We start from the raw sequence: 1,057,549 nt of genomic DNA on the forward strand, positions 1-1,057,549 counted from the left end.
GTAGACTTCATGAGGTCATAGGACCTTGCATCTTCCTCATTCAGTGTCAGGAGTCTATCCCTGCACTTTCCTGAGAAAAGGTTCCCACAGAAGACAGTCTCAATGCTGTTTAGCAGGTTTTCTGTCTACACAGGCCCTCTCATAGGCTGTGAGCCATTTGGTGATATCATCACCTTCCTAATATTTGGGGACAATCCCTTTGGGGATTTGAGGATCACAGTGCTCGACTCTGTCCCTAACTATAAATTTCTGCCACCATCCATGGGTACAAAACCCATTTCTCTTCTCTCTTTTTCTATTGCTAGAATCCTGCATTCCAGTGCAAGTCTCCTAGCTAATCTCTCTAAAAGCATTTCCTTTTCAGAGAATCTCTCTTTGGACCTGGAGGAACCCGAGTCCTCCTCACTATGGGGAGGTGTGCTAGACCCTTGTGATAGAGGTTCAATTCTTTTGGGGTGGAGAGTCTAGATCTCCCTCAAATGCACTGCTCTGATCTACAAGGTTAGTTGCCTCATCTGCAGGATTGGCTTGCTCATATTCTGCCTGTAGCTCCTGGAGCCTGGCACTGGTAGTGTTTTAACCTGTTTTTTATTTTGTACCCTTTAGAGAGGGCCCTCAATTGCTTGTGGGAAAGCTGAAGGTAAAGGGTGATCCAGTGGATCCCCAATTGTTATTGCAGTGGCAAAAACAGATGTGACTAAGGCTTTATATGTGGTAGTGTGGGCGAGCATTTAGGCTTATCAGTGTGTAGTGCTAAGCATTTGCAGTAAATGAGGCACACACACAATGAATAAATCTGAGACCAATTTAGAAAAATAATTATTTTGATATGTGTTTCAAACCCAAGAACTTCATAATCAGGTAAGTAGACTTTTAAGCATAAATACTTTGCAGTTTTGAAAACAGACAGTGACATTTTCAGAGTTCTCTCATTGTTATCCTATTGAGGAAAAACAATGTTCAGCAAACACAAGGTTTACAACGACTTACAAAGCCAATCTCAAGGAGTTATAAGTACTGGGCACTGATCAGAACCACACCAACAGGTCACACCGGGCGGCACTGGGGCGGCTGGGTGCAGAGGTATAGAGAGGCATTGGGTGCCCAGTGGTTTCCTATGGGAGTTGGACCCTGTGACAAACAGGCTGCAGGCTCTGGTGAGGAAGCCAGTCAGGGACAACAAACAGGTAGATAGTAGACTTTTGGTGCTCAGGTATGTAGGTGCACCTTTGGTCCTCTTCTCCTGTACCCAGGGGCGACGGATGCAGAGGTGTCTTTAGGCATCAGGTTTTCACATCCGGAGCACTTGTCAGGGGGTCCTGTGTGTTATGGCTGCAGGTGTTATAGGGGAGTTGGGCAAGGGTGGACTCAAGCTCTTGGGAGCCAGGGGATGTCATTGGCACTGATGACCCACCTTAGCTGGGGTCATGGGTCCTGGATGCAGTGTTTGCTGTAGCTATCAGATTTTCTTTCTACACAAACCTGTGGGAGAGGGGCCCTGCATGAAGAGGCTGCAGGAGTCCTAGATGGGACAGACCACACTGGGCTCGGTCTCTGGGCAGCTGGGAACTCGCGCTGACACCATGGGTTGGCTTCACCTCAGGCCATGGACGTTGGGTGCAGTGGTCACTTCCGATGTTTGGTTTCCGGGGCTCCAGCAGCTGCAGAGTCTTTTCTTTGGAGTTTCTTGTTGCAGGGCAAGTCAGATGCCCATGGGAGACTTGAGTCTTTATTGAAGGCTGGACGAGTTGACTTCTTGTGCAGGATCCTTCGAGGTCAGCAGGCAGGCCGAAGGGGCTGTGTCCAGGTCAGCTGTTTATTCTTTTCTTCTTCTGCGTGTGCAACTCTTCTTTGACCGCGTCTTCTTAAGGTGTCGAAATCTGAGTTCTAGGGTTCAGAGGTGCCACCTAAATACTCAATTTAGCAGCATTATAGGGGGTGGTAGGCAGTAGCCAATGTGCTGACCACCTTGAAGGTCACTACACCCATCTTTTGACGACTTCCGGTGGGAAGTGGGCATAACCCTAACCCTTACCCTAGTGTCCTAAATCCCTACAAGCAAGCCGGAGGAATTTGAAAAGTTGTGTCCACTTCAGCTCGTCCACCTTAGGGGTGAGACTGGCATGAAGTGGGCACTCCTCCTAATTTAACAAATTTTCGCGCCCCTGCTACTGCCATAAGCAGGGTCAGGAGGGGGGGAGGGTGATCATCTCCACCATCTGGAGAGACCTGGGTCGCATTACAAAGGCAGCAAGGCCTTTGAAGCTCCCCGCCCTGGAATATCCATCCTGCCTGGGAGCAGGCCTTTGTCTCAGGCCCTCGAGGGCCCTGGCTCTCACCTTGGAGGGCCAGAAATGCATCTGTGGTGCCTGAACTGGTCAAGACCAGTCAGTCAGCACACTAGTAGCTGGTAGGTTTTCTCTTAGGTGCCCTGTGCATTTTTTAGTACATCCATCACTTGAGTCAGTGAGGGTTTATTATCCTGAGATGTTTGATATCAAACATCCCAGGATTCAGAGAAGGCATTATGTAGCTGGAGAAAACGTAATGACCAGCTTCCCTGTGTGTAGGAAGGTAGCCTCTTTCTAGCCTTGTTACCCCCACTTTTGGCCTGTTTGTGAGTATATGTCACGGTGTTTTTACTGTCTCACTGGGATCCTGCTAGCCAGGGCCCAGTGCTCATAGTGAAAACCCTATGTTGTCAGTGTGTTTGATATGTGTCACTGGGATCTTGCTAGCCAGGACCACAGTGCTCATAGGTTGTGGCCTATATGTGTTCCCTGTGTGGTGCCTGACTGTATTACTGAGGCTCTGCTAACCAGAACCTCAGTGTTTAGGCTCTCTCTGCTTTCTAAAATTGTCACAGCAGGCTAGTGACTAATTTTACCAATTCTCATTGGCACACTGGAGCACCCTTATAATTCCCTTGTATATGGTACCTAGGTACCCAGGGTATTGGTGTTCCAGGAGAGCCCTGTGGGCTTCAGCATTTCTTTTGCCACCCATAGGGAGCTCAGACAATTCTCACACATGACTGCCATTGCAGCCTGAGTGAAATAACGTCCACGATATTTCACAGCCATTTTCACTGCACATAAGTAACTTATAAGTCACCTATATGTCTAACCCTCGCTTGCTGAAGGTTAGGGGCCAAGTTCCTTAGTGTGTGGGCACCCTGGCACTAGCCAAGGTGCCCCCACATTGTTCAGGGCAAATTCCCCAGACTTTGTGAGTGCGGGGACACCATTACACGCGTGCACTACATATAGGTCACTACCTATATGTAGCGTCACAATGGTAACTCTGAACATGGCCATGTAACATGTCTAGGATCATGGAAGTGTCCCCCCAATACCATTCTGGTATTGGAGGGACAATTCCATGCATCCCCGGGTCTCTAGCACAGAACCTGGGTGCTGTTAAACTGCCTTTCCGGGGTATCCACTGCAGCTGCTGCTGCTGCCAACCCCTCAGACCGGTTTCTGCCCCCCTGGGGCCTGGGCAGCCCAGTCCCAGGAAGGCAGAACAAAGGATTTCCTCTGAGAGAGGGTTTTACACCCTCTCCCTTTGGAAATAGGTGTGAAGGGCTGGGGAGGAGTAGCCTCCCCCAGCCTCTGGAAATGCTTTGATGAGCAGAGATGGTGCCCATCTCTACATAAGCCAGTCTACACCCGTTCAGGGATCCCCCAGCCCTGCTCTGGCGCGAAACTGGACAAAGGAAAGGGGAGTGACTACTCCCCTGACCAGTACCTCCCAGGGGAGGTGCCCAGAGCTCCTCCCGTGTGTCCCAGACCTCTGCCATCTTGGAGTCGGAGGTGTTGGGGCACAACGGACAGCTCTGAGTGGCCAGTGCCAGCAGGTGACGTCAGAGACCCCTCCTGATAGGAGCTTACCCCTTTCAGTAGCCAAGCCTCCTTTCTCAGTAGCCAATCCTCCTTTTTTGGCTATTTAGGGTCTCTCCTCTGGGCTATTCCTCAGATAAGGAATGCAAGAGCTCACCAGAGTTCGTCTGCACGTCCCTCTTCGACTTCTGCCAAGGATCGACGGCTGACTGCTCCAGGACGCCTGTAAAACCGCAATAAAGTAGCAAGACGACTACCAGCAACATTGTAGCGCCTCATCCTGTCGGCTTTCTCGACTGTTTCCTGGTGTTGCATGCTCTGAGGGCTGTCTGTCTTCATCCTGCACTGGACGCCAAGAAGAAATCTCCTGTGGGTCGACGGAATCTTCCCCTGCCAACGCAGGCACCAAACTTCTGCATCACCAGTCCTCTGGGTCCCCTCTCATCCTGACGAGTGTGGTCCCTGGAACACAGGAGCTGGGCCCAAGTGTCTCCTACAGTCCAGTGGCCCTTCTGTCCAAATTTAGTGGAGGTACGTCCTTGCCTCCCCACGCCAGACAGTAATCCTGTGTACTGCGTAATCTGCAGCTGCTCCGGCTTCTGTGCACTTTTCCAAGGATTCCTTTGTGCACAGCCTAGCCTGGGTCCCCGGCACTCCGTCCTGCATTGCCCAACCCGCTGAGTTGGACTCTGACGTCGTGGGACCCTCCTTTGTGACTCTGAGTTGACCGCTGTCCTCAGATCTTCTAAGTGCCTGTTCCAGTACTTCTGCGGGTGCTGCTTGCTTCTGCGGGGGCTCTCTGAGTTGCTGAGCGCCCCCACTGTCTCCTCCTCCAAGGGGCGACATCCTGGTCCTTCCTGGTCCCCAGCAGCACCCAAAATCCTCAACGTGACTCTTGCGGCAGGCAAGGCTTATTTGCTGTATTTCTGTGTGGGAACACTTCTGCATCCTCCAGCACGCTGTGGGACATCTAACCAAAAGAGAAGTTCCTGGCACCTTCCGTTGTTGCAGAATATTTGGCTTCTTCCACCCAGAGGCATCCCTTTTGCACCTTCATCCGGGGTTTGGAGGGCTCCTGCCCCCCCCGGACACTTGCGTGACTCTTCGACTTGGTCCCCTTCCTTTACAGGTCCTCAGGTCCAGGAATCCGTCTTCAGTGTTTTGCTGGTGGTTGTGGTTCTTGCAGCATCCCCTATCTCGACTATACTGTCTTTCTGTGGTGGTAGGATAACTTTACTCCTACTTTTCAGGGTCTTGGGGTTGGTATCTTGGACACCCTTAGTGTTTTCTAACAGTCCCAGCGACCCTCTACAACCTACACTAGGCCTGGGGTCCATTTGTGGTTTGCATTCCACTTTTGGAGTATATGGTTTGTGTTGCCCCTAGGCCTATTTCTACCTATTGCATCCTATTGTGATTCTACATTGTTTGCACTACTTTTCTAACTGTTACTCACCTGATTTTGGGTTTGTGTACATATAATTTGTGTATATTACTTACCTCCTAAGTGAGGGTATCCTCTGAGATACTTTTGGCATATTGTCACTAAAATAAAGTACCTTTATTTTTAGTAACTCGGAGTATTGTGTTTTCTTGTGATATTGTGCTATATGATATAAGTGGTATAGTAGGAGCTTTGCATGTCTTCTAGTTCAGCCTAAGCTGCTTTGCCATAGCTACCTCTATCAGCCCAAGCTGCTAGAAACACCTCTATTCTACTAATAAGGGATAACTGGACCTGGCACAAGGTGTAAGTACCACAAGGTACCCACTATAAGCCAGGCCAGCCTCCTACACTGTGCACTTATTATGCCTCCGAATCAACAGATCCAGAGGGGGGCCCTGCCGACTTTGCATGGCCTGAAGGCGCTCCAGAGGAGTTGTACTGCCCAGATATGAGGCGCATGGCCTCATAGAACTCGCAGTGTTGGGCAGGAGCTACCCAGCTCCTCGGATGACCCAGACACAGGCTACAAGGATGGAGGCCTGGAACAACAACACTCCTTTTCCCTCGTTGCGTCGGCCAACTGATAGGGTGAAGTCGAAGAAAGTGTGTACTTCTTTGACGACTTCTTGTGCTTCGACTTACTCAATCGTCCTAAGGACTTGGAGTGGGACGAGGAAGAATGGGGGCTCCAATACCGTTCTCAGGAAATTCCTCTTGACCAGGACTGGGAGTAACTCGGAGCACGAATTTAGGTCGTGGTCACGCTCGAAACACCACAAGCACACGAGGCACGGACATCATCCGATGACAGGATCCGCAAGACTTCAACTGCGTGATGACATATTGAAGCACCGGGAGTGAAACACTCAAAAATCTTTGACAAAATGTTGAAAAAGATCAGTCAGAAAGTGAATGGAGGTAGCTCTTTTTCAGGTCTGTGCTTGGCTCTCGTCAAAAGAAAAGAACTGATGCAGCGCACTGGGGTGGCACCTATATACACTCAGGGGTACTGCTTGAGAAAAATCGCTGGATCCAGACTGACACCTGGGGAAATTCCAAGGTAAGAAAATTTACAGCTAGAAGTCTCTATCAGACAGATATTTCAAGGCAATACCCACGTTACCCTATGTGAGAGACAGGCCTTGCAATAGTGAAAAACAAATTTAGCAGTGTTTCACTATCAGGACATGTGAAACACACCAGTACATGCCCTGCCTTTTAAATACACGGCACCCTGCCCATGAGGATGCCTTGGGCCTACCTTAGAGGTGACTTACATGTAGTAAAAGGGAAGGCTTGTGCCTCACAAGTGGGTGCAATTGCCATGTAGAAATGGCACTTTAGAAAAACACAGACATGCAGTGGCGGGTCTGACATGTTTACAGGGCTACTCATGTGGGTGGCACAATCAGTGTCGTAGGCCCACTAGTAACATTTGATTCACCGACCCTGGGTACACAGGGTGCACTATATTAGGGACCTACTGGTAAATCAAATATGCCAGTCATGGATAAACCAATCACCAATACCATTTAGACAGGGAGCACTTGCACTTTAGCACTGGTCAGCAGTGGTAAAATGCCCAGAGGCCTAAAGCCAACAAAAACGAAATTCAGCACAGGATCAAAAATAGGTCAGAAGCCAAAACCACAGGGGAAGCCACGGCAAAACCTGACAGGTCTAACAATCAGATATACTTCTGCAGCAAATGTGTTAACCACCAGAGTTATCTTACCATTATTATTACTTCCTGAGATTTACGGGGCATACAAAGCTCTCTTTATCAGGTGCCTTAACCCCATAAGATTTTTAAGTCGCGCTCAAACGCTCTGACATATTGTAATCTGTCTGGGCTTTTAACCACACCCACTGCACGCCCATCACTCTCCCTCGTTCGTGTGCTTGCCTTGAAAAAATCCTTTACTACTGGTAAACGCTTTATGTTTGTCCCTCTTTGGGGAGGTTTTGTTACTGCATCGGACACTGGCCCTGTTACATAGATAGTTGCACAATTGCCATAGGTTTGACTGCGAGCAAACTTCTTTTTCTTTTGTGTCTTTCCTTAGAGCTCAAGGCGGCCATGGTGTTTGAATCGGCTCACTTCTGTCAACAGTTTTACTTTTCATTTTCAATTATGTGGCAAGAAAATTCCAGTTAGGACTATACAACACTAATAGCTCTAACTCGAGCAAACGCTTGTTTAAAATGCAGTCTTTGCAACCAATTAAGCAGAATATATTTATTTCCAAGTTTCACTTGTGTCAGTTTCTTTAGAGATTTAAAAAAATAAATGTTGAAACTGAGGCCAAGATTTTGCGTCCCGGTTGTCACTTTTTTGACACAACACGGACACAAAATCGCATTTGTTAAATCTGGTAATTCGCTCAAAGGTCTCCTTATAGACCTGCTAAACGTGTGAGAGGTTTTGTGATTAGATGTCACTTCTCGTAATGTCACTTCCTGAGGTTAAGGTTTTTAATGTCACTTCCTGTGACGCCACTTGCGATATCACGCGCTATGATGTCACATGCTGTGATATCACTTGCCAAGATGTCACATATATACTAACTTCGTTAGTGACCCGACTTCTTTTTTTTTTAGGACTTGTGCCCTACCCTGACGAGCCGCAGAACCGCTCTACGATGAGTAACACCTAACGCGAGTCCACTTCTCTGCTCAAGAGAAACAATGCTCCTTTATTTGGCGGCGCATTGTGAAATAAAAAAAAAAATCACGACTTAGCCTCTTATAGTTGTTGTTTTTTCCAATTTGTTTTATTACTTTTTTCATCACGGATGTACCGTGTTCTTCACAATGCCTCGGTATATTTGACTTATATTAAATAAGTAACACTCCAGCATGCATTAGACAAGTGTCTCTTGTCGATTTTTCCATATAATACGACAGTCTTTTCGTATTGCTATTATTATTACAAAATGAGCTTGTGTGATGGAACTCGCACCAAGTTCCCCTAGGGGCGTGTAATCCATGTTAAGACATGGGGCTAGTTGCCACTTTCCGGGGCGGCTTTTGATTTCCCTTCGCTCCAGGTACACACCGGTTAGTTGTTAATCTTTGCCACTTCCCTGACGTGCTTCGTTGGTGTGCACGGCCCTCCAGCACAAACGCACGTTTGCCTGCAGGCCTACATTAAAACCAAGGCATGCTTTTTTGATGACTGCACCCAGAGAACATTGTGTTCTCCTTTGACCTCAGACCGGTTCTTCAGGAGGTCTGGTTCAGCTGCCGGGGATGCACTTATCTTTCTTTCAAACAGCACTAATGATTTATGAGGCCGAGGTGCCAAACAATCACACATCGCTGACACATTAAACAACGCTTGTAGGTAAACAGCAGCGAGCGGAACTCGAACAAACCAGTCGGGTCTGGACAAGGTCCCGGCAGCAAGCACCCCGCAAATCTCCGAAACGACCCAATGAGCAGGTCAGGCGAGTGGTGGTCTGAGGGGGTTGCACAATGCGAGTTTGTGCTGTGAGCAGCAGGCAGCGGCTGTTGTGTCGGATAAATGTGTGTACACCGAGAGGCTTCGTTTCCACGTGGGAATGCCAGTGCTATGTTAGAAACAGATAAGCTGAAGACCTTAAGTCAAATAAATTCACTAACTTACCTCGCTTAGGGCTTGATGTAGCAAAGGTTTTTACCCATTCTGTGTCTATAGGAAAAAGTGTTCGTACATATGGCCCTTAGTCACTAGCCGTGCAGTCATCACTTGCTTTTAAATGCACTTTCTCCAACCTATTCTCTGCATGCCTTGGCAGGGGTACTATATTAAACAAGCATTGGCAAAGACAATAGGTCGCGGCAATCCGAGAACTGTTGGCGTTGTCAACGTCAGTGTCTTTTAGCCATGTTGAATAGCATCACAGCGCTACATTTTAGTCTGAAAGTAGCTGTGAAGTACAGAACAACTACATGCGCCTAAACTTTTGTCACGAACCAGTCTGGCGGGAACCCAGCATACCTCAAGCAACTAGATGGTCATCAATGCCAAACAATGACCCAATCTAGGTTTGATTGGGAGGGTGAGGGGGGAGCTACATCTGGCACTCCGGATAAAAAATGGCATGAACAAGTGGGGTTTTGAGGTAAATAACAAGTATTTTAACCATCGCATTTCTAGTTTACTATTGTGAAATCAAGCATGAATCCCAATGGGAAATAACTGTTTACATCCCTCTCTAATGTTACTAAACCAGGGACACTAAAACGGCTTCTTTTTGACTCGAAATAACCTAGATAGGAGGTGCTCTTTCAAGCACATCACAGCTGCTTCCTCTTGATGTACAAAGGAAGTCACTGACAGTTTGCCATCAGATATGGCCAGTGTTGTGTAAAACATTGGACTTTGTGCCTGGTTTGTTCATCAATGCTATGTTTTGAGTGTTTGCATCTTTGTTATGTATACATCTGCGTGGTCTATGTCTGTAGGTGTCTCTGCGGTGTAAGCTGATGCATTTCTAGTCTGTATACCTGTTTCGTGGGTACCGCTTTTCTTTGAAGCCACTTTGTGTCGGGTACTGTCTTTGCATCTTTGTTGAGTGTGTATCTATAGAATGTGCACGTGCCTGTGTCTGTATGCCCCCGTCTCTGTTCTGTGCATTTCTACCTCGTCTTCACTGTGTCACTGTGCTGTCCTTGTATGTCGCGTAAACATAATACATATTAATGTGTCTGTTGTGTGAGCCCTTGTGTAATGTGCTGCATGGGCGTCTGTACTGCTTGTACTTTGTATGTCTGTGATGAGCTTGTGTTTGTGTCATATACAGACGGCTATACTGTTGTCAGCTCTCTGCCAATGTTGAGTGTCTTTTTCTCTTCTATGGTGGCTGTCCACGGCATGGGTCACTCCTCATGAGAGCTGCCCATCAGGATTTTTCTATATATAAAAACCTAGCCGGAGGATCTATGTGATTCAACTGCATCAGTGTTGAAGAACACCAGTGAAGGCAACTCAAGGAATGTGTTCCTGCTCTGCAGTTAAAAGCAGTACTGAGCAAACTCATTATCTTTTTTTGTTTTTTTTTTAAATGAAAAATGTACAATGCTACATCAAAAATCTGTAATCGAATTACGAGATTAGACATTTTTTTTAAATATACCATTGGGCAACGTACACCCTATCCAATGTGAGCCTGGGCTTGAATGGAAGGTGCTGTGAGAAGAGTACTAGGTTTTGTAACACTCATCTGCATGACCATACAGAAATTGCATTGTTTGTATTCTAGGTTGAAGTTATTTCTGACCTGCAGTATGCAGATTAGATCAAATGTGCTTATATTAACCACAACACAAGCCTCACATTACTCACATTCTAAATATCTGTTTTCTGTGACTCTGTTTATGAAAAAACACATTTACTGTTTATTTATTATATGCAGATTTATCAAGTTTGACATGTGGGCGTGCTTTATATCTCGGACACGCGAGGCAGCCCATTCCTGTGGGATTTATATCAACTCTCTAAGGGCCAGATGTAGGCAAGGATTTGCGCCTCGCAAACGGCGAAAAACGCCGTTTGCGAGGCGCAAAAGCCTCTCCGCGATGCAGAAATGCATTTTGCGAGTCGGATCCGACTCGCAAAATGCATTTCCGACTCGCAAATAGGAAGGGGTGTTCCCTTCCTATTTGCGACTCGCAATGCTATGCAATTTCATTTGCGACCATGAAAGCGGTCGCAAATGAAATCACAGTTACCATCCACTTGAAGTGGATGGTAACTCAGTTGCAAACGGGAAGGGGTCCCCATGAGACCCCTTCCCGTTTGTGAATGGAAACAAAAATATTTTTTCAGAGCAGGCAGTGGTCCAGTGGACCAGTGCCTGCTCTGAAAAAAACCGAAACTAAAGGTTTCGGTATTTTTTTCCAAGTGCAGCTCGTTTTCCTTTAAGGAAAACTGGCTGCAGATGGAAAAAAAAACCTGCTTTATTAGTAAGCAGTCACGGACATGGTGGTCTGCTGTCTCCAGCAGGCCACCATCCCTGAGAGTGCCCATACTCGCAATGGGGTCGCAAACTGCGACCCACCTCATTAATATTAATGAGGTGGTTCTTTGCGACCCCATTGCGAGTCGCAGAAGGTGTCTGAGACACCTTTCTGCATAGCAAATTGCGACTTGCAATTTGCGAGTCGCATGGACTTGCAAACTGCAAGTCGCAATTTGCTTCTTTCCTACAAGATGTAGGAGAGATGCCCTCCGTGTTTTATCATAAGTGGTTTAACAGTAATCTTTTGTTCACCGCCCTTTTAATACTGTTTATGATTAGTTGTCGTTTTTTTTTTTATTTGTGGTCTATTACTGTGATCCATTAAAACATTTTTTGGGAGTGAATGTTCTCATCTAACGTGCTCCGTAGGAAAAGTACAAACCTGAATTATGGAAAATGGAGATGTATTTATGTACACACGTTTTCTGAACTACTTTTCAGATTTGGTGATTTTACCAACTCCGTGCATATGTTGGCACCACATACGAATGTCCCTCTAGGTTTGCTCTTTCCTGGTGAAAGACAGCGTGTCAAAACACCAGAAAGGAAGAGAGAATGGATGAAGCCAAGAAAAAGTTGCAGCAGCAGTCTCTATCAACATAGGTAGGTGATGTACAAGTTACTTACCGTCGGTAACAAAATATCTGGTAGAGACATATTAGAGTTGCAGATTCCTTACCTTACCTTAGAAGTTTTCCCCAGGCATCAGACTGGATCCAGAGATTTTTCTTCGAGCAATACCCTTACGCGTCGGTAAGTGGTGTCGGTCGACTCCGCAGGTGTTGTGGTCGCCGTGATGACTTAGGGAGTAGTACATAGACGCCGTCCTCGCGCAGTGACGTCAGTTTCTTTTAACAACCTTCCACGCCAGAGCACAGAGCCGCTAAGAACACTGACATTGGTGCGCTAGAGCTAAGGACCTGAAAAGGGGGAATCCCTGTCCCTAGAAATCAGTTCGCAAGCAGGGAGGATGAGTGGGTGGTAAGGAATCTGCAACTAGATTATGGGGGTGATTATGACCTTGGCGGACGGCGGAGGCCGTCCGCCAAGGTACCGCCGCCAAATGACCGCACCGGCCATTCAGACATTTCCTCTGGGCCGGCGGACGCTCTCCAAAAGAGCGCCCGCCGGCCCAGAGGAAATGCCCCTGCAACGAGGACGCCGGCTCAGAATTGAGCCGGCGTAGTTGCAGGGGTGCGACGGGTGCAGTTTGCACCCGTCGCGTATTTCAGTGTCTGCATTGCAGACACTGAAATACACAGTGGGGCCCTCTTACGGGGGCCCCTGCAGTGCCCATGCCATTGGCATGGGCACTGCAGGGGCCCCCAGGGGCCCCGCGGCACCCCCTACCGCCATCCTGTTCCTGGCGGGAGACCTGCCAGGAACAGGATGGCGGTAGGGGGTGTCAGAATCCCCATGGCGGCGGAGCGCGCTCCGCCGCCATGGAGGATTCCCCCGAGCAGCGGGAAGTCGGCGGGAGACCGCCGATTTTCCGCTTCTGACCGCGGCTGAACCGCCGCGGTCAGAATGCTCGTGGGAGCACCGCCAGCCTGTTGGCGGTGCTCCCGTGGTCGGTGGCCCTGGCGGCCACCGGCCGCCAGGGTCAGAATGACCCCCTATGTCTCTACCAGATATTTTGTTACCGAAAGTAAGTAAATTGTACATCTGATAGAGACTTTTAATTGCAGATTCCTTACCTTAGAATAGATACCCAAGCAATGCCATCCTCGGTGGTGGGCTGCGAACCAAAATCATACTAGAAAGTCCTGCAAGACCAAATGACCAAAATAGCCGTCTTGACGGACCCGACTATCCAGGCAATAATGCTTAGCAAACGTGTGCACGGATGCCCACGTAGCTGCCTGGCAGATGTCCAGGACAGGAACTCCTGTGTGCTAACGCAGTGAAAGCAGCAGTTGCTCTGGTGGAATGAGCATGCAAGCCTTCAGGAGATTGCTTCTTGGCCAAAGCGTAGCACATTTTAATGCATAGAAGCACCCATCGAGAGATGGTACGCTTTTGCACCGCCTTCCCTTTTTTCACACTCACATACCCAACGAAGAGTTGATCGTCCACCCAGGAATCTTTAGTATGGTTGAAATAGAACGCCAATGCTCTTTTTGGGTCCAGACAGTGGAGTCTCTCCTCCTCATGAGAAGGATGTGCAGGTGCGTAAAAAGTAGGCAAGGTGTTGGACTGGCCTCCTGTAGGAGGCTGGACTGGCTTGTAGTGAGTACCTAGGGGTACTTGCACCAGGCCCAGTTATCCCTTATTAGTGTATAGGGTGTCTAGCAGCATAGGCTGATAGATAATGGTAGCTTAGCAGAGCAGCTTAGGCTGAACTAGGAGACGAGTGAAGCTCCTACAGTACCACTTAGTGTCATATGCACAATATCATAAGAAAACACAATACACAGATATACTAAAAATAAAGGTACTTTATTTTTATGACAATATGCCAAAGTATCTCAGAGTGTACCCTCAGTATGAGGATAGCAAATATACACAAGATATATGTACACAATACCAAAATATGCAGTAATAGTATTAGAAAACAGTGCAAACAATGTATAGTTACAATAGGATGCAATGGGGACACATAGGGATAGGGGCAACACAAACCATATACTCCAAAAGTGGAATGCGAACCACGAATGGACCCCAAACCTATGTGACCTTGTAGAGGGTCGCTGGGACTATTAGAAAATAGTAAGGGTTAGAAAAATAGCCCACCCCAAGACCCTGAAAAGTGAGTGCAAAGTGCACCAAAGTTCGCCAAAGGACATAGAAGTCGTGATAGGGGAATTCTGCAGGAAAGACACAAACCAGCAATGCAACAACGATGGATTTCCAGTCGAGGGTACCTGTGGAACAAGGGGACCAAGTCCAAAAGTCACAAGCAAGTCTTAGATGGGCAGATGCCCAGGAAATGCCAGCTGTGGGTGCAAAGAAGCTGCTACTGGACAGTAGAAGCTGAGGTTTCTGCAGGAACGACAAGGGCTAGAGACTTCCCCTTTGGAGGACGGATCCCTCACGCCGTGGAGAGTCGTGCAGAAGTGTTTTCCCGCCGAAAGACCGCCAACAAGCCTTGCTAGCTGCAAATCGTGCGGTAAGGTTTTTGGATGCTGCTGTGGCCCAGGAGGGACCAGAATGTCGCCAATTGCGTCAGGGGACAGAGGGGGCGTCGAGCAAGACAAGGAGCCCTCTCAGCAGCAGGCAGCACCCGCAGAAGTGCCAGAAACAGGCACTACGAGGATGCGTGAAACAGTGCTCACCCGAAGTCGCACAAAGGAGTCCCACGTCGCCGGAGAACAACTTAGGAGGTCGTGCAATGCAGGTTAGAGTGCCGTGGACCCAGGCTGGACTGTGCACAAATGATTTCCGCCGGAAGTGCACGGAGGCCGGAGTAGCTGCAAAAGTCGCGGTTCCCAGCAATGCAGTCTGGCGGGGGGAGGCAAGGACTTACCTCCACCAAACTTGGACTGAAGAGTCACTGGACTGTGGGAGTCACTTGGACAGAGTTGCTGGATTCAAGGGACCTCGCTCGTCGTGCTGAGAGGAGACCCAGGGGACCGGTGATGCAGTTCTTTGGTGCCTGCGGTTGCAGGGGGACGATTCCGTCGACCCACGGGAGATTTCTTCGGAGCTTCTAGTGCAGAGAGGAGGCAGAATACCCCCACAGCATGCACCACCAGGAAAACAGTTGAGAAGGCGGCAGGATCAGCGTTACAGAGTTGCAGTAGTCGTCTTTGCTACTATGTTGCCGTTTTGCAGGCTTCCAGCGCGGTCAGCAGTCGATTCCTTGGCAGAAGGTGAAGAGAGAGATGCAGAGGAACTCGGATGAGCTCTTGCATTCGTTATCTAAGGAATCCCCAGAGACAGAGACCCTAAATAGCCAGAAAAGAGGGTTTGGCTACCTAGGAGAGAGGATAGGCTAACAACACCTGAAGGAGCCTATCAGAAGGAGTCTCTGACGTCACCTGGTGGCACTGGCCACTCAGAGCAGTCCAGTGTGCCAGCAGCACCTCTGTTTCCAAGATGGCAGAGGTCTGGAGCACACTGGAGGAGCTCTGGACACCTCCCAGGGGAGGTGCAGGTCAGGGGAGTGGTCACTCCCCTTTCCTTTGTCCAGTTTCGCGCCAGAGCAGGGCTAAGGGGTCCCTGAACCGGTGTAGACTGGCTTATGCAGAAATGGGCACCATCTGTGCCCATGAAAGCATTTCCAGAGGCTGGGGGAGGCTACTCCTCCCCTGCCTTCACACCATTTTCCAAAGGGAGAGGGTGTAACACCCTCTCTCAGAGGAAGTCCTTTGTTCTGCCATCCTGGGACAAGCCTGGCTTGCCCCCAGGAGGGCAGAAACCTGTCTGAGGGGTTGGCAGCAGCAGCAGCTGCAGTGAAACCCCAGGAAAGGCAGTTTGGAAGTACCAGGGTCTGTGCTACAGACCACTGGGATCATGGGATTGTGCCAACTATGCCAGGATGGCATAGAGGGGGCAATTCCATGATCATAGACATGTTACATGGCCATATTCGGAGTTACCATTGTGAAGCTACATATAGGTAGTGACCTATATGTAGTGCACGCGTGTAATGGTGTCCCCGCACTCACAAAGTCCGGGGAATTGGCCCTGAACAATGTGGGGGCACCTTGGCTAGTGCCAGGGTGCCCTCACACTAAGTAACTTTGCACCTAACCTTTACCAGGTAAAGGTTAGACATATAGGTGACTTATAAGTTACTTAAGTGCAGTGTAAAATAGCTGTGAAATAACGTGGACGTTATTTCACTCAGGCTGCAATGGCAGGCCTGTGTAAGAATTGTCAGAGCTCCCTATGGGTGGCAAAAGAAATGCTGCAGCCCATAGGGATCTCCTGGAACCCCAATACCCTGGGTACCTCAGTACCATATACTAGGGAATTATAAGGGTGTTCCAGTAAGCCAATATAAATTGGTAAAATTGGTCACCAGCCTGTTAGTGACAATTTGAAAGAAATGAGAGAGCATAACCACTGAGGTTCTGATTAGCAGAGCCTCAGTGAGACAGTTAGTCACTACACAGGTAACACATTCAGGCACACTTATGAGCACTGGGGCCCTGGCTGACAGGGTCCCAGTGACACATACAACTAAAACAACATATATACAGTGAAAAATGGGGGTAACATGCCAGGCAAGATGGTACTTTCCTACACAACCCCCCCCCACCCCCAAACGAAGGACAATAAGACTAGCCATGACCTGATGAGTCTTCATTGTCTAAGTGGAAATATCTGGAGAGTCCATCTGCATTGGAGTGGCTACTCCCAGGTCTATGTTCCACTGTATAGTCCATTCCCTGTAGGGATATGGACCAGCTCAACAATTTAGGATTTTCACCTTTCATTTGTTTTAGCCAAAGTAGAGGTTTGTGGTCTGTCTGAACAATGAAGTGAGTGCCAAACAGGTATGGCCTCAACTTCTTCAGTGCCCAGACCACAGCAAAGGCCTCCCTCTCAATGGCAGACCAACGCTTTTCTCTAGGGGTCAACCTCCTACTAATAAAAGCAACAGGTTGATCCTGGCCCTCATAATTAAGTTGTGATAGGACTGCCCCTACTCCTAATTCAGATGCATCAGTTTGGACATAGAATTTTTTAGAGTAACAAGGGCTTTTCAGGACAGGTGCAGAGCACATGGCCTGCTTCAGCTCCTCAAAAGCTTTCTGACAGCTTGCTGTCCATAATACCTTTTTAGGCATTTTCTTGGATGTGAGGTCATTAAGAGGGGCTGCAATGGAGCCATAGTTCTTAATGAACCTCCTGTAATACCCAGTGAGGCCTAGGAAGGCTCTCACCTGAGTCTGAGTAGTAGGGGGAACCCAATCTATAATTGTTTGGATTTTCCCCTGTAGTGGTGCAATCTGTTCCCCACCAACAAGGTGTCCCAGATAAACCAACTTCCCCTGCCCTATCTGGCACTTTGAAGCCTTGATAGTAAGGCCTGCCTTTTGCAGGGCCTCTAAAACTTTCCATAGGTGGACCAGGTGATCATCCCAGCTGGAGCTAAAGACAGCTATATCGTCCAAATATGCTGCACTGAAAGCTTCCAGCCCTTGCAGGACTGTGTTCACCAACCTCTGAAAAGTGGCAGGTGCATTTTTCAATCCAAAAGGCATTACTGTGAACTGGTAATGTCCTCCAATGGTTGAAAATGCAGTTTTAGGTTTAGCATCTTCTGATAATTTGATCTGCCAATACCCTGCAGTCAAATCAAAAGTGCTTAGATACTTGGCAGATGCCAGTGTATCTATGAGCTCATCTGCCCTGGGTATAGGGTGAGCATCAGTTTTGGTTACCTGGTTGAGACCTCTGTAGTCTACACAAAACCACATTTCCTTCTTTCCATCTTTGGAATGGGGTTTTGGTACAAGTACCACAGGAGAAGCCCATGGACTTTCAGAGTGCTCAACCACTCCCAGTTCTAACATTTTCTGCACCTCTTGCTTGATGCAGTCTCTGACATGGTCAGGCTGCCTATAGATCTTACTTTTGACAGGCAAGCTGTCTCCAGTATCTATAGTGTGCTCACACCAAGAAGTGGTACCTGGCACAGTAGAGAAGAGTTCAGAAAACTGACCCAGGAGATTTATGCAATGGTCTTTCTGCTCAGCAGTAAGACAATCAGCCAAAACTACCCCTTCCACTAGAGCATCTTGTTCTGTGGAAGAGAAGAGATCAGGTAGAGGATCACTGTCTTCTTCCTGTCCCTCATCAGTTGCCATGAGCAGGGTGAGATCAGCCCTGTCATAGTAGGGTTTCAGGCGATTGACATGGAGTACCCTAAGGGGACTTCTGGCAGTGCCTAAGTCAACTTAGTAGGTGACTTCACCCTTTTTCTCAATAATTGTGTGGGGTCCACTCCATTTATCTTGGAGTGCTCTTGGGGCCACAGGCTCCAAGACCCACACTTCATGCCCTGGTTGGTACTGAACCAAAACAGCCTTCTGATCATGCCATTGCTTCTGGAGCTCTTGGCTGGCCTGAAGGTTTTTACTGGCCTTTTTCATATACTCAGCCATCCTTGATCTGAGACCAAGTACATAATCCATAATATCTTGCTTTGGAGCTTTTAAAGGTTGCTCCCAACCCTCCTTGACAAGTGTTAGTGGACCCCTAACAGGGTGTCCAAAGAGGAGTTCAAAGGGGCTGAAGCCCACTCCTTTCTGGGGTACCTCCCTGTAGGCAAAAAGGAGGCATGGTAAAAAGGGTATCCCATCTCCTGCGGAGTTTTTCAGGGAGACCCATAATCATGCCTTTGAGAGTTTTGTTAAATCTCTCCACCAGTCCATTTGTTTGTGGATGATAGGGTGTAGTGAACTTGTAAGTCACACCACACTCCTTCCACATGGCCTTTAAGTAAGCAGACATGAAATTGCTTCCCCTGTCTGATACTACTTCCTTTGGGAAGCCCACCCTAGAAAATATTCCCAGGAGGGCCTTTGCCACTGCAGGTGCTGTAGTGGTCCTTAAAGGAATTGCTTCAGGATATCTTGTGGCATGGTCCACTACCACTAAGATAAACCTATTGCCTGAAGCAGTAGGAGGGTCAAGGGGGCCAACTATGTCAACCCCTACCCTTTCAAAGGGAACCCCAACCACAGGCAGTGGAATAAGGGGTGCCTTTGGGGTGCCACCTGTCTTGCCACTGGCTTGACAGGTTTCACAGGACTTACAAAATTCCTTTGTGTCCTCAGACATTCTAGGGCAATGAAACAAGGGAAAAAGCCTGTCCCAAGTTTTCATTTGTCCCAGATGTCCAGCTAGGGGAATGTCGTGGGCTAGAGTTAGGAGGAACTTTCTGTACTCCTGAGGAATCACTAACCTCCTGGCAGTTCCAGGTTTAGGATCCCTTGCTTCAGTGTACAAGAGGTTGTCCTCCCAGTAAACTCTGTGAGAGTCACTGACATCCCCATTAGCCTGTTTGACAGCTTGCGGTCTTAGACCCTCTAGTGTGGGACAGGTTTGCTGTGCCACACTCAGCTCCTCCCTGGCAGGCCCCCCTTCACCCAAAAGCTCAGCAGTGTCTGCTTCCAGCTCCTCTGGTGTAGGTTCTGCACAGGGTCGAAATTCTTCTTCCTCAGAATTAGAATCCACTGTAGAGGGAGGGATAGTAGGAAGTGCTTTACTTCTACTAGCCCTAGCTTTAGGGAGCACTTGGTCCATTGTTCCAGGATCCAAGCTTCCCTGTCCTTTTTGGCCTGAGCCCTGGTTAAAGCAAAAATATGCCCTGGGATGCCCAGCATTGCTGCATGGGCCTCCAACTCCACATCTGACCAAGCTGATGTCTCCAAATCATTTCCTAGTAGACAGTCTACAGGTAAATCTGTGGCTACCACAACTTTCTTTGGACCAGTAACCCCCCCCCCAGTTGAGATTTACAACAGCCATGGGGTGGCTAAGTGTGTTGTTGTGAGCATCAGTTACTTGGTACTGGTGACCAAGTAGGTGTTGTTCAGGGTGGACCAGTTTCTCTATCACCATTGTGACACTGGCACCTGTGTCCCTGTAGGCCTGAACCTCAACACCATTTATTAGGGGTAGCTGCTTGTACTTATCCATATTAAGGGGACAAGCAACTAAGGTGGCTAAATCAATAGCCACCTCAGAGACTAACACAGCCTCTGTGGTCTCCCTAACAAGACCAACCCCAACTAAGTTACCAAAAGTGAGCCCAGCTACTCCCTTGGATTGGCTATTAGTAGGTTTGCTCCCACCACCACTGCTATTAGTAGGGACACTAGGTGTAGCAGTAGGGGTTGTAGTGGTAGGAGGCTTGGTGCTTTTCTTTAGACAACTGGGATCTGTTGTCCAATGGCCTTTTATTTTACATAAATAGCACCATGGTTTCTTTTCTTTGTTTTGATTAGAAGAGGATTTGGGCCCACCACCCCCACCAGAGTGTTTTTGTGGGCCTGATGAAGACTCATTTTTTGGTTTGTCCCCACCCTTGTCAGAAGACTTACCATCCTTCTTCTTGTTGCCATCTTTGTCACCCCCTGTATGAACTTTTCTGTTCACCCTTGTTCTGACCCATTTGTCTGCCTTCTTTCCCAATTCTTGGGGAGAGGTCAGATCAGAGTCCACCAAGTACTGGTGCAACAAATCAGACACACAATTATTAAGAATATGCTCTCTCAGGATCAAGTTATACAGGCTGTCATAATCAGTAACTTTACTGCCATGTAACCACCCCTCCAAGGCCTTCACTGAATGGTCAATGAAATCAACCCAGTCTTGTGAAGACTCCTTTTTGGTCTCTCTGAACTTTATCCTGTATTGTTCAGTGGTTAAGCCATAACCATCCAGGAGTGCATTCTTAAGAACTTTGTAATCATTGGCTTCATTTTCTTTCACAGTAAGGAGCCTATCCCTACCTTTTCCACTAAATGATAGCCATAGGATAGCAGCCCACTGCCTTTGAGGGACATCCTGTACAGCACAGGCCCTCTCAAGTGCAGCAAACCACTTGTTAATGTCATCCCCCTCCTTACAAGGGGGAACTATCTTGTGCAGATTCCTCGAATCATGCTCTTTTACAGGATGACTATGGGGAATACTGCTGCTGCCACCATGGGTTTCTAAACCCAACTTCTGTCTTTCCTTCTCTACTTCTAAGGTCTGTCTCTCCAAATCCAGCTGTTGCTTCTTGAGCTTCAGTCTGGTTTGTTCCACTCTCAATCTATTGAGCTCCCTTTCTAACAATCTGTCATCAGGGTGGGTGGGAGGGACATGTCTTGAAACAGAAGTATGGTGAGAATGGACAGAAGGAGACCTGTCCCTTACAGAAGGCACCCTAACAGCTTGGTTAACAGAAACATCACTTCTACTGTGGTGAGAATGAATGCTCTTGCTATGATGTGAGACAACACTATCTGTATGGTGTGACTCTACATCAGTACCAACTATGCTAGACTGTCTAGTAATGGGCAGGCTCTGAAGTTTCTTTCCTGAATCTTTTCCTAGGGGTGTCCCTGGATCAGATTGGGAACCATTAGCTACTTTTTCAACAGATGGGGCCCTTTTGGCCTTATCTTGTTCTCTAAGCATGTTAAGCAATAATTCCAAGGAAGGATTCTTCCCTACACTTAAACCTCTTTCTATACAGAGACTCCTTGCTCCTTTCCAGCTAAGGTGGTCATATGCAAGTTTGGACAGATCAACATGTTGGCCTGTGCCAGACATTTTTAGAGAGAGTTAAAGTGATAGAAAAAGTGAAAAAAGTTTTCAGAACTTTTAGAAAGATAGAAAAAAACTTTAAAAACTTTAAAGAACTTTTTAGAAAGTTTAGAAGTACTTTTCAGCACTTAGAAAAGAGTGAAAAGAGGAAATGCAAAACTTTTTAGTTATGTGTACACACACTGAACTTGTTTTGTATATTTTTCTCTTATGAAAAGTACAATGACAAGAGTGGTAAGTAGTCTCAAAGCACTTATCCCACCGCTGCACAACCAATGTAGGAGGCTGGACTGGCTTGTAGTGAGTACCTAGGGGTACTTGCACCTTGCACCAGGCCCAGTTATCCCTTATTAGTGTATAGGGTGTCTAGCAGCATAGGCTGATAGATAATGGTAGCTTAGCAGAGCAACTTAGGCTGAACTAGGGGACGAGTGAAGCTCCTACAGTACCACTTAGTGTCATATGCACAATATCATAAGAAAACACAATACACAGATATACTAAAAATAAAGGTACTTTATTTTTATGACAATATGCCAAAGTATCTCAGAGTGTACCCTCAGTATGAGGATAGCAAATATACACAAGGTATATGTACACAATACCAAAATATGCAGTAATAGTATTAGAAAACAGTGCAAACAATGTATAGTTACAATAGGATGCAATGGGGACACATAGGGATAGGGGCAACACAAACCATATACTCCAAAAGTGGAATGCGAACCACGAATGGACCCCAAACCTATGTGACCTTGTAGAGGGTCGCTGGGACTATTAGAAAATAGTAAGGGTTAGAAAAATTGCCCACCCCAAGACCCTGAAAAGTGAGTGCAAAGTGCACTAAAGTTCCCCAAAGGACATAGAAGTCGTGATAGGGGAATTCTGCAGGAAAGACACAAACCAGCAATGCAAGAAAGATGGATTTCCAGTCGAGTGTACCTGTGGAACAAGGGGACCAAGTCCAAAAGTCACAAGCAAGTCGGAGATGGGCAGATGCCCAGGAAATGCCAGCTGTGGGTGCAAAGAAGCTGCTACTGGACAGTAGAAGCTGAGGTTTCTGCAGGAACGACAAGGGCTAGAGACTTCCCCTTTGGAGGACGGATCCCTCACGTCGTGGAGAGTCGTGCAGAAGTGTTTTCCCGCCGAAAGACCGCCAACAAGCCTTGCTAGCTGCAAATCGTGCGGTAAGGGTTTTTGGATGCTGCTGTGGCCCAGGAGGGACCAGGATGTCGCCAATTGCGTCAGGGGACAGAGGGGGCGTCGAGCAAGACAAGGAGCCCTCTCAGCAGCAGGCAGCACCCGCAGAAGTGCCAGAAACAGGCACTACGAGGATGCGTGAAACGGTGCTCACCCGAAGTCGCACAAAGGAGTCCCACGTCGCCGGAGAACAACTTAGGAGGTCGTGCAATGCAGGTTAGAGTGCCGTGGACCCAGGCTGGACTGTGCACAAAGGATTTCCGCCGGAAGTGCATGGAGGCCGGAGTAGCTGCAAAAGTCGCGGTTCCCAGCAATGCAGTCTGGCGTGGGGAGGCAAGGACTTACCTCCACCAAACTTGGACTGAAGAGTCACTGGACTGTGGGAGTCACTTGGACAGAGTTGCTGGATTCAAGGGAACTCGCTCGTCGTGCTGAGAGGAGACCCAGGGGACCGGTGATGCAGTTCTTTGGTGCCTGCGGTTGCAGGGGGACGATTCCGTCGACCCACGGGAGATTTCTTCGGAGCTTCTAGTGCAGAGAGGAGGCAGACTACCCCCACAGCATGCACCACCAGGAAAACAGTCGAGAAGGCGGCAGGATCAGCGTTAGAGTTGCAGTAGTCGTCTTTGCTACTATGTTGCAGTTTTGCAGGCTTCCAGCGCGGTCAGCAGTCGATTCCTTGGCAGAAGGTGAAGAGAGAGATGCAGAGGAACTCGGATGAGCTCTTGCATTCGTTATCTAAGGAATCCCCAGAGACAGAGACCCTAAATAGCCAGAAAAGAGGGTTTGGCTACCTAGGAGAGAGGATAGGCTAGCAACACCTGAAGGAACCTATCAGAAGGAGTCTCTGACGTCACCTGGTGGCACTGGCCACTCAGAGCAGTCCAGTGTGCCAGCAGCACCTCTGTTTCCAAGATGGCAGAGGTCTGGAGCACACTGGAGGAGCTCTGGACACCTCCCAGGGGAGGTGCAGGTCAGGGGAGTGGTCACTCCCCTTTCCTTTGTCCAGTTTTGCGCCAGAGCAGGGCTAAGGGGTCCCTGAACCGGTGTAGACTGGCTTATGCAGAAATGGGCACCATCTGTGCCCATGAAAGCATTTCCAGAGGCTGGGGGAGGCTACTCCTCCCCTGCCTTCACATCATTTTCCAAAGGGAGAGGGTGTAACACCCTCTCTCAGAGGAAGTCCTTTGTTCTGCCATCCTGGGACAAGCCTGGCTTGCCCCCAGGAGGGCAGAAACCTGTCTGAGGGGTTGGCAGCAGCAGCAGCTGCAGTGAAACCCCAGGAAAGGCAGTTTGGCAGTACCAGGGTCTGTGCTACAGACCACTGGGATCATGGGATTGTGCCAACTATGCCAGGATGGCATAGAGGGGGCAATTCCATGATCATAGACATGTTACATGGCCATATTCAGAGTTACCATTGTGAAGCTACATATAGGTAGTGACCTATATGTAGTGCACGCGTGTAATGGTGTCCCCGCACTCACAAAGTCCGGGGAATTGGCCCTGAACAATGTGGGGGCACCTTGGCTAGTGCCAGGGTGCCCTCACACTAAGTAACTTTGCACCTAACCTTTACCAGGTAAAGGTTAGACATATAGGTGACTTATAAGTTACTTAAGTGCAGTGTAAAATGGCTGTGAAATAACGTGGACGTTATTTCACTCAGGCTGCAGTGGCAGGCCTGTGTAAGAATTGTCAGAGCTCCCTATGGGTGGCAAAAGAAATGCTGCAGCCCATAGGGATCTCCTGGAACCCCAATACCCTGGGTACCTCAGTACCATATACTAGGGAATTATAAGGGTGTTCCAGTAAGCCAATATAAATTGGTAAAATTGGTCACTAGCCTGTTAGTGACAATTTGAAAGAAATGAGAGAGTATAACCACTGAGGTTCTGATTAGCAGAGCCTCAGTGAGACAGTTAGTCACTACACAGGTAACACATTCAGGCACACTTATGAGCACTGGGGCCCTGGCTGACAGGGTCCCAGTGACACATACAACTAAAACAACATATATACAGTGAAAAATGGGGGTAACATGCCAGGCAAGATGGTACTTTCCTACACCTACATGAAAAGGTGCAACAAACGTGGGAAGAAAGGTAGCCTTAGTGCTTAACACCACTTTGTCAGGGTGCACAGACAAGTATGGGGGCTTTGAAGGAAGGGCATGAAGCTCACTCAAGCTGCGAGAAGAAGTGATGGCGACAAGAAAAACAGTCTTGAAAGAAAGGAGGCATAATGGACAATTGTGCATCGGCTCAAAAGGAGTACACATTAAGAAAGAAAGTACAAGATTGAGGTTCCACTGAGGCATGATAAATGGAGTGGGAGGAAACAAATGGGTGAGACCCTTAAGGAATCCACTGACAATAGGAGACTTAAAGAGTGAATGCTGATCTGGCATCCTAATAAGGACTGAAATAGCAGATAAATAACCTTTAAGGGTGCCCAAAGCAGAGCCCTGCTGGGTTAAAGAAAGAATGAACAAAAGAACCTCAGAAAGAGGAGCAGAGAGAGGGGTCAACAGATTTTTTGATACACCATGCCACAAATTTATGCCAACGACAGGCGTATACTGAGTTGGTGGAGGGATGCGTGGCTGCCAAGATAAAGTCACAGATTTCGGGTGGAAGTTCTAAAGCCATCAACTGCCGCTGCTCAATCTCCACGCATGAAGGCGGAGATTGGACAGGTTCAGGTGGAGAACCATCCCCTGCTGCTGCGACAGAAGATCCTCCCAAAGAGGCAGTTTGAGTGGAGGATCAGTGGCCATGCTCAATAGCTCTGGATACCATACTCTCTGTGGCCAGTCTGTAGCCATCAAGATAACTTGGGCCCGGTTGTTCCTAATCTTCTTGAGAACTCTAGGCAGAAGTAGTATATGCAGAAAGGAGGAAAGGAGGCCAGAGGTCCACTAGAGACGAAAATCGCCTCCAAGCAAGTGCCGCCTTGGAAACTCCAACGTGCAAAACAGCTGACACTGCACGTTCTCTGCGGAGGCAAACAGATCTAACCAAGGCTCTCCCCACTGCTGAAAGAGACCTTGCGCCACCTCTGGATGGAGACGCCATTCGTAATCGGGTATGCATCGACAGCTGAGTTTGTCTGCTCTAGCATTCAGAGAGCCTGCCAGGTGTTGAACCACCAGGGTAATGTCCTGATGTGGCAGCCATGTCCAGAGGCACAGTGCCTCCTGACAAAGAGTCCAGGAATCTACTCCGCCCTGATTGTTGCAGTACTACATGGTGGTAGTGTTGTCCGTGAATTCTTGCACTACTTTCTCTTTGAGAGAGGGAAGAAATGCTTTCAATGCACACCAGATCGCCGGGAGCTCCAGAAGATTGATATGGAGCCCAGACTCTGCTGGAGGCCTCTGATCTCCGCCTCTCCCATGTGGCCAACCCATCCCAAAAGTGATGCATCCGTCACTATGGACAGATTTGCCTAGGGAAGGGAGCGGGATCTGCCGTTGACCCAATGCGGATTCGAAAGCCACCACTGCAGGTCTTTCGCAGTCCCCTCTGAGATCTGGACCATGTCGGGGACATTTCCCTGATGCTGAGCCCACTGGAATTTAAACTCCCACTGCAGAGCTCACATGCAAAATGGCATGTGTTACTAGCAGGATGCAGGAGGCCATGAGGCCTAGCAGCCTCAGAGTCTGTCTCACCGAAACCCAAGACAGAGGCTGAAAGATCGGAATCATAGCCTGAATATCTTGGGCTCGCTTTTCGGGAGGATAGGCCGAAACTGCATTGTGTCCAGAACAGCTCTGATGAAACAAGCCGTCTGAGAGGGAGTCAGGCGGGACTTTGGCTGTTCATAGTGAAACCCCGCGTGTGCAGGAGGTTCACCGTAGTCTGAAGGTGGGAGACGACTTTCTGAGGAGAGTCTGCCTTCAACAGCCAGTCGTCGAGATAGGGAGAAGCCTGAAACCCCCAACCTGCAAAGATGAGCTGCAACCACAGCCATCACTTTCATGAACACACAAGGGGCGCTAGTAAGGCCAATGGGGAGCACGGTAAATTGAAAGTGCTCATGACCTACCACGAATCGTAGATAACGTCTGTGGGCAGGCAGAATGGGAATAAGGAAATAAGCGTCCTGCAAGTCCAACACTACCATTCAGACTCCAAGGTTCCAAGGCAGACAGGACCTGAGCCAGGTTGAGCGTTTTTAATTTCTCCTTCTTGAGGAACAGATTGAGGTCCCGAAGGTCTAGGATAGGACGGAAGCCCTTGTCTTTTTTTGGGCACCAGAAAGTAGAGGGAATAACAAAAATGACTTACTTCTGGCACAGGGACCCTCTCTATGGCCAAGAGAGCCACAACGTCCTGGAGGAGAAGTGCCAAATAATCCTCCAGAATATGGCTGACTGATGGAGGCATGGCTGGTGGGGCAGATTCGAATGGGAGGGAGTAGCCCCTTCGAACGATCTGCAAAACCCACTTGTCCCTAGTGATGGATTCCCTGTGGGGCAGGTGATGGCGAATCTTACCTCCAACTGGACCGGAGTGAGGGGATGGACTAGGAGGGTTTGGGGGCTGCAGCAGGGGCAGGGGTGGACTGGGCAGACCTCTGGTTCCCTGTCTGACGCCCACATGGGATTCTGCATCCCTAGCCACACATCGGTTGTTCCACGGTCAGACCGCCAGCTCTACCACTTCTCTTCCACCTGTCCTAGTCAGACAGGGCGGCACTGCAATCAAGGATGCTTTGGAGATTACGAGACCCTACTCTGCCAGCGATTACATGGTGGTAACACCGCCTTGTAAAGGCTGGCGGAGACGGATTGCACCTGCACTGTCCATGCACTACGCATGGGCAGTGCAGGGGCCCCCATGGCAAGCCCCGTCATGCTTTTTATTGTCTGCCTTGCAGCACCGCAACATTGCCGCCGGCTCTATTATGAAACTCTGTTTCTGCCCGCAGACCCAGGGGGAATCTCTTAATAGGGGCCCATGGGAAGGGGACCGCACTGGGGGTAACCAGACTGCAGGGCTTCAGCAGACGGTCTTTTCCATCTGCCGAAGTCGTAGTGAAAGGCTAAGTCTCCACCCATCCACATTGCAAACCATACCGTGAATCAGATATTTGGGTTTTACATCACATCTCTCTTGAGACAGACAGCATCACAGCTCCATCGTTTTTCTGGCTTTCCTTCAAAAGAAGAGAGTTTCAAAGTTAAGATGTTTTCTGCTTGATAAAAGAAGAGACGAGGAAGAGCAGGCTGAAGAAGAAGAGGACGTACCACCTCCAAAGAAGTTCTTCAACATTTGACAATATTTCTCCATTCCTTCAGGAAAAAAATAAAGTTCTTTCTAAAATTTGTCCAGTGCAATCTATGCAGCACAAAACTGTCAAGAGGTATGTTGAATAAGTATTCACATGGCATGGCACATGTGAGTCGGTGTAAATTATATACTATAAAATTACATGCTATAAGCAAGCATCAACATCTAATTTTAAACACATTAATTTATACTGACTTCATAAAACAATTAGATCAATGAATAAGTGGCTCCCACTTTCTGTAGTGAACATTTGACAGGCAAAAATTCCTGCTGCGCAGCCTGCACCACTAGGATGAAGTCAAAAGGAGATGGTGAGGGTAAACATGATATCTGGCTGAAGGTAAATATGATAATTTTAATTAAATAAGCTCATTACAATTCGAACTCAGGAAAAGAAACCTTTAATTTTTGGGGCAGACAGTCCAATGTGCCTGAGTGTGAGATTCAGAAACGTTTGAAGACTCAATTCCCTATGCATTGTGGTGCTCGACTGTACACTATAATTCATGATCCAAATACAACTGGTATCATTCATGTGTTTCAAACCCTGGGCACTGGCATGTTGACTAGCTTTAAGACTATTTTTTAATTAATTCCTTCCTTCTCCCGTTTTTTTGTCAAATATGTTTGGGGGCATATCAACTGCATTCCGTATAGTTGGTTGTGCATTTGTTTTCTAGTAAATAAAAGTTAAGGTGAATGGCAACATAAATGAAGATGAAGCCTACCAGCCTGAATGTCAATGCCACAACGTTATTGTATTCTATTTTGGCGGAGACCTGCTTGTTTAGTTGAATGGGAACTGGACTCTCTCTTTCCAGAAATTCCAAGTTCTTCAAGTGAGACCTGTATCTTGGAGCTTGACCTTCTATGAAAAGGTTTTCAAGGGCATTCCATTGGAACAACCAGCAAGACTGTCCTTTGACATCTGGGAAGTCATTCAACCATCTAGAGTACATCAGGCATTCTAACTAATACAGTTACCCATTCTGTAGAGTGCTATGTATGACATATCTGCACTCATCTGTGGTAAACCTGATAAACACCGGGGCAGCAACAATTCCACCATTTTCAGACACAATCAGTATCACTTACCAACATGCTTCAACACCTTTAAGTACACCTTCAACTCCACCTTTGACACAAGATTCACCTGCATTTCCAGTATCTTCGTTCTTTGATAGGATCATGGCTTTATCATCCTCAACGAATGGAAACAACAGTGTTTTTCCACTGGAGTTCAATTTTCCTGATTCCTTTCGAGATATATGTAAATACTTTTCACCAGGCTTCTCTTCACGCTCTCCCAGTACTTGGAGCAGGTTGCACTACACAAGCGTGCTGTAAGGCTTTGTCCCTTTATTTATTGCAAATTTATTAAGTGCAAAATAAGTTATGCCTGAAGCGTTCGGCTTCCCCACCTTCCACTGGACCATATAAATATTTGTAACAATATAAAAAAAAAAAAAACATTTATAAACAAAACAATCACTAAAACTCACATGGCATACTTTACTGACCTAACTGTAACTTGCGTCCCACCATGCACTGCTTATAATCCTCAAGTATTACGTCACACATGACATGTTAAATAACACCGCAAATTAGTTTCTATTAAGAAAAAAAACAAAAAAAAACATAAACTAAGACCTAACAACTATAAATGACTTTAACCATTGTTTTTTTTTTTTACTAATTCATTTCTGAAGATTTCCATTTTTTAACCATACAGTAAATAAAGGTAATAAAAAGAAACCCTCCCAGTCAGTGTTTTTTTTTTTGTGGTACTGTTGTAGTACCGCCGAACCACCTGTCCTGATATACATATCATCTGATATTTAATTTCTCAAAAGTGGCTGAATGGGTTTACATTGAATCACAAAAAGCACACTTTCTTAGTAAACATCCTTTTTGCCAAATTTGGTGCACTTATGTTCAGTTTTTTCTCCTGCTCAGCTTGAAGGCATATTTTGTTTGACATTTTGACAATTGTTTTTTCAAATATTCAACAGTTTCAATATTTGCTTTAGGCTTCAGTACTCGTTGATAATAGTAATTCAAATGGTCACCCATCTTTCACAGAAGCTTAAGTAGGTGAAAATGCATTGACCTTTGTACTGATTATGCTAACATTCAACAAGCTGAAAGAAGTCTTTAAGCTGCATGTAGACAAATGTTAGGCAGAGAGAAATCTTAGCTTCCAGGGAGCTGAGAGGGCACGCAGACGAAAGCTGTAAACACCTTTTCCGTTTGCTTGTCTGGGGACACCATTGCAGTTGAACACAGAAAGAGCGGCGACAACAGCTGTCTTCATAAGGAACAGTAACTTTGCTGTTCTGGTAGGGTATGTGAGTGAAAGGAGAGGCCACCTAAGAAACTCACATAGGCTCCTTTTGGTGCTAAAATTAACTTGGTTAGAGGCAAGGTGCAAGGGTTTGCGGAAAAACGCTGGGACACTCTAAAATCCCATCATAACGTTGCAGCTGCAAATGTTCCCATTGTTGCCATTATTCTTTATGTTTTTATAGTCACAAGTATATTTTAGTGTGCATTTTTTGTGTTTATTAATGGTAGAAAGAGGCTTGGAACCTACCAACAAGCACCCCATGTGAATCTCACCGGACTGAATGTAATGCTCAGGTGGTTCTTAGGTTAAAGTCTGCCTGGTTCTTGGTCTCATGCTGTCTAAGTCTGCGATGTCAGAGTGTCTAGAGATCCCAAAGCTCGGGCCATATTCTGGATAAGTTTCAGAAATAATAGCACTGTTAAAGTTATCCTCTGATCAGGATCTTAAGGTACTTTCTCTAATCCTTTTGGGTAGTCACCTGAAAGTAAAGGCCTAATAGTTGCTCAGTACCGCTGCCAACAAGTGGGTTAAAATCAGAATCTTGACCTTCAGCAGCAGGAGGAGCTAGTTTTGATCTAAAAATCAAGAATGGTGCTGAACTCATCTCCCATATTCCCTACTTACAGAAGTGGAGTTACTTCAGTTACTCTTAAGGACCTCCTGCAAAGGTTCATGGCTGAAATATGTGCACAGGTGGCCCAGATCTTGGAGGTTATGTTTGTGTAAAACATAGCCTTTCCCTAATCACTGTAATGACCCCTGTATCAGCATTCACCTGGTTTCCAAGCTCGTAGTACAGAGAAAGCCTTCTTGTAAGTGGGATGGAGTAGGCCTCGTGAGATGAAACAAAGTGAAGTGGCTTTTCCACGAAGGACTGCTTGGCCTCATTTGAGACCAGGGTAACATGCTTGGTGTTCCCCCCAAGGTGTTTCCTATTTGCCTCCCTGCCGGAAACAATGTGATGTTGGGGTAAAACAACTCATGGAGGACAGGCTAGCACCGCTTTATTGGCACTTACTATTCAGCTGCACTTATCTTGTACTACTGGAAGACATCCTCCTAGATGGATAAAAAAAAATATTCTCATCGGAAGGAGGATTGCAGACTTTATCCTGGACCATGAGATTCTGGTCTGAGGACTTGAACCGCGATGCCTGCTACATGGAAAGAATGGTGCGTAGGACCTTGGTGACCTTATCAATGAGGTCCCTGTTGATCAGCAGTTTCTGTTCTGTAGATGTTTTGCCTGCAATAAGCATGAACTGGGAGTCTTTATGGGCAACACAGGATGCAGGGAGACACATCAAGCAAATTTAGGTCACAGGTGGAGAGTGTAGAGGTTATAATAACACTGGCTGGAAGAGTATTTTTACATCCATCTCCAAACACTTCCCAAGACACCATCATTAAGAGACATTAGGGTTCGGGGTTTCAAGATTATACAGCGTGTACTGTTCTTGTGGTCCGGCATTCAGTTATCTGACAATCACAGGCTCTCCTTGGCCTCTTTGAGGACGTGGGGCTCTAGAATCTTTGCTAGTTATATTGGGGGAAGAAACTAAGGCCTCAAAGTTATAAATATGGGGTGTGACAAGAGGGTCTGGAAGGTGGATCTATAGAGAAATCATCCATCTCTCAATGACCATCAAGCTGGAGCTGGGATTGACATCGGAGTTGGTACCTTAATCAGAGAGGGCAGGGATGGCTGAGTCCGGGGAACGGTCTTTAGGATCATCCTCAGCCCTCGGGAGCTGCAGCTTGCAAATTTAGCACCCAGATGGGGATTTGGACTTGAGGGTTTAACAAAGCGGAGTTTATTGAGCCTGAATGTTATGCTATTCCGGGGCGCTTCATGCCTTCTAATGAACTTTGGTAAGTCATTAAGCATTTTGGGGGCGGAAGGGATAGATGGCCTCGCAACCTGGTGCTTTAATCTATCCTGGGGTTACTCGCATCTCGCATTTACTTCTTAGTAAAGATCCTGCTTTTTGCCAAATTTGCTACAATTATGTTCAGTTGTTTCTCCTGCTCAGCTTGAAGACATATATTGTTTGACATTTTGACAGTTTGACAATTTTTTTTTCAAATATTCAACAGTTTCATTATTTGCTTCAGCGCTTCAGTACTAGTTGCAACAAGTACAGCAAGTAATTGTGACCTCCAAGGGATTGCCACTTTACCTCATTGATGCAGGGGTAAAGGGGCACTGTGTACCATGCCTGGTAACGTGTACTTACCTCATATCTCTTCTTCCTAGTGATCAACTTCCACTATAGGCGCACCCTTGCGCTGCATGGAAGCCGGGCAATTCTAGAGGGCTCCCCATACTGATGGTAGCACAAAGAGGGGAGGCGCCCGTGTCTTTTTTGTAGACTAAAGGTTAAGAGATTAAGCAGGTTCACTGTTACTATCAGAAAGTGCAAGCATGGCATCAAGTCAGAATGTTGCAGCATAAGCCAGACAAACGAAGGAGAAGATAGAAGGAAGGAAAGTGCAGAAATAAACCATATAAAAGACCCAATACCTGTTTCAGAAACCATAAATCCAGGGCAAGGTCCTGCTAGAAATTTGTTGAGTGCAAAAGAAGCAGTTTTAGGAACCAAAATAGAAGTGGAGAGGTTGTGCACACAGAAACAGAGTATCCTAGGTGTGGCACAAGCTTTTTATGTGGTACCACTTTGCATTCTGAATTTTAAAGAGCTACAGATGCAGTTTCTGGTCCTCTTGTGAGGGAGCATGGAAACTCACAACCTGAACATGGGAAACAGCCAGGACGTATGAAATATAGGGCAATCCCAATTACTTATGTCTTACATGTTCTACATGTACAATTAACATACAAATCGTGACATATAAAGACAAAGAAATGTAGATACAAAAAATATTTAATAAACAAGTTTCATGAATGCAACAACTAAAACATTGCACTATCAGAGTAAAATTCGTCTAATACCACAATAGAGATGTTTTATTAATGTTTTTTCTGAACAGTACAACAAGGTTATGAACACAAATCACAGGTAGAAAAATAAAGAAAATTGCATCTCAACAGCGCTTTCGGAAAGAGTTTTATACAAAACAAACTACTAAAATAAAAAGTATCAGCCTTTTGGTATGCATTATTCATTCACCATCACACAACTGCAAACAAAAAACATTTTTAACGAGGAGATAAAATCAGCGCAAATGTTTAAATAGCACTCAATAATACAAGTAAAAAATATTTAATGTAAAAAAAAAAAAAAGAATTTTAACAAGTCAGTGGCAACGTCTTACAAAACCAATGTTAATGTCGAACACTGTTGTTAAAAGTGTGTGAAGTAAGCACAGTTGTCATACAACACTTACAATTTCAAAGACCTTTGGACTGAAGAAAAACAAATGGACTCTCTCAGTAAACCGAGCAATGATTTTATCCAAAGGCAGTGTTAGACTGCACACCATCTAAGTAAAGATTCTCGCAATCTGAATTTAACCTGAGTATCATTCAAATATAAAACAGGACTGCTTACATCATTCATTTTCATTGTGTAATACGTGGATGCAGTTGAAAAATACACCATTTCCTCAGTTTCTAAACACACGTTATTGTATGTTGAAGGTTTTAAAGAGAAATCGTAATCTAATGAATTTCTACATTACTGCAAAACCATTAATGGTGCATAGAAGTATATCTTTAGTGAAAAAAAATGTCCATAATTTAAAAACGTTTCAAGAAAACTCTTTGCTGATTTATGACTTGCGTGGCAAAAATAATGGTAAAAACAAAAAAAAGAATCGCAGAAGATCTTCATCTTCTCCTAACGTTGATGATGCAACCAGTTCTGCAGAGTGGACGTTCTGAGAGCTGTCAAAGTACATTTGAGTCTGGCACCATGGATGCCTCAACAGTCGGCTGTTCTGCACATCCGCCCGGTCCCCGAAGAGCTGTCTGCCAACCATCCAAAATGAAAGGGTGACGAAGAGGACGCCGCCGAGCGGAGCAGAGCTATTACCGAAACACAAGCGAATGATAATGCCTGACAACAAGAAGAATGCAGAAACCCTTTCTAAAGTACTGTCTGAGTTTCCAGGAATACTTTCCTCAGGACACCCACTCGAGCCCTTCCCTGAGCAGCGGTGGGTTCTCCTCAGTCTGACAGCGATGGCGAGCGGATTGAACGCCCGCTGGCGGGACTGTTGGAGAAGGTGAAAGGCTCCCGCTCCTTCTCCTTGCTTTCGTGCTTGTGCTTGTGTTTATGTTTGTGCTTGTGCTTCTTCTTCTTCTTCTTGTGCTCGTGGTGGTGGTGATGGTGGTGGTGGTGGTCACTGTGCTTGGATGAGTTTAGTTCCTTGCCAAACAGCGGGTGGGGACTGAAGGGTACTGGAAGCATGTGCAGATCCAGGGAGGACTGATCTTTTCCTGGGAGGAAAAAAGAAACTGTTATTAGAAAGGTAAAGTGTTATACCTTGGGCCATACAGACATCACATGTTCCAAATTTCTCTCTTATAAACTAAAGCCAGGTATTCTGCTGTACCAAGCTTGTTGCTTCAATATGAATTGTTACTGTAGGTTTGTGTGTTTGGGTTCACGGTATGTCTATGGAAACATTCAACAAATAAAAAGCATACAGATGATAAACACTAATGGTAAAGAAAAAAAATGTTTGCGTAGGCATCTATAGCTGGTTTAAAAAAATCCATCTCCTCCAAAATAGTGTAAATCTGCTACCTGGTCTTACGAAACACCTGCAGGAGAGCTAGTATAGTCTCGTAGGAACACCAGCAAGTATAGATGAAAAACACCAGTTATGTCACATCCTACAAGCTCTACCTCTATCCCGCTAAAACGCCACTAAGCTCTACTCATGAAAGCGCAAGGTAGTGGGTGACCAGCACACAGACACCGTGCTCCCGCCATACACACACCACATGGTCTTCTTCTGAAGAGGTTGATGAAGGCCAGTTGAGGTGTGCAGATCCAGCGACTGGTGTCCACCTGCAGCTGCACCAGTGTACACTAATACAGGCACACAATGACTGACCAATCGCTGTGCGATTACACCTCTTGCTTCACATCAGTTTTATTTAGCCTCCTTGACTGTCATGCAAAAGGACCTGGTCAACATCATCAATCCTGGTCAAGTGGCAGTTAAAGACCAAGTGCGACAATGTGGTAAATACATTATGTTTTTCACCCTGTTTTCTTATCTTATCATCGCTATTACATCAGCATTCGTGCATTAGCTTATGTACTTGTGTACGTTTTAATGATTTTATACTGATACATTTTTGCAAAATTGTCTAAATGCACAAGACATGCGAGGCAGGCTAGCAAGATGAAAACAGGCAGATTTTTAATAGTTTTCTGAAATGCAACTCATTGCCAGTATGACAGAGTGCCGGAGGAAGATGGCTCCAAGGCTTGGCTGTCAAGAAAGAAAAAGATCGCCCTCCCTTTCTGGAACGTCACATCCTAGGAAAGTGAATAAATGTGTATCAGAGCTCAAAGTTCTAGATGGAGTTTAAGGCTGGAGTTGGTCAGCCGAAAATTAGGACCAGAAATGTAGAATAATTAAAATACAAAAAACTCTTTGCTTCTAAGGCGCTTTCCTTGTGCCCAACAAATGAAGCATCTGGTTTTGCCAAGGCATAATGGCCACCTAACATGCACTAAAAGCCTTTAACAGTTTAGAAATAATGTCAGAGTTGCTGTAAAGAGTTAGCTACCCCACTGTGTACTATTAGTGACAGAGGGTTGGTCCTCCGTGCTTAATGGGTGAAAATGTCGGCACTGAATGCTTCCCAATGGTTTTGTAGACTTAAACATAACCATGTGCCCAGGTAGGTGTTATCGCCAAAGTAGAAGCATTCCATGACTGACCCTTTTTCCTTAGTGTACAGACTCTCTAGGGATCATATGCACAGACAGCTGTCTTGGAAATCTCCACCATGATCTCCCCACCCTTGTTTCCCAATAGGGCCGCATTTCTCAAAGATTGTAAAATGACCCTCTATGGGACAACACTGCAGTTGTTGTCCCATGTAGAAACGTGTTCCACACATCCTTGGCTATATGCATAAAGTAAGTTGTTCAGCCGCAACCCACCTGATGAATGTCCAAAGTGGTGAATAGGATGCAACTGATGGTGAACGTGTCATTGCCTATAACTGAAATAATGCAGCCAGCACTAGGCAAAAGAAGGCCACTTTCTAATACAAACTGAGCTGTGGCATATGTCTGTAACACAAGGATAATGTCAAATGAGCTTGAGCTTCTTTTGAAAGAGAAAAGGGACACATGCCAGTCATTCCTGGTTCCCTTCAGGATATTCCAGTGTTTAGTAATTATATTTTTACCATGTTTGATATTGGAGTGCATGTAGTAAGTTAGGGTAAGGTGCAGTTCATTAGTTTAGGACGCCTACTAGTTCATGAACCACTATCACACAATTTTTCAATGTATGTAGTTTCTTTGAGATTCCAGGCATAGGCCACGAGCCAGGACCCCAAATTTCACACATTGGTTCTACTCAGGAGGGATGGGTTATAAAATGATTTTTTTGGAAGGTATGAATGTCTAGAAATGGAAAATATGTAATAGCAAGCCATCACTCTTTGCCTTTTGTCGGATATTATTGGATTAGCATCCATAGCAGAAGAAAATAATGGTTTTCATATGTTTGATAAATAGCATACAAATTCTTCATAACATGTGAAAAAAGAAATCTAATTCCTCAAGATTAGTTAAATTCAATATAATTTTAAAATAATTATGATCATGAACTCTAATAATGACAATATAGCCCTTAAAATAATAACAATAAAACTTAATCGTATTCCTCATATATTGATATAAATTACATGCATAATTTTCACTTAAAATGTAAATAATTATAGTTGCCACATCTTACATAGGTAATCTGTATCATGAGTGAACATAAACACAGCTTTATCATTCACATTTGTCGCCATCATCATCTTCTGACTAGGTGTCATCATTCTCTGACTCTGTTTGATTTTCACAGGCGGGAAGTCTGCATGTTAGTGCACTTAAGGTAATTTAGACAGCAGACACATGTTGGCAGTTTGCAGCTCCTAATGCAGTTGCAAGATAGTAGATCTAACACAGCCTCAGATGCTGGCTGCCCTTCCACCCAGTCCACTACCAGTTGTCTGCTCTCTTGTGTTTTTCCAACTTCCACCCTGTCACAATTGGACTACGTGTCTGTGGATCATTCAGAAGACATCTCTTGCTTATAGCGGCTTGATAATTTGCACGTTCAGCATGTTTCTTCAGACAGTCTCTGCAAGGTGGAAGTTGATGACTGTCTATCTCACCCTTCTTTGAGCAGAATAGCCGATATCTCAAGTCATTTACATGATGAACCGAAGATTTTGGTGCATACAGCAAGCACAAGAATTTCTCCAATTTGACACATTAGTTCTTCCGAGAGATCCCATTCTCCGAGCTGCGAAAATGTTTCCTGTGTATGTCTGTTGGCAGACAGGATTTTGAATGCACTTAATTTTTCTTTTCCCGCAAATGCGCTTACTGTGTCACATATGGTAAACGTATGAAGACCTAACATAGCTCGACAAACATTTTCACCCAGAGTTGTAGCTATATTTTGCATGTTTTAGTACCACATTTTAGAAACAATTTAGCCATTATTCTGTCACGGAATCCCAAACACATGATAAACACATCAATGTTATCTGAGCTTATCATTACTGCCTCATAACCCTCATTAGCAGCATGTGCAGCATATAGCAACAAACAACCATCTGCTTCTTCGTGTGTACTGTTGAGATCGGGCACTTCATGGCCTCCTTCAGATGTGATTTTATACCATTTATTTTCACAGTTTGCGAACAGTGTTTTATTCTCAAGTTTTACAAAATTCACTAGTTTCCTCCATTCGTTAACAAGAAATGCGATGAGAGTTGTTTTATTCCTTACGTGGCTTAGAAATTTCCTTCAATGTCTGACAATCTGGGAAGGTGAGATGCTCTATAACTGATGCCCAAATTCTTCCCCTCTGATTGTCTTTTCACTGTTCTTAATAGATGTCTCATTGTATGTATCAAATATAACATCAACTTTATGACTCCAAAGTGTAAAGTTTGTGTGGTGCACTTCTCTCTTCCTGGAGGATGTCCAGTTATCTTACATGTTGTGGGTTATGAAAAGAGGGGTGTGGACCAGTTTGCCCCAGGTTGGTAACATAAGGTAATAGAAGACTTAAAACCCACTTTGTTATAAAATATCGAATTGGCAGTTATGATGTGATTTATCGTCCGAAAATAAGACATTGTTGAATCCAAGTGCATTTATTAGTGCTCGGATGGTCTGGAGATCAAAAACACTGGTTGGATGTTTTTTCTTGAATAAGGAGTTTTAGACTTGTAGACGGACAGCCGACACATGTTTTGTCCCCTAATGGTGGTGGGTTCACCTGGGGCTTTTTCAAGGCTAGTATTGTTCTTCAAAGGAAATCTATTGTATAGATCAGTGAGAATATTCACATCTGTGATTGAAGGGTGTTACGGCGTTCTAGTCCAGCGCCATATTGAGTGTAATTTCCTTCCTGCAAAGCCATGGACAAGCCGCACTGCCATCTCACTAAAACTTGATCCCTCTCCTTTTACTCTCTGAATAAAAACCATACCATCAATCAGCGTGGCTGGATTTCCAGGTATATCTACAGCAGAGGTAATGTTTTTCTGCAAGTATTTTGCTAAAACAGCTTTGTGTGATTTCACAACAGACCTTCTAGAGTTGTTAAAGCCAATGGAAAATGTCCTAAGGGATGAGAGAGTACATCCACCATTTGAAGGTTCTGATTCTGTGCTGTCACAATGAATCAATCAAATGGTGCTTTGTCTGCTTTCATGATGATTGTCCTGCCATTGCTGTTCATTGCCTTTTTCTTGGGCATGTTAGTGAAGGTTTTTAGTTTGTTCATTTTCATTGGCTCATAAAACTTTTTAATAGGTGGATTAGTCTCAAGTCGCTTAAGTTTGAAGTCTGTATAGCACTGTTCACCTATTGCATGCGCCTTCAATCTGTCGGATATTGTCTTGAGATGCCTTTTTTGCAGTGAAGAGACTAATGAGATCATATGGCCCAACAAATGGGTTTATCCAGCTTTGAACCAGACTAACAGCTCTAATAAGATTATCTTCCTCTTTTTCAATCTGTGAGTTATGAAGGTCTGCATGGGTAAGATTTGATCTATTGTTACAAACCATTTTCTTTATCTGACCCCAAAAAGGCACATGTGTGTTCAGCCGTCATATGATGTCGTTTCACAGCACCCGCCTTGAGGTTGAACCTTGTTGTACCACGGAGTCTGTGTGTCTTTGTTGACTGTTACAGCTATCGCTTGAGTGACCAGAATTCGTCCAAACGGATTAACATCTGGCAGCTGAACTGAAAAGCATCAGTTGATGAAGTTGTGGTCTATCTCTGGATGTTTTACTGCAAGTAATGTCATTTTGGCATAGTATACAGGACGATATCTAGCGTAGTTTATCCGGTCATATGTGAAACACCATGAGATCACAGAGCATATGGCAGTAAGATGTAAATGCCAATTTTCTTCTTGAGCAGCACGCAGCAGAGCCAGCAAGACATTTTCAAGAATATCCACATATGACATCCAAAATGGAAAGAGATCTCCATTGTCACGACGAAGACGTTCCAGGAATACATCCCAAAGTGGCAAAGGCGGCATTCTGCAAGAGTTCGTCTAATCTCTGTTGGCATAGGTCTTCTGCAAAATCATTAACATTCTCAATGAAGGAGTAGGCTACCTGAATATTTTCTTTGTAATTCTTCTCCACCCACTGGATAAATTCCAACCAAGCCAGCCTCAATTTAGTTTCATACATGCACTTGTGTACTCAAACTGCACTATTGTACATACACAACCTTCTAGTACTGATGATATTGATCCTTCTGCTATCATGTCTGCTTCAATGCAAAGTTCACGAAGGCCAACCGCTTGAAAGCGTTTTCCAAGAATGGAAATGACACTGCAAATGGTGTAAAAGGTGCCCATTCGAAGAATGGTCCTGTTGTATGCTGCTTTATGCTTCCACATTATCTCAACTGCTTTTGCGTAGAGAGTTTGATCCATGACCACAACAATTTTCGCAAATGCAGTGATTCCATTATCAGCTCTCAGTTTTAAAATTTCAGAAAAAACTGTCAACTTAGTTGCAGGGGCATTAATGGTGGGCAAGTAGCCAATGCAATCCTGTGATACACTAACTAGGTCTCAAGTACTGATGTTAAATCCTGTCCATCTTGGTATTATCTGTGCGATGCTCGCTTCTTGTCTTGTAACAACCCAGATTATGTTCTTATTTTGTGCAACCTTCAATTGGGCAACAGATTCCGGCATGACTTCGGTACTTGTCATCAATGGCTGAGGCCCAACTTGTTCACCAGAAACATACATGAACAATTATTAGGTATCTGTGGTGGTCAATGTTCTTTGCTTTTGTTTCTCAATGCTTGGGAGAGGAGGTTTAAAAGGTTGTGGCCCTAACAACTTGGGCTGCACAGCTATACCGTTGACTCAATGAGTTGTCCCCTTAACAGTAAGAGTGGCTTCCAGCCTAACAATGTTATCCCATGCTAAGTTAGTGAAGACATGAGGTGGAATGTCGGCTGGAAGAACAACTTACTCATTTAAGGTAGCAGCAAGTTTCTGAAGACACAAGGCAGTATCATTTTCTTCCAGTTTTGAGTATGAAATCCCATGACCAAGTCTGTTTAGAGTGCAAATGATTTCAACATTGCTGGTCAGATTTATCACAGCGTATGGGAGCTACACTTGCTTGGGGGGTTTCTGCTGGCTATTTGTGACTGCATATATAATGTCCTTACTGAATGATTGCATAAGTAAGGTGACCATTTTGCATGGCTTTTTATTTTTTGGATCTCCAGTCAGAAGTCCTAATAGAAACCGTTTAAGGTAATCAGGCACTGTAAATTAATCTTTAGCAACGTCTGATGGATGATGTGGCCATGGTGTTGATGTCAAGTTTGTTATCATTGTTCTTATCGGAGATGATGTTTGATCAATGATCTTGTTCATGTCTGTTGTCTTAACATTTAAAACTGATAATTCTCTTTTCAAACTCTGGTTTTCTCTTTACAACGTCCTGTAGCATGACACTATTAGGTTGGACCAATAATTTTCCTTGGTTGTCCGGGAATTTGTGGAGGTTGTCACCGAACACGGAGTCCAATTTTCTTCTCATGTGCTTCTTGGTTGATTTATCTATTCCCTGTATTCCTCTGCATGGCATGAGCATTTCAAGCCTTTCAGCGAGAGTTGTCACACGTATTACCTTGTTGATAGGAATAATCACAGTTCTAATGTATTGAAATAGTTCATCATATGTTTCATCGCTCATATTTTTGTAGTGATCATCGGTTTGAATGCTAGATGCATGATCTTCCTCCTTTGATTTAGCCCTTGTATACTTCCTTTAACAAGATGCATGATAACGGGCTTCTGCAGCCACTATTTCCCTACTACAAACTGCTAAGATCTTTGAATCACAATTAATGGTTACACACTCTTGAAGCCTTTTGTCAGCTCTAGGCTCTGTGGCCTTAATTAATTTCTCACGCATTGATGTTTCCTTGTAGCATTTTATCTTTCCATAAAATATACATTCTTCAGCATACATGTTTGACTTTAATGATGCTCTTCTGTTTAAGAGATTACTCATGCACTCACTCGTTCCAGCATCATCACTGACATTTGCTTCAGCGTTTTGCTTAATAGTCTATAAATCTCTCTTCGAAGTAAACAGACTCCTGCACTTCGTTTGGTAAAATTCTAGGGGAACAGTGTTGCTTTCCACATTTCTCATAATGTCTAACAGTAGAATGAGATTCCTTAAATAAGCTGCCTCTAACAAAGTTTTCCACGATGAGTAGCCTTGCAGGCTTGTCAGCCTAACTCCATGTTGGACATATGACCTCAAATAAATTATACACTGAGGATAAGAGAGACAGGATGGGCTTGTTTCAGTCTACTTGTCTTCTTCATTATGCTGTACGTTCATTCACCACCAGCTCTGGGAAAATACACTAATTAATTTTTTTTATAAATATTACTTGGTGTACTTAATATAATCATATTCACTATCATAATCATCAGCAATTTATATAATCACATCTACTGTAATTGTAATTTTTAATAATAAAATTCACAATAATAAAAATTATGAAAAAACTTCAATTTACATCAGGTATCTTGGGAGTGGTGTGGTAACTCACAAAAGGTAAAGAGTTATGACTTGCTATCACATTTTCCATCTCTAGACATCCATATCTTGCCAATAAATCCTATTAGAACCCATCCCCCCAAGTGGTACCGATAACATGGTTGGCTCAAGGCCTTGTACACAGTGTGAACTGTTTGCAGTGACCTCAGATACTTGCAATGGACACATGAGTGATGCAGCATGCAATTAAATGCCCAAATCTGCTTTCTGGCCTTCAATATGACACGCCCCATTTTCATTTTTTTTTATATGTGGTTCATGTCTGGTTTATTGTATTTTAATTTGATTTCAATTATGTGCTTCTATGTCTTTTCAGGACCATATCAGTGAATAAGAGCAATATTTTTGCTGCTACCAGGAGTTAGGAACTGGTATGTCTGTATGGACAACGTATGTGTGGGACTTCAGGATCATCCTAGATTGGTTCATTACCCCACAGTAGGGTAAGGTGTTCTTGCATATGAGAACCTATAAAAGGGGCATGTTGTTTTTTGTGTTTCTTGATTCGGCAGGGGAAAGGGCAAACGTGTACCCCTATAGTTACTTTCTCCTTCCCGGAGTCTTTTATTGTACAGGGCCTCGTGTGTTGCAGAATTGCTATATAGCCTAGCTTTATGATACATCTTGAATTTTTGTTTCTTGATGAATTTTGGTAGGTAAAGCAACTCCAGTTCCAACATACATCCATTCCCTTCCACTCCCTTGCCAAGAGTTTTCACATTGTGCACCTTCCAAATGCAATTAAAGAAGCTGTAAAGTTGTGAAAGATGATATGACTTATGTATTGGCTGTCTCAAGAACACCCTTCAGTTTGTCAAAAACAATGCTGCTGTCCAGAAAGGTTTCCTGAAGGGTGGTCAACATGTGGTTACTGAGCATACTATAACTCTAATTTGCAGTATTGATGACTTGACTTGTAGACAACACCATGAGACTGCTTTGTTTAAAACCTCCTAATAGCTATTAGCCATTACAGCTCATATCAATTTAGTTTTCCTATACATCTGTAGGAAACCTGCTTACTCATCAAGAAGAGGCATCTTACAATGAAACCTGTGCACATGGAGGTGACATATGAGCCCACTGTACCATATTCAGTGCAGCAAATACGTTTAAAGGCAGGGTTCCATCCTTCACCAACTACATCTAGGAATTATACACTTATTCTGGTAGGTTGTACGTAATCACGAACAATTGGATAACAAATAAGATGACTTGTTCACAGGGGTGTTAGGAAATTAATCTTATTTATATTGACATTGCTAGGACTACAAAGCTGGCTTGAGCTAAATGAGAAGAAAGATATTTGTTATCGAGGTAGCAGGTCCCTGTCTCGTTTCCAATTGATCTGGACAGCAGATGCAGAAAAGGTTTTTTTTGATACCGCAGGAGTGGGGCGTATTAACTCTTCAGTGAACAAAAACAGAAGTTTTGCTACATGAGCTCATATTACAAAATTTCTATAACAAGATTAGAATTTACTTCTGTGGTGGACAACTGTTGATCCAAGACTTCAGCATGTTTGGCAACTATTGTTGAACAAGACAGCTGCTTGCTGAAGGCAACAGTGATGAAGAACGAAAACTCCCTTTAAGAGATGCATCCAACAAACTGGTACTTTACATTTCTAAATACCATCTCCTGTCTGGGGCTATTCTGAGTAAATATTTGTCTCCTTCACTGTCAACATCGTCTTCATGCTTGTGCCAAGGTTCCTAAAATTAGAGGGCCCCCGAAGTGGAGTCAATAAAATACCCAAAACTGCTCTATATCTGAGGAGAACATTTTTCTGCTAAGGATAATTTTTCAACTCTTGTGTTCATAGTTTAAAGGAGCTTTAAGCATAAGCTGGTTCCAAACCTCATGCGCTGATACTATGCAACTACTTTCTGTTTAGCTGAATGAAAACTCTGTAATATCACACTGAAGCTTGACCAAAGGTAAACATCTTGTTCTTCTGATAGATATTTTAACTGTAGACTCCTGACGTTTAGAGTAGATACCAGAGCTGTACTCCCCACCCTCCTCCCTGGTGGGTCTATGGAATAACTCAAATGAAAAATTCCTGTAGAACTGTATGGTCAAAATGCCCTTCCTGTCAGACCTGGCTGTGAAGGTAGTAGTATTATAGGTGTATATACAAGATGCTCGCATTGCAGCCTGGCAGATATCCGGGACAGATACTCCATGTGCTAACACAGTGGTAGTAGCCTTGCCCTGCTGGAACAAGCTCTCAACCCTTCTGAAGGCTACTTCTTGGCCAAAATGCAGCAGATCTTAATACAGAGGAATATCCATCTGGACAAAGTCAATTTCTGCATTGCCTTTCATCGCTCCAGAGAATCCCAAAAAGAGCTGGCCATCCACACAATTGTCTTCGGTGTGATTAGTGTTAAAGTTGAACACCCTCTTGAGGCCAAAGGATAGAGTCTCTCCAACTCTTCGAGGGATGAGGTGGGGCAAATACCATCAGGAAAGTAAGACTGTCTGACATGGAACGAAGTTACAACTTTCAGAAGAAAGACTGCTTTAGTCCAGTTTGTTTGGAAAGAAGGTGGAGTAGGGCAGCTGGACTGACAGCATGATGCTTACTTATGTGATATTCTGAAGTTATCCTGATTAAAAAAAGACCATCTTCAGGGGCAAGAGATGTAGCAAACAGCTGTGCAACTGCTCAAAAGAAGAACATATAAGGAAAGTAAGGACCAAATTAGGGCCCCACCGTGGCATCACAAAAGGTTTAAAAGGAAACATTTAGACCAATCCTTGGATAAAATGCCTCACAACAGGTGATTTAAAAAAGAACAGTTGGTAGGTAAACACAAAACTCAGAAAGGGGTAAGCTTAAACAGTACCCAATGCAAGTGTTTGCTGAGCAAGAGACAGAACAAATAGTAATGCATCTGACAGTGTGACTTGTCATGGATTTGTGTTACATGAGTTAAACCAAAATGCAAATTTGTCCCATTCGGCAAAAACAAATTTTGTAGAGGGCCACCTGGCCACCGGAATGCCATCCACTACTTTAGGAATTAAACTGAATGGGGTCAATTGCCACTGCTTAATCTCCATGCATAGAGGTGTAGATTATGCAGGCCCGGGTATAGAAATCTGCCCTGCTTCTGCTGCAAAAAACTATGCTCATGGGCAAAAGTTCCAGGTACCACTCTCTCCCGGCCCAACTTGGAGCCACTAAGAGGACTTAGTCCCATACATTTGTGATTATTTTCAGAACTTGGGATAGGAGAGTTAGCAGAGGGAAGACTATAGGAGTCCCATCCTCCATTCTAGGCATACTGCTTCTTTGAAACTCCAACATGCAAAAGTGTTGACACTGCGTGTTCTCTGCAGTGTCTAAGAGATTAAGCCAGGGCTCTACCCACTGCTGGAAAAAGCACTCCTTCACCTCCAGGTGTAGTTGCCATTTGTGATCTTTCAAGCATCGGAAGCTGAGTTCGTCCACCTTGGCATTTACAGATCCCACTAGGTGGTGTAAGGTTAAGAAGATGCCCTGATGATTCCGCCGGGTTCAGATGGGCAGGGTCTTGGCACAGAGACAAGGACTCCTCCTCTTCTTGCCTATTATAATACAGCAGGGTGGTCTGGTTGATCATGAGGCCCTGAACCAGTTTCCTCTCGATGGAGAGTAAGAAGGCTTTCAATGTGAAGCAAACTACCCTCTACTCCAGCAAGTCAATGTGGAAGCAGGTCTCTGCAGGTGACCAGAGTCCTCTGATCTCCACCTCTCCAAGGTGGCCTTTCCATTCCAGCAGTGATGGAGCTGTCACCTCCAGGTAGTGTGACTGGTCTGCTGCCGGTCCAATTGCGGTTGAGCAGCCACCACTGCAAGTCTTTTGTAGTCTCCTCCGAAACTTGGATGGAATCCAATATGTTTCCCCGGTGCTGAGCCGATTGAGACCACAGATCCCACTGAAAAGTCTGCATGTGCCATCTGGGGTAGTCCACAAGCAGGTTGCATTAGACCAAGAAGTCTCATAGCCACTTTCATTGAGAACTAGAACAGAGGATGAATCATTGGGATCATCGTAAGACTGTCCTGAACTCGCTGAATCAGAAGGAAGGCTCTAAATTGCACTGTATCCAGAATGGCTCCAATGAACTTGAGCCTCTTTACTAGGGAGTCTGATTTCAGCACATTAATCGAAATCCCCAAAGATGTCAAGAGGTCTGCCATCATCTGAAGGTAGTTCATGACCGACTGTGGCAAGCCTGCCTTTGACAACCAGTTGTTGAGATAGGGGGAGACTAGCATATTCAATCTCCGAAGGTGTACTACGATCAGCGGCATCACTTTCATGAGCACCTCCGGGGAGCTGGTGAGAAAGAAAAGGGGCATGGTAAACTGAAAATACTCAAAGTTCACCTTGAACTACAGGTAACACCTGTGCGTCTCCAGTAGAGGGATCTCCTGGATCCAGGGCAGAGAGAACCTGAGCATCTTGAATTTGTCCTTTTTCGGGTCAGGAACAAATTGAGAGAGAAAAGGTCTAAAATAGGACAAAGACCTCAAACTTTCTTCAGCACAAGGAGGTAACTGGAGTAACATTGACTCCCTATTACCAGTGCTGGCACCCTCTCGATGGCTCTGCTTTCCAAAAGAGCCTGAAATGTTTGTCACAAAATTAACAAATGGTCTTCTGAAAGCTACTCTGATGTGGGTGGAATATGTAGTGGATGGGACAGGAATGCAAGCCGTATTCTTTTATCTTTTTAGAAGGATTTGGAACACCCGTTTGTCAGATGTGATGCTTTGTCACTCTTTAGAGGTAACATCTTATCCTGTCTCCTACTCCGTGGCCATGTGCAGCTGAGGCAAAACTACTTCAGTGGATTGGAAGCTAAAGAGTGTGAGTGAGGTGGCTGGACAAGAGACTGGGCAGGATGCTGGCCTGGACATTGTCTAATAGAGCCTCAACCTCGGGCTTCAAAAATCTGGGGTGTATACTGCAGCGGAGGAGGGCCATGGCATTGTCTTAGCACCAAACCCCTTCCTAATTCACAAAAGTAGTTAAATTGCTGTGGATACTGCTGCATTGACTCAGTGAGCGTTGTGGCCCTGCATTTTTTAAAGTGCTTCAGTGATGGCATTGCCTTATTTTTGAAGAAATAGGTACACTCACATTGCATATCCACAAATGATGTTTGGACATCACTGAAAAACCTGTGGCTCTCATCCATGTATGGCACTGAAGCACTATGCTGGTACCGTCTGCCATACAAGAGTCACCAGTATCCATTCCACAAGACATAACATACTTGGCTGCATTCTCGCCCTCCAGAATAATCTGTGATAAATTGCCGAGAAAATCTTCAAGTCCTGTTGGCAAAAGTTTGCTGACCATATCCCACACAGCATACGAGTACCTCCCTCAGTGAAGAGCAAGACTGTCAGAAGAAAACAGTTCTTTACTGAATGCTTCCATACATTTAGATTCCCTGACAAGGGAAGCCGTAAGGAAATGAGTTCATGTTGAGCCTGGGCATCCGGACTCTCAGATGTGAGATCCTGTGTAAGGAAGATAGGGTCTCCGAGAGCTGATTTGTGATGTCTATCCATTTGCCTATTTAGAGGAGGACAAGAGAAAGGTTTGGCCTATGTGCCCATCAATGTGCCAGTAAGAGCTTGATCAAAAGGGAGAAGAAGCAGCTTTGTGGATGCCTGTCCAGGCTGCAAAACATCCACCAGCACATTAGTCTTAACTTCAATGGAAGGTAGCAGAAGGTCCAAGACTTTGGCTGCATGCCGGACACATAAAAAGAAGATAATTACTTTGTTGAGAGACTGCGAGGGGAATAATTTGGGGGTGAGAGAGAAATCAACCCAATGCCAGAGGTGGTGTCCAAATCACTGGCCAATCCAGGTATAAATTGACATAATCACAATTTTGGGCATCACTCCCATCATCTCCATTGTCATTTCCAAGATTATGCCGGCTTTGGTCTGCACCAAACAAGTTTCAGAAGGCATGTGGCTGAATGCTGGTAGGGGAAGTGTTCTGCCTGAGTAAGAATTTTATGCTATCAGATTTGTAACATGTGTGAAAGGAAATTAGCTTGTTGCAGGCTTACTTCCCCACACATTTTGCCCCCATTTTGACTACTAGATACTGGTGTAGTGGCTCTGAAATTCCTGGAGCTGTGCTAAACAAGACACAGTGCATGTGCTCTGACCCTTTAAATTGTGTATGTTTAATTTAATTGGCTTGCCCCAAATTGGCAGAACTTGACTTACTTGTAAGTCCCTAGTATATGGTACTAGGTGTACCTTGGATCTGTAGGTTAAGTTGTCTCTCATGATCTGCAGCACTAGTTGTGCCACCACGAGTACAAGAAGATAACAAATGGCTCACAGCCTGCCACTGCAGACTAGAAGGTCAGTTTAAAATTGCTAACTCAACTGTCATTTAAAGTGAAGGCAATGTCCAAACCTCCCTTTTTAATGTATTTAAGACACCCCTATGGCAGGCCTAATAAATCCTAAGGCAGGGTGCTGTATATTATAAAGTGGAACCTGCGTTTTACATGTTCCAGCAGTAAAAAATGTAAATTGTCATCTTTACTGTGGAAAGGCAAGTAGCCCCATTGGCAAGTACAGAGTTACAGGTTGGCACCCCAGCCCTGATAAATTTTGAATGGGACTACTAAGGTTGGTACTGTGTTAAATCTGATTTATAGTTCAATCAAACTTAATGTTACTGGTGGGCAAAGTGCAACTTTAGAAGTTGCCACTTTAGTAGCCCAAGGTTTCCAGCTCGTTTACTGATGTACATGGGGCTTGTCCTGCAGACAGCTTACAGCCCTCCTGGGGAGATGTGCTAATGACTTCCAGGAAGGAGCACAACAGGGGCCTTCATGGAAGAGAGGTGTTAACCCCCTCCTGCAGAAAGCCACACAGGTGTTAGCCCAAAAGGCGAGCTTCAAAGGTAAGTTGCCTTTGAAAGGCAAATGGGTAACATGTAGGAGATGGGCACTCTATTGTTTAGGCAGGAAGCCTGGCACTGGGGACAGGAAAGGAGAAGCCAGTCGTCAAACCTGTTTTTCAAGGGGCGTGTAGCCCCTTGGTAGCTAGACCTCTCGGGGTGGGCTAGGGAGCTCTGAGTGTCGAGAGAAGTCTCGCCATGTTGCAAGTGGGCAGAATGGTGCATTATGGGATAGCCAGATGCCATACCTTCCAGGAAGTGGTAATCAGGAGGGAGGGAATCTGGTAGGCCACTGGTTACCAACCACATCCTACCATAGGGGCATAGATAAGATAAGATAGGGCACCCTTGGCACCCAAAACTCAGATCTCGACTGACTTGTAAAAAGAAGGACTGCTCTGCTGCACCGAGGGACCGGCAAAGAGAAGCTGAACTGTTGAAGATTGTACCTGCTGCCCCTGGCAGCTAGAGAACAGAATGATTGTGCCCGTCATGTCCTGCTCAAGGAGAAGCTGTCTCCAGAGCCCAGACAAACCAAAGGAACTCCAAGGGGCAGCTGACTGGCCTCCTGTTTGCAGCAAAGGGACACAATAGCTGAAGAAGCTTGCTGGGGCATGTTGGTACCCCAAAGTCTTCATGTCGCTATCATTGCTGCTGTGCAGCACCCAAGGACAAAGACCCAAAACACAGAGTTGCACTTGAGTTCACTGAGCCCACAAGTGCTGTTGGAGAGTTGCTGGGACCCTCAGAAGGTGAGTTATCGACCCCCGAAGGATCTGGCCTGTGATTGTGACTGGTAGCCCAGTGGCGACTGGACTTTGGCCAGATTGGAGAGGACACTGAGGAACGTCGACCCTGCAACCATTTCCCCCTGACTAACTTTGTGGACCAAGTAGTCCTTGCCGGAGTTGGTCCCCCCAAGCACTTCTACCCAACCTCATTGACACTTATATAGGTTTTCACTGAAAAAGTTTCTAGGTGTCCAATTTGTTAACTTTGCCAAAGCTTGTTCGTGGTTGAAAGAAATTGCTTTGATTTATTATTGCTTGTAAAATTCATATCTCTGGAACCCTAAGGTAGATCCTTTTTGTTCTAGAGTCTGAATTATTTTAAAAACTGTCTATTTTTTTAAATTGGTGTCAGATGTTGACCTTGGTAAGGAAGAGTCACATCGTAAGGGAACTGGTGGCTCATATTCCAGACCTCTGCCACCCTCAATGATGGCTTTTTCACATAAACGAGCCCCTTTAAATCTGGGCACTGCCAGCAGTTATGCTCCAGAGGTGTACAGATAGCATGATGGTGGACAACTGCAAAGTTTCTGGATCAAGTACTCAGGGCATTGTAATGAACTGCTTTAAAATGGACTTAAAATTACCCTCTTTTTCCACTGGTAGCCAATTCAGAGATTTAAGGGCCACAGAGGTTTGAAAACCTTCATCGAGACCCATGAATAAAGAATTACAGTGGTCCAGGCACAGTGAGTTGATTTAGGGAGAAAGGCTAAGATCTTCCTGAGCAGTTTAAGGAGGAAAAAAGGTGATGCAGCATGTTTTATTTAGCTTGCCAGGGAAAGTTCAGGTTCCAAATAAGTCCATAGATTTTTTTACCGTTTTACCATGAGGTGGAACTACTGGGCTACTGGACCAAACATCAAGTGGCAGTGATTCTGGTACCTGGAAATGTCTAAGCCACAGTACCCCAGTCATGCCTGAGCTGAACTGAGCCAGTCAGACACCGCTACCATACAGCTATAAAATGGTTCCATAGGATTCGCACCTGACCCATCCACCGAGATAATCTGAGTGTCATCTGTGTAATTCACACACCAGAAACCAAAGGATTTTATGAGTCTCAACAGTAGACAGGTGTAGATATTAAAGAACATGGGGCTAAGTACTGAACCCAGAGAAACTCCTTGGCTTAAGCTCTTAAACTCAGATATGTATGGCAGTAGGAAAACTGTCTGAGCCCTTTAAACTCATACATACTGCTGTTAGAAAACTGATTCCTATCGGTCATGTAGAATCCGCACCACTTCAACACCTTTCTTTCCCATGATGCCCATTTCTTGTAGCCTGGTCAGAAGGAGAGAATGAAATCCCGTTTCGAATGCTGCAGCCGGACCTAATAATATAAAGGCAAACATTCTATCTGGTCTGTAGGCATTCAAAGGTCAACCACCCAAGTTAACAGGGTGGTTTCTGTGCAAAGTAGAAGCAGGAACACGGACTGAACTAGGTCAAGAATTATTCACTGGCCAGCCACTTAGGCAGAGGATGATTGATGTGCTTCTCCACTATCTTTCCAGTAAATAACAACAGACAGATCAGTCGATAATTTGTAAAAAAATAAAATAAAAACAAAAAAAATGGCAGGCTCAGCATTCGCCTTTTTTAATAGCTGCACACCAGAGATTTTCTTTCCATTTGCCCATAACACACCCACTCTGCAGCAAGATATTACACATCTCCAGAAGTAACAGACCAAGTGCTTGAGCCCCCGCTTAGCAATGGAATGGGGCAGAGGATCCAGTAGGTACCCGGCTGAAGTCAAGGTGGCAGAAACCGGCATGGGTCTTGGTGCCGGAATCAGAGTTAGGTTACCATAAAGATGCCAGAAGGTTTGCTGTATATGGAGGTGGTCTACAACCAACTATGGTGAGCCTGTCTTTACCAGACAGTCATCAAGGTAGGGTAAAACTGATATGCCCAACCTCCAAAGATCTCCGGTGTCCATTTCCTTCACTTTTATGAACACTTGAAGGGACCTGGTAAGACTGGTAAGGGCAGCACAGCAAACTGAAAATGCTCCTGGCTGGCCCTGAACTGCAAGTAACGTCTGTGGACCGAGGAAAGGCACATGAAAGTATGTGTCTTGCATGTCCAAGGCAAACACCCTATTGCCTGGATCCAGACAGACAGAACGTAGGCCAGAGTGAGCATTTTGATGAATTTGGCCCTCGGTAGGAAGGTAGTTTGAGACAAAAATAGGACTAGGGCCTTTGTCCTTCTTCCGCACAAGAATATAGTGGGAGTAACAATCCACCTCTAATTCCAAGGCCTGCATCCTCTCCATGATCCCCATGGCCAGTAGAGTTTGCACCTCTTGTAGCAAGATGGAGAGATACTCCTTTGAAAACTGCTCTGATGTGGGAGGAAGTTGAGGTAGGTTGAATGGTAGGGCACTGCCCAGCTGGATTATCTGGAAGATCCATCTGTTGGATGTAATGACCTGCCACCCAGGAAAATAAATTTCTGAACCTGCCTCCAACAGGCTTGTTGTGTGCTGCTAAGAGCAAACTAAAGCAACTTGGGGGCTGATGTGGGATGACAGGAACATTGTCCCTTGTGCCCTGCACAATGTCTACAAGTAACCCAAAAGAACTGGGGTGTGGATGCAAAGCCTGGCAGTGTCCTGATGTCAGCCTTCTGGAGTAGCATCGAAAAGGTTAGAGCTGCTGAGGAAACTGCCAAACAGGGGTGGAAAGGCCCAAAGAACACACTCTGGTTCTGCTTTCCTCAAAGAGAGAAGTATCAGCCTTTCGCCAAAGAGGTGGAACCCCTCAAAAGGCATATTCATCAAAGACGCCTGCGTGTCCACAGAAAAGCCAGTGTATCACATCCATGCAGCAGCGGAGCACCACACTGGTACCCATCACAAACCCTAAGCAGACGGCAGTATAAAGGCCAGCCATAATGAAATTTTGCTGCACCCTGGGCATGCTGAATGGTTTGAGATATGGCGCCCCAAAAATCTTCCAGGACCACTAGAAAAATCCAGCTGCCCATGTCCCAGAGAACATGCATAAAACTGCATAAGAGACAGACTGCACTGGCTGACTTTAATGCCAAGCTGGAGGAAACATTTGTTTCCCCGAATACCTCAATCTCTCCCCCTCATCTGGAAGGGTTGTAGTGAATGCATTAGGTGGAACCTTGCACCAATAAACTCTCAGGAGTTGGGTGTTGGTTAAGATAGTCTGAGATACCCTGTGCTGGTCTATGACACCTGGCCACATGCCTGTTCACAGTTGGGAAGAGCAAGGCTTTGCCCCAGTGCCCCTGGGGTTGTCATTCAAGGCTTCATTCAATGGAAGTAAAGGTTCAGATGAGGCTGATTGCAAAGCCTCAAAAAGGACATTTCTCTGGACTTCAACTGAAGACAGCTAGAGGTGTAGGACCTCAGCTGCACATCTAATCAAGACAGCAAATAATGTGCTCTTCTATGTTCGGGGTCCAGGAGTAAGGGGAGGTATCCAGTCAACTGACCTCCTGGACATCCATCTAAATGTTGTCACCATAGTGTGGGAGTAAAGAATCCCGATCATAACCATATGGTTGATCAGAAACCAAGCCAAAATATGGATGAAGCCCTCGCAAAAGACTTTGAGGAGGAGGGAGCGTTTTGCCTGAATCAGAGTGTACTAGAACTGGGTGTGCTGGGCTGGAGTCAAGGAACAGCCTCGGTCAGGCTGGACCTCTTAACTCAATGGAGAAGGGACCAGTGCAGATCTTGGAAGTAGGAGTGGAAGTCATTACTCGAGTCACTGCGGAACCCTGAGGCTGGTCCTAGGAGCACAGATGATGAATCTGCTAGTGGTAAGGCGACTGCAGGCTTCTGTAGATTTTTGGGACTCGAAGGCGCACCAGAGGGAACCGGAAGAGTGCCAAAAATAAGCAACATGGCCTACTTAAAGGCTTTGACCTGCTGCACCATTGCTGATGGCCCAGAAAAGTGGGAACAAGATGGGACCAGCTGTGGAATCAGCTCTGTGATTGGGAGCAAGATCAATTGGCATCTTGAGTCCCTCCTGACTTCTCTGTGGACAGAGAGCAGAGGGATGGGGTTTGGTCCTGTTTTGACTTCTTCCGTTTCTTAGATCTGGACTTACTGGACGACTTTGACTGCAACCAGGATCTGGTGCATGCTCAAGAACTACCGCCCCATCTCACTCCTCCCGTTCCCCGCCAAGGTCTTGGAAAAGATAATTAATCACCAACTCATGGAGGACCTCGAACATAACCTGCTTGACATTTCCCATTTCGGATTATGGTCCAATCACAGTACAAAAACCATGTTGATTGCAGCTACAGACGACATCAAGTGCCTCCACGACCAAGGAACCACAGCGGCCCTCATCCTCCTCGACTTATCCGCAGTCTTAGACATCATCTCACACCACACCCTCATCTACAGACTCCACAACATATGCATCCAAAACAACACACTGGATTGCCTCCTTCCTCTCTGGCTGAACCCAGAGGATCCTTCTCTCTTCCTAAGGCTCCGCACCCAAAGATGTCATCTGATGCGTCCCCAGGGCTCCTCCCTCATCCCTCACCTCTTCAATATGTACACGACTCCACTGGCAGACAACATACGCACCCACAGACTTGGCATCACTGCCGACGACACCCAGCTCATCCGCTCCCTTTCAGACAGTACTGCACACTCCAACTTCCAGAACACCCTGACCTCCTAGATGAGGACCAACTGCCTAAAGCTAAACTCTGACAAAATGGAGATCTACATCTTCGAGAACAAGCCCTCCCCCTGGAACAACACGTGGGGGCCCACCAACCTCGGTCCCTCACCCACACCTACCAACCATGCATGCAACCTTGGAATCATCCTACACACCCAACTGACAATGAAGCAACAGATTAACGCCGTCTCCTCTGCTGCTTCTACATCCTCCACATGCTCCGCAGGATTTTCAAGAGGATCCCCATCTCCAAGAGGAAGACCGTCATCCAGGCCATTGCCTCTAGCTGACGGGACTATGGAAACGCACTCTATGTCAGAACCACTAAACAGATCATGAGCCGCCTTCAGACCATCCAGAACACAGCAGCAAGACTTGTCCTTGGCCTGCCCAGAAGAACCAGCATCTCTTCAAGCTTCTCATGCACGTGTACAAGGCCCTCCACAACCCCCGGTCCCACGTACATCAACTACCGCTCCTCTTTCCACCAGCCAACCATAGACTTCCGCTCAGCCACTCTCACCCAGGCCCATGTTCCCCGTATCTGCTGCGAACGCTACGGTGGGTTCCCTTTCTCCCATCTCACTGCCAGATCCTGGAACAACCTCCCCTCCACCTACGCACCTTCCCTTCCCTGAAGGTTTTCAGAAAGCAGCTCAAAACTTGGTTCTTTGACCGCCAGCACCGGCATAATGAGGCCTGGCAACACTCCCCTCAATTCCCCCCTTGGAGGAGGAAGCTCGCATTATACTAGGAAGCACTCCTTGATTAATTGAGGTGGATGCCATTTAATCACTAGCTGGTACAATTCAAGATGGCGGTCAATTATACTAACCTGCTGTCCTACACTTGTGTTAGTAGCACCAGTGAAGTTTGCGGACTGATGCCATGCTCTCCATGTGTACACAGTGGGACATAAGGGAGATCACAACATGGTGCCCAAGTTCCATAATTTTATTTACCAGCAGGATGGCAGTCAAGGCAGGGAGCAATCTTCCAGGTATGTTTTGAGCTTACCCGTAAGAGACTGCCTTGCATTGAGGTTCAGTTGGTGGCAGATATACAGACTAAGTGCGGTTGGATACAGGTCTTTATGAGTTTGCTTTGAAGGTTTTGATTGTACAGCGGTACAGTAAAAATATTGGTTCATGACCATTGTTGTGTAAATGGCAGTTATATAGGCAAGTGCGGTTGGATGCGGGTCTTTAAGACTACGTTACAAGGGTTTGCCTGTATCATATTGTACATTATACACAAGGTCCATGAGCTAATTTTAGTAAATGACAGTTATATATGTGGGTATTTTTGATTTTGCATTCACATCAATATTTGATGTTGGCGCCAAACATGATATGCTGGGGTATCTAGAAAGATATTGGAAGAATACAAAGCAACGAATACAGATGTTTACTTGGTATATATTTCACATATTCTGGCACTAAAAGGCCTGTAGCAAATGCATTATACACTAGCGGGACCAATAGTATGTATAGTTCCTTTTGTTAACTATTACATTTGTGAGTGTTAGTAAGCATACTGAGCCCATACAACTTCTATTATTAGATTACTTGTTGGTGTCTCACAATGAGGATGTCTTTTCCTTTGGTTTTGGTTTGATTAATTAGATGTAGTCTACCCAGGAACATAGCAGCAGCTAAAATACTGACATTTACCTAGCAATGTACTAGTGATGGAGAATGTGATTCACTTTATTATTTGTATTTCGATACAATACTAGATGATGGTTTGATATTAGTTTTTGGAGGCAAAATGGTTATATTTGTGTTTTCTTACTGACCTGAACAGACTGGATTGACAGCATCTGATACAAGTATACATATCTTATGTGCTTGAAATACAGTGATAATAAGGTAAGAAGAAAATTGGGGGCTGATATACTTTGGTGATGACTGTGCATAGGCAATACGTGAGTGGCTATTGATCCTTTGTTTCAGGATTATAACAACTAACATATTTGAATCAACATTGGACATCTCATAATTTAATGTTAGGTAGGAAGATTTATACATACACCTGCATTACTTATAAATATAGGGTGTTGGGTGAATATCTTTACTTGGGAAAACACTCTTTTTTTCCATGACCCATATTTGCTAGACGCATGGGGATTATTTGTACTCCTTTTTTCTACTCCTTTTTTTACGCTCTTGGGTTTACTATTTATCACTCTTAGCCTTAATTTTATTCCACCAGTGGCTTGGATTTTCCTTGGTGGTGGTATCTATTATTGGATCAACTGAAATGCCTGCGTACTAAATGGGGGAACTCATTAGCACACAGTGAGGTGTTGAAAGGAAAGGAAGAACATAGTCCGCGTGGACAATCAGAGAATCCACTTGATGATGGCTTGCCACCCTTGGAGGAAACATCAGATCCTGCCTCTGACAGGATGGTTTTATCCAGGCAATTACAAGCTAAAGCTTTTTGCAAGTGCAGCAGCTGGAGGGCCACTGGACTGAGATGAACTTTGCCCCTACTGTCTTCGGCCTTGGCCACAAAAAAGCTGAAAAGCCTGCTGTGCTGGATGAGCGGTCTGGTGCTGACAAAAGGGAAGGCCTGTGAAGGAGAAACTTGTCTTGCCAAATGTCTCTATTTGTTGGGACTCAAACTCATGAGGAGTGGTAGGAAAAGCACTGTAATTAATCCTGCTGGTGGCACCTCTACCACCAGACCTTTGGGAGTTGGATGCTGTGTTAGAAAAGTAGGATCGCCAGGTGCAAAGTGACAGTGACATGCAACATATTTATTAAAGGGCACAGATGGCACCGAGGTCAGACCAGCCGGTGGAAGTTCAAATGAATGCCCCTCCAGTTCCTTGGGTCCAGAAGGTACCACAGAGGCAACCAGTAAATGCAAAAAATCTGCAGTATAGCCTCCCTGAAGGATTTTACTTGTTGCAACACTGCCAACAGACCTGGAAACTCAGGGTGCGCCGGGCTAGACTTGGAAACGGCTCCAATGGACACTGGGTGCAAGACCTGGAGGCACATTGGAAAAGAAGGGTTTTAGTTTCTTCCAGAGGTAAAGAATGGGGCAGACCACTCTGATGTGGCAGAGGAGTTTGTTCCAGGCTTTGAGGGCAAGGTAAGAGAAATTTAGACCTCTGGCTCTGGCCCAGCAGATGTAGGGGATGGGAGAAAGAAGGAGGCTGACTTAGCGGAGGTCTCTTGCCAGGCTGTAAAAGAGGCTGCAGCTCTTGAAGCAAGTGTGCCTTGTTTGTGTAGTGCTGTGTGTGTGTGTGTGAGGAGTTTGAAAAAAGCTCATTTGTGAACTGGGAGCCAGTGGAGGGCTTTGAGGTGCTTGGATATGTGTGTGTGTTGTGGGAGTATGAATGTGAATCATGTGGCTGTGTTCTGTTTAACTTGGAGCATTTTTTCCAACACAGTGAAGCCTGCCGGTGACAAAACCAGGCATGACAGGTCTGGGGTGTGCAAAAGGAGCCATTTGAAGATTTTCCTGAGTAGTTTGAGGGTGTGGAAGCAGGTGGAGGCGACCATGTTGACTCGATTCATCATGGAAATTCTGCTGTTGATCACAATACCCAGGTTTAAGGCAGCGCTGGATGAGTGGGGAGTTGGTCCTAGTTTGGCGTGTTACCAATCCGGGGACCAAAGTGAGGTGTCTTTGCCAAAGATAATCATTTCTGTAGTGTAACTGTTGAGCTTGAGGCAGTTCCTTTTCATCCAGTCTGCTACTGAGGACCTTGTATCTGACAAAGTTGACTTGAATGCAGGAGGAGTCTTCTGATAGTCAGAGGATGAGACGAGTATTGTCAGCATATTAGATGATGATGAATCCATAGGAGATGGGTAATTTAGATATTGAAGACTATGGGGCGGTAGGAATTTGGGTTATTGGTTGGGGGTGGAAATCCTACTCGAGCAAAAACCAAAATCCTTGTCAGGGTGAACCACAAAAGTCACTAAGCTAACCTGAGATTAAACCCCTGGTAGCTTGGCACAAAAGCAGTCAGGCTTAACGTAGCAGCACTGTGCAGCACACAAACAGTAATAAAGTGAAAACAAGTGAAAACACAACACAAGAAAATAATCCAAACCAATTTAGAAAAGCAGAGTAAAATTTAGTTACTAAAATGAGCTCAAAACGACAAAAATCTAATCAGTAGAAGAGGAGATATGCAATTTTAAAGTTCCAGGCAGGAATAGCGCCTAAAAGCACAAAGCGCCACTTGCGGTCATCTGTTCGTGCTAGACCTGTGGAAAGTCACAAGTTCAGGTTGACCGCATTGGAGTGCAGGCCGGATACAAGGGACCAGGTTAGTCCAGCTGAAAAAAGTTACCTTCTCAAAGTCTGGCCCAAAGAGTGCAGTTTGTGGTGGAGGAGGCTGCGCGGAGCAGGGAGAGACTCGCAGAGGGTCGTCGATGTACTACAAAAAGCACACCTGGCGTCGTGGACTGTCGTTGGTCTAGCGCAAAGATCTGGTGAGGGGTTGCAGATACCCATTGCAAGAGCATTATGTTGGTGGTTACCTTCTGTTGACGTTGCTGTAGCACGAAGTGCAGATCTTGTGTTGCTGGTCGTCACTGGCGGTCGCTGTTGTGTCAAGAGAAGGGTTCACCAGAGGTTTACGTTGCCAATTGTTGCATGCAGCCAAGTCTCAGCACGAATAGACCCGTTTGTGGAAGAGAAAAGCCCAAAACTTTAGGATTTCTCCCTTGCTTTTAGAGGAGTGTTATCTGATGTCAGCCAAGGGTCCAGGACCTGGGACGCACCTCTTGTGGATCAGGGACTCACTGTAGCAGAGGCCCAGGCAAGTACACTTGCAGTAGGGTAGTTGCAGGGAGCCCTCTGGAGCTTGTTGTGTCCCTATAAATCAGAACAGAAGGTCAGCCAACTGACCCTTGGAGTCAATCAGGTCTTCCTGGGAACAAGGAGATGGTCCAGTTCTCCTTCAGCAAGTCATGCCTCAAATAGGACAGTCCTCTAAAGGTTTTGGCAGGCCCCTAGTAGAAAGGCAGTATCTTGTAGCAGTAGGGCACTCCCCTGGGGAACAAGACAGTCCTGGATTCTTCTACAGTTCTAGGAGTGTACTGAAGAGTTGTTCTCAAGGTTCAATATTGATGCCTGGGGGCCAGCCTTTCAAGTGGGGAAAATTTATAGACCACCCCACATCTGGTTTTGGAAACATCCTTCCTCCCATGAGCTAGGCTCCTCATAGTCTAGGACGACAAAAAGATGTGTTCAAGTTCCTTTGTGAGTGTGCCTGAGGCAGGTCTTTGAAATGTTAGTGGAGCAGGGAACAGCTCCGATTTACCCATTCTGGCAGGATGACCTAGTCTTTCAAGTCTTAATCCTCCTTGGTCTCATTTTCTGGGAGGCATACACAAAGGCCAACTGCCAACTGATCACAGTGATATGACACAGGCTGCAGGCAACAAACGGTTAGGACAAGAAAATAAGACAAAAGGTTATGGGAGGAATGCTTGCAATTTGTCTAACCACTGGTAATCGCTTGGGGTAGCACCCCAACCCATTGTTCTTTTGCTCAGCATGCTCCTTTTGGACTCAGCCACATGCAAAATAATCTTGAACCTGCTCCTCAAGGGAACAGTCCAGCCCAAACTGCCAAGTCAGGTCCTCAATGAACCAGAACACAAGCAACTCAGGACCAGTTTTGCCCTAGTTATGGGCTCTTCAGCCGGGTACAGCTTGGTTCCAGAGACACAGTGAGCATGGAACGCATGTCTGGGCATACCCATGCCACATGGTACATAAAACACACAAATTGTGATGGGAGGAATGCTTGCAGTTTGTCAAACCATTGGCAATCGTTCATGGTAGCATCCCAACCCACTGTTCTTTTGCTCACCATGCCACCTCTGTTTGGACCCAGCCATGTTTGACATTGTTCACTATCCTGTTCATCATTTGTTCTTTTTGCATTTGTCACCCTAAGGGGGAAGGAGATGCCCAGATGGGGGTCCAGTGCTCACCACTTAATTCAAGCTAGCCTGGCAACGAGGGGGGTGATACCCTGAAATTCGTCCCAGGATGCTTCTTTGTGGCCCAGGGAGGACCTGGCTTGGAAGTTTGGACTGGACTGTTCTCATGGGAAGCATGACCAAGAATGATTTGCATATGGCTAGGTCCAAACTGGAATGGCGTAGCAACCAAAAGAAACAAGGGATTTAGGCCTAGATCTGTGACTGGGAGTGACTGTTTGACATTGTTCAGCAGTCCACCCATCATTTGTTCTTTTTTCATTTGTCCCCTATGTGGGAAAGGTATGCCCAGGCGTGGGTCCCATGTTCGCTATACCACTGGATTCAAGCTAGTCTAGCGGATGAAGGGTGATACCCCAAAACTGGTCTCAGAATGCTTGTTTTCAGTCCAGGGAGGACATGGCCTGGCAGTTCGGGAGGGACTGTTCCCATGGGGAGCAGGCTCAAGATTGATTTGCATATGGCTGGGTCCTAACTAGAGTGGCGCAGCAAGCAAAAAAACTATGGAGTTAGGCCCAGATCTGTGAATGGGGGAACATTTTGACATTGTCCAGCATTTTGTTAACTATTTGTTCTTTTTGCATAGGACAAGAAAATGCAATCTTTCTAAAAGTGGCATTTTTAGAAATATGCCTTAACATCCGACTTTACCATTAAATAGGGTTTTAAATTACTATTCATCAGACACCAAACATGACTTTCCTACCTGATCCCAATCAAAAGTTATCACTTCTTAAATATAATAAGGTAACCCAAATGTTATCCGATGGGACAGGTGGGCTTCACAGCAGTGAAAAACGAATTTGGGAGTTTTCCACTACCAGGACATGCAAAACGTAAAAACATTTCCTGCTTTTTAAATACAATGCACCCTGACCTATGGCTGTTCAGAGCCTACCTTTGGGGTGACAACGGTATTAAAAAGAGAGGTATGGGCATGGCAAAAGGTTTATTTTGTCATGTAGAATTGGCAGTTTAAAGTGGCATAGAGGCTGCAATGGCAGTCCTGAGAAATGTTTTAAAGGGCTACTTAAATGGGTGGCACAATAAGTGCTGCAAGCCTACTAGTCACATTCAATTTATATGCCCTGGTTATATGTAGTACCAGTTTACTAAGGACATATAAATGAATTAAATGTATCAATAGGGCGTACATCAATTTTATTATGTTTAAAAGAGGGAGCACAGTAGCAAGGATTAGCAGTCCCAATACCAACAAAAAAGAATTTCAACAACAAACAGGAGGAGCAAAAACAAAAGGCTTGGGGGAAAGACCACACCAAGGCTATCAGGTCTAAAAAAGTTTCATTGAAAAGCCTCGTGGGATGCCAGAGATCAGGCTGGAAGCATTGGGTGAGTATGAGGCGAGGCTGAATCCAGACTGGGAAAGTTCCAGGAGGTGGTTCACATTGAGGAATTGACAAGCCGGGGGCTGATGAGTTTATCTAGGACTTAGGCTGGGTAGGGGAGGAGGGAGGTGGGCCTGTAGTTGGCAAGGTTAGTTGGTCCGCTGAGGGTCCTGGTTCTGGAGGAGCTGTAGGATGCTGGCATGTTTCCAAGAGTCTGAGAATGTAGCAGTGGACAGGGATGAGATGAGAATGGGTGCAGGGACTATGCACATGGAGTGACCTTTTTAGCCAAGATGTAGAGTTGGCACGGCTCCGATGGAGCTCGTAAGTGGATTGGGTGCATAGGGTTGGCTGGCCAGCAGGCCAGTGCAGTTTCAGAGGTGTAACTGTAATTGGAATCTAGGACTTCAAGAGGGGAAATGTCCAGCGGGTTGGGGGTAGGCAAGTTTTTCTAGATGAAGTTGATTTTGTTTTTAGGTCGTGCAATAGTTGTGTGCAGAGCTACTGGAATGGAGTGATGGCCATGTAGCTGACGGGTAGGGACATGAATTGCTTCATTATGGTGAAGATTTTGTTGGAGGTGTTGGAGCTATTCTAGATGCTTTCGGTGAGGGCTTGGAGGTTTTGAGGAACTAGTGGTAGATCAGGAGAGCTGATTTGTAGGAGTCTCTGTCAGTGTTGTCTTGGGAATGGCCCCACCATCATTCTCGAAGCGTGCTTCGAAGCTTTGTGAGCTGGAGATCCTGGCTGTGCCAGCTTGCTTGCAGCTTGGATTGGAGTGGGGGCGGTTCTCAGAGGAGCCAGGGAATCCATTGAAGCAGTGATCCACATGTTGAAGTTCATGACAAAACATACTAGGATGTAGTGGTTGGGGGAGTGGGTGTCGGGACCAGAGCTCAGAGAGGCAGGACTGGGGCAGAGTCTGGCATTTTGTTGTAGTGGCATTGGGTGGTCTGGATGTAGGTGGTTATAAGCTGCCTTGCCGGATGCAGGGTGAAGCGAATGAGGAAATGGTCATCTAGTTGAGAAGAGTGGGCTTGTCTACCTTGATGTTAGGAAAATTGCTTAAGTTGGGGACGAGGAGAGGCACGACCATGTTTGTGTGGTCATTTACTTACTGAGTAAGTCTCAAGATGCTGCAGTCTTTCAGGACAGAGGTGGAGTTGGGGATCAATCTGGTCCTCTAGGTGGATGGTGAGGTCACAGCGTAAGATGAAGGAGTTGGATGTAAGGGCAAGAGGGAAGATGGGACCAGTGAGAGTGGAGCTGAAGTTAGATCTGGGACAGGGGCTCACCCAGGGCTGCGGTGGTCAAAGGCCATATTTTAAAAGCCATGTGTTCTATGTGATCACTGGTGTGAGCAGAGGTGGTGGAGCAATTCAATTCCTTTCGGTAGATAATGGCGAGTTCTTCTACTGGTTTGTTGGATCTGTCTTGTCTGGCGATCTTGTAACCAGGGTGTCTGCCACTGCATTCGGAGCAGATCTTGTGTTAAGCCTGGTGTCCGTGAGAAATAGTAGCTCCAGGGAGAAGTTGAACAGGTGGTCCCAGACTTCTTGTGTGTTTGGTGAGTGAGCAGGTGTTGAGGAGTATGCAAGTGAGGGTCTTCTGCGAGGTAGCGGTGGGCTTGTGTGGTTATGTGTGCAGTGTGCTGAGGTGCGGGATGGTGGTGGGTGTGGGTCAGAGTGGAGCACGAAAAGCTGCAGATGGGGCAGGAGAAAGCACCTTCTGGTTGAGTGGGGGAGGCCTGAGGCGCAGCTAGGGGATGGACGTCCGGGGTTGAGGGCACATAGGGTTCCAGATGCAGTGGATGGGTAGTCAGTAGACCAAGGGTGCTGGTGCTGAGCAAGGACAAGTGCAGCCAGGCTTGCCTCTGATGAACTTTCAGTGCACCAGCGTTAAGTCTACTGTGCCTGCCATTAAGAAGGCTTCTATGAGGGAGAATGAGAGGGCAGTGGGTGGACTCTCAGCACCGCAGCAGAAAAGGTAGGATGGAAATTAGGGAAGGCAGAGCAGGGCATGCACAAGGAGTAGAGACTAAAAGGCTAGGAGAACAAGAAAGAAGAGAGGGAAAGAGTAAAAAACTGAGTGGCACAAAAGGAGTGACAATATGAGGCGCAAAAGAGGGGCAGAGAAAGAGGTGCAAAGAAAGAGATGTTAAGTGTGAAAATGCAGAGTTGTAGATGAGGGGAGGCATAAGAAAGAGTCAGTGAGAAGAGGGACAAGAGAATAGCATTAGGATAGGAAAACTAGGCACAACGAAAGGGACAAAAAAGGCGGAAAGAGGAGGAAAAAGGGCACAAACTGAGAAACAACTGGAGTCAAAGCCTGGCACGGAAGACAGGCAGAAGGGGCAGGGGCAGAAACTTCACAGGTCTGAAAGGGTAAGGAGACTTGGTTGAGGAACCGACAATGGGGGGGGGGAGGCTTGAAAGGGGGGCCAGTGTGCGGAAGCACCACCCAAAAGCCGGATCAAGCAAGGGCTGTCAACCTCCTTCAATGAACAGATAAATTGATTTTTAAATCCTAGCAGACACTTCCTAATATCTGTCTTGCAAAAGAAGCCGCACAGAATAACCCAGAAGATACTGAGGGCCCCCAAAAACAAAAGAGGAATGGGATACCCAGTCATTATAAAGAGTTACATGGTAGCTTAGCTTCAGATCATGGCTGAGTGGTCTCTGAAAATCTCAGCTCTTCAGTGTATTCACAGACAGGGTAATAGCGGAATGTTTGCTGTAGGACATGCTTTGGCTGCCCAAGAAAGTCACAACCCCAGCACCTACAATAAAGCCAAATTACAAGCAAAGTATTAGACATTTGGGATTCTATGACCCTCATCTTGAACCTCATGACTTAAGTCCCCACTGATGCCCATTCACAACAAGAAAGATTTTACACCAGGTAGCAAAAGGGTTTAAGGATTGGTGTGATGGAATCTGTAGGATATTAGCAGAACTTAACAAAGGAGGCTAAATCAGGTCTTTTGATGCTGCAAAAGGGCTTTTGGGGTACCAGAAATAGATTGAGAGATTCCAACACCAACAACTGCTCTAGTGAGCATTGCACCTAGTTAACAGAGCTGTGGGAACACAACAGATGACAGACTCAGAAATGTGTGATGTTGTCAGAAGGGCTTAAAGAGCTTGACTCAAAAATATACAAACTGCTCCCAAACTTCACACAACAACTGAGTTGGAATTACATGAAATACTCAGAATCCTTATTTATAACAACATAGAGCAAGTCGATCTCAAGCTACCAGTAGCTCACTGCCTGTAAATTGGATTCAAGGCTTATCAGAATCCCCGCCTAATAAGGCTGTTCTTTAATACACGTTCTGTAAAACTGTTTGTGCGAGGCCCGGAAAATGACAGTGAAAGAGCAGCAGGCATGACACTCTTGAGGAAAAAAGCCATGTTTTTGCCTAATAAGTATTAAAATAGTAAAAGGCATCACTTAGGCAAGCTGTTTGAAAACATTCACCTCCATGAACTTAACTGCATATAGTTGCATTATGTTTAAATATATTTTTCCTATCTCTCATTCACTCCTTAATTTCATTCTCTTTCTGCCTTTCTTTCCGGCTTTGTATTTTCCTTCTTATGCCCCTTGACCTCATCTCATTCTTGCTCTCCTTTCCTTATGTCATATCTTCTTTCATTTCCTTTCTTTAGCTTATTTCCTTTCCTTACTCCTCTACTTTTGTTCATTCTTCCAATTTTTCTCTCTTTTGTCTTTCTTTCTTATTTTCTGTTTCTTCCTTCACAAATAGTATTTTTGTACCAGTTTCAGACTTTCTTCTTTTTTTCCTTCTCAGTTTGTCTTTCTTGCTCCTTTTTCTTTCTATATTTCTCTCTTTTTCTTTCTTTCTTCCTACAAATCTTCCTTTGTCTCCTTTATTCTTTCCTCCCATCATTCCTCAATTCCTTGTTGACTCCATTCGACCATTCCTTCCTCTAAGCCTTCATCCTTCTATCCCTTCATCCCTTTTTTTAATTTTCCTTTTTTCTCAACCTCCCTCCCATTATCAGTTGCTTCCGGGTTTCAGGGCACATCATCACACTAAGTATATTCATACTCATATGTATTTTAGAAAAAGTAAAAACAATAAGCAAATGGATTTGTTTTGAAGGGTGGGATAAAAAACAAATCACTGACATCAGCTTTGCACAGTAGCGTCTTTTATGGCTCCATGATAACATATCACAAGATGGTTCTATAACTATAGACGGAGCCCTGTGGTGCCTCCTATTGATACTGGGGAGCACCTGCAAGTTTCCCCAATCTACTTTGATGCCTGAGAAGGATTCATTAGGCAAGTAATCTGCTAGTAGAAGTGTCCACCGGAAAAGATTTTTACCAAAACAATGTTGGAATAAATGCCAAAAAGAGTTTTGATGTAAAATTGCACCTGTTTCAGAGACCATGACTCCCTGTGCGGATGATTCCCTCAATCAGCCAGATGTACAACAAAACATGATTCTACTCACCCACTATGTGACAGGAGGGACATATCAATAGACTTAGAGCTTTCCATTACTGAACAACCTCCTCCTGCACATAGTCATGTGGATACATGGGCCTCTAGTATTCCACGGCTAAAGAGACTTTTTCTCAGCCTGTGCTAGTACTGCAACCTGTTTTATCAGCTTCTCTCATCCCAGGACAACACTCTGGTCAACAGGAAATGGACTGTACCACACACTAACTTTATATCACAATGTATATATTTTCTGCACATAACGCTTTCTACTGCTCTTCGTAACCCAGTTCTCCTTAAGGCCATCTCTCTCCAAAGCACTTACAAGCAACAGTTATCCAGTGCATGCTTTACAAATAAAGAACATTAGGATCCACATGTAAGGAGAATAGTTCCTGCCACCTCTAGCACAACACTCCTGAAGTTAAACAATGATAAATACCATTGCAGAGGAAAGACACCTAGAGAGAGACAATGATCGATGTTTCTAACTGTTGCCATTCCAGAGCCCACTGGTGGTTTTTGTTTGTTCAGTGATGAGCAAAGCACAAAAAGAAAAAATGACTCCAGAAGGTGTTGAATATCTTGTCAAGACAACAGAAGTAGTAGAATGAATCACTGTCTTGGTACTCTGTCATTCACATTCGTAAAGATGTTTTTGGGGGGATTTTAAGACTTCTACAACTAACCGATTTTCTTCTGGGTTTGAGTGATATCACAATCAAATTCTTATCAAGTTGTGCAAATTCAATTGCCCACATGCATTCCTTTCACGGATATCAGTAGGATTGTCTTCAAGCTACGCAGGTAGTCCTGGATCTCTACTATGAATCTCATGTAACAACTGTATTAAAAATATCAGCAAGAGAGCATAGCATCTTGTTATCCTATTGTAGAAAGAAAATCTCTTTCCTGTAAGGAGACACCTACCAAGTGAAGTACCAGCATCCTAATTATTCTTTCTCTGTGTAACTTAAGAATGTCCTGGTTGGGTATGCCTTTTGTGTTCAATACAAAAAATGACTGAGTATAATCAGATAACCATGGGATTGCCAGGGTCAGTTCTGTGGTCCACGTGGGTCAAAGGTAGGAGGGAGGAAATACTGCTTCACTTAACCTGAACCTTTTGCAGAACTGAATATGGCTTTGTTGTTAACAGCAGGTTGTAGCCCTTTTGTTAGTGTGCTGTGCAATCTACCTCTACTGGCAGATGGCAGCGATTACCACTGAATCACCCCCAAAGACAGTGACGCGCTTGGCAGTGATGACCGGTGGGCAGGGGCGTACGTGCGGCGCACCAGACAAAGCTCAACAAATTCACCCTCCCCGTGACTGGCTCAATAAAACAGGGATGGAGGAAGTGCAACAGCCAGAGGAGAAACTCCTGCAAGAAGAAGAATTGCTCAAATTAAAGGACATTCTGACTGCCATTCAAGGGATGTGAAGGTCCCTGGAAACCAAAATAGACATGGTCTCGACAAAGGTGACACTAGTCAGAGCTGACCTACGAAATATGAACGCGAGGGTGAAGGAAGCTGAGGATTTGAGCATGTCCATCAAGACCGAGACAGCGACCCTGAAGAAGCAGGTCAAGGAGCTGTGCACCACCACCAAGGTCATGGGGCAAAGCTGGAAGACTTTGAGGTAACTCCAGGCGAAATAACATACGTTAAGTTGGGGTCCCCGAGAAGGTGGAGGGGCCCGTGGTGGACTTATTCGTGGAAGACTTATCCTGGACATATTCCACCCCACGGCCAATTGTGGAAGACCTTATCCTGAAGATGCTTCAGCCACAAGTCCTATTGAACTACTTCTCGTTTGAACGAGCCCATAAGGTTCCAGGTACCCCTGCCAAGCCGGGGTCACCATCCCCAACGATAATTGCTCGAGGATTCAACTGTTGAGACCAAGATGTGATTCTTCAAGCAGCCCGCCCTGCCCAAATTCGAGAACACAGTTATGAGTTTTTCCTGGAATTCACACTCAGAGTCCAACAACTTTGTTGCAACTATGTTGTGGTGAAATGAATCCAGCAGGAAAGAGACCTGAAGTACTCAATGATGTTCTCTGCGCAATTCAGAGTCGTATCAGAAAGGAAAACTTGCCATTTTGCAACCCTAGAGTTGACATGAGAATGGTTGGACGGATGGAGTAAAACCGAGGGGCACGACCGAGGAATTAGCCCCACCAAGAATAGCTCAAACAAGACAACCAAGAACACAGACAGAACACTGAAGAAACAGGAGACTATCAACTGTTGACACAACAACGAGCCTCTCAGGAGGCAACACCACAAGACTGGTTCAATGGAGTGGGCTGAGGCTAACTGCAATATGAATGTTTCCAGACACAGAGTACCAGCCCCACGAACAGTAAATTATGGGGTGCTACTGATGTATCTATGCTGCTAAAGACGAACCTATGCTGATGCCCCAGCCTAAGGACTCTTGGTAACAGTAGAATGCTGGGGGATGGGGGATTGAGAGGGTAACAGTTGGTAGTCTCAACTGCCACCTACTATTTGAGGTAAGGTTAAAGGTGATGGCACTCTGCAATTTTGGGGGAGTTTGAGGGGCAGGCAGTTTAAGTCCGCTATGCAGGGAAGAAGGGAGGGGGGTTCCATTCATGGGCTTTGTTGCTTATCACGGTTTGTTTTGGGGGGTGGGGTTGTTATTGTTGTTTTTTAAATAGCTGACATTGCTCTCTGACACGATCATACATTCACTCTCCCACCCTGAACCCCCGAAGGGCGGGCTAGCCTGCTGAGCCGCAGCAACATCTTGGCTAACCACACACATGGACGGGTGAGCTTATAGGATGACTATACAATCACTCTCTTGGAATGTAAATGGACTGGGAGACAAAATTAAACTAGGAGTCATTCTGCAGTATATCAAACGTCAGCCTCCCGATGTTGTCCTGCTACAGGAGACCCACATAAAGGGAACAAAAGTAGGCACTGGACAGATTGGGCTACAAATTAGTGGTGCATGCTGGATATACCACAGGCTCGAGAGGGGTGGAGATCTTAATAAAAAAATTGCTCCCGCTTACGATTCATCAGGTCTGGGAGTTGGGATGGGGTGACAATCAATGTCTGCTCGATCTATGTCCCACCGCGCTAAAAAACAATGTTACGCTACCTGAAGTGAGTGCCCTGCTACTTCGACTGCTGGACAAAATACTTCTCATGGGGGAGACTTTAACCTGACACCTCATGGGGACCAAGATCATTGGACCCTTAGACAGGTGAGTTCCTTCCAACGTCTGTTTTTTGATGTCCTTACAGCCCTTGGGTTAACTGACATTTGGCGAGCACATAATCCCAGGGAAAGGCACTTCACGTTTCACTCTGAAGCTTATGTCTGTCTTTCTCAAACTAACTATCTACTCACCCTCTCACACCAAATCAATCACTTCTCAGAGGTCCATCAGCTGGCTAGGGGTATCACCGTTCACTCCCCCACATGGGCCATGTTTGGTCTTGGGGGAAGCCCAGAGTGTGTGCCATATCAATGACACTTGGTATCTTAAGTTACCACATGTGAGAGAGTGACTAACAGATGCAACGGAAGAGTCCACTGAAGTCTCATCCTCAGCAGACACTTTGGGAGGCATACATGTAGTAATTAAGGGTCAAGCACTTTACCTTATTGCAGGACATAAGAAAGATGCCAGGACCAAGCTTTAGAACCTGGAACAGGAAATCCAGACAAGGGAAAAGGAACTGCTAGAGAGGGACAACACTGAGCCTAGAGATGGGCTCCTACTGCGAAAGAAGGAATATAGGGATATAGGGATGTGGCAACAAATGTAAATGTAAATGTAAATGTGAATGTAAATTCGTACTTGTAAAGCGCACTCCGACCCAGAGGTATCGAGGCGCTGAACGCATACCGCTGTGGAACCCCTCCTGGCTTTCCCTGTAAGATGCCCAGTCCTGGGCAACCCCCAAGGTGAAGCCAGGCATCCCAGCGCTGTTGGGGCCGTTGTGGAGATTAAGCAAGCTATTGCCCAGAGTTGCAGAGTGAGACCCATGAGTTAGTTTAGGCACCGAGGCGAGAAATATCCTGTCCAGGATGCCACCCGGATCAGCCCTGGGGCCACGCAACATTGCCTGTATAAAGTTGGCAACAAGCCAGGCAAACTACTGCCCTGGTTGGATAAGAGGGAGCAGGCTGGTCGCTGGGTGCTAGAGGTGAAGATGAGTGAGAGACCAGGGGAGAAACGGGTGAGAGACCAGCAGGGAGCGGCAAACACATTTGTCATCTTCTACGCCCAACTGTACTCCCCGACCATAACAGCCACTGCAAATGAATTCCAGGAATTTGTATCCCATATTCGCCTGCCAACTCTCCTGCAAACAGACTGTGATCTTCTCGATGAGATCACAGAGGACGAGATACTGAGAGCAATATGGGATCTTTACTCAGGCAAAGCGGATGGCCTGAATGGGATACCAATTAACTGCACCTCCTACAGGGCAATAGCACTACTCAATCCTGAGGTCAAGATCTTGGCCAAGATTTTGGCCTCTCACTTGACCAAGGTGATAACAGCCCTAATTCATCCAGACCAGTCGGACTTTATGCCCTACCGTACGACCATTCCTAACTTGCGACGCCTTTACAGCATGTTATTCCAAGCGTGCAATATGCAGGAGCTCGCAGTAGTGCTCTCATTGGACGCTAAAATGGCCTTTGACTCGTAGAGTGGCCCTATATGTTTGCGGTATTGGCAAAAATTTACTTTGTCCTGCACTTCATGCCTTGGGTGCCGCTTTTCTACTCTGTTCCATTGGCACAGGTGAAAGTAAAAGGTGGGGGGGACTTACTGTGAATTCAATCTCCAGCATGGTACTCGGCAGGGGTGCCCTCTGTTGCCTTTGATCATTGCCCTAGCTTTGGAGCTTTTGGAGGCCGGGATTAGGCAACACCCGTTAGTCCATGGTCTATGGTGGTCTGAGCATTGGGAGGATAACATTTTTATATGCGGACGATGTCCTGCTTTGTGTGACAGACCTGAGACCACCTTGAACAGATTAATGCAGATCCTTACCATCTCTGGCCGCTGCTCCGTCTATATGAACAACTGAGGAAAATCTCAAATATATAATCTACAGGGACAACTACCACAAATATCCCGTGACTGTTGGGCGGAGACAGCTTGAGAGGGATTCCGATATCTCTGGCTTTATGTAACGGTGGACCCTAAATTGTTCTTTGGCAAGAATCTGTTGCCACCGCTGGAGAGGGTAAAGCAAGACATCCAACACTGGAGAGCCCTGCAATTATCGCTCTGAGGTAGAACTGCCCAGTTTAAAATGATGTCCCTGGCGCACTGATGTCCTGAAAAACTATCCATATCAGGTACACAACTCATATTTTGAGAAAATAGAGAGTGAGATTAGGGCACTGCTTTGGGATGGGAGCCTGGCGAGGACTGCGCAACACAAATTGACAAGGGGATGGTATGACAGGGAGGATCGTCAAATACTATTAATGGCTGGGGCTTCCACTCCCCAGAGGAACACGCCTTCTGGATGGATTGACTGATGTTATATCCGTGGGGACCCAAGATGCATCAACATTCCTGGACCGACAGGGACTGGAATAGACCTCTGGCACATAGTCTCGCTGGCTCAGGGCTGGAAAGGTAGGATCACATTGGGCAACCCCCCTTTGGGACAAAGAAGCATTGGGTACCCTAGGAAAGTTACTGAGATTTAACAAATGGGACCTTATTGGTATCTCAAGGGTAGGTGAATTAAGGATGCAGGGAGATGTCATCCCCTTGGCTGACCTACAACTATATCATTTGGCAACAGCCAAAACATATCACAACATACAAGTTCACCATGCACTGAGGGCAGTACTGCCATGGGGAGCAGAGCGTCTAGAGTCCTCGCCCCTGGAAGACCTGCTGCTCGACTAATACATGCCACATAAAGCCATGTCCTTAGCATTCAGTAAGCTACTCAATAACACACCCGACCCCCGAAGGCAATTAAAAGAGAGCTGCAACCATGACTTTGCCTGGAAGAGGACGAGTGGGTAGAGGCCCTGGTGTACCCCAAAAAGGTAGCCATTAGAGCGGGTTTCCACTTAGTTGGATTGAAGATCCTATTACGCTCAGACCACAGTGGTTAAGGCGTATAGAGCAATGAGTGAGAGCTGTTGTCGAGGCTGAGGTCGTACTGGTACCTTCTATCAATGATATGGGACTGTCCACTACTTCAAAGTTTTTGGGCTGCAGTGGTTGCATGTATGGGTGGAGTGTGTGGGGAACCCCTTACTGCTTCGGCAAAGTGGTGTCTTCTGAGCATCTTGGAGGAAACTGATATGCTCCATAAGGACCTCATATGGATCACTCTAGAGTTTGCAGTAGCTAAACGGAATGTGGCATGAATGTGGGGCACAGATCGAGTGCCCCTATTGGAGAACTGGAAGTGTGATATGGACTGGTGTATGTTGGCCTAGAGGGCAGCATATGAAGGTCTTGGATATCCCCAAAAGTGGGCAAAGATTTGGGGGTGCTGGAATGGTTACAGAGGTAATGTATGTGATGACCTGGCCCCTGTGATGTGGGGGAATAGCTGCCTACTGTGGACACAACTACATTTGCTGTTGGCTGTTTTGGGGAAGGCTACAAAGGGGGAGACAGACAGGTCTGACGCCGGGATGGCTAGAATGTCAGAGGAATTACCAGTGCACAGCTTGATGCTTGTAATTGTCTATTTTAAAAGGTCAATAAAAAGAGATGTAAAACAAAATCCACCAACTTTCTGTCTCTGGAGGAAACGAAGATTCAAAATGTAAAGATTGCATCATCAACGATGGGGTCAGTGTTAAATTATAATCTTGTCAAAGTTATCTTTTGGTGTCAAGCAGTAACCACACAAGTGGACGCTTGCCCATCAGTTTCAGTTGTTGAGTATCTGTTAAAAACAGAAATCCAGGAAGTGGCTAATATTGCCTTCGGTGTCAAGAATTTTAAAAAAGTATCGAGCCATAAATGAGAAGATTTTGAGGCTGGCCGCACTAGATTTTTTTAGGTTTTACCTTGCACTTATTGGAAGAATATATTCCTACCAGCAAACAGTGTAATGCCTTGCTGCTTGAAGAGCCATTCAATTCAACTCTGTCTATGCTAAGTTAACATATTATGTTCTTTGAGTACATTAATCCAATTAAGTGGTAGAATAAGCACATCCCCTATCAGAAGTAAAGACAACTTTCTGAATTAGAAGAAGTAAGCCTATTTTGATCCTATAGCTATTCATTTCAGATCAGAAGGGGAGAAGATCACACACAAGCTCTTCTTATTTTCTCAGCCATAGTATCTGTTCTCTGTAACCCAATATTAATGTAATGTCTTTATGTTTTGCAAACATTGTTAGTGCTTCTTGCATGGTTCCTGAAGTACATAAAAAGAAAGAAAATCTAAAAATTTAGCAGTTTCCTGAGATTTTCCTGCAGAAGCAGAAAATTGTGCTGAAAGTATTCTGAGCTAGTGCCAAAGGAAAGGAGCATATTGACAGTGTCAATGCTGAAAACCAAAAAGATCTCTCTTTTTCACTTTGGGAAGCAATTAAAGTGAAATGTACTTCTAAATGCTGCAGGATCCTCTGCCTGCAACCAGGAGATTTTGAAACAGCATGAAACTAATTTATAACCCAACATGTAACAATTCATTTGTGACGCTGGAAGTGGGGAATACGTTTTTTTTTTTATCACATCCTGTTTCCTCAGATCAACCTGACAGAATAGTTATAGGTCTCTTAGAGCAGAATTAAAAAGAGAAATAATTCGGACTTGTATATTTCACTGATATTACATATTTAACTTCTCTGACTCTTACCACGTTCACCATGCGGTGTAGACTTTCCAGTCCTGTTTAGAAGGTTCATGTGAGCAGATTCAGATGCACCTTGAATTTGACATGAAAGTAAAGGCAGATCTCGGCATAGCAGTTTCTTTTGGAAATCTGAAGATGCGAGGGTGGAGCTATTCCGTTGGTCTAGATAAGTTAGGGCAAATAAAAAGAGATAGTGTTTTTTATGTGTGAGACCTAAATGTACATGATTTCAGGGGCTGAAATGTGTTTTCCAGACTTGCTTAAAAATGAATAGCGAACCTGTAAGATGTATTATTTTTCATGTGTAATTGTACACTTGATTACAAGAAAGAATACATACTATGCACATGCAGGTAGCAGCTATGTGGGACTTTGAAAATGTGTTTTGGACTGCCAGAATTTATTTGATGAGGACAAAGAAAAGGACATACATAGCACTATACGCCTGTCATGTATTTATTGCAGCACAATGTGCACGTTTACAAATCAACACAGACTTGTTTCTAGCACTTGCCAGATGTCTTTAAGCTACTTAACCCATTTTCATACATTTCAAAATTATATTTTCTTACTATGAAGCTTGTTGTTTTCAACCTCACCTATTTAAGATGTTAGTTCTTCTGAATAACTGCCCAGCATGTGTGCTAAAATTAGGTCTACAGTTGCAGTTGTAACAAAGAAAAAGGTGTGATTTCATCATTACTCTCATTTGCCTACTGAAATTTTGAATGATCTCCCTCTGACACTAGACGAGCTGGGGTAATATGGTAAAGTAAGTAAACTAGCTGCAGTTTGACTAGTGCTACTATCGTTATTGAGCTTCAACCTGCAAGTCATTGATCAGAGACGTTATAAACTGAAGTAATTGGAGAAGAGAACATTTTGTGATTTTTTAAAAAAAAGAAATAAAATATTAGTTCAGTCAGTTCGAACATACATTGTCATGTTTGAGTTTGACTTGAATTAAAGTACCATATCAATGAGCGTTCATAAAGCATCTTGCCATGTTCAATATGGGCCATTAATTTTAATTGGCAGAATGCTCCATCTGCAACTAGCTCTGTCTGCTTCCCCCGGGAGTCCTTGAGTACCAGATTGCAGTAGAAACTCCTGGAAGTTGTTTCCCTTCTCCCTGGCCGAGTATAGAGGACGTGAGGCATCTGCCTGACGCTGATAGCCCGCCTAGTGAAAATTAAGTCTACAAAAACAGCAACTGCGCATTTCCAGATACTATGGTTCCCTTCTGCATACAGAAATGTTGCTGGCGCTCCCCAAAGAGAATCTCCACGTGCTTAAGTACAAGCCATGGAAAAAGCCATCAATTCCATTAATCAACCACTGATCGTACAACCACACCTTCAAAAGTGTATAGTTTTTAATATTTTCTTTACCAGGTTGCTAAATCCATTTTTTCTAGCTTCAGTTTACCTTCGATTTTTAAAAGATATTTAACTGTATTTTTATTTAATATACTCAGTTTGATCTACATTTTTAATTTAGAAAACGTGCTGCTGATTTGAATAGTTGATCTTTACACCCGTACTATCTCAGCCTCAGCTTTCGCTGCTAAGAGGCGACACAACTATATAAAGTACTTCAGATTATCACGGCATGTAAAGGTTTTTCGACCCTTCTCTTCCATGAGCTTGACAACTTCGTACACTTACCGCACGGTGGCCTAAAATGTCAACAGGTTAATGCAATTATTTCACTGGGCACTTTCACTGCATTAGAACTATGTGATCATGCATATATTTTTGTGGAACTGTCAAGCGTTGAAAACCTAAAGATCTTCAAACGGCTGCAACATAAACATGGCGATGAGGAGGCGGAAACTCATCTCCTCCCACTGTATTTCTTGCAATAGCACCTCTTTGTAGAGGAACAAAATACACACACTGCAAAGAAAGCGAGGACGCTTCAGTAGATGTTTCAATACATCAAAATGCTTAATGGAGCAGTTCACCCAAAGTAAGCATGTGATTAATACTAAGAACATTTACATGGAAGTTGCCTACAAGAGTTTGGTGCACATAACATCTGCCTCTCTAAAACTGATCGCTAAAGAACCTCCCATTTGAGGTATTATAGTTTTGAATACTATGTGACTAGGATTTGCCGAGTGCTGTGCAATAAAGAAGTTAACATTTGAAGACTACAATTTTGAGTATTTTGAGACTGCTAATGTAGTTTATAACTGTTACACACTTGTTGCTGCTGCTGGTTAGTTGTTTCAGCACAGATAAGTAGGAGCAAGAAAAGGTGTGTGTAAAAAGAGAGCAACAAGATTGCTTGCCTCTGTATGTCAATTACCTTTGCCACTATAATATGATCCCTTGACTTAGAAGGGCGTCAAAACACTCAAAGACCTAATTGTCAAAACATTCATAGTATGAAATAAAACTGCCCAATGTGATGGGGACCATTTTCAAATAAGATAACAAGAACATAGGAAATTGTATGCGTCCACATTTACAAATAAAACAATTTGCAGTCACACGTCCTGCGAGCTCAGAATTACTATGAGCTAGTATTTTGTAAGGCCCATAATCTATTAAATAATTTAGAATATGTCAGAAACCAGCAAGGATTGTACACTTCTGATGTTCTTTTGTATACCTAAAGTTTTATGCAATTGTAAAAAACAGTTAGCTTACCTGATGATGTTTTGAGAACCCTAGGCTAGAAGATGCTGGGCCAGCTGAAGAAGATGTGCATTTCTAAACATCACTTTTCTGAAACACAAGCTTTCTGAAGACTACATTTCTGTATTTACTTTACAGTTAGGTTGTACTAACAAAGAATGATTTGTATTTCCAGCAGTAGAGCCAGAAGGAATGAGTAATGAGTAAAACATTTTCAAAGAGCACATAGGCCATTTCACGAATGTGTATTGAGTAGAAATGACCAGTTAATTGCTCAACTTTCTAAAGTGAGATACAAATCAAAGATGATGCACGGAGGTAGGGCAGCCAATCAAAAATCTTCAGGAACAGTGAGGTAAGATCACTCTTTTTTCCAATGCACCATTCTGTGTGAACTGTTGTCCTTGTAGAGTTTTCTTTAGGAGTGTAGGCAATAGGCAGCTGAAAATTCTACTGAAAGAGAAATATTCTGTGGACAACTGAAGGAGAAATATTCTGTGGACCACAGAGTGAAGGAGGTAATAAGCTAACAGAAGTTCCATGTTTCTCAATTGCTAGATGACAGAGCCACGTTGTATACATCTGTAGAGTCTGTGCCCTCGTTGTACAGAAATGGGCTATAATTAAAATCAGGCCCTTAACTTGGTGACTGTGCTTGTCTTAGGCACACGTTCGCCTTAAACGAGGAGGACATCTTTTCTGTTTATATTAAGTTATTTGTGCCCTGGTGTTGAATTAGTTGTTAGGTGTGTGGCAAGGATGCGTTGCCTGTTTTCTTTTTTCTTTTTGGAAACTCTCAGGATATGATCTTCCTCCTGGCTTGAATATCTCCAGGACGAACATGACAGTGTTACAACAGTAAGGTTCGATAGATCTGATGCAATAGGAAGGTTTGATGGACCAAATCGTAGAACTCATTGGAAAACCAAGTTTACTAGTAAATGAAGAAAAATCTTTGGCAGCATTAAACGTGGAGCTACAGTTCCTGTTTTCAGAGCCACTTGTCAAGTATGGAAATTATACGAAGTATGTGGTAGCTACATGTAAATTACACAATCCAGTTTTGTTAAGGACACCACTTTACAATCCTGTTATTCATTTAAATAGGGAGATAAATAGACTAGTGAGGAGTCAGTTCGTTTTTTTTCTCTGCAGACGAAGTATATAATAATTAATCTCCTAAAAAGAAGGTAGAGATTGAAACTGTCCCTCAAGAAGGATGCCTATAACTGGTTTCAGTTAAAAGAAGCCACTTCTTGTAAAGATATTAACACATTTTGAGAAATGATCTATAATTGTGGCGGGTGTAGAATAAAAACTATCAGTTCCAGTAAAGGAAGATGAATGGAGCTCTTACTTAGATGACTTGTAATGATATAATGCAGGTGCATAGTTGTCTTCATTTCTTTTGCCTGATCTTTGTTCCTCTCCATCAGTATGAGGCGCTCCTTCTACGAAAGAGACTGAGGTTATAGATAAGGGTATGAGATCTTCTGGGGCATGGGGCCCAGTGAGATTCCCACCATTCCTGGTCTGGCAGTATCCTAATACAATTACACAAACAAAATGGTACTAGGAATCTCCCCTGCAATTACCACTAAATTGCCCTGCTTGGTGCGGCAGGACGAATATTTGCTAAAAACATCTAGGAACACCTTCCTGGATGGGTTGAAGAGGAAAAGATTCTTCCCGTAGAACAAGCGGGCTTTCAGAATACACATTGTACTCTTGACAATATTTTCATGCTGAAGCATACAGCAAAAAAGTATGTCTCTAATTGTGCCGAAATGTGTATGCTGCATTTAAAGATTTCGCCACAGCTTTGATAGAATGAATCGCCAAACTTTATGGAAAAATATGAAGAAATTAGGTATGTCCAAAACCCTTCTCACATTAATTATTGCCCTCCTTTCTTTCACTTAGTGTCAGGTGTTATTAGGTGGGGATCAGGACTGTCCTCTATAATTCCAACTAAAATAATGGACTGAAACAGGTTGCTTGTTGACTCCTCTTCTCTTTTCACTTTATGTTTCAGACTTTGCCGATAATTTAGTTAACAGTAAGGGGGAATGTTCCTTGTTTTGGTGACTGTAGTCTTCCATGCCCGATATATGCGGTAGCCAATTATCTGGTAGAGGCAATAAAAAACCCACAGATTCCTTACCTTTGAATTTCCCCAGGAGTCAGACTGAATCCGGAAGAATTTTTTGTGAGCAGTACCCATGCATGCCCGTAGGTGGCGGCGTTGGTCGTGCCGGAAGTGACGTCCACATGACCTATATAGCTGCCACCACAGCACGTTGATGTCTGTTACGTTTCATGATTTTCCACACCAGGACCCATGAAGTGCACCGACACTGGTTTGTCCAAACTAGGGCCCTGAAAGGGATCATCCCTTACCCTAGAAATTTGTCTGCAGAGTGGGGAGGATTGGTAGGTCGGTAAGGAATCTGTGGTTAGATATTGTCTCTACCAGATAAAGCGTTAATGAAGGTAAGTACCTTGTTAATCTGATAGAACGTTCTAGCCACAAATTCCTTACCTTTCAACAGACACCCAAGCAATACTATCCCTGGAGATGGGTCAGCGGACACATTTTAAACTAGGAAGTCCTGCAGGATCGAACGGACGAAAGGCCCATCCCCGCTGACTTGGCTGTCCAGGCAGTAGTGTTTGGTAAACGAGTGCAGGGAAGCCCGCGTTGTTGCCTGGCAGATATCAAGGACTAGGACTTCATGTGCTAACACAGTTGTCACAGCCTGGGCTCTGGTTGAATTAGTGTGTAAGCCCTCAGGGGTTGATTCCTGGCCAATGCGTAGATGCAGAGAATGACCCATCGACGGAGGGCCTGTTTCTTGACCGCCTGACCTTTCCTCGCTCCAACATATGTAACGAAGAGTTGGTTGTCCACCCAAAACTTTCATGAGTGGTCAAGGTAGAACAACAACACTCTTTTTGGGTCCAGGTGGTGGAGTCACTCCACTTCTTTTGAAGGATGTGGATGAGCGTCCAAAACGGGCATGGTGACAGATTGGCTCACATGAAATGGTAATACAGCTTTCGGTAGGAAAGAGGCCCTAGTGCGTAGCACTAGTTTGTCTGGAAAGATGGATAAAAATGGAGGCTTGGATGATAAAGCCTGCAGCTGACTTACCCTCTGAGAAGTTGTGGTAGCCACAAGAAAGATTGCTTTGATGGTGAGCAGCCTAAGGGGACAATTGTGAAGAGGCTTGAAAAGAGCACACATCAAGAATGTGAGGACCAGATTAGGTTCTTATTGAGGCATAATAAAAGGAGAAGGGGGACACCGGCAGAAAAAAAACACAGATGATGGGCAGAATGCTGAACAATGCAAACACCCCAAAACTGGTCCCAGGATGCTTGTTTCTGCTCCAGCGAGGACCTGGCCTGGCAGTTCAGGCTGGACTGTTATCAGGAACAGGGTCAAAACTGATTTGCGTAGTGCTGGGTCCAAACTGGAGTCGCATGGTGGGCAAAAAACACAATGGATTAAACCCAGATCTTTGTGACTGGAGGTGAATGTTTGCACTGTTCAGCACTCCGTCCATCATCTGTGTTTCTTTTTGCCTTTGTCACCCTAAGAGGGAAGGGTATGACCACACGTGGGTCTTGTGCTCACTGCTCCACTGGATTCAATCTAGCCTGGCTGATGAGGGGTGATACCCTGAAACCGGTCCCAGGATGCTTGTTTCCGGGCCAGGGAGGACCTGGCCTGGCAGTTTGGGCTTGACTGTTCCCAGGGGGGGGGCAGAGTCAAGACTGATTTGCATACGGCTGGGTCCAAACTGGAGTGGCGTGGTGGGCAAAAAAACAATGGATTAAACCCAGATCTTTGTGACTGGAGGTGAATGTCTGCATTTTCAGCATTCTGTCCATTATCTGTGTTTTTTTTTTTTTGCCCTGGAAACTCGAGTGTGCAACACCGCTGACATTGCACGTTCTTGGCGGAGGTGGACAGATGTAACCCCGGCTCTCCCTACTGCTGAAAGAAACCTTGCGCCACCTCTGGATGGAGATGCCATTCATGATTGCTAGGCATCGACGGTTGAGTTTGTCCACTCTGGCGTTCAGAGAACCTGCCAGATGTTGAACCATCAGGGACATGCTCTTCTGTTCCAGTCATGTTCAGAGATGCAGGACCTCTTGATAATGGGTCCATGACTCCACCCACCCAGTTTGTTGCAGTACTACATGGCAGTGGTGTTGTTTGTGACCACCTCCACCAGCCTTCACTTGATAGAGGGTAGAACGGCTTTCAAAGCTGGCCAGATTGCACAGAGTACCATGTTTAAGTGAAGTCCGGATTCTGCCGGAGACCAAAGTTCTCTGACAGTCACCTCTCCCAAGTGGCTGCCCGATCCCAGGAGTGAAGCATCTGTCATTACTGTGAGATATGGTTGGGGAAAGGAGAGGGGTCTGCCTCTGACCCAATCGCAGTTTGTCAGCCACCACTGCAGGTCTTTTGCAGTTCCCTCCGAGATCTGGACCATGTCGGAGAGATTCTCCTGATGCTGCACCCACTGGAACTTCAGGTCCCACTGCAGAGCCCGCATATGACCTCTGGCATGTGTCAGTAGCAGGTTGCAGAAGGCCATGAGGCCCAGCAGCCTCAGAGTCGTTCTCTCCAAAATCCAGCCTAGAGGCTGAAACATTGGTATCATAGCCTGGATATCGTGGACTCACTGCTTGGGAGGACAAGCCCGAAACTGCACTGTGTCCAGAACAGCTCAGATAAAAGGGAGCGTCTGAGTGGGAGTCAGGTGTGACTTCGGCACGTCTATAGTGAACCCCAGTGAATGCAGGAGGTTCGCCATAGTCTTGAGGTGGGAGACGACATCCTGGGGATAGCCCACCTTCAACAGCCAGACGTCGAGCTAGGGGAAGATTGGCCCCCTCATTTCCGCATATTAGCTGTGACCACTGCCATCACCTTGGTGAACACCAGAGGGGCGCTGGTAAGGCCAAAGGGAAGCACGGTGAACTGAAAGTGCTCGTGGTCTACCGTAAAGTCCAGGTTGCGCCGATGGGCAGGCTGCACGGGGATGTGAAAATTGGCTTCCTGAAAGTCCAGCGCTACCTTCCAGTCTCCTGGGTCCAGGGCAGACAGAACCTGAGCCAGAGTGAGCATTCTGAATTTCTCCTTTTTGAGGAAAAGGTTGAGGGTTTTTAGATATATGATAGGGCGAAGACCCTAGTTCTTTTTGGATGTCAGAAAGTAGTGGGAATGACAACCATTGCCTACTTCTGACACTGGAACCCTCTCTATGGGTTCCCTGGCCACGAGAGCAACACTTCCTTGTGGAGCAAGAACAAATGATTCTTCATCAGCCAGTCGTGAGATGGAAGGATGCGGGGGAGGGGTAGAATCAAACGGGAGAGTGTAGCCCCTCTGAATGATCTGCAGAACTCGCCTGTCCACACCTGACAGATTATGCCGCCCACTGGACGCCCATGATCTAGTAGGGAATAAGTACCAGGGTTTGGAGGCTGCAGCTGCCAGGGTGGTGGTGGCTGGAGCCGACTGCTGGACACTCAACCCACAGGGTTGGTAGGAACCGGGCCCTTTCTAAGGCTGTTAAACCTGCACGTAACGGTGACTGGGATAGGGTTGAAGCAGCTGAACGCCCCTTCCGTAGCCACGAAAGAAGCAAAAGGCTCACTGGGGACGGTGGGCAGCCGAGAGGCCCAAGGACTGGTTATAGTCCGCGCGTCCATGAAAAGCTCCAGTGACAAGTCTGCCTTTTATCCGAAGAGACAGTTGCCATCAAAGGGCATTCCATAAGGGAAGTCTGGACATCCCCTGAAAAGCCAGACGTTCTCAGCCAGGCATGCAGCTAAGTGCCACCATCATTAAAATCACTCTGCCCAGCAAGTAGGTTGTGTCCAAACCACATCTAATGGTGAACTTCGCTGGGTCTCTCCCGTCCTTGACTGCTTGGGAGAGACCAGCCCAGGCCTCCTCCGGGACCTGTGGCAGCACTTGCGCAACCGTGTCCCACAATGTGTGGGTGTAGCAGTCCAATACCTATGCGATGTTCAGTGACCGCAGGACTGGCAGAAGAAATAATTTCTTGCCAAAGGTTTTAAGCCTCTTTGATTCTATGTCCTGGGGAGAGGCAGGAAATGCACCATGGGAAGCTTGGACAATAAGCTATCCGGGACAGGGTGAGGAAGTTTGGGTCCCCAGGTGCAGGGCGATGGGAGGTGGGCAATAGTCCTGTTCACAGGAACCCCTGTGCTGGGTTTGGACCAGGTACCCAGTAGGACGTAAGTGAAGGCTTCCTTAAAGGGGAACAGTGGTTCGGAGGAAGAAGCTCTCGGTTGCAGCACCTCTGTCAAGATGTTAGTCTTCACTGCCACAAAGATCAACTCGAGGTCCAGGACCTCAGCCGCCCTCTTCACCACCACAGCATAAGTAGCTCCACCCTCCAAAGCCATGGTAAAGGGTGAAAGCATGCCAGTATCTGGGGATGTGTCCGGGGCACTGGCATCACCCAGTTCCTCACACCAGTCCATGTTTTCCTGACCTTTTAACTGGTATTCTAAATGGGCCAGTGGCCCCGCCCTTTCTTCCCCAAAGCCTAGCCTTTTGGAATAAGGCTCAGCTGCTGACTTAGGACACACGGGTCCTGCCAGCGCCGGAATTGGTCAACTCTGTTCCGGCTTCGTGTCAGATTCGGGGATCCAAATGGGCCCGGCGCCAGGAGCATAGACGTTGGGACTAGTGTTGGGAAAGGTTGCAGTGGCACGACCAGCGCCGATCTGGATGATGATTGGATCCATGGGGGCCCATCAGAGCCAGGGCCGAAACTGCTGGCGTGGAACCAGATGGGGCCCCTCCAGCCCCACGGGGCCTGAAGGTGCACCGGAGCGGTTGACCTGCTAAAAAACACGGCGCATGGCCTTGTAAAATTCTTTAATTTGAGCAGGAGTCACTCTGGCTCCCAGAAAACCGGGGAGTCGCAGAGTTGGCCCTGGCAGCGGTTCCGAAGAATCATGCCTCGAAAGACCAGGTTTCTTTATCGAGACGGCCAACAGTCCAGGAAAAGTCAAAGCATGCTTCGACTACTTGTGCCTCTTAACCAAATGTCCTGATGACTTCAAGTGGGACGAAGAGGACTTCGGGCTCCTGGAGCGGTCCTGTGACCTTCCCTGGGACCGAGACCTCAGAGGATGAGGCAACACCGAGTTGCCTGCTGGGCTGCTAGCAGCTTTAGAGACTGCTCCCGCAAAGCCTTGGGTGCCATGGCCCGGCAGTCAGAGCATGAGTAAGAGCCATGATCGGGCTCTAGAAACCACAGACACAAGGTGTGGGTCCGTAACTGACATGACCTGGTGACAGGTGCCATACAGTTTGAAACATGTCTTCCTCTAAGACATCCTCAACACACTAGGAGGAAACCTAAAAAAAACTCAACAAACTGGTGAAGAAATCCTGTCGAAAATCAACAACTTCTCCGGATCAGCGCTAACTGGCGCAGAAAGAAAAGAACTGACATCAGCACGCCCAGGTGGTGCATATATAGTTGACGTGGATGTCACTTTCGGCGTGCACGCCGTGTGGAGCTGACCAACACTCCCTACTGGCACACAGGGGTACTGCTCATGAAAAATCTTCCGGATCCAGTCTGATGCATGGGAAAATTCAAAGGTAAGGAATCTGTAGCTAGAAGTCTCTATCAGATATCCTGGATTTAACTCCTAAGGGTTCAAACAGTAGATTGGCCTCTTTGCAGCAGTTGTTACCCGTCATTCCTTGAATATTAATGTCTCAAGTAGTAAGGTGATGATTTTTAAAGGTAGAACATTTAGGAAGGCCTGTAATTTGGATCTTGGGTTCAGAGTAGCTGGAGGTTCTAAAATCATATCCCTATTTGGGGAAAATTATGACAGGCAGTATGATCGAAAAAGGATCACATTAATTACTGTTTCTATAAGGCTTCATGGCATGCCAATGGGCTAAGAGCTTTTTATAACCCTATGGGTCGGAGACACTTTTGCACTTGCTATGTGTATATAAAGTAGAAGTTCTCCCAACGCTAATGTATGCTACTGAATAAATCAACTTATTAAAGTGAGATTTTTTTTTTCTTGTAAAAAATGGAAGGACAAATTCTGGAGTAAACTGTGTAATTTCAAATAGCCTGTTCTGGTTCCTGCTATAAGACTGGAATTTGGCTTAACAACTTGTCATGTGCACGGATTGGCTAGTGTGATCCGGTGGGGTTTTCAGCTAATGAAGACCAAAGAGGATTCCTTTGAGGGGCTTTTCGCACCCAAAAATGTTTGGCTCTGAACTAATAAAATAAACATTCTCTAAAGATCTTCATCATGCGCTAAACCAATTTGATTTGAAGCAGACTTCACTGGTATGGTTTTCTCATTCTTAACTTAAAAGCTTTTTAAAGCATTCATCCAGTATTATTAGTCAACAGTTGGATATAAAATATTGTGAATTAAAGAACAAATTGAGGTGTTGACCTCCTTCTGTTGGTTACAGGAAGCCCAGTGGTATCTCTCTTTCAATCTAGAGCACAGTTTTTGTAATTTATTTGACTATGTATGAATTTATATGTGTTAGCAGTGAATTGGTCTAACTCCAAAGACAAAGAGAAAGTTTGCAATTTATGTAATATAGGTACTTAGGATTTTAAGCATGTACGACTTGTCTGATTCAGACTGAACGTTCTGCGTTATTACTTTTTAAGACCAAAGTCTTTAAAGGGCAATATTAAGACAGTAGCGGCAGCTCGACAATTTCAATGTTTCCCAAAAATGAAGCAATTTGTCTAAAAGGTTTTAAATGTTTTAAATGCTCATTAATGTGAATAATGTAATTTGTTATATCATTTGTTTTTTACTTGGACATCATTTGAGTTCCAGATCATGAATAACATTGAATTGAATTGACAGTGCTACATTACATGCTTATGCATAAAGAGGGACAATAATTAACAACAAATGCTAAATGCACGGCATGCAGGATCCACAGCCTGGGGTCAACAATGGGATCCTAAAAATTGCACTGGTTGGTAAACCCAAGATAAGGAATTGACTTAGAAAATGTCAAAGATTGGAAAGCTTGTATTACCTATGAATAACCTTTTGCACCCAAGTATTCCTTTTTCCATAAAACATAGAAGAGCTCCTTCTAAAACCTCTGCTGGGACTGAACAATAGTGCACAAAGTACAAGTATACAAAGCATTTCTGTTTAGAACTCTATTGCTAGATTCTCTTCAATGTGAAGAGTACACATTCAATCTGAGAAACAGAATTAGATTATCAAACATACCTTACTTGATCTCTTGTATGCTTTATGAAATATAGCATATCGTCACATTTATAGTACTTAAAATATTGTAGGGATTTTAACTGCAGGAGGGCTGCTGAAATGTAGATATGACAGGTATAACACTTCTAAAAAAAAAAAAAAAAAAAAACTACGAATCCCATCCCCTACAAATTGTAGATCAAAGAATAAATTGTGAAAACACACAAACATTACAAATTAGAGGTGAAAGTAAAAAAACTGTTCAAAGGATCACAAAATGAAAGCTAAAACAAATAGTTTGTAAAGTTTGCATAACCCACAACAAGTGTTACCCTTTGTATGATACAGCAGTATATATTTATTACAAAAATGTTAACACGGATACAGTGCCACAAACTAACATTCTGCAATGGTTGAACAATGTGCTATATTCCTTTCTATTCATTCTAGCCTAGTCTACTTTGCAATGCTACTCTGGTGGCAGTTTACATCGATAAAGGAGACATTTAATTTACAAAATACATATTGGCAGGCTATCAAAGTTAAATAACTACATAAGGGTACCTGGGGTCTGCGGTCTTTCAGGAATATTCAGATGATGGTAGATAAAAGCTTGACTATCATGAACAGTATCCATGTCAATCTCCTCTTCTTCTTGAGAGTTTGAAAACTAAGAAAAACAAGTTAGAACAGTGAATTTGTAAATAAAAAAAAAACAGACTGTCACCGACAAGCACTGTGCCTTGACTTTCTACTCCAGATGACGAGATTATTTTTCAGCCAAAAATATGTGCAAAACTGAAATATCTCCCATACTTTCTCTGCACATCTTGCTATTGTCCTTGTCAATTTCCAACAAAAAGCTATGTAACTGAAGAAAAAAACTGCCATCTCCAACAGACCTTCTTGTGGGGAATTTGAGTAAGTGTGCTGATGAAAGGGAGAGGAGGAGATACAATGGAGGTACAACTAAAACAATTAAGTTATCTGAAAGGCGTTTCTTGAATGATCGAATAAACACACAGGTAACGTACATGGCTTGTTAAGGCCATGTCTAGGATGACAAACTTATGTCTTGCTCATCCAATGCAACACAATGTTAAAACTGGGCACCAGCTCTTGAGAGGCACGAAGAGCTGCACTTTGTGTCCATTTGCCTCATTAATGAGGAAAACAAAGGCAAAAATATAAAAAAGATAGCCATGCTTTAAATATGTGTCAGGGCCACATGTATCTTCCGTGAGGGATCAGTGAAGTGCTCCACGGAAGACAATTAGCCAACAATCAGCATGCATTATGTTACGTCAGGCAAACCAACATGGCCTTTTTAAGTCCTGGCAAGTTACTGCAAGAAATTAAGAGGGGAGAGCAGGAAAGGTGAGTGTTTGAATGATGAAATAACAGCTTAAGTAACTAGAAACAAGTTTTGATAAACTTGAGGTGAAACTTTATTTCTTTGCAGATGGTGGCATGGGTGGAAGATGAGATGGTATCCAATCACACAGAACCAAAGAGATGCAGTTCTTTTACTTATAGCTGAGAAGGCTACAGAGGCTCTCCTGTCAGTAGCCAAAAAGATTATATGTAGAGAGGGTAGCTGGATCTTCTGGCACAACTCTGTATGACTGAAAGAAGTAAGAAATCTTGTTATTGTCATGTTTTCAAAAGGTTGTGGACTGGCTCACTAACAATCCAGAAAAAAAGTTGATGTAAGTTAACTAATATACAAACCTAGCCGACAACATAAGAAATATGGAAAGGGAGGAAGGGACACTGACCAGGAAAATGTCATAACTCACTAAACAGAAGACGTGTTGTAAGAAAAAAAGTTTGAACTAGAGTGCAAGACCTTGCAGAATAGCAGAATACAAATATAAAAGTTAAAAATGTAGCATTCCAAGAAATAATCACATTTAAAATAGTAATATAGAAATTAAACTAATGTGCCGGACAAGCTGTATGGGCTCCCTTTGACAGCAGTACATTGTATTGAGTCTTTTGTATGGATAAGTAATTGAGTAAAGCTAGACTAATGGAAAAGGTGAGAACATCTGGACAGTAGTCTAAACACGACCTTCTAAAAGAAATACAAACATGAAAAGTGAAATAATTTAAATATTGTGCTTCAGTGTTCCTCAGACAAAACAAGAAATGTTGATTTGAAATTAAACGGGCAATCTTTTATTGCCCTTCAATGTATGCTCAGTGGTAAATCATGATAAACGTAACATAAAATTGTTAAGAACCATCATTACAGAAGAGCCTTATAGCGCTTAAGTGGGTTCAGGTGAGGCATTCAGACCTTTTTTTTGCTGTACCAAGAGCTGGCATTGTGCAATGATAGGGAAGTGTGCTACACTCCTGCAACAGTGGTCAACTTTAGATTACACATTGAAGATACTATGGGCAACAGGAAACAGCTCAATCAGGGAATGAGCGTGTTCATCGAAGAAGTGATCTCAGTCATGATGAAGCTGAAGAGGCAGGCTTCAAACGCAATCAGGAGTAAGCAGTTCCTTCCACTCACACCCCTTGAAACAGAAGATGCATGATGCTCTTACTAAAGAGAGATAAACAGAAGTATGTAGGATGAAATGAGATGCCACATAATCTTGGTGTAATGGGAGAAGCTGTGAGTTCATGGCAGTTCAGTTTTGTTATCATATCTGAACTAATGTGATGTCAAGCACAGAGTAACACAAATGTTTGTTTTGTCTGAACCTTTAATAAGGATGTTTGAGAAAAAAAGTAGAACATTAAGGATGCTGTATAAATGATATTCCACAAACAACCCAGAATATAACCGACTGCAATGTCACCTAAAGAAATTATTGAGTTGTGTTAATTCTCAATGACAAAAACTACAACGTTCCCATGCTTGTTATATTTTATCAGTTTTATCAGTTTAATGAACTTCGTCCACAAATGTGTTATATTTTCTTGTCTACATTCATTTTTGCTGAGTTTCAAAACTGGTTGTATTAAAACGAAAAAATAACAGTGATTCTGTTATATTACGCACCAGTCTAAAGTATGTAAATAGAGAAGTATGCAAGTTGATTCAATTGTGTAAAACACATTGACAAAAGGATTCCTGTGCCAGTTTGTAGCAGTAATAAACAGAATGTAATGTAAGGTTGGTGTAGGAAAGGAGCAGGCTTGTGTCTGAAAAAATATAATCTTCCCAGAAAAGATCAGGCTTGTCTGGATTCTGGAAAAATGTCAACTTAAACAAATAATTGTATGCAGTCTAAAGTCTAATACTGTATAAGAAACACTGATTTTAGGTTTGAATTTACTGTTGTCATTATTTTTTCCACTACCTGGCCAGGTTCCACTGGGGATCCAAGTGGAGACTCAGCTTTTCTTTTCACTCCTTGTTGATGTATGGGTAAAGCTGATGGTGCATCTTTGCCAAATGGATCATCATCCTTAAACAGAAAAAACATGGTAAGAATCTTACCTAAATTACAATCACACTGCACCTTTCATATAATAAAAATGACCACTACTTTTCCATTCCTGGAGTAATGTTTATCAAATATAGAACACAGAATGCTTGGCCATCTTCAGCATTGTATGTGAAGTATAGAGAACATTTGATTTGACTTTCCTTTGCATAATACATTTAACAAATTTACTGAAATGGCTACCCCAAATTTGACACGATCACAAATCATGATATGAACTGGTGCATCCTTGGAAACAGAGAGAAAAGAGTTAGCAACTTTAGAAAAAACTGCTTCTGAAACAATCTATTCAGTTGTGAGAAGTTTCTGTTTTCGTTAAGGACGTACATTTTTTTTAAACCAATGTGAGGTGCCCTAAACACAAACACACATGGCACAATGTTTATTACTGCACTCTGGGTTATAAACAGATTTAGCTGCAGACATTACTCCATACTAACTGAATACATATTTAACAAGGTACAAACATAGGTATATTACTGAACTAAACTCAAATGTAAGCAATTTTATTTGTGATGTTTATTAGGCAAAATGCAAAAAAAAGTGTAGGGAAACCCAAAATGAAGTCGGTGTAGTGATTTTCTTTAAAAAGGTAAGTGTTTCCTATGTTTTTTCCAGATAGATTCAACCTTCTGCAGATTGTTCATCTTTTGATACTCTTGCAAACTGTATACTAGATCCAGAAATCTGCAGCTACAAGGGGCACCAGAGTTTCTGCACCTCCATGATAAAGGTGGTACTTGACAGTGGAAAAAAACATTTTCACCATAAATCTAAATGATATCACACTTAGCCCCTTAATTAGGTCTCCAATAATTTCCCCACATCACAGACACTGGAGATCGGTGGAAATATATAATGAAACAGCATCCCAGGGGCATGGGAGGTGAGTGGAAATATGCATGAGTGGGATGTTTCAATTAGAAAACAATACTTCTGATGTTTATTCTACTTTAAATACCTTCCCACAAACTTTTAGAATGTGAAATATTTAGGCTATATCTGTGACTCATGAGTGTGTCAATATAAGGCAGTTTTATGCACATACACTTTGAAATTATGATTCCCAAAGGTCATGAAATGCCAACTTCCCAGTGGGGGATCATGAATTTACAAATCACAGATATTTTGTTTGTGATATGTAATGCTATCTATGATGTTATTGCTAATGGTATGTGTGGGACACGATTAGGCTGCCTACTGGAACTGGAAAATTTCATAGGGTTTGGGGTTTTAAATTCTAATCATATCATTCCTTTGAAGTGAACATTTCCCAGTGGTATTTTAAGGTCTCACAATAACGGAGGCTGGTATATGGCTTTAGAGAACCATTGCATTACTGAAGCTTTTTTCTACAAATTCTATCTGGTTTGCAATTTTATTGTTGCCACCTGATGCCGTGCCCTGCATGTTGCCTCAACTGCTAATATAATTTTGGCATGTGTTATGGTCACTAAATTCAAAGCTAGCCATTGTATTTGCTGCATAAGGGTTCTGCTGGCTGCATGTTACATCCACAAATTGTAGAGAAAAGCTACAGCATACTGAAGAAAAACATAATTCTCTAGCTCTAGATACCCATCCAGTTATAGACTTGAATTCCTGGTGGGAATTAGGAGCGCCTTCAAGCCAAAGGAAAGGTTGTGAATCGTCAGTGTAATTATGGACTCTGTAGCAAGACAGAGAATACCTAGAATTAAAGGTTGAATGTTAACATTAAATAGCAATGGCAAAAGGAACGCATCCTGAGGCACACTGCAGGTTAAGTTGAGAACTAGAAGAGGTGAACGGGCTGAGTTAGACTTCCTGCATGCCACCCAGTTCAGAGCCAGACCTGAAAGGCCGGCTGACTGCAGATAGTCCACCAAAAACTACATGGTCAATCCCAAGTCGACCTCTAGCCTTAATCATCAATTAGCAACAGCATCACAATTTCAGTATGGTGGCCTGAGCGAAAACCAGCTTGAAGTAGGTGTATGAAGTTAGAGGCATAAAAATAATTACGCAGATGCTGAGCGGTAGATGTTTCCAGAATTTGACCAAGCAAGGAAGGAAAGAAATGTGACACAAATTCTTCAACAACTTAAGATCATCTCTTGGCTTCTTCAACAATGGGAAAAACACTGATCTTTGAAATGTGGTTGGGACAACTCCTTTTTACTTGTTCAGTAGTTTTAGTAATGGTCCAACAACAACTTCAGACAACTGGAGTTAAGGGATCCTTAGGGGATCCTGAATTTACCTTATGTATAAAGATGAGGGCGTCTTTCTGCAATGGTGAGATGCAGACCAGAAGGTGAATATTCCAGTCCCTACTTCCCTCTATTACATCCGTTTGAGAAAAGAAATAATTAACAGAAGTACTTTCCTTAATTAGCTTGACTTTACCAATGAAGAAAGTATTTAAGGAGTCACACAATTCCTGTGATGGTTTCAGCTCCTGAGTGACCTTCTTAGAGCTGGATAGTTCTTTAGGACTTTAAACGTCTTCTTTGGTTTGTTAGTGGTTTTCTTTATACAGCTACTAAAAATGGTAGACTTCACATTAAGTAACAGTTATTATAATCTCTCATGCCCTCTTTAAATAAATGTATATTTGTAATGTGATGAAATCTATATATTCATTTGTGACCCCAGAATGCAATCAAGGGCCAGGTTGTTGAGGTATAAATATAACACAATTTACACCAACTGCTACAGTTTGCATTTTACCATTATCTGTATATAACAAAATACACCATTAATGCAAGATTTTAAGTAAAACATAAGGGTTTGAAGGGCACCTTTCTTCATTCCCTGTGGGCACTACATACAGAAAAGGCCAAGTATCACATTGCCTATCCCATGCAATCAATGGAAAATGCAGACAGGATGCCCTGTGCACACAGTGTACAAAATGTGACAACCACACTTGAAGTTTTATGGCCATTTTATATGGGCATGTACAAAGGGAATGATCTGCGGCCATGCTCTATGTATTTACTAATATGAAGTCAGTTACATTTACTAATGTTTACAGCACAGAAAAGACTGGTGGCAAAGAGAAAATAAATGGACATTTTCAGCTTCTGGGCTAGACCTTGATTGTTCATCAGGGTACAAATGGCTGGAGTACTACAATCATTTTCACCAGGATGTTGTTGGCTTAAATTTCCCAAAAACTGTTGGTGCTAAATTACTATTTCTCAACTTCTCAATTGTGGACTAGGGGGCTTTGTGGAAGTGCAAAGGAAGATGACCCCATAATGGAGATACATTAGGTCTAAGCAACTTACAGCAGACTAGGTTCAAAGCCGAAAACATGTAGGTTTATTTAAATTTTAGAACCAATACATAAGGCAAAAATAGTAAATTCAAATCAAAATGCAAATAAAAAGGGAATTTGCATACTGCTTTCAGTCTGTATTCTAATTATAAAGTCAGAACCAAATACGGTATAGCATAGGGCAGTGGTTCCCAACCTTTTGACTTCTGTGGACCCCCACTTTACCATTACTGGAGCCTGGGGACCCCCACTGAATCTTTATAGGACTCTGGGGACCCCCTACTGAGACATTACTGAAAGGTGAGGGCCTAATCTGTTGATGTTATTTAGTTTTCTAAGCAGTCACGGACCCCCTGAGGAGGCTTTGCGGACCCCCAGGGGACCCCGGACCACAGGTTGGGAACTACTGGCATAGGGCAAAATAATGCATTGGCAAGCAGTCAGAAATAGGTCTACTCAGTTTAAAGGCAAGGGGAAATCCTAAAAAACCTCTAACTACTGAGTAAGTAAACAGACTAATGTGGTGTGTGCTTTCTAGGGAAAGCCAGGAAGGTCTCAGGAAATATTCAAAAAACAGCATGTTATATAGTTTTTCAGACAGAGAAATTGCACTGTTGGCATGGTGTGGAGAACAAGTTACTTACCTTAAGTAACACCTAATCTGGTAGAGTCACATTCTAGTTGCAGATTCCTTACCTTATGAATATTCCCCAGGAGGCAGACTGGTTCTGGAGATTTTTCTTGAGCAGTACCCCTGCTCGCAGTTAGGTAGCGTCGATCAGCCCTGCGTACATTATCGGCATCATCCACGGTGTTGCAGGTCCTATATAGGTGTCACCCCGGCACGCTGATGTCAATTTCTCTTCACACCTTTCCATGCCAGAAGCGCAGAGCCATGAAGGACACTGCCCACTGGTGCTGCAAAACTAAGGCCCTAAAAGGGGAGTCCCTGTCCCTAGAAATCAGTTCGCAGAGCGGGGAAGATGGGTTGGTTGGTAAGGAATATGCAACTAGAATATTTCTCTATCCGATAAGGCATTACAGAAGGTAAGTAACTTGTTCATCCGATAGAGACTTCTAGTTGCAGATTCCTTACCTAGTAAATAGATACCCAAGCAATATCATCCCCGGAGGTGGGACTGAAAACCAAGATCAAGCTAGAAAGTCCTGCAGGACCGAATGGGCCAAGTACCTGTCCCTACTGACCTGACTGTCCAGGCAGTGGTGTTTGGTGAATGTGTGCACGGATGCCCACGTTGCTGCCTGACAGATATTAGGGACTGATACTCTGCGTGCTAAAGCAGTGGTCGAAGCTGTAGCTTTAGTAGAATGAGCATGCAAACCTTCAGGTGGGTGCTTCTTGGCCAGAGTCTAGCAGATTTTAATATAGAGTATGACCCATCGGGAGTTAGTCCGTTTCTGCACTGCCTGACCTTTCTTCGCACCCACATAACCGACAAAGAGTTGATCATCCACCTGGAACTCTTTCTTATGATCAAGGTAGAACGCCAATGCTCTCTTTGGGCCCTAGTGGCAGAGTTTCTCCTCTTCCTTAGAAGGATGTGGGGCTGCATAAAAAGTAGACAAGGTGATGGATTGGCCTACATGAAAGGGCATGATCACTTTTGGCAAAAGGAAGCCCTAGTGTGAAGCACCACTTTGTCAGGATAGATGGAAAGGTAGAGTGGCTTAGATGACAACGCCTGCAGCTCACTCAACTTGCAGGCAGACGTAATGGCCACAAGGGAGGCTGTTTCCAAAGTGAGAAGCCTGAGAGGACAATTGTGAAAAGGCTTGAAAGGAGCGCATGTCAGAAATGTCAAAACTAAATTCAAATGCCATTGGGGCATGATGAATGGTGATTGAGGAAGCATATGAGTAAGGCCTTTAAAGAACCTATTACAATTGGAGACTTAAACAAGGAAGGATGATCAGGCAACCTCAAAAACGCAGCAATAGCAGGTAAGGAACCTTCGAGAGTGCCCATAGCAGACCCCGCTGGGGCAATAAAAATATAAACAAAAGAACCTCAGAAAGAGGGGCAGAAACGGGGGTCACCAGACTTTTTTGTGCACCATGCCACAAATTTTAACTAACGACAGGCGTATAGTATACTGTTTTGGTGGAGGGACGCCTGACTGCCAAGGTAATATTACAGACTTCGGGCGGAATGTCAAAAGCTGTCACCTGCCGCCAGTCAATTTCCACACAAGAAGGCAGAGACTGGACAGGTTCAGGTGGATAACCCTCCCCTGCTGCTGGGACAGAAAATACCCAGAAGGGGCAGTCTCATCAGAGGATTGATGGCCATGCTCAATAACTCGAGATACCAAACTCTTCGTGCCCAGTACAGAGCCACAAGGATTACTTGGGCCCAGTCGTTCTTGATCTTCTTGAGAACTCTGGGAAAAAGTGGTAGGGGCGAAAAGGCATACAGGAGGCCTGAGTTCCACTCAAGATGAAAAGCGGCGCTGAGCGATCGCCCATGAACACTCCAACATGCAATACTGCTGACAATGCTTGTTCTCTGCGGAGGCGAGCAGATCTAACCACTGCTGAAAGAAGCCTTGAGCCACCTTCGGATGAAGATGCCATTCGTGATCGACTAAGCATCGAAGGATGAGTTTGTCCGCTCTGAGGTTCAGAGAGCACGCCAGATGTTGAACCATCAGGAAATGCCCTGATGTTCCAGTCATGTCCAGAGGCCTCTTGACAAAGGGTCCACAACCCCACCCTGCCTTGCTTGTTGCAGTACCACATGGCAGTGGTGTTGTCCGTGAACACCTGCACTATTTTCCCCTTTGAGAGAGAGGGAAGAAAGGCTTTCAAATCTAGTCTGATTGCCCGGAGCTCCAACAAGTTGATGTGGAGTCCGGACTCTGCCAGAGACCAGATGCCTCTGATCTCCGCCTCTCCGATGTGACCGCCCCATCCCAGAATAGACACACCAGTCACTACTGTCAGACCTGGTTGGGGAAGAGAGAGGGATCTGCCTTAAACAATTATGGTTGGTTAACCACCACATCAGTTCTTGCGCAGTTTCCTCCGAGATCTGGACCACGTCAGAGAGATTCCCCTGATGCTGCGCCCACTGAATTTCAGGTCCCACTTGCAGAACCCACATATGCCATCCGGCATGTGGTACCAACAGGATGCAGGAGGCCATGAGGCCCAGCAGCCTCAGAGTCATTCTCACTGAAATCCAGGATAGAGGCTGAAACATCGGTATCATAGCCTAAGTATCATGGATTCGCAGCTCAGGGGGATAAGCCAGAAACTGCACTGTATCCAGAACTGCTCAGATGAAAGGGAGTACCTGAGAGGGAGTCAGGTATGACTTTGGCACGTTTATAGTAAACTCCAGCAAATGCAGAAGGTCCCTGGTTGTCTGGAGGTGATAGATGACAGCCTGGGGTGAGCCCGCTTTCAACAGCCAGTAGGTGAGGTAGGGGAAGACTGAAATCACTGACCTGTGCAGATGAGCTGCGACCACCACCATCACTCTGGTGAACACCTGAGAGGTGCTGGTAAGGCCAAAAAAGAACAGGGTGTACTGAGAGTGATTACGGCCAACCGTGAACTGCAAGTAACGTCTGTGGGCAGGCAGGACGGGGATATGGAAATAAGCATCCTGCAATTCCAAAGCTACCATCCGGTCTCCTGGGTCCAGGGCAGATAAAATCCAGGGCAGAGTGAGCAATTGGCCCAAAGGTCTAGGATAGGATGGACCCCTTGTCGTTTTTGGGTATCAGAAAGTTGTGAGCATAACAACCAAACCTACTTAAGAAACAGGAACCCTCTCTATGACTCCCTTGGCCAAGAGAGCAATAACTTCCTCTTGGAGAAGTGCCTAGTGATTCTCCTTCATCCAATCATAGGATGGTGGCATGAATTGAGGAGTAGTCTCGAAGGGGAGGGAGCAGTCCCTCTGGGCTACCTGCAAAACTCACCTGTCTGATGGACTGCCAGTGGAGCAGGTGATGGCAGATCCTGGATTCGACTAGCCCCTGATGGGGAAGTGTCAGAATAGGAATATGTGGAGGCAGCTGCAGGGAAGGAGACAAATGGGATCGGAGCAGTGGACTGACCAGACTGCTGGCTTCCTGATCAACGAGGACAGTGGATCCCACACCGTGCCACCATGCTAAGTAGCATGCGTGGCATGTTGGATGGCCCCTTCAGTAGCCACTGAAGGGGGGAAAAGCAGACTGAGGGGAATGAGAGGCGGCCGCCAGGCCCAAGGACCTGGCCGTAGCACAAGAATCCTTGAAGCGCTCTAGAGCCGAGTCTGCTTTCTCTCCAAAGAGAGGGGTGACACCAAGAGACATGTCCATAAGATTAACTAGGACATCCCCCAAAAAGCCAGACATCCTCAACCAGGTGTTGCGCCTCAAGGCCTTTGTTGAAGCAACTGCTCTGCCCAGTGAGTTGGCCGTGTCCACACAATGGGAGTTTGGAGCTGGTATTCTAAGGGGTCAAGAGACCTCTCTGCTTCCTTATCGTAACCTAGCCCACAGTCATAAGGTGCATGATTCGACACAGAAGGCAAGGCTGCTGCCGGCGTTGGAGTATGCGTTGTACAACGCTCATCTGGCTCAGTTTTGGAGTTTGCAATGAGGATGGGGACAGTGCCGCTTGGGGGCACAGGCGGTACGAGGAGTGTCTATGTTGGAGCCGGGGAAGGTTGGAGTGGTACGACCAGCTCCAATTTTGATCCAGGGATGGATCTGTGGGTGCCCCTCGGAGCAGAGGCTGAAGTCGATGGGTTGGAGCCTGAAGAGGCCCCTTCCGACTTCCCGGGGCCTGAAGGCGCTCCAGCAGAGTCAGACAGCCCAAAAATGAGGCGCATAGCCAAATAAAATGCTTTAACCGGGGCAGGGGTCGCTCTGGCTCCTAGAAACACAGGGAACCGTGAAGCTGGCCCAGACATAGGCTCTGCAGATGGAAGCCTCAATAGACGGTGCTCCAGCTCCTTCGTCTCGTGGCCCGACCTACAGGGTGATTTCGAAGAACATTTCACCTTCTTTAACTTCTTCTAATGCCTCAACTTACCTGAACGTCTGAGGACTTAGAGTGGGGCGACAAAGAGGGGTGCACTCTCAGACCAATCCCAACGCCTTCCTCTCGACAGAAATCAGGACTTACACGGAGCCGAGCACTGGGCCACCATCAGCTTTAGCCGTCGCTCCCTCAAAACCTTCGGATACATGGCCCGGCACTTGGAGCACGACTTTGGGTCATGGTCGCACTCCAGGCACCGAAGGCACACGAGGTGCGGATCACCCGATGACCGGACCCGCAGGGCTTGAACCTGATTTTTCTAGAGTACATCCTTGACACACTGGGAGTTATGCAACTTGAAAAAACTTTGGCAAAAGTCAAAAAAAGCCAGTCAAAAATTGACTGAGGGGTAGCTCTTCGGATCAATGCTGGCTGGCAAGGAAATAAAAGAACTGATGTTAGCATGTCGGGGTGGTGCCTATATAGGGCCTGACACCTGGAGAAAATTCACAAGGTAAGGAATCTGCAACTAGAAGTGTCTATTAGATACAAATAATATATCACAATATCCAATGGTGAAATGGAAACATACCACATGGAATTTACTTTTGCTCTACTACTAAGGAATAATCCTGTATTGTGAAAACAAAGGCTCATTCAAAACTACATACACAACCTCTGCTAGCCAAAGGAAATGGCTTTGTAAAGACACAGTCACCTCTGCTCCTTCCTCCAAAAGAATTAGAAACACGAAGAATATGTGTAAGAGATACAAGTGAACACATTAGAGTAGAACTGCTTGAATTAAGAGTATTTTACAAAATGCTGAAGGACACATTTTCAGTTCAAGCTGCACAGAGAGAAATAGGAAACCTAGCTAACGTGCAGTGTATAACAAATGTAAATATATTTGAGGCATGACTAGGCCTGTCAGCTTTAAAAACATTATTACGTCAAACAGTTCTGAATTAAATTATTTTCAACCTGTTCATGTTGAGCACATTTTATTTGTTTATTCTAAATTCACTTCTATAGTTTTCTTAGATCATGGTTTGGATCCACCGACCCAAAAAGGCTGCCAGAACAAAAGCAGCCAACTTACGGCATTCACAGCAGAAGTCACCTTTCAACAATTTTGGGACTGAGGTCATCAGTCATGAGTCAATCCTCCATTGACCTACACAACTGTTAGCATTTTTCTTCTGCAAATACGTCAAAATCAAGGGAACACATACATATAAAATAAAAAAGGATCGCAAAGTTCTGCAAGTGCCGCATTTAGTTTAATTGTGATGTCAATCTGTTTTTGTGCAGTCTTTGACAACAAATTCTATACTTTTCTGAACGAGAGGTAACATTTTAGGACCCCTCAGAACTCCCCGTGTGACCAATTAAGATCTAACTTAACAGGCTTAAACTCAAATTCAGAATCACCCCCACAGGCGCCAAACCAGATTGGAACTTTCGGAGCACTTCCCTCATGTGTCAGCTGGTGGCGTTGTGCAGCTCCACGTCAGGTGCATCCTGTAGGAAGCTTGCCTGGTGTGTGGTGGACATCTATCCTATATTGTTGGCACCTTATACCAGGTCCAGGCAACCCCTATTAGTGAATGGAGGCAGTGTCAAGGAAGCCAGGGCTGTCTAGAGGTAGCTGTGGATGAGATGCCAAGACTTATCTAGGAGACATGCAAAGCTTATGCAATATCACAATAGCCACACAGTAACTTATCACACATGAAAGAACCACAGTGCTACAAAAATAAAGGTACTTTATTACAGTAACACTACACTAGATTACTTATGGACAGTACCCCCAACCGGAGGTGAGTATATTTTATTTATATATATATATATATATATATATATACACACACAAAGCTATCAGAAATTAGCATAGAAACAACAAGTATTGGCAAGAATTGTAGAAAATAGCTAGGACCCTAGGGGAGGGCAAAACCATATACTAAAATAAAATAGTGGAATGTAAAGTCCCCCACCCAAAGGTATGGAGTAGTTAGAGGGGAGCTGGGAGAACCCCAAGAGGTAAGTACCTTAGTGACCTCCAGTGACCAGAAGGGCAGAGGTAATTACCTGGTTTTACCAAGGACTAACAAAAGGACTTAGAAAATGGATTGTGCAAGAACAGGACCAGGCCAGAGGATACCAAAGGTGGATTTTGAAAAAAAGAGGCTCTGCAAAAGAAGGGGACAGAGTCCACTCCACGGTGGAGTGTCCAGTTGGGTCAGGAGCCACTACCCACGCTTCTGTGGATGAAGATCCTGTTCGACGGGGGAAGAAGATGATCAGCTATGGAGTCCAGGAGCAGCAGAGAAGTCCTTGGAGCAGCGCAGATGATGTCCCACGTCAGTCGTCGGGTTGCAGATGGTCAGTGGTTAGGAGAACCATCAATAAGCCTTGGCAAATGCAAGAGGAGGCAAAAGAAGAGTTGCAAGACTGAAGAGGACCAGCAGTGTCCAGGGGACTCAATCCTTGAAGGGGAGTCCAGGTGACCCTCAGCAGTCGAGAGAGTCAGTAGAAGCAGTAGCAGTCCCCACAGGCAACCCACTGGCAGCAGGTGCATTAAGTTGCAGTGAGGCCCAACTAGAACACCTGGAGAGGCGTCCCGCGTAGCTGGAGCAGCAGAGGAGAGACTGTCCTTGCAAGGATGAAGTGCGGGGGCCAGGGGCTACTCAGAACCTGAAGTTCCGTTGGAGCAGGAGACCACAAGCCTTGGTTGCTGCAAGAGTCACAGTGCACAGGGGTACTGTCCTGCAAGGACAGGCAAGGGGCTCACAGTCTCCAAAGTTGGACAGAAGGCAGAGAGGACCAAGGAGACCACTCCAGATTACCACCTGTGATGCAGGATCCACAGTTCCAGCGGAGAGCCGATCCACGCAGCCGGATGTCGTTGCTGTAGGTGCCTGCAGATGCAGGGGAGTGACTCCATTGTTCCAAGGGAGATTCCTTCATGCTGCTTAGTACGGATGAGGTCTTCACAACCCCAAAGGATGCACCGACGGGGAAATTTGGCAGTTGCTGGAAGGAGCCGGGAAAACAATGTTGCAAGGCGAGGTCTTCTTAGGAGTTGCAGTCTTGTCGGTTCTTGAAGTATCCAGTTGAGGTTCCGGTGGCCAGGAGCAGGAGTAAACAATGCAGAGGAGTCCTGGTAGAGTCTTGTATGTCGAATCTGGGGACCCATCCACAGGGGAATTCCTAAATAGACCTAAAAGGGGGGTTGGTCACCTAGCGAGGTGACCACATATCAGAAGGTGCAGAAAAGTGCCCCTTTTTGCAACGTTACCCCGCCCTCACACTTTTTGCCTGATATTGATGCTGACTTGATTGAGAGTGTGCTAGGATCCTGCTAACCAAGCCCTAGCATCAGCGTTCTTTCCCAAAATCTCTACCATTGCTTCCACAATTGGCACACTCTTGGCACACAGTTAAGTCTCTTGTAAAAGGCACCCATGGTACCCAGGGCCCTGAGGCCAGGGAAGGTCCCCAAGGGCTGCAGCATGTATTATGCCACCCTAGGGGACCCCTCACCAAGCACATGCACACTACCTTTGCAGCTTGTGTGTGCTGGTGGGGAGTATAAAGTATATGGGCTGGGAGTTGTCATTATGAACTCCACAGCCCCATAATGGTTTCACTTTAGTCTGGGAAGTTTGGTATTCTACTTCCCAGCACCATAAACCTACACTGATGCCAGTGTTGGATTCATTGAAAAATGCACCCAGAGGGCATATTAAAGATGCCCCCTGTATTTTAGCCAAGCTTCTAGTGCAGGACTGAAAGGTCTGTGCCAGCCTGCCACTTGCAGACAAGTTTATGAGTACGTGGGGTCAAAGCCTTTATGCTCTCTGTGGCCAGAAACAAAGACTGCACTGGGTGGAGGTACTTCACACCTGCCCCCTGCAGGAACTCTAACACCTGGTGGTGAGCCTCAAAGCTAGTGGAGATGCCTGGCCCCCAGCCAAAGCCCCACTTGTGGCAGCAAGCCTGGAGGGAAAATTCAGGAAAACCAGGAATGACCACTTCAGCTGGGACCACCCCTAAAGTGTCCAGAGCTGAAGTGACCCTTCCTCGCAAAATATTCCATCTTGGTTTGAAGGGCAGGGACCCATAGGGTTAGGTCTGTATCTCCCACCTCGAAGGGAGTGGACACCGGAAGGGTGTAGTCACCCTCAGGGTGAGTAGCCATTGGCTACTGCCCTCTAATCATTGTAATGTCCCTAAATTCAGGATTTAGGAGCTCCCCTGAACTTACCTCAAAAGATTCCTGGCGACCTCAAGAAGGAGACAAGAAGAAGTACTGCTAAGCTGACCCCCAGCAGAGAAAACTGCAGATACCAACTAGTGGCCTGTCTCCAGCTTCTGAAAACCTGTTACAAGGCGGCGACACATCCTGCAGGACCAGCCTCAAGAGGGCTGCCTGCACCCCAGAGAACCAAGATCTCCCGTGGACAGAGGCCCGGTCTAGAAGGAAACACCAGCAAAAGACTCCAGAATCGCCCCGGATCTGGGAGTCCTGTCCAGTCTGCACCCGACGCCCACGGCCAGTGCCCAGGTGGCCCAACCAACTAGTGCTGGTTCCCAGGTGATTTTGACCTAGTGTCTACCCTGGGTTGACCCCTCCTGTCCAACACGACACTGCCTGCAGCCTAAATCCAGAAGACCCCCCTGACTGCCACAGAACCGGAAGAACATTCCTGACGGCAAAAGGTACCCCTGAATTCACAGCCCCCTGGCCTTGGGGATTCCGATCTTCGGTGCAGGAACATCAAGTAGGTGACCCATCCAGCTTTTGGTTTTCCGGAACCGACCCCCTGAACTTCGTCTGCAGCATCTTTTTGACCTCCGGGATCCTCCTATAGGAAAGCATTGGGAGCCCAACGCTGTGTTTGCACCCTGCTCACAGCCGCCCCTTCGCTGCTGAGTGTGTGTGTTTGGTGCCGACCTGTGCCCCCGCCCGGTGCTCCTCTAAACCCCATCCAAGTCTGTCCTACGAAGACGGGGGTACTTACCTGCAAGCAGGCCTGATTCTGAGTGCCCCCAGTCTTCATAGGAACCCTTGTTAAATCGACCTCAACTGTGACCGCTGCACCCGGCCAGCCCCGTGCTGCAGGTGATGGGTGTTTGGGGTTAACTTGAATCCCAACCTGTGGACATTCTAGCCCCCAGAGACTGGAACTGTAAGTCTGGTACCTCAAAACTGTGCTAAAATTTCTTCCCCCTAGAAATGTTTCTGAAAATTGCACTGTCAACTTTTAAAACAGATTATTGCAATTATTTAAAAAAACGTATAACTTGCCAAACCGAAAAAAGTGGTATTGATACATATATTGGATACTTACTTGCAAATGTACTTACCTGCAACTTGAATTTTGTGGTTCTAGAAAGAAAATAACAAAATAACAAAATATATTTTTGCTATATAAAAACAACTGGCCTGGAGTTAGTCATTGATTGTCTGCTTCATTTATTGCCTGCGTGTGTACAACAAATGCTTTGCACTATCCTCTGATAAGCCTAACTGGTCAACCACACTAACACAAAAGAGAGTATTAGTGTTATCTACTTTAGCCTCTGTTAAACCCACAGACTCTGAGCACACTATATCTCATTTTGATATTGTATATACAGAGCCAGCCTCTTACAGGAGGAGTCTCTGACGTCACCTGCCTGACCTGGCCTCTCAGATGCTCCCAGGGGCCTCTGCCCATCTTGGTTTCAAGATGGGAGAATCGAATGGCCACCTGGAGTAGCTCTGGGCACCACCCCTACGTTGATGATGGAGAGGAGAGTGGTCACTCCCCTTTCCTTTGTCCAGTTTGGCGCCAGAGCAGGGACCGGGGATCCCTGAGCTGGTGCAAACCGGTTCATGAAAAGAGGGCACCAAATGTGCACTTCAAAGCAAACTGGTGGGGTGGTGAGGCTACCCCTCCCAAGTCTTGTAACACCTAATTCCAAGGAAGATGGTGTTGCCTCCCCTCTTTCACAGGAAATCCTTAGTTCTGCTTTCCCCTGCCTGAGCTGGTCAAGCAGCAGGAGGGGAGAAACTTGTCTGAGGGGCTGCTGCAGCGTGGGCTGCCAGAAAAACCCTGGAAAATGGGTAGGAACAATACTGGGAGGTCCTTTAAGGAGACCCATAGTGCATGGAATCATACCGCCAATACTGGCATTAGTATTGGGGTTTGATTCCAACATGTTTGACACCAAACATGCCCAGGTTCGGTGTTACCATTATGTAGATGGACACAGCTGTCCAGTATTCATTACACAGGTAAAATGGCTTCCCAGCACTTACAAAGTCAAGTGCAATGGAACTAGAGCTCGTAGGGGCACCTCAGCTCATGCAGAGGTGCCCTCACTCACAGGGACCTGCACCCTGCCCTTTGAGCTGGAAGGGCCTACCATAGGTGTAGTGACCTATGATGAAAGGGCGCTCACACCTTTTCAAGCAGGCTGCAATGGCAGGCCAGCAGACAGATTTTGCATGGGCTCCCATGGGCGGCATAATACATGCTGTAGCCCATGGGGGAATCCTGGTGTCCTAATGCCCTGGGCACCCTAAGTACCATATACTAGGGAACACCAGTATGCCAAGTGTGGTGTGCACAAAGGTCCTAAGTAACCACATTTGGAGGGAGAGAGCACAGTCACTGGGGTCCTTGTTAGCAGTATCCCAGTGAAGACAGTCTAACCACACTGATAGCAGACAAAAAGTGGGGGGTAACCATGCCAAAATGAGGGTACTTTCCTACATATCCCAAATATGATGTTGGGGGCCAGATTATTTGTGCCACCTCTGTGCGCAGACATCAGTTTCTTTTTAATCTCTACTGCACTGACAGATGCTGAGCCAATGAAATCAGAATATGGCAGTGTGCAGACTTGCAGGCTGGGATCTTGTTAATGGACTGTATTTGTCAATTTTACAGAACGGGACAATGATGGGTGGGTGAGGAATCTAGTTAGCCTTTGTCAGGAAAGGTTTCTTGTTCTTCTGACAGACTTCTAATCGCAGACTCCTCACATTGTGAATAGGTATTAAAGCAGTACACCTCTACCGGTGGTGGGCATGTGGAATGGCTTAAACCAGGAATTCTGATTGGGTGAAGTGCCCATCCAGTAATGTTTCGAGAACATGTTGACAGATACCCAAATTACGGCCTGGCAAATGTCCGGAACTGGCACACCCCTTCTTGCCAGCACAGTAGTAGCTGCATTCACTCAGGAGGAAGGAGCGCACAAGCCTTCTAGGGGCTGCTTCTTAGCTAGCAGATACCCCATATCACAATCAATTTGGAGATTGTCCTCCTTTGCACCACTTTGCCGTTCTTAGCCCTACAGAAACCCATGAAAAGTTGGTTGTCTTGTTGGTAGTCTATGGTTCGGTCCAGGTAGAAGTTAAGCGCTGTGTAAGGGTTAAGGCGATGAAGCTGTTCCTCTTCCTTGGAGAGATGAGGAGGGGCATAGAAAGGTGTCAAGGTAAGAGACTGCCCTATGTGGAAAGGCGTGACTACCTTGGGCAGGAATATTGCTTTTGTTCAGAGGACCAATTTATTCAGAAAGAAGGATGTGCATGGTGGAACTACTGACAAAGCCTAAGCAGACCCTGGAGAGAAGACGACTTTGGTGTTACAAATCAGCCTTCATCCTCTTCCTTAATGTTTCCCCAAACCTTCATCCTCTCTCACCTTGTCATAACCCAGCCCTACACGTTTTCACCAACCAAACTGTATGACATTCTCGTGTCAATCAAGATGGACAAATGACACTAGAGTGAAATGTTTCTATTTAAGCATCCTTGAGAAGGTTATTGTTTCATGTCTCTTTTTAGTGACTACATTGCTAAATGTTTATTTATTAACATGTGCAGTTAATTAAAACCATTACATGTACCATAACTCAAATAACATACATCATAATTCCGCTCATTGCTAAGTGTACATAACAAGCACCGAATTCTCAAATGCGGAAAGATTTGACAGGGCATTTTTTCAGTCTAACTGGAAAAAATATTGTCCTTCAAGCAGGGTGTAGTATATTTTTAAAGGTCTTGGAGAAAGATCCCCTGATGTTTGGGAGTCTGGAACTCAAGAACAAATCGGGCCATGTCCATTGGGATACAATGAGGGGAGGGCAAAAACAGTCCTGTATCTTCACAGTTCAACGTGAGATGTTTACTAATACTACAGGTCACAACGTAACTACAAGGTAAATCCGATTTCAAAACACTGAAAAATTACAGACTCCTGAGTTGGGGTGGTAATGGATTCGCAAAAGGTAAGAGGTCCCAATGGAACCCCTTCCACTTTGTGAATTACAACAAAAAAATGCAACCCTGTTTGTTTTAAGGAAAAACGGGGTGCGTTAAAAAAAAAAAAAAAAAAAGGTTACTTTATTTAAAGGCGCTCACAGACATGTTGGCCTGATGACCACAGCAGGCAACCATCAATGTGACTGCATCCAATTGGAGTAAGCCACAACTTGCGACTTACCTCAATAAAATTCATGAGGCAGATTGGAATGTGACCCACTCCGAATGGGAATTTGCGATCTGACCTATTGGTACATAAATTGGTCTACAAAATTCAACACTGGTGACAATCTGCGACAAGTGTTTTCTACATGAGGCTGTTAGACTTGGCATCCTTGGCGTGGTCTCCCCTAACTGTCTGCCTCTGTTTCCCAGGTTGGTGATGTGTGCTGGACTCTGTTTTTGCTATTTTTGTTACTCTAGGCACTTTACCACTGCTATCCAGTGCTAAAGTGCAAGTGCTCCTATATAAAATGTTTATGTAATTGGCTTCCCATGATTGGCATATTTGATTTAATGGTAAATCCCTGGTACAGTGCACTAGAGGTGCCCAGGGCCTGTAAAGAAAATGCTAATAGTGGGCCTGCCGCACTGGTTGTGCCACCCACATGAGTAGCCCTGTAAACATGGCTCAGACCTGCCACTGCGGCGTATGTGTGTGCAGTTTTAAACCGCCAATTCGACTTGCCAAGTGTACCCACTTCCCAGGCCTAAACCTTACCTTTTCCTACATGTAAGACACATGGTAGCCCCATGGGCAGGGTGCAGTGTATGTTAAAGGTAGGACATATACTAATGTGGTTTATATGTATTTTCACTGTTGCAAGGCCTATCTCTCTCATAGGTTAACATGGGGGATGCCTTTAAAAATGATTTAAGTGTAGATTCCCCTTGGGAGCAGATAGATATGTAGAGTTTGGGGTCTCTGAGCTCACAATTTAAAAATACATCTTTTAGTAAAGTTGGTTTTGAGATTGTGTGTTTGAAAATGCCACTTTTAGAAAGTGGCATTTTCTTGCTTAAACCATTCTGCGAGTCTGCCCGTTTGTGGATTCCCTGTCTGGGTTAGTTTGACAGTTGAGCTGTTTGCACCTCTCTGTAGACAGTGACACAAAGGGAGCTGGGGTGTAGCCTGCATATCCTGATGAGCCATCTGTGCTAGGAGGAGGGGGAAGAGTGGTCACTAACACCTGAAAGGGCTGTGCCTGCCCTCACATAATGGAGTCAACCCCCTGGTGTGTTTCTGGGGCCTGGCCTGGGCAAAGCAGGATTTCACAAACAAGAGAGACTTTCCTTTGAAGTAGGCCTACTTCAAAGGCAGAACTGGGTATAAGAAGGGCACCCAAACCCCTGGAAATTAGATCAGTTCTGGACATCAAGAGGAACCTCTGCCTGGAGAAGAGCTGAGGAGAAGTGCTGCCCTGCCAGTGACTGTGCTTTGTGGAGCTATCCTCCAGTTGAAGCTTCTGCCTGTGCAAGAGGACAAAGACTGGACTTTCTTATGCATTCCTGCTTGTGAAGAAATCTCCAAGGGTTTGTCCTAAGCTTGCCTCCTGTTGTCGAAGTCTCAGGGCCATCAAAGACTTCTCCTGCCAGCACCTGGACTCTCTGCGGAGACTCCTGCCAGGTGGTGCCCAATCCAGTTCCTGGGGCCTTGGAAGGTGAAGCTGGCAGACCAAGACTAAAAATCCACGCACAGACTGCCATGCAGGGAAAATTTCGATGCACCTTCTGAGACGCAGGTGAGAAACTACGCAAAGCCGGCTTCGTGGATGAAATCTATGCTCCACCTGCATCGTGGCTGGAAGTTCGACGCACACGGCTGGAGATATGACGTGCAACACCCGCTGACTGAGGCTGATAACGCCGAAACCTACATAGCGCGGTTTTGCGATTACCGTGTGGCAGGATTTTCAACGCAAACATCGCTGGGCGTGGAAAAATGACACAAAGCCTGCCTGGACCCGAGGTGCCTGTCCGGATCGATGCACTGCTCTCCTGCAGAGAGGAAAAATGACATACGCCGACCCGACCAGAGAAGGAATGACGCATGATCTTGCTTACGAGTGAGAAATCGACGCATTGCTGGCCTTTTCCGATGCACACTGCACACTCGCCCGTGCGGTGTTATTTTGACGCAACCCAGGTACTTTTTCACGCTAACAGCGTTAGCACTGTTTTCTAAAGGATTTAAGACTCTTTTGCTTTTTAATTCCTAACTTGACTTGTGTATGTTGGAGTTTTGTCGTTTTGGTCTTGTTTTGTTTAGATAAATATTACCTATTTTTCTAATCCTGTGTCGTGCCATTTTGTAGTGTTTTCACTGAGTTACTGTGTGTATTTGTGCAGATACTTTACACCCAGGCTCTGAAGTTAAGCCTGCCTGCTTGTGCCAAGCTACCAAGGGGATGAGCAGGGTTAACTGAGGGTGATTCTCCTTTACCCTGACTAGAGTTAGGGTCCTCGCTTGGACGAGGGTAACCTGACTGCCAGCCAAAGATCCATTTCTAACAGAGGCCCTTAGCAGTATAACTGGATTCATATGTCTCATTAATAACAGTGAGGTTAATTGAGCCAACTCAACGAACGAGTGAACTTCCACGCTCCTACTCGACTCCTCCGCTCTGCTGCCCTCGTCTTCGCCACAGTCCCCGCATCCAACGCACCACCTCCGGAGGCAGATCCTTCTCCTACCTCGCCTCCAAGACCTGGAACTCCCTCCCCACCAACCTACGCAAGACCCAGGACCTCCTGACTTTCAGAAAGCACCTCAAGACATGGCTTTTTGAGCAGCAAAACGGCATCCCCCCTACCACCCCACCAGCAGCGCCTTGAGACCCTTTCAGGTGAGTAGTGCGCTTAACAGATTTTTTTTATTGATTGACTGATTGATTTAATTGTCATATGCGGTATGACCCAGAAAGATTAACAGAATTAGTGTTTTAGTGCACCCAGTATTAATGGTGTCCAAAATGACAGTGAAGGCAACATTAATCACAGGTCAATGTACATCCGTAATAGCCTTAAAACAATAACACAGTATGATTGTAACCATTAAATACATTTTTCACCGATGTGGGACACACCATTACATCAGTATATGTGCAAGAACATACACTGGAAAATCAGTATTTCTGTAACACCTCATGGAGCAAGGCTCTTGTATGTCAATAATGACATTTTAAACTAATGCACTCTGACTTCTCCAATAACTTCAAGTGCACTATTTGAATACTCCTCTAATAAACAGAAGCCAATAAAGAAGCCTAATGCATCCGCAATATCTTCAACTGGGCACCCTTGCAAGTAAACGTTATTTTCCACTGCAGTATAAAAGTAAGACAACAGTACCACAGGAAGCCTAAATACCTCTTGGGTTACTGTGGCCTTGTATCTAGTCAGACCCTGAAAGCACTGCTGCTGCAGGAGTGCAATTTGGCCTAGAAAATGCTTACATATATTTTGTAGTATCTTAGGGCCTGGTTTATCGTTTGGAGGATAGATATTCGTTTACAAACGTGACAGATATCCCGCTCACCTTATTACAAGTACATTTTTATCCTAATGCATTAGTAACGAGGTGGACAGTGCCCGTCCGCCACTAAACCAGGCCCTTAGTTTGAGACTAATAAATTATACAGCAACAACCTCGATCTGTGCATAAACATTCTCAGAACACTATCCTTGCATGTGTTGAAGAGCTACCTAATTAATGTATCATCAAGTGTAACAAACAACACAAATCACTCTCTTAAGAACACAAACGAGTTTTGGAAAAAATATTTAGATCAATTAAAATGTAAAAGATCCTTACAATGATTTGAAATCCCGATATTTGTCCAAGATTTGTAGGAGTAGGCATTATTTCTTGACCACTCATTTGCTCCGGGATGATGGTAGGGTTGAGTACAGCCTTCCTTTCTTTTAGATTAACAACCAATCCAAGCTCAGGTAAGGGCAAACACGAAGGCCTACTGAGGCCAAAAAGTATGTGATACAAGTCAACGGCTCCGCATCTTAATCTCCAGTCATGGGAAGTACCTACAACCAATAACACAAAATTTTGTTTTAAGCAGCTTTCTGTAAAGTAGCTTATTGTTTAAGAAGATGACGCAAAATAGTAGGTTATCTGGAAATAGAAAGTTCGTGTTAAGTAAATAAAAACAAGAGGTCCCGCTTTCTGCTAAATTTGTAATGGTGATCTAAATGTACATTGAATGAACCATAAGCCCCATCTTAACTGGGGCAACTATGTTTTTTGAGAGCCAGAAATAATATGCTACATAACGATATGAGGGTGAAGCTCACACTTTATATTTCTTTAGAAGCTATTGCACGGAGTTGTGCAACATTTTTTGGCATATTTTATAAAATGACAATGGACCAGTTCACAAAACATTTGAGAAAAAAATGGACATTTGTCGCACTGGGTAACTCCTATGGTTGAAGCAAATTCCTTATACTTTAGGCATTCACAAATAGTTCCTGGATTTCTCCAGGGGATTTGTGAAACACACAAACTTCTATTATGATCCCATGAACAACTATTTAATCTTGTGGCAATGTATTGGTAAAGTGCACCTGTAAACTGTTTTTTTTAAAATCATTTATCCTCTAGGAAAATAGATGTTCCTGTGTTAAATTCATGTTCTGTGTCCCCTTCAATTTTGCTGTGCCTTCTCCCCAATCCTTTAATGAAAATACAATTTCTCCAGGCCTTACCACAAGTACAATTTCGAGCATTTTAAGTTTGATAAGCTGTCTACAAATGTTTGCTAACACTGGCCACATCGATCCCACATGTTAAAGATGTTCAACAACTGTTGCTGATGGGTCTAACCAGGAATACTCGCAAAACTGCTGCTAGTAGTACAAGTGGCCACATGAAAATTCCATCTTACTGGTAGAATTTATATTTAAGGAGCAGGGGCAAAATCCCACCTTTGCTGATTCTGTGTATAAGGGATGAAATGCTTCCCTCGCAGATGCAATTTTCTTGTATACCACAGATGTCCTGGGGTAGGCAAAAACGTTAGATAACTGGTTTCACTGACAGCAATTGAAAACACTAACAGAAACAATGGTCCCCAAAAGTCTCTGAAGCAAGACGCTCCTAAAAAAACAAGTCACTTGCCTTGGGTAACGATCTTTCTAGCAGCTACTCCATGCAACTGCAGATTCCTCAACTTGGTAATAGTACCGTGGTGTATCTGGAAACTTCAAAGCAATACTCCTGCGTGCTGATAGGTGGCATTGTGTAGCTGTGTGTGAACTTGTTCCACTCTGGAAGTGACAAACAGAGGCGCACTTAGCGCTACTCAGTTGCTTTCTCAGGCTCTCTACATCCTCAGACTCGAGTCGATCGGCAAATTGGCATCACCAGTGTGCAGATCTCTGAACTGCGATCTTTTTAGATGGAAAAAGAGTCTAGTTCACAGAACAGGGAAGTGGAAGTGTTGGCGAGAAATCTGCGGTTGGAGTATCCACCAGAAAGATTGTTACAGAAAGTAACTTGCTCTTCTGATGGGTGATTCTAACTGCAGATTACTCATGTTGTGAATAGATACTGTAACAGCACCTACTAAGGTGGTGGGTCTGTAAACTGATGAACATCAAAAAACCCTGCAAGACTGGACAAAATGCCACTCAACAGAGACGACTGTTGAGCAGTAGTGCAATTTGATCACATGTCACTGTCCACATAACTGCTTGACTAGTCTCTGGCAGGTACTCTGCATGCCAGTGCAGTCATAGTATCTTTGAATCTGGTGGAATAAGCTCATAAGACTTCTGGAGACTGCTTCTTAGCTAGTGTGCAGAAGATATTAATACAGAGAACAATCCATCAGAAGATGGTTTGTTTTTGCATTGTCTTGCTCTTCTTCACCCTGGAAAATCCCACAAATTGTTGATTGTTCACTTGATGTTCTTGGGTGTGATCTATATAAAAACTTAGTGCTGTCTTGGGGACCAAACGCTGTAGTTGGTCTTCTTCCTTAAAGGGATGAGAAGGAGAAAAGAATGCCGAAAGGATAGCTTGTCCGGCATCCAATGATGTGGCCACTTTCAGCAGAGGGGAACCTCAGGCCATCAACAACAACTTATCTGGGAAGAAGGTTGTATACGATGGGTTGATAAAGTCTGCAGCTTGCTTACACGTATAACATTGGCAAAACTGTTTTCAAAGTCAGAAGCCTTAATGTACAATTGTACAGCGGCTCAAAAGGGGTGAACATCAAAAAAGTAAGAACTAAACTCAAGTCCCACTGTGACATGACAAAGGGATTTGGCAAAAACAAGTGTTGCAAACCTTTCACAAATATCATCACAACAGGTGATTTAAACTAAGAATGCTGATCTGCCAATGCAAAAAGGCTTCAAGAGCTGGCAAACAGAAATTAACAGTGCCCAAAGCAAGTCCTTGTTGGGCCAGGGAAACAACAAATAACAGAAACGATGTATTAATCACCACTGTCAAATCTGGGTGGGGAAAGGAGAAGGGTCTGCCACCAACCCAATCATGGTCCACCAGCCAATCCCAGCAGGTTTTTTCCATTCTCCTACAAGCTGACCTATTCCCCTGCTGTTTTGCTCACTAGTACTTTGGGTCCCACACCAGAGCCCGTATATTGCATATGGCATGTTTCACCAGCAGGATGCAAGAGTCCAGCAATGCAGTACCCTTAGAGCCAGGAAAGGCACAAAACTGAACCATATCCAGAATGGCTAAAATGAAAGGGAGTGTCTGCAAAGGAGTCAGGTGAGACTTTGGCATGTTGATAATACACCCCAAAGATGTCTGAAAGTAGCTGATGACTGCTTGGGGTGCTGACCTTCAACAGCCATTTGTGGAGGTAGGGGAATATTAATACTACCTACCTCTGAAAGTGTGCTGCACCCACAGCCATCACTTTTGTGAACACCCGAGGATCCTGACGTCCTGTATGGCCTTTAGGTTCATCTGGGCGCAGTTGGAGTTCGAAAGGTGGCAAGAGTCTGAGTCCTGCATGGATTTCTATTATTGCTTCTTATATTTACCCAATGATGTGGGCTATGACATAGATCTGCCATGGGAATGGAACCTTCCTTTTGACTTCGACCAATCAAGGCGTGGAGACTTTTAGTGCTTGGCGAGGTAAAGTTTTGCCTCCCTGTCTCGTCTGGCCATCCAGTTCATATGGGTGCAGTTGTCACAGGTCCTGGAGTCATGCTCCAATTCCAGGTACCACAAGCATACCCTGTAGGAATCTGTCACAGATATCTGTTTGAGATAGTCCCTGCAAGGCTTAGACCCTATTGTTCTCGAAAGGGCCCTCCCTTCTTGTTATTTATATTTGTGTAATCCTCCTGTTAAAGACCTTGACAAAGCGCATCGATGTGGGTGGAACGCTTGCAATAGATGGATGGTTGTCTCATCCTTCTTTTACACTTTGGAACATGAATATAAAATAAAGTAACTGTACCTTTTATCGTCCTGCAACTTGTGGTCTTTGACACAGTAAGGAATTTCAAGCGTCTTTGGCATTTCTTTTTTCCTTATGTGTGGGGCTATGTCCATACAATTCTTGTATGTATAGGCCTATGTCGGGTACCATTGGTCAGTTATAGCGGTCTATTATGACAAATGAATTTGCAGATCTGATAGATCTGATAGACGTGACAGATATTAAAGACGTCCAATCAGTGACCTGCTGGGGCTGCATGCAGTAATGCTATATTTTTAGGTCGAGCACGCAAGCACTTTGACCTGTTGTAAGTATTGTGGGCTTTTAACCACGTCCATGTCACGCCCATCACTTTCACTCGTTTGTGGGCTTGCCTTTCAAAAATCACTTGATGTCATTAGTAAAAGCCCGTCTTAAGGCTGTTTTTGTCACACCTTGCAGCTTGCCCTCTGTTACATAGATTATTGCAGGATTGCCGATATACTTCAGTGTGGGTGAACTATTTCTTTTGTCTCTCCCCTTCATGATGCATGGCGGCCATGGCGCTCACCGCTCGAACAGGCATAACATCGTGAACTTGAACAGTGGTATTGGAACGCTGGTCACATTATTACCAGTTACCTAATCAGAGTAGTTTCTTGTGTCTCTCCCCCAAAAACACTTGAAATTAGTGAATGCTTTACATAAAACAGAAATCCTCAAAGCAAAAGGGATTCTCCCGGCACAGTGAGAGCTGATACTACAATATTCACTGCACTGTGGAAAACTCGACCCATAATGCTTTGCAGGACATTACTTTTACAAACATTTTTTGCTCATAACTTAGCCTGTGGTGGCCCTAGGACAATGAAACCACCACCAAAACGTTCACGACAATGTACTCTTTCTGTGTACATCATCTTTGTATCCTCACACTAGGTTAGTGGGGTCCCCATAAAAATAACCCCTCCCACCGTTCAATGTCTGTTTAATCTCTCTTATGACTGGGACTTTTGTTTTATAATTGGGAGTAGCTTGTGTTTTGAGAGCCTTGCTTGTAATAAAAATTGCTATAGACCTGCTACCCCTGAATATATGTAATGCACTATGCATGCAAGGGGATAGATATATGGTTATACTATTTTCCTTTTGTGTGGTTATGCCCTTTCGGGGCTAACTCTATAGTTACATGACCATGTTTCTTAGAAATGCTATTTTATTTTGGTGTCCTCTTGGGGCTGTTCTAAGCATTACAGTCATATAAACATATAAAAATATTCATGGCATGGCAACTTGTCCCACCCGTAACGCTTTGCAGGGCATTACTTTGACAAAACATTTTTGCTCATAACTCAGCGTGTGGTGGTCCCAGGACAATGGGGCCACCGTAAAAACAAAACTGAACACAATGTGCTATTTCTGTCTACACCATCTCTGGGTTCCCACACTATGTTAGAGGGGACGCTAAATAAAAGCCCCTACCTCTATGCATTATATTTTTAAGCTTTCTCATGGCTGGAACTTTTGTTTTACAGTTGTCTGAAGTTATGTTATATGGGCCTTGTTTGTAATATCATTGCAATAGCTTTGCTAGCCTTGAAAATGTGTAATACACAATACTCTCTGGGGGCTTAATATATGGTTACGCTGCATTACTTTCTCCCATTCTTTTTTCATGTGGTTATGTTCTCTAAGGGCTGACTTTATGGTTGCATGACCATGTTTCTTACAAATGCTATTTTTATTGTGGTGCCCTCTAGGGGCTGTTCTGAGCATTGCAGTCGAAATACTGTAATATATGCGGCACAAAAACTCTCCCCATATTGCTTTGCAGAGCACTGCTTTTACAAAACATTTTTGCTCATCGCTCAGCCTCTGGTGATCCTGGGACAATGGGACCACCTTCAAAATGTTCTGTCTACATCATCCTGAGTCCCCACACTAGGTTAGTAGGGAACCCAAAATAATAATCCCTACCACTATTCAGTGTCTTTTAAGCTTTCTCACGGCTACAACTTTTGTTTTACAGCTAGAAGTTTTGTTTTACAGGCCTTGTTTGTAACATCACTGCAGTAGCGTGCTAGTCCTAAAACACCCTCTAGGGGCTAAGTATATGGTTACACTGCATTACCTTCTCCTGTTTCTTTAGGGGGTTATCCCCTCTAGGGGCTAACAATATGGTTACATGACCATGTTTCTTACAAATGATACTTTTGTTATGGTGCCCCATAGGGGGTTATTTCTGATCAAGGGCCATATGATAATTATGTATGTTTTAATACTCTCTCCTTATTACAATTATGACCATAATTCAGGCCAACTTAACATCCTTATTACACTATGACTGTTTGAACACTCTTGATATGTTTGGGTGACCCTTCTTAGTTTATTTCTCCTCTGTGGCTGTCTAGTGTCTGTTTTTGGGGGAATTGTGTTAGCCAGCCAGCAACTCTGATGGTGGGGTGGTGAAAGTGGTATTCTAGTGAAATTAACATGGCAGATTTAAATAAGTATGCTAAATGGCAACATTTTCACTTTTTTGCTGCAGATAGAGGAAGAAGGCTGATAGAAGTGCCTTAGTTTTATGCAGCGCCAGTGGGATTATTTATCATGAAAAGATGAAATTATGAGGCAGGGATGACCAATTTATGTGGCAAGAAAAGTCCAGTTATGAACTGGCAATGCCAATAGCTCTAACTCAAGCACATGTGAGACCTACTGCATTGAAAATGCTTGTTTAAGCTTATCTAGGCTGCCTGCTTTACCACAGAGTTTGCCTCGGGTGCCTTCTAGGGCAGACTGGGAAATGTGCTGGTACTTTATATTTCTTATCCATGCATGGCACCACAGACAGGATGCAGCCGCTGTCTGTATCAGTTTAGACCGTTTATGACAGATATAATCAATGGCTGGAATTGAGCTATTAGTTTTCCTTAATGGTTTGCAGAAATCAGAGATGATGAAGTCTGTATCATTGGATAGAACTGTAAACTTCAAAGCACTTCAAAGCCTTCAAACTAAATACATTACATTTCACTATGTCATCAGGTGGTGAACCCACAGCTAGTGAAGAAAGCAATGGTGTTGTCACTGCTACAGCATCATCCAATTAATCTCTGACCTAATGGGACAGCAAGGAATTACACAATGGAGTTTGCCTTCATCATCTTGATTTTCCCTTGTCACCAGTTGTATCTGTTCCTGTTATGAGATGATGCCCCAAAGGCAGCAGCAAATGTTGTGGAAACAGTGGCTGCTGTTACAGCAGCAATGATGGAGGACGTGGAGCCAGTGCAGGCGCTGTTTGCCGAATGTGCGGACATGGTGGCACAGGCCTTCGAGACACCATAGAAGACATATTGCATAATAATCTATGATCTGCTGAGGTCTCACCCCAGATCCATGGTACCTGGAGCACAGGAGGTGCAAGGTATTCACTTGGACCTAGGAATTTGTAATCTTTCTCTCATGGATTATAATACTGATCATAGTGTAGACAGTTGGTTTGCCAGCCTGTACCCTTAAAGTGTCCCTAGTCTCCTTCAGTGAATTGAATCAGGTGCTGCTCCCCTTGCTCCTACTGCACATGCCTTGGGGCAGCATCCTCTTCCTGATCGTCAGGCTGAGACTTGCAACTGAAATTTGTGCTGCATGATGACTCAAATGGGCCTTCTACCGCAGACTCTTCGGGGTATTCACAAAAGTAATTTACACATGTGAGAAATGTAAACCTGCAATTTACTTTTACACTTTTGAGTAACTTTACTACTTTGTGATATTCACAAGTTCGAGTGGAAAGTAAGCCTAAATGTCTCCAGTTTCTAAGTGTAAGTTACTACTACCAAAAAACAGTAGTAAGTCCAGCACCACACATGGCCAATGTAGGAGGCTGGCCTGGCTTATAGTGGGTACCTTATGGTACTTACACCCTGTGCCAGGTCCAGTTATCCCTTATTAGTAGAATAGAGGTGTTTCTAGCAGCTTAGGCTGATATAAGGTAGCTATGGCAAAGCTTAGGCTGAACTAGGAGACATGCAAAGCTCCTACTATACCACTTATATTATGTAGCACAATATCATAAGAAAACACAATACACAGAGTTACTAAAAATAAAGGTACTTTATTTTTATGACAATATGCCACAAGTATCTCAGTGAGTACCCTCAGTAAGAAGGTAAGTAATTTACACAGGTTATATGTACACAAACCCAAAACAGGTAAGTAATAGTAAGAAAAGTAATGCAAACAGTGTAGAATTACAATAGGATGCAATAGGTGAACATAGGTCTAGAGGCAACACAAACCATATACTCGCAAAGTGAAATGCAAATCACGAATGGACCCCAGACCTATGGGAGCTTGTAGATGGTCGCTGGGACTGTAAGAAAACAGTCATGGTGTCCAAGATACCCCCACCCCAAGACCCGGAAAAGTAGGAGTAAAGTACACCTACTATCCCAAAAGGACACAATAGTCGTGATAGGGGGATTCTGCAAGAACCACAAACACCAGCAAAGCACTGAAGACGGATTCCTGGACCTGAGGACCTGCAAGGGGACCAAGTCCAAGAGTCGCGATAGTGTCCAGGGGGGTCAGGAGCCCAGGAAACCTCGGAAGAAGGTGCAAGGATGCTGCCTCCGGGTGGAAGAAGCTTAGGATTCTGCAACAACGAAGAGAGCTAGGAACTTCTCCTTTGGATGGAAGATGTCCCACGGCGTGCTGAAGGTTTCAGAAGTGTTCCCATGAAGAAATACTGAAAACAAGCCTTGCTAGCTGCAAGGGTCGCAGTAAGAGATTTTTGGGTGTTGCTGGGGACCAGGAAGGACCAGAATGTCGCCCCTTGGAGGAGGAGGAGACAGAGGGGGCGCTCAGCAACTCAGATAGCCCCCACAGAAGCAGGCAGCACCCGCAGAAGTACCGGAGCAGGCACTTAGAAGATCTGTGAACCGGAGCTGGCTCAGAGTCACAATGCAGGGTCCCACGACGTCGGAGTCCAACTCAGAGGGTTGAGCACTGCAGGACGGAGTGCTGGGGACCCAGGCTAGGCTGTGCACAAAGGAATCCTAGGAGAAGTGCACAGAAGCCGGAGCAGCTGCAAATCATGCAGTACACAGGTTTGCAGTCTAGCCTGGGGAGGCAAGGACTTACCTCCACCAAACTTGGACTGAAGGATCACTGGACTGTGGGAGTCACTTGGATAGAGTTCCTGTGTTCTAGGGACCACGCTCGTCAGGATGAGAGGGGACCCAGAGGACCAGTGATGCAGTCTTTTGGTGCCTGCGTTAGCAGGGGGAAGATTCCGTCGACCCACAGGAGATTTCTTCTTGGCTTCCAGTGCAGGGTGAAGGCAGACAAGCCCCCAGAGCATGCACCACCAGGAAACAGTCGAGAAAACTGGCAGGATGAGGCGCTACAATGTTGCCGGTAGTCGTCTTGCTACTTTGTTGCGGTTTTGCGGGCGTCCTGGAGCAGTCAGCGATCGATCCTTGGCAGAAGTTGAAGAGGGAAGTGCAGAGGAACTCTGGTGAGCTCTTGCATTCGTTATCTGAAGAATACCCCAGAGGAGAGACCCTAAATAGCCAGAAAAGGAGGTTTGGCTACCAAGAAAGGAGGATTGGCTACCAAGAAAGGTAAGAGCCTATCAGAGGGGGTCTCTGATGTCACCTGCTGGCACTGGCCAATCAGAACAGTCCAGTGTGCCCCCAACACCCTTGTTTCCAAGATGGCAGAGGTCTGGGACACACTGGAGGAGCACTGGGCACCTCCCCTGGGAGGTACTGGTCAGGGGAGTGGTCACTCCCCTTTGTCCAGTTTCGCGCCAGAGCAGGGCTGGGGGATCCCTGAACCGGTGTAGACTGGCTTATGCAGAGATGGGCACCATCTGTGCCCATCAAAGCATTTCCAGAGGCTGGGGGAGGCTACTCCTCCCCAGCCCTTCACACCTATTTCCAAAGGGAGAGGGTATAACACCCTATCTCAGAGGAAATCCTTTGTTCTGCCTTCCTGGGCCGGGGCTGCTCAGACATGTTACATGGCCATGTTCGAAAGGACGAAAGGCAGACTGTGGGTGAGGGGCTTCCAAAAGGCCTAAGGACTTGGCCATAGCCAGAGAGTACTTAAAGCACTCCAGCGCTAAGTCTACCTTTTTGCCAAAAAGGTGGGACTCGTTGAAGGGCATGTACCTAGGGTTTGCCTGGACATCCCCCGAAAAGCCAGATGTAAGTAGCCAGGTATGGCGGTGAAGGGCCACTGTCGATGAAATCGCTCTATCCAGCGAGTCAGTCGTGCCCTAACCACACCTTATGGTAAATTTTGCTGCATCTCTCCAGTCCTTAAATGCTTGAGAGAGAATGGCCAGCGCATCCTCTGGGACCTGACCGGAGGAAGCACCTGCGCCACAGCATCCCACAAGTGTGGGGAAAACAACCCTATAAGCAAGAGGTGCTTACGGACCTCAGTGCCTGGCTGTTGGAAGAAGAAAACATTTTCTTCACAAGCTGGTCCAGCCTCTTGGATTCCCGATCTGGAGAGGGGGATGGGAAGGTGCCCTGAAAAGTGGATGCTTGGACTACTAAGCTCTCTTGGGTGAGGAAACCAAGGTCGCCCAGAGCCGGGTGATGGCGGCGGCCAACAGTCCTATTTACAGGAGCCCCCTGAGCTGTGTTTAGCCCACATCCCCAGCAGGTCATCAGTGAGGGCTTCATTAAAGGGCAACATCGTTTCCGACGTGGAAGCCCCCGGATGGAGCACCTTTGTCAGGATGTTAGTCCTGACCTGCACCAAGGGCAGTTCGAGGTCAAGGGCCTCCGCTGCCCTACACACCCCCATTGCATATGATGAACCCTCCTCCATAGCCAGAATAGGAGGGGAGAGCAAGCCAGTATCTGGAGAGGTATCCAGTCCACCTGCCTCCCCTAGTTCCTCATACCAGCCCAAAGGCTCCACATATGTTTCTAGAGGGTCCAAAGACCCCTTCCATTCCTCCCAAGTGCCTGGCTGATTGAGCAAAGGCTCAGACAAAGAGCTGCACCAGTGGCAGCAAAATCATGAGATGCCATTCCGGCTTATCGTGATGAGAATGGGGCTTGTGTCACCAGTGGGTGCCGGTGATGCCGGGAGCGGTGCCGGAAAAGGTCGACTGTGTGCAGCCGACACCGTTGCCTGGATCAACGACATTCCGGAGTCGCAGTCAAAGTCCCTTTGGACTTTTTTTTGTGCCACTTCCTCAAGTGCACGAAGGACCTCACATGGGACGAGGAGAACTTGGGGCTCCTGGACCAATCCTGCGACCTTCTCCTCTACTGGGACCGTGACCTTTGAGGAGTCACGCCGACTGCCAGACCGCCATTAGTTTTAAGGACCACTCCCTCAAAGCTTTGGAGCTATGGTCTGGCAGTCCGAGCACTACTTCGAGTTGTGGTCGTACTTGAGACACCAAAGGCATACCTGATGGGGATCAGTCACTGACATGGCACGATGGCAGGCGCCACTCGGCTTGAATCCCGTCTTCCTCGAAGTCATCCTTCGCACAGACGAAAACACTCAACAAAAAGGTTGAAAAAAGCCTGTTAAAAAAGACAGAGGGGTATCTTCATTCCAGATCTGTGCTTAACTGGCGTGGAAGGAAAAGAACTGACGTATGCGCGCCTGGGTGGGGCCTTTGTAGGCAACCGTGATGTCACAGACAGCTCCAACGATGCCACACAGATCTGAACGACACCAAACAACGGCGCATGGAGGGGTATTGCACAGCAAAAGTTCCAGATTCCAAGCTGACGCCAAGACATTCTAAAGGTAAGGAATGAGCAGCTAGAAGTCTCTATCAGATAAAGCCCATTGATGGTGCGCCCAAACCCACAGTATCAACGCCTCTCGACGGAGCAGATGAGACCCTACTCCCCTTCCCCTATATAGTTATGTACCAACTTGCTGTCATGTTTATCTGTCACAATCTGAACACAATGATAATGAAATGACAGGAGAAAGGCCTTGAGTGTCAGTTAACTGGTTGATGTGCAGAACATGTTTCTCTGGAGACTAGAGAGTTTTGATCTCTATTCCCTTCAGATGTCTACCAAACACGAGGGGGGAACATCCCTCTCCGACATAGCCAAGGTTGGCAGAGGGGCTGATTGTCACATAGCTGAAGGAGTCCCATCTGATTTAAAAAGAGGTGGCTGATCAGGAAATGTGAAAAGGCAACAAATAAACCTTTAATTGTTGCCACATCAAAGCCATTTGTGGCTAAAGACAAACAAAACAACAGTATATAATGTTACCTGTGCCGCCAAATGTTGAATGTTGTGGGAAGAACACCGTACAACAAGCTTCTCCCAGAAGTCCACATAAATAGTTTTAGCAGAGAGGCACCTGGCTGCCAGTATAACAGTAACTACTTTGGGAAGAAGATCAAAACCAACGGTTGCCTCTCAATCTTCATGCATGGAGGTGTAGGCTGTGCATGCTCAGGTGCAGGACTCTGTCCTCCCAAAGGGCAGCCAGATCAGAAGAGAGATGATCATTGCCATAAGTTCTGGGTACCATACTCCTCTCGCCCAGTCTGAAGCCATGAGAGTGGCTTGGGCTTTGTCATTCCTGATCTTCAAGAGTCTTGGCAGGAGAGGCAGGAACGTGAAGGTGTATAGGAGTTCTGAGCCTCAATGCAGGCAAAAGGCATCTCAGAGCAAGGACTAGCTTGGGAATTCCAATGCGCAAAAACATAGACACTGGGCATTCTCTGTGGTAACGAAAAGTTTGAGTCAGGGATCCCCTCCATTGGTGGAAGGCTCCCTGAGCCCCCTCTGAACATAGCTGCTATTCCTCATCCGTTAGACAATATCGGCCAAGTTTGTCTGCCCAGGTGCTTAAAGATCATGCTATGTGTGTGATCAAGGAGATGCCCTGAACCTTCAAGTGCACAAGGCCTCCTAGCGCAAGTCCTTCTAGCACAAGACCCACTAACCCACTCTGCATAGTTTGCTGGAGTACCACATGGTGGTGGTATTGTCTGTGAGAAGTTGTATCCATTCCACCTTGAAAGTCGGAAGGAACATTTTCAGTGCCACCCAAATCAGCTGTAACCCCAACAAATCGATGTGGAGACAAACTTCCACTTGAGACCAAACTTCCTTGATCTCTACCTTTCCTAGATGATCTCTCCAACCCAGATATCAAGCATCTGTCACAACTGTTTGCTCTGGGTGGGGTAGGGAGAGGAGTCTACTCTCCACACACACTGGTCCAACAGTTGCATAACAGCCACCACTACAGGTGTTTCGCAGACTCCTCCACCATCTGAATGGAAACCAAAAGGTTCCCTTGGTGCTGAGTTCACTGAGATGTCAGCCAACATGTGCCTCCTAGTGTGGTCCACCAGCAGGATGCAGAAGGCCCAGATGCCAAAAAGCCTAAAAACTGCTGTAACTGAGACCCAGGTCAAGGGTTGAAACTTTGGGATCATAGCCTGAATGCCCTATGTTCAGTAGAGCACGGTGTCCAGGATGGCTCCAATGAAGGAGAGCAGTTGTGTGGAAGTCAGATCTGACTTTAGCATGTTAATGTAAAAGCCCAACAATGTTAACAGGTCGGCCATCGTCTGGAGGTGGTTTATGACTGTTTGAGGAGAGCCGTCCTTCAGTCGCCAGTTATTGAGGTATGGAAAGATTGATATTCCCATCCTCCGCAGATGTGCAGTGACCACCACCAACTCCTTTGTGAACGCACATGGTGCACTGGTGAGACCGAAATGGAGCCCAGAGAACTGAAACTGCATGTGGCTCCCTGAAATCACAGGTAGTGTCTATGGGTCTGCATGATGGTAATGTCAAAGTATGTTTCCTGCAGAGCCAGTGCCACCATCCCGTCTCCTGGATAAAGGGCAGACAAAACATGGGCCATGGTGAGCACTTTGAACTAAGCTTGTCCTGAAGGAATACGTTCAGAGGACAAAGATCTAGAATGGCGTGAGGGCCTCCATCATTTTTCAGCACTGGAAAATAACAAGAATATCAACCAGTCCTGAGCTCTGATGCTGGGACCGTTTTGCGGTGGCTCCCTTGGCCAAGAGTACTTGAAGTTCTCTGCAGATTATGTGCAAGTGGCCCTCTGGGAGGCTTTGTGATGTAGGAAGCTTGTCGGAGGGGTGTGTCAGGAAAGCAAGGGAGTAACCATTCTGTACGATCTGGAACCCACTGGTTGGATGTGATGCTCTTCCATCCGGGAAGGTAAAAAATGTATGTGGCTTTCCACTGGACAATCGTGCTGGTGATCTAAAGCAGTTTCACAGCAGCTGCTGGGATGGTAGCCTGACACAAAAATGGATTAAAGCTGACAGGGTATCAGAAGGTCTCAGGATTCAGATCTTTTCACCAGTGGAAACCACAACCTAGAACAAATTAAAAAATGGGAAACTAACTTGAAAGAAGATTTGAATAACATGAATAAATGCAAACTGGTCTGAGATCACAAACAAAAACTTTGAAATCATAAACAAGGTAATAGACGAATACAAAGAGGATCTAATCAAAATGAGAAACAGAACATTCCAAAGAGATCAGTTGGATTACCAATTGGGATGAATCTATACCTTTGCCAAATGCTAGGATAACATCAGCAGACCCACAAGTGAATCAGGACCCACCAAATTCAACTAAAAAAGAAACAAGTTCCCATCTAGACAGGGAGTAAAGTAGAAGCCTCAACCTTCAAAGTGGCCTTGAATAACACTGACTTGGTATACAGAACCAAAACACCCAAGATACCAGAATCACATTAGAAGACTCAAAACAATCAACCCAATCAACCACTGCATGAGTGACTATGTGAGTTTGGGGGACAAAAACAAGATAAAGAGATCACCAACCACACCAACTGATGATTAATTTCTCTGGTAGCAACCTTTTCTGAACACCAGGATTATCATTGTGTCCCATTGTCTACTGAGACAAAATCAGGACTCAAAATTATCATTTCAACTTTAGAAGAAAACTCAACTAATACAACACTTCAGTGACAAACAAAGGACCAACTAAGGACACGCAAATCATCACAAGCACATTCTCAAAGCAAGATGTAAAAGATATATATCCCATTTCCACTCTGAAACTACAGAGTATACAAACTCAACTCATCTAACTTTACCACAAAAAATTGGAATTGACACTAGCCATACAATGACTACCATGATAACCACAAAATCAGGTTTTTGTCTTCAATTAACTCCACAGATTCTAACAGACCTGTTCTATACAGCAGAATATAAGGGCCTGGAGGTTGACCTAAAGAAATGGACAACGAAACCAAGATTTCTAACCAAAAACACGAGTCATAGGAAGAGAGCAGCTACTGTTTACTTTACTAAACAATGCCAAAATAATTTTCAAAGAAGCAGGCAGAGGAGCAAATGTTGTCCTAATGCATTCAAAATAATATATTTGTGACGCAGTTAAACAACTATTAGATAGCAACTGCTATAGGTAACTGAAGGAAAACCCTAGCAAGGCTATCCAAATGAAACTCAAAATAAAACTAGACACACAGTATAATCGAAAGCTCCTAACACTGGAGGAAAAAATAACATGTTCATTTAACACCACACCCTGACCACCTTTTACTTACTTTCTCAAATACACATAAAAAAATCCCACGCCCTGAACACCCCACCCTAGTAGAAGTTAATTCTATTTAGTCTCACATGGGTGAATACACTGATGATCACTTACAGCCATTCAAAAAGGGCCTTCCATCCAACGGACAGGGCACCAAGGATATTCTAGTAAAATTGGACAGCATTCTATTAGAAGATGGCTACATCTTGACCACTTTTGATATGGTAATTCTTTATGCCTCCATTAAGACACACAGATGGTAACAACATAGTGTATAAAACATTAGGAACCAAATCAGCATATTTCATGGAATCCCACCAAATGACACTGGATATTTTACATTTCTGCCTCTCAAACAATGCCTTTAATTTCAACTCAGATTTCTACCTCAAAACAGAGAAAACAATGGGAGCCAAATTTGACTTGCCATACTCTTGTATTCTGATGGAAGAGGTAAAAAATCTCTGCCTCTGCGATGACTAATTGCAGAATATACACTCTACAATTTTTTTTAGGGGCGATACATTGAAGTCATACTTTGCATTTGACAAGGACCACAAAACACACTAGAAAGATATCTTCATGAAAACAATAACAAATAGAACATCCACATTACATCACATCCATCCATCAGGGAAATCGATTTCCTGGACCTCACTGTTTACATCAAGGACAGAAAAAACAGACTAAACTACATAGAAAAGCACAATAGCTAACTCAAGTCTATGCACAGACTTGTGCAACCCACAAAGTAATATTAGGAACATCCCAAAGGAGAACTACAAGACATCATACACAACTGCAGAAAAAGTAAGACCTTTATAACAAAACCAAAAGAACAGGTAAATTGCTTTACACATAGGGGATACCAAAAAAGAAAATTAGTTACTTACCTGTAACTGTAGTTCTCCAGTATTGGTATCTTTCATAGATTCACATGCTTGAATATTCCCTGTCGTCGAAGTGGGAGTCCCACGGTAACCTTATAAAGCAATACATGTTAGTGTCATAGGCTATAATGGCAATTCACATTCTGTTTAATAGCCTATCTACTTCCTTTTTTTTTTTTTTTTTAATTAAACAAAAAGGAATGAACTTGACATATGACCAATCAGCTACCAGCACCCTCTAGAACACTCCCAACAGAGGCAGTTTCCCTCAGAGCACTAGTTACCCTTAACCTATAGCATGAATGAGAGGAGCTTCTAAGGGTAGGAGAGTGGGTCGCATGTGAATCTATGAAAGATACCAATACTGGAGAACTACAGTTACAGGTAAGTAACTAATTTTCTTCTCCAGTAATTTTCTTTCATAGATTCACATGCTTGAATCAGAATATCAAGAAATATAGTAAAATTAAATATACACTAGCTTTTGAGAAACAGAATTAGCAGAGGGTGGGAGAACAATAAAAGAGGCTCACCTTAATGAAAGGTGTGTCACAACACTGCCTCTGCCACAGCCGTATCCGTCTTATAGGTTTTGTCTAGGCAGTAATGTCTTGTAAATGTGTGCCAACCGGCTCTAGTTGCCACTCTGCAGATGTGCATAATTGGAACTGCAGCAAAGAGGGCCATAGATGTGGCCATGGCTCTTGTCGAATGGGCTGTTACTGAACAGTGTAACTTTTTACTGGCCTGTGCATGACAATACTGAATAATGGCAGCAATCCATCTTGCAATAGTCTGCTTAGTTTCTGAGAGACCTTTCCTGATACCTCCGTATGCCAGGAACAACTGGTCTGATCTCCGTATGTGATGAGTTCTGGGTAAATAGAATTTGAGACACCTTTTTACATCTAGTGAGAGGAGGGACTTTTCTGCTGGTGTCTGTGGATTTAGAAAAAACGGTTTGAGAACAACTGGTTTATTCAAATGGAAATCCGATGGCACTTTCCGAATGAATGTACGGTTTGTCCTGAGGATAACACTGTCTGCAGTTAACTGCAGGAAAGGATGTTTGATGGTGAAAGCCTGTATATCGCAGAAGTAAGAGCCAAAAGTATTGCAGTTTTTCAGGTAAGATAATTTAGTTCTGATCTGTGTACTGGTTTGAATAGTGGTTTTATTAGTTGCCTCACAACTACGTTCAGATACCACACTGGCGGGGATTTCTTTACTGGTGGAAAGGCCCTGAAAAGAGACCCTTGATGAACTGTTTGATTATGCGAGAAGATCTCAGAGATAGTGTGTTATTGGTGCGTCTAAAGCACGCACTTGCAGCCAAGTGTACTTTTATGGAAGAATGCTAAAGTTTAGATATTGCCAGGTGGAATAAGTACTGAAGAATCTGTTCTGGTGGTGCTTCAAGTGGGTAGATGTTCGAAGACTTGCACCAAAGACAGAAGCGCTTCAATCTGAGCTTATGCCTTTGTCAGTATTTATCTGTAATCTGCTGGAATGACTAGCAATGTAAACTCATTGTATTCAGGATCCAGGCTGATAAGTGTAACAATGCTGGGTCCGGGTGCCGTATCTGGCCCCTATTCATTGTCAACAGGTCCGCTGTCACCCTGAGTTGCCAGTGAGGTTGCTCTGAGAGGAGAAGGAGTTCAGTGAACCAGCACTGCCTGGGCCACCTGGGGGCTACCAGGAGGAGTCTGCAAGGTTCTCTCTTCATTTTGTTTACTACACTTAGGTCAATGGAATTGTCGGAAAGGCGTAGGCATATACTCCTGAGCACTGCATCGAAAATGCATTCCCCATGATCTCTCTTGGGGATGCCAGCTTGCAAAGTGCAGGCATTTCTTGTTCTCTTTCGTTGCAAACAGGTTGAGCTTTGGTCTTCCCCAGCGCTGAGACAGTTCCTTTTTCCTGCATTGATTTAATTCCCATTTGTGGTATGGAATGGTTATTCTGCCTAATGAATTGGCAAGAAGATTGTGTACTCCTGGTACAAGTTCCACTTTTAAGACTATGCAATGTTGAAGCACCCAGTTCCTGATGTCTTGAGCTTGAGTCGATAGCGTCTGGGAACGTGTTCCTCCCTGTTTGTTGACATACAGCATACTGTTTGTATTGTCTGTTCGAATGAGGAACAACAAGCCTGTGATGCTAGAAAGAAAGGCCTATAATGTTAAGGCAATAGCCCTGAGTTCCAGGTGGTTGATATGGAGTTTTCTCTCTACTGTGGACCATTTTCCACATATCATCAATTTGTGGAGGTGTGCTCTCCAACCTTCTAGCGATGCATACATTGTTATTATGAAATCTGGTAGAATTTGTAAGTATCCGAGACCATCTGTTAGGTTCAGGGGTTGTGCCCGCCATAATATCTCCAATTTCGTTGTTGGGGTAATGTGAATAGGGTCGTCGAACGAGCCCTGGTATCTGGATCCATTGCTCGCTTGAGTTTTTGTTGAAGGGTCCTCATTCGCAAGCAACAGTTTGGAACCAAGGGAATGCATGAGGAAAGTTGGAGAATGTTTGCTTGTCTGTTCTCGGAGGGAAAGGTTTTGTCCTGTACGGTGTACAGAATGGCTCCCAAGAAAGTCAAACTTGTTGTTGGTTTCAGCTGTGACTTTTGATAATTTGTTGCGAGGCCCAGTCTGTTGAATAACGCAAGGGAGGTGGCTTTTGCGTCAGCTCTCTGTTTTGAAGTAAGGGCTTTTATCAGCCAATCGTCCAAGTACGGGAATACTTGGATCCCCTGTTGCCTGATATGATCTGCCACCTGGGCCAACATCTTTGTGAAAGTTCTAGGGGCAGATTTTAGCCCGAAAGGCAATACTCGGAACTGAAGGTGTATTCCTGCTATCTGGAAATGTAGGAATCTGTGATGAACCGGGTGTATTGGTACATGGAAATACGCACCCTGGAGATCTAATGACGCCACGTAATTCCTGTGGTTCAGGAGTTGTAATATGTCCTGTAGCGTAACCATACAAAGTTTGTTTAATTAGAAAACTGCTTAACTTCCAACGGTCAAGTAATGGACGCCATTCTCCTGAGGGTTTCCTGACAAGAAAGACACCCGAGTAGAATGCTATTCCTCTCTGATGTTTTGGAACGGTCTCTATCGTGCCTTTCTTTATCATGCTGGATAATTCCTTTAAAAGTTGTTTCAATCGAGGAAGTGGTGGGCCCGAAGGTGGGGTGTTTGGGGGTTTCTGAAGAAATTCTAGTGAGTGTCCTCTCCAAATTACATCCAGAACCCACCTGTCGGAAGTTATACTGAACGACTGCTGGAGATGATGTATAATGCGTCCTCCGATCCGATACTGTGCGAAGGCGGTTGGTATATATTGGAGGTCATAATTTTCTACTGTCTCTGCTCCTTGCAGGTAACTTTCTTCTGGGAGGCTGTTTATAGGCCACAGCTGGAGGTTGTCTATACTGCTGCTGTTGTCCGTATTGATGACAGTACTGTGGAGACTGGAACTGGCTGTATTGTTAGCCTGCTCAAAATGAATAATTTCCCCTTCCTCTAGCTCCCCGAAAGGGCTGTTAAAGGAACTGAAGGGTACCTAGGGATCTGGCTGTGTCAATATCTGCTTTTAAAATATCTGCGGCGAAAAGATGTGGATTTAAACCATCCCTGCCTTCGCAATACTGCAGATCCTGCCAATTGTCTGAAACCTGTAGTGTAGATGTCTATGGTGCAGTCAGTCATCTCTGCTGAGACCCGCTCCCCCTCCTGCAAGATCTTATGTGCTTCCACCTTAGCATCTTCGGTGTAAGTCGATGTACGGTGCTACATCTGACCACATTTGGCAGTCGTAGCGGGCTAGCATGGGCAGCAAATTTGCCTGCTTGACTGTAGTGGCTTCCATCGTGGAAAATCTCTTTCCAATGCTATCCAGTCTACGATCATCTTTGTCCGGAGGCAATGTAATCGGCGTAGAAGGGTTTTTTGAGCCCCGCTGTGCAGCTTGCGACACAACCGAATCCGGTTTTGGCTGACTTACGAGGCAAGAAGTGAACTGTCAGAGGCCTTATATTTTTACTGAAGGCATGGAATGAGCAGAGGCACAGTGGCTGGGTTTTTCATGGCTTTTTAGACCCTCCTGCCAGATAAAATCAACTATGGGTATGGCCCTTACAGACTTTCTTGCTTGTTCTTTAAAGTCATAAAGAAAACAGTCTGTTTCTTTTGTTAACAATGGCAGCTCAAATCTTTTAGCTGAGCGATCCATCAAATTGTGGAAGCCCCCAATATCCACGGGTGGAGAATCCACTGGTGTTGTCTGTGGTGGGGAGGGAACAGGGTAGTCATCCCACCCGTCCTGATCAGATGTTCTTTCTCTGATTTTGCAGTCTTCTGTGTCGTCATCTGATTTCAAGCAAATTTCCCACTATGGGCTGCGTCAAGTTAGAAGCGGCGTCATGCACAGAGGTAGTCGGTGTGGAAACCAATGGAGTTGGACCTTGGAAATGGAAAATGTGTTTGAAAGAGTTGCAGCACTAGTGGAACTTGCGTTATAGGTGCTGCAGGAAGCAAAGATGGGAATCTTTGGTAATAGCCTCAAAGTATTTTTTCTGTTTGGTTAGCTGAACCATAATAGTCCTGGTAATGATCATTCTTGTCCTCATCAAAGTCCTGGCATTTCACCCTCAGTTGCGATGGGCTACTAGCTGTGCCAAAAGGTCTGACATTATCAGAGTAGCCATCATCATCAAGCAGGTGAATAGCGGGGTAAGGCAGGACCTTTCTTGGAGATTTATGGATAGGCAGAATTGTCTTATATGATGATCTGCTTTTTGATGGTATGAGAGATAATGGTGGGAATGTGGTATGAGAGATAGCGGTGGAAATGATATTTCATATTGTGAAAAGGTGGAAAGATGTAGTGTGATCTACGATTTTTCTGACGATTGTTGATTTACCGACAGTAAAACTGATGTAGACTATGGTGTTGTTGTAATTTCTGTATGCGTAATGGAGACAGCTACAGTCGATGGAATTTTTGATAATGAGCTCGACGTCCATGAGGGTAGAGCACATTTCACTCTGTGCCATCAACGGTGTGTGTGCCAACGAGGCACTGACGTAGGTCGTCGTTGATGGTACCTCCGACGAGCGGCATTTGATAGCCTTCACTGTTACTATTGTCATCGAGGACAGCAGAAACAATGACATAATCATAGGCGAACTTGGTGAAGTAAAGGTAGGAGTTACCCGTCGTTACCATCAACAATGCCGTTGACAAGCGTGTCAACGATGATTTGTTCGTCGTCTTTTCATCAACGCTGAATATGATTTCTTTACTTTCAACGTCAACGTTGGCATCTTTACGAACAGTCTCCTTCAGAGAAGGAGTAGTGGGCAGAGAATTAGGTAAGAGCTGTTTGGAGGTTGAAGGCTGATCTCTGTACCACCTCTCCCTGCCAATGTCAGTATGTTTGGATTTTTTACTGACCTTAGCTGTTGGCTCTGAAGAATGGGTTTTTTCAGTCCTCTGCCTCTTACTTGAAGAGGTGACCAGAGAGGAATTATCACTATCATCCTCAGATAAAGGATAGGCCCGAAAAGGCTTTTCTTTGAAATATGGGACATATACAGTCCAGTCTGAGAAATAATTCACATAGAAGTATATTCTTGTGAGGAAAGGGAGGTAATTGAGCAGAGCTCAAGGAGACTCCCTTCACACAACGTGCGGTTGAAAATCTGAGGGAAACAGCCTCTGTTGGGAGTGTCCTAGAGGGCGCTGGCGTCTGATTGGTCATAGGTTAAGTTTAGTCCTTTAAAAAAAAAAAAGGAAGTATATAGACTATTAAACAAAATGTGCATTGCCATTATAGTCTATGACACTAACATGTATTACTTTATAAGGGTACCGTGGGTCTCCCACTTCGACGACGGGAAATATTCAATCATGTGAATCTATGAAAGATTCAATACTGGAGAACAATCTTAAACTCGGCACAGGAAAACATCCAAAAACACCCGCAAAACATCAACAAATACAACATAAAACTAATGGACCTGACCACCGAAAACCAAATAATGCACGCTTTGACAGATTTTCACAATGGACGTTCACAAATCAGAAAACATCTCAAATGTCACTGGTACTTCAACCCATCCATCAACACCAGTAGTTCTGTCATGTTATAAATGGGATTTCGCAAAGCAAAAAACCTAAAACACCTACTGTGCAAAATTCATTGACAAAAGACCCCCTACAAACCTGAATAGAAGAACACTTTAGAAAAATCACCAAACTGGATATAGGTTTTCCTCTGACAGAACACTTTGAACATGATCACCCTCATAACAAAAACGTAACTTCCTTTGGCCTGGAACACATCAAACAACACTCCAGAAGTGGCAACTTTGTTTAAGGTATGAGAAAACGTGAAAGTGAGCTAATTCGTAGGCTAGGCACTCCCATAAAAGGACTCCATTAGGATGCAGGGATACACTACTGGCTACAGGAAACATAAAATCACTCTAATGACCTTCTGATTACTTGTCCATCTCCCTGCCACCCCTGTACACATAAATACGCCTTATTCATCCCACTGCTTATGACCAACTGATAAAGCAGATCAGGACAAGAATATCTGTATCCTGTACAACGCCACTTATAAATTGACCTATGATCATGCACCGGGACCGGGAGTCAGAATAACTCTTCTTTTATCTTTGAATCGAGTATACCCTTGTGACCTGACAGGTCACAGGTGCTACCTTAAATTACTTCACTATCATACAATACATTACTGATCGAAAAATACACTGTACATTCTTGTGTTACCTATCTTTTACCTGACAATTTACTGAAACTGATACAGATAACTGTGCAATAACATTACCATTTTATAACTCCTTTCTTTACGTACTCACACCTGACATTTGATTACAAACCAAATATGACAAAAGGTGCTGAATGAACCTCCAAATAATATATGCAAAGCATACCAATAACTCATTAGTACATTTCTATTAATAGCAGTACACGAACCTCTAATCACATCACCTAGTCCCACCTTCTTTCACCTCTGACACACTCCCTTGCTTAACAATACAATAAGCACTTTACCATCACCTGTATTAGCTGGCACTCTTCATACCCTGTATCATTACAGAGTCTATAAGCTAACCATTCAAAGTTGGTTGCTGTATATTTTTTTTATTAATACGTCGGTTATTATCAGCTGCACGAACTTCGTATCACATCACCTAGCCCTAACTTAATTTACCTCTAACAACTTCCTGTCTTAAAAAAACTACGCACTTTACAATCCCATACATTGGCAGACGTACTTCCTATATCGCATCTTTACTGTTTCAACCCTCAATCAGTTCACCAATCCAAAATGGCTGCACTGCCAGACTCCCACTTGGTCCTTCTCCTCTTGACCTTTACCCTTGAACCAAACTCCATCGTAAGCCCTCTATGACAACCAGCAGTACATATCCGGACTATCCTTTGATTGTAGTGATCGCGACTGACCAATTTCTACCTTACAAAATTAGCTTCACCCATCTAAAACGTAGTGTCTGTGGCTGCCATCCACATGACTGAGCCTCCTACTAACCGCAACCTATTACCATCTGTAAAGACAAATTAAAGTGGCATAGCTGCAGCAGGTAAGGAAGAGCTAGGGGAAAGTTGTCGCTGCTGGTGTGGACGGCCTTGGCCACTGTCACAACCTTGACCCTGAAAGGACTGGGCTTGCTGCTGCTACATGTTGGAAGGGCTGGCCTTGTCTGTACTGTTGGTGGTACTTTTTGGTGGGAAACAAAAGTCCCAAGAATTGTGTTGTAGCTCTATTGTCCTTAAATGTTTCTAGAACTGAATCAGCCTTTTCTCAAAGCAGTCTGGAGCCATTAAACGGCATGTCCATCAAGAATGCTTGGATATTTCCTAAAAACCAGGTTGATCTCATCAAGTGTGGCTTCTGTGCAAAAACACTGTCCGTGGTTTCCTAAGAAGCACGCACGACATACTCTATTACGTTCTGGCCATCAATTATTTCAGACAAGATCTCACCTGCCATATCTCATAAAGCATGACTGCCTATGTATCGAAAGCAATCATTATTCAAGGTTATTAACGGTGAACTGGTGAAAAAAACATTATCTTTCCAAAGGCATCAATACATTTCAACACTTTATCCGGGGGTTAGTCAGCAATTCATTTGGAGTGATGTTTTACTTGTTGATGGCTGTTCCACCAGGCTTTCAGGTGTACGAAGCCCTTTCAAAAAAATCTGGATCACCAGGTCTGGCCTATATCGCCAGGCAATAGGTTAATGGACTGAAGAGCCAGAGCACGACTTGCACCAAGCAGCCTTAAGGGTCTTTTTAAGAGTCTTGTTGAATGACACAAGTGGCTCCAAATAAGTGGAACTTGTTTAAAGGAATCTCAGTTAACAAGTTTGCTTAGATTCAACAGTAGGAAATCAAGTAATTCTGCTGTCCTCTGCGCAATGTCTATGAAAGAGGCACTTTCATCAATGGGTGGTCCAGGGAACAAGTTTAGCTCAGTCTCTGCGGATGTATCACGGCAACTGGCACTTTGTACATCCAGCTATAGTCCGTCACAGTACAGCGAGGGGAGAGCAGGATGTCTGCCCCCTCATCATCATCAGATAGAACATTTAGCTAACCCTGAACTGCATCTGAGTAAGTAAGTAGACTTTGATAATTCTGGCATAAAGGCAGAGGTGATGAATGGAACTATGTGAAAAATTCACTGGTTGCGCCTTTTTGATTTCACAGAGCAACCAACAGTGGTTGGAACCGGTTCATAAGCTGGCTCCAGGCGAGTCAGTGGTAGAACAGAAGGGACTGGCATGAACCCTGAGGCTGGAGTGGAAGTATGAGCCAGAGTCGGAACAGGTTCCACTGCGCCATAGGAGGTCTCGCTGACGGATTTCCGACACAAGTGCATCGCAGTTCCATGGGACAAGAAAGTGGCGGGGGCAGATGTTTTTGTCCTCCTTTTTTTCTTATGCATGGGGAGTATCTGTTTGGGTGGTCCCAAGGGTCCCCTTTACCCATGTGTACAGCGAGATGGATGTGTAGGGTCGCTATGACTTGGTGGAGGGCATGTTGGATGGTCTACCCATTGTGATCCTTAATGTATGTGTGCCCAACGCGATGATTCCTCCTTTTACTCCAGAGTACCTGAGTTTTTGGGGGACAGAGTGGATAACCCCTTGGTCTGGGTGGGGGATTATAATTGTGTGATAAATGGGGAGTTGGATTGCCACACGCCGAAGTTGGGAACCAAACCATTAATGGTACAATTTCTTAGAGATGTGATGGTGCACTTGGGTCTCTGGGATAGTTGGAGGGAACAGCACCATGACGGTAAGAAATATACCTGTCATTCTAGAACACATGATAATTACTCTCGACTGGACAGGTTTCTGTTGGGTGGTCTCGACAGCTCGCAGGTCCTGGAGGTTACTCATCTGGGTCGGTTTCTGTCAGATCATGCACCAGTTCGGCTCCAGTTGCAGTGGGGAGAGACAGCTCCACGTTCGGCTCGAGGTGGCGTACGCCCTCTGATCTGTTGACTGATCAGGGATGTCGGGAAAGAGTAGGTGCTGCCATAAAACAGTATCTGGATATAAATTGGAACACGACTGCGTCTCACGGCTTGGAATGGGAGGCTATGAAGTCATTCGGGGAGAGTGCATAAGCATGGTGGGTGGGGTGCGCAGACAGCTGGAGCAGGATCTTACGGCCCTAGAGGTGACATTGGGGGAGGTACAGCGGCAGCCTCCCGACTTGAGCACGTCTAACCGGGATGAGCTTAGGTTGCACAGGGAGGTGAACACTTGTTGGGACACACTAAGCAGAACAACTCTTAGAGGCTATATGCAGCGTTTGCATCGAGAAGGCGACAAAACAGGCAAACTCCTAGCGTGGATCCTGAAACGAGAGGTGGAGGCTCCGCCAATACTGGGCATAAGGGATACTGAGGGTGTACTGCTCATGGGGCATGGGGACCCTTTACGGGAATTGGCGTCCCACTTTCAAAAGGTATCTAGAGCTGGCACTATGTCATCAGAAGGGGGTGCGTAGCAGTTTCTGCTGCAGTTGCGGTTGTCAAGGATGGACCCGGAGAGTAGGGATGCAATTGAACTCCCGATCACTGTAGAGGCGGTGGGAGAGGCAGTGATGGCATTGGCAAAACCCAAATCCCCTGGTGGTGATGGTTTTCCTGTGGAGCTGTATCAGGCTTTTTCCTCCCCACTTGGGGAGAGACTGTTGGAAGTATTTGCGGAGGTGGGGGGTGTGGTAGGTTACCGGAAACCATGCAACAAGGTATAGTGTGTTTATTGCTCAAGCCGGGGTGGGGGGATGCTGCGGGTCCCTCTTTGTATCGGCCGCTGACCATGTTGAAATGTGATGTTAAGATACTCTGTAAGATCTTGGCCACTCGACTCAGAGGAGTGATTCAGGGTCTGGTGCATGAAGACCAATGTGGGTTTATGCTGGGTTGAAGTACGTCTTTTAATCTGCGTCGATTAGCGCTTGTTCTGCATGAGACTAAGGGAATGGAGAAGGAATTGGCGCTGGTGTCTCTCGACCTGAAGAAAGCGTTTGACACAGTGAAGTGGGACTATTTATTGGAGGTGTTGCGGGGCATGGGCTTTGGCTCCGGCTTTTGCGCCTGGGTTCGACTATTGTACACTGACCCGACAGCGTGTGTGCGTGTAGGGGGAGAGACATCGTCTGTCTGGGAGATTGGTATGGGTACACGACAGGGGTGCCCGCTCTCGCTTCTGTTTGCCCTGGCAGTGGAGCCCTTGGAGATTTGGCTTTGTGAAGAGATGGTGCATTGGGGGATCCCGGTGGGTCAGACAGTACACGTAATTTCCATTTATGCTGATGATGCATTGGTCTATGTGCGGGATCCTCATGTGTCGGTGCCGGAGCTGTTACAGAGGATGACGGTATTTGGGGATGTTTACGGTCTCAAGATCAATATGAAAAAATCACTTCTGTTCCCTCTTGGGTCTCTTGTTGGAGTTCCTCTGGTCGGGCTCCCTGAGGTGGAGTTGCGCTGGGAGGTAGAGTGTTTTCGGTACCTGGGTATTTGGGTCGCTAACTCGGTGGATGTGTATAACACTCACAGTACTGAGCAAGTAGTGACAGGTCTGGATCGCTCGGTTACTTTTTGGAATAAGTTGCCCCTCTCTGTTATGGGTCTAGCCGCAGTAGCAAAGATTTTGATTTTGCCCCGGTGCCTTTATCTGGTACAGAACTCCTTGTATCCACTGCCTGCTCGGCTTTTTCAACGCTTGGATAGCCTGTTGATTTCCCTAGTATGGGTGGGCAGGCGAAGCAGGGTGGCACTGTCTGTGCTGCAGTGTGACCGGGGGTGGGGGGTCTGGCGATCCCCAACATCAGATATTATGATTATGCAGCGCAGCTACAATGTGCAGCGAAATGGTTGTCAGAGGTTGATAACTGGGAAAAGAGATTGTATGCTGGTGTGTGCAATGGGCAGTCTTTGACGCACATTCTCATGTCTGGGGGAAGATCAGACCCCGCTGCGCCTTATCTGGTAAGGACTACTGCTGGGATTTGGGAACAGGTGGTGAAGCAGGTGCTGCGACAGACTCCCTCTGATAGAGAATTAAGGATATAGGATCGGTCTCCGTTTCGGGATATGGCAAGGAAAATGTCGATGAAGGCCTGGCGATTGGGTGGTTCTGAAGTGGTCGGTGATCTGTACCCTAATGGTGAATTTCTTTCATTTTCTAAGGCTCAGGATTTGTTTGAGTTGGGCCCTGGCCAGTTCCTGCAATATGCAAAACTTGAGTGTAGCCCGTGAGATCTGGGATGGTTTCCTGTTGGCCTCCAGGGCCTACTCGATTTTGAACGGTCTTCTTAATTTGGGCGAGGATCCGCACTTGATTGATCGGTTCTACAGGGCACTACGGGAGGATCAACCGGCCGTGATTAGCACAGGACGTAAGGCATGGGAAGCTGATTTGGGGCTGCCTATTGAGAATGCTGACTGGGATGCGGCCTTATCATTGGTCCGAACTGTCTCGTGTAATCATAGGTTTAAATTGCTGCATTTCAACTTTTTGCACAGGACATATATCACTCCCAGGAAACTAAATAAAATAGACCCAGGTATAGGGGCCTGTTGTCCTCGATGTGGTGAGCTTGTTGCTTCATTCCTGCATATGGCATGGTCCTGTAGAGCTGTACATGTGTTCTGGCAGGAGGTGACGGTGGTGATCACTGAGGATACTGAGCTTGAATTGGAGGCCACTCCGTTGTTGTGTCTCCTGGGTGTGGTGCGCAGGCGGCAGGGTAAAGGGGTTGTCTACAGGATGGTACAGTTAGTGTTAGTACTGGCCAAGCGTAGTGTAGCAATTGGCTGGATGAGCATGCGGACCCCTGTGATTTCTGACTGGCTGCGGGATCTGCTGGAGTGGGAGCGGCGGAGGAGCAGCGCATGCCCATAACACGTAGCGATGATAGGGCGCTTACTGATGTGGCTGCTTGGGGTGCACTTCTAGAATGGTTTGCTGATGAGGAGGACGCCTGCTCTGTGAGTTGCAATATGGCAGTGGGGGATGGGGAAACACACTCTCCCTCTTAGCACTTGTGACGACCGAATGTGGAATTGATCTATCTTGACTTGTTTATGTTATCAACGGCCTGGTCTCATTAGGATTTGGAAAAATAAAAACAGATTTAAAAAAAAAAAGTTCTACATTTGTTCAACAGCTTTCACACCATATTTCCCACTTCATAAAACCAATGCTTCATTTGAAACATGGGGAAATCTGCCCTTAACAGTTTCAAGGTATTAAAGTGTGACCCACCCCTAGGACCTTTCTTCAATTCTTTTGAGACAACGTGAATTGACTTTCTCTATAAATGGTTCTAAAGCCCATTCATGTTTTGACTGATGCCCTCATTTCATTTAAGATGTATAATTCTGCAATAAATTGGCCTCTGAGCAAGCTTCTGTTAATACCTTATGTCATTTTGGTTATGAACGGTTTTATACATTGAGCGACATCTGCCACTACTCGCCAGATGGGTTAGTGTTCATTTTCTACCTGGTGACCAGGAAGCAGAGAAGTCAACCTCCAGGTCTATGAGGTCGTGATCTGAAATAGTGATATTCATCAGGTTTGCACTCGCTGACATTGCTCAAAGAGAACTACTGATAAGAGAATGGTCCACTCTAGTATACAACACCAATCTCACACAGTGAGCTCTTACAATTGTTCACTGCCTGAGACCTGGAACCCCTCGTCAACAGAAAGAGTTAGCCAACCAGTAGTGGCCTCACAAGCTCACTGTAATGAGCCTAATTCACTTTTTATGGAAAAAGAAGATCTGTTTGATTAAAGATGCTATCAGAGACAGCCAAGGGGTAGACTGGATAGAACTTGAAGAAAAAGCGAATGTGGAAACTGCCCTTCATAATGTCACTTGTTTGAGGAATAGCACCCTATTGAGGTTAATGCACAAATTAAATCTACTTCCCCCAATGACCCGTGTCCTCCTAGAATTATGCAAAGTATAGCTCCTGACATTATAGACCCAGTCATAATATCTCTTTGCAGACAGGAGTGGTCCTGGGTGTTTTAAAAAAAAAAAACACAAAGTTGTTCCTCTGCTGAAAAAAGTGAATGATGAGCTGCAGTTACCCAAAAAACATAGGCCTATTTTGTTGCTGCCTTATTGCACACAAAGTTTGCAATCCCATGTAGCTCAGGCACTATGTACCTTTCTGCAAACTTTGATGTTCCTGGACCCTCAACAAGTAGTTTTTCGACCAAAGCATAATACTGAAACAATTTTAGTGTCCGTAATTGACCACATGAGGAATCTATTTGCAGCTTTCGATATGACTGATCATGGCATTCTGCTTCATTGTGCAAAAGCTGTGGGTGTCTTATAAACTGCTCATAAACGATTAAGTGCTTTCCTTAACAACAAAAAAACAACAAGCAGTATATCTAATGCAATTCAAAGCATCTGAAGTCAAAATTGATTGTGGAGTCCCTCAAGGACCTGCCCTTTCACCTCGTTTAGCTAACATCTACATGCAACTATTGATAAAGTAGATGATTAAAAAAGGTTGTTACATTTTCAGTTATGTAGACTTCCAGATTTTACTTTACTTGGCGGACCAGAGTATGCCCCAATTACTGTTTCAAGAACTTTATTTATGGGTAGATGAAGGCCAGTTTATTTAAGCTAAATGCATGGAAGACTACAATTGTAGTCTTCAATGGTAATCCTAGATTTTGGACCAACCATTACTGGTCTTGTGAATTAGGCCCGCTCCCTACACCTAAAACTACTGTGAAAAATGTAGAAATTATAATGGAATGGCAGGTATCCCTGAAAACACAAATTAATAGTGTGGTTTTGAAAGGGGTCTTCATTCTTCGGTCAGTGAGGAAACAATCTCAATCTCTCATATGGAGCAATGAAAACTATCACGGCAGCAATTATTGGTGGCAGATTAGATTATGCCCCAAATTTTTTGCCTTTTGGTTGACCCTATATTTGCTTAGAACTCAGTGCACTTTACCCCTGCCAACCAATAAAAGTGGCTGTGCTCCCCCTTTAAACATGATTGAAATGTGATGCTCCAAACTGGCGTATTTAACTCGCCTATTCAGAACTCAATTATTGCGTGGCCCTAGTTACTTATTTTGATACTCTGCTAAACTGATGTGTGGATACTTCACTGTAGCACAAAGAAAATGGATGCCCACGTTGCAGCAGTTGCAGGGAGGATGTCGGTCTTGGGGCTGAGTGATGCTGGAGGCTGGTGCTTTTTGGAGCTAGGAGGCCTTCGGATGGAAGAGCCAGCAAACCATGGCAATGGCAGACAGATGTGGTGCACAGGGGTTCTGTTCCAGCTGCTCCAACGAGGGACCACTGACTTCTCAGTTGTAAGGAAGAGAGGTCATACTTCTGGAGAGCCACAGAACCACCACCTTTGTTGCAGAGCCTTAAAGAGTCCATGGGGCAGCAGGATCTACAAACCGGTCATCGACGTTGAGGTGCCTGCGTTTGCAGGGGAGTGACTCCTTCACTCCAGGGGAGATTCCTTCTTGCTGCCCTACGTGCAGAAAGAGTTGTCGTGACTGTGGAGGATGATGGCCACGGAAGTTGCAGAGTCCTTGCAATGTCCGGGGACAAAGTTGTGGTAGGAACCCTCCTACCGGATAAAGTCTTATCTTTGGTCCCGTTAAAGTCCAGCAGCAGAATTCAGTGTCCATGTTGCTGAAGTGTCCTGAAGAATCTTGCAGACGATTCGAAGATGAATGTAGAGACCTACCCTCAGGGGAGCCCTTAAGTAACCCAGGAAGGGTGTTGGACATCTGCAGTGACCCCTAGTTTCCAAGATGAAAGAATCAAGTGATCAGCTGGCAGAGCTCTGGGCACCTCCCTAGGGGAGGAGCAGGACAGGCGGGTGGTCACTCCCCTGTCCTTTGTGTGGTTTCACGTCAGAGTGGGAGCAGGGGGCTCCTGCACTGGAGAAAACTGGTTTGCAAGGAGGGCACCAAATGTGCCCTTCAAAGCAGTCTGTTGGCGCTCAGTAGCAACCCCACCCTAGCCCAGAGACACCTTTTTCTAAAGAAGAAGTGGTAACACCTTTCCTCTACAGGAAATCCTTTGTTCTGCCTTTCCCTGCCCGAGTTAAGCTCAGCAACAGGAGGGCAGAACAATGTCTACGGTTTTCGGCAGCAGCAATGGATCACATGCAGACCCTGGAAGGCTGTACAGGCAGATATGGTGGATTCTCTAAGGAACCCTCCAAAGTACATGGTATCACGCTGCTAACACTGAAACTGGTGTAGCTGCAAGATTCCAATATGTATGATACCAAACATGACAGGTTTGGTGAAGTCATTATGTAGTTGGACATCTCGTGATGACCAGTGTCCACGACATATCTTAAAATGGCTTCCCCACACTTACAAAGCCCAGTAAATGGAGTCTGGAGTTTGTAGGGGCACCTTTGCTAATCCAGGGGTACCCTCACACTTAGAACCATGCACCCTGCCCTTAGGCTGAAGCCCCTACTTTAGGGGTGTCTTATAGGGTCAGAAGTGCAGTGACCGCAACATAAAGGAAACCTTATGTCTGGGATGAAAGAAGCATGCACCATTTCACACAGGCTGCAATGGCAGGCCTGTAGTCACAGTTTGCATGGGCCCCCATGGGCAGCATAATACGTGCTGCAGTCCCTGGAGGACCCCTGGTGTACTCATGCCCTGTGTACCGAAATACCATAAACTAGGAACTTACAGGGGAAACCAGTATGGCAATTGTGTGTAAACAGCACTATCTCTGGGGTCCTGGTTAGCAGGATCCCAGTGTACTACAGTCCAAACATACTGACACCAGGCAAAAAAATGGGGGCAACCATGCAGAACGATTCTACGTTCCTACACCATGCACCAAAGCACCTATGCAGCAGTTCTGTACAGGGTTGATCAGCGTCAAGGAAGGAGTCACCAAGAGATTTTTTGTACGACCTGAAGATTCCATGAGCTATAAATGCCTGCCAAAAAGGATGGGCTATATCATATTAGGAGCATGGCCTCATTAAAGCTTGTCACCCACTGTAGGCCAGCAGGCAGCATTAGAAACTACGAGTGCAGTTCAAGGCAGTTGTTGGTACCTTAAGGACACTTAGTGACATCCCTTATCCAAAATAAACGAGGGGATAGTATTACTACAGTGAGTATGAATGTAGTAGTATAAAATGTTAGTTCGGATTCCTCAGAATGCAATCTTATCTTTTGGAACCTCAACGAGTGCTAATGAAACAAATGAAAAATACACTGTGGTAGTAAAAAACATATATTTTGGACACAAAAAAAACATACATACGCATTTGGTAATAGGTGGTGCTTGTGAAGGCGCAGTGCAAGTCAAATAGTGCAAAATGTGAAAAGTGCACAAAGAATCATATACAATAGTTACATAGAGAAATTAATCCAGAGCCTAGACATACATGAGTTCAGGGATATGGCCTTCCCTACCTATGAGTGACCAAGTACTACCTATGAGGGTCCAAGTACTAATTTGTTGATGTTTCGACCTACAGTATGACTATTTTTTTTAACTTGTCTTTATTAAATGATGTCATATCAATTCACAAGGTTAATGACACAGTAATTGCAGATTAATACCAATAGGATCAATGCCCCTTGCTTGGAGACCAATGATTTTCAACCAGGGAATTAAAACAATAACAATCAACTTAGATAAATTTGGCAGCAGGCGGATAAACAGTGTACATCTAGAATCAGTTTATACGGGGAGAGGGGTGTAGGCACTGGTCAAAGACGGGGTGTTGGCTACTACCATAAATGCATCTCTGCCTCGAGAAAGAGGGAGGGAATTTATTCGGTGTTGTCACTCTTACGTCTCCGGGGGACTGCAGTTTCTTCATTCCCCTTCTGGCCGCTGACGGTGGGGGAAACAGGGGGGGCAGGGCCACCCGTGATAGGTATATGGTGCGTCAGGCATGCTGTGTGTGGGAAGCTTTGATGGGGCATGCTTTACCAGTCGCCCCTAGTGTTCTTCTTCTCTAATTTGTCATGCTAGACCGATCCTGTGCATTGGCATAAGGCTCCATCTACGCTAATCCCCCATGCATGCTTCCAGCAGGCGAGGTGACTCTCCCATCCATGCTCGGGTCCCCCCAGTGTCCGCATTTGGCGAGTGTCCTGTGAGTGCGGCTAGCTGGGGTTCCCTCGACTCCAGACTATCTAGCTTCACACTCCACACCTCTAGATCACGTTCTGCGTTTTCATCAGTGCGGATCAGTTTAAGTACCCTCTCGGCTATTCACCACTCATGTACTTTTTCAATATAGGGGGGCGGAAGTGTGGGGGGGGGGGGGTCGTGGGTCCAGTGGATTGTGAAACAGTTTTGCCAGCTACAAACATAACAGAGCAAATTTATACCTCATTTGTGAGGTTTCTATCTGTACACCTGTAACTTCATGTAGCACGTTCACAGCATCAGTCCAGTAATCTTTTAATCTTGCGCATTCCCACGTCAAGACTCCGCATTTAGGGCACCCAGACGGTCGTGTTAGGTAATAAATATTTTGTAAGTCTCTGGGGAGTGAGGGGTGCGCGGTGTAGGTAATGAAAGTGGAAAAGTTTAAACGCCCGACGCCACTGGGCGTCTGTGAGGGGGAGAGGAAGGCAACCCCAACCTGTCCCGACTAGGTGCCAAGTCAACTCTGCGATCCAGTTTCAGTCCTTTGTTTATTCGGGAGATCATCGCACTAGTGAAGCCAGGGTCTAATTGAAGCTGTAGTGATTCCTCTCGCTCCCTGGGAAAGGCGGGCCACATCGCGCGAACCGTGCAAGAGATGTTGGCATACTGGAGGAATCGGTCTGGTGGCAGCTGAAACCAGTCCCGGGCCTCATCTGCGCTGAGAAAAAAACCCATTAAGGTATAGGTCTCCAGCTGTGGAGCAACCCCCAGTGCACCAGTGTAATCGATCCATCACTGCCTGTATCTGCTTAAACCCTGACAACCACGTTAGTGTCTGCGGATAGGGGGCTCTTCGAAGCACTAGTGTGACCGCCCGTTTCCAAACTTCACTAACCTGGTGTACTATAAAGGGGCATCGATCGGTATTCCACTCCCTCTCCAAGTATTTGAGGAGATCTGCTACAATGTCCCAGTTTGCCTGAGGTTTTTTCTCCTGCCCGGCCTTCTGTACACCATCGAGTGGCATATTGCAAGATTCCCGCGAAAAAGTACATCTGTGGGTCTGTTATGCCCAGACCTCCGAACTCCATATCTAATTTGGGCATGTCTAATTTCACCCTGCTCTGTGGCCTGCCCATATCACAAAGGCAGCAAGAGAGGAGTACCATTCTACTTAGCGCTGCCCCTTCCATGTGGGAGTCTGTTCCAAAATTGAATTGAGGCCTCAAGGTGTGTGAGCACAGCTCCCAGATTTAAAGTATAGCTATCAAAATCAGTATGCACCACTTGTATGCCCAAATAGCGACAATGGTTGTGCTCGCAGTAAAGTCCCATCTGCGGCAGATCAGAGGCATCGGTCTCCATCAAGCTCGCCAGGGAGACCAGAACCAATTTCCGCTGGTTGAGGCGCAGGCTGTAGATCTCACCAAATGCTGACATGATTTCCATCAATGCAGGTACTGCTTGTTCTGGGTGGCCAATATAAATTAGCATATCATCCGCATACAGGGAGACTACCTGTGTAAGGTCATCTACATCAGCACCCCAACCGGCCATGTCGCCTACAATCTGTGCACGAGGGGCTCTACAGCAAAAGCAAAAAGAAGTGGAGACAGATGGCAGCCCTGTCTCCTTGCTCTTGCAAAAGATAGGAGTTCGGAAACCATGGTGCGTTGCCATCGGGTGGGCATAGAATAGTCGGACTCATGAAATAATTACTGGGCCCAGTCCCATCCTCTCCAAACGACCCATAGGTACTCCCACCCCAGAGTGTCAAAGTTTTTTTTTTTTATATCGAGTGCAATCACTGCTGCCCGAGCCCCCATGCCTGATGCCGAGTGGAGTATGGGACAGAGTCTGAGCAGATTCATGTGTGTCCCTCTACCTGGCATGAAACCACATTGGTCCTTGTGCACAAGATGGGTCATAATGCATCCTAGTCGCATTGAGATGACCTTAGCTAATATTTTGGCATCCACCCTGAGCACAGATAGAGGTCTGTGCGAGCTAGGTTCTTCCGGATCTTTAGTGGTTTTGGAAGCATCACTATCTGGGCTTCTGGCATGGAGTGCGGCAGGAGGCCCACGTGTCTGGATTCTTCATAAGTTTCTATTAGGTGAGGCAGTGAGAGGTCCGCGTATGGTTGCCCTGCAACAGGCCATAGACCAGATCACCTCCTGGAGTTTCTCCAGCTGAGGGTCTTCATAGAGACCTTTGCTCTGTGCCTCAGAGAAGTGTGGGAGGTCTAAGTCTGTCAGAAATTCCTGCAGCGCTGTCTGAGATATGTTGGAGTCGGCACAATAGATGCCCGCCAAATGGTTGTGCAGCAGTGTATTAATCCCGGCCTTAGTGGTCACTATCGATCCGTCAGGGCATCGCAATGACAGAATAAGTGGGTGGGTTTTGTTCCTGCTGCGGCAGCCATGCCAGCAGCCTCCCACATTTATCCCCCTCGCGATGCAATAATGGACAGTATTCGAGAATGGTCAGGCAGTCCAGTTTTTCCCCAGATGTCTCAGACTCAGCGATGAGCCTGTGTCAGGGAGTCATTGTACTCGTCTAGCCCAGTGTGTGCCTGCTTTAGTTTCGCCAGAGTTTCCTCTGCATAAATGAGATCCTTTACCACCCATCATCGTGTGCCCCTAACTCCAGAGATGCGTTCCCCGCAGGCGACCACTTTAAGGCATTCCATTCCAGTCCCCTCTCCCCGTGGACAACCAATTAGGGTAAAAAAACGGAGTTGTCACCTGGAATAGCGTATCTCTAAGGGTCTCTGGTCGCAGCTGCCACAAAGGAACTCGCGGTCACACCCCACCCAGTCCCCATTCCACCATCACCAGGGCATGGTCCGAGAGAAATCCGTCCATGGTCTGGACATCTGTAATCCTCAGTGCCATTTCTGCTGATAGCAGGAATTTGTCCAGGTGACTAAATGTCCCGTGGGGTGCAGTGACAGGTGTAGTCTTGCCTCCATGGATGCATCGCCCACCACATGTCGATGCAGCGTAAGTGGTCCATCGCTGTACGTAGAGCACTTGTCATATATGGTTTGGTGTGTAATCCTGGGGCGGTGTCTATCTACCACTACCATCTAGAACACAATTAAAATCACCAGTCCACATTAGGTGACTGCCTATATATGGAATTGAATCTTCCTCTAGGTCTAGTAAGAAATCACCATTGTCTATATTGGGGGCATATACATTCAGGAGGCATATTTCCGTACCATCCAGTAGGCTGTGTACCAGTAGGTACCTGCCATTGGCATCGGCCTGATCCGGAAATGGGACTTGTGGTGCAACCCAAATAAGAACAACCCTCCAGCGCATGCTGAATATGTGGCAGAATACAGTTGTAATTTGTGCACCTCATTTTCTGCGTTTCTTGGAGCATCGCCACCTGAACTCCGTGTCGGCGAAGGTAGGCCTGTACTCTATAATATTTGACATAGGAGTTCAGCCCCTTTTATTCCATATTATACATTTATATGAGGTCCTCATTGAGTGGCATACCCTCCATCTCTCCCGTTGGCTCCCGTCTGAAAATTCTCCTCCACTGCCACTGCCACTGCCATACGTATAAACAAAAAACATAACTGGAAGCCACTCACCGGGTAAACACAAAAGAATCAACAAGTGCATTCCCAAACATTGAATACTACCTCCCTTTCCACCCCACAATATAACAAGAACCCATACAGTTTCAGTTTACAGTCCTAAATAAGAAAATTATCAACGGTACAGGAACAAACCATGTTAATTTTTCATCTACTTACTCATGCAACAGTCGTCCCTTAGCATTCAATCTCATACAGCCTAAACTAATCTTTTCCCAGTCACCCCAATTAATAAGTACCAGCGTGGAGGGGTGGGGGTGTTGGCCTCCGTCACATATAGCTAGGCCCCACCGAGATTCCCAACCTCAGGTCACTCATACACGGCTGACACACATCACTCAGTACTCTAAATTGGCCACGCAGTTAATTTCAGTTGCTCAGTAGCTTAGCACTCTCCACCATGCGTCATCTGCCAAGGCCATGGGTCGCTGTGGGGGAGGGGTGCTCACCCATTCAGTACACATCCATCCCCGGCATACCACCCGCAACACTGTCCTTAAATGGATCTGAGAGTTCCTCTAGTAAGGCAAGGAGGTCTAATCTGTGTATCTGACATTGTAGTGGAAGAAAGAGAGAGATTCCCCTCCCCCACCCCAAGCCCAGAGTGGGTGTAGTCTGTAATGGCGTGTGACACTTATTTAAGTTTTCAGGATTCATCCGCTGCTGGAGTGTCCCCCACAGCAACCTGTATGCTGCTGCCTGAGTTAGAACAGGTCACAGCCTCCATCAGCACCCTTGCCTCCTCACACTCAGATCGCAGTCTTCCCAAGTCGAGGGTGCCATCTTCTAGGACCTCCAGCCTCTGGGAGGATAGGGAGGCCGTTCCTCCTCGCCGGTCTCTCCTGTGAGCTGGACCCAGTCGATGAGGCTTCAGAAGATTGGTTTCCGGTGTCCTGGAGAGATTGAGCAGGTATACTGTCAGTCCTGTGTATTTCCAACTAGTCCCATACTTCCTCGGGGCTAGTAAAACTAAATGTGTGGCGTGAGCATTGAGCACTTTCAATCTGTCCGGATAGAGGAGAATGTAGTAAATGCCCATTGTTCTGAGTTTCTGCTTTACTCCCCCAAATGTCATCCGCAGTTGTTGCACTTGGTTGGTGTACTCCGGTATTATTCGAATTACATGGTTCTTATATGTGGAATCTCCTGTTTGATAGATCGCTTGAAGGATAGTGTCTCTATCTCTGTAATTTAACAGTTTTATGATCACTGTGCGCTGAGGTGCCCCCTCAGGTGGCTCTGGGACAAGGGCACGGTGGTCTCTCTCTCAACAACAATCACCGAAAATAGGGTTGCCACCGGGAGGGTCTCCCTAATCCACCATTCCAAAAACATTTCACTGTCATGGCCCTCAGCCCCCTCCGGGAAGCCTACAAAATGTAGACTGTATCTCCTGGAGTGGCCCTCTGCGTCCTCTGAGTGGCATTCCAGCTCTATTATTTGGGCGGTGAGACCAGATAGTGCCTTCTTCAATGTGGAGACTTCCCCCTGTAGGTCAGCTACATGTTCGGTTGACAGCGATATCAGTGATACCCTACAGAGGTCTGACCTCAGAAGGCCAAAATCTAGTGAGAAGGTGTCCATCTTAGCTTGGACCGCAGTGCTGGATGCTTCAATTGCCGTTGGGTATCCAACCAGGTTGCCATCAGGGGCCCCTCCCCTTAATGTCAACCCCGGGGCTGTGAACTGATCCATCTTCGTCTGCTGGGACCCCTTCTGTTATCTGTCTGTTCCCATTATAAGGTCTGGCCCAGCTGGAGGAGAGGTAAAGAGGGTAACCAGAGTCACAACTGCAGGACTGCAAAAAGGCCCCCTCTGTACTGCCAGTTGCCTGACCCAGGAGAGGGGGGGCAGACACATTCCCCAGCAGTCTATTCAAAACAAAATGGGGGGCCTGGAGGACGCAAGGGACCAGTCACCCAAGCAGGAACCTAGCTGGCGTCCGTCGTCCCATGTATCAGAGAAAGTCTTAGGTGAATATATGGGCCATGGTGGTGTCCGGCACTTTGGGTGTCTGGGCCAGTGGTGTCCATTGGCCCTCAATCCAACAGGGCGGGAGGGAAACGGAATAAGACCCAGGCTATTCAGAACAGGGACCACTTTGGCTTTCAATTTCTCAATCCCATCCAGGACTGCATTCCTCCAACAGGGCAGATCAGGGTGGTTTTAGGCAGCGGGCATGCCACAGTGCACGAGGGAACCTGCTAGGGCAGGATGTCAGGCCCTCAATTAGACACATTATATTTGCAGGATCTATCGCATTGTGCTGAGCTGCCCATTATCAGTAGTGTTCAACATGGCAGGGCAGCTTATTCCCAGCGTAGATTCGCTTAATGTCTTGGAGCTCGCAAAGGGGCCTACTCACCAGATGTGGTATGTGCAGCAATTGCACTCCAATAACGATTACCCTCTTTGGCTTTGGCCTTCTCGCTCCGGGCCGAATTGTCAACTGCACCATCAAAGCTAGAGACGGCTGAAGAAGTGAGCCCAGACCGACGCAGCAGCCACTGCAGCGCGGCAATGCTCAGTCCAGGTCAGTCACTGCCTTCTCCGAGGGTCGCCCCACACCCAACCATCTCGGTCTCTATGATATCCTGTCATGGGCAGCTCTGTCCCAACAACGCGTCTCCCAGCCACTGCAGTCCACCACATGGCACCAGGCTCTAATGTCAGGAGGGGATGGCTTCCCCTCCGCAGCCTCCACAGATTGGCTCCCCGATCCAGGAAGCATGTGGTACAACCAGGCTAGGTCTGTGGCAGCCAGGAATGGGCAGAATATTTGGCGGAGTGCATCGGGTTGGCCGCAGAGCTCTCTAAAGCTTGACCATCGCAGCAGCCATCTTGGCAAAGCGCTCACAGTATGACTTTAAATAGGCCTTCCTTAGGATAATAGAATAGATAGCACATAACTATGACAATGGATTTGTTATTGTCTAATGACTGCTGCTTTGCCTTCAGAATAAAGAGATGCGCTGATGAGCCAAAAAAGATGCCACATTTTTGATACAGGCTCTCAGGAAATATCGGACAAAATGATCTTTAGATAAGTGGCAATACATGCATTGTTTGCCTGCTTTTCTTGTTCAATCAGTCACTTGTCTCCTCAAGCCACATAACAAGATAGTGAAACCTGAGCACCTCAGTGTTCCTCTAGGGGCCCTTTCTGGGCTGAGATTCGTTTGGGCAACAAATTTAACCATGGCATTTACAGTTTGCTCTCTGCACCAAGTGCCTTCACAGGCAACACACCCCACTGGGTTTCCTTAGATTTAGGCCCTCATTATGTCCCTGGTGGTGAGTGATAAAGTGGCGGTAATACTGCCAACAGGCTAGCGGTAATTACTGCCAAATTATGACCATGGCGGTGATAACTCCCATAGACAGCCAATGTACCACACCAACCGCCATGGCGGAAACAACACTCACCACGGCGGTAGCCGTCAACACCCAGGCGGAAGACAAAGTACCGCCCACCATATTTTGACACATCAATCTGCCACGTTTGCCTGGCAGAAACGCATCACAGAAGAGAAAGGACTCACCATCGGAGACACAGGGAAGAACAATGCCACCATGGAACCGGAACTCTAAGTCTTCCTGATACTCATCTACGTCATGCTCCACCTGGAACACCAATGCTGACGAAGACGACAACGGTGAGTACAGACGCCTAGCACACAAGGGAAGGAGGAAAACGAGAGTGACACACACACACACACACCATACACACAACCAGCTGCACATGAAAAACAATGGCACGCAATACATGGCAGATTAATGCAAGGACAACAAGAATGCACTAATGAGAATGTATTGATATAAACACCTAATAACGAATCCAATAGTACGTGAAACAGATATGCACAAATGTACACAAAGGGCCACTGTTCAGTCCAATGTACTAAGGGTCACATGGCCACAGTCCAAAGCCCAACTCGAATCCTGACTTCATCCGGATAGAACTCTGCAGGGGCATCAGTTTGCAAGTGGGCAGGCACCTCAGGGGGATGAGGGATGCGGGGGCACCTCAGCCGAATACAGGAACAAGCCCACTGGTTCTGGAGGGGACTCCATGCCCACATCTCTGTCATGGGGAGTGCAAGGCCACTGTCTCTCAGGTGGGTGACTTTCCCACTGGTTCTGGAGGGGGCTCCATGCCAATTTCTCTGTGCTGGGGAGTGCAAGGCCACAGTCTCTGGAGTGAGGAACATGCCTACTGCTCTTGGAGGGGGGCCCTCGTACAGCAGCCCCTGTAAGGTGGCCTACATGGCTTCCCCTGGTGGTGATGGCTGCACTGTGTCGTCTGGAGGTGAGGGCTGAACTGTGGTGGCAGTTGGAGGTGCCGCCTGCGCAGCCTCTGCTGGTGGCGAGGGATGCACTTCCTCAGCTGGCTGTGGGAGCCCCGTGACCACTGGTGGTGGTGGAGGTGTCACCCGGACAGCCTCTGCTGGAGTCGAGGGCTTCTTCCCCTTCATGGCATGAGGCGTGGGATCTTTACCCTTCCTGGCAGGTTGTGTGTGTTCATTAGCCTTCCGGGCAGGAATCAAGGGCTTCTTCCCCTTCAAGGCATGAGATGCAGGCTCCTTCCCCTTCATGGCAAGAGGTGTGGGATCCTTCACCTTCTTGGCTGGTGGAGTGGGATCCTTTACTGACTTGCCACCACGACTAGGTGGTGCCACCAATGTCCGCGTGGACTGTTTAACTCCCTGCTCTTGCTGGCAGGACAGGGTGGGGGGGGGTCTAGAGGGAGGGAAGAGGTCAAGTTGGACAAGGAAAAGCTTCTTAGGGACGGGAGGAGGGATGGAAGTGGAAGTTGGAGGGGGTGGTTTAAGGAGGTGTATGTCTGTGGGATTTAGGTGCAGGTGCATGGGAAGTATGCTGATGTGAGGTGGATGGCTGTTGGGTTTGTGAGTGCTTGCATTTGTGTCCTTTAGGAGGGTGTGGACATGACTGTGAGGGAGGCGGAGAAGGAGACAGTGGAGGCAGTGGATGTGGTTGTGTCTGCAAATGTATGTTGTTTGAGTGAGTGCTTGTGTGATGAAGTGTGGTGCTTGGGTTTGCCTGTGACACTCTTAGGTGTTGTCTTGTGTGCATGCTCGTTTATATGTGTGCATGGGATGGGCAGGGGTTGAGGAGAATGGGTCTGGGCAGTGGAAGTTGGAGGGGGGACAGTAGGAACAGGGACAATGGCTGCTGTGAGAGAGGAGGCCAGAGCCTGAATTGATCTCTGTTGGGCGTCCAATCCACCATGGATACCCTCCAGGAATACACTGCATTGCTGCATCTGAAATGCCAGCCCCTGGATGGCTCCCACAATGGTTGACTGCCATACAGAGATGGATCTCAGGAGGTCAATAGCCTCCTCACTCAGGGCAGCGGGGCTCACTGGGGCAGGGCGTGAAGTGCCTGGGACGAAGGAGATGCCCACCCTCCTGGGTGAGCGGGCACGGGCAAATCGCTGAGGGGCTACTGGGAGGGCAGTGCTGGCACGGGGGGGAAGGGGGGCAGCTGTACCTGCAGCTGGCTGGTCACAGAGGTGTCTGCCACCACCAGGGAGCTTCCAATGGAGGAGGTATCTGAGTCTGTGTTGTCACCTCCTGTCTCTGCCGTGAGGCTTCCCTTGCCCTCCGTCCCACTGGTTCCCTTGGCATCGATGGACTCTGCCTCCTGGGTTCTGTGGGATGCAGCTCCCTCTGTCACCAGAGCCCCTATTCCTCCGTCAGATGATGCTAATGCACACATGGACAGGATGACAGAAGAAAAAAGGGGGGGGTGGGGGGGGCAGAAAAATGAAACACTGGGCCAATTACTGCACCAACACCACAGTTGGCATACACAGCACCGTCACACACAGGGATCAGGCTTGAGCACTATGCACTGCACTGCCAGTGATTTGGCTAGATGCGATGGCAAGATGAGGACCAAACACCGCCAACTGCACCCCTCCTGGGACCCACAAAGCCCTGACTGACATGGAATGCTAACAAGCTAGGTTACCTGCATTGCAATACACCCATTACCCTAGAGTTGGCTCACGCTGCTATGTCTGGCCTGGCCTTAGGGGCACCCACTAACTCACATCCACTACCCAGATCCCATGCCACCTGCCAAATTTTGTAATAATGCCCACTGTACTCACCCCCTTGTGGCTGCTGTGATTACCTCAAGCGCCCATCCAGCTCTGGGTAGGCCACTGCCAGTATGTGGGACATCAGGGGGGTCAGGTTCCTACGGGCACCCCTTCCTCCTTGGGAGGCCATCCCCAGTTGGCCACAGTGAAGGCCGGATTCTATGCAATGGGACATAGCCCCAATATTATTGGTGCGATTGACAGAACACATATTGCATTAGTTCCCCCCACCAGAATGAACAGGTGTTTAGGATTCGGAAGAGTTTCCACTCACTGAATGTGCAGATAGTGTGCCTGGTGGACTGGTACATCTCCCACGTCAATGCTAAGTGTCCTGGGTCGGTGCATGATGCCTTCGTTCTATAGTAGCATCCTAAATGTGATGGCCCAACTACAGAGGCACAGGGTGTGGCTAATAGGTGAGCCTTGGTCTCCACCCACTGTATGTTAGTATATGCCTTCAGGTGTCATCCCTATTGCATTGTGTGAGGCTAAATGTTATCCCTCAATACTGGCTACCCAAACCCATCGTGGCTGCTGACCCCTGTGAGAAATGCCAGGACAGGGGCAGAGGAACGTTATAATGAGGCACATGGGAGAACCAGAAGGATCATCGAGCGGACCTTCGGCCTCCTGAAGGCCAGGTTCAAGTGCCTCCATCTGACAGGTGGATCCCTGTGCTACTCACCCAGGAAGGTCTGCCAGATAGTAGTGGCATGCTGCATCATGCACAACCTGGCCCTCAGATGGCATGTACCCTTTCTGCAGGAGGAAGAGACTGGAGATGCCCCTGTGGCAGCAGTAGACCCTGAGGATAGTGAGGATGAAGACAACAGAACATCAGTTATCCGTTAATACTTCCAAAGACACAGAGGTGAGACAGAGAAACTGATCATTCCTCTGACTATTGGTGTATTCCGTGTGGCTATGGCATTATGCAAATTTTATGGCATTAAATTCTCCTTCCAGGAGACTCTCATTTCTTGGCGGTGGTCTTGGCAAGTGCCCCTGGCTTCTGTCTGGTTTGCAGGGAATGTTTGCGGGTGGTTCATCTTCTGCATGGGGAGGGGTGCTGGTGGCCTGTGGGTCCTGTGGCAGGGCCTCCTGGCCACTAGCTGCAGCGGAGGTGGAGAGCTGGTCAATGGACTGGCTAGTGAAAGGGGCCCGCTGCTGTGCTGTTGCCTCCCTCATGATGTTGGCCATGTCTGCCAGCGCCCCTACTATGGAGATCAAGATGGTGTTAATGGCCTGAAAGTCCTCCCTGATCCTCTTGGAGAGTCGGTTCCCTGGACCTGTCCTCCCCAGGCGCACAGCAGTCCTCCCAGTGTCCCTGTTGGCCTGTGCCTCTGTCCCCTGAACGGTGTGTCCACTGCCACTCACCCCAGGTCTCTGCTTGTCTTGGGTGCGAGGTGTGGCCTGGGGTCCCTGTACAGGTGGGCACACTACTGATTGACGTGACCTGGGGAAAGAGGTGTGGGTACACTGGGTGGGTGCTGTGGTGTTGGATACTGATGGGGGAGGCTCTGTGGTGGACTGTGAGTGGGCTTGGGTGACTGACTGTCCAGTGGTCCCTGATGGGCCAGGTTGTTGGCCCAGATCCTGAAGTCCAGAGTTACTGTCATCACTGGGGACATCTTCTGTTGGGGGACTGGTTTGTCGTGGCACCTCCTCTCCGCTGACATTGGCTGGGGCACCTGTGGGGATTTAAGTGATGTATTATGCTTCATGTCTGTGACCTATTGTACATCCCTGGCTTCCCCCCATCATTGTTGTTGCCCTGCTAACTTTTGCTTATATATTGTGATATACTGTGTGAGTGTTAGTTTCCCTATGCTGTGCATGCTTTCGTTATGGGTGTCCATGCAGGGTTGGGAGATGTGTCCATGCATTGGTATGGCTTGCAGGGTTTGGCATTGTGGTTAGTCATATGTGTAGGTGCAGTGTGTGGGATGGAGTGGAGTGATGGGAGTGAGGGTGCGGGTGTGAGATGGCATGCAGGTATAGGGGGTGATAAGTAGTAAATGCTGACTTACCAGTGTCCAGTCCTCCGGCTACTCTAGAAAATCACTCTGGATGCAGTAATGCCAAAACTTGCTCCTCCCATGCTATGAGCTGTGGGGGAGGAGGTGGGGCTCCACCGCCAGTCCTCTGTATGGCGAGCTGGTGCCTTGCTGCTATGGAACGTACCTTCCCCCGTAGGTCGTTTCACCTCCTCCTGACGTCATCCCTTGTTCTTGGGTGCTGTCGCACGGCATTCACCCAGTCCACGATTCTCCGCCATAGATTCATCTTCCTGGCAATGGATATCTGCTGTACCTGAGCTCCAAACAGCTGTGGCTCTACCCTGAGAATTTCCTCCACCATGACCCTTAACTCCTCATCAGTGAAAAGTGGGTGCCTTTGACATGGGTGTTGTGTGGTGTGTGTTGGTGAGAGTGTGTTGAGTAATGTGGTGGGGTGTGTGATGTGGGGTGCATGAGGGATGTATGGTGTAAGTGGTGTGTGTCTAGTTGTCTCTGTGCTGTTCGCGTCAATTTCCTGGCAGTAACTGTTGTTTGTAAAGGGTTGTGGGTACTGTGGGTGTGTGTTTTATAGTGATGTTGGGCGTGGTGTGTGTATAAATGTGTGGTGTGTGTATAAATGCCAGGTGTGTGTTTTTCATATTGGCCAATGTAGTGTTGTTTTGTATGTGGGTGTCCATTCTGAGCGCAGCGGTGAGTACCGCCAATAGTTTATTGCCGTTGAATGAACAGTATGGGTGTTCGTACCGCCACTTTACCACTGACCTTTGGGCTGGCAGATTTGTGTATGTGGCTGTATTCTGTCGGAATGGTGTGTGCGTGTCTCATAATATGGCGAACTGATTTTCGCCACCGTGGCAGTATGTTGGCGGCCATCACCGCTGCGGTAAGCCGGATTGCCGCCAATGTCATACTGAGGGCCTTTGTCCAGTTCTCCTGACTCAATGGCCTTTACCCAAGCAGGTGCAGGAGTTCTTTAATACCTCATTTCCAGTTACTAGTTTTCTTTGCAGGTGCTCTTGGTCCCCGCTGGCCCAAGCAGCATCTTTAACAATCCACCCAAGGAGGTGATCCCAACTGCCTTCACCACCTGCTGGATGAAAGGTGTTGAAGCTAGTGTCCTTGTACTGTGTCTCTGGAGTGAACACACCGACCGCTCTCATTTCTCTGGCTGAGTTTTCCCCTGGCCGATTGGAAACTCACTGTCCCTATTGATAGAACACACAGGGGCTGCCATGGAGCACAGCCACCCCTCACCTATTCCACCTGAGCGCCAGCTTACTTCATAAACATCCAGTTTGTAGGCCACATATCATTCAGAATCTAGCCTCAACTCACGACTGCTAAGCCTCCTAACTGAATCTGTGTAAGTCTAGTCTTCCTCCTCACCTTGGCTGAAGCACACTCCAGTTTCTGACCAGGCCCCAGTTGTATAGTTGTCTATCTGGGGTATTGGGAGGCTGCTGAGCACAGCTTTTGTTACAGGCTGAAAGTGCAGTACCACTGCCATATTTAATCTGCCAAATGAACAGCTAATAATACTCTTCACCAGACTGCTTATATCCAGTGTCCTGATGGGCCTCTACTAGGGATCGAGCCACAGACTTTTTGGCAGCTCTATGCAGTCTCAAGCTGTGTAGCTGGATACAACTCTTGTGATAGGAGCAGCACTGATATTTTCCTCATACAGATAAAATGGCACAGATTCCCTGTTCTGCTACCCTACTAATTTCCTCCTCACTTTACAGCTGAAGTTGGGCTCTGGAAAGGTATGCCTTATGCTTGAGTAGCCTCTCTAGGTTTTCCAAAATCTACTCTGGCATGTTTTGTGGCAACAGGGTTGGTGTCCAGGCTAACAAATGATGGTGTACATGCCACTTGCGAGCAGAACCCAGACCTCACTCTATGCCCTTCCCAGTATAGCTCTAAATGTATACACAGGCCTTTAACATGCATGAGCCTACAACAATAAACAACACAATCCATCATACTTAACTATATTTGACTCTTGCATGCAAACATAATTTAAGCAATGTTCTCGACCAAATAAACAGCAACTCAAATACAACAGTGCCAATATTAAGGAAAGCATTACGATATTAGGAAGGCAGTCCACTGTGACTCGCACATCTGGCTGATATCATTGAAACTTAAGTTTCCGCTTACCCCCAACTACAACAGCTGAAAACATTCATAGCACTAAGAAGAGTGCTGTAAAAATAGAACAAACAGGCTATAAGACTATCTGTAAAGCATTCAAAAACACATTGGGGGACACAAGCAGCGTGGTGTAGATTGGGCACATGCAAAGGCAAACAGGCTATGATGTTAACTGCATTTTCAAGAGACTGTAGCAGAAGTAGGCTAGTTTTAAAGGGCAACAGTAATCGTTCTACGGACAAAGATATGCTGTTTTTTTTCCAACAGCAGTTATTATTCATATCAATGTGCAGCGCTTCAGGAATTTAATCTGTTAACAGAGAAAAAAGTAATGGGGTGGGTGTCAGTGTGTTTCACAGAACTTCCAATTCCATCTCTAAAACCTCACTACCTTGAAACAGGCTTACGCGACAAACATCTCCACTCCCAGACTTTCCCCACCTTTTCACATCTCAGTATCTTGATCTATTTGCAACATAGGACTCAGATGAATGACACTACCTGGAAAACAAGCCCATTGCAGCCGTAAGGGTAGCAAATACATACCACTGTGCAAACCATCTCGTAAAAAGACAGGAGATATGTCACCATTTCACCCAATCCCTCCATATCTTTAGAACAACAAACTGGGTGCACAGAAAAATAGGTCACAACTTACTGTATTCATTAAATATTCTCAAACTGTCTAGAGCAGTGGTTCTTAACAGTTTGACTTCTGTGGACCCCCAATTAAGCATTACTTGAACCTGGGGACCCCAACTGAATCATTATTGGATTACGGGGATCTACACTGAGTCAGTACTGAAAGCCGGGAACACCAGGCTCAGGATTTTCGATGATTTGAACAGCAAGAAAATACAGAAAAGAGCATTCATCAAAGAAATACACCAATAATTCAATATTTAATTCACAAATATACAAAAAAAGAAAACATTTTGATTTTAATAGTGAAGAATGAGCTTTTGATGCACTTGCACTGCTCCCATGAATCAATTTGAGGATACTAATTTAATTTATAGCCTTAAATTTCAAATTCCTCCACATTTACAAAACATTTTACAATTTTCAGTTGTACATTTGATTTGTTATTTATACACTCTTTTTTAATCTGTTATTTACTTTTGTAAGCAGTCACAGACTCCCTAAAGTAGGCTTTTTTTTAGTATGGCCTCGAAGGGTCCCTGGACCACAGGTTTAGAACCACAGGTGTAGAGCATTGACAACATGGTCCAAATATGTACATGCATTGGATGGAAATCTGGGAAAACAGACCTTTTTCATCAAGTATTAACTAATCTAATATGCTTGCACAACAAACCGTAAACTTCCCCCCCCCAACAAAAAAAAAAGGAAAAAACTAGAAGAACTCTAACCTGAATTCATAAGATTCCACAGCTGATCGACTAAAGCTTCATTGCACAATGGGGTATCAGTATTCTTTGTAAACGGTGGGTTCTTCGTTAATTTGCTCAAGATTTTATGCCTGAAAAAATGGTTGGATTCCAAAATAAACGTCATTATAAATTATGGTCTCTCTGCTACTGCCCATTTATTTATACTATTAAATATATTATTGTTTAGTTTAAACAACAGAAGTTGCTCGCTAGTGCAAAAGAGAATAGGTGCTTATGTTACAAATAACAGTGATGGAAGGACAATTTCCTTACCTTGGGATACACCTTATCTGGCAGAGACTATATTTAGCTGCAGATTACATACCTTTGAATTCTCCAGAGGCATCAGACTAGCTCTGGAAAAATTTAGGGAGCAGTACCTCTAATCGCTGACAGGTGGCATTGATCGGCTCCGTGTTTGTCATCAGTTGCGCTGGAAATGATGTTTCGGTCCCTATATAGCTGCCACCAGGCACGCTGACTTCTTTTTACGATTTTCCACACCAGAAGCTCAGAGTCATGAAGAACACTGACTACTGATGTATAACAATTAAGGCACTGAAGGTGAATCCCTGCCCCTAGAAATCAGTTTTCAGTGCAAGGAGGATGAGTGGGCTGGTAAAGAATCTGCAGCTAGAAATAGTCTCTACCAGATAAGGCGTTAGTGAAGGTAAGTAACTTTTTAATATGATGGAGACTTCTAGCTGCAAATTCCTTACCTTTGAAAAAGATACCCAAGCAAAACCATCACCAGAGGTGGGTTGGCGAACCAAGTTCAAACAAGAAAGTCCTGCAGGACTGAACGGGCAAAGTGCCCGTCCCTATGGACCTGACTGTCCAGACAGTAGTGTTTGGTAAACTTGTGCAGAGATGCCCATGTCACAGCCTGACAGATGTTCAGGATTGGGACTCCATATGCTAACGCAGTGGTCCAGCTTTACCTCTGGTAAAATGAGCATGCAAACCTTTGGGAGTTGCTTTTTGGTCAGTGCGTAGCAGATCTTAATGCAGAGCACGACCCATCTGGAGATGGTTTGCTTCTGCACTGCCCAACCTTTCTTCGCACTCACGTACCCTACAAAGAGTTAGTCATTCATCCAGAACTCTTGTACGATCAAGGTAGAACACCAACGCTCTTTTTAGGGTCCTGATGGTGGCGTCTCTCCTCTTCCTCAGAAGGGTGTGGGGGTGCTTAAAAAAGGTGATGGATTGGCCTGCACGAAAGGGTTTGACCACTTTTGGCAGAAAAGAGGCCCTTGTGCGAAGCTCCACTTTGTGAGGATATAAAGATAGGTAGGGCGATTTAGATGAGGCCTGCTACTTACTCACTCTGCGGGCAGATGTAAATGCCACAAGGAAGGCTGTTTTCAATGGGAGAAGCCTGAGAGGACAAGTCTCTAGGGGTTCGAAAGGAGAAAACATCAAGAAAGTCAGAACCAAATTAAGATCCCCCTGGGGCATAATGGAAGGAAAGGGAGAGAACAAATGAGCAAGACCGTTGAAAAACCTATGTACAATAGAATATTCAAACAAGGAAATTTGATCAGGCAACCACAAAAAATCTGAAATAGCAGACAAATATCTCTTAAGAGTGTCCAAAGCAGAAACCTACTGGGCAAAGAAAAGAATGAACTGTAGGACCTCAGAAAAAGGGGAAGAAAGGGGGTCAATAGACTTGTCTGTGCACCATGCCACAAATTTCTTCCAATGACAGGCATATACTGTTTCAGTGGAGGGACCCCTGGCTGCCAAGATTACATTACAGATTTCAGGTGGAAGGTCAAAAGCTGTCCAATGCCACCACTCAATCCCCACGTAAGAAGGCGGAGAGTGGACAGGTTAGGGTGAAGAACCCTCCCCTACTGCTGAGACAGAAGATCCTCCTGAAGGGGCAGTCTGAATGGAGGATTAATGGACATGCTCAGCTTCTAGGGATACTAGACTCTCAATGCACAGTCTGGAGCCACAAGAATAACGTTGACCCTGTCGTTCCTGATCTTCTTGAGAATGCTGGGCATGAGTGGTATAGGCAGAAAGGCGTATAGGAGGCCTGAGCTACACTCGAGATGAAAAGGGTCTCCAAGCGAGAGCAGTCTTGGAAACTCCAGCACACAAAACTGCTGACAATGCATGTTTTCGTCAGAGGTAAACAGAAACAAGCAAGGCTCTCCCCACGGTGGAGACTTCATTCGTGATCCACTAGGAACTGACAGCTGAGTTTGTCTGCCCTAGTGTTCAGAGAGCCTGCTAGGTGGTGAATCACCAGGGATATGCCCTGATGTTACAGCCAGGTACAGAGCTGTAGGGCCTCTTGACAAAGTCTACAACCCCACCCTGTTTGTTGCAATACCATGTCGTGGTGGCGTTGTCGTTGAACCCCTGCACCAGCCTTCCCTTGATGAAGGGTAGAAAGGCATTCAATGCCATTTGGACTGCACGGAGCGCCAGCATGTTGAAATGGAGTCTGGATTCTGCAGACCAGAGTCCTCTAATCTCCAACTCTCCCAGATGGCCACCCATCTCAGGAGTGATGAGTCACTTTTGGCAGATCTGTTTGGGGAAGGAAGAGGGGTCATCCTCTGATACAATCACAGGGTGTTACCCACAACTGCATATCTTGCACAGTTCCCTCCAAGCTCTAGACTGAGTTGGAGAGATTCCCTTGATGCTGTGCCCACTGGAACTTAAGGTCCAAATGCAGAGCCTGCATATGCCAGCAGACATGTCACTAGCAGGATGCAGGAGGCCATGAGGCCCAGCAGCCCCAGAGTCTGTCTCACTGAAACCCTAGATAGAGGCTGAAACATCAGTATCATAGCCTGAATATCCTGGACTCGCTGTTTGGGAGGATAAGCCTAAAACTGCATTGTGTCCAGAACAGCTCAGATGAAAGGGAGCATCTGAGAGGGATTCAGATGTGACTTCGGCACACTGATAGTAAGACCCAGCGAGTACAGAAGGTCCGCTGTAGTCTGGAGGTGGGAGACAAGAGCCTGGGGCGAGCTTGTCTTTAACAGCCAGTCATCGAGATAGGGGAAGACTGGCAACCCTGATCTCTGCAGATGAGCTGCAACCACCGCCATCAACTTGGTGAACACTTGAGGTGCGCTGCAAAGGCCAAAGGGGAGCATGGTGAACTGAGAGTACTCGTGGCCTACAGTAAACCATAGACAGCACCAGCAGGCAGGCAGGATGGGAATGTGGAATGTGTCCTGCAATTACAACACTACCATCCAGACAAGACCTGAGCCAATGTGAGCTTTTTGAATTTCTCTTTCCTGAGGATGTAGTTGAGGGCTAGGAGAGCAAGAGTAGGACGATGGTCTTTACACTTTTTGGGGAACAGAAAATTAGTGGGAATAGCATTCACACACTGCTTCTGGCACTGGAACCTTCTCTATGTCTCCCCTGCCCAAGAGAGCTACGACTTCCTTGTGCAGAAGGACAGATGATCAGCCAGTCGTGATATGGTGGCAGTCTCGAAGGGGAGGGAGTAGCCCCTTCTGACAATCTGCAAGACCAACTTATCCGATGTTATGGACTGCCAGCAGGGCAGGTAATAGCGAACATGCCACCAACTGGATGCCCATGACAGTAAAGGGGTGGATTAGGAAGTCTTGGAGGATGCAACTGCTTTGTGTGTGTGTGTGTGTGGGGTGGGGGGAGATTATTACCTGACCAATGAGGCCTGTGGGTACTGTTTTCTTGGCCATGCTGAGGTTGGTGAGCCGTTGCTGCTGTTGGTATCCTTGCAGCAACTGAGGGGTTTGAACCCTGTGAGGAAAGACATGCCTTTTGTAAGGTTTGTAAGGATGCTTTAGTTCCTCCACACGTTCTTCCAGGCCATCCACCTTCAATGTTTTCATCATGGTTTTCATGCAAGTCATTTCATCATCTGCATGACTCCCAATCAGAGTGTTACCAGAGAAGGGAAGGTGGAGAATTCTATGCTGAGATTTCTGCTTGAATTGAGCAAGATGAAGCCAAGAATTTCATCTGAGAGCCAATTCATGACAGTAACCCGGGGCTGCTAGCAAAGATGAATCGGCAGCAGTGTTGATCACTTGGAGACCATTATGCCTTCATTTATGATTTAAACATAAGACCTCCCTGCGGTCTCTTGGGAGGTGTTCTACAAACTGCTGCAGAGAGCCCAGTGAGGATCTGTCATACCTGCCTAGCAGGGCAGATGCACTCGCAGCTTTCATAGTTTTAGCAGCTGTGCCACATACCTTACATCCCACTGAATCTAGTTTCCTGCTTTCTTTGTCTGGTGGAACCATGTATGAAGGAGTAGTAGAATTAATTATCTTTGCAGCCAAGATAACAACTAAATCAGGAGGACAATCTGACTGAAGGAATAATGGGGCCTGATCCAGAGGCTCATATTTTTTCTGAAACCTCGACAGAGCTCCTTTGGCTGAAGCTGGTATACAGAAAAGTTCCATCATTGGTTCTAATAAACGTGGAAGTAGAGGTAGAAGAGGTTTTTAAAAGTCTTAAATATTACTGGTGTAGCTGTTGACGAAGCAGGCACTGAAATATTCAGTTTTTAAGCTCTTCATACAGGCACCTCCTGAAACATGTCTATGTTATCAACTGGCGAGACCCCTGGCTAGGGAGAATCAGTCAGCATTGGTGAGTATCTTCCAGTATTAGCGGAAGAGGAGGAATTAAATGACCTTTCTCTGGATTGTGTAGTAGTTCTGGATCTGGACCCAGGATGATATCTATGTCTGTGCCTAGAGGAGTGCCTCGGTGAGTGCTGAGAATGACAATGATATTTAGAAGTCGCACTTGTTCGAGACCTTTGGCGAGAGCTGGGCTGAGGAGACCTTGATCTCCGAGGGGAAGCTGAAGGCCTCGCTGGTGAAGGAGCGCCCAAAAGTGCCTCTGTCTGAAGGGGAGGTGGAGGCGAAGTACATGGTGTAGGCGCCGAAGGAGCCAGTGGAGGTGGAGGAGGTGGTGGAGAAGGGTGAGGAGAGTCCGGAATAAGGACTGGTAATGATGACGAGTATGACCTGGAATATGCTGAGTCAGAAGTTGATAGCAACCTTCTTTGTCTCGATTTCCTGAAACGTTCTGCAGATCTCGCATGCATTGGTGTTGACAGGCTTCTTGACTGTAATAGACTGACGACGAGTGTCCCCTGTGTCTCAACATCGACCTCCTGTGTCAAAACATCAAACATCATTTCCTCCGCCACATTGACCCAGCTCCTGCCAGGAAGCATGTAGACATTGTATCTCGTCACAAAGTCGATATGAAATTATGTTTTTTTGGATTTCTTCTCTTATTGGAGTTCCCTGTCCTGGTGTCCTGAGAGGAAGGTGGAAGAGCCCTGTTAGAGAACTGACACTCTCCTCACTTATGTGACATTCCACCTTCAGACCGTGCCTCCTGCTGTCTGTGTCGCTCTTCAGCTCCACAAAGGTGAATCTTATTCCACGGGGTACGCCGGGAAAAGGTCATGCAGAGCTGACATCTGTCAGGAATGTGACTATTAGGAAGGTAGATAATATGCACCCATCATCAGATCTGATTTGGCCATCATTCTGCCACAGGCATTTGTCAAATAACAATAGCATTTTATTTTAATAGAAAAATATTTTTTTGCGTCAGAAAATGACAGAAAAAAGCTGGAAAAGTCTGAGTGAAATGTTTGAAGGAAGCTGCGCTCCAAGATACTAACACCAAGAGCAGGAAAAAATAATGTAGGGTATTGCAGGCTACTGGACATAACAGGATACTGGTGGGCTGTGAGCCAATAAAGCTATTAAGTCTCTTTTCATATCTGCAGTGCTTAAGCCTATAGGTCTATATTGTTCACTTCCTCCTTCTTCATTTTCCTTCAAAAAATGTTTGTGAATGAGATTTAAAAGGACAAATTACACAGCTCCTGCTAATTTTCCTGGCTTTTTAATTATATATTAACCCTTTTTCAAATGCAAATTAAAGCAATTGGCCACCATGGTCTCATATGGGCTACAAAACATTTTATTACATTACGTGCCTATCCTGGCCTTCGTGGAGAAAGACTAACATCCAAACGTACAAATATATATTATAATGAAGTGTTCCGGGATCCCTGCACATGGACGGGGCTATTCAGTGTTTATGATTATCAACAGATACACCCTGGGACAGAACCTCTTTCTTCCTTATCATACCTAATTTGGAATTTGCCCGGAGCATCCAAAGGCACGAGGCCATGACATATTGCAGTAGAGGTAAAAACCCTATCTTTTGCTTGGCTAAGGCTGTATGTCCCCACCTTGAGAGAAATGGCAAAATTGGCTTCCATGCGAGGAGACCTTTCGTGGACTTTTCAGGGATGGTTTTGATGTTTCCAAACAGATCGTGAAATATGATCTGAATTCAGCTACCTCTATGGTAGTTTCTTTGGCGACTCCAGTGACTTTGGGCAGGCATGCCTTACTGCGGGCAGTAGGATTATTTGGAGACATCTAGACTGTATTGATGATATGCTATTCAAGGATGAGACACCCTTGGAAAATAAAGAAGACTCCTCCTTGGGAAAGTTTATGGACAATATCACCACAATGCGCTCTCTCTATTGTGAGCCACGCTGACAATATAATTTCACCAACAACACCAATACTGAATGTCTGGGCAGATGAGCTCATCTGTCGACGCCTAGCCGATCATGAGTGGCAGTTGTATCCAGAGGTGCCACAAGGTCCCTTATAAAAAAGAGGAGACCATTGGCTCTATCTGTTTGCCACTGTTAAGAATACGTAACATTTTCCAGTTGTGGGCTAGAGCTTCCAAGGCGTCTCTATCTAGGAAACGCATTCCTCCTCGTGTGGAATTGGGACAGCTATCTGCCTTTCTGTCACTACCTGTTCTGCTCTAAGTTTTGAAGTCATTCAAGACTGACCAGACCACAGTCATCCGGGAGGCCCTGGGTTGCGCATGTAGGGTATGGTATCCAGAGCTCCTAGGCAGGAGCATATGTCCTCCGACTAGGCTGCCCATCAGGGAAGATCCGCTGCAGCAGCTGGGCAGGGTTCTGCATCCAGGCCTCGGCAATACCCATCTTCATGCTTGGAGATTGCACGTCAAGTGTGGTTGTGGTGGTGGATGATGAAACCTCTGCCGGGGCTACACGGAACCTGAAGATCTCTCTGAAGAAGAGTCAACAAGCCTTGGAAGCTGCAAGAGTTGCGGTGCACAGGGGTACCGTCTTGCAAGGAGAGGCAAAGACTCACCACCTCCAAAGACAGAGAGCTGGTAGAGGGGACCACAGGGACCACTCAGCTCCACCACTTGTGTTGCAGGATCCATGCAGTGTTGCAAGAGAAAGGATCCACATGACTGCATGACTGGTCATTGTTGCAGCTGGTGACTGCATATGCAGGGGAGTGGCTCCTTCATTCCAAGGGAGATTCCTTCTTGCTTCTTGGTGCAGACTGGAGACTTGCTGTCCTCAGAGGATGCACACCATTGGAAATGTTGCAGTTGCTGGAAGGAGCCAGAGAAGAACAAGTTACTTATCTTCGTAACGAGGTATCTGGTAGAGACTCTATCTAGCTGCAGATTCCTTACCTTAGAATTCCCTGGCATCAGCTTCGAATCCGGAGTTTTTTCTGAGCTGTACCCTGCGTGCGCGCTGTCGGACGGCGTCGTTCGGATATGCGTGCGTCCACCAGCTCCGCGTGCGTCGTTGGAGTCGTCTATGACATCACGGTTGTCTATATAGACGCCGTCTCGGTGCGTGTACGTCAGTTCTTTTCCACAACTTCCCGCGCCAGAAGCACAGAGTCATGGAAGAACTGACCAATACACTTTTAACCTCTTTGAATGTTTGGAGAAAAAACACTATCATGCCTGTAAAAAAGGCAAAAGTTGCCAAAATTAAACATATACATATGTTCACATAGAAACATATATAGATATATATATACACATATGCACATGAGAAAAAACTTCCCCAGAGCGGGGAGGCTTGGGTGGGTGTAAGGAATCTGCAGCTAGATAGAGTCTCTACCAGATACCTCGTTACCAAAGGGAAGTAACTTGTTCATCTGATAGAGACTTCTAGCTGCAGCTTCCTTACCTTAGAATAGATACCCAAGCTATAACCCATGGTGGTGGGTCTGAAGGAGATTTTTTTTGTTTTTTGTTTTTTTAAACTAGGAAGTCCTGCAAGACAGAATGGGCAAAATGCCCCTCTCTTCTCACCTGGCTATCCAGGCAGTAGTGCTTCACAAAGGTGTGTTAAGAAGCCCACGTGGCGGTGACATATGTCCACCACCTGTACGCCACGTGCTAACGCAGTGGTAGCAGCTTTGCCCCTAGTGGAATGAGCTCTCAAGCCCTCGGGAGGCTGCTTCTTCGCCAAAGCGTAGCATATTTTTATACAGAGAACGACCCATCGCGAAATGGATCGTTTCTGTACCGCCCGACCCTTCTTTGCACCAACGTACCCCACAAAGAGTTGGTCGTCCACCCGGAACTTTTTAGTGCGGTCAAGGTAGAACGATACCGCTCTTTTTGGGTCCAGTCGATGGAGACGCTCCTCTTCCTTAGAGGGATGCGGTGGTGCAAAGAAGGTGGGCAGGGTGATATTTTGACCCAGATGGAAAGGGGTCACCACCATGGGGAGAAAAGAGGCACAAGTTCTTAACACCACCTTGTCAGGATATATCATTAGATAAGGAGGTTTAGAAGATAAAGCCTGCAGCTCACTCACTCTCCTAGCAGATGTAATTGCCACCAACAAGGCTGTCTTAATAGTGAGCAGCCGGAGAGGACAGTTATGCAAGGGCTCGAAAGGAGCACACATAAGGAAGGTAAGAACCAGATTAAGATCCCACTGAGGCATAACGAAAGGCACATACGGGAACAGATGTACAAGCCCTTTCAAAAACCTCTATACTATAGGTGATTTAAACAGAGATGGTTGATCAGGCAACTGAAGAAAAGCAGATAAGGCCACAAGATAGCCCTTGAGAGTCCCCAAGGAGGAACCCTGCTGGGCGAGAGACAAAATGAACAAAAGGATGTTAGATAGAGAAGAAGAAAGAGGATAAATAGACCTCTCTGAACAATAAGAAACAAAACGTTTCCAACGGCAGGTGTAGATCGACTTAGTTGAGGGACGCCTGGCTGCCAGAATGACATTGCATACCTCGGGAGGGAGGTCATAAACGATCAACTGTCGCCGCTCAATCTCCACGCATGAAGGCACAGAGTTGACAAGTTCGGGTGGAGAACCTTCCCCTGCTGCTGCGACAGAAGATCCTCCCGAAGAGGCAGGCTGATTGGAGGACTGATGCTCATTTTGAGAAGCTCTGGATACCAAACTCTCCGTGCCCAATACGGAGCCACAAGGATTACTTGGGCCCGGTTGTTCTTGATTTTCTTGAGAACTCTGGGCAGAAGTGGTATAGGCAGAAAAGCGTACAGGAGGCCTGAACTCCACTCGCAACGAAAAGCGTCGCCTAGCGATAGCCCCCTTGGAAACTCCAACATGCAAAACTGCTGACATTGCGCGTTCTCTGCAGAGGTGAACAGATCTAACCAAGGCTCTCCCCACTGCTGAAAGAGTCCTTGCGCCACCTCCGGATGGAGACACCATTCGGGATCCTCTAAGCATTTTCGGCTGAGTTCGTCTGCTCTGGCGTTCAGAGAACCTGCCAGGTGTTGAACCACCAGGGTCATGCCCTGCTGTTCCAGCCATGTCCAGAGGCATAAAGCCTCTTGACAAAGGGTCCACGACCCCACACCGCCCTGCTTGTTGCAGTACCACATTGCGGTAGTGTTGTCCGTGAACACCTGCACCACCTTCCCTTTCACAACAGGAAGAAATGCTTTTAATGCTAGTCGGATCGCCCAAAGCTCCAACAAGTTGATGTGGAGCCCAGATTCCGCCAGAGACCAGTGACCTCTGATCTCCACCTCCCACAGATGGCCGCCCCATCCCAGAAGTGATGCATCTGTCACTACCATTAGATCTGGTTGGGGAAGGGAGAGGGGTCTGCCCTTGACCCACTCGCAGTTCACTAACCACCACTGCAGATCTTCTGCAGTCCTCTCCGAGATCTGAACCACGTCGGTAAGATTTCCCTGATGCTGTGCCCATTGGAACTTCAGGTCCCACTGCAGAGCCCTCATGCGCCTTCTGGCATGCTTGACCAACAGGATGCAGGAAGCCATGAGTCCCAGCAGCCTCAGAGTCTGTCTCACCGAGATCCAGGATAGAAGCCGAAACATCGGAATCATAACCTGAATATCCTGAACCCGCTGATCGGGAGGATAAGCCCGATACTGCACTGTGTCCAGAACAGCTCCGATGAAAAAGAGCTTCTGAGAGGGAGTCAGGTGTGACTTCGACACATTTATAGTGAACCCCAGCGAATGCAAGAGGTTCGCCATCGTCTGGAGGTGGGTGACGAGAGCCTGGGGCGTAGGAGCCTTCAACAGCCAATCGTCCAGGTAGGGGAAGACTGATATCCCTGACCTGCGCAAATGAGCTGCCACCACCGCCATCACCTTTGTGAACACCCGAGGGACACTGGTGAGACCGAAAGGAATCACGGTAAACTGAAAGTGCTCGTGGCCCACCTTGAACCACAGGTAACGCCTGTGGCTTGGCAGGATAGGAATATGGAAATACGCATCTTGTAAATCCAACGCTACCATCCAGTCTCCTTGGTCTAGGGCAGACAAAACCTGAGCAAGAGTGAGCATCTTGAATTTCTCCTTCTTGAGGAAGAGATTGACGTCCCTTAAATCCAAAATAGGGCGAAGGCCTTTTTTCTTTTTGGGAATCAGAAAGTAGCGGGAATAACGACCACTGTCTACTTCTGATATCGGGACTCTTTCTATGGCTCCCTTGGCCAAAAGAGCCGTAACTTCCTCGCAGAGCAAAGCTAAATGGTCCTCCATAAGCCATTCCTTTGTTTCAGGGATAGAAGGAGGAAAAGACTGGAAGGGAAGGGAGTAGCCCTTCCGTATGATCTGCAGGACCCACTTGTCCGTGGTGATGGAAAGCCAGTGAGGGAGATGAAAACGAATCCTCCCTCCAACTGGACGGACGTGATCCCGCAGAACCACACTAGGAGGGCTTGGGCGCAGTGGAGGGGGGCTGTGCGGCGACCGACCTCTGGCCAGACCCTCTGGGTCTGATGGTACCACGACCACGTCCTCTTCCGGGATGCTGTGAAGCCTGAGGACGGTGGCTAAACTGTGGCTGGCGTGGTACCATGCCCCTCCCGAAGCCTCGGAAGGGGCGAAAGACAGACTGCTGTCGTGCCGGCGTTGAAAGGCCCAAGGATATGGCCGTGGCTCGAGAATCCTTGAACCGCTCAAGCGCGGAGTCTGCCTTTTTGCCAAAAAGGCGAGAGCCATCAAAGGGCATGTCCATCAAGCTGGACTTGACATCCCCTGAGAAACCAGTAGAACGTAGCCAGGCGTGGAGACGAAGGGCCACTGACAATGAAATCGCTCTGCCCAGTGAGTCGGTCGTGTCCAAGCCACACCGGATTGTAAACTTGGCTGCATCTCTCCCATCTTTTACAGCCTGGGTGAGAGTGTCCCGTACGCCCTCCGGGACCTGGGGCAGCACTTGCGCCACCGTATCCCATAAAGTATGGGAATAACGGCCCAATAGGCAAGAGGTGTTTACAGAGCTCAATGCCAGGCTGGAGGAAGAAAACATCTTCTTTCCAAGCTGATCCAGCCTCTTGGATTCCCTATCCGGGGGAGCGGAAGGGAAGGCACCACGTGAAGTAGAGGCTTGGACAACCAAGCTCTCAGGAGTGGGGTGTTGTGTCAGGAAACTAGGGTCGCTGGGAGCGGGTCTATGGCGGCGGCCGACCGTCCTATTCACAGGAGCCCCTGTGCTGGGTTTGGACCACGTACCCAGAAGGACGTCTGTAAGAGCCTCATTGAAGGGCAACAACGGTTCCGATGTTGAAACCCCCGGCTGAAGCACTTCTGTCAGGATATTTGTCCTGACTGGCACCGTAGGCAAATCTAGGTCCAAGACCTCAGCTGCCCTACGCACCACCATAGCGAAAGAAGCCCCCTCCTCCGTAGCCACATTAGGAGGAGAGAGCATACCAGTATCTGGAGATGTGTCCAGTCCACTGGCCTCCCCTAGATCCTCATACCAGTCCTGCTGAAAAACTGATTCTAGAGGGTCCTCAGACCCCCCCCCCCCCATTCCTCTCCTGCATCTGGTTGTTCCAAATAATGCTCAGACAATGATCTGGGCCGAATCGGCTCCGTCGGATCATCCGGAATGAGGATGGGGCTGCCACCGGTGGGCGCCGGTGGCGGAATCGTCGACGTCGGACTCGGCGCCGAAGGAGGTCGACTGTGAGAGACCGGCGCCGGTCCAGATCCGTTATCAGATCCTGAGGTCCCCAACAGCGCTGAGGCCGAAGCTGCCGGCGTCAAATCCGAAGGGATATACAGAACACCGAACATTCACACAATTGACTGGATGGACGGCAAATGGCCGGGCCCGCCTGCACTTTTGGCTACCAGCCTCTGTTACTACTTGGATTGCCGCATAGCAACAATTCGTTACACTTCCCTTCAGGTAAGGCTGTGACAACCTTTTTATATGAGCGCGGCTAACTCAGAACCTTCGAACTTACTGTTGTGGGTGCCGTTGACTCTACAATGCAATATTCTTGGTTCATTTTCAATGTAGCTAGTGACCTTTGCCCCTGACTACATACATCGTCATGGGTCTCCTTTTTCCTCTTCTTCGTTTTTCTCTTTTATTAGAATCTCCATATGCCTCTGTGTATGCGCACATCGCGAACTACAATTTCGCTTCATCCGGAGAACTACCTTTGGTATGTGTGCCTTTTTGACCTGAAACAACTTTTGTTATCTTATGTTATTCTTTTGTCACTAATGGGATTTCATACTTACTGGCAGAGGGATACTTCTTTTCCGAGTTTCCACTATCATTATACGCAATGGCTCTTTAGAAGGAATTCACTTTATTATGTTCCTGTGCACATTTTATCACAGTGCATCTCTTGAACTTCATTTCTGACCCCTACTCTTGATTGTTTCTCCTTGCTGGTTCTGTCAATTACACTTGACTTGCCATTAGTCTAGACTATGACTGTGTTTATATATTTTCGCTTTTTTATAATATTGTTGTACCTTCACAAAGTAACTTTGTTGCTTATCACATGTATGTAAAGTAACACTTTGTATGTCAATATGTCTTTTTTTTTTTGTTACTTCACGTATGTCATTATATTACCTTACCATTATATGTTACTTTGCAGCCCTGAAGAAGCCCATTTGTATACGGCGAAACACGTTGGCTGCTTCTTTTCATGAAATTTATGTTGTAACAAGCTTCCTTCACCAATTAAAGCCTTCGGGAAGAAACTAATAGAAGCTTTGCACCATTATTTATTTAATAGCATTGGACTTTTTTGTACTCATCATGTTTCACTGAGTGTTTTGGAGTGGTGCACCCCCTAATTGTTGTTGTATTGTTGGGGTGTTCTCTTGCCCCTCTGGCCTTCTCTTGCAGCAGAGGCAGTAGTGGAGTTGCACACCATAACAGTCTAAATAAGTCATCATTGCACATATTGAGATCTACTGGGCACGAATAGGGATTGATGCGTTCTCTTTGGGCTTGCTGCATCCTGTCCTGTTAGTACAGTATACAAGATGATCTGATGAAGGGAAGCCTCCAGGAAGGAGTGAGGTGCGACACTGGCAGGTTGATTGAGAATTCCGAAGATGTAAGGAGACTTGCCATTGTCTGGAGGTGGTCCACAACTAACTGGCAAGCTTTCCTTCAATAGTCATACGGCAAATTAGGGGAAGACTGGTATCCCTACCTTTTAAAATGAGCAGTGACCACTGCTATCACCTTTGTGAACACCCAATGGGCACTGATGAGGCTGAAAAGGAGCACGGCAAACAGAAAGTGCTTGCGGCTCACTGTGAATCGCAGGTAGCATCTGTAGGCCAACAAGAAGGGGATGTGAAAATACCCCTCCTGCAGGTCGAACACCTCCAACCAGTCTCCGAGGTCAGGGCGGAGGCAGCCTGGGCCAGGGTGGGCATTTCAAATTTGTCTTTGAGAAAATAGGCAACAAGAGGGTGAAAATCTAGGATAGGACAGAGGCCTCTGTCCTTCTTTAGCACAAGAAAGTAGCAGGAGTAACACCCATTGCCTACTCCCAAAGCCAGAACTCTATCCGTAGCTCCTTTGGCCAAAAGTGAACTTCCTGGCATAAAACTCATCTGTAGTCCTCCAAGCAGTGGTCTAAAGCAGTCAGCAGGTACAGTGGATCAAAAAGAAATGGCAGGACATATCCTTGTGGGAGAATTTGCAAGACGCATTTGTCAGATATAATTTGGTGTCACCCCTGCAGGAGCTGACTAATCCTGCCTCCTACCTAGTAGCGGTGTGCTGGTAAGGATGCACTAAAGAGGTGTTGTGTTTGTGGCTGTAAAGACAGAAGATTGGAATTAACACCTCTGGTGGCCAGGCATTTGTCTGTAGGACCCATAGCCCTGACCTCACAAGGTCTGGTTGTCCTGTTTTGCAGGCAGTGGAGCTCAACACTGTCAATATGCCAGGCCCCTGCCATATCCCTGAAAAGGATGAAACTGTTGGGGGGGATTGTCTAATGGGAGGTCAAAGACCCAAGGAGTGCCCCATGGCCCGGCTCTCCGTAAGGCATGTTAGGGCTGAGTTTAACTTCCCACTAAACAGGCACTGAAAAGCATGTCCATCAAAGATGTCTGGATTTCTCCCCAAAAGCAAGTGGGTCTCATTCAGGCGTGGGGTTGAAGTACCATACCAGTTACCATAGTCCTACCTAGACAGTACTTGGTGTCCAGGCCCAAATGGATGACAAATATGGCCACATCCCAATCATCCTGAATAACTTGAGCTAGAGTACTTCTTTGGGGACCAACGGGAAAAATCTCACCCACCATGCCCCACAGTGCATGGGTGTAGCAGCCTAACAAAGAGCTAGTGTTGGCCAATCTCAAGGTGAGACTGGCTGAGGAGAATAAATGCTTAACAATTGTGTCCACTCGTTTTTACTCTTTGTCAGGGGGTGTGGTTGGAAGCGGGTTAGGGTTGACTCTGTTGGTGGATGCTTGTACAACCAGATTTTAATGGTTTGGATGCTGTGTTAACAAGCATGGATCTCCTAGAACAGATCTATAGTGGCGGGCGACCTGTCCCACCGAGTCTCCTTCCACACCCCAGCCAGATTCCTCCACTCTGCCCAGATGGCCCTGGCCACTGTCCCTCGCATCTGTAAAACCACCGCCGGAGGATGATCTTTCACCTACACTCCAGCAAAGAGCTGGAACAACCTCCCCCTGCACCTCAGACAAAGCCCATCAATCACGATCTTCAGGAAGAACCTCAAGGCATGGCTCTTCACCTTGAGACCCTTACACGGGTGAGTAGCCTTGCTTTACAAATACTGATTGATAGTCTGTTGACTGGAAGATCAGAACATGGTTTAGACTGGGTGCATAGTCAGTGAGGGTTTCATTGAAGGGCAAAAGAGGTTGGCTGGTGCCCGGCCAGGCTGTAGGACCACTGTCGATACATGTACCTTTATCTCCATAGTGGGGAGGTGGCCTCAACATTATAGCAAAAGAAGTGCTTTTGTCAGGTAGTGGCCCAGAGAAGGCGACGCTAGCTTGGAGTCAAACAGCACAGTGGCTTGCGGTTCTTCCTTTGGCACTGGTGGCAGATTTCTGCATTGGTCACTACTGGCATGGAACTCTAAACAAGTTCAAGGGGCCAGGATGACACGGGGATTAACCTGGCAGTGGTAGCCCAACTGGGAGACCCTTTGATACTTGGTGTTCTAAGGCTTAGCAGGGGAAGCCAGAAGCGTGCCAAAGATAAGCAGCATGGTCTCACAAAAGACCACTACCTGCTGCACAGTTGCTGATGGACCTAGGAACCTGGGATACATAGGGGCAAGAAATGTAATCTGCTCCTCCGTGGATATATGGAGAAAGAGTGACACCCTGATGCCTTCTCTAGAGATCGAGAGTGGGGGACTTTTTCTTTGAATTACTCAGAGTTTGACAGCAAGGAAGATCTATCTCGGGAATTACTTTGGTTATCAGTTCCTCACCTTCGACTTGGAGTGGGACTGACAGGGAGCCTTTTGGTGTTTCACCACATAGAACTTTCCCTTACCCTTTTTGAAAGCCTTAGGGTTCCATGTGGATGCAGTTAATGCAGGGCTTGGAGTTGTGTGAAGAATCCAAACACCAGAGTACACCTCGTGAGGATCTGTCACAGACATCTGTACAAGTTTTGAATTCTGTCATTTTAGGGGGTGACATCCCTTGCATACTGGAAAGTTTTCTAAGGAAAAATCTTTTCACAAAGTGAAGAAAAAAGAAGGCGGAGCAGAGCTCTGGATCTGCATTTGAAGGCACAGAACGAAAGGAACTGACAAACAAGTTACTTTCCTTCGGTAATGCCCGATCTGGCAGAGACCCAATCTAGCCGCAGATTCCTTACCTTAAAATTATCCCCAGGCATCAGACTGGATCTGGAAATTCTGGAGCTACCCTTGAGAGATGACATTGTTCAGCTCTTCATCGTCCATTCCAGACGTGAGATGTGCAGTGCTTATATGTGCGCCACCCCAGCGCGCTGACATCAGTTTCTTTTTGCGACATGTACACACTAGATTCACACAGCCATGAGGGATGTAGATGTACTGGTGTGGAGCACTCAGGACCTCAGAAGGATGATTCTATGAAGATATCCGACTGCAGAGCATGGAGGATCGGTATGCAATCTGTGGCTAGATAGAGCCTCTTTCAGATAAGGTGTTACCAAAGGTAACCTGTTCATTTGCTAGAGATGTCTATCTGCAGATTCCTTACCTTAGAATAGATACCCAAACAATATCACCCCAGAGGTGGGCCTGTGAACAGAATAAACCAAATATTCTTTAATGGGAAAACTGTCCGTAATGATGGACCTGACTATCCAGGCTGTAATGCTTAGTGAACATGTGCAGAGATGGCCACATACCTCCCTGACAGACGCCCAGGTCAGTGAGATAGTCTCCCTTCTTAGACCCCGACTTAGCCAACAAACAGTCGATAATCCACCCGGAAATCTTTAGTACGATTAATGAAGAATGACAATGCACTTTTTGGGTCCAGGCAGTGGAGTCTCTCCTCTTCTTCAGAAAGGTGAGGAGGAGAAAAGAAAGGTAGAAAAGGTGATTTTGACACACATAAAAAAGGTGTTACTACTTTTGGGAAAAAGGAGGTACGAATTCTCAGAACCAGTTTGTCTCACAAGAATTTCGTGTATGGAGGGTGCACAGTGTGCTTTCAGTTCGCTGACCCTCCTGGCCAATTTTATGGCCACCAGCAAAGTTGTTTTGATTATGCGTAAATGTAGTGCACAGTTGTGTAGTGACTTGAAGGGCGCCCACATTAGAAAACTCAAGACCAGATTGGGATCCCATTGTGGCATGATGAATGGCTTTAGAGGGAATAGATGTTGAAGTCCATATAGGAAACAACTTAACAGGTCACTTGAACAAAGAAAGTTGGTCGGGCAACTGCAAGAAAGACAAAATGGCTGATTTTAAACTTTTTACAGTGCCCAGAACAGAGCCCCATTGGGCCAGGGAAAGAATAAACAACAGAATTTGGCATAAGGATGCAGAAAGAGGGTCAACATTCTGCATGGCATACCATGTCACAAATTTGTACCAAAAGCAATTTCTGTAGTGAGACGCATGGCTGCTGGAATAACATTAGAGGCCTTGGGGGAGAAGGTCAAAAGCTGTCAAATGACCCAGCTCAATCTCCAAGCATGAAGGCGGAGCACCCTGTCCTGCTGCTGCAACAGAAGATACAACGTTCCTCAGTGGAGGACCAAAGCTTATGCTCAGGAGTTCAGGATACTAAACTCTCCGTGCCCAATCCGGAGTCATAATAATGACTTTGGCCCAGTCAAACCTGATCTTCATGAGAACTCTGGGCAGGAGTGGTATCTGCGGAAAGGCATACAGGACGCCTGAGCTCCACTCGAGAAAAGGCATTTCAGAGTGAGAGCTGCCTGGGAAACTCCAGCATGCAGAATGAACATTGTGAGATCTAGGCAGTGGCAAACTGATCTAACCGAGGTTTTCCCCAATTTCGGAAGAGACCTTGTGCCACCTCTTGATGGAGACACCACTCATGATCCGCAAGGCATCGACAGCTGAGTTTGTCCGCTCTGGTGTTCAGAGAGCCCACCAGTTGTTGAACCACCAGGGAAATACCTTGACATTCTAATCATGTCCAGAGACGCAGGGCTTCTTGACAAAGAGTTGCTTCCCTTAATCAATGGAAAAAAGGCTTTCAATGTGGCCGGATCTCAAGCAAGTTGATGTGTAGACCAGAGTCCTCTGATCTCCACCTCTCCCAGATGGCAACTCAGCCAATGAATGATGGAACTGTCACTACAGTTAGTTCTGGGTAGGAAGGAGGGTCTGCCGCTGACCCAACTGTGGTTTGTAAGCCATCACTGCAGGTCTTTTGCAGTTCCCTTCAAGAGCTGGACTAGGCCGGAGACATTTCCCTGATGCTGTGCCCACTGGAACTTAAGGCCCCACTGCAGAGCCTGCATATGCCAAAGTGTATGCATCACTAGCAGGATGCAGGAAGCCATGAGGCCCAACAGACTCAGGGTCAGTCTCACCAAAAACCAGGATAGAGGGCGAAACATCAGAATCATTGCCCTAATAGCCTAAACTAGCCGTTCAACAGGATAGGCACCAACTGCATTGTGTCAAGAACAGCTCCAATGAAAGAGAGCACATGAAAGCGAGTCAGGTGTGACTTAAGACCATTGAAAGTGAACCTCAGCAATTGCAGAAGGTTAGAGACAACAGCATGGGGCGAGTCCGCCTTCCACAGCCAGTCGTCGAGGTAGGGGAGGACTGGAACCCCTGACCTCCGCAGGTGTGCTGCAACCACTGCTATCACCGGGGCAAACACCCAAGAGATGCTGGTAATACTACAGGGGAGCACAGTGACATGATAATGCTTGTGGCCCTCTGTGAACTACCTGTGGGCAGACAAGACAGGGATGTAGAATTAGGTGTCCTGCAAGACCAGCAGTACCATCAAGGCTCTAGGGTTGAAGGCAGACAGAACTTGAGCCAATGAAAGCATCTTGAACTTTTCCTTTTTCAGGAAGAAGTTCAGACAACGCAGGTCTAGAATAGGGTGGAGGCCTCCATCTTTTTTGGGCACCAGACCTACTTCTGATACTGGTACCCTTTTGACTGCTCCTTTGGACAAAAGTAAGCAGAGACTGGTCGTGAGAAGGCGACATGGGTGGCGGGGTTTCAGCAAGGGGATAGAATAACCTCACTGGACAACTTGGAGTACCCACTTGTCTGACGTTATGGACTGCCAGTGGGACAGGTGATGGTGAGTACTGCCTCCTAATGGGTGCAGGTGCTGGTATCGGGGCAATAAGGGTTTGGAAGCTCCAGCTGCCTTAGATGACGTGAGGGAGAGGTGGAAGTTGGGTCGACCTCTGGCTGGTGGTCACACGTGATCTGTGGGAACCACTTCCATGACCATGAAAAGGCTGGGAAGCCTATTGGCCTTGGTGGTTGTGCGAAAAAGGGCAAGGTTGGTAGCCCCTACTGTAATTACAGAAGGAACGAAAGGCAGACTGGAGTTGGCGGGGGCAATGGATACACCCAAAGATGCGGACATAGCCTGACTGTCTTTAAAGCGCTGACTGTCTTTAAAGAGCTCCAGCCCAGAGTCTGCCTTTTCGCCAAAGAGGTGAGAGCCATCAAAGGACATGTTCATGACGGAAGCCTGGACATCATCTGAAAAACCAGTAGTTCTCAATGAGGCATGACGTCTAAGTGACACTGCAATCGCTCTGCCTAGTGATTTGGTTAACAATACCTCAGAACAGTATAGCTCTGGCTTCCTCTGAAACCATGGCAGCGCTTGCGCAACTGAATTCCATACAATGTGGGTGTATCTGTCTAAAAGACATGCTGTCTTCACCAACCGCAGTACTAAGCTGGTGGAAGACAACATCCTCTTGCCAAAGGAGTCCAGCCTTTTGGATTCCTTATCCAGAGGAGTGGTATGGAATGCGCCAGAGTTAATTTGGGAGGTGACGACTTGAACCACCAAGCTCTTGGAGATGGGGTGCCGGATGAGGAACCTAGGATCTCCAGAAGCAGGACGATGGCAGTGGGCAACTGTCCTGTGCACAGGAGCCTCTGTACAGGGCTTGCACCAGGCCCCAAGTAGGAAGTCCGTAAGAGGGTCATGAAGCGGGAGTAAAGGATCAGAGGGGGCAGTTCCTGGCTGAAGCACCTCCTTCAAGACGTCCATCTTGACTGCCACGAAGGGCAGCAGAAGGTACATGGCCTCACCTGCCCTTCACACCATCAATACAAAAGAGGCTCCCACCTCCCTAGCCATGTAGGAGTAAAGACCAAGCCAGTGTTTGGTGAGGTGTCCCGACCACTGGCCTACACCAGTTCCTCATACCAGTCATTCTCTGGTTCGTCAAGAAGGTTGTGGTATCCATAAGGGTCCGCATACCCCTCCCAATCATTTCCTTCTCCAAGCCTATCAAAAGTAAAGCGCACTGGATTGGTGCTGGCATGCACCGGACTCTGTATCGGAGTTGGGGAAGACAATGGGGGTCGGTGCTGCCACAGGGTGTCAGTAGGACCAGGAATGACAGCACGGGAATGGGCTACGTGCAGGTCATGAACTCGGGGTGAGGGTCGCTCCAGATCCAGCACAGATCCACGGGGCCCGACCAATGCTGAGGAAGAACCTGCCAGCGGAAATCCAGTAGGAGGCTCTTCTGAACTCATGGGGCCTAAAGGCACTACAGAAGGGTCTGCTGCCTAAGTACGAGGTGCATAAACTCCTAAAACTCCTAGAGTGGGGCAAGGTTGTTCCGGCTCCATGAAACGCTGGGAGGCGTGGAGCTGATCCAAGCACAGACTCAGCGGTGGAAGTGAGGCCTCAAGCGATGTTGTTGTTCCAGGGTCTCGCCTGAAGACTAGGACCGGCACAGGAAAGTCGAAGAACGATTCAATTTCTTGGACCTCTTCCATTTTTGGGACTTGAATATCGCAGGGTTGTCCGGCGGCGAGAAGCTTCAGAGAGCGATCCTGCAGCACCATAGGGTACATGGTGTGGCAGTCCTTGGAGTAGTGGTCCTGCTCCAAGCACCACAGATGAGCCAAGTGTGGGTCTGTCACAGACAAAGGCCTTTAAGTGGGCCGAGTCCCTCCAAGTCTGAGACCCAAAAGTAATTAAAATAGGACACTGAAATAGGTCCCTGTCAGGCTCTATGTTCATGTCCTTAACTTTTTTGCCTTCAAAAACAATGATCGGTTTCTGAACAAAGAATGTTAGAAATGTTAAGGTAATCCACATCAACCCCCCAGTTGATATTTTACATGTTTTACTTAGTTTTGCATTCCCTAAGAATGTCAGCTATGTACGGGATGTTGTATTTCTGCATGTTTTCTCGTGCAGCACACTACTCTCAAATTGGGGATACTTTGAACAAATGGGCCACAATTCAGTGCTCTGGAGATGAGGCTAATGGCAGTGTGAGGTTTTCAGAGTGCCTGTCAGTGGGTCAGAAAGTTCAGAATGTGTGACCATTCAATCCTTGGCCTCTCTGCAGAGCGCACAAAACAATGGTCTCTATTCCGGTTGCAATTGTGATTCTGTGCAAATGGGTGTGAAGCAGGTACACAGTTGGCAAAACAATCACAAAGTAAAAGAAAATGCAGTGCCCACAGGTGAATGGGTGTGTGTGTGTGTTAGCAGGTGGTAAAATGAAGGAGATTTCAAGTGCATTCATCAGAGTGAAAAGAGGGTGCTGAATGGGAAAGAGGTGCGGTGTACAAGTTACTTACCTTCAGTAACGAAACATCTGGTAGAGACATTATCTAGTTCCAGATTCCTTACCTTAGAATTTCCCACAGGGGTCAGACTGGATCGGGAGATTTTTCTTCAAGCAATACCCTTGCGCGTCAGTAGGTGGCGTCGGTCAACTCCGCAGGCATCGTAGTCGTCGTGATGACATCGAGAATAGTACACAGACGCCGCCTCAGCACAGTGATGTCAGTTTCTTTTATCGACTTTCCACGCCAAAGCGCAGAGCCGCTAAGAACACTGACATTGGTGCACCAGAGCTAAGGACCTGAAGGGGGTATTCGTATCCCTAGAAATCAGTTCGCATGCGGCAGGATGGGTGGGTCCGTAAGGAATCTGCAACTAGAATATGTTTCTACCAGATATTTTGTTACCGAAGGTAAGTAACTTGTATATCTGATAAGAGACTTCTAGTTGCAGATTCCTTACCTTAGAATAGATACCCAAGCAATGCCATCCTCGGAGGTGGGGTGAGAACCAAGATCATACTAGAAAGTCCTGCAGAACCGAATGACCAAAGTAGGCGTCCCGACGAATCTGACTGCCCCGGCAGTGGTGTTTAGCAAACGTGTGCAGGGACACCCATGTAGCTGCCTGGCAGATAACCAGGACAGGAACTCCGGAGCAGCAGTCGCTCTGGTGGAATGATCGTGCAGGCCCTCAGGGGGTTGCTTCTTGGCCAAAGCGTAGCACATCTTGATGCAAAGAAGTACCCATCGAGAGATGGTAAGTTTTTGCACCACCTTCCCTTTCTTCGCACGCACATACCCGACAAAGAGTTGATCGTCCACCTGGAAATCTTTAGTGCGATTATGATAGAATGCCAACACTCTTTTTGGGTCCAGATGGTGGAGTCTCTCCTCCTCATGGGAAAGATGTGGGGGTGCGTAAAAAGTAGGCAGGGTGATCGACTGGCCTACATGAAAAAGCGTAACGACCTTGGGAAGGAAGGAAGCCTTAGTGCGCAACACCACTTTGTCAGGGAACACAGACAAGAATGGAGGTTTGGACGAAAGGGCCTGAAGCTCACTCACCCTGAGAGCTGGAGGTTTGGACGAAAGGGCCTGAAGCTCACTCACCCTGAGAGCTGAAGTGATGGCAACAAAAAAGACAGTCTTGAAGGTGAGGAGCCGTAAGGGACAATTACACATCAGCTCAAAGGGAGTACACATTAAATACATAAGGACAAGATTGAGGTCCACTGAGGCATGATAAATGGAGTGGGAGGAAAGACATGGGTGAAACCTTTTAGGAATCTACTCACAATAGGAGATTTAAAGAGTGAGGGCTGATCAGGTAACCTAAGAAAGGCTGCAATGGCAGATATATACCTTTTTGGGGTGCCCAAAGCAGAGCCCTGCTGGGCCAAAGAAAGAATGAACAAAAGAACCTCAGATAGAGGGCAAAGAGGGGATCAACAGATTTGTTGGTGCACCATGCCACAAATGTATGCCAATGACAGGCGTATACCGTTTTGGTGGAGGGACGCCTGGCTGCCAAGATAACATCACAGACTTTGGGTGGAAGATCAAAAGTCGTCAACTGTCGCTGCTCAATCTCCACGCATGAAGGCGGAGATGGGACAGGATCGGGTGGAGAACCATCCCCTGTTGCTGCGACAGAAGATCCACCCAAAGAGGCAGTCTGAGTGGAGGATCGATGGCCATACTCAATAGCTCTGGATACCATACTCTCTGTGCCCAGTCCGGAGCAACCAAGATGACTTGGGCCCAGATGTTCCTGATCTTCTTGAAAACTCTGGGCAGAAGTGATATAGGCGTAAAGGAGGCCGGAGTTCCATTCGAGACAAAAAGTGTCTGTGAGCGGGTGCTGCTTGGAAACTCCAATGCGCAAAACAGCTGACATTGTGTGTTTTCTGTGGAGGCGAACAGATCTAACGAAGGCTCTCCCCACTGGTGAAAGAGAACTTGCGCCACCTCCGGATGGAGACTCCATTCGTGATCGGCTGTGCATGGACGGCTGAGTTTGTCCGCTCTGGCGCTAAAAGAACCTGCCAGATGCTGAACCACCAGGGTAATGCTCTGATGTTCCAACCATGTCCAGAGATGTAGTGCCTCCTGACAAAGGGTTCAGGACCCTACTCTGCCCTGTTTGTTGCAGTACCACATGGCGGGAGTATTGTCCGTGAACACCTGCACTACCTTCCCTTTGTGAGAGGGAAGAAATGCTTTCAATACAAGCCTGATCGCCCGGAGCTCCAGAAGACTGATATGGAGCCCAGACTCCACCCGTAGACCAGAGGTCTCTGATCCCCGCCTCTCACATGTGGCCGCCCCAACCCAAGAGCAACGCATCTGTCGCTATAGGTAGAGCTGGTTGGGGAAGGGAGAGCGATCTGCCATGGACCCAATGCAGATTCGAAAGCCACCACTGCAGGTCTTTCGCAGTCCCCTCCGAGATCTGGACCATGTCGGAGAGATTCCCCTGATGCTGAGCCCACTGGAGCTCCAAGTCCCTCTGCAGAGGTTGCAAATGCCATCTGGAATGTGTCACTAACAGGATGCAGGAGGCCCAGCAGCCTCAGAGTCAGTCTCACCGAAACCCAAGACAGAGGCTGAAAGATCAGAATCATAGCCTGAATATCTAGGACTCGCTTTTTGGGAGGATAAGCTCGAAACTGCACTGTGTTCAGAACAGCTACGATGAAAGGGAGCGTCTGAGAGGGAGTCAGGTGTGGCTTTGGCACATTTATAGTGAACCGCAGTGAGTGCAGGAGGCTCGCACTTCGACCCGTTGCTCGGCTGATGCGACGCGGGAGGAGAGTCGACCTTCAAGGCCCCCTCAGAGCCTGCTTCTGGGTTGGGCTCTGCGCTTCCCCGATTTTCCAGGAGCCGGAGCAACCCCCGCCCAACTTTAAGAGTTCTATGAGGCCATGCGCCTTATTTTTGGGCAGACTGACCCCGAGAGGTTTGGTTGAGGGGGTCTTCTGGTTCCGTGCTGGCAGCTTTGGCTCCGGCCACCGAGGTCCCCTCTGGATCCGCTCGCAGATCTGCACCGATGCCGGTCACACCACTGAGACCTTCCCCGGCGCCAGTTCGATTGTCGATGCTCCTGACATCGGTAGTGCTCACTATCAGCGTTGACCTGATCCTTATCCCCAACGACTCAGAGAGGTGCGGTATATCAGAAAGCAGATGGAGGAGTTGTGGGGAGAAAAAGGACATTCATGTCCAACACAGGGTGAACATAACAGGAGTGAATGAGACACTCTGAAGACCACTACCCTTTCGACAGTGTGGTGATTAGATTGTTATTGGGTCATAGTGGAAACCGAATGGGAATAGAATGTTTGGGGGAAGTTTGGTGACAGTTGCAGTGGGCGGTTGCTGGTGCATGTTGTGCCGGCATTGCTCCTTATTCCGAACCGCATATCTTAATAAAGAAAAATACATTAACCTTACTACTTGCGGTCTTGTGATTAACACAATGGCGACGAGGCGGGCAGGAGCAGTGTCAGCGTGATCTCCAGTTGGTGGTGAAGTGCCGTTCATTTTTCAGTCGGCAATCGGTGGTGCATTCTTTAGTTGGCAGTGTCTTTCGTGGCTTTCTTCTTGAGGCTTCTTCCAGTCCTTGCTTCCTGGGTGCAGAGTGGGGCAGAGCAGACAATGTGGGCTGTGCACTTTCTGTGGAGGCGTTTCCGCGCACAGAGGGCTGCGTACTGGAAGCGCCAAAGTGCACACATATAGTTGAGAGTGTGCTGTAAGGGTAGGAGTGTGCCCAAATTTCCACTGAAAGCATGTTGGGCTGTGTGCTGGCAGCCATTTTGACTGTTTGGGAAGCTTTCTATGCTTCCCAAATACTTTCATGGTGATAGACACACCTCTATGCCTGTTGAATGAATTTTGAATCGATTAATTTGCTTTCACGGTGATTGGCACACCTTTATGCTGATTGCGTGCATATGTGGAAAACTATGCATCCAAGGTGGAGAATCTTCGAGCGTTACTGAAGAAAAAAGCAACATTTGGCTGGAAACAAGTACATCCAGAGGAATTTGCAGCTATAAAAGAAAAAATTGTGAATGCATCCTGTTTAAGATTATTTGATGAAGTTGCTGATAGTATTGTATCTGCGGATGCTTGTGGGTATGGTATTGGTGCGGTATTATCCCAACAGAAGAAAGGAAGTTCATGCGTAGTTGCATATACTTCTCGTATATTGTCCCACGCAGAAAGAACTATACTGTGATCGAAAGGGAGTTGTTACCTGCTACTTGGGCGGTGCAACGATTTAGAATGTATATATGGGGGCGTAAATTCAAGATTTGCATGGACCATAAACGTTTGGTTAACATCTTGAGTTTGGGAGGTGGAAAAAACCTTACCCTGAGGTTAGCAAGACTTTCTTCGAAATTACAAATGTATCATTTTGACATTTTGCATCTTTCGGGGAAAAATAACTGTTCGGTGGATGGGTTGTCTCAATTACCTCTGGACACTGGAAGCGTTGAGGAGGTTGATGATGGTGAATGTAATGTGGCATTTACTCATGATGATGTGATGTTTCTACAAAATGAGAAAATGGAATTGGAGATATCTGAAGATGTGTGGATGGAGGAAATGCAGAAGGGTGAGATTTTGTTTAAAGTGAGATAGTTCATCATGAAGGGGTGGCCGTCAGAACGGCAACTGCAAGATGAATGTAGTACATATTGGAAAGTTAAGGATGAATTGTCAGTGTCTAATGAGATCATTTTGAGGGGTGACAAAATAGCACCTCCCTATGGAACGCGAGGAACCATTGTTAGGTTGGGGCATGAAGGTCATAGGGGTATGGCAAGTACATAGGCCAAGCCCATTTTATGGACCCCCTACTTTTTTCATCCCACTTAAGGCCCTGCACAGACATCTGTCTATGACAGGCACCAAAGGGTTTGAAACCCACTGGTTTCTTAGGGGATATCCCTAGAACAGCAATAGAAACATTTTCAAAAAGATCTTGGACAAAATGTTGAAAAAAGTCAGTCAAAAAGTGACCTGTGTAGCTCTCTCTGAATCAGGGCTAACTGGTGGGCAAAGAAAAGATCTGATGTCAGCGCACTGGGGTGGCACCTATATAGGCATTGCACTGTCACTTCCAGCGTGGATGACGCAGACGATGAATCGAATGATGCCACTTATCGGTGTGCAGGGGTACTGCTCAAGAATTTCTGGATACAGTCTGAGGAAAGGAATCTGCAGCTAGAAATCGCTATTAGATATCAGTGTTCATGGGTGGTACTTACATGCCCCTCTGTCAGTTTTGGAGCAGAATGGTGTCAACGCAGAGTCACACGGTGCCACCTACTGATAAGCAGGACCACTGCTTTTAAAGTTCCTAGATTCAGTCCGGTGTCTCAGGAAAATTCACAAGGTAAGGAACCTGAGTAGCAATCCGAAAGCTATTGGCATTGTCAATGTCAATGCCTTTTGGCCATGTGCTATGGAGTATAATGGATGTATGTGGTGTGGAGTGGATATATGTGGGTTGGAATTGTGTAGTGTTGAGGGAAGACGTGTAGTGGAATGATGTAGCATGGTATGCAGTGGAATTATGTTGGATGAGTGTACTGGAATTATGTGGAGTGAGATTTTGTGACTGAGTGTAATTATATGTAGTGGTATTATGCGTCATGGAGTGGTATGTAGTGGAGTGGAATTATTTGATGCAGTGTTTTTATGTGGCATGACCAGGAATTCTGTGTTGTGGATTGGATATATGTGGTGTGTAGTGGAATTGTGTTGTGTAGTTGAATTATGTGGTGTGCTTGGAATTATATGTTGTGCAATTGAATTGTGTGGCATGGAACTGTGTTGCATTCAGTGAAATTATGCGGCATAGTGTGGACTGTATGTGGTTTGTTATGTGACTGAGTGGATTTATGTAGGGTGCATATGTGGTATTGAGTAGAGTGTAGTTATGTGGAGTTGAATTATGTGGTGCTGAGTGGGATTATGGGGAGTGTAAATATGTTGTGAGGTATGGAATTGTGTGGGGCTGAACTGTGTGGTGTGGAAATGTGTGAAATTGTGTGGCATGGTGTGGATTGGGACTATATGTCAAATGTTAATGCGTTAGTGTACGGCGCTATAGTTAGGAGCAGTCTACAAAATAAGAGTCAAGTCACAAAAATGTCAAGAGCACACTTCCTTTCTGTTTCACACAAATTATGGGTAGGAATAAGATTAGAGTCAATAATGCACATACATTGCACTGAATTGTGCTTTATGTTTGACACTGTCAATGGCGGTTATAATATTTTGAACACGCACAAGATGGGTGCTTTGGGTTTAGATCTCAACAGGCGACTACTATACGTTTCATATTGTTGTGCAAAACTGCCTACATCAGTGGTGGTATTGTACATCTCCATCTGTGATGTCTCACATTTTTAGTCAATGTCTGTGTCAAATATTGTAAGCTGAGCAATTGTTAAATAAAAAGATGTTTAAAAAAAAAAAAAAAAAAGATAGCATGGGTTTTTACTAAACTGCTCCCGGGTTTGTAAATAACCATTATAGAGCTGTTGACAAATAGTAGGCTAATAAAGCCGTATTTAAGTGCAAAATAATTATCCCTGTTCGATTGCGCAGTTTATTTTAAATAGAAAATAACATTTTAAGACAAAATAAGATTAAAAGGGTACAGTAGCGACATGAAGTGCTGAGGTGAAAATCAGTAATTGGAAAATGATATGATGCCAGAGTGAACTACTGGACATATAGAACTGGTTATGAAATGAATGAACTATTGAGAGGAAAAAAAACTGAAGTGAAAATACAGCAGTAATAGACTCCAAGTAGAAACATTTAAAGACGATATAAACTTGGCCTTGGAAGATGCTCTCCGTAATTGCCATTTTGGGACCACCGCTCTTTAGGCTTTATGACCAGTTACTAGCCTCAGAATACGAACTCTTAAACAGCGGTCAAAGTGCAATAAAAAAACATATGGGAACTGTGATGCTGCATGCATTGGGGCATGGTCAGTGAGTGTGCGTGTGGAGTCAAAGGTGGGGCTAACAAACACGCAATATTATGTACGTTTTTTTTATGTTTCACCTTCAGATAGCTATATATGTAATAATGCGCAGCTTAAATGAAAAATACATTAAAAAAAAGTTGTTATAGGGGAAAATGCATTATAGTACATTATAAAATCTCTATTAGCGAATGCCCCTTAGACGTCTGTTAGTAACCAGAGAGCCACAGAATTAAATCTTGGTTGGAGAAGTAGAGAACCGCGACTTGTGCATTTTGTAGTGCTACGAGGTTTCAGCCTGTGACAAAAAGCTCTGAGAACATGTAAGTCATTATTTTAAATTTGCATTACACATAGTATAGGATAGACTGCTACAAAATGCGCATAAAGGTTTATGATAAATGCTGTGTACAAAATATAGATTTTAGTAATACACAGACTGTACATAATGCAATTTTATTTTTACATAACTGTCCCTTCAACCCCTCAGGGGTAGGAAGCACTATATAAATACAATTATTAAAAGCATGCACTTCACAGTTCAGTTGTTAACTCTGTACTACCACTCAAAAAGAATACATTTTTGTCCTCAAAGTTTCGAGCGATTCAATCAATTAAAGCCAGTACCGGCTCCCAAGCAGATTACCCTTTACATTTACATAATAACTAGTTGCGCACATTTAATTTCTTTAGGACAAGCAGGCAACTTGGCGGGAAGGCTTGTTTAGCTGAATGTCCTGCTTTGGGTTCACAGCACAAGAGCCTCCCTGAATGACACTTTAGCTGAAGCACTGAAACTATCGGAATTAATCATCCCAGGACGTTCATTTCTAAAAATAAAAAGTAGGGCAACAATTTTTCCTAAATCCAAAAAGTCCCAATGAATAAATACATATTAAGAAGCAGTGTCTCACATTGGTCATAGTAAATTTGACAAAGAGAGCGGAGATCAACACAGTTGCCCTCATCTCTGCTTTGAGCATGCTGTTAAAAATAAAACGCAGACACTGCACGCTGTGCAAAAAGCAGAACCATGTGCACAGCAGCATATGCAAAGCAACATCTAGGTGTGGGACTGATGACGAAGCTGTCTGGAGAGAAGAACAACAGGAGGTAGAAGGGGGATGGAGGAGAGGTAAAAAACAAAGAAAACGGGGAGGGGAACAAACAACAAAGGGAGGCAGCTTGTAAATTAGTTGGAGTGAGGACAGGGAGTCTTGTTGGGCAAAGGGGCTTATTTGTATGCAAGGCAGCTTCTCTCTGGGCAGTCGGTAAGTCTGTGCTTTTGAAAGGCAACAGAAAAGCAACAAAACCAAACCACTTAATATTTCATTGAATCGATGGAACAGCATCATGTGCATATTTTAGCGGTGGGCGAGCAGATTATGCCGTAAACACAGCAGAATTAGCCCACCTCACCAAGTTCCCAGTTCTGTATTTTGGTACTCACCATGCACCTCTGTACACATCCATGGAAGCAACTCTTGCATCAGTGGTGGGGATAATAAAAACAATACTGCTGTCTCAAATCAACAGACAATAAAGTTGATAATGCACTATTAAAAAGTACTCAAGTTTGCTTTTCAAGTTAGCAATTCTGGGCCTCTGCCCTCTAATGAACAGAAACTGAAATTGTCCTGAAGTAGGGTAAACCCAGGAACAAAGCACTACACGAAAACAATGACATGTTTATATGAGAAAGGGAGGTGGAAGGACATTTCCGGGCTACTGGAAGAATGTAAGCTAAGCAGCCATGCACCCCGAGGGCTGGTGGCAGTAACATTTAAGCAATCACTTTCAAGTCAGAGAAAGAAAAGGTGCACACAGGAAACAGCGTCTGACATTTGATCTTGGTCTTTGAATGCTCAGCAAATGTGATGAGATAAGAAGAATATTTACAGGCCTGTTTCTAGGAACACAGCAGAGTTCAAAGGGAATGAAAACAGGACAGATCAAGAGAATTTCTTTTCAACAAAAAGAAGTTCCTGAAACAGATGTTAAAATGGTGACCTGTGGATTGATGTAGTACTTGGTCCCTGCTCTCAGGGAGGGTTAAACACAGCAAGAGGATTGACAAATGCATGTCATGAACAAATAGGGAGAAAGAATAGGAAAACAATGATTGAGTCAGCAAATAGGAAGTCCACAAAGTACATACAACATGTCTCGAAGAGAGCGCAAGCACTGTCTAGCCGAAGCCTAAAAAGCATATTTTGTTTTAACACACACTAGCCTTTTACCTTAGTACAGCAGATTATATCACTGTATTGAGATGTATTCATGTTCCTGCCCTGATGATAATGGTATTAGTAAACTAAGAGCAGGGCCCACTGAAATAATGTGGAGGGAATGGATCAAATTAGGTGATATGGTTTACTAATTTATGCAGAAAGAAAAAGCAAATTATGGAGCATAATACAGCACATTTTGTGATAGTATTTTTGGCGCCAAACTCTAATAATCATGTAAACCCCAATATTTTGAGACACACCGGATTTTACTTGGAGATTTAGCACCACGTTTCCGGTTGTTCTAACAGCTAGAGAATCCACCCACTTTCCAAATTTATCAAACTAGCAAAGTACAAAAACAACAATTATAATGACTGGGATCGCTCAATAATGAAGTTTTAGATCAAGAAGTATATTTAAGGTTTTATTACAGACAAATATTATAGACGTTACAGAAACTGTAGTAAAAATGTCATGAAGATACAGATACAGAGTACAAAATCAGACTTGGAATATAATTCCTAGTTAAGTAGCTAAAAAAAACAAATTAAAGTGTCAAACTCATAAAGACAACTGGCAGATTTTTAAGTAAGAAAAATCTCAATCAGACTGGACAGAGTTTAGGGAGGAAACTACAAGTTACTTACCTTCGGTAACGATATATCTGGTAGAGACATATTCTAGTTGCAGATTCCTTACCTTTTGAATTCCTCCAGCCGTCAGACTGGATCCGGAGACTTTTTCTTCAAGCAGTAACTCTGCGTGCCGTCAGGTGGCGTTGGTTGACTTCACGGGCGTCAGTGGAGTTGTGTTGGCCGTGATGATGTCGCGGTCATATATAGGTGCCATCCTGGCGGGCTGACGTCAGGTTCTTTTCACAACTTTCCACTCCAGATGCGCAGAGCCATGAAGAACACTGAGAGTGGTGCGCCAAAGCTAGGGCCATTTAAGGACAGTTCCCGCCCCTAGAAATCAGTTCGCAGAGCGGGGAGGATGGTTGGGTCAGTAAGGAGTCTGCAACTAGAATATGTTTCTACCAGATATATTGTTACCGAAGGTAAGTAACCTGTACATATGATAGAAACTTCTAGTTGCAAATTCCTTACCTTTTGAATAGATACCCAAGGAATACCATCCCTGGAGGTGGGCTGCAAACCAAGATCACACCAGGAAGTCCTATAGGACTGAACAACCAAATTAGAGGTCCCTACGGACCTGACTATCCAGGAAGTAGTGCTTGGTGAACGTGTGCAGAGATGCCCACGTGGCTGCCTGACAGATATCCAGCACTGGAACGCCTTGTGCTAACGCTGTGGTAGCTGCAGTTGCTCTAGTTGAGTGAGCTCGCAAACCCTCAGGGGGTTGCTTCTTTGCCAAAGCGTAGCACATTTTGATGCACAGGAGGACCCATCCTGAAATGGTTCTCTTTTGCAACGTCTTTCCTTTCTTCACCCCTACATATCCCACAAAGAGTTGATCGTCCTCCAGGAAGTCTTTAGTACGATCAAGGTAGAACACCAACGCTCTTTTTGGGTCCAGGCATTGGAGTCTCTCCTCCTCATGTCAGGGATGTGGGGAAGGGTCAAAAGTAGGCAAGGTGATGGATTGACCTACATTGAAGGGTGTTACTACTTTAGGGAGAAAAGAAGCCCTAGCGCGGAGTACCACTTTGTCAGGATGTATTGCCAGAAAAGGTGGTTAAGATGACAGAGCTTGGAGCTCACTTACCCTGCGAGCAGAGGTAATGGCAACCAAGAAGGCAGTCTTGATGGTTAGGAGCCGTAAAGGGCCGCTATGAAGCGGCTTGAATGGAGAGCACATCAGATATGCGAGTATTACATTTAAATCCCATTGAGGCATGATAAATGGGATAGGTGGGAAGAGATGTGTGAGGCCTTTGAGAAACCTCCCTACAATGGGAGATTTGAATAAAGAAGGTTGGTCAGGTAGCCTCAGGAAGGCAGAGATAGCAGAAAGATAGCCCTTGAGGGTGCCCAAGGAAGAGCCCTGTTAGGCAAGAGAGAGAACAAAGAGCAGAACTTCAGAAAGAGGTGCAGATAGGGGGTCGACAGATTTGTCGATACACCATGCCACAAATTCTTTCCGTTTTGGTGGAGGGACGCCCGGCTGCCAATATGACGTTACAGACTTCGGGTGGAAGGTCAAAAGCCGCCAACTGTCGCCGCTCAATCTCCATGCAAGGAGGCAGAGAGTGGACAGGCTTGGGTGGATGACCCTCCCCTGCTGCTGCGACAGAAGATCCTCTTGAAAGGGCAGTCTGGTCAGAGGAGCTATGACCATGCTCTAGAGCTCAGGATACCAGACTCTTCGTACCCAGTCCGGAGCCACCAGAATAACTTGGGCCTGGTCTTGCCTGATCTTCTTCAGAACTCTGGGCAGAAGTGGTATGGGCGGAAATGCGTACAGAAGGCCTGAGCTCCACTCAAGATGAAAGGAGTCGCCGAGCGAGTGGCGCCTTGGAAACTACAACGTGCAAAACAGCTGACATTGCACATTCTCTGCAGGGGCGAAGAGATCTAACCAAGGCTCTCCCCACTGCTGAAAGAGAGCTTGCATCACCTCCGGATGGGGACGCCATTCGTGATCAACTATGCATCGTCTGCTTTGGGGCCTTTGATCTCTGCCTCTCCCATGTGGCCACCCCATCCCAGGTGTGACGCATCAGTCACTACAGTGAGGTCTGGTTGGGAAAAGGAGAGGGATCTGCCCATGACCCAATCTTGGTTCGTTAGCCACCACTGAAGATCTTTCACAGTTCCTTCCGAGATCTGGACTTTGTCGGAGAGTCTCCCCTGATGCTGCGCCCACTGAAACTTCAGGTCCCACTGCAGAGCCGGCATACGACATCCATCCTTTTGAACCAGCAAGATGGAGGAGGCCATGAGGCCCAGCAGCCTCAAAGTAATTCTCACCGAAATCCAGGACAGAGGCTGAAACATCGGTATAATAGCCTGAATATCCTGGACTCGCTTTGCGGGAGGATAAGCCCTAAACTGCAGTGTGTCCATAACAGGTCCTATGAAAGGGAGCGTCTGAGAAGGAGTCAGGTGTGACTTCAGCATGTTTATAGTGAACCCCAGCGAATGCAATAGGTTAGCTGTAGTCTGGAGGTGGGAGACGACTTTTTGGGGCGTATCTGCCTTCACCAGCCAGTCGTTGAGGTAGGGGAAGACTGGGAATCCTAACCTGCGCAGATGAGCTGCAACCACTACCATCACCTTCGTGAACACCCAAGAGTGCTGATAAGGCCAAAGGGGAGCAAAGTGAACTGAAAGTGCTTGTGGCCTACCACAAATCTTAGGTAGCATCTGTGGGCCATCAAGACGGGGATGTGGAAGTATCCATCCTGCAAGTTCAATGATACCATCCAGTCTCCCGGGTCCAGGGCAGATAAGACCTGAGCCAATGTCAGCATCTTGAACTTCTTTTTTTGAGAAACAGATTGAGGCACCGAAGATCTAAGATAGGATGAAGGCTCTTGTCCTTCTTTGGCACCAGAAAATAGCGGGAATAACAACCACGGTCCACTTCTGACCCAGGGACCCTCTCTATAGCTCCTTTGGCCAAAAGAGCTTTGACCTCCTCAAGGAAAAGTGCCATGTGATCCTCAGATATGTGGTCGAATAAAGGTGGCATGGCAGGAGGACAAGACTCGAAAGGGAGGGAGTAGCCCTTCCGAACAATCTGGAGGACCCACCTGTCCGTGGTAATGGACTTCCAGTGGGGCAGATAATGGCAAATCCTGCCTCCAACTGGTTCCAGATGTTCCAATGGACTAGGAAGGTTTGGAGACCAAGGAGGGGGTTAGGGGTGGACTGGGCGACCCGCTGGCTCCCTGACCCCCGAGATCGTGGGGTCCTGCGTCCGCGCAGGGGCTGTACAGCATGCACGAGTCAATGGCTTGGTGGAAAAGGACACGGTTGGGTGTCCCTTCCAAAGCTACAAAAGGGGCGAGAGGTGGAATGGTGGGGTTTAGGGGCAGGTGCGAAGCAAAGGGACCGGGCCGTGGCTCAGGAATCTTTAAAGCGCTTGAGTACCAAGTTCGCCTTGTCTCCGAAGAGACAGGTGCCATCAAAGGGTATGTCCATCAACGTTTGCTGGACATTCCCTGAGAAGCCAGATGTTCTCAGCCAGGTGCGATGTCTTAGTGCCACCGCCGACGCAACTGATCTGCCTAGAGAGTCGGTATCCAGTCCACAGCGGATGATGAACTTGGCTGCATCTCTCCCATCTGAGGGCACTTGGTAGAGGACAGTCTGGGTCTCCTCCGGAACTGTATAGGCCGCACTGATGTGACCGTATCTCATAGAGTACGGGAACAGCAGCCCAAAAGGCTTGCAGTGCTTACCGACCGCAGTGTTAGACTGGCAGAAGAGAACAGTTTCTTCCCCAAATTATCCAGTCTTTTTGATTCCCTATCCGGGGAGTGGTAGGGAATGTGCCAGAGGAAGAAAAGAAAGCCTGGATCACAAGGCTCTCAGGGGTGTGGTATTCACAGGAGCCCCTGTGCTGGGTCTGGACCAAGCACCCAAAAGGACGTCGGTCAGTGCCTCATTAAAGGGGACAAGGGGGTTCTGATGTGGAAGACCCCGGCTAAAGCACCTCGGTTGGGATATTAGGCCTAACCTCCACAGAAGGTAGCTCAAGGTTCTCACCACCATGGAGTATTTGGCACCCTCCTCCGTAGCCATGGTAGGGGGAGAGCATACCATTGTCAGGGGAGGTGTCTAGACCACTGGCATCACCCAAATCCTGCACCCAGTCCATTTGAGGGTCAAGCTGGTATTCTAAAGGGTCCAGCAGCCCCTCTAAACTCTCCCCGTATCCATACCCATAAGTATAAGGGTCTGGATCAACCCTGGGCCTAGGAGAGCCCATAGAGGGCGTTGGGCGGCGGCGTTCCGGCTCCGGGTCGTTGGGTATGAGAATAGTATTGACGCTGATTGTTGGTCCAACCGACATCGAGTGCGTCAACGTCTGACCCGACACCGGGAAAGGTCACTGTGGCATGACTGTATTTGGAGGAGCCCTCCGGAGCCTTGGCTGAAGCAGACAACTTCGAACCCCGGGGGCCTTCACCGACTCACCTGTGCCCGAGGGTGCTCAAGGTGGGTCGGTCTGCCCAAAAATGAGGCACATTGCCTCATAAAACTCTTAGCTGGGCAGTCTCCTGGGAAGTCAGGGAAGCACGGGGCAGATCCAGATGGAGGCTTAGTGGACGGAGGCCTAGAGCGCCGACGCTCTTCCCTCGCCGCATCATCCATTTGTTCTTCTTCGACTTCCTTTTCTTAGGCCCCGAATGTCCCGTTGACTTAGAGGACGAAGAGTGGTGATGACTCCGCGGCTGGTCTCAAGACCTTCCTCCCGAACAAGGCTGTGAGCTCCAACTTCAGGTCGTGATCGTGCTTCAGGCACCAAAGACACACGAGGTGTGGATCCGTCACCGACATAATTTAGTGTCAGGAGTTGCAGGGCTTAGAACCGGTCTTGTGGGACATCCCTCGACGCATCCACGACCTCGTCAAAATCGTTCGACAAAAATGTTGTCACAATCAAAAAGTGAATGAGGTAGCTCCTCTCCGGATCTGCGCATGGCCTGGTGTGGAAAGAAAAGAACCGACGGCAGCACACCGGGGTGGCACCTATGTATGACTGAGATGTCATCAAGTCGACCACGACGCAGCGGAGTCGACCAACGCCACCTCACATCGCACAGAGGTACAGCTCGAAGAAAAAGTCTCCGGATCCAGTCTGACGGCTGGGGGAATCAAAAGGTAAGGAATCTGCAACTAGAAGTCTCCATCAGATATGCAAAGTCACCTCTGATCTTTCAAAACCAGGAGTTTTTATAAACATTTTATGCATAAACAAGTAGCAAAACTGCAAATTCAGCACATATTGATTATGGTTAGCTAACATTGGCCAAATCAGAAAAAAGCATCACAAAATATAATTTTAACGCTAACCCACTCTTCCCCCTCGCTCCCCAGCAACGGAAGTCCGGAGATGTGGAACTACAATGTGAAATATTTTCTATACAAACACCTTTACCAAATGATGTCTTCTGCAGCTCACATTGGAACTTCCAGTGAAAGTCCTTCAAAATGATACATAAGGAACACAAGGAAAGTTTCATTCACAATACAAGCTTTCTAAACAGTAACACTACTGACGTCACACCTGCTGTGGTCCACAGAAACTGTGACGAGAGAGGATTTTTAGTGGGTCTATGATTGGGAGGGGCACTGAGGAGAAGCAGGGCAGATAGGAAATAGGTTCCATTTCAAATAAAATGGTGTTTCACTGGAAAATGTGAAATAACTAAATCATGTTTACACACACACACACACCTACCCACTTCTCAACTTTCTGTTTTTCAAAGTGCAGTATCATCAGTTTACCTCTTATGACTATATGCAACTTAAAATTACAGATTCACACACACAATTTGTCATGCCAAACTGCACATCAGACAAAGCTTTAACAACCTCCCCCCCCGGTTAATTTTTAAAAACATTACTAAAAACACCATTAATAAACGTTTTAAATCAGCCAGTAAGTAATTAATCAACAGATGTCGTCATCTTCTTAGGTATTCAAACTCTCTTTTCCATCATCTTTAATTGTGGATAAACTAACCTTATTATCTTCCATCTCCAAATTCACAGATCTTCTATTTTTTTAGTTGACTTTATACCATCTCTTAGTTGTTACTACTCATACACCCTAGCAATTCAAAGAGAAGACATAGAACAATTGACTTAAGAACGCCTCCACCAATATCACTTAACCATTCACCAATCCTACCAAAACCCTTCCTTATCTCACCAAACCAAATTCCTACAACCTCCTATAATCCTGGTTCTTCCAATTACTTAATGTTTGACGTCTAATTAGTAAAATTTACAATGCAAGACCCAATAGTTCCACTTAAATCAGGTATGTACGTACAGATCGTCCTAGCTTAATCAATCTGCAGGCATCTCCTTCCTTCGCCAAGAGAATACCTAAAGCAAGAAGATTTCTAATAGTCATCACTATTGTTGCCAACATTTCCTCATTCACCAACTTCATAGATCCTGTTGTATCCAAAGCAAATCTATTCACTATTGTGGACAATCGCCTAACTGTAATATGATTTACTGCTATTCCTACAGAAGGAAGAATAGCTCCTAAAATATCAAAAATTATTTGTCCAAAGCTGTCTCACTCTTCCTCAAGCCAGTCTCCTCTTCTAAATCATCTACACAATAAATCCTAGGAAACAATGATAAAATGATCCTACTCCATTTCAAGGAGAATTAAATAAGCAGTCTTCCCATAGACATAGTAAATTACTCTCATAATAGGTTCTTCTCCAGTTAAAATATTTCCACTCACAACATAAGATCTATCACAGACACTCTGCCCATAAATTCTACCTTGTCTCTTGCAATTGAAATCTGCCTTATTATACACAATTCACCTCTCATTTCATGCTCCAGTCTTAATCTTATTCTTAATCTAGGATGTAAACCTAGTAACCTATATTTCTCCTCTTCTTTCATGTCTTCCAAAACAACCTTCTGTTCTTTTAAAATATTTGCAACTCTTAATACAATCATGCTTCTCTTCATTCAAGAGACACAATTAATCCTTAGCCATGCTCCGCAATTACTCTCAAATAGTCCCCATATTTAATTTCACTATGATCTTCTCTTATACTCAAATGTTCGAGCGACACATTGAAATAAATTAGATAAGGGGGAAAGATTTTTTTCATGGTTAACAATAGCTACTAAAATATTGTAAGATGATGCTAACGAAATCGATAGTTGTGTGTAAACTGAGCCCTCCCTGGCTGACTCTGGGAAGTAACCACACACTATAACCCACTCACCCTCAATCTCTAAATACTTCTTAATTATCCTAGTATGCACATTATCTTTAAAACTAATTGAATGCTCTTTACTTGCTGCTAAAGGTTTATGTTCATTATGAGCTGTCAAAAAATCAACAATTTTATTATTTATGGTCTAATTATAAGTTTGGTGGTCCCACTGCGGGTCTGCCAAGGTCGCGGGGAGGAAGCCACCGTCATGGTGGTGCCGCCCCCGAGCATATTACAGTATTCCCGCCGGGCTGACCGGCGGGACCATTGTCATACGTGTTCCCATTAGGCTGCCAGGCAGGAACAGTGCTACGATATTGGCCTCGGCTCCATTAAGGGAGCCGAGGCCAATACCGTAGCACACAGCACCTTGGAATGGGCACTATCTGCTATGTAGACAGTGCCCATTCCAAAGGTGCTGGGCAGAGGGGCCTGTGCACTGCCCATGCAAATGGGCAGTGCAGCAGCCCCCAGCACACCCTTACCGCCAGCCTTTTCGAGGCAGGGTGACCGCCATGAAAAGGCTGGCAGTAAGGGAAGCTGTAATCAGCCAGGCGGCACTGAGTTCAGCGCAGCCCTGGCCGAGAATAACTCAGACCACCATCACCCCATCGGGAACAATGTTCCCAGTGGGAACGGTGGTCTTTTGGCGGGTCCGCCCGGCAGGGTTGGAATGTGACGGTCAGACTGCTACTTCGGTCGGTCTGACAGTTACTGCACGGCTGGCGGTCCTTGGACTGCCGGCCTCGTAATGAGGCCCTTAGCATTGAAACATATCCCACAGGAGTCAGTAAGCACAATGACAGTTCATCTAATACTAACTAATACTTACTAATATTAACATTATCACCCCTACAGTGATCCAGCACTTGTTTTTACACACTTACATTGAAGCAACAAAAAAAAAAAAAAAACCTTTGCAGTAAAAAAATAAAATAAAAGGAAAAGTTTTTTTCTCAAAGAAAATCTAATTTCCTTTATTTTTCTCTCAAACTGTCTTTCTGTCCAAAATGAATTCTGATCCCATTTAGTCTTCTCAAAAGTTCATGTTTAGTCTCTGAAAAACGATTTCCTCCACAAAAGTATTAAAACCAGCATCCTCTTTCTCTTCTACAGGTCTAATTCTCTTTTTCTTTGATGCATTCTCTTTTCAAGGTGGTACTTCCTCAGTTTCATTTTCAGTCCCTGATTCACTTTCAAACCGGTGTCGGCACTCTGTCAATAAGAAGTAATGTTTCTCAATTTTGTCCTCTTCATTGGATACTGCAGCTAGATATACCCCTTCAGGTGAAACATACTTTCGATACGGAACTCTCCTTCTGTTTGATCTTTTAGTAACTCGAGACTCACTCCCACTAGTCTCACAAACTATCTCAATTGCTCTTTTTCTCTGGTTCACAATGATTCTCTTTTCTCTCTCAGAATATCTTCAACATGTTCCTTTCCAGCTACAGTCTTGTCTTTCTTTACTTCTCCTGGACTTTGATTTGAGCTCAAATCGGAACTTTGGCTTGAGCTTGAACTTGCTTATCGATCAGTCTTTTCTCCAACTGCTCTGTTAACAGAAACTTTCCCTTTCCAAGAGAGGCCTTCATAACTTTGATTCTAAACTGTAACCTGTCATTTTTCTGATCACAGGCTACTACTTCTTGCTGCCACTGAGGCTTTGATCTTTTTCATTTTAACAGCTCTTCACAACGATCACTCTGAAATTGGACTTCTGAAGCTTCAGGTTTGTCATCAGAACTCCTGCTCACCTGAAACTTTACTTCTCTTTTTCGGTTTTGTGATTTGTCTTCGCCTTCAGCAGTTTCAGAAAAATCATCACCTCCCTCTGGATACACACTGCAAACTCCAGCTTGATTCCGATTCTCACTCTCAGTCACTTAAGTGTGCTGTGCAACTTGATCATTCGTCTCATCCACTGCTTCAACTACTCCCACTCTTTTTGTGTGATCAGTGTGGATACACTGAGGCAGCTGTACTTGTCAATACAACCTGGAAAGGGCCCTTCCACCTCTCGTCCAGGCACCCATTTCGAACATGCTGGTGAATCATTACCCAACTGGTAGCGTTTAGTCCATGACAGGGTCTGTTTGTGTAGTCTTCTGTAGATACATTCACCTGTCAAGAGACAGATTTCACCTTCTCAGCTAGACTTTTACAATAGTCCAACATCAGCTATTGAAACAAGTGCAGCTAAAGATACAAATGCAACTCTCATTGCTCTGCTATCACTATCTCATATGTAGAAAACCCTGCTTTTCTGTCAGGGGTACTTCACATGTTCAAACAAGAGGGAGAGCATCAGGCCATCTGAAACCAGTTGAATCACACACTTTCACCAAGGTTTTCTTAAGAGTTCTATTCACACTTTCCATTAAACCAGAGGACTGAAGATGATAACTACAATGGAAATGTTGCTTAATAAAAGCTGTGCTGATTTTTTGCAGCGCCTCATTCTAGAAGTGTCTACCACAATGTGTTTCAATAGAAGTGGATAGGCCAAACCTAGCTATCAAGTCTCTCAACAGCAATGCGGTAACAGTAAGGCTAACTGCACTCCTTGTGAAAAATGCTTCTACCCATTTGGAGAACAGACAGATACTTGCTAAGAGGTACATCAAGCAATTAGAATGTGGCATCTCATTAAAATCCACCTACAATCTTGTAAATGGGCCTTCTGATTTGCCATTGTGATTCAGGAAAGTGATAGTTCTCTTACCCTGATTGCTTAGGTGACAAATCATACAACGACAACACACATTCTCAGGAACAAGTTGAAATCCAGTATTTTCCAAATATTTCCTAAAGAGTTTAACCAAGCTACCTCTTCCTGCATGAGCCTGATTAGGTAAATATTTACACATGGGTTGTAGCATTGCATTTGGCAAAATGTGTTGTTAGCCTGCATTGACATACAAATCCTGACGATCCTTTTTAGAGCCCAATTTCTTCAACTTTCTCTTCTCATCTTCCAGAGCATCCTCCTGCATACCAAGCAATTCACTTGCAGAAGTCTGCATCAAATCCATAAAGAAAATTTTCATTGTTCAAGTCTTGTACTATATCATTTTCAGAGTCATTACTTTCACCTTGTTGTACCACTGACTATCCTTGCAGGGCACAGTACTTCGCGATCTGGTCAGCATATCTATTTCCAAGAGTGAGCATCCTTGCCAACCTTGTGAGCAGTGCATTTAACCATGACTATTTTCTTTGGCTTTTCTATTGCTTCTAACAAATCCAATATGAACATACTTTATTTTATTGGAGCTCCTTAATATGTCATGACCCCAATCGTCCATAGTCATAAACAACACCAAAACCGTACTGGCTATTGGTATAGATTATTACACTCAGAATCCCAAATACGCAACAAGCTCTCGTTAAGGCAACCATTTCTGCCACTTGTGCTGAAGTCACATTTGGTAAAGGAGATGCTTCTAGAGCATAGGCAGCCTTCAATGCTCCATATTAGTCCCTTCAACAGGATTCATCCACAAACCGTCCCAAATCAACCATCATTTCTTTAATATCTGGTCTTGGTTTTGTGCATAACATTGTCATCTCCAGGCAATAATGATGTAAATCATCATCTATTTCATTTTACTGTCCTTGTTAGTTTTGTCTAGTTTTGGAAACTGTGGATATAGAATATTACATCTCCGAATTGATATATTCTCTGCTGCAAGTACGGTCTGGTCATAGCGAGTCAGCCTACTTGTGCTGATTCCTTGTCCTTGTTAAAAGAATCTCAACTGAGTGTGGGACATAGACAATTAAAGTATCACCCATCACAATCCCTTCACTTTGTTCAATGACCAGACAAACAGCTGCAACTGACTGCAAACAACCTGGGAGACTTAGTTAATAGATCCAATACAGCAGGATAAATACGCCACCGGGTGCATTAGTTCTCCCTGTTTTTTAGAAAGTGCACATCCATCTTTTTCATGACAAACAAAAAAGAAAATCATATTGTAGTCAGGCATCCTGAGTGCCTGTTTTCCTTCAATATAATCACTACTATTTTTCACCAGCATCAAAATCTCATCAGTGCACTTTGTCTGCCAATACAATTCACTTTGCTGAATGTGAATATTGGTTTCTGATCTCAACTCATTCACAAACGTGAAAACAAAACCACTAGACAGCATCTTTCTTGGGGTTTTAGACTCCACAGTTCTTCTTGTAAATGTGCATAAGTCTTCCATAATATGAATGCACTGACTCTTTAGGCTCACGTGTGGCTCCTTGTTCCAACTTCTATTTCTTTCAGGAATTCACTTTTAAAAAATGCTCATTGACAGCCCTCTATGTGTCTGCTACTACAGCAGCTGGTGCATTATCCGGGTCAATCCTCGCCAGTTCTTGCATCGGTTACCCGACAACCACTTTACTTACACTCGAACCACATGTCTCGAGTAACCACAATATCAAATAACGAGTTCAAATCTGTCCACAAAATTGAAGAAATGCTTGTCGGCTAATTCATTTCATAATACCACTTTGTTGAGGCCTCTTGAAGCTTTGGAAAATTATTCGTCAAGTATACAAATCAGCCGTCGTCCACAGCACATGCACCAAATTATCGGCATGAACCTCTCCCAAGGGACACTCCAGTACTGAACACATTGTCACTTCAGAATCACTTGCAATATTCCTCTTTTTTTTCTTCAGCCCCTTTCATTTTTTCTTTGTTAACTGTGCTTTTCTTTCATCTCAGTCTATGTTTTTGTCATATCACTCTAATCCCATTTTCTCAATTAAATCTTTAATATGGGCCCTTAGAGTTATGAAGAACAAGTTACTTACCCTTGGTAACAAATTATCTGGCAGAGACATATTCTAGTTGCAGATTTCTCACCTTAGAATTGCACCAAGGTGTCAGTCTGAACTGGAGATTTTTCTTCGAGCAGTACCCCTGCGTGCCGTTAGGTGGCGCGGGTTTACTCTGCATCCGCTGTGGTTGCCGGATGTGATGTCATGGGTCGTAAATAGGCGGCACCCCTGAGTCAGTTTCTTCTCACGACTTTTGACACCAGAAGCGCAGAGCCATGAAGAAAGCTGACGCTGGTGCGCCAGAACTAGGGCCCTGAAAGAGAAGTCTCTGTCCCCAGAAATCACTTCGCAGAGCGGAGACAATGGGTGGGTCGGTAAGAAATCTGCAAATAGAATATGTCTCTACCAGATAATGTGTTACCAAAAGTAAGTAACTTGTTCATCTGATAGAGACTTCTAGTTGCAGATTCCTTACCTTAGAATAGATACCCAAGCTATACCATCACCGGAGGAGGGTCTAAGAACCCAGATCATACAAGGAAGTCTTGTAAGCAGGACCGAACAGGCAAAGTACCTGTTCCTTCCTAACTCGCTATCCAGGTAGTAGTGTTTGGTAAACGTGTGCAATGAGACCCATCTTGTTTCCTGGCAGATTTCCAGGTCAGAAACTCTGCATGCTAACCCAGTAATTGCCACTGTTGCTTGAGTAGAATGATCATGCTAGCCCGCCAGGGGTTGCTTTTTAGCCAATACGCAGCACATTTTAATGTGGAGAATAACCCATCTGATGATGGTTCTTTTCTGCACAGCCAAACTTTATTTGCACCCACATAACCCACAAAGAGTTTATCATCCACTTGCAACTCTTTGGTACGATCAAGATAGAACGCCAATGCTCTTTTTGGGTCCATGCATTGGAGTCTCTCCTCTTCCTTTGAAGGATGTGGGGGTGCGTAAAGAGTAGGCAAGGTGAAGGATTGGCCTACATGAAAAGGCGTGACCACCTTAGGTAGAAAGGAGTCCCTGGTACAAATCATCACCTTGTCAGGGTCAATGGAGATGAAAGGTGGCTTTGAAGCAAGAGCCTGCAGCTCGCTCACTCTGCGAGCAGAGGTGATAGCAACAAGAAAGACTGTTTTCAGAGTAAGCAGGTGAAGTGGACAGTTGTGAAGTGGCTCTAAAGGGGCACACATCAGAAAAGTAAAAAATAAGTTCAAATCCCATTAGGGCATTATGAACGGGGAAGGAGGAAAGAGATGGGTAAGTCCCTTAAGAAATATTCCAACGACAAGAGATTTAAACATAGAGGGTTGGTCAGGCAATCTAAGGAAAGCCGAGATTGCAGACAAATAACCATTGAGGGTGCCTAGAGCAGGGCCCTGCTGGGTCAGAGGAAGAACAAATAAAAGAAACTCAGAAAGAGGGGCAGAGAGGGCATCAACAGACTTGTCTGTACACCATCCCACAAATTTGTTACATCAACAGGTGCATACAGTTTTGGTGCAGGGATGCCTGGCTGCCAAGATAACATTACATACTTTGAGTGGAAGGTCAAAAACTGTCAACTGCTGCCGCTCAATCTCCAGGCCGGAAGGTGGAGACTGGACAGGTTCGGATGGAGAACCGTCCTCGCTGCTATGACAGAAGATCCTCCCGAAGGGGCAGTCTGATCAGAGGATGGATGGCCATGCTCAAGACCTCAAGAACATACTCTTCGTACCCAATCGGGAGCCACAAGAATGACTTAGGCCCGGTTGTTCATGATCTTCTTGAGAACTCTGGGCAGAAGTGGGATTGGTGGAAAGGCAAAAAGGAGGCCTGAGTTCCACAGCTGAGGTAGTCTGCTCTGGTGTTCAGAGAACCCACCAGATGTTGAAGCATCAGGGATATGCCCTGATGTTCCAGCCATGTTCAGAGGTGCAGAGGCACATGACAAAGAGTCCACAACCCCACCTCACCATTCTTGTTGCAGTACCACATGGTGGTGATGTTATCCGTGAACACCTGCACCACTTGAGAGAGGGAAGGAATGCTTTCAATGCTAGCCTGATCGCCCGGCGGTCCAAAAGATTGATATGGAGCTCAGACTCCACTGTAGACCAGACACCTCTGATCTCCGCCTATCCCATGTGCCTGCCCCATCCCAGGAGTGACGCATCTGTCACTGTGGTCAGATCTGGTTGAGGAAGGGAGCGGGATCTGCCTCAGGCTGAATCGCGGTTTGAAAGCCACCACTGCAGATCTTGCGCAGTCCCCTCCGAGATCCGGACCATCAGAGAGATTCTCCCGATGCTGCACCTACTGGAACTTCAGGTCCCACTGCAGAGCCTGCATATACCATCTGGTGTGACATCAGCACGGTGCAGCAGGCCCAGCAGTCTCAGATTCATTCTCAATTAAATCTACGACAGAGGCTGAAACAGCAGTATTATAACCTGAATATCCTGGACTTGCCGCTCATGAGGATAGGGCCAAAACTGCACTGTGACCAGACCAGCTCTGATGAAAGGGAGTGTCTGAGGAGGAGTCAGGTGTGACTTTGACACATTTATAGTGAACCCTAGTGAATGCAGGAGGTCCGCTGTAGTCTTGGGGGGAGACGACAGCCTGGGGCAAGCCTCCCTTCAACAACCAGTCATCGAGGTAGGGGAAGACTGAAACCCCCAACCTGCACAGATGAACTGCACCCGAGGGGTGTTAGTAAGGCCAACGGCTAGCACAGTAAACTGAAAATGCTCGTGACCTACCACGAACCGCAAGTAACGTCTGTGGGCAGGCAGGACGGGAATATGTAACCATGCATCCTCCAAGTCCAAGGCCACCATCCAGTCTCCTGGGTCCGCGGCAGACAGGACCTGAGCCAGAGTGAGCATTTTGAAATTCAAATTTTTTGAGGAAGAGATTGAGAGACCGAAGGTCTAGGAAAGGGCGTAGGCCCTTGTCCTTCTAGGGCACCAGAAAGTAGAGAGAATAACCAAGATCTACTTCTGGCAAAGGCAACCTCTCTATAGCTCCTTTGGCCAAGACTGCAATAACCTCCTCACGGAGAAGCGCCAGGTGATCCTCCATCATCTGATCTTAGGATGGTGGCATGTATGAAGGGGTAGTCTCGAAGGGGAGTGAGTAGCCACTTCGGACAATTTGCAAAACCCACCCATCTAACATGATGGACTGCTAGAGGGGAAGGTGATGGCGAATTCTGCCTCCGATTGGTCCGTGGTAGGGGAAGCGCCAGACTAGAAAGGTTTGGAGGCTGCAAGGGGGGCGGGAAGGCTGTGGACTGGCTAGACCGCTGGCTTCCCGATCCACTAGGACGTTTGATCCCACATGTAGAAAAGTATTATCTTTCTGGCATGCTTACCCCCAATTGTTGCCTGGTGTCAGTATGTTTGGACTGTAGTACAGTGGGATTCTGCTAACCAGGACCCCAGTGTCAGTGTTCTCTCCCCTGAAATTTAGTTGTATGGTAACTTTTACAACCCACAATTAGCATACTGGTGCAAGTCCCTAGTATACGGTACTTAGGTACCCAAGGCATTGGTACACCAGGCGTCCCCCATGGGCTGCAGCATGTATTATGCCACCCCTAGGGGCCAATCCAAACAGCCTGCCATTGCAGCCCATATGAAATGGTGCTTGCACTTTTCATTACAGACATAAAGCTTACCTTATATCATGATCACTGCACTCTGGCCCTGTAAGTCACCACTAAGGTAGGCCCTTCAGCCCAAGGGCAGGGTGTATGGTTCTAAGTGTGAGGGCTCCCCTGCATGAGCAGAGGCGATACTACAAATCCCAAACTCCATTTTCTTGGCTTTTGAAAGGCAGGGAAGCCATCTTAAAGAATGTAGTTGTCACTGATCAACACAAGATGTCCAACTACATAATGGCTTCACTGAACCTAAGCATGTTTTCTATCAAACATGTTGGAATCATGCAGCTACGCCTATTCCAGTGTTAGTTGCATAATACCATGTACTCTGGGGGTTCCCTAGGAGATCCCTCATGTCTGCCTGTACAGCCTTGCAGGGTCTGCATGCCAGCCACGCTGCTGCAGACCCCAGAAACTCTTCTGCCCTCCTGCTGCTGAGCATAACTTGGGCAGGGGAGGAAGACAAAGGATTTTCTGTAAGATAGATGTGTGCCCTCCTCTTCTTTAGAAATAGGTGTCTCTGGGCTGGGGCAGGGGTGCCTCTGAGCACCAGCAGACTACTTTGAAGGGCACATTTGGTGCCTTCCTTGCATAAACTGGTATGCACCAGTACAGGAACCCCCGGTTCCCACTCTGGCACAAAACCACACAAAGAACAGGGGAGTGACCAACCCTGGTCCAGGTCCTCCCCTCGGGAGGTGCACAGAGCTCTGCCAAGTAGCCATTTGATTCTGCCATCTTGAAAATAAGATGAGTAGAGGCCCCCTGGGAGCATCTGACTGGTTAGTCCAGCTGTGTGACATCCCTCTCCCCCTCTGCCCCCCCTCTGATAGGTGGGTCACTGTAGCAAGCATCCAACCCCCTTCCTGGGTTACTTAAGGTTTCCCCTGAGGTTGGGACCACAGATCTGTCTGCACAAATTTAGGAAGGGTATGCAAAGTCTCCTCTGCCAGACACTTCTGCAACCTGGACACTAGAACCACTGCTGTTCTTCACTGGAACCAAGAACAAGACTGTAACCAGTAGGAGGGCTCCTACTGCAACTTTGTTACCAAGTTCTGCAAAGACTTGTGCAACCCTGTGGCCGTACGTCCTCCAGAATCACAAGGACTATGCCTGCACTTAGGAAAGCAAGAACGAATCTCCCTTGGAGTGAAGGAGTCACTCCCCTGCATCCGCAGGCACCTCAACGACGACGACTGGCTTGTGGATCCTGCTGTCCCACTGACTCTTCGAGGGTCTACAACACAGGTGGTGGTAGCGTGGCTCTCCAGAGGTCTGACCTAGCATCCTTACAACTTGGAAGACTGTGGTCCCTGGCTGGAGCTGCTTGGCTGGAACTCCTGCTCACCATGTCTGTTTGTCGTTGCCAAGGCTTGTTGGCCCTTCAGTCCGAATACCTCCAAGTTCCAAAATGCCCCGCCTCTAGCACTCTCCAGCTCCAAGAACGGCATCCTCTCTGCAACTCTTGTGACACGTGCATCCCTCTTTGCTGTGCTGTTGAGGCCTCCCTGTGACTCCCTGAGCCTGCTACCACAGGGTCCTGCTGGGGGCGCCACAGATTCCTGTTGGCTCTCCTGCATACTGAGTGCTGATCCTGACCAAATTGGCAAGGTTAGGTCACCTAGACCTTGCTGGTCCCCGCCAATCCTGCAAGCTCTGTGCAACGCTCTCCTGCAATTCCCAAGGCTTGTTGGTGGTCCCGCTGACCTCTCTGCAATTCGACGACCAGCATGGGGACAGCTTGTGGATGACTCCTGGGATTTTCTTGCATCCCCTGGACTCCACAGCTGCAATTCTACGTCCACTGTCCTAAAGGAAAGCATCTCCAAGAAGGGTGGGCATTGCCCTCCTGCACCGCCTGGGCACCTCAGAGTGGTCTTCTCTGTACACTCTTTCTTTAGGTCCTCTTCTTCAGGAATCCATGCCTGGGTTCCACCGACTTGGTCCACTGGTCACAACAGCAGCTGGACAACCGAGGTGCCCAATGATGTCAACAGGAGGTTCCGACACAACTTCACCCATATGTACCTGGGCTCCCCGGTGCAGGTACTCTCCACTGTTCTGGTTATGCACGGGCAGGGGCACTATCCAACCACCCTTGTCCCAATGGGTTTCTTCAGGGTCCTCTGGGAAGGGTCCTAAAATGCAAAAATTCACCCATGTTATTCTACTGACACTGAACAGAAATTACTTCTCTTCACTTGGGCGCTTGGGGAACCCTACCTACTTACCTTTGGGGTTTTAGTACTTCCCCAATCCTAAGGGTCCTTGGGTGGTAGTGTGGTTTGAGCGTGTTTTATTCCTTTTTTTAGTATATGGTTTGCCACCCCCCAAGACCTATAGGGGCCCATGTTATTTTATGCCTTTACTTACCTTGCTAAGTACATTTTTGTATGTCCATATCTCCAGTTAGGAGATATGCCAAAGTTAGTTCTATAGTGTGTGTTCTGATAAATATTACATATTTTTCTAACACTGGTGTGGTTCTTTCCTGTGTGTACTACACTGACTGACGTGTGTGGTATTTGCAAACGCCTTACACCCTTCCTGGATAAGCCTCGGCTGCTCTCCACAGCAACCCTTATGAGAGCTTTGGTTATCTAGAGCCACCTACAAAATCACTAAGGGTTGCCTGGACTCAGTACAGGGTGCCCCACCTATTGGTGTACACCATATACTGGGACAGCCTCCTACACCACATCCCCGGCCACGCAGAGGCTGGGAAGCATGCACGGCACGTGGCTGGAGGAGAATGGACGTGGCAGGATGTTCCTTCCGTAGCCCTGAAAGAGGCGAAGAGCAGACTGAGGGGTGCGAGGGGCAGCTGCGAGGTCCAAGTACCTGGCTGGAACCCCGGGCTCCTAAAAGTGCTGGAACACCGAGTCTGCTTTGTCTTCGAAAAGACAGGTGCCATTAAAGGGCATGTCCATAAAAGTAGATTGGACATCCCCCGAAAATCTAGATGTCCTCAACCAAGCGTGGCACCTAAAGGCCACCGCTGATGCAACCGATTTGCCTAGTGAGTCGGTCGTATCCATCCCAAATTGTACTGCAAACTTATCTGTGCCTCTCAAGTCAACAACAGATTGGTGAAAAAAGGTCCTAGGGGACGGGTGTTGCGTCAGGAACACTGGGTCATTTAGAGCAGGTCTATGGCAGCGGGAGATTGCCCTATTCACACGGGCCCCTGTGTTGGGTTTGGACCAAGTCCCCAGCAGGACATCAGTGAGGGCTTCATTAAAGATCAAAAGAGGCTCATAAGAAGAATCTCCAGGCTGAAGCGAACCTGTAAGAAGGTTAGTCCTGACTATCACTGAAGGCAGCTCGAGGCCCAATACCTTGGCTGCTCTCCTTACCACCATGGAGTAGGACGCTCCCTCCTCCGTAGCCATGGTATGGGGAGAAAGAATGCCAGCGTCAGGAGAAGTGTCCAGACCACTAGCCTCAACCATGTCTGTCCACTAATCCATGGGCTTTTCAAGCTGCTTTTCCAAAGGGTCCAAAGACCTCCCAATCCTCACAATAACCCAACCCAAGGGAATAAGGGTCAGGATCTGATCAAGGGAGCAAGGTCCCTGTTGAAGTTGGCATTGCGTGACGCTGGTCCGGCTCAATGTCGGAGTCGGCATTGAGGATGGGGCTGACGCTGATCGTGGACACGGGCTGCGTCAGGTGCATCAACGGTGCAACCGTCATCAGGGAAGGTCGAGGTAGCACGACTGACGCTGGTTCGGATCAAGGGGTGCCATCTAGATCCAAGGCTGATACCGCCTGCACAGACCCTGCCGACTCAGAGGGGGCCGAAGGTGCTCCAGCAGAGTCAGACTGCCCAAATATGAGGCCCATGGCTTCACAGAACTCACGGAGTTGAGCAGGGGTCACTCCGGCTCCTGGAAACTTGGGAAGGTAAAGAGCAGACTCAGATGCGGGCTCCGAGGACAGAGGCGTGGAGCAACAACGTTTCTTTGCCTTTGTTGCGTCAGCCGACGGATGTGTGAAGTCAAAGAACATGTGCTCTTCTTTGACGTCTTCTTGTGCCTTAACTTACCCTATCGCCCGAGGTCTTGGAATGGGACGACTAAGAATGGGGTCTCCGCAAACGTTCTCGGGACCTTCCTCTTGACAGAGATCGGGAGCTACATGAACTGGAGCTCTGGGCCGCAAGTAGCTTAAGGGACCGTTACCTCAAAGCTTTCGGATTCGTGGTCCGGCACTCAGAGCACGACTTCAGGTCATGGTCGCACTCCAAACACCACAAGCACACGAGGTGTGCCTCAGTCACTGACATAATCTGATGATAGGATTCGGAAGGCTTGAACCCGGTCTTCGTGATGACATCTCAACACACCAAGAGTGGAAACACTAAAAAAAAAAACTTCGACAAAATGTTGGAAAAGATTAGTCAAAAAGTGACTGTGGGTTAGTTTGTCTTCAGATCTGCACTCGGCTGGTGCAGAAAGATAAGAACGGATGTCAGTACACCGGGATAGCGCCTATGTAGGTGTCGCGATTTCATATCTGGCGCGCACATTGCAGATGGATGCGGAGCCGACTGACACCACCTAACAGCGTGCAGTTACTGCTTGAGAAAAATCTCTGGATCCATACTGATGCCTAGGGAAAATTCTATGGTAACGAATCTGCAACTAGGAGTCTCTACCAGATAGATCTTGCATTGGCGGTTGGAAGGCCAAATGTGTTTGATAAGTTACCTAGGGAGCGTCCGGAGTGACTTACGGATGATGGTAAAGGTTGCGCATTCAATTATCTCTTTACCTAAGATCCAATGGATTTACCCAAGGGCACGCACAATTTGGTTATTATTTCTTAAGTTAAATGTGGGTTGCCGTGCATGGTTCTGGTCCCTTTGCACTCTGCAAGTGTCTTCTCAGATATTAGGGACATGTGACAATGTTTTAAACTGTAAGTCTCTGATGTTACTTTAGAGTTATTTTGCAAGTCAAGCACCACCTCCACCAACTTACCTATTCCATGCTGTTACATTTCCTTTTCATATAGCTGTAAACTCACATAGCCTACTATAGTTAGCCCTTTTTGTTTTAATTTGTAAATGGATCTCTTTAGTTACTGGCTACCTTTATAGCTTTGGTAGGCTTTTTTTCCCTGGTCTCAAACTAGTTTCCCCTTGACCATTTTTCTTTGTACATCTTTAAGTTAGTTCAGCTCTTGGCATCTTTTAAAAATTAATTTTCAGAATAATTGCTGAGTTTAAGAGCTCAGTGTGCAGGTGTGGTCCAGTATTTGTGCTTCTGCCTGTCAATATATTAGCCAACTCACCTGCATATGAAGTTTGTGAGGTCACCTCTTTGTATCTTTTGGAATATGTGCTTTGTGTTTTTTGCTGCAGCTCTTGAGGGCCACTCACCCAATCTAGCATGCATATGTTTGTATTATTCCGCCATGCCTGCTGAAAACCAAATGCCTTATCTTCAACTTCATTAGTTTAGTTTAGTTTAGTTTGGTGGATTTATAGAGTGCATGGCTACCCGGAGGCATCCCAGCACTAACATAAAAAAGGAGGGCTGGGGAATCATTTGAAGTCCCGCTGGATGGTTTTAGGACAATCAGGCTTGCAATTTTAATGATGCCCTAATCTGGAAACAATTAGTGAACAGCATAGTAATCATGTCAATTTTGGAGAGACCTAGGCCTACCTTTTTCAGTTAGTTCGAATAATTTAATATATTTCCATGTAATACAGCTTTAAGATATAGTTACTTATTTTGTTAGTATTATTATTTACATTTTTAGAATTTTTGGGGCCTATGCCCACTAGGTATATAGTTTCTTGCAAAGCTGCTTTAACAATGGCAGAATATAAAATTTATGTCACTTCCTCTAATGTCACTCGTATGTTCCTATTTTGTCTGGGGCCCCACAAACCCTACAACTGACCCTATATGGATGGTAAAGTGGAGACACTTGAATGACAGTTTAGAAGATGAGGGAGGCTGCAGATGGTATCACCAATCTGATTTGATAATCTTCACCACACCCCTCGTCCTTCTCTGAGCCAGTCCTCTTGCCCCTGTGGGAGTAAAGTTCTGCACTCCTCCAGAAGCAGTTTGCCACACTGCTGAAGTTAAATGGAGACATCCGCACTGACACAGAACGTCGGACAAAGACTGCAACACCCAGATTGCATTAAGTTATTACTTGGAATTCCATGACTGGATAAGTATCTGTAATGACCTGGAAGGTGGTAGTCACCTTAGATATAGATTCGTTTTTTTTATTTTTAATATAGCATTTCCTGCACAAACAATAAAATAAAAACATTATATTCTGGAAAATATCTCCTGACAAATATTATACAGCACATACACATACTTAACTACATCAAATTACAATTAGTTAATTAGCATATTGCATGCATTTCTGTTAAAGGCAGAACTCTTTTTCTCAAGTTGACTTCCACATTTAAGCAAACACTCCTGACAATTAAACAATTCACCTCATAAATTACAATGGAAGTTATGCTTAGAGGCGGAGTAACACATCTAATTGCCAATAGCATAAAGGCCACAGAGAGATATTCCCCCGAGCTGATCCGAGGTGCAACTGCAAGAGTGTGGAATTTATATAGCCAGGCTCCCAGGACATATTGTTTGGGGTAAAGGACAACAAGTTTTCATGTTAAGTCTGTCCTTGGAAGAAGTAGGCCCAACCCCCTGCAGCACACACCGTTTGTCTGCCGGTTTACAGTTTCACATTATCTCAGGGAAGGGCATACCTTCAATTAAGGATATATTTGTGCCCATACGTTAATGATGTTAGAACTTGTATTTATGGTTCATTAATACAAAATCTTTATTATTAGGGTGAGTGCTCTAAGGGAATGTTTTAAGATTGGACTGCACTGCTGACAATGCAGTGGCACCAGTATAAAAAAGTGTACACACATTTGCAAAGTTTAACAATATGATGCTATGTATAATGCTCCTACAAAGTTCTTTGATTAGATGCAAATATTTGCAGAAGCTTGAAAGCAAGATTGATGAGTCTTTGCTTTCCAATTAAATGTTCACAAAAAAAATAAGCTCGCAAAAAAAATGTTTTGCTAAACTGTGGAAGTTTGGGTACCATTCCTTTGAAGCATCATCAAGTAAAATGTGTTGATACATGCTAGTTTTCCCAAAAAATATTCGTAATGGAAAATCAGTGAAACCAGTTTCAACAGGATTATGGGAAACATGAAAACAAACAATACTTGACAAAGACAACTGGGCTGACACTGGTAGTCAGCCGTTTGGTTTTGTCAACAGGTGTCATGTTTTTGTAAAACTTTATAGTTGTGGGAGTTGATGGGCCCTCAACATTATAACAAACATTGGCAAGTAGCAATAATATTATTTGGCCTCAAAAAGTACACCTTGCCACATTAGTCCCTGGCTAATGAACACAACTAATTAATGTGCCAATATGCTCCTTGTGGAAGAGAAGAACACTGTCACTCACAGTGAAACCAATCTATACATAGATGGAGACAGAAGTGTAATAAAAACAAGAGGTCTTGATTAATGCAAGTCCTAACAAGGGCCCCAATGCTTAAATAAAGTCATAAAAGTGCACCCAGGGTATATGCCCATACATTAGTGGAGATTTACAGCTTTCAGGAAATAACAATAATTTACAGAAGTAGACTAGGAAATTGCACTTCTAGAAAATATTAGTAAACTGTATTTTTGCACAAGCAAATATGCATGTGTAGATCTGTGCATGTGAAAATCTGTTGAGTGTTTACTAGTTCACTTTCCCTCTAACCACTTTTTATCTAACCCTGAAGATGTTTTAATTCTCCCCTCAGCAGGAGTAATTTTCAACCTTCATCATCAATGGATAAGATTAGATAAGAGCTGCTGAAAACCCCTAAAACCTGAAAGTTAGTAGGTAAGCACAGACTCTGGTACTATTACTAAATGCTACCTTTCGCCCCAGTATGCAGGTCTGTGAAAAGGTGTCAAAATGTGGTATCAGAGCTCTGATATAATGAGATCGCTGCCATAATTTATCGCCACACTATGTGGCACTAAAAGGGACAAAAGGATTTTTTATCAGGACAAGTAGATTTATGAAGCAAACTGTCCAATTGAAAAGTAGATATTTTATAAAATTCCACACCGCTGTGACTGCCACAGTCTTAAAGCAAGGGCGGAAAAGAGCTGAGACTAACAAGCAAAGGTCGAAGTGGCAATAAACATAAACCACTCTATTTGTACGAGTAGAAAAAGATGGTTTTCCCAGATCTAAAATTAGTGTCTTTTACTAGGAAACAAATAGGTGAAATATTCATTCCTTGCAATAAATATTTTGGCATAATTTATAAAGGTAATGTTCATGGTATATCCACTTATCACAGTCAATCCAGAGGGCTTGTGGAATGTGCTATAAATAACAGCAATTATTTATGCAATCCAAGTCTGGGCACATCCTTTGCAAAAACTGAAAAATGTATGCAATATCCTAATTCACAGTGCTGGAGGAAACCAACAGTGCTAAACATGTTTTATTCTAATGTCTCTGACCAAAACAAATTTCAATAATGTGCATATTCAAATGAATACATTAACAATACAGTTCACATTGCTTTTCTTACCCTGTTCTATCAAGCTATATGGCAGAATATAAAAATCTAAAGATCCGTTTTAGCTGGTGAACTTATTTAGTCAACTGACCCCCCTGCAAACCAAAGCCTTCTGCTTCACCGGCTGTGAAATACACTTGAGTACTCCAGTCTGAACTCAAAAGCTAGCACTCCCTCTATTGTTCACCCCTCTGTTGTCTTCTCGCTTCTTAGACCTCCCTCTTGCGTGCCATAGCTTTTGCTACAAAGAATCCCACAATGTACCCTACTGCCTTCAGATATTCATGCTGTATGAAACAATGAGAAAATAAGATTGCCAAAGAGCTCTTCTTTCTGAATACAGACAATCAAGGTGTAATGTCTCTAGAGGATGGTACAGTTTTTCACCTCCAAGGTTTATTCTTTTACATCGAATTAAACATCATGTGTGTCATTTGTGACTATCTGAATCCAGTGTTTACCTTATATACGGAACTCTTCTTTAACAAAAACAAAATGAATACAACTTAATATTGATGCTTAGAGGGCTTTACACACCCTAACCTTTTTGCAATTAATCAATTTTATTGTTGCATGAAATCTTAAACTCACTGAACGATACCAAGAGGTATTCAACTGTAAGTAATATATTTTGAGGCTGCATGACTTCATTTTTTTAAAGCAATTAGAGGGGACTATGCAAATAATGAATATGAAGTTACATTTCAAAAGCATTTGGAAATCCATAGAGATGGAGGCATCATAAAATGTTACAAAATAATGTAATTGATTGCAGGGACAATGCTTGACACACTGACCTTATGTAGGGAACAGGGTCATTTTGAGCCATGTCCAGCAGCCACTGTAGCTCCTCATAGCTTCTGTCAACTACAAAACAAAATTTAATAAAGAACAAGTTACTTACCTTCGGTAACAAATTATCTGGTGGAGACAAATTCTAGTGGCAGATTCCTTACCTTCGAATTTCCCACGGGCGTCATTCTGGATTGGAAGATTTTTCTTCAAGCAGTACCCCAAGCGTGCCTTTACGTGGCGTCAGTCGACTCTGCGTCCGCAATAGGCATCGTAGTCGCTTGATATGATGTAATAGGTCGTATAGAGGCGCCACCATGGCACGCTGATGTCAGTTTCTTTTCACGACTTTCCACGCCAGTAGCACGGAGCCATGAAGAACACTGACTCTTCTGCGTCAGGACTAGGGCACTGAAAGGGAGGCTCTGATCATAGAAATCGGTTCAGAGAACGGGGAGGATGGGTGGGTCCGTAAGGAATCTGCAACTAGAATATCTCTCTACCAGATAATTAGTTACCAAAGGTAATTAACTTGTTCATCTGACAAAGACTTCAAGTTGCAGATTCCTTACCTTAGTATAGCTACCCAAGCAATATCAATCCCAGCGGTGGGTCTGTGAACCAAGATTGTAGGAAAGTCCCCTCCTCCTGGCATGGTTATGTCCACTTTTGTGCCTGATATCAGTGTGCTTAGACTGTTTTCACTGGGATCGTGCTAACCAGGAACCCAGTGATGGTGCTCTCTCCTGCAAATGTAGTTGCTTTGGTACTTCTTACACCCACAATTAGCATTCTTGTGTACCCCTGTAAGTCCCTAGTATATAGTACTTAGGTATCCAGGGCATTAGTACACCAGGGGTCCCCCATAGGCTGCAGCATGTATTATGCCACCCATGGGAGCCCATGTAAACTGTATCTGCAGGCCTGCAATTTGCAGCCTACGTGAAAAGGTGCATGCACCCTTTCACTACAAATCACTACACAAGGTCAATAAAAATCACCCCTAAGGTAGGCCCTCTCAGCCCAAAGGGTGCAGATATGTGTGTGTGTGTGTGTGTGTGTGTGGGAGCCCCTACGTAATCCGTACTCCAGTTCCAAATCTCTGGACTTTGTAAGTGCCGGGAAGCCATTTTAGCTAGGTACTGGCTGCTAATCACTACCTGTGGTCCAGCTACATAATGGTAACTCTAAACCTGGGCATGTTTGGTATCAAACATGTCGGAATCATACCCCAATACTGATTCCAGTATTGGTGGCATGATACCATGCACTCCTTAGTGGATCCCCCAGTTCTGCTCATGCCAGTCTTCCACAGTCGGCGGGCAGCCCACGCTTCCACAGCCTCTCAAACATGATTGTGCCCTCCTGCTGCTTGACCAGCTCGAGCAGGGAACAGCATAACAAAGGATTTCCGGTAGGAGAGGGGTGCAACGTCCCCTTCTTTGGAAATAGGTGTTACTGGGGTGCGGAGGGGTAGCAGACTGCTTTCAAGGTCACATTTGGTGCCCTCCTTGCAAGGACCGCCTCCTCTCTGCTGCTCCAGCAATGTGGGACTCCTCTTCAGGTGTGTTGACAGGGCCTCACCGCAACATACTGCGTCTGCTGCCAGTGGGTTGCTTGTGGGCACTTCAACTGCTTCTGCTGGCTCCCCTGTCTTCTGAGGGTCAGCTCGGAGTCCCCTCCAAGGGTCGAGACTCCAGGACATTGCTGGTCATCCACGCCCTGTAAAACTCCTCTTGCATTTGCTTGTTTTGTTTTTTGGCCATCCTGACCACTGACCCGTCTGCAATCGGGAGACCGTCGAGGGACAGCTCGTAGGCGACTTCAGAGACTCCTCTGCAGCTCCCAGATCCCACAGCTGGACTTCATACATCGCCGTCGACCAGAATCTTCAGCAACAGAAGGGTAGGCATTGGCCCTGCCCCACCTGGACATTCCTGCGTGGACTGGACTCTTTCCCCTTCTTTTGCAGGCCATCGTCTCCCGGAATCTGCCCTTGGGTTCCACTAGTCCTGTCCTGCTTCTGCATTTTCCAACCAAGACATCCCCATGTTAGTCTATGGGAAACCTGGGTAACGTACCTCTCTGCACCTGGGTGCTGGGGATCTTCTAGATACTTACCTTTTGGGGTTACACTGTCTCCCAGCTTTTGTCTAAGCACTCCATACACTCTGGTGGGGGACTGCTGCTCGCATCCCATTTTTGTGTGCGTAAATGTTCCCTCCCCTGCCCCCACCCCCCCAATAGGGCCCTTGCTGATATATGCTTTTTCTAATGACTTACCTGTATATTTTGTGTGCTCATACTTCCAGAGGGGAATATGCCAATGATCGTTTAGTCTATTGTGCCTATAATAAAGTACCTTTATTTTTGCAACACTGTGTGGTTCCTTTCATGTGTGGTAAGTGACTGTGTGACTACTGTGGTATTGTAAGTGCTTCACATGCCTTCTAGATAAGTCTTGGCTGCCCACCACAGCTACCATAGAGAGCCCTGGCTGTTTAGGCACTGTAACACTCAATAATAGGGGTTTACGTGGACCCAGTATAACGTGTCACACCATAGGTGTCCACCACACATTGGGCCAGCTTCCTACAAAGATCATACTAGGAAGCCCTGCAGGACCGAATGGGCAAAGTACCCATCCCTGCGGATCCGACTGTCCAGGCAGTAGTGTTTGGTGAACCTATGCAAAGACACCCACGTTGCTGCCTAATAGACGTCCAGGACTTAAACTCTGTGTGCCAATGTGGTGGTGGCAGCTGTTGCCCTGGTGGAGGGAGCCCACAAACCATCTGAGGGATGCTTCTTAGCCCATGCGTAGCACATTTTAATGCAAAGAATGATTCATCTAGAGATAGTTCTCTTCTGTACTGCCCGACCTTTCTTTGCACCCACATAACCCACAAAGAGTTGATCATCCACCTGGAATTCTTATAGTACGATCAATATGGAATAGCAATGTTCTTTTTGGGTTCAGGAGGTGGAGTCTCTCCTCTTCCTCAGAAGGATGTAGGTGCGTGTAGAAAGTAGGCAACGTGATGGATTGGCCTACATGGAAGGGTGTGAACACTTCAGTTAAAAAGGAAGTCCTGGTACGAAGCACCACCTTGTCAGTATGGATGGATCTGAAAGGTGGCTTTGAGGAAAGAGGCTGCAGCTCACTGACTCTACAGGGAGTGCAGAATTATTAGGCAAATTAGTATTTTGACCACATCATCCTCTTTATGCATGTTGTCTTACTCCAAGCTGTATAGGCTCGAAAGCCTACTACCAATTAAGCATATTAGGTGATGTGCATCTCTGTAATGAGAAGGGGTGTGGTCTAATGACATCAACACCCTATATCAGGTGTGCATAATTATTAGGCAACTTCCTTTCCTTTGGCAAAATGGGTCAAAAGAAGGACTTGACAGGCTCAGAAAAGTAAAAAATAGTGAGATATCTTGCAGAGGGATGCAGCACTCTTAAAATTGAAAAGCTTCTGAAGCGTGATCATCGAACAATCAAGCGTTTCATTCAAAATAGTCAACAGGGTCGCAAGAAGCGTGTGGAAAAACCAAGGCGCAAAATAACTGCCCATGAACTGAGAAAAGTCAAGCGTGCAGCTGCCACGATGCCACTTGCCACCAGTTTGGCCATATTTCAGAGCTGCAACATCACTGGAGTGCCCAAAAGCACAAGGTGTGCAATACTCAGAGACATGGCCAAGGTAAGAAAGGCTGAAAGACGACCACCACTGAACAAGACACACAAGCTGAAACGTCAAGACTGGGCCAAGAAATATCTCAAGACTGATTTTTCTAAGGTTTTATGGACTGATGAAATGAGAGTGAGTCTTGATGGGCCAGATGAATGGGCCCGTGGCTGGATTGGTAAAGGGCAGAGAGCTCCAGTCCGACTCAGACGCCAGCAAGGTGGAGGTGGAGTACTGGTTTGGGCTGGTATCATCAAAGATGAGCTTGTGGGGCCTTTTCGGGTTGAGGATGGAGTCAAGCTCAACTCCCAGTCCTACTGCCAGTTCCTGGAAGACACCTTCTTCAAGCAGTGGTACAGGAAGAAGTCTGCATCCTTCAAGAAAAACATGATTTTCATGCAGGACAATGCTCCATCACACGCGTCCAAGTACTCCACAGCGTGGCTGGCAAGAAAGGGTATAAAAGAAGGAAATCTAATGACATGGCCTCCTTGTTCACCTGATCTGAACCCCATTGAGAACCTGTGGTCCATCATCAAATGTGAGATTTACAAGGAGGGAAAACAGTACACCTCTCTGAACAGTGTCTGGGAGGCTGTGGTTGCTGGTGCACGCAATGTTGATGGTGAACAGATCAAAACACTGACAGAATCCATGGATGGCAGGCTTTTGAGTGTCCTTGCAAAGAAAGGTGGCTATATTGGTCACTGATTTGTTTTTGTTTTGTTTTTGAATGTCAGAAATGTATATTTGTGAATGTTGAGATGTTATATTGGTTTCACTGGTAATGAAAAATAATTGAAATGGGTATATATTTTTTTGGGTTAAGTTGCCTAATAATTATGCACAGTGATAGTCACCTGCACACACAGATATCCCCCTAACATAGCTAAAACTAAAAACAAACTAAAAACTACTTCCAAAAATATTCAGTTTTGATATTAATGAGTTTTTTGGGTTCATTGAGAACATGGTTGTTGTTCAATAATAAAATTAATCCTCAAAAATACAACTTGCCTAATAATTCTGCACTCCCTGTATGAGCAGAAGTGATGGCAACCAGAAAAGCTGTCTTTAAGGTAAAAAGTCAAAGTCGACAGTTGTGAAGAGGCTCAAAAGGAGCACATTTCAAGAAGGTAAGAACCTAGTTCAAATCCCATTGATGTTTTATGACCTAAGAAGGAGGAAACATATGGGTAAGACCCTTCAGAAATCTGCCAACAATGGGAGATTTAAACAAAGAGGGTTGGTCAGGCAATCTGAGAAAAGCTGAGATGGCAGACAAATAACCCTTGAGAGTCCCTAGAGCAGAGCCCTGCTGGGGGAAACAAAGAACAAACAAAAGGACCTCAGAAAGAGGAGCAGAGAGGTGGTCAACAGACTTGTCTGTACACCATGCCACATATTTGTTCCAACGACAGGCCTATACCGTTTGGGTGGAGGGATGCCTGGCTGCCAAGATAACATTACAGACTTCGGGCGGGAGGTCAAAATCTGTCAAGTGCTGCTGATCAATCTCCACACAAGAACCTGCAGGCTGGACAGGTTCAGGTGTAGAACCGTCCCCTGCTACTGTGGCAAAAGATCCTTCAGAAGAGGCACTCTGATTGGAAGACCGATGGCCATGCTCAAGAGCTCTGGATACCAGACTCTTCTTGCCCAGTCTGGAGCCACAATAATTACTTGGGCCCAGTCGTTCTTGACCTTCTTGAGAATTCTGGGCAGAAATTGTACTGGCGGAAAGGAGGCCTGAGTTCCACTCAAGATGAAAAGCGTCAGTGACTGCTGCCTTGGAAACTCCAACGTGCAAAACAGCTGACACTGCAAATTCTCTGTGGAGGCGAACAGATCTAACAAAGGTTCTCCCCACGGTGAAAGGGACTTTGTGCCACCTCCGGATGGAGACGCCATTCATAATCGACTAGACATTGATGACTGAGTTTGTTCTCTCTGGCGTTCAGAGAGCCCGGCAGACAATGTACCATTGGGGATATGCCCTGATGTTCCAGCCATGTTCAAAGACGCAGAGCCTCCTGACAGAGGTTCTACTACTCCATCCCGGCCTGCTTGTCACAGTACCACATGGCGGTGTTGTCTGTAAACACCTGCACCACTTTCCCTGTGAGAGAGAGGGCAGGAATGCTTTCAATGCTAGCTTGATCTCCCTGAGCTTGGAAGACTGATGAGGAGCCTGGACTCAGCCGGAGACCAGACGCCACTGATCTTTGCCTCTCCCATGTGTCAGCCCCATCCCAGGAATAAAGCATCTGTCACTAACGTCAGATCTAGTTGGTGAAGCAAGGGAGATCTGCCTCTGACTCAATCGTGGTTCACAAGCCACCACTGCAGATCTTGCATAGTTCCCACTGACATCTGGACCATGTCTGAGAGATTACCCTAATGCTGCTCTCACTGGAACTTCAGGTCCCACTGCCGGGCCCACATATGTCATCTAGCATGTGTTACCAGCAGGATGCATGAGGCCCAGCAGCCAGAGAATCATCCTCACAGAAATCCAGGATGGAGGCTTAAACATCGCAATCATACCTGGACTCGCCACTAGCGAGGATAGGCTTGAAACTGCACTGTGTCTAAAAAGTCTGAGAGGGAGTCAAGTGTGACTTTGAAAACATTTATAGTGAATCCCAGAGAATACATGAGATCCGCCATAGTCTAGAGGTTGGAGACAATAGTCTGGGGCAGGCCCGTCTTCAACAGCCAGTCGTTGAGGTAAGGGAAGGCTGAAACCCCTAACCTGTGCGGATGAGCTGCGACCACCACCATCACTTTAGTGAACAGCCAAGAAGTGCTGGTAAGGCCAAAGGTGAGCAAGGTAAACTGAAAATGCCTGTGGCCTACCGTGAACCACAAGTAATGTCTGTGGGCAGGCAGGATGGGAATATGGAAATATACGTCCTGCAAGTTCAACGCTATCATGCAGTCTCCTGGGTCCAGGGCAGATAGGACCTGAGCCAGAATAAGCATTTATAACTTCTACTCTTTGAGAAAGAGGGTAGGGTCTAGGGTAGGGTGTAGGCCCTTATCCATTTTTGGTACCAGAAAGTAGCGGGAATAACAACCATGACCTACTTCTGGCACAGGGGACCCTTTCTATGGCTCCCTTGCTCAAGAGAGCCTTATTCTCTTCGTGGAGAAGCCGCTTTCATAGGATGGTGGCATGGATGAAGGGGTAGTCTCAAAAGGGAGGTAGTAGGCCCTTCGGACTAGTTGTAAAACCCACCTGTCTGATGCAATGGATTCCCAGCGGGGCAGGTGATGGGAAATCCTGCCTATGCCTGGCCCCTGGTGGGAAAGCGTCAGACTAGGAAGGTTTGGAAGTTGCAGTGGAAGCAGTGATGGACCTGGTCGACCGCTGTAACACAAATCCACGAGGAAGTTTGATCCCACGTCCTTGGCCATGCAGAGGGTGGGCAGCATACATGGCACAGTAGCTGGAGGGAATGAGTAGTGGTTGGGTGCCACTTCCGTAGCCACAAATGGGGGAAAAGCAGACTGGGGTTGGGGGGGGGGGGGGGAAGGGAGAGGCAGCTCGAATGCCCAAGGACCGATGGGTGCCATCAAAGGGCATGTCAAGAAGCGCAGCTTGGACATCCCCGGAAAAGCCATATGTCCTCAACCGAACGTGGCACCTCAAGGCCACCGTCGATGCAAACAATCTTCCCAGTGAGTCGGTCAAATCCAGTTCACATCCTATCATGAGCTTGGATTTGTCTCTCCCATCAGCAACAGCTTGAGAAAGAGTGGCCTGGGCCTCCTCCGGAACCTGTGGCAGCACCTGTACAACTGTGTCCCTTAAAGTATAGGTGTAATGGCACAAACAGCATGTGGTGTTCACAGACCACAAAGCCCGACTGAAAGAAGAGAACAGTTTCTTCCCAATCTGATCCAGTCTTTTGGACTGCCTATCCAGGGGTGTGGAAGGGAATGAGCCATGGGAGGTTGAGGCCTGTATAACCCAGTTCTCAGGAGCGGGATGTTGGGTCAGGGAAGCTGGGTCGTTAGGCGCAGGCCAATGGCGGTGAGTGTTTGTCCTGTTAACAGGAGACACTGCGCTGGGTATGGACCAAGTCCCCAGCAGGACATCAGTAAGGGCCTCATTAAAGGGCAAGAAGTTCTGAAGAAGACGACCCAGGCTGAAGCACCTCAGTCAGTAAGTTAGATATGATGGACACAGAAAGTAGCTTGAGGTCCAGGACCTCGGCCGCTCTCCTCACCACCAATGAATACGAAGCTCCCTCCTCTGTAGCCAAGTAGGGGGAGAAAGCATGCCAGCATCAGAGGAAGTGTCTAGACCCCTGGCTTCACCCAGGTCCTGAGCCCAGTCCATGGAGTCATCAAGCTGGTATTCTAAAGGGTCCAGCAACCCCTCCATACTTTCACCATACCCATACAAATAAGAGTCAGGATCTGTCTGAGGAAGCAAGGTCCACACTGAAGTCAGAAGGCATTGATCAACGTCGGTCCGGCTTTGTGCCTGAGTCGCCGATAAGTATGGGGTCCACGCCACCTGAGGGCCAACGGGAGCGTCGACGTCTGAACGCCTAGAGCGACAATGCTCCTTTTCCTGTGTCATGTCGTCCGACCGAGGGGGTGAAGTTGAAGAATGTTTACTCTTCTTCAACTTCTTCTAATGCTTACCCAGGTGTCCTGAAGATTTTCAATGGGACAACGAACAGTATGTGTTTCTAGAGTGGTCTCAGGGCCAGCCTCTCGACGGAGACCGTGAGCAACACGGAGCTGAGCACCGGGCCGCAAGAAGCTTTAGAGACCGATCCCTCAAAGACTTCCGTTCATGGCCCAGCACTTGGAGCATGACTTCGGGTGGTGATTGTGCTCCAAACACCAGAGACACACGAGGTGTGGATCCGCCACGCATATCATCTGATGACAGGAGTCGTAGGGCTTGAACCTGGTCTTCCGTGACAACATTGATGCAGAAAGTCAAAAATCTTCGATAAAAAGCTGAAAAGACCTGTCAAAAAGTGACTGTGGGGTAGCTCTTATTCGGATATGCACGTAGGCTGGCGCTGAAAAAAAAGAACTGAATTCAGCTCACTGGGGTGGTACCTATAGACAACCCGCAACGTTATAGCCGGCGACCACGATGCCAACGACAGACACAGAGCCGACTGACGCCACCTAACAGCCCACAGGGGTACTGATCGAAGAAAAATCTCCAGACCCAGACTGATGCCTGGGGGAACTCACAAATCTTTGATAAAAAGTAGAAAAAGACCAGTCAAAAAGTGACTGAGAGGTAGCTCTTTTTTGGGTCACCGCTGGCTGGCACAGAAAGAAAAGAAATGATGTCTGCGTGCCTGAGTGGTGCCTATATAGATCCCACAATATCATATCCAGTGTGCACGACACAGACGACGGACGTGGAGCCGACCAACGCCACCTGACGGGTACTGCTCGAGAAACTTCTCTGGATCCAGACTGATGCCTGGGGAAACTCTAAGGCAAGGAATCTGCAACTAGAAGTCTCTATCAGATATACATATTACTTAACAATGAAAACAGATCTAAAGAACAACATTTATAATTAGCAAGCACCATGTAACAAGTATATTTTTTTACATCAAAATGCCCACAGGCAGACTTTCATACTATTATTATATGATACAAACAAACATCTAATTGTTTTAGGTACCTATTTATCAAGATAAAAACTGATAATATGGACAAAATGAAAACGTTACATACACTGTAAGCATGGGTCCGTAGAATGTAGTGCTGTAGATTCACATGCTGTGCATGCTCCTACCATCAAGTTTTGGGCTCAGACACGTGCACATTTTATTTTCGTTAAAGAAGTAATTTGGAGGTACTAGGACTCCACCTATTACTGGTAATGAGCATGGACATCAGCTCCATTGTTGGACTGTTTTTTTTGCACAAAGGGTGAGGACATAAATGGAGCGGATAGATACAGAAAAGATTACCATGCGTAGGATAGATTAAAGATGAAACCTAAAAACTTCTGCAACACCTGAAAGTATTCGGGGAGGTGGGTGAACGCATGTGAATCTACAGCACCACAAGCAGATGCTTACAGGGTAAGTAACATTTTCAATTTGTTTCATGTGTAGCTGTAGACACACCAGCTCTGCGCAGACTAAAAAGTAGTCCTCCCAGAAGCAGTGGCTAGCCTGAGGATGCTGCAGAAGCTTGGGAAAGTGTACAAAGGGCTGCCTGACCAACATTGGCTTGTTGACATGATAAACTATCCATATGCGACTGTTTTGCGAACATGTGGAGGTAGCTTCTTTGCAAATGCCAAGTATAGAAATATTACCCAAGAAAGCCATAGAAGATCCTTTTTAGTGGGTTGAATGGGGTTTGGGAAGGACCGGTATAGGGAGTTTGGCTTTAGCTTAACTAGTCTGTAAATATCTGACCAGCCAGTGTGCAATACCTGCTTTAGACAGTGTACACCCCTTGTGTGGCATGAAAGAAGAGGCAAAAAGTTTCTGTCTTGCGGAAGTGCTTTGTTCTGTCAATGTAATACATGAGAGCTCTCGACATTTAATGTTGGAGACCTCGTTCTGCTACTGATTCTAGATGTGAAAAGAACACTGGGAGATAAATGCTTTGATTGAGGTGGAAGGTACAGACAACCTTAGATAAGAATTTAGGGTTTGTTCCGAGTGTCGGAAAGTAGGATCTTTGTGACATAGTTACCCCCACTTTTTGCCTGGTGTGAATTTGTGTAGACTGTAGTACACTGGAATCCTGATAAACAGCACCCAAGTGTTGGTGCTCTCTCCCCTAAAATTGACTTGGTAAGTAATTCCTTCATCCACCATTGGCATACTGGGGTCCCACTGTAAGTCCCTCGTAAATGGTACTTAGGTACCCAGGGCACTGGTACCCAAGGGGTATCCCATGGGCTGCAGTACGTATTATGCAACCAATGGGAGCCCATGCAAGCTGTGTCTGCAGGCCTGCCAGTGCAGCCTGTGTGAAACGGTGCATTCACTTCAGATACAAGGCTTGCCTTATATCGAGGTCACTGCACTTGGGCACTGTAAGTCACCCCTCTGGTAGGCCTTCAGTCCAAGGACAGGGTGCATGGTTATGAGTGTGAGGGTACCCCTGCACGAGCAGTGTTACTCCTACAAACCCTAGATTCCATTCTCTGGGCTTTGTAAGTGCGGGGAAGCCATCTTAAGGTATATAGTGGACAGTTGTCAACATAAGATGTTCACCTACATAATGGCTTCCACAAATCTAGGCATGGTTGTTATCAAACGTTGGAATCATGCAAATACACTGATTCCAGTGTTAGTTGCATGATACCATGTACTATGAGGGCTTGTTAGAGGATCCCTCATATCCAGCTGTAGAGCCTTGCAGGGTCTGCACACCAGCTAGCGCTGCTGCCGAACCTAGGGAGATTCCTTCTTGCTTCCTTGATGCAGGGAGAATACTTATGATGCTAGAGGGTGCTCAGCCACAGATGTTGCAGAATTCTTGCAGGAGCTGGAGAAACAATGTTGCAGCAGGAGCCCTCCTACTGGATACAGTCTTGATTCAGTTCCTAAGGCAGACCAGCAGCGTCTCTTGAGGCCAGGTTGCAGAAGTGTCTTGCATAGAGTTCCTTGTAGAGTCCTACTTGACGAATCTAGGGTCCCACCCTCAGGGGAGCCTTTAAGTAACCCAGAAAGGGGGGTTGGACACTGCAGTGACCTGCCTATCAGAGGGGGTCAGGGACGTCACTTAGCTGGTCTCACCAGTCGGATGCACCGAGGGCCCTCTGCCCACCTTGGTCCCAAGATGGCAGAATCAAGCGGCCACCTGGCAGAGTTCTGTGCACCTTCCTAGGGGAGGGGCTGGACAGATAGGTGGTCACTCCCCTGTCCTTTTGAGCCAGAGCAGGAACCAAGGGTTTGTCTACTGGTGCAAACCAGTTTATGGAAGGAGGGCATCAACTGTGGTCTTCAAAGCATTCCGGTGGCGCTCAGAGGACACCCCAGCCTTGAGACACCCATTTCAAAGAGAGAGGTAGTCACCCTCTCCCCTACAGGAAATCCTTTCCCTGCTTGAGTTACGCTCATCAGCAGGAGCGCAGATCAGTGCTTAGGGTCGGCAGCAGCGCAGGCTGGCATGGAGACCCTGCCAAGATGTGTAGTCAGATATGAGGGATCCTCTAAGGAAGCCCCACAGTACATGGTATTCCAACATGCTTAATACCAAACATGCCTAGGTTCGGAGAAGCAATTATGTAGTTGGACATCTTGTGTTGACCAGTGTCCACTACATACCCTTCCCCAGCACATACAAAGCCCAGAGAATGGAGTCTAGGGTTTGTAGGGGTACTACTGCTCAGGCAGGGGTACCCTCACAGTCAGTGCCATGCACCCTACCCTTGGGATGAAGGGGCTACCATTGGGGTGACTTACAGGGTCCAAACGCAGTGACCGCATGTAGGATAGTGCCCTTTTTGGCATGGCTACTCCTCCACTTTTTGCCTGATATTGATGCTGACATGACTGAGAGCATGCTGGGATACTGCTATCCAGGACCAAGCACCAGTGTTCTTTCGCTAAAACTGTACCGTTGTTCCCACAATTGGCACACCCCTGGCACACAGATAAGTCCCTTGCAAAGGGTACCCACGGTAGCAAGGGCCTTGTGGCCAGGGAAGGTCACCAAGTGCTGCAGCGTGTATTATGTCACCCCAGGGGACCCGTCACTAAGCCCATGCACACTGCCCTTAAAGCTTGTGTGTGCTAGTTGGGAGAAAAAGAAATAGCTGACATGGCACCCCTCTCAGGGTGCCATGCCAACAAACCACTGCCTGTGGCATTGATAAGTCACCCCTCTAGCAGGCCTTACAGCCCGAAGGCAGGGTGCACTATGCCACAGATGAGGGCATAGCTGCATGAGCAATATGCCCCTACGGTGTCTAAGTCAATTTTTCGACATTAGTGCAGTGTGACCATATGAAGTACATGGGCTGGGAGTTTGTCATTATGAACTCCACGGCTCCATGATGGCTCCACTTAAGTCTGGGAAATTTGGTATCAAACTTCTCAGCACAATAAACCCAGACTGAAGCCAGTGTTGGATTTATACAAGAATGCACTCAGAGGGCATCTTAGAAATGCCCCCTGCATTTCAGCCAAACGTCTAGCGCAGGACTGAAGTTCCCTTGAACTTGAAGTTGAACTTAAAGTTAACTTGAACCTCCAACGACGGACGGACTACGTAAACCCCGGAGATAAGAACTGTAAGTTGTATATTTACCCTCAAAACTGTACTATATTTTCTACCCCCAAGAACTGTTGAAAAATGCAGTGTCCACTTTTAAAATAGCTTTTTGCCATTTTAAGGAAAACTGTATACATTGTTGATTCTATTTAAAGTCCTGATCATATACATGCAAAGTACCTTTTATTTTAAGTACTTACCTGCAAAATGAATCTTGTGGTTCTAGAAATAAATTAACAAAATATATTGTTCTATATGAAATCCTATTGGTCTGAACTTAAGTCACTTAGTGTGTGTTTCTTCTATTGCTTGTGTGTGTACACCAAATGCTGAACACTACCCTCTGATAAGCCTAACTGCTTGACCCACACTACCACAAATATAGCATTAGTATTATCTATTTCAGGCTCTGGGGAACCCCTGGACTCTATGCACACTATATCTCATTTTGATATAGTATATACAGAGCCAGATTCCTACACTGCCACTTCCAGACAAGTGTATGACCACATGGGGTGAGAACCTTTGTGCTCTCGGTCGCCAGAAACAAAGCCTGCACTGGGTGGAGGTGCTTCACACCTCCCTCCTGCAGTAACTAACATCTAGCGGTGAGCCTCAAATGCTCAGGCTTCTTGTTACAGTGCCCAAGGGCACTCCAGCTAGTCGAGATAGCCGCCACCCCCGGAAAAAAGTCCCACTTCTGGCTGTAAATCCGGTGGAAAAGTTAAAAAAAAAAAACAAGCAGCAATGACTACTTCAGCTAGGACCACCCCTAAGGTATCCAGAGCTGAAGTGACCCCCTCCTTGCATCTTAGGTTGGAGGACAGGTGTAGGAGGCTGGACTGGCTTGTAGTGAGTACCAAGGGGTACTTGCACCTTGCACCAGGCCCAGTTATCCCTTATTAGTGTATAGGGTGTCTAGCAGCTTAGGCTGATAGATAATGGTAGCTTAGCAGAGCAGCTTAGGCTGAACTAGGAGACGTGTGAAGCTACTACAGTACCACCTAGTGTCATATGCACAATATCATAAGAAAACACAATACACAGTTATACTAAAAATAAAGGTACTTTATTTTTATGACAATATGCCAAAGTATCTTAGAGTGTACCCTCAGTGAGAGGATAGGAAATATACACAAGATATATATACACAATAGCAAAAATATGCAGTATAGTCTTAGAAAACAGTTCAAACAATGTATAGTTACAATAGGATGCAATGGGGAACCATAGGGATAGGGGCAACACAAACCATATACTCCAAAAGTGGAATGCGAACCACGAATGGACCCCAAACCTATGTGACCTTGTAGAGGGTCGCTGGGTCTATTAGAAAATAGTGAGAGTTAGAAAAATAACCCTCCCCAAGACCCTGAAAAGTGAGTGCAAAGTGCACTAAAGTTCCCCTAAGGACAAAGAAGTCGTGTTAGAGGAATAATGCAGGAAAGACACAAACCAGCAATGCAACAACTGTGGATTTCCAATCTAGGGTACCTGTGGAACAAGGGGACCAAGTCCAAAAGTCACAAGCAAGTCGGAGATGGGCAGATGCCCAGGAAATGCCAGCTGCGGGTGCAAAGAAGCTTCTACTGGACAGAAGAAGCTGAGGTTTCTGCAGGAACGAAAAGGGCTAAAGACTTCCCCTTTGGTGGACGGATCCCTCTCGCCTTGGAGAGTCGTGCAGAAGTGTTTTCCCGCCGAAAGGACGCCAACAAGCCTTGCTAGTCGCAAATCGTGCGTTTGGCGTTTTTGGACGCTGCTGGGGCCCAGGAGGGACCAGGAGGTCGCAAATTGGACCTGAAGAGAGAGGGGACGTCGAGCAAGACAAAGAGCCCTCACTGAAGCAGGTAGCACCCGGAGAAGTGCCAGAAACAGGCACTACGAGGATGCGTGAAACGGTGCTCGCCGAAGTTGCACAAAGGAGTCCCACGTCGCCGGAGACCAACTTAGAAAGTCGTGCAATGCAGGTTAGAGTGCCGTGGACCCAGGCTTGGCTGTGCACAAAGGATTTCCGCCGGAAGTGCACAGGGGCCGGAGTAGCTGCAAAGTCGCGGTTCCCAGCAATGCAGCCCAGCGAGGTGAGGCAAGGACTTACCTCCACCAAACTTGGACTGAAGAGTCACTGGACTGTGGGGGTCACTTGGACAGAGTCGCTGGATTCGAGGGACCTCGCTCGTCGTGCTGAGAGGAGACCCAAGGGACCGGTAATGCAGCTTTTTGGTGCCTGCGGTTGCAGGGGGAAGATTCCGTCGACCCACGGGAGATTTCTTCGGAGCTTCTGGTGCAGAGAGGAGGCAGACTACCCCCACAGCATGCACAAGCAGGAAAACAGTCGAGAAGGCGGCAGGATCAGCGTTACAGAGTTGCAGTAGTCGTCTTTGCTACTATGTTGCAGGTTTGCAGGCTTCCAGCGCGGTCAGCAGTCGATTCCTTATCAGAAGGTGAAGAGAGAGATGCAGAGGAACTCGGATGAGCTCTTGCATTCGTTATCTGTAGTTTCCCCAGAGACAGAGACCCTAAATAGCCAGAAAAGAGGGTTTGGCTACCTAGGAGAGAGGATAGGCTAGCAACACCTGAAGGAGCCTATCACAAGGAGTCTCTGACGTCACCTGGTGGCACAGGCCACTCAGAGCAGTCCAGTGTGCCAGCAGCACCTCTGTTTCCAAGATGGCAGAGGTCTGGAGCACACTGGAGGAGCTCTGGACACCTCCCAGGGGAGGTGCAGGTCAGGGGAGTGGTCACTCCCCTTTCCTTTGTCCAGTTTCGCGCCAGAGCAGGGCTAAGGGGTCCCCTGAACCGGTGTAGACTGGCTTATGCAGAATTGGGCACCTCTGTGCCCAACAAAGCATTTCCAGAGGCTGGGGGAGGCTACTCCTCCCCTGCCTTCACACCATTTCCAAAGGGAGAGGGTGTCACACCCTCTCTCAGAGGAAGTTCTTTGTTCTGCCATTCTGGGCCAGGCCTGGCTGGACCCCAGGAGGGCAGCTGCCTGTCTGAGGGGTTGGCAGCAGCAGCAGCTGCAGTGAAACCCCAGGAAGGGCAGTTTGGCAGTACCAGGGTCTGTGCTACAGACCACTGGGATCATGGGATTGTGCCAACTATGCCAGGATGGCATAGAGGGGGCAATTCCATGATCATAGACATGTTACATGGCCATATTTGGAGTTACCATTGTGAAGCTACATATAGGTAGTGACCTATATGTAGTGCACGCGTGTAATGGTGTCCCCGCACTCACAAAGTTCAGGGAATTGGCTCTGAACAATGTGGGGGCACCTTGGCTAGTGCCAGGGTGCCCTCACACTAAGTAACTTTGCACCTAACCTTTACCAGGTAAAGGTTAGACATATAGGTGACTTATAAGTTACTTAAGTGCAGTGTAAAATGGCTGTGAAATAACGTGGACGTTATTTCACTCAGGCTGCAGTGGCAGGCCTGTGTAAGAATTGTCAGAGCTCCCTATGGGTGGCAAAAGAAATGCTGCAGCCCATAGGGATCTCCTGGAACCCCAATACCCTGGGTACCTCAGTACCATATACTAGGGAATTATAAGGGTGTTCCAGTAAGCCAATGTAAATTGGTAAAAATGGTCACTAGCCTGTCAGTGACAATTTGGAAAGAAATGAGAGAGCATAACCACTGAGGTTCTGGTTAGCAGAGCCTCAGTGAGACAGTTAGTCACTACACAGGTAACACATTCAGGCACACTTATGAGCACTGGGGCCCTGGGTTACCAGGGTCCCAGTGACACATACAACTAAAACAACATATATACAGTGAAAAATGGGGGTAACATGCCAGGCAAGATGGTACTTTCCTACAACAGGGACCACTAAGGTTAAGTCTGTGTCCCCCTCCCCAAAGTGAGTAGACCTCGGAAGGGTGTAGTCACCCTCAAGGACAGTAGCCATTGGCTACTACTCTAACGCCCCTATATCCAGGATTTAAGGGCTCCCTTGAACCTACCTTATCAGATTTCTGGCGATCTCATAAAGGCAACAAAAAGAAAGAAGAAGACTGCTAAGCTGACCCCCAGCAGAGAAGACTGAAGACACCAACTGACTTGGCCCCAGCCCTGCAGGCCTGTCTCCAGCTTCTGAAGCCCTGCTACAAAAAGGTGAAGCATCCTGCAGGACCAGCAAACTCTTAAAAGCCTCTAGAGGACTGCCTGCATCCCAGAGGACAAAGAGGTCCCGTGGACAGCGGTCCTGTCCAGAAAGAAACCCCACCCATGGATTCCAGAACTGCCCCAGATCCGCAAGTCCTGCCCACTCTGCACCTGACGCGCACGGTCCGTGTCCAGGTGACCCAACAGACTGGAGTTGGTCCCCAAGCAATTCTTATCTATTGACCACCCTGGGTTGACCCCTCCTGTCCAACACGGCGACGCCTGCTGCATAAATCCAGAGGACCCCCCTTACCGTGAGAGAACCATAAAAGATTTCCAACGCCTAAAGGTACCCCTGCACCCGCAGCTCCCTGGCCTTCGGGAATCTGACTACCAGCACCGCAACGTTCAGCAGGCGGCCCTTCTCATTGTCCAGCCTGTGGTTTTCAGGAACCGACCCCCTGGAACTAGCCTGCAGCATCTTTGTGATTCCCGGGCTCCCCCTACTGAAAGGGACTGGGAGCCAGACGCTGTGTATGCACCCTGCACCCAGCCACCCCTGCGCCGCTGAGGGTGTGTGTTTGGTGCTGCCCTTTGCCCCCCTAACCCCCAGTTTTCACCTAAACACTCCAAGGTCTGCCCTCCAAAGATGCAGGTACTTATCTGCAAGCAGGCCTGATACCGAGTGCCCATGGTCTCCAATATAAGCCCTTTTTAAATCTACCTCAACTCTGACCTCTGCACGCGGCCGGCCCAATGTTGCTGGTGCTGGTTGTTTGGGGTCAACTTGAACCCCAACCTGGGACATCCTAACCCCCGGAGACTGGAACTGTAAGTCTTGCACTTACCTCAAAACTGTACTAAGTTTACTTCCCCCCTAGAACTGTTCCTGAAAATTGCATTGTGTCAAATTTTAATACAGATATTTTCTAGAAAACCATTTAACTTGCCTTATTGTAACAAAGTGGTATTGATACATATGTTGGATATTTACTTGCAAATATACTTACCTGCAAACTGAATCTTGTGGTTCTAGAAGTAAAGTAACAAAATATATTTTTGCTATATAAGAATAATTGGCCTGGAATTTGTCATTGAGTGTGCTTCATTTATTGCCAGTGTGTGTACAACAAATGCTTTGCACAACCCCCTGGCAAGCCTAACTGCCCGACCACAATACCACAAAAGAGAGCATTAGAATTATCTACATTAGCCTCTGTTAATCCTCTGGGGAACCCCTGGACTCTGTGCACGCTATATCGCATGTTGATATAGTATATACAGAGCCAGATTCCTACACCGTGATATAAGGCAAGTCTTATATATACAGTGAAAGGTGCATGCACCATTTCACGCAGGCTGCAATGGCAGGCCTGCAGACATAGTTTGCACAGGCTCCCATGGGTGGCACAGTACATGCTGCAGCCCACAGGAGACCCCTGGTGCATCAATGCCTGGGTACCTAAATACCATTTACAGGGACTTACAGGGGTGCACCAGTATGCCAATTGTGGGTGAAAGGATCACGTATCAAGTCACCTTTAGGAGAGAAAGCACTGACACTGGGGTCCTGGTTAGCATGATCCCAGTATACTACAGTCTAAACACACTGAAACCAGGCAAAAAGTGGGATTAACTATGTCAGAAAGATCCTACTTTCTTTCAACTCTTCCCCCTGAAGACCTCAAGCTCCAAGAAGCCCCAGCCTCCCACGGCTTCTGTCCAACTTGGGAGACGGTGGGCCTTTGCTGTAGCTACCGAGACGGAACCCCTGTGCACCCCTGTTGTTGTTACCAGGGCTTGGTGACTCTTCCTCCTAAAGATCTTCGAGCTCCAAGAAGCCCCAGCCTCCAGCACCCTGTAACTCTAAGAGCAGTGACCTCCCTTCAACTCCAGTGGTGTGGGACCCCATCTTTGTTGTGCTGCTGAGGCCTCCTTGGAACTTCTGGTGCCTGCAGCCAGTGGGTAATCGCAGGGTCTCCAAGGATTCCTGCTGGCTCTTCTTGTTGCTGAGGACCAACCCCGACTCCCCTCCAAGGATAGATTCGTTTGGACCTCACTGGTCCCCAAAATCCTGCAATCCTCCCTGCAGCTTGTTCCTGCTTTTACCAAGGCTTGTTGGTGGCTCTGCTGACCATGACCCCTCTGCAATCCGATAACCGACGTGGACAGCTCATGGGTGAGACCAAGGATCTCCTGCATCAGCTGGACTCCGCAGCTGTGCTTCTTACATGACCATCCTGCAGGAGCTTCTCCCCAAGTAGGGTGGGCATTGCCCACTTGCACCGTTTGGACATCTCCGAGTGGTCTGGACTCTGTCCCCTTCTTTTTTAGGTTCTTCATGTCAAGAATCCACCCTTGGGTTCCTCCAATCTGGTTCATGGGTCGCAACAGCAGCTGGGCAACAGAGACTCTCATTGACTCCAATGAAGGCTTCCGATGTCACTTCACCCCGATGCACACGGGCTCCGTGGTGTAGGTACTCCACTTTCCTGGGTATCCACGGGTGGGGGCACTATCAAACCTTCCTTGTGCCAACTGGTTCCATTGGGGTCCTCTGAGAAGGGTCATGAATCCTAAAAATTCCAACTTCAATGGTTCTGTGCTAGTCTGTGGGACAACCAGCAAGGTAACACCTCTGCACATGGGCACCTGGGGGATTTCTACTACTTACCTTGGGTATTTCTGCACTTCATCAGCACCTGGGATCCTAACACACTTACCGTGGTTGGACACCTCCATTCTTTATCACTTTCTTAGTATATGGTTTGCCCCCTCCCACCTATAGGACCCTATACATTTCTCTGCTTTTTCTGCTTGTTACTGAGTATATCTATTGTGTGTAGATATCTCCAAGTGGAGATATACCAGAGGGAGAATAGTACTAGTGTTCTAATAAAGACTGCTTTGTTTTCATAACACTTGGTGTGGTCCTTTCATGTGTGAACATCACTGACTGGCTATTGGGGCACTGAAAGTGCTTTACACTGCTCCCTGATAAGCCTGATCTGCTCTCCACAGCTACCCCTAAAGAGCTTTGGGTACCTAGGGACCACAAAACTATCACTAAGGGTGGCTTGGACTCAGTATAGGGAGACACACCATAAGTGTACACCATAAGTGTACACCATAAGTGTACACCATAAACTGAGCCAGCCTCCTACACAGAGGACCACCCTATTGTGCTTTACGTGGAAAAAAGGTTCTTCCTGGGTAAGTGCCTGTATCTCACTAACCTGCCAGAGGGAAGTTATGACTACCATAAAAACTACTTCCCAGGAATTAAACTGCAAAGGACTGAGTGGAGTGGTTCAAAAGGAGGGCCCAAGAGCTTAAGGTAAGGTTCCACATAGGAGCAGCTTGAAGGCTCTGATAACAGGTGCCCTAAAGTGAAGTGCCTGTTTTGGAGATAAGTAGTGACACCAGCCAAATGATGTCTAATAGAGGTAAAAGCGAGGCTGCAAATGCAGCAGGTAAACAATATCTTGAATTGCTGCTTACAGAGGATCCGTGTTTCAGGGAGAAAGTAGTATACAAACGTTTCTACTTGGCTGCAAAGCCTGCTCTTGTGTTAGGCCAGCAGAATGGTCATGCATTCTGCCGGTAGATTCATGTAGCCAAATTCCAAGTCTTCTGGAGTCAAATTGCAATATTGAGCTATTTGGGGCTGGGAGTGTTTTGATTTTGGGAGAAAAGATCCATTCTGTTTGTCAGCTTTTAATGCAGCAGCAGAGAGAGGTCGAGAAGTGTGGTGAACCAGGGCTGTCTGGCCCACATTGGGGCTACTAGAATGAGGGATGTTCGCCAGAGCCTACAAACCACAAATAGAGGACATGGGAGAGGTGGAAAAGTGTAGGCAAATATCCCTGAACAGCTCATCCATAATCCATTGCCCTCGGACTGTGGGTGTGGAAACCTGGAGGCAAAGGTTTGGCATTTTGTGTTATAGGCTGTGGCGAACAGGTCTATGCGGGGGAACCCCCGATGGAGGAAGTATGGGACTAGGACGTGGGGTGGAGTTACCACTCGTGCACATGTTGATGCATCTTGTTAAGCAGCTCTGCAAAGTTGCTGTCCACCCTGGGTATGTACTGAGGAGATGGATCTTGTGATGAATTGTCCACTGCCAAATGCCCAGGGCTGTGGCCGACAACTGAGTGGGATGTGTAATGTTTCTGCAGGTAAAACATGGTAGTTGTGTTGTCCATCCAGGCAAAAATTACCTTGTGTTGAATGAGGGGGAGGAAGATCTTGAGGCCTAACTGGATCTCCAAAAACTCCAGGTAGAGATCCCATTGACTGGGTGACCACATACCTTGTACAGGCAGGTCTTGAAAGTGTTCGCTACAACGATCAGTGAGGTTTCCATGGTGATGGACATTTGCATAATTGGATCCAGGAAGGGCTGTCTCCGCAACTGATTGCTGGCATTCCACTACTGCAGAGAGCAATGAGTACGGCCTCAAATTAACATTAGATCTTCCCATTGAACATCCACTTGAGACTACTGTGCTGCTAGGCACTCCTGCAACTGATGAATGCGTACCCTAGTGTGTGGCACTGTGGCTTTACAAGAGGCCATCATGCCTAGGACGCGCACGATCATCCTGACTTTTACCTTGCAACCAAGCTGAAAAAAGAGGTGGCATTGTTGGAAATGCTTGCATCCTTCGTGGGTGGAGGAATGCTTTCCCCCACTCAAGAATCAAGTATGGCCCTGACGAAAGGCTAGAGCTGTAGGGGCTGGATATGGGATCTGGTTGAAATTACGGTGAAGCCTAGGCTGTGCAAGAGATGCCAGTCATCCAGATAAGGGAAGAAGTGGATGCTGCTCCTTCTCTGAACGTCAGCACTTTGAATGAATAATGATGACCACTTACCACAAACCAGATGAACCTTCAATGTGCAAGGCAGACAGGGATGTAGAAGTAGGCATCACTTAAGTTAAGGAAGGTGATTAAGTCGACTTGCTGTAGCAGTGAAATGACGATACAACAGACTCAATGGTTCCGAAGGACCGTTTTTTAATTATGGAAAGCGAGACAAGCTGAGCACGAGTATTCTCGATGGTCGGGAGACAAACATAGGTTACAGACTAGATGTTTGTCCTCAGGTACTTCAAGTGACACTTGGGGCAAAAATTGAATGGAGTCCTTTACAACACAAGAACATTTTCTTGGGTCGAAGATGATGTCGAAGGCCCATGAGGCAAAGCCCGGATCAGGGTGTCAAAAATGGCTGATCTGCAGACAAAACTGAGTCAAATGGAGTACGCAATAGGTGATTGCAGACTCTTCCAGCGAGAAACGGATTAGAGAGGCTCCCGTGAGAACATTACACAGTGTCGAATCAAAGCTCATGGGACAAGTCTGAACCCAACAGCAGAGAAAAACCAATCTAACAATGGAGCTGATGCCCATATGTATTACCAGTAATAGGTGGAGTCAGAGTACCACATGATGTACCACATGACTCAAGAAGACCTCTTCAAAGAAAAACAACTTGCACACATCCAAGCCCAACACTAGACGGCAGGATTATGAACAGCATGTGCATCTGCAGCGACACGTGCCACAAACATCCATTTACAAAATAACAATATAGAATATGAAATTACTTTTGGGGACTACTCTGCTTCATGCAACTGTGCAATGTGGGTACCAACTAATAGAAAAAAAATGTTTTCTTTTGGAATAAGACTGTGTATGTAATAAAGTAAGCACAAGAAAATAATTTAATACACAAGAAACTTTTAATTATCACAGGAAATCAGATTCTTCTGCATGTCGTACATATACATTTACAAATGTCACTTAATTCAATAATTCTAAAGGTTCCTCTTGTCAGCCCCACTGTTGGTGACTCTCTAGGTTTATAGCTTTTCTGCAGCCTCATAAATTTAGAAATACGCCCATGAGAAATAGGCACCCAGAAAAAACTTGACATAGCATAGACATTACACTGTGACCAAACTCTATAGTGCAGAGCATTTCTGATGACTTCAGAAGACGTGACGCACATGGCCCATTAAATGGCGTCTCATCAATTCTACCATTTCTGTGGTCCAGAGAGATCAAATATATCATACATACCAATACTGCGATGCAAAACTACAAAGATAGAGCTTTTGGAGAATAAATTGGGGGATTTTATTTTCCCCACTGAAGTACATTGCAACACATGTTATTTTCGGCGGGAGTGTCCTGCCTGAATCGGGTCTGTTGTCACGTATGAGCAGAGTATAGATGAAAACAGGTTAACGCAATAGAAATCACCAGGATGTCAGACCACAGTGTAGACAACGATATATCTGCTGAAAGAGGGCTACTGACTAAACATGGGACTTGCTAAGTAGTGAAGCACCTGACCTCCTCTATCACTGAAATCAGGCTCAATCCCTCATCGGCTCCAACATCATCATGGCAATCCCAGCGGGCTACAAGATCGCTCAACAGTTCTGCCTTCATAAGCCAAGAGGAGGACTCACTATCATCAACAAGGAATCCATCAAATACACAACATCCACAGAAAACGCCACCCTATTCATGGAACACCTACAGTTCAAACTGCAGATCTCTGAAAATTTCACAGTGAATGGAACCCTCGCCTACATTACATGAGCTACCTTTACCAACCTCATCTCCAACTTCGTTGCTCCGCTCACCATTGACTCAAGAGCCTACATTCTCCTCAGTGACCTAAATTATCATCTGGAAGACCAAAACGACATCTGCAACCACGTGGCCGTGCATTCTTCAGAATCACCGGGACTCTGCCTGCACTTAGGAAAGCAAAAAGGAATCTTCCTTGAAGTGAAGGAGTCACTCCCTTGCAACCGCAGGCACCTCAACGGTGATGACTGGCTTGTGGATCCTGCTGTCCCACTGACTCTGCAAGGCTCTGCGAACACAGGTGGTGGTTCTGTGGCTCTCTAGAGGTCTGACCTATCTTCCTTACAACTGGGAAGTTTGCGCTCCCTTGCTGGAGCAACTTGGCTGGAAACTCTGTGCACTTGGTCTGCTTGCCGTTGCCAAGGTTTGCTGGCTCTTCAGTCCGAAGACATCTTAGCTCCAAGAAGCCCCAGCCTTCAGCATTCTCCAACTTTAAAAGCGAAACAACCCCTGCTCCACAGAACTCCTTGAAAGCTTGAGCAATATCAGACTCACTCAGCTCTTCTCAGAACCAACAGACACCGCACAACACACATTGGACCCCATTTACACCACAAGCAAAGCATCTAATACAATTTCACCACACCACTCACATGGGCCAACCACTCCATCATCCACTTCCAATTCAACACACCTCATGTCAACACCCTAACTAGGTTGCAGACTGGCTAATCACCCTCAGCATGGATCAACCTAGCCCCACAGACAACCTCAACAAGGATATCAACAACTGGATCAAAAACTGCACGGATGCCCTCACACCTATCAAACCCAACAAGCATAGGACATCACACAAGCAGGCCAGCTTGTACGCAGAAGACCTCCTAGACACCAAAGAAAAAAGAACACTGTAAACAGCTAGAAAGGAAATGGAGAGCTAAGCACAAGACCACCAACAGAACTACCTACAAGGCTGCACTCTGACTCTATCACCAGTGAATAAGAGAAACCAAGAAGAAAGCACTAGTGGAATGCATCAAAGGAAGTTCCATCAGCTGCAAGGAGATATTCTCGATTGTCAAGGATTTCACTTCGTCCTCAGCCATAGTCACCAACATGGCTGCCTCCCAGCAACTCTGTGACAACGTATCCAATTTCTTCCGCAGCAAAATCGCAAACACCTAGAGCAACTTCGCAAATCCTATCAACCCCAGGGAACTCATTGCTAACCTCTCACCAGGCACCTGACCGAGTAGACAATTCTCACCAGAACCTACACAGCAGCAATCATGAGGACCATCAAATTAGGGGCTCCAATGAACCCAGGCCCCACCACATCTACAACCTGGAAACCACCAATCAGCACCACCCTGATTCAAATCATTAACACCTCCATTATATCCACCACTTTCCCAGATGAATGGAAACTTGATGAAGATGAATGGAAATCAACGCCCTTCTCAATAAGCCACCAGCAGACCCTAATCAACCAAGCAACTTCCGACCCATCTTACTGCTTCCCTATCCAGACAAAGTGACTGAGAAGGCCATCAAAAAGAAGACTCCAGGAGGCTGGAATATAAGGATTCCTATCAAATGTGTCTGTTCCTTCCTCACAGGAAGAACCCAAAAGGATCAGGCTGCCGCCCTTCATATCAGAAACCAAGAAATTGATATGCAGGGTCCCACAGGGATCATCCCTCTGCCACATCCTTTTCATAAACATGACACCACTCACCAACATCATCATATCACAAACATCACTGTCACCTCCTACGCCACTGTCACCCAATTCATCCTCTCCCTGATGGACAAAACAACCACCACTAGAACCAACTTCAGCAACTCTAGGACCAAGATAGCAGGCTGGATGAGAACCAACTGCCTGCAGCTCATCTCCCACAAGACTGAAGTTTTGGTCTTTGGCAACAAGGCTGGGCAGTTGGAGGTGGGACCAACAACCACAGATCACTCATAAAATCTCAAGATCATCCTAGACCACAAGCTCAACATAACGGCTCAAGTCAATGCAGTGTGACCTCCGGCTTTGCTATCCTACCTATGGTGCGAAAAATCTTCACATGGTTGCCTCAGAACACCAGACAGGCCGTCATGCAAACACTCTCACCAGCAGGCTGGACTACGACAACACTTTTTATATCAGAATCACCAAGCAACTCCCACACAGACTCCAGACCATCCAGAACACTGTTGCAAGACTTGTACTTAAATTCCCACATCACACCACACATCAGAAAGCTTCACTAGCTCCCTATTCACATGTGCAGTCAATTAAAACTTTGTATGCATACATACACAACAAAGGACCAGATTACCTGAACAGCCCACCAGACACCTACGCTCTGCCTCATTCGCACACATCGCACACATCCCCCACATCCGCAAAAGCAAAACTGCAGATCGTTCATTCTCCTACACTGCACCCAAAATATTGAACAACCTCCCTCAACACATCAGAGCCTCCTCCTGACATCCTGAGTTCCACAAGAAGCTGAAGGTGATCGTCTTGGGTGATTAGTGTGCTATACAAATCAATATAACATAACATATCAAGGCAACAACATACAAATGATAAGGTGACATGACACTTTAAATCCTTCTCCGAACTCTCGCATTAGAAGCATCTGTCTACACTATGAAGGGCTGGCTGTAGTTTGGTGCTCTCAGTACATTTGCTTGGTACAATGCCTGTTTCAGGTCTTTAAAGAGTGATAACTTCCATTAATGCTTCTTGTATGTTAGGGCTGTCAAGTTGCAACTATGGTCCAATTGTTAGCCATAAACTACCCAAGAGCCTAGAATTTGGCTTCAAGTACCGAACAATAGTTAACCACCTGGAACTTGGCCTCCAGCAAATGAAACCTACCCAATTTCATCCTGATGATAAGGGTACAAAATAGAAGCCTAACTAATGTGACATTTGGTTACTCTTATGATCAGTTCAGCTAGCTGCAGCTCAACCATTGTCTTTTGTAGGTAGGTGCCCAAAGCGCTGTTTCCAACTGTCAGTGACAACAGATATGCCATTTAAGGCAACAACAGAGGATCCCTCCTAGCTACCAAAAACTCAGTCCATCGTTCTCTGCAATGTGGTTTAGACATTCAACCTAAAGGCAAAGCTCACTAATGGCCTACGGATACTTCAGAGAACATTTATTGCATATTTTGAAGTTGTGCTTAGACCCCACAGGGGGGGTACCACAGGGAGACACTGTGTGGATCCGTGACTGACATCTGCTTCCTGTAGTCCAGGCATGGTTTAAAGTTTATGGTTTTCAGGGAAGATATTTCCTTTTGCACAATATCTAAAAAATAAAATTACAAAAAAAAACATTTTTTTTTAGTCGATAAACACGGAGAAAAACCTGGGAGCAGAGATCCAGATCATAGAAGGGTGAGTAAAGAAAGGAACTGATCTCTGCAAGCAAGGGTGGTGCCTTTTTATGGCTGTCTCATCACTTCATGGGACTGCACAAAGTCACCGCAAAACCAGTGGTACCACCTATTGACATGCGGCAAAAGTCCCAGATCAAGTCTGGCACCTGGGGGAAATTCAAAAGGTGCCAAATCTGCTGTTTAAAGTATACCTCAGAAAATGGAGATGTCAATTTGAAGCAGTGACCTAGATGGAAAAGTCTATTTCTTTTTCTAGGAAGTGAGTGTCTATATGCTCCTAGATAATCTTAGCAGAGTCTTGAGTGTCTTCATGTTGCAACTCGTGTTTTTTCCTTATCTATATGTAATAAAGGACCGTGTGTATGTATGGCTGGCTCTGGAGCAGTTGTGTCTATAGCTTCCCACTACTTTGCTGCCACTTTATCTAATCTATGCCTGGTCTTTGTCAGAAGTATACAAGAATCAGTTACAGTATCAAATTATTTATTCTTTTGCAAAAGTCTGTGCATTTGTTTTTCCAACGTTGAATCTGCTTTTGTTGACAATAGTTTTTAGGTCCTTCTTTTAGTATTGCCATGTATCAGACTTTTTGTCCCCTGGTCTGGATTCTTTTTTTTTTTTTTTTTAAGGCTGAGCCAGAGGAGTTTAGGCTTCTTCGGTACACTGGTATTTTTTGTTTTCGATTTGGGTGTCAGCAACCTTACGACTGTAGATGCTTTCCAAGCTAATGGTGTTCGTTTGGCCTCGGAGTTTGATATTTTCAGCTCCAGAGACTAGTGCTCACTCTTGGCTTTAGCTTTTAGTGTTGAATGTCTTCTAATAACTTTTCAGGTTCCTTCATCTCTACTGGAGTTGTGTCATCCACATACAACTCATGGATTTGTTCTCTATGTGCCTCATCTACTGTCCAATGTGTCTGAGCCTTCTTTTTTGGACTGGCAGTATTCAGCCAAACTCTGTTCCTTTGCCTCTCAAAAGAGCAATACACCCACTGCTTTTTTGTCTCTTATTTCTAAAATATTTTACCTAAAGTGAGAACAGACTTAACATGAATCAGACGTATGGCTGATAGGTAAGCACATATTACAGAGCACGAGACCTTGAATTTGAGTGAATTTCAACAGCACTTCGGACAAAATTTAGAAGCCTTTTTCCATATCTGTTAGAGTGAAGGCACTGAATGGACTCAAAGATCAACATTACCCCTGAGAAGTATCCCTGCCCCCTTGTAGGGGAGATGCAGAAGGGTACAGGGTACTGTGTACTTACGCTCTATGTCACAGAGTCTGAGTACATTTGACACCCTAAAGAAAAAGCTTAGCTCACTTGGGATATTTACAGACCTAACACCTTGATGACGTAATAATGTACAGCATGTGAATCTAAAGAGTGTTCTCGCTGCCTAGCATGATTTAATCTTAAAATTGCTAGTCTACTACATACTGCAAAGACTCAGAGTTTGGGAATTCTGGTTTGGCCTGTTGCCAATTAGAACAAATAATACTAGTAAAATACTTTTAAGCGAAGTTTATGCACTGCATAGAAAACCTGTATCACTTAATGATTTATGTAATCATTAATAAACACTATACATTGCAATAACACCAAACATTAACTTTAACCAGCAATAAAGCCAACTAGACATTACACACCTAAAAATACTTGCTGATTAAACACTCTTGCTTGCTTTGGTTCACGGAAGTCGGGAAGGAAAACACAGAACATACTATGGGGACAGGCTAAGAAAGACAATGATACAGGACATCTCATTTTAAACTATTATAAGGCAACACTGCAAATGACCAAAGTATAGGTCTTACACAAGACCTAGAAGGGATGCGAAAATGAGCAAATCCGACAACGATTGAAATTGAGACCTGGTTTTCAGCTAAGGAAACAGGTTCTCCCTAGAGGAAGGAATTTCAATAACTTATAATATGTTTTTTGGGTCCAAGTCCCAGTGAAACACTGGTAAGGTAACAAAACTTAAAGTGATAGTGGGGATGTAGTTAGACTTGAGTCCCTTGAGTATATCCATGGTCCTGCCCAAAACTGCAAAGATTGCGCCCTATAAAACACTAGGAAGTCAACAAAATTCTGACCTGTAAAACCGTCCCTTTCGTTTCTTCACTGGGTCTAAGACAATAAATTAGCTGAATTATAATGAAAAATAACTTTCTGCAAAGTTCTATTGTTGCAGCAAACAAGTGGATCACATCAAACCAGTCGCCACCACAGTTAGACAATGAAAGTGGAAGGATATTAGAAGAATGAAGAAAATAACACACAAAACAAGTGAAGTCACCGCTTTTCATAGAAAGTTGGTATTTGTGGGACTACTCAATGGAAAAGAAATGAGAGGCATTTGCCAATAGGGATTCTGACTGAGCAGGCCAGAAGGAAAACAGCCCCAATGTCTGGCTCATGGACCCTATAGAAAAGACAACAGATTTTTCACCCAGGGAAAACACTTTCATATCACTAACTGCAACTTTCACCTAACCTTATAATTACTGGAATTTAGACACCAGAAAAAACACAGAAAAAAACACATGGAATGCCTCCTCATCTCTTAACTTGCCATAACATCAGTTATTCTGTATGCTGTACGCAAACTAAATATTGCCTTCTCACATCACCAATTGGATTGAAAGAAAAACATATCTGAAAAGAAATATGAAATATGAAAGAAATAAAAGGGACCTTTGAGTGGATGGTTTAGTATTTAGGTAGGTTTGGATTGATAAATTTGATTACTGTACGAGCAATGGCTATGATGGGTGCTTTAAAGAGACATTTTAGGTTTCGCCTGAACAGCATACATTTTTAGGTTTTGCCTGTCAGCCAAATCTATTGTTCACAAAAAAAAAAAGCTTACAACAGGCTTAGAGCCTGCCCGTTACTACCATCAGTTGGCTTCCACACCATTCTAATTTAATTGCTTCCGATTGGTCACCACATACTGATCCTTCCTCCTGCCTCTAGGTGCTTCCAGTGTGTACCTCTGTTGTGGAGCATTGGCCTAGTACAGCTTCCTGCATGCGACCAGTGTCCTTACACTAGTCACGGGGCCCTGCAGGAACTTTTTTTTTTTTTTTACTTGCACCCTCTAAAAGTGCATGTGTTTCCAATCACTCTCTCCTTCCATCGTCCATGCTCTTGCCCCCCCAGCAACTCCCTCTCTCCTCCCCCGCATCTCCCTCATTTTTCTTTCCCCATCCCCCTTCCTCCACCTGTTCTCTTATTGCTGCTCCTTCTCTCTCACCTCCCTCTTGTTGCTTTCCCCCCCCTCCAGTTATATATTTATATACTTACACACATGTATATATACACACACTTTTTTAAATCTTTATTGTCTGCTCCTATTTCAATAAGATTTGTTTACAATGTCATAGCCTTTCATTATCAAAGCCAATTAGCATAGCTTCATAACTTGCTACAGGTTTCAATGTTCCTTCTCAAATACTTTTTGGTGACATTACCCTGAATGTTTTTGAGCCAGTCGATTATATTCGTCAATTCAAAATATCAAAAACAAACAAAGATAATTACCTCTTGTATAATCTACAACTGCATCCAAGGCAGCCACACGAACATCCACAAAGTGTCCAAACTCTGCATACGACTTGAAAAGAGTAGGGTCACTGGGGACATGGCCATTTTTCTGTAAGACACGAATGGCTCTCAGGCAGCTGCAAAAGAGTAAAGACCGCACCCCTCACTGCACAGTTCACAATGATCACACAAACATGTGCATTTTAACTTCTGAGCAATAACCTTTAACACATTTCTGTAGCTATTACTTTACAGGTTTGTGACCTAAAACTAAACAGATCCAAATCCAATCAGACTTCAGTGAAAGTATGTTGCTTTCTTCTTTCATTTCTATATTGACCATCTTTAGAGCAGAGGTGGCAAGTGTTCACGCTGTAGCAATGTTGATAATGATAAGTCAAAAGCTGGGATCAACTAAAGGCTCAGAACACTCAGGCCCTCATTACGAGTGTGGCGGTCTTAAGACCGCCGCACCCGCGGTGACAGTCTTACCGCTGCAGACTTGGCGGTAAAGACAGCTGCATTATAAGTAGGACAGTTTGTCCAAAGCCAAACCGCCACAACGCAGCCCAGCCTGCCGGTGCAGTCGCACTGAAGCAGCCGGCAGTGAGCTCCTCTGGGCTGGCGGCAGGCCTCAGACCGCCGGCCGTATTAGGAGGCAGCATACCATCAAACTCGTCCTGCCACGAAAAGCCTAGCGGTAACACACCCGGCGACAGGAATCCCCATTCCCCATTCCTGTTGCCGGCACATGCCCTCCACACACATCCAATCCCCACCCCACCCAAACGCACACATCCATACTAACACCCCACCCGCTCTCACACTGACATACACACACCCCACTAACACATAACCACCCCCTCTGCAATCATTCACACCCCACCCCCTCCGCATTCATACACACCCCCTCTGCATTCATACATACCCCCACCCCTCCACACAAGCATACATTTACACCCCCCTCATCCGAACACATCCATACAAACATCCCATCATCCGCACACTTCCATACAAACACCCCCTCATCCGCACACACTTCCATACAAACACCCCTATAGCAGCACATATTTCCATACAAACACCCCCACATCCGCACAGTTCCATACAAACACCCCCAGCTGACTGCACGCATACACAAAGACACCCCTACTCACTCGCATAGACACACCCACTCAGACTAGCACATATGCACCCCTTCATCCGCACGCATACACAAAGACACCCCCACTCACTCGCAGACTTACACTTGCATGCATCCTAATACACACACCTACTCACTTGAACCCCGACACACACTCTCCCCTCTGCATACATGCAGACACACACACCCTGCATGCACACACACACAGGCACACCCATTCCACTACACATACATGCACACACCACACACATGCAAGCCTATGCCCCCTCGGTCCACTAACCTGTTTCAGCGAGGTGGTCGTCCGGGAGGGGATGGGTCCTGCCATCTTCCACCGCAAGCACCGCACCGCTAAACAGGACACCGCCGCGCTGTATTGAGCATCGTAATACAGCAGGCGGAGTCCTGTTGGCGTGGTGGTGCTGGTAGTGGAACCGCCTCTCTTCCTCCATCAGTCAGGCCGACGGGATTGGATTTTCTCCCGTAAACGGGCAGAAATACAAACCAACTTAAAAAATGGAGGTGTTCTGGCCGCCAACACTGGCAGTCTATTGGCAGCAGCAGCTTCTGAGGTCTTGCATAAAGACCGCCAAAATCATGCTGATGGCCTCAGTTTTAGAAAACAGACAGTGATATCCTCCCTTCTGTGCACTGCTACTCCATCCTGCAATGGCCAGCTGGGGACCCAGGAATTCAGTTGAACAATGGTAATTGTAATTGTATTTATATAGCTCTCATTACCCGTGACAAGGCACTGAAGTGCTTTTTGGTGAGAAGCACGATACCCCAGAACTCAAAACGTATTAGTGGTGGATTAGTATAGGGAAATATACGCTATTCATCTGAACGGTGGACATGAAAGTCTGTTAGTTAGACTGAATATGAAAAAGGAGCGATAGAGGAGGGAAGAGTCTAGAAAGAGCTATTTAGGATGGTATAGTAGTAAAATTAGGTTTGGGATGAGTCAAAGGAGGTATAGAGGGGAAAGAGTTGAGAAATGGTTAATAGGGAAATCATAGTAGTTCAAGGATATTAGAGGATATTTTGAGAGAGCTACAGGATGTGAAAATAGTGTATTGGAGAAAGTTGAAGGGTTTGTTTCTACAGTAGGAGTAAGGTAAAAAATATATGGATATATAACTACATACAAAGGTATACATGTATTAGAAAAATAATAAATATATATAAAGCTGTTTCATATAAAGTCCCATATGTGCATTTATGGTTATGTAGTTAGAAACTCAGAGTTTCACGTGTTGTTGTACATAAAGCTAATTTATCTGAGTGTTTTTTATATATTTTTTTTAATATTTTTTTTATGTTTTCACTTATTTATATTTATGTAGTTTTATTTTGTGTTTACCCTACTATTTCAATAGTCAAGCGTCTATAGTTATAATTATGATCATATTTACACATTGTGATGTATAAAACAGAATATAGACCCATAAGGATAAAATCAAATAACATATGTGAAGTACACAGTGACCTATATACATGTAAGCATATAAATATATATGTATATATACACACCATATGTAATAATATATACATTTATTAAGCAGAACTATAAGAATATCACTACATTTTCAAAAAACATAAATTGTGTGTGTGTGTGTATGGAAAATGTCACTTACCCAGTGTGCATCTGTTCGTGGCATGTTGTGCTGCAGATTCACATGCTATGCATATCGATTCCGACATCTAGTGTTAGGCTCGGAGTGTTACAAGTTCTTTTTCTTCAAAGAAGTCTTTTAGAGTCACAGGATCGAGTCGTGACTCCTCTCGGTTCCATTGCGCATGGTCATCGACTCCATTGTTAGATTCTTTTCCCGCAGAGGGTAAAGAAAGGAGTGATAAAGTGTGTAAGAGAAAAGAGATGTCCATGTAAATGTATATATATATATATATATATATATATATATGTACAAATGTGCTAACTTAAACCACTACAGGCTTCCGGGGAGGAGGGAGGGTGCATGTGAATCTGCAGCACGACAAGCCACGAACAGATGTACACTAGGTAAGTGACATTTTCCGTTCGATGGCATCTGTAGCTGCAGATACACATGCTATGCATAGACTACAAAGCAGTTAGTCCTCCCAAAAAAAGCCAGCGGTGGCTAGCCTGTAGGAGTTGAAGTTGTTTGAAATAATGTTCTTAGGACAGCTTGTCCTACAGTGGCTTGTTGTTGTGATAAAACATCAACACAATAGTGTTAAGTAAATGTATGAGGTGTTGACCATGTAGCTGCTTCATATATATATATCAGCCATTGGTATGTTTCCTAAAAAAAAAGCCATTGTTGCACCTTTCTTTCTTGTAGAATGTGCTTTAGGAGTGACTAAACGTTGTCTTTTTGCTTTGATATAACATGTTTGTATACATCTAACAATCCATCTTGCTAAACCTTGTTTTGATATAGGATTGCCTGTATGTGGTTGTTGAAAAGCTACAAAAAGTTGCTTTATTTTTCTAAGCTGTTTAGTTCTGTCTATGTAATACATTAGAGCTCTTTTAAGATCTAGTGTATGCAGAGCTATTTCTGCCACAGAATCTGGCTGGAGAAAGAAGACTGGCAATTCCACAGTTTGACTGATGTGAAATGGGGAGACTACTTTTGGTAGGAATTTTGGATTTGTTCTTAGTTCAACCTTCTGTCTGTGTACTTAGAAAAATGGTTCTTCAAGAATGAAAGCTTGTATTTCACTTACTCTTCTTAAAGAAGTAATTGCCACCAGGAAGGCAACTTTCCATGTTAGAAACTGAATTTGTCAAGAGTGTGTGGGTTCCAGAGGTGGTCCCATAAGTCTTGTAAGCACTATATTTCAATTCCAAGATGGAACTGGTGGTGTTCTTGGTGGAATGATGTGTTTTAACCCTTCCATGAAAGCTTTAATACCAGGAACTCTAAATAAAGAACTATGTTGAATAGTTTGTAAGTATGCAGATATTGCAGTAAGGGGTATTTTTATGGAAGAAAAAGCTAAATTTGATTTTTGCAAATTAAGTAAGCAAAATACAATGTCTTGTATTGATACTTTAAGAGGATCTATGGTTTTAGATCGACAATAATAGACAAATCTTTTCCACTTGTTTGCGTAACACTGTCTAGTAGTGGGTTTTCGTGCTTGTTTAATGACATCCATACATTCGGATGGGAGTTTTAAATATCCAAATTCTATGACCTCAGGAGCCAAATCGCTAGATGGAGAGCATTGGGGTCTGGATGTCTGATTTGACCGTTGTTTTGTGTTAACAAATCTGGTCTGCGTGGGATTTGGAGTGAGGTACTACAGATAGATCTAGTAGTGTTGTGTACCACAGTTGACGTGCCCATGTTGGTGTTGTGAGTATCATGTTTAGCAAAGTTTGACGCAACTTGTTGACTAGAAATGGAAGGATTGGGAGAGGAGAAAAAGCGTAAGCAAATATCCCTAACCAACTGATCCATAGAGCATTGCCTCTGGATAGAGGATGTGGTTGTCTGGAGGCGAAGTTTTGGCATTTTGTATTTTCGCTTGTTGCGAATAGATCTATGTCTGGTGTTCCCCACTTTAAAAAGTACTTTTGAAGTACTTGAGGGTGAATCTCCCATTCGTGGGTTTGTTGGTGATTTCTGCTGAGGACATCTGCCAACTGATTGTCTATCCCTGGAATGTACTGTGCTAATAGATGAATTTGATTGTGAATTGCCCATTTCCAAATTGTTTGGGCTAGAATGGACAGTTGAGATGAATGTGTCCCTCCCTGTTTGTTGAGATAATACATGGTTGTCATGCTGTCTGTCTTTATAAGAACATTCTTCTGTTTGAGAAGAGGTTGAAATGCCTGTAAGGCAAGAAACACAGCTAATAATTCTAAAAGGTTTATGTGTAGCTGTTTCTGTTTGACATCCCATGGCCCTTGAATATTGTGATCGTTTAGGAGAGCTCCCCAACCAATCATTGATGCATCTGTCCTAATTATGGTCTGAAGCACAGGGTCTTGAAATGAACGCCCCTTTATTAAGTTGCTGCAATTCCACCACTGAAGGGACATATGTGTCTGGCGGTCTACCAACACTAGATCTTGAAGTTGACTGTGTGCCTGTGACCATTATTGTGCAAGGCACTGTTGTAAGGGCCTCATGTTTAATCTTGCATGTGGAACTATTGCTATGCAAGATGCCATCATTTCTAAGATTTTCATGACAAATATTACAGTGTACTGTTGATTTGGTTGTATAAGTGGAATTAGATTTTGAAAAGCTTGTATCCTTTGTGTATTTGGATACGCTAGAGCTGTTGAGTATTTAAGATAGCACCTAAATACGGTTGTACTTGTGCTGGTTGAAGGTGTGACTTTTGGTAGTTTATAGAAAAACCTAGCCTGTGCAGAGTTTCTATGATGTAACGTGTATGATTTTTGCATTGTGTACGATTGCTTGATTTTATTAGCCAATCATCTAGATATAGAAAGATATGGATGTGTTGTCTTCTTAGGTAAGCTGCTACTACTGCTAAGCACTTTGTGAACATCCTTGGAGCTGTTGTTATGCCGAAAGGTAACACCGTGAATTGGTAGTGTTTTCCTTGTATGACAAACCTGAGGTATTTTCTGTGCGCTAGATGGATGGGTATGTGGAAATATGCATCCTTGAGATCTAGGGCTGTCAAAGTCTTGTTTTTGTAGCAATGGGATAACATCTTGCAGAGTTACCATGTGCAAATGTTCTGATAGGATGTACAACTTTAGAGGCCTGAGGTCTAATATTGGCCTGAGGGTGCCATCTTTTTTGGGAATTAGAAAGTATAATGAGTTAACTCATGTTCCTAGTTGAGACTGTGGAACTAATTATATTGCTTGTTTGAGTAGTAGAGACTGAACCTCTTGTTGTAACAGAACTGTGTGTTCTGGGGTTAATTTGTGATATCTTGGTGGAATAGTTGGAGGAGTGTTTATCAATTCTAGGCAATAGCCATTGCAGATAATTGATAACACCCAGTTGTCTGTGGTGATATTTTGCAAATGTGCATGGAACTGCTGTAGTCTTCCCCCCACAGGAGATACGTGGAGTGGAAGGAAGTGAGGAAAGTAACTTTTTTTGGTTGTGTTGCTGGTTGTTTCGAGGTTTGGATTTTACCTCTATTTCTAGAGTATTATCCTCTGTATGTTCCTCTAAACCCACCTTGCTGGTACTGGGTTTGATAAGTTGGTTTTACTTGTGAAGTTGATGCCTCGAAGGATTGTGGTCTAAAACCTCCTTGAAAGTGAGGCTTACGAAATGACCCCCTATATGGTGTAGTATAGAGAGCACCCATTGCCTTGGCTGTATCGGAGCCTTTTCGCAATTTTACTATCGTAGAGTCCACCTGTGGCCCAAAAAGATGTTTCTTGTCAAAAGGCATGTTTAACACAGCCTGTTGGATTTCTGGTTTAAAACCAGAGGAGCGCAGCCATGCATGTCTTCGAATGGTAATTGCTGTGTTCACGCTCCTTGCACCTGTATCAGCCCCATCAAGGGCAGACTTTATCTGGTTGTTACTGATAGCTTGCCCTTCCTCTACTACCTGCTGTGCCATCTTTTGGTGCTTTTTTGGAGATGCTGTATGATACCCTGCATCTCATCCCAATGGGCTATATCATAACGGGCTAGTAGTGCCTGGGAATCAGCTATCCTCCATTGATTTGCTGCTTGGGATGCAACTCTCTTTCCTGCAGTGTCAAATTTCTTGCTCTCTTTATCAGGAGGGGGTGCATCTCCTGAAGACTGGCTATTTGCCTTCTTTCGTGCAGCACTAACCACTACTGAATCAGGAGGCACCTGATTGGTGATGTAATCAGGGTCAGAGGGTGCAGGCTTATACTTCTTCTCTATTCTAGGTGCGATTATTCTTGCTTTCACAGGCTCATTAAAAATTTGGTCTGCATGCTTTACCATGCCTGGTAGCATTGGGAGGCATTGGTACCTAGAATGTGTTGAGGATAACATGTTAAACAAAAAATCTTCCTCTAATGGTTCTGAGTGCATTGTTACCCCCATGGTAGGCTGCAGCACTGGCTATGACCTGATTGTATACCGTACTATCTTCAGGTGGAGATGGTTTAGAGGGGTAGGTGTCTGGGTCATTATCTGGGATGGGATCAGGATCATAATGGTCCCATGGATATACAATGTCTTCTTGAGAATCAAAAGAATGTGTTGGAGAAGGTATTGGAGGATGGCTAGTGTGAGGAGAGGTAGGTAGGTGCTGAGAATGAGAAGACTGAGGAGGTACTGGCTTCTCTTTTTGCTTTGGCACTTTAGCTGGGGGCTGTGCAGTGTCCAGTTCTTCTTGGAATGCCAGCTTTCTCTTAGTCTTTAGAGGAAGTGCTGTAATAATTCTCTCCGTTTCTTTACGGATGTGTATCCTAGATTGCCTCTCATCCATAATTTGTAGAATAGGCTCAATGTCCGACTCTTCCTCAGAGGTTTTAAGGCTTTCTTGTAGTTTTCTGGAAAGTCCTTGCTCCTCTGTATAACCGGTCTTTTTCGGTTCCGAAGTTTGATGTTTTTTCGGTATCGAAAATGTTGTGGAAGGTCCCAGCTCCGAAACTGTCATTCTAATTTTCGACTCTGAAAATTGCTGTTTTTTGCTGGAGTCCGAAATGGAGCTCCGAAGTAGTCGGGGTGTGGCCTTTTTCGGTGCCGAACCCGAAGGTCGGCCACCGACAGTCTTTTTTTGGGCCAAACCATAGCCTTCCGGCAGTGGTGTACCCAAGGCCTTTTGATGTTTCTTGTGTGGGGGTGCAGGGCCAGACTTACTCACATGCTGGCCAGCTGTGGCAGGCCTGTCGTCCTCGGACTCCTGCTGAGACTCCGGATACAGACTGCTGTTTGCGTCTGCTCCTCTTCGGTGACGTTGAGATGTTCACTGCTCTTCTACGCCAATTCTAGCCTTCTTGGTCTTCAGTCTCTAAGAGTCTTTTTTGATCAAAATGATCGACAGGCTTCACAGTTCTCCTCCTGATGGTCTGGAAAAAGGCACAGGTTGCAAACCTAATGCTGGTCTGTGTATTGGTACTTGACGTGGCACCGAGGTCAGAATTGGAATGGAGTCCGATACATCAGGCTCTCCATGCGGTCGGCCCGAATAGGCCTGAGTTGGGAAAGCGCACCCCGACAGGCAAACAAAGTGGTTTCCCGACAGTACTACTGGTTCGATGCTAGTTAGATAATGCGAGTGAGACAATACCAACTAAAAGAAAGGTTTTCTAAAGTTTTTCGAATCGAAATCTCAGAGCGAGAGGAAACACGTCCAACAAAAAGAAAGGTTTTCTAAAGTTTTTCAAATCGAAATCTCGGAGCGAGAGGAAAAACTTCTGAACCAGACGGCGGAAAGAAAACAATCTAACAATGGAATCGATGACCATGCGCAATGGAACCGAGAGGAGGAGTCACTCGATCCCGTGGCTCTAAAAGACTTCTTAGAAGAAAAACAACTTGTAACACTCCGAGCCCAACAGTAGATGTCAGAATTGAGAAATACACATATCTAAATACACACATATAATCAAATTATACATGTTTACCTGCACAGGCATATGTTGCACATTTGTGTTTGTGTATGGTGGTCATGTAGGAAACAGACAGCCAACTCTTTAGTAGCCTTCTGAAGATAAGACAGTTGTCCGGGGATAATGAATTCCAGAGTTTGGCTGCGTGAACAGAGAAAAATGTACCACCCCTGTTGTTTTTAATTGCATGCTGGGGTTTTGAGGTTGGGTACCAATGTGGAGGGAGGTTCCTTTATTGTATGTATTTAGTGATTGTATTCCTGATGAAAAGTGTCCCTGTTCCATGTATAGCAGGGGAAATGTAGACTTTATATGTAGAAGTAGTCTGGCAGCAGAGTTTTGAATCTGTTGTAGCCTTTTCGTAGTTGATAAAGATGATCCATGGTAGGGGCCATTGGCATAATCAAGATTAGACAGCACAAGAGAGATAGTAGCTTGGACTTTGTGTGGAAATCCTACATGGGGTAAAACTCCATAGTAATGAAGCTTGATCTTGTTAACTTATTCACTTGGACATTCATTGATAGCTTGGAGTCCCCACAGTAATTTCAAGGTTTCTTAATGCCTTGGATAATTGAAGATGTGGCCCCAGATATTCAAGCCAGGTGCAGAGCGGGTCATAATTTTTCCAGTCGCCACATGTGAGTATTTCAGTTTTGGACACAGTCAATCTGAGATGGTTCCATGTCATCCATTGATCAACAATTCAGGGTCAACTTAAGATTTTTGAGCTTTCAATGTCTTTGGGGCTTTCCATTTCAAGATGTATTTGTGATCCATTTGGATTGTTATAGCATGTGAGCTGAAAATGATTTATCATTGCTGGTAATGACTTCATGTAGTTGTTGAGAAGAATGGGTGAGATGAAGAACCACTGCTTTTGTGAAGTGTGGTTTATATGAGAAAGGGGTGTATGGATTACAGTTGTTCTTCTATGAAGGTAGGATGTGATCCAGTCAAGAACAGTCCCTTCTATACTGGCTTTGTAGAGTCTTTGGATTAGAGTGTCATGGTCAACTGTTCCCAAGGCAGCTGAAAAGTCCGAGGAAGTATTACAGTGACTCAGTTCTCGTCTACTGTGTTTTTGAGATCATCCCAGATGGCAACAAAGACAGATTCTGTGCCTCTTCCTGGATGGAATCCTGTTTAGAAGTTGGAAAACGAAGTTGTTTTCAATAAATTGTGACATCTGGGTGAATGCTGCACTTTCTATCAGTTGCCCAGGAAAGGTCCATTTGTAATCCCCCTGTAACTGTTTAGGTCATGCGGGTTCAGGTTTTTTTCCTTTAATAATGGGTGTATTTATACCTTTTCTAAGTCTTCTGGAAAGATTCCTGTAGTTAAAGAATTATTGATGACTGTTCTGACTGGTGTGGCATTAGAGGTAGTTAAAAGAATGTCCTGGACGATTTGTGGTGGTGAAGGGTGAGAAGGGCAGCCGGCTGGGCTGTTTGAAGAAATGTATAGGCTGGGTTAGCCTTCCTTTGGAGGGGATTGTTGGAAATGGGTTGGTGCTGGTGGTGTCCCTTTGTAGTAAATGGCTTGGTCATCATCTTGTTATCACCAGGTGGTGCAACCATGGCCCCAGTGCACTCATTGTGACCCATATACTTGCTTGTTAACTGCTTCTGTGACTATATGTATTCATTAGTTTTACATATAAAGTAAGGTCCTTTATCTTCATGCGATATTATGAAGAGTAAAATGGTATGCAGCGTCCTTTTAGCTACTCTTGTGGCAATGGCAAAAAGGAGAGTAAGCTGTTCTGCACACATCTTCTAACTAATTTGCTATCAAGACTCTAATATCGTAATACAATGCTGCTTAACTGAAAACATCTAATATTCAAAAATTCCTTTCCAGGAAGGTACCACTTAGCAATACAATTACAGACTGAAAACATGTCGATGCATCTGTGAAATGAGCCTATTGAAGGAGTTCAAGGTACATTAAATTCAGTACAACTATAAATCTTGTTTTGCTTTTCATACCTGACTGTTATGGTGTGCCGATAGCTTGGCAGGAGTTTTTCCATATTTAAAAAGCGAGTGATTTCCTCCAGAATGAGACGCACATCAGAGTTTAAGTTATCCAGCGTCCGACTCTCATTGTTCACACTCACTGCAGGAGTTACAGAGTTTGAGAGGGCATCAATCAATTCGGCACGATAGTAATTATCTGAAAACTGAAGTAAAATAATGAGTTCAAGCAGCCTTAATAAAAATAAAAAAACAATAAGCTTTAACCACGTATGCATTTCCTTCATTAGATTCAACTAAAAAATATGTGTTCGATAAGAAAATCTACTTCTTTGGGAAAAGATTAAGGAAACAATTATCTCGATGGTGACTGAGTGACCTTAATTCATGGCCATTAGAATTATGCAACATATTATGTTGCACGTTAGAGTAAATTATGTGGCAAGAAAAGGCAGATTAAAAATGGAGCACATTTTCTGATAAAATTGCTTCACTATCTTGTCTAATTATATATGTGTCAACACAGCCTGGGTAAGGATTTCTTGCCGTTACCACCAGTTTAACACACACTTACAGTAATAAGCAATTGAAAGGTGAGCAGGTAATCATGGCAAAGGTCCTTCTACTTTGCTGCAATATGTCCTGCTGAGTTTTTAGCAACTTTGATCTGTTTGAGCTAGGAACAAATTATTTATTAAAACCTGCAAATTATACAGCAGACGATGGATCTTGTATCTTGTGTATCAAATCTTCAATAATGTGGAAAATGCAGGGGTCACAGATTCTCATTATTCCAGAGTCTGTAGACCCATCCCCATTAACTTGTACTACAGTCACATAGTGGTGGACACCAAATTTCTTCTCTAGGTGTTTAATGCAAAAGTGTGTGCTGGTACCAGACAAACATGCATATCTCATGTGTGGCACACTCCAACATTGCACGAGTGAGCTCCCACCAGTTCTATCCTATTTAACCCGTTACGTGCTGATGACGGACTGGAGCCGTCCTCACCCATTCCCCTGTGTGCCCCCCACCAGGGATGGCAGCGGTAGCGCTTCTGCTGCCACTCCTGACCCCTCCCCTGGAGATCTGATGACATCAGCATGCAAATCAACATCAAAACACATCAGCGACCATGCTGGAAGCCATTTGCTTCCAGCTCAGTTCAGGAAGACCCAAGCTTTTCCTCCAGGGAGGGATTGGGGAGGGTAGAGAGGCACCAGGAAACAGGAAAGTTTCTCCTCTTCCCCGGTGTCTCTCTGCAGAGCATTCCTGCTACAGGATCGCGGGTGGGACAGCGATCACGCAGCAGGAATTCACCCAATAGCCACCAGGGATTTTATTTTCTTGCGGGGAGCGGCCCCCTGGCCAAAGGTCCCTCCCCATTTTTGGGGCATTATTTTGGCCGTTATTGGTCCCTCCTTGGAGCACATCGGCCATATTTTTAGCCTGATCTGCCCCCAAGGGAGGGCAGAAAGTCACTAGACACCAGTGATATAATTATAGTACATGTCCTGGAGAGGCCCAATTTTTGGGGCATTATTTTGACTATTTTCTGACCCACCCCAACCCACGCCCAGGGGGCAGATCAGCCAAGGGAGGTAGACTACTTCTGGATACCAGGAGTTAATTGCTTTAGATGTCAGAGAGCAGCCCCTTGCACAACGGGCACTCCCCATTGTATTTTGTCCGTTTACCGCACACCAGGGGCAGACCAACCACATCTTTGGGCCCATCTGCCCCCCAGGGGGCAGAAAACCACAAGACACCAGAGATTATATTATTTAGATGTCGGGGAGTGGGCCCTGGGCAATGGCACTTCCCATTGTTTGGGCAAATATTTCAGCCATGTTCTTTATCAGCCATTATTTTGTCTGATCTGCCCCCATGAGGGTGGAAAATCACTAGACACCAGGGAATAAGTTTCTGCGTACGTGTGAACCGGAGTTTGGCTGGCAATGTATGTGGACTGGAATTTGGCTGATGGTGTGTTTGAACTAAGGATTTTGTTGGCAGTGTGTGAAGGCTGGCTTCTGGGTGGTGATGTGTGTGGCTGGTGTTCAGATGGTGTGTGAACTGGTTTTGGCTGGGGTAAGGGTCACTCCCCTGTACGGTGTCAATTTCTTGCCTTTGCTTTGTGTCCCCAAAGGGTGCAGATAGGACGTTTGTGATGCTGATCTGCCCCAAGGGCAGACTTCATAGGGTTTTATAACATTAATTGTTTTATTTCTTGTCATCATTTGCAATCTTAATCTTTTATTTCTCCTTTTTATTCCAGTGCTAAGCTTTGGCACTGGTGGATCTGCAGTTTCTGTAGCTGCAGGTGCTTGGTAAGAAACTGTCTTTTCCATTGTTTACTTCAAATGAGTATCATTGCCCTGCTTGACTGTGTGTGTGTTTTATTTTTAAATGGTATAATAATTGCAGCATATTTAGCTTCCGTTTTATTATGTGTCAAATTGTCTTTGTATTTGTGCAAGATGTGTTATTGTGTAGTCTTATGTGTAATTTTCATTCTTCTGCATTTCTAGAGGAATACTGTTGCTGCTTGCTTTTTCTGTGCAGACCAGGTGCAGGTGATCCTCAGCCTAGCTGTCTCTGCAAGTGAGTGGTATAATTATATGGGGCTGTATGAGTTTAGCACTGATTGATTTTGCCTTCCAGATTAATATATGACGGTAGTTTTATTTTGTGTTTGATAAAGCCTCATCCTGTTTATTACTCCTTTTACACAGTGTCGGTTATTGTCGATTTATTTGTTATGCCACTTTTATTAGCAAGGATTACGGCTAATTGCAAGTTGACAGCTAATCAGGTTGTTGGTTTGCTTTTCCAATCTTCCTCTGATCATGGTTCTGAGACTGCTTTTGCATCTGAGGCATTGGACAAAATCCAAGTTCCTTGTAGTGAATTTTCTGTCAAAGAGGAATCATCTGATGATGAAGGTGACTCTTTTAGAGGAGGACACTGATATGCTGATAGTGCAGTAAGAGGAATCTGGATTGCAGCCTGGCACTGGAAGGCTTCCCATTGAAAGTGCTGAGCTCTGGGTTGCCCCAAACAAGGTGCAGCCTGTGTTGCCTGACTTTAGTGGTGCATGAGGTTGTAGGGTCAATATTGAAAAAGTTTTTTCTATAAATTTCTTTCAGTTGTTTATGGACGATGTAGGTTTGGTTGACCAGACTAAGTTGTATGCTGAACAGTGTTTGAGGGACAATAGTGCCAGACTTAAGCCCCACTTTAGAGTAAGCCAGTGGACATCCCTAAATCTGGGTGAGGTGGAGAGGTTTTGGGGTTTAACCTTGTTGAAGGTATTTAATAAAGAAGCTGTTGCTATATTCATATTGGTCTACAAGTCAATTAATGGCAACAGCTATATTTCCTGCAACCATGAGTCTCGATCTGCATTAGCTTCTGATGCATAGTTCATTGATAATGCTTCAGCATAGCCACATGATCACCCTGATACTTTATCTGTCTATAATTTCAGTTAGTACCTCCCCACACCCCCCCCACAGTTGTCTGTCCACTTTTGGAATCAGTGAGAAAATTGTGTGAGCATTCGGCAGAGGACTTTTTAACAAAGGTCAAAATGTATACTTAGATGACTTCTATACTGGTGTGCCATTGTTCAAGGAATTGTTCAAAGTGGACACTGCTGCCTATGGTATAATCCGCTCAAACCATAAAGGTAACCCTAAAAAACATTTATTTAAAAAACTTCAGAGGAAACAGTGCAGTCTCTTGCGTAGTGATGAACTTCTAGCTATGAAATTGTCCAGACAGGAGAGATGTCCACATGCGGACAAGCACTGTTTGGGGTCAGGCTGCTGAAGTGCGCAAACCTGCGTGCATTTTAGAATATAATAATCACATGGGTGGTGTAAGTGAAGTAGATCAGAGATTGGAGCCTTACAGCGCTTTCAAAAGTCATACATTTAGTATAACAAGTTGGCTGCCCATTTGATTAATTTGGCAACCTTCAATGCTTTTGTTGTATTCAAGGATTGTTCTCCAGAATCAAAGATGACTTTTGTTTAGTTTTAGCAGTCTGTAATAGGCAACCTTGTTGTAGTGCAGCAGGCAAGTGTTCCTAGAGCTGGAGTGGTGGAGGATGTGGAACCTTTCCTGTAGGAAACGTAGAGTCTGTGTCTGACAAGGTGTGCAAAAGGAAAGTCATACGTACTGCCTACTTCTAATCCCAAGCTATGTGTGCCCACATGTTTTAAATCGTACCACACACAACCCAAGTACTGGGAACAACCGTGAGAGTAAAAGTGAACTGACTGGCCTTTAACATTTTATATTTTTTTTGTCTAGCTTCACGTTTGGCAGTAGTTTTATGTATTTAGTTAGACCTGTTGTGTTTGTAGTCATAGTTATGTTTTCATATATTTCAAACTGGTTTGTGTTTTCTTTTCTGTATAAAAAAAATTTGATGACTGCATGGACTAGTGCTTGGCTGGCACTGTGTGGGGATTGGCGCTTGGCTGGCGGTGTGCGTGGGCTGGCACTTGGCTGGCGGTATGCGTGGGCTGGCACTTGGCTGGCGGTGTACGTGGACTGGCGCTTGGCTGGCGGTGTACGTGGACTGGCACTTGGCTGGCGGTGTACGTGGACTGGCACTTGGCTGGCGGTGTACGTGGACTGGCGCTTGGCTGGCAGTGTGTTTGAGCTAGCAACTAGCTGGCGGTGTGTGTGTAGTGACTTGCAGCTGGTCACTCAACATACATTGCCAGCCAAAGACTGTCCACATACTCTGTCAACTTCCAGGCAGTGTGACTGCAGCGTCAGTCCTGTGGGCGTATGAAAATCATGGACCCTTAAATGGCGCTCTTTGTTGACCTGAGTGTTGTAATGTGCTGGGCTAGCGGCTGGCGGTGTGAATGTGTTTGTGTGTCTCACGCATGAAAGCTGTGTGACTGGCCTGTAGAGCAGTTGTTGCCTTGCCATGGCTTTACAGCTCACGAGCTGTGAGTCACTGGTTCAGCATTCTGAACTTCCAGTTATTAACGGTGAAATACATTTTTGTGGAACCTCTTGTTAATAAAAATTTACATTTGGAACTTTTCACTCACCCTTGTGCCAAATCCAACCGGTGTGTATGTGTACTTGAGGAGGAGATGGTTGTACAGCAATATTTGTTGTATCGGTCTTTACTCTACCAGGGTGTACATTGTCTCTAGGGATAATCTACCAACTCTAAACATTTTCATAAACTAGACACCAAGGGGACTCCAGAGTGACTCATGCTGGGAGCCTCAAACTTCCTGCCACCCAGAGTTCCCACATATCTCCTTATAAAAATGGTACCATACCTGTGTGAGTTGGCCTAGTGCCCAGAGAAATGCAGGGTTCATGACACAATGTGGCAACATCAACAAAAAGAATAGCAACAGTTTTTGGGCCTGGGTTTGGCATTTTGGGCCCAGCCAATTCTGAAAACTAGACACCCAAGGGAGCATAGGGTGGTATGCTTCTCGTGGATCCAATAACGTTTTCTTCCCCACAATGCCCAACAAACCTCACAATTTGACCAAAACCATACATTTTTCGTGCATTTCCGGGATGTATTCTTCCAGAATCAGAAGGAATCCACAAAATTCCTACCACCCAGAATTTCCCCACTTGTCCTAAACCAAATGCTGTCTGCCCCACTCCTGTGGCTGGGCCCTAGTGCCTACAACAGGAATGGATCAAACTAACATCTATGGGAGTCCTCACAAAGAAAAACTAATTGACTTTGGTTTGTACTGTTCCTGTTGTGGGCACACAAGTTGGGCAGCATTTTTATTGGGGTAAGTGGGAGAATGCTGAAAGAAAGGAATTCTGCTGATTTCAGAACATTCCATCCAGAAATGTGAGTAAATGTGTTTTTTAGTCAACATTTGAGGTTTATAAAAGCTTCTGGGTAGGAAGACTAGATGGCTTAGGAATCCAAGTTAAAGAGCTGGCCTGGATAGACTCTTTCTTTAAAGGTTGTTCTTTAAGGTCCACTTAAACCAATGGAGATCAAAAGCACATGCTCTAAAGTCCGGGGTGCAGCAGGGCTCTATTTTGAGCCCCTTACTCTTCAACCTTTATGTGCGACCACTGGTCAATATTGTTGAGAGTTTCAGCTTTACTATCTTTTCCTATGCGGAAGATACACAAATAGTGGTCTCTCTGCCGTCTAACTACCAGGCAACTATGGCAGCACTTACCCTTTGTCTTCAGCAGGTTGCAGGCTGGATGTCAGCTAACTCCTTAAAACTTAATGGGGATGAGACTGAATTATTATTGGTTGGCAAATCCTCTACATCTGGAGTACACATCTTTGGCCGACTTCACTGGGAACTTCCCCTCTCCCAGCCGTGGCGGTAAAGAGTCCAGGGTATGGCTGGATCAGAAGTTGTCCATGAGGACACAGATAACTAAAGTAGCCACCACTTGCTTTGGCATTTTAAAATGGCTAGGCAAAATTATTTACTGTATTCCTTTGACAGCTCAGCGCGGTTGTCCAGGCCTTGATTATATCAGGGCTGGACTACGTAAATGTCCTCTATCTTGGTGTGGCAAAAACAGTGTTAAATCGTTTGCAAACAGTTCAGAACACAGCGGCTCATCTCTTGTTTCGCCATATTCAGTTCTCTAGCCCGGCCACTCTACTGAATTCCCTACACTGGCTGCCTGTGGAAAATTGAGTGCATTTTAAAGCATTGTGCTTTATTTTTAAATTCCTCCACAATACTACCCCCCATACTTATGTTTGGGATTTACCTACTATATACCCCAACGTACTCTGCGATCTAGTCAACAGAGCTTAGCTGTTGTCCCCAGAGTGACGAGGGCTCGCCGGGGGGATGCTCCTTTCAAGTCCTCGGACCTAAACTATGGAACAACCTCCCGCTTGGTTTGAAAGAATGCAAAACTTTTATGGCATTCCATAAGCTGATAAAAACCTAGTTGTTCCCAATGCTATAATCTGGGTAGTTGATCAGGGACGTCCGTCCGGCTGGGTGAACGCTGAGAAACCCCATGGGTAGCTACGCGCTTTACAAATTATGGAATCAATCAATAGTCACTCCATCCTGGCTATCCCAGGTGTCTAGTTTTCATAAATGTGCAGGTTTACCAGGTTTCCATAGGTACCGACTGAGCTAGAGCCCAAAATCCACAGCTAGGCTCATTGCAAAAAAGGGCCAGTTTTCAATGGAAAAATGTGATGTGTCCTTGTTGGGCTTTGGAGCATTTTGTGTCGTGGCCACTAGTCCTACCCACACAAGTGAGGTACCATTTTTATCAGGAGACTTGAAGGGATGGTAAGTGACAGAAAATTAGTTGCTCCCTGCAGATTCTAGAACTTTCCATCACAGAAATAAGAGGAAAATGTGTTTTCAGTCAAAGTTTGCAATGAAAACCTGGTGGGAGACACACATCGCCCCACCATGGATTATATTAGGTGTCTAGTTTTAAAATATTATGCAGGTTTACTAGGTTTCCCTAGGTGTCGGCTGAGCAAGGCCCCAAAATCAACTGTGAAGCACCTTAAAAAAAAGGGTCAGTTTTCAATGAAAAAATGTGGAGTGTCCATGTTGTATTTTGGAGCCTTTCGAGTTGTGGCCACTTGCACTACCCACACAAGTGAGGTACCATTTTTATTGGGATACTTAGGGGGAACACAGAGTAGTAGAACAAGTATTATTACCAAATGTATTTCTCTCTATTTGTGCCTTCCAAATGTAAGCCAGTGTGTAAGAAAGAAGACATTTTGAGAAATGCCCTCTATTTCACATGCTAGTACGGGCATCCACAAATTCAGAAATGTGCAAATAACCACTGCTTCTAAACTCCATATATTCTACCCTTTTCAGAAAAACATAGGTTTCCATGATACCTATTTATCACTCCATATATTTTACCACATGAACTGCTCTATACCAGGTACACAATGAAAAACCATTGCACTGTGCAGCTTGGTTATTGCTCTGGGTACCTCGAGTTCTTGGAAAACCTACAAAACCTATAAATCCCTACAAACTGAAGGGTCTACCAGAAGTAATGATATATTGCTTTTGTAAATCGGGAATTGTGAAGAAAAGTTACAAATGGAAACTTTGTCACAAATGGGTGTTTTTTCCTACTAATTGTCAATATTATTTATTTCAACACTTAGGCCCTGATTTAGAAGTTTCCGGACCAGTTAGATGACGGATATGCCATCTGCTGAAATATAAATCCCATAAGATATAATGAGATTTATATTTCGGTTGATAAAAAATCTGTCACTGCTGTGACAGAGTAACACATCCGTCAAGTTCTAAATCAGGCCCCTAGTTTCTTTGAAAAATCTTGTAGAATCTACACCAATGACCCCTTGCTGAGTTCAGAGTTTTGTCTAATTTCCAGAAATGTCTAAATGTCCGGAATCCACCATGGGTTTCACACTCATTTCCACCACAAACTGGAAGGAGATGAAAGCACATAAAATAGGCAAAATAGCCTAACCCCCAGTAAAATGCCAGAACTGTGGAAAAAAAAAAAACCTGTTTTTCGAATCAAGCCTGCCTGTTTCTGAAAGCTGGAAAGAAACATTTAGTTGATGACATTTGCAGGAAAAAACAGACACTTTATTCTGCAGCACCCCCCGCAACAACAACAAAAAATTCAATTTAGCTATATTTTGGATAATTTTTTAGTCTCCTCCCAGGGAACCCACAAACCCCGGGTACCTTTAGAATCCTCAGGGTTGTGGAAAAAACAGACACACATTTGGAGTGGGTAGCTTATGATTAAAAAATGTATGGAGGCCTAAGCAAAAACAAGCCCAAATCGCCATAAAAATAAGCTGAGAGAACGAACTAGCACCAAGAGGATTAAGGGGGAAAATTAGGCAGAGTGGTCTGACTGGTAGCACAGGGAGCACTGATAATGGCAAAAAGCCTACGGAGAACTTTTTGTTCCCCTGAGCTGTTCTACTGACCTAAGCCGCCCTAGGGGTGTTCCCAGTCTGGAAGTGTGACACTCCCCCTGCACAGCTAATGTTCCCAGGTGCCAGCTAATGTTCCCAGATGCCAGATGGGCCCTGAAGCAGGGGGGTTGGCATTTTCCTCTGAAGAGGACCAATTCTGCATATCAAAGTTGTGGGCTTCCTTGAAGTTCCTGCCTTGGAATACAGGTCATCCTGTGGGGAGGGATTGGTAATATGCCAGCCTCTGACCTCTTGAGATTAGAGGGTCTCACCTGGGGAGGGCAGATTTGTCTCTGTTGGTGGCAGCTGGCCAGAACTGGTCAATGAGCTCACCAGCAGTTTGGTATGTTTTTCAGGGGGTACCTTCAAGGTGCCCTCTGGGTGCATTTATTAATAAAACCACCACTGGAATCAGTGAAGGTTTAATAATATGAGATGTTTCATACCAAACATCCCTAGGTTCAGAGAAGCCATTATGTTGCTGGAAAACTCGTAGTGACCAGTGTCCAGCACATGTATTTAAAATGGCTTCCCTGTACACTTACTATGTCTAAGAAACAACAAAGACATAGTAGGGGCATATATGCTCACACATGTATGCCCCCTGTAGGAGGCTGGCTCAGTATATGGTGTACACCTATAAGTGAGGCACTTTGTACTGAGTCTAGGCAGCCCTTAGTGATAGTATAAGCAGTTCTAGATAGCCAGAGCTCTCATAAGAGTAGCTGTGAAGAGCAGTTAAGGTTTATCCAGAAGGGTGTAAAGTGGCTGCAAATACCACACAGGTCAGTCAGTGAACTACAGAAAAGAAAGAACCACATAAGTGTGAGAAAAATAGGTTATATTTATTATAACACACACTCCAGAACTAACTTTGGTATATCTCCTAACCAGAGATATGAACATATAAAAATATACTTTTTAAACAGGTAATTAAAGGAGTAGGAGGCTGGCTCAGTTTATGGTGTACACCTATCGTGTGGCACCCTATAGTGAGTCCAAGCAACCCTTAGTGATAGTGAACAGGTGTCCAGATAACAAAAGCTCTCTAGGGGTAGCTGAGGCGAGCAGCTGAAGCTTATCTAGGAGGAATGTAAAGCACTTCCAATACCACAGCAGTCAGACAGTAACTCACTCACAGGAAAGAACTACGCAGTGTTACAAAAATAAAGGATTCTTTATTACAGCATTAACTACTAGACTAGCATTGGTATATCTCCCTTTGGCAATATCTACACAAATATATACACAAAACAACAAGCAGAAATAGCATAAAATATATAGGGCCCTATAGGGGTGGGGAGGCTTACAAACCATGTACCAAGTAGTGCGAAATAGTGAACCCAACCAAGGTAAGTGTGGTAGTTAGCTAGGGGGCTGGTGGTAGATTAAAATACCAGAGGTAAGTATGTTAAGTGCCCGAGCTACCAGATGGAGAGTGGTTACACACCCAGTCCTCCCATGGACTAACATAGGGAAGTAGTGGTTGGAGTTTGTGGTTGGAGTTCTTGTGTTTCAGGAACCTTCCTAGCGGACCCAGAGGAAACCAACAGACAAGAGGAAGGTTGGAGAGTGCTCCCACCCGAGGATTTCCGCAAGACAGGAGTACCTACACCAGGGGACCTGGATGCAGAGGGGAGAAGGGACTCTCACTGAAGTCAGTGGAAGCCTCTGACTGTCCAGCTGCTGTCGCGACCCGTGGACCAGGCCGTTGGAACCCAGGGACGTATTATGGACATGGAGGACCTGAAAAGGAAGGGAACAGAATCCAGCACCCTTGTACGTGTCCATGTCGTGTAGGTGGCATTTCTGCAAGTCGGTGGAGGAAGAAGTCCAGCTGCAGAAGATCCGAGGAGTCAGGAGGGGGAGTCAAGGCTGGCCCTCAGCACACAGGAAGACCAGCAGAAGTCCTGGGGCAACCCCCACGATTGACCCACAGTCGATGGACACAGGGAGTCCCAAGGAGGCCTCAGCAGTACAACAAAACAGAAGTTCCATGTCACAGGAGATGCAGGGCAGGAGTTGATCATCAAGTTCCAGAGTGCTGGAGGCCGGGGTTTCTTGTCACCTGAAGATTTCCTGGAGGAAGAGTCAACAGGCCTTGGCAAGAGCAACAGTTGCAGTGAAAAGGGGTTCCGGTCCAGTGGCAGGAGCAGGGGCCCACCGGCTCCGAAGTTGGTCAAAAGACAAAAAGGACCCAGAGGAGGACACGGACCCACCACCTGTGATGCCCAACCTTTCAATGTCTGTGGTACAGCAGACCGCACCAACCGGTTGACGTTCTCCTGAGGTGCCTGCAGAAGCAGGGGAGTGACTCCTTCACCCCAAAGGAGATTCCTTCATGCTTCCAGGTGCAAAGAGAGTCCTTCTGACCCTGAAGGATGCACAGCCTTGGATGTTGTAGATTTCTTGCAGGATCCGGAGAAACAATGTTGCAATGGGAGCCTTCCCACCAGAAGCAGACGTGTTTCGGTTCCAAAGCAGACCAGCAACAGTTCCAGAGGCCAGGAGCAGAAGATGTCTTGCAGAGAGTTCCTTGTAGAGTTTTGCGCGATGTATCTGAGAACCCATCCTCGGGGGAGCCCTTAAGTAACACTAAAAGGGGGTTGCTTCCTCTCTGAGGTGACCCACCTATCAGAGGGGGTCAGGGACGTAATCTACCTGGTGTAACCAGTCAGATGCTCCCTAACACTTCTGACCATCTTATTTCCAAAATGGCAGAATCAACCGGCCACCTGGCAGAGCTCTGTGCACCTCCCTAGTGGGGGAGCTGGACTGTTGAGCAGGTCAGTGGACCCCAGGCATGGATTCCTGAAGAAGAGAACCTAAGGAAAGACGGGACACAGTCCAGACCACCCAGAGGTGCCCAGACAGTGCAGGAGGGCAATGCCCACCCTTCTTGGAGATATTTTCCTATTGGATGGTGGACAAAGAAGTGCAGCTTTGGGACTAAGGCGATGCAGGAAGATCCGTGGATTTGTCCACGAGTTGCAGAGGGGTAAGTGGTCAGCGAGACCACCAACAAGCCTTGGCAAATGCAGGGAAGTGTTGCACGGAGTTTGCAGGATTTGTCGGAGCCCCCAAGCAGGACCCTCTGGCAGCAAGGCATAGGGTGTCACAGGGAGGCCTCAACATCACAGCAAAGAGGGATGCCCACGTTGCAAGAGTTGCAGAAAGAAAGTCGCTCTTGGAGCTGAAGAGTGCTTGAGGCTGCAGCTTCATGCAGCTCGGAGGTCTCCAGACTAAAGAGCCAACAAGCCTTGGCAACAACAAGTAGATGCAGTGAACTGTAGTTTAAACCAAGTAGCTCCAGTGAGGGACCACAGACTTCCCAGACGCAAGGAAGATAGGTCAGACCTCTTGAGAGCCACAGAACCACCACCTGTATTGTAGAGCCTTAGAGTCCATGGGACAGCAGAATCCACAAGCCGGTCGTCATCACTGAGGTGCCTGCAGATGCAGGGGAGCGCTCTTTCATTCCAAGGGAGATTCCCTCTTGCTTTCGCAAGTGCAGGCAGTGTCCAGTTGACTCTTGAGGCTACACTGCCACAGAGTTGCAGAAGTCTCTGCAGAACTTGGATAAAAAGTTGCAGTAGGAGCCCTCCTACTGGTTACAGTCTTGCTCTTGATTCCAGCAAAGAACAGTAGCGGTTCCAGTGTCCAGGTTTCAGAAGTGTCTTGCAGACAGATCTAATGTCCCACCCTCATGGGAGCCCTTAAGGAACCCAGGAAGGGGGTTGGAGGCTTCTACACCCCAGGCTCTGGTCATCCACCTTCAGACTACTGCGGACCTCCTTCATTCGCTGGGGTTCACTATAAACGTACCAAAGTCTCACTCTCAGAATCTCCATTTCATTTGAGCTGTTCTGGACACAGTGCAGTTTCGGGTTTTTCCTCCCAAGCAGCGAGTCCAGAATATTCAGGTTCTGATACTGATGTTTCGGCCTCTATCCTGGATTTCAGTAAGACAGACTCTAAGGTTGTTGGGAATCATGGCTTCCTGCATCCTGTTAGTCAAGCATGCCAGATGGCATATGAGGGCTCTGCAATGGGACCTGAAGTTCCAGTGGGCGCAGCATGAGAGAAATCTTTCCGACACGGTTCAGATTTCGGAGGGAACTGCAAAAGACCTGCAGTGGTGGACTGCCCAGAGGACCTCAAGTGGGACAAAGAGGATTTGGGGTTCCTGGAGCAGTTATGCGACCTCCTCCTTGAGCGTGACCATGAACTCAGAGGAGTCGCACCAACTGAAGTCGACTGCTGGGACGCTATGAGCTTTAGGAACCGCTCCCTCAAAGCTTTCGGGGCCATGGCCTGGCAGTCGGAGCACGACTTCGAGTTGTGGTCCCTATCAAGGCTCCAGAGACATACCTGATGGGGGTCTGTCACCGACATGGGGCGATGAGAAGCGCCACACGGCTTGAACCCCATCTGCATAGACGACATATTCCTCACAAAGATGTCAAAAATCTCCAACAAAATGTCAAAAATAAGGCTTGCCAAAAAAAGGCAAAGGGTAGCTCGATCCCAGACCTGCGCTCAACCGGCACAGAAGGAAAAGAACTGATGCATGCACACTGGGGTGGTGCCTTTATAGGTGATCGTAACATCATAGACAGCTCCAATGACGCTGACAAAGTCACATAAAGCCGGACAACAGACGTGGATTCGAACTACGCCACCCCACAGTGTGAGCAGGGTATTGCTCAGCAAACAAATTCCAGATTCAAAGTTGATGCCAGGGAATTCAAAGGTAAGGAATCTGCAGCTAGAAGTCTCTATCAGATGCTAAAGGCTATTAGGAAATCCTCATTGAGTAATCATACACTATGGCTACACTGGCAACCCCTAGGGATTTACTAATGGGTTTGTTTTCAAGACAGGCAGTGTCCTTCGTTCGATGTCCTTTCTGTTTACAATCAAAGAACCATGCCTTAGCGGCATCCCGATTTTTGACCTTGTTCCCACTTCTGTGCAGTGCCTTGAGACCCACCCTCCTGAACTGATTTTTGGGGGCCTGCAGAGGACTCATTTTGTTTACTTTCAGGGTTGTCCACCTTTTTCTCTGGGGAGCTTCCCTGACTTTCGTTTGGTCACCCCACTCCATGTCTTGTCTTGGATGCCCTAACTCTTACCCAATGATCACACTTCCTCCCCAGCTCTTGGGGACAAACTGGCCCCAGGTCCACTAGGTATTGATGCAACTTCTCAGATGTACAGTTACTTAACAGCTGTTCCTTCATAATCAAATTATAAAGCCCACCATAATCTTGCACACTACTTCCCTTTAACCAACCACTGTGTTTTCACTGAAAAGTCCACAAAATAAACCCAGGATTGACTCAGGGTTTTGTGAATCTCCGTGATTCTATATTCTTCAATGCAAAGTCCAAAGCCCTCAATCAGGGTGTTCTTCATGAGGTCATAGGACCTAGCATCTGCCTCATTCAGTGTCAGGAGTTTATTCTTGCACATTCCTGAGAACATTACCTAAAGGAGAGAACCCCAATGCGGTTTGTGAAGCTTTCTGGCAACACAGGCCCTCTCATAAGCTCTGAACCATTTGGTGATGTCATCACCATCCTCATACTTGGAGACAATCCCTTTGGGGATTTTAGGGGTGAAAGCTACCTCCTTCTCCCTGTTTAAGATATTGCTGCCACCAGAAATGGGACCTAGGCCCATCTCAATTCTTTAATTTTCTAGTTCTAAGATTCTGACTTCAAGGGCCGCCCTCTTGGCTAGTAGGTGCAGTTCCCTGTCTGGATCCTCTAGTTTTTCTCTGAACCTGGAGGAGCCTGGCTAACCTCTAAGTACAGTCTTGGGGTAGAGGTTTCTACTGTTACCCTTTCCCTTAGGGGTACTCGAAGGTGAACCCTCCCTTATAAGCACTGCTAGCCAGCTCCCTATCACTGACTAGGTAATCCTCTTGGTCCTCCTCAGTGTTTCTTTGGGGTACCTGACCCTATCAAACTCAGCCAGTAACTCCTCATGGTGTTCTTTGGTACGGTTCAAGCCTATTTTCATTTTGCTGGCCTTAAAGAGGTTAATTAGCTGCTGCATTGACAGCTGCAGGTAAGGGGTGACGGTGAGTTCCACAACACTGTCATCTGAGGCTGACATTATTTTGAGATAAGTTGGAACCTTTTTAGAATCTAAAACAAATCTAAACAGTCTTTAAGGCCTAACTATCTACTGCTTTTTAAACTTCTAAACACTTGGGACTGGAGGACTTTAACCAAGGCCCTAACAGACCACATTAGAAATTTGGAAAAATGCAAAAAGTTGCAAATCGAAAGATGTTTTTGGTAACTAAAGTCAACTGTGGATCCTTTAGTGGAATCACAATATTGACAGAGTGATTCAGTACATGCGAAGACTTCTTTCCACCGCTGTACCACCAATGTTGGAAGCTGGCTCCTTATACAGTAAACAAAAATGAGGTACACTGTGCAAAGTGCCCAAGCAATCCCCAAAGGTATCACAGAGGCACATATGACATCCCAAATGGTCTCTTTTTGGGTACTGTGGTCGAGCAGTTAGGCATACCAGAGGGTGGTGCTAAGCATGTAAGGCACAGACTCGTGCAGTAGAGAGACACACACTTGATACAAAAAAATCAGACAATTTACAAAAATAACATACTTTTATATAAACTTTGATAACAAGATCAGCAGAATCAGGTGAGTACTTTTTGAGTTATGAATTTTTATAGTCAGGCCCAAACGTTCCCTTTTACTACATGGAAGTCACCCCTAAGGTAGGCCCAAGGCAGCCCCAGGTGCAATGCATTTAAAAGGTAGGACATGTACTGATGTGTTTTACATGTCGTGATAGTGAAATGCTGCTAAATTTGTTTTTCACTATTGCAAGGCCTATCTCTACCATAGGATAACATGAGGATTGCCTTGAAATATATTTTAAGTGAAGTTTCCCAATGGGAGCAGATAGAGATATGGAGTTTGGGGTCTCTGAACTCACAATTTAAAAATACATTTTTTGGTAGAGTTGTCTTTTAGAATGTAAGTTTAACAATGCCAGTTTATAAAGTAGGCATTTTCTTGCTTAATCATTCTGTGCCTTGGCCTGGCTGCTGGAACAGACGTCTGGGCCAGAGTGTCAGCTGGGCTGTTTGTTAATTGACTCTATGACAGTCACACAAAGGGAGCTGAGGTGTGTCTTGCATATCCTGATGGGTCTTCCTAGGCTAGAGTGGAGGGAGGAGCGGACACTTGTACCTGAATAGGGCTGTGTCTGTCCTTACACAAAGCAGTCTCCAAAGCCCTTAGAGTGTATCTGGGGCCAGGACAGGGAGAGGCAGTGTCTTGTGCACTACAAAGACTTTCCTTTAAAGTTTACCTACTTCAAAGACAGAAATTAGTATTGGCCTGCTGATTCCACAACTTCAGAACGCTTCTAGACTGACTACATTCTACCAGAGAGAAGAGCTGGATGATTGAAGAGGACCTGCTACTCTGCCTCTTACTTTGCTGTGCTGGCCTGCTGCTGCTACATCTGCCCTGGGAGTGAAAGGACTGGACTTTTCTTTCTAAATCCTGCTTTCCAGGGTTCTCAAAAGGCTTGAACTGAGCTTGCCTCCTGTTGTGAAGTCTCAGGTACATCAAAGACTTCATCTGGTAGTGCCTGGGCTCTTCTGCTGAGAGTCCCGACTTGCCAAGTGGTGCCAATCGACAGCGCCTGCACCACAGCTGAAAAAAATCAACGCAGTGCCTACAAAATTGACACCTCGCCTGCTTCAGCGTGGATCCATCGTTGCTGAGTGGCAGGATACTCCACACATCGTCCTTGGTCGTCAACTCTGCAACATCACTGCAAGGAACCAGGGCTGCATGTCTGGAAATTGATGCATCGTTTTCCTGTGGGGAAAAGAATTGACGCGTCGCCTATCAGGCGCGGAAAGACTCAACGCACTGCTTCACTTGTGAGTAAGGACTCAACGCATTGCTTGCTTTTCTGGCGCATCACCCTTCTTGCTTTATTTTTTACGCCTACTAGGTACTTTGTGCTAAAATAGCGCATCCATTGATTTCTATGGATTAAGCCTCTTACATTTGAAAAGTGATATCTTTATTTGTGTATGTTATATTGTTGTTTCGGTCTTGTTTTACTCAGATAAATATTGGTTATTTTCTCTAAACTGGTGTGGAGTACTTTTGTGGTGTGAGTGCGTGTGTGTGTGTGTGTAAATACTATACACATTGCCTCTGAGCTAAGCTTAACTGCACGTGTCAAGCTACCAAGGGGCTGAAGCAGGAGTTATCTAATGTGTGTGATTCCCTGACTAGATTGAGGGTCCTTACTTGGACAGGGTGTAGATTGACTGCCAACTAGAAACCCCATTTCTAACAGGGGTGTACTGCAACCAGAACCCCGCTCCCTACAGTCCAGAAGAGCTCTGATGAAAGGGAGCACCTGAGAGGGAGTCAGGTGTGACTTCAGCATATTTATAGAGAAGCCCAGCGAACGCAGGAGGTCCGCTGTAGTCTGGAGTTGGGAGACGACAGCCTGGGGCAAGCCTGCCTTCAACAGCCAGTAGTTGAGGTAGGGGAAGACTGAAACCCCTGACCTGCGCAGTTGAGATGCAGCCAGTGCAATTACTTTGATGAATACCTGAGGAGTGCTGGTAAGGCCAAAGGGAAGCACAGTAAACTGAAAATGCGTGTAGCCTATTGTCAACTCCAAGTAACATTTGTAGACAGGCAGGACGGGAATATGGAAGTATGCGCACACCACCACCCAGGCTGCTGGATCCAGGGCAGATAGGCCCTGAGCCTGAGTGAGCATTTTGAACTTCTCCTTCCTGAGGAAGAGATTGAGACACCGAAGGTCTAGGATAGGGCAGAGGCACTTGTCCATTTGGGCACCAGAAAGTAGAGGGAATTACGATCAAGACCTACTTCTGGCACAGGGACCCTCTCTATGGCTCCCTTGGCCAATAGAGGCGTAACCTCCTTGCGAAGGGACAGATGATCTTCTGTTATCCAGTCATGAGATGATGGCAACAGATGGAGGGATTGTCTTGAAGGGGAGGGAGTAGTCCCTTCGGACCATCTGCTAAATCCAACTGTCCAATGTTATGTACTGTCAGTGGTGGATCTAGCAGTCAACTGGGCGCCCATGGTTGTACTGAGGCAGACTAGACGGGTTTAGAGGATGCTGCATGCAGGGGGCGAAGTGGACTGACCAGACGGCTGGTCTCCTTACCCATGAGACTGGTGGATACCGCATGGTTGTCTACTCAGAGGCTGGGCTGCATGCGCATCATGGCGGCTGGGCAGAAATTGGCACAGCAGGAGGCCTTTCTGTAGCCGCGAAAGGTTGTTTAGGGGGGACGGAGGACCGCTGAGATTACCAAGGACCTGGCAATAGCACAAGAGTTTTTAAAGCACTTGAGCACCAAATCTGTCTCATCTCCGAAGAGCTGGGTGCCATCGAAGAGCATGTCCATAAGGGAAGCTTGGACATCCCCCGCAAAGACATGCGGGGGATGTCTCCCCCTCAGGGCCACGGTCACGGAAACCACTATCTAGTGAGTCAGTCGTATCAAGTCCAAAACAAACTGTGAAATTTGCTACGTCTCTCAAATCTGCAACAGTCTAAGAGAGTCCAGCTTGGGCCTTCTCCGGGACCTGTGGCAGCACTTGTGAAACTGTGTCTCACAGTGTGTGAGAATAACGGTCCAAAAGGCATGTAGTGATCACGGACTGCAATGCCCGGCTGGCAAAAAAAACCTCTTCTTCCTTAATTAGTCTAGCCTCTTGGATTCCCTATCCAGGGTAGCAGTAGGGAAAGCACAATGAGAAGTTGAAGTCTGCAACACCAAGCTCTCACGGGTAGGGTGTAGCTTGAGGAAGCATGGGTCCCCAGGAGTGGGGCAATGGGGGTGAGAAATCATCCTATTCAAGGGAGCCCCTGTGTTGGGTTTGGACGAGGTACCCAAAAGGACGTCCATGAAAGCATCATTAAACGGCAGTAGAGGTTCGGATGTGGAGACTCCCAGTTGTAGCACTAATGCCAAAAGATTAGTCTTGACGGCCATTGAGGGTAGTTGATGGTTTAGGACCACCACCATTTTGTAGGAAGATCCAGTACCTGGAGAAGTATCCAGTCCACTGGCTTCGCCCAGATCCTTATGCAAGTCTATTTGTTCCTCATAAGGCTGGTATACTAAAGGGTCCAGAGACCCCTCCCCAGTCTTATCAGAGGCCTAACGCAAGGAAATATGGTTCAGGCTCTAATTTAGGAGGCAAGGCTCTGGACAGCATTGGAGTAGCCATCGCGCAACACCGATCCGACTCTCTGTCGGGGACGACACTGGGGATGCCACCTTCCAGTGGCGGTCGGCACTGCTGGGAGCGTCGGCATCAGTGCTGGGGAAAGTCAGGATGGTAAGACCAGCACAGGTCCGGATCCAAATCCAGATGCTTGGGGGCCCCCCGGCGCCAAGGCCAAAGCCACCGGCACAGAACCTGATGTAGAGTGTGGGTACATTATTGCCTGTCTACTCTACGTTATTTTCAATCTTGTCCAGGTTCCTGCTGCATTCAATAAACCAGGGTTTGGAGGTCCCTGAGGCAATTTTAACTTTTCTGCTTTTTCTCTCCTGTATGTGTTTTGGTCTTTGCCAGTAGGTTTGAATCTATTACTATGTGCTTTTCATCGTGCACATACCATCAGTTAAGATCTCTGGCAAAGAGCACCCCCAGTGGGGCCCGTCAGATATTGCAGTGCCTTTCTAACGAGGAGCTACCCTATGATGAAGCATGACATCTGATATGTGTGAGGGTTGCAGCTCCTATATATAGAAGTGCCTGATTATGTTTTTTCTACCTTTATATTTACTGGAACAGTGTACTTTTGTTTAAAATAGAGTTTCTGAGGGAGAGTGTACACTGGACCATTGATTCTCCCTGTCCCTCTTTCGTGAAATGACCATAACAAAGGCCACTGACAAGTCAAGGAGACTAAATGCTGCAGCTCCTCCACTATCCAGCCCAGCACTTATCTCCTCCATGGCATTAACTAAGGCAGTCTCAGAACTGTATCCAGGTCAACTGCGTTGGGTTCAGAAGATGGTTCGAAAGAATGAACTGCGCAAAGTGTTGGTTCATTACTTTTGCCACAGTTTTTACAGGAAATGGGAGGTGGGAGATTGGGCCATAGTTATTGGAGTCTTCTGTGCTCAAGCTACGCTTCTTTATGAGGAGAAGATTAGAGGCTATTTTTAAATAAGAAGGAAAAGCTCTGGTCTTAAACAATTAGTTAAAGAAATGTGTGGGTTTCGTGGCTATCAGATCAGGGACCAGCTTCAGCACTGAGGGAGGACAGGGATCTCTAAAGGAGAACCGGATTTTGTGGAGTGAATCATTTTTTACCACCAGATCTGAGATGACTGGGGAAAATTCAATGAAGGTCTCCTATACAGGATTTACCTGAATCATTTTCCAATGGGGTCTGATTTGTTTGAAGCCTCGAATATGAGTAGATTTGATCAACTTTATCCCTGAAGCATTGAGCAAGTGTGTCACAGAAAGACTGGCTACAGTTTGCTTCTTTCCTGCCTGGAAGTGTAGTTAGTTTAGTGACTAGTTGGAAAAGATAATTGGTTGAATTCTTTGCTACTTCAATTTGTTGCATGAAGTAGTTACTCTTTTCTTTCTTCAATAAGGATTTAAATTTGGGCAAAGCAAGTTTATATGAGTCTTTCTCAAGCTTGCCAAAATGCAAACCCCATAATATTTCTTGTCTCCTGCAATTTTGTTTTTCTGTTCTAAACGCCTCAGTTAACCAGGGCACAGGGGGTTTATTCCTATGGGCAGAGGAGGTTTTATACGGAACTAACCTGGTAAAGACTAGAGCACAGCCTTAGAAGCTTGCTTAGTATCTTGATGAAGTCTAAGCTATAACTGTGTAAGTTGCAGGGGGAGTTGGTCAATGTCAATTTTGTTCCAAGCATGAAAAGTGGGATGGTCCACCAGAAGCAGTGCTCAGTTGGAAATTCTGTAGAATATTAGTTTAAAAAATGATTGCGTGATGGTCCGACCAAACCAGCGGAAAGACATCCTTTACAATAATATGGGGATTGTTTGAGAAAATTCCGCCTAGTGCGTCCCAACGGATGCGTGGGCTTGTTAATTAATTTCGTTAGACCTAGTGTGCTCATAGTGTGTGGAAAACACCAGTGTCTCTATCCGAGAAGGCTTCAAGACGAAAATTAAAATCATCTAGGATGGTGAAGTAGCTAGAACAAGAGCCAGCTTCCATCAGTGAGCCAACAGACTTTAAAAAGCTGCTCCTAGGACCGGGTGGGAAGTATAATAGTATGCCCTAATATTACTGTTTTTTATGAGTTCCCAATTGAAAGCAGGTGCTTCTCAATCAAGGGACTGGACTATATAAAATTTAGCCATAAAGTATTCACGATAAATTACAGCTAGGCTACTGCCTTCTTTCAGAGGTCTGTCCAACCTGGGGATTGAAAATCAAGTGAGGACTACAACTGCCATGTCTGGCCTGGACTATATGTCCATCCATGTTTCAGTTCTAAAAAAACAAATCGGGTTGCTGACTGTGTATAAAGTCAGCTAGTTCAAACTTGTGTTTAGGTAAAGAACGTGCATTTATGTGCGAACAGTGCATCTTAGGGGTTAGGTCATTAGAGAAAATTCGGGTACAGATGGCCGATTAGTAAGCCGTGATCTATTAGTGAGCGAGTCGGGGTCCGTTAAGTGGAAGCCCCAGTTGTGGCAAATTAGGTTTTTTAGAGGGGCGTGTGCCGCTAACTTGAAACATACACAAGCCAAGCGTTAGGCAGCGGGGGCAGGTTGTGTTCACACCGTAAAATTATGGATTAATCCTCTCTGGGGTTAGGTAGACTTGTGGAGTGTGAATAATTGCAAAAGCTTAAATCTGGCATTTCTTGATACAGTCACAAGGTAGACTAGGATTCAAGCCCATTCTTTTTCAAGAAGTGGTCTCTCCAGGTCTGCCTCCCACCTAATGCCATGCTAGGTCCATGAGGGACACCTGACTGAGGTCTCCCAGCAACCCAGGTAACCAAGTGATAAGGCAGTTACCGGTTCCTAATGTATGAAAGTATTAGAGGATGGTGTAAGACGCGGGTTTGGCATCAGTAATGTGCCATGTAGCATGAAGCCCACTGGATACAGCATGATGTACAAGAATGTGTTCCAACTGGGCATCGCAGCGTTCTGCAAGGATGGCACAGGATATGAGAATGCCATCCTCAAAAAGGTCATTCATGGTTGTGTTACCTTCCGTCTGCCAGTCCCTGAGCACCAATGTCAGCAAGGCTCTCCAGCTATTCAGGGATCCCCACATCGGGATGGCCAAGGAATATGCCATTTATTTGGTAATCCACAGATAATGGTCTTCCCTGATAATAATAAACTTGCACAGAAACGGCGAAAGACCTTAGACTCTGTTAAAAAAAAAACTTAAGAGCATTGGGAATACAATACATGTTTTTCTTTCCCGCCAAGCAAAGAATTCGGCCACTTCCGAGAAGCCTACGTCACACCTGAGATAAGGGACAGTATAGACGCATTTGCAGTACAAGAGGAGGAGTCAACGGCAAACGCTTCGTGCCCGGGGGTGACATTTGGACAAAGATGGCATTTCCCCATTCAAATCAATTGATCGGGTCTATGCAGCTGTGTGATGCTGGGATTTGGCACTCACAATGGGGGGGGCTCTGCCACCCCCCCCCACATACACACAAAACTACCCGATCGGACTTCGCTCTAACTCTCGGTCCGATAAGGAACGGAAAATTAAGCTCAGGGTAGCTTGGCAGCACTGATGACCTGCACTGGACTTTGCAGAAGAGATGCCACGTACATGGGTATCTATGCCTCGACCCATTCTGCATCCCACTCTCTAGGGTGCATCTATTCTCATGGTCCTTTGCATTGGGCATACTCCCCTCAACCCTCAATTTTGTCAAATGGGCCGTGACCCAAGATTGCGTATACTTTCTTTTTTATCTTTCTTGTGTTCCTCTTTTTTGTTGGAAACCTGCATTATCGGGGACCTGTTTTAGGGATCCACTCAATGGTGCACTTACCATCATGACCGCATGGATGGAGGACGCGAGTCAGGGATGAATGTGATACGTACTTCACTGTTTAAAGTATGGGGTAGGGGAGTAGAACTCGTTCCACACCATCGCTCACAGTGCACCTCCTCATTGCAATATACATGCCACCTTCATCTCAGCGTGTCTCTCTCTCTCTCTCTCTCTCTCTCTCTCTCTCTCTCTCTCTCTCTCTCTCTCTCTCTCTCTCTCTCTCTCTCTCTCTCTCTCTCACACACACACACACACACACACACACACACACACACAACCACACGCAGCACCACAAAACCACTCAAGTGCCTCACCTGGCCCACCATGGGTCTCCTTAACTAGATCAAACATGGAGACATTCACAGGAGGGCTACGCAACTTGCAGTGCACATACAATTACTACAAGAAACCCAAACAACTGTAGATGTTTGCACCACTATGGGTTCTCTAGGTCCTATCACGATGGTTTCCATCAGAGAGCTAGGAGGATAGCAATACTTCTCAATGCACACTTGCCTTTATACGTGGACCAGGTTAAATCCAAAAGACTGGGGCACTACATATGGTTGCCAGATATGTCTTGGGGGCTTCCAATCGTGATCTTCTTGGTATATGCTCTGACCCCACTTAACCATATATTCCTTTTTCAAATGGGCACATCGCATCTATCAGCTTCCTCAGGGTTTATCCTCATTTGAGGCAACTTTAATGGCCTGATAGACGTGACACTGGACAGTGCTGGGTCCGCGTTGGTGACTGTTTCATCTAACACTCAGCTTGGGTCTTTTTAGCACAGCCCTGGGCATGTGCGATGCATGGCGAGCGCATAACCCGGAAGCCAGGGGTACACTTTGTTTTCTGGAGCACATAGGTCCTTTTTTAGATCAACTTTTTCTTTCCCCCACATGTTTAGTCGAACCAGATTGTCAACATGACACTACAAGCATGGGGACTGCCTGACCATGCCCTTTTGGAAATTCAAATGCGAAGCACCCACTCCTGCTCTCTTTCATTGTGGAGGCTTAACTTAACTTATAGTGGTTTAGAAAGAGTGACTTTAGGAAATGCTTTAGGGATGCCTCTACACGCTACTTTCAGATTAACAGATGCGCTGTTAACTCTCCAGGTACACAATAGAGAGCACATGGGGCAGTACTCAGGAAACGGGTAATTTCAAAGATGGCCTCACAAAAAAAAAAAAAGGGGGACAAAAGAGGAATATCCCTATTCTGGAAGTTGCCGTTCATGAGGCAGAACTTACTTACTGATTGATATATGGACATAGTTCTCCACAACTTTAACAGGGCCACGCATTAACTCAAAACAAAATCAGTTTGGCAAAGCCAAAGAAGAACACTGCCAAAAAACTGAGAAACTGTTACACTGGTTGAGCCAAAGCAATGAAAACCTAAACTATATGGTCAAAACAGAAGACAAATTTGGCATTCTTCACCAGAGAATAATATGATTAGTGAAGGCCGTCGCTCATTATTATTAAACAATATATATGATTTTGTCATCTACATTGACGGGGGCTTGCACAATTATATACATGCACTCCAGTGTCCAATACTTCCACCTGGCCAAATCACTACATCTGACAAAGGGGTGTAAGCCATCTCCTAGTTGTCAACGTGGAAATCCCCTGACTCCAATGGCCTCTCCATGGAGTTTTTTAAAAGTCAGACTGACATATTGAAACAGCCTCTTCTGGACCTCTATGAGAAGGCCAGGAGGCTGCCCCATCTCCCTCAACACTTGGAGGAAACTTGCATAAGTATATTGAAACCTGATAAGTCAGCTCAAGCCTGTTCTCAATTAATGGTGAAACCAAAATACTTGATAAGGTTTTAGCTCTACAACTTGCGACAGTAAGCATTCACCCTTAGTTCATAAAGATCTGAGTGGCTTCATGCCAAACCGCTCCACCCAGCATAATATAATCAGACTGTACAATGTCATTACAATGGCTAAACAGCTGTATGAACCCCTCCACATTCTTCAAATAGAAAATAAAAAATCATTTGATAGTCTTTTTTTGGACTTACTTGGTTTCCCTGCTGCAACACCTAGGGCTTGAACTTACATACTTTGCATATGTTAAGCTCATATAAAACAAACGGACAACCAGGGTCAAAGTTGGGGGGACACTTTTCCCTTTCTTTCCACTCTAGAGGGAGCAAAAGGCAGTGTTTTCCTTGATTAGGCTCCTCAGCAATCCTGGAGCAGCTTTCATGCAAAACCTTGCATGAATGGAGCGCCAGGATTGGACTGAGCAGCAGTGACTGTGGCTCAGACACAGCCCTGGGGTCTGTGCAGTTTCTCCAGCCAGGCTGGAGAAACCTAAGTGTGCATGTGTGTTTGGCCAGCCTCAGAAGGCCGGCCAAACAAACATGCACACTCAAGTTCACTCTCCGCTCCTCCTCCCTCCCGTAGCCCAGCCCCACTCCTCCTTGCAGTGCTGGCTGTGCCAGAAAAAGAAAAGTCAGTGGGGGCGACACTCCTTTGCCATAGATGCCCCTGAAAGTGCTCCTGAAGTAAAAAATCATTGTTTAACTTCCTTTGCTTTATCTATTTTCAGCTTTAGAAAACAAACCCCTATTCTCATTATCAACCATTATTAGTGTTCAAAAGTTTATTTAGGCATTAATCTATTTGTGCCCCTTCATTCTTTTGGACTATGCGCCATTTTAACTTCGTTTGCTTTCTGACTGGTTGCCACATTGTCTGGTCCCAGTATTCGCTTTAGATGTTTGATTCTGTGATATTTATAGGGGTCAGATTTAAATGCTTTCCTTATTTAGAACTGGAAAGATGAGCTGTAATTCTGGGAAGATGAGCTGTCAGATGATACAGCAAGACTCTAGATCCTCTTCCGCGGTTCCCCTGGGGTTCACCAAGTAATGGATGATCTTGTTTGACTAATTTCACCAGCATTTACATTTCGGTTTACAGTTCAGTCATATCCACCTGTTCATACATACATGCGTTTTGTTAAGAAAACATGTTTTCATATCACAAATACCGATAGCAAATATGTCATTAGATAAATATTTAAATCCATTCCAAGTAAATGTCATCATTTCTACCTGTGATGTTGCTTAGAGTTCAACACGTGGGAATACTGACAGTGCCTGGGGAGTTCAAACAATACAAAAATGTAGTCAACTCATTCAAGGACTAACCTTATGAGTAGAAAGCTATGGTTGTTTATGTGTAAAGCTGTTGTGATGTTATAGGACAGCTTCTTCTCCTTCATCCAGAGCCAAAAATGAAGTCCTTTTCATTATTTATCAGATATTTCAGAGTCTCTTTCGACATTAACTCCAATTATTAATCCAGTAATTACTTTTTCTTTATTGAACACTCTTTACTATTATTCTTACCATTATTGTTGCAAAGAAAGACATCTGTGATATGGCCCGAGTTATTTACATATTTTCTGAGCTGGCCTTTGGCTTCTTATGAGCAATTCTTCAAAATGTTAACTCCTTAAACAAAATTGTGGATGTCACATTCGCACTGGCTCTTTGAGCCCTCCCTCATTTAGAGTGCAGAGGAATGCAGTGCTTTAGGTCAAGGTGCCCCAGCCAGATCAGAAATACCCCTTTGCAGAGCTGATGCCCTAATGGGACAATAACTCGGACCCCATCATGCACAGTTTTCTCATCAATGACAACATCACTGTAACATTTGAAATGACATCAATGATGATATAGAACATGTCATGAGTGTTGTAGTATATGTTGTAATTAGCTGTACATGGCAAGGGCACGAGTTCTAGTTAGTTTAGGGCAGTAGTACTAGAGTTAACTATCACTGCTGCATTTAAATGTTTTGTAAAGCCAACGCCACGCACAACCTTTGGCCATGCGAGGCGTGGGGTTTGACTGCAGGGCCTGCCCCTACCCGCCTCCATGTGCAGCATTGAGTTGGGGACAAGGCAAGGCACTGCAAGCTCTCTTTGTAGGAGCCAGCAACTTGTTAAATTACAGGAGGGGGCCCTGGTGCCCATTTGGGACAGACATTATGCGCACTAGTTGGAGGGGGCACAGGGGTGCCCAAAGGCCACTGTGGCCCCCGTTGGCTCACCACCCAGCAGAATATTGGGTGATAGGAGAAGCCGGGTACCTTTTCTTTGGCCCACACACACGAGAGCAGCATTTTATTAAGTGCCTTTCGGGTGGGAGCATACTTCTGTTCCCTGTCCAGGAGAGTGCAGGCAGGGAACAACAGTGTCCCGGGGTGGGCTCCCCGAGACACTATAAAGTATCAGGCCCTCGGAGATGGAGGTCCCTGGGGCCGTTATAGATGTTATAAATTATGTCACAGAGCATGTCATGAGTGATGTAATATGTGAGGTTATAAGCAGTGCATTGCGGCAATGCAATTCATGGTTAGCTCTGCTTACTATAGCTGGTGAATTTCTGTGTTTTTATTTATTTTTTTTAGCTCAAAACGTTAATGTTATTACTGACATATTCACCTAATTATGGTACTTTGACCTTTGGCTTTTTCAGTGAATATTTACGTTTTGTTTTTTTATAAACAAAAACACTTTTTATTTTACCTAACTATGGTACTTTAACCTTTGTTTTTTTCCAGTGAATATATATATATATATATATATATATATATATATATATATATATATATATATATATATATATATATATATATATATATCGAAAATGTCACTTACCCAGTGTACATCTGTTCGTGGCATTAGTCGCTGCAGATTCACATGCTGTGCACAGTCTGCCATCTGGTGTTGGGCTCGGAGTGTTACAAGTTGTTTTTCTTCGAAGAAGTCTTTTCGAGTCACGAGACTGAGGGACTCCTCCCATTTCGATTCCATTGCGCATGGGCGTCGACTCCATCTTAGATTGTTTTCCCCGCAGAGGGTGAGGTAGGAGTTGTGTATGTTAGTAATAGTGCCCATGCAATGGAATGAATACGTATGTACATAATAAAGGTTAAAGTAATATGTTCACAAATGTACAAATGTTCAAGATCTACTTCTAAACGGCTACAGGCTCCCGGGGAGGCGGGTGGGCGCATGTGAATCTGCAGCGACTAATGCCACGAACAGATGTACACTGGGTAAGTGACATTTTCCGTTCGATGGCATGTGTAGCTGCAGATACACATGCTGTGCATAGACTAGTAAGCAGTTATCCCCCCAAAAGCGGTGGTTCAGCCTGTAGGAGTTGAAGTAGTTTGAAATAATGTTCTTAGTACAGCTTGACCTACTGTGGCTTGTTGTGCAGTTAACACATCTACACAGTAGTGCTTGGTAAATGTATGAGGCGTAGACCATGTTGCTGCCTTACATATTTCGTTCATTGGAATATTTCCTAGAAAGGCCATGGTAGCACCTTTCTTTCTGGTTGAGTGTGCCTTTGGTGTAATAGGCAGCTCTCTCTTTGCTTTAAGATAGCAGGTTTGAATACACTTAACTATCCACCTAGCAATGCCTTGTTTTGAAATTGGATTTCCTGTATGAGGTTTTTGAAAGGCAATAAATAGTTGTTTTGTTTTTCTAATTAGTTTTGTTCTGTCAATGTAGTACATTAGTGCTCTTTTGATGTCTAATGTATGTAGTGCTCTTTCAGCTACAGAATTTGGCTGTGGGAAGAACACTGGTAATTCTACTGTTTGATTTAAGTGGAACAGTGAGATAACCTTTGGTAAAAATTTTGGATTTGTCCTTAGAACTATTTTATTTTTATGTATTTGAATAAATGGTTCTTGTATGGTAAATGCTTGAATCTCACTCACTCTTCTTAGAGATGTGATGGCAATCAAAAATGCAACTTTCCACGTTAAGTATTGCATCTCACAAGAATGCATGGGCTCGAAAGGTGGACCCATGAGTCTTGTTAAGACAATGTTGAGGTTCCATGAAGGAACAGGTGGTGTTCTTGGTGGTATAATTCTCTTTAGGCCTTTCATAAACGCTTTAATGACTGGTATTCTAAATAGTGAAGTTGAATGAGTAATTTGCAGGTAAGCTGATATTGCGGTGAGATGTATCTTTATGGAAGAGAAAGCTAGATTTGATTTTTGCAAATGTAGTAAATATCCCACTATATTTTTTGGAGATGCGTGTAATGGCTGAATTTGATTATTATGGCAGTAATACACAAATCTTTTCCACTTATTTGCATAGCAGTGTCTAGTGGTAGGTTTCCTAGCTTGTCTTATGACCTCCATACATTCTTGTGTGAGGTCTAAGTGTCCGAATTCTAGGATTTCAGGAGCCAAATTGCTAGATTCAAAGATGCTGGATTTGGATGTCTGATCTGTTGTTTGTGTTGTGTTAACAGATCTGGTCTGTTGGGTAGTTTGACATGAGGTACTACTGAAAGGTCTAGTAGTGTTGTGTACCAAGGTTGCCTTGCCCACGTTGGTGCTATTAGTATGAGTTTGAGTTTGTTTTGACTCAACCTGTTTACTAGATATGGAAGGAGAGGGAGAGGGGGAAAAGCGTACGCAAATATCCCTGACTAGTTCATCGCCTTGGGATTGATCTTGTGGGTACCTGGATGCGAAGTTTTAGCATTTTGAGTTTTCCTTTGTTGCAAATAGATCTATTTGAGGTGTTCCCCAAATTTGAAAGTAATTGTTTAGTATTTGGGGGTGAATTTCCCATTCGTGGGTTTGTTGGTGATCTCGAGAGAGATTGTCTGCCAACTGGTTCTGAATCCCTGGAATAAATTGTGCTATTAGGCGAATGTGGTTGTGAATCGCCCAATGCCATATTTTTTGTATTAGGAGGCACAACTGTGTCGAGTGTGTCCCTCCTTGTTTGTTTAGATAATACATTGTTGTCATGTTGTCTGTTTTGACAAGAATGTATTTTTGGGTTATTATGGGTTGAAATGCTTTCAGCGCTAGAAATACTGCTAACAGTTCTAAGTGATTTATGTGAAACTGCCTCTGATGTATGTCCCATTGTCCTTGGATGCTGTGTTGATTGAGGTGTGCTCCCCACCCTGTCATGGAAGCATCCGTCGTTATGACGTATTGTGGCACTGGGTCTTGGAAAGGCCGCCCTCGGTTTAAATTTGTACTGTTCCACCATAGAAGCGAGATGTATGTTTGGCGGTCTATCAACACCAGATCTAGAAGTTGACCCTGTGCTTGTGACCATTGTGATGCTAGGCACTGTTGTTAGGGCCGCATGTGCAATCTTGCGTTTGGGACAATGGCTATGCATGAAGACATCATGCCCAGGAGTTCCATTACCATTTTGACTTGTATCTTTTGTGTTGGATACATGGCCTGTATTACCTTGTGAAATGTTTGAACCCTTTGTGGACTTGGAGTGGCAATCCCTTTTGCTGTGTTGATTGTCGCTCCTAAGTATTGCTGTGTTTGACACGGCAAAAGGTGTGATTTCGCGTAGTTGATGGAGAAACCTAGCCAGTGAAGGGTCTGTATGACATATTTTGTGTGCTGTGAACACTGTCTTAGCGTGTTGGTTTTGATTAACCAGTCGTCTAAGTACGGGAACACATGTATTTGCTGCCTTCTGATATGTGCAGCTACTACTGCCAGGCATTTTGTAAAAACTCTTGGCGCAGTTGTTATTCCGAATGGCAGCACTTTGAATTGGTAATGTATTCCTTGGAATACGAACCTTAGGTATTTCCTGTGTGAAGGATGTATTGGTATATGGAAATACGAATCTTTTAGGTCTAATGTTGTCATGTAGTCTTGCTGTTTGAGCAGTGGGATTACGTCTTGTAACGTGACCATGTGAAAGTGGTCTGATTTGATGTAGGTATTTAGTGTTCTGAGATCTAGTATTGGTCTTAGAGTTTTGTCCTTTTTGGGTATTAGAAAGTACAGTGAGTAAACTCCTGTGTTTTTTTGTAGATTTGGTACTAATTCTATTGCGTCCTTTTGTAGCAATGCTTGAACTTCTAGTCCTAGAAGATCTATATGTTGTTTTGACATATTGTGTGTTTTCGGTGGGACGTTTGGAGGGAATTGGAGAAATTCTATGCAATAACCATGCTGGATAATTGCTAAGACCCAAGTGTCTGTTGTTATTTCCTCCCAAAGTTTGTAAAATTGGCTTAGTCTTCCCCCCACAGGTGTTATGTGATGGGGTTGTGTGACTTGTGAGTCACTGTTTATTTTGAGGAGTTTTGGGGCCTTGGAATTTTCCTCGATTTCTTGGGAATTGGCCCCCTCTATATTGCCCCCAAAAACCTCCCCTTTGATATTGACCCTGGTAAGTAGGCCTTGTTTGTGAGGTTGTGGTTTCTGTGGGTTGACCTCGAAACCCTCCCCGAAAAGGTGTTTTCCGAAATGTGCCTCTGCTCTGCGGGGAGTAGAGTGCGCCCATGGCTTTGGCTGTATCGGTGTCTTTTTTGAGTTTCTCAATGGCAGTGTCTACCTCCGGCCCAAACAATTGCTGTTCATTAAATGGCATATTGAGCACAGCTTGTTGGATTTCCGGCTTGAACCCTGAAGTGCGCAGCCATGCGTGCCTTCGTATTGTGATTGCAGTGTTTATTGTCCTTGCAGCTGTATCTGCTGCATCCATGGAAGACCGTATCTGATTATTTGAGATACTTTGTCCCTCTTCCACCACTTGTTGCGCTCTTTTTTGGAACTCCTTGGGTAAATGTTCGATGAAATGTTGCATTTCATCCCAATGAGCTCTGTCGTATCATGCCAAAAGTGCTTGTGAATTGGCAATACGCCATTGATTTGCTGCTTGTGCTGCAACCCTTTTTCCCGCAGCATAAAATTTGCGGCTCTCCTTGTCTGGAGGTGGTGCGTCTCCTGAGGTATGAGAGTTGGCTCTCTTACGAGCTGCCCCGACAACTACTGAGTCTGGTGTTAGTTGTGTTGTAATATAGATTGGATCTGTTGGCGGTGGCTTGTACTTTTTCTCCGCCCTTGGAGTTATGGCTCTGCCTTTAACTGGATCCTGAAATATTTGTTTTGAATGTCTTAGCATTCCTGGGAGCATGGGAAGGCTTTGGTACTGGCTATGGGTGGAGGATAGGGTGTTAAAGAGAAAGTCATCCTCAATTGGTTCAGAATGTAAGGTGACGTTGTGAAATTCGGCAGCCCTTGCGACCACCTGTGTGTAGGATGTACTGTCCTCAGGTGGTGAGGGTTTTGTAGGATAGGAGTCTGGGCTGTTGTCAGACACCGGAGCATCGTAAAGGTCCCATGCATCGGGATCATCCTGACTCATTGTGGTATGAGCTGGTGAGTGCATCAGTGGTGGAGTTGTTGCTGGTGATGCATGTGTTGATGGTGGTGGGGTTGTTTTCTTTGCCACCTTTGCTTGTGGTTGCTTGTCCCCTTGTTGAAAGGCAAATTTCCTTTTTATCCTGATTGGGTGAAGAGTGGTTATCTTCCCTGTGTCCTCATGAATATGAAGCCTTCTTTGCGTGTAGTCAGGCTCTACAGCTTGAAGCTCCTCTCCAAATCTATGCAATTGGGAGGTTAATCCTTGTTCCTCTGTATAGGAACTAGTTTTCGGCTCCGAGGCTGGATGTTTCGGAACCGAAACCTTTTCGGAAGTCTTTTTAGGCTCCGAAGAAACCTTCTTTGTTTTCGGCGTGGTGTCTCAGTGCCGAAATTCTTTGGTGCCGCTGTCTCTGTGCCGAAGTTTCTCGGAGCCGCTGTCTCGGCTCCGAGGTTGCTGTGTGGCGGTATCTCGACCGGAGTCGGATGACTTTGACACCAGCATGCCCTTTTTAGGTGCCTTGGATCGGTCACCTTGTTTTCGGGTTAAGCCATGGCCTGTTGGCGGTGGCGTCCCCTGGGCTTTTGTGGACTTCTCGTGAGTCTTGATTTTCGACGTCTTACTCACGGTTTTGGTTGTTTCTTCGGCGTCGAGTTCTTCAGAATCCGACTTGTGGATGGAGAAAGCTTCTTCTTCCTCCTCGAAACGTTCTTGACCTGTCGGCGTGGACGCCATTTGTAGTCTCCTGGCTCTTCGGTCTCTCAGCGTCTTCCTCGACCGAAACGCTCAACAGGCTTCACAAGTATCCTCCTTGTGCTCGGGGGACAAGCACAAGTTACAGACCAGATGCTGATCCGTATACGGATACTTGTTATGGCATTTTGGGCAGAAGCGGAATGGGGTCCGTTCCATCAGCCTTGAAGTTGCACGTGGCCGGGCCGGCCAGGCCCCAACGGGGGAATCGAAAAAACCCCGAAGGGCCACCGGAGCTCTTCAAAATTCGGTGTCGATTTGTTCCAACTAACCCGATAGCGAACGCAAACAATACCGACGCTTTTTTCCGAGATTCTAACTAACTTTCCGACCCGAAACACGGAGCGAAAACGAACACGTCCGAACCCGATGGCGGAAAAAAAACAATCTAAGATGGAGTCGACGCCCATGCGCAATGGAACCGAAATGGGAGTAGTCCCTCGGTCTCGTGACTCGAAAAGACTTCTTCGAAGAAAAACAACTTGTAACACTCCGAGCCCAACACCAGATGGCGGACTGTGCACAGCATGTGTATCTGCAGCTACACATGCCATCGAACATATATATATAGCTATATATATATATATCTTTTTTTTAGGTCAACGCTCTTCTGCCACTGCATGGTTTGAAATGTGAACAACACAATCGCATTCCACAAAAGTCAACTGGTGGTGAGATTGCCAGTCAAAGACAAATATAATTTTGCCCATTCACATTATTAGCATAATTTTGCCTAGGGAAGATCGCTAGAAGAACTTGAACGGGATGACAGAGCCACTAACTAAGATGAAGTTATTCCCTTCACAACCGAACAAGGCTCTCCGGCCAGCATCTTGGTGAGGGGTATCTGCAAGAGTAAACTTCTTATGAGCAGTGACATGGGAGTTTTATTGGGCCCCCAGTGATCTGTATCTCTGCTTTAAAGTGCTATTACAACCTGGGCCACTACAGGTGGCCATGGAGTCCTTGGATGGACTGCAGCAGAGAACAGTAACAGTAGCACCGCATGAGGAATCACTGGGTCCAGGAGATTGTCAGCCCAGCAGGGTACACACACAGCTGTCACCAGCTGGCAGACTTCAACCTATAGGCCATGATCATTAGCTCTTATGGGGAGAACACAAACAGACTGATGGGGCGTTACACCAACAACATTTTAGAGGAGGGCAATAAATACACAGTGGGTTAGTGCAGCCTACCCTAATCATGTTACAACATCAGCATGATTCTTAGAGCAGTCTGAAACCCTTACATGACAGGGAAATGCTGTTTTAATTTCACATTTCTATTGGCATACATTAAGCTGGGTGTATATTTCTGAGATCTAGCAGTGCACTGTGTGCCTGTTTTTAGGAACTGTTCAAATGAGGGCTAGTGAAGACTTACACAGATACCTCCAAGTGTTCAATGGATGCCTTTATCCGTTCCTGTAGTTTACTTAGCATTCTATGACTTTTCATTTGATCTTAGCCCTTAATATACAAAAAGCTAGGTAACAGGATGCAAATCAAACCGCAAGGATTGATTAGCTGTCCACACCTGACCTGGGAAATGTTCGTTCTGATTATTTTAAGTGCTGCAAGAGGTATTGCTTTTGGTAAGAATAAATGAAGTATTTCATCAAATGCATAGCTATATGATCTTTTTCCTAGGAGATGGACCTTCCCAGTGTACTTGCTCTTTTGAGTTACAATCATTTTCTTTTTATCAACAAACATTTGAAATGCAATAGGTCTCACATTTGCTTGAGTTACAGCTATTGGCAATGTAAATTCATAACTGGACTTTTCTTGCCACATTAACTGGTCAACCCTGACTCATAATTTTGTCTTTTCCTGTCACATAATTCCAGTGGCCCTGCACATAACTAAAGCACTTCCATTTACTTTCTTCCTCTATCTGCAGTAAAAAAAATGAAAATGTTGCCATTTAGCTTCATAATTTAAATCTGCCATGCTTATTCCAAAATAATACCACTTTCACCATCCCATCATCAGAAGAGTTGCTGGCTAGCTAACACAATTCCCTAAAAAAACAGACACAAGGCAGCCACATAGGAGAAATAAACTAGAAGGGCCACCCAAACATATCAAGAGTGCTCAAACAGTAATAGTGTAATAAGGATATTAAGTTGGCCTGAATCATAGTCATAACTGTGATAAGGAGAGATTATTAAAACATATACAATTATCATATAAACCTTTATCAGAAATAAACGTTTGGCATTAGACTGTAGGGCTCAAAACAGCCCCTAGAGGGCACCATAACAAAAATATCATTTGTAAGAAACATGGTCATGTAACCCTATTTTGAGCCTGTGGAGGGCATAAACCAATGAAAAAAACAGGGTTAAGTAATGCAGTGTAACTATATACTTAGCCCCTAGAGGACGTTTTCAGGGCTAGCAAGCCTACTGCAATTATGTTACAAACAAAGTTTTAAAACAAAACTTCTCCCAGCTGTAAAACATTTCTAGTTATGGGAAAGCTTCAAAGACACTGAAAGGCGTGGGGATCCAGAGATGATGTAGACAGAAATAGTGTTTTGAAGGTAGTCTAATTGTCCTAGGACCACTATGAACAAAACTGTTTTGTAAAAGTAATGCCCTGTAAAGCATTTTGGGGTTGAGTTTTCGTGCCACAAATATCATAGCATGTTGACTGCAATTCTCAGAACAGCCCCTAGGGAACACCACAGTAAAAATAGCATTTGTAAGAAACATAGTCAGCTCTTTGAGAGCATAACCGCATGAAAATAAATGGGAAAAAGTAATGCAGTGTAACCACATATGTAGCCCATAGCAGGCCTACTGCAATGATATTACAAACAAGGCCCATAAAACATTACTTCATCCAGCTGTAAAACAAAAGTTCCAGCAATGAGAAAATTAAAAAAGATAATGAATAGTGGTAGGGGTTATTATTTTGGATTTCCAACTAACATAGTGTTGGGGCCCAGAGTTGATGTAGAGAGAAAGAACATGTAGTGGTGAATGTTTTGAGGGTGGCCCCTTTGTCCTAAGACCACTACAGGCTGAGTTATGAACAAATGTTTTGTAAAAGTAATGCCCTGCAAAGCATTATGGGGCAAGTTTCTGTGCCACAAATATTTCATTATGTCGATATGACTCTAATGCTTAGAGTGCCCCCTAGAGGACACTACAATGAAAATAGCATTTGTAAGGAACATGGTTATGTAACTATATAATAATTAGCCCCTAGAGGACGTAACTACAGAGAAAAATAGCACTAAATAATGCAGTGTAACCATATATTTAGCCACTAGAGGGTGTAGTGCATTGCACATTTTCATGGGTAACAGGCCCATAGCAGTAGTATTACAAACAAATCCCTTAAAACGCAATCTATTTCCAGCTGTAAAACATAAGTTCCAGCCATGAGAAAACTTAAAAAGATATTAAATGGTGGGATGGGTTATTATTTTGGGGTCCCCACTAATCAACTGGTAACTTAGACAGAAAGAATGCATCATGCTGAACGTTTTGGTGGGGGTCCCATTGTCCTAGGACCACCACAGGCTGAATTATGATACAAAATGTTTTGCAAAAGTAATGTCCTGCAAAGTATTATGGGGGCAATTTTCCCTGAGTGCAGTGAATATTGTAGTATCGGCTTTCCCGCTGTGGCGAGAGAACCGTTTTAGATTTGAGGATTTCTGTTTTACATAAAGTATTTACCTATTTCAAGTGTTTTAAGGGGAAAGCCAAACGAAATGACTTTGATTAGGTAAATGTGAACAGTGTGATCACCCCTGTTGTTCCTGCTGGTGCTGTGAGCGCCATGGCTGCCATTCAGCTAATCCATGTAACAGAGGCAGTCTGCAAGACGTGACAAAAACAGACTCAAAGGCGGGACAAACGTAAAGCATTTCCCAATGACATCAAGTGATTTTTGAAAGGCAAGCCCAGGAGGGAATGAAAGTGATGGGTGTGAGATGGGCGTGGTTAAAACCCCACAATACTTACAACAGTTCAAAGCACTTGCACGCTCGACCTAAAAAGTAGTCTTTTTGCCCACCAAAACATAAATTTTCATACTGACCTGGAAAAAAGATAAACGCACTTGTTTTTCAGTGCTAGGCAACTTAATACACTGCGTTTCCCTCAGCCATCTCTACTTTCTTCACATACTCACCAAAGTGGATTCATGAAAAAAGTTAACCTCTTGCATTGCTGTCCGTGTAGACTGCAAATGTGCACACAATGCATGATGATTACACAAGACGATGAGGTCGTGAAACGTGTTTTATGCGGAAGGGGAGGCAAGCTTCGTGGGTGCCACATGTGCAGATATTGAGAAGTGGACGCATAATACTGTGACAGAAACTTGCTAATCTTGAGGGTCATCTTTACTCATCTCCATAAAATGTTTTCAGTACTGTGCACGGATTAGTAAAAGAAACTCGAGTGTTGACAATAGGAAAAAATGCATTTTCATTAATTGTTTTATTTTCAAGCTAGACAAAAACGTACATCGGACGGTGCACATCACCAAGTTGCTACATATTGACAAATGGCACCCACGCAATATAAGATGTTTCATCGCTGTTTAAGCAGCACAATCTCAAGGTATTAAGTGGCTCTTGCAGCGTTGTGCTGCTATATTGAGGAGTGGAAGTAACCTTTAGGGTAGGCACAGCAGGTCAACCCACTAGGTTTGTCAGTTAATAATACACAGTTCAGCCTGTCTAAATCTTAATTCACTATTACCCCCATATGGGTGAGATCTCTTAGTACATGCCCCTGGTAAACTGAATCAACATGTGATCCAAATTATGGTGTGCCTTGAAATGCTGGGCCACAGGATGTCTCAAATCCCTTTTTCTGATTGACCAAATATGCTTCTCAATACATAAAGGAGCTGTCTGATGGTGTCCCTATAGATAACAGACCTCAAGGACATCTGAACATACACAATACAAAAACACTAATCACTGGGAAAAACTCTTTATACTCTAAAGAAAGAGTAAAATGTGTGTGTATTATGCACAGTGCATGCGAGGAAAATAACGTAATATATAGGGAGACAAGAACAAGCTAATTAATTAACATAGCTATTTGTCTCATTTTTAGGATACTCTTACCAAACGTGACACTTCAAAATTGCACACAAAAAACTATCTGATCAAGTAGGCTTTTGAGCCACAAAAAAATGGACTTTAAAACATTCAAGGCCACATTTAAAAAACCCATTTGCAAGCCCATTTAACTAGGCGGTAAAAAAAAAAACACTTCATATGTGAATTAATGGAAAAAGGAAAACTGAGAAACCAAATTGGAGGAAACCAAATCATTGAAAACCAATTTTAAGAAAAGACAATTTAAAAAAAATACAAATAAATCTAGAATAAAAAGGAACATTTTAAAGAAAAGATAATTTGAAGGAAAAATCCAAAGTAACATTAAATGTGGATTGCGTTTAGGGGTAGTGAAGGGTATCTCAGAGTTCAGGGGTGGATAATGTTTAGGAGTGTTGAGTGTTTTTTAGGAGTCAGGGATAGGTGGAGGTTAGGCATAGCAAAGTGTTTTTAGGGTTATGGGATGGCAACAGTTTAGGGGTGGTGAGGGTTTTTTTAGGGTTCAGGGACAGGTGGAGTGGAGTGAAGTTTTTTTTTTGGGAATCATGGATTTAGTGAAGTTCACAGCGGGTAAGGGTTTTTAAGGTTTGATGATTAACAGAGTTTAGGAATGGTGAAGGGATTTTAGATTTGAGGATTACATGGAATTTATGGTTGTTAAGGGTTTAGGGGTCAGTGGTGGGTGGAGTTTATGGACAGAGAGGTTTAGGATTCAAGAACAGGTTAAATTTAAGGTTGGAAACTGTTTTTTAGCATTCAGGGATAGGTGGAGTTTAGGGTTGGTGCACAGTTTCTAGAGGCCAGGGATGAGTGGAGCTTAGTCAGAAAAAGGGTGTTTAGGGTAAAGGGATGGGTGGTGCTTAGGGTTCAGGGATGTGGGACTTTAGGTGTGAGGGTTTTTTTCTTTTTTTTTTAGCATTCAGGGATGGGTGTAGTTTAGATGTGGTAAGGTAATTTTAAGGCACAGGGATGGATGGTGTTTAGGGGCCATGAGGTAGTCAGGGATGGATGGTGTATAGTTGTGGTGAGGAGGTCAGCAACTTAACAGCAACCAAAGTAATCATTTGACAATGTGAAAGACATAAATCTGAAATAATGTCCCGAGACGAAACGCACTGATACAAATACTTCAGACAAACATTTCTGAAATTAAGACCTGCAAGCATTGCATATACACTTTAAAAAATAAACATGAAAACCCCAATTTTGAAAAAAAGACTTTCTATTAATTGGTTTCTATGAAACAGTAAGTGCCATTCATCCTGCTGGAAGGCCATAAGAACCACAAAGGTCCCCTGATACAACAGCAGTAGTAAATCAAAATGTCAAGTATAGCTCTCATTGGCTCTATAGGACTATGTTAATCTATGTTCACTGGTGTCACCATTGTTAATATGAGCTGGTGACTTTTGAAATTGTTGTCCTGATGGGGAATGGTTCACCATATAAAATGCCCACAGAATGCAGAAACTGTGCCATTAGTAGGCTCTCATAAGCTAGTCTCAACAAAGAATAAGACCACATCTCCTGGAGCTCCTGGTGATGCAATTAGTTTGCAATAGCTATCTTGGTAAACAAAGTTTGCTGAATTAAGGACAAACTTGAGAATTCATCACCTGTAATTTTGAATTTGCGACTACAAAGTGTAGAATGTTGAATGAACTTTCGTGTCCCTGCCGTGGAAGTATCAGTTGTTGTTAAAAGTCAATTTAGTCACAGTCTAAATCCCTCTTGTATGGAAACTAGGACTGAACTAGTATACATCTCTTAAAGTTTCAGAAAAATCATTTTTTGTTTAGCCTTTAACATACTTATGTAGTGAAATCCTTGAAAAGACCATGCCTGGTATCTGAATTTCCATAGGACTAATCTGACAACTTAAAGGTCTTCAGAAATTTCTATAAGGAGTTCTCGTTTTTTTAGCAATTGATGTTGGGGTGATGAGTCATGCTGACTTTACATTGAAAGTTTGAAACTATAATCTAGTGAAATAAAGCATGATACTTCAGATGCTGAGTCCAGAAATGTACACATTTCGTGACCATAAAGGCACAGCTTTTCAAGATGGTGCTAGTGGGGCTTTTGATCCTACTGAGAAGGTGCAAATGGTGGCAAAACCGACACCTTTAGATTTCTTCCACAACTTAGCTACATGAAACATTGAACTTGGATTGGAGGCAGTGTGGACACAGAGGCTAATTTATTAACTGTTTTTCCTGGAACTCTTGGGCACCTATCTGACCTTTTCTATGTGTGCCTGATCAAATCCATGGTATACCCTTCGATTCAATGCAATAATTGTCCAGTCTAGGAGGTCAAGAAACATTTTTAAGCCTTGAAAATCTCTACAGAAATGTAGTTAATTTAATTCACTGAATAAATTATAAACTGAAGAATGGAGAAATGCCAGGAGAGTGTCCATACTTCACGCTTTGTGGTACAGGAACAACTAATTGAAAGTTGTACCATGGACAACCACTTCCTTAGCTGTAACTGTAAACCCTTGATTTATGACATTCCTGATAAAATTAAATTAAAGTCACAAAATAATTGCAAATCTAATGCAATTTACAAATTGGTAGCTTTTAACCACTTCAGTTTAGTATGACAAACTGGAATGTCATTATATCAGGCCTTGACTGCGCAAAACAGAAGAATAAAGGAGATAATCATTTTAGGATTCCAGTTTCAATTGTATTTGCTATTATGTAAACACATTTAAAGGTTTTAATTATTTTAATAACTAGGTCGAAGGCAAAAAAATAAGCAAACAATCTCTATAACCTTAACCGAGTCTATTCGAGTTACAAGATGCTATGCAGCCATAGAAAAGGCAATACAACCAGAAGGTATTGAAAGAAATATCTTTACCACAAACAAGCTGTCCTGATCAGTGACTACTGGGCCTCTCAAATACAAAAACGCCTTGCTTTATCCACGGGGAACTCCCAGAGTTAAGCAGGCTGCAATGAATCTTTCAGTAGACCTGCTGCTAGCAATATCTGCATCATCAATCACCCGTAAAAGGTTTGCACAGTGTACATGAAGCCTGTTTATGGTGTTCATGTCATTGTGGAAGCATGCCAGCTGTGCACAAAAGCACCAAACCTCCTGAGGGTCCTACATTTCCATATTTATTCTTTTATTCAGAGTTGTTGGGCCGGTAGAATCATTTTACCCAGAGAAAAGTTTAAATATGCTTCACTGAAATGTTAGCCATTTATGAACACTCGTTCACAAATAAGAGGTATGTCCCATAGGCACAATGTAACTCTCAGTTTCGCAAGTCACTGTAGTGTTATGGCAATATCATACTTTTCTTACTATTTCCTTTGGCAACAAACCTAGATGAGTATGTTTTTTCCTGACAGAAGACTCCATACGGCTCTCGATGCCTAAGCCTAAATACAAGATCAATATGAGATTCTTCCTTATGGCACTGCAAGAAGGAACATAGGCCCTCATTACAACTTTGGTGGGCGTCAACCGCCTCCCGTCAAGTTGTAACCGCTGCGCGGCCGCCACTTCAGCGGTGGCCATCACAACATCCCCGCTGGGCGGAAACTGAGTTTCTGGCCACCAGCCCAGCGGGGATGTCAGCTGCAACACGGGAGCCAGAACCAAATGGAGCCGGCAGAGTTGCGGTGGTGCGACGGGTGCAGTTGCACCCATCGCGCTTTTTACTGTCTGAAAAGCTCCATGGGGCTGTGGCAGGGGGCCCCGCGACTCCCCTTTCGCCCAGCCAGGGTTGTAATGAGGGCCATAGTCTTTGTGGGCCTGGCCACTCAAGGATTCTGCAGTTTTCCAATTAGCAGGGAACCAAGGGCCTAGGCCTGGATGGGCAGTCATGATATAGCTCTGAAAGTGCTTAATGAATATATTTGAAAAAACTGTGCTGTCATTTGCACCTTTTGGATGCAATTTTCGTAATGGGTCGTGCTTGACCCATTGGAGAAGGTCAAGTACACTCTACTCGCACTATACCAAGGGCTGTGTGAGGCTTCTCTTATTGTACCTTGCACTGACCCCTAAAATTACAGGGATTAATTAACACTACTTTATGGGCACACATCTTTTCCTTAGGATCAATTAACCTAATATCAATTTAAAGCTCAAAATTCAAGAAATCGTCAATTTCAGAAGGTTTTCAGTGCAAAAAGAGCAAGTAACTTACCTTTAGTAACGCAGTATCTGGTGGAGGCTCTATCTAGCAGCAGATTCCTTACCCTAGAATAATCCCGAGGAAATTGACAGGATCTAGAATTTTTTTTTGTAAGCAGTATCTCTGCGCACCGATAGCTGGCGGTGTTCAGCTCTGCTGGTGTCGTCCACACCGGAAGTGAAGAGCAATGACATCACTTTCTTTTCGGGACTTTCGATGCTAGCAGAGCCACAAAGAACACTGGCCACTGGGAAAGAGAACTGCCCTGTAGAAAAAAATCTGTTTCCAGGAGGATGGGTGGTCGTTAAGGAATCTGCAGCTAGATAGTCTCTACCAGATAAGACATTACCAAAGGTAAGTAGCTTGTTCATATGCCAGAGACTTCTCTGCACAGATTCCTTACCTTAGAATAGATACCCAAACAAGACCTCCCTGGGGTTATATCTGCAAACCTGATTTAGAATAGAAAGCCCTGCAGGACTGAACAGTCAAAGTGCACATCCCAACTGACTCGACAGTCAAGGGAGTAGTGCTTGGTGAACATGTGCAATGAGATGTAACTGCCACCAGAAAGGCAGTCTTGATGATGTGGAGCCTCAGAGGGCAGTTATAAAGTAGCTCAAAGGGAGCGCACATTAGTAAAGTAAGAACACGAATTGAGGTCCTATTGAGGCATAATGAAGGGAGCTGGAGGAAACACTTGCTGAAGACCTTTAGGGAACCCCTTTACAATAGGGGACTTGAAAAGGGAGGGCTGTTCTGGCAGCCTCAAAAAAGATGAGATAGTAGACAAATAACCTTTCAATGTGCCCAAAGCAAAGCCCTGCTGGGTGAGGGTAAGAATAAACAAAAGAACGTGAGAAAGGGGTACAGATAAAGGATATTTTAATTCATTGGTTTTTTGTACATCTCCGATATAAACCACGTGTTCCATGTGCGCAAAACATCCTTCAAATGAAAATACAGCCGACACGTGTTTCATCAAAAAGACTTTTGCAAGGCTGGAACACAAATACATATAAGGAAAAAATGCATATCATTGTACCAACACTGGTATATAACATGGGTACAAGATGAAAATAAGTTGACTAACGTAAAGAACCATGCAGGTATAGAATTGGACTTTAGTAATGATAGCCAAAACACAAAGGGGTCTCCCTCGTGAGAGCGCGACAAAAGAGAAAAAGAAGATATAATTATCGGATACAATTGTGGTTTATATCGGAGATGTACAAAAAAACAATGAATTAAAATCTTCTTGATGAACTATACTACGGTGCCATACGATTCTTTACAACGATATAAAGGACTGACCTATGGACTTTTTGGTGGTGTGCCGCAATACATCATGTTATGAAATTGGGTTGTTTCTCAACCAGGATTTATGCACCTGAAGTGGCTGGGTGTGGTATTGCTTGGCACCCACGTGATAATGTATTAGAACTATATTAACTAAGCTGGTATATCAAGGAAGCGCGAACCTTTGAGCACAGCCACTGCCAATTGTTATGTTACATAGGTACAGGTAAAGGGTTAACCTGTTTGTTGGTACACAATTTCACAAATTTGCTCTAACAGCCGGCGTATATTGTCCTAGTAGAAGGACGCTGAGCTGCCAAAATAACATTACACATTTCGGGCAGAAGGTCAGAAGCTGTCAACTATTGCCACTCAGCCTCCACGCATGAAGGCAGAGAACGTTTACAGGATCAGGTTGAGAACATTCTTCTGCTGCTGCGATAGGAGATCCTCCCAAGGGGGTAGCCTGATCGGAGGATCGATGAACATGCTCAACAGATCGGAATATCAGACTCTCTGAGCCCAGTCCGGAGCCACAATGATGACTTGGGCCCTGTCGTTCCTGAACTTTTTGATAACTGTGAGCAGGAGTGGTATTGGCGGAAAGGCGTACAGGAGGCCGGAGCTCAAGACCAAAAGCATCTCCAAGCAAGAGCCACCCTCGAAGTGCTGACATTGTGCGTTCTCTGCAGTGGGGAACATATCTAACTAAGGCTCTCCTCACTGCTGAAAGAGATCTTCCAACACCTACAGTTGGAGACGCCACTCGTGATCCGTTAAGCATCTTTTGCTGAGTTTGTCTGTTATGTCGTTTAGAGAGTGTGCCAGTGTTGAACCACCAGGGAAATTCCTTTATGTTCCAACCATGTCCAGAGACATGACAGAGGGGCATGACTCTTGACAGAGGGTACACACTCCATCCTTTTTGTTGCAGTAGCACATGGTGGTGGTGCTGTCCATGAAAACCTGCAATAGCCTTCCTTTGATGGAAGTTGATGTGGAGTCCAGATTCTGCCGGAGACCAGAGGCCTCTGTTATCCACCTATGCCAGACGGCTGCCCCAGCCCAGGAGTGATGCGTCTGTTGCTACCATCAGATCTAGTTGAGGAAGGGAGAGGTGTATGCTGCTGCCCTAATTGCGGTTTGTCAGCCACAACTGCAGATCTTTGCAGTGCCCTCCAAGATCTGGACCATGTCAGATTCCCTGATGCTGTGCCCACCTGAACTTCAGATCTCACTGCAGAGCCCGCATATGCCAATGGGCATGCAACACAAGCAGCATACAGGAGGCCATGAGGCCAAGCAGCCTCAAAGTCAGGCTCACCGAAATCCAGGACAAAATCTGAACAATCGGTAACAAAGCCTAAATAGCCTGAACTTTCCGCACAGGATTATAAGTCTGACACCGCACTGTGTCCAGACTAGCTCAGCTAAAAAGGAGCGCCTAAAAAGGGATCAGGTGTGACTTTGGGACATTAATAGTGAAAACCAGCGAGTTCAGGAGGTTTTCAGTAGTCTGGACATGGGAGGTGACTGCCCGGGGCGAGCCCGCCTTTAACAGCCAGTCGTCGCGGTAGGGTAAGACTGGCACCCCTGATCTCCACAGATGGCCCACAACCACCGCCATCACCTTGGTGAACACCCAATGTGTGCTGGTAAGGCCAAAAGGGAGCATGGCAAATTGAAAATGCTCATAGTCTACAGTAAACTGCAAGCAACATCTGGGTAGACAGGACAGGGATATGGAAGTATGCATCCTGCAAGTCAAATGCTACCATCTAGTTTGCCGGGTCCAAAACAGATGGGAGTTGAGCAAGTGTGAGCATTTTCAATTTCTCCTTTTTGAGGAAGAAATTAAGAGGGCAAAGTTCTAGGATAGGACAAAGGCCTCTGTCCTTTTTGGGCACCAGAAAGTAGCAGGAATAACAACAACAACCTACTTATGATGCCGGCACCCTCTCTATAGCTCCCTTGGCCAACAGGACTGCAGCTTCCTGACGGAGTAATGAGATGTGAGTCTGTCACAAGTAGGTGACATGGGTGGAGGGGTAGTCACAAAGTAGAGGGGGTAGTCACAAAGTAGAGGGGATAGCCCCTTTGGACAATCTAGAGACTCAAGCGGTCTGATGTTATCGAACTCCAATGGTGCAAGTGATGGCATATCCTGCCTCCGACTGGGTGCCTATGATGGTCGGTGAGCAAACTACAGGGGGCTGGAGGCTCTGGCTGCTGGGGGGAGGATGGACAGCCTCGATCTCTGGTTACCCGACCCAAGAGGCTTGTGGGTGCTGCGTCCTCGGCCACTCAAAGGCTGAGAAATCTATGAGCCGTGGTAGCTTGGTGATTGGAGACATGGCTGGAAACATCTTATATGGCCATGAAAGGAGCTGAAGGACAGTGGTTGGCGAGGGGCCATGGAAAGGCCAAAGGACCTGGCCAAAGCCCTCCTGTCCTTGAAACGCTCCAGTGTTCAGTCTACCTTGTCTCTGAAAAGACAGTAGCCATCAAAGGTCATGTCAGCAAAGCCTGGACATTCCCAGAAAAGCCAGTCGTCCTCAGTCAGGTGCAGTGCCGCAAGTAAACCCATGATGAAACCTCTCTGCCTAGAGAGTTGGTCAAATCCAGCCCGCAGCATATGGCAAACTTAGTTGTGTCTCCCCCGTCAGCAACAGCTTAAGAGAGTATGACTCGGGCCTCCTCCGAGACAACAGGCATTACCTGTGCAACCAAGTCCCAGAGCGAGTGGTAGTAAAGGCCCAAAAGGCATGCAGTGTCCACCAACCGCAGTGCCGGGCTGGCAGAAGAAAACCACATCTTCCCAAAAGAATTCAGCCTCTTGGATTCCCTGTCCGGGGGGGTGGTAGGGAACGCACCAGGATTTACTGTGGAAGTGGAGGCTTGGACCACCAAGCTCTCCAGGGTACGGTGTGTTGTGAGGAAACTGTGGTCCTGTGGGGCAGGATGATGGAGGCGGGCAATCAAACCTATTCATATGAGGCCCTGTGCAGGGCTTGGACCAGGCCCTGGAGTAGGATGTTAACGAGTGCTTAGTTAAATAGGAGAAGCGTTTCAGATGCAGTGACTCCCAGCCAAGCAACTACATCAAGACATGCGTCTTGACAGCTACAGTGGGCAGCTGAAAGTATAGGACCGCAGTCGTTCTTCTCACCACCATAGCGAATGTGGCTCCCTTCTCCGTAGCCACGGTAGGAGGAGAAACCAAGCCAGTATCTGAGGAGGTGCCAAGTCCATTTGCATCTGCTGCTTCTCAAACTAGGCGTTCTCAGTGTCATCTAGTGGCTGTTATTAATCAAATGGCCCCTCCCAATCTCAAAGGAATAGGGCACAGGCTCTGACATGGATGGTTTTCTCCCAGACAGAGCCGGATGGCACCCATCTAGCTGTGTTGTCAGAGCTGGGGAGGAGTATGGGGACTACACCACTGGGGACGTCAGCAGTAGAGCCAGGGAAGGTCAAGGTGGCACGACCGGAGCCGCTCCGGAGCCATTCAAGGTACCCAACTGGCTTCAGGGGTGAACCCGCTGTAGGACACCCAGTAAGGGGCTCCACACACCCCTGAGCCTGCAGGGCTCCAAGGTGTTCCAGTGGGGAAGGGCCACACAAATACAAGGTGCATGGCCTAAAAGTTCACTATGTTGAACAGGGGTGGTCTTGGGGGGTGGGGGGCCTTCGGCTCCAGGAAACTAAGGTAAGCACAAAGATGGTTGCAGCACAGAATTAATTGAGGAGCCAGGCCTCGGATACTAACCCTCAGTCTTGTTGGATGACTTCAATGGATGGAGTGAAGTCGAATGTTGGGCGGCAAGGAGCCTGAAGGACCGCTCCCTTAAGGCCATGGGGTGCATGGCATGACAATCGGTACAGGTCTTGGCGTCATGGTCACACTTGACGTACCAAAGTCAGACAAGGTGTGGGTTCATCACTGGCATTGGTCATTAACAGGTGCCTCTGGGCTTCAAACCAGCCTTTCTTGTGGACATCCCTACCACACTAGGAGATCAAGTCTAAAAAATGTGTCAACAAAAAGTCAAGAAAGAGTCAGTCAAAAAAGACAGGGGTAGCTCTTCTCCGAACCTGCGCAGACTGGTGTGGAAAGAAAAGAACTGATGTCAGAGTGCTGGGGTGGCACCTATACAGGCAAAGTGCTCATAACTTCCGGCACAGTTGACGATGCCACAAAGAGCCAAATGCCACGAATGGCACGCAGCAATACTGCACACAAAAAAAAATCCGGATCCAGTCTGGACCTGGGGATTATTCTATTGTAAGCTATACCTTCATTCTTATATTGTTGCACGACCAAAAGTTGCTCTCTCAACAGTTTTTTTCTAGCATGAATGCTTAATGGGGAAGTAAAATAATTTTTAAACTTCAGGCTGCATGTTAAAAAAAATATATAATTGATTTTAAATGTTGGCTATTTACAGCATCCACCATTTGATTTTGAACAGAAACGGTCACACTTACCTTATTTTTCCTGTTGTCGTTGTACTTGATTAAATCCAATATAAACGACAAAACCTCTTTGGGGCAGAGATTATGAACATCCCTCAGCAGCGCCATAGCGACAGGCATGGTCTATGAGGAAAATGAAGATTCCACAGATGTCAAAGAACAGCTATAGTTACTGAAAAGCTTTTTTCTTATCAAAGGAGCAGTTTTCCACTACAGGACACAATACTTAAAATTAAGGCTCAGACTAAACTGGTTGATTTTGAAAAAAAAAAGAATAAATAGAATTTATAAAATATAATTCGAAATTTCTGCCAGGAAAATCGATCTGCTCCAGTACAAGGATTCAAAATGGCTCTGATCATCTCGGTAGATAGGCTATTCCTGTTATTGAGCATTTCTGTGATTACTTTTTGTTTCCAAACAATTTCTAATATTCCCTTCACAACTGTGATTGTCTACACAAACAAGAAAGTGTCAAACAAGCCTACATGTATGTAGAATTCCAAATAATCTGTAAATCCATTAACTCCTAACAGGGCCAGGGTAGACTATTGGACTTTTCCTCCCCTTAGCTTCTGAAGCTTTTCCTACCTAGTGATGGCCCTTTTTTGATGTTTGTGGCACTTTGCACTCAAGACTAATAATACCTTTTCTGAAACACACAAAAAAAGTTAAGACCACCTTTGCATGAATTCTCCCATATGTTGGAGATTATGGTGATACATAGGGTTTTTTTGGAATCCCCTAGAAGGAACCAAGAAAATAACCTAAATGTAGACTTAAAAAAACAAATTGGGAAAAATGCTGTGGAAGAAAGCATGCTTTTGTTTTCTAAAAATTGCCTCAACAAGCGGGTTGTTCCCACAGTTTTTTCGTTTTTCTAAGTGAAAGCAATTTTTTCCTATTCTATCTTACTCAAAATGCATTCAAACCTCGGCCAAAATGGAGCATTTTGCTCACACGTCTATGAGGGAAATTTCCTGACTCTGTGGGGATCCACCCAACATTCCCACACTAGTTGTGATAAAAATGGCATCTCACTTGTATGGCTGGGCTTGCCACCCGCAAACAGAAAGGATGAAAATTAAGTATATAAAGTCAATGTGGTTGTCACATGGTTCCTGGTTTGCCCATTTCTAATGTACACTAATCACAAATGATTATAAGAGCAACACTAGGTATGGAAATGTTACATGATACAATTAATACAGTGTTATCCACCACAATTAGTTGTTTCCATGTCTCTAAAAATGAATCCCTAGTAACATTTAAAAAACTGTTGGATATATCAAATGTACATCCACCTGACACTCACTTTTAAGAACTTAGAAAGTAATGAATTCCTTCATCAGAGGTCAACCCACTAGGTTTGTCAGTTAATAATACACAGTTCAGCCTGTCTAAATCTTAATTCACTATTACCCCCATATGGGTGAGTTCTCTTAGTACATGCCCCTGGTAAACTGAATCAACATGTGATCCAAATTATGGTGTGCCTTGAAATGCTGGGCCACAGGATGTCTCAAATCCCTTTTTCTGATTGACCAAATATGCTTCTCAATACATAAAGGAGCTGTCTGAGGGTGTCCCTATAGATAACAGACCTCAAGGACATTTGAACATACACAATACAAAAGCCTTCCAAGTGTTAATGAAAGATTTGATGCTAAATATTTTGCCATTAGAGCCTATTATTTCATGTTTAATTAAGGGAAGTTCTACAATCCAAGCATTTATAACATCATATAACAGATAATCAGGGAAGGATACTTGTTTACAAGGGAAACTGAGGCTTCTAATTACCTTTAATAATGTTTTTATCTCTGTAAAACAACAATTTAATATAGGTAGAGAGTATGTTCTTTAAAATTAGTTCCGCTAACAATGGATGTTAATGTTTATGAACAATTCATCTCAATTTAGAACTTTGATCTAAATATCGAGTAAGCAAGTACATTTCAAACTCTTTTTGATTAACTGTCTCTTTACTTTTATTCTCTTTAACAGTAAAGAAACCTGTTCTGTCATTTGAGTCTACTTTTTTCCCTGGCTTTCTCCAGTATCCCTCTGGAAATACCACAATTCTGAATCTAGTAGTCAATTTGTTTGCTACTTCCCCATATGTCTGTGGCAGTACAGTTGCGTTTAGAACTGAGGTATTTACCATATCATACTAGATTCTCATGATATTCAAAACATGGCAAGTATCTGAATTGAATCAGGAGCTACTTCTGTAAAAATGACAGAGAAAGAGTATTTAAAAGAATATATAAATCTAGGAGTTCAATAATTTCTCTAGCTACAGTTTTTTTTTAAATGAAGACACTTTAAGTTATGGTTTAATATATTGTGCTTGAAAGCCCTATGTCCCACTCTAGACAATGAATAGCTTGTCAATATATTGAATCCAGATTTGGGCACAAGTATGATATTCATTTAGTAAGGCATTGGAAACACAAGTTTGTTCAAATTAGCCATTTACAAGAATGGCATACAAAAGTGTGAATGGCATGCCATTGCATCAACCTTTCTTTATACATAATATTCTCCCTCCAAAAGAAAATCATCACCAGTGGATTAAACAAAAGAAGCCATGATAGGTAAATTCTGAATCAAAAATGTATCCAAATATTTCAAGACATTTTCTGCAGGGTTACCAGTACTGCTATTAAATGTCCTTTCTGGTGGTAACCTTGATGATTTATGAATCACCAGTAAAGAAAGGGCCAGAACAACTGGATGTTTGCATAGCAATCATTTGCTTTCTTCAATATCAACGGCTTCCTCATTGACCTAGTAACTAATCAACATATGAAATTTGTTTTTGAACAGAATACTCGGATTGTGAATAAATCCTAAATAACAGTCCTCGTTGTTAGGTTGCCTACAGGCCTCCTGGAGATGTAAATCTTTAGTAAGTGCCACTACATTACCACCCTTACCTCAGGCTTTTATGACAATGGTATTATCTGCCTAGAAAAAGTTCAGAACTTCAATTTAATGGGCTGGCAAGTTCACTTTAGCTAGACAGGACTCTTTAAATGTCCTTATATCTTCGTCCCATAGTAGATGTTCAGATGTAATAATCAAAGAGTCTTCAACCCGGACCTAGGGACAAATATAGGTTTTTTCAATTCCCTAATTGTCATTGGTGTAACCGCCATGTAAAAGCTGTCGGAGAGGGGGTTCGTACTTCCCAGGGTGGCACTGCATGCAGTGCTGCCCTGGTGGATTAGTACCACCAGCACTGCCAGTCCCTCCAGTGGAGGGAAACTGGCGGTCTGACCATGGCCCAACCACCACACTCATATTGTGGTGGTCGGACCACATCTTTGGAGGCGGTCAGACCTCCACCATGGCCCTGGCGGTCTGAAGACTACCAGGGTCATAATTAGGGCCTAAATGTGAGCTTCCAATCCACTAAAAAAAAGTCTACAGGGACTGTATATGAGCAGTCCTGAAGCACGTATAATTGCCTGGAAAGGAAAATCTTATTAAACAGAGCAACCATGCTCATGATTTAGGTGGGAAGAGCTTGGAATTTTTCGAAATTACTTTTAGTTAATTCAAGCACTGAGATCATGTTACTTGCTAAGCTCACCAATTTACATCTGTCAATGAATATGTCTAGCTATCTGAAGCTAATGAGTTATAAACAGTGACTAACATTCTCAGCATCCCTGATGTATCCTGGACTCTCAAAATGTGTCTAGGCTATCTATTCCCTTCTGCTCAACCGCTACAATAAAATCCTTGATTTGTCCCCACTTTCAGGAATGTATCTTGGAGTCTGCAGCCAACAGAATGTGGCATTGTCAAGTATTGTCTGTTTCAAAGAAAGATTATTACACTCCAGTTCCTATAGGGTGCCCACTGACCCGTGGCAAGGTAACACTATCTGAGCTTTAATGCAACTTTTTAAGTTGCACCATGCCCCATAACTCTGTTTCTTCTTGTCCATGTTTTTAAGACGAACTAAAACCTTTCATCTCTGCACTAGCTAGAAGATTATGTCATAAACTGACCACAGTTTTTTTTAACCTGGAAACAGAAATCTGCCTTTGTGCAGATTTGTCAAAAGGTGGCAAAGCTATAAAGAAAACAAAAAAAGTTTTTTCAATGTAAAGTCGACATAACCATAAGTCCACTTAACCATAACTACAGGGGTGTCATAGGTATATATAACTAAAAATATCGGTGGAGATGATATCCTCTGTAGTCACACAATTGTCGAGAGGCATATAATTTGAAACACCTAAATTCCTCATGTAACCTAGCCGTTCATGCTCTCCATTCCTATAGTTAGAGAAACATATCCCGGGGTGTCAAAGTAGGAAACAAAGACAGCTGTTTTCTTCATTCTCACTGACTTATCATAAGTTATTGTGACACAAATCCCCACTGGACCTGAAAATAGCACCCAACCAGTACTGGCAAACATAAGGGAAGAAACATGTTCGCTTATGAGGGATGGTGGGGCCATTGTATCTGTATCCCATCCTCTTACTGTTTTTAGATATACTAGAGGTATTATTCTGGGTTTTACATTTAGGTATTTTTAGTTTATCCGGATCACGTCTTAGCCAGTTCGTTTTATCTAGGAACTCCCTCTTTATTGAGGTTGAATCCGCCCTGGTAATTTTATCTTACAAGGCTGGGACAAGGTTGCCGATGGTGCAGCATGCATAAAGAGTGGGTGATGCCTCCTCTTCTAATATAATTTGTAGCTCTTGGTAGTAGTTACTTTGGAACCAGATTTGGAAATACCCATGATATAAACCAAATTGGCCTTACACCCCTCAGCCATCGCACTAGTTTGTGATATTTGATTAGTGACCGTGGAGGGAGTGCTTTGCCATACCTCCTCTCTAGCTGTGTTATGTGGGAATCCAGTTTACTTTCTATTCTGGTATCCCCTTTTCCTCACTCGCTTGACTAGTAGATAAGTTGGGGTTAGTAAATGCTCCTCTATATGGGGAAGAGTCCACATCAATTAGAAAACTCTAGCGTATGTGAGGAGTGAATTTTTTGATGAAGTATGGCACCAACCGGTGGGTGAGACCCTTTTGTTGGGACTTTATGTCTTAGTCAGTGTTTTGATCGCCAACCAAAAAGTAGTTTGTGTGTGTGCATAGTGTGTTTGGAGGGCGAACTCATGAGTTTTTTCTACTCCCTTCCCCTTCAGTGGTATATTTAATTTATTTTCGCCAAGAAGGCAAGGATCACGCAGCCTTTCTCAGCCCTCTCCTTAACATGAAAGAATTTGATTCACAACTCTGCAAAACTCATGTAACGTGCTATATAAAAAAAAATATCATCAGAAAGTCCTAGAATTTCATAGGCATTTTCTAAAGGGCAATACATGATAGCTGATGCAGATACTGAATATTGTTATATTACCTACTCCTGTAAAACCTTTAGTTTGGAGGGAAGAAGTGTTTACAATTCTTCTCTTGGTTGAATTTTTCTCCAAAGTTTCTTAGAGAGAGAGGCCTAAAATTCCTATGGGAGGGTTAGGCAATTTAGGATGAATTAAAATTAAAATTAAATTAAATTAAATTAAATTAATTTCAATTTAAATGAATGTATCTCTTCGAACGTGCACCCACAACAAAATACAATGTTGTCTAGTTTCCAGGCAATATGAGAACATATGCTAGAAATGTAGCATTTTGCCCAAATATTTTTTTTTTAATCCTTGGGATGAAAGCCTGCCAAAGATTCGTAAAAGCGGTCGGGCACTGTGCAGTTGGAAAAATTGATATCCACAAACTTGTGCATCTATGTGTTTGCATCCGTTAGCACACACAACCCAGACCAATTTACTTCGCCAATGCTCTTTATTGATGGCTGTAAAAGAACATTTTATTTTTGGCAGCATTAAGTCTATTTGTAAACGTTCAGAACAAAATGTAAGGCATTCAAATCAGCTTCTTCTTTTGCGCATCATTAAACAAGGTCAGCAAAGGTGGTGGACGTGATGCTTCAGTAACCTTAACCAGTCCTGTACGAGAGCAGGCCGGCTGGAAGCGAACCGCACAGAGCTCAGGTCAGAAAGCGAGCAGTGGGTTCGGCCCAGGACCCGCCTGCCGGGGCTGGTTCTGCCACAGGCCGCGCACAGCGAGGTTTTATTATGGAAAGCGGTGTGCCCGGGTGAAGTATTAACTGGACGTGCCAGTGACTTATCGCTGAACTTTAATGAATTCACCGGGTGGCCGTAAGCAGCTAAAAAGATGAAGGTAATGCACTTTTAATACACACTAGTCATTTTCAACTGTAATCCACTTATCTAGAACGGGAACGTTTGACCGATATTGTGATCATGCACACATCTATAAAGTGCTGGTTATTAAGACACAAAGGGGGTTTAGGGTATAAACGATAATGACAAGTGACATAAGTGGTTTCCAACATTGATAAAAAATGTTTGGAGATTTAAACTGTAACTTTGGTCAAATAGTGCTAGATAATAGCCAAAATGAATTAAAGAGGCACTTTTATGTGATATGGATATATTTAGACAAAAATTATACCAAGCAGCACATCATTTCAACGTGCCTTAGTAACCTAGTATTCAATTTAATTGATTTAGCTCTCAAGAGAGATCAACAATGTATACACACATTAAAAATAATGAAATCATGAACAACACTTTCCATATAAATAAACTGCTAATACATTACTAAAAATGATTTTTAAAAAGTGTACAAATTAAGGCACACAAATTCGTTCCGGGGTGATTTTACTAAAACAATCAAGTCATCGGTTTTAATAACACTGTATTTAAAACATAATTACGAATACTGATTTATAGAGACAAACAAACAATACATGCCTAACATCTTGAATCCCACCTTTACACAAATCACAAATTCCCAACTTATCTCCTTTATCTGACTAGTGCTTCCTAAAATTATTTAGTGGTAAAATACCCAATCATAGCCTGATTATAAAACACCCGGGGCTGTGATTCAGCGTAAGCTTCAAATATCCTTGGTTCATCTTAGAGGAAGGCTACCTGAATAGAATTTGTAAGTTTCCAACTGGGCACACCGTTCTATGTTCTGTGAGTAGCTTAATCTAGCAGTCACATTTTTCAAGAACAGTTTTAGCTGAGCTGGAGTCCACCGTTGCAAGTGATCTATATATGACACTGAAAGTTCTCTAGTATGTTACATGCAAGTACTGAGAGCTGAAGAACCCCAGTCTTCCGGATGCTGAGGTCACATTATTAGGCGCCTCTCTATTCACATGGAAGGTATAGTACCTTACTACCGTTTTCCAATGAAGGCTTCCGCTCGCACTAGTAAAAACTGCCGCAGCTGAGCCAGAGTCGGGCTCGTGATACAGTCCTGTGGGACAAGTACCCCCAGGAAGCTGCTTTCTACCACATTTTTAATCAATGTCTCAGCCGGATGAAAGACATCCACTGATAAATTCAACGGTTGTGAGTTTTTTTAATGTTAAATTCTGTATTTTGCATACTATTGGAAAGTTTTGCAGAGTTACAAACAAGTCACTTCAATTTGCATAGCGATTGCTGGTTGTGTAATAGACAATGCAGAATATATATATATATATATTTTTTACTGCAGTCCAAACAATTCAGAAAAATGTTTGCACCAGGCCAAATCGATCCACCTTTGCCAATGCCTTTCGATGGCTGATACTGGCTTTGAGTATTTCATATATTTCTATTACCTTCGAAAATGTCAAGCAACATGGCAGGTTAACATTTTTATACTTTCGAGATTGTTGCTGCTTTGGATTACACCACACTACATTGAATAACGTGCTAGACATCTAACAAGCATAGAAGAACAAGTTACTTACCTTTGGAAATGCTTCTTGTGGTAGAAACCGCAGATCCCTTACCTTAGAATATTCCGCAGGCATCAGACTGGATCTGGAAAATCCTGAGCCGTACCTCTGTGCACCAGTAGATAGCGTCTATTGGCTCTATGTCCAAAGTAACATGTGAGGTACCTCTAAAGGCACCACCTCAGTGTTCTGACATCAATTACTTTCGTAACTATTTCTGTGCCAAAAATGCGAAGCCATGACCGAACAATGTGTGACTAATATGCAGAAATATATCAGGCTTTAGGGTGAAGAGCCTATATCGTAAAGCAGGGAGGTTAAGTGAGGAATCCACAATTGAATAAGAGTCTCTTCCAGAAAAAGCATTACCAAAGGTAAGTAACTTGGTCTTCTGACCCCTGCCATCACCTTGGTGAACACCCAAAGGGAGCTGGGTCAGGCTAAAGGGAAGCTCAGCAAACTGCAAATGTTTGTGGCCGACTACGAATCGCAGGTTAACACCTGTGGGCAGGCAGGACAGGGATTTGAAAATATGCATCCTGTAAGTCCAACGCTACCATCCAGTCTCTTGGGTCCGGGGCAGACAGAACCTGAACCAATGTGAGTATCTTGAATTTCTCCTTCTTGAGGACGTAGTTGAGGGACCACAGGTCTAGGATAGGACAAAAGCCTCTGTCCTTCTTCAGCACCATAAAGTAGTGGGAATAGCAACCATGATCTACTTCTGGTGTCAGGGCCCTCTCTTTAGCTCCCTTGGCAAAGACCGCTGCAACTTCCTTGCAAAGAAGAGAAAGATAATCCTCAGTCAGCCTGTCTTGAGATGGTGGCATGGGAGGGAGTGGTAGTCAGGAAGGAAGTAGCCCCTTCGGACTATCTGCAAAACCGATCTGATGTTATTGACTGCCAGTGGAGCAGGTGATGGCATATACTGCCTCTAAAATGGATGTCCATGATGGTATAAGCAAATTGGGAGTGTTTGGAGGCTGCATAGGGTTGTGGGGGTTGGGATAGTGGACTGACAAGACATCTGGCTGGCAGATCCATGAGGCCTGCAGATACCTCCCCTATGCAGGGGTTGTGGAGCATGCACAGCACCGTGATTGGGTGGGTATTAGCATGGTTGGTGGTTCCTTCTTTAGCCATGAGAAGGGTGAAAAATGGACTGGGCGGCGCTGGGTTGAAGATAAACCAAGAGCAGGCCTGTAGCCCAACTGTCCTTAAAATGTTCGAACCCGAGTCCGCTTTGTCTCTGAAGAGAAAGGAGCCATCGAAGGGCATATCCATCAAAGAAGACATGACATCTCCAGAAAAGCCAGTAGTTCGAAGCCAGGCATGGCACTTATGGGTCACCACAGTCAAAACCGCTCTACTCAGCAAGTCAGTCACATTGAGTACACAGCAAATTGTTATCTTTGCTGCATCTCTTCAGTCTACCACAGATTGGGTGCGCATGGCCTGGACCTCCTCAGGGACGGCAGGCAGCACTTGTGCAACCGTATCCCACAGAGCATGCGAGTAGCGGCCTACAAGCATGCAGTGTTCACAGACTGGAATGACAGACTGACAGAAGAAAACGTCTTCCAAAGGGTCTCCAGCTTCTTGAGAGCCCCTATGCGGTAGAGCACGGGGGAACGTGCCAGGGTTAACATTGGAGGTAGAAGCCTGGACCACCAACTCTCAGGGGTCGGGTAGTGAGTGAGGAAACTTGGGTCCTCTAGGGTGGTGTGGTGTCGACAGGCGATTGTCCTCTTCACAGGAGCCCTTGTGTTGGGCTTATAGCAAGTACCCAAAAGGACATCTGTAAGGGTCTCATTAAATGGGCTGAGTGGCTCAGATGGGAAGACTCATGGCTGAAGCACCTATGTCAAGACATTGGCCTTGACCGCCACCGAGGGCAACTGAAGGTCGAGGACCTCTGCAGCCCTCCGCACCTCCACTGCGAAAGACGTTCCCCTCCTCCTTAGCCATGGTAGGGGGAGAAAGCATGACAACATCTGGGGAAGTGCCCAGACCACTGGTTTCTCTCAGGTCCTCATACCACTCGATATCTTGATCATAAGGCTTGACTTCCTCCCCAAGCCCTAGACCATGCAAATAGGGCTTAGGTTCTGACCTGGGAGGCAAGCCTCCTGAAGGCGCCAGAAACAGCATTGAGAGACGACCCTCCTGCTCCGTATTGGAGTTGGGGATTAAAATGGGGATGGTGCTGCCAGTGGGCGCTGGAATTGTCAGAATCAGGACCAGCGCCGGGAAAGATTGAGGTGGTACGTCTGGCATCAGTCTAGATCCAGGAACAGATACTTAGGGCCCCCCTGGCATCGGGCCAGAGCTACCGGTGCAGAAACAGAAGTGGTCCCTGCCAAACCACAGGGCCCAAAGGCACACCGGAGGGGGCAGCACACCCAAATATGAGGCACATAGCCTCATAAAATTCTTTAAGTTGGGCAGGGGTTGCTCCAGCTCCCGGAAACGTGGAGTCGGCCCAGGCAGAGGCTCAACTGTGGACTGAGGCCTAGAATACTGATGGTCCTGTGTCTCGTCAGCCGATGGACGTGGAGAAGTCAAGGCACACTTCGACTTCTCCTCCTTCTTACCCAAATGTCCTGAAGATTTGCGATGAGATGACGACTTTGGACTCTGCGACCGGTCCCGTGACGTCCCTCTTCACTGGGTCATCAGCCAGTGCTGTGTCGCATGACTGGCCGCCATCAGCTTGAGGGAGTGCTTCCACAAAAGCCTTGGGATTCATGGTGCAGCAGTCCGAGCACAACTGTGGGGCATATATATCTAGATGGATGACTTTACCACTTCATAAAAGGAGTCAGTATAATGCATTAACTATCTAAATGTTGTTGACTTACCTACACCTCATCACTCCAAACCAATGAAAAAGTATAAATGGGGGGGGTCCAACATCTAAATGGCTAGAATCAGACTAAAGACCAATTTCAGAGAAAAGCAGGTTGTAGAAGAACATAAATTTTGCAGTGTTTTCAGTAGACTGGACACCCCTGGAATTTGGAAACATCAGGCATATTCCAGAGTGCACATGAAAGCAGAAAGCGCTGTGCGCTGTACTTTGGTCATTCCTTTCCTGAGCCCCTCTTTGGCTAAAGTTAGAGAAAAATACAACATTGTAGGCAAGTCTGCCAAAAGCAGATCTTTTTCATTTTCATGGTACCAATGCACAGTACCAATTTATACAACACCTAACTGCTCACACCTCTATTTTATACTCAGCATTTGCATCTCAATGTACATGCTGTGTGGCAAGTAGCATGAGAGAGACTGGAAGGAGAGTGAGAGAGTTGGCTAGAACCAGATGTCAATTATAGAGGTATACATCTAGTCTACGAGGGGCTCCAAGGTCAAAGGTTACCTCAATCATAAATTAAGGAAAGTTTCTGGGTTGCAGAAAAGCAGACCTGGGAGATAAACTGTACTTAAATTCAAGAAACAGATTGCATCAGAATCACACGTACACTAGGTGAACTCAAACACCTAAGCGATGGACACTTTGCACCTCCCGTAGCAGCTCAATGTTATTAATAGATCACAGTTAAACTAATATCATGCAACATATGAGGGGGTCTAATGGCTAAAATCAAAAAGAACGTATTCTCTTATCTGTCTGAAAAATGACAACTGACAGAAACATGTTGCTGGACATTGATATGTTAACAAAAGACACACAGACTAATTAGGACATTTTTCACTACTGCAATTTTCAACTGAGAAACATATGACCTATGGCACTAGGTGCAGATCTACCTCAGCGATATGAAAGCCAGGTGGATGTTTTTGAATTGTCATCTTGGAGGAAAACCTAGACCTCAAGCAGTGATCACAAGGCAGGAAAACTCTGAGACATCTGCTCTGCATAAAAGTTTTGGTTTTACCACTTATCTTTTAGTGATGAATGGGCATAAAGGTAATTCGAGTGAGTGGTTTTGAGGACAGCTGTTTTACCCTCCGACATTTAAAGCATGGATTGAAGACACAAAGTTTGTAGATGGTTGGATGGGTAAACTCCAAACAGATAGAAGTTATGATAATTACTTTGCAACCCTCAAAATGTCCCTTAGATAAACTAATACTGGACAGCAGATTGGTGGTATTAATAAATGAGATGGAACTAGGTCCTATGAACCTGACGACAGGCGAGTCCAATGTTTTATTAATAAAAGGTACAAGGGGATTTGGGGGGGCAAACGATTTGCTACTGAATGATCGTATTGTCAAGGACAATACTGAGCAACAAATCCAAAACTTTCCCCAAAACCAAAAAAGGTCTGTGGCTTGGGATATATTGGAAGTTGTTGATAAAGGATGTTTCATAGCTGAACCAGACTGAGAAGGACTATGGAAGGGGTGTACAAAAAACTGAAGGCCAGGCAAAAAGATGCTTCATCATCTGAAAAAAACGATCACCAAAGTAATGGCAAAAGGTCTTGGGCATTAGGGGCCAGATAAGATCACTCAAACAAAACAAAATCAAGTGTGCTCTGGCTAAACCAAAATGAAAGTACTTTTAAGTGGGTAATAAGGCTTACAGTGGGTCCTACGAGTTTCCACACACTAGGAGTGAAAGATAATTCTGGTACAACACATGCCACTGAGATAGGGAAACTAAACCAATTTCACCATTTCTACCAAGACTTGTAAAAGGGAGTCCAGACAATGTGGAGTAAAATAACCACACCAATGGAAAACATTTTTCTAAGAAAAAGTTACAAGAACAAGCATAAATCCATAGTGAAAAAGGTCAGCTGTCAATCAGTCAATGAGGCACAACACTTTGCCCACGATGTTGGAGCCAGGAATTAGCATGAAGCAGTACAGCAGTTATCCAGATCCATAGATCTTCTAAATGAAGTATTATTTGTGCCGTGTTAGAAATTGGATCTCTAGTTGGCAGAGGCATGCACCCTGTCCAAGTAGGGACCGCAATCTTAGTCAGGGTAAGTCATAACACAATATAAATTATCCTATGCTCACCCTCGGGAAGCTTTGCACAGAGCAGGAGGGCTTAAGTTAGAAGGCAAAGGTATTTGTGCAATAGCTCATACAGTAACATAGTAAAAACACCATAAAAAGTGTCAATCCAATCTTTCCAGCGCGGTGGAGGTGATGTGTCAATTCTTTCCTCGCAGGAAAAGTGATGCATCGATTTCCGGGTGCGCAGCCTTAGCTCCTTACTGCGATGTGGGGATATTTTGAAGCCCAGGAACGATGTTCTGAAAATCCAAATCGCACTGCAGTGATGAAACAGGTGCTGCGTCAATTTGGGAGGCGCTGAGGTGATTTTTCGGCCGCAAGACAGGTGCAGTGTCGACTCTGCAGGCGATGCGATGATTTTTCCAGGTGTTGTGCCGATTTTCCGGCGCAGAGGATTTTCTCCCTCTGGTGAATTTTTTGATGGCCCTGAGACTTCTTAACAGGATGTAAGCTCAGTCCAAGCCCTTGGAGACCACTTGTGGGGGAAGGAAAAGTCCTTCCAGCAGAGTCAGGGAGCAGCAGGCAGCAGGGCAACAAGTAAGGGACCAGTCCTTCCAAAAAAGCAGTCCAGATGAGTCCTCTGACAGAGCCCAGTTGTAAGTACAGAAGTTCCCTTTGCAGAAGCTTTTCAATTGGTTAGCTGTTTACTCCTCCAGCTTAGCCAGCTCAAACTCCAAGGCTCTACTTGTAGAATCAGCCAGAGACTTGATGCATAGGATGTATTAAAAATGCAAAGCAGGAAAAATTGTGGAAAAAAAAAAAAAACATCGAAATGGTCTTTTAATGTGGGTAGGTAGTGTACACATAGCTATTGTATGGCACTGCAAAAACACAAGTCCAATCCTCACTGCTGATCACCAACGTTAGAAACTGGGTCTCTAGTTGGCAGAAGTATGCACCCTGTCCAAGTAGGGACCACAATCCCAGTCAGGGCAAGTCACAACACAACCTAAATTATCCTCTGCTCACCCTAGGGTAGCTTGGCACAGAGCAGCCAGGCTTAACTTAGAAGGGTATGTGTAAAGTATTTGTGCAATAACACAGTGAATACACCACAAAAAGTACTGCACACCAGCTTAGGAAAATATATGTGATTTAATTGACTAAATTAAGACCAAAAATGACAAGAATCCAATATACACAATTCAAGAAATCCCTTTTAAGAAGTTTAGGTAAGTCTTAATCCATAGGAATCAATGGATGCATCTTTTTAGCACAAAGTACCTGGGATGCATAGAAAATAACGACGCAGAGGGCTACAGAGGAGGTGATGCGCCGGAAAGTACAGTGCTGCGTCAATTTTTCCGGTGCAGGTGAGGTGATGTGCCTTTGGCGCCGGAGTTCTCAGCCAGCTTGCCACCTTCAGAGCCAGAGTTCTCAGCCGACCTGCTGCCTTCAAAGCCACAGATCTCAGTCGGCCTGCCGCCTTCAGAGCCAGGGTTCTCAGCCAGCCTGCCACCTTCAGAGCCAGAGTCCTCAGCCGGCCTGCCATCTGTGCTCAACCTGCAGCCAGCCTGCCATCTTTGCCCGAGCCTGCCGCCAGCCTGTCATCTGTACCCGAGCCTGCCGCCAGCCTGTCATCTGTACCCGAGCCTGCAGCCAGCCGCCATCTGTACCCTAGCCTGCAGCCTGTCTGCCGTCTGTGCCCGAGCCTACAGCCTGCCTGCTGTCTGTGCCTGAGCCTACAGCCTGCCTGTCATCTGTGCCTCAAGCCTAACTGTCCTCTGTACACGAGCCTGCAGCCTGTCTGCCGTCTATGCCCGTGCCCCTGGACAGTATGCCATCTGCGCCCGAGCCTCTGGACTGTCTGCCATCTATGCCCGAGCCTCTGGACTGTCTGCCATCTGTGCCTGACCCACTGCACGGTCTGCCTTCACAGTCTGACCCCTCAGCTCACCTAAGTACAAAGCCAGAGCCTCTAGACTGCCTTCATAGCCTGAGCCCTCAAGCTCACCTACGTACATAGCCAGAGCCTCCATAGAGCCTGCCCTGCTTACTGAGCCTCCATAGAGCCTGCCCTGCTTACTGAGCCTCCAAAGAGCCTGCTTACAAAGCCAGAGCATCTAGATAGTCTGCTTACAGAGCCAGAACCTCCAGAGTCTGCTTACAGAGCTAGAGACGCCAGAAGGCCTGCTTACACAGCCAGTCTCCAGAAGGTCTACCTTCAGAGCCTCCAGACTGTCTGATTTCTGATCCAGAGTATCCAGGTTGCCTGCCTTCGGGATCCTGAGTTTCAAGTGTGCCTGCCTTCTGACCCGAGCTTTCAGCCTGTCTGCCTATAGAGCCAGAGTCTCTAGCTTGCCATTTTCCAACCCTTTGCTTCCAGTCTGCCAGCCTTCAGAGGTTTCAGCACGTATACTTCTAGAGACTGAGTTTCCAGCCTCAGAGACAAGTCTCTCAGCATGTAAGCCTCCAGGGCGTGGTTCTCTTATATATCTGCTTCCAGAGTCTCCTGCATCTGAGTCTTCTGTATATTTTCCTCCAGGGGAAAAGCTTCAAGTCTGCTTCCTGTTATCTCATTTGTCTTCCATCAGCTTGTCTTTGATGTCTGTGCCTCCTGCCAATCTGCTTCTGACCCTACAGTCTACCTATCTTCATTTTCAGAATGTTACTCCAGCCGGCCATCTGAACTTTAAACACCTTTGATTCAGGCTCCTAAAACCCTGTTACTGGATTAGGACTCTTCAAGTCTGCATTCAATTCAGCCTCCTGCATCAGGGTGCTTCCCTCTTCAGAGTTCTGCCTCTAATACTGCTGCTAATTTACTATCTATTATTCTACCTTCCAGAACATCACATGTTTCCAGCCACCCCCTTGTATCTTGCGCTACAACTTTGATGAAATTGACTTATTACAAAGGTGCAAAGTCTCTTAAGGTCTCAGATCCTGGGACCCACTAGTGGGGAGGGGTATTCTGTCACGATTCACTCTTGTGCCGATCACTGGGGGGCCTGATTGTGGGGCTTTCCAATGCTCTAATAAGCTTCCGGTCCTTTCCCTGCATGCATATCCTGACTTCCAGCAGTTCGGACGCTTTTTGCAAAATACCATCCATCCTCAAGCCATGCCAGGTTTTGTGGAAGCCAGTCTGGTCATGCTTGGAACATTACCTAGCATCCCCTGTCCACTGCTTCGTCCCCACCTCTGCAGGCCAAGAATGGGTGGAGGAATTCAGAACACCTGCAGCTGGCTGTTGCTAGCCATCATTGGTCATTGTAGCTGTTTTCTGGAGAGACCGACCCTTGTTTCCTGAAGTTCCTGAGTCATAGATCTTCCTTGTTCCTATTCCAGAGTCTTAGCTACTCCTCCCTTGTTTCCTGAGCTTTTGTTATTCTTTCTTCATTGTTCCTGAACTAGCACTCCTCACAGTGCTACCTTGGCTTCTTTGCCTTAGCAGTTCCTGAACTAGCACGCCCTGCAGTGCTACTTGACTTCTGAGCCTCAGATATTCCTTGTACTGTTCCTGCCTGCAGTGTTTCTTGGCAATAAAGCTTCCAAGATCAGATCATATAATCCTTCAATCTCCTGAGATGGAACAGATGCAGACATCAACAAGGCAGTCTTGCCAAGTGTCCCATAACTAGTTCAAATACTCACTATCCGAATGAAAGAAAAGCTAGGAAAAATGCACACATGTTCATTCAGCAGGAATGGTGGGTATGATGCACTCCAGGTGCAGATAAGGGGTTCCAGATGCCGGGTATGCCCGGACGTAGGTCCCGGGCTCACTGTACCACTGGATTCAAGCTAGCATTAACTGAGCCATTACTGTATTTAACTCCATGGAATCAGTAGCTTTTTTCTCGTAAATTTACCTTATTAGTCTGTCACACCTGAAGGACCTCTGATTCTAGTATCTTCGAGATATCACTGCGAGCTGAACCTTAATTGAGTTATACAAGAGGGCAGAGTGAGTTAAACTGAGTAAATATGATACTTGTTTTGAGGTTGAAGAAAGAAGATTGCAATAGTTCGAGGAACACCAATTGCAGAATGTTAGCCATTTTCAGTATACAATCTATTTGCAGAGTCAGCTCTTGTTTTAGTGAAAGGACCCCGTTACCAGTTTCCATTTATTGTTGACTTGTCCCTAAAGTGGATTCATGAATTGGCGACATCTTTAAATTAATGGAATGTAAGTCTACATCATTTCCAGGATTGGTTTGTACTGTCTGACTGAAATGGTGAAACTGACTTTTTTCCTGAAAGCATGGAAGCCCTAGTTACCACCTTGGTAATTCTCTCCTTTGTAGGAAAAGCTTTTCATACTTCTGTATCCAGAATTGTCCAAGGGAATGTAATTCGTCTGCTCTGAACAAGTTAGGAATTTTCTTTGTTTAATTCAAGCCTAATTTCTCGAATATTTGGAGACAGGCTTTTGCTGATAAGACTGCATCCTGGTAAGATGGTGCTTTTATCACCCAGTCTTTCCAAATATGGGAATATCTGGTGTCCTTTTCTTCTCAGGTACGCTGCTCCCACAGCGTGCATTTGGTAAATATTCTTGGGACACATTTTAATCCGAAATGGAGGACTTTAAATTGGTAGTGACATCCGGCCATCCTAAATGTGAGATACCTCATGTGTTTGACATGGATGGGAATATGGAAGAAAGCATCTAGTAGATCTAGTGATGCCATTAAATGCCCTGGCTGAGGAACTGCAGTTTATCCTAAAGCATAACCATCCTGAATTACTGCTTTTAGAAGTATTTGTGGAGCTGTTGCAGATCAAACACTTACCTCCACTTTCCAGTTTTTTGCTAGGAGAAAAAAGTTGGAGTAGAAACCTGTGTTTCAGTGCACATGTGGAACCACGTCTATTGCTCCCTACAATTTAAAAGACAATTTCTTCCTTTAACAGGCAAAGGTGTTGATGTGACTTCCTGCAAGGTGGATTTGCAGACGTTTCTGAATAAATTCCAAGGTGTGACCCTGATGGATGATGTAAAACATAACATTCTGAAGGGATATTCCTCTAAATTTTTGGAAAGAGTGTTGCTTACGTTTGAGGGAGCTGTCCATAAAGGGGAGACAAGTGTCATAAAACTTGCTTATGAAAGTTACGGCAAGAGGGTCAATGGAAATTACAGACCTGCCTAATGCCCCTCAAATATATTCCACAGTTTGGATATTTTGTTCCTAAGGAGATCTACCATGGGAAAACGTGCAACACAACTAAAACAACTAATCATATAATACAATTTTCTATTAAAGTTTGCTATCTGGCAAAGTAAGTGAGTGAAAGTTTAAAACCAGAGTTAAATAAATCTGGTGACTATTCCTGTGTTGTGCCAGACTTTTGTCACAACTTTGGGCATTTTAGCACTTTGGGGATATTTGACTTAATATGCATTTCACTTCCATTCTTTGTCATCACTGTTCAGAAATGTGTTTATGAATTTAGTTATTCACTTACATTCTTTTGAACTGCATGGAAATGGCTTATTCTGAGTAACTGTCAGACTTCCTGGGTAGCATAACAAGACTTCAAAGATTTCAGTACAACATTCTGAGTGGGCTTGTTCTTTTAACAAGGGGCAGGTCTCTGTGAAAGTGGCATGGCTGTAAAATGTCTCCTTGAGTAGATGTTTTTGAGACTAAAGGTTTGGGAGAGTTTGCAGAAATAATTAAACTAGTTCCAGGTTCTCAGTTCCAGCACTTTGTTGATTTCTTTCCATGTTTTATACCAATTAGTGTGGTTTTGAATCCGGGAGTTTATTCAGTGTCTAACACATACATGTATTCCAGGCCTGTACATTAAAAGGCTCGAAGTCTATGCATTGGAGTCTAAACTTTGTTTTTTGTTCCACCAGAAGCAAGTGGATATATTTTACGAATGGGTTGACTTGGAATGTTTGTGGCAACATTGTGGTGCATCACCTGGAGTATTTATATCTCTCTCAAAGAATGCTGTGATATTCTGAAAAAAGATAGGAATCAAGAAAGATCTCCACATGTGTTGGCTTCTATCCTAAAGTGATAATGCATCTACTTCTTGGAAGCACTGCACTGGAAGAGGGGTATCAGAAGGGCTACTGATATATAACAATCTCTGTTTCAGCGCCATTTATGTGAGGAGGTTGACTCTTATTCTGGATTAGGTAGTCTGTTGGCAGACAGTGATTTTAACTCTGCTCCCTGGGTTGTCTCCTACTCAGATGTAGACAATCTGGAATTGCAACTGCGAGACTATCTCTGCCAGGAGCCACATATAGATATTTAAGGTGAAAATAGGGTCTCCTGGGAAAACGCATGTTACCCATTTGATTAATGATGTTGATTTGCCAATTCTAACTCATTGATTATATCCTGACAAGACGACAGAGGAACAACTGAAGAGCGGTGCCAAAGATCTCACATGAATTAGAGCTCTTCCAGGAGGCTGCTGTGATCAAGTGTCATGTGCCAACAAGGGATGAGAGACAGGTGAGGATACTATGCTCTCCTACACTGAATAATAAGGTAGTTCTCCTGTTCTCCTGTGTACAAGAGTAGATTTGGTACCTCTAAACAGATTTATTCATCAGTTATCGTCAAAGGGTGCAATTCAACATGGGTTTGAGTTGTGGTGTAAATTCACCCGCTGACCTTGCTTTAAGGATAGTTTGATATGGGCAGTAGTTGTTAAGGTTATAATTAGCTTTCAATACAACGATATCCTTTAACCGAAAACACAATGACAAACATAAGTAAAGTGGAAAATAATTAGGGAATACGATCATAAACAAGGCAGCAAAGGGTTAATGGTAGGAAATTCAGAAACAACAAAAGGTGATCATGTTGTGCTTTCAATAAATACCTTTTCAAGAAAATAGCTTTGAAAGTTCATAAAATTGTTGGTTTTCACAATGTTTGGACAACTCTTGCAGCAAAACATTCGGGTGAAGAGGGACTTCATTGCTGGTGGTCCGGTCCAAGTGCTAACCATTGAATTTGCAATCTATATGATAAAGGAGAAGACATAGGAGCAGTTACAATCAATGAAACTATATCTTTATCATGATATAAACCACAGATCTGTTTTCAGGATGAAGAGCCACTTAAAAAAACATTTTCCCAATGTGAGGGTTTGTATTATTGTTTTATTACGTTTACCTTTATCTAACAGAGTGGTCTTCAAAGTCTGCGGTGCGCGCCCTGTGGCAGTATTCCTAGAGGAGCACCAACTTGTAAATGTTGATAGCCTGGAAGCACAACTAGTTGCCGCATTTCCAGGCTGTTTTCATTTACATGCAGCGATTGACGTGCTTAACAAAACTATGGGAACTATGATACTGAGTGCCATACTGGCGGGTTCAAAAACGTGGTCGAAAAGAATAAAATGTTCTGTAGGTGTCTCATTTGTGTTTTCACCTTCAGGTAACTGCATAGGAAATAAGCACAGTCCTTAAATGAAAAAGAAATGCAAATTAAACCAATAACTGGGAATGAAAATGTCACTTACCCAGTGTACATCTGTTCGTGGCATCAGTCGCAGTAGATTCGCATGTTCTGCAATAGCTCGCCATCTGGTGTTGGGCCGGAGTGTTACAAGTTGTTTTTCTTCGAAGAAGTCTTTCGAGTCACGGGACCGAGTGACTCCTCCTTTTGTCTCCATTGCGCATGGGCGTCGACTCCATCTTCGATTGTTTTTCCCCGCAGAGGGTGAGGTAGGAGTTGAATTGTAGTAATAGTGCCCATGCAATGGAGTGACTAAGTATGCACCTATTTAAGGTTGAGATGATACATATATAAATAATTGAAGGTAACTTCCAAACTGCTACAGGCTCCCGGGGAGGCGGGTGGGCACATGCGAATCTACTGCGACTGATGCCACGAACAGATGTACACTGGGTAAGTGACATTTTCAGTTCGATGGCATCTGTCGCTGTAGATACACATGTTCTGCATAGACTAGTAAGCAGCTATTTCCCCAAAAAGCGGTGGATCAGCCTGTAGGAGTGGAAGTAGTCTGAAATAATGTTCTTAATACGGCTTGACCTACTGTGGCTTGTTGTGCGGATAACACGTCTACACAGTAGTGCTTGGTGAATGTGTGAGGCGTAGACCATGTGGCTGCCTTACATATTTCTTGCATTGGGATGTTTCCTAGAAAGGCCATGGTAGCACCTTTCTTTCTGGTTGAGTGTGCCCTTGGTGTAATGGGCAGCTGTCGTTTAGCTTTAAGGTAGCAGATTTGGATGCATTTAACTATCCATCTGGCTATACCTTGTTTTGAAATTGGGTTTCCTGCATGAGGTTTTTGAAATGCAATAAAGAGTTGTTTAGTCTTTCTGATGTTTTTTGTTCTGTCAATGTAATACATCAATGCTCTTTTGACATCTAATGTATGTAGTGCCCTTTCAGCTACGGTATCTGGCTGTGGAAAGAACACTGGAAGTTCCACTGTTTGATTTAGATGGAACGGTGAAATAACCTTTGGCAAAAATTTAGGATTGGTCCTTAGGACGACTTTATTTTTGTGTAGTTGTATAAAAGGTTCCTGTATTGTAAACGCCTGAATCTCGCTTACTCTTCTTAGGGAAGTAATGGCGATGAGAAATGCCACCTTCCAGGTTAGGAACTGTATGTCGCAGGAGTGCATGGGTTCAAAAGGTGGACCCATAAGTCTAGTTAGGACAACATTTAGGTTCCATGAAGGAACAGGTGGTGTTCTTGGTGGTATAATTCTCCTAAGGCCCTCCATGAATGCTTTAATGACTGGTATCTTATATAGGGAAGTTGAATAGGTAGTCTGCAGGTATGCAGATATTGCTGCAAGGTGTATTTTAATGGAAGAGAAAGCTAGGTTAGATTTTTGTAAGTGAAGCAAGTAACCCACTACATGTTCTGGAGTTGTGTGTAATGGTTGTATTTGATTAATATGGCAGTAGCAAACAAACCGCTTCCATTTACTTGCATAGCAGTGCCTGGTGGATGGCCTTCTGGCTTGTTTTATGACTTCCATACATTCTTGGGTAAGTTGTAAGTGCCCGAATTCTAGGATTTCAGGAGCCAGATTGCTAGATTCAGCGATGCTGGATCTGGGTGTCTGATATTTTGGTTGTGCTGTGTCAACAGATTTGGCCTGTTGGGCAATTTGATGCAGGGTACCACTGATAGGTCTAGCAGCGTTGTGTACCAGGGTTGCCTTGCCCAAGTTGGTGCTATCAATATGAGTTTGAGTTTGCTTTGACTGAGTTTGTTTACCAGGTAAGGAAGGAGAGGGAGAGGAGGAAAAGCGTAAGCAAATATCCCTGACCAGTTCATCCATAGGGCATTGCCTTGGGATTGTTCGTGTGGGTATCTGGATGCGAAGTTTTGGCATTTTGCGTTCTCCCTTGTCGCAAACAAGTCTATCTGAGGTGTTCCCCAGAGTTTGAAATAAGTGTTCAGAATTTGGGGGTGAATTCCCCATTCGTGGACCTGTTGGTGATCTCGAGAGAGATTGTCTGCGAGTTGATTTTGGATTCCTGGTATAAACTGTGCTATTAGGCGAATTTGGTTGTGAATTGCCCAATGCCAAATCTTTTGTGCTAGCAGGCTTAACTGCGTGGAGTGCGTCCCCCCCTGCTTGTTTAGATAATACATTGTTGTCATGTTGTCTGTTTTGACGAGAATGTATTTGTGAACTATTATTGGTTGGAAAGCTTTTAGTGCTTGAAAAACTGCTAGAAGTTCTAGGTGATTGATATGCAGTTTTGTTTGATGTACGTTCCATTGTCCTTGTATGCTGTGTTGATCGAGGTGTGCTCCCCACCCTGTCATGGAAGCATCTGTTGTTATTACGTATTGTGGCACTGGGTCTTGGAAAGGCCGCCCCTTGTTTAAATTTATGTTGTTCCACCACAGAAGCGAGAGGTAAGTTTGGCGGTCTATTAACACCAGATCTAGAAGGTGACCCTGTGCTTGAGACCACTGTGATGCTAGGCATTGTTGTAAGGGCCTCATGTGCAGTCTTGCGTTTGGGACAATGGCTATGCATGAAGACATCATGCCTAGGAGTTGTAATACCAGCTTTGCCTGTATCTTTTGTGTTGGATACATGCGTTGTATGATGGTGTTGAAATTTAGAATTCTTTGTGGACTTGGAGTGGCTACTCCCTTTGATGTGTCTATTATGGCTCCTAGGTATTGTTGTACCTTGCGCGGCAGAATGTTGGATTTTGTAAAGTTGACGGTGAACCCGAGTTTGAAGAGGGTTTGTATGATCTGATTTGTGTGATTTGAGCACTGTATGAACGAATGGGCCTTGATTAGCCAGTCGTCCAAATATGGGAACACATGTATTTGCTGCCTTCTTATGTGTGCAGCGACTACCGCTAGACATTTGGTAAAGACTCTTGGTGCGGTTGTTAATCCGAAAGGCAGTACCTTGAATTGGTAATGTATTCCTTTGAATACAAACCTTAGGTATTTCCTGTGCGATGGGTGTATTGGTATATGGAAATAAGCATCCTTGAGGTCTAAAGTTGCCATGTAGTCGTGTAGTTTTAGCAATGGCAATACTTCTTGTAGTGTGACCATGTGGAAGTGGTCTGATTTGATGAAAGTGTTCACTACTCTGAGGTCTAGGATTGGTCTCAGCGTTTTGTCCTTCTTTGGTATCAGAAAGTACAGTGAGTAAACTCCTGTGTTTATTTGTGTGTTTGGCACTAATTCGATTGCATTCTTTTGCAATAGTGCCTGCACTTCTATCTCAGGAGATTGGAATGGTGTGTTGTTAAATTTTGTGCTTTTGGTGGTATGTTTGGAGGGAATTGTAGAAATTCTATGCAATAACCATGTTGGATAATTGCTAGAACCCAAGTGTCTGTAGTGATTTCCTCCCATGCTTTGTAATAATGACCTATTCTTCCCCCCACTGGTGTTGTGTGGAGGGGGTGAGTGACATGTGAGTCACTGTTTAGTAGTAGGGGTTTTGGGGCTTTGAAATCTTCCTCTATTTCTAGGGAATTGCCCTCCTCTATATTGTCCCCGAAAACCTCCTCTATACTGTCCTTGGTAACTGGACGGTGTGGCTTGTGAGGTGCTGGCTTGTGTGCTTTGACCCCGAAACCCCCCTCGAAAGGGCGTTTTACGGAATGTGCTGTAATTCCCTCTGCTCTGCGGGGAGTAGAGTGCGCCCATGGCTTTGGCAGTGTCCGTATCTTTTTTGAGTTTCTCAATCGCTGTGTCCACTTCTGGACCGAACAGTTCTTTTTCATTAAAAGGCATATTGAGAACTGCTTGTTGAATCTCTGGTTTAAATCCAGACGTTCGGAGCCATGCATGCCTTCTGATAGTTACAGATGTATTAATTGTCCGTGCAGCTGTATCTGCAGCGTCCATGGAGGAGCGGATCTGGTTGTTGGAAATGGTCTGTCCCTCCTCAACCACTTGTTTTGCCCTATTTTGTAAGTCCTTGGGCAGATGTTCAATGAGATGTTGCATCTCGTCCCAGTGGGCTCTGTCATAGCGCGCAAGTAGTGCCTGGGAGTTCGCGATGCGCCACTGGTTTGCAGCTTGTGCTGCGACTCTTTTACCAGCTGCATCGAACTTGCGGCTTTCTTTATCTGGGGGTGGTGCATCTCCAGATGTGTGAGAGTTGGCCCTTTTCCTAGCTGCTCCTACAACGACAGAGTCTGGTGGCAGCTGTGTAGTGATGAAAACCGGGTCTGTAGGAGGCACCTTATACTTTTTTTCCACCCTTGGTGTGATTGCCCTACTTTTGACCGGCTCCTTAAAGATGTCTTTTGCGTGCCGGAGCATACCAGGGAGCATAGGCAGGCTTTGGTATGAACTGTGGGTGGAGGAGAGTGTGTTGAATAAAAAATCATCCTCGACCTGTTCTGAGTGGAGGCTTACGTTGTGAAATTGTGCTGCTCTAGCCACCACTTGAGAATACGCGGTGCTGTCTTCTGGTGGAGATGGCTTCGTAGGGTATGCCTCCGGACTGTTATCTGACACTGGGGCGTCGTATAGGTCCCATGCGTCCTGATCTTGGTCACCCTGGCTCATGGTGGTGTGAGCTGGGGAGTGTGATGGAGTTTGTGCTGGTGAGACGTTAATCACGGGCGGAGGAGAGGGTGGTGGGGTAACTCTTTTCACCACTTTTGGTTGTGGTGTCTGTTCAGTCTGGAACTCCAACCTTCTCTTTCTCCTAATGGGGGGAAGGGTGCTTATTTTTCCTGTCCCCTGCTGTATGAAGATACGCTTTTGCGTATGGTCCACATCAGTTGCTTGTAGCTCTTCCTCAAACCTATGCTTCTGCATTTGGGAGGTTAGCGAGTGCTCTTCTGTATAAGAGCCTGAAGCTGGGTCGCTTGCAGTTTGTTTCGGCATCGAAACCCTGTCTGCGTGTTTTTTCGGCTCCGAGGTGACTTTTTTCTTTTTCGGGGCCGAAACCTCTCGGCGTCGATCTGTTTCGGTGCCGCTGTCTCGGCGTCGAGCCGTGTCCACACCGGCATCTCGGTGTCGAGGCTTATCTCCAGCACTTTCTCGGTCCCGAGAAGGCTGCGTGCCGGTGTCTCGACCGGAGTCGGACGATCTCGGCACTGTTTGGGCCTTTTTCGGTGCCGACGGTCGGTCACCGAATTTATGGGTGGAGCCATGGCCGGATGGCAGTGGCGTCCCCTGGGCCTTGTAAATGTTTCTCTGTGTGGTTTTCGACGTCTTACTCACGGTTTGTGTATCGTCGAATCCTTCGGAGTCTGAGTCTTGGATCGAGAAGGTACCTTCCTCTTCCTGTTCCTCGAACTCCCGTTGGGCTGTCGGTGCGGACGCCATCTGAAGTCTTCTGGCTCGACGGTCTCGGAGTGTTTTTCGGGACCGGAACGCACGACAGGCCTCGCAGGTGTCTTCGCTGTGCTCAGGTGACAGGCACAGGTTGCAGACCAAGTGTTGGTCTGTGTACGGGTATTTATTGTGGCTTTTGGGGCAGAAACGGAACGGGGTCCGTTCCATCGGCGTTCTTCAGCACGCGGTCGGGCCGACCAGGCCCCGACGGAGGATCGAAAAAACTACCCCGAAGGGCACCGGAGCTCTTCGATCTTCGATGCGGTGTGGAATCTAAGTACGCCGATCCCGAACGCAACAATACCGACGAAAATCTTCCGAAATTAGCTAATTTTCCGTTCCGAAACTCGGAGCGACAGGAACACGTCCGAACCCGATGGCGGGAAAAAAAACAATCGAAGATGGAGTCGACGCCCATGCGCAATGGAGACAAAAGGAGGAGTCACTCGGTCCCGTGACTCGAAAGACTTCTTCGAAGAAAAACAACTTGTAACACTCCGGCCCAACACCAGATGGCGAGCTATTGCAGAACATGCGTATCTACAGCGACAGATGCCATCGAACTAAATATTTCGGAAAGATGACTTTTAGAAATTTACCTTTGTCCTTGCTGAAGGCCCTGAAAGCTAAATCTGCTTTTTGTTCTCCCCCCTTCTGCCAGCCAGTAATTAGTTTTCCAATAGGCACATATGAGCAGTGAACTTGCTACAAGGACAGGGATAAAATGCCTTGGTGGGGGAGGTGGTGTTGTGCCCTTAACAGAATGGCCTGTAGGCTGCACCCAAGGACTTAGTTAACTTTAAAAAAGCCTATTCAGTCACAATCCGATGCAGCTAACATCCAGGCCTACGCCCTTCCTTTATCTACTCAGCCAGACCAGCCCCATCATAGTGGGCTTCTTGTTGACATCACAGTCTCATATCCTGCTGGCGTGTCAAGACCTACTTGACGGGAGCGCTGGAGTTTTTCATATCATACTTGGGGTACACTTCAAAGAGGACCTTTCTTTTGTCCCATTCCAGTCAGTCAGGTCCTAAATAAAGTGGGCCTCGTTTGACATTACAGTGTCACAGGCTTTTAACAGCACTGCTGGGTTTACATACAACATTCGAGGTGCACTTCAAAGTGCAAAGTCCAGAGGCCAAAACAATTCTTGTGTATCCCATGTCTGGATGCTCAAAAAAACGTCAAACTTTATTTTAGCAGACTTCGGTCTTTGACATTGTTGTGGATGCAGGCACTGCCTAAAACTGGGTTTTAGTGTTAGTGATGGGGCACCCTAAGGATTAGGATTACCATAGTATACTCCCCACGCACAAAAGATTTTGTCTGTCTTCAAAATGCCCAAAGTGGGTAGGCTCAGCCCCGGAAACCTTTATCCCATTGGTGAGAGCATCTCCAGTGGTAATTCCCTCCCATTAGCTTGTCCCAGGCATAAATGTGGCATATTTTAGGCACCCACTTCAGAACATTCCTGGACAGGTTGAAGATCAGAAGAGGAACCTGTTGTAGGAAGACCTGAGAAGAGAATTTAAGGAGTGGACTTGCCCACCCTCTTGTACCCAGGACAGCTACACGGACATAACAAGCTACAAGAGGACCTTTCTTGCAACTGCCCAGCCGATCAGTAGTTATTGGCATTGGACTCGACTCTGCTTGCCTCTTTTGAGTCCTTAAGTGTCTTTCCTGAGACCCTGGGAAGCTTTAGAAGTGTATTCCTGTGGTGAATTAGGATTTAAAGGACTAAAGTCAGAAGGTGAAATCTTTGACCTGGGCAAATGTGGTCACCATAGTCCATCATAGTCAGTGTCAAATTGCACCTAGGTCCTGTTCTACCACAGCCACTGACTACCATTAGCACTTTGTGCTTTTTGGTGCTATTAAAAAAAACATTGTGGGTCCAGTTCCCTTTATTAGATTTTAGTCTTTTTCATGACAATTTGTTTATTCATTTTTACTCTATTCTTTTTATTTTGCTTTGGGATTGCAATTGTTTTGCATTTCAACCTTATTTCTGTTTTAAAACTGCATGAATACTTTACATCCTGCTTACAAGTTAAGCCTGTTTATTAAGCCATAGCTACCCGGGTGTTGAGCTCAGGTTTATTTAGTGACTTTGGTGGTGTACTCTGTTGTTCACTCTTACAAGGATTGTAACTATTACTTAAGGTGGGTACTTATCTCATTCAACTAAGTCCTCAAATTCCTTCCATATATAGAAGAGTACTGTATGTATCTGTGCCTTCTCCTTACACATACATTAAACGAAATAGGATTATCTTCCCCTTTTCAGCAATTCACATAGAGCTTGTGGTATAGATTGTGCAGCAGGTGTGAATGGCAAAATGCCTTAATTTGCTGAGAGGTATTTGGATGAATAGAGAGGAACTTGACCTAGGTCTCTGACCCTTGATCTTAGTAAATAATAAAGCACAACTTTTCAAAAAGGTTATTGCTTTTAAATTCCGTAGGCCCTGGGTGTCCAGAAGTTTGAATTCAGACCATGTTTGAAGGCTAGTGACATACGAGTATTTAAATATAATAAAGCTAGAAACAAATTTCAGACAACCCACTTTTTCAAATAATTCTTCTTCTGGTCCTCAAGACACTGCTGTTATTTTGACCCTTTGCATTGAGAAATCACTTCATGGTTTATCAGTCTATGTATTCCCTTCAAAATTAAATTGTAAGACACACTATATGAATACTAGACAATGCATGTAAAGGTGCTGTATTCAGTTTCTCATCCACAGTAACACAAATCTGCTCTCTGCAGGCGAGAGTTGCGGGTTACCCTGAAATGACCTCTCAGGGGTTTTCAGTGCTCAAAAGTGGAGGGGTGGCAGCCATGTTCCCGGGAGGCCGAAATAGGAGATACATGTGTAATGTGAGTGTTAACCCCCTCCTACAGTGAAACGCCAAATATTTAGAAAGGATGAGATTTGTGCATTTTGAAGATGTATGTTCTCAGCCTGTCTTTCACTGGAGCTTAAGATCAGGGAGCACCAAACCAGTTTAGGCGAAACTAGCCTTGTCATTCAAATGGGAGGGAATCAATGTGAATGGGCTAAACAAGGGCGGCCTCATTGTTCAGTGTAACCTTTTGAAAGCTTGGAACTGATCACTCACTTAAAGTTTTCATTGTAATTTAGACACTGTCACATTGTGTCTGGGGAATAAGAATACGGGAATCACCATCTCCCCCACCCCAAAACCTCTGCTAGGTGATACACATGAAGGTGTTTCACATCAAAGCAGGAAACTGGATTTCAGACAGTCATATTTCTACAGCCTTTAGCTTGCTTGTGAGGCTCGGACACAAACCCTCTGAAGTGTTAGCCAAGGAACCTCGGTTTCTGAAGTCCCAAGGACAAAAAGCATAGCTGGGAGTCTCAGAAGACAGATAAAGAGACCTAGGCAAGTTTGTGAAGTGCAGGACTTTGAAGCTGACCAAGAGTGCAGAACTGTAGCTGGGAGTGAGTCAGCCTAGTATGGCCACTCAATCACATCAGAGAATTATTCTTGTGATGCAGACCAGCCGTAACTGGTTTGGCATTGGACTTGGTAAAGATTAGTTTTTCAGGCATGTCTTCGACAGCAGACAAGATGGCTTCATAAAGCAGAGCTCTGTGTCCTCGCTTACTATCATGTACCTGTGTGGTGGACAGCAGCCCCAGTGGGGAGGAAGATGGGGTAATGAGTGCAGAGTTATGCTAGGCCTGGGGGAGAGGGTGATACAAGAACACTTGTTGGGAAACCATGCAGCGGAGATACCTTGTTACATCATTACAGCCTGCACATGGAGAACAGCCCTGGAGACCCAGCCGAAACTGGGGCTGTCGGTGAGCCCGAGGCCATATCCACAGCCCGCCAGCCAAGTTGGCGGGCACAGCTGACAATTCCAGGGTTGCCTCCCATCCCGCTACACACCCTTGGGCCTAGCACCAGGGCCTCCTTGGCAAGCCCCCTAGGCTTAGATGTAGAGGCAAAAACTAATGCTACTGGGTGCAATAGGGTGTACACAGAGGTACTTTTCCATGAAGGTGGATTGGGTTCTCTCCACTTGAGCAGTTCTACTGGGCCCTCTTGTTATGACCTGTTGATAGGTACTGGTGGATGGCATACTTTGGTAATGGCTCCAACGACCTGTGCTGCTCGACTAGGACTCTGACTGGCTGGGCTACGTGGGAGTTGACACATTTTTCCCCCTTGCTGATGGGATTTGAAGATATGGATTTTGGGATGCTGGACCTGAGGATTGTGATTCGGGCCTAGATGTGAAGCTTTTATAAAAAGTTGGCTGATCTGTCAGCTGCATAGGGGCACAGTGAGGGCCTCTACTTCGCCTAGCAATTAAACAAGAGATTGTTGTGTCACAGTTTTGGAGTTAACATAAATAAACCCAAAAATAGCCAGTTGCATGAAGGCACCTATCCTTGTCCAAGTGGTTGATTGGCAAATTGTAATTTACCCTACACTCTAGGGGACGGACAAAGGTGACCAGAAACAATGTAAATTTGTATTTCACCAGTGCAGACCAACTAGATGCACATCTGCCATGCAGTACCTAACAGGGGAAAGCAGACTGTGCAGCAGAGCTGAAGGAGGGACACTATGACTATCTTGTTGGATCTCAAAGCCAGCCTCAAATCTACAGACTGCAATATTGATAGCAACATCCCATCTAGACAGCCTTACAGAAAGGATAGATGGCCAATATATTAGACTAAATGGAGCCGAACAATGGATAGTCCATCTGGAAGATGACTCCACAGAGATCGCAGCTAAACTAGAGAAAATGGGGATACTGGTCAATGCTGTTGGACCTAAGAATTAAGATTTTGAAGAGTGATCATGCTTTAATAATATAAAGATTACAGGCACTGCCCAGTCAATATGATGGGACCAGACTCCTTTGTTGAAACTCTCCTGTCCGAATTGTGTTGACTGGGCCAGCTTCTCTGAGGGATATCATCTTGAGCAAGCCGACCAGTCTCTTGGCCCACGACTGCCATCAGGGACACCCCCTCAACCAATTACTACTAGGGCACTCAACTTTAGAGACCAAGACAGGGCCATTTAGATGGTTAAGGAACAGGGGCCATTACAATTCCAAAGCACAACACTCGCTATTTACACAGACTTTACTGTGACAGGCCTGGGGAGAGATGCAAGTCTGCAGAGGTAAAACATACTATCTAGCTAATAACATTATAAATACAGTGATGTGCTCTACGAAGCTGAAGACTGAACTGAACAAAAAAAGCACATTTCTTTTCAAGTGCTACAAAGGCGGACACATTTTTTTAAGAAACAGTCAATATAAAAAAGCTGTCACCTATACTGAAGCAGTCAACATCCTTTGGGAGAAAGCCGGATCCCACAGCGAGAATGGAATAAGCAAGTCTGTTGGTGTCACTGTGCAGAAATCTTGGCTAGAGCGGAGAGATGACAGTCCAGTGTTAAAAATGACCCGTTGCATTTGCTTTTATTTCTTTTTGCTGGAAGGTATAAGGGAATACTGAGTGGGCAATTGTTATGCTATTAATTGTGTTTGACTAATGACTTTGTGTTGCACCACTGAGCATATTAGTTGCTCAATGTTCACCAGTAGCACATTACATGTTGTATACAGTTTAGCTGCCTATTGGCTTTAACGTGGCATTAGATATTACATTCTGTATTCAGTTTAGCTGCCTATTGGCTTAACGTGGCATTAGCCATTACATTCGGTATTCAGTTTAGCTGCCTATTGGCTTTAACGTGGAGTTAGATATTGCAATTGAGACATTGCAGATGAGCTGTTTTTTTTCCACATGGTAGATCAAGCTATGTTTTTCGTATTGAATTCACACCAAACCCTAGCTGATAAGAGAGCATAGATTTTGTGTTTGCCTCTCAATCCAGCCTGGGAACGAGTGAAGTTTGGAGACTTGGCCACTCTCCAAACTTGTTCGGTTCCCACACTGAGCCAGCAGTTTTGCTTTTAATGGTGGCCCTGGGCAGCAGCAAGGGGAAATTCTCCAGGAATTCAGTCAGTAGCGGACGTCAGCTGCCTGGCCTCCCGTTTGGGTGGAAAATCTCCTTTTCGCAGTTGAACAGGAGTCATCAACTGGCAGGCATGAGAAGGATGACGAGCAGTGATAAGGCCCTACGGTGATGACATTTTGACTTTTATTCTTTGCTTTGAAGTTATGCTATAATATAATCACATGTATTTGCTGTGTACATTGCAATTGAGAAGTACTTTGATATATTTTGCTTTCATTGCTGCGACTACTTTTAAACGTGTGCTTCCAACCTACTAATCTTGTCTCTCAGGAGCCTGGTGGTGAAGTAATAATGATAAATGTCTTCTTTAAACTAAGAAGTGCATTGCAGAGAAGTTTTGTCAGCTCGGTCATAAGATAAGGAAAGCAAAACAGCAATATAGCAACTTTAGTGATACTACAGCGTGATTACTCTGCCACCCATCAAGTGATGCAAATCTATCTTTCATGGAGTTGGTGTGTTAATCACACACTTAGATGTGGATATTTGTCACTGATACTTGTGGTGATCAGTGTGAGTGGTGAGAGGGGGGAAGCACTTAAGTTGCAGGGTACAGTATGAGTCACACACAGTTGTTTATACCAGAGCATGGAGATGACAGGACAGCTTTAGATTGCAGAAATTATATATTAAGAATCTGAATGCATGACCCCTTCTAAAATGAAACTGCCTTTGCTACCATGGAAGTTAAGGGCCTAAATAATCCACAGAAAGTGAGGAAAGTGCTAACAAACTTAGAAAGGCACGGTACTGACATGTCCATTCTTCAGGAGACACATTTAGCCCTGCTGAGTCCAGCAAGCTTTGCTATAAGATGGGGTCAACAAAGATAATTCTCAGCTTACAGCACTTATTTCAGAGTGTCTCTCTTGATATTCAATTGTCAGATTTCAAACTGACCCAGAAACATGAGGGCTAGGAGGGCATCTATCTTATCTTGGTGGCGTCCCCTTGACAACAGTAAGCTGGTACTAGTGTATACACATGTCCAAACAAGAACAGAATGTTTCAATACCATTTTCAATACACTTAGAAGTACTGAAGTGGAAAACGTTGTGTAACTTGGGGGCAACTTCATTTTAGTGCTGAACTGTGAGTTAGACGGATCCTGGAGAAGGGGCTTTCAAAACATACAGTCTGCAGAGGCGCTAGATGCTAAACCTGACAAATACACTGACACAACAACACAGAGATGACAGGGACAATTTGTTTTACTCCTCCCTTCACAACCTGCTATCGGGAAAAAATTCATGGCTGATGTCACAAGCGACAATACCTTGAGTGCTGAAGGCAACATATCTCCTCGGACACTTTAAGATAATTTCCCTCTTAAACTAGTACTACTTGTGCCATGCTTCAGATGAAACTTCCCCGTTGGATAGAGGCATAATAATTGCTAAACATGGCAGAATACATGGCACGCTAGTTGACGAAGGCCCCCGAAATAGCTCAGTACTTGGAGACGGTGGACTTGCCTGTAGAGGCCTCAGCAGACTGCATGACACTTGATGATGACATCACCCTGGAGTAGGTCACGGCAGCCTTCGCAAAGCTGAAAATGGGTAAGGCGCTGGGGCCCAATGTCCTTCCAGCGGAATTCCTCGAAAAGTACTCTGGTTTGCTAATCGGGTATATACTTGACTCCAGATCTATAATGTGCAACCATTGCTTTGATCCATAAACATGGTAAGCCCAAGATGGACTGCGGTTCTTAATGCCCCCATCTTCCTGTTAAACATAGAGATGAAAGTACTGGCTCCCATTTTGGCCTCGAGACTCCTGATGGTAGTTGTCCCTCTCATCCAGAGAGGGACCAGTCTGGCTTGATGCCAGGCAAATCTACGGGACTCAACATTCGGCATCTCCATAACTGGACGCCAGAGGCTGCCCACTGAGAGGGCCCCTACATTTTTATGCCGCTAGATGCGGAAAATGAATATGAAGCCATCCACTGGCCCTTCCTCCATGAAATGCTCTGTATATCTGGTTTTGGTCCCCACTTTCGCCAGTGGATCTCTCTACTGTACCAGGCCCCCATAGCAGCAGTCAGAGTAAATGGGGTTCTCTCATCAACATTTTCCATTGAGTGAGGCACCCGCAGGGCTGCCCTCTATCCCCTTTGTTATTTGCCCTCACCATTGAACCATTGGCAGCTGTGATTCGTTCCCACGAAGACTTTCGAGGGTTCAGAATCTCAGACTTGGCAAGGGAGGAGGAAAAAATCTCTCTCTATGCGAATGACATTCTACTCTATGTCACAGGACCTGAGACCACTATTTCTGTGATCCTTTGTACTTTTGAGTCCTACAGAGCTCACTTGGGCTACCATATCAACTGGACTAAGTCTGTGCCCTTTCGTACATACACCCCACTGGACACCAACAATCTCCTTTGGATGCTGCAGGTGGTGACTTAAGGCATCCAATACTTGGGTATATATGTAACACCTCACCAAGAGCAATGTTTCACTAGAAACCTGGGAATGGTGATGCAGTTTTTTTGTAATGATGTGGAAAGGTGGCTTATGTTGCCGTTGCCCCTCACCTTGTTGGGGAGGACAGCCATGTTTAAAATGATTACTCTCCCAGAACTACTGTACAGCATGCAGAACACCTATTATCTGCTCCCTGGGGCTACGTTTGTTAAACTAGAGCAATCTGTGCTCACTGCCATTGGGTGGTGGGCATCCCAGAATACTCCTATCCAAGCTTCAATGTAACCCCTATAACAGGAGGGGGATAACCCTCCCAGACAATAGGACCTACTACTGGGCACTGTATCTGGTGAGAGCAAATGTCTGGGTGTTTTTCCCGCAGGACCACTCCACCTACCGGTTGGAACACAGCCAGTATCCTCATCACTCCTGCCTCCATATCCTGTATGAGGGTGAGGGAGTTCGATATCTGCTGCTGGGTACACAGGTGGCAGTTGAGACCTGGCGGAGAGCCAATGGCTGTATAGTTTCAGCAGGCTGATACCATTTGCATCGTTCTGGTGCGATTACTCCATTCATCGTAACCATCTCCTGAAGTATGTACAGCAGAGAGAGGCCTGGCTGGCGGAGGACTCAGAGAGGCTGGACTTACCTGAATTCACCCCACTAGAGGAATGGCTGTTGTTAGAGGAGCTGTACTCAAAAGTTTTCTCCCTCAAATATAAGACACTCAATAATCATATGCTGGATAGACTGGCCAAACCAAGGCAAAGGTGGTGCCAGGAAGTGGGAGACCTGGAAGATGTATATTGGGAGGCAACCCTGATGCCCCAGAGAAGGGTGGCAATAAAATCCCGCCGGCATCTGATACAGCTCAAAATTCTCCACTGGGTATATTATGATAGAGACCGCTTACATCGTATGTGACCCAAAGTATATCCTGTTGGGAATACCGGGTGATGTTGATCGACGCAGGGCACAGCCTCTCTTGGAATTTGGGACTGGTGGTGGCCAAGCGTGATGTGGCACGATATTGGGGGTAATCAAAAGACTGTCACTGCAGGAATGGAGGTGAGGGATGGATCTATATATGATAGCTGAGAAAGTTACGTATAAGGCCAGGGGATGCCCGTGCAAGTTTCAGGAGGTGGTGTGCGGGGGGACTGAGGGAGGAGTGTATCAAGCACTATGGCCTAACTCTTCCATCGGGAACTCAGACTCCTTAGACATGAAAGTATTGTTGTACTTCATGTGGGGGCATCGCTGTAATTGTTATAGGGTTTCCTACTGGCTATGGAACTGTCAAGATACCGCCTGTTATATTCAAATGGGTGTGTTCTGGCCTCCTTCAAAGTGCACTGATTCCTGTTGAGTGTATGTTAGCACCTTTATATATTGTTTGTTGCATTATCCATGAAGTCGAAAAACCAAATAAAGATATTTTTTTAAAACACAGAGGAAATAATTAAAGATACACGAAGACAGCTAAAGTACATGGAATGCAACCTTAGAGGCTAAAGTCGCAATGGTGGGCCCAGGTGCCTACCTCAGAGAAATGAATAACTCATTACAGAAATACTGCAAGGTAGCTGAAAAGAAGCATTCCTGGGAAAATGTGCACTCACTAGACAATATAGCAAGGGCAAGAGACCTGGCAAAACATTAGCTTGGCTTCTGAGGAAAGATAGATGCTGTAACCACACACTGCAAATCAGAGGAGACGTGGAGATTTGTTAGGTGTAAGGAAATGCCTCTTTTTGTATGGTCACTACCAGCGTTTTGGACTGATTCTGTTGGTTTTTGACTCAGAGTGCATTGAAGCCTGCTAACTAGACCTCAGTCTCCTGACTTTAAAATGAGTATGTTGGATCAGCTTATACCTAATTGGCATAAGCTAACTTGCCTGTAAGTCCCTAGCATAAGGTGCCCTGAGCCTGAAACGTAGATGGTCACCCCAGGAAATTCCACATTGGTTGTGCCACCCTGGGTGTGACAAAGGTAAAACAAGGATCTTAAGTTGCCACTGGAAGGGCCAGATCAAACTGCCAACATGACGTTGCCATTTAAAGTAATGGCAAAGTCAAGTCTTCCCTTTTTAATATATGTAACAGTAAAACACACACAATTGCCGTTTTCACTTTGGAAAAAGTTAGTAGCCCTTTGGCTTCTGACTGAGGCTACCAAAGTTAATACTGTAAGAAAATTAATTTAACAGGTTGCAGTGTGCAACTTCTAAAAAGTTGCCATTTGTTGCCTGAAGTCTCCTGTATCTGTTTATGGTTGCACACGGGGTCTGTGGCGGAGACAGCTGTCTGCCCTCCTGGGAAGGCATGCAAACAACTCCCAGGAAAAGACATAGTAGGGTAAGGGACAGGTGTTACCTTTGCCAAGCACGAAGTGACGCAGGTCTTGGCCAAAATGCAGTCTTAAACGGAAAAGCCTCTTTTGAAGGTAAATGGGAAACACTTGGGAGAGGCGTTGCTCTATTCTTTAAGCAGTCAGGCCGGCACTGGGGACAGAGAGCCAAAACCAGTTGTCAAATCGTTTTTTCAGGGGTGTGTAGCCCCCTTCATAGCCACACCTTTGGGTTGGGCTACGGAGATCTACACACCGACAGAGGGGTTCTGCCATATTGAAAGTGAGCAGACTGGAGAATTCTGGGATAGCCAGATGCCATACTTCGCAGGAAGTGGTCTTTAAGAGGGAACGTAGTAGTCCATTGACTATGGCCCTTGTCCTACCCGGAGGACATTTTCTTAGCGTAAAAAGGGCACTCGGATCTCACTAGATTGGAGAAGAGGGCCAAAGAAGGACTACTGTACTGCACCAATGACCTACAAAGAGAGGCTGCACCGATGTGGACTACACCTGCTGACCATAGTGGCTAGCAAAGGAGAAGGGAATGTGCCTGCTGTGCCCGGCTCATGGAGAAGTCAACTCTTGAGTTCAGCCGAATTAAAGAGACTTCAAGGGTCAACTGGCTGACCTCCTGTTCACAGCACAGGGCCACAACAACTGAAGAAGCCTGCTGGGGCGAGTTAGTGGCCCAGATTTTCAAACTGCCGCTCCTCCTCGCCATGCAGCACTATGGGCCAGGACCCGACACTCAAACGTTGCCCTCCCTCTCTCGGAGTGTGCTGGACTCAGGAGAGTTGTGGGAGTGCAGGTTTCTCACTCAGACGGCAAGTAATTGGCAAAGGAAGGAATCCACGGTGACCAGGAAAACAGGTGACTTGTAGCCCAGTGGACTCCTGCCAGGCTCCTGAGGACTTTGAGGGAGGTCGATGACTGTGGCAAGGACGGCCTCACCAAGCCTATGGATGAGGAGTAGCTGCAACAATACCACCATAGACTGCATCACATCCACAGCATCCTTGAGCATCTTCAGCTTCCTGAATCCCGTGCATACCAGGACCACTTCTATACCAACCTATTCCAAGGGGATACAATACCCGGAACTGACTGAAGACTGCTTCTTTTCAGGAGGCAACTGTTTCTGAGGGCCTTGATGGTCCCCATGACTGCCTCCCTACCACAATTGGTCTGACAAACTACATGAAAGAAATACATTGATACTTACCCAAGATTTTCTCCAAAATGTTTCTAAGTGTCAGGTTCACTGAATTTGGCAATGCTTGTTCACAGTTAAGTAAAATGTTCATATTCACTGTCCCTTGTATCTGCTGTTTCTCCGGGAGGAACATTTTCATTTTGGTCTAAGGACTTCTAGTAAATGTGTGACATACTGCCCCTGTCACTACTTAACCTGGAAAATTAGCTCTTGGCAGTGCTTCCAAAATTGCTTTACCTGTTCATGAACATTTCCATCACTCCTTCCACTCATCAAAGTGTGCAAGATGTTGCAAACTCTGACCATGGCACAGGACCAAAGATGAACTAATCAATCAGAGTTTGTAAAGCGCGGCTACTCACCCGTTAGGGTCTCAACTGAAATGGCCCACCTCTACGTTCAAGGTAAATTTCTCACGTTGGAACAATAAAAGACAAGATGTGACCCAACTCGTCTGGATATATTCACTTATCTTTGAATAAGACAGACCGCAAAGGAAATGATCTGGCCTCTGACCAGCTTAATCAGACCCCCAGGTTTCACAACATGGGTATATAAAATGTGAATATTGCTATATGTAGACCAAGTTGATCTCCATGAATTTTAGGCATAAGGTACTTACGTTTTTAATTCCTACACTGAGCATATTTCACACTTGAAAAGCAACAAAGGATAAACTCTGCAAGACCAAACCACTGCCTGTGTTGTTAGGCAGCTCATGCAGTTTTTCAACCCAGCCTGTTCTTGCTCCCCACTTTTTGAATAGTGACGTGAGATTACTAGTGCTGTCTCCAGCATAATTGGAGGCCGGGTGGATCCACAAACAATAATAGCTTTGCAGACCTATTTCAAGCTGATCACGCACGGGACCAAACTGTTCACAGCAATTGTGCTAGTGCTGGCGAAGAGCAGAGTTACAATGAATCGATATAGAAGTACTGTTCTGAAAAGAGATAACTGGTTGAAGGACCTAGGTATGCACAATGGCAGAATGGAGGTGTGTGCAGCACTTTAACCCACACACTGCTAAGCCCATGGGATGTATGGCGCTACTCGGGGCTTATCTGATACAAGATGGCCCTGAAGATTCACCTTATCACGGGGGGAGACAATACTAGTGCTACAGGAACTTCCGTACTGGAACTGCGATTACAACACACTACACAGAATTACCTAAGTACAGGCACCCTGCAACGCAAGGCAAAAGCAAAGCAGCTGGGCTGATTACAAGCTGTTACGCTAAACATTTATAGGGGATAATGTTTGTTTCTCCGCTTGCACAATTCTCCTTCATTCTTTGTTAGAGATGTAAGAAGGGAAAAACGCTCTATAGTTGTGAATGCAGGGTATGTTGCATAATATAACATATATTTGAAGCATGTGTACCAGTCACTGTTAGGTTCATTTGTAAGTTACTAAACAAAAATAAAAAATGATTTGCTTTTCAAACTGGAAAATGATTAACAACGCTAACTTACACTTACTGAGAATTGGTATTCAGAAAGAAGACCCTCCAGCGGAGGGCGAGGTCTTCAGAGACAAGAGCGACAGAAGCTGTGACGGTGGGGGACTGGGGACTGGCAACTGCTCTGTTAAGCAGACTCAGAAAGGCAGGAGGACTATCTGCTATGCAATGCAAGCTAGAAACACCCACACAGTAATTATGAAGTTTGGAAGCTGTGAATTGTGCCTGCCCGCACTAAAACTCTGAAACTCTCCAGCCTCTATTATCTGAAGGCAGCCTAGACGTGGTAGTCCTGCCGTGTGTTTAGAAGAAAAAGTCTCCCATGACCACTTGTGACTGCTGAACAAGACTTTCACTGAATGTCCATACCGAATGGAGAAGCCATCTGGAATGGAATGTTCACTTTAAAAGCTATAACTCTCTAGTGACCGGTCTATTTTTTTGTCATTTTAGATTAATTTTACTCGTGAAATATATGCTGACTTTATCAAATTTGTCTAAGAGTTTTACTAAGTGGTTTATTTATCCAAGTGTTTTCCATATACTGTTAACCCTTAACACCCATTCTCTGAACTTGGCTTCCGTAACACTCCTTCATCAATAAGGATAGTCAAAGAAACCGTGTTTGCCCAACTAAGAGGTAGCTTTGCAGAGTGGTCGGAGAATTTGCCCCAATGGACAACCCAGCTTCCTACGGAACCCGTTTGTAGTGTACAGAAAGAAAACTGGGGTATTTCCCTTTCATATAATCAATGCTACAATAGAAGTAGAAAATAAATTAAAGACCGGTTCCATTCTAGGGGAGCTTTTACAACAACGGCTATCCAGCTATTCAGCGATAAAGGTTGCCTTTGTCTCTCCTGTCAGTACCTCGTGCTCAAGCTTAAACCTGCAGCAGAATGTTGAGGAAAAAACGCACAATACAATACAGGGAGAAATGACTTAGGGTACACAAAAAAAGTAGATATGAAAACACTAAAAACATATGTAAACACTAAAATGGTTCACACTGAAAAGAGGAGCAACATGGATAATAAAAACGTAAACTAACTGCTCAGTAAGGGTTAGGTACATTCATGGCGATGCAATATAGGGTCTCATTACAGTTTTTTTGTCATAAGAAAAATTCTAAATGGCTCTATGGGTTGTTTTAGCATAGCCAAGATAAAAGCTGTGTACAGCTACGATTGCGCCATGTTGTTTGTAGTGGAGATCTGCGTCAATGAGTAATGTTACTCTGGGACTTGTGAAACAGTTTGCTTAATCAGGAGTAGGCAATGTTTGTAGAAGTATCATCTTACTTTTATTAGCAGAAAAAGTAAGGCAAATACAAAAGGGACTGCCTTTTTCCAAAGAAATTTAATGTGCCATTTCCAGTGTGTCCCGAATGAGTCACTCTGGCATCTAGAGTAGAGCTTCAAATTTTAATGTGTCTACTAAAATAAGTTTCTTAACAGATAGCACTAGGATGTGCCTCTTTGTAAAAAAACAAATCCTGAACCTCCTTGGCGAATGCAGAGCGTGGGGGACAGTTTGCACTTGAAAAACAAAATATAAGGCAAATGAGTAAACATGGCAGTTTCTCTGGGAAAATATATAATCATTCAAACATCAAAAGATGCTTTCATAGCTCACTTAAGAAAAACTAAATGAAGGTGAGCCACAACAAATGAATGACTCCAAGATTTCTTATCGTCTAAGATGTTAGGCAGCAGGCACATTGTATTTTTAACCATCTGATACACTGACTTGCCAAATCGTTTATTTGAATCGTCTTACAAGTTTTACATTTTCAGTGAAGCTGCAAAAAATAAAAGCGGGTCCCTAAAAGGCAATTGTGAATTGTTCTCTCATGAGGCAATGGAAAGTTCAGTGTGACACGTCTCTTTTCCATCTCCTCAAATAGTGAAGGTCTAAGTAGTCCTTACTCGTAGTAACACATTGAAGTCCCCCCAACTGCAATTTCCTGTCACACCACATAAATATCCAGTAGTAAGATGAACGACTGAATGAATGAATGAGAAGTAGTTTTGCATTGCACACCTACTCAAAAGTGTGTCCCAGAGGTTTAGGCCAATGGAGAAGGAAGAGAAACATGAACGGTAAAAAGGACTCAATCACTCATGTTTGAATACAAATGTTTTCAGAGCTTTCTTAAAATTAGATTCCTCCTTAATAGAGCTCAAAGGCCCAGGCAGCTGGTTCCACATACCTGCTGCTTTAACTGTGTAAGAGAAGCCTCCTCTGTATTGTCTTTTAAATCAGGGAACCATCTTTATACCAGCACTACTGGAACGCAAGGACCTTCCTCGTCTATACTCCTTCGTCCTCTCATTTAGGTACCTAGGTCCTTTGTTGTGAAGGGCCTGATGTGTCAATGTCAGTGCCTTACACATGATGCGTTGCCGAACCAGCAGCCAATGCAGTCTCTCCTGAAATAGAGATACTGGTGTGTGTTTAGGCAATTGAAACAGTAGGCAGACTAGGCAGACCGCCACTTTCCGAATTACTTGGAGACACTGGACAAGATCATCAGGGAGGCCTAAGTACAGAAGCGTGGCATAGACCAGTCTAGATAGTATAAAAGCTCTCACCACCGTGACTCGTACCTCCTGCGGAAGTAAGTTGAGAAACTTCCCCCATCAAGCGACAGATCCAAAAGCAATACTTCACATCTGCGGACACCTTAATGATAATAATTGAGAACCAAAAATAACACCCAGATTTCTGGCCACCGCCGATGAAGGGGGCGGTTGGGGGACACTGTTAAGGCCAAGCTCCTGCCCCTCCAGGCAGAGGATTCAACCCAAACAATTAGATCTCAGTTTTGTGTTGTTTACAATGCAGTTTACTGGCTCTCAACCATTCAAGCAGCGCTTTCATGCAAAAGCATCTTTTGTACTCACCGAAACCACCTCATACATGAGCAGGAACTTTGTATCATCTGCATATGAAATGAGCTTGATGTTGAATGATTCCAGAAAATGTGCCAAGGGGGTCATATAAATGTTAAAGAGTGTAGGACTTGGGGAGGAGCGCTGTGGCAACCCCACTTGAGCTTTTTTGCCCCAGCGGCATACGGTTTCATCCACACTACCTGTTCTCGTCTCTCCAGGAAAGAATCCAGCCAGCTTAAGGCTGAAGCTATCACCCCTAGATGTTCTAGCTTGTGCAGCAGAATATTATGGTCTACTGTATCAAATGCGCCTGAGAGACCCAACAGCACCGAAGGGACATTAAGAACAGAGTACAAACTTAACCTAATATATTCTGAGTCTTCCTGTAATGCCTTCTCAGCACCATGGTGGGCTCCAAAACCCTACTGAGAAGGGTGTGACAGATTCCTCTTAGCCACAAAGTAGTAAGCTGTAGGTTCACCACTTTTACCAAGAATTTTGAGGCTGCAGGGAGAAAAGAGACTGGCCTAAAATCAGCCAATATTTCAGGGACACCATTAGCTTTTTTTTTTTAGCCACGAGATCACATTCACTCTCTTCCAGTTATCCGGAATAGCCCCAGAGTGGAGGGAGATGGCAAATAGCTCCTGATAGGTAGGAGCTATAATACCCGCAACAGACCTCAGGATATGAGAAAGCATAGGGTCATGTGGAGATCCTGACCCGCAGTTTGCAATTAAAGCCATTACATCCTTCAAAGAAGGGGCAGTAAAAGATGAACATTTTGACTCCACTAATGGACCTGCTATGTCCTCTGGCCCTGATCCATGAGTCAGATAATTTAACCCCACTAAGTTGGACTGAATAGTGCGGATGTTTTTACCCCCAAAAAAGCCACCAAGTTGTGAACATACCGTTTGGCTAGGCTCTAGTGGGTGGGAGCATAGCCTTGGGGTCCATGATGCTCGCAATCATTTTGAAGATTTCCTTCCCATCATTGTCCGCTTTCTTGATACACTGATAGTAAAGGCACCTCGAGCCCTCCTAAGATTCTGATGTTAGACTTAGTTTGTAACTCTCCTTATCTGTTCCTAGATAGTTTCGATGCCAAGCTCTTTCGAATTTTTTGCACGTAGCTTTTTCTGAGCTAATTCCTGCGAGAACCATTGTGCTGAGCGGGCTGAAGTTACTTTCCTCCCTGCCGTCATAAGGGCCACCAGATCGGCCACCTTCAAGAGCCAGGAAGTAATTACTATATCCCCTAAAGAACAAAGTCTGGGATGGTTGGCGTCAGTTCAATCAAAGTCCTCCTGATGTCTGCTGTTGACACCTTACTCCAACATCTAGGTCCAACCTGTGAGAGAAGACTAGCTTCCTTCAGACTGTCAAAGTGCCAGGAGAATCGGAGTAAAAAACGATCAGACCAGGGCACCTAGCAAGGCATCTCCCACTGCAATTGTGCATTAGGATGTAATAGGGGTAGAGGGCTGTGAAGAGGGTCATCTCAAGGCCCACACCCATCCGTAAGTCACTTATCGGGTGAAAGAGAGCCGCTAACCTTGCCATAGCGAAGATTCCATGGCAGGAATGGGTGCGGCCCAACTAAAATTGCTGTGCTGCCTGTTACAGTGATTGGGAGATCACAAGAATAATAATGAGCTCAGAATGTCTTTATTCAAGCTAGACCATGTGGCGCCTGTAGGAGATGACATACCTCATTTAAGTAAGGACTGGGACAATTTTGGTTGAGGAGATAATGTGCGGTCGCATTCGTACCTGATTTCCTCCAATGCAGGTATCCCATACAGGATTTCAATAAGCCCCATGCAGATGTCATTATAACTTAGGTTACCCCTATTTGATTTCAATGCTTCTTATCTTTAGAATTCAAGTCATTTAAAAATATAATTCTTTCTTTTTTGCTGTGATACACAATCTTACCTTGGCCAGACAGAAGCATGCCATCATTCTTACTCGATAGAAACATTGTTCTTGCTCAAGTATATCAGTCAGAGCAAGCCTGGATGCAGGGGTCGGAAACGTTTCCAATGCTAAAATGGATTCTTCTTGTGCAACTACGTCACGCTCATAGCGTAACTGGTACTGCCACATGAAGTCAGCTTGCTCGAACTCTACTTTCCTCAACACAGACATGTCGGGGTCTATTCTTATCCAGAGCAGGGGCGAGTCCGCACTAAAAAGAAAAAAATATTGCTTGTGAGAAATCTCTGTGGAGAAAACTGTATTAGAAGAAGTATGCCCAATCACACTTAGAGTGACAGGTCGAACGTACCACATTCTATAATGCTTGGTCATGAAATCTCAAGCCTAAATCAAAACAGTATCTTGCATTGAATCGCACTACATTACATTATCTAGTATCTTCATCTGATTAAATGTTAGTGGAGTCTTGATTCAGGGAGACTACACAGGCATCAAAGATTCATTCGAGATTGAATCCCTCCTTCCAATTTGTATTCACTGCTGGTGAGGTACAACCTGGGTTTGAATTCTAATAACTCCTGTCCCACCTGCTGTGGGCCAGCATGTATTTCAGAGATTCGATAAAACCAAACCTGGCTTTCTCATACACAGACTGTAGGTGCATGGAGTATCTACACATCTAAACATCTAAACAATGACAAAAGCCAGTTGAGGCCATGGTTAGAGTTATACGGACCCTGCTCCCCATGGGAGCAGTCCTACCCGAACTGCCAAGCCATGTCCTCCCGGGACCAGAACAAGCATTCTGGGACTGGTTTCAGGGTATTACCCCTCATAAGCCAAGCTAGCTTGAATCCCGAGGCGCAGCGAGCCAGGGGCCCACATCTGGGCATACCCTGATCACTTATGACGCACATAGCAACACCACAAAATAAAGTGATGGGCGCAGTGTTGAAACTTTTCAAGCATTCACCCCCAGTCACAGATCTGGGTTTAATCAATGGCCTGGCAGCTCGGGCAGGACTGTCCCCCCTGGGGAGAAGGGTCAAGACTGATGTCCAAAGTGGGGTAACGTGGTAAGCAAAATAAAGATGGATTAAACCCAGATCTGTGACTGAAGGGGGGGTGTGAGTTTTTTAAAAGTTTCAACACTCCGTCCATCACTTTATTTTGTAGTGTTGCTGTGTAGGGTCAGACACCTTTGCCTATGTAAGTAGTTATTTATTAATACAACTCCAAATACATCCGTCTCAACCGACACCTCCTCAGCAACTGACAATTAAGGGTAGACAGAACTCTATTACAGCAAACTGAATCACAAGGAACATGCATATACTAATAGGTAACCAAAAGTGATTGAGCAGAGCCATATATAAGGTGCCACCCATACACGCTGGCATCACTTTCTTTCATAAACTTGTCCATGTCCTCAGACGCTTAAGCCCATCAGTGAACTGGAAGAACCAGTGTGCATATACCTAAGCTGGGACCTTGCTAGCTGGGAAGGAGACCATTCCACAGCACAGGTATGCAGTGAGGAATCTGTGATTAGGCAGATTATCCACCAGAAAGAATGTTAACAAAAGTAAGTAACATGTTCTTCTGATGGATACGTTTACTACAAATTCCTCACTTCATAAATAGCTACAAAAGTAGTACAGTCCATGGTGGTGGGTCTGTAGAATGGCTTATACTAAGAAGCATTTGCAATGCAATGGGTCTCGCATTTGCTCGAGTTTGAGCTATTAGCGTTGTAAACTCCTAACCAGACTTTTCTTGCCACATAAATTAAAAATGAAAAGAAAAACAGTTTCACATAAGTAAGCCAATTCAAAGCGCCACGGCATGAGCGTGAAGGAGATACACCAAAGGAAAAATAAGTTTGCTTGCAGTCAAACGTATGGGCAAAAGTGCAGTTAGGCATGCAACAGGGTCTAAGTCCAAAGCAGTAACCAAACCGCCCCAAGGAGGGACAAACGTAAAGCATTTACCAATGATAACAAAGGAATTTTGAAGGGTAAGCCTATGAACAAGCAGTAGTGACGGGCGTCAGGTGGGTGTGGTTGAAAGCCCAAATAGATAACAACAAGTCAGAAAAACAGTGCTTGCACGCTCCTATGCTTAACCTAAAAAGTACTGAAGAACTGACTGGGCAAAATGCTCATTCCAGTTGACCTCACTGTCAAGTCAGTAGTGTTGAGTGAAAGTGTCACTGATACTCATAGCTGCCTGACAGCTATCCAAGACAGGCACTCCGAATGCCAATGCAGTGGTAGCATCCTTAGCTCTGGTGTAATAAGCCCTCAGACCAGACAGGCTGCTTCTTAGCTAAAGTGCAGCACATTTTAATACAGAGGACTATTTACTGTCAGTTGGTCTGCTTATGCACCACTTTGCCCCACAGAACCTAAAAAGACCTGATCATCCACCTGATATTCCTTTGTGTGATCAATGTAAAAGCAGAGCGTTTTTTTGGGCTCCAAACAATGGAGTCTTTCTCTTCATCTTATACGGGATGAGATGCTGCAAAGAAGGTCAGAAGAGAGATGGCGTGTCCAACGTAAAAAGGCATCAACATCTTCGGAAAGAGAGCAGGTTAAGTCCTTAACACCAGTTCGTCTGGGAAAAATAGTGACATACGGAGGGTCTGACATAAATAGGGCTTGACGTAATGAGGGCCTGAAGCTCACTCACATATCATGGTCAGGATATCGCAACCAGAACGACTGCCTTTAAGACGAGTAGGCTCAATGGACAACTGTGCAATGGGTCAAAAGGCGTACACCTGAGGAAAGTGGAAACTAAGTTGAATTCTCTACGTGGCATCACAAAGGGCTTTGGCCAAAACATATGTTGCAAACCTTTACGAAAATGCATCACAATGGGTGATTTGAACAAGGATGGCTAGTACATCAAATTTAAAAAGGCTGATAAGGGCAACAAGTAACCTTAAACAGTCCCCACAGCAGACACGTGCTGGACCAAAGACTAAAACAAACAATACATCTGACAGTTTAGCCTACAACAGTTTCAACTGGCGGGTACCCCACCAAACCACAAACTTATCCCAGTGCCGCCCTAACACAGATTTTGTGGAAGGACATCTGGCTGCAGGGATGCTATCAACAACCTTAAGAGGGCGGTCAAAGGAAAATAACCGTCGTAGCACAATCTCCATGCATGGAGGTGCAGGTTGTGCAGGCCTGGGTCCAAGACTCTGTCCTACGACTGCAAAAGATGATTCTCCCAAAGTGGCAGCCTGATCAAAGGACATATGCAAAGGCCCAGAAGTTCCAGGTACCACCTTCTCCTGGCCCAATTTGAAGCTAATAGGGTTACTTAGACTTGGTTGTTTCTGAGCTTCATCTGAACTAAGAGCAGGAGAAGTAGTGTCAGAAAAGTATACAGGAGTCTCCAGGTAGTGCCTTTTTGGGAACTCCAGTACATGAAAGCATTGACACTGCACATTCTCAAGCCAAGATTCTCCCTGTTGCTGAAAGACATCCGGCCCCAGCTCAGAGGACGCAGACCGGGGATGTGGCAAAGACCTCTGTCCTTTTTCAGCACCAGGAAATGATGAGATTAGCAACTATTCCTGATCTCAGATACTGGGACCCTTTCTGTTACTCCCTCAACCAAAAGAGCTTGAAATGTTCCACCTAGTACGGCCAAGTGATCCTCTGGGAGGCGTTCTGGTGCGGATGGAATGTCCATGTGGATAGTACAGAAATGGCAGGGAGTATCTATGTTCTATGATCTGGAGCACTCACTGATTGAACATGATGTTCCTCCAGCCAAAGAGACGAAAGGTGATGCAACCTCCTACAGGCTATTGCGTGCTGCCATGGACAAATTAAAGTGGTTCTGTGATGGTTGCAGGGTGATGTTTGGATAGCTTGTTGCAGCTGGAGGCCTGGATGCTGCTGGCCTGATCCTCTGACTCTACCTCGAAAGGACCTGAAAGCTTGTTGTTGCTGAAGTGCACACTGTCTGCTGGTAACCTCGACCGAAGCCTCGAAAGAGGTGCTGGTGGTGGAACTGTCAAATTGGCAGAGGTAAACCCAGGGAACGGGCAGTGACTTTACTCTGCCAGAGTCTTTCAAGGACCGAGTCTACCTTCGCTTTGAACAGTCTGGAGTCATTGAAAGGTATGTCAATGAGGGACTGTTGGACATCGCGATGAGAAGCGTGTGAAGCAAATACAGAAGTGGTGCCTAAGCACTACGCATGTACCGACTTCCCTATCCAGACAATCGGTAGTGTCCAGACTAGACATTTAGTATTTTGCAATATCCTGTCCTCCAAAATTAGCCCTTGTAAGGTTGCACAGAGTTCCTCGGGGACAGCTGGCGAGGTGTATGCCACTCTATATGATATTGCATGTGAATAACTGTGCAACAGGCATGTTATGATAAAGAGCATAAGAGTGAGTCTGGCAGAGGAGAACATTAATTTCACGAATGTCTCAATCCTTTTGGATTCCCTATCAGGTGGAGTGGTAGGGAAAGAACTGGGGTTCAGGTGAGTGGTAGAGACTTTCACCACAAAGATCCCTGGAGTAGGGTGCTGCAGAAGAAAGTCTGGGTCTCCAACAGCAGGCCAGTGCTGCCTATTGACTAAGGAGCAAGAGTTCTGCCTGGTTTTGCCAACTCAGCCACCAAAACATCGGTCAGGCCCTTGTTAAAGGGAAGCAAAGGTTCCTGGTTGGATTAGGCTGGGTTGAGGCCCTCTGTAAGCACGCCACGTACCTCAGCCGCTCTCTGAATAACTGTTGAAAAGGAGGTGGACTCCTCAGTATCCATAGTGGGATTAAGGAAAAAGAGGCCAATGTTTGGCCCGACTATTGTTATCCTGGAGGATATTAAAAATATTGCCATCATCATACTGGTCATCATCGTCATTGTGACTGTCCCCAGTTTCATACTGTGGGACACAGACTGGATACCTTAATGTCTACAACTCGCCGGTGGAGCATCAGTCTCAAAGTGCAATAAAACTATTGGCTCAGTTTCTGTGATCAGTCACTCTGGTATCGGCATCATCACTTGAACCAGCAGGACGTAGTCTGTGGAGCTGTAGCCAGGGAAGGGGTCAGCCTCTGAGCGAACTTCAGGGGCAGTCAGCATCAAGGATGGATCCACCACCAGCAAACCGACTGGACACCCTCTTGGATCCATGGGGTCCGAAGGCGCTCCAAAGAGATCCGCTGTGGAACAGGAAATCTGGAGCTTGGCTACTGCCATTCAAAGTAGGACTGAAATGGGACTAGCGTTGGAATTGGATCTGCTGTGGAAGAACATCTCCTTGGCTTAGCAGTGCCTGAAGCATCACACATCATTGAACGGTGGAACTGATAAAACCCAGAAAAAACATGCTTTGATTTCTTATGTTTTTGTGGGGCTTCCTTGATTTAGTTGACCCTCGTGACTTAAATGACAATCATTAACGGGAGCATATTCACGCCCTTGACTATGATTGGGTCCACAGCAACTTTAACTTTAACCATAGGCACTTTTTCAATCCAGGCACTTTGGTCATGGCAAGTTTTGCCTCGTGCTTACAAATGGTCTTCGTGTTCATCTTGGTGCAGCATGGACACAGCGCTCACTAGTCTTTGGAGCTGAGGCAACATAGACAGATGCTGTGGATGTCCATAACAGACAGCTGGCCATTACAGTCACAACCTGGTTTAAATCTTGTAGGCTAAGGGAGTAACCTTGTCTGCACACTAGTTGAAAATTTTGAGAGGAAAATTTCTGTCAGAAGTGACAGGATTCGAGAAGCCTCAGATTCGCATTGGAAGACACAAAAAGTAAGGAACCGACATAAGCAAGCAGAGGTGGTACATATGTAGAGGACCCAATGTCAAATCTGATGGGGGACTGATCTGACATGGAACTGCATGTAGTCACCTGTCAATGTGTAGAGGAACTGCTACAAATGTTTCCAGATAGTCTGCCGCCTGGTTAAATTCCCGAAGGTAAGGAATCTGAAGTTAGAAGTTTCTATCAGAAGCTGTCAAAAATCCAATCACCTAGCATATCCACAAACAGGGTGCCAAAACGCCCAAAGAATATGCTCTCCTTAAAACACTCCCGGGCAAAGAGGAACAAACCGTCAAAGCGTTGTCCATTAAGAACACGCGGATGTGCGTGGAGAAGCATGTGAAACTCATCCATGCGTAATGCCAGAGAACAATGTCTGTTCCAATAGCACTTCCTATACAATTGCAGGTGTCTAGGCCCAAGAAGATGACAAATGTTGCTGCATTCCGGTCATCAGGAATGGCTTGAGCCAATGAAACCAGTAAGTCTTCAGGGACTCCCGGTAAGATCTCACAAACAATGTCCCAGAGTGCATGGCTGTAAAAACCAAGGAGGCATCTGGCTTTGACTTGCTTCAAGGAAAGGCTAGCCAAGGAGGACATGCTTTAGCCAAACATTTCCATGCGTTTAGACTTTTTGTCAGGCAGAGTGGTTGGAAAGGAGATAGGGTTGACTCTGCTGTAGGATACCTCCACTACCAAACTCTCAAGAGTTCAACACTGAATTAAGAAATCACAGGCAAACTATTAAAACTATTCCAGATACACTCACAGGAGGAGGAATGTGCACCTGTAAAACCATGGATTAATGAATAAGTTACTTACCTTCGGTAACGCATTATCTGGTAGAGACTCATTTCCTTTGAATTCCCTGGCATCAGTTTCGAATCTGGAATCCCTTTGCTGATCAATTCCTTGTGTGCGCCGTCAGGTGGCATCGTTCGGATCTGCGTGCGTCGTCTGGCTCCACGTGGCTTCGTCAGCATCATTGGAACCATCTTTGACATCACGGTCACCTATAAGGGCAACTCCCTGGCACACGTTCTTCAGTTCTTTTGTCCACAAAACTTCCACACCAGAAGCGCAGAGTCCTGGATCAAACCAACAATTTGTCTGTGCAAAATTATGGTAGGGCCCTGAAAGGGATAAGCCCTAACTCTACTAGATATATCTGCGGAGTGGGGAGGCATGGGTGGGTGTAAGGAATCTACCGTTAGATAGAGTCTCTACCAGATAATGAGTTACCGAAGGTAAGTAAGTTGTTCATCTGATAGAGACTTCTAGCTGCAGATTTCTTACCTTTGAATAGATACCCAAGCCATAACCTCTTGGCAGTGGGCTACTCCTTACACTATTAAGTCCTGTAGGACTGAACAGGCAAAGTGCCTGTCTCTTCGTACCTGACTGTCCAGGAAGTAATGTTTTGCAAACATGTGCAAAGATGCCCACGTTGCCACCTGACAGATCTCCAGGACTGGTGGTACGCCTCGAGTAGCACAGTGGTAGCAGCTTTGCCTCTGGTACAAAGAGCTCGCAAGCCCTCAGGAGGCTGATCCTTCTCCAATGCATAGCAGATCTTGATGCAGAGAACGACCCAGCGCAAAATGTTTTGCTTCGGCACTGACCGACCCTTCTTTGTTCCAACGTACCCCACAAAGAGTTGGTCATCCACCCGGAACTCCTTTGTTCAGTCAAGGTAGAATGACAACGCTCTTTTTAGCTCCAGTCGATGGAGTCGTTCCTCTTTCTTAGAGGGATGTGGTGGAGCAAAGAAAGTGGGCAGGGTGATGTTCTGACCCAGATGAAATGGGGTCACCACCTTGTGGAGGAAAGAGGCATGAGTTCTGAGTACCACCTTGTCTGGATTGATAGTGAGATGCGGTGGCTTTGATGACAGGGCTTAGATCTCACTAACCCTCCCGGCAGATGTTATTGTCACTAAGAAGGCTGTCTTGATGGTGAACTGCTGGAGCGGACAGTTGTGCAAAGGCTCGCAGTGAGCACACATCAAAAATGGGAGGACCAGATTTAAATCCCACTGGGGCAAAACAAAGGGCGTAGGGGGAAACATACAGGGAGTGAAGAATTATTAGGCAAATGATTATTTTGACCACATCATCCTCTTTATGCATGTTGTCTTACTCCAAGCTGTATAGGCTCGAAAGCCTACTACCAATTAAGCATATTAGGTGATGTGCATCTCTGTAATGAGAAGGGGTGTGGTCTAATGACATCAACACCCTATATCAGGTGTGCATAATTATTAGGCAACTTCCTTTCCTTTGGCAAAATGGGTCAAAAGAAGGACTTGACAGGCTCAGAAAAGTCAAAAATAGTGAGATATCTTGCAGAGGGATGCAGCACTCTTAAAATTGCAAAGCTTCTGAAGCGTGATCATCGAACAATCAAAATAGTCAACAGGGTCGCAAGAAGCGTGTGGAAAAACCAAGGCGCAAAATAACTGCCCATGAACTGAGAAAAGTCAAGCGTGCAGCTGCCACGATGCCACTTGCCACCAGTTTGGCCATATTTCAGAGCTGCAACATCACTGGAGTGCCCAAAAGCACAAGGTGTGCAATACTCAGAGACATGGCCAAGGTAAGAAAGGCTGAAAGACGACCACCACTGAACAAGACACACAAGCTGAAACGTCAAGACTGGGCCAAGAAATATCTCAAGACTGATTTTTCTAAGGTTTTATGGACTGATGAAATGAGAGTGAGTCTTGATGGGCCAGATGGATGGGCCCGTGGCTGGATTGGTAAAGGGCAGAGAGCTCCAGTCCGACTCAGACGCCAGCAAGGTGGAGGTGGAGTACTGGTTTGGGCTGGTATCATCAAAGATGAGCTTGTGGGGCCTTTTCGGGTTGAGGATGGAGTCAAGCTCAACTCCCAGTCCTACTGCCAGTTCCTGGAAGACACCTTCTTCAAGCAGTGGTACAGGAAGAAGTCTGCATCCTTCAAGAAAAACATGATTCTCATGCAGGACAATGCTCCATCACACGCGTCCAAGTACTCCACAGCGTGGCTGGCAAGAAAGGGTATAAAAGAAGGAAATCTAATGACATGGCCTCCTTGTTCACCTGATCTGAACCCCATTGAGAACCTGTGGTCCATCATCAAATGTGAGATTTACAAGGAGGGAAAACAGTACACCTCTCTGAACAGTGTCTGGGAGGCTGTGGTTGCTGCTGCACGCAATGTTGATGGTGAACAGATCAAAACACTGACAGAATCCATGGATGGCAGGCTTTTGAGTGTCCTTGCAAAGAAAGGTGGCTATATTGGTCACTGATTTGTTTTTGTTTTGTTTTTGAATGTCAGAAATGTATATTTGTGAATGTTGAGATGTTATATTGGTTTCACTGGTAATAATAAATAATTGAAATGGGTATATATATTTTTTTGTTAAGTTGCCTAATAATTATGCACAGTAATAGTCACCTGCACACACAGATATCCCCCTAACATAGCTAAAACTAAAAACAAACTAAAAACTACTTCCAAAAATATTCAGCTTTGATATTAATGAGTTTTTTGGGTTCATTGAGAACATGGTTGTTGTTCAATAATAAAATTAATCCTCAAAAATACAACTTGCCTAATAATTCTGCACTCCCTGTATGTACATGCCCTTTGAGGAATCTATGTACAATGGTGGATTTAAACAGAGAAGGCTGATCAGGGAGCCAAAGAAATGCCAATAAGGCAGAAAGATAGCCCTTTAGAGTCCCCAGCAGAACCCTGCTGGGGAAGAGAAAGAATGAAGAGAAGAATATCAGAAAAAGAAGCAGAAAGAGGATTGACAGACCTTTCTGTACAATAATATACAAAGCATTTCCAACACCAGGCGTATACCATTTTAGTGGAGGGACACCTGGCTGCCGAAATAACTTTACAGACTTCGGGAGGAAGGTCGAAAGCCATCAAGTGCCGCCGCTCAATCTCCACACGTGAAGGCACAGAGTTGGGGCTTGGCCTGAGGAGCCAACATGGCAGGCGCACTTTAACCAGGCTACGTCATGAGGCCCAGTTAATTCCTGAAATTCCCAGTACACAGGAGCTGCATGGGGTGCAGATCGGCTGGCTGAGGCAGCTGAGACGTGTACGTCTTGTGTGGCGGACTGAGGCCGACGACGTGGCCCGAAAACCGCTCGGTTGTCGGCCGCGGCCTTGCAGGAAGTGGATTGGTCGGCCAGAGGAGCGAAGGGCGTGGGGGCCTGGAGCCGCAGCCCGAGAGAGGAGATGCTGGGCTCTATTGTGGGAGAAGGGGGCCCCTTCTGGAGGTCTACGGTGCCGAGGTGACGAGCAACCCCTCTCTTCGGGGAGCTCGGAGAGGAGAGGCAGAGTCTCTGGCGAGGGATAGCCCACTGCAGTAGTGGACTCACCTCGAAGGAACTGGCGGGGCCGCTGAGAGCGGTCCCGTAGAATGGAGGAATTGGGGGTGGGGGGGCAGCCCTGAGCAGGCAGCAGTGAACACACGGGTGATGCCTTGCTGGTGTGGGGAGAACCCCTAGGAGCCCACCGAGTGTACGCTACCTCCCCCCTCCTTTGATAAGCGAGAGGACAGCAAAGCCTTGAGATGGCGAGGCAGCGGCCCTACAGGTGCGTGTCCTAGTGGTACGACAGATCCGGCGCAATGAAACTAGTTGTATCGCCGACTTATGACAAAAGCGTCGCTGGAGGTGAGGAGACCAGGTTTTGAGCGGCAGAAGAGGGCGAGGAGAGGTTGCTGGCAGGCACCTCAGCCGAGGCATACCAAGGAATAAGGTGTGGAGCATGACAGAGACTGGTAAATGTCCCTTGGTGGGGTGGGGGGGAAGGGTGCTGATTGTTGTCTCCCTCTCGCCTACGGCCCATCACAAGGGTGACAACAGAGCGGCAAAGGAGTTGGGAAACCACTGAAGCCAGCACCAACCAGAAACAGGGTTGGGGTGCTGCTGGGGGTACACAGACACTGGAGACTCCTACGTATGCCCTTCACCTGTGGGATCTAAAAACCAATTTGGGACCACACAATGGTAGCTGGCTGAGATTTGCTAGTTGGGGGGGAGGGGGTGCTTTGGTGCTGGATACATGTGTGAAATACGGCCACCATGCTATACACCATCCTCTGCCCCTGAGAAAGTAGGAGAATCTGCTTTCGACCACCCGCAGCATGGGGCGGTTGCGCACTGGGCAAGTGGTGGCTCCTTGGTCGGGGTGCCGGCTCCTCATCCACACTAGACAACAAATTAGATGCGGTACTGGAGGTGGTGGCACGCCTAGGAGCCTCATTGGATCAAACCATAACATCCCTGGAGCGAAAGATAGACACTGTGGCAACGGACCTTAACCTGCTACATGCGGACAACAGGAAATCGCTGCTGGACAGAGTGGCGTTCTCGGAGCACGGGGAAGAGGACTCCGAGGGGCACTCCTGGAGAAACCACATCGAGTGGTGGGTCTGCCAGAACGGGTCGAGGGGAACAACTCAGTGTCCAATGTGGAAAAATTGATAAAATAACTGCTGAGACGCTTACACCTTTTTCACTGTTGAACGGGCGCAAAAGGTGCTAGCAAGACCCTTGCCACCGGGGACGGGCCCGCACGCATTTCTGTTTCGCCTATTACACTATGGTGCTAGAGATTCCATCTTACTTGAGAAAAGGACCCTGCAAAGTATTCAGGTGGAAAACGTCAAGGTAATGCTGTTCCCAGACTACACTATGTCTGTGCAAAAGCAAAGGAGCTCCTTTTTGGCGGTGAAGCGGCAGCTACACACCCTTAGCTTAAACTACTCTTTTCTTTTCCCGGCACGACTTCTGATGGTGGCTCAAGGACAGACAACATTTTTCAATACCCCTGAGGCGGCATGGGACTAGCTGGAGGCGATGGACCGGCCCGACGGCCTACGACACCAGAGGCACGTGATGGGGAGCGAAAGACGAGACCCTGCTGCCATCGAGCCAGAGGCCGCGAAGGAACAACTGTGCAGCGACTGTTGCATGCTCCAGACCTTGAGCAGATCATACGGGACAGCAGAAGCACACTGCAATAGGTGGCGCCATTGGGCACCCGACCCGTAGCTTAGACCAGGAGGAGGAGGGGACTGGCACTGCTGGTGGAGACGAAGACTCATTGAGTGGGAGCCTTTCAGTGACTGGGACCGGTTGCAGTTTTATAGAGCCGCCAGAGAGCAACCAAAAACTGATGGCCAGTGACATGTTTAGGGGCAATTGCACACTCTGTTTGAATCTCTGCTTCCTCTGGCCGCTGCTCCACTTGGGGAGGACACTGTCTCTCCCCCCCACCACCCTGCTGTGCCGAGACCCCCCCCAAATGCCAGTGATGCTTCTATGGTTGAGCATGCAGAAACTGGATGTTTTGCGCTCCGGGTGGGGTGGGGTGGGGGGGAAATCGACAGGTAGCCATCCTAATGCCCCCTTGTGGCGCCAACCAAGCACCTACTGGATTGGGTCTTTTGTGTGATTTCTCCCTGCATGAATTCCCCCATAAGCGCTCTCTCTCCGCTGTGTCGGACCCACCATGGCAGTATGTTTGGAAGTTTGGGCGGGAGCAGTTTGTCTCTCCACTCTTATGGTATTTGTGCTAGTTGCGTTGGTGCTTTGTTATATTGGTCTGTTGTTAGGAGCCTCTGCTGTCATTCTTGTCCTGTGCCCAGCCTGTTGCCTGCGAGGGACGCAGGTCCTTAACCCTTCACAATTTTACATCCGCTTTCTTACACCGCCCACATTGCACCAATTAATATACTGACGTGGAATGTAAGGGGTATGCATACGCCGCTACGCCATTTATTCTTATCTCAAAAGACATTCAGTGCATATAGGATTCCTACAGGAAACGCATGGCTCAGACATCTCATTGCCACGCATTACTCCTCCTTTGTCAGGGGAGGGCTCATATGGATTAGCCAAGGTACACCCTTTCTAGCTGAGGAGCAGGTAGTAGACGCTGACGGCCGCTATGTCTTTGTACGAGGCCGTTTAAATGCTCGAGCACTAGTTTTAGGATCCATATATGTGCCAAACACAGAACGAGCATACTTTTTCCATAAATTGTCTGGTGTTTTGTCCCGATGGAGTGCTCTTCCATGGCTTGTGGGTGGAGATTATAACAGTGTCATCGACCCGGGCTTAGACCGTTCCTTCCCACCCTTGCTCACAGAGCCAGCAATATACCCTGCAACATCGCTGCGTAACTGGCTTCAACATTGGCGCTTGACAGATATATGACGCCATGACAGAGACCAAGTATATTCCTATTATGCAGCCCTGCACGATCTCTATGTACGATTAGACAGAATCCTTTGCACTGAAAACGTAATGTTCACCATATCGCACACAGATTATTTAGGTTGCGCACACTCAGACCAAAATCCCCAATATGTGCAGGTGTAGGAGGAGGTCCCGGTCCTGGTACTCCCTACCTAGCGAATGCAGCCGAAGGCATTGGAAGATTCGCCCTTTTGTGAATCGCTTGGCAGGGCTATCGAGACATATTTTGATAATAATGCCCAAACGGCCTCCTTGAGGCGCCTGGAATGGGATGCATTTAAAGTAACGCTGAGGGGCCTCTGTATGTGAGTATGGTGGAACATGCGCAGGATAATTGAGACCAACCTGATGAGGATAGAGGAACCTTTGCTGGGACATGAGACACATGCGCTGCATGATCCAGAAAGGCGCTGCGCCCTGTCAAGGGGAACGCGTACCTCTGTTAGAGCACCTGTGATGCCTTAATTATGTTGCCGACTCGGCTCATGCACATGCTCCAGCGGACTGGTAGGGACGACTGCTGGCGTGGCTGATACGGCAGATTAGTGGCGTTGCGCTCGGCGACGGGAGTCATGTTACATACCCAACGAGAAATGCACAATGAGCTTACGCATTTCTACACACGTTTATACCAATCAATAGTGTCGGCTAGCCCTGAGGAGTATGATACTTTCCTTACTCCTTTACATCTGGCCTATCTCACAGATGATCAGCGACTGGACTTACAGGAGCTGCTAACATTATCCAAATTGCAGGAAAGTATATGTGCTTTAGCCACTGGCAAGAGCCAGGGTCCTGATGGACTCCAAACTGAGTTTTACAAGACCTATGAGCATTTGCTTGCCTCCGCCTCCTGAAAGTGTACGAGGAGGCACTCACTGTGAATGAACTCTGTTTCGCAGCGCGAGGCGCTGCTGATCTCTCTCCCAAAGTCTGGTCACGATCTGACTGTACTGGGCTCATATAGGCTATGCTTAACACGCACTATAAGGTACTGGCTAAGGTGCTTTCCACACGCGTGGCACTATTGGTCCCCCAGTTGGTCCACTCAGACCAAAATGGATTTGTATCCACTCGCAGCACGTCACAGGTAATGCGATACTCCACACAGGCCTTTGATTAATTGGAGTGGGCCTTATTATTTCAGGTCCTCACTCAATAAGGTTTTGGCCCTGGTTTCCTGAGGTTAGTGAAGCTATTATTTACTCAACTGTTATTTAGAGTGAGGACTGGCTCGGCTACCTCTGATCCGACACAAATGGGCAGAGGTACTTGGCAAGGCTGCCTGCTTTCCCCCTTACTGTTTTTACTAGCTATAGAGCCACTGGCAGCGGAGTTCTGCCGTCCTGGGGCAAACTGGGGACGGTCAGCGGATGATCTACTGCTTTATTTTAGATCTATCTCAGTGGTGCCTGCTGAGGTAGCGGAAGTGCTGCAACTTTTTACCTCACTATCGGGCCTACGTGTTAACTGGGGTAAGTCGTGTCTATTCCCATTTCATCCAGACTCGGGAGATCCAGCCCTGCACCTATCTGGTACCCCAGTGCTGTAACGACCCAGGTCCTTCAGATATCTTGGGGTTTGAGTTTATCACTCAGATACTGACTTACATGATGGCAACATTAGGAACACAGTCACCTCCATTTGCGCATATATGACCTTTTGGCAGACGCTACCGTTGTCTGTGGCGGGACGAGTGGCCCTCCTGAAGATGGTAGTACTTCCCCATCTTTTATATTACTTCTTCAACCTACCCATTTATATACGGGCAAAGTTTTTCTGGGACTTGGAATCCAGGATAAGAGAGTTCATCTGGGTGGCTGGTCGCTGCAGGGTGGCATTGGCAAAACTATATGCGCCACTAGACAGGGGCGGCCTGGCTGTGCCTAATTTAGAACACTATTATTTGGCCACACAATTACATTGGGCAACCTATTGGCTTTCAGATCACAACTTGTGGGACACGGCCACGATGAGGCCTCAATGGACACTGGCTAGCATATCTCATTTATTCCACCCCAACCACACGTACCAGGGTACCAAACTCTCTTCTTCCAGGGATGGCACACCGCTGCTAAAGCAGGATCTTAAAGATTACACGTCTGATAACTCCTTATGCGCCAGCTCTGCCTTTATTTGGCACCCCGAGGAATACCACTTTTACGTCAACAGCAGAGCTAGAGACATGGCATGCAGCTGTTATATACTAACTGGGAGATTTATACAGAGAGGGCACAATGATTCCCTTCGACAATCTGGTGGAAGAGACTGCGTTACAAACGGGTCAATATTTACTGTATAATTCCTTAAAAACATCCTTATCCCTTCACTGGGGAGATGTATCGGAGGAACTCCCAACCCACCTAATGGTCCAATACATGCAGGTTATGGGTTGTGGCACACACCTGGTTCACTGGCTAGCCAGCGCACTACAAATTCATACCACGCTTACATATGCTGAGCTGCGCGCCAGCTGGGAAGACGACCTCACTAGACCCTTCCCGGACAGGGACTGGGAGATGGCGTAGGCAGGCCCCACGCGTGTCCTACGGAATGCGCGCTTCCGTCTGATCCAATTCTATATATTCCACAGGGTGTAGATTAATAGGTACTTTCACCGGACGGATGCATCCTGTCCTAGGTGTGCGTTAGTTGAGGTTGATTTCCTGCACATGATGTGGTCTTGCCCCTCACTGTGTGACTACTGGCAGTATGTGGTCACTTCCCTTTCTACCCACACAACACGCCCAGCTGGGAAGCCTGCCTACTGGGATTATTCTCCAGATCTAGGCGGCACATGGCTACTACATATTTCCTGGACCTGGGATTGCTAACGGCAAAATGCCTCCTCACCAGGAGGTGGAGGGCATCTGAACATCCACCTTCGAGTGCTTGGCTGCGCTCTTTTCTGGTGTGGGCACGGGCTGAGGGGGTGGCACTGAGGAGGGAGGATACATTGGGTTGGCGCAAGTATCCTTTTTCTGCTAGCTGGGACACTATGCTTACTGAGCTTGAGTCTTTACAGGATACACCTGCTGACAATTTGAGCACCTACGGGTGCGACGCTCATAATGCATTGTTTGTGGAATGTGAGGAGCGGTTCCTTATCCTGTTAAAGGTACTCCTCTAGTGTAGGCAGTTTGAATTGTTGTATGCTCCTGTATTTGGCAAATAGGGGGGATCCGGGAGAAGCGCTAAGTGGGGGTTGTATGAGGGCAAGACGTAGTTGGCAGGCTCTGGTTCTGATTATTTAAATTATTATTATTACTTGTTAAATCGAGCTGTGCTGACACATTCATTAAGCAACAGCGGCGCTATTAATGTATGCAATGCTGGTCTGACAGTTCTGCTTACCAGATAGAACCCTGTGGATGTGGGATGAATGTTTTCATTGCAATCTGTTTTTGAACTCAGTTATGTTCAGAGATATCGGAGCTAAACCGGACCCACATCACACACATAAAGCACGAAACGCGGCTGTCTTGAATCAAAGGACATGATATATATCTGAACACATTCTGTGGCATACCTCCATCAGAATTGTTATAGCTGATTGATCCTGTCAATGTGTGAATGATACAATGTGCTAATGGTTAAAAATAGCAACAAAACTCTAATAAAAAAAGATTTATGAAAAAAATGAAGGCGCAAAGTTGAAAGGTTTGGGTGGAGAACCCTCCCCTGCTGCTGCGACAGAAGATTCTCCTGAGGGGCAGCCTGATCGGAGGATTGATGCTCATTTTGAGAAGCTTGGGATACCAGACTTTCCATGCCCAATCAGGAGCCATATGGATGACTTGGGCCCGGTTGTTCTTGATCTTCTTGAGAACTCTGGGCAGGAGTGGTATAGGCGGAGAATCGAAAAGGAGGCCTGAACACCACTCGTGACGAAAAGCATCGCCGAGCGATAACTGCCTTGGAAACTCCAACACGCAAGACTGCTGACATTGCGCGTGCGCTGGGAGGTGAACAGATCTAACCAAGGCTCTCCCCCACTGCTGAAAGAGTCCTTGTGCCACCTCCAGAAGGAGATACCACTCGTGATCCGCTAGGCATCGACAGGTGAGTTTGTTCGCACTGGCGTTCCGAGAACCCACCAAGTGTTGAACCACCAGGGTTATGTGCTGCGGTTCCAGCCATGTCCAGAGACACAGAGCCTCTTGACAAAAGGTCAGTGACCCGACACTGCCCTGCTTGTTGCAGTACCACATTGCGGTTTTGTTGTCCGTGAACACCTGCACTATCTTCCCTTTCACAACATGAAGAAATGCTTTCAATGCCAGTTGGATCGCCCGGAGCTCCAACAAGTTAATTTGGAGTCCTGATTCCGCTGGAGACCAGAGGTCCCTGATCTCCGCCTCTCCCAGATGGCCACCCCATCCCAGAAGTGACCCATCTGTCAGTGCTGTGAGATCTGGTTGGGGAAGAGAGAGGGGTCTGCCATTGACCCAGTCGCAGTTCACTAACCACCACTGCAGGTCTTTTGCAGTTCCCTCCAAGATCTGAACCGTGTTGGTGAGTTTTCCCTGATGCTGCGCCCACTGGAACTTCAGGTCCCACTGCAGAGCCCTCATATGCCATCGAGCATGTTTGACTAACAGGATGCAGGAAGCCATGAGTCCCAAAAGCCTCAAAGTCTGTCGCACCAAATTCCAGGATAGAGGCTGAAACATCTAAATCATAACCTGAATATTCTGGACTTGCTGCTCAGGAGGATAAACCCGAAACTGCACAGTATCCAGACCAGCTCTGCTGAAAGGGAACTTCTGAGAGGGAGTCGGGTGTGGCTTCGGCATGTTTATAGGGAATCTCAGCGAATGCAGGCAGTCCGCTGTAGTCTGAAGGTGGGTGACGAGAGCCTGGGCGTAGGAGCCTTCAACAGCGAGTCTTCGAGATAGTGGAAGACTGAAATCCCCAACCTGCGCAGATGAGCTGCTACCACCGCCATCACCTTGGTGAACACCCGAGGGGCACTGGTGAGTCCGAAAGGGAGCATGGTAAACTGAAAGTGCTCATGGCCCAACTTGAACCGCAAGTAATGCCTGTGGGCGGGCAGGATGGACATGTGAAAATAAGCATCCTGCAAGTCCAACGCTACCATCCAGTCTCCTTGGTCTAGGGCAGACAAGACCTGAGCTAGAGTGAGCATCCTGAATTTCTCCTTTTTGAGGAAGAGATTGATGTCCCTTGATTCCAAGACAGGTTGAAGACCCTTGTTCTTCTTTGGAATTAGAAAGTCTTGGGAATAACAACTACTGCCTACTTCTGACTTCGGGATCCTTTTTATGGCTCCCTTGGCCAAGAGAGCTGTAACTTCCTCACGGAGCAAGATTAAATGATCCTCCATCAACTGTTCTTTCAATGGAGGGATAGAGGGAGGGAAAGATTGGAAGGAGAGGGATCTGCTTGACCCATTTGGTTATGGACCACCAGTGAGGGAGATGAAATCCAGTTCTCCCTCCAACCGGACGAACATGGCCTTCCAGAACCAAACTAGGAGGACTTAGGCACTGCGGAAGAGTGGGGCTGGGTGGTGGCTGACATCTGGCTAGACCCTCTGGGTCTGAAGGTACCATGACCTCGTCCTTGCACTGGATGCTGTGAAGATGGAGGACGGTGGTTGACCTGAGGCTGGTGTGCTACCCTTCCCCTCCTGAAGCTGCGAAAGGGGCAATAGGGAGACTGCTGGAGAATGGGCACCGAGAGGCCCAAAGATCTGGCGTAGCTCAAGAGTCCTTTAACTGCTGAAGCGTGGAGTCCGCCTTCTCTCCCACAAGGCATGAGCCATGGAAGGGCTGTCCATCAGATTTGCCTAGACATCCCCCGAAAAGCACGTGGTTTGCAGCCAGGTGTGGCAAAGAAGGGCCACTGTCGAGGAAATTGCCCTGCCCAGTGAGTCGGTCGTGTCCAAGCCACACAGAATGGTAAACTTGGCTGCATCTCTCCCATCCTTGACAGTTTGGTGAGTGTCCCCCATACGCCCTCCGGGACATGTTATTTATCCACGTGTGGACGAGTTAGTTGGTGTTGGTATTAGGAGAAATTCTGTATTGGTACGTTTAGTTACAGCTAGACATTCAGGTCCGGTGAGATGTTGGATGTTAGGTGTGGCGGAAATTGTTTTGTAGATTTGTGTGTCTGCAGCACACTGGTAAATTTTGATGCTGTTGTTGGATCCATGTAGAGGACGAGGATGATGAGAGGCAGGATGTGTCCCCTAGAGAACAGGAGTTAGCTGGAGTCAGAGGATAGGTGGATTTTGAAGCAATGATGGCAGCGAGAAGAGGTGACGATGATAATTCAGTTTTCATGAAGGATTAGAGTGAGACAGAATCTTCCTATGAGGAGGGTTTAAGGTGGTTGATATGGAAGCCCCATGGAACACTTCCGGAGTGACCGGAACTGAAAACAAATGTGATGAACATCAAGGCTAATCTAATGAGAAGTGACCAAAAAAATAAAAAAAATAAAAAATCACAGAGAGAGGGCACTGAATCGGCGCTGAGGACGAATCTGCCAGTGGGCATCCAGTGTGGGCCACTCTCAAGCCTGTGAAGCCCAAAGGCGCTCCAGAGGGGGCCAGGTTGCTCTGGTTCAAAGAATGTCAGAGAGGACCCTGACTCAGGTTCTGCCAAAGCACGAGGCCTGGAGTGTTGATGCTCCCGTCCCTCATCAGAAGAATTTGACAGGCGCAGCAAAGTCAAGTATGACTTCAATTTCTTCAATTCCGTTTTGCTTATGAGACTCAACTTCCCCGATGACCTAAAATGCAATGCCCATCTCTGCAAACAGTCCTGCCACCTTCTGTATGACCGAGATCTTGAGCATAGCGGAGTTGACCGACGTCGGACAGCTTCGGATGCATGACTTCTTGCAGGTAGTAGAGTCGTGGTCTCTCTCCAAGCACCATAAGAACATCAATTGTGGGTCTGTCACAGACATCTGCCTGTGACAAGCACCAAATGGGTTGAAACCAGCCAGTTTCCTAGGAGACAACCTGCCATACTAGGAGAGAAAATCTCTCAAAAAAGTATTGACAAAAAGTTCAGAAATATGTCAGTAAAAAAAAAAAACGACAGAGGGTACTTTAGACCAGCCCACCACTATCTTGCGCAGAAAGGAAAGAACTGACATCAGCTTGCTGGGGTGGCACCGAAATAGGCACATCACTTCCTGGCGCGGATGCCACCTACTAGGGCACATTTGGATTTCTCAAAAACACCTGGATCCAGTCTGAAACCTGAGGATTATTCAACTGTAAAAAATCTGCAGCTAAACGTCTTTATCAGCTACAGGGGCACAGTTTTGTTGCAGTAAAGCAATTCCCACGAGAGCAAGAGACTTTGTAATATCTGATATTATTCTTAGTCTGCCTCAGGTAAGGAAAGTCCTGGCATTTCGTGTGCCTAGAAGAAGTAGGGGAATGTCTGGCAAAAGATGGGGGCAAGAGAAGGCAGAAAGGGGGCTGACTTCCAGTGACATTGATAACTCTTCATGTGAAAAGAAGACTGAACAGATTAACGCTGCAAAAGTGGCAGACTTGATGGCACAGAGGACAGCTCACAGACTGGGACATGGAAAGAACAGCTAATCTTGAACAATTAGTGCCACTGATTCTCATGTCCCCAATCAAATTGCCTGTCACCTGGGGACTAAGTCCCGGAGTCCTAAAATGGACACCAAACATGTTGATTTGTCGGCAGACAATCAGATCTTCTCTTTTGATCTATCAGTTCTGTCTCATCACAAAAGCACACTAGATACATATGAAGATCTAAAGTGAATGATGATGCCTTTGCTCAACTAAATGTGCAGTCTAATAGCCAAAAAGGTTTTGTTTTAAAAATTCCTTTTTGTTGTGTGGCTTTCATTATCTTCATTCACCAATTGATCTGTGCAGGTTTATACCTGGATCACCTCACTTAAAATCGCTTTGAATCAAATGATATCTATGTGTTACACCTTTTTGAATAACAAGCATTAAAGATGCATTGACATGTATTTATCATTACACTCTGTGCCCGATATACCTGCGCTGACCCCACCTGCTTCATTTATTAATGCGAGTTGTGTACTGCAGGCCTTGTTCAAAAGTAAATCTCTAGATTCAGAGGTTTCTTGAGAGCTGTAACTAGTCCCCCTGCCCTAGCATTAAAAGTATTATCATTAGTTATTCCAAATTAACCATTTTTTGCAAGATGTTTAAGTGGCAGGAATCTGGGACTTGGAGACTGCCAGTGAATGGCAGGGGTAGGGTCGCTTAGTGAGGAGAGGATGTAGGGCTGAAAGCAATACCATGCTTGCGTTTTGCTCTTGTCCTATAAAACCAGTCTTATTATCCTTTTCTGAAATATTCAATACTTAAAATAATATTTATAATATTATTAATAACAGTAGTAACAATGATGATAACTGTTTGTTGCACCTCCAATGTACGGAAATCACAATTCCTCAAATGTAAACACATATTTCATGTTTGAACGCTAACTGTTGGTGGGTAAAGAAGCAACATCTTCTCTTTGCTGGAAACATTGTCCATGTCCCCATCTTCGTGACGTGGTGAGCTTAATCAAACATAAATATTTTGTCTGGCTTTTTTTAAGGGATTCAATAGAATATAATTTGTTAAATTACCGATCACAATAGATGTGTATTTCGTTTTGGCTATCCTGTCTTCAAAACTATTTTGCAACATATATTTTGTATGGACATAATGCTAATAACACAATGTGTTTTCAACACACAAGATCTTATATGTGAGTAAAACTTGCCTTCTGATGCTGTACTAAACTAAGAGTCCTGTGGTGCTTTAGACATATTTCACCTTTAAATTAATGGTCTTTAGCACTGTGTTCAGTGACTAAACAACTAACTATGTAAGTATTGCTGCCAATATTCAGTTTTTAAGGCTCACTGTTAACAGTAATGACCACAAGAGATTTTTACTGCCTGTCAAACATTTTTCCATCCCACATTTCAATCATGTAAGTGAGGAGACTAATAAAGAAAAAAATTTCATAAGAGAGCTGACTTTTCTCTAAAACATGACCAAATAAACTTACTCCATCGCAGACAAATCCATGTCCACTTCTTCACCATTCATCAGTGGGATCTTTTTCTTCTTATTTCTTCATTGGAAAGAAAAGAAAATAGTTAATTTCCGAAATCTGTTCTTCATGACATTTCAGTTACTCCCTAATGAAAAAACACTTTCCCCGAAGAAAAATGGTAAACTTCAACGTACACAGAGTTTAGTAAAACATGATAAATTGTTTCAAATTTTTAAAGACATTTGGTAAAATAAAAATAAACCGTGCAGTTTAATGTTGGGAAAGGGATAAATACTCAGCAATTCTTCATCGCTTGGCTAGTCTCCAACAACACATAAAAATCCAGATTATGTTATGTTATTCTGATATAAGTAGTTAGGTCTTAAATATGTGTGGTGCAGTATAATGTTTTGAATTAGTCTGACTCCTGTTCCTTGACGATAAGTTCACAAAACATGACAAACTAATAAAAGGAATCAATAAAATATTCTTAGATGTTGTTACTGAAAGGCAACCATGATAATTACAAGTGGCAAATAGCAAGGTTCACAAAAGGGCAGCAAGCAGCTAGAGACACACGGAGACGGGTGAGTGTGATATAAATGTAAGAGGGATGGAATCTGACAGTCTACACAAAAGACTCAAAACATTTATTTTTCAGGTCGAGGAGTTCCACTAATTCTTAGCCACTCAACTCAAATTTCATGGCTTACTTTAAAGATATTGTGTGTGAAACTCTTGTGTAACACTGCACAGACCTAGGCAGTTACAGAATGTTGGAATAGCACCATCTGGGAATCTGCTTTTAGGTCTTTAGCTGAATCTTCAAAAATGTGGAAAGGTTTTCATACTGTATATGCCATTATCCCCGAGCTACTGCTCTTATAGTATGCGATACCAAAGGTCATGTTCATTTCCATCAATGAGAGTACATTTCCGTGGAACAGGCATGACTGTGTAGGGTGAAAGATTAATCAAAGACCATGATTTGAACATAAGATGATACAGATAATTTCAGGGGACGATCAGTTTTCAAAATGCAGAATATTAATAGAGGTTATCCATCCAGTTATCCACTGTGTGGAGATATGCTGCCCCATTTGTGGGAGGTTGGAGGTCACAAACTATTGAGCAGATCTTCTAAACGGTGTTGTTTGATCCAGACAAAGCTTCAGCATGGGTGAGAATCTACTGCATTAAAAGTTCTTTTAGCCACTAGTGTATTAGTCTAGAAATAAGATGTAAAGGTTACTGGTTCATTCAAATATAAACCTATGGTTAGTTTACTGCATAACTGTCTTTTTGAAAAAGTAAACATGGCTATTTCAAAGTAAATGCCTGGGTTTCATTTATGGGGCATGGTTTGGCCCCGATGGAAAAAGCACGAAAGCTGTGGCGCTCCCGGCTGAATGCCACCATCCGCCCACATCCTTTACCCTGTTCATGTGCTACAGCCCCCAAAATACCAGCAATGGGATCCCCTGCCAGCCCCCTCTAAGGCTTGGGCATCTATACAACCTCGGAGCCGCCCTGGATTGAAGTTGACAAGTGGGCCCTGTGGCAGTGCCCCAAACGCCCAGTACGTAAAGTGGCGGTGCCCGCAGTGGCATGGCCTTGGTCCCTGCCAGGTGTGCGGAGAAAGAGTAGGACACGAGAATCCCACACCAGACGCAGAGTGTTTGCTGTGATGTGTGGGAGAGACTACCCAGAGGCGCGGAGAGCTAAGGATACTGCTACGCCGGGTGTCCCTTGGTGGCAATGTGAGCCTGGTGGAGGCCTGCAGCCTGGTTGTAAAAGGTGCCACGTGGCGGTCAGAAAAGAGGAGTGGAGGTTGCTAAGGGTATCAAGGGCCCTTGCAGGGTCGAACCAAGCCCGGGTAGCACGTGGAGTGAGCAGCAACACACAAATAGATACCGTGAGTCTTCATTGCTGCCCCGCTGACATTTTGGCTGGCTCTTTGAACAGCCTAGATCCTGGTGGTCCCTGAAGGGCACCAAGACATTTATTAAAGTGCCCCCTCCCTCTCCTGCCTGGGCCTATCTGCACAGACATGTTGAGAATTTCAAGGGCTACTTTTGCTTCTAGCACTCTGAGCTTGGCTAGGGACACTATGGACCCTATGTTGTACATTGTGCGATCCCCTGTTTGCCCCATCCCATTGACAGTTTTGACTGGCTCCTTGGAGGGCCCAGATCCAGACGAGCCCCTGGGGGAATAAGACTTTTGCTAATATGTCCTCCCACCCATCCCCCCACCTGTGCCACACCTGGGTCTACATGCACAAACACACAGGAGGGATTCAGGGCTGCTTTTGCTCCAAGTGTCCTGAGTTCAGCCTGGAGATACTATGGACCCTTCTGTGGGGCAGTAGATGACTCCTGACTCCTGGGGTTCTTAAACTCACTGAATGCTGTGAGTCATCTGTATGTGCTGCATGACAAGAATCTCAACACTGGGCCTGACTTAGATGGAGCGTTGAGGCACATATGGGGTGCACAGGACGGCACAAATATAAGGAGAGTGCACTGAGAAGCCTGCTTATTCAGCTGATAGGCACCGCTGATGGGGACTTGGGGCAGACCTGCAGGGCACTGAATGAGGGGCCACTGCTGCCTGGAATCCGGCAGTCCACACAGGCCCTCAGGACTGAGACCCCTGAGTCAATAGGGGAACTGCCATTTAGCACTGGGATGAGTAGCTGTCCTGCCCTTCTGGGGACCTCCTGCCATCGCTCCGTACTTTGAGTTTTCCCTCAATATTGTTATAATGGATAAATGTACTAAAAAAACGAGAGACCACTGACACTGGGGACATGCAGAATTCCGTCTCTGCTGGTCTACCTGATGGGACATCAGATTCGGGTTGCTATCCTGGAAGCAAAGATGAGGCTACATTAAATCCCATTCAAAAAGCTACTGCGTCATCCTGTGAAGCCTTAGAACTCAACACAGATACCACGGTGACTGACCTGGGACTGTTGAGGGATGATCACCAACGGCTAGCGGAGAAGGTCACTGCCACAGAGCAGACTCAGGATGATGTGTCCTCGGAGCGGTCACAGATGCGCTAGCTGTCCACTACAGAAGTAAAGGTGCAGACACTGGACGCGGAGGGTGCCGAGAACAGGGCCAGGAGAACCAACATTCTCATAATTGGGATCCCAAAGCATACTGAATGCTCGATGTCAGATATGACTGCCTTTCTGGAGTGTTGACTTCGGATTAATGTGGCTCCAGAGGGACTTTCTCTATTCTACGTGCTTGAACGTGCTCAGTGAGTCCCAGCATGGCCTCCCTTGCCTGGAGTGACTCCTCGACCTGTGGTTGCCAAGCTGTTACATTTTAAAGAACAGGATTGCATCCTTGCTCAGGCATGACTCAGGGAAGACATCATGATGGAAAACCACAGAATAATGATCTTTCCTTTACATTTCCAAAGTCCAAGTGCAAAAACAGGCTTCATTCACTCATGCCAAGAAGCGACTGCACTTTTCACATCTCCTCAACAACTTGGGGACTGGACTGAAATCCTTCCTCAACAGGCAGACAGAGGCGCCTTCAGTCCACTGAAAAAAACAGTGAAACGGCCAAGGAAGAATCCACGCCGGGGAGCTGACACTGCCCAGTCTCATTTCCAGGCACTACAGGAGTGCCAAAAAACTGTGGAAATAGTGGCAGCTCTTAGCGGAGCAAGTGCCGACTTGCCTTCAACTATGGAAAAGGAAGAAATGAGAGACACTGATTCTGATCATGCATCAGTATCTTCTTTTAACTCTGCGGACTCGCACCTGAACACCCGGAACTGCAATTGAGTTTATATGAACTGGTGCTATCTGTAAGATACATGGTACTGTATAGCTATTGTGAACTGCTGATCTGTTACTATACAGGGAGTGCAGAATTATTAGGCAAATGAGTATTTTGACCACATCATCCTCTTCATGCATGTTGTCTTACTCCAAGCTGTATAGGCTCGAAAGCCTACTACCAATTAAGCATATTAGGTGATGTGCATCTCTGTAATGAGAAGGGGTGTGGTCTAATGACATCAACACCCTATATCAGGTGTGCATAATTATTAGGCAACTTCCTTTCCTTTGGCAAAATGGGTCAAAAGAAGGACTTGACAGGCTCAGAAAAGTCAAAAATAGTGAGATGTCTTGCAGAGGGATGCAGCACTCTTAAAATTGCAAAGCTTCTGAAGCGTGATCATCGAACAATCAAGCGTTTCATTCAAAATAGTCAACAGGGTCGCAAGAAGCGTGTGGAAAAACCAAGGCGCAAAATAACTGCCCATGAACTGAGAAAAGTCAAGCGTGCAGCTGCCACGATGCCACTTGCCACCAGTTTGGCCATATTTCAGAGCTGCAACATCACTGGAGTGCCCAAAAGCACAAGGTGTGCAATACTCAGAGACATGGCCAAGGTAAGAAAGGCTGAAAGACGACCACCACTGAACAAGACACACAAGCTGAAACGTCAAGACTGGGCCAAGAAATATCTCAAGACTGATTTTTCTAAGGTTTTATGGACTGATGAAATGAGAGTGAGTCTTGATGGGCCAGATGGATGGGCCAGATGGATGGGCCCGTGGCTAGATTGGTAAAGGGCAGAGAGCTCCAGTCCAACTCAGACGCCAGCAAGGTGGAGGTGGAGTACTGGTTTGGGCTGGTATCATCAAAGATGAGCTTGTGGGGCCTTTTCGGGTTGAGGATGGAGTCAAGCTCAACTCCCAGTCCTACTGCCAGTTCCTGGAAGACACCTTCTTCAAGCAGTGGTACAGTAAGAAGTCTGCATCCTTCAAGAAAAACATGATTTTCATGCAGGACAATGCTCCATCACACTCGTCCAAGTACTCCACAGCGTGGCTGGCAAGAAAGGGTATAAAAGAAGGAAATCTAATGACATGGCCTCCTTGTTCACCTGATCTGAACCCCATTGAGAACCTGTGGTCCATCATCAAATGTGAGATTTACAAGGAGGGAAAACAGTACACCTCTCTGAACAGTGTCTGGGAGGCTGTGGTTGCTGCTGCACGCAATGTTGATGGTGAACAGATCAAAACACTGACAGAATCCATGGATGGCAGGCTTTTGAGTGTCCTTGCAAAGAAAGGTGGCTATATTGGTCACTGATTTTTTTTTGTTTTGTTTTTGAATGTCAGAAATGTATATTTGTGAATGTTGAGATGTTATATTGGTTTCACTGGTAATAATAAATAATTGAAATGGGTATATATTTTTTTTTGTTGAGTTGCCTAATAATTATGCACAGTAATAGTCACCTGCACACACAGATATCCCCCTAACATAGGTAAAACTAAAAACAAACTAAAAACTACTTCCAAAAATATTCAGCTTTGATATTAATGAGTTTTTTGGGTTCATTGAGAACATGGTTGTTGTTCAATAATAAAATTAATCCTCAAAAATACAACTTGCCTAATAATTCTGCACTCCCTGTACATTTGCAATTTACAAGGGACCCAGAAAGCATTGCTGGCACTATGCAGGATACGACTTACCCAAGGATCTGGGGTGTCTGATACTGTGCGCCTGACAAGTTTAGATGGTCTGCATTTTATGTGAATTGGATCTGTATGAAGGTTCTGGGGCAGGGAATGGGATTCAACTGCATTACTGGAATTATGGATGGCGTGATGTGGAGCCGGGAGGCACTCAGCTAGGCACATCCCCTGTCCCCCCACTTTGAAGTTATCTACTTTAAATGTGCGCAAATGTTGAAGGTTTGCTTGATGGTTCGGACGGGGGTCTATTCTTGCCTTGTGGTTGGAGAGTTGGGTTGTTTTGTTAATTGTTAAAGGGACTCTGTATTGACTCACCCCAGCAGGTTTAGTACTATTTGCAGATGTGCAGCCCATTATCTCAGCCCTGCATGGGATATGGGTTCCCAGTCCTGTGTCCTGTTTCACTTTTTCAGTGCTTTGATATGGTATCCCCCTTGACTGAAAGTTTTGTCAGCTGGAACAGTGATATGAGATCTATCCTATTTAAAGAGGGGGGGGGACACATGCTGCACTGCTGCAGGATACTCACCTCGCAGCCCCTGACGAGATGCTATACGGTAGAAATTAAGTAGCCAGGTCTATGCCACAACATACTCTGCTTTTGCCCGGGGTGCCCTGGTGTGAGTTCGCCCCTGAGGTCCATTACACATGACAAGGGAACTAATAGACCCAAATGGCTGATATGTTCTGGTATAGGGTCACCTTGAAGGCCAGGACCTGACTATCGTTGTAATATGCACCCAATTCGGACCAGGGAGGGTTCCTCTCAGAGTAGTCCCAAGTACTGGCCCCTCTCAAGATAGAACATTTTAATAGGAAGGGATTACAATTGTGTCGGACTCACTTCTTGATCGCTCACACCCCCGTTAGGAGACTCACCAGTGGTGCATACTGCAAGAACTTACCAGGAATGGCAACATCAGTGGGGCCTTGTGGGCTCCTGGAGGAACTTGCACAAGGTTGATAAAGATTATTCTTTCTACTCCGGAACACACAAATCACATGTCTGCCTGGACATGTTCCTGGTGTCACTGGGTGTGCATAGGCCCATTCACCATGCAGAATACCTTTGCCTCATGATCTTATACCATAATCCTCAATTGATATCATTGGAGTAGCATAGTGAGCACCACTGCATCCCTGATTGGAATCTGAGGATAGAGTCGCTAGAAGACCCAGCCTTCCCACAATCCATCGGAGAGGCTATCCAGCATTACTTTCTGGAGAATGTGGCGTCCATTGTTTCACCCTTGATTGAGTGGGAAGCCTTTAAGACCGTGGTTAGGGCGAGGTGCATAGCCTTGACAATGGGGGTCAAATGCACCTTGATGATAGAACTAGAAGGGCAGAAAAGAGCCCTCCAAACATTAGAGTTTAAGAGATCGGGTAATCCAGGGGTAAAGCAGCAACTATTAGAAGCCAAGGAACAGATGGCGGTCTGTACAGAGAAGCTGAAATGTTTTGATCACAGTGCCGTTATGATCTGGACACATACAGAGAGCGATAAAGCATGGCTGGTGAATCCAGCGTCCTGTAATTCAGTGATCCTAGCGATTGAATCTGCTACAGGAAGGCACCTCTGTAGCAAAATGAGTATCAACACTAGATTTGAAGAATATTACACCTCCATGAAAGCGCCCCCATGCATTCTCTCGATGACCAAATGGAGTTTATTGGGGAAATGGACCTGCCAAGCCTAGAGGAAGAGGAGACAATGGTGCTGGGTGACCCAATCGCCCTACAGGAGGTGCAGACAGCCATTAAAGCAATGACTCAGGGTAAAGTGCTGGGAGCAGACGGTTCGCTGGTGGAGTTCTACGTGACATATGGGGAGGAGCTCGACTTGAAGCAAGTGGATCTCTATGCAGCAGCCCTGGAGGTGTGATGCCTGCCCCCAACCACAAATGAGGCACTTGTGGTCCCTTCTATTGAAGCTGGGACGTCCTTCTGAGGATGTCTGAGCATACCGTCCCTTATCAATGCTAAATATGGACTACAAGATTCTTAGCAGAATCCTTGTTTCTCACCTCCTACCTTCCATGCACAAACTGATCCACTCGGATCAAACTTCCTTGATTTCAGATCGTTACAGCGCCATCAACATCAGAAGACTTCTCTCTCTCCTGGGATCCCCCTTCTAGATAAGGAAGGAGCAACCATAGTAGTAATCAAAGTTGAAAAGGCCTTTAATAGCTTAAGATAAGATTATCTATACCAGGTTATGTCAAAAATGGGACTTGGCCTGATATTCGTCCATTGGACAAGTCTCCTCTACACAGTGTCCACAGCACGGGCCAGGACAGGCAGGGTGATTTTGAACTTCTATGTGTTGGGGAAGGGTGACCAGAAATAATTTTTCCCCCCCAATTACTGTTTACAGTGGCAGTAGAGCCCTTGGTCTGCAGGGCATGTTCTGGTACATATTGCTTTGGGTTAGAGCATCAGGGATATCTCACAAAATAGCGCTGTATGCAGATGACATGCTCCTATTTCTCTAAGACGCGAGCCTCTATATCAATTAACAGAAATCCAACCTCTTCCCTATATGCCACAGTGCGCTCCAACCCCGAGACCTGCACAGTATTGCCTGGGAAGACGGTAAATTGAAATACCTTGGAGTTCAGATCTATCATGACCCCCGTGATCTCCTGGAGGGAACGTTGCTTTTTCAAAATCTCTCCCGCTTTTGGTGGCGGGTCTCATTGAAGTTGCCAAAATGGTGGCTCTGCCACGTCTACTAATTTTTTCTTCCACCCTGACAGTTTACATCCCCTACAATGTTTCAGGAAGTGGATTGTCTACTTTTAGAGCTTAACTGAGGATCGGACAGACGCAGAGTGGCTGGCAAACTGAAATTAACCACTAAATTCATTGACCTGGCCCTACTACTGGCGAAGCAGGAAATTACGTCTCACTGGAAGGCACTCGGTGGTCCCCGCCTGGATAAATGGAAAGGTAACCTGTTCCTACGGCCAGGCTCAGAGGGTCAATTCTGTTTCAGGAGGTAACACAGGGGCAGGGATCCATAGACAAAAGTCAAGCCGTGGACCACTTGGATGATTGTCTTAAAACAACTGAAGTAGATACCTCTGACTTTTCCTTCTTTTCATCTCATGATTCTGACATGGAGGCCACCCCAAATTCTTAAGCCACTAACTAAGGAGTGCTGAATGGCTGTTGGTGTGCCCACAGAATGGGGTGTGAGGGAACTACCCAGAACAAATGGCAGGCGATGGTTGGGGGGGGGGGGGGGGGGGGGGAATAGCATTCAGAATGTTTGTTTGGTGTCAGTAGTGCAGGCCGCAATGCAGACTCTTTACACTGTCATATATACATTGTTTATAAGAACCATAAGAGCGCCTGTAACTGTGATAATTGATACCTGTCTGACCTGAACTCCTGTTGGTGATCTGCTTGTTGAAACTAATAAAATTCTGTTCACAAAAGTAAAATGCCTGTGTGTCATTAACTCATCTGTCTGATGTTAGGGTCAGTAAAAGTGCTCTTTTCAATTAAATGTCTGATCTATGTATCAGTTCAAAGGGTGGTGTCATTAGCTGTCCAAGAACTATGTTTAGGTCCTTGGCTGGTGGTCAGTACATTGTTTAGACAGAAATGCTCTTGAAAATCCATTAATTAACTTTTTGATATTCTAGTTCCTTGTAGGGAAGCGGAACCCGAAGAACATCAAAATTGTAATATAGCTCCCAAAATAACTTTGACAATCAAGTGTTTCAACTAGTCTTCTCTGTCTTCAATAAGTAGGGAACTGGGTAGCCGATGTGGTCCTCAAGTTATAGGAAGAACACCTTTGGAGTAGCACAAGATGCAGAACCTCAGCCTGTTAAGTTCTAATTGTTGATGGTGCTCTAGCTTGAAGGAGTATAGCTCGAGAAGCTGAGGGATGTATCTAGTAGGGAGAATTCAAAGAATTCAGGGACTATGCTGTTCTACGAAGCAACCCCAGATTTTGGGGGAAGAATCAAGCCTTTCTCTTTGGGTAGGAGATCTTATTAATTGCCTGAGTAAACATAATAGGTTTCTGACAAATGGAGAATGTTCAGTAAACCAAAACTAACAAGGCCATGCCTGAGCCATGAGAATCACATTGCACGGTTCAATCTTGATTTGTCAGAATACTTGTGAAATAAAGGGAAGAGGTGAAAATGTGTATGCAAAGATATTTGGCTATGACATAAAAAATGTGTTTCCCCTTAATCCTGATTGCTACCACCTGTGTGCAAAGATCCAGCATTTATTGTTATGTGCCACTGCAAAAGTATCCAGTAATAGATGCCCCCAATAATAAAATATCACCTCAACTAGATTTTCATTCAACTCCTACTTTTGACTTGTGTCTAACGTTTTGCTTCCAAGGGCTCTTCTGTCAGCAAAAATCTATGAATGACAGCCCACATTCAAAGAAGTTGAGACAGCACTGAAAGTGCCTCAGGAGAAAACATTGCAGTCCTCACCAGAATGCCTTGAACTTTAAAATATTTATGTGAAGTTGACTTACTGTCTCCAACCTATTGCCTCAGGCTTCCAGGTCCTGCAAGTGACCAACCAAATCATCTAGATAAGCATCTGTTGGGGGTGCTTCTGGATGGAAAAATATATCCACTGTCATGTTAGATGATATCTTTCCACATTCCAGCATGTACTAATTATGGTTGTGACCTGAATTCAATCTTTGAAAGGTTGAGATGTATAAAGGCACTGAGCATCCAATTCTTCTTCCAAAGGTTGTATTCCTACAGTGACTAGAAAGTCCTAACGATCACTGTTTCCAGCCATTAAATTTGTGAAGCTAGAAACTATAATTTTCTGTGTGACAGGAATGCTTGTCCACATATACATCCAATATAATCCTTAGAAACTGAATACACTTCAGTGAGTACAAGCAAGACTTGAGTATGTTAGGCGACATAACCATAATTTTCTTATAAATGCTGCTACAAGGGAGAGGCCATACCGTTTGTAAAGATTCTGGGTGCCAACTTAAATCCGAATAGCAGCATTTTGAACTGCATTGACCATTGACTATTATAAACTGCATGCATCTGTGGTGTTTGGGGAATATTCAAATGTGGAAATATGATTCCTGTAAATCCAGTAAAGTCATATATTTTACATGTTGGTACAAACAGAGCGCCTCCGGCAGCATTAACATTCAGAGAGGATGTTTTTTTTTTTTTTTTTTGCTGGTACCTGTAGGAAACTGCCACTGTTGGCATGGTTACTCCCCCCACTTTTTGCCTAGTGTTGATGGCAACTTTGATTGAAAGTGTGCTGGGATCCTGCTAATCAGGCCCCATCACCAGTGTTTTTCCCCAAAATCTGTACCTTTGCTTCCACAATTGGCACACAGTTAAGTCCCTTGTAAAAGGTACCCATAGTACCAAGGGTCCTGTGGCCAGGGAAGATCCTTAAGGCCGGCAGCATGTATTATGCCACCCTTTGGGACCCCTCCTCAAGCACATGCACACTGCCTCACAGCTTGTGTGCTGGTGGGGAGAAAAAGGCAAAGTGAAAATGGCACCCCTATCAGGGTACCATGCCCACAAACCACTGCCTGTGGCATAGATACATCACTCCTGTAGCAGGCCTTACAAGCCCTAAGGCAGGGTGCACTATACCACAAGTGAGGGCATAGTGGCATGAGCAATATGCCCCTTCAGTGTCTAAGTCCAGTCTTAGACATTGTACGTGCAGTGTAGCCATAATGAGTAGATGGTCTGTGAGTTTGTCATTATGAACTCAACAGCTCTATAAGGGCTTCATTGAATACTGAGAAATTTGATATCAAACTTCTCAGAACAATAAACCCCCACTGATACCAGTGCGGGATGTATTGAAAAATGCACACAGAGTGCTTCTTAGAGATGTCCCCTGTATGTTAGCCAAGCTGGTAGTGTAGGACTGACCAGTCTGTGCCAGCCTGCCACTTTCGGTTTAAGTTTCTGACAACATGGGGTGAGAGCCTTTGTGCTCTCGGTGGTAAGAAATAAAGCCTGTCCTGGGTGGAAGTGCTTCACACCTCCCCCTGCAGGAACTGTAACACCTGGCGGTGAGCCTCAAAGGTTCAAGCCTCGGATTACAGTGCCCCAGGGCACTCCAGCTAGTGCGGTTGCCTGCCGCCCCCGGACAAAAACCCACTTTTGGTGACAAGTCTGACAGGAAAATTAGGGAAAACAGGGAGAAGTGACCACACCAGCCAGGACCACCCCTAAGGTGTCCAGCACTGAGGTGACCCCCCTCCCTGCAGAATCCTCCATCTTGGATTGGAGGACAGAGACCAATAGGATTAGGGTTGTGTCCCCCTCCCCAAAGGAAGTGGGCACAAAAAGGGTGTAGCCATACTCAGGGACAGTAGCCATTGGCTACTGCCCTCTGACTCCTGTAACGCCCCTAAATCCAGGATTTAAGGGCCTCCCTGAACCCAGCTCACCAGATTCTTGGCGACCTGACAAGAAAGAAGTACTGCTAAGCTGAACCCCCAGCAGAGAAGAAGGAAGACAACAAGTGATTTGGACAAAGCCCTACTGGCCTGACTCCTGCTTCAAAGAACCTGCAAAACAACAGCAACACATCTAGCAGGTCCAGCGACCTCTGACAAGCTCCAGACGACTGCCCTGTACCCAAAAGGTCCAAGAACTCCCATGGACAGCGACCCTATCCAAGAAGAAACTAACAACTAAGGACTAGAACCTCACTCCGAATGTGTGAGTCCTAACCACTCTGAACCTGACGCCCACGGCCCGAGTCCAGGTTGCCTAACCAGCTATAGAGGATCCCCAGGCAGTTCTGAGCAAGTGCCCACCCTGGGTCGACCTCTCCCAAACGACGCCTGCAGAAGGAATCCCAAAGAACCCCCTGAACGCGAAGCTCTGGGCGAACATATACAGCCTAAAAACACATTGCACCCGCAGCCTCCAAGCCTTGGAGAACTCGACCTCTGGTGCAGCAATGTTCAGCAGGCGGTCCTCCTCCCTGTCCAGTCTGAGGTTTGTCCGAGACGACCCCTGGACCTCGCCTGCGGCCTCTGAGTGACCCTTGTTGTCCCCCCATAGATAATCATTGGGGACCCAACATCTTGAATGCACACTGCATCTGCCCTCCCCACGCCGCTGAGGGTGTATGTTTGGTGCCTACTTGTGCCCCCCTCCCCCCCCCCCACCAGTGCTCCTGTAAACTCCCCAGGTCTGCCCTCTGAAGTCACGGCTACTTACTTGCCTGCAGATCTGGAAACGAGTGCCCCCAGTCTCCATAGAAGCCCACGTTAATTTTGCCAAAAATTTGACCTCTGCACCCGGCCGGCCCTTTGTCGCTGGTGGTGGGTGTTTGGGGTTAACTTGAACCCCAACCCGTGGACGTACTAACCCCCTAAGACTGTAACTGTTGTACTTACCTGTAAACCGAACTAACTTTTCTTCCCCCCCAGGAACTGTTTCTGAAAATTGCACTTTGGAAAGTTTTAAAACAGATTATTGCCAATATTTAAACTGTGTAACTTATCGATTTCAAGCAAAGTACTGTTGTGTGAAATACAAATCTATTGAAGTACTTATCTACAACTTGAATCTTGTGTTCTAGAAATAAAGTAAGAAATGATATTTTTGCTATATGAAAAACATTGGTCTGGAGTTAAGTCATTGAGTGTGTGCTCCTTCTATTGTCTGTGTGTGTACAACAAATACTTTGCACTACCCTCTGATAAGCCTAACTGCTCGACCACACTACCACAAAAGAGAGCATTAGTATTATCTACTTTAGCCTCTGTTAAGCCTCTGGGGAACCCCCTTGACTCTGTGTACACTATATCTCATTTTGATATAGGACATACAGAGCCAGCTTCCTACAGTACCTGTGAAGCTGACCGAGGTCCAAAATGGTTTGTCACTCTCCTGATTTACTTCACTGGTATTTGAGAAGGGGATTATACCCTTTCCCCCATGGCAATCGTAGAGTCAATTAGCACTTGCAATAGCCGCAGATGTTGCTAGGTAGTATTCCTTGTGGTGGTGGAGGGAAGGTGGGAGTAGTCTTTGTAAACATTTGAGTGTAGACCTATAACAGACAGCTTCTAATAATCATATGTTCATGCTAACCTGTCTTCTGACAATAGGAATTAGAGGTTCTTCATCCCAACAGACTTTATGAGGCAGGTGTGATTTTGGAAGTAGCAACATGCCAATGCCTGTGCAATTACTCTTGTTTATTGGTTTGGTTTCCACTATTCCTACACGACTGCTGTTTACCACAGGAAGGAGAAGACACTGAGCCTTACTGGACTCGACAATACGGCTGACAAAAATGAGGTGCATGGTACAGTTTTTATAACTGTGTGCCTCTTGCATCATGAAAACAAACATGTCTCCTGTATTTCAATGTTACGCTGGCTCAAGCCATATCTGGGTCCAACTTTACTGCTTTCAAAGTATCGTCCATAAAACACCTAAAAAGATGATCTGCATCAAACAGCATATCTAAAATGTAGTGATGCATCTCAGGGTGGAAAGATGTGGAGAGTAACTAAACCTGGCCCCCGGAACTGCTGATTCCACTAACTTGACAAAAGCCAGTGGCTGCTACATCCATCTCAACATCAAATTACAGCGGATGTATTCTCTTCAAGTTAAATGGCTCAAGGTTCTCGATTTCAGGCAGAAAATCTAAATAGGGTGTCATGTGTGTTCATATCTGCCTATTTTGGCCTACAATGGCAAGGGTGTTAGGAGCTTTGATTGAGGTAGCCGCCAGAGCAGAGACTCGTTGGCCCAAACTGTTAATTTTATTGCCCTCCATGTGTAGAGGGCCAGTACACAAAGATTTAGTTTCAAGATTGATGCTGAGCTGCCTGCATTATCACAGAGTTTGCACATGGATGTTCTGTCATGACAGTTTAGAGTGCTATCAGTGCTCAGTATTTCTTGTCTAGATGAGGCACAATGCCTGAAACAGAATTAGGGGTTAGCACGTTCTTGCCAAAAAATAATTAAGAGAAATAAAATAGCCTTACTGGATTTTCTAAACACTTCCTTGAAGTCATATAGAAAGCAATAATTTTACCTGACAGCCCTTGGTAGCTGAAGTCTTTATGAATCCCTCAACTAAAAAGGGAATTTGGGCAACGCTATCCTGCACTGAGTCTACAGGTGGAGGTGGCTTTGAGGCTGTGGGTGCATTTTAATCATGTCACTCATCAGGATGATGTAAGTAGATTCTTGAAAAGCTCTCCTTTCTCTTCCTCGTCATCATCAGTCTTATTTATGTCCATCACAGGTGGTGGATGTGGTACTTAAATGTTCTTCAGTACAGTGGTGCAGCTGGAACTGTGGGTTGGGGCACAGGTGAGGAAATTGGCTAGCTCAGTATGACTGGGTGAAAGTAACATTTTCAATCAATACTGGGTTTTAGGGTCACAGGTCCTGAAGGAGACATCCGAAGCACATTTACCAGTGCTGATAATGGATATATTGGTGGACTCCATGGCTAAGGTGGCTCCCTTATGGTGGGCAAGAAGCCAGCCTAAGCAGGAATGAGGTGTATTCAACTAAGCTACTCCCCTATCTATTTACTGGTTCCAACACCTTACAAACAAACACAGAGTAATTAACTGTCAGTTTATACTGGAGACAGGCACGTCAGGCACCTGAACAGAGCTTGCAGCCACCCCTTTGTAAGTGTCCTACAGCTGGATGCTCGCAGGTAGTAGGACTTCAAGGATGCCATGTCTTCTTGAATGCCAGAAAGAAAGTCAAGACCAATCCCTTCAGTGAAGAGCTCAAAGAAGCTAATGAGGGCATGCTCTAGCCATATGCCTACTAATCAGGATAATGAAAGACAAAGGCTATTCATCCCCATTTCAAAGAATCTCTTCCATCATAGTGAACACCTACTGAAATACAGGGCTTCTCCATTCCTCATTGCAAGCACATGAATAACCTAAATAATAGGAATAAAAAGGGACGTGTTGAGAAGGATATGAGTTGGAAAAGGTGGGCAGAGTGGATTACATGCTCCTATTCTGACCTCCTCTGTTCTTTATTGCAGGTCGCTGGTCCCAGCAAGTACTTCAACCCCTGTGAATCTCACGACTGAAGAAGAGAAGGCCGCATGCAATACACCTGGGCAGTGAATCTGACAGAGGGATGGACATAGGAAATTAGCTGTTCTTATATTAAACTTGTTAAAGGAGAAAAGGAAATGAAGATGCTTTATATTCCTCTTCGGAAATTAACAGACTGTTTGGATGAATGAACTGTATGTAAGCACTAGCAATGAAAGCATGGTTCAAGGAATAAATATTGACATTTCACTTGCTTGTTCTGAAACTAATTTGTGGCTGAGATGAGGCCTTGTTGAACTAGAAGCAGGGAAAAACCTAGCATAATAATCAGACCTCAGGAGGTAGAGTTTATTTATAAGGTGACTTATCGTAAAAGGTCTTAATTAGGATGAACATAATAATATTTCAAGTTAGCATCTACCTCACTCTCAGAGTATCTGCCAGGTTGGTTTTCATGATGGCCTTCCTTCCCATATTTTTCTTCGCATTGTCGTCATCTTGGTATTTCACATGGCGATGGGTTGTCTGTGCTACGAAATGGACCTCTATCCTGAGATTCTCCTTCCTTACAAAAATGTTTCTTTGATGGACAACACAAAACTTTGCTAGAGGATTGATCTTGACAATTTAAGAGTGGCAAGGATCCAGATACAGGTTTTGCAACTGCTTCTCTGAATTATGAAGATGGGGTCGTCGATAGAATTGTATTTGACAATGTAATTGCGGTCATCATCTATGTCTTTGTTGAAGGTGCAGCCTTGGAAGGTAGATATTGAGTTTTCATGGAGGTAATGTAGATGACATGACGATGTAGCACTGACAAACAAGGTGCTTATATTCAGTAACACTATTTCTGGTAGGTACTCTATGTAACTGTAGATGTCTCACCTCGTGAATATTTCCCCAGGCTTCAGAGTGGATCTGGCAAACTCAAAAGGAGTACTTCTATATGCCAGTAGGTGGAATTGTGTGGCTCTGCAAAACATCGCTCCGAAAGTGACCAATGAAGCCACGTATAGGTGCCACAAATGCATACTAATGTCGGTTTCTTTTGTAGGCTTGTCTGCACCCTCAGACACAAAATGATATGGAAAGAGTTTATATCTCTAGATTTGGACCTTTTTAGATGGAAAACAGTCCATTTCATAGAATAGGTGGGAGGAACGGTGGTGCCACAGTTCTTATGTTGGATACTTCTACCCACAGATTCCTCTCCTTGTGAACTAATGCCAAAGCAGTACTTCCCCAGGTGGGAAATATATGGAATGGCTAAAATCAAAATGCCTACAGGACCAAATCAGGCAAAATACCCATCCCGGCGTTCTTGACTGTCAAGGTTATAACGCTTTGTGAAGCTGTGCACTGATACCCACATAGCAGTCGGGCAGATATCCAGGGCAGGCACTTTGTGTGCCAACGCTGTAGTAGCAGCCTTGTCTTAAGTGGCATGAGCTCTGAACCCTTCAGTTGGCTGCTTCTTAGTTAATACATAGTGGATTTTAATGCCTGGACTATGTCTGGCTAGGCTGCAGATTAAGTACACTACAAGCGCCAATCTGGGAATCCAGCTGGCGGGGACGATGGACAGAAGACAGCACGACCACTCCCCACAGTTTACTGCCCTGGGAACAGAATTCAGTGCTTGCCAGAAGGCGCACCCAAGGGACTGGAGAAATGGATAAAACAAACAGCACCCTACCAACTCTGGGCAGTTGAGACTGGTCTCCCCTGCTGTGTTACCTGATAGCATGTCTAGGAACAGCATGTGTGAACAGACTACTTCACTGGCATGACCTGCAGTCAGTAGAGAAGGGAAATAGAGGGAACAGCAAAAGATGTGTGCACTTGTTTGTCCTTTTCCACCCCACTCAGCATTCCCACACACTTACATGCCCAATGAGACTGCAAAATTCACGTTTGCCACAAACAAGGAGATAATGAGCCTTACTCCTAGATAAACAACACAGACACGCGGTGGGGGAAGATACCTCTCACTTCACTCTCTAATCAAGTTTCTAGCCAGAACCTGTGCCTTCAGTTCCTAGTACTCTCAAAAATCAAGGTACATTGCAGAAATACAGCTCTCTGTCAGCCAATGTATATATCTGAGATGAACAGGAAAAACCAGCAAAGCACACAAGCCAAAAATCATGAAATAAAAGACAAAGATAAACAGCACTTCACTCCTTTCAAGTATCCTGAGGCTAAACTAAGGTTCCCCAGCAGAACAGGGCCCAGGACAAGCACAGAAATCGTTCCATGCCATCCTCAGGAGATCCTGGTTCAATGCAGGAAAGCAGGGGCCAAGACAAGCACAAAAACCCTTCTGTGCTGTCCGCAGGTGATCCTAGTTCACTTTGTGAGAGCAGACGGGGACGCCCAATGATGGCCAAAATGCGCTCCTTTAAATGTGCTTAAACAGTGAGGGCTGCAATGGCTTGACACCACAAAAAGAAAAGAATTTCAGCAAGACATGGCGGCAGAGAAATGTGTGCCACCCACCAACAGGACCTTCTTCACTAAGTGTGTAGACTGATGAATGCTTAGGCTGACAAATCTAGGTTGTCTGGCGGTCGGCTCTTCCTGGAACGTCCCCCACGCAAGGACAGAGACTAATAGGAAACTGAGTCCAAGTGCTTGTGAATAGACAAGAGCGCTCAGGCATGCATATTTCAGCCAATAAAAAGAATACCATGCAATGACTCGTCCCTGTCGCCCGGTGAGTGTTCTTTTGTGTGTTGGTATTTTTGCACTGCACCAGTTCACGGGTATGTTTTAGGATGGAGTGGGGAAGTGGGCTGCAGTGAAATAGGGCCATAATACTAAATATGTCTCTCTTCTACACTGCCTTGCCTTTCTTTGTTTCCAAGAAGCCCACAAAGAGCTGATCACCCACCTAATGGTTTCTGGTACAATCAATGTAGAAACTGAGGGCTCTCTTGGAATCCAAACTATGGAGACTCTCCTCCTCTTTCTAAGGGGGAGGCAGGACAAAGAAGGTCAAAAGGATGATAGCCTCACCGACGTGAAAAGGTGTCACCACTTAGCTAAGAATGCAGCTCAAGTTCTCAACACCATTTGTCTGGAAAAACTGTTGTATAAGGGGGCTACACCGAAAGTGCATGCAGCTCTATTACTTGATGAGTTGACATGATCAAATCCCAAAAGACTATTTTTTAGGGTCAAATAGTGTCACGGCAACTGTGCATTGGCTCAAAATGGGTGCAGATCAAAAAAGTGAGAACTGGATTTAGGTTTCACTGTAGCATCATAAATGGCTTCAACAGGAACATATATTGTAAACCTTCAAGAAAACTCCTCACAGCAGGTGATTTGAAAAAAGATGGCTGATCCCGCAACCACTCAAAATTTGAAAGAGCCCACAAGTAGTCTTTAAGTCTGCCTAGTACAGGTCCTTTATAAGCCAAGGAATAACAACTTAACAGCAACATTTCTGACAATCTGGCCTGTAATGGATCCATCTTGAGGTTGTCGTACGACGTGACAAACTTGTGACAGTGCTATGATGCACACCAAGTTTGTGGAAATTCACGCCACGCTGCCAAGATTACATCAATGACCTCAGGAGGGAAATCATATGGAATCAACTGCCACTGTTTAACCTCCTGGCATGGAGAAGCAGGTTGCACAGACTCAGTTCCAAGACCCTGTCCTGCTGCTGTGATGAAAGATCCTCCTGAATTGGTAGCTTGATCAAAGGACAGATGCATATGCAGAGGTGTTCTGGTTACCACACTCTTGTGGCACAACCGGAGCCACTATAATGACTATGGCCCAGTCATTCCTTATGTATTCCAGAACTCAAGCCAAGTCAGGCAGCAATAGGCAGGCATTCAGGATCCCAATGCTCCACCCTCAACAGAATGTGTCTCAGAGCGAGAGCCTTCTTGGGAACTCCACAGCACAAAATGTTGACATTACGTGTTCGGTCTTTGGTGACCAAAAGATAGAACTAGGATTCATCTCATTACTGAAAGAGAACATAAACCACTTCCAGATGTAGCAGTCATTTATGATCTACTAAGCGTGGGGGCTGAGTTTATCCATCCTCAACGTTTAGAGATCCAGCCAAGTGAAAAGGGGACCACAGAAATGTCCTGGTAACTCAGCCCCTTCCAGAGGCATAGAGCTTACTTTCACAGGATTCACAATCCTACTCTGCCCTTCTTGTTACAGTACCACATGGTAATGGTGTTGTCTGTGTAAGCCTGTATCAGCCTTCCCTTGTTGAGTGGCATTCAACACCAAGCAGATCATTCTCAAGGTCTATCTTTGGTTTGCAGAGTCTGGATATACTCCGCATCTGGATGTAGCAAATCTAAAAGCTCCATAACTAAGATAATTAGTAAGACAATTAGAGGTTATATATAGGAGAATTCAAAAGTACAATCTACAAACCACTGGGACTAGAGTATCGGTTCCTGCACAACTGCATGTTGCAGTTCTGGCAAAGTGCCCATAAAATAAGACAATATCCCATTTTGGATTGCTAGCAAAACAAATCAATTGAAATCAGTTTAATCCTCACACTACATCCCAAGACAGACACAGAATCTCATTATGTGTGTTCCACTTACTCTGGTACCAAACCAAGAATGTACTACACAGGGAGCAATCACCTTACGAAGCATGATTCATCCTCATTGGCAATATAATCGTAGGTCGTAAAATAAATACATAATGAGCATACAGCTGCTTTAGTTGTAGATTTAGGTCTGAAATTGATAGGTAATTTTGCAACAGTTGCTTCAATATATGTTAGTCAGGGTCATAAAGAAGTGGCAGTTCTGGCCACCAGTGCATAGTTGTTGAAAGAGATCGTGAAAGAGAGCTTCCTAAAACGTTTTCAAAGTGTATACCTCTATAGAGTGGGACACTTTAGGTTCTTCAGCCGCAAAATCCAAGTCAAAACAAAACACTAGTCTGAGGCACCGGAAACAAATAAAAAGCAGAAGGCTAAACAGAAATCCAGAACTGGAACTCCTCTGCAGCCGGAGATGAGTAGGAAAGGATATAAGTTAAGGGTCGGTGAAAAAATTGAAAAGCTGGGTGACTATTGGTACTCTGACAGCTATTCTTCCACTTCCACGAGACAGTGTGGGGAGAATAAGTGGAAATGTGTGGACGGACTGAGTATCTCAGAACAGACAAATATGTCTGGCAAACAAGTGATAGAGAGCTAGCATGCAATGTTGAGGTGAACGTAAATAAAGAAGAGAACGGTTCAGACTTGAAAGCTCATTTTGTGAAGAAGAAGGTAGCTGGATTGACAAAGAACAATCATGTCTCAAAAACTAAACATGCTTCTGTTGAACGGGACTTGGGGAGAAGGGCTTCTGGATAGGGCAGAAGCAATCATAGTTCGCCAGGCTCTGAAAGAGCATCTAGTGCTGACTTCAACGGAAGAATGCATACAGATTGAAACATTAGATAGATACAAACTCTCTTGGTAGTTGTGATGATATGGAAATAAAAACTGACAAGATTACCTTCAGTCTAGAAGAATAAACCTGGACTTTTTGCAAGAAGAATTTTGGAGATATTACAAAAAGATCCAGATGTATTATCAAAAACTGATAAGATCTACATCACATGTACACATCTACATGACAGATGATGACTTAACATAGCACCTCGATAGGAGGATAGAATAGTGACTGACCCTTCTAGGCCAGCATGGGCATAACATAAAAGCAAACAAAAGCTTGCATTTTTATGTGATGCTCCTTGGATATGAACTACCCAGTAAGGGTAAAGGACTGGCATCAAACTTACTATAGAAAAGGGCTAATTACGACCCTGAAATACATGGAGAAAGTGCAATCCCTGATGGGGTTTTTGTACTTTGGAAAAGCTTTCTCTCCACATTATGATGAGGGTTAAGCCCTGACATGAAATAATTACTCCTACATTTTCTGACAAGAATTAAATGAAAACACACCCTGTTAGTTTACGTGGGCTGCAAGAAGACATGTTAGAGACTTGTGGCTTAATTTCAAAGCAGGGTTATGTTTTTGAAAAAAACAATAACTAATGATGGAAGTTTTCTCTTACAGTGTTAGAGTCATTGAAAAGGTATTACTACCCTTTTAACTGCAGTTAGGGGGAGCAAGCCCTGGACATTCAACTGCACACTTTAAATCAGGCCGGCAGTTGAACGCCAAGCCTCTGTATGCCCTTACTCCATCGGACTGTCAGAGTAGTATGTTGGAGATAAAGCAATCTTACCTCCAACATACTTAAGGTCCTCTGGCCTCTAAAATCAGGCTGGTGGGACATCAGTTTGGCAGAGACGGTACTCAATCACCGTTGCTATGAAGTACCCTCTCTGTCAACCTTTAAACAAGCAACTGAATACATACAAACACATTTTGGAGACTTGTTAGAGACTAAATACCGCCTCAAAACCAACCCACAAAACAAGAATTCTGCCTTCAGAACGGAACTCAAGCATTTCCTTACTAATCATTTCCTATAACTGTGAACTACCAAATCTTCTCCACCCTCCGTGACTGAGGCATACCGCCAAAGCATCTTCAGAAGCCTTCCGAAGTGCCACCATTCCTCCTTACCCCCACCAACAACGCCCTATCGATTGTTCTCAGATAAATGCACCTTGCTTTACTATTGTAAAGTGTTCTGAAACCCATTTTGGTTTGGTTAGCACTACATAAAATCCAAATGCGGGATAACAAGGAAAGCTAGCAATTAGGGTTGTCCTCGCCACTTCAAGCTACAAATATGTTGTTTACAGTGAGATAACGGCATCCTGCACCCCACAGCTCACTTACGGGAATGATTCTGTTCCTATAGACGAATAATTTACTCCTAACAGAAATTTCCCATTTTGAGTAAGTGTCTCCTGGCACAGAGACAGCAAATAATTGTAGTTTCTTTTTTCACCTACACTTGGGGTGATTAGTAAAGTTAATATTCCCAATGCATTACCTCTACACTTACGACAAAGGAATTTATACAGTATGCACGAAATATTGCACAAACTCCAACCATCTATCCATATATGAGTTCAAGAGCATGTTCTACAAGAACGGCTTCTCACAGCCTGTGACTAGCACCAGTCATTACCAATATTTTGCCGCTTGAGCAGTATTGTGAGGAATTTTTGAAGATGGGGATCCAAGACTCTGTGCACACACCCCAAAGTTTTAGGCATCTTCCCTGCACAAACAGCAGAAATGCATGCCATTTTGTTTGCTACACAGAAGGATGACCAATCATGTTTCCACTAATCCTGTCGGATTTAGTTTTCTGTACAAAGGATTACAATGTGGACTTGCCACATTAGCGCCTAGATGGATTCAGAGATTCAAAAGGCTTTGCTAAACAGCAAGACTGTTTTGGATATAGGTAGCTGTTTCACAGAACAAGCTTCCTTTGGTTCTTGTACAATACACCATGGTCCATAAAAGTGAAGGGATTCACATTTAAAAGAACTGTGAGGATGGCTTAGTTGCAAAGAGAGTGGTGCTAACTTGTAAGGTTGCTGCTGTGACGTGATCTCAAACTAATTTCAATGCAGACATAATGTTTGCAAATAGAGGCAGTTCTGAAAGGTGAAATGTCTCCTAATGGTTTACTTTCTAAATATTCTTACAGCTTCACTAAAGACAATGTTTCTATGGTGTTTGTACCTGGGATTGGGGACATGCAGCTAGATAGATAAGCAGCAAGCTAGATTAAATTTGATAACGGCAGTTCACACAGGGCTCACTTTTGTAGAGCTGTTCTGCTTTCCCACTTATCTCCTATCAGAGCTTACAGGACCTCTCTGGAATGCACTTCTGAGTTTAAAGAAGACATTTATTGTTATTAATTCCCGACCCACAAGTTCCTGAGAGACGAAATTAGTAGATTGGAAGCACAAGTTTAAAAGTAGTCGCAGCAATGAAAGCAAGATTTATCAAAGTACTTCTCAGTTGCAATGTACACAGCAAATATAGGTGATTATAATGTAACATAACTGCAAAGCAAAGCATAAAAGTCAAAATTCATCACCGTATGAGCAAGGCGGTAGGGCCTAAACTCAGCTTCATCTTTCTTGGGTCTGCAAGTTGATGACTCCGGTCAACTGCGAGAAATAGATTCCCTACCCAAACGGGAGACTGCCAATTGACGTCTAGCTCTAGCCTGAAGTCAAGCAGATTCAAATCTAACTCACTGTAACCCAGAGTCATCCTTAAAAGCGAACTCAGTGTGAGAGCCGAATAACCTTGGAGAGGGGCCAGTTCTCCTGAGCAAATTCGCTCTCAGACTGGATTGCGAGGTAAACACAAAATCTACATGCTCTTATCAGCTAAGGTCTGGTGTGAAGAAAACAGCTTGGTCCATCTTGTGGAAAAACACAGCTTGGAAAAACACAGCTCCTCTGTAATGTCTCAACTGCAATGTCTAACTCCACATTAAAGCCAATAGGCAGCTAACCTAAATATCAAATGTCATGTCAAAGCCAATAGGCAGCTAACCTAAATATCAAATGTAATGTCTAATATCATGTCAAAGCCAATAGGCAGCTAAACTGAATACCAAATGTAATGTCTAATATCATGTCAAAGCCAATAGGCAGCTGAAATGAATACAAAATGTAATGGCTAATGCCATGTCAAAGCCAACAGGCAGCTAAACTGAATACAAAATGTAATGGCTAACCCCATGTTAAAGCCAACAGGCAGCTAAACTGAATACAAAATGTAATGGCTAACTCCATGTTAAAGCCAATAGGCAGCTAAACTGAACAAAACATACAATGTGCTACTGGTGAACATTGAGCAACTAATATGTGCAGTGGTAAAACACAAAACCATTGGTCAAACACAATTAATAGCATCACAAGAGCAAAGATGATGCTAAATGCATCAACCCTTACAACCTTCGATACAAAGATAAAGAAGTCTGTCTATTATAGAGTTGACACAATTCTTTTGAAGTCCCAATGCAAAGCTGAAAAGAGGTATTGTGGTAATTTGAAGATCTGTCAGTTCACACCACTATCCCAGGCGATTCCACAGCAGTACTGGGATAGCTCTAGAATTCAAAGATTTTAAATAACAATATTCCAAATACTAAACAGAGGCTTGGGACACAACTCATAACATTTCAGGCAAACCAATAAAGTCACTGCAGTTTAATTACTACAACACTTATACTGGCATCAGTGCTACTGTGTTGGTGCTACAACAATTATACTGGTCACCATATTTCCAAACATTGCAAAGAATCACATACTGCAATGTGCCATATGCCAACAAAACACTGCATTCAATTGCATTAGGACCAGCACCTCTTCCCTTCACAACATCCAACAAACTGGTGTTGTGCTCCATTACCAACAGTAAATCATTTTAAGTACATATTGGTTGAAGTCAATACGTGCCCTAGACTCCTTTGGATGTGACCAATGCTCCAGTGATCATAAAAGACTTGCGCAGTATTGCAGCAATGAAAGCAGCTCATATATTTCATTCGGAAAATGGTCCTGCATTCACCGCTGAAGTGTTTTTGGATGTTGTATTTGCTTTGGAGGTATGACTGCTATATTTGCAGTTTTCCTATCTGCAATCGAACAGCATGGTTGAGGGAGCCAACATACTTATAAGCAAACCTAGGCTGCTAGAGTATTGGATACAGGATTGTCATGCTACCACAATCTGTACAGTGCTCACAGAGCACTAAATAATTTGACTAGAAGAGTACTGGTGGCCAAACCTCATACCAGAGCCTTTTGTGAGCCAATATACGTACCGGATCTCGATCTGCCTGGAAGGGGCGGAGTCAAAAAACAACTCACCTCACCCTGTTTCATGATTAGATTTGTTACAGAATATCCAACAAATTAGACCGACACTCGCCAATAAAAAACGACTCTGCCATAATTTAAGATAAAGAGGTTGGTGGGTGGCTGCTCAAACATGGAGAGAAAGCTCAGGAACGCATTGATGATAAGCAAGTCTTCAGACCAGCTTACAGACCACTTGTTCCAGTTCATGAGGTAGAAGACACATACATGTAATCTTGCCACCACCTCTCGATGCAAAGAAAAATAGAAATGTGTTAATTGACTGCATCAAAAAAACACTACGTGGTAGATTCTTTTAAGTGGCTGATTCTATTGAGATATTAATGGGCCCAAATATCAAAGTGTGTGAAAACTTATTTAACATCTGTGTGTATTATGTTCATATACGCTTATGGCGAAAAATGCTCATAAGTATATATGAAACTACAGATTTATCCACTATTATTCAACTACAAATGTTGTTTTCTATTTTTGAAAGCTCCCCATGGCATTGTACTAATCACAAACATTTCAGGGTATTTGCAAGCCCAGAAGCTGTGAAGCTCCATGTTGTACATAGCATTTTTTTCAGTACCACAACCTCATTTTCAAACCTAGTAAGGAAAGCAGGGATTTGTGTGAATAACGAAACACATTTTGTGTATATGAATGATACGTCTCCCTCTATGCTACCATGCGTTTTCTTGAGGGCAATATCCAGGCTCCTGCACATTAGATGTTTTCACTGAGAATAACAATTTTTGTTCACAAGGTCATGTTGCATTGACTTGTATTGAGGGAAATTGTATATATGAAAGGTTTTACATGTGTTTAGTGCTTAGCTCCAAATGTCTGTTTTGTAGTGAATGCCATAGTCACCTAAAATGACAACTGTCTTTTGATATTTTGCGTTGATGCCTGCAATATTGCATCAAACACCAGCTGGATTTTAGGCCTCCTGGCGTGTTGTGTTTTTTTTTTTAATTTCCCCTAACAAGTGATTTCTGATTAATCCAGTGTATCTTCTGCCTAGTCTGGAAATGACTTTGGCCCCTCACCGGAAACTAATGAGCCTGCTGTGTCATCAACTTTACACCCGTCACTAAGTAAATCAAGTACTTATCCAGGGATGGTATAAGCAGCATCTTAAACAAACGAACCTGCTGCAAATATATTAACGATTGCCACTTCTGCAAATGCAATCTTATATACACCACCAGAAGAATCTACATTGACTGAAATGAAACAGTGCTATCTAGAAACAAGCCGAATTGAAACTGGAGAAGTTTTTCTTTTGTCTCTCCAAGAAACATGATAAACAACCATTTTTCTAACTAGAGTACGCTACAGATGCTCAACTATGGCTGGGCTGAAACAGCTGTATCCGCCCACCATGATCCTAAATTTGGATCTTTATGGGAATATCATCATTCCTTTTGTGGACTACAATGCGGATTATAACCTTGCTGATGGTGCCTGGTTAGTATCTCCCAGAAAGCTTAGCACCACCCCCTGTCCTTCAAGAACTGCATCCGCATTCTAATTCCCACGGAGCTACAAGGGGTTAGCATGTAGTGAACATCACCGCATATTCTTTGCTTGCTGGTTTTCTTTATCAAATTTGGGCCCTACAGAAAGGTGGTAAATTCATTATGTTTTAAAAATCTCATTGGATGACACCACTCCAGGGCCTAGTGCAAATTCATGGGATATAAATGCTGTTAAAAAACTGATGCGTAACTGGAGTTTGTCTGCTTCCTTAGAGAACGGAGATCCATATCTTGTAATAGAAAATCATCTGGAACACTTGTGTTTCCATCACTATGCACACCACTAAATCCATCCAACATCCAGAGGGAAGTATATTCTTTTACACAGTGGGGACATTGAGGGGTCTTTCAGGTTAACAGTCCTAAACATACGTGAGAAGGCCTTCATAAATTAACAGTGATGACAGATCTGATCTGACTGCATTTTACTATTTTCAAGAACCCAAAAAGCTTAAAAAGATTTTGATAACTAGTCATAGATATATTCATTCACCACAGTCCATTGATTGTTTTTAGAACAAAGTAACACATTAATGAAATAAATACTTGGGGAACTAATTTGTGCACATTCAGGGCACTGACACCTTGATCAAAAGCTTTGTAAATTATATTTGTAAATAAGTTCTTGCAGCAAAAAATTAGCATCACCTTTGTGTCCCTTAAAGATTTTAAAACACCATCAATTGAGATAATTAATTTGACACTTTTGCTGCTTGGAAACAGAAAGAAACAAGCATTTGCAAATCGATGGGTACCGCATTTGCTCGAGTTAGAGCTATAGGCGTTGTAAACTCCTAACCAGACTTTTCTTGCCACATAAATTGAAAACGAAAAGTAAAACAGTTTCACAGCCGATTCACAGCACTACGGTCACCATTAGCACCAGAGTGAAGAGACACACAAAAGGAGAAAAAAAAGTTAGCTCGCATTCAAACTTATCTGCAAAAGTGCAATTAGCCATGCAACAGGGGCGATGGCCAAGGCGGTAATAAAACCTCTCCAAGGAAGGCCAAACATAAACCATTTACCAATGTCATTAAAGGACTTTTGAAGGGCAAGCCCACAAAAGAGTGGTACTGGATGTGGTTAAAAGCCCAGATACATACCAACACGTAGAAAAAGCAGCACTTGCGCACTGCCATGCTTACTCAACCTAAAAAATAACTATTAGCGATTTCAATCCAATGGTCCAGAATGGAACATACAATTTAACATTGTTTGGTACAGATATATAGTCTTGCTATAATTTTCATATTTTCTCTCCTAGGTATCCCCCTTTTCGAGTTCCATATGTCACTGATTCAGATCTAAGTGACCAATGTAGTAGACACATTTATTAATGTTATTATTTTTTTTAAATATGAATAATCAAAGCTGTTCAAATATATACAGTGTATTTAATCTGAACTGAATTTCTTTAAAAATAATTGTTTTTTTTTTATATTGCGAATAAGATTTCATGGAAGTTCATAATTTCATTTCTAGTTCATTATTATCATGCAATTGGCATTATTACAGAAAATAAAATAAGTTAGAAGGCATCTGGTCTTTCTGCTAATTGTTTATTCTGAAAGGTTCAACAATGACCAGATAATGTTATTTAAGTGAGGAAGATAGTGTGAAGAGCTAGAGTGGAACTCTGCGTCAGGAGACAGACTAGACAGACAATGCAGAAACGCTTCACCTGCTTTTGTTAAATGCTAACAGGAAGCACATTTAGCCTTCCCTTGCTGGCTTAACAGCCTGTCTGCTGGCGCAAAGGAGACTAGCAGACAATGCTGTTATACTGTAGTTTCACTATTGAAAACAAGTATGCAAGTCTGAACCATCATTAAACCGTGAATTAGGTCTTTTGGTGTTGGGTTTAGATTAGGAAAGCCAAAGATACGAGGGTATGGTTCGGATCAATTTAAACAGCCAATATGATGCAATATTTTTTGCTGTTCATATTACTCGTAAACATTGCAGCTACTATTCTGTTTGTTTTCATTACTGTTTCGATGTATGTAGTGTGCTATAAGACAGGATTTTGATTTTGAAATAAATCTTTAAAATATATCAATTGTTTGCTAATGTTCTTGAGAATGCCTTTCTAGTATTAAAGAGCATTTGGATTATAATTATCCTTGTGATATTTTACAGAATTGTGTGTAACCTGGAAATCTTGACTTCCAATTGCTCCTCAGTGGTTTGCAGGGTGGTGCAGTTTAACTTGCTTTCTGTCTAGTGTTAGTGCATTGACAAAGTCCTTTCTATCAGGGAGACTAGAATGCCTATTCCTAGGGCTTGTCAGCTGTATGGCCAACAAATATAGTTACACGTTTCAACAGGTTTATATCTCTTACCCATGGTCTTACATGCTATATATCCCTCTTGAGATCATGCATGCCCCAAATGCAAAAAAGGATGAAGCTTATTTTCTCCATTTGTCATTGAACCGCCCCAAAATACAGAGGTTCTGGAAGGAGATACACCCAGTTGATAGTCACTAAGGGATGGGATGTTCCGTTGGAAATTGGAAAATTTCTATTAGGTCTACTTCCACAAAACCCCACCAGAAAACAAAATAGGCACTACACAATTTTGGGTCTTGTGGTCGCAAAACACCGTATTGCTATTTCAATCAAGACCTCTGAAATCACTTTGAATGTAGACATGCCAGATACATGCTTTGGTAAGATAAATAAGGAGTCTTAACTCAGAAAGAGGTGTCTTTAACCTGTGCAGCCAATACATTTGTTCTTCAAAAAGTCCATTCTGCCCCTAAAATTCAGCACCTTTTGCAAAATCAATTTCTGACACATTTGCTGATTTACTGCACACCGTGGTGCAAGCCTAAAACACAAATGGCATTACTTAAGTTGTTAAAATGATTAGAGCTGTCTTACTGATTGGCTTCAAGACTAATTTTAGATTCACTCATTTTTTTGGTTATTTGTTTTGAAATCTCTTTTGTGGAGTATTAACTCTCCTCATCCTAGAGTGTTCAATTGTTTTTTTTTTTTCATGCTTAACAAACAGAATTCACATGAACTACAATGTACCCCATCCAACTGAACATCACTTCCACACACTTACTGCATTCTATTGTGAAGGTGAAGTGCTTGTTAAGCTGAGTGTTTCCCCAAACCTCATCCTCATAAAGTGAGACTTTATTTCAATGTTTTCAACCTATTGTCAAAAGCTGCTGCATATAAATCTTCACCTGTGCTGACACATATCGGCATTCATGAGACCAACAATCTCACTATTTTCGGACACACAGTGTTGCTTTATAAAGTGCTTCAACACCTGATGTTGCACCTTTAACTCTGCCTCTGATTTCCTACTTACCTGCAATTGCAAAATCTTTAATAACAACTCATCATCAACAGTTGCTGAGTAAATGTATCACTTCACATAGTTCATACATCTCTGACGTCTGATTTGTCTTATACAACTGATGCTTTTAATCATCATGTCAGATTTTGCTCCAATCTATTTTTGGGGTGGTATGAACTCAGTAAAACAAAAGAAAGATAATCACAGCTGCTGTTGCTCTATATAAAGCCATCATAAGCCGGCTTTTGATCCCTTTTTTTATTATGTTTTGATTTTGCACCATCCCCATAGTCACATCAGGCCCCAGGGATTTTTGCCTAGCTTTTACATCTATCAAAGCACACAAACATATATTGAAGTATATACAAATATGTTGATTAGAATTATTTATGTATATGTATTCATATGATTTATAATGTGTGACAGAATTCACTGAAGGTGCAATAAGATTAATATGTTAATTCTTGCATTTTACATCATTCTGACAGATGCTGGACCTTTCCAAAATAACCAGAAACTTGTATTTTACGGTAGGTACAGACATGCATTAGGCAGGCAGGAATTTTCGACTTCCTGGGAGACTTGGTTTATGTAAGCTATACCTGTAAAGATCTTAAGTGAAGGATACAGGTTGTCAGCGCCACCCTGTACTTACTGGCTTGATTGGGAAACACCATAATGAAGGCTGAGAACAAGAAAACAACCTATTCAAAGTACAGAACAACAGGCCTGTTGTTCGGGTAATGTATGTGGGCTGGAGGCCACCTCAAGAAACGTAGATAGGTACTTTTGGTGCTAAGACAACTTCGATAGAGCTAGAAGGCAGGGATTCAAAAACACAGGAATTTCATCATGCTATGAAATAGACCTATGCAATATTGGCACAATGTTGCAATTATTTTTAAAATTCCTTGATGGATTGTATTGCCCTATTTTATCTTCATATTTACCATTCCTTAATTTAAGCGTGTGGTTTCCGGTGCTCGGCACAGCACTTAATTCTTATCACAAGGGCTTGTGACGGTCTGTCACATGGTGGCACTGTCTGCCAAATTTTGGTATGAGCACATCAACAGCTGCTTTTTAATGTAATCAACATTAACAATCAGTAATATGTGCTGCCAAAGCCATGCATATAGCTTTGAGGACCTTGAATAGTATGAATTGTCACACTTGTAGGTTTGTGATAGTTAGTAGTTGTGTTTGTATTGCAATTGACAGCTCTGGCAGGAGCAATGGATGATGCAAGCTGCTGTGTCCTTCTGATGAGGGCCCGACACGTATTGTTTTACAAATTAACCACCTATTTACAAATACAGACATTATCTGCACTATATTAGGATGCTGAATTTAATAAAGGTTTAACACAATAATAATGTGGATGCATATTGTGTCTATTTATAGTGAAATAGGTTTGAAGTTCATTAACAAACACATAATCCTCCTGTAAAGTCTCAAAGACTATTTGATGCCCATAAAGCATCATCCTCCCGTAATGAGTAGGTGGTTCATAGGTTATAGTCCATCAAGTTTCTTGTCTCCAGTTGGTGTTGATCCTGCATTTTCCACAGGGACAAGGGAGCTTAGTCCCAGGCTGTATTTAGCATAAACTGCAAACATCATATCATTAGAGATTACATAGTTTAATCCCAGTCTTCTGTTTTTCTCTTTGTTAAATGTTCAGTGTGGCTAGTGAAATAAGGAGCAGAAAGCTCACATCTCTTTGTGCGTCTGTGAAGGGTGCTCCAGGCTAGGCAAAACCTGTGTCTGGAGAGCAACATAAGACAACACTTCAAAGAATCATCTCAAACTAGTTCTGAAAGTCCAGACAGTGGATCTCTCATGAGAACATCACGGGTGAGTAGTGCGCTCTACAAATTCCTGATTGATCTATATCCTCTGTCTGCTTTGACTGAATAAACGTGGGACCCATTGGCCCAGTTATTGAACCAGTTTCAACTTCTCTATGACTAAGAACGTCCTCAGCGGAATATTGTGGAGTGCTGTGCAACCAGAGCTGGTGTCTAACAGCCAGCTTCTCATAGGTGAGAAGACATTAGCTGAATTCACATCTTCCTGCAAGAGTTGATTACCTGTCCTAAAATGCCTAGAAACCAGCATGCCTGTTGTGCGACTGAATAAGCCTGCCAACCATACAGGAAGAATGGAGAAGAAGAAGCAAGGTGCATGGTGACCCTGGGGCAGTGGGGGTCTACAGAAGCAGAGGGCTGTAAAGAGAGCTATCTGTGTGGTCCAGTGTCTGCATGCCCTAGAGACTCTAGTGAGATTCCTGGTAAGAACTGTAAAACTGTGACATGCACTGGCCCACTAAGCCTGATCTATGAAGTTGTGGCATGACCAGAGATGGTGCACCTAAATCATAAAACTGCAGCATGGTTGAAGCTGCTGCACCAAGTTGCAGCATGATCCACAGCAACCTGGCGACCTAAGACATTGGTGACCATGAAGCTACAGTGCACCAATCAACCAGTGAGAAATAACCAATTGCTTTAGCTTGGCTGTATGCAGCTGCCATAATTAGGATCTAAACAGCATAAACTGGTTGCATCGAGCACCCACCGGACAAGCGATGAGAAGATCTAGCACTCCTCTGAGCATTCATTTGACACCACAGCCGCATCAACCAGATACAAACACTGATCAGGCCTAGAGAAACTGCAGGCTCATGGTTGGCCAGAATGAGGTTAAGCATTGGAGGATCCAGGCGGTTTCCCAAGAAGTGACAGCCCATTCACAGACTGAAAGAACCTTGTTGGGTGACAACCAGTGAACTGCGTTAAGACTGTGTGCTAACACAAGAGTACCGGGGTAATCTGCACATGCGCCTAATCACACTAGAACCAGACCTGGGGAGGGAACTTGTGGAAAGGGGGGATGACTTACTCTAGAACCAGGACTCTAATTCGCGTAATGTACATTTTGCTGCATCTAATATTTAATTGTATGAAAGCCCTTTCTTTTTCAAAGCCAAGCACTAGATTGGAAAATTATTTGTTATACTAATGTGCGTTTTTTTTTTAGTGCAAGCTCAAGCACCTCCACACCACCTCCCTGAGAGCCTGTGACTTAACACCATCACTAGATCTGAGAAGCAAGTGCTGAAGTGGTTGTAATTAGCCCAGTTTGCAGTGGCATACTAACAGAGACCTAGGGACATCCAAAGCAAATGACCATAAACCCCAGAGTTGAGGCATAGTAGCACCTGCTTGAACAGGGTTTAACACAAACTTTTTACCAGAAAAAATGTCTTGTGCACAAGAAAATCTCAGAATTTCCACAACCAAGTCATATGTAGAGCAGGCTAACCACTCAAGTTAAAACCACTGCAGGGTCATCATCAATACAAGACCGTAGACTATCTAAGAAGCATGCCACTTAGCGCACAGCTCAAATGCATGAGATTGTGGTGCTAAGGGCGAATCACTAAGCCTGCAGCGATCCAAATCTTCTGTTTATGATGCTTTTTCCAGTGCAGGAGTGAGAAAAAAGGAAAACACATCACCGCCTCTTCTCGAGGCTTATATGGACTTAAAATAATATTTGGGTGGTCCCTCAGCTCTGCGCTCTAATTCATGTAGTGCCACCTGACACTGGTGGCTTGCTACTGCGGAAAATAACTAGTGATTCAGTCTGGTGGCAACAGGCAGTCATTAGAAATGGACATTTCTAGTGGCTGTCTCTGCTCCCGTAGAAAACCTGAACAATCTCCCTCACACCACAGACCAACCCTCATCTCTTAACTAATCACATACAAGCGCCAACAAAACAGAGACTACCAAACAATTTCTCCAGTCTGCAGACGGATTTCCATATCCATACAAAAAACACTTGTAGAATGCATCATGGTACCATAAGAACATGCATCATATAAATGTGAATAACATGCCATCCTCCTTCCACTCAAAGGATTAACATTTTCCCCACGATTTATAATCCCTCCACCTCACCATCATATGATTTAATGCCATATAGTCACCTTTACAGACTTTACAGATGCCATCACGTGCACCTGTAAGTTCACAAGAGGAACACATACTCCTGTTAATACCCATAACTAAATAAAATAAATAATTACAACATGAAAAACGATTCACTTGACCCATACCTTCTGCTCTTCGAGTGGCATGGTATGTCATGTTTTAGACTGTTCTCTTCAATCTGCAGGGTGTGGTTGAAAGACCCATCAAGTTCCTGTACAGTTACCTTTAGGGGGCCCTACGAAAGGGACAAGAAACCATTTAACAATTCATGCAATTTTACTTCAACTGTCAGGCAACTCTTAATTACATTAAAACGGTCTTAAAAAAATAATTGTGTCCAGGGCAGGACTGTATGTCTATGTAAAACTACACTGGGTCCCCAATCTGCAGATGTACAAAGTGTTTTATGCAATTTATTACAATTGTTGAGTAGGGAAAAAGGCCGGGATCCACAATAGATAGCATATTGCACTCTGTTGATCTGGATATAAATGTATGATTTATGATATGGTATTTTCTTTCGTGCACTGGTTATAAACATTTCTTCTGTAAAGTGATTCTATACGAAAACTATGACATGTTAATCGTTTTTCCCTCAAGTTAGTTGGGCTCTACAGTAGTAATATCTCTTTGCAAAGTAGTAAGAAGTGTGTGTATCTGTTTTTTTTAACTACACTTGTCGCAATTAACAAGCATTATTGGGCATTTTATTTCACCTGGCTAACATGTCTGGGTGATTTTACTGTGCAAAATGCAGTGGTATTAAAAAAAAGCATATTTCATTATAGCCCATGATACATTGAAAATATGTCATGGGTCTTTCTGAAAAACGGGTTCAATCCTCATGACAGCCCCCAAACCATTGGGCACATATTTAAGAAGGGTTGTATAAATAATGCGTCTAGAAAAAGTGAACTATACAAAATTAATCAGCACATTCTCTGGCAGCATTATATTGATCATTTTGGGCTAGAAACAATAATTGTGCTTGAAATCTACAAATTAATTGTCAGGAATGATAAATTTATAATTATGTTGCAAAGGCTGCAGCAACAAAATCACACACTCCCACTGGCCCTGAACATTATCCAGAGATTTATTGATAATCTATTCATGAACAATCAAAACCTAAAGAATGTAACTGTAAGATTGTAATTTCAGTCAGAGCCTGTTAGATCCACTCTCTCTTTCACAGCCACAATATATTTATTTCAACAATGCACACTGTTTTTTTCCTAAAATTCTACATTTTCAACTACATATCAATGTATAGTTCTTTTATTTTTTACTGCAGTCAACTAAGCAATACAGTATGTATTTTACTTACTATTTTCAAATATCTTTTTCCGATTTGAAACAAAACGTATTTTTCAAGCTAACTACTCCAAAATAAACATGCTACATAAGAAATACCTAATAAGTAACATGGGTAATGTAGTCTTATAGTCATCTTAGGACTCTGGTGATATTTACAAACCAGTCTGTCTTCAATATCAGGATTTATGATGTCATATGAATTCCCTGATTACAATACTGGGCCATATGACATTGTTGCCTGGTAAATATTGTATGATCCTAAAACAAAAAATAAATTCTACATACATATATATGTTACAAGGATGTTACAGTTCGAAAATAGAATAATAAAAAAAAAAAAACCACTAAAAAAACAAATCAAAGGTTACAGGGACGTTATCGTTCGGTTCAGATTTTACATACACAGAACCATAGAAATTCAGCAGTTATAGTTATTTTAAGTAACTACGGCTCATGCCTTAAAGTAACTATACTCGCCATGCGCAGTTTTCTCATCAATAATTTTTTGCTAATGTTGCAGTGATATTATCAATGATGTCATAGAAGATGTCATAAGTGACGTAATATGTGCAATAATTAATAGTACATGACGAAGGCACAAGTTACAGTTACCTTAGGTCATAAGTTATAGTTACTTGAGATAACTAGAACTGCTGAATTTCTATGGATTTGTGTGTGTAAAATCTGAACCTAACTATAACATCCCTGTAACCTTTGTTTTTTTCAGTGAATTTCTACGTTTTTTTAATGCTATTCCCTAACACTCCTGTAACCTTCGGGTTTTTTGTTTTAGTGAATTTCAACATTTTTTTAATATAACGTGCACTACAATTTGACCCATAAGTTACTAGTATACATTTTCACTAGTTTATAAATATATTTTATTCCCACATTCATTGTTATGATATATTTTAAAACTAAAAATTAAACAAAGGATAAGTAAGGTGTCCACCAGTTATATTGCGGTATGATGCAAGGCAGATCCGTTCCAAACGAAGAGCACCCATTCAATATTAAAACAACAACAGAATTAATATAAGCATATCCTCTTGCAATTTCTGTAAGTGTATCTGTGCCTGTGTGGGTCTACATGAGTGGCTGTGTGGATGTCTATATGAGTATGGGAGTGGCTGTGCAGGTGTGGGAGTGGTTGTGTGGGTTTGTGAGTAAGTGTGTGAGGGGCTGTATGGGTCTGTGAGTGGATATGTGTTTGGGTGAGTGGGTGGGTGAGTGGGTGTGTGAGTGTGTGAGTGGATGTGTGGGTCTGTGAGTGGCTGCATGGGTGTGAGAGTTGTGTGGACGTGTGTGTGGGGGTACGAGTGGTTTTGTTGGCAAGTAGGTGTGCGTGTGGCTGTATGGTGTGTGAGTGGCTGTGTAAGTCTGAGCGGGCTTGTGAGTGGTTTTGTAGGTCTGTGAGTGGGTGTGTGCATGGTTGTGTGGGTGTGTAATTGTGTGAGTAGCACACAAGGTGTTGCACTGAGCACTGCGGTGGCTCCACAGATCCTCGCACCCTCAAAACAAAAGATTTTTGGACAATTTCTTGCCCACAAGGGGTGTCTCACAGATCTCTCCATCAGTCCATTGGGGTCAGGGTGCCTCCACCCTGACCCATTCTATCACTTTTAAATTTTAAATTGTATTTTGCCTCTGGGAACCAAGTCCAAATACACAAAATGGTGGCCAAATCTTCCTCTCTGGTGTGGCCAGGCAATCACGAAATTGCTGTTTTTTACTTTAATAACACCAAACTACTGAACAGATTTACACCAAATTACAAAAAGCACTCTTTCTGGACAAGATCTAGTTTTCTGCCAATTTTGGTGCATTTCCATTAAGAAGGGGCTCTAGTCATGTCTAAAATGCCTATGGGAAACTGCATGGAGAAAAAGTGTTTTGGGACCTCCATTTGTTCTCGCCCCCCACTTGACAGATCACCCTGAAACTTTCCAGAGAGCAGCTGAAGTGACTGGCAAATTAGTTTAGAAAATTTTGAGAAGGTTTGTCAAATGCTATTAACAAAACAAATAAACACTATTTCTACAGAAACTAGTTCCTAACCATAACTACTTACTGGCGACCACCAGTAGGTAATATACAAGAAAAATGTTACTTAACCAGTAGACATCTGTTTGTGGCATGTAGTGATGTAGCTTCATATGCTCTGCATAAGTCAGCCATCTATTGTTGGGGCCGGAGTGTTCCAAGTTGTTTTTGTGATAAGACCGAGTGACTCCTCCTCTAGGTGAAACTACGCATGGGCATGGAGTCCTTTGTTAGATTGTTTTCCCGCAGGCGGGTGAGGTAAAGAGTGTATAGAGAGTAAAGAAAAAAAGATGACCATTCAGTTTATTACATACGTACAATATTTATCTAACAATGCAGCTACAGGTTTCTGGGGAGGAGGGACGATGCGCATGTGAATCTACAGCACTACATGCCACGAACAGATGTCTACTGGGTAACATTTTCCGTTCGATGGCAAGTGTGGCTGTAGATACACATGCTTTGCATAGACTGTAAAGCAGTCCCTCCAAATAAGCGGTGGCTAGACAGTAGGAGTTTGAGTTGCTTGAAAAAGTGTTCTGAGCACAGCTTGGCCAACATTGGCTTGTTGTAGTGCTGAAACATCTACACAATAGTGTTTAGTAAACGTATGTGGAGTAGACCAAGTAGCAGCGTTACATATGTCTGCTATTGGAATGTTACCTACAAAAGCCATAGAAGCACCCTTTTCCCTAGTGGAGTGTTCTCTGGGGTAGCAGGTAACTGTTTGGCTTTAGCATAGCAAGTTTGAATACAATTGAATACCATCTAGCTATGCCATTTTTTGATATTGGGTTGCCTTTATAAGGCATCGAAAATGCTACAAAAAGTTTAGTTTTCCTAAATTGTTTTGTTCTGTCAATATAATACAGGAGAGCTCTTTTAACATCTAATGTGTGACGAACTCTTTCTGCAACCAAGTCTGGTTGTGGGAAAAAGACTGGTAATTCAACTGATTGGTTGATATGGAATTGTGAAACTACTTTTGGAAGGAATTTAGGGTTTGTTCGAAGAACCACTCTATCTCTGTGTATTCAGAAGAATGGTTCTTCCAAAGTTAGAGCCTGGAGTTAACTTACATGTCCTAAGGAAGTGAAAACTACCAAAAAAGCTACTTTCCATTAAAGGAATTGTAGATGGCGTGTATGCAATGGCTCAGAAGGGGGACCCATGAGTCTAGTTAGAACAACATTAAGGTTCCAGGATGGTGCTGGAGATATCCTGGGTGGAATGACTCTTTTGAGACCTTCCATGAAGGCTTTAATAACTGGAATTTTGAATAAAGAGATGTGTTGTCTGTTTTAGAGGTATGCAGTTTCCATTCTGCAAATGTAGCAAATAAACAGTATCTCGGACGCAAGCTTTGAGTGAGTCAATGTGTTTAGGTTGATGGTTGCATACAAAACATTTCCATTTTGCAGGATAACACTGTCTGATTGTAGGTTTACGTGCCTCTTTTTGAATGTCCATGCATTCTGATGGTAGCTTTAAGTAACCAAACTCGATGACTTCAGGAGCCATATCGCAAGGTTTAGTGTTTTGGGGTCTGGATGCCTGATCTGTCTGTGATTTTGAGTCAGAAGGTTCAGCTTGTTGGGGAGCTTCTCATGTGGAACTACTGATAGATCCAAAAGTGTTGTGAACCAAGCTTGACGTGCCCATGTGGGAGCTACAAGGTTCATGGTGAGCGAGATTTGCCTAAATTTGCGAACTAGAGACCGAATGAATAGGCGAGGCAGAAAAGTGTAAGCAAATATGTCAGACAGAGTGTGGGTATCTGGATGCGAACTTTTGAAATGTTGTATTCTTTGTGGTGGCAAACAGATCTATTTGGAGTGTTCCCCACTTTAGAAAGTACTGCTGAAGGACTCGTGGGTGGAACTCCCATTCACGGACTTTTTGCTGCATCCTCCATTGCTGCATCCTGCTAAGTAAGTCTGAAAATTGGTTGTCCATGCCTGGGAGATACTCTGCCACTAAATGAATGAGGTGGTGAATTGTCCATTTCAATATTTTTTTTTAGCAAGATGGGACAAATGAGAAGAACTTGTTCCCCACCTGTTTTTACACATAATACATGGTTGTGATGTTGTCTGTACGGACTAGAATCACTTTGTGGGAGAGTCGTGGAAGAAAAGCCTTCATTGCTAGGAAAACTGCTTGCGGCTCAAAGTAACTGATATGTGAAGCTTGTTGAATAGAACCCCATAGACCTTCTATTGTGAGGTTGTTGAGGTGAGCTCCCCAACCTGTCTGTGATGCACCTGTAGTCAGAGTGATCTGAGGAACAGGGGCTAGAAAAGGACGCCCCTTGGAGAGGTTGGTGGGGTTCCACCATTGCAGAGAGTGGTGAGTCTGGCGGTCCAACAACACTAGATCTTGGAGATGACCCTGCCTGAGACTGAGACCACGGATTAGACAGACATTGCTGTAGGGAACGCATGTGCAGTCTGGCATGAGGTACAATGGCAATGCAAGATGCCATCATTCCTAATAGCTGTATCACTGTCTTCACTGTGTAAGTGTGGTCTTCCTGTGACTGGGAAATTGAAGTTTGAATGTGAGCTGGACTTGGATATGCTAAACCTAACTGTGCATTGAACACTGCTCCTAGATGAGGCTGTATCTGTAAAGGTTGGAGATGGGATCTGAGAAAGTTGACTGTGACTCCCAGAGTGTGAAGGAGATTTACTCTGATCTGAGTGTGATGCTGACAGTGTTGTAACATACTGGCTTTGATGAGCCAATCATCCAAATAAGGGAAGACATTAATGTTTTGACATCTGAGATATGTAACACCATGGGCGCGGTTGTAAACCTGAAAGGTAAAACCTTGAACTGATAATGTTTCCCAGCAATTACGAATCTGAGCTATTGGCGGTGTGCTGGGTGAATGGGAACATGAAAGTAAGCATCCTTTGGATCTAAAGCTGTCATAAAGCCGCCTTACTGTAACAGTGGAATAACATCTTGGAGAGTGACCATATGAAAATGGTCTGAGAGTATGTAGAGATTTAGTGGTCTGAGATCTAGAATTGGCCTGAGGGACCCGTCCTTCTTTGGTATAAGGAAGAATAGTGTGTATACTCCTTACTCTTGCTGTGAGAAGGGGACTGGTTCTATAACCCCTTTGAGAAGAAGGGATTGCAGCTCTTCTTTGAGAAGAGTAAGATGGTCTTGTGAAAATTTGTTAGTGCGATGGGGAACATTTGGTGGAGTAGAAGTGAGCTCCAGACAGTAACCATGTTGGATAATTGAGAGAACTCACTGGTCCGTGGTGATAGCTGACCATTATGGGTAGACATTTTCGAGTCTTCCCCCTACTGGAGAGGTGTGAGGTGGTGGAAGGTGTAAATAGTCAGTGGCGTGCAGTGGAGGCAGATCCTCTGGAGGTGGATGGTTTTTCTCTGCCTTTGTTGTTTGCACCTCTGTAGGATCCTCTAAAGGCTCCTCTATTGTAGAAATGGGAACTGTATTTGTTTTGAGAGGTGGAAGGCTCACTAGAGGATGGTTTGAAGTCTCCCCTGAATTGTGGGCGATGAAAATTACCAGGTTATGTGGTGGTGAGTAATGCCCCCATAGCCTTTGCTGTCTGAGTCTTTTTTAATTTTTCCTATGGTGATGTCTACTTCTTTGCCAAATAAGTGTTCCCTATCAAATAGCATGTTTAGGGAAGGACTGCCTGCTGTATTTTAGGCTTGACTCCTGAACACCTAAGCCAAGTGTGTCTATGTATAATGACACCAATGTTAATACCACGTGCTGCGGTATGTGCAGCATCAGTAGCACACCTAATAGAATTATTAGAGATGGTTTGACCTTCCAAAACTATCTCTTGTGCCCTTTTACGATGTTCCTCTGGGAAGTACTGGAGGAGATCCTCCATTTCGACACAGTGGGCCCTGTTGTATCATGCCAAAAGTGCCTGGGAATTGGTGCTACGCTAATGATCGGCAGCTTGTGCAGGCACTGTTTTCCCCACTGCATCTAATTTTTTACTTTCCTTATCCGGAGGGGGCGTATTGACTATTAGCACATTTTCAACCTGTACTAACGACTATGGAGTAAGGACGGATTTTAGCCCATATAAATAAAGGGTCTGTAAGTGCAGCCTTGTATTTTCTACCCATCCTTGGGGTGATAACCCGAGACTTTATGTGTTCTTTAAAAATATCATTGGCATGTCTAAGCATGCAGGGCAAAATGGGAAAAACTGACTCTCTTGATGTGTCGTAGTGTGGGTGTCAATGAGAAATGTTCTTCAATGGGGTCAGTGTGCAGCAGGACATTACAGTATGCAGCAGCCCTTGCTATGACTTGCTGATTGGATGCTGTGTCTTCAGGTGGTGATGGCCGTGCTGCATATAAGTCAGGGTTATTTGGCAGGATGGGATCAGGATTGTATGAATCCCATGGGTGTATGTCCTGTAGCATGTCATCCAAATCATCTCCTTGAGGTGGTGGTGAACCCTGTGGTGTAAGAGATTGAGGAGGTGGTTGAGTAGAAAGAAGCACTTGGGAGTATGGTGGAGAAGGCTGAGCTGGAGCCTTGTCCTTGGAGATCTTTTTAGGGGGAGGAGCAATGTCCAAGGCCTCTTCAAAGGTGAGCTTCCTTTTGATTGGAACAGGCGGGTAAAGAAATTATTCTCCTTGTTCCATTTTGAATATAGAGTTGGTGCTGACTAGCGCCCATTATTTCTAAGATGGGCTTCACTGGTGAAGCCGTTTCGTAGAAATGACTAGAGTCTCTGGAAGACACAGTCTTAAATTATGAAATTTTCAGAGCCGAAGTCTTGTGTTGAGTCTAAGCCGTCAGCTCTGAAGTGGTTACAGAGGTTTTTTTTGCTTGGTGCCAAAGTGCTCGGGTCAATGGATCTGCTTGATCCCGAGGCTGACTGGGATGTTGTTGAGCCGAAGGTTGCTGCTGAAGATTTCTTGGCTGTTTTTGGTGCTGAGTCGGAGGGCGGGCAATTCAAAGGTGATTTTCATATCTGACCATGGCCCATAGGGAGTGGCAGTCCGGTGACCTGCTTCTGGGGCTTCTTTAAAGTCTTTGTAGAGGAAGGAGGGGCTGTTCTACTCACGGATTGCGCAGAGGTTACTGGGTGGCTCTCGATGTCGGATTAGATGTCTGACTCCGAATCTTCGATGAAGAAGGCCTCCTTCTGTTCTGGCTCCTCTTGCGCATGTTCTTCCCCGAAGATATCCGGAGTGTTGTGTGGTGTTTTGGACACCATCTCTAACCTAAGAGCTCTTCGGTCTCTGAGCATCTTCTTGGATCGAAACGAACGGCAGGCGTCGCAGGTTTGTTCATTGTGGTCCAGGGAGAGAGACAAATTACACACCAGGTGTTGGTCGGTATGAGGGCATTTCGAGTGGCATGGAGGACAAGAGCAAAATGAAGTATGTTCCATTAGCACTGCATAGTCTGACACCACGTGGAAGATTAGGCCTGAGACGGGCACGGACGCCCCGAAGGGTGGTGTGCCGGCTCCCATTGCGGAAATTCGGATCAACCGCGAAAGATATACGAAACTCAATTGAATTACAATCCCGTTGCTGAAAGAAAGACGGAAGAGAACAGTTCGGAATAGACTAAGCAAAGGAAATACCGGAGTGAGAGGAACTCTTGTCCGAACCAGACAGCAGAGAGAAAACAATCTAACAAAGGACTTGATGCCCATGCACAGTATCACAGAGAGGAGGAGTCACTCAATCTTGTGACTCAAAAATATTCTTTCAATAAAAAACAACTTGCAACACTCCGTACTCAACACCAAATGGTGAATGGAGGAAACTAGCACTTGTTGCATTTGCACCCCTCCTCCCCACTCACACACGTTTTGCTTGGTATTGATGCTGAGTGTGCTGGGATCCTGCTAACCAGGCCCCCACAAAACGTACCATTGTTTCCACAATTGGCACATCTCTGGCACACAGATAAGTCCCTTGTAAAAAGTACGAGTGGTATCAAGGGCCCTGTGACCAGGGAGGGCCCCTAAGGTTGCATGTGTTATGCTACCCAAGGGGACCCCTCACCAAACACATGAACACTGCCATTGCAGGTTGTGTGTGTTGGTGGGGAGAAAAATGCAAAGTCAACATGGCATCCCCCTCAGGGTGCCAAGCCCACTAAACACTGCCTGTGGCATAGGTAAGTCACCCCTCTAGCAGGCCTTACAGCCCTCAGGAAGGGTGCACTATACCACAGGTGAGGGCATAGCTGTATGAGCAATATGCCCCTACAGTGTCTAAGTCCATTCTTAGACATTGTAAGTGCAGTGCGGCCATATTAAGTATATGGTCTGGGAGTTTGTCATTTTGAACTCCACAGCACCATAATGGCTTCACTGAATACTGGGAAGTTTGGTATCAAACTTCTCAGCACAATAAACCCACACTGATGCCAGTGTGGGATTTATTAGAAAATGCACACAGTGGGCATCGTAGAGATGCCACCTGTATTTTACCCAATCCTCTAATGTAGGACTGACTGGTCTGTGCCAGACTGCCACTAGCAGATAAGTTTCTGACCCGATGGGGTGAGGGCCTTTGTGCTCTCAGAAGCCAGAAACAAAGCCTGCTTCACACCTCCCCCCTGCAGGAACTAGAACACCTGGCAGGCAGGCCTGATTCAGGGTACCCGCTGTCTCCATGGGAGCCCGTGTTAAATTTGCTCATCTTTGACACCTCTGCACCCGGCCAGTCCCATGTTGCTGATGGTGGGTGTTTGGGGTTAACTTGAACCCCAACCGGTGGACTTCCTAAAACCCAGAGACTGAAACTGTAAGTGCTGTACTTACCTGCAAATCAAACTAACATTTCTTCGACCCCCCCACACACTCCCACCGGATATGTTTCTGAAAATTGCAGTGCAGTATTTAAAACAGATGATTGCCAATATTTCAAAAACTACATAACTTATCGATTTCAAACAAAGTACTGTTGATACATGTGTGAAATACGAATCTATTGAAGTACTTACCTGCAACTTGAATCTTGTGGTTCTAAAAATAAATTAGGAAAAGATAATTTTGCTATATAAAAATCACTGGTCTGGAGTTAAGTCACTGAGTGTGTTCTTCTTCTATTGTCTGTGTGTGTACAACAAATGCTTTGCACTACCCTCTGATATGCCTAACTGCTCCACCGCACTACCTCAAATGAGAGCATTAAAATTATCTACTTTAGCCTCTGTTAAGCCTCTGGAAAACCCCTGGACTCTGTGCACACTATATCTCACTTTGATATAGTATAAACAGAGCAAGCTTCCTACAGCGAACTTATGCAAAGCATATGTATCTACAGCCACACACACCATCGAACATATATATATGTCATAGGAGATTTCATGAGTGATGTAATATGTGAAGTAATTGGCAGTGCATGGTGACGGCGCGAGTTATAGTTGCCTTAATATAACAGTTATAGTTACTTGAGTTAACTATAACTAGTGAATTTCTGTGTTTTTTAGAGTTTAAAACGATATGTTGTTACTGAACATTTCAGCTAACTATAATGTTACATAAACCTTTGGATTTCTCAGTGAATTTCTAGTTTTTTTTTATTTATGTAAAATGAGATTTTATTACCATACGTAAATGTAACCCCTCAATGCGCACGGCTGAAGGCTTGCGGCCAGGCGTGGTGGCCAACCCACCCAAAGGCAGCCAGCTCCACACTGTGTAGGGCCTTCACTTGTGCACTGCAGGGGATTGGCCTCTGGACCTGGGGCCAATCCCCCGCATGCAGCCAACCCCACGCTGTGCACGGCCTTTGATCTTGCATGGTGGGGGGATTTACCACAGAGCCTGGTCTGAAGCCAGGCCCTGTGCCCAACCCCTCCATGGGCAGCCAACCTCATAGTGCACCCCTTCAGCCATGCGTGGTGGGGATTTCAGCACTTGGAGGCGCAGCATAGGGTGGGGGGGTACTCCATCCCCCGGCATCAAAACAAATATCAAGGAGCAGGAGCATGCAGCCACCCTCACCAAACCTTAATAAGCTCAGGCACCCCATCCCCTGGGGCCAAATACAACTAAAAGGGGGAGGGGAGATGCATGCCCTCTTTCTGAACCTTTTCAGGACCCAGGGACCACCTCCTCTGGGCCAAAGCCAAAATAAAAGGGGGGTGGGGGCATAGGTGGCCTCCCTGAGACTTCTTAGGGCCCCAGGAACCCATCCCTAGGGCCTAATACAATTAAACTTGGGAGGGAGGGCCTTCTTAGGCCCCAGGGGCCAACTCTCCTAGGGCCAAATATACTGAAAAGGGGAAGAGGGGCTGCAAGCCCCCCTCTCCGAGCTTTATTAGGCTCTGGAGACCCTGTACCCTGGTGCCAAGTAAGAAATAAGGGGAGGTGGCACAAAGCCAACTCCCCGAGGCTTATTATTGTAATTGGATCTAAAAGCGCTTACTACCACCGACAAGGCATTGAAGCGTTTCATAGCGAGTAGCGCGCTACTCAGGAACCCAAAGTTTGCTGTTAGTCCAGTGGTTATTGTTCTTTAACGTTATTAGTAATGTGCTCTCAAGAAAAAAATGCATGCATTTACTCCATTTACCTTGTGATATATTAATACCAGTTTGGGATGCTCATTAGAGGGGGCTATGTGGTTTTAGGTGAATGGTTGGTGAGATAGATAGGTTAGGGGAGATTAGTTAATGTTAGATTACAGGGATAGGGTTTTAAAGAGGAAATGTTCTGATCTTTGATTTTTGTATCAGCCAATGGCAGGATTACAATAGGAAGGATTGAGGAAGACGCCATGCGACTGAGAGGAGCCTATTTTCAGGAAAAGTAGGCATCTGGCTGGAAGGTAAGAAGAGGGTCATTCTGAAGAAAGAAACGAGGAATCAAGCAAGAGTAAATCAATATCCATATTTCCTGCAGGGTTTAGAAGAATAGTGGGAGATGGCTTTGAGTTATCAAGCATTCAGAGATTGTAGGCTGTAAAGAGAAACATTATAATACATAGTGCTCCAAAACTGGGGCAGACAGCTTAAAGATGTGATTGTGAGTGCGTACATCATTGGAACATTAAGAGACCTAGCTTGATATGTGCCATGCCTAGGACAGCACTTTTAAGTGTAGCCTGGAGGATCCCAACAGCCACAGCTATACGCTGGCATCCCTTCTGGATAGGGAGACGGTGGAGGTTTCTGAGGTGGGGGGGTGATGTGGGCGCGTTTTGGGAGATCCTGGACGAGTCTGGATGCTGTGTTCTGTATAGTCTGGAGACTTTTGAGGAGCTGGGTAGAGATGTTGACAAACAATGTTTTGCTATGGTCGAGGCAGCTGGTGGCGAAGACTTGGGGGACGGTTTCCCTGGTGTTTACTGGGATCCATCTGAAGACTCTATATGGGTGTATTTCTACCGAAGATAAGTACTTCTGCTTTATCAGAGTTGACTTTGAGGCAGTTTGCTTTGTTCCAGCTGGGCACGTTGATCATGGTATTGCAGAAGTTTGTTCTGGTGGTGCAGGGGTCTTTGGTGAGCAAGAGGATGAGCTGTGTGTCATCTGTGTAGGATATGATGTTGAAACGGTGGGATCTGACGATATCGGCTAGGGGCACCATGTAGGTGTTGAACAATGTGGGGCTGAGGGATGATCCTTGGGGTACGCCGCATATGATGTCTTTGGGTTGAGATGTAAAGGGAGGCAGCTGGATGCTCTTAGTACGTCCTGACAGGAAGGAGGCAATCCATTTGAGGGAGTTAGCTTGTAAACCGATGTTGTGGAGTCTTTTGATGAGGGTGTGGTGGGAAACAGTGTTGAATGCAGCCGACAGGTTAAGGAGGATCAGGGCAGCAGTCTCCCCACGATCAAGATCTGATATCTGTGGCTGTGATGAGTGGAGTCTCCATGCTGTGGTTGGCGCAAACTTGATTGGGAGATGACAGTTTATTTTGTTCCAAGTATTCAATGAGCTGGTAATTGATGGCCTTCTTGAGTACTTCGGTGGGGAAAAGGAGCAGAGAGATCGGTCAACAATGTTTGAGTTTGCTAGGGTTGGCAAATCGTTTCTTTAGGAGGGTCTGGGTTCTGCATGTTTCCATTTGTCCGGGAAGACTGATGTGGGAATGGAGGTGTTGAGGATGCTGGTGAGTTCTGTGCTGCTGTGATCGGTTCCCAGGTTGAACATGTGGTGGGGGCATGGGTTGGTGGGTGCTCTGGAGTGGATTTTGTGGTGAGAGGTGTCATGTGGTGATCATCCAGCTGGAATGCGCTGGTTGTTCAAGACTGCTGTGGTTGTGGACTGTGAGTGGCAGCCGAAGTTTTTGTAGATGCTTGCAATCTTGCTGTGAAAGTAGTCCAAGAGGGTTTCATAGAGTTCTTGGGAAGGGTGGATTGTGTTGTCTGTGGCTGCTGGGTTGGAATATTCTTTGGCTATTTTAAATTGTCCTTTTGTGTGGTTGGTAGTTGTGTCAATGCAGGCTTGATTTGCTGGTGGTAGTAGCTAAGAGCTGCTCTTTGGGCAGCTCTGTCGGAGGGGTTTCCTTGTGAATTGCCACTGTTTCCCGAGTCAGTAGCAGCTATGTTTGATGGATCTGAGCTCTGTACCAGTTGCCTTCTCCTGAGGTTTTGCTGGTTCTGGCAGGCTTCAACAGGGAAACTCTGTAGGTGCATCCAGTGATCCAGGTGAGAGGTTCTGGACGGACTGTTCTAGGTCTGATGAGGCCTTGGGTTGCAAGATGGTACAGAGGACCAGAGTCCACTGTGTCTGTTACTAGGCCCCAGCTGTGATGGTTGGAACTGTGGTGCTTGGTGATTGTTCACTGGGCACTAGAGATGCTGAAGTGAACAATGGTACGGTCAGACCATGTGAGTTCTGTGACATGACTGAATTTCAGTCTGTCGCTGGAGGTGAAGACGGGGTCCAGTGTGTGCCTGGCATTGTGAATGGGTTCGTTGACCAGTTGGGCGAGGAAGATGTTGATCATGTTCTCCAGGAGAGTGGTGGAGTGGGTGTCATCGATGTGGAAATTTAGGTTGCTGAGTAGGATGTAGTGGTTGGAGTCGATGGCTAGAGGAGTAATGATGCTGAGATAGTGTCGCAGAAAGCCGGTCAAGGTTGCGAGGGTCTGTATACGAGGGTGCCTCTTACCGTCGTCTTGGTGTCAGTTTCTAGCTGGAAGTTGAGGTGTTATAGGAGAGGTGTGGGGAATTTAAAACCATGAGGTAAAGAACCAGGTTTTAGCCGTTTCCTAAAGGCAGCTTCAGAAGGGGCATGTCGGATTGTTTGAAGCAGGGAGTTCCAGATCTTGGGTGCCAGGTAGCTCCCACTGATTTCGGCTTTTTTCAGCATAGGAACAGAGGCTAGACTGGCATCAGACGATCTGGAACATAAGATTTGGCCAAAGAGTGAAGGTATTGTGTGGCCAACGTTAGATAATGCCTTATAACAGTACCAGAGCGCTATAAAAAGGCAATTCTCTGTTTAATTAGGAATCAGTGCAGTTTGCTCAGACCAGTTCAGGTGGAAACACGCTGAGGAAGTTTCAGTAGCATACATGCTGCAGTTTTGGACATGTTGAACAGTACTAAGATGCGAATGGGAGAGACAGGGGAAAAGGACATAACAATAGTCCAAGCCAGAAATTATCGGGGTTTTGATGTCAGTTTTCTGGGCTGACACTGGTAGAAATCCTAATATCTTAAGGATTGTCAATGTCCCAAAACACTGTCCGGCTAAAGAGTCCATTTAGCTGTGAAATACCAGCTTATCATCGAGCCAGATACCAAGGTTTTTTACTTTTTGTTTTGGTGATGGTAAGGGAACAAGCATATTAGGCCATCATGGGGTGAGTCAAATGTCAGCCTTATTGCCCAATATCATTAACTCGGTTTTCTCACCATTCGGCTTTAAGCAGCTACTATCAATCCAGCTTGGGACACAGCTGGGAGGTGGTTTTTTGTTGCTATTTGAGAATAAGCTGTGTATAGTTGGCATATTAAATGATGGTGAAGTCAAAGCATTCAATGACGTCAGCCAGGGGGCGGAAATAGATGTTAAAAAGAGAATCCCGGAGGTACTTCTTGATCCATTGGAAACATCATTTAGTAAAATAGTTTTAACGAAACCTGAAAGGTTCGACCTTGCAGAAAATAAGAAAGTCAGTGCAGGGCCTTACCACCTTCCAACAGTCTTTTTGGCAAAATGTTTTGAGACACTGTGTCGAAAGCAGCACTGAGATCCAAGATTATGACTGCCACTGATCTGCCAGAATCCAAGATTTGGCACACCATTTCAGCAGCTAGTAGCAAACTGAGTCCTGTGAAGCAAATCATCACTTTAAAAAAAGTAATCTTAGAGGCAAACGGCAGAAGAGAGATAGGTTGATAGTTTTCTGGTTTACAGGCAGGTTTCTTTAGCAATGGAACACCTATCACTGATTAGACTCAATCATCTGGGGCAGAGTAAATAATAAAAGGCAGGGCCAGAGAGCCCTCCTGCCTGAGCCTAATTAAAAGCCAGGGAACCCATTCCCCATGGCCTAAATATATGAAAATAGGAGGGGGCCAGGTAACCTCCCTCCCAAGCCTTTATAGGCCCAGGGGACCCCCAATCCCAAGCCTATTTTGGCCTTGGGGATCCCATCTCCCAGGCCCATACGTCTTTTAAAAGGGGAGGGGGCCATGCAGCACCCCTGCCCAAACCTTCTCAGGCCCCACAGGCCCATCCTTCGGGTTGTACTTTTTTTTTGTTTTTTTTTTGTTTAGGAGGCTGCATGGCCCCCTCCTTCACGCCTCATTAGGCCCTGGGGACACCATCCTGCAGGGCCTCAAGTATTTTACAGAAAGGAGACAGGAGTCGTGTGGCCCTCCTCCCCAAGGATATTCTGTCCCGGGGGGGGCCCATCCCCTGGGGTCTCCTTTTTAAATAGGTGAGGGCCCCAGTGGCCACCCAGGGCACCCACTATGCACTGCTCCCGCCTGCAGGGAGCAGCTATTTATGCTGCTCCCTCTAGCCGGGAGTAGTCTGTTGATCTGTTTCCCTACCCTCATTAGTGCAGGCAAGGAAACAGATCTCAAATCTGTTCCCAGCCGGGGAGAGCATTTTTAAAGCTCCTGCCTCACTGGGAGCAGACTTTGTGTTTGCTCCCATTTGGCCGGGAACATAAAACAAGCACTAGTTTCCATGCCTGCGCTGGCATGGAAACTAATATTTCCCAGGGATGTAAAAAAAAAACTACCTAAGGGCCCTGGGTTATGGTGTTCCACAGGGCTGGAAACAGCTCAGGGAGTGGGGGAATTTGTGCTGTTTTAATTATATTCTGTGTTTTTTTTTCCAGATGTGCTAAGCGATGGGGCCAGCCTTTTGAAATAAATACTTTAAGTTAAAGGGCCTTTTTGTAGTGCAGTTGTGTGTGTGGTATTGATGAGAACGGAATAGGTTGTTTCCACTGAACACATTGTCCCTGGATCTCTGTTTAGGGTCTGTTAATAACCCAAAAGCATTGAAACCGCTTCAAGTAAGTATTGAGTGGGTTCTGTAGGGCTACAATAACGTGTCTTTCACATTCAGTGTACGAGAGGGTGGGTGCCAGATATTCCTCTTCTTCAGGCTGTTCCAGTGTTCGAGACCTACTGCAAATGTTCCAGATCCAGATGTTGAGGAATTTGCAGGTAGAATAGTCAATCTATATCATATGTTATATAATGTTACAAGTGTGTCATAACATTTCACCAATTTCAAGTCAAAAATATTTACTAAGTGTTAGACTTTTCATCCTTGGTGTGGTCTCCCTTAACTTTTTGCCTCCATTCCCCAGGTAGTTGATGTGTGCTGGGCTCTGTTTTTGCTGTTTTTGTTACTCTGGGCATTTTACCACTGCTAACCAGTGCTAAAGTGCAAGTGCTCCTATACAAAATGTGAATGAAATTGGCTTATCCATGATTGGCATATTGATTTACTAGTAAGTCCCTAGTAAAGTGCACTAGAGGTGCCCAGGGCCTGTAAATCGAATGCTACTAGTGGGCCTGCAGCACTGGTTGTGCCACCCACATAAGTAGCTCTGTAATCATGTCTCAGACCTACCACTGCAGTGCCTGTGTGTGCAGTTTTAACTGTAAATTCGACTTAGAAAGTGTACCCACTTGCCAGGCCTAAATCTTCCCTTTTCTTACATGTAAGGCACCCCTAAGGTGGGCCCTAGGTAGCCCCAAGGGCAGGGTGCAGTGTATGGCTAAGGTAGGATATATACTAATGTGTTTTATATGTCCTGACAGTGAAGTACTGCTAAATTCGTTTTTCACTGTTGCAAGGCCTGTCCCTCTCAGAGATTAACATGGGGGCTACCTTTAAATCTGATTAAAGTGTAGATTCCCTTTGGGAGCGGATAGACATGTGGAGTTTGGGGTCGCTGAGCTCACAATTTAAAAATACATCTTTTTGTAAAGTTGATTTTAGGATTTTGTGTTTGAAAATGCCACTTTGAGAAAGTGGGCATTTTCTTGCTTAAACCATTTCTGTGACTCTGCCTGTTTGTGTATTCCCTGTCCCTGTCTGGGTCAGTTTGACAGTTGGGCTGGTTTCACCTCTCACTAGACAGTGACACAAAGGGAGCTGGGGTGTAGTCTGAATTTCCTGATGAGCCATCTGTACTAGGAGGGAGGGGAGGAGTTGTCACTCACACCTGAAAGGGCTGTTCCTGCCCTCACACAATGCAGTCTCCAACCCCCTGGTGTGTGTCTGGGGCCTGGCCTGGGCAAAGCAGGATTTCACAATCAAGAGAGACTTTCCTTTGAAGTAGGCCTACTTCAAAGGGCAAAATTGGCATAAGAAGGGCACCCAAAGCCACAGACTTTAGAACACTTCTGGAAACCAAGAGGAACCTCTGCCTGGAGAAGAGCTGAATAGCTGAGGAAGAATAGCTGCCCTGCCTGTGACTGTGCTTTGTGGAGCTATCCTGCAGTTGCTGCTTCTGCCTGTGCTAGAGGACAAAGACTGGACTTTGTGTTGCCTTCCTTCTTGTCAAGATCTCCAAGGGCTTGACTTAGAGCTCGCCTCCTGTTGTTTGAAGTCTCAGGGACAGCAAAGACTTCTCTCTGCCAGCACCTGGAGACTCTGGAGAGACTCCTACTCTGCTAAGTTGTGCCCATCCAGTTCTTGGGACCCTAAGAAGAGAAGCTGGCAGCCCAAGAGTGAGAAATCCACGCACACACCGCCATGCAGGAAAAGATCGACGCAGCTCTGATCTGCGGCTGAAAAAAATTGACGCGCCGCCGACTTCGCTGTTGAAAATCGAGGTTCGCCTGCAATGTGGCCGGAAGATAGATGCCGGCAGTTGGAGAAACGATGTGCAGCATGGCTGACTGAGACCAGTGAGATTGCAACCCGCGCTGCATGGTGTTCGGACCACCGTGCGCCTGAATTTCTGACGCAAACACCGCTCAGCGTGCAAAAACGACACAAGGCCTGCCCGCACCCGAGAATGCTGACTGGATCGACGCATTTCTCTCCTGTGGAGGAAAGAAACAACGCATGCCGACCCGACTAAAGAAGAAACGATGCAAGGTCTCGCTCACGAGTGAAACTGATGCATCTCAAGCCCTTTTTGACGCACACTCACCCGTGCTCGGTTATTTTTGACACACCCAAGGTACATTCTTTATGTGAAATTAGTTCTTCCCCACAGTTGAGCCCATATTGATAATGCGTTGCTAAGTCAGTTACTAGTTGCAACGCTAGCTTCCTTGAGCCACAAAATCTTCTTTAGGATGTTAGTCAGTCAAGATACTGTAATTGTGTCCAGTCACTGTTGTGTTTTGTTGAGCGATTACTTTTCATGTGGAGTAAGTAATTTGTTGCAGTTGATTCTTTATGGAAACACACTTCAAGTTGACTATTTCGAACCGCAAGTTTCAAACCAAAAATGTCAGTAATTGTATTCATATAGTTCAATGTGAACTTCAGGTTTAACTCATTTCTATTTAATTTGTCCTAAAAATCAACAAGCTATTTATGATCACCATTCCACACAATAGCTTGTCTATATTATGCAAGTATAACACTACTAGGAAAATGTGTCTCTAATATCGCTGGACATGCCACATGCTGCTATCTATAAGTTTATTAGAAAAGCATGCCTAAGAAATAGAAATAACTTGTCTATTTGTCTCACTGTTTGCCTCCGGTAGACAAATCTTGGCTCCTTCATGAAAGTTTCACATCAATCCATCAGGTGGAGACCAACAAAAAGAAAGGGAGTTTATTTAATTTTGCATATTAATTCCCTTTGCTCTCCTATAAAAAAAAGGCTGAACAGAGAAGAAAATGTTGCAGCTGTAATTACAAGACTTGGGGGCTCTGTTCCTGTGTCCTGTTTAAGTTCTGGAAAAAGGCTACAAGAGATAATGTGAGGGGGCAGGATCGGCACAGCCGGCTCCCCCAGACACTTGTGGGTGAAGGGTCCAGAGAGCTCCCACCACCCCCACGGGCCCATAGTATCAAGCTGTAGTGCAAGCTTCGCCAAGACGTTTGCAAAATATTGTGGTACCATGGGGTTGAAGCTTGAATGGTGGGTACTGCAGAAGAAATGCAGTTCCTCAAAACAGAAAAAAAAAAAAAAAAGTAGATGTGTGCTGTGCATCTCCTGGTGTTTGGGCATTTGTCGGTGACTGCAGTCACCATCCCACTGTGCAAAGGCCACACGCAGCCAGGGGTTGGGCATCTGTGCGGGGTTGGATACACACGCCGAACCATCTGCTACGCAAGACAAAGGCCATGAGCAGCTGTGGTTTGGCTGAGTTAGATAAAAAATACAAAAAGTGCCTGAAAAAAATTAAAGGTTAACATGAATTATGGATAGGTATCATAATAAAATCTTAGCTTACGCTAAACCCCCCTCTCAGAAATTCACTGAGAAATCAAAGATTAATGTGATGTTATAGTTAGGTGCTGAACTGATATAAAATGAATATTTACAAACCAAAATAAACACAAACACTCATAAGTTAAGGCTTACAGAGCTAACTATTCCTTGTGCCCCATACATGCACTACTTATGACCACACATACTGCATCACTCATAAAATGTTAAATTACATAACTGAAGACATCACTGACGGCATCTGAAAAACATCAATGATGACATCACTGATAACATCACAGAGTCATTGTACCAGCATCATACAGAGTTTGTGAACTTGAAGTATTCAACACGCAACCACTGTGGCCAATTTTCTGTTCACCTTAACAGGATTACCTTCTCAAAGACTTCACATGACACGTCATTTTGAGTCAAGAGGCTGACAAGTATGTATTTGTCACTGAAAACACACATTCTGCCAGGCCCTATTCACCAGTGGATAATCTATTGTCAACACAAGCTTTGGCCTATCTCATGAATTTTGTGGAACAGGCTTTGGCTTTAACCCACAACCTACTTTGAAACATACCTCTGCCACCCATGGCAGGTGTGTCTTAACCTTGTTTAACATGCAGTAATACTTGCAACCCAAAATGTGTATTAGTGCACCATATATCTCTGAAGATGCACAATCACATTTGCCTCCAAGGTTTATGCTATTTACCCAGACATGTGCATTCAGTAACTCTATGATGTACATGGCTATGGTGTTATCAGTGATGTTGTTTAACAAATTATGGGTGATGTAATATGTGAGGTCATAAGAAGTGCACGGTGTGAGTACACATTTTAGTTAGCTCAGTACACTATAACATGTAAATGTCAGTATTATTTGATTTTTAAACATTAGCTTTATATCAATTGAAACCTACCTATAACGTCACTTGTATTTTAGTGTATCTATATATTTATCTATAAACACACACACACACATATATATATATATATATATACACATACATACTCACTGAAAAAAACAAAGGTTACACGGATGTTATAGTTAGGCTCACAATTCACACGTACAGAACCAGAGAAATTGAGCAGTTATAGTTACCTGAGCTAACTATTACTTAATACCCTGCAATGCACTGCTTATGACCTCACATATTACATCACTCATGACATGGTCAGCAACATCACTGATGGCATCTCAAATGACATCACTGATTACATCATCCAATGAATGTGAGGGTTTTCTAAAGTTTATGAGTGTTAGCCATGTATACCAAGGTACTACAAAAGTTAAAATAGTATACTTTCTGTTCTATTAGTGAGTAAAACAATTTTTAACATATATTTTGTGAGTGGCTGTGTTTATCTGTGTGTGAGTAGGTGTCTGGATGCCTGTATGGGTGTGTGAGAGGGTGTGCGGGTGCCTGTATGGGTGAATAAGTAGGTATGTGAGTAGCTGTTTAAGTGAATGAGTGAGTGGCTGTATACGTTACTATATTGGTGAGTGGGTGTGTATGGGAGAGTGCCTGTATGAGTGGCTGTATGAGTGGGTGCGTAAGTGACTAAGGGTGAGTAAATGGGTGTGTGAACGGCTGTATGAGTGAATGACTAGCTGTGTAAGTGGCTGTATGGGTGAGTGGTTGTTTGGTTACGTGAGATGGTGTGTGAGTGGCTGTATTGTAGAGTAAGTGTCTGTGTGACTAAATGTATGGGTGAGTGAGTGGATGGGTGAGTGCTTGTACGGCTGTGTGAATGGGTAAATGGTTGTGTGAGGGTGTCAATGTTTGTATAGTTGAGTGAGTGGCTCTGTTGAGAGGCTGTATGGGTGAGTAAGTAGCTTTATAAGTGAGTGTGTGGCTTTGTGAGTGGCTGTATGGGTAAGTGCCTGGTTGCATGAGTAGCTGTAGGGGTGAGTGAGTGGTTGTGTGAGTGCCTGTATGAGTGAGTGAGTGGTGGGTGTGTTAGTGGCTCTATGGATGAGTGAGAGGTTGTGTGAGTACTTGTATTGTTCTGTGAATGGATATGTGAGTGGTTGTGTGAGTGCATAAGGGGGTGTATGAGAGGATGTATAAGAGTGTGAGTGCCTCTGTGGATAGTGTCATCAGTGATGTCATTTGAGATGTCATCAGTGATGCCACTGGCCAGGTCATGAGTGATGAAATATGAGAGATCATAAGCAGTGCACTGCAAGGGGGTAAGTTGTAGTTAGCTCAGGTAACTATAAATGCTGAATTTCTCTAGTTTTGTATGGGTGAAAAGTGATATAATCACACTACCAGAGAGTTGTGAGGGAGATTAGAAATATATATTTAGTGGGAAACATCCCATACTAGCTCCCTCTCTGAAAGACTAGTTACCACAAGAAAGTATAGGGTTCACCAATGATGTAGAGCTCCGTACACGGGGGACTATCCGTGGACTCATGGACCTCCCACGCATTCTCTGAACCCAACGAGGTCCATGAGCCCACGGATAGTCTCCCGTGTACAGAGCTCTACATCATTGGTGAACCCCAAACTTTCTTGTGGTAACTGGGTGAAAAGTGAGCCTAACTATAACGTCCCTGTAACCTTTGATTTTTTTCAGGGAACTTCTAAGGCTTTTTGAAAATTCTATTTCCTAACTACAACGTCCAAGTAACCTTTGTTTTTCTCAGTGAATTTCTATGTTTTTTAAACTTCTATTTCATAACTATAACTCTCCTGTAACTTTAGATTTGAGTAAATGTAAATTGTATTTTTTTACCTATAATATCTATAGTTTCAAAATGGGCGTGTGCGTGCTTGTGTAGGTTAAGTGGATGTATGAGTAGGTGTATGAGTCTATCAGTGAGTGTGTGAGATTTGTTTGGGTCTGTGAATGGGTGCAAAGGTCTGAGTAGGTCTGTGATTGCATGATTGTCAGTGGGTCTGTGATTGGGTGCATAAGTCTGACTTGCTGTGTGTGGATGCATGAGTCACTGAGTGGATCTGTGAGGGGGTGTATCAGTGTCACTGTGGCTATGTGAGCGCACGTGTAACTGGGTGTGTAAGTCTCTGAGTGGGCCTATGACTGGACATGAGTATATGAATGGGTGAATGAGTGTACAAGTGGGTCTGTGAGTTGGTGCGTGAGGGTCTGAGTGGGTGTGTGCGTCCAAGTGGGTGGGTGAGGGTCTGAGTGGGTGCATGAGTGTCAAAGTGGGTCTGTGAGTGGGTGCATGAGGGTCTGAGTGGGTCTGTGAGTGGGTGCATGAGTGGATCTGTGAGTGGATGTGTGACTCAGTGGGTCTGTGAGTGGGTGAATGAGTGTATGAGTGCTCCTATGAGTGAATGATTGTGTATGAACAAATCTGTGAATGTTTCTTTATTTTAATTGTTTTGCAGATATTCACAAATGTGTCACAACGTTACACAGGGTGGCCACGCTGAACATCGCAATGTATGAGTGAATATCACACGCAGTGAAAAAAATAAAATAATTTTAAGGTAATAATTTCACCCTTAACGACCCCTATATCACAGCCCTGTGGTCAGGGTACCTCCACTCGGAGTGCTAATGCACCTTTTCATTTTTTTTTTTTGCCCCCAGGGACCGAGTCCAGTTACCTAAAATGGCGGCTGCAACTTTATGGTCAGGTTGCGGCCAATCAATCACAACATTCCTGTTTGCGTGCGCACTCACTGTAACAGATGTAATAACATTGCGACGGATCCCTGGCCCTATCTATACAAATTTGGTTTTCCGTTAATTTCTCTTAAACTTCTGAAAGGATTTACACCACATACCAAAAGGTGGAATCTGCATACCAAACGCTAGCTTTCTGCCAAATATTGTGTAATTCCATCCAGCGGTTCTGGCTATAGTCATGTTCAAAACTCCTATGGTAATTAACATGGGAACCGCAAGTTTTTTTTGTCCCCCCCCCTCCTTTTTCTTGGCCCCTGATTGCCCACTCACCCTGAAACTTCCCATAGGCAACAAGAATCACCAGCACACTTTTGTTTTGGGAAAATTTGGTGAAGATTCATCTAAAGGTGCCAAAGATATAGGCAAGTCAAAAAAAGCCTTTTCTATGGAAACATGGTCTCAACTATAACTACCTACAGGCGGCCTCCAATAGGTACTGTCTTATTAATCAGCACAGAATAACATATCAATTAGGTATAAAAAGTTCTGATAAAGCTAATAATCATACTCCTACTTTGTGTGCCAATTTGTGATATGTGAAACACTAAGGTACTTCCTTTGGGAGTAAGAAAAAGAGTTACTTATCAGTAACGTCAGTTCTCCAGTTTTGGTATCTTTCATAGATTCACATGCTTGAATCATTCCCCGAAGTGTGAGTCCCACAGTACCATAACCTAGAAGTATGTATCATTACCACAGGCCCTAATGGCAATGAATCTGCAGCGCAACATGCCATGAACAGATGCACACTGGGTAAGTGACATTTTCCGTTCGATGGCATGTGTAGCTGCAGATACACATGCTGTGCATAGACTACAAAGCAGTAATCTCCCCAAAAGCGGTGGTCAGCCTGTAGAAGTTGAAGTTGTCTGAAATAATGTTCTTAGTACAGCCTGTCCTACTGTGGCTTGTTGTGTTGCTAGTACATCTACACAGTAATGCTTAGTAAAAGTATGGGGTGTAGACCATGTGGCTGCCTTACAAATCTCTGTCATTGGTATATTACCTGGAAAAGCCATTGTGGCACCTTTCTTTCTAGTGGAGTGTGCCCTTGGAGTAATGGGTAATTCCCTTTGAGCTTTAAGGTAACAGGTCTGAATGCATTTGACTATCCATCTGGCAATGCCCTGTTTGGATATAGGGTTACCTGCATGAGGGAAAGCTACGAACAATTGTTTTGTTTTCAGAAATTGTTTTGTTCTGTCAACGTAATACATTAGCGGTCTTTTGTATGCAATGCCCTTTCTTCTACTGAATCTGGTTGTGGAAAGAAGACTGGGAGTTCCACCGTTTGGTTTAGATGAAACAGTGATATGACTTTTGGTAAGAATTGTGAATTTGTAAGGAGAACCACCTTATGTTTATGTATTTATATAAAGGGTTCTTGAATAGTAAACACCTGTATTTCGCTAACTCTTCAAAGTGAAGTGATGGCTATTAGAAAAGCTACTTTCCAAGTCAAAAATTGTATTTGACAAGAGTGCATGGGTTCAAATGGTGGGCCCATGAGTCGTGTTAATACAATATTAAGATTCCACGAAGGTACTGGTGTGTTCTTGGGGTATGATTCTTTTTAGTCCTTCCATAAAGGCTTTAATAACTGGGATTCTAAAAAGTGATTTTGACTGTTTAATCTGCAGATAAGCAAATACTGCAGTGAGATAGATTTTAATGGAAGAGAAGGCTAAATTGGACTTTTGTAGGTGTAGTAAATAACTTACAATGTTTTGTGTGGAGGCGTTTAATGGCATAATTTGATTAGCCTGGCAGTAGCAGACAAACCTTTTCCATTTGTTAGCGTAACAATGTCTTGCTGTGGGTTTTCTTGCTTGTTTAATGACCTCCATACACTCTTTGGAAAGGTTTAGATATCCAAATTCTAAGACTTCAGGAGCCAGATTGCTAGATTGAGCGATGCTGGATTCGGGTGTCTGATTTGGTTGTGTTGAGTTAACAGATCTGGTCTGTTTGGTAGTTTGATGTGGGGGACCACAGATAGGTCCAACAGTGTGGTGTACCAAGGTTGGCGTGCCCACGTTGGTGCTATAAGCATTACTTTAAGTTTGTTTTGACTCAGTTTGTAGACCAGATAGGGAATGAGCGGGAGAGGGGGAAAAGCATAAGCAAATATTCCTGACCAGCTGATCCATAGAGCATTACCCTTGGACTGAGGGTGTTTGTATCTGGATGCGAAGTTTAGGCATTTTGCGCTTTCTTTTGTTGCAAACAGATCCATGTTTGCTGTTCCCCAGCGGTGGAAGTGATGTTGTAGGATCTGGGGATGTATTTCCCACTTGTGAGTTTGTTGGTGATCTCGACTGAGATTGTCGGCTAACTGATTGTGAATGCCTGATATTAGGCGAATGTTGTTGTGGATTGCCCAATGCCAAATTTTTTGTGCTAAGAGACACAGCTGTGACGAGTGTGTCCCCCCCTGTTTGTTTAGATAATACATTGTTGTCATATTGTCTGTTTTGACAAGAATGTGTTTGTGGGCTAGAAGGGGTTGAAAGGCTTTTAGTGCTAGAAAGACTGCTAACAGGTCTAAGTGATTTATGTGGAGTTGTTTTTGCTGATTGTCCCATTGACCTTGTATGCTGTGATTGTTAAGGTGTGCTCCCCACCCAATCATGGATGCGTCTGTTGTGAGAATGGGGTGAGGCACTGGGTCTTGAAAAGGCCGCCCTTTGTTTAAATTTACAGGGTTCCACCATTGAAGCGAAGAGTGTGTTTGGCGGTCTATCAACACTAGATCTTGGAGTTGACCCTGTGCCTGCGTCCATTGTTTTGCTAGGCACTGTTGTAAGGGCCGCATTTGTAGTCTTGCGTTTGGGACAATAGCTATGCATGAGGACATCATGTCTAATAGTTTCATCACAAACCTGACCGTGTATTGTTGGTTTGGTTGCATGCTTGATTTTATATTTTGAAACAACTGTACCCTTTGTGGACTTGAAGTGGCAGTTGCTCTTTGTGTGTTGGGTGTTGCTCCCAAATATTGTTGTATTTGGGCTGGTTCTAAACAAGATTTTTGGTAATTGATAGAAAAACCTAGTTTGTGTAGAGTATCTATTAAGTATTGCGTATGAACGTGACATTGTTGTTGAGTGTTGGCTTTTATTAGCCAATCGTCTAGATATGGGAATACGTGCATGTGATGTCTCCTTATATGAGCTGCTACTACAGCTAGGCATTTTGTAAATACCCTGGGGGCTGTTGTTATTCCGAACTGCAACACTTTGAATTGGTAAAGTTTGCCTTGTATTATAAACCTGAGGTATTTCCTGTGAGATGGATGGATGGGTATGTGAAAATACGCATCCTTGAGATCCAGTGTTGTCATGTATTCCCCTTGTTTTAGTAAGGGAACTATGTCCTGAAGTGTTACCATGTGGAAATGATTTGATTTGATGAAGAAATTCAGTGTCCTGAGATCTAAGATAGGCCTTAACGTTTTATCTTTTTTCGGGATAAGGAAATACAGGGAGTAAACGCCTGTTCCTTTTTGGTGATAGGGTAATAGCTCTATGGCTTGTTTTTGTAGCAGTGCTTGGACCTCTATTTGTAATAGGTCTAAGTGTTGTGGAGACATTTTGTGTAGTCTTGGGGGAACATCTGGAGGTAATGTTGTGAATTCTATGCAATAACCATGGTGGATAATTGATAGGACCCACATGTCTGTGGTAATGTGTGTCCAATTGTGGTTGTATTTGGTTAATCTCCGCCCCACTGGTGATATGTGTTGGGGAAGTGTGACATTGAAGTCACTGTTTGCTAGGGCTTGGCTTGGAGGGCTGGAATTTCCCTCTTCCTCTTGGGAATTGTCCTCTGTAGGAACCACAAAACCACCCCTCTCTGGTACTGAGACTGGTAGGTGGGTTTTGTTTGGGAGGTGGATGGTTCTGATGGCTGTTGTCTAAACCCCCCCTAAACTGTGGTTTCCTAAATGTTCCTCTGTATTGTGAGGAGTAGAGAGCGCCCCTGGCTTTGGGCGTGTCCATGTCTTTTTTAATTTTTTCGATTGCGGTATCCACTTCCGCCCAAACAGCTGATGTTGATTAAACGGCATATTCAATACTGCCTCTTGATTTCTGGGTTAAACCCAGAACTTCGCAGCCATGCATGCCTTTGAATCGTTACTGCTGTATTGACAGTCCGTGCTGCTGTATCAGCAGAGTCTAGGGCAGACCGGATTTGGTTGTTTGATATGGCCTGCCCTTCTTCGACCACTTGTTGGGCACGTTTTTGGTGTTCTTTGGGCAAGTGCTGTATGATGTCTTGCATTTCGTCCCAGTGCGCCCTGTCGTAGCGGGCAAATAGGGCTTGTGAGTTGGCAATTTGGCACTGATTGGCTGCCTGCGATGCCACTCTTTTCCCCGCTGCGTTGGATTTTCCACTCTCCTTGCTCTTTCGAAGCTTGCTCGATTCGATTACTCGATGCGACTTTTTTCGGTGCTGGTTCCTCGACCGGAGTAGGAAGTTTTCGGCAAATCTTTGGCCTTTTTCGATGCCGATGTTACTTGGTCACCTTCTTTCTGTGGGTTAAGCCATGGCCTTCTGGCAGTGGCGTCCCCGTGGGCTTTAGTTTTTTGGTGTGACCTTGGGTGTGGGACGGGGCAGGTGTACTCACTTTTTGCTGCGCCGTCGAAGGTCGATCACCGTCAGATTCCTCCGAGTCCGATCCTTGAATGGATATCCTCATCTCTTCTTCCTCGAAGTCGAGATGTTGTTTTGGCTTCGACGCCATCTGTAGTCATCTTGCGCGTCGATCCCTTAAGGTCTTCTTAGATCGAAACGCTCTGCAGGCTTCACAAGTATCCTCTCTGTGTTCGGGCGACAAACACAGGTTACAGACCCGGTGCTGGTCTGTATAAGGATACTTGGCGTGACACTTAGGACAGAAACGGAAGGGGGTCCGGTCCATTAGTCTTCGACGACGGGTGTGGTCGGGCCGAACCGGGCCTTGTTGAAGTGCGGAAGCCCCGAAGGGCTGCCAAAGCGGTCTTGATGTCGGTGCCGATGTGATGAAACTAAACAGGTGCTGAATGTAAACAATCCAGACGAATTTTCGATGGTTTTCTACGTTTCCCGTGACCCGAAAAGACTTCTTCGAAGAAAAACAACTTGTAACACTCCGAGCCCAAAACTAGATGGCAGGAACAGTGCACAGCATGTGTATCTAAAGCTACACATGCCATCGAACATATATATATATATATATATATATATATATATATATATATATATATACACACACACACACACACACACGCGCACCTCCTCTTAGAGGGTGGTTAAGAAATTAATATAACATATCTACACCTTTTGAAATTATTCCAGATATGGGAAAAGAAAACAGGTATGCAGATTGGAATAATACGACAGTGAACCATACTTAAATAGTAATATAAAAATCTCATAAGTAGAGTGTCACCTTATTGGAACAGATGACGTAACACCGCCTGTCCCACTGCTGTGTCACTACAGTGTGCCGATTCTAGGCAGTAGTGCTGCGTGAAAATGTGTGGGTGCTCTTCCATGTGGCAGCACGGCAAATCCTCTCTTAAGGCACTCTGCAAACAGAGCAGTCGAAGTGGACACTGCCCTTGTTGAGTGCGCTCTGGCCTTGGATGTAAGCAGTTTACCCGCCTTTGAGTGGCAAAACTAGATGGCAGCTGAAATCCATCTTGCAGAAGTAGCTTTTGTGACTTAAGAACCTTGTTGATACAATAGCCATATGATACTAAAAGCTGGTCAGTCTTACGTATTTGCAGAGTATGATGCAAAAAGAATTTTAGGCACCGTTTGACATCCAAGGAATGAAGAGACTGCTCAGCGGGAGTAGCTGGTTTTGGGAAAAAAGTGCCCCATATGATTGGCTTTTTAAGATGGAATTGAGATGGGCCCAGGCGGATAAATTTAGGGTTTGTCTAAGGAGTGCATAATCGTCAGTGAAGTGTAGGAATGGTTCCTGCATCATGAAAGCTTGTATTTCGCTGACTCTTCTAGCAGAGGTGAGAGCTAACAATAAAGCCACCTTCCAAGTCAGGAACTTTAGGTCCACTTTATAAATGATCTTGAATGGCGGTTTCATTAGCAGTGAGAAAACTATATTGAGATGCAGATACGGAGGAGGCACCCTAACTGGAGGGAAGGCTCTCAATAGCCATTTCATGAATTGTTTAATTATTCATGTGGCCCAAAGAGAGAGAATGAGATGAGCACATATCTCGAGACTGCTGCGAGGTGAACCTTGACAGATGCATGCACTAATTCTGATTTGGAGAGCAAAAGGAGATACGGCAGAATCTGTCCAGGTGATGCTGTCAAGGGGTGCAGGTTAAATTGATGACACCAAGTGCAGAATCGTTTCCATTTTAATCTGTATGTGTTGTTTGTGGGTTCAGCGCTAGCATGAGACAGGATATCCCTACAGTCCTGGGGAATGTCTAGATCCTTGAATTCACTTATTCAGGAGCCATGCACACAAGTGGAGAGAGACTGGCTCCAGATGCAGGATCTGGCCCTGGTTCATGGTCAACAATGTTGGAAACGCCAGGAGGTGAATGGGATTGCATTCCGACAGCAGGTGGGGCTCTGTACACCAGTACTGCCTGGGCCCCCTGGGAGCGATAAGGATCAAGCAACAAAGCTCTCTTCTCATTTTCCTGAGAACCTTCTGTATGAGAGGGAAGGGGGAGGAGGGAAGCTTATGCATAAATACCTGACCATCTCATCAAAAGGGCACTCCCCCACGACCCTGGGAGTGGAGATCGACTTGTATAGAATTGTCATTTGTTATTCTTATCTGTTGCAAAGAGATTCCATGTCAGTGTGACCCAGTGTGCAAATATTCTGTTTATCTGTGTTTGGTCTAGTTCACACTTGTGGCAGCTCACTTTTGCCCTGCTGAGCATCTGCGCAATAGTGTTGTTGATTCCGGACATATGGTTGGTTCTCAGTGATATCTTGTGCATTGTGAGCCAATTACAGAAATCCTGGGCCTCTTGGGAGAACGTTAGTTATCGTGTCCCTCCTTGTTTGTTTATGTAGTATATGCTGGTCGTATTGTCCGTAGGAACAAGCCCCAAAGCACCTGCATTTCTCTGAAAAGCCTGCTGAGTGAGAGATATGGCTTTCAATTCTTGTCTGTTGATATGCCATGTCTTCTGTTGCGTTGAACACTGCCCCTGAATCTGCAAGTCTTGCAGATGGCCACCTCAGTCTTGTAGAGAGGCATCTGTTATGACAAACTAGGGAATCTGAGGTAGAAACGAGAAGCCTTATGACAAATAAGAAGTTTGGGACCCACACAGTATAGCCTTTTTCATGTTTGCAGTGATAGTCATGATATCGTCGAATGATCCTTCTTTCTGGATCAATTGTTTCTGTAATTCTTCTTGCAATAGTCTCATCTTCAGTCATGCAAGAGGTACTAGACTGATTGAAGAAGACATCATCCCCAGCAACGGTTTGCACAGACGAACTGAAGCAGACCTTCTTTTTGACAGTTTGACAGCTAGAGCTTAGTTTGAGTTGTCTGTTCTGAGTTAAATACACCTTGTTGTTGATGGTATCTAGAAGCAAACCTAGGAATATAATAGTTTGGTTTCGAACAGTTACTGATTTCTGGAAATTGACAGTGAGGCCCAGTTTGTGAAATAGGTTGAGACAGGCTTGAGTGGCTTTGGCTACTTGATCCTTTGTTGGGGCTTTTAGCAGCCAATCGTCCAAGTAGGGAAACACTTAGTACCCTTGGGTTCTGAGAGCGGCTGCTACAGGTGCCAGGCAATTGGTGAATATGCGAGGTGCCAATTTCAGCTCGCATGGAAGGACTTTAAATTGGTAATGGGTACTGGTTACAGAGAAGCAAATATATTTCCTGTGTTTGAAATGTATTGGGATGTGAAAATATGCATCCTGCAAGTCGAGAGTCGTCATGAAATCTCCACTGTAGAGGAGATGCAGAATATTGGAATGGATGACCATCCAAAATGATTGTTTGCATAAGAAGTTGTTCAGCTTTTTTAAGTCTAGGACTGGCCCCCTTTCCCCTGTTTTCTTTCAGATCAGGAAGATTCAGGAATAGAAGCCTATGCCCTTTTGCGAAAAAGAAACTCTCTTTGATTGCTCCCTTTGCAAGCATGGTGAGGGCTTCTTTTCCTAGTAAGTGAAGATGGGAGGGTGGTGTCTATAGTTATCGCTCTCCATTGGGGTAGATAGGTGGAGACCTTCGCACCCACAGGATGGGATGTGATGTGTGTAGGTCGGTACCTGGTGGAGATTACTGCTTGCGACCTAGGTCTCTACCCTGTGAGGGCTGCTTTTGGCGAGGGCCTTGTTTATAGGCCACTCCAGGCAGTTGGAAGTACTGCTGCTGAAATTGCTGAGGGTAATATGATCCTCAAATGGAGGAAAAACCCCTTCCACAACCCCTCAAAAGGCCAATTTCTTATACAACAGGGTGCCAAGGGATCTAGCAATATCAGTCTTTATTGCGAGTAGCACACCACCAACGTGCTTTCCAAAAAGCATCTTACCATCATAGGCCAAATCTAAAGCCTTAGGCTGGACCTCCAGCCTAAAAGATGCTGACTTCAGCCATCCTTGGCGTCTGAGGACTGCTGCTCCAGCTAGCTGACAAAAGCCCGTTGATGCAATGTCCATTGCGCAATAAATTACCTCAGATAAGGTAGGCTGTCCTTCTTGTAGGATCTTTGCTTCTGCCTTCTTGTCATGAGGGATAAGGTCTACGAGGTTGCCGATGTCAGACCACATCTGCCTATCGTTGCGGACAAGGATGTCCAACGAGTTTGCTGCACATACTACAATAGAAAACATGAGGGAAAACCTCTTGCACACATTATCCAGAAGTCTGCCTTCCCTGTCTGGTGGTGCAGAAATGGGACCTGAAGGGTTCTTGGGCAGAGCTGCGCAGCTTGCGATATTACTGAGTCTGGTTTGGGATGACATGTAATGGAGGTCGGAGCATCTTCTGGGGCTTTGTATTTCTTGTCTACCTGTGGCAGCACAGTAGTCACGGTTGCAGGGTTTTTCATTATCTTAACACCCTCCTCCCATATGTAATCAATGATGAGGATTGAGTGGACTGATTTCCTTGTTTGCTCCTTAAAATCATACAGGAAACAGTCAGCTTGCTTGACGGAATTCGGGAGGTGAAATCTTGCTGCAGCACTGTCCATCAAGTTATGAAACCCCCCAATCTCCTCTGGGGGAAGAATCTGATGGGCATAGCGGTGGAGATGAGGGTGTGGGAATTAGACAGTCATCCCACTCATCCTGTGTCAGAGCATTTTCAGGTATCTCACCTTCCTTTCTTTCATCTTTCCATGAAGATGGGTCTTCTCTTGGTTGCACAGCTATGGTTCTTGCGGTTATCTTGGGGGTTACAGGTGGAGGTATATTTTGAGATGTAGATGGGACTTCTGTTTGAGGTGACAGTGGTTGGTGCTTCGTTGGTGGCTCAGGAAACCTCTTCCTGTAATCCTGCAACATAGCTTGCCGATCCTGAGCCAATGCAATAGGCAATTGCATTTCTTCCTGTGGTTGTTGAGGTCTGTAATGGTGCTCTTAATATCTTCTTGGTGGAGGAGCATAGCATTGTTGGCTATAACATTTGTCTTCCTCCTCAGGATCATCCTCCTCTTGGCATTTAACGAGTAATTGGGATAGACTGTGCGCAATCCCAAAAGGTACATTATCATCGGACTCCTCCATGTCCATTAGATGTGACAGAGGAAAAGGTGATACTTTAATGGGGGACGTTACTGCTGGAGTCAATGTCTTTTCAGGCATTTTAACTCTCATTGTTGATGGCCCCGTCGACTGTCCTTTCATTGACGCCATGGCTGTCACTAGAGTTGTCAACACTGATGGATTTTCTTTTGCCGTCTCTAGTGTCTTTTTAGGTGGTGTTGTCGCCGACGGGGCTGTCACTGTCATGGTCTCATTGGCAGGGCTATCGTCGACGAGGCTCTTGTCAATGGAGAAGTCACCAGCCTCATTGACGAAGGGTGAATTCTCAGTGACGAAATGGGAGTGTTGATGGACGTCGTCATTGTTCCGTGGACGAGACGGTGCTCACCATTGTTGTCATTGACAAGACTGCCATCAACAGTGATATTCGAGTCGAAAGTGGTTTTGAAGTAGTTTTCAAAAGTTCCCTAGGCTTCAGCGATAGGGTGGTGGGCTGACAGGAGGCTTTTCTGTGGAGATGAGTCTTTTCTCCTTTATCAGAATGTCTTTATGGTGAACTTTTAAAGCTGTTCTACTCTCCTCAGATGTCCCATGATCAGAGGATCTTGCCCTCTTTTGTGACTTCTCGGACACGTCACTTTCATCATCATAAGTTGTCATTTTCTGGGTTTTGGACTTCTGCAGCCACAGCAGTAGTCTATCCTTAAATAGTATTTGAGGAGAAGGTTCTACATACCTTACAATTCTTTACCTGGTGGTTGGGGTAAAGGGAGTAAAGGCATTCTTTAAGCGGGTCATCAACATGTAGTCGCTTTTTTCAACAGGACTTGCAAGATCTGAAGAGTCTTTTTTTGGAAGTATCAGAAATAGTTATTAGAATTCATAGTTTTAAGTAAAGAAAATCTGAGCAAGGCTCAGGGGCACTCCCTTCACACAATGTGCGGAAATAAAATCTGATGGATGCAGACTCTTTTGGGAGTGTTCTAGAGCAGTGGTTCCCAACCTGTGGGCCGGGGACCCCTGGGGGTCCGCGAAGCCTACTCAGGGGGTCCGCGGCTGCTTAAAACATTTAATTATATTAGGTCCCAGCTATCAGTAATTACTCCTCGGGGTTCCGTGTTCCAATAATGATTCAGTGGGGGTCCCCAGGTTCCAGTATTGATAAAATGGGGGTCCACAGAAGTCAAAAGGTTGGGAACCACTGTTCTAGAGGGTACGGTTGTCTGATTGGTCATAGTTCAAGTTTGTTCCTATTTTAAAAAGGACATAGATACGTTACTAAAGTGACGATTCATTGCCATTAGAGTCTAAGGTAATGATGCAAACTGCAATGGTCAAGGTACCGTGGGACTCCCTCTTCGACAATGGAGAATGATTCAAGCATGTGAATATATGAAAGATCCAATACTGGAGAAAAAATATTTTTAGGATATTGAGATAGCTATAACAGATATCTAAGGTCTGATTAACAAAAACAAAAGCAACAGCAATAAGTGCTCTTTCTTTCCCTAAGTAATATGCATCGAATGACAAAAATAACAAATTACATTTTTAAACAATATAGCTAGGTTATTCACTAAATGTTTATAATGACGAAGAGTAGGCAATGATTAATAAAAACAGTTCTTACCACATATTTCTGTGTCCCAGGAGAGGTGTAATCCTGTTTTATTTCCAGTTCTAGAACATTGCGCTTTCGATTGAATGCAAAAGTGCCATAAAACTTTACCACACCACTTTGGTCACTGTAAAAGAACTGTTAAGGAGCCATAAAATCATTATTAACCCCATATTAGATCAAGACACAAAGTAAAATTGATAGTGTTGTATGATAAGACCTCCAAATCCACATTACAACTTGCTCCTACATAGCACTTCCTGATGAAGACACGTTTCGGACTTCATCATTTGAGGAACACAAAGAACTTCCATTAGCACTTACAGAGTTGTATCACTCTTGCAAAGACTACAATCTGGGAAATAATCTAGGAGACATGGGAGATGGAAGCAGTTCGCAAGGCTGCTCAAAAACACAGTAGGAACCCCAGGGGGTCGATGTCTGCTTCTTAATTTTTTTCACACTTTTGTCATCATCTTAGATGGGTGCGCATGTGTTATTAATGGCAAGGTGAGACTATGGGGGTCATTGACCGCCAGGGCCAACGACCACGGAAGCACCGCCAACAGGCTGGAGGTGCTTCCTGGCCAATTCTGACCGCGGCGGTAAAGCCGCGGTCAGAAAAGGGAAACCGGCGGTTTCCCGCCGGTTTTCCCCTGGCCAAATGAATCTTCCATGGCGGCGCAGATTGGGATTCCGACCCACTTCCCGCCAGCCTGTTTCTGGCGGTTTTCACCGCCAGAACCAGGCTGGCGGGAACGGGTGTCGTGGGGCCTCTGGGGGCCCCGGCACTGCCCATGCCACTGGCATGGGCAGTGCAGGGGCCCCCTAACAGGGCCCCATAATGATTTTCAGTGTCTGCTTTGCAGACACTGAAAATCGCGACGGGTGCCACTGCACCCGTCGCACACCAGCAACTCCACCGGCTCCATTCGGAGCCGGCTTCATCGTTGCTGGGTCTTTCCCGCTGGGCGGGCGGGCGGCCTTTTGTCAGTCGCCCGCCCGCCCGCCCAGCGGGAAAGTCAGAATAACCGCCGCGGTCATTTGACCGCGGTGCGGTCTTTTGGCGGTCTCCACCCGGCAGGCGGCGCCCGACGGGATCGGAATGACCCCCTATGTCATGTATCACAAGTAAGATTACATTATTAAAAGTCATCCATGGACATATAAAAGCAGACCTGGTCAACAGAACTCTTTACGTTCATATGCAGACTATCACAGGCAGCAACCAAAAAGTGCAGGATTCAGCAATGAAGTAAATAACCTGGGACCTTCAGAAATATGTTCAGTATATTGAGTTCTGCACTAACTCTACAACTTAAACTTAAGCTTAAGCATCCCATGAAAGACACGGTAACACACCTGGGTAAGATAGATATTATGATTGAGATATATATATATTTAGATATATAATAATTTAGTATTTGATTATAATATTCAGGTTTAGTATTTTTATATATTGTATCAGTGTACTTCCTTCATCGGTTTATTGGATTAGAATTGTTAGAGCGCGCTTCTCTGTGTGCGAGGTTCCTGTGGAGTTCGAACCCTGAGAAAAGTCGTTGGGAGGATGAGCAAGGGAAAGCTGTTTTATTTGTAAGCTCCACTTCATCCAATGTTTCAATTGCAAAATAAACATATTTCTTCCATCTAACATTTTGGATTTATCATTACAATCAAGGCAACAAGCTACGTGGCTGTTGAAACACCAGGGAACCCATGCGGATTACAATCCATGCGAAAGACAAGTTGTCATTAATGAGGATTGAGCTTTGTTTGGTGAAACTGGTTGACCCAGAATTAACTACTAAACATATGTACTTTATTATATTTATGCTAAGGTGCAGGGACCAACGCTCATTACCGTTAAACACTGGCTATTTAAACGGAGTGTCTCACAGCAGGAGCGTGCAGAATTAGAAGCACTGGTAGCAGACATCACTGGGGGGACACGCATGGTTTTGAATCAAGTGTGATGTTGTACTTGCATCATGTGTGCACGTCACAATTTCCTGGACATCTAGAGCGTATCTCCACTGCTGCTGGGGCTTCGGTAGCCATTATTGAAGCCTTCCAGTGCATGACTGTGGGTGTACCAGCAGACTGCTGGATTTCCGGCCGCTTCAGTTACTCCTTGCATTTCCCAGTGATTCGCACACCTAATTGCGGATACTATTGTTGACCATATTCTTTTCAGTGATTTGCACACCTAATTTTGGACACCACTGTTGTCTTTTAATAACGGTGATCTGCACACCTTCTACATGTTGTTATGCTGCTTTCTAGTATTCAAGTACACAGCACCATATAGTGTCTATTATTGAAATTATATGTTATTTTGTTACTCTACGTTAGTATTATGACTATTTATATCCTTTAGGTATTCAGTTCCATGCAAGTCATTTTAGGAATATTACTGCGTGTTGATTTCAAGGGTGGCATGCACGCCTTAATACGATTTTGATATGTTGTGTGTGTGTGTGTATATATATACATATATATATATATATACATATATATATATATATATGCCACAAACAGATGTCTACTGGGTGATTAACATTATATGTGTGTATATATATATATATATATATATATATATATATATATATATATATATATATATATATATATATATATATATACATACATACACATACACACTCAGTAAGATAAGATGTCCATGCAGTGTATATACATATTTACATAAAGAAAGTACTACAACTGCTACAGGCATCCGGGAGGAGTGATGGCACATGTGAATCTGCAGCACTACATGCCACGAACAGATGTCTACTGGGTGAGTAACATTTTCCGTTAGATTAGGTGTAGCTGCAGATACATATGCTTTGCATAGACTGACAATCAGTCCCCTCCCCAAAAAAGCGGTGGCTAGCCTGTATGAGTTGGAGTAGTTTGACCAACATTTTGCTTGGTGATGAGATAACACATCCACACAGTAGTGTTTAGTAGTGTTTAGTAAATGTGTGTGGTGTGGACCATGTGGCTGCTTTGCATATGTCTGCCATTGGTATATTTCCTAAGAATGCCATTGAAGCTCCTTTCTTTCTAGTAGAATGTGCTTTAGGAGTTGCTAATAGCTGTCTTATGTTCTAGCTACATAATACATGAGAGCTCTTTTAAAATCAAGAGTGTGAAGAGCTCTTTTAGCAACTGAATCTGTCTGTGGAAAAAAGACTGGCAATTCCACTGACGGACTGATGTGAAGTGGTGAAACTACTTTAGGTAGGAATTTGTTTGATTTGTCCTAAGTACTGTTCTATTTTTGTGAATTTGGAAGAAAGGTTCTTCTAAAGTGAAAGCTTGAATATCACTAACTCTTCTTAAGGAAGTAATGCTACTAGGAAAGCAACCTTCCATGAGAGAAATGGAAGAGTGCAAGAATGCATGGGTTCAAATGGTGGACCCATAAGCCTTGTGAGCACAATGTTAAGATTCCAGACAGGAGCTGATGGAGCTCTAGGTGGAATAATTCTTTTAAGGCCTTTTATAAAAGCTTTTATGACAGGGATCCTAAACAGCAAAGTATGCTGTCTGTTTTGCAGGTAAGCAGCTATTGCTGTTAAATGAATCTTAATATGATGAGTATGCAAGATTTGCTTTTTGTAAACAAAGCAAATAACTGAAAATATCCTGTACTGATGCTTTAAGTGGATCAATGTTTTGGGGTTGACAGTAATATACAAAACGTTTCCATTTAGCTGCATAGCACTGTCTGGTTGTAGGTTTGTGTGATTCTTTTAGAATGTTTATTAATCCTGTTATTAAAGCTGTAGATATCCAAACTCTATGACCTCAGGAGTCAAATTGTCAGGTTGAGCATACTGGGATTGGGATGGCTGATTTGACCTTTGTTTTGAGTCAAAAGGTCTGGTCTGTTTGGAAGCTTGTAATATGGAACTACAGAGAGATCCAACAGTGTTGTGTACCAGTGTTGACGAGCCCACGTGGGAGCTATAAGTATCATAGCCAGGGAGGTGTGACTGATCTTGTTGACCAGAAATGGAATTCGTGGGAGAGGGGGAAAAGCGTAAGCAAATATCCCTGACTAATTAATCAATTGATCCATAGAGCATTGCCCTTGGATCGAGGGTGTGGGTACCTGGATACAAAGTTTGGGCTTTTTGCGTTTTTGCAAAGAGATCTATGTTCAGGGTTCCCCACATGTGGAAGTATTGTTGAATCACTTGTGGGTGAATCTCCCATTTGTGTATTTGTTGCTGCGTCCTGCTTAAGAGGTCTGCTAGTTGGTTGTGTATCCCTGAGATATACTCTGCTAGCAATTGATGTGATTGTTACTTGCCCATTTCCAAAGTGTCTGTGCTTGAAAGGACAATTGAGTGTGCCCCCCCCCCCCCACACACACACACACACAGCTGTACCTCCCCCACGTTTTTGCAGATTATACATTGTGGTCATGTTGTCTGTCCTTATCAGCATTGCTTTGTGCATGGTATGTGGTTGGAAAGCTTAGAGGTCTAGGAACACTGCTAGCAATTCAAAATTGTTTATATGCTAAGTTAGTTGAATTGAGTCCCTTTCCCCTTGTATGGTAAAGTTGTTGAGATGGGCTCCCCAACCTATCATTGATGCATTGGTCGTGATTATGGTCTGTGGCACAGGGTCCTGAAATGGCCCCCCTTTTGATAAGTTAGCGTGATTCCACCATTGCAGAGATTTGTAAGTTTGGCAGCCCAACAACACTAGATCGTGAAGTTGACCCGGTGACTGAGACCATTGTTGGGAGAGACACTGTTGTATGGGTCTCATGTTTAGATGTGCACTGGGTACTATTGTTATGCACAATGCCATCATTCCCAAAGGTTTCATGATAATCCTTCCTGTATAAGTGTGCTTGCATTGTAGTTGAGATATGAGATTGTGGAAAGCTTGAATTCTCAGTGGGTGTGGGTACACTAATGCTGACAGTGTTCAGAATTGCTCCCAGATACGGTTGTATTTGCTTTGGTTGCAGATGAGATTTCTGGTAATTGATTGTGAACCCTAGATTGTGTAGGGTATCCACTGTGTACTGTGTGCTGTTGACAGGTTAGAATGGTGCTGGCTTTTATGAGCCAGTCGTCCAGATAAGGAAAGATATGTATATGTTACCTTCTGAGGTATTCTGCAACCACTGCAAGGAATTTGGTGAATACCCATGGTGCTGTTGTTACTCCAAAGGATAGTACTTTGCACTGGTAGTGCTTGCCTGCTATCACAAATCTTAAAAATTTGCAATGTGCTGGATGTATGGGAATGTGGAAGTAAGCATCTTTTAGATTTAATGCTGTCATGTAGTCTTGTTTTTGTAGCAGGGGAATGACGTCCTGAAGAGTGACCATGTGTTAATGCTCTGACAGGATGTACTGACTGAGGGTCTGAGATCCAGGATTGGCCTGAGAGTACTATCCTATTTTGGTATGAGGAAGTATAGAGAATATACTCCTGCCCCTTATTGGGATATAGGTACCATCTCTATTGCACCCTTGAGTAGAAGTGATTGTACCTTCTGTTTTTTTAAATTTAGATGTTTCAGAGAAAGTCTCTGCGAGGGAGAATGTTTAGTGGAGTAGAAATGAGTTCTAGGCAATAACCATTCTCGATAATTGACAGCACCCATTGATCTGTCATGATATTGTGCCATTGTTGGTAGAAATTTCCCAGTCTTCCTCCCACAGGAGATATATGCTGTGTGGGGATGTGCAGAAAGTCACTGTTTGGATTGAGGTGGAAGAACCTCTTGTGGTGGTGGATCTACCTCTACAGCTAAAGTTATTTCCTTTGTAAGGAAAAAAATTCTATTGTAAAATTGTTGTCCTTGTTTCTTTGGGGATGTGGACGGCTCTGAGGTTGATTGTTTAGAACCACCTTTGAACTGGGGCCTACGAAAAGTTCCCCAAGTAGGGGTTGTGTAAAGGGCACCCAAAGCTTAAGCTGAATCAGTCTTTCTTTAGTTTCTCTATGGTGTTATCTAGTTCTGGACCAAAAAAGTGTTGCTTATCAAAAGGCATATTAAGTACTGCCTGTTGTATTTTAGGTTTGATCCTCGAAGTTCTCAACCATGCGTGCCTTCTAATATTCACACTGGTGTTGATACCCCTTGCTGCTTTGTATGCTGCATCTAAGGCAGATCTAATTTGGTTATTCAAGATAGCCAGGCCCTCAGTAACTATCTGCTGTACCCTTTTCTGGTGTAAGGTACTGTAAGAACTCCTCCACTTCAATCAAATGAGCTCTATTATATCTGGCTAACAGAGCTTGAGAATTTGCAACCCTCCAGTGATTAGCAGCTTGAGTTGCTACTCTTTTCCCAGCTGAATCAAACTTACGACTCTCCTTGTCTGGAGGAGGAGCACCCCCTGTGGAATGGCTAGTTGCCCTTTTCCATGCTGCACTGACAACTATAGAGTCAGCTGGCAAATGATGTGAAATGAAAAGTGAATCTGAAGGTGTAGTTTAGTACTTTTTGTCTACCCTTGGTGTGATAACGCTAGCCTTCACTGGCTCCTTGAAAATGTGGTCTGCATGTTTAAGCATGCCTGGGAGCATGGGTAGACACTGATACTCCTTGTGAGTGGATGTCAATGTGTTGAATAAAAAAAATCATCCTCAATGGGATCTGTATGCAACTGCACATTGTGATATGCAGCTGCCCTAGCTTTGACCTGATTGTAGGTAGTGGTGTCTTCAGGTGGAGATGGCCTAGCCGGGTATGTATCAGGATCATTGGAAGGTATGGGATCTGGATCATAAAAATACCATGGATCTATGTTGTAATGAGTATCACCTAAATCATCACCATGTGTAGAGATAGGATATTGTGGAGAAAATTGTGAAGGTGGCGGTGGAGAAGCAGCAAGTAAAGATAATGAGGGGGTTGAAGGCTGTTGTAGGGCCTTTGGTTTCTCCCTATGCTTAAGTATTTTAGTAGGTGGAGGCGCAGCTTCTAGAGTCTCTTGGAAAGATCATTTTCTCTTTGTTGTAGGAGGAGGAGAACCAATAATCCTTCCAGTGTCTTTGTGCATCTGGACTTTACGCTGTTTAGCACCCATTACTTCTAATATGGGCCTTATTTCCGAAAACTCCTCAGTAGTTTGAGCTTATTTATCACCCACAGATTTCAGCTCCTAAGGTCTGGGGAACAAGCTGCGAGGTGGAAGGCTCTGCTTCTCAAATCAATCCTGAAACAGGTGCGGCACGCTGTTCGGTCGGTGCCGAATGCATTTTGGTCTTAATTTTCGGTGCCGAACATGAGGATTCGTCATCCGCATGCGTTTTTTAGGTCTGACCAAGGCCAGCAAGCAGTGGTGGACCCAAGACTAGTGCTGAAGTCTTCTTGGTTGTCTTTGAGTGATGGGAAGGGGCTGATGTAGTCACATACTGCGCCACTGGAAGCGACTGGCTGTCCCCATCCGAATCTCATTCCAAATCAGGGCCTGCGATAGAAACTGCAGCTTGAGCATGCTCTTCTCAAAAAATGTCAGACGTTTGTTCCGACGACTTGGACGCTATCTCCAGCCGATGTGCTCTTCAATCCCTAAGAGTTTTCTTCGAACTGAAGGATCGACACGCTTCACAGCTTTCTTCTCTGATCCAGAGAAACACTCAATTGCACACAGTGTTGATCAGTGTATGGAAACTAGGAGTGACACAGAGGGCAAAAGCGAAACGGAGTCCGTTCCATCAGACAGACATCGTTTGACAACCACGAGTGAAAGTATGCCGAAGAAGGGCTCTGTCGGATCGATTATAAGTTAGAAAACGCGATCCAGAACTAAACCGACGTTTATAGAGAAGAGAGAAGTTCAGATCGTACTGAACCAAGATCTACCGGTGCGAGAGGAAACAAGTCCGAACCCGACGGTGGAAAGAAAACAATCTAACAAAGGGCTTGATGCCCATGCACAGTAGCACCGAGAAGGAGAAGCCACTCCATCCCGTGACTCGAAAACACTTCTCAAAGAAAAACAAGTTGCAGTACTCTGAGCAAAACACTAGATGGTAGGATAAGGCACAGTATGTGTAGCTACAGTCACACAAGCCATTGAACACATATTTTTTCCATCTAATGTCTTGGATTTATCATTACAATAGAGCAAAGCTTAAATGCTGTTAAGTAGTTTGTGTATTAGAAACTTTGTAATTGCTAGGCTCTTAAAACATAATAAAGGGCTTTGTGTACGTGGATGAAATTAACAACATATATTTCCTCAAAAGACACGTAATCTGAGAACTCTCAATAAGGGACAGTAGGACACTCCCCAATATATAACAACATGCCACATAAACCTGTCAGGTGTAAGAATGGCTCCCTAAAAATTGAGTACTTACTTATAAATGGATGATGTGCTTCTTACATTCTAGCATTTAGTGTTGTAAAATGTATTGGGGAATTTTCTGAATGCCACAAGGTTAAGTGTTTATGGATGTTCCTAACAATCCCAAACTGCTCCTCACATTTCCCGTTCCTTGGAGCTCCATTTTCCACCCTTTTCTCAAATATAGGACTGAGAAAACTGCACTCACCCAGTGAACATTTTTAAGTTGAAAGTTCAGACTTTCGCTATCAATATCGTCAAATCTAGATTCTGTTATAAAAGATGACACATTTTGCACACCTATGTGAAACCTGGCAGTGCAAATCATTTGAAATGTAGTCTGTAGTGTTCAACTCCATTGAAACATCTGATGTTAAGTATTACATTGTTCCTCCCAAATATTTCTTCACATCTACCTTTAAGTGTTAAAGGACCAAGCAGCTGAGAGAAAAAAAAAAGTTGGATTTGCTAAGTCCTGCATCTCTAACAACCACCAACAAGAGACATTTTAGAATGTTTGCTTGTCTGGTGATGTCTGCGGAGTTATGAGGTCTATTGTGACATCATTCACCAGATAGCTCCTTTAAACAATGCAGTTTAATGTTTTACAGATTTGTTTTACCATCCAGATTCTCTCCAACTCACACAATGTTGTTTCTGGTGCTTGCCTTGCTCTCTCCTCTCACTAACCTCTATCCAAACAATGCAGATTATTTAGGAGTTTCTTTGTATATTTTGCTGTTTTTCTTTGGGCATCTTAAAAGCAGTTAATGGAGATTATCAGAAAAAATGGTATAAGATAAGCTGCTGCAATGGACAATGAAGAAGCATGATGTAATAAAAGCAGAAGAGACATGATTGGAAAAAGTTTTCCGAATTTAAGGATACTGTAAGATGATCATGTGAATAGTGGACTTACGTACCAGCAAAAAAGGCCCACCATCAATTCTGCTTTCACCCTTGGCACCAGGAAAAAGTATGTGGAAGAGTGCAGCACACATTGTGTATTCTGAAAATCCATGTAGGCAAATGAGAAGATTTTCCATAAAGTAACTTGAGGAGCAGGCATCAGACCGTGCACTTGATAGAGCACTGCATAAATAGTCAGTTAGGATTCCTTAAGATTGGATGACGTATTTGCAAGGTGTGCCATGTTTTGAATTCTATGAAGTGAGTGATTACATTTTTGGAGAAGGACAGCATAGGAAAAAGATGCTGCAGCCTAACCTGATGGTTATAATGTATTCACCAGGGTTGCATTGCTAATCTGTGCAAGAATGGGAGGGTGTATTATAACAGTCCTATTATGTTTTCCATGACGTTTCCAATTAGTTTGTTAAGAGTCAGATGTTTACATCTGGAGCTGAATTGAAACTGTCTCTGTATACTGTAGGTTGGTGACTGTAAATATCTCAGACAGCTGATTTCAGGCAGTTTATGTAGCTGTGGCTGTATGAAACGTTGGGAAATAACAGTGGATATCAACAGTCACAGAGTTAAAAACAAATTCCACTTCATACCAAAAGGGGGACGTAGTCTTAAATTCAGTATCAAAAAGGGGGCCTATGATTTTTTACTGTCAAAGAAAAAGACTGCCAGATTTAATCAGCTCATTTAGCTCACTCGTTACTTTTAGGTTTTGGCTTTACAATTTATTTCAACAACCAATATTAGTTTATAAAATTTAGTGCAGCATGTTAAAAGAAGTCCACTTTCCTCTAAATACCTGTGCATTAAAATCTTACTTCCTACAATTAACTATTTTACCACTGAATTTCTACTCCTACTGACCACATATGTACATACGTATGTTTGGATGTATGTTCAATTTGTACAGCACAGACTTGGCAGAAAGGCATTGAAATTTGGTTTATACTCAAAGGCAATGGTACAATCAGTGAATCTTGGTGTGGATTGCCGGGGTGCTCATGGAAGTGTATATTTTTGCCTGATGAGAGCCTATCATATACGTCCATTAGGCAAAAAAAACACTACAGGTCTTAAATAATCACATTAATTATAGTTGCTTTTTGACAGTCATACTGAACCTCTGTCACATAAATAATCAATTCATTTCCATGGACGTGTGCGGTGTAAAGAATTATGGGAAAAAGGATGAATTATGGGACATTGGATGAACTATACAAAGCGCATACCAACTGCTTTTCCTGCTGGAAACTTAATTATGTATTGAAGGAGATTCTAATTAACAGACATGTTTGGACTTTGACAATTAGCATCTTGCTTGCTTCATAATGGTTAGCATATTTCATTGTGCAAACCAAGTGTCATTTGTACGTTTTCTTCTTTTTTAATTATTTCAGAATACATAAGGAATATTAGGATTTGTTTGATTTCTCCTGACAAATGGAATGGGATATTTAGTTATTCATGGAAAATTATGATTATGATGACCAAGTAAGAAAAAATAATAATGGACTGAGAAACCACTTACTCAAATTTCATTTTTAAAACTGTGAAACGTTCCTGGTCATTTTGCTTTAGAAGTAAGAGGTGTCTCACAAGAGAGGTTGTTGTATGGGACTGCATCTTGGAGGAAGGAGAAGACTGGGGGGAACAGCATTGCAGAACGCTCTACATTCATTATCCTAGATAGCATTAAGCAATTTACTTCACATGCAGTGTACTGAAAGTAGTTTTTATGTTAAACATCTTTGCACTAACATATTCTACATATACTCTTATAAACAGTCTACTACAGAAATAAAAAATATCAGTGTTGCAATATTGCTCTGTTCCCGTGTTTGTCATTCTGTGTGTTTTGAATGAATGAGCTTATCAAACTTGGAGTACCAAAAATACATAGGTGGAATATAAAATAACTAAAGTCTGCATTTTAGCCAAGATATTTGCAGCCATGTAACTCCCAATTTGAAGTCTGCATTTTACAGGTAGTGATGCATTTCATTTGACTTAAACAACTAGAGCAAAGAAGGCACAGCAAATTATGAGAAAGGTTTACACTGAAACCCATGACTTCCCGTATTTGAGATGCTTAAGGTGTAACGTGGACTTTTATCTTTTTGAAAGTTAATCTTCAAACCCAGAATGGCTGTCAGTTAAATGGTGCTAAACACAAAGTAGGTCTGCCTTTAAAAGAGGCTTTCTTATTTTTAATGAGGTTTGTCATTTAGGTGTTACTTATACTCCTGGTCTCTGTCTATGAATAACAACAGCACTTCTCTTTAGCACAATAAAATAAACTCAACCTGAGTAAGAAAGGATACACCCACTGCTTTATTAATGGCTGAATGTCTTTGCCAGAGACATTGGAAATAGATTTCAAAAATCCTGATGTGGAAACCAACATCTGGCTCCACATGTGGGACTGAAACTTCTGAGAGGAGGCAGTGCTGGCCAGACTCAACAGCTTGTTGAAAACCTACAATGACAAATGACAAACATAATTTATGCATCAGCAGTTGATATGCAACAATTTAGACTGTACTATAATATTCATCGAACACGCATCTCTCTTTAAAGGAAAACAATTACAATATTTCCCAACACTTTAAAAAATATTTTTATTGATTTTATTTTTAAAGGGAAGGTGATACACATGTGCAAACATATAATCATAAGATTTTACATGTATTTTGTAGACATATTTAATGAGACACGGTCTTTGTTAGAGATACAATCATGTTTTATCTGAGTACCACTGATCACAATATGAACAAGAACAATTACTATAAAATTAAAACAAACTGTTTCGTCTTTCACACATCCCCTCCCTCCTTAATGTATAGCCCTCTGATAAAGACACAAAGTATCTAAACTTTGGTATGAATACTCATTACATTTTGGTTAATGGAGCTAGTTGAAATTGACTTATTGCATGGGGATCCGTAATGCATCAATATTCGCCAAATACTCAGACCATTGGTTCATAAGGTTACATTTACCACCTTGTGCTCTAGTATCTGCTCGGATTGATAGTACAGCAGTGGCCCATCAATTTATGCCCTTTTGCCACAGGATGATCGAGGGTGCCTGTGCAGCTTTCCAAGTCATAGCAATACATCGTTTCACTAAGATTGGGGCCAAATTCTGAAATCCTCCAATTTGATTTGTGTCTTTTGAGACCACCAGTGAGTGAAGGATACACATCGTGGGGTCACAAGGTATAAGGGATGTTGTGATTGTAGAGATACATTAGGTAACATTCTGCCAAAAAAGTTATAACAGGGCATGACCATATCATATGTAAAAAAAATGTGCCTCTTCCTGGTGACATTTGGAGCAAGTGGGATCAGTCCCTGGATACATCTTAGCAATCCTATCAGGGGAAGAGATATGTGTGATGTATATAGTTAAACTGCACAAATCGAAATCAGGCATTCCTTGATACTGTCCTAACTGAACCCAAACATCTCCGCCATGTGGATTCTTGTTTAGTCACCTCTAACTTGTTTTCCCACTATTCCTTAAGGACTAGGGACATTTATTCCAGCCCTGTACATTTTCAGGGCTCTATTTATCAGAGAGACTGCATGTGAGGGCCTGGACAGGGTTAACATCATTTCCGGTGGTTTAGATGTGGGGACCTGCTCCCTATCCATATTACAGAGTGTTCCAGCAACCGTCTTTATAACAGAATGTATGAGGAAAAGACCCAGATCTAGTAGTCCCCCCTCAGTGAGGTCCTCAAAAGTACTCAATTTACCTTCCTCAACTATGTCGCCCCAGGTTCTGTAGCCCGTTGTGTACTATGGACCCACTTGAAAGGTGTCTTTCAATCGTCAACACGGTGGAGGGGCCCACAATGGAGTATAAGGAACGTAGGGCATCCTACATTGCAAAATATAGGTCTGCCAACACCATGCAGCCACCGGTAGAAGGGCACTACAGATAGAGGTAATCTGTGAGGGGGTCCAAGAGCCATTCTACCAACGGAGTGATATGGAAGTCTACTCCTAATAGCAGTATCTCAGGACTCAGCGGATTTTGAAGCCATCGGAGGGGCCATTGCAACTGGGCAGCTAGATAGTAATCTTCAAAGCTTGGTGCTCCTAGCCTGCCACTTTCTAGCACATTATAGAGTGTGCTCATCTTAATTTGACGTCTCTTAGTGTCCAAGACCAGTGAAGTCGGTAGACACTAACTGTGTGAAAAAGGATTTCCGTACTATTACTCGTAAGGCAGCAAAGCAGTATTCATTTTGGCTACAGCTATGCCCTCTATGGGGGACAGCAGGAGCTGTGTTCAGAAGGGTAATGATAGCCGTATCCTACGCAATACTCTCTCACGAGTTCCATATATAAGATCCTGTTTTAAGAGGTATATCTGGATCTCCAAATATTTAAATGAGTCGGTTTTCCATTGAAGCGGTGTATGCTTGAGTGGCGGCAGTGGAGCATCCAGTTTCTTCAATAGAGAGATAAGACATGACTTTCCCCAATTGATACACAGCCTAGATAATTGGCCGACAGCATCTAGTGCAGACATTACTTCGAGTAATATCAGATGACTCGCTTGTAGGTAAATCAGAGTGTCATTTGCATACCTCAATGCTATATTAGGGTGAACCCAGATAGTATAGTCTTAGGTCCTCGCCTCCTCCCACAACCTGCCAGCCAATGGCTCCATGGCCAGTGCAAGAGCATGGGGCACCAGGCAAGGGTGACAATGGGCACCCCTGCCTGGTGCCCCAACCAATAGGGAAGTCTTCAGATATGACAGGGCATATACTTACTCTAGACACTTGTTTCTCGTATAAGACCTGGATCCAGGTACGGAACTCAGGACTGACACTCATCTTCACCAACATCGCCTGTAAATAGCTCCACCTCAATGTATTGAAAGCTTTTTCGATGTTGCCACCTAGCCCTGCTGAGATGTGTGCCATGCTCATCTCATAACCCAGAATAAACAGCGAATATTGAGAAATGTATTCCTCTCAGGAATCAAGCCATTCTGATCAGAGCGCACTGTAGCGTGTATCATGGGTGTTAGCTTATTTGCAAGCCCCTTACTCAGGATCTTGTAATCGAGGTTAAGAAGCGATAGTGGACGGTATGAGGTCATGTCAATGGTATCCCTGCCAGGTGTGAATAGCACTGTTATCAGGACCTCTCACATGCTAAGGGGTGACCTCTGGTCTTAGCCTTATTATATACCTTCAGTCGTCATGGAGCTTGGATTGACTGATACATAGCATAAAACTCTATAGGGAGTCAGTCAGTGCCAGGAGTTTTACTGGCAATTTGTTTAACAGTGGCCTTCACTTCACTTAGTGTCAATGGTTTGTGTAACTGCGGCCTCAATAATGGGCTCAAAATTGTGAGCTCTATAGGGGCTAAATATGTATTGATCACATCCACACTCATTGTTACAGGCTCTCAGAACAGAGTTCTGTAATACTTCTCAAATTCCCCATTATTTGGTGCTTGGGAGTTTACAATGGAGCCTGTCTGTGTACGAATCGCTCCTATGATAATACTTGGGTGCACTGACCGCGAAAGTCAGACGAATAAAGTCCCAGCCTTATCATTCAAATCGCGGTGTCTCTGAGTATTCCTTTTAGTCAAGCGTGGCTAATCAGTGAGACTATTTTTTTTTTTTATACAGGGCACGGAGTTCCTGCACCCTCCGAAGGCGGGATTGATCCTGCAGCTACAACCTTCTCAGAGTCACGTACAGTATTCTCTGTCAGTAACTTCCCTTTGAAGGGCCCGTTTTATAACATATTGTGTGGACATGCATGCCCCCCCTAATTCCCTCCTTAAATGCGTCCCACTCTATCCCCTCATATGTGGCAGTTCCAGCATTGCCTGTGAAGTAGTTGCTGATGTATTCCCCCATTAGTACGCGATAAGCAGTGTCCGTAAGTGCTAGCTGTTGTAAGCGCCAGGTCGGGATCAATAGGACAGGCCTACTCCATTGAAAGGTTACTAATAATGGGCAACGAAGGTCCTGGCAAGATATTCTGCTGTCTTACAACTGGATACTAATGAACCACTACCAAATATGAGATTGATCCTGGTATGGAGCCCGTGTATATGAGAAAATCAAGAATATTCCTGTTCTACTGGGTTTATTGTGCGCAATATCTCCGCCAGGAGGGTAGGGGGATGTAGACCTATCCAACTCCAAATCGAGACACAATTAAAGTCCCCACACCAAAATGAGTGAAAAAGAGGGGGTTTGAAGAAAAGCAGGTGATATGGAATTAAAAAACAATGGCATATAATACCTCTAATGTTAGCTGCTCTCTGTCGACTTCCCCCTCAACCATCACATATGGGCCATTTGGATCCATCAACTTGTATTCTACGAGAAATGATACTCGAAGGGCCACCCAGAGCAATACCCCTCTAGCATAAGCAAAATAAGTAGTGCCTAACACTGTGCCGTGCCAGTGTTTGTTCAATCTAGTGAGTTTCTCTATTGTAATACGAGTCTCCTGAAGGCATGCAAACTTGACCTAGCACCCTCCTAAATAAGTGTATATCTTGCATCGTTTAGCATAGCTACCCATCCCCTGTACATTCCATGTCACGATGGTTTAATCCCTGGGTGACATATGTTATGTGTAGGGAATGCCAGACATGAGTCATAGTTTTGCCGGGAACAGGAATGCATACTTGATGTCCATCTCCCAAAGACGCTGCTTCACTTCCCGGAAGGTGTCTCGTTGACAACATACTTCCATAGTGTTTCCAGGTAAATGGTGACATCACTTTTCTCAATCTGCCATGGACCTTTGGCTCAAGCTATTTACAGGACATTATCTCTGTCTCTAAAGTTGAAAAAAGGTGCCCATGTAGGGCGTGAAGCTGCTCCAGGCATCGGTGGTCGACCTGGGACTCTATGCGCTCTTTCACCGTAAAGAACACGGACGTCTTCCCACTCAATGCCACTTCTGTCAGCCAGTTCTCCATGAACAGGTCCATACTTGGGCCCTCTGCCCCCTCAGGGATGCCCACTACTCTGATGTTATTATGACGGAAGCAGCCTCTGGATTCATCTGTTCTTGCACTTAGGTTTGCCACCTCCTTATGCAGGTCCTTGATTTGCTGTTGTTGCTCCTTGACAGTGGGTTGTAACAAGGCAAATCCCTTTTCCGTTTCTTGTACCCTGTCCTTTTGTTTTCCATGTTCCTCCCTCAAAGCCCAATGTGGATGATGAGACAGTCTAGTTTGAGCTCACTGCAGATTTAATGCTGGTGATAGCCACCAGGAGTTCTGTTTGTATAATGTTCCTGAAGGAGCTTTACTGTCGGTTGTATCGCATCAGCAGAAGCACATGTCAGGGAGCTGTCAGCGTAATTTCCTATTTTGGCCTTAGGCATTGTGCGCGATTATAGATCTGGATCTGTATTATTGTGCAGAGCATTCAAATAATGTGGAAGGATCGCAGTTCATGCGTAGACACAGTTTGAGTGGCAGATACACTCACCTATCCGTCTATCGGCTACACATCAGGCAGCTGTATCCTTGAGGAGCAAGAGAAGCGAGAGGTCCTCCATTCGCACATGGCAATGTGCCTTGTTAATAAGAGAGAGGAGGTGTAGTCCATGAAGAGGCGCATTATAATGAGTAGGAAAGTCACATTGGCATCAGTATTATGTGGGCTGCGATATAGTTAGTAATATATGGTTTGTATGGAGATAGCTCCTTGCCGCTCCACACCCATAAACGGGACCATCACTGTGCTCCTACACAGTCATGGAGACCCTTTGGACTCTTGTAATCCAAGTCTTTAGTTGAGGCCCCCCCCTTACCCCCCAAGAGTAGTGCCTATTTCGTACCTGGGGATCGAGGGTGAGACTGTGGTTCTGATAGCTTGTCAAGAGGAGGTTTCTCAAGTCCAGCATGTAGCCCTTATGAACAAAACGGTATACATCATCTGGGAGTGTAAGGCAGCAAGTGCCATGATCCTGGATTCGCATGCACTGGGCCCAGTCGCTATTGCATGCTGTCTCCGGTTCCCTGCCGTCTGACACGTTCTATCTTCTGTGTCGAGTTCTTGGTGGCACAACTTCCGCAGCTCAATCTGAGGGCACCGCTGTTGAAACCGTGGCGTTGTCCTCTGCAGTGCCTCCACAGGAGGCCATCAACGCAAGTGCCGTGGCTCCACCTCTGGTTGCAAGCCACAGTGTCCCGGCTGCGGTCACCAGAGGCACCATCAACGGGCTGATCCAGCCAACGCATCAGCACCTGAGGTTCCCCCGGTGATCTACAGCGTGTCACCCTCTGACCTACACTGTCTCGGAGGGGACAAACGTATGCAGTGAGTCGGAGCTTGTTTGTAGGCGACTGACCCAGCCGCCATCTTGGACACGCCCTCCCATATTTACCAACACTTAAATATGGAATTGCAGAAAATCATTCAACAATCAACAGAGGGTATTTTGGTAGCTCTGCAAACAATTATTTAAAGAAGATGAATTTGAACTTAGGTACATAACGACCTTCCTTAGTATACACTCTTTCTGGGTGTCGGTGTGGTCTAAGGTAAAAGTGTTGCGTGGGAGAATGAGAGAAGGAACAGTTAGACAGTGGGGCTATGCCTATGTACATTGGTAATATTCAAGCTAAGGGACTTAGCTCTCAATGCTATATTAGTTACCACAGGTGTTTTGGAAAGAGGATTTGTCCTAAGAACAGTTAGGTAAATGTCTGTTCCCAGTGAGTTTTATGACAGAGAAACTCACTGTGGAATGGATAGTTAAAGACTGCAAAAAGGCATGCTTTGGAATCGACATTTCTCCTCCCTTATGTGACAAAAAAGCTCCGACTTGGCTGGAACTAAGTGTAAATGGTTAATAGATGGAGTGCTAAGTTGATCAAGTGTTGATCTTTCAACCACCTCACATTTGACAAATCTTGCTGAACATATGGTACTCTGGCACACTTTGCTGGAACCCCAAAGGCAGCAATCTATCAAAATGTTATCGTTTACAGGTGTCATGTCTTGTAAACTGGTGCACCTGATACTCCACTTTTTACAAAGGTGAAAAACATTTTGGTACAGCACAATAAACTAATACATATTAGCAAGTTTTGATTGGATTTCTCACAGGCCTGATCACGGTTACAGACATGTAAAACAGTGCCTCACTGGGTTCATCATCAAAAACATTAACAGCAGGACAGCACACTACACGGTTCAGATGATTAGGTATTCCACTGTGAGGACTATCTTCATCTCCTCTACAAGAAAACTACCAGAGAGAAGCTAATTGTGTTAACAAAACTGTCATTAGATTAACAAAAATTACCAATACTGAGATTAGAAAATATCAAACAAAAAATTGTGAAAAACACCAAGTGACCAGGGGAGGTCCCTGCTTTAATTTATGCAGGGTGCCCCCTCCCCTTTTAACAATTCAAACTTTCAGAGTTCTGTATTTTATTCTGCCCACAGCAGTCAGCCTTCGGCCACAGGTGGTTTCTGTTGGCGGCTCTGAAGGGGGCGGGGCTTCATTTTGACAGACACCAGTAAACTGGTGACAGCGAGTGCACAGCACCTAAGCCCACACAGTGTGCATGTCAGGTTGGACAGCTGCTTTTCTCCAGCCAGTCCGAGAGGTGCACTTTTGACCCCTCTCCACCTGCACATTAGTGACTGGGATGGTTGATCATGATTAAACATTCCGTTTGTACTGACCCTGGTTCAGGTGCCTGCAGTACTAGTGACAACTACTGACTCTGCAGACACAGAAGAGCAGGGGCACACAAAAGACCTGCGAGCGGAATGGACAAGGGACCCTCCGTGAAGGCAGCTGCAGTACATTTTCCAGACTTTGTCACAAATGAAAGTGTACAGGCCAGGTCTGATTTTCACCCTGGCGGTCTCAGTAAAAACAATGACCATGCCTGCCAGGGGTGCAGCATTCAATGGAACAGCAGGTGCAGGGGCACCGAATGGGCACCCAGCTACGTGGTGTACTCACTGCAACAACAGGCTGCCCTATCTCTGCCTTGCAAAACAGAGCAAATTAGGGTGTGCATCACGCAAATTCATCCCTCATTCTAGACACCCCTTATTCTAAACTACTGCATCATAAAGATAGCAAGTGGACATTTCTCCAGAAAAACGCCAGCTTTATGCTGTTTCTTGTTTGAGTGTAATTTTTGCAGGATGCTTAAATTTTTTTTGGGGGGGGGGGGGGGAGGGGGGGGGGCGGGGTAAGTTATGACATTCTGCTGTGAGGTAGTACACTTTCTTTAAGAAAAAATAATGCTTCAATCTCACTAAAAATACCTTTAGCAGTCTGGCAGAGCTAATGTCACCGATACAAAGGAGCACAATGCTAGCCCACCTAAGCTATGGGTTGTAATGCACCAGCTGTACTTACTCCAAGAACCCTTCCAAGGTGGGAAGTGCCCTACAAGTGTAGTCAGTCCGTTTCATTACCTGTTCGGTGTTTGTCCTTCATGAAAAACATGTTGATTCATTAGAGCACTGACCTTGAAGACTGTTGAAGATACTTGCTAAAAAAAAAGTAACCTTTTCTACTGGCATTATAAAATGTCTACCAATCTAAATGAATGAACCACTTGATTCACCCTCCCCCCGCCCCCCCCCCCCCCCCCCCCCCCCCACTCAACCCCCGTCCCTCAAATCCACATAATTTTAAGTTCCCTTTCGTGGTGCGGTTAAAATGTCATTAATGTGTTCTAATTTTTGGTTTTCCTGTTACCTAAACGACGATGTTGGATACATTGTATCAAAATGCTTGCTAGGATTGTGATGCTCTCCGGTACCCATCCGTAGTGGGCCCCCTGCTTTGAGGGCCCCCCTGCACATTAATTTTAATTAACTACTTTTGAAGACACTAAGGGTTCATGTTCCATGCTTGCATTACTGTACATGGCTTCCCTGCTGATGTCATGCAATAGAATGCGTAGAAACCGCTTCAAATGATCAGATTTCTGCATTATAGAGGTTCAAGTTTCCACCAGAGTGGAAAGCAAGTGCTCTCGTACTTACTATCACTATTTACTTAGCTTTTGTAGTTTCGTAGCGCAAAAGATTTTCCAATGGCATTAGAGCACTGAATATGAGAACCAGTTGCATTACATATTTTATTTTTGAGACACGGAAAGATTAAGTGACTTGCTGAGAATCACTCAGTGTCGCGCTGACGCCGGCAATCGAAACTGGGTTCTTATTTTAAAAGTTGCAATTTTTGCCATTTGGCCAGATCTCCAACCAAGGTCTCTGGCCAGATCCTGTCTACTAGCCTTAAAATTCTACTGGGATAATCAGCTTCAACCTGCTACATTCGCAGGTAATTATCTAAAATATCAAACAACTACATAACAACAGGAGGGTCTTCTATTTCAGTACACCTTTCAGATAACGTTCACTTACTCAAATTCCTCTGCCAAGACACACACAACAGTTTTTTAGAATCTCCTATTCATGGCAGTTTGTTTTCTACCCTTACACAAGCTTTAGTAGTCTGGATTCCAGGTAAACATACTTTGGAAGATGCAGGGAGGGACCAGTTCAGGAAAATGGCCTGGTGAAAACTCACATGAATTGCATAATAATTTGAGGCCTACTTCAGTGGCACAGACATTTCTTGCTTTCTCAAATTTGATTGAACATGCTCCATTTGCCCACTTCTTTTTCAAAAATTTCCTGAGGTGGAGAGGGAGGGAGGAATACCCCTAAATCCCTCTTATGATGATTGGGCTTGCTCACTACGCTTGCTCGCCAAAGGGCACTCATCCAAAACCTTTACCCTCCACCACTTTCAAATGTCACCAGCCGCCACTGCAAGTGACCACACTTACGCTCAATATGCAAAAGAACACATAAGCATTCAACCAAAGAGAAATAGGTTTTTCGGTAGATGAGGGATTTATGTGCTCCAATACATACCATCTCTATGTAAAAATATTTACAAACCCAGGGAGACAACCAGCAGTCAGGTTACAATAGTTCAAGCCTGATAGACAAACTATAAATAAAAATGATAACAGCAGATATAAACACAAATGAAACACTAGACACAGTGTAGCCACAAATTTGAAAAAGCCCTTCCACAAAGCATTTCTGCTGATCAACATCTTATGTACATACTTGTAACATAAATTCCATGCTGATCCGGTTTTCAATCAGTCGCATAACAAGATGGGCTTTGCACTGGAACATCCTGTAATACTCCCAGGACAAAGTGTGAGGATGCTTTATAGAAAAGTGTAGATGCGATGAAGGGCTGGAACAGACAAAGTACATAGATAACATTATTTGATCACTTATGCTGGAAGAAAACAAATGTGAATTAAAGAAATGAATTCAATTTTGTTTAGCTAGACATAGTGAAAACAATTATGGAGGGGAGGGGGACAAATGCAACTGTTGAATGGGCAAATCATAATACTTCATGAAATGCCACAATATTAAGTTGCAATTTTAAAAAGTGTTGTTTTCAATACGTATAGTCATACTTGTGTTAATCTGGTATAGACACTGCAGGTAAAGTTGAAATATGTTGCACACCGCACACAGTCCCCAAGGTTAGTTTAACATAATTCTGTTACTGATGTCTTGCGGAGTATGCAAAGAGGTACACTACTGTTGTCACTTACTCAATATGGTTAACAGGACATGTAGACTTCATAGCTTAACATTAACAGAACTACAATATTTGGGACAAACAAGAGTGGCACATATTATAATGCTAAAGGTATCTACAATGTTTCACTCATATCAGTGGACCATCAGCAGCAACATGCGATTTGCAATCCTTCTGGTTTTGACCAAGCAGTTTTGGTTGATCTTTTCTAATCAGAGGAAACACAAACCATACAGAGTCTTCATAGAAAGTCTACATTTTTTCCAAACACTTCACCATTTGTTGCCATCCAGCACTGCATTGTAATGCATTATATTTTTTAATAAATCTACGGATCGTACCCCACAATCTCAGAGAGAGAAAACATTCTAAATTGCTTTAAAAAGTGAAATGTTAATAAGAGCTAAAATAATGCCAGACAAGTCCTCATGAGCTCCACAGTTGTGACTGGCCAGATCTCCACTGTCCATTTACTTCCTTTTAGAGATCGGAGACCTTCTTGAAAAACCTCTTACAGAGGCACCAGACTCCCTTTTAGCTGTAATTCAAAACTGATCCTCAAGAGTGCCCATAGGGAACAGCAACCCCTCCGACTCTCTCGCGTTTCAAGATATCAGAGGCACATTGCAAGCTGTATATGCTTGAGATGCCCAATGGTGAGTGTATAAGGGGTCATGTGTACTGTCAGAGGAGGGAAAGTCTGACAAAGAAAGAGGCAAGCCAGACCAGCAGCAGAGAGAGATGATTTTGGGTGGCGGATGTTTGGTAGCTAGGTCAGACCACTACTGTCATCTGCCTTTTGTTTTCTTGACAAAGGAGACAGCCAGATGAGCAATGCACATAATGGAACTATTCTTAGAACAAGGCACCACGGGACAGAGAACAGCCTAGGATTGAATGGAAAGGTCTACACGGGGGAGACCGAAAGGTAGAGTGTTGCGTCACAGTTGGAAGCTGATTATCAATGTTGGAGGAAAGGCCTAGATGCCTCCTGAGAATATATCTGGAGCGTCAACAAACTGCAGTAAAACGATGTTGAAACTTAGTATGAAAATCATGCATATCAGGATGCTACCTGCAAAATACAATCATTGCCCATGAACACTTTTTTTTTGCTGCAGGTCAGACTTTAGAGTCACCTTGTGTGGCGGATGCCCAGAAGTAATTGAGAGAACTGGAGGCATTTTTAAGGCAAGAGATCCTCATGGACAATTTCATGGAAGTTCTGAGTAAGCCCGGAGGAGGAAACAGGTGTGCAATGGCACTGATTTATGCCTGTCTAACATGGACATGTGCCCATTGATAAGCTAGATAGGACATGTGATGTCATTCCTGGAACTCTGGTCCTGTTCCACTGTGTTTCTGTGGTATGCCTGCGAGTTAACAGGGCACCCTAGGATGCAGGTGCCAACTAGAAGGGTATATAAAAAGGTCTATGGTTGTCTCCAGATAGACAGGAGGGTCTTCTTTTTCCCATAACCTACTCTTCCCCTTGGGGGACAATTTCAACCCTTAAGCTCTTTTTACTACTTCTCTGATACTTTATTACCATCCTTTACCCTCATTTCTTTTTTGACTACACTACAGCGTTTCAGAAACCTCATAGCTAACAGACTAAGTGACAGTGTACTTTCCCCAACTTCGGCCTGATTGTACACCAAGGTGATTAGAAAGTACATCACACACCCCTACTTCAGAGGTTTGGCGTTTCTGTTTGCCTACACAATTAACCACATTAAACATGGCTTATGTTCCCATTTGTATTTCTTACTCATTGAGGGAATGGTTATGAGCCACTGTGATAGTGCATTTCTCCTGTTATTTTTCACTGGATGATGAAACATTCAAATCGTAAAGAGGCTGTACTTACGTAGTCACTCACGGTATATATAATATAGTAAGACTAACGCTGAAAAGAAAAAAAAACTATAATACCTTGCCTGGCAAAGTATTGACTTCCATTGTAGTGAATACTCTAAAGTAGCTCAGGTTTTGTAGTTAATCACATGATTTTAGCATAAACGCAGCAATTCTTGTAAGTTTTGACTACTGGTAGAGACTCCAAAGCAAAGACACAACTAAGATCACAAAGGAGTTTTCAAATAAACTTCAGAACAACATTCTAATTAAGGTATGGGGGAAAAAAAAGATTTCAAATGCCTTTAATGTCCCGTGGATCATGTTAGAGATGATTACGATGTAGAATTTGAGTGACTGTCCAAAATGGATATGTGGGAATGAAGGATTTTTTTTATTCTAAATATTTTATTACAATTTTACAGAGTACAGAAAACATTGAGTATATGAACATATTACACATATCTGAGGCCCAACATGGTAGAAGGATGACCATACAATGACTGATATTGATGACAGACGTCTAGATGTATTGATCGCAGGAGACTAACCAAAAGCTGCCATAAGGCATATATTGGGAAACATATCAGAAAATTCATAACATCATAATGATCTAAATACATATTATAACTGTGTGTGGTAGAGAGAATGTGCATAAAGAACGAGTTACTTACCTTCGGTAACAACTTTACTGGTTGATACATTAGCTACCTGTGGATTCCTCACCTAATGAATACTCCCATTGCGCCAGCACTTGACGGAAATCTTCTTCCTAGCTTCTGCACGTCGACGAGGACGTCACAGTTGCCCACGCGACGCCATCTGACGTCATACAGGCAATAAGAGGTCCTCGCCGACGTGCCGACGTCAGTACCAACATTTTTTACGTGCCTGAGAATAATAGGCCTTTGAGATGAAAGAACAATAGTAATATTTAATTACATTTCAAACAAACACATCATTCTGAGAATTCATCCTACCATTTTTTTTTTCAACAAGTAAATAAATATATGAACTATATATATATGTGTATATATATACATATAAACATATATACATAATATATACCAATCCTCAAAACCAAGAGGAGCACACTCAAGAATTACTTGGTTAGACCAGACAGGCAACGGGGAGGCGGGTGGGACCGTGAGGAATCCACAGGTAGCTAATGTATCCACCAGAAAAGTTGTTACCGAAGGTAAGTAACTCGTTCTTCTGATGGCTACAACTACCTGTGGATTCCTCACCTAATGAATAGAGTCCCAAAGCAGTACCGCATTTGGTGGTGGGTGCCTGAATGGTCAAACCAAGAAATCCTGCAGCACTGACCGTGCAAAATGGCCGTCCCTTCTGACTTCAGAGTCCAAGCAGTAATGCTTCGCAAAAGTGTGAAGGGACGACCAAGTTGCGGCCTTGCAGATGTCAACCACAGGAACACCCCTAGCCAAGGCCGAGGAGGCCGACTTAGCTCTGGTGGAATGAGCTCTTATACCATCAGGGGGATCCTTCTTTGCCAAAGAGTAACACATTTTAATGCAAATAACAACCCACCTGGAGAGTGTTCTCTTGTGGACTGCCTTTCCTCTCCTCTTTCCCACGTATCCGATGAAAAGCTGATCCTCCAGCCTGAAATCCTTTGTCCTGTCTATATAAAAGCTTAATGCCCTCTTTGGGTCCAAGCGGTGTAGTCTCTCTTCTTCCTTTGACGGATGAGGCGGAGGATAAAACGTGGATAAAGTAATTGTCTGGGCCAAATGAAAGGGTGAAACAACCTTCGGAAGGAAAGCAGCCTTGGTCCTCAACACCACCTTATCCCCATAAAAAGATGTATAAGGGGGTTTTACCGATAGAGCCTGCAACTCACTCACTCTCCTTGCAAATGTAATAGCAACCAGGAAAACTGTTTTAAGAACTAACAATCTTATGGGGCAAGAATGCATAGGCTTAAAAGGGGACCCCATAAGGAAAGTTAGAACCAAGGACAAATCCCATTGAGGCATAACGAAAGGATTTGGAGGAAATTTATTCATAAGGCCCTTCAAGAATCTAAGTACTATTGGAGATTTAAATAAAGAAGGCTGGTCTGGAAGACAAAGAAAGGCTGACAAGGCAGACAAGTAACCCTTAACAGTAGCCACTTCACAACCCCTCTGTGCTAAACACAAAGCAAAAGATAAAACATCCGACAAATGAGCACGTAAGGGATCAATCTGCCTCCCTCCACACCATACCACAAATTTAGACCACTTATTAGCGTAGATAGATTTAGTGGAGTGTCGCCTGGCCGATAAGATAACATCCACTACCTCAGGCGGGAGAGAAAAGGAACTCGGGTTGCCCCGTTCAATCTCCAGGCATGAAGGTGCAGGCTCTGGAGGTTGGGGTGTAAAACCTGCCCCTGCGACTGCGAGAGGAAGTCTGCCCTGAGAGGGAGACGGAGCGGAGGGCACAGTGAAAGTTGGAGAAGGTCGGAATACCACACCCTCCTTGGCCAATCCGGGGCAATTAAGATTACTTGGGCCCGGTCTTGGTGTATTTTCCTCAATACTCGAGGAATCAAGGGTATGGGGGGAAACGCGTAAAGCAAATGGTCGCACCAGATCATCTGAAACGCGTCCTCCAACGCTCCTTGTACCGGATACTGGAGGCTGCAGAATAACGGGCAGTGCGAGTTCTCCCGGGTGGCAAACAGATCTATCCAAGGAAACCCCCATATCTGGAAGATTAGAAGGACTTGATCTGGATGGAGACGCCACTCGTGGTCGGCCGAGAAATGGCGACTGAGACTGTCCGCACGTACGTTCAAGACTCCGGCCAGATGATTTGCTACCAAGCAAATCTGATGGTCCTTTGCCCAGGACCATAGCCGAAGAGCTTCCTTGCAGAGAAGGTACGACCCTACCCCTCCCTGTTTGTTTATATACCACATCGCGGTAGTATTGTCCGTCAGGACCTGAACCGACTGACTGCGAAGGGATGGGAGGAAGGCCTTGAGAGCCAGACGTACAGCCCGTAACTCCAACAGATTGATATGAAACATCTGTTCCACTGGAGACCAAAGCCCTTTGATCTCCAGGTCCCCCAGATGAGCGCACCACCCTAAAGTGGAAGCATCCGTTATTACCGTGGTCACTGGTGGAGGTTGCGTGAACGGCCTTCCCCGAGAAAGATTGTCGCCCGCAATCCACCACTTCAAATCCGTGGCAGCATCTCTGGAGATCTTTACAGAACCTTCGAGATCCCCTTTGTGTTGAGACCACTGCCTTCGTAGGCACCACTGAAGAGCCCTCATGTGCCAGCGAGCATGTGTGACCAACAGTATGCAAGAAGCAAACAGACCGAGCAGACACAGGACCTTGAGGGCTGGAATGACCGCTCCACTTTGAAACATTGGAACCAACGCCTGAATGTCTTGAATCCGCTGAGGCGGAGGAAAGGCTTGATTCAATGTTGTATCCAGTACTGCCCCTATGAACAGGAGGCGCTGAGAGGGCTCTAGGTGAGATTTGGGCACGTTCACCGAAAAGCCCAGGTCGAACAACAACTGGGTTGTCGACTGCAGATGATGCAACACGAGCTCCGGGGACTTGGCTTTGATCAACCAGTCGTCTAGGTAAGGGAATACTGCTATCCCCTTCCTTCTGAGCTCTGCCGCAACCACCGACATCACCTTCGTGAAGACTCGAGGTGGTGAAGTAAGACCAAACGGGAGGACCGCAAACTGATAGTGCTGCGACCCCACCACAAACCAGAGATACTTCCTGTGCGACTTGAGTATCGGGATATGAAAGTAAGCATCCTGCAAGTCGACAGACACCATCCAATCTCCATTGTTCAACGCCAAAAGCACCTGAGCTAGGGTCAGCATCTTGAACTTTTCCTGTTTGAGGAACCAATTCAAGATCCTCAGGTCCAGAATTGGTCTCAACCGACCATCCTTCTTGGGAATCAGGAAGTACCTCGAGTAACAACCTTGACCCCTTTCCTGCTCTGGAACCAACTCCACCGCGCCCTTTGAAAGGAGGACTTGAACCTCCTGTTCTAACAACAAGAGGTGTTCTTCTGAACAATAAGATGGGCGGGGCGGGATGGGGGGCGGAAACTCCTGAAAGGGAAGGGTGTAGCCTTTTCTCACAATGCTGGTAATCCAGGAGTCTGATGTGATGACCTCCCACTTGTGGAGAAAATACAGTAACCTCCCCCCTACAGGAGAGGAGTGAGTGGGAATTGGTGGAAGCCTAAGGCTGCTTCCCCTGCTGCACCCCCCAGAGGAAGAGGAAGAGGCAGAGTGCTGCTGAGAGGCTCCCCTGGTACGGACCCTACCCCTCCCTCTAAAAGATCTATAGGAGAGGGCAGAGGTAGGCTGCTGGAATTTCCCTCGAAAGGAGGAGGAGGAGGAGCCACGACCAAATCCTCGAAACCTCCTAAAAAATCTAGAGGAGGCAGAAGAAGTGGCTTGCAAGCCCAGCGACTTGGCCGTGGCCCTGCTCTCCTTGAACCTCTCTAAGGCCGAATCCGCCTTGGCACCAAAGAGCTTGTCCCCATCAAAAGGAAGGTCCAGTAGGGTCGACTGTACATCCGAGCAAAACCCTGAGTTACGAAGCCAAGCCTGTTTCCTCGTAACTACAGCAGTGCCCATTGCTCTAGCCACAGAATCAGTTGTATCCAACCCAGATTGGATAACCTGAGTTGCAGCTGCTTGAGCGTCCGATACCAGATTCAATAGCCCCTGAGGGACCTCCGTATGCGTAGATGCAATTTGGTCCATCAGAGCATAAATGTACCTTCCTAAAATACATGTAGCATTGGTGGACTTTAATGCCATGCTACATGAAGAGAACACCTTTTTGGATGCCATGTCCATCTTCTTGGAGTCTCTATCCGAGGGCACAGTTGGAAAAGAACCAGGAGCAGACCTTGCCGAGCAGGAAGCCTGGACCACCAAGCTTTCAGGTGTTGGATGTCTGGTAAGAAAACCAGGGTCAGCCGGTGCAGCCCGATACCTCCTAGCCACAGATCTATTGTCAGCTGAAGAAGACACCGGCTTCTTCCAGACTTCCAAAACAGGTTCCAGCAGCGCCTCAATGAACGGCAAAAGTGGCTCTGGCGATGTAGAGGCCGGGTGCAACACCTCTGTCAACAAATTCTGCTTGACTTCAGTCACCGGCAAAGGAAGATCCAAGAAGTTAGCTGCCTTCCTGATAACAGCATGAAAAGTGGCCACCTCTTCTTTATACTCCCCAGGAGATGACAAGTCCCACTCAGGGGAAGTATCTACGCCACTAGCAGTGTCCAGCCCATGGAGGCCCTCATGAGAGTCCTCAATCTCTCCTTCCTCCAGGTTCTGTCTCTGGTACTCCTGTTCTTCAAGGAGGCGGAGAGCAAGCCTCCTCGAGTGCAGCCTCTCCTCAATCCTCGGCGTCGACATGGCGTCAGCAGATGTCGAAGAACGACGCCGATCCCCGGATCCGTCCGACGCCGGGTCTACAGGCGCCACAGGTACCTTCGGTGCCAAACCAGGAGTCGGAGGAAGAGAAGACTGCTTCGGAGTAGTAGGAGGTCTAGACGGCGCCACTGGTTGAAACATCGAAGCAGCCGGAGCCGAGGATGTCGAAGCCTCAGGAGCCACTGGAGCCGATTCCGACGCCGAGCCCACGTTCCCCAGGGGGAGAAAGGGCATAAAGGGTGCTGGTCGAAGGGGAGCCAGAGCACCCATGTTGAAAGCCAAAGGGCCCGAAGGCCCAGCCGGTCCACCACCTGGAGCTATCTGCTGGAAGATGGATAACATCGCATTTAAAAATGCGGTATTATCAGCTCCACGGGCCGGGAAAGCCGGGTACTGGGGTGCCTGGTTCGAAGGCGACACCGACGCCGGCCTCGACGTCTGCAACGTCGGAGAAAACATTTGAGGCTGCGGAACCTCAAACACTGAAGGTGGTTGGCCCGATGACCTGGGCGAAGTCGGTGAGGCTGGAGAAGGCAACGGCGTCGACGGATGAGGAGTGACAGTGGGACTGACCTCCCAAGTCTTCCGACGGCGAGTCGATGGTGACCTCGACCGAGACCTCTCGTTACTCGACCGGCGACGTGATTCTCAACGACGCCGGGAGTCCCGATGACGCCGATGAGACTTCGGTGACGAGGATTTTTGATGGTGTCTCTTCTCCCTCTTTTTTGGCTTCGTCAGAAAAAGCTTGGCTTCGCCAGAAAAAGCTTGGCCTCGCGCTCTTTCAGGGCCTTCAGATTCATATGCTGACAAGAATCACACTTGTCAACATCATGATCGGAACTAAGACACCACAAACTGTCAGAATGTGGGTCTGTCACCGACATTTTGCCCCCACACTCACGACAGGGCTTGAATCCTGACTTTCTCTGCGACATTGTAATCTCAGAGAAAAAAATAGATCCAAAAACACACTGTAACTGTCGAACAGCAACAGTAGCTCCCTCGAAGATAACCGTTTCGAATGGCACGGAAAAAAGGGAACTGACGTCGGCACATCGGCGAGGACCTCTTATTGCCTGTATGACGTCAGACGGCGTCGCGTGGGCAACTGTGACGTCCTCGTCGACGTGCAGAAGCTAGGAAGAAGATTTCCGTCGAGTGCTGGCGCAATGGGAGTATTCATTAGGTGAGGAATGCACAGGTAGTTGTATCCATCAGAACCTAATGACTAGAATAGTCAGATGATAAGACAGGTTGAATACAGGAGAGGTCTTGTCAAACGGAGCACGCAAAGGAGGTCCGTTGGGCCAACAGGGTGAAATTTACACAGCGATAGGAAAGGGTGAAGTGAGGAGGGGTAGGGAGAGAGGTGTATGCCACGGGGGAATAAATGTTATGCTGAGAATGAATAAGCCATCTTGCATGTACACTGTCAAATGGTGTGAGAGGGGCCTAAATCTGTTAGGAGTGCTAAATCCTGCGGGCAGTGCACACTGATGAACATATGAAACAGAATTTAGAAAGGTGGGCAGATAAGGTGGATAGTTTGGCTGCAGTGGTCTTGCCAGCCGACTGCGCTCCAGCCTCTTCCCAGGGCTTGGCCATTGAGCCCACCCTGGTGGAGGATTAGATGGAGGCCACGTAAGATGGGTATCAACAAGTGAATGTTCGTGGATGAGTTGGGATGCAGAGCGGACAACGGGTTGGAGGTCCCTCTGCTCTCGACCACTCCACCAAAGGGAGGGGTTTCTCTCCTCACCCCTCCATTTTACTGCTCATTTGTACGGTTACCCCACCCACAGTAAGTGTTGGAGATCTGGAGGGGGAGAACTCCTGTCAGTGGAAGCTTCTTTCTGTATCTGCTCACTGCTGCTGTTAGTTTCCCATTGATGTGCTATTGTTGTTTGATGATATTAACGTACAATATTAATTTCTTGATCTTGGACACTGTCCACATTGACAGCCTTGGTTTTGTATTAGGTCTAGATACTTTTGTGTGCTACAAACTTCAACTGTACTATGTCTTATCTAATGTACTAACCATAATAAACATGTTAAGAAAAAAAAGAAAAGAAAAAAAAGTATGCCAAATTAATTTGGAAGGCGCTGGGGTCCTAGAGGAGAGCGTTAAATTTTTATGTGTGCTTCTCAGATAAGAGACCCATGTCCACCATGTGTGAAAAGAAACGTTATTTAGCGCTTTCGATTCTAATAAGATAACTTTGATGGCCACTGTCACAAACAGGTCCAATAGCGCCAGGTCTTTATCAGGTAGGTCCAGCGAGGGGTTTAGTGCATGTGGGCCCAACATTACAAGAGACAAAGTTAAGGGAAAACTCATATTGAAAACTGTATTGAACTGCCCGTGAACCCCAGCCCAATAAGTTGATAGGTGCTTGTATGTCAGAAACATAGGATCAGGTTTACCAGTAGCTTCTTCGGAGAACCAACAAAGATAAGAGTCAATCAAATTCCACTTAAACATTCTAGATGGTGCCCAGTATAAGAATTGTGCAGCATAGAACCGAGTCTGAGTCAAAGACGGGATCAGTTTATTTCTGAGAAGACTGTTAAAGATTTGTGGCCAGCTAGATTTCGGAATGGGAGGGAGGTTCACAGTCTGAAGATAGTAGACTACCATTTCTAAATGGGTGATAAACTGAGAAAGACCTGAAGGAGACATCTCGAGTTACTGATTTAGAGAGTTTTGCCTTGATTTTTAAAAAGCTGTAGAAATCCATATTGGTTAGGGAATATTTCTCATGAAGTGTGGCAAAGGTAAGGGGGGGGCCAGCCACTAGCAAGTCGGATACAATGCTGAGGCATTTTGACGCCCACAAAGGGCCAACTTCGGGTGTGGCAGTTGTTACCATTTTAGGATTTTTACACAGAGAGAGGGCCAAAGACTAAAGTAAAGTAGGGGACAAAAGTTTATCTACCAGAGACAGTACCAAAGTAGGCATTGTCAGCACCCCAGGTAGTGAGTATGAAGAGATGAGATAACATTCCACCATGTGTCAAGGGACAGTTACAATTGAGTATCAAACCAGCAAGCACCATGTGTGACAAGAAAGGCTGTCTGATAGTTATATCAATTGGAAGGACAGCACCCTCCCATCGAGCATGGTAGTCTGAGATTCTTGAGACTCTTCTGGGTTTCTTGTTGGCCCAAAGGAAGTTAGAGGATAGCTTGTCAACTGTAGTGAAGAAGGCTGGGCATAAGCATACAGGAAGCATCATGGACAAAAGAAATTCACAAGAGGCGTAATCATCATTTTCAAAGTTTCTCATCTCCCACACCACAACACAAATTTTGGGGACTGGGAGAATAGAAGATCCTGGATTTCATAGGAGAGGATAATTCTGAGAAATTGTTTTGAGAACCAGATGGCAAGATATTTTATTGTTTTTGGTTGGCAATGAAGGTTGGACTGTCCAATACATGAAGAGTGACAGGGAACACTGAGCAGCATAACCTCAGTTGTATCTCTGTTTAAGATGTAGCCTGAAAAGTCTGCAAAAGACTGAATCGCAGACGTAGAGAAGCTTTGTTACATCTACAATTACTAAACTCCCTTGATACATGTTTTTGGGTTAGCGCCTTTCTTAAATTTGCAGTAAGAACCAGAAATTCTTAGGGTATGATCATTATCATACTTGTAATCAAATAAACATTGGCTTTGTAGATGTCTCTTATTTTTTTTAATGTTATTGATTATTTTATTACAATCGTAATTTTAGGATAAACGATGTTCAACGTGACAAGGCATATGAATTACTTAGCCTTGCTAGTATTTAACCTTAGTGCTTCCTGATCGATGTTGCCATATCTTTGGAAGCACACTTTATGACATCTGCAGAAACTTTACACTGATAATATTGGTTGCACTGTCTTTTATCATGTTTTTCTTTTATGACCTAACAAGGCCGAATAAAGATTTTATTATTTGAGTTGAGTAAATTATATTACAAAAAAGTCAGAAACAAGAACAATTAGAGAAAAGCAGGGTTACAATAAAGACCAGAAGATTACTGAATGTAGTAATGCTAACAAAATAAGTCAGTCCCTGCTTAGTGCAGAGAATGAGTAGAGGGACAGGTCAACTTGCAAAAGTATGCAGGAGCAAGACAAATATCACATGCAAGGGTGAGGAAAAACAAAACCTTGGCAATTTAACTTTACTTGTAAATAATGAGCAATAACAGTGCAATACTGTTGTGCACAATATATACAAAACAGAAATAGTCTGTGCATGGCAGACTATAAACACAAAGGTATCATAAGAAGAATTGCCTGACATTAAGTTACAAAATTCACAGAAAATCAATGGGTTATAACAAAAATGGATCACGTAGTTTGGGACAAGGATTGGCGTTTAGCACAGGGTTGCAACAATAAAGTGGAACAGACCCGCAAAAGCACTTAGGACTAGGTCTGATCCTTGTGCAGAACCTCTTCGTGTATGTTGGTGGTAAATGTGGCAAATTCAAACAAGGAAGTAATAGAAAGAAACAGTGATTTGTTTAGTGGGAACTAGTAAAGTGAAAGGGCGTCCACTATGAAATACAATTGAAACTAGGTGCCAGCCCAGTAAAATATAAGGTAGGTGAAGTAACTGGCTAGACCAGATTGTAGGAAGCTGGCTCTGTATATACTATATCAAAATGAGATATAGTGTGCACAGAGTCCAGGAGTTCACCAGAGGCTTAACGGAGGCTAAAGTAGATAATACTGATGCTCTCTTTTGTGGTGGTGTGGTCAAGCAGTTAGGCTGGTAAGAGGGTAGTGCAAAACATGTGTTGTACACACACACAAACAATAGAAGAAGCACACACTCAATGACTTAACTCCAGGCCAATGGTTTTTAAATAGCAAAAATATATATTTTCTTAATTTATTTTTAGAACCACAAGGTTCAAGTTGCAGGTAAGTACTTCAAAAGATTTGTATTTCATACATGTATTAACAGTACTTTGAAATCGATAAGTTATACAATTCATGAATTATTGGCAATAATCTTTTTTAACAATGGACACAGTGCAATTTTCAGAAACATATGGGGGGGGATAGGGTGGAAGGGGCACATTCCTAACCCTATTGGTCCCCGTCCTCCAAACCAAGATGGAGGATTCTGCTGGGAGGGAGTCACTTCAGCTCTGGACACCTTAGGGGTAGTCCCAGCTTAAGTGGTCACTCCTCCCTATTTTTCATAAGTTTAACGCTGAACTGGCCGCCAGAAGTGGGGCTTTGTCCGAGGGTGGCATCTCTACTAGCTGGAGTGCTCTGAGGCTCTGTAACATGAGGCTTGAGTCTTTGAGGCTCACCGCCAGGTGCTACAGTTCCTGCAGGGGGGAGGTGTGAAGCACCTTCACCCAACACAGGCTGTGTTTCTGGCCTCAAAGAGCACAAAGGCCCTCACCCCATGGGGTCAAAAACTTGTCTGCTAGTGGCAGGTTGGCACAGACCAGTCAGTACTACACAAGAGGATTGGGTAAAATACAGGGGGCATCTCTAAGATGCCCAGTGGGTGCTTTTTAGAATAAATCCACCGCTGACATCAGTGTGGGTTTATTGTGCTGAGAAGTTTGATACAAAACTTCCCAGTATTCAGTGAAGTCATTATGGAACTGTGGAGTTTGTAATGACAACTCCCAGACCATATACTTAATATGACCACACTGTACTTACAATGTCTAAGAATGGACTTAGACACTGTAGGGGCATATTGCTCCTGCAGCTTTGCCCTCACCTGTGGTATAGGCCACCCTGCTTTAGGGCTGTAAGGCCTGCGAGAGTGGTGACGTACCTATGCCACAGGCAGTGTTTTGTGAGAATGGCACCCTGAGTGGGATGCCATGTCGACTTTGAGTGTGTTGGTGAGGGAGAAAAAGGCAATCTGCAATTGCAGTGTGCATGTGTTTGGTGAAAGGTCCCTTAGGGTGGCACAACACATGCTTCAGCCCTTAGGGACCCTCCCTGGGCACAGGGCCCTTGGTACCACTGGTACCTTAAACAAGAGACTTATCTGATTGCCAGAGGTGTGCCAATTGTGGATTTATTTTTACATTTTTAGGGAATTAACACTGGTGCTGCGGCCTAGTTAGGAGGAACCCATCACACCTCAGTCAAGTCATCATCAATATCAGGCAAAATGTGGGGGGTAACTGCAACAAGAGCCAGTTTCCTACACAGATGAAGTAAACTTGTCAAAGAAAATGTGGCAAGAAGATGTGATTGAACCCATACAATCTTTAGTCTACTTGTCCCCTGCAGTTGGGCCTCAAAAACAGAGCAAAAGCTAAGATGTTGAATTATTCTATGTTCATTAAAAAAAAAAAAACATTTCGGTGTAGTGGCCTTATTTCCCCTATATCAATGGAGTCAGTGACACACTCCATTATACAAAACTATTTTTGACTTTATATCTGAAAACTATGTCACAAAATTGTATTACAAAAAGCACTCATCACTTCTGAAGGGGCATTTCATTTGAACAGAAATGCTGTTTGACCTAGACTTCTGGGGCATCGGTCTTCCAATATCTTACACATCCTCTTTTTAGGCAGAAAAAATGTATTTCTGCCTTTCGGGTTGACATTTTGAGTTAAGGATCCAGTCCAGAAGCACATTTTAAAGCACTGGAAAGGGCACTTGAAGTTTTGAAAAACAGTGGTGTGACGTTACAAAAGGAAAAGTGTATGTAGCGCAATACAGAAAAGAGGATCTTAACATACAACTGGGCACTGGAAAAATGTCGACATTTTAGAAATTAGTTTATCCTACATGTTAAACTTCGGCCAGCAGTATCAAATTCTGTCAGGAAGATGTAACACAAATTGCTCAACTGGTCTTGAAGCATGTATAAATGACCATCAATACAACATACATGGCCGCGTGGATGGAGACTGATTGGCTGTTGGAGATTTGGGTGTGACGGGGTGGAAGTTATTAAGAATATTTTTTTTTATAAACAATTTTATTGTTTATAAACAGGGCGCAGTCGTCATACAGCGATAGAAACAAACAAATATCAGAACTGTTGCATCACATTCCTGCCCATTTGTACACATTACAATTACATTACATTGATAACTTGTAGTAGTTCCACCATTTCCACACACTATCACGTCTCTTTGGACACCCCCGAGATGCATAGATCAGCTTTTCTTGTGCACACCTGTCCACACCTGCCCGCCACATGCCATGCCATCATTGGGATTGTGGGTTGCTTCCACAGATGGTCTATGTCTCTCTTAGTGATTAGACAGGCCATTCCTATAAAGCTAAGTTCCATGCGTGGGCCTCCCAGCTCTTCTAATAGTCCCAACAGTGCTAATATTGGGGTCAGGTCAATTGGACGCCCCAAGACTTCAGAGATTTCTTCTCCAACCACCACCCAGAAGGTTTTTAACCGAGGGCAGTCCTAGACTATATGAAAGAAATCCCCCAGGGGATGATTACATCTGGCAGAGGACGGGTGGGTTCCAGGGGATATTCGCTGTAAACATTCAGGGGTTAGATAGGTAGCATGCAAGTAGTTAAACTGTACCATGCGTAATCGTTTGGATATTGCCAGTTCCCTTGGTGCCAGGGATTCTTCCCTCCAGTCGTCATCTAGGTCCCCAAATCAGTTTGCCTATTTCTGTCTCAAGGAGTCAAAGCCATCAAGGGCATGAATGAGCAAGGCTTAACAGATTTGGGATATTGCTTTTTTCCTCTAATTGCCCTATTAGTATCTTTACCTCCAGCGGGTTTTATTCAGGGAGCTGAGTGTCAGGGGAGATGTGCGTCCTGAGAGCATGTCACATCTGCAGGTAGGTCATGGAAGGACATCAGATTGTCCCCTTTTCAGACGTCTCTCAGGTATGTATTCCTTATCTAGTCTCAGTAATAGAAGCCCCCTCAGTGCTGTGAGCTGTTGCAGCCATGTGTCCTGCCACAGGGTCATCATCTGCGTTAATTGACTGTCCCACTCTATCAGACGCAAAGCCACCCTCCTGCTACTCGAGAGCAAGAGGGCAACTCTCTGGACACACTCCCCCCCCCCCATATAGCAGGCCCGCTGAAACCCACTGATCTCAAGTCGGTAGACGGGGTCATCCCAGCCTCCTGCAAAACACTCATTGATGGGCACTAGCTGTGTAGCGAGATAGTAGGCATATAACTCTGGGATTCCCAAGCCCCCTTAAAATGGTGACTTTCGCACCAAAATAAAGGTTACTCTGTGCCACCCCCCATTCCATACATAAGTTGTGATTTTAGATGTCAGGGAATGAAACCACTTGTGTGGTTTGCTGTAGGGGAAGTTGGCCAAGACATAACAGTAGCAGAGAAACACATCATTTTAAGGAGCACAGTGCATCCCATGGGATTTCGGGGCAGACCTTACCAACTTTGCAAATCTCGATCAAAGGCCAAGGTCAGACCAATAAAATGAAGTTGCCATGCCAGCTCAGGGAGGTATGATATATGGATCCCTAGAAACTTAAATGCATTTTTCCATACCTGAAAGTTTGAGCACCAGGAATGATCTTCAGACTCTCCCGTCACTATGGTAGATTTACTTGCGTTGATGCGAAGATCAAAGGTCTCCCCATATAACTCTAGTAGCTCCTTTCTTCTAGGGTTGGGGGCATCAGCGTATCGCACTACTCTGTCTTCTAGCCCGTCCCCTCATCTCCAGTCCCACATCAGAGAGTTGCAAAGCCGGCAGGAATGTCAAAGGCGCTATGGCTAGAGCAAACCACATTCCTAGCGTGTTCCCCTCGGGAAATAGGGGTGAGGGCGTGGGGGGGGGGGGGGTTTAATCGCCATTCACTCGGACCTGGGCATTTGGGCTTTGGTACAAGAGATAAATCATTTTGCGGAATTGTGTTCCCAGCCCCATACGCAGTAGGACCACTTCCATAAATTCCCATGAAACCATGACAAAAGCTTTACAGAAATCTATTAGAAGGAGGGCCAGTGTACCATTAATTTGTGGGGCTCCGGAGAGGGGTGCCTGAACCCGATGGATAGTGCCGGGTTCTTCTGCTTGGCATAAATCCACATTGATCTGGGTGAATAAGATGGGACAGTGTATGGGTCAGATATATTGCTAGCATTTTGGCAAATATCTTAATATCAGCGTTAATGAGAGATCAGCCGAAATAAGGCGCATTTGTCCGAGAGCAACCCCTCTTTCAGGAGGGCCACGATTGTGGCAAGTGAGCTTGGGGGGAAACAACACTTTTTAGACTGCCTCTTCTTAAGTATTTAGGAGGTGGGCTCCTGAGTGGAGTGAAACATTTTGTAGTATTCTATAGAGTACCCATTGGGTCCCGCTGTTTTCCCCGACTTAAGATCCGAGATGGCTGCATCTATTTCTTCCCTTGTTAACAGCAGGTGGGATATGTGGTATGTCCCAGATAATGGACTCTTCCTCAGTTAACTGCGCTGTTGGGTGCTGAGCATAGAGGTCCTGCTGAAAGGTCACAAACGTCTGAGCAATCAATGGCATTTTCTTCCTGAAGGTCCCACTTCCGAACCCATATGACCAGCACCACTCTGGTGAAGGATGTACATGTCACCAGCCAATACAATACTTTACCGGGCTTGTCTCCAGCTCCATAGATCCTACTGGGAGAAGCCTGCCAACATTGTTTTGCCTCTTCGAGGGACACTTGCTGCAGTCGGCTCTCACCAATGTCAAATGACGTTGTCTCTCCTGAGTAACTGACTTCCAGGCTTGGCATTAGATCAAGTATCCTATTTTCTAGGGTGGTGTGTTACTGTTGTTGCGAATACCCTTTGAGTATGCCCCTCATTGAGGGTTTACATGGCGCCCCAAACAATGTCATTTTGGATTCCACTGAGCCTTCATTGTTGTGAAAGAAAACTTGGAGCTCCTCCTTCACAAACTTGGCACATTCAGGAGTGCCATGCACTGAATCTACAAGTCGGTCTCTGTATCTGTGCTGCCGTGCCCCACTCCGCCACAAGTGGTGCATGTTCCGGTATGCCTCCTGGAAGTATGCAAATAGAGCATAGGTTCATGAGGTCTGTTACCGGTAACCACATGAGGTCTATCAGGGCATCAATGTGGTGGGCTGCGGACTGGTGAGTGTACGTATGCACTTTAGGGTGCCAGATCCGCTAAGGTCTACAGAGTCAACCCAGGTCCTTAGACACGCCGAGCGGGTGAGGCGGCTGGGATCCCGCAAAGTATCCTAGCTCGGATAGGGGACTGCGTTAAAGTCTCCCCCACTAGGGTCAGCTCAGGAGGAAAGGACGTCAAGAGAGACCCAATAATTTTGAATGTGGGCTGCAGTAGTTGCAGGGGAATATAGCAAGACACCAGATTGTATTGCCTGGCCGCCATTCGGCTCTCTATGCCTATATACCTCCTTAAGCATCGTCATGGACTTTCATCACGGTCATCGGAGATCTATGTAGCAATAAGGCCACCGCCTCTTGAGCCTTGTGTGAAACCTGGGTGAAAAACCCCATCATATCCAAACCGTCCTAGAAAAGAGCAGTGGGTCCCCATAAAGTGGGTTTCTTGTAGCAAAACTGCTGTTCGTGTGTCTCTCTTTATGTAGCATAAGCCTGCAGTGTTTTTTATTTGGTCCAACAGATCATTAATGTTCCATGAGATTATTGAGAGCATTGGGAGGGATGGGATAGTCGTAAGGGATCTCGGAGGAGTCCCCATGTGCAGAATTCAGCTGCCTAGGACAGTCAAGTGTACAAATCTGAATATCTATAGCAGCACATTCAGTGGTTTGGTGCACAGGAACATGAATTAGGTAAGCAGCATTTACATAACTGTGTAATACCTAGGCTGAAAAGGAACAAGTAAGAGCAACCTTAACTGGTAAAGCAAATTTCCTATCCCCCAATAGCCCCCACATCTCATACTTCCTCCCTAGAAGCATGTGTCGCCCTTATACAAAAATTCTATTTATCTATCTACCCGTGGAGGAGTTCAAAGTCATGGGGTCAGATGTACCCCCCCGACCATCAATACACGGATACTTCGCCTCAACCTGGGACTCGTCAGAGCCCCAGGATCCCCCCCCCCCAATCATTCCAATGCAGGGGACGACACAGTCACACATGAACAATAGTTAACTGAATAATGCAGCCTATGTCCAATTTGCAGGATTTGGGTTTCCTCTGTCTTAGGCAGTTAAGGCAGTGTGTCTGAAGGACCCTCCTCAGATTGAAAAATAGCTGGCGAGCCTGACAAGGAGGCCTCCTGAGTATCCAAGTGCAGTGCCTCACATGCTGAAGTCGGCCTCACAGATGTGCCCCTCCATCTAAAACCAACAAGGGAGGGTTGCCTCCTCCGGCAGCCCCTGCGATGCTCCCGGGGCTCTCTGACAGACTGTGCGGAAGATCTCCTGGCTTATTCATGGGGTCTGAATCTGTCCCACACTGTGGTGCAACTGCCGCTTTTCCATCGCTCACTCCCATGCCTCCTGCGAAGTTTCAAAAAAGAACTTGGAGGTGCAGTGTATAACCTTGAGCCTGGCAGGGAAGAGGAGCATTTAGTGCATATTAAGAGCCCGTAATTTCTGTTTATTTCCTCGTAGGAGCAGCAACGCTGTTGTACTGCTCGGTGTAGTCTGGGAATATCAGGACTTTTACATTTGAGTACCGTAAGTCTTACTGGGAATGGACCCCTCGAAGGATATTATCACAATCCCTATAATTGAGGATACGGATCACCACCGGCCGGGGAGGAGCCCCGGGAGGAGGCTTCTTGGCCAACGCCCAGTTGCCCGCTCCACTACAAAGCAGTAGGACAGTTTGTCTTCTGGTATCCACGAGCAAAACCAAGTTTCCATGAATTCCTCCATACCAGCCCACCAGGCGGAGGCTATTTCTGTATGAGCAATTTTCGGCATCTTCTCTCCTGTCCTCCAACCCTGCCACTTTTGAGGGATGTTGAGAGACTCGTTTTTTGAGGGTGGTCACTTTATCTTCAGTTGTGGATAGTCCTGTCTCGGCCTCTGTTTCCATTTCAACCACTCGTCGCATATCTTAGCATACTAAAGAGCGATCAATCCTGATCCCATCAACCTTAGACTCGTCTGCCTCTTTGGAGTCCTGAATTGCCTTCAGGAATATTGCCATATCCGTTGGGGAAGGCAAGCCTGCCACGTCCTGCGGCCCATCTGCTGTGTCACCGCCAGACACTGTGGGTGTCGTATATTGGTCAACTTCCATTAGTGCCGCCTTTGTATCTGGAGGATTGTCGCACCCCGTGTCCTGAGGAAGCAAATGTTCAGACGGTGGTGAATCTTCAGCAGGAGGGAGAGTCCAGCAACTATACACTCGGCCAGACGGAGGCACCCTGAGGATTTCGCTCACAAGTCGGCAATGATCAATCCGCCTCCCGCTTCCCCCCAAGAGGCTTAGCTGCCCGGGATGTGCAGATGGCCGACCCCCAAACCACCTGGGGGCGGGGGTAGATTGTCCGAAGGGCGAACCTCTAGTTCGGGGACCCCCAGCACCCTACACCAGCCACGGCCTCTCGCCAAACAACTTATGTGTAGGCGCGGGAGGAGTATGTGTCAATTAATGGCCTCCAGCACCAATGATCTCAGCTCACCACCGCCACCAATAGTGTCAAGATAGGAGATCATCCACTAAGCCACGGTCTCCAAAGTATTTATTTCCGTTGGTCTTCTCCCCACATTAATCGCCTCCACCCAATTAGTGTCAGGGCATCCGTCGAGGCCCGCAGGACCCCCAACGGGCAGAGTTCCCAGAGTCAATTGGTGTTAAAACCTGTGGCGCCTCCCAGCAACAGGTATCTGCTCACCGACCAACAGTTGTAGGCTGTCAGACCAGGGCCAGGCCCAACCCCACCTTGTTGTGCCTCGTCTCCTTGGCAGTCATTTGGTATCCTCTCATGGTGTTTAAGGGGGGGCCCTGGGAAAACCCTAGCCTGCTCTTCCCAATGCAGCATCTTCGTGGCAGGCCGCCTCCTCGCAGCCCATGATGTCCTGGGCCCAGGGGCCCCCAGGTGCGGGCCTCTGTACTGGTTGTGGCAACAGTTCCAGGAAGCTGGAATGGCTGCCCCAGTGGGCCGCACCACCGTGGCGATCTCTCTCCACACCAGCCTCCGTGAACCACAAAGCTCCATTATTGAGAATTTTAAGATGGAGCTGGGGTGTCTTGAGGAATGCTATTGCCTAGGCTATTTTGAAAGGATCCTCGGAGTTGTCCTGAACTCGTGAAGGTTTTATGATAAAGCACCAAGTCCTGCATAAAAGGGTTAATTCCGATTTCGTGCTCTTGCCTAGAAAGAGAACTGCAAAGTAATTTGTGCATGTTGAGTTATGGAATATTTTGGTTAGTCATACTTGTACAATATACTCCTGGTTCAAAAACATGCACATCAATCGAATGTCTAGACTACCAATATCTCACAGTAACCATTATCTATTGATGGAGAATATGAGGATTGTACTGTTGATAGTGTGTTTAGTTAGAAGGACAGTTTTTGTGACTTTCCAGATGAAAATGAGCAGGCAACAGAACTCTCGATAACAATCTAAAAAACAAATTTTTCACTAAGTTGTAAATCGTTGGTTTACAGAAAATTGTTTAACAACCTACAATCGTACTGAAAGGTGAAAGAGGAATGTCAGTGGAGCATGGTTTGTCGAGTTGGGATTACAACCTAAATCCACCAAGTATCTTTAGACAAAAAAAAACGAAATTAGCTAATTCAAGACCTTTAAGAAAAAACAGAGTATGTTCAACGCATTGGAGGCCTGGTAAAGAACACAGGGGTTGAATTGCTGATCAAGGGTAGTTATACATGCTTTTTGCCGACAAAGCCATAAAAAGTCATCAATCATCCCAGAAGACACTAGTTGTCTCAGCCCAAGTATGACATACCCTTGCTTTAGAATTCATGGGCACTTTTAATAAATCCCACCACACCAGAGATATTTAGTAGTGATAACCGACTGCTACTCAAAACAGTTTGAGTATTTTTTTCTTCGAACACCTCAACACAACTAACAGTATATTTGCCAGAAACTTTAAGTAGGGAGAAATACCAACCACTGTAGAACAAGTAACATAATCAGAGATGCATGAGATTTACAGTAGGTTACAACTTTATTACTTTGTACCACATACAAAGTAATAGTCTTGTACATAGCTAGTTGGATAATAAATACGGCACTCAGTGGCTATGAACCAGTAAAACAAAAGTGGTAGATACTGTGAGAGCAACTGGATTACTGTGCTGCACCACACAGGGATAAACCACTGAAGGGATAAAAAGGATCATACACATTATGGCCAGTTTGGATTCAGAAGTGGAATAGGCCTATTAAACACTTCTATATAAACGCTTAAAACTGGGCGTGAGCAGCAGGATTGAGAAACATTGGTGTAAGTGTTAAGTCTACTCAGGAAAGAAACATGCGAATAGAACATGATACAAATTGCTTACAGGGAGTCAATTAGAAAGCCACAGAGAAGGAACAAAGTTCAAACTAAATATCATGATCCATGCATGGTTAGCCACAGGTGAAATATAGCTATATATTAAAAAACACAAGAAATAGTGAAATATCAACAGAATGTGGAAGCTAAACATGAGGGCTGCCAGAGATGTGAACAACAACAAAAAAAACACAAATGATCCTGCCTAGGATGAAATGACTTAGTGTGACTGGGAAAATAGTACCTTCATCGACAGTGAGGACCGTAATAGACAAAACACATTTGTTCATGTGTTCGATTTTATTGAAGAGAGTCTTTTGTAACAAAATAATATTGAAAATTGGAAGGTTACATGAGGCCTTAGTTAAATGCCAATCAAAATGATAAGAAAACGTACAGGTCCTTCTGACAGCACAAATTCATGTGGTTACCAAAACTCTTGCCGTGGCTGACCTACTCGCCAGCCAGCAATGTCAAAAGTCCAATGACTTGTAAACTAAAGTACTGTTAGTCTTTCTGTCTTGTAATTAAGAGGGCCGTGCTAGAACTGTCCACACACAGGCAGTCCGTGGAAAACTCTATACATGGCGCAGCTGTGCAGCATTTGGTCAGGTGTTGTCACCTTCTGCTGCCACCCTCTGCCCCCTCATCCTATTCCCTCAGGGTCAAACCTTCTCATCATTGACCTTTGTGTTCTTTACAGGCAAGTAAGGTGTCATAGGCTTGAGAAAGCCTACTTTAGCATAGCTTGCAGCCTGTGCGAACAAAAGATGAACACTCTAAAAGGTATTCCTGCCATTTTAGCTCTCACTGTTATGTTATCAACAATACGAACCTCCAAGTGAACCTCAACACGCTGGGACAACAGAAGCACGTGTAATTAAAGGTTTTCATTTGGTGTGCCTCTTAATATAGCAAATATAATGTTAATTTGCACACCTGTAGAAGCTTATATCGGCACATCGTACTTTCCCCTCCACCTTCCCATGACCACACTCGGTCTCTGATTTAATGCACTCAATAAAACATGGAGTCTTCATCTGGGACACAGACAAGGTATACCGCGTATACCCAGAAAAAAGTATCTGTGCACATCAACTAAGTATCTTTATGAATAAAATGTACGTTGCTTTGAGGAGCTTTAAAATTAAGAATGCGTGGTGGCACACTTGGGCACATACTTAACTCTACAGTGAGAGCAAACTATACCTCTTGAGCTTAGTCGCTGGCCGACCTTCCCTATTTTGTAGGTCATGGTTAACGTTCCCGGAGCCAAATTCCATCTGTACTTATGAAGCAAGTACTTAGTGAAACAGCAATTTAAAAGCTACTACCAATGACGCACCTTTTCAGGAGAAAATCCAAGAAAAATGTGAAGTTGGCAGTAGCCATCAAATGAAAAACCGCTTGTGTTACTGAAAGAACCAGCAATACAAATCTGCTGAGCCAAAAGCAACAGTAAGTAAAATACTTTATGGCCAAATTGGACGCTTAAAAATCGAACTGCTAACCTTGTTACAGTTTACACTATTACCACACGTTATGCTAGGATACACAGCCTTCACAAGTAGAAATACTACTTACAATAATCCTACGCTTTTTATGTAATGAGAACATATGGTAACCATGTCACAACACAGCGTGGCAGCACAATGTCACATGTTTCACCACCTATATACAACAAAACAGAAATTGTGTACCATTTATTTATTGGATTTCTAGACCACTTCTACACTTTGAAGGGTACTGGGGGTTCACATAGCTGAAAGGGGAACAGTGGCTTAGCCCTTACAAGGAATAAAAGAAGGGTACATGACTGATGGCAGATGCGTGAGGGGTGTGTCCACGGATCAGAAGCAGAGCTGGGAAATGAGGTGTGGGTATAGAGGCTGAAACAGTGTCATAAAGCAGACTAACAGGTACCTGGACAGCTTGTGATGAAGAAGCAGAGAGTCCGTTTTTTAGGCCCCCACTGAGATGCACTACAGTGGGTTACACTTGCATGTTAGAAGTACGGGATGTCCAGATAGAGACGACGAAGAGCTTGTTTGGTTTTAAAGCTGGGAAAAATAGAAGTCTTTGTTTCTCAAACTTCTTGACAGATTTTTAGTAAATTGAAGCCTGTGGTTGACTGGGTTCTATAAGAACTGGCTTAATGTGGGCACATTTCCCACCACTTTTGGCAGCCTGGGAGTAAAGGAAAAAGCTGCTAAGGAAATAGTGAATTATGGTACACTTAGCAGTGTCACATTGTTGAATCAATGCAAAAGATAACTCAAGTCTGGATCACGGTTTGAAATACGACAGGAGAGTTGATATTTGTTCATGGGGGACTGGAGGTTGCACTTTCCCAATGTTGCAGTAAGTTTACATAAGCATGTTTGGTTAGACACAAGCACAGAATAAAGTCCAGTGATTTCACTTGTGGAACTAGTAGTAGAGTGAAGTCATTCTGTTGAAGTCAGCCAGACATGATAGCTTAAGCACGTTCGAGTATTTGGCTGAACATAGAAATAATTATTTTTTCTGGGTTTTGGCATAAGAACATCACTTGACAAAGAGGGCAGTTTTCTCAAGGATGGATGTGCAGAGGTGCATGGTCCCTACTGGTGATGGCATTAAATACAGTCAAATATCATCGATTGCGGTGAATAGGAGGGATGCCTGTTTCATACATAAACATCCTAAAATGCACTGATCAGCACTAAGTCAAGAAGGAGCCAAGAAGGGTTCTGTAGTTTTGGGAGGCTCCAAGTTTGTGCTTTCAGTTCAGATCAAATACCATCTACTGCTCAGATAAAGTGAAGAACAATTAAGGATCCTGCTTCAAAAGTCCATATCTAGTGTCCAGTTCAATCACCCTAGTCAACTGAGGCATGAGCTACCTTTGTCTAACAAGCAGAATGGACTATTATATTTTGAGTAGCAGTTTTATTTTTGAGGAATGGAAGTCAAATTGGTAGTGGGAAGGGCTATTCTTCAATGTACATAGCAGGCTGGATGGATACTGATTGATTTTTGGAAATATATGGTGGTGACGGGGTGAAAGTTACAGAGGATTTCAGGATGCCACAGGAGCTCCTTGCGGAATGTTATTAGCAGGGCCATTCTGACAGCATCTGCAAAGCTGCCCTGAACTGGTGAAGAATTTATGAGAACGCACCAAGTTCTGCATGAAAGGGTTAATTCTGACTTCATGGCCTTGTTTGGAAAGTGATCTGCAAAGTAATTTGAGTATGTACAGTTATTAATTATTTTTGGTTAGTTATACATGTGTAAAGGGGAAAACTCATTAGTGAATGTTGGTTTGGGTGGGAGGTGATCAACTTTGTGGCGAGGCTGCAACTGATTTTGGCTCAATATAATTAGTATTTCTTAATTTTGTAAAAATGCTGGAAAGACACCCTCGAGGCTACTACGAGTGAAAGGAAGGGAAAGCGTCAAAAGTGTTGTAGGTAGAGACAAACCGAATGTGAAGTCAAGTACTCTGATATGGTTAGTCCAATGCTGCTCTTGCTCAATTAGAAGATGGCAACGATTGTGTAAGCCTCCTTACAGACACACACCTCTTTTATCCACTACAAAAGCCTATAAATGCTCAAAATACTAACGAAACCAGATCACTAGTCTACAAATTTTTATTCTTTCGGTTGATGGTGGCACCATTTTCTTCTGCAGGTTTTCAAAAGAAGATTCCAAGGGCCAGATGTATCAAAGGATTTTGCAATCGCAATCGGTGCGAATCGGTAAATTCCACCGTTTGCGAATACAAAATTGCCTTTCAGGATCCATGAAAGGCAGTGAAGTGTAATTTTTGGGAATCGCAATTTTTAGCAAATCCCTAAAATTGCGACTGTTAACAGGAAATCGCAAATTGCGATTCCCTAGATAGGAAATTGCAAACAGTGAATTCCTATTTGCAATTTCCAAAGCACATGTATCATGCATTTCCTAAATGCAAACTGGGCATTTAGGAAATGCAATTACCACCAAATCCAATTTGGTGGTAACCATGTGCAATTTTAAAAATGCATTGAAAATGCATTTTTTTTTTTTAAAGTGCCATGGAGCGCACACATGCCCCTAGGGCATATGTGCGCTTTACATGTGCACAATTCCTTGGGAGGGAGGGGGAGGAGTGCATCAAAGGGGGCCTTAGGCCCCCAGCACCCATGGATATGCATTACCTAAATTGCAAATTCCTAACAGGAATTCGCAAATTGGGAAATGCAAAACCATTCGCACTTATGGGATGCAATGGAGTCCCATTGACGTTAAAACATTTCTTTTGCATTTTCTCTGTATCTACATGGGAAATTGTAGATTAGCCACTGCATTATTTGAAAGTGTTTTTAAATATCATCATACAAAGCAAATGCAAATGTGTATTCTGAGGCAAGAACAAACCCTAAAACATTTTATGATTGATATGCATATTCACTGTACCCTCCTGTTGCATGTTGATTCATAAAACTACAGCAGGCCGAGGGTGGGGCGTAACAATGTACAAGCTGGGGGGGAGAAGTAAGCATAGCCCCAATTAAATCCCCCCAGGAGAATACAAACTGCGATTGGCCACTAAGCGTGCCCCTGACGAGGAACAGGGCGCATAACGTTGGAGTAAAGTAGTAAAAGTATGTTTTTGGAATATGAAAGGAATCTCGGGAGATGAAAAAAAAAACAAAAAAAAAAAAAAAAGATCTTTAAGAGCTGGGAGATGAAAAAAAAAAAATGATCTTTAAGAGCTAAGTGCATACGATGTGATAAGCCTTCAAGACACATGGAGGCTGGAGGAAGAGCCTTTACAAGATCACATCAACTTCAGCGCCCCGGCCAGACGCTCAACATGCGGCAGCCACGCAAGTGGTGGAGTATCAATTCACATAAAAACTAACTGGGCCACTAACACCACCAAAATCTGGGCTGGTAATGGAGATGCCAAGATTGTTAATATCACCACTGTAAAATCCCTTAATAGGACTGGTAGAAATTGGGTCTCTAGTTGGCAGAGGTATGCACCAAGCTAAAAGAAAATATAGATTTTTTTTTTTTTTAAAGAATAAATTATACTGTAATGCTTAGATGTAGTGGGAGGAGACGGGATAATCGGGACTATCTGGTCACTCTAGACCGGGCCAAAGTAAAAAATCAGGCTGACTGCGATGGAGTGCAGGCCTGCTACAAGACCCACGCAGGGCCCACTGAGCAAGAATACCTTGGTCCTTGAGATGCATCAGTTCTGATCGGTGCAACAATTTTGATGCATCAGTTCTGGGCTGAACAAAGCAGTGAAACAATGTGTCGGCATCGATCCAGACGATGAAGGCAATGCGTCGATTCTGGGCCATGCAGAGGGAACAATGCGTCATACATTTGGCAATGCAGTGATCCAATTCTTGCTGCAGCGACGCATAGTCGTCGATGTGGTGTCCTCGATCCTTGCAGCAGTGATGATGCAGTAGTGAAGCGTCGCAGCAAAGGCGATACATCGGCTCTAATCGGTACGAGATCGATGTGTGGTTCCTTGCAGGAGCAGGCAGAAAATTCAATTTCCAAGGGCCCAGGATTGGGTTGGCACCACTTGACAAGGCAGGACTTCCAGTTGGCAGAGTCCACAGGCTGCAGCGGGATTGGTGGATGCCTTTTCTGACCCTGAGACTTCAGAAAACCGGAAACAAGCCGGTAAGGCCTTGGCGTCACTCTGGATTCAAATAATGTAGGTCCAGTCCTTCTCACTTGTCAACGGCGAAGGCGATGCGTCGGTTCCGATTGGCGCAAGGAGGCTGATGCACTTTTTTTGAAGGAGCAACCAGAAAAACCCACTTCCAAAGGCCCAAGACTGTGTTGGCACCACTTGGCAGTGCAGGACTTACAGTTGGTAGAGTCCACAGGATGTAGCACGATTGTTGGAAGTCTTGGGTGTGCATGATACTTCAGAAAACAGGAGGCAAGACAGCAAGCCCTTGGAGTCACTCTAGGTTCAAGTGATTGATACAGGTCCAGTACTTCTCAGCAGGCAGCAGGGCAGCTCAACAAGTCAAGAGTGCATCAAGGCATGGATCCAGCAGAGTAGCAGTACTTTAAGTAGCACAGCAGTCCTTCTTCCTGGCAGAGTCTTCACAGGTGCAGAAGTGTACTGATTTAGTGGGCAGTACTTGCCTTTAAAGTGGGGTGGTCTTCCTGTGTTTGTGGCTGTCTAGAGGGAATGCACAGAGTGCAGCCGTCACCCACCTCAGACGGGCTGCAGACACACAGAGCTGTAAGAGCAGAGAAATGTCCACATTCTAAACACGGCATTTCTAAAACAGCAATGTTAAATTCAACTTTACCAGTAAAGAGGATTTATCATTACGATTCCAAAGATATGAAACATGACATAGCTTCTCATTCTCAATCAGGAATTACAGCTTAAGAAGTGTAATTAGGAATTACTGATGTTAACCTATGAGAGGGGTAGGCCTCACAGTACAGAAAAATGGATTCAGGAGTATTTCACTACCAGAAATGCAAAACTTGAAATTTGAAAGTGCATGCCCCGCCTTTTACATACACAGCACCCTGTCCTTTGGGCTACCTAGGGCCTACCTTAGGGGTGAATTATGTGTAATAAAAGGGGAGTATAAGGGTTACCAAAGGGCTTTAAATGCCAAGTCGAAGCAGCACTAGAACTGTGTACACAGGCCCTGCAATAGCAGGCATGGGCCATGGCTAGGAGGCTACTAGAATGGAAGGCACAAAAAGTGCTGTAGGTCCACTAGTAGCATTTAATCTACAGGCCCTGGGCACAAGTGGTGCTCTTCGCTAGGAACTTATCAATAAATTAAATATGCCAATTGGGGTAAGGCCAACATTACCATGATGTAGGGGAAAAGAGAGCTCAAGCACTTTAGCTCTGGTTAGCAGTGCTAAAGTGCACAGAGTCCTAAAACCAGCAAAAACGAGATCAGAAAATGGAGGGAGGAAGGAAGGCAAAGGGTTATAGGGAGGAAGGAAGGCAAAGGGTTATAGGGAAGAACAACCTAAGGCTGTCAGGTCTAACAAGCACAATGCAGAACTCAATCATAACTCGAAACATTTATTTTCAACCTGCACAGATTAGGAAGTGTAATACAGCAGTAGCCCTACTGGAGAAGCTAGAGGCCCTAAAGTCGGAGCACTGGGATACCATGTTTAATCTGGGGTGACTTCAACTCAAATCGTCTGGGCTCATGCACAGCTGAAGACTGGAAAGAAAGAAAGAAAAACCTACTGGAAAATCCCCGAAACATCTCAATTAGATCACACAAAAAAGACGCTTTTGTCCCTTTTTCCTTGCCACCAAGCTCGAAGCCCTAGGCTTCTTGTGCCTGAATGACAGAACTTAGGGTGATATCCCAGCCAAGTACATCCACGTATCCCTGTATAGAGGTTGCCCACCCTAAATTATATCTGGTGCTCCATAAAGCACTTCCATCTCACTGACAATCAATCAATCACCAAATCCGTAGATCGTACAGCTTCTAAAACAGTGTCATAGTGCCACTATGCTTGTTAACTATCAGTGCTGAAACAATCCTTAAATGGGCTCGCAAAAGCACAAAGCTGCATTCATTCGTTATCGCCTATAGCTGAAAAGAAGTGAGTTCCAGGTGGTGGCTGCAAGGAAGGAACCACCCCATTTTTTTCCCATTCTTTCTCAGAACCACTGCCAGCAGATCACCAGAGGGGTGCAAAGATCGAGCTGGATAATACAACATAATCGTTTTCGTCAAGTACTACGGCCCTGTTTGATAAAAGGCTCTGTAAGTCAGGAAGCTCTCTCCTTGATAGGCAATGCAGGTCTTTGAGATGATGCTAAACATGACTCTTTTTAGGAACTTTTAATACATGCGGAGTTGCAGCATTCTGAAATACCTGCAATCTTCTTAATTGGTATGCTGGTAAGCCCCAATAAAGGGCATTCGCATAATCCAGCCGAGAAGTAACTAGGGCATGAATCATAATTTCCTGATACTGCCCAGGTAGCAGCTACAATAATTTCTTCAAAGATTTTAAGGGGCCATCATAAACACTCACAACACAATCAAGCTGTGTGCAAAAAGAAGTTCTGTTACTAAATTTTACGCCAAGGTTCTGCGCTACAGATGTAGGGGCTGGAGATGGACATGACTGGGCCAACAATGGCGGGGAGGAATAACAGGATCTAATTTTTGCTAGCACTCCACTGCAAACTGTTCAGATGCATCCACTGGAAAACAGATGAGAGACATGCCCTAAAGTTATTTAAGGAGTTTGGAACATTCCTGTATAATTTGAGGACAATCTGTTTATCGGCATATGACACCACCTGCACGCCAAATGCTTTGATCCGCATGGCGAGAGGTGTCATATACACATTAAACAGTGTTGGGCTCAAAGTGGAGTCCTGGGGGACGGCTGAACTCTAGGGGCCAGGGAACAGAGGAGTAGGGTGTAATCCAGACCAGTTGGCTACGGTCAGATAAAAATGACCGAAACCAGGCCAATGAGTAACCTCTAAAAACAATCTTTCCTAATCGCTGTATTAGAGTGGAACGTGACACTACTGAACCCTGCTGATAGATCCTGAAGCAGCAATGCAGCCTGTTTTCTCTGGTCTACCACCATCTTAATGGTGTCTGAGAACTCAACAAGGATGGATTCCACACTTAACTCTGGTCTAAAACCAGACTGAGAAGGGTGTAATAACTGATGTTGGTCAAGATATTCAGATATTTGCCAATCAACCTACTTCTCCTAAATCTTAGCAAAAGCTGTCAACAGCGAAACTGGTCTGAAATTCGTCAAAACAGATCTATCAGCTGATGGTTTCTTTAGCAAGGGAATTATTGTAGCTTGTTTCCAACAGCTAGGCACTACGGCTGAGCTCAAGAACCTATTTAGGAGAAGATTGCCACTGGGGTTAATAGCTGTGCAGATACCCGCAAGAATATGCGGTGGGCACGGGTCATGGGGCGCCCAGGATTTACAAGCGCATAATGTTTGTTCTGATCAATGCAGCATAATAGGCCTGAACCTATGAAGGGAGCAAACCTAGTGACAATCTTTATGTAATACCAAGTATATAAAGTCATACAGTATTATCCTTCGCCATCATCTACAAGCTACCCAGTCATCCAAGACGGCAAATAATAGGGAGCCACAATGATACGGCCTCGCTGAAGCAAATCGCTTGGGAGTGGGCTGATCTGGATTTGGATAACAATAAAAGGATGACAACAAGATGGGCCAACAGGATTCCAGCAACCTGCAACCCCAAATTAGAGTGGGAAAGTGGGATAATAGCTCTTCCAAAAACCTCAACTAGCCCCGGGAAGGTTGGGAAAGGCGGCCGTTAGACCGCCTGAGCAAAAACAGCTTAACATCGGGGAGCTTGAAGGAAGAAAGCTAAAGAACAAATTGAATAAAACCAGCGCTATAATAGACTGAGCAGGGGCCCGAGCAGGGAACCCCAAGAAGCGATAGCAATATGGCATGGTGACATAATCAAGTGTCACGGGGGAGACATGTATGTCAACACTAACTACATCAAAGGCTGACTCAAGCACGGATTGCCGGCAACAGCGGAGAAACAGAGATGGGGATCCCAGAAAAGGGGAAGCATCTTGCGAGCAAGAGCATGTTTCCTAATAGCAGCTGCTAACGGCCCAGCCTAAGCAGTGTCGGGTGGATGCTAAGCAGACTAAAAGGATCAGGTGCCATAGGTCCAAATGGTGTGCCTGCCACTCTGCTCAAATGAGACACCTCCCTGTGGGCCCCCATCTTGACATCCATTCATGCTAATTGCTTCTGCACAAGCTCCGTTTTGGACAGCTAGAGAGGGTCTACTCTGGTCCTCTTATACAAGAAGAGCTGCTGCCAATCGCCAACTAATTACAGCATGATTGCGCTCTTGGATGTAGAGGAGAACGGATCCGCTTGACTCCTTAAGGGAAGAATTCAAAGCTTGGTCTAACGAGAAACAATTGATCCCTTGGTTTCAATCAGGGGTTCCAAAAAAACTGCCATATAGAGGATAATCGGCTCACCCTGACTTGTTTAACAGAGGACTCCACTCAGCCAAATTCCCCGCCACTATATGCAGCATTTATTCACTAACGCCTTAGATAACATTTCAAGAGCATGGTTGTTGGCCAAGCTTAATGCCTGGGGCATTGCACCTTGTCTCCCAAAAGTTCTGGAGGATCTATATAGCGAGACCGTGGGTGAAAATTAAATTGACAATAAATTGGACAATCTCAGAAACAAATCCATACAAAGGCCTTAAAAAGGATGCATCCTCACAGCTTTATTATATAATATCTTCATGGCTAAATTGAAAAGTAACCTGACTAGTGCCAGATCTTCACAACTATGCCTAGTTAACCGGAAGACCGAATACTGCAATACACCGATAACATAGTTATTGTCAATTACCCCCAAGTGGACCTTCAAAGTACTCTCAACTCCTTGGCCCAATACTGAAGCATCAACTCAATCAAGATGAACTTGAATAAAATGAGTGATATTCGTCAGGAAACTAAAAACAAAAAGGTGCATGGTATGTGGAAGGTGTGAAATTAGAGACAGTAAAAACCTTCAAATACCTGTGAGTGCATCTGGATGAAAGAGACGCCAAAAAGGCACAAGAGGAGGCAGTAAAGACCTCCGTCAATCATTTATCATGTGTACTGGGACATCTAAAAAAGGAACATGGCTGGCCCAAACCTGGAACCCCAAAGTGATGCCTATCCTATCTTACAAAGGCTATAATGTATAAGGATCACCTATTTAAACTATTAGATAAGAGCAATGTGCTCAATACCCAGAAATCTGTTTGCCCTGCCCCAGTGCACCAGCCAATCTTAAATCAAGCTGCAATTCAACGTTTTGAAGCAAAATCTAGAGCTGCATGCAAAATGAATAAAGCATTGCTTAATATTTAAAACAGCTCCAACTAGCATCTTAAAGCAGCTGCTATGAAGGAAAATCCAGAAGCCGAACACTGAATGGTGGGGCATTCCTAAAGAAGTAAATTCAGGTACTGGAAGTGGAGACCATCATCAACTTCGAGCTCCCAATAGGAACATTCCTAAACTTGCAGTGAAGAATGAAAGAGCCCTGTTGGTGGCAGAAGAACTAAAAGATTTAGGGCCAGATGTATCAAAGGGTTTTACCCATTCTGTGTCTATGGTACATATGGCCCTAAGAGAACAAAAAGCATGGCAACTGGGCTAAGGAACTATACTTACCAGGCTGCCTCCTAACGTACCAGTGTTTTTTGATCACCATCACAGTAAAAATCAACCATATGAGATGGCGATTCGGCTTGATACCTCCAAGATGCTATTGGTTTGGACGCCGAAACAGAGAAACAAATAAGCAATGCAGGCTGTGCAACAAATCAGAGGAGTTACTGGCATGTGATTTGTGCCTGTGAGAGTTTAATTCCACTGAGGAAGTTCGGACTACCAACACTGTTCATTACTTTAAATGTTTGATCATGCAAGAACTCCATCGTCTGCCGTCTAAAAGGGGAATCAAGCAGCTCTCAAGCAGCCTTATATGGTTCATTGCAGCGGTGACAGGTGAGCAAAAACTCATGGGCCATATTGACCTGAACTCTCAAAGACAGAACAGGAACAAGAGATTGCTCATAGTTTGATCGTGTTTGTATATCCCTTGAAAGTGATGACAAACTAGCAAATATCTTGGGCCATGGTGTCATTGAACCCTCTGTAATGCTATCTGCATTTAATTACTGATTCCATCTTGACCACTGACTCCATTTTGTGCTTTGCTTAGCTTCAAATGCCGTCACCTCGGTGGTACAGGTTTTTTTCCACACACAGATAGTTCTCTACATTGAACGTGTTTTCACTCTCTCACCAGATAAAGCAACATAACACGGGGATGCAACAATGATAAGACTGTACAAGGTTGAGAATATTTACAGGAAAGAAGGGTACGGCTCTGTCTTGGAAATGCACACTGAGATCTGGCCAATCCTTTTGCGTGTTTTCAACACTGACCAAGTACAGCCAGCGCTTGAATTTCACAACTTACTTGGAGGGAGGGAGGGAGGATACAAGAACCTTCCTCTTAAGTTTGTTTAAGGTATATAAGGTGGAAAAGCTTGTCGCTCAGGCTGAAGGAACTCATTTCTGAGGATGGACGCACTGTTCAGATAAATCAAAGTCCCTCTGGGTAAAATGTCTCTGTGTACATCTGTTCGTGGCATGAGACGCTGCATATTCACATGCTGTGCATTATCCTGCCATGTAGTGTTGGGCTTAAAGTGTTACAAGTTGTTTTTCTTCAAAGAAGTCTTTTCGAGTCACAAGACCGAGGGACTCCTCCCTTTCGGCTCCATTGCGCATGGGCGTCGACTCCATCTTAGATTGTTTTCTCAGCAGAGGGTGAGGTCAGACTTGTGAATATACTAAATGTGCCCATGTAATGGAGTAGGTATGTATGTACATAATGTGTATTAAAATAATACTTATTTACAAACTTACAATTTTCATCCAACTCATAACGGCTACAGGCTCCCGGGGAGGTGGGAGGGCGCATGTGAATCTGCAGCGTCTCATGCCACGAACAGATGTACACTGGGTAAGTGACATTTTCCGTTCGGTGGCATGTGTAGCTGCAGATACACATGCTGTGCATGGACTAATAAGCAGTAATCTCACCAAAAAGCGGTGGCTTAGCCTGTAGAAGTTGAAGTTGTCTGAAATAATGTTCTTAATACAGCCTGTCCTACTGTGGCTTGTTGTGTTGTTAACACATCTACACAGTAATGCTTCGTGAATGTATGAGGCATAGACCAGGTGGCTGCCTTACAAATTTCTGTCATAGGTATATTCCCCAGAAAAGCCATTGTGGTGCCTTTTTTCCTAGTGGAATGCGCTCTTGGTGTAATAGGTAGATATCTTTTTGCTTTAATATAGCAAGTTTGAATACATTTAACTATACATCAGGCAATGCCTTGTTTGGATATAGGATTACCTGCATGAGGTTTTTGGAAGGCTACGAACAATTGTTTTGTTTTACAAAATTGTTTTGTTCTGTCAATGTAATACATTAGTGCTCTTTTTATGTCTAATGTATGTAAGGCTCTTTCGGCTACTGAGTCTGGTTGTGGAAAGAAGACTGGGAGTTCCACTGTTTGGTTTAGGTGGAATGGTGATATGACCTTTGGTAGGAATTTGGGATTTGTACGGAGAACCACTTTATGTTTATGTATTTGTATAAAGGGTTCTTGTATAGTAAATGCTTGTATCTCACTTACTCTTCTAAGTGATGTGATAGCTATTAGAAAGGCTACTTTCCAAGTTAAGTATTGCATTTCACAAGAGCACATGGGTTTAAATGGTGGTCCCATGAGTCGTGTTAATACAATATTAAGGTTCCACGAAGGTACTGGTGGTGTTCTCGGGGGTATAATTCTTTTTAATCCCTCCATAAATGCTTTGATGGCTGGGATTCTAAAAAGCGATGTTGAATGTGTAATCTGCAGATAGGCAGATATTGCTGTGAGATGTATTTTAATTGAAGAGAATGCTAGCTTAGACTTTTGTAAGTGTATTAGGTAGCTTACAATGTCCTTTGCAGAAGCATGAGGTGGTTGAATTTGATTAGTGTGGCAGTAATAACAAAATATTTTCCATTTGTTTGCGTAACAATGTCTTGTAGTAGGTTTTCTAGCTTGTTTAATGACCTCCATACATTCTTGTGTAAGGTCTAAATGTCCAAATTCTAAGACTTCAGGAGCCAGATTGCTAGATTGAGCGATGCTGGATTCGGGTGTCTGATCTGTTGTTTGTGTTGAGTTAACAGATCTGGCCTGTTTGGTAATTTGATGTGAGGTACTACAGATAGGTCCAGCAGTGTTGTGTACCACAGTTGGCGAGCCCAGGTTGGTGCTATGAGTATTAGTTTGAGTCTGTTTTGACTTAGTTTGTTTACCAGATAAGGAATGAGTGGGAGAGGGGGGGAAAGCGTAAGCAAATATCCCTGACCAACTGATCCATAACGCATTGCCCTTGATTGAGGGTGTGGGTACCTGGACGCGAAGTTTGGGCATTTTTTGTTTTCTTTTGTTGCGAATAGGTCTATTTTTGGTGTTCCCCAGCGTAGGAAGTAATCCTGTAGGATCTGGGGATGACTTTCCCATTCGTGTGTTTGCTGGTGATCTCGACTGAGATTGTCGGCCAACTGGTTCTGAATGCCTGGGATGTATTGTGCTATTAGGCGAATGTGATTGTGAATTGCCCAATGCCAAATATTTTGGGCTAAGAGACACAGTTGTGACGAGTGTGTCCCTCCTTGTTTGTTGAGATAATACATTGTTGTCATGTTGTCGGTTTTGACAAGAATGTGTTTGTGGGCTATTAGTGGTTGAAATGCTTTTAATGCTAGAAGCACTGCCAACAGTTCTAAATGATTTATGTGGAGTTGTTGTTGATTGTCCCATTGTCCCTGTATGCTGTGCTTGTTGAGGTGTGCTCCCCACCCCATCATGGAAGCATCTGTTGTGATCACATCTTGAGGCACTGGGTCCTGGAATGGCCGCCCTTGGTTTAAATTTATAGGGTTCCACCATTAAAGTGCGAAGTGTGTCTGGCGGTCTATCAATACTAGATCTTGGAGTTGACCCTGTGTTTGTGTCCATTGTTTTGCTAGGCACTGTTGTAAGGGCCAAATGTGTAATCTCACGTTTGGGACAATGGCTATGCATGAAGACATCATGCCTAGAAGTTTCATTACAAACCTTACTGGGTAGTGTTGGTTTGGCTGTATGCTTGATTTAATATTTTCGAACGCTTGGACCCTTTGTGGACTTGGAGTGGCAATCGCTTTTTGTGTGTTGAGTGTTGCTCCCAAGTATTGTTTTATTTGGGATGGCTGCAGATGTGATTTCTGGTAATTTATAGAAAACCCTAGTTTGTGTAGAGTTTCTTTAACGTATTGCGTGTGAAGAAGACACTGTTGTTGAGTGCTGGTTTTTATTAGCCAGTCGTCTAAGTATGGGAATACGTGCATGTGCTGTCTCCTTATGTGAGTGGCTACTACTGCAAGGCATTTCGTGAATACCCTTGGGGCTGTTGTTATCCCGAACGGTAACACTTTGAATTGATAGTGTACGCTGTGTATTACAAACCTTAAGTATTTTCTGTGAGAAGGATGGATGGTTATGTGAAAGTAGGCATCCTTGAGATCTAACGTTGACATGTAGTCCTCCTTTTTTAGTAAGGGAACCACATCTTAAAGTGTTACCATGTGGAAGTGATCCGACTTGATGAAGAGATTCAGTGTTCTGAGGTCTAATATAGGTCTTAACGTTTTGTCCTTCTTTGGAATTAGGAAGTATAGTGAGTAGACTCCTGTTCCTTTCTGATGGTTGGGTACTAGCTCTATTGCTTGTTTTTGTAATAATGCTTGGACCTCTAGTTGTAATAGGTCTAAGTGTTGCTTGGACATATTGTGTGCCCTTGGGGGCACATCTGGCGGGAAATTTGTGAATTCTATGCAATAACCATGATGGATAATGGCTAGGACCCATTCATCCGTAGTAATGTGTGTCCAGTTTTGATAGTATGCGGTAAGTCTCCCCCCACTGGTGTTAAGTGTTGGGGTTTTGTGACATTGAAGTCACTGTTTGGTTTGGCTTGTTTTGGGTGTCTGGAACTTTCCCCTTCCTCTCGGGAATTGTCCACCTCTATATGAGCCACAAAACCCTCCCCTCTGGTATTGTGCCTGATAGGTGGGTCTGGTTTGCGAGGTGGAAGGCTCTGGTGTTTGTATTCGAAACCCCCCTCTAAATTGTGGCTTTCTAAATGTGCCTCTGCCCTGTGGGGAGTAGAGCGCGCCCATGGCTTTGGCCATGTCCGTGTCCTTCTTTAATTTTTAAATTGCTGTGTCCACTTCCGGCCCAAACAATTGTTCCTGGTTAAAAGGCATGTTCAACACTGCTTGTTGGATTTCTGGCTTGAATCCAGAGCTTCGTAACCATGCATGCCTGCGAATGGTTACCGCAGTGTTCACCGTTCGTGCTGCCGTGTCTGCAGAGTATAATGCGGACCTTATTGGTTGTTGGATATTGCTTGTCCTTCTTCCACAACCTGCTGGGCACGTTTCTGGGGTTCTTTGGGCAAGTGTTGTATAATGTGTTGCATCTCGTCCCAGTGTGCCCTGTCATAGCGAGCAAGTAGGGCTTGTGAGTTTGCGATCTGCCATTGATTGGCTGCCTGTGCTGCCACTCGTTTGCCCGCTGCGTCAAACTTCCTACTCTCTTTGTCAGGCGGTGGAGCGTCTCCTGACGATTGAGAGTTTGCCCTCTTTCTTGCTGCTCCTGCAACCACCAAGTCTGGTGTAAGTTGCTGTGTTATAAACACAGGATCCGTTGGGGAGGCTTGTATTTTTTCTCCACCCTAGGTGTGATAGCCCTTCCTTTGACTGGCTCCTGGAGTACCTGTTTTGCATGTTTGAGCATGCCCGGGAGCATTGGCAGACTCTGGTAGGAAGTGTGGGTGGATGCCAAGGCATATATGTAGTACTGTCCTCTGGAGGTGACAGCTTTGTTGGGTAACAGTCTGGACTGTTGTCTGATACTGGTGCATCATACAAGTCCCATGCATCAGGATCATCCTGCGTCATCCCTGTATGCGTAGGTGAATGCATAGGAGGTGTTCCCACCGGAGACAACTGTGGTGAGTGAAGTGGTGAAGGTTGTGGCGAAAAACTTGGTGGTGGTGTTTTTTCTCTGGCCACCTTCGCCTTTGGCTGCATTTCTGACTCTTGAAATGCCAGTTTTCTTTTTGTTTTAATTGGAGAAAGAGTTTGTATTTTTCCAGTCTCTTTATGGATATGCAACCTCCTTTGTGTATGGTCTGGCTCAACCATACTTATTTCCTGCTCAAATCTGTGCTTTTCATGCATTTGGCTGTAAAGTCCTTGCTCTTCTGTGTAAGAGCTTCTTTTCGGCTCCGAAGACGCTTTTTTCGGTACCGATGTTTCCGATAAAGTCTTTTTCGGTTCTGACGTTATTTTTCTCACCTTGGGTGAGTCGAACTCTCGGTGTCGAGATCGTTCGGTGCCGGAATCTCGACCGGAGTCGGAAGTCTTTGGCAAATCTCTGGCCTTTTTCGGTGCCGATGTTTGGTCACCTTCTTTTCGATGGGTTAAGCCATGGGCTGCTGGCGGTGGCGTCCCCTTGGCCTTAACAATCTTTGTGTGAGTTTTGGACAGGGCAGTTTTACTCACTGTTTTCTGCATCGTTGTGGTTCGCTCACTTTCGGAATCGTCAGAGTCCATCCCCTGGATGGAAATTATTTCCTCCTCCATGGCGTTGAATTGTTCTCTCGGTGTCGACGCCATTTGTAGTCTTCTCGCTCGTCGATCACAAAGGGTCTTTTTTGATCAAAATGCTCGACAGGCCTCACAAGTATCCTCCCTGTGTTCTGGTGATAAACACAGATTACAGACCAGGTGTTGGTCTGTATAAGGATACTTCGAGTGGCACTTCGGACAGAAGCGGAAGGGGGTCCGATCCATTAGGCTTCGTCGATGGATGCGTTCGGGCCGACCAGGCCCAGCTGAAGATCGCAAGCCCAGAAGGGCCGCTGGAGCGCCTCTGCGATCGGTGCCGATACGATAACACTAACCCGGTACCGAGCGATTACAATACCATCGAATTTTCGATATTTAGCTAACTTTCCCGATTCGAAATACGGAGCGAAAGAGGAACACGTCCGAACCCCATGGCGGAAAGAAAACAATCTAAGATGGAGTCGACGCTTATGCGCAATGGAGCTGAAAGGGAGAAGGCCCTCGGTCTCGTGACTCGAAAAGACTTCTTCGAAGAAAAACAACTTGTAACACTCCGAGCCCAACACTAGATGGCAGGAAAATGCACAGCATGTGTATCGTGTATCTGCAGGTACACATGCCACCGAACATATATATATATATATATATATATATATATATACACTGTACACATTCATTGTTGATATATTGCGTTTTTTCTGATTATTATTATTCAACTGCTGCAATTATTTTAGTAGCTGGACGTGTTTTGCTGCATTCAAGTTAAAAGCTCATGTTAATATTTTTGTATACTTTTGTTTGAGCCCTGAGAAGTGCCTTAATAAATTCATTACTCATACTAAGAGTGCTACATTCTTTGCATTCTTTAGCCGCGTTCCTTCTTAGTTTGAAGCTAAGCAGAACAACCTCGAGGAATAAAACAAAATAAGAGAAGGTTCGTACCCTCAAGATGCCTTTACAATCCTGCAGTGGAGGAAGCTTGGTAGCAGTTTACATGGCAGATGTACAATAACGGGAACAGTGTAATATCTAGTAAATGCTGCTATTGTGCCCAGGTATGGTGGTGAGATAGCGGGAGAATGTCAACCCTACATGTGAAGTAGGGTATGTGCTCTAGGGTGAGACAAACTAGCTTACTGCAATAATAGGATTAGTGCAATATTTAATGAAAATTCACCTTTGGGCATTTAAATTGTGAGGAAACGTCTGTGGCACAACAGCAGGCTGATGACAATGGATATGGGTAGGGAATAGAATGTGCACAGTATGCCAATGAAAACAGTGCTATAACAGAATTAGGCCAATATCTACTGAAAGCTCTGTTTTTGGTATAGAAACCTTTGAGGAAACTCAGTATTTGACATATCTGAGTGCCATAACAGGATAACTTCCACTCCAGGCTGATCAGGAGTATGGAGGTAACCTTGAGGGATATAACGAGGTTACGGCAATCCCCTGTGGTCCAGTTTCATCCAATTTCAAAGGGCCACTTTGGGCATGGCACATGCTTGACTATTTAGGATGCTATATGAAGCTTAGTGCAATAAAGGGACTTGTGCATTACTTATGGAAAGCTGCCTTTGAGTAAGGTAAATGCAATACTTTGCAACGGCTCAGTGCAATATTTACCGAAGCCCATTCAAGGCCTGTACCTGGAGGAATAACATTTAGTACCATAATCAGACTAGAACAATACTTACAGAAGGCTGATTTTGGTCCCATATGTGGAGTGGTAATATTGAGTGCAATAATGCAACCAGTGCAATTATCACTGATGGCTTAAGTACGATATTACTCAGGTTTTTTCCTAACTCATGCAGGGTAAACCATAAAGGAAGTCCCCTCTGGCATTTAATTCTAAGTAGGGTAGCCAATAAGGGGGGAAATCTTTTTAAGAGTTCAAAGAGTTTATAAATAAAATGGGGAAATAAGAATGATTTATTTGTATTACATTTTTTATATGTGAGGCCTGGGCCTATGGGGGGGGGCATGTATATATTTTTACTGTGAGAATTCACTTCATCTCCCCACAGGGTCTTCATTCTATCATCACTGGGAGTGCTTAGTAACAGGATGCACCTATTTACTCTGCATGTGAAAACCGGATAGTTACATGAGAAGTTTAAGACATGATTAGTATATTAACATCTGCAAGTACTTGCACTGGAAAAGAAACTCAGTGAAAAAAACGTTTCCCTACAAAGGTGGGACAAATATTAAAGTTATGACCATTAAATAAATTGCGATAACACAAAGGATATTACAAGCAAAGAAAACCGTATACTCAAAGGAGATACAGAACAGAATTTGTATAACAGACAGAGAATTAAGATGAATTTGGTTTTCGTTTTTTGATACCATGGATGGATGTATGATAACAGAATACTGTTGTCAGATTACTGTCTGACAAATATTGTGCCCTAAAGAAATAGTTACCTTGAGTAACAATTTTACTGGTGAATACTCTATCTACCTGCAGATTCCTCACTGTTCAGTTATACCAGGTATCTAACAGAAACTTTTAAATAGAGCTTTAAGTCAGCGGGTGGAGGGGTGCTTAGGGCTCGGCTCCTCTCTGGCGCCAGAAGCGACAATTGTGATGTCACTGGAGCTGTAAAGGGGCACCACCAGTGTCTGTTTCCCATTCTTTTTTTTACACGTCTTCAAGGTGAACAAGATGAAAATGACATCAGCAGGAGAAGGTTCAGTACGATGTCTGAAAAGGTGATCTTATTAAGTTGGCTGACTTAGTTACCAGCCATGAAAACTGAGAAGAGGGTCTGACTGATGAGGAAAATGCAGGTAGAAAGGGTATCCAGTAGAAAGGCTGTTACAGAAGGTAAGTAACTTTTTCTTCTGATGGATATTTTCACCTGCAGATTCCTCACTTTTTGAATAGATTTCACAAGCAGTACCCAAGAACTAGGTGCGTTGAATGGCTGGTTAAATGGTTAAACTAGGAAATCCTGAAGGGCGGAGCATGCAAAATTACCTTCCCCCTGCACCACCATGTCCAAGCAGCAATGTTTTGTGAAAGTGTGGAGGAAAACCCACAATGCTGCTTTTCAGATCCCTACAATAGGAAATCTAATAGCTAAAGCTGAAGCAGAAGTTGCTCTGATGGAGTAAGCCCTGATGCTCTCTGGGGCTTCCTGAGACAAAGCATTGCATATCTTAATGCATTTGATGATCCACCTTGACAATGTCCTCTTCTAGATGGCGTTGCCCTTGATCTTGCCAGGTAGCCGATGAAAAGCTGTTCGCCACACTAGAAGTCTCTGGTGTGGTCAATATAAAAACTGACAGCTCTCTGGGGATCCAGCCTACGAAGCATCTATTCCTCTTAAGTAGGATAAGGAGGCAGAAAGAAAGCCCATAAGGTGACAGATTGCTCCATATGAAAGAACGTAAACACTTTAGGCAGGAAAACAGCCCTAGTTCTATAAACCAGCTGGTTCAGAAAGAAGCTGTGAAAGGGGTCTTAATGCTCTGCACCTGCAACTCACTGACACGCCTCACCAACGTAATAGCTACAAGAATACAAGTTTTTAAAGGAAGCAGTCACAACTGGAAACTGTGAAAGGGTTCAAATGCTAAACATATTGTGAAAGGGGTACGTTGATGAGGCCCTTCAGAAACCTCATAACTATTGGTGATTTAAAGAGGGACAGTTTGACCGGAAGACAGACAAAGGTCTACAAGGCAGATAAGTAGCTCTTGATTGTACCCACTATGTACCCCTACTGAGCCAACATCACAGCAAAGTTTAAGATGTCAGATAAGTGGGCCTTAAGAGGGTCTACGGAACCGTCCAAATATCATTTGTCAAAACTGCCCCCATATTTCAGAATATACAGTTTTGGAAGTGCATCGGGGGGCACTTAGAATAACATCTAACACTTCAGGATGTAGAAAAAAGAATTCAGGTTATCTTGCTCAATGACCATGCATGAAGGTGTAGGCTCTAGAGGTTGCAGTGGAGTACTTGCTCCTGTGATTGCCAGAAGAGACCCACCCTATGAGGGAGCACAACGAGAGGTCTATAAAGTCCACAAACCACAACCTTCTTGACTATTCGGTGCTATTAGGCTGTACAGGACCTGGTCAAGACGAATCTTGCTCAGAACTTGAGGAATCAAGGGTATAGGAGAGAGACACAGTAGCAAACCCCCCTCCCCCTCCCCCCAAAAAAGATCCTTGCATCAGATACAGGAGGGCACATAACACTGGACTTTGTCATGGGTGGTGAAAAGGTCAACCTGAGATGCCTTTAAACTTTAAAAATGCATTGAACCGCCACTAGGGGAAGTCGCCACTCATGGTTGGCAAGGTGATACAGATGACGACTGTTCACTCGGACATTCAGAGCCCCAACCAGATGAGTGGCAACCAGCCTGATCTGATGTTGGTTTGTCCAAGACCAGACCTATAGTGCTTCTCGACACAGAAAATGTGACCATACACCCGCCTGATAGTTGATGCACCACATTGTGGTTGTATTGTCTGACACATTCTGTACAAACTAAATACAAGGGGATGGCAGGATGGCTTTGTGCACCAGTTGAACTGCCTATAGTTCCAGCAGAATGATGTGCAACATCTGCTCTTCTGGAGACCAGAGGCCTCTGATCTACAGGTGTTCCATATTAGCTCCCCACCCCGAGGTTGGACGAATCTGCGATTACCCGTGGAATGAAGTTATGGGGCTCCAGGCCTGTCGAAAGGAGGTATCCACACTCCAACTAGCATCTTGTGCTTGGAAACCTGAGAACTATGGCTGCTTACACGCAGTGGCTGGGGAGGAGGATGAAGAAGTGGAGGGTTGAGAGGCAAGGGGCAGCCTTTGCGTTTTCCACACCCTTGAGATTGGTGGTAAAACTGGACGTGTCCATGGCTCAGGCCTTCGAATCCGCCATATTCAATCTGATTTGGTTACTTGTTTTGCAGCTGTTTTTCCATTTCTCACCAACTCTGATTTGAGATCAAAGACTGTCATGCAAGTTTGGAATCAATGGTTGTGCGATGACCCATAGGGGGTGACTGCTGCATCGCATGAGGCAAATCGCATTAATTGATTAGAGAGCCATACTGCCAGCCAAAAATGACTTATTTGCAACATGCTCCAATTTATTGGATTCACTGTCCAAGATTGTAGTGAGGAGAGCTCCTAGTGAGAACTCTGATGAACAGAAGGCCTGACCGACCAGGCTCTCTGGTGGGTCTCTGGATGGGTGGAGAGAAATGCTAGGTCGATTGAATCTGGCCTTTGTTGTCTGGTCATTTCTATATTGACCACTGGAGTAGTCGTAGCTTTTTACCCTATTGCAAGAATAGGCTCCATGAGAGCTTCATTGAAAGGAAGTAGAGGTTCTAATGTATGGGTCTGTGGGTGTAACACTTCAGTGAGGAGGTTAGCTTTGGTCTCTGCTGAAGGGAGTTTTCAGTCAAGGAGTCACAGTGTTGCATCTTCTTCCTGTGCCTCTGGGATGCCTTAGAAGAGGATGGTGGTGACTCAAGAGACCTTGCTCTGGGCCTCAATTTCATTTTGCTCAGTGACTGCCCGGCGTTTGGTTTAACAAGAGCTTGGTTTACCATTCTTTTATGGCCTGGGGGTGTATGCCTTGGCCTGAAGAATATGCTTTGACTTTGTGATCTGACCCCAATCAATGCAAGCAGATGTTGCGCAGAGTCATGATGGACATTTGTCCATCACAGTCCTTGAAGTGCTTGAAATCTGACTGCGAGGGGGAGACACCTCTGTACTGCACCTACCAGTATATTTTATTCTGAAAAATTACCAAACATTGAGAGGAGATTCAATGTGGAGAGCAAAGCTTTGGATTCGAGTCTTTAGCATGGAAAAAAGAAACTGACTTCAAGATGATGCTGGGGGCACAATATGGCTCCAGGGATGTCACAATGGCATTGATTTTGGTGCCAAAGTGGAGCCAGCACCCTCTACCAGTGTGGAGAGCTACTGAAAAGTTTCCAGATTCAGTCTGACGCCTGGGGTATTCAGAAGGTGGGGAATCTTCAGATAGAAGTATCCATCAGAATGTTAATCACAAACATAACATCCCAATGGAGTTAACAGAAAACTGCACTGAATACAATTATATTTTTGGCAAATACATTTTTGAGTGTAATATTTAAGTCAAATTATATTTCTATATTTCTGTGTATTATTCTGACGTACAACCAGAGGTATGGGTATTTTATAAGTCCACACACAAATCCTGTCCATTTACTGAGGTGTCCCTGTGATTTCCTGCTTCTCCCACACTCGCCTACCCATTGATCACCCACAGTGCCTTCTTTCATGCTCCTCCCCTTCATCCTCTGACCCTTTATAACTTCTACACGGCACCCAGCTGAAGGGTGGAAAGGGCAACCCATGCCTTGAGTTACCAAACTGTGAGTGAATGTTGTAGCCTGGCTTTCATTTGGCCCAGTACCCATGAAGTCCTGTGTGTGCGCGCTGAAGTTTAGGTTAAAAATTCACCATAGATCTGGAGCCTAACACTGTAGTCAAGTGGGGAACATCAAAAGCATAGCCTTAAACTGATACACAACTACTTTCTGTTCCCTGGGCATGTACAAGGAGCGGTGGTAGAAGCATACTGTTTATGAGCCTATGGTGGCTGGACACAACGTTTCTCCTGTTCTAAGAAAAAGCACAACGTCCACCGGCTTGCTGGTGTAACTGCCAGCTTGCATGCTATACCGAGTCCTTGTGATTAAATCCCCATGTGTATGTTAAATGCATTTTGTGCGTAAGGTACCTGCAAGAAGAATTCCATGTTGTTTGTATGTATGCTGTAGGCCAAGAGATCAATACAGATAGCTCCTGGAGTTGACATATTCCCCCAAACAGTGGGAGTGAATCGCTTGCACTATTCAGTTGGAGGGGGTAGCTCCGGCTATTAAAGTGTAGAAGGGAAGGAGATAGGACTTCCATTAGAAATTCCTTATGGCATCATTAGCAAGGAATTGCAGATTAGTCCTTCCTGAGCACACCATTTGGGTGATTGAAGGGAAATGGGGGTGAATACGCAGATTCATTTCTTAGAGGAAAGTTTCGAAGCATGGGCAATGCCTTTTGTCTTTCCTGAGTGGCTCATACAGGAAGGCTGATGATAGCCAGGTGAAGGGTTTCATACTTACTGCACTCATGTTATGGGTACTTCTGCCTGAAGCCTGCTTTATCAGTACCTGCTGTGAGAGCCATCAACTTACACAAAGAACTGCCTACACTACAGAAAGAAGGCTAAGGTAACAAAATGAACCACCCCATAACAATCCCTAATCTGGTTCCACATCTCCAGTTTGTAAATTATGCATAAAATTGCAACTGAAACCTTTCCACTTTTTTCAAGTTCAAAGTTGATTTACTGGCCAATTATGTGGGTACTTTACGAGCATCTGTTATCCACGTCTGGTATTGCTGGTGGCCAGTGTCCCAGAGGCAAGGGAACATCCCCTGAAATCTATACGTCTTGCTGTGGAGGCTGGGGGTTCACCATAGTCGTTGGAACCGGACTGCCTACAAATAGTGGCAAAGGGAGAAGATTGTCCCACAAGAGCAGTCTGCCCAAGGAGATTTAGTCACTCACATCACACAAACCGTGTTTGTGCACCTAGGCTTATCCCTTGAGATTAGTGAGGTCCTAACCACGTCCTGTGACATGGGGGAGGACGCACCACACTTACTGACAGTGGACTACGGTCCTTAATGTAGGTTTAAGATGCAAAGCTGTGGTGGCAGCGTACCCTTTTTGTGAACAGACTTTTTACCTGTATTACTGAAGGAAGGTCTACTGGCCAACTCATGTGAAGTTCCACTTCCATGTGCTAATCCAGTTCCCAGAGCCAACAATCCAAGTGTATGATGTGCTTGGTTGTTCAAGTGGCCTGTGTGTCACATGCACTGTGTGTATAAGACAGCCAAAGTAATGGGGCCCTGTTGGTGCCATTATGGAAGCCCTTGACGTGTTACTATGCCCACAGTCAATTTAAGGTGATTTTGTGAGACACTGGTAGCTTATTACTGCTATTCATGAAGCTGGAGGGAGGAGTCCTAAATACTGAAGTGGGAAAGGAGAAGACAAGGCGCAATTAGAAATTCAATAAGGCATTTAATTAGGCCTTTTGCTGACAGAAACTGATGATTAGTCTTTGGATAGCCAAAGCTACCTTGGGAATAGCTACTCTTCAGGAAAATTGCCAGGAAAATTGAGCTCTCATGCCTTGCTCCCAAGAAATATACAGAAAAATTCTCAAAAAACGTAAAATACTTATACATTTGTAATATTTGTTAGCTGAATGTATAAAGTAGCTTTGGTAGGAGAGTCGTTTTACTTTTAAATCTTTTTATTAGAGGAGCAAAATGGCCAGACAGAGATAGGTAAAAGGCACCCAGCAAAAAAAATTACATAGGAGGGGGCGTGGCTATGCTGGCGACCAAGATGACCGCTCAGTGGTAGAGCCACCAATGGATCGGTTCTTAGACTTGGCGGGCTGAGAGATCCAGATCAAAGGGTGCCGGTAACATAGTTGGTGCAGCTGCAGGAGTGAATTTAGGTAGGGGGTGGGAAATCGGGGGAGAGGAGGTGTGGCGGCATCACTGGAGGGAGCACTGGGGACTTATATTCCCCAGGGCTTGCCGTACTCTGCACGCCGGCCTTGTGCCTTGGAGGCCCCACAGCGACAGGGGCTGCTGGTGGGCCTGAGGTGAAGGTCGAAGGAGTTGCACAGTGCAGCACAAGGTTACCACTTGCCTGCTCTCCCCTCCCACCCCCTTTTCTCCTTCTTGGTGGACTGGGCACTCGGCGTTGTGGGGAGGACAGTGCTGGCCCAAAACACAGAGCCGCTGCATAGAGTGGTGGAGGCACGATTGGTTGCAGCCACCGGAACACAGACCCTCCTCAGGCCTTCTTGATCATCGCGCCCCTGGAGGGGATGTGGCTGCAGAAATTGGGGCACTTTGGAGAAACAGCTATACTGAAGCCCGCCGCCCAGCAGGTATCCCCCTCATTTCCCTGTCTGATCTGATGATACATACAGATCGCCGGTGCTGAAGGCCTGTTTAGGTGCGCAGTGGGGTGGGCCTGGGGACTTTAGCACCCTTTCTGGAATAATTGGTTCTGGGAATGCAAGCCTTGTGGGCTGGCACTGTGCACAATCCACTTCAGATCTGGTGCCACCACTGGAGCATTAGGCCCTGCCATTGGTGACCCCTCTGCGGTCTTGGGCCCTGAGACCTCTCATCACTGAGCAGACAATGGTTAAAGGAGATCCTAAGCAGAAAAAGCTTGCATTTGACAAGCAGAAACAAACCCCTCAACACAGTCCACCCACAATGTCTGAAATGTGGGCCTGAGGCGTCGGGGACTGTGAGATATTCTTCAACAGCACTACTATAATGATGGAGCTCCACAGAGGTTTTTAAGGCCATCAATGCCAGATCTGACACAACAACTAGCCGTGTTGACCGGCTTGACTGACATGCTACGCGAGTGGCACACGCGGAGGATCGAATATCAAAAACGGAGGATGCTGCTGCCTAATTAGCCAAGAGGATAGAGGTACAGGAACCCGCTTGCGCACTGTCACCATAAAAAATTAAAACCTCGAGGCTCAGGGCAGATGCAACAATATTTGTATTTTGGGAGTGGCAGAAACGACAAATACGGGGCGCATGGACCTCTTTGTTGAACGTCTGCTCACAAAGTTGTATGACTGTGCTAGCTTCAGCCTCATGTTCACGGTGTGCACAGATCACTCATGGCACATCCTGTGCCAGGAAGCCCCCCCCCTCCCCAACACCCCCACCTGCGATCATCTCCTAAACTATGGGAACCGTGACATGGCGCTCTGCCTGGCCCAAGAGAAGACTCCTTTGCAATATCAGGGAACCACAATTTGATCTACCCTGACTTCATGGTGGCGGTGCAGGAGGCTAGACGGATGTTTCAAGATGCTAAGGCCGCCCTCCGGGGCTTGGTCTCTGATATGCATGATTTATCCCACCAGACTGATGTCCAGGGCAAAAAAACGGCCTCTTCGACAAGCCTGCTGAGGTACTCCACTTCTGCAAGAAACATTCCAGGGAGATTCTGCGTTCAGCTTGCTCAACGCCAAACCAATCCTGACACATGCCCCTGGGACATTCAGCCAAGACATGTTTTCAGAAATTTGGTTACGGCCCGGCTCCCCTAAAGACTACAATATTTCTACCATGCCAGATGTGGGGCTAGCATGTTGTATGCGCATTATGGCCCTGCTCCTAATTATTTTCCGCTAGGTGCACCGTGCTGACTGATCAGATCTCAAGATACATTGTTTCCACCTAATTATGTGACAAGGGGACCACCCGCTGATGCGTTGCCACCCCTCCCATAGTTGAAATCACACTATATGTTATAATGGGGTCGTTTTGTTTTTGTTCTAATAAGGGAACCACCTGGCACTCCTCACCAGGTGTGGGTGGGGGAATATGGGATAGTTGGAACATAGACAGTTCTGATATTGTTAGTTTGTTCTTACTTTGTTATTATGTGCACACACAGGAGACGCAATGGCAACATTTCACCCCTAGTCGAAGACTGTTACACAGAACACAGGGCCATATGTTACATTCATGTCCTGAAACATTAGAGGCTCAAACAACCCGCGCAAGGGGAAACAAGTCTTACAACATTTAAATAGACATGGTGCGCTGGTCATGTTTCTGCAGGAGACTCATTTATCACCTACTTCTAGCTGCATATTTGCTAAACAATGGGGTCCTCATCGATATAACTCAAACTGCAGCTCAAACTACAGCTCGTATTCCCGAGGGGTCTGCATTCTGATCCATAAAATGTTACTTTTTCACCATCAGCACACTATTGCAGACATGCATGGCAGATTCCTCCTGGTGTGAGGCATATTAGCGGGCCATAGAATCGCACTACTCAAACTATATGCCCCTAATGTTGACACCCCGCATTTCTTTCACACGCTCCAAATGCATAGACAGAGAACCCGCGGATCACCTGATAATTGGGGGAGACTTCAATATTCTCCAAGATACATGCTTGGACACTACATCCTTAAATCCTGCTAATAAGACCCAATCCCTGAAAGTTCTATGCAATATATGCATGATGCTTTCCCACCATGGCCCTGCATGACAAGGTATCCCGTTCTGACCTTGGTTCCACTATTATAGAATACTTTACCATCAACGTGGCTTCTGTTACATCCAAAGCAACACTATGGGAAGCTTTCAAGGCCTACATTAGAGGGATCACTATAGCTAAACACCTGGGTGTCCTGCAAACTATCTGCCGGGATATTGGCCGTGTTGAAGGTGCGCTTGTAGATAAGGACAGCAGAGACACCTCAGGATCAGCGGAAGCACATTTACATGACTGAGCTCCTGGGTAAATATGCCAGGCCGTGTCGGTATGGTGAGGACGAGAGGCCTAGCCGTAGCTTGAAATGCCCTATTCAGCCTCCCAGGTTGATTTCTTATATCCCTGAATTACAAGGGGCCCAGCGGCTCAATGACCTCAACAGCTCCCAAGGCACAGACACTACTATTTAATTATTACAAGCAACTCTACGCCACCCACGTGCGAGGCTGCTCCCCAGAGATGCTGCAGTATTTGGAGGAGGTGGCCATGGTGTGGCTGAGCTCGGCGCAGCAGCAGAATCTGAGCGAGCCCTTCACAGTTGAAAAGGTGATGCTGGCCATTGATTCATTAAACGGTTCTAAGGCGCCTGTCACGGACGGGTTTGACTGGTGTCATTTATAAGGCATACAAGCACATCCTGGTTCCCCACCTTCTGGTCGTGTACCAGGAGGCCCTGGACGAGGGAGTGCTACCACCCATGCTTCGGGAGGCTGTGGTTACTTTGTTATTAAAACCTGATAAGGACCTATCCTATCTGGTTCATACCATCCGTTGTCTCTTTTGAATTTTGATAATACATTTTTGGCTAAGATGGTGGCTAACCGGCTGTCTCTGTTGCTGCACCAAATAAACTCACCAGCTCAATCGGGATTTGTGCCTCGCAGATCCACGTCACTTAACATGCGCACAATGTTTGCGTCCCTTCACAGAATCTTCCCTAAAATACTGGCCGCGGCTGCCCTACCAGATACGGAGAAGGCCTTTGATTCTTTAGAATGACCTTTGTTAGAGGCCATCCTCCGCAAGCTTAGCATGCCCCAGGACTTTATCTCCTTAATCATGCTGCTGTACTCTTTCCCCCACTGCCCGCATTCAAGTTAATTGCACATTGTCACCTGCCTTTCCTATCACTAGGAGAAAAAGGCAGGGGTCTCCCCTGTCATCCCTCCTCTTCATTATGCCATCACAATTTAGGCCTAGTGCTTGCAGAGATTGCCCGGTTTGGGGATTACTCAGGACTACGGATTAACTGGCATAAGTCTGAGCTGTTCCCCCTCAACAAGACAACCCCCCCTGTGAGATGTGAGTTCCCTCTCTCCTGGCATGAGAACCAGGTTAAGTATCTGGGTGTCTGTATACATTGCGATAAGGAACAAATACTTAGACTAAATGACAGACCTGCAATAGAAAGATCAAATGTACAGACAGACTGCTGGATCTGCCGCTACCCCCTCCCTTATCCATGGCATGCGCACTGCACCAATTTAAAATAGTGGTGCTCCCATGTTTTCTCTATCTATTTGTCAACATACCGATCTCTCTCACCAATCCATAGTTCACTACACTTCAGAGGTCTTTGACACCATTGATATTGGCCAGGAAGTGACCCAGGGTGCGTTGGGAGGTACTGACACTTCCGTTCCCCATTTTCAGCGATACTGTTTAGTCACCCAATGTTACTACGCTTACTATTGGTATCAACCCAATGCCCGGTTACCATATGCCATACCGGAAAGGGATTCTGTGTTCCCTATCTGTTTACAATCGCTGCTCCCATCTGGCCTCCCTATGGATCCCAAGGACATCCAGCCACTGGCCACGACATGTTGGGCATGGCATCGTTTGGCTCAGCTTTTGTCTTGCAGCTTGTTATACTCAGCAACAATCCCACTGGGTAACAGTCCTTTGCTTCCTCTCACAGTGTAAAAACTGGTGCAACATATGTTTTGCTTGCTTCAACTTTCTACCATAGGTGACCTCTTCCTACATGATCATGTATTCTCGTTAACAGAAGATAGTCGCTTTGCATCCACCACGTGTACGGATCACTTTGTCATCCGCCGTTTGCAGAACACACTACCGGCACTTCTGCGGTCTTATCCACTGGCACCCTCGGACTTCCCACCCCTCACATTAATTATCACAGCAGACTCCGGCGCTGGTTTAATTTTCAAGTTGTACCACGCATACCTTGAGCTTCTTCCCGTTCAGGATCGGAGAGTGTGGGAGGCGGACTTAGGGCATCAGATGTCCAATAAGTTATGGTATGCTTGCTGTTCCCAAACACGCAGTTTTCCCCAGCCACAGGCACAAGCTTTTACATTATAAAATTCTCAATAGAATCTACTTAATACTAAATGCCTTAGCTAAACTAGACTCCTCTTGATCCTATGCATGTCTGAAATATAAAGGGGATCATGCAGATTTTGGTCAATCAACGTGGACATGCAGCAGAGTGGCAGAATACTGGAGGGACGTTTTTACTACATTGACATCGATGTTAGACACTACTGTTACCCATGCCCCCTTGATGTGATGGCGCTACAAGGATATGTGGAGGAAATTGCTAAACCTCTTAGACGCTTGCAGCCATAGCCCTTCTCCTGGCCAGGTGCAAAATTGCTCAACATTGGGGTTCTAAGACACTGCCGGTGTGGGCATTGCTTCAGAGTCTCATTTACTGTGATACAACTAATGAGATATATGCCTCGTTGCAGCCCCTGCTTCGCGTCCGAAGGATATCTGGCAGCCTCTGGGGGACCACTTGTTGACACTGAATGACCCTGAGTTGTCAGACACTCCTGTCCATGAACGCTCTGCTGCCCAGGACATGCAGCTATCTGAGACGGGGGCCTCATCACATTTTGACTCTTTGACCTCTCAATATTAACGGTACATAATTTACATCATCCTTTACAACCTACATATACCAATATCCACCCTATTCGCTTATTCTATGTATAGTTCAGTATGTGTATATGTCTCAAAATATTTTTGAATATTGGCTCATTTGGGGCATATTTCTGCCTCGGTTGGGTGCACAGTTTGTTAGTCATTTCTTTCTTGGTTGCAAAACTTAATAAAAAAAATTTTTTTAAAAGGAAAACAAACATAAGAGGTTTAAAACTCTCATACCCATTTCAACAGACCCACTCCAACCCCAGTTACTGCAACACAAGTGCAGCACCATCAACTTTTAAACTATTATAAAGTCCTTCATAACTCTCTCCAGACCAATCAACACAGACAGATGGAGAAAAGGGTAAACAAACACTTAGAGGAACCTGAAGGGAAGTGGGGGTGAGAAAAAGGAGGTATGCAAGATCAAAGTGGGGTGAGAACACAAGAAGAGAAGGAAACATACACAAAATCTGGTTATAGAAAAAAGCACCAATAACATTCCGAGTATCAATTCCACACCAACTTTGACTATAATTTTAGCCTAACTATGTTCCACATCGAAACCCTAATGGCCAAGCCCTTGAATTCTCAGGACAGTGGCTGGAATTGGTGCTGTCTGCACAAAATGTTTAGTGCCAGAAGAGCAGCACATACTTGCATTCCACTTGAAGCGTACACTTAAACAAAGTTGACTTGTGCAGGACATGGATCTTTAAGATACAGGTCACTAAGCACTATAGTAATAGTAGGCTAATGGAGGCTTGTCTGGCCCTGCAACCTGGATTGCCAGAATTGAACTTTCTGCACCATGTCCATATTTCCACTTTGAAAAGATGCCACATGAGTAAAGAAACGGGCTCTTATTACCTCTGTAGCAGAAATCAGTATCCACATGAAGGAACCCAACGATGCCCCTATATCATTCCAATTTATTATCCAACATCACTCACCACCCATTTCTCTAAAGGCACTGGATATTGTAGCCATTTCATCACTAAATAAGTCACACTCTAAAATTGCAGCACTCATCTGTCCAGCACCTTCTCCACCGTCTTAACCCCTACTACTCTGGACTTCATTACCTCCAAGCAGATCTTCCTAGCAGCAGCTAATTTCTCAACTTAATCGAGCTTCACCAGAAGTCAAAAACACTCACTAGGTCTCTGGCTACATTTAGCATTTTCAAGTATTCCGGTTTCCTTGATGTGACACCCTCAGTACAATGACTATGCTCAACAGTGGGCCCCTAATTAGGCAATTGGTCTGGAAGGTTGTCTGGAGTTGCTTGTGTTCCCGTACAAATGGGACCTGGCCTAGAAGCTGAAGCCACACTGTTGCTACTTGAGAAAAAGAGGCTGATTTGCATGTGGATTGTTTCTGTCTGCAATGGCATAGTGGGAGACAAATGATGGAGGGAAGTGCTGGCCCGGGCACTGATTGGTGGCTCTATTTGCAAGCACTGCACTCATCACCTTTGTGTTATTCTCAGTGTGATGGGTGTGGTCAGATGTGGGTGCCAAACTCACTGTGCCACAGGACTCAACCTATATCACACTGGTGAGACCCTAAGTAGGATGAAATCAATCTGGGGTTGCTTATGTTCCTGTCAAAAGCAGACCTAGTTTGGCATTTTGAGCTGGACTGCTGTCTCTAGAGAAAGACCAAGGCTGATTTCCATATAGCTGGTCTCTGTCTGGAGTAGCACAGTGGGCAAAACAACCTGATGGACTAGAATGCTGACTGAGACTATTTGAACGCGGACCTTCCATCACCTCTGTTTTCTCAATGTGACGCCTCATAGGTGACATTTATGAAACAGCTCCTACAGGAAGAGAACCATGGCTGATCTGACTACAGGTGGTCTCTGTCTGCAGGGGCAAAGTGGGTGAAAAAAGATATACTGGAATGTGGCCCAAGTGACTGTCAGTTATTGAAACTATGTATAAGCGTTCCAACATCACTTTTTTGTTTTCTACAATGGCAGTAGCCGCATCTTCCTTCCCTCATGCTATGTAGCACGATTTCTTCTACATCTGTGGAAAAGGTCCTGCTTAGGCCATGATTAAGAGGTGCAGAGCACTGGTAGGGTGGACACTCTGCACTCATAAATAACAGTACTGTGGAATCACAAACTAAATCACCACAAAAAGGTAGACTGCAGAACCCAATTTATTTCTGAGAATCCCACTCATTTATCACCAGCTATGAGGATTTGTTAAATGTTTGTGAGGGGATGCTGCTACAAGCAAGGGGTGGACAACACGAGCTATGCCGGGAAGGCAAGGGAAAGAGATGAAGTGGCATGGCGGGGGTAGCACCGCATGCTTCCTCCTTGCTGTCAGATGAGGTTCGGCAAGCCAACAAAGGGCTGTTTTTGCAGCCCAAGCCTCAACCAATTTTATTGGCTGGATTTTTCAGCCAATAAAACAGGGTCTAGCGTTCCCACACTCACGAAACCTGAGTGCAAGAGCACCCTTTCTGTCGTATTTAGGTAGGGACAACGGTATTCCAAACTTGTACCTTAGTTTTCTGCTGTTTGGCTGCCATTTTTGGGCACACACCGCTATGCACCACTGTCATGCTGAGGTCTGACTCTCCCAGAAGCCCACTCATAAGTGCTGACATTCTAGGGGTTCTCTTCTCCACCGAATCTCTCTCCAGCTTTCTGGCTGGATCGGGCTTCCCAGTTCCACAGTTGCCTTACGTTTATCCTCCCTCACTGTCTTCTGTAAGCTCCTCACAACTATCACTGACAGGTGGCTGGCCATTGGGGCAAAAGAAGAAAGCTGTGTTGTGCTCTCACACGCGGTGCCCATCTGTGTAGCGCTGATCGATCTTGCCAAGCATCATATTGCAGTCTTCTAGGAGTTATTGTTCAAAATGGAAAAATAAGTCCCCCTCATCATCTATTCTCTTTTACTAAACAGTTGACCTAGGGTGCCTCAGGCCTCAAGGGCCACATCGAAAGGACAAACTGCAGCCTAAGTTTGGGAACAGTGCGGACATACTGCTTGCCGTCCAGCTCTACCTCAGGAGAGTCGTTTTAATTGCATTTATTTCTCCATCATAAAGTTAGTAAGTTAGGGAATAACTAACCATCACAATTATCTGGCATTATAACAACACAAACCTTCTTGCAAAACTGAGTCTCTCAATATTTTAATCTCTAAAAAACAGACGCAAAAACAGGTTTCAAATTGGGGCACAGCTTAATAAGCCATATAAATGTAAACAGAATAAAAAAGGCATACCTTTCTTTTTCCTTTCCAACTGCAAATGTTGGGTGCAACAAAACTCCGCCAGTTTTCAATTCATAAATCACCATTTGGTCCAACTCCTATAAATATTAATTAAAATCAGAAACTCATCAAATTCACACAGACTTAAAACAAACCACAGAACAATAAACAATACAGCGTCATTCTGAGTGTCTTGGTAATGTCTGGCTGAAAAACCACTGGGAACTTTGCAATAATACTGCTACAACTTGAAGATCCAGATATTTCTTTATTTAACCCCAGCAAGTACAAGTGGTGGAAACAGGACCGTCCCATCCGACTCCGTTCTCTCTTTTCTCTCCACCTCCAACCATCTCAGAGAATCTTATAATACAATTCACCATTCTAGGTACTACATCCATAACATTCTAGGAATACATCATCTTACCTAGTATTCTATATTCCAGCACCACACACCATCCCCTTTATACAAATGAAACAATAAGGAGATTAAAAATTCTAAAACTATATAAAAATCTAAGTGCAGGATGCACAACCCTTTTAGATTCATTAATTCCTTTATAGAGTTTAAACAATATATATATATATATATATATAAGCTACATGTATTGCATTCAAGTACACATATAATCTTCGTATTTGTTTGGTGTGTGAATTGTTCTTTTACATCTTTCCTTCATTGTCTTGTAGTTGATTGTCGTTATTCACAACTTCCTGATTGCCAACACTTAAACCATTATTACCAACATTCATATCCATCACATCTTCAACCTTCATGCAATCATCCGTCCAATCACATTTTCTTCTAATGATTTTACCCTATTGGTTATCATCTCTTTCTTGGACTGTATACCTACATTTCGCCAATCTACTTGAATGCCACACTTTCCCATCACTAAGTAAAGCCAAATTACCAAATCGTTTTTTGATTCTGAGAGGTGGAGAAAATCCACTAGGCAATGTCTTATCTTTCTTCACTTTCACCCATTCATCTATTTCAACTGGCACTAATTTGACTCCTTGTTGTTTGTCATGATAGTCCTTGTGAATTTGCTTGCCCCCAAATATATTTTTCGGGCAACCATACAGCTAATTTGGCAGTTAGCATCCATGCAACATCTTTGCTTAAATGTTCATGTCCTCTCATCAGGACAAACTGACTTTTGTTTATACTAGCACTTGCAGTAATCCAGTAAGCCCATAACATTTTTAAAACTTCAGCTTCCCATTTCAGATTATTCCTCACCACAATTTATAACAATCCTTTAATTACTCTATTAAAGCACTCCACCAGGCTGTTTCCAGAGGGATGATAAACAGATGTGGTTTATGTAATATCCCATTCCTCTTCAAGAACATTTTAAACATTTAAACACATCTGATACAAATTGTGGACAATTATCTGAAATTACTCGTCTAAGCAAACCTTCTATCAAAATGTCTTATTCAAGAATTGTATTATATGTTCTTATCTGCCTTCTTGACTATGTCATTTTCAGGCCATTTTGAAAAATGATCCACAACCACAATTATATACTTCTTCTGTTCTCCATCGTTCTCCAATGAGCCCCCTACATCTATTCCTATTTTCTCCCAAAGCATACTGGGGCAAGAGACCGGAATGAAAGGCGGACGACACGTTTTTAATGCTTTATCTGAACTATTGCATTTAATGCACTCCCTGACCACTCTTTCAATGTCCTTATCCGAACCTGGCCACCAATAGTTGTGTTTGACTCATTGTTTTGTTTTTGAAATCCCTAAATATCCTTTGCGACATATTTCCAATATTCTTTTCTGTATTCCACCTGGTGGTATACATTTCCCACTACTAAGGAGAATTTCTTCACTAAGTTCATTTTGTACTTCTGATAACACCCTTGTTACTCCACTAATTTTCTTTTTTCTCTGGCCATCCTTCATTCACAAATTTCAGTACACATTGCATGTCTTTGTCCATAATCATGTGTTTCTTCCATTCTTCCAAGTCAATTCCTTCCATTCCTTCAATAAAGACACCTGCCACACTTTCTTCAATCAGATGCTCACAGTTACTGTCAACTGGTAGTGGCATGCGACTTAGAAAGTCTGCTATTCACACCATGTATGCACTGAATTTCATGATTGAAATCCAATAACTTAACAGACATGCGTGTCAAACGCAGAGATGTGCTCTGTAAAACAGTTGTAGTTAATACTTTTTAAATGTTTGTTTTCAATAAGATCTTGTATCCCCACACATTTGTCTAAGGTGACTCAGACTCCACACACATGCCAAAGTCTCTCTTTCAATTACTGCGTATCTTTCTTCCACCAATGAAGGAGCATGTGACACAAATGCAACAAACCATTCATTTCCTTGGTTATCCGTTTGTTAGAGTACCACCCCTGACCTTTTTTGCTGGCATCTGTGGTCATACAAATCTTGCACCTGGGATCAAAACTTTTCAAATAGTGCACTTATCATTCTTGAAGTTAACAAACTGTCTTTGGCGCACTTCTGACCATACAAATGTGACTCTATTTTTAACTAAATTCCTGAAGGCATGAGTCTTTTCTGCAAAATTACGAACAAAATTTGAATAAAATTTCACTAGCCCTAAGAACGCTTTGACATTTTCCTTGCTTGTTGTGCATTACAAATAGCGTCCACTAATTTCTGCTTCGGTTTGATCCCTTTACTGCTAATACTGTGACATAAATATGTCACTTCTTTAGCAAAATTGAATTTTTCTAATTTTACCATCAATCTCTTTTGCTCTAAAATGTTCAAAACTTGTCTCAACTTGTCATCAATGTTCTTGTTTGGATTCCCCCATGACCAGAATGTCGTCCTGAAATAACATAACCTGCTCTATGCCATCAATTAAATCAGTCATCATACGTTGGAACATGGCAGCGGCAGATGCTAGTCCAAATGGTACTCTTAAATAAATACAACCCACTGGTGTAATGAAAGTTGGGTACTTTCTACATTCTGGGTGTAATTGCACCTGTTGGTAAGCAGGTTTCAAATCTAGTGTAGAAAATCATTGGGCACCTTTAGTGTTTGCCAACATTTCGTTAATTCTGTGTAACGGATACTGATCAATCAATATATTTATATTTACTTCTCTGAGATAAATACATAATCTAACCTTTCCATTGGGTCTCCTAACTACCACCAAGGATGAAACATATTCAGAAGATTCAACTTGCTCTATAAAAACTCTCTCCACCAACCTTTTGAATTTACTAATAACTTCCTCTCTGATAGAGAAAGGTGTGTGTCTTACTTTGTGTATGCAGGGTGTGGCAGAAGCTTTTAATTCAATTCTGTGGCTGAATCCTTTTAACAGCCCTACATCCCCCGAAAACACGTTAGGAAAGTCCTTACATACTGCTTCTCCAATATCCTCTTCCATATATAACACTGGTTCAGCACTATTTTGGATTCAAAATTATTCCCAATTTTCCTTGATCATGCCAGCCCAGTACTGATGAAACTTTTTTTGAAACATATTATTTGCATGTGCTTTCCTTCTCTTAAATGCAAACTCTGATAATTTCAAACCAATCAAGTTAATGCTCTCCTGTATATGTTCTAGCTTTGAAATCTGGCCTTTCTAAGGTACCATTACTTCAAAATAATCCTTCCCACACTCCATCCACACTGAATCCGCCATCAAAATAAGAGAGACTCCAGCTACTAATAGTTAACACATAGGTTTTTCCTAACTGAATGTTCTGCTATTGGAATCAAAAGCATCTTCATGATGGTTGGAAACTGGATTGTGGTTTTCCTGAATATATTTCACTTTACCATCCATTCTCCTTTTACAAACCCTGGCATAATTTCCCACAAATGGAACATGTTTGATTGTGTGCAGGACATTTCTTTTAATAGGCTAAATGTTCCACACTCAACATCTGTAACATTTCTTACTACTATCATCATCTCTCTTCATTGGACCACCCTTACTGCTTGAAGGTGCAGTTTGGCAATAGTTTTTCATAATGCAATCATCACCCTTACTCTTCTTTGTAACTTTAACTACATTTACAAATTTGCTGTCAATTTGAGACTCTTCTACCACAGCTTTTGCGCATCTGCTGGTTAGCTCTGCCTTCCTAACCACAGTCAAAACATCCTTTAAAAGAACTTCCCTGTTCACCCGTAACTTATCATGAATGTTAGGTTTTGTAGCATGCATTATAATTTGATCTCAAATGAGTTCTGGATCACTTGGGTTATTTCATTAATTGGACAAAGTCCCTAAACTTCCCCCTAAAAGGAGGTACTCTGAGGATCCCCTTCTGCTGCCTGGCGTCGTTGGTGCTGGATAGTTTCCAGTATCTTGGAATCTATGTTACTTGTGATCCTGATGAATTTCTGTGTAGGAATCAATTCCCGCAGCTCGACAGACTACGTAGAATATTGGATGAATATGCAGCTATAATTAACCAGCAGAGCTGCTCTATATAAAATGATGACCCTCCAGCGTCCCCTGTATGTATTTCAAAATACACCCTTGAGGATTCCTCCACCCCTTCCCCACCCCCCTCCCCCCCCAAGTTCTTCCCAAAAAATCGATCATAAAGGCCATCAATTGTTATGGAATGGAAGCAGCTCACGCATTGCGCTGTGCAAGCTTCAGAGAGGAGTATATGACGAAGGACTGGCAGCCCTCCTGAACATACTTAAATATTACTGGGCCGCACAACTGGTGCCAGTCAACGACTGGGTGTTTGCTGATCGCAGCAAACCAGCTTACTAGGTTGATAGAGAGGCTGGGGGTTGTAGGGGCCACACAACAGTTCTTTATCGACGGAAACGGAAACAAGACTTTCCGATGCACACCCAAACTATGGTTAGAGCATGGAGTTCAGCCACTAATTACCCGGGATGGGGAGGTAAACTCACTAATCAAACCCCACTATGGGACAGCGACTTATTGCAAGAAGTGGGTAACCTTAAAAGCTTGTCAAAGTGTGACCGATCAGCATAGAACACCAGGGTGATATCTGGTGGGGGGAAAGCACTAGTAAAGTTTGAGATCCTGCACCAAGAGTATGAACTGGCAGAGTCTGAGTGGTATAGATACCCACAGCTTGGGCACACCCTTATGAGGAATATAATGAAGGGGGGACAACTGAAGGAGACAACGCTACTTGAGGACTGCCACTCATGTAACCTATAACTGATAAGGCTATCTCTATAGTCTACAAAAGGGTTATTAATTCCCCTAACCTGATGGTGGCATTGAGAGAGGTCTGGGCTAGAGACTTGAGAGACCTGGAAAATGACAACTGGACATAGGCCAATCAAAGCACACAGAAGATAGCGATTCGTACCCAGTTTAGACTGGTGCAACTGAGAAGTCTACACAGATCATACAACTCTAGAGTACAACTTCAAAAGATAAGAATTAGGGGGAGAGGGGCACTCCATTCTGCATGCGATGGTGTGGACAAGAAGGCACATTCTTCCACATCCTTTGGGAATGCCCGATAATACAAATCTACTCCGGAGAAGGGGATAGGAGAATGTCTCAGGTGCTAGCGCTGGAGGTTATCCTAGACGCACAATGGCTCCTTTTGAAAATAACAGGGGAAGCGTCCTGGCCATTATATCAGAATATCTGGATGGTGGTTGCAGTGGGAGCAGCTAAACACAATATTGCGTGGGCCTGGGGCATAGTGACTCCCCACAAATTGAAGACTGGGAGTCCAATTTTGGACTGGTGCCAGTAAGCAAAGCAAGTGGTCTATCAAAGCAGAGACTTCCCGAAGAAGTGGGAAAAAGTGTGGGGTAGCTGGTGCAATTTTTAAGAGAAGGAAGGGGGCACTGCCATTTCGATATATTACACACTATGAAGTACAAAACGTCACTGGCCATAAAGGCTCATTTTCAAATGTATAATCATGCCTTACTTTGATGCTGTCGGCTTAAACTAAAATGAATTCTAAATGACCACTTCTGATCAATTCCTGTATTCACTGCATGCTGAGCGATGTTTTTAGAAAAGTTGAAAAAGAAGAAAAAGAAAATCAATGGCTTTGTTTCAGACATCGAGAAAGGCAGCTTCTTATCTGCTGGCTGACCACAGGTGATTAAAATTCTAACATAATAATATATTGACACATAGTGATATTTCAATACTCAATAATTTGCAGAGTTGAAATGTAAGGACTGAATGTATTAGGTAGACAGAAATATGAATTAGCATCAGCAGCTTCTAAAAGCCCAGAATCAATGGCTAAAACCCAAAATATTTATTTGACCAACCAGGGATGAAATGATTTCACCCAGGTTTAAAACTTACATCATGAAGGTAAGTAATGCACAACACTCCAATATCTTTCTTTTTCTACCCATATGAAAGTACAATGTAAATAAGGTTAATAAACCACGAAGCCATGGGAACAAAAATTACAATGTCAAATATCTAAAGTACATGCAAATAAGTTTCACTCCACACTAGTAAAAATTTGATTAGAAAATAAAAGGATTAACAAAAGCCAGTTCATTCTATCAATTTTGGGCCCTTTTGCTCCTTGCATTTGTTACTGTTTGATCCCCTCTTTCAAACTTGCCCTTTTAACCATTTCCTTCTTCTCCACCTTATTGAATCTCCCAACATTCCACCACAGATAACTATAAAGAAGCAGAAACTCCACATAGTTTTAAGAAGTTTATTCTCAACAGCAGCAGGACACAGCCATCTTCCATCTCCCGGCCAACTGTCTTTTTCTCTTCTTTTACCCATCATTCCAGAATGTTACTATCCCCACATTCCACCATGACACAATGGCACAATGCATTACATCCCAACACATCTTCCCCTCTATAGGAAAATAAAAATAAAATTAGAATTTCAATTATTGATAAAACAAGGCATATATCCAATACATTCTTGCTTACGCTCTACATCTTACATTGAATACAAGGTATGAATTTTAACCTGTTCCACCTTTATAACAACAAATTAGACTTTATGTATTAAATTGACTAGAGGTTAATAGATACAGTTTTAAAAAATCCTATCACGTGCCTATGTCTGAACCCTAAAGCTACAAGGCACACTACTAAAGTGCTTTTACTGCTGCAACAAAACATAATGTTGAAATTTATTGGACATTCTTGTTCGACTCGTTGAAGGTTCCAGTCTTTCTTTGTATCCACTTTCTCCATCGATCCTAGACTCCAAGTTGACTACCTGGAGGGCTACGTTCCCCCAGACCACAGTGCAGAGATAACCCAGCTCGAGACAGATATTAGCCTAGACGAGGTTAGAGCAATCATTAGCAATCTTCCTACTCGTAAAGCTCCAGGCCTGGATGGGTTCCCTGCTATCTTCAATAAAGCTTTCACTTCTTTATAAGCTGCATCTCTAACACAGGTATTTAACTATTTTTTAACCACTGGCTCGTTACAGACACCAAACTTTTATGCCAATATAAAAAACCATTAAGAATATTAACTATGGATAAATCTTCATAAACATGTTTGTATCTTACTCCCTAATCATTTTCAGGATACCATCTTGACCATGCTTGACAAATGCTAATCATAACTTCTTTCATTTCTTGATCTGACTCCCATGCAGCCATCCATTCTTGTTTTGTTATGGCACCATCAGAATGATTCTCAATGGGAACACACCATTTCAGCATCATCCTCTTTTATCTCACCACCTTTCAGTTATTCAATTCCTTTTTCAAGGCACATATTGCACCCTAAAGTTGTATTGTTGGACCCTATACTGCCATTTGCCAATTCTCAAGGTAGCTTTTGTAATAAATAATTACACCAAAGGTTTATGATCCACTTGTACCAGAAAATTGTAAAGTGTACAACGCCCCACCAGCAAGACACAGCTTCACGCTCTAATATGAAATATGCTGATTCCGCACCTCACAAATGTTTAAATGCGAAGGTCACAACCTCATCTTTTCCATTTCTAAGTTGCATGAGAACTGTCCCTAGCCCTCTCTGGCTTGCATCAGTCATTATACTAGCTTGAGGGTGCAATTTCTTTCTTAATCAAATTAAATTCCTCTTCACACTCACTACTTCATATAAATTTACAACTTCTTTTTAAGGAGACATCTCATGTTGTATGTCTTTTCTGCACACTTAGGGACAAATCTGGTGTAAAATTCAAACAAACCCATGAAAGATTTTAACTGATCTTTATTTTCTAGTGGACAAAAATCTCCAATGGTTTTAACTTAACTAACTTTTGGCTCAACCCCTTGGGCAGATAATTTGTATCCCAAATATTCTATGATAGGAGGATTAAGCTTGCATTTCTCCAGACTGAGTGTCACTCCTTAGTCGCACTTGATCTTCATCTTACACCAACGCATCGTCTTGAATCGCTTTCACACCCTCAATCCCTTTAAACATGCTTTCCACAGGTCTCTGGAAGACCACACAGCAAGACCAAAGGGCATTCTTTTGAATTGATACAAACCCTCTGGTGTAATGAACAATGTGTAATGCCTGATTTCTGAACGTAAATTAATCTGATGATATGCAGGTGTCATATCAAGCAAACTAAATAGCTTTCCACCCTTGAGATTAGACAGCATCTTTGCGATAGTAGGCAATGGGTACTGATCTATCCATATTTGATTATTTAAATCACGCAAATCAATACACATTCTAATTGAACTATTAACCTTTTGAGCTTTAACAATGAGTGCCACCTAATCAGATGACTCAATTGGTTCTGTTACTTCACATTTGCATAGTTTAGCTAGTTCTTTCTTTCACTCTTCTCGCAACACCAAGGGGACTCTCCAAAGTTTATGTACTACAGGACGGGCATTTTCCTGAAGTCTTTTTTTATGCACAAATCCTTTGAATAACTCCAACACTTTTCTGAAAAATGAATGAAAACAGTTTCTCCCATTTACCTTTCTCTACTTCACAAACTTGTACATAGTCCTTCTTGAGTACTAGTTGGTCAGTATTATTAGGATCTAGGAAAATGGCTGTGTCCTTGATTGTACCATCCCAGCAGACAAACCTCATCCTTAGCTACATACACAGTTCCCTATGTAATACTGTCTTTGAAACACAGTTCTACATTAAACTCCCCTACCACTTCAATGTGTTTACCCACATACCAACAGAACGTATGGTAGGGTTTCTTAAATAAATTCCTTGCCTACTAAAGGTTTTGTTCCATTTCTTTTCACTCAGTAAGGTCAATGGAGATCCCAAATCCGCCATTACTTTGACCTCGACAACATTGCCAGTTTACATGCAAAATGGCCTTTTCTTCTCACATGATGCTACACTCCATAAAGTTTCTTCCATTTTTACATACCTAATTGTGAGAACGTCATTTTTGTCACTTGAGGATATGTCACTTTCACTACAATTACTTGTTTAAATTTTATGTACTTTGTTTGAAAACGTTTTGCCTAGAGATCTACATACCCTCTCAAAATGTCCTTTTTAAATATACTTGGCACATGAGTTGTCAAAAGCTGGACACACTAGCATTACCAGGGTAAGAAGTGCTATTGCAGCTATAACACCATAATAGTTTGAGATTTGCCTTCTTGTTAATTTTCACGTGTTAGATTTTTCTAGATAATTTGTTTTCTTCCCTTTTTTATACTCGCTTTTTACCAACAAAACATCTTGTGACTGATACATTGACTTCCAGACAGACAGACATTTGTTCCATATAAGAAGCAGAACTCACTATTCTGGTTGCAATGGCCACCACCTTCTGTAAAGGTAAATTTGGAGTGGATAGCAAGTTTATTGCACCTTTTTGTTGTTAGCTTTTTCCACTAATTGGTCTGTAATCATTTCCTCTACAAATGCTTTGTATTCAAAAGATACAGCTAGTATTCTAGTGCCCCTACAAAACGTGCTGCAGATTCACCTGCTACTTATATTTTTTTTATATATTTTTTTAAATAAAACTTGTGTCTTTCCATAGTGATATTCTTGCATGCCTTAAACCTTACATCCAATGACTTGATGAAAGATTAATATTCATCTTCATCCACATCACGTTCCCCTTCTCCTAAAAGTACTACTTCTTTAGGAATTTGCTTTAAAATTTTGCGACCCTCAGTACTCAAACAATGTTTTAATATAGCACAACATGTGATGAGTGACGCACACTAATGATAATTCTTGTTGTAAAATGAATGGTGTGCGTATCACCAAAAGTCTTCTGTTGTGAAATGGTTTGTGTATCACCAAAAAAAAAAATATATATATATATATATATATATATGAAAGAAAAGATGTCCTGATCTGCGTGTTACGGCGCACTTAATTCTCCGGTGGTGCTGGTTTGAGGCAGGACAACCATATTTTCAAAAAACAAGATTCTCTTTCTGTTTTAGCAAGAGAAAACCGCACTCTGTCGTTGTGCCAAAAATACCTTAACTTTTAATACATTAGTGAGATCATAAACAAACAAACAGGAATCCCCTGACGCGTTTCGGTCTCACCAGACCTTGTTCACAGGCACAACGACAGAGTGCGGTTTTCTCTTGCTAAAACAGAAAGAGAATCTTGTTTTTTGAAATATATATATATATATATATATATATATATATATATATATATATATATATATCTATCTTGTATTTGTAAGAGGGGTGCGTATCACCATAAGAAATGCTTCACTGTTTATAGTGGTGCATATCACCTATAGACAATGCACACAGCCAGATCGAAAACGGTTGTGATGCGCCAACATAAATAGGGCATGTAATAAACACATGCAGCCCAATCCAAAATGGCCGCCATGCGTCTGGCGTCACGAGAAAGTCAGGACGTGTACTGAGAATCAGCGGGCAACGAGAAATCACATTCTCCAAGCTCTTGATATCCAGGCGCACCAGCACACACACACTCAAGGAGACTCTCCAAGCCCCCAATGTCCATGCGGTGAAAACATGCGCACCAGCACACGTGCTCAAGGAGACTTGCGTTAAGTGACTTGCAATGGCGTTAAAGTTTAAACAATGCAGTATGCCACTCCAAAGCACACAATGGTTCACGCTGGAGAAATATAGAGTACATAACCCACTGTTGAGACAAAGAGCATCTAAATTGAAACAGTACCTTACTTTCCAGAAGGATTGTAGGGGTTACCAAGTAGTAACCATCTGGTGACAGGTCCAAGAAAACAGCACCAAGTAGTAAACGTCTGCTGACAAGCCCATGAAAACAGCACCCAGGTACACACGTGGGGGTCCTGCGGTTGGCACCTCGTCGCCAATAATAGGAAGCAGAACTTCATGAAGTTTTAAGGAAATGTATTCCCAATAACACAACACTAAGTCTCACCTCCTTGACATCTTACACCTCCCAACCAACTGTCTTTCTCCTCTCCTATTCATCATTCCAGAACGTTACTGTAGTAATAGTGCAGGCAAGTAAAGGTTGAAAGTCCTTTATTCCAGTTATATGTTCTCGTACAGCAGTAATAATTACCAGCCTCCAGTCCCCTCACAACCTTCTGAATCCAACGTAGAATGCTCATCCCAACCACATTCCATTCTCTTCCTACAAGCCTATCACTACAGTTACTATCCCTACATTCCACCATGACACAATGTATTACATCCCAACAGTCACTTAAAATTCTCTGCGCTTTACTGTGAACTTCCAGCACCTCAGCAAGCTTCCCAAACTGTGATAGTCCTGTGCATACAAAGGATACTTAACTCTCATCCAATCTTCTACTTGAACCCTACTCTCCCTTGAGTTTAGCTTTTTCAAAACATAAATTACCTTCGCCTGCTTTTCTATGGGCCATATCACTCCAACACTACTTTCATTCTTCCTCATATTCTCTCACTTCCTCAACCAAGACTGTGCAAGCTTCCGTATGCCTTCAAAAGGAGTTGTTCCAGTCACAATGTTCAGTAGTGTTCTCCACAACCAAATCATACTACATACAGCTTTACCCGCAACCAAACCATAACCCTTGTTGAATCTCTTTACTAATCCAATGGCTTGAGGATAATAAAGTTTCATCCTTAAATTAAAAACCCCAACATTGTTTCAAAAGAGAATCTATTTTAAACTGGCTAGAACTGTCTGTCATTATCATTCTAGTAATTCCTCTTTCGCAAACGCCTATTAAAAAACAAAAATCATGTTCATGCTGTGCTCCAATACAAAAATTTATCTTGATCCACCTAGTAAAAAAAAATCTGTCATTATTAGGATGTATCGCAACTGCTCCAACAGCTAATAAATGTCCCAAACAATGCACACCAAATTTCTTACATGCCCTATCTCGACATTCTACAGCCTTCAATCGTGCAGTGCCAGTCACCAAATGCTCATCTCTAACACTGCACACTTCAAACCCCTATACTCTCTCATCCGTATCCTGATCAATTCCTGGCCGCCAAAATTGCTTTCTCACCATCTTTTTGGTTAACATCATCCCTACATGTCCTGTATGTGCTCAACTTATGATATTTTCTCATAATCACAAGGAGAAATTTGTTACCAAATCACTGTTTTCTGTTACATTCAAATAAGCCTACAGTAGAGGTTCAAGATGTTTCTCTCAACTCATTGATCATCCTATGTCAGACCTCCCTCCACATTGGAGCTGTGCTCACTGCTTCAATCCACTCCTCTTTACTGCTGCTTATGACAACATTTACATCCATTTGTGCTAGCAAGCATTTCTCCACTACCGCCTTTTCTCATGCTGCATCTTCACTACTCAACAACAAATCTGAAAGGCATCCTGCTCACATATTTTTACACAAAAATATATATTCCACTTGATAGGTGAGTTGTAACTGTTTGTGAGACAGTCTAGCTAGGCTTGCTGTGGAGATATCAATTTTATTTCCAAACGAAATATTTATTGGCACTCTGTGATGTGCCATCAGACCAACATGTCTTCCCCACAAATACTCTTGAAAGTTGCAAATCACCCATGCACCTGGCAATATTGCTTTTCCAATCACCAAATATCTCCTCTCCATTTCGCATGTAGCACAGGATGCAAAACATATGGTATGCCCCCTCTGCTCATCTCTGAGTTAGAATAGCACCCACCCCATACACACTTGTTTAAACTATAACACTAAGGGTGTAATTACGACTTACACAGACAGAAAAGGCCATCCGGTCCCCTTCCCGCGGGCCCTATTATGAGTTTCCACCTAGGTCAGTGGACGGAAACAGAGTTTCCGTCTGCTGGCCCAGCGGGAAACAGCCCACAATATTGACGCAGCAATGCTGCAGTGCATAGGGTGCACCAGCCATGCTTTTCACTGTCTGTAAAGCAAAGAGTGAAAAGCGTGACGGGGCTGGCCATGGGGGTCCCTGCACCCAGTCTCCGCCAGCCTTTACATAGCTGGGGCTACTGCTATGTAATAACCGACGGAGAAGGGAGTTGTAATACCCAGGGCAGCGCTATTTACAGCGCTGCCCTGGCAGATTAAGACCACCAGCCCCTCAAGTGGAGGAGAACTGGCAGTGCTGGCGGTCCATCCATGGCGCAACCACCACAGTCGTAATGTGGCTGTTGGAGCACCACATTGGCTGCAGACCGACCGCCACCGTGGCCCAGGCACTCTTAAGACCGCCAGGGTTGTAATGAGGCCCTAAGATATCTACCAGTTACATGTGTTTGCAAGTCCCTATCCTGCCCCTAATGTCTTTTTTTGAGTGTTTTAGACTCGGGACTGAGTGCAAGTCCTAAGATGACTGCCACTGCTTTCTGTTTGATGTGGTGGCAGCCAAATGGATCTCAGCAAGAGATCTGTCGGATTTGCGGAGGCTCCTCGTCCCTGGATGTACAATCTTTTGAGCAGTAAGTGCTCAAAAACTACTCAACAGATTTACACAAACTTAAAACAAGCATGTCCAATACAACAGGTCTTGCATTTCCTTGAGTTAGAGCTATTGGCATTGTAAATAAATAACTGGACTTTTCTTGCCATATACATTTGTCAACCCTGCCTCATAATTTCGTCTTTTCCTGCCATATATTCCAGTGGCCTAGGATTTAACTAAAGCACTTTCATTTACCTTCTTCCTCTATCTTAAAACATATACAATTTTCATATAAATCTTTATGAGAAATAAACTTTTGGCATTAGACTGTAATGCTCAAAACACCATAACAAAAATATAATTTGAGACGGATTGAAGGGTTGAAGGAAAGAGGGAGTCAGCAGTAAAGATGGAGAGAACAAGTAGCGTAGTAATGGTGTCATAGGCTGTGGAGCAAGGAAGGAAAATGATTGCCTGGAATTGGGGTAGGAAAATAAAGCAGTAATTAGAGTTGAATGAGGTCCATAGGTCTCTGGGCCCTGGTGCCACTGCACCTGTTGTTCCACTGATAACTAGGCCTCAGAAGAGAAAGCGGATGCAGCAGAAAAAGAGAAGCAAAAGGAATACACCAAACAAAAGGAAGAAAGAGAAGGGGCCGCAAAGAAATAAAAGAAAGAAGGGAAGGAAAGAAAGAAAGAGAAAATAAAAACACAACTAAGAGAAGAAATAGAGCCAACGTGTCAGACAAAAGAAAAAGGGGAAGGAAGCTAGCAAACGAAAGATAGAGGAAAAAATAGTGAAAGAAATGTGAAAAGAAAGAGAAAAATGAACATTAGAGAAAAAAGAGAGTTGGTGAGAGAAACAAGCAGCGGAAGAACCAGGGCATGTAAGTGCTGACACATTTCCCACAGAATGGGAAAACCACTTTCACTCTTCGGGTCCCGAAAAGTAACTTGTAGCTTCCACATGCAGAAGAGAAAAAGAGGAATTTATAGTAAAATGTGAAAAGAATGCTCTGCAAATGAAAAGGGAAGCTTCCCTGGACAGAAGCAGTGAACAAAGTAAAAAGAAAAGTCACCTAAAGACCAGATAAACAGGACAAGATGTAATTATACAGTAGTTGGTCCCTGCTCCCACACAGAAGAAGGGACAAAGAGGCATCAGTGACCACTAGCAAGCAAGCGTTTTTAAATGACACTGAAACTAAGAAATTAAATAGCTTTTAGCTGGAAGCACACAGAAGAAGAATACTTAAAAGTATATAACAGGTCGTACGCTTACGCTCAACCTAAAAAACACACTTTCTGGTCCAAGATCCTACTTTCTGCAAATCTGTTTAGTGGTTTGGGCTGTGTGTAAAATTCCTATGGAAAAATAAGTAGGAAAAAAACGTTTTTTGTGAGGCCCCCTTTTTCTCTGTCTCCACTTGACAGAAATTTAACAAGCGCAAACTAGTTAAAAACGTGCATTTTTTGGGGGGGGAAATAAAGTTTTGTAGAGATACATAAAACAGTGCCAAAGTTATTAGCAACACAAAAAAAGACATTTCCTATGGTAACACAATTCTAACTAGAACTACCGAGCGGCGATCACCACTGGGTAAAACAAAAAATATATATATTTTGTGTATATATATATATATATATATATATATATGGAAAATGTCACTTACCCAGTGTACATCTGTTCGTGGCATGTTGCGCTGCAGATTCACATGCTGTGCATTATCCTGCCATCTAGTGTTGGGCTCGGAGTGTTACAAGTTGTTTTTCTTCAAAGAAGTCTTTTCGAGACACGGACCGAGTGGCTCCTCCCTTTCAGCTCCATTGTGCATGGGCGTCAACTCCATCTTAGATTGTTTTCCCCGCAAAGGGTGAGGTAGGAGTTGGTAAAGTAAGGATACTAGAGGTGCCCATGCAATGGAGTAGAAATGTATGTACATATTGTGTATCAAAGGAATGTTTATTTACATATTTACAATTTACATGCAACTAAAACGGCTACAGGCTCCCGGGGAGGTGGAAGGGCGCATGTGAATCTGCAGCGCAACATGCCACGAACAGATGTACACTGGGTAAGTGACATTTTCCGTTCAATGGCATGTGTAGCTGCAGATGCACATGCTGTGCATAGACTACAAAGCAGTAATCTCCCCAAAAGCGGTGGTCAGCCTGTAGGAGTTGAAGTTGTCTGAAATAATGTTCTCAGTACAGCCTGTCCTACTGTGGCTTGTTGTGTTGCTAACACATCTACACAGTAATGCTTAGTGAATGTATGGGGCGTAGACCAGGTGGCTGCCTTACAAATCTCTGTCATTGGTATATTTCCAAGAAAAGCCATTGTGGCGCCTTTTTTCCTAGTGGAATGTGCCCTTGGAGTAATGGGTAATTCTCTCTTAGCTTTAAGGTAACAGGTCTGAATACATTTGACTATCCATCTGGCAATGCCTTGTTTGGATATAGGGTTACCTGCGTGAGGTTTTTGGAAAGCTCCGAATAATTGTTTTGTTTTTCTAAATTGTTTTGTTCTGTCAATGTAATACATTAGCGCTCTTTTAATGTCTAATGTATGCATTGCCCTTTCTGCTACTGATTCTGGTTGTGGAAAGAAGATTGGGAGTTCCACAGTTTGGTTTAGATGAAACGGTGATATGACTTTTGGTCAAAATTGTGGATTTGTACGGAGAACCACTTTATGTTTATGTATCTGTATAAAGGGTTCTTGGATAGTAAATGCCTGTATTTCGCTAACTGTTCGTAGAGAAGTGATGGCTATTAGAAAGGCTATTTTCCAAGTCAAGAATTGGATTTGACAAGAATGCATGGGTTCAAATGGTGGACCCATGAGTCGTGTTAGTACAATATTAAGATTCCACGAAGGTACTGGTGGTGTTCTTGGGGGTATGATTCTTTTTAGTCCCTCCATAAAGTCTTTGAAAACTGGGATTCTAACAAGTGATTTTGTATGTGTAATCTGTAAATAAGCAGATATTGCAGTGAGATTAATTTTAATGGAAGAAAAAGCAAGATTTGCTTTTTGTAAGTGTAGTAAATAATCTACAATGTTTTGTATGGAGGCGTTTAGCGGCGTACTTTGATTAGCCTGGCAGTAGAAAACAAACCTTTTACATTTATTAGCATAACAATGCCTTGTTGTGGGTTTTCTTGCTTGTTTAATGACCTCTATACACTCTTTTGAGAGGTTTAGATATCCGAATTCTGATTTCAGGAGCCAGATTGTTAGGTTGAGCGATGCTGGATTCGGGTGCCTGATCTGTTGTTTGTGTTGTGTTAACAGATCTGGTCTGTTTGGTAGTTTGATGTACGTTTCTACCGAGAAGTCCAACAATGTGGTGTACCACGGTTGGCGAGCCCACGTTGGCGCTATAAGTATTAGTTTGAGTTTGTTTTGACTCAGTTTGTTGACTAGAAAAGGAATGAGCGGGAGAGGGGGGAAAAGCGTAAGAAAATATCCCTGACCAGCTGATCCATAGAGCATTGCCCTTGGACTGAGGGTGTGGGTATCTGGACGCGAAATTTTGACATTTTGCGTTTTCTTTTGTTGCAAACAGATCTATGTTTGGTGTCCCCCAGTGGTAGAAGTGATCTTTTAGAATTTGGGGATGTATTTCCCATTCGTGAGACTGTTGGTGATCTCGACTGAGATTGTCGGCTAGCTGATTGTGGATGCCTGGTATATATTGTGCTATCAGGTGAATGTTGTTGTGAATTGGCCAGTGCCAAATTTTTTGCACTAGGATACACAGTTGTGACAAGTGTGTCCCCCCTTGTTTGTTTAAATAATACATTGTTGTCATATTGTCTGTCTTGACAAGAATATGTTTGTGGGCTAGAAGGGGTTGAAAGGCTTTTAGTGCTAGAAATACTGCTAGCAGTTTTAAATGATTTATGTGAAGTTGTTTTTGCTGATTGTCCCATTGACCTTGTATGCTGTGATTGTTGAGGTGTGCTCCCCACCCAATCATGGAGGCGTCTGTTGTGATAATGGCGTGAGGTACTGGGTCTTGAAAAGGCCGTCCTTTGTTTAAATTTACATGGTTCCACCATTGAAGCGAAGAGTGTGTTTGGTGGTCTATCAACACTAGATCTTGGAGTTGACCCTGTGCCTGCATCCATTGTTTTGCTAGGCACTGTTGTAAGGGCCGCATGTATAGTTTTGCATTTGGGACAATAGCTATGCATGAGGACATCATGCCTAGTAGTTTCATCACAAACCTGACCATGTATTGTTGGTTTGATTGCATGCTTGATTTTATATTTTGAAACGACTGGACTCTTTGTGGACTTGGAGTGGCAATTGCTTTTTGCGTGTTGAGTGTTGCTCCCAAGTATTGTTGTTTTTGGGATGGTTGTAAATGTGATTTTTGGTAATTTATAGAAAACCCTAGTTTGTGCAGAGTATCTATTACATATTGCGTGTGATTTTGACATTGTTGTTGAGTGTTGGCTTTTATTAGCCAATCGTCTAGATACGGGAATACGTGCATGTGATTTCTCCTTACATGAGCTGCTACTACGGCTAGGCATTTTGTAAATACTCTGGGGGCTGTTGTTATTCCGAATGGCAACACTTTGAATTGGTAATGTTTGCCTTGTATTACAAACCAGAGGTATTTCCTGTGAGATGGATGGATGGGTTTGTGAAAATACGCATCCTTTAGATCCAGTGTTGTCATGTATTCCCCTTATTTTAGTAAAGGGACTACATCCTGTAGTGTTACCATGTGGAAATGATCTGATTTGATGAAGAGATTCAGTGTTCCGAGATCTAAAATAGGCCTTAACGTTTTGTCTTTCTTTGGTATGAGGAAATACAGGGAGTAAAACCCTGTTCCTCTCTGGTGATAAGGTACTAGTTCTATGGCTTCATTTGCTAGTAGTGCTTGGACTTCTATTTGTAATAGGTCTAAGTGTTGTATTGACATTCTGTGCGTTCTTGGGGGAACATCTGGAGGGAATCTTGTGAACTCTATGCAGTAACCATGTTGGATAATTGATAGAACCCACGTGCCTGTGGTAATGTGTGTCCAATTGTGGTGGTATTTTGTTAATCTCCCCCCACTGGTGATGTGTGTTGGGGAAGTGTGACATTGAAGTCACTGCTTGCTACCAGGGGTCTGCTTGGTAGGCTGGAATTTCCCTCTTCCTCTTGGGAACTGTCCTCTGTAGGAACCACGAAACCCCCCTCTCTGGTACTGAGATTGCAATGAGAGGAGTAGAGCGTGCCCATGGCTTTGGCCGTGTCTGTGTCCTTCTTCATTTTTTCTATTGCCGTATCCACTTCCGGGCCGAATAGTTGATGTTGATTGAACGGCATATTCAATACCGCTTGCTGTATTTCTGGTTTAACCCCAGAACTTCGCAGCCGTGCATGCCTTCTAATTGTTACTGCTGTATTTACAGTTTGTGCCGCTGTATCAGCAGAGTCTATTGCAGAGCGGATCTGGTTATTTGATATGGCCTGTCCCTCTTCAACCACTTGTTGGGCAAGTTTTTGATGCTCTTTGGGGAGGTGCTGGATGATGTCTTGATCTCGTCCCAGTGTGCTTGGTCGTAGCGGGCAAGGAGGGCTTGTGAGTTGGCAATTCGCCACTGATTGGCTGCTTGCGATGCCACTCTTTTCCTAGCCGCGTCGAATTTACGACTTTCCTTATCAGGGGGTGGCGCATCCCCTGATGACTGCGAATTAGCCCATTTTCTTGCAGCCCCCACAACAAGAGTCCGGAGGGAGGTGTTGTGTAATAAACACAGGGTCTGACGGGGCGGTTTATATTTCTTCTCGACCCTTGGCGTGATTGCTCTCCCTTTCACTGGTTCTTGGAAAACCTGTTGTGCATGCTTAAGCATGCCCGGTAACATTGGCAGGCTTTGATACGATGCATGCGTGGATGCCAGAGTGTTAAACAAGAAGTCGTCTTCCACTGGTTCTGTGTGCATTGTTACATTGTGAAATGTTGCTGCTCTTTCCGGTATGTTTCTGGATTTCTAGCCTTTGCTGAGTTTGATCATACTTTTTTAGATCTAGTTCCTGCTCAAATCTGTGCTTTTCTTTGAGCTGTGGAGAGAGCCCCTGCTCTTCCGTGTAGGACACCTTTTTTGGCTCCAAAGCCATTTTTTTCGGTATCGAAACCCCGATGGAGATTGTTGGGTTTGGCTCAGAGTGGCTTTTTCGAGGTTTACTCGATTTGATTATTCGATGCCGACTCTTTTCGGTGCCGGTTCCTCGACCGGAGTCAGAAGTCTTCTGCACTGATTTGGCCTTTTTCGGTGCTGATGTTACTTGGTCACCGTCTTTTCTGTGGGTTGCGCCATGGCCTTCCGGCAGTGGCGTCCCCGTGGCCTTTTATTTCTTGACCTGACCTTGGGTGAGGGACGGGGCAGGTGTACTCACTTTTTGTGCCGCCGTCGGTGGTCGATCCCCGTCGGATTCATCCTGGATGGATATCCGCATCTCCTCTTCCTCGGCGTCGAGATGCTGCAACTGTTTCGACACCATCTGTAACCGTCTTGCGCGTCGATCTCTTAAGGTCTTTTTGGATCGAAACGCTGTGCAGGCCTCGCAAGTATCCTCTCTGTGTTCAGGCGATAAACACAGGTTACAGACCCGATGCTGGTCTGTGTAAGGATACTTGGCGTGGCACTTCGGACAGAAAAACGGAAAGGGGTCCGATCCATTAGTTCTTTGTCGACGGGTGTGGTCGGGCCGACCAGGCCATGATTAAATGCGGAAGCCCCGAAGGGCCGCCGAAGCGGTCTTGTTGTAGGTGCCAATGTGATGATACTAAACCGGTCCCGACGCAAACAATACCGACAAATTTCGATGATTTTCTAAGTTTCCCCGATTCGAATTACGGAGCGAAGAGGAACACGTCCGAACCCAATGGCGGAAAGAAAACAATCTAAGATGGAGTCGACGCCCATGCGCAATGGAGCCGAAAGGGAGGAGCCACTCGGTCCCGTGACTCGAAAAGACTTCTTCGAAGAAAAACAGCTTGTAACACTCCGAGCCCAACACTAGATGGCAGGATTATGCACAGCATGTGTATCTGCAGCTACACATGCCATCGAACATATATATAAACATATATATAAACATATATATATATATATACATACATACATATATACACACACACTATCATCAATAAACAACTTAACTTCACTTAGTTATTCCATCTTCCCACCCCCACAGGAGAACCCCCACTCCCGAATTTAATAGTGCATCAGCCACTCAGCATAGTGTACTCTAATTTTACATTTTGATAATTCCATCTTACTTTTCTTCCTTGAATAGCTTGTGCTATAATTCATTTATGTACTAAGGGCCTGATTTAAAACTTGGCAGATGGGTTACTCCGTCACAACGGAGAACGACATCCTGTCTGCCGAAATCAACATCAGGCCCCAAGTATTTTCCCCATCCTGTTGCTGATAAATTTTGTCTTCCTTTACAGTCCACTGTTCAAGTCCCACTACTGTTGTTGTCATACCAGTGCCCCACCATTTTCCCCAGTTTGATATTGTATTCATTTCCGCCCTCCAAATTCTGCAGACACCCATTTATCACCTCTGCCTCCCAAGCCTCAATATTCAGTTCTGCACACCTGGTCCATCAAACTGCAATACTCTAATTAGCTAGCATCATTTCCCAATTCCACCACTTCTGCTGCTCTGAACCAATCCAAGTAGGGACCCTCACTGTAGACAGGGTAAGGGAGTCACGCAGCCCTGTTCACCCCCATGGTAGCTTGGCACGAGTAGTCAGGCTTACCTCAGAGGCAATGTGTAACATATATCATAAAAGGTAAAAGGGTAAACTGTTCCAATATAACAAAGAAATTCCAAAGGACCAAGTTCTATAGGAGCAAGAACCCTCATGCATCACAGTGGATGACTGGCTTCATCATCAGGAACGGTCTTAGCCAGGCCGGCGCTGCAATGCCTGACGGGCTCCCAAAAGGGGGCTCTTAACCGTATTGCTCTTATAGTAGCTTGTAAATTCAGGTCACATAGACGGGATACCCTATTACAGGCACAGGCACACACACACACACACACCATAAATGTACTTCACACCAGTTTTGAAAAAAAGCCAATATTTATTAGAAAAACAAGGCTAAAACAACAAAAATACAATATACACAAGTAAAGGCAATACTTTTTAAAGGTTAAAATGAGTCTTAGTCCACAGGAATCAATGAATTTATCTCTTTAGCACAAAGTAGATGGGATGCGTCAAAAACAGACAATACGAACCACAGGAGAGGTCAGACGCCGAAAAAGCAAAGCAATGCGTTGGTTCCTTACTGTGCATAGGAGGTGATGCATCGACTCTTTCCTCGCAAGTGATCGAATGTGTCAGTTCCTTACTGGCAGGGGGGGGTGACGATTCAGTTCTTTCATCACAGGAAAGGCGAAACGTTGATTTCCAAACACGCAGCCTTGGTTCCTTACTGGGGTGCGGGGTCGATACAAAATTGACAAGCAAGTACAATGCGTGGAAAATCTAGATGGATTGTGTTGATGGAGCTGTGGTGAAACAGGCGCTAGGTCGATTCTGCAGCAGCAAGACAGGCACTGCATGGATCCTCCATGCGGCAGGACAGGCGCTGTATCAAATTTTGAGCTGTAGCACGTTGATGTGTGGATTTTTTCCTTCAGGTCACCGGCTCACACTTCCAAGAGCCCAGGGACTGGAGTTGGCACCACTTGGCAAGTCAGGGCTCTCAGCAGAAGAGCCCTGGCTCTGGCACATGAAGCCTTTGATGTCCCTGAGACAGGGGCATGCTTAAATCAAGCCCTTGGAGAAACTTGGAAAGCAGGATGTAGAAAGCAGAGTCCAGTCCTTTTATTCCCAGGGTACAAGCAGCAAGCGGAAGGTCAGCACAGCAAAGCAACTGGCGTCCAGCTCTTCTCCCTGGTAGAATGTCCTCAGTCCAGACATGTTCTGAAGTTGTGGTCTTATAGGCCTAATACTTATATTAATTTCTGCCTTTGAAGTAGGCAAACTTCAAAGGAAAGTCTTTGTAGTGCACAATACCCTGCCTTTACTGCCCTGGCCCCAGACACACTCCAAGGGGCTGGACACTGCTTTGCGTAAGGACAGGCGCAACCCTATTGAGGTGCAGGTGTCAGGTCCTTCCACCACTATAGCCCGGAAAGACCATCAAGGATATGCAGGACACAACTCTGCTCCCTATGGGTGACTGTCTAGAGTGAATTCACAAACAGCCCAACTGTCATCCTGACCCAGACATACATTCCACAGCCAAGCAGAGGCACAGAATGGTTAAGCAAGAAAATACCCACTTTCTATAAGTTCCATTTTCAAACTTACAATTTAAAAACCAACTTCCCAAAAGATGTATTTACAAATAGTGAGTTCAGAGACCCCAAACTCCATGTTCTCTATCTGCTGCCTATGGGAAACTACACTTAGAAGATATTTCAAGGCAATCCCCATCTTAACCTATGGGAGAGATAGACCTCGTAATAGTGAAAAATTAATTTAGCAGTATTTATCTATGAGAACATGTGAAACACACCAGTACATGTCCAACCTTTTAAATACACTGCACCCTGCCCGTGGGCCTACCGTGGGGGTGACTTACATGAAGTAAAAGGGACGTTTTTGGCCTGGCAAATGGGTACACATGCCAGGTCGAACTGGCAATTCAAAACTGCACACACAGACACTGCAGTGACAGGTCTGAGACATGTTTACAGAGCTACTCATGTGAGTGGCCCAATTAGTGCAGCAGGCCCAATAGTAGCATTTAATTTACAGGCCCTGGACACACTTAGTGCACTTTACTAGGGAGTTACTAGTAAATCAAATTTGCCAATCATGGAGAAACCAATTACCAATACAATTTACACAGGAAGCACGTGCCTTTTAGAACTGGTCAGCAGTGGTTAAGTGCCTAAAGTCATGAAGCCAACAAAAACAGATCAGAACAAATAGAAGGAAGAAGGTAAAACGTTCTGGGATAACCCAGCAAAAAGGGCAATTTTTAACAGTTTGATAGGGAAAGGGGGGGAGGATTTATTGTACCACTTGTGAGGGATGAGTTGGGGTAGGCCTCACGTGAGAGGGTGTTGTTGGGGGCAGCGGGACACATGGGGAGCCCACATATGTCAGGTGTTTGGGCGACTGATGATTCAGCTAACAGACAAGTGTTAATAGCAACACCATTACAGATGGCTATGATAGTGATATTGTGGAATATTAAGTGTGTGAATGAAGCTATTCAACAGCAGAGACTATGTTCTTATTTAAAGCAGAAACATGCAAAGACAGTGATGTTTCAGGAAACCTACCTGCTGGAGAGTCAGCATGAGAAACTCAAGGCCACATTCAGAGGGACCCTATGGCACACTGGATTAAACTTTTCTTTCAGAGGTTTAGAATTATGGCTAGTACCTTTGGTGTCATGTAAGGCAGATGCATTATTTAGTGTTGTCAATGGTAGATATGTGGGGGCAGCAGGAAAACTGAGTGGAAAACCAATGGTATCGTTAACACGTATGTGCCCAATGTTCAGTTCAGTATTTTTGATGAAATAACAGAGCTTCTGGCACCATATGCATATTATGACATTTTGTGGATGGGAGACTTTAATTGTCTGCTACGTAGGCAACTGGATAGTTCAAGAGCAACTGTCAAACCTCTGGGTAGATCCTTGATGGCACTGCATAACACAATGGACAGTTTGAATCCTATTGAGGTTTGGAAGGCAAAGCACTGTGATGCAGAAGTGCATGTCTTTTATTTACCTAATCATAACACTTTTTCACAAACAGATTTTGTTCTGGCTCATCCTAATCAAATAGTGGACTTCAGAGAAGCTGGATATTTAGAATGCACCTTGTTGGATCATGCACCGTTTTCGTCAAGTGGCTGAGGGAGGAGTGTACCATACCAATAAACCAGTGGAGACTGCAAACTAAGGCTCTCCAAGACCTGCTATATAAATATGAGATAGGAGCGGACATAAGGGAATGTGTCCATAAAAATAAAGGTACAGCGACATCTGCAGGGGGTTCTCTGGGGAACCCCTGCAGGAGATCCAGGAGAGATGCATTAGCACTACATTTGGGGTTAGAAAAAGACTCATGAGCACAAAAAGCAAGCACAATAAGGAAATTAAATCAATGGAGAGATGGTTAGCATTTGACAACGTGATTGGGAAACTAGAAATGAGACACTATCAAAGGTAGAGCAAGCTCGAGAAATGCTTGGCAATCATGATTACAGATCTCATACAGACCAGCGGCATAAACAAGGGAATGAGGGTGGTTGTCTACTGGGGTGGCTAGTAAATAAGGAGAAAGTGGTAGCTATAGAGTTGGAATGGGGCACATGCTTACTGACGATAGAGATAATTGAAGATTTAAGAAATTTTATGGACACTGTGCTCTCAACAGGTACATCATGCTAGTAGATTGACATGGGCATTTTAGAGGAATCACAGTTTAGCAGTGAATCGGAGAAAGGAGCTCAATGTCCCCTTAGATATCAAAGATATAAAGTGGGTGTTACGAAACATGGGAACGGACAAAAAAACAGGATATGACAGTCTCCGGTTGAATGTTATAAACTATATGCAGAAACCCTAGTTCTCCCGTTGTGGTACATGTGTAATGAACCACTATCTAAAGGGGTGCTCCCAAATACACGGAGAGAAACATTGATACTGATTTTGCTCAAAGTATGTAAAGACCTGTTGGAATGTGAATGATTCGGGCCATTGTCAATGATCAATGTGGATACTATAATAATATAGTTGAAGATATTGTTAAACAATTAGTAAAGGAAGTAGAGATGCTGGTCCACACGAATCAGGGAGGATTTGCAGGGGAACAAAGCATCACTAGACACATTAGGAAAGTTTGAAACTTAAAATTATGCTAAATTGTTCAAATAAAGTATTCCAGGATTCCCGGATGCTAGCTGGAATATTCAGTGAGGATTATACAATGTAGAGGCTTACTTTTCTGCTGATGTGCTTGTAGATATAGATGGTGTTCCTTCCTGGTTGAGTAACTGGATGTTGTTTCCAGGCATTCCTGACTGCATTACCTGGAGCACCCAGCAACTAAGGGTAAATCATGACCTATTCCAGGCCGAAGCAGGAAATGTCTTCCCCCTCTGGCCTGGGTGGGGTCAGCAGGGTTAGTCAGATTTGCTTGTTATTGTCCTGTGACTGGACTGCAAAGCATTCCTTTTCTTTCCTACCAATCTGTGGTAGTTGTGGGACCTTTGCCAGAACTGGCAACCCGTATTGGTTGTAAGCATTTCTGGAACCACAAAATGATGTGGAAGGAGCACACCTGTGCCTCTATCTGTTTAGATGCTCTGCTAAACAAGGTAAAAAGGAACATCACGTGTCCACTGATAAGTTGAGAATAGCAGCCCTTCAGTCCTCAGGTATCAGGTCTTTTAGATGTGATCTCCAAGGGTAGAAGCCCTACAGACTACCAAAAGATGTTGAATTGCCCTACAAAAATGTGAATTGTGCGCCAAGTGGATATTAACAATAACAAAAATGCAGTTCAGACAATTTAAGAAAATTTGGGGTGTATAAAAGATTGGCTCCTATTTATCGGATGAGAAAGAAAGCTCACCACTCTCTGAGGAGCTGGCACAGTAAACTAATCAAATGAGTTACTGTGATGAAGACTGGGGTTAAAGAGGTGAAAATCAAGAGCTCACCCTTTGCCAAACCAACACATGAGGTACAGTTTGTATTTTGTGGTATGGTACCATGATGAATCCACTGAAAGTTAGAGTCAGGTTTGGGCAACATAAATATACAGGAATTCACTGGCGGCAGATGACTTAAAATATACTGGCCTTTATACCTTAGATTATAAACTACACATTTTCGATAATTCATGTACATGTTTGGATGATAACAAATGGTTATAGGGTATTTTCATTTCTTGGGCATGGAATATGTATGACCCTGTATCCAGTTACTGTTTGATTTTCAAGAAAGTGAAAAACTATATTATAAAAAGGAATTAATCTGATACACATCACCTGGAAGTGGCATTTTAATCACTCTGCACGTAATGTTAATTTTACCATTAGCACTGGAGGGAACAGTGTGAAGAGAGTTCAGACTCCTGAGGAAAAGTGCTGGGTCGGGAAATGGTACCCTGACCTTTTTTCTGGGGGAATCGTGCAGTGTCTTTTCAATGTGTCTGTTTGATTTTTTTCAGTTATTGTAAACAATAAACGGTTTAAGAAAAAGAATTGTAAAAAACAGTCTTACCATTCTGACTAAAAATGTCCACTTTTTTCTGGCTTTAAAAGTTTAACTAGATAATCTGCTGTTATGTTTAAGGGACTTTCCAATATGCCATGTATCCTTGTGGTAAAATACAATTCACTGCCCAAAACACAACTAATGTCCTCACCTCTTTGATCCAGTCTCGGTATTGATTGACCCCAAATGTCTTTTTCATCCAGAGGCCATAAATATACCCCGAGATTCCCTTCAACACCCACTCATCTGACCTGCAGAAAACAAAACGTGTCCATTACTGCTCCCATACCCTGAATATTAATATAAATAACTAAATCAAAAAATGAAATTAAAAAATACTGTTTTCATACATGTCAAGTTCAGATGTCACAGTCTGCTATAATATTATGTCTTACAGGTAAATACAACTTAATGATTTGATTCAATATGAGAATGAAAATATGAAAGAAAGGAAGCGCAGGAACAAACATGCATTACTCGTCTCCACTACAGCCCATCTTCATTCTTATAACTGGAATAATAGCAAAAACATTTATGATGAATAACATTGCAATATCCAGACTACAGTCAATTCATCTCTTTCTATATCCTAACCTCTTGCCAATGAAGTAAAAGGACCCAGAGCTACAGAGGCTGAACAGCTCAGATTTTCTACTGCAGTGTAGGGAACACTGCTTTGTTAACACGGACTATTGAGGATTCCCAGCCGGACAACACTGAGTAGGCAAGCATGTGAATTTAAAAAAGATACGATGAAGAACATATTTTACAAGGCCTTTCTACAACCTGCCTCCAAAAGCATGTAGTAAAATTTTGAAATTTCTAAATCTGTCTTTTATGTCTGGCTGTGTGGCATAATTTCTAGTCCCAGATAACTTTGGGGCGCTTTAGAGAACATAGGGGGAAATAAGGCTGGCCACTTCACGGCTGACTGCAATGTTCAATAACATTTTAAACATACTCACCAGGACATCCTGGATATGAAGCAGCCAAAAAACTGCTGTGCCAGTGCTTCAGCCAAACATCTTCTAGTCAACGGAGTCTGGTCAATAATCATTGCACTGTGCAACAAGTTAGTACTGCATTGAAAGAACAAGGAACACTGTAAGGCTCTGCTGTTAATCACTCAAAGTCAATATTTTAGGTGTTACCATGAACCTCTTCCTTCCCTTAAATAGGGGGGACTCACATAAGGAAACCACAGATTAAAGCATACAGTATGACTTACCTGCAGCCTTATACCTTCGCTCCCTTCTGTCTGTGTGGCATAATTATACACCTTGTGGTCATTTTCACATTCTTCTTTGGAATCTTCCTCCCCCATTTTCCCCCAAAAGTGCTGACACAGGCATCTACCTTTTCAAGTGTTTTTTTTTTTTACTTTAATAAATGTTAATACCTTAAAATAGCTTTACTCAGAAGACTCTCCTTCCCTTTTCCCCACCACTGTGAAACTTTGTGGTTTGAAACAGAACTACATTAGCAATGTCGCATATGTCCTTTTGATTTTGTCTTCACTATCTACAAGTCACCATGGGTCTTAGAAGGGCTAAGTGCAGTAATAAGCACTGCAGGAACAGGGTGGATGTACTAATATTTAAAGTAATTTAGGCATCAAAGTGGAACAAGCATTTGCAGTGTAATAGGTCTCGCATTTAGGACATGTCGAGGGACAAAACAGGGCTCGCGCGTTCCACGACAAAGAAATTACATCTGGAATACACCCTACAACACGTGTTACTACACAGTACTCCACCAACACACTTGGGGAAGAAGGGAACAGACTCCATCTAGAAGCTATTGTCCACAACACTATTAAGTCATGATGCATTTGTGTACTAAAGAATGTAAATCCTACAATACGAAGTTAGACCTAGGCTGTTGTTAATCTATCATGTCACTACAGATCAGTTGTAACCTGTTATTTCAACGGTTGAATTTATTGTCAATGTATGTGTTGAAAATATTAATAAAAAAGATGTTTAAAAAAAAACAAAACAGGTCTTGCATATGCTTGAGAGTGAGCTATTGGCGTTCTAAGTTCATAACTGGACTTTTCTTGTCACATAAATTGGTCAACCCTGCCTCATAATTAGTTTTATTTCCCTTCCACATAATTCCAGTGGCAGTGCATATAACTAAAGCACTTCCATTTACCTTCTTCCTCTATGTGCAGCAAAAAATGAAAATGTTGCTATTTAGCATTCCAATTAAAATCTGCCATGCTAATTCCAACAGAATACCACTTTCACCAGCCCACCATCAGAGTTGCTGGCTGGCTAAAACAATTCCCCCCAAAAAAGACGAAAGACAGCCTCAGAGGAGTGACAAGAGAAATAAAAGCTGGGGACCTAATCTATTATAAAATTTTCTAAGCAGTCATGGACTCCCTCAATCAATCAATCAAGGAATTTGTATAGCGCGCTACTCACCCGGAGGGTCTCAAGGCGCTGGGGGAGGAGGGACCGCTACTGCTCGAACAGCCAGGTCTTGAGTTGCTTCCTGAAGAAGAGGTGGTCTTGGGTCAGACGGAGGTGGATGGGGAGGGAGTTCCAAGTCTTGGCTGCCAGGTAGGAAAAGGATCTTCCTCCCATGGTGGCTTTTCTAATGCGTGGCACGGCGGCGAGGGCGTGGCTGGTCGATCGTAGCTGGCGGGTGGGAGTGTAGAAGGTCAGGCGGTTGTTGAGGTACCTGGGGCCCAGGTCGTGGAGGGCCTTGTGTGCGTGGGTGAGGAGACGGAACGGGATTCTCTTGCTGACGGGGAGCCAGTGCAAGTCTCTCAGGTGTCCGGAGATGTGGCTGTGACGGGGGATGTCAAGGATGAGGCTTGCGGAGGCGTTCTGGATGCGTTGGAGTCTTTTCTGTAGTTTGGCCGTGGTTCCGGTGTAGAGGGTGTTACCGTAGTCCAGTCGGCTGGTGACGAGTGCCTGGATGACCGTCTTCCTGGTTTCGGTGGGGATCCATCGGAAAATCTTTCGGAGCATGCGTAGGATGTTGAAGCATGATCATGAGACGGCGTTGACTTGTCTGGTCATCGAGAGGGAGGAGTCCAGGATGAAGCCCAGGTTGCGTGCGTGGTCCATTGGTTTGGGTGCGCTGCCCAGGGCAGGGGGCCACCAGGAGTCGTCCCAGGCAGAGGGTGATGATCCAAGGATGAGGACTTCCGTCTTGTCTGAGTTCAGTTTCAGGCGGCTGTTCATCATCAACTCGGCTACGTCTTTCATCCCTTCGTGCAGGTTGGTTCTGGCGGTGGCTGGGTCGTTGGTGAGGGAGAGGATCAGCTGGGTGTCGTCGGCGTAGGAGATGATGTTGAGGTTGTGTTGGCGTGCGATGGCTGCGAGGGGGCTCATGCAGACGTTGAAGAGGGTGGGGCTGAGTGATGATCCTTGTGGTACGCTGCAGATGACTTCGGTGGCCTCGGATCTGAACGGGGGGAGGCGGACTCTCTGGGTTCTTCCGGCGAGAAACGATGATCCACTCTAGTGCCTTCTCTTGGATTCCGATGTTGCTGAGGCGCTGCACTAGGGTGCTGTGGCAGACAGTGTTGAACGCTGCGGAGAGGTCCAGGAGGATGAGGGCCGCTGTTTCCCTGTTGTCGAGCAGGGCTCGGATGTCGTCGGTGGCTGCGATGAGGGCGGTCTCGGTGCTGTGGTTGGCTCGGAAGCCGGACTGCGAGTGGTCGAGGGATCCATTAGTCTCGAGGAAGGCGGCTAGCTGTCTGTTGACGGTCTTCTCGATGACTTTGGCAGGAAACGGGAGGAGCGAGATGGGGCGGTAGTTCTTGAGGTCGGTGGGGTCTGCTGATGGTTTCTTCAGGAGGGCGCTGAGTTCGGCATGTTTCCAGCTCTCCGGGAAGGTGGCGGTGTTGAAGGAGCAGTTGATGATGTCCTGGAGATGGGGTGCGATGACGGAGTCGGCCTTGTTGAAGACGTGGTGGGGGCATGGGTCGGTTGGTGATCCGGAATGGATGGTGTTCATCATATGGATGGTGTCTTCGGTGCTGACCGGGGTCCAGGCGCGGAGGGTGGTGTTGGGGGGGGGGGCGTCGGTTTGGTGGTTGGGTGCGTGGTCTGTGCGCCAAAGCTGTTGTGTATGTCGGCGATCTTGCGGTGAAAGAACGAGGCGAGTGAGTCGCAGAGGTCTTGTGAGGGAGTGATGTCGTTGTTTCCGGCGCTGGGGTTGGAGAGCTCTTTGACGATGCTGAAGAGTTCCTTGCTGTTGTGTGCGTTGTTGTCTAGTCGTTCTTTGAATGCTGTCTTCTTGGTGGTGTGGATCAGCTGGTGGTGTTTGCGGGAGGCGTGCTTGAGGGCGGTCATGTTGTCTGTGGTCGGGTTTTTTCGCCAGGCTTTCTCGAGGGTGCAGCAGTTCTTCTTGGAGTTCTTGAGGTCGTTGTTGAACCAGGAGGCTTTCTTGCTGTTGGGCCTGGTGGGATGGGTTTTCAGAGGTGCGAGGTTGTCAGCGCAGTTGGTGATCCACTGTGTGAGGTTGTTGGCTGCTTGGTTGGGGTCCGCTGAGCTGGCGGGAGGGTTCTGGCTCAGTGATGTGGAGAGCTGGTCGGTGGTGATCTTGTTCCAGCTCCTGCGGGGAGCCTGTTGTGGGTGGTGGTGAGTCGTGGTTCTTCTGAAGCTGAAGTGGACGCAACTGTGGTCTGTCCAGTGGAGTCTGGTGGAGTGGCTGAAGGAGATGTACTTGCTGGAGGAGAAGATTGGGTCAAGCGTGTGTCCGGCGTAGTGGGTGGGGGTGTTCACCAGTTGCTTGAGTCCGAGGTTGGCGAGGTTGTCCAGCAGGGTGGTGGTGTTGTTGTCGTTGTTGTTCTCCAGGTGGAAGTTGAGGTCCCCTAGGAGGATGTAGTCAGCGGAGGGGAGGGCGTGTGGGCTGATGAAGTCTGCGATGTCTTCGCTGAATTGTGTGCGGGGTCCTGGGGGTCTGTAGATGAGGGTGCCTCTGAGTGTGGTCTTGGGGTCGGTGTGTATCTGGAAGTGGAGATGTTCGGCGGCTGTGAGGGTGTCGTCGGAGTTGGTCGTGATGCGGATGGTGTTCTTGTGGACGATGGCGATGCCTCCTCCTGTCTGGTTGACGCGGTCCCTCCGGGTGATCTTGTATCCGTCCTGGATGGCGATGGCGGGCGCTGAGGAGGCATTCATCCAGGTTTCTGTGAGGAAGGCGACGTCTGGAGATGTGGTGTCGAGCAGGTTCCAGAGTTCCACGGCGTGTCTGTGGATAGAGCGGGTGTTGAGCAGGATGCACTTCAGGTGGTTGCTGCTGGTGCTTGGCTTGGCGGGTGCGGTCCGTGTCTGAATGCAGGAGAACTTGCAGGATTGGCAGGTGAAGGGCCCGTGGGTGCGTCTAGGGGTGGCTCTGCAGCAGCCGGGGATCCGGCCGGTGTTGATTGTGATGAGAGTGGCGGCGTTGGAGGTCGTGCGGGTGGGCTGGCCTCTGCGGCCTCCATATGAGTGGGAGAGGGAGGGAGGAGCAGCTGGGAGGTGGGAGCGGGGCGGTCAATGGGGTGCGAGGGGGGCGGAGCTACGGGACGCGGCGGCGGGAAACGGGCGGCGAGGGGGAGACGCGGTGCGCAGGGAAACAGAGATTTAGGACCACAAACTGGGCAGAAAAAGGTGAGGGGAGCAGTACAAGGCAGCGAAAGGACACAGGAATAAAGCAGCGGTCAGCGGTCTCACAGGGGCTGCGTGGCGGTGAGGGGAGCGGCCTGCCTGGTAAACAGGGTCAGAGGTCGCTCTCTCTACCGCTGCGCGACCTCCATATGAGTGGGAGAGGGAGGGAGGAGCAGCTGGGAGGTGGGAGCGGGGCGGCCAATGGGGTGAGAGGGGGGCGGAGCTACGGGACGCGGCGGCTGGAAACGGGCGGCGAGGGGGAGACGCGGTGCGCAGGGAAACAGAGATTTAGGACCACAAACTGGGCAGAAAAAGGTGAGGGGAGCAGTACAAGGCAGCGAAAGGACACAGGAATAAAGCAGCAGTCAGCGGTCTCACAGGGGCTGCGTGGCGGTGAGGGGAGCGACCTGCCTGGTAAACAGGGTCAGAGGTCACTCTCTCTACCGCTGCGCGGCCTCCATATGAGTGGGAGGGGGAGGGAGGAGCAGCTAGGAGGTGGGAGCGGGGCGGCCAATGGGGTGCGAGGGGGGCGGAGCTACGGGACGCGGCGGCGGGAAACGGGCGGCGAGGGGGAGACGCGGTGCGCAGGGAAACAGAGATTTAGGACCACAAACTGGACAGAAAAAGGTGGGGGGAGCAGTACAAGGCAGCGAAAGGACACAGGAATAAAGCAGCGGTCAGCGGTCTCACAGGGGCTGCGTGGCGGTGAGGGGAGCGACCTGCCTGGTAAACAGGGTCAGAGGTCGCTCTCTGAAGGTCCTGAGGAGGCTTCACGGACCCCCAGGGGTCCCCGGACTACAGGTTGGGAACCACTGAGCTAGAAAGGTCACCCAAACATATCAAGAGGATTCAAACAGTCATAGTGTAATAAGGATGTTACGCTGGCCTGAATCATGGTCATCATGGTCATAACTGCAATATGGAGAGATTAATAAAACATAAAAATAAAACATATACAATCATCATGTAAACCAAATAAAAACCTTTATCAGAAATAAACATTTGGCATTAGATTGTGATGTTCAAAACAGCCCATAAAGGGCATCACAACAAATACATAATTTGGAAGAAACATGGCCATGTAACCATACAGTCAGCCCCTACAGGGCATAACCACATGAAAAGAGAATGGTTGAAAGTAATGCAACGCAACCATGGTGTGCAGTGGAATTATGTGGATAAGTATGTGGTATTGAGTGTACTGGAATTATGTGAACATCTCTGTGGGCAGGCAGGCAGACAAAGGAAACCTCTGCTCCGAAGAAGGGAGAGCTTTCTGGCCCAAGAGCTACTTTTTCTGCCAAATTTTGTGTAATGCCATCCAGCTGTTTCGGTGCTACCGCTGTTCAAAATCCCTATGGAAAAATGAATGGGGAAAATGCGTTTTACACCCACACCACTTTTTCTCGCCCCCTACATGACGGATCACTCTAAAACCTTCCAGACAGCAGCTGAAATGAGCGTTGTATTCCGTGAAGATTCATCAAACGGCGCTAAAGTTACTAACAAAACAAAAAACTATTTTTCTACAAAAATCAGGTCCTAACTTGTGATAATGTTACCTTAGTAGTTTTCTATGGGCATGTTTTTTTAGCCATAAGCCCGCAACTGGTGCCCTTTGGCCTAGTTGCAACTCATTTTTATTAATTTAAAAAGAATATAAATTGCTGATTATACACAATTCATTAAACCATTATATGACATAACAGGCCCGACTTTTCAAGCAAATTCTGGACAGTCGAACACACACGCATTGTCAGAGCATTGCAACAAGACATGCTTGCAGCAAAACATTTAACATACAAGAGACAACAAAACACATTTGATCAGGGTAATTTGCTGTTGCCATCGGTTTCACCAACGTAACATTTAATGAGGGTGATACCGCTCCTATTGCATACAAATCACAATTGTATTCCACAGATGAACAACACTTTGCTCCCACAGAAAAAATTCTGACTCCTGTTCAGATGACTGTCATCAAAGAGAGACCTCTGGCTTGGGGAAAACGCATCATTGTCGTATCTCCGAACTCAGCCCTTGAGGCTGCCACAAAGGCTAGCATTCCTAACGCAAAAAGCATTACATTCACGTTGGATTCAATGGGCAATGCCTCTAACAGCCACTGATGTAGATGATGGGCCCTATTACGTGTCTGGTCGTCAGTAGACTGCCAGACTTGCGGATGGCGGTCGGACCACCGCCAATATGGTACAAGCGCCATATTCTTACCATGGTGTTTGTGCCGCAGTGGGACCGCCAGGATCAGAGATCCCGGAGGTCTGGCGGTTGCAGCGGTCCTCATCCGCCAGGGCAGTGCTGCCCTGGGGATTAGGACCTTGTTCTCCGCCAACCATTTCATGGCCGTTGCACCGCCATGAAAAGGCTTGCGGAGAACGGGTGCAGGGGGCATGGGCAGTGCGGGTTCCCCCTGGCCAGCACCCTCGCAATGTTTGCTTTGCAGACAGTGAACATTGCAAGGGTGCTGGTGCACCCTGCATCCTACAGCATTGCAGCCAGCTTGATTACAAGCCGGAGACAATGCTGTAGGCTGTTTCCCACTACGCCAGCTGGCGGAAACAGAGGTTTCTGCCTGCTGACTTAGCAAGAAGCTCTTAATGGGCCCGGCGGGGAGGTAGCCACTATGGTGGCAACCTCCCCATCGGACTTTCGGTGGACGGTCTAAGACTACAATTTTTTTACGCCTAAAAAATGCTATTGGTGGCCAGGTCTATACAAACAGACAAAATATATGTCCTTTGCTATGACATCTGTCAGCAAATAAAAGGGCCCACAGTTAAACGCCCACCACAGACACCCCTTCTTATTTCAAACAAACCACTATAATGTGTGTACCTAGACCATTGTGGTCCTCTGACACTTAATGGTGCATACAAATACATCTTAGTCTTTGTCAACTCATCCTCCGGATTTCTATGGGTATGGCCACAATGATTAGCTGATGCGCGAACTGTTATTAAAGATCTGCATGTCTTTATCGCACATGTGCAGTTGCGGCTTTCCACTCAGACCATGGCCCTGCTTTCACCTCAAGGGCATTCAGGGACACCATGGCTTCATTAGGGGTCCAACTCTATTTCTGGTCTAACTACCATCCAGAGGTTAACTGTGTAGTAGAGTGGAAGAATCAAGACTTAAAGCAATCCTTAACAGCAAGAGTATTAGGCACTGTTTGTAGTTGGCTTAGTCACCTTTATGGAGTCCAGGGAGCACTTAATAGTTTGCCCATTAGGTCCTTGGGTGGGTGCACCCCATATGAGATGCTGTTCGGGACACAAATGTATGTTCCAGATCTTGATGGCTCGTGCGCCGAGGCCACAGACACAACTTTTGACATACATGAATGTGTCACTGTCTTGCATGAATTACAACAGTTCCATGACAAAAATGAATCTCCCTGTACTGCCTCCTTGGGACTAAGGGATGCAACAGTAACATCAACTGGCTGGATTCAAAAAGTTGGGGATCTAGTACGAGAAAAGATTGCTGTGAAGAAGGAGTTTGGTCCTTCATATTGTGCACCTGTTCCAGCCCTGGGTATACATGGTGTCATTCTACCACCGCTGACTGGATCAAAAGAAAATCGTTTTGTCTCCATTGATAATGTCAATCTACAACATATGGCCGATCCTCCGCAGCAGACCTAGTGGACTCCTGGGTAGTTCCCGAATCCCTCTCACTACAGACCAGGAAGTTCCTGTACAGGTTTTAAGCAGCAATTCTGACACTTCCCTGAGCTTGGGGAGGGTGGAAAATGATCTTTCATTAGTACCACTATCTTAATCTACAACAACAAACAAAAGAAATAATGAAGACTACTACACAAACACAACTCAAATGGATGGAATTGTCTACCATGAACCACATTAGGAAACTTCTGTCAGTTCTCCAACTCCTAACTCAACTCCAAATTTTGCACTACCTGCTTCTGGATATTTTGCCGATCAAGACAATTCCTCCTTTGACTAATCCACTACTACTGCAACACCACCGTCAAGAACACATAAGCTGATAACTTGGCTTAAAGATAACTATCTCGTTCATCCATGGAACTATCTGTGGCTTTCATTAACTATACTTGCCTTTTTTTGCTTTGGATTGGGGTTGTCATTGTCTTTTTCTTACTGAAACATAGTCATTACCTTCCTGAACTCTCTGTAGTTGAACTGGTGGATAAGGTCCTAAAACCATTTTTCTTCACACCAGGTCCGTAGAGGATTGGCGAAAATTAAAGAACTAAATGCACCTAGGATCCCCACTCCTGCAAAATTTGACTAATGACAAAAATACACTAATTCAACTGAAGATCAACTCGATGGGTAGGTCCAAAATGGAACATTTAACACATCAATTTCAAGCCCTGGAGGGTGGTTATTGTGGCTAGTGGTTGTCATGCACATTTTGAACAGTCCACAAGGGGTTTTAGAGCAACCAGACTGGACCCTCGCTATGTATCACCAGAACAGTTGGGTACTGTGAAAACATACAGTGTGGAAAATTATGCCAGCAGTGTTTAAAAAGTTCCTCACTAGATGCTGTAAAAGAACACTTCTCCTGTCTAATAACCAGACTTACAAGATTTTCTGTTAGGCCCCAGAAGACTATGTAAAAAGTGCTTCTTGTATGCAATTTAAAACAAGATTTGGAAACTTTCACAACAAGAAGACGCAGCCCGGTTAAGGCAAATAGATCAGGAAAGATTATAGAAAGCATTAGCTGTTGTAGATAATGGGATTATCACCCTGCCCGACCGCATTTACACTCTCAACAACATCATTTTCTCTGCAATAGACATTATGCAAACTGACGTGTCATCTTTACATCTTGGACAGAGTCAACTTAGGTCCATTATGCAGTTAGGTTGAACACTACAGACGTTGAAAAATGGTCACGTTCCATGACATGACGTCAGGGCCAAGGACCTGTTTGCTGCATTTAATTTGACACAACAACAACAAATAATTGCTAAGAAGGAAGCAACATATATTATGTTGAACATCGAAAAATTAGAAAAGTTGCCTTTTACTGTGGCAAAAAAAAAACATCTGCAGTCTGGTTAATTCATGGGATTATCAATCTGCCTTTTTCAACAGTTGAATTCACACTCCTGTAGGCAGATATGAAAGGCTGGGAGATAGTTACATCCATGAGGTGTGGGAGCTACCCTATTCATACAAATGTTTCAATGGCATTAAAGAGGACTTTCTTAGCAGAAGCAAATGCAAGACTTCTGTAAGCCATTTGATGGTTTGTAAACAGCTTTCCTTGCATGGAGCATGTAACAATTCAGCAGCAAATTTATCATGTTATCTGAAGGGAGTTTCTGTCCCTTTGATTCGACCAGCATTCCAGGTGCTCTCAGATGTACTTTTAAACAGCGAGAGCTGTTGTAGAATGCAAGCCGGAATTGCCTGCATAGTTTCGATCTCCCAAATTGTTACTTGTTGTGGTAACGTCCTTTTTACTCTTGTGCAACAGACGAAAGCAGCAGATATCTGGCCTCATATTGCTACTTCTAATGTAAATTTTGATAAGCTGTGCAGACTAAAAGCACTTTTATTTCAAAAAAATGTAGCGCTGACATCTGCACACGAGGCCTACGTGCTTCAAATAGCAAGGTCCGCTTTAAACACAAACTTTCCGAGGCACATTGGTGAACTCGTGGGATGACATTTTAATGCATCCAATACTGTTGGCATTGTAACCTTCTTTACTTTCTGGTGTATTTGGGGGATTCCCAATTACTTTCGCCTTAACTGGTCGCATTTTGCTGTTGCTATTTTTCATTCGCAATGGCTGCCCCATCACAACAAGGAGGACTGGTGGCACTCCACCAGCGCAACTGTGTTGTGAACGCATGATGCAGGATTTTGGAGCACTGAGGAACTGGAGTGGGTCTAGTCTGTCATTCAGACCAGTATTGAACTGTGTGCAGCCCGCGTTTAGTTGCCTTTGGTGACTTTTCCAATGTGCACTACAACTGTGTCTTTCTACGCGGTGCTTACTTTCACTGGACGCTCATCTGTTGATTTCTTCGAGGAGGGCTCATTACCACACGTGCGTTGAGGGTGCGTTTACTACAGGAAGCCTCCTATGAGCCTCCCTTTGTGGGTCAAGTGGCTCTGGACTCTTCAACATCTGGCACTACACAGAATACTGCCACCTCAGCTGTAGCTGAGGTCTTGGAACACGAGTGCTCTTTGGTTTTCCTTGGCACCGATTTGGTTTCTTTAACACCGGCAGAAGTGGGATCTTTACTCCTTTCAATTGTTCTGGATAGAAGTGTCAGTTTTGAAAATTACACTACCTTTTAAATTTGTAATTCGGCCTGTTATCTCCTAAATGGTTCTGTTTTAATTGACAATTTTTCATTTGGCCTGCTTCAAGTATGCCTGCTTGTCAACATGAACATTGGACCATATATTTCAACATATATTATTCATTTGAATGGAGTTTGATTGGGTTTACCTCTACACTATGAACCGACAAGGGGAGGGTGTTGCAAAGTTACCTTAGTAGCTTTCTATGGGCATGTTATTTTAGCCATAGGCCTGCAGCTTGTGCCCTTTAGCCTAGTTGCAACTCATTTGATTCTTTTTCATTTTTTGAGCAAAAGCTCTGATGTTTTATTTTACTTTATCTTGTAGACTTCTAGCACAGAAACTGTTTTTATTCTTTGTACTCTGACATTCTCGTTCTGTGCTCTGTTCAAGGATGTCTCCAATATGTTGCTGGCACAAAGTGGTACACCGCAATCTCTGCCACTCCCTGGAAATTTGTTTTTTACGTTAGGGCAGTTTTCCTAGAACATTAGCTGTTTTATCATAAAACATCTCTGTGTCCCCTATACGTCAGAGGGAAAGTTCCAGCCAGAAGACTGCCACTGCATGCTGTCGCTCTATTGCAGCTATTTGTCAAGACTTGATGTATTTTTTCCGTCTTCAAGAGAGGGTCGCTCAGTACACTAACAGCCCTCTTCGCTACTACCACATCCAGGTATGGGGGATGGTGTCTTCCTAGGGATCCTGAAGGGCAGATTGGGGCTAACACTGCTGTGCTCTAATATAGTACTTTAGTGGCGTAGGTAGAAATTCAAACACCTAGCATTTTGACACTAATGTTTTACTTTTCTTGTCACCGCATTATTATCATGTATATTCATCCTAATCATTGCAGTACATACAATTTTATCTAGAACACAATTGATTCAATAAAGTATAGTGAACCAATCTTTGCTTCTGTTTGCCTTTACATGTGTGAGGCAAAAGTAACAGAGAAAAGAATAAGATCTGTTGCACCACGATTTTCCCAGGAAGTCAGAATGTCATGCACACAGCTACCACAGATCTCTGCCACTTCCAGGTGTTGGTGAGGTAATGCTAGCTGGCTGAAGAGGTTAGGTGGATTGTTGTCACAAGGTGTGGAAATGGACAAAGTTCCCGAGTTCTGGGCAGACCCCTGCTTTTATTTTCATTAGAGCCCAGGGGAGGTGTCGGTCCCTGGGGCTGAAGGGGGGACCGGATGGCCCCTCCACATTGAAAATATAAATGCCCCCAGGACCTGGCTTACCCGTGGGCTCCAGTGAAATAAGCGTGGGAGGTCATGCTTTTTTTTCCCCCCCAATTTTCGGCGGATCCTCCACTAGTCCAGCCAAAAATAAAAAAAAATTAAAAAACTTTTTTGCACTTGCCTAATATATATATATTTGGATTTTCTCTAATTTCTATAAAACTACAGAATGAATTTACACCAAACAACAAAAAAAAAGGTCACTTTCTGGACTAAGAGCTACCTTTCTGCCGAATTTGGTGTAATTAAGTCAAGAGGTTCGGGTGCTATCGCTGTTCGAAATCCCAATGGAAAAATGAACGGGGAAAAGTGTTTTGGGACCCCACACCCTCCCTCCCCCCTCTTTTTCTCGCCCCGTTTCACAAATCACCCCAAAACTTTCCAGACAGCAGCTCACATGAGCGGCACATTTTTTTATATTTGAAACGTTCGGGAAGATGCGTCAACCGGCGGCAAGCAAAAAACACTTTTTCTATAGAAACTAGGTCCTAACTATAACTACCTAGTGGCGACAGCCCTTAGGGAAAATATATATATGGATAGATGGATAGATGGATAGGTATATAGATAGATAGGTATATAGATAGATAGATAAAAAGTCATTTTTAGGGTGGGTATAGGTTTTTGAATGGCAAGGATAATTTTAGGGTTTAGGGTAGTATGTATTTTGAGGGGGCAAGGGACTGTTTAGGGTGGGTATGGCTTTTGGATGGCAAGGGTAATTTTAGGTTTTAGGCTGGGTATGGGTTTTTGAGTGGCAAAGGTAATTTTAGGGTTTAGGCTGGGTATGAGTTCTTGAGTGGCAAGGGTAATTTTTGGGTTTAGGGTGGGTATGGGTGTTTGGGTGGCAAAGGTAGTTTTAGAGTTTTAGGCGGGTATGGGTTTTTGAGTGGCAAGGGTAATATTAGGGCTTAGGGTAGGTATGGATTTTTGAGTGGCAAGTATAATATAAGGGTTTTGGGTGGGTATGGGTTTTTCGGTGGCCATGGAATTTTTAGGGTTCAGGGTGGGTATGGGTTTTTGGGAACCAACGGCAATTTTAGGGTTCAGGGTGGGTATGTGTTTACAGGTGGCAAGGAAATTTTAAGGGTTATGCATGGGTATGGGTTTCGGGGTGGCAAGGGAATTTCTAAGGTTTAGGGTGGGTATGGGTTTTTGGATGGTAAGGTGTTTTTAGTGTTTTAGGTAGGTATAGGAGGTGGTTGGATTAACATATAGTAATTCATATTACTTTACATTAAAAAAAAACTAACATTCACATAAAAATAGCAAATGTTACAGGGACATTATAGTTAGGATCACATTTTAAATGTATAAAACCATAGAAATTCAGCTATCAAAGTTAGAATTAGTTCAAGTAACTATACCCGCGCCCTCGCAATGCACTGCTAAATATCCCAGATATTACAGCACTCATTACATCTTTTAGAACAGCATTGATGTTACTGTGACATTTTCAGTAAAATTATTGATGAGAAAACTGTCCATGGCAGGGGCCCGATTTCGATGATTTGAGCTGAGAAACAATACACACAAATAGAGAAACAAGTATTCATCAAACATTTACACAAATAATGAAATATTTTATTTAATTCATAAACAAATATAAACATTAATCAAATTTTAAGGGGGAGGTTGGAGATTTCCTAAATTCAATTGAGACCACCAATCATCAATACAATAACAAAATAATAGTGGAGCACACTAACACAATTGTTATGCATCAAGTTGTTAAAATGGTACTAAGTATAACCACATGGCTAATTACATTAGGTACACAGATTACATAAAGGTATTGATGATTATGATATTTGGTGGTCTCAGTATTGAAGTTTTTAATAACACCTTTTCAATTAGTAGATATATGAAATAAGTTGTGTAATACTATCTTTTTATGTTGACATCCAATCAGCCTTGAGGAAGTACTGTAATGGGACGAAACAGGTGTTGGCTGAAGTCCACAATTATTGGTTGAGAATTTGCAAAGATTGAACGGCTGGAAATCTACAATTACTGTTGAATGAAATTATAAGTGAACTGTTAGTTCCTTATTGTTTCAAATTATATAAATTTATGAGACCATAAAAAATATGAATGTGAATTTTTATAAGTATTTTTGTAATTGGAATTAGGAAAGAAAAAGAACAATATTGATTTATAGCTCTTATTAATCGCCTTTGTGTAATCTGTGTACCTAGTGTAATTATCCATGTGGTTATACTTAATACTATTCTAACAACCTGATGCATAACAATTGAGTCTTAGTGTGCTCCATTATTGTTTGTTCTGTTATTAACTGGTTTGGGTATCTGATTCCAGTTTACACATGGTGGCAACAGATGTGTCATAGTGTTTGAGCACCATAAATGTGCATTATATGATTTGAGAAAACTAGAGGGATGTGTAACTAAATTAAGTCATTGTTGCCGCTTGTCTTTTGGATCATCAATACTATGTTCTGTTTGATGCACCTGCACTGCTCTCACATATCCATCTCAGGATAAAAACCTAATTCTTAGCCTCCAACTTCAAATTCCTTCACATTTATAAAACAATTTAAATGTTATTTTATAAAACACTTTATTAATCTGCTCATTTATTTAATTTTCTAAGCAGTCGTGGTGCCCTTAATTAGAGGTGTTTGTGGGACCCCTGGGGTCCCTGGATGACAGATTAAGAACTGCTAAAACAGTGTGTCCACCAGAAAGAATGCTACCGAAGGTAAGTAACTCGTTCTTCCGATAGATATATCGGACAGCAGATTTCTCAACTTGTGAATAGGTATCAAAGCAGTACCTCCCAGGTGGTGGGTCTGTGAAACAGCTCAGACCCAAAGGTTCTGCAGGACACAGCGGGCAAAGTGCTAGTCTCAATTAATCTGATTGTCCAGATAGCAGTGCTTCATAAACGTTTGAACTGATGCCCACATATCAGCTTAGCAAATGTTCAAGACGGGCACTCTGCATGCCAACACAGTAGTAGCACCCTTGACTCTGGTGGAATGAGCCTGCAAGCCCTTGGGGGGGGGGGGGGGGGGGGGGCGCGACTTCTTGGACTATGTGTAGAAGACTGTGTTGCAGGAGATGTTTTTTTTTCTCTACTGCATTGCTTTTCTTCGCCCTAGCAAATCTGACAACAAGTTTCTCTTCCACAAGATGTTTGGTATGATCAATGTAGGAACATAGGACTTCTTAAGGATAGTCTCTCTTTATACTTAGAACGGTGTGGTGGGGCAAAGATTGCAGATTGTCTGATAGATTGCCTCATATGAAAATGAGTGACCACTTTTGGTAGAAAAGAGGCTTGCATCCTTAGCACCAGCTTCTCCAGAAACAATGTCCTGTAAGACAGATTGACAGAGAGGACTTGTAGCTCACTCACATTCTGCACCAATGTTATGGCGATGAGGAAAATGGTCTTGAGAGTGAAAAAAACAATGGACAGCTGTGTAGCGGCTAAAAAGGAGTACACATCAGGAAATTTGAGGACTAAATTCAAGTCCCACTGAGGCATGATACAAGGTGTAGATGGGAAAAAATGCTGCAAACCTTTCAAATAACACATCACAAAAGTTTCTTTAAATAAGGAAGGCTGATTTATTAACCATAAAAAGCAGAAAGCGAAGATAAGTAACCCTTAACTGTGCCCAAACCAAGTTCCTGCTGGGCTACAGACAACATAAAAAGCGACCATTTGGATAGCTTGGCTTGCAGTGGATTGATCTGCTGAATGCCCCACAAAACCACCAATGTATCCCAACGACAGTTGTATACTGATTTCATAGAGGGAAGCCTTGCAGCCAAGCTAACATCTGTGACTTCAGGAGTAAGGTTGAAAGCAGTCAACTGTCACTGCTCAATCTCCAAGCTTGGAGAAAAAGATTGCAGAGGCGCGAGTGAAGGACCCTGCCCTAATAACAGGACAGATCCTCCAAAAGTGGCAGCGTAGTTGGAGAAGTGATGCCGGTGCCCAGGAGTTCCAAGTATCACACTCTCCATGCCCAATCGAGGGTCACCGGGATGACTTGTGTCCGGTCCTTCCTTATCTTCTTCAGAACTCATGACAGTAGCGATAGATGTGGGAAAGCATGCTGGGGTCCCAAGCTCCACTTTACGCAGAGTGTGTCTCCAAGAGAGTGGTTTTTGGCATTGCAGCACACAAAATTGCTCACATTGCTCGTTCTCTGCAGTGGTGAAGATATCAAGACAGTGTTCTCCTTATCTGTGGAAGATACCCTTGGCCACCTCTGGGTGCAACTACCGTTCATGATATGCAGGTAATTGGCAAATTGACAAAAAAGACAGTTATTTAAAAAAACAATGAAGTTCCACTATTACATTTTTCAACAGATCGACTAGCAGCTAAACACCTCTAGCATGAATGTATAATTTTATCAGTACAAACATGTGACTTTTATCACCAACCTGAAGATACTCATAGAAGCATAAGCAGCTACATCGACGTAAGCTTCATCTATGAAGACAGTCTTAAAACAGGAGTAAGGGTAGCGACAAGTGAGAATCTCCTCATAAAATTCAAATACCTCATGGAGGTAGGAAGTTGTATGCTTCAACAAAGGCAGAAGCTGTGGTAAGCAAAAATGAGTAACCTAAAACAAAAAGTAAGAATGAGTTAGGGAAACAATGGCTGCAATATCCACTAACAATATTGACACTGGAAGTTGCACGCTTACTAAAAAAAGGACACCTCAAAAAGCATTACACATTTATTTATTTGCAGAGCATTAAACACTGCTGTGAGGCAGTTTATATGCATTATATCAAACACAATATGTTCAAACAGAGCATACAGTGAAGTAGAAGACAGGAGACAGGCAAGTAGAGAGGAAAAGGGAATTGTCAAATGATTACATAGTCTTTAGTGCAGAGAGAAAAAGTTTTCAAGCTCATAGCTATCAGTGTTAATTTCCTGAGTTCCATATCACTTTTTTTATTGAAGTAAAACTACAAATACGTAAGTGAAAATTCCATTTAGCATGATATTGCCCATGTAACATCTCTCCTTATAACTGGGGTGAATCCAATATCATATTGAGAGAGTCACACACGTGGGTGTACTACATAATTTACTCTGGAAAATATTCCCAAACATTATAGCATCTACGATGGATGATAGTTTCTCCATATTTAAGTTTGGCCTGCTTGATAGCGCAATCTTACTCACGTGTAGCACTAGTTCTGCGTCAAAGGATTCTTCACTAAAGTCATAAACATAGAATATTTATGCCCGTATGTGATTGACTGCATATTTGTAGTTCAAATTTGGAAGAACTGGGAAAGTGGAAGGGTTGGGAAGTGACAATTCCTACAATGAAGAACTAAGATTATAAGTAACATTTCCTTCTGCATCTAGAGTCATTGACAGGTATAGAACAGGAAAATAAACTCATCCAAGAAACACAAGGGTTCTAATCTTGCGTGGCAAAACAATCAAGATAACCTAAGAGTGGAGCAGAACCCCACTGAAAGATATTCCTTTGAGCAGCTTGACCTACTATAGTATCTGCTCTTAGAGTATGCATCCAGACAATGCTTTATGAAAGTAAGAGTAGGCGTTCAAGCATCCCTGTGCCAAATACCTGGAATGGGACATTTCTTAACAAAGCAGCACTAGCCACTGTGCGATATGCTTAAATGGAAACGGGCTGAACTGTCAACACTGTTGGCCCTGTGCAGGCGAAATATGAAGGACCTGCCAACAGACGCAGGAGGCATTATTTTGCTGGATTCAGTAGCCAGATCGGATCTAAGACCACTATGAATGAGTCATTCAAATGACCAAAAATAGCATTTATGACTATGAATTCAAACTACAAGTACGACAGACATCCTGATATAATGGAAGAGTGATAAATGATTAGCTGCATAGGAGTGGGCTTCAGTATTTTGTTTCTTTAATATTGTACGGCACCAAAGAACACGGAAAAGCTGAGCATAATACCATGTGACAGATGCAAATGATAGCCTGCTGGGACATTACTAGCCCAGACCCCATGATTGTAAATATTCATCTAACTATTGGTGTGTGGACTAAAGGCCTCATTATGCCAGCCTCGCGGTGGCATTCGGACCGCCGTAGCTGTGCCGGTCTGACCACCACATCACGAGTTTGGCAGGCGGACGCCAGCTGACTGCCGTCTCTGCGAGGATTCGTGATCACAACGGGGGGACTGCGGTCTTGGTTGTAATCGGACAGGCCGGCACTGATCTCAGCGCTGCCCTGCTGATTACAACCTTGTTCTTCGACAGCCTTTTCAAGGTGGTTTCTCTACCATGAAAAGGTTGGCGGAGAATAAGTGCAGAGGGCCACAGGGGGGCCCCTGCACTGCCCATTCCAATGGCGCAGGTAGAGCAGGGCCCCCAATACCCGAAACCATCTGAATTTGTTGGCTTTACAGACAGTGCGCAATCCGAGGGCACTGGTCGGCCTCCTCCGTGCTACGAGATAGCACTCGGCTCCTTTCAGGGAGTCGAGTGTTATCTCGTAGCACTGTTCCCACAGGTCTGGCTGGCGGGAAAGCTCCATTTCAAGATTTCTGCCGGTCAGCCAGGTCAGGCCGGCGGAAACCTGGTAATAGGGCAGAGGGGCTGTATCTTTTTTTTCCCCATTGAACAGACTATCAGCGCACCGGTCGAACTGACGTAATTTCAATGAAAACGGAAGTGAAATTAGCCAATCAGCTTATTTCACGTTCCCTGCTTCGGTGCTCAGGGTGCTATCTTAGCCCCCTGAGCACCGATAGGGGAGGAAGAGGTATCATTGGATTTAGAAGAATCTGCCCTCTCCCTGCTTGGGGATCGCTGCATGAGGATGAAGCCCAAGCAGGGAATCACCCACTAGGCACCAGGGAGGGTGGAGTGGTCCCTTTGACAAGTGCTTTTGCTCCCCCCATTTGTTTGGGAATTTTCAGTCCTTCTGCCCCCACCAGGAGGGCAATATAGGGGCATAAGCCCCTGATCTGTCCCTCCCAGGGGGGGCAGAAAGTGCACTAGGCACTAGAGACATTTTATAAATATTGTATGGGTGGGAGCTGCCCCAAATGGGCATGCTTATGCCCCCCCCACCTCCCAAAACAGTCTTTCTGCCCCCTCCAGGGAGCAGATTGGGGCAATATCCCCCAATCCCACTAGGCACCAGGGATTACCTTTTTGTTTTCAAACTTCGGGGTGGAAGCTACTCAAAAGGGGCATGACGGTGCCCCCACCCACTCCCAAATATGTAAACAGTCTTCCCTCCCTACCCCCCAGGGGGGCGACGGGGGCAATAGCCCCTGCTCTATTCACCATGGGGGGGGCAGAAAGTCCACTAGACACCAGGGATTTTTTTATATAATGTATAGGAGTGGGGAGCTGCCAATAATGGGTAAGCCAATGCCTCACACCCATCCCCAAATATGTAAACAATCTTTCGGCCACCCCCCCAGCAGTGCAGATGGGATTATTACCCTCGGTCTGCCCCTGGGGGCGCCAGATGGGGATTACTACCCTCGATCTCCCCCCCCCCCGGGGGTAGTCCAGGGTGGTGTGCTTCCCATGCACCCCACACCACTTTCATACCCACAATGCCCTTCAAACCTCCAACTTTGCCTCAAGTGACGCATTTTCCCTTAATTTCTGTGATGGAAACTTTTGGAATCCATAGGGATCCACAAAATTCCTAACACCCAGCATTGCCACATGTGTACCAATAACAAATCTACCCCACTTGTGTGGGTACCCAAAGTAGAGTCAGCCTAAAAACGTTTGGGAAAACAAAACTGCCCTTTCGGACCCCCTTAGGTTTCCCCTCAATTCCTACATGTTTTTGGCCCTTCCCTGTCACAGGCACTTGGCCCACCTACACAATTAAGGTACCATTTTTATTAGGAGGCTGAGGGGAACGCTGGGTGGTGGGAAATTTCTGCCAGTAAGGTGATCCCACACAGAAATGTGAGGAAAATTGTATTTATTTATTTTTCAGCTAAATTCTTGGTTTTCAGGGGGTTCTGGGTAAGCAATTGCTGGGGAATCCACGCAAGTCACATCTTTCTGGTCTCTCTCAGGTGCCTAGTTTTCAGAAAGGTCTGGGTTAGGTAGGTTTCCAGTGATGGATGACAAGCCCAGGACCAAAAACGCAGGTGCCCCCCTTGCAAAAACAGGTCACTTTGCGATACATAATTCTGATGTCTCAACATTACGTTTTGGGCCCTTTCTTGTCGAGGACACAAGGTTTATCCACACAAGTGAGGTGCCAGTTTTATCAGGAGATTTGGGGTGGGGGGGGGGGGGGGTGCTGGGTGGAAGGAAGTTTGTGGCTCCCCTCAGATTCCTGAACTTTCTATCACAGAAATGTGAGGAAAATTTGTTTTTTAGACTAGTTTTGAGGTTTGCAAGGGATTCTGGGTAGCAGAACCTGGTGAGAGCCACGCAAGTCACTTCATCCTGAACCCCCTGGGTGTCTAGTTTTAAAAAATGTACAGGTTTGCTAGGTTTCATTAGGTGCCAGCTGAGCTACAGCTGGAAATCCACAGCTAGGCACTTTGCAAAAACACATCTGTTTTCAGTAGAAAAATGTGATGAGCCCACGCTGCGTTTTGCTGCATTTCCTGTTGTGGGCACTAGGCCTAACCACACAAGTGAGGTAGCATTTGTAATGGGGGACTAGGTGGCATGCTGGGTGGAAGGACGTTTGTGGCTTCCCTCAGATTTTAGAACTTTGCATCACCTAAATGTGAGGAAAATTTGTTTTTTAGACAACATTTGAGGTTTGCAAAGGATTCTGGGTGACAGAACCTAGTGAGAGCCCCACAAGTCACCTCATCCTGGTTTCCCTAAGTGTCTAGTTTTAAAAAATGTACAGGTTTGCTAGTTTTCCCTAAACGCAGGCTGAGCTAGAGCCCAAAATCCACAGCTAGGCACTTTGCAAAAACATGTTAGTTTTCAGTGGAAAAATTAGATGTGTCCACGGCGGATTTCGGGGAGTTTCCGGACGCAGGCCCTAGGCTTACCCCAACAATTAAGGTACCATTTTTATTGGGAGACTTGGGGGAACACAGAATAGCAGAACAAATGATAACAAAGGTCTTTCTCTGCATTTTCCCCTTCCAAATGTAAGACCGTGTGTAAGAAAGAAGTCGTATTGAGAAATGACCTGTAATTCACATGTTAGTATGGGTCTCCACAAACTCAGAGATATGCAAATAACCAGTGCTTCTAAACTCCATATCTTGTGCCCATTTCGAAATTATATAGGTTTTCCTTGACACCTATTTTTCACTCTCTATATTTTACCAAATGAATTGCTGTATACCTGGTACGCAATGAAAACCCATTGCAAGGCACAGCCCATTTCTTGGCTCTGGGTACCTTGGTTTGTTGGTGAATCTACAAGCCCTATACATCCCCACAACCAGAAAGGCACAGCTGACGTAACAGTATATTGCTTTTGAAAATCTGCCATGGCTGGAAAAAATATTACGGATCAAAACAGACAGGAATGGCTGTTTTTTTAACTCAATTTCAATATTTCTTTTTAATTTCATTTCTTACTTTCTAAAGGAAAACCTTGAATGATCTACACAAATGCCCCCATGATGAATTTCGAATTTAGTCTACTTTTCAGACACTTATAGTTTTCCTGGATCTACCATTGGTTTCACACTCATTTTTGTCACTTACTGGAAGGAGACTGAAAGCACAAAAGATAGGAAAAATGGGATATGTCCCAGTAAAATACCAAAACTGTGTTGAAAAATTGGGTTTTCCTGTTCCTGAAAGTTGGAAAGGTGGTGATTTTAGCACTGTACACCCTTGATTGATGCCATGTGCACAAGAAAAAAAACAGATGCTTTCTTGTTCAGCACCTTTTCCCCAAAACCCAAATGTTAGCTGTATTTTGTCTAATTTCTCGCCCCCACCAGGATAATACACCAACCCTGGGTACCTTTAGAATCCCTAGGATGTTGGAAAAAAAGACTCAGATTTGGTGTGGAGAGCTTCTGTGGACAAAACTTTATGGGGGAACTAGGCGTGAACTACCCCAAATAGTTAAAAAAATAAAAAAGAAGAAAGCTTAGCACAGGATGGGGGGGAAAGCTTAGGAGTGAAAAGGTTAGTGGAGGAAAACTGAAGATCGTACTGGCAAGAAACCTGACCATGGTTATGACTAATACCATACATAACACCTTTTTCATTTAAAAGTAAAGAATGCCCTCATTATTGTCTCTTTGCCTCCTTCAGAGAGTTCTCACATTCTTGGGGTAGTTTTAGGTCTCCATTCTGCACAATTTCAGAAGGCATGCTGTTGAATACATAAACCACTCTGAGATGACGCAATTGTCTTTACATTCTTGCAAGAAAATTTAGTTTGCGTGGCAACCTCCTGTGGGGCCTTAAGAGGTGAAGAACCTCTGAAAACCACCATTGTCTTGGCCACTCTGGATCAATGAGAATCATCTTTGTGTTGACATACCTAGGTCTGATGAAATCAGGGAGAGTGGAGGAAAGGCAGAGAGAATTTTCTCTGGCCATTTCATCAAAAGGACATTGCCCTGTGATCTTGATTCACACACTCTGGAAGCAAAGGTTTAGCATTTTGTGTTTCGAGATGTCACAAGAAATCTTGATGGCATTTGCAAGAAGAATGTTATCAGTGAAGAATCTGCTGAGGAAGTCTGTTTGAGAGTTTTGAGGCTCAGGAATATAAACTATTGTTTTGGTCATGTATCTAGCCAAAGCTAACCCATACTGACTGGGTTTCCAGAGAAAAAGTCCTGGATGTGGTGACACTCAGATTAGCATCTTGTTTATTGTAAGAGAAGACAGGAAAGCATTGAGAGTTCTCCACTCCTGCACATTTGTATGGTGCAAGTTTTCCTTGTCTAATTACATCTAGGTCATCAAGTTCTGAACATGGGCTGCTATTTGGAGATAGGGATAGGAGTAATCCATTTGCCAGTTCTCTTTCCATTATGTTTATTGATCTTGCAGGCACAACTGAAGAGGCCTCATACCACATTTTATGTTTGTGACAATGAAAATGCAGGAGGCCACTGTCAAGATATCTGACATGATGTTCAAAAAGGAGGTTTTATTTTTATTTATTTGGAGACATATCTGAAAAACTGTAGACACTCTCTCCTCTGAAGGATGCACGTCTCCTAATGTATCTAGGGTGCCTCCCTACTTAAATCAAAGCCTCAACATGGCATGTTTTTGAAAGTAGAAAGGAGGCCCAGCACTGACGTTGCACATTGGTTGTATTGAAAACATGGATCGTTTTCTCCCCTTTGTGAGCCATTATCCGCTAAATGTTAAGATCTGGGTAGACGAAGATTATTTCACTGTGAAACTGCCACCATCATGCGCCTGGAAAATATATGAGGTGCTGATTTCAGTCTCTATGGCAGTACGTGTCACCATCGGAACCGCTCTTACCAACTTTAGGTGGTTGGGATGAAGTCTGACTTCGATTTTTGAAGGTCTTGGGCTGTCCGAGGTGAGGGCGGCCATTTTCGGTAGCCACGGTGCTGCGACAAAGTAACTCCAAAGCAGACTGTGCCTTTCAGGAGTCCCAGAGAGGAAAACCTCCAAAGGGAAAACACTTCTTTCTGCAAGCAGAACTCAAATAAAGAAAATAAGGCAAAAGGATGCCAGAAAAGCCCAAACCAGGAGAAGAGACAACTCCAATAAGAATAGGAAATGGCAATGACTCCAAGAAAAACAGGATTAGGAAGCAACAGCGAGAAACACTAAACAGGAGCAGGATTCCCCAAAAGGAGTGAAGACACAACAGCAGGAGCAGGAAGTGTTACAACGCAATGCAATGAAAGATTCAGCTCCTTATATACCCATAGATAAAAAGTGATGCAAAAGGGAAGAAAAAGACTTCCATCTTGAATTGGGAAATAATCAAAAAGATCTGAAGGTTACCATATTGGACTGGTATGATAAAAACCCTTCATTATCCTTCTGGGAACAAGACTTGCTCCATGGGAAGAATACCTGCTGGAAAATGGCTCCTAGGCACAGGAATGGCCTAGGAAATACATCAGGATCCAGTAATTAAATGTACGGGGAGCCGAAAATCGGAATGACTTCTTGCTTGCAAAGGTTTTTGCAATTCACAAAACATATATTTAATGAATGTGATTTCCTCTCTGCAAGAAGGGAACAGGCTCTATTGCTTCCCTCTGAGGCAGTGTTACAGCTTCTTTCGGCAGTAGATGCAGCTGGTGTTTTTTGTGTAGAATTCTGTCCAACTGATGGAGGGGATCTGAATTGGAGAGTGTACCATTACAAATTATTTGCCAATGGTAATTTGTTGCCACTCTTCTGGATGGTTTGATGTACTGCCTCCCAATCTAATATTATACAGAGGAGCCACTGCCTGGGATGAGACTGGTTTTATTCGTGAGGAGGTGGAATGCTGTGGTTTCGTTTGATTTCTGCCACTCGAGGATCTCTTTTGATATGGCGGCTATGGTTATTGTGGCAGATTCTAGTATGACCAACAAGGGGACTTAACCCTCTGGCGTGGGTGGAAATGGCAGTTGTGAAGCTGATATTGCAATTCATAAAATCAATTCTTCTCCATACTTCTTACCGCTTTGAGTGTTTCAGTCTCACTTCTAGTGCACTACATTTTGTCATCTGAATGGGGTACAAACAGGATCAGCAAAATCAAGATTCGTAATCTTCATCTGGTTTTCAAGACGTTAGGAGCAGCCACAAGGAATGCCTCAAAGAGACCCTGTAACAGAACTCAGAGATGGACTAGTATTCAGAATCAATAGAAATGCTGATGACCTCATTGGAGACATCAATAGGCCTTGCTTTCCAACCTCAAAACGTCTTGCCTGTATTTTCTGGGGAGGTCAGAGGAAAAACTGTACACAATCTACACAGAGCTCTGTCATACCTCCCGAAAACAAAACTGTAGTGTTCGCCTTTTAAAAGGCTGTCACCACTGTGCTACAGATCTTTTTGCCTACTGCATCTATGCATTTGCCTCTCTCTGAAGAGGAACAGATGTCAGAGGCACAGTGCCAGTTTTCCTGATTTCCCAGGATACAGTCTACTTCACTAGATAGCCCTTCTTTTTCCTTAAAGAAATGTTTATAAAAGAGTTTTCTAGTCACTTTCATTTAAACAGCGATTTTTGAATGTGTTTAAAATCGGACTCCTTTTTTTAAAGAAAAAGAATGGAAATTGGTTTCTACAGGCCGCATTTAGCTGTAAAATCTTTCTTTTTGTTTTAAAAAAAAAAAATTTGAAAGTGAGATGAAAAAGATCCGAGATCCGGTGTGTGGGTGGGACAGTTCAGTGCTTATGACCATACCTATTTTCTGGAAGAGAAGCATGCTTATTTCTCACAGCCAATACTACTATTGATTGAGGCTTGGACTCCTGTCAAAGGAAAACTGGGTCTTGATCTGGTGGTCTTTGTTTTGGGTCAGTCTTTGTGTCTCATGTATGGAAGTGCCTCTTTTGACATGGTCACTCGTCACTCCCCCCCACACTTTTTGCCTGGTTTCTCGTACAATTGCGACTGAAAGTGCACTGGGTTCCTGCTAAACAAGTACCCAGTGCCAGATCTTTTTCCCTAACACTGCACAGTCATTTTTACAAATAGGCCAACTTTTAGCTACAATTCTAGGTCCCTAATAAATGGTACCCCTAGTACCTAGAGCATGGGGTAATAAAAGAAGACCCCTGAGGGCTGCAGTATAAATTGTGCCACTCTCAGGGACCCCCTCACTAAGTGCACACAGTGCTGCTTTTGCAGACTGCATGACTTACAGAACTAAAATAAAAACTCGGCATGGCACACAGCCTGTGTGCCCTGTCCCCTTTGCACTACACGCAATATATGTAAGTCACCCCTCTAGCAGGCCTGCCAGCCCTAAAGGCAGGGAGCATTATATTACATGTAAGGGCATATATGCATGAGCAGATATGCCCCTGCTATGTCTTTGTCGATTCTCAGACATAGTAAGTAAACAGTCAAGCCACCAAGTAAATGTGCTTGACACTGGTCATTACAAGTTCCCAAGCTATATGGTGTCTGCTCGCCAGGGCGGCGCCTATCCACAACCCACGTCATCATAGCTGGTAACCACGATGGATGCAGAGTTGACCGACGCCACCTTACACCATGCAAGGGTACTGCTCAAAGAAAAATCTCCAGATTTAGAGTGACGCCTGGGGAAAATTCTAAGGTAAGGAATCTGCAACTAGACATCACTATCAGATTGAATCTTTACATTTGGCTTATTGGATGTTTAGGTTTTTCTTTTTGAATTTGACTTTTATAAAGCACTTTGCTAATTTTGCAAGCTTCCTAGCGCTGAGCAAGAAAAACTCATAGAAGAATACAAGCCTGGGTCAAGCTTGATAATTAGCAAATAGTTGAATAAGGATTGTATGAAAGGTAAGAGTTCATTGGTTAGAGGTAAGGTATTCCTTAAAAGGATACAGCAAAATAAAAACCACAACCAACAGCCTTGATTTTGAGAATCCTGTGGACAGCTAATAGGCCCTTTTCAGAGTAACCTGCAGTTTATGTATTTGATATGTGGGCAAAGCCAAGTAAAGTGCATTGCAATATTTAAGAAGTGAACCAATAATAGCCCTTAGAACTGGAAAACACAATTCCAAGAGGACCAACGGAAGAATCTTTCTAAGAACCATCAGATTGTAAAAAACAGGGAGAAGGCAATTTGGTTATTTGATCAGAGCAATCAAGCTTACTAACAAGGACCAAACCGCAATTATGCATCTTTTCCAATGGAGTGGAACAATTGCCCAGTTCTGGTGGCCACCAATCACTAGATCAGTCGCTAGTGACAGATTGGCAGCCTTTTCCGATCAGAACTCAAGTGTTACCTCTGTTTAACTTTAGGAAGCTGTTTTGCATCTAATCTGCTACTTCAGAAATACACAATTTGAACCTAGCCTAGACCACACCACTCGCTCCATCCAGTCTTAATACTAGGTGTAATTTGCGTAGAACATCAGCGCCAGGTGGAAAGAGGGTATCAGTTTGATAAGAGCAGCCACATAGGGGTTAAACAGGTCGGGCTCCGTAACAAGCCCTGTAGAGCTCTGCAAGCAAAGTTTCTAATATGAGAAGTGAAATGAGGCATAGTGACTACCTGACTACGACCCTGCGTATAAGAGATAAGCCAGTAAGGAGATTTGCCCGATACTTCAATCTCTATGAGGCAGGTTCACAGTACCTTGTGACAAAAGCTGCAAACAAATCCAATATGATGAGGGAAGGAACCCCTCCAATATGATGAGGGAAGGAACCCCTCCTTCACACCCTGCAACATCTGCAGCTGATTCTGACATAGACAAAGGCGGTGTCCGTGCAACAATAGGCTCTGAGCGCTACCTGTTTTTTGTTCAGAATATCATTGGCCTCAACAAAAGAAGCTATTTGTTTGCTTACTATTTCTCTTAAATAATGTTGGTTCTAAAGATGCCTCAGTTAGTAACAGACTAAGTAAGGACTTTTTCCAGGCCTTAGGAACTAATACAGTATCGAAGAAAACCTTAATTATTTAGGTCAGAATAGTAGCTATTGTTTATGAAATATTATATGAGAGCATGGGTCGAGTGGAAAGCCCAAATGACCGTCTTGGTCACTGATAATGCGCACAGGTATGGGAAAATTCTGTAAGTGATGGTGTTTAGCTGTAGAATTAAAATCATGATCATTTGTGTCAAGCTTATTGCACAAATAGGAATACAGTGCCTCATAATTTCTGAGAAGAAGTAGGGAAGTTGCTACAGGCTTACGACCCAGCTAATTCTTTTACTAGTTTGAAAAGTCATGATTGTCATTTTTTCATCCACAGAGATTTTGCATACAATTCTGCCCTCACTGCTTTTAGTGCATGATTGCATTTTATAAAACCTTGGCTACAACTGGTGCTGTATGATAAATTATAGTCCTTATGCAATAAAAGCTCTAATATTTTGCATGTCAGTTTAGCAGAATTAAGGGCTTCATAAAACCAAAGATGCTATGGAGTTTTCGTGGTCTAGCTGATTGTTCTCACAGGACCAATTGCTTCAAGCGCATGAAGAATTAAAGCCATTTACAGTTATTTCTGGGTCAGAACCCTCATGCGGGTCGTTTGTAGAAAAGGGCAAGGTTGCTTTGGAGAAGCTGGGAGTGATACACCTAGTCACTGGAAGACTCCTGGAGGGAGAAGCATGACGATGCTCAATGCTGAAATGTTGTCGGATTATTTATATATTTATTTTTACGTGAAACAAAAGATTTTCGGGGGAAAAATCTAGCCGCATGAAAGCGGGAGTATTCTACAATGGCAACAACAATTTCATTTCCAGATGCTGAGTGTCCAGCTTCATCGACTGGAGGTGACAGAACAGAAAAATCTGCCACTTCTCCATGCCACAGACCACCACACTGGTTGCCATAAATGCAGACTGTTGTATCGCAGTTTTAATGAAATAAGCTATATATATATTGTTCTATATAAATAAGTTTATCCTAATAGGAGTTTAATATTTACACCGATAGAAGTAGTATGTTCCACCTCCCCTTCCCCTTAGAATGGTAGAGTCCGACAGTTATTGGGCTGGAGTTGACAGTAGAACGTTGAGGAGCAAGAAGAGCAGCTGTGTGGAGAACTGTTGCTGAGGCAGTAGAGATGAAAGAATAAAGACTGAAGTAAAAGGAATTTGATTGAAGTGTCTTTATATCACTGGCGACGAGTTACGTGCGGAAGGGGGCACTCTCATCTCTACCCCTTTTGGATAACCCTTCAGCAACTTTAATTATCTTAAGGTACTGTTATTACTTTAAAGAATACTCTACGCTGAACATAAGCGTGCCATTTCTATACTTAGGAAAAGTAATTCAAAAGACATCAGGGTATGTATTGATTTAAGAGACCTGAATAGGAATATTCTGCCAAAACGTTTTTAGGAAAGAAAACAGAAGCATTGAAATTCAATCTAGCTTTTAACCAGTATTTCATCTAAGCGCTGACACAAAACAAGAAAAGTATTCCAGGCTGTAATTTTTCAAGTGGCATTTCACAGAGGAAAGAAAATATAAAAATATGTTTTATGTCCTGGCAGCACAACAATATAATTAAATTAAAGGCTGTTTTCCTGTTGCCTTAAAGATTTTAGAACTGGCATTTAAGACAGAATTAATTACATTACAAGCTGCATTTCGGACCAGAAAGGAAGACGAATACAGACCAATATGGTAACGTGGAAGGCGCGGTAAACTGCGGAACGAGTATCCTCACATTTCTGTTGCTGGCAGTGCACCAAAACATTTTAAATAAATCTCGGTTACCTGAAACCCAGAAATCTGAAGTGCATTCAAAGAAAATCTGACTGGAACTTCGTTTTCAATCGCTCACAATCACTTTCTGGGTACATTCTGGAAACCTGTAATGAAACGCTGACAGGCACAGCTCTCTTCATTTTTGAGGTGCATGGTGGGAAGTGTGTTGCTTGAGCTCTTTCCTCTAATTTTGCTACAAAACCTACTCTTTACATTTTGGTTGTTCTCTACTGTTATTTCAATAGTTTCTATGTGTATTTAATTATTGATCAGGGGATTTACCTTGGAATTACCCTATTTATCTGTGAATCTGTACTGATGATAACTGCATAACTGTTACTTCAATAATATTTTATAGTGTATTTAGTTAGTGTTAAGGTGAATTGCATTTGACTTACCCTATTTACCTGGGAATCTGTACTAATGATGGCTGCTGCAGGTATGTCCCAACCTGTTCCGTTTTTAAATGAGGTTGGAGAACCTAGTTCTCCATGGAAAGAATGGTTCAAAATATTTGAATCATATTTAATTGCCATTGGGGGTGACAGATTTAATCCAGTTAGAAAACAGCATATTTTATTACACAATTTAGGAACACATGGTAGGAAAATTTACGAATCCTTGCCTGAACCTAATATTCCAGAAGATCAGGTGCGGGATGAATATGTCACCACATACATGAAATTAGAAAAACAATTTGGAGACAGAATAAATGTTGTTTTAGAACGTCATAAATGTTTTTCTCGCAATCAAAGTAAGCAAGAAAGTATAACCAACTATATTGCTGCTTTGAGAGGATTAAGTACTATATGCAATTTTGGGGAGCTTAATGATTCACTCATTCGAGATCAATTAGTTCGTTGCACCAGTAATATAAAAATTCAAGAGAAGCTATTACAAAAGCAACCTGACGTACAAGAAGCAATTGAAATTGCTAAATCCATTGAGCATACTGCTATATGCTTACAGGAAATTAGATGTCCATCTGCTCCAGATCAGGTCACAGAAATCAAAGGTAACATAGAAGAAGACAACATTCTCAAAATTAGAGGCGTAGATAAAATACCTCAAAAAAACAAGATTGTAAATCCTAATCTAAAATGTTTTCGTTGCGGAAGCAGCAACCATTTAGCGAATTCAACTGGTTGCCAAGCAAGAACAGCCATTTGTAGGAAATGTAACAAAAAAGGGCATTTTGCTAGAGTGTGTAGGGATATGTCAAGACCAGAAAGACTATATGATGGCAAGAATGTAGAAGGAAATCATCAAGAAGTTAAAAAATATATATTACAGGTGAATGATAAAGAAGTAATTCCTTTTCAGTATCCAGAATGTGAAATTTTCATTGATGGCAACCCGGTTAAGGTCTTTGCTGACTCATGTTCCCCTTTTACGATTATTAATGCTGTGAACCTTGACAAAATTGATGATGGAATTGTGACCAGCTTAACGGAACCAGATATTAACCCCAAAGGTTACAACCAGGACCCTATTCCTCTTAAAGGAATGTTCAGAGCACTTATTTCATTCAAGGGTCGATCCACTGTGGGGAAGGTTTATGTTGTAAAGGAGGGATCGAGTCTTTTGGGCTGGCAGCATCAGAAGGAGTTGGGGATTAAGTTGGATCCAAACAATCCAGAACAAGTTTTGATCATTGACAAACCCAACTCAAAAGAACACATTTTTCAGGAATTCCCAGAAGTTTTTAGTGGAAAATTGGGTTTACTAGCAGGATTTCAGCACAAAATCAAGTTGAAACCCCAATCAAAGCCTGCCGTACACAAAACCAGACCGATACCCCATTTACTGAAACAGGCGCTCAAGGAGGAACTTGACAGAATGCAATCTCAAGGCATAATTCAACCTATTGACAGCTCTGAATGGTTATCCCCCATTGTGATTGCTAGGAAAAGTAATTCAAAAGACATCAGGGTATGTATTGATTTAAGAGACCTGAATAGGAATATTTGGGTAGAAAGACACCCTCTTCCTATAATCCATGAGATTTTAAGTACCATGGGAGATGCAGTATGTTTCTCGGTGCTGGATCTTTCCAGTGCATATCATCAAGTAGAACTTCACCCAGATTCTAAGTGGCTTACGGCATTTACCGCCCCTATGGGTTCCTTTATGTTCAATAGGATGCCGTTCGGGCTGGCGTCGGCTGCTGCAGTGTTTCAGAAAATCATGCAGCATATTTTAGGAGACACTCCTAAAACTTTGTGTTTCCAGGATGACATTTTAATTTATGGGGCGACAGTTGAGGAACACAACACAAACCTGAGGAGGGTTCTGAATATACTGAAAACAGCAGGCTTAACGTTAAAGAAGGAAAAATGCCAGATTGGTGTGAGTTCTGTAGATTATCTAGGGTATACAATATCGAGAGATGGTTTTAAACCTAAAACTTCCCTGGTAGAGGCAGTTAAAAAAGCAAAGGCGCCCAAAAATAAGGATGAACTTAAGTCATTTCTGGGTCTCACTGAATATATGGCCAAATATGTCAAAAACTTCTCAGAGACATCATATGATCTCAGAGAGTTACTTAAGAGTCACATACCTTATAAATGGAGGGAATGTCATGATTATGCATTTGAAAAGATTAAACAGGCCATTTTAACAGCACCATATCTTTGTAATTTTAATCATGAAAGGAAAACTATTCTCACCACAGATGCCAGTAAATTGGGTTTGGGGGCTACACTATCACAAGTCATTGATGGCAAAGAGAGGATTGTGGCTTTTGCATCAAGGGCTCTAAGCAAAGCTGAATCCAATTACTCAGTCATTGAAAGAGAGGCCCTGGCATGTTTCTGGGCTGTTAAACATTTTACATTTTTTCTTTGGGGTACACAATTTACCATACGCACAGACCACAAACCTTTAGTTTATGTATTCTCCACTAAGGGATTTTACAACAGCACTCCAAGGATTGCGAGGTGGACCTTGGGCCTTGAAAGCTTTTGTTTCAAGGTTGAGTACCTCCCTGGCAATAGAAATTTGGCTGCGGATTTTCTGTCTAGAGTTCCGTTGGATGTAGTAGAAGACTTTGATACTCCAGAATATCCTATATTGGTAGTTTCTATATCTTCTATCAATGAAGATGAATGGAATTCAGCATGTCAAAAAGATGAATCTCTATCCTTGCTAAAACTGAGAGCCAAGGAAGGATGGCCTGAATCCAGGAAGGATCTGGATGAAGTTATTAAAAGCTACTGGGAGTTGAGATACGAAATAAATGAAATAGGAAATTGTGTATTTAGGAATGATAAAATAATACCTCCTGCAAGTTTAAGACACAAAATCATTAGGCTGGCTCATGAGGGCCATCTGGGCAGAAGCCTAACAAAATCACGTATTAGGGAACGGTACTGGTTCCCTAATATGGACTCCATGACTGAAACAGAAGTCAAAGATTGCACCATATGTGCACGCAGTGATAAAACGAAATTGATTCGTAAAACCCCAATTTCTCCTGTGTCCATACCTGACAAGCCTTGGTCCAAACTGGCATTAGATATCATTGGGCCAATCAACATGACAGGAGTAGTCAAACCCTTTGCCTTAGTATTAATTGACTACCACTCGCATTGGATAAATGCAAAATTAGTTAACCAAATCACAACTGAATCGGTGATAAATTTCCTCAAGGATGTGTTTGCTGTTGAGGGCATACCAGCTACCCTTATTACTGATAATGGGGTTCAGTTGACTTCTTTAGCAATGAAAGACTTCCTTGCATCTCTCAGTATAAATCACCTCACTACAGCTTTGTATTGCCCAAGGGCAAATGGTCTGATTGAGAGAACCAATCGTATGATCAAGGAATGCATACAGTTAGCTAGTGTTAATCATTTGAGTGTGGAAAATGCTATCAGAGACATGTTATGGGCATACCATACAACTCCAAATTTAATCACTAAAGTTTCCCCGTTTTCTGCGCTAAAAGGCAGAAAACCAAGCACAAAATTCTTTCCCTCATGGTTAGGTGGAGGAGAGAAGAGTGAACCTGCAACCCCTCATATCAAACTTAAATTATCTCTGCACCAAGATAAATACAGAAGAATGTATGATAAGAAACATGGTACGAAACAACAACAGTGGGTGGTAGGGGACAGAGTGTATGTTAAAAATCCATTGAAGGGAATGAGGTCAAATGTGAGAGACACCAAGTTTATGGGCCCATTCAATATTGCCAAAGTAAAAAGAAATGTAGTTGTATTGGAGAATGGACAGTGTTGGAGCATGGATAGGATCGTCAAACAGCCACCGGGTGTAGAAAAGACTGGAAGCGGGAGGAAGTCAGGAAGTTCCACAGAATCGCAATGAAGGAGGTTATGAGAAAAGAACATATAGCCGACAAATTAAACCTCCTGTTTGGCATAAAGATTACGAGATTACTACTTGAGTATAATGAACTGTAATTAATGATAGCAGATGACTGTACTATTTCTAGTTTTGTTAGAAGGGAAGATGTGTTGTATCGCAGTTTTAATTAAATAAGCTATATATATATTGTTCTATATAAATAAGTTTATCCTAATAGGAGTTTAATATTTACACCGATAGAAGTAGTATGTTCCACCTCCCCTTCCCTTTAGAATGGTAGAGTCCGACAGTTATTGGGCTGGAGTTGACAGTAGAACGTTGAGGAGCTAGAAGAGCAGCTGTGTGGAGAACTGTTGCTGAGGCAGTAGAGATGAAAGAATAAAGACTGAAGTAAAAGGAATTTGATTGAAGTGTCTTTATATCACAGACCTTTCCCACCCTACCTCTTAACCGTTGTGCCACTACGAGAAACTCTTAGTTCATCCTCATACATTGCACCCAGGTCATACTTAGCCTATTTTGTTTTCAGAATTGTTTATTAGGTTTTAAAAGAGAGATTGAAGCCATGACAAGTATTGTAACGGTTCGACTTTAAAAAAAACAGATTGTGACTGTAGGAAAGTAGCATCTTTCTGACATAGCTACCACTACCTTTTGCCTGTTGTCAGTCTGTTTTGACTGTAGTACACTGGGATCGCGCTAACCAGGACCTCTGGTTACTCAAACTTTTTACACCCACAATTGGCATATTGGTGCACCCATGTAAGCCCCTAGTATATGGTACTTATGTACTCAGGGCACTGGTACACCAGGGGTCGCCTATGGGCAGCAGAATGTATTGTGCTACCCATAGGAGCCCATGCAAACTCTGTCTGCAGGCCTGCCATTGCAGCCTGCGTGAAATGGTGCACGCACCCTTTCACCACCGATACAAGGCTTACCTTATATCCTGGTCATTGCACTTAGACACTATAAGTCACCCCTCTGGTAGACTCTTCAGCCCAAGGGCTGGGTGCATGTCCCTAGTTGAGAGTGTACCCTTGCATAAGCAGGGTAACCCTACACCCCCCAGACTCAATTCCTTGGGCTTTGTAAGTGCGGGGAAGCCATCTTAAGGTATGTAGTGGACACCTGTCAATACAAGTGGTCCAACTACATAATAGCTTCTAGGAATCGAGGCATGTTTGGTATCAAACATGTTGGGATCATGCAACTACGCCAATTCCAGCGCTAGCTACATGATCCCCTGTACTCTGGGTGTTCCTTAGAGGAGCCCCCAGTTCTGCCTATGCAGCCTTATGGGGTCTGGCTGCCAATCCACGCTGCTGCCGACCCCAGAAACTGTTCTGCTTTCCTTCTGGTGAGTCAGACTCAAGCAGCAGAAAGCAGAACAAAGGATTTCCTACAAGGGAGAGGTGTGACCACCTCTCCCTGTGTATTAGTTGTCTATGGGGTAGGGTGGCCTCTCAGCGCCACCAAACTGCTTTGAAGGGCACATTTGGTGCCCTCCTTGCATAACTCCCGGGTCCCGCTCTGGTGCGAAACTGCACAAAGGGCAGCAGAATGACCACCCCCCTGTCCAAACCGTCTCCTAGGGAGGTGCAGAGAGCTTTGCCAGGTGGCCTGTTGATTTGGCCATCTCGGAAACTAGGTAGTCAGAGGCCCCTTGAAGCATCTGACTGGTTAGGCCAGTAGATGACATCCCTGACCCCCCTCTAATAGGGCGGGTCACTACAGAGAGAGACCAACCCCCTTTTAGGGTTACTTAAGTGGCTCCCCCAGGGTGGGTCCTCAGATTCCTTGAGCAAGACTCTTCAAGGAACTCTCTGCAAGACATCTTCTGCTCTTGGCCTCCAGAACCACTGCTGTTCTACTTTGGAGCTGAAACAAGACTGTATCCAGTTGGAAGGGTTCCCACAGCAACATTGTTTCTCCAGCTCGTGCAAGATTTCTGCTACATCCTTAAAAATCCAACTACGACGCTCATGTGTTAATCTATGAGACACCCGGCTCGATAACAACTCTGCACCATGGTGCCTGTGGCATTACAGTTACTTAACTCTGGTATTTGCTTACTCCTCCAGCCCCTGGGGTCCTAACATACTTACCCTGGCTGGGCACCTCCATTCTTATACCACTTTCCTAGTATGTGGTTTGTCCCACAAATAAGGCCCCATGTATTCCTATGCTATTTCTGATTGTTTCTAACTGTGTACTTTGTGAGTAGATATCTCCAAGTGGAGCGACACCAATGTTAGTTTAGCCTATGGTGTTGTAATAAAGAAACCTTTATTTTTGCAAAATCTGGTGTGGTTCTTTCTTGTGGCTGGTTACTGGCTGACTATTGTGGTATTGCAAGTGCTTTACACTCCTCCTACATAGACTTTAGCTGCTCACCACAGCTACCCCTGGAGAGCTCTTGCTATCTGGACACCTAAACACTATCACAAATGGCTGCCAGGACTCAGTATAGGGTGCCACACCTTAGGTGTACACCATAAACTGAGCCAGCCTCCTACAATGATAGGAAACAAAGTATGAGAAAATTAAAAGTCCTCTAGTCTGTGAGCTTGCCTGTGATAATTTATTGCCATTTTGAGCACTCTGAACCTTGAACATCTGCCTATCCACCTGAGAGATCTAATCCATATTTTCCTTTGACCCTATAAAGTTAAGTAGCAAGAGTACAGGAATAAGGTGCTACAAGAGAGGGTTGCAAATATACTTCCCACCCCCAAAAACTTAAATGAAGATTATTACGTCAAAATCAAAGACCCAAAAAATGTAAATAAACATCACTTAGTGAAGACCAGAGACTAAACCACCAATCATAGTCCCTTCCATGTGGCATAATGTTATTATGTCTCAGCAATCTCAATGGCAGACATACCTTCTCTGTGGTGTTATTGGCTACCAAATACTGTTGAAGATAGCCACAGCACCACATTCTGAGAGTTTCACTGGAACAAGGAATTCTAACATTGGCTTGTAATCGGAAGTTTCATTAATATCCGATAACTGATTGAATTTTCAGTCAGCATACAGAGAAGGGCAAAATTCCTAGGTACTCCTGCAGAGTTAATTAAAGCGCCGACAATGGCTCCAAGATGGTTCATTTTCTGGAGGTAATTTAGAAACTGACAATGTAAGGTGTGCTTGCTGTGGGCAAAAGCAAATAACAATCGTGGACACAGGTATGGCAATCTGGCAAGGCTGAGGCTGTGTGCACTTAACTAGAGCAATGTGGAACCAGCATGGCAATGTGGAAACTGAGAATCATACACACATAAGCGTTATATTATCAGCAGCACCCAGTAACATTTTAGCAACAGCCTGGTATCAACAGATGCACTGAATACATGAGCAGCATAAACATATATACTGATAGTAACTTGGAACATGATGTCAACACCCTGGGATATGAGAAATTCTAATATTTTATTTTATGTTGTAGCCCTCGAATTATGATTGGCTTTTAAATGGAACATGAATAACTTTTCAGAAACTGTTTAATACAGTGCAATTTGACAGTGGCCTAGGACGTGCACATGATTGCCACCTGTTTGTAATGACACTCATTAGTTTAAAACTGATGGAAAAGAAAAAATGCCCATAGAGTAATTATAAACTTTAGGTGACATGGTTTGTAAAGGAACGCTCTATCAGATACTGCGCTATTGATGTTGCTCAAATTTTGCTGTACTTTCCAGGCATGGTTTCCTGCAGGGATGCAATTTTTTAATGGGCACAGTGGAAAACCCTCAAGTACTGGAATTCTTCCAGGGTGATCATTCAGATCTGGGGGCAAAGCATTTGATGTCTTTGAGAAACATGTATTTCAATATTTTTGAGAAGGAGATCACACACTCTCCCAACACCTCCCTTAAGCGTTTGCTCATTTTCCACATTTCAGAGTAGTTATGTGTGTATCACCTATATGAAAGGTTACAGAGTTTCAAGTATCAGTAGGATACTACAAAAACACACATGTAAAGACTATGCTGTTACAGAACACTAACAATGAACAGGAAGCCTTCATATTTCTACAGATACACATCAGCAGCATACAGAACATCAAACTTGAGGAGGTGGGTGTGTAAGAGGAACAACAATATTTGAATACTATATACAGGAAAACAAGTTGACCTGCTGTACATTTGACCATTTAAAAGAGCAAATTGTTCTGATGCGAAAACTCAGATAATATCCACACAAATCAAATTATGGCTCACTTGCTGTAAAGCCAATTACCTCATGCATGTAAGGATCAACGAGGATTTCAAATGGTCCCACCGCTAGGGCAATGTTTGGAGATGCAGTTGGAATGGTCAGCATGTAATGGAAGGTCTTCTTTCTCATATCATGAGTGTAGATGGTTTCAATTAGATCCCCATTGGAGACAGCCACCATAGCAGCATCAACAGTGAACTCCAGTTTCCATGTGCATAGCTCTGAGTAAGAGTCTACACAAGGGAACCAAAATCTGTTGAGGAAGGGAAAGCACATTAAATATCACACTTTCAAGTATAATCTTTAAAAATGTCAGCAATGTGACTATGTATACTCCAAGACTGACCATTCTGCAGTGTTTTGGATCAATTATAATGAAACATCGAAGATTGGAAGGCCTTCGTGCATAGTATTACAACATTCAAGATAAGGTGGCACGATGGTCTGAAATACACTAAGCCAGAGATCTTCAACCTTTTTTGTTCTGAGCCCCCAACAGCAAATGTGTTAATGTCGGGCCCCTCTCCAGAACATTATGGCAAGATTTGTGGGAGCAGGAAAGGCAGGGCTGTGCTCAGGGCTGGCGCTTTTGAGACAATTTCATGGATACATTTTCGGTAGCTTTTAAATCACAATAAATGTGAGACTCGCAGTAGGGGAAAACCATCAAGCAAAAACAGAAATTGACTAACAAACTGTGCTCTCCATAATTTGGGTGTTGTGAGCCCTCACACTCCTGGGCCACACTGCAACTGCACCCACTGCACAAATGATAGCTGGAGCTAAGAAGCAGTTAATCTCTTTTACCTCTTTCATTCCTTCCACACCATGCCTGGCCATTACTCTCTGTCCCCCTTTTTTGGGGGAGGGGGTGTTTATGTAGTGTGCAGTCGGCTCTAGAGCACTTGACATGAGCACCAATTACATTACACAAGGTCAGATTCTTTTTTTTAAGCACTGGGCGATTAAGTGATTTGCCCAGAATCACAGAAAGTTGAGCTGACACCAGAATTTTAGCTGGGGTCCAAAATAGACATCTCTCACTGTTAGGCTACATTTCCTCCATTTTATGAAGAACTAAGCAGCATTTTTGCAGCAAAGGTGCTCGCAGCTCTAAGTTCCCAAGGAAAACTGACCCCCATACTCTTTTCGAACAAGACAGTCTTAATTGTGATCCAGGGGATTCCATCAGACCTGCTTCACTAATGATAGCTACCCATCTTGCTCAATACCTCTCGTTGTCATCACTGTTACGCTGAAACTAAGGTGTCTCTTCTAGTTCAATTTTCCCCTCCTTTGAGCCTTTGTTCCGAGACCCAGTGCAACACTAGCTTACCAACTGTTAACTGGCTCTTCATGCAAGCAATGAAGGATAGTAAAATAGCCAGTCAGTCAAAGTACTTGTATTTCACTGAATAGCCATAAAAAAAAAATAAGCGAATACAATAAATATAATAATGTTTAAAAAAAATACAAAAAGTGCAAGATATACTTCAAGTGCAAACCATGCTGTCACAAAACATTTTTACACTTCTATGACAGTTAGATTAAAAAAAAAAACACAATAATAAGGCAGTATAATATAAATTCCTATAATGGTAACCACAGCAGAAAATAAGTCTTAAAAACAATTAAGTTTAACATCAATAATGTCTTGTGACTAAGCTAAAAAACGATTTATTTCATGTGTCTCCTACTCCTCATTGCTGGCAAGATATACCTTTTACCTGCATAGCATATAGGCTGAGTTTTCAAAGGCTGTTAAAAACTTAGGCTAGACATAAAAGATCTAAGGTTATTTATGCACTGTATTGAATTGGCGAATTCTGGGCAAGGAATAAAAACCACAGAAAAACGTAAAATGAATAAAACATTGAGGAAATATTATCACAGGAATAGCAGGGCAGGGCAGGGCAGAAAACCAGGTAACCTGCTCAGGAAAGCAACCACGAAATTGACTGTGGAAATCTAAAACTTATTAAGTAAAATCTATGTTCCGGAATAGGTATCCACAAAAGATAGGATTCTATCCCTCCAGTGGACGTAATCTCTAAATAACTACAAGCATTGTCTATCGCCTGAGTCTTGGTGTTTCTGACGTGCATTCTATGATTATAAAACAGAGTTTTTAACCAGAGACCTTGAATTGTCAATTTTGTTTGGGCAATGGAAAAAGTTAGAGACAGCAAGATCTGGTAACACTTTTTTGATGTAAGCTAACCATGGGATAAAATCACAATTATCAAGTTCGACACATTCAGGGAGCATTACTAGCTGCCAGCAAAGATGGCCGCAAGCTAAGGGAGCTCCAAAGCCACCCGTGAGTAATCCCCGACATCCATGCAAACATCCTGCAAGTGCCATTAGCTTTAGCATTGGGCTAATGTATCTAAGCCATCCTCCTGACAATGGGGTGACTGCAGCCCGACGAGACAACAGGCCGGCGACAAATCGAGCACCGCCCCAGCCACGTGTGAACTTTAAAACGCGGGATGGCACACAGGTGGCTTAGAGAAACGACACAGGAGACCTGCTGGCACTGCCGGGGAGAGAGAGGAAATCCATCCCAACTCCGTCCATCGTGACCGCAGAGCCAGAGCTGTGGAGAATCAGTATGGGGATGTCTTTCTGAGGAGCTGCAGGTGAGGAGGGCCTGCAGTGACAGATTGGCCACCCGCCTCAGGACCAGAGGTGGAGTGCAAGGCCCCGAGGCAGTCATGCGGCAAGGGCTAAAGCACAGTAGCGGCCAAGGGACCCCCGTCTCTTGAAGCGACCCTGGACCGACAGCATCAGCGTGGGACCCAGAAGTGTTGGAATCCTCCCCGCACTCACTTTTCGTGAAGTCAGCGGGCCGGAGGTGTCCCACCCTCTCCCTCTCTCTGGGCCCCAGTGAAAGCGGAGGATTTGTTTTTGGCTGCCAGACAATAGAAGGTGCAGATGGGACTAAGCCCCCTCCCCCATCCCATAACTGGCCATACATTGCCGGTGTTTGGGCCCTAGGATTGCAGGGTGACTTGATTGGAGGGCAACTTGGCAGCTTAACCAGGGGCAGACCTGCTGATTTGCTTTGTGGCCTTGCACCCTGAGGGGGCAGTGTGCTGTGGCCGCCCACCTTTGCATGGCCTGTGAGGATCTCCCTAAACTTGCTGAAGGTGCTATGTCATGAGGCCTGTGCATGGACCCACTATAATTATGCCTCATTTTTAAGAGCACTCTAGAAATCACTATGCTTTTGCCTTGCATTGTTGTACATTGCACATTTTTTCTTTTGTGCCGTTGTTTTGAAACACACTGTAATTTCACTTGCTGTGCAGCCACTTTCCAGGGCTCCAACTGCTCAGTGGGCACTCATTCTGGGGCTCCTAAAGACATAACACAGTAACTTTTCACTGTATCGAGCTAACGTTTTAAGTTAGGCCCCATAGTGTTTATGTTTAGAGAGGAGGATTGCAGCAGAGCTGACACGTCTGGGGGACAGATGCCCTCCAGGGCATGCAGCCTGTGTAAACTGGGTTCACACTTCCCTATGAGAACCACGTGACTACACAAACAGATATAGGGTTCTCTCTACTCCCAGAGGTGATAAATAAAAGTAATAACCCTTCCTGTGCGTACAATTACAGGGTAGGCTCAGGCCACTAGATTTGCATTATGGTGGACTATCTGCGCTATTCTAATTTTCATAATTATTGCCAGTATTGTAATCGTATCTAATTTGCTTCATAACAGACTATGTTAGTTGCAATAAATATATTGTGTATTCATTGTGTCTTTTTTACTGTTGCTACGGATATATATGGCTGAGATAATGTATGAAAAGGACTGACCGGTTTTCCACTGTTCTCTGAGAGAAAGGGGCTAGAGTGTTCTTTCTTTTGGGTTGCCACAATTACTTATCACTCTGTAAGATTAGGAGGGCAAGTAAGGCACTGTGAGCTATTCAGGTATTTTAGTGTGACAGTACTGATTTGGCAGAAGTGGCGCAGACCCTCCATTCTGACGCTCTGATGTCCCAAGGCATAGTTCTGCAAAAGCAGACTCCGTACCTGACGAGCTCATGCTGGGCTGCGACACGGCGCTACCAAAGATGTGTCTGGTACAGGTATAATGGGTTACCTGAGTAGTACTCCTCAGTGTCCATAGGACTCTTACACCTACAGCAGTGACGTCTGTGGTGAGTGGGATTAATCATCCACAGTATTTTTTTTAATACAGGTGGTATTTTTGGCTCAGACTTTTCAAACGGATTTACTCATTTTTGGTGTTACCGTTTTGGTACTACTTCTGTTTTTAAAATGGTGAATCCGCCTCAACGGGTTCAAATTGCAGTAAATTGCACACCGGCTGTTCATGCACATATAACATTTAAAGGCCTCACTAATGCAGGCGGTGATTTAATTTTTGTGGAGGCTCACAATGCTTGCAATTTTAGAAGTTTTTTTATTCTTGGGTACGTTTTCCAGCTGTGGATGCTAATACCAATCATTTTCATGAACACACTAATATTGCACTACCTATTGCATACAAAGCATATGGACTCTTTGAAATACCACTTGGGAACATACTCATTGGGTCTGAGGTTTCCTAGAACATGTACTTGCCCCAGTACGCATGAGATCCCCTTAGTAGTGAAGAGGCCACTTGGCCAGTCTTAGCTGGTTATACCCTTGATCTTGATTTACGTAACTAGGCTCTTGCTGAATTTCAACAGTTATATACTACCCTTGTTCGACTCTACTGATTTCTGTCTTAATTTGTTACGCACACTTCTAAGGCTGCTCCTGTGCGAGTGGCGGCAGCAGGTATAACACTGTGCACTGCTGCTCCAATTATTAGTCCTGTGATAATCAATATGATTTTTTGTAAATTACCCACAGTATGTGAGGAAATTCCTTTTTGGATTGTCAAAAAAACAGACCGAATGAGGCTGTATTTCTCCTTTTGGGACCAAAGGACAAACATAGAATAATAATTATGTGTTTACCACATGGGATGGTACCCCAGAGAGCAGACTGCAACACATGGAGTACAGTCTTTGCAGCTGTCTATACCCTAACTTAAGGCATGCTGTCTTTGGCGGGGTTACTCGATGTCCTGAAGCAAGTGCAGGATGAGTATGGGCTGGCTCGGCCCTATATTTGTGTATGAAATTAATGGGAAGTTTTCCTGTTGTTTCTGATACAATTCTCTCCAGCATCATGTGTGAAGTCGCACCTCTGGCTATACATCAGAGGCTCACTGAGGTCGTTGGGAACGTGAGCTGCCGACCATTATAGCTGAAGCTTATACTTCATTTGGAAGCAATAATTTAGGGGCCAGACCACATAAATCACAACATAGCAAACCTAGCGCAGCAAGGACACTGCCAAGCAGATCCCGGAGTTTCTTAAAAAAAAAAAAAAGAATGGGACAAATACAAGTCTAAAGGAAAGGCTAAATTCTCTAGGCAGTTCTCCTGCACCAGAGACCTCTGAGAGAAAATATAATTTGCATGATCGCAGACAATTTAAACCACCTGAGAGATATCAGTTGTCTGATACTCGTCCTTCTTGTTCCTTCCAGAACTTGTCTGACAGACAATATGTGAGAGGGCGTTCGGACAGTAGACAAAAAGAGTATTTGAAACCGAGAAAGGGCTCAAAACTCGTTTGACGTGAAGATCAAACAGAAGGAAAAATCTCCTCAGGTCAAACCCCAATTTCGAAAGAAAAAGGTTGTGGCCCTTCTCCTGAACATAAAATGGGCGGTGACTCTCCTCAGCAGCGCGGCAGAGGTCACCACAGTCAGCCAGACTCTCCAGGAGCTTCTGGCAGTGAAAGCAACTGCTCAATATGCGATAGTTGAGACCATGGATAGGCGTGTGGCAACTCCAGATCAGCTCTATGATTTAGACATCCAAATTGAGGGTGACATACAACAAACTATTTTTGTAATTTTTTGGGACAATTTAACATTATCCTAGTGAAGGAGTAGTCCTTCTTTCTTTCTCTGCCCTTGTCCCTGAGGAAATCCAACAGGCATATGCAGCGAAACAGGCACTTGCACGAGCTCGAGCATTATACCGCAATTATGTAGGCTAGTATAAGGACTCTCCTCATCATATAATACCCTTAAGGTCCAGCTCACAAGCGCAGCAACAATATCCTACTAAATAGGATGCTAAAGCACTGTATAAGGACATCCTATCCCTGTTGGAATACCAGGGAGTAACTGAACCCTGTATCTCCCAAATGAACAATCCACTTTTTTCTATTTTGGAACCGGATCATTCCTGTAGAATAGTCTTAGACTATAAACATTTGTATAGTCATACACACATTTTTGCAATATAAAACACACACAGTACTGCACCTATTAACATTATTGTCCGTAAAAAATGCAAAACAACCTTGGATATTTCCAACTTTGTTTCAGTCGAAATCTAGCGCCCAAGAGAGGGGACTTAACTGCCTTCTCCGCGCTTGGCTTCCAGCGTCACGTTGTACGACTGGCCATGGGGTACAAGAACAATCCAGGGCTGTTTGCTGCCCGTATAGTGTCAATTCTTCATGATATTGACCCAGATGCATTGTCTTATGTAGCTGATTTCTACCTAAAGGACGATGAATAAAACGCACACTTAACCTGAGTAGTAGCATAATTTTGGGGCTTGCGGTCATTGGCTACAAATTCAATTTTAATAATTCTCATATTGCATTTTTCAGTGTCATGTGTTTGGGATATAAACTCATAAACGAAGGCAAAAGCCTTGCACCTGACTTCTTAGAGAAGTGTGCACTCAGACAGCCACCCAATACTCTTCGGAAGCTTCAATCGCTTTTGGGTTGCCTTAATTTTGGCAGAACATACATTCCTGACTATGGTCAACGCATATAACCTTTGTATGAATTAATACATCCAGATTTTTCCAGTTCACATGGGACATCTGACCACATTGACATACTCAGATCACTACAATCTGACTTACGTGCTAAACAATACTTACATACATGTGTAAATGCTACAAACCGGATTTTACCCTACAAGTGCAGTGCCAACGTAAAAGCTTTGATGAAGTTAAGAAAGCGTTGAGGTCCAAGGTGATCAAATACATGCTGCTATTGCCGGACAACGGAAAGACGTGGCATTTTGTTGCACCCAAGGAAGCGTGGGACTGGATGGAGAGTGGCAGGAAAGTGGCAAACGCAGAACGACCCAGCCCTTGGAGGACATGGAACAGAGGGTGTGATCTCTGCTTTCCCATCTGGGAAGCAGAGATCACACCCCTTCCAACCTGACACGTGAGCGGTGCCCCCGGAGGCCCTCTCTGGGGCTTTTTGAGTAATATTAAGGAAAACTGTGATGCTGGAATTAATGCATCTGATCCTTTAGGGATGGGTCGCCAGTGGAAGAGATGACGCATGGAACATTATTACTCACGGTTTTGCTGACACAAGACACATATAGTACTCATACTTTTCAATTGCATGGGGGATGTTATACTTTTGTTACTATGTGCATACAAATCTTTACCGCACTGGCAGCGGTTGCCTACTTTAATTAATAAATGTAATTCCTGGGGCAACAGGTGCTTTGCAAGTTGGGGAAGTGGGTAGTTAACAGGACTCACAATACAGAGCAGTTGGGTAGGTGGAGTTCAGCTGGACTGCTGAACTGTTTTTTTGTTTTTGTTTTTGTTTTTTACAGTAAGTTTCATTTCATGCAGTACACATTCAACTCCAGGGGAGGGGGGTTGAGACTAGGGGTCTTCACTCCATGATGGGACACAAGAGGGGCTTGGGGATCCAGTCCTGGTGACAGGGTATAGTGCTTGATGACCATTACTATGCCAACAATACAGGATGTCACACGTGATTTTACCATTTGGTCGCGGAACGTTAACGGCCTAGGTAGCAAAATAAAACGCACGCTGGTCCTATAACACTTGTGACGACATACCAGAGACATAGTGATGATATAGGAAACTCACCTTTGAGGTAACCTAACTACTACAGAGCTCTTGATTGGTTCCGATGTACACTGAAGGCCCATGCCGGGTACACCAAAGACTCTAGAGGAGTGTGGATTCTCATTGATTGATCAATACCTTTCACTCCTTACCAGGTATGGTATGATCCGAATGGCCAATATGTGGCACTGACTGGAACAAGGGAGGGTTCTACAATAAACCTGTGCTCTGCTTACATCCCACCACGGCTCCACAGGGTGACTTTCCCGGACATGGGTGAGCTACTGTTGACAATGTCACTGGGGATCCTGATACTGGGAGGGGTTAAGAGGACAAGCTACAGTGACGGAGGGGTAGAGAGGGCTATTGCCCCAATTCAGGGCTCTGCTGGGTCTGATGGACTTGTGGGGGGGGGGGGAATGGGACACAACCCCTAGCGCTGACAACATTATACATATTTCTCATCCGCACATAGGAGTTTCTCCCGAGTAGACCATACTTTTACACACAAAACACACACCTTCAAATGTAGGTCTGTGGTTCACCACACAAGCGGTATGTATGACCACTCCCTGGTTGGGATCTTATTAATGGGCCAAACCAGAGACTTTACGTTGCCCCTAGGATAGATACTTGGTTTCTACAGGATAGGGCGACACAAAACAAACTGAGGGAAGGAGCAGACCTCTACTTTACAGAAAATCAAGGGTTCAAGACGGTACTGAGGGGTCGGGCCCAGGCTCTGATAGGAGGGAAAAAGAGGCACTAGATTGGAATGTACTGCTATTGAAAAGGACATCGCTGAACTGGAGGCACAGGCCTGGGCCACTAACAATGAGGAACACTGCAGCAGGCTGCAACTTCATCAACAGGAACCGTGCACACTGCCGTAAAACTGGACATGCACCCTCACACTGGCGATTCAACGCAGCCTGTACAATGCTGAGGAAAAAGCCAATAACCTCCTGCCTGGCTAGAAAGGAGGGATAAAGAGCGCTCCTGGGTGCCTGAAATACATGATGGGTCAGGTACATTACAGACAGCCACTGCGGCTATAGCAGGCTATGCTTACTATGGGGGACCTCTAAGCTTCCACGACATCAATCCCAACAGCTGACTGGAATGACTTCCTGAAAGACTTCTCTCTTCAGGTGCTCACGGGGAGGCGTGGGAGACACTGGAAGTAGATCTGACGTCGGAAGAGCTGGCGCAAGCATTGTGAGGTCGTCAGCCTGGTAAGTCACCGGGCCCCAACGGCTTACCAGTGGAGTTGCACAAAGGAACGGCGGACATTGTGACCAAACCCATGCTACCTATGTTTCAGGAGACACGCAAAGAAGGAATGCTTGCCTGAGGTCCAAAGATCTGCAACTACTGTAGTTATACATAAAGAGGGAAAGCTGCCAACTGACTGTAGTGCCTCAAACGAATATCCCTATTGAATGTTGAGGCTAAGGTGCTGGCGAAGGCCCTGGCCGACCAGATTAAATGAGGTCATCACCTCGATGGGGCATCTAGACTAGTCAGAAGTACCCAATTTTACTTTCAAAACCTCTACGGTGTACTCCACTTGACGGAGTCGCAGATGACAGACCAGGCGGTCCTAATGGCATTAGATGCCAGGATGGCGTTTGATTCTATGGAGTGGAATTACATATTTGCCACTCTGACGAGACTGGGATTTGAGCCACGGTTCTGCATCTGGATTAGGCTGCTCTACCAGCCCCCCATGGCCAAGGTGCGGGTTAATGGAGTAATGGAGTGGTGCCCTGTAGCTCATAAGGGGTGCTCTTTCTCCCCCATGATTTTTGCTTTGGCGCTCAAGCTGTTGGCGGCTTGGATCCACCGGGATCCATTGTTACGAGTTATCCAGGCACCTGGGGGTTGGGAGGAGCTGATCTCCCTCTATGCTGCTGATGTCCTCCTTTACATCACGCAACCCCCTCTCTCAATAGGTAGGATAATACAGGGGTTTTCAGGGACCATTCTGGCTATACAATCATTTGGTCTAAATCAGTGATGTATCGTCGCTCGGGGCGAGTCCTGTGCAGCCCCAGGATTGCAGGGCACCGGTTGTACTAGAGGGTTTTTGATATTTGGAAATACACGTCACACGGGATCCCAGGGAATTGCTGAAAAGAAACATCTTACCCCAGCTAGAGAGACTTCGGGAGATGTGGCCCATTGGTGCAGCCTACCGTTAATCCTAATGGGCAGAGCAGCCCTCTATAAAATGATGAGCTTACCACGATTTCTATATGCCATGCAAAATACACTCTGCAGGATTCTGCCAGATGTCTTTAAAAGAATAGGTGGAGAGGTCCGCCAATTGTAATTTATTCAAGGCGATTCTTGTGGCACCACCTGGCTTTGACAGAGAGAAGTGTACGACATACTGGCAGTTCTGGATAGCCTGAAATATTATTGGGCCTCGCAGCTTCTCATAGTTAATGACTGGGTCTTTACGGACTGCCAGGACCCGACATACCATGTAGACATGAAAGTTAAGGCTGTGGGAACCATGAAGAACTCTTGGATGGGGCGAGGAGAGATAGAGATCTAATGCAGCACACCCAGACAGTGGTTCGAGCTTGGAAGGAAGCCACTGGCTACCTAGGTTGGAAAGGGAGACTCACTGGTCAGACTCCGCTTTGGCACAGAGGTCTGCTGTTCGGGGTGGGAGGGGACAGTTAGTGGGGTTCTCAAAGTGGGAGCTGATAGAAATAAACAGCCTAGGTGTATCTGGAGAGATCAAGCTATAATCTGACTTAAAGACCTGTGCCAGAAGTACGCTTTGGTACAATCTGAACGCTTTCGCTATTTACAATTAGGGCATGCCCTCAGAAAACACATACTGGAAGGAGAGGAGCTGCCTGAGTCCTCCCCTTTGGAGGACTCGTACTCACTGAGGCTATACCTGAAAAAGGACTATTGTGATGTATAGAAAATTGGTTAACTCTACCCGTGAGCTAACGGGACCATCGAAGGTGGCATGGGAAAAGGATTTGGGGGACCTTGATGAGGAAGAATGGGAGGAGGCCCTTCAGAACCTACAGGACTTAGCCATACGCTCCCGGTTTAGGCTGGCTCAATTAAAAATACTGCGTAGGTCCTACTATTCACAGATACTAATGTATAAGATAGGTAGAGCAGGTATGCCACTATACCGGAGGGGATGCACGCGGAGGGCACGTCCTTCCACATCCTCTGGCAGTGCCCACTTATACAAGGATACTGGTCGAAAGTGACAGTGATAATGTCGGGGGTCACATCAGTGAAGGTCCCCTATGACACCAAATGGCTATTCCTGGGGATTTCTGGTGAAACACCACGGCTCAAATATCCGGGGATCTGGCTGAGGTTGGGCCACAGGAGTAGCAAAGAGTAAAATAGCAAGGGGCATGAGGCATACCGAGCCCCCCCCCCCCCCCCCCCCCACATGTAGCAGACTCGGATTTATGCTGGTGCCAGAGGGGAGAGGCTGTCCTAAGAAGTGGGAAAAAAAGTGAGGGGCCTGGTGTGATTACAGGGGATCCTGATAGGGTAAAATGTGGAAAGGTAGACTAGCGGGACTGTGGGGTTGGAGATACAGATGAGAGTGTTGTTGGCCCGTAAATGCGCCATTCTCGATTTGATTAAACATGACCTGCTTTGGAATGTAATGAGTCATTGATTATTCAGTAAATAATGATTGTGAGTTTTTCTCTCTAATATAACGCTGTATGAAGATTACATTTTCCATAAAAATATTTTTTTTTAAAGGTTTGGCAGTGTGCCCCTGCTGACATTTTGCAACTTTGTGTTTTGATGCACAAATTGCCCAAGTGGACTGTCCATGTAGATTGGATTACGGAGAGGCTCACGCAGTGAACCTTGCATAGTTAACCTTAAGCACATTGCCAGACAATATATCTGTCATAATAAACTGGCATTGTCATAACGCCGCAATCTTTCTACATTTAATGGTTCTTGCCACTGCCATGCAGTCACTTGCACAGCTTTAATATTCATACACCACTGTAGGCTTCAAAGCACAAACACAGACATTGGAAATAGTTACTATGTACTGCCTCATGTCCCATGAAGGACCACTGCACAAGAGGCTTACTGCGCATCTTGAACCAATCCAGACAGTGGTTTCTTGCTGTTATGAGTTATACAGCATGACAGCAGTGTCTGCTTGGCTCCTTAGGAGACCAGGGGCGGTGGCTGCGATTCCCGTGGTTCACTAGTAATAGAGGTGGAGAGAGGTTCAGTGTGCATGTTGGGCTGGTCATAGAAAGGCAGCTGCCCATTACGTTACATTAAGATAGCTGTGTCTGGGTTGGAGTGTGATCAAGAAGAGCTTGGTCTTCAACTCATGAATGGCAAGAAAGGCTTCAACTACAAAGAAAGTGCTGTAATATTTTTGATAAATTACCAAAGTAGTGGTAGAGACTGCAATATAAATCTGATTATCATCGGTTTATTATCTGTAGCAGGACACTTGGAAACAAACGAAACCGGAGTCTCAAAATAAGTTGGTGCGTTTATTTCATCGTAAAAAAAGGGATCCACGCACGTAGCTGCTTCTCCGTCCCAAGTCTCGAATAACTGCCGACTCGGACTCGAGCCCACCACACTCCAGAACCCAGAGGGTAAGCCAATGAAACAAACATTCCATTGAAGCCACGCGCGTGAGTGAAAACATACAAGAAGAAATTACATATACATATTACAACATCTCCCTCCCTTATAATAAATTAGAAAAAAAAACAAAAAACATTAAGACAGAATAAAATCTCGAAATTTAACAGGTAAGTTAATTTGTCTCAAACTTCTAGTTGTAACGCATTTTGAATTAGCATCATCAATGTTTTTGTCACCATCATTACCATCCAGATCTGAACCATTAGCACTAGACTGATGATCAGGAACATAACCTTGAACCTCAGAATCATTAATGTGACCAGAATTTATATTATAAGATTTCAAAGACCGCTCACATGCAATTTTTTGCAAATCTGTTGATAACATTGAATCTTCCTCTTCCTTTAAATGAGACATGTTCCTGAAAATCTTGAGTTGCTCAGAATTAATAGGAATTACACAACTTCTGCTCCACCAACCTCGTCCATCTAAAAATACAGAAGCTCTGGTAACTTTGAGAACTTTAGATGGAAAATAATATCTAGATTCTCCTTTCCTTACTCTAAAAGGTTTTTTAAGTAAAACCCAATCATTGACCTTTAATTCAACTATTTTAGTAGTGAACATGTGATCAAAATTACGTTTCTGCTTAAGTTGTTTATCAAAAACAGTACTTCTCATGGTGTTATTAACCCCCAACTGAGATTTTTTGCCAATATCACTTAAAACATGAAACATCCACCTTGGCACTAGTTTGGTTCTGGGATCCCTTCCCCTCAGCAATTTGAATGGAGAACAACCTGTAGTTGAATGGGGAGTAGATAGGTATGCCCAAAATTTCTCTTGCAGAAATTCTGCAACATCAACGTTTGATGCTAAAGCTGTTTGAATTCCTTCCTTAAGAATCCGATTGACCCTTTCTATTAATCCATTCGCTGAGGGATTGTGAAGTGCCACTCTAAGATGTTTGATGTCATGTAAAGTCAAAAAATCTGAAAAAAATTTTAGACAAAAAATGTGAACCATTGTCCGTAACAATTGTGTTGACAGGCCCCTCTGACCTAAACAATTTGCTTAAAAAACTGATAACCACATCCGAATCAGTTTCAGAAGTGAAAGAATAATAAACCCATTTTGAAAAATAATCCACCACCACCACTAAATATCTCATGTGCCTTGGTAACAAATGAAATGGCCCCGAGAAGTCTAAAGCAACTTTATCTCACGGTTTCTCCGGCAAAGGAACAGGATATAAAGGCTTAGGGACAGTCCTCCAATGTTTATCTGAAACAATACATTCGGGGCACCTGTTGATAAAAGAGGTAACTTGCTTATCTAAACTTGGCCACCAATAAGACATTTTAATTTTTCTGGAGGTAGCAGAAATATACAAATGACCCTCGTGAGCTAGTTTAATTATCTTGTCCCTAATATTGGTGGGAGGAACAATGAGATCACCCCTCAGACAAATACCGTTTTCAACTGTGAGCTCATTAGACACATGATAAAAAGCTCTAAGTTCCCCTGACATACTTCTCTCCGCTGGCCATTTGGTCTTCAAAAATCCTACTACCTTAGACAAAATAGAGTCAGAAGACATAGCAGACACCCATCCTTGCTCCGAAACATGATTGTTAGACACAGCCAAAATGTCCAACAGGGCTACCACACATTCTTTCTCTGCATCAATTTCCACTGAGGCTTCATAGGGTAAAGGCAAACGAGACAAACAATCTGCACGAAAGTTCATGCCTCCTTGCACATATTTCAGTACCAGGTTGTATTCTTGCAACTTGGATAGAATACGAACTAATCGTGCCGATGCCTTACCCAGACCATTACCATTCAACAAATGAACTAAAGGTTTATGATCTGTGAACACCTCACACCTATTGCCCCAAATATAGGTTCTAAATTTCTGAACTGCCCACACACAAGCTAGGGCCTCTCTTTCGATGGTGCTGTAATGTTTCTCCGCCTCCGATAACATCCTAGACGCAAAAGCAACAGTATTTTCACCACCATTCACCCACTGGCCAAACACAGCTCCAATTCCAATTAAACTGGCGTCTACCATGACAAACGGATTACCCTCAGGATCAAAGGGTTGTAATGCAGGAGCATTGATAACTAAATCCTTAACCCTATCAAATGTAGAATTTTAATAATTTGTCCATTCAAATTTAGTTCCTTTTTTAAGTAATGATCTAAGAGGTTGCACTTCCATGGCATACCCCGGAACAAATCTAGCATAATATTCACAAAGCCCCAGGAAGGATTTTAACACATCTTTGTCAGAGGGTGGACATGCCTTTCTAACCGCATCCACATTGCTAAATTTAGGTCTGATTCCCTCACCAGAAATGACATGACCAAGATATTCTACCTCATTGACAAACAATTTACACTTCCCAGGGTTTACTGTCATGCCCTTTTCCCTAAGGATACTTAAAACCTTTTTTAAAATTTCTAGATGTTCTTTCTCTGACACTGTGTGTATCAAAATGTCGTCTTGAAAAGCCAAGACCTGAGGCAAGTCAGCAAATAGATCGTCCATCAACTTTTGAAAAACGCTTGCTGCTGAAGCCAGACCAAAAGGCAAGCCTAAATATTTGAATACTCCAAACGGAGTTACAAAAGTGGTTATTTCTTGAGAAACTTCACTCAACGGAATTTGGTGGTACGCAGAGTGAAGGTCTATGGTTGAAAATACTTTGGATGTACCCAGACTCGTAATCATTTCTTAAATACGTGGAAGAGGATGACTATCTCTGACAATGTTTTGGTTAACCGATCTCAAGTCAACACATAGTCTCAACTCGCTGTTTTGTTTCTTGGTAATTACAATGGGTGATACCCATTCTGAGGCATCTGCAGGAGCGATTATCCCTTGAGATTGAAGTTTATGTAATAAGGATTTCAAATCTGCTCTTACACTCAGGGGTACACTCAGGGGTATCTGCTCTTACACTCAGGGGTATGGGTCTCACCTTATGCACAACGGGAGTTGCACCTTTCTTGAGTTTAATACTATGCTCATAGCCCAGAACTTTCCCAATTTGGTCTTTGAAAACTTCTGGAAACAAATCAATAATGCTTTGCGTAGTGTCTTTAGATATGCATACATTGGCTACTGGGTCTGATAGTAATAAATCAGGTAAATCCCCTAAAATCACAGGAACATAATGGCCAGGACGCAATATTATTCCCAAACGTGCAAAATCCTTCCAGCCCACAATGTTACGCCCTTTGACAGCAACATAAATTTTCGTTACAATGGATCTACCCAGACATTGTAGATCTGACACAAAATAACCCAAAAGGTTAATGTCTTTTTCCCCAAATGCTTTGGGAGCAACATCAGGATATTGTCAGTCGATAGAACCTCTCCACAAGTTAAAAAACGTGTGATCTGCCAAGATCGTAATGGGGGCTCCTGAATCGGCCAAAACAGGAATGGTTTGAGAACGAATCACTGCATCACACACAGCCCCTTTAATAACTTTCTCAGTTTTCCCACCCTGACCAACCGGAAAGTCAATGGTTAATAACATATTAGAAAATTGATTAGAAGACTGAGCAATTTCTCAATCAACATCAACACTGTTGATCTTAACCTTACTATAAGACCCTCTATTTAAGGGTTGTGACTGGCACACAGCTTGAAAATGCCCCACTTTTCGACAATTATTAAATTTTTTGCCATGTGCCGGACACGAAGTGTTATTACCAATATGAAATTTTAAGCCACAACGGAAACACAGTTTTGAGTACTTAACGCCTTTAGTCTTTGCCTGTTTGGTCAGTTTATTATGAATGGCACAAACATCCTCTTTGTCACTAATAAGATCAACAGTGCTGTTCTGACTAGCTAAAACTTTGGAAGTATTTAGGGACCTTTCAATCCCTTTGGCCAAAACCAACACTTCATCCAAGGTTGGATTACAACATGACAGAAGTCTTTCTTGAATCTTTTTTGTGAAAACAATGAAACACAAACTGATCCCTAATATAAATATCAATATTTGCACCAAATTCACATTTAGCTGCTAAGACTCTCAGATTAGCGATATACTCCTCAATTGATTCATCACTCATTTGTTTGCGCATGGCAAAATTAAACCTTTCTAGTAGTACATCAGAGTCTCCAGAATAATGCTTTGCCATACGTTCTTTCGCTTCAATATAGCAGTTCCATAATGCGTCGCCTGCAGCAGGAGATGAAATAGCTGGTAGATTATCAAATATTCTTTGAGCTGCAATTCTAAGATGGTTAAATAATAAAGCCTTCTTTCTGTTAGGAGAAAAATCCACAGCATCAATGGCTGCCAGATAGTTTTCAAAAATACCCCACTCCTGGTACCAAATATGTAGCAGGACACTTGGAAACAAACGAAACCGGAGTCTCAAAATAAGTTGGTGCGTTTATTTCATCGTAAAAAAAGGGACCCACGCACGTAGCTGCTTCTCCGTCCCAAGTCTCGAATAACGGCTGACTCGGACTCGAGCCCACCGCACTCCAGAACCCAGAGGGTAAGCCAATGAAACAAACATTCCATTGAAGCCACGCGCGTGAGTGAAAACATACAGGAAGAAATTACATATACATATTACAGTATCGGAGTCCTACAAATCTTACATTCCTGGAAGTGAATTCTACTGTGTGCTGGTTGTTACACTCAGACTGTGATGAACTGCTGACAACACATAAGCACTTGTGCCAATAGTCGCAGCTCAGCACGAAGAAAAAAAGACTGGGGAGCAGGCTTATTCACAAGTGTTTCTTTTATTTGTTCAAAATAATTCCGCCTGAAGTTGGGCAACTAAAAGCTGGCACTTTTCTTCTTTACTTCTTCTGGGCTTGTCACATGTTGAAGAGTGTTGAATGAACACTGTATAAAAATTCACAAAACTGTCCTCGAGATGGTCCAGCACAGTCCAGCTGGGAACATATTTCACACAGCATGTGCATACTCGGCCTAGAAGCAGGCGGTTTCATGGACCTGACCACCAGACTCCCCGAGAGCATTTTCTTACCCATTGTCTCAATTTATTTAGACTCCTTGTCTAGAGGCGCACTGGTGAAGCACCTAAAATGGTGCTTCGTGCAAGAAGAAGCCTGCACTACCAATTTTTCTAGTGAAAAGTGCAAGGACAAGGTGGTTGCTGATCAGCTGCGGCCAGCAAACTGTTTGCTCACTCTTGATGCATACATTTGGCCAAAGGTGACATTATAGGCTCCAAGTGGGACTTGTTACATGGAAGAAAGGGTCAAGGCAGCAGAATTTCCATCAAAATGTTTGCTTTATTTTCCTTCATTGGTAGAGACAATTCTAGCAACTCTGCTGCCTTTATAATAAACACTGTGAAGGACACTACTTCTGCAGCAGGTGGCCCCAAAGGGCATTCTAATTCCACATCTGGAGCAGTATGTAGGCCACTATGAATTCTCTACGGCAAAGTAATCACCTGCATCTGTGCTGGACGGGGCAGTAAATTGTCTGCCTCACTTCTATTATAATGTTAGTCCTCGATATAAGGCATTGGGATCCGTTCCAAATCGTTTGCCACATAGTTCATCCATCCTTTACCATTATTCATCTCTGGACAAAGGTCTGGGCTGAGATTCCTCCTTATTTTGGATATCCTCCACCAATGTCTTTGCCTGCCTCCCTAAGCACATCAATATGGCTTTTCTCTTTGGTATAGTCTCCAAAGCTGGTGTTGGTATTGGCATCCGTGGAAGCACTACAGTTGAACTCTAGGAAATCTTGTGGCTTCAGCTGGAGGAATGCCTTATGGAGGATTCCTTAAGTTGGAGGCACTGAAGTTTCATGGGACCCAAAAGCTGCACTAGAGGGAACTGAGATGCCATAGAAGAGAGCCACTGTAGCCTATGTGAAGGCTATGACTTGCAAAGGTTTGGCATTCGCACGGCAAACAGTGGGTATAGTGGAAGCAGGACTGATGCTGGCGTAGGAATCGATGCAGAGGGCTAAACTGGTTCTTTCACTCGCTGGAGTAATATCAACCAACTCCAGTTGGTCGGAGAAAGATTCAGAGGCTTGACAAGGGGATTAGCGCCGAGACACTACCACAAGACCGGGAATGGCATCTGGGAAAGAAGTAGTCTCACTTGCTCCGCTTCTTATGCTTTCTCTTCTTTTCTTTGTACAATTTGGAGGAGGGTGATAATATAGACTTGGACCTCGACCTGGAACAAGAGCTGAACCACAACCAGAGTTCATTACCCATGCTATTAACTAGCTCACCTTCAAGCTCCTTTATAGGTTGGGAGTGTATGAGGCAGCACTGATTGCATGACAGAGTCATGCTTAGGAATCAAGCGCCACAAGCAGCCCTTTGCAGTCCAGAAATGGACACCTATCCATAGCATGAGTGACCTGGTTTGTACCACAACATCTTAGGTAGTGACATACTCCCAAAAATTGCAAATTAGTGCACTATTCAAAATGTTTGTGAAAAATGTTTCATGGAGAGCTGCTCTGGATCTGCGTCAAAGGGTAAGGAAAAAAGTCTATATGGGTGAGGTCATGTCATGTCATGTCAGAGGATATTCAAAAGGTGAGGAATCCGTAAGTAGAAGTATGCATTACAAACTGTGTTTCGCTGTTTCTGCTGGAATGCTGATGGATGCCTTCTGAAAACACAAGAATTGAATTGTGGTTCAGTGTCAGTATGTCTTTTTTAATACCATTTTAATAGGATGATGCTTACCAACACGAACTGCATCATCATTAACTTTTACCCTGCAATGAGAAAACTACAACACCAGAGACTGTCACTATACATAGGGAAACATCCGAGTATCCAATTGCTTTCCCATTACCTAATGTCCCACCCAACTAAACAAATAGGCACGGAAACGGTATCGGTTGTTTTCCTACGCTATCAAAATTCTGATACTACTGCATCATGTTATTGGAAAGGGAGGGCTAAAGAGAAGGAGTAAGAGTGAGGACAGTACACAAAAGCAGACAGAAGACTGAGAGCAAAGATGAACAGGACAAACTAGTACAGAGGAGCGATAGTAGAGAGAGGAAAGTGGAGGTATGTATAGGCTATACTGATTTAGGTTTAAACCTATAATAACTGATTAAAAACCCATTGAAAGGGAAACTACCCTTAAATACATATATATACACACACACACAAGTAAAAACACCTAGACAACAGAAAACTCATATCCATTACAAAAAGTGAGAATTCGTTTTTTTATTTCTTTCTGAAGGGGCCAACACAATGTAACCTATAATAACTGATTGGAACCCACTGAAAATAAACAGTCCTCAACAGTGTAAATGTATAAACACTTAGACAACCACAAATGTAATACCATTCAAAAAAAGGAAAGTGAAAGAGAGCAAGCCTTTTTTATTTCTTCCTTAAGGTAGCAGCAAGAAAGACTGGTTGTTTTGGGATGTCACTAAAATATTGCTGTTTCTTCCTTTTGTTGCATTCAGTTTTTTATTCTTGGATTAAAGGTGAAGGGTGTAGAAGCATGGATTAGGCCTAAACTAATTATTTTATGAAGGGTACAGAACTTGAAAATAGTAAAATCAAATATGATCTTTTGGCATTGTTTAATTCATTCACTGATTGGTGAAACGGCTGGCTCATAAGAATCTTGGCCAATACGTATTATTATATTTAGCCACAGACACACAATGGGTAAAACCCTTCGACATATCAGTCCCTTCTTTTAACGTCAGTATTGATAGCAAGTCAACTGCCAAACAACCAAGGCTTTAAACATTCGATGCAAGGTATAGTGGCAAGTACCTGTGAAAAGAGTGCTGTCACAATGGATATGGGATAGTGATGAAAACATGACACAACTTTTCACAACCAAAGAAATTCAAAGCTTCCAGGGTTCCCATTGTTATGTCTGATAACTTTGGCTAATACTGGCTTTTTAGTAAAACTGTACGTACCGCTTGGGGGTTTGAGCCTATAGTTACAATGTTAAGAACAAAATTTCATGTCCCAGAATACAATGTGATGTCTCTTAGAAGGTCAAGGCTGATTTAAAGTGAGATATTTGCCATAGGAGCACCACCTTAATGTAGTCAGGCAAAGAGTGCAGAAAAGCAGTGGCGAGCATACTTAAAGCACCACGTTTTAGGTGCCTGAGATTGCATGGCTAGCAATTAATCTTGTGTGATTAAAAATGTTAAAGGTTTCAAAAGGTACTAGACTTTTGGCAGGGTTGACCACACCTATAACGTCATTTTATTCAGTAAGGAGTTGGTGAATGACCCCCAACTGTGCCCGGAAATGTGTTTACAACAACATATGAATGTATCTCTTTTACATTTTTAATCTATTAATAGTACTGTAAACTAGACAGAGTCCTGGCAAATTGAGTGCGAGAGGTAATGAGATGCAATGAGATGCAAGTAGGGGTGCGAATCACACTTTCTAAGCTTAAAACAGTCTTACATAAGGCCATTGGACATACTGCCAAAGAGAAACACAATATACTCTGCATTACTTTTCCTTCAAGTAAAATATGTGCTTTATAACAATCACTACAAAAATTATGTTTACCAATCACTGCAAATAACATGCTTTGTAAACAATGTAAAAAACTGTTTTTATCTATTTGGGTGTTAGGCAGATGCATAAATAATGAAACACAGATTTCAAACGTTTCTGGAAAATACTGAGAATAAAGCACTGAAAGCCACTAAAAATAAACACAGAAAACAGGACAGACTAGGTGTAAAGCAAAGAAGAAGCAGTCCAAGTTTAAAGGATTTTGCTTAACTACAACCTAGTGACCACCAGAATGAGAAACAGAGTGACTATCAGATAAATGTTCTGTAAGGGACCTGTGCATAGAGCAAGATATTACATGAACAAGAATGTAACAAACTTGCTAGCACAGGAGGAAAAACAGCAAATACCACTGCTGGAACAAAAGCCAGAACCACAGCAAAGGCCACAGCTGCAGGCAAGGAAGGGATAACAGAAGTGACCATAAGTGTGAAAACTGCAACAACAACACCTGCAACTGCAACAACAACAGCTACTGTTGAGGTTATTTTATCAGCATCTTATGGGCCCGTTATTTTAGCCTTTGGCCTGCAGCTTGTGCCCTTTAGCCGAGAAAACAATTAATTTTATTATTTTAGCAGAAGCTTCATTTTGTTGTGATGTTTTTATTCTTTTATCTGTTGTTTGCTCTGCTTAGAAATGGTTTTAATTTTTTAGTACAACATTTTCACTCTGTGCTTTGCTCAAGGCTGTACGCGATAATGTTGTCAGTACAAAGTAGATCATATTCCCTGTGATTTCATGGAACCATATGCATTTAATTTATCTTCGTACCAGAAAGCGGTTCACATGGTCTCATTGGGCACTTCATTCCAAAATTGTTTGTCCACTCTTAAAGCTTCCGTATCAAACCTCCCCGTTAATGACCTTGTGAACCGCCTCCTGGTACGAAGATAAATTAAATTGTGGATGAGAGGTCCTCTGGATTACACCAGAAAAAGGAGTTTCTCCTTCTGAACCTTGGCAGGAATAAATGGAATTTAAAACTAACTGATTGATATATCATTTATCTACAAAAGATTTGAGGTTGCGCTGAATTTGTTTTGTGTCCTGATGAAGACCCGCTTTTGAGGCAAAAGTTGGCCCAATTTATTGCGCTGGGTCGAAACATCGATGATCTAGATTGAGCCTGGAGTATTTGTCTGGACTACCAAGGGGCAATTGGACACTTTACCCTAATTGAGTTTGACATATATTTTGTTTGTTGTAGAATGGTCAATTGACAGTCTCTTATGTATATAATTTGATTATAATTGTTGAGATAGATTTCTTTTATTCTTCTTCTTTCTTTTCACGAGCACTTTTCTTTACACATTTTTTCTTTGGATGTTTTGGGACAACCATATAGTTTTTAATACATTTTGTATTGAAAGATAAGTAATAAATTGTATATTTTCATATGAATTGGTGCATTAATATTATTTGAGATAATAGGTAGTGGTTTGTGCTGCATGTGCATGCTATGTGTTGATGAAAGTTCTTTTTTGAGCAATTACCGGTTGGACCATTGTAGTTGCGTAGTACAATAAGGACAACAGTTGCCAGCAAGGTAGGCATAACAACCGCAACAAATGGCAGCATGGCAGTGATAGCAGTAGCAACCACTTCTATAACCACTGAAAAAACAAAAGTGATGAGTGGGATGAGTAACAATCTGAGAACAGGTTAATTAGTCTGGGTCACATTGAAGTCCATCTATTTTTTTGTTCATTGTGCCACTACATACAAGGAGCAACCATATGCAAATCAGCATACTCCAATAGAAAGCTCTAGCCCAAACTGCTACCAGTGTTCCCCTGAAGAGGAACACAACCCCATACCAATTTCGGCCTGCTGAGCCATATTAATGAAGAAAACTGAGTGCTGTGGCACAGCAAGCAGAAAACCTAGGTCTATACTGGCATTTAGATCTGGTTTTAATGTGGTAATAAATGTAAACAAAGGTATGCACAAATGTGCTGAGACTGGCATTTCATCTGTGTGGAACCTGTCGCTTTCTGTGCCTCCTATATTTGTGCGTGTATGTCCCCACAAGCTTGGGGAAAAACAAGTCATATAGAGATACAACACACATATTCTGAGTTTTTGTGCGAACCTGTGTATGTATAATTAACACATTATTAAAATTAGGCATAAGATTTCTGCTCCGTGATGATGCTAGTAAACCTAAAACCGCCGGAAATCAGGAAAATAATCCTGAAGATTCAGTCGGCATGTATCTATTTGAAACACTGCCTACTTCTGAAATATGATCTGATTGCCACTTTGAAATCTGTGCGGTAAAGAGGCAATGAGAGTACACTTCGAATACCAGTTCGTCTTTCTTTCTTTATGAGGTAGAAGTCCAAGATAAAACTAAAACAAAACTATGGTACCACCTAGCGGGCATCCCTACGTACCACAGGCTGGAAATACCGACAATTTAAAAATGTTTCCGATAAAAGCGTCATTGGAGTGACGGAAGCAGTGATAGGGACCGAATGCTTCGGGGGCACAAACAGCATGCGTAGCATGGCAAGCAGGAAGGGCATGGATCTTCCTTAAGGTTTCTCATCAATCTGGCTTCCGCCGTATTCAAAAAAGCGCTACAAAAGCGACATCAATATCTATCAATTTTAAATTAGGCAACATTGCACTCTATGTAAATTGAATCTAACCGCTGAACACGTAAATGCACAGATATAAAAATGGAAAATAAAATTTAGGGTCGGAAATGTCCATTTAATTAAGACGGGTATAACCTTAATTTGTCTGAAAAATAATATTTTATCCTCCCTGCTCCACACCTAGAATACGCCTGAATTCTGGGACTTGTAGCCTTGTTGCTTCCATTACAAAATGGGAATATAAATCCCAGAATTCAAAGAAAACAACCTGTAGCGGGGCAGCACAACACGCATGAACCCGGGAAATTTGGCAGCTATGCGTATGACCTCTGACATAACCTCAGACAGGATAATGGTGTTCTGCTCAACATCCGCAGTCCAGAGAGAGAAGGATCTCGGCTGGAGAGCAGAGATCACCCTCTGGAAAGAGCTGGAAGATCCTGTGCGTGAAAAAGGACACGGGTGGGGGGAGGGTCTGAGAAACAAGTATTGCGGTCCCACCGAGCACATGACCACACAGTATGTCGTGTCTCAACATACAATTCCAAGGGTGATTGTGCCTGAAATTAAGTGTATAATTTAGAACGTCTGTGATAGTAAATAGCGCCAGTTTGAGTAGATAACAAAATCATCTACTCAAACTATATATACCATGCATGGATGGGCATGATTTTGTCAAAGATATCAAGGAATACTGTTTCTATGTAAGGGAGTGGGTTAAAGCAGGATTGACAGAAACTATTAATAACACAGGACACATTGCTACCACTCTTGGGAGATGGCTTTCTCAAGAGTTCTGCGTAGGAAGGATTGTTATATACCAGCCATAGGTTGTTGATTGGAATGATAAATATAGGTTTGCTGGAGAATGGATGTACTTTCAGTGGATCATCGAGGGATACTGCAGACAAGTAAATTGTTAGGCCTCATACATATATATATGTCAGGCTTGAGTTACTAAGTGTAAATTGGTGACGCGATAACAGATGGAGGAGATGTATTCTACGTAGAGGACTGTTGGCTAGGGGTGCATGACAGGAAGAGTGTCATTAGTTAGTGTCCTACTAAACACACGTTTGCTGCTGAGGTGTCTTGCTAATGGAAACTTACATATTTTACGATTTCCGTCAAGAATAGTTCTCTTGCACCAGTCTACTGATTAAGAGGTAGTGTTAGCAGTAGTACATTTTTTGAAGTTTTATATAGTGCGAACTGTGGACCAAAGGCATCAGAGCACTTTACATAATCACTAGTTAATATATTAGAGATGTTTTTATTTGTTATTTATTATGCACGCGGAAATAATGCGATGTGCTCAGAATCAGAGATGATGATCCAATGCTGGGACTAGAACCTGTCTGGCCACTTCCAAGGTCGGCAGCTCTGGCTGATAGGCCACAGAGCGCTGAATGAGGTTTTAATCTTATATCCCCCGCTAGTGCTTTGCATTTCAAACCGAAGCATTTACATTGATTTGGAGGGTGACGAACAAATAACAATATAATGAAAAAGCAACATATACTGACAAAAAACAAATCTACCCATGCATGCAAGAATTACAAAGCTTGAGAATGCTGATATGGAGCCGTCTGCCTTCCCTTGAATTTAGTTTTAAATGAGCCTTAGGAAGTCCAAGCACCGCTCTGATAATTTGCCCAATACAGACACTTAGGAGTAGGGACTGGAAGAAAGCACATTTTATTATGTTTAAGGTCCAATTGGGATAACCTTCCTCTGTGGCTATAAATCACTAAAAGCCTAACCACGCGGAGCCAATGCCAGTGGTCATTAGTTACTGATCTGACGAAACCATGCAGTGATAACTTATTTAGCGCATTCCCTTAAAAACAAACAAGCATTGGCAAAGCCAAACGGTCTCGCCTTTGAGACCTATTGGTTGTAACAATGCCTACAGATGATGCTGTTCAGCACCCGCAAGAGACTGTGCAGCATGGCCAAAATGCAAGGGAGGGGTGGTTGGGTGTGTTGGGGATTGGGGGGAGGAGGAACATAACACGTCCGCTGCAGCCTCCTGCAAATTTTGTAGGGACAATTGCATGAGGATGTACAAGGATCATTATGCATGTGCTTATACAAATGACGCACGTGTCTTCTTTATCATTATTATTTACCTGATCAGAGATGGGCCAGTAAATGAAGAGAAACAAATAGTGTGAATGCTCTTTTTTGAGGAGGAAGGACCCGCAGATATTTGGTGCCTGGGCCTGCCCAACAGGCGCTTCCAAAAAAAATACAAAATATAGATTACAAAAAAACAGTTGGTGAGGGGACAATAGAGTGTGGAGGGGATGCAACAAAGCATGAGTGAGGGTAGGGAGAGAAACAAAAGGCATAGAGTGAGAAGCACATAAGCGAGAAAGCAACACAGAGAAGGGAGTTTATCAGGGGAGAAGCACACAGGAGACAGCTTGCAAGATGGGCAGAAAGCACCATTGAACGGACAGGTGTATTTGCACGGTGGAGGGGAGAAGCACACAAGAGAGCTGAAAAAAACACATGCACTCTCATGGCGTCCTTAAGCGAAAGGAATAAAGTAGTTTCCTAGACATGAGTAGTGGAAGGATATGAGCCAGCCAATCAGAGATATTGTAAAGGAGCTATGGAAGGGACAAACACAAGATGGAAAAGAAAATCCATTGAATACGTGGCAATAATTCGAACCAAAAGTAAACAATGAATACGCTGTAAGCCCTTGATAGTTTCTTTGTGAGTCCTTATTAGTTCTTGGTAAGCCTACACCAAGGTCTTTTGCAAGCAGGCAGTCTATGCTAGCTGGCAGGCTCGATCTAAAAACAGGACCTGTTATCATGCATGTAGACGAACAATGAAGCATCTACAGACAAAGATGGATGACTGACTTTCCCCACCGAATGGAGATTGCCCTGACGAACCGCAGCCTATGGAGCCACAATTTAGTGTGTGACTGGACTTGGAAGGGGCCACCAGTTGGACCTGGTTCGTTGGGCCCTGCCCTCTCCTACCCAGAAAACACCTTTAGGCCACCCTAGTCTTTGAGTACACCTCAGTGGTAGGTTGTTATTGTGTTATGTTCACTGTTTGATTTTGCTTTTCCCTCTCACCTTCCTGCATCTACTCCAGTTTTATTTGATGTAATATGCTTGCATATCCTAGTTTTCCATATATATGGTTGCTGACACTGGTTCTTTGAATACAGACTGATTCAGTGACACAGCTACTTTGTATATAATACTGCAACAGTCTGTTATTTGATGTTAATGCTGTGACCTTTTGCAGGTAAGTTATTGCTCTACTCCTACTGATGTTTATTATGCCATAACTCATTAATAAAATAGTTTTTTTTAAAATGCATATGAACAGTGGAACTTGCTGAACCTTAGTGGTAACACATTGAAGTATACAAACAGTGATGGATGGAATGCTTGAAGTAATCACATCCATTAGTAATACCTCACGTCATAACCCAGTCCATTATTATCTTGCACACCATGCTACCTTAGTTGGGACCCAGCCACATGCAAATCAGTCTTGACCCTGCTACAATGGGAACAGTCCAGCCCCAACTGTCAGATCAGATCCTCCCTGCACCAGAACACAAACAACCTAGGATGGGGTTCACCCTGATTAGGGGTGCATAAAGAAGGTATAGCTTGGTTCCTGGCCTAGATCTAGCTGTGCAACCCACCAAAAATCTAGGAGGAGGGCGACAGGCAGTTGTGGAGAACCTCTGGCTATTTGCCCAGGCATAGTTTTAAATTCCATGTGATCCCAACCCCTAGAATGTTAATTGTATGAATGGAAGCCAGCGTACTAAGCCGATCTACCACTTTTCCCCCACAGACTACTGTTAAACAGCCTTTGCAAAGGATTGTGGATCACCACCACAACTATGAACTAAAAATAACCAAATATGCCAACACGTGTAAACATTCTTTCACTTTTTGCCTGGTCTAGTTGTTGGGAGTCCACAAGGATTATTCTTGTCACCAGTACTCTTAAGTCATGTGTTTCCCATTCTATTGAAAACATGGACTTGAAGAAGTGCCCAGGCCTCACAGAGAAACCATAAATTCATTTCTGCTATTGAAGACTCATTACTGGAATTACTCAAACAATATCTCATCTGGGTGAAGGCCCTTCCACTTTCTCCTTACCCTTCAAAATTCAAAACAAAATAACCTCCAGCTAACTATAACGGTTTCAAAGGTATACAACCTGGCACAATCTGTCACAACAAACTAGCTTTCAAGCCAAAAATTTACAGAATTAAAAATAGAATCAGACTCTCAAAAATATTACTCCTGTCTTTTAATAATGAAGGAATAGCTGCCACCTTATCCTGAAACCATTAAGGACCGCAACAGCTGGTCTTGCTTCGAAAAGAAACCAAGACGATTTAAATTACTTGAACTTAGTATGAAAATGAAACCATGTGACAATACAAGAAAAGAAGAAAATTATAGAATTATATAGGCTAAGTAAAAATGTAGATTAAAATCCTACAACCAATCGACAATATCAAATAGTAAGACTAGGAACTGACAAGAAATAATGCCCCACAACATAGTTCTACACACATCGTTTCTGCAGAAGAAATCTTGCAGTGTTCTATTCCTTTGCCATGACATTTGATCATATGGATGTCGCCCACATACAATACCGGACATGAAGTGTATAAAATATATTTCCTGCACACTTTGTCTGACTAAAGTAACCTCATTTACCCAATCAGAAGAAATCTTCTTTTGATGCTTCCAATACTGTGGTGCCCTGATTTCAGCATTAGAAACATGCCACAGTTAATCTGCTTTGAGTCTGAAAACAGGAAAAAAAAAAATCACAATACCATGAACAGCTAAAAATAACCCATGTAAAGTTTACCTTGTGGAATTCTGATATCCATATGAAAAGACGTGTGCACTCCTTTCAGCCATGCTTCCTTCCACATTGGGCACAACAAAATGGAGACCACCTTTGGGCTGATCCAAAGAAAACTCAATGTACACCTTCAGAACTTTTAGCTCTACAACAAAAAGCAAAACAAATATTCTTTATTTTACACAAATGTTCATTATTTTGGGCAACAATTTTATTACAATGAAATCAATCCTTATTCCTGATAGAGACTTCTAACGGCAGATTCCTCACCTTTCGAATATTTCCCTTGTGTCAGACTGGATTGAGAAAATCTTAAACAGTACCTCTGCAGGCCAACAAGTGGTGCCAAGAAGCTCCACTCCGGAAGTGGCATATGGAGCCGTACATAGGTGCCACTCATGCGCACTGACAAATTCTTCCCCACCCCCGCAACATACGCAAAACCAGAGCTACCCTAGTCTCTCCGAGGCCAATTGTTTTAATTTTTTTATTTTTTAAACTCTACCAGTTTCTAAGGGAAAATTTTGCCTCCCAAATCTACAAGGTTCCAACCCTGTGGGGAATGTTGCAAACAGATGTCTGTGGTTTGATTGTAGTGCCTAGGGTCAGACCACGACACCAAGGCCTTCAACGACTGTGCCTCGATGCACCTTAAGGCCACGAGACTGTGAAATGATGCTCTTCCCTCCAAAATACCGCAAGACCCCACACTGCGATCTGTCAAAGTCCAAGGACAGGTTCTAGTCCTGTCCAGGTTCCAGTCCTGTTCCTAAAGCTGTTCCTGCGACAGATCATCATCACAGCCTAAATCCTCAAATAAGTACATACAAAAAGACAAGAAGTCCAAGCAGTACTTAGACTCATCCGGCCACTCTCGATCACCTGAGAAGGGACGAGGGAGTTGCCATGCCTCTAGGTTGCATTCCCAAAGTTGTTTTACTTCAGAGCAGATTATGACCCCTGTCTTACAGCAACCTGAGTTCCTGAGGTCATCAGTGACACCGGAGTAAAAGAAAATAAGTTACTTATCTGTAACTGTAATTCTCCTGTATTGGTATCTTTCATAGATTCACATGCTTGAATCGCTCCCGGTCGTCAAAGTGGGAGTCCCACGCTACAATGGAAAGCAGTAGTCAATGACATTCAGAACAATGTTAAAAAAATCAGTTTCATGGCTTATCCCCATCTTTTAATAAGAACCAAAGTCTAGCCAATCAGGCGACAGCACCCTCTAGAAAACTCACCACAGAGGCTTCATTCCCTCAGAATTTCTTGCACAAGTGGGACATTAGAACACAGATCATAACAGAAGCCTCTATGGGGAGGAGGGTGGGTTGCATGTGAATCTAAGAAGATAATACTAGAGAACTACAGTTACAGGTAAGTACCTTATTTTCTTCTCCAGTATTGGATCTTTCATTGATTCACATGCTTGAGTCAGAGAAGTTAGCAGTTAAATCCCTTACAATTAATAATGATCAGAATATAGAGGATGGTGAGAAATACATTTATGCATGGCTCACTTTATTAAAATAGATGGCGTACACTGCTTGTCCCACAGTCGCATCAGTCGTCAGAGGAATCCAGGCAATAATGCTGTGTGAAGATGCGTCTGCTGGTCCATGTCGCTGCTCGATGCACTTGATGGATAAGCACATCTGCGAAAAGAGCTGTGGTGGTAGTGGACATAGCCCTGGTGGGATGAGTTTTGACCTTGCTTGTCAACGGCTTTCCGGCTTGACTGAAGCAAAATTGGATAGCTGCTCCAATCATCTAGCAATGCTTTGTTTGAAAACTGGAAAACCCCTACGAACGTTTCCATAGGCAATGAATAACTGATCCATCTTGCGAAACTGTCATGTCCTGTTTAAGTAGAATTTGATATGTCTCTTGATGCCCAATGTGTGTAAGGCTTTATATGCTATAGTGTAGGGACTGGCAAAAAAAATTCCTCAGTACTATGGCTTAAATCAAATGGGAATCTGAAGATACCTTTGGAATAAACTGACCCTCCTTGCTGACATGAGAGCTATAACAAGTGTTGTCTTCCAGGTCAGGTATTTTAGGCCTGCTTTGTGAATGGGCTCAAACGGGGCATTTATCAATTGTATCAGCACTATATTAAGGTGCCAAGAAGGTGGAGGTGGTATTTTGACAGGAGGAAAAACTATGAAAAGGCCCTTGAGAAATTGTTTGATTATTCTGCTAGACCATATCGAAGATGATGTACCAGATCTCCCAAGCCTTGAGATTGTTGCCAAGTGAATCTTAATAGAAAAGTGAGCCAGACCAGATTTTGCCAACTGAAGCAGATACAGAAGGAGTTGTTCCAGTGATGATGAGATAGGATGATCCCCAGCTTCCTGACATCACAAGCAGAAATGCTTCCATTTAATCTCATAGGTTTCATTGGTGGTATTGTCACTGGCCCTGCAAGAATTTCTCTGCAGTCTGTAGGAATATTTAGTGTTGCAAATTTGTTAAATTCAGGGGCTAGGCTGATATATGTAGTGATGCTGGATTCGGAAGAAGCACCTGGCTGTGAGTTATCATTAGCAACGTTGGCATGGGCTTCAACTGAATGCAAGCTTGTTCCGAAAGCAGCAAGAGCTCCTTGAAGCATAATTGTTTGTGCCACCTGGGAGCAATCAGGATTACCCGGCAGGGTTCCATACTCAGTTTCTTGAGGAACTCTGGGATTAACGGGATCGGGGAGAAAGCATACACAAAGATCCCTGACCATCTGATCGAAAACACATTTCCCCATGATCCCTCCTGTGGGTGCCAGCATGCGAAGAACTAGCATTTCCGATTCTCCCTTGTCACAAACAGGTCTAGGTTTGGTTTGCCCCAGTGATCGAAAATGTCTCCTATCATTTGTGGGTTGAACTCCCATTTGTGCAACCGAAAGAGATTAGGGCTAGGGCTAGTGCTATGGCTTTGAGTTCCAGCAAGTTTTTGTGTATTTCCCTCTATAGAAGGTTCCACTTCCCACTGACTGTCAAATCCTGTAGAGGGACACATCTGTAATCGGGAACCTGTGAAAGGAATAGTGGCCCACTGGATTGGGTTTATAGTCTGAGCCCACCATTGCACTGATGTTATCATGGTTAGGGTAATATGAATGACATCGAACGAACCTTGGGTCTGTACCGTCTGTTTGTCTAACTCCTGTAATAGCTGCATGTGAAGTCAGCAATTTGGAATTAGTAGAATGCAAAACGATTTAATTCCAAGGAATGATCTGTATACTTGAACTGAAACAGATTTTTTTCGGGATAGATTCCATGCTAATAGTTGAATTGTCAGTTGTCTTTCTTGTGAGTTGCTTTTGCGTGCATGGTACCTAAGACCGCTCCAAAAAAAAAGTCACTGTATTGGACAGTGTTAGAGAGGATTTTTGCTTGTTTACCATGAGGCCCAGACAGTCTGAGACAGGTTGTTGCATCTCTTATCGGTTGTTGGGACGTGGCTACTTTTACCAACCAGTCGTCCAGGTAGGGGAATATCTGCCCTCCTTTTTGCCTCAAGTGAGCTGCCACCAGGGCCAGACATTTGGTAAAGATACGGGCACCAATTGCAGCCTGAAAAGGGAGAACTCAGAATTGGTAGTGGGTGCCAGCTAAACTCTTAGGAATTTGCGATGTTTTGGGTGGATTGGGACAAGGAAGTATGCATCCTGGAGACCTAGAGATGTCATGTGGTCCCCATGATTGAGGAGGTGCAGGATATCTTGAAGGGTGACCAGGCGAAAGGATTGTTTTCTTAAATATGTGTTGAGATTCCGAAGGTCATTTTTTCCTTAACAGAAAGGGAGTAAAATTAGATTCCTCAGAACTTCTTCTATTGTTCCTATCCATGGAATAATGGAGATCTCCTGCAAAAGTAGGTTTAAGTGGGAAGGAGACGCTTCTTTCGGAGGAGTATTTGGTGGTTTCTAATAGAATTCTAGGGTGTGCCCCAAGAGATAATATCCAGGACCCATCTGTCTGTTGTTGTGAGGGACCACTGCGGCAAACAGTTTGAGATTGAACCCCTCTCCCCCCCCAAGTTGTTTCAGTGAGTTGCGGGAGATAGCTTGCACTGTGAAACGGTCACTGCTTTCTAGCAGTGTCTCTCCCTTGGTTGCATACACATGGGTGCTTGCTTGTATGCTGCAGTTGGTGGCTGCCTACACTGATGCAGTGAATATTGAGGTCGATATTGGCTTTGAAAGGTCTGGTACTGTTACTTGTATGACTGATAACTTCCTCTGTAGGGATAAGATCCTCAACACCGTGCTCCTTGAAAAGGACTGGTTTCTGAATTGTAATGTTCCCAAGGTCTTGGCCATATCAGGATTGCCTTTATAGCTTGTATAGCCTTATCTACATGTTTGATGAAAAGTGTGTCGCCATCATATGACATATCAAGGATCTTGCTCTGTATTTCTGGACTGAATGATGTGGATTTCAGCCATTCTTGCCTCCTAAGGACAGCTGCCCCTGCCAGCTGTCTAAAACCAGTCGACTATATGTCAATCACACAATCCATGACTTCAGCAGAGAGTCTCTCCCCTTCTTACAGTGTTTTTCTGGCTTCACCTTTTGCCTCTACTGGCAAGAGATCAATGTACGGAGTGATGTCAGTCCGCATCTGCCTGTCGCAGTGAGCTAATATCGCTAGAAAATTCACTGCTCTGATAGTAGTGGCTGCAGCGGACGAGAATCGTTTCCCAATACTATCTAGTCTACACCCATCCATATCTGGTGGTGAGGTAATGGGGGTAGAGAGATTTTTGAGCGTCGCTGGGCCGCATGTGCTATTACCTAGTCAAACTTTGGATGGCCAATTAAACATGCTAGTGAATCATCAGGTGCTCCGCATTATCTATTCAGTCTAGGCAGCACTGTAGCTGGTTTCTTCATAGTCTTGATACCTTCTTCCCAGATAAACACAATGGGAATGGCTCTGATTGATTTTCTCCTTGAAATCATAAAGGAAACAATCTGATTGTTTAGTCGGAATGAGGCAGTTGGAACCTTTTTGCTGCCCTTTCCATAAGATCGTGGAAGCCACCAATGTCATCTGGTGGTGGCACTGGTGAGGACGGAGTTGGTATCAGGCAGTCATCCCACTCTTTAGGAACTGAAGTAGTGTCTATGATATCCCTCTCCTCGCTATCCTCATCCGTGGGAGGTGCATCATGAACTGGTGGCTCAGCAGATGTACTAGCAGGTGTGGGTAATGGGGTCAGCAGCGCGGTTAAAATACACAGACGCACTGATCTTGCCATTTGTATTGGAGGTGATTGTATTGTTCTTGGTGTCTGTTCTGCACATTTGCCAGGCAGCTATGTGGGCGCCTCTTCATATGTTTACAAATAATTATTGTCTAGGCAATCAGATCAGTTGAGAAGGGCACTTTGCCTATTCAGTCCTGGCAGACTTTTGGTTGAAGTCAGACAACAAACCCACCGCTAGGGAGGTACTGTTTTAGTACCTATTCAAAAGGTGAGGAACATTTGGTTAGACATCTCTGTCAGAAGAACAAGTTACTTATCTTCGTTAATGCTCTTTCGGTTAGAGACTATTTAAATGCACAGTCCTCACAGACACTTTCATCTTCGCAGTTCTGTAAACTGGACTCTTTTCATATAAAAAGGTCCCAATTAGGAATGTGCACGCTGGTCACTCTTAATCTGGAGTTGGATCCCGCATCAGAGGCTGAAGATGGTTCACAAAGCCTCCGATGTCAAAATGAATGGGTGGCACCCAAATAGGGCATTGCGTGTCACTTCCAGAGTGGAGGGTCATAAGAGCAAAGCTGTGTGGTGCCTCCAGTTGGCATGCAGGGGTACTGCTTAAGATTTTCTGGATCTATTCTCATGCCTGTGGAGTACTCAGAAGGTGAGGAATCTGTGGTGAGATAGAGGATTTACTAGATAGAGGCTCTACTGTAAAGAGCGTTAAAGAAGTTAAGTAACTTGTTCATTAACACCAAGGTATTGAATGATGCATTTATTTAGTTTGCATACAAAAAGTTCAAATGACTTGTATAATGACCATCACTCCTAGTCCATAGGCCTGCTCCTCTTATTAACATCTGGGTACAGGGCCAGTCAATGGTCGAGCTGAGAACCGTTACATAAATGTTGAATAAGACAGTTGCAAGCCGGGTTAAATTAAAGTCAATATATATTTTAATATGATCCCTCCATAGAGTGGGTGAGTATGCACCCTAGCAGATTCAGTTATGTAAAAAAGCTAATCAGCTTTTTCTTAGATTACGGAAAAATTGGTAGGAGGGTGTTAAGGGCTTACAGACTATGAGTAACTTCATATTCCTGGTGTTCACTCATTTCCAACAGGTTACTATATTTACAGAGAATAAAAAGGAAGACATCAAGCAACTAGGAGCTAGGCAAATGGATTCTTCAGCACCTCCTGATCAAATTGTACAACACTTAATTAAGAAGTCTTCATAGACAGTAATGACTGCAAAATGTGTGTGGAGTAGTCAACAAAGTTATTTTAAATATCTCTGCAATAGGTATATGCTTGGAGAAGGCCACGTGGCCACCTTTGCTCTAAAAGAGTATCATTGGACACCAGACAGTGTAGGTTTCAAATGGAGAGTAAGAGTAGAAGATGCAAAATGTTATCCATCAGGCAACGAAGGCATTATTTGCTACTCAACTGACATATTTGGAGTCTAAGTAAAAAATGACTCATTTGTGGAATGCATATAGCCGATTCGACCATAAAAGAAATACATAATGTGTTTGACTTTAAGGTTTTGCAACACCTCATCAGCTGAGGTGACTACTGGCACAGAAAAAATATGTAATTAATTTTCTGCCTTAAAAACAAAGGTGGGAAGGGTTGTCAAAACCATCTCACCTAATGTAAAAAAGTATATGCTTCAGAGATGCCTAACACTAGGAGACCAGTGATGCGCACAGTGGAAGTAAGGGCAACAAACATTAAGTTTTGAATGACGTACACTTTATCATGCAAGCTACCATGGACTTGAAGGGTTTTGTATTAGCTTAGCCAGTACTAAGTTTAAGCCAAAGCTGGTAGTGGGCTGTTTCAACAATCATTAGCAGTGGAGATGCTTTATCGGAGTCTGTTCCTCTAATCCCCAGTAGCTGCAATTTATGTCCAATTGGAAGTCTGAGCTCTGCCAGATGCCACATTGCCCACAAAGGAGAGCAAATTCATGTTTCTGAGTATATCCAAGAAAAAATGAAAAACACAGCCACTAGCTTTGTACTGCTACCTTGCAGACTCGTCTTCACAGCTCTGTTTGCCATAGGATTAGATGAGCAAAGGCTTTATACTCAAGAAAAAGATACAGTAAAGTGTAGAATTTTCCAATTCTCCATGAGAGATGCAGACAGACGATGTGCTCCTCTGAATATTTTGAAGAACTGACAGGAACACCACCCAGCAGTAACAGACTTTAGCCAATACAAGAAGTAAGATTCCAGGTGGTCATTAAGTGGTTATACGACTCTATCGGGAGACCAAAAAAAGGAAAACCAGGACCATTCAAGTTTAGTCCAACTTCAGGAAAACCCCAAGGATAAGTGTACCTTGCTCAGTCACGACCCAATGCATTTGTTTCTGGATTATAGTGGGTCACAAAGAAATGTATAGCTTAAGGATCTCAGCTGTACATATGGCACTGAGGACATCATGATTGAGTTCAACACTTTGGTAGTCAGGGGAAGAGTGAGATGACTTCTGAAGTGGCTTTTTCTATTAAACACAGCAGTGTGGAAATTATACAAGATCATGGCAAGGGCGTTGGCGCATTGCCAGTCAGCAAAGCTCTGAAGAGTGAGTGTTATATTATGGGAAGAGCTGTGATGTTGTCTGTGTGAACCATCACCACTCTGGGCCTGGCCACAAGTGGAATGCCTCTGAAGGCTTGGTAGACAGCAATGTGCTCTATAGTACGATTTTATGAATGGGTATTCTGAATTTGTCACACAAGGTGTTTATGAAGAAATCCACAGAGAACATTTTGAGGATGGGGCAAAAAGGGTCCACCATCTCAAGAATAACATGATGTAAAACTGGTGTCTCATAATAACTTGAAGGGGCTGGCTTATAATTTTGCTCAATGCTCTCAAAGGCGGTGGTGTATGGAACTTCGCATGGGAGGGGCAGGGTGACTACTCTGATGCATGATGCCTGGAAGAGACAGAAGATTTGAAAGATTCACAATTCTACAATGTTAATCTGTATCCTCCTTTCCTGTAAAAATATGATACTACGGGCAATTTGTCAAGAAGCCACAATTGAACAGTGTCCTGAGAAACAGAGGAGGGTAGACTATGCTAGCTTGACTGGCAAAGCACACTCAAGGCAACTGTCCTGTTAGAGATAGTAGATAATCAAGAATCACAGAAACACAGCTGCTGCAGAGCTTTGTATGGATAATGTTGGTAACATAAGCAGTTTATGCTCTGCTGTATTTTTACTCTGTTTAAGCTTTAATATATAGTCCTCCTGGACATAAGGATAAAGGCAGGGTTGTAGTCAAACTCAAGCCACAACTGTAGTACAAAGTCCACCATGACTGTATTGGCATGAATGAGTTTAGAGGCTTCCACTCTGACAATTACTGCCGTGGGACTCAAGACATTTTTCATCCTCATCTTCATGCCACAATGACAGTAATCTCTCTTGAGGGTATAAACTATCGGTACAATGAATTGAGCATGGGGGTTACCCAAAAGGAAAATAGTTAATTTATTTCGGCACCCCGTACCTATACTGCTGAGACAGAGATGGGTGGGTTCAAAAGTGTGGCTTCTAGAACTCCCAGGCTTTTTTTTGGGCTCAGGGTCTGCTGGATGCAGAGGAAAGAGATGCGGACTAACATGGCTCTGCTACTGTTTTTTTGGGTGCAGCTTCTAGCACTTCTGCACACTCCGAGAGGGATCACATGGTAGGAGAAAACATTTCGCTGTCCCCAGTAACTTCATCAACATTTCAAAAAATAAGCTGCACAAGTGTCTGTCCTGCTGATGAGGCTAAGAATCGGCTGCAGTTTTGTAAAGCATATAAAAAATATTAAACTCATCAGGGATGACACCAGATTGGTGATTCTCATACCCAGGTGAAATGAGAGCAGAACGTGGTGGTCCAGGTTAATGTCCTACTTCTGCTGAGCCAAAGGATTGGAAGAGTGCATCATGTCTGACAGAGTTACTGTTTGAGAAGTGGTCAGCTTGTGGGGGACCCCCGTAGAAATTAATTGTGGGTCCTACGTAGGTAAAACTAAACAGATTTAACAGTGGATGGACCACAGTCTTCCATCAATCTTATGACCCTCTAGAATCAGGTCAGATATGGAACAGGGGCAGCCTCATCTTGCAGCAATATGGTGAGTTAGGGGAATATGGTTACTAACCAAAATGGTAATGCACCATTGAAAATGGGCAATATTATGGCAGCGATACTACCCTTTCCAGCGCATCAAGACTCTATACTACTTCCTCCATTCTTGCTAATGAATATGTGCATGAAAAAAACATTTATACATAGAATATAATTCAGAAGGTAAGAGGGATCTAAAGAGCTATGGATTCAAGCAACCATCTTGCTAGCTATTAGCAAGGCTCCCAAACACAAATTTCCCACCTCGTTACCAACTAACGAGCCCCGCAGAGGACAAATTTATCATTTCTTCATTTGTATTCAGTACTATAACCTGAGGCAAGCTGTAGTAAAGTCTAATGAAGGTGGTGGGTTCGATCTTTTACATTAAAGGCATCTGACGCAGTCAGATCCAGAACAACAGAAGTGCCCAAGCCACAGGTAATAATGAAAGTACCACCTTTGTTCCTACAATCTTTCATTTATGATTTAATTACTTGGCTGGATAATATCTGAGGCATTTGCAGGCTCCATGAAATAGCTAACTTGGAGAATCAGAACTTGCTTGCCCCTGCTGTCCCCACAATCCCTCCGCCCTCAGTGACATATTTAAGATGCTACTACTGCAATAACAAAATGCTACTTATAAAGTAAAAATGCCAACTAGATACTATACTCATATTAAAATGAATAAAAGGTAAAAGAGATGGTGGATAAATGGTAATGAGAACAGTGGGTCCCATTGCTTGAGGATAAAGGGAAAATCAAGGGGAATTTGCATTAGGAATATGATCTGAGAGGTAAAACATTTTTTTGTTGTTGCAATAGATGACCTATTTTAAATGTAAATAATCTGGTAAAGTTTATATATATGGAGCAATAAAGTACATTACCTTCATATGAGTTTCAAATAACTGTAAACAGAGATAAACACACAGTCTTACAAAAATGTTTAACAAATTAAACTTAACTAAGGATGAACAGCTGCCTCATGCATTTTATTGCTTCTGGACCCAAAATCTAATTTTGCAGCGTGCATTACCATCAACATGCTTCCACAGTTCCGAGGGGACTTTAATGCATAGCTCCCCATTTCCAGCATCTGGGTCCACAGCACTGACCGCAGCAGCATAAGCATTCGAAAAATAGTTGAGATTCCTTCTGCAAAGAATAACAGAAAAAAACACCAGTGAGAAAACTGATTGCCACATAAATGTTGTCTGAAAGCATACTCAACATGTAGAGTTAGCCCTCAAATTTATCAGGAAACTTTAAAATCTTCTATCAGAAACATTCACCGTAGCCACTGCTTGCTGCGCTGCTGCCACACAGCAACACAAAACATGGAAAGAGCACCCACTGCAAGTTCTCTCTCACACTGTAAGCCCACTATTCACACACCTAAAGCACCCCACTCACTCACATTCACACTAACCAGCCACCCGCTCACTCACACAGACCAAACAGCACCCAAACAATGAGGCACATTTGCATGCAAGTTCAACTCCCACTCGCTCAAACACTTATCAGTGGAGTACCTCAAGGCTCATCTTTCAGCCCCACCTCTTAAATGCATACATGATCCCTCTGGCCAACATCATCTGCACACACAACAACAACATCCTCTCCAGGCGACATGCAACTCATACTCTCCCTCTTGGACAAGACTCCCAACAAAAGAAAAAAATGCACTGCCTTAATGACCAAAACCACTAACTGAATGAAAGCCAACTGTCTCAAGCGTAACATTGACAAGACATAAGTAATGATCTTCAGCAAGAACACTTCGACATGGGAATCCAACTGGTGGCTGATCAAAATCGGACCCAAAACCAACACCAGGTGCCTCAGAATAATCATCAAAAGCAAAGTGGACATGTCAACGCAGTGACTGCATCCTGCTTCCTTCTACACCCTGAAGATGCTGAGGAAGATCTGCAAATGGCTCCCAAGTAATACTAGAAGAACTGTCATTCATGCCCTAGTCACAGACAAGTTGGACTATGGAAACACTGATGTAGCAAACATTCTCAAGAGCATGCAGTTTGACAAAGTCTCAAATACACTATTAGATCTATATTACCTCTAGCCTAACTGTGAAATAATAAGGGTAAATTGGTTCCCCCTAAAGGGTTACATGTATGACTGTAACTCTGCTCAGTATGTGCTTCAGCTGCCACTTGCCAGCAAAAAGACAAAAGAAGGTTGTCTGCTATTAAAGGAGTCGTTTGAACACCCCACAGGAGACACACTCAGTGAATCTTTCTGGTGCTGCTGTGGCCCCAAACTAGCTCAAGAAGAGCTACCAGATCCAGAATCCAGATACATTCCACTCAGTTCCAGTATTTGTCTGTTCAGGTGTGCAGAAACAGTCACATCAATGCTTGTTCAAAGCAGTGCACTATTATCATTCAAGTATATTTAATATCACCAACCAAAAAAGATCTGTGACCTGGTTCAAAGTGAATGTAATCACACACAATACAAAAATGGCTTTACCTTCCTACTAGAGGTGGTTGAGACAACAATTTAACAGGAAGACTAAAGGCAGAGCAGAGCCAAGGGTCTGGTTTGGCTCTAGGAATCCATTCATGAGCCAAGCCATGAAAATGTTAGCAACGTAAATTGTGCAACAAACGTTATGCAAAACTAAGATAACATTTCTTCAAAATTCAAAAAAGTGATTTTCTTCACCGTTGGATCGAAAGACATTTATGAAATCCGTGAGGGTATCCAGGCATTTGAGCAGATATGTAGGAACAAGACTGATGATGTTGGATGTCAACTTCGATGAGTTAGTCGAACAGCAAGCTCTTCAGCTTCTTGTGGAATTCAAGAAGTGAGGAGGGGGCCCTGATGTTTTGAGGGAGGTTGCTCTGATTTAGCAGATGCGGTGGTCAAGGGTTACAAGTGAGAGAGAGGCTGAGTGTAGGTGTCTGGTAGGTGGGAAGGTGTGAAGGCAGTTGCTCAAGTATGTTGGAGTAGTGCCTTGTATGCATGATTGAGGAGTTTGAATTGACAGCGTTTGAGTATGGGGAACCAGTGGAGCTCTCTGTGGTATGGTGCTATGTGGGTGCAGAGTGGGAGGTCTAGGATGAGTTTTGCTTCAGAGTCCTGGATGGTCTGGAGCTGGTGGAGGAGATCCCAGTGTATAGTTAATTGCAGTAGTCTAATCTGCTTGTGATAAGGGCTTGCATGACAGGGCATCTTGTGTTCCGTGGTAGCCATTTGGAGATCTTGTGGAACACGCAGAGAATGTGGAAGCAGTAGGAGTTCACAATGTTGTGCTATGCTGTCATGTTCAGCTTGTCATTTAAAATGATTCCCAGGTTTTTGTTGTGGTTGTTTGGCATGGGTGTGGGTCAGAGCTCTGATGGCCACCAGGTGGAGTCCCAAGGAGAGTTCTTGTTCCTTGTTACTTTTGTCTTGTCAGAGTTGAGTTTCGGACAGTTAGATCTCAACTGTATTAATCAACGTAACATACTGGATTAGAAGTTGATTTTAGTGGTGGTGGACTTGTTGGTGGGTTCTCTATTGGTAGCCTGTGCATTTCATGATTCTCATGTAGAGTTCGTGTTTGTTCCTTTCTTGGATGGATTATGAATAAGCTGGAGTGATGTGACAGTTTTTCTTTTTTTAATATAAGTGTTAGACATGGGGTCTCTAGTTGGCAGTGGATTGCACCCTGTCCAAGTAGGGACCCTCACTCTAGTCATAGTAAAGGAGCCACACAGCTAGATAACCCCTGCTCACGCCCTTGGCAGCTAGGCACACACAGTCAGGCTTATCTCAGAGACAATGTGTAAAGTATTTGTACACACACACACACACACACACACAATGTAACACAGTGAAAACACTACAAAGAAGTCCACGCCAGTTTATAAAATTAGCTACTATTTATCTGAATAAACTAAGACCAAAACAACAAAAATCCAACATACACAAGTAGAGCTATCACTTTTTAAAAGTTGCAGAGTCTTAATGCAGGGGAATCAATGTTTGTCTCTCTTTAACACAGAGTACCTGGGATGCGTCAAAAACAAAGGTGATACGGGGTGTAGAGGAGGTAAGGCACCTGAAAACAAAACGATGCATTGGTTCTCTCCTCGCAAGAGAGGCGATACGTTGGTTCCTTACTGGCAGGGGAGGCAATGTGTTGGTTCCTTATTGGTAGGGAGGGGTGAAGCGTCAGTTCTCTAACCGCATGAGATGATGCGTTGGTTTCCGGTCATGCAGCCTCTGTTCCATGCAGTGGTGCAGGGTCAATGTGAAAATGACACCCAGGGACGATGCATGGGAAAATCCTGATGCACTATGATGATAGAGTTGCAGTGGAACAGGCGCTGTGTCGATTCTTCAGCCGCAAAGCAGGCACTGCGTCTATTCTTCTGCTGCAGGCCATGCATTGTGTCAATTTTCTTCCTCAAGACACCAGTTTCCACTTCCAAGGGCCCCGGGACTGGATCTGGCACCACTTGGCAAGTCAGGACTGTCATCAGAAGAGTCCAGGGACTGGCAGATGAAGTCTTTGATGTCCCTGAGACTTCTTAACAGGAGAAAAGCTCACGTTAAGCCCTTGAAGAACCTTGGAAAGCAGGATGTAGAAAGCAAAGCCCAGTCCTTTCACTCCCAGGACAGAAGCAGCACACAGCAGGCCAGCCCAACAAAGCAACAGGCAGAGTGGCAGTTCCTCCTATGGCATCCAGCTCTTCTTCCTAGCAGAATGTCCTCAGTCCAGAAGTGTTCTGAAGTTGTGCTCTCAGAGGCCCAATATTTAAACTCATGTCTGCCTTTGAAGTAGGCAAACTTCAAAGGAAAGTTTTTGTAGTGCACAAGAACCTGCCTTTCCTTTCCTGGCCCCAGACACACTCCAAGGGGTTGGAGACTGCTTTGTGTAAGGAAAGGCACAGCCCTATTCAGGTGCATCAGCTCCTCACACCTCTCTAACACAGGACATGCAGGGCACACCTCAGCTCCCTTTGTGTGACCGTATTGAGTGAATTCACAAACAGCCCAACTGTCATCCTGACCCAAACATGTATTCCACAGCCAGGCAAAGGCATAGAATGGTTAAGGAGGAAAATGCCCACTTTCTAAAAGTGGCATTTTCAAAATTACAATTTAAAAAACAACTTCACCAAAATATGTATTTTAAATGATGAGTTCAGAGACCCCATACTCTGTATCTATCTGCTCACAATGAGAAATGACACTTAAAAGATATTTCAAGGCAGTGTCTATGTTAACCTACAGAAGAGATAGACCTTGCAACAGTGAGTACCAAATTTAGCAGTATTTCATTATCAGGTCACGTAAAACACATCAGTACATGTCCTACCTTTTAATTACACTGCACCCTCCCCATGGGGTTGCCTTGGGCCTACCTTAGGGGTAACTTACATGTAGTAAAAGGGAAAGTTGGGCCTGGCAAGTGGGTACATTTGCCAGGAAGAACTGACAGTTCCAAACTGTCCACACAGACACTGCAGTGGCAGGTCTGAGATGTTTCCAGGGCTACTCATTTGGGTGGCACAATCAGTGCTGCAGGCCCACTCGTAGCATTTGATTTACAGGCCCTGGGCACACATGGTGGACTGTACAAGGGACTTACTAGTAAATCAAATATGCCGATCATGGATTAACCAATTACCAATACCATTTTAGACAGAGAGCACTTGCACTTTAGCACTGGTCAGCAGTGGTAAAGTGCCCTGAGTCCTTAAGCTAGCAAAAACGAAGTTCAGTACAGGATCAAAACAGGAGGTCAGAAGCCAAAAAGACAGGGGAAACCGTGCCAAGAGCTGACAGGTCTAACAATAAGAAAGTACAGCTATGTCAGAACCCCAATCAGAAGGCCACAGGGAAAACAAGGGCTTTTGGGCCTAACCGTAAGGTTTGAGGTATTTTATTCCCAATGTCCCGTGGCCCGACCTACTATAGATCCTAAGCAACTGGTCCAAGTAACCCTTCAGCACTTGACTCTCAGTGTTTCCGCAGTAAAGCAGTCCGAGGCTTCTTGGGTGTTGGGAAGTAGACACAGGGAGGTGAACTCAGACTCACAACTCAAAATATGCGCACCAGCAATAATAAAAGATTGTGGAGTCAAATACTTGCTTTTAAGAAAGCAAGCACCGGCAAAGCCAATAGGTCATGCCTATGCAAGCGCAACAGGCTTTGCTAATCTGTTTTAGCCTTCTTGTGGCGGAGTAGAGTGGCGCAGAATAGATTGGCCAGAATAGAGCGGAGGGGCGTAGAGTGTTGTGGAGTGGAGTAATGTGCCATAACGTAAAGTATCATAGACTGGAATCATGCAGAGTGTCGTGGAATGGAGTGTCAGAGTGGAGTGGGGGTGTCACGGAGTAGTGTGGAGTGGCATAAAGGGAAGTGTCGCAGAGTGGAGTGTCGCAGAGTGGAGTCTGGAATGTCGCAGGGTGGAGTCTGGAATGTCGCAGGGTGGAGTCTGGAATGTCGCAGGGTGGAGTCTGGAATGTCGCAGGGTGGAGTCTGGAATGTCGCAGGGTGGAGTGTCGCAGTGTGGAGTGCAGAGGTGTGAAGCAGTGTGGAGTGGCACAGAGGGGAGTGTCAGAGTGGAGTGTTGTAGAGTTGGGTGCCGCAGAGTGCAGTGGGGTGGAGTAGAGTGGAGAGGAAGAGAGTGGAGTGCAGTGTCTTACAGTGGAGGGGTGTAGAGTGGCAGAGAGTGGAGAATAGTGACATGGAGTGTTTTAGAATGGAATAGGCATGGTGTGGTAGCACACTGCCATTACACACAACATATTTTAAATTGAAATCACCGTTACATTTGCACAGACCTACAGTTTTATTGACAAAACTATAAAGCACACAAACAATGTGCGGAAATCACATCACCTAGTGTACCGATTTGTTTGGATTGTATTACAGTATTTGTTTCTGCCACACTTCAGAATTAAAAAAATATGCTCCATTTTTGCTTTCCTAATTCTGACATAATCAGATATATTTGCACAGTTAATTTACAGATATTTTGTTGTGAGCTAGGAAAAAAGCCTTTCCTTTCACACTCCCAGATTGTCAGATAAATTCTCTCACTTTTAAGTCAGCGAAAGAAAAGTAAACACCAAGCTCCCTCAGAAAAACAGGGCCTGATATTTTAGCCCCATCTTTGAATGCACAGCAAATGTGACAAGTTGAGAACAAAATTTAAAAGCCCGTTTACAGAAAGCTTGCACTTTTAGAAGAACACAGTAAACAGGGTATGTTCTAAGGGAGGGACAAAGGCATGCTGAACAGTCTACACAAATTAAAGCCAGCAAACAGAAAGCAAGCAAATCTGAGTTACAAACCACAAATCCATTAATGAGCAATGGGCAGAATGCATTCCTAGGTTAGCTTTCAGAATGTCCCCAAGACGTGTTTGCAAACCAGACAGCTGTGCTGTCAAGTAGGCTTCAATCTAAAAAAGACTGCTGCTTAATGGGGATTGATGTGGCCCTTTTGCAGGGAAAGCGTGGAAACAGGCAATTCTCTCCCACGGACCTCCAGCAAGACTCATACAGGGTTAACTTTTTACAAAGGATTTACTCATCTACTTCTTGATGGAGCAAGGTATAGTCTGTGAGGGAACAGGAAGGTAAAAATGAGAATATCTTGAAAAAAGAAGCACAGAAATGCTTTTTTTAAAACAACATTTTCATGGCAAAATAGATTAGGGAAAGAGTTGAAGCAATAGGAAGGTAGGTGAGAAAACAGTCTAAACAGAAGAATTTAGAGTGGAGGGTGGGATGGGGTCATCAAGGAACCACAGGAGTAAAAGACATCAATAGGTCAAATGCAGGGCCATGGAAGGAGAGTGGAGAGGCTTACAAGGGAGAGGGATAAAACATATGTACTCACATTGAGTCTTTCACAAAGAAGGCAAACGTTGGCAAAGCCAATAGGTTTCACCCCTGCGAGAGCTACTGGCTTTGCCAATGTCTTGTAGCCATGCTGTATAGCAGAGTGAGGGAAGCAGAGTGAAGTAACATGGCAAAGAGTGGCATCTATTGGAGTAGAGTGCCATAAAGTGCAGTGTCATAGAGTGGAGAAGAGTGGCTTGGAGTCGTGTAGAGTGGAGTGGCTTAAAGTGGATTAGTGTAGAGCGGATTGGCATAGACTGGAGTGGTCTTAAGTGGAGTGGAGTGGTGTATAGTAGAGTGAACTGGCATAGAGTTGCGCTGAGTGGAGAAGAGTAGAGTAAAGTGGCAAGGTGTGGAGTAGAGTGGAGTGCAGTGTCTTGGAGTGGTCTATAGTAGAGTGGAGAGGCACAGATTAGAGTCACATTGTGCTGAGTGGGGTAGAGTGGCACAGGGTGGAGTGGCGTAGAATGGCATAAAGGGTCGTGTAGTGCAGTGGCAGAGTGTGGAGGACAGTGGAGTGGAGTGATGTAGAGTGTATTGGCGTAGAGTGAAATGGTGTCGAGTGCTGCAGAGAAGTGTGGTGTGTAGGAAAGCATATTTTAGTTGCCAATAGCTACGGCACACCGTTTGACAAATCTTCACAAAACTTTAAAAGAAAATGTGCATCTACCTCAGCTCCTTTCGGAGTGTCCCATCAAGTGAGGCTCAGGAAAAACTTGGAGGAGGGGTGGGGGGGAACAGGGTGTCCCAAAACAAGTTTTCCCCATTCATTTTAAAAGTAGACACAGTTGCAGCTAAACTGAAGGAACAGAATTACACCAAATTTGACAGAAAGCTAGATCTTGGTTTAAAAAGCTTGCTTTTCGTGATTTATTGTGATTCTGTTTAGTAATTTTTGGGATAGTAAGGTTAATAAAAATACAGGCATTATATAGTGTGGAAGATCCGCTGAGCCGACATGATCTTAGGATAAGATCTGAATGACTGTCATCACATCAACAAAGATGTGGTGGCAGCCATTGTAGGACCTGTCCTTAATAATAGGTTAAAAAAAGCTAGAAAGGGGCGGGCTAGGGATACCCTGCTACCATAGGGCTAGTGAGTGGTACTGGGGCCAAATGTATTTTTTTTATTTATTTTTTTATTTTATTGCAAATTTGCGGTGGGTCTAAAAATCTGCAGTAAAATGTAGTTCCTTGGGCTGGCTCTTGGAAAGTGTCCCGGAAACTCCAACCCCAAGGACCCCGTTGTTTTTCTGCATACAAGGTAGGACAACAAATGTTTCTCAGGCAGGGTTCCCACCACACCCGGGATGGGTGCTGGCAGGGGAGCCGGTGGGGCTGTGGGGGCCTTGGGGCAGAGGAGGGTTACGCACCATTCAGGGTTTGGGTGCAGGGCCTGACCACAGGCAAGGCCCTGCGCCCAACCCCACAAAGCAATCAACATCTTACTTAAAAAAAAATATAGAAAACGACTGAAAAAAAAAACAATTGTTAAAGTGACCTTATTGTTTGGAATTGTAATAATATATTATCTTACATTAAACAAACTTCTTACTGAAATCACCAGTTATAGTTACCTCAAATAACTATAACTCGTGACCTAACGTAACTGTGACATGCTCCCTGCCCAGGCACTGCTGATTACCTCATATTACATTAATCATGACATGTTCTATGACATTATTGATAACACCACTGCAACATCTGAAATTACATTACTAATGACAACACTAGGCATGACAGGGGCACGAGTTATAGTTACTTGAAATAACAATACTGGTTAAGTTCAGTAGTTTTGTTAATACTAACTATAGCATCCCTGTAATCTTTGTTATTTTCAGTGAATGTGTGTGTGTGTGTGTATATATATAAATATATATATATATATATATATATATATATATATGTAGATAGATATACACACACACACACTGATTAAAATATAGAGATAATTATTTTTTAAGTTAATTTAAATTAAAAAAAAATTAAATTTAAAAATGTAACATTTTTAAATGAATTAAATATATAACTACAAAATATTTAATAATTCAATAAAAATATAAGAGGAGGTATTTTTTAAGATGTCGTTCATAACTAATATTTATACATTTACTTAATGTCTTAAAATAAATATTATTTAATACAGATAATTTCATGAGTTAATGTGCTGTGATAATTTGATTAGTTCTAGGATAATATTAAATATTTTAAATCAATTTATATTTATATTTTATATACAAAACCCAAAGTGTTTGCTGTTTCTGTGGCACGCGCCCCCCCTCTGCATATTTAGGATTTGCACTGGGGAGGTAGTGGTCCCTAGGGCAGCGAGGGGGGGCACGTGCCCCTCCAACTATATAACTCATGAGCCCAAGGTGCCCCCACCTGCTTTTTTATACAAAAGCCCCGGGGACTTGGCCCACCCGGAGGCAATATAGTAACCTAGTGCAGAAGCCTGTACTTCGTGGTTATTTTTTTATTTTACCGCAAAACAGCAGATCCACCACAACTTTGTCCATAAAATAAAAAAAAATGTTTTTAGAGACGGTCCCTTTGGGATCCCATCACCAGAGCTAAGGGGTCAGAGTGTCCCAATCCTGGCACCTTTTATTTTTTTCCACATTTTCTTTCCTGGGACTCGGCTGAAGCCTTCCTTGTTTTAAGTGTTGTCATTCAATCAGATCTCTGCACGAGATCGGGCGGGGTCGCAAATCCTTTTCGTCCCTATATATACAAATTTGGATTTCCCTAAATTTCTCAAAAGTGACTGAACGGATTTACATCAAATAACAACAAGCATTGCAGGAGGTTTCGCAATTTTTTTTGAGTTAGAACTATTGGCACTGTTAATTCAGAACTGGACTTTTCTTGCCACATAAACTGGTCAACCCTGTCTCATAATTTCATCTTTTCCTTTCATGTTTCTTGGTCACTGGCGGCTACTGACATCAGAAATCACAAGCCCTTGAGAAGAGACAAGAAGATGACTGCACTACCTTGTCCGAACAGAAATTGGAAAATAGGGCTGGAAAAGTATTTTCTTTTTATTTTAACATATTGAAAAGTCTTGCAAGCATTCTTGCCTCACATTTCAAGGATCAGAGCAGCCTGAGAAGATTTATGGCCCCAATAAAGGAGATAAGCAAAGCCCTGTGTGCTTGTGGTGAGTGCTGGCAGGGAGGGGCCATAGAGTGAGGGGCCATAGAGTGAGACTCAATATGCGATGGGAGGCTAACCAAGTTTCACATCATAGCTTCTAGGTTTAGCAACATTCTACCAGAAAGGGCATATTGTGGCTTTCATAAGCAGTAAGCTAATTGACCAGGTATTTTTTTTTGTAAAATAAGCTTATTTTAGGAGCCAGAGGTAAACGGGGGACAGCACTGGAATAAAGCCAAAATAAATCTCAGCTACATGGGAGAAGATGGGAGGAACAGAATGCTGCAATAAAACACGGGAAGCTACCAGCCTAAAACACTCACAGTGAAAGGGGAGCACCAAAGAAATAACAGAAAATGTCCATCATAGCAACAGATAAAAATAAATCGAAGTGGAACAATACAGTAGTTGGTCACTGCTCTGAAACCGAAAAAGGAGAGAATAAAAGGCGTAACTGACCACTAGCAAGCAGGAATTTGTATATGTAACTAATAAATTAAATTGCTTTAAGCCATAAGAAGTATACGAAAAGTGTACACAAGTTCGAACACTTACGCTCAACCTAAAAAGAGCTCTTTCTGGACCAAGAACTACCTTTCTGACAAATATGGTGTAATTCTGTCCAGTGGTTTTTGTGCTAATGCTGTTCAATTTTTCCTACAAGAATTAACATTGGAAATGCTCTAAATTTCACACAGCCCTTTTATCTCGGCCCCCGCTTGACGGATCCCCCCCAAACTTTTCCAGACAGCAGCTCATGTGACTGTCAAATTGTTTTGGAAAATTTTGTGAAGATTCATCAAACAGCACCAAAGACATAGGCAAGCAAAAATTAGCTTTTTCTATAGAAAGTAGGTCCTAACTATAACTACCTACTGGCGCCCGCCAGTAATAAATAAGATTAAGAATAATACATTTATTAATCATCCCTATATTTTCCCACACAGAGAGACCTCCATACTTCTAGTAACTTTACAGTCATAAATAATTTGTCGAAGGAGATTTACAAGAAGGAATAGACTTGCACTTCTCTACCCAGTCCTTGGAGGCGTTAAAGCCATTCATGTCTACACCTAGATATAAATCTCCAGTCGAAAATCGTGACTAGCAAAAATGTGGAGCGATAATAATAATACCCTCCTTAGGTCAATATCAAGGGTGATTCTGATGTAATTATCCCTATACTCTTGTTATTGTTCACATTCTTTCTTTAGTTTTCAATATTTCTCATCCAAAATGTCTTTCATTCCAAGACCAGGCATTGCTCTCGAACAGCGGCCCTACTCATTCTCTGCTCGTATGCTCTCATTCTTCTGGACTGACCGAAGCTGGCAGTTCCTCTGCAGTTGCGTTAGTGATGATGCAGTGGATCCAGCTTGTGAAAGTGCTGAATCTCTCAGGGCAAGTCTGGCAGGTGCTGGACTGGTGTGACCATGCCAGGCTTGAGCAGGAGGTAAGGCCTCACACGGGCCTTACTGGTTGTATTCAGTCCAAGGCTCAGGTCAAGCCAAGTTCTCAGGTCATGCAGACACCCAGGTCACATACAGATTCAAGATTTGGGCACAGTGGATCCTGTCACGTCACAGCTTCATGTTTCCTGCCAGGAATTACTGTGCAGTCAGAGGTCCATCAACACTGGGATATTCAGATTGCTTTCCACAGTCTTCATCTTCTCCGGAACCACTACACCAGGGTCATGCTGCACTTCGCTCCCCCTGAACAGTAATTCCATCTGCAGGGTTTGCAGGCTCCTTCTCTTTCTTAACAGGCAGTTGGGCTTCTATGCACTTCAGGATAGGTGAACTACTCTTCAGCAAGGGGCAGACTCAGGCAATGATCCCCTACATCTGAGAAGATGGTTCTCAGGCAGGCATCTGCCCTGGTTGCATAACAATCCTCTGAGTACTATGTGGAGAGCTCTGCATACTCTGTCCTTGGACATAGAGAACTTGGAACTGGAACAACAAGTGGGTCGCTCGGTACTACTTTTATACAGTAAAAGCAGACAGCAAATATGCATCCACTGTCTGCACTTTTGAAACCGGTTTGAGGTGGTTCCCCTCAAGTACCATTTTCAGGCTGCTTACCAGACACAGCCTTTTTGGAGAATGATCCTTGTCACAACAGAGTCATCACCAGCCTGGAGTACTCACAACAGAAACACAAGGAGGTGTGAGATTCCTGCATCTGGCTGTCATCATACTTACTGAAGGAATGTTCAGGGAAAGACAAAAGGCTCTGCGTGTGCATATGTTGCACAATAGAGCCTGCAGTTTGACCTTTCACCTCCAATACATACCAAAAGGCAGTGCTTCAGTAAGACTAATCCACATTTCTTTACTAATCAAAAGGCTAACAATTTCTGAAGGAGTATCATTACCTCCTTCCAGGTTCAGGAATGTCAGCAATACACTTCCACTATCTAACAAAACAACCTCACCTCTGTCTGGTGCAAAAAGTCAGGCCAGGGGCATCCAAAATGGACTCCATAGGACTCCAAGACTCTGGTTCGCTTAAACATACACCACATTGGCTACACATACAAACATACAAAACATACACTTGGAATGTTAGCTCTAGGATCTCGGTAAGTGCACTGAGGCACACCTTTACACCAGTGGGCCACTGTACTTCCACTTCAGTGACACAGATAAAAACGCCTCTAAATTATAGATTCACTAAACATGGTCCACTTCTACTAAACCCATGACACGTATACAGTAGTTCAAGGATTGTACAATGACAACACACTTACTTGGCCCTTCCAGTTCACAGGATAGATTAGTGTGAGGTTAGGTCCAAAAATAAAAAAACTGGATACCAGATACCCACAGTTGTGCACTCAGGGGAGGGGAACAAAAGGGTAAACCAAGCAGGGGGGACATTCCTATCCCAACAGCATGTATAGATTTACCTTAGTGAATCAGGACCACTGAGTATAAGACACGCCTAGGAAAGAGAAATCTCAGATGTGTAGGTGTAGTTAAATTGACTAAAATTAAGGCCAACATTCAAGGTCTTAAAATCATCAGACAGGGGAGTCAGCAATTTGCATGAGAACAGACACTACTACTACAACATACTTCAATGTGAAACAAGGGGGTACTGAGATAAAACTGCTGTCGAGTAGCACTGATTTAATTGCATCAGGCCCTCTAGAGCGAAATATCTCCTCAGTCCTCTCCTGCCCACTGGTAAAAGCATTTTTGCTATGTGGTGAATGACATTTGCACACAACTTTGTACCAAAGGGGTTACTAGGATCAAGAAATGCATTCATGACCCCTCTCTGTGCTCACCTCTGATGAGCAGTTCCTATTGTGTCTATCTTGGTGAAGTAGACATAGTTCTCACACTTCACAAGAATGTTGGTGTCTATTAAATTAAACTGACACTGCCCCAAAACTGCTTCCAATTGTTCCTGTTGAAGGGCTGGGGCACAGGAAGTGATGTAGGGTTCAGGAACGTGAGACTAAGTTGGTATGGACTTTTATATAGGCATGAGCATACTTCAATAGGTCTACTGTAGTGTAGCAACATTTAACACTTTCCTACCACAAATGGGGCACAAGGCTCTAAAAGTAGGGTCGAGGCAGTAACTACTCCGCTCGATATGTACTGTTGGAATAGCATTATTTAAGGTGTATCCTATGAGTAGTCTGGTGATGCTGTACATGAGAACTGGGGTTTGGTGAGGGTTTTCCTTAAGTCAAGGGATTTGTGATGAGGTGTGAGAGCAAGCAGACAACTGGGCAACAAGCAGATATATTTTTGGCTGAGGACTAGCATGTTAGGAAGTTTAGGGGCTGCAAGCATGAAAAGAAAAGAGCAAACAAAATTCACAGGTGGTTGTGGGCGTGGTTACTTACAGGCAAACATGCTTGAACGGAGCGGATCAGATATCTGCAGAGAAATGGGCACACGCATCCTAGTTGATGGTTATGGCTTAAAAAGACATGCAAGGTTGTTGTAGCCAGTGATTTAAGGCATTAGCAAATACGCCTTTATTGTATGGATTAATAAGACATACCAAGGTTGTAAACACTGGGCCTTGCTTCAGGTTCCCTCATTTGAAATCTGTATGGACGACTAGCTAAGCTGGCTAAAATGAATGTTCTGCATATCAGACCAGGCTGTACTTAGGGCCCCGAGGTAACTAATCTTTACAACCCTGAAACTGGCATAAGTGTTCATTAATGCTACGGCACTTACGAAATTTGCAACAGAGAAAGATAACAGCGCCTACGTTTATTAAGAAGCCGATGTTGATTGTGGAACACTAAAAACACCCCTAGTTTCCTCGAATGTACCAATACAAAAGTATCATATCATAAAGCAAACTGTGACGACTCAAAAGACCGTTTCTACTCCCTTAACTAGCAGATCCTAGATAACCTATTCTATAGCACCATCGATCAAGAATAAAATAACAAAACAATTAAGGCGTTATTTATAGACCATTTTATTAAGTTAGATAGGCAGACAAAGTGGGCTTAAGAGTTATTAACAGTATGCATATCTTCATGATAAATAGTTTAAGTGTAAATTGCTGTTGAACTGTTACCAAATGTTTTCAATAAAACCCCCCACCGCACCATGAAAAATTCAAGTAACTTCATTAAAACAATCGGCACTTACTGTTTTGACTCATGATGACAGACTTCCAGCGTCGGATCATTGTAGATGAATGCTGCTTCCAGATCATTGACCCGCACTCGGTATATTCGACACTGTTTGCTGTTGAGTTTGATTCTGTTCAAATTTCCCACCGTGGGGAATATTGTCAATTCCACATAGCCCTGCAGGGGTGGAATATGTGGCGAGGGGAGCATGTGAGTTTAACGATCACTCAAAACGTTTAAAATAAATAACATTACAACTCAAAAGACTACTACTCAAATGTTACTTATCAGTCAGAGGTGGTGTTACCTCACACCATTCTAGTACAGATGGTTCACCATGCCAGGACAAGCATCTACTACATGAAAAACACATTTCAGGTCTCTATTCCAAGTAGGCCCTTCTTGTGTTCCCTTTCCACTCACTGCAATGTGCTAGAGTGCAAGTATGATAGAAAATTCCATCCAGAGGTTTCTGTTGGGGTGGGGGCAAGAGGGAGGCTATCCAATGCCTAGAACGCTGGGTGTGAGTTGAATGAACAGAGGGAAGGCACTTGGGCACAGCATAATGTAAATTGTGAATTATAGATGGGTAGCTATCAACAACGGTATGATTAGTTATGGAGCACTTTCAATACCTCATGCGGTTATGTATTTCACTAATGAGTTATGAGTGACTTTTTAGACGAAGCAAGCAAAGCTGCAATAGGCTGCACTGTCATTCACAAATCACACATGAAACATATACCATCTATATCATTATTGTCACTCTACACTTTTTTGTTGGGTATGGTGCCCCGACATGTGGGATATGAATCATACAGGACCCATAAAAAATATAGTCTGAAGCATAATACTGTGTTCTAAAATACCCCACTCAACTCTGCCTGCAAGTTAAACCTATACTTCACCACTCAATAGAAAAATACCATAGCTCACCATTCCATCACCTCCTTCAGGTATGTGGCACCCAGGTCTGGCAAGAGACAAGCCCTTGTTCTTCCACCAAATGTCTGCGGCCTATGGAGACCAACGCAAGACATAGGAAGCAGCCATTTTCCAGCACAGAGACGGGAACAGTGAAAAACAAAATGCAATTTCACGATTTGCTATGGTATGGACAAGAAATCCGGGGAGTTTTCCTTGAATGGATTTGTGAATACGATGGAAGGTCTTTAAGATGACTTGAGCATTCAGCTGGAATACTTACAGTGGGCTTTCTGACAGCTTACTGCTTACCACTGGCAGGTTTGTTACTCTCATTTACTTGCATCTTATGGATGGTATTCCTTCCCCCCTCTTCTGTCAGTTCCACCACCGGAACATAGTTTCTTTACCTTCCCTTTGCAATGGGGACATACATTTGGGTCATAGCAGCCCACTATGGTCGGAAAGCAGCCCCCTACTGTCCAACCCACCTAGAAACGCCAGAGTGGCACAAGGACCAGTGTAGCTCTGCTTCCCCCTCAAATCCCTGCACCCTCAATGTTGCTCACCCCATGCTCATCCATTTTGCGTCTAGTTCACAATTATAGCCTTGTGTGTGTCTCTTTTCATTTTTGCCAGGTCGTCGTTTCACATTTTGTCTTGCTTTTGTGGTTTTTTGTTTTGCCTCTGCATATCCTCTCTCCTCCCTCCCTAATACCCATGTCTTTGTCACATACCCGTATGACACCAGCAGCCATAACATTAGCACTGGTCACGTTGCTGGAAAGATTTTTTTCTCTCCATGCTACCGCAGTGATCAGACTCCTTTGTGTATTGTGTCGGCCCCAATAAACATGATCAACAGACCGTCAAGCATGGTTACTGTATTCGTTTTCAGTGCTTCTTAATAACAGCGCTTTCCTTTTAAGCATGTCATAATTTTTTTTTTAAAGCCGTGGACTGCAAACAGAAAATACTGTAACCATAACATGAAAAAAATATTACTTCATGGAGAAACAGTCTCCCCCTTTCGTTCTTTCCTTTTGGTTCCTTTTTCTGTCATCCTTTTTTGCCTTCTGTGCTCCTCCTTTTACACATACTCCCCATCCCAAAATGTCGGTCCTCTCCTGCTTCTCACACCGCAGACTCCTACCATCCATCCGTCTACAATTCTCCGGTGAGATATAATTAGTGCTGCGAATACTTTCAATTTTGCTTATTGTGCAATTTCTTTATCAACCTCTTGCATACTCCCCACGCATCTCTTCCTCTAGTACAGCTTTCCCCAAAATATGGGTCACAACCCACCAGTGGTTCGCCAGCTGATTTCTGGTGGGTCCAGAAAGAGCAATAAATAAAGATGCCTTTACATGTATTTATCTTGTCACAATTGCTGTGCTTCAAAGACAGAGGCCAAACGTCAGGCCATATATTCAGACAAATTGCTGCTTATCCTTTTAAACACATGGAGTTGTGTTTACTTTTCTTTGTCTGACGGCAAAGGGAGAGGAGTTTTTAAAGAAAGCTATTTGACAATCTTACTAAGGTACATGGAGCGTGAACGAAAACACAAAATATAAATACCTGAAAATTAACTGTGCACATATTTTAAAATATATAAGCAGTTACGAAAGCAAAAATTGAACTTTTTTGTAATTCTCATGTGTGATAGAAACAAAGGTTTTAATAGGATCAAAACAAAATCGAGACATTTTTACTTAGTGATGCACAAATGATAAATATTCACTGAAACCTGATTTCCATACCTTATAATTTCAGTGCAATATAGCCTTATCAGAAAATCCGTGTGTCTGTACAAATGTAGTGCCCATTTCAACAGAAAATGTGCTGTCTGTAAATGACAGTGCACTACTACCCAATGGGTTTGTAATATACTTGTGACAATGTGCTTCAAGATGCACCACCTACTACAAACTACACTCCTACGGTAAATAAATTTGCTAGACTTTGTGTGAAGGTAGACTTTTTCACATTCCTGAAGACTTCAGTGATGTAGCATCCCCTCTCTGCAAATTGTTCCAGCATCCCTGGTGCAAACAACCTGAATTATGTCCCTAAGTGCAGTTTCAAAACAACCCCTTGCAAGCATTCCCAAGCAAAACTCCAGGTGAACCTGCTAGTATTTTTAGCTGCCTTTTTTCACTTCACAATGCCATTTCAACAGCAAATATGCACACTACAGGCAATCACAGCACCATCCTACTTGCGAATGACTTTCATCCATAAATTGAGAAATATGGATGTGGCCTAACGGCAAGAACTGCCAAGTTTGGCTCTACGGAAATAGGTTTGAGTACTGGCATTGGCTCCGGGCAAATCACTTCAGGCCTGATTTAGATCTCGATGGTCAGGTTACTCGGCCAAAATGGTGACGGATATCCTGTCCGCACAAATATAAATCCCATAGAACATAATGGGATTAATATTTTGGCGGGCAAGATACCTGTCACTATGTGTGATGGAGTAACCCGGCTGCCGAGATCTAATTCAGGTTTATAATCTCCTATGCTGAGTGAATCTGACCTCATGTAATGTAATCCGATGCCCACGTAAAGCACTTAAATACCCTGGGGCTGTATAAAACTGTAATATATATTATATATAGCCCAAAATGCACACCTGGTCCTCATTTTAACACAAGAATGGATAAAAGGCATTACATCCCATCCTATGTTGCAGAAGGGTTTTTCAAATTTGCTAAAAATCAATGGTATCCACACCAACATTTTTCAGAAGCCTTGTGATCTGTTATTTGTTCAGTATCTGTTCAGTAAAATCAGAGGCCGACACCCCATTTTGAAGTGTCCTAGCTCCAGAGAGGTTCACCATATGCCACTTTTATGGGAAGATCAATATTTTAGCTACAGTCTACTGAACAAATATTGAAGAGCATGGTCACGGTTGTGACAATTAGAAATAATTTATGTTAGAGAGGAACATGAAAAATGGTAACAAGTATGTTCTTTTGGCAATTCACAGCCTTTTAAAAGCATGTCTAGTACTACATTAAAAAATACACACCTACTCCTTATTACTACTGCCAGAACCTTTATTACTGTAATAAAGAATCCCTTGCTATACATACAACCATATCTTTTTTAAATCAAAAGAAAGAGGGATAGCAGGGGAAGCTTCATTATTGTCCTATACTTCTTTTAAGTCCGAAAAACAAAAACAATTGAGGATCCCTTGCCATTGAACCTTGCAGCGCGAACACAATCTTCAATAGGCTGGGCTGTACCATTTTCTTTTTTGCCGATGCTCTTAAGCAGCTGCAGTAAACTTGATGCTGACTAGAACTAGCAAAAAAGCTTTGGCATAACCAAATGGTGATACATATTGACTTTGTCATTGCTTGATTAATTTACTGATTAATCTTTCTGAGCATTTATGAACTGTTGATGCCATTAATCCACATGAGTAATTGGAACTCCCTTTTATTGAAGATATGATTAAGTTACACCCCCCGCCCCATCTCTCTGGAAGCCCCCATGGATTAGACTAGAAGTGGCCCTTACCCAGTCATTGATCCTGGATTGTATGAAACTGGATGGGGTGCAGAAGTGCATGAGAGTTATGTATATTTAGGAAATGCTGGGGAGAGTTAATAGATTAGTTATAGATCTGGGAGTGAAACACAGGTCTAAACAGGTTGCTGCAATGATTAGAAATGAGCTCCATGTAAAAACTGGTTGAGGACAGATAAAGGTGTAATTTGGGGAAATGTATGGTAGCAGCATATCTTCCTCTATGCATTACCTCGAAAACTGAAGCTTATCTGTTAGCTGTTCCACAACACTCTAGAATTTATTTGATGAGGTTTTGCCTGGGGCTGGCCCACGTTTTAATTGCCTATTTATCAAAGGTATTGTCGTGTAGGCTCTCATTATCCTAATGAGACTACTGGATTTTGAGCAACAAGATCGTCCACGATGTGGGGGACTGAGTCTAGCCCACAGTAGATGACGCTTGTCACTCCAAATCCGGGTTTTTGCTCCGGCTAACTATCAGTGCCTCATCTCTCCCAAATGGTAGAGACAATTGGGCAGCCGGGCGCATGACATCTCAGTACTTCTCAGGGAAGTCGTGGTCACTCAGGTCACAACCGGTTCTCTCATACACAGTGCGGTCTCATATATAAATGACAAAAGGCAGTATAAGTTTTAAAGATTGGTTTAATAAAACGACTGCATTTTAGATAGCAAAGCGTGAGCTGCAATAACCAGCACTACACAACACAGTAATATTAAAATAGTGACAATGAGAGCGAACAACAATAATAAAGCTATCATAGTGCCGCTAGGTTATTCTCTCTCTAGATTATATTTTTGAGCACAGCATCATAAGCTCTAAGCCTGCCTTTCAGGTTCCCCCGGGAGGACATCGACCCTCATACCTGAACAAAGGCCTGTAACCTGCAACGGGGCATTCAGCGTACAGTTGTGGGTCCCTGGCTGGAATCTCCCTCTTGACGTGTACTAGGACTAGAAAGTGTTTTTATAACTAACACGCAAATGTTCTAAGAAAATGTCCCTACGTAAGGATGTGTATTTTCTACGAATGCTGGAGACTAAACTTCTACCACGTTTCCCGGCAATGTTCCAGACTGTAGCCTTGAATGAAGCACAGAGCGATCAAGAATGCATTATTTGAGAACACAGTGCTGTACTAAGCTAAACAGTGTGATAGGAGAAATTAAAACAAGACCGTTAAAAACTGGTTATTGTAAAATAATAGTGCGAAGCTGAATAAAATATCTCTAGAGCAAAGTGCACAGCGGCCTAGTATGTTAAACTAACGTGCATGGCGCTATACTTAAAAATGGCTACACTACACCCTCCCCTTGTCGGTAGAAAGTGGCTTAAGCCAAAGCTAAAATGCCCTAACCTAAAATATATCTAAAACCCTACTTAATTTTGACAAGTTAAGAGTTCACAAAAGCATACTACTTGACAATTTATAAGTGAGCATGCAGCTTAGTGCCAAATTGTAAAAAAAAAAACAACAAAAAAAACGTCTTATTAAAACAGTTCTGAATTAATCATTTGAGATGGAACGGAGGAGATCATCCACTTCGGCAGATGACATAACAGGTAAGTCCACGCCAAAAATAACCAAGGAGGAAGTGTGTTCCATAGCCCCAGTATCAACCAAGGCAGCATCCTGTGTAGTGCCCATTAACGAGTTGATGGCAACTTCCTCCAGGAAGGGTAGCTCGTAATCAGCTTCTCTTAGCAAACGCAGCCGCAGTGCGCATGTCTGGTAATGAACCCTCAACGAGAACATCAACAGATCAGCATCAATCACTGAGGGGCGTTGCTGTGAAAGACAAACCTCCAGTGCATGTTCAAAAGAGCACCAACGGCACCTAAACACGGGCTGCACACAATCCAAAACCGGTCTAAATGACAGAGACCAGTCACACCCCAAATGTTCCAGGAGTGTTACTCCAAAATGCTGCATCATGCGTTCACAACACAGCTGCGCTGATGGGAGTGCCTTCATTTGTCCTTGTTGCAGCGGGACAGCCATTGCGGAAAAACAATAGCAACAGCAAAATGCCGGCTAATAAAGCCAAAGTTATTGGAAATCCCCCAAAAATGCTTCAGAAAATCGAGTGAATAGCCGAAGGTATCAAACCGAATATAGAGGAAAAGGTGCGAACAAAACAAATACCAACAGCTTTGAAAAAATTTGCTAATCCAGCCGTGCTGGACGCATTAATTATACGTCCCAGGAGTTCACCAAAGTGTCTCGGAAAGTTCGTATTTAACAATTTAACAAGGACTGTATTTCTGCCGACGACCTTGCCACTTGAAGTGCATAGGTCTCGCGAGCAGATGTAAGGGCCACATGCTTCTGAAACAATAAAGTCTTCAGTCTACTTAACTTGTCAAAATTCACCTTGGAAGTAGCAATGTGAGGCCAGATATCAGCAACCTCCCTAAATTTAGTGGGGGGGAAACAACACGTTCCCACAGCATGTAACGACCTTAGAGACCGAAACAACGTTAACTATTCCGGCCCGCATGCCACAACAGTTTTCACTAGTGAGGGGGACGTAGCTGCTGTTTGAAAGCACCTGGAACGTGCGTTTGATCAAGGGGACTGGAACTCCCTTCAGATAGCAAGCCAAGTTTGCAACCAAGGCATTACACGCCCCATGCAGGGACAGCTGCTTACAAATCATCGAATGGCTGACGGAAGTCTCACATTCACTACCGCTAAGAAAGACCTCTTTCATGCCATTGAGGCATTTGTACGAGAAGGGAAGCTCCCACACCTCATGGATGTAACTACTTCCCAACTTTTCATATCTACCTACCGGAACGTGTTTCAAACAAGAAGTGAATTGTAATGTAGAAATAGGCAGATTAATAACCCCGTGTATCAACCACTCTGCCGAAGGAATCTCGGCCACGGTAAAAGGCAGTCTTTCTGTCTTTTCAATGTTAAGCATGACATAAGTTGCTTCCTTTTTAGCCATTAGTTGTTGCTGTCGCGTCAAATTAAAGGAAAAAAATATTTCCCTGGCACTGATGTGCTGCCACGGAACGCGACCCGCCTTCAATGTCTAAAGTTTCCAACCCAACTGCATAATGGACCTGGTCTGACTCTGTCCATGATATAAAGAAGACATATCAGATCTTATAATGTCTACAGCAGAAGAAACAATGTTGTTAATTGTATATATCCGGTCGGACAAGGTGTGAATCCAATTATCCACAACAGCTAATGCCTTTTTCAAATTTTCCTGATCTATCTGCCTTAACCTGGCTGGAGCCTCTTGTTGGGAAAGTTTCCATATTTCATTGTATACCTCATACAAGAAACGCTTCCTACGTGGTATCTTTGGGCCTAATAAGAAATCCTGTAAGTCAGTGATGTTAGACAGGAGATTGAGGTGCGTCTTAACCGCGTCTAGTGAGGATGATTTTAGCCACTGTTGGCACAATTTTTCTACACTATATGTTGTATTTATGTCAGCATGTTCTGGTGATATATAGCGATGGTCTGACCTACTCGTTCGGAAACCCCCCGAGGTGACAAAACGTTGATGACACCTGTTTGTATCTATCGGCCACAGTAACCACCCGCCCAGACATGTCAGTGAAGCATTAAACGTACCATTCTGGACCCACTCATTGAGCTCATTTATAGTTGCATTCGTGTACTTTTGCCATTAATTAAATTTTGCAGGGTCAGGTATACTGGGCATGTTTAATTCTCTAATTGTTGCTAAGCCTAAACAACTTGTTTGTTGTACCGTTTCATTTGAAAAGATCATTTGAACAGGGATGAGACATGCTCTAAACAATGTTTCTCTACTCTTGGTCTGCCAATTTTTTGTTCCCCAAACACTTTTCAAATCAACATATTTTGACCAATATTCATAACCTTCAATTGATAACGGGGAAACAAAGGAGTCCGAATATATAAATTTCGAGTTGGTCAATAACATATGTACATCCTTAGTAGGAGTTACCTTAAAATAATATGACTCAGCATTTTTTTGATGATGCCCAGAAAAATATGCAAACTTTCCAGTATAAGTTTTTGAACTCCCTTGCGGGGGAGTTGGGCAATGTTCTCATTGTGTGTAATTAAATATCGTTTTTGGACTGCTCGCTCTATGTATGAAGTGGTGCCCATAGTAATTATAGCAAAACATATCACCATAATTTTCTCTAAACTGGTAAACATCTTCGTTTTCATAGACAGTATAATATTGCAATTCTGTCATCATAGAATCAACTGTTTTCACATCCCAATCATCAGATACATTGCCTGGTATAACTATATCGTTCATGGATAATTTTAACACATACGGTATTTGAATAATTTCAGTGGGACCATATATATCAAACATTACTTTGTCAGGAATTGGCACTGCAGAAATGTTCACAAAAGACAAGTCTCTTTGAATCTTATGTGATGAAAAATGTGGTTTCAAAACCTCCTCCACCTGTTCAACCGCTGATCTCCTGGGAAGAAAATGACTATGTATTAATAAGAAAAAGGTAATGACAAAACCAATCCAAAGCAGAAAGGCTAGGACAGTCAAGGAAAGCCACACATAGTTCCACGGAAAAATAAAATGTTTCTTTAAGCCAATGTATTAGCTTACGTGCACCTGACAGATCAGCTGTCGAAGAGTCCGATAGACCGTTGTTGTAGTCGGCAAAATAACCAAAGGCTGTTTGTGCAAATGGCATAGCCGAGGCCAACGGTGGAGTTGGTGTTTCCTGTGGTGGTACACTATAAACGGCACCATCCGTCTGGCTAGTAGTTGTAGTGACTTGATCAAATGTTTCTAAATTGCTTGTTGTTAGTGGAACTAATGCAAGATCATCATCCACCCTCCCCAAGCTCGGAGAGGTATCAGTGTTGGTATAAACAACTTAAAGCGGAACTTCTTCCCCAGTAGTGAGAGGGATTCGGGAACTACTGGACGTTCCTCTTTGTCCGCTGTGCAGAATCGGCCACATGTTGTAGTTTGACATTGTCAATGGAAACAAAGCAATTTTCTTTGGCACCTGGCAACGGTGGTAGAATAACAGTTCTGGTACCGTGTATCCCCAACACAGGGACTGGTGCTCGATAAGAAGGGCCAAATTATTTTTTCACTGCAACCTTTTCACGTACAAGATCCCCAACCCTGGGAATCTAGCCAGTAGGTGTTACTGGCACATCCTTAATTCCTGTGGAGGCAGCACTTTTAGAAGAGTTATCTTCACGGAACTGCTGTAATTCCTGTAAAACAGTGATACAATCATTTATGTCAAAAGGTGTTTCCACTGCCTCCACGCCAGGACCATCAAGATCCGGAACAAACATTTGTGTTCCGAACAGGCACTCATATGAAGTATGACCCCCCAGGGACCTTCTAGGCAGGTTATTTATTGCTCTCTGAACTCCATACAGGTGGGTTCGCCAACTACGACCCGTACCTAAGACTCTGGCCGTTAAGGATTGCTTTAAATCGCGGTTTAATCGCTCCACGACACCATTTCCCTCAGGATGAAATGGAGACGAGTAATGGAGTGGTACCCCCAACAAAGCCATGGAGTCCCTAAATGCCCTTGAGGCAAAAGCAGGGCCCTGGTCCGAATGGAATGCCGCAACTGCATATGTACTGACAAAGACTCGCAAATCTTTAGTAACAGTCTGAGCGTTAGCCGAGCCTTGTGGCCACACCCACACAAATCTGGAGCAGGAATCAACAGCGACTAATATATATTTGTATGCACTATCAGGTGCTAATGGACCGCAATGGTCCAAGTACACACATTGTAATGGTCTATTGGAAATTAAGAGGGGTGTCTGCGGCGGGTGCTTGGCCGTGGAAACTTTAATTTGTTGACAGATGTCACAACAAAGGACATACTGCTTAGTCTCTTTATAGAGACCAGGCCAGCAATAATGGGCCTGTAAGAGTGAAATTGTAGCCACCACACCAGCATGTGCAGATGCCCCCCCCATGCTCTGCTTTAATCAATTGAGGTCTTACATCTTTATTGGGGATGTCGCGTACGCCTACACCTGGAATTTTAACCTCATCATTCAGCATACTTCCCATCAAGTATTGATATTTATTAGGAAATCCTTTAGGATATGGCGTGCCATCAACCGTAGCTTTTATGGCAGCCATAATGTCTGTGTCTGGTTTGGAACTCGAACGAGTCACTGCAGCTCCAGTGGCGACTGCCACTGCTGACTTTGCGGCTTCATCAGCCAAAGTATTTCCAGCAACGTGTATTCTAACGCGCTGGTGTCCAAGTGTATGCACAACATGGACTTTGGGTAGCGTCTCTTTCAGTTCTGCTACCTTACCCCACAGGAGTCTGTGTTTTATGGTGTTGACTTTTGAATCTCTGAACCCATTCAAACGCCAGTAATGCAGGTATTCATTAAAAGACTGGACGCAATAATATGAATCACAAACAATCAATGTGAACTGTGTCGGATCCGTATGTTCTAGTGCCATCAGTAGAGCTTTTAGCTCAGCCAACTGTGCTGTACAATCCCCTAAGGTCTGTGTATAGGTATGTTGGGGACAGAATTTCTCCCCCTCCATATAGCCGCTCACGACTGCGCATGCAGCAGAATATTGATGTTTAGTTCCAATCGCTGGTTGCGCAGAGCCATCGGTGTACATGACTGCATGATATTGATCAATAGGCAAGGTGTCAGTGGGAACTGGATATTCCACTTCATATTGTAGAAATTCTTGAGTTTGTAACTTTGGGTTGAAAATGTAGTCTACATCAGTGGCTGTTAAAGACGTAGCCCATTATATCCATCGTGGATGAAGTGCTTTTGCGTTCGGAATGCTAGCTTTTGTAACAGCCTCCAGGGCTGGAATAGGAGAAACGACAATAATGCGTTTTCCTTGGGCAAGAGGTCTTTCTTTAATAACAGCCATCTGCACAGCAGTGAGAATTTTCTCTGTGGTTGCAAAGCGTTGTTCAGCAGCTGAATACAAATGTGATTTGTATGCAATCGGGACTGTCTCACCTTCATTAATTGTGACATAAGTGAAACCGATGACCCCAGCTATTACCCTGATGACCAAATGTGTTTTACTGTCCCATGTGTGTAAATGTTTTGCTGCTAGCATATCTGCCTCTAACTCTCGAAGAGTACGTGTATGTTCAACCGTCCAGAATTTACTTGAAAAATCAGGACGTATTGTATTGTGTTGTATTATATTAGATTATTTATAGAGCGCATTCCGGCGAAAGCATCGAAGCGCTATACAGACCATAAATGCAGAAAAACTAACCCAGATTATCACTAATAATTAGTTTGCAAAAAGCCAGGTTTTAAGGCACTTCCTAAAGAGAAAATGGTTCATTATTTGTTGCATCGAGAGTGGCAAACCATTCCATAGTCTGGTTGCTTCCACCGAAAAAGCACGATCTCCCCATCTCACTTTTTTACAGCGTGGGACCTTGAACGTAAATTTAGAAGCTGATCTCAGGTGTCTCGGAGGTTGGTAAAACAACAAGATGGATTTCAGATAATCACATCCCATCGACTGAAGTGCTTTTTTAACCATCTTTGAACCATCTTAAAATCTCCTTTCAGAGCAGGCCAGTGGATAAGTTAGGTAGGTGGGTTATCGGAAAAACTGTTGGCATTTGATTTTACGTTTACTTTGGTTGGTTATTACGGGCCCAATAAGGAGGACCCAGCACTTTTGGATGAGCTATTTGAGCAGTTGAAACAATTCCCGGATCACATAGTATGGGTGGGAGATTTTAATGTAGTATTGAATAACAAGTTAGACAGATCCTCAGGTAGTACATCAAAAGTTAACGAGAAGATGCAATCCCAAGTACAAACTATGATGTCTCAGCTAGGTTTGCATGCTATATGGAGAGAGAGGATGGAATTAGAGCGGGTATACATATAATAATTAAAAATATAGACATCAATCGAGAATAGATTATGATTTAGTTAATGGGAATTTGAGGGACTGGGATGAAGACATTTCCCATGTAGGGGCCCACCTATCTGACCACTCTGCAGTTAGCTTGAGTATTCAATTAAGGGGGGGTGGGGGGGGGGGGAGTAGCCAAGAGTAGGTGGACTATAGATAGAACCCTCCTGTCTAAACGAGGATATTGTAGCTGAATTAAGAGCAGATGTAGAGGTGTTTTTTTTATTTCAATGCAGGGTCATCGTCATTAGGTATGGTATGGGATACCTTTAAGGCCTTTTTGAGAGGCAGATTGATAGGAGCAGCCCATATTAAAAGGAAAATATATAAAGAAGAGATTAGGCATATGGAAAAGCGCATACAACAAGTGGAGCAGGATTTTATAGATTAGGACTGTGAAGAGGGGGAAATTGAGAGATTCAGTAAGGTACATCAAGATTTAAGGTTTGAGCTTCTAGTGGTGATAGATAAGAGGGTTAAGGCAAGATGTGAGGTGAATAGTCTAGCCTATTTTGTTTATGGGGGAAAGCGCCGGCCTGGAATACAAAGACAAACTTGGTTAGGAATAAGGTGGAAAAAATCAACGATAAAAACTCAGGAGAAATTTGCAGGAGTAATGAGGAGATCCGAAAGTCCTTTCAAAATTATTTCAAGGAACTTTATACAGAGAATCTAGAGGTGTCACCAGGGACGGCTAAAGGATCTTGTCTATCGGCCTTGCAGGAGGAAGATAATAAAGCCCTGAATGAACCAATTGGGCAAGAAGAAGTAGAGCGATGTATACAGTCAGGGAAGCTAGGTAAACCCACGGGTCCGGATGGATTACCAGTCGAAGTCTATAAAGCTTTAGGAGGAAGCATAACGAAATTCTTAGTGAGATTGTGTAATAATATTTTAGAAGAAGGGGGTATATTTCCCACCGCTTGGAAGGAGGCTATCATCACACTAATGTTAAAACCAGGGAAAGACCCTAAATATTGTGACTCGTATAGGCCGATTTCTCTATTGAATTGTGATTATAAAATATTCACAAAAGTCTTGGCAGACAGATTGGGGGAGTCGTAGGTAAATTAATACATGAAGATCAAAAGAGGTTTCTAAAAGGCAGATATATGCATGAGCTGACACAGTCTGATAGGCTCCATAGATCTAGTCAGCTTCTACAAGGAAACTTTAGCGTTGGTGATGATTGATGCCACAAAGGCATTTGATATGGTCAATGGGTCATATCTGAGCACTTTGCAAAGCCTTTAACTTGGGAAGGAAATTTATAAGGGTATTACAGATCATATATCAAAACTCGGATGCAAAAACTCTAGTTAATGGTAGCTTAACTCGCCTGTTTAAAATTGGGAGGGGAACAAGACAGGGGTATCCATTATCCTCATTGTTATTAAACCTGTATATAGAACACCTGGCTTGCAAGATTAGAAAAGAGCAGAAAATTGCCCAGTTTAGATGTGAGAGTTGGAGTAGGAAGGTTGCTTTGTATGAAGATGATTTGATGGTGTATACAACCAATCTAAAACAAACCCTACCAGCCCTGGAAGAATTGACAACGAAATTTGGGGAAATTGCTGGGTATGCAGTTAACAAGAAAAAAACAGAAGTTATGGCTTGGAATACGGAAGAGGAGAGAGCATCAATCAAGAAGGAGTTGAAATATTTGGGTATTACGATAATCCAAGATATAGAAAAAAAATAGCAGAAATTATGAGAGTTATGAGGGACTCTTGCAAGTTAATGAAGTCTTGGGCTAAGCGCCCTTTTATTATCTTGGGGAGGGTTAACCTTGTTAAGATAAGAATATTACCTAAGCTGTTATTTATTTTTAAGGCGGTCCCTTGGAAGTACAACAAAGAATGGCAGGGTAAGCTACAAGGTAAAATTAGCAGTTTTATATGGACTTCTAAGGGAGTGCGTATAGCACGGAAGAAATTGAGACGGAGCAAGGAGAAAGGGGTACTAGCTTTGCCTGACCTTCAATATTATGCTTGGGCACTCTTCATTAAAAATATGAGAGGGGCATTGAACGAGTCAGGGATCTCAGAGTTGGGGCAGGTACTAAAGGTTATGATGGAATTTCATTATGAAATACAAATTTGGAAATCCTAAATACTTTAAGAAGGTGAGACTTAAATTAATGCAGGACTCAGCAAAATTGTGGTATGAGGTAAGGAGGGTCACAAATTTACCAGATTACAGTAAATACACGCCCCTCTGGGATTCACCAGGCTCCCCAGAATGGACCAAAGATGCTTTGGCTTTACCCCTGAAAGCTGGGCTTGTGCAATGGGGACAACTGTGTAATAATCGGGGTTTAATATCGTACGAGGACCTCAATATGGAGGAAGATGGGAACCTTTCAAATTTCAAATACTCGCAAATAAGGAGTTGGGTAAAGAGCAGTGAAGAAGAGCTGGGTGGTTCAAATGAGGTGAAACTGCTGCTCCATCAGAATACTCAGGAGAAGAAAGAAGTGGCAAGATGGTACTAGACGCCGACTGAATCCGCTGATGGAGAATTCAGTATGCCAGAAGAAATCTGAGGACATTACTTGCCAGGGTCACAGATAAGAGAATTATGGCAGGTATCTATTACCTTGTTGTACTCCACAGTAAAACCTGCCTGTTTAAGAAGGAATCATTTGTTTTCAATTCACAGGCCTTTCTGGACTCCAGAGAAATTGTCAAAATTGAAGCGAGGTACCTCGGTTAGTTGTAAAAAAATAATGTGGCCTGGAACTTGCGGGTGACCTGCACATGTTCTGGGAGTGTCCACAGCTCAGACTGTTCTGGAAAGAGAACAGTGATACAGTTAACAAATGTTACCCTCAAATGGTCAGGTAAGCCCTCTATTGGTCATTTTTGGTTGTCAATCTGATTCCAGGAAGATGAATAGAGATAACACTAAATTGCTGTTCTACATGATGTTATTGGCTAGGAGGGAAATATGCAATAAATGGGTAAGCGCCTCTCCCCCGACGATGTTGGAGTGGAAAGATTTGTTAAGGTAAAATTTAACATTAGATGTAAAGGGAAAGGGGGAGGCGAAGAAGAAATACAAGTTCTGGGAACCACTAAGAAGATAGCTAGAATGATAATAATTGGCCTGTCCTATGATTACACTAAGTGCTGGTCCTGGGGAATGCTCTGAAGGAGTGCTATTAAAGCGTTACCAATCAGAGATGTGGACCACCCGGAGCCTCTAAGGAGAGATCAAATATGAACTAAACGATCCTCTAGACGTGGTCTCCAGGGTTTTGTGTTGCCGGTTAAGTGAATGAGGGCACAAAAACACTGGACAAATCTTCATTACTCAGCACACAGCAAGTTAAGTGCAAACAATATGCCGGTTTCACCCTTCTGTTTGCAGGGTCCTGTTCTGTCTTGGGGTTCCTTGGTCCCGTCCATCAGTCCCAGTCCATAACAGTCAATCCAGGGGCCAAGACCCTGCAAAATTTGTAGGGCTATCCTCTACTTCTGTAAGTGACCTTCTCTGAAGCCACTGACCGTGTGCACTTCAGCCACCCTGCACCGCCTTGTCACATCTCTCTTCACAACCACCAGGCGTAGAGGGCTAAATAGGGGTTTGGGGAGTTAAGTGTCTACATCGTTAGGGTTGCCCAGTATAATGTACTTGGGGTCTGCAGGGAATGGAAAGCCCAGGATAGCACTAAGCATTTGTAATATCTCAGCCCAATATGCTTGCTTGAGAGGGCATCCCCAAAGTTTATGATTGTATGAAATCCCCTTTCACAGCGTGACAACAAAGGCAGCTCAGGCTGCCACCCCCTACTCAGAGTGCACCCTGTATCTGCCGTAGTATACCCTGTGTAGGATATTGAGTTGAAATAACCACAATCGGGACTTAATAGCCACTTCCCTGGAGTGCATCAATGTGGCTTCCCAGTCAATGTCCTCCAAGTCCCCTACCTCTCTCCCAGCGCTCCTGTAGTGTAACCAAGTTATCTGGCATCAGTGTTTTTCAGTGTTGTTCTGGGCTGGCTCCTTTGGTTAGCTCTTCTTGTAGCTACCTCCTCTCTAGTGGAGTATATTCTGGTATGCCAGCACCCGTCAATCTTTCCGCCAGCTATGCATGTCTCAGCTGGGCATATTTAAGAAAAAGGGAGGAGTCGAAGGAAGGACTGCAGGGGCTTACATTTGCCTTGTTTCAGGATATCACCAATTGTGGAGCTACCAATCAAGTCTCATGCCCCAAACCCTCAATGCTTCCCCATTTCTTTCAGCCATGTACCATTCCACAGTGGCGTCTTTCTGGTGATTTTAGGGTGCCACCCTTTGGCCTTTCGGGCCATTTCCCATACCACCAGTGTTACCTGCATAGCAGATTCTGCATTCCACTGCCTCTATATAGAAAGTGCAGATGGGAACGAGGCTCCAGCTGCGTCCTTTCTAGTCGGTATGTGGGCTGATCCTATGGTGTATGCACCCAGTCATTGATGGGGATTCAAATAATAAGCTTCTATATCAGGGACGACAATCCCCCCCTTGTAGGGGTTGCATTGGAGGGTTTTAATTGCTATTCTCTGGTGGCCTCCTTTCAGGATCAAAGACTTCACCTCCCCTTTGATTTGGATAAATACGGCTGGTGCAAATGGATAATAGGTGTTTTAGAGGGCATATAACAATTGGGGTAGAGTAATCATTTTTAAAAAAGGGCCGACCGTCCTAGCAGGGAGAGTGGTAGTTCCCTCCATCTTTCCACATCTTCCCAGAAGTTTGAGGTATCCGTCCCAAATTTTGACTGTGAAACAGTTCTCTCTGTGCGGTTACAAAGATTCTGAGATATCTGAAACCATCAAGCGTCACCATTAAGGGGCAGGGCAAAGCTGGCCAATGTGATGAGTGCCCTAGTGAAAATTACACAGATTTGTCCCAGTTAATCTCATAGCCGGAGTGGCTCCTGTATTCCTCAAGGAACTGAAAAGGTGCTGTGATCGACATAGCGGGCTCTGTGATATAAAGAAGGATATTGTGTGCGCAGAGGGAAAGCTTTTCCTCTGATACGTCGTTGGGAATAATCGGGAAACCTTTCATTCACGGGTAGCCTCTTATCATGCTTGCTAGGATTTCAAGGTGAGTGCGAAAAAGAGCAGCATCAGGGGGCAACCCTGTCCCTTCCGTCCCTCGCCTAATCAGGAATTCGAAGGTTTGCATGCAGTTGACCCTCACGGTCGCCACCTAGTCCTGATATAAAATTTCCCAGAATCTTGCTTGAAGTCTTATCGGCCTGCAGGACAAATGTACAGAAGAGGACTCTAAACGCCTGGAGGACACCATGCAGCTATGTGGCCTGTTTTGAGTTTCCAAACAAGGCCTATAGTTCTATTTTTCAATATGACTCCAGGGAGCACACAGTATGACAGAAACTACTGACAACCTTTTTAATGTTTTATACAGGAACTAGGACCTGGAGCCTCATAGCAGCAGATAGCTAAATATTGGACTTGCGCTCTACAGAATCTTGACATAAAGCAGCCTTGTGAGAAATCGCCAGAATACCCCCTATATATCCACCAGTATTGAAACTTTTCTAAAGGTGGCCCTGAAGAAGGTGGACAGACATTTCTTGAATTCCCCTGAAATGTGCATTGACTGATTTTGGGAGAACATCCTAGCCTGCAACACAACAACGGCCAAACTGGAGATCTCTTTTCCTGTTGCATTTTGTAGTGTGTGGGATGAGTTGGGGGGGAATGCATGGTACATCGGAGTAGATGAATGCCTGAGTACAAATGCAGCTGTGATTGTGAGTGTCATATCGGAAAGGGGGTGGCAAGAGTATACAGATGTAACGTACTCATTCATGTCTAGTTTTAAGAAAATATGTAAACACTGAAGGAATAAAATGTATAGAATGAATAATTGTATAAAGCAGCAAAATACTTTATTTGATAGTATGTGCATCTTATTAAAGTGACAAAATAACAAATTTAAACAAATTAATATAAAAGTGAATGCAGAAAGAGTAGTACTGCTGGGCAGACCGCTGTGAGCTGTTTTCAGCCATATGTGAAGAAATGCAAGTCAAGTGTGATTTTACATGTTCATTCTTGATATGCAATTGCCACCCATTTCCTGAAGTTAGGTCCAAACACAAATTTGATAAGTATTTGCTCTAAAAAGGGCCAATGCACGGCACTGAACGCCTTTTCAGCGTATGATGACAGAAAGGTATTAGGGGAGAAAGGGTTGTTCGGTCCCTAACGACTTGGTGCCAGCTTTCCATACAGCGTAAATTGTGTCTGGTTGCCCGGGCTGGCATGAAGCCCTGCTACTCTTCTTGGACAAGAGGTGTGATAACCTGTATTAATCTTGTTGCTAGTATCGTAGCTAGGATCTACAAAGGTAAATAGTTTTGAAAGAATTTCCATTTTAAAATCTCTAAAATAAGGGCCCGGGAAACAGTCATGCTGTTGTAGAGGAGCTACAGAAAAATCAGTTTCTCATAAGGAAAGGGTTTTCACATGTTTTTAAGTAAAGAAGGTGGACACCCTACTACCTAGCAGTTCCCTTTCCTATGCGTAGAAGAGACACGGATGTCAACAGCACATTAAAATGTTATTCAATAGAACAATCACCCTCATTGGAGGATAAATTATTATTTTCTTAGATGACAGTTAAGATTAGAGAGTCATAACATCATACCTTATAGCAAACTTCCTCGATTTTCATTGGTCATAGCTTTCAGATGTCTCAAATGCGAGATTGTTTATTTATATCTTTTCCCATTACATTTTTGAGTGTTGAGACAATAAGGTGTGTTCAAGACCACAGAAGGTATCAAAGGGATGCAGACCATAAAAGAGGGAGAAACATGCATCTGTACTGAAGTAACTGAAATTTAATTTTGCAAGGATATGAACAATTATGTATATGAATAATTATACTTACTACCACAGATTTCCGCTGAAAGTTTATATTGTTGATGCAGACTACCTGGTGGGTTGTACAAAGAAGAGAAAAAAAATACAATTAGTAACTGTAAAAACACTGCCTCTTTTTAATGTAATGAAATATAAATTGTGGATAGTGTATGTCAGTTGCTAATATTTAAATGCTTTTATAAGAATAGAAAATGCTCAATGCACCCAATAGAATGGTGTTTTCGCAGATCCAGGAAGCCTGCATTGTTTACTTGTGTCTCCAGGGATCCTCCCTTATTTTACGAATAAGCAAGACACTATGTAAATAACACCAAAATATTAGGTTCAGATTCCAGTTTGCATGAAGATAAACATGACTTCCTAAACTCTAGTTTTAATTTTACGTCTTTCATGTGAATAAGCTTTTACAGAGAAAGAAGCATTCTTTAAAATAGGTAAAAGCCAGTGTTGCACAGCAGTGTCCACGACAAACATAGTGAAGTTGTTCACTGTGTATAAAAGCCATTGACAAATAATTTGGCAAAATTGCAAACCTTCTCAGCTATGCAACAAAAGGGGACAGTTAACAGCTAAATGATATATGCCCCCAGGAACCATAATGTACTGATGGGTAATAGATAATTATTTGAGGCAGCCGGAAGCTTACTTTTTTAAACTGGAGACTAGATTACAGTTCTTTTTCAGTCCCTACTATGGTCTTTAATATCTATGTTTACAAACTGAAAACAATTGCAGGTGTAATCAATAAAGTTGGGAAACATGGAACTGCAATAATACCTTCAGATCTCAAACATAACTGCCAATCTAGTCTTAGATCAGAAAATTTGAGTTTTTGATTGCCTCAACAAATTATCTTTATTTCTGAATGAATCATTTTTGTGCCAGAGCGGTAACTATGATAATAGAGATCACCTAATACAGGACACAGAAAGCATTAATATTACCTCTAACTCTAAAAATACTGATTGACTGGTAAGTAATACTCCTAATATGGCAGATATTAACCACTTCGGTGCGGAGGACGGCTACAAACCCTGGTACCTTCTTTTCACTCTACACAGTGGCGGCCGGCAGCTTTAGGAGGGAGGGGGTCGGGCGGGGCACGCACACACACACACACACACACACACACACACACACACATTCTTTCACACACAGACATGCACGCACGCACATTCATTACCAACATTCATACCATTCAAAAATGCACGCATGCACCAAACATTCAATTTGAAACATCACACACATACACACACACTTACCTTCGGCCTCCATGTCCCAGGAGGGTTGAGACTGCTGCCTTTCCTCATTGGCTGACCTTAAGGCAGCAGTCCCAGCCTCGTCACAGAGTGGGATGGGGTCAGTGAGACTGCTGACCCCACCCCACTCTGTGACGAAGTGTCACTGATTGACACTCGCCCTGGGCACTTCAGGGCTTAAACTGAAGCGCCCAGGGAGAGTGTCAATTGGGGACGCTTTCCTCGTCACCCAGGGGAGGGCCTCGAGGCACCTTTGCTGGGCTGAGGAGGTCACGTCCATAGGAGCTGTGATCTCCTCAGCCCAGCAAAGTTCAGCTCAGGCAGCCAGGAGTCAGCGCAAATCGCGCATGTCTGCTCCTGGCTGCCTGACCTGAACATGAAAAGTGTCTGTCAGGCTGACCTTTGTTCAGCCTGGCAGACACTCTTCATGGGGGGGGGGCAAAAGGTGGGGGGGTGGCCCCTCCGCCCTAAAGGAGGGGCCGCTACTGACTCTACATATGTATTGGTCTATACTCCGTACACACTGTAGAGTGCAACTTAGTTTTTGGCTCGGGGTGCCTCGGGTTCTTGGAGAAACTACAAACCTAAATAGCCACACAACCAAAAGAGTCTAGCAAATGTAACAGTATATTACTTTTGCAACTCGGCCATTGTGACAAAACGTTACAGATGTAAACATTGTCACAAATAGCTATTTTCCCTACGCTTTTCGAATATTTATTAATTTATTTCAACAGTTTTTTTCTTTGGGAAAACCTTGAGGGATCTACACATTTGTTTTTGGTAACAATGTTCTGATTACTAACTTGGGACCTTTTTAGATGTTAAAAAGAGACCACTCCACAGAACAGGGGTTGTAATAGCAACAAGGAATCTGTGGTTAGGCAGACATCAAGGATAGCCGCTGGTAGCGGCCTTTGACCTCGTGGAATGGGCACTAAAACCTTTGGGGCTTCTTTTTAACTAGTGAGTAGAGGATATTAGTGCAGAGGGCTATACACATCGACAAAGTCCTCTTCTGCATAGCCCTCTATTTCTTTAACCTGGAAAACCCTATAAAAAGTAGATCATCTAATTAATGGTCCTTCGTACGATCAATGTGAAAAAAAAATTGGGGTCTAACCAATAGAGTTTCTCCTCCTCTTACGAGGAGTGAGAGGGGGCAAAGAACACCGGAAGAGTGACTGACTGCCAAATGGGGAAAGGAGTCACCATGTTCTGTAAGAAGGCCGCTCGAGTTCTCTGCACCAATTTGCCTAAAAAATATATGGACACCGGTGCCAAATGGGGAAAGGAGTCACCATGTCATGTAAGAAGGCCGCTCGAGTTCTCTGCACCAATTTGTCTAAAAAATATGTGGACCCCGTTAGAGTGACTGACTGCCAAATGGGGAAAGGAGTCACCATGTTCTGTAGGAAGGCCGCTCAAGTTCTCAGCATCAATTTGTCTCAAAAATATATGGTATGGGGTAGTGACACTGAAAGTGCATACAGTTCACTCATGCAACAAGTTCATGTAATCCCATTGAGGAAGACAGTCTTCAAGGTCAGAAAGCGACGAGAGCAGCTATTTATTGTCTTAAAAGGCACACATGAGAAATGACCAAGTTTATGTCCCAAAAAGGCATTGCAAATTGTTTGGGCAGAACTGTGTCAAACCAAATCACATCACAATAAATGATTTATAGGTCCAGCAAATACAGAAAAAAAAAAAACTTTTAGTGGCAATTGCAAGGCCTTGTTTTGCTAAGAACAAAAGGATGTCCAACAGCTTTCTCTGTAAGGGGTCAGTGTCCAGGAACCACAGCAGCCAACAAATCTGTCTCAATGCCGTCAAAAAAGGATGAGAATCCAGCAGCAGGAATGGCGCCTACCACTTCAGGTGGCAGATCAAAAACAAATAATTGTAGCCACTCAATCCTGAGATATGGAGATGTAAGGTGTGTAGATTTGGGTGTCAGGCCCTGCCCTGCTGCAGGGTCAGGAGGTCCTCCCAAAGTAGCAGTCTGATGAGAGGACGGATGCTCACACCTAAAATTCCCAGGCACAATGCATTCCTCGCACAATATGGATGACTTAGGCACAATCGTTCTTGCTCTTCTTGAGAACTCGAAGTAGGAGAAGTAGTGATAGAAAGGCATACACCAGTTCCTTGTCCCAATTTTCACAGATTATTGTTAATATTATAGTTTTATCAGTAAGGCTGCAAATTAGTGGGAAGATTTTTGGGCATTGTTTTAGAAATTTACTGTCTGTAAATGACAGTAAGCTACCATATCATGCTTTTTGTGGTGTATTGATTAAAAGTGAGTGTTTAAACATGAACTGAGAACCACTCCTGCTCCGATGGCAAAGCTATTAGTAAACTAAAAGGCAAGTCATGGAACAAGTGTCCCTTATATGTGGACTAGATTATTTTTATACATGGAGCAAACGTTTAGTCTATTCAATCAAACAAGAAGGTTTTTTTGCACAGCAGAAATGCTGAGATCAAATATTTGAAGATGCACTTATATGTGAGAACGAAGAAAAAGGCAACTCTGTAAACTAAACTATTTGCCTAGGGTCACACAATTTAAGACCTGTTTACAGGCCAAGTATATTACAGTTAGGTCAAGTAGATTATTCAAGTCACTCGACCTGCAGGTCTAGTAACATTCGTATGATTTTTCAAGGCCTGCACAGGACCCTACTTAGCCCTCCTGGTTGCAGTATCACATAGTAGTGGTCGTATCTGTGAGAATCTGCACTAGCTACCTGCTTATGGACTGCAGAAAGACCTTCAGTACCAATCAAATTGCCCATATCTACAGCAGGCTAATGTGGAGTCAGTCTCCAACTGGATACCAGAGGCCTGTCACCCTCACCTTCCCCGGGAACAGGAGAGTGGCTTGCTGCAGGACAGACTGCAAGAAGCACTACTGCATGCGCCACCTCCTGCAAGACCTGGATGTTATTGGAAAGGTAGCCTTGATTCTATGCCCACTGGGATTTCAGCCTCCTCTACAGGGCACCAGCTTGTGTCACCTGGCGATGTTAAGAAGGAAGAAGCACAATTTAAAGGAGCCTGAGATCCAACCTCACCTTCATCCAGGCCCAAGGACTGAAACTTTTAGATCATAACCTGAATGCCCCACAGTCCTTGCAGTAAAGGAAAAGCCTTATACTACACCATGTCAGGAATCACCCAATCCATGGACGCTATTATGTGGCACTTTGGCGCATTCATAGTAAAACCTCAACAATGTTATAAGTTCCAGCTTTGTCCAGAGTCGGTCCACAACGGTATGCTCCAACTTTGCCTTCAGCAGCCAATCATCGAGATATGGAATACAGGAACTCCTGCTCTGCAAAAACGGGCGGCAACCACCATCATTTTTGTGAACACTCAAGAGACACAAGGCCAAAGGGGAGCAAGGAAAACAGAAAATGCTCTGGACCCACCTTGAATGGCAGGTAATGCCAGTATGAAGGGAGGACTGGTATACATCCTGAAAGTCCAAGGACACCGTTGAGTTTTCTATGTCCAGAGCTGATAGAATCTGAGCAAATGTGAGCATTTTGAGTGTGTCCTTCTGTAGGAAGGCCTTCAGAGGTTGTAAGTCCAAGACAGGACTGATGCCTCAGTCATTTTCAGGATGAGGAAGTAGCAGAAATATTATCACTTTCTTTCTCCAAGTCAGGTATAGTCTATATAGTATGCTTGGAGTCCAATAGGTCTACCGTCTGTAGAGGGACAGACATTTGCTTGTTTGAAATTCGCTCTAGTGAGGGTGGGACACTAGGTGAAGAGAAGAAAAAGGTCAGGGAATAGCCTTTTTGAACAATTTGCATCTGCTGGACGTGATGGATTGCCAATATGGGAGGAAGTGCTGGATCCTGCATGCCCTGGCTTATACAATGAGTCTCTGCGGGTAGGATGCTTGGTGCAAAAAATCTGGATCACTGGGCACTGGCCTAGGGCATCTGGCCACCTCCCAGCTAAAAGACAGGCAAAAATATGGTTTTGAAAGGAACCCATCAAAGTATCCGCGAGAGCATCAATAAGATGTTGCTGGTCCAGGCAGAGGGCAGCTTTGATTCAAGTACCCCGGGAGCCTTGTGAACAACCACTGTAAATGAGGCTCCTTCTTTTGCTTGAGGCCCATGTGGCGAGTTTGTTCTGTCTCAGGGGAGGTAGTAAGCCAACTGTTGTTCTGCAAATCAAGACATAAAGCATCATCAGTGTAATGAGGCTGGAGCAAGTCTTCTCCCTCACCATCATCATCAATATCCGGGGGGGTGGGGCAAACAGCTCTGGCAAAGCATCAGCAAGAACTACAGTTAGAATCAAGCTGCATAATAACTGGTTGTGTTTTAGTAATTTCATAGTGCAACTTCAGTTGAGCTTGATTATATGGTTTGGGATACAATATAAGAATCAGCACTTGGTCATCCACCAGCGTCAGGAACAATCATGGACTTCTAGGCCAGAGTGAAAGCCTGTACCAGAGTCAGTAAGGAGCTAGTAAAAAGTCCTGAAGGGGCAAACAACACTGGGACTGAAGACTCCCAAAGGTGTTTTGGGGCCTAAATGACATTCCAGAAAGAGCCAGAAGTGCACTTAAAATGAGCAAAATGGCCTCTTTGAAGGAATCAATCTGCTGAGGGGTTGACGGTGGCCCAGACAATTCAGGGTGCTTCTGGACTAACTGAGGGACCAGTTGTGTGACCAGAGACCTCGAAATCTGACATGCTTTATGTCCGAACACCTTCTCTTTGGAGTAGGAGTGGACGGATAAGGTGAAGTTAGACTTTGTCACATCTGGGGGTTTCAAGAGGGAAGTGGCAACGGACCTGAGAGGAAAGCTAAATTTCTTCTTGAGTTCAAAGCCGTGTAACTTTGGATGTAAAATGGAGTCAGTGTGTAGCTGCATGACACCATCTAGCTACAGATGGCAGCACTGCTACAAAACTCTCTCGATCAAGTCTGGCACCAATGGGATATTTTAAGGTGAATTATCTGCAGTTAGAAGTATCCATCGGAAAACCTTCGTCACATGATCTAATCAACATCCTAATACAATAATCAAACTATGACCAACTTGGGAAATTTATAACAAAAATACTGTTCCCTCATGGCAATTCATGCGTTGAAGAGAATTGTGGTCCAATGACAAGCTCAGAAGACTCCATTACACGCAATTTGGTTGAAAGGTGTGCTTGAAAGGAGAAATCATGGGAAAGGAGTTCAAAAGGTTTAATAATATTTCATAAAAGGCTCTTCAAAGTTCCTAGATAAAGACTCACCCCGTAAGTCTATAACATAAGCTATTCATCATCAGAAATAAATTGCACAATTTCAGTCAATAGAGTGAGACTGCCTCAAAGCCCAGTCACCAATTCTTCTGATGTATTTCTGCCATTAAATGTTTTCTATCTCCCTCGCTCATCCTGGATCTCACCCAGTTTTGTGGGTACTTACTTCACAACAAGAAGGACTGGGAAAGCCTTCTAAAAATAAAATGTTGTCACTTTGTAACACTGCTTAGGGAGACCCGCACAAGCATCCTCTACACACGGGTCTCAGCCTCTGAAATACCAAGTGTCTCAGCCTAGTTTCAGTTTTTTTAAGCCTATCAGCATTTTCTTTTGGCACCAGCTTACACCAAGTGTGTGTGTTTTCTTTCAATTTTCTCTAACTTCAGTTACCTTTTTTTATTTAAAAACTCTCTCAATTCATCCCATAAAAGGCTAAAGAGACTTTTCTGGGGAATTTCCATCCAGTCACATCCCACCCTTTCTGTGCACCAATTCAACATTGGTCGAAGACGGCGAAAATCCTCTACATGTTGAAGTTAGGTCCAGAACCTCATGGGAGCATCAGGTTTGTGACAGGGCGCCATCCAGTATTTTATTTATTTATCGAGCAACATTTTAGGATGAGGAATACCTATTACGGCAAAGCACATCTGTGTTTGTAGCCTCTCTCATTGTGAAGCTCTCAAAACTGTGGGAAATCTGCCTTTTCTGCATGGTCACTCCAGATTTTCTTTTACTTTTCTTGCCCACATATTTTTGCTAACTTTAGAACTCAAGTTTAGTGCACTTTATCGCTGGTAACCAGTAGTAAAGTACCTGTGCTCTCCCTTTTAACAGAGACAAATTGATATACTCCTAATTGGTATATTTAGCATTCCTTCAAATCCCTATTATCAATCAATCAATCAGGGATTTGTAGAGCGCGGCTATTCACCCGTGAGTGTCTGAAGGCGCTGGGGGGGGAAATGGGGAGGGCGGTGATGAGGATATTATATAGTACAAGATTCATTCAGGGCCTGGAAGTTAAATGCTAATCGTGGGCTGTGCAAGTCGATATGGTGGCGGTGAAAACATGGATTCAAGCCTACCGCTTTAGTCTGACTGTAACAGTGAAAAAATATGCAATGCAGCCTGTCAAAAAAAGCCCTTCTTGGAAGTAAAAACCTCCCTTTTAAATATTAATAATTAACCCCTATATAGGCCTTGACGTGAGCTCTCTCAGCACTTACTCTGAGGGAGTGGAACAGAACACCGGTGCAGCGGAGTTCGGAGCTTCAGAGCCCTGGACCACCCAGGTCTCCAGACACAGGCATGACCCGGAGCCTGAGGAAATCGCAGGTGGGGACCATTTCAACCTAACAGGAGAGACTAGAGGCCATGGCGACTGCAGGGAGATGAGAGTGAAGACAGCATTCAGCTAGGCGGAAGACGTCTCTCATGCTCCCTTGCCGCTTATTGGTTGCATGGCCCCTTATCAGCCATTGCCTGGGCTGCACTCTGCACTCTAGACCCAATTTCCACACCCGGTAGGCTGACTGTAGAGGGCCACAGCAGAGGGGGTGTGGACCAAGAGAGGCACTAGGAGGCTGCGGTTTAACACTGGAGGGTGCACAGCGGCCAGAATTAGTCCAGTGCGATTTGCACTCATCCAGTATTAAACTGTCCGCTCACCATACCTGTTTTACTCTCCTATCGGCCTCCTACTGACTCAGAGCTTGCTCCTTGGAGCTCACCCCCTGGAAAATGCTGGAAAAAAATCTACAGCTCTCTCCATTCTTTCACACCTGCATTTGCTGACCCTCAATGAAGCCCACAAGCCACAATGAATAACCGGAGTGCACGAGGGGACTCTTCCTGCTCTTGGTCCTGGGCTTCTTAATACTTGTGCTTTATCCTTGGCAGTTCTGGCAGAGCTGAGAACTGAGTTTGGCCTCAGTTTGGAAGAAACATCATTACAACGTCATATCATGCAATCCAGCAAAACTAGAGGGCCGGTGGTACCTCAGATCAGCAAGAGAAAAAGAACCCAGATGCCCCCAGGGCAGCAAGGACAGATCTCACCATTAATCTTGATAACACCCCAACAGCCTATAACAATGGTACCTTCGGATTCATCTCAGATAACTACAGGGCATAGCTCTGAGCTTTCACAACCGAAAATTACGACCAAGTTTAAATACTTGAAGGAAGCAGGGACAGTATATATTTGAACCACTCTAACATCACTGGGCTACCTTGTCCTCCAACTCCTACAGTGATAGTTCAAAAACAATCGAGGGGGCCCGTCACTCCACTTCAAACTGAGAAACATGAAAAGAGGCTTAACCAAGAAACCCCTGACACAAACCTGAGGTCCCCTCACAAAAGGGACATGTATGATAAAAATCGCCAGGGAGAGGAGGCGGCATCTACAAACTGCCTAAGTCATAGGCTCAGCTCTCTGCATCAAGAGCAGCAATCAGCACCAGCGCCTTGGACCGAGCTCAAACCAGTGGGTCTAATGATGGCAGAAAAAGACACTTCCACCTACTCACTCAGCTACTCATCAGGGGAGAGGGGGACAATTTGACTCAGTAATAATAAAACTAGGAGGAGGAAAAATGAGAGACCAACTTTCGGGCAAAACAGCAGCCTTGGCAAACGAGGTGGACCTCCATAGTAGCAGTCACTCCAGTACCAGGAACGGAAGCCTCTTGGGTGAGACGTCTCACCCAAATGTACTGAGCCAGACAGGGAGTAACCGGACCCAAGAAACAGACTGGAAACAAACAGGACCAACAGATGACCTTTCACAAGATCAGGCAAAAGACTTCTCATACCTTTGCTCCAAAGAATGGGAGAACATGCTAGCCTCTAATGCCAATAGTGCACTGCCAAACTCCAGTCCCATTGCAACGGGTCATAAGGAACTATGAGGAGGAGCACTGGGCAATCTTGCTTAGAACTTTGCAGAGCTTGGTAGAAGCCATGAACTACCAAGCAAATAAAATGGATCTACATATTAGCTCCTTAAATATCCTGGCAGTGTATGTAGCAGGGATGTACAAGAAACTAGCAATTTTGAACTATCTGATATGAAGAGCTCTAGCATACACAGAGGGCGATGGACTATTTGTCCGTTTTGGACAAACCGACTACTCTTCCTGAGACAACAAAGCATCTAAAGGGCTCCTAGTGGTACAGGAGACATACAAGACAAAGCATAAAGAGCTCTCAGGGCCCCAGTGGAACTTGGTGATGAAGTAGGGGAGACAGTGGTGGGAAACACCATTACAGTGTGGAAATTCTTGGTATAAAATCAACAATTAGGGCATGGTCTGGTATGGAGTAGACTCCAGGACAACATCAGCAAAAACAAGTACCTCTATGTACATCAGGGGTGTAACAAAAATCCTCTTCTGGCAAGTATCTTAGTAGCCTACTCAATGTTTAACACAAAAAGAAGGTTACTGTCAGTCGTTCATGAACAAGAATCTGCAATAGACGTCAGGAGGGTCCCAGAAGAAAAGGATGGAATGGAAGAAAATAATAATGCCAACAAACTAGGTAGAGAAACAGGAACAGCTTTGGATGAAGCCCCAATGGTACACCGGGATTTAGTTACTGCAATTAGTCCAAACCGACATGCCAATCACTCACGGGCCTTTCACCAAATTAGGATGGTCAGAATGTGCCCAAAGACCAAGTTTCCCCACAAACATCCAGAAACAGAAAGTCCAAAGATGAAGCAGTCTCAGTCTTGGGCCGTCGGGCGAGAGCACGTCTACAAAGCCAAAAATTGACTGTATTAGTTTAAGGCCAGAATATAAACCCACAAGGGAAGGAGTGGCCACCAATTCGTCTGGGAATCCAGATCCTTTACTGACCCATGAAGCAGCTTGCATGCTACTATATCCAGATTAAATATCCAAGGATCCATTTGACATTCTAAACAGGCGTAACATCCTACAGCTTATACGCTCTATTGATTCACTTGGGAAGGTTACACCAAAGAACATCATCTCAATGGAATTCATTGACCCTCGCCCTGGACAGTGCAATGAATACACTAAAGTAAACTGGGGCTCTGAGGAGTGGGCACAGAAGATACTGAAAGAGGCAGATACTTTCAAAAGCTTGGGGAACACAATACCCTCACAAGGAGCACAGGTTACCTCCATGTACTGGAGGTTACGAAAATGAAGGGTGTAACACTGAGTTGACCAAGAAACATCTACTCAGTTCTGAGAAATGCAGTGAGCAAATCCTCAGGTCCTCCAATGTACCCTGCCAGACAGCTTCCAGTGAAGTACTTTTCTCCTCCTAAGGCTAATACAGACTGGGGTTGACTCTTGGGGGGCTACGAAAATTACAAAATGCTCACAAAGACCTCTAGAAAGATAAATCATTTAGAATGTGCTCCTGGAACGTCATTGGTTTGGCCAGAAAACTATGCGACCCAGAGGTCCTTCATAATCTCCGTTCTTGCTTCTTCAAGAGACTTAGTCACAGGCCTCAGTCCTGCTGGAGGGCTTCTCTCACTTCATTATTCCTGCAATCAAAGCTCGCAAGCATGGGCATTGGAAAGGGGGGAGGAGGGGAGGGCTTGCAAGGTATATATCAACAACCAGTGAGATTGAAGGAAATACCCCGTAGGTGGTGAGGATTGCATGCGAGTGGTGGACATAGTACTTAATACCCCCAAATGCATCTCTAAGACAGTAACAGTAGCAAATGCGTACATACATCCAAGTAAATAGATCAAGGACGGAGTTAGCTGCCAAGCTGACAGACCTCATCCTGAGGCTTAAAATTGAGAGACCAGATACTGAACTGATTGTTTCAGAAGACTTTAACATGTGGCTTATGGGCACACCCCCACAAATGAAATTATAGAGGCATAGGACAAATTTTGGGCGACACCTTACCAAGAAGAAACACACTGGCATACAAAAAGACACAAGAGACCAGCTGCAGCATGGTAACTTAGAGCACCTTGGCTGCCTTTGAGTGCTAAACAATTGCTTGCCACCCGATAAACCGCCAGGCCTTGCATATCTTTCTAAATCTAGGGCATCCCTAATCAATTATAGCCTCCTGAGTCTTCCTTTGTTGCTATTTGCCACTTCTTTTGGCTATGGTGAGAGATCAGAGAGTGACCTTCATCCCAGAGAGATAAGCCTGAAAATAGATACTGGAGGACATGGGATTACGGCTGATCAGGGAATCTCATGTTATACAATCAAACGCATCATATGCACAGCCGTCTCTTTACAACAATTGGTTCATGACGCCAAGCAAACAGTGATCGCCATTAGGCGGACAAACAAACTCAGTTAACTAACTGGGAATGGTTCACCACATCTCTTTTGGATTAACATGCCAAACCAGTCTTAGCCTGAAGACAAAACATCAACTACAAGGGCCCTATTCATTATGCTTGGGAAACAAGGGTTCTCTTCATTATGCTTGCCTTAACCACCTGATTAAGCCAAGCAAAACTAATGTAAATCATCTCTGGTGGGCCCTCAGGAGGACTTCAATGGACCCATAGCTATATCAAAAGCTCAGGAATGCTAAGAAGGATCTACAAAGATCAAAATGGGCTGTCCTGGGGGAGCATAGAGATTCCTTCTGGGCTAAATTGCTGCATGACATCAGGGAAAATAACTGCTAGATTCTGGTGAACGGTGAATGAAATAAGCAGCTCTTTCCCCAGAGTGGCAACTTCAAACATCTCTGAGACAGTCTGGACACACTTTCTGTTGAGTCACTTCAACCCTTGAGAGCAGGTGGAGCACATAAATAACTACTCTGAGAACACACAGCCATGCAAGCACACATCCTTTCTACAGTCTGAAGAGAATAGAGAACAGCAACGGCTTAACAGAGAGGTTCTGATTGGCACAGAGGTCAACCTCAATGATGTCACTGGTTTGGCTAATCCAGCTAAAAGCCCAACCACGTACCACACAGTAATCTCTATGACCTAAATGGTATTGTGCTTTCCATTACTACATATGCCATTCAGAGGCAACTCTCTAAAGAACACAGAGAAGGGGCCCTGGAACCAAACAGGATCTCACCAGCAATCTATAAGAATTACCCTCCTTACTGGGCAGCCCAACTAACTCCATTATTCAATTTTGCCATACAGCAGAACTGTATCTCCCCACCTCATGCATTGGCTCAATTATCTCACCGATTTTGAAGGGAAGTGAAAAAGGAAACCCAGAGAACTATCGCTTGATGGCTCCAAAAGATAAATGATGCCAAATACTTTGGAGGAACATTGCTAGAAGACTTACAGCATTAGGTGGAGGTGAATACCATCATACCATTAAATCAAACAGGCTTCATCAAACACTCAGGAACAACAACTAATATCATGGCACCCCCCCTGCTGAAAGAGCTAGCAACGACAAACAACTATACTGTTTATCTATAATGCATAGTTTACAAATCAGCATTCAACAGGGTTGACAGAGGGAAAGTTTGGAGGAAACTGGCCAATTGGAACATCCCAGATGGATTGTTAAGGGCCCTACAGCTACTGTATTCTGACACATGGGTCAGATTTAAATTAGGGGATGGTTCACACTGGTACCACGGCTATCAAAACAATGCAAGGCTTAGAGGAGGGCTGTGTTCTGGCCCCAATCCTTTTTAACCTGCCCATAGCGGATCTTCCATCAGCCCTAAACGCCATCAATTGCCATTCGCCCAAACTGAGTGGACTCCAGCTCTCAAACCTTCTTTATGCTGACGATTTAGTACTTGTCAGTAGGCCCAAGGCAGGTGTGCAACAACTTTTAGATGCAGCTTTGGCATACTTGGAAGACAATGGCCTCACTATTGACATGAAGAAAACCAAGTCAAGGTAAGTCTGAAGAAACATACCTGGTTCTTAGGCAGTGACAATATAGAGACTGTAAATAGTTTTAAGTATCTTGGGGTTCTCTTCAATGAGAACGGAAGGTTTACAGATCAACTGGAGGAGATGAAAAGAAAAAGAAACACTCTGGCATTTGGCCTAAGGTCCCTTTATAACAAGCTGAAAGGTCCAACACTTACCCAAGTTTTGCAGGCGGCTCAAGCTAAGGTCCTCCCAACACAGACCTATGTAACTGAGGCCTTAGGAGCCACTCTGGATAAAGTAACACTGAAAATGTATTGGTCAACGTTTCAATTGTCAGCATACACATCACTGGCCCAAATTAGACTGGAGTTTGGCATAGCAAAGCAATTTCTGATGCAGAAAGCAGTATTAGTGAACTGTTGTCATGAGCTAAAACTCACTCCGGAAGGATCTCTCGGGTACCACCTTTCAACTGAAATACAAGGGAGGAGTTGTTCTCTTGCACATGGCTATTTACATCTGGCACTAAACACCCTTGGTATTTCTGTCACTTGGAGTTTACCTCTAAGCCACTCAGAGCTTTAAAAACGGACAAAATCTAGCACACAGGCGTTTTCAATCTTAGAGGATAATGCCAGTTTGTCTAATCGTATCTATGGTTGGATGACTCTTTGTGGTTACAGTATGCTTAAACCACAGAGCTACCTGGGAGAACTTTACATCTAGCAGTTTAAGGAACAGTTTTTGAAATACAAGTTGGAGATACTGCCCGTTTAAAAACATTACTCACCATGAAAACAAATTAAAGGACAAGAGAACTATCGGCTTTGTGAACAAGGGCCTGAGGACAACCTCCTCGAGTTATACCTGTGCAAATCCGTTTTGGATGAACACTGTGAACTTTTCCACAGGAAACTCAAGGAAAGAGACAAGGATCTGCAGGGAGGTGGTGGAAGCATGCGTTGAACCAACTCATCCCAGATTGAACTGTGCAATAGTGAAGGTTCTCCAGAGGTTTGAAAAACTGATTTTGTCCAAGGAAAACAAGAATGCAGCAAAAGTCATAAAAAGCCCCAAACAGTTAGCCTTTGTCACCCAGGAGACCTCATATTTAGTAGCTTTGCAGAGGAACAGGACAAGTTAGAGACAACTGGCACTTTAATCCTAAGGCAGTGGAAAGTATGGCTAGGTTATCAGAGCCCAAATGTTAAGGCACAGCCCTTTAACATCCATAAAACCAGGGTAGCTTTGGGCAGGCATACCCCCTCACTACAGTTAGGCAGTAAAATATAAGATGTTGGTAGGGCACAAGAGCTTTAAGAATCTCAGCCTATGCACCTTGAGGGCAGTAACCCCTCAGAATTTTTGAGGCAAGCTTTTAGGGGTTACATCGGGTAATGAGAGCACTGGTTAATTTATTCGAAAGGAATGATTACCCTGAGGTCAGATGCCCAGCAGCAAGGTGCCAATATAATCAATTGCTGAGAGCAGTATTAAAATATGTTTTCAGGGCAGACTGAAAAAACAGCAAGAGAACCTGCACCCTACTTGATTGCATACACTTTAATCTGATCTGCTGTCAACCTGGACATTGGGAGTTACTTAAAGCCCCAATATTTTATCAGCAGTCATGAGCATTTTTACTGCTAATCGGGGGAGGAAGGGGGGGGGGGGTCTAGGTCACCCTGATGGACCATCTGTTGGTGCCAGTATCAGTACCTGCACTTTAACCTTGAGCAAGCATGCCTGCCCGCCATAAATGGGTGGCAAACTAGAAGGGGCTAGGGCACAATGACCTTAAGATAATCTATACATATACTCTAACAGCAGTAACCCCTCACAATCTAATGGCAAGCACATGGGTGATAGGTCAGACTCAGAGATCGCCAGTATTTTATTTGCTAGGGATGATTACCTGGCTTTAGATGTATGGCAGCTAGGTGCCCATATGATCATTTGTTTGACATCAGTGTCAGTATGTGCCTAAGAGTAGACTAAAAGGGGGCAAGAGCAGTTACACTTTAGCCCCCTCACAGCATATGCACCTTAACTGCTAGTTGATACAGCGAGTATGGAATGACTTAAAGCTTAATATTTTATAGCAAGGCATGAGAACATCTTTGTGTGAGGGCTTAGGGCACCTTCGCGCCCTACGGGCTGTAGTCGGTAAAAGCACTTGTACCTTGGCTTTTTTCATAACTGTATGCATTTTAACCGTTAGTCTATCATTATTATACATCTTGCTGCCCGTTATCTTAGTCTGTACGGGCCAGCTAAAAGAACATAGGGCCCTGGGGGACATTGGCCAACGTGCAGAAGGCATGGTTCTGTTCCGTTTCATTTTAAACCAGCATACAGGCCTTAATGCATATATGTTTTATTCTAATTAAACATATAAATCAACTGAAAGAATATAGGGCCCTGGAGACAGCTCGCCACATATGGACTTATCTAAACCACACATGGGTCTTAATGCACATGTTTTATTCCGATTAAACATTGAATGAGTTATTTTAAATAATATTTATAGAAGGAACAATTTGCAATGTATTGTACAAAAGGAATGGTTGGGGATGTTTTATGCACATGTGTTGCAATGGTTTTAATTAAATATAGCACTAAAAGAATCTGCTTTGAAAACATGTGATTCAATCTATGTAGGCTATGTAGCTCAGAAGGCAGGGTGCATGTTTTTTTTAAGTAGCACATGTGGAAATGTAATGTTACCATGTCTGTACTGTGACTAGCACAAAGAAGCTATTTTAACTGAGGCAAACACAGATGTTCTGTAAAGAAAAATGGAGTACAGATTAAAATAGTAATGTGGTATGGAGGGAATGGGACCAGCTAGAAAACATAATTAAACAACTCATTTTAATAGCAATTCTATTGTGAAGTCTGATTTTAATACATATTAATGAAATGTAACTAATAGAAAGTTACTTTTTCCCTGCCTAGTGTTCCTGGAGACTAACATGCATTCGCTCTCTAGCTCCTCCCAGCAAGTAATTAATCATACATAGGTATGAATAGGTGGGAAAATGCCTCCCAGGAGCGAACAATAGGCAGACCTGAATATGGAGAAATGAGCCCCACAGAAAAAGCAGGGTGGGGTGTGGGCATCCTTTTTTACACTAAAGTGTCAAATCCTGCTTGGCATGACTCCTGGGTTCACATATAACACTTAGCAAATACTTAAAATGGGAGACAACAGGATGCTAAGACAATTCTTGTATATCCACCATCTGGTTGCTGTAGGACTCGACTTATGTCCTACCAGTCTTCTGTCTATGGGTTTATTGTGGATACAGTGGCTGCTTCAAACTTATTTTAGTGTTAGTGTGGTGAGGGGAGGGTAAGACAACTTTCTGGACCTGCAGAGGATCAGAAGAGGACTTGACCTGCTATCTGTGACACACGAGGATGCCTCAAGGACTGGACCTGCTCTCTCTTATACCCAGGACAAAGAAAGGAACTCCAAGTGTCAGTTAGCTGACCTGTGTAAGCTACAGGATGATAACATGCAAGAGGCCTTTTCGTGGAAGAACCCAGCTGATCAGTGGCGAGTGGAACTAGACTGGACCCTGGGGGTCGTTTGAGGTGCTGGGAGTGAGGGGGGTCTTTAGAGGTCAACTCCTGTGGTGGATTGGGACTTAACGGACAAAGTCAGATGGTAAAATCTTTGACTAGTACAAACCTGGTTGTTGTATGAAACCCAAGTTCCATCGCAGTGAGCCTCAAATTGCATATAGGTCCCAACTATCAATGGCACTTAAAAATGTTTTAAAATTTTACTCTATTTTTGTAAAGCAGCTTGGTATATTTAATGTTTCACATTTTGACTTTGTCACTGTCTTGGTATTGCATATATACTTTACACATTGCCATAAATTAAACCTGCCTGTGTACCATACCTACCAGGGAGTTGATCTCAGGTTAAGTTAGTGACTTTGAGGGTTCTCCCCACACACATAAAGTAATAGTCTAATAAGTCACATTGAACAACTGTTCAAAGAGTAAACTCTGTGTGTACCTCCTTGTGGGGAAAAAAACAGCCAGTTGCAAAATCTGTAACAAATCTACTATTCAAGTCCATGTTCCAAAAAGGTTGGTTCTTGTTAAAGCTCATTTACACAGCATCAAAATGAAAAGTGAATCCAAAACTTTTATTTCCACACAATCTCCTCTGTTAGCATTGTGCTGTATAATAAAAGCAATGCAACATTAAATAAAAACAAGAGCATTCCAATAATGGAACAAAAGACTGTTAAAATATTTTTAAAAAGAACACCCTCCTTGGACGCATTACCAAAGAAAGTACACCTTTTCCAGTAAGTTTCTACTCCACAACCTTTCTAAACATATACATTGTACATTTTTAGTTTCAAACAAAAATCTGCTCAGGAAAAAACTGGACTAAAATATCCAACTGTACATAAAAGTAAATATGTACTGAAAGATACAGATGTAATTTCATCGTATTTTTCTTTTTTAAAGAAAAATGCTCTACAGTTGAATATTAAAATACAGGAGTCCTTTCATGCCTACAGAAAATGTGAATCCAACAACAAAGTGAATTGGGCCTGTAATGGTACACTATAATAATCAGAGGAATGAGAGGCCCTTCCACATGGTAAACAAAGTTCAGGGCACATTGAAAAGGAAAGGAGGTCCATATTTGACCGAGATCTTTTGTAGAGGAATAAAATGATACAGACTGCACCATTTGCCAGTATGAATTAACACCACATGCTCTGTAGACAGGCAAACTGGCAGAGAGGCAGTACCAATGCTTACAGACTGTATACAGTTTGAAAGACAAAGGACCAACATGATCCACAACATAGGAGAATTATCATGCATTGGTACAACAACCTGGACAAAGTAAATAGTTTAGTGAGTATTTCAAAATTATAGGTACCCTTCTGCTAGAAAACTGAATGTTGGGAGTAGCGCCTGTGATAGGCCTGTGTATAGTGAAGACTGGAATGGTGGTACATTCATTATCTTCCAGAATCAGACCCCAAGCAGAAAAAGGTGGGAATTTACTGCCACAGTTTTACAGTTAGAGCAAATTTCAGACTTGAAGTGTTTCCAATGACTCTCTGCAATACTCGTGAATAGCTGCAAAGGGCACTCTACAAGCAATTTAAAGGAGTAAAAACTAAGAAAGGCCCAGCATAGCTTTTTTAACAATAAGTCCTGTTTTGATGGAAGCTTCTATTAAAGAAGATAATTTACAATACATTATGGCTATTACTCAGCAGGGAAGTGTGAACAAGAACATGAAAGCAGTAATCCTAAAACCTCCCAAGATAAACAATGCAGAGGGCAAGATAGATAGCAACAGCAGACCACAGCTCTCCAAAGAAGGTTAAAAAAAAATGCAAATCTCGGGAAAACCATTCTAGAACTGAGAACCTGACATAGAATTCTTGCCACTAAAACTAATGTAGGACTAGTTCATTCTAGGTGCCTGCATATCAAAACAAAATATGCTCAACAAGGATGCCCCTATATGCCCAAGGGACAGGAGTCAATACGTACTATCCAAATACAAAGTCACGTGGGACTCATTGGAATGAGGACAGCTCTTCTGTCTGTTAGAGGAATCCGCAATCTAATTGACAACAAAATTGCATTTCAAACTAATTGACAGAAGAAAAAAAACAATCTGAGAATACCAGTAGGAGGGCGTTTTAATTAACAAAAATATTGGGTGCATAATTAAACGAGTAGAAATAACATGTAGGTCTGAAAACGAGAAAAAAGTGGATTTATTTTTGCTTTCTGTGTTTTCTTATCAGCCGAAAAAACACAGGCAAACAGTATCTATAGGCTTTCCTTGAAGAATGCACCATCAAGCACATATTTTATTTAATCATCAGTGGCCTAGGTTAACATAGTATTATGAATAAATGTTAAACTTGTTTGAAACATTTAACAATGGTCCTTACTGTAGATTCTTTTTAACCTCCACATGTTCATAAGTTTATTAAGTGAATTAAATGTTTAGCTTTAAATCACAAGATCTGTTTCTTTATGAAAAAGCTGAGTAGAAAAGGCGTATGGGAAGGAAATGTAATGTGCTAATATGCATCACATAAACCATTAACTTTTTCTCTTCTATTCCTTGCAGTGGTGTGAACCGGCTTCCAGTAGTTTAGTTGCAACGTTAGAACATGATAAATAAAATGCTTCATAGCTGCTTTGTTTAGATAGATTAGTCAACAGTAACTGTCCTGTTCCCAAGAAGACATCAAAGCCTGAATGGATGAACTAATGGCCGAGATGACGAAAGAAGCTACAAAACTGAATTATTTTAAAATGTGTGTTCCTAGATTAGTGGGAGTAATCCTACTCCCTATTCTGACACTCTCCACTTGTTGAGTGTTTGCTGACTCCCCACAGACACTCTCTGGGATACTTCTCAGACTATTTTCAGACTGCTTTAAATTTGACATTTAGATTCATTCCAAGTCTCTCTGCCTGAAACTTTACTGATTTTCTCAATGCTTTCACAGCGCTAAATTTACAAACTTTTTATTGGGTTCTTCTAATTGATGTATTATTCTTTCCTTTACAAAACTATCCTTTAGATTAGACTTGGGAAATTAATTGTATGTAACACATCGTTCTATTTAACATTGATTTTATTGATTATGAAATCTGCTTCTGTAAATGAAGATGAGAAACTAAGAAAATTGATAATAAAAATACTAAAACTTAATCCATCTCTCATCATTGATTCATATAAAAGGTCAATGAAAAATTTAGATTTGTTAATGTTTTGATCTGCTGTTTCTCCTTGCTCATACACACTTCCAAAATCTATTGCCTAAGGTCCCGTAGTAAGCGTTCATTTTAAAATTATTTATTCCATGACCCCCGCTCTAACAAAGTTGGTAGCAGAGGGAGGTTTAAGTAATGAGACAAAGAAGCTGAAAAATTTCATGTGCCCAAGATAGATAAATGCCCATTTACCTAAAGTCTAAGTTCGAAGATTGACAGAGTGCGGTTCCTAAAGCAGTTTCCAATAGTGGTTGCACAGCGGTGAATTCCAGTTTCGGGTACAAGTATCAATAGGCTTATGAGTTGTAATTGTGATAATTAAAAGTTATTTGTGAATTGTACATTGTTTTGAGAAGTGCTTGTTCATTGAAGTTTTGAATTGCACTGTTGATCTTTATGCGTTTTTTTCTAAAAACGATAAAGAGGTTATTGGACTAAGAAGTAGTCTAAGATCCCGGGATAGATATAGAGATAAACAAGAGTTGATTTACGGTGTTCTTGTCTGCTAATGATTTGAAGTGCAGATCGTGAGCTGTCATCAACTGCATAATTGAGATAAGGATGATCATAAAATTAGTTGTGGTTATCCTAATATTGACCACTGTTGACAAAACCTGTTGTGCAAAGGTTCCACTACATGGATTAGGTGATTTCCCAGTAGTCAAGGTTTTATCATTGTGGTTGTAAAAATCTTTTCAATTGAGAAAAAAAAAATCTAAAAGGTGTAAAAACCTTAAAATTACAGCTGTTGCTTGTTCTATGGTTTTCTTTAGAAGAAGCAGAAAAAGATTGTTATTTTATGTTGCACAGAATTGTAGAATTGAAGCTCTGTGTGTGTACGAAGAAACTGTAAAGGAGGGTGAACCGCTGCAATGAGCAAGTTGCTGCATTACATTGTGCTGCACTGGTATTTGTTTGTTGGTGACACTGCCACGCTGAGATTGGTTGACCTATGTAAAGGGTTGTACTGTCATTGGTGGATTGGATTACAAAGCCTGACTGAGATTGGAAGAAGCGCTCTTCTAACTTTGACGTATACGGAATGGAATCAAAACACTTAAGCCTTGTATTTTGTTTAATGGCTGTTAGAAATGGGGTTTCGGGTTGGCTAGGGTGTGCACCTAAGCCAGGCAGAACCAACACATTCTGGTCAGGGCAAGGGACTTACAAGTCCAAGATAAACCCTGCTAACCCCCTTGGTATCTTGGCACGAGCAGTCAGGCCTATTCCAGAGGCAATGTGTAAAGCGACTGCACAACACACCCAACACATGTGACACACTATCCCCATCAAAGGAAACAACACCAAGCTATATAAAAATAAACTGTATTGAACACAACATAATTAGACCAAACACCACAAGTCAGTATATACCCTGCTACCCAAGCAGTTGTCTGAACGTTACCCAATAGTTACTCTGCAGAAACCAGCAGTAGTCACACATAACGCACAGGTTACCTATTATTCTGCAGCATAAGCAGTAGTCAAGAATCACACTACTAAGGAAATGCACTTGTCATACAAATAGCATAAATGCCCATACCAGGAACATTAGAAAGCATATGAAAAATCATAAAACATATCAGCATGTCATGCCATAAAAGGAACATCAGCAAACACATATGGCTCATCATATAAGAAACGGGTTGGCTACAACTTCCAGCATGCTCATACCAGGAACATCTGAAATATGTATTTCTGCAAGAGTTTCTGTTTTTGATGAAAAGACACTTCTAGTGCCATGAAGTACAAGGGGGGCCCCTGCACTCCTCTGCGCAAAACTGGGGTCTCGTGGCAATTCTGGGGTGTGGGGGGGCACACACCCCCTCCAATTTTTTATGTGCAACAATCATGGGCCAAGGAGGGGACATGGCGGTGTGGGCTTCCGGTGAGCCTTCCGTCCCGCCCGTGGTCTCCACAACAACAATAAGGACTCTGGTGGGGCAGAGAGCCTCGGGTGAGGCGTCCTTCCCCACCCGATCTCCAGACGGAACAAACATGGGGCTGCTTGGGACAGGAAGCCTCCAATGAGGCTTCCTCCCCTGCCTGTCCTCCAACAAGAAGAGAAGCCTGCCCAGACCGCAGCAGTGATCGGCCCTAAGTGAGGGCCTTCTGGTGCCCCGGGGGCGCTCCTCAGAGCACGCTTCATCCCGGGGGCACCGCTAGGAACGCCCTCGCTCTAGCTGTCCAAACTTCATGCCCCGGGGGCACCAAACGCTTAAGGAAAACAGACTAGCCGGACTGCGATGGCGATTTACAGGACAGAAACGCAGCTATGAGCGCTGGGGGGGCACCAGTACAAGCGCTCCTCAAGGCGCTATTGAATTAAAAGACAAGGTGCTCTCAGGGTCCCCCAGGACCAGGAAATAAAGTGCTCTCCAGGCGCTGTGTGATGAAGAAGAAGCACTCCTCATGCTTCAGGCAGTTGCAGGAGTCAGGGGCCACAGCACTCAGCCCCTGGGGGACACAACAGAGGGAACACAGGGCTGCAGGGTCCTGCAGCAGGCCAGCTCAAAGGGTTGCAGGCAGTTAGCAGTTCCTCCAAGTGACCAGGCAGGTCAGCACAGCAGCAGTCCTATGCAGTTTCTGGGGAGTCCCTCCAGCAGCATTCTATGTCCAGATACAACTCTGTTTCAGTTCCAAAATGTCTCCAAATTGTGGGGAAAAAAACCCTGTACTTATACTCAGTTTTGCAAAGGTTTAACAAAGAAGGAGAGAGGAGGTTCCAAACAGTTACAACTGGTTCTGGGAGTGCCCCCCTCTTTCATCCGTCACAGGCTCTAAACATCAGTAGGGGGATAAACAACCCTTTTGTGTGAGGCCAGGGCACAGGCTTTACAGATGCATGTGTGCCCCACGTCCCCCTTCTCTCAGCCCAGGAAGACCATTCAAAATGCAGCTGCACCTCTGTGACACCTCCATCTTCCCTGTGTACAGGTTGTCTGAAAAGTATGCACAAAGCCCAACTGTCACTCTGCCCAAACGTGGATTGGAGTCAAGCTACAAAACACCAGAGTAATACGCACAGTGAAATGCTCACTTTCTAGAAGTGCCATTTCTGTAATTGCAATAAAAAAATCCACCTACACCAGTAAACATCATTTCTCACTACCATTAAAACCATACCAAACATGCCTACGCTACCCCTCACAAATCAGACAATACCCCCCTACACATAAGGCAAGGCATTTCCAATGCAATCCTATGAGAAGGCAGCACTCACAGCACTGAGAAACCATATACATTGTTTGTCACTACTAGGACATGCCACGCTACTAGGCACATGTCCTGCCTTCTCCCTACATAGCACCATGCCCATAGAGCTAGCTAGGGCCTACCTTAGGGGTGACTTACAAGTAGTAAAAGGGAAGTTCTGGGCCTGGCAAGTAAATTTAGATGCCAGGTCCCTGTGGCAGAAAATGGCACACGCAGGCCCTGCCTAGCAGGCCTGAGACAGGGTTGAAAGGCTACTTCAATGGGTAGCGCAAGCAGCGCTGCAGGCCCTGGGTATAGGAATACCACTGTACAAGGGACTTACAGGGAAATAAATATGCCAATTACGTGTAAGCCAATAATACCAACTTTAGAAGGGAGCGCACCTGCACTTTAGCACTGATCAGCAGTGATAAAGTGCTCAGAGTCCTAGAGCCAACAGCAAGAGGTCAGAAAAAATAGGAGGAAGGAGGCAAAAAGTCTGGGCATGAATCCGAAAAATGGGCCAGGTCCAATAATTGCTATGCGTGGAATTTAATTCAAAATCATGAAATTTGTCAACGCTCCAAGAAAATTTATAAGCGGTGATGTGACTATTGCTTTTCGGGAAAGTGAAGAGTAACCTCCTGAGGGTACGCCTGCATGTCATATGATGACTGAAGAAGGGTTAAAAATAGGTGTATGGCTTTGTTAATGGTGTAAGATAACTGACAATGAGGGTCCATTGAGTTTTCCAGGACAGGGATCATTTAATTTCATGGCGATAAACCGATTACAAGAAATTCTTTGCGAAATGACGCCTCCTCCCCCACCCACACAATTTGAAGCCTAAAGAGCTTGGGTACCAAGGATGAACAAAAAGAGCTATACAAAAGTATGCAGGCGCAGATTGGGACAAATATAAGCAGCGATGGAAAAAATACATAGTAGAGGAAACTAGAATATATCCTGTCATTTCTAAAGAGAAAAATGAGAAGTCAGAGAAACATGAGAAGCCTAAAAGGAAAGCGATTAAGGGAGATTCCGAAGAAAAAAAACTAAACCAAAATCAGCTTCTGAAACAGATTTGGGGGATGAAATTCTGGAGGAACTATTAGCTGGATGTCCACCACCATAAGTAGGACGTGAAGCAAGTATAAAACAGTACATAATAATGATATAACTGCAGCTACAGCTCCTATTGATCCACACACATATGAGATTACTGGATAAGAACGCAAGCAATACAGCCCGTTGTTACACAGCCAGTGTTGACACAAACGATAATACCACAGCCTATCATAAATCAGCCAATTGTAGCACAGTCTGTTATGACACAGCCTGCAGTTCAGCAAGTAATTCCAGATGTTTCCGCTCATGTAAGGACTGCTCAAGTGGTGATGCCTATAGGTGTTCCCGCTTCCATAGTGACAGCACCAGCACCGAATACTAAGGAGTCAGCAATCCAGCCCAATGAGACATGTGTAGTAAACACAATAGAACCCCAGACAAATTGTGCATCAAATACAGTAGCTCAAAGAGTTGTTGGACGTGCATTAGAGATTTCCAACCTCACAAAGTTCTCAGATTCTTTTGTGGACACCACCCCAAACAATCCAAGCCCCAGGAGAGGGAAAACAATTTCTTTCCATGACACAAATTGCACAGGGAACAGAAGAACATGCTTGAGAATGGGATTCTTCCTCCATGGTTTGAGGAAGCTGCTAAGAAGGGTACGAGAACAGAGGACTTGGAGAGACTAAGTACTAGTTCAGATTTAGAGACTAAAAGATTATTGAATGTCTCAAGATTACAAATAGAATTAGAGGAAATAGTTAAAGCATGTCTAGACTTAGATTATGTAAATCAATATAAAGAGAAATTATTGATTTATTTGGGCAAAGGGATTACTATAAGAGCTGAAGTGGTGCATGGTATTGTAACTAAAACAACAAATAAATATGAAGTCGATCTTTCTAAAAGCATCCTGTTGCAGAAAAGTTTTGGGGTACAGCTGGATGATGAATAAACTGAGACAAAGCATTCTTCTGGAATGCAATTGCATGTTACTGAATTGGTAAAATGCATTTGTAGATTAAGCAAATTTGATAAATTAGACAGCAAAGGGAAAAAGAAACATGAGAAGAAAAATAAACTTGTACGAATGACGAAAATAAAAAGAAAGCCACCTTTAGACTCTCCAGACGATGAGCAAACTACAGCCTTAAGAGAAACTTCAGGTGGAATGTATGTGCGTGCTCCTTGCAGTAGGGGAGATCTTGCATCAATTACTAACAATTTTACAAAATTGAGAAAGATTGCTAAGCAGTGGTACACACAAGCTGAGAGGTGTACTAAGATTCGAAAAGTGTTTTTGACACTGTTGTTCAAAGTGATTTGTGGGCTGAATAGAAGATTGATGTTCAGTACACAGTCACGGAGCCAGCAACAGGTCCTCTAACTAATGTATATTCACCTCTTGTGCGGACAAAATACAATTAGTTGATTACCTTTCTGAAAGGTAGAGTTTCCCCTAAAGACTTTGGGTAATGGGCGGTTAAATCAAATACACCTGGAAGTAAAGTCAGCATATGAGTTCTATGAGAGATTATTGAAAGCATTTTGGCAGTATACGGGTCAAACACATCATTAGGTGACAGATATGGGATTCTTTGTATCTCAGTTTGTGGTCAGTTTGAGACCTGAGATTAGCTAGTACATACAGCAGAATGTGATTTGTTGGTAGACCAAGTCCTTAGATGAGGTTCTGAAGTATTCAGAATACTGCAGTGATGAGCAGGAGGTGAAACAGTGGTAGCATAAAGAGAAGTTCATGATAGCCCAGACAAAGTTGGCACTGAGTGGTTTTCAGAATCAAATGTTTGCAGGAAATGGTGTTGCAGTACAAGGTGTTGGTGTGCAAGGTAGTTTAGAAGGAGTTGGATTTCAAGCAGGAATGCAAAGTGTTCAAGGAGGTATTGTTGTTACACAGGGTAGAGGTTGAGGAAATCAAATTGATCCGATGTGGATGTGACAATGCTAAAAAAAATAATCAAGTTCAACTAATGCCAATCCCACAAGCCTCTACGGTTCATCAGAATGTGCGAAACACAAGACTGAATCAAAATCATTTGCTGTGAGTAAATCGAAGTGCAATGTAAATGCAAAATCAAAATTCAATTCAGCAGTTTCCTATGTTAGATGATGAGAACTTGGAATCAGGCATGTCACAATGACAGTGCCAGAGAGGTGAGGCAGATTGCGTGCTGGGCGCAATCTTAGAGGTAGACCAGAGTGGACCAACTGTAGAAGGTAAGGTTAATGGTCACCAACTATCAATTCTGATTGACACAGGTGCTGCCCGTTCCACTGTGAGAACAGCGGAAGTCACAGACCTACCCCTCTCTGGAAAGAAGATCTAAGTTGTAGGTGTTACAAACAGACAAATTTTTAACCCAATCTCGAACGAAGTTCCTATAAAAACAGGCACTTTTGAAGAAAATCACCAATTCGTTGTTTGTGACTCAAGTCCTGTGAATATATTGGGAAGAGACCTACTGTGTAAATTAAATTGTACAATTTACTGCATGTCAAATGGGGTTGAATTTCAGACCAAGGAGGATGTTGCATTCAAATTGGCTCAACAAGAAACAGTAGGTCTTTACTCAATGCTGACGGTAGAGGATTTACCACCAGATTTTAAAAAAACAAAAAAACTATGAATCCAGGGGATTTCACAGGGAAAGATATCGGACTAATAAAATGTGTAAAAACCAGTCCGAATAAACGTTAAACCAAATGCCATTTTAACAAGAACACAACGCTATCAAATGTCTCCAGAAATAATAGCAGGAATAAAACCGATAATTGAGGACATGATACAGAAAGGCGTTTTAAAAGAAATAGTCAGGAGTCCATACAACTAGTAGATTATGGGATTACAAAAGCAGAATGGCAAGTTTAGGATTGTGCAGGAACTGAGAGAGGTTAATAATATTGTATTTCCATGTTGAATTGCTGTACTGAATCCAGCCACCATACTTTATCAGATTCCGTGTACAGCAGAATGGTTCACAGTTGTGAATCTTTGCCAATCTCTTTTCTTGACTCCATTACTCGAGGATAGTCAATATCTATTCTCCTTCAAGTTTCTTAACTATTAGCATGGTATTAAGTTCCACAAGGCAACACTGAAAGTCCCTTTATTTTTCAACAGTTTTTAAAGAAAACTTTGGAAACACTGACCATGCCCTGTAACTCAGTTATTGTCCGATACATTGTTGACATATTAGTGGTATCACCGAAAAGGGCATCCTGCAAACAAGACACCATTGTCTTGCTAAATCATTTGGTTCAGAATGGACATAAATTGTCCCCCAAGCAAGTTGAAATACTGTCTAAAAGAAGTCAAATATTTGGGGCATTTCATTGAGAAAGGAACAAGAGAAGTGTCAGAGAGCGAAAGCCATTTTGCGAATTAGTCCTCCAAAAACGCAAAGAGAAATCACCATGTTTTTAGGAATGGTTAGTTACTGCCAACAACTTTTCCATGATGGCAAAGCCTTTACTGAAGCTGGCGCACAGAGATGCGCCTGATCCAATTCCATGGGACAACAAATACATGAAAGCTTTCACAGAGCTGAGAATAAATGTCTGTTGTGCCCCGACCCTGGGATTGACTGATAAGTCAAAGGATCTTATATTGTTTTGCAGTGTGAGGGAGGGCTGCTCTCTCTCAGTGCTTACACAGATGCATGGTGATGCTAAAAAGCCAGTGGCCTATTTCTCAGTCACACGTGATCCAGTAGCTGCCACACTGCCTAGCTGTCCTAAAGCAGCGGTAGCTGTGAGTGTTAGTCTCAAGAGATATGAAAGCATAGTGATGTGATATCCTTTAACAGTTATGCTCCCTCAATAAGTTGAGGTTTTGCTAACTAAAACCCAATACATGACCAATTCTAGACTGACGTAACATGAACAGCAGATACTCGGTTACAGTAATATAACACTGAAGTCTTGTGTCCTAGTTCACTGCCCACCTACCTGAATGTGATGTATCTAATAAATTTGAACATGACTGGATTAATGTCACAGATTTATGCACCAAGACCTGACATAAAGGATGAGCCTTTAATAATCTCCGACTATGTCATTTTTGTGAATGGGTCATGTCTAACAACAAATGGTGGTTCCTTGAGAGCAACTTATACTGTCTGCACAATACACGAAATAATAGAAGCTTCATGCTTCAAGGAGTTTCATCAGCACAAGTTGCAGAATTGATTAATCTTACCAGAGCCTGCAGCATAACAGCCCAAATGAGAGTGACTATATTTACAGATAGCCAGAATGGCTTTGGTGTGGTCCATGATTTCGGTGAGCTATGCTCACAAAGAGGGTTTATGACATCATCTGGTTCACCCATAAGAAAGAGTGGACAAGTGAGGTGATTACTGGAATCTTTACAGCTTCCAACTGAAATTGCTATTGTCAAAATGGGCTGCACACACAGGAAAGAGAACGGTTATGTCACTGTCGGCAACAGATCAATAGATATGCAGATGAAGTGGCACACTATTGTGCAACTGCAGCCTGTACACTTGATGGGACATTCATAGACTGATCTCAAGAGGACACTGTCTATTCTATGCTGATAACAATAACTGACACTATGGAAGATCTGAAAGCCATGCAGGAAAATGTATCTGAAGCAGAACAACAGAGCTGGATCAGAGCTGGATGTGGAAAAGATGAAAGTGACATCTGGGTTTCAGCAGACGGAAGACCAGTGTTACCAGACAGCTTTTATATCAAATGACATTACATTTCCATGGCCTTACACATCCAGGTAGGAACGCTATGGTTAGGTCATTAAACAGAATTGATTTAAATCCAGATTTAGATTTATGTCACAGATGTGTAACATGTCAACAAGTGAATGTTGGGAAACAAACACCATTTAAAGTTAGCCAAATAGGAAGGTCAGGAGGTCCTTTCAACAGAATACAGATGGACATCATCGAGATGCCCTTTTGCAACAGGATGAGCGATGTCCTGCTTATGGTGTGCATTTTCTCTAGATGAGTGCAAGCCTACCCAACAAGAAAAAATGTCTGTCTCACTGTAGCCAAACTGCTGATGGGGGAATTAGTCTGAAAGGTACGGTATATGCCTGTTTCTTTGGAGTCACATTGAGGAACTCATTTTAACAGTGAGATTATTAAAATGTGTGCAACAATGTATATTGAGCAGAAGCTACACGGCAGTTAGTGACCTGAAACATCCGGAATCATTGAGCAGATTAACACAACTATTAAATCCAGACTGCCAAAGGTTTGTGCTTCAACTTTACTGAAATGGCCTGATGCATTACCATTAGTATTGAGGAGTATGCAAAGTACACCTCATAGATAGACTGGTTCATCCCCACATGAGATACTCACTGGGAGAGCAATGAGATTACCTGCTGTTCTTGCAAATGCACTTGTGAATATAACAGATGACATGATACTCGATTATTTCAAAGGACCAGCTGATGTGGTGTATTCTGTCTCTCAACAGGTTGAAGCTGTCGCTACAAATCCACATCAAGAGCAGTGTCATGATCTCAGTCCAGGCGACTGGGTTTTAATCAAGAAGTACTTGAGAAAGTCCTATCTGGAGCCAAGATGAAAAGGCCCCTATCAAGTCATTCTTATCACGAATAAAGGTGTCAAGTGAACTGGAATGTCAAACTGGGTAAATGCCTTTCATACCCAGAGTACAAGAGATCTTTATGAGGAAATTGTATTGTAGGAGCCTGAACCGAGGACACTGGTGAATGTACCACCACAAGTTTACAGACTTGAATAGAGAAAAGAAGAGTTTGTGATTAGAGCCAGCAAGAAGAAAGGAGTGTAGATTTGCAGACAGGTGAAGAAATCCAATTGACAGACATCTCACAGAGTGACACAGAAAGTGGAGAAACAAAAACTCAAGCTGAAGGGACAATCGAGATATCTGAAGAACAACAAGAAGATCCAGGAGAAGTAACAAGTTCTGGGTCAAGAACAACAAACGGCACCCACAATCAAAATAAGCTCAAATTAAGTGTGTCAGTTGGATCCATACCATGGACAGCTGATGAAGAAACAGAATAAGTGACACAGAACAAGAACAACAAATACTCAGAATATCCAAAAGAGCTAGAGTGCCCTCTCAAAGATATGCAGTACCTAAATGGAAATATTATGCGAGCCAAGTACTAAAAGTACCAATCTCAGAATGCTTGAATGGAGTGAGGAGGTGCCCGAGTCTCAGTGAAATTACTAAAAAGAAATAGTTGTAAACAAATGCATTCAATTAACTGTTTAGATTGAGACTTTAATAAAAAGTTATTAAAAGAAGATAAAAAGAGTATTTAGGCTGAGACAGCAGAAGAACAGTAGGGATACAATTTTAGAAAAACAGAGTAGGGTTAAGGAAGACTATATGAAGATTACTCTAAATAGAGCTGCAACTAACTACCAAAGGAAAAAAAAGAAATCTGAAGATTGCGATAAATATGTTAACTTTGCTGTCACACACATATTGCTTTATAAGATCTGGTTCTAGATAGATGTGTACCTTAACCAGAAATAGATGTAAGATTATTATAGGCAATGCATTTACATTATTAGTTCTGTTGCATTTGCCATATTATTACCAATTTATTTTACACCAGAGACAGAGAAATCTGTAGATACATTCACTGACACAACATCTAGATCAGATAATAATTAAGATGAGTTTAAGGCTTCTTTTGTTGATTACATCAAGGAAGATTACTTAACAAATGCTTATTCTAGATTAGCGCAATAATATACAAAAGCCATTGACGCAATGGAGTGCTATGTATGGGCACCCATGCCTTCCTCAGCTGATGAGCAAGTAGCTTATCATCATATTCCCGCTTTCCTATGCTGTATCATGCAGAATATTGCTTAGTTTTGTATATAGACAGAGAAATTGAAATTTTGAATACTACTTCTCTAATGTTGACATGGTTCTTCCAAAATTTCCACTAATGAAGAGCATAAATCTACATCTACAAGCTAAGGAAATAGAGATGGCTTGGTATTACTTTAGAACTTTTCTTTCCAAAACACTGATAGAACAATCAAAAATAACCCAACTTGATTTATGAATTCACTAGAAAAGGCTTTAATTTTAATATTAGAAGAGAGAAATACTCAGTTTCTACAAAAAGCATATAAAAGGAAGATGGCATAAAGAATGTGTGGAAAAGAGAAGAAGAGGACTTTAGAAAGAAAATGTCAGTTCCAAAATTAAAATTATGAAAAGAGACACAAAGGGAAATTATATGTGGTTGAAAGAAGAATTAATGGGAAAAAGACACCAGAAAGGAGTAATAGTAATTCTTTTTGAGTTATCAAGAGGAACAGGGCACGTTTGCAGGAGGATGATCCATTTATGTGTGGAGTATATTTTATCTGTCGAGAGAATGCTTATTTTAAATTGCTAGCGGATTGGGAGGGCATTTGCTATGTATCATGTACAGATTCTAGATGCACTAACAATGACACCTGCACATAGATATACATGCAGTGTGAATGAGGGGACACAAATAGTGGGAGGCATATTTGGAGCTATTATATCAGCAGTAGGAGTAGTATTAAATGATGAAAAGATAAGAAAGCTTTCAACAGTAGTAGACAAACCAGCACCTAGTACATCTTGAGGTTTATTAGTTAGAAACACAGAATTAGTAGTGATAAGATCAATGTTACTTGAAAACCGGTACGCGTTCGATATTTTACTCACAGAAAAAGGCAGAGTCTCCAGGATGATGGAGACTGAAAATTGTTGCACCTATATCTCAGAATCTCTGGCGAGAGTAAGAGGACTATAGACTATTCAAAGAATAATTCTGACTTTAAGCTAGCTTTAGAACCTATAGAAACCAGAAGCATAGTGCAAAGCTTTCCTAAGGGAATTTCTTCAAAAGACAACTGGATAAAAGCAGCAGGAGGAATCCTCAAAGCTATCTCAGTTCCTGTACTAGCAGTAGTTGTTTGTTTGCTATCTACCCTAACAATTTACAAGACAATAAAGATTCTGTTAATATAGAAGAAAGTCGAGAAATGAATAGAAGAGTGAAGGAAGATTTAGAATTATGTAAGCACATTAATAAAGAATACAATAGTCTACAAGAAAGAGAAAATCTGAAAAGAAAAAGGAGAGTAAGTGCTTGAGAATAAACTCCAGGTATACCTGTGAATGTGATGGTTTGGGAATAATCAGATGGGGGAATTGAGAGGATGTTTTTAATGAACAAAAATATTGGATGCAGAGTTAAAAGCGTAGAAATAACATGTAGGTCTGAAAACAGGAAAGAAATAGATTTATTTTTACCTTCTGTGCTGTTTTTTTTTTAGAGGCTTAAAAAGCACAAGGCAACAATATATGTAGGCTTTAGTTAAAGAATGCACCATCAAGTACGTCATTAGTGACCTAGATTAACAATGTATTATGAATATTGTTTAAAAAATATTGAAACATTTAGCAATTGTCTATGTTGCAAAGTGTATTCTATTTAACCTTGACAAGTTCATAACTTCATTAAATGAAGAAAATGTTTAGTTTGAAATCACAAAAGCTGGATAGAAAAGAGTGTATGGGAAGGATAAATGTGCAAATATGCATTACATTAACCATTAACTTTTTCTCTTCTATTCTTTACAATGGTGTGAACTGGTATCCAGTTGATAGTTTAGTTGCAACGTTAGCACACGATAAATAAAATGTTTCATAGCTGCTTTGTTTAGATAGATTACTCAACGGAACGTGTCCTGTTCTCATGAATACATCGTAGCCTGATTGGATGAGCTAGTGGCGGAAATTAGGAGAGAAGTTAAAAGTTACTAAATTTAATTATTATAAAATGCAGGTTCCTAAATTAGTGGGAATAGCCTTACTTCACATTCTGACACTGTCACTTGTTGAGGTTCTTAGACTTCTCACAGACGCTTGGATACTTCTCAGAATCACTTGGAGCTGCTTTAAATTTGAAACTTAGATTCATTCTGAGACTCTTTGCCTGAAACGTATTTTGCTCTGAAACTTACAAATTCTTTATGGGTACTTTTAATTGATTGGTTATTCTTTTGGTTTACAAAACCATCCTCTAGATTAGACTAGGGAAATTAATTGTATGAACCATGTTTTATGCATTCTTCTGTTTAACATTGATTTTATTGATCTTTGACCATAAACTTTGCTTGTTAATAAGGATCAGAAACTAAAGAAATTGGTCATAAAAAAAATACTAAACCTTCATCCGAATTACACCATTGACTCATATAAAAATGTCATTGAAAAATTGAGAATTGTTAATATTTTAATTTGCAGCCTGTCCCTGCTAATACACACCTCCAAGATCTATTGCCTAGGGTCCAGTAGTAAGCTGAGATTTTTACATTATTTATTACGCGACTCTGCTCTAATACCAGCAGCTGACAAAGTTATATACTGCCTCACAATTATTTTCAATCAATACATATGGTGTACTGTATAATAAAATGAGATACATGTGAATATTGTGCAGATGACGCAGTGCTCACATAGTGACCATATTTACAACATATAATACATAAAACACTGTACAAATCCCAGTGGGCATAAATTACACCTGCACATGTAAGAGACAGAAACCAGAGTGATCCCAAGTTTCAGTGCTATACCATCTCACAGTCAGAGATAATTTACCACAACTTCCTAGTTACTCACCTCCTCAGTGTGGTATGTGGAAACATCTAATGTGCTGATTGCATGTTAGTCAGAGGACTACGTCCAGAGAAGGTCCTTCAAATAATTTGGGGTCAAAACATCAACAAACCCTCCCATTTGGCTGACACTGACGAATAACAGAAAAGGACTGTTGATTCACTTACACTACTCTTTTTTTATCATTTTATACACCCATTGGGAAATGTACAGTGTTTCATGTGTTATAAGTTGAAGATACAATCATGTCTATAGAATAGAAATTTCAATGTAAGAGATGTTTGATAAATTAATATTTTAGAAAATAGTTTTAATTAATTCAGAATCTCTTTGTTTCTCACTCAGAAACTAATAGTATTATAAAAAGATATGTGATGAAGTCAAATTCATTGTATACTTTTATTGGAGCCCCCCAGCCAGTGAAAGATGATAACCATTCCAAGATAGTGGCCACTTTGCATCATGACTGGCAGAACCAGGAACCGCTATGATTACTTTCTGAGAACAATTAAAAGAGGCTGAAACAACACGCACCTGCAGCTTTTACATGTCAACGTCCTATTAGGCATACAACACTATTGCTTCCCCCAATATGGCAACATGTGCAACCTTGTCATGTGCAAGCATGACAGTCCTTTTCTTTTGATCTAATGTGCCAGAAGACACAGGTCAAACGCACACAAAACAAATTTGCACATTCAGGCAGCATGTACGAACACACATGGAAGCTACTTCTCTGACCAAAGACTATTTTTAAGCCTATAAATATACCCAAATATAGACCATCATAAACACACTTTTGCTAGGGCCCACAGTCGTTAAGTGGGCGCATATAATGCATATGACTGAATTAATGGGACAGTAGGACATGAACTGACAATTGGAAGTATTTAATAAAGTAAAATACTGCAGTCAAAAGGCAGGTTTTATCCATAGCTTAACCTCTGCTGAAAAGCAATAAAACACAACTGAGCAGGACACATACTTTGTCGGGATTTTCTCGGACTTGTTCAGCAATTTATCGAACAGAGGAGACCAGACATCCCAGATTTCTCAAGGATCAGATTTTTAACATGAGTTAACATTGACAGTCAGTACCCTTGGGAATGGGTTTAGTCAATGCAAAGTAAAAGGGTTCCTGCAAAGTGAGAGAGTGAAGGATGCACAAGTGAGACAGAGAGAAGGACGAAATCTTAAAGAGCCAGCATAACACATGCTTCTAATATTGAAGGTTGTATAGCCGTCTAGTGTCAAGATTTGTGGCAGGCTGACATAAACTGCGGATTATTACCTTGGGAACAGAGGGGAAGTATCAATCTCCCAATAGCACTGCAGGATTAAAAATGTAATAATTTAAAAGGTATCAACTACATGCCAAAATTGAGAGTCACAGAAAATGGAAATCCAGGTATGAATAATTATATTAGCCAATTATGTAAATGATGGTTAGGGAGCAAGAACCTTTTAACACGTTTAAGAAATGACATGAGAAAGGTGTTATGCGTTTGTCATTCCAGTGAAGTACAACGTAAAACCGACTTTCCTGTGATGGTTTATTGGGCATATTAAGTGATTGGTAATGTATGAGAATAAAAACTGGACATGCGTTATTCCCTCCTGTCATTGCACGCTACCTGATACTGCTCGGATGTCTTAAAGGCACACTTCATGCCCATTTCATTCATGGCCACCTGGCTCACATTGATAAAAAGGATGACACGCATTATTTTCTATGTCAACTAGTCATCGGCTCTTGGGGAATTAAATGGCTACCACCATGTTATTCCACACTGCCTGAGCAAGTCAACCAAGAGTAAAGAAACTGAATGAAATGCATAATCGCAAACGAACACGTTTTAATAAATTAAGTTTAATCATCAGTGAAAAAAACCTTCCTCTTGTAATCGGGCGGCAGTAAAATGATTTGGAAAGGGCATGCAAAAGCAAGTTGGACAGTCAATCTTTAAAGTCACAAAGGGAGATATTAATAAGACAGGTAAGGAGGAAATCCCTGATGCGGTTCACGTCTTCAACCATATCCTCTGGGCAATGACTTGATATGATCACTAGAAATTCCCAAGAGAAGCTCAAGTGCACTTTAATTGCAAATCAGCGTGCATCCCACAATCGCAGAAAAAGCGAGGGGATCATTCGTAGGCCATGTTCAATAAAAACGTGGTCTCTCTACCAGAACATGCGTGAACAGTGTCACAGAAATTAAACCGCTTGCAAAGGCATAAATAAACAGGCGTAGACACAGACACAAGAGTCTAAGCCACAGACACACACCCACATACAAACAACCATAAATATGCAAACACTTGACCTCTGGCACGCAGATAGACAAGCACAAATACTTACAGATACACAAACATATAATGGACATGTAAACATGCAATCACATATACATCAAGCCAACAAGTATAGCTTTTTTGATATTAGCGCTTCTACAATGATTTACAATTTGATGTGTGTATTTAAAAGGATTGCTTAGACGGAGATTATAAACTTTAGTCAATATAGAATGTGTGAGAGAGTTTAGGGGTGAGTGAATGCACACTGAACGAGTAACTACAAAATCAGATAAGAAGAATTGGTTGTTTTACGGCTTTAATTGGGGAATGAGTGCAAGGATGATTCAACTGATATCACAGTGAGTGCATGCCCAGAAGGCCAGTGATATTGGTGGCAATTTAGAATTATTCTCTCCTACTGCTCTCACTCATCGTATACATAATCGCGCATTCATCCAAGCAAGATCCCAAAAAAACAACATTCTTTGGCGCAACGAACCCCAAACATGCATACAAACTTACTGATATATTGCTAGGTACTTTCACTAATAAAAGGAAACACTAATGGACTTTACCAAAACGTGTTCCTCGTGTAAAGGGCTCCGACACGCTTTCGTCTGGTATTCCAAGTATAAAAGCTACACAATAAATGCATAAATACTGTGTCCTACTATACCTAATAAAATTAATGTAGGATTCTTGAATTCGCATTCAGTCAATCACAAAGTGTATTGCGGGTACTCTGCCACTGAAAACACAGCCTAGGTTTAACTTTCCCATAACATGACTTAGGCTTGGATACTAAAGTTAACATCAAAACAGTTGAAATAATTGTCTGCTGGAAGCTAGTTTGTAGTAAAGTGCGTCATTCAAAATATTATTACTCCTCTGGCGCACGCACTGCTTTAGAAGTGCTATGTACTCCTGTCTTAAGAGTTAAATTATGAGTAAATGTGCGCGGACGATGTGAACACACAAAGTAGTATACTTATAATTTATAAGGGCGGGGGCTTTCGAAACCCTTCTCTCCTTTCTTCCGATTCGTTTTGCAAAGCTGGACGGTCTGCATTGGAAAGCTGCAAGGATTTCAGCCTTCCTTTTCGGGTTAGGTTCTTCTTCATGAATCAAGCGTAGACAGTGGGAAGCAGGGTTATCAGAACATAGCACAAAAGGTGATAGAGACAGTCTACTAATTCCAAAGAGCACCAGCGAATTCAACCTAATGACTGTAGTCCGTTATTGATGTTTCGACGGATGACATTTCTCCATAGTTTCTGTACTTCCGGGTCACAGAGGCACTTTTGCAGCCATTCCTATGGCTGAACAGACGCTGGTAATTTAGGAAGAGCGGGACAGACTCGTAATGTGTATGACGGCCTAGGATTGGAGCCCTTGGGGGTCACCACAGCCAATCCGATTGTGAGACAGAGAATTGGGACGTGCCTATTGGCTTTCATGTCTGCATGTGCGTCTGTGGTGTATAAACACTGTCAAAGGTATCCGAGGTGCGTCGTCTGCGGAAAGTGGGAGATTATTAAAAAGCAATCGGGAGAATGTATTTCTCCCATTGATTTCTATTAAAGCAGGGGCATTTTCAGAAAGGAGGCCGCCGAAGTTAAGCCATTTTTGGCTTAAAAATCGCCTGACTCCCGCCTGAAAAAGATGTATTTCCATGTAAGCATTCGTGCCAGCATTTTAGAACAGGAGCGTGGGAGATTTTCAGTAGAAAATAGGGGGAATGTATTTTCCCCATTGACTTCTGTTAAAGCAGAGTGTATTTTAGTACGGAGGCAGCTAAAAGTAAGCAATTTTTGGATTAAAAAAACGGGAATCTCCCTGCCTCAGGCGGGACTATTGGCAGTTGTGACATGGTAATAAATTTGCGATGGCCATCTCTGTGTGATCTCGGCTTGAACACGCCTTGCATGTGCAAACGCCTAGTGAGAATGGGAGCAAGCAGCGTTAAAGAGGGATGCAAAAAAGTATGGGACGTGGATTGTCTCCAAAGTAGCAGGGCCTATGTGAGAAAGGGTGTGGCTTAAAGCTTAACTTAAATTTCCCATAGTGTGCCAACCTACCGGTATTTTTGTTCCTCTCTGAGATTTCTGTTATCACATCCAGCAATATAACAGCACCACTGTTATAGACCTAAACCAGGTAGGACTGTTGGCTTTGTTGATGGTATTTATCTGTTTAAAATAAATTAGTAACAACAATGTGATTTTGTTGTAAATAATATTAACATTTTCAGTTGTGAGACTGTAAGTTGAAGGCCTGTGGATAGAGTAGTGGTTTTCAGAGTGTCTAATCACTTACACTATGTTCACACTACCACATGTATGCCCTTTTTTCCTCCCCATTTATCCTCCATCTGCATATCCTATATCTCATCACTTTCCTTTTTGCCACCCTCTTTTCATTCTGTCCTGATTAGACTTCCATGCATCTCCTTCCCTTCACCACCCCCAAACACACAATACACCTACCGCATTTTATTTTACTTTCACTTTGTCCATATTTTGACTAGTGTGCACCTCCCTTCACATAGCTTTGCGAAGAATCACATTTATAGTAGGAAAACGTGACCATTGCTTTGTGGGCTCTCCAGAATGGCCAAGGATTGGAAGACCATGCATTCTGAATACCTTTTTGACCAGTTAATAGGCACTAAGAGAAACTCACACTGCCTCGGGCCAGGTATAAACACCAGTGCCATCAGATTTATGGCCCAGGCTAGGGCACAGAGGTGAAGAATTGAAGCACTGAAGTATTTAACTCTTAAATAAAAGTCCTCGTCGTTTCAATATTGGAGCATGAGACCAAAAAGTTGTTTCTGAATGCTCTCTTTTAAATGGAAGAAAACTAAAACGAAAAGTTACCTTAATGATTAACTCTGGTATTTATTTTTTCTCCTATTTCAAAGTGTCACATTTACAAGCAGCAGGCCATTTGGTCCCAGTGGCCAGTAGACACTGTGCCATATTTATAACTGAAAAATATATTTTTTTACATACTTTAAACAAACCCCAAGAGGAAGGTTCGGGTAACCTTCTCCCTCACTTTGAGTAAGTTGTGAACTTCAAATGCTGGCCGTACTTGGTCTGTGTTAAAAACACACAAAAGAATTGGTCAGATCCCAATGTGCATTTCTAAGTCAGAGCCATACCCTCATACCCTCCTCTGTACTAAACATTCTCATCCTGGTACACTCTTACCACCGTCGCATCCCCCACAATATGTTCTCTTCTCTGGTGAGAAGAGCGATAAAATGCTCAATGTAGAAAACAACCAGTGCATTGAAAATTACCTGCACCACCAATGTGATGGCATTTGAAGCTAAGCTAAGCAGAAAATGGAGTCAAGGTGACAGCTACGTTTGTGCATTCTTTCTAGACAGCCACAACACAGGAAGGGCTGGGTGTGACAGGGGATACATCTGTATTCATCTGCATACTGATAGTCTTCTTGGGCTGGGAGAGGGAGAGGTAGTTCACATTTACATCTGAATAGTCATGTGTCCTGCCCTCTGGTAGGCTGGAGCCAGGACTGGGTTGAAAGGGATCCTTTGCACTTCAGAGAGTTCTTTTGAAGTCACTCCCTACATCAAAGGCCTTTTTGGTTATAAGTACTGGGCCTCTCACACCATATACTCAGAACATTTCTGGACTGAGGACAATCTGCCAGGAAGAAGGATTGCTGGGCTCAGAAGGGTCTGCCACTTTGCTGTTTGCTTTGTTGTGTTGGCCTGCTGCTTCTTGCCTGGGAATGAGAGGACTGGACTTAACTCTTTACATCCTGCAACCTAAAGTTTCTCCAAGGGCCTGACTGAATTTGCCTCATGTTTCGGAAGTCTCAGGGACATCGAAGACTTCACCTGCATTTTGCTACCACCACCTGGGCTACTCTGCTGTGAGTCCTGCCCTGCCAGGTGGTGCCAAATCCAGTCCTGACCCTTGGGGGTGAGTGTGGTGCTGCAATACAAGAAATCAATGCATCATCACTGGCGCGTCATTAGGAACTGACATATCGAAACCCAGCGCCTCATTCGGAACCGGCACATCCCACTGCAGAAACAACTGTGTCACTGTGTGTGTGTGTGTGTGTGTGTGTGTGTGTGTGTGTGCATAAATACTTTACACATTGCCTCTTTAGGCTGACTGCTCTGTGCCTAGCTACCAGAGGATGAGCACAGGTAAACCTTTAGGGGCAGATTTGAGAAAAGTGGCGCTGCACCCAGCGCAGTGCTATTCTTAATGGCCCCCCCACTGCCACCATGTGTGCACCATATTTAAAATATGGCGCACCATGGTGCACAGTAGGGGGCAATAGCGTCATAATTTTTGACGCTATTGATATACTGTTCGGGGTTAGTGCCAAAATTTTGGCGCCAATCTTGAACTGTACATAGCGGCCCATTGTAACCAATGGTGTGCCCCCTTTTAACACCTGCAGAAGTTAAAAATGCCGAAAAAAATGGCGCAAAGACATCCTTTAGATGTCTTTGCGCTATTTTTTCGCCCCCACCCAACGGGGGAACACCCCTCATGCATATATTATGCCTGGCACAGGCATAATGTGGCGCAAGGGATTACAAAGTGGCGCAATGTATGCATTGCGCCACTTTGTAAATCTGGTGCGGGCAGCTTTGAAATATAACTGCAGTGGAAAGACATCTTAACGAAATACAAGATTATACTTAAAACCAAGTTAGCCACTTTACAAACAATATATAAACAAAAGGCGGGAGCGAATATTATAGCATGAATGGTGCAGTGTAGGGACGGAAGGGCTGATAGTGTCTTTCTCACTCCTCATGAAGCAGTAGCATTTGAAACTCTGATCAGTGATCTCAAACTTAACTAGCACATGCAGAAGGAATAGGTATTCAAGAGTAATTCACTGTTTTCCATGATGGATATAATAGGGATGATATAGCTAGTGTGCACCAGCACTCTGCTAATTTGCTTCCCACCTTGCAGCAAAAAGAAAATTACTGAGGGTATTGCAATTTTGAGAACCATGACTGCATAACAAGGGCTGACAAGCAACCAGTGGGAGGGGCAAGACATGACTTCCTTCTTACCCAATATGAGATCTAAACTAATAGCAAAAGCACATTCAGTATAAGAGGGACCACTACTGCCCCTCTTGACGGGCATGAATACATCTGATAAAGAGCACGAGGCAACAAGAATAATGGCTAAACTCGGGGACATAGAGACAAAGGGGCATATTTAAGACTCCCTACCGCCACCTTAGCCCTGCCATAACATCATTTGTTTTATTCTGAGGAGGCGTTAAAGTAGATTTTGCCCCTAGCCATATTTACATAGTGGCACAATGAGTGCATCGTACCCCTCTTTGTAAACGCTTGCGCCACATTATGCCTGCGCAAGGCATAACATATGCTAGGGGGGCGTTCCAGCACATAGACTCCCGCAAAAATGGTGCAGTGAAATTTAACAGACTTCACTGCACCATTTTTGTCATAATTTTTACCACCTGCTCAGAGCAGGCGTTAAAATGATGCTCCCATTGAAACCTATGGCCCTTCTTGCACTTTGCTACACTAGCATCAACATTTTTGGCACTAGTGTAGGAAATCATCACAATGACATAAAAAATGTTGACCCTATTGTGTGAACTACCACCATGGTGCATCGTATTATAAATAAGGTGCAACCCTGCTGTCATTAGGTGTCGGTTGCAGAAAAATCAGAGCTGATGTGCCACTTTTTCTTAAGTATGTGGCAAAAAAGTCCAGCAGTGTGTAACGCATGAGGATTACTCAAAGACAAATGTGTATAGACTTGGGGCACTGCTGAGGTAATGGAGAGAAATGATGGGTAAGGTAGCATAAGAATTTAGAGGAAAAGTTCAAGTGAGTGGGCAGTTGCTCAGGGCATATAAGACAGCGAGCAAAAGGATTTTAGTAAGGAACACCACAATGTAGATGTCTTAAAAAGGAATGGCCACACTAGTTTTAGATCTGGATCTAACCCTCTGGAAGGAGGGGCAGGGGTCAGAAGTCCTCTCTCTGTTATGACACCAAGGCAAGTTCCCTGTAGTGGTAAAATGCACATATTACCAGTGTAGGACTGGCACCCTTATGTGCCAATCATCATTTGGTGGAGGAAAGGGGAGAGAGGGCAGCAGACTACAGCATTAGCAGAAACAGAGGCAGACATTACCATTTTGTATTCAACAGCTTGTAGAAGAACCCCACAGACCCATATTTTAAACAAATTAAGGGACTAGGAAGGGCAGTTACTGAAGCATCAAAGCCACTGTCCGACTATCCATAAACAAAGAGCCAGTCTTTGCCTGTTCAGTGATGGCGTCCCCACTCCCAGAAAACATTCAAGGGATTGATGTACTGTTGGGACAGAGAATTCAGTCACCGTGTGGAGTGATCACATTCAGATTTCTTCACAAACCCTATCATGTAGAAGCAATGAAGTCCATAACCACAGGACAGACAAAGTGAACACCAGTAAAGATACTAAGTCCCCCATAGCCAGTGGCATTACAGCAATATTACTTACAGGGGGACACAAAGAGATAAGAGAGACAGTGGGGGACCTGTTGGAAACTGGGATGATTTGACTAGCAGTAGGTCCTTTCAAATCCTCTTGTGGCTCGTAAAGAAGCCAGATGGAGGCTGAAGGGTAACTGTAGATTATCAGGCATTAAATAAAAGTTCCCCTCCAGTGGCAGCAACTGTACCTGACATGATGATTATAGTTGTAATTGTTTTTATATAGTGCTTACTACCCCTGACGAGGCGTTGAAGCGCTTTTCGGCAAGTAGCACGCTACTCCAGAGCCCAAAAGGATTAGTGGTGGATTAGTATAGGGAAATATGAGTACAGTATTAGTATAGGGAAGTATGAGTTAATTTGAGCCGATGCCATGAGAGTCTTTTAGTTGGTTTCAATAGAATAATGGAGGGACAGAGGCGGGAAGAATGCAGAAGTGTTCATTGGGAGATCATAGTAGTAAGATGAGGTTTGGGACGAGTAAAGGAGAGGTGGAGAATGGAAGAGTCTGTAGAAAGGGATTAGGGAGATCTTAGTAGTTAAATGGGGTTTGGGAGGAGTCAAAGGAGAGATAAATGAGAGAGAATTTAGCAGGGTTGTTTGGGAGATCATAGTTGTAAACTGAGGTTTGGGGTGAGCCATAAGGGGTAGAGGAGGTAAGAGTCTGGTAAGGGTTATTTTGGAGCTCATAGAAGTAAAATGGGTTTGGGATGAGTCAAAGGGTGGAGACAGAGGATAAATTGATAGACATGATGGGTGATGGTCAGACAGAGTAAAGCCTTCAAGAGTAAAATGTTTTTTTCCCCTCTTGTACAGTAGGATTTGAGTAGTAAATATACAGATACATGATTACATAATTAAGGGAATAAATGTGTAAGGAAGATATTATATTGAAATTTAAAGTTGTAGCTTATAAACATAGACTTTCAAGAGTTACAGTATTTAAAGTTAATTTATTTGTGTACTTTTATAACATTATTTTTATCGTTCCTCAATACTTCAATAGTGAAATATTTGTATATAAATAGTTAAGATAATATTTACCTGTTGTGATAGATAAAGTAAAAACAGACTCATAAGCATCTAATCAAGCAAGTTATATAGAAACTATCCAATGGCATATAAACCTGTAAGGTGTAGAATAACATATATATACAGTATATGTATATATATATATATATATATATTATCAAAACAAGTCCATTTCAGGGTTAGAGTGACGCATAAATTATGGCAAAAAAAAAGAAAAGAGAACTCTGGGTAGTTCCCAAGTTTAGGTGGAGAGCAGTAAGAAGCACTCTGCAACACCAGCTACACTCTAGATTTGCTCACCTCAAACACCTGTTTATCTAGCAAAGTTTTTAAGCATAGGATCAACACAGTGCTATCCACGTCGAGCTAGATAAAGACAAAGTGTTTTGCCATTTGTACAGCAAAGTCTTTAAGCATAGGTTTGAAACAGTGTCAACCTTGCCGAGCTGGAAAATGACAAAAGCCATTTACCACTCCAGGAACAGCATTACAGCTTTTGACTGGTAAAATACCATCCAAGCCAGCCTGGAATGAGTGAAAGCAACCCCTGACACGTGTTTCGCTCTCATTAGAGCTCTTCAGAGAGGTTTAGCTTTGTCCAGACACAAGGGAGCATGTGTCAGGGGTTGCTTTTACTGGTAGAAATACCAATGAGTGCTTTGGCTACTGCAGGGGCAGTAGTAGACCTAAAGGGGATTGCCTCAGGGTACCTAGTAGCATGATCCACTACTACCAGGATGTATTGGTTCCCTGATGCTGTGGGAGGTTCAAGTGGATCCACTATATCCACTCCCACTCTTTCAAAGGGGACCCCCACCACTGGAAGTGGAATGAGGGGGGCCTTTCGATGTCCACCTGTCTTACCACTGGCTTGACAGGTGACACAGGAGGTGCAAAACTCCTTTACCGTCTTGGACATATTGGGCCAATAGAAATGGTTGACTAACCTCTCCCCTGTCTTGGTTTGTCTCAAATGCCCAGCAATGGGAATGTCATGGGCTAAGGCCAGAATGAACTCCCTAAACTCCTGAGGCACTACCACTCTCCTAGTGACACCAGGCTTGGGATCTCATGCCTCAGTGTAAAGGAGTCCATCTTCCCAATAGGCCCTGTGTGTTCCACTAACATTTCCTTTTTCTTGCTCAGCTGCTTGCTGTCTTAGGCCTTCAAGAGAGGGACACGTTTCTTGCCCCTGACACAGCTGTTCCCTTGAGGGTCCCCCTGGGCTCAAGAGCTCAACCTGGTAAGGTCCCAGCTCCATGGACTCAATTCCCTCAGGGGATAGAACACCTTCCTGGGAAGAGAGGTTCTGCTTCTTGTGCTGTGTTGAAGCTGGATCCCCAGTCTTCTTTCCTTTTCTCTTGGAAGGTTGGGCCATTATTCCAGACTCCAACACCTCTTTTTCACCCTGAGCCCTGCACTGTGCCCTTGTCTTGACACACACCAGTTCAGGGATACTCAGCATGGCTGTATGGGTTTTGAGTTCTACCTCAGCCCATGCTGAGGACTCCAGATCATTTCCAAGCAGACATTCTACTGGTATAGCAGAAGAGACCACCACCTGTTTCAGGCCAGTGACCCCTCCCCATTCTAAAGTTACCATTGCCATGGGATGGACTTTAGTCTGATTGTCAGCGTTGGTGACTGGATATGTCTGTCCAGCCAGGTATTGTCCTGGGGAAACCAGTTTGTCACCATAGTGACACTGTCACCTGTATCCCTCAGGGCTTCTACTCTAGTTCCATTGATTAAGAGCTGCTGCCTGTATTTTTGCATGTTAGGCGGCCAGGCAGCAAGTCACCTTCACCCTCTGATACTAATGTAGCTTCAGTGTAAACCCTGATTTGCTCTGGGCACACTGTTGATCCCACCTAGAGATTGGCTATTCCAGTGCTAACTGGAGTAGTAGTTGTGGGACTTTTCTTGGGACAGGCCTTATCTCTAGTTTGGTGTCCATGCTGAGTACAGATGCGCCACCAGGCCTTTTAGGGATCAAAGCTTTTAACCTTATACCCAAATGAGGATTGTGAAGAGGCTTTGGACCCACCCTCCTGAGCAGGTTTTTGGGGCCCTGTAGAAGACTCTCTACTTTTTCCCTTGGATGTCTCAACACTCTTCCCCTGGGAGGCTTTGTGACCCCTTTCTTTTAGTCACCCCCTGTGGAACTCTTGGTCACCCTAGTCTTGACCTAATGGTCTGCCTTCTTTCCCAATTCCTGGGGAGATATTGGACCTAGGTCTACCAGATGCTGATGCAGTTTGTCATTGAAACAATTACTCAAAAGATGTTCTTTCATAAATAAGCTATACAGCCCATCATAATCATTTACACCACTGCCATTTATCCAACCATTTAGTGTTTTGACTGAGAAGTCAACAAAATCAATCCAGGTCTGGCTCGAGGATTTTTGAGCCCCCCTGAACCTAATCCTGTACTCCTCAGTTGAGAATCCAAAGCCCTCAATCAGGGTAGCCTTCACAAGGTCATAGGATTCTGCATCTTTACCAGAGAGCGTGAGGAGTCTATCCCTACACTTTCCAGTGAACATTTCCCAAAGGAGAGCACCCCAGTGAGATTTGTTTACTTTTCTGGTTGAATGAGCCCACTCAAAAGCTGTGAACAACTTGGTGATGTCATCACCAGCTTCATATTTTGTTACAATCCCTTTGGGGATTTTTAGGATATTAGTATCTTCTCTGACCCTAGTTATGTCGCTGCCACCATTGATGGGAGCTAAACCCATCTCTTTTCTTTCCCTCTCTAAGGCTAGGAGCTGTCTCTCCAAAGCCAATCTTTTGGCCATCCTGGCTAACAGGAGGTCATTGTCATTGATGCTGTCCTCAATGCTTCCAGAGTTATTGGTCTCCCCTGTGGAAGAACCAGACTCACTGACTATCACTTGTGGAGTCAGGGTTTGAGAGACCCTGATCTCCCTAATTAGGACAGGAGGGAGGGAGTCATCCTCCTGGTCACTAACTTCTCCCTCTGTAGGATTATCCTCAGAGGGATGGTCCTTTGCAAACTCTACCAAAAGCTCCTGGAGCTTCACTTTGGTAGGGTTGGACCCAGTCTTTATATTTTTTAGCTTACCAAGAGTCCTTAACTCTGACATACCTTGATGCAGGTAAGGGGTGAGTTTGAGTTCCACCACCATCTCATCTGTGCTAGACATTATTTCTCGGAAAGTTAGGATTACTTTTTAAGAATCTAAAAACTACTTCTAGAACTTAAATCCAAACTTTTACAAACTTTTAAACTCTAAAGGAAATGCTAACAGGGACTTACACAAGGCCCTAGCACGACTTTTACAAATTTAGAAAAATAGCTCAAATTTAAAAAATCAGTTTCTAATGACAATTTTTGGAATTTAGTCGTGTGATCAGGTATTGGCTGTTTAGTCCAGCAAATGCAAAGTCTTAGACCCCACCGCTGATCCACCAATGTAGGAAGTTGGCTCTGTATATACTATCTCAAAGTAAGAGATAGTGTGCACAGAGTCCAAGGGTTCCCCTTAGAGGTAAGATAGTGGCAAAATTAGATAATTCTAATGCTCTATTTTGTGGTAGTGTGGTCGAACATTAGGCTTATCAGAGGGTAGTGTTAAGCATTTGTTGTACACACACAGGCAATACATGAGGAACACACACTCAAAGACTTAACTCCAGGCCAATAGTTTTTATATAGAACAATATATTTTCTTAATTTATTTTTAGAACCACAAGTTCAAGATTTGAAGTAAATACATAAAATGCAAGGTACTCCACACAGTTAAGTTAGGAACTTTGAATTAGAGCAATAACATATACAGTTTTTGTTAAAATGGCATTAAGCTATTTTAAAAGTAGACAGTGCAAAAATCAACAGTTCCTGGGGAGGTAAGTATTGGTTAGATTGTGAGGTAAGTAAGACACTTACAAGTCTCAGTTCCTGGGCATAGGCAGCCCACCATTGGGGGTTCAAGGCAACCCCAAAGTTACCACACCAGCAGCTCAGGGCAGGTCAGGTGCAGAGGTCAAAGAGGTGCCCAAAACACATAAGCACCTATGTAGAACAGGGGTGCTCCGGTTCCAGTCTGCCAGCAGGTAAGTACCCGCGTCCTCGGGGTGGGGCAGACCAGGGAGGTTTTGTAGAGCACTGGGGGGGAACACAAGTAGGCACACAAAACACACCCTCAGCGGCACAGGGGCAGCCAGGTACAGTGTGCAAAGCAGGCGTCAGATTTTGTATTTGATTCAATGGAGGGACCCGGGGTCACTCTAGCGGTGCAGGCAGGGCACAGGGGGGGCTTATTGGGCCAGCCACCACCTGGGCTAGGCAGAGGGTCGCCTGGGGGTCACTCCTGCCCCGAGGTTCGGTTCCTTCTGGTCCTGGGGTCTGCGGGTGCTGTGCTTGGTCCAGGCGTCGGGTCCCTTGTTACAGGCAGTCGCGGTCAGGGGGAGCCTCTGGGTTCTCTCTGCAGGCGTCGCTGTGGGAGTCCAGGGGGTCTCGGGCTACTCACGGGGTCGCAGTCACCTGGGAGTCCTCCCTGTGGTGTTGATTCTCTGGATCTCGAGCCAGGGGCGTCGGGTGCAGAGGGTGAAGTCTCACGCTTCTGGCGGGAAGGGTGAGGTCTTTGAAAGTTGCAGAAAAGTTGCAAGATTGTTGCTGTTTCTTGAGCAGAGCCGCTGCTCACGGGAGTTTCTTGGTCCTTAGATTCAGGGCAGACCTCTGAGGCTTCAGAGGTCACTGGTCCCTGTTGGATGCATCGCTGTTGCAGTATTTCGAGTCAGGAGACAGGCCGGTAGGGCTGGGGCCCATGCAGTTGTCATCTTCCGTCATCTCTGCAGGCTTGCAGGTCAGCAGTCCTTCTTCTTAGTTCAGGTTGCAGGAATCTGATTTCCTGGGTTCTTGGGTGCCCCTAAATACTAAATTTAGGGGTGTGTTTAGATATGGGGGGCAGTAGCCAATGGCTACTGTCCTGGAGGGTGGCTACATCCTCTTTGTGCCTCCTCCCTGAGGGGAGGAGGGCACATCCCTAATCCTATTGGGGGAATCCTCCAATCTCAAGATGGAGGATTTCTAAAGGCAGGGGTCACCTCAGCTCAGGACACCTTAGGGGCTGTCCTGACTGGTGGGTGACTCCTCCTTGTTTTTCTCACTATCTTTTCCAGCCTTGCCGCCAGAAGTGAGGGCCGTGGCCAGAGGGGCAGGTATCTCCACTAGCTGGGATGCCCTGTGGCACTGTAACAAAATGAGTGAGCTTTGAGGCTCACTGCCAGGTGTTACAGTTCCTGCAGGGGGAGGTGAAAAGCACTTCCACCCAGTACAAACTTTTCTGGTTGTGGCAGGCTGGCATAAACTGGTCAGCCCCACACTAGAAGTTGGACTGGTATTCAGGGGGGCATCTCTAAGATGCCCTCTGGGTGCATTTTACAATAAATTCCACACTGGCATCAGTGTGCATTTATTGTGCTGAGAAGTTTGATACCAAACTTCCCAGATTTCAGTGTAGCCATTATGGAACTGTGGAGTTCGTGTTTGACAAACTCCCAGACCATATACTCTTATGGCTACCCCGCACTTACAATGTCTAAGGTTTTGCTTAGACATTGTAGGGGAATAGTGCTCATGCACATATGCCCGCACCTGTGGTATATTGCACCCTGCCTTAGGGCTGTAAGGCCTGCTAGGGGGGTGACTTACCTATGCCACAGGCAGTGTGAGGTTGGCATGGCACTCTGAGGGGAGTGCAATGTCGACTTAGTCATTTTCTCCCCACCAACACACACAAGCTGTGAGGCAGTGTGCATGTGCTGAGTGAGGGGTCCCCAGGGCGGCATAAGACATGCTGTAGCCCTTAGAGACCTTCCCGGTCATCAGGGCCCTTGGTACCAGGGGTACCATTTACAAGGGACTTATCTGAGTGCCAGTGCTGTGCCAATTGTGGAAGCAAAGGTACAGTTTAGGGAAAGAACACTGGTGCTGGGGCCTGGTTAGGAGGGCCCAGTACACTTTCAATAATAACTTGGCATCAGCAAAAGGCAAAAAGTCAGGGAGTGACCATGCCAAGGAGGCATTTCCTTACCTGGCTCGTCCCCAGGGAAGCCGGTGTTGGTGCCCAGACCGGGCATGAATTAAGTGAGATACCACTGCTAGGGCGGATCCGGATAGGTCCACTCCCCCGGGAGGCTGCGGCCACCCTCGGCCCGGCACGGTTGCCTACTGGAGGGTGGTCCCGAGGGGCCGGGGGTGAGTCAACAACAATTTTTCTACGTCACATTTGGTGCCTGAGCCTTTGGAGGGGGTCCCGGTCGTGCCGGCGCCGCTGGACCGGGGGCAGTGATGGGGAAAGACAAAGCAAGTAAGCAGCCGCCGGCGTCGCAGCAGTGCATTGACCACTTTGCCAAGCAGACAACCCCTCGCGTGGTGGGTGACCAGGCTCCCGAGGCTACAGCAGCAGAAGGGGTGAATACAATCCTTCAAGCCATCCAATCTTCGCAGTTGGCTGTAGAGACTAAAGTCGGGGAAGTGCGAGAGGATGTGGGGCCTGTTGCAGCAAGACCTACAGACAGCGGGCCTTAAGGCTAAGGTCACCCAGCTGCAGACTCACACGGGTGAACTCCTTCAAAGAGCAGAGGATGCTGAGAACCACACCAGGCGGAATAGCTTGCGCTTCGTGGGATTCCCGGAGGAGGCAGAGGTGGGCCATGCCATTGATTTCTTGGAGTGTTGGATCAAGTCATGGATCCCAGATCAGAGACTCTCCCACTGGTTTGCCATTGAGCGCGCCCATAGGGCTTTGGCGCCCTGGCCCCCTCTGGGCGGCCCCCGGCGGGCGATGATTGCACGATTCCTCAACTTCAAAGACCGAGACATTATCCTTTGAGAGGCGAGGGCACACCGGACCTCTGCTGGGACAACCACAAGATCCTCATCTTCCCAGACTATACCCGTGAGGTGAAGGCCAGGCGTCGTTCATATGAGGGGGTCAAGCAAAAGCTCCGGACGATGCAGCTGACGTATATGCTCCTATTTCCCGCACGCCTCAAAGTTCTCCTTGACGGAAAGTCATTATTTTTTGATTCACCAGAGGCAGCCTGGGATTGGCTCACCGAGGAACATCGGATGGCCCGGAGGGGTTCCTCCCCAGTCAGGGGACGACCGACGGGTGCCCGCCCCTGTCGGCTCCCCAGGGGCCCGGGAGAAACGCAGAAGAACCCGGTCCTACTGGAGGGGGTGGGGAGACTTACGCAGCGGATGAGCAGAAGATAGCCGGACGGGCCCAAGTCCATCCGGGGATGGGAGCACATTGCAAGGCCCCAGGGGAATGAGTCTGGCTCCGGCTCCAGAGGGTAAGCGCCTTAGTCAATCCCCCCTGCTCTCTTGTGACTGACCTGCTTGAACCTTGTGTTGGTAGGGAGGGCATGGATGTCAGCGCCCCCCTGGCACGGGGCAGCAGACGGCCATATTGCAGAACTCCGTCTCGAAGGAGGGGTCCACCACTCCACACTTACTGTTGACACTCTGTATTCACAGTTCAGGGCAACAGATGCTTCTGGGTTGGAAGTATGGGGAGGGGGGCAGTTGGGGGGAATTGAGGGAATGTTCATTCATAGTTGTCTATGGTTGGATTTGTGATGTATTTTCCTGTTCTTGATTAGTTGGTCACAATGGGATGTTCGGACGGGTACACTCCATGTGGAACGACTGAGTCTGTACCCATGCCTGAGCAAGCCAAACGGGTCCTCTCCTGGAATGTAAACGGGCTCCTGTACAAAATTAAGCGGTCCGCGGTCTTCTCCACCATCCGTCGATTTGCCCCTTCTGTGGTTTTGCTCCAAGAGACCCACTTGCTGGGTACTAGGTGCCCCCTGTTCATGAGGGGGGGGCTACAACAGGGTCTACCACGCTGGATTCTCTAGGGGTTCGAGAGGTGTGGTAGTGTTGTTGCATCGTTCCTTACCTCTGGTGGTCGCTGTCTCCCGGTTGGATCCGCAGGGACGATACGTGGTGGTGTCCGGCCTACTTGGGGGCATCCGGTCAACATCCTTAGTGTCTATTCCCCGCTGGGTGCGTGAGAGCGACTCCTGGCGACCCTCAGGGATGTGGTGGCGGGTCTTTCAGTTTTTTGCGATGCATGGCGGGTTTGGCACCCCCATTTGCGACAATACACTCATACGTCGGCAGCTCACCGTACCCACGCAAAAATCGATCTTTTTCTTGTGCCAGCTCTTGTTATGCCCCGAGTCTTGGGAGTGGAGATTCTTCCCCATGGGGTCTCAGATCACGCACCGCCCCTTCTTCGACTGAATGGGGTTGACACTGCCCGGCGACTGATGTGGCGGCTCAGTGCCTGGTACTTGCAAGACAGTGAGTATGTTCAGGCCCTCGGAGATCGGCTTTCTGACTTTTTTACGTTTAATCTGGGGTCCCTGACGTCTCTGGGTACAGTTTGGGGGGCCTGCAAGGCCACCCTCAGGGGGAACGCCAAGTAGCTCCTCCCAGCGCATGAGCACACGCGTAATCAGAAGATATTGGCGCTTGAGGCGAGGGCAGTGTGTCTGGAGGGCCAACTTGCCGGGTCTGCAGGTGTAGCGGTCACGCAGCAGTTAGTCTTAGTCCGAGAGGAGATTAAACACATAACACTTGAGACTTCGAAGCATATGTTGTGAGCCTCCGCAGCCCCGGTATACGGGTGGGGGGACAAAAACGGAAAGCTCCTTCACTGGCTTGCTACTAGACCGATGGCAGACAGAGTGGTCCCAGAGGTCATTGACAAGTCGGGTATTATTTCTCGGACACCGTGTGAAATAGCGCAGAGTTTTGCTGCCTACTATCAAAAACTCTATGAGGAGCGGCCCAGGTCCCCGGTCGAGAGTGAGGCCCCTTTGTTGGAAGAGGTGACCCTTCCCAGACTTTCCGCGGTGGAAAGGCACGACCTTGATGAACCCATAAGCCTCAAAGAGGGTGGGGCGGCAATATCGGAGTTGGCTGCGAGCAAGACACCCGGCCCAACGGTTTCCCGGCATAATTTTACACTAAGTTTCGGATACCTTGGCCCCCCTACCTTGGCCCCCCACCTCCTAGCCATGTACGAGGAGGCTGGAAAGACAGGGGGTTCCCCCCCCCGGTTTAAATCAAGCCACCATAGTGGTGGCTTCCAAGACTTGCCCCCCCTCGTGGGAATGCTCGGCGTACCACCCCATATCACTTCTCAATACTGCACTTAAGATTTTTTTCTATGGTGTTGGCATCCAGGTTGAAGAAGGTGTTGTCCTCGCTGATCCAACCGGACTAATGCGGCTTTATGCCTGCCAGAAGTATCCGACACTGCATTAGGCGGTTGTATGTGGCTCTAGCCAACCGAGCCCTCCTAACCTCTCCTCTGGCGCTCCTGCTCTTGGACTTCGAAAAGGCATTCGATGCAGTAGATTGGTCCTACCTTCGGCGAGTACTTGTGAAGGCTGGGTTAGTTGGTGGGACTCCTCTACTCTAATCCAACAGCCCGGGTGCAAGTGAACGGGCGGTATCGGATCAATTTCCTCTCAGCCGTGGAAGCCGCCAGGGATGCCCCCTATCCCTGCTTCTGTTCGCTTTAGCGATGGAATTGCTGGCGTAACTAATTCGGGAGGATCACCTGGTCGAGGGTTGGTCGTGGCCCACTGGGAGCGAGGATCGCATCGCGTTATATGCAGATGATGTACTCCTGTTCCTGGACAACCCAGCTAGTGGTGGACCCAGGGTGCTGCAGCTGCTGGGGCTATTCGCAGAGGCGTCGGCACTAATAGTTAACCCTAGTAAATCTCTATTGATTCCGCTCTGCCACTCCAGGGACTGCTATGACTTGCAAAACACCATTCCAATCCCACGTAATAGCTTCCGGTACCTGGGAATACACATAGCGTTGTTGCCAGAATTAGCATGGTCTCTTAATGTTAAGCCCCTAACCTGACGTGTCAGGGATCACCTCCAGAGATGGAGGTCTCTTCCTCTTAGTATCCTCGGTCAGATAGCGCTGTACAAAATGATGGTGCTTCCCTGGTTCCTTTACCTGCTCCAGAACTTTCCCTATCACATCCCTAGGCGTTGGTTCACTGATATGGAGGCTGTAGAGAGACAGTTCTTGTGGCATGGCTCCCGCCTGGCACTTTGCGTCTGTCAGGGAGATGTGTACGAAGGCGGCCTGGGGATGTCTAATCTCTAACTTTAACACCTTGCGATGCACCTGCAGGTGGTCAGTGAGTGGCTGGGGGGGGGGGTTGGTCGGATCCCGCATATCAACTAGAGCTCCTGACAATAGGCTTTCCCGGTTTGTTTGGGATGTTGTACGGCGACCCCTTGCCACGTAGGATCCCAGAGGTGATGAGGGTGGTGCGCCGTCTCACCCAACAGACTCCATTGTGGCAGGGCTTGTAGCTGGAGGAGGTCTCAGCGCTTCAGGAGTTTCACAAGTGGGACCTCATTGGTATATCGTTGCTTGGTGATGTCTGGGTGGGTGCGCATATGCGGTCCTTCCAGGAACTCCAGCAGCACTTTTCACTTAACAGGACTCAGTTCCATAAGTACCTACAACTCCGTCATGCACTACATGTGCACATTCAAATAGGAACGAGTCTCCCCGAGTTCAGCGGTGTTGAGGCCAAGACACTGATGGACACCTGGGTAAAGGGGGAGTTTCACGTATATACCGCATGTTGACTACTAACAGCACAGTCGCTTGATAAGCTTCGAGAACGATGGGAGCAGTAAGTGGGTCCAATAAAGGATGAGGACTATAGGGACGACTTGATGGCCCCGAGACTGTTAACCATGACTTCCTGTATCAGGGTGGTGCAGACCTACTTTCTCCACATGGCATACCTCTCTCCCGAAAGGCTACATAGGGCGGGCCTTCGTCCTCAGGCAGATTGTCCCCGGTGTACAGGCCCTAATAAATGCAGACTTTTTCCATATGGTATGGACATGCCCTCATATTACTACCTATTGACTAGCAGTGGTGGCAGAGGTTTCTAGAGTCTTACAGGTAGAGATCGAACCCGCCCCGTTGCCAATCCTATTGGGGGTTCTTGAGGATGTGGTATCCAGCAGAGCAGATTGAGCCTTTGTGGGGATGGATTGTTTGGTGGCCAAGAGGGACATTGCATCGAATTGGAAGGCGGAGACAGCACCAGCGCTGGCGAAGTGGCGCCGAGGGGTTGACTGGTGCACCCACCAGGAAAGACTTGTCTATGAAGCAAGGGGCTACCCCGTCATACATGGAAAAGTGTGGGGGAAATGGATGGGGTCCTGGGGGGATGGAGTCACGTGTGAGTCTTCGGCATGAGAGGTCGGGTGCACGTCTAGAACGCCATGGTGGTTATAGAATATATAATTCTGTTATATGATTTATACCTGTGTAGTGCTCAGTCCGTGGAGCGCAATTGTGACCTGTTGGGTTTCATATTTTTCAATAAAACCAATAAAGCTGTTTTTTTATAATTTAAAAAAAAAAAAAACACCTCCACTGGGCAGAGGTTATTCCACCAGGAAGAGATCAACCAACATTTTCTTGATTACTATACCTCTCTCTACAACAGCATTACGCAAAGCAGAGAAGCCGACATATGGGCTTTCCTGGAACCTTTGCCAGGACGGAACCTCACTGGGAAAGAAAAGGAAGCATTGGGAGGGGACATCGAAGGGACAGGAATCCAAGAGGCCATAAAGGGCTTGCAAGAGGGAAAACCCCGGGCACAGACAGGCTCACCATAGAATTTTATGCCACGTATGTTGATGATCTGGCTCCTAAACTTGCGACGCTATATAAAGCAGCGAGAGATCAGGGTCGCCTTCCAGACACAACAAGGGAGGCATTGATAGTCCCACTACTGAAACCCTGCAAGCCGGCACATGACGGAAAGGGCCTACAGGCCACTATCCATGCTGAACATGGACTATAAAATTCTTAGTCGGGTCCGTGCGACAAGACTGCTACCATTTATGACTTGCCGAGCAGAGTTTATCCCCACACGTAACACTGCCCAGAATATTCACCAGGTTTTCAACCTCTTGGACGCTGATATTCCAGAAAGAAGAACTGCAGCTGTCTTTGCCGTCGACATAGAGAAGGCATTTGACAGCCTGGAATGGAACTTTCTATGTGCAATCCTAGAAAACATGGGGTGGAGGGGGATTTATTAGATGGGCACAGTTGCTGTACACAGTTCCCAAAGCCTGCGTAAGAACAGGAACCATAATATCCAAATTATATAGTCTGGAGCGGGGCACATGGCAAGGGTGTCGCCTCTCGCCTTTGCTATTTGCGCTGGCAATAGAACCATTAGCCTCCCAAGCACGGACAGCTCTTTGGTATCAGGTGTTACAGCACACTGACACCTCTCACCGAATAGCGCTGTATGCAGATGATCTGCTTATGTTTCTACAAGATACAGCGTCGGAACTCAAAGGGGCCCAGGGACTCCTAGAACAGTTCGGCATGATATCAGGGCCACTGGTAAATTGGTAAAAATCACAACTCTACCCACTATCAGCCGACCGTGACTCACCGAAGGACTTAGGGCATGTTCCCTGGAAACCTAGGTGCATGACCTACTTGGGAGTCAAGGTTTATCACACTAGGGCTGATCTATTAGAAGGTAACCTAGGTAGTGCCACTAGAGCCCTGAAAGCTAGTCTGCAATTTTGGAAGACACTCCCTTTGTCAGTGGCGGGGAGAGCAGTACTCCTCAAAATGGTGGCTCTTTAGAGACTCGTATACTGTTTTGCGGTCCTGCTGCTATGGATACCTGCCACGATCTTTAGGGAGTTAGATTCCCTGATCACTGCATTAATTTGGGGGACTGGAAGGCGCCGGGTGGCCCTCACCACAATGAAAACACCAAGGGTGGAGGGGGGTCCGGCGGTTCCGGATTATGAATCGTGCTATCTGGTGGCCCAACTACAATGGCTTTCCCAATGGATAGCAGGTCGTCGACTTCGAACTGGCGGGTTGGCTTCAACGGTCCCCCATCTCCCTCAATTAGTGGGAACGCTATTCAAATTCACCAGACCCGTTCAATTAGATACCCCAGAGGTCCGCGTCATACGCAAATGCTGGAAGAGAGATCTCCAAAAAACTGACATGGGTACACCTTACTCACCTGACATACAAATGACTTGGCTAGTATGGATGCCCCACCAGGGAGGTTGGGGGGCATCACATCCTGGGTAGGTGCCAGGGCTACACAGTTGGGGGACCTGTACCGAGGCACTCGGGGCACATAGAACCGCAGCCCCATGGGGTCAGCAACTATATAATAACCTCAGAAGGTACATATACAAGGCAGTAACCGGCTTATATTGGGCTATCCAGGTGGGAGCATTACCTCCCCTGGAGGATCTGCGAATAAAATGGGAGACAGAACTGGGGATCCCGATACTGGAGAAGTCCTGGGGGCAGATATTAGAGAGAGCACCAAAGGTATCTAGAAACGCCCACTTTAAATTAATACAGATCTATGTACTGCATAGGGCCTATCTCACCCCTAGACAACTCCGCGAACACTTTCAGGTAATAGATGCTAAGTGTCCATGTTGCAGAGATGCAGCTGCAGGATTCATACACATGTTATGGACCTGTAGGAACCCAACTGCTTATTGGCGTGGGGTAACAACTCACATGGTGGAGGTCCTAGACTGAGATATCCCTTGCACACCTGGACATTGTCTCCTTCACTGGTTCCCCCACACTCCCAAGAATAAAGCCACAAGTAGACTACAGGACCTTGCGTACATACTGGCAAAGAGGGAAATAACAAGAACTGGAAATGTCCCTCTGGCCCGGGGCTGATTAGCTGGAAGAGGGAATTGGAACGGTGGGCAGAATATGAGAGTTTAGTTTTACAATGGGAGACCAGGCAAGGCAGGGGTTCATCGGAACTAGCACGAGTTTGGGAACAACTAGTGGAAGCCCTGAAAGATAAGAATAGGCTATCCTTCAATGAACCTATAGATTTCTTATCAATAGCCATCCACCAGGAATAGATACCTTCTAGAAGAGAGTAGGGAACTGCACATTAGGAAAACTGGGCCAGGAATGCTATCGACCTAGCACTCTCCTACCACACTTGTGGATGAATGTACGCACTTCTACAGATTGCACACAACAAGATATAGGTCAAGCAAGGGGCGGTGGCGTGGGGGATTTAAGTGAAAAATGTTCAGAAGCACTATGTGGTTGTTGGTTATTATGCTAAAATTATCAATAAAATCTGTTTTAAAAAGAAAAACAGACCCCACCACCTCGGAATCCAGGGACCCGCCCTTAAATGGATCGCTTCATACCTCACCGGAAGAACCCAGATAATTTGTTTCCTACTCTTCACTTCCGAATCCAAGAAGATCATCTGCAGCATCCTCCAAGGATCATCCCTCATCCCCACCCTCTTCAACATGTACATAACCTCCTGACCAACATCGTTAGATCACACAGACCCCTCCATCACCAGAGCCAACTTCCACAGATGCATGATGAACATCACCAACTGGATGAAGGGCAACTGCCTCAAGCTGAACAAGGACAAGATAGAAGTCCTCATGTTTGGGAACAACACCTCACCATGGAACATCACATGATGGCCTGCGGAAATCAGCCTCGACAGACCATGCCCGAAACCTCAGCATCATCTTGGACAGCAAGCTATCTATGAAGCAACAGGCAAACACAGCATCATCCTCTTGCGTCCACACACTAGGCATGCTCCACAAGATCTTCAGGTGGCTCCCAGTTGACACCAGAAAGAGCGCCACATAGGCCGTCGTCACCAACAGGTTGGACTACGGAAACACCCTCTTCGTAGGAATCACCATACCCCTTCTGAAGAGACTACAAATAATACAAAATGCAGTGGCAAGACTCATTGTCAACCTCCCCAGACAGACAAACATCACAGCCCACCTTAAGAAGCTACACTGGCTCCCAATCCAGAAGAGATGCCAGTTTGAGATGTTGACAATACAAAATGCAGTAGCAAGACTCATCGTCAACCTCCCCAGACAGAAACATCAAACCCCACCTTAAGAAGCTACACTGGCTCCCAATCCAGAAGAGATGCCAGTTCTAGATATTGTTGCACACATACAAAGCCCTGCACAACATAGGATCAGCATACATCAACAAGCGCATGACTTTTCCCCAACCAGACACCTAACACACGCCTCCCTCTTCCTTGCAGACATGGATCCATCGAGCCAACAGTGAAGGACATTTTTTCTCTCATCTGGCAGCCAAAGCTTGGAACAACCTTCCCCTGCACTTCAGGAGCACCTCATCGGTCCAGCAATTCAGGAAAGAACTTGTTATGCTATTAATTGTGTTTGACTAATGACTTTGTGTTTCACCACTGCGCATATTAGTTGCTCAATGTTCACCAGTAGCACAGTATTCAGTTTAGCTGCCTATTAGCTTTAACATGGCATTAGACATTATATTTGGTATTCAGTTTAGCTGCCTATTGGCTTTACATACATTTGGTATTTAGGTTAGCTGCCTATTGGCTTTAACATGGCATTAGACATTACATTCTGTATTCAGTTTAGCTGCCTATTGGCTTTAACATGGCATTAGACATTACATTTGGTATTTAGGTTAGCTGCCTATTGGCTTTAACGTGGAGTTAGACATTGCAGATGAGCTGTGTTTTTCCAAGCTGTGTTTTTCCACATGGTTGACCAACCTGTGTTTTTCACACCAAACCCTAGCTGATAAGAGAGCGTAGATTTTGTGTTTACATCTCAATCCAGTCTGGGAACGAGTGAAGTTTGGAGAACTGGCCATTCTCCAGGTTCATTCGGTTCCCACACTGAGCTTGAACGATGGCCCTGGGCAGCAGCGAGAGGAGAGGATCTTGATTTCAGACAGGAACGGACGTCAGTTGCCTGTCTCCCGTTTGGGTGGAAAATCTCTTTCTCACAGTTGAACCGGAGTCATCAACTTGCAGCCCTACGGTGATGCAATTTTGACTTTTATGCTTTGCTTTGAAGTTATGCTATAATACAATCACATGTATTTGCTGTGTAAATTGCAACTGAGAAGTACTTTGACATATTTTGCTTTCATTGCTGCGACTAAATTTAAACGTGTGCTTTCAACCTACTAATTTCGTCTTTCAGGAACCTCGTGGTGAAGTAATAATAACAATAAATGTCTTCTTTAAACTAAGAAGTGCATTCCAGAGAAGTTTTGTAAGCTTGGTCATAAGATAAGAGAAGGAAAGCAAAACATAGCTCGAGACCTGGTTATTCCAGTGAACTAATCACCACACAGCAGCTGGCAACTCCTTGAGACCCTCACTTTACAAATGACTATTTTGATCTTTTCTTCATCCCTTTCAGAACGCATCAACCGTGTTCGCCAAGTTCTCTGAGCTCTACAAAACAATGGGCCTTTTCCCACAAATTAGAAAAGTGTGAGTTCCATATAAGAGTCGTCCCATTTCTGGGCTTCTATATCTCTCCAGATGTCCTTAGCATGGATCCATCTAAGGTACAAGTCGTTGTGCAGTGGCCTGTTCCAACTTGTGTCAAGGAAATACAAAGCTTCCTAGCCTTTACAAATTTTTATCATAGGTTTATCACAAGGTTCTCTCATATCGTCTCTCCCATCACCTCACTCTATTACAAGGAAAAAGTATTCCAGTAGACTCCTGAGGCCTATTCTGCCTTTCAATGCTTAAAAAAGCAATTCACTTTGGCCTCCATACTTCAACATCCTGATACTAATCAACCCTTTTATGTTGAGGCGGATGCTTCCAACAGAGCCTTACTGGCCATACTTTCTCAGCGCCATAAAGACACAGGGCAACTACACCAGGAGGGTTTTTTTTCATAGAAGTTAAAGGGCGCCAGAAAAAAATACAGTGTTCAAAAAGGAACTCCTAGCTGTGAAAGCAGCTTTTTAAGAATGGTGCCATTATCTCTTGTGAAACGAACATCTCTGATGGACTATACAAATCACCATAACTTGTAGTTTTTTAAAACCAGCAAAGGCTTTGTCCCCTCAACAGTTACAGTGTTCTTTACGGACTACTCCTTTGTAATAACTTTCCATCCAAGGCGGAAGCATGCAAAAGCTGACACATTGTCTCGACCACATCAGGAGACCGAGGCCGTCAATAATCCACCATCTTTGCTTGCCAAAACGAATTTTATCAATTTTACTCTTACTCATTCCATGGATAGAAGAGGGCCCTTACACAGGCTCTCTCACATGTTGAGAACCACGCATGGGCAACCGTGTAACATTCATGGATTTCTGAACTTGGCTAGTCTGATGACTAATTATGTTATGCTCATTATGCATGTGTGATTATATGAACAAGATTTGATCCTATTATGCCCAGTGTGTGTGTGTTAAGCTTTCAATGGGTAACCTCTGTGTGAATAGGCTTTTTCCCTTGTGAAGTAACAGGGGCTACGAAAGCACAAGTGAACCTTTATGGTATTCGGGGAGCTGCAAGCACAACTCAGAGAGGACCTATACGGCTGTTTACCCTCTTTCAGATATATGGGAGCTCGGTTTGTTTGAAAGCAGTAGAATGAGCATCTCCCACCAGTGTTTGCACTAGCAGGTTATGTAATGGCAAACTGCTGGTCAAAGCTGGAGACCTCATGGTTTTCTTTGCCCACGGACATGAACACTCACCTGTTGGACAATTGTTATTTTAGTTTGCTTTGTTAGTTTATTGTTTATTCCTAACCCCGCATTCTCTTGGGAGCATCGGTCGGGTAACAGTGATACAGTATAAGCTGGCTGTCAAATGTTCTTGGGGAATTGTTTGTCAATGCTGCCTCTGCGAATGGACATGTTCCACATATGCCAGTTCCTGACAGAAGGCAGTACACATTTCAAGTGTTACCCCAAGGGTATTTGCACTTTCTGACTATCTGTCATGGTCTGGTGGCCAGGGATATGGCCAAATGTGTTACTCCAGTAACCAGGTTCCACTATATCGATGACATAATTTTCACTGGAAGGTACGACGATGTAATGGCAGAGTTGCCTTGGGTGATTAAGCATTTCACAGAACGGGGATGGTATGGGAACCCTACAAAGGTCCAGGGGGCCGCACTAAAGGTACAGTTGTTGGATGTGGTACAGTGGCGGCCGGCAGCTTTAGGAGGGAGGGGGTCGGGTGGGAAGCGCACACACACACACACACACACACACACACACACACACTCTCATTCTTTCACACACAGACGCACATCCATTAACAACACTCATAACATTCAAACATGCACGCACGCACCAAACATTCATTTTAAAAGTTCACACACACATTCTTTCACGCACGCACGCACATCCATTAAAACTCATAATATTCAAACATGCACACACGCAAACATTCATTTTAAAAGATCACACACATTCATTCATTCACCACGCACGCACATCCATTAACAACACTCATAACATTCAAGCATGCACACACACACACCAAACATTCATTTTAAAACATCACACACACACACACACTTACCTTCAGCCTCGAGGTCCCAGGAGGGTTGGGTCTGCTGCCTAAGGTCAGCCAATTAGGGAAGGCAGCACTCCCAGCCTCATCACAGAGTGGGATGTGGTCAGTGAGACTGCTGACCCCACTCCACTCTGTGACGAAGTGTCACTGATTGACACTCACCCTGGGCGCTTCAGGGCTTAAACCTGACACTCGCCCTGGGCGCTTCAGGGCTTAAACCTGAAGCACCCAGGTCAAAGTCAGTGGGTGATGCTTTCCTCGTCACCCAGGGGAGGGCCTCGAGGCACCTTTGCTGAGCCGAGGAGGTCACGCCCATAGGAGCTGTGACCTCCTCAGCCCAGCAAAGTTCAGCCCAGGCAGCGAGGAGTCTGCGCAAATCACGCATGTCTCACTCCTGGCTGTCTGAGCTGAAAATGAAGAGTGTCTGTCATTTGTTCAGCCTGACAGACACTCTTCATGGAGGGGCAAAAGGACGGGCCGTGCCTGGTGTGTTATGTAGCAGGCCTCAAAATAAAATCCCTTAGCAGGTGGTGCTCAGCACCCAACAGATCACTGAACGTATGTCTTTTATCGGGCAATAGGGTTTTGAAGAGCCTTCCTACCCCATCTTGGAATGAGTCTACATCCAATCCCCTAGGTCACGCAGAAGAAGAATTACTTCAGATGAAGCCCAGAACAAAGCAACATATTCCATGTGGTAAAACAAGCAATCTGCAGTATCAGCAACTGGGACCAGTGGTTTCCTCTCAACCTTTGTTCTAGTTGTAGTAGTGAATGAGAGTGTGATGACTTGGGGTCAGTATCAACACAACCCTAAGCCAAGAACTGGCGATGATGGGGCTCCAGCACACAGAAATACACCCAAACAGGTCAAGTAACTATGAAGTCTAATCGACTTCTTGTTGGGTGGGTAAGAGATGAAGGGTTACAGTCTCACACTACAGTAGCCCAGTGTGAGACACTGATGAAATGGAAATTATACTTGCAAGAGCAGATAGGTGTTACTGCAGGGAATACTCAAGAAATGTAACAAAAATGGCAGGAATGGTAATCTTTGAAGTGGACACCAAATACACCACATACCTTGTGGTACTAGAGCTGTGAGCTCATGCCTGGTTCAATGTAGGGTCAGCAACCATAATCTATGATGGTCATAAATGGAATCCTGCAGCATATAATCCTGATATATACATATGTATGTTACAGAGCGGTGGTAGCCACATTGTCAGCATAGTTAGGGTTACCAGACATCATAATTTTTCAGATTTTTGTCCCTTTATAACTTTGCACCTGTTTGACGAATGTGCGTGAAACTTTGCAGACCTCCTGCCCCTGTTTCATTTTTGGAGGACTGAACGTTTTGTGGCGTCAAGGGGGTGAAAAGAAAATGGGAGGTCCCCCAAACGGGCTTCAAAGCCAATGCATTTTCCATAGACTTTTTTTTATTTTGCATAGCGTAAAAACCATCAGCTGGATTTGTATGAAATTTGGCAGTATTGCATATTAGGGGGCACAGATGATTCTGTGGAGTACTGTATATAAGTAGAGTAAGGGAATGTTAAGTTATATGTTTTTTCAGCTTTGTGGTGTCTTGTAGCAAAATACTACTAAACGTAGCATGGAAGCCCAAACAATAAACTTGACTGCATATGTAAAGTTTCAGATTTAATACATGAACAACTGAAAGACCCATATATGGCCACATGCTAATGGAAACCTATAAACAAATACATAACAAAGAGGATACATCTTAATCTAAATAAGTTTACTTTGCATGATATCTGGCTCTCAAAATAAAACTGTGCCCAACAAGCCAAACAAAAAACATCTTCCTTATGTACTCCTGTATAACAAAATGGAAAAGTGACCTAGCAGTGAGCTAAACTATCCTGAGCTGGATGGGTGCTTGAGAGAATAACAGCAGCCACCAGGGGGTGAGTACAGTGGCCATCATTGACGCTCATGGCTGGAGGGGTGGTATCAGAGTGGTGGTTGTGTATCAGTGGGTGCCCCTAGGCCAGGCCAGACATAGCAGCGTAGGCCCTCTGGTGGCTACGGGTCTGAAGGGAAATACTGGTTACCTAGCTTGTTAGTATTCACTACTGGTCAGGGCTGCGTGGGTCCCAGGTGTGCTGTAGTTGGCGGTGTGTACCCCTCCTCATTCCTTGTTTAGTAGCTTTTTCACTGGTAGTGCCATGCATAGTGCGTAGGCCTGTTCGCTGTGTGTGAGGGTGCTGTGTACGCCAACGGTGATGATGGTGCAGTCATTGAGCCAGTGTATCCTTTGTATCTCTCTCCCCCTTTCTTGTCTTGTTATCCTGTCCTTATGTGCATTAGCATCATCTGGCGGAGGGGCAGAGGCACTAGCGATAGAGGGAGCTGCATCCCACAGGATCCTGGAGGCATAGTCCAACGACACTGAGGGCACCAGTGGGACGGAGGGTGAGGGAAGCACCACGGCGGAGACTGGAGGGGACAACAGACTCCGATACCTTCTCCGATGGGAGCTCCCTGGTGGTAGCGGACACCTCTGTGACCACCCCAGCTGCAGGTACAGCCGCCACCCCCGTACCAGCACCGCCCTCCCAGTGGCCCCTCTGTGTGTTGCCTGTGACCACTCACCCAGGAGGGTGGACATCTCCTTTGCCCCAAGCACCCCAGGCCCTGCCCCAGTGAGCCCTGCTGCCCGGAGTGAGGAGGCTGTTGACCTCCTGAGATTCATCTCTGTAGGGCATACAACCATTGTGAATGCCATCCAGGGGCTGGCAGCCCAGATGCAGCAATCTAATGCATTCCTGGAGAGCATTCACGGTGGATTGGCGACCCAACAGAGATTGATTCAGGCTCTGGCCTCCTCTCTGATGGCAGCCATCGTCCCTGTCTGAACTGTCCCCCCTCCAACTTCCACTTCCCTGTCCCATTCTCCTCAACCACAACCCATACCAAGAACACAGCCAGACGAGCATGCACACAAGACAACACCCAAGAGTGTCACAGGCAAACACAAGCACCACACTTCATCCCATAGGCACTCACACAAACACCATTCATTTGCAGACACAACAACATCTACTAATTCCACTGTCTCCACTTCCTCCTCCCATCCAGTTACGTCCACACTCACAACTGCATGCACTACATCATCATCACCACACCAAGCAGAACACACACCTCACTGGCAGACACCTCCACAACATCCATGCACATGTCCCCTGTGTCCTCTCCCACTGTCTGCCCCCCCTACCTAAAGTACACAAACGCAAGCACTCAGACACCCAACAGCCATCCACCTCACAACAGCATACAGCCCATGCACATGCATCCAAATCCAGCAAACACCTCCAACAACCACTCCCTCATCCTCCACTCCCATTACTTCTCCCTCTTCCCGCCCCAATGTCCCTAAAAAGCTTTTCCTTTCCCAGATTGACCAATTTCCTACCCCTCCACCCCTCGTCCTGCACGTATGGGCAAGGTAGCAAGGACTCAGCCAAGCACCCCAGCCAAACAGTCCATGGGCCCAGTGGTAGCAGCACCTATCGGGGTGGAAAGGATTCCAGGCCACAAATACTGAAGGGGAAGGAGGCTGTACCAGCCACAAAGAAGGGGAAGGAGCTGTACCAGCCACAAAGAAGGGGAAGGAGCCTGCAGCAGGCACAAAGAAGGGGAAGGAGCCTGCAGCAGGCACAAAGAAGGGGAAGGAACCTGCACCAGCCACAAAGAAGGGGAAGGAGCCTGCACCAGCCACAAAGAAGGGGAAGGAGCCTCCACCAGCAGCTGTCTTTAAGCCCCCACCACCAGCCGTGGTTGTGCAGCCATCAGAGAGTGCAGGGGCTGAGCAGGAGCCTCCTTCAACAACCACCACAGTGCAGCCATCGGAGAGTGCAGGGGCTAAGCAGGAGCCACCCACAACAACCACCACAGTGCAGCCATCGGAGGGTGCAGGGGTTGAGCAGAAGCCTCCCACAACAACCACCACAGTGCAGCCATCGGAGGGTGCAGGGGCTGAGCAGGCGCCTCCCACAACCACCACCACAGTGCAGCCATCGGAGGGTGCAGGGGTTGAGCAGAAGCCTCCCACAACAACCACCACAGTGCAGCCATCGGAGGGTGCAGGGGCTGAGCAGGCGCCTCCCACAACCACCACCACAGTGCAGCCATCGGAGAGTGCAGGGGCTAAGCAGGAGCCTCCCACAACAACCACCACAGTGCAGCCATCGGAGGGTGCAGGGGTTGAGCAGAAGCCTCCCACAACAACCACCACAGTGCAGCCATCGGAGGGTGCAGGGGCTGAGCAGGCGCCTCCCACAACCACCACCACAGTGCAGCCATCAGAGGATGCAGGGGCTGAGCAGGAGCCTCCCACAACCACCACCACAGTACATCCATCGGAGGGTGCAGGGGGCTGAGCAGGAGCCTCCCACAACAACCACCACAGTCCAGCCATTGGAGGATACATGGGCTGAGCAGGAGCCTCCCACAACAACCACTACAGTGCAGCCATCGGAGGGTGCAGGGGCTAATCAGGAGCCTCCCACAACAACCACCACAGTATAGCCATCACCAACGGCGGGCACCATATAGTCCAGGCTCCAAGGGCTAATGTGTGGCCTATCCTCTCCAGAACCAGTGGGCAAGTCACCCACTTGAGAGACTGAGGCCTTGCACTCCCCAGGACCAAGCACAGGGCATGTTGCCCCTCCAGAACCAGTGGGCAAGTCACCCACTTGAGAGACTGGGGCCTTGCACTCCCCAGGACCAAGCACAGGGCATTTTGCCCCCTCCAGAACCAGTGGGCAAGTCACCCACTTGGGAGACTGTGGCCTTGCACTCCACAGGACCAAGCACAGAGCACTTGGACTTTGCCTTGTGGCCATGTGGACCCTGTGAACTATGAACTGGGCAGTGTCCCTTTTTTATACACATGTAAAGATCTGTTCAATGTGTAAATTGGATTGTTGAATTTATTGTTGGACTGATTACAATTATTTTCGTAAATTCCTGTTGCCTTCGCATTATTCTTCAGATTTTCAGATCAAATTGTTTTTGTAATGCTTATGGTTGTGTGTATGGTGCGTGTGTGTGTGTAACTCTCTCTTTCCTCCCCCCCTCCCTTTGTGCTAGGCGGCTGTATTCACCATCGTCTTCGCCGGCGCCTACTTTCAAGCAATTAAATAGCATGCTCCTCTCACTCGTTTGGGTAGGAAAGCGGACATGTTAAAATTGGTGCTGGTGGAGGGAGAGCGGGTCTTCAGCACTTGAGCATTATTCTGCAGCACATATCCAGCTACATGGGCAGGGTGCCCCCTCTAAAATGCATTCTGCAGTAAATAATTGGGTACAAGTGCTTTCACTCTGGTATAGCGAGGTGTCTGTTGGATTTCAGAGCCTTTTTACATACACATAGACAAAAACACCCCCACACACTCCCTCATCTCTGTTTTCAAGGTCTTAAAATTTTTTGCTTTGCTTGGTTGATATTGTGTTTCATGTAATCTTAATAATACTCACTGCCCTTGAGCCCTGTTCTGCTGCTCATATAATGTATTTTCACAAGATATGCCAGCATTATTGTCAGCAAATCTAAACTTCATCCCACCCCCCAATTTTATTGACCAACCTACGCCCTCTACATGGGCTTCCCCAGAGGATAAGTGGGAAAAGCACCTGCTCAGTGATATTTACTGCTCGATTCACTAATGGGGAGAGGAATCGTGTGTCAGTGACATTGCCCTATATCTTGTATCAGGCTGGTAGCATCTGGGAACCAGAGATACCAGAATTCTAAGGAGACAGCCCTTTGCTCTGGAGTTGGAGATCTAAGGCTCTACAGTTGTTTAAACAGGTTGAAGCCGATATGCCAGTGCTATAATGGAAAGAGGGTGGCTGCCATATTTTGAAGAAGAACCTACACCCTGGCGAGGTGTTTATCTTTCAAGAAGCACAAACTACCTTTGGGGAGGGTCCTGGTCAGTTTCTTCAATTCCCCAAACTGGCCGCCACTGTAGAGAAATATGGGCTAGTTTTCTTGCTGTGCCCATATCCACCAATGATTTGAAGATATAGCACCACTTTCTTTTATGTTTTTTCAGCCTGTTGCTGTTCCCAATCTGTTGACAGGCATTTCACCACCTACATCTGCAGTGCTTTTTAATTATGCACTGCAGTGCAGGCAGGGAAATGTCTGTCAGCAGAAAGAAAGCTGCCTTAAGTTCCCCTACCTCCACCAGCATCCTAGAGGCTATATCACAATTGCGAACTGGGCGACTTCTTGTGACCTTGAAGTATACAGCACCAAAAACTGATTAAAAAAGGACATATATTGCACGGTCAGCAGGCAAGGGAGGTGGATACAGGAGAACGACTTACAGACAGGGTTTTGGATGCCAGTGTGTCCCCTGGTGAAAGGGGAATCATGTTAACACACAATTCAAGTTATTGCATTTTAACTACTTTCACAGGGCGTACTTGACTCCAGTTAGTACAGGAAAAATATATCAAGGGAGCTCAATTGTATGCCTTAGATGTGGGATGGACAGTGCTACCTTTCTGCACCTCACTTAAGTGCATGTGAAGGCCGACTGGAATGGGCTGGTGGAGAGTAACAGTACACCGACTCACAATCTCTTCCAAACATTGGTTTTAGGTGTGATCACAAGTCCAAAGACTAAAAAAAATGCACTATAAATTTGGACATTTAGCGTTAGTGCTAGCAAAAAGGTGCAAAGGCACTGGCTGGATGGCCCCGAAAGGCCCATACATTGATGTGTGAATACAGGATACAATGAAATGGTCGTTAGCTGAAGAGGCCCATATGAAAATGACTCAGGACATGTGGGCAGGAAATATTGGAGAGATGGGAGAACATCATAAATTGTTTAGTGGATGATGCTAGATCACTTAGTGGTTCCTGATCTCAAACCTTGTCATCAGACTAGCAGGATTAATCAGTGGAATAGAACCTCTAAGGAAAAAAAGGCTTTTTGCTGGTTTCTCCCCCCACTTTTTGCCCCATTTGGACAACTAGTTGTTTTTTCAACAAGGCCTGCTAACCAGATCTCAGTGCCAGTGTTCTAACCTTATACAAAGTGCATGTCAAACTGAATACACCCAATTGGCAAGGACTGACTTATAAATGCCTAGTAGATGGGACCCAGGGAATGTAAGGCAGTGTCCCCACTCAGGGCTGTTTGTGCCACCATGTGTGTGACAAAGTACAAAATGGCCCCCAACCCGCCACAACAGACTGGAAATAGTGTTTCAACTCAGTTTGACTGTGTCATTCACACCAATGGCAAGGTCTATAGGGCCCTATGGCAGGGAGCTGAAAGACATGTTTTTACATGTCTTAACAGCAACACTTCAAAATTGTCACTCTGCTGTAGGTGAAGTTAGTAGCCCCATTGGCTAACACAGAGTTAGCGGGTGGCATCCCAACCCGGCTAACATCTGAATGGGACAAACTAACTGGGTTATGTAAGGCATCATATTTATTGTGGCATAAAATGCAACTCAGTTGAGTTGAAATTAATGTCACTTTTAAACTTAAGCAACTTTTAGAAAGCTGCCACTCTGTGCCTCTCCTAGTCCACTGGCCTCACAAAGGCACACACACACAGCCAGCTTTCTGCCCACCAGGAAAGACATGTGAACAACTCCCAGGCTCAGGAACAAAGGCAATTGCCACACAGCAATTTGTCACCTCCTCTACCAGGATGGCCGCAGGGGGTGGGAGTCGGGTGGGAGAGGAGGGGGGTTGAGCCCCAAAGGCAAGCTTCTAAGAGGAAGCCACCTTTGATGGGCCGACAACCACCCTTGAGCAGGATGCCTTTTGTTCTTGTAGACAGAATGGAAACACGGCCAGAGAGGGGAAACTCGCCTTTAAACCAGTTTTACTGTGGGTGTGTAGTCCTCAGGTAGCCATACCTCTAAACTAAGCTACCAAAATCCTGTTGACCAAGGAAGGGACGTGCCATCTTAAAAGGGGCAAGAATGTGGCATTCTGGGATAGCTAGATGCCAAACATCACAGGAAAGTTGTCTCTAGGTAGGAGGAGACCCAGTAGCCCATGGCTAGGTCCCCCAGGGCACTTTCCTGGGATAAATATGGCACAGCTGGCACCCTGACCCTCAGATCATGCTGGAATCACCGAGAGGGCAGGAGGACTGCCCAGCTGCGCTTAGACTTGCACAAGAGGCTGCACGCTCTGAAAGACTGCACCTGCTGCACTTTGGTCCAAGCGGTCCTGAAGGAGAGGTCGGTATAGGCGCACAGAGAGCGCCCACCTTTGATGCAAGTCTGACTATAAGGGGACGCTCCCTCTCCAGGATACCAGAGGCTACTAGCCTCAAGTGTTAGGGTCCTCCCCAGGTAATCCCTTGGTTAAGGTAGGCCTTTCCCCTTCTTTAATGTGATTATTGCTGCAGCGCTTAAGAAGCAATTGCAACAGGGATCCAACGCCCTGATGAATGCCCAGAGACCCTCCATAGCTCAATCATAAGGGCAGAAACATGTAGGCTACTCCTTTTAGACAGGTGACCTTGTGAGTCATTGCTCTCACACCGGTTCCCCATTCCTTTTTAATCACACCACACAGAACCCTCCATTAAATTTACCCGGGTATCTGAGTAGGTGTTTTTATTTCCCTAGCATAGCTGGATCCCATTTTCCAGAAATTAAATTAATTTACGCACTCCCTCCTGTTCCTTTAACAGTGAGGTTGAGTCCGCCCAGGTGGCACTGTCCTACCTGGGTGGGGCTAGGTGGTCATATGATGAAGCATGACACTACATAGTGTGTGAGACCACCTAGTCCGTAAAGGAAATTCCCCTCCCCCCCCCCCCCTTAGACCTGACACCACTTCACAGCGCACCCTCTTTTCACCTCTAGTCGAGGTATACGAGTGGTCTAGTGTCACAATTAGTACACTTCGGACCTACTTACGTTACCAGAATCCCGTACTCACATTTGTGATCTAGCATGGTTTGGCCCATGCCTACGACTCCTGGCTCAGGGAAAAGTTGAATCCTGACATCCAACAACAGCAGTGACTTCTAGGATCAGTCAGCTGTTCTCCTGGAACCAGCTCCATGGGCACAAGAGCTGAAAGAGCCCAAACCAACAAATCTGTAGCCACCGCAGACGTTTTGCTGCTTCCAGTTGCCAGGCACCTATGAGGTCAAATCCTAGATAGCCAAAACCTGCAGCTGTGTGTGCTAGAATAGGGAGTGCTATTAGAGTCTGGATTCATCATACCCAAGGGACACTAACCCCCCCATCAAAGGATTTCACCCCAAACGCGGTGCAGACTGACCAGTAGCCCAGCATCGGCTGGCCTGTTACTACAATGTAAAGGACCTCGAGGGACCCCGACATCTGTGGCAAGTTTGCCCACTTTGCACTTTACCCGTGGACCGAAGAGCACCTACAAAGTCCCCCTGTTGAACGCACCACAACTGCAGCATCGTTAGAGCATCTTTTTGCCTGCATCCCCCAGCACTAGGACCACGCTGTTGAGCTTGATGGTGGTCATCCTGTAAAGTTTGGATCTTGCTTTAAAAAAGCTCTGGTAGCCAGGTGAACTATCCAAAGTATCCTTTATGGCCCTCTAGGCCTCTGTCCTGCCAGACTTGGTCACCCAACTCAGGCCAGAGTTGCAGAACTAAAAGTTTTCAAACTTTTTGTTGGCCAATGCTCGTTTGCGGTTGATATAAAAGTTACTTATTTCTTCTCAAATTCATATCTCTGGAACCCCCTGGTAGATTTTAATGATCAAAACCTCGAAAAGTTTATACAAATTGGTGTCTCATTTCTTTTGTTATGTGGCTTTCTTATTTTGTTGTTTGGCGCAATTAACTGCTTTTCACATTGTTTCTTTGTTAAGCCTTACTGCTTGCAGCCACATCTACCCAGGGTTGAGCTTAAGGTTAAGTAAACGTACCTGACTGGACCCAAGACGGTGTTTGAGAGTGTACTGCAGAATAAAGCATCCATGACATATCATATGGTACACCCAAATCCTCACAGCATCACTGATTTAACAGAAGCACTTTTATCTGATCATGCAGGGGTATTTTGGGTTAATTATTTTATAAGAAGCCAATGTACAAATGGAAATGTATTTGTTGCAAATTTTAAATGCCTAACTGCACATGCCACCTACTTGTAATTCATGTGTTCTGTGACTGTGAAACTGTGACCTCATTTCTTTTCGTTTTTTTATTTTTTTTTTATTGAAAATAACACACATTTTTCTCTGGCAAGCAATGCCTCAGCCTGCAACATTCAGCTTGACGTTGTTCAAGTTTGAGTCAATGAGAGAGAGAATAAGTAAACCAAGAAGAAATACATATTATTTTCTTCTTTAGCTGACAAAGCAATAGGTTCATTTTCCATGGCACCGCAGGTTGTCTGACAGGAGAAAACGCTGATAAGTCTTCCAATGAATTGTTTGATGATCCTTCGAGAAAACAAGGACACTGGTCCTTTAGAGCTTTGATTATGCAGCCAGATGACCCCGACGGAAGTATACTCTAGGCCTTCTTTGGACAGATGGAGTAGGTACAGCAGAATTTGGTGTGGCTTTACAGAGATCAGAGAAAGGATTTAGTCTTTGACTCTCGCACAAAATACAGAAATGCTTCTCTTGGGATGGGAATGTCCTTTGCATGGTAAGTGACATGTACCCCTGCCCAGAGTGCTCCAGCTGCAACATGTCTGGATTCCTGGTGCTGATTTTTGCTGTCATTGGTGAACACAGATATGTCCAAATGTTCCAATCCTAGGTGGCCAGGATACAAGTTGACACATTCACAATCACTTACAATACAATACAATATTAGGATGGGGTTTTATGGAATGGCATTGGTGTTTGACCGCTTTCGGTCTTGGTGTTTCTACGACTCACTGGTTCTTATTAGCGCTTCGATGCTATGGCCGGAATGTGCACTACAAATGACTTGCAATACAATTCAGTGACTTCAAGTCATGATGCCAGACCGGATTGCTGTGTCTGGAGAGAAAGTTCTGGCAGACCTTCAATTGTAATCAGGACAGCTGGAACAAGTCAGTATACCAAAACTGACATGTCCATGCTGGGGCTATAAAAATCACTGAACACAAATTAGCATTGGAGTTCCACGGTATTCTGGGGAGGAGGAATACGGTGAAAAGGTGTAAGCAAAGATGTTTGACTATGACATTTAGAGAGCATTGCCCTGGAGCCTGGTTCCAGTGCCTACTGGCACATCAGCCATGTTTTGTTCTGTAGGATGGCAAACAGGTCTAGGTAGAGAGGACCGCACTTCTTGAAGATTTGTTTTCCACTCAGGGCAATGCGAAGGGATAGCTGAAGGCATTTGCATGTTCGTTTTTAGTCCCTGGAAGCTGCTTCACATGGTTGTATGCTTTTTCGTTACTGCCAGCTCTAGAACAGTTCAGCCTCCTCCTGCAAGGTGCTTACCTCATGCCACCGTGTTTGGTGATGTAGTGCACTAAGGTTGTTTGTTTGTTCTGATCAGAATGGCTTGGTTTACCAGTCACTGAAGAAACACTTGCAGACCTAGCAGGATGGCCCACAATTAATGGGGAGGAGGTCTTCTCTTCCACACACAGACCTCTTGTGGATAGCTCCTGTGAGTGAGAACCCAAAACTTTCAACAGAGATGTCTGTTGTTATGGTGATAGTGGCCAGTGTAGGTTGAAATGGAAGACCTGCCTTCAGGTTTTCTGGAAATCGCCAACACAGTGCAGTCTGTTTTGTATGTCAGGAAACTGTTACTACATCGCTCCAAGATCCTGTCACTTGTAACCACTGGGATTCTAGTTCCTCTTGGATCTGTCTCATCCGTAGGCAGCAGAGTAGAATGAGCCCTAGGCAGGATGATATAAGGCCCTAAAATTATATTCTAAGTAAGACTATTGCTCCAGCAGAATCCCTGCAGGGGCTTGTAGCGATAGTCATTTTGAGATGCATTCTGTTGATGGAAATGCTTAGAAGAGCTGCATATCGAAGAATACTTCCACAAATTGGATCTATGTAATGGGGTAGTTGGAAGAACTAGGGATAAATGCAGATTAGATAACTGTTCACCCACGGAGTTTTAGATGTCCAACTCTGTCAGTTCTCACCCCCAGATTTAAGTTGTGCTGAAATTGTCAAGTCCTTGTTCTCCACTTCCTTGGATTGTATCTCTGTCTTTTGGTCATGGTTGAAGCTTCATTATGCTTGTGTGGTAACCCCACAGGTTGGGTGATGTGACTGGCATGACCTGCACCTTCCACCTAAGCAGCAGCCTCTCCTCAGCATGTGTTGATCTATGACTGTAGTGCAGCAGGTCCAGGGGGGTCACACCACAGCTCCACTCAGCTGTGATACTATTGCGTTGTTGGAAAATCACAGCATAGCCAGTCCAGGGGGTCATGGTACATGGAGTGACACATTTTCTGTTGCTGTCAACTGACACAGCCGCCCTCAACTTGGTGAAATTCTACATTACGGGTTGCTCCTGGCTTTGCTCTCCCATGCAGTTTACTTTCTTTCGGCTTTTCTCACTCCAGGAACACGCTGTAACGTCTGTGCAGAAGTCTGAGGAAAGAAATAGCGAGTTCCTGTAAGATACGGGTTTGGAGGCCATTTTGAATCTCATGCTAAATAATGTCAATGTAGCCACGCCCAGTTTGTTTGAGACTCTTGTAGTAAGTGGATATGTTTCTTGGAACACCTTGAACACTTACCTAAATTTGTGGAGTTCTGGTGCCTGATTCGCTGGTCTTCGTTCTATTGTCAGTTTCCTGAACAATTTGGAATCATAGAATCAGCAAGATGGATAAATAACAAGGTTATATATTATTTCGGTGTAAAACACGTATGGGGCAATAATTAGTGATACCCCAGTGGTGCAATTATTTAAAAAGTGAGTACAAGTCAGTAAAATGCCACTCGTGCCAAGGTTTAAGAAGCACTCACAAGTCAGTAAAACGCCAGTGGTGCTAGGTTTCAAAAGCACGTATGAGTCAGTAACACACCAGTTGTACAAGGATTCAAAAAGTACACACAAGTCGATGGAACACCAACGGTGTACAGATTTAAAAAGACACCTTGTAGTCAATGAAACGACCGTGGTGCAAGAATGTAATGATTGCACACAAATCATTAAATCAGCAGGGCCAAGATTTAAAAGTGCATGCAAGGTAGTAAATACCTGGTGTCACACGGACGGTAAAGGTGAACTATTTAATGTATAATTCATATTGATCTCATCTAAAGGGACACGTAAAGTCATATGGTCAAAGGATATTGGAGATTTAAGGTTTTTATCACTGTTCGGAACTTGGGATGAATGTTCAAATTACCATAAAGTTAATTCAACTATGAATGTCATATACTCTAGTGCAGGTACATGCTTGATAATGGTAAAACAATTATATTAACAATATAGACATTAGAATTACTACAGGGGAATACAGTAGTAATGATTTATTTTTATTTTTTAATTGTGTTAGGATATTGATTCCAATTCAAAAGGGAATTTTATGGCTTCTAACCAACTGATAAAGAGAAGTAGAAGAAGTCTCTTTTTAATCATAGCAACACAGTTTACTAACAGTCTCCAACAGCACATGCCATAATTTAAAAAACAAACCCCCCTTTCCCTTACAGGGTCTTAATCTGACGCAATACTCCCACTGCGAACACAGTAGATACATCGCATGGGTAGGTGGAGCTTTTATCACTCCTGCAGGGTTCAGAGAAGTTTCAGGTAAGTCCCCAATGGGGTATTTATTTTTATGAGTTTTCACACAAGTTCCATGACACAGTGGGCATCACTTGCTGCAAGACTAGGCACATTCTTTCCAAACTCTCACCAGGCATACAGACTCGCACTAGGCAGAGCATCAGTGCCTATAACTGAAAATGCAGACTTCTGGTGATATCCCCCACCTCTGGGAGACTGTCAGGCAGACATCATCACTGGTTACACTGTGGGCCTTTACGTTTTTTGTGAAGCACTTACTTCTTTGTTCAATAAAAAATTGGAACTGTAACCAGGGTGGTAGTTTGGATCCCACTTTTATATTCAGTTTCCACGCAGGGAATATGGATCCACGGTCTCGAACTTCAGAATCATTTTAGGGTTGATTCTCCTTTCAAGTGTTCTTCTCAGGCTGCTCTTCAGGCACAACCTTTATGTAAGGTGAAGCTTCTCACATCAGGCAGTACTAGGCACAATGAATTGTGAATTTTCTGCACTTGGCTGTTAGCAACCTTTCTGAGGCAGTAAGCAGGGACAGACAAAAGGACAGGCCTAGCAACTTCCTCACCTTGAACCACAGAAATTGCAGTCCCCCATTTCACCTCTGCCACTTACCAAATGCAGTGCTCAGGAAGAACCAATCAGCAGCCCCTTGTTAACAGATCTTCACTGAATGCCTAAAGGCAGCCCTGTCTCCATACTCTTCACTTCAGTATCTGGATCACCACCCCATCTACAAAAGTGCAGGCAGTACCACTTTTACCATCTGTAGATGCGGTCATCCTCCATCTTGGACTATGCTAAACAATGGGCATACAAAATGGATCCCTCAGGCGGCAGTACTCAGACTCACACAAAGAGACCTACTACCATGCATAAAACACAGACAGTGTACACTTACAAGCTTCTGAAACACACAAGGGATGTCAGTGCAAGGGTCTGTTTCAAATAACAGCAGAACTTTCTTTACATGAGAGGCCAGTAGGCTCAACTTTCACTACCACAAACAAAAAGTGTTGTCCAGTTCAAAATCATAAAACATTGCTTTATGTACTATACTCAAGAAAGGGACAGTGATCCACTGCTACTGTAAGGGCATGCTTGGTGTACCCTTCCATGTCACAGGTCAGGTCTAAGACCTTGTGTCATATGCATTCATGCACAGTTAGTGTAATAAGAGGGCCAAAATAGGAAGTCAAGATATCAGATTTACATGCAACTGGCCAATTAGGGTAGGAGGACACATCTATATACCATGCAAGGGACTTTCTCGTCCAAACATTTTGAAGAGTTACCATTCAGAAGCACTGTTTGAGGAAATTGTTCAGTTCTCGGACATCCAGGAGCAGAATAATGGCCAACATTTCTTTAAGTCCTGGAAACTTTTTTGAGGGCCCTTTTGAGGAAAAGGAGGATCCTGTGCTGTTACTTTCGAAGATGTAAGTGATGTTCCTTCCCAGCTGTGTGACGAGGTGCAAAGTGTGAGATTCCTCCACCATTCAATGGCGAGTGGCGGCAATGTCAGCATTATGGAGTCAGGCACACTTGGTGTTGTCTTGAAAGCATGACTTGGATGCTCTTTGCTCAAAGGCAGATGGTAGGGTTGATGCAGCTGGTGCCTGCCAAAGGTCTAACTCTGGTTGTATGCTGACTGCCCTTATGGGAAACATTATCTCCCTTGTCCTGTATACCAGCGCACGAAAGCAAGGCTGTCTGTGTGACACATAGCCCAGAGGTGATCTGTGTCCATGTCTATTTTTATCATCTGCAGGGCGTAATGGACATGTTTTGCAAAAAGTATCCCTGCTAAAGGGCATGTCGAGCATTATGGCTTTTACCTCATTGTAGAAAGAGGAAACCTTTACCCATACCTGTCTCATAAGCACTGCGGCGCAGGCTTCTTGATGGAAGCCTGCATTTGTAACATCAATTGCCATATATTGAGATTATTGAGGTCGGGTGATGTGACTGGCATGACCTGCACCTTCCAACAAAGCAGCAGTCTCTAACTAAATTGAGATTATAGTTGCAATCGCTTATTCTTTGAGAATAGCCTTTGCTACATTGCTTTCATTTTCAGAGATGAGATCTACTAGAGGAAAAATGTCATTCCACATCTGGCAAGCTTGCAGCCCAGAACCGTTGGTTGCTTTACTAAAGGTCCATTCGTCAACTAAAGAAAAATGTAATCTCAACCCAATCACCTCCATTAAAGGCCTATCAACCCAATTGATCGCTAATGGCTCGAAGCGTGTACTGAGAGTCTTTTGTCAGCATTCTAATAATATTTATAATTTGTATTCCCTAAGAACAAAACACAATATATATCTTTTAACTTCCTTTAATCTACCTAATTTCAGATTCAGAGATATGCAACACAGTTAGAGCCAGATGTATCAAAGGCTTTTACCCATTCTGTGTCTATGGAAAAATGTGTTCATACATATGGCCCTTACTCTCGTTCTCAGTTGTCAGTTTTTGTTTTCAGCCCAGGTGGTCACACAAATATCTGGGCTGTATAATGGTACAGTAATAGGTAGCAAAATAGGGTGCTATTGTTAGTGTTCTGAAATCAGTTAAGACGTGATCAAACCAGATTTTTTACCGCCTAATCACACTGTTAAACCCGGATTCTAAATTCCTAGTTAAAATCATCACCAACAAATCAGCAAGAGTGCTGCTTGGATTAGGTAATTTCGATCTGAACAATATTATACCTGGTTGCCCTTTGACTCCAGAGAAAAAGGTTTGTTTCATAAAACCCAGAACTCTGGCTGCTGTTGTATTACTGGAGGTAGAGAAGACATTCAACCTTGTGAGTTCTTTTGTGGTTTTAGAGTGCTTCAGTTTCCCATCCCAATTTACAGCATTGATCGCTTCTCTCCATCACCAATCAGAAGCCATCATTACAATAGCATGATGACAATGTAATAATTACTTGAGGAACTTGACACAGTTTGCCATTGTTTTTAGCTGTATTTAATTAAGGCTGAGCAACATACTGTATATTTGCAATTGTACACACATTACTTTTGATCAACAAAACTTTGAATATTAAATTATACACTTATTTATTAATCTTAAAGGTGGACTGTAATTTAGTATCTTGGGCCTTTAAGGCAATTCAGGCATTCAGTAACATGGGGGGTGGGGGGTTATGGTAAATGAAACTGACATTTAGTTAATTTAACCTATAATCAATATTATTAGCACCTGTCCTCTTATAGAATTATAAGAAATCTGAAAGAGGGCTGGCTTTTGTTGCCTAACCTTAGGATATAGTATGAAGCAGCTTTCACTCTACAGATCACCTGCATCACCCAAAGGGACTCGGTTTGATTACATGGATGTTATAGCCATGACAGAATTGGAGAAGATACCGTTTCACCTAGGCTTACTAAAATCCCATGAACTCCGAAGTCAACAAGATTAAAGACATTCAACACCATGATCAAGCAATGTATTTTCATGTTATTTCCAAATACCTAATTTCCATTCATTGAGTTAGGAGTTACAACTAATGCTTCCGACTCATGTATCCATCTTTGAACCCTTTATGGGTTGCAGTATTTTCAGGCAGTGTCTCTCCTGAGTATAGTTGATTTCAGGAAGGACACTTATGGTCATAAAAAAATGAGCAATCTAGTTTGTGCCTCAAGAGATGCCTATCCTCGCTGAGAAATGCTGCACTGTAATAAAAGAGTGTAATGATTGACAAACTTTGTTGCACAACGTCTAGCATAGATTCACTAGGCCTTAAGCCGAGGTACATAGCAGGTAAACGTTTACGAGCTTGGTTCATTCTTCTGTGTTCCAATACGTTCTTTAATCCCATTATGCAAAAGAGCAACGAGCATGGCTTATGTCCTCCTTTTAGGTCTGGCCTTTGGGAAAGCTTATTGTTTTTCAAAACATTCATACATATACATCATTTGAGTGACATATGATCAGAGAGCTTCATCCATTAGTCTGCTAAAATGTCATTCACATTTTGCTTCCCCCCACCACAGCATGCATCACAGAGTAATGGCCAGCCCGCTTCTTCCCATGAGTTCACCTGTCTGGTTTCTCAACAAAACCTCTGCACGTTGTTCACATCTGCCTAAAACTCACCTTTATCTTTAGTGACAAAGGTATTTTTAATGTTTTTTTTTTTCTTGTTTATGTTGTATATTAGCTTTAAATAGTGACTATTTATTATGCCTACCCTATGGTGCCCACTTAGATGGTGATTTATTAGTGGTATCCTATTTATAAAGTTATAAAGTGTCTACTAATCCTATAACTGCCTGTGATTTTAGTGCTTTATTATGTGGTTATTTATTCTTGTCTCATTGTGAATACATTTTAAATGTGAAATGTTAATACAAGTATGTGGCATCCACATTTAGATTTTATGTTTTTCTCTTTCATTTTTCTTTTTGCAGCAACATATTTACCATTGCACAGCTTGAGAAACCCTGACCTATTGGATGAGTAAATTACTATTTATAGACAAGTAAAATACTCCCCAGCCATGACTCTTGTATGAGCTTGCAAATGGGGACTGACTGAAATACAGGAGCTAATAGAGACTCCAACAGTTCTGGGTTAAATAATTAGTTGGCGAGGGTACATATTTTTAGTACAGTGGGTTACATGTCTCAACCATGATCTGAACCATATGTTTTCGGGTGTTAGACATTTGGAAAATACTGTAGATCTGTTTTTAAATAATTTTTTCTTAATATGCCCAAACCAGAAAACAGCCTTGTTTGGGATCGAGGATGGCCAAGATATAAATCCTGGTGGAGCGACAAGCTGGTCTTCATAGACAAGATCTTTAATTCCTGCTAGTTAGACGTCCTGCTGCCATCCCACCCTACAATTGTTCATCATACTTAATTAAGATGAGTGTGCAAAATCATGAATCTTGTTATTATTTGAGTTGCCGCTATGGAGTAATTTCTTAGGATTTGTGGAGCTGTTTGACGTTACCGCTTTACTTAATCAAGAGAAAATGTGTTGTGGCTTTGTTTGCTTGACGTTGTTCTGATACCCAGCAAAAAAAAAAAAAAAAAAAAAAACTTTATTGGATTTAAAAAAAAATAATCAGACGAATGTTGGATAATTTATGTGACATCCTTGAAAAAAAGTACTGGGAGAAAGTATTCCTCTTAAGTGCCTTTTATCCATCAGGAAACCAAGACTGGGCTATCTCACAAGTGTTTTTATCTCTTTTAGCTAAAAAAAAAAAAGAAAAAGCTAAAAGTAATGGCGATTAAAAACATACGTAGAAGTATCTGCTATTCAAAAGAGAAAAAAAAACTAGAAAAAAGCTACACAAATGCTATTTTCTATTTAATCTGTTGGAAATTGCGAGCAGAAGCCCAAACATCTTATATTATTTGTTCACAGTAAAATGTATTGAATTCAAGATAAATACTTGACCTTTCAACATAGAGAAATACCCACAAATTGATAATCACAGAATTTTTTTATTTGACGAGTAAAATACAATATGGTTATTTAGTGTACAGTTTACTCACTTGTATAGAACTACAAGGATCATGCAACATGCCCTTTGCATGTTGTGTGCAGAAGCCTAAACATCAAGGGCTCAATTATTTGTTCATAAAAAAATGTTTTAAATTAAAGATTAATAGTTAACCTTTAAACAAAATGAAATACACACAAACTGATAATCGTGCAGCATTTTTTTCATTTTTGACGAGTAAAACGCAATCTGGTTATTTGGCACATAGTTTACTCACTTGTATAGAACTACAAGGATCACTCAAAGTATATTCCACGTTTTCTTTTTGAAAAAGTAAGGAAAGTATTAGCTGTGAATGAGTAGCCTTCTCCATTAATGACCTAATGTCAAATGGAAAGAATAAAAAACAGATATAGCATTAAATCGTAAAGTTCCTCAACAAAACAGTACAGGAACATTGTTCCCTCGTGAATGTTGAATTCTGAAAATGACAAATTCTTTCCAAATACCTCGCGTACACAGCGATAGTTACTGTGAATGGCAATTGCATTGCCTTTGTGTCAATGTGTCGTGTACACATGATAACGTTGCATAAAACTTATTCGTCCAGAGTAATTGTTCCCATTACTGTATCGGTCGTCTTGAATTATAAACCTTGATGCCGTTCTGTATCGAAGATCGTGCGTATTTAGTCAGCAGGGCTCCTATTGTTTGCTTCTCTCCACACAAGTCTCTGTTGAACACAATAAGAAAAGGTGTAAACGTAGAGCACAACCAATCTGTGGTCACAGCCTTGAATTCATAGCCAAGTCATAGCCATCATTATATTCCATGGCGGTAAACAGTAAAATAGGATCCATTTGTAGAGGCTGTCTGACTGCATAGGCTGCCTCGGGGTTCTTGTATTGTCACCTAAAATGAAAGGGTTCATACTTTGTGCAGCTCAGACTTTTTTCACACGAATGTTATTCTTAAAAAAGCGAAAGACAGCCTCAAAAGAAAGCACCATGGAAGCTCACACATTTTGGATAGTAAAATGATTAAGTAATAAAACAATATTTTACATTTCTTGTCCAATGTATTCTGCTTACAAATTGCTACTCACCATCCACGTGGAGAAATAGGAAAGCTCTGGTGAAGCATACACAAGGTCAGGATACTGGAGGGCCCAGAGTGGGCTGCAGGGGCTGACATCACCGTAGGTGCATTGGAGGAGCGGCCTCTTGCAGGCGGCGGGGCACGGAAATAAAGCTCCCTGAGGAGTGAGGAGCCGGTGACCAGCTCAGGCATCATCAGAAGTTGGTGGGTATGTGTGACTGGCCTACAGTTGGCACAGCTGAATAGGATGCCCGGACAGTGCACTAGATCTGCAGCCTTGGTGATACCCAGTGAGGGTGGAGCGCAATGGGTGGAGCCCTTGATCATGCTCTCGGCATACCGGGGGGCATCTCCACAGCTATGGCGCTGATGTTGGTCTGGGCATGGTCCTCGCGGGTGAGCCAGAGAACTGACTGTGTGCCCATGACTTTACAGACATTTAGCAGCAGAAGCTGAGCATTTGGTGCCTAGATTGAGGTGAGACATGTGGGCCTTATGAGATATACCCCTGTAGTAAGGCTTCCAGTGGCCGTGGACTGGACCCATATGTCTGGTTCTCTCTATGGTCATTGGCGCCTTAAGTGACAGCTGCGCTGTTCGACTGGTAATGTCAGATGTCCACTGGAGATTTCACGGCCTGCACACTGAATAATAAATCACCAACAGGTTTTCTTGAGCCCTGTACAAGACAGGATCTGTGCCGCTCTGTGGTGAAGGTGAAATACTACCTTGTGTCCCTGCTGCGTGATGCGGCTGGGGGTTCAAGACCCACACGGCTGTGAACCTATGTTCCCCTGCACCCAGTCTATTGCAAGGACCCAATGTCAAGATATATGCGTAACTAAGTACGAGAAAAGGTTTCCGGTTTTCACATCCCTCCTTTGAGAGGTGCTTGGGTGTGGGTGTTGCTGACCCTTGAGCCGAATGCCTCTGCATTTTCCTGGACTTCCAGTATTGTCTGAAGGTCACAGTATGCACATAGATCAAATGAGCAAACACAACGACTAACAGTCAAAGATGAAGACGGTTTTGCACATAAAGATTGGCGCTCGAATTCTGCCAGGAGGACGATCAAAATGTGTAGTCACTGCTCAAAACAATGGAACTTAGCCTGGTATCTATAGGCACCAACAATGACTCTCTCACCACCAGAATGGATCTTATGAAAACCAAGACAAACAGGAAAACTAGGCTGACATCTGCAAAACAACACCTATCCAACCTGGAAGACAACATGCGTGCACAAAACGAGAAGCTTCTAACTATATGGAGAAAGTCCCAACTCTCAATAAAACTACAAACACAGATCACGGATACAGGTACACTAGAGACATGTAGAAGAATTGCATGTGTCCATGTATGAGGCAGACAATCTCTCCTGCCTATTTGTAGTTAAGTAGCCCCACTGATCCCCTGTGCCGAGGATCCCACCAAGTGCACCAGCGTGCCCGTATTTGCCCACCTGGGACAGAGACACAGTCTTTTAACTGGCTAGGGAGAGAAAGGATTTTACTCATGTTTATCAATCAACCTCCATATTGCTAGACTTCACCACAAGAGTATCTGTCACCGAAGAAGCTACAGCAGACAGGAATTAGGTATAGCATGCTATGCTAGATCGAGGATTGAGGTACAAGGCAAGCAGCATATTTTCCAAAACACCGCAGCAGGCCATTCCTTTTTACACGGCGTAGGTTTGCTGTGTAGTGGCTGTGCCCAAGGTCCTGGTGACCTGGCCGTGCCAGCCTCAACAAGCAAAGCTGAAAGACACCCGCCATAAACTGGTCTCATAGGAATGTGCACGGCAACTGGTTGTAGGTCTGTTGGGGACTAATCAGTTGAATCTTATGTTCTGATCCGTTGATACGAGGCTGCACATAGTTGTGCTGCGTTCTTAATGCCTTTCTATTATTACCCACTTAATGCTTAAAGATGCTATTTGTAAGCTTAAGGCACAAGTCTAAGATTTAAGAGACTGCTGTTCATATGCCTTCCACCCCCCCTTCCCACCGTAGGGTGGAGGGGTACGCCAGTCACTCGAGGCGAGACCCCTGGTTGGGTGTTCCCCACAAGCTCATGTACATAGTGACCGATGATTACTTGAAGATTTGTCGCCGGGTGTCTAACATTGAGTGGATGGTCGTCGGCACAGTGGGGGTGTGTGAGGAGGGTTCGTCCTTACTGGTTGAGCTAGCCTGGGTAGACGGACAGCCCTGGCTCCAGTGGAAGAGTCTGACCGTGCTGCATGGGCAGGGCGGCTTTGCTGCCCCCGATTTCGAACTCTATTATTTATGTGCACAGGCGCACTAGCACAGCACTGGTACCGCCCACCCCTGAGGCCACGACATGTTCCCATTAAAAAGGATACCGTGCCCCCGACTCACTGGCAGTCTATATCACATCGCATGCCAAAAAGCAAGCACAGGTTACCTTCTAGGAACATGAGGCCTAGCGCTCGCTTGGAGTATCTGTACTCGCCGCAGCTGCCCTCCTACACTACCCTGCTTTCATTCCGACATGAGTGGAAAAACACGCAGCTACCACACTTGTTAAATCTGAACACCTTCAGTGAGGTATTCCCAGAAGGACAGTTTAATGCCCTGCAGAAGCGGGGCAGATGAGGAACGCACTTCACTAGAATTTTTCATGTTTCAGATTGCATACAGCCTGTAAAGTAATTCTTGATACTTTTCTACAGGAACCAACGCAATTCAAACACTTTCCCTCCTGCTCCTCACAGCTAAATCCAATAAGGGTCTTATCAATCACTAATATGTCTCTAGGCCGCTGGAAGCCCCAGAGGACAAGCCCAATGCTGGAGAGAAATGGACCTAGAACTGCATAATCAGCTCACAGAAGGGGTGAGGGCTTAACTTCTAACAGCACTATACACTTCAGATTTCTACACAGGGTTTGCTACACCCCACTCAGTCTGTGAAATAATGGACCAAGGGACACAGCCAGCCGCCCATGCTCTGATGCGGAGCGCCCGTGCTGGATGTCTACATTTGGTATGGTTGCGGCCCCTGATAATAACCTACTGGGATACAGTAGGTCAAGGTGACAACTGTGATATCTCATCCACTTAGTCTATGTCCCAAGGTATGTTAAAAAGATATTCCTGCTGGGATCAAGAAATGTAGTTATAGCACTGCTGCTTGCAAAGCGTTGAGCAGCCATGCATTAAGAGAGCTGCCTCAGTCTCACGCAGCGGAGATGGCTTGGTCATATAATGTACTGCAAGGCGCAGCTGGTGGCCCATGTGGGGCTGCTACCCCTTACGTCAGGCCACAGGGACATATGGGTTCCGTTGTGTGACTGTCTACTTGACCTTGATCATATCCACTATACGATTAGCAATCGATCTAACTGCACATTGTCACAGTGGGTAGATATGCACTGTGACGCTGATGTGATTTAGGGCCATATGTACGAAAGGTTTTTCCCATAGACACAGAATGGGTAAAATCCTTTGGTACATCTTGCCCTTAGATCCTATTATCTTGCACGCTGCAAAGCAATTATGTGCCTTTTTGTATCACATGCAGGGATGGTAAAAGTCTGTGAAAGATTGGTCGTATACAGGGAGTGCAGAATTATTAGGCAAATGAGTATTTTGACCACATCATCCTCTTTATGCATGTTGTCTTACTCCAAGCTGTATAGGCTCGAAAGCCTACTACCAATTAAGCATATTAGGTGATGTGCATCTCTGTAATGAGAAGGGGTGTGGTCTAATGACATCAACACCCTATATCAGGTGTGCATAATTATTAGGCAACTTCCTTTCCTTTGGCAAAATGGGTCAAAAGAAGGACTTGACAGGCTCAGAAAAGTCAAAAATAGTGAGATATCTTGCAGAGGGATGCAGCACTCTTAAAATTGAAAAGCTTCTCAAGCGTGATCATCGAACAATCAAGCGTTTCATTCAAAATAGTCAACAGGGTCGCAAGAAGCGTGTGGAAAAACCAAGGCGCAAAATAACTGCCCATGAACTGAGAAAAGTCAAGCGTGCAGATGCCACGATGCCACTTGCCACCAGTTTGGCCATATTTCAGAGCTGCAACATCACTGGAGTGCCCAAAAGCACAAGGTGTGCAATACTCAGAGACATGGCCAAGGTAAGAAAGGCTGAAAGACGACCACCACTGAACAAGACACACAAGCTGAAACGTCAAGACTGGGCCAAGAAATATCTCAAGACTGATTTTTCTAAGGTTTTATGGACTGATGAAATGAGAGTGAGTCTTGATGGGCCAGATGGATGGGCCCGTGGCTGGATTGGTAAAGGGCAGAGAGCTCCAGTCCGACTCAGACGCCACCAAGGTGGAGGTGGAGTTCTGGTTTGGGCTGGTATCATCAAAGATGAGCTTGTGGGGCCTTTTCGGGTTGAGGATGGAGTCAAGCTCAACTCCCAGTCCTACTGCCAGTTCCTGGAAGACACCTTCTTCAAGCAGTGGTACAGGAAGAAGTCTGCATCCTTCAAGAAAAACATGATTTTCATGCAGGACAATGCTCCATCACACGCGTCCAAGTACTCCACAGCGTGGCTGGCAAGAAAGGGTATAAAAGAAGGAAATCTAATGACATGGCCTCCTTGTTCACCTGATCTGAACCCCAGTGAGAACCTGTGGTCCATCATCAAATGTGAGATTTACAAGGAGGGAAAACAGTACACCTCTCTGAACAGTGTCTGGGAGGCTGTGGTTGCTGCTGCACGCAATGTTGATGGTGAACAGATCAAAACACTGACAGAATCCATGGATGGCAGGCTTTTGAGTGTCCTTGCAAAGAAAGGTGGCTATATTGGTCACTGATTTGTTTTTGTTTTTGTTTTGTTTTTGAATGTCAGAAATGTATATTTGTGAATGTTGAGATGTTATATTGGTTTCACTGGTAATGAAAAATAATTGAAATGGGTATATATTTTTTTTTGTTAAGTTGCCTAATAATTATGCACAGTGATAGTCACCTGCACACACCGATATCCCCCTAACATAGCTAAAACTAAAAACAAACTAAAAACTACTTCCCAAAATATTCAGTTTTGATATTAATGAGTTTTTTGGGTTCATTGAGAACATGGTTGTTGTTCAATAATAAAATTAATCCTCAAAAATACAACTTGCCTAATAAGTCTGCACTCCCTGTAGTTATTGCTGTGCAATATATTCATTATAATGACTGTAGTGTCATGTGCATTGTTGTTTATGAGAGTATGTTAAAAAATAATAACATTATTAAAAAAGGTCAAGATACAGCAAACGGTTAGGAGGAAAACACAATGGAAGAGGGAAACACCCTCGGAAAAAACACAAACCAAAACAGGAGGACCGTCTGGTAAGGGATAACAATTTCAAGTACTGACTTTTCAAATCAAGAAACATTCTTCTGTAGTTCCCGGAACGAAAAGTCAGCTTTTGTAACACACCCGCATTACACGTTTCATTTAACTGAGATCCTGCTGTCATACTCAATGGCAATCTCCAATTTATAACTATCTTCATACCCTTTCCGATCCATTGTATTCTAATTCCATTGACATCCTTAATTAAATACCCCTCATTGAAGATCAAACACAAACTGAGGATTCATTCTATGTTCATGATCAAGAAACATGTAGAGTCTATCAAGTACATCGGTCCACCAGTCACATGGTGTTGTGAGGTTATTTTAGCGCTTATGTAGGCACATTTATTTTAGAGTGGGTCTGAGGCCTGTGCCCTCTTACCTAGTCACTTGTCATTTTATTCCTCTTATTATTTTAGCAAGGCTTCATTTTAGTGGCAATGTTTTATTATTTTATATCAGTTGCCCTCACGCACAGTTGTTATTTATTTTTCTGCACGTCATTTCATCTTGTGCTCTCTCCAAGTCTATATACAATCATTTACGTGGTATTGCTGGTCCAGAAAGTTCAATGTCTACCCTACACAGAATAACAAGATGTTTCATTATAAAACAACATGCTGCCCGCACCAATTTAGAGGGAACTTTCCAGCCAGCTTGCAGTCTCATGCTGCATGTTGTCACATTCTCTGCTGAAACCTCAAGCTTACTCTTTGTCTATGTGGGAGGACTCCCAGCAGACCAAGATACCTCTTTGTTACCTCTAACACAGATATGGGGATTGGACTTCCTTCCCTGGGCTAGAATGGTGGATTAGGGCTACTACTGCTGTTTGCTATTATGTCGAAACCTAGTAGTGTAGGTAGGGATATTAGGAACGCTATTGTGACAATTTGGTAGGGCTCTTCCTGTTTTTCACTTTCCTGGCTACTGCTGTAAAAGTGTTGTGTTTCATTATCCTCGTAATCGCAATTCATGTTTTTTGAAGACAGAATGCAGTTTCTTCACTAAAATCTACTGAACCAAGATTCTGCTTGTGTTTGTCTTTGCATGTACAAAACTTGTATTACTGAGAGAAAGGGGTACAATCTGTTCTACCACAACTTCCCTGAGGAGTCAGAGTGTCATGTAATAGGCTGCCACAAACCACCTTCAACTTTGGTACTGGTGAGGTGCTGCTAGCTAGCCAGAAGGGTTAGGCAGACAGCTGTTACACGGTGTGGGATCAGACTCAGTCTCGCATACTCGGTGTTGCTGCCGCCCCAAATCCAGCAATGTTGTTACTTTAATGGGAGTCTACGACAATGGTACCTTATATTGTATAAGCATATGGGTAAAAATGGTAAGTCATATTTAGAGTCACCAGAAGTCATTAAAATGAGCTGTTGTGTATACCAGAACACCAATTTGCACTTTTTTGTTCATGTATTCAGTAAATGTTTTACACCATTATGATGTGTAATGTGAGGCCACGTTTCTTTTTACGATTGAAGTTACTTTTTGGCGAGGCTTTATGGATTGTTTGTGATAAACTTGAAGAATTCTTATACTGAATCTAGCAATTTTGGGACTTCTGTCTGTTACCCTAGATTGTTCACCTTTTCATGGACTGAATTTTGCTTCATACTGACTTCTGTGTGCTGTGACACCAGCATTCAGTGCCACAGTGTGCATTCTCTGTCCATTTAAATAAGGTAAAATTGTTGCCACCCAATTAGCTTCTTAAACTTTCCGGTAAGGCACTGGTAAGTTGGCACAGGAAATACACCAGTGGCAAGGAAGTTAAATATCATACCAACAGTAGTGTATATTTAGCATGGACATGTGTCAGTGAAAAGGTTTGGCTTTATAGACTCCTAGCATAGTGTGTCAAAGAACTTCTACATGCTACTGATGGCAACGGGGCATTAGTGCCTGCATTCCCAATGCGGTGGAACAGGTACTTAAGGTTGAAAGAAGCTTTATGACCGAGGAAAAACATCTGGTCAGGCTGCATCAAGCACAATAACAGTCACCACCCTGGTGATCAGCAGCATCCCAGGGATTCTTATCCAGTATAGGGACTAGTAATAGCATTGCTGCCCTAACAGTGGGAAGCAAGCCTACCCCTTTCCTGTGCAGAATTATACAGTTTGAGGACTTATGGTATAAGTATCACGTTGTATGTGTCTGATCCATTGGAACCCCACACAAGCCAGGACTCTGATTCTTGTGCCTACTGAAAAGCTGGTGGTGGCTTCTCTTATGTGTGGTAGGCAGCACTTCCAGAGTTTCCTTTTGTACTGGACAATATTTGGAGAGGTGTCCATAAGAAAATATTTATCAGTATGTGGGGCAGCAGGCTGAGAGTAATGACAGGAATAGTAATCAACAAAGACAGCACTGATCTCTGCAGGTGTGCGAAGTTGGGTCCCATCTTCGTGGCAGTCATTTCCAGCCTGGAGTTGTCGGTGTGCAGCGGATGTGCAGTTTCTTTGCCTTTTTGTCTACATATTGTCATAATGAGTATGAATGAATATCAAGGTATCACAGTTTCTCCAAAGAAGTGGCATTTTCAGATCAGCTTCCTCAGAACTTAGCGGCAAGTATGTATGCACAGTACCTTCTGTCATGTCACCAGTTCAGTTATTGGAGCCCCATTCATGGCTGCCTTCTTGTTTTGTAATGCATCTCTGCGGATTTCATACAATCTGATCAGTAGTGATAGAAGTAACTGATAGGCCAGGCACATTCATATTTGCGGCATCATCCAACTTCCCATCTGATTTATTCGACTGGGAGGATGTCTTTCTGGGGAAGACTGAAGTCCCAGTGCATCCCCACAGGACCACTGCTGGGTTTACTGTTTGTCACCGCCCAATGTTTTGTCCAATCCAATGCTGCAGCTGCATCAGACAACAAGCATTGGCAAAGACAATAGGTTTCGTCTATGCAAGAGCTATCAACTTTGCCAATATGTTTCAGCCTTGTTGTACACCAGCGTGGCTGCTGTTCATCATGGCTAAAAGTTTGTGGCATGGAGAAGAGTGGCTTGGAGTGTCGTAGAGTGGAACGGCAACGAGTGGAGTAGAGTGTTGTAGAACAGAGTGGCAGGGAGTGATGTGTACTGGAGTGGCATAGTGTGGAGTTGCGTAGAGTGGCATACACTGCAGTGGCAGAGTAGAATGGATTGGTGCAGAGTGGATTGGTGCAGAGTGCACTGGCGCAGAGTGTTGCAGAGTATACTGATGTGCAGTGCAGTGGCATTGAGTGCAATAGCATTAAATTCAGCGGTGTACAATGCAGTGTCATAGAGTGGAGTGGCGCAGAGTGAAGTGGAGCAGCACAGAGTGGCATAGACTACAGTCGAGTGCTGTAGTGTAGACCATAGTGGCGTAGAGTAGAGTGGTGTTGAGTGGCGAAAAGATGAGTGATGCAGAGGGCGGTGGGTGGCACAGAGTAGAGTCATGTGGCATAGATTGCAATGGCATAGAGTGGTGCAGTGTAGAGTAGCATGACTGCTGCAGATTAGAGTACAGTACCATACAGTGCAGTGGCATACAGTCCAGTGGTATAGAGTGGAGTAGTGCTGAGAGGTTAGTGGCAGAAAGTGCAGTGTTTTAGAGTGTCAGAGTGCGGTGGAGAAGAGTAGAGTGGCATAGAGTACAGTGATGAGGAGTAGAGTGCAGTGGTGTGGAGTGCGGTAGTTAACAGAGTGGAAGAGAGTGGAGTAGTGACAGGGTGCAGTGGCGTAGAGTAAATTGTTTCAGAGTAGAGTGAAGTGGCATAGTGTCAAGTGGTGCATGGTAGAGTTCAGTTGCGTAGAGTGGCAGAGTAAAGTGGCATAGAGTGCAATGGTGCAGAGTAGATTAGAGTGACATACAGTGGATTGGCATACAGTGCAACAGCATAGAGTTAAGTGTTACAGAGTAAAGTGCATTGGCATAGAGTCTATTGGCATAGAGTACCGTGGCAGAGTGCACTGTTGCAGAGTAGATTAGAGTGACATACAGTGGATTGGCATACAGTGCAACAGCATAGAGTTAAGTGTTACAGAGTAAAGTGCATTGGCATAGAGTACCGTGGCAGAGTGCACTGTTGCAGAGTGTCTGAGTACAGAGGTGTAGAGTGGAGTTGTGCAGAGTAAATTGGTGTGGCCTAGACCTGGGTGCTGTAGAGTGCAGTGGCGAAAAGTGCAGTGGTTTAGAATAGAGTGGCAAAGAGTGCATTGGTGTAGAGTAGCGAGGCATAGTGTGAAGTGGCGTAGAATGTAGTGGTGCAGAGTGCAGTGATGCAGAGTGCAGTGGCGTGAAGTGGTGCTGAGTAGAGTGGAGTGCCACAGAGTGACATATTCATGGTGTGGTAGCACACTGCCATCACAGACAACACATTTTCAATTGAAATGACCATTACATTGTCCAACACATACAGTTTTACTAATTAAACTACACTGTGCACAGACTAAAATGTGTGGAAATCACATCACCTAGTTTAATGATTTGTTTTATCATATTAAGATATTTGTTTCCAACACGCTTCAGAAATAACAAAAAATGTGCTGCATTTGTGCGTTCATAATTCTGACATATTCTGAAATACTTACACAGTTTATTTAGATGTTGCAGTGTGCTAGACAAAACTCTTTCATACTCCTGCTATTCAGCAGGATTGTCACATGAATCCTCGTACTTTGTAGTCAGGGAAACAAAAGTAAGCAAACGCCCTTGAAAGACAAAGCTTGGCATTTGACCTTGGTCTTTGAATGTACAGCAAATGTGACGAGATAAGAACAAGATTTACAGCCCTGTTTACAGAGTAAGAACTCGGAAGGATTCTGTGAATAAGGTTTTGGGAAGGTAAGGACCACACTTAAGATGGACTGCTTAAAACAAATAAAGCCAGCAAATGGAAAGCAAGAAAACATGAGTTACAAACCACAAAGCCAATGGCAAGCACCAAGCAGAATGGATTCCTATGTCAACCTTCTGAAGCACCAGGATGTCTTTGTGACCTAAAAACAGGCCACACTCTTTACAATCAGGTTCAGTTTTGTTATGAACAATAACAAGTTTTTATATGGCCAGCATACTCGTTTTAACCTTGGCTGAAAAAACTCACTGCAGCTGAACTGCGTATGCATAGTTGAAAAAATCATAATTGTGTGTTTTCAAAATTCAGTGGGCTCGCATCTTTTGCCATGGTGCAGTGGTTTTGTTCTCCCATCTCAAAAATGGCAAGTCAAGCAAGTGCAGATGGAGCCTGGTCTTGCACCTAGAAAGGGAGACTGTCAGTGCAAGTGTCATTTATGTATTACTAAGTGTCAGTATCTCAAGGAAGGAAGGAACTCAGAGTTTAGCACCCAACATTCATAATCTAGAAGGGCAGGAGTTTCATGGGTGTCCTTGAAATGGGTTCACCCCTTTAGGTTCACTAGCAGTGCCTGTAAACATGCTGCACCATGCCTAAGGAAGCGTCAACTGTGGTAATTCAGCAAAAGTGAATAAAGGCTCCAGTTATCAAGTAGCCACAGGCACTATTCAGTGTTCCCCTAAGCTCAGGTTGTAATAGCCTATTCATAACTTTAGGGCCATGAAAGGATCATCCCTTCAATGTAATATAGCACAGTGCTGTGGACAGCTGTTTCATCCCTTCAATGTAATATTGCACGGTAATGTGGACAACTGTTTTTGATGTTAATTGTTACAAAGTGAATGCCAGCGCGTGAATGGCATTATTGTATCATACTGTTTATGGAGTAAAATAATGACATCTCTTCCGCGATGGATGTCAACTGCGGCTCTCAACAATGGCGTGGCTCGCCCCAGACCTCAACGCCATTCGTCCTCTCCAACATGGTGTCTCCGCGGCTCCAGCGTTCAAGCACTGGCCTCCTCCTCACACCTCAAGCCCCCCCGCACTCTCCCAGCCTCCGGTAAGTCACCTTATTTTGTTTTATATATTATGTCTCCGTGTCAGCCGGAGCCCTCCGCGACGAGCACCTTAGCCAGCCGCCATGTTCTCCATGATCTCTTGAGACTTTGTATGTTAGTTGTTGTTTCCATGACGGCTTGGGATGGAGGGCTTCTCGTATTTAGTTTTGGTTGTCAATATGCTCCTTGGAGTGATAATCATCACTGCAGTTTTCTTGAATTCAAAGTCCTCCTTGGGATGAGGTCTCCATGTGTGTGGGTTTGGTCGCTCCCACACTTTCTTGGGTTAGTGTATCTAGTGTTACTAGTCACACTGGCATGGGCTGTATTTTGTGCTGTGCAGTTCTTTCTAGCCCTGCGTGAGATATATATTTTTTTTTAATATCTAGTTGTTAGCCTTACTTAGAATGGGTTCTTTGTTTACTAGGTATTGACTGTTCCTAGGCTTGCTGTTGCTTTTGATGGGGTCTTTCTGTATTGAGGTTTAATTGTTCCTTTCCCGGCTCGGGTTGTAGATCTTGTGTTCATGTGTGGCTATCTGTGCCATGATTGAAATGGATCTCATTACTCATCATGCTTATCCTCTTCTTTACTTAAAAGTTCTGCTTGTTATTGAATCTTCTTGTATTCTGTTTTGGTTGCTTTTAGCCACATTTAGTTGTGGTTTTCATGGGGTGTAGTGTTTCATAGACTTATGTAGGATGGAGGACTTCTTATTTTGGGGCTTGGCTGTTTGTAGTTCTGCTTGGGATGGATGTCTTGTTTTACTGAGTTTTGGATACCTACCCCCATGCTTGGGTTGATCCTTATATGACACTGTGGTTTTCTTGTTCTTGATTTGAAGAGCCTTCTTGGGGGTATTCTTCTGGTATTCAGGTTTCACTGGCAGTGCCATGACTGAGATAAATCTTATAGCATACCACAGTTATCCTGTTCCTGATGTGAAGGTCCTGCTTGAAGTGGAGCCCTGTATTCAGTTATTTTAATTTTATTCTGGTTTGGTCAGTTCTAGCCCTGCTTGTGAACTGGCACTGTTTGAAGGGAAGTTCTTTTGGACTCTGTCTTGAAAGGTACTGATGGGGCTTTTCACTTCAGTGGTGACGTGCTGTGTCATGATGTTCTGGGCATCATTGTGTTTCATTATTATATTGTGATTCTGATTATGTGTATACCCTAGATATGTATATGTCTTTAAGAAATGTCTAGTTACTATTTCATAATAATAAATTATACACATATTCTTTAAACCTGTTTAACAAATGTATATTTACTCACAGTTAAATATATATATATATATATATGTGTGTATGAGTGTGTGCATGTGTGTATGTATATGTGTGTGTATATACATATATATATGTGTATGCTATTCTATGCTTAACATGTTGATATGTCATTGCATAGCTCCTAGATAAATTATTATTATATTAGATACTTATGAATCCCTGCATCTTTTTATATCACACTGAGCAAATGGTATCTTAACTATTTAACAACAAGCATTTCGCTATTGAAAAATTGAGGAAAGATAAATGAATGTTAGAAAAGTACACTTATTATTAACATCAAATATTACAAATCTTGAAAATATGTGTTTGTACAATACAACTTCACTTCTCATATTATTATACCCATTATTATATTCCTTGCACATATATTCCCTTACTATGCATTTACATATCTATTACTCTAATCCTACTGTACTAGAGAAAAAAGAAATACAAATAAATAATATTAAATGCTATTAAAAAAATAAATAATTAAATAAATAAAAAATTAATAATAAAAAAAAAAAAGTACTCTCTCGTAAGCTGTACTCTGTCTCCCCATCACCCTATGTCTCTATCAATCTATCCTCCATCCCCACTCTGACTCATCCCAAACCCATTCTACTTCTTTCATCTCCAAAATAACCCTGCTTAAGGTCTTCCCTCCTCTACCGCACGTAGCTTACCCCAAACCCTCAGTTTACTAATATGATCTCCCAAACAACTAATACATTCTAACTCATTTATCTCACCTTTGACTCACTCAAACCCCTTCTGCTTCTATGATCTCCCTAACCCCTTTTCACTGACTCCTCCCTCCTCCATCTCTGCTTTTCTCATCCGAAGCCTCATCCCATTACTATAAAGGTCCAATTAACACTTCTGGATTCTTTCCTCCTCTACCCATCCATTACTCTAGTCATTCCAACTAACAAACGTACATATCCTCTGCTCAAATTAACTCATACTAATACTGTACTCATATTTCCCTATACTAACCCACCACTAATTCCTCTTGGGTTCCGGAATAGCGTGCTACTCGCCGAAAAGCGCTTCAACGCCTTGTCAGGGGTAGTAAGCACTATATAAATACAAATACAATTACACTTCAAAAGTTATCTTAGTTCTCTGTATGGTAATTTTTATTATTGGTTTAGATATGTTCCCCTCTCAAATGCTGAGTTATACTATGGTAGAAAACACATTTTCAAGGACAAAAATACAAGGGTAAAAGTCAATTTTCATGTCCATGTATAAAACTCAGTTATATCCAGCTTCTTTACTCAAATAAAATCTAGTTTTAGTAACTTACTGAATATATGGTGCCATATCAACTTCCGACCACTTCTCTCGCATGCCAAACAAATAGTTAAATCTCTCCTGGGTGTCTTCTGGCAAGTCTTCAGTCTTTAGCATGCACACAGTTTCTGGTCTGGAACTTCGATCCAACAATGCCAAGCCCTTTTTGTGGAAAACAAACAAGTTATGTATTAGTGAATATATCCAGATTGTTCCTGGATCTAACCTACATTAGGCTATGTTAGGAAATGTTCCACAAATAAAGTAAGAGAGAGAAAGAGTGGGTGGAAGGGGTTGTTGAGAAGAGACTGTCAAGTATGAGTGTCTTGAAAGGCAAGGTAATTGAAGTATTGTCAACTACAACCTTTGGAAATGTAAAGCTACTTTATAGTGCACAATGTATTTTTCCCCAACATTTATTTATTTATTTTTGCAATTTTATATACACGGACATGGCCCGAAGGCATCAGAGTGCTTTACAACACACAGGGTTACAGCAGGTACATTAATTGTAGTTGAACTCAGACAGTTTTATCAGTGTATGTATACAGGAGATACTACAGACAGTTACAACAAAAGCACAGAGGTCATGAACAGTTAAACTAAGGCAGATCAGGGAGAGAAAGTAAATAAGTCTGGTCGAGGTTGAAATAACCAAGATGTTTGTCAACTAGAAGGCGCTTGAGGTCCTTTTTGAAGGTTGCTAGGCAGGTGGTTATGTGGAATGAGGGAGACAGAGAGTTCCAGATTCTGGTGGTGCTACCAGAGAAAGACTGGTTCATGTATCGTTCTCACTTGAAGATGGGGGAGTTCCAGGAGCAGGGATTGGGCATTTCTGGAACCCCTATTTGCTCCCTAGAATTTCAGTTTCTGATATAAATAGTAGGGTGAGGAGGAGTGCAGCGCCCAGTGTGTAATGCAAGCAATTTTGAATTGCAATGGGAACCAGGGCAGGGGAAATGTGGTTGAATTTCTTGAGACCTAAGACGAAGCGTGCTGCAGCATGCAGGGTTGCTCTCAGTGGGCCTCGGTAAACTTCTGGAATGCCTGAGAGGAGGGCAATTCCATATTCTAGTCTAGAAAGAACGAGAGAGTGCACCACCGTTTTGAGGTTTTGTTCCGGATTCAGTTGTCTGATGCCCCAAAGCTGCCTACGTTGGTGTTGGGCACTGCTGGCCATGGCTGCTATGTGGCTGTGAAGATTGAGATGACAATAGCGGGGCAGCCTTTGAAGGTGGGAAAGTTGACCATCTACTCTTGTGCAGACATTTTTGCTTTGGGTGGTGAAATCAAAAGAAATTCTGTTTTGTTGGGTTGAGTTTTAAATGGTGGTTGGACATCTAGTTTTGAATCTTTAAGAATGTATTTGAAAGCAGAGCAATGTCCTCCCGGGATGAGATTTTCTAGTATGTTTGGGTGTCATTGGTGTAGTGGTGGAAGAGAATGCTAGAGTTTCTGAGAATCATACATAGTGGTTCTAGGTAGAGGTTGAAGATCTGGCACTTGTGACTATAGCGGGGCAGTCTTTGAAGGTGGGAAAGTTGGCCATACATTCTTGTACAGGTGTTTTTGCTTTTGGAGGTTAAATGAAAGAAATTATGTTTTAGTTGGGTTGAGTTTTAAATGGCGGTTAAACATCTAATTTTTAATCTTTAACAGTGTATTTGAAAGGGTGTTTAGAACCTGTCAATGCTTACCTGAACTTAGCATTGGTTGATTCCAACATTGCTAATTTATATACTTTTGATTGGTCACCATGTTGTCAATTCCTGCTGTGCCTGCCTGTTCATGCTGTGTCGTGGAGCTTGGACCAGGTACAGCTTTCCGTCTCTGGCCACTGGCCTGTGGCTAATGTCCTTCCACTGCCTACATACCTCGAAGGTACTTTTTTCTATTAGTTATCTAGCACTCCGTACGAGTTTATCTGCAGCCAGTAACCTATCCACCTGGGATGAGATTTTCAAGTATATTTGGGTCTTGTCGGCGTAGAGGTGGAAGAGAATGCAAGAGTTTCTAGGAATCACACATAGTGGTTCTAGGTAGAGGTTGAAAAGGGTTGGGGAGAGGATCGAACCTTGGAGGACACCTTGGTGAATGCTAACTGGTCTTGAGAACGAGTTGCCCATTTACACAATTTAGGAACGGTTAGATAGGTAAGAGGAAAACAATTTGAGGACCGTGCCTCCATGCATAGTTCAAAAATACAACAGTGAAGAAAATGCTCCTGTTTTTCAGTGCGTAAGGAAAATAAAAAAAGAAATGTGACATTTTTCCCTAGAAGGGCAACAAACCACAGAAACGTAGCACACCATGTTAGTAACTGGCAGGTTGTGATGAATTATAAATAGACTTGACTTTTACCAATCAAATTTCTATTGATGCATATGGACAAACAGTCAATACCAAACAATGTGCTTTAGCCAAAGCATATTCTTTTGACAAGGTTGTTTGTCACTGAAGTGGAGAGTTATCAATTTTGCTCAAATTAAATTCCAAACTTTCAATCTCCCCTACGAGAATGAAAATTTTCTGAATTTTTTACATATGCATGCAGATGCTTTTTTTAACTTCATGCCTGTTACTATCTCAGAAAATAATGAAACATCACTGCCCTTCGCTGAGGTAGCTAGTCGAAGTTAGTTATCTTTCCCATAATTATGGGCCTCAGTCAAAGAGCACTTGATACCAGTTAACACCCTACATCGAATATCCATCCCTCACTGTCACCCAGCAGTCACAGACCAGCAGTGCCTCTGACCAGGACTGCTTCATGGGCCTGCTTCACACACTTGCTGAAAATAGAATGTAGGTCTGCCAGAGCAGGTGCTGCTTGAATTCTGAATGCCTGAGCCAACATCCATATTCCACAGATGTAGCCTTCGAAGTGCAGATGATAAGAGAAGCAGAGGCAGCTGTTCAGGATAAAGGTACACAGGCTTTAATTGACTCCAAGCCTGAAGTCCTATTCTTGCATAAAAACCCCACAATATCTTTCCCCCACAAGGAGGCATCAGCATGACAATAACCTGGGCTGGAGGTGGACTGGTTGAGTCTGGCCAGAGAACGATGTAAGTGATGGTTGAAACTGCTCCATTAACAACATTTCAAACTTTTGACTGTTCAGGCAAATCTAATTACTGTGTATCCAAGCTTGACCTTGCTCCAACAGTTTGCTACCCATTATGGATACCTCGTTCCTTCTTCCAGTTTCATTCGCCCACTTATACATTAGTAGACATTGTGGGCTTCCAGGAAAAGGACAAGTGCTGCCAAGTAACTATTGAAGAGTCTGGGAGAGAGCAGTACCCAGAGGGTCGTGGAGGAAACTCTGGACATGGAAGATAGTTGAGGAGGTGATTTCTTCCAACTTTTTGGGGATGTGTTTACAGGGATGGAGTGTGCCTTCCGCTCTTGCAATAGGGTACCAGCCCTTTTACAAGGGTTTAATGATCGATGATGTCAAACTGAAGATTAATAGACACAATTGCCTTTTATACTCTGCTGTGAGCAGCTCTTGTGGCTTTTGTGCCCAGACTTTCGTTTCCCAGGAAGCAGCTGGTTATGAAATGCTGCTACAGATTCAAGAGCCATTGATATAAAAGGAGGTTGGGGTGGGTTTGTTGTTAGACGACAACAACTCTGTGTGAGCATTTTCTTTGAGGAGCACAAAGATATAGCATGATGGACGTTTTTGAGTAGTGGCACCAGTGGACTGCAATGAGTAACTAAAGCTGGATAGTGCAAATTTGCAACTTTAGCATTGTAAACCAGAAAATGAATAGAAATAATTAGATTTTTTTGTTGGAATATTTTGAAAATGGTCTAGGGTCTCAGCAGAGTCTAACAAAGTAAATCGCATAAAAAATGTAGCTTATCCTGAATGCTGAAAAAGCCTACTTATTAGACAGGGCACAACTAACATTCAAACATGCCAAACGTATAAGCAATAATATGATTTAAAATCATAAGCCTTTCATTAGTTATCAAGAACCTTCCAGAATAGTACTTTGAGTTATGTCTAAATCAATTCAGTCTTAAGTGTATCTGGGATGGTGCTGCAATTAGGTTCCCTTCCTACCAACATTAAGTGGCCTCAGCAGAAAAAAATGCTACTTCACAGATTTAGAGAAAAAAAGGCAGGTACGTATTGGATAGATATGCTGCCTCTGAATTACCAACGTATTTTACTAAGTACCTTGACATGTCTTGTGAGATACCAATAGAAGAATGAATTTCTTACTGTTAACAAGTTTAAGGGATTCTTGGACCACTCACATGAAATGAAGTCACAATGTACACTTTGTTGGTATAAATCAGAAGACCTTATGCACTTAATATATGTCCATCGTGCACTGCTCAAAGAGAGGCATTGCCTTATGTTATTAGTTAAGGATAATCCACTATGCTTTTGCACATAGGAACATTAATTCTGTTTTATGGGCTTGTTGAATATATTGTGCGGTTGACTAGCAACATTTGTTAGATAATGGTGACAAAGCCTAGAGCTTCAAAAATCATCTTCATTGATTAAAGTGCTGGAGATTCTTACTGGTGCATCACAGTGCACCTTCGGTCGCTAACCATATTTTAGACTGTGCATGCAAGCCAGGGGGTGACACTGTTTAGTTTTGTATTATGTAAGCCTAGGGTAACGCACCAGTTCCATGTAGCTAGATAAGTTGTTTATCATAATTATCACAATGGTAATGGCTTATAGCTTTCTCCAATATTCTTTTTTAAATGAAATACGTAAGTGCACATCCGTGACCATCTCCTTTGTTAGAAAAATGTTTAGGTTTTGTCTGCACAGTAAAATCAAAAAAATCTTAAAGGGGGTTTAGAACCTGCCAATGCTTACCTGAACTTACCATTGGTTAATTCCACTGTTGCTCTAATTTACATACTTCTGATTGGTCACCACGTCGTCACTTCCTGCTCTGCTTGTCTGTCCATGCTGTGTCGTGGAGCTTAGACCAAGTACAACTTCCAGTCACTGGCTAGTGGCCAGTCTCCTTCCACTGCCTACACACCCTGAAGGCCCTTTTTTTTTAATTTATTTTTTTTAACATATCTAGCACTCCATACGAGTGTATCCGCAGCTCGTATACTCTCCCCACCAGCGCTCTTCCCACATCGTTACTAGCACCCTTCCCTCCTCCCACACACCAACCTTATGTTGCATAGCCCTCATGTGTGCTGCTCCCATAAGTCAAGGTGACCATCCTCCTGCGCAGCATTAACTGCTAGCGCCCCTTTTGTTTCCACAGACACCACAATGAAAGAATGCATTGCTCGTTCAATGCGAGTCACACGTGTGTTCAAGATCTACGCAGGGTTGCTTCTGTCCCGATCAGTGGGCTGTGTCTATCTTTGGTGTCAGGCGCTGCCAGCGCCTTGTATTTACTTTCGTGGTCTTTTCCCGCAGGATTATCTGGTGTAAGACATATGAGGCAGTTTGCAGCGGGCTTTGACTTCCTTCGAAAACATAATTCGCAAAACTATCAAATTACTGAAAATCTCAGGATTACTTGGAGGATCTGGACAAATGGTGCCTGGTGACTCACTTGAAGACATCAATGCCCCTGCCCACCTATCCCATTACCACACACAGCGCTGGCAGCCTGATGGAAGGCAGCTGGTGCCTGATACATTCCACATAACTGAGGCAGCCAGCAGCTCCAATCTTCTCCCAGCCCCAGTGGCTGTTTAAACAAATACACACTTTGAAGAACAACAGTTTCTGTGCCAATGTCTCAAACACTAGGAGTGTGAACTCTAGCTTAACTTGCAACTGTTTCGGTAAGAGAAGAACATGCTATCCAAAGTCCTCCATTTTTGTGACTGGTTTTGGCACTAGTATGTTAGCTGTTTTTAGGTTCATTTTAATTTAACATGGGGATATAACCATACTGACATAAATGTAATTTATTTGTATATTGCAAGTGACGGTGCCCATTTGACTACAGACTGTGTATCCCTGAACAACCCCTCCCTGGTAAAATGAGGGCTAACAGAGACAGGGGGTGCCTTTTGCATCATATAGCTGTCCTTCACAGATGTATAGATTATTTTCGGAGTGCGATGCTTCACTCCTAGGGAGAAGGTGGATGATTTGGGTACTGTCAGTGGTGAAAACTCCTCCAAAATAGGAATGTTTACAAACTTGTGCAGGCTCTTGGATTTTGCTGGATTCTTGTGTGTGTGCAATGAGATCCGGAGGTGGGTACTCGTAACCCAAGTGGATTGCCTTTTAGTGTTATAGGTAATCTTTTGGGGATCAGGTATGCTTTGCTTGGTCTCTGCATTTGGTTATGTAGGATGTAGCAGATTCTGTAAGCAATTAGGGCTTCTCCAATTGCATACTCACACACACGTTTACATCTTATTTTTGTAGAAACGGTAACCACTGTCATTCTTTTGAGTGTTTGTATAGTGCGCAACAATTGTTCTCAGACTCGGAGTGGCTGCTTGATTCTGCAATCGCAGGGAACTACATATATTTAATGCACTGAACACTGAAGCAGCAAACATGAAAGGAAAGTCGTATGCAGAACCTCGTTTTGCTGGGAAAGGTGAGTGAGAAACTTGCGACCTGCCATTAGAAACTCATGAAACAATCTGAAAATCTGCAGACTTTTTTTTACATTTCTGTAGTGGGGATTAGTAGAGGAGGGTGAGCCACCAAATTAACAGGGACAGCCTCTGGAGCGGACCTAGACCCCATGCACGAGCGAAATGTTTGCAATGTAAGTCATACATCATACACCAAACATCACATAAGATATGATAAAGTCTCTAAAAAAATGTTTTAAGTTTATTTCTTCAACACGTGGAATTGTTAACATTAATAAATCAAGTTATAACGATACACTGAGAAGTTCCTTATTAGAAGTGATTACCTGAACTGTTAGTAAACTAAAAGGCATAATGGTTGCCATGTAAAGACTGTATAAGGCCCAGATTGTTATAGAAAAACATTATAGCCAATTAAATAAAACACAATAGGTCTTTGAACAACTGGTAATCTGAACTCGCATATTTGAAAGTGCTTTCATACGAGACAATTAAGAAAAGAAAATTATGCTGCAATAAAAATAGTTGCCTAATACCACATAATTTAAGCTGGGGAGCTGCACGTTATCCAGGTTTTCTGGTGTCACTTTGTGCAGATCAGCCAGCAAATGTGTATCTATTTGTCCTTCCTTACTTTAAGGTTTTGTTTTTACCTGGTTGTGTACTTTTCTGCCGTTTGTATAAGTGCAAACTCTACCCAAATGTATTGGTGAGCTGTACATGACCACCAGTTACATTACACAAGGTCACCATTGTTCATAGCATTGGGGAGATTAAGTGATTTTCCCAGAATCACGTGATTTTGAGCTGACAGACTTAAACATGATTCACCAATTCCAAAGTTGACAGTTCTGACCGTAACGCTTCATCCAGGGTCCAGGGGAAAGGGTATATGGAAGGAGTCAAACAGAAGCCACAAGAAAGCCTGGTTCATTATGGGTTCGAGGTTCCAACAGGATCTCGAGGTGAGTCAGAGCCAGGCTTGAGTCTGGCTGGAGCTTTCAGTGGGTCGCCAATCTCCAGGGATGGATGCTTGGCAAGTAGTTTGAGGAAACGATTCTGAACTTAAGGGCAAATGCATCTTATGTCAATCGTACTTGCTGTGTTTAGTTTCAGCGTGCCTGAAGTTACCGATTGAAGTGTGTAGTACCCCTGATTTACTTTGTTCCATAATCAAGATCTCCCGCACTACTCATTCTTTTTGCTCTATACCACACATTGGCTTGTGTCTCCTTATTTCTGTCCTTCAGAACCACACAACTGCTTGACTCTTTGTCATGCTGACGAGGCACTTTCACTTATAAGCCAGTCCTATTGGCATCAACCATGGCTTATATTTTACATTAAAGCAGACGTTTCGCTGCTTGTGATAAGTTCTTGCAGATTCAAAAGGTCCTTCAAACACAGACAGGAGCATACCTACCATTGGTTCAGCAGATACAGTGCACCGGGGCCCAGAGCTCTGAGGGGCCCATTGAACCACGATGGTCACTGTATTTTTGCTTCCTCAACAGCAGTCCAAGGGTGCATTTTCCTCTGCTTGCATGGGGATCTGTGACTTCCAACCTACACTAATCAACCAAGCGGACTATACTGTATAGGGTCACTGCCCTAAAGTAAGCAATGGTGTTCCAAATCAGTCATGAGTATTAATTTGATGTACAGGCATTGTGTGACAAACTTGTAAAAAAGGTTGACTCAATACAGGGTACACTTTGCCATAAATGGTTCTGGTGTGCCAAGACTCCCAGGGGCATCTAAAAACAGGAAGATCTTACAAGAAGTATGTAAATGACCACACCACAGTCAGTTCATGTTGACTGTAGGCTTAAAGCAGAGTTCAACACCAGTGCTAATCACTGTCTAAGGAAGTGGTTCCCAACCTGTGGTCAGGGGACCCCAGGGGGTCCGCGAAGCCTCCTCAAGGGGTCCGCGACTGCTTAGAAAATTAAATAATATTAACAGATTAGGTCCTCAGCTTTTAGTAATGACCCTCTGGGGGGTCCCCAGATTCCAAAAATGATTCAGTGGGGGTCCCCGGGTTCCAGTAATGATAAAGTGGGGGTCCACGGAAGTCAAAAGGTTGGGAACCACTGGAAGGTATGTGCCACAGATCTGAAGCATCCAGATTTATGGTGTATGGGTGGGGATGGATGTTCGCATAGATGAAACCTATTGACTTTGCCCATGATTGTTTAAGGACAGACAGTGTAAATAGTTTATCCTTTTTATTGGTTTGTATGCAATTGTTTTATTTTTGTTATTTCTCTGTGTGGCTTGTTGCTCATAGTTTCTATTAGCCAACCAATTAGGTTTTATTACTTTGTGCAAGTGAATAGGAGGTCCTTAGAAGGGAAGCAATCACATGGGAAAATCCTTATACCTATATAAAAAAGGAGAAGGCTTGACATCCAATGCTAAATAACACAAACACCTTTAACTCTCCAGGTAGGAGACTCGGGAAAGTGGGTGTCACCTTAATGTATGCAGTGCAGTACTAAAGGGCCTCATATCTGTTTCATCAAATGGGAAGTTGTTCCTGAGGGGCATATGTCAGGGACTGATACAAGACTTCTGCTGATGAGAATGCTGCCAGGTCCAGTGGATTTGCATTGCCTAGGTTTGTGGCTAGTTCTGGGGCAGGTCTTTCCAGACAACACATGGCACAGTTGTAGAGCCTGCAGCCCTAGCATGAGACACCAGTGACTAAGCCACAACCCCTGAGGAGTCAGAGACAGCACACATGCAACGTGAAATAAACAACAGAAAATCGAGAGTGGTGTGGCCGATGGCCAGTACAGGCACTTAACTTCTGCTTCTGAAGCACCGCAGAGTATGCCCCAGTGCGAAGCCTTGAGGGCGTTTCAAGCTGAAACAACCTGCATGGCAGCACAGGTACCCTGTGGCCAATCCTAACGCCTCTGTAGAGATCAGTCTCCTAGTTCCTTACCTGGTCAGACAGGTTTGGTAGTAAAATAGATCACTTCACCTTCCACTTGACGAAGGAACAGAAAGTTTGGAAAACAGAAAATCTGAATGAAAATTATCTTAATGATAAAGGATCATGCAAAGTACAATTGAATTAATGTGGCTGGGATCTAGGGGCAATAAACGCTTATGAGGATCATCTTCTCAAAAATGTCATCTGTAAGTTACAAACCTCTTAAAGCAAGTTACCTGCGGCATGGAGCTCAATGGAGGAAGCTTCCTAGCCACAGAGAACTCCATTCCACAAAATAGTATGAAAACAAATAAGTGAGGGGGTAGAACAGGGAACAAGCTGCCTTCATCTTGCACATTTTCTATTTGATCACTTAGAACAGGAAGTAAGGACTCTAGCCAATGGAAGCCAATGTGTGTAGAGGGGGGCCTGAGCAGAGGAGTGGATGCACATGTACGCTCACCCAGGCATGGAACCTAAAAGAAGTCTATTTTATATTGGGCAAATGTACTGTGGGCCTGCTCCCCTGCTGGGAGGCAGCTCCTATTAGTGAGGAGGAAAAGAGAGGGGATGTAGCACAACAAAAGGTCAAAATAAGTTGGGAGCCTGGACTGAATAAAACTGCACGAAAAACGCTTCATAAGCTTCTGACTATGGTCGATAACCCGGGCATTACAAAGCAACTCTAGCCAAGCTGAAGCAAAAAAAAAAGTCACAGCTGTAGGCCATATCTTATCGAAAGCTTAGCACCGATGGCAGAAACTGATATACAGCAGTACTTAGAAATGTTGGTAAGGTGTTAGGAACAATTAGAATGCCATTTTTTTTATGGAAAATTAGAGCATGAGAATCAGTTTGAATTGTAGCAGTGGTCTAAAACGGATTACCTTGAGCTGGTCCAACCTGGTAGTCATTCCTTCTGGAACGCTCTGCTGCCAAACCTCCTGAAACTCGGAGAGGTTGAACTTCACTGCATTCTGCAGGAGCATATGTGCTGTGGCTCTACATATCTTATCTTCATTTAAAGCAAAACAAACTTTGCCTGCTAAGAAACAAACAACACACATTAGAAAATGTATTTTTTGTATTACAGTAGCATACCCCACAATAAACAACATTTTTATAGTTCAGGACTTTTTGCTGCAGTAGTATTTATGTAACAAAAATGATGTGTACAAATGTCAGTCCATAGTAATCCGTATTTAAACAGTTTTTGGAGTTACAAATATTAATTTCTTCCTAAAATCTAAACTCACTGATTAATTTGTATTAATTTTGACAGAATGGAACAGGCCCTTGTGGGCATCAGACCATAGAACAAAATTGGCAAGCAGCTGTTACATTCAATGAAATAAAGAAATACAATGAAAATCAACGTTAAGGTAGCTCAGAAAATTAAGGTTTGTTTTTCCAAACATTCAATACCACCTTCAGTATCGACGGCACAGACATTCAACTTCTATTACAGTTCAGAAAAGTAAACAGACATCTAGGAGATAAACTAGCCAAACAGCTATGCTAGGGATTTGTGGGCCATACATGTTATATGTCTGGTGTGTATATATACATACTTACACATTCACTGAATAAAACAGTTAACGCTATGCTTACAAAACAAACCCTAACAGCCACTGAAATGCACCGATTATGGTTAGATGAAGTAGCCATAATTCATGCCCTACCATGACCTGCTTTGGACCTCACATGACATCACTCATGGGATCATTGATGACATTTCAGTTGCTGTAACTGATGATAACATCATTATGCTACTGTTGACATTCTGTTTGGTTTTTATAATGATATAAATTATGACTTTTTATATTTACAGTATATTTGATAGGAGTAATATATTTCTCTGTAATGAGTTGTTTTTGGATCTATTGTTTTTGCAACAGTATTTTTAAAAATGAATTAATAGATTTTTACTGGTAACTTATTTTGAAATGTAGTGAAAGGTCTCTTGTTCTGTAATAAGCGTTGCTGGTTTGTTTACTGGTTATATTGGGTATATATATTATGCTTTGTGTGTGATTATATAGTTATTTATGGATTAGTGATGCTACTTTTGTGCTTCCATAATGGTGTGTATTTTACATGATGTATAACAGTAATTCTGTTCATGCTTTTTGTAGTCGGAATGAATATGTTTTTCTTTGTGTTTTCATTCATCAGAGGATGTGTGGTCTTATGATACTGGTGTTCATATTAGAATGGAGTAATTCTAAATCACAAAAGGAATGTGGCAGTATTAGGAGTATTTTACTTTTTACAGCGGTTCTGTGTATACTTTGGCAGGTGTTTCTTGTTGAGATGTTGCATGCGTGGTAGTGAGAGAGTGGGCGTCTTGGTCTATTATGTTTCTTTTATAGAGATGACAGCTACAGTGTGTCTCAGTGTTGGAGTTTTTCCAACTATTTTTTATAGACCTGCAGTGGGTTCGTGTGTAAAGTAGTTAAGTTTTGGTTGTAGTGGTTACAGTATTCCTACCATGTGTATTCATATCAAAATGATGTGGATTCATCTACTTAAAATAATGTTCTTAGAAGCATGAGACAAGTATTGGTGCCAAAGGATGATGCTATCACTGATGTCATTTTAAATGTCTTCAGTGATGTTATCAATAATATCAGTTTAAATGTTATGAGTGATGTCATTTCTAGTCATAAGCAGTACATGATAAGGGCGTGAGTTATAGTTGCATTAACTATAATTGGTGAACTATCAGTGGTTTTTAGATTTTGTTTTGTAACAAGGATTTCACCTTAACTGGGGTATTTTCAATTAATTTCTGCATTTTCTAAGACTATGTTGAGGTGTTATACAACCAGAGCCAACCATATTTTCACTTTAATATTTTTTCAGTCGTATGCCACATCTAACAGTTTTTTAACCCTCCAGCGGGTGGCCCATTCTTGTTGCACATGACAGAACTGCCTGCCCAGTGAGGGTTGTCCAACGGCCAGGCCCTGTGCCGAACCAACAGCGGGCTGTCTACCACCACTACACAAAGCACAGTGCGTTGCCAAGTTCTACTGCACACAGCTTAATGCCACTCACAGAGGGGTTAATATGGGGTGGCCTTGCGGATGCCCTACCTGATGCCACGTACTCCATGCAAAACTTTCATTCAGATTATTGTTAAACTTAAGACAACTTATTGTGTTTGGCTTTCACAATGTCAGATATGCTTGAAGTTGCATACTTTATTTTACTTCCTTACATGTATGTCCTTGTTCCTTAATTTTTCTCATGACTTGTTTATTAATAAAAAAATTTTTACTTTGACATCACATATAGAGCTCATTGTATTTCTATGTGCAAATTGTTAATCGTATTTTGCTGGTTAGTGAACCCTGTTCCTTTCAATAGATTATTGCATTTGGGCATCCAGTAACTTCCCATAAATTGATTCCTCTCTGATAATGAAAAGCCTGCCCCTGCCTGGTTGGCTGGACATTTTTAACTTGGGGGATGCACCGACTCTGGCAATACGTCACAGTCCAAGTGCCAGAGTCGCTGAGCAGCGCTAGATCACAGACCTGCAAGAACCCAGCTGCTGTTTGCAATTACAGAATGTGAAGCTGATTGCTGCCACTTCTCTCAAGGCAAAAAGCAAGCCTGAAGGCCCTGGCTAACGATCTGCTGGTGTGCCCTGCTACTGGAAGCCTTAGGCCACTCCAAGGGGTGCAAAGAAGCGGACACGGCACCTTAAAGCCTTTAAATTTGCATCCTTCTTGAGCGTCAGATGATGGTCTTCCACATTCTAAGCAGCCAACATTACAAATCCAAAACCTACGATGTAGGATGATCGCCCTAGACCCAGTAAACGCATATTTCAGATCTTTGAGATACAGCCCCTTTCATTTGCAAGTTGCATGTGGTTTGTTTGTTTATGTTTTGCCACTCTGATTGTGTGTTTCTACTTGTCCTGAAGTGTTCACAAACACCATGCTTTCATATATTAAGTGTTACAGATTTATAACCATGTATCCTAATTTTGGTGGGATGATTGAGAGCCCTCATTTTACAATTAAATTTACAATTATTGCAGTTGCTAAATTATCTCTATCAGTATATGTTTGTGAATACAGTCGAATCATTTGAACGTTTCCCGACCTGCATTGCGCTACTTTATTTTTGGTTTCAGCATTGTGCTGATGTTCAAGATCATTCAGTAATTGTAAACAGTATACAGTTTTCACTGAAATGACACTGGCTACACCAGTGCATTGAGCAATAAGCAGTTTTCATTGTAAACTACATAGTGAGGTTTTTGAGCCCTGCAATAGGCATTATGAATTGACAAATAAGCAGTCCCCAGAGAGAAAGAAATGTTGCACGAGTTCTCAGTAACTCAGTCTACAAAAAGTGCCTATTCTCGTCTCACAGGTGATCTCACAAACAGGATCAGTACTGACAGATCAGCATCGGAGTAGAAACTATTTAACCATCAACCGCTCAAAATGTGCACCTCCCCCACGCCTCGTGAACCTATCCTATGTGTGACACTAGGGGGAGAGGTATTGGCAAAGCAATGATCCAGGGTCCTTATATCACCCTTTCTCCTCATTAGTGATTAAAGGGGAGTCAAATGGGTACCAAATGATTCTTGTAGTCACATATTATTGCACAAATATGCAACTGCTACTAACAGGAACACTATTCAGGTCCAGAACCCCGCCCCACTACTTGTGAAGGGAAAAGGGCAAGCACTCCTTTATGACACGCCATCGCTTCACCTCCCTACATTGGCCCAGAGTACAGAGTGCGGATGTTTGGATAGTCCAGAGGAACATCTCTTGAGTTGTGAAGGCTCATTCAAACATTAAGCAGAGACTACTGTGCCATTAGTATAGAGGTCTGCATCTGCCATCATAACCACTGGTTTCTATCGATCAGGGATATTCAGAACTACCCAGAGTCATCCCTATTGCCCCATTACAGATTTATATACAAAAGCAAGTCGTTTTCCTCACCTTCTTCGCAGACCCATCGAAAATGGCTAAGAAATCCCTACGCTGTTTGGATCTTAAGAGATGCGTACAATTTTATCTGCAAAGAACCCCACGATCCATATAGTGTAACCAGCTGAAACAGAGACCCAGCAATATTCAAGAATGAAGTAGTTCTGCGGCTTGCAGCCTGCCACCACACTTTCCCATCAACTGAAAGGAGCCACCAAAACAGGCTTGGCGCATTTCACAAAAGGCCTTCATCCCAACTACCGATAGTCGCCAAACAACGTGATACAACAGTTCTCTGAGGTATGTGCAGATGGAAATGTGTATCGCAATACTCGAGAAGCTGAGCAGATATGTGGGATTCATTCTTCTTTCCTTATATTCCATGGTGCTGCGTTCTTGCCTTTATTGAAGCATGCAATTCTAGGAAAGAACCTATGTTGGCGATGAAAAAAATTACTAACTGTAACTAAGGTTTTGCAGCTTTATCTTTCTCAGTGTATTTTTAATAGTCTCTTCAAAGTTACACACGGATGGGATACTGTTACAGGTAAAGACGTTCTACACTCTCTTCTCTTTGTCAACACTTCTTTCAGTTAACTGATAGGCACAAATTGTCCTTTTGTGACCCAAGGGTGCCATCTGGCTGTAAAGCTCACAATTCAAATCAGTGGGTATATGCTATTTATGAAAATGCTAATGATGTTTCAAGTTTTCAAAAGAATATGGAACAAAAGTTGTAGGTGCCATTTATACAACTGCTCTGCACTCTACTTTGTGGCAAAACTAATACTATTCAAACTTACCATCATCCGTATATTTTTTCCCATAGCACATGAGACAATGTTCTATCATATTGCTAAAAAGTAAAAACATAAAAAAAGATGTTTAGCATTTCTATTCCAACACTATGCTTGTAAACCAGGTTACTGCATTATAATTTATTTACATTGGACGCATCCACCGTGGACATCTAAACATTGCAAGATAATAACATCTGTTACACTATAAGAGTTCCATGAGTATGGAAGTGCAAAAACACTTACATCAAAACGATAAATATCGATTTTCAAAAGTAAACATTAGTAGAAACCAAAAAAAACAGAATAAAGATACCAACTAAACGGTGTCCAATATTGGCATCCTCCTTAGATTTATACACTTTTACTTACCCCCCCTTAAGTAACGGGTTATGTGTCAATAAGATCTGGCTTCCCTCTGCCTCCACTTCAGAGGCTATGAAAGATCCCGCCCCGTGATCCATCTTAGACTGCGTTTTAAGTAACATCAGACAACCTAATAGGAGTGTCGCATGTGAATCATGAAACGCAAGCCGCACTTTAGAGCCATTGCTACAGGTCAATACATTTCTTCTGCGATGTTTGACGTCCCCTCTATGATATATTTTGTAACTCGGATAAGAAATGTTACTTTACTTGCAAACCTAGTTCTCCTTCACGGAAATCTTCACTTAAGTCAAAAGCCCTGATTAGTCCTATCTGTGCTTTGTGCCCTGTAGCACTTTTGAAAATTATATACAATTATATACATGTGCACCTTCCTTTCTTCAGATACAGTTGTTAGAAATACAAATAAAAAAAATAGCAGTCTATCTGCGGTCAAAATAGGAGGAGTTTTTATTGCACAAAAACGGAGCCAAACATTTTCGAAATGACAACATGAAAGGAAGGCGGGTAATGCAATCAGATAGTCAGCACACACTAACCACTGAAAACTGGCTCCTCCAGGGCAGCCATCAGCACCATCATCCCAACATGCCATGCAGTGGCGCTGATCTCAGGCTGCCTTTCCAACTCCTATTGAAAGGATCTTGGAGACTGGCTCAGATCGGTTTTTGACACAAAAAGATTTACAAGCCTTTGATTCAGCTTCCCGTTATAACTGTGATATCTTGGAGTGTTTTTCGGCATTTCAGGACTAAAATTATTTTTTTTTTCTTGTTGAAATGTCATTGCTCTTTGTTAAATATCCGTTGTGCAACAGGAAAATAAAAAGTAGTAAGGGCCCAACATGGCTAGTGTGCTGCCAGTTTAGGAATGTACATTTTGCTCTCTAGAAAGTCACAAAAGACAAGAGCAGGAAAGAGGAAAAATCGTGCAAGATATGGAGATGCTTGCGAGCGTACAGAAAAAACAGGAGTCCTTTCACCAAAAGAGTCCAAGTCCCATCTGACCTCCCTCCAACCGGAGTGATCTTAAGTGATGCCGTGAAGAAAAATCCAGCCTATGTTTGACAAAGAGGCCAGGTTCCTGTTTGTCATCAAAGACTAGTTCAACACTGAAGCACTAATCAACATCAGAGAGTAAGAAGCTTTTGATATCAAGGGGATATTCATCATCAACTCAAAGTTGAGACACAAGAAGCATCTCTTGAAGGGGTACCTCCGTTCTACATTAGATTCACAGTATTCCAAGGCGTACTCTCCATACCATTGTTCTTCTGGCAATTCTGTCTTCAATGCTATGTCAGTTGTGTCCTAAAGCAGGAAAATATGGTGCTGAAGTTTAGATTTTCAAAAGTGGTGCAGAAACTTGCATGAAATTGCTAAATTGTTTACCCTATCTCGGTTTCCTCTGTCTCCCCTGCCTTACTTACATCTCCACGGGCAGGGAGAAAGAGGAAACCTCTACTTGCATTGAGGAAGAGCTGATTAACACCTCTGCCTCGCTTCGAGCAGAGTGTTTGCTGTGACTTGGCGGCAGATGTCAAAGCAAACAGCTATGTCCTGGGGGTCGGCACCCCCCGGGACATAGCAAGAGCCGGCCCTGGAGGGTGGCGGTCCTCAGGCCTATCTGTGGCTCCTCAAAGAGGACGCGCGGCCCCCCTCCAACATAAACAGCCCCGGGCAGGTGGTGGTCCCTGGGGCTGCGGGGGTCCGAAACAGACCCTATTTCTTTTTTAATGTTTGCCCTGTGGAGGTGGTGGTACCCAGGGCTGTTTGGGGGCATAAGGGGCAGACATCTGATCCCTGCATACAATTACATGTTTGCACCAGGTGGATGGTAGTCCCTGGGGCTGTGTGGGGGGGACAGAGGGTTCATGCCCCTCACATACAATTACAGAAATGCCCTGGGGAGGTAATGGTCCCCGGGGTTGCAGGAATGGCACGTGGCCCCCACATAAAATTACAGCAATGGTCTGGGGAGGTGGTGGTCTCTTGGGCTATGGGGGGTGGTGAAGGGAGGAGGGGCATGGGGGAACCCCCGTACTTATAAAAAAAAATAAGCCCTGGGGAGGTGGTGGTCCCCAAGGCAGTACAACACCCAGGATGGGGGCCCAGTGTTCCCCCCTCCTTATTTATCATATGCCTCCCATGACCTGGCCCACCCAGGGGGTTTAAAAAAAACAAGCGCAGGAGTATTTAAGGGCAGTAAGGGGATTTAGACCTCAGGAATGGGTTTTTGTTTAGGGACAGTAAGGTGTTCTTAGGCCTCCGGGAGGGGTAGTAAGTAGTTGTTAGGGTCATGGAATAGATAGTAAGGGTTTTTTTGGGTTCAGGAATGGGTAGTGTATTGGAGTAGGAAGATCCTTTTAGAGTTCTAGAAACTGCAGTGTATAGGCATAATAGGGAATCATAATCTATAGGTATTGGTGTTTTAAAATTAAGCTACAATATTTCAAAAAAGTAAATTTCATTATCTAAAAGGGTTTCAATCATTTAGTTAAATAATTATAAAAAAATAATGTAAATAGTTATTACATCTCTTGTGTGCTGTGTGTGTGTGTGTATATATATATATATATATATATATATATATATATGGAAAATGTCACTTACCCAGTGTACATCTGTTCGTGGCATGAGACGCTGCAGATTCACATGCTGTGCATTATCCTGCCATCTAGTGTTGGTCTTGGAGTGTTACAAGTTGTTTTTCTTCGAAGAAGTCTTTTCGAGTCACGAGACCGAGGGACTCCTCCCTTTCGGCTCCATTGCGCATGGGCGTCGACTCCATCTTAGATTGTTTTCCCCGTAGAGGGTGAGGTAGGAGTTGTGAATATACTAGATGTGCCCATGCAATGGAGTAGGTATGTATGTACATAATGTGTATTAAAATAATATTTGTTTACAAATTAACAATTTTCATTCAACTACTAATGGTTACAGGCTCCCGGGGAGGTGGGAGGGCGTATGTGAATCTGCAGCGTTCCATGCCACGAACAGATGTACACTGGTTAAGTGACATTTTCCGTTCGGTGGCATGTGTAGCTGCAGATACACATGCTGTGCATAGACTAATAAGCAGTAATCTCCCCAAAATGCAGTGGCTTAGCCTATAAGAGTTGAAGTTGTCTGAAATAATGTTCTTAGTACAGCCTATCCTACTGTGGCTTGTTGTGTTGCTAACACATCTACACAGTAATGCTTAGTGAATGTATGAGGCGTAGACCAGGTGGCTGCCTTACAAATTTCTGTCATAGGTATATTCCCCAGAAAAGCCATTGTGGCGCCTTTTTTCCTAGTGGAATGTGCTCTTGGTGTAATAGGTAGATCCCTTTTTGCTTTAATATAGCAAGTTTGAATACATTTAACTATCCATCTGGCAATGCCTTGTTTGGATATAGGATTATCTGCATGAGGTTTTTGGAAGGCTACGAACAATTGTTTTGTTTTACGAAATTGTTTTGTTCTGTCAATGTAATACATTAGTGCTCTCTTTATGTCTAATGTGTGTAAGGCTCTTTCGGCTACTGAGTCTAGTTGTGGAAAGAAGAGTGGGAGTTCCACTGTTTGGTTTAGGTGGAATGGCGATATAACCTTTGGTAGGAATTTGGGATTTGTACGGAGAACCACTTTATGTTTATGTATTTGTATAAAGGGTTCTTGTATAGTAGATGCTTGTATCTCATTTCTCTTCTTAGTGATGTGATAGCTATTAGAAAGGCTACTTTCCAAGTTAAGTATTGCATCTGACAGGAGTGAATGGGTTTGAATGGTGGTCCCATGAGTTGTGTTAATACAACATTAAGGTTCCACGAAGGTACTGGTGGTGTCCTTGGGGGTATGACTCTTTTTAGACCCTCCATAAAGGCTTTGATGACTGGGATTCTAAAAAGCAATGTTGTATGTGTAATTTGCAGATAGGCAGGTATTGCAATGACATGTATTTTAATGGAAGAGAATGCTAGCTTAGACTTTTGTAAGTGTAATAAGTAGCTTACAATGTCCTTTGTGGAAGCATGCAGTGGTTGAATCGGATTAGTGTGGCAGTAGTAAACAAATCTTTTCCATTTGTTTGCATAACAATGTCTTGTAGTAGGTTTTCTAGCTTGTTTAATGACCCCCATACATTCTTTTGTAAGGTCTAAATTTCCAAATTCTAAGACTTCAGGAGCCAGATTGCTCGATTGAGCGATGCTGGATTCGGGTGTCTGATCTGTTGTTTGTGTTGTGTTAACAGATCTGGTCTGTTTGGTAATTTGATGTGAGGTACTACTGATAAGTCCAGCAGTGTTGTGTACCATGGTTGGCGAGGCCAGGTTGGTGCTATGAGTATCAGTTTGAGTCTGTTTTGACTTAGTTTGTTTACCAGATAAGGAATGAGTGGGAGAGGGGGAAAAGCGTAAGCAAATATCCCTGACCAACTGATCCATAACGCATTGCCCTTGGATTGAAGGTGTGGGTACCTGGATGCAAAGTTTTGGCATTTTGCGTTTTCTTTTGTTGCGAATAGGTCTATTTTTGGTGTTCCCCAGCGTAGGAAGTGATAAAGTAGGATCTGGGGATGAATTTCCCATTCGTGTGTTTGCTGGTGATCTCGACTGAGATTGTCTGCTAACTGGTTCTGAATGCCTGGGATGTATTGTGCTATTAGGCGAATGTGATTGTGAATTGCCCCATGCCAAATATTTTGTGCTAAGAGACACAGTTGTGACGAGTGTGTCCCTCCTTGTTTGTTGAGATAATACATTGTTGTCATGATGTCGGTTTTGACAAGAATGTGTTTGTGGGCTATTAGAGGTTGAAATGCTTTTAATGCTAGAAACACTGCCAACAGTTCTAAATGATTTATGTGGAGTTGTTTTTGTTGATTGTCCCATTGACCCTGTATGTTGTGCTTGTTGAGGTGTGCTCCCCAACCCATCATGGAAGCATCTGTTGTGATCACATCTTGAGGCACTGGATCCTGGAATGGCCGCCCTTGGTTTAAATTTATAGGGTTCCACCATTGAAGCGAGAAGTGTGTCTGGTGGTCTATCAACACTAGATCTTGGAGTTGACCCTGTGCTTGTGTCCATTGTTTTGCTGGGCACTGTTGTAAGGGCCGCATGTGTAATCTTGCCTTTGGGACAATGGCTATGCATGAAGACATCCTGCATAGAAGTTTCATTACAAACCTTACTGGGTAGTGTTGATTTGGCTGTATGTTTGATGTTATATTTTGGAACGCTTGGACCCTTTGTGGACTTGGAGTGGCAATCGCTTTTTGTGTGTTGAGTGTTGCTCCCAAGTATTGTTGTATTTGGGATGGCTGCAGATGTGATTTCTGGTAATTTATAGAAAACCCTAGTTTGTGTAGAGTTTCTATAACATATTGTGTGTGAAGAGGACACTGTTGTTGAGTGCTGCTTTTTATTAGCCAGTCGTCTAAGTATGGGAATACGTGCATGTACTGTCTCCTTATGTGAGCGGCAAGGCATTTTGTGAATACCCTTGGGGCTGTTGTTATCCCGAACGGTAACACTTTGAATTGATAGTGTACGCCGTGTATTACAAAGCTTAAGTATTTTCTGTGAGAAGGATGGGTGGGTATGTGAAAGTATGCATCCTTGAGATCTAATGTTGACATGTAGTCCTCCTTTTATAGTAAGGGAACCACGTCTTGAAGTGTTACCATGTGGAAGTGATCCGACTTGATGAAGAGATTCAGTGTTCTGAGGTCTAATATAGGTCTTAACAATTTGTCCTCCTTTGGAATTAGGAAATATAGTGAGTAGACGCCTGTTCGTTTCTGATGTTTGGGTACTAACTCTATTGCTTGTTTTTGCAATAATGCTTGGTCCTCTATTTGTAATAGGTCTAAGTGTTGTTTGGACATATTGTGTGCCCTTGGGGGTACATCTGGCGGGTAATTTGTGAATTCTATGCAATAACCATGTTGGATAATGGCTAGGACCCATGCGCCCGTAATAATGTGTGTTCAGTTTTGATAGTATGCAGTAAGTCTCCCCCCCCCAACTGGTGTTAAGTGTTGGGGTTTTGTGACATTGAAGTCACTGTTTGGTTTGGCTTGTTTTAGGTGTTTGGAAGTTTCCCCTTCCTCTTGGGACTTGTCCACCTCTATATGAGCCACGAAACCCTCCCCTCTGGTATTGTGCCTGATAGGTGGGTCTGGTTTGCGAGGTGGAAGGCTCTGGTGTTTGATTCGAAACCCCCCTCTAAATTGTGGCTTTCTAAATGTGCCTTTGCCCTGTGGGGAGTAGAGCGCGCCCATGGCTTTGGCCGTGTCCTTTAATGAATTTTTCAATTGCTGTGTCCACTTCCAGCCCAAACAATTGTTCTTGGTTAAAAGGCATGCTCAACACTGCTTGTTGGATTTCTGGCTTGAATCCAGAGCTTCGTAACCATGCATGCCTGCGAATGGTTACCCCAGTGTTGACCGTTCGTGCTGCTGTGTCTGCCAAGTCTAATGCAGACTTTATTTGGTTGTTGGATATTGCTTGTCCTTCTTCCACAACCTGGTGGGCACGTTTCTGGTGTTCTTTAGGCAAGTGTTGTATAATGTGTTGCATCTCGTCCCAGTGTGCCCTGTCTTAGCGAGCAAGTAGGGCTTGTGAGTTTGCGATCCGCCATTGATTGGCTGCCTGTGCTGCCACTCGTTTGCCCGCTGCGTCAAACTTCCTACTCTCTTTGTCAGGCGGTGGAGCGTCTACTGACGATTGAGAGTTTGCCCTCTTTCTTGCTGCTCCTATAACCACCGAGTCTGGTGTAAGTTGCTGTGTTATAAACACAGGATCCGTTGGGGGAGGCTTGTATTTTTTCTCCACCCTAGGCGTGATAGCCCTTCCTTTAACTGGCTCCCGGAATACCGGTTTTGCATGTTTGAGCATGCCCGGGAGCATTGGCAGACTCTGGTAGGAAGTGTGGGTGGATGCCAAGGTGTTGAACAGGAAATCATCCTCTATTGGCTCAGAGTGCATTGCTACATTGTGGAATGTAGCTGCCCTTGATAGTACCTGCGTATATGCAGTACTGTCCTCTGGCGGTGACAGCTTTGTTGGGTAACAATCTGGACTGTCATCTGATACTGGTGCATCATACAAGTCCCATGCATCAGGGTCATCCTGTGTCATCCCTGTATGCGTAGGTGACTGCATAGGAGGTGTTCCCATCGGAGGCAACTGTGGTGAGTGTAGTGGGGAAGGTTGTGGTGAAAAACTTGGTGGTGGAGTTTTTTCTCTGGCCACCTTTGCCTTTGGCTGCATTTCTGACTCTTGAAATGCCAGTTTTCGTTTTGTTTTAATTGGAGGAAGATTTTGTATTTTTCCAGTCTCTTTCTGGATATGCAACCTCCTTTGCGTATGGTCTGGCTCAACCATACTTATTTCCTGCTCAAATCTGTATTTTTCATGCATTTGGCTGTAAAGTCCCTGCTCTTCTGTGTAAGAGCTTAGAAGCCGCTTTTTTCGGTACCGATGTTTCTGATAAAGTGTTTTCTTCGGTTCTGACGTTATTTTTCTCACCTTGGGTGAGTCGAACTCTCGGTGTCGAGATCGTTCGGTGCCGGAATCTCGACCGGAGTCGGGAATCTTCGGCAAATCTCTGGCCTTTTTCGGTGCCGATGTTTGGTCACCTTCTTTTCGATGGGTTAAGCCATAGCCTGCTGGCGGTGGCGTCCCCTTGGCCTTAACGATCTTTGTGTGAGTTTTGGACGGGGCAGTTTTACTCACTGTTTTCTGCATTGTCGTGGTTTGCTCACTTTCAGAATCGTCAGAGTCTGTCCCCTGGATGGAAATTCTTTCCTCCTCCTCGGCGTCGAGTTGTTCTCTCGGTGTCGACGCAATTTGTAGTCTTCTCGCTCGTCGATCACGAAGGGTCTTTTTTGATCGAAAGGCCTCACAAGTATCCTCCCTGTGTTCTGGTGATAAACACAGATTACAGACTAGGTGTTGGTCTGTATAAGGATACTTCGAGTGGCACTTCGGACAGAAGCGGAAGGGGGTCCGATCCATTAGTCTTCGTCGAAGGATGCGTTCGGGGCGACCAGGCCCCGCTGAAGAGCGGAAGCCCCGAAGGGCCGCCGGAGTGCTTCTGCGATCGGTGGCGATACGATAACACTAACCCGGTACCGAGCGAGAACAATACCGTTGATTTTTCGATATTTAGCTAACTTTCCCGATTCGAAATACGGAGCGAAGAGGAACACGTCCGAACCCGATGGTGGAAAGAAAACAATCTAAGATGGAGTCGACGCCCATGCGCAATGGAGCCGAAAGGAAGGAGTCTCTCGGTCTTGTGACTCGAAAAGACTTCTTAGAAGAAAAACATCTTGTCACACTCCGAGCCCAACACTAGATGGCAGGATAATGCACAGCATGTGTATCTGCAGCTACACATGCCACCGGACATATATATACACATATACACACACACACACACACACACACACACACACACACACACACACATATATACATACAGAGAGGGTAAGAGAAAGAGAGAGGAGAGAGCGAGAGAAATAGTGAGACACATACATTACTGCTGCTGGATGGATAAATGCAAAACTTCAGATACAGTTATCCTAGCTAAATCTCTGGTTTTCACTAGCAACAATGCTTGCCAAGTCATCCCATTCTAAAGAAAGATGATCTAGCCAAGGACAGAAAAAAAGGTCTGGTAATGGAGAAAATCAGAATTCATGAAACATTTCTCCACTGGGCACAATGATAGTGGGTATTAACAAATGACTTAAATACCCTCTCTGTGATATGAAGACTCATAAAGGAATCCTGTCAAAACTGTTTCATTTGATCCAGGAGACACCAAAATCATACTGACTTAGTCAGTTTGAAAAAGCTCTATGACAATTAATTTAAAAAGAAAATACATCTGGATCTGAACAGAAATACAATAAGGAGGATGAAAGGTGACCTGGCCTCCTAGACATGAAAGGGCAAGAGAGAGCTGGTGGCGAGATACTAGAGGGTTGGACTAGCAGCCTCATATTTATATTTCTAGCATGGTGTGAACTATTGAGGACAAAGAAAGGATGGATGATGCAGGCAATCACTGTGCCAAAACTGCTGGCTTTAGCACAGTTCCTTTCAATGTGATGGACCATTAGACCATTTAGAGGGTTTCAACAAACCAGGGGTAAGGTTATGCAAAACAAGAAATCAAAGAACAAGCATGGCTGAGAAACTACACAGTGCTAAAAAATGATGATTGTTTCTTTCATAGACTGCCACAGGAAATTGGCACTACTTCATGAAAGGCACATGGTAAGATTTGACAATTCTGCACTTCTTTGATATTGCTCCCTTCAGAAAGAACCCCTCACTCATCCTTTTGGTGCTCACACCATGTACTCTTCAGTTTCAAAAGTAGGCTCCTTCATCTCAGTGAGTCAAAAATCACACTATTTAGCCTACCTCACCACTGGTTCTACTCAGTCATGCGTCCGGTATTTCTGAACCTACCAGGTAATGCTGTTTGACAATCAGAGCACATGGTCTACTAGGTATGTTAAAAGATTGGGGGTACTATATTTGAATGTGAAGCATCATCCACAAACCCAAAAAACAATCAAAACCGAGAAGGGACCTACCCTGATAGAATAAAAAGGACAGAAAAAGGGAACATTGCATGTTTTTACAAGAATCTTCCCATATGTGACAGCACCACAGTGAAACAAGGTAGCCACTGACAGGCCATGAACAAGGAACAATAAGCATGGTGGTGAAGAGACCTGAAGTGGTGTAAGAGAAAACGTTTAGGGTGGAGGATATTCCCCTTCCTCAAAGTGGAGATATGCCTTTGGGATGCCAAAAGCAATTGTGAAGGGCATATTGAGAGGGATTGTTGCTACGAACAATAAAGATCATCAGGCTAAAATAAAGAGGGCATAAATCAAAAGAGGCCATAGGAAAAAACTATCCGGCAATACCTAATACATTGGAAGCTATAAAAAATAAATATAGTAACATATGAAGGAACAAAAAGCAGGAATAATTTGGAGCTGACTGACTATGTCATAAGGATAAACCAGGTAAACGGTTTCCAAACTATTACACAAAAAGACAGGAAACAATATAGCTGCTATTAAGACAAAGAACAATCACGCCACAAAAGAAGAGGAAATTATGAAGATTTTCAGTGAATTGGGTGGCACACATTTAGAGGATGTTCATAAATATCTCTAAGTTGTTATTGAGGTTTATAGTTCACAATGATCCAACTGTATGCCACAGCCTGGAATGCAGGCACATAATTCAATAAAGACATATTACAAAAAAAAGATGGTCATAAATATCTTGACAAATTAGATATATCAAACTATCATAAAAACAAAAAATGAACCCAGTGGTCCAAGATCATTATGCTATAAAACTTTCCAAAAGAATGCCTTGCCCAAGTGTTAGCATAGTTAATTTCATCACCTTGATGTTTCAGATGGTGTAACAGGTACAGCCTTGTCAGTGGTTCTTAACCTTTTGACTTCTGTGGATCCCCACTTAATCATTGAGTCATTACTGAAAGCCGGGGACCCCGGTCCAAGGATTTTTGAGTATTTCAACCCCAAAACCGCAAAAATGCAGAAATAAGCATTAATCAAACAAATGCATGAATGGTGAAATATTTTATTAAATTTACTAACAAATGTTTTTTTAAAAATGGGAAAGTTCGAGCTTTAAATTACAAATTAATTCACATTTACAGAGCATTTTGCTTCCTTATTTATATACATTTTATTAATTTGGTAATATTATTTAATTTTCTTAGCAGTTGCGGACCCCCTGAGTATGTTTCACAGACCTCCACGGGGCCCCGGACCACAGTTTAAAAACCACTGGCCTAGAAGCATTTTACACAAAACATGTAAGGACTCTATATGCCCATCAAACTATACAGACCAATGTCACTAATCAATATTTGAATTCACCAGCAGAAAAAAAAAATCTAAGTCAACACTTTGAGCATGCGGGCAATGTTAAAGTGAGTCATCCTGACTGTCTTGGCTGAAATTCAAAACTACAACTATTTATTGCAAGATACATATCTGAACACAAACACTAGATGGCTTGTGAATGTGGAATAGGTTAATGGAGCACAAACTGATACAATCAGCTCAAATAGCATTCTTAAAAAGCAAGAACACTAAACTCTTTAGTCATAATTCTGACTTTGCAAACGATTCATATATATTAACAACAATAGTCACTGCATGCAAAAAAAGTCTTTGATGCAGTATCTTGGGTCTTTTCAAAAATGTCTTTTAAATACATACACCCTTGGTCCTAAAGGCAACATTTCAATTGTAAAAGATTCCTGTGCCTTTTGTGGGAACCAATGACAGGACATCTTACTTTCGATTAAGCGGGGGTTCCAGACAGCAAGTGACAGTAATAACAACGATCATGGGCCGGTTCACAAAACTAAATATACTTGAAAAGTAAATAAATGTGTATATTTGCTTACCCATATATTTATTCCTGCACCTCAAGTAGCTCTCTACCTTTTCGCTATTCACCATTTTTAGCTGAGATTTACACATACTTGTAGACTTACCTCAAATGGCAGGATGGAGCCTTGAACAGCAGAATTTACAAGTTTATAGTTACGAATAATACCGTTTGATCTGTTGGTGGAGATCTCTGCCACCAGGGTGGAGATCTCCCAATGGGAGAGTATTAGGAAATTTAATAGTTTATGATGTTAAAAAATAAGCAAATGTAAAATACTTTAATGTATATAATAAATGTAAATTAACATTTATTATTAACATGAAAATAATGAAGTTGTACACCACATTAACTCAAATTAAATATGTATTAAAACCATTTAAATGTATTACCTTTATAAATATTAATTTGTAAACAATTTGAAAACACTACTCACCCTAACTAATATTTTTATATAATGTTTAGTAAAATTGGTTAGAAGTTATATATTTAATTTAAAAAAAATGATTAAATGTTTTAAAAAAATGTTTTTATTTTTTTTAAAGAAAATCAAATGTAATTTTTTTTTTAACATTGTCAATGGCGGTGTGTGACTTACTCAAAGACTAAGCTGGAATAGTTTTAAGCCTAATTTGACACTTTATACGCTGTAGTATAATTGCAATTTTCTCACTCTTTTGGGGCTGTGTGTTTTGTATTAGCACATCCTTTACACACTGTCCTTAAGAGTCCCTAAACTCTTCCTGTTTAGTGGAAATGACTCACAATTTTTCCACTACTATCCCTGGTCTCTCCCACATTTACTATCAAAATGTATATTTACCTGTGCAGGTGATCTCCTTCATCGTGGTGGATTTGTCATTACAGAAAAGATAGGAGAGGTGGAGGTCTTACAGGAGTGGTGTGGCATTTACTACAAAATAGAGTATGTGAATTGGCCCACTTATGTATAATAAATGACTTGACCAATAATTGGTCTCCCAAATATTTATCTTTGCAGGTGAGGAGAAAAGATTAAATCATACAAAACTGACCACTGTAATCTACTACCAACTACAAATGGCCCCAATGAGGATGTCTGTTTTTTTCTTCAGAAGAAACTCATTTCAGAATGTATTTACCCAAAGATAGAAGAGGGACCAATTCCCTGAATTTTTTTCACTATTAAAACTATACCTAGCTAAGCAAGTTATGAATGTGCTATTCAATGTTACTACTGATAGGACTGCTTCTGACCACCATCTTTGGACTGAAGCAGAAGTATCCTGTGCTTCTAAAATTACAATCAATTATATCTTAAAATATACTGTAGCAGCACTCCTAATGTCAGACAGACATTGTAGAATCAAAATTTCAAACACTCACCCTTAATGCCAGTTCGGAACAATACAAATTTAATGGGAATCACCACTGGACAGCATGCACAATTATGGAATAACCCTAATAAACCAAATTGTAAACAATACTGATTGATGAATATCTAATCAATTTCAGGTAAAATCTTTGTTAATACAAATATACTTTTATAATGTTTTTAAAATTCAAGGCTGCGGAGCAAAAGATGTAAAGCTTGTGGATTCCACAGATCACTTGCAAATGGCCATACATACGTATAAGCAAGGTGATGTGGCATGCCTGCTTTATATGAAAAAAGTGCATATGTACCCTATTGATTATTTATGTCTTCTAGAGGACAATTGGGCTTCCTTGTAGGATAAGAATAATGGATTAAATATGCTAATTTTAACTGCAAATCACTTTGGTCTTCTAATTTCTGTTACAAAATAACAGAAGCATTACTCAAAGATTTTAGCCGCCCCACAAAGTCACATGAGTTCCGCCCAAGAATGCACTCCTTAAGCTTGAATCTAGAGCCCTTATGTTTGCACTGTAATCGCGAGAAAGGGGATTTGGAATATATGACAACTAGAGTTAATTTAGTAAAGACCTTCTAGTACAATACTAAAATGAGATGTTTTAAATTCCAGGGAAAAAGATTACATTAAGACTTGTAGTGTCAACCGTACAAAGCAAGCCACAAATGAACAACAAACATCGACCCTTCTTAGACGTTATGAAACTGAAAAGAACAAAAATACTTACATAAACTTGGTAAAAGAGAAAGTCAATTATCTGTATATACCTTGTGGAATAGGGTTACTTAGCTGAGAAAGTGGTACACTAGACCTCTTTTGAATTACCACATTTCACTATACATAAAGAACGTGTGGAACTCTTTTGACCCATCAGCTCAAAAATTCTACCAATAAGGCAAGGGCAATGTGGGATGCATAGACAAGTTTATCATCTTATCTAAGCCTCTATCTCTATGATAAACATCTGCTAATTTAAAATATGATTTCCACAGGCCCTCTCAAAATGAGACTATTAGCTACAAACCAGTATTGAGTAAGCAAGTGCAACATTATGATCTTACTCCTTACTGTTGGTCCCATCTATATTCCATCATTCTATTCCCTCTGCCTCTCTTCCTGCTCTTGTCCCTGGTCCACAACTGTCTTTACAGCAGGTCGGATCTTTCACTTTATTAAAAGAGTAAATTAAAAGGCATCAATAGCAATGTCTATCCTCACTGTCATCATATAAGAAGTGTTCCAGTTTTATGCACCATTAGTCACTGCTTACTTGATAACCATTACTGTTATTTTATGATCTTAATCTACACTTGCTGTTAGATGCACCTAAATGATTACGCCAAATAATGCTGAATTATACTTTCAAATGCTTATATTATCAACAGTTTCAGCTGTAATTTCCGTTTTAGAGTAGGACCTAGATTGAGTTACATATTTCTGGCACATGTCTTCAACAGCAGACAAGCTAAATGATAACTGAACAGAGGGTTAAAAAGAAACAGGACCTATGAAGCAGTCAGATGAGCTTGAAGAACCGAAGGAAGCAAGTGAAACTGAGAAATAACCAGTTGCTTGCCTACATTTAATTGTCATGCCATTTATTTTTAAGCATTTTCTCATGGGAAACCATTTCACTGCAGACCATTTCAATGTTGGCCAACTGTAGGATGTTGGCTCTGTAAATACTATTTCAAAGTAAGAAATAGTGTGCACAGAGTCCAAGGGTTCCCCTTAGAGGTAAGATAGTGGCAAAATTAGATAATTCTAATGCTCTATTTTGTGGTAGTGTGGTTGAGCAGTAGGCTTATCAGTAGGCTTGTTTTACACACACAGGCAATGAATGAGGAACACACACTCAAAGACTTCACTCCAGGCCAATAGTTTTTATATATAGAAAAATATATTTTCTTAATTTATTTTTAGAACCACAAGTTCAAGATTTGAAGTAAATACATAAAATGCAAGGTACTCCACATAGGTAAGTTAGGAACTTTGAATTAGAGCAATAACATATACAGTTTTTGTTGAAATGGCAATAAGCTATTTTAAAAGTAGACACAGTGCAAAAATCAACAGTTCCTGGGGGAGGTAAGTATTGGTTAGATTGTGAGGTAAGACACTTACAAGTCTCAGTTCCCGGGCATAGGCAGCCCACCATTGAGGGTTCAAGGCAACCCCAAAGTTACCACACCAGCAGCCCAGGGCCGGTCAGGTGCAGAGGTCACAGAGGTGCCCAAAACACACAGGCGCCTATGGAGAACAGGGGTGCTCCAGTACCAGAGGGGCCGGATTCACCCATCGGATCGCAATGCACCTCTTAGCCAAAACAAACCTCAGCTGTGCAAAATCAGGACGCCATTTTGCGCCCTTTTTTGGGAGTGGGAGGAGGCCCAGCAAGCAGTGCTTCATTGTTACCTGTAGTTTCACAGCTGTCACCTCTCTCAGTGTTCGCACGATTTGGTGCCAAAAAGGTATAATACAGTTACATATCCATGCAACATGTTTGAAATTGGTGGGGGTTGCGCCACATCGGCCACAGCCATCAGAACGTGACGGTAACAGTCTATGTAGGAGCTGCGGTGTCAGGTATACTCTGCGCAAGTAGTAAAAATGTATCAGTTTACATCTGGCATTGCTAGTCCCTTCCCGCAATAATGAGAAGGCCCTATTCCACTCCCCATCTTTAGGCGGAGATCCCAGGTCTGCCTCCCACATAGCCCTTGTCCCGTTAATATTAATCTGTCCATCTCTCTTTAGGGCCTTATACGTTTTAGAAATTAGCCAACGGTCACATCCTGGGTCTTTAATAGCCGTCATGAGGTGGGATTCAGTGGGTGCCACAGGGAAGGAGGTCCAAATCTCCTGAGCCGTTTGCGATAGGCTGGCGTATTGTAGGAATTGGCCCTGGTCTGTGTCAAAGAAGGTCTCAGCCTCTTCTCGTGTGACAAATGCGCCATTCTGATACAAATCACCTGCATTGTTACATCCGCCCGCTTACCATTTTGAAAAATCCAGTATTTCAGAGACTCTAACAAAAGGGTGAATCCACCAGAGTGTATGTGTACTTATTCGGCTCCGAAGCCGGCTTCTTCGGGATCGAAGGGCCTGAAGTACTTTTTGGCCTCGGCTCCGAGAGTGACTTTTGGGGCTTCAACTCGATGGGTCGGTGCCTTATCATTTCAGAGCCTGTGCCTCGGCTCCAGTCTGAAGGCTTTGTTGTTGGTGTGGCCTTTCTCGGTGCCAAACATGTTGCTTGGTCACCGGTAGTTTTCTTACAGGTGGAGCCATGGCCTTCTGGCAGTGGCGTCCCCGAGGCCTTGTATTTGGGCTTGGATTGGGTCTGGGCAAGCGTACTCATGTGCTGGCCCGCTGTTATTGGTCGGCCGATGTCGGACTTGTGTTCGGAATCAGACCCCCGAACGGAGGCAGAGGTGTGGATCATCTCCTCCTCTTCTGCGTCGAGGCGTTCGGTGCTTCTGGACGCCATCTCTAACCTTCGTGCTCTTCGGTCTCTTAGAGTCTTTTTCGAGTGGAAGTATCTACAGGCCTTGCAAGTATCCTCTCGGTGATCCGGAGATAAGCACAGGTTACAAACCAGATGTTGGTCCGTGTAGGGATACTTGGCGTGGCACCGAGGGCAGAATCTAAATGGGGTCCGGTCCATGAGGCTTCGACAATACTTTTGGTCGGGCCGACCAGGCCAAAGTTGGGCGCGGGTGCCCCGAAGGGCAAGTAGAGATCTGTATTCGCCAGTACTGAGGTGTTGATGATAGATGGTACTTGATCGAAAACAATACTGATGAATGTAGAGAGTTTGTAATATTTTTCCGACTTGAACAACTGGAGTGAAAAGAAAAACGTGCGAACCTGATGGCGGAAAGAAAACAATCTAAGATGGAGTCGATGCCCAGGTGCAATGGAGCCGAAGAGGAGGAGTCACTCGGTCCCGTGACTCGAAAAGACTTCTTCAAGGAAAACAACTTGTAACACTCCAAGCCCAACACTAGATGGCAGGACCTGTGCATAGCATGTGTATCTGCAGCTACACATGCCATAGAAATTATATATTTATATCAATCATAAAAGATCTCACCACGACACACCCATGACGTGTGTATGTATGTATGTATATATATATATACACATACACACACACACACAAACACACACACACAACTTCTTTTTGGATCTCACTGGGCTGTCACCCAATTTGTTTGTCCCAGCAATGGGGGACAATTCAATCCTGGTGCTGTGAGGAGTCTGCCTGTGCCCCATCCTTTCTGGGTACCGGTAAACTTCTGAATGTGGGGGCCTGGTACTCAATTCTGGGTCATCTCATTACTATACACACCAAGTCCCTATTAATAGCACACGCTTTTCGGGAGGACCTAAGAGGATTCCCTAACTTATCCCTTGTTGAGCCAAGGATCGAGCTGGTTGGCAAGGATACAAGAGGGGCCTAAGGTCAGATATTATTGTCACAGCTGATCCATAGACATGTCCACCATCTTGAGCCACTATTTTCTGTTTATGAGAAAGGAGGAAGGTGGTACAGAGGGCTAGAGTAGAAATCCAGCTCTGCCCACCCTCTTGTCCCCTCTTGTTCCCTGACACGAACCAGGAGAGGGGGTTAAACGGAATGCTAGGAGTGTTCCTAGTCCCTTCCTTTCCAATTCCTACTTCTTGATTTATTTCACCTACGCTCCTTCATTAAATACAAAAAAAAAACCACACAATTACTCACTTAGGCTCCAGAGTTTGAAGTTCCTGTAGACACACATCCAACGGTACTCTGCTGTACGACCAAGACTCGGAATCTACCAGCTGTGTGATATGATTCAGAAGTTTCATCTCATAATCAAATTCAAGAATTCTCCAGCATCCTGCCAAGAAAATTAATTTCCATTTAACATCTTTCTTTACACTAGTAAGTTAATTTAAGAATACTAGTACAAAATAAAGATATGGAATTAATTTGGGATTTTTTTCTATGGCTATATTTTACCATGTTTTGAGCTGTTACGGGCCTAGTCGCCAAGGAAGCTTTGATATGCGTCCAAATGTGTGACTGGGTGTGAATTAAATGTATAAATAAGGTGTGCAAGTCATGTCCTGACTCCGTTGCTGATGTGTACTCAGAAGCCAGTAAATAAAACACAGATAAATACACAAGTAAACAAAATAAATAATTATTTTACATACCCTAGGGTCCCGCTGGGAAAAAGAGTGTGAGAAGGGATGTTAGTGCTGGCATCAAGTGCCCGTGCCAATTAACTCTGAGTATAGAAGTTACCCCTTCTTCAATCAGCCACAGGTTCACATCTAAAAACACATTTGCACAACTAATGCATAATTAAATCGTACTTAAACCAATGACTGAACTGGTTGTAGCCTAACAAATGACTAAAGAAAAACTAAGTGTATATAGGTATTAACTTACATAAATAATAGCACAATGAGAGAGTTCTATCTGAGCTACGATAAAGTGGCCAAAATTACTATTTTTTTATTATACTTGGACCAATCTGAGAACTGGCCTCACAGTATAAGAATGAAAACTCTGAGGAAGAAAGGTGAGAAAATAGAGAGGAAAATTATTTCTAGGTGCTCAAAAAAGGGAATTAGATGGCATGAATGACAAAGGTAGGTAAAAGAAGAGGATAAGTAAGAAGATTGAAAGTAATAATGAAGAAGAACTGTTAGTGTTGTCATTTTGATCCAGTAGATCTTAAAGACACGTGATGTGCAACAGCGGTATGTAAAGCAGATCCCACACAAGGTGCACACAAACAACAGAAACGTATCTATACTATTATAGCAACATTTGACAAATCTTTCATTCTTGACGGATATCCAGTGTTCCACTTTGAAAGAGTTCTTTCGAAGGTGTGAAAACAAAACAAGTAGGATTTCTGGTTTTCAGAGAAAATCGATTATAATCGATTGACAAAACACTACCAAACTGAACATTTCATTTTTAGTAGCAACTAGAAAACAACAGATTTTGCTGCACTTTTATTGACTGCCCTCTAGATTTGAAACTTAAAATAAGTGCAGCCTCTACCTCTAAGCAATTTTCTCTGATGAATGCTCCCACTATGACCCACTCAGGACATCGTAAGCCACAAACTGGGCACTTTCGACCACTCGTAAAGTCCCTGGAATCTACTTCTAGTCCTGTTTGGGAGCTTAAATCAACCAATATGGATACACCTCACTGTCAAATGCATGTTGCTATGAAATGGTCATTACATTCACAGCTGAATTCTAAGCAGTGCCAGAATTACGGCAACCAAAACTTTGTCCCACTCACTCACGGCAGTAGTACTAAGCTTTCCTTTCTGAAAGCTCAGGTGTCAAGACAGCCTAGCTTATAGGCAAGGTAACTGTCGGCCCTCGAGGTAGTATTTGTGTCCATGTTAATACTGTTTGAACTTGTATTTATGGTTCATTAATGCAAAGCCTTTATTATTATGGTGGGCACTCTAAATAAACGTTGTAAGATCAATGAGTTACGTATAATACTCCCAGAATGCTCTCTGATTAGATGCAAATGTTTGCAGAAGCTTATAAGCAAGATTGATGATTCTTTGCTTTCAAAATAAAATGTTCAGGAAAAAAAGTTTTGCTAAATTACAGGGAAATGTTATGTACTATTTCTTTGAAGTATCATTTAGTAAACTGTGTTGATGCATGCTAGTATTTAGAAAGTATATTCATAATTGAAAATCAGTGAAACCATTTTAAACAAGATTATGGGACACATGAAGCAAACAAGCAAACAAGCACTGGCAAAGCCAACCGCTCCGATATTGGTGGTCAGTCTTTTGGTTTTTGTCAATGCATGTCTTGTTTGGACATGTCTTTTGTAACAATTTATTGTTGTGGAAGCTGCCAGCCCTAACCATTGTAACAACAAGCAAAAAAACAATTTTGGCCTAAAAAAAGCCAGTCGATAGACTGATAGAGAGAAATAGATTTTTAACAAAAACAAACTGTCTTCGTTAAAGCTAGCCCTAACTGGCGGCCTACTTCTTAAGTAAAGTCATAAAAGCACACCCTTGGTGTATGTCTTTGCATTAGTGGCTTTCATAAATTCATAAGACTTTACAGAAGTAGACCAGGAAATTGTACTCCTAGAAAATATTTGTGAACTGTATTTTAGCACAAGCAAACATGCATGTGTAGATTTGCTTATGCAACAATCTGTCAAGCATTTACAAGTTCACTTTCCCTCCAACCACTTGCCCCCCCCCCCCAAACCCTGAAAAGAACGTCTACTTCTTCCCTTGTCCAAAGGAAATTTCCAGCCTTTCTCAGTATGGGAAAATATTAGGAAAGAGCTGGTGAAAATCCTTAAAACATGCAAGTTAGTTGGTTTGCACAGACTCAAAGGCATTCCAACCCTGGAACTAGTGCTTACTTCTTCCTCCAGCCCCAGTATGTAGATCTGCGGGAAGGTGGCAAAATAAGGAAATTAATATAGTAGGGCTTGAAATTGCTAGTATTCAACCCCTACTAGAGTATCAGCACTGGCATAATCAGAGCTCTTACATAATCAGATTGCTGTAATAATTTGTTGCCGCACTACATGGCACCAAAGGGACCCCTCAACCACCAAGTTCAAATCTCATTCCTACTGCCCCAATGTGAAAAGGAAGCTTGGAACCTGCAGTGCTGATACAAGGTCTGACATAGGGCAAAGTCACCTGTACAAACTATGGCGACATATTGCATTTAATGGTAGAGCTGGCTAGTTTTTTTTTTGGTTTTTTTTAAACAGAAATGCACTGAAACAGTGAACGAAGGAAGGAGCATAGGTCCTCCAGTGATTTCAAATAAACACAGGCCTACATGCGTGGCAAAAAGCAATTATTAGCTGCCTCTTTACTTTCAAATAAACACAAGATTCCCATACACATGGCCCAATAATGTCAAATAAACGTAATTCATTGTGTGAACCACAAAGGCAAATTAATTGAGGTACCCTGCAGATTTCTTTACAGCATCAGCTGCTTCTTTATACAGAAGAAGAGTTTGCTTTCTCAAAAAAAACCATAGCTAACAGCATGCACATTAATTCCTGAGCGGACTCCTCCTCCCCTCCACCCCCATTATCTTGGCGACTCCTCTGACCTCCTGATCAGTGTCTGTTGCCCTCCCTGTGCAGCTCCTCCTGCTGCTGCCTCTGCTTCGGACAAACTGAAAACCTGCCTGACTCCCAGTTCAAGGCCCTCCTCCACCCGCAGGCTCCTGCCTGTGCCTCATTCCTGGTGGCCTAATGGCCATCTGCAAGTAAGTATCCTCTGTCTCTCTTTACTCCTGCCTCTAACTTCTGCCTTTCTTCTTTTTTTACTTTGTTTTTATTTTTCTGCATCTTTTCTCTCTTCTTCCTCCTGCGTTCTCACCGCACCGCTGCTGCCCCGCCCTCTCTCCTCCCACAAAGCGATTTTCCTACCCTCCCGCCTCCCAGCTGACCGGACCCCCCACCTCCCTCCTCTTCTTGATGGTGGCCGCAGCGCTGTGAGAGGGTGACTCCTCTGACCTCCTGGTCAGTGTCTGTTGCCCTCCTAGTGCAGCCTCTCCTGCTGCTACAGCTGCCTCTGCTTTGGACGAACTGAAAGCCTGCCTGACTCTCAGTTCGAGGCCCTCCTCCACCCAGTCTCCTGCCTGTGCCTCATCCCTGGTGACCTAGTGGCCATCTGCACGTAAGTATCCTCTGTCTCTCTTTACTCCCCCTCCTTTTTCTTCTGCGTTTCTCCTTTTTGCTTTGTTTTTTATTTTTCTGCCTCTTTTCTTTTTTCCCCCTCTTCTCCCTCAGTTGTCCCCGTGCCGCTGCTGCCCGCCCCTCTCCCCCTAGGAAGCGCTTCCCCCCCCCAAGCTGACCGGACCCACTACCTCACTTTGCTTCTTAATGCTGATTGCAGCGCTGTGAGAGGGTGACTTTTCTGACCTCCTGGTCAGTGCCTGTTGCCGTCCAAGTGCAGCTCCTCCAGCTGCTACTGCTGCTGCTGCTGCTGCCTCTGCTTTGGACAAACTGAGAGCCTGCCTGACTCTCAGTTAGAGGCCCTCCTCCACCACAGGCTCCTGCCTGCGCCTCATCCCTGGTGGCCTAGTGACCATCTGCAAGTAAGTGTCCTCTCTCTCTCTCTTTACTCGTGCCTTTTACTTCTGACTTTCTTCTCTTTTAGTTTTGTTTCTTTTTTCTGTCTTCTCTTTTTTTCCCTCTTCTCCCTCCTGCGTTCTCCACGTGCCGCTGCTACATCCCCCTCCTCTCCGCATAGCGCTTTTCCCACCCTCCTGCCTCCCAGCTGACTGGGCCCCCCTCCCCTTCTTAATGGCGGCTGCAGCGGATGCAAAAACAACAAGTGATGGACGGAATGCTGAACATTGTCAAACATTCACCCCCAGTCACAGATCTGGGTTTAATCCATCGTTTTTTTGCTGCCCATGCCATTCCAGTTTGGACCCAGCCATATGCAAATCAGTCTTGACCCTGTTCCCCATGTGTTTGCGGATGCGCCACTTGCGTGCCAAAGGCAAGCCTGTCTTGTACCGCACCCAGTGCCACATACCCTGGTTTTCGCCCCATCCGTCGGTTCGATGCCAGCCCTCTACGCGCCCTCAACCCGGGAAGATCATCAACCTACCATCAAGCTGACCCCAGGAACACCCAGGAACCTTTTTTTTTTTGCCACGCCTGCTCCAGCACCCTTCAAGGACCACCCCATTATCCTGCATCAAGCACAGACAGCCACCTCAAGAGAATACTCCTCAGCACACGCTCCCTCGTCAAATATGTGGTAGAAGTCTGGGACCTCCTTGACTCAACAGCCTTGGACATCGCCTTTTTCATGAAGACTCGGATCACCCCCACTGCTGCCCCAGACATCGCCATGGCCATCCTGGACAACTAGAAAATAATCCACAAGGACAGAGCCGACCGGCCTGGAGGAAGCATTGCCATAATCTACAAGAACAACCTCAGCTTGACTACCACCATCGAGTCGCAGTCTCAGTCAATGCATGAACACCTACAATTCCAGATCCAGACCAACCCAAACACCTCCCTGCATGGCACCCTCATCTATAGGCCACCCGGACCCTGACCCCAGTTCTGCGAAGACATCGCCGACCTCATCGCCTCCCAAGCTCTCATCTCCTTCGACTACATCCTACACAGCGACCTCAAATTTCACCTTGATACCCTTGATGACCCCAACGCCTCAAACCTCCTGGACACCGTCACAACTCTTGGCCGCAAACAACTCGTCAACGTCCCCACCCACAGAGCCAGACACATTTTCAACTCTGTCTTTTCAGCAGGGGACAACATCACCATCTCCCACACCTCCGAAGACCACTGGACCGACCACAAGTGCATCCACTTTACCTACACAAAGAACACCACACCCACTCCCCCTGGCAGACGGTGGGGCACAGTCACAGAAGCACAGGTCACCAATGCTCTCAACCACTCCCTCCCACCGGATGCAACAGACTCTAATAAAGCAGCAAGAAACCTACACAGCTGGCTCTCAGACTGCGCCGACAACGTAGCCCCCGCTAAGGAAATCAGCAGGGAATCGTCAGAATAAAACTCCCTAAGTGGTTTACACCAGACTTCCAAGAATCCAAGCACATCTGCTAATGACTGAAATGTAAATGGAGGCTTAGCAAATCCACTGAAGGCTGCACAGCCTACAAAAATGTAGTCACCATGCACCACCAGAACATCAGAGACGCCAAAAAAGCTGCCTTTCAAGCAAGCCTCAACACCAGCACTTACAACAGCAAAGAGCTCTTAGCCATTGTCAAATAGTTCACGAACCCCGGGGCAGACACCTCATCCATCCCTCCCTACCTCCCTCCCAAGACCTCTGCAACAACCTGGCCACCTTCCTTCACCGTAAGATCCAGGACATCTACGAAGGCTTCAGGAACCAAAGCCCACCAGCACCGTTCACCACCATGGACCTAGCACCCCACCAGATACTGAACTCCATCCACTCTGGAGCACCCTCAGATCCATGCCCTCATTACATCCTCAACTTGGCAAGCACCTCCATAGCACCGGAGCTGCCGAACCATCAACCTATCCTTCAAGACCGCCCCAATTCCCCTCAGACTGGAAACATGCCGAGATCAGCCCGCTACTCAAGAAATCTACTGCTGACCCTAGGGAGCTAAAAAACTACAGACCTATCTCTCTGCTTCCTTTCCCAGCCAAGGTAATGGAGAAAACTTTCAACCAGCAACTCACAGAGTTCCTTGAGACACACCGTATCCTAGACTCTTCCCAGTCCAGATTCAGAAGCAACCACAGCACAGAAAACGTATTCTTAGCAGCCACCGACGACATATGCATCATACTGGACAGCAGAGGCACCGCCACACTCATCTTCCTTGACCTCTCCGCTGCATTTGACACCGTCTCCCACTCCACCCTTTGCGACAGACTACATGACGCCAGAATCCGAGACAACGCCCTGAACTGGATCAGGTCCTTCCTCACTGGAAGAACACAGAGGGTCAGACTACTAACCTAAAGACACTCGCTGCAGAGTGTCCCAAGGATCCTCACTCAGCCCAATGCTTTTCATCGTCTACATGGCCCCGCTCGCTAAGATCACCAAGCAACATGAGCTAAACATAGTCTCCTACGCCGACGACACCTTACTGATTCTCTCCCTGTTTGAGGACTCTGCACAAGCCAACAGGAATTTCCACAAAGGGATGAGAGCAGTCGCTGCCTGGATGGAGGCCAGCTGCCTCAAGCTCAAGTCGAACAAGACATAGAGCCTTGTGATCAGCTCCACCCCTTTTGCCTGGAACAACTCCTGGTGGCGCACCTTTCTGGGTAACGCCCCCACCAATCATGCACACAACCTGGGCATCATCCTGGACTCCTCTCTGTCGATGACCAGCCAAGTTAATGCGGTCTCCTCATCACTCTTCCACGCCCTCCGTCTCCTACGGAAGATTTTCTAATGGACTCCCCCCGAAACAAGGAAGACAGTCACCCACGCACTCATCACCAGCAAATTGGACTACGGCAATGGACTCAATTCCAGCATTACCAAGAAACTTCAATCAAGATCACAAAGAGTCCAGAATGCAGCAGCCAGACTCATCCTGGACATCCCTGACACAGCAGAATCTCCTCCCCCCTCAGAGACCTACACTGGCTCCCAGTCAACAAGCATATCACATACAAACTTCTGATCCACACCTTCATAGCACTGCACAACATAGGACCAGCATACCTCAACCACCGCCTCAACTTCTACGTACACAACAGATGTCTCCATTCCTCCCACCTCGTCTTACAGCTGTCCCCAAAATCCGGAAAAGTACAGCAGGCGGAAGATTCTTCTACTACTTAGCAGCTTGGACACGGAACACCCTGACCCTCAAGCTCAGGCAGACTGCATCTCTGAAGCAGTTCAGGAAGGACCTCAAGACCTGGATCTTTGACTGAGCAGCACACCTTCATTCAGCGCCTTGAGACCTTATGGGTGATTAGCCACCCTTTACAAATCCATGATTGATCAACTGATTTAGACCAGTAGTAGGCTCAGAAAACCACATTCATTTACCCAGCCCTTTCTTGGGATTTTGAGATGAAAAAGTGGGCCATGTGTTATTGGCTTGGAAAACACTAAAAAAACATTAGGATTCACAACAAATGGCAAACGAAAAAGCTCAAAAATAAGCTAAGAATTAACAGAGGAGGCAGATTTGGAATTGATCTTTGTGAAGTTAATTTTACCGACACTACATGTTCTTTCAGTTCTGCCAACAGTGAGGTCTGGAATGATATTGGTCTCTTAAACACAGACCTGTTAGCCTTGAAAATATTCCAATAATGTGATTCTTTGTCACATTTACTGGATGGAAAATATGCTGGAGTGTCCATATTTAGTAAGCCAAGAGGTAACGGTCAACAGGGACCTCCAACACCAAGATAATGAGGTAATCACTGGTAACAAATGAAGCATTGTAGAAGTAAGAACATTTATTTTTCACTTGTTAAAGGAAACCAAGAGACTTGAGCAGATAGCAAGAAAGACTGATGCTTCTCAAGAGAGCTGCTGCAACACTTCCAATGTAATCCACTCACTGAATAACACTTGTCGCCAGAGTTCGCCAGTTTCATAATTGAAGTCCTGTTGTGGCAGTTTTGCTCAGCTAACATTTCCGCAAATCAACAAAACCTGTCCTGTAAACAGTATAGAGAAGGGGGTTTGACATATAGTCCGTAGGAAGAGATGCAGAGACAAATGGGTAAATGCAATATAAAGGATGCAGAAAAAAAGATGAATTCTATGAATCAGCGAGAAGGAAGTGTTTCACTGGAGGTTTTATCAAAAGTGAGATTACACAAGTCTGTATCAAACCCTCCATACAATACAGCACCAGGAACAAAGGATGCAACTTTTGAGACACCACGCTTGAAGTGAGTTTCACAGGTGGTCATAGGATGTCAGAGTTGTGCCTCTTCTAGAGAAGCCTGAATAGAAAACATGAAGCCTTGTAATAGAACTAAACACCAACTCAATCAGCAATAGCTAGAGCAGATGAAAGAACTACAAAGAGAGAGCATAGAATCCGAGGGGACTAAGGTCACCAAGCAGAACCTACTCACAAATCGAAGACTGGTGAAACTAACCCATCCTTAGCCAAGCCAAAAAACAAGGGCTACACAACCTATCAGGAAAAAGCATGGGAGCATCTAAAAGAGCCTCACTCTCGCCCAGTGCATACAATCAGTTGATACAATCTGAGCCTCTACTCTGAGGACTGTCTGAAACTATAAGGCATGCCCTATGCCTTTTTAGCAAAGTCTTGGTAAGCCTGAAAAATCATTGATTAATCCTGCAGGAAAGATTGTGAAGGCGAGACCAAAGTCAAAAGTTTTGTTAGCTGCAAGGCTTTCAAAAACCTCGAACAGGAACAACGTACACTATTATTCCTCAATATGATCCGTGGCATCTTTATGATGAAGAAGCTGAATCAGACCTATAAAGTCAGGGAGAGGGGGCCACCAGGAATAAGGTCTTCATGGCGTGATAATACCATTTATAATCTGTAACCTGTGATTCCTGCTCATTCCTGGAGTAACATGAAATTACCAGAGAAGATATATTGTGAAAGCTTTCTATTTCATGATGAATTTTATTTTGCTTGCACACACGAAAGACAAATATAAGTTAACCGTATTGAAAAAAAAATGAAAAAGAGAAAGGAAGGAGCTCAACAAATGCCATCTTCCAATCCAATCCAAGTTTGATGATTACTTAAAATCACTCTAATACATATAGAATCCGGGAATAGAAAAATCATGTTAAAATTATACAGTATGTTAAATATGAATGATTAAAAATAGAATGAGAACAAAGTACGCAATACAGATTTAAAATTCATTATATCAAAGACACCAGTACATATTATTTTATGTTAAAAACGTAAGCCTTGAATGAGCTACAATTACAGAAATTGAAAAAGATACTTCAAATGTTTTCCTTGTGAACAAAACCTGAGTTTTAGCTGCTCAAGAAGGATTTTGGATTTTTGGGGACATTGCACTAGTCAGTTCAGTGCCCTGCAAATTTGTTTTGAATAGGAAACTGAAAAAGGGTGTGTTCACCACTGCCGACTTTATGGAGCGGTACAATGGGATTAAACAGTGTGGTTTGCAACCTTGTCAACAGAAATTCAAATTCAGCTTCTTGTTAACTTTTAACAGAACTTTAGGTGCCTCCAGGTATGCACATTAGTAATATTTATTTGTGTAAATGACTTTATAATAATCAGTTTAATTGGCTTGCATCTAATTTGGCTACATTCAGTATAAAATGAAGAATAATTAAATCTTTGACATCTCAGAACCAAGAAGGGATTACCATACATATATATATAAATAAATGTACCCTGATGAGTTTCTGGATCTGCGTTAGATTCTATATTGGTCAATTGGACTATGTTCAGAGGTGGACAGGCAAGGCTTGTTTGAATTCCCTGCTTTGCAAATCTACAGACTTGATACACAGCTACGAGGGTTGATGAAAGTCTAACTGGTGGGGGCAGGAGGCTTCAAAAGCACTTTTTTGTCCATTATTGCTATGATCATGGTTGCCAGAATATGTCAATGGGATTCTCCCAACATACAACAAATGTTTAGTTTTACCTTCTTAGCAACATTTACACAAGGACATTTTTGAATTATATTAAACAAGACTAGAGTCTATGAGGGATAGCAGCTCACCTCTGCCTTTGTCTAACACAGACCCTCAATACCGCTGGCTCACTGATCACATTAAGTGACAGGGTCTTGAGGAGCCATGTCTTTCTTAAGTTCCCATGTCTTGCCTCCCTAGTCAGAGAAGGCACAATGTCAATTCCGCTACCCATGCCATTTTGATGAATTGACAGTACTGTTCTCTTGCTATGAATGTCACTGCAACATAATGTAGTATCTAGATGCTGTATTACTGGTAAAGAAAAACAGGAACTTAAAGACCTTTTGCCTTTCAGGCAAATGCACAGCTACACCTAATTAGGAGAGACACTCTTACCAAAGCAAACAAATGATGAGATAAATACAGGTGGCACAGGTAAGAATGTTCTTCTTTAATGTACAATTATTTATCTCCAGCGTGCAGCGCATATTTATGCAGAAGATATAAGTAGCAATAATAGTATTTGTAGAAACGGGACCTCTTGACTTCAATAAACACAGAAAGTGAAGTATCAGCAAAAGCTCTCCACGTCTAAAGAACCAGCTCAACATCTATCTCATTTCTTTTGCATGGCTTCATACCTTCAATTTTACAGGCATGTATAACTTGCAATTGGTCCATTAGCTCTTGTTCACTGGCTTGAATGTGATTTAGCAGATCTTCAGTAGTGTACTGTATATAAAAGAAAATAATGCATTGGTGAACAAAAAGTAAATATATGAAAATAAACATATGCACTAACATTCAAGAAAAAAACGAGCTTATTTATTTATGTTTATAACATTTATAAGCTCACTGTCACCATACAGGTATTCTGGCGCTGAAGTTACTTACCTTCGGTAACACATTATCTGGTAAAGACAAGCAGATTCCTTACCTTTGAATTTTCCAGACATCAGACTGGATCCGGACGATTTCTGCATGAGCAGTACTCCTGCACGCTGTTGGGTGGCTTCATTCAGTTCCACATAGTGCGCCAGAAATTACTTCATGGTCACCTAGATAGTCGCCACCCAGGCGCATGGTAGTCAGTTACTATTCACGACTTTCCACGCCAGAAGTGCACAGCCACGAAGTGAACTGACAAATATGTGTCCAAAATAGGGCCATGAAAAAGGGGTAATCCGAACCCAAGAAATCTGACTGCAAAGCAAGGAGGCATGGGTGGTTCTGCAAGGAATCAGCAGCTAGATATTGTCTCTACTATTGTCTATTGTACCAGGTAATGCGTCACCGAAGGTAAGTAGCTTGTTCATTTGATAGAGACTTCTAGCTGCAGATTCCTTACCTTTGAATAGATACCTAAGCCATACCATCCTGGTGGTGGGCTGTGGACAATTATTCTGTTGTAAGAGGTCCTGTAAGACCGAATGGATGAAATGCTTATCCCTGTGGACCTGACTGTCCAGGCAGAAGTGTTTTGCAAATGTGTGCAGAGACACCCTCGTTGCTGCTTGGTTGAAATCCACGACCAGGGCTCCACAAGCCAATGCTGTGGTTGTATTCTGGTGGAATGGGCTCGCAGGTCATCGGGAGGCTGCTTTTTTGCCAGGGCGTAGCAGATCTTGATAGAGGATGACCCAGTGCAAAATGGTTTGTTTCTGTACTGCACGACCTTTTTTTTTTTTTTTATTAGAACCGACTAGCCCACGAAAAGTCATCCACCCAGAACTCTTTTGTGTAGTCAAGGTAAAATGATAACACAATTGTTGGGTCCAGACGGTGGAGTCGCTCCTCTTCTTTAGCATAAAAGGTGGGTAGGGTGTCCCAAATTAAATCAAGTTACTACTTTCGGCAGGAAAGAGGCCCTGGTGCGAGGCACCACTACGTCTGGGAATACAGAGAGTAAAGGAGGCTTGGATGATAAAGTCTGCAGCTCACTCACCCTCTGGGCAGATGTTATTGCCACTAGGAAGGCCGTCTTGATAGTAAGCAGCCGAAGGGGATAATTGTGCTTCGGCTCAAAGGGAGCACACATGAGGTAAGTGAGAACCAGATTTAAGTCTCACTGAAGCATGATTAAGAACGAAGGGGAGAACATATGTTCAAGCCCTTTGAGAAACCTATATACAATAAGGGAGTTAAATAAAGACGGTTGATCAGGCAGCCACAGGAACGCGGACAGAGCAGAGGGATAACCCTGAAGAGTGCACACAGCAGAGCCCTCCTAGGCAAGGCTTAGAATGAAGAGAAGACTATCAGAAGGAGAGGCAGAAAGAGGGCTCTGTATAGTATTTTACATATTTTTACCATCAGCAGGCATACACCATTTTGGTGGAGGGATGCTTGGCTGCCAGAATAACATTACAGACTTCAGGAGGAAGGTCAAAAGCTATCAACTGTCACTGCTCCAGATCCACACAAGAAGGTGGGGAGTTAACAGGTTCAGTGGAGGACCTTCCCCTGCTGCTGTGACAAGATCCTCCCGAAGGGGCAGCTTGATCGGAGGATTGATGCTCATTTTCAGAAGCTAGGTATACCAGACTCTCCATGCCCTGTCTGGAGCCACAAGAATGACTTGGGCCTGGTCATTTCTGATCTTCTTGAGAACTCTGGGCAGGAGGGTCTCCGAACCATAGCAGCCTTGGAAACTTCAATGCACAAAAATGCTGATATTGCACAATCTCTTCGGAGGCAAACAGATCTAACCAAGGCTCTCCCCACCGTAGAAAGACTCCTTGTGCCACCTCTGAATGGGTCGCCATGTGTGATCCACTAGACATCGACCTCTGAGTTTGGCTGCCCTGGCATTCAGAGAACCTGCCAGGTGTTAAACCACCAGGGTCATGCCTTGCTGTCTCAGCCATGTCCAGATGCAGGGCCTCTTGAGGAAGGGTCCACGCCTCTACCCCGCCCTGCTTGTTGCAGTACCACATAGCGGTGGTGTTGCCCATGAACAACTGCACTAACTTCCCCTTGAGAGTGAGAAGAAATGCCTTCAATGCTAGCCGGGTTGCACGTACCTCCCGTAAGTTGATGTGGAGTCCGGATTCCACCAGAGACCAGAATCCTCTGATCTCCACCTCTCCCAAAGAACCGCCCCATCCCAGGTGTGACGCATCTGTAACCACTGTCAGATCTGGTTGAGGAAGGGAGAGGAGTCTGCCGTTGACACAATTGTCAGCCACCACTGCAGGTCCTAGCCCGCCTTCAACAGCCAATCATCAAGATAAGGGTAGACTGATATCCCTAATTTCTGCAGATGAGCTGCAGCGACCGCCATTACCTTGGAGAACACCCAAGAGGTGCTGGAAAGGCCAAAAGGTAGCAGGGTGAATTGAAAGTGCTTGTAGCTTACCGTAAAACGCAGGTAACGTCTGTGGGCAGGCAAGATGGTGATTTGGAAATACGCATCCTGCAAGTCCAGCACTATCAGCCATTTTCCTTCGTCTAGGGCAGACAAGACCTGAGCCAAAGTAAGCATCCTGAATTCCTCCATTTTGAGGAAGAGATTGATGATTCGGAGGTCTGGAATAGGGCAAATCCCCTTGTTCTGTCTGAGAATCGAAAATACTGGTAATAACAACTACTGCCTACTTCAGAAAACAGAACCCTCTCTGTAGCTCCCTTGGATAAGAGAACTGTAACTTCCTCTCGGAGCAAAGACAGATGATCCTCTGCCGCCTGTTTTTGTGCTGGCAGTATAGGAGGGGGGAAGATTGGAAAGGGAGAGAGTAGCCCCCCTCCAGAAATTATACAATACCCATTTGTCCGATGTAATGGACTGGCAGTGGAGAAGGTAATGCTGGATTCTCCCTCCTACTGGGCACCCATGGTCTTGCAGAACCAGGCTGTTAGGGCTCAGACACTGTTGGGGGGTTAGTGGCGGACGACCCACAGGGTCAGATGCACTGTGTCCTTGACCTTGCACAGCTTGGGGAGCCTGCGCAGGATAGTGGCTGGCAAAGGGCTGGCGCAGTAGCACTCCCCTTCAATAGCCACAAAAGGGGCGAAAGGCAGACGGGGTGAGGTGTCACTTAGAGGCCCAAGGACGTGGCTGTGGCTGTGGCTGTGGCTGTCTCTGCCTTCTCTCCGAAGAGCTGAGTCCCATCGAAGGGCATGTCCATTAGGTTGGCCTGGACATCCCCCGAAAACCCGGATGTTCTCAGCCAAGTGTGGTGCCTCAAGGCCACGGTTCACAAAATTGCTCTGCCCAGCCAGTCAGTCGCATCCAAACCATACCTGATGATGACCTTTGCTTCATCCTTCTCATCTTTCCCTGCTTTGGAGAGGACAGCCTGGGCCTCCTCCGGGACCTGTGGAAGCACTTGTGCAACCGTATCCCACAGGGGTATGGGAACAATGGCCCAAAAGTCATGCAGTGTTTACTGACCGCAATGCTAGGCTGCTAGAAGAAAACATTTGCTTACCCAAAGTCTCCAGCCTTTTGGATTTCCTGTCCGGGGGGGCTGCAGGGAACGCGCCATGGGAACTTGAGGCTTGGACTACCAGGCTCTCAGGGGTGGGGTGTTGGGTAAGGAAACGAGGATCACCCAGGGCAGGGCGATGGCGGCGGGCAATTGTCCTGTTCACAGGAGCCGATGTGCTGGGCTTGGACCAAGTTCCCAGCAGGACATCAGTCAGTGCTACATTGAAGGGCAATAGGGGTGAGGATGAGGAAGCCCCAGGCTGAAGTACTTCCATCAAGAGTTTAGTTTTGACTTCCACAGAGGGAAGTTTGTGGCCCTCTTTACCACCATTGCGTAAGATGTTCCTTCCTATATCCACAATAGGTGTAGAGAGCAAGCCAGTATCTGGAGAGGTGTCCAGTCCTTTGGCAGCTTCCTGTTCCTTATCCAGTCCAATTAAGTTTGTGTCTCTAACTGGTATTCTAAAGGGTCCTGTAAACCCTCACACTCTTCCCGCATAACGGTCTGCTTCAGAAAATGCTCAGGCAACTACTTAGGACCAAGTGGCCCTGTCGGCACCAGAGTCGAGCGATGCCGTGCCCACTCAGATCCGTCGGGGATCAGAATGGGGATGGGGACACTGGTGGAGGCCAGCAGGGCAGGAAGCATTGGCATTGTAACCTGCGATTGGATCCACAAGACTCCATCAGAGTTGAGGCTGGAGCTGTCGGCGTGGAACCTGATGGGGCCCTCTCTGACCCCCACAGGGCCCAAAGGCACATCAGAGGGGTCTGGCAGCTCAAATACACTGCACATGGCTTCTTAAAAGTCTTTTACTTGAGCTGTGGTCACTCCCGGAAACGGGGGGAGGAGTGGAGTCTAACATGGCAGCGGCTCCGAGGAACCGTGCCTGGAACTCTAATGTACTGAGCTCATCGTATCGGCCGACAGACCAGAAGAAGTCGAGTCTAAGACCTTTCATTTCTTGTGCTTCTTCCCCGAGTGTCCTGAGGACTTTGAGTGAGAGGAAGAGGACTTGGGGCACCTGGAGCAGGTCCACAACTTTCTTCTCGATCAGGACTGAGCCCTCCTAGAAGTCACGTGAAATGGCATTGATTGTCAGGCTGCAAGCACCACTCCCTCAAAGCTTTCCGCACCATGGCCCAGCAGTCCAAGCATTACTTAGAGTTGTGCTCACGCTCCAGACACCATAAGCACACCAGGTGCGGGTCCGTTACCAACATGGCACAGTGACAGGGGCCACACGTCTTAAACCATACCTTCCTAGAAAACATCTTGATAAACTTCTTTAAAAAAAAAAAAAAAAAAAAATAGACATGTCGAAAAAAACTGTCAGAAAGAGACAGAGAGGTAGTTCTTCTCAGGATCAGCGCTAACTGGTGCAGAAAGGAAAGAACTGATGTCCATGCGCTTGTGTGGCGACTATATAGGTGAACACAACGTCACTTCTGGCACCAACGACGACGTGCAGAACGGAACAGTCACCTGACCGCAGGCAGGAGTACTGCTTATGCAGCAATCTTCTGGATCCAGTCTGACGCCTGCAAAATTGAAAGGAATCTGCAGCTAGAAGTCTATCAGATAGCCTCTGTCTGGACAAAGTAGCTGCTATTAAGAGGGGAGGGGAGTGCATTACAGATACAATGGGAAAATGCCAGGTTTGCAAGACTTTCCTAAAGTGCAAAAACTCAGACGACAATCTTAAGGTATTACTGGCCTCATGTAACTTTTAAAAAGAATTGAGCAAAGTGCTGAGCCCTGGGGAAGGGAGCAGGGAGCCCCCCCCCCGAGACAACAAGCATGTTTCCCCTTATCTGTGGCTGGAGGTCTGGTTGGGGGATATGACAATGTATCTGTGGTATGCTGATATACGAGCGGATCAAGCAGAGTCGGAGAAGTGGTATATGAGTTTTATGCTTTAAGTTTTATTCTCTGTTTCTATTCACAGGATATTCACTGTCTCTGGTAAGTCTCGGGTTTTTCTGTTCTTCTTAATTTTCTTCTTTCTTCCTTAGGTTTCCTCTCCCTCTGGTCTTCCTAAGCCACGACCCTCCGGGGTCGTGGCGGGGTTCTCGCGTCCTCGGCGCCTCTCCTTTCGCCGTTTCCAGCGTCTCTTCACCCCTTCTGGTATCGGGCTCCTGCATCTTCGGTGTGGCTGCCGGTGTAGCTGCTCCCGCGATCGGCGTTCTCTCTGTGGCGTTCTCCTCGCCAGGATCATCGTCGTCCTTCCTTTTCTCACGGGCCGGAACCCAGAAGTCGATGCAGCTGTTACGGCACGGCGTCCCCTCGTTGCCAGGGGAACGCAACGCCGTCTCGAGGAAGCCTGCCGAATAATGGCGGATCCTGGGTAAGGAAGACGCGGTCTCCGAGACCCGTCTACAGTCCCCTTCCCATGATCGGGACTGTTTGAGGACCGAGGAGGATGAAGGAGGAAACCGGAAGAGGTAGTCGGCGGGACCCTGTTGGGAACCAGGAATGTGACGTACCTGGAACGTAAATGGTTGCAGTTCTAGGAACCATCTCAATATTCTGGAGTTAGAGTCTTTGTGAGAGGCAAGCCAGGTGAGAGGGGCATGGTCAGTATATAGGACGAAGGACCTGCCTAAAAGGTAATACTGCAAGGAGTCAACTGCCCATTTGATGGTGAGACATTCTTTTTCGATAGTCGGGTAATGGGTCTCTCGCGGAAACAGTTTTCTACTTAAAAAAACCACGGGGTGGTCGAATCCCTCTTCATCGGGCTGGGTGAGTACAGCCCCGAGACTGACGTCCGAAGCATCAGTATATAAGTGAAAACTTTTTGAAAAATCAGGACATTTTAGTATTGGGTCTGTGGTAAGGGACTGTTTTAGTCGTTCAAAACTACACTGTTGGGTGTCGGTGAATGGGGCAAGTTTCGTGGGGCTTTGCTTAGTCAGGAGGTCAGTCAGAGGGGCTGCAATGGTCGAATAACCGGGGATAAATCGTCGGTAGTATCCTACTAAGCCTAGGAATGATCGTAGGTCTTTCTTCGTTCTTGGTTTAGCAGCTTGGAGTATGTCCTCAACTTTGTTTTTCTGCGGGTGCAGAGTGACGTTCCCTATGACATAACCTAGATATGAGACTTCAGTGCTCCCTAGTAAACATTTCTTAGGGTTGGCAGTTAAACCGGCCTCAGTTAAGGCGGAAAAGATTGTATGAAGATGCAATAAGTGATCTTGCCAGGTTTCACTAAAGATGATAATGTCGTCTAGGTAGGCTGCGGTAAAGGTCTGGAAGGGTTTTAAGATTCGATCCATCAGGCGCTGGAAAGTTGCGGGAGCGCCGTGAAGACCAAAAGGTAAAACCGTGAATTGATAGAGACCGGATGAGGTTGAGAAGGCTGTTTTTTCTTTGGCATCGGGGTGGAGGGGGATCTGCCAATACCCCTTTGTTAAGTCAAGGGTGGATAAGTAACGGGCCTTCCCTAATTTCTCTAGGATGTCATCTACTCTGGGGATAGGGTATGTGTCGAATAGGGAGATCTCATTAAGTTTGCGAAAATCAATACAAAATCTAATAGATCCGTCTGGTTTGGGAACCAATACTACAGGGGAATTCCAGGGACTGTTAGAGGGTTCAATGACACCTAGTGCCAACATTTTTTCGATTTCGATTATGGGTTTTCGTGCTTCAGGGATGCGATAAGGACGAAGACGTACTACGTGTCCTACAGGTGTTTTAATATGGTGATATATCAAGGAAGTTTTTCCCGGTATTTCTGAAAAAAATTGGGGATGTTGTTTGATCAGTGCGTATAACTGTTTTTTTTCAGTTTCGGTTAGCTCCTTATTAATACCGGGTTTTTCTTCTGGATTTGTTATTGTTAAAGGGCATAGGTCTATTTCCCGTTCTTTGGAGGAGGAGACGAAACAACCAGTGGCCGTTTGTCCCTCAGTCTCCTCTGAAGGTCTCCATTGTTTTAGTAAATTTATATGGTAAATTTGCGTTTTCCTCGGGCAGGTATTTATCTCTAGGAGATAGGTAACAGGAGAGACTGCTCTAATAACCCTATAGGGTCCTTGCCATTTAGCAATCAGTTTATGATCAGACGTAGGCCGCATGATGAGGACCTGGTCATTTGGGAGAAAAGAGCGTATTTTGCTTCCCCTGTCATAGTAGGATTTTTGTTGTGTTTGAGCCTGTGTGTTTGTTGTGTAAATGACTATGGACGTCTTCCCAGAGGGTCTGTAATTGACTTTTGAGTTGGTGGATATAGTCAATCAGAGGTTTCCCTTCTTCCTGTTCTTCCTCCCACGTCTCGGTGGCCATATCTAGGAGACAATGAGGTTGTCTCCCGAAAACTAATTCAAAGGGACTGTGTCCCGTAGAAGACTGTTCGTGGGTTCGTATGGCATACAGGACCAAGGGAAGCTTCTGATCCCAGTTGCGACCGGATTCATCTACAGTTTTCCGCAGCAGTGTCTTTATAGTGCGTTTATATCGTTCTACCAACCCGTCTGTCTGGGGGTGGTAGACCGAGGTCCTTAGTTGGGTGATCCCTAATATCTGACATATTTGTTTCATGAGTTTTGACATAAAGGGTGTACCTTGATCTGTCAGTATTTCCTGGGGGAAACCTATTCGGGAAAACACTGTTATCATGGCTTGTGCTACTGTTTTGGTTGTCATGCTGGAGAGGGGTATGGCTTCGGGGTATCTAGTTGCATAGTCTACTATGACTAAAATGTAAGTGTGTCCTTTAGAGGAGGGAAGTAGGGGCCCGACTAGGTCCATACCCACCCGTTTAAAAGGGATGTCAATAATGGGTAAAGGGTATAGAGGTGCTTTTCTGGGCATTCCTGGTTCAGTTAATTGGCATCTAGGACATTGGGAACAATATCTGCGTATCTGGGCATAAACTCCGGGCCAATAAAATCTACGCATAAGATATTCTTCAGTTTTTTCCCGTCCATAATGACCTCCCCCGGGTTGGTTATGGGCTAAAAACAGTACTTGGGCTCGAAATGGTTCAGGGACTACTAATTGTTGCTTGGTTTCTCCCGTAACAGCCGTAGTTATTCGGTAAAGGAGGTTTTTCTTGACAAGAAAATAAGGACCCACCTCATTGGTGATCTCTGTTTTGGCCGAGCTCCAGGCGTGGGAAAGGGTAGGGTCTTCTCTCTGGCTGGTTCGGAAGGAGATGGGCCTGCTGCTAATTTCTGCTACTATCTTAGGATCTTCCTTCGTCTTTCGGGCTTCCTGATATCGGATTTTCTCACGTCTTTTCTCATTTCGCATGAGTTTCTTCCGGTTGGGAGGGTCTTCAATGGTAGAATTGGAAAAAGGGGCTTTGGTACACCATTCGGGAATTACGGCAGGGGTGCGGATTTGGTCTAATAGATCGTAGAATCGAACATAGTCAGTTCCTATAATGCAGTCCTCGATTAATCGATCCATAACCCCTATTGAAACCATATCCTGAAAGGGACCCCGTTCAACTTTAACAAATACAAGGGGATAACTTCCTTTGTCTCCATGTATACAGCAGATGGAGACCCACTGATCTGTGGCTGAAGTATCAAGATGGACTAGATCTTTCCGGATTACCGATTGGCTACATCCTGAATCGATTAATGCAGAGATGGCCCGTCCATTTATGGTGACAGCGTATTTAAAATTTTCATTCCCTTTCCCTGTACAGAGAACCCTACGCCGAGTGACCCCAATTTCCATGGGTTCCGGTCCTTCAGCTTTCCTAGGACATATTCTTGCAATATGGCCCCACTCCCCGCAGTGAAAACATTGTGGGGACTGCATAGGGTGATGTTCTATGGGTTTAGGGAACCGGGTTTCCTCCGGGAAATACCGGGGAACCGGTTTTGATGGAGGTGTGGGAGTTTTTTGGAAAGGTCTTGGGGATAGGGGTTTGATTTCTGCGGAGCGATGATAAGCACAAGCCAAATCAATAGCAACCTCAGTGTCCACCTTTGGGTGTTGTCGGATCCAGTTCTTGGTACTAGGAGGCAAGGAATCTAAATATTGTTCTAAAATAATTGTCTTAATGACATCCTCCCGGATTGTCCCTATGGGTCCCAGCCATTTTAGAGCCAAGTCCTTTACTCGGAAGTAGAAGGAGCGAGGGTCTTCGTTCGTACTCCACTTTATTTTCCTAAATTTTAACCGATAATATTCTGTATCGTGACCTACTCGCGCCAGGATACTTTTTTTTAATGTCTTTGTAAGGGGTAGTACCGTCAGGGTTGGCGGACTGGTATGCGGTCTGTAGGAATCCAGTAAGCAGGGGTGCCACATACTGACCCCAGCGGTCCTCTGGCCATTGAGCAGATGAGGCTACCCTCTCAAAGTTAGTAAAAAATGAATCTGGGTCTTCTCCCTCTTGGTATTTTTGTAGGACCGAACTAGGAACGTTTGGATGAACCTTACTGGCCGCTATTGTATCGGTTAACTTTTGTAATGCGGTTTCGTGTACTAGTTGGTTACTGGCTAAAATTGTAGCCTGACTCTTTAAGGCCGATTGTAAGGCCTCCCGGTCTTCCTTGGCCTCTCTTTGGTGTGCTTCCCACACCAACTGCAGATGTCTTTGTCCTTCTGCAAGTTGCTTAATCATATCCTCAAGGGATGGGGATTCACTCATGATGAATCTCGCTCGTGAGCCCACCAGGGAATTTGAATCCCACTTCTGACACCACTGTGGTAGGCTGATATACGAGCGGATCAAGCAGAGTCGGAGAAGTGGTATATGAGTTTTATGCTTTAAGTTTTATTCTCTGTTTCTAGTCACAGGATATTCACTTGTTCAGTATTTATAGGTCTCTGGTAAGTCTCGGGTTTTTCTGTTCTTCTTAATTTTCTTCTTTCTTCCTTAGGTTTCCTCTCCCTCTGGTCTTCCTAAGCCACGACCCTCCGGGGTCGTGGCGGGGGTCTCGCGTCCTCGGCGTCTCTCCTTTCGCCGTTTCCAGCGTCTCTTCACCCCTTCTGGTATCGGGCTCCTGCGTCTTCGGTGTGGCTGCCGGTGTAGCTGCTCCCGGGATCGGCGTTCTCTCCGTGGCGTTCTCCTCGCCAGGATCGTCATCCTTCCTTTTCTCACGGGCCGGAACCCGGAAGTCGATGCAGCTGTTACGGCGCGGCGTCCCCTCGTTGCCAGGGGAACGCAACGCCGTCTCGAGGAAGCCTGACGAATAATGGCAGATCCTGGGTAAGGAAGACGCGGTCTCCGAGACCCGTCTACAGTATCCCTCCAGTAAATCTAACCCATACTAGGTTCTCCACCAACCCCATATCTTATGAAACTTACGGACAGCCTCTGCTGCAATATGTCACCCACTCTGCCGCCATGTAACAGTTCATTCCCCACTGCCATTCCTGTATGGAGGGCACTTTTGTAGCTCCCCAATATTTAGCTATATCTCTCTTGGCCACCACCAGAGCAAGAAAACAAAAAAAGGAGTTTGAAGTGTGGGATGTCTCTATCACTTGGGCTCCCCAGCAGAACAAACCGGGGCTCAAGCGGAAGTGAACTCCCAAGATGGCTGAAAGCTCCTTAAGAATTACGGTCCAGTATCATTTTATGTGTGAGCATTCCCATATCGTGTGGATAAAGGTCCCAGAATCTCCCTCACAATGCAGGCAACTGGAGGCCGGCGCCATCCCCATGGTATGTAGTTTCCTGAAATCATAATAAACCCTGTGCAGAATTTTAAACTGTATGAGGCAACAAGCGGGACTTAATGGTGACGTCACATGGGTACATCAATGCCGCCTCACAATCTATGGCCCTCATTATGACATTGGCGGTAAATCCCACCTACCACCATGCTGACTGCCGCCAACAAACCACCGTGCAGCGGATATCAGTTCACCATATTATGACACACACACACACCAATCCCTCAGTATTCAGCCACAGACCCAAGTCCGCCACACCAAAGGTCAGTGATAAACTGGGGGTATCCAAACCCACACTGTTACACCAACTGAACTACGCCCATCACATTATGACCCACAAATCACCACAGCGGACATTCAATAGCGGTAAACCATTGACGGTACATACCGCCATGCTCAAAACACACACACACATACAAAACACCACCACATTGGACAATTTAAATAACAAATAACAAACACCTGACACCTATACACACACCACACCCACACCACTTAAAAACACACACCTACATTACCAACAACTCGGTCTTGTGCCAATGGTTTGTAGTCATAAAGACACCACGACTACAGACAAAACCAGAACCACACACCACTGACACCTATGCATCACCCACGCACCCCACATCACACACCCCAACACATCACCCTACACACCCTCACCTACACAACTGACACAACACCCATGACACCACAAAGACACCCCAGATTCTCAGAGGAGGAGATAAGGGTCATGGTGGAGGAAATCATCCGGGTAGAGCCTCAGCTATTTGGAGCACAGGTGCAGCAGATATCCATTGCTAGGAAGATGGAGCTATGGCAGAGGATCGTGGACAGGGTCAACTCCGTGGGACAGCACCACAGCACAAGGGACGACATCAGGAAGAGGTGGATACGACCTACGGGGGAAGGTACATTCCACTGCAGCAAGACACCAAATCACTGTACAGAGGACTGGCGGTACACCCCCACTTCCTCCCCCACAACTAACAACATGGGAGGAACAAGTATAGGCAATCATGCATCCTGAGGGCCTGGCCTGAGTAGCAGGAGGACTGGACTCTGGTAAGTCAACTCTATACTACTACTACCCCCCTAACTGCATGCCATCACATACCCCCACCCTCACTCCCATCACTACACTACGTTCCACACCCCCCACCATCACATCTCACTCATCCCAAAGCCAACCCCTGCATGCCATACCAATGCATGGACACCAGTCACAGATCTGCATGGACACCTATCACTAAAGCATGCACACTAGAGAGAACTAATCATCCCACCATACACCAGCGTACACAAGTGAAAGATGCCAGGGTAAATACAAAGAGGGCAACCCACTGATGCATAATATGTCACACACAGAAACAATAACACTGCATTTACACTCCCACAGGTACCCTAGCCAATGTCAGCGGCGAAGAGGTGCCAGCAATATCCAGTCCCTCAACTGAAGAGGCCCACAGTGATGACAGCAACTCTGGTCACCTGGATCTGGATGACCAACCTGGCCCATCAGGGACCTCTGGACAGTCGGTTACCCAGGCACAGTCTCAGAAAACCACAGAGCCTTCCCCATCTGGAAAGACCACCCAGCGTACCCATACCTCTATCAGCCAGGACACGTCAATCAGCAGTGTGTCCACCACTACAGGGACCCTAGGGCACACCTCATACACAAGACAATCAGGGACCTGGGGTCAGTGGCAGCGGGCACACGGGGAAACTGGAAGGAGTGCTATGCGCCAGGGGGAGGACAGGACCAGGCAACCAACTCTCCAGGAGGCACTTGCAGAGATCCTGGGAGCCTACCAACATTCCCAGGATACGCTGGGCCAGATCCTGGACAACATGCAGGAGAGCAGGCGGCTGCAGGACCAGGGGACCAGGGAGGACTTGCAGGCCATAAACACCACCCTGGTCTCCATAGCAGGGGTGCTGGCAGACATGGCCAACATTATGAGGGAGACAGCCTCACAACAGTAAGCCCCTGCCACTAGCCAGACATCTGAACTGCCTTCCACCTCCGCTGACGCTAGTGGACAGGAGGCCCCGCCATAGGACCAACAGGCCACCAGCACCCCACCCCCTGCAGAAGGTGAACCACCCCGCAAACATTCCCTACGATCCAGGCAGAAGCCAGAGACTATTGCCAAGACCCCCACCAGGAAATGAGACTCTCCTGATTGTCACCCTTGTGTCCCGCTTTGTAACCCTGTCCACCTTGAACCGCCATTGCTCCCCTTCCTATGTCCCCATGGACAATGCATCTGTGCAACAAATTGAATGGAACAATACCCTGGACTTTCCTCCATCATCACCCCAACCCAATGCACTTGCCACTTTTACTCCTTAGCACTTAAATAAACACCCTTTGAAAAAATACAAATATAGAGTATGTCAAACTTATTTGACTATGTATTTGTTTAACCAGGTTCAAACATTGCAGTTCAAATGTACAGCAATAGGAAAGACCTGTAGGTGGTTGCAGTGATCACACCAGGAGCGATAGTGAGGCACCAACATCTGCAAAATGAGTTGCCAAAAGGTACAGTGAGTGGGCAAAGAAGAGGGAAATAACAGTATGCCAGTACCAAAGATAATTTAAATAATGACAATGAAATGTGTAGTAACACTGTCTTACCTGTGTGTCATTGGAAGTATTGTCGAATCATTGCAGTTCTGTTGTCCTCATCCTCTGCCTCCTCATCCTCACTGTCCACAGGGTCCAATAGGCCTAACAGCCATCTCCAGCCTCCTCCTCCTGCAGAAAAGGCACATGGCGTCTCAAGGCAAGGTTTGCAACATGCAGCAAGCCGCGATTATGTGGCAGACCTTCTTGGGTGAGTAACACAGGGATCCCCCAGTTAGATGGAGGCACTTGAACCTGGCCTTCAGGAGGTCAAAGGTCCGCTCGATTATCCTTCTTGTTTGCCATTGTGCCTCATTGTAACGTTCTTCTGCCCTTGTCCTGGCATTCCTCACAGGGGTCAGTAGCCATGATAGGGTGGGGTAACTTGAGTCACCTGCAAATATTGAGGCACAACATTTAGCCACACACTATCCTATATGGCCCACACCATACCCATACCCCAACATCTACTGGGTGGGAACCAAGGCTCACCTATTAGCTGCACACAGTGCCTCTGTAGTTAGGCCATCACATTTGGGATGCTGCTATTCCTCAGGATAAAGGCATTCTGCAGCGACCCAGGATACTTAGTATTGACATGAGAGATGTACTGGTCCGCCAAGCACATCATCTGGACATTCATGGAGTGGAGGACAGGACCAGGAAACCAACTCTCCAGGAGGCACTTGCACTTGATTTCTGTACACCTGTTCATTTTGCTGGGGGAGGGAATGCAATGTGTGTTCCATCAATTGCCCCAATTATGTTGGGGATATGTCCCATTGCATAGAAGTCAGCCTTCACCGTGGCCAAATCCGCCACCTGGGGGAATACAATGTAGCTGCACATGTGTTTGATCAGGGCAGACAACACTCTTGTCAGCACTATTGAGAACATTGGCTGTGACATTCCTACTGCCAAACCCACTCTCACTTGGAAAGAACCAGTTGCCAAGAAATGGAGCACAGACAGGACTTGCACAAGAGGGGGGATCCCAGTGGGGTGACGGATAGCAGATATCAGGTCAGGCTCCAGTTGGGCACACAGATCTGTGATTTTTGTGGCTCTGTCAAGTCTATAGGTGAAGATAATGTGCCTGTCCTCCATTGTTGGCAAGTCCACCAGGGGTCTGTACACGGGTTTATGTCTCCATCTCCTATTCATCTGCAGCAGTTGCAGTCTAAGGGACAAAAGAGTGAGGAGCCGGTCACAAACTGAACATCGGAGCCACAACAGTACAATGCATGATGTTAATTTGTAATGGGTAAGTGGTATTTGTCCAGTATGTCCAATTTTGAATTGTGACGCAGTTATTATCCAGGCCCTGCCTCCCCCCACCCCTGAAATGGCATCCGCCTGTCCTGTATGGAGGGACAGGTGGAAGTGAGGTAATTCCGCTGACGTTGTGCACCGTTGCGGGAGGCAGTCGGGAACCGCCATGCAACTCATTGGTTAAAATTGGGCCCTATGGGGTACAGTGGCCAATGGTGATGTATGCCGGCGGTGACGGTATGCACCGCTGTGGACGTGACCGCCATTTTCTATCTGATCACTCACTTGCTACCTCACCTTCCAAAGGAGAGGACCTACACTCCTACACTGCATGTGCTGCTGTGACCTGTGTCTGAAACCTGCCATGGCTCGTGTGACTGGGGAAAGGGCCCCTGCCTTAACCTCGGCAGAGTTGCAAAGACTGGTGGATGGGGTCCTACCCCAGTACAGGCTCCACAACAGGTGAGTACACTGTGAGCACAATGCATGTGGCATGAATGCATGGAGTGGTGTGTGTGAAGGCCTTGTGTGTGGGGGGGGAGGGGGGGGGGGGTTGGTGGATGTCCCCTGGGCGGCATACAGCTTGTGTGCTGGGACGTGTGTGTAAATGGTGATGTGAAGGGGTATGGTGGGCCATGAGTGTAACAGGCAGGACGGTCTTACTAATACCTTTCCCTGTATGTATTTCTCTGCAGGTCAGCACCCATCAAAAGAAGGGTATATGGCGTGCCAACGTTAAAGATGTGCGGACCCTGAGGGTCTATGGCAGGCGGAGCACCCACTGTCGGAAACGGTGGGAGGACCTGAGATGCTGGGCACGGAAGACGGTGGAGGCCCAGCTGGGGAACGCCTCCCAACAAGGATGGGGTGCCCGTCGAACCCTGACCCCCCTGATGGCCCGCACACTGCCAGTGGCCTATCTGGAGCTGGATGGGCGCTTGAGCCACAAGGGGGTGAGTACAGTGCCCATCATTACAACTTACGCATGGCAGGGTGGGTGCCCCTAGGCCAGGCCTGACGTTGCAGAGAAGGTCCCATGTTGGCCTGTTCTGAAGTGATAATACTGCAACCTAGCTCGCAGGCATCCACAACTGGTCAGGGTTGTGTGGGCCCCAGGTGTGCTGCATTTGGTGGTATGTGCCCCTCCCCATGCCTTGGTGGCTAGCATTATAACTGGTAGTGCCATGCATAGTGCGTAGGGCTGTTCCCTGTGTGTGACGGTGGTGTGTACTCCAACAGTGGTATTGTTGCAGCCATTGACCCCGTGTATCCTTTGTCTCTTCCCCCTCTTTTTGTTTTGTCACCCTGTCCTTATGTGCATTAGCATCATCTGGCGGAGGACCAGTGGCACTGGCAACAGAGGAAGCTGCATCCCACATGGCCCATGGGGCCGAATCGACCGACGGTGAGGGCACCAGTGGGACGGAGGGCGAGGGGAGCACCACAGCGGAGACAGGAGAGGACAGTTCTGACACTGATACCTCCTCCGAAGGAAGCTCCCTTGTGGTGGCGGACACCTCTGTGCCCACCCCAACTACAGGTACAGCCGCCACCCCCGTACCAGCACCGCCCTCCCAGCAGCCCCTCAGCGAGTTTCCCGTGCCCGCTCACCCAGGAGGGTGGGCATCTCCTTTGCCCCAGGAACCTCAGGCCCTTCCCCAGTTAGCTCTGCTGCCCTGAGTGAGGAGGCTATTGACCTCCTGAGATCCATCTCTGTAGGGCAGTCAACCATTGTGAATGTCATCCAGGAGCTGGCAGCCCAGATGCAACACACTAATGCATTCCTGGAGGGCATTCACACTGGCTTGGCGGCCCAACAGAGACCAATCCAGGGTCTGGCCTCTTCTCTGATGGCAGCAATTGTCCCTGTTTCTACCGTCCCCCCTCCACCTTCCTCTTCCCAATCCCATTTCCCTGAACCCCAACCTATCCCAAGCACACAGGCAGACGAGCATGCACACAAGCCAACACACAAGAGTGGCCCAGGCAAACACAAGTGCCACACATCATCCCACAGGCACTCACACAAACACCATCCAGATGCAGACATAACAACATCCACAATTTCCACTATCTCCCCTCCTCCTCCCTCCCAGTTGGGTCTACACTCACACCTTCATGCACTACATCCTCATCCACTACCAGCATCAACACCACACCTAGCAGAACACACACCTTACTGGCAGACACCTCCATAACAGCCATGCACACGTCCCCTCTGTCCTCTACCACTGTGTCGGTCACCCCCCCCCTCCTAAGGTACACAAACGCAAGCACCCACCCACCCAACAGCCATCCACCTCACAACAGCATCCAGCCCATGCACCTGCACCCAAACACAGCAGACAGACACCTCCTACAACCACTCCCTCTTCCTCCACTCCCAAACCTTCTCCCTCTTCCTGCCCCAATGTCCCTAAGAAGCTTTTCCTCTCCACCATCGGCCTCTTCCCTACCCCATCCCGTTCTTCACATCTCACCAGGGTGGCAAAAACCCAGGCAAGCACCTCAGCCACCCAGTCCACGGGCCCAGTTCTCTCCACACCCACTCGTGGTGGGAAAGGATCCAGGGCACCAGGCAGCTTCAAGGAAAGGATGCCTGCCCCAGATGCTGCCGGGAAGGGCAAGGAGCCATCCCCAGCTGCTGCCCGGAAGGGGAAGGAGCTATCCCCAGCTGCTGCCCGGAAGGGGAAGGAGCCATCCCCAGCTGCTGCCAAGAAGGGCAAGGTGCCATCCCCAGCTGCTGCCAAGAAGGGCAAGGAGCCTGCACCAGTAGGCAGGAAGTACAAGGGCCTGATGCAGGGACTCAGACGGAGCCCCCACCACCAACCATGGTTGTGCAGCTGTCCCAAGCTGCAGGGGATAGGCAGGAGCTTCCACCCCACCACCACCACCATCAGCAGCAGCACAACCACCACCAGTGGGCAGCCATCCGAGGCTGCAGGGGATGGGCTGGAGCTTCCCCCACCACTACCACCACCAGCAGCAGCAGCACAACCACCACCAGTGGGCATCCATCCAGAGCTGCAGGGGATGGGCAGGGGTTTCTCCCCACCACCACCACCAGTGGGCAGCCATCCGAGGCTGCAGGGGATGGACTGAAGCCTCCCCCCAGCAGCAGCAGCAGCAGCAGCACCACCACCACCACTGAGCAGCCGTCACCGCCGGCGCACGGTATGTAGTCCTGCCTACATGGGCTGCTGTGCGGTCTGCCCCTGTAAATCCTGTGGGTATGACACCCAGCTGAGAGACTGGGACCTTGCACTCTCCAGGATCAGAAGCACAAGGAAGGATGCCCCCTCCAGAACCAGTGGGTAAGACACCCACCAACCCCAGCCTCCCCAGGATCAGAAGCACAGGGCACAATACCTCCTCCAGAACCAGTGGATAAGACACCCACCAACCCCAGCCTCCCCAGGATCAGAAGCACAGGGCATGATGCCCCCTCCAGAACCAGTGGGCAAGTCACCCACTTGAGAGACTGTGGCCTTGCACTCCCCAGGACAGAGCAATGGGCATGTTGCCCCCTCCAGAGCATGTGGGCAAGTCACTCACTTGAGAAACTGTGGCCTTGCACTCCCCAGGGCCAAGCACAGGGCATGATGCCCCCTCCAGAACCAGTTATGTTGTTCCATCTGCCAGCTGAGGTGCCCTACCGTTCCCCGTCCCTCTGAGGTGCCTGCCTATTTTCCAGCTGATGCCCCTGCAGTAATCTCTCCGTGTTGGTGCAGGTGACAAGTGGGGCCTTGGACTTTGGCCTGTGGCCCTGTGGCCACCGCACAATATGGACTGGGCAGTGTCCCTTGAACCGTACATATGTATATACCATTACATTGCATTTTCATATTTCTACTGTGTTGTTATTATTACACTCACTTTTGCACAATCATGTTGTCCTTGCATTATTCCTCAGGGGTACAGGGTAAATATGTTTTATTACTGCAGCCGATTGTGTGTATGGTGTTGGGGGTAGAGGGGTGTGTTGTGCTTGTGTGTCACTCTCTTTTTCCTGCCTCCCTCCCCTGTGTGCTAGACGGCTGTACTCACCGTCGTCATCTTCGGCGGCGTCGAAGTTCATGGTGGAACAGGACGCAGAAAATCACTGGGAATATTTGAAGTTCAGGCTCCATGGCGGCGTGGTTCTTCCCTGTGTCTCCAAAGGTGAGTCCTCTGACTTCTGTGCTCAGTTTCCGCCAGGCTTTTGATGTCGTTGGTACAGCCCCGGAAAAGGTGGCGGTTTCCAGGGTCTTAATATGGTGAGCAGAACATTGACTCCCGCCTTGCTGTAGGCGGCTACGGCCGTGGTTGCTGTTTTATCAGCCCTGGCAGTCGGTGTGGTAAAGTGGCTGTCTATCTGGGTTCTCACCGCCATGGTCATAATTTGGCTGTAATTGCCGCCATCCTGTTGGCAGTATTACCCCCACTTTATCACGGACCGCCAGGGTTGTAATGAGGGCCTATGTCTTCAAGTTACCCCACAACCCTATGCCACCTCTGCCCCAGTTGGCCTAGGCTGTCAGGCATGTTATTTTTAATTGTTTTATATGCGGGGGAGATGGTCCCCCTTTCCCAGTTCGTCCATAGGTATACGTCCCTCTAGCGGGGCATACATAGGCAGGGACGCCCCCTGCAACCCTTCAGATAGCATGTCTCTGTTGTGCATATTTTAGAAATTGGGTCCGGTGCACAGCTCCCTAGGACTTCTTGAAGGGATTTTAGGACCTACTCATGAGGAAGGCCACACCCTTGATTGCATTTGCTCCAAGAACACCAACCTATTGATAGAATCTCCTGTTCGGCTGTGTTGGTCTGACCATTCGCTTATTCTGTTTAACACTTTGCAGAGTGAGACCACTTTTGCCCCGGCACCCACCCCCTCACAGTTGGATGCCTCCACTACTCCTATGTGGGGCAAATTATCAAAGGACTGAGATTCTCAAAAAGCCTACTTAAATCCACCCACATTCTACTAGATTTTCCAGCAGTCAATATAACATCTTTTAATAAATGGATATTGCATTCCGCCACTATCATTGAGTTAGTCACTCCTGCCGGAAAAATACCTAAATCATCACACTCAGCCCCTTGGTTTAATCAGGCACTTAGAGACCAACATTTACATTGTAAGCAGCTTAAAAGAAAATGGCATAAAGCTTACAACCAAGTGGAATTGGTGCACAAAAAGTGTATCATTAACAGATTAAGTCTATAAAAAAGGCTTATTTATTTCGCCATTCTAGTCGAGGAAGCTATAATGATCAAAAACTCATTTTTAAGATCTCGATCTTCTTCCTGAAGCCTAGAGCATCAGCAACACAGATTTCTCCAACCCAAAGCTCTATGTGACCAGATCTTATTCTGTTTTGCAGATAAGGTACAGGCTATCCAAAGGGATTTTATCACATCGATTTCCTCCTCAACTGACTCAGGAATTGATGATCCATTGACGGCAGGGATTGATATTTTAGGAACTTTAAAAAAATAAAAAATAAAAAAAACACTGGCCCAATCCTGCCAGGCTATTTTAACCTGTAAATCGATCCTTGCACTCCAGGTGTCCTTCATAAGGTTGTGGATATTGTTAATGCAGCGGGTAAATCACATAGTGAACTACTCTTTGATGACAGCCGAGGTCCCGGTGGAATGGAAGCTGGCCGAGGTTGAACCTCTGAAAAGAAAAAAAAAAAGCCTCTCAAAGTTCACAATTTTATCTAACCTACGTCCTATCTCATTGCTGCCTGCCCCAAGCAAAATAATAGAAAGTTGGTTAACACCCAACTAATAACATTTGTAGAAAAAGCCAATGTTCTGCACCCTCTGTAATCAGCGTTCCAGCCTAAGCATTCCACGGAATTCCACCATGGGGGAAGTTGCAGACACATTAACATTGACGCTGGATGCAGGAACAAATGCTGTATTGATCTCATTATATCTATCTGCAGCATTTGACATCATTTCTCACAAAATTCTTCAGAATTGACAAATGCGCCAGAGACTGTGGTACTGGTGGACTGGCCTTTTCTTGGTTAAAATCATTTCTCACTAACAGAAGACAGATGGTTAAGTTGGGTCCGTATTCATCTGAGGAATCCGTATTTGCTTCTGGAGTCACGCATGGTGCAGATGTTAGTCCCGTTTAACATCTATATGGCTCCTTTAATTTCCTTAATAACATCTTTTGGAATAGACACCATTTTATACGCTGATGATACAAAGTTAATTAAATCGCTGGATACATTTTCACTGGGATCTGACCAGAATTTTAAAAACTGCCTGTTACTATCCAGTGGATGCAGGCCAACCACTTGAAATTTAACACAGCCAAATTCGAGATCATGCTTTTGGGCAAGTCAAATGATTTTGTGCCCTCTCAAAGGTTGCCAGATGCCACTCCTACTCCCCCTACTACAATGGAGGTTGTCAAAAACTTGGGAATAAAATTTGATGCTTCCCGGTCCTTCCGCTCTTGGGCCCTGTCAGCTGCAGGGACCGGTTATAATTTAACTAAATCCTTAAGAAATTCTTTAATCTGAGCCAGGAAAACTGTAGCCTGTGCGCTCATCTCCTCCAGGTTGGACTATTCTAGTAGCTTGTATGCCAGCTCCTCCAAGCAGACTATACATAAATTACAAGTGGTTCAACTGGCAGCTGCTAGAACAGTTCTCAGATTACTTACCAGGGTATCCGCCTCTGCAGCTTTGAAAACCCTTCATTGGTTGCCAGCCCATAAGATAATTCTTTTTTAAAATTCTCCTTATGACCGTTAGTGCTTTCATAGGGACCGGTCCTAAATTTATAAGGGCTAGGTTCACCCATCATAAGACCAGCAGAAATTTGTGATCCTCTTAGGCCAACCTGCTTAAGCCAGCATTTTTCAGGCTGGAAACTAGAGGTAGTAAATCTTTTAATGTCCTAGGCACAAAAGCTTGGAACTCCTCGCCTAAACATCTAAGGTTTACAAACGTAGAATAAATTTTTTTAAAGCAGCTGGCAGACACAGGAGTCGTAATCAAAAGGGCAGTGCTGCTTGCAGCGCTGCCCTGGCAGATTAAGAACGCCAGCACCGCCAGGCAGTCAAAAACGTGGCGATGCTGCCGGTCAGACCGTGACGCTTTTGCCCCAGTTGTAATGTGGCTGTTGGACCTCGCTTTGGTGATGGTCCTACCGCCACTGAGTCTAGTGGTCCTAGGACCACCAGCCTCGTAATCAGGGCCTCTGTTTGCATAGAGGAGAAGGACATAATGTCTCCCTGTTCCAGGATATTGCCTACCTTGGGGATACCAATGGTATCCCATTGGTCAAAGCTGCGTAGTTTTGTGAATTGCCGCAACCAGGTACCTTTCCATAGTGGTGTTCCCCTGGTGATCCTATGGTCCAATCCTAGCACCTTTGAGGCCTTATTCCATGCTTTCAGTGTGACCCTAGTGGCAGATGGTAATATCTGAGAGCCCCCACATCTCCATAAAGGTAGTGCAAATGCATTTGGTGGGTTAATAGAGCACGCTCCAGATGGAACCTTGGGTGATCTTGTGGGGCATAAATCAGTTATTTATATTAAGTGAAATGCTCAATAGTATCCTTCAATATCTGGGAGGGCCAACCCCCTATTACATTGGTTACCTTTTAGTGTTTTTATCAAGACTCTAAGGTGACGTGCGTCCCAATGCAGGCTCCTCAACTCCCCGTTAATTTTGGTGAAGAATGTTTGGGAGACTGGATTGTAAGTGTTTTGGAGCACATATGTGAATTTGGGGAGTGTGATCATTTTAAACATGGCCACACGTTCCATCAGCGTGAGGGGCAGGCTTGTCCACCTTACCACGTTGGCCTGAAAGTCTAGGAGAACACTTCCCACATTGCGTCTTTTACACAGCTTTTTCTCTGAGGTAATAAATATCCCTAGATACTGGAAGCCGTTGTCGGCCACCTGAAGCCCACAGAGCAAGGCAGTGGGACAGGCAAACCGCTAGGTGCATATAACAATTTGACCCAAGTAACCATGTGGCACATGTGGGCCCCATAGTCTCCTAGTACCTGGAAAAGTGTCAGGATGGTGGATACCGGTTCAGTGATGTACAGGAGGATATCATCAGCGTATAACAATATTTTTTCCTCCAGGTTATCCAACTTACTGACACAGAGCCCTCTGACCCTGGGATGCTATCGAACCGCACATGCCAAAGCCTCCAGTGTCAGGGCGAACAGGAGCGGAGGCAAATGGCAACCCTGCTCATTCCTTCTACCAATTGGAAATGCCGTTGAAGTTTTCCCACTGACCCTGAATGTTGCAACTGGGTTCTTGTAAAGTATTGCCACCATTTCCTGAAGTGCGGTCCAAATCCAAACTTCAAAAGTGTCTGCTCAAGGAAGGGCATTGAATGCTTTATCAGCATCCAAGGAGAGAAAGACATGTGTTGAAGAGCGCACCAGGACAGTGTTTAGCCAGTTGTGTGTGGGTCTTAGGTTAAAGCTAGTGAACATTGCACAAATCCCGATGAATCTCGATGTATCAAAGGGGTCATTACCTGCAGCAGCCTAGTGGCCAGCATCGAGGCAAGCAGCTTGGTCTCAACATTAAGTAATGAGATTGGGCGGTAGGAGCCGCATTTATTCCTGGGTTTCCCCTCTTTTCAGAGAACCACAATGGTGACTCTTCAGAGGTCTTGGGGGGAGCTCTCCTGAGGCCCAGACCTCTGTAAAAAGGCTCAACAGATGGGGCCCAAATATGGTGTCATACCATTTGTAGAACTCAGCTGTAATTCCAATGGGTCCTGTGGTCTTCCCAGAATGCAATTTCGATTTAGCAGCCAGTATTTTGTTCAGTGTTAGCTCCCCTTCTAGGGAGTTTCGGGCCTCTGTGTCTAGAGCCAGAGTGGGAATCATGGCCATATAGCGTGCGATGATCTCTGAGCCGTGAAGCAGTTTAGCGCTGTAGATCTCAGTCTGTCCCATGTAACCATGCACCCCAACATATCTTCCTTCCATATCTTTCTTTATTATTATAGCTACCCCTCTAGCACCTCTGGAAAATCCTGCATGCGCGAGGGTGGTGAATTCTCCCTCCCCGAAAATCTGCAATGTGACCCCTGTAGATGAGTTTCTTGAAGAAAAACTATGTCGGGTTACATTCTCTTAAGATATTGTATTACCAATCCTCTGTTTATTTTATTGCCTAAGCCATTGATGCTCCAGGTCAAGAGAGCGTGACGAGCCTTTTGCTACGTCGTGTGGTGCCATCGTATAGTGATCAATATATGCTGTCCCTTGTGTCCAGGTGTGCCCTTCTCAGAGTATAGCTATGACCGTTCACTTTTTAAAACATCCATACAGACTGTACTGAAAATTGAAACCCCCCTCCCGAAAGTCATCCTTTCTCCCTCCCACAGCGAACCGTAGCTTTCAATTCAAGGCATGCATGGCGAGAGTATGAGATGTCTGTAGCCCACCACACAACTATCACTTAGAACTACTGAATCTTAACAGTAACAACACTTAACTTGGAACCACTGAAAACAAAGGAAAGGAAAAGGGAGGAAAAGGCACTTGAGAGAACAGAAAATAAAGAAAAGCAAGGCAAAAGTTCAAGCACTGTCTCTGCAGGCTTAAGAAGCCTTGTAAGGGCTATCAGGAGGCATCTGAACTTCCCCCATAGAGCCACGTGCAATTCTGCATTGTCAGTCAGCCGGCTGGCCCATCTTTTTCAGCCATGACATCCGCCGCAAGATGAATAGCACACATACATGTTTGTTCCATGCATGTGATCTCTTTAACCAATGGGTGCGTGCTGTCCAACAAGTCCCCTTCTGCGGGGTCAGGGATCCATTCACTCCGGTTCAGAGCAGGTTGTTGTTCGTTGGTTAGGAGTGCATCTCCCTCGTTGCTCGAGGGTAGCCTAGGTCTCCCCTCTCTCTTCCGCTTGTTCCATAGGGTCCACTGGTGCCGGACTCCATCATCACGGCCATGTTTCCTTCTGTAAGGTCAGCGGGTTTTGGGTCTTGTTTCTCCTGGAAAGGGGGCTTCTTTACCTGGTTGATCTCCCCACAAAAGTCTCAGGGGAGGACGTTCCTCCAACCATTCCCATTCCCCCTCAGGGGTCTGGAAGAATGACTTGCCCTCAAAAAGAACCTTAGGTTTTGCTGGGAACAGCAGCATATAGTGCTCTCAGTTTAGTTTTAACGGACTCAAAGGTATGGTGCTGGTTCTGTACCTCGCAGGAGTAATCTGGGAATATCATAATCTTAGAATTCTCATAGTGGATTTCTTCCAGGCGCGGACCTCTCAGAGTATCATGTCCCTGTCCAAGAAATTGAAAAAGCATGCCATTATGAGCTGTGGAGGGGCTCCAGGAGGTGGGTTAGCGTTCAACGCCCTGTGAGCACATGGCAGGAAGAAAACTGATCTGACAGGAGGGATGCCCTCAACCATGTGGTAAAAAAAATACAAAAAAACCCCACATATTTGGGCCTTCAGACCCGTCGGGAAGCTCACGAGTGAAGGTTTTTTCAATGGCCACGGTTTTCTGCATCTTCCACCCTCCAGTGTAAGTCTTTTTACAGGGCACCGAGTTACAATACTTCTTGCCGTAGTCCACAAGTTACATCTTCCACCTTTGATATCCTGGCTTCCGCAGTGGTGACCCTCTTGGATACATTTCTTACGTCTTGCCTCAGGAGATTTATCTCAGATTGAACCTCTCCAAGCTCAACCTCCAAGGCCTCCATGGAGGCCTGGATTGCCAGTAGCAGCGCTGCATTTCCTGGCATGGTCTGGGCAGTAGGTTCCGTTGCAGATTTTGCTGCTGTCGCAGAGCGGTCTATCTTGCCTTATCTGGAGGACTTAGAATCTTTAACCATAGCCCTTCACTGACTCAACACATTCTCATGGCTGCAGGCACCGGGTCTCACCTCAGGAATCCCAGCACTGACCTAAGTCCAAGGGCGTCGGGACAGGCCTCAGTTTAATTCCTCACTGAGCACAGGACCAAGGCATGACCCGCGCCTAAGCCCACCATGCCAATTTTCGTGCAGAGAACAAGAAGTTAAAAGGTGAAAAGGTGTTTCCCAATTTTTGCTTCCATAAGAAATTTTGCTCGTACTTACAGCTCAAACTATTGAACAAATGTACATCGCAATTGACATGCTAGTAGAACTATGTTAAGCAGTTTGTATGATCTAAGCATTTAAAAATGCTGTTGGCTGGTTGTTAAAGGGCTAACACTTTTTTATATCCATGTTCCCCTGGATTCACAGTTCCTCTGTGAGCCAATAAAAAAACAGGAAACCGATGGATTCCCTTTTGGAATCCGCAGTCCTGGATTAAGTACAAAAAATGTAAGTGCGCCGATGGGCTGCTACAGAAGAAGAATTTCTCTTGCTGCAGCTATTTCAGAGTGCAAGGGGAGGTCCATGTGTCCTGCAGAAAAAAACTAAAAGGCCATAAAACTATCCAAGGTAAGCACACCCTGACCCCCAGGTCATTGTGGAGAGCCTCAAAGGGGCCCTTTTTAGATTAAATTTAAAACAAATAAACCACCACCGCCATGAGCATGAGCGCGAAGGAGAGATACAAAAGGAAAAAGAAGTTCACTCGCAGTCAAACATATCAGCAAAAGTGCAATTATCCATGTAACGGGGTCGATGGCCAAGGCCGTTTCAAAACTGCTCCAAGGAGGGACAAACTTAAAGCATTTACCAGTGATAACAAAGGATTTTTGAAAGGCAAGCCCACGAATGATTAATAGTAATGGGCTTTTGGTGGGCGTGGTTAAAAGCCCACAGATAGACTACAACAGGCCAGAGTGGTTGCGCGATCGACCTAAAAAATCCACAAAAAAAAATCAGTTGCTGGATCTGCAGCATCATGAATGCATTTGTGGATCCTGATACCTAAATTGGCAACGGGGGTCCATGGTACTTGACTCCAGCTGCCATTTTAAAAGCCGGAAGACAGTGAATCCTGAAAAGATACCATGGATCTAGGACACGTTTCAACCCCAGGTGGCGTGAAATGCTAAAGACCATACACAGAGAGGTTTGGCAATTAAGTACATCATAAAAAATCCAATGAAATTTACTGCCAAAAAACAGAGTTACAAACATAGTTATGAAAACCCCCTAACAGTAAATGCTGCTACACAGAATTGCCCAAATCCACTGCCCCTTACCACTGTTTATTAATTTATTAACAATGTCTTCATAAAAAAGTAAACAAAACAAACATTGTAATTCCATCCAGTGTCCAACGTTGGTTGATCTTTGAGAAAAACAGCAACTTTCAAAGGTAACTGCCTCTAAGTACCCATGTAATATTTAAAAAAAAAAAAAAAAAACACACACATGCACACACCACGGTAATATGTAATATGGACCTACATAGCCATCTCGGGGTTTTGGTGACATTTACAATTCCATCAACGCTTGCTCTTGTGGTTTATGTTGTCATCACAGCCCCTCAATGGCAATACCCATTCTGTACAAACAGCTCATCAGTGTCCATAGATGTGAAGTCAAGTATATTAGCCTATTATTGTATATATATTTGTACCTTCACAATATTCTATAGTCTATAATTTTGTCACGATGTTTTGTAGACTCAGCTTTAAAACGTTGATATAAAACAATGTCCACAGCTTTGGACTGATCTCCACTAGAGTGTGTTCAGCATTTTGGAGAGGGAAGCTCATTGTAAGTTATTGCAGGATTGGTACCGCTACCCTGCAAAACTGCACAAATTCTAGCTGCAGGTTGTCTTAAATGATGTAGGGGCTGCGATGCCATAGGTGACATGAAACGTATGGGGGGGATTATTCACAAATCATTTATTCAGTTTTGGACAGGTATAGCAGCTGTCTGCAGAAAATATTAGGCTACACAATTCCCCAGGACATCCCTACTGTCCTACTGGGGGTGACGCTGCCCACACTAGAACATCAGTGCATAACGAATAGGATAATCCCATGGAATTGCTTGGGGGCTTTAAAAACCACTGTGTCCTGCTACTGGAAAAGGGTACTCCTCACCCCACTTGTGTTGGGGTACACGGGCTAGTGCACTCTCATAATCATGGAGAAATTGTCACTAGATATGACGTGCAAGGTGAATTTTGATGCTGTTTGTGGCCCAGTGATTACCTTTATGCCAGAAAGAATTTCTACTGCTGCACTCCCACCATGGTTGAGAAATTTGGAATTTTTAACAGCATGGACTACTGTGCTTGGATCTGTGAGACACAGGTACGGTGCCGTTTATGTTTGTCCTATGCTTGTTGGAATCGGGGGATGGGGTGCTCTGCATTGAGGGGGGTTTCTGGCAATACTTACTTCCTGTGGTCCACAGTGAACGCTCTCACTTACGCAACATGGCACATTTTAGGGAGTGCTTGAAATCTTGTTGGAGTACGTGCTCCGATTATATCTGAGCAGTACTTTCAAAGAGTATGCAAAGCTATTGTGAGACCTCATCTGCTTGGAAAATAATAAAAATTGGTATGGTTAAATAAAACCTTGCTATACCTGTGCTAAACCCCACACCGGTCCTCTTCTACCCATCTGCATTCTGGTACTTCTGGCCCTGAATTTAGATAGGGAAAGCAAAACTAATGGTAAGAGATTGCAGGAAGAGTGCTGAGTGAATCAACTTCTTCCAACAGACATAGGGGATATTGAATGAATGGTTTGTGACATAACCACATGTCCTTTCTGTACATCACCACAAGCAGCCATCGCCTCATATCTAAAACCCACCACGCAAGGGTATTTCAATGGGAAGCCAGCATGAAATACCAGAATGGTGTTAATAGTAGGTGGTCTCAGCGTTCAGTCTGGTGGTACCAGCATTCTGGTTCCTCGTCCTGGTACTGGCAAGTGCAGCAGTTAAGACAAACTGCTCCCACTTCAAGTTTAGGGTGTCGATGGTGCCAGGGGCTTCACAGTATGCATCTCTAAAACAGCTGTCCAGGGCAATGATTTCATGCATGTACCACAAAACCACAACCAGAGCCAGTGAGAAGTCAAGGTCCACAGCAGTGGGAGATGTAAGCAACTTTTAAGTTTGTGGTTAAGTAGACCCTCCTCATGGGAATAAATAAAACAAACGTCTGAGGACCTGCTTGGTAATCACTCCTTGCCAACCACATATCCCCATAGCCTTCAGAGAGGGTTTTGATTACATTCATTGTATACCAGTATATACTGTGTGTGCTCCACAGGTCTGAGTCTAACACACAGATGCCTCCAGTGGTCTCACAGAGGCTAAACTCAATGGGGAACAGAGGCTAATGCAGATTTTAAATTCTAACAGGATGGGACCACTTCCTGCTCAGTACACAGACTTTCATCCTCAAAGAAATTGGCGTTTTTGAAACAATAATTCTATCTGTTAACGTGATCCAAGAGGCCACATCAGGGCGTATGAATATTTATAAATATCTCGTAAGAGAACTGTGTTTTAAAGTGCCTGAGCACCAATTGTGGTACAGGCAAAAGAAATGGCAGAGCCAAGTAAGACCACCTTTGTGTGCAGATTTCCTGTTGTGGCATAAGAAACCTTTGACCAGTTAAACCCTGGCCACCTTCCAAGAAGGCAATTCAACAGGCTGAAATATAAGCAAAGATTACAACCCTTTTCACTAGGCATCATGATGTCTCATTGGTCATAAATCTTGAAGAACACCATGGACCCAAACTTGCCGGTAGGTCTTTTACACTTCTTTCAAGAGCAAAACCGTCTTTGGGGCAAACCAAGCAGTTGTAGAAAAAATAATTCAAGACCCCCTTTAAGGGGTTCCAATAGAAAAGCTTTTTGTCTGCAGCAGAAGATTATTAGTATTTGGCGTGGTATTTTGCAAACTGTGCCGTGGGACACAATATCATCATTACTGTTTTCAATTAGTGCTCATTAATGCAGCCAAGTTTACTGGTGGCGTCACACCAAAAAGGCTGTAATGAGTGAGGTAGCAATGGTTTCCCTTCATACCTCAGCGGGTAAAGAATATGGGTGCAATCTCTTACCCAATGCGCACTCCTGAAGATCCACTGAATCGCTGTCAGACTGGCTGAAGACAGGTCTTAAAATAACAGCTGAGCATGGTGTGTGGATTTTTAACTGGTCACACAGTGCAACAACAAGGTCATGAGAAAGGAACCCTATAAGCATTTTTAAGATCAAATAAGAATGTGTCGACAAAGTAAGTGTAGTAATGGCGTGCAACCGCAAATTTCTAAATTTGGACAGAACAATTCAAATCCCCTAGCAGCATTACCGTTACACCCGCAGACTCGTTGTTGCGTTCCACATCTGGGCCTTCATAGGTATTTTCCATCAGAAGGTTTTTTAACTTCTTCACTTTAGGTCTACATCTTCTTAACTCCCAATAATGGTTGGAGAAACCTGCAATCTGATTTTAAAAGCACACATGAATGAATATAATTTCCTTAAACACTTCACTGACAGACTTTTTTTTACATTAATTTGTATTGATATTTCCAAACCAACAAAGGAGTGCAAGAAACCCACCTCCCACCTCCCTTCCCCCCAACCAGGCATCCGGTCCAGCGTCATGTATAGTAGAATAACCAAGTAGTAATGTTACAACATACTGAGATATGACACGGCCACAAATAGGCATACAGCAAGGCTCAAATCCCTCATTCCACATGTAGACCCCCTCCATTTCTCCCAGGAGCATGCATGTCTCTAGTATTCAACCATGAGCTATCAGGGCATGGATCCAATTGTATTCCCCGTGATCCGGTCCTGTCCTTCCAAATTTTCACTGACAAACATAGTAAGAATTCAAGGTCTACACATTACGAAAGCTAAATTAAGCAGTGCATCCAACAATCTATCATGCGTCCTACTACTTAAATGCATAGACCTATTCTCCTCTGGTCCACAAATCCTTTAAAGTTAGGAACGTATGCTGCATCAACATACAACAGTAGGGCTGTTTTGGAGAATCATGCATGTAGTTTAGTGCAATGGTGAAGGGTGTAACTAGATAGCTATTTGTGAAGTTTGGTGGCCAACCTCAGCTTGTATTGTACTTTCCATTTTATTATTTTTAATTATAGTTCCCTGGCCTAACATGATATTTCAAAGACCTTAGGGTCTAAAGAGCTGCGCAGTTTGTTTTCAGATGTTTGGATGGGAACACCAAATCCCCTTAAAAGTGCTTATACATGCCTGTCTAAGCTCTCAGTTAGCTTCCAGTGCACTGTAAACCAATCGAGTTTCACAGCTTGCGAATGCTGCCTGATCAACAGAAGCGATGTGTTCCGGCAGGTATATACAGATTGTGTCATGTAATACTCTTAACATGGTACTAGAAGTGCCACTAGCAATGGTCCTAGCAATGACAATGAAACAGCAACATGGAATAATCACTGGCAAAGCAAATAGTTCTTACATTTTTTCTAATGGGCACATTTCTATTTATTTATTTTGCAAACGTGCACGCCACCTTTAAGCTGCAGCATTTTTACTTTTAACTTCTAATGCCGATTGGATACGTTTGGAAAAAAGAAAGACAAAATGGTTAAAAAACACAAGAACTTTTCAGACTGGGCAAGATGAGATCTGCTGACTTCGACAATGCTTGTTCATAACATGGCGTTTAGAGATACAATCATGAAAATAGTCTGTAAGTAAAGCCAAGGGCAGTTTCCCCTGCAGTTGACTCAGTTTACTGACTACTATGCCTAATGAAGGACACAGATAGTTTTAGGATAGTGCAGTGCTGAGATCTGTGATCGTAGGACGTTCATTTGACTCGGGTCGTTGTAAGTAACCGTAAAGAAAAATTAAACCTAGTGAAAATATTACATTTCTTTTCGGCTTTCTCATTTTGCCACTCCTGGTGAAAAAATGTTTAGGTTAGGTTTACACCCATTCTCTCCTCCCCCAACGCCCAAAAACGTTTTACAGTTTTATTTAAACATTTGAGTGGGGAACCCTCCCATCCAATTTCCTTTTGCTCTGATGATCCAAAGATCTTTTATACTTTCTTCTCCCATGCATCTTTTCTTCCACCACTTGCATACTCCTGACTTCCTCCCTCACTTTCAGCTCACTCTGCTTTCTGATATTGTCTCCTCCTGCACCAATTTATAATTTCTTATTTGGTAATAAGTGCTCCCTCCCCTTCTCACCCATCTGCTCCTTTACCCTCTTATTCCTCAGCCTATCTCCCCAGTTACTTCACTCTGCCCCCGACATTTCTTCTCCCACCCCCCCATGTAAGAGTGCATGTAGCCTTTGCTCCAGTCATGGTACAAAGTGTACTGTATTGAAATCGTATTTATATAGCACCAAATGCTGGCCCCTTGGATCATTTCCACTGTTTAAAAATATTTTCCCAAGCAATTCTGCAGTAATATGAAAGGTTTATAATCTTTAATATATATTTACAGGATGATAGCGTTTTTACTTCATTTTTTCCTTGAACTTGGATGTCAGAATGGCGTTTCAACAAAACTACTTTCTATTTTTTCTCAAACACAACATGCTATATGAAAATACTTCAGTATTAGCTTGTATCCTCATGTACTTGATCGATGTAAACAGTTTTGTGCCAGAAAAAACCCCAGTAAATACAGTAGAAAATGCATATTGCCAACGGATAAGGTAGAGTTTGTCATTAGCGACCTCAGTGTAAAATGTTCTGTTCAAGAGTCTGTATTCTTGTTGGAAGGGCACTGATCACATAAGGTAGAGTTCACAATATTTCCAATCCAAGATCAAGGCTTGAGCCAACATGGCTCCTTAGTCTCTTTTCAGTTTCTCTTTAATGTGTGCAACCTGCTCCTTAAGAATCTTTTCCACTGTGTCGCCATCCTTTGTTATAGCAGCTGTAGGTGCCCTTCAAGGCTGGAGAGCTTCTGTCTATGGGTCCCTTCAGACGAACGTGACTCCCAGATATGTACCACTGGGTGACACATTTTACTGCCCGTCGGTTCCACTGACCCCTTGTACTTCATCTACCTCAGGTTGCTGTGCCATTTAAAGGTCTCCTGCTCCTCAAGATGTCCTCAACTAAACACCTTATTCGAGTCACTTGCCAAAAAACCCTCAGGAGGCCAACTGCTGGTTGTCCTCTGCCACTGGATGCACAAATCCACCACTCTGGTTGTAGTCGAGGGTCAGAGGAGCCTTGTATGAAATGCTCCCGATGGGCCATGTGGGGCGAAGACATTACACTACTGTGCTAAACTGTCACGTGCAATTTATCAAAAGACATGCTGGATGTCCCCCCCCCCAAGGGTAATGACAAATGCGAGACAATATACACTGTGGTGATATAGTGTAGCAAACAACTGTCAAGCACAGAAGCTGGGGTGAGCCAGCGGGGAAATACTGTTCGCTCTGGAAATGACGAACACCTGTGATATATATAGTTCACTAGCCTAATTCACTACTCTACAGAACTCGGACACGGTCACTGTCAAAGCATGAACATCTGTGAACCACAGTTCAGCCATTTTGAAATGATTTTCCATTTTATATCTTATAGAGCTGTTCTTGTACCATATGATTGTTTAAATAGAAAGCTTGTCGGCAAGAAAACTTATAAGTTCCACTCGTCCTTGCATATCGAGATAATGTAGGTGCTGGGCGTAGGTTGTGCAGACCCGAGAGAAAAGTTTCCAGTCTTTGACTCTAAAATGCAGAGGGGGCATGGAAAGGCGGCTGCCTTGTCTGAGGGAAGTATGACTGGGGCAATAGACCTTGAAAACTAAGGAAATTAATTAGTTGTTCTGCCAAGACATTAAATTGTAGAGCTAGAGCTTTCAAGTTTCTGATAAAAGTTACCTTGCTGCGGACGTGGAAGATAACCCAGTCTATCGTAATTCACAAAATCATATATAAAAGGTGCAATGTAAACCCAGAAGAATAAAACACTTGTCAATCGGTCCCTGCGTGTGTGTTACCGCTGCAGCTTGGGCAAATCAACTTTGCTCTTTAATATTTCCATGACTGTGTAGTGACTGATCATTTCTTTCAAGATAAACTGTGTTTTAGCACCATGGCATTCTTAGGCTCTAAAGAATAGCAGGTCAACTCACACTGACCAGTGGCAGACGAAGGAAACCATATCCCTGTGGCCTTAGCCAGAGAATTACTAGAATAGGCGAATCTCGTAAAGACTCGTGGGTCTAATATAACACGCATTTGCTTACAGCATCATTCAGCTATGGTTACCCGACTACAGCAGCAGGAGACCATGGCGCCCGAGGGCACTGTACCTTAGCAGAACAGCCTCCATTACATGGAGATTACACATAACGCCTCCTGGAATACTATTACACAGTCTGACAAAAAAGTTGCAACTTTTAACTAACAGATTTAAAAACCCAACAGAGCTCAGTTTACCTGTGCGTGAACTAGATTCAGTGTTTCCTGCTCTGCAGTCAGTTGCTCTGGAGTTCGACAATCAGGAATAAAAAGCAGTAGATTTGAAGTATCTGCTATTTTCAAGTCATAGGTTTTGTCTCCACTGCATAAAACAGCATGCTCATTTTTGTCACCTCGGATAACAAGGCTAGAAAAAAGGAAGCACATTATACAAAACATATTTACATTTGTACAAAGTATTGGCATATGGAGTCAAGGAATAGATCTCAGGGGGAATTAGAATATAAATGCTGAAACTTTGCCGGGATCTCACAGGAGCACCTTTAGGCCTTCTCAGTTTGCCAGGCAACAAAGTTCTTCTAATAAGGTGTGAGGATGTCATGTCAATTAAATATACTTAACTGGCAATGCCTCCAATCAAATTCTACAGTTACTGATAAAAGTGAAAAATTAACTTATAATACATCCTATTATCGTAATAATCACCTACAATTCAAAATTAGACTCACAGCTTGTACACAGATGTTACTTTTATCATGTCAATCTATAATGTCAAATAAAAGAAAGCCATCCGGGAATCACAATTAAGTGCAGAATATTAACATTAAAATTAAAAATGTACCATCATGGTGTTGAATGAGTAAAAGACATAGTAGTGCTTAAGTACAAAGTATTATTAATCAGTGTAAGGAGATCACTTGGCATCCAAATTAAAAGATTACCTACAGGGGTGTACTGTGACCATGATGCTCCAAGCCCCAGCATGATATATAACGTGCTCCCCCCAACATCTCTAAAATACCAACCATATGAAAGTGTTAGCTTACATGCACTAATATTACAGAAAGTGTAGCCACGCATTAAACCGAATTGCAGATGTTTTGGCAAAAATGTTAGATATCTACATTTATTACCCGATGTAGCTGGGCAGTTTAGGGAGAACAAGAAAATTATTATGCCATTTTCCACACTGTAATATTGTATTACCATTCGTAGACAGCTGCCATATCTATACATCAGTCGGAGTGGCAAAGTAGCACTGGGGAGCAAGTGCAAACAGAATTATTTAAAACATGGATGCAACTGGTAGAAAGCAACTCTGTTTAGGTTTCGCCTAGACAGCGCAAGCGTTGCCTCTACGAGACATGTTTACACACAGTGGGCTTACAGCCCACCAATAACTTACCATTTGTTAGCTTCTACTTCACATTAATTTCGTTTGCCTCCGTTTATCACGCCATGCGAGTGTTGTCTTCTTCTTGAATTTGGCCATACTCTGGAGCAAGGACCAAACATTTGTGTCCATGCTGCTGCACCTCTACGCCTCTGCACACTCAGCGCTACTGCACTCTTCTCTGCGCCACTGTACCCTATGCTACTGGATTAGACTCAGAATTACTCTACTTTGCACCATTGAACTCTACCCCATCTAATGTACTTTACACTGCACCACTCTAGTCTACTCTGTGCCACTCTATGCGACTGCACCCTACGTCACTCCACTCTGCACCACTGTACTCTAATACACTCTACGCCACCGCACTGTACCACTCTACCCTGCGCCACCGCACTCTATGCCAAAGCACTGTAAACAACTCCACCCTAGTGCACTCTACCGCACTCTAGACCACTCGACCCCAGTGCACTATACGTCACTCTACTCTGCACCACTGTACTCTATGACACTCTACTCTGCACCACCGCACTGTACCCACTCTACTCAGCACCACTGTACTCTATGCCACTGCACTGCAAACCACTCTACCTCACTCTACACTACTCGACCCCAATGCACTATACATCCCTCTACTCTGCACCACTGCCCTCTATAGTACTGCACACTATATCACTCTAAGCCACTCCACGCCACACCACTCCAGACAGTGCCACTGTACCCTAGTCCACACTGTGCCACTCTATGCCCCTCTACTCTATACTCCTCTACTCTATGCCACTCTATTTCACTCTACACCATGCCACTCTACTCCATTGTAGTCTACTCCATTTCACTCTTCACCACTCTACTCTATTCAATTCTACTCTGTCAATTCACTCTATGCCACTGCACTCAGTGCCACCACACTCTACTCTGCACCACTGCATGCCACTCTGCTCTTTTCTGCACCACTCAACACCATTGCACTCCATGCCGCTGCACCACTGTACATCTCTGCACCACTGTAGTCTGTGCAACTCTTCCACACGCCATTGCACTCTATGCCAGTCCACCGGTCTCTGCACAACTCTGGTCCATGCCAATGACTCTATGCCAGCCCACACTACTCTGAAACACTCTACCTTGCACCACTGTACTCTAACCTACTCTTTGAACCACCACTCTAATCTACTCTGCCCTACACTACACTAATCTGTGCGGCTGCACCCTATGTCACTTTACTCTGTGCTTCCCTACTCCACACCACTCTATGCCACTCCACTCCACACCAATGTACTCTATGCCACTGCACTTTACACCACTCTACCCCAGTGCACCATACGGCACTCTACTCTACACCACTGCACTCTATGCCACTCCACTCTACACACTTCCACTCTACCGCAGTACACCAAGTGCCATTCTATGCTCCTACTCTAAAACCCCTCTACTCTACGTCACTCCAATCCACACAACTCTATGTCATGCCACTCCATGCCAATGTAGTCTACCCCACTTCCCTCTACTCAACCCCACTCTATGCTACCTCTACACTGCTCTCCGCCACACCACTCTGCCACGCTACTCTGCCATGCCACTCCTCTGCTGTACTTCACTCCACGCCGCTTTACAATATGTCGAAATGACATTGGCAAAGCCACTAACTCTTGCTTAGGCACGACCTATTGGCTTTGCCAATGCTTGCTTTCTGGAGCAACCAAACACTGGAAAGGTCAAAAGCACGTAGTAAAAATGTCAGACCTATGGGCTTTGCCTAATGCTTGTTTTTTAAAGGCTGGATAATGATCCACAAAAGCTGTGGAAGGCATCTACCGTGACTCTTGATGGATGCAGTCATGTGAATGCTTGACAAAAGCTGATGGAACTGAACAGAAAATAGGGCGTGAGGCAAAATTAGCTGAAATCCTAAAGGGCAGTTAACACCCTGTGCGCTGAACCCAAACTAATGGTACTTGAAGTCATGAACACTATACAGGTGTAGATGGCTGCCCGCTAGTTTAAATAGTTTGCATCGCACTTGGAGCTATGAATTCTCAGCATTGCTGCGGACAGACCTGTACCTGGTGGGTTTGTCTTCAGGACTGAAGCCAAAAATTAGGGTATAATGGAAATACAGTGAACTAAAGTTCTTAAATACTCTTTTCACTTTAGAAAGTCTGGCCTCTCTCCCTGCTTTCCTCATAACATATTTACCGTAATACCCGTCCTTCACCACTTCTAACAAACAGCGAGAAATTCCAGACAGGTGGCCTGCTTTGAGCACCCTGTAATGTTGTAAAAATCAGAATATCACACTATTTGGTAGGAACTTTATCACTAGGTTTTTCCTAACTTGTGGGCAAGTCGCACTAGAAATGAAATAGGTCCACGGGCAGATAGTACATGTGCGGTTAGCAAATAGGAAAATCTCACCTGTCTTAGGAGTCTGCAACTTAAACGGAATTCTCAACAAGGTCATAATCACTGCCCACCTTACTGTATAAATGTCAATGCAGATATTAAAGGTGAAACTGGACCGGTGAGAGAAGATCTGAAAAAATATCTAAAAGAAATGGTAAACAGGTGACTGAGATGTAGGACTCAGTATGTGTTTTGAGGAAACCATGGAGGAAAAGTGTCTGCAACTTAACTATTACAGGGCAAGAACACTCACATTAGATGAACTAATCAAAATTTGGCAGAAGAAACAAGACTTCGAAAAACCATTCAGGTGAAACAATGTCAGAGGGGTATCGCCATGTGTTGAGGGAAAAGATCGGAAAAAAAAAACTCTCTTTGAAGCCACCCTGTAGAGACAAAAGGGATCATCTATATGGATTGAGATAGCCCCTGGACATTCAGAGAAGAGGTCCCTCAGCTATCTTCACAAACCTACACCTCTTTGAGGAGAAAGAACCCATTATTGAGAAGGTGGTGGGGGAATACCACTTCCAACGGATTGAAGTTGCAATTGTACTAGAACTTTACCAATTGATCTGCAAAAATGTAAATGTAGGCCTGTGAGTAGATTCCTAAAATTCCAAGTAATCAAATACAAATAAGGTCCCCAAATCTAAATCATGTACTACTCGAAAGTGAAGCAATGGAGCATGAAATCCCTCAGCGAAGCTTGTGCAGCCTTGGGTACAGATTTGGATAAAGACATCCTAGAACACGATCAACGCCAAGGCCTGCTAGCAGGTCTTCCCACTGAGGATAGTCCTGACTGGGAGAGGGGTAGGTGTCGATGGAGCAAGTATGAAATAACGGCATGATGTAGCGAAGCAATGAGACACTTGCAGAAGGTCAGCAGGACAGAATCCCAAAGAGCATAAGTCATGAAAAATAAGTAGAGGACAGCTTGCACAAATGGACACACAATAGAGGGAAATGCCATCGCACTGAAGAAATTATAGGGAAAGAAAGGAAGCCTGAGCTGGACGTTCTACCTTCTTATTGGCGGTACAGCAGATTGTGGACATGCTCCAAACACAGGTTTCCTCACTAATTTTGGTGTGACTACACTTCACTTTGTATCTCTGCAAGTTGTGGAGTGGGTTAGTAGATTTACGGACGGATGTACTATAATTTTACTTGCAAAAACTGGTTGCAAATTGCGACCTGACTTTTTGTGCTAGGAATACGATTTTGCAAAACAAACTTTGTGCTAACAAGTTTGCTCACAAACTAATGTATTTGAAGGGTCCTACACTAACATGCTATTAGTAATCAGTAGGCTGGTCACAATTTGTTGCCAGCAATCACAGAAGCGGTGGCCTGCAAGGGACACCAAACCACCATCTATACCTTTGTTTGCTTTCCAAAAGAGAAAACTTTTTTTTAATTCAGCCTTAAAAACATTTTCTTTCTCTAGTTGGAAAAACTTCAGGTGAGAACAGGAAGTGGTCGCATAGACCCCTCAGAAAGTCAAAAGGACTGCCTTTATTTTATTGTTGTAACGACCCTTTCACAAAGTGGGGTGCTGGCTGCCAGCAGGTGGTTCGGCACATGACCAGGCCCTTGTGAGGAGCTGAAAGTAGGGTCTGGTCGAACTTCACACTGGAACTGCACAATGTTAGCTGCTCACTGTGGAGTGGGGTTAGGTGCATGGCCCATGGGGTTGGATGCTGAAGCGTCAATGCTTACAAAGTAAGTTTATTCCAGTAAATTTGCAGGACAGCTTACAGGAACGACCACCACCGACACCGTCCCAACCGCTTCTCCCCCTGTTTTCTTATGTCGAGTCTCGTGCAGGAATTCCAGAACGCATGGAAGACTCGCACGGAGAACTCGACTTAAGAACCCAACACATCTTCCCCCTTAACACATGAAATTTTACCAAACTAAAATCAAAGCAAAACATAAAAATATTACAACAACTATTCTAAAGCACAAAATCACAAAATCTTCTGGGAAGTATCCTAATTCTAGACGAAGCCGTTCTCCTCCTGTTGTTCTTCTCATATATCTCCTTGGAGGGATCCATCGACTCTTTGTCCAACACTGTCTCACCATGAAGCGAATTCTTTCCCCGAATGTCCTTCTTATCTTGCTCCACCTTGGTGGACTCAATCCATGTCCTGTTGTTTAATTCGACCTCGCGAGCCAAGGACAATTTCTCCTTGTTCCACCAATTGCCATCCTCCAACATAACAGCATTTTTGCAAATTTTGACAACTTTCTTTGGGCTCAAAAATTTTGAGTCACCCTTTTGAATAATACGAGCAGTTTTAATTTTGACATAATCACCCACCTTAATACAAACAGTTTTCCTAGGACTCCCCTTATATTTGTCCTGAGCGGTTAACCTCCTTTCACACACCTTCTCAATCAAACTCTTTTCAATTTCGACTTCACCCATCCATTTTCTTGTCAACTTGGTTGCAGGAACCCTTCCTCTCAATAACACAAAAGGGGACACACCTGTATCTGCATTGGGTGTAGTTCGCACCGCCCACAATAGTTTCCTCAACTCTTCCTTGCAATTCAAACCTCCGACCTTAGCCAGTTGTATGTTTTCCTTAATCACCCTGTTTAAGCGTTCTACAAGGCCATTACTCCTAGGATGATAAAGTGATGTTTTAACATGCTTAATAACAAAGTGCCTCAGGAAATCTGAAAACTGGGCAGATGTAAATTGACTCCCATTATCTGTAAGTATCTCATCTGGAATACCTTCTCTGTCAAAAATGGATTCTAAAAACTCAATGACTTTATGAGAAGTAGGAACTTTCACCAACTTGAACTCAGGCCAACGACTATAGAAATCAATTAATACTATACAATATTCCACTTGTCCATTCAACAAATTAACAGGACCAATTAAATCCACAGCAACCTTGCTCCAAGCTTTCACGGGTACTTCAATTGCCTCAACAGGAGAAGGAAGAGTGACTTCAGACTTGTCACTAATAGCACAGGGCAAACAATCTCTTACAAAGTGTTCCACATCTCTATCCAAGCCAGGCCACCAAAAATGTTCCCTTAATCTCCTCTTCATGGTCCTCATACCAATGTGACCTTCATGTCCCAGTGTTAATATCTTATACCTCAATCCCACAGGAACAACCATAGTTCCCGTACGCATCAACAAAGTATTCACAACAGACAACTCCTCAAAAACGTGTTTGTACCCTTCACAACGTATAGACTTGCAAACCGACCATCCTTGTGATATGCCTCCCATAACTTCCTTCATTTGTTCATCCCTATCACACGCTTCTCTCCATTCATCTTCAGTCACCGCACCTTCTAATTGACACTCCAATGAACATACTAGAACATCATCCTCATCTGTCTCCTCCTTACTAAGTACATCCGTATGAGGAAGGCGGGAAAGGCAATCAGCTAGAACATTCTTTGCACCTGGAACATATTCCACATGGAAGTCGTACATATGCAATCTATACTGCCACTTGGCTATTCTAGGAGTGGCACGGTGCGCACCTGAAGTGGAAAATAATTGCACCAAAGGTTTATGGTCCATCCTGACAGTAAAATGCACACCCCACAGATAAGGCTTGAAATGGACAATTCCCCACCAACACGCAAGAGCCTCTCTTTCTATTGCCGAATATGTGGCTTCTGCACCTCTTAGACTGCGTGAGGCAAAAGCAATCACTTCATCCTTGCCACCCCTCCGCTGTAACAATATTGCTCCCAGACCCAGTTGACTGGCATCGGTCATGATTACAATTTCATCTTTGGTGTCAAAAGCCTTCAACGGAATAGCCAAAACAACTTCTCTTTTGACAGCTGCAAATTCCTGCTCACATTCATGACTCCAGTCAAATTTTACATTTTTCTTTAAGAGAGACCTGATATTATGCGTTTTACTAGCACAATTGGGAATGAATCTGGCGTAAAACTCAATGAGACCCATAAAGGATCTAACTTGATCCTTATTGCAGGGAGATTGGAAACCTTCAATAGCTTTGACTAAACTCTCCTTCGGTTCCACCCCACGTTCTGATATTTTATAACCTAGGTAGTCAATTGATGAGGTACTAAACTTACATTTGTCTGCACTGAGAACAATCCCTCTCTCACCCAACGTAGATAACACTTGTCTCATCCTTTCATCATGCTGATCTTGATCCTTGCCAAAGACTAGAATGTCATCTTGGAAGGCCATGACACCCTTCATACTTCCGAATAAACTATCTACTACTCTCTGAAACACTGCGGAAGCGGAAGCCAGTCCAAATGGCATGCGTCTAAATTGAAATAACCCTTCAGGTGTAATGAAGGCTGTCAAGTGCCTTGACTCGGGATGCAAATTAATTTGATGGTATGCTGATGTCATGTCTAATAAACTGAACACGCAAGCATTACCAAGAGTGGATAGCATTTCAGTAATGTTCGGCAAAGGATGACAAAGATTGCGCAAATCCACACACGTGCGAATGGATCCGTTGGCTTTACGGGCAATCACAATAGGAGCCACCCATTCAGACGCATCCACCTTTTCAATTATGTGTTGATCACACAATCTGTCCAACTCTCTTTTCAACTCTGCTCTCATTGCTAATGGTACTCTGCGTACCCTATGAACCTTGGGAATAGCATTCTCTTTCAACTTAATCTTGTGCGCAAAGTTTTTAAACATACCAATTCCATCCTTGAAAACATCTGGAAAAGCATCAAGCCAAATAGATGCTACAGACAACACGCGGTTATAATTTTTGCTTAATATTACTTGATCGGGGTTATTAGGGTCCAATAAAATACCTAACTTCTTTTGATCCTCCCACCCCAGCAAACAGACATCATCTTTAGCCACATACACCACTCCTTTAGCTAAATTACCTTGGAAATTCAATTCAACCTCACATTCCCCCAATACTTCCACTGGTTTTCCACCATATCCTACAGGCCTAATATGAGATTTCTGAAGCTCAATATGGTCAAAATGTTCCTTCCACACATTCTCACTCACAAGTGTGTAGGGTGAACCTGAATCAGCCACTACAACTACTTCATATCCATTGATTGACAATTTACAGGTAGGCCTCCTAAATTTATTAAAATATACACTGTGGCGGAAATCACTGCCAATTTTTAAATCATCAGAAATAGTAAGGATTTTGGTCCTCCTCACTGGTAGATGGATCTAAACCACCCACATTGTCACTATGTAACTTTAAAATCTTATCCCTTGAAAACTTACCCCTTGAACCAGACTTGCACACCCTTGCAAAATGTCCGATCTTAGAACACTTGGCACATCTCTTTCCTACGGCCGGACAACTGCTTACATTGCCTAAATGAGAGGAACTACCACATCTAAAGCATTCAAGTTTCTTAAAGTTCTCCTTCTTAACTGATGTATCTTCTTTGGCATTCACGTGCGATTTGTTAGAATTCTGTTTGATCATTGCTATTTTCTGAAAAGAATCCTTCTCACAGGTTGTATTAATCTGTTGCATGAACATGGTAGTACTTTCAATTCTAGTTGCTATCTCTACCGCCTTTTCTAACATTAAATTAGGAGTAGATAAGAGAGTTTCGTGCACCTTTTTGTTATTAGTCTTCTCAACGAGTTGATCCCTTATCATTTCATCCTCACACGCCTTATAATCACATGAAACAGCTAACATTCTTAAAGCACCCACAAAACTCGCTACAGGTTCCCCAGGAATCTGTACTCTTTTGTAAAATGTGTGCCTTTCCATTATAACATTTTTACAAGTTTTAAATCTAGAATCCAGTGACTTAATAGCAGAAGCATATTCATCAATACCTCCATCACCTTCACCCACAGGCAAAAGAACACTCACTTGGGGAATATGTTTTAAAATTTTGCGACCTTCTGGACCTAAACAATGACGTAACACAGCAAACTTTTTTTGTGAGTAAAAGAGTCACCGTCAAGAGCATCAAGATAAGCTTCAAAACCTTCCTTCCATGAATCCCAATCTGCCTCTGATGAGACTGGATCAGGAGAAAACGCAGGAGAAGGAAGGATAGAATGCTGCATGGTAATAAGTTAGTAATATGATGATGGTACAGTTACAATTTTTTCTGAAGAGATGACACGCAAAGAGGGTGTGCGTATCACCGTTGAAATGGTGGAAGAATTCTGAAGAGTATGAAAACAGCAGAAAATACGCTGTGAAGCGGTGAAGAAAAGTCATGAAAATACAGTTTGAGAAAAGGAAATTCCACTGCTAGCGATTAGAAAAGAAATCCAAGTAAAATTGTTCCAGATGCTGGGAAAACCAATTAGCAGACGCACGAACACGAGAACAAGCGTCCTGGTTGCTAGGAAACGTTTCAAGTGCAGGAGCGTCCCAGTTGCCAGGAAACCTTCAAGCGCAGGGCAGTGACGTAAGATGAAGCGTGCGCGTGTAGAATGACACACGTCATCAACGTACAGCACCTCGAAGGATCTGCCCCAAAATCAGAGGCAAAATTACAACAGCGATGCCGGGGTCAGTCGCGCACAACCACACCCTGAAATCCGGAACCGGCAAGACCGAAACAGTGGTTGTTCGCACAAAGTGACGCCAGGAGCAAAACCGGCAAGGCGTCGGAGACAGAAAAGCGCACACGTGGGCGCAAACTGTCCTGCAGCTCCCTCATCGCCAAATGAAGCGTCAATGCTTACAAAGTAAGTTTATTCCAGTAAATTTGCAGGACAGCTTACAGAAACGACCACCACCGACACCGTCCCAACCGCTTCTCCCCCCGTTTTCTTATGTCGAGTCTCGTGCAGGAATTCCAGAACGCATGGAAGACTCGCACGGAGAACTCGACCTAAGAACCCAACAGATGCCTCCGGGGGTTAGGCAGGGGGCCGTGTGCAGTGATAGATTGGCATAGTTAAGGTGGCAAATTAAATCTCACTTAAAATTGAAAAAATCTTAGAAATCCACTGAAATAACAAAAGGTTAGAGTGACCTTATAGTTAAGTAAAATCATCAGTCACAAACACACTGAAATTCCCGGTTATAGTTAACTGAAGTAAATACAGCTTGCACACTTGCCATGCACTGATTATGGCCTCATATAATACATCACTCATGATATATTCTATGACATCACTGGCAACATCATTGATGAGAACACTGTGCAGATAGTTATTTCATTTAATTATAACTGGCAAAGAAGGCGCTGAGTTGTTGCTTAGGAGCTCCCAACCAGAACTGCAAAATCTTGCAACATCCTAGTACATCCGGGGCCATAGTGCCTGAATTGGGCAGGGCACGAACATGCTGTGGACCTAGACTGTCGCAGGCTGCAGGGCACCGGCCTTGGCCCTCTTGGATGCAGCCCTGAGCAGGGAGCAGCATTTCCAACCCGAAGAGAGCCGCAGGAGAAAGAGTCAGACGGCGCTAGTCCAGCTTGACATGGGAGGCGCAAAAGGGAGTTAGCCCCTTAGTCAGTGTACAAAGCTACGGGAGGCATTTGCTGACAGCACAACCTGAGAAGAACAAGACAGCAAATGGTGGACAGGGGCTCGGATCGTGACTGAGGTCGGCACCGACGACCTGCGACACCCAAGAACGAAACACTGCGTTGGAACTGAATTGTGGCAATATATGCCCGCAGTGTCCTCACCTAATCAGGTTATGGATCCCGGGACAGGAGCAGTATTGATGCTTCAACTGCATCCCCCCGCAACTCCCCTCCCTCTCAACCGTGCTTGTGGCAAAGACCTGCAGGGCATGGATTCTGAGGCCCTGTGGCTGGAAACTACATCTGTTACAGCGGGGGCCCTTCTGGCGGTGCTTATGGTCATCTGGCGCACAGAATATTTTTCTAAAGCAATACCTGGCTGAACTGATACACCCTACAGCAGCTCCTGGAGGAAGCCCTCTCCCATTTGATTACCGCGCCCTATAAGGTAAAGGATGTGCTGGTAGCGGAGTGTCTGCAGTAACCCTGGAAGGATGGAGGAGTGCTTGGAATGTGGATAAAAGAGTAGCTGGTGGGAGCGGTGGAATACGGAAAGGGAGCGGTGGAATGCGGAAAGACACCTATTTGCCCTCAGCAATGCAACATGGTCCAGAAGGCCCACAAACTTTGCAGTAAATACAGCCAGCCAGACAGAGGATGAATGCCAAAGGAACGAGGACCCTGGTGAAGGGCCTCTGTATACCTCCTTTTGTAAGACTGGTTGATGCACCCTGCGGGCTAAGTCTGATGTGAGGGCCAGGATCATAAGTGTATTCCAGCTGCAATGGAGGCCATACTGGGACAGGTCTGAACTGTAGCGGTGGGGACGGCAAACTAGGACGCAGAGATTGGTTGTGACCTTACTCCTGAGGCAACGACACAGCCACGCAAGTGAAAGAGGACCCAGGGGACAGCACAGTAACAGTCGCAACCTCATGGCATAGACCAGGGAGAGACGGTGATACGCCAGAGACAGGCAGTGACCGGAGAACCACTTTAGTGAGCACCCACTTTGAAAGTTTTATCACAGTGGCACTGCCTGCTAGAACACAAACCAACATGGTGAAGGACAAGCCCCAAAGGGGCACTCATAAAATAGTACAATGCACAGTGCCTGGCCAAGGGCCATAGGAAATGGGACAAGGAGTTCAGGTAAATCAGGCACACAAGGGGCCTCTACAGGGCACTGCTGAAATTCTGGAAGCCATGCAAGGGTCCAGAGTGGCGTTAGAAACAAAAATGGACAAGATAGTCATGGACAATAATCATTTGAGGCTGGACCTTCGTAAAGTGGTGGAAAGAGTCCCAACTACAGAGAAGGAAGTCGCCACTCATCCTACAAAGGTGCAGTAGTTGCAATTGACGGTTGTAGGACTTAACTGCAGTGCAACACATATGGGCGATCACCTGGAGAATGTTGTGGGACGCTCTAGGCGGAATAACCTAAGACTTCTCAGACTTCGAGAACGAGCAGAGGGTCCCTCGACAGAGCTGTTCCTCGAAGACTGAATAGCCACAGCCATGCTACAGGTGTGCAGCAGGTAATACCAACAACCAGCCTTTGTTTACAGCAGTGGCAGTGACTAATTGTCACTTGTTTTCTCTGCGTTTCGTAGGGAGGGCGAGAATACTGTTAAAAGAGAAGGAGGACTGGATGTGCTATAGAAATCTCCAGGTCGTAACAGTCCGGGGACCAGGCCAACGCAGATTGCTGATCACTTTCTGTGGGCTTGCAACTTGTGGGGTCCCCGGGGTCCCAGTCAGTATCTACACTAAGTCAGGCCTCAAAATATCATAAAAAGTTTACTAATCTACTCAACCTAACTGTAATGTACTTGATCCGTAAACGGGTCACAAATTGTGTGATCCTAGGCAAATAGTTTACAGAGTCGCCTTTTTCTTCATTCTCACATATGATTGCACCTTTAAATATCTAAGCTCAGCATTTCTGCAGTACAAAAAAACCTCTTTTGTTTGATTAAGTAGACTAAGGTTTGCTGCATGTATCACAAGAATCTAGCCCACATATGATGACCCTTTTTAGTTTACTAACAGCATTGCCATCAGGGCATGAGTGTATCTCAGTTTGTTTTAACACTCACGTTTAATAAGTATATTACTAAACCATGATTTGGTAGCATATTGTCATCTACACACACTACATTTCCAAGAAATGCCCAAAAACCTTTTAACTAACTTGCAGCTTAAACTACATGGTGTATTAACAATATGTGAAAATTGGGTTTCAGAAGACATCCCTTGCACATCAACACTTCATGTATTCTGATTTGTTTTCATCCCATTTAAATATTTTTCCCATCACATAGAAATATAAAAAATGGCCTTTCACAACTACTGGAATATATTTGGGAATTTTTGCACAGTTGACTTAGTCATTTAAATGTTAGGAAAAACCTGAATATATATATATATATATATATATATATATATATATATATATATATATATATATACACTTTTATTTTACATTCCAAACAGAAGGTCACACAGTTCACCTTACAAAGCCCTGGAACTCAGCAGTCACAAGGAAAATTAATTGTAAGACAAACTGACTTTTGACCTCTGTCTGTGAACACAGAGCAAATGTGACATAAGAACAAGATTTAAAAGCATCTTTTATTGCCCTTCCACTTTTCAACTGAACACAACACCTGTTCTTTGTCAACTTGCCAGAAGGGGCGTGTAAGTCCTAAAAATAGCTCGACCTGATCAAATAAGACTAGCCATAGCGAGTGGTCAAGTAGATTTTTCGAGCCCTGTAAGTGAACCTCTCATACTTTGGTGGTGGGCAGGTGGGATTGGGAGAGACCCTGGGGCAGGGTAACAGCCCTCTTGACGATTAGTTGAGCGGGTAGGGGTAAGTGGCTAATACCTGTGGGAGTGGGAGTTGAGGAATTTTTGATGTTTACCACTGTTTTCATGCTTTTGTCTTTGACACATATGCACAGACATACCACAAAGACAAAAGGAGCATCCATGGATGAGGGACATAGTTTTGGATGCTACTGAAATGCAGTACATGAGACTGGGAAACGACTGATACTTACCACATGCCAATGGAGGGTCTGGGAATGAGGTATAAGTGCCTAACATGGAATTTGAGGGGTCCGAATAATCCTGTGAAGCTTAACAGGGTGCATGCGTATCTCCGCAGGTATGGAATAGCAACAGCATTTTTGCAGGAGACCCACTTGTGGGGAGATTGTATTAGATACCTGACGTAACAATGGCAACTCTTTGCCACATTATGTCGCGTGGGCTCTCATTATCCTAAATGAGACTACTGGATTTCTAGGCAGCAGGATCGATCACGGTGTGGGGGACTGAGTCGGACCCACGTGTAAGGAACTCTGTCACCCTAAATCCGGTTTTTGCTCCGGCTAACTAGCAGTGCCTCATTTCTCCCAAGGGGAAGAGATGATTGGGCAGCCGAGCGCATGACATCTTTGGAACTTCTCAGGGAAGTCGTGGTCACTCAGATCCAAACCAACTCTCTCATTTACAGTATGATCTCATATACAAATGACAAAGGCAGTATAAGTTTTATATAATGTTTTAATAAAACGACTGCATTTTAGATAATAAGGCGTGAGCCGCAATAACCAGAACCATACAACACAGTAGGATTGAAATAGTCACCAGGAGAGTAAAACATAAGAACAAAGCTATCATGGTGTCTAATAGTTTCTACTCTCCCTCTGCTTGGTCTATTTCGAGCACAGCATGTTAAGCTTCTAACTTGCCTTTCTGAATCACTGGGGAGACATCAGCCCTCATACCTGAGCAAAGGCCTGTGATCTTGCTTCAGCATCTGCAACGAGGCAGTCAGCGTCTAGTTGTGGTTCCCTGGTCGGAATCTCCCTCTTGCGTGTATTGGGACAAGGAAGTGTTTTTATAACTAACATGTCAGCGTGATCACAAAATGTCCCTACGCAGAAATGCCAAAGACTAAACTCCTACCACGTCTATCGGCAATGTACCAGACTGTATCCTTGACTGAAGCACAGAGTGAACAGGAATGTGTTATGGAGAACTCCAGTGCTGAAGTAGGCTAAACAGTGTGATATGAATAAAAAACAAGACCGTAGAACTGGCTATTTGAAAAAATAACAGTACGAAACCTAATAAAAAGCATTTAGAGCAAAGTGCACAGAGGCTCTAAGCTGCAAGCAAATGAATAAAATATATCCAGGGCAAAGTGCACAAGGGCCTAAAGCCTGAAGCTAATGCGCAAAGGATACGTAAAATTAACCACACTACACCCTCCCCTTGTCGGTAGCAAGTGGTTCCAATAATATAAAAGTATGCCCCAGATATAAACAATACCTAAAAATATATATATTTCGACAAGGTCAGAGGACAACAAAGTCATAAATTTGGGAAGCATGTGACGATAAAGCCAAATACAATATAATGTCAATTTTCGAGGTGAAAAAAAAATCCAATTGTCAGACAGAAGCAATAGAAAGCAGGAGCTCCTCCACTTCGATATATGTCAATATCGGAAGATCTACGCCACAAAGTACCATGGAGCAGGTGTGTTCCAAAGCCCCAAAACCATTCAGGGCGGCACCCCGTGCAGGGCCTGTGAATGAGACAATACCATCTTCCTCCAGGAAGGGAATCTCATAAACTGCCTCACAAAGCAAACGCAACCGTAGTGCACAAATCTGGGAATGAGCCCTAATCGGGAACATCAACAGATCAGTTTCGACCACTGGAGGGCGCTGCAGTGAGAGACAGAAAGCCAGTGCATGTTCAAACGAGCACCAAAGGCACCGAAACACGGGTTGCACACAATCCAAAACTGGTCGGAATGACAGAGACCAGTCACACTCCAAATGTCCCAGGAGTGTCGCTCCAAAATGCTGCATCATGCGTTCACGACACAGTTGCGCTGACGGGAGCAGCAAGATAGGATCTCATTGTGGCGGGACAGCCATTGCGGAAGAACAGCAGCAATAGCAAGACTCCAGCCAATAAAGCCAAAGTAATCGGGAAACCCCCAAAAATGCTTCCGAAAATAAGAGTGTATAGCCGAAGGTATTAAACCGAATATGGAAGAGAAGGTGTGAGCAAAACCAACACCAATGGCTTTGAAAAAATGTGCAATTCCAGCAGTGCTGGACGCATTAAATATACGTCCCACAAGTTCACCAAAGTGACTCGGAAAGTTAGTATTCAAAAGGGACTGTATTTCCGCTGATGACCTTGCCACCTGTAGTGCGTAGGTCTCGCTAGCAGATGTAAGGGCCACATGCTTTTGAAACAATAAAGCCTTCAGTCGACTCAACTTGTCGAAATTAACCTTGGAAGTAGCAATATGAGGCCAGATGTCCGCTACCTCCCTAATTTGAGTGGGGGGAAACAACACATTCCCGAAGCACGTAACGGCCTTGGTGACAACGACAACGTAAACTATTCCGGCACGCATGCTACAGTAGCGTTCGCCGTTAAGAACAATGTAACTGCTGTTAGAAAGCACCTGGAAAGTGTTTTTAATAACCAGGACTGGAACTCCCCTCAGATAACAAGCTAAGTTAGCAATCGAAGCGTTACACGCTCTGTGCAAGGACAGCTGTTTACAAACCATGGAATGGCTGACAGAAGTTTCGCATTCACTACCGCTAAGAAAAACCTCCCTCAAACCATTAATACATCTGTATAAAAAGGGAAGCTCCCACACCTCGTTTATGTAACTGTCTCCCAACCGTTCATATCTACCCACCGGAATGTGCTTCAAACAAGAAGTAAATTGCAGAGTGGAGATAGGCAGATTAATTACCCCATGAATCAACCACTCAGCTGACGGAATCTCAGCAACCGTGAAAGGCAGTTTTTCCAATTTTTCAATATGCAACATGACACATGTCGCTTCCTTTTTAGCCATCAGCTGTTGTTGACGAGTTAAATTAAAGGAGACAAAGATCTCTCTGGCACGAATGTGCTGCCACGGAACGCGACCTGCCTTCAAGGTCTGAAGAGTCCAGTCCAGCTGCATGATGGACCGCGTCTGACTCTGCCCATGATATAAAGAAGACATATCTGATTTAATAAGGTCTATAGCAGAGGAAACGATGCTGTCAATTGTGTAAACACGGTCAGAAAGGGTATGCATGCCATTATCTACAACAGACAAAGCCTGCATCAGGTTTTCCTGATCAATTTGCCTCAACCGGGCCGCTGCCTCCTGCTGTGAAAGCTTCCAAATCTCATTATATACTTCGTATAAAAATAGTTTCTTCCGTGGTACCTTAGGTCCTGACAAAAAATCTAGTAAGTTAGTATCATTAGAGCGTAACGTGAGATGTGATTTAACTGCATCCAGCGTGGACGACTTCAACCATTGCTGCCAAAGCTTTCCCACGCTGTATGTAGTTATGATATCAGCATGTTCTGGTGAAATGTAACGAGGGTCTGCCCTACTAGTCCTGAACCCCCCTGAAGAGGTGACAAAACGTTGATGACACTTATAAGTGTCTACAGGCCATAATAACCACCCGCCCGGATGTACCAATGAAGTGTTAAGCGTACCATTCTGGACCCAGTGTGTAAACTCACTAAACGTAGCATTAACATATCGCTGCCAATTGTTCAATTTGGAAGGGACAGGTATACTAGGCAAATTTAACTCTCTAATCGTTGCCAAGCCCAAACAGCTAGTCTGTTGAACCGTGGCATTGAGGAAAATCATCTGCACAGGGATAATACATGCTCTAAAAAAGGTGTCCCTGCCTTGCATTTGCCAATTTTTCGTTCCCCAGACACTTTTCAAATCAACAGTCTTAAACCAATATTCATACCCCTCAACCGAAAGCTTAGACACAAACAAATTTGAATACAGTAATTTAGTATCGGTCAATAACATTTGCTTATTAGCATACGGAGTAACTTTAAAATAGTAAGACCTAGCATTTTGTTGATTATGCCCAGAAAAGTATGCACATTTATCATAAAACGTTTTTGAACTCCCTTGTGGAGGAGTTGGGCAATGTTCCCATTGCACATAATCAAATATGGACTTAGGGCTACTTGCTTTATGAATAAAGTGGTGTCCATAATAGTTGTAGCAAAACATGTCACCATGATTATCTCTAAATAGGTAAGCATCTTCATCGTCATAGACAGTATAATATTGCAAGTCTGTCAGCATAGAATCTACTGTCTTCACATCCCAATCATCAGAAACAATGCCTGGTATAACAATATCATTCATTGATAACTTGAGGACATTCGGTATTTGAATCAATTCAGTGGGACCATATATATCAAACATCATTACTTTATCCCACACAATCCCATCTGGAATCGGTATTGCAGAAATGTTTACATTGGACAAGTCTCTTCGAACCATATGAGACGAAAAATGTGGTTTTAACACAGTCTCCACGTGCTCAATGTCAGATCGTTCAGGAAGAAAATGACCATGTATTACTGGAAAAAAGTAACCACAAATCCCAACCACAAAAAAAGAGTCATAACAGCCATAAAAAGCCACAAATAGTTCCAAGGAAAAACAAAATATGTGCGTTTAAGCCAACACAGCAGCTTACGTGGACCTCGGACTGAAGACATCGAGGACGAGGAGCCGGACACTGCATCATCAGTGTCGTTGAAGCAGCCAGAGGCAGTTCTTGCAAAAGGTGCAACTGTGAACAAAGAAGCAGATGGAGGCTCTCGCCTTGGCACACTATAAACCACATGTTCAGAAACATCAGTAGAACGTACAGCAACTTGATCAAAAGATTCCAAATTAATCGTTGTCTGTGGAACAATCGCAAGATCATCTTCCACCCTCCCCAAGCTCGGAGAGGAAACAGTGTCGGTGTAAATCACCTGCAGCGGGACTTCTTCCCCAGTAGTGAGAGGGATTCCGGAACTACTGGGTGTCCCTCTTGGTCTGCTGTGCAGAATCGGCCACATGTTGTAACTTGACATTATCAATGGAAACAAAGCGAGTTCCTTTAGCCCCTTGCAGCGGCAGTAAAATCACAGTTCTCGTGCTGCTAACCCCTAACACAGGGACAGGTGCTCGATAAGAAGGACCAAATTCTTTCTTTACTGCGACCTTTTCACGCACTAGATCCCCAATCCTGGGTATCCAACCAGTAGGAGTTACTGGCTCATCCTTAATTCCTGAGGAGGCAGCACTTGCAGAAGAGTTATCTTCACGGAATTGTTGTAAATCCTGCAAAACAGTGACACGATCATTTATGTCAAAGGGCGTATCTGCCGCCCCCACACCAGGACCATCTAGATCAGGAACATACATTCGTGTTCCAAACAGGCACTCATATGAAGTACGACCCCCCAGTGACCTTCTAGGCAAGTTATTAAGTGCTCTTTGTACTCCATACAGGTGGGCTAGCCAACTACGACCCGTACCTATGACCCTGGCCGTTAAAGATTGCTTTAAATCACGATTTAAACGCTCCACGACAGAATTTCCCTCGGGATGAAATGGAGACGAGAATTGGAGTTGGACCCCCAACGAAGCCATGGTGTCCCTGAATGCCTTAGAGGCAAAAGCAGGGCCCTGGTCCGAATGAAAAGCCGCAACTGCAAATGTATCGACAAAGATGCGCAAATCTTTAATAACAGTCCGAGCGTCAGCCGAGCGTTGTGGCCAGACCCACACAAATCTGGAGCACGAATCTACAGCAACCAAGATATATTTGTATGCACTGTCTGTGGTCAACGGACCACAATGATCCAAGTACACACACTGTAAAGGTTTGTTCAAAATTAGAAGGGGCGTCTGTTGCGGGCGTCTAGCCGATGAAGCTTTAATTTGTTGACAAACATCACAACAAAGGACATATTGCTTTGTCTCTTTATAGAGACCAGGCCACCAGTAACAAGCCTGTAAAAGCGAAATAGTGGCAGCCACACCAGCATGTGCAGATGCTGCCCCCTCATGTGCTGCAGAAATTAATCGAGGTCTCTCAATTTTATTTGGTAAATCACGTACACCAATGCCTGGAATATTAACAACAGCATTGAACGCACTACTCAAGCAGTAACAATACTTAGAAGGAAATCCTTGAGGAAATGGCGTGCCATCAGCCGTAGCTTTTATGGCAGCCGAAATCTCTGTGTCTGGTTTGGAACTCGAACGAGTCACTGCGGCCACAGTGGCAACAGCCACTGCCGACTTCACGGCTTCATCAGCCAAAGTATTCCCAGCAACGTGTATCCCAACGCGCTCGTGTCCAAGTGTATGCACAACATGGACCTTAGGAAGCGTCTCTTTCAGATCCGCAACCTTACCCCACAACAATTTGTGTGTAATGGTGTTGCCCTTAGAATCTCTGAACCCATTCAACTTCCAATAGTGTAGATATTCATTGAAAGACTGAACACAGTAGTAGGAGTCACAGACCAGCAAGGTTAAAATCGCCGGATCTGCGTGCTCCAACGCTAACAACAGAGCTTTGAGCTCAGCCAGCTGTGCCGTGCAATCTCCCAAGGTTTTAGTATAAGTATGTCGGGGGCAGAACACTTCCCCCTCCATAGTGCCGCTCACCACCGCACATGCAGCAGAATACTGTTGTTTAGTCCCAACCGCTGGTTGCGCAGAGCCATCGGTATACATGACCACCTGATATTGGTCAATAGGCAATGTGCCAGCAGGAACTGGGCACTCCATTTCATATAGAAGAAATTCTTGAGTCTGCAGTTTAGGGTCAAATATGTAATCTACATCAGTGGCTGTCAAAGACGTAGCCCATTGTATCCATCGCGGGTGTAAAGCTTTCAAATTAGGGACACTCGCTTTTGTAACAGCCTCTAAGGCCGGAATCGGGGAAACGACAATAATGCGTTGGCCCTGGGCAAGCGGTCTTTCTTTAATCATAGCCATCTGTACTGCAGTGAGTATTTTCTCAGTCTGTGCAAATCGTTGTTCTGCAGCAGAATACAAGTGGGACTTGTATGCAATCGGGACAGTCTCACCCTCATTAAAGGTGACATATGTAAACCCAACAGCCCCAGGTATCACCCTGATGACTAAATGTGTCTTATTGTCCCGTGTGTGTAAGTGTTTAACTGCTAAGAGAGCAGTCTGCAAATCTCGTAGGATATGTGTATGCTCAATCGTCCAAAATCTACTCGAAAAATTCGGACGAATCAACTCGTATAAGGGTTTTATACGCGTAGCATATTCAGGAATGTAAGTTCTGCCAAAATTCAGAAACCCCAACAATGACTGGAGCTTCCGAACCGTATTAGGAGGCTGCAATAAAGCACATTTCTCCAAAAAATGTGGAGCTAGGCTCTTGCCCTCACTCGACAACTCATATCCCAGGAAAATGACGCTGAGGAAGGCAATCTTCGATTTCTTAAAATTAAACTTATAGCCAATTTCAGCAAACCCCACAACAATGCGCGATACACGCCTTAGATGTTGCAGAATCTCATCGTCTGTCAGATATATGTCATCAACATATGATAACGCTTTAGGGTCCAACTCGTGCAGAATTTCAGTTACACGAGCCGAAAACAGCCCTGGGCTATTCTTATACCCCTGAGGCAAACGACAAAACTTTTTCTGAAAGCCAAACGCACTGAAACTGGTATAGTCCCAACTTTCGGGCGCTATATTTTGGCAGAAAAATCCATTCGAGATATCTAACGTTGTTTTGTATTATTTACGCACTATATTATTCATAAGCGCTGCGCTTTGTGAATTCTGTATTGCATATGTGCGTGTATGACCATTTAAATGTCTGTAATCCACCACTATCCTAAATGAATGGTCCGATTTAGCAACCAGAAATAAGGGATTATTCATCGGCGAGACACAGGGCTCAATTACACCCTGGTACTCCAATTGTGTAAGAATATTCCTAACCGATGCCCTTGCTTCAAATTTGATAGGATACTGCAGCTGCGGCTGAGGTTCGCCCTTTATTGGAATTACATGATAAGGTGATTTTCTATCCCACCCCACATTATTTCTATACAGAGCGGGGGCATGTGCAAGAGCCCATAATTTACTATAGGACTCCGCTAGTTCTCTCGGAACAAGTGGTGAGAAGGAAGGTGCAATAACCTCTTCCCCCACCGGACAGTCGCGGACAAAGTCAGGCGGCCAATCTTGTTCGGCCAGCAGAACATCATATGATTTTACCACATGGTCCCAAAAGATGGCGTGTACAATGCGGTCAATGTCCCCTTCTAATTGTAGAGTCACTTGATATACTCTATCAAGATCAGAGACTCGCATATCCGCCGTTTCAACTTGTATGAAGTCATCAGTTGCTTTCACCTCCAGATGCTCTAGAAGACTCCGGCGAACTATTGTGACCTCTGCCGCGCTGTCTAACAGTGCCAACGCCCATGTCTTGTTCGTCAAGAGAACTCTCTTCTTGAGCGGCATGTCTAACTGAGACTGCTGCCACTTTCTTCTTTTTAAATGGCTGTTTCTGTTGCAGCGATTTCTCTTCTTGTTTAATAGAAACCTCAGTTGAGCGTTGTGAATCCTGTCTTGGTTTCACGTACTCCGTTCTCCGCTCTGACCGCCAACCTCTCTCACTTCTCTTCTCTGAGGAGTCCTGAAAGGAACGAGATTGGCGTGTATCAGTATATTGATATCTTTCAGGCGTCTTCAAATTATCCCTATTCCTGAGATTATACCTATTCTGCGGGGTCTCCGGTTGCGGAGACTGTCCCCCATCTTTCTTAGGTGTTTGCTGTTTCTTTTCGCAGCGCTTTTTAGTACCCTCAGGTTGCTGTTGTTTAGCATTATCTTTATTATTTTTACCCTGTAATCAGGGTTTATGCGGTCTAGCCCCTAGGCTATCGCGACCAATACTGGAATATGTTTCTGCAATTATTCTCGGGAGTTCCCGCTCTTGATTAATCTGCGGAACGTCCCGAAGACGCATTCGCACTGCTAGCGCTACTGCCTCTCCCTTGAGATTACTCAAAATAATAGAAGAAACTGCGGCAAAATTGCCCATTAACTGCATGCCCAAATCTAAGGCAGGGGCAGCCCCATATTCATCTTGAATTTGTTTAAGCACTTCCGGTAAATTAGCTAATGTCGGTGTACCGTGTGCCGTAGTGTAGAGCGCGGCAAACAACGTGCCCCAGGTATTACAAATGTCAACCGGAGGAACCATCCCATACGGCAAACACATCGTCAATATTCTATGTTTATCCTGAGGTCCCGTATGGGGAAATACCGCTTCCAGCGTATTAATTTTTTGCGCCAGCCAAAATGGAGTTTCCTCACGTTTAGCCGGTACCTTACCCATAACTGAGTGTACAGTGGCCGGATTGATACCTGGAACCACCGCCTGTGGGTGCGCCGGAGCAGCACGCGCTTCGTTAGTATTTAATGTCTGCATTACAAACTGAACTAATCGTCTATATGTAGCCGTTAAATCTGTATATAAACAATGAACTTCAACCACTGTCAATTGAGCAGCCGCAGGATGAGGTGTATATGTAGCCAATAAAGGCCAGGTAGGACCATCATTACTCAGTGGACCTAACCTAACTTGTGCTACTGTGTGTGGGAGGGCGCCATCAAGCCAATTATGGTGTTCTTGATAAGATAAAGGTATCTCTAAATATGCATAAGCCTTGTATTGTCCAGGGACATTCGCAACAGTGTATTCGTGAAAAGTGTTTGTACCCCCATCAACTGCCGGAAATACGACCCAAGAATAAAAAAGTTCTGTTCTATAGGCTGCATGGGCGTCCACCACAAAAGTGACCGGACCCCCCTGGACCGTTAGGCCATGTGCCACCAGATGTCCTGTGAGCGGGTGTCGCATATTGATTGCTATATTCACTACATTAGGATTTTCCATTTGTAAAAAATAGCACTAGGTCAGAGAAGGCACACCAATATCGGGGTTTTCCTTTTAAAGTTCAAGCTTGAACAACCAACCACTAAGTAATAGGATGTACCTATCCCGTGGTGGCGGAAACCCTCAGCCCCACGGACGTCTCCGCTTACGGAACCGAGGAGTCAAAATATATATGAGACCGAGAGAGTCAGCCGGACCTAAATATTAGAGCCAGACCAATCGTTGGCGGTGCCATGTCGCGTGGGCTCTCATTATCCTAAATGAGACTACTGGATTTCTAGGCAGCAGGATCGATCACGGTGTGGGGGACTGAGTCGGACCCACGTGTAAGGAACTCTGTCACCCTAAATCCGGTTTTTGCTCCGGCTAACTAGCAGTGCCTCATTTCTCCCAAAGGGAAGAGATGATTGGGCAGCCGAGCGCATGACATCTTTGGAACTTCTCAGGGAAGTCGTGGTCACTCAGATCCAAACCAACTCTCTCATTTACAGTATGATCTCATATACAAATGACAAAGGCAGTATAAGTTTTATATAATGTTTTAATAAAACGACTGCATTTTAGATAATAAGGCGTGAGCCGCAATAACCAGAACCATACAACACAGTAGGATTGAAATAGTCACCAGGAGAGTAAAACATAAGAACAAAGCTATCATGGTGTCTAATAGTTTCTACTCTCCCTCTGCTTGGTCTATTTCGAGCACAGCATGTTAAGCTTCTAACTTGCCTTTCTGAATCACTGGGGAGACATCAGCCCTCATACCTGAGCAAAGGCCTGTGATCTTGCTTCAGCATCTGCAACGAGACAGTCAGCGTCTAGGTGTGGTTCCCTGGTCGGAATCTCCCTCTTGCGTGTATTGGGACAAGGAAGTGTTTTTATAACTAACATGTCAGCGTGATCACAAAATGTCCCTACGCAGAAATGCCAAAGACTAAACTCCTACCACGTCTATCGGCAATGTACCAGACTGTATCCTTGACTGAAGCACAGAGTGAACAGGAATGTGTTATGGAGAACTCCAGTGCTGAAGTAGGCTAAACAGTGTGATATGAATAAAAAACAAGGCCGTAGAACTGGCTATTTGAAAAAATAACAGTACGAAGCCTAATAAAAAGCATTTAGAGCAAAGTGCACAGAGGCTCTAAGCTGCAAGCAAATGAATAAAATACATCCAGGGCAAAGTGCACAAGGGCCTAAAGCCTGAAGCTAATGCGCAAAGGATACGTAAAACTAACCACACTACAATTATACTGTGGATATGACAGGAAGGCTTTGATATGAATTGCTCGGGGATCCCTTTTAAGTCAACTGGGGGTTCCAGAGAGGGTAAGAGTCGATATGTTATCCTAGAAGCAGCAGCGAAATGGGGGAGGAAGATGCCAACCCTGTAACGAAAGCTTTTATGGAGCAACTATTTGGGGTGCTCCATGAAGATCTTGCCAACCTGCAACAGGAGCTTGCCACTAGGAGCTAAAAGGAGAGGTCGTGAAGTTGACACAGTGGAGCGCACCTGTGACACTCAGGTTGAAGAATTGGACCACCACAGGCAGATGATTATCGCCCTCCAAGAAAGCAACTGGGACTGGCAATATAGACTTGAGGATTTGGAAAACAGGTCCCGGCAAACCAACATCCGCCTCAGGGAAGTGCCGGCACAGGCCTCAGCAGAACCTCTGGAGGACTTTGTGATCAACCTGTTCTGGCAGGTTGGACCGGCGCTTAAACATCAAGAAATAATACTGGACCGCACTCACAGGACTGGGCGCCCGTCCCAGTCCCCAGGTCAACCGCAGGATATACTCATATACCCTCATTACTACAAACAGAAGAAGCTAATTTTAACAGCAATACGGGACTTGAATGCTATCGACTTTGAGGGCCACAAAATATATTTGTACCAGGATCTTTCCTCAGTGACACTGCAGCGTTGGTGCGCTCTGCAACCTGTCATGGCTTTACTTCAGGAGAGAGGAATTGGCTATAAGTGGGGCCATCCATTCTGTCTACAGTTTGTCTGGCAAAATGGGATGCGCACCATACGCACGCTGGAAGAAGCAGAATCTCTCCCAGACATTTGGTGGCATGCTTCAAAGCTAATCTATCTAAATCTTCTATTCTTAACTTGACCGTGCCATAGACGGAAGAAGAAGCACCGCGACCCCTCTTAACATTTATTTGGGCCCAACAGGAAGTGCAATACTTAGGCTTACAAATCTGCACCATGCCAGCCGCTATAGTGGAAAGTAACTATGCCTCCTTGCTGAGTGAGCCAAGAGGGGATATGGTCTCTCGTGGCTGGGCCGCATCGGGACAGTGAAGATGACGCTCCTACCCAAAGTGCTGTTCATCATGCAGACACTGCCACTACAACCCCCACCTAAGGTACTGGATACTATACAGAGGCTGACATGGGAATTCACCTGAGCAGGGAAAAAGGCGAGAATGGCGCAAAAGCAGCCCTACTTGCCACAGTCGGAGGGTGGGATTGGGAATCCCTTACCTGGCTGGGTACTATCAAGCTGCTCAGTTGCAGTATCTGGTGGAATGGTCCCGCACGAGCACTGAGAAGCACTGGTGTTTTATTGATCAGGCCGTTGCAGGATTACATATCTGGAAGGTCCCCTGGCTCCTGCGAGCACACCGCCCACCGGGCGTCTACATATCCCCAGTTCTGCAAGCCACAATGGAGGTATGGGACAAAGTGCAGACATGCAAGGCTCTGTCCTTACCCATATACCCACAAACACGGATTATTATCGGCAATCCAGACTCTCTCCCCAACCCACCAGCATTCACGGGGTCCTTGATCAAGACTTGGCAGGACTCCAATTGTAAAAGAAGAAAAGATCCCCTCCTCCCCTTTGAACGTTGGTTGCTGACATGTTCAACTGAAAGAGGCTAATCTCGGATCTTTATTGCTTCCTGAATGTGCCGCCAAACTTACCCCACACACCTGCGAGGAGTAGGTGGGAAGCTGAATGTGGCCGTCTCTTTACAGACAGGCAATGGCAAGACTTGCTAAATCGAGCACGCGTAACAGCCCACAACATGAACACCAAAGAATTATTCTTAAAAATAGTGCATTACTGGTATTTTACAACAGCAGAGGTTGCCGGATGGTGGAAGGGAACCACAGACTGTTGCTGGAGGGGGTGTGGACAGATGGGTACACACACACACATTACGGCAATGCCCACACTTAACCACCTTTTGGGATAACATTCTGAATACTATAGATTTAATATATGACACAATCATACCACGTATCCCCAGCTATATATTACTAGGACTCCCGAACCCGCAGACATACCCTCTTAAAGCCCCGAAAGGTACAGCCATTACATTGACGACTGGAGCCGCTAAACAGCTGCTTTTAGTCAGATGGGGTACCAAGGCGATCCCCTCACACACTGACAGGCTACACAAGTTATGAGACATATCGGGGATGGAAAAGCTGACAGCAACGGCCACAGGATCTCTGCCTACTTTTGATAAAATATGGGGCCCCTGTATTTCTTACCTCTTGGACGAGTTCAGAGAGCTGACATGCCCGCGCCCTGCGCTTGACTAGTTCAGAAAAATGCCTGAATGAGATTACAGACATGGCATAAGGTTGACAGGTGGCCCACGCAAGGGGGGAGTGAGCAGGCTCTGTAGTAACGTTAAGATACAGGTACAGGAGAGCATTGTATTTGGTCTCTTGTTTTTTCCTTGCAATCTTGTTTTCATATCCACCAGCCAGTGGTTGTAGGTGGAATAGTTGTACAGGCCGTCGTTTTTTTTTTTTTGGGGGGGGGGGGGGGCTTGCATCAAGCAGCACCAAAGTTATTGGCAAAACAAAGAAACACATTTTATTATTATATGTATATATATATTTATTTTCACTCCAAAAAAAACAAAAGGGGACGTTATAGTTAGGTTCTGAATTTGCTCGTACATTTGCTTTTTCAATTATTTGACTGCTAAAGTTTCATTTATATTATTAATAATGACGTTATAGAAGTTGTCATGGGTGCTGTAATATTTGAGGTAATTAGCAGTGCATGGAGAGGGTGCGAGCTATAGTTACTTTAGGGCGCGAGTTATAGGTACTTAAAATAACTAACTACAACTGCTGAATTTCTATGGTTTTGTTCAAGTAAACTCACAACCTAACTAGAACGCCCCTATAACCTTTAGTTTTTTAAGTGAATTTCGATTTTTTATTTAATTCTATTTCCTAACTAGAACGTCCCTGTAACCTTTGGGTTTTTTTCAGTAAATTTCTATTTTTTTTATGTAAAGTAATTTTCACTACTATATGCTGATCCAACCACCATACGTGGCGGAGGTTGGCCGCAGAGCCTGCAAACAACACTTTAACCACCCAACCCTGCATAGCAGAATGTTGGCCGCAGGGACCCCAAACCCACACAATTATTTTTTTATTTTAATTTTTTTAAGGGTGGGGGGGCACACAGACCCCCTCCCCAGGACATTTTCGGCCCTGGGAATCCCATCCCCTGTGGCCCAGCCATGTGACCGGGGTGCCCCCCAGGGTACTCAGTCACAATGTTGGGGACAGTGGGGTGGGGGGGGGAATCCTGAAGGCCCCCACGGTCCTAGCTGGCTCCCCACCTCAGTGTTTACTGTGGCTTGGCAGTAGCTGTAAAACTGCCGCCAAACACCAGCAAACAGTTATGTCCCAGGGGTGGGCACCCCAGGACATAGCAGGAGCTGGCCTGAGGGGGGAGTGGGAGCTGCGGTCCCTAGGGCCATCTGTCTGTGTCTCCTTAAGGGGGGCTTGCAGTCCCACTCCCACTAAAAGTGCCCCGGGGAGGTGGTGGTAACCAGGGCTGCAGAGAGGCAGCACTCCCCCCACCACCTCATAATTTTTCTTTTTTTATGGCCCCCCTTCCCAGGACATCTCAGCCCCGGGGATCCCATCCCGTGGGGCCCAGCCATGTGACATAGGTGCCCCCAGGGTACTCAGTCACAATGTTGGGGACCGTAAAGGGGGGGTGGAGCCTGAAGAGCCCCACGGTCCTAGCTGGCTCCCCACCTCCTGTGGGAGCCAGCACTACTGTCACAGAATGTGAGAGCAATTGTTTCAGACAGAGAAAAGCGCTGCTTGCAGCGAGAGAGAGCTGTCTGACAGCTCTCCCTTGCTGTGAGCAGAGTGTCTGCTGTGGCTTGGCGGCAGCTGTAAAACTGCCACCAGGCCACAGCAAACGGATATGTCCTGGGGGTAGGCACCAACAGAACATAGCAGGAGCCGGCCCTGGGGAGGGGTTGCGGACCCCAGTGCCATCTGTGGCTCCTTGAGGGGGTGCTGAGCAGCCCCACTCCCACTTAAAGAGCCCCGGGGAGGTCGTGGTAACCGGGGCTGTGGAGGTCTGAAATGGACCCCCTACTTGCTTAAAAATTTGCCCTGGGAAGGTGGGGGTCCCCGGGGCTGCAGAGTGGCAGCGCCTCCCCCACACATAATTTATTTTGTGCCACAGAGACGTGGCAGTTATGTACAATTCAGTGCCTTGGAGCGGTGGTGGTCCCCGGGACTGCGGGGGAGAGGCAAGCACGGCCCCTCAGCACATTTAATTTCAGCACTGGGGAGGTGGCAATCTCTGGGGCTGCGGGTGGGCCACGAGGCCCCCCTGCAAATTACTGAAAGTTGGCCCGCAGAGTGGCAGTCCCCGGAACACAGGGGGGTCTGCAGGACCCCTTCCCAACATTAAGGGACCTGGCCCACCCAGGGGCTTTTAAAAAAACAAGCACAGGAGCCCATGCTTGCTTTTTATTTTTTTGCTGCAAATTTGCAGCAAAAAATGTTTTTAAAAAAAATTGTTCCGCTCTGGCGGTGTCCCTCAGGGACCCCGTCACCATACCTAAGGGGTCAGGGTGTCTCTACCCTGGCCCCTTTTCATTTTTTACACTTTTTACTGTGACTCGACTGAAGCCGAGTCCTAAGATGGCAGCCAACACTTCCTGGTTCAAAGTGTTGGCAGCCAATCAGACCTGTGCATTTCCCTGCAAAAGCTTGTCTTTTTTCGCAAATCATCACAAAAGCCATGGCCCTAGATATACACATATATTTTCCCTTTAATATTTCCAAAACTAATGAACCAATTTTCACCAAATAAGCAAAAGTATAATCTGCGTACAGAAAGCTAGCCTTTCTAGCAAATTTGGTATAATTCCATCCAGTGGTTCGGGCAGTAGTCATTTCTAAAGGTCCTATGGGAATTCACATGGGAAACAACTTTTATGACTGCTTGACGGAATACCCCAAAACGTCCCATGTGCAACAAGAATCACCAGCACACTTTTGTGGTAAAATGAAGATTTGTCATGCCAAAGATATAGGCAAGTAAAAAAAAAAAAAAACTTTTTCTATGGATACATGGTCCTGGCTATAACTACCTAGTGGTGGTCGCCACTAGGAGAGATATATATCTCCATATAAACAGAGGTTACAGGGACGTTTTAGTTAGGCTCGTATTTTAAACCTATCAAACCATAGAAATTCACCAGTTGTAGTTAGCATTATCTCAAGTAACTACAACTCGTGCATTAAGGTAACTAACTGTAGCTTGCGTCCCCGCCATGCACAGTTATCTGATCAATAATTTAACCGCAGATGTTACAGTGACATTATCAATGATGTTATCAAATATGTCATGAGTAGTGTAATTTGTGGAGTAATTAGCAGTGCATGGCGACGGTTTGAGTTATAGTAACCTTAGGGCACTTGAGATAACACTAACTATAACTGGTGAATTTATATGGTTTGATACGTTTAAAATGTAAGCCTAGGTTTAACGTCCCTGTAACCTTAGGTTTTTTAAGTGAATTTCTATCGGTTTTTTTCAATTCTATTTCCTAACTTTAATGTCACTGTAACCTTTGGATTTTTCAGGGCACCCAGTCACAATGATGGGGACCATGGATGGAGCATGAAGGCCCCCACAGTCCCAACTGGCTCACTGCCCCCAGCATTGCTGTCACACTGAGGGAGCTGCTAAATTGTTATAAGTCCCAGGGAGGTGGTGGTCGCCGGGGCCGAGTGACGGCCACGCCCTCCCATGCATTTCATTTGTTCTGTGACCTGGGTAGGCGGCGGTCCTCAGGGCTGCATGCGGCTGGGTAAAATAGGAATGCCCACCAGGGGCTTCAGAATTAACAAATGCAGGAGCCCACACTTTTTAAAAATCATAGCGAAAATTTTAAAAACAGAACAGAGGTAAGAGGTCAGGGTGTCCTACCCTGGCCCTTTTTCTTTTACGCTTTTTTCCAGGACTCTTCTGAAGCCAAGTCTCAAGATGGCTCACAATACTTCCGTGTTGAAGTGTTGGCAGCCAATCAGATCTCAGTACAAGATGCAGAGGGTTCGCGAAGACTTCGCATCCCTATAGATACAAATTTGAATTTTCTTTAATTTCTCTAAAACTACTGAATGGATTTATACCAAATGACATAAAGGTTGCTTTGTAGACCAAGCCTTCCTGCCAAATTTGGTGTGTTTCTGTCCAGTGCCTTGGGTGCTATCGCTGTTCAAAATTCCTTTTTCTCAGCCTCCGCTTGACAGATCACCGCAAAACTTTCCAGACAACAGCTCATGTAAGTGGCAAATTTTTTGAAAACATTTTGTCAAGATTTGTCAACCGGCACCAAAGATCTTGGCAAGTAAAAAAGCACTTTTTCTAAAGAAACTAGGTCCTAACTATAATCACCTAGTGGTGGCAGCCACTAGGTGTGTATGTGTGAAATATATATATGTGTACACACACATACATACACACACATTTCCCGAACCCTATTCCCTGTTGGGGTTCATGCCATCTGTTGGTTTATATATTAGAACCTACGGATGGCATGAGCCAACAGATATCTTTATTGCAGGCAAAACTATCCTAACTATCAGAAGCATTCAAACCCAAATCAGAAGAGCCAATTTCAAAAGAAGTATCTCTTTAGGTTGCCAGCAATATGTAGTAATAACATTCAAAGAGCTCCCTGGAATACTGTGGAGCCCACCCTAGTTTATAGGGACCCAATGATGAAGCATGATGCCAATAGAGAATGCAAGGGGCTATAAAAAAAAAACTTCAACTGTGGGATAAACCTGAAACGAGGCTCAAAATGGGGAGGTTGAATAACCTGGCAGATGCCCGAGACACCACAATGCAAACCACCTGTTTTGTTTCACTACGGACTGAGATAAAACACACACCGAAAGGAATTTCTGGTATATACAACTCTTAGTCTAAGAAGTACCTTTATTAAACCACTCTGCGAGGCCCGCAAAGAAAGGTGAAAAGTGTACAACTGAAAGTGCACGTTTAAAAATGGTCACAGCAATGAAATAGAAACATGTACAAAGAATATTCTGCTTCAATCTAAAAATGACATATATATATATATATATATATATATATATATATATATATATATCTCCATGCACAATGCAAAGCGACTCTGGGACTAATCAGATTTGTGTGGTTTATGAACATAAATGGAAGCTCATGCAACATTCAGTAAAATTGGAGATTGTTTCACAGGGCAGGGTGCCTAAAATCGAAACCTGTTAAATTCCTCACGGTCACCATCAAACCTGTAACCCTACGACAGAAAAGCGTCCTATTTCACCTGTACAAGAATGTGGAAATCAAATTAACACTTTAATAGGATATGGGATGATTGAAAAAGTAGTGCAGCCCACACCATGGATATGGCCTCTCCGATGGTGATGATCACAAAACACCGCAAACCTGATGGTATCAGAATTTAATTTGACATGAGATTGACAAATGCCATGCTCAGATGACAAAGACACATTACACTCACAATTGATGACATTTGGGCAGATTTGAATGGAGCAAAGTGGTTTTCTAAGTTGCATTTAAATGCTCAATGAGGACAGCAGGTACACTTACATTACCACTCCCTCCCTCTTCCCCCATGTTAGCCTCTGATGCTACAAAAGAGAGACAGTCATACATTATATCCCGGCATTCCCTCCAGCTCTCTTCCCCGGTACACTTACATTACCAATCCTTTGCCCCCACCCCTCCATGTTAGCCTCCGACATAAAAAAAAGTACGTCAAACATTATAACCCGGCATTCTCCCCAGCTCTCTTCCCTGGTCCATGTGAAAATTGGCAAAAGGTGGATGCCTCACTCTCGCCGATCTTTTTCACAATTGGGATATTTTAACATTCAAAAACTGCCGGAGAAACTTCTACCTTTCCGATGCGGAACACTATTGTTACACACAGGCACTCAACACAGACATTAAAGATGCCGCCACTAGAGAACATACCCCTATTGTACGATTTGTAAAACATGTGGGTTCCACCAGAGGGAACATTTCCTTTTACTATGCCTTGCTGCTCACTACATTCACCACCCCACAGCCCTGTCATATCGCTTTCTGGGAAGAGACACTCGGGGGGAATTCCTGAAGCAAAATGGAAATAACTTTTGAGGGATATTCCAAAATGCAACCATTCCATAGGCAAGAGAGAAGCACACTACAAATTACTCTACGACTGGTACCTGTACCCTACTAAGTTAAAAAAAAAAAATCTTCTTGACTACTTCTGGTTTATGTTGGGGGGGGGGGGTGATGTGGGCTTCTAGGGGATTTTCACCACATATGGTGGGACTGCCCAATAATCCGGCCATTTTGGTCAGATCTTGGAGCAAATTAAAGATTTCCTGTGATATCCCATCCACCAATATATACTGCGATTTGCATTACTAGGCCTGCAGGACGTCACCCTCAAGGGTCAAAATAAAGGCAATAGCGCAGTACTGTGGCTATGCTCAGGGGCAGCTAAGCTAGCCGCAGCCTGGAAGAGAAAGGAGGCCCCAGCTACTACACAATGGTGTGCTTGCTTATGGAAAGCCCTCAACATGGAAAGAATGGCAGACGTCTTTCAGGGGGATTTCAAAAACATTGAATTCACATGGGGATCACTGGTGTCCTATCTCTCCAGAGGCCCCTACGCATATCACAGCGCTCCATCTCTTTCAGTTCTAGAAGTGGGGGGGGGGGGGGGACGGACCCCAGGAGTTTCAAGAATTTGGCTTCCCCCTCAGATTACATCTCTTTGACGCAACTTCACCAACACTGCCAAAGTAATAGGTTAAACGGTGTCATACCCATGTACCTCACTATTCTTTTTAGGTTTTTTTCTCTGCTCCTATTATCTTACATATATATATTTATATTGCTGATTTTAACCCCTTGTGTGCCCAGGACGAGGTGATCTCGTCCAAGGCGCCGGTTCCCCAGTGCCTTGGACGAGATCACCTCGTCCTTATAGGGGCTCCCCCCGATGGCTAGGCACACCCCTCCCCTAGGCAGGGATGGAAGGGGAAATCGCTTCCCCTTCCACCCCGCCCCTCCGTAACCCCCCCGTGGCGTCTGATGACGTCAGCGCGCTTTCGCGCACTGACCTCATCAAAGGCCTTCCCTCTGGCACTGGAAGCTCAGCTTCCAGCGCCGGATCGGAGGAGAAATGCAAAGCATTTCTCCTCGGATCACGTGGCGGGGGCGGAGAGGCATGAAAGGAGAGGAAAGGCCTTGCGATCGGGCAGCAGAAATGCCACTAGACACCAGGGATTTTTTTTTTTTTTGTTTTATTTCATAAGGAGAGCGGCCCCTTGGACAAGGGCCGCTCTCCAGGGGGGCAATTTATTTTTGGGCTGTTTCTGCCCCCGGGGGGTGGGGCAGAAACCTCCCCAGACACCAGGGATTGATTTTTTTTATTTTTATTTGTGGGGAGCGACCCCTTGGGCAAGGGTCACTCCGGGGGGGGTGGGGGGGGTAATTATTATTAGGCCATTTCTGCACCCCCTGGGGGCAGATCGGCTTTGCGAACCACTAGACACCATGGAATATATATTTTTGAGGGCTATTTGAAGTAAGGGGAGCAGCCCCATGGTCAAGGGCTGCTCCTCGGGGGGCAAATTATTTCTAGGTCATTTCTGACCCCCCGGGGGTAGACTGGCCTAATATCAGGCCGATCTGTCCACAGGGGGGCAGAAACCACAAGACACCAGCGAATTTTTTTTTTTTTTATACTAACGCATAAGGGTAGCGGCCCCTTTGACAAGGGCCACTCCCCGGGGGGGGCAAAATATTTGTAGGCCTTTTTTGCCCCCCCGTAGGCAGATCGTCCTAATACAATTAGGCGGATTTGCCCCCGGGGGGGCAGAAACCTCTAGACACCAGGGATATATATTTTTTTATTTACTTTATGTTTTTATGTATGGGGAGCGACCCCTTAGACAAGGGTCGCTTCCCTGGGGGGCAAATTGCAGATCAGACTATTTTTGTAAGGCCAATCTGCCCCCTTTGGGGCAGAAACCTCTAGACACCATGGATTGGTGTGTGTGTGTATGTGGTTTGGAGGGGGCAGCACCTTGGGCAAGGGTCTCTCCCCATGAGGGCACATTACTGTTTGCCATAACTGCCCCCCTTGAGGGCAGACTGGCCTATTTTGGAAGGCCTATCTGCCCCCAAGGGGGCAGACAGCCCACCAGAGACCAGGTAAGATTTTTTTTCCAAAATAAGAGGTTGGGGGTATGGCCATACCCTCACCCCAAATAAATGGGGCCAAAGTTGTTCTGGGCAGATTGGGCAATTACCACCGATCCACACCCCAGGGGGACAGAAAGTCTACTAGATGCCAGGGAATAAAAAAAATAAAAGAAAATAGTGGAGTGGTGGCTACCAACCAGTATGGGCCTGGTTATGCCCCCACCCGAACTGAAGGGGCTAACAGTCTTTCAGCTCTCCCCCGGACACTAAAATATCTTATCCCATGGCAAGCAAGAGGACATTTGATTATTTTTGGTTTTTGTTTTACATTTGGGCCATGAGAGCTTGGTAACTCTCAGAATCATCCCACTTGGAATGGTGAGGGCTGCACTTTTTTTTACTTTGGGACGCTGCCATGTAGAAAAATCCACAAGACCTAGACACATCTGAAAACTAAACATCTAGTTGATTCCAGGGTGGTGTGCTTCACATGCACCCCGCACCATTTCCTTACCCACAATGCCCTGCAACTTTGCTGGAAAGCACACATTTTTCCCACATTCTTGTGATGGAACCTTCCGGAATCTGCAGTAATCCACAAAATTCCTACCACCCAGCATTGTCTCATCTATACCGATAACATTTCTGCTGCACTTGTCAGCCTAAAAATGTTTTTTTTCAAACTGCCCTTTTGGACCCACTTTGGTTCCCCCTCAATTTTGACGTGTTTTTGGCTCTTCCCCGTCACAAACACTTGGCCCACCTACACAAGTGAGGTACCATTTTTATAAGGAGACTTGGGGGAACGCTGGGTGGAAAGAAATTTGTAGCTCCTCTCAGATTCCAGAACTTTCTGTCACCGAAATGTGAGGAAAAAGTGTTTTTTAGCCACATTTTGAGGTTTGCAAAGGATTCTGTGTAACAGAACCTGGTGAGAGCTCGACAAGTCACCCCATCTTGGATTCCCCTAGGTCTGTAGTTTTAAAAAATGCACAGGTTTGGTAGGTTTCCCTAGGTGGCGGCTGAGTTAGAGGCCAATATCCACAGGTAGACACTTTGCAAAAGACACCTCTGTTTTCTTTGAGAAAATTTGTTGTGTCCACTTTGTGTTTTGGGGCATTTTCTGTCGCGGGCACTAGGCCTACCCACACAAGTGAGGTACCATTTTTATCAGGAGACTTGGGGGAACGCTAGGTGGAAGGAAATTTGTGGCTCATCTCAGATTCCAGAACTTTCTGTCACCGAAATGTGAGGAAAACCTGTTTTTTTAGCCACATTTTGAGGTTTGCAAAGGATTCTGGGTAACAGAACCTGGTGAGAGCTCGACAAGTCACCCCATGTTGGATTCCCCTAGGTCTCTAGTTTTAAAAAACGCACAGGTTTGGTAGGTTTCCCTAGGTGGCGGCTGAGCTAGAGGCCAAAATCCACAGATAAGCACTTTGCAAAAAACACCTCTGTTTTCTTTGAGAAAATGTGATGTGTCCACTTTGTGTTTTGGGGCATTTCCTGTCGCGGGCACTAGGCCTACCTACACAAGTGAGGTACCATTTTTATCGAGAGACTTGGGGGAACGCTGCGTGGAAGGAAATTTGTGGCTCCTCTCAGATTCCAGAACTTTCTGTCACCGAAATGTGAGGAAAAAGTGCTTTTTTTAGCCACATTTTGAGGTTTGCAAAGGATTCTGGGTAACAGAACCTGGTGAGAGCTCGACAAGTCACCCCATCTTGGATTCCCCTAGGCCTCTAGTTTTCAAAAATGCACAGGTTTGGTAGGTTTCCCTAGGTGGCGGCTGAGCTAGAGGCCAAAATCCACAGGTAGGCAATTTGCAAAAAACACCTCTGTTTTCTGTGGAAAAATGTGATGTGTCCACATTGTGTTTTGTGGCATTTCCTGTCGCGGGCACTAGGCCTACCCACACAAGTGAGGTACCATTTTTATCAGGAGACTTGGGGGAACAGCATAGCAAAACAAGTGTTATTGCCCCTTGTCTTGCTCTACATTTTTTCCTTCCAAATAGAAGACAGTGTGTAAAAAAGACGTCTATTTGAGAAATGCCCTGTAATTCACATGCTAGTATTCAGAGATGTGCAAATAACCACTGCTCCTCAACACCTTATCTTGTGCCCATTTTGGAAATACAAAGGTTTTCTTGATACCTATTTTTGACTCTTTATATTTCAGTAAATGAATTGCTGTATACACAGTATAGAATGAAAACCCACTGCAAGGTACAGCTCATTTATTGGCTCTGGGTGCCTAGGGTTCTTGATGAACCTACAAGCCCTATATATCCCCGCAACCAAAAGAGTCCAGCGGACGTAACAGTATATTGCTTTCAAAAAGGTGACATTGCAGGAAAAAGTTACAGAGTAAAACGTAGAGAAAAATGGCTGTTTTTTTCACCTCAATTTCAATATTTTTGTATTTCAGTTGTTATTTTCTGCAGGAAACCCTTGTAGGATCTACACAAATTACCCATTGCTGAATTCAGAATTTTGTCTACTTTTCAGAAATGTTTAGGTTTCTGGGATCCAGCATTGGTTTCACACCCATTTCTGTCACTGACTGGAAGGAGGCTGAAAGCATAACAAATCGTAAAAATTGGGTATGTCCCAGTAAAATGCCAAAATTGTGTTGAAAAATTGGGTTTTTTGATTCAAGTCTGCCTGTTCCTGAAAGCTGGTGATTTTATCACCGCAAACCCTTTGTTGGTGCCATTTTCAGGGAAAAAAAACACAAGCCTTCTTCTGCAGCACTTTTTTCCCATTTTTTTTTTTAAAACTAATGTTTCACTGTATTTTGGCTAATTTCTTGGCCTCCTTCAGGGGAACCCACAAAGTCTGGGTACCTCTAGAATCCCTAGGATGTTGGAAAAAAAGGACGCAAATTTGGCGTGGGTAGCTTATGTGGACAAAAGGTTATGAGGGCCTAAGCGAGAACTATTCCAAATAGGCAAAAAAAGGCCTGGCACAGGAGGGGGAAAAGGCCTGGCAGCGAAGGGGTTAAGGCAGCATTCGACCAGATCCCAAGGAAATCTCCATGGAAAAGTTACAATCATGGGCAATCCCCACAAAGCGCCGGGGAGCCACAGAACACCTATATAGAGATATGTGGCTAATGTTTCTCTCTAGAAAAATTAACACCACAATAGGGCTAAAACAAAATTGCATTTTGGCCCCTTTTGTTATTCAATCTGTACATACTGGACCTCACTCCGGCACTGGACTCTGTAAACGCTCATCGCTCACTCTAGGGCGAGGGCAGCTAACCAATCTGCTGTACGCTGATGATCTGGTGATGTTAAGCAAAACAAAAGTGGATCTCCAGTGGCTGACTGACAAACTTGGTGAGTACACCTGATTTAACAAACATGAAATCAATTTGGCCAAAACAAACATTTTTGTTTTTGGAAAGAGAATAAACCTGGTACCTGCCTGTGCAGTGAACACATCACAAGTGTCAGAATACAAACACCTTGGCGTATGAATTGATTCAAGATGTAACTGTGCAGAACTGAATCAATCAAAAACAAAGCCTGTGGTCTACAATGTGCATTCACCATCTCCTCAAAGCATCTATGGGGTCCCAGTAAGGAGCCAATTCCCCTGGTCATGAAGATTAAATAAAAGCCAGTAAAAACATATGTCAAATATCAGTTTGTCTTACAATTAAATGTTCCTTCTGGCTGCAGAGTTCCAGGATTTTTGTCAGGTGTTTCTTAACACACACTATTTAAATAGCTAAGTCAACTCTACGAACATTTCAAAATATATTTCAGTAGTTGTGCAAGCCCATTGTTTGTACTTATATGTGATGAAAAAAATATTTTAATAGGATGAAAAAAAATCAGAACACTTTTCTTGGCTATGAGCAAAGAATAAATATGTTTTCTGAAAAACGAATTTCACAGATTGTTAATACATTATATAGTTTTATCAGTAAAGCTGCAAGTTAGTAGGAAGGCTTTTGGACATTTCTTGAAAATGTTGTCTATAAATGACAGTGTGCAACCACATCATGCTTTAGTAATATATTTATTACAACTGAGTGTTTAAACATAAACCTAGAAACACTCCTGTCCTGGTAGCAATGATATCAGTAAACTAAGAGGCAAGTAAAGGACCATGTGTCCCCTATATGGGGGCTAGATTATTTTTTATACATGGAGCAAACATTTAGCCTATTTACCCAAACAGAGAAGTTTTTTGTACAGCAGAAATGCTGAGCTCACATATTTGAAGGTACACTCATATGTGACAATGAAGAGAAAGGCGACTAAACTAAAACAGTTGCCTAGGATCACCCAATTTGAGACCAGTTTACAGATCAATTACATTATTACAGTTATGGTCAAGTAGCTTATTCAAGTTACTCGACCTGCAGGTCTAATAACATTTTTTTATTTTTCGAGGCCTGCTGAGGGAATCAAGGCCTGACACTCAAGACCACTTTAGCTGGCAAGAACTAGCAAGCCGGCACTGGAATTTGGCCCATCACCACTACATGGAAAAACATCTAGCCACTATACAAGTGAAGGAGGTGTGGAATCTGCATGTTACCCACAAGGTGTTCAAAAAACCTTAATACCCAGCACACAAAAGCGGAGCAGATTCAAGGACAAAAACTCAGCAGCACTGCACGGTCACTCCCGGATGGTAATGAACACGTATAAGGAAAAAGGAAAAAAGACATATCGGGAACAAATTATTCAAAGCATATTAAAAGCAAGTTCATGGCATTACGTCTTGGGGGGTGCCAACGCTGGATTTTCTTCCAAAGTGGCAAGAACAAAATACAGATCTCAAATCCAGACTATGTAAAAAAGGGAACAAAACATTTTTATACACATGGTATGTCCGAGCCCCTCGTTCTTATAAGTTTTCAGACAATTATTAAGTGAATCATTCAACAACTTGAGGGTGTGGACGTGCAAGCAGACCACTATAGAGGCCCTGAATCCGAAAACACAGCCCTGAAAATTAGTCAGGATACATTTCTTCCTATTTCTCTTGCAAAAAGCTTCGTATACAACATAGCCAATAAAACTAGGTGTATAGTAGGCACTATGAAAAAAACAGCCACCTCGTCTGGTTTGGAAAAAATGGACCATATTGTTTACATATGTACATTTGACTAATCCCTTAGAACCTTAAGCACTGAGCAAGAATGGCCACCTGCACGAGCTTCAGTGACTATGGCAGTCCCCACCTATGCACCCTTTGAATGCATTTTACCAATCGTTCTGGTTAAAAACAAATACTTGTAATGATTTTAATAGAATGCTTTGCAATTATCTTATTTAATCATGCAATAAACTATTATTGTTTTTTTGGTGTGCTACTTCAGTCACTTTGTCCCACTATTCTGAATCCCAAAATCTATTCCTTTGTGTAATGCAAAGTCTGGACTGGAAATGTAGCGTCCCATTGCTGCTGTCACCTGCCCCACTAAAAACTATTAGTGGCAGCATATGACAAGTGTGCAACCTTCAGACAGTTTTGGCTTTTATGAAAGTCATTCTGTTATTTAAGTTCATACATAATGGTGATCAAAGAAGAAAGGTACAGTGCTTGTTATATAGAGAGAGCAAAGATCGGCTGGTTAAAGTGCCAGCACTCGCTTATGATGGGTAAGTTATAAGTGGAGGAGTTCTCTTTCCAGAGGAGCTGCGTACGTGCGCTCAGCGAAGCGGGCTAAGCAGTCATAACCAGCGATGTAAAGTGTGTACCTTGGTAAACAGTGGGGCAGGTAAGCAGTCTTGTATTACAGGCTACAGGACAGACAGGAACACTACCTCTGGCCGCTCTGCACGCTTTCGCACAGAGTAGGATCCAGCTCCAGCAGGCTGTACTCCCCGGAGGTCACAGTGGGGCTGAAGCTCAGGCAATGCACCGTTCCCAGCAATTCCTCCGGAACCAACTTAGCCACCTGCAGAGTAGCATCTACCTCCGCCCGAGTGCGGCAGTCCATGGCGCGAAAGTTCTCTCAGGATCTCACCGGGGAACGGAACAAGCTGTGTTTCACCAAGACCGTGAAAGAACCAACGCGCGTGCTCTGGGCCTTCACGTCCCAAGTGGCGGCCATCTTAAAATCAGGCAAAACAATATTTTTCTGCCCTAACAATAAATCTGAGCGCCCTTACATCTGCTGCTTTGAACGTTTGTTTCCTGGTAATGAAAAGGGATTTGAGAATATTGGCCTCTGGCTATATATTTGTTTTAGGTGAGGCACTTCGAAACTGCTCTACAGATAGCAATACAATAGAATGATTGCATGTTCTGTGAGCTGCTTTATCAATTATTAATTAAGGTCCAAGTTCGATGTGTCACTGAGGCGGTCGGCCTGGCCAATAGAGCACTCAAGGAGTGCCCGAAGTGCTGGTCTGACAAGTCAGTTTGTGGGCCGGTTCCATTTTTTTTTAGCTGTTTGTGGACTTTTTTTTAACAGACTACTGTTAACGCTGAAATTTTACTAATGAATAGTCATGTATTCTGAATGTTACATCATGCATTGTTGGGTAGACGGAGGAGTCACGGAGCGTGAGGATGAATGCACAGAGCGTGAGCGGCAGTGGGCGTGGTCTTGGCGTTCAGCAGCGGCGTGGGGCTCTGAGCACCTCCGAGTCCCCAAATCTTCGACCGACTCTTTGACCTTGGCCCCCTCAGCCCCTCCGTCCCCTGCTTACGGAGCTCCAGGCAGGGGAGAGCGGTGCTTCACTGTGCTCTCTACGGGGGCCCAAAGAGTGTGGTTTGAGAGCTGGGAGTGCAAGGTGAGAGAGAGGTGCAAAACCCACGGGGCTTGGACCCTAAAGGACCTGAGAAGCGTCCTCCGTTGACAATTTAGAGCCGGACGCAGGCACAGATGCAGACATGGTTTCAGACGCAGATGGAGCTCGGGCGGAGCGTTGTTAGAGGGAAATCTGTTAATAAAATAAGACAGATCAATTTGACACAATAATATAGGTTTAATCGATTTTCAGCTGGGAACAACAGGCAGTCTCAACATAGAGGCCATGACTGAAGTTCAAAGTTCTAGTTCACAAGCAGTGGTATTTATACTGTAAAAACCACAAAAATCTATGCTGACAAGTTCAGCATTGACGTAAGCAAGAACAAGCAGTACAGATAAGATAATAGGGGAGAGGGACCTCTTGACAAGAGCACATGCACGATTACTGGTTACCTCATGGGTGGGTAAGTAACACTGGCATCATTCAGCATCTCTATCTTTCCTGCACAACAAGTGATTATATGTTACATGATGCTCACGGTAGCCCTGCCTTGTGCAAATGTTTATCTGACCCTTACACAGTTCCCCTCACCAAGATATGAATGACTTGTGGTTTTTAGGACCCTTGTGCTAAGGCAGGATACACCCTTTTGTTCCACCCTATTCGTGCTAAGTGAACATTTTGAAAGCAACAGTTGGTGCAGCTTTAAAGAAAAACTCTCATTCTAATGTGGCTTGGGCCTTTTGTGTGTTTCAGCACAGTTAACTTAACAATGCAGCATGTGTATAAGTTTCCTAAGTAATAAGTGTTTGTTTGTCCTAAATATGACCTGCCTTTTCTATTGAACCCACAGTCTGTCTTTCTTTAGCATGTCATGTGTTAAGCCTTTCACTACTTACATTAGTTTACAACTATCCCTAGCCTAAAATGTTTGTATTAGGATTTGGGAACTTATGTTTGTATGTATGTGATGTATGTGATGTGTTCCTATTCTTCGTACATCATTCCCCCCTCTAGTTGATTATTCAACTACTTTTCCTACCTTCCCATCTACTAATGAAACTAGGGGAATCACCACATACTCACTACTCTGTCCCTCCCAATTTAGATGTCATCCTTTTGCAACATGCTATTATTACCTGAAAAATAAGACACATCACGAGCAACAACACGATCAAAGGCAACAAGGTCTTGAACAACCCCGACGTCCAGGACGGCACCCATTCAAACCTGCCCTCGAACCACCCATCAGGGGCACCCCCCTCATTGATCATTTACTTTTGTAGATCATGCAATGTCTGAATGGCCTGAGTTAATGTCCCATTGTCCGCATCATTGGCTGGCACATAAGTACAACAGGCTGATCCAATCTTCTTACACACCCCTCCTTCCATGACCGTCATTAAATCAAGTACATATCTGTGTTGCATTACCATCAGCCAAAGGGCACGGAGTTCTTCCTTGATAGCATTGAACCCATCTTCGGTTGCATTTATGGTCTTCATCAATTCAAAGCGTGTGATCTGCAGCCAGCGTGCAGTTGCTTTCGCCTGAATAAATAGAAGGATGCTACCAAAAAAGATTTGGGCATCATTAAATAGTCTATGTTCCTGTGGAACGTCTTTCCACACTTCAGTACCAAAAAACTCAGCAGCTCGTTTTGTCCGGTAATGGTGAAGCAAGGTTGTTGGACGGCTCATGGGATGGTCATGTAACTGAGAGATGTCCACACCTGGTATCACCAGGGAGGGGGTGTGCAAAGTCACTAGGGAGCAGAGGCCATTCCAGTTCGGGGGTAGTTGCATGTGGAGCCGGGCCCCACACATCCAGCATTGATCCATCAGGCTGGAGGTGCCGCCCTGCATATCAGCGTTGTAGGTGGTGATGTTGCAGTTGAGGTTACTCCCCACCTTCACTGTCCCATTCCCTCTAAAACAAAGAGAAAACTGTGTTAATTTAATTGCTATTCTAGGGTGTATGGTAGTTCCTGTCCATGTATATCTCTGTATGTTCGCATCCATATTTCCTGACATTGGCCTATTATCTTATTAAAACTTAGTGGACCTTGTGTCTCAGTGCCATTCCATAATGATATTGCTCTACATATGACTTTGGCCTCGGTCTGCCATTTATCATGGGCAAATACTGATCCTGTGATACTAAGAACTGGCCTGCTTGCACAATCAGGGGGCAGCGGTTTAGCTAAATAGTTACTACATTCAGATGATGGGTAAGACCTTCCAAAAATACCTTGATGTAATACCATTTTTTCCCAATCTGGGTGAGACCTTTTTTGCCCTGCTTTCTTCAATTTTGATATCTCTTCCATTATCTCTTGTTTTCCTGTCAGGACTTGTAGGAATTTTAAGGTGGTGTCAAATCTAGTTGTGTTAACTAGTGCAGTAACAGGACTAACGCGAGTTGGTTGTAGCTGTGCTCTCATTCTGCATAAAAATAGGTGCAGGAGACAATGTGTAATGTTCGGGGATACCTCTTTTGGGAGATGCAAACTATCCACTCCAGCAGCATGGGGGAAGAGAGAGCATACATAACAACTGGTGTTGGAGGTGGAGGTGCCTATACTATGCATGTGCTGGTACCACGTATCATCAAACAAAGCAGTATGGAAAGGGTGATGGTCAATATCATTATCAACATTTTTACACATGCGTGTATTAATTAATATAGGATCAAAAAAATAAAAATATCCAAGGGCTAAAAACAATTATATCAGTCCACTGAGGAGGAAAAACAAACATAAAATACATAACTGGAAAGAAGAATTGTCTAATATTGGAGCTTTAGAGGGAGGCTTTACTCCGGTTGCTTCTCCTGTTCTCCCCCCTCTTTTTCCTGCTCGGTGTCCAAAGGGATGGATGGCATGGTCGGGGCCAGGCGGATGTCCTGGAGGTAGTACCATGGTTTGTGGCCTTGGACTTTCACTGCTGTAGTCGTGCTGTCTGTCACTGGGAAAGGTCCATTGAATTTGCAGTCCTTCCACTTTCTGACAAAATTGAGAATATATACTAAAGTTCCCAAAGGTAATGGTATTTGTTGATCCTTTACAGGAGATGCGTGGGCGCGCTTCTTGGCTGCACGTGTAGCCTGTTTAGAGAAGAACTTTGCAACTTTGGTTAGCTCAGACATTTATTAATTCATTTCAGTTTGTACAACTTCAGGTGCACTCTCAGTCTCTAACTTATGTCTAGTTGATGGCACAAATGTGCTCATTGTTCTACCTGTCACTGTTTGATGAGGAGTCAAATGGTGATCTGATCCTGGGGTATTTCTCAAAGCAAAGAGGGCCAAAGGGAGGCAGTATAACCATTTCTTCTTCAATGTCACACATAGTTTACTTTTTTATTTATGTGTTATTCCTAACAAGGTGGTGAGGTGAGAAAATATATTATTGACGAAGTGGGTGCCATTGTCGGATCTGATCCCCTCAGGGACACCCCACCGTGGTATTACCTCTCGGATCAAAAAATTAGCAGCTGACTTGCCATCACAGTGAACACAAGGTCCTGCTTCAATCCACCTTGAGAATGGGCAGGCTACAACTATGAGATAGCGATAATGATTGCATCTGTCGATCATATCAATGTAATCAATGTGCAGTTCCTTAAAGGGACCTTGTGGGCGAGGTATTGTGGAAGCTATTACCTTAGAGGTGGGACTTGGTGAATACTGCTGGCACACTGTGCAGGTGTGTATGTACATTGTAATCATCTCATGTAAGTTAGGGACAAACCAATCCTGACATATTTGGAGGGACATATTGTCTCTAGCAGTATGTGAAGGAAGATGTAGCTGGTTTAAAGCTATCAGTGGCAATGCTTGGGGCAGGACGGGCTTCCCTGTTGACATTTGTCTGTATATTAAATCTGTTCCTGTCTGTGTGCATCCTCTGGCTTCCCACAACTGTTTCTCATGCTCTGGGGCATTTTCTTGTATCTCTCTTATATGCAGATGAGCTGTCTCTGTGTAATGTCTGGATGCATTCAAAGGGTCTGAAGGTGTCAATGTTTCACTAGCTAACAAAACTGTGGTATGTGTGTCACTAAGAGGGCGTGTTGCTGCATCTTTGGCTGCCCAATCAGCCAGAGCATTTCCACGGGACACAAAATCCTGACCATTAGTGTGGGCTGCGCATTTCACTACTGCAACTGCATGTGGCAGTGTTAAAGCTTGTATTAAGTCCTCTAAAAGGGGGCGGTGCATGACAGGGCTTCCATCAGACTTGAGAAATCCCCATCTGTTCCACCGCATAATGCTGGAATGCACTGTCGTAGTGACATAGGCTGAATCAGATTATATTGTTATTGTTTCTCCTTCCCCTTGTTTGAGGGCTGCCACTAAAGCTACTAATTCAGCAGCCTGGGCTGAATATTGAGATGGCAATGTTATCTGTTCAGTTATCTGCAGTGTGTCTGAAGAGTTGTGCTGCATCGCTCTGACCACTGCAGCACCTGTATGTCTTACCCCTGTGTCCTGATCTATTGTGGAAGACCTATCCACAAAATATACAACACTACCTGGAATGGGGTCTTCTGTTGCTTGGCTACACTCATCTGGGGTATATGTGGCACAATCATGGGCATCATCGTCAGTGTCTGAAATGGGGTGTGCAAAGAAGGTAGCAGGATTGACTATGTGGCATTTAACCACCTTCAAGGATGGTAATGATAATATTATCTCATAGCCTGATACTCTCTGTGTTGTTAATGTTGTTTTAGCTTTCTGAATTATTGCAAACACAGCATGTTCAGCATACAGTGTCAGAAGTGCACCCATGACAATGGGGGCACTTTTCTCTACTGCAAAGGCTGCTGTGGCTAGTGCTTGTTCACAAGGGTAATGGCTTTTCATGACAGAATCAAGTAGGCCACTAAAATATGCAATTGGTTTGTGGCCTAAAGGATACTTTTGGGTGAGGTCAGCCGTCATCACCTGGCCATTACAGTGGCAAAAAAGAAAAAACTCTTTGTTGTAGTCTGGTGTTCCTAACACTGGTGCATTTGTTATCTCTTACTGAAGGTTTGTTCCATGTCCGTAGTCCATGTTATCCTGTCTTTCTGTGTTTTTGCCTGTTTGATAGATGCAAGCAGTGGGGATATTAAAGTACTGTAGTCAAAAACCATTGTCTGACATAATTACACAAGCCTAGGAACTTTTGCATTCCTTTCACAGTCTCAGGCTCTGCCATCTACCGAATGGATTCTGCTCTCCCAGGCATAATTCGGCGGCCTGATGCTGACAGTAGTTGCCCCAAGTATTGAACTTCTTCCTGGCAGTACTGTAATTTGTCCCTGTCCACCTTGTAACCTCTTTGAGCAAGGGTGCAAAACAGGGACATAGTGTCCTTTCTACACTGCTCCTCTACTGGACTACTGATCAGTAGGTCATCGACATACTGCAACACTGTGCTGTCACATTGAAAATTGGTGAGGTCATTCTTGACCGTCCTGTTAAAGACACCAAGGGACTCACAGTACCCTTGAGGTAATCGGGAATGAAGGTAGTGTGAACCGCAATAGGAAAATGCAGTCAAATAGTGACTGTCTTGTGCAGGGGAATGCTGAAAAATGCATTCTTCAAGTCTATGACTGAAAAGTATTTAGGCCCTTATTTATACTTTTTTAGCGCTGCGTTTGCGCCGCTTTTTGACGCAAAAACGGCGCAAACCTACAAAATACAACTGTATTTTGTAAGTTTGCGCCGTTTTTGCGTCAAAAAGCGGCGCAAATGCAGCGCTAAAAAAGTATAAATATGGGCCTTAGCATCTTGGGGTATGTTGGTTAGGATGATGGAAGGGTCAGGTACTACAGGGAATTCTGGTATCACTATGTCATTAAGGGGGCGCAGGTCTTGAATCATGCGCCACAAATTACCCTTGGCCTTCCTTATAGGGTAAATTGGGGTGTTACAGGGGGATACACCTGGGTATATGACTCCCTGCTTTACCAATGCCTGTATAACAGGTGCAATGCCCTCCTCTGCTTCTTTGGATAGAGGGTATTGTCTCACTCTTGGTAGTATTGCTCCTTCCTTCAAAATTATTCTGAATGGTACTGCTGTGCAGACGAGGCCTACATCATAAGGGCCTTTTGTCCACAAGTTGGAGGGTACCTGCGCAAGGTCATTATCTTTGATAGGACTGGAGACATTTATTGGTATCACAGACTTTGTCTCCAGTGTGGTGCATAGAGGTATACTGTTTTGAAAAACAATCTCTGTCTTTCTAAGGTCATCAGCAAACAAATGGTCATCTGATATGTCTCCCACCTGCATGTTGGGATCATAAAAGATGATACATGCCCACATCGCACCAGTGTGGTCACTTGCCATCAGTGTCCCATAAGTGGGGGACACTTCTAGAGCCTCTATTTCCAGAATGGGGTCTTTATCTAATATTTCAAAATAGGGGCCCTGTCGTCTAAAGAGAAAGCTCCTGGGTAATTCAACTAGCTTCCCTGTCAGTTCCGGTGTTTCTGCTATGATGGTGTACACTGCTCTAGTAAAAGCTAAAATGTCTACAGGTCTGGCTCTAACTTGGTTACCATCTGGGGTGTGTGTAACCATTGTCACGATACGTGTACTAGATACTCCAGGTGTTGAACAGTTCATAGTCCCATCCTCTTCAAAGTGAATAGTCATGTTTAATTTTGCCATGAGATCACGTCCTAACAGATTAGCTGGTGCATTTGGGGAGAATAAGAAACATCCATCAACACACCTTCCCCCTATTTCCATCTTCACAGGTTTAGTGAATGGAACCCTCATTACAGCCCCAGAGAACCCCTGTATGCCCATTGATAAATTTGACAATGGCAGTCCCCTCTCACGCATACAGGACCTAGTGGCCCCAGTGTCAATGAGAAAGGTGTACTGTTTGACATTTATGGCTACTATCACAGTGGGTTCCTCGTCTGGCCTGTGGGTTACCAATAAGACTGGACACATGAGACTTCTCCTTGGGCACCTCCATTGGGCATATCCTCCCATGTAGTTTTACTGGAATGGGTTTCCTCCCCTGACAGTTAGCCCTCCTTGTAAGTTCTGGTGCTGCAAGGTGGGCTGCACTGTCTGCAGTGGCCCATACTGTATTTGGGGCACTGATTGCTGTAACTGCTGAGGCTGTATCTGTGATTGAGGCTGCAGTTGTATTTGGGGCTGTGGGAGATTTATCACTTGGGGACTCGTGGCAGGTTGTGCTACAATGCCACCAGGCGGTGCTATTTGTTGGCCATAATTTGCCCTTGTCTGGTTGCTAAGTTCATCTTCCTTTTTAAACCTACAGTCTCTAATGAAATGTCCTGTCACCTTGCAATAGTGGCATGTCTGTCCACTCTGGAATGTGTTTACTCTATTTCCCCCAAACCTTCCTCACCCTCCTCTTCCATTATTCCTGTTATTGCTTCTCTGGGCATACTGGTAGGGTTGCATTGGGGTGCCTGAAGGGGGCACTCCCAGGGACACTGCAGCTAACTGGGTGGTGGCAGTGGCAATTCCTTCCTCTGTTTTCTTATACAGTTTTTGCTGGACCAATTTAGCTGCTGCTTTTTCTATTTTATCTTTCTTGCTCTTTTCCTTTTCTTGTCTCTTCTTACAAAAATGTATTATGTGTGCTTGTATCGCTATCCATTGTTTGGCTTCTAAGGCCACTATATTATCTAATTTATCCTGCACTTCAGCTAGAAGACCCTTTTTCACTATATTGTAAAATAGTATTGCATTCTGTCTAGTTACATCCCAACTCTCCCCCACTTCCTGTGTCCATTTTTCCTTCATTCTGCTAAGGAATTTGGCTGGTTCCTCATTTGGCTGCATTGTTTGTGCCATAAAGGACCCAATGTGTGGCCTGTCTGGATACATTTTTCTCAGTTGTTTCCAAACAATTCCCCTTACTCTATTAAAGGGTGCCCCATCACATTTTGGGTTGGTCAATGTCACATCCTTTACTCCTGCCTTTGTGAACAATAGGTCTGTCTCATCTCCTATAAGGGAACTTAATAAACTCTTAATGCCCCCTATTGCAAGAGTAATCCCTGCAGTATGTTTTTCCAGAGCTGCTATCCATTTCCCAGCACCCTCAGCAAGTTGTGGCAATTGTTTTTTAAGATTTTCTTTGTCCATCTGGGGCCATGGTATATACTGAGGTGCCCCTGGGCCCTTGAATATCAAGGGCATTTGTGACAGGACTGTGGTCCTATTGCCAGTAGGGTGACGAGAGTCATACTTACAAGCATATTTCTGCCACACTCTTAGACGTTTCTGCATATAGGGATAATCCCAGTAAGGATCCCCTTTGCCCTGAAAAATGCACATTTCTGCATTAGCCATGTCTTGGGGTTCAAAGGAACCTTCTCGCAGCCATGGTGTCATCTGTGATGCCAATCCTTCTGTCCAACCTGCTAGGTTGTCAGTAAAAGGGACAACATTATACCAACTATTTTCATACTGAGCTACTATTTCATTGGGCGTCAAATTATTGCCAGGACATACAGGGAATGCATGTGCCATGTCTTTCCTTAGTGTCATTTTTCCTGCCATATGAAATGTTCCCTTTCTCTCATATGGCGTGCATGCGCCCCATCAAATACTAATCTCTGTAATTCTCTTGGCTTCTTTTGTAAAGCCTGTCCTGTCTTATTGTTTTCTTCTCCCTCATAGGCATATTGTGACTGTTCCCTGTTATGGTCCTCAAGAAGGGACATTCTTTTAACATGTTCAGTGATGTCATCTAATGCCCCCTCTGATCCTTTGTAGGATTTTTCTAAATCCAGATCTTCTTCACCTAAGCTGCCATGTGTGGAGACTGTGTCATCTAGTCCTCCTTGTTCAATCATTTGTGGCCTAGTGAGGGCCCTTGACTGCCTCAAGGGCCCTTCCTCCTTTTCCCAAGTCACTCTTTGGTCTACCCGTCCATTTTCCTGCACTGTGACCCCCTTGCCTACACTATTCTCCTCTGCTCCTGGGTGCATAAACCTCCAGCACTCTTTGGGAGGACTTTCTGGTGTGTAAGCTAACCTTCTTGTCTCATTTTGAATGTTGGTACTTGGTTTTGCAAAACACCTTCTTTTTTTCTAGCCCCATCCATTCTCTTTGCCTCTCTTGACCCCTCATTAGGTATACCTTCATGTTTCCTAGTGGGGGACATCTCGTCCTCTAAATGAAGTGTAAATGTGGCATCTACTGTCCCTATGTATTTAGTACTGTCCCCACCTAACATTTACCGTGGTGTACTGGCCATTTGAGGACATGGAGATGGGGGAGACATATTCTCTATGTTCAGAAAAAGATTCTAATGGTGGGCTATACTCGGGGTCTGTATATCCCACAGCAGGGGGATGTGAAGAGGTGGGTAGTGAGTGTGGGGTACCAGGTTGCATCGTATACATGCCCTGTACCTTTGCACTGCCTAACCTTAATTGCACGTCTTGATAGGGGGTGGAGGAGCCGAAGGGAGGGTCTGAGGCTTTGTATTTGACTCATTCATATTTGTTTCACAAAAGACCCTCCATAGGTCTAGTGTGATCTTCTTTTTCTCTAGTTTATTTCCCTTGAATTTACTCTGTAGGAAGGTGGCCATGTGTTCTATTGTTGTATTATAAAATGTGCCCTCTTTGGGCCAAGCATGTGCAAGTTTTAATGTTGCTTTGTGCCATTCCTTACAGTATTTTCCTATCCTGTCCTTGTCTCCTGAGAACACTTTAACCATGTGTTCTAAATGAGACCCCATGTCTGTTCAGTGAACCTAGTCCTTTATACTATATGGTTTACACTCTAAATGGACTTCTATTTACTTCCTGGGGTATTTCCAGACTTCACATAAACTTATTAGGCTGTGAAGGTGAACATCAGATATATATATCCCTAATCTCTGAAGGACTGTTCATTTATATATATATATTAGGTAGGTGCATTTATGTGTGGCATAAGTGGTTTGTTTGCCTGACACAACAAACAATAATGTTATTGTGATATATATATACATGTTTATAAGTTACTCATATCCTAAATTCCACACTGGGAGGTCCCTAATAAATGCATACAGTAGGAGGTCTAATACTAAATATGAGTCTGTTGTTATTGCAGGGAATTCACGTGACTGTTGCCCATGGTTCCACTGAAAAATTGCAGTGACTTCAATATATTCACTTTCTTGCCACAAGGTGGCACCAGTGTCACACATGAAAAATTAAACTGAATATTTTAGAGGCCTTCAGAGGGGTGCCTCACTCTTCGAAAGACAACTGCAACAGGTTTTGTAGATTTTAAAACAAACTCTTTTATTCTAATTATGCGAAGGTCCTGTTCACATCTATCTGAAAGGTAGTTAAATATATTTGTATGTATAGTAGCTGATAATTCTCCTTCTATTTGTATACCCTCAAGATATGTGTATATGTCCCAGTCTATACTGTTTGATAATTCATCTTGCCTCCAATATTGAGGCTCTATAGTTTCATAATGGGGATAATAGTTAGTAGTGTCAGTATTTGTTATGGGGTTCATGAGGCTACTACACTACATTTAACTTGGAGGACAATGTCCTTATATTAGTTCTTTGAATAATTATTTATAATGGTCTAACAGGCATTTCTCTTATGTCAATGTAGGTTGTTTTAACCCCTTCTGTGCCGCAGACGTAGTGGTTACGTCCTGCGGCACAGTGCTGCTGTGCCGAGGACGTAACCACTACGTCCTCGGCACACAGCCCAGAGGGAGCGCTCTCGCTCCCTCTGTGTGCTTCCCCCCACCCCCCCAAAGTCAGGGATGGAAGGGGAAGCCCTTCCCCTTCCACCCCCGACCCCCCCACCCCCCCATAATGACGTCAGCGCGCGATCGCGCGCTGACTTCATTATGGGGATTTCGCCGCACAGGAAGCCATTTGCTTCCTGTGCGGCGAACGGAGAAGAGGTAAGAATCTCTTCCCGGTGGGTGGGGGGTTTGGGCTAAAGAGGCACCGGGGGAAAGGAAAGGCTTTTCCTTTCCCCCGGTGTCTCTTTGAGCATTCCTGCTGCCCGATCGCATTGCGATCGGGCAGCAGGAATGCCCACTAGACACCAGGGATTTTTTTTTTTTTGTTGTTCTTTACGGTTTCTTGTTTGTGGGGAGCGGCCCCTTGGGCAAGGGTCGCTCCCCTTGTGGGGGCAATTTGTTACGGCCATTTCTGCCCCCCTTGGGGGCAGATTGGCCTACTTTTTAGGCGGATCTGCCCCCAAGGGGGGCAGAAACCACTGGATCACCAGGGATTTTTATTTTCTGTGCATTTATGTTGGGGGGGGGTGCCCCCTTGGGCAAGGGGCGCCCCCCCCAAGGGGGCAGAGAACTGTTGGCCTTTTCTGCCCCCCTTGGGGGCAGATCGGCCTATTTTTTTTAGGTCCATCTGCCCCCAAGGGGGGCAGAAGCCACTTAGGCACCAGGGATTGTGTGTGTAGTGAATGGGGGGGCGCCCCCTTGGGCAAGGGTCGCTCCCCTGTGGGGGGCATGTCCTTTAGGGCCATTTCTGCCCCCCTTGAGGGCAGATTGGCTACTTTTTAGCCAGATCTGCCCCCAAGGGGGGCAGAAAACACTAGATCACCAGGGTTTTTTATTTTTATGTGTATTTATGTGGGGGGGGGTGCCCCCTTGGGCAAGGGGCGCCCCCCCCAAGGGGGCAGAGAACTGTTGGCCTTTTCTACCCCCCTTGGGGGCAAATCGGCCTATTTTTTTTAGGTCCATCTGCCCCCAAGGGGGGCAGAAGCCACTTAGGCACCAGGGATTGTGTGTGTAGTGGATGGGGGGGCGCCCCCTTGGGCAAGGGTCGCTCCCCTTTGGGGGGCATGTCTTTTAGGGCCATTTCTGCCCCCCTTGAGGGCAGATCAGCCTATTATTTTTAGGCTGATCTGCCCCAAAGGGGGGCAGAAACCACTAGAACGCCAGGGATGTTTTTTTATGTGTTTATTTTTGTGGGGGGGCGTCCCCTTGGGCACGGGGCGCCCCCCCAAGGGGGGCATTGACCTGTTGGCCATTTCTGCCCCCCCTGGGGGCAGATGGGCCTATTTTTCTAGACCCACCTGCCCCCAAGGGGGGCAGAAGCCACGTAGACACCAGGGATAGTGTGTGTGTGTGTTAGTGGATGGGGGGGGGCTTGGGCAAGGGTCGCCCCCCACTTTGGGGGCACATGTACCCAGGCCATTTCTGCACCCCTTGGAGACAGATCAGCCTATTATTTTTAGGCTGATCTGCCCCCAAGGGGGGCAGAAACCACTAGAACGCCAGGGATTTTTTTTAATGTGTTTATTTTTGTGTGGGGGCGTCCCCTTGGGCACGGGCGCCCCCCCAAGGGGGGCATTGACCTGTTGGCCATTTCTGCCCCCCTTGGGGGCAGATGGGCCTATTTTTCTAGAACCACCTGCCCCCAAGGGGGGCAGAAGCCACGTAGACACCAGGGATAGTGTGTGTGTGTGTGTGTGTGTTAGTGGATGGGGGGGGGCTTGGGCAAGGGTCGCCCCCCACTTTGGGGGCACATGTACCCAGGCCATTTCTGCACCCCTTGGAGACAGATCAGCCTATTATTTTTAGGCTGATCTGCCCCCAAGGGGGGCAGAAACCACTAGAACGCCAGGGAATTTTTTTTTATTTGTTTATTTTTGTGGGGGGGGCGTCCCCTTGGTCACGGGGCGCCCCCCCAAGGGGGGCATTGACCTGTTGGCCATTTCTACACCCCCTGGGGGCAGATGGGCCTATTTTCTTAGGCCCACCTGCCCCCAAGGGGGCAGAAGCCACTTAGGCACCAGGGATAGTGTTGTGTGTGTTTTTTTTGTTTGAGGGCTGTCCCCTTTGGCAAGGGTCGCTCTCCATGGGGACACAGTACTAAAGGTATTTTTTGGCTTCCTTGGGGCAGACAGGCCTATTTTTTTAGTAGGCCCATCTGCCCCTATGGCAGAATCCACTTAGGCACCAATTTCTAAAATGTTTGATGGTGGGGTGTTTGTCAACTGAAGAAGTCTTTGCATTTGTGATAAAAAATGTTTTCCTCCTTTTTGTTCTAGTTCAAAGCTTTTGCTTTATTTGCTGTGGCTCCTTGCGGTTTTGGCGGTGGTTGACCTGCAGTTTGCACAGTTGCATGTTTTAGGTAAGTAAAAACAATTTACTCCAAAGGAGTATTGTTGCCATGCATGAATGACATGTTTGTAGGGGGTGTACTAAATGCAGGATTGTGTGTGAAAATGTCCTTAGGTTTGTGCACAATGATATTTGTTTTGTCTTATTTCTAATTTGCCTTTCTTTCTTTCTTTTTAGTGGGATATCATTGGTGATTGCTGTGTAGTTGCTGGTGAATCAAGCTTTTTCAGGCAAGTGAGCGGTATAGTTTTTGAGTTTGTAACTCTTACTAACAAAGCTACACTTTGTTACTTGTCTTACACAGTGCTGGTTGTTGGTGGTGAATTTGTCCAGTTAATTTTAGCAGGAGAGATCATGGCTAGCCGCAGGATGACCGCTCAGCAGGTGGTTGGTATGCTTTTTGAGTCACAGTCTGATCATGACTATGAGACGGACTCTGCATCTGAGGCAGAGGAGGAAGTCAGAGATTCTGGCAGTGATGTTTCTGTTGGAGGGGAATCTTCTGATGATGAAGCCACACTCAGTGCAGATGAAGGTTCTGTTTTAGAGGAGGACATTGATGTGCCAATAGTGCAGCAACCTGGGGCTGAAAGGTTTCCCGTTAGAAGACCTGATGTCTGGGTTGCCCCAAACATGGAGCAGCCAGAGTTGCCTGCCTTTACTGGTCTCCCGGGGTGTAACGCCAATACAGAGAACTTTATGCCTATCAATTTCTTTGAGTTATTCATGGATGATGTGTTTTTGGAAGAGATTGTTGAGCAGACTAATTTGTATGCGGAGCAGCATTTGAGGGACAACGCTGCTAGACTTAGGCCACACTCTAGAGCTGCCCAGTGGATTCCCACAAATTTGGAGGAGCTAAAAAAGTTTTTGGGTTTGACTTTTTTGATGGGGTTGATAAGGAAGCCGTCACTGGCTTCTTATTGGTCTACTAGTCCCTTGATGGCAACAGCTATATTTCCAGCTACCATGAGTCGTAATCGGTATTTGCTTCTTCTTAGGATGCTGCATTTTGTTGACAATGCATTAGCCTTGCCACGAGATCACCCAGATTCTGACCGTCTTTTTAAGATTAGGCCTGTCCTTGATCATTTTGTAGATCGGTTTTCGGAGGTCTATGTTCCAGGCAAAGAGATAAGTGTGGACGAGTCTTTGGTCCTCTTCAAGGGTCGTTTGGTTTTTAGGCAGTACATTCCTAGCAAAAGGGCACGATATGGAATTAAATTGTATATGCTGTCTGAAAGTAGGACAGGATATGTGTATAGTTTCCGTGTGTACACTGGTAGGGATTCCAATATTGACCCCCCTGGTTGTCCTCCCACTTTTGGAGTTACTGAGAAAATAGTGTGGGATCTTGGTAGACGACTGTTCAACAAAGGTCACCATTTGTATGTAGATAACTTCTACACTGGTGTGCAGTTTTTCAAGGAATTGTTTAGAGTGGACACAGTTGCTTGTGGCACAATCCGTTCTAACCGGAAAGGCTATCCAAGGGAGCTTGTCTGTAAAAAACTTGAGAGGGGACAGTGCTGTGCCTTGCGGAACGAGGAGCTGCTAGCTTTGAAATTTTCAGACAAGAGGGATGTCTACATGCTAAGTACCATCCATGATGAGAGTACTTCCCCTGTGACTGTTTGGGGCCAGGTTGCTGAAGTGCGCAAACCTGTGTGCATTTTAGATTATAATAAGCACATGGGAGGTGTAGATAGAGTTGACCAGAGGTTGGAACCTTATACTGCTATTCGTAAGTCTTATGTTTGGTATAAGAAGTTAGCACTTCACCTCTTCCACTTAGCAACCTTCAATGCTTTTATTGTGTTTAGGGATAGGTCTCCAGACTCAAAGATGACATTTGTGAAATTTCAGGAGTCAGTGATAGAGAGCCTTATTGTGGTGGAACAGGCCAGAGTTCCTAGAGAAGCAGTGGTGGAGGATGTGGCTAGATTGAAAGATCGCCACTTTGCTGAGCACATTCCTCCCACACCCAAAAAAGACTTTCCAGCTAAGAAATGTAGAGTGTGTTTTCGAAGAGGTATCCGGAGGGAGTCTCGAATGTACTGCCCAGATTGTCCTTCAAAGCCTGGGCTGTGTGTCGGTGCTTGTTTTAAGAATTACCACACCCAGAAGAATTTCTGGGAACAACCATGAGTGTAAACTCATGTCTGTTTTGTATTTTCATGTGTTTAGTTTCATGGTTAGCATTTCTGTCATGTTGTTAGTTAGAGCTTTTGTGTTTGTTGTTTTGTAATTCTTTCTACTTAGTTAGGGGTTCCTCTGTTTAAAAAAAAAAAAAATATATGATGCCATTGTGTGTGGAGTGGGGCTTGGCTGAGACTGTACATATTGACTTGATGTTGGCTACTGCAACACACTGCCAGCCAAACACCAGTCCACACACTCCCATCAGCTGGTGTGATTGTTGTATCAGGCATGTGGGCGTATGTAAGTGATGGGCCCTTGAGTGGCGCTGTCTGTCGATGTGAGTGTTGTAATGTGCTGGGCCCGTGGCTGGCGGTGTGAATGGCCTTGTGTGTGTCATGTATGAAAGTTGTGTGAATGGACTGTAAAGCGGTTGGTGCCTTGTCGCGGCTTTACAGCTCACGAGCTGTGAGTCATTGGTTCAGTTTTTTGCCTTTCAGTTACTAACAGTGCTTTTCATTTTTGTGAAAGCTCTTGTTAGTAAAATTTGATCCACTGAACCATCACTCACCCTCGTGCCAAATCCAACCAGTATGTGTGGTACAAATGACCAAACCTGCTCCGCTGTAATCAGGCGTCGCAGCACACCTATGACACGCTAGGTGCCTCAGGTGGGACCCCGATGATGAAGCATGCCACCAACTTGGTTGGTGGGTGAGGGGTCTTTTTCACATAACCTAAGTGTGTTTCTTTTCAAAATTTTAGTGTTTGGCACATCACGGACGTATGTGGGCACATCAAAACGATATATTACAAAACTACCTGTGTTTGGGGGGGGAGAGGGCACCTATGTTTTTGGTCCTGTGTGCGGCCTTCATCTAGGGAAACCTACCAAACCCAGACATTTTTTAAAACTAGACACCCCAAGGAGTCTAGGGAGGAGTGGCTTGCGTGGATCCCCCAACATTTTCTTACCCAGACTCCTCTGTAAACCTCAAAATGTGCTTAAAAAAAGCATATTTTCCTGACTTTTCTTCGTACGATCACCACTCCAGCACAAAATTCCTACTCCCCAGTGTTCCCCTCAGTCTCCCAAATAAAATGACACCTCACGTATGTGGGTCCCCAAAGCAGAGTCAGTCTAAAGATGTATAAAAGAATATGTCCTTATAAACTCGCAGTACTATCCCCTGTATCTCTACAAGTTTTGGGCCTTATTCTGTTGGAGGCACCTGGCCCACCCACACAACTGAGGTATCATTTTTATCGGGAGACTTGGGGGAACGCTGGGTGGAAGGAAATTTGTGGCTCCACTCAGATTCCAGAACTTTCTGTCACCGAAATGTGTGAAAAATGCGTTTTTTTAGCCAAAATTTGAGGTTTGGAAAGGATTCTGGGTAACAGAACCTGGTCAGAGCCCCTCAAGTCACCCCATCTTGGATTCCCCTAGGTCTCTAGTTTTCAGAAATGCACAGGTTTGGTAGGTTTCCCTAGGTGCTGGCTGAGCTACAGGCCAAAAACTACAGGTAGGCACTGTTTTCAATGAAAAAATGTGATGTGTCCACGCTGCGCTTTGGGGCGTTTCCTGTCGCGGGCGCTAGGCCTACCCACACAAGTGAGGTATCATTTTTATCGGGAGACGTGGGGGAACGCTGGGTGGAAGGAAATTTGTGGCCCCTCTCAGATTCCAGAACTTTCTGCCACAGAAATGTGAGGAACATGTGTTTTTTTAGCCAAATTTTGAGGTTTGCAAAGGATTCTGGGTAACAGAACCTGGTCCGAGCCACACAAATCACCCCATCTTGGATTCCCCTAGGTCTCTAGTTTTCAGAAATGTACAGGTTTGGTAGGTTTCCCTAGGTGGCGGCTGAGCTACAGGCCAAAATCTACAGGTAGGCACTTTGCTAAAAACAGGTCTGTTTTCTGTGATGTGTCCACGTTGCGCTTTGGGGCGTTTCCTGTCGCGGGCGCTAGGCCTACCCACACAAGTGAGGTATCATTTTTATCGGGAGACGTGGGGGAACGCTGGGTGGAAGGAAATTTGTGGCTCCTCTCGGATTCCAGAACTTTCTGCCACAGAAATGTGAGGAACATGTGTTTTTTTAGCCAATTTTTGAGCTTTGCAAAGGATTCTGGGTAACAGAACCTGGTCCGAGCCCCGCCAGTCACCCCTCCTTGGATTCCCCTAGGTCTCTAGTTTTCAGAAATGTACAGGTTTGGTAGGTTTCCCTAGGTGCCGGCTGAGCTAGAGGCCACAATCTACAGGTAGTCACTTCGCAAAAAACACCTCAGTTTTCTTCCAAAATTTTGGTGGTGTCCACGTTGCGCTTTGGGGCGTTTCCTGTCGCGGGCGCTAGGCCTACCCACGCAAGTGAGGTATCATTTTTATCGGGAGACTTGGGGGAACGCTGGGTGGAAGGAAATTTGTGGCTCCTCCCAGATTCCAGAACTTTCTGCCACAGAAACGTGAGGAACATGTGTTTTTTTAGCCAATTTTTGAGCTTTGCAAAGGATTCTGGGTAACAGAACCTGGTCCGAGCCCCGCCAGTCACCCCTCCTTGGATTCCCCTAGGTCTCTAGTTTTCAGAAATGCACAGGTTTGGTAGGTTTCCCTAGGTGGCGGCTGAGCTAGAGGCCAAAATCTACAGGTAGGCACTTTGCTAAAAACAGGTCTATTTTCTGTGATGTGTCCACGTTGCGCTTTGGGGCGTTTCCTGTCGCAGGCGCTAGGCCTACCCACACAAGTGAGGTATCATTTTTATCGGGAGACGTGGGGGAACGCTGGGTGGAAGGAAATTTGTGGCTCCTCTCGGATTCCAGAACTTTCTGCCACAGAAATGTGAGGAACATGTGTTTTTTTAGCCAATTTTTGAGCTTTGCAAAGGATTCTGGGTAACAGAACCTGGTCCGAGCCCCGCCAGTCACCCCTCCTTGGATTCCCCTAGGTCTCTAGTTTTCAGAAATGTACAGGTTTGGTAGGTTTCCCTAGGTGCCGGCTGAGCTAGAGGCCACAATCTACAGGTAGTCACTTCGCAAAAAACACCTCTGTTTTCTTCCAAAATTTTGGTGGTGTCCACGTTGCGCTTTGGGGCGTTTCCTGTCGCGGGCGCTAGGCCTACCCACGCAAGTGAGGTATCATTTTTATCGGGAGACTTGGGGGAACGCTGGGTGGAAGGAAATTTGTGGCTCCTCCCAGATTCCAGAACTTTCTGCCACAGAAATGTGAGGAACATGTGTTTTTTTAGCCAATTTTTGAGCTTTGCAAAGGATTCTGGGTAACAGAACCTGGTCCGAGCCCCGCCAGTCACCCCTCCTTGGATTCCCCTAGGTCTCTAGTTTTCAGAAATGCACAGGTTTGGTAGGTTTCCCTAGGTGGCGGCTGAGCTAGAGGCCAAAATCTACAGGTAGGCACTTTGCTAAAAACAGGTCTGTTTTCTGTGATGTGTCCACGTTGCGCTTTGGGGCGTTTCCTGTCGCGGGCGCTAGGCCTACCCACACAAGTGAGGTATCATTTTTATCGGGAGACGTGGGGGAACGCTGGGTGGAAGGAAATTTGTGGCTCCTCTCGGATTCCAGAACTTTCTGCCACAGAAATGTGAGGAACATGTGTTTTTTTAGCCAATTTTTGAGCTTTGCAAAGGATTCTGGGTAACAGAACCTGGTCCGAGCCCCGCCAGTCACCCCTCCTTGGATTCCCCTAGGTCTCTAGTTTTTAGAAATGTACAGGTTTGGTAGGTTTCCCTAGGTGCCGGCTGAGCTAGAGGCCACAATCTACAGGTAGTCACTTCGCAAAAAACACCTCTGTTTTCTTCCAAAATTTTGGTGGTGTCCACGTTGCGCTTTGGGGCGTTTCCTGTCGCGGGCGCTAGGCCTACCCACGCAAGTGAGGTATCATTTTTATCAGGAGACTTGGGGGAACGCTGGGTGGAAGGAAATTTGTGGCTCCTCCCAGATTCCAGAACTTTCTGCCACAGAAATGTGAGGAACATGTGTTTTTTTAGCCAATTTTTGAGCTTTGCAAAGGATTCTGGGTAACAGAACCTGGTCCGAGCCCCGCCAGTCACCCCTCCTTGGATTCCCCTAGGTCTCTAGTTTTCAGAAATGCACAGGTTTGGTAGGTTTCCCTAGGTGGCGGCTGAGCTAGAGGCCAAAATCTACAGGTAGGCACTTTGCTAAAAACAGGTCTGTTTTCTGTGATGTGTCCACGTTGTGCTTTGGGGCGTTTCCTGTCGCGGGCGCTAGGCCTACCCACACAAGTGAGGTATCATTTTTATCGGGAGACGTGGGGGAACGCTGGGTGGAAGGAAATTTGTGGCTCCTCTCGGATTCCAGAACTTTCTGCCACAGAAATGTGAGGAACATGTGTTTTTTTAGCCAATTTTTGAGCTTTGCAAAGGATTCTGGGTAACAGAACCTGGTCCGAGCCCCGCCAGTCACCCCTCCTTGGATTCCCCTAGGTCTCTAGTTTTCAGAAATGTACAGGTTTGGTAGGTTTCCCTAGGTGCCGGCTGAGCTAGAGGCCACAATCTACAGGTAGTCACTTCGCAAAAAACACCTCTGTTTTCTTCCAAAATTTTGGTGGTGTCCACGTTGCGCTTTGGGGCGTTTCCTGTCGCGGGCGCTAGGCCTACCCACGCAAGTGAGGTATCATTTTTATCGGGAGACTTGGGGGAACGCTGGGTGGAAGGAAATTTGTGGCTCCTCCCAGATTCCAGAACTTTCTGCCACAGAAATGTGAGGAACATGTGTTTTTTTAGCCAATTTTTGAGCTTTGCAAAGGATTCTGGGTAACAGAACCTGGTCCGAGCCCCGCCAGTCACCCCTCCTTGGATTCCCCTAGGTCTCTAGTTTTCAGAAATGCACAGGTTTGGTAGGTTTCCCTAGGTGGCGGCTGAGCTAGAGGCCAAAATCTACAGGTAGGCACTTTGCTAAAAACAGGTCTGTGTTCTGTGATGTGTCCACGTTGCGCTTTGGGGCGTTTCCTGTCGCGGGCGCTAGGCCTACCCACACAAGTGAGGTATCATTTTTATCGGGAGACGTGGGGGAACGCTGGGTGGAAGGACATTTGTGGCTCCTCTCGGATTCCAGCACTTTCTGCCACAGAAATGTGAGGAACATGTGTTTTTTTAGCCAATTTTTGAGCTTTGCAAAGGATTCTGGGTAACAGAACCTGGTCCGAGCCCCGCCAGTCACCCCTCCTTGGATTCCCCTAGGTCTCTAGTTTTCAGAAATGTACAGGTTTGGTAGGTTTCCCTAGGTGCCGGCTGAGCTAGAGGCCAAAATCTACAGGTAGTCACTTCGCAAAAAACACCTCTGTTTTCTTCCAAAATTTTGGTGGTGTCCACGTTGCGCTTTGGGGCGTTTCCTGTCGCGGGCGCTAGGCCTACCCACGCAAGTGAGGTATCATTTTTATCGGGAGACTTGGGGGAACGCTGGGTGGAAGGAAATTTGTGGCTCCTCCCAGATTCCAGAACTTTCTGCCACAGAAATGTGAGGAACATGTGTTTTTTTAGCCAATTTTTGAGCTTTGCAAAGGATTCTGGGTAACAGAACCTGGTCCGAGCCCCGCCAGTCACCCCTCCTTGGATTCCCCTAGGTCTCTAGTTTTCAGAAATGCACAGGTTTGGTAGGTTTCCCTAGGTGGCGGCTGAGCTAGAGGCCAAAATCTACAGGTAGGCACTTTGCTAAAAACAGGTCTGTTTTCTGTGATGTGTCCACGTTGCGCTTTGGGGCGTTTCCTGTCGCGGGCGCTAGGCCTACCCACACAAGTGAGGTATCATTTTTATCGGGAGACGTGGGGGAACGCTGGGTGGAAGGACATTTGTGGCTCCTCTCAGATTCCAGCACTTTCTGCCACAGAAATGTGAGGAACATGTGTTTTTTTAGCCAATATTTGAGCTTTGCAAAGGATTCTGGGTAACAGAACCTGGTCCGAGCCCCGCCAGTCACCCCTCCTTGGATTCCCCTAGGTCTCTAGTTTTCAGAAATGTACAGGTTTGGTAGGTTTCCCTAGGTGCCGGCTGAGCTAGAGGCCAAAATCTACAGGTAGTCACTTCGCAAAAAACACCTCTGTTTTCTTCCAAAATTTTGGTGGTGTCCACGTTGCGCTTTGGGGCGTTTCCTGTCGCGGGCGCTAGGCCTACCCATGCAAGTGAGGTATCATTTTTATCGGGAGACTTGGGGGAACGCTGGGTGGAAGGAAATTTGTGGCTCCTCCCAGATTCCAGAACTTTCTGCCACAGAAATGTGAGGAACATGTGTTTTTTTTAGCCAATTTTTTAGCTTTGCAAAGGATTCTGGGTAACAGAACCTGGTCCGAGCCACACAAATCACCCCATCTTGGATTCCTCTAGGTCTCTAGTTTTCAGAAATGCACAGGTTTGGTAGGTTTCCCTAGGTGGCGGCTGAGCTAGAGGCCAAAATCTACAGGTAGGCACTTTGCTAAAAACAGGTCTGTTTTCTGTGATGTGTCCACATTGTGCTTTGGGGTGTTTCCTGTCGCGGGCGCTAGGCCTACCCACACAAGTGAGGTATCCTTTTTATCGGGAGACGTGGGGGAACGCTGGGTGGAAGGAAATTTGTGGCTCCTCTCAGATTCCAGAACTTTCTGCCACAGAAATGTGAGGAACATGTGTTTTTTTAGCCAAATTTTGAGGTTTGCAAAGGATTCTGGGTAACAGAACCTGGTCCGAGCCACACAAATCACCCCATCTTGGATTCCCCTAGGTCTCTAGTTTTCAGAAATGCACAGGTTTGGTAGGTTTCCCTAGGTGGCGGCTGAGCTAGAGGCCAAAATCTACAGGTAGGCACTTTGCTAAAAACAGGTCTGTTTTCTGTGATGTGTCCACATTGCGCTTTGGGGTGTTTCCTGTCGCGGGCGCTAGGCCTACCCACACAAGTGAGGTATCATTTTTATCGGGAGACGTGGGGGAACGCTGGGTGGAAGGAAATTTGTGGCTCCTCTCAGATTCCAGAACTTTCTGCCACAGAAATGTGAGGAACATGTGTTTTTTTAGCCAAATTTTGAGGTTTGCAAAGGATTCTGGGTAACAGAACCTGGTCCGAGCCACACAAATCACCCCATCTTGGATTCCCCTAGGTCTCTAGTTTTCAGAAATGCACAGGTTTGGTAGGTTTCCCTAGGTGGCGGCTGAGCTAGAGGCCAAAATCTACAGGTAGGCACTTTGCTAAAAACAGGTCTGTTTTCTGTGATGTGTCCACGTTGCGCTTTGGGGCGTTTCCTGTCGCGGGCGCTAGGCCTACCCACACAAGTGAGGTATCATTTTTATCGGGAGACTTGGGGGAACATAGAATAGCAAAACAAGTGTTATTGCCCCTTGTCTTTCTCTACATTTTTCCCTTCCAAATGTAAGACAGTGTGTAAAAAAGACGTCTATTTGAGAAATGCCCTGTAATTCACATGCTAGTATGGGCACCCCGGAATTCAGAGATGTGCAAATAACCACTGCTTCTCAACACCTTATCTTGTGCCCATTTTGGAAATACAAAGGTTTTCTTGATAGCTATTTTTTACTCTTTATATTTCAGCAAATGAATTGCTGTATACCCGGCATAGAATGAAAACCCACTGCAGGGTGCAGGTCATTTATTGGCTCTGGGTACCTAGAGTTCTTGATGAACCTACAAGCCCTATATATCCCCGCAACCAGAAGAGTCCAGCAGACGTAACGGTATATTGCTTTCGAAAATCTGACATTGCAGGAAAAAGTTACAGAGTAAAACTTAGAGAAAAATTGATGTTTTTTTCACCTCAATTTCAATATTTTTCTTTTTCAGTTGCTATTTTCTGTAGGAAACCCTTGTAGGATCTACACAAATTACCCCTTGCTGAATTCAGAATTTTGTCTACTTTTCAGAAATGTTGCGGTTTATGGGATCCAGCGTTGGTTTCATGCCCATTTCTGTCACTGACTGGAAGGAGGCTGAAAGCACAAAAAATCGTAAAAATGGGGTATGTCCCAGTAAAATGCCACAATTGGGTAGAAAAATTGGGTTTTCTGATTCAAGTCTGCCTGTTCCTGAAAGCTGGGAAGCTGGTGATTTTATCACCGCAAACCCTTTGTTGATGCCCTTTTCAGGGGAAAAACCACAAGCCTTCTTCTGCAGCCCATTTTTCCAATTTTTTTTAAAAAAATGAAATTTTCACTGTTTTTTGGCTAATTTCTTGGCCTCCTTCTGGGGAACCCACAAAGTCTGGGTACCTCTAGAATCCCTAGGATGTTGGAAAAAAAGGACGCAAATTTGGCATGGGTAGCTTATGTGAACAAAAAGTTATGAGGGCCTAAGCGCGAACTGCTCCAAATAGCCAAAAAAAGGCTCGGCACAGGAGGGGGAAAAGGCCTGGCAGCGAAGGGGTTAAGGCCTAGAGGTGATATACTGTAAATACCTAGACATTCATAAACTTTTGACTTAAAAATAAATGATTCTATGGTATTGATATTACTGGTCTACTAAGGTCAGTGCTGTTGCAGAGGGCGACAACCTGACTATTATAAAAATGAATAATTAATTCAGGAATGTGGAATTAATTAGTTTACTTTTTTGGGACATTTGCTCAATTCAGTCAATTACTTTACTTTTGAGTATCCTGTTATACCTTAACCTTCATAAAAATAGGTCTGATACTTATTCCTAAATGATACACTAAATAACATAAACTTATATATTGACATTATTATGTGGCCACATTTCTATCTATACATGCTCCTGGCTTAGCTGGCTAATATGTTAGAGGGAAATCTGTTAATAAAATAAGACAGATCAATTTGACACAATAATATAGGTTTAATCGATTTTCAGCTGGGAACAACAGGCAGTCTCAACATAGAGGCAAGGACTGAAGTTCAAAGTTCTAGTTCACAAGCAGTGGTATTTATATTGTAAAAAACACAAAAAACTATGCTGACAAGTTCAGCATTGACGTAAGCAAGAACAAGCAGTACAGATAAGATAATAGGGGAGAGGGACCTCTTGACAAGAGCACATGCACGATTACTGGTCACCTCATGGGTGGGTAAGTAACATTGACGTCATTCAGCATCTCTATCTTTCCTGCATAACAAGTGATTATATGTTACATGATGCTCACGGTAGCCCTGCCTTGTGCAAATGCTTATCTGACCCTTACACAGTTCACCTCACCAAGATATATATGACTTGTGGTTTTTAGGACCCTTGTGCTAAGGCAGGATACACCTTTTTGTTCCACCCTGTTCGTGCTAAGTGAACATTCAGAAAATGACTGTTGGTGCAGCTTTAAAGAAAAACTCTCATTCTAGTGTGGCTTGGGCCTCTTGTGTGTTTCAGCACAGCTAACTTAACAATGCAGCATTTGTATAAGTTTCCTAAGTAATAAGTGTTTGTTTGTCCTAAATATGACCTGCCTTTTCTATTGAACCTACAGTCTGTCTTTTATTAGCATGTCATGTATTAAGCCTTTCACTACTTACATTAGTTTACAACTATCCCTAGCCTAAAATGTTTGTATTGGGATTTGGGAACTTATGTTTGTATGTATGTGATGTATGTGATGTGTTCCTATTCTTCCTACATCAGCGTGGACGGAGCAACGCGGCGGGACAGACATCGAGTGTCCCTCTCCTCCCTCAGCAGCAGCAACAGAGGCATTGTTTCAGGTACCCTCTAGCACGCACGAGCTCTGACCTGTGAACTGTCGACTGTTGTGTTGCCGCGCTTGTGCAGCCTTGCTGATTTGTAGTCTGTGTTCTGATCTCAAACTACCAACACAAGGAACACAAGCTACAAGTTCCCATAACCAACCTAGAGCATCAAGAGCCCCCACAGCGAACTAGCAAGTGAAACGCTGTGCTTTCCATACACCGATTCCAAGGGGCAATAAACAAGCAAGGGTAAGGCGCAAGGGAAGCGGGAGGAGTAGTGAAGCACTGGAGGAGGCATGTGGAGCGCATGGTGCACTAAAGGATTGAAAGATTGAGGACTGTGACCGAGCGTGGAGGCTGTAGTTAGCCCAACTAAAAGTGCGCCCCGGAAAACCCCAGAAGCAGCCCAGCTAGTGTAGGACGCAACTTGCAGGTGATCCGGTGAGCCCCGCTTAAAGAGTTACAAACGCACTAAAGGGAAAAAAGGAAAAAACTAAAAACAAAACAGCACCAGAGGCTCCCAAACCAGAGGCAGATCCTATAGTAAACTTTGTTAAATTCTGCCAAAGGACCGCTGCACCAGTGCTCTGCCAACAGTGAGCTCCAACATCTTTAAGCGCCAACCTCCACTGGAGCCATTTGTGGACCATTCAAAATCATAGGTCAGTCCTGCCGGTCATCTACAGCAACTTAAAAGTAACCATGCCTAGCCCGCGCTACATTCAGGGCAACACAAGGAGTCTAACAAGTTTTAAGTATTTAAAGAGCCCAAAGAGCCAAAGGAGTCCAAAACAGAGATGAACTCAGAGACTAGCTCGGCCACAACCAAAATTAAAGCAACCAGGTCCACATCTACACCTGCATGCATGGAAAATCTCTAACCTATAGTCATTCTGTCGATTCACCAAAGCAGTAGGGGTAGCAAGATATGCTAGGAACACCCGTCTCTCAACCTCAGAGAGGTATAGAGCATCATCAATCATACATCAAAGGAAGCAAAAAGGACCAATGCGGGGGAGATCACGTCCTCATACCAACATCAGCTCTATGGCTGGGACGATCCAGCAGCCACTTGACCCCTCTACGCCCCAACAGCTTCAACAGGGGCAACAATCCAATTACACCACAAATTTCACTAGAGCGATAGCAGGAGATTTGGAATAACAGGCGAGAACCAACAACCTGCCCAGTACATAATGGCAATCAACCTCAGCCAAAAAAGGTCACAGCTAAAAGTATGTCAACGAAGGGCAAGTGAACAAAAGGGACAGCCCAAAAATCAGTTTTAAAAAAAAGCACTAACACGAATTTCATTACCACTAGAACATCACTCCATAGAGGACAATCTAAAACATAACAAAACGTCAATGCAAGTCCCGGCAACTAGTTGAGACCTGGGCCAGAGTGGATCGGTCCGGCCTAGGGACGATACAATTGTAGAAATATTATCATCAAACAGTGCTACAGAGAATACATTAATGAAACTAATTACTACCCAAGAAGATTGGCTCAAATATGGTAAAGGTAATGCCTTTCACTCCTTCCATATTACCCAGACTAGCACATAGGCAGCTACTATTCAGAAAGAACTAGCCCTCACTACATCAGGGGACAACTAGAACAGCCTTTTGCAGGAACACGTTCCTGAAATCACGATGGAAACCAGACAGTCGGTCAATGGTGTTAGAAGGCACAGTGGCCGGCACGGTATCCAACAACAACCACTCCATAATCTAAATCAGTTGGACTCTTCAGGAGCCCAGAAGACGGCAACTCCTATGACAACTCAATCTTGCATAGATCAGAGCAACTTATTTGCATCAATTAACTCAACTCTGACAGCAACAATTAATGGTCTTACCTAGCAATCAGACAAATTAGAAATCCAATTGGATTTGATACACGCAATGACCACTTTTATCAATAAAACAGAATCAAAGATATCAGCTTTGGAGCAAAAAGGGCCACGCAATGATACTACAATGTTGATATGTGCTTGCATGCCACTAATTGATAAACTGTCATCCCTACCAGAAGTTTTGACCAGCATGATCACCGAATGGAAATTAGCCTTGCAAAGTGTAAATTTAACTAAGGAGCAAATCCCAGGCAAAGTGCTGGCTAGACAAGCAAATCCAGACCCATTGACAGACCAGAATCAAATAAATTTCGGCATGCATATGTTTTCTACGCTAGAGCAAGACAACCCAACCGCAAATTTAAAAGTCAGGGAGCAGGCGCCCACTGAATTTATGAACAACTTAGAACATTTACTTTCTCCATCCCACCAAGTCATGGAAACAGAGAAGAGCAATGCAACATCAAATGACCTTTCAAACACCAGTGCCCCAGCCGGGCCAACACTACTCTCAAAGAGAGCAAGAAAAAGGCAAAAATAAAAGACACGAACAAAAAGAAAAGAGACTCACTTCTGGTGCTGAAAAGAAATGAACACTCGGCAGCCACCCCTGATGAAACAAACACATACCCCATCTTTAAGCTCAGGAAGACAGATAGTAACACCGATGAAACGCTGAAGCACCAATAGTTTTTTGACAGTCAACATTCGCAGTCATTGGCCCAAGCCAGTGTGCAAAACAAGATGAGTACTAGCATAGAACCTATTGATCTTCATGCTGATATATCTACTGAAACTGCAGTCTATCAAACAATGCAACCATTGGCCCAAGCTTGTCCTCACGGTACAATAAGTATATCATCAAACGAGCGCAGGGGCCCATCAACATCTTCAACGGAAATTAAACTGGGTGCTCCCGTAGAGACCAGTGTTGGGCTTCTACAATATATCCCGGAAGTGCCTGGACCTCCGACCCTATCATCCGATGCTCTATTATCGGATACTTTGAGTAGGAAGAAACCTAGAGCGCCAAAAGATATTGAGGGAGCAATGGAACTGACGAATATGGCTCCAATTGCCAAGTTAGTCTTTACACCCCAATATAGCTCTGAAGGCGACCATGATATTCTGAATCAATCAAATCTCCTAAGACTGTTTAAGGCACTCCCTGAGGCAACCACCATAGTGTCGGATGACATTGAAAGAATAGCATTCAAGGTGATTCCTGAGTACAGCACCCATTGAGAATCCACCATTATGACTTTAAGCTCCACGGCATTGGCGAAAACAGTGCTGAAAAATAAATGGCCTCTTGCAGAATGGGGTATCAAGGTGGAGCTGATGGGCCACCACAAATATCCCCACCCTCTAAAAATATCTTGTTGAAACCCAGCTGCAAAAAACAAGTACCCCCAGCATTCTAAAAAGAGCAAGTCATAGTAAGACAGATGAGCAGTACACTAAATTCTCTATATTCTGCACCTACGATAACCCAACGACCTACACTAGAAAAGTGTCTCTGATACAGGGTGACAAAATGTGCACAAATGGGAGTATATCCACTTCTATCAGAACATATCAGCAATATGCCTAACAACAACAGCCAATCTGAGTGCAGCGAACATCATTTAACAATTATCTCCTGGAATGTTGCGGGTCTGAAGCGTCTTTTAAACTAAAACGTTGCAAAACAACTATTGATCAACGCGGATATACTATGTCTCCAAGAAACCCGGCTAACCTTTCCACTCGCCATCCCAGGTTATTGCAAAATACAACAATTAGCAATAAAAAGAAACATCTTTGGAAGACCCTCTGGTGGCTTATCATTCTATATAAATGTCATCCTTGACTTGAAAGTCAGTACAGTACCCAATCATAACCAATTCCTACAAATAATAAGAGTAGAAGTTCCTACATCAAAAAGCATTCTGTCAAAAATTCTTATAATTAATCTTTACTTTAACTCCTTCGGTCAAGTAAGAACAGAAGACATGGCTCAACTCATAGACACCCTGGACGAAGTACTTTGCAACCATATAAATGTAAACTTCGCACTTGTATAGCGCACTACTCACCCGTTAGGGTCTCAAGGCGCTCTACTCATACCACTGTGGAACCCCTCCTGGCTTTTCCCTGTGAGGCACCCACTCCTGGGCAACCCCCAGGGTGAAGCCAGGCATCCAAGCGCTGTTAGGGCTGTTGTGGAGATTAAGCAAGCTATTGCCCAGAGTTACAGAGTGGGACCCATTAATTAGATTAGGCACCGAGGCAAGAATTATCTGGTCCAAGGGAATTGAGCCCAAGACCCACCAAGGCAGGAATTGAACCCTAGTCCAAGGCCAGATCTTTGCATCAGGGTCTGCCGCTCTAACCATTGTGCCACTCTTCTCCACCTTATGGACTCAGGTATAACATCATAATATACGGAGACTTCAACCTTAGATTTTTATGAATAACCGAAGGTCAGGACCACTTGAAATGCCAGGCCACCAAACAACTTCAACGTTTCTTCAACATGTATGGCCTCAACTCAATTCAGCATTCTCAAAAAGCAAGTTCCTTTGCACAATGGTTTCCCAAAACCTTCCAGGGTAAGAGCACTTTAGATTATATCTTTTCTACTGAGGATGCCATAAATCAACTGGCATCCTTTGAAATCTCACAACTAAACACCAGTGATCACCACCCGCTCATAGCACACTTTGTAATAAATCTAAAGCGCATGGAACGATACATGTCTATACGTCATTCACAGGGAGACAAAGAGTCACAAATAATTAGACGAATAAAATTGGGTCCTCCGGCACTATAAGCTTATACCTCCTGGTCCAGTTCTAACGACCCGACTGCATTGTCTCTGTCGGGTGACTCACTTAGAGCTAATTGGCGAGATATCACCAACAGCCTTTAAAAAAAAAAGCCAGCTCATTCACATCTCACAACGGCAATCCATAAAGCCCCTCTCGCCTCGCTCCATAGGGGAAAGCAAGCAGAATCTGGGCAGATTGAGAAGATTACAAGTTAAGACCAGAGACCCAGTGACAAAAAAAGAACTTACATTAAAATTAAGAACATGCACAAAGCAACAAAAGCAACTGATTTGGTCATTAAAACGCCAATTATTAGAAAAGGAGTTCATTTACATCCTCTCCCTGATAAGAAAACATAATCACAGTGACCTATGGCGCTATATCAAAAACTAAATGGATTTGAATGTACAACGACTCAATTCAATAAATGAAGCTACATGGATAAAACACGTTACAAAACTATATGCAGCTGATCCACCTCTTCCGGAACAACTAAAGGAGGATTCGGACACATACGAATCTGAATCGATCATAAGCTTTGATCCCTCGCGAAGTGAAATCGCTATCATTCTGCGGAAAATGAGGTCATCTGGGGCCCCAGGCCCGAACGGAATCCCTGCAACAGTCTTCAAAGAGGATCACAAGCTATGGTCCCCAATTCTCTCAGCCCTTTATCAATCCTGCCTTGACTCACAGGAGGTTCCAAAAAGCTGTAAAGGTTCTATACTCCATCCAGTTTATAAAAAAGGAGACAGACAGAATCCAGCTAATTACCATCTTATCGCTCTCTTGGACATTGAAGCAAAAGGTTTTGCCTAAACAGTCTTGGAAGTACTACAAAACTGGGAAAAGGCCAAGGAAATAGTGCCATTAAATCAAACCGACTTCAGAGCAAACTCCGCAACCACAGATAACATCATCGCCCTTTCCTACTTAGCTCAAGAGGCTGCTGCCAAAAAAATCACTACCACTGTTCGTCTGCTTTGTGGATTACACAGCTGCATTTGATGCAGTGGCAGGAATCTACTATGGCGCCAGCTAAGAAACTAGGACATCCCAAACAGGCTATTAAGGGCAATAATCCTATTGTATACATCCACTTGGGTAAGGGTAAAGCTGTCGAACTCCACCATCAGTAAGGAGATTCCCACCACCAGAGAGCTTAAACAAGGGTGTGTCCTAGCTCCGCTATTATTTAATCTAGACACTGCAGATATGTCGCAGGCGCTGATACCAGCAAATTTGATCCCACCAAAAATTGGAAACTAAAACTCACCTTGCTTCAATATGGTGATGACATTGTCTTGTTGGACCACTCTAAAACCGTCCTACAAAAAGCTCTAACAACTTTGCATAGCTATAACATGACAAATAAAATAAAGGTAAATGCCACCAAAACAAAAGTGGTTATATTAGGTGGGTCATTGAGACATCAGCACCTACGCTGGAAGCTGGGGCTACTTCGGATGGGAAGCGGCCTTAACCACGATTCCCGAACAATGAAGTCGTGGACAACGAAAGCGGAACAACGCTTTCGTTAACCACGACTTCCTTGTTCGGTGCCTGAACCACGCACATGAGTGGTTAGGGCACAGAAGAAGGGAGTCGGCTGAGGACAACGTGATCAGGTAAGTGGGGCTGTTTTAGGGGTGGGGAGTCTGGGTATTTTTAGTTTTAGGGGCGGGGTGGGGGGTTGGGGTATTTTTAGTTTTAGGAGGTGTGGGGTCAGGGGGTTTAGGTTTAGGGGCGGGGGGTCGGGTATTTTTAGTTTTAGGGGTGGGGGGTCGGGGTGGTTTAGGTTTAGGAGCGGGAAGGGGGGGTCGGGGCATTTTTGTTTTAGGGGCGGGGTGGGGGGTTGTGTATTTTTAGTTTTAGGGGCAGGGGTTGGGGTGGTTTTAGGTTTTAGGGGCAGGGGTGGGGGTCGGGTAATTTTAGGGGTGGGGGTGGGGTGGTTTTAGGGTTGGGGTAATATGAGGGGTGGGGGGTTGGGGTGGTTTTATGTTTTAGGGGTGGGGTTGGGGTAGTTTAGGTTTTAGGGACGGAGATTGCAGTGGTTTTAGGGGCGGGTGGGGGGTTGGGGTAGTTTAGGTTTTAGGGGCAGGTTGGGGTGGTTTTAGGGGCAGTGTGGTGGTTGCAGTAATTATAGGGGTGGGGTGGGGGGTTGGGTGTTGCGGTAATTTTTAGGGTCTGGGGTCGGGGGCAATGGGGGTCGCATGCTGGAACCATGCATGCCGTTCACTAATGCCTTTACCAGGAATGCCTTTACAGCAAAAAATTGTTGTTAAGGCAGTAGTGGTAAAGGCAGTAGTGGTAACAACGCAGTCGTTGTTGCAACTGCGTTTTTCAGGCATGCGTGGTTCCAGCATGTGTTGTTCCGACATACATTCACCACGGATACGTACAACTACTTAGGCGTTTGACTAACAGCCAAGGGAAAACCAAAAGCCCAACTCATGCACTTGAAGACAAAGGCCGCCTTTATAACAGCAAGAATGTGTCAGCTAAACAAACTAATAGCCAGCCCTTTGGCATGTTTAATACTTCAAACTATCAAAGCAGTTTTCCTACCAGCTCTGAACTATGGTCACAAAGCCTTTCCTGGCAAATTCTCAGCTCTGACTGAACAACTTCAGGTCAAAATGTATAAACGAGTTTTCAAATTGCCGCAATAAATCAGAAGCCATCTGATGAGATTAGAATTCAGATTGGAAGACCAGCAATGGGCTTTGATGAGGGCTTTCCTGAAATAGTACCACAGGATAGTTATGGCTCCTCCTAACACCCTGAAATCAGCTCTGCGTTTTATTTTTTAAACAAAAACAAATCCCTGGTCACAATATCTTAATACAGCTCCAAACAAACTCCAAATTAACCAGGCAGTATTGACCAAATCAGCACAGTTACACATCATCATAAAACCTATACTGAAAAGACAGATAAAAACTCTCTCTCAAGCAACTGACCTGGGAAAATTGAACAGCTCGCCAGTGCAGGCAGCTCTGGTGCAGTTGTATATAAATCCCACCCAATATCTGGCCCCACAACCATACCTCAACAGTACCATCAGGGAAGCCTGCGCATCGCAAATTGCCTTTGCAAGACGTCTGGGCTTAAGGACAAAGGTGCTAAATCCAAAATGGACTTCCCTAACCAATATAAAGGGCTGCAGGCTCTACAACTACAAATCTGAGCCTTTCATCCATCTATTATGTTGTTGCCAGTCTCTGCTGAATGCACAACGCACTTTATTAAGATCTCTTTTTCTCCACCTGTTCTGAGGCTAGATCACTGGTGTTCTCTTTAAAGTTGACCTGGCCAAATTCGGGAAGTTCATCATGCTGCTTCAAGCAAAGCTGAACAATCACCTGACATGTATTTAGATACTTTTTTAAAATTAGTGACATTTTATTATCGTTTTAAACTGAATATATTTATATGGGTTTTAGTTTTAATTCTCCTATGGATCTCCGTATGGATACGATTTGCACTCAGGCAAGGTTCCACTGATAACACTTATTTACACAGAACTTTATAGGGACGACTGTCTGTTTGTGTTATACTCAATACACATGTATTTCGTAGTCCTTTTTACATTCTTATTGTACTTTTCCTTTTGCAAAGATTTTAAGTAATCACACAATTAAATAAAGTAACTAACTAACTAAATCTGCATAGAAAACAAGTTAATATAGAGAAATAACACACAACTTTGAAAATGTGCCTATTTGAGTGACCACTAATAATCACGAGGTGCACTTATTAACAGCTTATTAAAGTAAAATGTCGAGCTCATGTTTGGATTAATGTAGTAGTATGTCATATTAATGGTTATGTATTATGTATTTGCTTTATTAATCGTAGGCCTTAATTTAGCGAGGTCTTGGGCCTAGTTGCATGGCCTCTTGTCAAGTTGCATTGCCTAGATGAATCATAAAATGGCTGTTTAGGGAATTGAATTGTAATTTTCCATTGTGTTGACCAAATGCTACTAACTAAAGTTCTTTCCCATGAGAACCACTTGCTAGAATATGTTGTACTAGCTACTGATACTTTGTAAAAGTTAGTGTGTGTAAAGGCGATGTTCCCAGGAACTAACAATGGATGCACTGACTGGAGTATAAACTGCTACAAATTTATTACCTGATGAGCCCAACGACGGGAACAGGAGAAGAGGAGCCAATCATCAACATGTGAACAACAGTTTAGTAATATCTTAGATTTGATGTTATACTTTCATTGGACTAAATGTAAACATACGATTCTTTGATCAATAGCAACGTGGGAAGTAGTTTTAGGGAATCTAACTTAGCCAGGCTGCTCCAAGAGGAGAAAACTCACTTTTTCCTAAATCTTTATCGATAAGGGACATTCTATTATGTCCGTTCCTGAGATATTTCTATCTTGAACTTTTTTGCTGAATTCTGAGGCTTTGCTGACCGAACAGATGTCCAATTGATGAAGACAGTCGCAGCTTGTTGGACCAAACTGAGGCAAGGTATAAGACGATGTTACTGATTGCTATGCCTATTTGCTTTTGTCCTTAGGTACCAACCGCTAATTTTGATAGAGCCATAGTTAGATGTTTTCTAAATTTGTGTTGACTAAAGTATTTTGGATGAAGCCCATACATGCCATTTTAACCAGAAGGCTAGTTAGGATACTCACTGATTGATGCCTGCTAAATATTAACAACAGTTGATGTCTTTTCGTTGCTGAATCTAAATGTATGCCATTTCTATTGCGCAGTTATTCTTGCTATTGATTTGTACTGTAACTCTAGAATGTGTAGTGATCCAAGCTTTGAATAAATTGAGATTCTTTAGAAGATTCGGTCAACCAGTATTGTTTCTGTATGCTTATCATTTGATTTTGAGACTAAGTTGCATGAGCTTTGTTAATATAGTGAAATAAACATTCTAACTTTTACATAAAAGTGTGGTTATTGATGGCCAAGGGGTTATGGTGCGAGGAAATTATTGACTCCCAAGATTATTGATATTATTGATTGGTATTGCTATGAATTTTTATTGGAGTCTTATGGTGGAAACTACTCTAAGCGCAGTCAAAAGGTTCATCGAACCTCTAACCCGTCCCCTTAAAAACTAATGATAAGTAACCAAATAAGGTCAGACGCGCTAACAGTGATGGTCGCACAGTAGGATGGTTATTCTCCTTAAGAGCCCATCATAAATGCCTGGTACATGGTTAGTTCCCCTAAAGAGAAAATAATTTGCAGAAAAGAAAGTTTGGATTTCCAGATTCGATGATACAAAGTGGAGAGGAAATGTATCCCTAAATACTTAGAATGATTTTCTGAGAACCTTGGAGCTTGCCAATGATTGTTTGAGGATGTTCTCAGCGTTTAAGTGATAGTGTGAATGGAATAGGTGTTGTGCTTGCACAGCTTATGCAAATAGCAGGTGAATTGTGATGTTTGTCAGGATTTAGGGAGTTTGTGTACTCCAAATGAAGTTGTTAAAGGAGTTAGCGTAGTTCGAAGTGTGAGAGTAGGGAAGTCGTCGAACTTCACATGTGTTTGGCGTTTTGTGCTAAAAAATTGCCCACATGGTTGTTGGTATACAGGCCCTACGAGGTTTAAGACTCCGCAGTATATTGAAAAGTGTATGAGATAATTGGTTTTTGTTGCGATTTGTCTGGTTTAATAGGTCGATCAGGCGTGGTCGACAAGTCAGAGTGTGAGTCAAATGGAGTGAAAGAATTTTCGACTGAGATCTGGCGAGACCTAGGTGCACCAGCACAGACCCACAGATCAGTTGAGAGTAAAATGTGCAGGTCAAATTTTGCTTGTGAATCACAGAAACTGAGAAAGAAGGAGTAACTGCTAGTGTGAAAGGCCATCAGTGAAAAATCTGTAAGGTTTCTGAAGCAATTGTGTTACCCTACCTGTAGTAAACAGACAAATTGGATTTTGATTTGTTTAATGCGCGAAATAATTTTGCATTAGTCTAGTGTGAATCTGAGGTTAGGAGGACAAGCCACAAGACTTTGTCAGCCGCTGTACATGTGAGTGTGATGTCATTGGAGCCGCGCTGTGATAGGTTGGTTATTGAGAAGAGTCGCGCATGGATTGACGGACAACCGTGAAGCGCAATTGGTGACAAGGTTGGTGAAAAGGATTCTAGGATTGAAAGTCACTTCCTGATTTGATTTTGAATAACATAAAGGTCGCAGAAATGAAATTTTTCAATGCTTTAAAGAGTGCCTTAAGGGGAGATACGTATAATATAACGAGTATAGGAAGTATTGCACTGCCAGAAGGTACACCTGCTTACATTGTAATCGAAGAAAAGGGTGCTGCACCATGTCTTTGGCTGAAACAATGGTGCAAAGTGACAGAGAAAGATGGGAGTTTAGCGTTTTGAGCCCATGGAACATTTAATCTGAGGAGCTTAGAGAATTTTAGGAGGGTGCTATATGATTTGAAACCCCCACCGAGACCAGCACAGTTCGAGGCATTAGCAATCTAGGAATTAGTAGCCAGACAGCAACAGCAAAAGAAGTTTGAGAGGAGAATGACAAAGGCAGAAAAGACACTAGTGCAGGCTAGATGGGGCAGGGATCAGAAAGTTTGGAAAACCAAGACGTTACAGGGAATTAAGTTGTTTCCTGCAATTACACAGGACAGTGAGAGAGAAGAAAGGAAAGCTACCAGAAAGACAAACAGAAGTCCCTCCGAGAGTAGGGAGGGAAGATCCAAAAAGTCTAGGAGATCTTCAACATTTGATGAATAGTCAGATGATGATGAGTTCATGTTACAGTTACTGAGAAATCGTCCCCCACCATGTGCAGCACAAGAGAGCAGTCCGAGCACTAGTGTAAACCCTTTGTCACTGACACCGGTTAACATGACGACGAGTCCAGTGCAGATTAATTTTAGCTTTACAGAGAGCCCAATGCAGAGCAGTCTTAATCTGCCTACTACATCGGCAACACAGAATCCGATGCCACAGCCGAATGTCCCAAGAATTTACCCTGATGTGCCCATTGTGGAAACTGCATCTAATTTAATAATACCAACAGGACAGGTTTACCAGAAACCAACATTGGTTCAGACAGAGCCAACTCCACTCTTACTGCCTTAAGTGCAGACATAAACAATGCCAAAGTACACCCCCATAACAGGAACGCAGACATATATGTCCATACTGATGAGTCTGAATACGGGAATTATGCACCCACGGAACCCGAATGTTAGGCCAAGTCCAGATGCTGTGTCTGTACCCGTCACCATTGGTCCAGTCATACCCTTGTTTGCCCAGGGAAATAACAGTACAAATGGACAGGGAGTCCTGAGTCAGAATTCAATGAGGGGAGGATTCAATGAGAGCACCAGAGTAGTCCCTCCTGTGGGACAGACCTTTGATGGAACAGGATCATTGTTAGACCTTAGTCCCTTTGGAGTCCCTCTGAATACTGGAGCAGGGTCAAGCATCAGTCATAGCTTGAAGTTACTGACACTGCAGTCCCCAAACCTTACTGTACAACCGTTGCCAAATACTCAGTCCAACAACATTTCACTGCAAGGTTTGACTGCCCAACAATTGACTGAATGGTAAGATAAGCTGAATACCCTGCAGAGTGCTTCAAGGGGAGAGGAGTAGTTGAACTATATTAGACTAGGGATGGAAGCGGGTGAACTTATCGAAGGAACTGTGGGTCTGAACAGACCCAAATCCTACACCGAATCAGAATTGAGATACCTGTGCCCAAAAATTACAAGAGAAGCGAGCAATGTGCATCAAAAGCTATCTGACTTAGAGAAATACGGCATAGAAATAGAGAAAACAAAACACTTGAAGAGGATTTACAGGTTAGATTTTGACTCAAAAGATTTCGAGCACATGAGATCCGGAGGAGTGAAGGTACACGTTAGGGAGTTACTTCAAAGTGTCCCAACATGGGGAGCATTAGACAAGTGGTAAGGCAGATAAGTAAAAAAGAAAGATAAAAAGAAAAGGGATTTCACAAATTTTTCTGCAAATGTGCAGCAGGTCGAGGACCCGGTAAACTTTTTACCAATGAGAGAAATTCCAGGAGGGAATTTTGTCACTGTCCCTTGTAGCAGAAGTGACATTCTGCCCTTTACAAACGATTATCCCAGATTGAGAGAGAAACCAGTAGAATGGTACCAGCAGACAGACAGGTTTGTGAACCTTGCAAAATGCCATTGGGAAGATTTGAACACCCTAATAAAGAAAGTAGTTCTAGCAGATTTATGGATTGAGTGCAAGAGGAGGGTAGATTGGCCGACAAAGGAACCAGAGAGAGATCTGATTATAGGTGCACCATCTCCTGAGGTGATGAAATACTACTATAAAGTGATTGAATTTTTGAAAATTAGAATTTCGCCCAAAAACATTGACTGGCAGAAAATAGATAGGACAACCCAGGAAGCCAAAAAATCAATACATGGTATTATGAGAGATTGTTGCAGGCGTTTAAGCCTTACAATGGTACGGAAACTATGGAGCCAAAAGACATGATTCACTTTGTGTTCAGATTTGTGGAAGGATTGAGGCCTGAAATTAGCCAGTTGATTAAGAGTCATTTGATTTGCAGGCAAGCAAAGCCGATTGATGAGGTATTGCAGTATGAAAAGTACTGTAGTGACGAGATTGAGTTGAAGCAGAGAAAGCTGAAAGAAAAGGCAATGGTGATGCAGATTAAAGCAGCACAAATAGGGATGAAGGGAAAATTTTCGCAGCAGCAACAGCATGGAAATGTGGTATTCCAAAATCAGTCGAGAGGTAGAGGTCGCAGAGGAATTGGAAACGGAAACTGTAGTCCTGATTTGGGTACTGTAGTGGTTCAGAATGACGTGCAGGGAATGAAGAGATTGTTGCCTTCTCACGCTTGCGGAGAGGTCGGACATTGGAAGCGGGAGTGTCCGATGATGGTACAGGAAGGTGTTGTTCAGCAAACAAGTGACACCAATTCATTTCAAAACATGAGAGGACCAAGAATGAGGGAGTCATAATCCAAATTTTCAAAGCAATGTGAATCAGATGCAACATGTTCAACCCATGCAGCAGGTGCAAATGCCACATGTGCAGATGGCACAGTCACAGCCAATGCAACAGCAAGTTCAAATGGTACCTAGACAGCAAATCCAAATACCTCAAGCCCGAATGGAGCAGCAGCAGGTAATGCTTCCTCAACAGATCACAGATCAAAGGTTTAACCAGAGTAATAACACAGTACACCAATTCCCGTTACACAGGAGAATGGAATAAACAATGAGGAAGAGTTCAGATGAAAAGGAATGTGTGCTTGCAGCTTCCTTAGAGTAGATCAGAAGGGTCCATATGTGAAGGAAAAGTAATGGGTCACAAAGTTTGATTCTTGGTTGACACTGCAGCTACACGTTCTACAGTGAGAACTGCAGAAGTTCCAAACCTGCCCCGTTCAGGAAAAACAATCCAAATTGTAGGAGTAGCGAATCAGTATTTGACCAACCCGATAACAGAACCAGTTCAGGTTAAAATTGGCAACTTTGAGGGATTACACAAATTCATAGTTTGTGACTCAATTCGAGTATCCCTACTGGGAGGGGACTTGCTGTGTAAAACAAGATGCTCGATTACTCGCTCAAATGATGGAATTGAGATACATACGAACAGTGATGATTAGGATGACCCAGCACCAGAGTGTGAGATAATAAATGCGGAGTAGCCTCTGATTAGCTTCTTTCCAGTTTTCACAGTAAAGGATCTTCCTTCTGATTTTCAAGGAAGAGTTAAAGATAGAGTTTGGGATTTGACAGGGAAATACATTGGTCTGATAAAGGGTGTTAAGCCAGTTAAGGTTCCAGTAAAGCCAAACGCAATTCTTCCCCAGACACCCCTGTATCACATGACAAAGGACATCATTGAAAAGGCTGCTCCCATAATTGCAGAATTTGTGAATCAAGGAGTTCTGAAAGAATTATTGAGTAGCCCATGTAATTCACTGATAATGGGATTGAGAAAGCCCTGTGGGAAAGTTTGAATTGTGCAAGATTTGAGAAAAATAAATGATATTGTGATTAAATGTTGTCCCATAGTGCCAAATCCAGCCGTGATTTTGTTTCGGATTCTATGCGATGCTGAATTGTTCACCGTAATAGACCTGTCACAAGCATTTCTTTCTGTGCCTCTTCATGAGGATAGTCAATTTCTCTTCTGTTTCAAATTTATAGATCGAGTTTACTGTTGGTGTAGAATTCCTCAAGGGTTTTCAGAGTCACCTCCTATTTTCAACCAGATCTTGAAAAAGAACCTGGAGTCATTGGGAATGCCTTTCCAATCGACATTGGTACAGTACATTGATGATTTGTTGATTGCATCCAAAACAAAGAAAGAGTGCAAATATGACACAATTGCCTTACTGAACCATTTGAGAAAGAATGGTCATCAGGTGTCCCCAACTAAGGTGCAATACTGTCAGAAAGAAGTGAAATATTTGGGTCACCAGATTGAGAAGGGAATTCGGAAAATATCCAGAGAAAGGGTCACAGCCATATTGCAGATGAGTCCCCCAGCCACACAGAGAGATGTCAGGATGTTTTTGGGGATGGTAGGCTACTGTTGCCAGTGGATTCCCAAATTTTCAGTCATTTCGAAGCCATTGGGAAAGCTGACTCACAAAGAAGTCACTGATCCCCTAATGTTAGATAAGGCCTGTATGAGAGCATTCTCTGAGTTGAGAGAAAGTTTGTGCAAGGCCCCGGCTTTGAGAATGCCTGACCTCACAAAACCCTTTATGTTGTTTTGTCCTGAGTGTGATGCATGTTCTTTGTCTGTCTTGACTCAATCCATGGTGGTGTAAACTGCCCAGTAGCATATTTTTCAGCTACTTTGGACCCAGTTGCAGCAGCCTTACCAGGCTGTTTGTGTTCAGTCACTGTGGTAGGACAGAGCCTCGCACAATGTGAAGGAATTGTGATGGGACATCCTCTGACTATTATGGTCCCTCACTCCATTGAAATTTTACTTACACAAACAAAGACACAGTACCTAACAGGTGCCAGACTGACTCGCTATGAGACGAGCATCCTTAGGTCCCCAAATGTGTCATTGAAAAGATGTACAGTGCTTAACACGGCAACCTTACTCCCAAATGAGAATGTTGAAATTGAAAAATTGGAAGACATTGAGCATGATTGTCATGAAGTAACTGATCTGTGCACAAAACCGAGCCCTGATATCAGAGATACTCGATTGGAAGAAAATGACCAAATTATCTTTGTTGATGGTTCCTGTCTAAGGGCCAATACGGGAATACTGAGAGCAGGATATGCTGTGTGCACAATTTCTGGTATACTTGAAGCGTCATGTCTTCGAGAAGTATACTCCGCACATGTTGCGGAACTGGTAGCCCTTACTAGAGCATGCCATGTTTCTGCGCAGGTTTAAGTTACCATCTATACACAATGGATTTGAAATAGTGCATGATTTTGGCCAGTTGTGGTCTCAGAGAAGTTTCCTGACCTCTTCTGGTTCACCAGTAAGAAATGGTGAGAGAATTCAGGAGTTGTTGCAAGCTATCCAAATGCCTGAAAAGATTGCTGTGGTGAAATGCAGTGCACATCTGAAATCACAAGATTTTGTGTCAATGGGAAATGGATATGGGGATCAAGTCGCAAGGTTTTGCGCATTGAACTGTATACATCGTTCAAGGATAAGTGGAAATTTTTACCTGAGAAAGATGGGAAATGTCCAATTTATGCATTACGTGGTATAGATAACTTGGAAGAGCTGAAGACATTGCAGAATAATGTTGATAGGGAAGAGAAAAGGTCATGGGCTAAAATTAAATGTGTACAGCGTCAGGATGAACTGTGGACTTCAGAAGAAGGCCAGTTGGTACTACCGAACAGTTTGTTGACTCAAATGGCTAGATAATATCATGGTCAAGCACATGTTGGGAGGGGTACAATGATTCGACTGTTCAAGCAGAATTTGTTTACTCCAAAGTTTAGACAGGTTGCTGAAGTAGTTTGCCATTGTTGCATCATTTGTCAACAAATGAACGCGGGTAAAGGGTCAGTGGTCAATTTGAGCCATATTGGAAGAGCAGGAGGTCCACTCAGCAGAATGCAGATGGATTTTATTGAGATGCCTATGTGTGGAGGTTTGAGAAATGTTTTGGTGATTGTCTACATCTTTACTCACTGGATTGAAGCTTATCCTACACAAAGAAATGACCTCACAGTAGCAAAATTACTGTTTAGGGAACTGATGCCACGTTTTGGGTTTCCTATCTCTTTAGAATCAGATAGAGGAAGTCACTTCAACAATGAAGTAATTAAATTACTATGTTCAGCCTTAAACATTGAGCAGAAGTTGCATTGTAGTTACCGCCCTGAGGGATCAGGACTTGTTGAACAGATGAATGGTACCTTGAAATCAGGATGGGGAAAATGTGTGCGTCCACGAATCTGAAACTGATGACTATGAGAAACTCACCCGACAGGAAGACAGGACTGTCACCGCATGAGATCCTCATGGGCAGAGCAATGAGGTTGCCAGTGGTTCCTGCAAATGCTCTTGTGGACAGAACAGTTTATATGGTGTTGGACTACTGCCAGAGTCTAGCTGATGTGGTTCGCTTTTTCTCTCATCAGGTGGAAGCCACCACACTTCAACCGTCTCAAGATCAAGGACACAAAATGAGAGCAGGTGACTGGGTTGTGATTAGAAAGCATGTGAGGAAGACATGTTTGGAGCCTCGGTGGAAAGGCCTTTCCAGGTAGTTTTGATCGCTACCACAGCTGTGAAGTGCGCTGGAGTTCCAAACGGGATCCACGCAAGTCATACGAGAAGAGTGGCATGTCCTTTGGACAATGAAGAAGAGTTGTTGAGAGTACCAACAATGACTAGACCAACCTCAGAGCCAGAAAGAGGAGAAAGATGAACTGAGACCGGATCTGAACAAATCGAGAGCGGTTCAGCCACTCCTGTGAGAGACGAAGGAGACGACCTACAGGAAAGTGAAAGTGAACCAATCTCAATTAAGGCAGCAGGAGAGTCTAGTCAAAGAAGGGCTCTCCCAGACGTAGACGATCTTGAGAGACAAGCAGAGCAAAAGACATACCCCGATGGAGAAGGATTTGAGGCGGTTCAAAGCCACTGTGGTCTGACTCCTCCTGAACCAGTTGCAGTCCATCAAGAGAAAGTCCTGCAGAACAAGAAGAAGTTACAAGTTCGATACTGAAAAGAGCATTAACAAAAGGTCCACTGAAAGGAGATAAGTGGACGGAGTCGCAAGTAAAGAGAAAGGAAGCAATTGGAGTGACAACTATTGAGGAAGTAGATACGACAAGGAGAGAAGATCTGAGTGAAGGAGAGTTGAATGGAGATCGAAAGCTGAAAAGAAAGAGAATTGCAAGTCGAAGGTATGCTGGTCCTAAATGGGCGTATGCAACAAAAATGAATGGCAAAAATATTTTTTGTCTTTTTGTTTCGATTGTGACATTCCAGGTCAATATTTTGGCACTTGAAGGACACCAATGAACTGAACTGTTGAAACCATTCGCTGAGAGAAGTGCAAAGAAGAAAAAGAGACTATTGAAACTAACTGGAAAAGGCTTTTGATAACCTGATTTGACAAAATAACCTGATTTGACAAGCTGCTAAACCGAATTTTGACAACTTACCGATTTTGACAAAAGGATCCTGGAAATAAGACTGAAAGCTGTAAATATTTGCTGAAAGGAGATTGAAGATTTGTTTTTGATTTTTTCTGCATAGTTATTATTTTTCTCTTCTACTTTCCGATTCTTTACAGATCATGAGCAACATTAGCCAGCAAGGTAGGAAGACTAGATGCTGTAAATACTCAGGTGTTGGTTTGGCTATTGTATGTATGATATTGTGCCTGGTATTGATTGTGGGAATGACTGTTCTTGACTGTTCTTGATAAGAGTAAAACCAACCATACTTCAGCTTTAGAAAGAACTACCACACTTACAGAAATAGAGAAGTTCAGGTTAGTTGAAAAATATCTGCACGTAGATAATGCACAAGGAGAACTTTCTTCTAATGTTTTCTATTGTTTATTGAGTGAGTATGTTGAGAGGATAGATGCGAGAAATTGATATGTTTGCACGCAGATTTATTCATCAGTCAAAGAAGGAGTTACCTATCATAGTCACTTATGGGATAAGTTGTAGTCTGTTACTAACAAGATTTTATAACCAGGAGTACATACAGTATTTCTACTCCACCTACGATGTCGTGTTTTTGTTTGTCCCCATAATTAAGTACCTGAGTAGAGTAGCTAATCAGAACACTATAGAATTAGTGAGAGAATACGTTGAGCCTACATTAACCTTTGGCCCTGCATATGCACATAGAAACAATTTGACATGCTTGCTTACACCACTAGAAAAAAGCTTCTTAGATCAGACAGATGACAAGAGACAGGGATTAAAGGAGATGTTAGAAAAGGGCTTAGTGAAAAGGACTTTTAGAAATTACTATGCATTTAGTGAAATGAAAACACAATGAAGGTTAGCTTTGGATGTGCAACATGTAGGAAAGCTTTGTGTATATATAGGCCTAAATCTAGTACTGATACATTGTTTGTGGAGACAAGTGAATGTACACGTGTTTTTGTTTCAGAGTAAATGGACATTTATGTTGAATGGACAGGATCCAGCGATTCCTGGAATTTATTACATCTGTGGGCCGAATGCTTATTATCGTCTTCCAAGAGGATGGTAGGGTATGTTACTTGGGGATAGTTTTCCCAAAGATATTTCAACTTGAGGACTTGAAAGATTACTGAAAATGACTGAGTTACACCACATTAAACAAAAGAGAGAGTCTCCTTCTAGTAAAGTGGGAGGTATATTTGGGGCAATAATTTCTTCAATAGGAGTTGTTCTGAGTTCTGTAAAGATTTGAAAGTTGTCTACTATTGTGGATAACATGTTGACAATTTTTTCAGGAGCCATGATCCTAATGGATACAGAAATGGCTGCGGTAAGATCTATTAATGTTCAGAACCACCTTGCGTTGGACATTCTTTTAGCAAAAGATGGTGGAGTTTGCAAAATGTTGAATTCGAAGCATTGCTGTCATGTATTCCTGATAATAGCAAAGAAATTAAAAGCTTACTTACTAATCTTACTAATGATAGTGCTGATTTGCAAGAGCTGAAAGAACCAGGTGTTTGAGAGAAAGTTGGCAAAGGATTTGCTTCAGTGGGAAGTTGGCTCAGCAACATTGGGAAACAGATATTTTTGAAAATAATACAAGGGATATTGATTATTGTGATTCGCGTAATTGGAGCATGGGGAATATGTAAATTGTATCATATGACTAAATCAAAGAAAATTAAAAATGATTAGAGGAGGGAAGAGATAAAAATGGAAAATTTGTTTAGGGAAAATTCAAAGAGGGAACAAAGACTAAAAGGGTTAGAGATGACAAATTGTAGCTAAAGCGAAAATTTGTGTTGGAAGATGTAAGTATGATGACATATTTATTCAGCAGAGGAGGGATTGTTAACGCTGAAATTTTAGTAATGAATATTCATGTATTCTGAATGTTAAATCTGCATAGAAAATGAGTTAATATAGAGAAATAACACACAACTTTGAAAATGTGCCTACTTGAGTGACCATCAGTAATTACGAGGTGTACTTATTACTGCTGCCCTGCAAAGTTTTTTGAGACCTGGGGTAAATGGTGGGACTAATATAGGCTACCTTCCACAATGGAGTCCTTGGCGAGTCATGTAATCTTAATCCTTGCCAGGGGGATGGGGGTCAGGACTGGGTGTACAGCCTTGAAGCATTGTTATTGGTGTTTTGTTGCTTCTCTTTGGTTCTTGCTGACTCTGTGAACTCAAAGAAATGTAATAAAATCTGCTATAAAAAAAATTAAACTTTACTTTTGGGCAAGGTTGATTATTTGGTGTGACCACAAGGTGCATCTGTGAGGTTGCTGATCCTGCAGACTGATCTGGAGGAAGGATACTAAATATCTTGAACCACTACCAAGCTCTGAATGTGGCAGCTGACAGTCTGACTGTTACAATAATCCCCCTTCACATTTGCACTGGCACCTTGGGTGAAGTAGTCGCACATTGCAGTGCTAGAGAGGTGTTTGAACTTGTTAGTTCTGACTCAGGCTTCCCCTTTTGCTGATCTCTGGGGGGGGATAAGGGGTACCATGGACACCTGCTCCATGTGTGGCAGAAGCAGTGGGTTTGGGATTGTCACATTTGCTCAACTTTGAGGTTTTGGCACTGAAATAACAGAGGGTGCAACATTTACTTAATCAGTGAAAGGTCTGGAGTCAGTTCAGGTTTGATGGCTGTTAGAAATAGTTTTTTTGATTGAGTGGTGTGTGAGCTGTAGTCAAGCAGCAACCACAATCGGAGTCAGGGCAAGTGTCAAGCAAACCCTAAATTAACTTGTGCTGAGCCTCTGGTGGCTTGGCACAAAGCAGTCAGGCTTAATTTAGAGACAGCGTGTAAAGTATTTTTGCAAACAGTAAAAGAGTGAAACCACTACACAGAAAACTTAAACACCAGGTTATAAAAATGGAGCAAAATGTAATAAATGAAACAACACCAATAATGACAAAACTCCAATAAGTGCAATTTGAGTTATGAATTTTCAAAGATTAAACTATAAAATAGCGCTTAGAAGCAAGAAGGGACAACCAGGGATATCTGGTCATGCCAGACTGGGACAAAGTCAAAAGTTTAGGCAGACCGTGATGGAGTGCAGTCTGGCTACAGGAACCCAGCTGGGCCAGCTGAACCAAAATACCTTAAATCCTGGTTCCAGAGCATTGCGGCAGTAGAGGTGATGCGTTGATTTTCTCCTCACAATAGTGGTGATGTGTCAATTCCGAGATGCAACTGAATTAGGGTGCAAGTTCCTGCTGCGTCGATGTTGAGGATCCAGGTGCTGGGGCTTGTGATGCAAAGACGGGTGTCAAGGATGCTTTGTGCAGTCGAAGCGATGCATCAGTTTTGATGAGGGCAGAAGCTATGATGCTGAGATTCAGCGGCAAGGCTGCTATCGACGGGGATGCAAGGACCCAATGCCAGGAAAAGCGCTGAGGTGGCGGTTCCGAAGGCGATGCGTCGGTTCTGTTTCATGCAATAGCAGCAATGCATCATTACTTTTCCCATAGCAGAGGATGCATCAGTTCCAATCTAGGCCCACTTCCAAAGGTACAGGACTGGGATGGCACCACTTGGCAGGGCAGACTCGCAAATGGCAAAGTAGGGTGGTTGAAAGTCTATTTTGTTCCTGAGAATTCAGATAAGGAGGCCAGCCAGGTAGTCCTTGGAGTTACTCTGGGTTCAAGTGATGCAGGTCAAGTCCTTCCCACCCAGGCAGGAGAGAGCAGCAGGGCAGCACAGCAAGGCAGGAGTCCAGCAGAGTGGAGTCCTTCTTCCTGAAAGAATGGTCACCGATCCAAAAGTGTACTGAATTGGTGGTGTCAGAGGTCCAGTCCTTAATATTCAGTTGGGTCTTTAAAGTGGGGGAGACATCATAGATAGGCTTTTAAAGTTTAAAGTGCACATAGGTCCTGCCCTTCCTGCTTTGTCTCCAGACTCGCTAAAAGGGGGTTATGTTATACAGCCCTTTATGTGGGGACAGGACACAGCCTATTGAAGTATAAGTGAGGCTGTGGCTAGCTCCTCCCTCCCATTCTCCCCGGATGGCCCATTAATTCACACCTAAGCTCCCATTGTGTGTGGCTGTCTAGAGGGAATACACATAGCCCTGCTTTCCCTCACCCCAGACAAGTGATCAAAGACAGGCAGCAGACACCAAATGACTAAAGTAAGAAAATGTCAACTTTCTAAAAGTGGCACTTTCAAAATTGTAGTTTAAAATATGATTTCACCATAAGTTGTGATTTTAAAGTGTGATTCCAGAGACACCAAGTTTGAAATGGTTATCTCTTTCAGATTGTGAATTTCACTTATACGATGTAATAAGTTAATCCAAATGTTAACCTATGGGAGAGATAGGCCTTGCTGTAGTGAAAAACAACTTTGGGAGTTTTTCACTACCAAGACATGTAAAACTTAGAAGTACATGTCCTGCTTTTTAATTACATTGCTCCCTGACCATGGCCTGCCCTAGGGGTGACATATGTATTAAAGAGGAACGTTTGGGCCTGGCAAAAGGTTTATTTTGCCAGGTCAACATGGTAGTGTAAAGCTGCACACACAGGCTGTGGAGTGACAGAGGCCTGAGACATGTTAAAGAGCTACATGTGTGGGTGGCACAATCAGTGCTGCATGCTCACAAGTAGCATTTAATTTACAGACCCTCAGCACATATAGTGCACTTTACTAGGGGCTTATAAGTAAGTTAAACATGCCAATTGGGTATAAGCCAATGTTACCATGTTTTAAGGAGAGAGCACAAGCATTTTAGCACTGGTTAGCAGTGGTAAAGTGCACAGAGTCCTAAAGCCACCAAAAGCAAAGTCTGAAAAAATAGGAGGAAGAAGGCAGAACATTTGGTGATGTCCCTGCAGAAAGGGCCACTTTCCAACAATAACTTTCTTAAACAGTTGAGCAAATATATTGCTGCCAACCACTGATGACTTGAGCAAACCTTGACATCATAAACCAGAGGTGCTGACTTGAAGTTCCACTCTAACAATACACGTTTGTGCTAAAACATCTCATCCTGAAAAAAATGCTGTCAGGGAAAGTTCAGGGTTGGCTAAAGGAGTAGCAAGACTGCAAGAGGCGCAAAATGCGCCTGGCTGCCTCATTTCCATTGGCTCTCACCGATGGAAAGAATCAAGGCATTGTGCATTATTTACGAGTGCCTGGAATAGTGTTGCATTTAATGCACAAAAAAGCTAAAACCAAACCACTCAACCCGTCGACTAACCTCCACAGTAAACAAAGCAAAGGTTCGATGAGTGGCACCCCCCGCCTCTTTTAGGCGTCTTAAGTGCCCTAGCCATTTCACTCTTCTTTCACAAACTAAGAAAGACCTGTTTAAGCGCACACACTATTCCACGCTACACTACTCTACTTCACTCCACTCTATACTACTCAACTTTATGCAACTCCACTCTACGACACTTTGTGCCAGCCTGCTCTGTGCCTCTCGACTCTACGACACGCTACTCCACTGTATAATACTCCACTCTGTGCTACTTCACTCTGTTCCACTCCACTCTACGCCAGTCTCTCCATGTCACTCTATGACACTACTCCACTCTACGCTACTCCCCTCTATAACCCCCCACTCTAGACCACTCCACAACACTCCCCTATACAACACACTACTCCAATCTACAGCACTACACTCTACCACACTCTACTCCACTTTACAACAGACTATTCCATTCTGCATACCTCTACCCCACTCAGCTCTGCTGTATGACACTCCACAACACTCCACTCTACCGCACTTCACTCTACGCAACTCCACTCCATAACCCTGTATTCCACTATATGCCACTCTACTTGCCATCACTCCACTCTACACCACTCCACGCTGTGCCACTCAACTATGCCACTTCACTCTATGCCACGCCACTCTTCAAACTCCCCGGAACCCACCCTATGACACAATACTCTGCTTCACTCTACGACACTCCACAACACTTTACTCACTGACACGCTATGCCACTCCTCTCTGCCACGCTCTATGCCTCTCCACTCTGCGACTCACTACTCTACTTTAGTCCACTCCACAACACTCCAAAAAACTCCATTCCTGCCACTCTCCTCTACACCACTAACTTTTAGCTATGCTGAACAGCAAGTACGCTGGTGTACAACATGGCGAAAACACAAATCCAGTAGGACTCTAAAAGAAACTAGAAAAATCCAAACAGTGCTAATTACATTTTTTATCTTCTTTATTTGTCTTCAAACAACAAGTATTATGGGTAGCACGTTTCATTCCTTTAGCATTATGGAACTTCTTCAAGGCTGTGAGTAAAATAAACAAAATACAATTTATGTCTGAGAAAGAAGTTCCATAATGCTAAAGGAACAAAACAGTTGGCTGTAATGCTTGTTGTTTGAAGAAAAATAATGTTGTCACTCTTTTTACTTTTCTGTTTTCCTTTGGAGTGTGCTCCTCCACAATTTGATTTGTGGATTGCTTCTGCTTAGCTTTTCAGTGGTACTCTCAGCAGCTAAGTACGGAGAGAATGAGCACCTTACTTTGGGACTTACAAAAGGATTAATTTGGTGTGTGCCTTTGGAGTTGTGGGTCCTACCTAGTAAGTGTCTAGTGGAATGTTATGTGGGGCAGAATGTGGTATTGGGACTGTGACAGCCTGAGAATGAGAACAGGGACTAGAGAGATATGGATTGGAGTGTCCTGCAATTGCTCCTTAGGAAATAAGGAATTTTTCCTCAATTTTGTGAAGTGCGTACTCTACAAAGTGGTGACAAATTGTTCTTTCCTGATGGGCAAGTGAACCACAATGTGCTGCTGCACTTGGAGGTAACTGAGGATAGAAATTACCTTTTGATGGCATTAATGGCCATAAAACGTTGTTGGTATTGTATGCCTTTGTGACTTGCTCTAGATTTATTACAATGAGTTTCGATGCTTTGTTTCTTCCAACTGGTAACTCCGTTCGGCGCTTGAAAGATTGAGCCATATGCAGTGCCGTTGCGCTGTTACTTGACGTGCACTGCGACCCTGCCAAGTTTCCCAGGTTCATGCGTGATATGTTGCTTCAGTCTAGAGTGTTTCTTTCAGGTCTGGGAATTGTACTCTTGTTTAATCCCTTTATAAAACAGGACAATAATCCTAGAGAAGTGAAGATTTGTTTTTCAGATTAGGGTAAATTCACCAATGCCAAGATCGTTGAGTTAACATTCAACAAAAGATTGTTTTCTAGCATTGCATCCTTCTGGGACAGATATTGGTCAGCCCGTATGACTGCAAATTAGCTGAAACTAAATCCAAACATAAGAAAAATCCTTCTAGCTTCACCAGAAATTCAGTTGGAGACTACACATTGGTCCATAATGCTCACCTCGACCCCTCCTTCCAGAAGCAGCCACAAGCATGCAAAACCTTGGGATCTATATAAAATCTAATCCTGTGTTTCACTTGAAGACCCTGCATAAAATAATAGCATTTCAAGACTGTTACTAAGAAATACCAGTTCTTAATGCTTAAATGTAATCCTGGATAGATTTTTCAAACACTGTTTTACAGGCAGCCCCAAACAACAGGTCACGCTGGTGAAACTCATTCAAAACAGAGCATCCAGGCTTGTTTATGCCCTAAGAAAATTTGAATCCATCTCTTCTACTATTAGGAAATTAAATTGGCCTGCGATGCCGCACACTCCTTATTGTTTATTGTTGACTTCTTTATTCATGACGTTTGGGCGGATACATGCTGTCCCTCTGCCCTTATGGTAATATTAGTTTGTTGTTTGAATGCTACATTCATTTTAGGTATGCTCACCCACCCTGTCCACATTGTTACTTAGTTGATTCTTCTGGGGAGACATCACGCCTCCCAAGCAGTATCAACCCCCCCTTCCTGGGGCGCATACGCCTAATGCTATGGTACACATAAATATACTAACGTGAACATCAGTGGAATGGACACTCCCTCTTGCAGGTATGCAATATACTCATACTTAGACGCTGCCACTCTGGGAACATTGTTGCTGCAGGAATCTCACTTGAAACAGCTTGAAGCTGCGAAATTGCAGCAGCGTTGGGGAGGGCAGGTATTTTCCACAAATTATTCCACATACGCTCGGACCCCCTGGAGTGGATGAGGGCTGGCACTCCTTTTGTAGTACACACATTTGTCATGGACACTGAGGGTCATTATGTCCTAGTGGAGGGGCACCCTGAAGGCCACCATATATTCATCAGCTCCATATATGCACCTTACTTGGGCCAGTGGGGCTTCCTCACCAAACTAATGAACCCGCTGTTTCTCAGGAGTGTGGTTTCATGGCTCTGTGGTGGAGACTTTAACAGTGTCCTGGACGTGAACATGGACCGCTCCCTTCCTCCTCTCCCCAGGCAGTGGCCATATCTAACTCCCTGGCACTAACTGCCTGGCTCGAGCACTGGAGACTAACTGATATATCGAGACTCCATTGCACACATTAGGGTTTACGCCTTCTATTCCAGTCTCCACAACTTACACGTTCAAATAGACCGTCTGGTGTGCACACCGGACATTCTTCTCCACATAACATACATATAGATTATTTAGGTCGCACCCACTCGGGCCACAACCCTCAACACTTGTGCCTAAACTGGTGTGTGGCACCATCCTCCATACCTACCTGGTATCTGCAACTACAGCTCCAGAGTACCCTGCGTTTAGATCCACGCTACAAATGTCAATAGATAAATTTTTTGCCCTCGATACCAACACAGCTTTGTCCCATCTACAGGAATGAGACGCCCTTAAAGTGGTTATTAAGGGCCGTTGCTCAGGCTAAATGTGAAACACAAGAAGGGCACTCAATAGGGACTTCTCCCGCATTGAACAAGGCCTGCTGGGCCTCAAATCGCAGGCTGAGACTCTTCTTGGCACAGCGCAAACATGCAACTCTCTTTGAACGCTTGTGATGTCTCAGTTACACTCACCTACAGCTAATACTCTTGCTGAGGCAGACAAAGCAGGCTCACTTTTAGCATGGCTTATTCGCCAAGAACACCCTGCGCATCCAATACTTGCTATGCGTTCATCCACAGACACACACAGAGATCAATTAATGCCATAATGACGAGACACTACACCTCCATGTATACTTCAACAACACAAGCCAGCCCAGACATTATTGACTCCTTTCTCACCTCCACACCCTTACCTACCATACCTCCAGACCAACGACTCGAGCTTGACGTAGCCATTACAGCATTTGAGATCCAGGAATCCATACACGCTCTATCCACAGGTAAGACTTCAGGGCCAGACGACCTCCTGACTGCCCCTCACCTGCAGACACTCTATGATGAGGCTTTGCCTACCTCTCTACCCAAATCAGACCGTGATTCCTCTATCTTAGGTTCATACCACCCCTTACATTACTCAATACTAGCCAAAATATTAGCGGACCACCTGGCTCCCTTGGTGCCTGCGCTCATACACCCAGACCAAAATGGGTTTGTCCAGGCACAAAACACCTCACTTAACATACAGAGATTTGTTAGGGTTATAGAAAATTCTCCCTGAGCCTGGCCTTGCTCTACATGTTTAGTATTAGACTTGGAGAAGGCCATCAACTCCCTTTAATGGGAATATCTATTTGTGGCCCTGCCTCGATACGGACTGGGCCCCAGATTAAATCAACCTGGTGAAACTACTTTATACTCAGCCCGTGGTACACATTAAGACAGGTTCCTTGATATCCGATTGAGTCACAATACATAGAGGCACTAAAGAGGGATGATCTTTATCCCCCTTAGTTTTGCTTTGGCCATTGAACCGTAAACACCCGCCCTTCGCACAGGCTTGGGGCATACCACTGGGAGACGGGTTACACTATATATCCCTCTATGCTGATGACCTGCTTTTATACCTGTGTGACATACATGAAATACCCTCAGATACAAGAAGCATATTCCACCGGTTAGTCACCATCTCCAGACGCAGGGTGAATTGGACGAAGTCATGCATCTATTCCTTGAGTGAAACTGTCCCCGACCCTAATTACCATCTTGGGGGTGGCCAGCTATTCTGGCAGCCAGTGACATTCTGATACCTAGGGATACACATTTATCATGACCCTGTTGACCTGTTCGATGGTAATCTCACTCGCACTGTGTCCTCATTACGAGCACAATCTTCCTTTTGGAACTTACTCCTGCTTTCGGTTGCCAGGCGGGTGGCCCTTGTTAAGATAGTCATGCTACCTCGTCTTATATTTTTTTGCAAACCTTCCCCTGCATGTCACAAAACCCTTTTTCAGCACACTTGACAAACTTACAAGAGATCTCATCTGACATAACAAGAGATGCAGAGTAGTGCTTCACAAATTATAATTACTGACTGCTAAGGGGGGGCTTTCAGTGCCAAACTTTGAGCATTACTACCCGACCTCACAATTGCAATGGGTGTAGAAATGGCTGGCAGACATACACTTATCAGACACCACCACAACACCAGCTTGGATCCATCTCCAACTTCTGCATTTGTTTCATCCTTGCACTAGACAACCAATCCTATCTCCTACATTGCTCCACGTGGTACATCGATGCTTTAAACATTGGCTCCTAATTACTAACACTGTCCAACCCTGTGCTCCAGGGCTGCCGCTAATGGGCACCCCCAGTGACACTCAAAGAACTCACCACCTGGCACAAAATAGGTCTCCATATGCTTGGGCACCTCTAGTGCGATGGCTCCCTTATCCCATTTGAAACTCTAATGACAGAGGAAGTACTCCCAGCTGAACATTTTCTTTTTCATAAATCCATAATTGGGGCACTTGACACATGCTACCGGAATGCCCAATGCACCTCACCATCCAATACCTTCACATTATGGGGACTGGCCGCCTGGAACACTGGTTTCCTGAATCATTGTGCACACATACTTCTGCTTAACTGACCCCACTGCGTCGTCGCTGGGAAACAGACTTAGGCTGCCTCTGCATGGATGCGGAATGGACAACCAATGTGGAGTATCCTTCCCATATACAGTGCAATGCACATTTCCGCCTTATACAATGTTATATATTACACAGGGCCTATCTTACCCCGGAAAAAATATACTTACTTTTGACGCACAGATGCTACTTATCCCCACTCTACCTTTCCTAATACAGGCTTAGTACATATGCTATGGGACTGTCCCTGCCTTCACCATTATTGGTGGGGAGTAACCACAAAGCTGGTGGACTGCATAGAGAGACCCGTGCCCTATACATGGGAGGCCTGCTTGCTAGTCCTTATTTGCAAGGACAAGAAATATAGTGCCACCACGCAGTTCATAGATTTGGGTCTCCTTCTTGCTCAACGACTAATCACCCATGGGTGGAAGTTATCAACGTCACCTACACTACCCTCTTAGGAACTGGGCTCGACCAGAGGCAATGCATTGCACAGAGGAGACACACAGAGCCTACGTAAATATCAGTTTGCTGTCAGCTGGGATGCCATCTTGGCTGACTTGTGGGCTGACCCACCACCTACTGCCACACCACAGAGTTGTCTGCCTCTCAGCAGCCACGCCTCCAACACTCATGATACCCTCTCCAGTCTCCATGCAGCTGCCCGCAACACCAGCTGTCATCCCCCAAGTATGCTCCAATGCAACATAGTGTTTGTTCATGCACCCTCTTGTTCAGCTGTTCCACTGTACTGGTGTAAATCACTTCTCCCATACCTGACCAATAACATCACAGACCTCATTGTTGATGCTCCCACACCTGACCAATAACATCACAGACCTCATTGTTGATGCTCCCTAGTGGGGAATGTTCTCCCAACCTATCATTTATATTCTGTTGTTTCTGTTTATATATCATGTTAACTAAATCTTTGGCACATAATACTGATGCCAGTCTGTTAACAATATTGTACACCAAAGGATGGATATGTTTATCTCATATAACCACAATGTGTATTATGTGTACATGTAGAAATATGATGAATAAAAATATTTTTATTTAAAATAGGAAATTAAATTGGCTTCCTTTTCATAAAAAGATTATTTAGAAGTCAATAGACCATAGTTAATAAGGTAATTTATACTAACAAACCTGAATTCTTGAGTAACAACATTCACCATACATATTCAAGTAAGGCTTCTCTGCTAGCAACCCAAATACATCCTCTAAATTACCAAATGGGGGACAAATCCTTTTCCATTGCTCCTTCTAAAATCTGGAAATCTCTTCTGATTAATCTGCACATTCTTTCCTTCCTTCCTTACTCCAATTTCGGAAATCACTCAAAACTTACTTATTCAACCTATACATCAACACTGATCCATGTAGTATCTTCAAATGATCCTATTACTGTTTTTATTGCTATCCACTAAGAAACTTCAGTAGCCCTTTGCTGTATAAATAAACATTACCATTACAGGTACACGTTTGCCATCTCCTTTTTGATCTACTTTGGGGTGACAATCGAACTGTAAGATAGCGGTGAAAGAGCTTTTAATTACATTTCAGGTTACCCCTGGATCAACTTCTAAGCTATGGTAAATCCTAGGGCCCAAAATTACTTTGAGAGCAATCCTTATTGGTGGGATAGATATCCTGCAGGATCATATCATATCAATCAAAATAGGCCATGAAGTCACTGTGGGCATTTTTTTACATTCCTGAATTCATATGTTCCATGATATTCATTGAAGAGTTGTCTCAATAAGAATTTGCAGGTACTTGTCCTGCAGGTGAATGCTAATTTCTTATATATTCTTTTAGAAATAATTTTTGTGTAATCTTTTTATTCAAATTTCAGAAAAACAAATAAAGTAACAATTCCCCCCACCAAACTGTTGAAGGCATGCGTGCAAGCATATATCAATCATCGGATAAAGTCTCCCATAATTGGTACTGGATCACATCACATCACATTGACCCTACATTCCGTCTTGTGGCCAGACCCTGGCCCGTTCACTGCTGGTTCCTCACCACCCCCTAGATTCCTACACTCTCCCATCTCTCATCTCTGCCCACGTGCCCCAGATCTTCTCATATTTGTGAGGCATCCTCTCGCTTGGTGCACCAGTTTCTCTGCCCCCATGCACCAATCCATGCCTCCTTCCCACTCCTGCATGGTAGGTTTAGATGTTGTATCTATGTCATTGATTGAAGTACTTGACAATGTCACAGTTCCTAGAAGAATAAGGTCTGGCAACAGCTGCATTGAAAGGCAGATGTGACAATGACTTTACATAAATCATGTAATATGTCAACATCCCTGGTTTAGGTTGGTAAAGATGGCGGTGTCCATGAACTGAAATGGAGTCAGGGACAACATAAGATGGAATCAGACCTTAGGTCTTTATGTGAGATGTACCAGGAGGTTGCAACACTCAAGGACAACAGAGGTGTACCTAATGTGTAGAGATGGAAACTTAAGGGGTATGTTGACTCCCCTCAAATGCGATTATGGGATTGGCTCTCTGTGGTGGGAACAAGATATGGATGTTCTGGAAACTGTTAGGTAATATTTTAATTGGTGTTTGGTAGTTAGTTAGGCAGACTTCATCCTAACTTTGAGAGGAAGTAGATCTTTGTTTCCCGAGTGTAAAGCTTCATGCTGATCACACTCTCATTTCCTTTGAACTTCTACTGAAGATCGAAGCCATGCTGACAGCTTCTGTGCTTCCCCTTTAGAGTGCTCCGTCTTAGCTTAGCTGAGACTAGAGAGTTAAAGTTTCTTTAAGGAACACCTGATCACGTCAATCTGGTTTCTCTGCATTGTGGCTAATACTATTTTGTTTCTCATTTTACTGCAACTAAACTTACTGGAACATTTCAGCTTTTCAACTATATTGTTATATCTTTTAAATATGTTCCTGCTTTGTATATATACTGGTTGGATTAACATTTTAAAATAAACCTTCATGGAGGAGATAACTGATTCTTGGTCTTCATTGTAAGGTCTCATTGGCTCCACAGAGATAGAATAATATTTCTGATGTTATCTCCCTCACAAATCTTCAAGTCGACTATCAAAGTTCGGTACGATCAGTGGGGGAATCTGTTCGATGAGTTCACTAAAAGGTGGAGGTTCAGATATCCCCACTCTATCAGTGGTAGCAGAGGACAGTTAGTCACAAGCCCACCCTAAGCCCTTAAAGTCCGTGACCCAGTTTAGAGGATCGCCAGTGTTCCAGCAGTTTGGATGGAGTTGTAGCATCTGAAGAGAGTGATTTTTAATAGGATCATGCGTTGCAGTTGAGTATGGCAAGCTTGAGGTGTCGTTCTGAGATTGTGTGTTGCTGTGTGATGGCGCTTTGGGTTGTTTTGTAGATGTAAATCCGCTTAATGGTGGACAGTTGAAGTTGTTGCAGCCCAAGATCCCTGGAAAGATGAGATCATATTATGGTGTAATTTGTCTGCTACGTTTTGTGGTGTCTGTCGTGCGGTACCATCAATCACACAGTTAAGATTGGGAACTACAACTTTGTTGTGAGAGTACTAACAGTGATTGGTGATGGTGGATCGTCTTACGCAAAGAAGGAACTGCATTAGCCAGGGTGATTTCTCCCTGGAGAGACTTCATGTGTGTAAAGTGGATTGGAAAGTGTTATTCCTGACTACTCCTTGTGCAGTTGAATACTTTAAATTTCTTAGTGGGGCAGACAAAAATGTTGTTGATCGTGCTTGCTTAGTGTTGCGGGCTGCATTTGTGAAAAGTTGTAAAGGACGGTGAATTGCTGCAAAGAACGATAATTGCATCATAGTGTACCACGTTGAGGTTTGACGGTTGGTGTAGGTGCTGAGCTGCTATTGGTTGTTACATCATCAAGAGTCGCACTGCGATAGGTCACGCTGAGACTGGTTACTCGCGCAGGATAATAATTAACAGAGGTTGGGTAAGGACTGACACTTGTTTGAAATAAATTTATTGTTCTTTGACTGTTTAAATCATTATACATATGACATTTTTCAGAGTTATTAGAGATATGATCAGAGGAGATGTGAGGGTTCCTGTTCGAGAAGGCATGGCAAGTCATATAACTTTAACTGTAGGGGTCCACACATGCATTTGGTTGAGCCAGTGGCATAAGATCACAAAGAATGAAGGTGCATTGATATTCCCTCAATATGGCACATTTAATTTGAGAATTGTAGGAGATTATTGTACGAGATGAGGCCCCCTCCTAGACCAGCAGAGTATGAAGTACTTAATGCTTGGGAGTGTGCTGGCCAATAGTTACGCTGATGCTAAGTGGGATGCAGAATAACAGAAGTGGAAAAGAGAAATAATTGAGGGAACTAGGTTGTACCCTGTATTGACAGATAAGGAACCCCAGAAGAAAAAAAGACAAAAGGAGAGGAAAGGACAGAAGCAGCAGAGAGTTCTATAGATGATATTGATTCTAGTGATGGCTTTTCGGTCATTTAGTCTACCACCCTATATTGTTGCGTCATCTGACAGTTTGAGTGGCTCTGTTTCGGCTCAAATTCTTCCTTGTCTATTTGGAACTCCCCACAGTGTACTTCAAGCACTAGCCCTAGAGGGGGAATAATGTTTAGTACTCCCAGATCCAAACATGGTGCTAGTTCACAGGAAATAGATGATTTGGTCCGATTCTTTGATGGGTCCCCTGGAGGTTGTGAGATTTCAGAGTCGAGAAGGGGAATACAACTCCTCCAGAAACGGACACCCATAGATGTGGTCAGGTTAAGGTTGGAATTAGACAAATTGATTTCAGGCCATCTTGATTTTTCCCTCATAGACACTTATCACGAGAATAAACGTGTGTATATATATATAACAACATTACACGGCATGCAGGACAGGAGCATGACGAACTTTCAGAGTTTGCCGGAGTGTATGACATAGACCTCAATAATATAAAGGGCCTGATTACGATCTTGGCGGATGGCATACTCTGTCACAAACGTGACAGATATCCCATCTGCCGTATTACAAGTTTCATTATATCCTATGGAACTTGTAACACGGCAGACAGGATAACTGTCACATTTGTGATGGACTAACCCCAGGCCCTAAGTCCTTACAAAGGAGATATTGCTTGCGTTTTGTTGATGAAGCCATAATGAATATGAGAGTGTCAGGGATGAAACTGCAAATCAGGGAACTGATGTGCAGCATACTGAAGTGGAGTGAGTTGAACAGGTGGGAAAGCTGATGGGTCATAAAGAGGGACCAGAAGTAATCCAGGGAAAAAAGGGAAAACCACCCCTTATTCCCCCAGACAAAGACGGAATGCAAAATTATCCACTGAGAGAAATGGCAGGTGTAGGATGTGGTCATGTGTCTTGGTGTAGAAGTAATCTTGCTACATTCACAAATGATTTTCCTCAATTGAGGGAAAATCTAACCTTATGGTACACTCAGGTTAAGAGGCTTGTCAAAATTTCACAGGTATGGGTGGATTTGAATACCTTTTTCAACACTGTGGTGCCTAGTGATTTGTAAATCAACGGCAAGGTGTCTATTGAGTGGCCATAGACTCCTAGGAATCCGATAAGCACCATCGCCTAAGGTGATGAAGAAGTAAATGCAAGTGATTACATTCTTGAAGGGGAAGGTGCCTCCAAAGTATATTGACTGGGTAAAGATCGATAGAACCATCCAAGAGCCAAAGGAGACAGTAAATGCTTATTATGAGAGCTTGTGACAAGTGCTTAAACAGCATAGTGGCATGGAGAATCCGGAAAGGAAGGCTATGGGAAGTTTTGTACCCAGGTTTGTGCTGGGAATGCGGAATGAGATCCAGCAACCCCTGATTTGTTGGCAGAATAAGCTGGCCAATAAGATCTTAAGATATGTCAAGTATTGCAGCGATGAATTGGACATAGAACATAAGCAATTGAAGGAAAAGTTTATTTTGACCCAGACGAAGATGGCACAAAGGGGAGGTCAGAATTAGCTGTATGTAGGGAATGTGGGTGGAATGCAAGGAGTCGCATACCCACAGTAGGGCTTAAGTTGCAGGGTGGAATAGGTACTTCATAGGCTAGAGGTTGTGGTGTTCCAATTGACTTAAGTAATGGGATTGATATTGTGACGTTGAAGAGATCTAATCCTTGTTATTGTAACAAGGTGGAGGATTGGAAGCTTGAGTGCCCCCTGAACCCCATTAGGAGAATGAATAAAAATCAAGTGCAGAATGCAGGGTTTTTGTAGACACAAAATGGTAACTCAGCTCCGCCAACAAAGGTCCCCATGCAGGTTACATACATACAAGTTTCAGTGATGCAAGTTCCTCAAGCCCCCATGCCTCAGCAGAATGCAAATGGTCCTAAGTTTAATACAAACCAGGTTCCGAATTTGAATTGGAACTGTTTGCAGAATCAGAACTCATTCCAACAGTTCTTAATTTTTGACTCATTAGAGGTCTACAGCTCAGACCATTCGCAATGAATGTTCCTGAGGGGAGAGGAAGATGGCGTACTTGGTGCAGTCGTTGAGGTTGACCAGGGTAGTCCTTATGTAAAAGGTAAGGTGAATGGCCTCCTGATTGACACAGGTGCTACCCGTTCAACTGTTAAAACAGCAGAATTTCCACACCTGCCCCTCTTGGGAAAAAGAATCCAATTTGTAGGAGTTGCTCATACACAAATGACAAACCCTGTTACCAAATAAGTTTCATATAAAATAGGGTTATTCGAAGAGAGACACCAGCTTGTGGTGTGCAATTTCAATCCCATAAACGTCTTGGTATGCAAACTGGCACAGTAAGGGACAGCCGATAGATTGTACCCCTTGATGACTCTAGATGATCTGCCACCGCATCTTAAGGATACAATGAAGCCTGAAGTCTGGGACTTTTCAAAAAAAGAGCTAGGTCTCATAAAGGAGTTGAGCCTGTCTGAATAACTACTAAACCAAATGCTGAATACCGTAGAATGCCCTAATGCAATTTATTGTCTGAAATAATAGCTGAGATTACCCCAGTGACTGAGTCAATTATACAGCAAGGCATTTTGAAAGAGATAATGGGAAGTCCATGTAATTCACCCAGTATGGGTCCGCAAAAACCCAGCGGTAAGTATTGGATTGTGTACGACCTTAGGAAAATGAATAATGTTGTTATCCCTTGATGTCCTGTAATACCAAAGCCAGCTGTGATATTGTTTCAGATTCCATAAGAGGCTGAGTGGCTCACTGTGGTTGATTTGTTTCAGGCCTTTTTCTCCATACCCTTTGCATGAGAACAGTCAGTGTCTTTTCGCTTTCTGGTTTCAAAACTGTTTTGGTATTGTTCTGAATCCCACAGAGAGCTCCTCGATCTTTAATGAAATCCTTAAGAAGAAGCTTGAGTCCTTGGTAATGCCTTGTAATTCTGTCCGGGTTCAATAATTCAACCATTTGCTAGTGGTGTCTGATAATCAACAGGCCTGAGGACGAGACACTATTGCATTGTTGAGTCACTTGGCTTAAATGGATGTAAAGTGTCCCCAAGTAAATTACAATATTTTCAAAAGAAAGTCCTGTATCTGGGAAAATACATTGAGAAGAGAGCAAGTAAGGTGTCACAAGAAAGAATCTCTGCAATTCTAAAAATGAAAACGCCTCTATTCAAATAGAAGTCAGGATGTTTCTGAGCATAGTGGGCTACTGTCGACAGTGGGTACTCAACTTTTCCCTAGTTGCCAAGCCTTTATAGAACCTGACACACAAGGATGTGTCCGATCCGCTACCATGATACTGCAACTGTTTGGTTGCATTCCCAGAGTGGACAGTGAGCCTTTGTTGTGCCCTGGCACTAGTAATACCTGATTTCAATAGAGCTCTTACTCTTTTCTGAAGATAGAGAGGGCTGTGCTCTCTCAGTGCATTTACAAGTGCATGGGGATGCTCGAAGACCTGAGGCTTATTTTTCTGCTATTCTTGATCCCATAGCGACATACCAGCCCAGTTACCTTAAAGCTGTAGCACCTATAGGTGTCCACACTGAATGATGTGAGACTATAGTCATGGGACATCCCTTTACAATGTTGGTACTCCATTCTGTTGAGATCTTGTTGACTTGCGCTCATACGCAACATCTGACAAATAGTAGGTTGACCAAATTTGAACAGATCATGCTCGCTGCCAAGAACATCACCCTTAAGTGGTATAACTCGCTAAAACGTGCTACCTTGTTGCCATTGACAAAAAATGTAATTGATGATGGGAAATGTAACATGACTGTCTAGACGTCACAAAACTATGCACCAAGCCGAGACCAGATATTTGAGATGAGACCCTGGCACAGCCATATAATATACAGTTTGTAGATGGCTCTCGCCTGAGAGATGATGAGGAAAATCTGAGAGCCACATATGCAATCTGTCCTGTGGAGGGAGTAGGGGAAGCCACCTGGCTCCGAGGTGTATCCTCTGTACAAGTGGCTGAACTTACTAGAGCCTGCTGTGTTTCAGACCAACTGAGAGTGACTATTTTTACTGATGTTGGACAGCTATGGTCCCAAAGGGGATTTATGATTTCATTGGGGTCCCCATAAGAGTCCCCCATAAGGAATGGGAAAAATGTCATGAAGTTGTTGGAAGCTTTGCAGATGCCATGTGAAATTGTATTTCTAAAGTGCTCACCACACAGGCGCGGAAGTGACTATGTGACAGTTGGCAATCATTATGCTGATGAGGTTGCACGGTATTGCACTCATGGGTCCTGAACACTCAATTGGAAATTTGCGAATTAATCTGAAAATGAAACAAACTTAAACCTTTTGTTGTCAGTGGCTGACACTTGGGAAGAAGTTAAAAAGTTGCAGGGAGTAGTGCCTGAGGCGGAACAGCAGGGCTGGGTCAAAGCAGGTTGTGTCAAAAGAGATTATGAAATTTGGATATCGACAAATGGAAGACCTGTGTTGCCTGACAGCTTGCTGTCCCCAATGGCTAGGCATTTTCATGGCCCAAACATGTTGAGAGGGATGCCATGGTCAGGTTGTTTCAACAGAATTGGTTCAATCCCCAGTTGGGGTTGATGGCTGAGAGTTTGTGTCACAGATGAGTTGTGTGCCAGCAAATAAACGTAGGAAAGAGCAACCCAATGACGATGAGCCACATAGGGAGATAAGGAGGTGCATTCAACAGGATGCAGCTGGACTTCATTGAAATGCCTGTGTGTAATGGGTTGAGATACATTATGTTGGTTGTGTGTATTTTCTTGCATTGGGTTGAAGCTTACCTGACAAGGAGAAATGACAGTCTCACTGTGGCCAAACTGTTGGTGAGGGAAATAATCCCCAGGTTTGATTTTCCGACTTCTCTGGAATCAGACTGAGGAACTCATTTTAATAATGAAATCCTGAAAATGCTGTCTGCTGTATTTCAAGTGGAACAGAGACTGCACTGTAGCTATTGACATGAGGCTTCTGGTATCGTAAAGCAAGTTGACAGCATGTTGAAGTCCCATTTAGCCAAAGTGTGTGTGTCGATGTCTATGAAGTGGTCGGTTGCTTTGCCTTTGGTGCTGATGAATCTTCACAGTATTGCTGAAGAGTCTTCACAGTATTCCTGATTGGAGGACATGACTGTCTCTCCTTGAGATTATCAGGGGCTGAGCAGTGAGGTTGCCTACAGTGCCTGCTAACATGCTTGTGAATATTACCAATGATATGATTCTCAACTACTGAAAAGGTAGTGCTGGATGATGTGGTGCATTCTGTGTCGCACCAGGCTGGAGCTGACGCTGCTCTCCCACATCAAAAGCAGTGCCATGACCTTAGTCCCAGAGACTGGCTTTTGATGAAGAAGCATGTTAGGAAGACGTTCCTGGAAACTTGCTGGAAACACCCTTTCCAAGTTATATTGGTGACCAATACTGCTATTAAGTGTGGAGGCTTACCCAGCTGGGTGCATTTCTCAGACACCCAGCAAAAGGAGCTGAACTCTGACATTTCCTTAGAAATGTGACAATGTAATGAAGTTTGTATAAATAATTAAGAAGATTCCCTCGGCCTGAAGCTGCAGCAGGAGTATAAGGGTGTCACTTTAAAGCAGAGGTCTTCAATCTGTGGGGTGCGACCCCCGCGGGGCATGGATTCATGGGAAGGGGATCACGCATTCCCCAGCCATACTGTCTGCACAAAAAGGATTTATGAAAAACTGTTCTCCTACTTTTCCGAAAACAACTGCCAAGGGGACAGTTAATTCCGATATTGTAAATGCTTCAGCTGAAGTGTCATTCACGGAGTGTCCTGCTCTGTGAAACCAAAGCTGGGCAGACAGATAAACCACTTTCTGCCAGGGTGCCTGCTGCCTGAAAGAAATGCAAATGTGCGCTACGAGTTAATATGCAAATGTAAAGGATGCTTGGGAGCCGGTACTGGCTTTAATTGATGAATCTTTGTGATAACAAAGATTTATTATTTTTGAGTGGTAGTGCAGTTAACACCTGAGCTGTGATGCAAGTGCTTTTAGTGTAATTGTATTTACATAATGCTTACTACCCCCAGGAGGTGTTGAAGGGGCAGTTATGTAAAAAAACATTGCATTACACAGTCTGGGTATTGCTAAAATCTATATTGTGGCAGCACCATTTTATCATAAAACGTTGAATGTGTTTTGTAGCAGTATATTTTATACTGTACGTAATGCATGTTTAAAATAATAACTTACAAATTGACAGTGCATTCTGTCACGGGTTGTGACCTCGTAGCACTAAAACTACATGTCATTATTTTCCACTGCACTACTCAAGATTTAATTGTGTGGCTCTGGGGTTCCACACAGACCACTGCAGCACATTAACTAATAAAGGTTTCAGAATGTACTATTATTGTGCATTTCCCAATGAGTAACAACTTTTTGTATTTAATTTTTTTAACTGTGTGTCATTTTATATGTAGTTCCGTGTGGTCAGAGACCTAAAAAACGTACAGAATATTTTGCTTTTGCAGCCTGTGCCTCCAGTTTGGTGCATGCGTCATTCAATCAATCAATCAAACAGGGTTCTTAAATAGCGCAACTACTCACCCGTGAGGGTCTCAAAACACAACCACAGACTTAATTTTGGGCTAAATTGAACCCTGCATATGTGTTTTTTTAATGTGAGGGGCACCTCACCTTTAAGTCGTGCAGACATGCACTGTCCTACAGCACTGTGCATGCCCTTCTGCCACAGCTGCTGTCCCACCCAGACAGTGCCTGCCTCAGCATTTGGCTGCACCCCTGCACCTACGACAGCTCTCACTCCCAGGCAGCATCAGAAAAAGAAAGCAGTCTGTCACAGATGCACACATGAATTAAGCCCTATGGTACATGGGGGCACAGCATGTTATACCACTGGGTCGAAAGCGCTATTGTATGAGTCTCCGTGCTCATACTCTCTAGGCCCTCTAGCCTCCTCCCCAAACATGACTGAAGCCAACATCAGCTGGAAACTAACATAACTAGGAGTCACCCAGAAACCTTTGGTTTGCTAAACACTGTTTAATATTATTTCTCTACTTCAAAAATAATATGCTGTGGATATTGAGGGCATTTATAGTTGTGGATGATAAGGAGTACCAGGTTCTAGAAATTTTTGTCAGGAGGGGGTCCTTACGCCTACAAAATTTTGAGAGTGGCGTCTCAGCATCAAAAAGTTTGAAGACCTCTGCTTTAAAGGAAGATGAAGTAGGGATAGGAAAGACTCATGAAAATTGCTCCAAATAGGTTAATTACATTTCATCATTGAATTCAGTTTTGCCATTTGCACAAATAGAAACGTACATAGAAAATCTATTTGCTGCTATTTCTACTCAGAATGGTCTGATTGTGGTGAAGGTATATAAATCAATAACCCAAATATGCATAGATTGATATTAGCTGTAGCAATAGTTATTTTGCTTGGACAATTAAACTCACCAACCCCTTCATATTCTACTAGATTTAAACCTAGACCCATCCCTAGCACCACTGCTTCTAGTGTATGGAGCTTGCGTACTTTCAGTTTTAACTTGCTACACACAGATGCCTCAAAGAGATATTTTTCTTTAAATGCTATTTTAGTCTACTTTCTAAATATAATGATACCATGGATGCAAAGGACTCCTATGTCTGTACCCAGTTGCCTACTTCAGTAGCTGAGTATATCACAGATCACCATATTCCTCTAACTTATGGTATTTCCTGCAGTATTTTGCTTCGTCTTTCACATAGACAAGGTCATTTCAGTATTATTTTCAAAATTACCATTTGGCTTTATCATGTACAAACACTTAAACCCAAATGACAAGCAGATGGACACTGTTTGGAGCTTTTTCCAGTCTGTAACTAAGCTTGACAGTGCCTATGCCCATAGACAGAATTTGACCTGTACTATGACTGCTGTTGAGATTAACTTTCTAGAAGAGTTATAAAATAGAAGAAGGGTGATTGAGGAAAGATGGGAAACAGGAAAAGATCTAGGGAATATGAGTGGGCCAAGGAAGAACTTGAGCATGAAGAAGCAGGGCTCCAACCCACATTAACTTTAGATAGGCAACAATGAGGCAAGTTGTGTATAATTAGAGATGAGGGTAATTCACATCAAGTTCATGGGAAAGAGTAAGTGTGAACATACTTTCGAATTGGGAGGAAACACAGATAAAATTATGGGAGGAAAGGATCCCGTTAACCATGGAATCTATTATGTGTGCGGACTTCATGCTTATTTTGAGTTGCATAGAAATTGGGCTTGCACTTGCTATTTGGCTGTAGTCTTTCCGAAAATCTATCAGGTAGAAAATGTAAATGATCATGACATGGGATTTCCTGGTAGGCCAAAATGTAGAAGTAGTTCTTCTGAAATAGTAGGAGATATTTTTTGGTGGACTGATTCCTGCTGTTGGAGTCGTTTTGAATGATCTCAAGATTAAAAGCTTTCTTTTATAATGGATAAATTAGCTACTAGTACAGCTGGATCATTGTTGGCTGTTGATTCTGAGATGATAGCTATTAGGTCTACTGTCTCACAGAACCGCCTTGCGTTAGATATCCTTCATGCTAAGAATGGTGGAGTCTGTAAGAATTTGAAGGTTCAACAATGTTGTACCTACATACCTGATAAGAGCAAGGAGCTAAATAAATTTATAAATGACATTAATTAATTGAAGAAGGATTTGGGAGAGCTGGAAGCTACAGGTTGTATTGCTTCACACTTCAAACAATAGGACACAATGCCAAAGGAACTTAGCACTCTTAATATGAAGTAATGAAATACAGAAACGTACAGGAATAAGTATATAAATCAAGTGATCAAGACTTAAGATATACCAGCAGAAGAAATGTGCGATACATCAACAGAACATATTTACATAAACTAAATTATCAAGACTTAGAATACATCACCAATTGAGTTGCAGGTAACATCCTTGCCAGCGACTGGGGAGCCCTCAGCAATCAGGCAGGGTGTCTCGATTGGGACCACCAAAAGACCCGTGGGCAACGCGTCTGTTCCATAGGCGAGCTTCTGTCTGAGTGCCAATTCTCCCCGTCTTTTATACCTTAAACAACTCAAGGAGAGAGTTCTGGAAACCCCCTCCCTTGTGTTATGAAATTATTGCTGGCTGTAATTGTCTGCATCGAAATCACTCACTGGAGCTGCCCAGGCTCCTGTGTTTGCTCAGAGACAGAGCCATACTTTCCTCTGGCAAAAACAAACTCAACCTTGTGCACATTATCAAATGCGCATCCCACATACCATGTTCCAGAAACAGTCCTTCCGCTCTGTACTTGTGAAAAGAAAAACAACTCTGTGAAGGAAAACAGCTGCGCCCTGCAGCTGCAGCAGGACACACAATAGAGTCACTCACACAAAATGGAGTAGATGGTCACCGCTTGGTCCACCTAGCATCACACAGGTGCATGGAAAGCTATTGCGAAAGGATTTGCTGCTGTGGGTAGTTGGTTTGAGAATATAGGTTGTAGACGTTTTGGTGCTACATTCAGACCTATCGTAATCATTGCAATTTGTGTGATTTGTTTGTTTTCCATATTAAAGGGGTACAAGTGCCTGGGATCAAAGAAAGAAGGTAAAAAGAAAGAGAATGGATGTAGAAATGGTCAGTGTAGGTTTTATGATGAGATTTAGCACCTGGAAAACACAAGACGTTAGATGCTGAAGATAGCTAAGGCCCTCATTTTGACATCGGCGGTAAAAACAGCCTACCGCCGCGGCGACAGCTGCCAAAAGACTGTCGCCGTGGCTACCAGCTGCCTGCCGTATTATTACCACAGCCGGATTTCTGCCACAAGAAGGGCGGAAATCCAGCTGTGGCCATCCTGGCGGATGGCGGTAAGGTGGTGCTGCTGCCATCAGCAGCGCCACGCCAGTAGACTGCCACCAGCCGTATTATGACAAACAATACGGCCTGGCGGTGTTCTGCTGGCAGGCGCTTTTGGCGGTAGCAGCGCCCCATCCCGTCTCCTGCCGGAGGACCCCCTGACTACAGGTAAGTCAGGTCTCCGACAGGGGAGGACGGTGGGGAAGTGTTGTGTGTGTGTGTGGGGGTGTGTGAATGTTTGTGTGTGCGTAGATGCGGGTGTGTGTTGCGCGTTGAATGCGTGTGTGCATGTATGGTGGTGTGAGTGCGTGTATTTTGTGTTATGTGAATGCGTGTCTGCCTGTATGTGTGAAAGTGTGTGCGGATGTGTGTGTGAATGGATGTATGCATGGTGGAAGCATGTTGGAATGGGTGTGTGTATGCGTGTGTGTGTGTGAGGGGGGTGAATGTAGGAGCGGTGGTGGGGTAACTGGAGTGGAAGGCGGGGGGAGACCCCTATCAGTGACAAGGAAGGAATTCCCTGTCACTGATATGGCCCTTCGCCATGGTTTTCGTGGCATTACGAACGCCACAAAAACCATGGCGGTAGACGGGGTCATAATCCTGCATGCGGAACAATGACGGCTGTTACCGCCATGGCGGTCGGAGTGGTACATTGGCAGGTTGTCACCAGCCAACCCACCAATGTCATAATATGGCGGTAAGTACTGCCAGCCTGTTGGCAGTACTTACCGCCATATTAATGCCGACCGCCGGGGTTGTAATGACCCCCTAAGTTTTGAGCTGGTCTCAAGAGAAAGATTCATGGGATATTGTGATGGCTATCCTAGCCATGAGAGGAGGGATTGGAGGTAATTTCAGGCCTATATACATCATTCTACATACGTCATCTATGTACATTTATACACATATATGTAATTTACATTCAAAGCGTGGTTTAACCTCATTAACATATGTGGTGTATTCAAAATAATTAATAGGATGTAATCATTATGATAACTAAGAGTTACAGATTTATAATACTGTAATGTGCATGCAGTTCGATTCTCAAATTAACTCAGGATGACATCAGGCCTTAGCTGAAAAGTTTGTTTTAACGCTGGCAGTATGCTGTTTTCTCTCCTCTGCAAGTGAGCTATTGAGCCTCTCCTTACCTTAATGTTATGTATTAAACTGCTAAGAGTGAGGCAATGGGAAAGAAAAGCTGGCAACAATTGTGGAGAAAGACTGCGAAAGAAAGCATCTGTCCATAATGTACCAGTAGGATGCAACACTCAAGGACAATAGATGTGTACCTAATTGTGTGGAGACGGAAATTTAGGGGGGTATTGTAGGAAGCTGGCCTGGTGTGTGGTGGACACCTATGGTGTTGTTACCTTATAACAGGTATCCCCTATTAGTGAAGTGTAGGCTGTGTCTAGGAAGCCAGGGCTCTCTAGAGGTAGCTCTGAATGAGCAGCCAAGACTTATCTAGGAGACATGCAAAGCTTATGAAATACCACTATTGTCACACAGCAATTTAACACACATGAAAGAACCACACAGTGTTACAAACATAAAGGTACTTTATCATAGTAACACAACACTAGGTTACTTATAGGCAGTCCCCCCACCTGGAGGTAAGTACACACTATGGTGGCCATTATGACACTGGCGGTCTATTCCGAAGACCGCTGTGGTGACGGCTGCCAACAGACTGCCGCGGAGGTGGTAATCTGCTCGCCAGATTATGACACACAAACAGAAAACCAACAGAAACCAGCTACAACCACAAGTCTGCCAGACCCAACGAAGGTGAAAAACTGTGGGACCCACCACCTTCGCCGCTCTGCCAGCAATACACTGCCCTCCAAATTATGACTCACGAATCATCACAGCGGACATTCAACGGCGGTCAGCCATCGGCGGTGCACACCGCCACGGAGGAATTGGGCACCCAACATCACCTCAAATCAACATTGGCCAGAACAAAATACCCACACCTGACACACATGTACACATCCTGCACACCCACCAACAGCACTATAAAACACCTCCCCACATAACCTACAATCCTTTGCAAACACGCAAAGACTGCTACACCATGCCAGGCCAAACCTTAGAGAACTTCTCACACACACCACATCTACCTATTCATTTGTCACGCATCTCACACCACACACCCTACCACAACACTGAACACCCTCTGCACAACACACACAATAGGCATGTCCCCACAAAAACACCCCCGTTTCACTGATGAGGAGTTGCGGGTGATGGTGGAGGAAATCGTCAGGGTAGAGCCACAGCTGTTTGGTACACAGGTCCAGCAGGTATCCATTGCCAGGAAGATGGAGCTATGGCGGAGGATCGTGGACATGGTAAACTCCGTGGGACAACATCCACACTCAAGGGACAACATCTGAAAGAGGGGGAAAGTACGTTCCATTGCATCAAGGCACCAGCTCGCCATCATGAGGACTGATGGTGGACCCTCACTTCCTCCCCCACAGTTGACAGTATGGGAGGAACAAGTCTTGGCAATCCTGCATCCTGAGGGCCTCACTGGAGGGCTGGATACTGGTAAGTCACCATTTCTAACCAACCTCTACCCATACCTGCATGGCATGGCGTATATTCCAGCCTTCACAGTGGGCAAATCTTCAACCTGGGGTAATGAGATGTAGCTGCTCATGTGTTTGAGCAAGGCAGCCAAAACCCTCCCAAGCACAATGGAAAACATTAGCTGTGACATTCCTGCAGCCAGGCCCCCTTTCACCTGGAATTAACCACTTGCCAGGAAATGGAGCACTGAGAGTACCTGTACTACAGGGGGAATTGTTGTAGTGCTACGGATAGCAGGAATTAGATCAGGCTCCAATTGTGCACACAACTCAGTGATTGTGGCCCTGTCCAGCCGATAGGTGAGTATGATGTGCCGGTCCTCCAGAGTAGCCAAGACTACAAGGGGTCTGTACACGGGTGCTTGCCTCCTCCTCCGCATCGTCCACAGTGGTTGGTATCTAAGTGAGCCAAAATTAAAATGTGTGTGACTACAGGAAGTGTGGGCACACAATATCACAGTACCAAGAGCATGTATGTATGTAGAAGACTGGAATGGTATAGGTGCGTACAATCGATACCAATGACGCACATAAATAATCCAACAGGAGTACTATCATTAAGAAATGGCAACCGCCTGTCCTGTATGCAGGGACAGGTGGAAGTGACCTCACTCCGCTAGCATTTGCCGTCATGGCGGAAGGCGGTCTGCACTTTTCTCTGTACCACTTCACTTGATTCCTGACTCTCTACCATTCAACATCTCCACTGCGTGTGCTGCTGTGACCTGTGTCTGGAACCTGCAATGGCCCATGCTACAGGGGAAAGGGCCCCAGCCTTCACATTGGAGGAGCTGGAGAAGCTTGTGAATGGGGTCCTATCCCTTTATGGGCAGTTGTATGGCCCTCCAGACCAACAGGTGAGTACATCATGGGTACGTTGGATGCGACATGGCTGTATGAAGATGTATGTGTGTGCTGGCAGTGTGTCATGGGGGGGTTTAGCTGCATGCAATGTGTATGCAGAGGTACGGGTCATGTGTGTGCTGAATGTGGGTCCTTTCACTATGTAAGCCATTTCTGTTACAGAATGGAGTGTTGAGTTCATGGTGTCCTTCTGTCTGTGTCTCCTCTGCAGGTCAGCGCCAATCAGAAGAAAGGGTTGTGGCATGCCATCGCCAAGGGTGTGCGGATACTGGGGGTCCATAGCCAGCAGAGCACCCACTGCAGGAAACGGTGGGAGGACCTGAGACACTGGGCCCAGAAGACTGCGGAGGCCCAGCTGGGGACGGCCTCCCAACGAGCGAGGGGTGCCCGTCGGAGCCTGACACCCCTAATGGCCCACATACTGGCGGTGGCCAATCCTGAGTTGGATGGGTGCTTGAGGGCAGCACAGCAGCCACAAGGGGGTGAGTACAGATTGTGTGGTATTCATATTTTTGTTGCCTGGCTTGTGGTTTGGCTGCAAGGTTCTAGTCAGTGGGTGCACCCATATGCCGCTTTGGCTGTTCCAGTGCGTGGTAAGTATATTTGGTATTGGTAAGTAGCTAGCATACCATGGCAGACTGGGCTTAGTGAGTCCCAGTAGGTGTGCAGATGGTATTGTTTGGGTTCTTTACTGCTGTTGTATCCAGGTAATGGTTTGTCATTCTGGTCCATATTGCACTGTGTTAGTACCAGTGAGTCATTGTGATATGTATGCCATATTTGCTGTTGTTGCTGTGATTGACCCAGTGCTCCTTTTCTCTCTCCCCGCCCTCGCTCCTTCTCTCATCCTGTCCCTGTGTGTATTAGCATCATCTGATGAGAAGGAGCAGGGGCACCGGCGAGTGGGGGAGCTGCAGCCCACGGGATCCAGGAGGCAAAGAGCAGAGACGCCGAGGGGACCAGTGGGTTGGAGGGTGAGGGGAGCTCCATGGGGGAGACAGGAGCCACGACCACAGACTCAGATTCCGCCTCCGATGGAAGCTCCCTGATGGTGGCGGACCCCTCTGGGACCATCCCAGCTACTAGATCTTCCGGCACCCCGTACCAGCACCGCCCTCCCAGTAGCCCCACACCCAGTTGCCCGTGCCCGCTCACCCAGGAGGGTGGGCATCTCCTTTGCCTCAGGCACCTCAGGCCCTGCCCCCATCAGCCCTGCTGCCCTCAGTGAGGAAGCTACTGACCTCTTGAGATCCATCTCTGTAGGGCAGTCAACCATAGTGAATGCCATCCAGGGGCTGGCATCCCAGATGCAGCAATGCAATGCCTACTGGAGGGCATTTATGGTGGCTTATCTGCGATACAGAGATGCTTTCAGGCTCTGGCCTCCTCTCTGACGACAGCCAGTGTCCCTGGTTCTACCGTCCCCCCTCCAACTACCTGTTCCCAGTCCAAAAGCCCTCTCCCCCAACCCATCCCATGCACCCAAAACAACAGTCAGGACTCGCACAGAAGAACACAGGCACCACTCCAACAGCCACTGCCTCCACTGTCACCCCCTCCACGTCCTCCCTCAGGGTCACATCAACACTCACACCGCATGCACTGCATCATCAGTCCCAGATCTTACCACCTGTACAGCCTTGCCCACAGTCACCACAACAGCAGACACGCAGACATGCACACCACACACCACATGTGCAGTCACCACCATCACAACCTCATGCAGCACACCCACCTCAGTTGCAGACACCACAACAACATACATACACATGTCCGGTTTGTCCTCTCCCACCCTGTCTGCCCCCCCTCCAATTTCACATAAACGCTCCCACTCAGACACCCAACAGCCATCCACCTCACACATGCACACTGTCCCTGCACCTGGACCCAAGTCCAGCACACCTACTTCTCCTACAACCACTCCCTCTACCTCCACTCCACATCCTCCTCCCACACCCCGCCCCCTTGGTTCTAAGAAGCTTTTCCTTTCCTGCCTTGACCTCTTCTTCCCCCCCGTCATGCCCGTAAGAGGAAGATCCTTCCCCCCAGCACCTCCACCTCCTATTCAACTTATGTTCCTGCCCCTAAGAGTTCACCTGCCATTAAGGGGCACAAGAGTGGCACTCCGGCCCCCCGCCCAACCCCGCACCCTAAACGGAAGGGTAAAGACACGCTCCCCCCCAAACCCAAGGACCCCCCTCCCAAGAAGAAACCCCTCACCCACACTGCCCCCTGAGGTGCCTGCATATTTCCATCATGATGCCCCTGCCCAGTGGAGTGACTGGGCTGTCAGGAGTCAAGTTGGGCCTTGGACGTTGCCCTGTGGCCATTTGTTGCCTGTGGACTGGCCAATGGCCCTTGCTGTACATATGTATATATGTATATATTTATTTATTTAGAATTGGGCTTGTTTCTATATTCATTACAGTTGTTTGACCAGAGGTATGTGTCCTAGTTTTCGTTGCTTCTGGGTTATGTTGCTGTTGATTTAATCTGCAGATTGTTCTGGGTGTGTGGTATGTGTGTTTGTTGTGTGTTGTGCATGTGAGTCTGTCACTCTCCCCTCCCTCCTTTGTGTGCTAGGCGGCTGTACCCACCGTCATCGTCTTCGTCGGCATTGCTGCTCCTGGACTGCCATCGCGTGGTACAGCATTGGCAGGACTTCCACTTCAGGTTCCATGGCAGCCGCGGAGTTCTCTGTGTTTCTGGAGGTGAGTGTCACTTTGTATATGATGTGTTTCCGCCAGGCTTTTGGTGGCGGTGGTCCCGCCCCGGAAATCCTGGCAGTCTGCTATGTCATAATATGGTGGGTAGGTCATTGTCTTCCACCTGCCTGAAGAGGCCTACCGCTGTGGTCAGTGGACTGACAGCACTGGCGGTTCAGTGGTACTTTGGCTGTCTATGGGAGGGATCACCGCCATGGTAATAATTTTGTGATCTTCACTGCCAGCCTGGCGATGGTACTACCCACATCGCCTGCATGGCGGTCAGCTGACCGCCAATGTCATAATGACCACCTATATATACACACATAATAGCAATTAGGAATTAGCATAGAAACAACAAACATGGGCAATACTTAGTGAAAATAATGAGGGACGTAGGGGATGGCCAAACCATCTACTAAGAAAGTGGAACGTGAGATACAGCCCCTCACCCAAGGATGTGGAGTTGTTAGAGGGGAGCTGGAGGAACTAGGAACCCCAAAAGTGAGTATCAGAGTTGCGACCAGGAGAGCAGAGGTAAGTACCTGGTTTTCCCAAGCACTAACAGGAGGACTTGGAAAAAGGATTATGCTAGTATAGGACCAGACAAAAAGAAACCAAGGTGGATTCTGGTAGAAGAGGATCCGCAAAGGAAGGAGACAGACTCCAGACCAGGATGGAGTGTCCAGTGGGGGCAGGAGCTATTACCCACACCTCTCTGGATGCAGAGTCAGGTCAAAGAGGGAAGAAGAGGACCAGCTGTGGAGCCCAGGAGCTGAAGAGAAGACCGTTGAGCAGTGCAGATGGTGACCCAAGTTGATTGTCAGGTAGCAGATGGTCAGTGGTGCAGGAAAACCACTAAGCAGTTATTACTCAGTGCCTTTAATGAGATATGGATATTCTGGAAACTGTCATGTGTACTGTGTATTTTAATTGAAGTTTCATAGTTAGTTAGGCAGATTTCATCCTAACTTTAAGAGAAAGCAGATCTCTCTCTTGGGTTTTAACAAGTGTAAAGGTCCTGCTGAACTCTTTCATTTCCTTTGAACTTCTACTAAAGATCAAAACCATGCTGACAGCTATTGTGCTTCCCCTTTAGAAATCTTCTTTAGAGTTCTCCATTATGTTCAGACTACAAAGGGAAAGTTTCTTTATGGAGCACCTGATCACGTCAATCTATTTCCTCTTCATTGTGGCTGTTACTATTTTGTATCTCATTTCATCACAACTTAACTTACTGGAACATTTCTGCCTTTCAACCGCATTGTTTTAATTTTTTTTAACTGTTCTTGCTTTGCATATATATTGGTTGGATGAGCATTTTAAAATGAATCTTCAGGGTTGAGATAACTGATTCCTGGTCTTCATTGTGAAGTCGCATTGACTTCACAGAGATAGAAATGTATTTCTGATGTTAGATCCCTTACAATGCTTCAAGTCGACTTTCAAAGGTCTATATAACCAGTGAGGGAATTTGTTTGATGACTTCACTAAGAGATTGAGGTATTTGATATCCCCCTTCCAGCGCTATTTATAACATGATATTTGTAGTTTAGGTGCTCAAAGCTTTGTTATTGGAAGCTAGTGCCACACTGACATGTTACCTGTCTCTAGATACAAAGAAGTGAGTGGACTAATACATGTATTATTACTGTCTGATCTAGGCTGTTACCTGCTCTACCTGGTCATAGAGGACAGGTCAGCTAAGGAATTAGTATGCATACTGTCGGCTATAGGTCCTGTGGCAACAGCAAACTGTGCTGCTGTATGATGCAGCAGCTGAGGTTGCAAAGAATGTTCATGGCTTGCAGCATGCCTTGAATTGTTTGCCTGTGCAGTTCATACTGTGAATGAAGTTTATTTTACATTGTTGGGCTTTGCCAATGGGATTATTTGTTTATTTGAAAGTCAGTTTGAGGACTGCTAAACGTTAAGTTTTACACAGGATGTGGACCTCTCTTAATTTGATAGAGGGTGGGGCCTATGCTACTGGCGGGCATGTATGAGAGTGGCACAAGCAGTTTATATTTATGTTATGTGCAAAATGACATCCGTGAGCCGCACTGCCACTCGCGTACACAAACAGCAATTACAAGTCATTGTTGAACTGCAAAACAACAGGGTACAAAACAAACAAATAATGGCAAAGCCAGTAGGTCTCGCATTTGGGACCTATTGGCATTGCCAGTTGCTTCTGGCGGTGCTGTACATTGTCGGGACGCTGGCCTGGAGAGTCAGAATGTAAACAACAAATATAGCTGTCATGTCATTCCATGGACGCCTGAATGCGTCAGAATGCAACGGGGAATGTTGTAGGCACGATTTGCCTTAATCTTTAATTTGGCAGACTCCATTTGGATCAGTCAATAAAAAACATAAATATATTCTATCACAACAGTGCCATTTTTTAAAAAAAGGACCAAAGGGGTTGGGGGCAACGGAGGAGCGCGTGTGGCAGGGGAACGGGAAAAGCACCACGCGGAGGGCAGGGAGAGAAGAACAACAGGGAAAGAACACAACAGAAATACAAAGCCAAGGGAGAGTAATTCAAAGCACGAGGTGAGGGGGAGAAGCACAGGGACCAGGAGGAGGCAGTGTGGGAGGAGAAGCATGCGAATGTGAAGGAGCAAGACAATGCCTAGAAAACTTCATGGAGGGGGAGACAAACAGATAAGCGAGTGAGAGCAACATGGACAGGGCAGAGAAGCACATGAGGGAGATAAATCTGGAAAACATATGCACTCTCGTGGTGTGCTTAAGCAAAAAGAAAAAAGTCGTTTTGTAAAAGTGGGAAGTGGAATGACAGAAGTAAAAAGGCTACGCTCTAGTGTAAGGGACAAAGACAAATGGACAAAGCAAGCCATTCAATAAGAAGTAAGCAAATGAGAGGGACAATAAAGCAGGGCTAGCTTTGCGCTCACTGTAATCTACCAATTGGTATTTTGCAACTATACAGCCTGCATTGTCTAGTAGGCTCTACCTAAAAATACATGCCGCACAACACTTGAAGGAAGAAAATTTCCCTTCCTGTTGTCCACTGCTATAAGGCACGCTTCCAAGACTCTGACCCCTAGTTTGCACTAGAATAAGGGGGTCATTTTGACCCCAGAGGGAGGCGATAATGTGGCGGTAGTACCGCCAACAGGCTGGCGGTACTTACCTCTACATTATGACCATGGCGGTCCCGCAACGGTAATACCGCCGATACTGCCAGGCTGCCGCCAGCCTGCAGCCTGGCGGTCCCGGCGGTTGTAATCGCCAGGGCAGCGCTGCCCTGGAGATTAGGAGTCCCCATCTGCCAGCCTGTCCATGGTAGTAAACACCGCCATGGAAAGGCTGGAGGTATGGGTGACTAGGGGGGCCCCTGGGGGCCCCTGCAGTGCCCATGCATTTGGCATGGGCACTGCAGGGGCCCCCATGCACAAGCCCCATTGCACATTCCACTGTCCAAATTACAGGCAGTGGAGTGCGCGATGGGTGCTGCTGCACCCGACGCACCTCAACATTGCCGCCGGCTCCATTACAAGCCGGCTTCAATGTTGTGGAGACTTTTCCGCTGGGCCAGTGGGCAGAAATGCTGTTTCCATCCGCTGGCTCAGCGGAAATGTCATAATGTGGTGCCAAACATACCGCCAGCACTGGCTGTGATCCAATGGAACATAAATTTTTTTTGCTGTTTGTATACCTGGAAGATTATTGGCCAGTGCTGGGTTAGTGCGTTGTTTTTAATAGGACTACATCTCAAGAAACCCACTCTCTGTATTGTATTCGCATTGTTAACAGCTTGCAAGCACACACATTTCACCATGGATGGTAGTCTTTTACCTGCGATACAATAAAACAAAATGTACCTTGCTGGGGATATGTGAATATCTCTGTGCCTCTCCACTGTGATTTTATTTCACAAAGGTTTGGTAATCATCTCATTAATATTCTCTGGTTTGAAATATATTTTGAGAAGAAGGATGATAAGCTGTGAGTACACCCTCAGAATAGAAGCTGAACTAACCATTTGCAACAAGGCATTCACTAAGCCAGACACTGAAATATATTTAAGTAAACCCTACAATAATAAAGTTAAGCACCACACTGCATACTTGCTGCATGCACTGAAGACACATCTGTTTGAGTAATTAGGCTAATCTCAGTGGTCTGTTCTAACACACAGAGGTAACTAAGGGCCCAATTCACAGAGTCTCCACAGTTGTGGCGGCTGCTCTACAGTCTTGTCGGAGTCTGCACACTCGTTGCAGAATATCCGCACAGTGCACTGCAGAGAGTGCGCTGTGAGGAGATTCTGCCACAACTGTGGAGGCTCTGCCATTTCTACAGAAACGTGTTGTGGATTGGGCCCACTGTTTGCAGTGCTGAACCTTACATCAAGTACTGGGCAAAACTGTGCTTGGTATGATATCTCAGGTGGCAAATTCCAGTTGTGTACACAACACACCAAAGAGCGCCCTGCCATACAGGCGTGTCTACTGGCCAATGTAGAGCAAGCAGCACCAGAAGATGTCTGATGCTCCCGCTAGTCAGCCACTGTTATCTTGACACCAAAACTCTGCATTAATTAAAGAATGTTGAAAACCAACCGCACAGGTCTTGTTAAGTTAAAACTGACTATGAACGATGAAATACCATTGTAGGGAATATTTAATTTCAGTAGAAACCAGAAATCACAGGTGCAAAAGCAGTACAGGGCACTCCCTACCTCTATGCAATTTTTAATATACCCATGGGACCATCTACAAGTTTTTGGTCCCCTAGCGTTTACTTTCACTCCCATTTTGGGAGCAGGGCTCACCTCCTATTCACTGCATGTTGATATGTGGTGGCCAGCAGATATGTATCTGAACTTTGAGCATCTTTTTAGTCCAGGGTAAGTGGCAGCACCATGATCTCATCCTACTTCACCAAGAACATAATTGAGCTTTGCGTTCTGACAGTTCACATATCAGGAATTGTGGCAACAAAGATCATTTGCATTGGGATGCCTCCAGAATCAATGCCCTCCCCAAAAACACTGCATCCGTCACTCCTGTTCTTTGTTTTATATTGTGATGCTTTGAAAAGCATACCGCTGGCCACATCCTCTTACAGAAGGATCAAGGGCCACATCATAAACATATTCAGCACCCATTTGTGGGCTCAAAAATGGTCCATGCACACATTTTTCTGAAACTGCATTGCCTACATCACTTAGATTAACTCAGAAAAACTACAAATTAGTGTTTGAGCTGCACAAAGTAAAGCATAGAAAGAAGAAAAGGCAACCACTGATCTGTTTTTCCTTGTATTTGCTTCAGCAAAAACAGGTGCATGGAGCCATTTTGAGCATACACACCAACGTAGAACACATTCTTGATATAGCATCACCAAGTTCAACAATCATTTCTACTACTACTGCCCCTTGCGACCCCTGGCACTGCCGTTGAAACCTCTGGCCTCAGAGGAAGCAGAGGCACACGCTACACAGATGGCACCCTGCTCACATTCAGCGCCGGGAAAGAATGGACTGGCCTCTGGTGCTGCACCAAGCAAATAACCTCACAAACCTCAACAACACGGCGGTGGATAAATTGTCTCCTTCACTTCAGAAGGGGTGGGGGAGGCTGGGCTGATTCTGCTCAGAAATGTGTTTAATGTAAACACTTCTTTTGTGGTGCTTCTTGAGAATGATACTCTAGGTCAGGAAAAGGTCTGCCTGTATTCTCATGCATGAAGAAAAGCAAAAGGGCCATTATAAGGAGGCAGGAAAATACAGAGATAACCGTCAAGAAGCTTTTTATTTGTACTCAGCTATAGCCCTGCTGGCTTAGAGATTGCTACTTTGTCTTCACCTACACATCACGCCACTGTCTGTCACCGTCCTGTGCCTTCCACTTGCATAGGACTCTGAGGGGCATATTTATACTCTGTTTGCGCCGAATGTGCGTCAAAAATTTTGACGCACATTCGGCGCAAACACTGCCCCATATTTATACTTTGACGTCCGACCCCGCGGGCGTCAAAGTTCCACCATGTGCGGCATTTTTTAAAAGGGTGAACCAGCCTTGCGTTAATTATATGCAAGGTAGGCGTTCCCTTCTAAAAAATGACTTTAAGGCCTGTGCCCCATATTTATACTGTGACGTCATTTTGACGCAAAGGAGGGGGCAGGCCTTAAAAAACGGCGCCCAGCCTGATGGGCGCCATTTTTTAACGCCTGGGTCAGGGCAGGCGTTAAGGGACCTGTGGGCTCAGAAGGAGCCCAGAGGTGCCCTCCCACGCCCCCAGGAACACCCCCTGCCACCCTTGCCCACCCCAGGAGGACACCAAAGGATGGAGGGACCCATCCCAGGGAAGTTAAGGTAACTTCAGGTAAGTATATTTTTTCGATTTTTTTTTTGTGGCATAGGGGGGCCTGATTTGTGCCCCCCTACATGTCACTATGCCCAATGGCCATGCCCAGGGGACATAAGTCCCCTGGGCATGGCCATTGGGCAAGGGGGCAAGGGGGCATGACTCCTGTCTTTGCTAAGACAGGAGTCATTTCAATGGGGGTTGGTGGTCAAAAAAAAGAGCGCAAATCGGGTTGAGGCCAAAATTTTGCCTCAGACCTGACTTGCCCCATTTTTTGACGCCCAAGCTCCATTTTCCCCAACGCCGGCGCTGCCTGGTGTGAGTCATTTTTTTTTACGCACACCAGTCCGCAGCGCCGGCTAACGTCATCCAATAAATAAGGCGCCCGCATGCCGCTTTGGAATGGCGTTAGCCGGCGTTAAAATTTTTGACGCACAACTGCGTTGGCGCAGTTGTGCGTCAAAAAGTATAAATATGGGCCTGAGTACCCATGAGGTACTCATGTGTCAGTCCTGGCTGTCTATCAAACAGTTCTATGCATTTTAGCTCTTGTACTTGAAGTTTTTTCATGATAATACTCAGCAAAAAAAGTACCAAATCAATTTTCTTTAGATGCAGAGCTGGCTGCGGAAGTCACAACTGATATAGCACTTCCTAGCTCCAATGTGGCCTAGTTGCTGTCATATGGTATGCATTCTGCCTTGGTTGGTGTTTTAGGGCTTCTTGTTAGGGATGTCTGTACATCTTGCCATATCTGATGCTGTCTCTGATGATGCCCATGGGATCTTTCCTGTCTCTGGAAATACTAAGATCATTCTCATCAATGTATATTCACACATCTCTACCCATACAAAGAGAAGGTAGTTCCCAAAGAAGGTCTGGTAGTGACGATGAGCAGGTACAGAGATAGTAAGGGGCCCTTGCCTGATGAGGACAATGACCTATCCCATAACTATATAACAGGTAGGTCAGTCTTAGTCTAACTGCCTCTTAAAGCTCTGCTTCACAAGGAATGCTTCAAAGGAAGGGACAGAGGTCTGACACTTTGCTTTAACAGGGCAGTGCTTAGACCACCGCAGAGTTGTTGGAGGCAGATGTTCTTCTAGTAGCATTTACACAGTGGTCATGTTATAAACTGTAAGTTTGTGACATTACTTAAATGACTTCAAGAGACTTACAGTTTTTGAAAAGCCTTATCTCCATCACTAACATTCTCAAAATGGAGTAATTCGAAAGTGTATCCTCTGACATGGACACCATGCTTTATTTTGCTCACAATAAATTGTCACTCAAAGAGTCACACATAAGGCATTGAAATGTCATGCATGGACACACTAGAAACATGAAAAAGTCACACATAAACAAAACTAAAACCTTGGTAACTACGGTTTCACACAAAGAAGGTGCTTTATATAACAGGAGTTGTTTCTGAATTGTGCTTCCCAAACATGGAAAAGCAAAAACAAGGAGGAACAAAAGTATTCCTCCTCGTTGTGCCATGCTAATGCCACCCCTTGGGTGGCGTTAGATTTTGGCGCTGCCACAGATTTCAGACTTGTAAATCTGGGGAAGCGTCAAAAGCAATGGGTGTTGCGGTGGAACGTCCACAGCAATGCCCATTGCACGCCTCTCTGACTCAGAAAACTGAGTCAGAGGGGCCCATATTTACAAGGTGGCGTTAAGCCACAAAAGGTGGCTTAGCGCCACCTTGTAAATGTTGAGCACTGCACAAAAAGTGACGCTTCAGTGGCAAAAGGGCCTTGTAAATCTGGCCCTATATGTTTTGGAACGCCCTATGAATGTGTAAGTACTTGCATATCAGGCAACCTACAAGTTAAGTTTGAAGGCCTTTATAAAGGTTAGAACAGATATGAGCCCAGATCTTTCTCTACTAATATATTTATTAGTACATGATAAACATCAAGATTGAATTGATCTGGAAGCTGGCTCTGTAAATACTATATCAAAATGAGATATAATGTGCACAGAGTCCAGGGGTTCCCCAGAGGCTGAACAGAGTCTAAAGTAGTTAATACCAATGCTCTCTTTTGTGGTAGTGTGATCGAGCAGTTAGGCTTATCAGAGGGTAGTGCAAAGCATTTGTTGTACACACACAGACAACAGAAAAAGCACACACTCCATGACTTAACTCCAGACCAATGGTTTTAAAATATCAAAAATATATTTTCTTAGTTTATTTTTAGAACCACATGATTCAAGTTACAGGTAAGTACTTCTATAGGTTCTCATTTCACACATGTATCAACAGTACTTTGTTTCAAATTGATAAGTTATACAGTTCTTGAATTATTGGCAATAATCTGTTTTAAAAATGGACACTGCAATTTTCAGAAACAAATCCTGGGAGGAAGAAATGTTATTTCGATTTGTGGGTAAGTACAATACTTACAGTTCCAGTCTCCCGGTTTTAGGAAGTCCACTGGCTGGGGTTCAAGTTAACCTCAAACACCCACCACCAGCAACACGGGGCCGGCCAGGTGCAGAGGTCAAAGATGAGCAATTTTAAAGTGGGCTCCTATGGAGACGGTGTACTCAGAACCATGTCTGCCTGCAGGGAAATACCCTCAGCCCAGAGGGCAGACCAGGGGGGAGTAGAGGAGCACTGGAGGGGCCACAACTAGGCACCAAACACACACACTCAGCAGCACAAGGGCTGCTGGGTGCACAGTGCAAACAGGACATCGGGCTTCCAATGATGTTCTATGAGGAGGCCCTGGGGATCACTCCGAGGCTGCAGGCGAGGTCCAGGGGGGTGTCTCGGGCACACCAATGGGTGGACAGGGACGAGGGCCGCCTGCTGAATGTTGCTGCACCAGAGGTCCGGTTCTCCAAGGCCTGGGAGCTGTGGGTGCAGTGTGTTTTTAGGCATCGGAAACTTTGTCCGGAGCTTTGGGGCGGGGAGGGGTCCTCAGGATTCCCTCTGCAGGTGTTGTCGTGGAGGGGTGGAGAGGTCAGCCCAGGGTGGGCACTTGCACGCAATCGCCTGGGGACCCTCTCTAGCCTGATCTACCACCTGGACACAGACCGTGGGCGACGGGTGCAGAGTGGTCAGGACTCACGCATCCAGAGTGAGATGGAAGTCCTTAGTTGTTGGTTATTCTTGGACAGGGCCGCTGTCTTCTGGAGTTCTTGGTCCTTTTGGGCGCAGGGCAGTCCTCTGGAGCTGAGCAGAGGTCGCTGGGCCCACTGGACACATCGCTGTTCTTTTGCAGGTTCTTTGAAGCAGGAGACAGGCCGGGAGGGCTGGGGCCAAAGCAGTTGTCGTCTTCCTTCTTCTCTGCTGGGGGTTTCAGCTAAGCAGTCCATCTTCTTGTAGGTCACCAGGAATCTGGTAAACTGGGTTCAAGGGGGCCCGTAAATCGTAGATTTAGGGGCATTTTAGGGGTCAGAGGGCAGTAGACAATGGCTACTGTCCCTGAGGGTGGCTACACCCTCCTTGTGCCCACTCCCTTTTGGAAGGGGGGCGCAAACCTAATCCTATTGGTCCCTGTCCTCCAAACCAAGATGGAGGATTCTGCAAGGAGGGGTTCACCTCAGCTCTGGACACTTTAGGGGTGATCCTGGCTGGGGTGGTCACTCCCCCCTGTTTTCCCTAATTTTCCCGCCGGACTTGCCGCCAAAAGTGGGGCTTTGTCCAGGGGGGAGCGGGCAGCTCCACTAGCTGGAGTGCCCTGAGGCACTGTAATCCGGGGCTTGAGCTTTTGAGGCTCACCGCCAGGTGTTACAGTTCCTGTAGGGGGGAGGTGTGAAGCACCTCTACCCAGGACAGGCTTTGTTTCTGACCACAGAGTGCACAAAGGCACTGACCCCATGTGGCCAGAAACTTGTCTGAAAGTGGCAGGCTGGTACAGACCGGTCAGTCCTACACTAGCAGTCTGGCTAATATAGAGGGGGCATCTCTAAGATGCCCTCTGTGTCCATTTTTCAGTAAATCTCACACTGGCATCAGTGTGGGTTTATTGTGCTGAGAAGTTTGGTACCAAACTTCGTCAGTATTCAGTGAAGCCTTTATGGAGCTGTGAAGTTCGTAATGACAAACTCCCAGACCATTAACTCAATATGGCTACACTGCACTTACAATGTCTAAGAATGGACATAGACACTGTAGTGGCATATTGCTCATGCAACCATGCCCTCATCTCTGGTATAATGCACCCTGCCTTAGGTCTGTAAGGCCTGCTAGAGGGGTGGCTTACCTATGCCACAGGCGGGGGTTTTTGGGCATGGCACCTTGAGAGGAGTGCCATGTTGACTTTGTCTTTGTCTCCACACCAGCACACACAGGCTGCATAGGCAGTCTTCGTGTGCTTGGTGAGCCAGAGTGTCATAATACATGCTGTAGCCCTTGGGAACCTTCCCTGGCCACAGGGCCCTTGGTACCATGCGTACATTTTACAAGGGACTTAACTGTGTACCAGGGTTGTGCCAATTGTGGAAACAAAGGTACCGTTTTTGGGAAAGGACACTGGTGCTGAGGCCTGGTTAGGAGGATCCCAGCACACTCTCAATCAAAGTTGGCATCAATACTAGGCAAAAAGCTGGGGGGTAACCATGCCAACAGTGGTACTTTCCCACACCCCAGTACTATGATTATAGGATGCACTGCTACAAATTATGCTACAAATGTATATGTATTCCTCTACCACGTGGGCCAGGTGTACAAACTCATCAGGTGTGAGTATTTGGAGACCAGGGTACAATGCCTTCACGGATGAGTGCATTGTAATTGTTCAGTAGATGTCTAGGCACTGGTGACCTAATGTGTAACCTAAGCCAGTATAGAGGGACATTCTGAGAACCTTCTTGATCTCTCAGTAGCAGGATGGGTTAAAATAGGCTTGCGTTATAACAACTCTATGAATGTCTGAATACTGTGAATTAAATGTATGATGTAAGCACAATTGATTGTGTCTGGGCCTATAATAACTTGTGTTTCTCATTTCGTGCATTGCCTCGCATTTGGTGGTAGTAATTGGGCTATAACTGGGCTTTGCATCCTGCAATCCCAGACATTTAAGATTTCACTTGGGTGTGTCATGTGCTTGTCAGGCATTTACTCTTCTGCTTGAGCACATGATTACCATCGACAGTTTTACGTCTGGGCTTGGCTTGGTTATTCATGTACTTCTGCTGTATCTTTGCTCCTCCTCATGAGGGTTAAACTATTCTTTTGTCTGTTTTAGTTATTTAGTTATTTCATTTTGAATTGATTTTGAATCTGTTGTTGTTTTTTTGTCAGTGATGTCGCGTTTCTGATGCCATCAGCGACAAAAAGCCACATGAAATAATGACTGTGATGTCAACAGATTAAAGAACGTGTGGTCACATCCTGTGATGTCATCGTGTCAAAGCGCATTTGATGTTGCTTCTCCCTGACATTTTGATGAATTATACTTGGCGAATGAACACAGAAGGGGCCAACCAAGGGTTTTTTCCCTGGCAGCATTTGAGGTGCCTTTAAAGACAGCCTGCAATATACCCCTTAAATGAGGAGACGTTACTGCAGCTCCACTCTGAAAATTGTTCCAACACCAGTGGCGTACAACCGGCATTTTTCACTGTTTTATACAGTGTTGAATATAATCTTGCACTTCTTAACACGAAAGCGTTTCACACAATCCGTTTGACTCTTCTGCCCTCTTGCGGATTGTTACAGAATTCAAAATTAGAACCACCGTTCAGATACTGCATTTCAACAATACTAACATATCCAAAACAGGAGCGAGACTGTCAGATAGCGCAGGGAGGAGGCGGTAGCGAGAAACTTCCTGCACTAGAGGGGCGGGGACACCACCCCCCCCCAAAATAATTTTTAAAAAAGTATTTAAACGCAATTCACGCGTGGACTACGTTTTAGTATCCACAAAATGCAGTGGACTGATAAGCCCTGATAGACAGCCCTTTAAGTTTAGCTGCCAAGACTTTGGATTACTTATGTGTGACATTTCCATGATTTCTGTGTACATCTGAGTGACATTCAACAGTCAAACGTGTGACACTTAGAGTGACACTTTCCCGCGAGAAAAACCAAGCTATGAAGTGTATGGAAACAGACAAATGTCAGCAATTACACCCCTTTGAGCAATCAATCATAAGCTCTAACAAGGTATCTGAGAGCTGTAAAACCCCTGAAATGAAAGATCACTGGCCTACTGTCCTTTCAGCCAAGCACGGGTCAAGCGTGACAGAGTTTGAAAGAGATGCTGTGCAGCAGCCCAGCGCTGCAAGGTGCACCATCCAGCAGCTCAGCACTACAAGTCAATAACCGCAATAGCTACTTTGATAAAATGCAGACAGGCAGCCTTGAGAACATGATGGTCACAGTGGCGCTTTAATGCATGTCTATTGCATTTCAGTGCAGTGATGCAGATATCTGAACTAAATAAAATGCATTCATCTAACCCCTCATGTGTGGTAAATAGCGGGATTGCGTGGAAACGCCCAGTGGAATAAAAATGCCAGGCCGCCCTCATCTAATATCGGATGTATTTTGTACTTTCTTTTTCATTTGCATCCTGTTTGAATAGCATACAGCCCACAGACTACATACCACATTAAAACAGTGTAAACACGTAAACCTAAAAAGGGCGCACAAACAGAGGACTTATGTCCCCTGGGCATGGCCATTGGGCACAGTGGCATGTAAGGGTGCCCAAGTTAAGCCCCCATGCCATTTAAAAAAAATATATATATATATATATATATACTTACCTGCACTCACCATGGATGGGTCCCATCATCTATGGGTGTCCTCCAGGGGTGGGCGAGGGTGGCAGGGGGTGTCCCTGGGTGCAGGGAAGGGCACCTGTGGACTGCTTCCATGGTCTCCCAACATGGAAATGAGCCCACATGTCCCTTAACGCCTGCCCTGACCCAGGCGTTAAAAAACTGCGCAAATCTGGCTGGGCGTCATGTTTTAAGGCCCGCCTCTTCCTGTGCGTCATTTTGACACCAGAGGATAAATAAGGCGCACATGCCTTAGAGTCATTTTTTGGACGGGAACGCCTACCTTGCATGTCATTAGTGCAAGGTAGGTTTTCACATACAAAAATTGACTCAAACACCATAACTTTGGCGCTAGATGGGTCTAGCGCCAAAGTATAAATATGGAGTTACGTTTGCACCGAATTTGTGTAAAAAAAATGATGCTAATCCGGCGCAAACAGAGTATAAATATGGGCCATAATTGTATTTTGTAAGTTTGCACTGCTTTTGCGTAAAAAAATAGCGCAAATGCGGCACAAATAAAGTATAAATACAGGTCTATGTTTTTTCTGCACACATGAAATTAAACCACGTGATTGTAATTTGAGAGTAAGTAGATAATGCAAGTCGTCTGGCTGGTGCCTGGTAGAAAGCAAATTATCAACAATACAAATGAATAGAACATCAAAACAGTAGAAGAGTTAATGAATAATATTGTCTGAGGAGCAGACCATGGTCTTACAATCATTTTCATGACTGCTGAGGAATGAAATGCTTTGTTTGAAGCACTCACTCGATTCTGTGCCCAGATGGCTGGTGCCTCTCTACTGGGTAAAGGGTGCCAGGCAGCTGATGAACTGCCATGAGATAGTAAGAGTGTATTCGACTTGGGCTGCCCGCGCCATAGAAAGAGAGAGAGGACTGGCTAGCAAAGCGATGTTGAGACATAGACTCCAACACCCTTGTTTAGTGTAAAAGGCCATTTATTAGGACAGGCTTGCTCATTAATAACACATCAGAATAACCATAACTTGAACGTCAACTTTAACTTTAACCTTGTAACTCCCCTTCTTACATCCTCACTTCAATCCAACACTTATCCTTTGCTTACCCAATTTCCACTTCCATTCCCACACATCCCTGTTCCTTAGTATCCCCTGCCTGACTCGGGCCTCCCCCAGTCTGTCATCCTTCACCTGCTTCTTTTTCCCCCTCGAAGGGTGGACAAGCCCGCATCTGACTCTCCACCCTCCCCCATCTACTGCCAACAAGCACAAACCCAATTGGTGTTTTGCTGCCCCACCAGCATACCCTCTGCAACACATCATGCCTTGCTTTCCATGTTACTACGCCAAAAAGTTTCTCCCCATAAGGTGGTCAGCAGAAAGCGCAACTCCATCATATAATGTGCATTCCCCATTTCCAAGAGATGCACACCGTCATCCCTATAGAGCACCTGCTCCTCCTCCTTTATCCCCTCGTGGGTTAGTACTTTAATACCCTGGGCCCAGCAAAAAACTTGCATGGCTCTTGAGCTTCCTCCGAGCCCTCTCGATAGCCCAGTGCTTTTGTGCTCCACGCCATTTCCTCCGTGGCATGAGCTCTGTCCAGACCAGGCAAGTCCCATGCATTTTGCTTTTCATCATAAGCAAGTCACGCTGCATGTGTTGCAGTAGGGTGAGCCCAGAAAGACGGACCAGGTCATTCTCTCCCAGGTGTAACACCAAGCCATCAGGACTTCCCCACGTCGGCAATATTGATGTAATAAAAGGAAGCAAATTGCCCCACCTTATACCGCTCTTTCCCCACCATAGCACCTCGTGCCTGCTACTTGGGGGTCCCAAGGATCGTCCATAAACCTGCCGCTCTGCAAACTTTGCCACCCAATGAACAAAAGAGTGCCCAACCAACCAGGTGATCGCCTTATGATTCTCCGGGCCACTCACGCAACCTAAAAAAGAAACAAGAGTCAGAATAAACAATGAACTCCCCCCCCCGTCCATGACACCACCCCCCCAGACCAAGCTCCCTACTCAGATTGCTCATACAATGTTTTTCCCCTTAGCCAGTTAAGGCCGCACACAGCGCTCACAGCATCGCGATCTCCACCGTCCACTACGCCTGATCCTATCTCAATCCCACCCCAAACTGGCTGCCTCAGTCGCTGCGCCAATCCTGAAGGAGTTTGTACCAAAATTGCTCACCTCTCTTTCCAGGCACCTTAAAACCATCCTCAGAACGGACAATAACTGGAATGCTGTTACTTTCGTGCCATTCTCATGAATAAACACACTGTCTCTCTGACACACCCCAGTCATCCTGAACGAGTCCCATTCCCGAACCGGGCATGCGTCCGACACTCCCCCTTGCTCCAACCAGATCCACTTCCCCTTACCCACTTGATCCGTCTTGGACCGTCGCAACCAAATCCCTAGCCTCGCACCTTGACGTTGCACCTCAATAAGTTTCACACCCCCAGCTCTCCCCACTCCCAGCAATTCAGACACACGAAAAGCCCCAAAAAACATCTATATCATACATAAACGGAATAAAGCCACCTAGTTGGCATTAAAACAACAAACTGGCAGCACATGCAAAATCTACAATGACAACTCAAATGTGGTGGCTTCACGAACAAAAGAGGATCCTGCACGCATTCTCCCCCACCCTTTCAACATTTTGCCCAGGATGTCGTTTCTAGCAGGGTCACGACCAAAGAACAGCTTCCCATAAAAAGACACTCCTGCCAACTTGCCCCCAATCGTGGCCGGTGATAAGCCCCTCCGAATCAAAAACACCACAAAATACAGTACCCTAGACTCCAGCATTCCCTGAGCCTGTGACCAAAATTGCCCCTTGTAAACGTAAAAATCCTGAAATTCCAACCATGCCAGGCAGTAACTCCTGAGGGTTGAGTCAGCAAGCAACCGCTCCACGAGTCTCATGACCATCAAGCGCCCCACTCCCAAATGTCTGCCAGGACCACTGTCTTGTGCTCCTCCGCACTAGGTGCCAGCTGCTGGAAACACTGCCACTGCAAACGAGACAGGGAATCTGCAATGGAATTGTTTACCCAAGGAATGTGCGCAGCCTTAAAGATGATATTCAGAGTTAAACAACGCAACATAAACCTCTGGAGCAACTGCAGTACCCTAAGATCCTTAGCTCTCTGCCTGTCACCAGCTCTACCACCATCAAATTGTCCACATGAAACATCACTGGTCTGTTCCCCAGTTTGTCACCCCAAACCGACAAGGCCACCAGCAGAGGAAAGAACTCCAAAAATGCAATACTCCTCCCTTGCCTCAACCATTGTTCCAGCCATGTCTCCGCGCACCAACGACTATCCCAAAACAGTCCAAAACCGGCTGCACCAGCCGCATCCGAGAAAATCTGCACTTGCTAAACCGTTTCCTCCTCCCAGAACGACATAGAAACCCTGTTGAACCGAGTCAAAAACAGGTCCCATACCTTAACATCCTCTCAGAGGCCTGTGGTTAACCTAATCCTGTGATGTGGGAGGGATACACCTGAAATCACCAAACCCATGCGCCTGCAAAATGTCCTGCCTCCCCGCACAACTCTACATGCAAAATTCAAAATACCGAGTAGCTGCTGAGCTACGCGCAGTTCAATTTTGTGCCTCACTCTGATTCACTTCAAAAAGAGCAGAATCTCCTCCAACTTCCTCTCCGGTGAGCGTGCTATGAACTCCCTCGTGTCCAGTTCAATGCCCAGTAAAGTCAAAATGGTACTAGGGCCTTCTGTTTTTTCAGGGGCCAAAGGTACCCCAAAATCTTGTTGCAACTGCTCGAAATGCCGCAGAGCCCTGCCGCAAGACCTGGACTGTGCAGGTCCTACAAACAAGAAATCATCTAAATAGTGTGACGCCATCCGATGTCCACTCACTTGAACAAAGACCCACTGCAGAAAAGTGCTAAAAGCAACAAACAGCGCATACGAGATCGCACAGCCCATGGGAAGGACCCTGTCCACGTATATGACACCTCCTAACTGCATCCCCAGCAAAGAAAAATCATCCGGGTGGATGGGGAGCAGCCGAAAAGCTGCTTTGATGTCACACTTGGCTAGTTCTGCCCCCTTTCCGCACCCCCAGATGAGCCACATAGCATTCATCCACCGTGGCATACACCACCTTTGTATCTTCTGGCACAATGAAATCATTCACCGATGCCCCCTCAGGCCAGGACAAATGACGTATCAGCCTAAAGCCTATAGGTACCATCCCCAGAGGTGAAATCATTAGATTCTCCATGGGCCATTCATGAAACGGGCCCAAAATCCTGCCCTCTGCCACTTCCTTGTTCAATTTCGCTGCCACCACCTCTGGCATAGCCTTCGCTGACTGCAAGTTATCCGCCCATCTCCGAAACCCTGGCCCTTGATATCCCACCCAAAAACCCTCTTGGAAACCCCATTCCAACCTTAGCGCTGTGTCCGTATCCAGGTACACGCGCAACCAATGAAGTAACCTCTCCAACCTAATTGGAGTAGGTGCCCTTTGGCCCAGGCGCTCCTTGACCCCCCTGCCTCTGGTAGACCTCCACTGTTCTGCCGGGCTGGCGAGGGAAAAGCATTGCATGACGGGGTGTTTTCCCCATCACTTTGAGCATTCATGGCTGAATTTACAGGGGTGCCTAGAGCAAAAACCCTTTGTTGAAATTCCAACATGCTCCTGAGGTAGATGTCTGTGCCCTCTGAGGCATACCCGCCCCTCCCTGAGCGGGACGCTGCTGCAACGGCTTATGGACTACCGGTAGCCCACTAGCAGTGTGTGTTGAAGCTGCAGAGTGAGAGGATGGTATCCATTGCATCCATAATTCTGAGTCCACATCCCCCCAGGGCTTCTCCGGATTAATGCTAACTCTGGCCCTGAACTCCTCATCATAGTTTAGCCACGCAAACCCTCCAAACTGCAGCTGTGCTTTCCGAATATTATCCATGTACTTAAACATGGCAATGGCCCTGTCCAGATATTTCTCACAGTAAATACTAGCGTAAATCAAAAAGGCCGATGTCCAGTTATCCATGGTGATCGGAACATGGGGCCTCCACGCTAGTTCCCACTCCTCCTCCTTCGACCTTTCCTTCGCCTGAATATCCCTATGTAAGAGCTTGAAAATATCCACATATTCATGTTTCCATTTCCTCACTTTTGTCTTGTCTGCCACGTGCGACCCCAAAGGCATAGCGAGCCCCATGTATGGGAGCCTCTTCCTGTGACCTGCCCCTCCTTTCTCCTCATCTACCTTCTCCCCGCTGACCACTGCACCCCCATCCTCACTTTGTCCCGACTGCGCCTTGGGTGCCCCTTTTTCTCCTGCACCTGCATCTACCGCACCGGCATCAGGCTGCAAGTATATTGAATCTTCGCCCACCCCAATAAATTTATACAGTGCCGCACCAGCCTTGCCCCTCCTTTCCCCCCATGGTGCCCACCATTCTCCTTTACCTTGGACCCCACAAGCAGTTGTAGCTGTGTCCAACCGTGGTCTGCGCCTGCCTCCGTCCTTGCGAAAGACCTCGTCCCCCCAAGCGGTAGACGTTGCAGCATGCAAAATATTAACAGAAGAGGGTATTGCGCCGCCCCTGCGCCTCTGCCCTTTACCTTGTCCCCTGCTCACCTCTCTCTCGTGAATCTCCCCTTCTTCCCACTCGTCAAAGACCTCCTCATAATCCAAATCAATCATCTCATCTTCATCCACACCCATTCCTTCATCAGCGCCAGCTGCATCCACCATGTCATACTCATTAGCCCCCTTGAAACCCTTCTGGCGTAAACCAGGCAAGTGTTTCCTGCGTTCCCACAATGTAGAAAAGGCCGCCGAAAACCCCTCTATCTCTTCCGACTAACGTCCCGGGCCGTGTTGCGCCCCATTGGCTTCGCCACCTTTCTGCCAGCCTCTGCTGCTAGCATTGACTCTCCGCGCTGCCCTTGGCCGTGTGCGCCAATAGCTGCCGCCACACTGCCTATCCCACCAGCCGCACCAGCTGCCTGAGCCGCCCCCTTCTCTTCGTGTGGAATCCACACCCAGCTACCCTTCTCCATCCCGGGCACCTCATCCTGACCCCCACTAACCCCAGCTGATTTCCTCTTTGCCCTCCTGGACTTCCCCTCCACCACCCCGGCTCCCTGCATAGCTTGGCCCACCTGATTTCTGTGTTTGCCACCAACCTCCTCTGCTCTTGGATCCTTGCCTCAATATTGACTGACGTCCAATCAGTAGTGATGGGGTGTCGTGCCTCCGTCATCCCCTCGGACCTGCTGCTAATCTCCAATTGCACCCCTTCCTGTGGAGCAGCTGATGTACCCTTCACAGCCAGCAGCCCCTGGGGCTCCCCCACCCCAGCACTAGTCTTTTTTCCCTTACATTTATTGCCCCTTCCCCTTCCCTACTCTATTGTCCCTGGATGGGGCCACCGCCAGGGTGAGGTTTAGGGGCTGTTCCAGCCCCAACAGGTCAGTCTCCTCATGAACTGCCTGCCCAGCAGGCTCCTCCTGGGCAAGGCGAAGTGCGGCCCTAATTGCCTCAAAATCATGGCCAATTGCCATCGCAACAGTAAACGACCCTAAAATACACGCACCTCCCTAATTCCCAGATCGGCCTGACTCCTGCGCAGCGTGACCTGCTAGCGCCGAAGAGGCTGATCTCCCGCCCCCACTCCCTTTTATAACCTACCCTAAGACCCTCCCACACCCACCACGCAGCCTATCCTACCTGCGGCCGTCTGCATCCGGCCCGAGAGCTCCCACGGAAAGACTGGACTGCGTCCAGCTCTCAGTGGGGCCCATAATGTCCAGGGGCTGGTGCAGCAGCAGGTGGGGCCTCCAGAGTGAGCAGCAATGTGGCTGGAGGTGGAGGCACCATGGGCAAACAAATCTTGCCATGCTACACCCCGTGTTCACAGCCTCACTTTAACCACAAATTACAGGTTGCGCGCAGTGTGACGGAATTGATGTGTCGGAATTGATGTGTCAGAGCTGCCTAAACCATCAACTGTAGCTTGCAGCCCAGACGTCCAATGCTTGGAAAACAAAAAGTGTCAAGTGCATGCCGGGTCCAGCCCATGTTGATTCGGCGAAGTTGTATTACTTTCTTTAGTATTTAATATGCATGTGACTCTTTTTTTCAGTTCTGAGCTGCATGGGAAACAACAATAAATTTGACTTGGTCACCACAGTCAGTAACAATGGTGAGCACCATTCGTGGTTAAGTAAATTGCGTCGGGCACTGCAGTGAGAGGCACAGCAAGTGCCCAAAACGCTCTTGTTGTTAATCGTTCTGCAGCCCCTCCTCAAACATTCATTGAAGGATCTGTAGAAGCGTGACCAATTTGTTTCCTTTCCCTGGATGTCTCTTTCAGCATCCTGTGTGTGTGTGTTTTTTGTTTGGGGGGGGTGACCCCTTGGGCAGGGGTTGCTCCCCACGGAGGCACATTACTAATGGCCATTTCTGCCCCCCTGGGGGCAGATCAGCTTATTTTTTTTAGGCCCATCTGCCCCCAAGGGGGGCAAAAGCCACACAGACTCCAGAGATTTTTTTAGTTTTGTTTTTTTGTGGGGGAGGGCCGCCCCTTGGACAAGGTTTGCCCTCCAAAGGGGGCACAGAACTGTTGGCCATTTCTGCCTCCCTTGGGGGCAGATCAGCCTATTTGTTTTAGGCCCATCTGAAGCCACTTAGGCACCAGGGATCGCGTGTGTATTTTTTTGTTTGGGGAGCCGGCCCCTTAGGCAAGGGTTATTCCCCATTGGGGCACATTACTAATGGCCATTTCTGCCCCCATTGGGGGCATTTTGGCCTATTTTTCTTAGGCCCATCTGCCCCCCAGGGGGCAAAAGCCAAGAAGACACCAGTGATTTTTTTAGTTTTGTTTTTTTGTGTGTGGAGGGGGGGCATCCCTTGGGCAAGGTTCGCTCCCCCTAAGGGCACATTACTAGTGGCTATTTCTGCCCCCCCCACCCTTGGGGGCAGATCTGCCTATTTTATTTAGGCCCATCTGCCCCCGGGGAGGGCAAAAGCCACACAGACTCCAGAGATTTTTTTAGTTTTGTTTTTTTGTGGGGGAGGGCCGCCCCTTGGACAAGGTTTGCCCTCCAAAGGGGGCACAGAACTGTTGGCCATTTCTGCCTCCCTTGGGGGCAGATCAGCCTATTTGTTTTAGGCCCATCTGAAGCCACTTAGGCACCAGGGATCGCGTGTGTATTTTTTTGTTTGGGGAGCCGGCCCCTTAGGCAAGGGTTATTCCCCATTGGGGCACATTACTAATGGCCATTTCTGCCCCCATTGGGGGCATTTTGGCCTATTTTTCTTAGGCCCATCTGCCCCCCAGGGGGCAAAAGCCAAGAAGACACCAGTGATTTTTTTAGTTTTGTTTTTTTGTGTGTGGAGGGGGGGCATCCCTTGGGCAAGGTTCGCTCCCCCTAAGGGCACATTACTAGTGGCTATTTCTGCCCCCCCCCACCCTTGGGGGCAGATCTGCCTATTTTATTTAGGCCCATCTGCCCCCGGGGAGGGGGCAGAAGCCACAAAGACACTAGGGATTTTTTTATTTTGATATTTCTTGTGGGGGGGCAAAGGGTCACCCTCCCTCCCACCCCCCCAAAAGGGGCATTTGACTGTGGGACATTTTAGGGCAGATTGCCCTCGTTTTTTAGGCCCATCTGCCCCTGATGGGGGCAGAAACCACTAGACACCAGGGGAAATTTCTAAATGTTTGGTTGTGGGGTATTTGTCAACTGGCAAAGTATTTACATTTGTGATTATAACGGTTTATTTCTCCTTTTTGTTTTAGTTCAAAGCTTTTGCTTCTTTTGCTGTGACTCCTTGCAGTTTTGGCAGTGGTTGGCCTGCAGTTTGCGTAGTTGCATGTTTTAGGTAAGAAAAAACAACTTACTCCAAATGTGTATTGATGCCATGCATGAATTACACTTTTGTAAGTGGTGTACTAAATGCAGGATTGTGTGTGAAATTGTCCTTAGATTTGTGCACAATGATATTTACGTTGTGTTATGTCTAATAATATTTTCTTTTTTCTTTTTAGGAAGATATCATGGGTGATTGCTGTGTCTGTGCAGAGTAGTTGCTGGTGAGTCTAACTTGTTCAGGCAAGTGAGTGGTATAGTTTTTGAGTACATAACTCTTTGTGATAAAGCCACACTTTGTTTATTACTTATTTTAGACAGTGCTGGTTGTTGTTGGCTTATTTGTCAAGTTACTTTTCTTAGAAAGCAACATTGCTAGCTGCAGGTGACCGCTCAGCGGGTTCTTGGCATGCTTTTTAAGTCGTCTTCTGACCATGATTATGAGAATGACTCTGCATCTGAGGAAGAGGAGGAAGTGTGAGATTCTGGCAGTGAATTTTCTGTCTGAAAGGAATCTTCTGATGAGGAAGCCACTCTCAGTGCAGATGAAGGGCCTGTTTTAGAGGAGGACACTGATGTACCAATAGTGCAGCAGCCTGGGGTTGAAATGTTTCCCATTGGAATACCTGACACCTGGGTTGCCCCAAACATGTAGCAGCCAGAGTTGCCTGCCTTTACTGGTTTCCCAGGGTGTAGAGTGAATACAAAAACATTTTTGCCTGTCAATTTCTTTCAGCTGTTTATGTCAGATGTATTTTTGGAAGAGATTGTTGAGCAGACTAATTTGTAGGTGGAGCAGTATTTGAGGGACAACGCTGCCAGACTTAGGCCACAGTCTAGAGCTACCCAGTGGATTCCCACAAATCTGGAAGAGATGAAAAAGTTATTGGGTTTGACTTTTTTGATGGGGTATGCATATTTCACAATTAGCAGCTCAGCATTCCGCAAGGCACTGTACTGTCCCCTCTCAAGTTTTTTACACACAAGCTCCCTTGGACAGCCTTTCCTGGTTAGAGCGGATTGTGCCACAAGTAACAGTGTCCACTCTGAACAATTCCCTGAAAAATTACACTCCAACTGTGAAATATGAAGACAGGAGGGATGTCTACATGCTAACTACCATCCATGATGAGAGTACTTCCCCTATGACTGTTTGGGGTCAGGTTGCCGAAGTGCGCAAACCTGCTTGTATTTTGGACTACAATAAGCACATGGCTGGTGTTGATAGAGTAAATCGGAGGATGGAACCTTACACTGCTGTTTGTAAGTCTTAAGTTTGGTATAAAAAGTTGGCTATACAGTTGTTTCATTTAGCAACCTTTAATGCTTTTATTGTGTTCAAGGATTGTTCTCCAGAGTCAAGGATGACCTTTGTTAAATTTCAGGAGTCTGTAGTAGAGAGCCTTGTTGTGGTGGAACAGGCAGGAGTTCCTAGAGAAGCAGTGGTGGAGGATGTGGCTAGATTGAAAGATCGCCACTTTCCTGATAACATTCCTCCCACACCCATAAAAGGCTTTCCTGCTAAGAAATCTAGAGTCTGCGCACAAAGAGGTATCCGGAGGGAGACTCGTATGTACTGCCCCGATTGTCCTTCTAAGCCTGGGGTGTGTGTGGCCGGCTGTTTCAGGAGTCACCAGACCCAAAAGAATTATTGGGCGCTTCCGTGAGCGTAAACTGCCTGTTCTCTATTGTTTTACATTTTTTGTTCAGTTTCACGGTTGGCATTACTGTAATGTATTTAGTTAGAGCTTTTGTGTTTGTAGTTTTGTACTTATTTATAATTAGTTGGTGGTTTCTTTGTTGTTTAAAAAAAAAGTGATAGCAGTGTGTGTGGAGTGGCCACTGGCTGGCGGTGTGCGTGGAGTAGCGCTTGGTTGGCGGTGTGCGTGGAGTAGCGCTTGGCTGGCGGTGTGCGTGGAGTAGCGCTTGGCTGGCGGTATGCATGGAGTGGCGCTTGGCTGCCGGTGTGCGTGGAGTGGCGCTTGGCTGGTGGTGTACATGGAGTGGCGCTTGGCTGGCGGTGTAAATAGTGACTTGCTGTTGGCCACTACAACACTGCTAGCCAAACGCCAGTCCACAGACTCCATCAGCTGGTGTGATTACTATATCAGGAATGTGGGTGTATGAAAGTGATAGGCCCTTGAATGGCACTGTCTGTTGATGTGAGTGTTGTTATGTGCTGGGCCCACGGCTGGCGGCGTGAATGGTCTTGTGCATGTCATGTATGAAAGGTGTTGAATGGACTTTAAAGAGGTTGGTGCCGTGATGTGGCTTTACAGCTCACGGGCTGTGACTCATTGGTTCAGTTTTTTTGGTCTTTCAGTTATTAACAGTGAATTTCATTTTTGTGAAATCTCTTGTTAACTAAATTTGATCTACTGGCCCATCACTAACCCGTGTGCCAAATCCAACCAGTATGTGTGGTAAAAATTAAAAAACCTATACATCCCTGCAATCAGAAGAGTCCAGCAGACGTAACTGTATATTGCTTTTGAAAATCTGACATCGCAGGAAAAAGTTACAGAGTAAAACATGGAGAGAAATGGCTGTTTTGTTCACCTCAATTTCAGTATGTTTTTATTTCAGTTGTTATTTTCTGTAGGACAACCTTGTAGGATCTACACAAATGACCCCTTGCTGAATTTAGAATTCTGTCTACGTTCCAGAAATGCTTAGCTGTCTGGGATCCAGCATTGGTTTCACACCCATTTTTGTCACTAAGTGGAATGAGGCTGAAAGCACAAAAAATAGTCAAACATGGGGTATGTCCCAGTAAAATGCCAAAATTGTGTAGAAAAATGTGATTCAAGTCTGCATGTTCCTAAAAGCTGGGAATATGGTTATTGTAGCACAGCAAACCCTTTGCTGATGCCATTTTCAGGGGAAAAAACACATGCTTTCTTCTGCAGCCTTTTGTTCCCATTTTTTTGAAAAAAAAGAAATATTAGCTGTATGTTGGCTAATTTCTTAGTCTCCTCCAGGGGAACCCACAAACTCTGGGTACCTTTAGAATCCCTAGGATGTTGAAAAAAAAGGACGCCAATTTGGCGTTGATCGCTTATCTGGACAAAACGTTATGAGGGCCTAAGTGCAAACTACCCCAAATAGCCAAACAAAGGCTGGGCACTGGAGGGGGAAAAGGCCTGGCAGAGAAGGGGTTAAGAAAAGGTTAATTTGTTGACTTTTGTGGTTCAATGTGGCTCAAACCCATCCGCACCATTACATATTCCAGGAAATCCCATTGCTGCCCCATGTAGATTCGGAGACTTGGACTGAAAGATCAAGACCAGTCGTCTGATTTTAAGGGCGGAGGTACGATGAGGGATAAACCCTGTCTGGTCTGGATGAATCAGTGCAGGCATATGAGGCAGGAGTCTTGTGGCCAGAATTCGGCTGAGTATCTTATAGCCCATATTGAGCATAGACAAAGGACGGTAGGAGCGCACATCTGTTGCAGGGCGGTCTGGTTTAAAGAGTGGTATCACTATTGCTTCGTTAGTGGATGGGGGCAACACTCCGTGCTACAGCGCCTCTGAATAGAGTGTGCTCAGTTGAGGAGCAAGAATGTCTATGTATGTGCTATAAAACTCTAAGGGGAGTCCGTCTGAGCCGGGTACTTTCCCTCTAGCTATTGCACCTACTGCTGTGGATATATCTGTGGAGGAAATTGATTACCCCAGGGCCTGCAGAGCCGCTTCACCCAGTACCGGGAGACGAAGGTCATCTAGGACCTGCAGGTGGGTAGGGGGTATAGCCTCCTTCGGGGGGAATATAGCTAGGAGTAGTAGTTTGTCAATGTGTCATTGATATCCCCCTGTCGGTAAAGCCGCTCCCCGACTGGTCTTCAATCTCCATCACCAGGGAGTGCTGCTGCGGCGGGGCGGACAGCCAGGCCAGTAATGCCCCAGCCCTATCCCCCTCCGCATGTCGTCTCGTTATATATTTTTTATAGTCAAAGCATCGTAACTTTTCGGCCGCCATTGCAACTTTTTCCCTGGTTCCTGCAAGCATGGGGGACATGTCCGGGGCACCAGGCCTCCTTCGTTCCAACCTTCTATGTTCCTCCTCATGTTTATCAACCTCTGTCGCTAGAGTTTGCCGGGCCCCCACTACCTCCGCCACGCACTGTCCCCTGATGACCGTTTTAAAGGCCTCCCATTCCAGCGCGCGGGATGATGTGGTTCCCTGGTTGCATGCAAAGTAGTCTTGGATTGTGTTTTTGATGTATTGTCGGAAGCTGATATCTTTGCCAATCCAGTGTGCGAGGGCGGTCCTTTCTCCAGGCTAGCATTAGTAATAATGGATTATGGTGTTGATACCGTGCGACATAAGTACTCAGCTGCCAGTGTTGTGCAATTGACTTCGAGGGATGCTAATAAGTCATCTAGTAGGACATGTAGATCATATAACTGAGAGTAAAAGGAATAGTCTCGCTCTGTAGGGTGGAGGTGTCTCCAACAGTCGGTGAAGCCCCAGTGTCATTGCCAGTTAGTGAAAGTCTTGGCCAGCCTGTGAGTGGGGGAATGTTGCAGTGGGGGAGGGGGTGGGATCTATCAAGTGCTGTGTCAGCAATGCAATTAAAATCACCGCCTATGATAGTTGTTTGAGTGAGATGCGACCCCAATTTGTGTGACAGTGATGACAGGAAAGCGCCTTGTTCTTGATTCGGTGCGTAAATTCCCCCAGTGTGATATCTCTACCCTCTAATCTCCCAGACACCAGGAAAAAGCGGCCCTCCTTATCTATAATTTCCTTCAGTTTTTGGAATGGTACTCCCGGTCAAATCCAAACAAGGACCCCTCTAGCGTATGCCGAGTAGGTTGTGACGTAGACTTGACCGCGCCATCTTTTGGCTATAGCCTTAACCTCCTGGCCTGTGAGATGTGTTTCCTAGAGGACAGCGATATGTACCCCTCTCCTTTTAAGTTGGCTGTAAACTTTATATCTCTTGTTCATGCTATTCAATCTGACATTCTAGATTAGGAATTTATAAGTTAAGGGGCAGGCCATAATTTGTTGTTAAGCAATGTATAACTATCTGTTCTACCCTGTGGCAAGGATCTGCAAACCAATGAGGGAGTGCGCTTATGTATTAATGAATGATATGGAGCTGATACATCTATATTTGTCTGAACAATAGTAAACAAAACAGTGTCCCCAGTTTCCCATCTCCCTCTCCCCAGGACTGGCATCAAAACTATCCCCGTCCAAACAGTCAATAACTTTGTTAACAATGTACGTGGGGTAAGGTGCGAAAGACCAGGAGCAGGCCCGCCAGCGTGCCCCAGCCATCCAGTAGCACCGGTTAAACTTCTGTTTTGCCTTTAGTGTACACAGTTCGAGTGCACATCTGTGGTGGGACATGTAGTATTAAGGCAGTGCTGGTACTGCCATCTTAGTACGCTTTGCAGGTTTCACATGATTTCCATCTGATCAATTGCAACAGATTAAGGTTTAACAATTGTCGTTCGTAGCAAATGTGTAGGTTCACTCAGCCTACCCGCCTAGGGAGAGTCGATTCTAACGTTCACAGACTCGTGCCCATCATGCAATTTCATCTGAGGTCCCTGGAGTCACTTTCGGTAGGATGTCTGAGGTGTCATGAGATGAAAGGGATGCACTTCCAGATGTGGATTTATGGCCTGAGAGAATCTTGGAAGGGGGCAGTGATCCCGGCCTCTGCCATTCAGGGACGTGGTGATGTCCACTGCGTCTCACATTTCTTGTAGAGCCTGTTTGCGCGGCAGCACCGCGGTCGTTGATAGTTTCCCGGTTCTCCTACGCGCCCTTGGGCGCGATCGATTTGTGTTTACCGTGGGCTCATCTGTGGCAGACTCCATATTTTCTAGCCATTCCCTCACCTGCTGTGGTGTTGTGAAGAAAAGAACTTTGTTATTAGTGGCTACTCTTAGTTTAGCTGGGAATAGCATGGCATATTGGAGTCCCCGCTCTCAGAGTTTTCTCTTTGCTTCAGTACAGGACGCCGTTTGTTTCTGTGTGTCTTTGGTGAAGTCTGGAAAGATCATTATGTGTTGGTCCCCCATTTTAAGCTCCCCCTTCAACCTTGCCTGGGCAAGGATGTGATCTCTGTCCTTGAAGTGAAGCAGCTTGGCGATTATTGGTTGTGGTCTCGCCCCTGAGGGTGGGGTCCGCGCCGGCACTCTGTGGACGCACTCGATTGCAAAGTAAGACGATAGGCCCTCAGGAGCCACTTCTTTACGTATCCACCATTCCAAGAAAGATTCCATATTTTTCGCTCCTGGTTCTGCTCTTTCTGGAAGATCCACTAGTCTCAGGTTGCTTCTGCAAGCTCTGTTTTCTGCATCCTCTGCTCGAGTTTCTAAGGTTTTAATGCATGATGTTAATTCTGATACGTTCTTCATTAATTTTTGACAGTTCGGGGCAAGTTGCTTGAGGGATTTTTTGTTCGTAATGACTCCGTCCGTCAGTTGGCGATGGTCATCTCTGAGAAGGTTTAGGTCCACAGTCAATGTATCAATCTTCAATTCCAGGGCTTCTCGGGATGCTTGTATTGCTCGGAGTATGGTGTCAAGGGTGGTCTCTTGGGCTAGATCTCAGTTCATCGCCTCACGTCAGGCGCTGTCCACCTTCAATTGGGGCCCCACCGACATCCCCCTCTCCAGGCCATCTCTTTTTTTCATCTTACCCATCGTTATGTTGCTGCCCTCACTTTTGTTACCAGCGCAGTATGTGGGTGATGGGTTGTGTTGCTCAAGATCCAGCTTTTGTCCTAATTCAGCGAAGGAAGGGTGGCAAGCGGGTCCCCCCAAATGTAAGTCACACTTTTCTGTTATGTGATGTATGTATGCGCTCAGTTTAGGATTCCGTCACCCCGCCGACAGCGACCAGTTTAGCTTTCTGTCTCTCGGAGGGTGGGGCCACCCCCAAGAACCACTGATGTCCGTGTGAGGACCGGCTGTGGTCCCACTATCCCCCACCTTCTCCAACACTGGGGGGGGGGGGCGAGCAGGCGATCCACGTCAACTCCAGCAGTGTGTCCCAGAAGTAGGCCATATGACAGCACCTCCGCAGCAACTCCGCCCTCCAGCCCGTGTACATGGCGGCACCCGAAGGCCCCCACCGCGAGGGCGTGATATCACACTCCTCTCACCTCACAGCTCCCACTTGTTCCGCGGAGGGGGCCAGCGACACCCCCAAGTCTCTGCACAGCAGCAGCAGGGCCATGCCCACGCCGCCTACGCTCGATCAGCCAGTATCGACTCACCGTCTCCAGCCACCACTCACCCCGTCCACCGGTCTCCCCAGGGTTGCCGGCCGCAGGGCGACTCCTGCCCCTCCGGCACACTAGGGCCCCCGCGGTCAGGCCGTCGCTACGCTCCAGGAGCTCTTGTCAGCGCCCCCAGTTCTTGGTTCTATCGCCAGAGACATCCGCTTCTTCGCAATGCGGGCGCCATCTTGAATCGCGGGCATTCATCTTGTAACACTCCTGTAGGCTTCTCGGGTCTCCTCGGATCTCCGGATTACCGTTTTTTTATGTTCACTGAGTGCTCCTCATGTGGCAATGTCCCAGTTCTGGCTATTATTGGCCAGGGATACAGGATAACATCGGATAGACGGAGGCTGCCAGGAGCTCCGCTCGAAGCGTGCTGCTCCATCGGCGTCAGGCCACACACCCCCAGATTCTGTTAAGTACTTGTAAAGGATACCTTATGTGCCTTTATTTCCTCTCCCATGCATAGGCATTTAGGTGTTAGGCTCCAGACAGCACCCAGCCACCTTTCTTCTGGAACAAAAAGAGAGTTGATGGCCCCTTAAATGGGGCCTTTGTTATGGACCTAGCTAGACTCTCAAATAAGAAAGCCCCTCGCCATCTGCACTGTGCTTCTTGCAACGGAAAGCAGATGACATGGAGGTGCTGCTTAATGTGTTCCGGTGTCAGTAAATTACACCAGGGCACATTCAGCATGTTTCTCTGTGGCCCAACTTCATGGCAGGTGTCCACCCTGTGAAAATAGTGTGGGGGCGCTGTCCACCCACGTGTACCCCTGACTTATGCCATGATCCAAAGGCTGAAATGTCCCCAAGCCCCTTTCTGTTTATGGATGTATGTGTGGTGTGTGATGATATGCTCTATCACCAAAAAGCTGTCTGTAGGCAAGACATAAAAATGGCAACAGGCTTTATGTATCTAGGCACCTAGGACTTGAAGTGACATCACTGTAACTATGAGGCTGGCCCTCATCCTTCACCACATTAGGAAAGAGCTGCAGAAGCACTTATTTAAAGAAAATAGCATCACAAAGCAGTAATTGTCCTATTTCTGCTCTCTGAACTCATCTACCCTTTCACTTACCATTGACTGTATCTTTGCCCTTGACCATACACAGCACTTGTCTACTTTTACCCAAATATTGTACACATCTATACATATTTCCACAAATGTGTTTATTTGTATTTTTCATCTTTACTTTGCTTCATGTTTCTACATTTGATTACGCTTCGTACAATATAGCATGTGTTCTTAAATCGTTACATAGCTGGCATTGTATATATTATGCATTGCTGCAACATATCACTTGATATACATTTGCAGTTATTCAACTATACATTTCCGTTGTTATGACATCCAAAGTTATCGTACCATGTTGTACTTGTTACTTGTTGTGCTTTAACTTTGTCAGCCTTTTATAGATTTGCAGGAGTGAGAGCCCCATAGGGTTTCTGATGTTTATCAGCATGCTCGTACAGTGTATATTGGTTTAAAGTTATTTCTAGTATGTGTGTTCAATTGGAGTAGTCTGATTAGGTACAAAGAGGAGAAAAGGAAAGGGATCATGAGCTATGTATAAATGCTAATTTGAGAGTAAGGGGCAAGGGGCAGAACAATAAGGGAGAAAAAGATTAACATTCAACAATTGCCGGCAATGGACACTTATGTAGAATACACTTATGTGATTATTTCCAGTCGGAATGGGATTACATTGTTGCAGAACAGTTTATTAATAGGAGGGTTGGGTCAGGTATCAGGTTAAGCAGGCATTGTAATTTTTATTCCAGTGTCAGGGTATATCTGGCTAACTTTACTTATTCAGTTCCCCCATGCATTGTGTTTTCTTGTCAAGGGGACGTCCACCTACATTACTCCACTCCCTCTTCTGATGGTTGCATTCCCTCATCACGCAGCCGCAGTAACATTCCCTCCCAGCTAGTAGACAATGGAAACTGTCTCAACCCCAAAACCTCTTCCCATGCCAGTGCTGTGCCTTCAGCTCCCGCCCACACCTCGAGAGATCATTTCCAGGCCTGTGTCGGTGGATGGTCAGGTGATTTCCATCTGCGGGTCACTAATCGCTTTGCTACTATGAGTCCCAGGTCTGCGAAGCGCACTTCTGCTCTATGTTGCTAGCTTCTGGGAAATAAACCTAACATGCACGCTTCCCACGTAAAGAGTATTTGTAGTGCTATACAGTCGGATAGGCTTTCCTTTACTGCTCTCCAGTAGGAGCTCAAGGTAGGACAGGACCAGAGCATGTGTAGCCGGTCTGCTCCGATTTCCTGGCATCTGGGGCAGGCTGCATCTGTGCGAGCAAATATCTATTCACTCGAGCCGGTGTGAGGTATGCTCTATTCACTATGTAGTATTGGATTAAGCGGAATCAGGAATTGCGAGGCATGTTAAGGTGACCTGAAAGGGCAGCTTTCCATTGTGGTATTGTAATTGACACGCCTGAGTCTGTTTCCCATGCCATGCGTAGCGGTTCGTTGTCAAGAGCGGTTTGGGATCTCAAAGCATCTGCTAGCCAGCTAATTAAATGATGCCCTTGGCCCACCACCTGTAAGTATTGAATCAATAAGTGAGTGGGAGGAGCCACAGAGATGTCGCCCCATTTTGTTCTCATTGCCTCTATCAGGGAGCGGTCCAATAAGAATTGGCCTGGTGGTAGCCCCATTTCTTGAAGCCTGGCAAAGGGGAGCAGTTGGGAGTCTTCGTACAGGTCTCCCAGTGTGTCTATTTCTAATTCGTGCCATGCGTGCAGTTCGGATTCTGACGTGATTCTGGAACCTCTTGGTGTGCCTAATAACGCCAAGGCCGGTGCAAAAGGAAGCTGTGTGTTTGTAAGGCGAAGTGAGCGACGAAAGCATTTGTGAGCCACCCTAAGAAAGAGTTGTCGGGGTGTTTGTGTCTGCATGAGTGGGTGAAATAAATGTTGTATCTGTGGGAGTATCCAGGGTCTGCTCTCTGATGCCGTGTCTACACGTTGAAGATCTGCCAACCATCTGGCTATCCATTGAAGTTGAGCCGCTAGGTAGTATTGTTCCAGGTTAGGAACTGCTAGTCCGCCCTTATCTGGTGGCAGGTACAGTTTCTTTAAGGCAACCCTACAGCGGCCATTGTTCCAAATGAATTCCCTCAGTCCCGTCTCCAGAGCCCTGAAGAAACCAGGAGGAACATAGTGCGGAAGATTAGTGAAGAAGTATAGAAGTCGGGGCAGGACCACCATTTTCAGGAGTGCTATCCTGCCTGCTACTGACAACGGTAGTGTTTTCCAGAAGACCATTTGGGATTTAACCGAGGATACGGCTCTTACAAGGTTGCCCTCAAATATGTCTTCCTCACAGTGGTATATAAAAAATACCCAAGTATCTGAATGTATGGGGTTGCCATGGGACGGGATTTCAGGCAATAATAAGTCCCGGGTCAGGGAGTCCCGGGTCGATTGGGAAGAGGCAGGATTTAGACCAGTTGACTCTCAGGCCACATGAAAGGGCGAATTGTTGTAGAAGTAAACCAGCCTCAGGAGGGATTCGCGTAATGTCTGGAAGTATAAAAGAAGGTCATCAGCATATAGTGAGATTATGTGAGTATCATCTCCTAACGGAATACCCCAGCCATCCCCCGCTCTGCGCATGGCTATTGCCAGGGGCTCCATAGCGAGTGAGAACAGCAGTGGTGAAAGGGGGCAACCCTGTCTCGTACCCCTGCCTACTCGAATTGGTTCCGATATTTCAGACCCCAGTTTCACTCGGATTAATGGTCGGGTATATAATAACTTAGTCAAGAGAGTGAAGAATGGTCCCGCACCGAATTGTCGAAGGACTCCGAACAGATAGGGCCATTCCAAAGAGTCAAAGGCCTTTTCCAGGTCTAAAACGAGACAGCCCGCTTGTGGCCAGTCCTGTTTCATATATAGCATAACTCGGAATAACCTTCTAATGTTGTGGGAGGTATCTCTGGCGGGGACGAATCCATTCTGGTCCGAGTGTATCAGGCCTGGTACAGCCGGTGCAAGGCGCGTCGCCAGTAATTTGGCTAATATTTTAGAATCGGTATTCAACATTGCCAATGGTCTATATGAACCCATGTCTACCGTGTTACCTCCAGGTTTAGGAAAGGAGACCAGCAGTGCCTCTCTCTGAGTGGCTGAAAGATGGCCTTCTCGCTCAGCTCTCTTGTAGAGTTCAAGTAATTTGGGCGCCAGATGCACCGCAAAGGCTTTATAAAAGTCAACTGGGAGTCCGTCTGGGCCTGGTGTTTTGCCTGATGCGAGCTCGCGGATACTAGAACAAATTTCTTCGAGGTCTAGGGGCGCTTCAAGGGCTTTGGCTTGTTCATACTCTATGTGTGGTAGTACTACTCCGGTGAGGAATTCTAAGCTAGAGTTGTTGTCAGAGGTTGCCCTCGAGGCATAAAGTGCCTCATAGTGCCTTGCGAATTCAGTTTGTATCTCCTGTGGCGTGTATAGTAGTTCCCCTGTTTGTGAAAGGATTTCCAATATTGGTTTCCTCTCGTAGTCCTGTCGAATCAGCCAGGCCAGGAGCTTGCCTGCCTTATCAGCAGATGTGTGAGTTCTTGCAGAGTGTGCGGAGTAATTCAAACAACGCAGACGCTCTAGTAATGATAGATGCTCAGCGCGCATTGCTGGCAATCTCGAGTGATCAGGCTGCTTGTTGGTTGCTTCCCTCTCTGGTTGTATTAGATCCCGCTCTATTTTGGTCAGTTCCTGTTCAACAGAGCGGCGCAGACTGCATTGAGTGCCCAAACAGTGTCCTCGTATGAAGACCTTAAATGCGTCCCATTCTATCAAACCCGACGAGGCCGTGCCGTCATTTTGTTTGAAAAATTCTGGGATTACAACGCTTAACGATGCTCGGAAAGCGGAATCTTCCAGAAACTCCAGCCTCAACCTCGATGTAGAAATAGCCGCGCGGGGAACCCCAGCACAAACGTGCAATTAGGGGATTGTGATCAGAGTGTGTGTGCCCTAGGTATTCCGAATCTATCACTATCATGGCGAGATTCATGGTGCAGAGTATTCTATCTAGGCGTACGTGCAGGGAGTGTGTTGCAGAGTAAAAGGAGTAAACCCTGTCCATCTTATGTCGCTCTCTCCACACATCTACCAGTTGCCATTGTTGGGTCTAGTTCACCAGGCCCTTTGAGGCCGCTACCACTGGCGATGTAGGCAGCGGGGGTGGGAGCGGTCCATTGTCACATCAATTACACTATTGTAGTCCCCTCCGAGAAGCCATGGAAGACCACTCCAACCCGCCAATTGGTGGGAAAGTCCGTGAAGGAAAGTGGTTTGGTCTGTGTTTGGGGCGTATATTGATCCCAGTACAACCATATGACCTGCTAATTTTCCTCTAACTAGCACAAATCTGCCCTGCGGGTCCACGATCTGCTCCTCCACCTTAAAGGGGGTGCCAGCTCTAATCCAAATTAGCGCACCTTTAGCGTATGCTGAGTGCCCTGTCGCATATAATTGCCCTCTCCAGCGCTGGCGCAGTCGGGGGACCTCGAGGCTCGTCATGTGTGTCTCCTGTAGGAGAGCTATGTGAACAGAGTGACGTTTGAGATAGGAGTAAATAGCGTATCGCCGTTTGGGGGAGTGAATACCTCTCACGTTCCAGGTAATTGTTGTGTATGTGGCCATACTGGAAATTCTAGACTGTCTGATATAACTCCCTGCCCTGTCCTTTCGAGTCGGAACTTGTCATTATTTTCCCTTTTTCCGCTAGGTGTAAAGGATTCAGTAAGTGTCGGCCGGCAAGACCAAAACATGACTAATGCCATTGGAGCAGATAGACAACAGGTCACCGCATAAACTAACCAACAGAAACTACAATGTGTCAACACACACCTGAACATTATTTGTCTCCACTGGTAGGAGCTTGGGGGTAGATCAATATTAGACCAAAAAGAGGAGAGGGGGGAGTGTCTCAGACGTGCACCTTGTCTGGTCCGGATGTGGCAGATAAAAGTGGGAAGATAGGGGGCGTGTAAGGGGGGACTCCCCATCCCCCGGGTCTAGTGTCCAGGGGCCGGAGGCCAGGGACCCGACGCTTATATTACTGGTTATTGGCTATTGTGTGTGTTCAGGGAGTAGGCCAAATGTCTCGCATCTCTTAGATTACGCCAGTACGAGTATCATTGGCTTGGTGACTTCTGCTGTGCATAAGTTCTAAGCATTGTTCTAAGTTTTTTATTTTTTATTTTATTATTATTTTCCCATTTAAAAAAAAAAAAAACTTCGTCAGCAGTTGCCGGTGTTACGGAGGGGCCTCCCGCATGATCTGGCTCCAGTAGTTGATCCGGCGTGAGGGGGCGGTCACTGTTTGCTTGAGAAAGTTCTGTGTAGGATCCCGAAGGTAGGGGTGATGCACCTATCGTTGCTGCTGTGTGAATCGCTTCTCTTCTCTCCTGAATTAGTTGTTCTAAGTCTGGAGCACATTTCGTTAAGTCAGTGCGGATCGAGTTTCTCCTCCGATCCCTCCTGATGTGGCTACGCCTGGGTCTAGGTGGTGGTCCTGCTCGTTCTGACGCTCCACCAGGTGACAGCCCAGATGTCTCAAGCCATTCCCATGCTGCCTCCGGGGTGGAGAAGAAGTGTGTTTTTCCTCCTGTCACAACACGTAGCTTGGTGGGAAAGAACAGAGAGTAAGTCAGGTCTAGGGAGCGCTGCTTGCGCTTCAAGGGCAAGTAGGAGGCTCTATCTCTTTGTACCGCTAAGGTATAATCAGTGAATAGCAAGATCTGCACGTTGTCTATTTGGGGGGGTGGGCCGGCTCTCACCGCTCTTAGTATAATGTCCCTATCTGCGTAGTGGAGTAGGCGAATGATGAATGGGCGTGGAGTGTTGCCCGGCGGCCTTGGCCGGGCCGGGATGCAAGATGCGCGTTCCACAGAGAAGAAAGGAATTAGTTCGCCCTCCGGTACCAATCCCCGCAGCCAGCTCTCGGAGTAGGTCACAGGGTCACGGTCTTCAATGCCTTCTGGTAGATTCACTACCCGGATGTTGTTTATTCTGGAGCGGCCTTCTGCGTCTTCGACTCTGCGTTCTAGCGCTGTGACCCTGGCCTGCATTTCTTCCAGTCCTGTATTCAATTGGGTAGTCGTGGGCATTAGTTTGTTTACTGTGGCCTCAATCTCTTTGGTTCTATCTGTGAGATTGCGATGGTCCGAGTGGAGAAGGACAAGGTCGCACGCTACTTTATCAATTTTGGCTTCCAGTGACGTACGGGCGCGCTCCAGCGAGTCTCCGATGCGTTCAACCGCTGCCAGCACTGCGTCAAGTTTTTGGCTGTCTTGGTTTGGTGAGTCTTGTATTTTCCCAGTTCCTGCTCCTGAGCGAAGTCGGCCCGTTCGGGCCATGGTCCCGTTTAGTTGAGGAGGGAGGAATGAAGGTTCTGCTTAGTCTCAGGTCATTGATGACCGTTTTGACGGATACCGTATAAGCTCTGTGCTCTAGTTTAGTTTCATCTAGGCTGGCAAGGGGGGGTAAGGTAAGTAGTTTGCCAATGGGATCATACAGTTCTGTTCCGAGTCACGCCTCCCATGTTCACCATCGCTCCGTGATAATATTCTCCCCTGGTGGTTTACCTAATAAGGAGTCGCAGTTTGTGACACGTCCAGCGTAAAGGTTTGCGCGTCCATGCTCGTTAGTTTGCACTGTGATCTTTGATGGAGTTTCTGTTCACCGGATGCTGGAAGGGCATGGCCAGGCCCGCTTGTCTAGGGGATGACAGCCCCCCTGCGACAGCACGAGAAGCCCGGTTAGGTGGTTCACTCTGTACGATCACCTGGGACCTGGTTGTTTGCAGTTGGTGTTTTATGTGGTTGCGCGGTCTGAATGAGGCAGCTGCGTTTTAGTGTTAATGCGAGTGGAGGTCGAATGACTCCCTTGAGTTCACAGGAGGTTTTGCTTGTTTATCACTTTGAGGCGCCCGGGTGCCCGGGGGGGGTCTTCTTTTTGCGCGAGGTGTTGGCAGCATAGGTCACGGGTAAGCCGCTTGTTCTTTTTCTTACTTGATTGCCAGGTGGGTGTTGCCTCTCCCCTCTATGTCAATTTCACTGGTCTCCAGGGGGGGTTTAGGCCCCTATTTTGGCCCAAGACTGCATTGCTTGTTTTCGCCTTTTGGCTTGGCTTGCTTCACGGTCTGGTCCTTTTATATGGTGGTTTTGTGATGGGGCGCTCGTCCTCACGGGTTGCCCAAGCTTGTATCTGCCTCTCATGCGCAGTTCGGGGGGGTCCTCAGCCCAGGCCCAGAACGCCCAGGCCGCCCCAAGTGTCCCCTCTTCCCCAGGTGCCCTGTTCCGACTCCCAACATCAGATCGCAGCCCGTGCGGATACGTTCATTCACTCGGCGCAAGCCGCTTCTCACCTGGAAACCACTGTGTATCGTAGACCGGTCACGATCCACACGGTCGCAAAGCCGGCCTGGGTACCTCTTTATCCTAGTGGGCCACCGGTTCCTCAAGCATTCGAATCACTCGCCTCCAGTGCGGTCCTCGGGGGCGGAATGTCGTTGCCCTGCTGCAGGCCCTCAAGTTTCCGTTCTTTATCACCTTGTCGCTCCGCTCCGATTTCGGGCCCTCGAGCGTTTTCCACGCGATCGCGAGCCGCTTCGACTCGCGGCTTAGGGTCCGGGCGCGGCCCGCGTAGGTAAAGGGCCGCTTCAGTTTCTTCTGCTTTTTCTGACCCGCGAGGGCGTAGCGCTATCCAGTTGTTGTAGAGCGCAAGGGAATCCACCGTCGGCAGGCCCAGCACCCCAGATCCCCAGGGCCCGATCTTACTCCCGGGCTCCGGAGGGAGTCCGTGCAGTCGGAGGAGTCCCATGGCACGTGTCGCTTCCTTCTCGCAGCCGCTCCAGTTCGCAGTTCAGGGGTCGGGTGTGACTCGCGGAGTCGCAAGGCCACTTCTGTACATATTTAAGGAGTTCCTCGCTCCTCTAGCGCCGAGACCCAGGGCTCCAATTTCCAGCGCGGCCGACGTGGCCGCAGCGCCGATTCGCCTCTGTGGGCACCGAGAGTCCGTTCACGGCGCTTTCGGTTAATCAAGCCTCACCTGCTTCGTTTCGAGTCTCGGGGGAGTGGGATGCCTCCCCGCTCACCCTAATTTGAGTCGGATTATCCGGACGCGGTGCGGAGCTCTAAAAGCTTGCGTCCGCCATGTTTGGCAGTGCCCCTTGTACACATCTATATATACATGCAACCATCCATACATACAAAGTCTCATGTAAGTCTTTGCAAAGACATTTTTAGGGTTCCCATTACTTTTTGTTCAAAGCCCAAAATAATTAATTCAGGTTTCTTTTAAGGTCCAGCACGCAAGCAATCTGACCTGATGTAATCTATCTGTGGGCTTTTAACCACGCCCACCGCAAGCCAATCACTATCACTCGTTTGTTGGCTTGCCTTTCAAAAATCCTTTGTTATCATTGGTAAATGCTTAATGTTTTTCCCTCCTTGGGGCGGTTTGGTTACCGCCTTGGACATCAACCCTGTTACAAAGATATTTCCATGACTGCCGGTACTTTTGACTGCGAACAAACTTATTTTTCCTTTTCTGTCTCTCCTTCGTGCTCATGGCGGCTGTGGCACTTTGAATTGGCTCGCTTATGTCAACTGTTTTACTTTTCATTTTCAATTTAAGCGGCAAGAAAAGTCCAGTTAGGAATTTACAACGTTAACAGCTCTAACTTGGGCATACGCGAGACCTTTTGCAATGCAAATGCTTGTTTGTCTTACCATCATATGTTGTATTGTATTAGGGAGTAACGCCTACATTAATGGAAACAGTTGTCTCTCATTGGAAATGTTTCATATGTGTAAAAAGTGAAAAGAAAGATTTGATAGTCCCTTAACCTGCCATGTCTCAACATACTGTAACTTTTCCGTAAGTTTTGTAGTTCCCAAATGTATAATTCATTTGTCATTACAATAGGACATTTCCTCTCCTCCTGATTTGTAATGGGTCCTTAGCATGATTCTGTCTGTTGTTTTGAATCTTTTGGTGATTTGCTCATGTTTTCTCTGACATTGGAGAATAAGACAGTGCAAACCAGGAAGCATACAGGTCTGTGCGGAAAAGGCTACGTTAATGGAACTGATGTGCATCACATTATACAAAACCCTTTACCAAAGCCTTACACACTACATATAACCTTACTAAGCAGATAATAATCTTAACCGAAACTAGCAACCTTACATTTCCCATGAACCTGATAACATAGGTTTAACCAATTTGAAACTTCTCATCCCCATTGCACAACTTCCCCCAGGTTCTACCTGTCCTGGCTCCCTGTCCATCGCTACAGTTCATGGTCTCTGTTCTTTCAAAATCGGATCCTTCCAACTTAAGCAAACCACACCCTATCACTACCCCACAAGCAAGTCCCCCTGCTCAATAGATCAACTGTTTCTCAAAGCTAGAGAACACCCAAACCTGTCATTCAGAAAAACCCTCCTCCGAGGAGTGTGTCTGCCCCAAACCACTAGCAAGCCATCCCACTTCTCTACCACCTAAGACCAAACTTCTTTCCTTAGCAGCACATCTAGGTTTTCATTTAGTTCAAACAAATAAAGTTCCATTCCCAGAAAAGAAAGGTGCATATTGTCCTCCCAAAAATACTGATATTCCTCAGTAATGAGAGAAAACATTCCCATTACGCGCTTTAACACACAGCAGAGTCTAACGGTGGCTGAAAGTGTCCTTGCCTCAGACACACCCTTTGTGTTGTGAGCTGTGACAAGGCTGCAGTAGCAATGGCCGACACAACTTTCACCTCCTTAATATCCCTCTTCATTTCTTACAATTTTACAATCCTCTTAAACTGAACAGGTTTGTTCTCACCAAGGTCAATCACTAAGATGTCAGGACACCATCTCCCTCTAAATAAGTCTGATAACTTTAGGAGATGCTTACCCCACTGCATCCAGACTTATTTTCTCTGCTCTGCAGAAAATCAGCCCTTCTTCACTTATATCGCTACCCCGAACCTAAATGAATGTGTACCAAACCCCCTTCATGGCAAACCCAGCTCTAGATCACCCCGACCAAAACCCTCATAACCTGAAAACTTGACATATGGGTACCATCAGCATACCTGCCAAAACCTATCTCCAATAAATGATGGCCGCACTAGATGACACAAATCAAACCTATCTTACAGGCCCACAGCTAATCCCCCTTCCTTTGACAGGTTTTCGACTTTTTTCAGCCACACCTCAGTCACATCCCTGTTTACAACCACGTCTTGCCTCAACAGACCAACACCTTCAGCTCATCCCATTAATTTGGAAACCCTGAAGCTTTTCAATGTCCTTTGTTGTAAGGTTCAGTAATGCTCACCATTAGCGATCTTACACTTCTGTTGTTTGCCATGCCCTTCCATTGTCTGTGTTCTTTTTGCTCAACTTTTAGATCTGCCCCCAACAGGACGTCTCCGAGCTAGAGGGTTCAACTACTCTTAGACAGCGAGAAGCCTTATGCACTTAAAAGAGAGAGGTTTTGAACTGTGTAAGAAAGATCTCTACACGTGGGCTTAGATGCAGGCCAAGATGAAGGTTATTCCATAATTTGGGACCAAGAAACTAAAGAAGTGCCACACCCACTGACTCTCCCCGCTCCGCTATTTTACTCATTTAATCTGGGGAACTAATGCCAGCCTCAAGACTGAAGCCACATGCAGGCACAGTGCTTATTTGCTGATTGAAGCTGAAGTTGTTATCCAGTCAAATACCTCAATTGTTCACTTCATGTTTAGGAGGAGGAGGCGACCCCAGATCATCAGGCCACCATTGAGGGCACCAAAGGTAGGGCTGATACCGACCACCATAATGTCAGTGTTTCTGCCATTAAGTTTCATGCAGTCTGAACCCATCCATTTAACCACAGCCGATAGGATTGCGAGGGACTGCTTCCTGAGTTGGGGGTGAGGGAAATGACGAGCTGAATATCGTCTGCATATGAGACCATGGTGAGACCAAATGCTTCTATATTATCGCTAACAGGTGAACATAAATGTTAAAAAACTTTAGGCTCAGTGACAATCCTTGAGGGGAATGCCATAAGCTATTAGACATGATACTGATGGCAAAGGTTTTGAGGCCCCCTGGAAGGAGCGCCCCTCTAGGTCTTTCTTCCTGAATGCTTTGTGTTCCATCTGGCATTAACCTTCAGTGACTCACCAAGCTGCCTCCTGTGCACCTGACTCAGAGAGGGTCTCCTGGTACTGTCTGGGTTAGTAATCTAGAGCAAGGGGAAAGTCTGATATCATATGAAATCGTAAGATCATCATTCCCCTTGAACAACTACTAAAGATTTTATTCAATTTCATTAAGACTTACCCTGATACGAGGAAGCGCGCATCATCATGTTATTGCAATGTTCCACTAATGAGCAATAACATGATCATGCAAACGTGGGCACCGACTTGGATTCTTATTATAACCCAATCCAAGATAGCACTCCACATTGTAATTATCTGGGTAGCCTCTTCGAAGATAGTGGGGGATTGTTTTCTGTAGTTCTACCTCTGCCTCCAGGGAAATTTGCACTCTAGCTATTTCTGTTGGTGGAGCTATTTTCTTTGTGATTTCCCTATGCTGATTCCTTGTCTTTCAGATGTCTTAGTGTTGCTCCAGAGTTTGGTTCTCCCTGCTGTTTTCAATTGAGGTTTTTGCCCCTGCTTTTTCCCTCCTCTGTAGTGATTTCTTTCCAGGGCACTATATTTTACATCAGCAGTTCATACAGTAGCTTCACAAAGGAATCACTCTTTCTTCAAAGTCAAGTCCTTGAAAATTTGAAGACTTCCACTGCGTCCAGCTGCTTCAGTAGGAACTGTCCAGCCTGAACTGCCAAACCAGATTATCTTTGAACCTGAACACAAGGAACCCAAGACCTGTTTTAACCTGATTGGGCCTCTTCGGTCAGGTGTAGCTTGGTTCCAGTGCTACAGTTGTCAAGGGATGCATCAAATACACAAAAAGTGATGGGAGGAATGCGTGCAATAAGTCTAACCACAAGCTGATGATCTTTATTCTTCTCTAGATTTTCCTATGACAACATATGTAGATCTGGAAATTGTCGTGGTAAAGCTAATTTGCTATCTGGACAAGGTGAATATCAAGGGATTGAGAGTCAACCTTTCCCAACTCTGAAACACGTATCAAATCAAGTGGTGCAAAAGATAAGAGAGAAAAAGGGAAAATCTAGACCATGAATGCATACAAGAAAGATCCAGAAGTAGGCCAATACATAATTGTCTCTTGGTCCATGGCAATAAGACATTCATTCCTGACAAAGAACAGCAGAAAAACAATCTTCTACTCATGTGATGATGCGCTGGAAACTACGCATCCAATACTAAAAAGAATATTGGATCTGATTAAGAGACTGTTTTGGTGGTGAGAATGTATCAAACATTCAAAGATTATGGCAAGATCTGCATTGGTTGTATTCAGGCTATTCATAATCATCATAAGGCTATTGGGATGTTGCAGCCTATACCAAGTCCTAAGTCACCATGATCACAAAAATAAATTATTTGTATTACAGAATTGATTAAGTCAGTGGTCCCCAACCTTCTGACTTCTGTGGACCCCCGCTTTATCATTACTGGAACCCATGGACCCCCAGTGAATCTTTATTTTAATCTAGGGACCTCCCCCACTGAGTCATTACTAAAAGCTGGGGACCTAATCTGTTGATTTTATTTACTTTTCTAAGCTGTTGCGGACCCCTTAAAGAGGCTTTGCGGACCCCCAGGGGTCCCCGGACCACAGGTTGGGAACCACTGGATTAAGTCACAAGACAGTACTGTAGTGTGGGTGTTAGTAGACTAGTTTTCAAAGTTAGCACACTTTATTTGGCTTTCTAAATTACTCATAACACCTGAACTAGCCGGTCATATATTGTCAATAGACAAATTACATGGGTAAGAAGAAATCATGATATTAGACAGTGATTCACAATTCATTTCAACATGTCAAATCATCTACATATCATTGGCAAAATAATGGGCCGGTACAACAAGTAAACCAGGCCATAAAACGGTGTCAGTGCTATTTTATTAGAGAACACTGAAAGTACTGGGTATGCAGCCTGGATACCATTAGCCGAATTTGCTTGCAATAAGTACATAGTGTTCAGTTTTTCATATTTGTATTGCATATATCAACTTCATCCTAGACCCTGGCCAGATTAATTTGGAACTGTAGAACTACCGCCAGTCAAGCATGTATTAATTAAATTACTTCAAGTGTATGTTACATTAAAAAGACAGAAGTAGATTACAAGGGATGATAGACGTAGGTCCCAGCGCCAAACTTTTAAGTGGAGGAAAGTGATTGGTGGTTAACTGCACATATATAATAATTTATAGGACCAATCCAAATGTGCACCATGTTTTATCGGCTGATTTCAGATAGTAACAAAAACTGATCAAGCTGATTTCAGATAGTAACAAAAACTGATCAAGCAGGAATACAGATAACGTTGTCTTGCAGATGGAAGCTAAATCCAGTGTTTCATGTGTCCAAAGTGCAAAAGTTCACATCATCACAACCTTCCTTTATGTTACAAGTGGAAGGATACTCAGACTATGAAAAAGAAAACATACTAGATATTGGATAGCTTGGTAGGGATATGACCTAATAGAGCGATCTTGGGAACCAGCTTCAGTTGTGCAAGCACTGCGTCTTATCAAAAGATTCCATATGACTTTCCCTAAAAAGCCAATACCTACTGATAAAGAAGGGGATTTTTGATGGGGGTTATCATTGGGATAAGGAATTTAGAGCAAAAAATTGGTGAGAAAGACTATCGCACAAGGGGACATGAATACAGAGATGACAATGAACAGGGCAAGTATGGAGAAGATGGAGGACGGGCCTGTGAGAGCTGTGACCGAGAAAGAGTGACTGCCTTACATACAGTGGCGGCCCGTCCTATAAGGCAGAGGGGCCACACCCCTCCACCTTTCGCCTCTCATGAAGAGTGTCTGTCAGGCTGAACAAATGTCAGCCTGACAGACACTCTTCATGTTCAGGTCAGGCAGCCAGGAGTGAGCCATGCGCGATTTGCGCAGACTCCTGGCTGCCTGAGCTGAACTTTGCTGGGCTGAGGAGGTCACAGCTCCTATGGGCGTGACCTCCTCAGCTCAGCAAAGGTGCCTCGAGGCCCTCCCCTGGGTGATGAGGAAAGCGTCACCCATTGACACTCGCCCTGGGTGCTTCAGGTTTAAGCCCTGAAGTTCCCAGGGCGAGTGTCAATCAGTGACACTTCATCACAGAGTGGGGTGGTGTCAGCAGGCTCACTGACCCCATCCCACTCTGTGACGAGGCTGGGACTGCTGCCTTCCCTCATTGGCTGACCTTAGTTCAAAAAGCCAATGAGGGAAGGCAGCAGTCCCAACCCTCCTGGGACCTGGAGGCTGAAGGTAAGTGTGTGTGTATCTGTGTGATGTTTTAAATTGAATGTTTGGTGCGCACGTGCATGTTTGAGCATTATGAGTGTTGTTAATGGATGTGCGTGCGTGCGAGTGTGTGTGTGTGAAAGAATGAGTGTGTGTGATGTTTTAAAATGAATGTTTGGTGCATGCGTGCATGTTTGAATGGAATGAGTGTTGTTAATGGACGTGCGTGTGTGTCTGTGTGTTATAGAATGAGTGTGTGTGTGCTTCCCGCCGTCCCCCTCCCTCCTAAAGCTGCCGGACGCCACTGCTTACATATGATCCAATCTCCCAGGTCACAGGTTTTGGCAGGTGCTTACAGATGACTTTAGGTAGCAGCATTGGGAATTACCTGATGCCCCACACCATGCTTTGTTATAACATTACTTCTCTGCTCTGCACAGTTTGTTTACCAATAGCACTCCCACACTTTTGTTGTGTTTGCCCTTCCCTTCTGTTTCCTCTTTTTTTAGGTGTTTCCACCTGAATGCTGTGTGCTCCACCTTAACTGTCTTATCCTGCCGTCTCCTTTCTGCATCGCAGATGGTCTCCTGGATCTGGGTCAGTTAGACCTGTGCTCTGGAGCATGGGCTAATTCTGATATCATATGAGATCATATGGTTATGATTCCCCATGAACAACTACTAAAATCTACATTCTGTTTCTTAAATACTTTACCCCGCTCAGGAAAACACATACCTTTTTTCTGGGGCAACTAAGCAATTCATATAGCGACATCCGCAGATAAGCGTCTGCAGCAGTGGTGTTATCCCTCTCTCGTGCTCTCCTCCTTTCCCCCCATTTTCCCTCTTCAAGGTTTTGGTGGTGAGTTGGACTGAAAGGCACTCAGTAATTGACCTCCCTCAGGGACTAGATTGGTGAATTATAATTTGTAGCCTGTCTCTAATGACCTTGCCTCCACCCAAGTCCTGATACCAAGGCACATCCCAAAATATAATCGCTGTCTTCACAATTACGTTACTACACTTACACAATGCACTCTTCTTTCTAGAAATCTCTCAACATAGACAGCTTGAATACTCTCTACCATTTTGTGGTAGGAGCAAGTCCGTTCTTAAATCACCTCAGCTGTTCTTTGTCTGCTTTGTTGTTTTTCCTTTTTCTGACCTCACCTTAATCGCCACCCTGCAGCCTACGAGACCCATCCAGAGAGAACATGAGCTTCGGAGAGGACCACGCCACCCACCCGTTTGTATCGCTGCTGCGTTCTGTTAATACTATTGCATGTCCACCTTCCAGAACCTCAGCTGTTTCGACTCCTTTGCCGATGCAACTCAGGGTGACTACTTACTCCCAACAGGCACAAAAAAATTACATTCACATAAGGATCCAGCAGCGGAATAGCCGCAAAATGATAACTTCCCTGCAAGGGATTGCAGATGATTATAACAAAAAGAAACTTGTGAAAGCTTTCAAAAATAAATGTACTTGTAATGGTACAGTGATACAGCATCCAGAATACGGTGAAGTTAATCAGCTGCACAGTGATCTGAGGAAGAATATTTGCCAGTTCCTCTTGGAGATTGGCATCATCAAGGAGGAACAGGTGAAAGTTAGTGGTTTCTGAAATGGCTGCACCACCACATGAAATATAGTGCATGTTTTAATATTGCCCACTTGGCTGTGTCACAATGATTCTTGGAAATAAACGGACTTTTCACCTATTCAACCATCAGGGGAGAGGATGTAACGCAGCGGTCAGAGCAAACCACCTGGGAGCTGGGGATCCCAGTTTGCGCCTCAGCTCAGCGTCCTGTGATTCTGGGGAAATCACTTAATATCCTCGTGCCCATGGACAGTGCCTTGATACCCTCACAGGTGATAAGCTGCACTATATAAATCTGCACAGACGCCCCAACATCTGAAGTTTGACTCATGTTTGGATGATTACAGAACATGCATAGTATGTAGGCTAAGAACACACAAGAAAACTGCTGTCAGATGGTAACATAAGACTTTTGTGAATTTTAGACATTTCCAATGGAAATGTAACATTGATTGTTTATTTCACCTTGTTAAAGATGTCTTTGTTGTATTAAACCTGGAAGGTTAAATGTTAGTATGTTTGCCAATACTCAACATACTCTCCTTTCTCTCTTGTCATCGTCATTAAATGGACACCTAATTGTTTTGTAACCCCTATACATGGTAAATATGGTCAATTTATGCTAAATATATGTTTATGGGCTTCCAAGTCTTCCCCAACAAATTCCCCCACCCTCACTGTCCCCCTCCCCCTTCTTTCCCATACTTGGTTTCAGCATACCCTCCTTCTAGCTGTAGACACATTTGTGTCACATGAATTCTGTAATGCCCTAGACTCCTTCTCCCATTTTGGGCATTGCATCCCCTTCTGGCCAATCAAGTTTTCTTTCTGCCATCTCCCCTTGTCACCACCATCAGATGTGCTAAAGCATGGCTCTACAATCTTACCGTTCTCCCTTGTTCCTCGCCCATGCCTTCATAGTCCAACACCACATAATCTTCAAGCTTATTGCCACAGCCACTTCTACTCAGCTCATCCTATAAACCTTACAACCATCTGAAAGAGAGCAATGGCTGTTCAGGGGGTGTGGTGCTCCGACCAGCTCCCATCTGCAAGATTCAGATCCCTTTCCGCTTTGAAGTTGGATGCTGTGGACTATACACTTCCATCTGGCCGAAGCCCATAAGCCTAACAGGACTTTCCTGGCTACCTTACACTGCTATTGCATGCCTACATTGTTCTAGTTACAAGTGCCATAGGCTGCTCCACCTTATCACCTTGGGTCCCCCTTATCTGCATCCCATTTTAACCCTATTTCCCCGCTCACTCAAACCAATCTACCCAATCTTTGCCTTACCTGGGCACCATCTGTACTGGTCTGCATTGCCCTCCCTACTGTCCACCCCGTAACCTACAAGGATTCAACCACTGAAACACTGCTAGAGTGCCTCCCATGCTCTTCCACCCGAGTTAGGTAAATGATTCTGTTCCGTTCAATGTACCATTTAATAGTTTTTAGTTATTATTCTAACACTATAATTACTCTTATAGTACAGCGGATATTTCATCATTGTGCTTTCATCTATGTCTTTTTTTGTTAAATAAGTTGCACCTCCACATCATCGTTTTGGTCTGTTTTTGATAAGTTAAGTGAATAGATTTATTGGTTATTTTTTGGGACAATGCTCACTGTGGAAATGTAACTAATGGCATTTAAATTGTCCTTTTAATGGTTAGAATGGTGTGAACATGTGTATGTGAAACCAAAGTCTGCTTACCCCTTTATCGCGAATGGTGGCACTATGAGCTTTAGAGAGACACTGGGTCTGATGTACACAGATTGGCGTGTGAGTAGGAGTGAGTTATTCTTGCCTGGCTTGCACATTCATTTTTTAGAGTAAGGGCCTGATTTAGAGTTTGGCAGACATGTTACTTCATCACAAACGTGACGGATATCCTGTCCGCTGTATTACGTTCTCCATAGGCCATAATGTAATCGTAATATAGCGGACGGTATATCCGTCACGTTTCTGACAGAGTAACCCCATCTACCAAACTGTAAATCAGGCCCTAAGTCAGGAGTATTGCTAGCTTAATCATGGACTTCAGAAGCAGTGCAAGAGTACTTCAAAGAAAAAGCTTTGTGAGTCAGGCTGTATTCTTGATCCTTCCTTTAACAAGCAGTGATGTATATGGTGTCTGCCCAGTATTATGAGGTGGGAACCTTACGTGCATTTTTAATGAAAGTATGTCAGAACAACGGATGCTAAAACAACGCATGCCTGAACAACGAGGTCGGAACAACGACCGCGTTGTTACCACTAATGCCTTTACAACGAATGCCGATTTTTCATTGTAAAGGCATTCCTGGGAAAGGCATCAGTGATCGGCATGCATGGTTCCAGCATGCGTCCCCCCTGGCCCCCCACCCCTAAAAATTACCGCGACCCCCACTCCCTCCCCTAAAACCACGCCAACCCCCCACCCTTGCCCCTAAAACTACCCCAACCCCCACCTCGTCCCTAAAATTACCTCGACCCCCACCCTGCCCCTAAAACCTAAAACCACCCCAACCCCCCACCCCGCCCCTAAAACAACCCCAACCCCCACCCCATCCCTAAAACCTAAACTACCCCATCCCCCACCCCTAAAACCACCCCTGCCCCTAAAACTACCCCGAGCCCCCACCCCGCCCCTAAACCCTAAAACCCCCCCTAACCCCTACCCCGCCCCTAAAACTACCCAGCCCCCAACCCACCCCTAAAACCTAAAACCACCCCAACCCCACCCCTAAAACAACCCCACCCCATCTCTAAAACCTAAACTACTCCAACTCCCAACTCCCACCCCTAAAACCACCCCAATACACCCGCCCCTAAAACTACCCAGAGCCCTCCACCCCGCCCCTAAAACCTAAACCCCCCCCAACCCCGCCACTAAATTACCCACCCCTAAAACCACCCCAACCCAAACCCCTAAAACAACCCCAACCCCCACCCCATCCCTAAAACCTAAACTACCCCAAACCCCACCCCTAAAACCCCCCCACCACGCCGCCCCTAAAACTACCCTGTGCCCCCGTCCACCGCCACTATAATTACCCAACCCCCGACCCACCACTAAAACCTAAAACCACCCCTACCCCCACCCCTAAAATTACCGCAACCCCTCACCCCGCCCCTAAAACATAAAACCACCCCAATCCCCCACCCCACCCCTAAAAACCTAAACCCCCCGACCCCCACCCCCAAATACTAAAAATACCCGACCCCGCCCCTAAAACTAAAAATGCCCCAACCCCCCTCCCCGCCCCTAAACCTAAACTACCCCGACCCCTAAAATTAAAAATACCCCAACCCCCCACCCTCGCCCCTAAAACTAAAAATATCCCTCCCCAAACCTAAACTGCCCGACCCCTACCCCAAAATCAAAAATACCTCGACCCACCCCTAAAACTAAAAATACCCCTCCCCTCCCACCCCTAAACTGCCCCGACGCCCCCTCCCCTAAAACTAAAAATACCTTGACCCCCACACCGCCCCTAAAACTAAAAATACCCTGACCCCCCCTTACCCACCCCTAAACCTAAACCGCCCCTAAAACAAAACATAACCCAACCCCCTCCCCTAAACCACCCTGACCCCCCAAAACTAAAAATACCCCAACCCCCCACCCCCGCCCCTAAAACTAAAAATACACCGACCCCCATCCCCTAAAACAGCCCCACTTACCTGACTGATCTCGTTGTCCTCCTCAGCCGACTCCCTTCTTCTGTGCCTTAACCAAGCATGTGCGAGGTTCAGCACATGCCTGGTTAAGGCACCAAACAACGAAGTCATGGTTAACGAAAGCATTGTTCCACTTTCGTTGTTTACGACTTCGTTGTTACGGAGTCGTGGTTAAGGCCGCTTCCCCATTTTTAATACTTAAATATTTCTCTGATAAAAGAATTCTCCACTTTGTTATGGTCTGTCTATTAACTGTTCTTAGATTTTGTAAACCTAGGGCAGGGAGTGTACCTTTACAATCTATAGATTGAAACTTTGGAATTCTTTGCAGGAAAATTCACTAAACAGATTTAGACATCTCAAAACTTGGCTCTTAGAACAAGCTTTTTGTTCCTTTCTAGATCTAGTTTTCTGAAGTTGAATATACTTTCAACAAAGCGCCTCGGTGAAAGTGTGCTAAACAATTGCAGCCTAGCATTACATCGATGTCTAGCTGGAAGATAAATAAGGTATTCTTCCTCTGGCTCGAAGAACAATCACAATAGTACACAAACCAGATAAACTGAAAGAGCATTACTGCTGTTTCAGGCCAATTCCACTGCTAAATGTCGAATCCGAGGTTCTGGCCAAGATACACTACAAGGTAGTGCATAAACCAGATCAACAAGATCTCAGGAGGCTATCTAACTATTTAGAAAACTCACGAGAAGGCTTCAAAAAAATAGTCATACAATCAGCAATCATACAGTTGACATGTATGCTAGCTACGATGTGGATTAGTGTTATGTCCACACCTATCTTTGGTTAGTCTGCTTTACAAAAACCCACTAATCAGAACAAATTAAATGGTGCCCTATTCTACACTTTACACTGTAACAGGGTACAATATAAGAATACCATATGTCTCTATCGCTCTTTGCACTGACCATTGAAACACTGAACCAATTACCTATTGGATCATACAGGGCATAGTGGTCAGAGGCAGCACTGGTCCAACACCTAAGACGGACATACATATTTATCTTCATGCCACAGACAGAGATCCAACTGTTAATAGTCTACTTTACATTATTACAATATTTGCCAAACAACATACATTTATGTTTACGCCGGGGCAAGTTACCTCTGTATCCAGTGACAGACTGGATTCCTGTACTGTGTACTAAATGCTTTAGAACACTCATTCTGGATCAGGAACGAGTCTTTTTACAAAAATAGTGGCTGTTTTGAGGTCTTTGTTGTGGGATGGTGGAGCACTGTAAATCTCGGTGACCACCTTGCAAAGGGGAGTGCATGTTGGGGAGATTGCCCTACCAAATATCAGAAGATATTACTGGACTTCCAGGTGATTGATAATACATTAATTGACATTAGCTCCTCCCCAGAAACCCTCCTTAACTATAGATATACATGCTATAGGAGAAAAATATTATTTAGGGGTCCTGTGCCTTGGAAAAAGATACTAACTCTCCTGACAAAGATTGTAGTATAGTCATGGACAGCCACACCAAAATATTTGAAATGTAAAGAAGCACCTACCAAGAAAAAACCCTGTGCTGCAATGGAATGCTGCCAGATTTTTGAATGGGATGAGATAGGGATTTTAGTATTGGCTGGTGTGGGGGATGCAGGGCTTAGAGGACACCAATCAGGTCTGTAGCAGGTGCGTCATAATGACGAATGTATAACTACAGGGTCCGCCGACCTCTAAGTCTTTATGATGCGATGGACAATACCATTATTTAGAACACTGGAATGTTGGGAGCTCCATTGATAACAATGGAGTGATCCATGCTTCTAATGCCCAGTAGAAGCCGAAGCTTCAACATTCTAGTGTTTTAGTTGACATCTGCTGCTGTGAACAAAGGCCTCAGGGAGCCAAGAAAATTTCAATCCCCTCCGGCTCTGTGAGGCCTTTGTTTTATTTATTAGAACATTCTGCCCTCTTGTGGCAGAATGTTCTAATAGCCTTATAGCCCTATGTTGCTGGGCTACACTGCTATTAAAGTCCTGCTCCCTTGTTAAAGGCCCTTGCCTTCTGCTCAAGCCCTTAACCCTGGAGCGTGCCTTTAATGGCAGGTAAAGCTCGCTATGGTGGGTTGTAAGGCTATAATATGAACTCACAGGACACAATCTTGGGTTGAGTATAATGGAGATCATAAGTTACGAAACAATTTCACAAAAGAACAATCGATAGTGTGCATTTGTACACTAGTTTCTATAAGAACACAATAATGGGGATCTTTTGGTCCATTTGATCCTCAGTAGCATCTAATAACATGGCTGAAACATGTAGACCAAGATATGAGTGAACATGAATCTTGGGTAACATATATTGTTATCTTTTAACGTTACCCAAGGTTCCCATAAGTCAATATTTCCCTTCTTGGTAGGGGTACCTTGAGGTAATTTTAATAATCCTGATAAGAACAACCAACTTCACTGTAATACAGGCGTTGTAAGCATACCCAGATGCACTAGGCGGCTCAGGTGGGAATCCTTTAGTGAAGCATGCCACTAACGGATGGTAGTGGGTGAGGGTTCTTCTAAAAGCGAATTAGGAGCCCTCGTTCAATCAGTCAAGGGATTGATTAGGAAAGAAAGTAGCAGGTTCTCTCTTGTTGTTTATAGAGATGGTGTGGAGGATAACAAGCCTGATGACGTTCAAGCAATTAGTAATCAAATATGAGCAGAACTTGGCTGAAAACTATCAATACTTACAATTTAGACATGCCTTTGTTGAAAAAACTTCAGTACTTCTACATTTGGGTTGAGGCTTCAAATTGTATTGTTAACAAGGCAGTGAGCACAAAAATAAGGCAGTGGTCCCACCCCCAACCTCAGCAGTCACGAAGGAGGTCCCAGAGGCTTTGCAATGTACCTATCTATAGTAGTTAAGAGAGATTTCTACAATTAGATAACATTACTAAGGTTTGTATTCTTTTAGCATGTACCGTGTGCTAGTACGGGATCATGAGAAGCAGCAAAACAGAGATGGAGTGTCTTCAATAGTATCAACATTTTGAAAATCGTGCTTCAGGTGCCAAGGACAACCCTGGTGCCACTATGAAGGGAACGCTTCGGGTTAATGCAAAAGTACAGCCTAATTAAACGATAGCTACTGAAGAGTAGATGGTTAAAAATGAGGACACCTGCATTTTAACAGCTTGGAGTAATATGTGGACTTAGGTGGGTGTATACTGCTAACCCTTGGAGTGCAGACATTTGGACAACCCACTGAAGTCTAAGGTAATAGCCCACGTATATAAAACCTCGATCCACAATCCTCCACATCCATGAAATGAACTAGATCTAAATGAATGGCTGCCAAATTCATTCACTGACCCCGAACTAGAAGAAGTATTAATCTTCTTCAGTGAGGTGAATTTATGATCTGGTTTTGGGATGTTAACGGCACAAACTCCAGTTTAGGTTATTGTCTGCACTCCAACAACATCGTAAAATTTGTAATGGCTGTAAAAAGGGGTAGGATGTTTACCTTCGCCAGTTTCTCAGGAATTACGAATGAAAAGCTTCCAAGCCTGTAAGGAGGATCCACCAAGTGAGAAATACTCATAACAAGTCATGATCCGGAACGCCAACTCACTTATTTGGAACAATTTTTTTTACACCTTTGCCCCAAAGTATGCAAATGTGGGGTTGTAAAATGTAATTAACATAGCTGGTATTTACGATTGTGCTCTAGATTTGAAATCTAGGGCAAGTAAAACATCTGGGATTAAGGGGGGAGGGGTAGGGAGTAAGGCAAGACAAAATATTACCACAATGAAGGTACAGCAAACTCAGTGCCCACATTGAACTCATATGGATGGACATCCCTACTCCGGTAACTCTGCTTCGAGGAATACAGTGTTTTGGATGTGGGTCTTTGGGGCCACATGGCTCAAATTTCCCAGAGGAGACATGACAAGTTCTATTTCTTCAATGCTTTTATTTTGGTAAAATAACTTCTGAGTACATCAACATCCACCAGCAGGTAGGTAGTACATCTCATTCCCCTCTTCCTTCCTTGCTCTTCGCCAACCGTCTCCCCGTGGAATCTCCCGATCAGAGAATTCCACCTCTTACCTCACTACCCCTAGAACCACGTCATCATGCTGTACATGAAACCATAACACATCTTCCCCCTTTATAACCCACCAAATATAACAAAATAACATTGCGAAAATAACTATGATACAACATATATACATATAGGAAATGACTGAATGATTAATACAACAATGTAGCAAATATAAAAACAAGAAAGGAATACATCTCATTCCCCTCTTCCTTCCTTGCTCTTCGCCAACCGTCTCCCCGTGGAATCTCCCGATCAGAGAATTCCACCTCTTACCTCACTACCCCTAGAACCACGTCATCATGAAACCATAACAAGACAATCAGAGGAACTTGTGAAAATAGGATTCTTAAGAAATCCTGTTCTTTAGAGATAATGGCAAAATATCCTGTTTAAATTTAAATATCCTATGTTAGCAAATGGGATGCAGACACAGCCCCTCCTGAGTACAGGCTTTACATAAACAGTCATAAAAGGGCATTTGGTGCAGCACACGCAGAAACAGAAACACCTGGGTTGTAGATTACATGTGTAAAAACGACCAGAGTAATTACCCTACTGATTTTATAACACTTTAAAAAGGGAATTAAGTGATAGGAGCCAAAAAGTGGGAATAAATCCACAACTTCTAGGAGAATATATTTTGGCACAGACCAGCCGCACTGTAACCAATGAATCATTAGTATGTTGCATCAAGAGTGGAGGTGGTTGGAAGAAGCTCCCTGTTCCACAGTAGACATTCCTTCACCTCCAATATAACAAAAGAAACTATGTAGAGGAAGAACAAAAAAGAGAAGTAAAGAAGAGTAGCACCTCTAGATTATACTAAATCAGATTCTGTGTGTGATTTGGAAGCAGGAAGGAAGGGAGATAAAAAACCTGCATACAGAGCTACAGGAAGATCCAGCGCTAAAAGAGGATCTTCAAGGGGCTATCAAAGAGTACAATCCCAATCAGATACGCCTTTAGTCTTAAAGGAAAATGTGTCACTCTATAGAGAAATGTCTGCTACTAACAAGAATCAGCTAATACGGTTTAAACCATTTCAAAAGCAAATATTTTATTTAGTACACAGCCTTTTAGGGAAGGACACTTTGGGAGAAGAGAAGTAGGGCAGGCAGTCCTAGAAAGACAATATTGTTGGGAATGCCCAACACGCCAACATATTAATTCACGGCATATTCCCAGAGCACCACACCAATGTTTACTTATTATTGGAATACATTTACGGAGAGTAGGAATGGATGTATTGGGTTCATGCATTCCCTCTAATTGAGGATACAAACACTTTTGTAATTGTGGCTTACTCAATTATGTACAGTGAAGTGACACCCGTATTAAACACTACGACTCAGTGCTTAATTTGTGCTTGTTGTTTCCGGTGCTGAGCACCGACACTTATTTGTGAGGGCTGGGGCTTATTCTTATGCCTCAAGCATTTGCTGCGAGCAAAAGTCACATATGTGAAAGACGGAAGAAGGAAAAACTAAAAAGCATCATAAAGGGAGAAAGTAGAAAGTTGCAGGATGAGCTGAAGGGGCAGGGGTGGCCTTAAATGGATTGAAGAGGCCCGAGATGACTTCAGAATTACGCTGCCTCTGTATTCAGTGCTTGCAGATTTCATTACAGCAACCTCTTGTTTAAGAGAAGGGCTTTGAGCTCCGGCACCTCCTAATTTACAAATTAAGCACTGCTACGACTACACTAGTAAGCAATGGTAGGATAGAAGTATTTTCACAATCAGGGTTCCTTGTGGAAATCCTTATAGATCAGGGTTCTCCATTGGTTTCGATCTTGATGGAAAAGATTTGTAAATCAATAAAAAAAAACTGAGAATGTTGCTTTTTTATCTTTAGTTAGATGGCTTGCTGGAGTGTTATAACACCACCATCAAAACCACATTGAAAAGATGGAATAGAATGCTCCATTTGGCCTTGTTCTCCTTGTGCAATCATGCACAAGCCTTTACTGGATGCTCCCCATTCGAGTTGTTGTTTGAGAGCAAACCTCTAACTTTATTAAATATGGCCTGGAACAGGAGGAGCAATTTAACACAGGAAAGTTCCTCTTAAAGCATGATATTCAGTGAAAAGAAAACATCAAAAATCACACACATAGTGCAAGAAATTAGGGAGAAAGTCCAAAGTAATCAAGGAGCTACATTCAGAATAATTCCAACTAATGATTATGTATTGGTATTACCATTCCATTATAATAAAATGCTGGTCAAACAGCGAGGTCCCTATAGAGTAACAAAAAGATTAGGGGAGGTAATTTATCAAGCTGAACTTTCAGAAGAACCTAAATAAAGATAAATATGTTGATTTCTATAAACAATTGGAAGGCCCACTCACACAGGAACCAGACTTAGGACAGGCCCTATTATCCTGAAAATCTGCGGTAGTGAGTCCCAAGTGCCCGCAGAAAGAAAAATGAGTTTGGTGACACAAAGCTTTGATTTTCACTCCCCAGAAGCAAGGAATTATTAAAATGTCTCTGAATTTTAAACCTTTCAATCTAGACGCATGTTGAAAGTCAATCGGCAGGCATTTGATAAGAAGTGCAGATTGACTTCTAAGTCATCATCTGGTTCTTCTGTTTCGGAGACCTTCACACAATTTTTCCATAAGTCAGCTTATCTCATCATGAGCAAAGGATGCTCCAGAACAATCTTGGAACATGCATAACAAATAGGAAGGACATTAACATCCTTTCGCCTCCAACAGAGATAGGAAGTGCAGGACCAGTGGCTTCTAGTTTCAGTGGATGAAAATGACAGGGATGTTATCAATCTGACTGAGTTTCTCTTGGTTGTCACTTTTCATATTGGTCATGCTAACTTAGACTTTGGAGGCTCTAGAGATTGCCCAGGTACTGTCATGAGTAGATCTCCAAGATGCATACTTTCATGTTTCAGTCAAACAAGGACCTCATTATTACTTAATGTTTGCAATCGGGGGGACGCCTAGAAAACTCAAGCAAGATGGCCGCACTTTAGTGCAGCTCCCCTGTCCGCGGGCCACTATCCGTCCATTATCTTGCACATCGGCGCTCCTACCTGCCATCTATCTGCATGACTGGAGCACGACAAATCCAGCCACCAGCTGAGCGGGAATCCCTCTAATAGCCATGATTTTCCGACTGACTGTGCGAGTGTCGCACGCGACACGGTGGTCGGCAAACCCAGCCATCAATTGCCAGAGATCGCAGCCTACCCTGGGTGGTTGATTGGCCCGGAGCGGCTGTGTGTGCAGAGACCTGCGTGGGCAAACACTTGCCGGGTTGTGCCCGTGGCCCTGACATGCCACCAGTGTGAGCGACGCGCCGGCCTTTGCTGACCTGCCACACCAGCGCTTGGGTGGCAGACACTCATTAGCGCATGAGGGGAGATAGGAGGTTGGCCCCAGTCTGATGAAAGGGGACGCTGCTGGATGCAGACAAGCCCAGGTGGTGCTGGGGCGGCATTGTAACACTCACCTGGATTAGAGAGGTAGGCCTGCTGCGGTCGCTCCCTTCATACATGTGAGTTGCTCGGGTGCCTGGCTGTAGCCTGCGATGCGGCCTGCCTGTTTGCCACAGGCTGATCGCTGGCCTGGGCCTACCCCTTGGTAGAACTAAGGAAGCGAAACAAATGCTGTGTTAGCGCTCCGGTCGGACAGTGGAATTGACACCCAGCATCGCCCATGAATCCTGTTTCTAGAGCTTCCCCTGTTGCCATACCTTGACCTGCATACCCTACCAGGCTCATAAGATTTGCCCACATATTATGTATTAGTTCAGGCATTAGAATACTGATAGTACAACTTAGCGTTACATACTTATACCATTGGCGCAGAGATAGCATGTACCTGATGATCTGGTCCACCTATTGACGCTCACCCAGAAGGACGCAAGCACTCCCACATTGGGGCCCTCAGGCCTCTTTACCCTTGTGGGCAGCGGGACCATGTTGCTGAGCCTTACTGCCTTTTAACATGTTACCAGGGGGTTGGCCCTGTTGCCGTGGGAGAGACTGTATCCGACATTCTAAGTTCCAACTCCTCTGGTTGGTCCGCTCCACGTGCCCGCCCAACGCTGCTACAAACTTTGTGACTCTGGCAGATTGCTACACAGACTATCTGTCATTGTGCACCTAGCCCTGTGAGCTGACGACACCCCCTCAGTGTGAACATCATTTTATACTCACCTAGTGCTGGGAACATCGCCTGCTAGATTGCTCTGTCGCATATTTAACCCACACTGTTAGCCGAGAGGTGTCCTGTGACCACCCCCGGGTGGAATACATTATGTGACCACGCACCACTAGGACACTACTGGGACTATCTGTGCTATATTGACACTTGGTAGCCCAACCTCTCATTGGCGGAGGTGTGCTGAGACCCCAAACACGTGAGTGCTGGTGCTCAAAATGGGGGAGGCCGACAAGACGCAACCGTGCTTCATGTTTGAAACCCACTGAACAACCAAAACTCCACATACGGGATCCACTGCGCATGAAATGTCTATACCAAGTGCACCCCCTTCAGCCCTGGAAGACATCCTGCTGGCAATGCAGCAGAGTTTACAATCAATTGACAGGAAAATTGATATTCTGAACACGCACATGGCTAGTCTGACCGCCAACCCGGACAAACTGACGACACGGATCACAGTAGCGGAGCAATGCATCTCCACAACAGAAAGCGATGTCCGCTCACTGCATGACAAATGGAACAAGCATTTTCAATGCAACGGGATCGCATCTGCTCGAGTTGGAGCTATTTGAGTTGTAAACTCCTAACATAACTTTTCTTGCCACACAAATTAAAGGGAAAAAAAAAAACGGCGCGATCGCGCTATGTAAAATGCAGAGCAATCGCGCTGAAATTGAAAACGAAAAAAACGGAGCGCGATCACGCTATGTAAACCCCAGCGCGATTGCGCTGTGGGGAAAATTAACAGATAAAGTAGTCCAGAAACCAGGCTCAAAACATCAAGCCTCGTATGTTTCTAGTAGTTTACCGGTGCTGTCTGTGTAGGCGGGCTAAACACCGGAAAAGGCAAGACCTATGCATATCATTCACAAATGAAAGCAAGCAGATTTTAAAGAGCAAGCCCAGGAACCAATGAAAGAGACTGACTGACCTGGGCATGGTTTGAAGCCCAAAGAGATATTACTTTATGGACGGAGCGCTTTGCGCTCGCCCATAAAAAGTACTGGCTGTGATCCCGGCCAAGAATGAAGATTTGGAGGCAACAGCCCACCGTAAACAATTTATCAATTATAGGAATCCCGGTATCAACCAAGACCGGCAAAATAGGACTGTATGTTGAAAATGTATTTAAAGACGTTTTTAGTGATGACCAATTCTTGGAAATGTTGATAGTGGAGCGGGCGCACAGATCCCTGGTGCCGAGACCCGTTATGGGGGGTCCCCTCCTCGCCCAATATTTGCCAGACTATTTAATTATAGGGACTGAGATGCTTTACTCTGCTTGTCGTGTGAGAAAAGAGACATTGCTCATTAAGGTAATAAAGTGGATTTTTGCCCGTATTTCACATCGGAAGTGCAGGCAGCTAGGAAACAATTTCTCCCCATTCAAAAGAAACTTCAACAAGAAGAGATTTTTGATGCCATACATCGAGGCACCACGAAAAAAAAATTCGACACTGCAAGCCGTAAAAGACTTTCTCAAAAAGCTCTCCAACCGTGGCTCTGAGAATCCGGATACTGACCTCGGCAACGAAAGTGCCTAAATGACCGTGCACGAGAACTCCTCTATGCTCCCTGTTCTCACTAACTTTACGGGTTTGGCGCCTGCTGACAAACAGCGTGTGCTCGGACCGAACATGTGAACCACTTCTCACAGCTACCTACTCACTTCCCTAATATGGTTGGCAAAACCGGACAGCGCTCCATCATTTGGGTAGGACTCCAGTGCTGAGCCCCTGGAATGTTCCCTAACACTGCCCGCCTGGCTGCTCCATGAACCCTGACCTTAGCAGTCGATACCAAATGTGTCTAGAAGTGAGTTGTTCTAACCTTGCTTAAGCCAAGAGGTATGATCGTTAACGGACTGGAGAGAGCATTCTTCTCCATCTCTCTTTATTGAATTAGATTTGCAGAGTTCAGATTTATCAGATGTTTGAGACAAGATGTTGTGTTTGTGAGAAATGTTTATCGGTGACATCATTTTGAGGTACAACCTGTTGCAGTGAGTCTTCCAGCAGCTGCTTCACAGCTCTGCGAGCTTCCCAGGTAATGCTGTTTGGAGGACGTGCAGACTTTTGTTAAGCCCTCGATCTTTTGCTATCTATGGGGGCACATTAGACTTATTCTATCAACTTAAATATTACATGTGGCAATCTTCCACTAACCTTCTTTATTGGAACTTATCATCTTAATATGGAATGGGAGAAACAGCTTAGGTATTTTAAGAATTTATATGTTAGACATTAATGGATACTCTAATTTAGATAGAAAGATTGTGCTGTTTTTGAATTTTATTGGTATGGAAGCTGAAAACATTTTTGAGATTCAGCTCCTATTCAACCTCCACAAGGAGTAGACATAAGATACTAAGGTCCATATTTATACTTTTTTTGCGCCACATTTGCATCATCTTTTGACGCAAAAGCAGCACAAACTTACAAAATATAATTGTATTTTCTAAGTTTACACCACTTTGCATCACAAAATGATGCGAATGTGGCACAAAAAAAGTATAAATATGGGCCCAAGACTGTATTACTGAAGCTTTAGATAGACTCAAAATGAGTTGAACAGAGAAACCACATGTTCTTGAAAGATTCAACTTTTACAGTAGACATCAACACATGATTTAATCTTTAGACTTATGTGTCTGCATTAAGATTTGTATCTGCAGACTGTGCATTTGCTGAAGAAGTGAACACTTAGAAAGGAGACCCATTAATTATTTGTTTTTCAAATAAGGAAATCCAATAACAACCAGTGCATCATCACAGCCATCTCTCCTGGAAACAATGGATATAGCCAAAAGTGCTTAACATTTAATGGCTTCTTAACGTTTGTTAAACAAAAGAACACTTTTTCACAACTGTCAGATAGTCTCAAAACATTGTGTAGCCATTGTGGGTCAAAACAAAAAATCACTCATCACAATTTAAGAATTGTGCTGCCAAGGGTAAAGAGTGCTTTAAGTGTGGAAAGATTGGTCATTTTGGGAATGTTTGTTTGTCTTATTTTAATAGAAGTATATATTTATTTCAAGAGGCTAAGAGCAATGAGGAAATTGGTGAGAGAAATGTAGTTTTATGTGCGTCTAATGTGGTACAATCTTCTGATGAAATTATACGTTTGAATAAACTCTCTGAAATATTAAGTCACAGTAATACTGAACAGTTTGGTGACTTGGTTGAAATGGTGGCTGTATCTTCAGAAGATTGTAAGGATGGTGTTATGGTTAAGGGTAATAAGGAAGCAGTAGTTTTAAACAAACTTAGGCCCTCATTATGGCATTGGCGGTAAGTGCAGCTTACCGCCATGCCAACTGCTCGAACATACCGCAACCACATCGGTATATCGCAACCCGTATTATGACACACACATAGAAATCCGTCACTATACAGACACACACACAAGTCCGCCAGCCCAAAGGTCGGTGTTAAACTGGCGGTATCAAAACCCACATTACGCCAACAGAACCACGTCCACAGCATTATGACCCACGAATCACCGCAGCGGACATTCAACCACGGTAAACCATTGGCGGTACATACCACCGCACTCAAAATGGACAGCCACATACAAAAAAACACCACATTGGACAATTCAAACTACACATCCCTGACACACATACACACACCACACCCCCACACCAATATAAAACACACACACACACACACACTACCCATAACCCTTTACGACTCCAAACAAAATTACAACTGAGAGAGGGAGACACCAAGAGCACCCACAGAACCAGAGCCACAGAACACCATCGCCCATACACCATCCACGCACCTCACAGCACACACCTCAAAACATCACCCCACACACCCTCACACACACCACTCACACTACACCCGTGGCACCACAACGACACCCCAGGTTCTCTGCGGAGGAGCTAAGGGTCATGGTTGAGGAAATCATCCGGGTGGAGCCACCGCTATTCGGATCACAGGTGCAGCAGACATCCATTGCTAGGAAGATGGAGCTATGGCGGAAAATCATGGACAGGGTCAACGCCGTTGGACAGCTCCCCAGAACAAGGGATGACACCAGGAAGAGGTGGAACGACCTATGGGGAAAGGTGCGGTCCATGGTAGCAAGACACCAGATAGCAGTACAGAGGACTGGCGGTGGCCCCCCACCTCCTCCCCCACAACTAACAACATGGGAGGAGCAAGTCTTGACAATACTGCATCCTGAGGGCCTGGCAGGAGTAGCAGGAGGACTGGACTCTGGTAAGTCAACTCTTTACTACTATCACCCCCCTACCTGCATGCCATCACAAGCCCCCACCCCTATCCTCACCACCATAACTCCACCACCTCTCATACACCCCACCATCACAACCCACTCATCCCAATGCCAAGCCCTGCAAGCCCCACCAATGCCTGGACACCCATCACAGACCTGCATGGACAACCATCACCACTGCATGCACACTTGAGACAATCACCTAGCCCACCAAATAACAACTCTCACTAAGGCCAATCTGCCATGGCAATATCAACCATAGAGGGCAACATACCCATGCACAAGATGACACAGGTAGAAACTATAACACTGCATTTACATCCCCACAGGTCCCCCCCAGAACGTCACAGGAGAGGAGGTGCCAGCAACATCCAGTCCCCCCACAGAAGAGGTCCACAGTAATGACAGCAGCTCTGCACGCCTGGATCAGGATGACCAACCTGGCCCATCAGGGACCTCCGGACAGTAGGTTACCCAGCCACAGTCCTATACCACCACAGAGTCTCCCCCTCAGGAAACACCAGCATAGCACCCACCCAGTGGGCCCATACCTCTGTCCCCAGGACACGTCAATCAACAGTGTGTCCAACACTACAGGGACCCCAGGACACCCCACAAACACAGGACGATCAGTGACCTGGGGTCAGTGGCAGTGGGCACACGATTCAGGGGACAGAGGCATAGGACAACAGGGAAGCTGGGAGGACTGCTGTGGAACAGGGGGGGAGAGGCCCAGGGAACCAACCCTTCACGAGGCACTCACCAACATCCTGGGAGCATACCACCATTCCCAGGAGACGATGGGCCAGATACTGGCTAAGTTGCAGGAAACCCAGCGGCTGCAGGAGGGCCAATACCTGGGGATCAGGGAGGACCTGAGGGACAGCCACACCACCCTGGTCACCATTGCAGGGGTGCTGGCAGACATGGCCAACACCATGAGGGAGGCAGTGGCACACCAATGGGCCCCTGACACTAGCCACACCGATGAACAGCCCTCCACCTCCGCCAACGCTAATGGACAGGAGGCGCAGCCACAGGACCAACAGGCCACCAGCACCCCACCCCCTGCAGAAGGAGAACCATCCCGCAAACGGTCCCTGCGATCCAGGCAGAAGCCAGAGAACACTGCCAAGACCCCCCACCAGGAAATGAGACTCTCCTGATTGTCACCCTTGTGTCCCACTCTGTTACCCTGCCCACCTTGAACTTCCATTGCTCCCCTTCCTATGCCCCATTGGACAATCCACCTGTGATACAAATAGACTGAACTCTATCCTGGACTTTCCTCCATTATCACCCCAGCCCATTGCCCATCCCCATTTAATTCTCAGCACTGAAATAAACACTCTCTTAAAAAATACAAGCATGGAGTTTGTCAAATGTTTGAAGGATGCATTTGTTTAACAATCTGTAGACATTGCAATTAGACTGTACAGTTATGTATACATAGGTATGACCTGTAATGTGCTGCAGTCAATACACCATGAGCCAGAGTAGGGCAAAAGGATCTGTGAATAGACATGTCATAGGGTACAGTAAGTGGCCATAGTAGGGGGAACAGCAGCCTGCCAGAGAAAAATCACTACAAAAAACTGCAATGGAAGGTGAAGTTACAGTGTCTTACCTGTGTGTCACTGGAAATACTGTCGTATGAAAGTTGCTCTGTTGTCCACATCCTCATCCTCTGCCTCCTCTTTGTCACTGTCCACAGGCTCCACAGCTGCCACATGCCCATCTCCAGCCCCATCCTCCTGCAGAAAAGACACCTGGAGTCTCAAGGCAAGATTGTGCAACATGCAACATGACACGATGATCTGGCACACCTTCTTTGGTGAGTAGCACAGGGATCCACCTGTCAGATGGAGGCACCTGAACCTGGCCTTCAGGAGGCCACAGGTGCACCCAGTAATTCTTCTTGTACCCCCATGTGCCTCATTGTAACGTTCCTCAGCCCTTGTCCTAGCATTCCTCACTGGGGTCAGTAGCCATGAGAGGTTGGGGTAACCAGAGTCACCTGCAAATATTGAGGGATACCTGTTAGCCACACACTCACCCTTAGGGCCAACCCCACACCCATATACCAACAGACACTGGGTGGGGACCATGGGCCCACCTATTAGCCACACCCGGTGCCTTTGGAGTTGAGACATCACATATGGGATGCTGCTATTCCTCAGGATAAAGGCATCATGCACAGACCCAGGATACTTTGCATTCACATGGGAGATGTACTGGTTCACCAGGCACACTATCTGCACATTAATCGAGTGAAAGCTCTTTCGATTTCTGAACACCTGTTCATTTCTCCCGGGGGGGACAAAGCCAATATGTGTACCATCAATTGCTCCAATGATGTTGGGGATATGTCCCATTGCATAGAACTCAGCCTTCACTGTGGCCAAATCCTCCACCTGGGGGAAAACAATGTAGCTGCGCATGTGTTTCATCAGGGCAGACAACACTCTGGTCAGCACTATTGAGAACATTGGCTGTGACATCCCTGCTGCCATGGCCACTGGCACTTGGAAGGAGCCACTTGCCAAGAAATGTAGCAGTGATAGGACTTGCACAAGAGTGGGTATCCCAGTGGGCTGACGGATAGCTGAGATCAGGTCTGGCTCCAATTGGGCACACAGCTCTTGGATTGTGGCCCTATCAAGTCTGTAGGTGAAGATAATGTGCCTGTCCTCCATTGTTGCCAAGTCCACCAGGGACCTGTACACGGGGGATGTCTCCATCTCCTAATCATCCTCAGCGGTTGTAATGTAGGGGGCAAAACAGAGAGCAGCTGGTCATTTTCAAACATATCCTCAGAGTAAAATGCATTGCATGTTGTGACAGAAACAGTATGTTTACATGTAGTCCCTAAATGTGCTCCCTGGTGGTGGCGGACACCTCTGTGCAGGTACAGCTGCCCCCCCATACCGGCACCGCCCTCCCAGCAGCCCCTCAGCGTGTTTCCTGTGCCCGCTCACCCAGGAGGGTGGGCCTCCCCTTCGACCCTGGCACCTCAGGCCCTGCCCCAGTGAGCCCTACTGCCCTGAGTGAGGAGTCTATTGACCTCCTGCAATCCATCTCTGTTGGGCAGTCAACCATAGTGAATGCCATCCAGGGGCTGGCAGGACATTTGCAACAAACAAATACATTCCTGGAGGGCATTCACTGGCGTGGCGGCCTAACAGAGATCATTCCAGGCTCTGGCCTCCTCCCTGATAGCAGCCATTGTCCCTGTCTCTAGTCTCCCCCTCCAACTTCCTCTACCCAGTCCCATTCCCCTCACCCTAGCCTATCCCAAGCACACCATCAGACCAGCATGCACCCAAAACAACACACAGGAGTGGCTCAGGCAAACACAAGCACCACACATCATCCCACAGGCACTCACACAAACACCATCCAGAATCAGACATGTCAACATCCACTGCCTCCACTGTGTCTCCCTCCTCCTCCTCGTCCACCTCCCTCCCAGTTGTGTCTCCACTCACACCTGCATACACTACATCCCCATCAACTACCTCCATCACGTCCCGCCTAATACTACACATCCCTCACTGGCAGTCACCACATCCATGCACACATCCCCTGTGTCCTCTCCCACTGTAAATACACAAAAGGAGAGCAATGGGAGTGTAACTCGCCCACACCACCTCCCAGGCGAAATCTATATAAACACTAAAGGTGTGGGATAGTAGGAACTGAGGGTGGAACTGGTTTAGTCTCTGTTCAGTGCCCGATGTCGGTTGGAATGCTAAAATCCTGAGATGGGATAGTAATGGTTGGAGACTGTCCAATCATGGGGGTGCTGTGTAGTCCTGCAGGGGAAGGGGGAAATTTCCTTTACGGACTAGGTGGTCTCACACACATAATAGTGTCTTGCTTCATCATTTGACCACCTAGCCCCACCCAAGTAAGATGATACTGCTTGGGCGGACTCAACCTCTTGGTTAAAAGAACCAGAGGGAGTGCTGAAATTAGATTGCCTGGATAATTTACAGGGATCCAGAATGGGTGAATAATAAAGTAAAATTACCGAACATGTCACCAGTGATTGCTACTCATTTTAATGGTGGTGCATGCTGGTAAGACTAAAAATAAGGGGGAGAGGCTCATTCAGAGAATAATGTCTCTTTGAGTCTATAAAAGAAGTGTATCAGACCAACATGTTTCTGCCCTCACTGAGTGCTGGTAGGTCAGGGGCATTCGTCAGGGTCGGAGCACACGTAAGAAGTGGGGTGCTCAAAGTGGATAAAATATGGCCTACCTGAACAGGTAGTTCGCGGTGGGGTAGGCCTATGATAAATGATACATAAACCACAATTTATACAAAGTGCAAGAGCTAAATGCAGAGTGAAGAAAAGTGGCACACCACTGCACACAACACAGCACGGGTGAAAGATGTAAATGCACTCACGCAAGCATGCAAATATGACTTACCCCGGAGTCGGGGGCGATTGGCCTCTGGTCTGGCTAGTGCCGGGGGGGGGGTTTCCCTTGTAGTCACACTCTGAGGAGATTAAGGGTTTAGCGCGAGGGAAGGGGGGAACAGAAGTCAAATGAAAGTGTATGGGGTGAAGGGGGAGATGCCAAAGGGGCGAAGGGATGAGGGATGAGAATGGGGACCGGGCTAAAAGAGGGTAGGAGCAAGTAATAGGGGAGGGGGAGAAAGTACAGGCCAAGGAGAAGAGAAAGAACTAGGGGTTACTAGAGAAAGGAAAAAGAAAGAAGAGGGGGAGAAAGGAGAAAAAAGAAGAAAAGAAAGAAAAAGAGAGGGGAAAAAAAGGGGGGTGGGAAGAGAAAGAAGGGAAGTGAAAGAAAAGAGAGTAAGAAAAAGAGGGAAAAGGCAAAAAGCTCCCAGAGAAATAAAAGAGAAAAGGAGAAAGGGAGAGAAGGGGGGAGAGAGAAGGGGGAAGAGAGATCCAAAGGGCCAGGGAGGCCCACACTTACCACTCCAAAGGGAATACCATGGGGGGTACCTACATGCCGGAGCCAGGCCGCTCTGGTACTGGCTCTAAGGCTTGTCAGGTTTTTATGAGGATCAGCGTCCAATCGCTGTGGAGCTGCAGGAGCAGGGGGTGGAACCCCAAGGGAATGGAGTACAGGTGTGCCGGGCTTCATGATGTAGAAGCTGACTGGCTGTTAGGATGCGTGCTGCCACGCCCCCAAGTCCGGCCGTGCCCTTATTCCCAGGCTGCGTCCGGTAGGGTGCCAAAGGGGGCCTGCTAGGTCCTCGTAATGCGCGGGGGCCCGCGGGGCTGTGGTCGGACACAACAAGCGTCTATCGGTGATGCTGAAAAGCGAGGCGTCTCCTCCGTGGCGTGTAGCGCGCACGGAGGGGCGCCCTGCAATGACGCGTCACGTCGGACGCGGCGCGTCAAAACGGGGCAAAGGACTCTGGGAAACTGAGTCCCGTCGAACACAACGGTTCGTTGTGCGGCGATGAACGGGACGGGGAGCGGGAAGAGGGGGTGGAAAGGGGGAGCAGGGAAAAGGGGAAGGAGAGAAGGAAAAAGAAGGAGGAAAAGAAGGGGAGAGCAGAGGAAAAAAGGCAATATATATTTTTATATCTACACAAATAAAATGCCAGACATGAAACAAAAAGACAAACTGTAGAAAAGGAAGAAAAGAAAGGAGAAGAGAGAAGAGAGAAGAGAAAAGGTAGAAAGGGAAAAGGGTGGGAAAGAAACAAAGGTTTGAATCTAAAAATATAAAAATGAAGAGCAGGGAAACAAAAAGGGGGGGGGGTTGGTGGAACGACAAAAGCTAAACTATCAAGGGGAAATTACTCTAGATGGTGGGGTTACTATCCGATATCATCGAGGGAAGTGGTGAACCCGTAATTGGGTAATTGGGCAATAAGTGTCTGCGCCTTTACAAAAAAAACCCTCACACTTGATTTGGGATTACAAACACCTTGGGAACTTAGACAACTTACGAACTGTAACATCAAAAATGTGGTGTACATGATCACATGCCCTTGCAACAAGAAGTACATTGGGATGACGACAAGAAGAGTGGGTACACGCATCTGTGAGCATAGGAGCACTATCCGCTGCAAAAGAGATGCCACAAGACTCACAGAACATTATATCTCCATGAATCACCACCCTGATCACATGCAGTGGGTGGTGGTGGACCAACTAAAACCCACAACAACCAATGCCAAACATAAACTCTTACTATATGAACAGAGATGGATATGGAGGCTGCATACGGATACGTTAGGATTGAATGACAATATCCAATGGTTATCCTTAGGCTGACTTCCAGACTCCAGTGAAGCTTCACTGATAACCCCTATTCTATGGGCCACTTATTGCCCAATTACGGGTTCACCACTTCCCTCGATGATATCGGATAGTAACCCCACCATCTAGAGTAATTTCCCCTTGATAGTTTAGCTTTTGTCGTTCCACCAACCCCCCCCTTTTTGTTTCCCTGCTCTTCATTTTTATATTTTTAGATTCAAACCTTTGTTTCTTTCCCACCCTTTTCCCTTTCTTCCTTTTCTCTTCTCTCTTCTCTCTTCTCCTTTCTTTTCTTCCTTTTCTACAGTTTGTCTTTTTGTTTCATGTCTGGCATTTTATTTGTGTAGATATAAAAATATATATTGCCTTTTTTCCTCTGCTCTCCCCTTCTTTTCCTCCTTCTTTTTCCTTCTCTCCTTCCCCTTTTCCCTGCTCCCCCTTTCCACCCCCTCTTCCCGCTCCCCGTCCCGTTCATCGCCGCACAACGAACCGTTGTGTTCGACGGGACTCAGTTTCCCAGAGTCCTTTGCCCCGTTTTGACGCGCCGCGTCCGACGCGACGCATCATTGCAGGGCGCCCCTCCGTGCGCGCTACACGCCACGGAGGAGACGCCTCGCTTTTCAGCATCACCGATAGACGCTTGTTGTGTCCGACCACAGCCCCGCGGGCCCCCGCGCATTACGAGGACCTAGCAGGCCCCCTTTGGCACCCTACCGGACGCAGCCTGGGAATAAGGGCACGGCCGGACTTGGGGGCGTGGCAGCACGCATCCTAACAGCCAGTCAGCTTCTACATCATGAAGCCCGGCACACCTGTACTCCATTCCCTTGGGGTTCCACCCCCTGCTCCTGCAGCTCCACAGCGATTGGACGCTGATCCTCATAAAAACCTGACAAGCCTTAGAGCCAGTACCAGAGCGGCCTGGCTCCGGCATGTAGGTACCCCCCATGGTATTCCCTTTGGAGTGGTAAGTGTGGGCCTCTCTGGCCCTTTGGATCTCTCTTCCCCCTTCTCTCTCCCCCCTTCTCTCCCTTTCTCCTTTTCTCTTTTATTTCTCTGGGAGCTTTTTGCCTTTTCCCTCTTTTTCTTACTCTCTTTTCTTTCACTTCCCTTCTTTCTCTTCCCACCCCCCTTTTTTTCCCCTCTCTTTTTCTTTCTTTTCTTCTTTTTTCTCCTTTCTCCCCCTCTTCTTTCTTTTTCCTTTCTCTAGTAACCCCTAGTTCTTTCTCTTCTCCTTGGCCTGTACTTTCTCCCCCTCCCCCATTACTTGCTCCTACCCTCTTTTAGCCCGGTCCCCATTCTCATCCCTCATCCCTTCGCCCCTTTGGCATCTCCCCCTTCACCCCATACACTTTCATTTGACTTCTGTTCCCCCCTTCCCTCGCACTAAACCCTTAATCTCCTCAGAGTGTGACTACAAGGGAAACCCCCCCCCCGGCACTAGCCAGACCAGAGGCCAATCGCCCCCGACTCCGGGGTAAGTCATATTTGCATGCTTGCGTGAGTGCATTTACATCTTTCACCCGTGCTGTGTTGTGTGCAGTGGTGTGCCACTTTTCTTCACTCTGCATTTAGCTCTTGCACTTTGTATAAATTGTGGTTTATGTATCATTTATCATAGGCCTACCCCACCGCGAACTACCTGTTCAGGTAGGCCATATTTTATCCACTTTGAGCACCCCACTTCTTACGTGTGCTCCGACCCTGACGAATGCCCCTGACCTACCAGCACTCAGTGAGGGCAGAAACATGTTGGTCTGATACACTTCTTTTATAGACTCAAAGAGACATTATTCTCTGAATGAGCCTCTCCCCCTTATTTTTAGTCTTACCAGCATGCACCACCATTAAAATGAGTAGCAATCACTGGTGACATGTTCGGTAATTTTACTTTATTATTCACCCATTCTGGATCCCTGTAAATTATCCAGGCAATCTAATTTCAGCACTCCCTCTGGTTCTTTTAACCAAGAGGTTGAGTCCGCCCAAGCAGTATCATCTTACTTGGGTGGGGCTAGGTGGTCAAATGATGAAGCAAGACACTATTATGTGTGTGAGACCACCTAGTCCGTAAAGGAAATTTCCTCTCCCACTGTATCTGTGCCACCTCCTCCCAAAGTACACAAACGCAAGCATTCAGACACCCAACAGCCATCCACCTCAAAACAGCATCCAGCACATGCACCTGCACCCAAGCACAGCAGACACCTCCTACAACCACTCCCTCTTCCTCCACTCCCAAACTTTCACCTTCTTCTCGCCCCAATGTCCCTAAAAAGCTTTTCCTCTCCACACTTGACCTCTTCCCTGCCCCTCCCCCCGTCCTTCACTTCGGGCCAGGGTGGGCAGAACCCAGGCCAGCACCTCAGCCACCCAGTCCACGGCCACTGTAGTTTCGGCAGCTTCTGCAGGTGTGAGAGGCTCCAAGGGGACACCTGTCAGCACTGCCAGTGTGTCTGCACCAGCTGCCAAGGGCAAGAAGGGACCACCGGCTACCAAGGGCAAGGAGGCCCCACCAGCTACCAAGGGCAAGGAGGCACCACCAGCTGACAAGGGCAAAAAGGGACACCCAGCTACCAAGGGCGAGGGGGCACCACCAGCTGGCAAGGGCAAGAAGGGACCACCAGCTGCCAAGGGCAATGACAAAGGGCCAGCCACTGCAGGCAGGATGGATAGGAGGCCTGGTGCTGGAGCTGAATCTGAGCACACAACACCAACCATGGCACTTCAGCCATCCCAGACTGCAGGGGAAGGGCTGGAGTCTTCCCCCACCACTGGCAGCATCACCACCTGCACCGCCACCTGCACCACTGTCAGCACCACTGCCAGCAGCCCCAGTGGGCAGCCATCCGAGGCTGCAGAGGAAAGGCTGGAGCCTCCTCCCATCACTGGCAGCACCGCCAGCTGCACCAGCACTACCACCATGAAGTGTCATGCATCCTGCCCACTGCAAATCTCGTGGGTCTGACCCCCAGGTGAGGGACTGTGACCTTGCGCTCCCCAAGTGCTGCATCACTGGGAACAAAGCCCCCTCCAGAACCAGTGGAAGAAGGCATCCACTCACCCCCTCCTTGCCAGGATGAAGCACACTGGGCACAAAGCCCCCTCCAGAACCAGTGGAGAAGCCACCCACTTGAGAGACTGTGGCCTTGCACTCTCCAGGACCAAGCAGTGGGCAAACCACCCACTTGAGAGACTGTGGCCTTGCACTCCCCAGGACCAAGCAGTGGGCAAACCACCCACTTGAGAGACTGTGGCCTTGCACTCCCAAGGACCAAGCAGTGGGCAAACCACCCACTTGAGAGATTGTGGCTTTGCACTCCCCAGGACATCGCAGAGGGCATGTAGCCCCCTCCAGGAGCAGTGGCGCTGTACCATCTTCCGGCTGAGGTGCCCCTCCCTCCCCTTCCCCCTGAGGTGCCTGTGTTTTTTCGACCTGATGCCCCAGCAGTGTTCTCTCCGTATTGAGGTAGGAGTCAAGTGGAGCCTTGGCTTATGTGATATGGCCCTGTGGCCCACAGACATTATGGACTGGGCAGTGTCCCTCCATTTGTATTTCTGTATATACTGTGTTTATTTTTGAGGACGTATTACTGTTATTTTATCTTATTACAATCACTTCATTCACTTTCTTTTCTCCTTGAATTATTCCTGAGGGATAAAGGGTGTATATGTAATTTTACTGCATCTGTTTGTGTGTATGGTGTTGGGGGTGGGGGTGTTGCATGTTGCGTTTGTGTGTCACTCTCTTTTTCCTCCCCCCTCACCTGTGTGCTAGGGGTGGTACTCACCTGTATCACCGGCGGTAATCACTGTGGTCGCCTTCACCGGCATTGGTATTCCTGGTGTAGGAGGAGGTAGACCAGCATGGGTAACACCTCTAGTTTGGGCTACATGGCATCATGGTTGTTCCCTGATTGTCCAGAGGTGAGTGGTTTCCCTTCTGTGTACTGTTTCTGCCATGCTTTTGATGGCGTTGGTACCGCCCCCTCATAATACAGTGGGCGGAACCTTGACTTCCGCCTGGCTGTTGGTGGTTACCGTTGCAGTGCTTGTTGCTACCGCTGTGGCGGCCAGTGTGTTAAAGTGGCTGCCTGTGTTGGCGGTCTCCGCCGTGGTCATAATTCCATTTTTATTACCCCCGGCCTGTTGGCGGTGTCACCTCCGCTTTATCACTGACCGCCAGGGTTGTAATGAGGGCCTTAGTGTTTCAATGTTTGGCATTGATAAAAAACAGTATGTTCCACCTAGGCATGATGGTAGGCAAATAGAGGTCATGGCAGACTCTGGGCTTCCATTCAGTATTTTATGGGATACTTATTTTTATGAGAATTGGATTAACAAAAGACTGAACCTAATGATGTCAGAGTGTGGTTGCTTTTAGTCAACAAAGAGATTAATATGATTAGTTACTTTATTCTGATGTTAGGTTTCTTCACAGATCTATTTTAGACAAAGCCTATGTGTTAATTGATGGCCAGCAACTTTAAGGAATAGGATATCAGTGTAAAGTAGGTATGTCTTTCAATACTAATGCTAAAAGTTCTGTATACATCACAGAAAATGAATATGTTGGTAAAGGATTGACACATAGAGATGATCAATTGGAAAGTTTGCTTGACACTCACAAAGCTTTATTTCAGGATGTGTTAGGTAAGGTTGTTAGTTTTCCACATACGTTTTGGCTTAAACATAATGCTGGTCCCATAAAACACAAACTCAGACATTCCTCTTTCCGTCAGAAGTAAGTTGACTATGAAGCTTAGGGTTGTATGTAAGGAAGGTATTATTGAATCAGTTGATGCTGCTGGATGTTTCTTCCATTATTTTAGTTAGGAAGAACATTTGCAAATTAAGATTATGTTTTGATCTATCTGTTAACAAACAAATTATTGTCGATTGTCATCCCTTACCAGACATTCAGGACATTTTTGCAAAGTTGGATGGTGCTAAATTCTCTAATACAATTTAATTAAAGTAAGCTTATCAAATTGAACTGACTGCTGATTCTTCTGAAATCACAGCTTTTATTACACCTGATGTCGAATTTATGTACACCAGAATGCTGTTCAACCTTGCATCTGCTGCATCAGTGTTTCAGAAACGTATGTTTTGTCTTTTTGGTGATATCGATGAGGTGGTTACATTTCACGATGGCATCCTGGTGTACACTGAATCTCTTGAAAAACATTATTAATTTTTAGATAAAGTATTATCTATTATAGGTGAAAAAGGCATGTCTGCTCAACTTAGTAGATGTAAATTTGTTTGCATTAGAGGCAGAGTACATGGGTCATAGCATTTCAGAAAAAGGTATTCCACAGAAAGAAGATGTATTAACATCAATTGAATCCACCTAGGCTCCTAGTGGCAAAGATCAACACAATCCTTTTTAGGGATGTGTGAGTGGTATTTTGTATTTGTTAAAGGTTTCATTCTGTTACCCTTACGAATGCTATTGAAAAAAGGTATCAAGTCTGTATGGGAACAAAAACAAGAAGATGCTTTCACTACATTCAAAGTTGAAATCATTTACTCATCTCCCTTGTCTGCGTTCTCTCGTACAGCACATAGGGCCTGATTCTAACTTTGGAGGACGGTGTTAAACCGTCCCAAAAGTGGCGGATATACCACCTACCGTATTACGAGTTCCATAGGATATAATGGACTCGTAATACGGTAGGTGGTATATCCGCCACTTTTGGGACGGTTTAACACCGTCCTCCAAAGTTAGAATCAGGCCCATAGTGTGGTTACAGTGGTGGAGTTCTACTGGTTTAAGTGTGGTTTTGTGAACATGGAACATGGAATACACCATTGTCTTTGCTTCCAGACCTTTGACAGCAGTGGAATGTAAATATTCTACAATGGAGCATGAAGCACTAGGGTGTGCATGAACTGTGGAGCATTTTAGGACATATTTGTGGGGTACATTGTTCCCATTGAGAACTGATCATAAACCTTTGATTTCTCAGTTGTCTAAGAATGGTGTAGGTAAAGCCTCTTGCAAAGTGGTTAGGATACTCACCAAACTACACAAATACAATTTTACTGTCACATATTTACTGGGTGCACTAAATGATAAAGCGTATTGCTTGTGTAGATTGTCAGAATGCCAAGAAAGTATTTATGATTCACATAACATAGAAGAATGCGTCATAGGATCTGTTGATAATGTGATCATGTCAGTTTGACAGGTTTTGACTAAGGCTGAATGGCTTGAATTTTCTCATAAATATGATGTACTTACCACAATCAATGAGTATACTGTTAAGGGCTGGCTTTCAGAAAAACATTGATCAGAAAATCTTCAAGTATTTTGGAAAATCAAAGATTTCTATAGGAAATTATATTTTAATGGAAGGACAATGTTTTATAGCACCTAATGGCATTAGACATTGCATCATTTTGATTGCCCATTTGAGACATATAGGACAATTGGGCACCATTTAAAAAGTGAGAGGTTTATTTTGGTGGCCTTTTATGGATGCAGATATTGTCAACTTTGTGAAACATTGTCAGAATTCAGATAAAGTCTTGAAAACATTAAAAACTGATCAGTATAAAATACAATTTCTGGAAGAACCTTGGAAAGATTAAGCGATAGGATTATTGGGTCCATATGAGGGTATTGTTGTGGGTACATTGTTTGCTTTAGTCATTATTGATTATTTTGTCAAGTGGGTAGAACTCAAATTAATTTCTAAGCCTAACACAAATACAGTTATTGAATTCCTACAAGGATGTTTCAAAAGAGAAGGTATTCCTGCCTGATTCTATCACATCAGACAATGAGGTTCAGTTTACATCATCAAACTTACAAACATTTTTTTGAATTAGGTAGTAAACATTTATACACAGCTTTGTATGCACCCAACATGAATGGTTTTCTGGAAAGGTTAACACATAGTTGTAGAATGAGTTTGACTTGCTATTAAGTCCAGAATCGATGTAAGGAAACATATTTCTGATTTAATTTGGTCTCATCATTGTACTCCTCATGTCACTACTGGTGTTTGTCCCTCCGTGCTCTTAAAAGTAAGGAAATCGATATAGCGTTTGAATCTCAGGTGGCTTACTGGACATAATATTAATAATAAATTGTGTATGAAGCACATTTATTCCATAGAAAGGGCCAAGGTTGTTAATTCTCAGTAAAAGTCAATTTAATCTTGATACACGAGTTAATCAAATCAGACCTCATTACATGTAGGATATTTTGTGAGAAAAAAGTTCCTTGGCATGGTGCAGAAGGGAATTCAAAAGTTTCTAAAGCTTGGAAGGTTGTCAAAGTAGGACAAACGTCAGCTCTTTTGAATATTTGTTCATGGGGGAGTTTCTCCAGACTTGCTTAAGTTAACAAAAATGTGTATTGTGATGTTGATGAAATGAGTTCTCTTGGTTTTGCTGCTGATTCTGTGTGTAATAATTACAATTCTTCTAGTAGTTTGAGTAAGTCACTTGCAGTTACTGCAATTGTTGACAGGTCGGTGTTAATACATAATGACATTTTAGTAAGAAATAGAGGTTTACGTAATGTTAGGCTGTCAAAAAGTTTGCAGGTTTGTTATGCATTGAATTGTGTTGTCTGTTGTTTTATTGCTTTATTGTTACTTACTTTTTTGTTTTTTTTTCAAAGAAAGGAGGAATGTGGTAACCTGTAACATGTGCATAATAGTTCAGAATTTCATGTTTGCAATGTTTCTTTTAATTAGTTCTTTCTAATGTAATTGGTTCATTTCCTACTGTTAGTCAAGGTATGTTTTGAATTCTGAGCGTGTTACTCTTTCACTCCTGGATGTGATGTGCAGCATATGGGTGTCATTCGATCTATGAGAGGACAATGGTGTGCTTTCCTAGGGGAAATCCCCCTGCTATCTTCTGTCTCTGTGGCCTTCAATACTGCAGAGGAAGAGGAGCTTGCTGGCAATAGGACATCTCCTGACGAACCTCACTTCCAGCCACCAAACATCCTCATTGGGTGGCTTTAGGATCGCAGGTCCACAGAAACATGTAAAAGTCAATGGATGCTACCCCAGGCTATGCATGACTCACTTCCACCCACTCTCTACTGTGCAGCTACCCCTACTCCTCATTCCACCCATGTGCAACTCTGACCTTCTTTTCATCTTCTCATGGAGGAATCCCCAGCTGAGGCAGAATGGTCTCCCATGGAACATACTGCATTTCACAACCTCTCCAGGGTCAACTCTCAATGTGGGGAACAGCAAGATGGTTGTCTCAGAAAGCAGCACATGTGCGTGAGGCAGGTGGGGAGGCATGGGCAAAAGCTTCCCTCTAAAACAATGAGTTCCTTGAATGACATTTCTCTGTATGGTGTTGTATCAGGGAAATAAGAGGGGACATATGCAACATTTCTACTCACCTGGGGAGCACTGCCACCTACCACCAAGACATCCCGAAGTTGATTAAAAAAACAGACCTAAGTGGTGGGGAACATACACAAATGTTTCTAGGACCTCATTAAGTTACTCTAGTAAGAATTCTGGCTGTCGTGAGAGGAGGAACCCATAAAGACCCTCCCTCACAGAGCCACATTTCAAGCCAAAGGACAATGCTAGATGCCTTTAACAGCTAGTGGTCAAAATCACCTGTAAGGTATACCACATCAATAAGCTCACCTGCCTCTGGTACACACACAACCTCATCCTCTATCCAGTGTGGGCCTAGTATTGCATAGCCAGAGACAAGGATGACACTCTCAAGGGCATGAATAGCAACCACCACTTCTATAAATACTGCAATCTTCATTGAATCACCCATTCCCACATGCCAACACACTACAAAAGTGCCAACCCATGCCATCACTGCAAATTTGTGTTGATACTTTCCTTGCACTCACATAAAAAACATTTTGTGTCTACTTTTCTGTTGCTTCTTATCTCATATTTATCTGCATCTAAAACTGGGAGCATATTACCACTGTAATTTAAAGTGTGGACCAATCGTGGTCATGTGCTATGTTCAATCAGGTAATCAGACACACATCCATCAACAGACACGCTCACACAGAGTGCATTGAAAGAAAACATTCCCAAGGTAGATTTCTGTTTTTGTTTTCATTTTTTATTAAGTCGACATTAATGAGATGACATAAAAAAACATAGAGAAAAAGAGGAAACCCACTTAGCACAAAAGGAGGTACACAATATAAGCAAGGAGAAATGCATAGACGAATCCGACTGGGATTGGACTACAATAAGAAAATAGTCATGCAGTCTGTACAAAAGTCAGAGTTATTACAGAATAGTCTAAAGTTCCCAGTTGACTCCCACTCCCATATTTTTTCTCTCAAATCTCTTGAAATCTGTTTATTACATTTTTGAAAAAACACAACAGCACAAGGCATGTGTTCAAAATGACATCAATCGCACAGAAAGGCTCAACTTTTAAGCCTTGCCACATCCTAAAACAAGCATTTGCAATGCAGTGGGTCTCGCATCTGCTTGAGTTAGAGCTATTAGCGTTCTAAACTCCTAACCCAACTTTTCTTGCCACATAAATTGAAAATTTAAAGTTAAACAGTTTCACATAAGGGAGCTGATTCACAGTGCCACGGCCGCCATGAGCATCAGCGTGAAGACACACAAAATGAAAAAAAGTTTGCTTGCAGTAAAACTAATCGGCAAAAGTGCAATTAGCCATGTAACAGGGCCGATGGCCAAGGCGGTAAGGAAACCTGCCCAAGGAGGGACAAAGGTAAACCATTTACCAACGTCAAAGGATTTTTTGAAGGGCAAGCCCACGAACGAGTGGTAGTGATGGGCGTGAGGTGGGCGTTGTTAAAAGCCCAGATATATACCAACACGTCGGAAAAGCAGCGCTTGCGTGCTGCAATGCTCGACCTAAAAAGCAGATGTCAAAGCATACTGTGGGGTGATACTGGTGGAGGGTGTCCCAGTCAGGAGTGCCCCATGCCATGAAACATGCCATCAACTCAAAAACATACAAACGTGCCAAAACTCCTAAGGTCGGCTATATGAGCGCGTCTGGCCTTATTTGATTTTGCTATGTTATTTGAGGTTTGATGGACCTTTTGACTACACATAGAGTGATTCCACGATGGGTACAATTACTTCTCATAACCTTAACTAGCAATTAGACAACAGGTTTGATAAGTCAACATCAACATTTAGGAGTCAGTAATTTTCTAACACACCATGACCCATGTGGTCATGAATAATCACACCTTTTGTAAAATTAGAAAGTTTATTTCCCTAGATTAACAATGCTAAAATCATGTAAATCAATCTCAGAACCGAATGATAAGCATATACAAACAACACAGGCTGACCAAAGTGGCGGGAAAATCTCAATTTAACCAAAGCATTTATCATTAAACATTGAAGTGTTACAGTACAAATCAGTAATAACTGAGTAAGAGAGACGGCATCCATTTGTCAACAGACTAACAAAGGCAATGTCCTCTGTCAGAAATGATTATTGTGACAGTGACAGTCTAGCTAACTGGAGAAAAATGGCTCCCTGTTGCAGTTACCCCCCACGTTTTGCCTGATATTGATGCTGACTTGACTAAGAAGTGTGCTGGGACCCTGCAAACCAGGTCCCAACACCAGTGTTATTTCGCTACAAATGTAACATTGTTTCCACAATTGCCACACCCATGGCACACAGATAAGTCCCTTGTAAAAGGTACCAGTGGTAACAAGGGCCCTGTGACCAGGGAAGGTCCCTAAGGGCTGCAGCATGTGTTGTGCAACCCTAAGGGACTCCTCAGCTAACACATGCACACTGCCATTGCAGATTGTCTGTGTTGGTGGGGCGAAACAAACAAAGTCGCCATGGCATCCCCCTCAGGATGCCATGCACACAAAATACTGCCTTTGGCATAGGTAAGTCACCCCTCCAGCAGGCCTTAAAGCCCTAAGGAAGGGTGCACTATACCCCAGGTGAGGGCATAGCTGCAAAGAGCAATATGCCATTACAGTGTCTAAGTCTGTTCTCAGACATTGAAAGTACAGTGTGGCCATATTAAGTATATGGTTTAGGAGTTTGACAAAACGAATTCCACAGTTCCATAAAGGCTACACTGAACACTGGGAAGTTTGATATCAAACTTTTGAGAATAATAACCCCACACTTACGCCAGTGCTGGATTTATTTAAAATAAATCACACAGAGGACATCTTAGAGATGCCCCCTGTATTTTACCCAATCCTTCAGTGCTGGACGGACTGGTCTTTGCCAGCCTGCTACTGAGATGAGTAGCCCCTGGGGTGAGAGCCTCTGTGCTCTCTGGGCCAGAAACAAAGCCTGCACTAGGTGGAGGTGCTTCACACCTCCCCCCCTGCAGGAACTTTAATACCTATCATTGAGCCTCAAAGGCTCAGGCTTCATGTTACAGTGCCTCAGGGCACTCCAGCTAGTGGAGATGCCCGCCCCCTGGACACAGCCCCCACTTTTGCCAGCAAGAGGGTGTAGCCATCTTCAAGGACAGTAGCCATTGGCTACTGCCCCCCAGACCTAAACACCCCTAAATTGAGTATTTAGGGGTGACCCTGAACCCAGGAAACCAGATTCCTGCAACCTGAAACAAGAAGGACCACTGACCTGAAAGCCCCGCAGAGACGACGGAGATGACAACTGACTTGGCCCCAGCCTTACCGACCTGTCTCCAGACTCAGAGAACCTGCACAGCGACTCATCCAGTGGGGCCAGTGACCTCTGAGGACTCAGAGGACTGACCTGCACCTAAAGGACCAAGAAACTCCTGAGGACAGCAGCTCTGTCCAAAACAACAACAAATAAACCATCTTTAAAGAAGACTCCAGCCTCACTCCGGATGTGTGAGTCTTCACACTCTGCACCCGATGCCCCTGGCTCGTGTCCAGAAGAACCAACACCGCAGAGAAGACCCCCAGGCGACTCCAACGACGTGGACACCCTGAGTCGATCAACCTGCACACCCACAGCGACGCCTGCAGAGAAGATCCAGAGGCTCCCCCTGACCACGACTGCCCAGTAACGCCTGGAAGAAGCACTGCACCGGCAGTCCCCAGGACCGAGAGGAACCAACAACCGGTTCAGGAGTGACCAGCAGGCAGCCCTCATCCTAGCCCAGTTGGTGGCTGGCCTGAAAAGCCCCCCTGTGCCCTGCCTGAATTGGCAGAGTGACCCCCGGGTCCCTTCATTGATTTCAACACAAAGCCCAATGCCTTGTTCACGCACTGCACCCGGCCCCCCTGTGCTGCTGAGGGTGTATTTTGTGTGCCTGTTTGGGACTCGCCCAGTGCTCTACAAAACCCCCCTGGTTTGCTCCCCGAGGACTCAGGTACTTACCTGCTAGCAGACTGAAACTAGAGCAGCCCTGCTCTCCACAGGTGCCTATGTTATTTGGGCCCAACCTCTGCACCTGACTGGCCCTGTGCTGCTGGTGCTGGGTGTTTGGGGTTGACTTGTACCCCCAACGGTGGGCTGTCTATGCCCAGGAGACTGAACTTGTAAGTGCTTTACTTACCTGAGAAACTAACCAATACTTGCCTCCCCCAGGAACTGTTGATTTTTGCACTGTCCACTTTTAAAATAGCTTATTGCCATTTTTACCAAAACTTTGTACATTACTGTTTTAATTCAAAGTTCCATACTTACTTGTGTCAAGTACCTTACAATCTATGTACTTACCTAAATTCTAAATCTTGTGGTTCTAAAATAAATTAAGAAAATAATATTTTTCTATATAAAAACCTATTGGCCTGGAGTTAAGTCTTTGAATGTGTGTTCTCATTTATTGCCTGTGTGTGTACAACAAATGCTTAACAACACCCTCTGATAAGCCTACTGCTCGACCACACTACCACAAAATAGAGCATTAGTATTATCTAATTTTTCCACTATCAACCTCTAAGGCGAACCCTTGGACTCTGTACACACTATCTCTCACTTTGAGATAGTATATACAGAGCAACCTTCCTACACTAACCCTCTAATCCGAATGGCATGTTTGGACCTCATGCAAATAATTTAGACAAAAGTTAATTCATAAAACAACTGACTATGGCTCTACAAAATTAGGGGTCGGTGCTTAAAGAAAGACAAAACTTGCAACAAAGACATTTGCAATTGTTATTACTCTCCTGTGTGGATCAGCAAGCATAGACTTCTTTGTCAGCTGGTCAGCCGTCTGGTCAGCAAGGGGAAAGTGAAGGGGGTTGGCTCAGCCACGGGTGGGCTCTAAGTTTACTAAACCAACTTAGAAAGGACATCAAATTATGGAAAACACAACATTTATAGCATTTGTAATCAATAACAGTAATTAGGCGATGAGGCTAAGGAAGAGGAAGGGAAGACATCAGGAACTGCTCTGTCTCTCGAATGGGACTCGAACCACCAGAATGCGAGGATAGACAGAGAACTCTGAACTGCGACTCTGAATTGGAACTCTAAACTGAGTTTTCAAAGTATAGTCTGGATATACTAAAATCTAAAAAGTATCTCCCCACATCATCATTGCTCAGGAAATCGTGTGTTGACAGTAGAAACAATAAACATTAATTCTCAAATCTATGATATAGTTAGGCTGTCTTTCACATGTCGATGATTGGTTCCTCTTCTCTCCTTTCCATCACCAGTTGTAGTCGGGTGGCATTTTGTTGCAATTATAACTCAAGTCAGTGAAGCCTTTGTCAAACCTTGGGAACGTTAGTTTCTCATGCAAAAAGATACAAATGTGTCGTCGGTTAGGACACAGTATTACAGCTCATGGTTCTCACAAGAAAGTTTGAGGCATCAACTAGTACAACTTTGCAACATTGCACATCTTTTGTCAGCACTGCGTGAACAATGGACAAGTGTTAATTCTCTCTTTAACAAACATTTACGAACATTTATTTATGCCATGAAACTTAACATGAGGCTCTGTCGACAAGGCCCATAATTTCACAATTACTCTATGTCTAATAAACTTTAAACAAGTAGATCTCATTAATACTTTAATATGATCTACTAATACATTTTATTCTACATGTTCACATTATTTACATTTTAGTGCAAGTTATATATTAATGTTGTACATTTTTTGTTGGCCACTTCAGTGGGCACACTTTCCAAGACTCTAGATTATTATGTTGTTAGCATAACTCGTGTCAATTCTTAGCTAGTCATCAATGCAAATTTAATAGTAATTAATCCAGCTTTCACAGGTGTGTCCCTTGGGATCCCATTACCAATTATTTTTTAATAATGATTTATGTTAGCTTATGTTATGATATCTATTTGTGTCTTTAATGTGGCTAGTCTCTTGCATTTTCAAGTCCTATAACTTCAGAGAAGTCCAGGCTCCTTAGAAACTCCATGCGTTTTCCACTAGGGCAACTGCTACATAGTTGTCCTTTGAAAACAAACCCTCATCAGAGACAGTTGTAGGGTAGCAAAACTGCATAATTCTCTGGGTGCTTCTTCCAGGAAATATGCTTTTTGGCCACAAAGTGCTGTGTGACTTGTTCAACTGAGGCCTGGATGGGCATATGTTGTGTTCCTCTCTAGTAACACATTAATCTGAGAATCAGTTTACTGCCCAGCTAAGAAGGAGGAAGAGCTGGAATACAATGCAGGGAAAATTATATAGATGGTGATTCAGTACTGTCACTCATTGCACTCCAACGTTCACCTTGTACGTAGGAAAACATATGGAAACAAGGGACCCCGATGTACGTACAAGCATGTCACAAATAGTGGCTGCAAATTGTAGAATGACTTTTTCTGCCCAAGTTGGCCTTTTGAGATGTGACCTGTGTTCTAATAGTTTGCACTGCAAAATGGATATTCAGAGGGAGTCTGACATGCCTAATGAATATTACTTAGTCAGGTTGCTATCTACATGCCTTGTAATTGGTTATGAACACAGAGGCCACAAGAGACAGCAGACCTTGATCCCTGTGTTCACATTCTCAAAACTTTTCTTTAACAGGAGCTCGTATCCCTCAAAGGACAAGGCCGGATTAAAAAAAAAAAAAAAAAGTTTACTCCAGACCACAGTCTGCTGCCCCAGAGCCCAACCAATACACTTTTCAAAGGGGGATTTGTCCCAAAGCGGTAGCTTGCCTTTGCAAATCATATACCACTCAACCTCAAGAGTAAGAATCTGCTCAATGGTTATTTATAGCAACATGTAAGTCTCAGGAACATGCAGCTATTAAAGGACTCCCCTTTGACGTCCGCTCCTAATTGCGATTCAGAATAAGTCTCAGAAACAACTATCCTAGCAGGAAATGGATGCTAAGTACATTTAGACAGACAAGACAGAAATTGTCATCATTGGGAGTCAACCTCATCTTTGGAATGCCACCTTCTGGCCTGCCTCAATGGGCACTCCACCTCAGCCCAAGAATTCAGTCAAAAGTTTGGGAGTATTGATCGGCTCTAGACTATCAATGAAACCTCAGATTGGGGCCACAGTCTCAGCCTGCTTTTTACAACTATGCATTCTTCACGTAAAATTATGAAGATCAGTAGATTTCTTTCCTTTGATGCTATGATGTAGATTATCATGGCACTGGTGGTTTGAAGAGTCGACTATCCTAGTTCCCTCTATTTGGGTCTTCCCAAGAGGTTAGTCAGAAGGCTTCAACTAATACAAAACCACGCGGCTGGGCTGCTGTATCAAGGACCTTGGAGATGTCATATCACTCCCTTATTGTGGTTACTACATTGGCTCCATATTGAACAACACTTTGTCTATAAAGCATGCTGTACTGTCTTCAAAACCTTGCAAAATCTCAGCCCGGCTTTCCTCTCAGCTGCATTTATAAATACATACCAGGGCAAAATCTAAGATCCTCCTATTTAAATCTTCGTTCTATTTCCCCTTTCAAAAAGAAGACCCTGGTGGGGGGGGGGGGTCAAGTTTCTCGTTTCTTGCACCCCGTATTAGGAACTCTCTTCCTCCTGAGATTAGGTCCACGGCTTGCTATCTCAAATTTAAGAAATTTCTCAAGACCTGGCTCTTTAGATTGGTCTTTGATTAATCTTCTAGAGTATGTCCCAAAGTTCTGTTTCTGCAGCTTCAAAGCCATGAGACCGACTGGTAAATGTGCGCTTTATACGTTCAGATAACAACATAAAATTACATTCTAGAAATTTTAAAATCACATTCTCTAGTGTAATACATCTGAGTTATGGATTATCCGTTGAAGGCAGAATGTAGTGAAACCACTTGGTGATACCCAACTTTTCAGAAAATGATAAGACGACTGCCCATGCTGACATTTTGTTCCATTTGCAAGCAGACTTTATTGATTCAAACTACATGCACACACAGGACAATAAAAGTTATATGATCAATAAGGTTGTCCCCATAGATGTCCCTAGAGAGCACAATATTTACAGTTTGTGTTGTACCTTGGAATTAACTGCCCTGCAAACTGAGCCTAAAAAGTAAAAATATAAGTGAACTTGGGAGACAAAAGAAAATAATGGCAGGGAGAGCACAGCTGCACAGTTAATCAGGGACATTCCTCCTTACACCCTCATCCACCTGCCCTTACATGGCACAGCCACAAGTATGGTTCCCAAATCTTTTACAACATAACGCTCAATCAGGCACCTAAAGACAGCCACCCAAAACTGTTCTTCAGTATTACCTTCAAAGTACAACTTGATCGGAGCTACCTGTTAGCACACCAAAGGTTCTCCGATGCTCCTGCATTTGACTCTTTGCCTTAAGGAAACAGTCAAAATATTCCACATTCAAAGCCACACTTCTTTTTTAGACTTGAATAACTCTCGGTTCTGTCGGTTTCTTGCTACTTTCCAATGCCCTCATTCATCCTGGTCCCTGGAACATTCATTGATTACACTACTTCTTTAATAAATAGTATATGAGCAGATGCACTGATTGTAATATGCTACTTATTACCATTGTTGAGTATGGAGAGGAGCCACGACTCACGAGAGGCCAAGCATCAAGGAGAGTCATGATGCCTGTCTTCTTCCTGTGGAGCTGTGCATATTAGTATATTGTTTATTCATGGCATTTTACATGTGTATGTTTTTTTTTCCAAAAGATATTTACCCAAAACCAGCATGCATGGGGTTACATTTGTGCAGCGAGGTAAAATCACACTGACAAAATAGCTCAACTATTATAAACGTTTTAACCTTGTGTAAAATATTTATTACAAGTAATCTGTTAGGCAGAAAAAAGTGATTTTTTATTTTCTCATGCTTTACTGCAGCAATAAACATTAAGGCCCTCATGATGACATTGGTGATAAATTCTGAATACCGCCGCGGTGACTGCCGCCAACATACTGCTGCGGAGGTGAACATCTGTCTGTCAGATTATGACACATACATGCAAAACCGAGAGAAGACTGCCACAACCACAAATTTGCCAGACCCACTGAACATGATAAACTGTTGGAACTACCACCCATATCATTATGCCACCAATACTACGCCCTGCAAATAATGACCCACGAATCACCATAGCGGACATTCAATGGCGGTAAACCATTGGAGGTGAACACCGCTGCGGCGGATACAGCCACCCAAATACAAAACAACACAACATTGGCCATAACAAAAAACCCACACCTGACACAAATACAAACACCCCACACACCCACCAACATCACTATAAAACACACACCCACATCACCCACAATCCTTTTCTAACACAACAAGACGGCTACACTTAGCGACGCTAACACAAAAGAGAACTGAACTCACATATCACAACTACCTATTCATCCCACACGCACCACACACCACACACTCCACCACATCACACATCATCTTCTGCAGAACCTACACACACCACTCAACACCCATGTCCCCACAAAGGAACCCCCATTTCACAGATGAGGAGTTGCAGGTCATGGTTGAGGAAATAGTCAGGGTAGAGCCACAGCTGTTTGGAGCACATGTCCAGCAGATATCCATTGCCAGGAAGATGGAGCTATGGCGGAAGATTGGGGACAGGGCGAACGCCTTGGGACTACATTCATGCACAAGGGACGACATAAGGAAGAGGTGGAACGACCTACGGTGGAAGGTGCGTTCCATTGCAGCAAGGCACCAGCTCGCCATCCAGAGGAGTGGAGGTGAACCCCACCTCCTCCTCCACAGCTGACAGTATGGGAGGAGCAAGTCTTGGCAATCCTGCATCCTGAGGGACTCACTGGAGTAGCCGTAGGACTGGACGTTGGGGAGTCAACATATACTACCTATTACCCGCCCATACCTGCATGCTACCTCCACCCCACCCCTCACCCTGACACCCATCACCCCATTCCTTCCCACACAGTGCACCACCCCAATTACCAAAACGAAATGTCAAGCCCTGCATGCCATACCCACTGCATGCACATCCCTTCCAGCCCTGCATGTACACCCACCACAAATGCATGCACAGCATGGAGAACTAACAATCCATCACCATACACAAACAAAGGAGGCAGGGCAACAGCAATAGTAAAGGGGACGCTAGTGATGCAGAATTGCCACAGACATGTAGCATAATACACCACTTACATTCCCACAGGTGCCCCAGCCAATCTCAGCAGCAAGGAGGTGCCACGGCTACCCAGTTCCCCACCAGAAGATGCCCCCAGTGATGACAGCAACTCTGGAGCTCAGGTTATGGATGAACGCCCTGGTCCATCAGGGACCACTGTTCAGGCAGTTACCCCAGCCCACACCCAGTCCACTACAGAGCTTCCCCCTCAGAATCCAACACCACAGCAGCCACCCAACGTCCCCAGACCTCTGTCCCCAGGACATGTCAATCAGTAGTGTGCCCACCTCTACTGGGACCCCAGTCCACAACTCAAAGGCAAGACAACGAGGGTCTTGAGGTCGGTGGCAGTGGGCACACCATTCAGGGGACACAGGCACAGGGGGCCAGGGACGGTCTGAGCACAGCTGTGTGCCGGGGAGGACAGGCTCAGGGAACCAACTGCCCAGGAGGCACTTACCAGTGTCCTGGTGGCTTGCCAATAAACCCAGGACAAGATGGGTCAGGTGATAAACATCATGCAGGAGAACCAGCGGATACAGGGAGAATAGCACCAGAAGATCAAGCAAGAAATGCAGGCCCTGAACCCCAGCATGGTCTCCATTGCAGGGGTGCTTGGTGATATGGCCAACATCATGAAGGACTATGCAGCACACCAGCAGGCCACTTCCACTAGCCAGTGTACTGACCAGCCCTCCACATCTGCTGCAGCTAGTGGACAGGAGGCCCTGCCACAGAACCCACGTGCCACCAGCAGCACCCCCCCTGCAGAAGGTGAATCACCCCGCAAACAGTCCCTTCAACCCTGACAAACACCAGAGACAGTTGCCAAGACCAAGGCCACCGCCAGGAAACAAGACCCTCCTGAATGTCCCCCTTGTGTTCCACTGTGTCACCTTGTCCACTTTGAATTGCCATTGCTCCCCCACCCCACTACACTGGACTATCCTCAACCATCACCCCACTTTATTGCGTTTTGCATTGTAAACCAATTTTTAATAAACACCCTTGGACACAACTTGAGTAATAGTGCTTTATCTGAAGGTAATGTACAATGTATAGAACTGTTATGAACTGCATGATCCTGTGTACATGTCCAGTAATATGTTAATCCATCCTACAAATGTGTCTCAGCAGTCTGTACACATCACAGCATTACATTGTTGTAACCACAGCAACATCTGCAATAAGGGAAGGCATAGGTGACAGTCAAGTGAGATGCAATGGTAATGACTATCATTATGCTACAGCGACACAGCACAACACTGAAATGGAGAAATGTTTACTTCAACAGTCTTACGTTAGTGTCATTGGAAGTACTGCTAGATCATATGTGTCCTGTTGTCCACATCCTCCTCCTCACTATTCTCAGTGGCCACTGTTGCTACAGCTGCCTTGTCAACCTCCTCCTCCTCCTGCAGATAGGGCACATGGCATCTGAGGGCCACATTGTGCACATGCAGCACACAACAACAATTCTGCAGACCTTCTCAGGGGAGTAGCATAGCGATCCACCTGTCAGGTGGAGGCACCTGAACCTAGCCTTCAGGAGCCGAAGGTCCTTTCAACAATCCTCCTTGTATGCCCATTGGGGGTCATGAGCCATGACAGGTTTGGGTAGCCGGAATCACCTGGAAGAAGTGAGGGAGACACATTAGTCCTGCACAATGGCATGGGGTATGACTCCTGAAGGCATACATTGACATACATTGGGTGGGGACTCCCCTATAACCCACATTCTGTGCCTCTGTAGATGTGCCATCAGCGGTGGGACACTGTTATTCATCAGGACAAAGGCAACATGCACTGACCCAGGATACTTGGCCGTGATGTGGGAGATGTAATGGTCAGCAAAGCACACCATCTGGACATTGAGTGAGTGGAAACTCTTCCTATTCCTGTACACCTGTTCATTGGCCCTGGGGGGGACTAAGGCAATATGGGTCCCGTCAGTGGCCCCAGTTACATGTGGTATATGTCTCATCGTTTAGAATCCAGCCTTCACAGTGGGTAAATTATCTACCTAGGGGAATGCGATGTAGCTGCACATGTGTTTGAGCATGGCAGACAAAACCCTTGCAAGCACAATAGAGAACATTGGCTGTGACATTCCTGCAGCCAAGCCCACTGTCACCTGGAAAGAACTAGTTGCCAGGACATGGAGCACTGAGAGTACCTGCACAAGACGGCGTATTACTGTGGTGCAATGGATAGCAGGTAGCTTCAGGCTCCAATTGTGCACAGAGCTCTGTGATTGTGGCCCTGTCCAGACGATAGGTGAGTATGATATGCCTGTCCTCCAGTGTAGCCAAGTCCACAAAGGGTCTGTACATGGGTGCTTGCCGCCTCCTCCTCCTATTCCTCCGCAGTGGTTGGTACCTAAGGGACCCAAAAGTAAGAAGCTAGTGACAACAGGAACCATGAACACACTACAGGAGTGTACACAGAGCATGCATGTATGTGGACACTCGAATTGTATAGGTGAGTACATTTGACTACCACGCACTTATTAATCTGTACATGTGTACTAGCATTAGAAAATGGCAACCGCCTATGTTGTATGCAGGGACAGGTGGAAGTGATCTCACTCCGCTGGCGTTCGCGTCATGGCAGGAGGCAATCTGCACCGCAGTACAATTCCTCATTGGCTAACATGGCCCTCTGTGGAGTATGGGAACCAATGATGATCAACGCCGGCAGTGACAGTGTTTGCCACGTACGTGACCCCCATTTTATTTCTACCACTTCACTTGATGCCTGACTTTCCACAGGATGAAATCTCTACTACGTGTGCTACTGTGACCTGTGTCTGGAACCTGCCATGGCATGTGCGATGGGGGAAAGGGCCCCAGCCTTCATGTCAGAAGAGTTGGAGAGGCTCATGGATGAGGTCCTACCCATGTATGGGCAGTTGTATGGGCCTCCAGACCGACAGGTGAATACATCATGGGTACGTTGCATGCGACATGGCTGCATGTAGATGTATGAGTGTGCCAGCAGTGTGTCATTAGGGGGGTATGGCTGGTGGCAGTGTTAATGCAGGGGTACAGGTCAAATGCGTGCCTGATGAGGGGCTAATGCACTTTCTAGGCCATATGTGTGACAGGCTGGATTGTCTGGTTCATGGTGTCAAACTGTCTGTGTTTCCTCTGCAGGTCAACGCCCATCAGAAGAAGGGGTTGTGGCGTGCCATTGCCAAGGAAGTGCGGACCCTGGGGGTCTATAGCAGGAGGAGCACCCACTGCAGGAAACGGTGGGAGGACCTGAGACGCTGGGCCCGGAAGACCGTGGAGGCCCAGCTGTGGACGGCTTCCCAACGAGAGAGGGGTGCCCATCGGAACCTGAGCCCCCTGATGGCCCGCATACTAGGGTTGGCCAATCATGAGTTGGATAGGTGCTTGAGCGCATCACAGCAGCCGCAAGGGGGTGAGCGTTGTGTGTTTGACAACCATCTCTGTTGCCTGGCATTGGATTTGGGTGCAGGGTACTAGTCAGTGGATCCCCCAAAATGCCAGTATAGACATTGCTGCGTGGTCACGCTTAGGTTAATAGGGTGAAATGCATGTTTTTGAAAGCTAGGTAGCTGGCTTTCCATGGCAGACAGGGCTTAGTTGGTCCCAAAGGGTGTGTAGGTGGCAGTGTTTGGCTCCTACCTGCTGTGGTACTCAGCCAATGGAACGCCAGCATGATCCATACTGCCCATTTTCAGTCTCAGTGTGTGACAGTGATGTGTATGCCATCTGTGCTGTTGGTGCTGTGATTGACCCTGTGCTCCCTTTCTTTCAGCCCCTTCTCTCTCCTTTTGTCATCTTGTCCATGTGTGCATTAGCATCATCTGGCGAAGGAGCAGGGGCACCAGCGAGAGAGGGAGCTGCAGCCCACGGGGCCCAGGAGGCAGAAGCCACCAACGCCAAGGAGACCAGTGGGACGGAGGGCGAGGGGAGCACCAAGGCAGGGACAGGAGGTGATACCACTGACTCTGATTCCTCCTCCGATAGGAGGTCCAAGGTGGTGGTGGACCCTTCTGGGACCACCCCAGCTACAGGTTCTACCGCCACCCCGTACCAGCACTGCCCTCCCAGTAGCCCCCCACTGAGTTGCTTGTGCCCGCTCACCCAGGAGAGTGGGCATCTTCTTCGCCCCAGACACCTCAGGCCCTACCCCAGTCAGCCCTGCTGCCCTCAGGGAGGAGGCTATTGACCTCCTGAGATCCATCTCTGTAGAGCATTCAACTATAGTGAATGCCATCCAGGTGCTGGCATCCCAGATGCGGCAATGCAATGCCTTCCTGGAGGGCATTCACAGTGGTTTGGCGGCCCTACAGAGATAGTTTCAGGCTCTGGCCTCTTCACTGATGGCAGCCAGTGTCGCTGTTTCTTCCATCCCCCCTCAGACTACCACTTCCCAGTCACCTCATCCCTAACTCATCCCACGCACACATTCAGACAAGCATGCACACAAAACATCACACAAAACTCTCACAGACAAACAGGCAGCACACTTCAGTCCACAAGCACTCACACAGCCAACATACAGATGCACACATAAAATCATCCACTGCCTCCACTGTCTCCCCCTCCTCCTCCTCCCTCAGTCACATCCGCACTCACACCTGCATGCACTGCATCAACAGTCCCTGAACCTGCGACCTACACAGCCTTGCCCACAGTCACCACAACAGCAGACCGGCAGACATGCACCCCACACACGCAGTCACCACCATCACCACATCATGCAGCACACCCACCTCATTTGCAGACACCACCACAACATCCATCCACACGTCCTGTTTGTCCTCCCCCACCCTGTCTGCACCCCCGCCAAAGACACACAAACGCTCACACTCAGACCCCCAACAGCCATCCACCTCGCAATGTCCATGCACCGGCACCCACGTCCAGCACACCTACTCCTCCTACAACCACTCCCTCTAGCTCCACTCCAATCCTTCCTCACACATCCTGCCCCATTGGCCCTAAGAAGCTTTTCCTTTCCCGCCTTGACCTCTTCCCTCCCCCTCCCGCCCGTCCTCCCATAAGAGGATGGTTCCACCCCCGCAGCCCAGTATCTCAAGCACACAGTCTGACACTGTACCACCCCCAAAGTCTCCAGCAGGCACTAAGGGGCACATGAGTGCAACGCCAGCCCCCTGCCCCAAGTACACCCACCACCCCTCCACCCACAAAAGTGAGGGTTAAAGTGCCACCCTCCTCCCAAACAGACAACCAACACCATTGAGCCACCTCCAAAACCTAGGGACAAGGAGACCCCTCCCAAGGCCAAGGCCAAGGAGGCCCCTACAAAAAGTAAGCCCAAGGAGGCCCTACAAAACAAAGCCCAAGGCGGCCCCTACAAAAAGTAAGCCCAAGGAGGCCCCTACAAAAAGTAAGCCCAAGGAGGGCCCTACCAAATCTGAGCCAAAGGAGGCCCCTACAAAAACTAAGTCCAAGGAACCCCCTCCAGAGCCAGTGGCCAAGGATCCCCCGCCAGAACCAGTGGTCCAGGAGCCCCCTCCATCATCAGAGGGCAGGGACCCCCCCTCCAGAACCAGTGGCCAAGTACCCCCTGCAGATCCAGTGGGCAAGGAGCCCCCTCCATCATCAGAGGGCAGGGAACACCCTTTAGAACCAGTGGGCAAGGAGCCCCCCCCATCATCTTAGAGCAGGGACCGCATCCAGAGCCAGTGACCAGGGACCCCCCTCCATAACAAGTGGGCAAGGAGCCCCCTCGATCACCCAAGGGTAGGGACCTCCTCCTGAACCAGTGGCCAAGGACCCCCACCAGAACCAGTAGGCAAGGAGCCCCCTCCATCACCAGAGGGCAGGGACCCCCCTCCAGAACCAGTGGGCAAGGAGCCCCCTCCATCACCAGAGGGAAGGAGCCCCCTCCATCACCAGGGGGCAAGGAGACCCCCTCAGTACGCAGTGGGCAAGGAGCCCCCTCCAGAACTAGTGGGCAAGGGTCCCCTCCAGAACCATTGGGCAAGGAGCCCACTCAGTAACCAGCGGACAAGGAGCCCCCTCAGTAACCAGCGGACAAGGAGCCCCCTCAGTAACCAGCGGGCAAGGAGCCCCCTCCAGAATCAGTGTGCAAGGGTCTCCTCCAGAACCAGTGAGCAAGGGGCCCCCTCAGTAACCAGTGGGCAAGAAGCCCCCTCAGTAACCAGTGGGCAAGGATCTCCCTCCAGAACCAGTGGGCTAGGAGCCCCCGCCTGATGAGAAGCATTCCCCATCCACGCCACCCCCATTCCCCCTGAGGTGCCTGCCCATTTCCAACATTATGCCCCTGAACAGTGGAGTCCCAATGTTGTCAGGAGTCAAGTTGGGGCTTGGACTTTGCCCTGTGGGCATTGGAGACTTTGAACTGGCCTTTGGGCCTGCATGTACATATGCAGTTGTATGTTTTTTTTATTTTGAATTGTCATCCAACATGATTACAGTGGTTGGAACAGAGGTATGTGTCCTGGCCTTCTTTGCTCCTGGGTCCTGTTACAGTCGATTTACTCTGCAGCTGGTTCTGGGTGTGTGGTTTGTGTGTGCATGGTGTGTGTTGTGTGTGTGTGTGTCACTCTCCCAACCCTCTCTCCCTCCTTTGTGTGCTAGGCGGCTGTACTCACCATCGTCATTGGTGCGGCCTTGGGGTAGTACAGCATTGGGAAGACTTACAGCGTTGGTTCCATGGCAGCCGCGGACTCCTCTGTGTCCCTGGAGGTGAGTGTCTCCTTTGGAATGATGTGTTTCTGCCAGGCTTTTGGTGTTGTCGCTACCTCACCGGAAATCCTGGCAGTGTGCTATGTCATAATATGGTGGGCGGATCCATGTCTACCTGCCTGTAGTTGGCTACCGCCGTGTTCAGTGGTCGTACCGCGCTGGAGGTTGGTGTGGTACATTGGCTGTCTTTGAGAGGGATCACCGCCATGGTCATTATTTGGCTGTCATTACCTCCGGCCTGGCGAAGGTACTATCGCCGCCGTGGCAGTAACCTGACCGCCAAGGTCATAATGACCACCTAAATCTTAGACTTCAGCTGCTTTTTCTACCAAAAGTGGGGAGGTCTAGAAACAGGTTATAAACTGTGCAGATGTCTGTATGTGTCAATTAAAGGACACAAAAACATCTAGAAGAGACAAAGGTGCTTGTTTAGAGGTTCAGGAATAGCAAACCTGGGCATTTTAACTGTCTTCAGCAGGCCTGCATTTGAGATGTTGCATTTCCACACCTGGGATACGATGTCTGTTTCACAATTCTTTATTAGAGTTTCAGGTAAAATGACAGTGGATACAATCATGGTCAATAACCAAAGGTGCACTTACCTCCCCTCACAAGCCCAGCGACAACCTGGTGGTGCTTTTCTGAACAATTGTAATCGTACTCTACAGCATATAGAGTGGGTTGTGAAATGATTGCAGTTGTGAATTTAGTGACGTCGGTGATGTGATGTCAGTGTTGCAGCAAAGAAAAAAACAATGTTCCCTTCAACTGTGTGAGATGATGCACACACAAACCACAGAATTCTTTAAGGATTTCCAGATAATCAAAAAAGGAGTGAGGACCAGTTTTTGTCTATTTATTTAACAATAAATGGAACGACTTTTCTAACAAAAATAACGTGTATAGGCTTAATGGCGATACATAGCTAAATAGATATGTAATACACAAACCAAAGCAGTGGTTGAGGTTTTGAACAATTAAACTATTTTATTGTGAAAAGACACCAAAACACCAGCAGAGAGAAAATAATATCAAAACAATTATGCATTGTACAATGACTCAGTCTACCTATTTACTGTTTTGGTACTGGGCAAATCATTACTTGTACTTTTGCTACAGTCTCATCAGATGGCATTGCTTGAGTATTGCCAGGTTCGGATAGCTGGGGTCAGTGAGTTCCATGAGATGGTACTCTATTGAGAAGAGAGATCGGAATTTGGGTGCAACAGAGGGTGATATGAGAGGGATCACCAACTTTTGGTTGAAGCAAATACATTCCTTAAGGGTGTGTTTATATGTTGGCAAGGTAATGTGGGTAGGTGACTTGGACCACTCTGTATATGATTGCGAGCAAGGGTTAACAAGAACACCTAGAGGTTTCTGGCTGAAGCAGGAGAAAGTGAAGAGGTGGATGAAAAAGAGTGGAAGTAAATGACCTTCGTTTTGCAGTGGGTCAGCCTTAGAGGGCTCAGGGTCATCCAAGTCGTAGCAATGAGGCTGTCAGAGATGCAGCTCTAGAGTTAGAAGCAGAGGGAGGGAAATGACATTTGTATGTCATCGGAATGAGGGTGATAGGAGATAATGGATGAGTAGATGTCCTCAAGGAGAGGGGGTGTAACAAGAATAGGAGTGCGTTCAGGGCTGTCCCATCAGAGACCACAATTGGAGGTAACTTGTTCGTGTCCCACACCATTGTAAAGGAATTCCTGATAGGTAAAGAGAGAACCACTGAAGAGCAAAGTTATGGTATGGTATGGTATGGTATGGAAAAAGGAAAGTCATGTAGGGTGATCTACAGTGTCCAATCAATGCCGCAAACAGACCATGACAAATTAGTATAAATGATAATTGACTGTGGTCGGATGAGAAAATAAAGTTGGCAACATGACAGAGTGCGGTTTCATTTCAGCCACGGCCCTAACGCGTGATTGGAAAGGACTGACAAGGGTGGCAGGAGTTTTGGAAGAAAAATAGGCAGTAAAATTAGCTGAAGATGAAGATAAGAAAGGTATTTGGGATACCAGACAATAGTTAGAGAAAGCGGAAATGTCAGCTGTGCATATTTTTCAGTAAGTGAATTACGACAGCATATCTGAAGCATTCTGGGTAAGTTCCAATTGGGAGGGGGTGATTGTATAGGAAGGTTAGGGGCAGAAGGACGTTGAAAGAGATGAGAGATCCAGGGACAGTTTGTACGCATGCGGGGTAGGTGGATCTGTGTAAAACACTGAGCTCTTTAAATGATATGTGTGAGAAGTCAGTGAGAAAATCAAGATGTAGCTGAAGAAAAGGGTTAGCCCAAGAAAGGGAACTAGGCGCTGTCACAGAAGCTGTGTGAGTTTCGATTATATTGGTCATGTTGGAAGGGAGTTACAGCGTGGAGTCTCTGTCAGAGTGATTGGTGAGTGACGGGTCCACGTGGTGGGGAGATTAGGTTATTGATTCTGTGTCTAAGAATGTTGTGGTAGGGTTGCAGTGACGAGGTGATATTTTAACAGTAGGTAGATTTGCATTGTTCAAGTCTTGGGGTTGTGTGTTAAAGGCTTGTTTGTAGATAGCAAGGTTATACAGAGTCTTATTTTCCACCCTCTTCATGTTCAGTGAGTGAACGTCCTGGCATGCCCCAGTATTATCTCATGCCTGCTGCTGTGCGTTGTGCGAAGTTAAGGATTGTGTGTTTTTTGCACATGCTGAGCTGTCAAAAGATCTGTGTTAAACTGGAAGGTAAAACCTGGTGTCAGAGGTAGCATGAGTGCTAGGCTTCCCATTCTGAATTTCCATTCTGTTGAAAAAATGTGGAATAATGTACAATAGTACCATTATCCCAAAACGGTTTGCACATTTTCCCAACACACACAGTCACCACCAGCCATTTGCTGGTAGTTGTGGGACATAGTTTCAATGAAAGAGGCTTTATCACAAAATGTAAAATGTACACAAAGTGGAGAAATGTGCGGTGATCTGGAGTATTGCTGTAAGTGATTACCATCTAATATTGGTAGGCTGTTGTGTATCGCTCGCATGGACCCACTTGCACAGCACTGCAACTTAAAGATCACTGAGACATAGTCAGGGTGTTCAGTCCCCTCTGCCAGAATACGCAGAGCATGTTTATTAAATACATCCAGTGACGTCTCCCAAAGGGAGAAGATCATTGGGTCTCAAAGAGGTAGGGGGAAACGGGACAGTCCACTCCAGGGCATCACTAAATTCCTCCCAGCATATGGAATGCAATGATAGGTCAAAAAACTCATTAAACCAGGGACATCAAGAGTCATTTTATGGCTTGAAGTGATAATACTTCTAGGATGGCTTCGGATGAGAGTTTATGAAATATGGATGTTCTGTCACCTGGGCACATGGATTGCATGGCACTGGTCTTGTGTGTCTCGTTATAGAGGGTGAGGCTGGTGGCCTGACCCTAAAATGACAAATGGGGTCTCAAGTCAGTCGTACTGGTGCAGACCTCTTGAACAGTTCCCGATCTTGCTACCAGAATTTCACTTTCAGCAGCCTGGGGAAGTGATCTGATTGTAGTGTGAGACATTGCCTATGACAACGCCATCTTCCTGTGTGGCTATCACCAGGATCCCATCAGTTTGAATGGCAGTTGATGGATGTTGTTCAAACACAGATATGAATTTGCTTCATCTGTGGTGGCTGTGCCAGAAGTAGTGGATCTCTTACTTAGAGGTAGAAATGTTGACCTTGCCTCTGCATGCTTGAATCAACATTGTTCTTTTTCTGCCGCACCTGCACAACCTCTGATGAGTCTGAGGAGGACTCTCACGAAAAGTGACTTGCAATGACATTTGTGAGAGGTCATTGGAACAGGAACATCACTGGGGAACTATGGGTAGCTGTGTGTGGTTTATTTCTGCTGCCACAGAAAGTGCTGTAGATAGCCCATTCATTGTGGTTGCCTTCTAGGTCCGCTGTCCCCAGCACTTTGTTTATCAAACACATAATCTATTTCTAGCCCTTTAAAGGGGCCATTGTCCATTCTTGGCTCCTGGGGAATTCCATGGGTCACAAACATCATCTCTAATTTTGGAATTACTTCCTCTGCAGACGTCAATTGGATGAACCTCAACATCTTGGTACTTGCTGTAGTCTTTGATGACTAAGAGATGGGGATTTTGAGGCAGAGAGGCACATCTGCACTAAGGAAGACACATGGATATATGGGGATGTCCCTTAACAGGACAGGTCCTGATGGATCAAACTTGCAATCACTTGACATGGTAGGCAGTTGGCAAATGTTTGGTCTTCTTGGACATTGAGCACAAGAAACCAGACTTTCTTTCACAGTCTCATCTTTGTTGTCACAATGAATTGGTAGGTACTTTGTGCATTTTTTAAAAGCTTTGTTTCGAGCTCCGTGCCGACGATCCCTCTGTGCCCTTTTGGTTTTCTTTGACAGATAGCTCTCCTTACATTATAAAAAAGCTTAGAGTTTGGATTTTGCCTCAGGCATGTGGTTTGATTGGTCTTTGAAAAGCTTTCTTTCACCATTTGTTGTTTTGAATCACTTCTTTGATCTGTGTGATGTTTGTTCCACTTCTGTGACTGTGAGTACTTTCAGGTTGACTCTCTCAATTAGGAGCCTGAGTTTCGTTTGCTTGTTCAGCTTCTTTTTGTGTGGCATTTTGATGGTTTCACAATAGATAATCTGCCAAGTTGTTCAGGAATGGTCGGTACACTAGCTTATATGTTGTCTCCTTATATAACAGTATGAGTAACTTGTCATCGGTGTACACATGAATTTGGTTGCCATGCAAGCAGATTTGAAAATACCTTCAGCCCCACAAGACTGTAATTGCTTCCTTAATTATCCAATTATACCTTTGTCCAGTTTCTGTTAATTCCCTTCCTGCATTAGCAACTGGCACCAACTGACAATGAAGTTGGCGCTGGAGCAGACCTGCTCTGAGTCCAATGGGGCTTGCATTTACAACCTGTTCGGTGTTTTTTGCCGGATCGTGAAACTTAATGGTGGTGCTTGCAGGTGGAGCTTGTTTCGTTTCTTTGAATGCCTTCTGTCTTTCAGAAGACCAGTCCCATTGCTTGAGTGCCTTTGGCAGTTCTTGCAGGGGGCTTGTGAGGGCTGTTTGATTCTGTGTAAAGCAGGCGAAATGCGTGACCATATAAGGGAATTTGCAAACTACAGAAGTTTGTTGGAGGAAGAGAGATCTGAATTTTGGCAACTTTCTTGAAATGTGGCGATGCTCCCTAGGCAGAGACCCTGTATCGGAAGAATTTTAAATTTGGCTCTGTGCAACATCAACCCATTGTGTTGGATCGGTTCTAGGAGCGCTTGTAGCCTTTCATTGTGTTGTCTGACTGATAATGTTATTACATACATGTAGCACACAACATGGCCTGGAGCGAACTTCCTTAACAAAATTCTGGAATACCCCGGCTGTATACAAGATGCCAAAATTGAGGCACTGGTACCATTTCAAACCTATGTGTGTTGAGAAAGTGGTATATTTTGAGTCTTTGCGGACCTTAATATGATAGTATCTGGATTTCAGATTGATCTGAGGAACCTGACTGAGTCAGTTGATTTTCAGTATGTTAGCATCCACTGTGTGAATCAGGTGGCATTCTCCTTTTAGAACTTTAGTTGGTATCCTCATGTCAATACACATCAGGACTTCTCCAGGCTGTTTTGGTTTTCCTGCAACAACTATTGGTGACACCAAGAAGGTAGGTCCATTTACCTTTTTAATAATACTGGCGTACTCCAACTTGACGATTTCATCTTTGACTTTTCCTCGCACGTGGAATGAGATCCTCCAGTGCCATAAGGCGGAGAGGTTTGGGTAGTTATGAAGTTGCACACTTCTCCCCTTCAGGCCCTCTATGCCATTGAAGACAATTTCATTTAAATAATCCGACGGGACCATGTATTGTCAATACGGTTCCCAACCTCAAATCGGCGTAACGGAGTTTAACTCTCGTAATGGAGTTTAACTCTCATCCTCGTTGGTTATTTTGAAAATAACCAAAGAGGATGAGAGTTAAACTCCGTTACGCCGATTTGAGGTTGGGAACCCTATTGACAATATATGGTCCCGTCGGATTATTTAAATGAAATTGTGGACTCCATGAATTTAACCTTTAAAAGACTATTGTGAAGTAAAGGATAGTACACATATTAATATATGGATCGGTATGAGGGTTTGATTTGCCTTTAATGGAGATTTGGTTAAAAATTGTGGGGAGCACATTCTTTAGTCCTGAAGAAGGTGGTGAAAGGACCTGAAAGACCACCGAAACGCATCAATGCTAATTGACATTACTGGACCTAGAGGAGTAGGCCTGAATCGAACAGGGATTGGTGACCGAAATCGATTGGCCTATTTTACCAGAATTGTGACAGTGTACCTACAATAGACCACAGTAGATGTCTTTTTTGTCTTCCTCATGTTGGATTTTATCTTTTATATGTGATTTTTTTATTGATTGTTTCTGTATTGGGATTGTTCTTTTATTCATTTTTTTTAATTGTTTGGGATTGCATTATTAAATTATTATTAATAGATTCCTTTATTTGAGATTGATCATTGAGTGATTGAATATTTGAAATTGTGTAGTGATTGTTTTTTTCTCCTTGGGGATTTTTGTTTTTTCACTGTGTTAAGGTGCCCTGTCCCTTTGGGGTGATAGAGACAGGAGGGCCCTCTCTCTCTTTCTTTTGGAATTTATAGTACAACCTCTTGGTGACAAACAGCCAGGCAGATATTGACCTGATGGTGGGGAGAAAAGTTCCTTCAAGCTGGAGGAGTTTGGAACTCCTGTATGCCAGATGTAGTTGATTGCGGGTGTCAATGTTGGTCTGAGTTTTAACGCTTGATAGTCTTTTTCTGATATGAAGCACACTATTATGCCGGTATAAATCCTGTTCAGCTCACATTTATGTTTCAGCTTTCTTTTAGTTGTTAATATGCCTTCTATGGTTCAGTTGAGGTAAATGTGCTCTTTCTCTGATGATATGGACTCATCAGACTTGTTGGGAACTACGTGGTCATCAGCCAACTGTAGGAGTGCCACCAAATTCTTTTGCTTGGTTGTTCCTTTTCAGTAGATACATTCTGATCAGCCTCTGAGCGACACACATTTCAGAATGGCTTTACTTCTCCTCAGATGCGTCTTCCTTACTCAGAACATTGTGCCCTCTGTGAGGTTTGGTTACCACAATAGCCACATCTTCTGGTTGTCCTTCTGTGAAGTGATTGTTTTGCTATAGCACATACCCCTGCTAATTTATGGGGTTCAACTGTGATTAGACACACATTCAGAGATGACTTGATAAGTATTGCTTTGGTATCTGCAGTTTCGCAGGAGTGGCCTACCGCTGGCATGTCAACTACCTGCATGCAAGCAGTACATGGCCAAGCTGCACTTGGAGCTAAGCACAGGGGATGCTGTGTTTAAAAATAACTTATAGGGTTGAAAGCACCTGCTGTAGAGTTCCTTGTGTGTCCAGCAATTTTAAGGCAACAGTGAAAATGTCCAGGTAACTCTGGTGATTAATATTCTTGCTCAAAAGAAATTGAGTTTTGTCTAGTGGCAGTTTTGACTCATCATAAAGTAGTGCAGAGGGTTAATATGCCTGCTGCAAAGAATGTGTACCTTGCAGACTGCAGAACTTTATTTTATGTGGATGGATCGGTGGGTTACTGCTTATGTCATAGAGATCCTTTTATTACTTGCAGTTCATAAGTTATAAGCCTAATGTAGCACAGCCATCAAAGAGCTGCATGCAAACTGCATGGTATGGGTTAGAATGTTATGTTTTCCCCCCAGTATTTTAATATCCTAATGCAGCTAAAAAGGGTTTGTTCGGATAGGATTACATTTTTATTAGTAAAGCCAACCCTGACCAAAGTGGTATGCTTTAAATCCTCAGTTTCTGAATCTCCAGAACAAACACTCTTAAAAGATACTGCCTATTATTATGGATGACATGATTACTACACCTTGTAATTCTCATTAATTTACACATGTAGGATTCATTGTCTTTGTATAATGTGTGAGGTAAAGTGCTCTGACACCTTACAGTGGTATGAGAAGTGCTATAAAACAAATGAAAGGCATGCGAGAGGGGGGCTATAGAGAGATGAGGGGCACTGTTGGAGTGTGGTAGCGAGGGAATCCGTAAAGAAAGAGGTCATTGGGCAGAGTGCCAAAAAAGATGGTCGTCATTAGGCACTACCAGTGCTAAAGCCTGCCTTGGGGCAATTTGCAGTATGTCTTTGCAGAGGAACAAGGAGTGGCATCCTTATATAATATGCACTTGAATCTCTTTTGTCTACGTTGGTGAGCTCACACGTGCTGGCAAGACCTATGAGCTAAGCATAGAATATGTCAAGTTTCTGTGGATTTTTTTTCGCTTGGCGCAAAATTTATTGCTCACTTTCTGGACCTGCTTGTGTGCTGAACTGGTTGTAAGGACTGCATAGTAATTGGTGTAGCTCCCAGTGTTTAGAAGGGTCAGGAACATCTTGTGCACTTCTTCACCAAGCAGGTGAAGGAGGATTAGAGCACTTTACTGCTGAGTCGGTTTCTTCTACAGCCATGACATTATCTCCGAGCCTGGTCATCTTATTTTCCATTGGGAAGTCACTGATTATGGTGAGGTCAGCATGCCAAAAGCTGTATAGCGTATGCTGCGCTGTGTAGCATAGTTTTGATGTACAGTGTTCCTATTTATGTATCACTTACTATTAGGAGCAGCTGAAGGGTGTGAAATGTGGGTTTACACTCAAAGTTAAATATGTATACTTATTTGATACTATTGTCTGTGAAAGGAATTAATTATTAAATTTTAAAGTGCCTTTTCTGTGCTTCTGTTAACTACGCTTCAGTTAGGCCTCAATGCCATTTTGTTCAAGATGGATACCTTCCTCGCGCATATTCACTAGTTTGTCCTGCCATCTCCTGATGACATGAGCATAGAAATACTGAATCAATATTCATGTATTGGGATAGTGGTTAGATGGTAAGGCAATATTACTGTTAGAAATGGCCCTTTGTGGAGGGTTATCCCCTTACTTTTTGCCTCTGACCTCCTGTTTTTGGCTGTGTTGCATTTTGTTTTTGCTAGCTTCAGGACACTGGGCACTTTACCCCTGTTGACCAGGTCTAAAGTGCAAGTGCTCCCTGTCTAAATTGTCTTGGTGATTGGTTTATCCACGATTGGCATTTTTGATTTACTAGTAAGTCCCTAGAAAAGTGCACCATGCGTAAACAGGGCCTGTAAATTAAATGCTACTAGCGGGCCTGCAGCATTGATTGTGCCACCCACATGAGTAGTCCTGTAAACATCTCAGCCCTGCCACTTCATTGTCTGTGTGGGCAGTTTTAAACTGCCATTTCGACCTGGCAAGTGCACCCACTTGCAAGGCTCAAACCTTCCCTTTTGCTCCGTGTAAGTCACCCCTAAGGAAGGCCCAACGCAGCCCCAAGGGCAGGGCGCATTGTATTTAAAAGATAGGCCATGTACTAGTGTGTTTTACATCTCCTGACAGTGAAATACTGCTAAATTTGTTTTTCACTATCGCAAGACCTGTCTCTCCCATAGAGTAACATGGGGAGTGCCTTGAAATACTTTTTAAGTGTCATATCCAATTGGGAGGAGAAAGAGATATGGTGTTCGGGATCTCTGAACTCCCAATTTAAAAATACAACTTTTGATGAGGTTGAGGTCGGTTTTGGAATTGGAAGTTTGAAAATGGCACTTTTAGAAAGTGGGCATTTTCTTGCTTAACCATTCTGTGCCTCTGCTGGTTTATAGACTACACGTCTGGGTCAGGACAACAGCTTGGCTGTTTGTGAATTTAGTCTAGACAGTCAGACAAAGGGAGCTGAGGTGTTTCCTGCATATCCTGATGAGTCCTCCTGAGCTAGAGTGGTGGCAGGAGCTGACACTTGCACCTGAATAGGGCTGTGCCTATCAATACAGAAAGCAGTCGCCAACCTCCTGGAGTGTGCCTGGGACCAGGGCTGGGAAAGGCAGGGCCTTGTGCACTACAAAGACTTCTCTTTGAAGTCTGCCTACTTCAAAGACAGAAATGGGTATAAGTACTGGATCTCTGACATCACAAAGTGAGAACATGTCTGGACTGAGGACATTCTGCCAGGAAGTGGGGCTGAATGCTGTAGGAGGGACTGCCACTCTGCCTGTTGCTTTGTTGTGTTGGCCTGCAGTGTGCTGCTTCTGTCATAGGAGTGAAAGAACCGGATTTTCATTTCTATATCTTGCTTTCCAAGATTCTCCAGGATCTTGAACTGAGCTTGCTTCCTGTTAAGAAGCCTCAGGGATATCAAAGACTTCATCTGTCAGTGCCTGTGCTCTTCTGCTCAGAGCCCTGATTTGTCAAGTGGTGCCAACTCCAGTCCTTGGGCCTTTGGAAGTGTAAGCGGGTGACCTGAAGGAGGAAATGTACACATTTAAGTGCCACGGCTGAATAATCGATGCAGCGCATGTCCTGTGGCTGGAGAATCGATGCAGTGCGTTCCAAATTGACGCAGCGGCTGTTTCACCATGGCTCCATCAACTAAGCTCGTCTGGACTTTCCACGCATCATCCCTGGGTGTCAATTTCTCATCAACCCTCACCGCAGTAAAGAACTGAGACTGTGTGTCCAGAAATCAACGTATTGCCTTTCTAGAGACTGACTCATCACCTCCTCTGCCAGTAAAGAACCGATGCAATGCCTTACCTGCGAAGAAAGAATCAATTCATCACCTCCCATGTGCAGTAAGGAACTGACGCATTGCTTTGCTTTTTTGGCGCCTTATTCCCCCTGTGGCTGCAATAGTCTTTGTTTTTGATGCATCCCAGCTAGTTTGTGCAAAAGAGATACATCCATTGATTCCTATGGAACCATGAATTATTTAAACCTTTAAAAAATGATATCTTTACTTGTGTACGTTGAATTTTTGTTTTTTTGGCCTTCTTTTACTCAGATAAATATTGGCTATTTTTCTAAACTGGTGTGGAGTCCTTTTGTAGTGTTATTACTGTGTGTGTGTACAAATACTTTACACATTGCCTATGAGATAAGCCAGACTGCTCGTGCCAAGGTACCAAGGGCGTGAGCAGAGGTTATCTTAGCTGTGTGACCTCCTTACCCTTACTAGAGTGAGGGTCCCTACTTGGACAGAGTGTAAACCGCTTCCAACCAGAGACCCCATTTCTAACAATGACTTAATTTTGCTTAAATTATAACTCATCATAATGATTTAGCACCTTCAATGTCAGTCTATAAGACGGTTTCCTATATAAACCCTTGATTCTGAGAGTGAGTCAGAATTTTTCTGATATATTTCCAGTGCTACTATTGTGCGGTCTGATTTCTTATGGATTTTGATGCTCATTTGAGACTTCGATTTTTTCTGATTGAGTGATTTATTCTGCACTATCCTATCACTGAGAGCCCTTATAGTACTGGCTTTTCCATTTCTGTTTACAATTCTTTCTACGGCACCTTAAGATTTATGTAATAAATCTTTATAAAATGTTCTGGTTCTGCCATAGAACACACTTAATCAGTTTGTTCTTACTTAGTTAACTGTATTTTTGATATGTTGTGTGGTGCCTAGTGTCTGGACACATTGCCTCATGAAATTGATGTTCGACCTTGTCCCAGACCCATCCATCCATGGGTGTGCTTCTGAAGTATCTTTTAAAGTGTAAGAATTTAGGGCTTCTCCATGCCCACACTGAAATTAAGTTAATGCCTTTGAAACTATTTTAATATAACCACTTAAAGTGCATTTTCCTGGCTTATGCTAACTAGGCCTTAACTAAGCCTCAACACCATCTTTTTCAACATAGATGTCTCACCCTGCACAGTCATTGTTTATTATTTCTGCTGCGCAGAGTCGAGCAAAGCCATGTTTGTTTATTTTCAAATTACATTCTTGAAGAAGGCTTTCTAACAAGGGCTTGGTATCCTATCTTTCTCAAGGTTTCTTCCTCTTGCATTCTTTCACAATACTTTACTGTTGTTTTTGTAGCTAGGATGATTTCAGTGTCCTCTGGCTGAATCAATATTCATGGGTTGGGATAGTGCTTAGGTGGTAAGGCAATATAATGATCTAATTTTCTGTGTTCTGATTTGCTTATATTTTATTATTTTGCTCATACTATGATGAATCTGCAGTCTTCATTACAGTCTATGCAGAGATTTCCTATATAAACCCTCA

At 44.7% G+C, this 1,057,549-nt stretch overlaps 2 protein-coding genes and 1 pseudogene across 3 annotated transcripts; 1 reads left to right on the top strand and 2 right to left on the bottom strand.

Moving 5' to 3' along the window:
- Nucleotides 1-33,223: 33,223 nt before the first annotated feature.
- TAF2 (TATA-box binding protein associated factor 2) lies at nucleotides 33,224-696,758 on the bottom strand. Of its 2 annotated transcripts, XM_069220672.1 has the most exons (27): nucleotides 696,451-696,758; nucleotides 659,028-659,081; nucleotides 639,736-639,896; nucleotides 625,103-625,221; nucleotides 614,690-614,831; nucleotides 586,067-586,298; nucleotides 564,577-564,761; nucleotides 547,916-548,029; nucleotides 547,102-547,201; nucleotides 519,892-519,977; nucleotides 462,972-463,107; nucleotides 453,158-453,312; nucleotides 441,583-441,697; nucleotides 406,505-406,614; nucleotides 372,108-372,173; nucleotides 349,943-350,195; nucleotides 325,627-325,767; nucleotides 306,019-306,129; nucleotides 257,951-258,144; nucleotides 247,276-247,415; nucleotides 216,659-216,728; nucleotides 159,727-159,836; nucleotides 110,569-110,795; nucleotides 90,016-90,123; nucleotides 87,257-87,362; nucleotides 74,757-74,915; nucleotides 33,224-34,758 (listed from the first exon to the last, which is right to left on the bottom strand). In XM_069220672.1, exons 1-27 carry the CDS (start codon nucleotides 696,526-696,528, stop codon nucleotides 34,487-34,489), a joined length of 3,744 nt encoding a protein of 1,247 aa, XP_069076773.1. In that variant the 5' UTR covers nucleotides 696,529-696,758; the 3' UTR covers nucleotides 33,224-34,486. The 2 variants fall into 2 exon arrangements, with proteins under 2 accessions (XP_069076773.1, XP_069076774.1); XM_069220673.1 differs by lacking the exon at nucleotides 74,757-74,915.
- A 43,973-nt stretch (nucleotides 696,759-740,731) lies between these two features.
- On the bottom strand, nucleotides 740,732-876,169 carry DSCC1 (DNA replication and sister chromatid cohesion 1). Its single transcript, XM_069220674.1, has 9 exons — nucleotides 875,911-876,169; nucleotides 834,706-834,874; nucleotides 830,597-830,731; nucleotides 799,996-800,086; nucleotides 788,917-789,055; nucleotides 770,958-771,010; nucleotides 766,075-766,232; nucleotides 755,687-755,835; nucleotides 740,732-741,483 (listed from the first exon to the last, which is right to left on the bottom strand). Exons 1-9 carry the CDS (start codon nucleotides 876,084-876,086, stop codon nucleotides 741,375-741,377), a joined length of 1,179 nt encoding a protein of 392 aa, XP_069076775.1. The 5' UTR covers nucleotides 876,087-876,169; the 3' UTR covers nucleotides 740,732-741,374.
- Nucleotides 876,170-997,361: 121,192 nt separating this feature from the next.
- On the top strand, nucleotides 997,362-997,704 carry LOC138274405 (eukaryotic translation initiation factor 1b pseudogene; annotated as a pseudogene).
- The last annotated feature ends 59,845 nt before the right edge of the window (nucleotides 997,705-1,057,549 follow it).

The sequence above is a fragment of the Pleurodeles waltl genome, chromosome 2_2 (genome assembly GCF_031143425.1).
Source record: "Pleurodeles waltl isolate 20211129_DDA chromosome 2_2, aPleWal1.hap1.20221129, whole genome shotgun sequence".
Lineage (NCBI taxonomy): Eukaryota > Metazoa > Chordata > Amphibia > Caudata > Salamandridae > Pleurodeles > Pleurodeles waltl.

Coding starts and splice junctions, on each gene's coding strand:
- TAF2 (XM_069220672.1), bottom strand. CDS start 696,528: ATGCAGACCGTCCAGCTTTGCAAAACGAATCGGAAGAAAGGAGAGAAG. Junction 614,832..625,102: donor ACTGTGGAAGCATGTTGATG/GTAATGCACGCT, acceptor TTTTTGTTGTAG/AGCTAAAAGTTCTGAAGGTG. Junction 247,416..257,950: donor CGGCACACCATAACAGTCAG/GTATGAAAAGCA, acceptor ACTCTTTTGCAG/CTGCCTGAGAGCCATTCGTG.
- DSCC1 (XM_069220674.1), bottom strand. CDS start 876,086: ATGGACTGCCGCACTCGGGCGGAGGTAGATGCTACTCTGCAGGTGGCT. Junction 830,732..834,705: donor TGAATCTAGTTCACGCACAG/GTAAACTGAGCT, acceptor TTTTAAAATCAG/ATTGCAGGTTTCTCCAACCA. Junction 771,011..788,916: donor CTTCAAACTCTGGAGCCTAA/GTGAGTAATTGT, acceptor TTTACTTTTTAG/CAATATGATAGAACATTGTC.